General features: G+C 45.5%; 3 protein-coding genes across 6 annotated transcripts in view; 2 read left to right on the forward strand and 1 right to left on the reverse strand.

The window, feature by feature from the left end:
- Nucleotides 1-35,215: 35,215 nt before the first annotated feature.
- ESYT2 (extended synaptotagmin 2) lies at nt 35,216-591,805 on the reverse strand. 4 transcript variants are annotated; one of them, XM_086941504.1, is made up of 24 exons: nt 590,947-591,805; nt 393,813-393,854; nt 367,210-367,344; nt 326,804-326,880; nt 280,659-280,731; nt 254,333-254,422; nt 211,116-211,171; nt 191,077-191,197; nt 154,757-154,933; nt 150,013-150,095; nt 139,804-139,852; nt 130,036-130,125; nt 127,903-127,998; nt 118,288-118,389; nt 112,817-112,876; nt 86,881-86,955; nt 78,074-78,160; nt 65,114-65,263; nt 63,823-64,202; nt 63,418-63,516; nt 48,948-49,079; nt 38,540-38,645; nt 36,522-36,571; nt 35,494-36,432 (listed from the first exon to the last, which is right to left on the reverse strand). In XM_086941504.1, exons 1-24 carry the CDS (start codon nt 591,307-591,309, stop codon nt 36,387-36,389), a joined length of 2,739 nt encoding a protein of 912 aa, XP_086797630.1. In that variant the 5' UTR covers nt 591,310-591,805; the 3' UTR covers nt 35,494-36,386. The 4 variants fall into 4 exon arrangements, with proteins under 4 accessions (XP_086797628.1, XP_086797627.1, XP_086797629.1 ...); XM_086941502.1 differs by lacking the exon at nt 118,288-118,389 and having other exon boundaries at nt 35,216-36,432; XM_086941501.1 differs by lacking the exon at nt 112,817-112,876 and having other exon boundaries at nt 35,216-36,432.
- Nucleotides 300,331-310,550, forward strand: LOC147688663 (uncharacterized). The gene is made up of 5 exons (XM_086942291.1): nt 300,331-300,366; nt 303,369-303,686; nt 304,324-304,500; nt 305,322-306,450; nt 309,949-310,550. The coding sequence occupies exons 1-5, from the start codon at nt 300,331-300,333 to the stop codon at nt 310,548-310,550; spliced, it is 2,262 nt and encodes a 753-aa protein (XP_086798417.1).
- Nucleotides 591,806-830,117: 238,312 nt separating the features above from the next.
- Nucleotides 830,118-835,000, forward strand: part of DYNC2I1 (dynein 2 intermediate chain 1) — a 476,503-nt gene continuing 471,620 nt past the window's right edge. The window contains exon 1 of the mRNA XM_086941505.1: nt 830,118-830,254. Coding sequence (XP_086797631.1) covers nt 830,240-830,254 — 15 coding nt within the window. The 5' untranslated portion in view covers nt 830,118-830,239. The remainder of the gene's footprint in view (nt 830,255-835,000) is intronic.

The raw sequence follows: 835,000 nt of genomic DNA on the forward strand, positions 1-835,000 counted from the left end.
TACGCAGGGGTGCAGGGTGAGGAGTGTTGTAACGGGTTGTTGGTTTGGGGTGGAGGGGGGGTTTGTTATTGTATTTGTTCATCTCACATTGCACAATGTATATTGCTGTTATCCTGTTGCTCTTGGGTTCCGAGGGGGGGGGGGGGTTATGGCGCTTTGCTGGGATGGGGGGGTGATTTGAAATTGTTGTCTTGGAACGTCAATGGTCTGGGTGACAAGATAAAACGTTGTGTTGTACTCCAATTTCTCAGACGTCACTCCCCTGATATAGTCCTGTTACAGGAGACCCATCTGATAGGAAATGCGTATAGGGCCCTTGATAGACGAGGCTATAGGTTGGTAGCACATGCTGGATTCACATCGGGCTCCAGAGGGGTCTGCATAATGGTCAAATCCTCTCTGCCCCTTGAAATAGACGAAGTTGCCCTTGACGATAGGGGTCAATATGCTGCTGTCTCTGGGCGATGGGAGGGGAAGGTGCTCACAGTTGTTAGTGTATATTTTCCCCCGGGTCTTCAGGCTACCACTTACGCTGATCTCGCACGAACTCTCCTAGGGCTTTCAGATGGTATCCTTGTACTGGGTGGGGATTTCAACTCTGTGGTCTCGGGTGAGTGTGACCGATTACCCCCCAGGGTCCTGTCGGCGTCTCAGCTGTGGCTGCCTGAGGTGCTTGAGACTTTCGGATTGGTGGATGTCTGGCGGATGCTGCACCCTACGCAAATGCAATATACGTTCCACTCCGGAGCGCATGGCAGTCTCTCTAGGATCGATTATTTTCTGATGTTGTCCGCTCATACTCCCTTTGTGTGTGGGGTTCGCCATCTTCCCAGGGGCATTTCTGATCTTTCACCCTTGTTGCTTGAGGTTTCGATAGGTTTTTGTGGTGGGAGCAGGGTTCCCCCTATCCATCCTTGGCACTTAAGGAATCCTAAGCTGCGCTCCGAGCTTCTCAAGGCTATTGATTGTTACTTCAATGAGAATGTGGGGTACGTCTCTTCTCCTATTTCCTTGTGGGAGGCTTTCAAAACTGTAATAAGGGGATCTGCACTGTCATTGATTGCTGCCGATAAGAAGGCCAAACGGGAGAATTTAGTGCCCCTTGAGGCAGAAATCACTTCGCTTGAGAGCGAATTGGGTGGTAATGATACTCCTGCAGTCCTACACTCCTCGGCGCTAAAGCAGGCTGATTATAGGGCCCTGGTGACCGACGCTACTAAAATTATGAACAGGAATCAACTGGGCAGACTCTATGATGTGGGCGATAAGGCGAGTAAGCTTCTGGCATGGTTGGATAAATCTGAGAAATTGAGTCGTGTGGTGCCAGTGATTAAACGGCTGACTGGGGAGTGTGTGTCTGACCCAGGTGAGGTTGTGGAGTGCTTTGTGGACCATTTTCGGACGGTCTATCGATCGGTGAGTGATAGAGATGAGTCTGATTCCCGCCTGCTCTTGAGTGATATCGCGCTGCCCTGTATTTCGGACGAGGATAGGTCCACTTTGGATGCGCCTATAACGGTGGATGAGGTTGCTATTGCTACACGATCCCTTCGTTCGGGTAAAGCTATGGGGCCGAATGGTCTGCCCATCGAGCTTTACAAGCTGCGGCCGGATAAGATGGCGGCGTATATGCGAAATATGTTCGTGGATGCCTTTGAGGCTGGTCTCCTCCCCCTCGATCAGCGTTTGGCCACTATTGTTATCATCTACAAGGATGGTAAACTTCCTGACTAATGCACCTCCTATCGCCCCATTTCTCTGCTTAATGCTGAGCCCAAGTTCCTGGCTAAATTACCTGCGAATCGTTTGCTAACGGTAATCTGCGACCTGATCCATCCGGATCAATCCGGTTTTATTCCCCATCGGAATACGGCACTCAATCTTCGTCGACTTCATGGGGTTCTTGCGAGTGCTGAGACGCTGACCGAACCCGCCATCTTAGCTTCTCTCGACGCCTCTATGGCTTTTGACACCATCGAGTGGTCTTACCTTTGGGCGGCTCTTTCAAAGTTTGACTTTGGCCCTAATTGTATTGCCTGGGTAAAGCTCCTTTATGAACAACCACTGGCCCAGGTGGTGGTCAATGGCAGAGTGTCTGGTTCGTTCCCGCTCGGGCGTGGCACCCGACAAGGTTGTCCGCTCTCCCCCCTCCTTTTTGCCTTAGCACTGGAACCGTTGGCGGAGTGGCTCCGATGGGAGCCCTTGATCAGAGGCATCCGGTGGGCCCCTGATCTTGAAGATCGTGTCTCGTTATACGCAGACGACATTCTCCTTTATTTCACTTCACCCCAGAAGTCACTTAACGTGCTTTTTGATGTCCTCACCTCCTTCGGGAAGAACTCGGGTCTCGTCATTAACTGGACTAAACCATGTGTCTATGTTATAGCAGGGGAGCTTCCTCCACTACCCCGTAGATTCCCGATCCAGGTGGTTGAGACTGGTTTCAAGTACCTGGGAATTCATGTCTCCTTGGACCCCTCTGTCCGCTATGACCGCAACTTATATGCTCCTCTCCGGCGACTTAAATTGGACGTCCAGCGGTGGCGCAGCTTTCCCCCTATCTCCACTGGGGCGTGCGGCTCTTTTCAAGATGATGTCCCTCCCTAGATTCTTGTACGCTCTGCAAAATTTTTTCGATCCTGTACCCTCTGGATATTTCCGTGAGATCGAGGGCCTCTAGAGGCAACTGATCTGGGACGGGCGGGCATGTATCTCCTTGCCTAAACTCACTTTGCCATGGTACGATGGTGGCATAGCCCTCCCGGACATCAGGCGCTATTACTGGGCCTCCCAGTTGAGCGCGGTTAACCATGTAACGTACTCCCCAGGCCCTGTCCCTGCTTTTGCGATGGACAAGTTCCTCTTGCCGGGCAGGAACTTCAACAGGGCATTGTACTCGAAGGAGCCATTCCGATTTCTGACTGGACCTACGAAGTGTGCTGTGCGTGCGTGGAGGGATGCGAATGTTGCTACGGGCTGGGGCGATAGGATGACACGACTGACTCCATTGTATGACTCTGATAGGTTGGGTAGCCTGTGGCGAACGAAAGGGTTTGATAAGTGGGATACGATTGGTATCAGCAAGGTGGAGGATCTTTGGTCCAAGGGCGCGGTTAAGTCCTTCGACGCCCTTAAGGCGGAGTATCATCTCGGCGATAATGAGTATTTCCGATTCCTTCAGGTGCGCCACGCTTTGATCTTGGTTTTCCCTCCGGGGACGGAGATCCCCCAGTCGTCACCACTTGAGGACCGGATTCTGGATGGCCACATGCCTGACAGCACGATTTCTTTAATTTACAAAAAGCTTATTAACACCAGGGCTGACCTCCTCGTACGGCTTAGGGCCTTGTGGACCGCAGACGGCCTGGAATTAGACGACGAGGATTAGCAGATGGCTATCGCCTCCCCTAAGGAGGTGGCCATTCCAGCTCGCCTTCGTTTTGTGCAACTGAAGATCCTCCACCGAGTTTACATGACTGGTACGCGACTGGTGCGAATGAGTTACTCGATCGATGGGCTGTGTAAGCGTGGTTGTGGCATGAGTGGTACCTTTCTACACATCATCTGGGAATGACCTGTGGTGTCCGCTTTTTGGTCAAGAGTGCATGCTACTATGGGACGGGTCACCGGGGTCTCTCTTTTGCCTGAGGCTCGTCGTTGCCTGCTCAACGTCTGGGAGCCTACGGACTGTACGGTTGCTCAGACTTTCTGGGTCACTCTTGGTAACATGTTTCCAAGAGAGATATTGCTCAACTCTGGGGTTCCCATAGGCCGCCTGGGATAACAACTTGGAAGGAGAACATGGACTGGTGCTTGTTCCGGGAGAAGACGGTCTATGTGGCTCGGGGCCGTCCTAAGAAGTGGGGCAGGATTTGGTCCCAGTGGAACGCGTATCGTGGAGATATCTGCACCCCTCCACTTGAGTATACTACTGATGTCCCATTGTCCCCGTAGTTGACGTTCCAGATGATTGTCTATAGTGCTATTCTGCGTAGTTCTCTTCATCATTCCCCCGTCCCTAGAAGTATGTCACAATATTCTTTAGAGACTGGTTCCCTCGCCCTCTCCCCTTGAGCCCTTGGAATCGCTCCTACCATGTGATTGTGTGATGTGTTTGTTATATGTTTTTCATCAAAATCATAAAACGAAACCTATTTTATCCTTTTGCTTTCCCTGTGTTTTGGTGCCGGTACACCATCAAGCTGCTATTCGTTGTTCTAAATGTACTGCCTCTATATCTGACATCCAGATGTTCATTGTCATAGCGGCCGGCCCGATTGGGTTGTAGGCGGACGCTGTGTACTGTGCATACCTAAAATAAAGGTTAAAAAAAAAAACTAAAAAAAAAAATGAAACAAAACAGTTTCATTTTTTTCTTTTTTTAAATGCATCCCATTTCCTTTAAGGAAAACGGTCTGCATTAAAAAAAACTGCTTTATTGAAAAGCAGTCCCAGACATTTGGTTTGCTGAGCCCAGCAGGCCATCATACCTGGCAGGGCCTGCCATTTCCAATGGGGTCGCAAATTGCGAGAGGCTCATTAATATTCATGAGCCTCTCAATTTGCGACCCCATTGGGAATCGCAAACAATGTGATACACACTGTTGTACATTCAAAATAGCGCCTCGCAAATTGCGAGTCGCAAAAAACTCACAATTTACGAGGCGCTATTTTGGGCGTCGTACATCTGGCCCTAAAACTGCAATCATCTTTTACACTGAATCAGCTGAATCAGTCCACAAATGGTGCCACAACCAACCTTTGGAACGCCTTTCTTTCTATAATAAGAACTCACCCAAACCTCATGTCCTTCAGAAAATTCTTGAAAACACATCTCACCTGCCTCATCCCACCTGCATCCATCTTACCTAATTCTGTAGAAGCACAACCTTTTTTTTTATTCCATATTTATCATATCTCACTGTTACCTACCTTTGTTAACATTGTTTCTGGTGCAAACTCTAACCACAGACTCTTCACCTTGTGACTATCCCAATGCACCAGTAAGAATCCGGAAACTCAAAAAGCAGTGCACCCATGTGCCAGTAAATGGCACCAGGTAGCTCTGCAACACCATCGTCCCGGAGCAGCACATAAGCGCACTGACATTCGTTTCTTTAATTTGCTTGTTCGTGCCATCAAACACGGAGCCCAGCATAAGATTCGAACAACCAGTGTGCTGATTCCTAAATTGTGACCTTTTTAGATGAAAAAGGAGACCATTCCATAGAACAGGGAGGTGTTAGGAAAGGAGGAATCTGTGATAAGATAGAGTATCCACTAGAAAGAGCATTCCTGAAGATAATTAACTTGCTCTTCTGATGGATACCCTTACCTGCAAATTCCTCACCTTGTGAATAGAAAACAAAGCACCACCTCCCAAGATGGTGGAACTGTGAAATGGCTCAGATCAAAAGGTTCTGCGGGGCTGAGCAGTTAAAATGTCTTCCTGGTGAACCTATCTGTCAAGGCAGTAGTGCTCTGTGACATGTGAACTGATGCCCACGTTAGCAGCCTGACAGATTACCAGGAAGGCACTCCATGCGCCAATGCACTGGCAGCCGCCTTAGCTCTGGTGGAATGAGTCCTCAGGCCTCCTGGAGCCTGTTTCTTAGCCTGGGCATGCATAGAAGATGTCAATACAGAAAACATTTTAGCAGGAGATAGTCCATTTCTGTACTTCGTTGCATCATAAAAACCCAACGAAGAGCTGATAATCCACCCGATGTTCCCTGGTACAATTGATGTAAATGCTCAGCAAGCTCTTGGGGTCCAAGCAGTGATGTATCTCACCCTCTTTCGGTGGGTAAGATGGTGCAAACATGTTCAGAAGATTAATGGCTTGTCTGACATGAAAAGTCATCAATACGTTCTGTAGGAACAAGGCTTCAGCCCATAAAACCAGTGTATTCAGAAAAAAATAGATATAAGGAAGCTGGACTGAGAGGGTCCGAGTCTAACTCATGGAGCTTGCTGATGTTATAACAACCAGGAAAAAAATTTTAATTTGAGGAGGCATAACGGATCATTGGCTTGAAAGGGGTACAATGAGGCACATGAGGACCAACTTCACATCCCACTGTGGCAACACAAAGGGCTTTGGCAGAAATACACGCTGCAAGCATTTTAGAAAATGCATCACAAGGACAGCTCGTTCAGCAAAGGTCATAACATTTAAAAGGTTCAACAAATATCCATTACTAGTGGCCACTGCAGGTAGGTCCATGCTGGGATGAAGAGAAAACAGCAGTGAATCTGACAGTTTGGCCTGCAAAAAACCTATTCCCGCATCCATCATACACTGATTCTGTGGATGGACACCTAGCTGCTAGGATCACATCAATGACTTCAGGAGAAAGATCAACAGCCTTCACTCAATCTCCATGCACAGAGGTACATGTGGCGCAGTCCCACATGCAAGACACTGCCCTGCTGCGAAAGATGGTCCTCCCAGGTGTCCTGTGCTCCACTACTTGCAGAATGTGTTTCCAAGGGAGAACCTTCTTGGGAGTTCCGACAATGCAAAAGTGTGGACACTGCACATTCTCAGCAATCACCATTGCTGGAAGATGCTCTGCACTCCCTTCGAGTGTACCTGCCATTCGTGATACAATAGGCATCAATAGATGAGCTCAGTAGACCTATTGTTTAAAGATCCTGCCAGGTGGTATGCCACAAGAAAATGTCCTAATGGCTCAGTCCCTTCAAGAGTTTCTGAGCCATCCTGACATAGACCCAAGACCACGCTCCTTCTTGCATGTTGCAGTACCACATTGTGGTGGTGTTGTAAGTGAGCACCTGAACCAGCTAGCTCTTGGTTGTCAACAGAAAGGCCATCAATGCCAAGTGAATCGCATGCAGCTGCAACAGATTTATGTGGAGGTGGGACTCTAGACCACTGATCTCCACCTCTCCCAGATGGATTCTCAACCCAGTAGTGATGCATCTGTTACCACTGTCAAGTTTGGGAGAGGTGGGGAGAGAGGTATGCTGCCAGGGGCGGTTGGTCCTCAAGTGCAAATAGTTGGTGTCCTGCCACCTGCGAGGAACTATAGTACACACTCCAGATGCTCGGAGTGAAAGAAGACACCTGAGCCTCACTGGCACGGTTTACATGAAAACACGTTCATTTGAACGTGATTGTATTATAAGCATTCGGCACTGCCAGTGTGTGTAGCAGCCTCTCTAGCTCATTGCAGGAGGAGGAGGGAGTGGGTGGGGCTGAAGCATTCATCTTCAGATTCTCATGTATGCTTATGGCAATTTGAAGATGCATGCCGGGATTGCGCATGTGTGAGGGCGTAATTCAGTTACGTCCCCTCACACAGCTACTTTCTATTGAATTTAACAGCCGTACTGCACAGGTCTTAATCAGCACAGTACACCTGCTAAAACAAGGGGTGTCCGAGATCGAGTGGAGGCCTTTCTGGGTCAAATAATAAAGAAAGCAAGGTAAGTGATTTATTTTTCCTATACTGATGGGGACATGCATATCTGCGTAAACTTTTTTGGTGCAGCAGGCAGTGTGTCTTTATATTATGTAGTGAGAATTGCAGTGATGTACAGGTACTATCTAGGCCTAACACAACAGACATCAGCATGGACTTTCCCCATCTCCCCCACGAGACCCTTTTGTGATTGGAGTCCAAGTCCAATGAAGACTGCAAGTTTATTTTATTGTTTTTTTAAGTATAGTGTTTCAAAGTGAAATGAGGGAGGAACAAAACGTAATGACGACGCAAGTTTAGGTGGGGGGGGGGACTAACAGGGCCTTGAAATCTTTTTTTCTCAGTGTGAATTTACTGTATTACATTGAGGTGTGCAGCCAGAATTGGCATATGGGGAGTGTTCAAGGAGATTTTAAGTGTCTGCATTATCTCCCACCAGTGCAAGGCAGATAGTTCACATGTTTAGGGTCATTAAGTGTGTGCTGTGCAAGTGAGTGTACTTGCTCCCGTTGACAAACTTCAACCCTCTATGTGTTCAAGACAGCAGGTGTGCTTTAGTATCAGCCATTTAGAACGTTCTCCCCAATACATTATTTGCACTTATATTCAAAGTGCAATTGTGTTTTTGTGGTATAGTTACATGCTTTTAATGTTTGATGTATTAAGTGCGAGTCGCGTGAAAGCATGCGACTTGTGACCACACAGTGTTCTAGAGTTATGCCTTCCAGTCCTGAATATTCCTTAGCAACGCCACTCTGGACGTTGGCTTCTTCACGACAGGACGGCTCCGGTTGTGGGAGCTTCCTTATACTTGGATTTCTTTCAATAAATCCTGACTTCAGCATCAACTAAGATCTCTGTATTTAATAACTTGGCGACGAGCGGGAACTTCGTTGCACCCACCACCAAGATTCAAGCCTCCTCTCACGGAAATCCTCCAGGATCTTAGCGGCCGATCATCTTTGAGCAGCCTGCTTTCCCAGACGACGACGCTACTGCTACGCTTGAAGGAACCTGACTTTGAACACTTCGCATTCACAAGGTGATATTTACCTTTATTGTTGTTTGACTGAAGTGTGCGGCGGTTTAACTGCGGCCAGCTCCTCGCGCTCCATAGTGCGTCCTTCAAATCCCAAGCACGTGCACTTGCCGCTCCCCCACCATCACATCATAGTGCCAGCTCCTTCACATGAGCTCCACTCTGCGAAACAAGGTCACCGACTCATGAAAGTTACATAAAACAGTAACCCTGGTTACAGTGTCAGTCGGCCATTTAAAAAAAAAAATCTTTCCCTGCTTACAGAGATAGGCACGCTTTATTACAGACGTTCCTCATCTTCACCCATTATCGTCACAACAGCGATAGGCACGCTTCATCACAGACGTTGCCTATCTTCCTCATTTATCTTTTCAACAGCGATAGGCACGCTTCTCCAACCCTCCTTACTCTACTTTTCAGCGCAGCATAACATCATTGCCTATTGTTGTTTTCTTTTCATTGTCATTATAACGATAGGCACGCTTTTCAACTCTACATTTTCAACGTTCACAATATTTTTGCATATTGTATCACAGCGATAGGCTCGCTATTTTACAATCTTGCCTATTGCATTTCAGCGTTTTCATTGCAGCAATTGGCACTCTTTCACCATTTTACAAAAATGTTATTAAAGTATAGTTTCTTTGTTTCACTGATTCATTTTCATTGTCATGGCTTCTTCACAACAATTTCAAACACCTGCTCCATTTTTACAAGTTCCAGGTAAACCTTCTCTCAAATGGCGCAACTGGTTAAAGGGCTTTGAGAACTACTTGGTTGCCATTGACGCCACAAAGTACTCTCCAGCTCGCAAAGTTGCCATTCTCTATGGATGTCTCGGTGTTGCAGCTCAACAAGTTTTTGAGATTCTTCCAGTATTTCCCTCTCCTCCTGATTCAGGAGATAATTGGGATACTTACCAAGAAGCTCTTGCACGTCTTAATAGCAATATGACGATGAACCTAGCATTGTTTTAGAACGTCACAATTTTTTCAAACGCAAACAAAACATAGATGAAAGCGTGGAAGACTACATAGCTCAACTCAGAATTCTAGCCTCTACTTGCGAATTCGGCCTGAGTACAGACACCTCTATTAGAGATCAATTCATTTTTGCTTGTTTTTCAAAGAAAATCCAAGAACGCTTGCTAAGTTGTAAAAATCCCACTTTAGCAGAAACAGTAGATATTGCTAAAGGCAGTGAACGAGCAACAATTTCTTCCAAAATTTGGCAAGAAAGCATTTCTCAACCTAGTATTCACATGATTGACCAAGGTTCTCATTCTACGTCTGCCACCTGTTCCGTGGATTTTGTTAACAATTCTGTCAGACACTCAGTTAGGAAACCCACCATTTGTTATAGGTGTGGCTCAAGAAATCATCTTGTCAATTCCTCAAATTGTCCTGCGTCTGGTAAAAAATGTTCCTCATGTAAGAAAATTGGTCACTTCCCATCTGTTTGCAGAGTCGAAAAAAATTTACTAGAGTTAATAATATAGAATTTAATGAGAATTTAGAGTCCTGTTCAACTACACTTGCTGTTTTATTGTCAATTGAATGTGATTCTGTTGAGTTGTCCAAAGTTAAGGGTCCATGGTGTGAATTAATTGTTGGTACAATTCCTCTAAAGGTCAAAGCTGATTCAGGCTCACCAATCACCATTTTATCAGATCTTACATTCTATGCTAATTGGGGCAGTAGTGTTGCACTTTGCAAGTCTGATGTTAACCTTAAAGCATTTGGCAAAAAAGATATAGATATGCTAGGCTACCTTCATGCAAATATTACATGTCTTGGCAGATACACTTTCACAAAAGTTTACGTTGCTCTTAAAGGCAGAGATATTTTAGGTTGGTGAGATCAGGCCAGGATGGGTTTAATCCTCAAACCTGGTTCTGACCAACCCATTACTTTAGGTGATATTCCATATGATTATTATATAAGTCACGAACATGGAAATTTAATGTTGCAGAGTTGTCAATACCTAATCATAAAGTTGATAACTTAGTCAATTTATTTCCCAATGTTTTTCAGAATAAAGTAGGCACAGAATTGGGTTTTAAGCATGAAAAGCGCCTTAAACCTAACGCACAACCCATCATTCACAAAGTTCGTCCTCTTCCTTTAAGTGCAAGGGATGAATTAAAAAAAGTTTTGAAAAATTTGTGTGATGAGGGGATTATTACACCCTGTGATTCATCCGAATGGGTTTCTCCCATAGTTTTAGTGCGCACAAAGTCCGGCGAGTTTAGGTTATGCGCGACTTATGCTTCTTGAACAATAATATCATCGTAGACTACCATCCGTTACCCAAAATTTATGATCTACTAGCTAATTTGGGTGGGGCCAAGTACTTCTTCCTCCTGGACCTGAAGTCCGCTTATCATCAAATTCCCTTATCCCAAAAGTCTCAAGAATTAAAAACCTTTGTTACCCCATTTGGAGCCTATAAATATTTGAGACTCCCATTCGGCTTAGCTTCGGCAGCCAGCATTTTTCAGAAGCTGATGGATAATTTACTGCAAAACATTCCTGGGGTACAAGCTTACCAGGACGATATTCTAATCTTTGCCAAGAATAGTTCTGAACATGACCAGGCCCTTGTTAAAGTGTTGGAAGTTTTAGAAAAATCTGGTATGATGGTCAGGCATGACAAATGCAAATTTGGGGTTCAAGAATTGGATTACTTGGGTCATTCCCTGTCACCCAATGGCATCAAACCTAAGTTTTCATTGATAAAAGCCATTAGAGAGATGCCACATCTCCCAAAGATAGAGATTCCCTTCACTCGTTTCTTGGTTTGGCAGAACATTATGCCAGATTTGTTCATGGCTATGCCCAACTTGTTGAACCTTTGAGAGTGCTCTTGAGAAAAGGGGTCAAGTTTTCCTGGTCAGATAACTTACAAAAGGTTTTTGAGCATGTAAAGAAGCTCATTGAGGATTCACCAGCTCTGCATCCTTTATCGGATGGTTCGAAGTGTTTTATCACCGTTGACGCCAGTCTTACCGGTTTAGGAGCCGTCTTGGGACAATGGGTGGAAGGCAAAGAGCATACGATTGCCTTCGCATCCAGAACACTTTTACCAGCTGAAACTAGATACAGTACAATAGAAAGAGAGGCCCTGACTTGAGTCTGGCCCATACAAAAATTCAAGTCATTCATTTGGGGTCGCAAGTTTGAAATTTATACAGACCACAAACCTCTCATGCATATGCTTTCTGACAGCACTTCAAACAGGGCTTCTGGAAGACTTTTCCGACTTCTGTCAAAACTTCATGAATTCCATTTTATCATCAAACATATTCCTGAGGGCAAGAATTTCAGGGCAGATTGTCTTTCTAAAATGTCTTTAAATGATAATTCTGTTGTTGATGATGACATTGAATGTGTTGTTGCTACAATTCATGCCATTGCAGAATGTCAACCAATTTCTGAGTCTGAATGGAATTCAGCCTATAATATTGATGTCACACTTTCCAAGATCAAAGAATTCATTGTTAACAAGTGGCCTGAGCGTAGAACCCTTTCTCCGGATTTAAAAGCTTTTGCAAACGTATCAGAAGAACTTTCTTTAGTCAACAATATGGTCATGCGCAATGATTTATTTATTCCACCTGAATCCCTACGTTATCTGATCATTCGCTCAGCTCATCAAGGACATCTGGGCATTATCAAAACATGTCAACGCATCAAGCAATTCTACTGGTGGCCCTCCATGGATGCACATGTTATGAGAATGATCGATAATTGTACACAATGCCTCCTATCTGACAAACATTGGAAAACCCTCTCTACTCCTCTGTGTCCTGTACCATTTCCTGCAAGTCCATGGGACAAAGTAGGTTTGGACTTTTCTGGTCCTTATGATATTCTACCGACTGAGAACAGATATCTGTTTTGGTTGACTACCATTCCAAATGGTTACATTATTCTTTTTGCAATGCAGCGTCAACTGATAATGCTGTTACATTTTTACAAACTGTGTTTGATATTGAAGGTTTTCCCAAAACCATTCTCACTGATATCATTTTTCTTCTAATTTTCACTCTATCCAAGAACATGTTAAAGCTAAACAACAAGCCATGAAATCACGCTTTGATGTAGGTAAACACTCCTTGGATCAGCCCTTACAAAAAGGGGATTGGGTACTCATCAAAATCCTAAAAAAGTCCCTAAAGGACAATCACAGTTCTCTTCTCCAACATTAGTTACACTTGTCAGTAAAGTTTCTGCCCCCCTTGATAACAAAGGGTGGTGGAACAAGAGGGCTCTTGTTAAGATATCTCCCCTTCAGGCTAATGTCATCAGTAAACATGCTTCTTCAGAGTCTGATCATTGTGACTGGTTTGATTTGGTTTATGAGCAACCTTCTGCTAATCGTATTTTAGTAACACCTGAAGGTCAATTTACTCAATCCGTTACCTCTGATCATTCACCATTACCTTCTGTTACAGTTGTTGGTGAATCTTCTGAGGTGACAGCTAAAAGAGCTTCACGTCAAAGACAGATTTCTTGCAAATTGAGAGACTTTGTTTTGGAATAGAAATGTACCTTGCCTCCAATGGTTTTTCTTATTGTTTCAATCCTTGTACTTAGTTTATTATTTTTGTTGCCCTTCAAAGAGGGGAAGATGTTGTATAGTTACATGCTTGTAATGTTTGATGTATTAAGTGCGAGTCGCGTGAAAGCACGCGACTCGTGACCACACAGTGTTCTAGAGTTATGCCTTCCAGTCATGAAGATTCCTTAGCTACGCCACTCTGGACGTTGGCTTCTTCACGACTGGACGGCTCCGGTTGTGGGTGCTTCGTGATACTTGAATTTCTTTCAATAAATCCTGACTTCAGCATCAACTAGTCAAGTCAAGTCAAGTCATAAAATTTGTATAGCGCACTACATACCCAGAGGGTTTCAAGGCGCTTAGGAAGGGGAGGAGGATTATTTGTCAAATATCCACGTTTTAAACTGCTTTCTGAACGCTAGGTGATTCTGGGTGAGGCAAAGGTAAGCGGGGAGTGAGTTCCATGTTTTGGCAGCCAGGTATGAGAAGGATCTGCCTCCCATGGTGGTCTTGTTGATGCGAGGTACAGTGGCAAAGGCTTGGCTGGAAGAGCGAAGTTGGCGGGAGGGGGTGTAGAAGGACAGTCGAGAGTTGAGGCAGTCTGGTCCGATGTCGTAGAGTGATTTGTGTGCGTGGGTAAGCAGTCGGAAAGTAATTCTCTTGTTGACGGGTAGCCAGTGGAGGTCTTTAAGGTGACCAGAGATGTGTTCGTTGCGTGGGATGTCTAATATGAGCCTGGCTGAGGCGTTTTGGATTCGTTGTAGTTTTTTCTGGAGTTTAGCGGAGGTACCTGCGTAGAGGGTGTTTCCGTAGTCCAGTCGGCTCGTGACTAGAGCGTGGGTGACTGTTTTCCTTGTTTCGGTGGGGATCCAGCGAAATGTTTTTCTGAGCATGCGAAGAATGTTAAAGCAGGAAGAGGATACGGCGCTGACTTGTCTGTTCATTGAGAGTGAAGAATCCAGGATGACGCCAAGGTTCCGTGCGTGGTCTGTCGGGATGGGTGCATTTCCGAGGGCTTCCGGCCACCAGGAGTCGTCCCATGCAGAGGGGGAATTACCTAAGATGAGGACTTCTGTTTTGTCTGAGTACAGTTTCAGACGGCTTTGTTTCATCCATTCGGCGACTTCTTTCATTCCTTCGTGTAGGTTAGTTTTGGCGGTGCTGGGGTCCTTGGTGAGAGATAGGATTAGTTGAGTGTCATCCGCGTAAGAGATGATGTTGAGGTTGTGTTGGCGGGCGATGGCCGCGAGGGGGCTCATGTATACGTTGAAGAGGGTGGGACTGAGTGAGGATCCTTGTGGTACGCCGCAGATGATTTCAGAGGCCTCAGACTTGAATGGTGGGAGGCGGACTCTCTGGGTTCTTCCGGTGAGGAACGAGGTGATCCATTCCAGAGCCTTTCCTTGGATTCCGATGTTTCTGAGGCGTTGTAAAAGGGTGCTGTGGCAGACTGTGTCGAAGGCTGCTGAGAGGTCCAGGAGGATGAGGGCGACTGTGTCTCCATTGTCCAGTAGAGTTCGAATGTCGTCTGTTGCTGCGATGAGGGCGGTCTCAGTGCTGTGTTTGGCTCGGAATCCAGATTGTGAGGGGTCGAGTGATTTGTTGGCTTCGAGGAAGGCGGCGAGCTGGTTGTTGACAGCTTTCTCGATGACTTTGGCCGGGAATGGAAGAAGCGAGATGGGGCGGTAGTTTTTGAGTTCGGTGGGGTCTGCTGTTGGTTTTTTCAGAAGGGCGGTGAGTTCAGCGTGTTTCCAGTCTTCTGGGAAGGTGGCGGAGTTGAAGGAGCAGTTGATGACGTCTCGGAGGTGCGGGGCTATGACGGAGTCTGCTTTGTTGAAGATGTGGTGAGGGCATGGGTCTGTGGGGGATCCAGAGTGGATGGAATTCATCAGGCGGATGGTGTCCTCAGTGGAGATTGGGTTCCAGGCGTTAAGGGTGTTAACGGGGGGAGGATGGTCAGCTGGTGGTAGGGTGGGTTGGCTTCCGGGTTGGTTGTCAAAGCTGTTGTGGATGTCAGCAATCTTGTTGTGGAAAAAAGAGGCTAGAGAATCGCAGAGGGTTTGAGAGGGGGTGATGTCGTTGGAGTTGGCCGAGGGGTTGGAAAATTCCTTGACGATGTTGAAGAGTTCCTTGCTGTTGTGGGCGTTGTTGTCAAGTCGATCCTTGAATGCTGTTTTCTTGGCTTTTCGGATCAGTTGGTGGTGAGTGCGGGTGGCGCTTTTGAAGGCGTCCTTGGTGCTGGTGGTTGGGTCTTTTTTCCAGGCCTTTTCAAGGGAGCGGCACAGTTTCTTGGACTTTTTGAGGTCATCGTTGAACCATGAAGCCTTCTTGTTGCCAAGTTTGTGTTGACGTTTTTTCAGTGGTGCTAAGGTGTCGGCGGTGTTGGATAGCCAAAGGGTGAGGTTGGAGGCGGCTTCGTTGGCGTTAGAGGAGAGGGCTGGGGAGGTTTGAAGGAGCGATGTGGAGATCTGCTCCATGGTGATTTTGTTCCAGTTTCTTTGTAGAGTTGGTTGGAGGTGGTTGATGGGTTTCGGCTTGTTGTAGGTGAAGTGAACGCAGCTGTGGTCAGTCCAGAGGAGATCTGTGGTGTGGCTGAAGGAGACGTGGTTGCTGGAGGTGAAGATTGGGTCGAGTGTGTGGCCTGCGATGTGGGTGGGGGTAGTGACCAGTTGTTTAAGTCCGAGGTTGGCTAGGTTGTCCAAGAGGGTGGCAGTGTTGCGGTCGTTGATCTTTTCAAGGTGGAAGTTGAGGTCTCCCAGAAGGATGTAGTCTTTGGAGGGGAGCGCGTGTGGGGTGATGAAGTCTGTGATGTCTTCACTGAATTTTGCGCGGGGTCCTGGTGGTCTGTAGAGGAGGGTGCCTCTGAGTGTGGTCTTGGGGTCGATGTGGATCTGGAAGTGAAGGTGTTCGGAGTTAGCGAGGTTGGCATCAGAGCTGGTTGAGATGCGGATTGATTTCTTATGGACGATAGCGATTCCACCTCCTGTATGGTCGGTGCGGTCCTTGCGTGTGATCTTATAGTCTTCAGGGATGGCAATGGCGATGTCAGGGGCGGAGGAAGCGTTCATCCATGTTTCTGTTAGGAAGGCGACGTCTGGAGAGATGGTGTCTAGTAGATTCCAGAGGTCGATGGCGTGTCTGTGGACCGATCGGGTGTTGAGAAGGATGCATTCTAGGTGGTTGGGGTCGGGAGTCTGTGGAGTGGTCGTAGCGGGGATGTTGTCGGTGCCGCTAACTGGAGTTGGAATAGTAAATTAAACTATTCACTATCCAGCACCCCTCACCACTATGCGTTGTAAAGGTATGCGTTGTAAAACTTGCGATGTAAAAGCATGCAATGTAAAAGCATGAGTTGTGATGTCATACATCCGGGCTTGAGACATACACTGGCTATGATGGCCTGGTTGTTATATGGTGGGTCAGGACCCTCAAAATGGCTGGGAGGCCTGTTAAATGGGCCATGGGGCCTTACGCGGGTGACATGCCAAGCCCTTAACATAACCTCCTAAAAAGGATAAACTGTAGTGAGATTTCTGAAAGTCTGCTGAATGACTAAAAGAGCCTGCCGTAGCTCAGCTCTCCTAAAAAAGTTCTAGGGCAAAGCCCACCTTTTCACCAAACTAGCCGGTACCGCTGAACGACCTGTCCAATAAGATGCCTGGATGTCCTCCAAAAAACCCTTTAGATCTCATCCAGGCATTACGTAAGAGCACCATGCTTGTCCCAATAGCGCTTTCTAGACAATCAGTGGCCCTAGCAGGCGATAAACTTGGCTCCATCCTGGCCATCCTGAATGGTTTCGGCCAAGGAAGCCTGTAGGTCTTCTGGAACTGCCAGTAAGATCTCACTGACCATGTCCCAAAGTGCATATGTCTAAGTCTAAGAAGGCAGCTTGCACTGACCAACCTCAAGGCTAGGCAGTCCAAGTACATACGTTTTCCAAATGCTTCATGCATTTGGGCTCTAGAACAGGAGGAGTCATCTGAAAGGTGTTTGGTTTGACCCCTGCACCACCAAACTCTCGGGATGTCCGCTGTGTTAAAAAGTCAGGGTCGCCAGGAACTGGTCTAGAGTGAAGGGTGACCTGTTGACTGACTGGTAGGGTAGAGCATCGTTTTGCCCATGTGACCAGTAGGTGTTACAAAGAGATTTTGTGAATGGCAGAAAACATTTCTTTGGTGCCTGGCCAAGCTTAAGTAGCTGTGGGAGAAGATTTGTTTTTACCTCCATAGTGGAGAGGTGGAGACCAATGACCTCAGCACCCCTCTTAATCACAGTCACAAAATAATTACTGTCTTCCATAGCTGGTCCAGAGGGGGAACACCAACCCATTATCAGGCAATGTATTCTAAACACCAGCATCTTGCAGGCAGGTCCATTTACCAATTGTCTTCATTATAAGGGGTAAACTCTTTCGCATCTTATTCATTGTCATCTCTATATGGCGAGCTCGGGTCAAAGTCTAAACCAAAATGTTGAAGCCTTTTCTGTGCGTGACTGCGCAGTAGCGAAATAGTGTCTCGGGGTTGAGTATTGGTGGTACCACGTCAGGTTCTAGGCACGGACTAACTAGAGATTTATTTGGCTCTGAGTTGGAGACTACAATGGGCTGCAGTTTCTCTTTTGGCTGCAACATCCGCAGGACTGGCACAGAGTTCAGCGCCAAATGTGAAGTCGGCAGCAATGCAGGAGCAGAACCTGATGTATTTTTAAGGGGCACAGATGGAACCAAGAGTGGACCTGCTGGTGTTAACCTGACTGGAGGGGTCTGTGCAGGCATAAGAGAATTAGCGTTGTGCAACGGATGCACTTCACGGCCTTTCAAAATATGACTGAACCGGGAATTCAGGGTGCATCAGGGCGTAAGACTGAATCGGCTCCTCAGTAGAATGGAAGAGAGACCTAGAGGCTCTTGTCTGAAGAGCAGCATGAAGGAGCTGAGTCCCAGTTGCACATCATCTTTTTTGGGGGGATTTATCTGATGACTTCAACCGTCTAGATGATCCACCCTGTGAATGACTTCGGGAGCGGGAGCAGGTCCAAACCCTTGACTTCAGCCAGAAGCAGGGCCTGTCTGATGTCTTGCAATGCTTCGACACATAAAGCATCACCTTGCCTTCACAAATGGCATTCTTGTTCATCTGGGTGCGGTCGTCTCAAGCTTCGGAGTTCTGCACCGAACCCAAACTCCAGAGGCACACCTCATGGTGATCTATCAGACATCTGCTACTGAAAGTCACTAGAAGGTTTAAACCCTTTAGCCTTAAGGAGTAACTTGTTCTCTTGTACACTACTAACATTTTTTCAAGTAGAAACCACTTTTACAAAGAGAAGAAAAAGAGAGGCACAGAGCTCCAAATCCGCATCTGATGTACGAAATGAAAGGAATTGACTTCAGCTGCAACTGTTGTCCTAATATGGGGCTCTACTCGCCACACCCGGAACGGAACAACGTCGGCACAGTCGCATGATGCCACCTACTAACACACAGGATCACTGTTTTTTGAGTTTTTAAATCCAGTCTGGCGTGTAGGATATTCACATGGTAAGGAATCTGCATTTAGAAGTATCCATCAGAAATGTCCAACTGCAATTCTTTACGCTTCACACCTTTTCAAACCTCCTTGTTTTAACTACAAGTCTCTACAATGCTGATTATTTCACATTTTTAACCAAAACCTCTATTGTTTCGTTTAAAGCATTCAAATGTCTCTTGGCAAGGAAACATAATAGAAAAAATGTCAAATAAACAGCTAGAGATATCCCTCGCTGCTAGGCATGTGGAGAATGATGCGAAAAACTAAAAGCAAAAAGAAGAAGATTCAGAACCCTGTTCACCTGAGTTACCAAGGACACATCATCAATATCCTAAATCCATATTTATGACTGACTGCACAGTGTAGGACATACCACCATCTCAGTTGGGCAGAAGGTAAAGTTTCCAGAAGTCTCTGCTGTCACCCACCACCATGATGCTCATGTATCTATCCGAAATGAGTTTTAGACAATGGCTACAATGCCCACCTGTGATCTTATCATAAAGGCTTCAAGTTTTCTGGCTATGAGAACTCGAGTTTCTTTCCTATCCAAAAGGACGCGAGTATCATCATCATAAACGACAATTCAACATATGTCACTGAGATGAGCACAGAGAGGTTGCACATAAAATTATGGAAGACAAAGGATAGCAAGGGCTGAAATGGAAAAGGTGGAAATGCAACAGACTGAAAACTGTTTGCAAGAATAGGGCATATACCAAAACTGCACCTCCCAACCACATTTCTTCTAGGCAGCCAATCAATATGGCAGTGTCAAAAGCATCAAACGTCACTGACTGAAGCTTTCAGTAACGCCATAGTTGCCAATCAGTTGTCAGCTGAAGTTTTGTAGCGTGACCACCAAGATGTACTCCATATACTGACGCCACCTAAACACCACCAGCCATAGATCAAAACAGCGCATAGACTCAACAAAGATATGACTATTAGTTATTATCAGTTTGTCCAAAACTTTTGAAGTCTTCGGGAAACAGGAAATAGGCCAGAAATCGTCCATATCTTCATATAATGTTTTTAAGGAATGACATAAACGCCAGGCTCTTGAGACTATCTGGTACTACACCAGATTTCGGAGCCAGATTGTATTATAAAGTTGATCTAAACACATAGAAACAACTGGGGTAAGTCGCAGAGGATGGAAGCAAGTAGCAACATTTCAAATCCAGGTGTGACTATCAGAAACAGATACTACATTAATTAAAATTGGTTCACATAACTGCAGGGATGAATAACATTAGTGGCCGTTACTAATGTAGGTGTTAATTCCAGTATTCTGGAATCTCCATTTTGCTCTAATGGACTTTGTGGATGTTAGACAAAAATTTATTTCTGGCTGCAGACATCATTTTCTCATACATATTATGGATAATTTTTGCATCCGCTGTTACGCTGACGCGTTACTATGGCATATGCGTGGGTCATTACAGTAGAGTCTTACACTCCTAGTGGTCAATTAAGAACTCATCACTGCCGAATATGGGATCGATTGCTCAAATGGAAAAGTTCCAAGAGAAATATGAAAGGGGACAGTTGCTAAGTCAGTGCACATCACTGGCAAACTTCCAAGTTTCATGCAAGACAGATTGCAGAAAAAAACAGATCTATTGGAATCCGAGATAGGTGGGGTGAATAATAAGCTGCATCATTTCAAAGCTTAATAATATCAGGGTTACAGGGACTATGCAGAGAGGAGCCCTGCTTTATCACCAATCTGTAGTTTACACTTAACAGTCTTCCTCTGCCATGCAAATGCTTGGAGGCAAATCTAAACTTGCACTTTATTTCTGATGTAATAAATTGGTGTCTCCCACTATGGATGTGAATATCATAAGATAAGATGAAACACAGATACCACAATATTTCAAAGGATTACTGTTGGGTGTGATGATAAGAAATTTGACAGTGCATCACTTCTTATAGCGATTATTAATAATGAACTGAGATAACATGAAAAGGCACAGCAGCATATATTTAACAGAAATGGGTACAAATTAGTTTTAGGTTTGTTACGTTAAAAATGCTCCTCCTATTCCCATATTAAGGGGGTCATTAGGATGGAGGATTTTCCGCATCCTCCGGGCCGGCGGAAGCCACCGCCGGCCCGGAGGATGCGGAAAATCCTCTGCGGACCCACCAGGACCCACCGCCACATTAGGATGGCTGGTGGGTCATGGTTTAGGTCCGCAGCTTTTCCGCCGCGGCTGGCTTACAACCGCGGCGGAAAAGCACTAAAATGGTGAAGGTGTCTCTTAGACACCTTCAGCCAGATTAGGATGTGCATGGAAACATGCTTTCCCGCGGCGGCTTTTCCGCCGTGGAAAAGCATGTGTAACTGCACTGCAGGGGCCCATTGCGGGCCCCCTAGGTGTAGTGGGGGGTGGGGGGTGCACATGGGGGGTACCTATGGTACCCCCCTGCATTTGCGTGCACAATGCAGCAGGCACCGCGCGGTGCCTGCCGCTTTGTGCACGCAAATGCTGTGCATGCATTTTTAACATTGCTGCGGGTGCAGCTTGAAGCTCCACCCGCAGCAATGTTAAAAATAGAGGATGTGACCGCCACCCTGGCGGTCACATCCTAATCTGCACAGAGGGAACGCCGCAGCCCATGCGGACGTTCCCTCATGCTCTGGGGTCGCGGACGGACTCAAGTCCGTCCGCGATCCTAATGACCCCCTAATTTTCCTCTTTATTGGAACAAGTTTCTGCATGTTTCCATTTTAGCCAATTCAGTACTCTCATGAAATTAACTACTTTAAAAAGTATCTGCAAGAATTTGCATGTAGAAATTCATTTGTTTAAGATCATGTCACACAAGGACTTCTTCAGGAGAGTTTTAGCACCTAAGTTTAACTCTAACACATACAAATGTGAAGCGTGTGGTTAAATACTGATGAAATAGTTACTTACCCTCGGTAGCACCTTAATTGTTAGAGACTATCTAACTGCAAATTCCTTACCTTAGAATTATCCCCAGGCGTCAGACTAGATCTGGAAAAAAATTGTGAACAGTACCCCTGAGCACCAGTAGGTAGCATTGTTCGGCTCCTCGTGGCGTTGTTTTCCGTGCCTGAAGTGTTGTGCTGTGTTTATATAGGTGCCACCCTAGTGTGCTGATGTCAGTTTCTTTTTGTGACTTTCCATGCCAGTGGCACGGAGCCACAAAGAGCATTGACCACTGGTGTGTAAAACTAGGGCTGAAAGGGAAACAGCCCAGTCCCAAGAAACCCGTTCACAGTCCGATAATGAGTTACTGAACGTAAGTAACTTGTTCATCTTATAGAGGCTTCTAACAGCAGATTCCTTACCTTAGAATAGATACTCAAGCAATACCTCTCCAGAGCTGGGCCTGCGAAACAATTTCATATCAAAATGTCCTGCAGGACTGAGCGGGCAAAGTGTCAGTCCCAACGGACCTGACTGGCCAGGCAGTAGCGCTTCGTGAATGTGTGCAGAGAAGCCTAAATTGATTCCTGGCAGATGTCCAGCACCAGGACTCTTTGTGCTAATGCAGTGGTCACAGCCTTTGCTCTGGTGGAATGAGCATGCAAACCCTCTGGGGGTTGCTTCTTGCCCAATGTGTAGCAGATTTTAATGCACGAGAAACAGGGGAACCCTACTCACTAAGGAACCAGGGTAATCGTTATATAGGAAAAACAGCGGTTCCTGTGGAATGATATATTATGAGGTTATGATACATAAGCACAATCGTAATATAGAGGGTTAGATAATGGCAGGGCGTGAAGGAAATAACACACCAATTACAGTGTAGTATATTTTATATATTTTTTAAACAATAAAGTTAGGAGTAAACATTATATATCAAAACAACATTTGTGCATAGCGTCTCAAGTGACAAAGAGAACCTAAACCTAAGTGACAATGTGAATATTATATACAAGGTTTCCACAGTTTGTACAAGTCGACCATTATCAAAATAATTATATGTGAACAGCAGCCATATGGAATATGCTACTTACCAGTATGCATCTGTTCTTGGCATAGAGGGCTGCAGAGTGGTACATTATGAATAGATCGACATCTGGTGTTGGGCTCGGATGATTGCACTTGTTTTTCTCTTGGAGAAGTCTTTTGTCGTCACAAGACTGGTGACTCCTCCTTTGGGTGCTAGTGCACATGGGCATCGGCTCCATCCTTAGATTGTTTTGCCATAGTAGGGTTAGATGGAGTAGTATGATAGAATACAAATAGAAATGTCCATGTAAGTGTATCTAAATAAGATAGTGTTGGAACAGACACAGGTTTCCGGGAAGGCTGGGAGGGCATGTACCACTCTGCAGCCCTCTATGCCAAGAACAGATGCATACTGGTAAGTAGCATATTACGTTCGAGGCATATGGGCTGCAGATGGTACATTATGAATAGACTATACAGCAGTTATCTGCCTAGCGGTGGTCACCAGTGTCTGTTGCAACAGTCTGAAATAAAGTCTTTAGTACAGCTTGTCCCACTCTAGCCTGTTGTGTTGCCTGCACATCTACACAGTAGTGTTTTGTGAAGGTATGCGGTGTAACCCAGGTAGCTGCTTTGCATATGTCATCTAGGGGAATGTTTACTAAAAATGTCATAGATGCTCCTAGTTTACGTGTAGAGTGAGCTCTAGGAGGAACAGTTAATGTCCTCTTTGCTTTTAAGTAGCATATTTGTATACATTTTACAATCCACCTGGCAATGCCTGTTTTAGAGATAGGATTGCCCTTATGTGTAGGAGAAAACGCTACAAATAGTTGTTTTGTCTTTCTGAAAGTTTGTGTTCTTTCTATGTAGTACAATATTGCCCTTCTGACATCTAATGTATGTAGGGCTCTTTCTGCTACCGTCTGTGGTTTTGGAAAGAAGACTGGTAGTTCCACTGGCTGATTGATGTGGAATGCTGAAATTACTTTAGGCAAGAATTTTGGGTTTGTTCTAAGAACCACTTTATTTTGGTGTAACTGTAGAAATGGTTCTTGTATTGTAAATGCTTGCAATTCACTTACTCTTCTGAGTGAAATAATAGCTATAAGAAAGGCCACCTTCCATGTGAAGAATTGTATTTCACACCTATGCATAGGTTCGAAAGGTGGTCCCATTAGTCTGGTAAGTACTATGTTGAGATTCCAGACTGGGGCAGGCGGTAGTCTTGGTGGAATTACTCTTTTGAGGCCTTCCATGAAAGCTTTTATTGGTGGTACTTTAAACAGGGAAAGATGTTGTCTGTTTTGTAGGTACGCCGCTATAGCTGCAAGATGTACTCTAATAGAGGTGTAGGCAAGGTTACATTGCTGTAAGTGTAGTAAATAGCAAATAATCTGTTTAGTGGATGCGTCCTGAGGGTTGATGTTGTTACTGTTACAGTATACAGCAAACCTTTTCCACTTTGCTGCATAGCATGCTCTGGTGGTAGGACGTCTTGCTTGCTTAATGATTTCCATACAGTTTGGAGGTAAATCTAAGTATCCAAATTCTATGACCTCAGGAGCCAGATCGCTAGGTTCAATTGTTTGGGATCTGGGTGCATTATTTCTCCATGGTTCCGTGTAAGGTGCATGGGTAATAATCTCAGCTTTTGATGTGGCACCTGTGAGAGTTGCAGTAGCGTGGTGAACCACGGCTGTCTTGCCCACGTGGGTGCTACTAGTATCATTGTCATTGAATGTTGTTGCAGTTTCCGAACCACTAATGGAATTAGTGGGAGAGGGGGAAAAGCGTAGGCAAATTTGTTGGACCAATTTATCCATAGCGCATTGCCCTGGGACAGGTGGTGTGGGTACCTGGATGCAAAGTTTTGGCATTTTGCGTTCTGATGAGTGGCAAAGAGATCTATCTCTGGTTGTCCCCATCTTTGGAAGAATGGCTGCAGTATTTGGTTGTGCAGTTCCCATTCGTGTATCTGTTCTGATTCTCTGCTTAGGATGTCTGCTATTTGATTTTGAACTCCTGGTAGGTGTTCGGCTAACAGATAGATCTTTTGAGGAATGGCCCATCTCCAAATGTCCTGTGCTAGTCTGGATAGTTGGAGAGAGTGTGTCCCCCCTATTTTTGAATATAATACATTGCAGTCATGTTGTCTGTTCTGATCAGGACTGCTTTGTTGAGGATTTGCATTTGGAAAGCTTTTAGTGCTAGAAACACTGCTAGTAGTTCCAGATAATTGATGTGCAGCCTTTTTTGATGTACACTCCATTTTCCCTGTACTGTATATTTCTCCATATGCGCTCCCCATCCGTTGAGCGATGCATCCGCTGTTAGTATCACTTGTGGAATCGGTTCTAGGAATGACCGTCCCTTGGAAATGTTTGTTGTGTTCCACCACTTCAGAGAGCGATGTGTGCGGTCGTCTACCAACACCAGATCTGTAATCTGACCTTGAGCCTGATACCACTGTGAGGCTAGACACTCTTGCAGTGGACGCATTTGTAGTCTGGCATATGGTATAAGCAGTATGCAGGAGGACATCATCCCTAACAGCTGCATGAACACTCGAGCTGTTAGTGAGTGTTGTGGTTGAAATTTTTGGATCAACGTGATCATTGTTTGGATCCTGATTGGATTGGGGTATACTTTGGCTCTTTCTGTGTCTATAGTAGCCCCTAGGTATTGTTGAACTTGTTTGGTTGTAGGTGGGATTTTGTGTAGTTCACCGTAAACCCTAGCTGGTGCAGCAATTGAATGGTCTTTTGTGTGTTTTGAAGACATTCTTCCTGTGACTTGGCTTTTATTAGCCAATCGTCCAGGTACGGGAAGACATGTATTTCTTGTCTTCTTAGGTGTGCTGCAACTACTGCTAGGCATTTTGTGAACACCCTTGGTGCTGTTGTGACCCCAAATGGAAGGACTTTGAACTGATAATGTTGTCCTTCTACTACAAACCTGAGGTATTTTCTGTGGGCTTTGTGAATTGGGATGTGAAAGTAAGTGTCTTTTAGATCCAGTGTAGAAAGAAAGTCCCCTTTCTTCAGTAAAGGAAGTACTTGTTGGAGCGTGACCATGTGGAAGTGTTCCGAGTTTATGTATGCATTGAGAGGTCTGAGGTCTAAGATTGGTCTTAGAGACCCGTCTTTTTTGGGGATTAGGAAGTATAGAGACTATACTCCTGTCCCTTGCTGATGTTTTGGAACCTTCTCTAGGGCATGCTTTTGTAGCAGTGATAGTACTTCTTGTTTTAACAATGTTAGATGATCTTGACTCATTTGACGCTGTCTGGGGGGGATGTTTGGTGGGGTAGCTGTGAGTTCCAGACAATAACCATGTTGGATAATTTGTCTCACCCACCTGTCTGATGTGATGTTTTCCCAGACAGGTAGGAACTGTGAGAAACGTCCCCCGACCGGTGTTATATGGTCTGGGGGGAGTTGTATTAAGTCACTGTTTTGGGGTTGGGGAGTTGCGGCTGTTATTATTTCCGAGACCTCTACCCTTGTTGTTGTTACCTCTGTAACTGCCTCTTGAATTACCTCTGGGTGATGTTGGTGTAAAAGAGGTAGATTGTTGGCTTGTGCCTGTATTTTTTGACCCCCCTTTATAGGTGGACCTACGAAAGGAACCCCTTTGAGTTGGCTGTTGTAATGCTCCCATTGATTTAGCCGTTTCTGTGCCTTTTTTCATCTTTTCTAAAGTCTCATCTGTACCTGAGCCGAAAAGTGTTTTTTGATCAAAAGGTTGGTTCAATAAAGATGTTTGTACTTCTTGTTTGAACCCAGAGACCCTAAGCCATGCATGTCCTCTTAACATGATACTGGTGTTGATGGATCTTGCTGCAGTGTCTGCTGCATCTAATGCGCACTTAATGGAAGTGTTGGTTATTATCTTCCCTTCCTGTATAAGCTGGTCTGCCCTTTTTTGATGTTCCTTAGGGAGATGTGTCATGAGTTTTTCTAACTCATCATAATGTGCTCTATCATAGCGTGCAAGTAGCGCTTGTGTATTAGCTATGTGCCAGCTGTTTGCTGCTTGGGATACTACCCTTTTGCCTGATGCATCTATTAGCTTGGACTCCTTATCAGAAGGAGGAGCTTCCCCTGTAGATAATGAATTTGCTCTTTTACGAGCGTTTGTAACTACAAGCGAGTCCAGAGGTACTTGTCCTTTGATAAATATTGGGTCCTTTGGGGCTGCCTTATATTTTTTATCAATTCTTGGGTTTAACACCCTAGCCCTCACAGGGTCTTTGAATATGTCTGCTGTGTGATTGAGAAGACCCTTTAGCATAGGTAGTGTGCCTAATGTTCTTTGCGCAGCAGGTAGCGTTTCTAAAAGGAAATCCTCTATTTGAGGTTCTGTATGTAAATCTACCTTATGGTATTTAGCTGCCCTATTAATCAACTGCACAAAACCTGTATTATCATCAGGTGGTGAAGGTTTTGAGGGGTATAATTGTGGGTCGTTGTTATCGTCTGACCTTGCATCATAATTTTCCCATGGGTCTTCCTCATCTGGGATAGTGTCGTCATCTCCATGAGGTTCTCCCTCCCCTGTATCACTGTCTACATCTGTTTGAGGTGTAGATGGTCTTGGTGTAGAAGGTGGAGGAATAGCAGGCCTAGTGTGAGGAATAGGAGAAGAGGGTGTGTCTCTAGGCTGAGGAGAAAGGGGAGGAGTTGTATTTGTCCCCATTGTTCTCTTTTTAGGAGGGAGGGCTTTGTCATCCAGTTCATTCTTCCTCTTTTTCGGTGATTTTGTCACCACTTTGCCAGTTTGTGGATCGATAAACAAAGTCTTTTGTTTTGGATCTGTCTGCTGCTCCTGTGTCGGTACCGAAGTCTTTGGTTCCAAAAGGTGCGTTTGCTTCTGACCGTCAATGTTCTGTGTTTTCGGCACCGAGAATTTGCTTGATTCCGATTTTTTCGGTGTCGAGTAAGTCTTCGACGTCGAAGCATGTTTCGGTTTCGACATGGAATGTTTCGATGCCGAGCTTTCCTTTGTATGGAGCTTCGGTGTCGATGTCGACCGTTTCTCGGATCCAACATGGTGGGAGGCCAAGAGTTTCTGTTTCGGTTTCGTTGCAGGGCCCGAAGGCGGGGCATCGGAAACTTTTTTCGGTGGTCTGACCGGGCTCGAAGGCGGGGTCGGTACCACACGGGGTCGGTTTTTTGGTAAGGGGACATCGTCACTCACGGTTTGTTGAACGTCGATTTCTTCGACATCAGACTCGTCCCCTTCCGACCCCGACTCGTCTTCATGTTCCTCTTCTTCTTCTTCGAGGTGTTGGTCCTCGAACAGCTCCGGGATTGCCTCCGACTGCATTCTTGAAACCTCGTGTCTTCGGGCTCGACGGTTTCTAATCGTCGACTTGGAGGAGAATGCTGCGCAGGCTTCGCAGTCCCTGGATTCGTGTTCAGGCGAAAGGCATAGATTGCACACCTCGTGTAGGTCCTTGTGTGGGGACTTAGCAACACACGTTGTTTATTTCTTAAATGGAGTCCTTTCCATGGACTCCGGGCTGGACTACGTCGAGAAAGGCCTCCCGGTCTCGTCGACGTAGAAGAAAGAGTTTATTGTTGGAGTCGAAATGCGTCGGAATGGAAATGAAATAGCGTTCGATAACAATACCGTCGAATTGGAAAGGGAATAAGCGGCGAAATATCACTTTTTCTCGAAGTCGATCCGGAGCGCTTCGATCCTCATCCGAACCCGATGGCGGAAAAAAACTATCTAAGGATGGAGCCGATGCCCATGCACACTAGCACCCAAAGGAGGAGTCACCAGTCTCGTGACGACAAAAGACTTCTCCAAGAGAAAAACAAGTGCAATCATCCGAGCCCAACACCAGATGGCGATCTATTCATAATGTACCATCTGCAGCCCATATGCCTCAAACACAATGATATGTGCTGGGAAAATGGTTCGCTTTTTCTGTTTAGTCGACGGCGTTTCGACCCTCAAAACAATGTGGGTTCTCTTCGGGACCATTGATGAAGGGACATCTAAATGGGAATGAAAAAAAAGGGAATAAGGCCCATATACCGGCAGAAATGCGAGAAAAGTAAAATAAATGCCGTTGGATACAAGGTACCTGAATTTATGATTGCATAGCCTTGTGAAAATGATGTGCCACACGTGAAAAATAGAGGAAAAGGGTTTACTCACATGAGGACCCATCCGGGTACTATGATTGTGAGAAAAGAAGCAAAGAAGAACGTTGTAATTACTGATAATAGGATAAGGCGCTGTGCATAATCAAATACAGGTTTCACTGAGGTTCTTACCTCAATGTGAGAACAGGCTGCCAATCCAATGGGGTATGTAGGTAGGCCAGAGGGGCTCAATTAATTTCACGCCACAGCCGTAGCTTTGTAGAATCCCCCCACCGCTGAAAGAGATCTTGCGCTACCTCCGGATGGAGAAGCCATTCATGATCGCTTGGCATCTTTGGCTGATTTTGTCCCATCTGGCATTCAGATAGCCTATCAGTTGTTGAACCACCAGGGATATGCCCTGCTGTTCCAGCCATGTCCAGAGGCGCAGTGCCTCTTGACAAAGGGTCCACGACTACACCTCACCCTGCTTTTTGCAGTACCACACAGCTTTGGTGTCCGTAAACTCCGGCACTAGCCTACCCCTGTTGTGGTTGGAAAGGCTTTCAATGCCAGCCGGATCGCTTGGAGCTCCAATAGATTGATGTGTAGTCTGGATTCCACCGGAAACCAGAGGTCTCTTATTTCCACCTATCCCAGCTAGCCGCCTCATAACAGAAGTGGCGCATCCATCACTACGGTCAGACCGGATTTAGGAAGGGAGAGGGGTCTACTAATTAACCATTTGCAGTTTGTTAACCACCACTGCAGATATTTTGCAGTACCCTCCGAGATCTGGACCATGTCGGAGAAATTTCCCTTATGCTGCGCTCACTGGAACTTCCTGTCTCGTGGTAGAGCCTGCATATGCCCGCGCGCATGTGTCACAAGCAGGATGCCATGAGGCCCAGCAGCCTCAAAGTCAGTCACCGAAACCCAGAATAGAGCCTGAAACATCGGTATCATGGCCTGGATATCCTAAATTGGTTGTTCTGGACGATCAGTCTGAAACTGCACCATGTACAGAACAGCTCAGATGAAAGGGAGCAATTGAGAGAAAATGAGGTGTGACTTCAGCATGTTGATAGTGAACCCCATCAAGTGCAGGAGGCCAGCCATAGTCTGGAGGCAGGAGACGACTGTCTGAGGCGAGCCCTCCTTCAACAACCAGATGTAGAGATAAGGGAAGACTGGCCTCCTTGATCTCTGCAGAAGAGCTGCAACCACCGCCATCACCTTATTGAACACAGAGAGGAGCTAGTAAGGTCAAAAGGGATCACAGAAAACTGAAAGTGCTCATGGTCTACCGTGAACCACAGTTAACTACTGTAGGTAGGCAGAACTGGAATGTAACAAGTATGTGTCTTGCAAGTCCAGCGCTACTATCCAGTCTCCTGGGTCTAGGGCTGAAAGGACTAGAGTGAGCGTCAGCATTTTTTATTTCTCTTTTTTCAAGAAAAAATTGAGAGGGGGTTGGTCAAGGATGGGACAAAGGTCTCCGTCCTTCTTGGGCACCAGAAAGTACTGGGAATAACAACAACCACAACCTACATCTGCTGTTGGTACCCTCTCTATGACACCCTTGGCCAAGAGTGCTGCCACTTCCTGGTGGAGTAAGGCAAGATGGTCCTCTGTCAGCTTGTTCCAAGTGGGTGGCATGGACAGAGGGGTAGTCACGTAGGGGGATTAGCCCCTTCGGACATCTGGAGAACCCAGCGGTCAGGTGTTGTTGACCTCCAATGGTGCAGGTGATGGCGTATCTTGCCTCCCACTGGTTCCCCATGATGGTAGGAGGGCAAACTAAAGAGGCTTGGAGGCTGCTTCTGCTGGGGGTAGTGGACTGGACTGCCCTCTGGCTACCCAACCCACAGGGTCTGAGGGTACAGCGTCCGTGGCCATGCTGAGCCTGGAGATCTTGCACGCTTTGGTGGCTGGGCAGGTAAGGACACAGCAGGAAACAATTCAGTGGCCGCAAAAGATAGACTGGTGTTGACGGGGGCCATGGAAAGGCCCCAGGCCCTGGCTGTAGCCCTCCTGTCTCCTTGAAGTGCTCCACCACTGAGTCCGCCTTGTCTCAGAAAAGGAGGGAGACATTAAAGGCAATATCCATAAGCGAAGCTTGGGCATCTTTAAACAGCCAGTTGTTCTCAACCAGGCATCGATCAGTTAGGCCGACAAAGAAGTAGCTCTGCCTAGTGAGTCGCTCGCGAACAGCCCACATCGAATTGGGAACTTACCTGCATCTCTTTCATTAGTCATGGCTTGGCAGCGTATGGCCTGAACTTCCTCCGGGACTAAAGGCATCGCTTGCGCAAGCAAATCCCAAAGGGAATAAGAGTAAAGGCCCAAAAGGCATGCAGCAATTACAGACCACAATGCCAGGCTGACAGAAGAATTTTTTTTTCTGCCTAAGGTATCCAGCCTCTTGGATTCCCTATACAGTGAGGTGGTAAGTAAGGCACCAGTATTTACTTGGGAAGTAGAGGCTTGCACCACCAAACTCTTCGGGGTGTGGTGTTGAGTGAGGAAAGAGGGGTCTCATGGGGCAGGATGAGGGCTGTGGGAAATTGTCCAGTTCACAGGAGCCCTTGTACAGGGCTTGGACGAGGCCTGAGCAGGACACCCGTAGGCGCTTCATTGAATGGGAGAAGTGATTCTGAACAAAATGGTGGTCTTTACTTGCTACAGTGGGCAGCTGAAGGGCAAGGTCCTCAGCTGACCATCTCACCACCAGTTCAAATGAGGCTCTGTTCTCCATAGCCACAGTAGGAGGAGAGACCAAGCCAGTATCTGAGTAGGTGTCTAGTCCATTGGTATCTACCAAGTCTTCACACAAATCCATATTGGGATGGTATTCTTCAGTGTACAGCAGCCCCTCCCAATAGTCACCAAGTCCTGGCCTGTAGGTATTGAGCTCAGGCTCTGGAGTAAGGATTTCAGTTGGTGCAGCAGTCGGTGTGGGGTGTCACCCCTCTGCCTCCTAAGTTTGGTGTTGGGTATAAGAATGGGGCCGGCAGCACCAAGAGTGTTGACAATGGAACCGGCACTGGAGAAGGTCGAGGTGGCTCGACCGGTCTGGATCCATCCGTGGATCCAAGGGGCTCAACTTGCACCAATGGGAGACCCGCCAGCAGGGAACCAGTAAAGGGCCCTCTTGAACTGCAGGGCCCAAAGGTGCTGCAGCAGGGACAGGCCGCCTAAATATGAGGTTCATTGTCTCTTAAAAATCTTGGGGTTGGGCAGCTCCTGCAGGCACGGAGACGGCCCAATCCCAGGCTCAAATGTAGAGCTAGACCTCGAGTGACGGTGCTCTCTCGTGTCGTCAGATCACTTTGACGGACGGGGTGAAGTCGAAGTCCTCTTCGGCTTCTTGCTCTTCTTCTGCTTGTAGGACTTACTAGAGTAGGACAACTTAGACTCAATACAATGGCTTTGTGACCGATCCCGAGACCTTACTCTCGACCAGGATCAAGACCGTTGCAGCATCGCACATCGAGTGGCAAGGAGCTTGAGGGGTCGCTCCCTCAAGGCCTTGGAGTGCATGGCACAACAATTGATGCAAGTCTTGGCATCATGGTCGCATTCAAGACACTCGCTGACATTCCTGCCGCACCAGGAGAGAAGTCTCAAAATGTTTTACACAAAAAGTCTGTAAAAAAATGACAGAGGAGGTAGCTCTCTCCGGATCTGCGCTGACTGGGGCAGAACTGATGCCAGAAGACTGCGATGGTGCCTATCTAGGCACCAAGCACATGACTTCTGGCATAGACAACGTCTCGCAGAGCCGAACAATGACATCTGCCAGCATGCAAGAGTACTGCTCACGAACAATTTCCTGATCCAGTCTGACGCCTGGGGATTATTCTAAGGTAATGAATCTGTGGCTAGAAGTCTCTATCTGATAGACAAAGATGAGCCTTAGTTGGCAAAGTATATACTATTGCTCACAATTGCAATTCTGAAGGGCACACCAATTCCAACTTCTTGGAAGGAGGGCGAGGTTGTCCCAATATATAAGAAGGGAGACAAATGCTCACCGGCAAACTAAAGGCCTATAAGCCTGATAGACACCATAGAAAAGGTGTTTTGCCAGCTGGTTTTGGGCTAAGTCTTTGAGTGGATCATTGAAAATAATGTACGCTCACCAATGCAGGCTGGTTTTAGAAAAAGAACTAGCTCCATAGACCAGGTCCTTCAATTTCTTATAATATGCTGGAAGACGGAGCAAATAGGTGGAGGCCACCTTTATGTGGCCTTCGTCGATTTGAAATCTGCCTTTGACCTAGTTCCCCGAAACAAGCTGCTGATGCTGTAGGACATAGGCATGCCAATGAATATTCTGGCCATCTTCATTTGGCTACACTAAAATAATTATGCCTGTGTACGATGGGGTGATCAGAGCCAGCTCACAGACTGTATACCACTTAAGAAGGAAGTCAGATAGGAGTGCGTTTTTGCACCAACTCTCTTTTAATTATACCTAAATGACGTTGTGAAGTTTTTGTCGTCTTGTAAGCATGATAATCCTAGTATCGAAGACCTCAGAACACCAATTTTACTTTTTGCGGACAACAGACTCCCAATGGTCTTCAGCATTTGTTAAACTGATTTGAAGAATGTTGTTCCCAACAAGGATTGGTAGTCAACACTTCCAAAATGAAGTTTATGACCGTCAACCACCATAAATCCTTCAAGGGGAAGATGTTCATGGGAGGCTCCAAGATAGAGAGAGTGGAGGCCTTTGATTATTTAGGTATTAGGTTAACGCACAAGCTCTTGTGAAAGCCACATATAGATGGAGCAGCACTGAAGCACAAGCAGCATATTATTGTATACTGATTGCTTCTTGGGCCATGAAACAAATATTTGGCGCAATCAAAGTTCTCGACATTTTTAAAGGTTTGGGAGAGGGCTGGTCGCATCACAAGTGTTTCTTAATAGAAGACCAAAAGTATTTCAGTGTTGATTAGTAATGGACCAACAAGCAGTAAAAGCTGGAACGCCGACAGTCAACTAGTTTAAAAATGCATCTAGGGGGATGGAGCAAGGTGAGAATGAAAGAAAGAATGCTCCTCATTTTATCTGTCACAGCTCCATGGGTAGGGCAATGGTAGCAACTTTTGGCAGACTTGTGCCACCATTTTGGGAGAGATAGTGGCCAGCAAAGTTCCTGATGTAAGATATAGGGTACCAGGGGATCGTTCTAATGACCAGCAACAAGACTCACCCCTCAGACACACTCTGAGGTCCAACATGGTGCTCAATCGGCACTGGGGTTGGTGGAGTCCTGGCACTGCTGTAAATGGACTGTTGGACCCTATGATGGACATGCCTGTGGGTGTAAAAAGGAGAAACATGATGACATGCCACTCACTGGCAATACTAGAGAAGACTGGGAGGCTGCAGGAAACTGGAATCAGAGCAAGTCAGTAAGCCAGTAGGTGCTTAAGATATTACACAACACAATGAAGAAGACTAGAGTTGACAGAGTGACTTTGTGGTTTACAGATAAACCTGCAGTAGGCTTTACCCCCAGAGTACAACTGATTTTTTATCTAGCATTTAGCATCAGCGAATATGTTGAATCCTCCAGATGAAATGATTCCAAGTCACTGGACAGAGTACACAGCTGAATAAAAACAAAAAGAATGAAAAAGTGACTGCGTGGGTGCACAGCATAAAAAAGTCTCTTCTGAAGGGAAAGCGTTTATCCTTATGTATACAATCCCAGCAAAGTCCATGCGCAACTACCTGATTGTAGGGACTTCAATTACTGAGGGTACTAGCGTAAGCAGCAAAGTGTTAGTGCCTTGTAGTACAGACAATCTCAGAGCTCAAAGAGGTTCTGCAGGAAAGGCCTACATTATGGAGCTTCCAATGACTATCAATACTAGACAAAGCTTAAGTAAAGTTAATGACCAGAGAAAAGTGATATGTATATAGGGGACATCAGAGTTGCAGTGGAGTGCCAAAGTTGGAAGTGGCATAACATGAGTCAATTAGAAAGATTTGTTTACTACCTTTTTTTTACTGATCTGTAAGTGTTGTGAAGTTTCCAAGTTAGGCGTATAGTAATTTCAGTGAATTGAAAGTGAACTTTTGTTTCATCCCCCCACCCCGGCCTTGTCACCTTAGGTTTCCAGGATACTTAGAGACCAGAAGAGGCACTACAGCAAACAAACAAAATATAAAACATACAAAATTATAATAAAGTGGCAAATTTGGTAATGATACTAAAAAGAATATAAGGGAGCCCCCAAGTGTTTAATGTTTTGCGTCCCACAAAGCCTATTTAAAATGATGTAATATTAAAAAATGCATTTTTTTACAAGAACTGTATGGTTAAGTAAAGATTTCAATGCCATTTGAACTGAGTAAGGTGTAATTATTTGTTTTGATTCATTAAAATTCAAATAGACTGATCGGCTGATGTCTTGCGGTTTTCAGTCCTTCAGCAGGGGAATTCTCAGACATTAAAAAGGGGACTGGTTACTGGTTTGCATTTCAATCTGACTGGACCTATATTATCATGCACACAACTGTTTGGATAAAACAGGGCTCTTGTATGAATAATGTGATCACTAAAACAACATTACTGTAGCAGCTGGACTGTTTATTGAACTTTACAGTACCTTTTGGTATAATCATTAGAGGCCATTCTACAGAGGCAAGAGGCACATCAAAGTATCCCCTGTCCTTCATCATGGGTCAGTAAACTGTTGCTCACAGAACTGCAAGGTGAATGGTTTAGCTTTCCAACAACCATTGTAGACAACAAGCATCCCTGGGACTCACATTTAAAGACAGAGGTGAGTTCTTTATCAACATGCTGGGGGTAAAACTAAAAACTAAAAAGAGGAATCAGTGACAACAGTGCATTTTCTTCATGGTAATCCAAAAGTACTTAGCAAAGCACAATTAAATGATGCCCAACTGATGCTGGAATAAAAAAACAATTTGAAAAAGTAAAAACATTGTGAGAGCAAAATAATACGATCACAGGATGATCCCCAAGCATGACAAATCAAGTCAGCCCTTTTCTGTAACACCTATACTCTTACATTTATACAAACCGTTGTATATGTTTTCAAAAACTGTTTCCGTCTACTTCTTTGAGTCATAAAATCTCTGTACACATTATAGCTTTTCAAGGACTTTCAAAAATATGTTTATCCTGTATAAATGGAAAACACTTTTACATAACGGTTCTTTTAAAGTAGTGATATCTTTGATATACAAAGGTCTGAAACTAGATGGTGTATTTTCCCATCAAATAGATACAATTAAATTAAAACATTTTGGGCACAAAACTAAAATTAAAAAGTCCATACATTAAAAAAATTAGCATGCAATTGGAAGCAAATTGTAAATACTTTCTTCATTTGACTTTAAACCGTAATGGAAATATTAAAAAAATAAAAATAGTACATATTTACAAGGTATACACAGGTGATATACAAATTAAGGCAGGGGATAAGCAAAACATATTTTTACTTTAAAAAAAGGTGAAATTGCCATAAAAGTCAATGTATTTTTGACACCCAATTGCACATAAGAACATAAAATCATATTGTTAATAAATGATATGTTCTTCCCAAAAACTGCATATATTGTAAAAAGGTGTATTTATAAAAACTATTGTTGGGTGTCCAATAACTAAATTATTGAAGCTATAAAAATAATATTGGTAATTTTGTGAAACAATGCATTATTAAATGTAAAAATGTTGGAGAACATGTGCTAAGATGATTTTTTGAATAATTCTAGGTCGCAGAATTCGGCCTTGTACCATCTTCTGTTAGATCATACCTAGATGAAACAAAGAAAATAGATTTATGCTTTGTAAAGGTTTACAGTATTAAAAATTAAACAATTTCACTGGCCCAATAAAAACTCACCACTGAGTCCAGCCTTTGCTAAGTTCTTCGGATGCCAGTTCTATCAATAACTGTAATACAGGGAGGATGTATTAAAACCCATACAAGAAATGAATCTCGGTAGCAGTTTAGAATTTGATGGTTAAGTCTCAAAGCACTACATTTTACATTCAACTGTATAATAAGCACTATCAGAGCGAATAGGTTTGACATTTCCATAGTAATTCTCGAAGATGCCAACATCAGACAGGGCCACATGCACACATAAGGCCAGAATAGGCAAACACTGCATTCTTTGCACACTCAAACACGCACATCTCCATACATACAAGCCACACATGTAAATGTTTCCATGTACAGAGACTACACATGTAGGGGCTGCCATGTGCATAGGTAATACACATATCCTTGTACACAGTGAATACCAGGAGGCTCACATATAGTTGTACACAAATCACTCACAGGCACACCTGTATATCTCCTATATGGCCCTTTATCATGAGTGTCATTTTCATCTAGTTTTGTTTGCTTGGCCAACATAATTTTGCCTGTTGGGATCTGTAAGCCTATACCTATAGACTTAAAACAAATGTTCTAGAATGCAGTTTGTTTTCCAAAAAAGAGGACTGGTGAAATTTACTCACTACATAAAATATCAATTTGACACTTAGAATGCTGATACTTTGAATTTTTGCTTTGCTGTTTTCAAATCAATCAAATATTTTGTCCTTTTGAATCAAAAAAGACAAAAGCTGGAAACCCAATGAGATTAAATGGCCCGGGTAAACAATATAAGGGATACAGGGGTGCCAGTTTGATGAATCAAAATGACAATGTATTTAAAGAATTATGACTAATTTAGATTGTCATATAACCTGGATATCTGGACAGTAGAAGTATGCCTGTCCCCCCTCCAGTGGTTTTTGATGCCAGACATTAGTGAGAATACAATTAAAAGATGCAATTATAGACTGGAAGACCACAAAAGTAAATACACAAAATGCTGTTGACATTAAACTTTTAACAACCAATATTTTTTTTGTAAGATGAATACGATAAACGGCTTGCTTGAAGAACAGGTCTGCAACACGTGGTAAATTATGGGCAACATTGATGAAATTGTTAAATATGCTTGTTGTGCAACTATGAAAATGGAAAATCGATATTGACATATTAAAAAAAACTGCACACCTTAAAGGAGATTCACCTATGAAAACCCCCTCTGTCAAAGACTTCTTTTGTCCAAAATTGTAACAAGATATCTATAAATTCATTTTATTGTACAATTATTGTCATGATTTTAAGGTAACCAAAATATAGTTTGCCTTAACAGTTTTCTGTACCATAGTTAGGAGCACGTCCTTCTTGAAAGGTATTTTTAGATGAGGACATCCAGTATTCTTCAATGGATTCCAAGGGAACAGAGTTGGCTCTTACTTTTGTTGGGATCCATTACAATTCTGGAATAAGGCATTTGTATTCCTACACCCTGATACAGTGGGTAACAGTAATTTAAAGATGTGTAAACTATACGTATTATTCTGTATTTGACACATCCCCTCTCCCCACCCCTCCCGGGTCTCCTCAGAAAAGCAGAATTAGAGAGGGAATCGGAGTAACTAAACACACGTCTCGAGGGAAACCTCAAGGACCATAAAGGGAAGAGTGGGGCTGTTTTCCCACATTCTTTCAAAATTCAGATTCAGCAGGAAGCACTGTTTTTAGCTACATTGTGACTTCCACCCTCTATTGCAATGTCACCTTTCACATTATTTAAAGTCCAGCTGTCTGGCAATGTGGTGTTCACAGTATGATTGACTCAATGTATCTTAAGTCAGGTGACCAAAATGTAATTTTAGCTCATAGACGCCTACATGCCTCCATTGTTAGAAAACAAAACGTTTTATTACCTATTTCAGAAAATATGTATATTTCTGTAGCATTTCTAAGTAAACATCCTTATTTTTCTGGTAAATCGGAACACTCCCTTTATTTGTACACTAATAACTTGATTGCAAATTGCAAGCCCTCGACCTTACCTTTCCAAGCAGCCCTTTGTCTCTGGATAAGAAGCCACCACTGTTTTTCACTGCTACATCTAATGTTCTCCTATGAACATCTGCAAGCGAAACACTGAAATCAAAGCTAAAACAAAGAGAGAAATGAAATCGCGTAAACACAAATGATTCAATCAGCAATCCATTTACCTTACTTCTAGATCTTCAATTTGTCACAACGCGAAAATAAAGAGTGAAATTTATAAGTATATATATATATTTATATATATATATACTCTTTTTTTTTTACATCGACCATAAATCATGACATACTAATATTTTGCTATGGTACTTCGGGAATGTATCTTCAAAAGGCCTTGTTTTGAAATCCAATTTTAAAAAACACTCTAGTTCACCTACTCAAAGTACAGAGCACTGGATTGGAAACTACTCTACATCCCTTTCATCCTCTCATTTCACAGAGAATTTAAGGTAAAGCTTTGCCCTTCACCACGTCCGTAGAGTGCTCTTCAGTGTAGAATTGCGATATTATTGTCCATGTGTGCAAAGTGGACTTCCTTTGCAATACGTATGCCATGACCAGGAAAACTAGCGCAATAGGTTGGTATATTGTGTTAATGTGCCACGAAGCCTGAGCTCGTTTGACCCCTTTGCTTTAAAATATTTTGCACAAAATACTGAGGTGTAAGCAGACAAAAATGAAGGCCTTTAAGTACCTGATTTTGCAAGTTAGACCGATAATAAATGTAGACATGTGCTTGAGAAGGAACTGTACCCATACTTTCTTATATGTGCAAAGGCAGCCAACTATCCCGTTACATAATAGGGGTAATTCTTCACATGTAAGAAAGCAGTTCTTCTGATGAGCATTAGACTTGGGCCTACACAATATTTACAAACATGTAGGAATCCAGAAACAGTTATCACTGGAAGAATATAGCGATGCCTGGCATTTATCCAATGTGATTTATCAATAACAAGTAATACGTAGCCTTTCACATACAAAGAAAACACTTCTGAGGATTAGCATAATAAATTCAGCATAAAAGGTGGCTTCAAATAATTTTGTTCCTCAAACAGTAATAAAGGTCGACCTGCTGAAAAATGGCCTTCCTTTGTAATATGCAAGCTGTCACTTTGCAAGGTTGCAAAGTGTGCTATAATTTAGAGATACCTTGGCGGCAGATTCTCCAAGAGGCCAGGGGCAGCACAAGTGAGGTCATGCTCATGCTGGCCACCTGATGACATCACATGGTTAACAAGTGCCCGACCATTAACCCTTCAACAGCCTAGATTTTACCAGGGGTGTGGAAGGAATGAAAACAACAGAAAGTAACAGGGTTCTTTCAGTCCTCTTACCTTTCAGCTCTTGCATATCTTCATGAACCTGAGGACTATAAATAGCAAGGACAGTGCCAGAGGTACCAATAGGGCAAGCCAAGCGTGGCACATAGTAACCCTTTAAAGCTGTACGTGACATCCATGTGCCTTAAATGTTTTCTCTTGCCAATGTATAACCTAGGTGAATATGTCCTTACAGTATTGTATTGTATTGTAATTGCATTTATATAGTGCTTACTACCCCATACGAGGCATCAAAGCGCTTTTTCAGCGAGTAGTAGGATTAGTGTTGAATTAGTACAGTGAAATATGAAAGTAATTTGAGTGGTTGATAGGTTAGTCAGTTATTTGGATTCAGAAGGATAGCGGAGGGATAGAAGAGGGAAAAAGGTTTGCATTTACATAGCGCTTGTTACCCCTGATGGAGTGTTGAAGCGCTATTTTTGGCAAGTAGCAGGCGCGGTGCGTCCATTGGGGCGTTGGGGTGTAGCCCCCCGCCCGCAGCTCCCTTGGCGTTTCTGAACTTAAGTAAACTGAATCAGTTTACTTAAGTTCAAAGACGCCGAGGGAGACTGAAGGGGGTGGGCGGTCCAGCGTCATGTTGACTGACATGATTGTCAGACCAGGGGCAACAGGCAGCAGCACAAGTGCACATGAGTGGGGAAGGTGAGCGAATTTATCGCCCGTGCCCAGTCATGCGCACTTGTGTTTGCACTGGTTTGCGCCTGGCGCTGCTAGCTGCTAGCAGCGCCAGGATTGGCTGAGAGGGGCTGCAAGTCCACTCCAGTGCCGTTCGTGAAGGCGCCAAGGGGAGCAGAGGTGGCGCTGACCGGCTGTGAGGTTAAGTTTTCAGTTTTATAATTATATTTAATTCCCGGACCCCCGCGAGTCCAGACTGCTACTACTCCTACTGATTGACTATTAGCTGCGCCGAGCAGGCTCAAGTGCGCAGTGCAGCGCTGCATATTTACTATATTGCATTGCATTAGCTGACTTTAGTTCAGTTGGGACGGGGAGACGTGAGTTCCGAGACCGAAAAAGGGAGGTGGACTCTTCTATCCGACCACACCTATTGTAGGGTGGTAGTGCAGTGACATGATGAGGCTCTACTCTTAGTCTGAAATATTTGCACAAGTAAAACATTTTTTAAGAAGTTGTGAAAACGCACGCCGTGGTACTAAAATGTCTACTGCTGTGTTTTATAAAGTGAACTTTCTTTTTGTTAGTCTTACAATTACTTTCATTTTTTCGTGTTTTATAGTCAGTGATGCTGGCCTCACACACATTCCATTTAGGAGCTACCATTTTTACTGGAATCCTCATATGCTCTTTGCAACCAAAAGCAAGGGTGTTTGCTGAGGCAATACGCAATACAATATTTAACTTTGGCTTTCTGAGTTCGAGAAGGGCACAGAACTCCTTTTCAGCGCCATTATTTCACGAGCATGTTTTTCCTGCTGCTCGGCTGCTTTTCCCGCTGTTTGCTATGCATGGCTATTTGATTGCGCGTTTGGATTCATCTACGACTACCTTGCTGAGCAGGCGGCTGTCTCTTTGCCTACTCCTTAGCGTAACTGTGTTAAAATATCCTATTCCAGCTGTAACACTTGTTTTACAAGAGCCTTGGTTTTGTCTGACACAATATGGATCAATATTTGCCCTTCGTTATCATGGGTGATATATTTGTTTGCCTTCAGAGAAACATTTGCTGTTCTTTAATCTCCAGCGTGCAGGTCAATATTGATAGGGTACAGCTCACACAACCTTAGTATTAGATGGGGCTGTCTGGTCTCAGATGAAAGCTGCCTAGCAGGCCGAAAGAAATGCATTTTTATTATCTGCCATTTACATATTTATTTATATCGCTCAAAGTCTTCTTTCCAACGAGGCATACTGCTCATATTTGTAAATATACTCTAAAAGTCTAAACTTTAAACACTATTCTCCCCCCCATTTACAAAATTATTTTTAAAAAGCTAAGCTTCTAATGTTAACCTTGTTTTAGAATGAATTAATTGAATGTAGCACCGCTGGTTTCAGAACTCGCTGTTGTAAAACATTATTAGAGACGCCATGTGACAGGTTCAATGTGACATTCATCATTTTCAGTGAACAGTGCCGAAGCGCTTCCGTTTGTTCTCGAGAGCGGCGTGGTATTCCTGGTGTTTTACACATGGATTAACAGGTGACGAGCTCTAAGAAGTCCAGGTTATTAGGCCGTGTACTGAGCTCATTGTGGTAGCTCACTTCACATCTTTGTGATGTGCACCCTGGCTGTCAGTGTGTGGGTCACATAATGCAGGTGAGGGATAGTGAGCGCACTTCGGAAACACACCCGCCATTAGTGCAGGTTAGTAGGCCGTGTCCTGAGCTCACAGTGGAAGCTCACACCATGCCCTTCATCAAAAAAGATTCCCTTTGGGCACCTTATACTAGAAACAACAATTCTCTCAACCACATAAGACAAATATTAATGAAAAACAAAAGCTAAACTATAGAAGCAATGCAACAGATATAACAATAAAAACCCTATTGTAAAATAATCCTGCACAGTTTATTCATATACATTGAAACATAATTAAAATTGGGAAACGGACATTATTTGAAGAAGGAAAATTACATACAAAAATCATAAACTTCCTATCAGTAAAAAGGAAATACAAAACAGAGGTTTTGTTCATTTGGAGGCTACCGGGTTTGCACGCGGGACGTATGCACATTAGGATTCGAGGGGGTACACGCTCGTATTTAGAAGTGTAGAAGGCTTGATACAGCTTCGAAGCTCCTGTGTGAGACCGCAATATTATAAACAGTGGAAGGTATAAACGTGTATTATCCAAGTCACGTTCCACGCCAATTCGAGGTCTTATTTTACCGCGTGCCTAATTGGAACCGCTAGAACGCTTGATGCGTCAGAATTTCGTGCAGCTGCAGATGTTTTCATTGCGCTTCGTATGAAGTTTGAAGTTTAGCTTCCTGTGCATTTTATACAAGCACTGTTATCTGGAGGATGAGAGCGTGAAACACGATTTGCCTTTAGCTCCATCTAATTTGAATGAATTTCGGTGCGAATACGATTGGAATAGTGAGCAAGAATTGTATGTTCCATATGTTTTAAATGAAAACCTTTATTCTCGCTGGACGAGAACAACCTGAATAGAAAAGGAGGTGTATACCCCAAGGTTGGAAGGGTCTTAATCTGATTAGAGAACTATTGGGGAGACATTACATGTAAACCTGATGAAGGTGGCAATATGTTAGTGACAACGAAACGCGTCGATGCAAAAGGAGAAATACACCCTACATGAACTGAGGATAATTGTGACTTTTTGGCTGAATTAATTTTCTGTTTTGTATCTCCTTTTTACTGATGTTTCCTTCTTCAAATAATGTCTTTTTCCCAATTTTAATTATGTTTCAATGTATATGAATAAACTGTGCAGGATTATTTTACAATAGTGTTTTTATTGTGATATCTGTTGCATTGCTTCTATAGTTTAGCTTTTGTTTTTCATTAATATTTGTCTTATGGGGAATCTTTTTTGACGAAAGTCAGTTGTGGTACCCTATCCCTTTGGTACTGAGGTCCCTCTCTATTTTATTAGAGAAGCTCACACCATGACAGTGTCTTTGTGGTGAGCCTCCTGGCTGATCGTGGGTACGCCTCTCTACCACTCTCTAGCTTCAAAAACATAAAAATAGAAATGTTTCTGACGCTAGGCCCTGCTGGCACACAGTGTGTATATTGCCCTCAGGTGCGTGGCTCTGGCAGGGCCTAGCTTCAGAAACATTTCTATCTACATGTTGTTATATGACATCCCTTTATTAATGTAATAACTGCACTTTCACAATTGCATTACTAACCTTCCTGCTTCTCAAATTTGCTTGAAAATGCACCATTTACCCACTCTTTTTCCAAAATGTTTTCCCCGAGCCCTCCTTAAGATGTTCGGGCTCGCTCGCTGCACTCGCTTGCCATGGTGTACTCCAACAGAACGTTTACGCCCCACCACTTGCAAATGTCAGCAGCACGCTACTCCGGAACCCACAAAGGATTAGTGGTGAATTAGTATAGTGAAATATGAAAGTAATTTAAGTGGTGGATACTAATCAGTTATTTGTATTGAGAGGGATAGAGGAGGGAAAAAGGTTTGCATTTATATAGCACTAGTTACCCCGTGTTTTTGTACGAAGAAATAGGTCCAGAAAAATATGGTGTAGGGCGTTTATAATCATTGGGCCAGATTACAATTTTGGCGGATGTAATACCCTGTCACAAACAAGACGGATATTCCATCCACCAAATTACAAGTTTCATAGGATATAATGGAATTGAAATTTGGCAGAAGGGATATCCGTCACGTTTGTGAAGGAGTAATACTGTCTGCCAAGATCGTAATCAGGCCCATTGTCTTTTGCAATAACTTGTTCTTGTTTTAACCCTTTAAGTGCTGCCCTCGGCCAACGGTCGTCACGAGCACTACCTTGCCAGTGCTGCGCACGACCGTTGGCAGACGGGTCAGCATTCGTTATTCGAATGTTCAGCACTCGGCGCTGAACGTTCGACGCTCGGAAGGTGTTAAGGCACGTCCACTGTTTTGGTTTATTCCCCTAGATCTGCATTCAGTTTCGTAGACTGCTATTGTGTCTGAGTGAGCGCTGTGTGCACAACAGCACTGATGTGTGTTTGCAGCCAGGCCAGTCATGCGACTTCAATTTCGCTGGCCAGAGCTTGTGAGGCCACAACAGAATGTTCAGTGCAGAGCGAATGGATTTTGAAATAGAGAGTGACCATTAAAACCAGAAATTAGAAATGCATGCATACAGGGCTGCCAAAACAGCACGTGAGGAGAGCCAGGGGCCCTCTTTATGTTTACCACAAGGAAGACCACAGTCTGGCAGTTTCCTTCCCTAAATTGGTCAAGCCCGTCTTCTTTGGCAGTGAAGCATCTGCTTTAGAAGCAAATTCTGCAGTGATAGGATTGTAGATGAGTTGACATGAGCACATGTCACCAATGTATTTGGAAGGTAAGCAAAAAGGTTCCATAAATAAGGTCTACATGTAATCATTTAAGATGCATGAGAAGTAACCAAAATGTTCCAATCACTGCGTTCATGTTGGTAACCTCGTGCCCAGCTAGGAAACATATTTAGAGCTACATATTTTCTTAGTCCCGAGACTAATATGGCTCTGTGTATTACTTGGCAACTAAAGAAAAATAAATATCATCAAGTTATGCAGAGAAAAATCAACTGCAGCCTGCATTTTTATAAGTGCTGCATTTTTAAAAGTGGAATATAAGAACTGATGTGCTAATGAAAATACATTTGTGTAGACAAACTTAATTGCAAACACAATTCTACTAATGTGTGCTGCTCAAACACATTTTTTAAAATGTATCAGAAGAAGCCTTTAAACTATGTAAGTTCTAAGTCACACACAACACTAACCAACACAATATAACAGCAGCACAACATCAAAAGAACACAAGATGGCGCCAATGTATTTCAAAATGAAGCAATAATCCTGCTAGTGGCTCTTAAACAAGGAGATCGTGAGATGTTTTGTTTCCGTGCTTTCACATACATCAATATTTTAAAGGAACAAGGGCCCCTTACTGTGAAATACCAAAAGCCATATTACATAGAGATACAATGAAATCTATGCAAAGTGTCCAAATGGAAATCCAATTGTATTTATTAAACATTATAGCGCAATGAGGTGAGAAACCCACCGGAAAAAAAGTTTAAAAAACTTCTAGGCTCAGACATTTTTCATGTGACTTAATGAGTACCAATCTTAACTCTTAATGACCCACATCATTCTCAATCAACTAGAATTTTAGTACCTTACTGTAAAATGACAAGGATTATCCTGGTGAACTGGACAGGGAAGGTTATCTGTCTTAGAACTGCTTCTAAATATACCCGGATCAAATGCTTTTCAGGCCTCCATGCAGATAGTGAAAGGCCTATACAAGATAATGCATATTACCACAAGGAGAACAAGGAAGACTGTCAGTTTCCTTCCCTGAGTTGGTCAAGCCCGTCTTCTTTGGAAGTGAAGCATCTGTCTGAGAAGCAAATTCTGCAGTGATAGGACTCTAGGTGAATTGTCACGATCCATTTGGTGGCACTGACATGCACATGTTTGCATAGCACTGGCAGTAAGTTAGGGCAGATGAAAGACATGTTGGATGAGGGGACTGGATCAGTCCAGAGGTTTTAGGAGTGCCTTCTGATAAACAGAGTGGGGGAGAGACAAGCTACAGTCTCACAAATATCCTCCTTTTAGGGGGAATTAAATGCAAGCATGGATATCGTTAAATAATTGGGCAAGTCTCGAAACCAGCTCTAACTGGAGGGCTTTATATACAGAAAAATCATCCTCAAGGGATTGCTTTAGCAGGCACAATCAGATACTAGCTGCTTTCCCTAATGTGATGACAGTAGTCAAAACAGTAAGATACTCTTCTAAGCTTACTCTTTTTGAGGATGGCTGTGGCTAAAAAAAAAAGCTCATCCTGTCCATAAAAGGAGTAAGAAATTCTCTGTACAGTTTTTGATAACGTTTCAAAAACACCTCACACAAATGTTGTAAGTTTCCTCGGCAAAGTGCCCCAAGTCTTCATCCAGAATTTTCTTAACACAATTTTATAATTTCTTCCCATTTATTATTTTGATCTTCGGTTTCCGAGCTAAGAGCCTTTCATCCTTTTATCCTCTTAAAACGTATTTTGTGGTAGACTGCATTCTGATTCACTAGTTCTTTTTCTAATCGCAAGAGCCTGCCACTCACCATAAATGAGATTAATTTGTACTCATTTTCTTTGGAGTGAAAGTTCTTGAATTTCGGCTGAGCCAGAATCAACTGCCTTCAAGTCTCTTGAAAGGTGCTATTTCTGAGCTTTCTTGTATGTGTCATCCCTGCCAAAAAGTCCCCATCAGAAAAACTTACACATATCCTACACTATTGCTGACACAGTAGACTCTTCAATCGTTTTGAAACATTCCCATAACCTATTTCTTTTAATAACTCTAGCCAAATAATGTCTGCGAACAGCGAAGCATCAATTTTCTACCCTGCCCATGGGAAACATCATTAACAACGAAGGCATTACCACGCGTAACGTTTACAAAGGGGCACTTACCACGTAAACGTCTTTTCAACGCGTATGCCTTCAACGATCGTCTTTACCACGCATAAAAAAAAACGTAGGATTAAAAAGGGGGGTTGCCCCCCCCCATAAAAAAAAGAACCCGCCGTGCCGAAGAAATCAGCATCGTTTGAGAGGAAGCGGAATAAACTTCTGCTTCCTCTTTGCGACGTGATAAAGGTGATGCAGGGAAAACGAATTCCGTGGTAACGCATGCGTGGAAAAGGCATGCGTTGCAACGGAATTCGTAGTAACGACATATAACCCCTGCCCATGTGCCATTATGCATTTCTACACTCGAGATTACATGAAGGGTCAAACAAAGAGGTATGCGATCTGAAGGAGCAGGTGGAAGTATATCCAACTCAACACATTTAAGGTCCCTTGCTACCAAAAAGGAATCTATTCTAGCCGAACCTAGATAGTCTCTGCTACAGTAAGTAAATCTAGATGCAGTATGTGCTGTTGATGCCAGGTATCAATCAGCCCATAGCTCTGCTGTAATAACTGATTTGTCGCTTTCATTTTTGCACCACTTTTACTTAGATGTTTATCTTGGGCTACTCTAGTCTTCATCTATGCAAGCATTTGATGTTTTCCTGATAATCATCATGCTTTTGTCTTGATGAAATCCAAGTCTGCAGTCTTCTTTATGTTAACAAAATCTATACTTACCAGTACCATCAGAAACAGCTCTCAGTCGTGGAGTCCACTTATCTTACAGTGATCATGATTTCAGATTCTGGATGTGGGTCTGAAGTTGAATTGAAGGATGAATTGCCAGACAGAGATACATTCTTTATTTCAATTATTTTCTATTGTTAATCTCTCAATACTTTGTTTCTTTCTTTGCTGCATAGGTAAATTATTCTATAAGTGTTCAGATAGAGAAGGCAGAACTTTTGACTGGCTCAGATAGCTCTTGAAGAACTCATTTGCTTTAATTACCTCCTCATGTTGCTGCTTGCCCTGCATGGCTTTTTGAAGGCCAGCATTAATTGTCAATCTACTTTTTCCTGGTTGTCCCAACAGGAGCAGTAGGAGGCTTGTGCATTGTGTCATGTCAATCTACTTTGTCTAAGAAGTAGTGTAAAGGCTTCACAGTCCACATGGACATCTACCTGAAGTTCAGGGCTCTGATTATTTCTTTCGCATTGTTTCGGCTTTTCCAAAGTCCCCTCTTGGTTGTCTTCTGTCACCAGGTGCATTTTTTCTTAGGGAATCGCCTCAAGTTCCCTACTGTTGTCACAACTCATTGTAGTTCCCATAGAGCTGCCCTTTTCAGGATCAGATTTCAATAAATGATGAGGTTTTGATTCTGCTCTCTCTTCTCAGATTCTATGGAGTGCTTTTGTTTCTATAGATACTAAAGCAGCACAACAGTTCTCATCTTGAGCCTGAAGCCATTGTCTGCTCACAAGTGACTTCTAAGCCATTTCTGCAGCCACAGGAGAGAAATTATAATTGCTACTAAATGATGCTTACAACCCCCGATTTGGTGTTGAAGAGCTTATAGCGAGTAGCACGCTGCTCCGGAATCCGAGTTAAGTAGTTAATCCAGTGGTATTGTTGGTTATTGGCATTTGACTTCAGTTTTACTAACTAGGGCAGCATGTGAAAACTATTGGTAAGCAGGATGAAAGACCACTCCAATACAGTAACAGGCAACTCATGGACAATACATAGGAAAATCCAAAAAATGAGCCATACTTCTCACATGAATTCTCAATATTAATGGTTTAATGTGAATCTTTTTCATAACTGTACTAAAAATGTTTCCATCTTCTGTGTTCTTAGAATGTGAAAAATGCCCAAGTCAATTAGCCGAGAGTGACTGAGGCCAGCTGCGGGCAGTCACTATTCCACAACATCATTATAACCCATGACTTTTTATATTTAAAATAGCATAGAATAATAACAAAGAGACTTACGTTTCATCATACACAGGGTTCAAATTCTTCTTTGACGTGTGTGTTTTTCTTCTCCCTGATCTTCTCTTGTCGGGTAGTAAATATAAACGGACGTAGGGATCAGAGCCCACCTCTGAAAATGCTATTAAATTTCTAAAATAAAAAATAAAGAAACATGTTGGCATGTTTATCAACAATGATATTAATGTAATTAGGTAACAACTACTATTATCTGTTCTGTGATACTGAACAATAGGCAATTGTTTGGACAGGTAGGAAAAAATAAATGATTATATTCACTTTGGAATCCACAATTAATTATCTGTTTTCTGGATTAGAAGCATGTTAAATTACACTTCCTTTTTCATATTCAGACACAATTTGGTTGTGTCTAACTTCTGTGACTGTAGCCAATTACTACTTAACAGGTTTGCATATATCAAGAAACGACTTTCTGAACACGTCAAAATTATAATATTTTACCATTCAACAATACCATACTACATTCAAGTATGTTTTACTTAACTGCATATGACTTTTGCAGTGTGAGTCTCTACTAATCAAGTCAAAGTAATTTACTTCACCTTACTGTGTACGGAGACTTTTTCAACAATTACATCATAAATATTACAATAACACCCACTTTTAACCTCATGGGCGCTATTGTAATTACGGCCGTATGCTGAGATTTTTAAAAACCCATGTTACATGACGAGCTGGGCTCGTCATCAGCGTGCGAGGAGGCTACACCATGACGAGCCCAGCTCGTCATGAGTGTGGAAGGGGTTAAAACATTTAGGGTCTGATTTAGAGTATGGAGTACAGTTTGCACTCCATCAGAGCAACGGAGTGATATACTCCATCACATTAACAGAGTACTCGTCCTTAGCATTTACAGATGTCTGCCGGCCCTGTGGACATCTCTAGTCATTGGTAGGAACTAATGTTTCCTACCAATGCCTCTTAGCATTCTTTTTGTTTTTTCTTCAAACAGTAGTGAAAGTTCCTTATTGAAAAATCTAATCTAATGACACCCACACCACAGCAGTTGTCGCCTAGAAAGATAAAGTAGTTTAACATTTTTCACTGGCCCTTACCACCAGGTTTTTTCCAGGTGGTGGCAGATACTGAAAATTAGTACTTAGTTACAGTCGCAACACTGGTGTAACAAACCATGAGGGGGCCTCCCTGCAAGGCACCTGGAGGGGCCCCCTACGGCCTCAATCAGGAGCCCTGCAGCCAGAGTGCTGTGCTGAGGGGGCCCTCTGGAACTTGGGGCCCCCCCGGACCGCAGGGGCTGCGGGGGCCTGTGTTACGCCCCTGAGTCGCAACATAGTACCCTCTCCGTCAAACTATATATCAGGCCCCTAATTCCCTAAGCACTCCGTAATCATGAACACACATGATTGCGCACATTTCTATTAACATATGATATCAAGAGAAAGGACCATTTGCCTACCAATGATAACAACAAAGGCAGGACCAAATAAAGAGCAAGATAGTAACTCATAATCGTTTGCTTAGTGCTAAGAGAGAGCATACGCTCCAACATGATATGCTAATTTGCGTGGCAAACTGTGACCTACACAAACATGCAGTTACATTATCTCAAGGCTCCATCATACCTATTAAGATTAGATTGATAATAGGCTCTTCACCCGTTATACTTTATCGGATAAGCCAGGAAGTTTATACCACAGTGACATTAGTATGTGATTGGAGAGGGCAGGTTACTCTATGTAAAGGAAATCTTTCCTGTCTTGGCTGTGGATGCATGTTCTTTGACTACCCCCAAGGTCTCCAGGTAATTTGAAAATCATGTTTAGCATATGGGACCGTTGGGGACACGTTTTTAATTAGAGGTTCCTCATGATTAAAAGTTTTTATGATGATCTGCAATCTAGTCTACTTAAGTATTTCTTTCGAGAAATAAAAGTTTAGTATGGAACTCAATGGTTCTGAAGGGGTAGAGTGGGTTGCATGAAAATCTACAGATGATGTGAAAGCTGGAGCACTAGCAATGCCTTCTAGATCCATCAAAATAGAGGAGTAACACCAGGAATGAGCTCCAGACAAAGATTTTCCAAAGACATATAGATGGACCCAAAGAATTGCTCCTAAAGTCAGTGTACCAAAGTATAATGTGTACAAAAAGAAAGCACTGAGATCACATGAAAATGTCAGCAAAAGGAATGTTAGGAAATAATTGGGATGGGCAGATTTTCATCAGCACTAACCAAAACCCATCAACATTTTCATCTTTTATTAGTATTCCCTAAACGTTCTTCAAACATTGGCACTTTACAGAGCTTTATAAGAAGGAGAGAAGTAGAGTGCGAGGACTGAGATTGAGAAAGGGAGTGAAAGAAAGTTAGTTCAGCTAAGAAATTGGACGAGAGACTACACGTAGAGTTTGTCATTTCCCATATTAACAACAATTGTATCCTTCTTTTTAAAAGTACGCTGGCTTTCCCAAATATAAATCAGTTATGCAAGCAATATTATTGTTTCTGAACCATTACAGAACATGCATGCCATTGTAGTCTACCCTTTTAATTTTAGAATTTTACTTTTATGTTGGTGTTTTGGAGTGAGGAATATGCAAACCCTGCTATGCCTTAATGGAGCCGTTGCTTTCAGTTAGTTATAGATTAATAGAGCAATGCAAAAAAAAATGACATTGTAATATTTATTATTATTTGCAGGAAAACACTTTTTGATACAAATTCAAAACTTTCAATGCTTCCTCCAAGGCTAGGTGTCCATAGTTGTGTTTGGTATAGACCCAAATGAACATTTTCCCATTGAAATGTAACTCGAGAGAACTCCTCAATGTATTTCAAGCTTTAAACCTACTTTAGTGGTGCACTGTAAAATAGCCAACCACAATTACAAGACATTTTGATCTTGTTTACCGGAAGCACATATTTGTGAAGAAGTACTCAGCAAGGTTTAAGCTACCCGTTTGGCATGGCTTGTCATGTTGGACACATTGGGGGAGCTCACTGCAACACTTAAAACCACCACATAAGAAATAACACACCAATCTCACCATTAGTTGTGTGTTTTTAATGAGTTTATACTCAGGCAAACAAAACAACACAAGTGAGTTTTCTAATCTCGACACAATATCCGGCTTGGTTGACAATAATAATATATATTTTTTTAAGTCACCTGAAGACTCAAATGAACAAGTTACTTACCTTCAGTAACGCTTTTTCTGGTGGACACAGTATCTGCCTGTGGATTCCGCACCTTGTGAATATCCCGTGCGCCAGCAGCATTTGGAAATTTTTTGTAGCTCTCCACGCCGATGAGGACGACGTCACAGAAGTCCGGCTTCGCTCGCGACTCCGCTGACGTCACTGGAGCCATAAGAGAGCCTCGTCGGCGTGATGATGTCAGTTCTGCCCTTTTTGTTCCTTACCTTCAAAGCACACGGACGGACCAACACCAATATGTACAGTATAAATAGTACACAGGGTTTGAAACAATACACACAGTGTAAAAACAATTCAGAAAAATACTTTCATTGAAAGTACAATTAAACAATATCAACATTGTAGGTATACAAGGGTGGACAACGTGGAGGTGGGTGGGCCAGTGAGGAATCCACAGACAGATACTGTATCCACCAGCAAAAGCATTACTGAAGGTAAGTAACTTGTTCTTCTGATGGATACATCTGCCAGTGAATTCCTCACCTTGTGAATAGGGTCCCACAGCAGTCTCCACTCCCGGAGGAGGGTGTCCATCCTTCTATACCAAAAAGTCCTGTATGACAGAACGCGCAAAGAGACCATCTGTCCTCAGCTCGGAATCTAAGCAGTAATGCTGCGCAAAAGTGTGGAGGGAGGCCCAAGTTGCCGCTCTACAAATGTCCTCTACAGAAACACCTCTAGACAAAGCAGATGTTGAAGACTATGCTCTAGTAGAGTAAGCTCTAATACCCTCTGGAGGTTCCTTAGAGGCCAAAGAGTAATAGATCTTGATGCATAAGATAATCCATCTTGAAAGGGTGCGCTTGTGCACCGCATTGCCTTTCCTGCAGCCAGCAAAACCCACGAAGAGCTGGTCATCCACACGATAGTCTTTAGTTCTATCAATGTAAAAACTCACTGCCCTCTTAGGAACCAGGCGGTGAAGCCGCTCCTGCTCCTTGGAAGGGTGAGAGGGAGGATAGAAGGAAGGAAGGGTAATGGACTGCACCAGATGGAAGGGAGTTATTACCTTAGGCAGAAAAGCAGCCCTGGTCCTGAGTACCGTTCTTTCAGCATGAATGGTCAAAAATGGGGGTTTTGAACTCAGAGCTTGAAGCTCACTTACTCTCCTTGCCGAGGTAATAGCAACCAGAAAAACTGTCTTAAAACATAACAGTCTTAAGGGACACTTGTGCAAGGGCTCAAAAGGAGAACCCATCAAGTAGGTTAAGACAAGATTTAAGTCCTATTGAGGCACAATAAATGGAGTGGGCGGAAATTTGTTGGTAAGGCCCTTAATGAATCGTAACACAATAGGCGATTTAAACAAGGACGGCTGATCCAGCAAGTAAAGGAAAGCCGACAAAGCCGATAAATAGCCCTTCACAGTAGCCACAGCAAAACCCTGCTGGGCTAAAGAAAGAGCAAACTGAAGGATGTTGGATAAACGAGCCCTTAAGGGGTCAATAGACTTCTCTCCACACCTTGAGACAAATTTGGACCACCGATACGAATGAATAGACTTGGTGGAGTGTCGCCTGGCCAAAAGAATCACATCCACCGGCGGGAGAGAGAAAGAATTCAGATTGCCCGTTCACCAATGATGGTATCTGTCTAAAGAATATGCCAATTCTTTTTTAGCATTTTCTTAAAATAATTAGCCCCCGCCGAATAGGGAGTTACCATCCGGAACTTGCCCTTATCTGTTTTTGTTTTTTCTTTTTCCAATAGCAACTGATTTCTCTGCATGCCTCTCACTTTCTGTAACGTGGCATTAAGTGCTGTAGGATTATAGCCCCTTACAATAAACCTGGAAATGCATTCAGATGCAGCCATTTCAAACTCTCCTTCCTTGGAACAGTTTCTTTTCTGCCTGAGTAGTTCCCAGTACAGAATACTCCGGACGAGTTTGGTAGGATGACTGCTGGTTGCATAGAGTATCGAATTGCCCGCAGTGGATTTGCGATACAGCGCAGTTTGTATGTTGCCCTCCTCAACATATACTCTCAGGTCCAGGTAGTCCATTGCCACTGGACTCACTGTACCCGAGAATCTTAGATTTAATTTGTTCTGGTTGAGGAGCTCGATATATCCATGTGCCGATTCCCCTGTTCCCTGACACACAATGAAGAGGTCATCTATATATGGATACCACTCTATGACCTGGCCTACGACGATACCACTTAGGTAGGTTTTGGGTAGCCGCTCCTCCCACCAGCCAACAAACAAGTTTGCGTAGCTGGGGGCGAAGCAGGTACCCACTGCCGTACCAGTAAGCTGTTTGTAGTGTTGATCCTCAAACAGAAAGATCTTGTTCCTCAAACAGAATTCAATAAATTCTATGAGCATTTTGTTGTGTTAAGTACCACTGTTGGCGTTTTTCTAGATAGAACCTCACTGCCTTTAACCCATCCTCATGGTTTATACATGTATAGAGGCTTGTGATATCAAGGACCATAATCTTTTCGAAGTCCAGTAGGCTCTGTGGATGGTGAGTAAGTGATTTCTCTTAAGAGCAGCAGAAGTAAGAATCAACCAGCATTTGCTCGTAGATACTTGCCATATATTGGTCATATCCAGCGTCGGCAGATCTTTACTCCAGATACTCTCCGGGATCCGGAAGTCTTCCTCCCCCGCTGAGATTAGGGCCCAATACCAGTAAGGAACTTCTTTCTTGAGTGGTTTCCTGTCCAATAATTTTACTTCTAGGGGACTATTTCCTTTTCTGGGATCTTTAAGTGACTTTGACCAACTCAGGAGTTGATAATATTTGAATTTCGAAAGTGTAGAGTTTGTACGGCTCGATAATATATCCCAGTCTAGAAGCTCATTCTTAAACAGGAGTTGCCCCCATTCCAGTATTCCTGCTGTTTTTAGAGGTACTGCTAGGCTGTCCTTAAGACAGTCCGGAGTTGTAGGAGAGTCCCAGATGGGAGCCTTGTCACTGTAGAGAGGAATATCCAGCGTAGATCTTACGCAGTACCATAACTTAGCGTCTGACTTCAAGATCTTTAATTTTCGGGGGGGCCGAACTTATATAAGAAATGACTGGTGTTATTCGTCATTTTCTGTAAAAAAACTGGGTAGTTATTGTAAGAGCCCAGCAACACCTTGCTGGTTTTGAATTGAAACACCCTACAATATTATAGGATGTCTGGGCTAGCAATGCCTCCCTGATCCTTATTTCTCCTTAGTTTGTGCCAGGCAATCCTTGGTTTTTCTGAGGACCAGATAAAGCTAGAGAGGTCTCCCTGAATTTTTTTGATGGATTCTCTATCTACCTCTAATGGAATAGAGCTGAAGATAAAAGTAAATTTCGGCAATATTGACATTTTTAAGATGTTTGATTTACCCAGGAATGTTAGTGGTAGCCCGCTCCATACTTTCAACAACCTTTTTACCTCAACCTCAACTCTATGCACATTAATTTGAGTTATTTTCTCGATGTCTTTTACCAGGTCGATACCCAAATATCTTATTTTTTCTTTACAATACGGGGATGAGAATTCCTCATTCCAACTCATTATTTCAGTTTTGGATTGGTTTATCTGGTAACCTGATAGTTTCCCAAAACTAATCAGAGTCTCCTCTGTTGCCTTAAGAGCTTCTTTTAGGTTAGAGGTAAAAATCATGAGGTCATCCGCGTAAAGAGCGACTTTTTTATACCACCCTTGGTAATGAAAAGGGGAAATTAAGGGTTGGATCCTGAGGCATTCCGCTACTGGCTCAATATAAAAATTAAAAAGCAAGGGGGAGAGGGGACATCCCTGGCGTGCTCCTCTGCCTATCTTGATGTTCTCTGTAAGCGTGCCATTTACTAGACTTTTCGCTTTGGGTGAGTTATAGATGTTTTCTACCATTTTTATTATGTTTTCCCCTAGATTAAATTTCTTTAGGACCTCACTTAGATAGATCCAATTTACTCTATCAAACGCTTTAGCAGCGTCTATCGCAATAATTGATAGAGGAAGCTTCTCAGTGGTGGCGATGTCTATTGCTCCAATAAGCTCATGTGTAAGATCTTGGAGGTGCCTTCCTGCCACGAAGTCCTCTTGGTTGGAGTTTATCAGAGCCCCCGCAATTTTCCCTAATCTTTTAGCCATTATTTGGGTGAAAATCTTATAATCGCAGTTTAAAATGGATATTGGGCGGTAAGACTTACATTTTTTTGGACTTTTACCTGGTTTTAAAAGAATAGAAATGGTTGTATCATTCCAGGTCTCAGGAATTTTACCATGATCCAACATTTTTTTATTAAACAGAGCTGTTAAGTGAGGGACCAGGGTGTCTTTTAGTTTCATATAAAAGTCGTTAGGAAGAGCATCAGGTCCTGCCGCTTTACCTTTTTTCAGACTTTTTATAATTCCCTCTACCTCCTGAATTGTTATTTCACTGTTTAGAATTTCTTTCTCATCAGGGGGCAGAGTGGGGATATTATATGAGTCAAGAAATGATTTTATTTCCTCGACTTTCGGATGATAGTCCTCTGTATATAGATTTGAGAAAAAGGTTGAAAATTACTGTTTAATCACTGCCTCATCAGAACCGTTGAGGGTGGGGTTGGCTGGATCTATACTACCAATTTTGTTTCTGGTTTGATCTGTTTTAATCTTCCACGCAAGCATTTTCCCACATCCCTCACCATATTCATAATGGGCTAGTTTGCTACAGTCCCATCTCTCTCTAATTTTGACCTCTAATATGGTCGCTAGGCTGTCTTTTAATTTTAATCTTTCCTTTTCTAATTCTTGCCCTCTCGAGGAAGAGTTGTCTGAAGATATTTGGAGGCCCAGGGTTTTTAGCTTATTTTCTGGATTTCTTTTTTAAGCTCCCTTGATTTATGTGTGGTTAGCCCACAGATTTTCCCCCTAATTACTGCTTTATAAGCTTCCCAGACCACTTGAAAGGGGGCAGATTCAATGTTATCCTCAAAATATAACTCTGTCTCTCTTATGAGCTGATCAATAATTTTTGAGTCCAAAAGGACTGAACAATCCAGCGTCCATCTTTTGTATTCCGAGTTTTTTATTTATGAAGGTAAAATTACCCTGTTTAATGCCCTTCTCTTTCCATATATCAATTAGACTTAAGTCTCTTTTATAGATTCCCAACCACTCTCTCATTCTTGGCAAACTTGCCTGTTTGCCTCTGGGGTTCCGATCCAAATTTGGATCTAAAATAATATTGAAGTCTCCGCCCAAAATCACAGGAGATGATACCGAGATTAACTGGGTGTAAAGAGACTGGAGTGGTGTAGGGTCATCTAAATTAGGTCCGTAATAGCCAGCTATCGTAAAGATATCACTACATACACTAACATTTGCAATCGTCCATCTCCCCTTTGGATCTGATTCAGATGAAATTATTCTAGACTTCAAGGAACGAGGCCATAGTGAAGAGCTGTCCAAAATGCGGATTACAGAGGGCCGACGACCTGCACATGTTTTGGCAGTGCCCCAGACTCGATGGTTTCTGGAAGGATGTGGGTAACACCTTAGATGGGGCAATGGGAAGACATCTAACTGTAAGTACAGATCTTACTCCCGTTGTTTGAATAGTACAATCAAGATATTTCGCCTGTGGATTTACGAAACCCAGCTGCCGAGAACCAGAGTGAGGGTCTATGGACATTTTGATTACGGTGTGACCTTACTTGCAAAGAACAAAATACGATGGGATAATATACACAGGGAGAAATTGAATCAAGGAAGTATTTGTTTGAATTGCCCTAAAGTCCTGAAGAGGCCTGATGCAATAGAAAGGCTGAAAGGCATCGACTGCTTGTTTACGGCATCAGCACAAGATAAATTGATATAAAGTACATCAAATTACAGGAAAGGAGCTGGAGACAAATGGAGGGAGAAAAAATTAGACCTTGTTAAGCTCCATCATACTATGTGTTGGTGCCCTAAGTACAGGGAATGCATTGACATAAAAATAGGTTAACATCCCTTTTTTATTTTTATTTATGGTGGGCATTTGAACCATAAGTAAGGTTCTTTACTTCATGTTTGAATGTTTTTTGTGTTTGTAATTTATATAAATGTTGTATATATGTGTATATATATTTGTTAAATGTTTATATATATATATATATGTGTTTTCCAAAATAAGAGGAAAAAGAGAAAGATAAATATAATACAAAAATCATTTTTTCTGAGTCATTAATTTGACGAACAGGCATGTATAGGAATTGTGTATTTAAAAGATAAGATTGATTTAAATCTAAAAAATAATACATTTTGTTAAGGAAAGATAATTAATGGTATCTGTCCTATAATTAATACATATAAAAAACTGCACCGTGGGCCTAGAGCTTGAGTGCATGTGCGCGGGCGCATGCTTTGCGTGCCTCTCTCCGCGCTTCAATTCCCTCTCCCACCACAGATCTTGTCACTCTGCTGGCCTCATTAAGTTCATCGCTATCACTTTCGCACACAACTCCCGGGCTTCTCTTGCGTTTCTTCCCCCACTGCTCTTGCTTTAACTGGCCTATTTTTAGTCCTCTTCTGCCATCCTTAGTCTCTTTACTGCCATCCAGAATTCACTCTCACCTTCCAAAAGGGTATTCCCAATCCTCCTCATCCTGACTCCCTTGTCCATATGCTCTGTCACCTGCTTAACATTTATCTAGAGAAGTGTTCATCACTACAACGAGCGATGGTAAACAGAATACACTGCCAGTCTCAGTGTGTTCGCCGAATCGTCCCGTTCTACTTCCTATTGGTACTATTTGTATCGGCCTCCCTTCTCTGCTGTCCAGTTGGTTGACCCTCGCTACATAATCCAGCCTCTTCAATGCATCGAAATGATAGCTTATATATTAGCTCTTTACCTCCCTTTTTCTTTAATTGCCCATCTATTGTAAAGCAGACCCTCTTTCCAATAGCATTGGTCCTTTGAGGGCATGCCGCCTTCTCCCAGTTCGCAATTGGTCTTCCTTGGATTGTCCCTCCCTGTGTCGTCTTCTTCTTTTATTCAAACTCCTTGCTTTCACTAGATTTTATACATTTGTTTCCCTATGCTTATTTTACTTTTATCTCCCCCTCTTTCAATATTTGGTATGCTCCAGTTTCTTCTCTTTTTTCTCAATCAGTAGGTCCACGGTTCCTGTTTTAATGTGCTTACAAATATGCTTGTGCAATGCGTTTTTTACATCAATATGGTGGGATTTGTCGGTCCCTGCACTGATGTATCCCCTTGATGCATGTTAGAATAAATTGTCCCTCTACGGCTACCGTCAGCCTTAGGCGTTGTTTATGGTCGCTACCCACCATTGCCTCGTCTATCTGGCACCGCGTCTCCAATAATATCTCTGCGTTTAACAGTCACCGCTGCCCGCTCCCTCCACCCGCCTGTCGGCGGTTCTGCTCTCAGTCACCTCATGGCGATCATCATCATCATGAATAAACAGCGCAGCTCTGGCAGCGGAAATCATTTATTTTTATACCCTCTAATGTGTCTTTTTCTTCTCTTTACTTTCCGAAGTCTGTCTTTATTTATCCTGTTTATTTATCCTGTCTCTCTTTTTGTCCCTATCTTGCTTGCATTTTTCCCCTTGATTCTTCATCCGCCATGGTCTTCATCCGCCACGGTATTATTACGAATACGTAATTGCGTTTTACTGTATTATACGTCCTTTTACACCGCCGCCCCCTCCCTCTGCGACCAGCTGCAAAGCTATAGCAATCGCGTGTTACACTCTTTCTTAACCGGGGCTCAGTCACATCTTAGCACACACATACCCCTCCTACAATCCATAGCCTGCCTTAAAAGAAACACCCAGCGGTGACCGGGGCAGAGTTAGATCTTGGCAGACACCTACCCCTCGTACAATCCATTGGGTGCTATCATAAACACACCCAGCGTTGACTGGGGCAGAGTCAGATCTTGGCAGACATATACCCCTAGTACAATCCATAATGTGCCTTTAAAAACACAGCCAGCGTTGACCGGGGCAGACTGACAATTAACCAAATCAAAAGCTTTTTCGGCATCTGAGATACAAATATGAGCTGGAATATGTTTGGTGTTAAGAAAATCTAGAGCTTCAACTAAATGTGTGTTAGTAGACAACCATCTTCCTGCTATAAAACCGTTTTGGTCCTGATTTATCAACAAACCCACTACCTGATTCAATGTATTTGCCAACAATCTTAATATTTTATAATCAGAATTTAGCAAACTGATTGGTCTGTAAGAGTTTACATTTCCCTAGTGTTTGTTCTTTTGGAGGAAGCTTACAACAATCACAGTATTAACAAGCATTGGCATAGCCAATAGGTCTCGCGTTTGGGACCTTATAAGTGTAACAGTTGATGCTGTTGCAGTAAGGATATTGTGCTGCATAACTAAATACTTATAAGGCCCCAAAAGCGAGACCTATTGGCTATGCCAATGCTTGTTCGGTTTGGCATCGAGGAAATCAAAAGGTTTTTCAAAGAAAGACTCCTCCATGGAGTCTGATCTTGGGGTCAAGGGGATCTTCAATGGCAGTTTCGATGTTGGTGACTGTTAGAATTTTAGCGCCGATTTCAGCCCCAGGTGGGCCTTGTGGAAGCCGTGTGGTCAGGAGGGGTGAGTGAGGAGATGAGGCAGATTGTGCTTTTCAAGTGGGCTCTAATAGGCATCGACCCAGTCTCTCGAATTCAGGGAGTGACAGTCAGAGGAGCGCAACACAAAGGATTATGCTGTTTTTGGCTCGCCTCTGTTGAGGGAGTTTTAGGGATTTAAACTAACCTTGTGGTGCAGGCAGTAAATCTGGTATTTGGGCCAGGGTATGGGATGGCACCTGTCACACGGCAAGCTCTTGCATTCTTCTTATGCTTCAGAGGCCTCTGAGAATATGGCCTCTAGAATCTTGCCTTCATGAACTGCTATAATGTCAGAGTGCTCATCCTGTTCTTCCTTGACACCAAGCAGGTGTTTGATGCCAAAGATATAAGGCTTCTCGGGGCAGGCTTGCTGCTGCCTCTTATGGTGAGCTTATCGCTGTTTACTTTGATAGAGGAGGGTTATTTTGCAGCAGAAGCCGCAGCAGGAGTGATATAAAGTTGTGTCATGGGTTGGCAACAGGAAGAAGTTACAGACACCAAGCTGGCCACTTATTGGGTATCTAGCGATACACATAGGGAAAAAGTGGAAGGACGTACATTCCACGCCCTCATCCTATGTGCATTTTCCAAGAAACGGCTGAAAAGACTTGTGGCTCATCAAGGGCCGAAGTCTGACAGCACAATGCTACAAAGGCTAATGGTTAGTGACAGTTGGGGCAGAAGTCCCAGGAATCACAGAGAGAAACTCTTGGTAGAAAGGTGTGGCGTTGTTCTCGTCGCAGGACTCCCGTCGGCCCTGGAGCTTCGTTCTCGAACATCCAAGCCCGATGATAGAAGAAAACAATCTTGAGGTGGAGCCTTATAGTGGTGCACTGTGGAATCATAACCGTTCTGCTGGTTAAAACTTTTGCACAAAATGACAATCTGCCACCCCTGGACGCAACACTAGAAGTCAGGAGTATGCGGAGCATATACATCTACCATCTCAAATGCTACAAAAATCACTCCCTCCAGCACTGTGGATTCAGTTATTACAAAACGGCTCAGCTATTGAGTACTTGATATATAGATAAAAAATTCCACACACAAAAACAAAGGTTAAAGTGACATTATAGTTAGGTGTGATAATGAATGAATGAATGAAGCGAAATTTATAGGGCGCAAACTTAGCCCAAGGGCATCAAGGCGCCAGGCAAAGCAAAATAAAAACCGACAAGTCTCCAAAGGTTACCGGGTCCAGGGCTTAGAAGTAGACCTCTCGGAACAGCCATAATAAGATCTGATTTCGTTTTTAAATTTGAGATGTTATCAGTGATAATCAGCCCCTCTCCCCAAGGTTTATTACGCCGTGGGGACCACATCCTCCAGGGCCAACATCAATTTAAAAAAAAAAAAAGGGTGGGGGTGTCGGCAGTACTTCTCCCCAAGCCTTAATTGGCGCCAGGGGACAACAAATGCTGGGGCCAAATTCCAATAAAAAGCAGAGGTGGAGCCTAGTGGTCCCCCTCCCCGCACCTTAAAATACTCCAGGGACTCCATCCTCCTGGAGCCAAATACAATTAAACAGGGGAGGACGTGCACCCCCACCACCCTCCCTCCCCAACAGTTCTAGGGCCCTTGGTATTCCATCCCCCAGGGGCCAAATTCAATAAATTAAGAGGGGAGGGGGTTGCACTGCCCCCCTCCCTGAGCCTTATTAGGCACCTGGGGTCCCAGCCCCTGGAGCCGCATGTTATTATGGAAGAGTTGTGGAAGAAGTGTGGCGCAGCGGCCAGGGACACTGACGCTGGATGCTGGGGATCACAGTTCGATGCCCGGCTCCGGCGGCAGGGGTCTGCCCCGCACCATGTGACTCTGGCAATAGCTTACTTAATCATCCCGACAGCCCCCAGCACTTTGACACCTTCAGGTAATTGTTCGCACTTAACAAATACTGGACATTCATACTGGACATTTATTATAAAGGAGAGAGGCACCTATTTTGGCTCTGTGGACCCCAGGACCAGCATTAATTGGAGGCTGAGGGGGAAGCCCGTAGAACCCTTTGGACCCTGGCACCTACCTGCATGGTGCGGGAGGCCAACATGCTCCCACCCAGAGGGAGTACCTGTTTTTTGCACGCTCTCTCCAAAAAGGAGCAATTTTTTGGATGTTTCTCTGTGCGCACAAGTGCGGGCAAGGAATTAGAAAATAATCTGTCCCAGCCAGCAGGAGCAGACATGTGTTTCTCTACCCGTCCTAGTGTGGGTAGAGAAAGTACTCTGTCCTGTGTGTGTGCTCCCCGGGCCTGGTTCTCCGGGGTCTAACAAGCCTCTTTTGGTTTCTGGCAATCAGCCCCAGAGGGATGGGGCCTCCTGGCGAGGGCCCTGGCACTTATTTTGTTTATAAATGAAGCACTGTAGTGGTGTACCAAAAACTTTCAGAACTACTGAATAAAGCAAAGTAAGGTGGCTCCACTTCCTGTCACAGAAGAATCAAAGAAGTGGAAAATGAATTTGCATAATTTTTTGAACAATTTATACCATGTTGCAGAATGCATTGTTTGGCAAATAAGGAATATGAGAGATCATTTTGCAACCGGATTTAGCTACAGTGAGCTTTCTTTGTAATAAAGAAGCCCAGATCTACTTTTGTTTAGAACAAGCAGAGGAAACACTATGCGGGATGGACTACTCCAAGAAACTGCCATACCTCAACCAAGACTCCCCAAATAAAACAAGAAAACTGGGTACTAACCTGCACGAGTGCACCACCACCATAAGTTTGTTTCTTTGAGAACTGTGACGAATTGTTAACTGGATCTGACCCAACGGTGACTGACCAAGTGTAGTTCCGCTGTGGAGTAAAACATGTGTCAGAAAGAATAGTTTAACTTCGCACACAATAGTAATAATTCATTTAAAAAGTCTCCGCTCTCCTTTTCAAAAAGCAAAACTGGCATACCAGGTCTTTGCATCAAATTTTATGTGCTGCCTCAGCCAGGCAGATATCCCATGGGTGCCTGAAACGTGCCAATGCCAACATGGGTATTATTATAGAGGATGCACAAAAGTGAAATAAAGAAACACTACTTGCTCACTGGTCACACAATATATCATGCAAGCGTTACATAAGCCAAGACTCAGAATTAGTGCACTGTACTTTTGAAGCTGCTGCAGCCTTTGCCGGAGCTCCTGGGTGGCAATGGGAAGTGATATGTCCGAAGCGATGCTTGGAGTTGGTTCTTTCACTGAGAGGTGCGTTGGGGAATACGTGAAGTTTCCACCAGCCAAGCTGGACGAGCTTTGACTGAGTTCAGGCGGCCGCCTGGGGCTAGCACTGGGGGGAGTGTTTTTTTCGCCCTTGTCCATCATGTTGATTTCTGATGCCGAAGCACCACCAGCCTTTGGGGCTTCCATGACTCCAGTGCCAGAAGGATGAGACTGGGGGGAAGGCTGTCTTCCTTTCTGGATGGAGGGCCTCTTGACTTGGGACGTCTGCGTCTGGCCTGGAGATCCCGCTTGCTTCTCGACTGAAAGAATCTGAAAGCAAGAGCAAAAAAATTTCCAATGAAGGGAATGCAACAGTACGTTCAAACCCAAACTGGGTAATCCAAAAAAGGTGCCATACTGTAGAGTAAGCAAAATAAAGTTTCAATTTGTAACCTGCCAAGTTCCCCGCTGCTATTTTGGTTAGTAGTATAGCAAAGAAAATTTCATGCAACTATTGATACAATCTTTATGTGATTGGTATTGAAAAGCTACGCATACATTTCAGATATAAAAAATGTATATTTATTATTGAAATTCATGAATGAACATTCCAGAAGCGGAGGTTCTTCAAGTTACCATTTGTGTTGAAGGATAAATGCTTAAAATATAATAGATTAGTTTAGCAGTTTTTACATACACCCCGTTTTAGGATGGTCTACAAGGCTGTTCACTTCCTCTTAACACATAGTGGGGTCCAATCACTGCTGCTGGAGATCTATCTGTCTGCACATCCTCACCACAGACCTCTGAAAGTCATTCACTGATAAAGCGAGTGACCAGTATGACAAGCGTGTTGTGCAGGTCTTATGGGACGTGCCTCACACTAGCCCTTTCGGCTGACTGCACCGTCTCCGTAGTACTGAGCTACCCGAGGTCACAGATACTGAACATGCATGAGAGCATTCGCCTCACTTCACACAAAACCGATCACACATGTATGTTGGTATTACCATTGTAATAATTCGCTAAAACTCCTGGATACAAGCAGCGCTATGCAAATACGACTTGATTGCTTGAAAACTTACGCATTCTTTGTAATCCGGAGAGTGATGAACAAGCGATTATCCAATTAATAACGTACATCTTCATGACTCATGAGAAATGAATGGTTATGGTTCAGTTACACAGCCAATCTCCACTGAGACAAGACCCGGCATTTAAAAGGGAACAGGAATACCTACCAGGAGGGCGAGTTTCATTTTTATGGAGCTGCTTGGCCCGGAGTTACTCAGTTGGAACCGCTGGTTCAGAGTCAGCTGTTCGCTGGCCAGTAGCTGGCTCAGAGGAATCGTGAGATTTCCCATTGAAACTTCATGGTACTCGTCTTTGACCTGCAGCAAACAGGAGGCAAAGGATGGGTACATCAGCTGGAATAATATAATACGAGAGGCAGCATTTGTTAGGAATAAAAAGTGCCCTGATGTCATAGGATATGGTCTGTTTTCCCATAAGTCCTTGCCTGCTCCCCCACTTGGACCCCCCTTCTTGGTTCTCAAATTTGCATTTTAACATGATTGCATATGCTGCACGGACAGGGTTGGTGCATGCCGGCGCTATGTTCGGCGAGGCAGCTTTAGATGTCATTGTACTCGCTTACTTGACTGTTTTTTTTTATTGTGTTGCATGAACCAAAGACTATAATGTTGGGTACAAGATGAAATTACTCCTTGCTGTCAGATTCTCCGTGTACACAATATGGCAGATTCCTTATTATAGGCAAGCTCCATTTACCAATCCTGCATACATGTCACAAGTGTGTTTGCTAAATCAAATAAAGTTATTAAAAAAAACAGTCCATGACAATATATTACATACAAGTAGTGAAGGTACACAAAATAGGAAGTGTTTGCTGGAAAAAGTCTGTATATATATCAGGTGTGTTTGTAGAGCATATGTTTGCTCTCAAGGAGGTTTCTTGGTGGTACTGACACAGATAAAGAACATTTACTGGTACCCAAATCGATAGTAATCTTATCAAATCTAAAAAGATGAAAGACAACAGATTAACCAATTTTAGATAATATAGGAGGGTCGGTGCATGAATGGCATGGCCCCATACAGTAGAGGGAGGTCTTTCCAAAGTCACAGCCAAGGATCCAGAATCGAATTGCACTTCTATTCGACCAAGGTTCAATAACACAAGCCTTGAGCTACTCTCTCCAATACTTATAAAATCCTACAATGCATGCTCAAGGTAAACACCAAGGTAAAGGCCATCTTTCAAGCATTAATGTTGGCTTTTACAAAACAGAACAGACAGTGGAGAATAATAGATATATGACTTGTGCAGCGCACCAATGCCTAAACCATTTCTTCTCACAACGATTACACATGAACCATTATATTTTAACTACTAGTTTACAGAAAGGACAGTAAATGCATGAAAACACCTTTAAACTGAAATTCTGGGGGCAACATGAGTTGGCAGACATGGGCCCAAGAGTAAAGAGGTGGAGGTAAATACAGTTTCCAGTTACATTGACAGAGAAATCCCACGAGCTCCATGGAAGCAAGTTTTGTTTATCTCTATGTATCTCCACAAACAGGGTCGGATTGGGAACAAAATTAGGCCTGGGAACCGAAAGAAAAGTGGCCCAAAAATGTGTGGATAATGACATTTCATGAAACGTTGCTTGGTATTGGGAGTAATTTTGTGAGAAAGCTCTGGTAAATTATGCTTCCAAACTCATGGGGTCAGTGGCATTTGCTAAGACTAGACGTACCACTGTACACACCATCACTCCACTGCAACTCACCCACTGGTCACCTTACCAAATCTTCAGGCCTGTACATTTCTCTACTTCAGGTGCGGAATTTGTTAGTCACCTATTAGTCCCTTTGTTTTTGCGACCCCCCCCTCTCAAAAGTTCCTTTTATGTCCTCCATTATATCAGGCAATGAGTCAGAGAACCATGCACTTCCTTCATGTTTGGAGGGTGCTGCTCATCCTCTATCATTCTGATCCTCTCTCCTCTACCTTTCCTTTCTTCATCTCTTGATTTCCTTTTCTTCTTCCAATGTTTTTGTCATTCTGCCCCACTCTGCTGTTTCACTTCTCCATTTGTCTTGCTCCACATTGTTCTCCACGATCAATCCATTTTGTTACTCTATGTCTATTCTTCCTTCCCTTTGTCAATTTGTCCCAGAATATACATTTTTCGGAGTATTGTTTTTAGTTTTTTAGGTCGAGCCTAGGCGGCGCGCATGCGCTGTTTGTAAGACCCTTTTTCTTAAAAAAACAAACCTTTATTCCCGCCTGCTATTAATCATTAGCTCACTGCTCATTGCTCTTTTTTGCTGGGCTCTGAGTTGTTCACTCAGCCGATGCGTAACTTCTGGTTAAGACTAAGGAGCACCAGCTGAGCACAGTCCGCTTGCTCTTACTTTCCTTGTCGGGGTTTTAGAGAACTTTTTTTTTTAAGTTGCTTCACCCCCGTAGCTACTTCCGCCCTCCTGCCACATTCGGACACAAACGCAGCGTTTAAACGTTGCAGACTGATTCCTCTTCAATGTTTACTCACATTGTGATCCCATGTGGCAGCTGGCTCCTCATATTGTCAGTTTACTGCCCTCTGGCAGAGGCACTGGGCTTTGTTTACTGATGGGGAGGAAAGAGCCTGTGTTGCCGTGCTTTTGTCCGCGCCCTCGTTTTGCTCCCCCCCCCTTCTTGGCCTGGCCCTCCCTGCCCGCACCCACATCACTTCCTCCCAGTCGCTACTTTACCCAGGCAACATCTTGTAACTGAATTTTTTTTTTATTATTGAACGCGTTCATGTGCAGGGTCTCTTGCATTTCCCCAGTGGACAAAGAAGACGTCCAGAGCGGAGGGCGGGTTCGGCAGTTGTTTATTTTTGTATTTAATAATGTTATTTGAAAGCCCCCCAGTAGATGCCCGCCACAACTGAATCAGGCCCCTAGCCGACAATCTACCTTACTCGTTGCTGTTTCTCCTTCGTTACTTGCTTTAGGCAAAGCTGGATATTTACACAGGGGACCGTTACTATATGGCCATAAAAATTAACATGAAACACGTGCAGCCTTTGATGAGCTTATCAGTGATGGTCTGGGTACTACGTGAAAATAATAAATCAACAGGTCCTGAACAGCAAAAAGGTTCCATTTTCTGGCACGTCCCTTGAGACTTTATTTGCGTACTAATGAGAATACCTTGCAAGCCAGAGTTTGTGTCACGTTCCGCCTTGGATTGCCATCAGCCTTATGCTGATTTATTCTGTAACTCCTGGGGAAAGTATGACATGTCCGAGTTTGGTTGACGGTGCAGCTCCTCATAAATCACACGTTGTGTGGTTAGTACGGACCGGACTGGGAATTAGGTATTACACATTAAGTTGTGAGATGTTTCCCCTCCCTCCCCAAGACCAGCTAGGGTGCTGCCCCATCCGAGCATATCTGAAGTGTACAGGAAATGGTAAAAGGGTGAATTTTAATTAGCGCTGGAAAAATATACCTGCTGTGTCCCTGTATGCTGGGAATACTCCTCAGCGCATAACACATACTTTTTAAACAAGCATACAGTAATGTTTTCAAGACGGGAAGACCGAAGCAGCCAGGGCTGCGGGATAGTAAAGAGAAGGCAGACAAACAAGGCTGGCTTAGTTAATGATGACTGATACGACTTTCTACCCCCCGCTCACGTCCAATACTTCTTTTCCATAAATTCCCGCAAATAATACATTGGTAATATTAAAAATTAAGATAACTATGGCGGCTAATGCGCTTGCTAAAGAGATATGTTTTTTGCCTACATAGTCACAGCTTTGACTCAAAATAGCTTAAAGGGTTAATGTGCCTGCGGGCAGTTTGCTGACTGCCAACTTAGGTAAGATTCTCACTAGAGTAAGGTCCCACCCCCTACAGTATGGTTTTGAGCCATACCTCCACAAGATATGGCTTGCCCTTCAGGATTGAAGTGTGCTGGCTTCCTCCGTGTCTATTTATTTATTTATGAGATTTATTGCGCGCGCAAATACCCGTAGGTGTCTCGGCGCTTGTGGATAGACTGACTGTAAGGTAGGAGTTATTGATTGAAAAGTCAAGTCTTTAGCTGCTTACGAAAAGTTAGCAAGATGTGCTGATCTTAATTTGGTATGGTAGGCTATACCAGAGTTTGGCGGTTGTAATTATGAAAGATCTGTCACCCCATGATACTTTCTTTGTTTTTGGGACCTCTAAGAGGTTTGCTGTGGAGGACTGTAAAGATCGTGACGGCCTGTAGGGACATAGAGATTGTTTCAGAAAAGCCGGTCCAGAGGAGTGAATCGCTTTAAAAGCAATGCATAAGGCTTTGAATTTTGTTTTGTGTCTTACCGGCAGCCAATGGAGCTGTCTGATAACTTTGGAAATTGGTTTGAATTTAGGTGTCCCTGTAATCAGTCTGTCTGCCGCATTCTGCACCAGCTGCAGCTTGTTTGTTACTCTTTCTTGGGCGTTAACAAGGAGTACGTTGTAGTAGTCGATGCGTGCCATCACCAGAGTGCTGACTAGAGTTTTAATCATGTTAATAGGGAGGTAGGGGAGAAGTTTCCTAATCATTCTTATAGTGAAGAACGAGGAGGGAACCACTGCGTTTGCATGATGCATAAATGACAGTTACTGTCAAAAATGACCCCCAGGTTTCTAACCTTGGCAACCAGGGTGGGAGGACGTCCAAGATCTGCTGGCCACCACGTGGGAGACCAGGTCGGAGAGAGATTGCCGAAGACCATCACCTCCGTTTTATCCAAGTTTAGTTTAAGGCAATTCTCGTTCATCCACTCACTTATTGCAAGCATTCCGAGTTGGAAATTGTGGTCCATTTTCTGTCCATTGTTATTAACAGCCAGCACCAGTTGGGTATCGTCTGCGTATGATGTTAAAGCCAGATGATGTGATTTAATGATCCTCGCCAAGTCAGACACATAGATGTTAAAAAGTGTTGGACTTAGCGAGGATCCCTGGGGAACACCACAAGGTAAGACAAATGGTGACGACTTAAATTTGCCAAAAGATAACGACTGTTTACGATTAGCAAGGAAGGAGGAGAGAAGGGATATAGATAGCACTTTGTGATATTCCTGTTGCCATGACACGGTCGATCAAAGTTACATGATCGACAGCGTCGAAAGCCGCAGAGAGGTCAAGCAGTATGAGAACTGCAGCCCCCCCCCCCCCACCATTTAAAATCATCCTGATTTAATCGGAAGCTTTAATTAGGGTGGTTTCTGTGCCATGTCCTTTCCTGAATCCGAATTGAGAGTCATCTAAACAGTTGTTATGATCAATATAGTCTGAGATCTGCACGTTCATGATTTTTTCCACAATTTTAGCTGGAAATGGGAGGCAGGCTATGGGCCTGTAGCGGGTGACATTAGTGGGATCAAGAGAGCTTTTTTTGATTAGAGGTTTGATAACAGTTTATTTCCAGATAGAAGGGAATACACCTGATTTGAACATAGCATTAAAGATCTCAGTAAGCGTGAGGCCAATAATCTCTGGTGATAGTTTGAGTATAGATGGAGGGCAAGCATCATCCGGGGAGCCAGAGTTGATGGTAGTAAGAAGGTGGGATACCAATTCTGGGGATACCTGGCTAAAATTCTGGAAAGTCGGATTAGCTTTGCTGTCAATAGCAGGGATCGCAGTTACAAGACTGTGTTTAGGAACTGTTGGTGAGGGTGGTAAAAGGAGGTCAGTGGGAGTTTGTGTCTTAAAGTGCGAGTAGATAGCACAGACTTTTCCTTGGAAACAAGTTGCCAAGGAATCACACATATCTTGAGTAGTATCTACAGAGACAGATTTGTCTTGTCCCGATAGATTTGTGACAACCTGATAGAGGCGTTTAACTGAATCGTGCGCCGAATCCATTTGACTGCTGTAAAATTTACTTTTTTCAAGGATGACCAAATGTTTATATTTGGTTAGTTTTTGTTTGTAGCATAATCTCTCAGCAGGATCGTAGTGTAGTCGCCATTTTCGTTCTTGCCGTCTGCAACTTTGTTTTTCAAGCCTGAGGGTCTGGTTGAACCAGGGGGCAGAACTTGAGACCCTGTTAGTAGATCTTTTCTTTGTGGGCACTATTACATTAACTGTATCCTGAATTCAGCTAGTGCAATTAATGGCTGCCATCTTGGGATTGGAGATAACAGATATCTGAGAGGCATGCAGTGTCAGATCTCGCCCCCTCGGAATGGCAAGGACTCAAAACCCCTCCCAGTGTGAGGAACAACACCGAACATTTACCAAGTTCCGCAAAGGTCGGAGTCGGAACTACAAGTCCCGGCATGCCGAGAATCGCGTCATGCAAGAGACGCGGGGTCAGACGTACACCCGGAAATAAAGATCGCATTTGAAACCAGCGGCAGCGCCGATAATTCAGCAAAGTCCGGAGGTGTTGTGGCGGTAAGCGGTGGTAGCGGTAAGCACTCGGACTGTTGTTTGCAGGTGCCCTCGAGACTCTCTGTGACCTTCTGGGGCTACAGTTTCAAAAACGCAAGTAGCGTGTGTGCTGGACGTCCAGTGACTTTTCTTGAGCTTCAGATTCGTGCACACAAGTAGCGTGTGTGTTGGATTCCAAGTGACTCTCTCGGCTGAGAGAGGTCATCTATGTTCAGAGAGGACTTCCTGTGTACATAATTACAGGCGCAGGTGTACAGCGTCGCCTAGAGACTTTATTCATGTTCAAATTCACTGGACTGGCGTCACGAGAATAGAGACGCTAAAGCTTCCAGTATCCAATCAACGTTAAGGAGAAATTAACCCTGTTTGCTGTATTTTTGTTTTCTCCACAACATTATTTATTTCTCTTCCACGCAGGAGAAACGAGAGAGGGGTATCACGTTCGAGGGGTCCTGTGCTGTTGTATGAGCATCACTGAAATGGTATGTGTGAAGCGTTATGAGTGAATAGCGTCAGGGTTTCATGTAAGGTCTTTTATTCTCTTATACAGCTAAACAGAATCCCTGGTATCACCTCAATTCTCTTCTCCTTGCGCTAGTCCATGTTATTTTCCTTTACAGGTATGAGGGAAAGAGAATAATACTTGCTTGGTGTTTGAGTAGGAGGAGTGTTAGAAAGCAGTGGGTATGAGGGGGATCTATTCTAATAGCTTGTTCATTTGTCATTCCAGATCTCCCTCCCCGCTGTTCCCTTCCTTTCCCTCCCCGGTGAAACTGCCTTAATGATCTGTGTTTTAACCCGGACATTGGGGTAGTTCTTCGGGGGAAGGTGTGGGTCTTTCAGCACAGTTCCGAAGAGATAGAGGCGGAGCCTGACATGCAGTTTAGAGTTAAATTCGGCCACATCAATACTCTTCCATGCTTTAATATTTGTGAGGGTGAGGGTTTTAGTGGGCAAAATGGCGCTAGTCATTGTTTTAATATCGCATAGGACTGCAGAATGGTCCGTCCATTTTTTGAAGTTCAAGTGGTCCGTCCATTTTAATGGGAGGGTATCTTCTAGGGTAAGTAAGTTATGCGTAGAGAAAAGGCTGTTTAATGTGTGGCCCGCGGAGCGAGTCAGGGATTGAACTAATTGCCTAAGGCCTACCGCTTCATTTTCAGACAGGAGGGCCATGGTGTCAGGATTATCATGAGCTTCCGGATGGAAATTAAAATCTCCCAAGATGGTAAAATTGTTTTCCCCTGCCACAGGTTCAAGGAGGTAGCCCAAGGTGGACAGAAAAGCAGTTCGAGGACCCAGGGGGCGATAAAGAAGAATGCCTTTGAATGAGTTTGAGTAAGGAGTTAAAAAAGTAAAGTTAACTGCTTCACAGGTAGTGGTAGGGACGGATTATGTCCGCAGTGTGAAGTTGTTACGATGAATAATGGCGAGGCCTCCTCCTTTTTTGGGGGTTCTATCGAACCTAATGTTTGTGAAGCCCTCAGGAGATGCTGTGGCAAAATCTGGACCACATGAGGGATCTCCCCAGGTTTCCGTTAGAAATAGGATATCTAGCTTCCAACTTTCAATGATGTTAGCAATTTCATATTTATGTTTTGGTAATGATCTTACATTGATGAGACCTGAACGAATGATTTTAGGTGCAACTTATTTTTCATATCCTGTGGGAGTCCGAGAGTGAGCATGTTCCATTAGTGTGAAGGAACAGGTGGGACAGATAGAGGGGGAATGCCTTAATCGGTCTACATCAATGATCTTACAGCTGTGAAGGGGCCTAATCATTGCTTTGAGTTGCTCCGGGTTATATGATAGTGTGGAGGGGCGAGAATCTTGTGCGAAACCGGCAGGGGGGGGTGGCCCTTGGCCCGGTCCAGGCGCGGCGGGCGCAGACAGGCTTGCCTTTGGTGTGCCGCTGCGCGTGACGGGTGACATGGTGTTTAAGTACTAAGGGAGCGGCAGACTAGCCTGCTAACCTTCGTACTTTCAGACCGGAAGTGAATGACTTGCCGGTATTGGCTTCCCTCCACACAAACTGCAAGCAGGGGTGGACCGGGGAAGTCAAGGAGCAGTGAGTACAAATTCAAATTACATTTTTAAAAGATACACAGTGCGCAGTTAAAAAACACAATCAATCAGGCATGCGTCAGGAGCGAGATGCCAGAGCTCCTTACAGGTTTATCTTCCGTGTTACCGTGTTACCATGCAATCGGGTCTATCCAGGGCAAGCAGCCGGAATGACGTGCTTAAGTGCTTAGGGAGCGGCAGACTAGCCTGCTAACCTTCGTACTTTCAGACCGGAAGTGAGTGACTTGCCGGTATTGGCTTCCCTCCACACAAACTGTAAGCAGTGGTGGACTGGGGAAGTCAAGGAGCAATGAGCACAAATTCAAATTACATTTTTAAAAGATACACAGTGCGCAGTTAAAAAACACAATCAATCAGGCATGCGTCAGGAGCGAGATGCCAGAGCTCCTTACATGTTGATCTTCCGTGTTACCATGCAATTGGGTCTAAGTGCAATTAGCAATAAAAAACTGACATTGAAACCAAGTTCCCATTAGGACCTATATTCATGCCCTTAACTCTACTGGTAAATAACACAGAGAAATTTCTGAACAATTACTGCATAAACGTTAAAGTTTTTACATGTCACTTGGTAGTTCTGTTAATTTTTCATGCTTTACTTAATATTGCATCAAAACCTCTGAGAGAATTTTGAAATTCTTTGTCTTCTTTCATTGCCACCATCCTTCTTCAAGTCTTTTGACCTCCTTTGTCAACATTATTCTTTTTTCCCATGATTCTTTTCATCCATCCCTGTATATCATCCATCCGTCCTCTTTCGATGCTTTCATTCATTTCATTTTTATCTATCATTCGTCCTTCCTTCTTGCCATCCATCCATTTATCAAACTCCCACCCTTCCTTCTTTCCATCTGTCTTTAAGCTCCATCCGTTCGTCCTTCTCTACATCATCATTCTTCTCCCCATTCATCCATATACTCTCCATCCTTCTCGCCATCATCTTTTTCTCCATAAGAAGTGCTATACACATGCAAAACCCTTCCCCTCTGCTATCCCTTTGCTATCTTTCTCAATCCAAATAACAGACTAACAGATCCACCGCTCAAATTAATTTCATATTTCCCTATACTACTTCACCACTAAACCTTTTTGGGTTCTTGGAGCATGGCGCTTTGACTCCACGTCAGCAGTAGCAAGCGCTATATAAATGCAATTACAATACAATACAATAGCAGCAGGCTCGCTTTAGTCCTTTAAACAATAAGCGCAACCCAATGGTCTTTGTCATCAGTTTAGGCTGCAGCGCTTCCCTGTAGTGTTCCTCTTCCCTGTGTTTTCAAGATTCACTAGACAAACGTATGTGCCTTAAGAACCCCAGAAGTATGTTACCTTATCACACTTAACGTTTTTCTTATGTTCGGTTCATGTTTAACTTAGTAATAGCACTGTAGCAACAATCATTTTTAATTTTGCTACCTTAAGGACCCGCTTTCAATTCCCTGTTGTGACAGCAGGTGATAAGTCCAGAATAAAAGTCGGCTAGCCTTTGCTCCTTTCCCTGTGGGCACAGATTGCAAGCCAGCTTGGGCAAAGAGCCGCTGCCAGCACCTACCGCAAAAGGTTGACTGCCCTGGCACCAGCCTTGCAGCCGTTCTCAGTGGCTCAGAACGACACTGGTGAGGCACTCGCGCACAAAGGATGTGTGCACCGGGTGTTCCCTCAAGGCCGCTATTTGACAATCCCACAAAAGAAGATAGTGTGAAAATGTGGGTTCCCGAATAACAGCATAAAAGGCTCCGGATTGCTGCTAAGTTTTTGTGTCCTCCTCACCTCATACCAGACGCTCCTAGTTTACCTTTTGGCTAATACTTTTTTAGCTGCTTTAGCTCTGTTCATTCTTTTGATCCATAGCAATTTCCATAGTGAGCGCACCTGCCATAATGTGGTCTATGTGACATCGTTTGTTTCTTAGATTCCGCTTTTCACCAGTCTAACATGTTTTTGACACATTCACCAGCCGGGCAAGGTCATACCAAAGGCAATAGTGTTATGCTACTATAATCCCACCACTGCAAATAAAAAAGGAAAAGTAGAACAATTTATATTTTCAACGCCAACAGTTCTAATTTTAACAAATGCGAGACCTATTGTATTGCAAATGCTTGTTTTAATTGTTTTGTGTTGGCAATTTTTTTTTTCTTTTTGCTCATTTTGGTTGGTTGCTTTGTTTTTGTACTTTCGTTCAGCGGTGAACAGGAGTCCCCTCCCATTTTTTTTAAATGACAATTTGGGAGTGGCCACCTGAGGTGCGTCTGTCTGCTGCTGGAGACAATAGTAGAGCCTTTTAGATGGCCACCACCTACAATCTGTTTCCCTGAACAGGCCCCTTTCACCCCACCGCCAGGTAATATTCCTGCTAGCTGTGATGCTCAAAAAGAGCACATCAACTCCCAGTGGCCTCACTATCAAAAAGTCCCACCAGCTGGCCCTGGCCTCGGGTCCCTCCGGCAATGGCCGATTGCCCGTCCTGCCAATCTGATGCTGTCCACAGACCTAAAGACCAAATTTCTCTGGCATCATCAGCCTCGACAAGGTAGTCACGAGGAGCTTTTCCAATTATGTATAGAGGTGACAGATGATAATGAAATAAACTGCTACCAATATAATTTAAGTAGCTGTTCTACTAGTTGTCTTATGTCCAGTAGCACCAGTAAGCCTTTTCAGTGTTGCCCCACTCACATAGGTGGGTACAGAACAAAAAACAACACAAGACATACACAGCAAAATATTAGTATGGTTAAGGATTTATTTATTCATTTGAGGTATTTGGGTAAGACAGGATGCAGCCAGAAGAGCAACAGAGCACTTCTTAAGTATCATATAAAAATATTAAGTACATTAACAAGAACGGCTACAAAAAGAGACAACGGTCCGAGATTTTTAGGCACATTCTAAAAAGGTGGGGTTTTGGGTCCTTTTGAGATGCCAACATATTTGGGTTGAGTTTCGATTTGGGTTTAGTCAGTAGATGCAGTTGTCTTGGTGCTGGGCATTAGAATGTCTTTTTCACTGTATTGTCTTTTTGGGTTAGGTGATCTCCAGTAGGAGGCTAGATTTACCTCTAGTTTCTTTCTTCATCTGAGGTGTGTAATTGTTTTTCAGGTAACCAAAGTGATGCAGACCATTTTAAAGTATATTCTGGCCTTCAGAGGGAGCCAATACAGCTCACTTAAAATTTGAGGCACGTGATCTCATTTTTCGGCACCTTTTGCAAGCAAAGGTGCTGCACAAAATATGTCTTTTTGAGGAGCCAAGGTTGATTCCAAACCGGGCAGAATTTAAGATGCTGCCTCTGTCATGGTATAAAAAAAACTAGGACTTGCTTCGGACCACTGTTCTGAGTTTACAAGGTATGAGCTTTTTGAGAAGAAACCGTTGGAGTGAGGAATTTTCTGAGAGTTTTGAGATTCATCATGAGATTCTGGTTGACAGTGCAACTCAGCAATTTACCAAGGGAGAACAATTTGGGCGAGATACCAATGGTGAATGTTGGAGAAGCCAATTCTATCATGTAGAAGGCCTGTCGTCTGAGTTACGTTTTCATAACAGACATATCAAAAAGGGTGATCTTAAGTTGGGAATCTATTAGTGTATGAGAAGCCCACACATGGAGCATCAAGCCATGTGATTCCACGCAGAGACTGAATAGAGAGGGGGAACAATAGAGTCGTGAGGGGCTGTATATTCATGAGAAAGGATGGGTGATCTGAAGAAGATAGTTCCACAAAATTTGATCAGTAGGAGAGGAAAGGTGGGAACTATTTTAGTCCTTGGACCACTATTCCCATCCTGATGGATAAGATGAGTGAGTACTGAATCTAAAGCATGGCAAAGGCAGCTAATGTTCACCTAAGGGTTTAAGGATGTTACAGATAACCAAAGTTTTGCTTTTGTAAACAAAATCACTTGTAAACTAAAATCTAAATATATTTCAACAGTGCTAAAGATCATATGAAAGAGTATTCAAGTGTTAAACAGTAAATAGGGAAAGAGAAGGTGAAGCAAGCTAAAACAATATGGTCTTCATGCACTTTCTAAAATACATCCTAAAATGTATTCTTTATAATACTCTCTGTAAGATTGTTTCAAAACGTTGTCTCATTGTAGAAAAAGCTCCCACCTGAACTTCAGGCCTTTCAGAAGACACTGTGGAGCAAAGACTTTCTCAACACAGGAGACATATGCAGCCTCTAATATTTATTGGTCACATAATTCACAGTCTGGTTTTGATGAGCAAAGACAGTGAGAGAGGCCTGTATAAAGCACATTTGGTTTAATATACTTAAAAAGCTATAGATGATTCTGAGAGAGAGAGGCGTTTCTATACCCCAGACGAGACTGAGGCAGTATGACGAAGTACTATCAACCACCTTTACCTGGTCAACCACAGCCAGCTTAAATCACTTATTGGAAAGCAACCCCATTATAGGCATCTGTCTACCAATACATCTTGCACAGTGAAATGCTAGCAGCATCACAGAAGACAATAGAGGTACCAAACTGGCAGCTTTGTGCCATTCAAGGGAATCTAGAGTCAAAAGTAATTAGTGTCTTAGCTATCCCGCTGTTTCAGCTACCTCCATTTTCTGCTGCTGGACAAAAATTTGCTATTGCATAAAAAGTTGTTCAAATACTATGGATGAATTTGTAACACTTACCAGTATTTCAAGCTCCTGTCGTTTAGGATTGTGGATGAAGAACGTGAATGTTTCTTCCCAAACAGGTTCAGTAGTTTTATATTGAATCTGCAAAATATGAAGACAATATATGTTAGCATCCAAAACCATATGCATGACTACTTTTCTATTCTGTGAGGCACCTGTAAATCGTGGTTCTTCAGTATTGATTTTTTTCACAGATTTAAATGCTTGAATCTCCCCAGTCCTCATGGTGGCAAGCCCCACAGTATTCAAAACAAGCAGCCCAAAGTAAATACATTAAAAGACAGGGAAAACAATTGACATAGTTAACCAATTCACATTGTTTTAATAGACCCAAACTCCAGCCAATCAGAGGCAAGACCCTGGACCACTCTTCCCCTGCAGAGTCACCATGCTTCAGATTTCGAGCACAAGTGTAACATGCATGTCCATGAGGTATCAAAGAGGTGAGCCTAAACGGGAATGTGGGCGGGTCGCATGTGAATCTACTAAAGTTATCAATATTCAAACAAAAACCACAATGTACCGGTATGTAATTTGTTTTTTCCCCAGGAATTGAATCTTTTATAAATTCACATGCTTGAATCGGAGCAGCTGGCAGTCAGCAAAGAACACATGGAGGAGGGTTAGGCAACAAAACACTCTCTAAAAAACAGAATGTCTTGTGAAGACACAATACGTAGAAATAGTGGAGATATAAGGAACAACTATATATTACCAGAAAATTATCACAGGAAAATAAAGAAAGAATAATGTGTACCTTATTGAAACAGGTGACACAATACTGCCTGTCTAACAGCAGCATTTGCCTTGCATGCTGAATCCAAAGAGTAGTGTTTGGTGACGGTATGAGCGTTCTACCCAGTTGCTGCTCTGCAGATGTCTGGAAGCGATAATCCAGCAAACCGGGCTGCAGACGTTGCCATCTTTGTTGCTGAATGAGCAGCATTGAAACTACCAGGAGCTTAGAGGGTAAAGCTAGTCATAGGTCGCCCTCCACTCAAAAAGCAAACCAACATAAACCAACATTAACTCCGCCTACGGAGTTAATGCCGGTCACCTTTCTCTATCGTGTAAAATTGAAGGGGAAGGATCCATGATCCACAACTGGTGTTGTTCCAAAAGACCATTACCCTACCGCCTGGTACGAGTGCTGATGGCCGTGTGAGGTTGCGAAGACTTGTTTGTCCCTATGCAGTGGCTTTAATACATATGACGCCCTGAAGAAACTGCCTGAAAATCGATGGCAGTGAAACATGTCGGCAAGTAAAGTGGTGTTGGTTGGATAGTTAGTAACCACACTCGCTTTTTTTAGGTTGCACACCCAACACAAGAAACAGAATAAAATTATATATCTGTGCTGTTGTGTGTACTTTATATGTTTTTTGACACTTTACTGGTTGTTTTGTGGTATATTCTCACTGCATACACTTACCGTTGTTTGTGTTTCTTGGACACAAATTTCTTTTTTCCGAGCTTGATGGTGCCAATGATGAGAACAGGGCAATCCTGGTGAGTACCTGCCAGGTTCCCGTTGGTGGTGCGCCCGTAAGGTGCCATCTCGCTCTCACACACTTTTTTGTATTGTTTTCTTGGGTATAGTTTGACACCTAGGTGTGTGTTATATGTTTCGCAATTGGAATTTTTATGGTTATCATAAGGGAATGGGCGGATATTAAAGGAGGCACACTTTTAGGATACACCTACTATCCCAACAATTAATGAAAAGGGAGGAGATTTGTAATATTGAAGCAATATACAGTGTTCCTAAAAAGAATTACAATAGTCGATAGGTGCCCATATAGTCTATGTCATTTATGTTGGTTTGCTGAATGAGCAGCAACCTTCACAGACAGCAGTCTTCCTACCTTTTCATGGCAAAAGGTGATCACCGATGATTCCCAACGGATTATTCTGTTTCTAGAGAGTGTGAAGCCTTTTTTGGTAAGTAAAAAAGAGATGAAAAGCTGATCTGATCAACTCAGTCGCGGCCGGCATTAATCACGGTTGGGTGCGCGGGGGGAGTGGTCTGGGGGTCGTGTGGGGAGGTGCTAAAATAATACATTTTAAAAACGTACCTATCTGCCGGCCGGCCAGATCAAGCGGTTTCTCAACTCCTGCTTCTGTTCTCCTGCCTCCGGCAGGAAAAGGAATCATGCAGCTTCGCTCCTCTCCCCTAAGCTAATCACAATGTTGCACTAGCAGCATTGTGACTGGTCAGGATGGCGCACAGCCAGGCGCCTATGGGGAGGCGATTTTCTCCATGTAGACTGCATAGCAGCTTGACTGGAGAAAGGGCAGAGTGCGTATGACTGGTTTGGGCAGCCCCAGAGGGCCAACCAAACTAGTCATGCTCACTCAGGAGTAGGCACACCACTCCTCCCCTGCCTCCTGCCGTGCGAGAAGCAAAAACATAAAATGGAAGTTTTACCATTTTATGTTTCTGCTTCTCGCACTACGAGAAAGCAGTGGGGCAACGCTCCTCCACCCTAGTGGAGGAGCCGCCCTTGGATCTACTGAAAGTCTTTGTTCGGTGAACACAACATTTATAGCAACATTTGATATCTAAAGAATGGCGAGCCCTCTTTGCAGCCGAAGAAGGGTTCCTAAAGTATGTTGGCAGAACAATAGGCTCATTCAGGTGAAAAGAAGTCTGAATCTTAGGAATTCATTTAGGGTTGGTTCTCAACAACACTTTATTGTCTTTAAACTGCAAAAAAGGCTCCGTGATGGTGAAAGCTTGGATTTCACAGATCCTCTTTTCTGAATTGAGAGCCTAGAGAAGAACTGTTTTCCATGAGACATATCAAATCTCTGCTTTGTATATTGGTTCAAAAGGCGATTTTATGAGCCAAGACTTAATTGTATTCAACTGCCAGGATATTGCAGGGGGCTTTAACGGTGGGAACGCCCTGAATGGACCTTTCATGAATTCCTTTATGAGTATTGTGGATCACAGTGAAATTTCCCCGGTTCTTCTCCTGAATCTGGAAATTGCAGCTAAATGCACTTTTATTGAAGAGAGTACTAAGCCTGACCTCACCAGGTTACAACTGCTCCGGGGAAGAGCAAAAAGGAAGCTGATTGTTCTTGAAACACAAGAAGCAAAATCTCTCACATTTTGCCACATACGATTTTTTTTAGAAAGAGTTGTGAGTGTTCCAGGATAGATCTGCATTCTGCTTCACTATTAAGAGATCCAAATTCATGTTCGTGAGGTGCCATGCTTAAAAATTGAGAGACTTTATCTGAGAGTACAATATTTGGCTTTTGTTCATGGAAATCAGGTTCTCCATCGGCAGCAAATGGATGGATGGGGACACAGACATCAGGAGAAGCTATGTGTACCAGTATTGCCTCAGTCATGCTGGGGCTTTGAGAATGAGATGGCATGGTTCTCTCTTTATTTTGTGTAACACCCTGCGAATGAGAGGAAAGAGTAGAAACGCATAGGCCAACTTTCCTGTCCATTGAATCTGAAGAGTATTTCCTCAAGATCCTTTCTGAGGGAATGTGCTTGCAAACACTTTGCATTTGTTGTTGAGACGGGTTGCAAAGAGATCGAGATTTGGGGTTTCCCACCTCTTGAAGATTTGAGATAACAGTCTTTCGTTTATTTCCTATTTGTGACATTGACTTGATGTACTACTGAGAGAATCCGCCCATTCGTTTTCTACGCATGGGACATGTTCGACTTGCAGTGAAATGCAGTGCTTTAGCAACCATTTTCATATTAGTTGGGCTTGAGATGAGAGGTTTTTCGATCTCATTCCCCTTGCTTGGCTAGGTAGAACATGGTATTGGTATTGTCCATTGTTGCCAGGACAAAAGAATCGGGAGTCCTGGGTAGAAACACTTGGAGTTCCAGGAATACAGCCTTCAGCTCCAGAAGATTTATGTGCATCTGTATCTCTTTGGACATACCATTTTCCATGGATTTCTAGCTCCTGGAGATGTGCTCCCAAACCTTCCAAGAAGGCGTCCACTGTCATTATGAAGCATGGTGGTGCTCATTAAAAGAATTAACCTGGAGAGATGTTGTTCTTTCCCCACCATGACAGTGTTTGCTTAATTGTAGTGGCGATGTGGATGATATCTTCCAACGAACCGTGTATTTGAACACATTTGGCATCCAGCTGTTCCTGCAATGGCCTTGTGTGTAGGCAGCAGTTCGGAATTAATGGGATGCACGAGGATAGCATCCCCAATATTGATTTGAACATTCTCACTGAATGGGACCTTCCTTTTGCCAGAGAAGCAGCCGCATCCTTTATCTTGTGGACTCCTTCCGTAGTCGGGTAGGCTTTGGCGACCGTGGAGTCCAGAATGGCCCCTAGAAATAACAATGATTGTGTTGGTATGACAGATGATTTTCCATATTGAGTTTTAGCCTCAGAGAGTTGAATGCTTCTAACAAGCCGAGGTAGATTCTTCTGCAGAGTGTAATGTGCGTTCCTTGACTAACCAGTCATTAAGGTATGGAAATACCTGGCGCTCGTTTCTTCTCAGGAAAGTAGCTACCAGTGCCATGCACTTTGTGAATACTCTGGAAGCCAACCGTAGGCCAACCTTGAACTGGTAGTGGAACCCTGCCACCTCGAACCTCAGGAACCGTCAATATTTTACGTGAATTGGAATGTGAATGAGGAAATATGTGTCCAAGAGATCGAGAGACGTCATTAAAATCCCCTTTGTTGAGCAACAACAGACTTTCTTGTAGAGAGAGCATTCTGAAAGGTTGCTTCTTTATGTATTTGCTCAGCTGTCTGAGGTCCATGACCGGTCTCCATTTCATGGGCTTTTTCTTAATGAGGAAGAAGTTTGAATAGAAACCTCTACCGTGCTGCGGGAAAGGAACTTCCTCTATAACCCCTTTGAGAGAAGCAGCGATATCTCCAGTTTCAGGAGGGGGAGGTGGGATGCCTCCTCTTAGGAGGCAGATGGTGTGGGGGGTTTTGAACAAATTACATGGTGTGACCCTGATGTTTAATATCTAAAACCCATTTGTCTGTTGTGAAGTACTTCCCCTGACTAACAAAAGGAGGGATTGTGGTTCGAAGGTTCATGGTGATACGAGATGACTAGTGCCTGAGAAGCATCACTCTTCTAGAGAGTCTTGGGCCTTTCCACAAGCCGGGGGTCCCCTTCGCGCTGGCCTCCTCAAGTATGCAGATGAGGAAGAACTGCCCCGTGTCCTGGGGTCGATATCCTTGCTGTGCATATGGCTGATAATTATATGATAGATTAGAGGGCCTCTGTACATACTGCCCTCGTCCTCTTCCTCCACAAAAAGGGCTGAACACGCCTCTGTTGCTGCATTTCTAGAGAGAGTGCAGTCTCGGTATCAGACTTGATGTCCTGAAGAGCATCATCTATATATTTGCTGAGTAGTTTCCCCATCAAAAGGCAAATCTGAAATCTTGGCTGGAACCTCAGGGTGGAGCAAAGTGCCATTCAACCAGCCCTGTCTGTGCAGAACAGCAGTACCTGCCATCTGCTTTAAAGTGATGGAAGAAACGTCCATGGCATTTCTAAGATCTGAGAGGACGCTTTGGCACTCTCTTGCAAGATTTATCTTGCTTCTCTTTTCTTATCCTTTGGGAGATAATCTAGGAGAGGAGCAAGGTCACACCACATTTGATGGTCGTAGCGACCCAGGATGCTAATGGATTTGAGGCCTTGATGGAGGTAGCTGCCAGAGTTGCAGGTTGACAATACCATCAAACCTCCTTGTCTGGAGGCACCAAACAGAAGGTAGATGGATTCCTGGAGTGCCTTTGTGCAGCCTGCTTCACCACAGAGTCTGGACATGCATGTCCTATCAAGCAGGTTGGTGAAGAGTGTGGTGCCTTGTACTTTTTGTCCATGCATGGAACCACACCAGTGGCCAAAGCTGGGTTCTTCATCAACTTCAGGCCTTCCTCCAAAATCTATTCGACAATAGATATTGATTTTACTGATTTCCATGCCGAGCCCCCAAAGTCATAGAGATAACATTCTCCTTGTGAGCCCGCATTGCTTAAGCCCACAGGGAGCAGCTATTTAATCTGCTGCCTCCAGGTGAGAGAAATATCTTGATCTGTTTCCCTGCCCGCATCAGTGCGGCAGGGAAACAGATCACAAGTCTGCTCCCAGCAGTTTGCAGCATTTTCAAAAGCTATCGCCAGCTGGGAGAAGACTTTTAGTTTGCTCTCGTTTGGCGAAGTTTTGAAAATGCTCCTGCCAGGAGGGAGCAAACACAAGTTTCCTTGCCCGCGCCGGTGCGGGAAGAGAAGCTGCAGTGTCACGGGTGTAGGCTCCACGGGACACACAAGTGACTCTGCCACCGGGGATGGGGTCCCGGAGGGATTTGAAGACTGTGTGGCCTCCCTCCCCCTTTTGGCCTGGATTGGGCTCCCTGGTGCCTATAATGGCTAAGGGAGGGGCACCTTGCAACAACCTCCCCTCATTTATTAGATTGGGTCCTGGGGGTTGTTGTCCCGTGCCAAAAATGGCCTGTGGAGGGGGGGCGTGCACCCTATCCTATAAAAAAAATACTTCAGGCACCTGGAGATGGGAGCCTAGTGCCTCCTCCCCTATGGGAAAGCAGCCTCTGGTGGGGTTCTCGAGGCCTATAATGGCTTGGGGAGGGGAGCCACACACCTCTTTCCTTAAATAAACCCCCGGGAGTAGGCTCCCCAAGACCAAACAACAAGAATGCGGCTCAGGTCGTGGCATAAATTGCAGATTTTCTTTTGTATTTTGACCCTAATGGAGCCTAGGGGGGAAGGATATCCCTACTCAGCTCCCTTATATCGCCTTTTTAAAAAAAATTCAGGACAGGGGACATGGGGCCAGATGTACGACCCTAAATTGCATGCGCACACAGGTTTGCGACCCGTTTGCGTATGGAAAATGGCCAAGGGCCATGTACAATTCCTAAATAGTGAGTCACAATTTATTTGTGACTCTCTATTTAGGAATAGAGAGTCGCTATTATGAAGGTGCGTTCGCAAAGCAATGTATGAATGTTTTGGGACCGCAACTGCGGTTGCAAAACACTTGCAAATTACCACCCTCTTCAGAGGGTGGTAATGCAGTCGCAAATTGGAAGGGGTCCCCTGGGGACCCCTTCCACTTTGTGAATGTCTCTAAAAATATTTTTTAAGGGCCGGTCCCAGGGACCAGTGAGTGATAGTGTTTTAAGCTCATCTTGGAGGCAGCCTTGTTTATCTCCGAAAAGTCTGTTGTCCATTTACGCTGTAAGCGTTTGCAAAATTGCTTAGCCATCCTCAAGGCTTCATTAAACCAAGGTGCAGGTTTTGTAAGTCTGCGGGAGGCACTAGATGTCCATGGAGCAATCCCATCCAGTGCTTCAGTAATATATTAATCAGCTACTATACTTACCTCATTAATATTCTTACCTAGGGAGGGTTGGTTCAGTTGTAGAGCCTGAGTAAAGTTTTCAGCATTACATTTGGACCATTTCCTGTGAGTGGCATTAGGTACTGTTCTAACTTGAGGGAGTGGTTTGGATAGGGGATATAAAAGGTCACAAGGTGCCGGTCGAACTAGAGACAGCCGTCGGGGGGGGGGGGGGGGGGGGGGTGTCAACAACCAGATCAGAGCAGTTGGAGAAAATAGGGTTTAATGTGTGCCCTAGTTGATGTGTTGGGTGCATGGATTTAAGTGTTAAATGTAGGCCAGCAAGTTCTTGCCGTAGAAACAGGACCTCGCCATAAGAGTGATTATCAAAGTGCATGTTTAGGTCCAGGATAGTTAGATTGCTATGCCGTAGTACCGGTTGGACCATTAATTCTACCAGTTGGGAAATAAATCCCGAAGCTACTCCCGAAGGTCGACATATCAAAAACCCATGGACTGTGTGGTATTTGGATGCCTTTAGTGTGAAGGAGGCTGCTTCGCTTTGGTCTAAGTCTACTGCAAGCATAGAGCATGTTGAGGACCGTTTGTGGATTATCGCAATGCCTGCTTGTCTATGCAGTCCTGTCAGAGGATCCCATATTCAGGTGGCAGTGCTTGAAGTATGTCTGGAGCTGAGGACTCGTGCAACCAGTTTACTGTAAGGAATAGTGCATCGGGATGCAATCATGAATTTCCACCTTGTGTTTATTCAGTGACCTGCAGTTCATGAGTAGAAGTTTAAGATTGTGCTGCCCTGCTTGATCTATCTTATGCGTTTTCGTATAGAATGATCAGTGCAAGCTTTGACGTGGCATTGACTCCGCAGAAAGCGAGTGCCTTCCTGCTTTTAAGGGTGGGGACTCTAGTGCTCTGAGCTGATCTCCTGAGTAAAAAAGTCCATGGAAAATGCATTAATATTTTGGAACCCCAGCCCCTTTTTTTGCCGCCCTCCCCTGCTTGACTGACCATCCCAAAACTTTCTATGCACTAACTAGTATAAAAAGTAGCACCTTTTTGGAAAGTTAGCAGGGCCAGAGTTATTAGAAACAAAAAAAAACTTTTCCTATGGAACAGCTGACCTAACTATAAGTACCCAGCGGCATGTATGCACACACACCCACATATACATATAAATAGTTTTGTATAGAAAGAATAAATACAATTTTCCTAGCTATAACAAATGCTTTAACATATATATATATATATATATATATATATATATATATATATATATATATATATATATATATATATATATATATATATATATATATATATATATATATGTATATATATATATATTCCTCCTAGTAGATCTGCACAATACTACTTGATGAGCAACAGCAATAATAATTAAGTTCAGCGTTTAGTTTATCAAGCAATGAAAAGTGAGAGCCTACCTTACTTTCTTCCTGTTTGTGTCCGATGGTAAACTGGACAACTGGATTAGGCACGCTGCTCATTTTCTTGCCAGTCTATTTAAGAAAGAAAAAGCCTGTTGTAATACACAATTGTTGCATGTTGCAAAAGCTCTATGTTCATCCTCTCGTGCACAAACTCACTTATTTTAAAGAAGATATTGTCACTGGATATCAAAAGTATTCCTCAGATTTGCCAGCATGTTCCCTTAGTTCTTATTCTTCTAGTGGATCAATAAAATGCTTGTCACATATTCCTAGAACATTTTATTCTTGACTTTCATTTACACCTTAAACCTATTAATTACTTCATTTGTTATGTCTTTTATCTGAGAGCAGAGGTGTTGAAAGGGTTTTCTTCTTGAAATGTTATTCAGATAAAGTAGAAAAATGCATCCTGTGAATGGTTTAGAATCTTTTTTTCAGACAGCAACGTTTAGTATTGCTTTTATGTACTGCTTAGAAAATGCTACCCTTTGAAGATTTTATAATTCGGCGCCTGAGGGATGGAAGAGCAAAGATGAAAAAATAATACAGCTAATCCCCCCTGCACCTTCTCACGCAGCTGCATAAAAGGTAAGGCATAACAAATAGTAAAATTCCCATGGGATTACGACTATGCTTGAGGCAAATGTTTGACTTTTATAGAGTTCTCAAGACTTCTAGGAGCACTCTTGGAAATCCTTAACAGTTGACGTTTCCCAGAAGTAAACACAGGCATATACATTACTATGCTGAATCTCCACAGTGTGACACCCTCAGCATAACAAAATCGGATAAGAATGTGTATTTCTCAACATGGAATACATCCTTCAACATGGTTAAATTGCGTATCGTACACCCCTATGCTATGTAGGAGTGTCCCCCTGCCTATCCACACTTTGGAAACATACTTACTTCTGTTGCTGACAAGAGCCATTTCGCAACGAACCCACAAGCTTACAAGTATGTTGATGTTCACCAACTTTTGTAGGTAGTATCTCCCTTAAACACCCACAAACGTGCGCCCAATCCTAACTGATAACTAAGAAATATCACCAAATTGGGAGAGCAAAATTTGAACACTTCTGATGAAGATTAATATTTTGCCCTGACACATGCATTTGAGTGTCTGAGCTGATATTAAGTTGGTATAAAAAGCTTTGCGTTTGGGCCCTTTTTGTGAAAGCTGCACACAAGAACCATAAAACTATCCGTAACACTGATCTCACAGATCTTCAGGTTCATGTTCTGCTCATGTCAGCAGATGCTTCACCGATTTGTTTCGGTCAAAGAGGCCTTAAGTTCTTCCAGGACGGCCTGCAAGATCTCGCTGGCCATGTCCAACAAGATATGTGTGTGTAACGACCCAGCCAACAAACAGCAATGACTGATTGTAATGCTAGACTGGCAAAAGAAAACGTGCTAGCCAAAAGCCACAATCGTCTTGGATTATCTGTTAAAAATGGCCGAAATGAGTTAGGATTTCCCTTACTGGTCCAGGCCCACACGTTAAGGCACTCTGGAGTAGGGTACATGGTGAACAAAATCTTGGCCACCAGGCAACTGGCCACCTGCCTATTCACAGGCAGGCAACAAAAGGGCTTAGTGGCCATCAAAGTATCAATGATGACATCCTTACAAGGAAGCACAGGCTTAGAAATGGCTGGTCCAGGCAGTAAAATGTCTATTAAAACAAATGTCTGGTCTCAAAGGAAGCAAACGATACACAGATGATGGACGGAATGCAGAGCAAATCAAACATTCACCCCCAGTCAATAGTACTGGGTTAAATCCACTGTTCATTTGCTCACCATGCCACTCCAGTTTGGACCCAGCCATATACAAATCAGTCTTGACCCTGTGCCTCATGGGAACAGTCCAGACCAAACTGCCAAGCCGGGTCCTCCCTATTATTATTATTATTATTATGTTTCTTATATAGCGCCTGAATCGTCCTCCGAAGGGGTATCTCCGCTCTTGCCTTGGGAACCCGTCCTGGCTTTTCCCTGTGAGATAGCCCCTACAGGGCATCCCCAAGGTGAAAGCCAGGCATCCCGCCGCGGGGGGGGCGTTGTGGAGATTAAGCAGGCTTAATGCCCAGAGTTTTAGAGTGTGAACCCATGATTAGGTCAGGCACCGAAGCGAGAATTATCGAGTCCATGGACATTTGAGCTCAAGACCCTAGACGGGAAACAAGCATCCAGGGACCGGTTTCGGGTCATCACTCCATATCAGTCAGGCTAGCTTGAATCCAGTGACACAGTGAGCCCGGGACCAACGTCTAGGCATACCCGGCACACTTAGGGCGAGAAAGCAAAAGTCACACCGATGATGGACAGAATGCAGAGCAAATCAAACATTCACCCGAGTCAATAGATCTGGGTTAAATCCATCGTTCTTTTGCTCACCATGACACCTTTTGCATTTGGTCTCAAAGGAAGGCAGCTGTAACCATAGAACCTCAGATGACCTCCAGACAACAACCACCACAAATTAGTCACTCTCCTCCGTTGCTGGCCAAAGTGACGAGTCAAGATCTGCATCAGGTAAGGTTTCACGCACACTGGTATTCTGTAAATCCATGTATAAAATGTATCCATTATATTGAAGGGGAAGCAAGTCATCATCATCATCCTGGGACGCTCCCTGCTCTGGCACAAGACCAGAGTCAGAATCAAAAACCTAATGGAGCCTCTGCTGGTACGTACGATGAGGCACAAGCACCATGTTTGGGTCAGATTGTATGACAACAAGTCACACATTTGTGATTTGGTAGAGAAACAACAGTTGGGCTTGGGCCACAATCGGTTCGGGGTCTGACACCAAATCCTCTTTCAACATGTGTTGCATCTATACCAGCTCCGACGTAGCAGAGACCAGGGTAGATCTTGGGGCCAGAGTAGAAATCTGTAATGGAGTCAGTATGGGTATGATACTAGGTCCCAAGGGGACAGGTGGCAATGGAAAAAAAACAGTGGACAGTAACATAACTGGGAGCCGCTGCAGAGCCATGGGGTCTGTAGGCCCACCAGAAGTGCATCAACAATTTTCAGCATGATCTCTATGAAGGCCTTGATCTACTGCCAGGTTGGCGATGACCCAGGAAATATGGGGCAAATTAGGGCCAGCTGAGGAATGGATTCCATGCCAGAGACCTTAAAGAAGTGACTGGCAGTGCAACACCCTCCCGTTTTCAATTTGGAATGAGTGACGGGATGGGGTTGAGTCCCACTTTGTTTTCTTATACTCGTTCAAGGACTTAAACTTACCAGAGGAACTTGAGCACGAGCTAAGCAGTCACTGGACCGGCTTCAGAACTGGAACCAAGATAACACCTTGGACCAGGAGCAGAATTACTTGTAGGCTGTAAATATGTCTTGTGACAAACAGCTTTGCTGCCAGGTCTTGGATCACCTTCGGGTGCAATGAGGCACACTCATAACATGACAATTAGTGGCCCGAGCCCAGACACATAAGTCACAACTCATGTTGGTCCATGATCAACTTCTATTTCCTGCAGTCGGGGCATAGCTTGAAGCCTGTTACACTGGGTGGAGGCATCATTCTCTAGCACACTGGTAAAATTGCTTGAAAAGTGGTCAGATAACCAACAAAGTTGGGAGGAGAACTTTGGATCTATGTCTGAAGGAGTAGAAAGAAAGGAACCAACATCAGTGATCAAGGGTAGTGTACAGAGTCGGCGCACAAGCGCACTGCTATAAAAAAGGTTTCAAAATCCACTCTGGCACAGGAATGTGCGGTTAGAAGTATCCATCAGAAATAATCTTATGTACAGTAACCCATGTCAGGACGGGTCATTTGTTGATAGCTCACTACTACAGAAGCCCACAGCATTCAGATCACATGTGCTAGGTTAACGTAGAAAGAAACTAACCTCAAGGAATCCATCATTCTATGGTTACCCAAATATGCAGAGGGTGACAGCATACAGGCAGCCCACTGGCTCAATGGAGACGTTTTTGGATCTGAGATCAATGGTCTTCGTACTGTCTTTCCGTCTTGCCAAGAAAGACGAATACACCTCAGGACTTATGCATGCCCATTCTATGCAGTTGGAGATAGCTGCCCCAACAATATTTATCCATGGTAATCAGCTTGGCAGCAGGCTGTCCCCTACTATAATTGTCAAGCATGGTTCGTCTGGGCCTACCCCAGCTGCAAGAAACTTTGACTCAAATTATTGAGATGTGCAAGCCCATTTGGCAGCATATTGTAGCTGTGCTGCTATGAAGTAGAGTTATGAAATGTGGTTCCACTAGTAATCCCTTTGAAAGTGGATGAGACAGTATGTCCACTGCGGGAGAAGGAAGATGGGGGACTAAACGCCGCTGTGTCCACAGCCCAGCAGAGCTCCTGGCTGGTCAAACCGATGCGGCGATGCAAGCGGCAAGAATAGAGGAACTGAATTGACGCTCTACTTACTCAGATTACCGGACTACCGAGTAACATCAAATTTTGGAACCTGGTCTCTGTCTCTGTCGAAGACAGCGCCGATGCTTGGGCTTGGCTGCAGGTTTGGGCGGCATTAGCAGACATCACGAAGAGTCTGCTGGCGGGTCTGCACGCTGACCTGCTGCCGCGGATTGGGGATCTACTGCTTGCGCCTCCCTAGGAAGACAGCCCTGAAGGGAGGCATGGCGCAGCTGAACAACGTGGCAAAAACTGCACGAGCGGCTCGGGTACTAGCCCCCCGCGGGAGAAGATAACTCGAAGAGTGGTTCCAAATCTGCTTCAGTGAGGGCCGGTAGATATGAGCTGCGGCTCAGGCAGTCAAACTCATCTCAGAGGGAGAGTTCCGTGCATAAACAGCGGATGCTATTGCAATAGCTGCTCTACTTAGTAGCCCTGTTTCTAGAGATAACTTGTAGGCTGATCTGGAGAATAAACTATTATTGGAGGACTCTGATGAGAATGGTGAAGAGTAGTTTGAAGGGGGAGATGAGCTGTAAGGCTGGATCAGTGGGGAGCACAGACTTGGGGGACTTGGAAGATTTGACTACTCAAGGGCACAACACTATAGACACTACTGAAATGCCTGCAACTAGGAACAATTGGGCTGAAGGGTATCGACAGCTGTTCAACGGCAAGACTAGGGGAGAGAGCCCTGGTGAGGTGTCTGTTCCAGAGTTTGTGGGGCTTAAGGGTACTCAAATGAGTCAAAATAACGCTACAGGGCAATCTGCCAAACCTAGAGTTAAGAATAAATGCTTAAATATATCTGGTGCTGTGGCGGAGGTGGAGGCAGAGGTGGCAATTTCAAGGAGGAATCAATAGGGTGCAAAAAAATCCCCAGACATCTTAGTGGGGGACTCAAAAAGGAATAATAGCCGAAAAACCCTTAAAATGACTAAACCCCGCAAGAAATCTATGGACTCGCAAGGGTTTAGCCGGTATAATAGCTCTGGTTCTCGCTGTGGAGGAGGCTTAGAGAAAAGTCCACTCAGGAAATGGGTTCAGGCAAAGGGAGATGTCAAGGCATTGATTTCTCATCTGTCTGGATCTGGTTTGGTAGGAAGTCACGGTACGGGGATACAACCTGCAATGGAAATAATGTGGCTACCGGGGAGCAAATGATATCCCCGACTATCCCATAACTAATCCAGCAGGATACTATATTCAGGACAGCCAGGCCAGCTTGCCTGGGTCTAGCGAAGAACTTGCCAACAAAATTTTGACAGCCTCACCGAAGGCCGAGTGTGAGACAGGAGGAGTACAGACTATAACTAAAGAGCCATCTCTGGCAGCAACATTGCAGGCCCTGCAGGAACAACGGTGGGAAGCTCAGGATCACCATGCACAGATCAGAGCGGACTATCTTAGTATAAAGCTTTCTTTGGATGAAGTGACGGGCACGGTGGCTAACATCATAAAGGATGTAACCGAGCTACAAAGTAGAGTAGCAGAGGAGTTGGTCACCTCTATGGGGCAAACTGTCCAGTCACATGATGCTCAGCTTCAAGCTTGCCAAGCTCAAATTGAGGATTTGGAAAACAGGCAAAGGTGGAATAACCTAAGACTATTCGGGGTGCCGGAGGGCAAAGAGGATGCTGACCCTCAAGCTTCTGTCGTTCAGCTACTCCAAAGGGCATTTCTGGACCTATCAAACTGGGACTGTCAAGTTCAAGGGGCACACAGGTTTCCCCACTCTACTCAGAGGTCCAATGCCCGCTACCCTCGCCCCATTCTGATTTTTTGAAGGAATTTTCTGCTGAGGCAAGCATTGTCCTTTAAGGCTCGCCCCCAATTCACCAGTAGCAGTTGATTCCTTATCAATATTTTTTAGATCTGATTTAAGTCGCCCCACCATGGAAAATTGATTGAAAATGAGACAACTTATTGACCCACTTAAAGCGACAGGGGCTCAGGTGTTTTTGCAGGAACCTGCCAGATTGAAAGTTATCAAAGATGGACAGCCACTATTTTTTGTCTCTGATGTGGCGGTCGAGGAAGCATTAATTAAATGGCAGATGGTCTGAACATTTGCGGTGAACATCTGATATGAATTGCTGGCATGGTTTATTATTTTTTTTTTTTTTTGGCACCTTGGTTTTTTGTCCCGGTTAAAGCATCTGGGGAAGAGCAGATTATAACTGTATAGTATTATATGGAGACTGGGCCTAGGCAGCTCTCTTGGGTGTAGGGGATTTAGCAAGCTCATTTTTCTTTTTTTCTGTGTCGTGTGGGACCAGTCGGTGTTGAGCTCTGTAGGGCTGGCAGAAGCTAGCTGCCACATCCAACGGCAGCTGTTGGGGGAGGGTGATTCCTTCTTTAGGAAACGGGGTGGAGATGAGTAGGTTGGTTTTGAAGGGGTGTTTGAATGGTATTTGAGGGAGGGAGAAGGGTGCAAAAAAAGGAAAAGTCAAAAAGAAGATTTGCAGTTTTATTTTTTTGGGTGGAGGGAAGGCAGCAGTTATCAGTTTTTGAGGATGGTAATTCAATTAAAAGAGTATGGCATTGATTAAGTGTTTTTCTTGGAATGTATCTGGACTGAATAGCGGTCCTAAAAGACAACTAGTGCAAGAGGAGCTTAGGACATATAAACCTCATTTGTTTTTTTTAACAGAAACTCATTTAGCATTTTCTCGAACAGCTGCGATTTCAGAATGTAATATGTACTTCACAAAATGTATCAATCAGAGGGGCTGCTATCTTAATGTCTAAAACTTTAGACTGTCAAGTTCATAAGGTATTAGCAGATCAAAGAGGAAGGTGGGCAATTGCTCAAATTGAGATCAATACTCTGAGATATGTTTTTTGTGTTGTATATGGTCCCAATGTTGATGATCCGACAATATTTGACAATATCTGCTTAGAATTAGTGGGGTGGCAAGGGGTGGTGGTTTTGATGGGTGATTTTAATTGCGTTATTAACTATGGCATGGATTCTAGAAGCCGGGCATTTGCCCTAAGAATGACAAAAGTTAGAGCTTCTATCTTAGAACTTGGGAGATTACACTAACTGCAGGATGTATGTCAGGTTTTTACCTTGCCGCGCCTGCCTAACCGTTAGAAAACTACATCTTCCATGAGCCTTTTCTGCAGGAAGTATAAGGCTAAAGGTGACCGGTGAAGGTGCGCGTAATACTGAGTCCTTCGTCAGTTGTGTTAGGACTGTTCCAGTTCAAAGTTAGCTTCCATCTCTTGTCTGCTGTTAGAAGAACACTGTGTGGGAACCTTCGTTCGTCTTTGAGGTACTGTTTCTGTTGAGCCGCTGGGAGCCGTGGCTCGCGTGAATCACTTGCTTGTTCGTTTGCCGGTACTGTTCGAAGTAACGCATCGGCTGATGCAGGCTGCTACTTTTGGAAGTATGGTATTGGGGTTTGTTCTGCGGAACGTTGGGTTCTGAATTACAGCGGAGCATCTTGGGGCTACTACACGTTACTGTGTGTTCACGAGAATGTTATGTCCGGAGCAGAGTGGTGGTCGCAACTACCCGCTGCCGGATTGGTGTATTGTATATTAGTCATTCAGGTAGAAGCGGAGCAGAGTGGTGGTCGCAACCACCTGTTGCCGTTTCATTGTTGTATAGCTGTTATCGATAGAAGGATCCTAAGTGGACACTAATGGACTTATTCTTCTTTAGTTGTGGATTTGGTTCTCCTTCTAATCAGGAAAAGTATTGGAATTCCACCTGTTTGGAGTGCCTATAGAGACTGATCTCTTTTACCTTCATCAGGTTATAAACTACTACTGGGGAAGTGAACAATTAAGGGTCTGGAGAAAGCAATGAATAGAATACAAAATGGGCAAAAAGAAGTCCATTTCCACATTGTATGGTGTGTAGAACATATGGGTTTCGATTTCTGAGTGTGTTGTATAGGTTTCTAGATAATGAGTTAACCAGTGTGTATTTCACTCACAGGAGACTGGACTAGATCTTTCTTATGTGGCTGGAGGAATGAGTACTGCTTTATAAGGTATTTTAGTTCTAGTGAGAATCATTGAGAGTAGTGTTGGATGTAGCTCAGTATTTATATCTATTCTGTGTTTTGTCTTTTCAGATCCCTTGTCCCTGCTGACCCTTTCCCTTCCTCGGTCTTTCTTCTTTATTTATCCCTCGCCTGATGGTTCGAACCCCCTGTGTTTATATTCAGGGTGTTGGTAACATCGGGAGGTGGACCCCTTTGTTCATCAGCCGGATCCTGCGAGGCGGGCCCTGACAATGTATGGCGTGTTCTATATCCAACTACACCAGGATATACTTGCTACTCGGCGCCACACCGGCAGTACTCTAGGATTGACATGGCTTGGGCCTCAGAGGATATTTTGGTAGGGGCAGACATGGAGGTCTGTCCCAGGGTCACTTCTGACCATAACCCCATAATCTTTTCTTTTCGTGCCAACCATACTCCTAAAGCTGCTCGTTCATTTACCTTTCCACGCTATTTGGTTACAGATTCTGAGTTTTTGACTTTTTATTTTGCAAAAAATCTCAGAATATTTGATAGACAATATAGGGTCTGCCCCGCTGTGGGTCGTATGGGATGCTATGAAAGCATTTACTAGGGGAGTTACTCAGCAGTTTGTTCATCAACAGAATAGGGAGCGGGATATACAAACTAAAGATGCTTATCAAAAGCTTATTAACTGTGAGTTTCAACATGCGGAGGCCGTTTGTCTACAAAAGTTAGACCAATATTCTCTATATGTTTCCCTTTTAGAGCATAGGGCAACTTTAAACAGGGTTTTAAAGGAAATAGTAGCGACCTGCTTTATTAAGCATAAGTCATTACAATATGAATATGGGGGTAGGATATGGAAAATTTTAGCTCATCAACTTATGGACAACCGTCTTAAAACTAAGATTAAGGCTATTAAGAAAGAGGGGGGAACTATTTATAGATGCCCCCAAGAGATAGCTAATCAGTTCTCTATTTTTTATCAACAATTGTATTCCCCCGATGTATCACAAGATTTAACTGATATGCAGAGCTACTTACAAGATAGCAATCTGCCGACTCTGACAGAGGAAGACTCCCTCACACTAGAACAGGAGATTACAGTTGAGGAGGCATCTGAAGACATTGTGTGGCTATCATCAGGGAAGGCGACTGGGGAGGATGCACTCCCAGCGGAGCTCTATAAGAGCTGTAAAAGGCTTTTGTCCCCAGTGCTATCGGATGTAATCTCTCAAGTTGGGACCAGTGGACGGGTTCCAGATTCATGGAATATGGCTAATATAATTTTTTTTTTTAAAGAAAGATAAAGTCCCAGTGGAACGGGCTTCGTACCGCCCAATTTCCTTAATAAATGCACACACAAGGTGTTTGCTAGAGTATTGGCCACTCGGTTAGCTCCAATGTTGGCCAGCCTGGTTTCTTCCCAGCAACATGGGTTTATTCACGGGAGAGATGGAGTAGTTTCTTACCTGTAACTCCAGTTCTGTAATAGGGGTATCTCTGTGATAGTCATAATCATGGGAATAGTCCCGCCCATGTGCGTGGACCCCGGAGCACTTCATTCGATATATTCTCTTAAGTTGTCCTCTTCTGCAGTCCTGCATAGACACTTAAGAGATAATAACAGACAATAATGCAGCCTAAAAACACTAGGCTACGCTGCAGTGCTTAATTTGTGCCGGTGCTTACCACCGGCACCTAATTATCAGGGCCAGGTCTACAGTCACGCATTTGTGCACGTCAGGTCAGTAATTTGATTTTATAATGAGTGGCATGCACTGGCACAGAGAGCGTGTGCTGCTGCTGTACGGTCCATAACAAGTGCTGCTGGCCTGTCACTGTGTTAGAAAGTTACTATACCACACTTCTGGTTGTGTTAATGTGTTGATGACTGGAGGAAGGAATCGGATTGATGGCATCATGGCAACTTACTGTCTTAAATGGTCAGGTGATGCAATTTATCCTCATTGACTGCAAGACTTCCGACCCAGCGGCCGCGGATCAGTGTTGCGGCCCAGTGGGGGGGTCACTGAGCTTGCTGCTTTCAGTTGGCCACGGCACACACCAGAATACCCGCACTGTCGGTCACAGCCGCTCCTCACCACCGCACGGAGTATCCACTGGTGGTGGTGGGTGGTTGAAGTCCACCGCCGCCATTCAAAGTAGCGGGTCCTGGTCCCTGGACGACATTGAGGAAGACTCAGTGGAACAGACGACGACGACTACTGCTGCAGAAGCACCAGGTGAGGGCGAGGCATGGCCTGGGCCCTGTGGTAGGCCGGTGGCCTAATCATCGATATTTACATAAAACTGCGCAGGTGAGGCAGAGCAGGGCCTGACTGGCAGGCCGCAGGCGCCGTGATTACTGTTATTTTTATTTTATTTATCATTTTGATTGTCATTGGTCTGATGAGTGGCCGAGGACCCGCGGCCCTTAGTTTACAATGTTGTAGTGCAGTGGGGTGGCTGTTATTGCGGGCCGGCCCGAGCTGCCTGGATGGATCAGTTCTTCTGGCCCTGGAATGGATTGCGTTGGTGGCCGCGTCAGTGGAGGACACGGTCGGTGGCGTAAACTGTCTACAGCTCTGCAGTCTGTACATAGAGTTAAAGTTAAGCGCCAGCAGTTGAGTCATGGCCTGGGTAGTCTGGCGGCGGCGGCCTAATCATCATCATGGGTTAAAAATAAAGCTGCTCAGGTGTGGCAGGGCCTGTCAGGAGCCGTGATTATGTTTTATTTAAATGTTTATATTGATTGATGCAGTAGTGTCTCTAAGCGTCTCTGATGCAGTGCCCCAGGGGTGTTGGTAGTTTGATTTTGTGCAGTTGCGGGCCGGCCCAGGCTGCCTGGATGGATTCAGTTTCAGTTCGGTTCAGAAAATCTGTGGGGTTCAGGTTGGGGATGTGCGCGGAAAGCAACATGTGCAGATTTTTTAATATTGCAATTGCGCGCGCATACGCTGCTTTGCCACACCCCAGTGAATTTCCAATAAAGGGAGGCACGAGACAGCCTCCAAAATTAAAAACCATTATTAATGTGCTTCCTACCACTGATGTCCGATCCAGAGAATATTGTCACAGCAGTTACATCTATTAAAACAAAATTGTTGTGGATTACCAAATTAATGGTAGAAATAGAATATATGAAGGGCATCTGTACAGAGAGGAGCAGCTAGGTGGGTATGCAGAAAAGCCTCAGTACTAAGTTTGTGTGCCCAGAATAAGTGACTATGGGATATTTACTTGGATATGAGGTTGTACACATTCCAAAATGTGGTAAGCTTCATGGGCATAGGGAAAGCGTTGTTGTGTCCTATTTTCTGAAGACCAGATGTGATGTCCATACTGTTGACCAGACCTGTAGCCTGCAGGTTACAGTGGTTATCATCCCAAATATTTAAGTGCCCATGTCAAGCTTATGGATAGTTAGCGTGTTCTGGGCAAGGTGCAAGAGGACAGTAGTGAGAAAGGTTGCAGCGGTTTCTTGAAATCCTTAAACATCATTGAAAGCTTCAATTTGCGACCAATTGCTTGTAGGTAGAGGCCAGGGCAACTATTTTCCAGCCTTGTTATCTCCTCTTACTTGACTGGAAATATCAGTGCAGATCTTGCCGTAGCAGGACTCATTGGATCTCCACTTCAACAATGACCAACGTCAGTGAAAGAAGATAAGACATTGGATCTAGTCAGCTTGGGAGGTAGTCATTTTTCATTTCCGTGTAAGCCAATTTGCTACCCATCACTGCCACTGCAATCCCACAAGATGGCCACGCCACGGCCTGTACATAGTGAAACAGCTTTGGGGTATTCATCTTCTCTCTATTACTGCAGCAGCACTTATATTTATAATGAAGATTGCCGCAGTACTCCAAGATGGCCGCAGCCTATGAGGGGAAAAACATAGGTAGTCCTTTCTCTATTAATATTAGACTGTAGGGCTGTTGTTTTAATGAATGCCTGCAAGGGTCCTTCAGGTTGAAACCAGATTGGTCTACCAGGCAATGGAGGGTGGATCAAGTAGCAGTGTGTTGAGTATCAAGGTCCAGATGAGAGGGTTGCTGTGCAGATAGTATTAATGGGGCCAGTTATGGCAGTGCAGACTGTGAAGGGATTAGGGAAGACGGAAAAGCTCAACAAGATGGAATTGTGGCTAGCGTTGAGTCTTTGCTTCATTCGTCCACTTCAGTTCTACAGAGCCTAGATGGCTCTAAGAGGCAGCATAGAGATCGTACAGGTACATAGGCAGCATTTTCCCGAACCCAGCAGGAGTATGCAGAAGTCCCATCCATTTGAGCCTGATGTCCAGGATTGGAGCCTCCGGTGCATGAGTGCCCGTAAGGTGGAGCATGGAAGCTCCAAAGCAAAGGCATCTACTGTCTGGGAAAGAGCCACTGGGTCATGGCTCAAAACTGATGGAGGATTGATGCCCAGGTCAGTAAGCCAGAGCTTCGATTCAGAGTAATGATAGTAATGTGGTGCACTAGCGGACTTTGGCAGTGCCTCTGTGGTAGACTGTGGTCCTGTTCGGAATTAAAGGACATAGTCCTCCTGCTGCAACAGCCTACATGGAAAGCATCAGGGAGGTGTTAGTAATTGTAAACTGCCTTTGCTCACGGGCTAGGCCACAGCTCAGTATGGGAGTACAGGTAGAGGCTGGACCTGGCTTCAAGATGGGTCTAAACTTGGAAGGACATCATGTGGAGGCTGAGCAGTTGAGGCTTTAGATCAGTCTATGTGTGGGATATATCTGAGCTGTGATGAAAGCTCTTGTGACTGATTTGTTGGGATGTGGCATCAGGAGTTGTGAGTCAGCTTTTGACCAGACACTAGACTCCCGAACTTGGGCTGCTTCATAGGGAGGTGGGACTGACAAAGTAAAGTCCAGCACTCAAAAAACTGCAATAGAGAGCAGGTGGGCATAGGAGTCAAAGTCTGGGAGCCCTGCCAACAGCATACCCGCACTGCCTCAGGCTCACCACCACCGTCCGTTTTGTGGCCAGGCCTTCAGTGGTGAAGTGAACCGTTCAGCACTGGGTTCACTAAAAGAGTGTAATAGTGAAAGTAAGTTCAGTTGTCTAAGTGAAAGCAGACAGCAGCAAGCGTGAACGGCCAGGATTGATTGCTTTTATTTATGGCGGAGGCTGGCAGGGCAGCATTAACTGTCTCTACTACGGAATCACAATGTTATTCAGTTTATCAGTTTAGAGTGTTTTCACAACATTTTGGTTTATTTTGACACATAAGCTATGTAAAAGTAGTACCTTAGAACTCAAAGACTATGTTAAAAATGGCATAACCTACCCCAGTATTGTCCTTTCCTCAAATCAGCACATACATCACTGAAATTGTCCCTTTTCAATGCATTAGTGATTTTAGCTCATTTATTCCAAAATTGTGCTTTAAATGCACTTTTGAGTTAATCTTTTTCAAAATGTTCACAGGGCAGGGGAACCTCCTATCAAAACCTTACTATGAGGAAGGCTCCCTTGCTGAAATTCGGATCCGGTATATATTACATCTGACTTTTAGCAGTGCCAGTTGAAGATGAGGGTGGAGCTAATATAGGAAGTGGGTGGAGCCAGTAGAGGAAGTGGGTGAGCCAAAGAAAAGTAGGTGTGGCCTTCGACAACCATTTGAGCACCTGCACTTCATATTTTACAAATTAAGCACTGCTACGCTGGCCATTACTTCAGCCTGAAGTGAAAAAGATAGACAGGTAAAAAGTTAAATGTAACTATTTTACTGAGTTTCACACATTGAAAAACTCCCCTTCACAAAGATCCTTTTTTCATGTTAGAGATAAAGGGTTGGACAGACAAGCCCCCAAAGGCTGCCATTATGTGTCTGTAAATGGATACCGTGCCTTTAAGAATCCTTCCAGAGACCCTTAGTATCCCATGATGCACAGCCAAAGGCTAGTTACTTTCAGTTCTTTTTGAAGGCACCTAAAGCAAGGCCTGCTTATTTCTGGATATTACCGTTTCATCCACCGGGACAGGAGGGCGGGTTGCCTATGACTATCACAGAGATACCCCTACCACAGAATTGGAGTTACAGGTAAGAAACTACTCCTTCTGTAGTAGGGGATCTCTGTGTATAGTCATAATCATGTGAATAGAATAGCAAGCCCATCCCCAAACAACAAACCCCAGAGGTAGAAGAAACAAACAGACCCACTATTGTGCAAATAAATTCCTCAGTGAAGCCTGCCCAACCTGAGCATCTGCCCTGGCATTAGTGTCCAGGCAGTAGTGTTTAGCAAAGGTATGGACTGACTTCCAAGTGCCAGCCTTACAGATTTCTGCAATGGGAAAGCCACTGTAGCAGCTTTAGCTCTGGTGGAGTGAGCCTTAGGCTTACTAACTAGAGTCCTGTTAACTTTCTGATAACACAACTGAATACGGGGCACAACTCACCTGGAGATGGATTGCTTGGAGGTAGCAAGACCAGTCTTGACAGAGCCATAGTTAACAAACAACTGATCCGATCTACGAATCTCCTTGGTCTTATCTAAGTAGAACTCAACACCCTTCTAACATCAAGAGAATGAAGGGATCTCTCAGCAGGAGAGGAAGGATGCTGAAAAAACGTGGGTACAAAAATTGTTTGATTCACATGAAACTCTGACACTACTTTCGGAAGGAATTTAGGGTAAGTTCTCATTACTATCTTAGAAGAATGAAACACAGTGTAAGGCTCTTGACAACTGAGAGCCTGGATTTCACTCACCCTGCGAGCCGATGTTATGGCTACAAGGAAAGCAGTCTTCCAGGACAGATGCTGGGGAGAAGCCTTATGAAAGGGCTCAAAAGGCTCCCTCATCAGTCTAGAAAGCACCACATTAAGCTCCCAAGGAGGTGAAGGGCGCCCAATGGGAGGAAGCTCTTTCTTCAAACCTTCCAGAAAATCTTTGATGACTGGGATCTGGAAAAAATAAGTTTGTGAAGGACATTTCCTATACGCAGTTAAAGCTGCTAGGTGAACTTTAATGGAATGAAAATTCAGGCCAGATTGAGCCAAATGCAGCAAATAAGGAATAATGATATCCTCCTTGCAGGAGGTAGGATCTGCATTCTTAGAGGCACACCAAATGCAAACTCTCTTCCATTTTTATGCATAGGAAGTCTGTGTGGATGGTCTTTTTGCTTCCTTTAATATCTCCATACAGTTCTGAGGGAGATTTAGGTGTCCATACTACACTAGCTCAGGAGCCATGCTGCCAAATTCAGCGACAAGAGGTTGGGGTGCACCATCTGTCCTCCGAACTTCGCGAGAAGGTCCGACCGACACGGCAGTCGAAGGTGCGGCAGGAGAGACCGGTGTAGTAGATCGGTGAACCACCACTGACAGGGCCACTCCAGAGCAATGAGGATCATCTTGGCCCGTGATTGGGAAAGTTTGATAAACACTGTTGGGATCAGGGGAATGGGTGGAAAAGCGTAGAGAAAGCTGTTCGACCAGTTGATCCACAGTGCATTCCCTAGCGTCTCTGGTTGGTAAAACCTGGAGGCAAAGTCTCAGCATTTGCGGTTTTCTGCAGTGGCAAACAGATCAACCTCTGGAGTACTCCATCTTCTGAAGATGTATTGCACCACTTTATCGTTTAAGATCCATTTCTGATTTTCTTGAACAAGTCTGCTGAGAGTGTCTGTCTGAGCATTCTGCACACCTGGCAGATGAGTTGCCGTTATAGTCAGATTCCCTGGCCAACAGCCGATTCCAGATTGTCTGTGCTTCCCGAGACAAAGGGCGAGATCGTGAGTCCCCCTGCTTGTTGAGATAGTAAATTGTTGTTGTGTTGTCCCTCTGGACAAGCAGGGAACTGGTGCAAAAGGACAGCTGGAGGGCTTTCAGCGCCAAATGAACCGCTCGGAGTTCCAGGAAGTTGATGTGGTACGTGGCCTCCTTCTGGGACATGTGCCCTGTATCTGAAGGTGGTCTGAATGCGCTCCCCAGACATGGAGAGAAGCATCTGTCACAATGGTCTGTGTCGGTATCTCCTTGTGGAACGGAATCCCTCGGAAGAGATTGTGAGGTGAACACTACCACTTGATGGACTGGAGGGCTTGCTGCGACAGCTGAATCCTGTCCTCCCAATTCCCTCGTCTCTGGTCCCACTGAACCTCCAAGTTTCTTTCTCTACGTATTCCTAATAGGTTTTTTAAAAAGCTAGATGGGGTTTTGAGTAGCTTCATTTGGGGTTATAAGAAGGCAAGGCGCGCTATTGGGGCGATAAAGCTCCCTTATAATCAGGGTGGCTTAGACCTCCCGAATTTTTAACTATTTTTGGGCCGCTTTTTTTGGTCGTCTATGCAGTCTTTTGAATCCCAAGCAAACAGAATTTTGGCACTGCCATTCTTGGGGGGAGAGCCAGATGTTCTTATATCGAATTAATGACCCTAACTATTTTAAACGTGTACAGTTCAAAACGATTAGAGGCTGTGCATATATTTGGTAGGGCTTAAAACCAGACTTTCTTTATCTCTCGTACACAGTAGACTTCCTCTTTGGGGTAACCCTATGCTACCCGGAATATGGACAACTATATGATTGCAATGGTTTTAAGACGTTTGAGAATCTCCAACTGATGTTTGAAATCCCTCAACGTCTGTTTTTAGGTTTTGCCTGGCCGTAGCACTGCGCAGCAATGCGCACGCAGGCGAAATCTTTTGATGTACAGTGTGGGGCTTTGTCCCGCCTCTCTCTTCCATTGGCTAGCTCCATAAATGGAGGCTAACCATTGGAAGAGATTGGTTGTCAATCACTCTTTCCCCGTCACGACGCGATTCGGGGGCGTTTCTGGGTCTTTTTATAAGTCCCGCCCTCTCCTCTTCCCATTGGCTGGAATTTTACCTCCAGCCAATGGGAAGGAGAGAGCACGAAAAACACGCCCCCGAATCCCTACAGGGCGCACTGTGCTTTTGCTTGTTTTATATTGCAATGTGTAATTATATGTTCATAGAAATATACACATGTCATTACAATGTAAATTAACATGAGTGGCATACTGTGTGGGTGAATCATTTGCGAATTTGCAGAAGAAAATGATGTACAAAATAAGCTGTCCCCTTACTATTGCCTTGACGTCAGATCTGCGTGTGCCACACTAGCAGAATGAGGTCATTTCATGTCATAGTTTAATTTTGTATCGTCCTATTTCGCCGAGCTCTATTTTGAAACCCTCTAGATAGCCGCGCAGACTGCACTTGTTCTTGGATTCTGTCACTTGTAGCACTGTTTTTATACTAGTATAACTAGGACTACAAGTCCCAGAATTCTGAGAAAAACCAAGACTGGACTCTAGTCATGGGCTGGGGCAATTTGGAAACTGTTCATGGGTTAAGAGGTGAGGTTGTGTCGTGGTCGCCGCAGCATTTTCATTCTGAAGTACCCCAGAAAAAGTAAGAGTGGACTTCAGCTGCCCACTCATCTCTTCGGTCCGGTCCCCTATGCAGATAGCGCAGCCTTCGCCTAGTATGGACCCTTCCCTCCATTGCGCCTGCGCCCGGCAGGTGGGCGTGGCAGGCGGGTGCAAGAAATCTCCAGCCTCAGAGTTTCGGCGACTTGAGGAGATGTGATGAAAGACGGGGGGGTGGGTGGGAATCTCTAGCTTGTGACCGGGCCCGTCACCTGTGCTCAGCCCGCCTCGCCTCTTGGAGACGCATAGGGGGCTTGCAGGCACAATTGCAGCCGGCGGCGTCCCAGCCTTGATCCGCTCGCAGCTCGTGCAGGCAGTGGATTTCGATTCCTCGGGTTCCAATGTAGCGCCTGCGGCGGGGCGTGCAGGAGGAGCGCAGCCGGGACCGCCAGGGGAGCCGGGCAGGACTGACCGCGCGGGGCATGGGGGACTCTGTGTTCTGTGATACGCGGCCAGCTTATAGAGTAAGTACCACCCTGGGTTGTGTGTCTTCGTTTTTCACTGACACTCGTTCAAGTTTGTCCTGTTTGAGGAAACAGGGCTGGGGGTGATGTTGCAGGACAGTCACAGTTTCCCATCAGGCGCCATGCAAAGGATTTTGGGAGGGGACACAGGATTCCACTAAGAGAATGCAGCGAGCACACATGTTAACGTTGCCATGTGTTCTTTGTTTCTTGCATGTTGTACCAGTCTGCTTTGTGATTTATATTGCATTGTTATGCGCTTTGGGGACTATGACTAGAACCAACCTCGCCCACCTACTGAACATCTCGCCCCTGGTATTGTGACGGGGGCTCCTGAGTAGTGTTAAATCAACAGGCACTGCACGCACCCTTCAGCACATCACACCCGGTGTTGTATAGCATGAACCATACACACCGGACAGAACCGAGGTAGGGCTCGCTCACGAGTCTCTCTCTCTCTCTCCTGCGGTTCCCCGCTGCTCCTTCCTGTCACAGCTGGGCTGGTGTGAAGCAGTTGCTCACCCCGAGCGGTTCCTGCTGTTGAACCATGCCCGCTGCAGAGGCCAAGATAACAGTAAATGCCTTCAGCTATAATCAAAGTATAGTTTCAAAGATATATGCTACATTAGTCATCTTTAAAGTGCAAAACCAAACACAAGAAGAAGGGTCAGAGTGTTTTTTAATTAAACAGTTATTTTTTTCTTTCTTTTTAGATTTCAACTGACACCTTCTGTAAGAATATAAATATAAAAAAGAGCAATTTTTTAACTTTTTCACGAAATATAAATTGCGGCGCAACAATTCCAATCAGTGAGAGAAGTGACTGAATGTGAAATATTGTGACAATGTGACATATACAAGTGAATAAGTGATTATGGGGAAAGGGGAGAGGTTTATAAAAGGCCAGTTCCTATCTTCATTAATACTTAATACTTTGATTATAGCTGAAGGCATGCATATGATTCAAAGCAATTGTTCAGATACCCGAAAGAACCATTGTTGAAACTATTACTGTATTGCCCAGGTTCTCAGGGATACTGGGTTACCCCGTAAGGATTAATCAAGATAACAGTAAAAGCACGGGCTGCCGGGCCTCCTCCATACCAAGGCCCCGGAGCCGGGCGACCTGGAGAGCGGCAGCTACTCAGACACACACGCGGTGCTGGGGCCGGTTGGTTCCATTCATTCCAGGCCAGGGCGCCTCTGCCGGGGTCCGCGGAGCGCTGGAGGGCCGAGGGCCTTGCTGCGAAGCCCAGTCCCAGCACACATTGTTTTTGGGGAGGCTTTTGTGGTTATCAGAGAGTCAGTGATGGGACTTTTGTAACACTGCAGTTGTATTCGTGGTTTCCTTCCCGAATGACTTTGGCCGTTTTGTTTATGTTTTGGAGTGAAAGTGCAAAAGCACTCGCATTACCGAAGCATGAAGTGTTTGTTGCTTGTGGTGAAGTTTTTGCACATTGGCATTTTACCATGTACTGAACAGTAGGCTCTATGGCTAAAGTGCACCATCGGTTGATACAAGTGAGAGAGTGTAGAGTGCCACAAAGCGGTGGGGGCGTGTTTTGTTAGGTGCGGGGAGAGTGTGTGTGTGTGTGTGTGTGGCTCTGGGTGTGTGTGTGTGTGGCTCTGGGTGTGTGTGTGTGTGTGTGTGTGTGTGGATGTGTGTGTGTGTGTGTGTGGATGTGTGTGTGTGTGTGTGTGTGTGTGTGTGTGGCTCTGGGTGTGTTTGTGTGTGTGTGGCTCTGGGTGTGTGTGGCTGGCTCTGGTTGTGTGTGTGGCTCTGGGTGTGTGTATGTGGTAGTAATTGCTGTCTGCTGAAATCGTCCGTAGGGTACAATAGGTCTCACATTTGCGAAAGATTAAGCTATTGGCAATGTAAATGACAATGCCATTTATTTATCTGTTTTCAAAACCAACACATAAATACAAATTTTGTCATTTACAATGCCAATAGTTCTAACTTTTCCAAAGGCGAAACCGTTACATTGTAAATGCTTGGTTAGGGATTACCTTGTGAGAAACTTGCCAGTTCTGAGTGTTTCTGGATCAGATATGTGGGAATGCATGTATGCTCAGACCCGGTACGCCATCATTAGCAAGGCGTATCAAATTCTATGCCAGAACAGAGTAGAGGGGTGTGAAAAATTGGCTTCCAAGTGGAGTGAGATTTTGGGGGAAAATATTGTTGTTGAGAATATGAAGAGAGCTCTGGATACTATTGCCCGTTCCGTACACTCAGTGAATTTACGGTTGCAACAATTTCGGACGCTTTGTCTACTAAATTATACCCCTGAAAGGATTGCTGGATGGTCTCAAGGTGGGGCGAGGGGGGGACCAAAGGATAGACAAGGCAGAACTTCCCTAAATGTGGGCTTTATGCGGCTGGTATCGTCCATATGTTTGTTTTGTCTGTCGGCCTTAAAATAGTTTTGGGATAAGATAACAGCAGCAATTAAATGTAGACTAGGCGGAGATTTCACCCTTTCGACAACTGAAAAAATGCTAGGGTATAAGGAAGTGGGTGTTCAGAATGGCTCTATCTTGACAATTATGATGGTTGCTGCCCGGTTGGCCATAGCCATAGCTTGGATCTCTCCTAACCCCCCTACCGAGATTGAATGATGGTTCATTTTTAAAGAAAAGGGGGAAAGGGAAAAAGCCCTGCTAAAGCAAGGGGCATTCAGGCTCTAAGAAAGTATAGAACCATATGGGGCTGTCTAGATGTGCCATAAAGCACTTGCTGAAAGATTATGGACGCCCATGGGAATATAAGGATTTGGGGTATCCAAGATACAAGGGAACTGCAAGTTGTAGAAAACGCATTTTTAAGATTTATTTTAGCCATTCCATCTAGTTTATCTGTGTTTAATTGTCATGCCGAGCTGGGGGTCCGACACATCAGTGATTTGATTGCGATGCAACCTTTGTTACTTTGGCACAGGCTTTGGACGGTAGTGGACCTGGAACTCAATAGAGAGATTATCCGTGATGTCATGGCTCTCGATAAATCCAATAACAATAGCATGGTTGTCATACATACGAAAGTTCTGCCAAGATCTAGGGAAGCCTGAGTTTTATACTTCACCAGAGAAGTTATCCAGGATCTCGAGGAAAGATTTAAAAAACTGTTGCTGGCATCATTTAGAATCCTTGCGACTATGTTCAGAACTGAACAAGGAAACGGTTGTGCAGCACCAACTACTGCTTACCTCGGCTAATACGGAACCCTACCTGATCTGGTGTACCAAGGGTTTTGACAGGTTCCTACTTACCAGGCTTAGATTTAACATCTTTTTTCGCGTTGTTTCATTCCCACAAACCAATGATTGGTCTAAAACGCTTATTAAATGTCCATGTGATGGGAGGGTAGAACAATCAACCCTCCATGTGATTCTTTTCTGTAAATTTTATCACAATGAGAGAGTTCAATGGATTAAACCGCTCTTGAAGAGTCACGGAACCTGGTACCAGTGCCGCCCAGCCCTACTGTATCTTCAATCACTTAATGATGAACTCTGTGTGGCCACCATGGTTGGCTTTTTAAAAAGTGTTTTTAGAAAAAGGAAAAGTTTAATATGTTTTTAAATATTTGTATATATGTAATTTGTTGTAAATGCAATGCTATTTCTGTGTACATCATGTATTGATTTTTTCTTTTTTGCTGTAGCTTTTATGATTTTTAAATTTACAAAAATCGAAATAAAGCTTTTCTACTACTACTACTACTACTATAAGGATTTCTAATATTGCAAGAGAAGCTTCCATTGCTGAGCTTTTTTTGTTTTTGCTTTATTTATCATGTCCTTTTTTGTTTGCTGACGGCATGTTTTTCCATTGCTTTCTTTTTGCTTTATGCATTATGTCCTTTTCTTACTGTTTACTCATTTTATGACTGTACTTCTTTCTGACAATAAAAATTAAATAAAAAAAGAAAGAGACAGTATGTCCAATGCAACCCAACGTCTATAAAATCATTCTGGATAATGTAACCCTAACCATCAATGACAATGGCAATACTTTCTACAATTGTTCTAAGATCTTAATGGCGCCTGTGGCTTTACATCCATTCCCCATTATCAGGTCAGTATCGAAGTGATAAATTTGAAGCATTTGAATGGCATGTGCTCCTACAGTAATGGGGATTGCTAAAAGTGTGTTTGGGTATGCTGGGCCGTACTGTGGCAGAAACAGGCAACATTAGGAAGACCCAATACTGCACTAAAAGTGTACAATCTTTCCCTTAAGTTTGTCCCTTTTTGTTGGTGGTTTCTTGATCTCGCCCACTTACATATGTCGATAACCTGCTACATACAACTTACTGTAGATCCCATATTTCCTAAAATAACATGCTCAAAGTTCCATGGCGAGCGTAGACAGCATGGGTGAAAGGGGACAGGCCTGTCTAGCACCCTTTTTGATATTCCACAACAAAGAATGACATGACCCACTCTCACTCTGGCTGTAGGGCCTGAAAATACTACAATCTCTTAGCTCTGCCAGTGATTCAGATGCTTTCTAGATATAGAGTGCTGCAACAGCAGTAGCTGGAGGTGGGATATTGATTCTTACAAAGGCTTGGCAACAAAAATTGTGAAGGTTGTGATTTGACCTACCGACAGGGAACAGGAATTTTAATACAAGAAAATAAGGATTTGATGACAAGACAATGTTACTGAAGGATTTGATTCAGGTAGCCTAAAAGAAAGGATGGGAATTCATGCTACAGGCACTTAGTGCTCAGAGGGCATCTCATGCATTTCATGGGGTTGGGTAGATATTCTTACCCAGGCCAAGATCATAGCTACACAACAGTTGTCAGAAGCTTTCTGTATTAAGTTCAGGATATCCTCCGCCCACTATATTATTCAATGTATCCACTGGGCCTCTAGCCAAGGCTCTGAAATTAGAAGCAGGAATAAAAGAAACTGAGGTGGGAGGAAAGGAGTTGAAAATGTTTTACCTGTTCACATGATTTTAGCAGTATCTGATCCAAGAACATTTTTTCCTAATGTTGTGAAATTGGCAGAAGACCTTAGGCTATCTTAGTCTATTTGATGTCTACAAAATTAGGGAAAATAATGTATGTGGCAGAATAGGAAGGAGGTGCTCTGACCCTATGATGAGATTCGTCGGTCTTACCCAGTGTAGGAGATACTACACTGAACATCTGTGCTGCCTTGAAGACACTTTAAAGAATTGCTCTGCATTGCACCTAGGTCCCAGATCATGTTAACTTAGCTGCCACTTTGACTTGGCGAATTCAAGCTCCACCCACCACCTCACCAACTCCAGAGCACCTTCCCAGAAGCAACATTTATCTAACCCTGCCAAGTTAACCTAACCTAGAAGTCTCCCAGAGCAAAATACCGTAGACTACATTATGAAATCACCTTTAACTCAAACAAGGTCATTGCCTCCTCAAATCACAAAAACACATACAGCACAAACCACACTGCTTTTGTACTGATGGCCTTCCACTTTGGCACTCTGTTGCATCCATCAAGGATCCTCATTAAACATTTCTAATTTGTTAGAATTATTTAGGAACAGTGGAGTGTTCTTTAAGAGACACAACAGAGAAGAAGAGGAGGGGCGATGGAGATGATACGCCAGTCACCCGATAGATTGCTTAACCAATGTTAGTCCCTTTGCTTAAGTCAATTCTTTTTTCCAACCTGTTGCACTCTGCAGGCATCAGATTAAATGTTTTGGTACTCCAGCAACTCATGGCTAAACATAGGGCCCAACGGTATGTCTCTTGCTTAAGGTAGTTATGTTTTCATGTCCTATTGCCCAATATGATAAAACTGTCACTCAGGACATCTCTCCCTTTGCAGATTTTTACATCTAGAGGTCCACATGATGGTTAAGAGGAAACAAGCAATGGCTGAGGGCCCGATGCTCTACCCCAGTCTTTATGCCTTATCATTTATTTTAGACAAGGGGACTGATAAACTGCTATGGTTGTCTGCGCCAGACCTAACAATGACATTATGATGATGTTGTCTGTAACAAATACACTACATCTTTGCGGTAGGGCAACACAGTAGATTAGTAAAGACCACAACTATCAAGTTTCCATTTTTCCATTGTTCTCCCATCTGATATTGGTAGAAATTTGAAAATGGCGGATGCATGCATAAAAGAACGTTTGAAGTTTGTTCAATAAAAAATAATGCAAATTTGATACACTTTGCCATATACCCTTAGAAATTTTCCAAACCTCTTTTATATTAACAAATAATTTTAGTCAAACACATGTATGTTTAGCTTACACATACAAATGTCTAAAACCACATCTGACAATAAAAGGTGGTTTTATAATTGTAAAATTATTTACTGAAACAAAGGCCTCACAAACAGTCAGGTGGAGCCTAAATACCATATGGAATCGGATCTGATTTTACTGGGTGAGAAAAACTGGCTGGTAAAATCACTTTAGGCTTCTTCATCCTCCGGCCTCGCCCGACCTCCTTTTCTGGCACGAGGGGTGCCAGGACAATTTTCCCCCTTCTGACCTCTACCTCCCAGAACTTCCCACCCTCAACCTCTGCCCTGCCCAGAAGCTCCTGCTCCCACTTAACACCAATTTAAAGCGGGTGGTAAAATGAGTGTGTAAAACGAAGCAGTTGTGGGAATCATACGCAATTTTCCACCTTGTAAAACCTAATCTACAGAGCTAGTCCCCAATCCACAGCGTTTAACTTCTAATTGCACAATACGGTGAGGCGTTACTGCACAGTATCAATAATTAGGGTTTGGAGATTGCCCCCAACAGTACCACGCAACTTCTAATGAAAGCCAAAGATTTTTCTAAAAGTAGATTTACTCCCAGAGACTTGGAGTGGGCTTTCTGAGGACGGAATGCCCTGAAAAACATACATTCACATGCTTTTTTCCCTGATTCATTCCCACCCTGAAAACACTCTGGCATTTACTAATGCTAAAGTAAGAATATCTTTCCAAGGAGAAAATGGTCAGGACCATCCCCTAAACTGTCAGGGATGCAGGAGTTGGTGTTACTGCAGAGGCAATATTTTCCCCAACGGCTAACCAGTGCATTTGCGAGTAACGACATTTGCTCTTGTTCGAAGATTTTAGTATGTGCAAATATAAACATGTTTATTTTCTTGTGCAAAATGGGATTCACAAAGGGATTTCAGAAGTGTTCCTGTGAAAACTGCTACTGTTGCAACTTCCAAGGTGTAAGCATGGAAACATTTGTCGATTCCAGAAAAAAAGTTAAAATACTTCCAAGTATAGATGTAAACCTACAGGAGCAGAAAAATGATTTTTGGCTGGCCTCCTGTATTGGTGCTATGCTCAAGGAAACAAAGATAAAGTTTTATTCTTACCATTTTTGTGGACAGAACTGCAGAAATATTTGATCCACACCATTGTGTTATCCTTTTTAGCTCATCTGTGAACGCTAAAAATGTTTAACAATTCTTTACAATACATTTTCTAAAAAATAATCAACTCTCTTAAAATGTGTTTTTCAAATGGAAAGTGATAGAGATAAATACCCTTTGGACTGGCATGACACCATTGATGTCAACAGATCTGGGTGTGACCATGAAGGACAAAACAAATGTTATATTTTAGCTGAACTTGGTGTTTGTTAATGGCTTATTTACCTTGGGTTTCTGAGTAGCGGTCTTCTTCGCGCCTTCGCGGCTAAATTCTAAAGGGTTACTCTTTTGGTTAGGAAAGAATGACACACAGAGGGTTAATACGTCATGCAATGGTGCAGTTCTGCAAGGTTATTAAGAACAAAATAAATAGCAACATAAAAAATGATTCGTGAGGAGTAAGAATCAAACCAAACAAAGCAAGGACATAAAAGCAGCAAGGCAAGGTTTTGAGGCTCATGCATTCAAATGTACAAAAGAATACCTCCACTTGTGAATGCTTCTTCTCAGTCCACCTTAATGTGCGAAAATAATTGAAACACTGCTGCACTGATCACAGGAATGTTAAATATAGTTGCAAAAACATAAAGGTATCATGTGGCAGGAAATGTATTGGTTGTAGTTCTGATGGATGTGGTTCGCGGTTTCTGTGATATTTGCCTGGCTCTGGATCTTCACCAAAAAAGTAGATTTTGGTACACTTGAAACTAATGCCATTCGTTCACTTGGACTTTATTTTCCTCCAATGGGAACTTAACCCAAGGAGTAGAAGCTGTTGGCATTTATAATTCCTTCCTTCAGTAACGTAGCCAAGTGTAGTTGCCAGTGGCGGTTGGTATTAAGGGGCGTAGGGGGCGTTACCCCCACCTACCAGCATCAGGGAAAACTAAAGGGAGAGTCTGAAGTACACCAATGGAGCAGTTTAAATAAGTGCTCACTGCTTGGTGCTCCCCGTGAAACTTGAAAGTTAAACTATGTAAAATAAATATAAATATTATTTTACTTACTTATACTTTGTCTCGAAGAATCTTCCTGCGCAATGTGCGCATTTGCAAAGCTGGGCGAGAACTATTCCTCGCCCTCGAGGCACAAGCGAGGAGGCGGTGACAATGCCTCCTCGCTGCATACACACTGAGTGCCAGCACTGGGCCTAGCTTCAAAAACATAACATAACAATAGAAATGTTTCTGAGGCTAGGCCCTGCTGGCACATAGCGTGTATATTGGTTAGAGGTAAGTGGCTCTGGCAGGGCCTAGCTTCAGAAATATTTCTATCTACATGTTGTTGTATGACATCCCTTTATTAATGTAATAACTGCACTTTCACAATTGCTTTACTAACCTTGAACCCCCCCTTAAGATGTTCAGGCTCGCTCGCTCGCCATGGTGCACTCCGACAAAAAGGTTACGCCCTATCACTTTCAAATGTCATTAGCCACTGGTAGTTGCCCAGAGTTGTTGTCCCTATCTTCAACTTATTGTAATCTTCTGCATTAAACCTTTTCACATGAAAAAGGGCCGTACTAGTCTTCATTCTATCTGTGTAATTGTTATGCCAGACGCATATAAAATAAGCTTCAAATAATCATGTGCCTCTCTCTGCAGTGTCTTGTAATGTTGTTATTGGCATGCAACATTGGCGTCACTAACCAAAGAGAAATTGTTTGAGTGGCACCACTTGATTAGCATGCGACAAGAGAAACTGTCTCTTGATATTGGTTGTCACGGAATGTGCTTGAAAAGTGTGGCATTGAAAAAGCAAAAGGCCCTGATGCCCAAAAAGGAAAGTTTTAAGATGGTCTTTAAATTTCTATCTGACGATTAGTAGGAAGGAGTTGCGATTGGCACAAGCCACAACATAATACCTTCCTAAGTTCTCAATGTAAACTAAAGTCGTTTGAGGAGAAATCTCAAAGGTCCAGTGTATTGTCATATGACATGTTTACACATCGCACACTGCCCAAATACAGTGCCTGCTGTCCAACTCTGCATTGGGAAACGGTATGGCCACTGTGCAATCACACACTTTTTCTTTTTTTCCTCCACAGGGTAAGCATTTTTCCCCGTGCATAAACCCCTTCCGCTGTGAAATTTGGGGGCGATCAGTTCCATGGGAAGGGATTGGGGGCTAGATGTAGGTAAATAGGTTTTACCGATACTTAAATACCGAATTTTACCGAGTCGGTATTTAAGAATCAGTAAAACCTATGTAGGTAAAAAATCGGTAAAAAATACCGATTCAGTAAGATTCGGTATTTACCGAATCGGTAATTACCGAATCGGTATTTGCCATTGATTCCTATGGGCCTTGAAGCCCATAGGAAGCAATAGCAAATACCGATTCGGTAATTACCGAATCGGTAAATTTACCGAATTGACAGGGGGAACAGGGTGTCACTTTGACACCCTGTTGCACCCCTGTTTCAGGCTTGTGTGCCATGTGACACACATACATGCCCTTAGGGCATGTCTGTGTGCCACATGGCACATGTGTACATGCACAGATGTGCATGTACACAGGAATTCGTTATTTACCATGTAATAGTATTACATGGTAAATACCGAATCCTGAATGGCCTGTAGCACTGTTAACAGTGCTACCTACATAGCAAATTACAGATTCAGTATTTTTACCGATAGGTAATTTAACCGAATCGGTAACATTTACAGAATCGGTAAATTTACCGATTCTGTCATTTTACCGATTCGGTAAAATTACCGATTTGGTAAAATTACCGAATCTGTAAGCTTTTCAAACCCCTACATACCAATGTCCAAATACCGGTCGGAAATGGCCAAAAATCGGAATTTTCGGCCGTTTCCAACCGGTATTTGGACACCTACATCTTGCCCTTAGTCTGAAGCAAATCTCCAAGCATTTTCAGCATAGCAAAGGGTCTCTAGAGAGTCTTTGAAAGTCCACAAATCTAAAAATTTGAGGAGGTTAAAAAACTCATAAGGCAAACCATCCAGTAATCCACCCACTCCTTACACCTTACTTGGGGTTTACTACTGTAGTGTTCAAATACAAAATAGTGGCTTTCCAACTGACATAATAGGGCCCAATATGTCCCAGTACTGTACTTGATGAATGGTGCTTTGCTTATCATGCATGTTCTGGTGTTTTTAATATATTTAGGTAGTGTTATGGGAAGTATGGGAATACATAAAAATCCCAATGTATATTTTGATGTATAAGAGACATTTCGCAAGCTACTCTTTTTAAGTATTGCCTCGAGGATAAATGTATAAACAGCCCATTTATGAAAAATTGAAGCCAATACTTTGACAACAAATGTACAGAGCTAGTGGTCCAATAGTTGTCCTTAAGGAGAATATTAGAAGAATTTAGGAAGGCTTTACATAGATGTATTTCAGCTGGACAGACAAATGTGTAAAATGAAAGGCACTGCATTTTATGACTTTCTGGGGAAAAAACATTTATGACTAATTCGAATACTTTAAAAAATATTTTTCGTTCCAAATCAAATAAAAATTGTATAATAACACAATGTATAATGTAAAATTTGTAGTAACTGTTCTAATACAATCTGGCATTAGAACAATAACTTAGAATGTATTCCATAGTATTTTTTACATGATTGTAAGGAATACATAGTAACATATATAACATTAATGTCCTAATTTAGATAGGCCATTATGTGGAAATGTGGACTACTCTTCTAGACGGTATTAAAGAAAAACTTCAGCTAAGCATTTCTTTAATGTTACTATCAACATCCTTCTGGAATGCTAAAATAATAACCTTTTGATGAGTAAAAATGTCTTTGGCATTTTATTGAACAGTCTTGCTTCAGAAAACGAATCCAAATAAAGTGATTGTTTTCACAACTGCAGATCTAATCCCAGTCCTTTATTTTTAAAGCACTGGCAAATGTGATGGTCTTCTTTACTTCCTTACCGTGTTTTAGCATACATTTAACATATATATTTTACAAGTGGCTCTCTTAAGGCCAGATGTAGGTAATCCCAGATTACCGATTCATAAATATCGAATCATACCGATTCGGTATTTCAGAACAGGCAAATGGGATGTAGGTAATTTTACCGAAAAAATTACCGAATCGGAAAGTTTCGGTAATTACCGAATCGGTATTTACCGATTCGGTAATTGCCATTCATTCCTATGGGCCTGGAGGCCCATAGGAATGAATGGCAATTACCGAATCGGTAAATACATATTCGGTAATTGGGGAGAAACATTGAAGGGTGGCAGGGTGTCACTTTGACACCCTGTTGCACCCCTCAATTGTGTATGGGTGCACATGTTGCAGACATACATGCCCTAACGGCATGTTTGTCTGCAACATGGCACTGAAGCAATTTGCATAAAATTGCTTTTTTTTTCTTTATTTACCACCAACTCGTAGTTGGTGGTAAATAACGAATCCCAAAAAGGGGAAAGCACTCATTTGAGTGCTCCCTACATTGCTAATTCGGTCATTTACAGATTCAGTATTTTAAGGAATTGGTAATTTACCGATTCCTGAACCCCTCCCCTCCTGATGACGGAACCGCTCCGTCATCAGCTGCGGTGGCGCTATGCTGATGACGGAGCGGATCCGTCATGGCCCGCCCAACGCTCCTGCGCGGTGCGAATTCCGCGCCTGCACTGAGCTTTCTATTGAGCGGGCGGGGCCATGATGGAACCGCTCCGTCATAAGCACAGCGCAACCGACGGAGCGGTTCCGTCACCAGCATGCGCCCGCCACAGTTCCGCCCCACCCCCTTAGCACTGCGGCGGAATAGCCGCCGCAGTGAAGGTGTTAAAATACCGAATCGGTAAATTACCGAATTAACAATTTGGACACCTACATCTCAGCAGCATAATTCCGGTCGGTAACGGACGAAATTCGGTAATTTCGGCCGTTACTGACTGGAATTACGCTTCCTATATCTGGCCCTTAATCAATTATCATGCACTTGCATTTTAGAAATAGACCCCATATTCATATTTTTGAAAATCGCAGCCAAGTTTTAATACTAAACATTATAAACCTTCCATGGTAACTGAACACATTTGCAGATACTTGATCAAATTTCCAAATTGTTCTTCCATATTTTGGTAAATTTTAAGAAATTAAAAGTGAGAGTTTTGATTACAAAGTCAATAAATTATATTGTACATTAAAGATGTTCTTTTTAAAATTATATTGTCCAATATTTTGGAAAATATTTATTTAAGACTACATCTCACATACTACAGTGCTCACTCATACTGTTTTGCCTATTTTGGCGACTTAAATATGTTCTGACACTAATAGTTGGAGATCTATTTGAAGACGTTATCTAACTACCATTATCATTTATAAAATAACCGGCAGAACATTTGAACACTTGGGGAAAGTAATATATTAAAGGACAAAGAGTCAGTGTTCATGAGTAATGTTCATGCTGAAGTTATAATTACAGCAATACAAGATTAAGAGATAAACTAAATATGTTCTTTTATATTGACATACAATTTGTGGTTCAGATGATTATTTGGCACGGTTTGAACTATTTTGAAGGAAATATTGTCAGTGGGGGGAACAAAAATTTGATGCAGGTTCAAAAGTAACCATGCAGGAAAGGGCTTGAAACATGCTCTGTTATGTCACACTACAGTGGTTTGCATCGGTTTATAGGGTTACACTCCAGCATTGTCCACAAAAGCAGAAACTCAAGGGAACTCACAAATAATGTTCTATAGAGTGAGGAGGTATTTTCACAAAAGACTAGTCCAGAGTCTTTCCTTTCTTTTAAGTATGCACTCCCCAAATTTCCCTCGTAGATATTCTTAGGAACGTGAAAGATGCAAGAAGAAAGAGAAAGTGATGGAGTGGCAGACACATGATTGCAATAGCAAGTATATGACATTGTACAATTAGAGACGAAAGCCAATGTTCTGCAAGACAACAGCTTTTACTTCAAATTAAAATTGTTAATATGTATTACGTATAGAAATGTGCTACATATACATTGCAATGCCTGTTAGTGCAGATGAAGATTTAAATGCATGAAAATGAATAATGGAACTGAACCTGGCAAAGCAAGAATATTACAATTGTGATGCAATGAAACCTTCAACGTGTTTCCTTAAAAAACAAAATAACATGGCAAAATCTGTAGAGCTGAGAGCTTCATTGATCATTACCACTCATTCCATGAACAGCATTGTGTTATATGGTGCTAGCTGTGTTCAACCCCCATCTTGAGTTTCTTCGATTGTCAAGTGGAAATCAGCTGTCAGTGCTTGTACCCATCAATTGTTACTTGAACATAGAATCAAACTGTGCTTCCATCGTTCCACCACTGATCATTTTTCGATTCCTTTGTAATGACGAATACATTGCCAATTAAATTATGCAGAGTCTTGCGAGCGCACCCTTGAGTGCGTTAAGGACCTTTGGACCCAAAGCTTTTTTTAATCAGTAGACCCGGGTGACACAAGCACATAGTCTAGCTGATCCCTTCTAATTTCTAATGCTAGGCTGATTCACTGAAACTTCTAACATGAACTGGATCTACATGATGAAGTGCATGCAATACAGGGAAACATTGGAGTTGGGGTACTTGTGAGGCATGCACCTGTTGTAAGAGTAGATGAACTCAAAGTCAACAGTATCTTTAAGAATGCCTCATGCAACCTATGAAAATTCAATGGAATCATGATGCACTGAATAAAAGCATAACATTGCTAGTAGATTTAGCAGAGTTAGATGTGGAAACAGGAATACTGTATATTTAATATACACACCTGATACACCTACTGGAAGTGTGCAAACGGGTTAATGCAACTACTCTTTCTAATCAAATAGGTAAAGAGTACATCTTAGACAACCACACTAAAAGCCTGTCAGTGGAATTGCATCATCTGCTGAAAAGCTCACAAACCAGACCTTTGCCATACATGTGCATAAACAAAGTTTTTAGGCTCTATGTCTGGATCGTTGTTATGTGATTTTCTGTATAGAATTACATATCAGCATAGCTCACAGATATGTTGAAGGTCATTGCATACTGGCATGCTCATTATCCCAGGATTATTTTCCCAGCATGCCACATTATTATATCTCCTTGGTCAGAAAGAAGACAAGGCAATAGAAGAGGATGTTTGCATTTTATCTCTTTAAAGCAGGTGAGGCTAAGACAAATCTATCTATAATCCTTTCCTTTGAATTTTATAAAGTACAGGTTCACAAACACTGAAAAGGAATAGGAGTGTGACAGCTTCACTTGGTAGTTAGTTGCAAGCAGGAACTCCAGCTAAAAAGGAATATTTTGCTTAGTAGTATAAGCCCATATCTTTTTGGATGTTCTGATGGTTATCAGATGTTTGAGGATCTAAAATCTTCTTCTGTGTTCCATCCTCTAAATCTTGTTGCATACGGTCTTGACTGATAGGAACTGGACACTTACCTTTTTATTTTAATTTTCCATTTTTAACTTACTTACACTTGGAGTTAGACCTACTGTGTGGGACAAGGCACTATGGAGCAGGACAGAAAGACAATTTGGCAATATATGTTTGTCCAGTTTCCTAACAAGATATAGTGTAAATTTCTACACTATAATGTAAAAGACAAAGAGACAGATATTTATTTCTGAGTGCTCAAGATTTAGTATAAGAATACAGGGGAGCTCATTGCGACCACAGATAGGGATCAGGGTGATTCACTGTTTAGATGAAATATAAGTGATCCTAACATGGCGGGTTGTTGAGCTACTGGATGCATAGTTCATGCTAAAGTGTTTGTAACCTGTCCGAAATTAAAGGTTTATGTGACTAGCAATGTTTCCATTATTGACGGTATGCAAGGGTTCGAGAGATAGGAAATACAAAATAGCAGAAATCCAATGGCCAATGATGGATGATGATTAATGTATGCACAGCGTAAATAGGCTTAAAGTATTGTGGTATGCGACAGTACAATAAAGGAAAATGATGTGGCCACTTGCTGGCAAACATATGAGCATAAATGCTCAACAGCACGTTGGTACCAGCTAAGCAGGGTAAGTGATCCTGCTACTATAGAGGTGCAGAAATGAAGAAAAGAATAGTGATCTTACAACTTTACAGAAACCTCATAAGGATATAATTAATTGAATTAATGTCAATGCCAACTGTACTTTAAAAAGCACCCTTACACGAAAAATTATTTTGCGCTGACAGTCACTAACCTTGCTAATAACACAAGATGCATAGGTCATTAACCTGTCAGAAATTAGAGGCTTCCAAAAGAAGACACTTTCATCTCAGCCCTAAGCAAGATCGAAAGAGAGTTCCACACGGAGAGGACGCATATAGAAAAGCTGTACCCCCAGCTTTTGTTTTAGTATACCATTGTAATGAGAAAGCGTACACAGGCAAAAGCACAGTATAGTGCACAGGAAGGTACGTACCAAGGAAAGAGTTTTGCAACGAAAGACTGGGTAAGACAATGAAGGACCTTAAAGGTGATCCAAAGAATGTTAAACTGAACTTTGCAACAGTAACCAGCACAGATGATAAAACAGTGGAGTTACACAAGATATTTAGGGACTCTGAATGATTCTTCATGACACCGCATTTTGGGCTGCCTGTAGTCAGTCTGTGCAGGGAATTCCCCCAAGTACAGAGAGTCATCATGGTCCAGCCTAGAGCCAATCAAGGCCAATACTACAGTTTTAAAGTTAAAAAACGAAACTAAATTAACCAAATGAATGAAAAGGTACTCGAATAGTGTCACAGCCCAAAGGGGACCTCACAGCTCAAGGAGATTAAAGGTGGAAATAAACAACAGCGTATTAGAGAAATGTCACCAGATACATTAGATATCCTTCCCCGCTAAAGGGTGGCGTAAGGTAGAAAGCCAGTGGTCAACGTGGGAAAAACAATTGACATTTTAAACATGTATCAGAGAACTTCCAAATATATATCCGTGGAGGACATAACCATAATGCAATAAAAATATATGCATTCTGTGTGGGACATAAGGACAAGTTACTTACCTTCGGGAATGCTTTTTCTGGTGGATATAGTGTCTGCCTGTGGATTTCCCACCTTTTGAATTATCCCCATGCGCAGCATTCCACGGAAACCTTTCTCCTGAGCTCTCCCACGTCGACAAGGACATCACAATGGAACAGCTCTGCACGCAACTCCGCGTGACTTCATAAGAAGACCTAGTCGGCGTGCTGATGGCAGTTCGACCCATTTTTTTTAAGGCGAACTGGTAAACCAACAACATTTTCACTAGTAAACACAGTTTACAAACACAGCCAAAACTGGAAATTATTCATTATAGACGTTTGATAGTGCCAAGCATCAAATGAGTTTAATAATAAATCACATAAGATTTAGGTTGATCAATTTTCGGTATAAGAAGGCAGGCAACAGGGAGGGGGATGTGTCAGTGAGGAATCCACAGGCAAATACTGTATCCACCAGAAAAAGCGTTACCGAAGGTACGTAACTTGTTCTTCTGAGGAATACATCTGCCTGTGGATTCCTCACCTTTTGAATTGAATCCCCAAGCAGTCCCGCTCCCAGAGGACGGTGTCTGCCTGCCTATAGCAAAAAATCCTGTAGCACAGAACGTGCAAAATGGCCATCCCTCCTCACCTCTGAATATAAGCAATAGTGCTTTGCAAAAGTGTGGAGGGAGGCCCAAGTTGCTGCCTTGCAGATGTCTACCACAGGGACACCTCTAACTAAAGCAGAAGAAGACTTGGCTCTGGTAGAATGAGCTTGAATACCTTCAGTAGGCTCCTTCTTCTCCAAGGTGCAGCAGATCGTGATACAGAGGATGATCCATCTGTACAGCGTTCTCTTGTGGACAGCCATGCCCTTCATTCATGTTGCCCACATATCCAATGAAAAGTTGGTCGTCCAACCTGAAGTCCTTGGTCCGATCCAGGTAGAAGCTGACCACCCTCTTAGGGTCTAGGTGATGAAGACTCTCCTCCTTCTTAGAAGGGTGAGGAGGAGGAGGTTAGAAAGTGGGTAAGGTGTCGGATTGCCCTAGGTGGAAAGGAGTGACCACCTTAGGCAGGAAAGCAGCTCTAGTCCTATGAACCATCTTACCTGCATGGAATTATGTAAATGGCGGCTAAGAGCTTGCAACTCACTCACCCCCCTAGCGGAAGTGATTACAACCAAAAATATTCTTTTAAACGCTAGGAACATTAAGTGACAACTATGTAATGGTTTAAAGTGTGAACCCATTAAGAAAGTGCGAACTAAATTTAAATCCTACTGAGGCATGATAAAAGGAGTGGGAGGAAACCTATTTGTGAGACCTTTAATGAATCTCATAATAATGAGAGATTTAAACAATGCAGGTTGATCTGATAAACAGAGAAAAGTCGACAAGGCAGACAGGTAGCCCTTTTACCGTAGCTACTGCATAACCTGGTTGTGCTTGGAAAAAAGAGAAATTCAGAATATCAGAAAAATTGGCCTGCAAAGGATCAATCAATCTCTCTCCACACCATTTAACAAACTTGGCCTACCTACCAGAATGGACAGATTTGGTGGTGTCTTCTGCCCAATAAAATAACATCCACCACATCCGGTGGGAGAGAGAAAGAGCTCAGGTTGCCCCATTCAATCTCCAGGCATGAAAGTTCAGGATCTGGAATGGGGGTGTAGAACCTGCCTCTGCGAGAGGAGATCGGCTGTGAGAGGGAGACGGAGTGAAGGTTGCAATGAGAGGTAAAGGTGAGGTCTGTGTACCACACCCTTCGCGGCCAATCCGGGGCGATCAATATGACTTGGGCCCGGTCTTGGCAAATCTTCCTCAGAACTTGAGGAATCAAGGGTATGGGAGGAAAAGCGTAAAGAAGCTGTGAGTCCATATCAAACTGAAACTGGTCCCCCAACGCTCCCCTTGTCGGATATTGGAGACTGAAGAATGACGGGCAGTGCGGGTTCTCTTGAGTGGCAAACAGGTCCAAATGAGCAAACCCCCACATCCCGAAAATGTGAAGGACCACCTCCGGATGGAGACGCCACTCGTGATCGGCTGAATACTACTGACTGAGACTGTCCACACAGACATTCAGTTCTCTGGCCAGATGATTCGCGATCACAAACATCTGGTGGTCTCGAGCCTAGGACAAGAGTCGCAGAGCCTCTCTGCGTAGAGGAAACAACCTTACCAGTCCCTATTTGTTGATCTACCACATCGCGGTAGTGCTGTCCATTAGGACCTGAACCGACTGACCGCAAAGGGAGGAAAGAAATGCCTTGAGAGCCATTATCACCCACAATTCCAGAAGATTGAGTGAAACAATCTTTCCTCTGGAGACCAAAGACCTTTGACCTCCAGATCCCCCAGATGAGCTCCCCACCCTAGAATGAAGGCATCAGTTATCACCTTGGCCACCGGAGAGTGAGGTTGAAATGGCTTCCCCTGAGACAGGTTACCTGGAACACTCCATCCTAACAGCTTCAATGCAGTTGTTCTGGAGATTCTGACCACCTCTTTGAGATCTCCGTTATGCTGAAATCACTGACTGCAGAGGTACCACTGGAGGGCTCTCATATGCCAGCATGCATGGTTGACCAACAGTATGCAGAAAGCGAACAGACCGAGCAGGGGCAAGAACCTCAGGACTGGAACAGCCGCTCCATTCTGTAAAGCGGGATCATAGTCTTGTCTGGCTTGAATCCTCCGTAGAGGTGGGAAGGCACAACTTACAGTAGTGTCCAGGACTGCCCCTATGAACAGGTTGCGCTGAGAGGGCACAAGGTGAGATTTGGGTACATTTATCAAAAAACCCAAGTTCAACAACAGTTGTGTTGTTACCTGCAAATGATGCAGCACCATCCAGGGGAAAACAGTAATCTCCGATCGCCTGAGATGTGCTGTCACCACTTCCATCACCTTTGTGAAGAACCAAGGTGCGGAAGTAAGGTCCATCTGGAAGGACCGCAAACTGGTAGTGTGGAGACCCCACAGTAAAACGAAGATACTTCTGATGCGACTTCAAGATGGGAGTGTGAAAATATGCATTCTATAAATCGATCAACACCATCCAGTTTTTCTGCAGAGCAAGAAGAACCTGAGCCAGGGTCAACATTTTGAATTTCTCCTGTTTGAGGTAAAAATTCAAAATTCTAAGGTCTAGGATCGGCCTCAAGCGACCGTCCTTTTTGGGAATCAGGAAGTACCGGGAGTAGCAACCTTGACCCCTTTCCTGCTGCGGAACCACCTCGATCGCACCTTTTTGCAGTAATGACAGAACCTACTGCTGGAGAAGCAGAAGGTGCTCTTCCATGCACAAACCCTGAAGGGGATGGAAATGAGGGGTAAACTTCCGGAAGGTTAGGGCGTACCCATTCTCTACGATGCTCAACACCCAGAGATCTATAGTCCGAGACCTCCAATATTGTAGAAAATAGGACACCCGTCCTCCCACAGGACAAACATGTTCTAGGATGGAAGATCTAGAGCTGCGTCCCTGTCGCACCAGTTGGAGGGGCAGAAGAATAGGGAGAAGAGGGGGAGGATGAGGAGGAGACTTGCTGCACCACGCAGATAACCTCTACCCTTTCCCCCTGTAAGATCTGAACAAGGGATTTGCCTGCTTTTGCTGCTGCTTGGCACAAAATGACAAGTTTGTCCCAAAACCATGAAACCTTTGATATTGTCCAAAGTCCCTGGGCTGAGCCTGAAGTCCTATAGACCTTGCCATGGCTCTTCTGTCTTTAACCCCTTAGCCGCAGGGGTAATTCCCCGCCTTGCTGAGGGGCGGCGCGTACACATTGTCCCGTGCTCGTGACGAGCTCAGCTCATCATGAGCCACGGTGGCCGTGTGCTCATGACGAGCTGAGCTCGTCACGACCACACCCGTTTCTTTGGAACGCTCAGCACAGTGGGGGAATTAGCCCCGCGTACGAGCGTTGGAGCCATTATGACGAGCTGAGCTCGTCATGAGCATGGGAGTGCTGCGGCGCTGAGTCTGCTATGGCCCAAAACAGGCAAGATCCATTGAATGGCAGATTTAACAAGGTGGCTCCCGATAGCCACAGACTATCCCATCGCCCTGGCAACCGAATCAGCAGTGTCCAGACCAGACTGTATGACCTGGTGGGCCGCAGCTTTGGCATCCGTTAGTACCTCTGAAAAATGCCCTTCAACTTCCTCAGGCAGTTTTCGGAGCACCTCCCCGGCAGAGTCCATAAGGGCATGGATGTGGTGACTCAAAAGGCATGTGGCATTTGTTGACTTGAGGCCATACTGCCTGATGAGAATACCTTTTTCGCAGATGTGTTTCGATTCCCTATCTGCTTGGAAGAATCCTGCAGACTGCTTCGAGGAGCACGAAGCCTGGACAACCAAACTTTCTGGAGAAGGATGAGTGGACAGGAAAGCAGGATCACCTCGCGCCACCTTGTACCTCCTTGCCACAGATCTGGACCCCGCTGGAGCAGACATCGGTTACTGTCAGACATCAAGTATGGGCTCAGTCACAGCTTCGATAAAAGGGAGTCTGGGCTGTAAGATAGAGGAAGGAGAATGGCGCACCTCTGTCAAGATGTTACATTTTAATTCCTATGTGCCATCCTGATCACGGTGTGATAAGAGTTCACCTCCTGCATTGGAAGACCTTTTGAAGATAACAGCTCCCATTCAGGAGAGGTATCCAGGCCACTAGCCTCCTGCAACCCTTCAAAAACCTGATCAGATCAACAATATCCCCTTCCTCAGCCTCTTCATGCTCTTCCTGGTATTCTTTCTCTTCTAATAATCTCTGTTGCTCTCTCCGAGGCCTCACCCTACGAACAGGCGTCTGTGGTGCCAGACGCTGCACCAGTGACTTTAGGATTGGCGTAGAAGGGAGGTCTACTGGAACAGTAGTCGATGCCGGTCGAGGTCAAGTCGGTGCCGGTTCAGAACCAGGCGGTGTTGGGGAAGATCCATCCAGTGGCACTCGCCCCTGGAGATTGTACTGGCATCAAAACTCTCGGCCTCGGAAGAAGCCAACTCCCTGAAGCCATCGGCATAAAAAGCATAAGGCCTGAGGGAAATGAAGTGGCAAACCTGAAAGGGAAAATGCCAGTGGACCCAGGGGGCCAACAGGCCAGTCGGGTTTGCCGCTCTGGCGAACAAGCCGAACATCGCATTTAAAAAATGCGACAGGTCCGTGCCGGCGTTGGCAAGGCAGGATACACCGGATCTAGCACTTCAAGCTCTGAAGCCGCTAGAGGAGGCACAACATTTGGTTCCTGCTGCGGGCCGGAGACCCTGGATCCAGAGGTGGAGTGGTCGGCTTCAGCAACTGTGGAGGTGTTGCTTTTTATGGAGCTGCTGGAGTCACTGCTCTCGGAGCCGGAGTCACCTCAGGAGAAGGAGAGATTTCATCTTTCCAAGGATACCTGGGAACTGGGGACACCGACTGTAGGTGTCGCATCCTTTGACGAACGACGCAGAAACCCATGGCATTGAGTTTTCTTTTGCTTCTTCGATGACTTCGAAGTACGCAGAGCCAGCGACTTAGAACGGCACCTAGAACTTCTCTGGACCCTTTTTTGTTTGGTTCTTGGCATTGGCCGTAAACAATTTGGCATCCCTCTCCTTCAGCACTTTGGGGTTCATGCGCCTGCATGATAAACACTCCTCGTCATCGTGTTTATGGTGTCACTCCATAAACACCATAAACAGTCTTCATGGGGGTCAGTGATAGACATCTGGCCCCCACATTCCTTGCATGCGGAAAAAAGGTAACTGACGTCAGCACGCAGACGATGTCTTCTTATGGCTCCGATGACGTCACACGGAGTCACGTGCGGAGCCGTTTCATTGGGAGATGCTCGTCGACGCGGGAGAGCTGATGGGAAAACTTTCCATGGATCCAGCACACAGGGATAATTCAAAAGGTGAGGAATGTACAGGCAGATGTGTCTATCAGAACCATAACGCAAATAACATATTTGCATTCTGTAGGGGACATGCATTCTTTGGATTTTAATTTATATAGTCTTCCATTCAGATATATAAACTGACTTGACAAAAACAGATAATAGATACATTTAGGAGTCATCTGAAAAATTGCAGAACAATGTGATGTATACACAATACAGAAAGCAGACTCGTAGTAATGTGTAAATGTTTTCTGAAAGCATCTTAGCATAAGAACGGCAGTCAAGTAGCAATCCTTAAAACTGAAGTTGACAAAGAGCACAAAAAACAGAAAAGGCTACACAATACAGAGAATTGAAAACACAACATGGGTTATTAACAAATTACAAGAATCCATAACTATTTTGAAATAATTATCAAAGATTTAGCCACCACCATTAAACTTTATATCTGGACTTACTGGCAAATTTCGTGCAGAATCTAAGTACAGTACTAGCACAGCTGAAGAAAGTCCATCATTGGCTTGGTCTTTGTCAGCTTTAATGATTGTGAGTGCCTAAATATAAGAAACAGAATTATTAATTTAAGTATTCACACAAATAAACATGTTATGTTCATTTTGATAATTTACTGATAAAGGAAGATGATACACACAGACATTAATTAGTCCTAGTTGAAATTTGAAACAGAAAACATTATCAAACAGCTATTTTCACCAGAATCCAGTCGAAGGAAAGAAAAATAAATTGAGCTGTTCTCTAGAGTTAGCCACTCTTGAAAAACATTTCAAGAGCCACACACCACATGGACACCCTAAATTAGACCAGTGGTGGGATAGTCTGGGAAGCCTCCTGTTTGATTTTCCAGCAACATTTTCTGAAAGAAATTGGATGGCATTGGGGCAAATCTGTTCCATCAACCCTTTCTATGTAGGTCAGTGGGAGAAAAGGCAATTTTGGACCTTACTTAGGAAGAGGCACACTGCATTGCTGTAACATTAATTTAAGTCTTTTGGATAAAGCTGTATCTTTGGATCAACATAAATATTTCACTTACACTGAATTTCTTACAATAACTCTTTTAATCAATGGATAAGCATTGGACCGCATTTCATATTGGTTGTAGTCTTAGTGAACCTAAGGATGACAAGTTGATGTCTCAAATAAAATGAGTAAAACAGTATTGCATGGAGTGGCAAATAATGATAAGGAAACTGATAGAAGACATTGCACACACCTGGATAAAATAAAGCTTGCCTATGGTGTACCTTCGTTCAAGGAATAAGGAAGCACATAGAACTTTAGGAAGGGTTATCTGATCTAAGACACAAAACCTGAATGGGGGCTTTTGACTATCTGGAGAAAACCATACTATGTGGAGAATGGTGTCCAAGTTCTTGGTGAGGAATAGAGCCTGTGGTTTCAGATATGGTACAGCCCAGGATCAAGCATCACAAGTACTTTTTTCCCTCATCTACTTCTTACAAATGTCCTGCCGTCTGAAGAATACATTTGTTTTGATTACTATTCACTCAATATCAGACACTGGAAGGATTTAAATGGCTGCAATCAATGCTTTCAGATGCCCAAGAAATATTGGTATCTACTTAGCTGCCCTGGAGACAAAATGATGCCTTTTACATCTCCATATGTTCCAGCAATTCAAAATAACCATACATACGGACAACAACACAGGCAATGTCAATCCTTGTACATGCAGACAAGTATAGTTTCACCATAATCCCTCAGGCATAACATATGAAGCCCATGGGAAGAGCCTTTTAAACCTATTTTGCTTGGGGAAGCGTAACTCAGCTTTCTTCACATGTTTAGTGTCCACCCACCACAAATGTGACAAGCCATGAATGAAAGGAAACTGAATGAAAGAAGAGTAAATACAGCCAAAGTAACAGAGCACACACATTTCTATCTACAAACATCAGACACAAAAAAATTTAAATCCATTCTTCCAACTATTTACACTGGTAACTTGTCTTGTTTTGTTTCGCACTCTCCAGGCTGAGTACATCGGTTTAGGCATTCGTTAAAACTGAACATCAAACTACGTATTAAAACAAAAAAAACTTTCGAATGTGCATACTTACTGTGTCATTAGAATGTGTACTACGTCGCTTTACACTGCAAATAAACGTGACATCCACATACTGGCTAGAATGCTGACTGATGTAAACTGGGCTTATTTGGCAACTGCCAATAATTTGATTAATCAAGCTCTTTCTACAAAGGAATCCATTAGGCATAGCAAGTGTGTATACAAAGAAGTATTGCTCCATTTATTGTTGCAGGCCTTTCCTTAATAGTAGTATAGTTCTGATACAGTTTGTTTTACATGTATGCTCTGCGTTCAGTTCTATATACTTTGGCCCCTGAAGGATATAAACGTGTGCTTGATTTAATGAGATTGCATACTATTAGTCCCTGTTTTGTACAGATTAACCTTCTAGGGCACCCCTATAGGTGAGTTGTCTCTTAAAGCAGTGTCTGCTAAATTCCGCCTAGAAGAGGGGCAAGTTCAGTTTATTAGTAGTTTGCATGCTGAATTTTATTTCAATACACATATTTCGAAAAGCTACCTCATCAAGATGTTCAGCACTCGACTTTGGAGTCAGCCATTCCAGTTTCAGGTGCAGCTTTCCAGAGGTAGCCTCATCCAATTTGAACCACTGTAGAGAAAATAGCATATTACATTTAAAAGGTGAAATCACAAGCTTTGTTCAACGCACTGTAACACAAGACAGTGAGTAAAGGTTCCAGATATTGAGTAATAATATAGCGCTACGAGGCCTCCGGGTTGTATGCGCTCAACAAAACACTATTAATAATAATAATAATAATAATAAATATCGAGTGATGAAATCAATGAGCTGCGTTACATGATAAAACATTACATATAAATATTCAAACTAAAAACCCCTTAATGTAATAGATTAATAGCTGATTTTTTTGCTGCAAGACTTTCCATTCCCCTACTTGCTTTTAATGTGTTCAGATCTTTACCGGTCTCCAATCCTTAGCCCCTTCAGCACCATCTTTTATGCCTATTCTATCTCGGTCACCAACCTCTCCATATTTACTCGCATCACGCACAAGTCGTTGCCTCCCCAAAACATGCTATCGAAGTGCCTCCTCTTTTGTTCCATCTCACCATGCAATACAGTTCGGTAGCAGAAATGTCATAACGTTTGTCCTATGGCTTTACACATTTTTTATTTACACTAAAAGTATCAAAAAACAAATATTTTCTATGCCATTGGTCAAATATTTTCCTTTTTCTTTCTCTCAACAGCCATGAGTTCAATTAAATTTTAGTGTCATAAAATAACAGCACAAAAGTCATTATACCGAGAAACGGAGGAAGCAACTAGGATGCACAGGTCATATTTGCTCAGTACCAAATGTTGCGTGAAATGGAGGTCAGGGATATTTGATCCAGTCATGCTGTTTTGGACGCCATCTTCTAGCTTTACCTGGGCACCAAGGGAACTTCAGGCCTGTGGAGTTGTTAAATTTCCAATTTGTGCCGAACTGTGCTAACTTGATTTACCTGTGCAAACACTCTTGGAGCATTTAGAACAGCAAGTGGTGGAGCTGGAAGCGATTTATGCAGGTTAGGGTTGTGTGTATGGTGGGGCGGGAACTTTGGTAGCGTTTGGCTTCTGTGGCCCTTGTAAAAATACCAAAATACCCAATATGCGTGTACATTGGTGACGTCAGTATGTGATAAAGCAAGGTGTTTGCATATTCCAGCAGAAGATTGATGCTACCTGTCAGTGTAAAGAGGGGTGCACGCACAAGCACACCGTGCACTACTCTATTCGTGTTAGTTAGCAAGGGAAGACTACCTCTCAGCATCTCCCAAAGATGAAGTGAAAGTGACTTTGCCAAGATATAGTGGGTAGCCCGTGTTCCAGACTAAACACTGAAGGTTGTGATGCACTAACCCTGGTGAGATATGAATGAGGAGGAAATAGATAAACAGGTTGAATGAGTTTGAGGGTTGTTGGAAGCAATTAGAAACTAAGTGTTCTCATATCATTACCTTCTCCCTGATCTGACAGTTTAAGGCCTTGGCATGCACAGACCCCCTGGGTATAACCTAATGAGGAGGGTGAGGGTCAGGTAATTCGAGCCTCTATCACAGGCAAGACTACGGGAGACAGTCAATCGCACAGATCTAAGCCAGACAAGGGAGTAAATCTGTTAGCAAGGTTGAGATCAAAGAGGCCACCCATAGGTCTTTGTGGTGTGAGTCTGCTAACGCCCCCATGCGACAAAGGGTGACTCAGTCTATAAAAAGAACCCGGAGGCAATAAGGATATTTTCCCAGGGGGGCGCCATTGTTTCCTGCTCCCCAAATGACCCAATAAAAATCTGACGACATGGGAGTTCTTCGAATTGGCAACTACAAAGTCACCCCTCCCATCCTTAGTGGAGCGACCAACCCAAGATGCAGGTCTAGCCATTATCATTTGGTTACAGATATCCCACCCGGTGCCCCCTCAACCTTCAATTGAGCGCTAAGCCAGTGCGTGGTTTTAGACATTAACTGCTCAGTGGATTCCGTTTGCCCCTCCACCAGAGGAGGAGCGGCCGGTGGGAGATGCAGAGTCGTAGAGCCCTCATTGCGACCCATAGAAGTATGTACTAGAAGGGGGTCTCGGTTAGAGTGCCCATAGGCGACGTTAGACTGGATTCCAGTCCCACAATTAGGATGATCTTGATTGGGATTGCTTAAGAACCTGCCCCCTGAGTGACTACCCTCCCTCCTTGGAGCAGTCGGAATAAGCTGAGCAAATTCACTTGACAAATTTCCAATCTCACCTTCATAACCACACAGTGGTACAGAGTCAACCTCCGGGCCACTACCCTCCCCACTATGCCTACAAATCGGGGCAGGGGGAGAATTAGATGGGGGAGGCAAGACAGGGGGGATATATGATTAACAGGGACACTCAAGGCATTAGTTACAATTTCAGGGGGCCGATACGTTTTCCCCAATAAGTCCTCGATGATAGAGAAATTGGATGCGACACGCGTTTCTAAGTTTGATAGTCTTTCCTCAATCACAGTCAGTCTATCAAGGATCAGGGATATTGATGATGATAAAAGTTCCCTGACTTTAAGCAACATTGCCTTGTGGGCATCGGAAAGGAGGGCACCCAATGGATCAACATTCAGGACAACAGAAGTAAAGGAAACAGACGGAGGGGCTGAGGGCGAGGGAGCAATTACCCCACCATTCCTATTAAGCTTTTGCATTTTGTTTTTTTCTGTCTTTGAGGGCGCACTCCCCTCTTTGTGGCAGGTTCCGGAGTTGGGGCCGTGGTCTGTGAAGATGGTTTGAGCACTGACCTAGTGGCAATGCGTGGAAGAGTACCACAGGGCACGACCTCGTGCCGCCTCCTCAGGTACAGGGCTGGTTGGATCCTCTGATAATGATAATACTTCCTGAGACGCCAGTAAAGACTGACTGTCGTCTTATAGAGGATCAGGGAAGGCAATCACAGTGGCGAGGGGGTGTTCCGGGGAGCGTGCGGATACCAAGCCACCCAGTGATGATCGTTTAGTTTGCAGGAGATCTAGGGAGAGACGGTGCTCAGTCAGGCCAATCTTGTGCGCTAAGACTGAGCTGGCTCTGATTAACAAGTGATCCAATGTCCCAGCAAGACTTCCCCCAGTCACTTCTGCTCTGCTTTTGCCCTCACGAGTGGTCATTATGGCAAAGGAAGGAAATTGGCAGTTCAAAGATCCCGCTACAATAGTAGCCAACCTGAAACAAAATATAATCGTACAATCGTACAGCAACTAACCTAAGCAGCCGCAGTGGATAGAGGGGGGGCCCGGCCTTCTCCGGTCTCCAACGGGCCCGCCCTTGGCCCGGGCTTCACCCGGGGCCACCTGCGCGCGTACCGCGAGGTGGGAACCCAGGAATCCTTGTGTGCCCCTCCTAGCACTTGTTTGCTGTGTCGGCGGCGTAAGTGACGAAAGTGGTGCCAGGAATTGTAGTCCCGGGGTTCCGCAGTGTTTCGGTGGAGGACCCCAAAAGAGCAGAAACTAGTGGCAGCACTGGACAGGGTGGCGGTGGAGACAAATGTCCTGCAACAGCGACCTCCCCAGGTGCTGTCAATAATAATAGAGAATAGGAAAGGGGTCCTCAAGGACTGGCAAACAAATTATATTATATTGATGATGGGGGAAACACAGGAAGGCAGAACTCAAGCTTCCATTGCTGACAGTTATATTGAAGCAAATCATTTTCTCATGTTGATTGATTCAGAGGCGAGGCACTCCATAATGTGGATGGAAATCTTAATTTTTTTGTAATCACTGACACAAATCTGACGATGTAGTGGCTTGTATGTCAATTTAGATGCTGGTAATGTAGAAGAATCTTTCACTATGACTGATGTATAAGACTATGAAGCCCAAGGCAATGTACAGTTCTGTATATTGTCTTTGATCACAAGAGTAAAGAAGTGGAATTGCAGAGTCAAACCCACACCAAGGTATTCTGCACCCTGATTGTTAGACACTATTTTACTATGTAACTGAGTCCTAACAAGAAAAAAGTTCAAAGTTCCTTCATAGGTTGTTTTTGTAGACCTTCACCCACTCCATTAAGGGTATGCTTCATCATTGTCTCTTACCCTAGTCCCTATAAAAGAAGGTGGGCTCGATCATTTTCCAGGGAGCATATTGGATATTGCCTTGCGGTGGTCTAAAGAATAAATATACCTTAGCGTTAACAAGCATGGTAAACAAGTATATAAACCTCGGCACTCTATTCAATGTTGTGTTGATTCATACAATTTTTCATACAAGTCAATTTGAAGTACCAGCAGGACGTAAGATTTTTTCTTACCATATCAATTTAACAGAGTTTTGAATCACAAGTGTACAGTCGGAACGATCACGCCGTGAGGGAGTACATGTTCACTACAGGGGCATATCATAGCCCTAGACTCTTCGTCCATTAATACTGTAACTTACTAGTGGATTCAATTGAAAAATATGGGACGTGGTTCTTGTTCTGATAAAAAACTTTAATGCATTTAGGGACCGACGATTCCCAACTACAAGACTTAGACATTCCTATACAACTTTTCGTTTTTTACCGGATCAGTTATTGAAGCCTTGATAAAGTTTCTAAGAAACTAAACACGTGTCGGCTGCCGGTCCAACGCTTGAAAGGAGGATTATTGTATCAAGCTCTCTATTCTTGGATTACAATGTTACTGCTTTTAAACTTGTGATTCAAAACTCTGTTTTATACTCATATTAAATTGATACGGTAAGAAAAAATCTTATGTCCTACTGGTAGTTCAAATTGGCTTGTATGAAAAATTGTATGAATCAAAAAATATTTTAATAGAGTGCCGAGGTATATATACTTGTTTAACGTTTTCACTGGGTCCAATTGGGCCTTAGTGTTTTGGCACCTTAGGTAGTGGGGTGTAGTTATTTTTACCTTGAGGGGCACCAATGGAGAGATGCTTATAATTAATGCACAAAGAGAGGGATGTGGTACCAATTAGACCACCACTGCCATTTGTAAATATTGTCAGCAAGCATGGTCTAAAGAATAAATATACCTTAGCCTCTTTATTGGTGAGTGTCTGTGCTATATTAAAATCAGGGTTGGGGTGTCTGCGAAATATGGTGTCCCTACCTGCTGTATTAGTATAGGGTGGAAGAGCACCATATCCCACAGACACCCCAACCCTGACTTCACCAATAAAGGGATACCTGGGTGCTGCTAATAGAGTTGGTGAGAGTCTAAAAAAATGTATAAGGGTCCTTGCTTTTTTTCTTCTTAGGACTCTATGGTGTCTCACAGGATACCTTTGAATGGATTTTATTAACTTAGGGAGATAGCATCCTATTTCTCATTTGAATGCTTTCTTCCCTCTCCAGACAGAGAGCCTTTGGTTTGTATCTAGTTCTATGTCTGAAACGGTGTTGCAGAGTCATCAGCCCAATTAGGCAGCAGGAAAAGAGGCAACTGATGTTCCAGTTGGCGTGGAAGATATTTTCAAAGATGTTTAGGAATGAACGTGATTATGTGTAGTTGCACCCTTCAATTAAAACCTAAAAGAGGGGATAAGGCTGGTAACGAGTAATTCCAAGATCCTTCCATAAATCTGTGAGAGGCTTTGATCAAGGAATTAGATATGCTGGGACTGGAGAAAACAACACATTTAGTTGAAGCAACAGAATGGTTTTCTGTTTTAGAGGCTAACACAATGGGGTCAGGCAGATCTGGGTTCGTATGAACCTACACAGGGTTAACAAATGTGTGCTGGTAGACATATTCACACTTTCACATATAAATGATTTATGTGGTGTTTAAGGCTGCAGTGTGTGTTGTGCAAATTTTGAGAGGTAGAAAAATATTATTAAGAACACTCCATACCATGGCATGCATGTGGGCAATTTATAACTTCAAAAACTTTTGTGGAGGCGAGAAATCACTGTGAGAACTGATCACAAGTCATACAAGGCCACTTTTAAACTGAATAGCTTAGACAATGGTTTGGCAAGGACTTGCTGTAACATCACACGTTTAAATATACATTGGTTTGATGAACAGGGAATGCTCAAGGATACTGATATTGGTGGGAACGGATATTTAACTGGCACTACAGCTGCCCTAGAACTCTAGGAGCGGTTTGAGGCACTATCGGGCCTGGGGGTCAATAAGAAGAAGACTTATCTATCCCCGCTGGTGGGACAGGCACCCAGGCCGGCAATGTTACTGGCTGACATTAACTGGGCTCTACATTCATTCAAATACCTAGGCATACATGTCTTCCATACTATGGAAGATCTAAAAGAAGGGAATTTGGGACGGGCGCTGAAGTCCCTCCGAACTTGTGTGTCTTTCTAGCACACTCTGCAGCTGCCCATTATGGAGCGGATCTCTTTGACTAAGATGGTCATGTTGCAATGGTTATTATACTTCTTTGTGAATTTGCCGACCTTGATGCCCTGATGGTGGTTCAGACAGGTGAACTCATTAGTGCGGGACCGGATATGGAGGGATGGCTGACAAAGAGTATGCCTCAGGACGTTACAGCGTCCCATGACAGAAGGCGGTCTGGGAGTGCCAGATTTAGAGCTGTATATGCTGCCCACCCAGCAGCAATTGCTAGCCCAGTAGCTGGAGGGCGTGAACGCAGAGGGAACCAGGTTGATGGAACCAAATGATAGACCTGAAGCGCTTCTAGCAAAGTTACTGAGACCGACAGTTGTCACCCGCTATCAGTCAACATTACAACTCACAGCCCTGCAAACCTGGAGGTGCTGCGTGTGCAGACTGGGGGGGGCCCTGTGGTACACCCGAGGCTGCCCTTAGGTGAGCTTCCTCATGGGGATCCTGTGACGACGCTTACGTCCGAGCAATTGACACCATGAATGGAGATAGGTCTGGACACTGTGGGCGACTGTTATCAGGATTGTTCCCCCCGTCGCTGACCTGATGGACAGCTGTGGTTTCCCCCGGGCCAGTTCCTACAATATGAGGCTTTTATCCGCACCTTTGGACAGTTGTGGGACGTGGGTAGGGAGGAGCCGGCGACCCATCCGGTGCTACACACGGTGATCACCTTAGGTACCACGAGGCACCAAGTGAAGTGGCATCATGGGGCATTGGTCTCCCCGTCTATTGCCCCACTGAGGGAGCTCCGGAAAAGGTGGGAGAGGGTGGCAGATAGAGAGCCTATTAATGCAGAATGGAGTACAGTTCTTTGGTTCCCTAAGCAGATATCACGGAACACTAGACTCAAATACACACAGTTTAACTACATACACATGATCTACATGACTCCTCACAGACTCATCTGACAGAGGACGAAGAGTAAAGACATTCGGAGAGGGGGGTTCCATGGGGCTTGCCAGAACGAATGCATAGAATCGTTAAGTGGCGACCTCTTGAGTCATAACCTACAATTACAACTCGCATCAGCAGCAGTTGGGGGGGAGGGAAGGGTAGGGGGGATTACAAGGGATCCGCTGTAGCGACAGGCGGAGTGCCTGCGGTAGGGAATTGTGGCTACAACTGAAGGAAGAGGATATCCAGGCCGAGACACTTTGTATACACATGGATTGGGTTATCGATAGTCCCCAGAGAATATCACCACGGGAGGGCACTAGAATAGACTACATAGTGCGGGCACTGATGCTACTGGCGTCACCCATTATGGGTGACTGACTGTAATTGGCGGTGAATTGGGGGAGGGAGTTTGGAGGGTATAAAATGCAGATACTAAATTACGTTGTTGACCAGACAGCTCTATGAGATGGCCACCATGACATCTTTTGTGGAATGTACTGCTACGCCGTCCAGCCTCCGGGATGTGGGCTGAATGGCTGTGTGCAATTTTATTGACGAGATTGTGCTTTGAGATGTCAAGAGTGAGAAGGTGGACCTACTTGGATGCTTTGTTTATAACTCTGCAATAAAAACATATTTACAAAAAAAAATGACTCCTCACAGACTAAATGTCATGTGTGGTGGAGAAGTGAGAAACTGCCTGAGGTGTAAGCATGCAGACGTGGGCTTTATACACATGACTTGGAGCTGCAGCATTATCCATACATATTGGGAGGGGATTCTAGCCAAGATCAAGGAAGTGCTAAAGAGGGAACTAGCCCCCACGATAGAGACCTGCTTACTAGGACTTTTTCCACGACCAACTAAACGGAAGGTGGGGAATAGATTAATTGATTTGGCCTTGGGACTAGCGAAGGATAGCCCTAGAGTGGAAGTCATCTTCTGGGCCACAGGTAACCAGCTGGAATCGAGACGTCATTATTTGGGCTGGAGAGGAGGGTAGAGCCCTCAGGTGGGAGGAATCGAGGGTCATTCGGAAGCGGCCTATAGCGGACCTTGGAAGGAGGCACTGGCGGTCTGGGAGAATCCAGAACAAGACTGGAATACAGAAGAGGAGACTGGGAGTGATAGTGGGTGACCCAAGTTTTATCACAATAGATGGCCAACTTTCGACAGGGACTGACATGAATAGATAAGCACTAAAAAGGTAAATACAGACCTCTGGTTGAGATGTGGCTATGTGCCCCAATACGGATTAGAAACAGAAGGAAGACCCCCCCCCCATACCCCCCTCCCCCTCGGGAGACATGCACTATATGGCGTTTAAAGCTTAAAGTAACTAATGAGCAATAGCGCATCCACAGACCCCCTTCTGCATGAAGTTTTGTTAATTGTTTATGATTTATAATAAGGAGCTGGGATCAATGAAGGAATTACCAAGCCCGGGTGTGCGGCGGGAGGCCACTCACTGCGATGGGACCGGGAAGTAGCGATAGGCATTGTCCAGGGAAAAGAAGGATAAAGTGAACCACTGACTGGTAGACATGATTCAGGGAGGGTGAAGGTAAACCCGGAACAACGATGGTCAATATTAAAATCTGTTACCCGGCTAGAATATATGTAGAAATACCTTAGTGATGATTAAGAAATGTAATTTAAATAGTTATATATGTGTAAAAATGTCTTAAAATACAAATGTCAATAGAAATATGTTTTTTTTAAAAAGGATACTGATATTGGTAAAGAATAGGTTGGAAGATAGGATAGAGAATGTGGACAAGGTAGTGAATGTGACTCTAGAGCAAGAGGAGTAGTTGAAAAAATGATACACAGGATACTGTGTTATTGCACAAAGAAGACTACTTGGCAAATGGCTGTCCGTAGAAAAGTGAGTTGGAGGGTGAGATGCAATGTTTTGGCTAATTAAAGATGAATTAAGGGTATTACACATTTTTCGTGCAGGAGCGACTGACTGCACAGTTAGGACAATGCACATCCATGTTGAACTAGTGGACTCCAGCACCGACTCCCTAATAACCATATCCCATCCACAGACAGGCCAACACTTGATCCAGCAGATCCGCTAGTGACACAAATGCCCTCCTATAACTGCTGTTGAATCCTCCCTTTCACCACCTTCAACACAGTCCTGTTCAGGTGAAAGTGGCTCTACTCCACTGTATTTGTAGCATTTGGGTTTACAGGCATGAAGGAAAAGTCCATATTGAAATAACACAGATTGACTCACATTCTTATTCTTTAGGAAACAGTACACTCTTCTCTGTAACATTCTTAAAGGTGGATTACACATAACTAGGTGAGATTACCGTACAAGACAGCCGGAAAATGTAGTCAAGTCCACTTTTTTTAATTACAGTTCTAATTTATTTTTAATCCTTTGCCTGTTGAATCATGATTGCACATGGTGATCATCTTGTTAGATCGCGAACAACTGTACAGTCAAAGTCAAAGTCAAGCAGTGGCATAATATCATTCATTGAAAATGTACCTCTTCTACCACGCGTGCCTTCTGAACTTCCTTCAGATCAATTATGAGGCTGAAAGCAGATCAAAACACTTCAGTTAGCAAAGACAAGAGAGTGAGCCTTCACAGAAACAGTCCAAAAAAGTACAGTGGTTTAATTAGCATTTATGCTCATGCCTGTGCAAATATAATAATGACCATCCTGTAAAGACCTGAGGACAATTTGTGTGCTTCGCTTTCAGGCAGTGTGCTTTGTGAACAGAGCATGTTGAAATTACCATCCCATTCCTCAACACATATGCATGTTTTGAGTCCATAGTACAAGACAGTGTACGTCTACCCATTCCTGTGATCATAAGACTGTGCACAGGAGAGATCATGTCTCTGGCTTTGAAGTGGTCGGTGAGAGTGCAAGAACCCAGATATGAGATGTTACATGAAGGGTGTATTGTGTATTGCCTCAGTCTGGTGAGTGATGTAGTGTTTGAACCACTTACTGGAGAAAAGCCTATATGAAGTCTAAGTGCTTTCTAGAGATAAGAGTTTTAGAATTAGGGAGAGTTATTTTGGGTAGCACCAGAGGAAAGGGTCGAGGAGACAGTTAGTCAAACAACCTTCTACACTCGGATCTAGCCCGTCTGCTCCAGAAGGGGAGAGGTCCTTTTGCAAAATCCAAAATCTGGGACGAACCATCATAAGGTTTTAAAATGTCAGCACTACGCTGATCCAGTGCAATTGGTTCTTCTGGCTCCCTTTGAAGCTGACTAGTCTCTGGAGCAAGGGTGACCCCTAGAATCTGGAAAGGAGGCACATGGAAACCAGATGCACTAGACACCCAAAGTAGTATGTAGGTGATGCACCTCAAGTCACCACTAGTGCAACCAACTGATGAGGGAGAGGGCTGTTACTGGTCTCCAGATCCTTAGCCCGAGGAAAGGTCCCACATCTATACGCTGCACACGGCAAAGGTTTAAAAATGTGCACCTCCTTGACTAGCAGTAACACCTTGCCTAACCAACTCAGTGTACCTCCTCGGTGTATGAGAAGACTAGTCCATCATACCAGCTCAGCATTCTGATTTCAGTTCACTGCCTATAGTTTTGCACCCCAAATGCAAGGTATTAACCCATGTGGAAGATGACATCTTGGTAACGTAGCATCTCATCTAAAGTATGGATGAGGTCTGTTATTAGGAAAAAAAAGTCCCCTAGGGTCTTATTCACCATACGGACTATTTATCTTCCAAGATGTTTGTTTAATATTGCTATAAGTATCCTTGCAAAGTATTTGTATTCCTAATTCTACGCACTCTTCACAAGGATTTACCATTTTTTATTACACTTTACATGCTCACGCAAGTTACCTGCAGTGAGAGGGTTTCCTTTGACAAGGAATATTTTTACAGAAGCGTTGACATAGAAATTTACAACAGGAGAGCTCCTCGAGCACTGATCTCATGACTTTCATGCCGTCAACTGAAATAGGGAGATGACCACCTCTCATTCTGCCACATAGTATCCCGCAAGACACCTCATACCGGATGAGAGACAGTCTCTTCTTGAGAAGATACACATTGATTCTCCATAGCCTACCCACAGTAATCATAACTATTCAGCATTCTTGATTTGTTCATCAAGGTTTTCAGTGATTTCATCAATAGGATATAATTTCATTAATGTGACTACATTTTTATCAATAATCTCTATATCCTCGTGAAATTAGGCATGATTTTACTTCTCAAATGAACCTATATTAAAATTGGACATCGCAATTAGTATCACTGTAAGTTTACCATCCCACTCTTTGTGAGCGATCAGTCGCTTGTGTGTTTAGATTTCAATTTTCCTTCTGATGAGGGGCTATTCAAACTTTTAATATAACACTCAATACCATTACGGACACTAAAACTTGTGTGAATGGAATTAGAATTATCTAATCGAGCTACTAGCACACGTCTATGATAAACATAACTTTTATTGAGCACTGATTGAAAAATATAGACTGTGATTAATTGAAACTTACAAACATTAAACATTCAATGCAAATCCAAACGTATGGCTAACCTGCACCAGCAGTCTGTTTTGGCCATATGTGTATGGGACAGAAAGGTAATGTTTGTTATTAACAGTAATACTGGTTTTCCTGTGCGACGCAAAGTAGGTGGGAGCCCTATGTTTGATCATTATTTCCTGATTAATTATGGTGTTACAAGTCGACGTAAATCTGGGCAAAACCCTTCCCATCGGTAATAGGACACCCACCTAAAATCAGGCCTGTTATTTTGCGAATAAATAACTCCCTATTGAGTGGAGGATTTCACTACCACACATACTTGTGATGAAAGCAATGGACGCTAAAACGCCAATGGTACTCGAGGAAAGGCAAGGCCTTAAAACGCAAAGATAAAGGCATCACAGACCCCTATCATTAGTTTATTAATGGCGCTCGTGTTGTACTTACGTTATGACAATTCCCCGTTCTGGCATTTTCCCAGAAGGTGGGGGCGGGGGCTGCTTTGACGCAACCATGAAAGCCACTATGTCCCCTTTGCAGCCAGGCTCTCCAGCAGTGTGCAGCTGGTTTGAACATTTTTTCCCTGGGCTGGTTTTAATTTCCAGTCAAGGCTCGTTACATTTGATCAGCGGTTCATATGTGCTAAGCGACAATTTCTCTATCGGTTTGTATATTTCAATATAGGATTGTATTTGCTAAACAATTTCAGATAGAGTACTTGTGACTTGCAACTGGACATCTCAGCCACTGGGCAACGTATTCACAAAGAATTACCAGCGTATGTGATCCTTTTTGATATCAACAGAGAACGAATGAATTGCTATGCCCTGGAAAACACAAAGGCCATTTTCAGCCCATCGAGGCACGCATGATACTTTTTAAAATGGAGCTTTCTTCCATTACGAGTCACCGCTCTTCCTCTAACAGTTTTGTGCTCGGTGTATTTCGTGAAGGCGAGCTAATGGCTCCTAATCCTATGAGACATCTTTCTTAGGGTAACCAAGTATTTCATAAAAACGCCCATCAGCGAAAATTCTCAGAGTAAAGAGCCCAGTAAACAATTAGGGCATAAACCAGTGGTGATGACTGGTTCATATCTGCGAATAAGGCAGATGGTGGTTTAACTTAAAATATAAAGAAGCCTGTAGGACTTGGTCCTTTCTGCAGGGTTATACGCAAACGTTGTGCCTTCACCCTCTTGTTTTCTGAACTAGTTTTGTTGGCTTTTAGGCTCTGCATACTTTACCACTGCTAACCAGGGCTAAAGTACTTGTGCTCTGTCCTTTAAACATGGTAAGATTGGCTTACACTCAAAGGCACATTTGATTTCCTTAAGTCCCTAGTAAAGTAGCACTACATGTACCCAGGGCCTGTAAATTAAATGCTATTAGTGGACCTGCAGCACTGATTGTCCCACCCTCTTAAGCAGCCCTGGACATGTCTCAGTCCTGCAATTGCACCTTTGTGTGCAATTTTAAACTGCCATTTCCACCTTGCAAACGTTCCAGGCCTAGACCTTCCTTTTTATTACATATAAGTCACCCCTAGGGTAGGCCCTAAATAGCCCAGAGGGCAGGGTATAGTACAGTGGCGTCTCCCATGCTAAGGCTGGAGGAGCGTCGCCCCACTACTTCACAGCAGTGAAGTAAAGGGAACATAAAATCATAACAACTTGCGTTATTATCATTTTATGTTTCATTCTGCTGCTGCAGATTTAGGGCGGGACAGGACTGCTCTGACTACAGAAGAGCAGCAGATGAGGGGGTTGCACACTCCTAAATGGAAATGACTGTTTGGTCGGCCCTCTTGAGCTGCCCAAAATAGTAATGGGCACTTTCCCTGTTCTTCATGCAGGCTGCATTACAGCCTGCATGGAGAACATGCCCACCTCTCCACTCCAGCCCCTGGCTACCGATCACAACATTGCATTGCAGCGTTGTGATTTGCTATTGGGAGCCTGGGAGGGTGCTTCCTGCTGCTTCCTGCATCATGCTGCAGACCGGAGACAGGAAGAAGAGGACAGAAGAGAGGCGGCATCCGGCTGTCACAGGTAAGTGTTTTTAAGAAAAAAACATTTACCCCCCCCCCCCCCAACCCCGGCCTCCGCCCCCACCTGACCACCCAGGTCCGGTAGCAGCCACTACTGGTGTAGTATTGAAAAAGTTGGACATGTACTTTAAACTTTAACATGTCCTGGTAGTGAAAAACTCTTCAATTCGTTTTTTACTACTGGAAGGCCTACCAATCCATAGGTTAACATCGGGTTCCATTATTACATATAATAAGTGATAACTTTCGTTTGGGAATGTCGAGTTTGGCACCTATGGAATTGTAATTTTAAAGCTCCTTTAATGGTAAAGTCGAATTTTAAGTCACAATTATGAAAATAGCACTTTTAGAAAGTTGGGAATGTCTTGTCCCAACCATTTGGTGCCTGCAGCCTGTATCCTGGGTCACATGACTAGGTGTAACTAACAGATGGACTTTGTGTATTTATTGCTCTCATACAGTGATACAAAGGGGAAATAGGTGTTGACAGGGTGGGTCATCTCGGACTTTATGAGGGAGAGGAGCAGTCACCTACCACACTTGCACATCATAAAGGCTCTGCCTGAGCACACTCACAAAGGGTTCAACACTATCTCTTGTGTCCCCAGACTAGCTGGGGTGACGGCAGGGAGGCAGGAAGTCTCAAGCACCTAGGGGTGGAGAAACTTCTATATACTTCTCCTACTTCAAAGTGGGCACCAGATATAAATATTGGACGCTCAGACCCAACTTTTCAATACAGCTCTGGACCTGTGGAAGAATCAAAAGGACTGCTCTGCTGCCCTGCAATGTCTCCTACTCTACTGCCTGAATGAGAAGGACTGGACCTGCATCTTGAACCCAGGACTACCAGAGTGGCTCCAAGGGCTAGTTGGCTGGCCTCCTGCTCACAAACTCTAGGACAGAAAAGGCTCCAACCGCCTTGAACCTAGCACCTCCACTTTGCCTGCTTTGTGTTTTGCCCCCAAAGCAGTTACACCCAGTCCTGGACCCTTGGAAGGGGGCCTCAAGGTGCTCTGACAGCCCAGGTGTGGTCTTAGCAGACCTAACGAAGCGTGATGCATTGCCTCGCAGCTTCTTGAAACTATTGCTGCGCAACACATCTCTTTGCAGGACCTCACATTGCAGCCCTGCAGCGTTAATAGAACCGCACTGTGCGACCATAGCTATGTGATGCATCCTCTGCATGGTTCCTTGAAGCGCTTTAAAACCCTGATTTAAGGAACTTTGTTAACCAAGCCAACTTGGTCTCTGTACCTATTATTATTATTAACGAATTTTGTACCGCGCACGGTTACCCAGAGGCATCCCAGCGCTTATAGAGAATCAGAGCAAGCTACCTGTGTGGAGCAGAACAGATCTGGAATTATTCTGGAAATAGATAAGTTTTGAGATGTTTCCGGAACCTGAGCAGGTTTGGTTCAGAGCGTAGTGAGAGTGGGAGGGAGTTCCAGGCGTGTGCAGTATGAATAGAAAAGCTCCTGCCACCTGAACGGGCTCTCCTAATTCTCTTTATCTGAAGGAGGTGTTTATTATCGGAGCGTAAGGCTCTAGTGGGCTTATAGGGCCGAATCATGTCCTTCAGAATAGCAGGTCCTTTCCCCTGAATGCTCTTGTGAGCAATACAGAGGGCCTTGAAGGTCACTCTCTCTTTGACCGGGAGCCAATGGAGTGCCTTTAGAGCGGGCCTGGCTAATTGCCTGGCCGGAACGTTCCGCAGCAGCCTGGCTGCCGCGTTCTGCACTTGTTGCAGGATTTTGAACGTTGCTTCCGGTGCTCCAAGAAAGAGTGCATTACTGTAGTCCAGGCGTGAGATGATTAGACCTTGGACTAACAGCTTCCGGGAGAGTTCAGGTAAGAGGGGGAGAACCTTACGGGCCGATCGGAGCAGTCCATAACACACGCCAGTGATCTTTTTGGCGTGTGTCCTAAAGGACAGATCAGGCTCCAGCCAGACCCCCAGGCTCTTAATCTCCTTCTTTGGGTCAGGCGGAGTGCCCATACAGTTGGGCCAGCTGCTCGGCGAGAGGGCAAAACTTGAGTGGCCCAAGATCATCAGCTCAGTTTTTGAGCCGTTCAATTTGAGCGATGACCTGGTCATCCAGTCAAACACCTCTCTTAGGCATGAATGGAGCGTTTCAGGCTGTTTCTCCAGCTGTGTCAGACCCACCACTAGCTGAGTGTCATCCGCATAGCTTATGGTCTTAAAGCCAAACGGAGACACCACACCCTCCAGGGGTGCCATATACACGTTAAATAACGTGGGGCTCAGGGATGAGCCCTGAGGCACCCCACAGTGAAGTGGAAGGGGAGGAGATTTTGCGTTGCCTTCCCAAACCTCGAAGGTACGCCCCTCCAGAAAAGAGGCCAGCCATTCCAGGGCCACTCCTGTGACACCTGACTCTGCTAGGCGTTGTGTCAACACTCCATGGTTGACAGTATCGAAGGCCGCACTTAGGTCCAGGAGGATCACTGCCACTGACCCCCCTGTATCCAAAGTGCTTCTGGCCTCCTCTACGACTGCTAGCAGAGCCGTGTCGGTTCCATGACCCGGTCGGAATCCCGTCTGGGAGTCCCTCAACCGACCATTCTCCTCGAGAAAGTTGGACAGTTGGCGGTTAACCAGTTTCTCGGCAACCTTACTAATCCCTGGTAGCAAGGAGATGGGCCTGAAATTGGCTAAGTTCTGTGGATCTAAGCCAGGCTTCTTCAGAAGCGCTTTAACGACTGCGCTCTTCCAGTCCGGCGGTGCCGTGCCATGAGCGAAGGAGAGATTGACCAAATCGGTCAAAGGCTCTCCTATCGATGGGGCAGCCTGCTTTAAATACCGCATTGGGACTGGGTCTCGAGGTGAGCCACTCTTCAAGCTCCCGAGGACCTTCAGTACTTCGCCTGAGGTTACGGGGCCAAAAGACGTCAATAGATTTTCCGACATGCTTAAGTCCTCAGACGGGGCCGGGGTTCCCATCACCGGGGGGAGAGAACTAATAATGGTGTCAATTTTATCTTTGAAGTAAGTGGCCAATTCCAGACATTTTTCCTGTGGTCTGTCGTGAACAAGAATGGGATCCGGTGGTTTAAGAAGCTCCTTCATCACTAGAAAGGCTTCCCTGGATGAGGACGCAGCATGACTCACTCTCTCCCCAAAAAAGGAGGCCTTTGCAGCGCGTATAGCAAGTTTATACGTCCTTAATTCCCTACGGTATTTTTCCCTGCTCTCTGTCTCCGGGTTCTTCCTCCATAGTCTTTCCGCCCGTTTACAGTTCTTTCTCAGGGTTCTAAGCTCTGGGGAATACCATGGGGCGGACCCCACTCTCTTATCCCTAATAAGCATCTTCTTGAGTGGAAGCACATGGTCCACTGCGTTGGTCAGCCAGTTCCTCATCATAGCGTCTGCAGTCACTGGATCCTGACCTTTCTCGGGCTGGGAGCCCTCCAACCGGGCCTTCCAGTCCTCTACCGGGAGCCTTGACCATGCCCTGTCTATTCTAAATTTCCTGGGTGGGAGGGTATCATCTTCCTTTACCTCCCAGTTTGCCATGATCAGTGAGTGATCAGACCAGGGAAGAACGAGAGGGGGCATAGCTGATAAACCCATCATGTTCGTAAAGAAGGGGTCCAAAAGGTGCCCTTTAACATGTGTGGGCCCGGTGTTTATCAGATTCATCTCCAGGGCGGTCAGCTCGCTCATCAAATTAGTTGCCATTGGGTCAGTTGCCTCATCAAAATGGCAGTTGAGATCTCCCAACAGAATAAAGTTGGACGAAGCCGAGGCCAGGAGAGTGGTAGTTTCCATAAGCGAAGATGTAAACTCCCCCACACTCCCAGGTGGACGATAAACTAGGAGGCCTGTCAGCGTGCAGGTAGGGGAGAATTTAAGGGAGAATTGGCAGCTCTCACAATCTTTCACCCCTGCCTCCCATGCTTTGCAGCCCAGTGATTCCCTATAGATAATGGCCAAGCCCCCCCCCCCTCCCTGCGCCTCTGTCAAGATGGTAGATCAAATATCCCGGCGCCAGCGCTGTAACCACGTCCCGACCCGAGGCGTCAGATAGCCAAGTCTCAGTGAGAAACAAGGCATCAACCTTGTGGTCCAGGAGTAGGGAGTTAATCTCCGTAGCGTGGCAGGGAAGGGATCTGCAATTCAGCAGGGAAAGACGACGCAGGGTAGTGGGGGTAGTTGCTCCTAGATGCAATTGGCAGACTCTGCATCCCCTAAAACGTTTTCCACCTTTAGCAATATAACAACATGTGGCATACTTCGGTGTTTTATAGGATAAAAGCTCATCCATCGTGTACCTGACCGATGTGGCTTGATGGGGGCTCGAGTCGGCCCTGGTCCCGTCTGGGCCCGGACGGGCACAGACGGGCTTGACTCTGGTGAAACTCCGGCGCAAGTCCGGCGCGTCCACTGCACGCGTCCGCTGCGCGGAGCCATAAGGGACTATTTTTATAAGGCGACTAGACCGCTCTTCGAATGTGACCCCACCTAAGATGGCCGCCAAAACGGGATCGAGCCCGGGACCTGGTCTAAACAAGCACCCAGGGATCGTGGACCGAGAGAAATGAATTCTCAGCCCAAACGAGGGTAGGAGCGTTCAATTGGAGAATTCTAAACTCAATTTTAAAATAATTCTGTTTTTTTTAAAGATTCCTAAAATAATTCTTAAAATGTGGTGCAGGTGCAAGGGGGATCGGACACAAGGGAAAATTCAAATGCAGGTAAAACAAGAGCTGAGCGCTCGACTAGCAGCCTCTCAATAATGCTCTATCTCCGGTCTGGTAGCTAAGCCCTCCTTTTATAGGGCGACTAGACCGCTCTTCGAATGTGACCCCACCTAAGATGGCCGCCAAAACGGGATCGAGCCCGGGACCTGGTCTAAACAAGCACCCAGGGATCGTGGACAGAGAGAAATGAATTCTCAGCCCAAACGAGGGTAGAAGCGTTCAATTGGAGAATTCTAAACTCAATTTTAAAATAATTCCGTTTTTTTTTAAAGATTCCTAAAATAATTCTTAAAATGTGGTGCAGGTGCAGGGGGGGATCGGACACAAGGGAAAATTCAAATGCAGGTAAAACAAGAGCTGAGCGCTCGACTAGCAGCCTCTCAATAATGCTCTATCTCCGGTCTGGTAGCTAAGCCCTCCTTTTATAGGGCGACTAGACCGCTCTTCGAATGTGACCCCACCTAAGATGGCCGCCAAAACGGGATCGAGCCCGGGACCTGGTCTAAACAAGCACCCAGGGATCGTGGACCGAGAGAAATGAATTCTCAGCCCAAACGAGGGTAGGAGCGTTCAATTGGAGAATTCTAAACTCAATTTTAAAATAATTCCGTTTTTTTTAAAGATTCCTAAAATAATTCTTAAAATGTGGTGCAGGTGCAGGGGGGGATCGGACACAAGGGAAAATTCAAACGCAGGTAAAACAAGAGCTGAGCGCTCGACTAGCAGCCTCTCAATAATGCTCTACCTAGCCCGTGCTAATTCGTGGTCAGCCTGAACTAGTGACTTTGAACAGGTCTGGCACGACTTGATAACCACAATTGCTCCTTTGTGTTTCTAAGAACTGTTTTCACTTAAATCTTTAAAATATATTTCTCCGGTTCTACTAATTGGACTTTTGTCGTTTTCGTGTCAATTTATTAAATTTGACTATTTTTCTAAATTGGGGTGGGCTTGTTATTCTGTTGGGTTTTCACTTTATTACAGTTTGAATTAATGCATAAATACTTTACACATTGCCTCTAAGTTAAGCCTGACTGCTTTTGTACCAAGCTACCAGAGTTTGCTTGTGTTTCACCCTGACAAGAATTGTGGTTGCTGCTTGAGTAGGGAAGTCTTCACCCCTCCTCTCAACCAATAACCCAATTTCCTACAGAGCCAATTATGTTCTACAATATATCAGACATCACAAGATCGAAAAACATGAGCAGTAAGTCGGTCATTTTAGGAACATATCTTTTTGCCTTGAGCAAAATTTCTATTTTTTAACCTAAACAAAAAGTTTAATTTATTAACAAATAACATCATTATAAGAATAAAGAGGCACGTGCATGCTTGTCAGGAGAGAATGTTCATTTTATCTCTAGGTTATCATCAGTGTAAAGAGTAACATTTACCAAAAAACAGAGCACTGACAAATTCCAGTCACCAGTGTAGTATATTTACCTTCCCAGAAAGTCATCTTTGTCCGTATCTTCGTCAAAAAGTTCAATCTCAAGCTCTTGCCCAGGACTTTCATACACTAATGCCTAAAGGTAAACAAGGAACAATAAATATATCTTGAGTATCAGGATCGACTGCAATATAAATTAATTTTGGTATCGTTTTTGTACAAGGCACACTGACAGTTTGTGTTACACGTATTTTTAAATTGCTTACATTTATTTAAAACCTTTAGGCGGTTTAACCTTGTGATTAGAAAGTGTGTGTTTTTCACATCTTCAGACATCTGCCGATACTCCATAGGCACACACTGATGTTGGCAGAATACAGGCTGTCTGTTACATTTCAGACGGTGAGAAGTCTCACATGTTACAGTAAGAACTGCCTTCGATGGCACTTCAATGCTTATGCTCCTACATGTCTTTTCAACTTCAAAGAGAGGTAATGATTCATTGACGGGTAACCATACTGTTTTAATGATGCCCACAGGATTCAACAAGTACACCAAGTTGCATACACAATGCACTTCGCTTAAAGATTGCTATCTTCCTAATAATGACTCTGCTTAAATATTCTGAGTGAGCACTTTTATTCATGCTATTATTGATAGCCAGACTTTCCCCCAGTTCCCTGGCGTTGGGATCACACTTTTTATGCGGATAAAATGACCTCCATGAGCTGTGATCACTCGTAAGATTCATCTCTAAATAGGAACCTTGTCTTGCATTCTGTTAGACATAGCTCATAAAGCTAAGTGATAGGGTCCCCGAGCAGATTAGGAAGAGGGGCCCGAGTCGACCATACATCACAGATATTCATTGGACATGGGCTGAATAGGGGCCCTTGACGAGGTCGGACCTCCTGTAGGGTTGGGCACCCCCCTATGCTGAAAGGGGCTTGACCCTGAGGTCAATATGTATTAATATTCTCCAATGCTCCCAGAATGCTCTCTGATTAGATGCAAATATATGCAGAAGCCTGAAACCAAGATTGATGATTCTAAGCTTTCAAAATAAAATGTTCATTAAAAAAATGCAAAGATATTTTGCTAAACTACTGTAAACTTTTAGGTACCATTTCTTTGCAGCATCATTTAGTAAAATGTGTTGATGTATGCTAGTATTTCACAAAAATATTCATAATGTAAAATCAGTGTACATAGTTTTAATGAGATTATGGGAAACAAAAAAAATAAACAAGCATTGGTAAAGGCAGTAGGGCTGAAATTGTTGATCAGCCTTTTGGTTTTGTCAAAGCGGGACTTGTTTTGGCATGCTTTTTGTAAAACCTTATTGGTGTGGGATCAGCCAGGTCCTCATCATTATAACAAACATTGGCAAACGAAGAAATTGGTTTGGTCTCAAAAAGTACACATTGCCATAGTTGTTCCTTGCACTGAACAAAACAACTGTGTGTTGAGATGCTCATTGTGAAAGACCAGCATGCTCTCACCCACAGTGAAGCTAGATGAGATATATATATATATATAAGAGAGAGAGAGAGAGAGAGAGAGAGAGAGAGAGAGAGAGAGAGAGAGAGAGAGAGAGAGAGAGAGAGAGAGAGAGAGAGAGAGAGAGAGAGAGAGAATTGTAATAAACACAAAAGATCATGGTTAATGCAAGACCTAATTAGGGCCCCAATTATAAAATAAATTATCAAACGTTCACCCATGTGCTTGCATTAAGTGCAGATATACAGCCTTTGTGAATTCACAAGACTTTACAGAAGTAGGCCAAGAAATGGTAGGCCTAGAAAATATTTGTGAACTGCAGTAGCAAAAATGCAGGTATAGATTTACTCATGCAAAAATCTGAGCGTTTCAAGTCCACAACCACTTATTTCCCAACCCTGGAAGACGTTTTATGTCTGCCATTGTCAGGATTAAATTTCCAATCTTTCTCAGTTTTGGAAAAGATTAGAAAAGAGTTGGTGAAAACCCTTAAACATGCAAGTTAGTAGGTTTGCACAGACTTAAAAGGGCATTTCAAACCTGGATCTGTTGCTTACCATTACCTTCATCCCCAGTCTGTAGATCTGAGGAAACGTGGCAACATAAGGGAATTGCTAGTAGGCAAACCCTTCTATGGAAGTAGCTCTGTCATAATCAGAGAGGCTATTTCAGAGCTCTTATATAGTGAGATTGCTGCCATAATTTGTCGCCGCATTAGATGGCACAAAAGGACAAGTGGAGTTTGTTACAACACAAGTACATTTACGAAGCAAGCTTCCCCATGGACAAGTAGATATTTTGTTAAATTCCACATCCCTGCGTGATGAAGGATTTAGATATCCAAATTGCATTGGGAGTAGGAACCTTGAAGAACAACTGAATGCCACTCAATACTCACAACACTACTAAATTGATAATGAATGTGATGTGAAATTAACAGATCGTTCACCTAATGAACTGAATCAGATTAAGCAGTATATACAGCAGTGCATCATCGAGTCCTCTGGGCACATCACTAGAAGCTTATTACAGACTTAATAATCACTATGAAACAGAAAGTGCATTTCCAATTGCACGCACCAAATTGCATAACCATTAAAACTCTGAGTTACTAGGAGTGCATCTGAAACTCTATTTTCATGGTTGACTATGTTAAAGAGACAGGGTCAAGACTGATTTGCATATAGCTGGGTCTGAACTGAGGTGGTGAAGTGAGCTAAAGAATGGTGATGGATTCAACCCAGATCTGTGACTGGGGGTGAGTGTCTGAAAAGTTTCAGCGCTCCATCCATCATCTCCTTGTGTTTGCTATGTTAAAGAGACACCATTTGTAAACGTGGACACCAGCACCATCTTTTTTCCATGTTGTGGAGGCAAGACAGCGCATCTTTTCCTACTACCTGCTTAGTGGCACTGTGCTGGAGCCAAGAACTTCACAGTGGTCAGGCAGCACAAAGTGCAAAGAGGAAGGATCCATACTAGAGAAAGAAAACCTGCAATTCGATTTAAAAGAGGGAAAAAAAGGAAAAATGCTTCATCTCCATTCTAACGTAGAAGCTTTTTTCAGCGCAACCACTTTCCCATTCAAACAAAAATAATGAATGAAGTCCTTTGTCCTCCTGTTTAGGTGCATTGTGGAGAAGCTCTTGCAGAATAGCAAATACAGGTCCCGTGTGACCCATGTCCTGTCTCGGTTTGGAAATTCCTCATTCTAGCTATAACCAATAACCACCAACAGGATCATCTTATCTCCTCCATTCATGGCTAACTTTGAAGATTGTTCCTGGTAGCTGGAAAAAGCCAGTGGTTAAATTCTAAAGAAGTGGTACAATTGCCTTCTTCCCCACACACAGGAAAAATCCTTGAAAAAATTGTGGCCTGACAGCGGTCCAGCTTCCAGGCAGATTCGAAGGCCTTGGACTCATGGGAGCTCTACTTCCACACAGGAGGGAGACAGAAACAACTACGATCAGGATTACAGTAGTGGTCTGAACAATTGTGAGTAAGTGTGATGTGCTAGTTAAGATTCTATTGGAGCTCTCCGTCGTATTCAACATGGTGATCCTTGTGATTCTAGCCCAACATTTGAAATAAGTAACGGTGTGGAGCACTGCCCTATATGGGTTTCTCTCTGTCCTGGAGGATAGCTCTCAAACAGTCATGCTGTCAGAGTATAGAGCTAATACCACTTTTATCTCTTTGGGTGTGCGGCAAGGCACTTCCCTTTTGACATTCTTTTTTATGCTTATGTTCCTCACATTTGGGTGTACATCACGGTCATCAACATATACTACCCAGTTTATCCTCTGGTTGGATAAAGAGCCCCCAGGCTCGTTCTCTTATCTCTGTAGCGGCCTACTGCCAATTTAGCAGCAGATTGGACATAACTAATTCAAACTAAAAGCCAACAACACCGAAATTATGATCCACTGTGGAAACAAAGAGTATTGTGATAGTTCCCACGGGCCTACCAACATGAGTTCAGCATCTAACACTCACAAGGGAAAGTAATTGTGCCATCTTATTAAATCACAAGGCCTCTAAATAAACGTGCAGATCAGTTCAGTGTGCAGCAGCAGTGACCATGTCTTTCGCGTTCTCAAGACCTACAAGCTAATGTAAAGTCTGCTTGCGTTTAGTTTAGCCTTGATTTTTGCAACTGTCCATATTTGGGCCTGCCAGCGCATGCTTTGACAAGACTTCCGCGTGTACAAAATGCAGCAGTGAGTCTGATTTGACCATGTATCCCAAACAAGTAGAGATTGGAATTGGTGAGCAAAACAAGAGATTTCAATTTAAAGGCATTTGTTTAAGGTATACATATTTAATAGTCCAAAACTGTGCAGTTTTGCTAATCTCTTCCACCAATATGTTCTCAAGTGCTCTCTTTTTTCTGATCATCAGTTACTGATGCACATCCCCAGGTTTAACAGAGCACATCGGTAGGTGCTCCAGCAAGCTCTTGAGCCCCAAACCGTGAAACTTGCTGCTCCTGCGGCTAGGGTCTTTCTCATCTCAAACACCTTTGATAAAAGACCCTCAAACTGTTCTTGCTTTAACTGGGGGGCCCAAGGCTTGAACACTGTCTACAGCTATAGTTTTTGGTTTAGCGTATGGCGCTAAGACAGCAGATTCCATGTCTGTTGCGCTTTGCAAGAAATAAAACAAATCAATCAATCAATCAATCAATCAATGAAATCTTCCATGGAAATCAGAAGCAGTCAGACAGGGTCTTGCATTATTTGAAACAATGGGCAGTTAACTGAATACTTAACGTCCATATGATGAAGACCTTACCTCATACACCGAGTTCCATTTAGGGTTGAGATTTTCTTTGATAACCTTGCTTGTGAAAATCTGGTTGCCAACACGAAGAATTCCGTAAGGATCAGACTTTCCTTTGACCATCCCCTTTAGGTATGTATCTTTGCTCATGAGATCCTGGGCTTCTATGAAGTGTATTCTTAGAATTCCCTAAAGAAAAGAAATTCAAAGAGTGTTAGTACACGCCTCTTTAAAGGACTGCACATCACCCGGAAACGGCTTTGGCTCTTTTCCAACCGATGTAGAATACAGTCAACAATTCACCTACGACAAGAAAAACTTCGTTCATGTAGTGTCATAGTGATCATTCTCATCTATCCCCAAAAACATTAGCTTTACTTCTCGCTACAAAGACACTAGTACATCAATTAAAAAAAAAAGTAAGCATCCTACATTTTCTTGCTCTATCAAACTCTTACTTTTCTAACTCAGACAAACAACTTTGTTGATGTGCTTGTCCACTACTGAGAAATTTTAGCAGCCAGAAATGAAATAAATGATCAGATTACTTACAGGTAATCATTCCTACTCAAATTCTCCCCTTTTGCTCCATTATTTGCTGTTTCATCTGAATACAGTGCATGATGCATTCACATTATTGCCAAATGTCTTCTAACAAATAAGTCAAAATACTTTTCAGCAAGTCCCCCATCATGGAGTAACATGACAAAAGGCCCCACCCCAATAGACCCTGAAGTGCTACAACCAAGAATTGAAACAGAAGCACCTATGGGGAGGAGAGTAGGTTATACATTATGTGACAGGGAGAGGAGAATTTGTGTCATGAGTATTACAGAAAAGAAATCGAAGTATTAACTCCTCCGCCTTTCTCATTGCTACTCCTTTGATTCTAATGATATCCCTAAATTGCATTTCTTTGACTCAGTCTCACAGTTCAGAAAATACAACCACTCCAGTAGTATGAGCAAAAATCTGTCTGCAAACAAAACTAGAATAAAAATTTGTACAAAGCCTGTGCTAAGGCCAAGAACCCAAAAGCCCCCCAATTACCATCTAGAACCAAGCAAGGGGGCCCATAAAGAAAAGGTGCCACTACCTACAAGGCACCATGGGTAGCTGCCCCCCCCCCTTTATTGGTTATATCCAGAAGATGAGAATGAAACTCCAAACCATTTAGGAAAACCAAAGAGTGAAAGCTGCTTCGGAAAAAGGAATGCTCTCCTTCAGAAGAAACAGCAGTCAGAGAAAGAGATGCACTTCATTTGGATTTATGCGATCCCAAGAAGGGCATCACGCTGGAAGAAACGACCTTAGGCGCCAATATTTTGAAACGTCCAAAGGCCAAATGAAAGATTCCAAATTAGAGGCCCAGTTTCAGTGCCAAGAACTGAAAGATATATCAGATACCTCAAAATCTCACACAGAGGGCCCAAGGAATCCCCTTACTGCTGTAAACATCCCCAGAAGCAAACCTGTTCTCGTCAATTTGGGAACTTAATAACTAGCCCAGTCAGGGATTCAAATGTTGGCCGAGGAGGGACAACACAACCTCCTTTTAAAATTCACTTAAGTGTTTGAAAAACGCTGCCACAAACCAGGAAAGCCCAACCACTAACTCCTAGCCTTGTCTAATAAGTCCAAATCTATCACCACATCTAAAGGAAACTACATGTGGAAACAGTTGGATACAGGCAAAGGCACACAGGAGCCCCTATCTTGAGTGAACGTGAACAATCTACCTAATATTACCTGCGCACATATCCAATCGAACTAGCTAAGTATCAAGAGACAAGAGGACATACCAAACAACCATGGCTGAGGGGACAGAAACTGCTTCAGTCTCTTCTGTCCTACAACAAGACACCAGGAAAAAATATATGGACAAGAGCATTTTGGTCTGCCCTGAAATCCATCACCAACGCTGATGTTTTCGTAGGGAGCTATGTAGATGGTGGCAAGACACAAAGACCCAGCGGTCTGGACACACCGTGCACTTAACTGAACTAGAGGATGGCAAAACACATAACCCTGACCCTTTCTGTTTAATGATAAATTACCGAATCTCTACTCCGACTATACAGCAACAGCCTACTTCTATGGCAGCAGCACAAAAATCTTTCCATCTTGCCGGACTGAATGAACAACACTGCTCACATGGGGTCAGAGACCCTCAGTATTGTTGTAGTGCCATGATGCAAACTGCTCTACATCTTTGGTCCCTGCTGAAAAGATCAATAACAGTAAAGAAATGGAGGAATTCCTCTGGAAAAGCAGGTAATGAGCAGCAACAGTGCCACCCTGGCAAAAGGAAAAGAACCGTCACTCAAGCCTTAGTCACCAGCCAGCTGGACTACGGCAATGCACTTTACGCAGGAATCACTGCACACCTCCTGAAAATACTGCAGACCATACAGAATTCTGCTGCCTGACTTATTCTCGACCTCCCCAGACAAACACACATCACCCCCCCCCTCACCCCCTCCCCCAAGTAGCTTCATCGGCTGCCCATTCAGAAGAGATGTCAATTCAAGATTCTAATCCACACTTACAAAGCCCTGTACAACCAAGGACCAGCATACATGAACCACCGCTTGAACTTCCACAAGCCCACCAGACACCTGCGCTGCATCACCCTCTTCCTCGCTCACACCCCTTGCATCCGCCGAAGCAATAGCCGAGGTCGCTCCTTCTCCTACCTTGCTGTAAAGTCATGGAACGATCTATTCCTTCACCTGCAAACCCCATCCCCACTGCAGGATTTCAGGAAAGGACTCGAGACCTGGCTGTTCAAATGAAACCCTTTTCGCTGCAAAGCTCACAGCGGCTCAGACCCTCACGGGTGATTAGCCGCGCTTTACAAATCTGGCTTGACTGATTTATTGATTGACTAATTATTTAGGGATTCCTGCTAGATCCAAAATAGTTTCTTCCAATTGTATTTTTAAATTACTTAACTTTAACAAACTACAGAAAACTGTGAAGGGTTTGCAAGATCGGAGCTCTAGAGTTCCAAACATGTAAGTGTTCATAACTATGAAACTTTGACGTCTAATCCCTGGTACAAATGAACAGTCAGTGCCTTTCCATCGCCCCAAATCAGGACGGGAATGAGGAAACCAAACGCAGTCCAGTCAAACATGCTTAAACCAGCCCTCTAGCTTCACCTCCTCGTGCTCTCCCTCTTTCCATCCATCCTTTCGCTCTCTATTTTTCTTTCTTCTCCCTCTCTAATCACTTTCTCTCTACCTTCCCTATCCCTCCCACTCTTTCCCGCTCTCTCTTGAAGGCTTCCTATGCCTGCTGCTGTTAATCTCGAGGAGTTGCGGAAAGTCAGGCATTAGGACTAACCGCGAGTTTTCAAAACCGGCCTCCTAGAACTCCAGCCCATGGGGACATGCCTAGTGGAATAAAAGGCCTATCCTTCCCTGACAGACATGTTTAGGAAAAGACATGCACAGCCTTCCAGTACCCAAGATGACTGTAGGTATTGTATGCCATGAGTAGGAGGACTCTACTGCGCAGGTTGTGTTAAAGGCTGATATGATTTCTAAAGATGTATCGTAGTTTGGTGTGCTACTGGAGTCTCAGCAGGAGGTTGGCCAATGGGTGACACCAGTGTTTCAACTAGTGGAACATTACTAGCAGGGCCTCTTTAGTCACTGTGGATGCATGAGATACACAACAACAGAGAGGAGCCTTGAGAGGTTGCGTAGGGCTGGGTTGACATAAGTGGGATAATTGTTTCAGGTACCGTAGGGTCCACCACCCACTGCTGATGCTCTTCTTTTCTCTTCTATGTCAGCATCAGGGTGAGAGGATGCAACCTAAGCCTCAGCTAGAAGATATTTATGAAGAGGGAAGCAGACAGGTCTCGAGCAATGTGCCTACTTTACCCAGTGCAGCCCATGAAGCCTTTCGCTGGTGCTGGTACTTGTGGCCCAGATGCAAGGGAAATCCCAAGGGTGCCAATTTGGAATACGGTGAAGTAGGGGCAGCCACCTGACAAGCTGAGCGCATTCTGATGTTCTTTCCTGGAACAGCTACGTGACCGCCTGCCTCTCTGTGTTCCTCCCTTCAGGATGTGGCCAGAAGGAGGTCTTCGGACCTTTCTTCAGGGTGGAAGACAGGGCAGAGGACTGGAGGAACCAGGCAGTGAGTGAAAGGATTCTCAACCACCCAGCTCCCTCCACCGAATTCTCAGAGGTCTTGTAAGAAATTAGTTAATAAACGTGTACAAATCATTTTGTAAATTAAGATTTTGGTACGAGTCATCTGTAATTCATTGACACATTTCACAGCTGATCAATGGAAATTATGCTCCTAGTATTTGGTATTTATTTAACCGTTTTATTGGGATCTTTTCTCCAAGAAATGCTGCACATAGCAACAAAATAACACAGAATAACTGAACATAGATATACTGCATTGAGTTAGATGCGCAGAAGCTTGAGGGAGCCACATATGAGAAAACTGCATTAATCAGTGGATTTACAGAATATAAATGTACAACTGAACACACCTCGCATCTAAGAAATACGAAAATGGTGGAAATAAATGTATGTTTATGAGTTTTCAGAAAGATACCTACACTACATCGAGAAGTAAGGCTCTGGTTGTGTAATCTTGTACACCCTGAGACCAGCCTATCTTGGACTGAAACTGATCCTGCATGAACATGAACATGAAACATGAACATGAACATGAAAGGTGTTGCATTGTGCCATTCTGCGAATCTAACTGCAGATGGCACTATCTACTTTGCCATTAGTAATAAGACTTTCTGCCTGCAGTGTTTGTGATTGATGTGCGAATGCTGGTCATATCCTTTACGGATTGCTGGCTTATGCTTTGTAGAAGAGCTGCCTGGAGATGTAAAATACGTATTTATTTATTGGTCCGTCTTTTTTAGGAGGCAGAAACTGAACATGAATATAGACGTTTTAGGTGTTTATTATATTTTATTTAAATTGTATTTTTTATAGCGCCTCATACTCTTCAAAAGAACGCAAAAGGCTTTTCAGTGGACCAGATTCATGCTCTTCCTTTTGTTCTGCTTCGTTACTCAAGTTTCAGATTATATAGAGTGGTCTTTGCTAGAATTGTGTTGGTGTTGTGCTTGATCACTAAAATGGAGCTCGTACCATGGTGTGTGTTTGTGAAGATGTGTTTAAGCATGGTACACTACCACTAGGGAGCCAGGAACGTTTTAAGGATTATGGGGGCCCTGGGCCAAATGTATTTTGGGTGCCCCTTAGGGGACAGCTTTGATTTTATGGTCCAGTTTCAGTTCTTTCATGCCCTCTTTGGTCACATTTTAAATGTATTTACATCTGATATTCAGGGATAGTGATGTGATATTCAGGGATAGTGGTGTGTGTGTTCAGTACCTCACTAATATTACTGTAAATAATCTCCGTGATACCCTCCCATTTCACATATGCGAGGTCCTGTATTGATCTAAAAGAAACTTTTTATATGGATGTTGCATGAAACAAACACATTTTGCCTGCAAATGTCACACATTATAATAATAATAATCCACAAACGCAAACAATCACGCGCAAGGGTCTCTAGGCGCTGGAGGCTGTAGCGTTCTAATCTAGGATCCTGATCGATACTGTGACCTTATGCCCCTATTCGGCTATAAATCCATGTATTCCCTATATTGGCATAACCGTTCAAGTGCAATATTCAGAAACTCATCTCTGGCCTCACACAAACAGAGCCACATTCCAGAATAGCTTTCTCTGCCACTTCCTTTGCAACCAATTAGTGCAATGACAGAGCCGAAGTTACTATCTGAGATTCCTAGATTAACACTCCGAGTTCTTCAACAAAATAAAAACTCAGCAAACCTGGAAATCCCCGCTTGCTGTGTTTTGATTAGTAATAGAACTCTAATGAGCACTGATAGACGATCACTTCCTAGTGACATCTTTATTGACGTCTTATGTCCAGCAAACTTACGTCAAACAAGGCACCTTTCAGGTATAAATATTACCAACGTTGCCTTTAGCAAACGCTAGCTGCCTCAATGCCATCGCTGCTATATTCGCTGCTGCTGAAGAAGCTGTCATGCTGATGATACCATAGCTGCTATCGCTACTGCTATCGCTGCTAACTAGCGAACGATGGTGTGGTGAACTTAGGAGCTGCACAGCCGTCCCCTGCAAGAGCCCAGCAGATGCAAGCTGCCCCTCCTCCTCCTCGACACGCTGAAGAAGAGACCCTGCCTTTCTCCTGCCGAGAAATCCAGCTCCAGCGTTTCTAGTCTACCCTTGCGGGTGACTGGGATATCGAGCCCTGAGGGAGATACCAGACCTCCATCATTCTATTCCAGAGGTATTGTGTTGACTAAACCCTTGAGAGAGAATCCTTGAAGCAAACCTTGGCAAAACCAACTTAACTTAAAGCTACTTACTTACTCCCCTCCCAAGTACTAGGCTTAGGTCAGGTACACTGGGGTAGGCGTAGTTAGAAGCACCAGTTGAGTATTTTAGCCTAATGTATATATGAATGTATATATGTTTTATTCCTTTTAAACCATTGTATGGCTAAGAAACCATATCAATGCTTTTACAGTATTATTTCGCAATACTTATCTTACTGTACGTACTTTTTATAATAACAAGTCTTGCAATTGTGGCAATTCATTTCTCTTGTATGAGAAGAAAGACTGTTCAATAAATGTTAACCCTTTATTGACAAACGCCCGTCTCTCTATTCTCTACATATTGTGAAAGTAATCTGCACCAACCTGACTGAGTAAAATGACTGTCTATTGTTTCACACGACCCTAGAGATTGACTCTTGATCTGAGGAGCAAAGTTGTCATGTTGCACGGTTGTTGGAAAACTGAATCCCTTCTTGGCTGTGCCAGGGAAGCTGATCACTTCCTATTCAGTCAAGAAAGTTTCCAGTGACCTCTGAGCTAGTTGGTAACAAACCCAATTAAGTTTAGCATAGTCAGTAGAGGCCTGGAAGATCCGCACTTCTACGTCGATACTACTGTTTATGCTATTCCAATGCGCAGGGCCTATTGGGAAAATAGGAACTACGCTACATGGCGCCCAAAGTTTGGTAAGGCGATAAACTAACGCAAGACGTTAGAGTAACTCAGTCGTGCATATTTCACACAGACCCCTTTCTCCCGTAAATACTCCAATAGACGTCTGGAGTGGGTGAAAGGTTAAAATCCGCCCGACCTTAGTAGGAAGAGATTCCTATGTAGAGCTCTGGTTTATTCAACGTTGAAGGATACAGTGTTCCAAAATATTGTGCACCTAATCTTTGTCTCCTTGGAGACCTACTATGCAAAGCCTGCATTTATAAAATGTCAGACAGTGAAGAAGAAAGGGAAGCAGCTAGACTAGCGACCCTACTGATAGAGGAAGACTCGAGTCTCCTACAGACTGACCCGGATGCTATCGACATCCCGGTCCACTTAAGAAAGTCTATAACGTTAAAACTTATAGAAAACGGACTGACACCTCAAGGTGGTACAGTAATTTTCGTGATAGAGGCACACGAATATCGGCAGACAGAGGTATTCTATTCATGGATAAATTTTCCAGTGGCAAACGCTAGAACAAAAGAGTTTAACTATTACAAAATAGAGAAACCTCCAGAAGAGTACGCTCCTTTCGAGGAGACTGAAATCCCACTAAAATTCCAAGAGCACCTGCTTTGGTTTAATGGCGCCCTAAAACATAATGATCATATTACCAGGCTCAGTCCACTAGGTAGACCAGGAGCAACGTGGCCGGTTCTAGCCAGCTACACACCACATCCGGACATTGCAAAAATGTCTAGAGAAGAGCTGTTAGTACAGCTAAAAACATTAATAAAAATACAAAGGCAATTAGTCCAATATGTAAAGCGGACTGCAACAGTCCAACCAGCTGTTAATGTACCACAGCTGACCCCTCATCAGGGGAACACTAATAAAATTACACCACAGAACATACAGTCATGTCTTGGTAAAACACCCGTAAAACGGGAACAAATTCCTTTCTGGTTAGCTCAGAAAATCACTCAAATAGAGGCAGTATTTCCGGATACTACCCCTATTGAGAAACACAGAATCTTGACAATCTGCCTTCCTATGGGAATCGCACCACACATAGAGGACTGCGGCACTTGGGGTACAGTCTTTGCTTCCATTTACACAAAAACACACGGTGTTCCGTCTATGGCGGTAATACCAGATGTGCTAAAACAGATTCAAAATGAATACGGTCCAGAGCCCGCTTTAACTCTTGGTATGAAATTACTGAAAGACTTCAAGCAGGTCTCGGCTATATTATTAGCCAATATAAAAGGAGAAGCAGCATCTGTGGCGATCCGCCAGAAGTTGAAGGAAACAGATCAGCCAGTTGAGCTTGCCAGAATCATAGAAAAATGCTATGAAGAATTAGGTAGAGACAGCTTGGGTGGGAAACCAGTAAAGCCCCAACTGCTCGAAAATCCTGAAAAATTATTTATTAAAAATAATTTAAACACTCCTAAAAAGAGCTGGGATGGAAATAAACAATCCACTCCCAAGGAAAAAGTTTTCCAGTCCAGAGGAAGGTCTCCTCGACGGAGGGAAAGAACTCCGACTCGAGAACACCAGTCTCCCCAGAGGGAGCCCTCTGAGAAAAGATATAACCTTAGAAATAGGGATAATTTGAAAAAACCTGATAGATATCAAAGTATTGATACACGTCCCTCTCGATCTTTTTCGCAGAAATCGGAAAGAAGAGGACGGTCAGACCCAGGAGAGCACACCAAGTCCAAAGACAAGGAACCTGCTCAGAGTAAAAAATCTCAATTTCCAAAAAAGAAGTTAGCCAGTATTAGAGTAATCAACCATGCCGAGAATACTGAGGACACAGTTGAAAAACGGGGAGTGGGCATTGACAATGTTGGACAGGGCAGCAGAAATCAGAATAGCCCGCAAGATCCTGATGAGTCATCTGGAGACAGTGGACACGAATGAATTCATTCAGGGTGAAACTGCCGACACCAGACTTAGCGAGCCCCATAAGATATACGAAATAACATTGCGTATAGAGGGTGATGAGACTAGGAAAATAAAGGGTCTATTTTGGGATAAACTCTCAAAAGGCTATGATATTCTGTTAGCTGAAAAAGATTGGCCTCCAGAGTTTGTCAGGGAGTGCCCTCGTGGCGAAGAAATGATTATGCCTGCCTTCTTGAATCACATTCCGATTCACAAAAAATATACTTATGCAAGGAAATGGGCAGTAGCCCAGGCACCGGCATTATATAAAAATTATGTAGGATGGGATGAGGACTCACCTCCTCACAAAATCCAGTTACAAAATGAACCAACTGCCCAACGGCAGTATCCCATTAAGCAAGAAGCTAAAAAACAAGTCAGGGAGATCTTAGATCAACTTGAATACCAGGGGGTGATTGAAACATGCACCTCTCAAATGAACAATCCTTTGTTTCCTGTCTCCAAACCAGACAATTCATATCGTCTAGTTTTAGACTACAGACACCTTAATGCATGTTGCAAAACATTTGCAGTACAAAACTCGCATAGTGCAGCCCTAATGAATAACATAGTTAGGAAAAAATATAAAACGACATTAGACATATCTAATGGTTTCTTTTGTCAAAACATTGCACCAGAAAGCAGATGCTTGACCGCTTTCTCAGCATTTGGGTCGCAGAAATTCTGTCGACTCCCACAGGGGTTCAAGAACAGCCCAGGATTATTCTCAGCTAGAGTAACAGAGTTACTACAAATATATGATGATGAGGCATTATCTTACGTAGATGATATCTATCTCACAGACGACGACTTGGATACTCACTTGAAAAGAGTGAACACCATTATACTTGGGTTCGCAGCAGAGGGTTACAAATTCAACTTTAAAAAGTCTCGAATTGCCCATCTGACAGTACTATTCTTAGGGTACGAATTATCAAGTGAAGGAAAAAGCCTAGCGGACAACTTCTTAGAGAAGTGCGCTGTACTCCAAGCTCCAAAAACGCTGAGGAATTTACAATCCATACTAGGTTTTCTGAATTTCGGAAGAACATACATTCTAAATTACGCAGAGAGGGTTAAACCTCTCTACGAACTAATTAAACCTGATTTTAAACAAATCAATTGGACTCAAAAACACACAGAAATTTTGAGATCACTGCAAACAGACATGTTAGCTAAAACAAAATTAGATACACGTGACAACACACGCGATCTTGTAATCCGAGTCATCCCAGGAAGATGCGGATTCACGTACCTGACCTCTAATGAGGGAGAAAAGGTACCAGTTTCAATTAAATCTCACTTGTACACACAAGTAGAAAAAACATTCAGTCACACAGAAAGAACTGTGAAAGCAGTGCAAATTGCATTAGCAAATGAACGAGAACTAGCACATGGTAAAAGGATTAATATCCTCACAGCGGAATCCGCCTTCGAGGCGCTATTCAGCCCAGTAAACCTGCCTACAGTGTCACTGGATCCGAAATGGATACAGTGTATAGATTCTCTAGGTGCGGAAGATGTGAAATAATATTTCGCCCAGCAATTCAAAGAACTGAATGATTTAGAATATGAAGAAGAATATCCTCTGCCAATCGAACTTCTGCCTCTCCCACAATACGTCTGCATAATCTATACAGATATATTTGTACAGCATTTCAACGTAGAGAGCAAATCCTACGATGCAGCCTGTGCGATTGTTAAAGGTCGTTGGCTGTGCGGTAAATTCAGACCGAAAATAACAAAAACTGAATCAGTAAGAAACTGTTCGGCTCAGAGAGCTGAAATCAGATCTTTAAAGATGGCGCTCGAAAATGCAGAACGTGAATTCCCCACACTTATCGTGTGCGATTCTCATTTATGCGTCAACTCTTACAATAATAAACTGCAGAGCTGGATTGAAAACGATTACAAAGATGACACAGGTGCCACAATAAAGCATAAATTGCTCTGGAAACAGGTAGCTCTTTTACAGAAAGAACTACAAAAGACTCACGTGATACACGCACAGAGTCTTCAACGTGATGGCGTTCACGTTGCAGGGAATTCATTGGCTAACACAGCCACAGCGGAAGCAACTAAACCGGCTTCCGTAGCCACAAAAAAGCGTACAGAAAAATACATAGACGGGGAAACCATGCTGGCAGTAAAAACGACCGTAAAAGGCGACTGTGCAGCACTACCCGTGAACTATCCACTCAATTATGCATACGTAATCGATGCAAACTCCGTTCCTTTTGCTCGAATCCCTGGAGTGGGGGAAAGGGTAATTCCAAACAGGGACCGGAGGGGCTTCCTCATACAGGAAGCACACATGGGATTGGGTCTGAGACACCAAACAATCAGGGACTCTCTGAGAGAGTTAGAATCAGAGTACTGGTGGCCGGAAATGAGTGAAGGCATTCATGAGTTTGCAAAAAACTGTGAAGACTGCAATAGAGATTGCAGTGGAGAACCGGCCAGTGTAGTGTCAGAAGCCCTAATAGAAAGCATTAGGCAATCTATCCGCGCTATCAAAAAAGAGAAACGCGTCCCATTGAACATCGTTAAGGCTAAACACACTTAAAAAATGTGGCTCCAGCGCTCGGCTGACGCCAGAACGGTTATAAAAGATCTGCGAGTCTTTATCGGCACATACGCAATTACCACGTTCCGTTCTGACCAGGTTCCTGCTTTCAGCTCTCGAGCTTATAGGGAGGCCATGGCCAGCATGGGAATTGGGTTGCGGTATTCTTGTCCGTCGCACCCCGAAGGGAATAGTGTGGTAGAAAGAAAAAACCGAGACATAAAGCGATCTATAACAGCGAAGGTATTAGGTTCAGGCGCTGGGTGGGTCAAACATTTAATAAGTGTCCAGACCAGTCTTAACAATTTGCCAAGAAAATCTCTAAAAGGTTTCAGCCCATACGAACTATTGTTCGGAATTAGAATGACAATTCAGGACTTAGATAGTCAGGTATCAGTGGTACAAGATAAGAAAACAGACTTTGACATCAAAGATCGTTTGGCTGTTTTACAGGAACTGAATGAAAAAAAAAATCCTTAAGCAACATAAAATTAAAGCAACAGCCAGATACCACTGACGAGGCCCCACAAGCAACAGCCCCAGCAAGGCCTGTCTGGATTCCAAAGATTGGGGATCTAGTCAGAGAAAAAATCGCGGTGAAGAAGGAATTTGGGCCTTCTTACAGAAAAGCAGTACCTGTCTTGGCAGTCACCGGAACAAGATCAGTAGTACTACCGCCCCTTGCTGGTAAAAAGGAGAACAGAGTTGTGTCTATCGACCTGGTAAAACCACAAGCATGTGGCCTATAATCAACAGTAGGCCCAGTGGACTCCCAAGAAACAACAGAATACCCAAACTTGCAACAATCCAAGAGGTTCAAACTGAAAGACTAATCACATTCGATCAGCCTGCAGTGCACAGAGAAGGACTATGCAATAATGCCATGGAACTCGTGCCTCTTGAGACACAGATTGAAACCGTTCGTCAAGAAACACCAGTCTACAATAATGTGGCATCAGAAAGTGCTACCGAAAGAAAGATTGAAAAATCAATCCCAACAACTGACAGAACTGCCTCTGGTTATTTCATCAACTTCGACAACTTCTCTGAAGATCAAAACGACCCCGAAGTGATGCCAGAAACAAAAATGACTTTTAAAGAAAAAGCAACGGAACTCTTTCATCAACTAAAGGAAATCTACCTTATTTCACCTTGGTTAGAGTTCTGGTTCGGTCTAGTTGTATTTTTCCTCCTGCTTTGGCTCATCATGGTACTTTGTTTGGGAAAATTCATTGAGGGAAAATATAGTACAATGGACACAGCAAGTCAGAACATCAACCTAGTCCTCAAACCACACAGATCATCCCACGTGAAGAAAAGAGAACTGTCAACAGTAAATGTCACAGCAATTCCAATACCTGGTGGGGTAGTATGGGAGAAAACTGACTATGAGATCTATGGTCCGGTCGAGATCCTGAAGTATCCTCATCAACTGAAGGTTTCCTTAAGTGACTTTGTAAAACCTAGTACATTCTCTGATGATTGGGACTTTAACAGTATTAATGACATGATGTCTGATTTAGTAATGTCAGCTAGATTTACAGAACATGATTATTTACAAGGTTCGTCTAGTTATGAACAGTTATTCTGTTATACACATTATGGCGATCATTATTTGCATAAATCTGCACAGCCTAGAAATGTTTTTAAGTATAATCAATGGGAACATTGTGCTACACCACCTAAAAGCAGTTCTAGAACATTCTTTGAGAAATTCAAGTACTTCTCAGGGTTTAACACCAGTGATGCAGGAACGTTTTATTACAAACTGTTAGATAAAACAGGAATGAAAACAATGCTGACAAACACTAAATTAATATATTCAGAAGCATTTTGTGAAAAAATGATGACATTTGGTTTTGATTATTGGAAAAATAACATTGAAACAAAAACCATTTGGGGTACAAAAGATTGGCAGGTACAAGGTCTAGAAGCACTATTCAGAACCTGCATGATACCAGAACAAATGATGTTTTTAAATGACACAATTCACCAAACATCCTGTCTTGGCCTAGCTAAAATCAAAGACCTTAACACACCGTCTATTCCGAAGCCAATACCTGATAATGCAACAACAGATATTGAGATAGACGTATCTAAAATTTTACATTTTAACAGAACACATCCTGATTGGAAAAAGTGGTTAATCTGGCCTACTGACACAAACAACTGTCAAGATAGATTCCTGAATAAAACACAGGGGTTAAAAATGACCAGACAATACCCTAGATACTCCCAGAGACAACATCCAGGGATAGTAACAACATACAGTGTAGGGAAACTCTGCCTCGAATGGCTAGGAACATCCACACTGGCTGAAATTAAGCAACACTTATCTTTACTTAAAGATGGTGCTGATTTGCGCGATTTCATTCTTGGACCACGCAAACAGCGTCAAAAGCGTTTCATAGCGGCCAGCATCTATGCTGCGTACAACGAGGCTTGGAAAGTCACACAAATTGAAACAGCAGAAAAAATACGAGAAATTGATCGTATTAATTTGGAAAAATCACTTTCTGTAGTGGACAACGGGTTAATGACTCTGTCCTCCAGAATATATTCGTTGGACAATATTGTATCTTCTGCCTTTGACATAATAGACAGAGACTTGCTAATGTTACAGCATGGCCAATCTCAATTACGTTCTATTGTACAATTAGGCTGGACGCTGCAAAATCTTCGTTCAGGCTATGTGCCTTGGCGTTTAATCAACACAACGTCATTGTTTTCCATTTTTAACCTTACTGATCAACAAATCAGCTTGGCACAGAAAGGAGCAGACTATACAATCCTGAGCATCGAAAAAATTGAGAGATTACCATTGACAATGTCAGAAAGTCCTGTCATTGAATGGATAATACACGGAATTATCACTATTCCGATAACAACTTTCCGATTTAAAAAGTGCCTTGAATACATACCTACTGGCCAGTATGAACGATTGGGTAAAGGATATGTTAAATCAGCATGGAAATTACCATACACACATTCATGCTATAGTGACAGCGACAAAAATGTATTTCTTAGTGGTGAAAACTGTAAACATTCACTAAGCGGTATACTTTTGTGTCAGGGTATTAATTTACACGGAGCCTGTGAAGGAAATTCTAACAACCTTTCATGCCACCAGCTTGTCACACCTGCAACGCAGATAGAGCCCTTCTTTATGCAACTCGCGAATGGGAGTTACATTCTAAGAACGGATCACAGATGTTGTGGCCTTGTTCCAGGGAAAAGTTATCTCGTAAGCGTAACATCCATGGTCAAATGCTGTATGCAAGCATTGTTCCCGAGCGGGCCTGGAGACATAGAGACTCCCATCTGGCCTCGTCTGAATCTCTATTCTATACGAATTGATACTTTAAGCAAAATGAAGTCTGTGCTTTTACAGACAACAGTGCCCATAACGTCATCAAAAGAGACGTATGATCTTCTAGTTGCAAGGACAGCCACGGAGGTTCATGACCTTTTATCAACAAATTGCCCCGTGCATTTCGTAGAAATGCTCAGCCAACTCCTTAACATGTCTAGTGCCACAGGCATCCCAGGTATATTTAAGACTATTTTTACGGGACTGCTAACACCGTTTCAAGCAATTCTGGGAATCGTTCCAAATTTTGTCCACTCTGTTTTTGGCGGCATACCCCTATTTTTGGGACTTGTAGCAGGGATTTTATTTTTGACCCTCCTGCTTCGTTATGGCAAGCCAAAGCTCAGACATGACTCCTATGGGAATGGGAGAGACAATCCTAGCAATGCGTTACCGGGACAGAATAACTAGAGTCCTTGGATTGGCCAGGCTGAGAGATCTAAACATGACCTGGTTCCTTTCATTCAGACCGATATGGCAATCCTGCATCTTACCTGTACTACGATGTATGCTATGCGGAGATGAGTGCGTGTTGGACATCTGTCTTTCAATTCCATCAGCAGTACCAATGGATATCGATACTTTGCTCAGTCCGATAACGGCTCACGCATTGTGTTGTCCCCAGCGGCTACCAATCCTGATGACGGCATTCGTTGAGACTCCTGTGCTACGACTAGGTGGTAACAGTGGAGCGAGTGACAAAAGCAGCATCACCCAGGTACGACCTTCTGTGAGCATTGCTGATCCCGACTATGATGACAGCAATCATTCTCACACCTGCCAAGTTACAGCACTATCGAATTTGGTCGAACTGTCACCTGATTTTGTAGACCAATTCTTTGAGAGCCTGTCTGATATGATGTTCTCACCCGAACAGAAATAATAACTTTGGAGAAGCATTCCGACACACAGCGTTCCCATGAACTCTGAATTCGGCCTTCAGTTTTGAACAACAAAAACTGCTAAAAGCGTTGGAACTCTAATTTCCCCGTTCAAGGTATAATTCTTTTGAATTGAACACTTTTTAATATTCACCCTTTTTGGCACGAAAAAAAATCTTTGCTTAAGGTAAAAACTATTCATAGAGAACAGAAGCTTCAACTTCTATTTCTAAATACATCTAGAGACATAATAACTTTACACCAGCCTCTAGCACATTTTATTGCAATGCATTTATATGTGATGAAATTATCTCGCCCTTCTTCTGTTTCAGAGATATTTCATGTGTAATTCTTTTTGCATAATCGTTCATTGATTTCATATGCTATAATTTTTGAATGATTTCTATGCTTCAAAAACGTACAGTACCTAAATTTTCACGTATTACAATACACGCCTATTTCAAATGCATATATGTATTTTGGGGTGGGCAATGTTACACATGTATCTTATTGCTCTAGTTTTAGTAATTTGATGGACATGAATTCGTGGAGTGGGTGTAGCGTTCTAATCTAGGATCCTGATCAATACTGTGACCTTATGCCCCTATTCGGCTATAAATCCATTTATTCCCTATATTGGCATAACCGTTCAAGTGCAATATTCAGAAACTCATCTCTGGCCTCACACGAACAGAGCCACATTCCAGAATAGCTTTCTCTGCCACTTCCTTTGCAACCAATTAGTGCAATGACAGAGCAGAAGTTACTATCTGAGATTCCTAGATTAACACTCCGAGTTCTTCAACAAGATAAAAACTCAGCAAACCTGGAAATCCCCGCTTGCTGTGTTTTGATTAGTAATAGAGCTCTAATGAGCACTGATAGACGATCACTTCCTAGTGACATCTTTATTGACGTCTTATGTCCAGCAAACTTACGTCAAACAAGGCACCTTTCAGGTATAAATATTACCAACGTTGCCTTAAGCAAACGCTAGCTGCCTCAATGCCATCGCTGCTATCTGCGCTGCTGCTGAAGAAGCTGTCATGCTGATGATACCATAGCTGCTATCGCTACTGCTATCGCTGCTAACTAGCGAACGATGGTGTGGTGAACTTAGGAGCTACACAGTCGTCCCCTGCAAGAGCCCAGCAGATGCAAGCTGCCCGCGGACGCTGCCCCTCCTCCTCCTCGACGCGCTGAAGAAGAGACGCTGCCTTTCTCCTGCCGAGAAATCCAGCTCCAGCGTTTCTAGTCTACCCTTGCGGGTGACTGGGATATCGAGCCCTGAGGGAGATACCAGACCTCCATCATTCTATTCCAGAGGTATGGTGTTGACTAAACCCTTGAGAGAGAATTCTTGAAGCAAACCTTGGCAAAACCAACTTAACTTAAAGCTACTTACTTACTCCCTTCCCAAGTATTAGGCTTAGGTCAGGTACACTGGGGTAGGCGTAGTTAGAAGCACCAGTTGAGTATTTTAGCCTAATGTATATATGAATGTATATATGTTTTATTCCTTTTAAACCATTGTATGGCTAAGAAACCATATCAATGCTTTTACAGTATTATTTCGCAATACTTATCTTACTGTACGTACTTTTTATAATAACAAGTCTTGCAAATGTGGCAATTCATTTCTCTTGTATGAGAAGAAAGACTGTTCAATAAATGTTAACCCTTTATTGACAAACGCCCGTCTCTCTATTCTACATATTGTGAAAGTAATCGGCACCAACCTGACTGAGTAAAATAACTGTCTATTGTTTCACATGACCCTAGAGATTGACTCTTGATCTGAGGAGCAAAGTTGTTATGTTGCACGGTTGTTGGAAAACTGAATCCCTTCTTGGCTGTGCCAGGGAAGCTGATCACTTCCTATTCAGTCAAGAAAGTTTCCAGTGACCTCTGAGCTAGTTGGTAACAAACCCAATTAAGTTTAGCATAGTCAGTAGAGGCCTGGAAGATCCGCACTTCTACGTCGATACTACTGTTTATGTTATTCCAATGCGCAGGGCCTATTGGGAAAATAGGAACTACGCTACAAGGCCTTCGGGAAGATTAAGCAAGCTATTGCCCAGAGTCACATGGTGCTGGGCTAATCTGCCGCTGGCGCCGGAGATCGAACCGTGAGACCCCGGGTTCCGGAGTCAATCACCCTGGCAGCTGCGCCACACCTCTTCATTAAAAATAAATAATATAAAAACTCTATTTACAACAATCTGATAACCCCTTGCATGCATCGGATGGACGGGGGCCATCTGATCTGCGCACGCGTGGAATTTCGCCGCACCGTGGTGAAATTCAAACCGCGCCCAAGTGGTTAAAGTATTCAAGGTCATCAGGGCATGACCCTCTGCAGAACAGAGATGGCTCTAGTAGGGGATCCCTTGAAAGGCTGGGGCCCTGGGCCATAGTCCACTTTGCCCGTGCCTTAAAACGTCACTGTATGGAGCAGGGGAGGAGATGTGACTTAGCGACCGGCCTTGGACCGGGGGAAGCAGGTTCAAGTCCTGGCCCCAGGCTCAATATTCTGCTATCCCTTAATCTCCCTGTGCGCCCACACAGAAAAATTGCTGCTAATGTAAATCAAACTAATGTCCTTGTGCCAAGTTCGAGCTATATAAAAAATAAAAAAGGACCATTAAAGCAAAAAGCTCTGTAATTTGGCTTATTCATTAGTACCTGCGCAACCACAATAATCAAGCTTAAGATTCAATTATCAAACAACGAATATGCGCTTAAACAGCACTTTGAATGACCTGTTAGACTGACTCCAGCCAATCAATGTACACCCTCTTACCATCTTTACCCTGAATGCTCACACCCTGGTCTTCCCACTCTATGTCACATGTGTAGGAAAGAAGCAGAAATCACAGGTGATGATTTCAGTAAGAAGAGGAAACTAACAACTAACCTCCAGATAAAGTACGAGTTTTCTAAAATGATATTTTCCGAATACGTGCAACACTCTAGAATCTAGATCCTCCAATGCATGACATACTCGCTCCGCTACAGAATAGAACACATCTTTCCCCTCAATAGACAAATAATATGAAGAAACGTAAACATTACAATACATGTGCTTACTTAACTTAAAATCTAATATATTCTTGATATTGGACAGGAATGAGTCTAACTAGACTATGGTGTCCCTTAATCCCTTTATGACCAGAAACTGCATTCTTTAAAAGCCTGTATCCTTGATCCCTCTTCAACAGTCTTCATTAATGGTTCCACTGGCGACAGGTTTAACCATATCAACCTCATCTCTATCCAACATAGTGTAGAATGGCCCATTTAGAAAAAAATATCTTAACTGACAAATCAAAATGTACTTGTTTGTCCTCAGCACCCTATAGATCCCTAATCACCTCAGTATCAGAACTCATCCCTTTCATTCCCATATTCTTACACACCAAAACCATGCTTAAATTCCAAATGTTTTCTTCATCCACTCTCAAAGACTTAATAAACAGTTCAGTAACTTTAAAAGGTTCAGACCATCTGGATTTCCGTGTAAAACAAGCCATTTTGACACAAATCCAATCACTTACCCTGAAGAACAAGTTACCTACCTTTGGTAACGATAGTTCTGTAAGAAACATAGGTTAGTTACAGATTCCTTACCTTAGAAGTACCCCCAGGCATCAGACTGGATCCGGAGTGTTTTTTCGTCAGCAGTAGCCCTGCGTCGTGGTCGCCGGGATTACATCGCGGTAGCTACTTAGACACCCCCTCGCGTGCTGACGTCAGTTCTGTACACGACTTTCCACGCCAGAGCGCAGAGCCATGCAAGACACTGACCATTGGTGCACAAAACTAGGGCCCTGAAAGGAAATCCTTAACCCTAGAAGTAGGTTCGCAGAACGGGGAGGATGGGTGGGGCGGAAACAACTCTATAACTAACCTATGTTTCATACAGATATATTGCTACCGAAGGTAAGTAACTTGTTCATCTGAAAGAAAGTTAGTTATAGGTTTCTTACCTTAGAATAGATACCCCAGCAATATCAACCCCGGAGGTGGTCTGCGAACCAAATACACCCCTGAAAGTCCTGGAGAACAGAACAGCCAAAGAAGGAGTCTCTCCGGACTTGGCTGTCCAGGCAGTAGTGTTTGGTGAACGTGTGCAGCGATGCCCACAGGATGTCATTTAGGGGGACTCGTCGTCCCAAAGCAGTAGTAGCCACCGTCGCCCGTGTGGAATGGGCGCGCAGCCTCACTGGAAGCTCCTTCTTTGCCAAAGAATAGTAGGCTTTGGTGTACAGAACGACCCACCTGGAGATGGCCCGTTTGTGCACGGCCCGTTTCCTAGCGCCCACGTAACCAACAAAGAGCTGGTCGTCTACCCAGAATTGTTTGGTGCGATCCAAGTAGACGGAAAGCGCACGTTTTGGATCCAGACGGTGGAGCCTCTCTTCCTCTTTTGAAGGATGCGGAGGCGGAAAGTGCGACAAATTTCTTCCATCTACGGGTGTATACCGCCTTGGTGGAGGGACGCCTGGCTGCCAAGATAACATTGCAGACTTCGGGAGGCAGGTCAAACGACGTCATCTGCCGCTGCTCAATCTCCACGCAAGGAGGTGGAGGCTGGACAGGTTCGGATGGAGGACCGTCCCCTGCTGCTGCGACAGAACATCCTCCCAAAGAGGCAGTCGGATCGGAGGATCAATGGCCATGTTTAGCAGCTCGGGATACCAGACTCTTTGTGCCCAATCCGGAGCCACAAGAATGACTTGGGCCCGGTCGCGCTTGATCTTCATCATCACTCTGGACAGAAGTGGTGTAGGCGGAAAGGCGTATTGAAGACCGCACCTCCTCTCGCGACAAAAAGAGTCGCCTAGCGAGTTCCGCCTTGGAAATTCCAACCTGCAGAACTGCTGACATTGCGCATTTCCCTCGGTGGCAAATAGATCTAACCAAGGCTCTCCCCACTGCTGAAAGAGACCTTGCACCACCTCCGAGTGAAGACGCCATTCGCGATCCATCATGCACCTCCAGCTGAGTTTGTCCGCCCTGGCGCTCAGGGAACCTGCCAGGTGTTGAACCCCCAGGGATATGCCCTGATGTTCCAGCCATGTCCAGATTCATGGCGCCTCCTCACATAGGGTCCATGACCCCACCCCGCCATGTTTGTTGCAGTACCACATGGCGGTGGTGTTGTCCGTGAACACCTGCACTACTCTTCCCCGGACAGAGGGAAGGAATGCTTTGAGTGCAAGATGAATCGCCGAAGCTCCAGAAGGTTGATATGACGCCTGGACTCCGCCGAAGACCAAAGGCCTATGATCTCCACTTCCCCCATGTGGCCACCCCATCCCACAAGTGATGCATCGGTCACCACTGTGAACTCTGCTTGAGGAAGGGAGAGGTATCTGCCGTCAACCCAATCCTGGTTTGTTAGCCACCACTGCAATTGGTGTGCAGTGCCCTCTGAGATCTGGACTCAATCGGTCAGGTTCCCCAGATGTTGGGCCCACTGGAACTGCAGGTCCCACTGCAGAGCCCGCATATGCCATCTGGCATGGTCCACCAGCAGTTTGCAGGAGGCCATCAGACCCAGTAATCGGAGGGTCATTCAGACCGAAACCCGGGATAAAGGTTTAAAGATCGAAATCATAGCCCAAATATCCCAGACTCGTTGTTCGGGAGGATAGACCCGAAACTGCATCGTGTCCAGAACCGCTCCGATGAAGAGGAGCTTCTGAGAGGGAATCAGGTGTGACTTCGGCACGTTGATGGAAAACCCCAGCAAATGCAGGAGGTCGGCCGTAGTCTGGAGGTGGGAGACGACAGCCTAGGGCGAGCCCGCCTTCAACAGCCAGTTGTTGAGATAGGGGAAGACTGGAAACCCTGATCTGCGCAGATGCGTTGCGACCACCACCATCACTTTTGTGAACACCCGAGGGGAGCTGGAAAGGCCAAAGGGGCACACGGTAAACTAAAAATGCTTGTGGCCTACCGTGCACCGCAGGTAGCACCAGTCTGCCGGAGAACGGGCATATGTAAGTAAGCGTTCTGCAAGTCCAACGCTACCATCCGGTCTCCAGGGTCAAGGGCAGACAGGACCAGATCGATCGTCAACATTTTGCACTTCTCCTTTCCGGAGGAAACGGTTGACTTTCCTGAGATCCAAGATAAGGATGCAGGCCTTTGTCCTTCTTGGGCGCCAGAAAGTAGTGGGAATAGCAACCACAACCTACTTCTGGGACAGGAATGCACTGATGGCTCACTTGGCCAAGAGTGCCAAAACTTCCTGTTGAAGAAGGGCCAGAGGATCCTCCGATATGTGATGGTCCTGAGGTAGCATGGATGGAGGGACAGTCTCGAAGGGGAGGGATTAGCCCCTTCTGACTATCTGCAAAACCCACCTGTCCGATGTGATGGTGCACTAGTGGGGGAGGTGATGGCGAATCCTGCCGACCACCGGCGTTTGGTGGCCCTAAAAGGTCGGACTAGCAGGGTTTGGAGGCTGCTGCAGAAGGGGCTGTGGTGGACTGGCCCGCCAGTTGGCTTCCAAAACCACAGTAGTAGTTCCCGTCTCCCCGGCTGCGCTGGGGCTGAACAGCTTGTGCCGACCTGTGGCTCTGGAGGGAACGTGGTGAGACACCCCTTCCATAGCCACGAAAAGGGCAAAAGGCAGACTGCGCAGGGCGGGTGATGGAGAGGCCCAAGGACCTGCCCGTGGCTCGAGAGTCCTTAAAGGGCTCTAGCGCGTAGTCGCTGAAAAGGTGGCGGCCAACAAAGGGCATGTCCATAAGAGTGGATTGGACATCCCCACGAAAAACCAGTCGACCTCAACCAGGCGTAGTGTCAAAGGGCTACCGATGTGGAAATCGTCCTGCCTAGTGAGTCGGCAGTACCCAGCCCACACCGGATGGTAAACTTCGCTGTGTCTATCCCCTTGGTGACTGCACGGAAGAGCACGGCCCGGGCCTCCTCCGGGCACTAGGACTGCACCTGCGCTACCTTATCCCACACAGAGTGGGTTTAACAGCCCAATAGACATGCGGTGTTTACCCGATCGCAGTCCCAAGCTCGAGGAAGGAAACAATTTCTTCCCAAGGTTGTCCAGTTTTTTAAATTCCCTATTGGGTTGTTCGCTAGGGAATGTGCCATTGGACATGGAGGCTTGGACCACCAAGCTCTCAGGGGTGAGGTGTTGGGAGAGGAAAGTGGGGTCGCCCGGGGTGTTGGGCAATCATCCTGTCCAAAGGAACCTCTGCGTTGAGCCTGGACCAGGTGCCCAAAAGGACGTCCGTGAGGGCTTCATTAAATGGCAGCAGAGGCACTGAAGAGCTCACTGCTGGTTGAAGCACCTCTGTCATGAGGGTAGTCCTGACAGCCACCATAGGTAGCTCGAGGTGGAGAGCCTCGGCCGCCCTACGCAACACCACTGCTTATGACGCTCCCTCCTCCGGCTGGGGACACAGCAGACGCCGGCTGCGGACGTGGTGCCGGTGGAGTAGGCGCTGGTGGAGGTATAACAGGGTCGACCGGCACCGATCTGGATACAGGCCTGGATCCAAGGGGACCCTGCGGTGCCAAGCCGGAGCCGCCGGCGTCGAAGGCCCAGGGCCCCCAACCGAGTCTGCGGGCCCCAAAGGCACGCCGGCGGAGTCAGGCTGCCCAAAGATGGTGAGCATCGATTCGTAAAACTGACGAAGCCGGGCAGGGGTCGCTCCGGGTCTCGGGAAGGGGGAAACCCGGATCCGACTCTTCAGGCTCCGCAGGCAGAGCAGCGGGAGAGGCACCACCTGCATTCCTTGTCTAGTTGGCCGACGGACAGGGAGAAGTCTAAAAGCGAAGATGCTTCTTCGACTTTTCCTTGTGCTTCAACTTACCTGACCACGAGTGTGAAGACATAGACGATGAATGTTGGTGGCTCCGCGACCGGTTCCTCGACCTCCTACGTGACTGGGACCTCGAGCGACGCAGAGCCGACTGCTGGGCCTCAAGTCGCTTTTAGGACCGCTCCCACAAAGACTTCGGCGCCATGGTCCGGCAGTCGGAGCACGACTTGAGGTCGTGTTCAGGCTCCAGGCAGTAGAGGCACATGCGGTGATGATCCATCACTGACATCAGTCGGTTACAGGAACTGCAAGCCTTGAAGCCGGGCAACCCTCGTACACCAGGAGTCGAAGGACTCAAAAAAACGATGTCGACAAAAGTTGAGAAAAAGTCAGTCAAAAAGTAACTGGAAGTACCGCTCTCTCCGGATCTGCGCTTGCTTGCACGGAAAAAGAAAGACTTGACGTCAGCGCGTTAGGGCGGCATCTAAGTAGCTACCGCGATGTCATCCCGGTGTCAGAGTCGGCCGATGCCACCCTCTGACGCGCTGGGGTACTGCTGACGAAAAAACTTTCCAGAACCAGTCTGACACCTGGGGGAAATTCTAAGGTAAGGTATCTATAACTAACAGTTTCTTTCAGATCTGGCTTTCAAAGACTTTCCATCTTCAAGTGAAAGAACAGTAACAAATCTGTTCTAAGAACAAATCAGATGCTCCACAACTACCCAAAATGATCAGCAGCCCATGCACAAGCCAAAAACTCCTTCTCAAACACTGAATAATTTAATTTTGATGATCCTAAATGTTTTCAAGGCGTTCTATAACGCTGCATCTATTTACACTGCACCAGGACAAAAAGCACTTGCATTAACAGCAACCAAATGCTCTTTGCCTATCTCAAATGATTTAAGAAATGAGCTCCAATGACCCCATTCGAAATTTCTATCAGCTCTATGTTGTTCCATACACCACATGAACTGTACATTCTTCTTCAATAAATTACGCAATAGTTCAAACTTAGATGCATAAACAAACTTGGAATACAACTAAGTTAAACCAAGAAATGACAATAGAACTTTCTTGGTTTGGAGAATTCGAGCATTCAAAATCTCTTGAACATGGTTTTTCACAGTCATTATTTTATGACCTGAATATTCTACCTTATTACATTTGCATTTAGACTCTTTTAATGTCAATCCTTTCTTTTTCAATTGACAGAGAACTTTATGAACATTTTCATTATGCTTAACCAGGCACTAGAAGGCCATCTTGGAAACCAACCATACAATTTACCCTTTCCAAGGCCACTTTTATCAGACATTAGAAGACTGAAGCGGTATATGGCAGCCCAAAACACATTCTACAGAACTGAAACATGCCCAGGTGTCACAAAAGTTGTCAAATTCTTGGATTCTTCTTTATTCAACCTGACGGCGGGCACTCATAAGATCTTGTGTGGAGAATGATGGCTCCCGATTAAGTTGACAGTAGTTCATGCTATTAACCCAACTTTCTCCATCAAACTTCTAAAATGCAAACATAGACTAAATTCTCCTGAACATTTTAACAACGGTTCGAACTGCGAAAGAGAAGAAGAGCACTCTATTGGTTCGATGATCTTCTTAGAACACAACTCTTCCAGGGTTAACTTACCTTTCCCTCTGTAGTTTAAAGAAAGATTGCGAACCCTGTGTCTAATTGGAATGGCACTGTTCTTCATTATGATTGTGTGTTTAAATCCTTCACATTTTTCTAGGTCATTTTTTAACGCAGTAAGAAATCTATTTTTCAGAAGAGACATATTTTGATCATTAGCACCGTCACACCGTACAGAATAAACCGGTGGCACAGCATTTGGATCCAAACAGATGCCTAATTCTTGCTGGTAGGGCCAACCCAATGTAGGTTCACCTCATTCAGCCATATAAATGTTTCTTTTAGATTTTCTGCCAAAGAATTCCATAATGGCCCAGAAATATTCCAGAAAAATCGATGTTGTGGTCTGTGTAACCCTTGGACCGTGTATTAGGAATTGATAAAAAAAAACTCTCCGAAAGTTTTTCCGAATAAGGATTTACCCATAGTACTAAATCAAGCTCACAAATCTACCATCACTTCCACATCTTAGCCATTTATCACCACAACTCACCTGGGAAATCCTTTAGAATTACTTTCTCTCACATACAAAATAAAACTGGGATTGAAATCACCCAACTCTTTTCCTTCTTCTGTGATACAATTGACTTTGTTACCCATATTAGCCTTAGATACCCTCCCGAAATCCCCTGCTCACTTACAGTGGTTGAAAATGTTATCTTTGGCAAGACCCACTCTAAAGCGCCTCACGTGATAAAAACTTCTACATCTGATTCACAAGACTTAAGTTCTCATTTCAAAACTCTTGTTGTCATTTTCTTTTCTCCCTTTGGTGGTTACATGACCTTTTATAGCATCAACTTCAGAAACGGTCATCAATTTGTTTACATGTATTCACATTCACTTTCTCGGATCTACTACCAGACTTTTTAACTGTTGAATTACTTTAGCATTATACACTGTTATATTTCATGTAATTAGTGACCATACACAGTGCCTCCTGAACTTTCATACTTTTGGTTCTCATCATAACTTGATCTCCTAATACTCGGTTGTAGGCTACGGTTTCAAATACAGATTATACTTCAAAAGAGTTTAGTGCAAACACAGTCTTTGATGGTTTCATCCTCCCTTTGTAAAAATATATACCTCACCATGACAATATTTACTTTCCTGCTATATGTCTGGCTTTATTGTCTCACTGCATATTCAAACATATAAATATTTCCAAGTTTTTTTTAAAGGTGGTAATTTTTGTATTCGATATGTCTCCAACACAACCTAGACAATGCTTGGGAAATCATAGTTTTCTTTAAGGTGGACAATCTTCGCCTTCCAAAACAGCCAGATAAGCTAGAAATATAGGGTATCACAATTCCTAGTCCATATGGGATTTTCTAGAAACCTGAAGAAAAGATGGAGATGCGCTATATAGGCCATGCCTAAAGAGGAAACCAAAAGGGAGAAAGAATACTGAAATTTGAAAAATAGTATATTTTTCAAACTGTTTTGGAGTTAAAGTACACCTAAAACCCATACAAAATTACTATAAAACAGAAGACGGAACTACCCCATGCATGTCTAACAGCATACGTTGGCAACTCAATGGGTATTAGACCACTAATAAAAAAGTGAAAACAAAAACAAACAAAATAAATACAGAGGCATTCACTGTGGCTTATGTGCTTGGTGATTTGGTAGGATGGTGCAACAGATGCCAAGCATCTGACCATCAGGAAAGGGCAGATGTTGCAAAAACATGATGGTTATCCGGGGCACTAAAAATACATTCGGTACCCGGGACCAGTTCTGTTGGAGAGAGGTGGTAAGAAGGTGATCTGTTAGGTATCAAAAACTCGTATAAATTAAATACTTTTGAGTTATTCACTAAAATAGGTGACTTAGTTAGGCTCTCAGGGAAAGCCTAGCAGACTGTCAAGGTAAGGGTAGACCAGAGTTTTTGGGACACCAAAATTCTGCTAGTGCAGTATACCAGACCTACTCAGATGGGAGGGCAGTGAATTAATAAGGTCCAATGTCACTGTAAGTGAATAGTTTGCTCAGAGCAGAGTTCTAGCAAATATCCATAGCACAAGAGAAACTATTGTATTTAGAAAATGTTTACATCTCAATAGAGGGCTGTGAAAGTTAAGATTCCAGGGTCAGCTGTACTAACTACTGGTCACAAAAATCTGGTGACAATTTGCAATCATTATTTTAGTGACCAGTAAAGATTTTCCTATCGAGAGTGGGTCGCCACCCAACCTACCTCATGACTATTAATGGGATAAGTCACAAATTGCGACTGTCCAATTGGTGATCATCACCGGGATTGTGGCCACCTAAGGTCTGCATGCCACCATGTCTGTGACAGCATTTCAATAGAGTAAACTTTTTTTTAATGCAGACTTTTTCCTTAAAGGAAGCAGGGCTGCATTTAAAAATAAATGTTTATTTTAAAGTTTGTTTGTAAGTTCGCTGTGGTTCACTGGACCCTCACCTACTCACAATCAATCATTTTTTATTACATTCACAAAGGGGAAGGGGTCCCACATGGACTCTTTCCCTTCTATGAATGCATTACCAGCCCGACTTCAGTAATTCTTCAATGTTTTGCCACCATATTTCAGCTGCAAAAACACTGATACGCTACAAACCAATTCGGTGTTTGGAAGGGATGCCTACTAAACGACCCTTCCAAATACTAAATCAATATGAGATCTCAATCCCATTTTAGGGTTAAGTAAACGTTTACCAATTTCTGAAATGGGATTAGTATATGTAAAAAAGCATTGTTGCAGTTGTAAACTCTGAATCGGAGTGTTGGCGAACGTGAACGTGTTTTGTGCATTGAGCCCACAATCAGTGATTTTAAGTGAGTTAAAGACAATGATTCCATGAGAACCACTCCCTGACTGCTCAACAACTGACAATATATGCAAGTATTCCCTAGGGAAACACAGACTGCCGTCAGCAGATATGTTAGGTACTGTTGAATTGTGGGTCCAATTGTCTTGTAGGTTTGCTGCCATGTCGAGGGTAGGAGACACCGGTTTCAAAAGTTATAAATGGCCACAATCAACTGTAGATCTATGGTAAGAACCCTGCCTGATGTTATCAATTATAGCGTTCGCAATTGAATGCAAGCGAGTTGCATATTATCTCAGAGCAGTCATCTATATTGGCTTTTTTCCTGCACCACACCAACTTTTAGGGTGCTACTTATCCTCTTTTCCACTTGTGGCCACTCGCTTCAGAATGATTTGCACCCCATCTCCCTAACACACACAAACATAACTTTACTCTCTGCAAACTGCTTCGACATATCTTCTTTAGGACTTTTTCGACATTTAACGGTTTTCTCTTAGCTTGTTTGAAACTTTTTAAGGTTGCAGTTCTATCTCTTTAAGCTGCCTCCCGTGTCTCTCTCTTTCTAAACTGACCCCTTGGTTTAAAGCTGCCACGGGCTCCCTCTTTCAGGGGTCCTTTGCACCGGTTTCATCACAGAAAGTAACTGTTTAGAGGTCATCAAATCAGGGATGGACTGACCTACATGGAAATGGGTTGGCTGACATTTCGGTGACCCTGAGTGCAGGAGGTCTGGCCTTCAGGCACACCAGCCTGTTGGTTAAACAAGCATTAGAAATGCAATAGGTCTCGCAGCATTAGAGTTAGTGCTTTTAGAATTGTTTATGGGTTTTTTTGTAAATCTTTAGCATGAGGTTGAGGGTGAGTGAGGGTGAGGGGTTGAGGGTGAGTGAGGGTGAGGCTGAGGGGTTGAGGGTGAGGGTGAGTGAGGGTGAGTGAGGTGTTGAGGGTGAGTGAGGGTGAGGGGTTGAGGGTGGGTGAGGGGTTGAGGGTGAGTGAGGGTGAGGGAGTGAGGGTGAGTGAGGGTGAGTGAGGGTGAGTGAGGGTGAGTGAGGGTGAGTGTGGGTGAGGGATTGAGGGTGAGGGGTTGAGGGTGAGGGCGGGTGAGGGGTTGAGGGTGAGTGAGGGTGAGGGGTTGAGGGTGAGTGAGGGTGAGGGAGGGTGAGGGGGTGAGGGGTTGAGGGTGAGTGAGGGTGAGTGAGGGTGAGTGAGGGTGGGTGAGGGTGGGTGAGGGTGGGTGAGTGAGGGTGAGTGAGGGTGAGGGTGAGTGAGGGTGAGTGAGGGTGAGTGAGAGTGAGGGTGAGTGAGAGTGAGGGTGAGTGAGAGTGAGGGTGAGTGAGAGTGAGGGTGAGTGAGGGTGAGTGAGAGTGAGAGTGAGTGAGGGTGAGTGAGAGTGAGTGAGGGTGAGTGAGTGAGGGTGAGTGAGGGAGGGTGAGGGTGGGTGCAACAGGTTCCCAAACCTTTGACTGCGATTTCTTCAGAAGTGCTGGTCCCTTTGTGTTCTGTTTTCTTACGTTTCAGTGTTTGCAGCACTCTGTTTCAGTCAAGTAATGGCCGTCAGCCAGGCAGGATTAGATGAGGCCCGGGGGTGACATTCCTGTGCGGTTTGGGGTTTAATCGCGTCATTGTTGTCTCCATCGCGGCCATCAGAAGCACAGATATTTCTGCTCGCCATTGGAGCCGGCTCCGACATGGAGATCAAAGCAAGGTGGGGGGAGGAAGCAGAGGGGGCGCCCGAATGCAGCATTGTAACACGGCGGGCAGGGGAGGGGGCGGAGAGGGGAGAGGTGCGACACGGCAGGAAGACGGAAGGAAGAGAGGGGAGGGGGTGGAGAAATGTAAGTGCAGGGGAGAGTGGGTGTGGACGAATTTATTTGGCATGTCTGCAGAGCACATTACCTCCTGCACCTCGTGTATATGGAGAGTGCAATCTGTTGTCACTAAATGTGCTATTTGATGGTAAAAATGAAGTGTGCTGGGGGAAACAAAAAAGAAGCCGGAGGGAAGAGAGGGGAGGGGGGAGGAGAGCGAAAGGATCGGAGACACGGCGGGTAAAATAAACAAAAAAAAATGCCGGAGGGAAGAGAGGGGAGGGGGGAGGAGAAATGCGACACGGCGGGAAGGGGAGGGGGCGGAACGGGGGCGGAGAGTCTGCAGAGCACATTACCTCCTGCACCTCGTGTATATGGAGAGTGCAATCTGTTGTCACTAAATGTGCTATTTGATGGTAAAAATGAAGTGTGCTGGGGCAGCTGTGTGCCAAAGGCTCCTAAAGAGCTTCAGATGGATATATTTGCTTTTGTGCGGTGCTTTTGCAGAACGGCAACTGTTAAACCAACAGGTTCCCAAACCTTTGACTGCGATTTCTTCAGAAGTGCTGGTCCCTTTGTGTTCTGTTTTCTTACGTTTCAGTGTTTGCAGCACTCTGTTTCAGTCAAGTAATGGCCGTCAGCCAGGCAGGATTAGATGAGGCCCGGGGGTGACATTCCTGTGCGGTTTGGGGTTTAATCGCGTCATTGTTGTCTCCATCGCGGCCATCAGAAGCACAGATATTTCTGCTCGCCATTGGAGCCGGCTCCGACATGGAGATCAAAGCAAGGTGGGGGGAGGAAGCAGAGGGGGCGCCCGAATGCAGCATTGTAACACGGCGGGCAGGGGAGGGGGCGGAGAGGGGAGAGGTGCGACACGGCAGGAAGAAGGAAGGAAGAGAGGGGAGGGGGTGGAGAAATGTAAGTGCAGGGGAGAGTGGGTGTGGACGAATTTATTTGGCATGTCTGCAGAGCACATTACCTCCTGCACCTCGTGTATATGGAGAGTGCAATCTGTTGTCACTAAATGTGCTATTTGATGGTAAAAATGAAGTGTGCTGGGGGAAACAAAAAAGAAGCCGGAGGGAAGAGAGGGGAGGGGGGAGGAGAGCGAAAGGATCGGAGACACGGCGGGTAAAATAAACAAAAAAAAAGCCGGAGGGAAGAGAGGGGAGGGGGGAGGAGAAATGCGACACGGCGGGAAGGGGAGGGGGCGGAACGGGGGCGGAGAGGGGAGAGAGAGAGTAGGCAAGGGTAAACAAACACGGACGTGCACGCGCCCGTGACTTTTAAGGTCAATGCGCATGCGCATAAGCTTAATGCGCATGCGCATTGACCTTAAAAGTCACGGGCACTGCAAGGAATCGCCACGATTCCTTGCAGTTAGATAAAGAGTGGATGAGCCCCTATAGTCTCGCTTGCTCGATGCGCATGCGCATCGACAGGCGAGACCTAAAAAAACGGTAAGAAAGAAAGTAAGTCATCGTCATGGGAAAGATCTGAGGGCCAAATTCACTGAGGTCCCTGGAAAAACTTGATAATGTACTCTCCTATTCCATGCCTGCAGTTGGATTAAATCTTCTACTTTTAAAACATTCTCAAAGAACTCCAAAATTACTACTTGAATCTGACTGCTACAAATTCTCAAAATATTCCAATACATAAACATTTTGACATATGGAATTTTGATCATTGCTTAATTTGTTAAAGAATATGTAACTGAAAAATGTTTTGTTCAGAAGCCGGCGGTTGATGCTATCAATCATTTGAATGGGTGGTGTCTAATACCAAGGCTGCATACACTTGATTACTTTTTGTGTTTCCTTATTCCATCACCAGACACTCCCTAAGTTTTTTCCTGAATGGGAGAAAGGTAGATTCCCTACGTAGGCTCTCCGGTAGTCCGTTCCACAGTTGAGGGTTCACTACAGAGAAGGCTCTGCCCCCTTTGGAGTTAGTATTGAAGCGCGGGCAGGCCAGTAGGCCTGCTTCGGACAAGAGAAGGGTACATCCTGGCATACAATTTTTGAAGCACTCGTTGATGTAAACTGGGGCCCAGCCGCGAATGGTTTTGTGGGCAATGCAAAAGTCTTTAAACCTGGCTCTCTTTTTGATAGGGAACCAGTGCAGCCTCTACAGTAGGTGTTGGCATGTGCAGGTCTTGGGAGCCTGAAGTGTAGCCTAGTTGTGTCTTTCATGGCAACTTGTAGTTTGGTTAACAACTTCTCTGGGAGGCCAATGTACAGGACGTTGCCAAAGTCTAGCCACGACACAATCATTGCCAAGCTTATTGGGAAACGAACAGCAAAATGTTGCTAGCCATACAATGTATATAAGTGGGTGTTCACCACCATTTGCGAGTACATCCTTTCATGAATGCCCTAATAATTTCCTACTGAAGGAAATTCTACTATAATGGCAGCAAAAAATCTGATTTGCAAGTAAAAAATCCTCCCATTTAGGATTATGTTACTGAGGCATTGGCTTGGCAAGTGACTTTTTTGTGCACCTCGCATAAAATTTGTTGCAGAAAACGTTTTTAACACTGGAGCTTAATATCTACCCATTAACCAGAACTATTACTATGGTACAGTCTCAAACACACTGTTCATTGGCTTGTGGTCTATATCCACAAGGCCAACCTTTGCCTAATTACTCTGGAGACAACCCCTCATTTAATACATAATCTATACTGCCAAAATCTTGGCGCTTCCTAGAACTGTCCTTAGCAGTTCTAATATTATCCAACTCAAAGGTACCAAATCTAATTAAACTCGCAAGCATGAAAAGCTGAGTTGGCCTCATATTAACACCTTCGATGCTGATGACGAGCTCAGCTCGTCATCAGCCACGGGGGTTGTGTGCGGATGACGAGCTGAGCTCGTCATCTAACGCGGCTTTTCGAAAAAAGCTGCGTAGCGCAAAAATATGCGCCGCAGCGATGAGGTTAATTACCCTATGAGTAATGAAACAAGTGAACCTCATGTTACACAAAAATCTCTGCAGCATATGTATTCAGGCACTGAGCTAGCTTTCCAACGTGGCAAAACTGCTTTGCTCCGACAGGCACAGTAGATGTCCAATATTTTGAGCTTTGTCGAAGTGCATCCAATGAATAATATATCACAATGCTTTTACTTTAATCAAAATAATTTATTGATGATGTTCCTGTTTCACAATAGAAATTGATTGTCCCATTACACTCAACATGAAGGGAAGCAAGTCGGCCATATTTTACCTCCTAACTGCAAGATCTTTGTTTTTGTTTTGCAGTTCAGAGTAGGTGTGAGTGAAATAATCGGAGTGCTTCTGTGGCTCTAAACCGCCCACTAAAACAGTCCGCTCCCTTTAGGGCAAAGTAGAACGAACAAAAGCAGACCTCATCAAAGCCGAGAAGCAGCAGCTGGTTTAATGCTGTTTGTTAAAGCTTGTCTGCTTTACTTCACTAATATGTGATGCTGACAACTGGTTCTGTAGCTGAGGTGTGAACATAGAGGATTTGCCTCTCTTTAGTCAGAGAAACAAGAAATAGACACATTGCTCAATATTACGATGATAGGAGAGTTATGGGATGGACTGTGGCAATGTATCGGAGACATCAGGCAAAGCAGCCTCCAACAGTAGATCACCGCGCGTTTGGTACTTCACTGGGTGCTCGGGAAGAGCAGGAAACATCAGACCAAGTAAATCTACAGTGATCCACCACAGTTCAGTACCTCCATGTCGCCATTCAAGGCTAGGATATGTGAGGCCTATGAACCTGCAGAAAGGGCAAGAGAAAGGTTGGGATTAAGCAATTTATGTGATGTGAGTACCTGTGGGGCTCGGGTTTGGAGTCATCTGGCACCTAGAGGAACCTATAATAAAACCTAATTCACCCAATCCATTTCTTATGACCAGTGAGAATGTGTTGTGCTTTACGAGTCTGTTCAGCAAGCAGACTGAAGATGCAGCCTGCAGCGATTCTATGCGGTACTCTGGAGAAAGCACTGCTCATGTGTGCTAGATTGAATCCAATCCTGATAAAGTATTTATCCAGTTAGTTATTTAAAAGAGGCAGAGTTCCAGAGCAATATCACATGCAGGGCTGAAAGCCCCTTCTGCTGAGCTGGTCCCATCACTTGGATATCTGCTGTAGCTTTATACTGCAGTTGTCTTGTGGAGCACCAATGTAGCGCTCTGTTTTAGTAGAATACTGAATGTACCTTTATTTAGTTTGTGGGCTTCTCACTCTCATGAGCTTCTCTGACTGGCGCTATCAGCCAATTGGATGGTGCAAATCCCCCTCAATTAGCTTCTAGGCATTTCCTCCACACCATTAAGAAAATTATTTTTTGGTCCTAATATGTGAACTGGTTGCTTGTGGGATGTGAGACAAGTCTACATGTGTGTGCTTTGCTGTGTTGATAAAGAGGATCTGGATCTTTACTCCTAACGGAATTATCTGTAGCCAGGGCTTGATTGGAATATACATTTTCATGGAGTTGTTGGTTGCTCCTTCGGAAGTGCCTGAGGTCTCTGTAAGCAGACCAGCAAACTCCACTGTGGGAATCAATGTTGAAAGCAAAGAAGGTGTCAGAAGTCTTTGAAGGAGAGCATGTCAATATATTTGCAGGTTTCATCCCCCTACTGGAAAAGTAACGTGCTGTGTGGTATCTGTGCGCAAATACCCAGTTTCCAAACTAACAGTGAAATTATACTACTGAGCAATAGGAAACGCATATCGAAGCAGTATGAAATTGCCTGAGATCCGGTGACAATTCAAGTCAACTGTATATTTTACTAGACGGGAATTGTCAGGTTGTGACTGATAGACTCTAAAGATCAAGACGATGCATTCTTGTTATTCCAGCTCCTCCTGACACGATCAGAGCCCATCTTGCCCTCACATACACAGATACACATAGGGGCACCTTAACACTCACACACAGGCAGCGTCCACCTCGCTCCTCAGGCCTTTATGCTAAATTCCTTGTTTGGCACCCCCTAACCACTGGCTCAACATACTCCATGTGTGGTCCTCAAAACCAGAACACTACTGCAGCTGCCACTCAAACAATACCCTCTCAACAAAAAAGTCATGCCAATATGTTCCCTTTCCAAACCATGATGAAAGTCGTTCAAGGTCAGAGTAGCAGCAACAATGCTCTATGTATATGACAATGACGCACCCTCACAGGAATCACAAACGGGAAGTAGCAGAATAGGCCTTTGTTTCACCTGTGATCTGTGAAGCACAGGGTGTGTGTATATAATTAGAATCATACAGCCAACCACTAGCTAAATTAACACGAGAAGCGGGTGGGATTCAGAACCATTTGCTAATGACTGTACAGCAAGTAAGAAGGAATATGTCTCTTATCTTCTTTCTATTAGTGAACTTCGAACCTTTTCCCGAACAGACCTAAACATGCTTATGGCCAATGTGTCTTAGCAGTCTACATAGCACATGTATTTTTAGTACATGGTGAATCACAACCATCTCTGCCTCTGAGTAAAAGCACATGATGTCAAGCGAGGCAAGTATATGCTCCATGCAGATCACACACACACATATTGCAAGGATCAGAATACTGTACACTTTAAATGTATGCACTGAAAGTGCTCTACTCCACAAGTAATGCCGACCATTATCCCTAAAAACAGTGCTCGTGGCCAAGATGTAAACCAAGAAGGGTACCTATGAGGGGGCACTGTGCAGAACTTTAAAATTATGGAAATTGAGCTGTAGGGAAACTGAGGAAGATGTCAGGTAGGGAAACTGCAGCTTCTCCCAAACTCTGTTTATTAGAAGATCTAACTTTTAAAAATAAATAAAAAAGATTAGAAGAGCCACATGCTGCAAATAACCACAAAATCCATCATTTGATCAATGGATAAAAGACGAGTAAAGGAATTGAAGAAGCAAGTGATGTAAGGAGAACAACCAAAACAAATTTACAACATTCAAACCAAACTGAAATGGGTAATTGCATTGACAAGACTAACATTCCTTCTGATCTCACACCACCAAAAAGAAAGATAAGATGGAAACAACAAAGCAAGCTTATAAAACCAACTGGCAATAACAGGCAATTTATCTGCGCAGACAAATGGTTCTCGAGATAAGGGATAATGATCTGCAGAGGGGTGAATGAGGTAATATTGAAGGATCAGTAATGACTGATTTTAGTTAATGATTAAACCCGCCGTGCCACATTGCAGTTTTTGAGAATTGAAGTTACAAGAATTGTATGATGTACAATATAAATAATAATAAAACGATTTAAAGAAAAAACAAACAATGTCATATTGGAGCTGATAAAAGTTTAAATACACCTGGGTCTTGGGGGGAGGAAACGGATAATGCTGGATAATGCGTTTACAAGAAAACACATTTACTCACATGAGACACTTTTCTACGAATTGCACAGAAAAATAGGATTTTGCAAAACAGATCCTTACCTTTGGCAATGGGAACTTTAGTTGCTTCAACTCCAAGTCACTGACCAAAGGAACTGTAATTCGGTTTGGAAGCACAAGGTAATTAGATATAATATCCTGTATGATGGTGTCTGACAGGCCACTGTTAGAGACAAAAGACATCATATTATTAGTCTATAAAATTTGAACTTTCTGTGATCAAAATGCATTGGGCCTATGGGCACAGAGAGGTATGTCAGAGTAAAAAAACAAAATGGACTCTTGCCCTGGTAATGAAGCAGGACAACAGCAGTGCCCCATCAATCAAAGGCAACCACTGTGGCTCAGGCTATTTGCTGTAACATTTTTCCTACAATACGCAAAAAGGTTGTTGGGTCAACAGCAATTAAATTTTACAGGGAGGTGGTGTGATAAGGGTGGTTAAGTTGCCGACAATGGAACAGGGCGACCTGGATTTAAATCCTAGTTTCTCCACTTGCGCTTGGCCACCAGATAGTTCATTGAGAGAAAGCTTCATGCCCACTTGAGGCCTGGCAAAAGGTGTAGAGGCGAAACTATATTATTATGTTTTCTCATTTATTGATTAAAAGATGCTTTCAGAAAGCTCATAGACTATACAGCCACTTATAGCTATACGTTATGATTCTTGTTGACAAAACACAGTAGCAGTTGTCTTTAACAAAGTACACATATTTTTCAGGTTTTAGAGAAAAATTATAATGTGGCGGGATGAATGAAAGACCCTTACAAGCCATTCTCTAATATCTCTTATCATATAATTCAAGCCAAATGGGCTAAAAATATACTATAGCTCCTCGTATGACCAAGATTTTTCGAGGTGAAAATATAGAATACAAACACCTCTCTTAATAATTGTTTTTTCTTAAATCTTCTAAACACATCCAGAGCAAACACTTTCTCGCCCTCGACACCCTCCCCGTCCCCGGATATCCACTGTCTACCCAGTCTGAGCCAATAACCTTGTCAAAGCAATCTGAGCAAGGTGAGAAGAGTGTATATGTGGACATGGCTGCATTTTGTTAGAGTTCAGCTTTTAAATACTAGTTTATATCCAGTATAAATTTAACACGCTCCATTTTGATATCTGTTTTTTATTTTCATTGATCTTTCTCTAGACAATGCGTGATAATTAAGGTTGGATAAAGGCAACAGCCACTGCAGAAAATGGTACATCCAATAATGTTTTAGCATTTCAATAAACAAAAGCAAGTCAAAACACATAAGTTCAATTAAAAAAATTAACAGCCTACGCCAGTGGGTTTACCTTGTGTTCAGTGTTCCAAAAACACTTAATTATTCAGAAAAAATGTAAAAGAAATACTTTATTTTTCTAAAATGTACAAGATTTATTACACTGTAGAACAAGCGAGGAAACTGAATGAGGGCAGTTCTGGTAATATTTGAAGTATTGTAAAGTGCTTTCAGAATTACTAAAGTCAAATGCATTAGGGCAGTTGAAGAATGGTGCCGTTAAAAAATGGCGCACTGGGCAGGAGTTAGGCCTTTTAGGTTTTTTTCCATCCCAGCCCCTTAGAGTTCAGGAAGTCATTTTAAATGCACTATACAGTTACACTGAGGAAAGGCTCAGGTTGTCAGTTTAACTGTGTGTTTTCCTCACCTGTAGATTTTATACTACAGATACTTAAGCTTAATTAACATAAAGCAACATGGGAGTTTTTAGTTGCCTTGTAAATGAGCATCAGAATAGAAACGTTACAACCTCGAATTAAGGTGTGTGACGAATGGCTCGGGCAGACACACAGTACTAGTGATGGGAGCCTTTCAGGAAAAAGAAACTGATTAAAGCTAGCATTGTGGCTTATGAAATATCGAGTTGGATATCCTATTTTTTCTTTTTTTAAGCTTAATAAACACAATATAAATTACACATTAACTTCATATCTAGTAGTAGTTGTAAAAGAAAACCTAACCAAACTGTTTTTTTTCGTACAGTGAAGTAGCACACTTTGGCGTTAGTTACTTTGGCAGTGGGAGTGCAAGACAAATTGGAAAAATTGGTATATTTACAGTCTATCAGCATGAGACAATAGATACCCTCTCCTATATTCGTCAGTTTCCACCTCATTACTGAAGATTGCGAGTTGAATGTGGTACTAATCAGTTCTGTCTTCTGGAGTTTCCTGACTCACAGATTGTTGGTATGTGCCCTAGATTTATGCTTTCTAAATTCCACCAGAAGCCTGCTGAGTAACTTTGTTGGCCTAGTTCATGTAATCTAATTTCTGGAGATTAAGACTGACTGCCTGATTTTGCATTACCAGCAGTCTGCTAATGGGTTTTTGGTGATAACTGTGTAGATCATGTTGTGATAATCAAAGGTTGCCTTTACCGGGACCCTGGCTAATTCCCATTCTGAGTGAGAAAGTTTCCAAAATAAGGGGGACAGAAATGTGCCTTTTTTAATTTTTTTTCATTTCTTTATTGCGGTTTTTAAGGTTCACTTCACATGTTGGTACAGCAATAAAATGTGACGTTTTTAATTACTCCGTGGATCTAAGGAACGTCAATGATGACCCTAGGTATTTTTTAAATATTCTCAGATATCGTCTGGGGTGATTCAAGGTGAACAGGCTTATTAAAACTGATGCGTTTAGGTGTTGTGACATCCAGCGTTATGATTTTAATTTTAGATTCATTTAGGCAGAGGACGTGTTCTTTTATCCCGTGATAGATTGTACAAAGGCATTTGGTGATAATTGCTTGACTACAAGAGGCATTCTCCAGTTGAAAGATATTCTAAGAATTGTCAGAATGCCTTTGAAAATATACCTTGTAAAACTGCAGTAATTTAGACAGTGGGACTATTTAGATGTTTCAAAATGACTGTGAAAGGGTTTAGACTGGCATTCACCACGATCGGATGAAACTAGCGGTCAACTCCTCACCTGTTGGATGTAGGGATAAAGGACTGGATCCAGCTCAACCATCTTTCAGATACTTCTGCCCAATCTTCCAGTTCTTTGATGATGTCTCAGGACTTGTTATTGCGACAGGAAGTACGATTTTGTTTGTGATGCTCGTGCATCTGCCTTGTGACTTCTATTTCCAAATGTGTACATGGTTATGGTATGTTTCTGTCTGGCTAGTAACTTGATTGGCCATCTCCTCAGAATGGGGGGGTCGGGGAGGGGGCAGGTGGGGATAGCATGATTTGGGAAATTTGAGACAATTTACTTTGACAGATAAATACTGACCCAGCTTATGAAGATGACTGAGAGGGTAGGAATTAAAAAAGTAATGCTCCGCATCAAGTGATTTGCCAGGAGATTACAAACTTTAGCTTTTTTAGACTGCTTCAAAATGCCCTCTATTTCCAAGGTTTTATTGTTATAAGTTCTTTTTTCAAATAGCAGAGGTGGTAGGATGGTCTCTAATTTGTTAATGATGAGTGTATGAATTTTTTAATTGAAGAATAGAACACAATACTTGTAAAGCTGCTGGTTTAGAATGGGCTGATTTATCACGATGCTTGGGTTGGTACATTCTTTGAAGGGACCCTTTGTCTGATTTGATGCTAACAGGCCTCTCATTTCAACCAGTGATGTTATTGCATACCATCACGGACAGCATGGTATCCAGCTATTTGAAGTCAGCCTTTCATAGCCTTTGAGAAACTGCACAATTTGTATAATATCCCAAATACCCAGTTTTTTCAATATTTGCAGTTGCCGTTGACCAATGAAGATCTTGGAATGGGATGCGAGATTCAACCCATTCAACCGTTAAGTAGAAATTATTTCTCAGAGCTGTACTATTATGTTCTGCATTAAAAATCTACAACTGATGACCAGTGTACTTTGGTACAAATAGGGTCTCAGGAGCTGCAGTTCGATGCTTCCTTAGATAATTTGTATGAGGTACTTCCACAGCTTCCACAGTTCCTGATCTCCAGGGATCTTTTGTTATAACAATATAATACTCTTAGTCGTCTATACAACAGGCCAGAAAAGCCAGCTAAAATAACAAAGGAATTAGTGAAACGTCATAGATGTAATAGTGACAGCGAAGATCGAGGCAATAGGTTGTCAATGCCACACTACAAATAACCTTTGGGACAAGACTTGTTTTTCAAAATAAATGAAATCTATAAAACACTTAGAAGAGGCGGGTGGGAGGGAGGAAAAAGCAACACTCAGAAGGGGAGGGGGAGAAGCAAAAGGGAGAAAGGTGGGTGGGAGGGGGAAGAAGCAACAGGGAGAAGTGAAGAAGCAACAGGGAGAAGGGGCGGGTGGGAAGGTGAAAAAGCAACAGGGAGAAGGGGCGGGTGGGAAGGTGAAAAAGCAACAGGGAGAAGGGGCGGGTGGGAAGGTGAAAAAGCAACAGGGAGAAGGGGTGGGTGGGAAGTACAGGAGGGGAAGAAGCAACAGGGAGAAGGGGTGGGTGGGTGGGAGGGGAAGAAGCAACAGGGAGAAGGGGTGGGTGGGTGGGAGGGGAAGAAGCAACAGGGAGAAGGGGTGGGTGGGTGGGAAAGAAGCAACAGGGAGAAGGGGTGGGTGGGTGGGGAAGAAGCAACAGGGAGAAGGGGTGGGTGGGTGGGGAAGAAGCAACAGGGAGAAGTGGTGGGTGGGTGGGGAAGAAACAACAGGGAGAAGGGGTGGGTGGGTGGGGAAGAAGCAACAGGGAGAAGGGGTGGGTGGGGAAGAAGCAACAGGGAGAAGGGGTGGGTGGGTGGGGAAGAAGCAACAGGGAGAAGGGGTGGGTGGGTGGGGAAGAAGCAACAGGGAGAAGGGTTAGGTGTGTGGGGAAGAAGCAACAGGGAGAAGGGGTGGGTGGTTGGGGAAGAAGCAACAGGGAGAAGGGGTGGGTGGGTGAGGAAGAAACAACAGGGAGAAGGGGTGGGTGGGTGAGGAAGAAACAACAGGGAGAAGGGGTGGGTGGGTGACGAAGAAACAACAGGGAGAAGGGGTGGGTGGGTGGGGAAGAAACAACAGGGAGAAGGGGTGGGTGGGTGTTGAAGAAACAACAGGGAGAAGGGGTGGGTGGGTGGGCAAGAAACAACAGGGAGAAGGGGTGGGTGGGTGGGGAAGAAACAACAGGGAGAAGGGGTGGGTGGGTGGGGAAGAAACAACAGGGAGAAGGGGTGGGTGGGTGGGGAAGAAGCAACAGGGCGAAGGGGTGGGTGGGTGGGGAAGAAGCAACAGGGAGAAGGGGTGGGTGGGTGGGTGGGGAAGAAGCAACAGGGAGAAGGGGTGGGTGGGTGGGTGGGGAAGAAGCAACAGGGAGAAGGGGTGGGTGGGTGGGTGGGGAAGAAACAACAAGGAGAAGGGGAGGGTGGGTGGTGAAGAAGCAACAAGGAGAAGGGGCGGGAGGGTGGGGAAGAAGCAACAAGGAGAAGGGGCGGGAGGGTGGGGAAGAAGCAACAAGGAGAAGGGGCGGGAGGGTGGGGAAGAAGCAACAAGGAGAAGGGGCGGGTGGGTGGGGAATAAGCATCATGGAGAAGGGGCGGGTGGGTGGGGAAGAAGCATCATGGAGAAGGGGCGGGTGGGTGGGGAAGAAGCATCATGGAGAAGGGGCGGGTGGGTGGGGAAGAAGCATCATGGAGAAGGGGCGGGTGGGTGGGGAAGAAGCATCATGGAAAAGGGGAGGGTGGGTGGGGAAGAAGCATCATGGAAAAGGGGAGGGTGGGTGGGGAAGAAGCATCATGGAGAAGGGGTGGGTGGGTGGGGAAGAAGAATCATAGAGAAGGGGCGGGTGGGTGGGGAAGAAGCAACAGGGAGAAGGGGCGGGTTCGGTGGGGAAGAAGCAACAGGGAGAAGGGGCGGTGAGAGGGGAAGAAGCAACAGGGAGAAGGGGCGGGTGGGAGGGGAAGAAGCAACAGGGAGAAGGGGCGGGTGGGAAGGGAAGAAGCAACAGGGAGAAGGGGTGGGCCACAGGAGGGGGAAGCAGCAATACAGAGAAGGGGAGGGAGGGGGAGCAGCAACACAGATAAGGGGTAGGCAGGAGGGGGAAGCCGCAACATAGTGAAGGGGTGGGCGGGAGGGGGAAGACGCAACACAGAGAAGGGGTGGGCGGGAGGGGGAAGCAGCAACACAGAGAAGGGGTGGACAGGAGGGGGAAGAAGCAACACAGACAAGAGGTGGGCGGGAGAGGGAAGAAGCAACATAGAGAAGGAGTGGGAGAGAGGAGGAAAAATAAATAGTACCTCAATCACAGAGTGGGCAGCGGATCAACAGCAATCAAGAGAAATCCATCTATGCTTGGTCCATACTCCACAGAAAGAAAAGGAAGTGGCGCCTGGCACATGCTTGCCAATTAGGGGGTAGCCAAGAATAGTGACAATGATGTCAACAAATGGTAAGCAATGGGCGGGTCAAAGTTATTTATTGTAAACACTACCCCTTGTAGTGCAGTGGCTGTCAGCAGGCGAGAACTAAAAAGAACTGTGAGGAGTGTGGAAAGCTATTCTCATACACCTTAAGAAAGTTTTATCAGCTTATTGTCTGATGTACACCAGACTGAAAGTATTCATTCTAAGCTGGACAGAATCCATTTGTGTCCCAATTTTCCTTCCAAAAGCTGTTAGCAATTAGGTTTGATTGATTTGTTAATGCTGTCTGTGAAAAATGCTGTTCCTTGTGTGCATTTAACTAAGATGAGGAGAATGTTGCTACTTTGTGTTTGGTTCTGCTGATATTTATTTTGCATACATTTCAGTCAAGAGTAATTACAGATGAAGGGTCTGATTCATAAAGATTGTTCCGCCACAGTTCTCCTGGCTTACCCTTAAATTTCAGGAGTGGCTCACAGTATATGAGCAAATAGAACCTAGTCCCAGCAAAATACTTGTGGCTGTGTTACACAACCTCACAAGCACAGGCCACTATAAATAATCATAGCTGACCACAGGATCTAGGGAAGGGATGAGGCTGCTTTTTGCAACTTGTTATACATTGGTATTTCAGGACAAAAGCTTATACTTTTTGGTACCTGTGAGTGTTAAAGTATGAATTAGTTTCAGTCAGTGAAACGTTCTGCAAGGATTTATCATATCAGCTGCCACTGGCGACACCACGACATCACATGACTCACAGGCATAGGGGTTATCCGACATGCCTGCACTCAGGGACTCACGCCAGCAGCACTGCAAGCACACACCGGCCAAATGACTGCCTTAGAGAGGCAGTGTTGAAAAGCCTTACATTCATGTTCAACAAAAAACATGTCTGCCAAAATCAGGCTTAAATCTACCCTCCTTTCAGAAACAATGTCACTTTTGGGATTTTTTCAAAAGTCAGGAGCTTTTAAATGAGAATCTGATGGTAGATCAACTTGCATGTCACGTGAAGGTTCATTCAGTTCACCTACCATGACATGCAGATGGAGTAGGAAATCGCCCATGTATGTTACATGTATGTCTCAAATTGTCACAAAAACCATAAGTTAGGAGTGGAATGAACTGAAAACTCTAACTGTGCCACAAGATAAATGGTTGGCATTCTTCATTTTCTATTATACAAAACATTTTGTTCGCCATTTTCATATTACTAGTTGAGTACCAAAACAGTGACATAAATATAGATCTTATTTTTTCCTTTGTGCGCATTGGCATTTATGGTGCTACATTCAAATTCAACATCAGAAACAAGTTTTTTTGGCAACAAACCAATAGACATGGCATCAAAGCCATAAGTTTATTTTCACATGGGAGTTTGAATTATTCACGCAAATTGTTTCATCTATGATTGCAAATTGACTTTTGCAATTAAAAAAAATAATTCCACTCCGAAAAAGGTTTCCTTACACAAGGCTTACCGTGGTTCTTAACCTTTTGACTTCTGGGGACCCTCACTTTAATCATTACTATAACCGCCACCGTCACATTATTGGAATCCAAGGACACCCCGCTCCCCCCCACTGAGTCATTGCTGGAAGCCGGGGACCCCAGCCTAAGTATTGTTTGAACCACAAACAGATGCACAAAAATACAAGAGAAAAGCACACATCAAACAAATACACGAATAATGACACATTTCATTTAATTTGAAAACACATACAAAAAAATAAATTTTTAATTTAATAGAAAGGTTGGAGCTTTTCTAAATTCAATTCAGGCCACGCATCGTCCATAATATATTCGGTTTGATGCACTTGCACTGCTCCCACAAATCAATCTGAGGATACCAATTTAATTTTTTGCCTCCAATTTCAAATTTCTTCACATTTACACTAAGTTTTAACAAATGTAATTGTACATTTAGCTTCTTTATTTATATACACTTTATTAATCTGTTAATATTATTTAATTTTCTAAGTCGTCGAAAACCCCCTGAGGAGGCTTCGGGGATCTCCAGGGGTCCCCTGGCCACAGGTTTGGAACCACTGGTGTAGGTACACCGCCTCCGGTGTGATGGGGGAGGGTGTTCCAAGATGGGAAGGTACTGGAGGTTTGCGAGCAATGAGAAACATACGGGGTTATAGGTTTTCACATGCTTCTTCAGAGTAATACCCGTCTTGGAAACGGTAGGAAACGTACTGCTGGAAATGACACGATTAAATCGCTTTCCAAAGAGGAACGACAAAGGGAACACTCTGACAATCAGTGTAGGGGAAGGAATTTCACCACAGGGAGAAACAAAACAAACAAGCATTTACAATGCAACGGTTTCGCCTTTGGAAAAGTTAGAGCTATTGGCATTGTAAATGACAAAATTTGTATTTATGTGTTGGTTTTGAAAACAGATAAATAAATGGCATTGTCATTTACATTGCCAATAGCTTAATCTCTCGCAAATGTGAGACCTATTGTACCCTACGGACGAGCTCAGCAGACAGCAATTACTACCACACACACACACACCCAGAGCCACACACACACACCCAGAGCCAGCCACACACACCCAGAGCCAGCCACACACACCCAGAGCCAGCCACACCCAGAGCCAAACACACACACCCAGAGCCCCACACACACACACCCACCCAGAGCCCCACACACACACACACACACACACACACACACACACACAGAGACACACACACACACACACAGAGCCACACACACACACACACCCAGAGCCACAAACACACACACCCAGAGCCACACACACATGCACACAGAGCCACACACACACACACACCCAGACACACACACACACACCCAGAGCCACACACACACACACACACCCAGAGCCACACACACACACACACCCAGAGCCACACACACACACACCCAGAGCCACACACACACACACACACACACACACCCAGAGCCACACCCACACACACACACACACACACACACACCCAGAGCCACACACACCCCCAGAGCCACACACATACCCAGAGTATAATATAATAAATAATATTTATACTTTGGGGTAGTTTAAGGACAGCGGAGATCAGAATTTTTCATGCATTAGTTTGATTAATTAGGTTAGTTAGTGTATTTCCATAGGAATTACTTGGCATATGATGTTACAAACCTTTTTAAAGTTGCATTTTGTGCTAATAATGGTTTGTTGTATAGCGTTTTATTGCACGGATACCAACACAGTCGGCAAAAATCTAAGGAAAAGTCTGTTTTTGAAGTAAAAAGGAGCAACAGTGAAGGGATCTGGCCAGAACGCATGGCATGTCCAGCACTAAGTGGGGGAGGGTCGGCCGCCAACAAGGTTTTAACTCCAAGCCGGGAAATCGGAAAGGGGAGGGGCGTCCAGCATCGCTAAGCTTTTGGGCAACCCTGTCCACACCATGGCAAATATGCCTGGGTCTTTCATGTATCGCCTGACTGATGGAGGTAACTCGCGCCGAAAGCAGAAAACTCCAAAGACAATATTTTTATATTCACCTCGACAAATAAACGTCATAAGAACTAAGGCCCCAGGCGCTGCCGCTCACGGCGATCGTGCTAAGTGCATCATCGATGCCACATTTTAAAAGGTTGAAACAAGCAATGGCGGGAGCGTGACTAGAGGGGAACTTAGAGGTCCAGTTCGCGCCGGCCCTTCACTGTACACCGAAGGTCAGGGGAGAGAGCATTCTGGAGCCAGTTAGATGTTGCACGCGAGGTATATTACAACTCTCTGCCCTCAAACTACATACACACCACAAAGTGCCTTACTTCCTGCATGCGCCAAGCTTAAAGCAGTACACAACCACCACGCTTAGCCCTGGTCCTGGAATCCATAACGGAGAAGATGCATTTCTGTAAAACTGTTTTATCCTAGTTTGTTAAAACAACGGCCTAAGCCACCAGAAATGTCACTAAGGAGGCTCTGCAGAGACTGAGGAGGTGTATGCAGAGACTGTGGAGGTGTATGCAGAGACTGAGGATGTGTCTGCAGAATCTGAGGGGGTGTCTGTGGAGACTGAGGAGGTGTCTGCAGAGACTGAGGAGGTGTCTGCAGAGAATGAGGAGGTGTCTGCAGAATCTGAGGGCGTGTCTGTGGAGACTGAGGAGGTGGCTGTAGAGATTGAAGAGGAGTATGCAGAGATTGAGGAGGTGTCTGCAGAATCTGAGGGGGTGTCTGCAGAGACTGAGCAGGTGTCGGCAGAGACCGAGGAGGTGTCTGCAGCGACTGGAGGCTGTGCAGAAACTGATAGGGGTGTTTGCAGAGACCGAGGAGGTGTCTGCAGAGACTGAGGAGGTATCTGCAAAGACTGATGAGGTGTCTGCAGCAGGGGCGGCCTTAGGCATGTGCAAGCTGTGCACCTGCACAGGGCCACCAAACCCCAGGGGCCACCACGCTAATATATATCCTTAATATAATAATCCTCTGAGGATGGATACATATTTGCGTGGCGGCCCCTGACAGGGATTTGGCGGCCTTCGGCTATGTTTCACTTCCAAACACCCTGACCCCCCACCCCCTCTTCACTGGCCTCCGCTCCTACCTTCCTCCGGGGGCCCCCTACCTACGCTCCCTGCCCAGGGCCACCATGAGCCTAGAGCCGCCCCCTGTCTGCAGAGACTGAGGAGGTGTCTGCAGAGACTGAGGAGGTGTCTGCAGAGACTGAGGAGGTGTCTGCAAAGACTGAGGTGTCTGCAAAGACTGAGGAGGTGTCTGCAGAGACTGAGGAGGTGTCTGCAGAGACTGAGGAGGTGTCTGCAGAGACTGAGGGGGTGTTTGCAAAGACCGAGGAGGTGTTTGCAGAGACAGAGGAGGTGTCTGCAGAGACTGAGGAGGCTCTGCAGAGACTGAGGAGGTGTCTGCAGAGTCTGAGGGGGTGTCTGTAGAGACTGAGGAGATGTCTGCAGAGACTGAGGAGGCTCTGCAGAGACTGAGGAGGCTCTGCAGAGACTGAGGAGGTGTCTGCAGAGTCTGAGGGGGTGTCTGCAGAGTCTGAGGGGGTGTCTGTAGACACTGAGGAGGTGTCTGCAGAGACTCTGGAGGTGTCTCAACACGTGGAAAGAGGCGACTTTTCCATTCAGCCCTGGGTTATTTCGGATCAGTCCTGGCACTGAAAGCTCGAGCACAATCTGCAGTGGAGCCCAGCAGTCAGTCCGACGTCACAGGCAGGCAGCTCTAAGGGTGCAAGCCAGACGTGAACCTGCTTGGCGCACTCCCTTTGCCATGGCTCACTAAGGCTGTACTCTGGTGCAACAGCTGCAGACTGGACAAACCCTGCTCTCGAAAGTGCCGAGACGGGAAAACGCTAAGTGCAGCACTTAAAAAAAGAAATCAAAGAAACAAATACATGTAGGGTTGTTGTGAGCTCTTTGGATAAAACAGGTGAGAGGAAGAGAGAAGGATCATGGAAAGATAGAAGTGTGTAGGAGCATAGAAAGGAGGAGATGGGAGGGAGATGGAAGGCCGTGAAAAGGAGCCCAAGGCAAGCGGAAGACTGAAGTATTCTATCAGATAGAGAACACGTTCTTCCACCGCCAGAAATGGGTATTTCAGTCAGAAATGCAAGTTTTCTTTTCGGAAAGGACCCCCTCCCAAGAAGACAGCCCGCGCAGTGCCGGCTGCTGCTACTGGTGCAGTTAAGACCTCGCCGTCCCAACCAAGGACAATAAAAGCTGTGTAAATACCACTATACAATAGTCTAATCTCGGAGCATCTGTGGAGCCTGTGCCTCCCGCCGTGGAAACAGTGCCAGGCACATTACCGGACTCCTAACGAGCGTCTTTCCCCTCTGTCATACCGGCACTCAGTGATGTGACACTTTATACTAGACACACACCTGCGTGCAGTACATGGAGATGGTGGGTGAGTAACCGGGCATTCCCATGGAGTGAATGTCTCTTCTAAAACAGCCCATGAAGAGGCCTCTTCCACAGCACGGGCCCCTCAGGTGTGAACGCAGTACAGAGCGCCAGGCGCTGCCCTGGCGCTGTCAGTGTGCCAAGCGCCCTGCGTGCCCTCCCTGCGGGGGCTGCACCTGTTAGGAGCGTCGCTGGACAAGGGCGCCAGGGTCCGCCTAGCGCCTGAGTTACCGGCTACCTACCTTGTGGAGCGGTGTGATCCTGGATTGATCACTTTATTTAACTGTGCCAGGCGCCCCTTATCGGCCAACAGTGTGACTTTTTAGAAAGAGTCAGACACACAGTATTAGGGGTTACATAAGAAAGTGGGCCGTGACATTCCTTTTTGTCTCCATAGTCCCAATAAGTCTGCTCTCTGTTACAGTCACATCTATGTTCTCTTCCTAGAATATTAAACACCTGCGAAGGCTTAGCTTATGCTGTCCTCAACCTACGCATTCCACTTTATAGGGCAGTTCTAAATCTTAGGGGTATCCTTGCCCCAAAGAGGCGGGCAGGGGCGCCCTGCCAGTTTTCGGTATGCTTCACATCACTGACTGGGCAAAGGTGAGATCCGTTGGCTCATCTGTGCGCTGCTGTGTCATGGGAACTCACCTCTGATCCCGGCTTCCCCCATGTGAGCGCACTGTGATCCTGCGCAAATCCTTTCTCTCCGTGCGCCGCGGTGAAAAGAGAAGGGGCTGATAAGAGACAGGATGAGCGTCTGTATGAATCCCGGGCTCCAGAGTGGGCATCTCTGAGTGTATGCACCTCGATTGCACCGAGAGATGCTGCCCTCCCTGACCCGACGGCAGAGTTGATGCACATCTCAGGAAGAAGCAAGAAGTGCGGATAAAGTGCTGCATGAGATGCGGGTACCGCAGAGCTCTCAGTCCCAGCTCTCCTTGGTACTGAGAGCGCCGCTACCTGCCAAGTACTGGCATAATCCGCCCTTCCTGCCCCACATGAGCATAGGCCCTCATGACAGACAGAAACAAGCAGTGTACGCAAAGTGCTGCACGCCGCCGGGGCAGCTGTAGGCACAGCGGGCTCTCCGTAACAGTTGGCACTTAGAAAGCACTTAAATACTGATGATACAGCACTTCCTACTCAATACTCAGGGTACATCAATCTCTCCTTCTAGGACACTCTTCCCTTCATACCCCCGCGTTAACACTGATCACAATGACAGGCAGAAACAAGACGTGTCCATAAAGTGCTTCAAACAGCTGAGGCAGCTCCGAGTACCCGTGGCACAATACCAGCACGTGATGATACCTAGAGAGAGTACTCTAACCGCTCTAGTAGTGAAAGAAGGCGCACTTGTACTCTACGTTAGCACTGATCACACTGACAGGCAGAAACAAGACGTGTTCCTAAAGTGATTCAATACAAGTCAGGTCCCGGGCAGGGAGCCAATCACAGCGCGGCCCGGAGAATGACGTCACAAGACTGACTGGGTGGTTCAGCTGCTAAGTGAGCACGAAGCACTACATCTAGCTGGTGGGTCTCCAGGCACACAGGACCAGTCTCTCTCTGGATCACCGGCAGGACGGGGGAGGAGGCACGGACAGTGGGCGGGCGGGAGGGAGGAGGCACGGACAGTGGGCGGGCGGGAGGGAGGAGGCACGGACAGTGGGCGGGCGGGAGGGAGAAGGCACGGACAACGGGACGGCGAGAGGGAGGGTGTGGGGGCGGAACTTAAAAAAAGACACAGAAACGCCCCTGAATCGCGATCCGACGGGGAAATAGTGATTGACAGCCAATCTCTTCCAATGGCTAGCCTCCATTTAGGGAGCTAGCCAATGGAAGACAGAGGCAGGACAAAGCCCCATACTGTCGGATCATAAGATTTTGCCTGGGCGGAGCACTGCTTCGCAGTGCTACGGCCAGGCGAAACCTAAAAAGTGCCCAAGTGTGTTGCACTAGCTCTATTTATTGCTCATGTAAAAAAATGTGTGTGCATATATTTTCACTTGTGGAAACTAAACTCTCAAACCATTTCCAAGATTACGCCAGACAAGCATGCAGAATTCCTGGCCTCGCCTAGAAAAGATTTTAGAATTCCAAAACAGTTTTACATCTGCAAATGTACGAGGGAGTAAACGTGCGGGTTCAGATTTATGACTTTTCGTACTTGACCTCTCTTGAGATTTCTGTTCCAATGCCTAGAGAATGAGTTTCTATGTTGCCAAGCTATCACAAGCAATGAGGCCCAGTCTTACTCAAATGTAGCACATGAATCAGTTGCAATGTGCATCAGAATCACAGAAATGTCACATTTAATACTAACGCTGAAATTAAGAACTCTTTTTGTTTTCCTTTTTAACATAGTACTGAAATTACCTCAGACCTCTTTAATTGAAGACATATGTAAAATGACATAAATCACCCCATCAATACATACTAGAAAAGCATGTGCTAAAATAGCTTGAATTATGAGTGCAAATCCATGTTTGGTATTAAATTTACACGTGTGAAAAAGATGTCTACCACAAAGTCATATGTTTCTGTCGGTTCACTTACTTTCTCTCTACCCATCCCATTTTAACAGTGAGGACTGGGGGAAGAAGTTCACCTGAAAATTGTTGAGGATGTACGGGAAAGGGCTTTTCTACAAGGATAATCATTTTCACTACAGTGATTTTTTTGAAGACTTACAGTGCAGTTGCACTAGTGTTGCGTTTGAGTAGTTTGAGTAGTTTATTTTATTATGCTTGATTAATTAAAACCATTGCATACAAAAGATAAAAATTTCTTGTGTTAAAATGGTTATATAATAAATGGTTTTACGTCGTATTAAAATAACACAAATTATTATAACATTCTGTACATTAGCCTTGCTCATTACTAATATTATTATGAGTATGGCTATTCTTGTTACATTCCAGTCAGTTCGAGTGAAGATTAGTCTGTTTGCGGCTCTTTCCCGTATTTTATTCTTTTTCCGGTTATATCGAGGAATTTTATTAGCCGGCAATTTAGCTGAACCAGATCGGGGTTGAAGCACAACATTAGCGCTTGTCTACATGTTCTGGCTCCGTACTGTCTGAGTGCTGGTTTTAACAGGGTAACCCTTATATCTTTTAACGTGTTGCAGATGCATATAACATGAATTGCGTCCTCAACACCGCTGCCGCATAAACGACACAGCTGGGCTCCTTCCTTTCTCTCCCAAGGCGGTAGGAATTGTTTAAAGGGGCCGAACTCCCCAGTTGGAGTCTTAGGAATTTTTCCTTGATGTTAATTTTTAATTCCATTTTCAGGTAAAACTGGGGTTTTAATTTGTTGTATGTATGTAGGACCATCCAGCCGTGTGATCGTTTTGCTAATGTTTTCTTGTCCTCAATTGCGGATAGTAAACAAGTTACATTTGTCACCGTTTTTTTTAATGTTAGATGGTTTGCCTAAACGTCCCACAGCTCTCTTAAACCTAGATGTTCAATAGATTCCTCAAGGTAAACGCTTGCTGGTGTTTTTCCTGGACAGGAAAGCTCCATCCAAAGTTGGTCGTTCAGGGTTCCCTTTTCATCGCCTTAAATTTTGTGCCAACATTTCACAAACGCTTCCATGCGTTCAAGGGACTGCTTTTGGAGCCCAAATTCCAATCGTATTTGGGCCGGGGAGACCATTTTCGGGAGTTGGAAAATTGCACTGCATGATTTAGATATTATATTATCGAGAGTTGTTGCATCTTTTCCCTTCAGCGCTTCGCTCCCATGAGTAATCGTTGGCTGGAGTTTTGCTTGCAAGATCCTTAGTAGAGGGTCGAATGTCAGGCCCGGTAAAAGCTTCTTTAAGGGCTTTATAGCTAGGTAGGTCGTTACCCCCTTTCTCCGCAGGGCTTCTAATTGTGGTTTTGATGAATTGTTTAGGTCCAACATTACCCCATGGTATTTATAGCTTACTCCTTGTTCCAAGCGATAACCGTCAAGGAACCAGCTCAGATGTTTCTTCTTGCGGTAATTAACTGCCATTATTTTTGTTTTGTTTTAGTTTTTTTTTAATGCATTTTCTTGTGAGTATGTCTGAGTGACATTCAGTAGGTGCTGGAGACCTATTGGGGTCCTGCTTATCAGAACTAGATCGTCCGCGTAAAGCAGGTTTGACAAAATGGAGTTCCCTAGTTTTGGTGCGGGAACTGCACAACTAATAAGCTTCACTGGTAAGTCCGCTAGAAAGAGGTTGAAAAGCATAGGGGCTAAGACGCACCCTTGTTTAAGTCCTTTAGAGGTGGGATTTTTTTTTTATATTTGTCGACCGTCTCTGAGCTTTATCCTGACCCATGTTTTGGTGTGTAAGTTTTTGCCAGAGTTTAATTTGATCTACGTGATCGAATGCTGCAACAAAGTCTATAAAGCAGAGGAAGAGCGGATATTTCCCCTGTTTAGCTGCGTCCATGAGGAGGGTCAGGGCCATTATGTTGGTTATAGATCCTTGCCCTTTCCGAAATCCAGTTTGTGTTAATGGTATTATTTGATTCTTTTCAGATGGTTATGTCGTTTAGGAGGAGTCCTGCAAAGTATTTAGCCTTGATGTCGATCAGAGCTATTAGGCGGTAGTTTTTCGGCTCAACCTTTGTTCCTTGTTTATAAATTGGACTAGTTGCATTTATGCATGTTTAAATACAAACAGTGCACCTGTACATGCACAAAAATGCTTTTAATTGTGAGCTCCAAAAAAGTCTGATACACTGATCAAACCTAGGAGGAGACGTACAAGTGAAAGAAAGTTCCTGACATTTCTATGATTTTGGATTAATCATATTCTAATTCGTGAGTACTCGGTGCCGTTCTTTTATTTGTATTGTTTAATTGTTTTTAGGTCGGGAACGACAGTACAGCTGTTTAAGCAGACCTAATGTTTACAAGATATTTTCTAAGGGCTTCGGGCCCGACCAATTCAGCTATTGGTTTTTTCGAACAAACCCCTTCAGTTATTGGCTTAAAACTTTGTCAATCACATTGTTGTTTGGACCAGAGCTTTCACCTAATGCTATTGGCTGCTCGGGCATATATTTTCGTCTCCAGAGCAATGCACATCTCCCTGCCACTACCACTGCCTACTTCTCATTGCTAATTGTTGCATGCACAGGCGCAAACGCACTCTTCTACAGGCTTATTTTAAATTTGCAAACAATGGCCAGAAGCTCATGCTGTGTAAATATGTATCTGACACCTTCTGGTAAAGCTCGCGTTATATAAAATCTCATTAAATAAATAAATAAAAACATGCGTTGCACATCAGATTCAGACCTGTTAACTAAACCAGTGCATGTTTAAAAAGAGGGCATGTACAGGGCATGTAATCTAAACACTCAACACTTTACTGACAGGCTGCACCAATGCATACATCAGAAACATCCGCTCCACGGTGTAACATCCAAACTCAGCAAAAGTACGTAGATAAATACATCAGGCGGCAAATGAAAACAAACGGCTTTGATTTGATTTGATTTTTCTATTTGTATAGCGCGCGATTGCCCGAGGGCGTCTTGGCGCTGAGAAATCCCAATAGCTCATTGAAGGTGTATGGTTAGAGATGTTTAGTGAAAAGCCATGTTTTAACTTCCTTTCTGAAGGATTTCAGGGATGGACTGGTTTTTATGTCTAGCGGTAGTTGATTCCATGTTCTTGCCGTCTGTACCAGAAAACTTCTACCGCCCCAATTGGTTCTTCTGAATCTGGGTACCTTTATGAGTTTCATTTGACTGGATCTAAGAAGTCTGTTTGGCTCATATAGTTGCAGGTATGTTTTTAGGAATTTTGATCCGGTTCCGTTTATTGCTTTGTATGCCAAGCATAGTGATTTAAATTGTATCCTGCTTGCGATCGGGAGCCAATGCAGACTTTTTAGTTTATGGCTTACTTTTTCATATTTTGGTATTTCCAGTATCAGTCTAGCTGCTGCGTTCTGCAGGCGTTGTAACTTAAGAAGGATTTTCTTTCTTGCTCCGGCATATAGGCCATTTCCGTAGTCCAGTCTGGACAAGGCCAATGCTGTCACCACTGTCTTTCGTGAGTCATATGGTATGTATGGTGAAATCTTTTTAATCATTTTTAAGATGGACCATAGTGATGAAGCTAGTTTGCTTGCTTGAGCGTCAAAAGAAAGGTTAGTGTCTAACATGATCCCTAGGTTTTTCACCTTTTCTGACGACTCTGGGCATCTTCCCATATCTATAGGCCACCATAGAGGGGACCATATGTTTGTGTCTCCTCCTTTTTCTTTCTTTTTTACATCGCCACCTTTGGTCACTAGATGGCAGCAGTGGAGACCAAGTAGAGGCCAGGTGAGAAACCCAACACCGCGCCTTTCTTTCAATCACTTAATTAACCAATAACGGGCCAAAAAGACTTGTGAACAAAGTAAAAAACGTCTTTCTGACAAGTTCAGCATTACATACACATGACGCAGATGCTCTTCTCGTTTACGCAGCTGTTCAAGATATTTATTCTTAGGGACAAAAAGAGAATAACGCGATGTGAGGGTGGTTTACTTAATAAAAAGTAAATATTGTCATCTCTCTGGCACAATGTATTTAAAGCGGTATGAACAAATACCACTAATAAATTGAGAGCAGTAAGCTCGGTGTAAAAACCGAAACAAGCCCTGAGGCTGGGCACTGTGAACGGAGGTGAACCAGGGTCGGTGTGGGCCAGTTTTGGGGCTGTTCGTGTCTCTTTTTGTGGTCTGGTGGGCCTGTTTTTACTGTCGAATTCCGCGATATTAAAACAAACATTGCTAGCCCAGAGCTCAAATCCATTCAGTCTTACTTACCTTGCAAAACACTAACATACAGTGTCTTTAACAAGTTCAAAACGGCCGCTATTTCCAAATATAGGCCACTTTTTATGCTTTCCTATTCACTACTGGGGGCAACTTTTATGTTGATGCCTGGCCCTATTTTCTGTCCCAGTTTGACCCTGAGATTGACACCAAATTCTATTGGGTCAAGCCAATGTTCCAGTCACAGGTTTTTATGTTACAAAGCATTCCCAATAGTGCCAGAAACCGTGCTTCAGTGGATTAACCCATTCTTTGCAGAGAAAGTGTGTGCTTGTGCGCGCTGTGGTATGCAATGCGCCTAGAGTCGAACTCACAGTACTTTGTTTTGGATTTTGGACAATAAATAATAACTGAGGAGGTCTTTTGTGATTTTGGGAGCTTCTGGGCTGTTTCTGGCCTTCTTCAACCTACACTTGGTACTGGGTATGACCATCTTGCCTTGGGGTTTTTGTCATATTTTGACATACAAGCATTAATCATCGAGAGATTTTGCTTGCCATGTTGGGTCGGACTTGGAGAATGAATCCCTTTATCCGAACCATTTTAAAATGGGGAACGATCATTAATCTTTGCATTTTATTTCCAGTCAGGCAAATGTAAACACACCCCATTTCGTAAGCATATGGGCCACTTTTTAAGCTTTCTAATTCACTGAGGGCTACTTTTATTTTGATGCCTGGGCCTATTTTATGTCCCAGTCCAACACTGAGACTGACGCCCATTGAAGGGTGTTTTTGAAGTAGAATCGTGTTCTGTATGGTTAATATAAACAGTACATATTTTAAAACAATGCCAGAAATTGACTAGAACAGGAAGCAGCTCGACCAAACCAACACCCTTCTCGTTGCTTCCTATGCCTTGCTATTAATTGATCTGTAATAGGAAGTATATTGTTTTCAACTAATTTCAAATGGAAGATTTTAGCGATACGTAAATCATTTGTCTGATTCCAACAACCACCTAACTAACTAATAAAATAGTTATACTGGTAAAAGGTCTGATTTTGTCAAATGCCCACATTTACATCACACTTCATGCTTACTTTAATCCAGGCACGTCTAGAAGATTAGTCAGCCCCGTCCAGTTGATTTCCAAAAGCTGTAAGAAAGAAATGAAAACGTTATTGTTGTCTTAGGTCTGCTTGTATTTATTTATAACGTTTTATATAGCGCTAGCTAGACCCGTGGGTATCGGAGCGCTTTACATACACAAAAGGAAAGAAAACTTGCATAACATCGCAGGACATACATAATTCATTTAAAGAATTTGTAACCAGACTAAATATGTGGAAACTGTGTGTGTTATTTTGAGGATCAAGGATCAGTTTTAAGGAACATATAAAGAAACAAGACAGGAAAAAATAGGGCTCCAGGCTCCACAGTCAGCTTAAAGAGGAATGGCCATGGAGTGACATTTATCTTTGTCACACTTCCTATATGCCACAACGTTCTGGAAGTACACTGTGACTTGAATAGTTAAATGTTCATCCAGACCAAGAAAAACTTTCAGAAGTTCTACAAGAGGGAGTATCAACTGCTGCTTTCCTGTGAATTGTATTATTGTACACTAAGAAAAACCTATTTATCTTCAGCAATGATCTCTCTGGTGGATACTGTATCTACCTGCAAATTGCTCACCTCTTGAATATCCCAGGTGGTGACATGGCTCTCCCGCACCGGGAGAAGATGCTGGAACGGTCTCCCGCACCGGTAGGAGACACGAGAATAGGGGTCGCAGCGAGGTTACTGGAGCCATATAGAGCCCACCTCGGTGCCCTGATGCCAGTTCTTGACGACTTTCACCCATGCCTTTTGAAGCAGAGATAATGAGACATCAGCAACGTGCAGCAAACTAATTTGAAAGCTTACTAACGTCCTATGACATACCTTAAGAACAGGGAGGAGTGTTGGGTGAGTGATGAATCGCAGGTAGATTGAGTATCCACCAGAAAGATTGTTACCATAGGTAAGTAACTTTTCTTCTGATGTATAGTCATGCCTGCAGATAACTCCCATTTTGCATTGAGTTCCAAAGCAATACCTTGAACCAGCTTAGGGTCTGAAAGAAATGTTAGATAAGCCAACAACATATCCCCAAACCTTAGAGCCCTCAACTGGCTACCGTTTGAGGCAAGAATTAATCTGAAAATAGCATGTATGACGCACAAGGCCTTACACCACAATTCCCCAAGCTATCTAACCCAGAAACTGGTACTCTCTGCTGGTAATAGAGCTTCCAGAAGCTCCAAGAATCTTTTACTGAAACCACAATTTGCCAAGAAAAAAACATATAACTGGTCCTTCTCTGGAATGGCTCCCAGGATCGGGAATGCTTTGCCCACAGAAACAAGAACAAACCAATCCACTGCCGCCTTCAAAAAAGAAGTGAACGCGATTCTCAGGGCCAAATTCACGTGAACTACTTACTTTTTAGGTCGAGGTACTATCCGGTTCGTCAGAACCGGAAGTAGCGAGATCTTATGTTTCTTAGAGGGGCTCTTCAGCCCGCCTCTAATTTTGGCTCTCTCCCATTGGCTGGCTTCCTAAATGGAGGCCAGCCATTGGAGGAGAGAGCCGTTACTCCAAATAGGCTCCGTCCTTTTCGGATTTGGAGGTGTGTTCGGTGTTCTTCTTTCCACTTTTTAGGCACGCCTACTTTTGAACACCGAACACGCCCCCAAATCCGAAAAATCTCAGAGTTTTATGCCGCCATTTTGTTTTCTTCCTCGCTGTCCTCACCTCGCTGTGCTCTTGTTCTTGTCTTGCCTTCTGCCCGCGCCGTGTTTATTTCCCTCCCCCCTCCCGCTGTCTGTGTCTTTTTCCCGCCCCCTCCCGCTGATGAGGTCGCAGCTCTCACAAGAGCCGGGCACCGGCCTTCTGCTTCATGTGCGCCTGCTCGCATGCCTTCCGGAGGTAAGGGGCGACGGATGTGGGGACCCCACCGCTCGCATGTTCCGTACTGGTGCGAAATGCGGCCGGGCTTCATTTGTATCTGGTGGAATATCTCCTCACACTGAGCAAGCCCCTCCCACACCCGGTATTTCCAGCAGATCACAAGTGCCTGCAGCAGCCGCTTCTCAGGTTCCTCATTGTCCTTGCTGACTCTCCCCCTCCCCCCCCCCCCCCCCCCCCCCAGGTTCCCGAAATGTGTCTGTCGGCTAAAAAGATAGGAATGTCCTATGGTGGCGCACACAGATGACAGGAGCATAAGGCAGAAAGCTCCGACTGCCTCATGTAATACCATGTTTTTTTTATGCCTTTTCTAAGCACTCCTTTTCGGGCATTCTTGCCTTACTAAATCTGCTTCCCTCAACGCGCCCTGGGACAGCAGATCACTTCTGCCATGGGCAGCAGGATTCTCCACACCCCCTCCCACCTCATATCACGCAGCCTCGGCCCGCGATGGCGGGCCGTATCTACTTCCCCTAGAAGCCCTGCCCTTTGCAAGCCACCTCGCATTACTTTGTGGATGTGTGGGTGATATGCAACCAGCATGGCCGCCACCACCCCTCCCGCCGACCTCCTTTTCGGGCATTCTTGCCTTACTAAATCTGCTTCCCTCAACGCGCCCTGGGACAGCAGATCACTTCTGCCTGCCTTCTGGAGAACAAGCAGGTCCTGCTTTATACCGTCTGCCACACTCATTTTCGCAATGTCGTATACAAATGAGGCTCTAGCAATAGCTGAAAAGCTGCCACTTTCCCTGTGCCAACCCTGTGCTTCAGTCCTTTCGTTTAGGACAGAGCAGTTTAGGAGAGAGCGCGAGCCGCGCGGCAGAGGAGCAGCAGAAGGCAGTCACCTCCTGCCCCAGTGTGCCGAGGGGAGGAGGTTCCGTTGCCTCGTAGTACCGCGAGTATACCCTGCCCTTCCTCCCTCGGTGCGCATCGACCTCCCCTGACGAAAGGAAGCCTGTGCCTGCAGTCCTTTCAGCCTCACCGGCCCCGTCGTTTAGGACAGAGCGCGAGCCGCCTCAGAGAGGAGCAGTGAAAGGCAGTCACCTCTCGTTGGCCCTGACGTGATCTACTTCTGTCCTAGCCGAGGAAGGCTGCCCCTAGCTGGCATCTGAGAGCTCGCCCACTCCGAGCATCAGAGGGTCTGCACCTGGCGGGCCCGAGAGGACTCTCCACCCAGAGCAGCTTGAGGTCAGCGACTGGCTAGCGCCTGGATGCTTCTCCGACGCTCTGCGAGGTAAGACATGCCCCCTCACATCCCCACCCCCTCGGACCACAGTTTTTTTGTGTTAATTAGGATCTTTCTAATGGCTCTATAGCGTGCAAGATTTGACATCCCTAGGGATCTTTCCATTGCTGTATGTAAATAAATCCTGGTATGTGTTCGCTGCCTAGAAAAAAGCATCCCGCCCCAGCGCCAATCCTGATCTGCTGCACCCTGCGTCTCCAGTAATGGGACTCTCCCTCAGTTCTGCCAATGCAATACAGTTCTGGCTAATACTCCCTCTGCCCCTTTTTCCTAGCTCCAACCCCGATCCGCTGCACCCCTAGTAATGAGACTCCAATATCCCTCAGCTGTGCCAATGCACCTCAGTCCTGGCTAATACTCCCTCTGCTCCAACCCTGATCCGCTGCACCCTGCACCCCCAGTAATGGTAAGACGGGATACACAAACTGAACTATGTTTAGTGCAGTAAGACAGGATACACAAACTGAACTATGTGTGTCACGCTTAGAGCAGCACACATACACATAAACACTGCACTGTTTGTATTGTGTTTAGTGCAGGCACACAAATACATCTGTAAATAGTGCACTATGTGTGGGCTGTTAGAGCTGTGTGGGCTGTGAGAGCTGTGTGAGCTGTGTGGGCTGTGTGGGCTGTGAGAGTTGTGTGGGCTGTGAGGGCTGTGAGAGCTGTGAGAGCTGTGTGGGATGTGAGAGCTGTGTGGGCTGTGAGAGCTGTGTGGGCTGTGAGAGCTGTGTGGGCTGTGTGGGCTGTGAGAGCTGTGTGGGCTGTGAGAGCTGTGTGGGCTGTGAGAGCTGTGCGGGCTGTGAGAGCTGTGCGGGCTGTGAGAGCTGTGAGGGCTGTGAGAGCTGTGAGAGCTGTGTGGGCTGTGAGAGCTGTGTGGGCTGTGAGGGCTGTGGAAGCTGTGTGGGCTATGGGAGCTGTGCACTCGTTTTTTCTTGCCTTCTGCCCCTGGTTGCACTCGTTTTTCTTGCCTTCTGCCCCCTGTTTGTGCCGTTTGTCGTGCCTTCTGTCCCCTGATTGTACCGTTTTTCATGCCCCTGCCCCATGATTGTATTATCTTTGCCAGTGTTTGTTTGCTGCTGGTATTGCCTTTGCCTGTGTTTCTATGCTGCCGTTATTGTCTTTGCCAGTGTTTGTTTGCTACCGTTATTGTCTTTGCCGTGGGTTGTGAGAGCTGTGTGGGTTGTGAGAGCTGTGTGGGTTGTGAGAGCTGTGTGGGCTGTGAGAGCAGTGTGGGCTGTGAGAGCTGTGTGGGTTGTGAGAGCTGTGTGGGCTGTGAGAGCTGTGTGGGCTGTGAGAGCTGTGAGAGCTGTGTGGGCTGTGAGAGCTGTGTGGGCTGTGAGAGCTGTGTGGGCTGTGAGAGCTGTGTGGGCTGTGAGGGCTGTGTGGGCTGTGAGGGCTGTGTGGGCTTTGAGAGCTGTGTGGGCTGTGAGAGCTGTGTGGGCTGTGAGAGCTGTGTGGGCCCACCAGACTTTTGTCCAGATCCTGTTTCCTCTGCTCCGCAAGCCATGGTGGAGTTGGTAAACAACCTCCTGCAGCTGCAGGCCGTGGGTGCGTGGAGGTACCTGACGACCAGCGACCAGATGCGGGCCGCCACCATGCTGCTCGACACCGTGGAGGAAGGGGCCTTCATGCTGGCGACAATAGTCCCGGAGAACACCCGACAACCTCCGTGAGTACCACTTACGTCCCCTTTTAGAGTCACACAGCACGACGGAGGGCACAAGCACACTCCTGCCTGGCAAAACTTAAACTGCACATTTACTGACGAACTAACAAGCACCAGCTTTGTAGTTTTTGTGAAAAATCTATATTGTGTAGGTAGCAATAGCGTTTATTGGTCCCACAAATGAAGCAAAACGTTTCTTTTGGGGGTCTAAAGAACGGTATCAAAACCTCTTCCAAGTAGAATTTGTCCCTAAAGCATTACAGCTGAATGAGTTAAGTGAAACCCTCAACACATTCTTTAACTCACTTATGCAGTAATCAGCTAACACATACACACTGCATTTATGTTGTCTGTGTATGTGTGCGTGGCTCTGTCTGTGCGTGGCTCTGTCAGTGCGTGGCTCTGTCAGTGCGTGGCTCTGTCAGTGCGTGGCTCTGTCTGTGCGCGTGCCTCTGTCTGCGCGCGTGGCTCTGTGCGCGTGGCTCTGTCTGTGCGCATGGCTCTGTGTGCGTGGCTCTGTCTGTGCGTGTGTGCGCGTGGCTCTGTCTGCGTGTGTGCGTGGCTCTGTCTGTGCGTGTGTGTGCATGTGGCTCTGTGTGGATAGCTTTTTTGGTAGGTGGCTCTATGTGTGGGTGGCTCTGTCTGTGTGAGGGTGGCTCTGTGTGGGTGGCTCTGTGTGGGTGTAAATGCAATAGGTCATGCATATGCAAGCGATTAAGCTATTGGCAATGTAAATGACAATACCATTTATTTATGAAAAAAATTCTCTGTTTATATCTCACTACCTCACAACATCCCTCTCCCTCACTACCTCACTCCCTCACTCTCTCTCAATTTCAATACCTCCCTCTCTCTCTCTATCTCACTACCTCACTCTCTCTCTGCTAATGCAATAGGTCTCACATATACAAACAACTCAGCTATTGCCAATAGAAATGACAATGCCATTTATTTAGGGATAAAAAAAATACAAAAATTATGAGCAATGCCAATAGCTCTACCTATAATATTGCCGAGATCATTGCATTGTAAATGCTTGTTACTATATGTTATTTACTAGTCTGTATTATTGAGCACCGTATTTAATTGCTAGTTTTGTACTATTGAGCACCTTATATCTGAATCACCTATGACTGTATTTTTCTATGCTTATTTTTTTCCATGTTTATACTTGTTTCCAACATATGACATGTAAAGCGCTCTGATACCCGCAAGAGTCTTGTTCGCGCTATATAAAACCTTCAAAATAAATAATGACATTCTGAGCATTTCCATACACAGGTAAAAGTTTATAAGCCTGAGGGCTGGGATCAGCAGAAGACTGTTGTCCTTTTTAAAAACCAGGGAGTACAGAGAATAGCCCCCCTGGCCAAGGTCCTGCTCTGGCACCAACTTTACTGCACCCTTTTTGCACCTCTTGCTGCAGCATCCTTATGCACATCTACTAAACAGTTTTACAATGTATTTCTCAGTCCCAATGGTACTTTAACAAAATACCTTCTCTTTGTTGTGCGGTATGCCGTTTGCCCTGAAAAATGCTTAACAACTGAAAAAAATGCTGTAGAGTTTTTTAAATTAAACTATTGCCTTCCTTTATTGAATTTATTTTTACAGCTAGCAGGAACATTTTTGTATTTTAACCGCCTCCACCTTGGAAATCTGCATGTCCTATACTTTCAAAGCGATGATACCGGCATATGCTTGTTTTAGTCCTTAACAATCTTTAATCCCAGAAACCCAATGTTTGGGGGGTTCGTTAAAGGTTGACTAGATTATGGTTGATACTGAACCAACTCTAGGCCATCTACCCACTTATTGTTTTTTACCACTGGGTACATCTATCGCTAACCACTGTACAACAGGTTTACAGCTGAAGTGGTCTTTGGCAGAAACCCCCTATCATGTCCTTCTGATATATTTAATACCTTTTCCACCCTATGACCTGATTGGACAGGTTTCCTCAGGTGTGCTTGCCACCTGCATCGAGGAAGTAACCAGCAAATTAAAATACCTCGAATCTGAACCATACCTCCAATCAGAGCAAGCACATGAAGCAAACACAACCTGCCTTAGAATTCCCTTCACCCTTTTAAACCTACTTCAAGACATCTATCCACCCAATCTTTCATACTTCCATCTACTATACCATCTACTATACCATCTATCCTTTAGTTCGTATATCCTTTACACCGTCATCATGTAGCCATCTTTCCAACCATCCTTTCACCTATTCATCCTTTCACTCTTCCTTTCTCCTTGGGGTTCATGGCGTCACTGCCCTACATCCTCAACACTATTTGGCCTTTAAGTTTTTAGGTATCAACTACAAGATATGTTAAATGAACATATAACATTTCTTTTGTAAATCTGGTTTAGTCGGGAGGGTTGAGGACTCGTATTGGTGGTACTCTAGCACGCCTGGGGGGGTGGAGGGGGCGGGTGGGGGCGGGTGGGGGCGGGGGGGGGGCAGTTCTGGGCGAGGGAAGGGGGGTAGGAGGGGGTGGGAGAGTTGGGGGGGGAGAGGGGGGCTGGTTGATCAGTAATGGTAAAGAGTGACTCTTGGTTCAATCGGACATGGGGCACAGAGGAGGGAGTGTGAGGACTGAAAAGCAGCACTGCCATTTCCCAAACACCTGGTAGTTATTGACCAACGCAGTATTCTCCAGCGCAGCTCTTTCTCCATGATATCGCCGCTCAACCTCCGGGGTGTGAGCTGAATGGCTGTGTGACACGGGTGTGGGGAAGTTGCATATTTATTGAGCGACAACGGAAATGGCACAGATGTACTGATTATATCACTTACCTTGCTGCAATAAAAAGATATTTACAAAAAAAAATAACATTTCTTTTGTGGGCTCTTCTATAGTAACTAATACAGGGAAAATATAGTTAGAAAATGGTGGTAATTACCGTAAAATAGGAGACCATTTGTAAACTAAGATCAATTTATTTTCGGTATTTATAAAGCGCGACACTCATCCTAAAGGATATCACGGCGCTATGAACTAAGAGAGACTACTGAGGCATTGCTGGGGGGATATGTTTTAGGGAAGGGTTATGTTTTAGGGAAAAGGTGGGTTTTCAGTTTTTGTCGAAACTGAAGATAGTTTGTGGTGTGTCTAAGGTCAGAAGGTAGGTCATTCCATCTTCTGGCTGCCAGGTAGGAGAAAGCGCGGCCACCTGTTCTGACTTTGTAAATATATTTAGGTTTGGCCAGAGCTGATTGATTTGATCGTACATTCCTGTTGGGAACGTAGAAATCGGCCCTCCCTTGGAGGATTGTGGGGCCAGTTTTGTGAAGAGCTCTGTGTGTGTGACTTAGTAGTTTAAAGGCAGCTCTCTGGCGCATCGGTAGCCAATGAAGTTTCTTTAGGCATTCTGATGCTGAGTCTCGCTTACCTTTATTACAGACCAGTTTGGCCGCCTGGTTTTGCAAGACCTGAAGGCGGGAGAAGAGTTGTTCGTTCATCCCTTCGAATAATGCGTTGCCATAGTCCAGGCGGCTAACCAGTAGGGCTTGGGTGACTGAGCGTCTGCAATCCAGGGGTATCCAGGGGAATAGCTTTGAGAGAAGTTTGAGTATGGCAAAACCCTTGCCCCAGAGTGAACGGACGTGGTCCTTCATGGACAGGGCGTCGTCCATGATGATCCCCAAGTTTCTTGCGTGTTGTTTTGGAGTGGGGGCCAGTCCTAGTGTGGGTGGCCACCATGTGGCGTCCCATATGAGTTTAGCTCCCCCGAACAAGAGAATTTCTGATTTGCCGGCGTTTAATTTTAGGCAGTGGTTGTGCATCCATTGGGCCATCTCGGAGAGACAGTCATGAAGCTTTCTCTTTGTTGTCTCAGGCCCTTCATCCATTGCCACCAACAGCTGTGTATCATCAGCATAAGAGCATATGCCAATGCCCCACTTCCTTCCAATGTCGGCCAGTGATGAAATATAGACATTGAAAAGAGTGGGGCTTAATGAGGCCCCCTGGGGGACCCCACAGCAGATGGTGTTGGGTTTTGAGAGGAACTGACCCATATGCACTGCCTGGGTACGATTGCTCAGGAAGGATCGAATCCAATTCAGTGCTGTTGATTGCACTCCTTTACTCAGGAGTGTGTTTAGCAGGCAGTCGTGGGAAACCGTATCAAACGCCGCTGACAGGTCAAGCAGTGTCAGTGCTACCGATCCCCCTTGATCAGTGGAGCATCTGATACTGTCCGACACTGCCAGCAACGTTGCCTCGGTGCTATTGTTAGCTCTAAAGCCGGTTTGAGATGGATCCAGGAGAGAGTTATCTTCCAGATACCGGGTCAGTTGTATATTGACTGACTTCTCCAAGGCTTTGGAGAGATAGGGAAGCTGGGAGATAGATCTGTAGTACTCTGGATTAGAAATGTTGGATCCTGCTTTCTTCAAGAGGGGGGTCACGGAGGCGTGTTTCCAGGCCTCGGGGAAGGTAGCAGTGGTTAATGACTTGTTGAAGAGTTGGGTGACAAGGGGGCAGAGCATGGGTGCGATTTTGGAAAACACGAAGTGGGGGCAGGGGTCCGAGGGGGATCCGGATTTGACAGTGCTCAGTAGCGCTAATACCTCCTCCTCAGAGAGTAGTTGAAAACTAGTTAGACAAGGTGTGTTGCGTCTCTCTGATGTCATTATTTGCTCGCCAGGGATGTCCGGCTTGCCAGGGGTGTTTAGGGGAGTGAAGGTGGAGTATATTCTATTAATTTTATCAGAAAAGAAAGTGCTGATGCGCTCGCAAGCCTCGGTTGAGGGGGTGAGGGTTTGTGAGGTGCTGGATGGTTTGCTAAGCTCCTTCACTATTCTGAACAGTTCTTTTGCTGAGTTGCTGTTTTCATGAATGCGTTGAGTAAATTACGCCTTTTTTGCATCTTTAATGGCCGAGATGTATTGTTTCCGTTTGGTAATATAGTTTGCTCTCGCTTCACTATCTTTCAACTGTCTCCGAAGATGTTCATTTTTTTGGCATTCCTTTTTAAGTTTCTTGAGGTGAGGGGTGTACCATTTCTCGTTTGTGTTTTTTTTCCTCGATTCCCGCATGGGGGCTAGTTTGTCTAGTGTTTGCCGGATTCCGGCCTCTAATAGGGCGGCGTCTTTACAGACGGGAGAATCATCCGCCGGTGTAGTGGCTGTCTCAAGAAAATAGTTTTGAAAGTTTGATTCATTAATTAGCCTCCAGGCTCTGCTGGCCATGGGCAGGGTAGTTCTGGGCTTCAAAGGTTTACCGGGGAGTTTAAATGAGAAGGATACCATGGAGTGGTCAGACCAGGATAGGTGTAGAATTTCTTTAATATCGGTCGACTCAATGTTGGTGAATAGTAGGTCTAAGGTATGGCCAGCTGAGTGTGTGGGGCCCACTATCCAGTGCTTCAGTTGTAAAATTCCCATGTTGTATTCCAATTGGGAAGATCCAGGGGCGTCCGCTTTTTCATAATGGATGTTAAAATCCCCGACTACCATATAGTTTTTGTTTTTCAGACAGAGTGGTAGCAGTTGGGTCAGTAATTTGGCGCTTAAGCTAGCTTGTTGCCCTGGGGGGTTATATATGACCGCTCCGGCTATGATGGTGAGGCCCTCAAAAAGTACTTTGAAAGGTAGGGTCTGATGTTCAGAATAGACAGTTGTGGGTTCGTCGAGGCACGTTAGGTGATCCCTAAAGATCACAGCGACTCCGCCACCTTTTTTTTGCCCGGTCTGTCTTGTGTAATAATTCTTTAATTAGGAGGAAGAGCATTTGCTAGGTCTGGAGCACTAGTTTCAGATAGCCAGGTTTCTGTAATGAAAACCAGGTCTGGGGCCTTTGATATCAGTAGATCCCAGATGTCCAGGGCATGTTTAGGTAGGGATCTGGCATTAAAATATAGACATTTCAGTGCCAGAAGGTTTTGGTTTTTCCCGATGATTGTGTAATGGTCTGTTGGAATTTGACCCTCGCTAGACCAACGGCAGGCGAGGCAGGAAATGGGTCCATAGGATGAGCCAGGGCTGGTTCGGGTGCACAGATGAGTTTTTGTATTCGTATTGACTTTGTTAATGGCTAGCAGCTCACTGCGCGAGTAACGGATAGGAATGGGCAGAGTTGGGGTAGAAGCAATAGGGTGTGTAGCCCCTAGTCCCGGTCGGGCGCAGACGGGCTTGCCTTAGGCGCGCAAACGTCGCGCCCGCTGCGCTCGCCCGCTGCGCGACCGGAATATGCACATGGTTTATACCACTGCGTGGGGGTGGAGTCGGCTTGGGGGCGTGGCCTAAAAAAAATCAATAAAAAGTGCTACCGTACCAACATACCGAGCTGCTGCCTCCTGAAGCGTTGATGGAACCTGCAGGCCGCAGCGAAGGCCTGGGCACTGGCATTCCATGCAGAGTCCAGGCCCGTTTGAAGTGACAGGATTCTAGCTAGCAGTCAAGTCATACAACAGGGCTTTACGTTTTGTTTCTCTGGGTTTTTCGATATTGTCAGGTATACCTAGACTCTTACAATGACCTGGTGGACCTGTAAGTGACGTCACATTCTATGAAGCACAACTTGCTGTTATTGTTAATTAGAATCGGAATAGCACTCAATCTGCCATTGGTATGACATCGCAAAGCCCTTGCGTGGTCAGGAATAGGACTGTACCAATGTTTCCTTTGCAAACCTTGGTCTGATTGTACTTTACGGAGATGTGCAGGCAGTATGGTAACCAGTGGCGTACCAAGGGGGTGGAGGGTGGTGGGGGTGGCAGAGGGGTGGTGACCACAGGCGCAAAAAAATCGTGGGGGCGCAAAAGGGGCGTGAAATTGTGGAAGGATATTTGCCTTGCCCCAGACGCTGGCAACCCACGCTACGCCGCTGACTGGAATTATAACACTTTTAATGATTTGAGACTTTTTGGTGGTTGAGACCGGAGGGCAACACCATCTAGTTTATGAATGTCTTCAGTTTGCACAGAAGGGTAGGGATGGTCTTATGTGCTTTGAATGCCTTAAAGAAATTCCATCTTATATTCATTCTATCTTGGGTGTACAATTAAAGGCCTGTCTTAATTTATTCTGTACTAAGCCGGTGGTTGTATGCCCTGTTGTACAGTGATGTTACGGCATAGCAGTGCAATTATAGATATGAAAAAGATGGTCTGCCAAATATGTACTGTTGAATGTTGAGCATGTAACAACTGAGTTGCTATTAGACGTACATTCTGTTGCTGGTATATTCCAGTGCCAAACAGCGGGAACCACCATTACTGAATACTAAAACACCAAACTACAAAACACACTCACTCACTCTCCTGTTATCGAAATAGTATTTCATAATAATGAACATGAAAAGAGTGCCCTTAAGTAGAGTGTTTGGCCCAATTTCTAACTAGAAGCAGCCTCCAATAAACAAGGCACACAGAAACCTGCCACTCGCCGCCAACTTCAATGTAGAAGCAATGGAAAATAACCTCTGATACAGAAGCAATTAAAGCTGTCTCCGAAATGAATGGAACCTCCCTTACAGAAGCAATGGCATGAAGAGGCACTCCCAACAGAGCAGCAATTACATTAATTAGAATCTTACATACAGAAACAATTAAATGATTGGAGCCATTCTAAGAGAAGGAATGAAATGAAAGGCGCCTTCTACCGACATACCTGGGGATCAACTGGTCCTCATATTCCTGCACAACTACCCTTTCATCCTCATCAACCACAAGCGCCCTACCCATGCCAGAAATCAAGCTTCCCCATCAGAAACTTAAAAAATCTGATCCCTGAGCTACCGGCATCAACCTATAGTGTTACCAAAAACAACTGGCCCGGGTCATTCCGCTCATAGAGGAGTACCAAAACACACTATAATATGGGAGATGAGGACACATCCTCCCCTAGACAAGCAATGAAATGAAAGTATCCTTGCATCAGAGAAGCAATAAAATGAATGGGGCTATCGTAGAGAAAAATTGAAAGCAGCTTCCCATACAAAAACAATGAAAGGAGCGTTTCACGGAGAAACAACCAATAAAATGAAAGGGGCCTCTGATAAGGAAACAATGAAGAGAGAGTTTGGTTGAGAAATGTATGTAAACGAACATAGATTAAGATGTAAACCCAAAAACGAACATCCGCAATACTTTGAGAAATACAGCAATGTATCTGAACAAATCAAGGGGAAAAAGAACAAAGTCTCTGAAAACCAAAATAGTGGAAAATACTCCAAACATCAAAGCACACGTGAATAATTCCAAAATGCTATGCGGACACTTATACACAAAAACGCTGCCCTTTCAAAAAACACACTAGGCGGAGTGATAAATAATGTTCTTTAAATCTCACAAACTGAAAGACTCCAAAACGGGAAAGACAAACAAAGCACGGGCATGCGTGCAGTACAAATATTGTACCAATCATCGCTCAACTCAGAGGTATACATCACACATAAAATGACATCAACCATAGTTACCAAGTACAACTCAAACATTGTTCCACCCATAGTAAAATTACAAAATGACATTTCTGCTTGAAAACACAAGACACTCCAGTGTCAGTGGTGTTGTAGTCCTTTTGAACTAATCTACTGCGTTCAACGTGGTTAAACCAATCTCTGCCCTTCAAATCACAGGATACTGCAGATTCGGCGCTAGCACAGAAGGACACCTTGCTCAAGGAATTTTCACAAATTGTTGGCCTTTCTTTTTTCTTTTCCAAGCATTATCTTCTCTAAGTCCAGATCTTTTCAAAATTTATGCTGCGCTGCTGGCCAAACTTGTCAGCTCTCGGGGAATTATCCTGTCCACACCTGCCAAAAGCTTCCGGTTCATCATTTAGATTATTGATTTGATATTGTCAGCAGAATTTACCAACAACGCATGAGTATGGGAGTGGGCAGGAGACCACCGACTCAAAAGTAACGAGAGAAAGACAGAGATCCTTATGGTTGGCAATGCAGTAGTCTCACTCTGGGGAACTGGAGGCCTTTGGAAATGGAGATAGACTCCTGCAGTACCAGACTTTGCCATTAAACAGAGATGATGGTAGATGATTGGGCTTGACAGCCACAGGAGGGTCAAGTCTTCATTATTCTAATTCCCAGCACCTGTACCAAGCCCAAGTAAGGCCTTGCAAAATCAAGCCGCTCGGCCTCGTTTTAAAGTTCTACACCCCCAGCTTTAGTCATGCCACTCATACACTAAAATAATACACTGGACTCCCTCTTAGAGAATTGATTAACTTCAAATATATCTTCACTACCAATCACGCAATCTATGATACTGCCGTGATTTATCAGAAATAGGATAAAACACCACTGGGCATCTTCACATTTGCGATATTCTAACGTTGTTCCACTTACTATTCATATATTTAAAGGACCTTTTATTTGTGGCTGCAGGTTCTTTGTGTTATCTATCAAACTCCCGTCCTTCCAAGATTCAATCGTCTTCGCACCTCATGTCTTGCTGTAATTTGAAAGCCTATTTAGTTTCGTAAGGTGTGCAGTTAAGATGTTATTTAGTGTTTAGTCTCTAGTGCCATAAAACCATTCCTGTGTATTTGAGACAATTATCAAAGCACAACAGGCTAAGTCAAATAGAGCGCAGTGGTGCCGTCACTGGGCCAGGGCACAAACTCCCCATAAGAGACATGAGAGGGATGTATATTTTGCACACAAGAACACGGGGCACTTTGCTACAGTAATGAATAACCCCTCCATGTCCTGACATCAATAAAGAGGTTCCTCAAAGAATTGATCCACAAGTAAAAAATGCATACAACATGTGTGCAACATACCCCATGTATGCAGGCCAGTCCTCATTCCCTACCCATAACCTGAACCCTTAAAAAGGCACTCTACTGCACATCAACATAAACACAACAACAGCCCATCTGGAAATGAACACGCTATTATTGCATGGACCAAAAACACAACATGTCTATTCCAATGGAACACAACATCAAGGGCCATCACAATACAAAAAGCACAACAGGACTACACATGAGATACCAATTTATGAGAAAACACCATCTGATGAGAGCACTCCATTTGTGCAGCTAAAGTGACTGGACTGGTTCCATTGCAACATCAGTACTGTTCTAGTAGGGGGGGAGGCTAGAAGGCCGGCGCCATAACCCACGTGGTGCCCCAACCAGTGGTGAAACTGGTTCCGGGCGCCCCAAAGCGCCCGGAGACCAGCAGAAGCGGGCAGCGCACCAGCCTGCCCGGCCGGAAGTTACCTTTGCCCGGAGCGCCCCTAAGAGGCGCCCAATGGCACCCCGCCTCATTCAAATCCCCCAATCGGGGGAGGCATCGAAGCCCCCCTAAGGAGAGCCAGGGGGATTTAAGTCGCCGACTCTCCCAGCTAGGCCACAACTTTTTCGTGGAGCTGGGAGAGCGGCACGACAAGAAGATCTGCAGAATCGACGGCGAAGCCTTGCTTGGACGGAACCTTTCGGAACACTAGGACCTCGAGAGGGAGAACCGACGCGCCGAAGCCCTCTCCCTGCAGCAGCGACCAGCCGCCCCGCGGTGCGCAGCGTACCACTACGGGGCCGAAGTTGCGACAAAGCTCACCAAAGAAGTTCTACAGCGGAGTCACGCAGCCGAAGCGGAGCCACGCGGCGGGCGGAGCGGAGAAACCATCGTCAGCTACGCTAGGAGCCATGGAGGAAGGCTAGCCTGGGGAAGTGGCCGAGTTGCTGAAAAGGATCCGGGAAGTCACGGCCATCCACGGGAGCGAGTGGCTCCAGCCTCACATCGTCACTGGGAAAGAAAACAGACCGATCGACCAAGCGGAGGAGGGAGCAGGCCCATCGGATCCCAAAAGGCGCAAAAAGACACCGATAAGGAAGTCCTCCAGGAAGAACCCCCCGAGGAAGGAGCGCCAAAAAAAACCCTCTCCGCGGCGCGACGACGGTGATCAGAGCGGAACATCGGCCAACACGAATGGTGAGCATATCAGCGAGATAGTTAAGGAATGCTTAAAATCACTGGCGCCAGCGCTGCTTAACAATACGGGACAGGGGGGGATCAGGCGGGCCCAGGGAGCAGCGCGCAGAGGAGGCGGCAGGCATATCTTGGCACATGTTGGGCACGCCATGCTAGGGAGCAGGAGCACGTGGTTCTGCCGGCACAGGGTGAGCAAATTTCTCCGGTCATGGGTTGGGGATACGGATCCGCGTCAGCGAGCCCAGCGCTGGGAGGCATAACCTCCGATCCATACGGTAGGCCATCCCCTGGCCCGGCATCTTTGACAGCAAAGGCCACAGGCCTAGCATGCCTTATCCCACTAGCCGTTAAAGAAAGAATATGGCGGAAGGAATTTATAGATATATTCTCTCTGCTCGAAATTCAACTCGAGGGGCTGGACCTCACCACCTGTGACAAGAAAGAGGAGGATAGGAGAGAGAGGCGCGGAAACAGAAAAGAGCGCAATTTTGAAAATTGGTTGGATGCTTTCAGGATAATGGCCTGCATTATTGTAGAGAAATTCCCCCACTGTGCAGCAGACCTTTGGCTTTATGAGGCTAATATTGACCTTGCGCATAGGCAGTTTCCAGGGGAAGCATGGCTTGAATACGATAAGGGTTTTAGGCTCAAAATGCAGAAGCATCCAGAGATAGAATGGAACGAGGAGGATGTCTCTAGTTTCATCCATAAAATGCTCACAGCGAAGGAGGTAAAATCCTGTGCGGGCAAATACGATCAGTCCTTTCGTAGTTCCCGCCAGAAGGGCAGGAGCGGAACTTACCAGAAGCAGAGCCCAGGGAGATCCCATTCCCCGAACAAAGCCAAGGCCATTTGTTGGAGATACGACGCAGGGGATTGCTCGTGGGGCTCATCATGTAAATTCCAGCACGCTTGCTCGAGCTCTGGGGGCAAGCACGCGGTGGTGGCGTGCAGGGGAAGCAAGCGCGAATCCAAAGGGGACAAGAAAGAGAAAAGCAAAAAGCACTAGCCTCGGGCCTAGTATGCGAGGTGACCTGGTAGACATTCAAGATTGCCAGCTGGCCAGGTCGCCTATCGACAGACAACAGCTGCGCCGGTTGGCGAATAAGTACCCGAACAGGGCGGACGCCAGGGTGCTGGTAGAAGGTTTTGACAAGGGTTTTGTCATTCCATTCAAAGGCACCTTACCACTCGAGGGGGCAAGGAACCTAAAATCGGCGGTGCAGCACCCACACGTGGTATGCACCAAGCTGGCGAAAGAGAAGGCCCTGGGTAGGATTGAGGGGCCACTACCGAAGGAACTACGCGGAGGCATAGTGGTCTCCCCACTAGGGGTGGTCCCCAAGAAAGAACAGGGTCAGTTTAGATTGATACACCACCTTTCATTCCCCGAAGGGGCATCAGTGAATGATGGCATTTCCCCGGAAGCATGCTCAGTTGGTTATGCGACAGTTGAGGACGCAATAGAGCTAGTAAAGGCGGCGGGGAAGGGAGCCCTCATGGCCAAGGCGGACATCGAATCCGCGTTCCGCTTACTGCCCGTCCACCCATCCAGTTTTCACTTGCTGGGTTTTCAGTGGGAGGGTGACCTGTTTGTCGATAAGGCGATGCCCATGGGCTGCGCCATATCGTGCGCATACTTCGAACAATTTGCAACCTTTTTGGAATGGGCCCTTCATGATTACCATCCGGAAGGCAGCAAACTACACTACCTCGACGATTTCCTATTCACGGGTCCAGCGGGATCCCCCACGTGCAGCAACACTCTGGCGGCATTTGAAAGGCTAGCCAGGACCTTAGGAGTCCCCCTGGCAGCGGATAAAACAACAGGTCCTACCACGAGACTAACTTTTCTGGGGATAGAACTGGATTCCGTGGCAGGGACAGCCAGGCTGCCCCCGGAAAAAGTGAAAGTATTCAGGGAGGATGTTGGCAGGTTGCGCAGGCGGAACAAGGCCACCCTCCGGGACATACAAGGGGTGATAGGCAAACTGAACTTCGCGGCCAGGGTCATACCCGCGGCCAGGGTCTTCTCCAGGCGCCTGACACAGATCACAGCTGGAGTCACCCACAGACATTACCGCATTCGGTTGAGTTTGGGGGTGAAGCAGGACCTCCAGATGTGGGACGAGTTCCTGCAGGAATTTAATGGGGTACTGATCTGGAGAGAGGGTTGGGTGACAGCCAGGCAGATAGCCCTATTCACAGATGCAGCAGGGAGCCTGGGGTTTGGAGCCATCCTTGGAAATCAATGGTGCGCGAGCCGTTGGCCAGACAAATGGCACGCTCAGGGAGTAACCAGGAACATCACGTTCCTGGAGCTTTTTCCCATAATCGTAGCGTTGACCATCTGGAAGCAAGAGTTGAGGAACATGAAGCTGACACTGTGGTCAGATAACAAGGGGGTGATGCAAGCCATTAACCGGGGAGCAGCGCGATGCCCGGATACATTAAGGCTAATGAGACAGTTCATTAAATTGCAGCTGGAAGGGAATCTGAAGCTGAAAGCACGCCACGTCCCAGGGGCAGAGAACATGGCAGCGGACGCATTGTCCCGGTCACAGATGGAGCGATTCAGAGACCTGGTAACTGGGGGCCGACCAAGATATGACCCCTTTCCCAACATACCTGTGGTACCTGGGGGGGTAGATCTATCCAAACTGGTGGGCCATTCCCTAACCCCTGAAGCCACCAGAAGGTACAAGAGATGCGCAAGTACTGTAATGACCGTGGGCGGCATAAGCACACTGGAGGACAAAGTAAGAACGCGGACAGCCGTTGAGAAGTTTGTGCAGTGGGCATTCGATGCCAAAAAATCGAGGTCATGGGCACAGGCGCACCTGTCAGCCATTGCCCATTTTGCCAGGCTCCATACGGGAGATGACCCCACGGCCTCTCCATATCTCAAGTCAGCCCTGAAGGGATGGAGGAGAGTAGAAGGGAAAAAGACAGATGTAAGACGCCCCATTGATTTTGGTAAGCTGGGCCCCCTCCTGAGAGCTTTAGATGGTTCGTCTCAGACAGTTACGAGCTCATACTATTTAGAGCCGCATTCACCACAGCTTTCTTTGGCGCTTTTTGCATAAGCGAGCTAGTGGCGCCCAACAGGAGGGACCCGGCACAGTGATGCCTCCAGGCCAGGGACATTAAACCTTTGGCAAGAGCGGTGGAGATTACCTTAAGGCAGTCTAAGACAGACCGGGCACGAAAGGGGGTAACAATTAGGTTGCATTGCATCCCCGAGACAGGGCTATGTGCAGTGTGTTGCCTGTTCAAATACATGACAACCCGCAAAGGGGGCGACGGCCCCCTGTGCAGGCATCGCGACGGGAGTAATCTGAGCAGGTTCCAATTCACGGCTGTGATGCGCCAAATGCCTCGGAAAAGCGGGCTTCCACCCAGCAGCCTTCGCCCCACACTCCTTCAGGATCGGGGCAGCAACCATGGCATCGCAGCATGGCATGCCAGAGGATCGGATACAGGCTGTGGGAAGATGGCGATCCAGGGCCTACAAGTCGTACATACGGACACACCTGATATATAAAAAAAAATTTAAAAAACGGGGGAAGAAAAGTTCCCCCCCAAAAAAAAGTGAGCACAAAAAGGGAGTCACCTTGGGATGCCGCACGGCAGGGTGCTGTGGCAATGCCCACTTTCCGCCGACACGCCAATACTCCGGTGCGCAGAAGGCCACCGGAGCCCTTAATAATTAATTTAAAAAAAAAAAAAAAAAGACGGAAAGAATAAGTATGATTAACAGCATCAAGAACGACAGATCCGGGTGCGCAGAGGGCCACCTTAACAGACTCCTTTTTCTTGGCAGGGGGACGCCCGCGGCTCGTTTGGGTGGTGGGGCATTCATTCGTGTCCAGGATGAAGTCATGGTGGCGACGGTCGGGGCACAAAGCGGCAGCCAGACCCAAGGCGACGTGCATCCGGTGGGTGGGACAACCAGGGATGAGATGGGAGCAGCTGCTGCCAACCCTGGACAGCCTACTGGCAGATTCGGCGTGGCATCCCGACGCGCTGATCATCCACCTCGGCGGCAACGACCTGACGAAGCTGGGGCGCAAAGCATTGGGGCAGGCCATCCAGAAGGATCTCACGACGACAACAACGTGGTTGGGTCCCACGTCGGTGATATGGTCGGAGATGATCAGCAGAAAACATTGGAGAGGCGCTGACTCACACAAAGCGTGGATAACGCAAGGAGGAAACTGAACATCGCAATGCACAAGTTCTGTGCCACGAACGGCATGGACTCAGTCCGTCACGGCCTCATTCACCCAGGACGTCCAGAGCTGTACGGCCAGGACGGGGTGCACCTCTCCGAAAGAGGAATGCAATTCTTCTGGGATAACCTTTGGGGTGCACTAGCAATGGCGGGCTGTAAGTAAGTAAAAAAAAAAAAAGGGGGGTGGGGGAGCCGCAGAAAGACGTAAGCCTCCCTGCGGCGTGGCGGAAATCCTACAATGGTTGGTAAGGATACACACCGGCGGGCAGTGTGTAGGAAGAGGGCCACACACTTTTTAATGCCGCACGGCAGGGTGGCGTGGCCGCAGCAAGGAGGGGAGTACCAAGAAGAGACGGCACTCGCGGCCCAGACCCAGCCGGACGGCAGGGCGCAAATGGTAGCGAGCTGGGGGCCTAACTCCCGTGAGAAAAAAGCTCCCCTCCACGACACGCAGACGGCGTGGGCAACCAACCAATGGGACAACAAGGATGCACAAGGAACTGGTTGCAAAGTGCCATTTACGAACTGAAGAAAACTGACACCTTTTGCTCACAAGACGGTGTCATGTGTCTATTAATATTCATGTATGATTGATGAGGACAGTTCGTAAATGAAGAAATTGCATAACCAGTATTTGTGTGTAATATTGAAAATTGAATATTGTAATTTTAATATTGCAATTTTAATATTAATAAACTGCAGCCAACAACGACCACTACTTTAACCGGCATTGTTGGCTGTCATGATTGCAGGAAGTACAAATGGGAAGTAAGGCGGGGGGGGGTGGAACGACGGGGTGAGTTATGATTGGGCAAACACGGAATGGGCACATTCGGGGGTTAATGATCCGTGTACGTCCAGCACAACAAATATCAGCTTTAGGGATCTAGACATCATTACAGTTGGGGAATTCGGGGCAGGGGTAGACATCCATTACAATGTGAGGGGCTTTTCCTTCCCAACCAAGACCTAGCCCCATGCAAATCCTTCCGTGGTGTGATTTTGGGCCAAATTATTTCACATTGTGTCAGTAGGGCTTACAACTTGGTAAGAGTTTCCCACAATGAATACAGTAGGAGGACTCCACCCCAGGATGTCACAACATTCCACTCAGGTGGATTATGAGGATGACTGGTCCTTGCATCCCCTGATCTAGAAGCTGGGGCACGTTTGGTTCCAGCATGTCTCACTTCATCCCACGGTCCATCCAAAACAGGTCTGTGATTGAGAACGTATAAAACAATTCCCTCACCTTTGCTCATTGTGGTGCCCTAGCTATGAAAGAGTGGACCATCACTCACATTATTGACCCTCCTGAAAAATGACTTCAAAATAATATTCATGCTGTTTTCACTACCCCTCCATTTTTTTTAAAACAAAGAGAGGTGGTACTGTTGTATTAAAAAATACACAGGATTTTACACAACTTTATAATTACGTACTAGCTCCTGGCAATTCCAGAACCACAAAACACGAAAGAATGGCCAAATTCTTCACAGTTTAAGGTGGCAACCTTATCTGCTTGAACTTACCTTACCCATTTCTCATGTGTTCTCAGTAATGAAACCTAAAAATCGTTGTTTGGAGCTGTGGTGTCCAATGAGGTCCACAAAGGTAATGTACTTATGTGGTAAAAGAAAGCTTGAGACTCGAAATAAAGTTCTTCGTGATATAGACACATACAGTACCCCCAGTTGTTGCCCAGTGTTTGAAATGACCATAGTTTGTGTGGTGTACCCTCAGATTGTTGCCTTGTCTGTGTTTGCTGGCTGTAGAACTGTGTGCACTTAACCCCTGCTAACCAGTGGTGAAGTGACTGCGCCTTCCCTTTCAACATGCTGCATTTGGCGTACTCCTGATATGTATATCTAACATACCTATAATTTTCTAGTATATTGCACAAAGCCCAATTCTTACACCCAGGACCAAGCAAACAGTCCTAAGAAATAAAGTGTCTTCAAACTGATATCGAAAACATCTACTGCTCGTTTTCCAATGGAAAAAAAGCGACGTCCAGGGTGGCTCTTAAAACATTTGCAGCTTTAAAAGTAAAGACGTGCTTGCCCGAGAGCAAAGGCAACTGCATTATCTATTTATAAGGAGGGCGTGTTTTTTTTACCAGGTTGGCAGTTAGCACGCAGCCGGCCTCGCGCGCGCCACAGGGCTTCCTCCCCTGCAGACCTCAGGCGCGAGGCTCTCGGTGTGTCTGGGGCCTACTTTCGATGACACCACAGATGATTGACTCCACGTGCGCGCCAGCAGGAAATGGATGCCCTCCGAGCTAAAACCGGAATCGGGGCAGGGCGTGCCTCTGCGAGCAGGACTCGTTTGCTATGAATTACCGAGCGGCCAATATGAACGACTGCACCTTCTCCTATCTTTAGGTTTTCAGATAAATAGGCAACCGGGATTTTCTTGTAATTATCCACTAACCCAACAAAAATTATAGAGCCGCTACGTACAATTACCATTAGTCAAAAGTAGTTCAAAGTAAGAAAACCCCGCTAAGAAATTATTCCCCGCAGCCCTGGACGAGCTTTGCAGAGGATTTGCTATGTATTCTTTAAAACCACCGACATGCCCTTTTTTCATGCAAATAAGGCAGACATCCTAAATTGACAATCAAATATATGGAACCCTGTGGCACCACTTATTCCAGTTAAAGCTAAATTAATGGATTTTATTTGCAGTGGGTCAACAGCAAATGATAATTTCCCAGAAAATTACTGGACAAAACATGTTTCTTAACAGACCAGATAAAACTAAAGCCGTTCCGATTTTTCATGTTTCCCTTTTGGCTGATATACATAAAAAAACATCTGCAATTAAAAGGCCACAGATTTTGCGTCTTTTTTAATCCTAACTTCCAGCAGCTAAGTAAAACCAAATATAGAGGCTTCGAAGTAATTCTCATGGAATATGAGAAACACGAGGGATTCGGAGATGCAAGACTTGAGTACTTCCATGTAGGGGCCCTAAGGATATACCAAAGCCACTGATGGAGAGTGGAAGTCCTGGGGAATGACAACCTATTGTGGTGTTGGCGCCCCCGCCAGGATAACCTTCCCTTACACAGAAGGCGGGTGCTCGAACCTCGCCACTGTCAATAGCATCAACCCCAAAGAGGCACTAGGGGACCCACAAAGAACAAATTGAAGGGAGGAAAAAAAAATCTTAATACTGAGGGAGTCATATCCAAATGGTATGTGTGAAACAAATCAAAAGAGGTTGCAGGCAAAAGCACAATACTTTTTTTTTTTGTCCTCATTTGCCAGACCCTCGTTCCAAAGAAAAAACGCCGACCACCTTGGTTGTCCTTTAGGCTCGGGGCAAGAACATACTCCTTACCCAAGCCCAGAACATATGTACCAGATTGGCGGAAGATGTTTTCAAGGAAGTTTTACTCCATCTAGGCGGATTTCAGCCTGCTGAACCAGGTTCGTTGATGTCCTTCTTGAGCGATGCCACAACCAAGGCCATGGAGTGTATAGGCATAATCATCGGACCCGGGGGAAAAGAAAAAAAAAAACCCGGGCTGGCCTGGTGACCATTCTATTTCCACTGAACCAACAGATTCCAAAAAGTGAGATTGCGTTTACTACAGGACCTGGCCATGTCCACCTTTGATGTTTCCCCTTTAAGGCTTTCCAAATTTCAGCCAGGAAAGTGCTGTAATAAGTGCCTCCTCCCCGCAGCCTCCGATATCCATATGTTCATGGAATGTCCACATATCACTGCTTTCTGGGATGAAGTAAAGGTCACCCTGGACTCAATCCTTAAAACATCAATATCCCTCACTCTGCCACTAATAATATTTGGGTTGGATGACAATCTTACGGGGCCAGCAGGAACTTTTTTATTTTACGCAATCCTCCTTGCAAGACGGCACATATGTAAATATTGGGTCGACTCTAAGGCACCATCGCATGCTGGTTGGCTAATGTCCCTGTATAAAAGCACAATACTTTGTGTAGACACACAACTACCAGTGTTGAAAGCCAAGACAATGGAGGTTAAACATATCTTAAACAAGCTGAGCACATTGGACTGTGTGCGTCCTCATCAGCACAACTGGAGGTAACTGTAGAAACACTGGAGAATATAGTACAGAACAAATATTGAAAAATATCTGGGAATTTTTAGTGCCCTTCCTTCTGCAGACAGTAGGAACACAAAGAGCAAGGTACAGACCTCACTTCAGAAGGAAGTGGTAAGAGTCTGACTCGACTTTTGGAATCAAAGTTCTCAGTGTATCCCAACTTCCTCTTAAGAGCCCCACATGGCACTGGTTCAGTAGCGGGCATACTGGTGGTACAGTTTTCTAGCACTACTTCAAAACATGTGATTACAAGAGTAGCAGCCAAATGCATGAGTAGCTAAGCATGACCTCAGATGAACTACATTCTTAAAGAGGCAAGATCTGCAACAAATTAAAAAGAGGTGATTTCTAGAGGCTAGAAGGAGTCTCTGTGCTGGCTGAGAGCAAAGATAAGATCACAGCGGCGGCAAGTTTATTGCTTCTCTCAAACAAAGCCGGCCAAAACTTTCTGAAATCACATAGGCCAGGCACAGTAAATGGGATGGCTTGTAGTGATGTAGTTTCTTTACTCAGGGGTGCTTCAACATCTTTCTTTCTATGGTATAGAAGATGTCCTGGAGGCAGTACTTGAGAGACCATCTCCTCCATCAGAAACAAGAGGTGTCCTCTGTGACATCTTGGAAAGAAAGAAAAAAGAAAAAAGCTCATTTATAAAAAGGCTCGCTTTCAGGCATATATTGAATGATGGTAATTTTTGATGGTTTCTAAGGTCTAGACAAAGCAAGCTTCAAAGCTGGGCACCCAGAGCTTCTCGTTTGAGCGAATCTGGATTGAATTGTCAGATTTGCTTAGGTAGCTCTTAGGTTGCAATTGGGCAAGTATGGAGGTGTTACGTTTTGTACGTTCCTTAGGCGTAGACACCCCTTGATTTGAACATCATGGAGAGAGTTTTGAGAATAATTCTATGGCTCACCAGAAGTCAGTCAAGTTCTTAGGAGCTGGCTTTGGCCTTACATCCTCTGCAATTTGAAGATATCCTTCTAATGTGCTCCACGGAATCATCAAGTCATGAAAGTATTAGGGGCCTGATCAGTTCAATCGGTTTCTCAAGTGTAGGAGGTGAAGGATACTTATGCGCATCATTAGATGATGATTAACCCCTTTACCGCGGCGATAATTTTACTACAGTGCGGGGGTTCTATTGTGTGGGCGGGGCCGCGTCGGCCAACGGACAAGCACTGCACTACCAAGGTGGTGCTCGCGACGGCCGTTGGCAGCGATGAAGGGGTTAATAATTTGAGGACTGATGTAATCTGATGCTGGAACGAGAGAGCACACCATATCCTAAGATATTTTACTGACTGGGCTAGGGATTGTATACCCCCTTGTGCACTCAGAAGACTGTTTACTGGATTACTGCCACATCATGATTTTCCTTTTCTGTTCCATGCAAGTGAAGAAAGCTCTCCTTCATCCAACGGAGGCTGTGTTGCAGGCACGCTGCAGGATCCACCTCCTGGTCAGAGTGTTCCCAGAGTTGCAGATGATGTTGGACAGGCACATGGTAGCTAGTGGGAGAAGATCAGAACAATTGGTCTCATGTAGATGGTAACAAGAAGCGGACTTTGAGAAGAGCTCTGGGAAACCCCACATCCTTTGAATAATTCTGAGCCAATGATAGTGATCCCATTTTGATTTGCTGTTTGAGGGCTGAGAAAAACAAATGGCACCATTGGAGCACAATCTTGCTTACCTTGGCCCAATCTTCCAGTCAGTCAAGGAGGATCATGTAGTCTACTGTGTTGTAGGCTAGAGAGAGGTCAAGTAAGATCAAAACATCCGTTTACTGGCATTGAGAGAGAGAAGACCAACTCCTCTCTGAAGATAGGAATTGTGTGTCACATCCTCTGTCAGATATACAATGAGATTGCTAGTTGTGTAACAAGTTATTGGATTGTATGTGTTCTTATAGCTAGCACATGACCTCGCTCTCTACTAATTGTTTCTTAGGAAAGGGATATTGGTTTGTAGTTACCAATTCCAGCCGGTTGACAATGTGTTTCTTTAGTAGTGGGGTTGAAATAGCTTTTTTTGGCTCATTGGAAACTCTTACCTATGATGAGGAGGCATTTGTGATCCTTGCGATCTTTAAACAAAGCTTGAGGTGGTCTCTTATAGTCAAAGCAGGACAAGGCTTGACCGGGATGTTTGAAGCTTTCTCAGTGTGACAAGGGTAACAGCGTGGCATGTGTGTGTTGTGGTCTATCATTATACTTATAGAACCTTATGTTTTATATTTCATGTGATGTCACTGGAACATTAGGAGTGCTACATTCTGGCCAGATGGAATAAACTATGCTTGGGGTCAGCTGTAGGTGGTATGTACTGGAGCCCGGAATACACTTCTACCCATCTCTGCTGTGCATGTTTTCCCTCACCAATGTGGTCCATTTAGAATGATATAGAGAAATCAGGATGTGATGGGTAATGAGAACATGGAATTGGGACAGTATTAGGTAGAACAGTGAACTGTTTAACATGTTTACAAGAAATAACTGGTATGTGTGCAAATCTAGCTAAAAGTAAACAACCAACGCTAGAGCTCTGCTCTGGTAAGCAAAGAGATGCTATTAACATCAACGTAGTGTCCGAGTGAAAGCCATGCAAACAGATCAGCTTGGTCCCAACATGCTGTTGTTTACCCAAACCTATTTGTGGTATTTGCTCTAAGATAAGCAGCACTGCTTTCAGAAAGAGAATCGCATAGTTGAGGTTACGCCTGCCACCATGCTATGAGGCATTGCTTGAGAAACATTCAAATCAAAAACTTAAAGTGCACTTGCCTGTGGTTTAGTGCCTCCAATGTTGACCAAGAGCCTAACAAGGCAATTATCTTTAAACCTGTCAAGTCTAAGAAAATATTCTATTTTACCACAGAAAAGCTATGTAGACGCAACAAATGTATTCTGTATTCTTTATGTATGTGCTACAAGACGTGCCTTACTGTACTGTGTTACTGCACCGCCAAGAGGTGCCCTGCTTGCCCTGATAACTACTAAGCTGCTAATCCTCTAGAAATGGGGGACAACTCGAGGCACTTGGCAAGTCAGCGCGCCGTGAGGGGAACGGCTTGGAGCTCTCACAAGCCCTCACAAGATCACCAGCAGCCAGGGGGCATTTCGGTCGGCACGGGAGCAGCGGGAACCACATCCCCCAGCTGCCCCGGCCGGCGCAGGACGAGTGACGCCACAACAGCGCCCGGAGGCGCTACAAAGGCAGAGGGGCGCCGAGAGCCGAAGGGGGACAACTCGAGGCACTTGGCAAGTCAGCGCGCCGTGAGGGGAACGGCTTGGAGCCCTCACAAGCCCTCACAAGATCACCAGCAGCCAGGGGGCATTTCGGTCGGCACGGGAGCAGCGGGAAGCACATCCCCCAGCTGCCCCGGCCGGCGCAGGACGAGTGACGCCACAACAACGCCCGGAGGCGCTACAAAGGCAGAGGGGCGCCGAGAGCCGAAGGGGGACAACTCGAGGCACTTGGCAAGTCAGCGCGCCGTGAGGGGAACGGCTTGGAGCCCTCACAAGCCCTCACAAGCCCTCACAAGATCACCAGCAGCCAGGGGGCATTTCGGTCGGCACGGGAGCAGCGGGAACCACATCCCCCAGCTGCCCCGGCCAGCGCAGGACGAGTGACGCCACAACAGCGCCCGGAGGCGCTACAAAGGCAGAGGGGCGCCGAGAGCCGAAGGGGGACAACTCGAGGCACTTGGCAAGTCAGCGCGCCGTGAGGGGAACGGCTTGGAGCCCTCACAAGCCCACCAGCAGCCAGGGGGCATTTCGGTCGGCACGGGAGCAGCGGGAACCACATCCCCCAGCTACCCCGGCCGGCGCAGGACGAGTGACGCCACAACAGCGCCCGGAGGCGCTACAAAGGCAGAGGGGCGCCGAGAGCCGAAGGGGGACAACTCGAGGCACTTGGCAAGTCAGCGCGCCGTGAGGGGAACGGCTTGGAGCCCTCACAAGCCCTCACAAGATCACCAGCAGCCAGGGGGCATTTCGGTCGGCACGGGAGCAGCGGGAACCACATCCCCCAGCTGCCCCGGCCGGCGCAGGACGAGTGACGCCACAACAGCGCCCGGAGGCGCTACAAAGGCAGAGGGGTGCAGAGAGCCGAAGGGAGACAACTCGAGGCACTTGGCAAGTCAGCGCGCCGTGAGGGGAACGGCTTGGAGCCCTCACAAGCCCTCACAAGATCACCAGCAGCTAGGGGGCATTTCGGTCAGCACGGGAGCAGCGGGAACCACATCCCCCAGCTGCCCCGGCCGGCGCAGGACGAGTGACGCCACAACAGCGCCCGGAGGCGCTACAAAGGCAGAGGGGCGCCTCCCGCCCACGGGACGCGCGCGGGCGGCGACCGGGCTGAGCCCGGGCAGAGGGCGGGCCGCCTGTGGCCGTCCGGGGCCAGAGGAGGCCGGGCTGGGCCAACTCGCCAACATCCACCAACAAAGATGGGTAAGAGAAAGAAACTTGCTAATGCGGAGGAGGAGGGAAAAAATGCTAAAATGCCCAGGCACTCAAACTCTATCATGTCGTACCTCTCCTCGGCTGTGGGGGCTTTAACGAAGGAGATAGCAAACGCCGAGCAAGAGCTAGGCATCGCATTGACATCCCCAAGAGTATCAGCAGTTGCCCTATCCACTGTGGAGGACGTAACCCCCCCCCTAGCACCTCAACTAGTGTCCCCTTGGAACCTATCATGACCATTGCTAACCCCCCACCTCATGGCCAACCAGTAAATGACCAAGCACCGGGACCTCCTGCCAGAGAACAATTGCAGCAGACTACTAAAACTAGCACTCGTAAGAGAGGGAAAAAATCCAATAGTATGCTAGTAACTGGAGACACACATGCCATTTTGGAGGAAAAATTGGAGGAACTCTTTGTGGCAAGGATCGAACCGTTGTTGGTGGGTATTGCCAAAGACATCGTGGATACCCTAAACACATGTCTAGAAGGTTTACTAAAAAAATGCTCTCTTATAGATAGAATTATCCACTCGCTCCCCCCTAATAATGCCCAAGCGAGTGATGGCAAATTGGAGGAGAAGTGCAGGGACAAGAGAGTAGAGGGGGTCATGGACATGATTAATCCCATAGGAGGAACTCTGCCAAGACAACCTAGGCTTCAGGACTCCTGCCCACCCCCACAGCAACCTACGATAAGTAACCACAGCACAGCACCTGATTCACTGGTCCCGCCTGAAAAGCCCAATCATTTAAGAGAAGGGCTTTGCCAAGTACTTACAAGCTGTATCTGCCACCGGATGCGGCCCCTTTGGTAGCAGTATTCATTGGGGTTGACCCTCTGGGTGAGGGGGAACGGGAATCATCAAGGGATCTACTGGCTAAAGCTAAGCGGTGGTCTGGTGAGAGATGTTGCGGAGGAAACATAGCAGACTTGATCATCCATGCAAGGAGGGTGGGATGGATTGGCAAACAAGCAAAAACAACTTATGGGGATTGCGTGGTCGTAAACTTTTGTAAGGCTGATGTGGCAAACAAGTTGTTTTGGGATGGCTCAGTAATATCATATGGGGATCGCCTAAGACCTGTGCCTTTGGGCTTTTTTTACCAACCGTTACCCAGCCACAAACCTTATATAAATTACCAAGCAAGATGGCAGGACAGAAGGTTAGCAGCGGCCCGAAGGAGCCCAAATGAATCCACTCAATTGCAACCATTAATATCTTTCCCTGCCCCTCCCACTACGATACACCTTGTCCCACAGGTAGTACCTATGGAGGATGGGAGAAGCGTGAGCTTAAGTAACCAGTTTTCCCCCCTATCTGGCCTGGATGATATGGACTGACTAACAAGGGACGAGTCTATCACGCCTCCAGAGACCTTAAGGACCAACATGCCAGTCACGAAGGAAGCAGGTTGTAAAATACTCAGCTGGAACATTGCTGGAATCACCTCAAAAATGAGTGACACTGATTGGGTCTCATTTGTTACAGACCACAATATTATTGCGTTGCAGGAAACGTGGGATATGTCCTCATGTTTTTGGTTGGATGGTTATTCTTGCTTTTCAGTCGCGACTAGTCCCAGTAACTCGGGCAGAGCGAGGGGAGGCCTTTTGACTCTCTTTTCCCTTGACCTTAGAGGATCTCTGAAACAGATCAAATATGAATCTCCAAACTGTCTAATCGTAGAAAGGCAAATTGGTCCGGCAAAGAGCATCCTGTTTATTAATTTTTACAATTCTGTTAATATGGAGTTTGGTGGCGATAACATCGTAAGATTGGATGCTTTTTTAAGCTTATTCTGCCAAAATTCTCTAACAAGTTATGAAATTGTATTAATGGGCGATTTTAACATCCACCCCTGCTACCTTGGTTGTACTACAATTGGAGGCCCTGAGACAGGGGACCAGGAGGCTCCGCACTTTGAACACACCAGGGCTGGCGAGGAACTTGAGGACCTTTTGGCCAACCTCAACCTCCTTGAATCTACAGCTCGAGAGGGGGAACCTATAATACCAACGTTCAAGGGGACATCCCCGGGGACTGTTATAGATTACATTTTTGTGACACCTGGTATTAAAAATCAGACTATTTCTTATTGCACCGTGCCATCCCCCTTTAGTGACCACAATCCTATCCTTCTGACTATCGGCTGGGGGGACCTCATGGGACCTATGCAAGGACAGACTAGACCCGGTCCTACCTTACGCCCTATAGATCAGGGTAGACGGTTGAATTGGGGGAATGTGGTACCAGATGACTTCTACTCTGACATTGGCCCACAGATAAATGACCAGATTAAGATCTGCCTAGACCAGTCCTCTCAAGGCCATGATATCATGGACGCCTTCCAGGCAATATGTAATACAGTGTCCTCAAACCTTATGGCCCAAAGGGGTAGGGGAGAGTCAAAGCCCTACAGGTGGTTTGATTCAGCATGCACCAAGGCCCTTAAAGCTCTAAAATCTGCCCTTAAAACAACTCCTAGGGATAGAGCCTTGGTTGCTAATCTAAGAAAAGAATACAGGAAGGCTACTAAACTCAGACGGGACAGTATTAAACAGGAGGCGTGGGAAAAACTTACTTCCACTGACATATTGCGGGACAGCAGGCAATTCTGGGCTGTGGTTAACCATACATATTTCTCGGTTTCACCCAACACAGACATTGATTGTGTGATACCAGATGAGAGATGGTTGGCTCATTTCAGTACCGTTTACGGCGATATGGGTGACTGCACCGATCCACAAAATACTCCGGGTCCGGTGGCTATACCCCTACACTTTAACAGCGTGGAGGTGGAAACGGCAATTCGTGCCACTACAAAGAATAAAGCACCAGGCCCAGATGGGGTACCAGCCGACTTTTATATTCACTCCCCTAAACTTTGGGCTGGAATCCTGTCGAAGGTGTTTACAGCCGTAAACAGTTCGCCCCCCCCCAAGTACATGGGTGACTTCCACAATAGTCCCCATATTTAAAAAGGGCCAAAGGGACGACCCAGGGTGTTATCGCCCTATATCCCTCTTGGACTCTGCGATAAAAATCTTGGGCAGAGTCCTCCTGGGAAGGCTTAGGGATAGTATGGAGGGATGTGGGGGTTTAGCTGACATTCAGTACGGCTTTAGGGAAAAAAGAGGCACGATAGAACAGTGCTCAAACCTGCATCTGTTGGCCGCTAAGTACACGGTGGTCAAGGAGGGGTCCTTGTACATAGCGTTCATGGACCTCTCCTCGGCCTTCGACTTGGTCAACAGATCCAAGCTATGGGAGATCCTACTGAAGATGGGCATTGAGGAAAACTTGGTGGCGTTTATAGCGTCCTTACATAGGGACCTATTCGCCGCTGTTAGGGTAACAAAAGAGGGAAGATGCACGACCCGCTTTCATTCGAAGCGGGGAGTCAGGCAAGGCTGCATATTAGACCCCTGTTATTTACAATTTATATAAATGATTTAGGAAAGCACTTAGAAGGGGCAGCTAGAGACGTTCCGCGTGTAGGAGAAGTTAAGATCCCTGCTCTCCTATACGCGGACGATGCTGTCCTTATAGCACGTACAGGGGTCTGCCTCCAAAAGCTTTTAGACGCATTTGGGTCCTTTATGGACCGGCTCGACCTGAGGGTTAATGCCTCCAAATCCTACACTATGGTCTTAGGCCCCCAGGGGAAAAGGGCCAAAACAAAAACATTTTATTGTAGAGATGAGGAAGTCTCGAGAGTGCATGTCTTTCCATATTTGGGAGTGCTTTTTGATAGCAAGGGTACCTGGGGTCCTCAGATACGAGCTAAAAGTTTAGCGGTAACAAGATCATCCATGGCCATCCTAGGTTTTGCAGAAGATTGGGCCATAGACCCATGAAAGCAATAATAAAGGTGTACAATAGTAAATCCCTACCCGTGGCCCTATATGGTGCACCGCTATGGGGCTATGCACGCTTGGATAAAATCCAACTATTGGAGAATAGGTTCTTACGTTCTCTTTTGTCCCTCCCCCAATCTTCAGCGACTTTTTCTATTCATATGGAACTTGGCCTGGATTATGTTCAGGATAAACTGAGACTGGCACCTTTGACATATTGGCTTAAGACTTGGTTAAACCCAGAACTAACGTTAAACCATATGATCATGAGGGATGTGATGAGTCTGAAGAATTGTTTTAAGTGCCCATGGTTGGTCTATGTAAAAAAATCTTTTAACGATCTGGGTCGACCAGATTTATTCACTGTTCCTTCTGGTATCACAAAGCAGGATGTGGACATAATTAAAAAACAGTTTATGACAAGGGAACATTTGCTCCGAGAAGAATCAGAACTGCAAAAGTCCACAGTACGACTGCACTATGTGTCTCTTTATTCACCTGCAATTGAGCCCTATTTATGTTTTGTCACAAACCCCTTTCATAGATTTTTGTTAACTAAATTTAGGTTTAATCTTATACATTTTTATCTGGGTAAATTTAATTTCTGGATGAAACCAGAGTTAGCACCTCCCTGCACATGTGATAACTTTTCAGTTCAGGACACGATGCACTTTGTTATGTTTTGTGAGTTCTTCTCTGTAGAAAGGAAAAAACACCTATTACCTGTCATAAGGGAAGCAGGTTTCCTTCAGGTGAGACCAGCCATGCTTTATCTAAAATCCCTGGGAAACATACGCACTACATTTGCCATGGCAAATTTCCTAGTGGCAGCGTCCAGAACAAGAAAACATATGAATTTGTTAAACCAGCACGCATAACCTTTTTAATTGCTTTTTATAACCATCATGTCAAATTAACTCGATTGTAAAGAAACTGTTTAATAGCTTTTTAATTGTAAATAACTTTGTTTTTATGATCTTTGTATGATTTTAATTGAATCGAATAAAGTTAATTTGACTCTAGAAATGGCAGCCACTTGTCTTTTTTACTTTAGTTTTCATTTGTCAATCATCACATTTCTACATGTCAAAAGGCTATAACTTTATGTAGAATGTGTTCACGTGCGGGACTAATGTGTCAATTGCTCTTATATAAGAGAACCTACTGAACTGTTCTTTTGTAAACTGCTTGTTTTCAGTAGTAACTGTCCTTATATAAAACACAAATACCTTTATGGTTCTTGTTCATGCTATATAATATTGCACAAATAAATACATACTGTAATGTTAAACGTGGCACACTTCGGATTAAAACTGGCTAGGCTTTATGCCATTGGAAAGGGAAAATGAGACTCAGCCAATGGAGGATCAATGGAAGACATCAAGTATCCATACATACAGTTCAGGGTAGTAAAGTCTAGAATATTTTTATCGGAAGCTTATGGCAAGTGTGGGATCCTGACAGAATCTGTAGTTAGGTTAATTTGTGTCTAGGGTCTCTGTTAGGTGGTGGTATCAGTCCTCCTGAATTTGTGTGATAGTTCCATTAATGTTTGAGCAAGATCAGGGCAGGCCTCTAATTGCATAAACAACTGTATGCTACAAGAGGAGCACTTGTTTACACCACGTTAGATGGTGGGAGAGGAATCTCTTTGTGCATCAAGGTACTTGCATGATGTGGCACATGAGTGCAGTTATCTGTTATTGTATCAGAATCTTGAAAGACAGAATAAGAAAGGAAGGGTGGGTACATGGATATTCAGTATGGGAAAGACAATTTGAATTTACAACCTGCAGAAGATTGCACTTTCATTCTAGCTATACACTGTCCATTGAGGGCTATGAGACACTTCATGAGTGACAATGGACATGACGACATTTTAGGTTGTTGAAGTTGAATGATCTTATCTTTCCTAAGGTACAAACAGGAATACGTCACTGGTGGGCTGAAGATGATTCTGCCCCCACTTGTCGCATTGTTTGCACATATATTTTACGCAGATTTGTAGAGCGCACTCCGAAGGCACTGAGAAGTTGTGATTCTAGCCACACCTAGGGCCTAGTGGGACACACTGGAAAATTCAGGTCACAGCTTCTTGGTGGAGGAGGATGCACTTGGGTGTAGCGGAAGGTCATTCCCTGTTTTCGGAGTGATGTAGGAAATGGTTCAACTGCCAAATTTGTTTTTCCGTAAAAGTGGGATTCGTGTAAGTAGGCGTCTGGATGCGAATGTTGAGGTATGCTGAGCCACTGTTATGTAGTGCCTTGAAAGTGTGGGTGAGAAGTTTAAATTGTGCTCATATGTGAATGGGGAGCCAGTGGAGCTCCTTCAGGCGTGGTGTGATGTGAGTGCGGCCTGGGAGGCAGAGAGTGGATCTTCTCTCTGAGTTCGGAATGGTCTGCAGTCTTCTGGTGAGTTTTTTGTGGATTCCGATATTGAGTGTTTTACAATAGTTCAGCTTGCTTCAGACCAGGGTCTGTGTACAGTTTTTCTGGAAATCTGGGAGTGGTAGAGAATCTGTCAGAATCTCCACTGGCACATGATGTGGAAAACGGATCAGTTAATAGACTTCTAAAGGTATATTTCCTGAACATCCAAAGTGCTCGACTAGAACATTTGCAGGAATCTGTACTGCTACGGTATGCTCCAGCCCTCTTCACTGGCTGCATATGGGACAGCGTTCCCTAGTAGGAGGTACGTCCTGTGAACAAAAAAATATCTTGCAAAGATTTCCTTTGCTATATCAAATTATAACTCTAAAAAAGGAAGAAGTAAGGACCCCTTACTAGCTCAATGAACAGGGACATCAAGTCCATTGTGCAGTGTCAGTAATTTCTACTGGAAGGTGTTAGTAGGGACTGTATTTGGATAGATGGTCAAGGAACAACCAGATGACAGGTGTTTATCTAACTGCATCAAACCAGATCTAAACTATCCAAGGCAAAGTCTTTAATTTCCCATTTTAGTTATGAAAAAAGAACCTTGCTTGGGAGGGTTTGATGGTGGTTGTGCAATCGATAGGCTTTACTTTGCATTCTCATAACATTCACAGCGAAGTCCGAAAATAGTGATTTTATTTTATTTTTTAAATTAAGATCTGCCATTATGTTCTGCTGGTGGTCCTTCAGGAAATTGTTGTTTCTTAGCTGAAATCAGGAAATGCAGTTTTGGCTGCCAATCCGTAAATTATGATTGACAGTAGCAAGAAAGTGCTAAGCTCATACGTTGAGCTCAATATTTCAAAGCCTTTGCAGGCTCATGTTCCAATGCAGTCTGAAATTTAAACTAGATTGTTAAGATTTCAAAGCAGCCCAGCTGGCATATGCCTGTTTCAGTGTAAAAATAACAGTGCTAGGTCATCTAGATCGTGCATTCACTGTTACATTTATTCTATATGATTTTGCCTTAGTTGTACAGTGCTATAGTATCCTGAAGCCACCCATATGCTTTACAATTTTTTTTTATCAAACACGAGTAGATCTAGATGAAAAACTTGACCTAGGTGCTTTTTCCAGGAGTGTTAACCGATAAAACGATTCCAATTATGCCACTTTCATCTCTTTTTCCTCTACTTTCTTTCTCCCTTTTCTGACTTTCTCTCTTTCTGTGGGATCACAGTCTAAGGATAACAAATAAGTTGTGGTCCCAAAAACCTAGTGCTGGCACTCACCACCTTCATCTACTGGCACCCGGTTTTGTCCAATGCTAGGTTGCCTGTTCACTCTAATGTCCTTTATAAGACGCCTCCAAGTGACCAGGTGAACAAGTGTAGTAGATTGAGAAAGCCTGCTAGTCAGCTGGTTCACCTCACCAGTCTTAATACAATTTTAATTTCCAGATTTTTTAATATACCATTGAAAGTTTAGTTTTTAAAAGTAATGAAATTCTTTCATCCAGACTTTTGTGTACCGCCTTTGTTTGTAACTGTTGTTTTGTATTGCAAGTTGTTTACTTATAAGCTGGATGCACTTATTTTTCTGCATCAGACATTAACCGAAAAGCAAACTAGGCAAAACAAACTAAGTCGAAAAACCCGTCATAACGGGAGAAACCGTAAAGCTGCAAGACTGAGATAAAGGGACAGGGAGTATCTGGTAGTGGATTAAAGAGGCATGAGGTGGATTCAAAAGTACCTAGCCATGATATTAGGCACAAAACATTTAATTTTGCCGCCCGCAGGATTCTGAGCAGTCTAGGGTGGCATGACTCGTGATTGGCTGGCTTAGTGCGGGAGGAAGGGGGGGGGCGCCATGGGCAAGAGGTAACTCAATTAAAAACAAAACTTTCTTTTAATAATTACACACCTACGAGTTTTTTGGATTATTGTTTATGCTTGCTTTGTATTTCAGTTGCTTATCAGAAAATTCTACTATTGTGACATTGGTTATGCTCCATGATGCGACCTAACTGTTTATTTTCCTAGCGTCACTTTATGTTACCGGAACTGATTAGACTCTGCCTACTTGACGCTATGATCAAAATCTGTAAGCTGTATTACTGTGGTTTGCGTCAATTTGCTTTAATAAAATGTTTTCAAAAAAAAAAAATAATTACACACTTACCGTGCCACCGTTTCTGCTGTTGCCTCTCTGCTCCTTGCTCCTACTCTCTCCTATTAGCGTGGGACAGGAAGCCAGGAACAATCACAAGGCTCCCCTGACCAATCTCAACGCTGCAATACAGCATCGTGATTGGTTTTGAGCGTCCTGGTTCGACGCTCAACCAGGGAATGGGGGCCCTCGGCTTGTTCTCCATGCAGGCTGTAATGCAGCCTGCCTGGAGAACGGGGAAAGTGCGCATGACTGGTTTGGGAGGCCCAAGAAGGCAAACCACTCCTTCCCTGCTCCGTGAGCAGAGCAGCCTCGCCCACCCACCCACAAAGGAAGGAAATATAAAATGATAATAACTAAAAGTTTCCTTTACGCTGCTCAAAGTAGTGGGGCGACGCTCCTCTGCCATAGAGGAGGAGCCGCCCCTGCTTCTGAGTAGAGCTGTGGGCACCAGCACTCATTTTACAAATCAAGCACTGGCTATACCGCACAGGAGAAAATTTTAATTATTCCGTGTCTATCATTCTTCAGCAGTACTGCAGCACAATAATTCCAATGAAATGAGAATGAGGGACGACGATCCTTAGTCAAGCATGCCAATCTACACAATCTTTAATTTTTGTTGGCATGTACAGCGCACGTTCAACTGTTGGGAATACCGGATTTTTAAAAAGTGCCCATGCTGTGAAAGCAGTTTTTGAGCACGTACAACAGGCTAACAAGGCGCTCTGGGAAACCAGATACTGCTATTGGGCTAGAGGAGAGGAATCACATGAATAGGGAACAACAAGGTGGGTTTATAGTCCGAGATATGTTCACAGAAAATCAAATAGGACATAATATTAGCTGTATAAACACAAATGTTAAATTCAGTCGTTAATGTTAATCATGTGAGAAACAACTACATTAAGGACTGACACGTTGATTCTCGGAAACGATATAACAATATAAGTGACAGACGCAACTTGCTCTGTACTTTGTATAACTATTATTTGTATATATTTTGAGAATACGATTTGACAGCCATAGATGGCCGCCATAACTTCGGTTTTATTTGTAGTGGTCAGTGATTGATATAATTTTGCGATGCATATAACTATAAACTAATGTATGAAATAGTTTGGCTATTACACGACATACGTGTTATTTGGAAAAATAACACACTACAATATGGTCGCCATCTAACAGTGCGCTTTTCTTCCGGTTCTGGGTACTTCCGGTCAGGCACACTTGTAAATGTGAGCGCAAAGATGGTGCTGATGTACAACGCCAAGAGACGATTGACCGACGGGGTACTCTACCTTACAGTATGTAATGTTGGTGTGTTTATTAAGAGTGATTAGGTGCGACGGTTTTGTGAGGTGGTCCTTACTAATATGTGGGGTTGGTTTTTATAACAAAGGCTGGTCATGCTGAAAAGCTGGGTATATGTATGATTTCCTCTGGACATATTTATTGATACGAGTACTAAGCTTTGGGAGATGCGTATATAATGCACAATACAGCGTTTTAGCAGGAACGATGAATTAACTATGCTTGTAGTGGGGTTTTGGATTTTGGCTGATACTTAATTAGACTATATTAGTGGCATATTACTTATCTGACCCCATAGGGTCTGAAAAGGAGAATATAATGCTACCCTTGAGACCTGACCATACACGGACTAAAAGATAGGTAAGCGCAACTATAGGATTGGACTTTGTCGTACTTAAAATTGGGGAAGATATGGTCATTATAAACTGATACTTTGATTTGCAGACTTTGGAGATATACTGATAATTGGACATTGGAGTTTTTATTCATTGATATGAGGTGAGCCAAATCTTGATAAAAAAATGATCTGATAAACAGGGGTCTATTGAGCATGACACAGGTCTCTGACTATGGTGTAGGTAGGGAGACTATCAATACCTATTTGTCTGAAGTGAAGTCTATGATATCTTTTCATTTCCCCCGCATGTCTATGACTCTCTTGCAATGATTTTCGCTTTGATTTAATCTTACACGGACTATGCATCTACAAACTAATAATTTTCCCCACCTTTGTTGCAACACTGGCTGATCTGGTGGAGGTTGTATCACAACATATTCATTTCCGTCATTCCCTTATTACACGATTTTGTATATTTCAGCTTGATGAAAATAACAATTGCTTTGAGCCCTGAAGAAGTCCAGTTGTAATCTAAACTGACGAAGCACGAGTTGGCATTGTTTAAGGTGTTGTCAAATTAATTGAGAAAACTGTGTACAGATGAAAATTATAACCGGATAAGAATAAGAAATTGTGTCTGAATAAAAAGACATTGGGCATTAACGACTGAATTTAACATTTGTGTTTATACTACTGAGTGCTTGGAGCTTATTAACGAATTTGTGTAAGAAGACTTTAATCTTCTTCTGTTTTGTCGGAGATTTGGTGGCTTTCCCTCCCCCTGAAGCACCAAGATTTTGTAATACATTTGGACAGCTATTAACCCAACTGGAGTGTGCACCATCACCCAGCCGCTGTGTCCATATTATTGTGATAATATTAGCTGTCATTGTATTTTTTAACATAATCTATCTATTGCAATAATGAAGTAATCTGAAGCAGGGTAAGTACAAGCGTCTTTATTCTGTCATCCACTCTCCGCAACTGACAGGCTGGCCAACATTCTACAGTGAACTCTAGAGGAACGTTCCAAGAGGGAGGAAGGGGTGGGGGAGAGAGGAAGGTTCCAAGGGGGAAGGGAGGAAGATTACAACCCTATCCTCTTAAAATCTTAGGCCTCATCTACCTACCAAATAAAGGGTACCTTGAAATGAGGGTCCTAAGTAGTGTTGATTGCGTCTTCGGAAATAGAGATTTCCGGAACGTGGCATCCGGGTAACCAAAAGACTTTCCTATCTCTTTTCCCTTTTGACATTGAAGAATGTTTGTTGAAGATTCACAGAATTTTGAATTGCGTGCAAAGGAAGAATCTTGATTGCAGATAAAATGGTCTTCTACTGTAAAATGCTTGGAGAAATATCCAAGTATTACAGTCATCATGTTGGAGAGAAGCCAATGCAACACTTACAACAAGAAGGAAGTGTGGTTTGACTTTTACGCTTTGAAGATAATTCTTATGGCTTGATTTTAAACTACTCTTTTACAACTTTCAAGCACAGACGTTTTTGATTGCTGCTGGCCACCCTGCCTACTCTTGTTATTTCTTCTACGTGCATCATATTCAGATGACTATTGAGACACTATATTTATTTGTGTCCCTGAACTCCTTTTTTTTTTGCTAGTGGAATACAATCAAACCACATATATAGAATTCTGAGCCCTGAAGAAGTCTTGACAGAGACGAAACACGTTGGCTAAAAGAATCATTTGTGATCATTGGATTTTAAACGTCTGAATACATTAAATCAATAAAGAACAATTATTTTGGCTACAAGAAAACTTTGGACCTGCTTCTTCTAGTATCCGTCATGGATGTTTTATGTTTCAATGAATTGCAATGAGATTTCTCAATTGATGGGTGGTGATTCCAATTGTTAATTCTGATTGTAGTTGAGTTTACCCAATAGGAAGTGGAGAGGGGTGCACTTCCAGGTTTTTTCAGCACCATCGCAATACTAATAAGCCACCATAAGAAATAGGTGCAGGACTCTTGCTTCAACCCTCTTTGTTGTTTGATTTTAAACTACCTAGAGCTATTAATTATTTTTGAATTAATTCCTATGTGAAGGAAGCTGCACCAGTGGAGGTAGTAGTGACTTTGATGTGTTCTTTTCTAGGAGGCAATAGGTAAGAATGGAGCGATGGTCAATAACATTTGCTATTCAGAGTAGGCCGTATCTAGTTTTTTTTGTGACAGAGACTATGTGCAGTGCAAAGAGAAGCTTGATGTTGAATAAACCTCTAAATTTGAGACATTTTTGATGGATGATTCAGGATGCCAAGTAAGGATGTCCCTACTTTGACACTGTTGAAGAAAACATCCGACTCCGAGTCACTTAATGCATGGCTGCTGATTTTCAGCCACCTGTGTTGAAACGCACTAGTTGGGATGCTTGCTGAAGATGTGGATTCTTTTGTAATAAAGATGTGGAGTTGAATGAATTAATATTAGTCTTCTAAAGCGCAAACTTTGCCCAAAGGCATCAAGGCGCTGCGGATAGAGCCAGAAGTCTAGGTACATAGAAGGCTCACAGCAATTAGGTGGTGAAGAGCCAGGTCTTCAAGGCCTTGTGGAAGAGGTGAGTGAGACTCTTATACGGAGATTGACAGAGGGAGAGTGTTCCAGAGCTTAGCGCCAGCAACGGAGAAAGCTCTACCCCCCCATCTGGCTTTCCTAAACCTAGGAACTACCAGCCAATTTTTACAGGCAGATCTCAACTGCTTGGTGGGAACATGTCGTTGAAAAAGCCTTTTAATGCCTTCTGAGCCTACGTTATAAAAGGCTTTGTGAACGAGGCAAAGGGTTTTGAATGAGATTCTCCGGCCTAGAGGAAGCCAGTGCAGCTTGCGAAAGGACGCGTCTTCTGTAAACACGTAATAATCAATTTAGTAGACTCTGAAGATTACACCTAATGGGGCTGCACTGTGGAGGAAAGGGTGTGCCTCTCTGACATTCTACTTATTTTCATCAGATACGACCCATCAAGAAAGGTCCTCATGCTACACTTTTCACATACAACTGATGTATATCATCGACCCAGAACAAATTCCAGAAACAGATGCAAGCATCTGCTTTCCTGAGAAGAGGCAATGGATTTCATCTCACTATCAAGTCTCCCGACTACTGGAATCTTCCAGTCCACTGAGGATTATGCAGGTCCACTTACAATGAGCGATACTGTGTGCAACTCAAGAACTCTGTTCGATCCTGTGCCTGGCCTCCTGCTGCAGAGGTCATCCTCTTGCAAATGAAACTCCAATGCTCCAAGTACAGCATGGCAGTCTAGGTCTGCCTACCCAAAGGTTCTGCAAAACCTACTGCTGTAGCCTTATCTCTTAGGTTTGGAATATATTCCTGGCTTTCATCAACTTAAGAAACAGGCGCACTACTACAAACCTGAAACCACTGCATGTTTTCAGATCTATTTCAATTCATATAATGTTCTCATGCAGATTATCAAAGCAGCTGAACATTCTTATTACAAATCATGTGAAACTGCCAATCAGGCATATCAACATTTGTTTTTTCGACTTGCAGAATATGTTACGTCTACAAAACCAAGACATAAAGGGGGGGGGGGATATTCTCTTTCGTACCCTACGAAAAAGCACTCACAGGAGCAGTCCTCAGAAAAACATCCTAGGTAAAAAGAAAATCCACGTAGAAGGTATCTGAATTCACAGAAACAGATTTTTGTGGGTGTTCTCCAACTCCTGCAGGGTCCCCCACCCAGGAAAATCCACTGTGCTGCCGTAACTCTAAATTGATGAAAGTGAAACATCTGCTACAATGGAGGCTTTTCCATCATCAGAAGTTCACTCTACAATCGTAAAATTTCACATATCCATTCAGTGACTCGGGGTGCGTAGTTTATGTTCTCAGGGTTATCTGCACACTTTAACAGTGCTTTGGCACCTAAAAAAGTACATTAACCTGAATTTTTCGAACCAGGCCGATTTCAGTGAAGACTGCTGGACTCACGGAAAGTGTATGCACACCTATTAACAAGGAAAACTTATTTTTTCTTGTTTTAAACCAATTTAGCAACACGAGTATTGGAAGTGCACAAATGAACATAATGTATCTGAATCAAAGAGATACAACGTGGGCCAGCAGGCTGAGAAACTGAAGAACAAAAATACATTAACGAGTATAGATTAATAACAATCAACTCAATTACTAGGATGCAAGTTTAGTTAACATTTCCTTATAAAGTCATCTCCACGAGCAAAGCTACACGCAGCCCAGTTACTGCCAACTGCGCTATGTTGGAAAAATATTAAAAGAACAAATTGCAATGCATGTTGCCAACAACCTTGTTCTCGCCTGCGTTGCCACAATAAAGGGGAAAAATGTCTGCGTTTTTGCTCCCATTCCAAAATGCCTGGAATCCCACTTGCTTTCGATGCGTTTTGGAAATCCCCACTTTAGATGTGGAATCCGGAGCTGTTTTGATCAGTGTCTTTTTTAATTAAACTTGGCATCTACTGAGGCTTCGTTTAATAACTTGAAAGAAATATAATATGAATGCAGCCGCAATGCCATGCTCAGGGGGATCCTGTAATGAAGTAAAATGCTCGGTGGGTTGTTTAAGCAGGTCTTTGTAGGGCACTTACCGGCTTCCTGAGGAAGAAGAGCGACAGGGATCCAATCAGGGGCATGTCACCGATCAGCGGCTCCAGAATGACTCGCATAGTTCCGTGGAGCTGCAAATCGTAGCGAATGACAATAGTGAGAGAAGAAACAAATAGGAGGACAAGAGACAAATATGAGGACAAGAAACAAATATGAGGACAAGAAACAAATATGAGGACAAGAAACAAATAGGAGGACAAGAAACAAATAGGAGGACAAGATAACAAATATGAGGACAAGAAACAAATAGGAGGATAAGACAACATATATGAGGACAAGAAACAAATATGAGGACAAGAAACAAATATGAGGACAAGACTATGTAAGAGAGGACAAGGCAACGAAAGAGAGGATAAGGCAATTAGAGAGGGCAGGCCAGTGAAAGAGAGGGCAGGCCAGTGAAAGAGAGGGCAGGCCAGTGAAAGACAGGGCAGGGTAATGAAAGAGAGGGCAGGCCAGTGAAAGAGAGGGCAGAACAGTGAGAGAGAGGGCAGGACAGTATGAGAGAGAGAGAGGGCAGGACAGCGAAAGAGAGGGCAGGGTAGTGAAAGAGAGGGCAGGGTAGGAGAGGGCAGGGTAGTGAAAGAGAGGGCAGGGTAGGAGAGGGCAGGGTAGTGAAAGAGAGGGCAGGGCAGTGAAAGAGAGGGCAGAGCAGTGAAAGAGAGGGCAGGGTAGTGAAAGAGAGGGCAGGGTAGTGAAAGAGAGGGCAGGGTAGGAGAGGGCAGGGTAGTGAAAGAGAGGGCAGAGTAGGAGAGGGCAGGGTAGTGAAAGAGAGGGCAGGGCAGTGAAAGAGAAGGCAGTGAAATAGAGAGCAGGGCAGTGAAAGAGAGGGCAGGGTAGTGAAAGAGAGGGCAGAACAGTGAGAGAGAGGGCAGGACAGTGTGAGAGAGAGCAGGATAGTAAGAGAGAGAGGGCAGGACAGTGAGAGAGAGAGGGCAGGACTGTGAGAGAGAGAGGGCAGGACAGTGAAAGAGAGGGAAAGAAAGTAAATGAGCGGACCAGTTAATGAGTAATAGGTTAAGACAGCAAACGAAGCACAAGACAAATGTGCAGAAAAAGACTATCAAAACAAGGATAAGACAAGCAATGAGAGCACATGGAGGGGAAAGAGGAAAGAAAGAACAAGACAATATATATATATGTATGGGCAAGACAACAAAGAAAACCAGCCGAACAATGAGAGCACAGGACAATGAATCAGAGGACACGCTGAGGATGAGCGGCTAAAGTAATGAATGCGAGAACAAGACAATCATTGAGAACACATGACACTAAAGGTGAGGAAATGAAACATAAAGGAGAGGACAAAACAATGAACGAGAAGACAACCTAATGAATAAGTAGACATACAAAAAAGGAAACTGCTATGGTCACACAATACTGCACTAGGTTTAATCTCCGAATATTCAGCAATCATACATTTATGCAGGTATGATCACATCATTATTTTGACAGGCATGTACATTCACAAAGAACCTTTAAAAAAAGTATCTAAACAATAGGTTTGCATCAAAAGATCTCAAATACTTAATCTTATCTTCCAGCGTTTCTGCCATTCACTATGACACCACTAAATGTAAAAATTATATATATATATATATATATACACACTGTACATATCATTTCCTTCCTCTATTAACTATCTTGTCTTATTTCGGTCTGGAATTTTCTCTATTTCAATCAATACCTCCACATCTCCTCTCCCTTTTATCCTCCGCAGAGATTAAGAGGAGGAGCAGGGCGATTGAGAATAAGCAATAGTATGCCATGGCACAGATTAATATTAAACATGAGGGTGTTTCCGTTGATTGATTCAGTGGGTTTTAAATGTTTTTTTTCAGTCACGCAATACTTTTCTGCTCTGTGGTAAACCTAATTGGTTAAAATTCGGTCGAAAATTTGCAGTAGTGTATTAACTCTGTATCTGGGGTAAATCTCTTTTACACCAAGTTTCTTACTAGGACCGGATTAGGAGTGGCTCTTTCAATTACGTGCCATGCATAAACCCTGTTTAAACACAGGACGGAATTACGAGTTTATTTTCTTTTAACGCATCTGATAATTATCAGATGCGTTAAATAACCCGACATTCATTACATTTCGACAGGTCAAACCTGCCAAAATTTAACAGGCGAAAACGTACATTATTTAACATAGCAGTCTGATTTTGGTATGTTTAAACACCAGAATCCTTATGTTATTCCCTATATAGCCATAATAGGAGTTATTTATCGCACCCGATAAATAATGCACCCAGTGGTATTATTCATCAGGGGCAATAAATATTGCCTCAACTCTTAATCAGGTCCTTAGACCCCCATTCTAACTTTTAGAGGAGTTCCCGATTCAGAATGAAATGGACACTGGAATTACAACTGCCACGGAAATGCCACACTCTACAGTTATTTCCCTGGACATTTTACAATCTGTAGTGAAACAGTGGGGCGGCAAAGGAAAATGGGGAATTACTACGGTAAGCCGTTTTCCCAAATGTCATGCAATTCTTGGGGGGCGGAGTTCTTCCTGTAATTTCTAAGTGGCAATTACCCAAAATTACAGATCCACATAATATTGTTAACTTCGGTTGTAAATTACCTAAGAGGAGCCCTTAATGCTGCTAATCTCTCATCATTCTCCATAAGACATTAAAGCACCTTTTCTAACCCTCTCTTCTTCAGACCCTGGTAATCTGGGCAACTATTGTCCAATTTTGTTACCATGAACGCTCTGGAAAGAACCTCCATTAGGGGGTTCATTCCAAATGGCCCATTTTTGAGAGCTAATACCGCATATGATATGGTAAATACCAATATTGCAGGCTAAGGTATTCTGTCCTGACACGGAATTCTGCACATTAAAATGGGGTATCCTGCATACACTCCACGTTTTTCCCCCCATGCCTATCTGCAAAACCCAGAACATTGTGGTAATCTGCCCAAATTGTACATAACAATCCTGCAGGGTCGTAACACGGGGAGCGTGGCTTTAAGCTCTGTTGATTGCTCTGACTGTTACTGCCACCAAAGAAGTGAGATTGGAAGCGTCTCTTTCTGCAGAAGCAGCGAAGATGGATAAAGTCAGTTTAGGTAAGTCTTTCATGGCAAAAAGGTGTTTAGGAGGCTATCCGTTGACTCTTCTGCCAACAGCTGCAGTTACAATGGTTACCACAGAGTCCATGGGCAAGGTGAAGCCCAAAGCTTGTCCGGTTGGTCAAGAAGTTGGAGTAGGTTTTTGCCAGGATAACGATGGACAGAAGAGGACTGAGGAAAGTGGAAGGGTTAAGTAGAGACCAGCCAGCAGACACGTTTAAGGGGGTACACTATAGACAATCTTTGGAAAGGGCTATGGGTTTAGTGGAGGCAATAAAGGGCTATGCAGTAATTAAAAATGGCTTGTTGTAGATGAGGATTCTCCTGTAGACGTCTACTAATGATAAGAAAAGTCTATTTGGCATTGGTGAAGGGTGGTGGGGTAACATTAATAGATTGGCAGTGTGTTGGACATGTAGAGGGAGAAGGATTCAAGGATGCGGTTGTAATTTACTGGCTGTGTCATTGCAAGGAGGTCTACCAAACTTGCCTGCTGCCCGAGGATACCGCAACAACTCGCTGGACCCGCTTCGCGGGGCCCGCATCGTGGACTAAGGACTCTACAACCACTTGTCACCAAGGGGAAAGGCGAGGGCACAACAGGGCTGCGAGCGTTGCAACCACAGGGACTCAGTTTCCCAGGAGCCCCTGTGTGAACCACCATCACCACCTGGTCCGCTCTCCCTGTCAGCCTGACCCGCCCCCGACTACGAAGGAAGGATTTAAGCCAGCCGTGCCGAGCAATCAGAGGGATGCTGTTGTAATTTGCTGGCTGTGTCATTGCGAGGAGGTCTACCAAACTTGCCTGCTGCCCGAGGATACCGCAACAACTCGCCGGACCCGCTTCGCGGGTCCCGCATCGTGGGCTAAGGACTTTACAACCACTTGTCACCAAGGGGAAAGGCGAGGGCCCAACAGGGCTGCGAGCGTTGCAACCACAGGGACTCAGTTTCCCAGGAGCCCCTGTGTGAACCACCATCACCACCTGGTCCGCTCTCCCTGTCAGCCTGACCCGCCCCCGACTACGAAGGAAGGATTTAAGCCAGCCGTGCCGAGCAATCAGAGGGATGCTGTTGTAATTTACTGGCTGTGTCATTGCGAGGAGGTCTACCAAACTTGCCTGCTGCCCGAGGATACCGCAACAACTCGCCGGACCCGCTTCGCGGGTCCCGCATCGTGGGCTAAGGACTCTACAACCACTTGTCACCAAGGGGAAAGGCGAGGGCACAACAGGGCTGCGAGCGTTACAACCTCAGGGACTCAGTTTCCCAGGAGCCCCTGTGTGAACCACCATCACCACCTGGTCCGCTCTCCCCGTCAGCCTGACCCGCCCACGACCACTCCCTCTTCCTCCCCATCCTATATAGCGAACAGAACTTACCGCTGCGCTGGAGCGCGCAGGAGCGACCTGGGAGAAGCCCGGGACAAGGGCAGGACCGTCTGTGACCATCAGGGGCTGAAGGAGGCTGGGCTGGGCCTGGTCCCTAACATTTATAAACTGCTTACTGCTCTTAAAGGTTTGTTGTTCACTGGGGTACCTCAAGTATTAAGGATGCCTATAGACATGTCTAGTTCTCTACCCTCTACTGTTGGGGTCTCTATCCTTGGTCCCCTTGATAAATATTTTGCGAGGGCAAATAAAGAAATTGACAAAGAACTCCTGCTAGCGGAGAAACGTGCAGAGCGCCGTCGCTCTATAGAATTACTCAAAAAGAAACCATTGACTACCCCCGAAAATTTAACTATCACCCAAGAATTGTGTAGTACTGGTAGGTCGGAATTAGATGCTGAATTATTCAGCACCGACCATATCCCTAGTATCTTCCAAGACCATAGTACAGCCCCTGTTCACTCTGATATCATCAGTGATGGTATTATAAATAGCCCTCCTATTGCCTCTAATAGTCTTATTGATCTAAACTCCTCAGCTGCCCCGAATCCTGTCTCGCAACTTCATTCAACTTTTTCTAATCATTCAATTGATATCGTTGAATCTACTGAGACAAATTCATTACATACTGTTAGTAAGACCAAAATTAATCCTAAGAATCCACGGAGGGTACTTCACTCTCCGCCAAGGAAAAAAAGGAGAAAAGGCGGGGTAAAAAGAAAAGGGGAACATTTTTTGAGTACTACACCTCCTTTAGTAGGCCCTAAAACCAAACCAACTGGCCCACTAGAGAGTGTTGTTTCATCAGGTACTCAACTATTACCACCTCTCCCAGGAGAATTATTAACAATGTCCAACAAAGAGTCAATGTATCTATTTGAACAGCTTTTAAAATCTTATATGCTCCCACTTATGGAGAGAGTTAGAATCTTGGGGGAAAAAATGGATTGCCTTTTGGCAGCTGCTCACCCAAGCACAAATCCCGACCCCGTGAAACCCAAGGACCAGCCCCGACCAAATTGCCAGTCAAGCTCAAATATATCGAACCCAAGTAGACCACATAAAACAAATGGAAACTTACAACCTAATAATAAAAGTGCTCCCCCAATCTCTATTAAGCCGACGGCTGTACATAAGTCAGTCAAAGAGAAGAAATTGTTGGTCCCGAATAAATCGCCCCCTCCTACGAATAAGCCAACTATGTTTCCGGGGGTAGCTAAAACCCAAAGAGCCACTCTAAATCGTAGGACTACAGTGGACTTACCTCCTGAGTCAGCTAACTTTGTGATCCTTTTAACAGGTGTCCCTCCTATTCCTAATGGAAATTTCGAACACAATAACAATCTGAAAAATAAAGTTATTTTTTGGTTGAGAACCAATAGACCCCCTCCCCGCTCATTTAAACGGAGACATAATCTCTGTAAGAAGATGCATCTGGGTGGGCCCCCGACCGAAAGATATTGAAGGAGACGTTGTGATTGTTAACTTTAAGGATCACAGAGTCGTCACACATATAAGCGACTGGTATCCAGGAAAAAATGAAGGAGGGTTTCAACTCGAAACCTGAGCTACTTTTATCCAGAGGCCCTACTTAGACCCCCTACTTATTCCAGAATTGGTAGAAACTCTAACCCTCTGAATTTGGCTCATTGTACACCACTTTTTTCTCGCCCTGTCAATAATTTAAATATTCCTTTTCCCCTTCCCTTACGCCAACATCCCCCCAGACACTTCCCCCTACCAAATAATTATACAAATCACACTAACTACAACGAGTACTGGAACATCCCGCTGTATAATCTTTATGAACCCGTTTCGGAGTAGGATTTAAATGAATGACTTGACCTGCCACCCTTTGATACGGAGGTCATCCAAGATTGTACAGGTATTTTTGCTACCCCAGACACAGTACCCTTTTTTAATGAAGTACAGAATGCTATGCCATTTCATATAGGGAATGGGAAGCTCGAGCTTTCTGTAGGGGATAGGGGCATGAGTTTGGAAATAGATGAGGCTGAGGGCCAGGATGCGGTGGCATCAGAGGTTGGAAAAAAGGAGCCTAGCATATATAGAGGGATTCTAGATAGAAGCCAGGAACCTGAGATGGCTGTTCGCAGAGCGGATGAAATTGAAGTCAAAGGAGGGGAAACCCTTTATCATCTAGCATTAAGCATGGGCGAATTTTGCGAATCTCGCGTTCGCGAATTTTGCGGATTTGCGAACTCGCAATCCGCAAAATCCGCGAATTCTCGCGAATTTGCGGATTTTTTTTTTGTGTTCGCGCGGGTTTCTGCCAGTTCGCGAGGGTTTTGTACAATTTCGCAAAACGCGAACTTACCTGTCGGGTCGCAAGTTTCGCGAACTTGTTGTTTCTACGTGTCCAGCCTGTTTGGGACACTCTTCTTCATCACTGCCACTCTCTGTCACCACTGCCACTCTCTGACTACTCATGCCACCCTCTGGCCCACCCATGCCACCCTCTGTTTCATCACAGCACCCTCTGGTTGTCCAGTCAGTGTACATTATTGTGGCAACGCAAGCACACCTTCCCTGCCTCAAGTGACCTGAATTAATTTGGGGCTGATTAATGTGTCACAGAATATTTTTTTAGCTGGCACCTGCTTCCTTAGTGCTTCCTGATTAGTGATCTTTTGCACTTGCTAAGTGCTTTCATTGTTGCAAAATTAGTTACAACACCTGCCCTGCCCCAACTGACAATAATGAATTAGGGGCTGATTAATGGATTTGAACCTCCAGCCTGGCTCCTGCTTGTCTCCCTTAGCTGTAATTCAGGACCTTTGTGGCATATGTGTAACTATTCTGAGGTTCAGAGCAGGGTCACATAATAGTTGCAACTGGCAACTGAACTCTGGAGGGGCCCCTCAGGAAGCACTACAGGAAATGGCTACTAATGATGAGCCTGAACTTTTGAACCTGGTAAGTAGTTTCAGTTTTGCTAAGATCGTATTTCTGCAATTTTGCGCTTATTCGCGGGGCGCGAAGTTGTACTGGGAAGCCGCAAACTCACGCGAACAGTGCGAGCAAGCCATGAAATCCGCTGCTCGCGGATTTTGCGGGAGATTTGCGAATCTCGCGGATTGCGAATTTACCGAAAATCCGCAAAATCCGCGAGCGAAACGGATTTTCCGCCCATGCTTATCTAGCATGAATGTTTCCGCAGGGTCGGGCTTGGCCAACCACCCAACTTCATTGAGACTTATTTCGTGGAACATAGCTGGCCTGCGTAGTAAGCTTCAAATTGAGGAGTGGGTGGAGTTGGTGAATAACCAGGACATTTTGATTTTCCAAGAGACCTGGGCAATTGATCCTATCTTCCTACCTGGGTTTCTAAATTTTTATAAACCAGCCCGTAGGACAGGAGTGGGTAGACCCTCAGGGGGTCTATGTGTCTGGTTAAGACAGACATTGGACTATCATACCATAGAGGTGTCCACTACTAATCTTGATATCCTTGTGCGCAAGCTCTCAAATTCAGGCTCCCAGACAATAGTTATTATAAACGTCTATGCTAGGGGTATTCCGGGTGGACGCAGCCCAATTGGTATATTCAATGATCTGGAGCTTATACTTAATCAAATTGGAAGGGAATCTTTTGATGGACTTCCAGGCAGAAGAGGACAAACTTTGGAAGATTCCGTCCCTAGAACTATTGCCAATCAAGAAAGTGACAGAAGCAGCCCTCCATTGGCTGGCGTTCTGCCTTGAATGGGGACTGAGAGCCGTGAATGGGCGAACCCCGTCAGACAAACAAGGGAAGCACACTTTTGATAATGGCCATAGGACGAGTAGGATCGACTACTTCCTTATTAAGGCAGAATACTGGTCATCTCTGGTCGATATGATGGTGGAGGATCGTCCCGAGAGTGATCACAACCCCCTAGCACTCAGCCTAACTCTTGATGGCAATTATCGGTTGGGAGCCCCCCACAAATGTGTTACAGCAGATGTGTTCCTGGAGAATGACAGAAGAAGGGAACAGTGGAGTAGAGTAGCTGAGGAACCCGCGACCCTAAGTTTAATTTCACGGAAAGTCGTGGAGGTTTCGGCCGCTATGGAGACAACGACCGATTTGGTTGATACTTGTGGGCTACACGATAATCTTTTCATTTTTTTGAAATCGCTTTTTTCAAATACAAATAAAAAACCTGGGGAAAAAAAACGAATATTATTGGGTGGAGGAAAGTGGTATAATCAAACTTGTCACAAAGCCCACATTGACTTACTCGCAGCACTTAAATCACGTGACAGTGCCGCCATACGGAAGTTCAGGCAGGAATAAAAAAAGTGCCAGAAAGAGGCCAAGTCGGCTTGGGACGACAAACACTGGCAGGATCTCTATGAGGTGAGTTTATCCTCTAATCAATCGAGGTTCTGGCACGTTCTTAAGTGGGGGAATTCTTATGAATCTCACCTTCCCTCCAATTATGTAGCTGAAGATGGATGGGTTGACATTTCGGGGCTCAATTTAGCAATTCTGGTTCTCTAGTAGCCCCTGTTGCAAGCATACGGGAGGGCCCCGTAAGAACCCTGAGCCATGATCCCCTCTTTGATCGTCTAGATGTGGAGCTGGCCCTAAGCCAGACCAAAGGTGGGAAAGCCCCCGGCATAGATTGCATTCCCTCAGATCTCTTTAAATCTGATCAGGCAGTTTGGGTCCCTTATATATTGAAGATAGCTAATGCTGTGGCAGATGGTGCCCCGATACCAGACTCTTGGCAGGGGGCGGAAATCCTTCCAATTTTCAAAAAGGGGGATCGCTCCCTGCCTACTAATTACCGTCCAATTAGTCTTATAGACGCCATCCAAAAGATCATCTCCTGGATGGTGCTTTTTAAGATCACAGCATAGATGGACGAACGGTCAATATTATCACCACTGCAGGCCGGCTTTTGGCCTTGTGTAAGTACAATAGATCAGATTCTAAGATTCTTATTAATCTATTGGAAGGTGGTGGTCTTAAGTGAAGGTGTGATTTATGCGGCTTTTGTGGACCTTAAGTCTGCCTTCGACTTGGTCCCAAGAACCAAACTGTGGGAGGCTCTGTCACAAATGGGTCTGCCAATGGACCTGTTGGATTTAATTATAAGACTCCATGAGAAGAATTATGCACAGGTTCGTTGGGGTATGCAGGGCCAAGTCACTAAAAAGTTTCCAGTGACTCGAGGTGTCCGCCTAGGATGTGTCCTTGCCCCCACCCTTTTTCTCCTTTTTTTATTAATAGAGTTGTTGATTATTTTTTGGACACTCCTACAGACGCTCCTAGCTTAGGTTGTATGAAGGTTCCGCTTCTTATTTTTGCGGACGATACGCTTTTACTTTCAAAAACCCAAAAGAGGCTACAATTGGCACTTAGCAAATTTGCAAAATTCTGTGATGCCAACGACTTACAGGTTAACACAAGCAAAACCAAGTTTATGGTTTTTACCAAAAATAGACCAAGATTGGGACATGTTAATCTTAATGGAGTAAATTTGGAACAGGTTAATGAGATGACCTACCTGGGGGTGGTTTTAGACCATAGATTAAGATGGTCTGCTCAGTTGGACGCATCGTCATTAAAATTTTAACAGTTGAGTGGGACACTGGTTAAGGAGCAGAGATCCTCTCTAACTAAGAGAGTGAGCTCAGCACTCAAAATATATAATATTAAGATTAGATTGGCGATTGTTTATGGAGCGGACCTATGGGGTTACGTTAACTTGTCCCAACTTGAGAAAATACAAAATAAATTTCTACGAAACTTGGTGGGTCTCCCTTAATCGACCCCTATGCTTCCTTTAATGTTGGACCTGGGTTGCTATCCAATAGAGGAACTAGCCAAATTGAGAATTATACTACTATGAAGGAGAACATGGGTAACTCCTGAATTGGCCACCTTTGCTGTGGGATTAGAAGACCTCAGACGAATAGTGGGTAGTGGCAATCTCCCTTGGTTTAAAGCGGTCAAATCCACCTTGTCAGACATGGCCCTTATTCAGCTATGGTCCGACCCCAGGACCAGCGAGTTCCCAGGAAAAAAGGATCTTAAGGATCAGTTTTGGGCCGCATACAGAAATAGGCTGATTATGGAACATAGCTCATTAACCCTTTCTGGTAGATTTCTGAGCCATAAGGTGGATACAGCTTTGGAGAGCTACTGGGATGCCATAACAAAGAGTATTGATAGAAAACTTTTCCATCAATCTACAGCAGGAGCGTTACCCTTGAGATCGTTTACACACAAATGGAGGGGGGTGTAGGGAACTTATGTCCATGGTGTCCTGACCAGAAGGAAACCTTGGGTCATTTCTTTTTTGTATGCCCTGCATATGCTGCCCCACGGAAAAAATGGCTAAAACCAATTTGTCGAACGCGCAAGACCAGAGGGGCCGACGAGGCCTTAAGGTTGTTAGGGATGGTAACTTCTCTCCCAGTGGCCATATCAGTAGCTAAATTTTTAGGCTGGTCTTGGCTAATTAGAGTTAGATATTTACAGTATTAGTTAGTTTGACAGCCCATTATTATTATTATTATTATTATTATTATTATTATTATTATTATTATTATTATTATTATTATTATTATTATTATTATTTTTACTATTGAATAGCCAGAGATGCACTGTGTATTATGTAATTCATGTACTATGTTGGTTTTAATGTTATATTGTGTTTTATTCTGTGATGTCTTTTATGGTTAATTTTACCAAAAATAAAGACTTATGAAACTGAAACTGATTCAAGGATGAGGGGATAGGAGAAGTAGGCGACTAGGACAGGGTGAAATGATAGAATGAAAAGTAGGGTGAGAGAGATGACAGAGTAAGAATGATAGGAAGTCATGTTGCCCTATGTGAAAGGGGAATGAAGAGAAGGGAACAAGATGGAGGAATGGCAAACGTAACTGGAAAAAGAATGGACAAAGTAAGAATTAAGAAAGGAGGTAGGGAAGAAAGGACTGCCAGAAAAAAACAAAGGAGGACAGACAGGTTATTGTTCCATTGGGAGAATTTTGGACCACACTATCTTGAGGAGAGCAACTTATTATCTCCACAGCTGCATAAGCAGAAACCACCACTGATCTACAAGGTCAACCTGAAGGGGATATGCAAGCCAAGTTAAACAGTCACCACATGATATGTCTCAGGGGTCAGCAACAAAGTGGCAGACATGTGACTCAAGAGTAGTAATAGGATAGCTTAATAAAGCTCTGTGGGATTAGCTCACAAGGAGCACAGGCACTGCCAAGGAGCATTGTGGCCAGGCAGGAAGACCCTCATTATTAAAGCTGCAGCATATTACACTGGCAGTCTTGCACCAGAAAGTGCTGGTATCATACAATGACCAGTATATACGAGGAATAGGATCAAAAAGGATATCCTGAAAAATAGTTAACCTCCGAAATCCGTGCTTGGGATTCCTACATATTTTCCTCCTTGCCGGGCCTTTCATCCCATGTGTATTTCGGCGCAGGTAAAAACACCTATATCAGAACTCGGTTACATTACCATGAATATTTATATATACTCGTTGAAAAAACACAAAGATTAAAGTGACGTTGTAGTTAGGTGAAAATGTCAGTGACAAGTTCTAGTTATCTTCAGTAACTATAACATGTGCACTAAAGTAACTATCACTCGAACCCTCGCCATGCACAGTAAATCAATGTCATTTCAGATCTTTGAATCTGTGTGCATTTTCAATGTTCATGTGAGACCATGTCAAAAATTTGTGACCTCGCCTTTTGCACAACTATTTTCTCTCTTGTGGGCTGAAACCTGAGTTCAATTTGATTCCTCTTCACATCACTTTTGTCCTTTCCTAAAGTTGATTAAGTCTGGCACTGATTCTGCCGTTTTTTTGATTGAATGATTACACTTTCCTGCCCTCCAGTGGGCAGCATTTGTGCAAGATTCACATTTTATCAAGTTACTGATTATCTCTATTTTTATCTTAAATGTTTTAGTTCAACTAGATAGGTCTTTTGATTTGTTGATGTTGCATCTCTCCATCAGAGTCTTGACTCTTGAGATTATTCATTTTCTTCTTTTTATTTTATTATAGGGCCTGCCTTAAGGTCTGCTGTAGATTTTCATTAATATGATTTGAATCTTTTCTGGTGTTCCTGCTGTTTTTTCCTTTTTTGTTTTTCTTACCCTCCAGTAGGTTTACTTCAGTATTTAAGCTTGTTCAATTTGATCTATATCCATATCCATATCCATATCCATTTTTAGGCCCATTTTTCTTTTTCGACTCTTCTAAGTTGTTACAGAGGGCCATAATATTTGGTTTTTACGTGATGCCACATGTGACTGAACCTCTGATTTTAACCTCGTTAATTTCACAATTCATTGTTGTTGCTAGCCTGGCAATTTATGTCCATGTTATTTCCCTCTCTTGCTTTGGTCCTGTAACTAATTTTTTTCTTTTTTGATTTTTTATGCATGTCTTGAGTTATGGTTTTTCTTGCTTGCTTTTTTAAGAGATTGTATTTGTTTGGAAGTGTTCATAGGTGTAAATAGAGCTCCTTGTCTTGATTTAAACAATTTGGTGTTCGTAATTATAATTTATATCTGGATTCTCTTTGGCGAAGCGGTTTATCCCTGCTGCCCCCTCTTTTTGCTCAATTGCATTAAAGTGTACCTCTTCTCTATTGCGGTTATGTTTCACCTCCATATGTTTAGCTACAGCATTGCTGCTATCTTTGTTGTTGGTTGCTCGCACATGTTCTAGAATTCTTTTTTTTTACTTTGCAGGTTGTACTCCCAAACTTCTTTAAGTTCCAGGGGAATTCCATAACATACACTACATATTTGCTCTTACAGGTAATTTGCTCCTTGATTTTCCAAGTTGTTCCATTTTCTAGGGCAACTTTATTTATTTGTTTACTGCTATTTTGCACGCCTTACACTGATTACATTTCCAGAAACCTGGAGATTTGATCCATGTCTTCATGTTGTTTGTCCTGAAGTGGATGTATACCAGATGTTACTTCTGCCGCAGTTGGATCAAATTTAAGTATTCCCCAATTTTTTTTAGGGTGTAACGCAATTCTCTGGTTTCTGCAGAGTATTTTGTTATTAGTCTGATTTCATTTTCTGGTTGATATTTGGTTTCTTTTGTCCTGTGCAAAGTGTGTGTTCTCTCCTTTGCTTTGTCTCTTTGGAGACCTGCTTGAATTATCCCCTGGGGTTATTTCAGATTCACAAAACGTTCACCTGTTTTCTGGCTGTGTTTCCCAAATTTACTGTCAAGTGAACATTTCCTTCTTATTCTGAGAAATTCCACGTACAGGATACTCCATTTTAGATTTTACTGATGAAAACCTTTCCACATGTAACACTGCATCTGTTGCAGTTTTTTTCTATGTAGTGTTGTTTGCAGCATGTTGTTATATACAAATATCTGTGTCAAGAAAGATAACCCTTGTTGTGCTGATTTCATATGTTAGTTTCAACTTTGCTTCGTTGTTATTAAGCTTCTCATTATATTCTGCGAATTCTTCATTGGTGCCATCCTATATTAGAAACAGATCATCTGAAAAGTGTGACCACATTATGATCTTTTCTGTGAATTATAATTCTCTGGTGCCCATGCTAGTTGCTGTTCCCACCAGTCCACTTATAGGTTGGCGTAATTTGGTGAGAATGAAAATCCCATTGGGGACCCCTTTGTTTGCTTAAATATTTATTTATTGAACGAGAATACATTATTGTACAGGCCCAAGGCCTGTAATGGCTTCCAGGAAAAATGTTCTCATGTTGCTGGCAGCCAATCAGATTGCTGTAGACTCCAGCAGGAGCGAATTGGCCCAAGGGAAAACAAGCTTGCTGGGCCAATCAAAAGGATCTATTTTTAAAAATTTGGTGCAAGGAACTCTCGCAAAAGTCCATCGAACCCACTGGCCAGCATTACAATAATTTTTTAACGTTAATTTCTCAAATACTACAGAACGGATTTACAACAAATCACATAAAACACAATCTGTGCACCAAGATATAGCTTCCTGCCAAATTTGGTGTAATTCCACTCAGCATTCTTTGTGGTAGTACTGTCTAAAGAAGTTTATGCAAAATGCATAGGGAAATATGCTTTTTTGATCCTCCATTTTTCTCATCCCCCATTTGACGGATCACCCTAAAACTTTCCTGGAAGGAATTTTCTTTTTTGGAGGGGAATGTTTCGTGAAGAGTTGTCAAAAGGCGCCAAAGGTCTGAGCAAACCAAAGACACATTGTCTACGGAAAAGCATTCCTAACTCTACATTGTAAACCCACAATGGTTAGAGGCCTAATTCAGGAATTTGATGCAGTCACCAAAGAATGAGGCCTGTGTATTATAACCTGAGAGTATTTGAAAAAGGTTTTAGACCTGACATCCTTGCCGAGGTATTGCCCCACACGTTTTGCCTTCACCCCCGGTTTTTGCTGCATTCATTTTTATTGTCATTATTACTCTGTGGACTACACCCCTGTTAACCAGTGTTGAAGTGATTGTGCTCTCTACCTAACACAAGGTAAAATAGGCCTACACCTGATTGGTACATTTAATTTATGTATAATTCCCTAGCATATGAGACTAGGTGTATGCAGCGCCTGTAAAATGAAATGCTACTAAGGCGCTGGAACACTCATTGTGGCACCCACTGAAGTAGCAGTGTAAAACATGTCTCAGGCCTGGCACTGGAGCCACTAGTGCAGTTTTAATTCACCATTGGACCTGACAAAAGAAATCTTTTGCTAGGAATACATTTTCCTTTTTAATACTTAGAAGTCTCCAATAAAGTAAGCCCTAACCACACCTAGGACAGAGTGCATGGTATTTGAAAAGTAGGATGTGCGTATTCCAAGTTTTACATCTGTTGAGAGTGTAAAACTCCCAACGTTGTTTTTACTGTTGTAAGGCTATCTCTCCCATAGATTAACACTGGGTTACCATATTATACTTAATAAATGATAATATCAGGTTTGGACCAGATAGAGAACTGCTGCATCCACTCTAATAAATCATAATTTGAAATCCTCTTTAATGATAAAGTTACTATTCTGAAAATGACATTGTTAGAAAGTTGCCATTCTGTCTGCCTAAACCAAATGTGTTGTCCTGTCAGTGTCCAGGGTCACATGACTGTAAATGGTTCTCCTGTGGTGTTTTTTGTATCCCTTCCAGATATGGGGGCAAATGGTACTTGGGTATGGGGCAGAGTGTTGCTCCCCTAAGCAGCATGTCCTGGGGGATGTACTTTCGGAGATTCAAAGGGTAGCTCAAGGCTTGGCCTTTCCTGACTTCTAATGGCTGTCTACCCTGCCACTGACAAATGCAGCTCACACCTACACCTTCCAACCCTTTGTCACCCTAGACATCTTGGAGCCAATCCCAAAAAATGGGGAAGGTTAGACAAAAGGGGCCCCGCCAGCCACAGGTTGGCACGGAGACTAAAAGTGGCAACTATAGGACCTCTCATTAAAACACTAATGGACCTGTGGAAGAATCAGAAGAAAGACTGCCCTGCTGCCTGCAGAAGGAAGATTGGACCTGCTTTCCTTGCCCCAGGCTCTCCCGAAGTAAATCCAAGTTAGCTAACCTGTTTTAACTACAGGTGCACAATAAGCTTCCAGAGGCCACCCTGCACTGCCCAGCTGACCAGCACCAGTGACCTGCCTTAACCCTGCTGCTGGGCTCTGCTGAAGTAAGTCCTGATTCCAAAGAAGTGCCCCCAGACCTTGGACCCTTGCCTGGCATTGACGGGTACTCCGCCCAAACTCCAGGTGAAAAATACAGAAGTTTGGGATACTTGCAAACACAATGTGGACTCTTACCTCTGAAAAACCATTGCCTGCGAGAACTGCTAATGCAAGGTTCCAAAGAGACCTCGACAACTATCAACGTGAATCTCCAAAAACGATCATCTCTTCAACTACAAAAGCAACCGTCTGCAACACCGACCTGCTCTTCGAACTGACAACGACCTCCTTTCGACCCCTCGCATGTACTTGAGTAGGTAACTCTTCAGTGGGATTAACCAGGTCCCTGTATCCGACCCATTCTCTATCGTAGTCGGTGTGAACTCATGGCTACACCCCAGTCTAGTGACACCAGATAACCCAGTGTGGTGCTTTGTACTTTTTGGGGCTATTTTCACCTACAACTTTACAAAGTCATATATTTGGTTTTACTGTCTGGATTTTTATAATTTTCATGTAATTTCATTTAATAAAATGTACTCTATTTTTCTACATAATTGGCCTGCCCAGAACTAAGTTGGCGCCACAAAGGCCTCTCTGAACTCTACTGCAAGGCTTATTACAGGTGCAAAGAAAAACAATCACCTCACTCCTGACCTGAAATCTCTTAACTGGCTTCCTTACGACGCAAGGATTCATTTGAAAATTGCCTGCATGACCCATAAAAACCTTCAATTCAACGCTCCAACATACGCTTCACAAAAACTAGAGCTAACTGGTGGTGGCAGAGTATCTAGAGGCACTACCTTCCTTTTGCTGAAACCACTGAAATTTTATAAGAAGAAAACTTATAACTCAGCCTTCCCGGGCATAGCCCCGAGAATCTGAAACGCCCTTCCCCTTTAAATCAGAATGAATTCCTCCACTGCTTCCTTCAAGAAAGAAGTTAGAAGGATACTGATGAACAGATTTATGCCGAAGAACGCATTAACTTTACTCCAGGACATGATTTATCAAGTAGGCTGCCCGCATGCTTATTTCTCTCAGGCTATGTTCGTATTCTGTTCTACTGGTTGTTGCCTGCCTAGAACATGTTGTTTTCTCTCTAGGGGATTCTGCCGTAACCTTTCCCTCATTGTTTTGGTTGTTATATTTATACATGTCGCCTTGATTATTGTAAAGCGCTCTGATACCTGCAAGAGTCATGTTCGCGCTATATTGCAAATGCTACTTACCAGTATGCATCTGTTCTTGGCATGTAGGGCTGCTGACATTCATATCTGTGCATAGTCCGCCACCTAGTGTTGGGTCCGGATGATTGCACATTGTTGTCCTGGAAGAGTCTTCGAAGTATCACGAGATAGGTGGCTCCTCCCCTGGACTACAGTGCGCATGGGCATCGCCTCCATCCCCAGATTGTTTTTAGCCATTGGCAGAGATGGAGTGAAGAAAGTGAGTGATGACCATGCTATGAGCATATGTGTGTATATGAATAAATACTGCAGCTGCTACAGGCGCCGGGGAGGAGGGTGGGCGATATGAATGTCAGCAGCCCTACATGCCAAGAACAGATGCATACTGGTAAGTAGCATTTGCAGTTCGAGGCATGTGGGCTGCTGAATTCATATCTGTGCATAGAATACATAGCAGTCCCTCCATTAACGGCGGCCGCCCGTGCCAGCTGCAGCAGTCTGAAAAAGCGTTTTTAGAACAGCCTGACCAACAGCTGCCTGCTGTTTGGAATGCACGTCTACACAGTAGTGCTTAGTGAAAGTATGTGTGGTAGACCATGTGGCTGCTCTACAGATGTCTTCTAAGGGAATGTTACCTAGGAAAGCCATAGAGGCCCCCAACTTCCTAGTGGAGTGGGCCCTCGGTGGGATAGTGAGAGTGCGCTTAGCTTTAGCGTAACAGATCTGAATGCACTTTACTATCCATCTAGCAATCCCCGCTTTGGAGATTGCGTTTCCCTTGTGTTGTGTGGCAAAAGCAACAAAAAGTTGTTTTGTTTTGCGGAAATCTTTTGTCCTGTCCACATAGTACATCAAGGCCCTTTTCACATCAAGAGTGTGGAGCATACGCTCCGCCAGCGTCTCTGGGTTTTGGAAAAACACCGGCAATTCAATTGTTTGGTTTATGTGGAACTGTGAGACCACTTTGGGTAAGAATTTAGGGTTAGTGCGGAGCACCACCCTGTTAGCATGTACCTGGAAGAAAGGTTCTTGGATGGTGAGCGCCTGCAGTTCGCTAACCCTCCGTAGCGATGTAATTGCTACTAAGAACGCAACCTTCCAAGTTAAAAACTGGAGCTCACAAGAGTGCAGTGGCTCAAAGGGAGGACCCATCAGCCTTGTAAGAACCACATTGAGATTCCATTCTGGAGCTGGTGGAGTCCTTGGTGGAATGACCCTTTTGAGTCCTTCCAGAAAAGCCTTGATAGCAGGGACCTTAAAGAGTGACAGGTGCTGCCTATTCTGGAGGTATGCTGCCATAGCAGACAGGTGAATGCGGATGGAAGAGTACGCTAGATTACATCGATACAGGTGAAAGAGGTAACATATGATGTTTTGAATGGAAGCATCTAGCGGGTCAATGCTGTGGTCCCCACAGTAGATGACAAACCTCTTCCATTTAGCCGCATAACAAGCTCTAGTAGTGGGCTTCCTTGCCTCCCGAATGATGTCCATGCAATCGGGAGGAAGATTGAGGTAGCCAAACTCTAGGACTTCAGGAGCCAGATCGCCAGGTTGAGCTGTTGCGGATCTGGGTGCTGAATGTCGCCATGGCTCTGCGTCAGAAGGCTGGGAGTGAGATGAAGCCTTTGATGCGGTACCACGGAGAGTTCCAGAAACGTGGTGTACCATGGTTGGCGAGCCCACGTTGGAGCAACCAGGATGAGCGTCATCGAGTGTTGCCTGAGCTTGCGTGCCACCAGCGGTATCAGAGGTGCTGGGGGAAAAGCGTACGCAAATCTGCCTGACCAGTTCATCCACATCGCATTGCCCTGTGAATGGGGGTGTGGGAACCTGGCGGCGAAGCTTTGGCATTTTGCGTTCTCCTTTGTGGCGAACAGGTCTATCTCTGGATGACCCCACTTTTGGAAGTACGGTTGGAGTACTGATGGATGTATCTCCCACTCGTGCATCTGATGGCTGTGCCTGCTGAGCAGATCTGCCATTTGATTGTCCTTGCCCGGGAGATGCTCTGCCATGAGGAAGATGTTCCTCTGAATGGCCCACTTCCACATGCTCTGAGCCAGATGAGACAGCTGTGGAGAGTGTGTACCTCCCTGCTTCTGGATGTAGTACATGGCCGTCATGTTGTCCGTCCGGATCAACACGACCTTGTTGCACAGATGTACTTTGAACGCCTTTAAGGCCATGAAGATTGCCATCAGTTCCAACACATTGATGTGCATCTTCCTTTGCTGAAGTGTCCATAGTCCCTGCACAGTGTAGTGGAGTACATGCGCTCCCCATCCCTGGAGAGAGGCGTCCGTCGTCAGGATGATCTGTGGGACAGGCTCCTGGAATGGTCGGCCCTTGCAAAGGTTTTGTGGATTCCACCAATGCAGAGAGTTGTACGCCCGACCGCTCACCAACACTAGGTCTGTCAGTTGCCCATGAGCCTGAGTCCACTGACGTGCTAGGCACTCCTGAAGCGGACGCATATGTAGTCTCGCGTGCGGGACAATGGAGATGCAGGAGGCCATCATGCCTATCAACTGCATGAACACCTTCGCTGGAAGCGAGTGTTGGGGTCTGAATCGTTGGATCAGCGCCTGGATACTGGCGATTCTCACTGAATTCGGCTGCGCAGTGGCTGCCAGGGTGTCGATTGTCGCGCCCAGATACTGTCGCACGTGGGCGGGCTGGAGATGGGACTTTGGGTAGTTCAGAGAGAATCCCAGATCGTGCAGGAGGTGAATGGTGCGTGACACGTGGTCTACGCACTGCTGTTCCGTCTTTGCTTGAATGAGCCAGTCGTCCAGGTATGGAAAGACGTGGACGTGCTGGCGACGGAGATGCGCCGCCACAGTCGCTAGGCATTTCGTAAATACTCTTGGTGCCGTGGTGACCCCGAACGGCAGGACTCTGAACTGGTAATGCTGGTCTAAGATCGTGAATCTGAGATACTTTCGGTGGGAAGGATGCAGGGGAATATGAAAATAGGCATCCTTCAGATCCAGCGTAGCCAGAAAGTCCCCCTGTTGAAGCAGGGGAAGCACCTGCTGCAATGTGAGCATATGGAAGTGCTCCGAGTTGATGTACCAGTTCAGGGGCCTGAGGTCCAGGATCGGTCTGAGTGATCCGTCCTTTTTGGGGATCAAAAAATACAGGGAGTAAACCCCTGTACCCCGCTCTTGCAATGGAACGAGCTCTATCGCCCCTTTTTGCAGCATGACTAGAACTTCTTGCTGCAACAAGGTCAAGTGCTCGCCGGACATAGCACGGCTTCTTGGCGGTATGTCCGGTGGAATGGACGTAAGTTCTAGACAGTACCCGTACTGGATAAGAGACCTCACCCACCTGTCCGTGGTGATGGACCTCCACGCCGGCAGGAACTGCTGGAGTCTCCCCCCGACAGGTGTCGTGTGATCGGGGGGCAGTGACAAGACGTCACTGCTTGTTGGTGGTGGTGGACCTGGAGCCATTGTTTCCACGTCCCCTGCCTTTGATATTATTGCCTCTGTAGCCACCCCTGCCCTTGTTGTTGTTATACGAGGGCTGGGTGTTACCCTTGTAGTATTGTGTGGACTGGGATGCCTGTCCCCTTGAGGTGCCTCTTGAATTGGAGCGGCGAAAGGAACCACCCCGAAACTGCTGACTTTGTAAAGCCCCCATAGATTTGGCAGTTTCGGTATCTTTTTTCATCTTTTCTAGGGAGGCATCCACCTCAGGGCCAAACAGATGGTCAGGATTCACTGTTAGACTCAATATCGTGGTTTGGATGTCGGGTTTGAACCCCGAGATTCGAAGCCAGGCATGGCGTCTAAGTAACACACTTGTATTGATAGCCCTGGAGGCAGTGTCTGCCACATCTAAGGCACATTTGATGGATGCATTTGTAATGAGTTTACCCTCCTGAATGAGCATCTCTCCCGCCTCCTTGTATTGGTCAGGCAAGTGTTGCAGAATGGCCTCTAATGTGTCATAATGGGCCCTATCATAACGTGCAAGCAGGGCTTGGGTGTTAGAGATCCTCCAGATGTTAGCTGCCTGTGCAGCAATGCGTTTGCCTGATGCCTCAAAGATCTTGGACTCTTTGTCTGGGGGAGGAGCGTCACCAGTAGTCTGCGAATTCGCCCTCTTCCGAGCGTTGGAAACCACCAGGGAGTCCAATGGCAAGTGTCCCTTAATATACGTGGGATCCGTGGGCGCCGCTTTATATTTCCTGTCGATGCGAGGGTTGACCACCCGCGCCCGGGTGGGCTCCTTGAAAACCTCCTGTGCATGTTTCAGCACCCCTTTAAGCATCGGTAGTGTCTTGACTTGCTTTTCGGCTACCGAGAAGGTGTCGAATAAGAAGTCCGCATCCACGGGGTCCGAGTGCAGTTCGACGTCATGGTTCGCTGCAGCTCTCTCTATTAAGGCATTGAAGGCCGCCGAGTCCTCTGTCGGGGACGTCTTGGCGGCGAAAAGTTGAGTGTCCTGACCCGACTGCGGGTCTTCTGCGTCGCCTCCTGCGGCCCAGGGCACATGCTCCTCTTCCGGATCCGAGTACGCAGGATAGGTGTACTCGGCATCTTCCTCGTCCGCATCAGGCGCGGGGGAATGCGTCGGCGAGTGTTCCAAGGCCTGTGGGGACACAGGTTCCATCAGAGCCGAAGAGTCCGCAGAGTACTTCTTGTTCTTGAGCGGAATCTTAAAAGGTTCCAAGGCCGGCTCCGACGTAATCTTTCGTTTGAGGAGCGACAATTTTCCGGTGTTGGCGTCGATGATCACCTCACGACGTTCCTCCACCGCAAGCGGTTGGAGCCGAAGCTTCGACACCACCAAGGCAGCTTTCGGCGTCAATACCTCCTTTGCGTGCCCGCCCTGTTTCGGCGCGAAGGCCTTCGGCGCCGACTTGGGTGGAAGGGTAAAACGAATGGGCGTCTGCTCTTTAGTAGGCTTAGGCGTGAGCGTAGGCGCTACGGTGTCCTGAGCAGGAACCTCAGTGGACTTCCGGATCCGCTGTAAGGAGTCCCCCACTTTTTTCGTAAAGGCTGCCGAGGGCTGAACCGGCTCGAGCGACCCCTCATCTTCGAGAGCCTGATCACCGGTAGACTTCTTCTTCGGCCCCGACGCCCCATGTCTAGGCGCGTCGTCGGCCTGACGTTTCCTCGGAACCGTCTTCGGGTCCATGACCCCCTTCGCCTTCGGCGCCGACCCAGAGGGCTTCGGGTCGGCCATTTTGGCGTGGCTCTTCAAGTCGGCCATTTTCGTTTTCTTGGAAGTTGACGCCTCCAGAACCTTCTTCACCAGCGCAACTTTCAGTTTCGGTTTCGCATCCGAGGGTGCGTGACCCGTTGGCTTCACTTTCGTTTTCTTCAACATAAGTGATGGCTTAGAAATGTCCGTGACCGGGCCCGTAGGCGGGGACGTAGGACTCATAGTTAGATCTTGGGTAAGGCCCGAAGGCGATCCCTCGACCTGGGCCGCATGAAGGGGAATAACCCCTGAGTCTGTATGGAGATGCTCCTCCTCCGAGCTATCTCCCATCGTGGCACAAGCCTGGTCGTCGTCCCCTACCTCGTCGGAGACTTCGGTATAGTCCTCCTCACCCGCGTCGTAGGTCTCCTCCTCGGACGCGGGCCCAGAGTCCGACCCTCGCACGTCGTCTTCTCCCTCGACAGATTCCTGGAAAATGTCATCTGGTGGGGGTGCCGAAGCAGACAACTGAGCCTGGAGCCGATTGGCCCGGCGGATCTTTAAAGTCTTCTTGCTTCGGAATTTTGAACACGCCATACAGGTGTCCTCGCGGTGATCCGGTGACAAGCAGGTATTGCACACAGGGTGCACGTCGAGGTGCGAATATTTAGAGTGACACAGCGGACACTTTTTGAACGGAGTCCGCTCCATAGCAAAGGGTGTAGTGTAGGCCCGTCCGCGTCGAAAGCACGTGGAAGGGCAGTAAGAGATCGGAGCTGAGAGTCAGAAAGAAAACCGTACGCAACTATACCGACGCCCAGCCTAAAGACCTTTTGGTCTCGAGTATAAAGTAGAACAACTATCGGTTCCGACAGAGGGAACCGAAACACATCCGAACCCAATGGCGGAAAAAAACAATCTGGGGATGGAGGCGATGCCCATGCGCACTGTAGTCCAGGGGAGGAGCCACCTATCTCGTGATACTTCGAAGACTCTTCCAGGACAACAATGTGCAATCATCCGGACCCAACACTAGGTGGCGGACTATGCACAGATATGAATTCAGCAGCCCACATGCCTCGAACAAAACTTTATAAATAAATAAAAGTTGTTTGGGATTTTTACTGTGTTGTCTTTAAACAACTGCTGTTTGAGTGCTTCACAAATACTTTACACATCATCTCTAATATAAGCAATGGTGGCTGATAGGGAATGGCGCTGGGGAGGTGGGGGGAGAAAATGTAAAAAAAAAGGAAAGAAAGAAAACTGTAGTGCAGTAGTATACATGAACTGTTTGGTTGGCCCAAGAGAAGTTCATGCACAATTATGGAGTGAAAACCACGTCTCCCCTTGGCCCTTGCTCTGGTCAGCCCCACTTCTCCCCGAGGAACAGAAAAATAAAATGATAATAACATTCAGGTATTATAATTTTATTTTTCCTCTGCACTGCTCTCAAAGCAGTGGGGCGACGCTCCTCAGCCTTAGCAGAGGACTCGCCACTGAAGATAAGAATCACTAATTTTGAGCCAAGCTACCAGAGGGTTAAGCGCAGGTTTATTTTGTGAATTTTGTGGGTCGCAGCGACAAGAATTGTGTTTATTATTTGAATGGGGCTTCCACAACTCTCACTTATAAACCCAATATCTTACAGAAAGCCTTTGTGTAAATTTGTGGTGCAAATACAGGATTCATTAGGGTACAACTCCATATATTAAGGATAGCTTCCCCAGCAACCCGATGGAGGGTCTATCAATCAGAATAAAGGTGGCAACATTTTCAACCAGCTAAAAATCAGGGTTTACTACAGTTGGTCCGTTGATTCAACCCCAAAACTGTGAAGAGCTACAGAAAATGATTTAATTGACATTACAACAGAGAGTATACTGGGTAATCCAGAGGTGGCAAGGGTGCTATTTGTGCAGATTTGATAATACACTACACTAATGGGTCTAGGGGGAGGGGTCTAAATGCAAGGCATGGTCAATGAACCATTTTTCACTCACCAAGTTAAGTAGGCACCACAGTAGTGGGTCTAAGGTGTGGTGCAATGGGTGAGTCCATTGGTAAAGATGTATGGGATCTACAAAGGCAGAGGAGGTGCAGCTGCTAATGAGCTTGGGATGTGAAGTCCTGTGGAATGATGGCTACTGTTTTGTGTCGTGCAGCGACACCTTCAAATACTGTAAATGACATGAGAAAAATGGAAGGACAATCAGCCTGATTCATCAAAGACCCGTTTTGCGAGTCTGTAATAGCGATTCATAAAGAATCGCTATTACAGACTCGCAAAACGGGATTCATGTAGGAATCGCAAAAAAAATGCGATTCCTACACATTCCTTATTTATTTTAGCAAATAAGGAATAACTCCCCATTCTGAATGGGGAGTTATTCCTTATTTGCGATTAGCAATTAGCTAATCGCAAATAAGATAGCGATTTAAAGGGTGCCAGGGGTGTCCCAAGGACACCCTGTAGCACCCCTTAAATGCAAATTTAAACAGGAGTTGCGCACAAACATGTCCAAAGGACATGTGTGTGTGCAACATGCAACTTAGAAAAATGCTTTTAAAAGCATTTTTCTAAGTTTTCGCTATTTACCACGAGGTTTGACCTTGCGGTAAATAGCGGACCGAAATTGCGAATTCGCAATTTTAAAATGGATGATGAATTGCATTTAAGGAATCTCAAATAGAGATTCCTTAAATGTAATTCCTCGCAAAATAGCGAAATCGCTATTACCGATTTTTGCATTTGGGATGATGAATCCCAAATGCACTAATTGTGCTCGCAAAGGGCCAGATTCTGAGAATCTGGCCCTTTGCGAGCGCAATTCAGCTTCATGAATCTGGCTGATAATTCTGTATTTGTGGGAAATGCTAGAGAAGGAAATCAAAAGGATTGCATGGTGAGGTTATCCTCTGGCCACCCACAGCTGATTACATGATGTCACCTGTATCACGTCAAAAGATGGGACATTTCTGGTTCACATATGTGATTCTCTGCAGATCAGTGGCCCACTCTGTAACTGCAAAGAGTACCATAGGTGTCACACTGGAGGTTCTTAGCGGTTATTAAAAGGTCTATGGGTTCCTCTCTGAGAAGCTGTGAGGGTCAAACCACTGGAGTAGTTGAGATAGGTGAAATCTAAAACCGGAATCTAAATAGATTCATGAAAGAGAAGAATTAGTAGAAAAAACCTGAGGGGGGAAATGGCATGAGGTCTGGTTTTAGATCCTACTTGCCCCTAAGAGTCTCAAAGATTGACGATGCTATAGAAAGACGCCAGTAGCTTTCCAACTTACACCTGGCCTTCCGAGCTGCAAATTCCTGTGATGTGAGTTGAAGGATTCAGGGATGGAGTGGAGTGCCAGTCTGATGATGGCAACCACGAGGAAGAGAGAAACTAAGCGGCGCAGGTGGTGGTGGGTGGTGGCGGGGACAGTAGCTGGAATAAAACAAGGGACTCCTATGGAGCTACCATGGTTGACCTATTTGGGCTGGGAGCCAGGAAAACAGTAAAAAATAGAAGCAAGGCAAAATACAGTGCAGCAGAACAGGCACTGGACCCCTGCTTGGGTAAACAGTAATTTGTGCTCAAACTACTACAAAGGCACTCGCTCTATGCACTACACACCCATATGAAATATCAATACGAGTGCTTAACCATGATCAACTAAAAAACAAACACACCGCGATATACAATTTTGTTGCTAGTTGCATAACAGTAGCCAATTTTGAAAAAAAAACATCATTAATTATCCATAAGGCACCGACTTGGCATATAGATTTTACCTGAATACTCTTCACACCAGCTCGACAAAAGTATCTCTTGATTTCCAAATCAATTTCACAGTTACCTACAAAGCTAAATAAGAAAGAGAAAAATCTGTGAGACAATAGCAGCCATAGGGAACTAACATTGTTCTTGCATATTTGTGGCAGTAATCCTAATGGTTATCTTACATGATTATTTATTTATATCACATTACTGCGACTACTTCATTTCAAATGAAGTTGAACTTCCTTAGAACTTTCTTAAACCTCGAACCCCCCAAAAAAACAAGAATTTTTAAATGTTATTTATTCCATGTTACATTTCAGCCTATGCACTGTAATCTTATGTTGAATGTCATCTTGAACAATGGCCTACTGGCACAGAAGGTTAAATATCCATGAAAGTATTTAGTTTTACATTCTATAAAACGTGTTTGAAAAATGAAGGTGATAGAATGGAAAGGGAGACGAATAACCAACATTGCTTGAGACTTTCAGATCAGAGAGGGAAAAGTGCGTGCGCGTTTCGTCTGTATGAGGGTAACAATTGCTGTTGAAATTCGACAGACACCTCACCATACCCGACTGCAATCACCTGCACCCTACTATTTAACAGAAAAACACACTTGTTATGGGGGTGTAAGACCCCAAACTCCCCTCTGGAGTAATGGCCCTTAACACAAAAGGGACGAAGTAGCAAGGTCGGATTTTGGAATCAAAATATAAAAATTCAGTGTAATATGAATGCTCACAATTGTCACTGTTCATGCGGAACAATGCGGACACGCACAGGAAACCTCTTACAAAACGGCCGGAATAATGACATAAGTGACAAATAATTAACACAGTCAGGTGCAATTGTTGTGAGCTCGAAATAAAGACTTAAATATGGTTTGCTGTGTATTTTCCCACAGAGTGAACTATGCCTCGAAATACATTAGTGAAAAGTGCATATTGATCATCCGTGTATCGCCTGCATAGTGATTCATTCTTTGCTCAACCTGGAGCGTTTAGACCCCTGGTATAAATAGAGGCACCAAAATCTCCGACATAAAAAACATTTTCACAGGATGTTGTTTCTGTAATTCGTATTTACAGCCCAGTGTAAAGCAACGTGGTCGAATTATTTTTGCGTCCACTTTATGTGTGTTACTGACACTTTTTGCTCTTAGGTTTCACGTTAGCCAAGACCGTTTTATTTTATTATAATTTTTTATATACTGTTTTTTGTTGCGTTTCAAACAGCACACTTAGAACAATATCTTCGCTGCGGAGCACCCCAGTATGCACTTAAGTGAAAAGACTGTGCTGTGGCACAGTCAATAAAGCATGAATAAATGAATGCAATCAAAACAATCCTCAAACTTAAACAAAGATATACAAAATCTTGCTGCTTGCACCAATGCCAGACAGATTGACCTTTTCTTAGATCTGTGTTAGCCAAGACCTTTTGATTTTACTAAAACTATGTGTACTTCATAGTTACTTCTAGGGGTGGGGGGAGGTAAAACTTAAACCTAATCCATACCTGGCAAGGTGACTTCGGAAAGAAGGCTCAGGAGGAGCCCTGCGGACCCACGCTACGCCACACAGCATCACCCTCCGCGACCGCTATCACCAGGCACGCCACCGCCGCTCCGGGACTCCAAATCCCGGCAGCCTTAGCGGCGGCGGCGCGTTCCCTGACGCGCGATCAAGGCGCCAGGAGGGGCGTTAAAATCAGTAAGCCCTCGGTGGAGCGGGGGGAGGTAAAACTTAAACCTAATCCATACCTGGCAAGGTGACTTCGGAAAGAAGGCTCAGGAGGAGCCCTGCGGACCCACGCTACGCCACACAGCATCACCCTCAGCGACCGCTATCACCAGGCACGCCACCGCCGCTCCGGGACTCCAAATCCCGGCAGCCTTAGCGGCGGCGGCGCGTTCCCTGACGCGCGATCAAGGTGCCAGGAGGGGCGTTAAAATCAGTAAGCCCCCAGCTCTGCGGGACGCGAGCGGGACGCCCGTGGCGAAGCCCGGGCAAAGGCGGGCCCTCTACGGCCCTCCAAGGCCATACAAGGCACGGCCCGGCCACCCCTCTAACGTGAGTAGCTCCTATACTGTCTATTGACTGACTCTTATTAACCTTGTCATTATCCCCTATCTTGGAGTGTGAAACATATGGCGATGTCAGATATAGAGGGACACACTCCTTTAACAGGAACTCCTATTATGGGCCCCCTAGATAAATTCTTCTTCACAACAACTGCCGATCTTGACCGAGATTTGGCTATGGCAGAGCGCCGTATTGCCCGCCGTCAATCAATTGAGTTACTGAAACACACTATTTTAGAACCCACTGCGACAGTGACTTCTGAGGTCCAATCCTTGAATTCTACTCACCTTAATACAGATGCAGATCTGTTTAATACGGACAATCTCCCTCTAATTTTTCAATCTAGTCCATCGGCTTCCCTTCATCCTGAGCAACTTTCCCCCTCAAATAACAATAGTATCATCGATCTCATCGACCTTGTTACTCCAAATTTAGCAAAGATTTCTGAGTTCGTAAATTTAAGCACTACGGCTGTTACCTTAAACATTTCGGAAGTATTATTACCTCCTGATGGTAAACAGTCTACATCTCCTGTGCTTACAAATTCTGTTCCTCATAAAAATCAAGCTAAAAGGAAACAGTCTATTATTAGATCGCCCCCAAAGAAGCGCAGGAAACGAGGCTCGGCTAAAACAGAAACTCCTACATACAAGCAACCACATTCAAAGGATTTACTTAGACAAGAACTCCTTCAAATAGCGGAAGGGGTACCCATTGCTACCAAAAAAACCTTGACTTCAAACGTACCACCATCCATTAAGGATTTTGTGGATGCAATGGAACATCTCCTAAAAGCTCTACTTATTCCAATAGTAGAAAGAGTAAAGAGAATTGGAATACAATTGGAAAATCTAATAGGAGGTTCTACTCACAATATTACAACTAAAAAGGATTTACCAAACACCGTGAACGCAAAAGATGGCGAAAGAAACTCTAACCCGGGAAAAACAACTGTAGAAAATAAAATCACGAAGGAAACAAAAACTCTAATCAAACAAACACCCGTAATTATATCTAAGCCAGTAACTAAGGCCCCAATTGTCCAACATAAACCGACGCAAAATACAATGTCACAATCTGCGCAAATAAACTCCCTTATAAACTCTGCAAAAATGGGAAACGCAAAAAACAACTCAAACATCCACAAGAGTGACTCTAACAATAGAAGACCAACTCGGATAAGAAATGCGGACTTACCCCCCGCAGCCTCACAAAATGTCACTGTGTTAACTGGGGTTCCTCCACTACCAACTACAGGAGTGTATGAAAATCACGCCAGTCTTAAAAACAAGGTGATATACTGGCTCAAAAATAATAGGCCTCTTCCACCCCATCTCAATGGAGATATTATTATGGTGAGAAGAACGAACTGGGTGGGTATACGCCCTAAAGATATAGAAGGTGACGTTATTATTATTACATTCAAAGATCCCAGAGTTACGTCACACATCAGGGATTGGTATTCAGATTTCCATAATGGCCCGATAACACCTAAGTCCCTTTCTTATTTCTACCCTGAAGCTTTAATGCGTCCGAAAACTCACCAGCCTAAGCCCTATTTTGGTAATTTTACCTTCCAAGAGCATAGAAGACCATCTTATTATAACCATCCATCTAGATATGGAATCAGGGAAAATATTTTGCCACCTCAAAGTCCCTATCATAACATAGGTCATCCATGGGATATTAAATATCCCTCGACGCACGGCTATGCTCCTGTGGGATATGGTCAATTGTTTCCACCTCAAATTCCTTCATGGAATTTCCCCTGCTATAACCAATATGAGCCACTCTATGGTCTGGATGACATAGAATGACTTACTCCTAAGAAAGTGGACTATCAACCTAGGGAGACTTTACCTGCCATTTTGTGCAATGATTCTTTGAGAAAGGCCTCTCTGACCAATAGCATCTCAGACACACGAATAGTTAATATGATAGAAAAAGGGGATACACTAAAAAAAACAACGAGACAGATAGCCCGTGAAAGTACTCCAAATATACGGTCTATCAGTGGGGGGAATAGTAAACCTCCTGCCACATTAGAGATGCTCTGCTGGAATCTGGCAGGTATTAATTCAAAAATTATACTACCTACTTGGTTGGAGGTGGTAAATTTATACCCTGTATTGTGTTTTCAAGAAACCTGGGCGTTGCCCCTACACATTTACTGGGCTACCAGACCTTCCATTCATCTGCAATAGCAAGTAACCAGGGTAGACATAGTGGGGGTCTCTGTACGTATATAAGTGTCGCAATAGGTCATAAGATAGTAAAAAAGATATTAAGGACATCTTATCAAATAATTGCCATGGACGTTGGCTCCTCCATGACACTGCTGATAATTAACTTCTATAACAATATGTCCCCAGAGCCATTGGAAAAAGTATTACAAGAGTTACACCGCACAGTGCTCACACTTAAAGAAATACGTGGCGGCGAGTGTGTGATAATCTTTATGGGTGATTTTAACTGTTACATATTCCAAATGCTATGAAGGGCATGTGTGACATCTCCATAGAAATGGATACTAGTATTAAGGATGATACTCCTAACCATCATTTTATACATTCAAACTCAGGGGATTTAATCAATAATTTTTTGGCCTCTTTTAATTTAGAATTTGCTAACAATTTAACCCTCCCACGTAGACCTTTTAAACCCAGCTTTCATGGTAGAGGCATAAATTCGACTATCGATTTTATTCTTTTTTCACAGATGTATGCCCCACTAATATCCTCCTGGAACACTTTGGACCACTTATATGGGGATCATTATCCCCTAGCCTTATCCGTCGTGTTGCCCTCCCTAGTCTCTATGCATAATAATCCTAAAGTCAACTATGAGCAACCAATCGTTTTGGGGGCTCACAATGGATATACCATCAAATGGGACAAAATCAATCCTGCCAGACTGTTGAAGGACTTATTGACGATGAGGTGGGAGGAGATACATATTTGCCTCTCCTTAAATGAACAGCCTCACTACGTCCGAGAAGCCTTCTTGAGAATACAGACCAGTCTCAGAAAATTGCTTACACGACAGTTCAAGACAGGGGCCATCACCCCCAAAGTTTGGTTTGACAAACACTGTTCCATAGCTTTAAAGACATTAAAGAATCTTTTGCATAAAACTCCAAAACCAACTACGGAGATTCGACAAGCCAAACTTATTTATCGTCTGGCTATTAAAAATAGAAAAAAAGTATTGAAGGAGGAAGCATGGCAAAAATTGGTATCAACATCTGAAAATCGAGATCTCTCGGCTTTCTGGAAATTTATAAATACTCCGCTCCCATGGGTAAAGATGCCGGAGAGAAATATGGACCTGGCAATTGATGGTGAGACGTGGGCCGCTTATTTTCAAAACCTATATAGTCAACCTACATCAACGACATTAGAACCAAAGACCTCATCATCCATAGACCTGCTTGATGTAACTTATTCCAATATTGTCTTCAGGTGGGAAGAGGTGGAGATGGCGATAAGGGAGAGCCCAGCTGGTAAGGCACCAGGCCCGGACGCCATCCCAACAGATGTTTTCAAAGCAGAAATATCCTTTTGGGCACCAATACTGACCTCTGCCTTGAACTCCACGACTACTTCAGGCCACTTCCCATCCTGGGATGAGGCTGTAGTGATACCCATCTTCAAAAAGGGTGATAGGCATTCTCCATCTTGCTATAGGCCTATCTCCCTGCTTGATTCCCTAATGAAGATCGCGGGCCGTATTATTCTGAAACGTCTTGAAGCATGGGTAGTCGAGAAAAACATACTTTCAGGAGAGGTACAGTTGAACAAACCCTGAACCTACATCTTATTATATCCAAATACGTTGATACAAAAAACGGTAACCTGTATGTTACTTATGTAGACTTAAGCTCTGCTTTTGACTGTGTAATCCATGAACAACTTTGGGATATACTGGAACTTTTAGGAGTAGATCCATCAATACTCATCTTTATAAAGAATTTGTATAGAAACGCAGGAGCTAGAGTTAGATATGGCCTAAAAGGAGAGTGCTCGCCAAGATTTTCCATAAATAGAGGGGTTAGGCAGGGGTGCATATTGGCCCCAATGCTCTTCTCCCTCTATATAAACGCAATAGGAGATCATCTAAAAAACTTTGAATGTGATTATCCAAAGGTGGCAGGGCACTCAATCCCTATCTTGCTCTATGCCGATGACGCGGCTATACTTTCACAAACTAGAGTGGGGCTACAAAGGGCAGTCACGGCATTCAGAGACTTTATGTACAATAAAGGCCTAAGAGTCAATATTGGGAAAACTTACTCAATGGTCTGCAACAAAAAGATAAATAAAAGATCATGCCCCATTTATATTGAGGAGCAAAGACTAGAGACAGTGGACAATTTCACGTATTTGGGCATTTCTGTAAATCGACATGCCTCCTGGAAGTCGGCAGTTAAAATGAGGAAACTTGCCCTTGTTAGAGCTGTTGGTGGGCTCAGAGACTTTGCCGGAAGAATAGGTGGGAGGCCTGTTAAACAGCTAATTGTTCTTTATAAAACAAAATGTATTTCAACAGCTATCTATGGGGCCGGCCTATGGGGCATTGAAAAAAATATTGCCTCTATTCAAATAGAGGAAAATAATTTCCTACGGTATTTATTGGCAACACCCAAATCTACTTCCGTATACATGATGCACATTGAGTTAGACTTACCATTTATTTCAGACTTAATTAAAGTGGAGCCTCCACTTTTGTGGCATAAAATTTGGACCACTATTGAAACAGATCTGAATCGCGAAGTGATATTGGACATTCTTAAACAGGAGGGGGCAAGACACACGAAATGGCTGGCCTACATTAAAAACTTTTTTGTGGAAATTGGTCACCCAGAGTACTTTTCTGATCCTTTGACCTTGGACCTTATTTCAAGAAAAAACTTGAGAAAAACTCTGGAGATTAAAAGATGGAATCATCAAAAATTAAATACAACACTCCAGGCGTACCAAAGGGTGACGCAGCACAAGGGGCTTCAAGCATACCGGTCTACTGACTTCTCTTGTTATGCTAGAATGCTGCTTGCCAGATTTAGACTGGGGTCATTTTTCCGTCTTATAACTTTTCCAGTAGGAAATGACTGGTCCCGAAATCTGAGTCCTTGTCCATGCGATGATACTTCTGTGCAATCAAATATCCATACCATCTTATTTTGTACTTATTATGCGATTCTCAGGAAAACATTATTGAAACCCCTACTAAAGAGATGGGGCCTGAGGTCTTGTAAGGACGCCTATGAGCGACTACAGATGTTAGAGGATAGAGAAGTTATTTGTATCATGGAACAGTATTTGAAGTTGTTGATTAAATTTAGGAAAACTCTGCAAGGCCCTATATAAACAAGCTGTTTTTTAGATTCTTTTATAATAACGCTTAATCATGATAAGACTGGTTCCCCTGATCTTTCTTTTTAATTGGTAATATTTTTTCCGATATACTTTTCCATTTTTATCTATTTTAACGAATTGATCAAATGAATTGTTTTATATTTTCTTCTGCTATGTATGCTTGTATGATATTCTTTGAAATATCGAATAAAGCTTATTTGATTTGATTTGATTTACTTCTAGGGGTTTCCATCAAAGTTTATTCATTAGTCTGTGGTTAGTGTAATTCACATTTTTCTTCCATCCACTCCAGCATCCATTAAGGGGCAATGTATCAGCCTACTTCAGCCATTAGCTGACTTTACTACAAGTTACAGTGCAGCCCTTTCACACTGGTTCAGTATCCAATGGGGTAACCCAGTATCCCTATGAACCTGGGCAGCAAGATAATGTTATAAACAATAGGTTCATTCGGGTGCAAAAATATTTCTTTTCAATTTCATAAACATATGAAGTATTCAACAATTTCTTTTACTCAAGAACAGTTCTAGAGAAAATGAGAATCCAAAACCATCTACGTATTCATGCAATATTTTATAAATCGTATTCATTCATAGATATTCGAAATGCATATCTTTCGACATAAAAAAGGCTGAACAAAAGTGAACAATTGGTGCTCTTCGTGAAATAAAGTGCTTTGTGCTCACGGCGCAAGTGAAATATACAGTATATACAGACAATATGTACAAGGGGATGTGCAAGAAGATCCAGAGTGGCCTGTGTTATTTCTACTGTAAACTGCAAATGTCAGTATTCAATACAGAGTCTTCAAAGAGTAGGTCCACAAAATCTATTCGTCGACGTTTCGACCCTCAGAAAGCACACTTGGGGTGTCTAGACGGTTCTTCATCAGGACTTTTTTATGTGGAAAGATATGCATTTCGAATATCTATGAATGAATATGATTTATAAAATATTGCATGAATACGTAGATGGTTTTGGATTCTCATTTTGATTGTAGCGAGAGTATGTGTAAAATGCAAACCACCGACAGGCGTAAGTGCATAAATGGTTGTAAGTACCATGGGGTGTTACCCCAAACCCTGTCCCTTGATGCTTGTTTCCGGTACAGGAAAAACCTGGCTTGGCAGTTCGGCCTGGACTGTTCCCATGAAGCTCAGGGTTAAGAATGATTTGCAAATGGCTGGGTCTGAACTGGGGTGGTGAAGTGAGCTAAAGAACGATGATGGATTCAACCCAGATCTGTGACTGGGGGTGAGTGTCTGAAAAGTTTCAGCGCTCCGTCTACCATCTCCTTTTGTTTGCCCTAAGTTGCCAGGGTATGCCCAGACATGGGTCCCTTGCTCACTTTGCCACTGGATTCAAGCTAGTCCGGCTGAAGAGGGTTGTTACCCAGAAAGTGGTCCCAGGCTGCTTGTTTCCGGTCCAGGGAAGACCTGGCTTGGCAGTTCGGGCTGGACTGTTCCCATGAAGCACAGGGTCAAGACTGATTTGCATTTGGCTGGGTCTAAACTGGGGTGGCGAAGTGAGCTAAAGAACAATGATGGATTCAACCCAGATCTGTGACTATGGGCGAGTTTTGAAAAGTTTCAGTGCTCCGTCTGTCACCTTCTTGTGTTTGTGCTGCGTAAGTACCAATTGCACAATAGTTTGCAGTTATGCTCGGGGTCTAAACTACATGTTAGTCTGAAACATATTTATTTTGGAATCAACCTATTAGAAATGCCAGGGTGGCCAAGCAGCATGGCCGACAGGACGTGAGCTCCGCCAGCTCCCGTCCCGAGGACCCAGTTATCCTTCAAATAGATCCTGCCTGGGCTGTTTTTCCCTGGATTTACGAATCTGAAGTTTCCCTCATACTAGGGGGACCCCCGCGCTGGAGGGGCGGCTAGTGGAATCCTCGCAAACTGCACCGGAGATCCTGCGGGCGCTCTGGGGGCTCCGGAGTGATCTACGTGAGACCGAGGTCTGGGCCTACACCTGAGCGTCGCAGCAGAGGCGGCCCCTTCATACGCGGCTTCCAGCTAGCCCAGAGTCGGGCCCAGCCTCGGCGGAGCTTGCTCTCGTCTGGGGCTGCGTCTGGCGAGCGTTGGTGTGCGGCTGGGTGTCATCGGGCGGCCTCGGCAGTTTAGAGGGCCTTGCTCCTGTGAAGAGGAATTGCGGCGCCCACCCCTCTCCCTGACGCTATATTGGAGCGGAGCCTCCCGCTGGGAGAGCGCCCCTGCGGTGAGCTTCCATCTACTCTCTGGGGCCCTGGGGGCTGACGAGCGGCCTGAGACAGACCGAGGTCCCGGACATCGGGGGACGCGCGCGATTGGGTCGGCGCCCCTCCCCCACTGAGCCGCCATCTTGCCCTGACGCTGTGGCGCTTGTCTCCCTGCGCCGCGGCAGCGCACCAGCTGGAGGCCCGCTGGTCCGCACCGCACTGTCATCGGGCGTTCCCTATGGAAGGGCGCCCCTGAAGTCTTAGGAGTCGTGCTGCTGCTTCTTGGAGGTGAGTGACAACGTTCCTGGCGCCCCACTCGGCGCGAGGGCCTTGCCACCTGTATCGGCCGGATTGCCTGAGCTCCCACCGCCTGACCCAGCGGGTGGGTTGTATGCCGCTGAACGCTCCTTCGCTGGGCGCTAGCTGGAGTGCTGGACTCCTGCGTCTGCAGTCATGGCTATACTAAGAGAAGTGGACTGCCCCTCCGCCCTTGCTTGACCCTACTGACCCTCTGATTTGGCTAGACGCCTCCCAGGCTGCAGTTGCCTGAAGCTACCTAGAGCAAAGTCATATCACCTGCCATTCCCATCTTCAGTTTACAAAAGGGGGTGGTGATGAACAGAGTGTCTGAATTGAGCAGACCACTCTTACCCAGTCCAAAGATCAGGGCTTGATCCATCACCGTTATTTATCTCACTGCCCCATCCCAGCTCAGAACCTGGCTATATGCAAATCAGTCTGTCCCTGGCCCAGTGCATCATGGGAACAGGGCAGACTAAACTACCAAGCCAATTCTTTACCAGAAAGGAGCCAAGCTACCGGGGACCGGTTTCTGGCATTTCAGCCTCTTCGGCCCGGCTTGCTTGAATCCTGATGGAGCAGTGAGAAAGGGACTCATGTCTGAGTATACCCTGCCACACCTATAGTGGCCAAAATCGATTTACAAAAGGGGGTGGTGATGAACAGAGTGTCTGAATTGAGCAGACCACTCTTACCCAGTCCAAAGATCAGGGCTTGATCCATCACCGTTATTTATCTCACTGCCCCATCCCAGCTCAGAACCTGGCTATATGCAAATCAGTCTGTCCCTGGCCCAGTGCATCATGGGAACAGGGCAGACTAAACTACCAAGCCAATTCTTTACCAGAAAGGAGCCAAGCTACCGGGGACCGGTTTCTGGCATTTCAGCCTCTTCGGCCCGGCTTGCTTGAATCCTGATGGAGCAGTGAGAAAGGGACTCATGTCTGAGTATACCCTGCCACACCTATAGTGGCCAAAATCGATTTACAAAAGGGGGTGGTGATGAACAGAGTGTCTGAATTGAGCAGACCACTCTTACCCAGTCCAAAGATCAGGGCTTGATCCATCACCGTTATTTATCTCACTGCCCCATCCCAGCTCAGAACCTGGCTATATGCAAATCAGTCTGTCCCTGGCCCAGTGCATCATGGGAACAGGGCAGACTAAACTACCAAGCCAATTCTTTACCAGAAAGGAGCCAAGCTACCGGGGACCGGTTTCTGGCATTTCAGCCTCTTCGGCCCGGCTTGCTTGAATCCTGATGGAGCAGTGAGAAAGGGACTCATGTCTGAGTATACCCTGCCACACCTATAGTGGCCAAAATCGATTTACAAAAGGGGGTGGTGATGAACAGAGTGTCTGAATTGAGCAGACCACTCTTACCCAGTCCAAAGATCAGGGCTTGATCCATCACCGTTATTTATCTCACTGCCCCATCCCAGCTCAGAACCTGGCTATATGCAAATCAGTCTGTCCCTGGCCCAGTGCATCATGGGAACAGGGCAGACTAAACTACCAAGCCAATTCTTTACCAGAAAGGAGCCAAGCTACCGGGGACCGGTTTCTGGCTTTCAGCCTCTTCGGCCCGGCTTGCTTGAATCCTGATATTTTTGTCCACCCTAAGCGTGGAAGGGTATTCTCAGATGTGAGACCCTTGCTCATTGCACCATCAGGATTCAAGCAAACCGGGCCGAAGACGGCTGTAATGCCAGAAACCGGTCCCCGGGAGCTTGTTTCCTTCCCAGTGTAAGAATTGGCTTTTGTAGTTTGGTTTGCCCTGTTCCCATCATGCACTGGGACAGGAACAGACTAATTTGCATACAGCCAGGTTCTGAAACTGGGATGGTGCAGTGAGCTAAAAAACGGTGTTGGATCTAGCCCTGATCTCTTGACTGGGTGAGAGCTTTCTGCTTAATTCAGAGACTCTGTCCCTCACCACCCCTTGTTGCAAATATTTTTGTCCACCCTAAGCGTGGAAGGGTATTCTCAGATGTGAGACCCTTGCTCATTGCACCATCAGGATTCAAGCAAACCGGGCCGAAGACGGCTGTAATGCCAGAAACCGGTCCCCGGGAGCTTGTTTCCTTCCCAGTGTAAGAATTGGCTTTTGTAGTTTGGTTTGCCCTGTTCCCATCATGCACTGGGACAGGAACAGACTAATTTGCATACAGCCAGGTTCTGAAACTGGGATGGTGCAGTGAGCTAAAAAACGGTGTTGGATCTAGCCCTGATCTCTTGACTGGGTGAGAGCTTTCTGCTTAATTCAGAGACTCTGTCCCTCACCACCCCTTGTTGTAAATATTTTTGTCCACCCTAAGCGTGGAAGGGTATTCTCAGATGTGAGACCCTTGCTCATTGCACCATCAGGATTCAAGCAAACCGGGCCGAAGACGGCTGTAATGCCAGAAACCGGTCCCCGGGAGCTTGTTTCCTTCCCAGTGTAAGAATTGGCTTTTGTAGTTTGGTTTGCCCTGTTCCCATCATGCACTGGGACAGGAACAGACTAATTTGCATACAGCCAGGTTCTGAAACTGGGATGGTGCAGTGAGCTAAAAAACGGTGTTGGATCTAGCCCTGATCTCTTGACTGGGTGAGAGCTTTCTGCTTAATTCAGAGACTCTGTCCCTCACCACCCCTTGTTGTAAATATTTTTGTCCACCCTAAGCGTGGAAGGGTATTCTCAGATGTGAGACCCTTGCTCATTGCACCATCAGGATTCAAGCAAACCGGGCCGAAGACGGCTGTAATGCCAGAAACCGGTCCCCGGGAGCTTGTTTCCTTCCCAGTGTAAGAATTGGCTTTTGTAGTTTGGTTTGCCCTGTTCCCATCATGCACTGGGACAGGAACAGACTAATTTGCATACAGCCAGGTTCTGAAACTGGGATGGTGCAGTGAGCTAAAAAACGGTGTTGGATCTAGCCCTGATCTCTTGACTGGGTGAGAGCTTTCTGCTTAATTCAGAGACTCTGTCCCTCACCACCCCTTGTTGTAAATATTTTTGTCCACCCTAAGCGTGGAAGGGTATTCTCAGATGTGAGACCCTTGCTCATTGCACCATCAGGATTCAAGCAAACCGGGCCGAAGACGGCTGTAATGCCAGAAACCGGTCCCCGGGAGCTTGTTTCCTTCCCAGTGTAAGAATTGGCTTTTGTAGTTTGGTTTGCCCTGTTCCCATCATGCACTGGGACAGGAACAGACTAATTTGCATACAGCCAGGTTCTGAAACTGGGATGGTGCAGTGAGCTAAAAAACGGTGTTGGATCTAGCCCTGATCTCTTGACTGGGTGAGAGCTTTCTGCTTAATTCAGAGACTCTGTCCCTCACCACCCCTTGTTGTAAATATTTTTGTCCACCCTAAGCGTGGAAGGGTATTCTCAGATGTGAGACCCTTGCTCATTGCACCATCAGGATTCAAGCAAACCGGGCCGAAGACGGCTGTAATGCCAGAAACCGGTCCCCGGGAGCTTGTTTCCTTCCCAGTGTAAGAATTGGCTTTTGTAGTTTGGTTTGCCCTGTTCCCATCATGCACTGGGACAGGAACAGACTAATTTGCATACAGCCAGGTTCTGAAACTGGGATGGTGCAGTGAGCTAAAAAACGGTGTTGGATCTAGCCCTGATCTCTTGACTGGGTGAGAGCTTTCTGCTTAATTCAGAGACTCTGTCCCTCACCACCCCTTGTTGTAAATATTTTTGTCCACCCTAAGCGTGGAAGGGTATTCTCAGATGTGAGACCCTTGCTCATTGCACCATCAGGATTCAAGCAAACCGGGCCGAAGACGGCTGTAATGCCAGAAACCGGTCCCCGGGAGCTTGTTTCCTTCCCAGTGTAAGAATTGGCTTTTGTAGTTTGGTTTGCCCTGTTCCCATCATGCACTGGGACAGGAACAGACTAATTTGCATACAGCCAGGTTCTGAAACTGGGATGGTGCAGTGAGCTAAAAAACGGTGTTGGATCTAGCCCTGATCTCTTGACTGGGTGAGAGCTTTCTGCTTAATTCAGAGACTCTGTCCCTCACCACCCCTTGTTGTAAATATTTTTGTCCACCCTAAGCGTGGAAGGGTATTCTCAGATGTGAGACCCTTGCTCATTGCACCATCAGGATTCAAGCAAACCGGGCCGAAGACGGCTGTAATGCCAGAAACCGGTCCCCGGGAGCTTGTTTCCTTCCCAGTGTAAGAATTGGCTTTTGTAGTTTGGTTTGCCCTGTTCCCATCATGCACTGGGACAGGAACAGACTAATTTGCATACAGCCAGGTTCTGAAACTGGGATGGTGCAGTGAGCTAAAAAACGGTGTTGGATCTAGCCCTGATCTCTTGACTGGGTGAGAGCTTTCTGCTTAATTCAGAGACTCTGTCCCTCACCACCCCTTGTTGTAAATATTTTTGTCCACCCTAAGCGTGGAAGGGTATTCTCAGATGTGAGACCCTTGCTCATTGCACCATCAGGATTCAAGCAAACCGGGCCGAAGACGGCTGTAATGCCAGAAACCGGTCCCCGGGAGCTTGTTTCCTTCCCAGTGTAAGAATTGGCTTTTGTAGTTTGGTTTGCCCTGTTCCCATCATGCACTGGGACAGGAACAGACTAATTTGCATACAGCCAGGTTCTGAAACTGGGATGGTGCAGTGAGCTAAAAAACGGTGTTGGATCTAGCCCTGATCTCTTGACTGGGTGAGAGCTTTCTGCTTAATTCAGAGACTCTGTCCCTCACCACCCCTTGTTGTAAATATTTTTGTCCACCCTAAGCGTGGAAGGGTATTCTCAGATGTGAGACCCTTGCTCATTGCACCATCAGGATTCAAGCAAACCGGGCCGAAGACGGCTGTAATGCCAGAAACCGGTCCCCGGGAGCTTGTTTCCTTCCCAGTGTAAGAATTGGCTTTTGTAGTTTGGTTTGCCCTGTTCCCATCATGCACTGGGACAGGAACAGACTAATTTGCATACAGCCAGGTTCTGAAACTGGGATGGTGCAGTGAGCTAAAAAACGGTGTTGGATCTAGCCCTGATCTCTTGACTGGGTGAGAGCTTTCTGCTTAATTCAGAGACTCTGTCCCTCACCACCCCTTGTTGTAAATATTTTTGTCCACCCTAAGCGTGGAAGGGTATTCTCAGATGTGAGACCCTTGCTCATTGCACCATCAGGATTCAAGCAAACCGGGCCGAAGACGGCTGTAATGCCAGAAACCGGTCCCCGGGAGCTTGTTTCCTTCCCAGTGTAAGAATTGGCTTTTGTAGTTTGGTTTGCCCTGTTCCCATCATGCACTGGGACAGGAACAGACTAATTTGCATACAGCCAGGTTCTGAAACTGGGATGGTGCAGTGAGCTAAAAAACGGTGTTGGATCTAGCCCTGATCTCTTGACTGGGTGAGAGCTTTCTGCTTAATTCAGAGACTCTGTCCCTCACCACCCCTTGTTGTAAATATTTTTGTCCACCCTAAGCGTGGAAGGGTATTCTCAGATGTGAGACCCTTGCTCATTGCACCATCAGGATTCAAGCAAACCGGGCCGAAGACGGCTGTAATGCCAGAAACCGGTCCCCGGGAGCTTGTTTCCTTCCCAGTGTAAGAATTGGCTTTTGTAGTTTGGTTTGCCCTGTTCCCATCATGCACTGGGACAGGAACAGACTAATTTGCATACAGCCAGGTTCTGAAACTGGGATGGTGCAGTGAGCTAAAAAACGGTGTTGGATCTAGCCCTGATCTCTTGACTGGGTGAGAGCTTTCTGCTTAATTCAGAGACTCTGTCCCTCACCACCCCTTGTTGTAAATATTTTTGTCCACCCTAAGCGTGGAAGGGTATTCTCAGATGTGAGACCCTTGCTCATTGCACCATCAGGATTCAAGCAAACCGGGCCGAAGACGGCTGTAATGCCAGAAACCGGTCCCCGGGAGCTTGTTTCCTTCCCAGTGTAAGAATTGGCTTTTGTAGTTTGGTTTGCCCTGTTCCCATCATGCACTGGGACAGGAACAGACTAATTTGCATACAGCCAGGTTCTGAAACTGGGATGGTGCAGTGAGCTAAAAAACGGTGTTGGATCTAGCCCTGATCTCTTGACTGGGTGAGAGCTTTCTGCTTAATTCAGAGACTCTGTCCCTCACCACCCCTTGTTGTAAATATTCCCATCTTCAGGGCGTCCTTGCACCGAATACCTGGCCAGTGGTGACTGGGGGGAACCCTCTGCGACGCATGAGCAGGTGCGTGACTTACTCTTCCTGATGGCGGCCCGCAAGGATAGAACCTTGAGGTCTTCCCAGCCTAAAACCATTGTACAGTATACTACTCCGCGCCTGCCCTAACAGAGGATTACGCGGCAGACGGGTCCGGAAGATGGTGGGGATGGTCCAGCAGAGCCGTCCCGAGCAGAGATCTTAAAGGCTATACAAGGATCCCATTCTGCCCTGGAGAGGCAGATAGAGACGGTATCAATAGATGTCAATCTGCTACGAACAGATCTCCGAAAGGTGGCGGACAAAGTCTCGGACGCTGAGGGTAATATCACTCAATTGCAGGGGGAGGTGGCCTCCTTGCAGAAGTCGGTCGCACACCTTACGGCCACTACGCGAGCGCTGGAGAGAAGGGCTGAGGACGCGGAAGGTAGGGTCCGTCGAAGCAACATCAGGGTCCTGGGAGTACCGGAACGGCTGGAGGCGGGAAATGCTGAGCGCTTCCTAGAGACCTGGATCCGCACCCAGCTGTGTCCGAATGGCCTGTCCAATGTTTTTGTCATCGAACGGGCGCATAGGGCCCTGGTCCCCCCTCCGCGCCCAGGTGAACCCCCTAGAGCTCTAATTGCAAAGGTCCTGAAATATAAAGATCGCAACTGTATCTTGAAGGCTGCAAGGGAAGTGGAGTCTCTCACAATAGAGAATAGCCGAGTGTCCATTTATCCTGATTATACCCAACAAGTACAGGAGCAGCGGAAATCCTACGTGGGAGTCAAGCAAAAACTCCGGGAAATGAAGATCCAATACATGCTCTTATACCCGGCCAAGCTCAAGGTGCTCTCACAGGGCCGTGCGCACTTCTTTGAATCCCCGGCGGAGGTGTGGGAGTGGCTGGAGATAAGGGGGGACGATCTGCCCCCCGGTGAACGCGGTGGTCCCCGTGAGTCGTGGGGGACCCGTCCCCAGCGATGAAGACGGGGTAGAGGGAGGCGCCGAACTGGATCGCAGGGTTCCGTGGAGCCTCGAGTTACAGTAGGAGCTGATGGTGCTCTCCGCATGGGATCGTCATCGATGGGGGCTGCCCCGGAGTCCCCCGGGGCATCCGCCCCTGGGGAGGTTTTGGTCCGGAATACCCTGCAAGACACTATGCCGGATACGGACTCTACGGCTCCGGTGATCCCGGAAACTGGCCTCTCCGAGCCACAGCTGGAGTAGGCTCCAGCTTGAGGCACTGTCTTGTTAATGGTTTGATGTCCTCCGCTTTGGGGGCCCTCTGTTAGATTATTGCTAGCCCACTGATATCCCTAACTTGTACTAGGAGTCCTTGGATGGCTGGATGGAACGGAGGACTTGCATGCCATTGAACAGAGGTATGAAGAGTGGGGTCCACATTTCCTGGACGGATGACCGACCAGACCTGAGACTGATACCAGCAGACATGCCTAATGACTGTCCTGGAAAGCTGGGTCCCTTGGGGAGCTGGGAGGGGAGGGTGAGTGGAACTGGTTTGGTTGTGTTAGTGTGTGTTGAGTGGGTTGAATGGGGTGGCTGTGTACGTCCTGGCACTGGCAGGGGAAGGGCGGGGTGGGGTGGCATTTTTGGTTGTTGCTGTCCTCTTGCTCGTGGGTGGGGGTGGGGGGAGTGTTTCTGAAGGGGTTCTGAGTTTGAGGGTTTTTGGAGGGTGGGGTGGGGTAAGTGCGGAAAATGTTATTGGCATTAAATGTATTGTGATTCGGGTTTCTATGTGGCTGGCTGGGTGGGCTGGTCCTTCCGGTCTAGCTGGTTTTTGGGCCCGGAGGTGGCAGGTCGCAATGTATACATGCTATGGCCCGGTTGGGCGCAATCATCGACCATGGGTTTTAAATTTTTAACTTGGAACGTGCGCAGTTTGGGTACTTGCACCAAGAGACACAGGGTTCTTTCCTTCCTTATGCAACATGGGGTCTCTGTCGCGTGCCTTCAGGAGACCCATTTAGATGAGGAGGGAGCTCAGCGGCTGTCCAAGAAATGGAGAGGCCAGATGTTCCACTCCTCCTTCTCCACGTATGCTAGGGGGGTCCTTATCTGGGTGGCACCTGGGATTCCCTGTGCTGTTCAATATGTTGAAGCAGACGTTGAAGGCAGGTACCTGCTGTTGCAGATCAGGCTGGATGACAGGGAATTCTTACTCTTGAACTCCTATGCACCAAATATTGATGACCCGAACTTTTTCTCCCGCCTTCAGGATCTCGTTGTTTCGGACCTGGATGCTCCTTTCCTCTGGTCTGGGGATTTCAATTGCGTATTAAACCCTGATATGGACCGACATCCCCCTCGCTCTGGCACGAAGCCGCGTATGACGGCGCGCCTTCAGGAAGTCATGCATAACTTAGGTGCTGTGGATGTGTGGCGTACCTGCCACCCCACTCAGAGGCTATATACTTGTTATACCCCGACGCACGGAACCCATAGTAGATTGGACAGCGTCCTTGCGGCCAATCTCGCTCCGTCTCTTACTTTGACGGGTACACACCAGGCCCGATATCTGTCGGATCATACCCCGGTGACATGCATGGCACAGTGGGCTGATCAGGCTACCCGTCCCCGTACCTGGCGGATGCCGATGGACATCCTCCAGGACCAGGTGGGGAGGGACCATGTGGCGACTGCCCTATCGGATTACGTAGATTTGAACTGGGGGAGTGGTGATTTATCCTACTCCACCAGATGGGAGGCCCTGAAGGCGGTGGTACGCAGAGCCTGTATGGGCCTCACAAATGGGGTCCGGAAACAGCTACTATCTGACTTACAGGATGCAGAGGACGTGCTCCGGCACTGTCAGACTCAACCAGATCCTGGCACTTCGGATCAGGAGGCGGAGAAGGCGGCTCAGGTGTCTGTGCAGGACATTTTCACCCGCCTCGATAAATACACTTTGGGTCAGTACAGACAGCGTCTTCACCGCGAGGGTGACAAATCTGGCCGATTACTGGCCTGGATCCTTCGACGGGAGTTCGCACCTGAGAGGATAGTTGCCCTACAGGCCCCAAATGGTAACATGGTGCACTCGGAGTCTGCTATTCTTGAGGTCCTCTGATCCCATCTGCAGACTGTATATGCAGCTGACCCCTCGATCACGGAGGCTTCCTATCGGCCCTATCTTCAGGACTTGGGTCTCCAGACCCTCTCGAGGGAAGCGGCAGAGGAACTAGATGCGGGGTTGACGCTCCGGGAGATCGGCGCTGCGTTAGCTGCCCTGCCACGGGCTAAGACCCCAGGCGGGGACGGTTTCCTGCCTGAATTTTACCACACGTTCGGGGATGTCCTGGCCCCCCTCTTGTTGCAGGTTTATAATGAAGCCCTGGAGTCTGGCGTTCATCCGCCTACTATGAACCAGGGAGAGGTCTGCATGATCTTGAAACCGGGTAGGGACGGTTGTGACCCCGCAGCGTTCCGGCCTATCACCCTGATTAATACGGACGCAAAGATCCTCACTAAACTATTGGCCACTCGCCTAGGACCGCATATGGCCCACTTGATCCAATCGGACCAATGTGGGTTTATGCAGCGATGAACTTGCGGCGCCTGAATCATATCCTCCACGAGGTACGTGGGAGAGAGGGTTCTCATGTACTGGTGTCAATCGACCTGGCTAAGGCTTATGACACGCTTGACTGGGGGTGTCTACTGGAGATGCTCCAGAGGACGGGGTTCGGGCCGGTGTTCTGTAATTGGATCCCAGTGCTCTATGGGGCACCCCGAGCGAGAGTTCGGCTTGGGTCGGCCCGCTCTGAGGAATGGTCCCTGGGGAGGGGCACTCGTCAGGGATGCCCTCTTTCCCCGCTCCTGTTTGCTCTGGTAATAGAACCCTTGGCGGTTTCTGTTCGCGCCGAGTTGGAACAGTGGGGCATCAGGGTGGGCGATACCGTAAACGTGATCTCCCTCTATGCCGACAATGCTTTATTCTATTTGACGTCCCCCAGCGACTCGCTTCCCGCATTGATGCAGATTTTGGACTGCTTTGGCGCAGCCTCTGGATTGCGCGTCAACCTTAGTAAATCTTTGATTTTCCCGCTGGCGGACTGTGCTGCCGACCCGGGCGTGGATCCCCGTGTCTGGGGCTGAGATGGGAACATGAGGCGTTCCGCTATCTCGGCATTCAGTTGGCCTCGACCGACGAGCACCTGCTGGCTCGCAACGCCGACCGAGTACTCCGGACTCTTCACCACTCAGTGTCCTTCTGGAACACGCTTCCTCCCTCCCTTATGGGACGATTGGCGGTCGCCAAGATGGTGATGCTCCCCAGGATGTTGTATATTTTGCAAAATACCCTGTACCCGCTTCCTTCTCGAATATTTCGCACGCTCGATTCGCTCCTCACATCTCTGCTCTGGGCAGGCGGGCATAGCAGAGTTGCTCTGCGCACGGTGGTCCGGAGTTGGGAGGAGGGAGGCCTGGAGGCCCCGAGGTTTGACCTCTATTATTACGCGGCACAGCTCCTCCCAGCTGCACGGTGGTTCGCTGATGAGGATAACTGGGAGTTGCAACTACTGATGGGCAGAGCAAACGAGAAGGCTCTGAGAGAGGCTTTGATGCAGGGAAGGGGAGCAGACGAGGCCTTGCCCTATGTAGTACGACACACAGCGGAAATTTGGCAGCGATTTGTCGAGAAGGTATTGAGACGGGCCCCCTTTCATAGGGAGCTGCCGGTGTGGATTTTAGCCCCGGTGCTCCGAATGGAGGAAAATGTTTCCTACCGGGAATGGCGGAACGGCGGATGTGAGACCTTGGCGGACCTCTACCCGGATGACTCCTTTGTGTCCTTTGAACGCGCCACGGAGTCCTTTGAATTGGGCAGGGGGTAGTACCTGCACTACAGAGGGCTCCAGGAAATAGCTAGAACAACGTGGCCTCAGTTCCCGGAGGCTCCTCCGCTGACTCACACCCTCGACATCCTCTTATCGTGTGGTAGAGGAAGGAGGCTGGTCTCCCTGTTGTACTGGGCCATGCGACGGGATTCGACCCCACCGATCGCGCCGCCTGGGCGGCCTGGGAGGCAGACTTGGGGATGGCTTTGGAGCCGGGACAACACAAGCGGATTGGGCTCCTGACCCGGAAAGTCTTGTGTAATGCACGGTTCAAGCTGATACACTTTAACTTTGTCCACAGTACCTATATGACCCCGGTGTCTCTGAATCGCATTTCTGCAGATAGGCGACACAACTGCCCTAGGTGTGGGGCGGAGAGGGCAGGATTCTTCCCTCTAGCCTGGGAGTGCCCGCAGGTCGGTACCTTTTGGAGGGAGGTGGTGGACCATATTGGTCGTGCTACAAAACTCAGGATCACTCTGGATCCGCTGCATTGTCTCTTGGCCCTGGTACCCAAGCCCAAAAAGAGGAACCTGTCCTACAAGTTTTTACAATTGTTACAGGTGCTGGCAAGGCGGCGTGTGGCTATAACTTGGATGGGGCAGAGGGCTCCTGAGATATCCCTCTGGCTGAGGGATGCTAGAGAGTGGTCCCTGGCTGAGGAGACGCATATGCAGCGCACTCGCCGTGATGGGAAACTTCAGGATGACCTGCTCCCCTGGAGGTCGATGTGTCTAAAGGGGTTGACGGATGATGATTCGGATGCCACCAGTGCCGAGTTGTTCACCCCTGGGGGGTCTGGTTCCGAGAGTGACGGGGAGGGGGACGGGTTGGAGGGCCCTGGTCCGGGGTAGTGCCCTGCTAGACGCACGCCAATGTTCCCTGTTGTATATAGCTGTGATTTACTTTTATTCTCAAGGTCTACTTCTAGATGTGATGTCTGCACTTTTTCGGGCCTCACATGTATAGCCTGACTTCTTCACGCACTTTATCACTGATGCCACGCACGGGGGGTTTGTTCCTTGTTCTATGTTAAAACTGTGTTTTATTGAAAAGTGTAGCTATCCAGAGGGATAGGAGTGGGATTGCATGAAGGACATGGGAGAGAGTGTATGTATATAAAAATCAGCGGATACGATGTATACATATTATTCATGTACGGCTATGATTACTTGAGACATGCTCTGAACCTACGCTGCCCAACCTCCGGGATGTGGGCCCATATGGCTGTGTTCTACCCTGAACATTGCATGTAGATAATCTTTGCCCTCGATCGGCCTGAGAGGCTATGAGGACCTGTGCCTTCTATGTTTTCACAATAAAAATATTTTTCAAAAGAAATGCCAGACATTCTCGCTAAGTATTCAGATAATAAACAATTAGAAATGCCTTTATTGATTGTTCACAACTATTCTTTTTTTAAATAATTTTTTACTCTCATTACTGCCTATTAGGTGCACAGATGTTTGTTTACAAACTCAGCTTCGGACTGCCCTTCTTTCTCAATGAAATGTGTTTTGACTGGGTGAGAATGTTAGAAGGAGTGGCTTGACAATATGGTTGCCTCTGCTAGTCGCCCGCATCTGAATTCTCCTAAAGAACCCCTTCTCAGGAAGTAGGAGAAATAAACAACATAGGTAACTGTGACAAAGTCGACCTGTCATCAGAGAAACCTATGGACCAAGACAACTGGTGGAGCGCTATACCTCCCTCTCCACGTCTTCTTTTTTCCCCCGACAGGATGCCTGGACCACAGATCCCAGAAATCCCTCTGGCCTGGAAGATACACTCGACAGCGGCGATTCAGACTGGGGAATCGGGAGGAACGTGACTCCGCCCCTTGACGTGTCTTCCAAGGGAGCCATAAAGAAGAAGGATATCTGGAGGAACCCGTGGCAGTACACCGGAGAGGAAGACGACTCAGGAGGAGAAAAGACTTTGCTGTACAGAGGGATCGGTGCCGAGAGGAATGAGGGCCGGAAGGCCGTGTCACCAGTGGGACACCGGCAGAGCCAGGAGGCCAACGACCCCACGAACCGCCCAGCCATGCGCCTAGAGGTGCGTGGCTCCTACAGGTATGCAACCGAATCGCGGGCTGGGTCGGGAGGCGGGATAGCATACCCCCGTAGCAGCATTTTGTTAAAGCCTTTTGTTTTTTTTACTTTTGGGCGTCACGTTTAGAGCACTACACACCCGGTCCTTCTTTTTTTCTTTTCAGTTTGACTTGTTGTGTGCACGAGTGCTCGGGTGTTCCCTCACTACCCTCCCTGTCACTAGGACAAATAATAGAAACAACGCCTGACCCCTGCTCTTCTTTCTTTTGTTTATGTACCCCGGCATATGGACAAAGAATACCCTGAGACCCACCACAAGACAAGGAGGGAGCGTGTACACCGAGAGTCCGGGAGAGAAGGGGGGCTTGGGGGAGGGAGCCGACCGCCGGGAGGTCTCCTCCCCCGGGCGGTTTGGGAGGGCTGCGAGGGGTTCTTTCTAGAAGTTGCCAGAATGTTCTAGTTTTGGGCTGGTCTAGTAGGACCAGCCAGCCCAAGTATAAATTTTCCATTTCCCGCCTACCCGCCACCATTTTAGGTTTGGTGACCTGGTGGCTAGGAGGGCTTATAGCTTTTTGTGAGAGAGTGTCTTGTGTGTATGTGAGACTCTTTTTCAGTTCTTAGTGGTTGTGATTATTGCTTAGAGCTTAGATACAATGGAAGATGCACGAGTCATTGAGGCAATGCGTCTGTTGGCGGATGCCGGCCATTTGGATTTGCTCGCAGGAGGTGGGCAGGCTAGGCCCCAACGCCAGGCTTCAGCTGGTGTGGTGGCCGCGGTGATAGCATGTTCGTCGCCGAAGAAGAGACGCTCGAGTCAGGTAAGCGAGAGGGGCCGTTTCCGGTCTAGGAAGCCGGCCTCTCAAAGGATGGTTCGAGGGGAGCCCGGTACGGCGGAGGCTCCAGAAACCCAAGGGGCTTTGAGTGTGGGGGGGGTGAGTCTTCCCTAGCTCCGGCTCCTCAGTTGGGAGTTGTTTCTGGGGCGGGGGGATTTCCGGTTATGGTGAGTCAGGTGCAGGTGTCAGGGAAGAGGGGTAGGGGTGGTCGGGGCGGAAGCAAAAAACGCTCGGCTTCGGACCCGCTGGTTGAGCGGCAGGGGCAGTCTTCGGATGGGGCCCCTGTGCGCGGTGGGCGTAGGGGATCGGTTCAATTTGTGTTACAAGATACGGAGCGGGAGCAGGTGGATCATGGTGCCCAGGACGCCATGTTGGTCGTTGATGAGACTCAGTTTGTGCCTGAGGCTGCTCAGCGGAGGCTGTTAACCCCTTCAAGACAGCTTTCTTACGATGTTCGATCGGGGGAGGGTCGTGATGTTAATGTGGTCAGGCCTCGGGCTGGTTTGTCTTCTGGTTTCCTTCCGATGGGTGGTCAGGAGGTTGTTGGTCGGGATGCTGATGCGGGTGTGGGTGATGTTGGGGGTAATGTAGGGAGCCCGTTACTGTTTTCTACGCCGGGCTCGTCGGCGGGTGAAGTGGTATCTGTGGGAGGTGGCTCTAGAGGCGAGGGCGAATGGGCCCAAATGGGCGAAGGAGGTTCGTTTTGTGGCGCGAATTCGGCTTTTGAAGATCCGCACTCGGGGAGTTTTGGTGGTGGTGTTTCTTTGGGACATGATGATGGTGGATCTTTTCACGCTGGTTTGCAGGTTCGTCAGCCAGCTTTTGGTTTGGGTTCTGCGGCATTTGGCGCTTCAGTTATGGGTTCGGGAAGGTTCCATGCTCCCGGGGCATTGAGTGCGGGGGGTTTAGGCTTCCAGGGCACGTTGTTGGGTCCGGATAAGGGCTTCGGCCAGGTGAGCGGCGGGCCAGCGCCAGGGCCCAGGAGTACAGCTCCTCGCTTGTCTGGGGCTTCTGGGGGGGGTCCTTACTTTATGTGTGGTTCCCCTGGGTGGGAGCATTTTGGCGCAGCGGGGCTTGCGCAGCGTAGTTTCCAGACGGAGGTTTCAGGCCAGGAGTCACTAGCGAGGGCCTATCGGCAATCTTCTTCTACGGCATTGGCATGTGATAATTTGGATCACAGTGGAGACGAGGAGGTGGTAGGTGGATCCCCGAGGCGGGAGGTGCCGTTAAGGTCGGATGTACGTGGTCGTTCTTTGGAGCGGGGTCGGAGAATGGATGTTGGTTCAAATTGGAGGGGGAATGTGTCCGGTTGGATTGTGGATGGTAGGAATCCTAGCACACCAGTCCAAACTTTTTCTTTGCAGGAAGAGGTTAGGCGCGGAGTTCCAGACTTGGCAGGGCGCGGTCCAGTCCCATTTCGCCAAGGGGAAGTGAGGAGAGTGCCTAGCGCGGCCCTCTGTGTTCCACCGAGGGATCCCGCCGCGGCCAGCACACGAGGGTCTGGCGTGACCCCGCTGGCCCCAACGAGTAGCAGGTATAGGTGGCAGGCCTTGCCGGCGGCTATGGAGCTGCAGAGTCAACGCGCAGGGAGGTACAGGCGTGTACAGTCTGCTCCCCCTCCTGGAGTTTCAAAATCATTTAAATGCACAGTTGTTGATACCGGGTTGGGTAAGACCCGTGGTGATTTGTTGCATACCAGTGTCGATTCAGTGGTGTTGGACTACGATGAAGAGAGTCCAGAAGAAGGTGAATTGCGGGATCCTGAAGGGGGGGTGCCCTCTCATGCTTCTCGTAGTGTTTTACAGGCTCCAGTGGTCCAGAGTCAAGTGCAAGGGAGAAGAGAGCACGGCCCATCGGGTAGGGCGCCTCGCCGACCGGATGCATTGACCTCGGTGCCACGGGCGGAGCCATCGAGAGTGGTCTCTCTGTTGCCAGGTGAGCAATCAGCCACACAGGCCAAACCTGTTATGGTGTCTGTGGGTACAGGTGGTGAAACCGATGTGGTTATTGGTGATGGCCGTCTGGTCAAAGGACGATACGTAAAAGACACTGCAGTTGGTACCGATGATGTGGTAGAATTAACGAAGAAAGTGGAAAGTGGTGTTATGGCTGGTGCTTCCAGCAATGTTAAAGAGCCAGTGGCCAGTAAGGAGTTAAAAATCAAAAAGTTGCCTTACATGGGGGTTACGAAACCTTTAGGTGCTCATTTGATGTTAAGTACCAAGGAACGTATTTGGAATGGTGAGTATGTAGAACTCCTTAAGCTACTGCACCGGGAAGTCCGGTCTAAGGAAGGGTCTAAGGAAGAGGAGTTTGAGCTGGCTAAACGCCCTAAAGTGCCTTTGAATATTGAAAACTGGACAGCTGCGTTTTTGATTTATTCTAGTGTATATTGCGAGAAGTTCCCTGAGCGCAGCGTGTCCCTTTTTAAATACATGGACGTCATTCGCAAGGCGCAGATCACTGGGGGTGGTTTTGCCTGGTCTCAATATGATGAGGAATTTAGGGCCAGGATGGCTTGGGATCCCGAGGCTAAGTGGGGGGAGCTAGATTTGGATTTATGGCAACATACAATGGGGTCAGCGTCAGGGGGGAAAACCATTTTTACGGCCAGTGGTTTCCCGTTAGTTTACCGGCCCTTTCAGGGATAGCCCACCCGGGGAGGGGTGGGGGCAACTACAACCACACAATCAGGGTCTGGTTTCTGTTGGGAATTTAACAGGGGCTCCTGTACCAGAGAGTATTGTAAATTTAAACATGAATGCTCTGGTTGTGGAAGGAAACACCCGTTGTCCAAATGCTGGGACAACCAGCCATCGGGGAGCCAACAGGGTAAGCAAACAGGTTCAGGTAATGCCAGTACGCCCTCACAGTTTTCAGGGGGAAGGGGAGCCAGAGGTGCTAAGGGTGCTGGGTCCAAGGGCTCGTACACCAGTTAATTTTGAGAGGCTGCGCATTGCTTTACACGGTTACGACGATGAGTCAGCAAAATTGAAACTTTTGGAGGGTTTTCAGTTTGGTTTCCGGCTAGGTTACCTAGGCTCTCGGGAAAGGAGGTGGTCTGCCAATTTAAAATCTGCTTCGGAACATGCCACAGTGGTACAAGACAAACTTAATAAAGAGGTACATGAAGGAAGGATGGCTGGCCCGTTCCATGATTGGCCGATCCTTAATTTGATTGTTTCACCGGTGGGAGTGGTCCCGAAGAAAGAGCCGGGACAGTTTAGACTTATTCAACACTTGTCGTGGCCTGAAGGGTCGTCGGTGAATGATTTCATTGACCCAGAGGCAGTGTCGGTATCTTACTCTTCGGTTGACGTGGCCATGTCACTTGTTGTGACCGCGGGCGCAGCCGCTGAGATGGCCAAGTGTGATATCAAGTCTGCTTTCCGGCTGTTGCCTGTCCACCCGGACGATTGGTGCCTTTTAGGTATACAATTCGCAGGTAAATGGTACGTGGACAAGGCTCTGCCGATGGGCTGCTCCATATCATGTGCTCTGTTTGAGTGTTTTAGTACTTTTCTGCAATGGTATTTTTCCCATCAGTCCGGTCATTCACTGGTAACACACTACCTTGATGACTTTTTCTTTGTCGGATCCCCGGGCTCCGCGGAGTGCCAGAAGGCTCTGGACACATTCCAAGGGCTCATGGAGGATCTGGGAGTTCCTTTGGCTCCCGAAAAAACAATGGGCCCTGCCACTGTTCTTTCATTTTTGGGTATTGAAATAGATTCTGTTCTTATGTCTGCTCGCCTGCCCGAGGACAAAAGGGTCAACATGGTGGAACTGCTGGAGGTAATGTTGGCAAAACGGAAAGTGCTGGTGAAAGAGATTCAAGTGCTTTTGGGCCATTTGAATTTTGCTTGCAGAGTGGTGAGAGCAGGCAGAACTTTTTGTAGAAGACTGCGCAGGGCGTTGGCAGGTCATCACTTGCCCCACCATCGAGTTCGTCTGTCTGCTGGTGTGAAGGAGGATTTGAGAATGTGGAAGTTTTTCTTGAATTCCTTCAATGGTGTCCCCTTGGTCAGAGATGTTGACTTTCAGTGGGATGTGCAAATGTTTTCGGATGCTGCCGGCAGTGATGGTTTTGGGCTCTTTTGGAATGGCAAATGGTGTGCGGAACGTTGGCCTGATGAATGGTTGAATGGTGGTCGCAGCATCACTTTTTTGGAATTGTTCCCTCTATTGGTCGCTTTGACCCTGTGGGGGGAGGAATTGGCACACAAGAAGGTGCTGTTTCGTGTGGATAACATGGCTGTTGTAGAGATAGTGAACCGACAGTCTGCCAGGGACGAACAAGTGTTAAAACTTATGAGAGTTTTCGTTCTGGGTTGTTTGAAACACGACATTCATTTTCATGCCTTACACATTCCTGGCGTGGACAATGACATTGCGGATGCTCTGTCTCGTTCACAGTGGGGGAGATTCCGTGGACTGGCGTGGGGCGCAGACAGATCCCCGACTCCGATGCCGATTCATCTGTGGCACGTCGGCGAGGTCGGGTCGTACAATTGGTGGTAGGTTCTTTGTCTGTGTCTACGCGTTCTGCATATTCCCTGGCTTGGAGGGAATTCCTGGAATCTGGTGCTGTCAGAAGGGAGGATCTGTCGCGTCGGTCGGACGATGTGGTCAAGTTTATATTGGACCTCATGGATAAGGGTCTAACCAAAGTAACCATTGCTGGGAAACTAGCGGGGATTGCTTTCATGGGGAAGTTGTTGTGGGGTTATACTCCGTCAGCGGGGGAAATTGGCAGGAGGATGCTTGAGGGCTGGGCCAGGGAGCAAGGGCATGTTGGTAGATCCAGGGCTCCCCTATCTTGGCAAGTCCTTGCCAGACTAATCACAGTTCTGCCTTTGGTTTGTTCGGATGATTTTGAGGCTTGTGTGTTCTCTATGCTCATGGCGTTCATGTTTTTTGGAGCTTTCAGGGTCTCAGAGTTGTTGGGGTCGAAATATAAGTGTGGATTGTATTGGAAGGACGTTTTTTGTTATGATGAGGGAGTACATGTCTGGTTGGCCAGCTCCAAAACTGATCAGACGGGTAAGGGAAAGGGTGTGTGGTTGCAGGCGCGTGCTCCAAAGCTTACTTGCCCTTTACTGCTGGCGCGGCGCTGGCGTTCATTATGTGGGGGCGGTGATGAGGTTCTTGTTTTCCAACATATCAATGTCACCCCTGTAACAACTTATCAGTTACGAATGGTTTTGCGCAAAGCTCTTCAGCACATTGGTCTCGATAGCAATCTCTATGGGACTCACTCTTTTCGAATAGGTGCAGCCACTGAGGCCTTTAACAGAGGTTGGACTGAGAGGGATATTATGCGATTGGGGCGTTGGTCTTCCAATTGTTTCCAGCGTTATGTGAGGAGCTCGGCAGAGGAGGCGCATGCGTCGTCCTCCTTCACATGATTTCTAATTTTCTTTTCTTTTTCAGGATCCGTTGCTGGGCCTCGCTCCTCGGTGGTAACGGTCCGGATAGTGGGGCATTCCTTCGTGAAGTGGGCCAGAGTCCAGGCAGCACGAAGTTACTTTGGAGAACTACTTGGTTTTAATGATCGAATGTTTAATGTTATTTGGAAGGGTAAAGGTGGGATGCTCTGGAGAGAGTTAATCCCTTGTTTGAACAACAACATGGTGGGCGGTTTATGCCCGGATATTTTAGTTATTCATTTGGGAGAAAATGACCTCTGTGCTACAAAAGGTGTGGTTTTGCTGCGAGCTATGAAACGAGATTTAGGCCTCATCAAGGATCTTTGGGCTGGGTGTCATGTTTTTTGGACGGAGTTGATACCGCGCAGGATATGGAGAGGAGCTGTGAACCCCAGGGCTGTTGACCGGGCCAGGAAGAAAGTGAATTCAGAGGTGTCTCGTTGCTGTAGGAGCCTTGGTTTCAGTAGGATCTCACACAGGGACATTAAGTTTGAGTCAGTTGAGTTTTTTAGGGATGATGGGGTTCACTTGTCCCGTGTGGGCATGGATCTTTACTTGTTGGAGCTTCGTGAGGTGTTAGCACGGGCATTGGCTATGCAGCGTTGATTTTCTCATTTCTTTTAGCTTCGCGTGTTGGGGGGGCAGAAAGGGAGGCGTGGAGTGTCTCCCCAGCCTACCTTTCTGGGTGGCGGTGTTTTTGTGTATCAGTACGGTTTTAGGCAGATTGTTGGTTGAGTATTCGATCGAGTATTTCTTTGACAGGTGCTGGGGTATGTTGGTCATGGTTTGACCGTTCAGTTTTGTGAGGGGGGTATCTGCAGGAGTGCAGGGTCAGGCAGGGTCTATGGCTATGGAGGACATGACCGTTGTTATTTCATTTGTGGTTTGACGAATAAAGTTTTAATGATGACGTATGTTTGATCAATGACGAAATGTTTTATTGATGACGTAATGTTTTATTGATGACGTAATGTTATAATGATGTTATAATGTTTATTGATGTATTGTTGGGAGGGCCCAAATGTTTTAGGGGTGGGGGTTGGGGGCCTGAGTTTGCAGTTATTTATTTATTTAGTGAGGTTTAGTTTTGTAAGGCGTTGCCAAGGTTTGTAATTGTAATGTGCACCTGTTTCCTAATAAAGCGGCCTTTTACACACACAAACAATTTTTGGTCTACTTTTCTCCCACCCCTCGCCCTCCCTCCCAAGGGGGGCTTGGGGGAGGGAGCCGACCGCCGGGAGGTCTCCTCCCCCGGGCGGTTTGGAAGGGCTGCGAGGGGTTCTTTCTAGAAGTTGCCAGAATGTTCTAGTTTTGGGCTGGTCTAGTAGGACCAGCCAGCCCAAGTATAAATTTTCCATTTCCCGCCTACCCGCCACCATTTTAGGTTTGGTGACCTGGTGGCTAGGAGGGCTTTTAGCTTTTTGTCCCACCCTCCCTCCCGTTTTCATTAGCTTTTTCTTCCCCTCGCTCCCCTGTTTTTTCCTCATTTTTTGGGTTTTTTGTCACTTTTTTCTTTCAAAAGGCTGTTTTGTGGGTTACCGGTGTGCAGGGGTTTTTTCTTGTAATTGTATTTGTCGCTAGGAACAGGTGCTGTGCGGTGTTTTTGTGTATCAGTACGGTTTTAGGCAGATTGTTGGTTGAGTATTCGATCGAGTATTTCTTTGACAGGTGCTGGGGTATGTTGGTCATGGTTTGACCGTTCAGTTTTGTGAGGGGGGTATCTGCAGGAGTGCAGGGTCAGGCAGGGTCTATGGCTATGGAGGACATGACCGTTGTTATTTCATTTGTGGTTTGACAAATAAAGTTTTAATGATGACGTATGTTTGATCAATGACGAAATGTTTTATTGATGACGTAATGTTTTATTGATGACGTAATGTTATAATGATGTTATAATGTTTATTGATGTATTGTTGGGAGGGCTCAAATGTTTTAGGGGTGGGGGTTGGGGGCCTGAGTTTGCAGTTATTTATTTATTTAGTGAGGTTTAGTTTTGTAAGGCGTTGCCAAGGTTTGTAATTGTAATGTGCACCTGTTTCCTAATAAAGCGGCCTTTTACACACACAAACAATTTTTGGTCTACTTTTCTCCCACCCCTCGCCCTCCCTCCTAAAGAAGCCCAGTGCATAAAGCGGAACTAGACCTTATTAGCCCTGAAAGACTGACAAGGAGAAAAAGACACCTATCTATATTAATAAAACCTGCGTTACCACACTCTAGTCTCCGTTCAGATCCTTTGCCCACACAACAGTAACATTATCTTGAGTTCTGCCGGAGCCACTGATGCCACTTTTGGGAGAAATTCAAGATTAGGGTTCAAAATAAACAGATTTCTTAATTTAGGAAAACCCCATTGCAAGTGTTCAGAGTTATCCATAAAACGTTTTTCCAGCTATGACTCTCGTGTGTAGCCATGTGGTGCTACACCCCAGCTGTGACTCTGCTTCCGGAAGTGACATCCCCATATTATGCACCAACCGATGCCCTGCATCCATTACTGATTTTTTTTCCGCTGCTTACTGAGGCGTGCACAGTGGAACTAAGATTTCCAGCACCAAATGCAGCACACAATACATGTGGATATCCAGGGCCCTTATTAATGAAGGCATGCTCAAGAAGGTATATCTCCACGAGTAAAATCAATGTAGAAGGTAAGCGATTTTTTAAATCTCATGGTTATATCTTCCCACAGAAATCGCGCCTTTACCCTTTCCTTGCTGCAGTCGGCCATTGGCCGACGGCAGCACTACCTCCCCAGTGCTGCCGTCGGCCAATGGCCGACGCGGCCCCACCCGCGCACGGAAACGCCCGCACCGCGGCTGAAATACCGCCGCGGTTAACGGGTTAAGAACAACCCCCAAAGCAGCACCTCACTGGCAGATGGGTTTGAACTTTACCGGTTATTCAAGGGAATAATGAAACTTAGCTCAGGCAAAAAAAACATTACTGCCTGCCTGAGATGCAAGGGGTAGTATATTGCAAAAGTATGGAAGGCGATCTCAAAAGAGCAGAAGTAATCGCCACTAACAGAACTATTTTTACAGCGAGAAGCCAAGCCTTAACTATGCAGTGGCTCAAATGAAGATGTTATCAAGAAAGTCAGAACAAGATTCAAATCCCACTGAGGCACAATGAACAGTTTGGGATGGTACAAGTAAAGCAAACATTTCAGACAACATGCCAATGGTAACTTAATCAGGGAAGGTTGATTAGCAATGTATATAAATGCATAGAGAGCTAGTAAAGGAGCCTCTAGACGTAGCCACTGCTAGAACCTGCTGTGCAAATGTCAAATCAAACCTCAAGACACTGGACAAGGGAGATTTAAAAGGATCAATACCTTCTGACTCGCAAGCACAAAACAATTCCAGTAACCTCTGTAGATGGATTTGGTGGCAGGCTTCTGGGCAGCCAGGATGGAGACTGCGGCCTCATCAGGAAGGCTAAGAGAGTCTAGCTGACGCTCAAAATCGAAACATGCAGCTACAGCGAGGCTGATAAAACCAGCCCAGTAGCACAGCAGCTTTTGTCTGGATGTCTCACTGACCAACATCTGCTTACACAACCAGGAACTCCTCTTGATAAGGTAAGCAAACCCTTTCATTGCAATCAGGTTAATTTTGTGCTGTTTATGTACTAGTCACTAACTAAATGTGCATGTTTACTTTCCAGAGTGCGACTACAGAGGTTTCCACAGTATGCCCTCCACGGGACCATCCCTCCCTCAACAAATAATAAACTACAATGAGCATTGTGTGTGAGGCACTTTTACTTGGGAATTACACATGTTTTCACTTTATACACCAGTGTGGTGTTGTGAAATCAACTGGCATTATGCAACAAGTTACAGCTCAAATGCAAGCTTACGGTGAGCAGTGATCATTCTAACTATATATGTTGTGTGTGTGTGTGAGACATCTGCAATTGCACCACTCACGCAGGTTAGTAAATGCTTAGTATTATGGTAAGTAGAGCGAAGGAAGGTACAGAATAGGGACAGAGGTATTGCAGAAAGCTATAGACCTCATATGAGGCGTGATCCATGCGGCCCAAACATGTTGACCAAAGGAAATGAGGATCCTCTGTAGGCCCCACTTTGCGTTACTACTACCAAAGGTAACCAGAATAAAATAATTCTCAGCTGACCTGTAAGTCATTCTAATCTTGTATGTTGTGGATCCCATTGTCTAGTTACACATAAATATACAACACAAGATCTCCAAAAAGGGTTTCTAGTTGACAAAGCCCAACTGTACTACCAGCAATGGAGTCCAGATGAGGCGCACCGCAATGATGAATCATGCCACCAATGTAGGTGGCTGAGGATTCACATCCTTTTAACAGAGATACTCAAGAAAGTATGAATTTGTCTCCTCTCCTTTGTCCAAATATTCCAATACCTCTTTGAGGATTAAGATCTTGTGACCTGGAGTGTCTTTTTGAACTTTGTAGCTTGAAGAAGCAAGGATGCACTTCAGATTGCCCCACTCTTTGTCCTCACATTTTTCACTGGAGAGGACAGCCTGACCATTCTGCTGCGAGAACAGGTCTGCTGTGAGCAGGAGGAGAAGAGGTGGTCAAAGAGGGGGGCTTCTAGATCTGCCCAGCAACCAACTGCCCCTACATGGGTGTCTACACGGAATCTTCATGAATATATATCCTTTTGTCTCCCGCTTTGTCCTAATTTAGGAACAGACTGGACTCAGGGGTAAACCCCACTCAGAAAAACTTTTTTTTTCTTTTTCTTCAGGGGTTTGAGGGGTGTTCTGCAGTTTTATGAAGCATGAATATGACCAGAGGGCATTAGAGTGCTTTACTAGAGAATGTTAGACATTTTTATACACATGGGGAAATAAAGTAATTTGCCCAGAATCACAGGATTTTGAGCTGCGGGTGGGATTCAAAACTGTTTCCCCAGTTCAAAAGTCTGCAGCTCTGGCCATAAAACTCATCCTCCACTAACAAGTCGGCCTTACACCAGTGCTTCCTAAACTTTTAAAAACCACAACCCACTTTTTAGAACAACAAACTTTCCCGACCCACCTAGTGTTAATGGACGTGAGGACAGTGATTTTTTAGGTCTCGTGGCGATTAACCGCGCGGTCTCGCCAGAGTCCTTTTGTCAGCGACACAGCTTTCCAGGAGACAGGAGCTGGCCACGCGCATCCCAAAATCGGCGATTGGAGCGGGAAAGCTCCACCACACACACAGCCACACCTCCCCCTGAACGCATGCGCACGCTTGCGCACACACAGAGACACACACACGAGCGCACATACACGCACACACACATACAGAGACCCCCCCGCCGCCGCACACACACACACACACAGAGACACACACACACCAGTGCACCTACACACACGCACGCACACACACATACAGAGACCCCCGCTCGCCCCGCCCCGCCGCACACAAACACACACACACACAAGCGCACCCCCCTCCCCCCTATAACTAAGCCCCACTTACCGCCATTCTGGAATTCTGCAGCCTCCGCGGGGCTCTCCCTCGGGCATGGGAGCCCCGCTCTCAGGCACTCCATGGGCGCGTGCGCAGGCTTCCGAAGACGGAAGTCCCGCCCCACGCGCTGTACGCCGAGAATAATATGAGAGTAAAATATTCAACTGGAGGGAAAGGGGCGAGGAGGGAGGGGGCAGCTGAAGCAGGTGGCAGGGCGAGGAGCATTGCTGGGCATTAAACAGGGCCTCGGGGACGTGCACTGCTCGTTTTTTTAATATGGCGGTTTCGTTTTTTTGTGTATAAGAAATTGGACACAAGAGGTCATCCACGTAGTCCTTCTTTCGGTTTGACGCCTGAAACGGTCATTGGAAAGGGCGGGAGGTTAGGCGGGGTTTAGGTGACGTCACATGCTAGGCCTCCAGCCGGAAGCGGCAGACAGCACACTTTGGTCTGCAGTGATGGCAAAAACGTACCTGGTGTGGAGTTTCGAGGAGCTAACCCAGACAGCCTGTCGGCCCCGCGCAGCACATTGAGGAGCGGAGGCTGTAGCAATGGAGGGAGTGTTGCGCCTCCAGAGGCTTATACTGGGCTGCCTGCTGATCCTGTTGTGGGTGAGTGCTGCTAATGATCCAGAGAGAGTGGCTTGGTTGTGTGGGGCAGTGATAGCTTGGTTCCCTGGGCTCAAGTGTCTGTCCGGTAAAATAGCTACTATGGACGCAATAGGACTGAGAATTTTACTACTGTCTTCATCTTTCCAAATATTTCTTTTTGTGTCCTGATGTATTAAGGCAGTCTTTTTGTATTGACCGTTGACTGATACATTTTCTGCACAAGCAATGACGACGACATCTACTACACGAGTGTCAGATTGCAAAATATTAATACATGCTTTCGTGATGATTGCTATTCAAATTTTAATTTTTACAATGCAGGCTATACAAACAAACCAAGATCTTAAATGACTGTATGTTTGTACTAGAGGCACTATTTGCCTGAGGTGCATCATCAGAGCTGTGTGAATAATAACTGCCGGCAGCCCCGTGCTGAGGTGCATCATCAGAGCTGTGTGAATAATAACTGCGTCCGCACCCAAGCTGAGGTGCATCATCAGAGCTGTGTGAATAATAACAGCTGTGAGCCCGTGGCTGAGGTGCATCATCAGAGCTGTGTGAATAATAAGTGTGTCAGCCCCGTGCTGAGGTGCATCATCAGAGCTGTGTGAATAATAACAGCTGTGAGCCCGTGCCTGAGGTGCATCATCATAGCTGTGTGAATAATAACTGCGTCAGCCCCGTGCGTGAGGTGCATCATCAGAGCTATGTGAATAATAACAGCTGTGAGCAACAGCATACTCTTGCACACACTCTCACTGCTCACCAATTCAAAGTTTGCTAAAAAATGTATGCAACGCATTTTCATAAACAATGCCAATAACTCAAACTTTAATGCTGCGAGACCTATTGCATTGTAAATGCTTGTTAATGTATCTAAAGTATCATGTGGCAGCGCACTGTCATTTACAGAAATCACATTTTCCATTGAAATGGGCACTACATTTGCACAGACATACAGTTTTACTGATAAACTTATATTGCACACAAATAAAAATGTGTGGAAATAACTTTTCAATTAACATTTATCATCTGTGCGTCACAAAGTAAAATGTCTTGATTTATTTTGATCCTATTAAAATCTTTGCTTCCATCACACTTCCGATTTACATAAAATGTGCTTAATTTTTGTTATCCTAACTGCGGAATGTCTACAGTTCATTTAGAGGTATTGTCATTTTGTTGTGTGTTACAAAAGACATTCTACAGTGTTTCTTTTCACACACACTGTATCCCAGCAAGATTGTGAAATAATTAGCTTTACTTTCTTTCTCTGACTACAATTGAGAGGAGTTTATAAACACCTATCCCCTTGTTAAAAAAACATAAAATCAGCAATTTGTCAAAAGACATAGCCTGACATTTGACCTCTGTCTTTGAAGCCCAGCAAATGTGACAAGATAAATACAGAATTTATTTTTCGCTTGGACTTTCATAACCCACCAAAAATTAGCTTGCAACGCGACCCACAGTTTGGGATACACTGGCTTACACCATTTGATATCTGTCCTTGAGAATTTAATATGTAGGGTCTGGGACTAGAGGACCTACACTGATCAGTTCAGGTCAGGGATTTTGAACCTAACACACCCTTTAAATGGCCATGGATCTCGTCTGTACCCCTGAACTAGATACAACAATGCCCTGAAAAAACGGTTTTGAGCTTGAGTGCATTTCAGAAAAGGTTCTGCAGTACTAGCACACAGAGAGAGGTCTGACTACATCCACGTTTCCCTACTATTGTGGCTGACTGTGGAAAATGAGGTTCTCCTGTGTTGTAGAAGAGAGGAGGTGCATCTCCCTGAGAACAAGAGCAGGGATCAGCTGACTGAAGCCTCCATGAATGACGGTTTCAATGACCGGGCCTAGGCTGGAACCACAGGACTTTGTAGAACCGGTGGGCAGATCTGCGCCCACAAAACCTTTGTGAGATTGGCACCGTCTTAGGGCTGAGGACCTTCAGGACGATACAAGGACTGTGCCTGGTGGTGAGCAGACAGTGCCTCGACACCATCCTGACTTTGTGTGAGCCTTCTTCACCTTACTTCTTGTCTAGGAGTTACACGCATTTTCTATTTCACCCCATCTGATTGGAATGGGTACAATTTGTGGAGACCGGTTGTCTTGACTTCGAAACCATTTCTACCATTCCGCTAAGGTATTTGATTTTGAATGTTTAATTGCTTGATTATGTCTCCAACCGTAATTCATAGTGTTCTCCACTCTGCAGTGAACACCAATGACCTAAACCCAGATCCGGAAGTAGTTGTCACTTAAACATTTGAACTGCCTACTCATGATGTCATTCCCACTAGCTTCACTGCAGGAAACCTTGTGCTGGAGACCAGCTGAAGCCATTACTGGTCTCCCTTAAATTAAGCCCAATAATTTTGGTCACTGACTATAGTGTCCTAGGTAGCCCGTTAACTTCACTCTTGAATTTTGACTCTGAGTCTATTGACTGTTGCCGAACAGAAAGCTTCCTCTATTGTGTTGAGAACTTTTTGGGGATTTTAAACCTTTCTGAGTTATATGACTGGGACTAAGCCGTCTGGGCTAAACACACTGACATGCTCTGCCTTGCCATAATAACAACAGGAGGCGTAGGACAAAGGACAGACATATCACAGTACACTTGATACTCTGAAAACATCTTGTCTAATGCCTACTGCCATTGAAATGCATTCATCATAGCAAAGTACTGAGAGTCAAATGGTTCTGGCTATTGCCAAGGACTAACAAAGTAAGGCCGACGAGCCTGGGATCCCGCACCTACGCGCCTGAGTGGTACTAAACCTGGCAGATATTTGGTAGGCATCGGCAACCCCAGAACACGGCCTTTCCCTGCTGACGAGTGGTGATACCCCGAAACACGTGTCCAGGGATGGCGAAGACAGCGAAGATAGCAGATGATCGAAAGATGATGCATCGCAAACACGTTACTACATTAACCAGAGTCCTTAGGGGCGACACCGCCGGTGTGTGAGTAGTGTGCGACCCCACCCCCATTTGTAACATTAAAGCTCCCTTGAGCAGTTTTCTGACGAGCCTGAGATCCCGTACCTACGTGCCTGAGTGGTACTAAACCTGGCAGATATTTGGCAGCCATCGGCAACCCCAGAACACGGCCTATCCCTGCTGACGAGGGGTGATACCCCGAAACACGTGTCCAGGGATGGCGAAGACAGCGAAGATAGCAGAAGATCGAAAGATGATGCATCGCGAACACGTTACTACATTAACCAGAGTCCTTAGGGGCGACACCGTCGGTGTGTGAGTAGTGTGCAACCCCACCCCCATTTGTAGCCCGTTAACTTCACTCTTGAATTTTGACTCTGAGTCTATTGACTGTTGCGGAACAGAAAGCTTCCTCTATTGTGTTGAGAACTTTTTGGGGATTTTTAACCTTTCTGAGCTATATGACAGGGACTATGCCGTCTGGGCTAAACACACTGACATGCTCTGCCTTGCCATAATAACAACATGAGGCATAGGACAAAGGACAGACACATCGCAGTACACTTGATACTCTGAAAACATCTGGTCTAATGCCTACTGCCATTGAAATGCATTCATCATAGCAAAGTACTTAGAGTCAAATGGTTCTGGCTATTGCCAAGGACTAACAAAGTAAGGCCGACGAGCCTGGGATCCCGCACCTACGCGCCTGAGTGGTACTAAACCTGGCAGATATTTGGCAGGCATCGGCAACCCCAGAACACGGCCTTTCCCTGCTGACGAGTGGTGATACCCCGAAACATGTGTCCAGGGATGGCGAAGACAGCGAAGATAGCAGAAGATCGAAAGATGATGCATCGCGAACACGTTACTACATTAACCAGAGTCCTTAGGGGCGACACCGCGGTGTGTGAGTAGTGTGCGACCCCACCCCCATTTGTAGCCCGTTAACTTCACTCTTGAATTTTGACTCTGAGTCTATTGACTGTTGCGGAACAGAAAGCTTCCTCTATTGTGTTGAGAACTTTTGGGGGATTTTTAACCTTTCTGAGCTATATGACAGGGACTATGCCGTCTGGGCTAAACACACTGACATGCTCTGCCTTGCCATAATAACAACAGGAGGCATAGGACAAAGGACAGACATATCGCAGTACACTTGATACTCTGAAAACATCTTGTCTAATGCCTACTGCCATTGAAATGCATTCATCATAGCAAAGTACTGAGACTCAAATGGTTCTGGCTATTGCCAAGGACTAACAAAGTAAGGCCCATATGACAATCTTGTACAGACACATCAATGTTATTTTGAATATAGCGCCTTTCTCTCTAAGTGTTACAATGCCTGTGGCCGTATTTCAGCCCTAGAAGCTGCTTTCTGAGTTTAGATTACTTTTAATTGCGCTTTAGAAACTCACTGCACATGACGAACTATTATTTTTAAAAGTAATAGCTATGACTAGACATTGAGTTTACTAACTGTGATTACTATCTCAGCTTATATACTCGAGTAACAAACCCACTATCCGCTCCTAGAGTATGTGTTATGTTATGTTATTAGTTTTGTAAAGCGCAAACAGCTGCCCCAGCAACGGGGCGTCCCGACGCTGGAACCATAACACAACCAACTGAAACGAAGGGAAGGGGGGGGACCTACAGGGAAGGAAAGAGATAGGTTTTGGTCGCTCTGCGGAAAGCTAGAATATTGTCGATGCATCGGATGTGGAGGGGAAGGGAGTTCCATAATTTGGCCCCCAATAGTTTGAAAGAGCGCCCTCCGATGCGACAGTACCTAGTGTGGGGTACCATTGCCAGGTGTTGCCCCATAGACCTGAGATTACGTTTGGGATTGTAGGGGGTCAGCAACGAACGGAGTAGCTCAGGGCCTTCGTTCTTCATAATTTTAAAGGAAAATATGAGGGCTTTGAACTGGATGCGGGCTTCCATGGGTAGCCAATGTAGTCTTTGAATGGTCGCTCTCGCTGAGCACCTTCTTGGGAGACCTACTATTGCCCTTGCCGCCGAATTTTGGATCCGTTGGAATCTCTTTACTTCAGTTTTATTTGCTCCTAACAACAAGACACTCGCGTAGTCCAATCTGGACAGGATGGTGGATTGTACGATAAGTTGTCGTGTTTTGGAGTCAAAATAGCCTAAGATGGGGTTGAGGCTTCTCAGTAAGCCAATGCAGGTTGCGGCAACTTTTTTAGTGTGCGACTGGAAGCTGAGAGCAGAGTCCAGCCACACTCCCAGGTTTTTAGCTAGAGTCTTAGGGGGGGGTGCTGGGCCCAGTGATTGGGGCCACCAGAGGTCATTCTAGTTGTCACTATTTTTCCCCATTATCAGAACCTCGGTTTTGCCCCCGTTGAGTTGGAGGCAATTAGCCGTAATCCACTTAGCAACGGCAGTCAGACCATCCCTGAAACTCGTGGCATCGGGAGAGGGGGCCTGGTTGAGGCTGATGACCAACTGGGTGTCGTCGGCGTACGACACCATAGTTAGGCCCCATTTCTTGGCAACCTCCGCCAAGGGTTGCATATATAGGTTAAACAAGGAAGGACTAAGGGCAGAGCCCTGTGGAACTCCTTGTCCTATGTCTTGAGGTTGGGAAATAAACGGAGGGGCAGATACCCTAAATGATCTATTGGTTAGAAATTATCTGAACCATTGAAGTGCCGAGTCTACGATGCCTATGTTTTCAAGGCGTTTCAGTAGGATGGCATGAGAGACCGTGTCAAAGGCCGCGCTGAGGTCGAGTAGTATCAGCGCGGCACTTTTGCCGGAGTCCATGATTTCCCGTAAGCTTTCTGTGGAGGATAGGAGCGCGGATTCCGTGCTATGGCCCGGTCTGAACCCGTGCTGGGAGGGGTCCAGGATGTTGTTAGTCGCCATGTGCTCACTGAGAATTTTGTTCGCGTGAGCTTCCGCTAGTTTCGCGACCCATGGGAGCAGTGAAACGGGTCGGTAGGTCTCAGGTTTAGAGGGGTCTAGGGAGGGTTTTTTTATGATTGGTGTTACCCAGGCCTGTTTCCAGCAGGTGGGGACCGTAGCAGTGGCAAAAGAAAGATTAAGGAGTGAGGTCAAGGATGGGAGGAAGAATTCCAAGGCTCCCAGAAAATGAATTGGCCTCATCGGATCTGTGGGTGCGCCAGATTTCACCTTCCTACAGAGTTTGGAGAGTTCTTCACCGGAGATGGCGGGTATGCATGTGAGTCTGGAATCTCCGAGGATGACCTTGGAGGGGTTGATGTCCTTTGGACTATCCTGAGTGAAGGCGTTGTAAATTTTCTTCACTTTTTCCGTGATGAAGGTAGCTAGGTCTTCACATTGCTGCATGGAGGAAATGTGAGAGGCCGGCTTGTCTCCGTTTTGTAGTTTTTGAACGATTTGGAATATAGTTTTCGTGGGGTTTGGGCTTGCTTTTATCTCAGCGGCGTAGAAGGCAGCGCGTGCTACCCGGATTGCCTTATGATACGTTCTGAGAATGATCAAATAAGCATTTTTGTCCTCCTGCTTGTACTCCTTCCTCCATTGTCGTTCCCTTTTTTTACAGGCTTTCCTCATTGTTTTGAGGTTCTCATTGTACCATGGATTGGAGGGGGTGTTACGCCCTTTAGTCCATTTCGCTGGTATAATGGCGTTCAGTCCCTTGGTAATCCAGTCCTGGAAGGACATATATGATTTTTCAATGTCATCAATATCCTCCAGATTAGGTTCCCCTAAGCTGGCTGCTAGGTCATATTGTTGGAGTTTGTGCCAAGGTCGTTTTAGGCAGGAGGTGGGAGACTTTTTTGTGATGGGAGAGTTATTTGGGATGGAGAAGGTTACTAGCGAGTGGTCCGTCCAGGCCATGGGTATAGGGTCGTCAGCTCTGGCCTCGGGAATATTCGTGAATACTGGGTCCAGCAGATGGCCCGCAACATGAGTAGGGGTTTGGACGAGCTGAATTAGCTGCAAAGCAGCTAGGTCTGCTGTAAAGTTGCTGATTTTAACATCAGACGAATTGTCTATGTGGAGATTGAGATCTCCTAAGATCGTGAAGTTGGCCGCGTCAGTGATCATAGCGTGCGTTACCTCAATGAGCTCTTCCGTGAATTTCGTCGAAGGCCCCGGCGGTCTGTAGATAAAAAGGCCTGAGAAAGTGCAATGTGGATTTGTGGAGATTTTGAAGCGAGCACATTCACAGTACGCGATATTTTCCTTTTGAAAGGAGCAGGTAAAGGAGGATCTGTGGATGGCAGCGATGCCCCCTCCTCTTGAGTCTCTATTGATACAGGTCATAGCGAACCCATCCGGTATGGCTAGATTGGGAATACTGGTTAGGTCGTCTTTAAGCCAGGTTTCGCTCAGAAACATTATATCTGGGTTCTCATCCATTAATAGCGTTCTTACCTCCGCGTGGTGTTTGACCAGGGATCTGACGTTCAGCTGCATGATGGTAAGTGACGTTTCCTTCCTTTGGAGCTCTTTCTGGCTGATAGGGCGTGGTACAGGTATGACCAAGTTACAGTTTTTACAGTGGAGGGCGGTTCGACCAATGCAGCCCTCTAAGTTGTAGCATCTAAGGCCAGGGTTAAGTGACCACAGTGTATTACTGTCGTATGCGTATGACTTTTGGGCAGGGGGTCTGGCGAGAGGCGAGGACTTGGCGAGGACGGGCGAAGACGGGCTTGCCTTAGGCGCGCCCGCTGCGCCCGTCCGCTGCGCGTCCGGTGAATGCACATCCTTAAAGGTTGGAGAGGGGAAGGGTGGGTGTGGCCTGCAGGTAGGCGTGGCCTCTGTTCCTCGCCGTGAATGGCGGCAGAACAGTTTGTTTTGGTGGACTCGGTGCAGCGAAGGGGTCGCTGTTTAGGCGTACTTCCAGCCCGTTATGGAGGTGCCTGGCGGGTGAGTGCGCAATTAAAAAGCAGAATTATTCAGGTGACACAACAAAATGCAAGTTTTAAAAATATCCGTCCTCTCCCGGCTTCCGCCTCAGGAAATTGCAGGGTTCTGGCTAGGTCGCGCTGTCGGCAGCGTTATATACAGTGGCGGGTGGCCGTGGCCTGCAGGTAGGCGTGGCCTCTGTTCCTCGCCGTGAATGGCGGCAGAACAGTTTGTTTTGGTGGACTCGGTGCAGCGATGGGGTCGCTGTTTAGGCGTACTTCCAGCCCGTTATGGAGGTGCCTGGCGGGTGAGTGTGCAATTAAAAAGCAGAATTATTCAGGTGACACAACAAAATACAAGTTTTAAAAATATCCGTCCTCTCCCGGCTTCCGCCTCAGGAGATTGCAGGGTTCTGGCTAGGTCGCGCTGTCGGCAGCGTTATATACAGTGGCGGGTGGGCGTGGCCTGCAGGTAGGCGTGGCCTCTGTTCCTCGCCGTGAATGGCGGCAGAACAGTTTGTTTTGGTGGACTCGGTGCAGCGAAGGGGTCGCTGTTTAGGCGTACTTCCAGCCCGTTATGGAAGTACGCCTATACCTTATCTGCTCAATCCAGCTACCTTCTGGAGTATCTGGTTTACTAAGGGAGTAACTTAGTTATCCACCTAGAGGAAAATGAGCCCAAGTCCTTTGTACACCAACTGTATAATGCAATACACACAAGGAAAACGGTACAATAGCCCCTGATACCAGTGAAAAAGCATTACACCTACTAACAACTGCTAAAAGCCTACAAGCTAACAGACAGTTGTACTATTTTCTATGCTCACTGCATTGCTTACACACATCCTGCATTCAAAGAGCCTTTCAAGTAGGCCTGGGCGGTAAATTCCGTTTCGGTCGCGGAATTTGGGTAATTTTGCGTTCCGCGGAGAACTCGGAATTGCCAAAAATTCCACGATCCGCGGCTTTGCAGAGTTTTTTGCTTGTTTGCGCTTTCAAAATGCATGTTCACAAGATATTTCTCCCCGAGCATGCAAGCAGCGTTCGTCTTTAGACTGGGTGTTAGTGTTTGATTGATTCAGATGCTCCGTCCATCACCACCCCCTTTTGTACCGCTTTTGGCCGCCATAAGTGTGGCAGGGTATGCTCAGACGTGAGTCCCTTGCTCACTTTGCCACTGGATTCAAGCAAGCCGGGCTGAAGACGGCTGGAATGCCAGAAACCGTTCCTCGGAAGTTTGTTTCCGGTCCAGGGAAGACATGGCTTGGCAGTTCGGGCTGGACTGTTCCCATGAGGCATAGGGTCAGACTGATTTGCATATAGCCATGTCTGAACTGGGGTGGCAGAGTGGGCTAAAGAACGGTGATGGATTAAACCCAGATCTTTTGACTGGGTGTGAGTGTTTGATTGATTCAGATGCTCCGTCCATCACCACCCCCTTTTGTACCGCTTTTGGCCGCCATAAGTGTGGCAGGGTATGCTCAGACGAGAGTCCCTTGCTCACTTTGCCACTGGATTCAAGTGTGGCAGGGTATGCTCAGACGTGAGTCCCTTGCTCACTTTGCCACTGGATTCAAGCAAGCCGGGCTGAAGACGGCTGGAATGCCAGAAACCGTTCCTCGGAAGCTTGTTTCCGGTCCAGGGAAGACATGGCATGGCAGTTCGGCTGGACTGTTCCCATGAGGCACAGGGTCAGACTGATTTGCATATAGCCATGTCTGAACTGGGGTGGCAGAGTGGGCTAAAGAACGGTGATGGATTAAACCCAGATCTTTTGACTGGGTGTGAGTGTTTGATTGATTCAGATGCTCCGTCCATCACCACCCCCTTTTGTACCGCTTTTGGCCGCCATAAGTGTGGCAGGGTATGCTCAGACGTGAGTCCCTTGCTCACTTTGCCACTGGATTCAAGCAAGCCGGGCTGAAGACGGCTGGAATGCCAGAAACCGGTCCTCGGAAGCTTGTTTCCGGTCCAGGGAAGACATGGCTTGGCAGTTCGGGCTGGACTGTTCCCATGAGGCACAGGGTCAGACTGATTTGCATATAGCCATGTCTGAACTGGGGTGGCAGAGTGGGCTAAAGAACAGTGATGGATTAAACCCAGATCTTTTGACTGGGTGTGAGTGTTTGATTGATTCAGATGCTCCATCCATCACCATCCTCTTTTGTACCGCGAACAGGAAATAAGCATCGCAAACGGGCGGAACAAGCAATTCGGTGTGTTCGCAGAACTTTTGCGTGCTCACAGAGATTTTTTACGGTTTTGCAGAGCTTTGCGTAGCGCGACTACGCTAATTCCGTCCACCCCTACTTTCAAGGAATTTAATTCTCCTAACCCTTTAAGATACCTCAAAAGGAAAAGCAGCTTAAGAATATTCCTACTGTGTCGATATTCTAGACCACTACCCACATCAGCCATCTTGGAACGCACAACTCATTCCAAATGTATCATCACACCCAAGACATAGCAGTTATATTAAAGCAGAAGTGGTGTTCAGGCACACAATTTGGCACTCTTCTACTGTGCCAAATACCAAGCTTACTCCCTAACAGACTTCAAATCCATTAAAGGTCTTTGGTGTGGGACTGCCATGCTACACACCCTGTTGAACATATTGGTTATGTTGGGTTAAAATCACAATGACTACCTCTGGCTCTGCGCATGGTTTTTTCTGTAATGTGATCTGCAACTGCCACTGGTGTGGCGTTATACTGCTGTGTACGAGATCAACTCTACAATATTCTCTTCTAGTCCTTTAATGTTCAAGGGACTTGAGGATACTAGGACCACAAGAGACTTTTAATGCTGGCAGCGGTTTCGAGACAAAAGAACTTTAAAATAGTGGAAGCCTGATAATAAAAGTATGCAACTGTTTAAGAATTCCACAACAGCAAACTGCAAAAGGTAGACATTTTTGATGAATATTATGCATTGCTTACTAAAGCGATTTCAAACGTACCTTATTTGCAGATCTAATATGATTTGCCTCTTGTCCACATTTTCAGTATACACCTTGACACCATTTATTCTCAGTGGCTGAAATAAAATAAAGAACTGTGAATATCCACTGGAAGGCTTAGTCAAAGATAACGCTTGCTGGGAAAAAGCAGAACTTTTTGCAGTCATACAGCGGTCACAGAAATGTAGGAGTACCGTTCTTATATTGCACATGTCCAACAACTATTAATAAAGTCAACAGGCCCAGCTTGCTTTTTCATTTAGAAGACACACCTACTGGAATGACCAATTGGCATCTTTTGAGATGTGTTGTTTTGATGAACGTGAGCCAATGCGTCTTTCAGCAAAAAATAAACGTCTGCTTTTTGTACATAAGGAACATATAAAATAAATAATTAACTCCATAAAAAGAGAGAGGACTTAAGGCACTATTGAAATGCAAAATAGGCTTGCATGCATTCCAATGGACGCAATTCCTAGGAGGCAAAAGGACACGTCCAAGCAGCCCATCGCCTAACAGGGAGCTTAGAATCTTCCCTGGAATGATTGAAGATATGATGCCGCGAGCAAATTACTAAAAGGAGGCTCACTGAAGGAAGCCAATGGCTTAAGGTGGGCAGAGTTTAAGCTATTGTCATTTACAATGGCAATAGCTAAAACTCTTGCAAATGCGAGACCTATTTCACTTCAAAGAAGCAGCCCCCAATGTCCGGGGCTCCTTGAAAGTGAAAGCGGCATGGTGAGAAAATTACGTCCTACCTGCAGTAGGAGAACCTCATTAAAGAAAATAGTGCCTACAGACTAAATTTATTTATTTATTTATTTATTTAGCAATTTGTATAGCGCCTGGTGACCCGAGGGCATCCCCGCGCTGTTAACATTGAGTCCTACTGAGGGGGAGAGAGGTGATGGGTTTATTTAGGGAACAAAAGGGTTTTAAGTTTTTTCCTGAATGTCAGGTGGTTGGGCTCCAGTCTAAGGGAGCGTGGGAGAGAGTTCCAACCAGCGGACGCCTTAACAGAGAAACGTCGGCCTCCAGTACGTGTTCTCTTGAATTTAGGGATGTTGGCCAGGTGCTCGTTCTCAGACCGTAGAGCCCTTGGTGCAATGTAGGGGGTGACCAAACCGCTGAGAATCGCAGGTCCCGATCCATTGATTAGTTTATGGGCCGTGCACATGGCCTTAAACTCCACCCTTTGGCGGACTGGCAGCCAGTGCAGAGCCTTAATGGCGGGTTTGGCGGATATTCTAGGAGGTACGCTCATGATTAGGCGAGCTGCAGCGTTCTGGGTTCTTTGCAGTCTTGCTAAGGTGGCTTCCGGCGCACCTAGGTAGACCAAATTGCTGTAGTCTAACCGTGACAATATGAGGCCCTGTACTAGTAGTTTCCTGGATCCGGGCGGTAGGAGGGGGAGAATGTTGCGAATAGTTCGCAGAAGCCCAAGACAGGTTCCGGCGGTTTTGGCCGCTTGGGTCTTCATTGAGAGGTCGGGTTCTAGCCAGACTCCGAGGGTCTTGATTTCGTGTTTCGGGGTGGGGATTTCCCCGAACACGTCTGGCCAAATTGCCGGGGGGATGGACGCCCATTGTTTGCCCATGAGCATCACCTCGGTTTTGGAACCGATGAGTTTCAGTGACGATTCACACATCCACCCGTGAATTTCGGTGAGACAGTTTGGTAATTTGTCTGGGTGGTCGTCTAGTTGGGAGAGGGAGACGACCAGTTGTGTGTCGTCAGCGTAACTCACGATTTTTATCCCGAATGGTGTTACCACATCTTCCAAGGGGGCCATGTACACATTAAAAAGTGTGGGGCTCAGGGAGGAGCCCTGAGGAACCCCGCTGGTAAGTGGAAGTGTGGACGAGTGGTATTCGCCGTCCCAAACCTGGAACGTGCGTCCGGTGAGAAAGGACTCTATCCATCTGAGTGCCATCCCGGTGAGCCCTGCTGTCGCCAATCGATGAAGGAGGACACGGTGATTGACCGTGTCGAAGGCGGCACTCAGATCCAGGAGGATCACTGCCACTGATACTCCTGAGTCTAGAATGCGCCTTGCTTCCTCGATGACGGCAAGCAGGGCGGTGTCTGTACCGTGTCCCGGACGGAACCCGGTTTGGGATTGCCGCAGGATGTCATTAGTCTCGAGAAATCGGGAGAGTTGACTATTCACCAGTTTCTCGGTGATCTTGCTAATCCCCGGGAGGAGTGATATGGGCCGGTAGTTAGCCATATCAGTTGGATCGAGCTGAGGTTTTTTAAGGAGTGCCTTCACCACTGCATTTTTCCAGCTGTCGGGGACTGATCCTTGAGCAAGTGAGCAGTTGATAAGCTCCGTGATTGTGGGGGTGATGGCGGGGGCCACGTTTTTGAGGAATCTCAGGGGTGCAGGGTCTAGCGGAGATCCACTTTTTATTTTATTCAGGGTAGTTTCCACCTCGTTAGACGTTACTGGCTTGAATGTCTCGAGTTGGGGACGTATTCCCATCTGATCGGGGGGCTGGGTAGTGTTTCTGCGGGTAGGGGAGCTGGGGGGAGGGAGGGATGTGAGGATACGGGCGATTTTGTTGTTGAAGTATGAGGCTAGGTCATTACTTCTGTCTACCTGGGGGGTGGTGGGCGCAGAAGAGACGGGAACTTTCAATAGCTCCTTCACAATGAGGTAGGATTCCCTAGAGGAATTAGAGGCTTCCTTTATCCGGGTGTCATAGTGGGAGGCTTTGGAGAGCTTGATTGCAGTTTTATAGGTTTTGACTGAGGAATGGTATGCCTCTTTGCTGGCATTGTGCCAGTCTTTTCTCCAAAGCCGTTCGGCTCTTTTACAGTTTTTGCGGAGCTGGCGGAGTTCTGGGGTGTACCACGGAGCAGAGCCGGTGTTGTTGGTTTTATCTTCGCGCATTCTGAGTGGGAGCACAGAATCAAGGGAGGTCGTAATCCAATTTCTGAAGTTACTATCAGCGTTGTCCGGGATATCGTCGTGAATCGGGGTGGTTGATATCAGGGTATTGGCCCATTCTTTGATAGGAAGTTTGGACCAAGTCCTGCCTTTAGTGAAGGAGGGTGGTTTCTGAGGTTTCTTGAGGGGTCCTGGAAGTTGGAATAGGACCAGGAAGTGGTCCGTCCAGGGAAGGGGGATGGAGTCTATTTCTTGCATCGCGGGGGTGCTGGTGAACACTGGGTCCAGCAGGTGGGCTTTGATGTGAGTGGCTCCTGAGTTGATGAGACGGAGGTCCGAGGCCGCTAGTTCAGTGATCAGGTCGACTACTCCAGAATCTGAAGTGTCTTCGAAGTGGATGTTCAGGTCTCCCACTAAAATGAAATTCGTGACGGAGTGAGCCTGTGTTGCTACCGTGTCTAGGAGGGCATTGGGAAAGGAGCCGGGGTGGCCGGGGGGCCGGTAAACTAGAACCCCTGAGAGGGAATTCGTAGGGTCAAGTTTGATTGAGAATTGAAGGCTTTCCGAGTCTGGGATTTGTGCATCGCTGGAGTTACAGATGAAAGAGTCTCGGTAGATAATAGCGATGCCTCCCCCTCTGCCTAGTGGTCGAGGGAGAGACTGGATGAGGAATCCCTGAGGTATGGCTGACACTATGTCCGAGTCAGAGTGTGGGGTGAGCCACGTTTCCGTTAGGAAAAGAATATCAATCTCGTAGTCTTCTATTAAGTGGTGGATTGGTGTCGCATGTTTAGGGAGAGAGCGACAGTTCAGTGAGGCAAGTTTGAGGGTTGCAGGCTTCGGTACTCGTGTCGAGATTTGAAGCTGGGCTGGCTGGCAGTCCGTGCAGCTGACAAAGGGTCCATCCATATCATGGATATATCTGCATGAGGGGGCGGTAGAAGGTCTGAGGCTTAAGAGGTCACGACGGGAATATGTGGTTTTGGCGGAGGCTCTGGGAGCCAGGGGGTCTGGCCCTAGGCCCGGTCGTGCGCGGACGGGCGCAGACGGGCTTGCCTTAGGCGCTCCCGCTGCGCTCGTCCGCTGCGCTGGGGGGGTCGACACATTTGTGCTAGAAGTTAGTGGGCGTGGCCTCGCAGGGGGCGTGGCTCCGCCTTTGGCGGGCTCTCGGTAATGGCGATTCCCCGAGGCTGTGGAGCTGGATTAGCGCGTGTCAGCAGCGCTTCCAGTAAGGTAGGCCAGAGCGTTTGTGTGCTTTTAAAAATGAGCAGTGATACAAATTATTAGTGACAATTTAAAAAATGAGCAAGTTACAAACACCTCCGGCTTCCGCCTCAGAGGCTTTCCAGTGAATGGGGACGATGCGCTAGGAGAGCGTTTATAGGGTCGGTCGGTGGGCGTGGCCTCGCAGGGGGCGTGGCTCCGCCTTTGGCGCGCTCTCGGTAATGGCGATTCCCCGAGGCTGTGGAGCTGGATTAGCGCGTGTCAGCAGCGCTTCCAGTAAGGTAGGCCAGAGCGTTTGTGTGCTTTTAAAAATGAGCAGTGATACAAATTATTAGTGACAGTTTAAAAAATGAGCAAGTTACAAACACCTCCGGCTTCCGCCTCAGAGGCTTTCCAGTGAATGGGGACGATGCGCTAGGAGAGCGTTTATAGGGTCGGTCGGTGGGCGTGGCCTCGCAGGGGGCGTGGCTCCGCCTTTGGCGCGCTCTCGGTAATGGCGATTCCCCGAGGCTGTGGAGCTGGATTAGCGCGTGTCAGCAGCGCTTCCAGTAAGGTAGGCCAGAGCGTTTGTGTGCTTTTAAAAATGAGCAGTGATACAAATTATTAGTGACAATTTAAAAAATGAGCAAGTTACAAACACCTCCGGCTTCCGCCTCAGAGGCTTTCAAGTGAATGGGGACGATGCGCTAGGAGAGCGTTTATAGGGTCGGTCGGTGGGCGTGGCCTCGCAGGGGGCGTGGCTCCGCCTTTGGCGCGCTCTCGGTAATGGCGATTCCCCGAGGCTGTGGAGCTGGATTAGCGCGTGTCAGCAGCGCTTCCAGTAAGGTAGGCCAGAGCGTTTGTGTGCTTTTAAAAATGAGCAGTGATACAAATTATTAGTGACAGTTTAAAAAATGAGCAAGTTACAAACACCTCCGGCTTCCGCCTCAGAGGCTTTCCAGTGAATGGGGACGATGCGCTAGGAGAGCGTTTATAGGGTCGGTCGGTGGGCGTGGCCTCGCAGGGGGCGTGGCTCCGCCTTTGGCGCGCTCTCGGTAATGGCGATTCCCCGAGGCTGTGGAGCTGGATTAGCGCGTGTCAGCAGCGCTTCCAGTAAGGTAGGCCAGAGCGTTTGTGTGCTTTTAAAAATGAGCAGTGATACAAATTATTAGTGACAATTTAAAAAATGAGCAAGTTACAAACACCTCCGGCTTCCGCCTCAGAGGCTTTCCAGTGAATGGGGACGATGCGCTAGGAGAGCGTTTATAGGGTCGGTCGGTGGGCGTGGCCTCGCAGGGGGCGTGGCTCCGCCTTTGGCGCGCTCTCGGTAATGGCGATTCCCCGGGGCTGTGGGGCTGGATTAGCGCGTGTCAGCAGCGCTTCCAGTAAGGTAGGCCAGAGCGTTTGTGTGCTTTTAAAAATGAGCAGTGATACAAATTATTAGTGACAGTTTAAAAAATGAGCAAGTTACAAACACCTCCGGCTTCCGCCTCAGAGGCTTTCCAGTGAATCAGACATCATGTGTCCCAACAGAAGTAAAAGGGCCAGTCGCCATGGTAGGTTACAAATGCAGACAAGGCGGTACCAAGGAGGGACTAACAAGCCTAATAAGACATAGAAGACAGCGTTTACAAAGGACAAGGACACAAGCCTATTAAAAATATGGGCGGAGAGTGGGCGGGGCTTTAAAGCCATACTACACTACTGCATGCCTCGCACCAGCGCATACGCTGCCCAGGCTCGACATAAAAATAGAGTTCTGATAATGAGACCCTAAACTTTACTGGTTTGTGATGCATGTTTGTTTTATATCAAACTATATTCTACGGTTTTGTGTCGGAAGATTGTTTTATTTACACTTTTATAGTAAGATGAATAGTCTATTTTTTTCCAAGTCGAATAGAACATTGAAATTACAGTTAGGAACAATATAATTCTACATTTAGCCTCAGAGAATTAGCAACATTCATACTTTTAGTTGCTTTGACGTTAAAAAACATATTTCAAGAAGATACTTGTGACTGTTTTATGGCAATCACAAAATAAAACGCATCCATTTGTGATGACAACTTTTTCGGTAGGCATGCAGACAAAACATCAACAACAGGGAATAATTTACTATTTATTTGTCAATCCTCCAATGTCAAAGATAGTCATTCATTTATGCTGCTTTTTTGCTTCTAAGACAATAGCACTAACAGCTTCTAGGCCTCTCAGGAAAGAGCTTCTTTATTATCAGCTGCTAAAGCTGAGGAGATGGTGTCCTCAGGTGTCCAACTCAGAATCTGATGAAAATTGTGCATATATTTATTACTGCGCTCTTCGATACCGCTATGTAACGGGTGAACAATTTGCACTCTGATTTTGTGGCCCCTTCGTAATCGAGCCTTATGAATTATCACCTCACACTGCATACTATCACCTCACACTGCATACTCATGCAATACTCTTAATCACACCCTAATGATAACTTAACCTGAAATTATTACTAATATTATCTTAACTTTACCATTACCCCTAACGTACCTCTAAAGGAAGTGCTGAACCTACTCCCTGTCCATAAATTAATGTTTACTCTAAACATAAATCTAAATCTCACCGTAACTCTGTTCATAACCCTAGTATTACCCTTACCCTAATGTTTTTTAAAATGGGTATAATTTCAATGTTAATATTTTTCAGTATTGAAGACAAAATCTGTTATAGTCTTTCTTTACAAATTGTTCTTTTTATTATCCATAGACATGTTATATCTCGGAAACTGGAGATGCAAATAGTACCATCACTCGAGAGAGTTTCAAGGTGCTCCTTCTTTCACTATTGAGACATTGTGCCCATGAAGAATTTGAAAAAAGGTGAAATCACAAGAGGCAGGATTGTTTTCGGCAGAAATATCACATATTCAGAGAATAGTTGCAAATCAATGTTAATGTCGCCTTTGTCTCTGGATGTGGGAAGGCAGCTCATCTGGGGGGCAAAGTAAGGAATACAATTCAGGAACTTTGTAAGGAGTCTGCACGGGCTATCAAGAAAATGTGGCAAATTTTTGCCCAATCTGTGCCAGCATCTGATCAGAGGTCAAGGGGTAGGTAGACCTACCACCAGCTTCAAAGGCAGTAGGGTCACTGCTGCTCCAAAAGCTGATGCCATTTTTAGGTCTCGCCTGTCGATGCGCATGCGCATCGAGCAAGGCGAGAGTATTGGCACTTATCCGCTCTTTATCCACACTGCAAGGAATCGTGGCGATTCCTTGCAGTGCACGAGAAATTTAAGCTCAATGCGCATGCGCATTGAGCTTAAATGCGCGTGCACATGCCCCCAGCCGCCTGCCTTGCCTACTCTCTCTCACAGCCTCCCCCAGCTCCGCCCCCTCACTACTTGATTGCACGGCCGCTAGGCCGTGCCTCCCCTACTCTCCTCCCCCCTCCTCCTCTCCTCCCCTGCCTGCCTGCCGCTAGCCTTGCCTACTCTCTCTCACAGCCTCCCCCAGCTCCGCCCCCTCACTACTTGATTGCACGGCCGCTAGGCCGTGCCTCCCCTACTCTCCTCCCCCCTCGTCCTCTCCTCCCCTGCCTGCCTGCCGCTAGGCCGTGCCTCCCCTACTCTCCTCCCCCCTCCTCCTCCTACTCTCCTCCCCTGCCTGCCTGCCGTGTCGCACCTCTCCCCTCTCCGCCCCCTCCCCTGCCCGCCGTGTTACGGTGAAAGGCTTGTTGTTTAACCCAAGTGTGCATATAATCCAGATATCTTCCAATAGAAATCGGTGCTCCTTTTATGGGAAGGATGTTTTTGCGTCTTGTTTTTGGAAAAGCATGTTATTTAAAAAAAAAAAGGTAAAAGAACATTGGTGGTAGTTAGATACATCTGAGCCAGCGGGGTCTCTTTTCTTTCTGATTTGAATGGTCGTTTCTCTCATTATCTGCGAACCTAAGACGAGCCGAACATGTATAAATAAACCGGTTCCACAATGGATGTTTTTTTAAAGCAAAGATTGCAACACAGCGCAAGAACCGTTGAGAAAGAAAAGCGCTAGGCAAATTCCCAGCAGGCTGCTCCTGTTCTCTCTCTCCGCCCTCCCCTTTCTGAGAAGCCGTGGAGTTTTTTTAATGCAGCTTGCTCGCTCGCTCGCTCCCTTCCCTCCGCTCCCCTCCCCCGCACGTAGGCTCTTGGAGAAAGGAGGGGAAAAAAAGCTCCCAGCCTGACTCGAAAATCAGCCTCGTTTCCTCAGAAACCGCAGCTGCTGCTAGAGCAGAAAACACGTCAGGCTGGCCCTCCAACGTACACAGATGTGCCTTTGTAACTCCACATAAATGCTGGGAAAAGGATTGCGCGTTGGAGCAAAAAAAAAAAAAAACTCCCATGCAGGAAGAGGCGAATGTTTCGTGCAGGCTATGTTTTTACCCTCGATGGCGCCTTCCTTCGCCCCTCCCCTGACCTTGTGTAACAGTTACTTTTGAGCTTTAAAGTTGTATTTATTGTTGGTGACTGAAAGGATTTAGACTTGAGGAAGAAAAGGCATTCCGATTTGCAGTGAATAACAGTCCGCTTTTAAGTTTTTTACTTTCGTTTCTTTAGGTTTTCAAAGACCGAGGTAAAATGTCAAGCTGTGTTTACATGGGAACCTTTTTATTTTGCTCTAGGCTAACTTCAAAGTGTGAGCGTTTATAGGAAAGAGGAATGCAGTATACTTGCTCCAAAGAGCCTGCTTGTGCCTTTTAAAAAAAAAAAAAACCTCACTCACCCTCAACCCCTCACCCTCACTCACCCTCACTCACCCTCACCCACCCTCAACCCCTCACCCTCAACCCCTCACTCTCACTCACCCTCACTCACTCACCCTCACTCACTCACCCTCACTCACCCTCACTCACCCTCACTCACCCTCACTCACCCTCAACCCCTCACCCTCACTCTCACTCACCCTCACTCACTCACCCTCACTCACTCACCCTCACTCACCCTCACTCACCCTCACTCACCCTCACTCACCCTCACTCACCCCCTCACCCTCAACCCCTCACTCACCCTCACTCATCCTCACTCACCCTCAACCCCCCACCCTCACCCTCACTCACCCTCAACCCCTCACCCTAACTCACCCTCACCCTCACTCACCCTCAACCCCTCACTCACCCTCAACCCCTCACTCACCCTCACTCACCCTCAACCCCTCAACATCAACCCCTCACCCTCACCCTCACTCACCCTCACTCACCCTCACCCTCACTCACCCTCACCCTCCCTCACCCTCACTCACCCTCACCCTCACTCACCCTCACCCTCACCCTCACTCACCCTCACCCTCACTCACCCTCACCCTCACTCACCCTCACTCTCACTCACCCTCACTCACCCTCACTCTCACTCACCCTCAACCCCTCAACATCAACCCCTCACCCTCACTCACCCTCACCCTCACTCACCCTCACCCTCACTCACCCTCACCCTCACTCACCCTCACTCACCCTCACCCTCACCCTCACTCACCCTCACCCTCACTCACCCTCACCCTCACTCACCCTCACCCTCACCCTCACTCACCCTCACTCACCCTCACTCACACTCACCCTCACTCACCCTCACTCACCCTCACCCTCACTCACCCTCAACCCCTCACCCTCACACAGTGCAATAGGTCTCGGAGCATTTGAGTTAGAGCTTTTAGAAATGTTTATGGCTTTTTTTTTTTAATTCTTTAGCATTGGCTACAGGAAACAAAAATGCTAAAGATTTACAAAAAAACCCATAAACAATTCTAAAAGCACTAACTCTAATGCTGCGAGACCTATTGCATTTCCAATGCTTGTTTAAAGTGGGTGGTGTTGCAAAGAGAGCAGTAGAAGCCCAACACAAACCCATGCAGTGATATGGTTCTCTTTTCTCTGTTGTGCCATCTCACAAGCTATAGCTACCTACAATCCCTCAAATGTTCGTAAACCGCCCAATTTCAATTGACACCTGTGATTCATTTGTGTCACTGGTGGGTACTAGCACTCTTATTTGGAGACCAGGACTTATATTTTATATCATCTGACTTTGACTCGCAACAAGAGAGAAAAACACACAAACGGTAGAAAGGAGAAGGATAGGAAGACCAAAGAACAGCTACAAAAGTTGATGTCAGAGATGTCAAAGCACCTGCAAGAGTGATCTGGAGAGAAAGGAAGTGAAAAGTGGAGGAAGGAGACACAAGTTGCAATCAAAACTAGACATTCTAATTCTTCAGCAACACCAGCTTTCAACAGCACTAGTGGTGGACTCCTGAGAACAAAGTTGGGCCTTGGCACTTACTTATTTCTGTTTTCACGAATAAAGCATTGGGCACAAATATGTCACAACGGTTGTCAAACCCTGTATAGATGGCAATGATATAGGGTGCCTGAGATTGCATTTAGCTCTCTCTCGATGAAGTGAGCTCCAGACACGAAATCAATCACAGTTACAGGAGCCTGTACTGCTGCTGCTTAGGTTTTACATTACTAATTGTAGGCACGTCTCTCCTTTCACTTCATCTTACATTCACTAATGTACCTGGAAACAATTTAGTTTGCAATGTCTGCTGTGCAAAGACAATTCTAACCCACACTGGTAAGGACCCTTCTCCAGGGAGGCGAGTCAGGAAGACTTTTCTAATCGATCGTTATCTACTTCAAACTGAGGGATAAAACTACATATGTACAGTGATCGTTCCAGGACATCCTAAAGTGGGGATGCTTTCCCTGGTCTTGAAGGCTTGGTTCCTAACTTTTGAGAGCATGAAAACTGACTTTCAGGGTAAATATTGAAATGGTAGGAATAAGCTCCTGTAGTAAAGGTTTAATTGGAAACTAAACATTGAAAAAATTCCTTCATGGCCCAAATGTTTTCTATCTGATGACATAGTTCATATACTTTTCAAAGTCCTTCAAAGCATAACAATACCACTTTTTATTTAATTGTATTTTCAATGATTTATACATTTTTTGTATATATTTCAAAAACTCTTTTTTACTTTTTTGTATATTATTCATTCTTTTTAGTCAATTCATATAAACATTAAAACACAAATCATCATATGTGTATTTTTCAAATTCTATATAAAAAACAAAAAAACACCCTCCATGCCACACACCTATTCACACTCCCATACTACTCATACATACACTTGTACACATCACTTCTCATCCACAACGATCTTTTTTTTCTGTAACTAAGGTAACACAGATTGTTATATGAGTTTCCACGCCAGGTCTTCCCATTAGGGAATTTTTTCTATGTTGTATTGATGCTTTCCTCTCTTTTCCCTGGCCTTAAGTATGTTAGAGGGGGTCCCTTGTCTATGTTATTAATTGGAAACTCATGCTTGTGGATAACCATGCTTCAAGAACTGACACGTACAGTGTGTGCCAGTTTAAGCACTTCAAAAAGAATCTGCATGTGCGCTGTACTCTTGTAGCTCACATAGCTAGAGCTGTATTTGCTTACCTGTGGTACTGTGTCAGAAGATGAGATGGTGATTAATTCAATCAGGTGGAGGCATCACTGAGGTATATTTCATAGAAGTATTACAATGCAAAACGGTATTTATCTTCAGGCGGTAGCCTAAGTACTTTAAGACATTCCACCTTTCTGGTCTTTTCTCTCTTTTTTATCTAAAGTTCTGCTTTTACACTTTTCTTCAGTGAAAGGAGCCAACAAACTATGCTCAGCCATGGTTGCTGTGAGTATGGATATGCATGTCAATTTCCAAATGACCATAACCGGCCTCCTTATGCAACAGCCTTGCTTTCAAGTCTCCCCTGCAGTTACCTTATGAAAAGTGGGAGCAAAGTATAATCATACCCTAGTCGTTTTACAGCTGCATGCAGTCAGGACAGTTATTGATTCCCAAAGCATTCCCACTGATAAATAAATGTAAGTGGCGTTTAATTTCTAACTTTTGATTAACTATCTCAAATTTGCAGTATGCCAAAAAGATCAATGCTGAAATCCGATTTACGTTACTAGAGCTGCTTTTACAAGTTTTAGGAGATTGTTACCAGCCTTTACTAGGCCACAATACATTCATCGAAGATGCAGATCTCTGGCGGTAGAGCAAGCACTTCATCTGACCTAATTACTCCGTCCTCTTGCACTGTCTTAACCCCTTCAATGCTAATGACGAGCTCAGCTCGTCATCAGCCACGGGGGGCGTGTGCGGATGACGAGCTGAGCTCGTCATCTAACGCGGCGTTTGAAAAAAAGCCGCGTAGGGGAATAATCACCACAGCAGCGATGCGGTTAAAAGGATCCACAGACAAGATGCAGCAGGTGAGCAACGGGCTAGAAAAAGAAACACCAATGTTGTGACAGAAGTCAGGCCAGGGTAGACATTCTGCCGTCTATTTGTTGCTGCAAGAGTAGGAGAAGAGCCATTTAGAATAATGACTTTCCTTTGTAGTCAATGAGGTTAAATTGGAAGAGACATGCGTGGAGCTGGGAGGCCAAAAGAAATCCACACAACTATACCAGGATGCCGCCATGGTTGTGGAGAAATGTGGCTCAATGGTTAGAGCGGCGGACCCTGTTGCAGAGGTCTGGCCCGGGACCAGGTTTCAATTCCCCGTCTCGGCGGGTCTTGGGCTCAAAATTCCACGGGCCTGATAATTCTCGCCTCGGTGCCTATTCCAATCACAGAGTCCCACTCTGCAACTCTGGGCAATAGCTTGCTTAATCTCCACAACGGCCCCCACAACGCTAAGGATGCCTGGCCTCCACCTTGCGGGTGCCCAGGAGTGGACGCCTCACAAGGAAAGCCAGGATGGGTTCCACAGCGGTATTCGCACAAGCGCCTTGAGACCCTTGCGGGTGAGTAGTGCGCTATAAAAGTATCAATTTACCATGTTGAAATGTTGGTCTGGAAAAGAAATACATCATACTGTTGCAAAAGCAGTTGTCGAAAGAGATTATCAGGCACATGCATCAAGCGATTTAGGAATCGCAAACGGTGCGAATCGCAAAATTCGGCCGTTTGCGATTCCCAAATCACTATTTGGGATGCATTATCCTAAAAGTGAAGAAATCGCTATTTTTGCGATTTTTTAAAGTGCGATTGCTTTTAAGGAATCGCAATTAGAGAGAAAAAATTACCATGAGGTTGGACCTCATGGTAATTTTGCGAAATGTTAGAAATATGCAATTTTGTGCATTTTATTAACTTTCATGTTGTGCACACACATGCCCTTAGGGCATGTGTGTACACAACATATGTGCATTGTTTGATTTCAGGGGTGCAACAGGGTGTCCTTTGGACACCCCTGCACCCTTGAAATCGCAATCTCAATTTGCGATTAGCTAATTGCGATTCGCAAATTGAGATTGTCTTCCCATTCATTCCTATGGGCCTCTAGGCGATTCGCACCGTTTGCGATTCCTAAATCGCTTGATGCATGTGCCTGATAATCTCTTTCGACAACTGCTTTTGCAACAGTATGATGTATTTCTTTTCCAGACCAACATTTCAACATGGTAAATTGATACTTTTATAGCGCACTCATTGAATGGGAAGGGATTCCTTAATTGCGATTCGCAAAATGCTAATCGCAATTAAGGAATTCTAAGAAATCGCAATTTATTTAGCGATTTCTTAATGCATAGGCATTTGCAATTCCTTAATTGCGATTCCTTAAAAATCGCAATTAAGGAATCGCAAATGCCGAGATTGATGCATTTACCTGTAAGTTTAATAGGATTGGTTTAGGGATCATTACTAATGATAAACTGGATTTACCCGTTAACACCTATGTTTGAGCAACTGAAAACGAGAGACCCTACTTCTACCTGAAGAAGAATAGATCCCTACTTTTAAGGAAGAAGACACATCCATTCTCGCTTGCCAGGGATGTTATGTTAAAACTATTTATAGAGCGCACTTTCACCAGGCGGTTTCATGGCGCTGGATACAAGGGTTGAGAGAGGTGTCTCCGGCTATGACCAAAACCTCTACCTCCCGCACACACCTCCTCACTTCTGATTTTCCTACTTGACACAGGGATACTGTATTCTTTTGAGAAAAGACTGCTCAATGTAAAGCCTGCCTGGAGTTTTTGCCTTCAAAAACTTGTTCTATGGCTGAGAAAGCCTGTGAGGGACCCACTGGTTAGTATGACTGGACAGTGAGGCCTGAGTCAGAAGAATTAGCCCCAAAGACCATGTATCCTGCATTGGGGATGTAGCTCAACTAATCTCTAATCGGGATCAATCGGAGCAAGCAAATGATTCAAACAGTGCCCATTGAATCTACATCAAGCATGACACCCGATATGTGGCTGAAGAGCCGCTCACATCATTCCCTGGATCAGAATCAATGTCCTCTGCCACTAATACTAAATTACTCGTCAGACTTTATCAGTATTCTACCAAGTCTATCAACCATCTCAGTGAATGTCTTAAAGGTATGCAATGTTGGATGGGAGAAACGTCCCTAAACTTTAAATCTGATAACATGAGGGGGTCTTGGTGGCCTGCAGGGCTATGGCCAATATCCACTGTTCATGAAAAAAGTGCCTTGTCATTCTTATGAGACAAAAAAACTTTGGGCGGTCTCTTATAAACCGCTCCCTTAATTCCCACATGAATGCAGTATTAGTAGCCTGCTTCCCATATGTCTTTTACAGAAAATCTTCCAGTTCATTGAAAATTAAAATCCCTCAATTTAACTGTAACAGAGATCTTGTCACATTTACGGGTATGCCTGTTACCACTGTCCAAGCTGAAAAGCCTCAGCAGACTCAGAATTCTACCATCAAACTCACAAGCAATTAAATGCAATCTTGTTACAAAAGGCTGCTCCCTACTCGTGCAGGTGTTGGATTCTCAATGGGTCTCAATTAAGGTCTTTTGTCTTAGTCAATGACTCCTTCAGTGGGAAAGGCCTCTATTCCTATGGTATTTTTTCATCACCTATTTGCCATCCAGACTCTTCTGTTCAGGCTCATATCTGCTTCTGTGAGTGCCTCGTTTTAAAGGGTAAATTGTAGAATTTGGTCATTGGCTAAAACTGAAATGCTTCTCTGTTGCAGCTGTAGTGATCCATGATCACCCGCAGTCTCCAAATGTTTGAAAACTCACCTTTCTTATTACTATTTTCTGCTTCATTCGCTTCTCTTGCCATCTAGACCTCCATAACATCACTAATATAGTAATAGCATATATTAAAAATACACCAAAAGACTTACTACACTTTAATAATCTTTAGAATGGAGTAACTATATCCAGAAAATACAATAAGGCCATACTATTGATATTTCGTCCAAGAAAAAGCAGCATTATCATCAGATCCATATTTTTACTCGAATAGGGACACATTAACAATACGTGAGCTAAGATCCAGTAAAGAACAGTCCCGCAATTTGCAGTTTTTATCTTTAACTACAGTAGTTCATTTGTGTCAGTTATTTCCCCTCATTGAGAGTCCCCACCCATTCTAATATTAGCACAGAAACGTCACACCCTGGAGTCTATATTAGCTCTGTGATAAAAGAAAGCGTACCTTAGAAAGGGTGAACAACATTTTGATGTCCAACGTTTAAGTTTAAAACAACGGGTCAAATCATACTCGTACTCCACTGTTGCGTGATACGTTTTAACTCCATTTACATTTATATTTTTGAGGTGGTCCACAATAAAAGTTCTGTTTTCGGGGATCTTCAGAATCTTGAGAGCAGATTGTAAAGCACACAAAATCTCATATTTACCGTCCCTATACTGGGTTAGAACTTGTGCAAGAATATGCAGTAGTTCTGGAGGCATCTGAATCAGGCTAAATCAGTAACGTGAAATCTGAACACATCTTTTAACAACTACACCAATCAGACCCAGATCCAGTCACAAACCCTTCAGTAAGGTTCCTTGCGTTAAGACTAGGCAAGAGTTCCATAGATGCCCTACTTTAGCAAGGGCCAACAAAGAAATACCTGCTGTACATTTATGGCATAGTGCGCCTATGCTGGTATCATTGCTGTAAACACCTAGTAGGAATACCAAGTCATGTTTTTGCTATTGCTTTACAACCCTAAACAGTCTAAAGTAGGGCCAACAAAGCAATACCTGCTGTACATTTATGGCATAGTGCGCCTATGCTGGTATCATTGCTGTAAACACCTAGTAGGAATACCAAGTCAAGTTTTTCTAATGCAGTAAACAGTCTCATGCCAATAGAATTGGTACAGTCCACCTGTACATGATTTGAAAGAACAATTATTTGTCCAAGCAATACCAAGGTATGGATATTCCTTCACAGATTAGAGTTTAACTACACTTAAACACCATTCCTGTGGGAAATGGTCCCACTTCTTCCAAACGTCATTGTTTTTGTTTTCGGTGGCTATACTCCAAGACTATTTGCAGATGCATACTCTGTCAGTACAGCTAGTTCTCTCCTGGAAGCTCAGAGGTATTTGTTGTAGCAAGCCTATTATGAAATCTGCATACATGACAATTGAAATAGGGGTTCCACACAGTGAGGCAGAAAATGTTGCAGCCCTAAAAAAATGTGCGGTGAGATTAGATATCTGTTCAAAGAAAAACAGGTGTTGTAGAGCACGTCCTTTTTTTAGGTCTCGGCCTACCAGACAGTCCAACTGTTTGGTTTGTAGACGACATTTTGGGAACTTTCAGAAAGTTGACCTAGGAATGCATTGTGCCCATTGATTACCATTGACTTTGTGGTTTATAATTCACATGATCTGGCTTTCTATTTGCTTTAGGTTCTCAAAATTCTGTTCGTCCCTCCTATTGACTAAACCGTGTTTACTGTATTTTTCCACAAACTCCCTTACTGTAAACAGATCTTGTTCTTATCTTATCATATATGCTGTGCATTCAAAGGTCAAATGTCAGTCGCTATCTTCCGAGGGCACTTGTTTGCTTTTCTTTCTCTGACTTCAAAGTGAGAGGATTTGTGGGAAAATCATGCTGGATACTAGGGGTAGGGAAGAGATTTTTTTCTAGAACACAACATTTAAATGAACTGTGTAAGTATTTCAGAATATATCAGAATTTGGAACACAGCTGAAGCACATTTTTTGTTATTTCTGAAGTGTGTTGGAAACGAATACTTTAATATGATCAAAACAAATTACAGAGGATGATGCAATTTCCACACATTTTCGTTTGTGCACTGTATAGTTTTGTTAGTAAAACTGAATGTCTGTACAAATGTAATGGTCATTTCAATTGAAAATGTTTTGCCTGTAAAAGCAGTGTGCTACCATACCATGCCTACTCGGCTCTACTGTACTATGCACCACTCCGAACCACTGCACTCTACTCTGCACCACTCCACTTTACACCACTCCACGCCACTTTGCACCACTCTACGCCACTTTGCACCACTCTACGCCACTTTGCACCACTGCACTCTATGCCACTTCATGTTACCCCTCTCTACTGTACCCTGCACCACTCTACTCTATGCCAATGCACTCACTGCCTCTGTGCTCTATACCACTGCACTCTACCCCACTCCAGTCTAGGCCACACCAATCTACTCTACACAACTCCACTTACTCCACTTCCACGTGCTCAAGCGGCAGGATACCCGTAGGGTCACAGTGCGCTCTATAAATTCCCTATACAATACAATGCATATGCCAGTGCACTCTATGCCAATGCACTGTACTCTGTAACACTCAACACTATGACCCTACACCCTCAAAGCAATTCCACTGTACACCACTCTGATTGATTCTGCACCACTGCACCCTACACCACTTTACTCTATGTCATTACACGCTATGCCACTCTCCACAACTGCACTCTACCCTGCACCACTCCACGCCACTTCACTCTACTCTGAAAGAATCAACTCTACGCCACTGCACTCAGTGCTACTCTGCTCTGTGCCATCCTACTTTTAAGCACTGCACTCTGTCACTGCACTTCACTCTGCATCACTACACTCTTTGTCACTCTACTCCACTGCACTCTATGGCACCAGACTATACTCTGCACCACTTTATACTGCTCTAATCTACACTACTGTACTCTATGACTCTTTACTCTACTCTGCACTCCACTGCACTATAATGCTATTCAACTCTTCTCAGCATCACTCAATTCTATGCCACCCGCTCTGCATCACACCTCTACACCACTCTATTCTACCTCACTGCACTCTGCACCACTCTATTTTGAACCACTTCAATCTGTGCCATTCCACTCAACTATGCACCACTATAATCTACGCCACTGCATCCTATGCTGGTGCATTGTATGCCACTGAATTCAATGCACTGCGCTCTACAACACAATACTCTGCAACACTCTGTCAACGCACTCTACACCAGTCCACTCTACTCTATGCCACTCCAGTATATGCCTATCTACCCTACACCACACTATGTCACTCCAGTACACAACACTCTACTCCAATCTTCGCCATTCCACTCTACGGCACTCCACACGACTCTCCTCTACACCACTAACTTTTAGCCATGCTGAACAGCAGCCACACTTGTGTACAACATGGCAAAAACAGTTTGGCTAAGCCAATATCTCTAGCATAGGCAAGACCTACTGGTTTTGCCAATGCTTGCTTAATCCATTGCTTACTGAGATCTTACTGGTGAGCTTGGTATCGTACATCACCCAGGTCCAATTAATGGAATTCAATGCAACGTTTACATTCAGAAGTTATCAAGGCTTCTGTTAAATTATTTCAAAATAGTAAACCAGAGTGGTAAAAATGTTACACATGTTTGAAGGTTCTAATGGAGCCACTCCATGCCGCTGCCTGTACCGAAGTTGCTGGGAGCCAAGACTTCAGTAGTTTATATGCGGGGCGATTAGTTCGCACTAGAATACATCTTCAACAATGTCTTAATAAGATGTCTCAAAACACAGCGGTATGTTGCTTACAATTTAAGTTTAAAAATATATATATATATAAATATATATACTTTAATTATGGTTTTCTGCGTACAGGCAATTACATCACTTCACAGCAGTTCTATGCCAATGATAGCAGATCTCAAATATGACACTGCCCAGTGTTGAAACCAGGAGGATCATACACAAATACACAAGGATTAGTGCATGCTGTTTTACAGGAAAAATGTACATGGGAGCCAGCTTTACTGATATCGTCAGTTACAAAGTTTGTGGGGTCTCATTAGAAGTGGAGGAGGAGAGGAGGTGGTATTCCAGGTAGACTGGGTGGGGGGCTGTTTTCCATCCTTGTTCACTCACCCACGCTACTGTTATGCTGACAGAAAGAGACCACATTTGATGCTTTCAACAACCGGAGAAGCTCGAGAGATGCATGAATCTCTGTCCTCACCGGTCAGTACCACCATTATACAGAATGGCATCAAGCCTCAGGAATGAGGAGATTTAAGTGGAGGCCTAAATCTCTATACCATGGTCTCTCCACGTCCCCTCCTCCTAGTAGTAGGTGTGTGTAGGCCCATGACAAGGCTCCAGAGCTTATGCGGTGATCTGCGTTTACAAAGGGAGGTCGCTTGACTTCTGAAATGCCTCCTCCCAGGCTACCAGTGTCTTCTACCCCAACCCCCTAGTCTAGGTCATGTCCAAGAAGGCTATAATATCCGAAGCCCACCTTATAACATCAGTGCCAGGTTGCTTGGGAGAGGACTTGTACATCCCTCCACCCCACAGCAATACTCTATTCAATGGCCAATTAGGAGAATGCACTGAGACAACCACAAATTTACTAAAGTATTGATGCCAACAGTGTCTAGCTCCTATTATCAAATCAGCCTCAATAAGAACAGTCTCTGGCGACTAAGATGGAGGTCCCTACGACAAAATCTGGGGCTCTAGTTTTAATAATGAGAGATGTCTCTCAGAGGCTGCCATGAGCAGGTCTTTACCTGGTTTGAGGAGCATCACTAGCATTGCCTTCTTAGTGATTTGTGGCAGTATGCCTGTGGTCTTCACCATATTATATAGCATCAGTTACTCGGGGCATACTTGTGGTGCAAAACAATTGTCAAATCCAAGAGTTTTGCCACCAGCCATATCACTTCTGACAGCCAATTTCTCTTGAAATGTAAGCATTAGTTCCAGAGCTTCTATCATTTCTTGAGCTAACTTTACGTACTGTCCGTTGAACAGCAAGGTATTCATCTATGAGTTCAGGTAATGGTGGCAGTGGTTTTGTTTAACATCATGATTAATAATCTGGTAATTGTCATTGATCTTGGTCTAGGAATATGTGACGTTGTCGTTTCCCTCTTTTAGTGCGGTTAAATCAGGCCTGGTGTGATCACAGCTCAAGATTTCTGAAAGTAGTCTCCCTGCCGTGTGCCCCCTGAGTGTAGTTTGGTGGTGTAAGCCTTACAGTTGTAGAATCGTTATCTTTCTAGAGACTTGTCAAATGTCTGGCTCTTGGCAATCGGGTCTGTCTCCCACTTCGGAAACTTGGTATTATCAGTTTTAAGGTATTTAAGATCTACTTCTAAAGTTGGCAGCTCCCTCAGTGGTACGTCGCATTTAGCTACCTTATTACATTTGCCTTGCATGAGATGTTAAACGCTTCCCACTCATAAATCAACATAGCTCTCATTTTTTCTGTGGCAGTTTATTGCATTTTAGAGGAATCCAGAAAAGGCCGCATCTTGCAGTGTAGCTGCCTGTAGCTACTGAATGGAACCCGAGTTATTGGGTTTTCCCACTGGATCATCGTAAGTAAAGGGCTATGATCTGAGAGGGCTTTACACAAATATTCCAGGCATCAGAATGTACCCACCCTGCCTGTATGGAGTTGAAATGTGTATATTTGTACATGTAGTTCTGTTACATCTAGATATCTTCGCCTCCATACAGCTCTCATATTCCAATGTGTTAGCCACTCTGGGATTGCTTGGGAGTTTAGCGCAAAGGCAATTGCTGGTCACATGGGGAGTGTGGGTGTATTTGTCTATATTCTTCTCTTTTGACACAATTAAAGTCTCCCCTTCAGAGCACACTGCCGTCGCCCAGTTCAGTGACGTGTACCCCCTAGATCGGCCTGATAGGAAATAGTGCATTTCACATGTACACGGTTCTTTCCTAAAGTTGCCTTCACTTTGTCACATCGAGTTTTGACACACATTTGGAGTTGTGACACTTGGGTTAGTTTGTTTCTTTGAAACACCAACCTTGCTGACACAGACAACTTCATGAGAACACTATCACAATGCCTTGGCATTGTGGACAAGGCCCTCACATGCGTTATACAAATGTGTTTTTTATTACGTTTATATGTTGACGCAGCTATTTGTGAAATACAATCAACGGCAGCTTGATCACAATCTCTGCCCAGGGCAAGGATGCCTCTTTCTATATATAACCTTTTGTTTCCCAAGTATAATCAGAGGAGACACTTCTGCTGACTTCGAGGTGCACCTACATGCTGAAGCACTTCGCCCAGCAGCTAACTGACATCTCCGTGAGGGGTGTCCGGTTCGTTACCAAAACAAGGTCCTACACTCTCACCCACCAGGTAAAGGGGTTAGATCAACCAGAAGGGGGTTTCTTCGCAGACCATACATTTACACCTTAGATACATAGGTTAGGGTTTGCATCGTAGGAGTATGCTAGACTGTCATAATATTGTATATGAATGCATATGTAAGTTGTCTCAGTAAAATGGTGGAACTCTGTTTTATTTCCTGTCTTGACACTTATTATAACTTTTGTGTGCTTCTGTCTATTGATCATTGCAGCACATATTTTCTATACAAGAATCACTTTGGTTCAATAAATATTGAAAAAGTCCCTTCGTGTATTTTTTGTATATTTCTCGGAGTGAAAAAGGGCATGAGTGTCTGAGCGAAATGTTTTTGGTCTGTCACCACGGTTCCTGAGAGAACAGGATTGTCATGGTCAGTAGATGCCAGAACTGTTCGCTCCCAGTCTAGGTTAGGGGGGCTAACTTTGGCAAAGTGAGCTAGCTGGTCCAAGGGACGACATACCTTGCGGGCGGTGCATGGAATCAGTCTGGCACTATCCTAAGTTTATGTTGTGATTAGTGGAAACTACATGACAGTGACATGTTGCATCACCTTCTATAAGAACATGACTGGTAAATGTTTGGGGGGTATAAATACAGACCAACAGCACTGAAAGGGCATGTAGTAACGACTTTAGTATTACACAACATCCATCCATGTCAATCATTATCGGTACTATCGCAAGTGGGACCCTCGGTTTTTCTCAAATCAATATTCCTTCTGTGTTTATATAAATATATTCCCACTGCTTTTATATAAATGACTACCATGTACAAGTAATTTATTGTTACAACAATCTGAAATAGTAGTCTTCAACAAATGCTATATTTTAACGCTACACTCTGGGAATAAATGGGGTTTTGCAGCTTTATAGAAACGTTCTCTTCAATATCAATTGATTTTATTCAAAGTCACACATCCGGTGATGCTTAATGAGTTATGGGGCTACAAACAACACTTATTCATCATCTAATCAGCTTGTAATACTGCAAAGAAGGTAGGATCGTCCCCGTGAGCAGACAACAGCACCAGGTGAACAAACTTCAGTTATTCACGTTGTTTGAAAGTGGCACATTTGTCTGAATAATTTGATGGTGTTGAACTCGACAGGTCCATGGTGTCAGCTAGATGTCATATTTCAGTCTATGTACACAGGCGAGCGGTTGTCGGAACACACGGATAATAGCAGAAAGAAACTAAGCACGGGGTCGATTTTGTTAGCAACAAATTCCATCTAGACCTTTTAAAAGGAGGTAAGACAGAGCGCGCTGACGATTCACCCTCCCTTATGATTGACGATACAGAAACAGGCCGCCACTTCCAAAGAAGTACCCTGCTCTGTTCCTTGAAAGGGACGAAAAGCCCGAGGAAATGAGAGACGCGACACAAGAGAGACCGGAGAAAACAGAGAGGGAGAGAATGTGCGGGAGAGAAGGTGCACGGAAGAGAAGGTGCACGGGAGAGAAGGTGCACGAGAGATAAGGTGCACGAGAGAGAAGGTGCACAAAAGACAACAAACGGAGAGAGAAGTGAGAAAGAAAAAAGAAAGAGGAGAAAGACAGAGAGAGTGAGACTAATAAAGAAAGATAAACGATTAGAACAGGGTTTTGAAAGCACAGAGTGTATTAAAGGGCGCTCTGCCTAAAGTGTGCGCCAAAAGTGTAAAGGCAAGGAATTGGATGTGGTGAAACTGGCGAGTGGAAAAACCCTTTAACCACTCAAAAGTATGCCAGGGGAAACTGACATGCAACAATGTAAATCAAAGAAATGCCTATGCACACACAAGGAGTAAAGTACACAGTAGTGAAGAAAATCATGTAGATACGATTATATAAGTCCAAGACAACACAAGTAATCAGAATTTGGAGACATTCGTTGTGCAGATTTCTGAGTATTTTCATGTTTCCACAACCAGCCGACACGTGTTTCGTCGTGTTGGAACAGTTTTCACGTGACTTGTCAGAACTGCGGCGTGTGTCTAAAAGACTGAAAGGTGGCTCCACCGGTAATAATTCCGCGCCGGCAGTGCACGTAACCAGATCAAGTGGAAGTCTAGGTTGGAGTGATGATCAAAGCCCTTGTGGTTAAAGTTACTTGGACGTGCGGTTGCTATTCTCCAAAAGTTTGATGCTGAAAAGAGCGACTCGGGTACTGGTCGCACAATGTGTGGGCGGTAAGGGTGAATTTACAATGAGATGGTTGTCATCTAGAATGGTCGCCGAGACGAGAGACTCGAGTAAAAGTTGTGCTCTTTAGGCATTATCTCTTGTAGAAAGCCCGGGAGTTGTATCCTGCAGTTCGGAGGTTACTGGAGAGGATCACTCGCAGTAAAGTGTAGTTGCGGAGAGTCCCGGGTCGCCGTGTGGAACACGGCGACCCGGGAGACATGATTGCGGCTTATACTCTCTCCGCAACTACACTTTACTGCGAGTGATCCCCTCCAGTAACCTGGAGTATACCCTTCCACGCTTATGGTGGACAAAAATGATTCAGAAAAGGGGGTGGTGATGAACAGAGTGTCTGAATTAAGCAGACCACTCTTACCCAGTCCAAAGATCAGGGCTTGATCCATCACCGTTTTTTTAGCTCACTGCACCATCCCAGCTCAGAACTTGGCTATATGCAAAGTAGTCTGACCCTTGCCCAGTGCATCATGGGAACAGGGCAGACCAAACTACCAAGCCAATTCTTATACCTGGAAGGAAACAAGCTACCGGGGACCGGTTTCTGGCATTTCAGCCGTCTTCGGCCCGGCTTGCTTGAATCGTGATGGTGCAATGAGCTAGGGACTCACATCTGAGTATACCCTTCCACGCTTATGGTGGACAAAAATGATTCAGAAAAGGGGGGTGGTGATGAACAGAGTGTCTGAATTAAGCAGACCACTCTTACCCAGTCCAAAGATCAGGGCTTGATCCATCACCGTTTTTTAGCTCACTGCACCATCCCAGCTCAGAACTTGGCTATATGCAAATTAGTCTGACCCTGGCCCAGTGCATCATGGGAACAGGGCAGACCAAACTACCAAGCCAATTCTTATACTGGGAAGGAAACAAGCTACCGGGGACCGGTTTCTGGCATTTCAGCCGTCTTCGGCCCGGCTTGCTTGAATCCTGATGGTGCAATGAGCTAGGGACTCACATCTGAGTATACCCTTCCACGCTTATGGTGGACAAAAATGATTCAGAAAAGGGGGTGGTGATGAACAGAGTGTCTGAATTAAGCAGACCACTCTTACCCAGTCCAAAGATCAGGGCTTGATCCATCACCGTTTTTTTAAGCTCACTGCACCATCCCAGCTCAGAACTTGGCTATATGCAAATTAGTCTGACCCTGGCCCAGTGCATCATGGGAACAGGGCAGACCAAACTACCAAGCCAATTTTTATACTGGGAAGGAAACAAGCTACCGGGGACCGGTTTCTGGCATTTCAGCCGTCTTCGGCCCGGCTTGCTTGAATCCTGATGGTGCAATGAGCTAGGGACTCACATCTGAGTATACCCTTTCACGCTTATGGTGGACAAAAATGATTCAGAAAAGGGGGTGGTGATGAACAGAGTGTCTGAATTAAGCAGACCACTCTTACCCAGTCCAAAGATCAGGGCTTGATCCATCACCGTTTTTTAGCCTACTGCACCATCCCAGCTCAGAACTTGGCTATATGCAAATTAGTCTGACCCTGGCCCAGTGCATCATGGGAACAGGGCAGACCAAACTACCAAGCCAATTCTTATACTGAAGACGGCTGAAATGCCAGAAACCGGTCCCCGGTAGCTTGTCTCCTTTCTGGTGAAGAACTGGCTTGGTAGTTTAGTCTGCCCTGTTCCCATGATGCACTGGGCCAGGGACAGACTGATTTGCATATAGCCAGGTTCTGAGCTGGGATGGTGCAGTGAGATAAATAACGGTGATGGATCAAGCCCTGATCTTTGGACTGGGTAAGAGTGGTCTGCTTAATTCAGACACTCTGTTCATCACCACCCCCTTTTCTGAATCGTTTTTGGCCACTATAGGTGTGGCAGGGTATACTCAGACATGAGTCCCTTTCTCACTGCACCATCAGGATTCAAGCAAGCCGGGCCGAAGACGGCTGAAATGCCAGAAACCGGTCCCCGGTAGCTTGTCTCCTTTCTGGTGAAGAATAGGCTTGGTAGTTTAGTCTGCCCTGTTCCCATGATGCACTGGGCCAGGGACAGACTGATTTGCATATAGCCAGGTTCTGAGCTGTGATGGTGCAGTGAGATAAATAACGGTGATGGATCAAGCCCTGATCTTTGGACTGGGTAAGAGTGGTCTGCTTAATTCAGACACTCTGTTCATCACCACCCCCTTTTCTGAATCTTTCAGTCTTTTAGACACACGCCGCAGCCCTGAGGAGTCGCGTGAAAACTGTTCCAACGCGACGAAACACGTGTCGGCTGGTTGTGGAACCATTAAAATACTCCGAAATCTGCACAACGAATGTCTCCATATTCCGATTACTTGTGTTGTCTTGGACTTATATAATCGTATCTACATGATTTTCTTCACTACTGTGTACTTTACTCCTTGTGTGTGCATAGGCATTTCTTTGATTTAATAAGGAAAGATAGCAAGAGTTTCTTGGTCTGAGGGCTAGATGTACAAAGCATTTCATGAGGTCGCAAAAGGCCCGATTCACAAAATCGGGCCGTTTGCGAACGCAAAAAAAGGGATTTCCAAATGCAGACACTCCAAATTGCAATGTGCTAATCTGTTACCAAATCGCAATTTGCGTTTGCGAATCGGTATTTGAAAGGGGCGTGTTTAAGGCGTCCGTTCCAAATACTGATTAGCATTGCTATGTACGAATGTTTTAAGACTGAGATGTGGTCGCAAAATATTCGTACTTTACTGTCAACTCAAATGTGGTGCTAAACCCCCCAAGGAACCTCTTCCCTTTTGAGAATGGTTGAAAACAATATTTAAGAGCAGGCAGTGAACCAAGGGACCACTGCCTACTCTTAAAAAATTAAACTAAAACGGTTTCTTTTTTTTTTTATAAACGTTTCCCAAAAAATGATTGCTTATTTAAAAGCACCATCTCTAACAAGGCAGCGAATCATAGTGGGTCACCAAATGCAACCTACTTCATTAATATTCATGAGGTAGGTCTATTTGCGACCCACTATGAATCGCTAATTTAACCCTTTCCCTGCTGCTGTCGGCCAATGGCCGACGACAGCACTACCTCCCCAGTGCTGCCGTCGGCCATTGGCCGACGGCATTCCACCAGCGCACAAAAACACCCGCACCGCGGCGGAATTACCGCCGCGGTTAATGGGTTAAACTAAATTTGTTTCATACATTAGGAATAGCAATTTCCTAATTGTGATTCGCAAAAAATCCCTAAGCCCTGAGAGGCATAGCATCACGGAGAGGGCCTGACTAATAAAGTGGTACAGAGTGCTGCACAGCCTTTCTCTCAAGAGAGACTGAGGGTCAAAGGATATAAAAAGACTGCGAGTGGGAAAGATACAGGGAGGGAGGAACAGATGAAGAGAGGAAGAGACAGGGAGAGAGGAAGGCAGAGAGCAAACAAATTAGAGGAAAGAGTACTAAGAAACAGAGAATAAGAGAGAGAGACTGATTAATGGAGATAGCTTGAGTTTGCGTCTTCGTTTACTGCATATTTTCATTTGTATCTCAGAGTGACATTCCAGACATAAACAACATGCTGCACACTGTTAAATATGGTGATGTTCTGTAGCAAAATACGGGCCTCCTACTCCAGAGAATATGCTTCTGATTAGGAGTGGAATTATGGCATTTGTCTCTGATATCACCGACTAATAATGCCAATAAGAGTGTAGGGTATAGCTCCATATCTTGCTGCTGCCCATCACAGGCGAGCACCCTGTGGTATGAGCAGGAGAGGCAGTACTGATGCCAATAGTGGAGAACCCTTGGAGTGTGGCATGCCTGCGACACATGTACATTCCATACAAATTCCTATTGCCATCTAGAACCGGCTCCCTCCCCTTGACAGTGCTGATCTCAGATTTGCTTAGCAATAAACATAACCACAGTTCCATGTCCTGACCATCCAGATTCACTTAGCAGTCTCTGTCTCTTTTTCTTGTGCTCTTCTGCGTCATTAATGCCTCCAAATCATGGGCTCGAGAGAGCCGGAAGCAAGACGATTCTCCACCCAGAACTGCCTCTCAGCAGCCTGAAGAAAATGTACTTGAACCTACAAGTTCCTTTAGCTAGAGTATTACAACTGAGGCAAGCATCATCATTTCATCAAAATTTCTGCAGTGTTGCTCAAATGCTCAATGCTTTTTGCTGAAGGCGAAAAAAATGAACACAGCAATAAATAAGTTAGAAGAAAAAAATTCTATTTGCATAAACATTTAACAGGGTCGTGCACGTGTCAAGGAATCAACATTTATATTTTTAGTATGGCCGCATTCATTCTAAATCTCACAGCATCAGCGCAACACCTGGGACCTAAGCGGCACTCCCTCTAGCACCAGGGCAGTAGTAAACCCTTCCAGGAATACCAACCTGCAGGTGGAATAATGCATGGAAAAAGTCTGTGCAGAGATCATATAGTATCTGTAGAAAATATAAATATGTTTTTGTAAGTATTTATTAAACCTACCCAACAGAACTCCAGAGATTAGGATGAAAAGGTCCACTAGTGAGAAGGTTGCAGTTACCAGAACATGTTTAGCAATATCACTGCCTAGTTCAGACTTAGCTACCTGCTGTTAAAGGCTGCCTATGTACGCAGCTTTTGTCTTACATATTTATACCAGATCTGGTCATGTAACTACAGATGGTGAAAAGTCATTTTGCAAGAAAAGATGCAAGGCCCTGGCTAGCATTATATGTTGCCGATGACACTCTTCTACTAGCGCTTACTTCTGTAGGAGTGCAATACTCTGTAAGCAAACGAGGAATACTGGACGTGTAAATGCACAAAAAGGAAGCTTATGGTATTGAGAGGCACTAAGAAGAGTAATAGTAGGGGGATAAATGAAGAAAAAACTTGAGGGGTCCACCAATATTGATTCCTAGGACTGTCTATTAATGACCAACTCATGGAAAACTCAACTGAACGCAAAGAAGCAGTTGATTAAAGCTACTAAATGTGGTCTTATTAGTTTCAATAAAAAATGTGGTGGTTTATCGCTGCATCTTTTTAATTGCATATAAGCCCATAATTCAACGTATTGCTTACGCTTCCCCAATGTGGTGGCTGCAGGCAGGTATGGTTGTGGGTATCCAGGAAGGTTTGCGGGGAAGAGAAGTTTTAAGTCCCATAAAATGAATCCCATCCATGCCATTAGGCTCGAGCTCGCACTGAGCCACGCTAATGTAATCCACAATGTTGCTACTATACGATACAAGATAAGTCTCTTTGGGTTGTTATTTAAGGTTAAGGCAAATTTGTAATACTTAATGTTGCATTTGGAGGACAGGATCTACAAGCATCTGGGGCCACTCAAGTAGGAAGTAAGTTCTTTATTTCATGTAAAGGTCTTGGGTTACAGCAACAGCAGGTAGGTCCTGTCAGGGTCAAGTTCATGGCTTGAGAGACTGGTCCTAAAGACATCCTATCTGATGTGGCAATCACTAGCTTGAAAATTTAAAAACATAAGAAGGGGCGGGAAGTTCTGCAGTTTTTTTTACTAGGATCTGTCTTGCATACAGACCAAATGTTTGTACACACAGAAAATGTATGTAACATGATCAGATTTAGGTACAGTTCAATTGAACGTTTTTAATGGCCTATCTTTAGAATTTAAACGCAAAAACATACTAACTCGACTAGGTGAATAGCTGATGCTAGGGCGGGATTCACCAGAGAGCTGCCATTCCACCACTCCCTCGCTCTAGCTATTTAAATAGCACAGCATATGCTCTTTTATTGTGAGTGTTTAAATGCTACCAGAGAACATTATCTCAAGCAAATGTGTGAAAACAGAAAAGAGACGGAGCATGTCAGGCACGGCGTCACTTCATAAGATGCCAGGACAAGATCATTTAAAAAAACATATTTCCAATAGCGTTGCTCTTACTAAAAAAGCAGCCATTAACTAAATGTTCATTTGGTGTATTTTAGATTTCCATTAACGTTTATATATTTTATTTTAAACCTAAGCAAAGTAAATATTTAAACGCATATCTGAGCACTAACAGGCTGTCAGGCATGGGCGCACGTCACGTGTGGTGGAGGTACAAGGGGCAACAAGCCTGCACAAACCACCCACCCTAAGCAATACATGCACACTGAGTATATGTTAACACGTCAAAGGAAAACCCAACAACGCGAGACACAGTCGGTAAACTTTGCGGGCACATTGTGATGCTGAGCCTGAGAGGGCCCGAAAAAGGAAGCCAGGAATAGGCCCCAAAAAGGAAGCCAGGAATAGGCCAGAAAATGCCGTATAGAGCTGGACACGCCTGTGGGCGGGTCAGTGAAGCACCAGTAATACAACAGGCACACCTCACTGTAAAACACTGTCAAGTCTGGGAAACGCACTCTGCATTGCCTACTGCCCCTTGGTGCATGGGGGAACTGGCCTTCCCTAAATGACGTTGTAACCTCCTAGAAAGGAGGCGGAGATGTATTTACCGTTTTAACAAAGCACTCCATATATGTGAATTATACTGCTATAAAAAACATCCGTAAAACACACCTAGGCTAAGTACTGCCAGGAGTTAATCAATTCAGCCAAGAACCCTGCCAAAGAGATGATTTCCATGTCCAACTCTCTTGATCACGTGGCAGCGGTTACCGCCATTACGACCTCGCACAAGAGCTTTGCTCTGAACTCGTCCGAGTTCTTTCAAAACATGATTACGCAACGTTTGCGTTGCTTTTCATCTGACAAGGACATACAACGATCTAGGCACTTTGCCACACTGCCTGTCTACCCCCTTCTCTCCCTCCGGGTGACCTCTGCTCCAGTCAATCTAGATGACGTCATTTCCAAACTCAATCGCATTTCCCCTGCTCGCCTTTGGGCCCCTGCCCAGTGCAAATTGTTAAGGGAGCTCAGTGCCTGACCTCTTTCTGTAATACATCTTTGGCCTCAGTCACGGTACCAGACTTAAAATGGCCCTCCCACTTCCTCCCTTAAAAAAGCCCAACATAGACTCTGCTGTACTAACCAATTACCGACCTACTTCTTCATTGCCACAACTGTGGAAGGCTGCGTTAACCAGAAGCAGGGCACACATAAGGAAGAACATTCCCTTCTACATGTTCATCAGTCAGATTTTTGTCCTATTCTGATTACTGCCAGCAATGGCATCACAATGACTCTAGACAAGGGAGGCTCCGCCACCCTCCTCTTATTAGACTAATCTGCGGCTTCTGATAGTTTGTGAAGGCATCCTTTTCACCAGGCTCACTGACACAGGCTTAAATAGCTCAGCCCACAGTTGGTTTTCAGTTTTTTTCACAAGGGAGCTGTTACACTGGAGAATGTTCAGTTCCCTAACAAAGGCATCAATTGTGGGGTCCTACAGAACTCTTCTTTTGAACCCAATTCTATAACCTCTATGTGGGCCCACTTGCTGCTGTTATTTCATCTTGTGGTTTTCAGTGTTATGCCAAAACGGATGATACTCAAATCATCCTAGGGTCTGAGATAGGTCTTGTTGTTCCTCAGAACCTGTTTAACTACTGACTGAGCTCTGCACTGACCTAAACGAATGCCAGCTCACTCAAGCTTCACAATGACATAACCAAGGGAGGAGCTTCACGTCGGACCAAGATGGCCGTGTGAAGATCCAGCTCCGCCGGACCTGTCCCCCTATCCTGATGCCCATCCTGGTCGTGGACCCTGCCGCTCGTTAGCGAAGGGTCAGCGGTGCGCTGTCCTGCAACTCCGACCCCGCTGCGGCATCAGGGGCTGGAGTTATGCCTCTCGCTGTGTGAGGCCTGGCTGGCGGCTGGAGCCGGGGACTTGGGTTGGCGGAGAGGCCGGCCGCCAAGACAATAACACCGGGGCCGTAGACGGGGAGTCGTCGGTCGGCCCCGGTACAGATTTGCTGTTGCCCGCGATATCGGCGGAGCTGTGGCGGCATAGCGAGCGGCGGGTACCCCCCGCCAAACCCCGCCTGGTATGGTGTATGCGGAATAGCGGCTTTGCTTGGGACAGCGGATGGCCCTCGCCTGGATCTAAGAGAGCAGTTAGCTCACGGAGGCGCGGAGGAGACGTATTGGTGGGGCTGAAGGCCCGGGAACAACGCTGCAAGATACCTGGTGCCCTCAGCTTGTGTGGCAACCAACCCAATCCCCCTCCTGGTTTCCTAGAAGTACCCCTTTTGGCTGCGGGGCGCTCGAGGGGGCAGAGTAACAGCATGCTGGTCTTCGGGGTGGGGGCAGCTGCCTGAGTGCTCCGTCCTGACTGATAACAGACTGTTGGCGGCTGGGTGCCCACGGGTGAGACCTGCCCATGTCTCTGGTCCCCGACCTGGCGGACACCTGCAATACTGGATCTTTGAATGGGTAAGGGTCCACGTGAAAGTCGGAGGTGGCGCAGCGGTTCCATCTGGATACTGGCTGGGAGGAGGCGCGCTCCCTCTATTTGGATTATTTCCTTTGGGCATTTGGATTGTAGAGTTGACCCCTCCTGATGGCGAGACATCACGGGAGACCCGCTATCCTTCGTTGGGCGTGGTGTTCGGCCTGTCGGGTCTGGTGCCTGATGCAGCTGTTCGACCTGGGCGTGGCTGCACCTGTCTACACCGGTGGGTCCCCTGTGGCCCGACATTGGAATTTCAGTGGCCCAGGTAATTTTCGGTGGCAGTGGTCTTGCGATGGGCACGTCCTGGGGATCGGGCCATTTGGTGGTGCTGTCCAGTTACTCGTTGGTGCCCGGCTGGGGGAAGCTGTGCGCTGTTGCCGTGCCTGGGTGAAGTGGAGTGGCCAGGGATCCATTGAGGAGGCATTCACTATGGCATCTAAGCCCGAGAGTGACAAGCAGCAGTCAAGAACCTCTAAGGGGTCACGACAAGTCCAGTCTAATAAACTGGATCGCTATACGGTGCCTCGGGGGTCACCGCCGGATTCGAGGCTGATTCAGTTGAGTGGAGGAGATTCGTCTGGCCAGCCAGCGAAACCAACACTGCTTGATGTGATGGCGGCGATCGACGGTGTCAAGTCTTCGCTAGGACAAAAGATGGAGATGCTGGACCACAAGCTGGACACTGTTACCATTGAGGTCAATCTCATACGGGCGGACCTTACTAAAACAAGTGAGAAAGTCAAGTCCCTAGATATTAAGACCGCCAGTTTAACAGACGACATGGCACAGCTCCAGCGGAAAGTGCAGGACCTTAAGGCCTCCTGCGTACTGACCAATCGGAAGTTGGACGATTATGAAGGAAGGGCTCGCCGCAATAATGTCCGTCTTATTGGCGTTCCTGAGAAGGCCAAAGGCCCGGCCCCAGACCTGTTTGTCGAGGATGTCATCCTCAATCATCTCAAGCCCAAGGGACTGGGTAACTTCTTTACGATTGAACGAGTCCATAGAGTGCCGGGGGTGGCCCAGGCCCGGGGCCCCTCCTCGCCCGATGATTACGAGGGTGTTAAACTTCAGGGACAGAGACGCTATCCTGCAGGCCTCTCGGTCGGGAGGCCCCCTTAAATTCAAAAACTCTACTATTTATTTTTCCCCAGACTTCACCCAAGTAGTCCAGAAACAGTGTCAAAGTTTTCTCGGAGTGAAGAAGAAGCTTAGAGATGGAGGCCTGAAGTATGCAATGATGTTTCCCGCCCGGTTGAGAGTTGAGGCCGAGGGTAGAGTTTGGTTCTTCGATAATCCAGAGGTGGTTTCAGACTGGTTGGAAAATCATCCCCCGGGTGGATCGGAGCGGCAAGATTGTGATGGAGGCGGCGGACTGGAGGAGCAGGAATGATGGCGAATACAGACTATTTGGGACTTTTGACATTTGTCAGGTAGTAGGCTTGACCCACATGTACTTTGTTCGTATTGATCCCAGAGTTGCATACTGTTAAGGACACCTAGTGAGGTATTTTCGATGGGGTGGGGGGGAGACGGTGTCCTGGTTTCCTCCTCTTTACTACCTTTAGTTAATTAGTAGCTTAGTTTGTAGTTGGAATGCTGGGCGAAGGGCACACTGCTAGTTGGGGTTGGGCATTGGCCATAGGCAGGGGTGCAGGGAGGGGGGTTGGGGTTTGGATTCGATGGGTTTTTTTGATTTTGAGATTTTCTTGGTTTATTTTGTGCGCTTTTAATGCATCTGGTGACATAGCTATAATAGGACTGCTTCCATACCAACATAATGTCTACTCTTAGAAGGGGATTGTGGATAAATGTGCTCAGTTGGAATGTGAATGGTCTCTGGATAAAATGAAGAGGGGAATGGTGAACCAGCTGATTAGGCATCATTCCCCAGATGTAGTGCTGCTGCAGGAGACGCATCTTGTTGGTAATCGTTGCATGGCCCTACACAAGGGTGGATACAAACTGAAGGCTCATTATGGATTCACCACCGGATCCAGGGGGACAGGTATCCTAATGAAAAACTCTTTCCCCTATCCATCCAGGCCACATGGATTGACCATAGAGGCAGGTATAACGGCATATCGGGGCTGTGGGAGGGGAGAACTGTCACCTTTATGTCTGTTTATGTTCCACCAGGCCTGCAAACGTATACTTTTCGAGACCTGGGGGCGATTTTCATTACTCTGCCCATGGGCTTATAGGTGATGGGTGGGGACTTTAACGCAGTGTTAGATGGTGAGGTAGATAGACACCCAGCCCGAACTTTGAGGCCTTCCCAGAGGTGGATTCCTGATTTTTTTAGCAACAACAGGGCTAACTGACGGTTGGAGATTGAGAAATCCAGGCAAGATACACTTTGCACACACATCGCCTGCTCACAACACCCTATCCAGAATAGACTATGTACTGGCGCCGGCAGCTCAGATAGCAACGGTCTGAGAGGTTCGGCACTTGGGTAGGGGAATCTCTGACCACTCGCCGATTTGGCTCCCGATAGAGATTGATCAGCATGACGTAGGAGGAATAGCCCCCATTGAAGCATGGCACCTAAGAGACCCCGCCACCAAGAAAGAAATTGCCACGTGCACAGAGAGGTACTGTCACGAGAATGCAGAATCCGTCAATTCGGCTCTGACCCTGTGGGAGGCATACAAGACGGTTATCCGAGGAGAGGCTTTATCTTTAATTGCAGGGAAAAAAAGGAAAAGTCGGGCAGAAGTAGACTGAGTGGAAGCGGAGGTAACCAGGATGGAGACTGAGGTATCCAAGGATGTGACCCCTGAGGGTGCGCACCGGTTGAGGCTCCTTCAGGATGAATACAGGAATCTAGCTAGAGACAGGACCAAATCACAGCACGCTGACACTCGGAGCAGGATATAAAAACACGGAGATAGAGCAGGTAAACTGATAGCGTGGCTCAAGAGTGGGCGTCGAGGCTAGTGTCGGAGTTGCAGAAAGGGGGCTCCGAAAAGATAACTGACCCGCAACTTATAGCTAATGAATTCTCTGAATACTATGGAGAAGTGTATACCTCCACGGGGGGATTCACTGAGGCAGAAAAGCGGCCATGATACACGATATTCGTATGCCCATACTATTGGAGGACGACCAGAAATACCTAGATTCCCCTCTCACAAATGATGAAGTGGCGCAAGCCATTAAGGGAGTGCATTCCGGGATGGCCACTGGCCCAAACGGTATCCCTGTAGAACTGTACAAACTGAGCGCAAACAGGCTGGCTCCGTTTCTTCGCGCTATGTTTGTTGAGAGTAAAGAGGGGGGTCAGCTCCCCTACGATCAGCGGGTAGCTAATATCGCCATTATTCATAAAGTAGGGAAGCCTAAGTCACACTGCTCATTCCACAGGCCCATTTCGCTGCTAAATGCAGAGCCTAAAATATGGGTGACAAGATTGGCCAAAGTCATTACCACCCTGGTTCACCCAGATCAGTCCGTCTTTATGCCGTGTCGGAACACGGCCCTCACCTGCGGAGGCTACACGGGATATTGGGAGATGCCCCACAGATTCAGGAGCCGGCGGTGCTGGTGTCTCTGGATGCCACCATGGCCTTTGACAGGGTCGACTGGCCCTACTTATTTGCAGATCTGGGGAAGATGGGCTTCAGCCCTGAATTCATCAACTGGGTCCGTCTCTTGTATGCAGACCCCCTCGCCAGGGTCGTGGTGAATAACCGGAAGTCCGCTGACTTTTCTCTGGGCAGAGGCACGAGACAGGGGTGTCCCCTGTCTCCACTTTTATTTGCCATGGCACTCAAGCCGTTGGTGGCGTGGGTCTGATGGGACCGGTCGATCAGAGGGCTGCGTTGGACACTGGAGTGGGAGGATAAACTTTCACTTTACGCTGACGACATCCTGCTATACCTCACCACTCCTAGGGAATCCCTGATCTGTTTTCTTGACGTGCTTGCTATATTTGGGAGATACTCCGGTTTCGCTATTAACTGGTCGAAATCAGTGCTCTTTGTCCTTAGGGGAAATCCCCCGGTGCTCCCGGGTTCCTGCCCGAGACAGATTGAGCCTGTGGGGTTACGATACCTCAGCGTTTATGCGACACTGGACCCGCGGTTGCGATATGTAAACAACTTAGACCCCCCGCTGAACCGACTTAGGAGGGACGTGGCGAGATGGAAAGCGTTACCGCTCTTTCTCTTGGGCAGGGCGGTGCTCTTCAAGATGATGGCCCTCCTCCGATTCCTGTACGTGCTTCAGAACACAATGGACCCGGTGCCGTCGTCCTACTTTAGGAAAATTGAGGCCCTTCCACGACAGCTTCTTTGGGAGGGCAAGTGGGGCATTGCCTTCTCTAAACTCTCCCTTCCCTGGTATGATGGTGGAATTGGCTTGCCAGATCTGCGGAAGTACTATTGGGCCTCCCAGCTAGTGGCAGTGAACCACGCTATCTATGGGTCTCCCGGAGACCCCGGGTATGCTATGGACCCCGGGCTGGTGCCGAGGTGTCACTTGACTAGGGCGTTATATGCCAGGGCCAGCCGGTTTCCCCTCGTTGGACCGTCGGCTCATGCAGTGTGTGTGTGGCACGCAGCTAATCAGCATCTTAAATGGGATGGAAAGCTCACACTCGCCACCCCATTGTGGAACTCGGAGAAGCTGGGCAGCCTGTGGAGAACAAAGGGATTTGATAAATGGGATCTCATTGGGATTAAGCAGATCAGAGATATCTGGGGAAAGGATGCAATTCTCACATTCGGTGCCCTCCAAGAAAAGTACCATCTACGGGAGGGTGAGCGTTATCGCTACCTCCAAGTCCAGCACGCCCTGCTTACTCATATTCCCATATGTACTACATTCCCAGAAGCCTCCCCTCTGGAAGATTGAGTGCTAGATGGTCATCTCCCGGAAAAGACCATTTCATTAATATATAAAAAAAACTTATCAACAACATGGAGGAGGGGGGGGTGTCGGAGGGGGTGCAGGTAGCTTGGAACCTTCTTGCATATTTTGTGGCACTGTGCAGCAATACAAGACTATTGGAGTTAAATTCATGGTAAGATGCGAGAGGTGCTGGGTGGGGGGGGGGTTGGAGATGACAATGGAGGTTCGAAGGTGCGTTTTAAATGTCTGGGAACCCACGGACCTGAGTGTCAATGAGAGACAGTGGGCGACCCTGGCGTGTATGATTGCCAAGCGTAACATTGCCCAGTTGTGGGGTGCTGGCCAACCACCCCGAGTCGAGAAGTGGATGGAGGACCTGGATTGGTGCATGTACAGGGAGAGGTCAGTCTACATTGCTAGAGGCTGTCCCGCGAAGTGGGGGAAGGTTTAGGGAGCCTGGAATAGGTATCGTGGTGATATTTGTGCTCCTCCAGTTGTTCGGGATGAAGCGGTAGCGCAGGAGTCCCCGTGAACCCCAAATGTTATTCTGTATGTATTATCCTGTGGTACGGAAAAGTATATAAGACAAATGTGAAGCGATAAATGTCACCTGATGTTTTCTTTTGTGGTTTTGCTAATAAAAAGATTTTTTTTTAAATTAATAATGATGAAACTAAGGCCCTGATTTTTGGTAATCCTTCCATCTGGATCTCAATCTGGTGGCCCCTTAATCTTGGTGCCTGTTCTGTACCTTCTTGTAATGCATGCAATATAGGTGTAATTTTTTACTACAGTCTCTTTTGTGGCACATACTAACAAGCTCACCTCAACTTGCTTCTTTATGCTAAAAGTAATTAGGAAAATCATCCCTTTGTTGCCGAACTGCTCCATGGAAAGCTCCGGTCTAAGCCCTTATCGCCAGGCTGGACTACTGCAGCTCCGTTTTGTTAGGACTGCTGTCTTACCTCATTGGCAAACTACAACTAATACAGAATGTGGATGCTAGCCTTCTATTGGGCCTCCACAGGAATAACGGCACCTCTACTCGTTTTTAGGTCGAGCCTAGGCACTGCATGCGCTGCTCTGCGCGGCATGCTGTATTTGAATATGGACTTGACGCTCCGCCAACTCTCCCCACATATTTTTCATTGGCTTGTGCCATTGTCCTTTGGAAATGCTGGCTTCAGATTCCTTAATAAGCTTGTTAGTCCCGCCTTGTCATCATATGTAACCTTCCATGAGGACTGGCCCCTTTCCTTCTCCTGTTACACGTTATGTCTTATTAAGTCTGTAAGCAATATTTTCTTTAAGGAGTTTCTCCAACTGCAGGCATGACATGCTTTCCTGCCACATTCAGCGCGCCTTGATCGTTTTCACTTTCCATGCATCCCGGGATAATGGCGGCTACTTCTTTAAAAATTAAATAGGTCTCGCATTTACAAGATTTGAAGCTATTGGCATTATCAATGACAATGCCTTTTATTTATGTGTTCAGTATCATAACAGATAAATAAAAGGCATTGTCATTTACAATGCCAATAGCTAAAACGCTTGCAAATGCGAGATCTATTGCATTGCAAATGCTAGTTCTTCTCTTGCTACCAATGAAGAAACGCTGTGTTTTCGAGTCCCTCTGATTCTCTTCTGGTCATTATACAGCATTCCCGCTACCAGCTACATAGGCTTTCTCTTTTACCCAAATGCTCCTGGAAGAGCGCTTCGATCCAGTACACAATGTTATGGTACTATTTCGAAATTCAAGAAATGTTACATTGGGGAGCATGCTTTCTCTTTGGCCATCACACCTGCTTGGAACAATTTCTCTGTGGCTGTCCTAGACAGAAGCAACCTCTTAAAAGTTCACAAATTGTTAAAACCCCATCTGTTCTCTTTGTAGATTTTGCATGATAAACAGTTGGTTCATTAGTGTAGAACATCCAGTTTGTAAATGATGCACTTTATCAATTTCAAATGAACTCAAATCAACCCAACTCTTCATGTCCAAGAGTTGGGTTTACCTGCTAGGGACCATCAAATTGAAGGCGCTTTAACAAAAGCTACACAAAACTGATCCCAGGAGAGAGGGGCACATCAAACTGCAGATTAACAAATCATGAATGAAGAGATCCAGGACATGCTTTCATTACAGCTAGGAGGTCTGAAACTAGATCAGTATTACACCAATTCTAATTCTGTTTTGAAACAGTATGTTACTTACTTTCTAAAATATCTTTCCAAGGAATATCTTTTCGCGGTGTTTGATGATCTGTACGGCTATGAGTGGATTTGGGTGAAGCATTAGCCATCTATGTTGAGGTGGGATGGGAACCTTTGTTGGAAGAGGCATATTACAATGTGGATCGGGGGACCTTGTCCACCAATGTTATAGGTTTGAGGGGCAGTGATGATGTAGTCAAGGATTGCAGGAATGGCCATCTTGATATTGCTTTCTGGCAGTGTTTTTTGGTGGTCTCTGGAAGTCTATTTTTATCTAGAAGCACCTCTTCCCTTAGCAATAAGATAACTCCCCAGTCCTTCTGTCCCTAGCACCAGATTACTGAGGACTCTTCGGTCCCTCCCTCTATTCGACCTGTATTTTTTGTGCGAGACTTTCAATAATTCCCAACTCACATTTTGCACAGTACTTCTACCTTCTAAGTTAGATGTGCCCTATGACAATTTCAGCGGCTACATACACACATGTATGGGGTAGTAAGAAAGAAAACCACCTTAAGAGTAGAATGAAGGAGTACAACGAAGGCAACGTCAAAGACTCAGTATTGTTTTTGTAGGACGGTTGTCCTAGTGGTATTAAGTTGAGGATTTCTCTCGACATGGTATGGAAACTTATTTTTTAATTGTGCCCCTGCACACAACAGCATTTAACATATTTATCAATTATGTAAAATTGTTCCACAAGCGTAGAGGACATTTTTTTTTAATTTGCACCACAACATTTTTATTCTAAGGTACAGTCTTGTAACCCAGTATTGGCACAAGGTTATTGACCTGTATGGGCTCCTTATTTTTGTTCCCTAAGATACGCTGTTATTTTCTAAAAGACAAGGGATCACTTTTATTGAAATTGATCCTTCGTATTTTAGCACTTTATATTTTTCTAATGACTTCCAATTCTTTGTCACCCTTTCTTAAGGGAGAATGACAACTTTCTCAATTAATTTGCACTTGAATATTTACTCAAAATCCATTGCCTCAATGAAGCAAAAGCTTGAATAAATGGACTTGGGAATAGAGATCGTTTGTGGCATTTACACAAACCATAATATTTTAACAGGTGAATGAAACATTTAATTGACAGGATCCCTTATAAAGATGTGCTATCATGTTTTGCATTGTGTACAACATCTGTTTGAGTAACATTAAAACCATAAATCCTCTCAATTTTACAATGATTTAGGAGAAGTGTAATTGGAAATTAAAAGGCAGGTAGATATTTTGCTTTAGGAAACTGACCTGGTGGCCCATGTCGATCTTCGTGAAATTGAATGTGCTAAGGTGGCTGGTTGCTCCTCTCACCGCTGGTTCAATTGTCTCCCGAAATAATTTCTCTATGAACTTGCAGATGAAAGGCCACATATGCTTCACTGTCTTTAGAATAAAATGGAAAAAGTTCAACTATTAAACATGCAATCACATTGTACAATAGGCATCAAAAGGCATTACTGATATATACTTTAATTACGTAGCAATTTTATAATGTAAATGTGAATGTGCCTAAAACTAGCATTGCCAACAATCAAAAACAAGAATTCAGCTTTATAAAGAAAAGGATACATAAATTGAAGCCAATTTATATTCTTACACATCCCCAACAAATTCACAGAATTCTCCATATGATGTACTTGACTAAAATAGTTAGAATAGGGAGAGTTTCTAATCTTTTCATGCTCGCCAGGATCTCACTAAACTAACTGGTAACGCAAACTTAATTTGCATATTTCAATGGGTATTCAAGACTACCTGTTTTTTCATCCAACCATTTTATAAGACTTAGCCTTGAAGAAAAATACATTCAAGACATATTCATACAGCAAGAGCATTATGAATATGTCCAAAACAAAGTAATAGTCAGTAGTCAACATTCAAGCAAAAAAGGTGGGGATGCTAAACCCAGCTACTCCTGTACAATGGCAGAAGGAATGGACTGATGGTCACGAGTCTATGTAAAACCAGAAACTAGACATGATCAAACAAGATCATTAATCAATGTATAATTCTTACTATCAGTGGTGTTTATTATAACAATCTTTATTGGCATTTTTCTGCATATCCCAATATTATGTCTCACATGAAATGTATAACAATAGCCATACTTTTACCCTTCCAGACTCAAATTTCAATATAACACAATTACTGTAATAGCTATACCAGTTTTCCACAAACATATCCCCCCCCCTTCCCACCCACCCCTTTCGTGTCTTACTGTCCTGTATCTGTGCTCTTTTTTTAACATTCTTTATCCATCATTAAAAGTGCAGTTCAATATATCTGTCTTCAGAATTCCTGTCCCATTATAGCTTTCCCGGAGCTTATTATGTATTATTACCCTATTTAACCTCCGTGCCCTGAGGGTCTCTTAAATCTGCGATCATCGCGAGCCACACCCATACAGCCTCCTCTAGTTTATCATCCTTCCTTCTGTGTTTTCATCAGAGTCAGTTCAGCCGTCGCCCACTCATTCAAATCCCTCAACCAGTTACTTATAAGCAGAGGGGCCGGGCTGAGCCATGAGATTGATATCATTCTTTTTGCAATAACCAGCCCCAAAAGCACAAATATTCTACTTAACTTTTTCTTTTTTGGGTTGGGTGTTAAATCCAATAGGACTGAACATATAGTCTTAGGAAAAGACCATCCAGTGGCCTTATGTATATTTTCAGTGGTGTTTATAATTATTTTCGGTGTATCCACACCTTTCTGTCATTGACCAAGAGATCTCTGCCCTCCCAGCCATCTCTGGTGTATCTCTCCTTGGCTCGACCAGCATGTTCATCAATTAATGTATTTTGTCCCTTAAGTATCAGCACATTTCTCCATTGACACAGAATGGGTAAAACTATTCGATACATCAGATCCATAGTCCTGCATACATTAACCTCGCTCTGTCCTTTCACCACCCCTAGTTCGCAGAAAAGCCCATTTCAGGAAATGAGGACCTGCATGCACACCCAAGCAGTGAGGGAAAGATATGCTCCCTGGATCCATTTAGTCGCATTTAGTTTAAATCGGTTTGATCCAAGGGGAAAAACATACAGCTGCAGTTGGTAATTGGTTGAAATGTTTACACAGTGGATTATCTCACAGGAGCTAACAACAATACATTTGGCCCAGTCATTGGCTGATGTCAATTAATGCCAATAATCTTAAAAGGTATGTGGTGTCAAAAAGCAGGCTCAAGTACACTAGGTGAATGGTTTATTTAGGTTGTACAACATATCAAAGTTATAACACAAACACTGAAGAATCTGGCAAATGAAGCAACAACTACTTTGCTGTTATCAAGGAGTGGTTTTGCTTATAGAGAAACAAACCAGCGAAAATAAATCTGATAAGCAGTGATGGGGTAAACTGGGATAATAAACGTATTGAGATTGTATACTTCTGGATTCCTTTCAGACTGCTGTTATTATTTGCAGTCTGCAGCTATCCAGTAACAAGTATTATAAATTACTCACTTGACAAACTATAAAAAACTTGTATCTCGTTTGTGTTTAGCAAAACTCAGCTAAAAATAGAGCGTCCTGTTGCACTTTAATGTAGGCTTAGCATCTGTGCCCTGCCTGCTTTGTGAGTAGACTGTGTTGCAGTTCTAGAATATAATCTTTCAAGCCATCCGAAGAGTGAATCATTGAACACACATTAATAGCATATCTCCCCGCTGAGAGTAAAGCAGATCACAATCATTCATTGGCATAAGTTAACAGTGGAAGTAGCCAATTATCTCTGAAAAATAGAGAAAATGAGACTGATGAGTGACCTACATGTCATAATTCCTGAGAGACCAAGGATTTAAATGGCTTGGAGGCTGATGCACAGAGTAATATACAGGTCACCATTCTCGAGAGCGCAGTGATGTAATGAGCACAGAGACTAAACCCTCCCATCACCTGTCAGAGGTAAGTCCTCCATGTGAAGGTCAAGGAATGAATTGGCTTCAACACTCTCCTCTCCGAAAGGGGATATCCTCCACTAAGAGGTCAAATCCAATCTTAACAGAATATGAGGTTTGCTCTCCGCCCCTTCCCCCCTCCCCCCCCCCCCCCCCCCACCTCCTTCCGCCCACTATACACTAGTCCGCCGTGGTACAGGAAGAGGCCCCATATTCACTGGGTGTGAATCTTGCACCCACACCTGAGATTACAACCCTCAACCACCAGAGAATAATTTTCAATCTTTGAGCGGTCACTAGTCTCCAAGGACACACAGTTAGTATGATCGAAACTAGGTTAGTACAGCCACTTCACATGTCTCTGTGCAACCTGCAGATCCCAAGATTCAACCTACGTGGAGCATCCATCTACCACCATTGATTTACCAAAAATTCCAAAAATCAAGAATATCATTCTGATGGTGGCATACTGTTTTACGTTCCAGCTCCCTCCCTTGGGGACAGCTTTACCATTTAAGCTGAGAAAGACTGAAAACAAGACAACCTTAATAAAAAAAAGTGCTGAAAACCTTCCTCTTTACCTTGAAAGGAGGACGAATGGTGGACAAAATCTCAACAAATTAGGCATGCGCTAAACTACCCGGACTTCTCAGCACCAATAATATATGCATTTTTATCGTCAATAACAGCAAGAGGCCCTCAAGCATCGAGGGGAATTTAACATAAAATAGCACAAAGTAGTAATATCTAGAGATATCATGTTTGAAAATGTGGTGACCCCCAAAAGGATTCACGGATATTAATAAAGAATTATTGGGAACTGTATATCAAGATGAGTGTCATGTTATCTTTCATTTATAAATAAAAAAAACTATGTTTATATTCTAAATAGCGCACTTTTTTTGAGAGAACAGAAGCCAATGTTCTTGCATGTGCTACTTAACAATAAATTAGCTATATGTCTCGATGCATACATATAAAGGCACAACTTGGTATTCTCTTGCACTGTGAATACTTGGTTCTGTTTTTTAGCTTCGTTACATTTCTGAGTGTATTAGATTATATCTCAATTTACCATCAAAACGTCCGACAGCATAATTTTTGGTTAGGGTATCAAAAGCTTCAGTTATTTTCCATGAGCTCTGTTTTTTAGGTCAGGTATAATTGAAAGCCTTATCTGGATGGACTTCTTACAAAATGGAAGAGAAGGGCTTTGGATCAGTGCTCCAAAACAGTGTTTGTTGGAAGGGGCATTGGCATTTTGGATCCAACTGCAGAGCCGCCATTTGTCGTTCGAAGTGTCGGTCATAATGTCAAAGTCAGACAGAGGGAGACAAAGTAGTCCACTGCCGCATTGCTCTGAATACTGGAGTTATTAGAAGCCTATAAAGCAGCATGGACATCACACATGGAGCTAACTGCAGCCTTATTTCATGTGCCTGCCAATAGGACAGCCTCTGTGCTGCTCTCCAGCACAGAGCGCACGCCAGGCTGTCTCTGTAGAACTCGGCACAGAGTCTCTAGCCACTGAACGGCAGCAGAATTGAGCGTTCTGCCTCAATCAAGCAAATTTATTTTAGGCCTTGTTTACCAAATACTCTTCAACAAGTATTGGCCATTAGGAATGGGTAGTTAGTACTGGGACAAAAAATGACATTGTTTGTATTTAATGTTTGGTAATGGGTACCAATCAAGATAATTGTTTTTCCATCAGAAAAAACAAAATAAAGCAAACAGTACAGAATAATGTTGCATAGTACAAAGCCTTTAACCCATGAGCTGCTCTTTATCTGGGTTGCATTTTCTGTATGCTACCATTCATTTGAAGCACACGCCCTCTTCCAACATGGTCTAGTCGCATCAACCCTCCATGAGGGATGCCACGCGTGCTATGTCTTTATTCTGTCGCTATAGCTGATGCTTAGTGCCGAAAACAGGACTGCACATCCTGTCAGTTCCAGAAGCGCTACAGCTGCGAGCTTCACTCAGGAGCTGGAGCTGCCCAGTCTCTGCATGTAGCATTCACCTTAGCGCAGTGGTCTTAACCTATGGTCAGAGGACCGCAGGGGGTACATGAAGCCTACTCCAGAGGCCCTTGGAAAACGTAATAAAATTAATAAATAAATAAAGGGCCAGATTCCCAAAAGGTCTACACACTCGAGGCAGAGGCCTCACACTCGTGGCGGCAGTGCACTCAGGGCAGGACCTCCGGAATACAGTTACTCATTGCCGGGGTCCCGCCACTAGTGTAGGGCCCCTGCCACTGGTGTGGGCTCCTCCCGCTGCAAGTGTGGGCCCCCCTGCCATGAGTGCAGAGGCCCTTTGTGAATCGACTCCATTGTGTAAACAAGTAGCAAAATGTACTAATGAAAATTTGAAAGCGTTCTGTAAATATGAAGGAATCTGATATTGGAAACTGAAAATTAAGGTAGTATCCTCAGACTGATTCGTGGGAGCAGTGCAAGTACATCAAACATAATCTAGTATGGGCAATTAGTGGCAGCAATTGAATTTAAAAAAGATCCAACCTTCCTATTAAAATTTTGAATATTTTATATTTGATCATAAATTAAATTAAATATCTAATCATTTGTGTATTCGTTTGATAAATTATTGTTTCTGTAGATTTTATGTATTTTTTGGATGGCTCAAATCATCAAAAATGCTTACCCAGGGTCCTCGGCTTCTGGGAATTATTAAGTGGGGGGTCCCCAGGTTCCTGATTCCCCCAAAAATTCGGTGGGCGTGCTTGGATTCCAATAATGATTAAGTGGTTGTCCACATAAGTCAAAATGATAAGAATCACTGCCTTAGTGTATGTTGCATCGACTCTTGTCCTTGACAGGGAGTGCAGTATCCACAGGCCATCCACATACGTTTTTAACCACGTCACAGAGAAGAGGAACAAAAAGCAGAGCTATACCTGAATAGCCTGAGTATGGAGGCATGCTGGTCTTCTGATGAGCGATGCCGACAAGAGGTCTGCCAAGAGCTTTTGATATAGAGATATGATATGCCCAGATTAGGAAAGACATGGCTTGGTAGTTCGGGCTGGACTGTTCCCATGAGGCACAGGGTCAAGGCTGATTTGCATATAGCCATTGTCTGACCTAGGGTGGTGTGGAGTGCAAAAAAACGATGGATTTAAGCCCAGATCTTTGTACTGGGGTGAATGTAAGACATTGTTCTGCATTCTGTCCATCAACTGTGTTTTTTGCCATTTTCACCCCGAGTGGGCTGGGTATGCTCAGACGTGAGTCCCAGGCTCTCCACATCACTGGAGTCAAGCTATCCAGGCTGAAGAAGGCTGATAGCCAGAAACCGGTCCTTGGATGCTTGATTCCGGTCTAGGAAAGACATGGCTTGGTAGTTCGGGCTGGACTGTTCCCATGAGGCACAGGGTCAAGGCTGATTTGCATATAGCCATTGTCTGACCTAGGGTGGTGTGGAGTGCAAAAACGATGTATTTAGGCCCAGATCTTTGTACTGGGGTGAATGTAAGACATTGTTCTGCATTCTGTCCATCAACTGTGTTTTTTGCAATACCCAGGGTCCCCGGCTTCCGGAAATTATTAAGTGGGGGAGTCCCCAGGTTCCTGATTCCCCAAAAAATTCAGTGGGTGTGCCTGGATTCCAATAATGATTAAGTGGTTGTCCACATAAGTCAAAAGGATAAGAACCACTGCCTTAGTGTATGTGGAATCGACTCTTGTCCTTGACAGGGAGTGCAGTATCCACTGAAAGGCCATCCACATAAGTTTTTAACCACGTCACAGAGAAGAGGAACAAAAAGCAGAGCTATACCTGAATAGCATGAGTATGGAGGCATGCTGGTCTTCTGATGAGCGATGCAGACAAGAGGTCTGCCAAGAGCTTTTGATATAGAGATATGATATGCCCAGATTAGAGAAGAGAGGCCATTGTGGTGTGGCCAGGAAGGAGAAAGGGAACCTCCCATTGCTGCACCTTTTCTGAGCTGTGTACTTCTGCCAAGGTAGAGACAGGCCACAGACCTGAAATGTTGAAAAGAGCATGGTACACCTTCACGAGTTTGAGAAATAAATCTTGTCCAGTGGTCAGCAACCAGGAGACATACACCACGGATTGTGAACATAATAATCAGGACTACCCCAATGCTGCTCCAATTTATGAAAAAGTTGAAGACACCTCTTTAAAGAACACTACATCACAATGCATTAACCAACTACAACACAGCTTCTGCTCCTATTACTCGTTGAGTTTATGCTTGCATTTGGCCATGGAAAGCTCTCTGCTGCATTTTCGCTATGTTCATGCTATGGAAATACTATACACATAATACAGAAATTGTTACGATAACAGATGCTATGTGCAAAACCTCACGCAGAAACATCTGAACCAAGAGACTAATTCCTCCTCTTTAGTCACCAAAACGACACAATGGTCCCAAGCAACCAATGAAATGCAGTTCATTTACGTCTTGAGGTTGTAGTGTTAGGACAACAAGTGCTACTGGTTGCAAGTTTGATACACTACAAACAGTCTGGTTTAGAGCATAAGCTGAAAGAATGCAGGAGATTCTACTGTAACACTAAGTGTTACAAATGGTGGGGAGTTATACCATTAATACAGAACATGTAAATAGTCTACAACCTTTACATTAAAAAAACAGTGTATATAATAAAATATTGCTCAAATAATAGGCTGTCTATATTCCTCTCCTAGTGATTTATTAGTCCACAAACACTTGATATTGGAATGACCATCATTACTGTCACTACCAATGCTGAAACGTTTAGATTTGATCTTCTCGGACAAGGAGCACAGTGCCCCTATTGGACCGTGATCTTTTAGCATGCTGAGCTTAGGGCGCAATTTGTCTTTCAGGGAATGTAAACTGTGCCATTTCTACAGAGAAACATAGATCAATTTGACTAAGAATTGACCCCAAATTATACAACCTTGAAAATAAAGAAGCAGGTCAATAAGCTGGTGTTTTGTTGTATGAAGGAAGTGACAATGTCTGTCAATACTTTCACATCATGGGACAAGGCCAAGGCAGCTTTGAAAACAGTTTTCAAACAAAATCGTTTTACCACGGTCAGTAGAGGCATGGGGTACTTCACTTGCCAAGCATCCTTCTAGCCCCTTTCAGAGGTTTTCCAAGAAAAAGGGGTCCCTAGGGCACCTACCAGTGAGGAGAAGTCATCTTTCCCTCCAGATCTATATCCTGCAGAGGCCTTGGATTTCTTAACATCCTTGAAGAGAAAATTTGACCTCTTCATTCTCAGGTGAGACTTCAATTTCTCTCCCAAAAGTGATGGAGGGCTGGATCCATCTGTTGTTTCAAACCTGGGCTCAGTTCACATGGGATGCATGGATTCTGTAGACTGTGAAAGGATTCTGTCTGGAATTTTTCGACACACCTCATCAAACCAGTTTTCAACATCCATTTAATTTTACTCTAGAGTAAAAAAAGTTGTAGACCATGAAATTCTCTCCTTACTTCAAAAGAAAGAAATTTACCTCACAGTACGCATCCCAACACCTTTGTCAGCAATATCTTCATTGTAGACTAAAAGGGAGGAGGCTACAGGTTGGTCATCAACCTCACAGACTTCAACACATATATACTTTAGTGATACTTTGAAATTTGGAATTGAGGGTATACACTTTCTAAGATCTGTTAATAAAGGAGATTTCATGGTTTACCTAGACCTGAACGACCCCTACCTCCCAGTTCCCATTCTTTCACTGGAGAACTTCCACTTATGAATTCTTGGTGCTTATCTTTTATGTTATTATCAGCCCCTTAGTTATTCACCAGCTAATAAAGCCTGTGCTTCAATATCTGAGAGAGGGAGGGGTTTGTTTGATAATTTATCTCAACGATATCTTGATCATGGCACAAGACCCAACTCTTCACTCCAATATCATCATCTGACCATCTCTTTTCTTTAAGATTTGGGACTCATGACATATCAGACCAAAACCCTTCTGACCCTGGCCAATCAAATCAAACAAACCAATTAAGTTATTAGGATTTCTCTTGATTCAATCATGTCAATGCTTTTTTCTTCTGGATCAGAATTTCCATAACAAAAGAAAAATAAATTCTCAGAGGTCTAGTGAAAGACTAAGTAGCCTTATGCTGGACTGCATGCCTTGTGGACTTACTAACGGCCTTCATTCAGGCGATCTTCTCAATACACTACACAGTCTTACAGCAGTTGAAGTTTGTGCACCTCCACAAGGGTCTTTCTTGTACTCAAGCAGTCCCGCTATCTCAGGAGGTGAAACAAGAGCTTCAATGGCAGCTAGCCCACATGGAAGCTTGGAATGGTTGAGCCACCTTGGGGATCGCTCCAGATGAAAAAGTTACTTACATTCGGTAACAATATATCTGTAAGAGACATATATTAGTTATGGATTCCTCACCTTAGAATTACCCCCAGGCGTCAGACTGGATCCAGAGAATTTTTCTTCAGCAGTACTCCTGTGCACCGGTATATGGTGTCGGTCAACTGCGTGCTCGCCATTGGCGTCGTGGTCGCCAGACTGATGTCGCAGTTTCTACTTAGACGCCCCCCCTACGCGCTGACATCAGTTCTTTACACAACATTCCACACCAGAAAAGCTGAGCCATGCAAAACACTCACCACTGGTGCAAAAAACTAGGGCCCTGAAGGGGAATCCCTAACCCTAGAAGTCAGTTTGCAGAACGGGGAGGAAGGGTGGGGCGGTGAGGAATCCATAACTAATATATGTTTTTTACAGATATTATATTGTTACCGAAGGTAAGTAACTTGTTCATCTGAAAGAGACTATTAGTTATGGATTCCTCACCTTGGAATAGATACCCCAGCAATACCAACCCCAGAGGTGGGTCTGCAAACTAAGTTCACACCGGAAAGTCTGCACCAGAAAGTCCTGGAGAACTGAACGGCCAAAGAAGCTGTCTGTCCGGACTTGGCTGTCCAGGCAGTAGTGTTTAGTAAACATGTGCAAAGAAGCCCACGTAGCTGCCTGGCAGATGTCATGAGGGTGAACTCCACGTCCCAAAGCTGTAGTGGCTGCCGTTGCCCTGGTGGAATGGGCACGCAACCCCACTGGAGTTTCCTTTATCTCTAAGGAATAGCAGATTTTGATGCACAGAACGACCCATCGGGAGATGGTTCGTTTTTGCACAGCCCGAACTTTCTTGGGGCCCAGACAGCCAACAAAGAGCTGGTCATCCACCCGGAATTGTTTTGTGCGATCCAGAGAATGAAAGCGCACGTTTGGATGCAGACACTGGGACCTCTCTTCCTCTTTAGAAGGAAGCGGTGGCGGGAAGAAGGTGAACAAAATGATGGCCTGTCCTATGTGGAAAGAGGACCAATTTGGGAAAGAAAGAAGGCCTAATGTGAAGGACAACTTTGTCTGGATGAACAGCCAGAAAAGTAGGTTTACAAGAAAGAGCTTGAAACTCACTCACCCTGCGAGCAGAGGCGATGGCAACCAAAAAGACAGTTTTAAGTGTCAGAAGTCTGAGAGGACAGTTATGTAGCAGCTCGAAAGGAACGCACATAAGTTACGTCAGAACTATGTTGAAGTCCCACTGGGGCATTACGGAAGGAATTGGAGGAAACAAGTGAGTAATGCCCTTAAGTAAGCGATTCACAATGGGGGATTTGAAAAGAAAAGGCTGGTCAGGAAGCCGAAGGAAATCCGAAATGGCCAAAAGATAGCCTTTAGAGTGCCCAGAGCCAAGCTCTGCTGAGCCAAAAAATGGAGGAAGAGGAGAACCTCTGAAAGGAGGGCCGATAGGGGATCCATGGCCTTTGCTGCTCACCATGCCACAAACTTGTTCCATCTATAGGCATATACTGTTTTGGTGAAAGGATGCTTGGCTGCCAAGATAATGTTACAGACTTCGGGAGGAAGGTCGAAAGCTGTCAACTGTCGCCGCTCAATCTTCACGCAAGGAGGTGGATTCTGGACAGGTATTGGTGGTGGACTGTCCCCTGCTGCTGCAACAGAAGATTCTCCTGAAGGGGCAGTCTGATCGAAGGATCGATGGCCATGTGTAAGAGCTCGGGATACCATACTCTTTGAGCCCAGTCCGGGGCCACAAGAATGAATTGGGCCTGGTCACGCTTGATCTTCTTCAGCACTCCGGGTAGAAGTGGTATAGGCTGAAAGGCGTAAAGAAGACCGCAACTCCACTCAAGACGAAAAGCATCGGCGAGCGAGTACTGTCTTGGAAATTCCAACGCGCAGAACTGCTGACATTGCGCGTTCTCTTCGGTGGAAACTCCCATCCCGCCCTGTTTGTTGCAGTACCCCAAGGCGGTGGCGTTCTCTGTTAAAACCTGCACTACTCTCCCTTTGACAGAAGGAAGGAGTGCCTTCAGTGCAAGACGGATCGCCTGAAGCTCCAGAAGGTTGATGTGGAGCCTGGACTCCGCTGGAGACCAAAGGCCTCTGATCTCCGCCTCTCCCATGTGGCCTCCCGGCCCCAGAAGTGATGCATCTGTCACTACTGTAAACTCTGGCTGGGGAAGGGAGAGGGATCTGCCGTTGACCCAATCCTGGTTCATTAGCCACCAAAGCAATTGATGTGCAGTGCCCTCCGAGACTCGGACACAATCGGAAAGTTTCCCTGATGCTGGGCCCACTGGAACTTCAAGGCCCACTGGAACTTCAAGTCCCACTGCAGAGCCCTCATATGCCACCTGGCATAGTCCACCAACAGGTTGCAGGAGGCCATGAGGCCCAGTAGCCTCAGGGTCATTCTGACCGAAACCCGGGATAGAGGCTGAAAAATCAAAATCATAGCCCGAATATCCCAGACTCGCTGCTCAGGAGGATAATCCCCAAACTGCGCTGTGTCCAGAACCGCTCCGATGAAAAGGAGCTTCTGAGAAGGAATCAGGTGTGACTTCAGCACGTTGATTGTGATCCCCAGTGAATGCAGGAGGTCTGCCGTAGTCTGGAAGTGGGAGACGACAGCCTGGGGTGAGCCCGCCTTCAACAGTCAGTCGTCGAGATAGGGGAAGACTGGAACACCTGATCTGCGCAGAGGAGCTGCGAACACCACCATCACCTTCGTGAACACCCGAGGGGTGCTGGTAAGGCCAAAGGGGAGCAGGGTAAACTGAAAATGCTGTGGCCTACCGTGAACCGTAGGTAACGCCAATGGGCCGGCTGGACAGGAATGTGAAAATAAGCGTCCTGCAAGTCCAACACTACCATCCAGTCCCCAGGGTCGAGGGCAGACAGGACCTGAGCCAGCGTCAACATCTTGAACTTCTCCTTCCGGAGGAAGCAGTTGACGTTCCTGAGATCCAAGATAGAACGCAGGCCCTTGTCCTTTTTGGGCACCAGAAAGTAGTGGGAATAACAACCACAACCTACTTCTGGGACAGGAACTCGCTAGATGGCTCCCTTGGCCAAGAAAGCCATACCTTACTGTTGGAGAAGGGCCAGGTGATCCTCCGGCATGCGATGGGATTGAGGTGGCATGGATGGAGGGGTAGTCTCGAAGGGGAGGGAGTAGCCTCTTTGGACTATCTGCAAAACCCACCTGTCCGATGTGATGTTGAGCCAGTGGGGGAGGTCATGGCGAATTCTGCTACCCACTGGCGATTGGTGGCCCTGAAAGGTCGGACTAGAAGGGCTTGGAGGCTGCTGCACAGGGGTCGCTGGTGGACTGGGCTGCCCGCTGGCCCCCAGACCCACAACAGTGGGTCCCACATCCCCAGCCGTGCAGAGGCTGGATAGCTTGCGCAGGCCTGTGGCTCTGGGCGGAACATAGCGGGACACACCTTCCGTAGCAACAAATGGGGCGTAAAGAAGACTGCGCTTGGCGAGAGGTAGAAGCGAGGGTCATAGACCTGACCGTAGCCCTGGAGTCCCTTAAAGCGCTCAAGCGTGTTGTCTGCTTTGTCACCAAACAAGCAAAATCCATCAAAGGGCATGTCCAAAGTGTAGCTTGGACATCACCCTAAAAGCCAGTGGACCTCAGCCAGGCGTAGCATCGTAGGGCTACTGACGTTGAAATTGTCCTGCCCAGCGAGTCGGCCGGGTCCAGCCCACATCTTATGGCGAACTTGGCTAAGTCTCTCCCTTCGGCAACTGCACAAGACAGCATGGCCCAGGGCTCCTCTGGGCACTGTGGCAGCAACTGTGCGACCGTGTCCCACACAGAATGGGAGGAACAACCAAAGAAACATGCGGTGTTCACCGACTGCAGTCCTAAGCTGAAGGAAGAAAACGTTTTCTTCCCAAGGTGGACCAGCTTCTTGGATTCCCTATCAGGTGGTGCGGGAGGAGTGTGCCTTAGGAAGTTGAGGCTTGGACCACCAAGCTCTCATGGGTGGGGTGTTGGGAGAGGAAAATGGGGTCGCCCGGGCCGGGCGGTGGTGTTGGGCAATCATTCTATCCACAGGAGCCCCTGTGTTGTGGTTGGACCAAGCGCCCAAAAGGATGTCCATGAGGTCCTTATTGAACGGCAGCAGGAGCTCCGAAGAGGCTGTTTCCGGTTGAAGCACCTCGGTCAGGAGGTTAGTCCTGACCGCCACCATCGGAAGCTCAAGGTTTAAGGCCTCAGCCGCCCTACGCAACACCACCGCGTATGATGCACCCTCCTCCGTAGCCATGGTAATTTCTGGGGATTAGGGGGGTGCCCAGATCACTGGCCTCACCCAACTCCTCTCTCCAGTCCGGTTCCTCTAACGGGTCTGCCAGAGGGTCCACAGACCCCTCCCAGTCCTCCTCACCCTCCTCTGGTAGCCACTCAGGGCGATAGGGAACACCAGTGGAGAACTGGTCATCGCTGGTCCCGACGTCGGTCGACGCCGGTCCGGCTCCGTGTCGAAATCGAGGGGGAGGCTGGGGTCGACATCGGCTGAAGACACAGCCAGCATCGGAGGGGTCGTCACTGGGTTCGGCGCCGGAGGAGGTGTCACGAGGTCGCCCGGCGCCGATCCTGACCCAGGCCTGGATCCCTGGGGGCCCTGCAGAGACGAAGTTGCCAGCATTGAAGGCCTAGAGCTCCCAGACAAGTTTGCGGGGCCCAAAGGCGCACAGGTAGAGTCAGGCTGCCCAAAGATCAAGTGGAGGGCTTCGTAAAAACTACGAAGTTGGGCAGGGGTCGCCCCGGCTCCCGGAAAGGGAGGGAAGCTCAGGGTCGACCCAACAGGCTCGGCGGGCGGAGCAGACGACTGCCATCTGCAACCTGCGTCGGCCGACGGACTGGGAGAACGCTTAGAGCGACGATGCTTCTTCGCCTTCTTTTTGTGCTTCGACCTACCCGAAGACGAACATTTCGACAATGAGTGGTAGTGATGGCTCCGTGACCAGTCCCGCGACCTCCCTCTCGGCCGGGACCTCGATAGGCACAGAGCGGCATGCCGGGCTTCAAGAAGCTTTTGGGACCGCACCGGCAAAGACTTTGGGTTCATAGCCCGGCAGTCGGAGCACGACTTCAGGTCATGGTCGTGCTCCAAATACCAAAGGCACACGAGGTGCGGGTCCGTAACAGACAGGAGTCGCAAGCCTTGAAGCCAGTTTGATGACAGGACATCCCTACGTGCACCAGAAGTCGAACAACTTGAAAAGATTTTGACAAAGTCGTAAAAAGATAGTTAAAACGTAACTTGAGGTACCGCTCTCTCCGGATCTGTGCTGGCTGGCGCGGAAAAAGAAAGAACGGACGTCAGCGCGCAGATGCGGCATCTAAGTAGATACCGCAACATAATTCCTGCGACCACGACACCAAGGACGAACGCGGAGTCGACCGATGCCACTTACCGACGCGCAGAGGTACTGCTGAAGAAAAATTCTCCAGATTTAGTCTGACACCTGGGGGTAATTCTAAGGTGAGGAATCCGCAACTAATAGTCTCTTTCAGATAGAGCGATTAAATCAGGGGCCTGCCATCTCAGCTGGGGCGCCAGATGAGGAGAAGATACCTGTAGGAGGCGGCTGGTCCCAAAAGGAAATGCAGCTACACATCAACTGCCTCGAACGTTTGGATTGATAATTTGCATTCCGTTCTCTGACCCCCAAAGAGCTCTCACTGTTGCATACTTATTCGGATGGACGATGTTTCATGGTTTCAATACATGAACCACATGGGTGGAACCAGATAGGCTGTGAAAGAGTATGGGCAAATCTGTCTGACCACCAACATATTAGTACTGGTGGTTCACCTTCCCGGAAAGGACAATCAGATTGATGACTGGAATTCTCGTTTCTTCCACAATTCCAACAAGTGGAAACAATATCATTCATTATTCTTGAGTCTGATAAACAGAGGGGTGGCCTGCAAGGTAGGTCTTTTTGCCTCCAGATTGACTTGGCAGATTCTCTTATTTTACAGCTGGAGGTCAGACCCTCTAGCTTTGAAAACCAATGACTTTCTCCACGAGAGGTCAGGACAGATTTATGCCTTTTGTTCCATTGCATTGAATCTCAGAGTAACTTGTCAGATCAGAGACAAGCAACAGAAGTAATCCTTATAAATCCCTTATGGAGGGCAGAACTTTGGTTCCCGATCCTGTTGGATCTGTTGTGCAAGTCTTAGTTTCATCTTCCTCCTATTCCAAATCTCCTTCTGGATCATCTGAGCAAGCAAATCCACTGTGGCTTCAGAATCAACTCCAGATGGTAGCATGGCAGTCTTGTTGGCAAGTGCCAGGATTTTTGTTGCCCAACTCTTTTTTTTCATGGACAAAGCCCTGTCAAACTCCACCAATAAAAAGTTATCGATCAGCATGGAATAGAGAGGCACCATGGTGCTCTGAACAGAATCCTGAACCCATAGCGAAAGATGTGACATTTGTAGTCAATTTTCTTGTGATACTGGCAGCTCAAGGCCTTTCTTACAAAACAGTCACCTTACACTGATTGGCTATTTCCGCAGAGTAAACACCAGTGGCGGATCATACAGTAGGTGAACATCCTTTGGTTTCAGAACTTCTCACGGGAACTTGTTTAGTTTCTTGCATAGGCACAAATATTCAGTCCTATGGAAGGTTACTATGATTCTGTGGTTTCTTAAAAGCTGGACTCAAAATGAGGCCTTATTTAGAAAGCAATAGCCATCCCCTTTATTCAGCTGCAGATCAAAAGCAGGATTGATCTCCCAGGGCATGTGATGGAGTCATTGCAGCAAGAAGAGGCGGATAAACAGTTGTCATGAATGTTTACATTTTTTATTGGACAATGATTGGTGGATGGACTCCCACCTTGAGAGTGGTAGTTTTCCTACAAAGACCTATAGGCTGTGTAGTTTGTTCAATTTATTGTGGTTTAATATTATTCATTTCTGCCTGCTGATAATAAAAAGTGGGATGGAGACTGCATAACCCTCACGCCCATGCCCTTAATAGAACTGAAAATTCTTGTTCACAAATGTTAGAAAAGTTTTGATTTTAATGTACTCCACTCCAATCAACAACTACATCAGAGAGCCCCCCTTTCCCTTTGAATAATATTGCTATTGTAAATCAAACCTCTTAACTTTGGGGTGAAATTCACAACATTTTTGTTATATGGTGTGTTTTTCGTGATTTTATTTAAGTGGCAGGTTACAAGCAGACCTGCTGGATCTTGTATGGTGGTCTGGAATGAGGGTAACACAAAGGTGCATACAGAAAGGGTGATAACAAATTGTAGTTAATATATGAACCCTTTGCTCATGTTACATATTAATTTTATGAATTATTGTGATTTTACTCTTAACAATTGCGATCACCTGTTGAAATTTGATGAACTATCTTTGAGAGAAAAAGATTTTTTCATGGAAATCATGGTTAGTGGTCCAGAGGCTAAAAATGAGGATAACATTTAAGTATCTTCCTCATCTACGTGAGAAAAAAAGCCTGACATGATGAATAAAACCTGTACTCCCAACAGCTGCAGCAGCAGTCAGTTGATTCCCCAGTGTTCTTCTTGCAGCTTCAGACTTCCAATGAACTAGAAAGCTAACATTCTACAATGATGACAAAATGTACGCAATTTGCTGAAATAGGAGCTGTTTATTTTCAAGAGTTTCCTATGCAGCAGGTTGACGTATATGAGAAATGAGGGGCTGCTACTGCAGATATGAAATCAGCTGTTTCAAAAAGATGCAAGGGGAAGTAAGTTTTTTTCCATTTATGGCGTGTATTTTTAGAGAGCTAAAAACAGTTAATCAGAGAGAGCCCTGCTTAATGCCAGCATCCCCTTTCCACATCTGCTTCCACGGGCTATCCATTATGTCTGTTGCTTAATACCGTCTTAATTTTAAAATACAATCACTGTGGTAGGGATACTAAGTTTTTTTAATCTTTCATTTTAGAGCATGCGAATAGATTCAAAGGTACATGAAACTATTTGCAGAGAGAGCTCAGATTTAAAATGAACCAATCTGCTCTTCTCTGGAAAGTGAGACACTCTAAATGAGTTGCTTTTTGGAATTTTTATTTTTTATTTCTCTAAATCCTTTTATCAGCAGTTGCGTCTAACTGGCAGAATGTGCAATGACTTTGAAATAATTATTGGGAGTTAAATATGAAGAAATTATAAAATATATTTACATATATATATATATATTGCCAAAAAAGATGTCTATTTACCTTAACAACTACATTAAAAGGTAATTATTAAAAACATTTTATAATAACTAACATTATAAATCAATCAGAACAATGAGGCAGCTATTTTACAATACAGTGAAAATTGGACTGGAAACATTTCAATATAAAACAAACATTTGGAAAGGTAGGCAACTTTATTTCAGAAATGGGAGGCTAACCGATTTAACTGTTTCACGTACATATTGAGCCTTTTGGTTGGGAAAGTGAATTATTCTAAAGCAGTTATCTACAGAAAACATATCCTGGCACAGGTACATTCTGTGAGCAAAGTAAGCATTCCAGTTCTATAATATTACTCGGGGATCTCCACTGGCTAGGCGTAGTAGTGATTAGGTGGGTTGAAACTTAAACATGCCAACATTTTAGAAGAGAAAAGTGGGAGATGTTAGAAAACGAATAAGAAGAATGTATTTCTCCCATTGGCTTCTTTTGAATCAGAGGCAATCGGGTTTATTGGCATGTATGTCAGATACTGCAATAAAGGTTGCCATACTATGCAGAAGCCAAATTAGTCAACAGACAGACTTTCTTCCGTTTTATTCAGCATTTATTTATTCATAGTTTTAAATAGCGACAATAAAGCACCTACTTTTACAACGCATGATTCAATAACATGTATTGGTCGGATTCACTAAGAATTGTAACTGGAATAAATGCTTTTAAACAAAATAAAACAAATACTGATCACACAATAGCTGTTTGTATGAAGCTATTTCTGTTTTTACCATCTCCATAAGGGTCATCAATGATTAGCCCTCCAAGATATTATAAGCGAGGTGAAGGTAATTGTGAGGAAGAACTAAAAACTAGACTTATGTCACATTACAGACACACCACCTTTTTCGCAGTTGTGCAAATCGCAAAATACCTGTGAAATTCTTTGAAGTCTGCTAAAGTGTTAGTTTCTGTGTCGAAAACATTCTTGGGCGTTTTCCTTTTTCTTCGCCAGTGTAATTTTCTGTTTTATGGTCTACACATCATCACACGTCTTATCAGCCCTCTACGCCCCAGTACATCTTAACGTACCCAAGCTCATCACCAATAGCCCTGGTCCAGGATGTGTCCATTTTGCCCAATTCCTGAGGACACACATTTTTATTTCTTCACAATAAGCACCTGCCCATCAGGGAGTTTCCTGCTCCTAGATGTGAGGCACTGCTCAACGCCAGGTCCCCACACAAATAGGTAACTAGAAGGGAACAGGATGCACTACAATGAGACTGGAGCTCATTCTGGCTCCCTTACCAGCCTGACATTTACTATTTTCTACCGCAAAATAGCAGCGGTAAAAATGATTTAATGCCACAAATGTTTTGTTTGTCGTGCCACAAACTTCATGTTAAATGCTGCAATGTCTTAGGGGGTCTGCATGAAAGTCGCACTACATGACAACATTGAGGTAATGGTGTATGTTATTCCCCAGGAGGACAGTTTTACAGTCAAAAACAACTTGTGTTACTTACTCTAACTCAGTGGCGGCTGGTCATTTTAGGAGCGGGGGGGCAGATGGGACATACACGCACACATACACACTCACAGCCATGCATTCATAAGTACGCACACACACAAACACATCTATTCACAATACTCATTACCAACCATTCATACATACACGCATGCGTGCACCCAACGTTCGGCGGTCCCAGAAGGCTTAAGTTCAGCCAATGAGGAAAGGCAGCAGTCCCAACGTCATCACAGAGTGGGATGGGGTCAGTGAGGCTGCTGACCTACCCCACTTTGTGATAAAGTGTCACCGATTGACACTCTACCCTGGGCGCCTCGGGGTTAAAACTGAAGCGCGCAGGTGTGAGGCAATCAGCAATACTACCCTTAAGCAAGGGAAAGGCCTCAGGGGCCTTTACTGAGCTGAGGAGGTCACGCCCAGAGGATATGTTACTTCCTCTGCCCAGTAAAACTCAGCTCAGCAGCCAGGAGCCTGCACTTTTAGCGAATGTCTGCCTGCCTGACCTGAAAATGAACAGTGTCTATCAGACTGACCTTGTGCAGCCTGACAGACACTGTTTGTGAGGGGCAAAGGTTGGGAGGGGGGGCCTCAGCTCCAATGGATCAGCCACGGCTGCTCTAACTTCTGTGACTGACATTCACTAATTTGAGTAGTGAACTAAATTTAACCGTACTATGTGATGTTTACGGCATCACATAGTACGTCACTCATGACATTTTAAATGACATCATTGATGATATTACTTACATCTCAATTTACATCAATGATGATATTATGCCGTCATTATGACATTGTTCTATTGGGGTTGTGGACTTGAAGTAATTCAACAAGCTACATTTGTGCCCAATTTCCTATCACCAATCAAGTCATAGTGGTCATCAGGTTTAACCACATGCTGGACCCATAGAATACCCGTTGATTCACCCACATTTGGTGGATATTACCGGGGAGTTGGAGATTTCTGAACTGCTAAAGAACGTGTATGGAGCGGGCTATGTACGCTTAAATCTTGGCTCTACCTGGTTTCATTTCCCTTGAGAGAGATGCAATTTCTGATGATTTAATTTCTTCAGCACCAAGAAGCGAATGTAAAAGTATACTTTCCAAACAAACAATAAAATAAACATAGCATAATTCAGGATTCAACTCTTGACCACCACCCTAAAGATCACCAGCCCAGAAATCTATCAGCTCTCTCTGGTTTCTACTCATCAGGAACACACAGGAATCCATCTGTATGTAAGACCCTTTGTGAATGTGCCAGGCAACGACAGCCAGTTAGAGGTGGTACCCGACACAAGAAAGATAACCTATAGCGGTCTTCTAAATTCAAATAACCTCCCAGATAAAACAAATCGCAGCTGCACCAACAGAAAAACAATCAACGAGTTAGAAAAAATGCGACAAGTAAAACACACATCACCTTTACACTAGATTACCACACCCAGGGTTGCTATTAATAGGCACAAAGACATATATTAGCAAGGCGTGCACTTTCAGAAAATATTCAGCTGCGTACACCATTATGAATCACTTATTGGCTTGAGTACGTTGTACACAAATGCCAACCAATTGCCCTTGAACTAATCAGAGTCTAACTTCACCAGAGTATGCTGGTACAAGTTAACTGTTAAGGTTTGACCCCACCGATGTGAAGTCTTTAATTGACCTTTGCACACGCTCACGTTCAAAAATCAAAACAGTGTACTTTGAACAATCGCTATCCACTGTGTTGAAGGAATATAATATTTGCAGTTTATAAACCCAGAATAGGATCATCGCTATACTACTCTTCTTGTAACCTATCTCATCCCTTTCTCCTCTACTTTCTCTCTTTCCTTCATCTGTCCTAATCTTCTATCAAGACAATGTAAAGGGACTCAGCCAAACATGTACAACAACTACCTGTAACCATGGCATCACCAACCAAGCTTGGCTGGTACCCCGTAATTGTAAAGCGAATGTACTTGCCTGTAAAAATTTAATAAAACATTTTGAAATAAAAAAATAAATAAAAATAAAAATAAAGAAATTCCCGTTCCCTAGTTAAACACCATGTGGAGGTATCGGACCTGCTAAAAGAGATTTCCCTTGATATTTTATTTGTTACGGAGACGAGGCTCTCGGAGGACTCCGTAGCCATACCGGCCCTGACCCTCACCGCAGGCTAGGCTATGAACATTATGAACAGAGCGGTCAGGAGGGCGGTGGGAGGGGCATAGCAATCATATTTAAATCTGCCTACACCTGCAGCCTTATCCCAAAGGATATCCCAGACTCTAAAAGTGCACTTTTTAAAATTGCACTGACAGACAATTTTACATTTTCTGGGCTACTTATCTACCGCCCACCGGGCCAATTGAAAACTTTCCGAGAAGCCTTAGCCAACGCCGCCTCTATATTGGTCTTACAGGCAGACAATTTTAACATTGTAGTTGACCTCAATATACACCTGGAGCTACAAGACAACCCTGACGTCGCTAATTTCCTTGGTGATATGGCACCCTGTCAGCTGTCGCAACTAGTCCCAGGGCCAACACATGTAGCCGGTCATCTTCTTGATCCCGTATTTTCAAATCTCCAGTTTTTGGAGGCTCAGCCCCCTCTTCCTATGCCCTGGACCGATCATTCCCTCATCTCTCTGAGGCTACTTTAAGCGGGCCCCAAGCCACAACTTCATTGCATGCCTTCAATGAAGCGCCCATGGCATAAATTAGATCTGGCCACCTTTATAGCCATCTTAAGTTCTCATGGCCCAGAATGGCCCACTGACATTGTGGCAGCTAATGCTGCCTTTTTGGGATGGGTCAATAAAGCGCTAGACACCTGCATTCTGGCCAAACTAACTCACTCCAAGCGCACACAAACCAATACCTGGTATGATGAGTCATTTATTTTGGTAAAGAAAAAATGTAAGACTCTAGAACAGACCTGGAGACAGTCGTACAACCTCACAGCTAAAGCAGACAATAGAAACGCAATTAAAGTGTGCCACAAACTGGTCCAGAAGACTAAGGCCGCACCTTATGCAAAAATGATTAACACTAATAGCAATCCTACTAAAACCAACTTCACACTCTTGAAAGACATGGTAAAATCCCTGTCTGCCGCCGACAATGACATATCTTCCAATTTACAGTGTGAGATACTGGCTAATTTTATAAGCCAGTCTAAGTAGGGAAAGACGTGAACCTGCTGTCTTCTCAGGTGGGCTGCAACTACTGCCAAGCATTTTGTGAAAACCCTGGGAACAGTTGTGACTCCGAAGGGTAGGACCTTGGAATTGATAATGTTGGCCTACTACCACAAACCTGAGGTATTTGCAGTGGGCAGGGTGTATTGGTATATGGAACTAAGCGTCCTATAGATCCAGAGTGGATAGAAAGTCCCCTTGCTGAAGGAGAGGAAGAACTTGCTGAAGTGTTACCATGTGAAAATGGTCTGACTGGATGTATAGATTGAGTTCTCTGAGGTCCAATATGGGTCTGAGAGAGCCCTCCTTTTTGGGAATCAGGAAGTATAGGGAGTACACGCCTGTTCCTTGATATTGTAAAGGGACTGGTTCTATTGCACCTTTTTGCAATAAAGAAAGAACTTCTTGCTTTAGAAGTGTAAGATGTTCTTGTGACATGAGGTGTGACCTTGGAGGAATATTGGGTGAAGTGCTTGTAAGTTCCAGGCAATAACCAGATTGGATCATTTGAAGAACCCATTTGTCGGATGTAATCATATTCCAAATGGGTAGAAATTTTGAGAGGCGTCCCCCGACAGGAGTGGAACGATCGGGGGTATGAAAAATAAGTCATTTTATGTTGTTGTTGGGGTAGGATGTGCGCGTGGAATTACTTCTGCCTCTTCTCCTGCTGTTATTTCCTCTATATATCCTCTTTGAAAATAACTGATAGTTGCCCTTTTAAGAGGAGGCATTGTCCGTAGAGATGTTTTTGGAGCCGCCCCTGTAGAATGAGCGACGAAAGGAACCTCTGTTGGAAGGTGCTTGTAAGGCCCACTTTGTGTATTTGTTCATCTTTTCCAAAGATGCATCAACAGCTGGGCCAAAGAGATGTTGCAGATCAAAAGGTTGATTAAGGATAGAGGCTTGTACCTCAAGTTTAAACCAAGAAATCCTTAACGAAGCATGTCTGCAAAGCAGTATGCTTGTGTTCATTGTCCGAGCCGCATTATCTGCTTGACCTAGGGCACATACGATAAAGGTATTGGTTAATAATTTACCCTCTTGAATAAGGTCTCTGGCTTTAGCTTTATGCTCGTCAGGAAGGAACTCAAAAAGCTTCTGGAGTTTATAATAATGAGCCCTATCATATCTTGCCAGTAATGCCTGGGCATTGGCAACGCGTCAATTATTAGCCGCTTATGATGCTATCCGTTTACCGGAAGCATCCAATAATTTGGACTCTTTATCCAGAGGCGGGGCGTCCCCTGTGGTTCGGAAGTTAGCCCTCTTATGAGTATTAGAAACGACCAAAGAGTCTAACGGTAACTGTCCTTTGATGTAGACTAGGTCATTTGGTGCAGCCCGGTATTTCTTCTCTACCCTGGGAGTGATGATCCTAGCTTTAACAGGGTCTTGAAAGATATTGTCAGTATGTTGAAGCAGGGCCTTTAACATTGGTAAGGCTTGTGTAGCCCTTTTTGAGATGAACAAAGGGAATCTAATATAAAATCCTCTTCTAAACTCTCCTTATGGAGCTCTACCCCATGGTATTCGGCAGCTCTATTAATGAGCTCAATGTACTCAATATTATCATCTGGAGGGGAAGGTCTAGATGGATACAAATCAGGCTCATTATCAGGTTGAGGGTCATTTTAATGATCACGTGGATCAGTATCCTGTGGGTCATCTTGTGGTGCATAGTCCTCTAAATCATCATCGCTTGTATCTTATGGGTCAGGTGATGGTGGTGTAGGGGAGTGTGTAGGTGTAAGAAGAGGGTATTCAGAAATGTAAGGAGAAGAAGAGTCAATAGCCACATTTTGCATTTTTAAAGGAATGTGGTAGTCCTCTGATAAGCCCATTTTCCTCTTTCCCGGAAGTTTGGCATGAATTTGTCCAGTTTCCGGGTGGATTGCGATCTCTTTCTGTTTTGGATCCAGTGAATTTTCGGTCCGAGACTCTTTAGTTGCTGTGCCTTCTTTAGACGTCGGTCTTGGCGTCGAGAGTTTCGGCTACGAATGTTTCGGCTCTGAAGTTTTCGGCTCCGAAGATTTAGCTTTCCACAACGGCGGAATGGAGACCAGAAGGTAATTCGGCTTCAACGCCGAAAGTTTCGAGCCCAAGCCGGAAGGCTGTTTGTGCTTCGGCGCCAAGCCCGAAGGCGGGGTGCTCAAAACATTTTCTCTGTGCCAACCTTGGCCCGAAGGCAGAGGAGGGACCGGGAGCCTTTTTCCTGTAAAGGAGATGATAGTGGAACAAAGGTTCTTTACTCATGGTATGTTGTGCCAGGGTCAGGTCTTCGGCATCAGAGTCAGCGTCTGATACGGAGAAGTGCTCCTCCTCCATCCCGGCTTCCTGTGCTTGTGAGTCTTCTTGATCGGACTCTTCTGCGAAAAGGTACGGAGCAGGAGGGCCCTGCTGGTATATTTTGTGACATCGAGCCCCATGATCACGGAGGGTTTTCTTTGACCGAAACGACTGGCACACGTCGCAGTCTTTCTTGTCATGTTCCGGGGATAGGCAAAAGTAGCACACTACATGCAAGTTGGTGCGCAGGAACTTAGCATGACACCTTTCACATAACTTGAATGGAGTCGGTTCCATCAGCTGGGACCGATCCCGGCTCAGGTATGTCCGACAGTCTTCCACGGAAGTTCCAATCTAAGGTTTTCTAGCAGAAACGATACGCGGCTAGTGGGAAACGCAGTCGATTAACAATACCGTTGAGGGTAGTGGATTGCGTGTCGAAGGGGGCCTGAAGAACAGTGCTGAACTGGAGCGCAACAATTCACATCCAAACCCGACGGCGGAAAAAAACAGTGCGCAAGGGCATTGCCTCGATTATCACCTAAGGGAGGAATCACCTACCTCGTGACTAGAAAGACTTCTTCGAAAAAAAACAAAGTGCAAACATCCGGGCCCAACACTAAATGGCGATCTATGCAAAAGTATATGGTCTACAGCTCATATGCCTCAAACATCCTGTTTCTTAAATCCTACAGTGGCCGCTAGTGAGACATATTTTTTATATATGCAAATATAGTATGTTGCTCCGCTGGGCTGTTTGTTAAAGGGAAGTCCTATAAGATGAACACTTGATCATCGCAAAATGGAAAACATGTTTTGGTAAGTAATTGGGATGCACCTAATAAATGCACACATTTTATTTGAAAAGAAATGTGTACATGTAGTCCTGTTTTCTACTGACTGAATCATTGCATCTATTTTACTCAAGGAGGTACTCGGGACGGTGTGTGTTCCTCTACTAACCTACAAACAAAAGTATTCCTACATGTTTAAATAGGATCTGCAAATATGCACAGTTTCGTTCCTAAGAAAACTATTTTAAACTACTATGAACTCTTTCACATCGGCGAGTTAAAAAGTCAATGTTCATCAATATGTAATAGGTTTACAATTTCTTATTTTTGAGTGACTATATATAATTACAAACATTTAGTGAACAGAGTAGGGCAATCAAGAAAATTATAAAAAAAGCCCTAACACTAAATTAAGGAAGAGATATCGTGTATAATTGGCCTTTCAAAACATGACATTGTGATCTATAAGATGAACAGGGAAATATGCCACTTTAAGAGCCACAAGTCAATAGATCTCAGAAAGAGAGGCAGGGTCATTAAAGACCAATAACACCGTAGAGGCACTTGAACATATTTCTGGAAAAAGCCCTGGCTTCCTTTTTCAAATGAATGCGTTTTTCCCTTTTACATTTTTTTTTTACATCCCAGGCGTTCAGATTGCACGGAAAAACACATCTGACTAAAATGAGTTATTCTGTAAACCACCCCCCATCCGTTTCTTGTTTCCTTAGTACAGAGAATTTAACAGATGAGCCTCCCTGAGGAGATAAATGAATGCTACAATGGTCGAAACATTGCCATTTCTCCAAGCGAACTGAAGGCCTGGATCTCGAAGGTAAACTTAGACCTGAAGTCTAACTTTAGACCTATGAAGTTTAAATTTAGACTAAGTTTCTCTTTGTGATTGTGAGTTCTATACTGACTGAATGATGCTACTACTTATATCTCGTACTGTGGGGATAGAAGAAAAAGCGCATTCTCCAGGATAACATGCATATGAGAATCGTGGACTGTGTGCCATTGAAACTTAGAATTAACTTACATGCATTAAAATTGAAGGAACCATTATTCTGTATACTTAGGAAGCAACTAATGTTCTCCTGGAATATGAGTGGGCTGTGGTTATATGCTGTTTAGAGTTTCAGGATCAACACTGACAATGTAATAAATTCCCATTTTGAAGTGATGTAGTCGATTTCACACATATAGTTATCTTGAAAATATGGCATGGTTGTGGCCTTCCTGACCAAATAACAGCCAACTCTGCATAGCAACAGCTTATCTCTGGGATTGTCGCCTATAGAAAATCAGCATTTTCCGGTTTGAGGAACCTCCCTGTAACATTTACCTTTGGATCACACTCCACCCTTTCGGCAACCACACAAAACTGGACAAAAGTACAAAACGATTTTGACATTTTTTAGCTTCAATAAACAAGACTAGCCCCATATCCTGGAACTTATTTTTTCTTGGCACTGTTTTCTTGCACATCTGTATACATTTACTCACAGCCCACATATTGTACAAAACAAACTTAAAATAACATTTACACTGCAAAAGACTTGTATATTTTACAGCAATATCTCGAGCAAGGTCTTACCTTGTTCAGCCATTCCGCCCTCTCCACGTCTGGAAAGTGAACCTGAAAAAAATGTCAGATCATCAATTAGAACCAGAACCATAGAGAAAACAGTTTCATTCTATTTATTTCTATTAATTTCATTATATCTCACATTATTTTCAGATGCTAAAAACAAAAAATATATACTCCCAGAAAATTGCTAAATTTATGCTCACAAAATGCAGACCACTTTAAACATAAAATATTTTAAATTCCCACAAAAAAATGATAATTACTTAATAAAATGTTAGCCTTCATGTGATTATGGGGCTGATTATGAGTGTGGTGGAACAGAATGTGTTGTATACTGCGCCTGGTAAATACCAATTTCCTATTGCGAGGGATTTACATGGAGCAACAAAAATGTCATATTTCAGGTTCTGGAGGGTGAAGTCAGCAAAAATGTGGATTTGAGATTTATCACAAAGAAATCTGCATGTTTTATTTTTTTTAATGCACACTGTCCCCCTTCACAATTTCTATAACAGGGTACTCCAACCTCTTCAGTAATAGGAGCTCCGTCTGTTCAATGAAAATCATCCACAGCTAGTAATATTATTTAATGACATCAGACAAGATTACATTGGTGGCCACCATATGCAAGATGACCAACAATGATCACCTCAGTACAACATTGCCAGCAGTAATGTAAAAAGTTGTTGTCAATTTGGAATGCCTCTACATGGGTAGTACATACAAGCCAATAGTCAAATATCAGCTTTAAAAATGTTTTGGAAATCATAAGATATGAAAATACACACACTTCCATCTCAAATACACACCTTTTAATTTTGGTATACTTCTATGATTTAAACAAGCAAACGCTTCCAATTTAGTAGGCTGTGCTTCACACAGGAGAGCTACTTACAGGTAAATGGAGAGCTACCCTTATTTGAGAAGCCGGGCCTAGAAGATTTCACTCGCCAAAATATGTCAGGGGGAAAAGTAAGTGTGTGCACAACTCTAAAATATGAAACCCAGTGCAAACAGGGGTTTGGCAGGAATGACACTTAGCTCCAGAATTTGGAACTTCTAAAAATGTAGAGGTTTTCAAAACTCTCTTAATTATTAACCTAGAAAGTCATTGAATCCTAATATGATGATCACCGGCTTTGGTTAGAGGGAACAAAGCTTTCACTTCAGTGGCGTAACGATAATTGAGGGGGACCCCTGCAGAGTACGTGGAGCGGCCCCCTCCGGACTCTATCAGGAGCTCTCCGGAGCTCTCTGGTTGAAGTGCTGTGCTGAGGGGCCCCCTGGAGCTTGGGACCCCCGCACTGCGGGGCCTGTGTTACTCGCCTGTTTTACTTAATGGGAGAAAAAGCAAAATTGCTTTTTTCCCCCTGAAGTACACTTGGCTATACGAAATTACCTGGGTAATTTTCTTTTTTTAGGTCCCAGATAGGGGATATTTACCTTTTAAAAACTCAGAAAATCCTTATAGGGTGTTGTTTAAATAATTCCTTAGAGGAACGTTTGTGGAAGAACAAAAGGTTGAGGTGCCTGCAAAATTCGTCAGTGAAACATCTACACCAAAGATTTACCAAACTGAAAAGAATCAAATGTACTTCATAACCTTCAAAAGAGTCATTATTATTTTTATCAAAAAGTTTAGCCGCTTTCTGTTAAATTTGAATTAAAATATTAGCATATTATAATAGAACAGGCCTCTTAACTATTTGAAGATGAATTGTACAAATATCTGGGGAAACCTACTGAATCGAGATTTGCTTATACATTTTCTATAGTACACTTTTTCTTTTTACACAAGTTCCTAACAAATGAAAGTCCTGAGGAAATTAATTATTTCAGATGCTTTAGTGATTAATGACCCATTTTAGTCCATAATATCACACATTAGCATCCTAAACTCTACGTCTTCAATTCTGTAACTTGACATTTTATATACATATATATATTACCTACCTTGTTGTGAATTCTGCTGCTTTCATAATTGTCATTTATGTTTATTTTTGTAAGACCAATGTCCAATGTTTTCACTCTGATTTAAAACTATTGAAATCCTTCTTTAAGCCACTGAAATGTGCTTGGCTGAGCTTTCTGCTTCCTTGACGAATATGGCAATGATATGTATCTTGAGTAGGAGGATAAAGTGTCCCAAATTGTACAAAGATTAAACACAAAACTAATGTTATCAGTCTTATATGCTGGTTTCAACCTCAGCCATCACATATCTAGCATATAGACAAAAAGTGGTAGAGTCGCTGTTCCATATGCTCTAATTCACTGTGAAATAAACTACGGCACAATCAAAAATATGTTACTATGCCCATCTATCCAATGTTCTGGGCTAGAGTACTAAATTCAAATGATCAATTCTTGAGTACCAATGTTGTGGTGGTGACAAGAAAGTAAAATTACATCCGAACGGCTTAGGAAGATTCCAAGTGTTATGGAGTCCATACACTTTGATCAACTAGTAAACATTTTTTAGTCTATCTGATTATTGTTTGTATTTAAGCTGCTGCGCCATGACTGTGGGTCAAGGATCAAGCAGGCCTCCTCTCGCCAACATCGATGCTTTCCCATAAGTGTTTTTTTTTTTTTAGTAACTTCATTAACTTTTCTCTCTTGTGTGACATTTGGAATTATGCATATTTACCAAAATAGTGGTGGAGTTCTTAATGACTATAATCGCTATGAAAATTCCAACTGTCAATCAAGTGTAGTTTTGACATTCTATTAAGTGAGATTCTGAACCGTCTCTCTGTCTCGAGAAAAATAGCTTTAAATATATCCCAACTTTTTGGAGATTTACTGCATCTTCAGTGAGTATATTTCCTATATGAATCTGCAATGAAGATAGTTTCCCTCCACATGTGTCTATATTTATTTTTTGAAACTGGGTTATCGAACTGGTGTAATGCTCCATGAGATCAATGTAGCTAAATTCATCCATGTTCCATTATGGGATTTCATAGTCTGGTCAATAAAGTCAAGCCAAATGAACATATTAAAACTGATGAAGATGTTCCAGAAGGAGGAAAATCGAAGGATAAATACAACAGAGCAATTAACTGCTGCCCTATAAAAAAATGCTAACCAAAAAGTGAAATAAAGTAGCACATGTATTTCTAAAAGACATCTAATTAAAGATACGCAACTAATACATCAAGCTGAACTGAGAGTAGGCTAATCCCACTAATTCATAGATGGAACACTACATTGACAAGCAAGAGAGAGACAGAGAAAAATACCCTGTGTTCCTCATTTTGTTTTACTGGTATTATTACTTTTGCATTATTACCAGGGCATTGTCTGTATGGGCTTTAGGCATGTGCAGGCAAGCCAGTGCCTTTCTTCTGACCGTGACAGAATGGTCCAGTGTTTAAAATACTACACCTTTACAGTATTTTAATTTACATAAAAAAGCACAGACAATGCTAGTGGTACAAAGTAGATCTTTTAGAGTATGTGGTCAAGTGATGTCAAAAGGTGAACACAAGCCTTGGACTGATGGGGCCTGTATCTCAATCCCAAGATGTATAAGGTTTAGAAAGTTACTGACTCCTATGACAGTGCTTTTGCATAGGCGTTTTAAGCAAACTGGGATACTCATCATGCTAAGACCAGCAAAGGGCATGTCCGTGCCAGTAGAGATAAAATACTTAAGACGGTGTAGGTGGGTTTCAGAGAGTCGATACTCAAGGCCTTAGGCAATCCTGGTATGCCAGGAGCTTTCGGAAATAAATACTTTCAACCTGGCTCAGGAATCAGCTTTTAAACAGGCAACCTTTTGCAGCCAGACCTTTGGTGGACTTAAGGTTCACCTATAAAAAAGCAGAATGGTAAAAGAAAAAGCTAAGATGTGACGGTTGTGCCCAGGTGTGGGTAACGCTCTCAGTTTTCCCAAGCTTCACACTAATGAAGAGGCCCAAATAGGCCAAAGCTGGACTACGATTGTTTGTGTTCCCATTCTAGTGGTTGGGGGAGGGTGTGTGGGCTCACACAACAATTCAGGATGGACTGGTCCTAGGGGGAACTGGGTCAGTACCGACTTGCATAAGGCAGGTCTCGTTCTAGAGTGGCATGGTTATCCAAGAAACGGTGTACTTAGGTACAGCCTGAGCAATCACCAGTGGCTGGGAAAAATTGAAGAACTCCCTCCATCAATATGTTGCTTTGCTGTATTCATACAGACTGGACAATCAGCGAAACGTGCAAGTAAAGACCTGCAATAGGCATAATTCACAATATGTCAATTTGCAATGTTAAGTGGAAGATCTTTAAACAACATTTTATTATCAATTTCAAATTCTTCTTGCAGAAACTAGTACTCTCCTCCAAAAAAGTCTTAGGACCCGTGATCTTCTGCGGGAGACCATCCTTCTTTGGATCTGATTTCCATGCCTATGGAAATGTGGCCACCTCAGCAGAGCTGGTCAGCATTTTCTTAACTAAAGACTTTTCTACCAATAACTGCACACATATTTGTGGTTGAGGAATGGGTTTTTAACACAGCCTGGTCTTGGTTTCATTGTGGACTTCCCAAAATGATATTGATGGGATATGTAGTAAATTTTAAAGGATGAAATTACAGAGTTTGGCACTAAAGACAGGTCAATGCCGAACACCAAATCCATACAGGACTTAGTCCAGAAAGGCTAATTTAACTTGTTGAGTTGTTCTAGGGAATGGGATTAGTTCAACGAGGCAGAGATTTGACCAGTACAGGGCATAGTGACTTGTCACTTTTCACATGGTGGCAAATCATACTACTTATCCCTAATTAATTAGTCTATTTTTCTTTGAAATATATTCTGATGCGAAAACGTCATAGATGGCCTGATTCCAGATATGCCCTCAAGAAATGTTGGGTTACTCCCATTCTAAAAAATTGTAATCTGAAATCAACCATTCATGCTAGCAGGTGTCCCGCCACTAACATTGAATGCTTGAAGAAAATCTTAAATTTCTCAGCTGCAATAATTTGTTTACAGTCAAAAGGACCTCTTTCGTGATTTCCTTGTAATACCCCATTAAGATGGTACATTTCATGAGAAACCAAGGACGTTAGACTGAGAAGTGGGTCCATTCATTCTTCAATAACGAAATTGCTGGTATCCAAAATAACACTATCGCAGCTTTCTCACTGGTTCTAAAGGGTAAACATTGCTTACAACGATGTTTACACATTGCATTCCAATGTTACATCGCATGCCATTACAATGCAAGCCGTTACAACAACCTGCTGTTGGGGGCATAAGGTGTTGGATTTTAAAGCCAACTCCTTCCCTACTGTTGCACAGGATGAAGTTGGAATAGTAAATCATACTATTCCAACATCCAGCGCCCCCTACAGCAAGTCGTTGTAATGGCTTGCGTTGTAATGTTCTGTGATATAACAACACAGTTGTTGTAATGACCACGTTGTAATGGCATGCGTTCTAAACGCATGCAGTTTAAAGTGGCATATTTGTTCTAAAGGGATCATCATTTCTATTCTTGCTTTTAACACATATAACATCCTATTAGCATTCAGTAATTATGTTCATTTCTATGCCAAAAAGACAACATTCCCTTGATTTTTACTACAGACCTTTATTCCGCCTAGATAAGTAATATCTTATGCAAAGCAAAAACAAGGGCAAAGGCAGGCTGGGCGAGTCTAAATAATACTAAAATAGGGCTTCTCCTACCAAACTCAATTAAATTTAAATAAACACAATACCCTTCTCCAAAAGACTTTTTTTAAAAATATGTACAGACTATTTATGAAACCTTCTTTCACTTTAATTCTTTTTACTTGTTCACCAACATTACATTTACCTAAATTATTTAACACGGTGTAGAACTTTGAAAATCAAACCTTGACTTTTCCTCTAGACCAAATGGGACAGGGAGAAATGTTACGCTGACTTCGAGAATGAAGTTGAAGGCCACATCAAAAGCCACTGGAAAAAAACTAAACTTTTTCATCGCGCAATTGTGGTGCGAGATTAGTGCTTTCTTAAAATAGTTCTTCTATTTTCATCCAAAGCCATTTTTGCTCGTTTTGCGTTGGTGGGAAGCTCTTTATTTTTGGGCGAAACACTAATGTCAAGTTCTGAGGTTGAAGGCCTGTATTTGCACGCAGTGCACTGTCAACTTAACTGGTAATGAGTGGCACACTGGCCGCCAGTCATTAGAGTAATAGTTTTAAAAGATATGCAATGGCATAGTCAAAAGCTCTGACGTTTATAAGACGAAGAGTTTAGGAACAATTGGAATATTTTATGTGCTTTCCCCCCAAGCTGTCCTAGAAAGAAAATACCTAGGTGAAGCAACATTTTGGGTCTGAACAATATGGAATTTGGTAGTAGGTCCCAATTCCTGAACAGAGTGCGTCAGCATACTCAAGTTGAAGCGTCAAAAAATATATTAGCAAGCCAATAATGCCTCTATAGAGCGCGAAAGACCCACTGAGAACTACCTGATAACAACGTCAAAAGAAACACCAAGTGCCAGATGTATCAAGCAAAATTGTGATCGCAAACTGTGAAATTTGCAGAATTTCAACGTTTGCGATAGACCTTTATAATGTAATTTTCTCTATATGGCTGCCATATTTCTGAGTCCTGAGCTCCACAAGCGCAAAGGAATGAGTAACTATTCAGCAAAATAATGCAAATATGCAAGAGATAAGAGTGATAACTCAGGAAATTATAGAGAGTGCACATGGAAGATGGGCAAGAGCACAATGACTAAGCCTGACTGTAGAATGAGTGAGAGACCACCACGGTAATAGTGTTCAGGCGACAAGAGCGAGCACACATTATGAGGAAAACAGCTTGCATATGTGGAATGGGAGAGTGACACCACCTACACTGGGATTGAGACCACACAGGAAATTGCTTAATTGAACAGAAAGCGTAACAGATTAGAAGAGAAGTTACAAAAGTGTGTGTCGGAAATGAGGGCCATTGCGAAGCTAATATCTTTGGTACACAAAAGCCCCGGGTGGTTTACAATCAGTACAACTATTATGTGCCTGTCTCCTCAATTAGTCGATGAACATAACAATTCCCGGCTCAATTAAAGTGAGGACACTTAATGAAGGAAAAAGCAATTTTCGGCTATTACCAGTTGACAGTATGTTGGCGATAAGGTTATTTGAACCCATCCCCCATCTCACCCAACACATACAGTGGAAGAAGCCAACTGTCTATCTATGCCATGTCCCTGATTCATGCTCTCAGTGGATTTTTAACACAGGCAAGAATAGTTAATGTTTCCAAGCAGTCTGACTGACAGAGCCACTCTGAGCCTTCAACACAGAATGTTGCATTTAGTCCCATCCAATGAATACTTTTGTATGTGAAATAATACTGGGTAGTTCCTATCAATATGATGAATGATACATTTAGATTGTGGACCACTCCATGAGATGTTTTATTCTGTGTATGCTGCATACTTGTTCATAGCACTTTACTAACATTCAGGAAGGTATTATAGTGGGACACGTACTGTGCTTAATGTGTGCTGGTGGTTCCAGACCGTGGAAACCAACAAGGACTTTGGTGACTGGGACAAATGTTACAGCATCAGACTTTGCTGCCATTCTCTGTCTTGCCCTGGGTCAAAGAATAAAAGAGGGAGGTTGAGATAGATAAGAAAAGAGTGAAAGAAGAACGCAGCAATGAAAAGGAACATGTGAGGGTGAGATAAAGAGACAGGAAGTGGAGGGTGTTTGAAGAACGGAATGAGTGGAAATCAAGACCAGCCAGCCTTGGCATTCATCAGCACTGACCGCGATCTCCTAAGAAAAGCATTGACCCCTGCACATGCACACAACTACCCCTCTATATATGTTTATATGCATATAAATAAATGCATATACATTTTATAAAATACTAAGCACTGCTCACTACAGGAGCTCTGTGCTCTTCAAAGATCCATCCTCTCTTGGAAGCAGACTGTTTTAGCAGGATTGCTTTTGACATATTAACTATGTATTTGAGAAAGATAGGAACCCTACAAGAAATTCTATTGGGCAACAGTTATACGTCAGTCCATGCCTGTGTGATCCTAACTAATTGCTGTGAATATAACCTATCAAATAATGTATCGGAAATATTTTACTGCACAAAAGTAGCCCTACAGCGACTCAGAAGGTACTCCTGATAATATACTATATGCTCACAGAAACAAACCATGATGTATTTTTCTAGGACAGTAAATCTTTTACCTAAGTGGCACTAGCATTAAAGTCATACAGATCAGCTTATCGAACAAAGGTCCACAAGGGAAGGAGCTATACCAGATGTCCAGGATAAGCGCTCACTATGTAAATGATTGCCACTTCGATTTTTTTGCATATTTGTCTCATCAGGATACAGTAAAAATAAAATTGTAAATTGATACTTGTATAGCGCACTACTCACCCGCAAGGGTCTCAAGGCGCTTGTACGAATACCGCTGTGAAACCCATCCTGGCTGTCCCTGTGAGGCGTCCACTCCTGGGCACCTTCAAGGTTGAGGCCAGGCATCCTTAGCGTTGTGGGGGCCGTTGTGGAGATTAAGCAAGCTATTGCCCAGAGTTGCAGAGTGGGACTCCATGATTAGAATAGGCACCGAGGCGAGAATTATCAGGTCTGTGGAATTTTGAGCCCAAGACCCGCCGAGGCGGTGAATTGAACCCTGGTCCCAGGCCAGACCTCTGCATCAGGGTCTGCCGCTCTAATCATTGAGCCACACTTCTCAGTAAAACTGAGACAGGGCCTTCAGACTTCCTGAACCAGGTTTGGACCAATCACATGAAGTCTGGAGAAGTGAAGTGAAAGTCTGTTGCAAGAAAGAAATAAGTCAGCACTGACCGCATTAAAGCTCACCAACTGCTGCTGTCCCTGTGCTACCGCGGGCCTGATCCAGCCGCCACAGTTTTCACAGGTTACCTTGCGTGGGAAGGCTTCCTTTGAGGCAAAAAAGAAGGATGACACATACCTTCCATGCAGTTGTGAAAACAAAGACAGAAGGAGATGACATATGGATAAAACCAACAGGGGGCTGAGCAACTGTTTTGAGAGTAGCTTAGACAACAAAAGCAGAAGGCGAAAGCCACCAGCAGGAGAGAAGCAAACACGAGACAAGTGGGCTAGAGAGCGTTGATGAATGGCAAGACGGAGGGAGTTGCAGGAGTGAAGACTAGAATGCTTACAAAATCGAAGGGGATGTTTCTAAGAGGTCTGGTTAAGAGAAGTACACATTACCTGATCTACTATTTGCAGCCCCGCTGTGTGAACCTACGTTCCTAGAGTTAATTTCATTTTTCAGTGCAGAACTCTGTGTGATCCAAACAAGTCTACCGGCTCCTCTAAAATTAAAGGATACATTAAAAAAATTGTAAAAGTATTTTGTTAGGGATTCTTTAATTCAGGAAAGAATGTGGAATCGAGTTCATTAAGGCTGTCATCTCCACCTACCGAAGTATTCTTTAGGAACAAATTTTACTTGTTTTGACCCCTCAAATAAACTATGTAAACTGCACTCCATATCAGAGGCCTTGTCTTGGAGTGCATGCATGTAGCTCTAAAGCGACCCTCTTTTTAGAGGGTCAGATTCTCATTTCCCCTAATTTGTCATAAAAAAGATTCGTTTCCAGCTGTTACTCCCCAAAATATTCCTCATGATCAACACAGTCCCCAAAAAAGATGCAGGTTAGACCAACCTCTGCGAGGACAGGCATTACAATGAGGACCAGTTGTGAGCAGTGTATGCCCATGTGCCATTCCCTTTCCCAAAAATAGTTGAAGTGCCTGTCAGTGGGGCAAATTAAAGTGACAATATCACAAATAATGGATTAGCCCAACATTCGAACTATTTATGCACATTCCTCAGGAATGAATATGCACATTTTAAAAATCCTGCACAACAACAGTCACCTGCTTAACACTTATTGCCACTGTATTTGAAAGGTATGGGAAACACTGAGGGTTGCGTAAGTGAAAATGGTTAAAAGAAAAGATCGAGTTTGTACCCAAGAGCAATTCGGAAGGGCCACTACTGATCTATAACAATTAATTCTGACAGTAAACATAAACAACACGGAGATACCGCTTTTCTTTATATATAAAAAAAAGTACTCTGGAATGGATAGTATTTGGATATTCCTCATTGAAATTACAGTCCTGGATGGTTACTATGCTATAGTTATCTAAATCCGGAGCACAAAAAAAGAAATAAAAGCTCACAAAGGATCAATTTGGTTATGTATATAAATTAATAGAGGCAACTGCCTTGATTTATTAAACATTAGAATTTAAATTACTTAAAGAAAATCGACTCATGAGCAACATTACATAGGATATATTGATATACAATTGGTGAAAAATGTTGCAAAGGGTGAAGAAAACTAAGTATAAAAGTATTTAAATTGTTTTATACTTTACAAAATGATGCAACATAAAATCTTTGAAAGTTCGATTTTTAAGGCGGACTTTGTTTTGTTTTAAGTCCAATATCTTTTGCTTGGAGAAAGCACATGGGCAGCCTCCCCGAGGCTTAATTTGTATTGGCATTAATTGTTTTTACTTTTAGGTTTAGATTTTCTCGCCACTGCAAAGCAGGGATAATTAATCTTTTCATGAGAAACTTCCAGCAAAGTTTATTTTTAATTTACCCCAGGTCATACATTATGCTAGTTGCGCTCGAAACTACAGACCAACTTTGGCCAGTAAAAGAATAACAGATGTCGGTCATTTGCTTGAATGCAGGCCAGTTTCAGAAGTCTGTCCATGAGTGCTTGAGAGATCACCAAAGAGTACTTTACAAAGTTATTTGATTAAGTTAAATGTTACTTAATCTGGCCAACTTTCAGAAACCTTACCAAGAGTGCACACGCGGCAGATCATGATGAACAAGAGACGATATCCGAAGTACAATTTCCTGTGTGATGAAATATCCGGGGAAAACATGTACAAGATTGCTTTGAACTATGTCATAAGTTTATTATAGCCTTATAGCCTGCTGTGGTGATGCTATACGGGTTATTAAATGCCCTAAACCAGAGTTATATGCCTGAGCTGCAGGTGAGGGCCTATATTGAGAAACAGGGGCTTTAACTACCTGTATTGGCCAAGGCAGAAGGGCAATAAGGTTATTACAACATAGCACACCCATTTAGGGTAGAATGTTCTATATTAAAAAGGGAGAAAAAGAAAGACAAGTATTGGAATGTTGGAGCAGAAAGCTTATACCCGCCATTAAAAGCCCAGAGTGTAGGGATGCAAAGACTTGCTCCTTACTTTTAGAATCCAGAATGAAGTGTAAATTGCCCTGATCCCACCAGCCGAGCACTGAAGGACTTTTTTTTGCAACATATAGTTTGCAGTGTGACATCCTATATTTAAATTTGAATGTTAAAAACCTGAAACAAGGTAATCCATTTTTTTCCCCCTGTAACATTCTGGACTCTAGCAAATGTTCCCCTATTTTGTTTACAGACGTCTCTTTCCAAACCTTCTAATCGACAATGGTGTAGGGTGAACCTGATTCGGCAAAAATGCTTATCCGGCAACTCCAACAATTGTCATCCTACACGCATCAATTGTCTTGCACAACTCATCATTTATATTTTTCAGCTTTTCTATTACATCCATAACCATATTAAGTCTGTCACTATCAGAATCCTGATCTGATTCATTCCTTTTGGCATCCCCAGACTACTCATACACGCACTTTACAAATTTCTTCCTTTTACATACTTTCGCAAAGTAAACCTTGATTCTGCAATTACTACACTTCTGGTTTAGTGCATGACAACTTTTGCTGTAAGCAAAGTATTCTCTGTTATCGCATCTATAACACCTGCTCTTGTATTTTTCTCTAGGTTTGTCCCTGCTTCGCTCAGGTGATAGAGTTCACTTTTCGACACCCTAATTACCTATTGCTGATGTATGAGTTAGCATCATATGGCTAACTGATGACGTTCGTATATGCACTTATACTGAATTATTCCACTTGCTCCTTACGTATATTCAAATGTATGTGTGACCATATTAGTTTCTTAGCTTAGCCTGTGTGCCACCATTTTGTGTAACCCTCTGTGCCTGCGGACCCTGCTCGCTCATATGCCCCTCCCGCAGGAATACAGAAATGTACTAAGACAGCAGTTTTCATTTCTTAGCTTGCTGTGGCCGAAACTAACAAGTCTCTTTATCAGTAATGTTCTCATGCCCAGACACGCCGAAGCCTAGCTCCATGGCCTTGAGTAGAGATAATAATGTATCCCTCGCAGGTGCAGATGCCTGCTCTATGAGAGCATTGTTCCATGGTCTGGGGCTCGGTAACTTTCCACAAGGGGCGTACCCCTCGTTACTGTATTGCATTATAATGTATTGCTGTGATGCAGAGAGTCAGTCCTCTCATTCGCACTCCTAGGAGTGAGGTCGGACAGGGCCCTCTCATATGAGTGTTGTTTGGCCTAATAAAGACTTTTGTTTATTCTTCTCCACTGTCCGGCTGACTTCCTATATAGCGACTATAGGTGAGTGCGGTAAGTCACTCGGGTGGATTTGAGCCACGCTTATCAGATGGCGCCCGAATAGGGACCCCGCGATAAGGATCTTTCTCACCCGTAAGTGGGTAGCAGAAGACCGGGGACCCGCTGGTCGGCACGGTGGGCCCGGGTACCCATCTGATGCCGAGCTTGGTTCTCGCAGCGCTGCCCCATCCTGCTGATCGGGAGAGGTCCCGGTTCGGATCTTACGCCGGGGTCCAGAAGGCGGAACTTGAAGCTGACCGTGTTGGTCCTGGCAGCCGAAGGTGGAGAACGGTAGAGGTCGGTGCCGCCTACGGAGGGTGAGTGGTCCACCTGTGATTGTTGCAGGAACGGGAGTGTTCCGGGAGACTAGAGTGCCTCCAATGGTTTGAGGAGCCGGTGTGCTCCTGGGGCTAGTGTGCTCCGGGGAACTCAGAGTGCGAGCAGGCGCTCTGACAGACTTGACGAGGTTGGGGGAATATCTAGATATATTGTTTGTAGTGATCCGACCGGGTGGTACTGTGGTGAAGACGTGGCTCATTGTGGGCAGACTCCGGTACTCACCCTGAACTCCTAGTGTGGTGGTTCAGTGGAGGTGGGATCTGGGTTTCCCGTGGTAAAGTGCGCAGTGATCCATAGTGCCGCACGGGTGGCGGATCTGTTCCCCGTCCTCAGAACAGTTAGCGTACTGTTCGGTCTGCGGTAGAGTCCAGGTTCCCCAGGACTTGGTCGACGGGCCTTGTCCCATTTGGTAACACGTGTTTGGAGATATTGTATATGTGTATGCGTGGTTTTCTGATGTATGTCTATATGTGCGAGTGAACGAGCTCGAGTTTGTGATTCAAGGTAACGTAGCCTGTGGAAAGGTCTTACTTTTACATCGAAGTAAAGATGCCGTGTTTTAGCAAGTTACGATGTTTTGGATGTTGTTGTCGACCCTCAGATACTAGGCTGGCTAAAAGCCAACCTGCCCCTCCTGAGGGCACTCCAAGCTTTGATATGTATGTCAAGCATGGATTGCCCCCGATCTTGTTTGGTACTTTATGGCATCGGTACACTGCTGATAATGTGGATTTGCAATGGCCTTTGACGGGTTCTTTTGAGGAAGAAAAATTGGATTATTTACAGGATAAATTGTTTGCTAGGCGTAGCCGACAGAGCATGTTTGATTCCCTGAGATTGTGGCAGAAAGAAGCTCGGAAGCGTAAGATGAGAGAAGAGAAAGAGGCTTATAAAAAGTCCACTCAGACTATGGCGCAGAAGGCGAGAGAACACACTAAGAATGAGAATGAGCAGCGTTTGGAGCGCGCAGACAGGCTCTGCAGGTTGAAAGAAAATAAGAGTTATGTAGTGCGCGAAGACGACCCAGATGAGATGGAAGACATTTTGAACACCCGACCCCCTCCCCCTTATGCCCCACAGCCCTTGTATCCCTCCTTGCCAGTTTCGGCCCCTAGTAGTGAAGTTCCGGGTCCTTCAACCAGTGTTCCCCAACAATCTTCGCCCTCGACACCCCTCGTTTCCCTACTCCAGACCACCTCACCTGCACCCTCCCAATTTTCTTTGGCACTCCCTAGTGTTTCAGCCAGTACCACCCCCAGTCAGGAGATGCTAACGCCGAGTCGAGGCGCAGGTAGCGGATTACTCTCGCAGGTACGAAAGTTGCTTACGCGTTCTACGGTTGGTTTAGATGAAAAGAGTATGGTGGCCAACCAGGCATGTCAGTGGGCCAGGAACAATATTTATTCGTTTGAGGATATTTGGTCCACTATGAAAGATTTTGAGCCTTTGATGCAGCAGCACGCTATGTGGCATATGTCCAATGTATTGATACCGCTATGGGAGCAGGGGTATGGAGGTGTGGCTCCGGCGGTTTTACGAGACATACAGGCTGGAGCATATAGAACGAACACAGGGGTGAAAGAAGTGATGAGTAGTCTGCGTGCACTATTGCAATATAGGAATGAATTACCCTCTGCCGGCACACCCCATTTCCCAGGTCTCCACCCAATGCGCGAGGTGCACCCTATTTTTCACCCCGAGGTCCCCGAGTTGCTAGACCCAGTAACGAAGGCTGTTACTAGGAACAGGATCGATGCACATTTCCAGGAGCAATGGGTGTATACGCCATGGAAGAGAAGTGAGGTATTGTCATTGAAGGCCCAGCTACCGGATTCTAGAAAGAACCCGACTGCGTATTACAAAGAGCTTACGGAAGCGGCGTCTTCTACTGTGATGACGTTGGCTGATGTTGAATTGTTTTTCGGGCTTTTGGTCCCGGTTGATGTGTGGCGGCAAGTGAAAGGTACGGATCATACGGAGGAGCTGGGAGGTACATGGCAGGAGTTGCAGGATTGGGACAAGGAGCGTAAGCCAGGAGAGAAGCCGAAGGCTGAAATATTAGCTTTGCCAGGGCGCATAATAAAGTATATGCACTCTCTCATTCCCCCGAAAAAGGTAGATTGGGACAAGTTGACGGCTTGTAAGCAGAAAAAGGATGAAGCGGTCTCGGATTTCTTTACGAGGTTTGAGGAGACGTTTATGGATTACAGTGGACAGGATGTGTCACAAGATGGCGGATTGCGGCTTTTTGTTAATAGGTTTGTTACGAACTTATTGCCTGAAATATCCACTAGATTGCAAGCGTCGGAGAGTACGTGGACAACGTCCTCTCCTTCGGGTATCCTCAGTATGGCACAGTATTATGAACACAGGGAAAATGAAAGTAAGGACAAACAGGAAAAGAAGGCTAAGGATTTGAAGACGAGAGTTTTGTTACAGCAAGTGGCTAGAGGAAGGGGAAGAGGTGCAGCGCCGAGTCGTGGGGGAGGTTTTGGGAGAGGTGAAAGTAGGGAGAGGCCGGGACCGAATCAGTGTGCGAAATGTAAGCAGGAAGGGCATTGGTGGCGGGATTGCCCACTGCTTCAGTCGGGCACCGGTCCCGGACGAGGAAGAGGACGTGGTGGTGGTGATTTTGGGAGACAGGCTGCACGGTCAGAAGGTGGCGGGAGACCGGGAGGAAATTACTTTGACAATGGTGCAGACAGACAGCAGTCGCAAAGGGGTGGAGGCCAGTATTATAACGATGATTACTCAGTGGACGATTTGACAGGGTTTTCCCACAACTAGGACAGCGTAGGACAGAGCATGGGACCAGTACTTATGGAAGTTGATCAGAGGGGACCTTATGTCGAAGCTGACTTATTGGGGTCTCAACAAAAATTTCTAGTGGATACGGGTGCAATGAAAAGTTCTGTGGCTCGTTCTCGGGTCCCAGGGGCGGCTCTGTCTGGCAAGAATAACATCTCTGTGGGTTTCGCAGGAACTCCGGTGATTAGCCCCATTTCTAAACCTCTCACGTTGACGATTGGCCCTTTTACTGTTGATTCACCGTTTCTATTGACATCCAATTGTGGGGAAAATTTGTTGGGCCTAGATTTATTAAAAAGGTTGCACGCCACCATCTATTGTTCTCCAGACGGCGTGTACCTTACTTTGGGCCCGAACGTTGCCCGCCCATTCCAGTGTTTTTCGAAAGACGATCCATTACCACCTGAATTCCAAGGCATACCCGACAGCTTGTGGGCTGTCAATGATACAGATGTAGGTAAAATGGATATTGCTCCGGTGACAATAAAAGTGAAGGTGGGAGCGAAATTGCCCCGAGTTCCGCAGTACAGGATTCCTAGGGAGGGGGAGAAGGCCCTGTTACAAATAATACAAGATTTAATACGGTCTGGTGTAGTGGAAGAGACTGATTCGAACATATGCAACAGCCCTATTTTACCTATCCTCAAAAGACGGTCACCTGAGGCTACTGATAATACCCCTGATGTTTATAGATTTGTGATTGATTTGCGACATGTAAATAGGGTGGTGGAGCCACAGTACCCGGTGGTCTCGGACATTACAACAATATTGACAATGATCCCCCCTTCGGCTAAATATTTCTCTGTCCTAGATTTGAAAAATGCTTTCTTCAGTATACCAGTACATGAAGAGAGCAGGTATCTCTTCGGATTCTCATTGGCTGGCCGAAGCTTCCGCTTTAAAAGAATTCCTCAGGGGTACACTGAGAGTCCGAGCATCTATAGTCAAGCGTTGAAGGCACAATTGGATGAGCTGGAACTTCCACCTGGCAACGTCATGTTGCAGTATGTGGATGATATCCTAATAGCACCGGATGACGAACAGGGTTGTCGGGATGCTACTGTGAAATTACTCCATCATTTGGCTACGAGAGGACATAAAGTGTCCCTTCCAAAATTTCAATACTGTCGAACGGAGGTCACCTACCTCGGTCACCTCCTTTCGAAAGTGGGGAGGAGATTGACGCCAGAGCGCATAAAGGCGATCACTAACATGCAGGTACCTAACACGCAGCGAGAGGTGCGCGCGTTCTTGGGCATAACATCGTATTGTCGTCAGTGGATACCTAACTATGCGTTACTAACAAAACCCCTATTGTATCTGACTACCAAAGAAGTGCGCGAGCCCCTACCCTGGGCCCCTGCATGTCAAGAAGCGTTTGAGTCACTAAAAACGTCTGTGTGTTCTGCGCCAGTTCTTGGGACACCTGATTACCAGAAGCCTTTTGTTCTTTAGGGCATGAGGCGGAAGGTTGCGCGTTGTCTGTCTTAACTCAGTGTTTTGGGGGGAAGCAGAGACTCGTACTGGGATCAAACCTCACAGTAATGGTACCGCATACTGTGGACATTTTGCTGAACAGGACACAGATGCAGCACTTAACTAGTGCTCGTCTTACGGGTTACGAGATGACTCTTTTTGCACCCCATGTCACGATCAAAAGGTGTGCTACACTGAATCCCGCCACCTTGTTACCTATCCCTACAGACACAGATACAAAAGACGATGACATACATGACTGTTTGTACAGGACTGAAGAAGAGACAAAGGGGAGGGTGGATCTGACAGACAGGCCCTTGGATGAACCAGATGGGGAGTTGTATGTGGATGGGTCCTGTTTTAAATTACCAGACGGTACATCGACAGCAGCATATGCAATAACAACATTACAGACGGTGGTGGAGACTTCTAGGATACCTTACAATTCTGCCCAGGCTGCGGAGATTATTGCCTTACTGAGAGCATGTGAATTGAGTGAGGGGTTGGATGTGAACATTTATACTGACAGCCAATACGCCTTTGGCGTGGCTCATAATTATGGGCGACTTTGGGCAGAACGGGGATTTATGACTTCTCACGGACAACGCATACAACATGGTCCACTGATATTACGACTGCTAACGGCACTGACACTACCCAAAAGATTGGCTGTGATAAAATGTAGCGCACACAAGACGATAGTGGATGATGTGGGAAGAGGCAATGCTTTTGCTGATGAGACAGCAAAGGAAACTGCTAGAGAAAAATTACCACGGATGTTTGTGGCAGGGCCAGCTAGATGGGTCCCAGATGTTCATATGTTCGCAGACACTGTACAGAGTGTCAAGAACATACAGGGAAAAGCGACAGACGAGGAATTGAGAGCATGGAAGGATGGGCAGGGACGACTGGATGCGGATGAATGTTGGACAGATGCGACAGACAAGAGACGATGGTTGCTACCGAATGCGTATGTTCTTCCAGTAGTGACGATGGCGCATGGGCCTGCCCATGTGAGCGCCAAGGGCATCTGTAAGCTGTTAGACCCGGTGTGGAGTAATAAAAACATCTCTAAAATGGCCACTAATTTGGTTCGTCAGTGCATGGTGTGTTTGAGACACAATCCTGGAAAAGGTACTCCTGTCCCAACTGGAAATTTTGCACCCCCTTCTTTCCCTTTCGAGGTGATCCAGATGGATTACATCGAAATGGAAAGGGTCAATAACTTGAAGTACGTCCTTGTAGTCGTATGTGCCTTTAGTAGGTGGGTGGAGGCGTACGCTACGAAAGATTGCACAGCCATTTCTACTGCAAAAATGTTGATAAAAGAGTATTTCTCCCGTTTCGGATTACCTAGGGTGATCTGGAGTGATAATGGTACGTCCTTTAATGCTGAATTAGTGAAACAAATATGTAAAGGTTTGCACATTTCCCAGAAATTCCACTCAGCCTTACATCCCCAGGCAGCAGGACTGGTGGAGCGGTTTAACGGCACGCTCAAGCTAAAGATGGCCAAAATATGTGAGAGTACAGGTCTCCGTTGGCCAGACGCACTTCCCTTAGCTTTGCTTTCAACGAGAGTCACTGTAAATGCAAAAATGGGCGTCTCCCCCCACGAAGTGGTATTCGGCCGTCCGGCCAATATTTGGGGAGTGCCCAGGCCTAAATGTTTTTCTGAAGTGCCATATCCTTTGTTGACAGATTATCTGTATGCTTTGACTAAAGATCTCCGTTCTATCCATCAGCAGGTAGCAGACACTCTGAAGCCGTTGCCGGAGGGGCCTGGACATTCCATCCACCCAGGGGACTGGGTTGTGGTGCGAAGATATCAGCGGAAGTCTTGCTTGGAGCCAAGGTGGTCAGAGCCGCGCCAGGTGCTCCTCACCACGCGCACAGCACTTCGGATCGACGGCAGGAAGGCGTGGACTCACGCCTCACATGTGAAGAGAGTCCCGCTCCCGTTGCCCTATGACAAATGGGTACAGGATGGCATCGCTGGCGAAGAGCATGAGTCTATACCGAGGTATGCTCCTTTCTCGGATGCTTCACTGATTGGAGAAGAGCGTAGCGGAATAGAGAATTCAGTGAGCTCTACCACTCCCCTTGCTACTAGTGAAGAGACATCAGAAAGTCCAGCGTCTGCCACAGATACACCTGTTTTGTTCGCTGATCCCGAAGTGCCAGGGAGCACTCGCTACAATTTGAGGCCCCGAAAAAGAAATAACAAGTAACAGTGCTGAAAATGATGGACTAGACACCGGAAGAAGGGCTTAGTGGATTTTCTGAATAAGAAGATTTAGTGGTAGGGATGGACTTATAAGAGCCCTGGTGTTTAGCCGAAGATTGTGTTCTTTGAGACTATAGAGTGGTGCGGGGCCCGAATTAAGTGCTTCCCTTGTTTCCAAATTGTTGAACAGCATCGTTGGAACAAGGTATGGACGGTAAAAGCCTGCCTGTGAGGCTTTGAAGGACACAGGGAGAAGATCCCTTTTTAAGGGTTGAAGAACCCCTCTGGCCGGTTGAGGATTGTCTGGGACTATTTTTCTAGTAGTAGTGTGATTTTTCTTGATTTTTTGATATTTTTGACAGATTATTCAGAATGTATCCCTTTGGGCGTCCCATTCCTGATGAGGAGCAGCCTTTTGCGGCTCCTCCGAGACCTGTGCCTGATTCCCCCTGGTTGGCCCTTCCCCGAAAAGGAAAGATAGTGGTCATCGTCATTGTTCTGATTGCTTTTATAGTGACTCTTGGAATATTATTTTTCCTGGATAAGGCTTACCCTGTTCATGTGTTTGCACCCACACCCACTGCTGTTCCTGAACACAATATGATTACTGTTGATTATGGTGAAAGAATGTTGCGGAAAAATTACAGAGATAATGTTTTTATTAAGACTTTGCATCATGCACACGCCACTACCAACATGACAGATTGCTGGGTTTGTGGGCTTTTGCCTTCTGCTGCCTATAAGAAAGATAGATTCCTTGCTCTCCCTTTGACACCGGTAAATAGTTGTGTGGGGTGGTATACTCTTATAGGTCTCGTTAAATATTTCCAACAGCCAGATTCTCTGACTCCCCGACTGCAGAATAGGGGGTGGACAATGACAATGCGAGTACGCCCTCTGCCTCCATCTTCTCTCGGGCGAATATATACTGATGGACGTTTTGACCAGACTTTTGTAGAGACGTGTGAGAAAAGGCTGGGTCGATTTCTGATACCAAATGATACTGACAGACTTAGGGATAGTTTCCTGAAATTGAATGCCACTCTGTCTTACAGACACCCTCCAAAGAGTAACGACAGTTCTAAGTCCCTGATACCCCTGGCTGTGGTGGGTCCTTCTCCATTTTTCTGTATGGAGGGAAGGGGTCCCATACAAGTTGGTAATAGCTCTTGTAATGTGACTGCTTCAATACGCCTGCCTCTTAGCCCCTCTTTGATTGCCCCACCCAGTATCTATTTCATCTGCGGCGATAATGGATACTTATGGTTGCCTGAGGGTTGGGGTGGGGTGTGCTACCTAGCCTACATGATTCCCCCTGTGTATGTGGCTCCCTCTGATCACCACAAAACACATCGTCGATTCCCCAGTCCTCAGGAGCAGCCGCTAGAGCAGCGCAAAAGGAGGGAACTTCAGGTAGATGACGTTGATCAGACGGACACCTCGTACCAGCAATGGACTGATTTTTCTAAGGGTTTGCTACCTTTCTGGGGTCCGATATTTAACAGTAGAGCTATTAGACGACTGTCTAGGGTAATGGAAAAGGTGGTTCTAACTGAGGCTGACATTACGACTAACATATCTGTTGAGATTCAGGCTATGAGATTATTCACGATCCAGAACAGGATGGTGCTTGACGTCATACTAGCTGATAGGGGCGGGGCCTGTCGCGTCATCGGGACGTCTTGCTGTGTTAATATACCTGACTCAGCCCCGACTGTTAACTTGGCTGTACAAAAATTGCATAGATTAGCGACTGAACTGCATCAGGATAACGGGACATGGTCCCTACAGGGGTGGCTTTGGGGTGCCTTCTCTTCCTGGGGTTGGAAAATATTGATGGGTCTGGTTGGTGTGGTGAGTGTAATTCTAACATGCTGCCTTTGCATATACTGCCTCCCTCCATGTTGTTCGATGTGTGCCGCGAAAAAGAAGTTACCCCGAAAAAGAAGTTACCTGGTCAATATACTACTTCTATGATTACTGAAATTCCTGCTGATGCAAGTTGGTTGATGTTCATTGCAGAAGATGTTCTAGATTAAAGAAATAAAGTCCTGCCCCTAGTATGGATGTCGGCACTACCTTTTGGCAAATAAATGAGGCCATAGTTAGCCAATGATGCTAAAAGGAGGGTCTGATAGAGTTCACTTTTCGACACCCTAATTACCTATTGCTGATGTATGAGTTAGCATCATATGGCTAACTGATGACGTTCGTATATGCACTTATACTGAATTATTCCACTTGCTCCTTACGTATATTCAAATGTATGTGTGACCATATTAGTTTCTTAGCTTAGCCTGTGTGCCACCATTTTGTGTAACCCTCTGTGCCTGCGGACCCTGCTCGCTCATATGCCCCTCCCGCAGGAATACAGAAATGTACTAAGACAGCAGTTTTCATTTCTTAGCTTGCTGTGGCCGAAACTAACAAGTCTCTTTATCAGTAATGTTCTCATGCCCAGAGACGCCGAAGCCTAGCTCCATGGCCTTGAGTAGAGATAATAATGTATCCCTCGCAGGTGCAGATGCCTGCTCTATGAGAGCATTGTTCCATGGTCTGGGGCTCGGTAACTTTCCACAAGGGGCGTACCCCTCGTTACTGTATTGCATTATAATGTATTGCTGTGATGCAGAGAGTCAGTCCTCTCGTTCGCACTCCTAGGAGTGAGGTCGGACAGGGCCCTCTCATATGAGTGTTGTTTGGCCTAATAAAGACTTTTGTTTATTCTTCTCCACTGTCCGGCTGACTTCCTATATAGCGACTATAGGTGAGTGCGGTAAGTCACTCGGGTGGATTTGAGCCACGCTTATCACAGGATAAGCTTGGGACTATCCCTTTTGAAAATCCTGTTACTGAAATGGTGTCTTTCGCTTCTTGTTTCAATGCCACCGCCATCTCTCCCTCATTATTTTTGCTTTCTGTACTATTGCTAATATGGTCTCAAGTGACGAGTCTCCATGTATCGAAATTCTCTCTTGTATTGCGGGATTGCAAGCATGCACTACGACCTGATCCCTAATGAGGCCTTCTTGCAGGATACCAAATTTGCAAACAGCAGCTCATTTTTGTAGTTCTGCAACATACTTGTCTACTGTTTCTATTTTGGTCTGCTTGCGTTTAAAGAATGTGTATCTAGTGAGGCCCACACACACACGCTTTAGGAGCAAAATGTTTATTTCATTTCTCGACAGCAGCTAAAAAGACATTAATATCACCCACAACAGGTATTTTTGATAATCTGGGGTACATGTTTAATCCCATGTGCCCAAAGAATGCAGTAAAAGTCTTTTGCTCTGCTGAAATTTCCTCACATTCATTTATGGCAGCAATGTAATTTATAAAACAATCCTTCTTTTTACCCCATCTCAAGGGAGGCTCAGAACCCGATGCCCAGATAGGTTGAGGCGGGCGGATGCTGAAATTCTGGGCACTCATTATTTTTTAATAAAATGGGCTAGTTCAGTGAAAGTTACAATGTCCATTGTTCACTATTAAATGCTGTGACCGATCTTCATAAACATTTACGTCTGCGCATGTTTACATAAATCCATGTGCTGCGGCTGTAAGAATCCTCTTCTTCACCTATACAATCACCCGACATCTGTCACTCCCAAGTAATTTGTGCGACATTGCAAAACTGATACAAATGCCAAAACAAAATGGCGACCACGTGGTGTCACACACAGTGACCTTGTAACAGCACGGTGATATGGTAGCTGGTACTTGAGCATTGTAGAAGCTTGAGACATCAGATCGTGGCCATGAAACATCGGAAGGGGCTCGTCAGCAGGTACGTGAGGTTGGCTCGCAACTAAGCAGCTTCAGCATAGGCTTGCGCAGCTGCAACGATAATGCTACAGTCACAGTAACGGTGGGCCAACAAGCGGCGCGTGCCTTAACTTGCCTCCACCTTAAAAATGTACAGTGTGACTTATGATGCTCTTCTAATTCCATAACAGGATCCAATTGTTTCCAACAAGATGCCACACAGACCCTTTTCTTCGGTGGCTCTAGCATTCCTGTGTTCTTATTTATTAGAAAGGTTCTTCAACACGAATTAGTCTACCACTGAACTTTGAATAGCTTGTCGTAAAAAATTGTAGAGATGCCTTCAACACAAAATACTTAGGTAACACTTTATTTCCAAAGTACAGAGCCTCATCAATACCATCCTTACAGCTCTGTAGCCGCCCAACTGTCCCCCTTAGAACTTCCCTTACATCATTAGAATTCGAACATTAAAGAACAATATAATACATACCACGAGAATACAACACTGAGTCACTTCAGGGCTTTCAAAAGAGCTCCCAAAATCTAGTGATCTAATTATTGAAATTCCCCAATAGCCATTGCTACCCTGTGCTTGATTTAAAGTGTGTTGTAACAGTTACAATGGTTCGAAGGAATAATTACAAAAAAAACAACAAACTGTTACAATTATACAAAACTACAAGGAAAATTAAGAAACAATATATTTATAAGCCACAGAAAAACATACAAGGTTAAAGAAATCATGAAAAGGTACCCATAATCAATTAAACTCACTTGCTATTACAAAAAACATGTTATTTTATTAAAGACCCCATTTTACAAAAAAAGGGAATAGTTGAACAATACATAAGAGGTGCTCACACAGTTACACAATAAATAACAGTGAAAACACAATATATAGTATAAACTAAAAAAACAATGGCAGTGGACAAAATGTTAAAGCAAGTCTGATAGGTCACAGGAACAATGATTGCAGTGAATGCTTCCTTATCAATATATGCCAAGGACAACCATCGAATACGTTTCGACCTATATACTTTATGAGGTCAGAATCAGGACAAAATCAAAATTTTCAACAACCAATTTGTACTATCTGAATCAAACAGATTCAGACATATTCAGAGCATGGGAACCACCAGAATAGTAGTGCAAGATCTGGAATCCAGCCACAAAAAATCAGGTACATAGGAATAAATAACTGTGTCCCCAGAGGACCCGGTGAAATCTTAAGGTCGGCACCCTCACAATTCACAATGAACAAAGCTTAGCGCGCCCAATCAAGCATGCAGACACGACAGTGCCCGTCGATTCAGTGTGTGAACATTCTTACTGGCTGTTGTGAGTGTGGACAGAAGGACGAATGTTAGAAGAGGTTGTGAGCTGAAAGCCGGAAGGAGCTAGGTTACTTTGTTAATTGGAAGGCCAGAGAAGAAACAGTGCAGATGAGCTTTGGGTGGGTTTTACCTGTAAATCGACAATAGCAGAAATCCACCTGCGCTCGACTTTCTTTCAAAGTCATGGGGGTCCTCATCCTGCTACTCAAGGAAGAAAACCACAGGCTACACCTTGTTGTTGAGGTAAATACCGTCATGCGTGTCCATGGAAGTCGATTAGAGGTAGATATGAAATAACAGCACCCAAGGTGAGCTCAAGGATTGCAGGTGCCTCCAGAGGGCATGAAGTGGTTATTTGAATGACTGAACTATCAACAAGACCAGGTAGAGCACTGGGTTAAATGAAAGACTGGATCAGACTTTAAATTAGAGGGCCACTGGGTCTGATACTTAAGAGATCAACTGGACACTAAAAGTGCCTAAATAAATGAAAACTGCATATTTAACCACAGCTCTCACAGAAAAGAACTTAAATCTTATTTGTACCTCTTGGAGTCCAGCTAAGGTAAGAAAGCGCCACATGGGGGCAGGTGCTGCAGGTATTATTCACAGTGTAGGTTGAAGAGCCTAATTCACAAACAATTGTCAAAGAATCATGACTAGTGGAAGCAGAATCAACTTTATTATTATATTGCCATCTAAAATCAGATCATGTTGTATTGTTGCCACGTAAACAACCAGACCAAAATACGTTGCATGTTCTGCCATCCATGCAGGACATTTATGGGCCATCGATTAATTCACAAATTATTCACTCATAAAATATGACCAAAATTAATAGACACGGTAAACTGATTACTGAAACAAAGGTCAAAATAGCAGTTTGTTTATATGTTTGCAGATGATATGTGGCTTAATCATCCATGTAGATGCGCATTCAAATGGCAGAAGTAAACTTACTGAACCCACACACACTGTTGTTTTTAAAACAATCACAGAAACGCAGTGCTATCAATCTCTTCCAAGACAGGAGCTAATATTAGGATTCAGTAAAAAGCATGTGAGGTGGTCTGTGACTTTGCATAAATAGAGTAAAACCACATACAAAACAAAGGGATTCACCAAATATCTCGGCTCTTACAAATACAGCATTTTTACCAAAACGAGCTTGTTGAACATGGACAAATAAGGGCACACTTTGCACAAATTAAGTGTTGCTAATTTAGGACTTGGGTATACACGATTCTTATACAAACATTCTCAAAGTTTCTTATTTCTACTTCAGTGAGGCATGAGAGTGTTGTACATAGCTTATCCCTTTCTGTCCTCTCCCTGCCTGCCCTGGCTCTAACCTTCTAGACTGTTTACATGATTCTCTCTGTGTCACCATTCGTGATTCACCATTCGTGATTCCATTCTGTGTCAGTTACTTCCTGGCCAGATGAGGAAACGGTCCTGTTACTTTTCTATCTGCTGTAATAAACCACTTACCTGCCACCTTTCCGGATGTGGAGTCTTCTTGCTATTTACCACAGAGAGCAAGAAGCTGAGCATTCGCTGAAGAGAAACAGATATTAGGAAATACTTCAAATTACTCCACAATAATTTGTAAAACTTAGTTAACTCCCCTGATGCTGTCCAAAATTTGGCTATGGGGTGAACGACCTTGTTACCACAAAGTGACCTTGTTTCATGAGAATGTATGTTAACTGGTCACTTACGAACCCTAGCCTTACTGCTTGCCACTGCCACTAAATGAAATCCATCTACAGTTTCTTCAATGTTGTAACATCCCTACCGGTGTCATTAATGATGGAGTAGATAGAACAGTGGCACATCTAGCTTCTCAGAAAACCAGATACACTTGACTACAGCATCAGCGTAGAGGTCTTCCTGGGTCTTAGGATGAGGTGCCCAAAGACAGCACTAGGATCATATGAACCACAAAAGAAATGGGCTACAGTGACGAGGGCATGGGCAAAAAGACAGAAGGCTATGACAACCTAACAAAGAATGAACGAGGGAGATTGAACAGTCTAAACAAGATATTGAATCAACCCTAGGTGCTTACTAAGAACATTTTTAAAAATGTGATTTAGTACAATTCTAAATAAATATATAGTTTAAATAGTATTATCAGGGGCAACTAATTTGAAGATTAAGAAGTAGAATATCCTATGTTTTGAGGCCTTCCATTGAAAATCTACAGACTCCTCTTCTCGGATAAAAAAGGCTATTAGAATGGCAATTTAATTCCCTTGCAAGCGCAGCTGCTCTTTAATCTTTCATACAAAATAGCAGAACTGACACATAATTTACCACACCTTGTTAGTCTCGGCTCACACAAACAGCAAGGAATTTACCGGTCTTGGGTTAAGTCTGGGTTGGCAAGGCACAGTAACTTATGTGGCAGTCCTAGTATCTTATTTCAAATATTTGTTTGAGTGGTTTAGTTGCCAACCTTGTATTTTCAGAACCTAAATTGTAATCCTAACAGTTATATTCAACCAAAAATTATGAGATTCAAGTTACACATACTATTTTTTTCAGCCACTCCTCATTGCCCGCTATGGCATTCAGAAACCTGACTTCCACTTGACCAACAAATTCAATATCTATGCACAGCATCTTGGGAGGTGCTTATGTTGCTTCGGTAACATGCCATATTACTCTTGGAAGGCAGAACAAAGCTGTATCAAACACTTAATATAAAATAAATAAATACAATAAGGATAAAAAGAGGCTGTTACCACAAGGCAATTTATGCATTGATCACATGCCCGAAAAAAAGTCTTGGCAGAAGCTATTAGATTAATATCCATTCTTCAAATTGGAAGAAATAGATTCCCAAACATGGTCATTAAACAAGAGCCAGAGAGCTGAGTTTAAAATACCTTGCACCCTTATCAAATATTCATTCAGCTAATCCCACTAACAAACATTGAAAGACAAGGTCACCAGAGCATCTTTGTAGAGCTGGACTGCAAGCGTGATTGGTCTTACCAGGTGATATTATAAGTTGAAAGATTAAGTTGCACTGGTCTAGCTTTTAATGGACCAATTGTCATGAGAAGCATGTTTAGCTTCATCAAAGTGGATATTTAATAAAAGTGAGAGAGTGTAGGTTAGCAATGCAAACTATTTTTCTAGAAATCAAATCACCAAAAAAGTCACTTTCATGCAAACTATAAATGACTATATGAAGTCCATATGAAGTCAAAGGAGAGGTGAACCACAAGCAAAATGTTTAGAGGTTCACAAGAGGACAGACAGGCTCATTACCCAACTCTAAACCTCAAAAGAAGGTAAAGTAGAACTAATAGACCACGAAAACAAATGCAACTTCAATCTGAATATACACTGACACTGCTAAAGTTAGACTCTTGGCTCCAAGAGGCGGATAGAAGAAAGGGGTTTCTATGTTTAAAGTTCAGTGTCCCTCTCAACTATTGAAAGGGAGCACTGCCCTAAACATCTTTACTATGGTATTTTGTATGTTGCTGCGCTTGATGGAAGGGGTGAGGAATGGTTCGTTAGTCCGGGTCTACCCATAGAGAAGGTGGTTAGACTAGAGTTTAGGTACAGTGGAATAGAACAGAGCTGGGAGAAGCACAAACAGATCAAAATTGAAATACTCGGGCACTAAAAAGGCACCAGTGATTACAGGTGCAAGAGCAGCTGAATTAGATGGCACAGTGTTGCACTACTATAGTGCTGCCAAACTGTTTAGGGAAGCATGAAATAAATGTTGCTAGAAATATAAACATGTCATAATAATATAAAAATACATGTCTGTTTTTACATACGGAAGTTGCAGGTATAAAGGCACCCATAAGGCACCCATTTCAAAGGCAGCAGCAAGTGGTATGGGACCACACATATCGTAGAAATGCCTCATGCAGATTTAAGCAATGTAACATAACATAAAAGAAACTGACAAAAATAGTATTCAAGAAGAAACATCCATAACAAGATTTAGAGGATAGTCCTTCTATAAGAGCGAGAATAAAATGCAGCACATTTCAGTGCTGCACATAGAAAAAAAATATCCGAATTGTTCCATGAAAGTGCAAACTTTTCAAAGTAGAGGAGTGCTGTGGTTCATTCCCACGCCCCATAATTCATGTTCCTAAAACCAGTGCATGCGCCCAGAAGTGAGGGTTTGCAGAGCAGCGTGCCTGAAGCTCGACAATATTTAAGACCATTCCAATCCCATGAAAATCTATCAGCAAGGACTTTAGTGTGCAAATGGTCTTGTGTTTCACCTGGTATTTATGGGCGAGGCGGTCTAAACACTGAGTTTTTCGTCCTAACAACTGGGCAGCACGATTGTGCTGAACTAATCCTCCATCGAGCAAGCAGGGACAAGCAGAAAGGCAGATTTTTTTGCTCGAAATAATCCCACATGGGAGTAGTTGGGAACCCACCAGCGAACCCAAAGTGCAAAAGAGATAAGAACTCTAGAAACTGATAGGCGGACCAGAATGTTAATTAAAGAGTTAGTCGAAATATCCAAGCTTGAGGACAAGACAGGGGTTTATCAGACACTTCACCGGAAGAGCACATACATTCAAGTGAAAGCAGCTAGGGGCATGTACATCTATCTATGTGTGCTTAGCTTGTCCTGCTGAGCCTACAGCCAGTGCGCTTACATTATCTCTGCCCCAGAGCACACTGGCTATGCTCTACTCTCAGGTTGTGTGCATGGCTTGCAGGTTGTGTAGGAAGAGACAATGTGCAAGGAACCTGTTCAGAGTATACACCGATCAGACTGCGTGAAAAAGCAGTGTGCAGTCATCATGCTGTGTATGAAGGCACAAACAGGGGTGGGATGTGTAAACAAGTCGGAGGTAGAGAGAAAGGTGTGTGCAGAGTCAGAGTGCAAGGTCAGGCGGGTTAGCACTGGTGCAATCAGTACAAGGACGGAATGGGCGTGCGCATACAAATAGGTGCACATATACAAACACAGGAACACAAAGTCATTCTTTACTCTTGAGGGGTGGACATCACAATTCTGCTGGGTTTACCATGTTTCATATAAAGTTTACAAAAAAAGTTTTTAAGAGGAAACACTATAAGTATCAAATGCAACAGAAATCAAGTAACCATCCATAAAGTGACAAACGTCAATAAGCTCGCTTTCACTATACCACATGCTGTGCACACTAATTAAAAGAAAAAAAACAAAGTATTGTATGTCAGAACATCGTAGGCAGAAATATCATCTGACAAATATCGTATCCTAAAGATTGTTTACCAAAATATTGTCCCATTTGGTGTATCTTTTCTTGTTTAACTCCAATTGGGTGACAGTTCTGTAAAATGTACTTGGGATGTGATATTTGGGCCAGGCAATAGCCTGATAATATCCTAAATACAATTTTAGGGTGCCACACCTTGCTAGAGAACTGCTCATGACAATATACATCACATACCACGACCCCATCTTCAGTGGCATCTGATATAACGAGCCACACACATTTTTAAATGACAGTCATTTACATCAATGTGTCATTATTTACTCTTTCACAGCTGACATCAGTGATGTGATCACCTACACAATCACAAATGCCAACATGGCGGACATCTCCAATGGACTCATCTGTGCCATGAGTAAAGCAATGCTGATGACAGCACTGGAGATAGTTTGTTGCAATGATGTAACTGATAAAAAAATGTAAGGTGGTTAGGTTAGGTTAGGTTAATGACATTTATTAAGCGCTTGGTTGCACAAAGAACAGTGCGTCCCCGCGCTGACAGCCCTACCTACATCTCTTCAGCTTAGTTCACAGAGGGTGATCCGGGCCTGCTATACTGAGGTGCAAGTAATGATGGCCGCCCTAATGACTACAAGGTATAGGACATTTAGCTAGGTTAGCTGAAATTGTAGATACCTGAACAAAATATTAGTTATAAATGTCAAAAGTGGTGCATCAATATATTAATGAGGTGAGTTAACGTAGCACAATTCACCTCATTTTAGAATTCGGTTCTATAAAAATATTACCTTTGTTACGTTTTCTTCCCCTTTATACAATGGATCAAGATCTTGTGGGTGTGTTGTTGGTGCCTTATGTAAATGTTGAGGGTGCTGAGTAGAAGCACAGCAGACACGCTTCTACCTGAACAGATTGGAGAGAGAAACATGCGTAGATCCTCATGAGGGCCCTTTTACAGTTTCCCAGTGACTCAGAGCCATGGACATCCTACAGAAAAAAAACGAACTGAAAGTGGAAGCCAGGCAAGGACTCTCAATACCCTATGAACACTTTTAGTGCAAGGAACTTGAAACACATCTTTACAAAGAAAACTAATCTGGCAAGCGCATTCACAATCAGATAAGTGAATCTGAATGAAAAATTAAAAGGAGTAAGACCAAAAACACACAATCAGTCATCAGTCAGCTGGAGAGCAAGCCCCAAATCGCCTGCATCATGTCCCAGACCGCAACTCGCTTAGGGGTAACAACATCAACAGCCAGTAAATTTCTACACACAAACCCAGCAGAACACGTAAGAAGGCGGACGGACACACACGTCATGGCTCTCCGATGTGAATAAGTTGAGGTTATGGGTCTGGTGCTCTATACGTACTGGTTCCCAAGAAGCACCTGGGAATGGTGAAGGGTGCCTACTAATGCCAACAAACTCCTGGACTCGTACCCATGTCACCAGCTTTGGTTGTGTCTGTGGCCCTTAAAGAGCCCATAACTGTCAATGATTGTACTGAAATATCCACAAAACTTAGGCTAAAAAATGTGAACCTGTAATCCACTAATTGTGTATTTTACGAGCAGTGGATGGAGTGTGTGGACGGTAATGGAAACAGGGGATATTTCTGTTCCTTTGCCTGCACTGCAAAAACCCTGCTCTAGATCAAGCTTCCCAGGGGCTAAATGGATGTGTGCCAAATGCAGATTCCAGCACATGCTCTGTGAATGAAAGATGAGCTGGATTCAGACGACCTTAGACAGGTCTCTTACTGAATAATGTGAAGAGGGTTAGATACGTGTCTATAGGAACTTTAGGCGCCCACAGTTTCCAATTTGCGCAGGTAAAAATTCTCTCTCTGTGGCACAGATCTTGTAAAAGTGTTTGAGAATCACTGTGCAGGTTTAGTTTAACTGAGCAAAGCTCTACGAAAAGGGAGCGTCATGTCATTAATGGAAGACCGGAATTTCCCTTCGTTTTTGTACTAATACTTCACATGAGCTGTCAAGTTTGATATTTAGAGATCAACATTTTTTTTATCTAAAAAAGAAGTACATGTTTGTATTTCTGTACCACACAATTTTGACATATAGTTTTGTTAAGTGGGCCTGCATTCTAGATACACTTTTCAGAGCAAGAGTGCAAGGGAACCACAAAAAGCCTATGATAAAACATACGCATGTGCGATCTAAAAATACTTAATGGCAGAATGTATGGGCTATCGTTTGAAATCGAAATAGACACTCTGCTGAACTCATTCTGTGCCTTTGGTTATCGCAAGTTAAACAAAGATGGGTTACTCTTATCTAGGTAGTCAATCAGCTAAGATATGAAAGTCAATGTCATTGCAAAACTCAAATTAACGTTGAGAGTTCTAAAACAAATAAAAAAAATAAAGGTAGTAATAAACCCCTCGTGTGCATACAGATACTCATGGATGCTTTTCATGTACACTGATTGATTGTTTGCTACATTTTACTGTTATGCTCGTCAGGTTAAAAAGGGTTATTAGATATATCTTAATCTTACTTGCAATTAATTTAATATTCTAAAATATAGAAGAGGGATTTTGAATGCTGATCCGACCAATAATTTGTCAATCAGCTGTTGCCCTGTAGGTGAATACACTGGAGTACATACAAGTAACAGAAGAGCATGACATGATAAAAGAAATGGAAGGAGGGGTGTCTGATAAGACAGGAACATTTTCTTCGTGGCTTAAATTGCTGAATTTTAGGTTGTTTTAAAATACTGCCATTCTGGTCACACTTCTGTTAAAAGAAATGTACATACATCAGTGTAATACGCATCACAAAAACTCTGAGAGTCCGTATTTTGCATACATTATTTCATAATATGTTCTGCCATTAAATTTAGAGGCAACAGAGACGTGGCTCAACTTTCAAGTTTGTACAAAGCGTCAGAAGGCCTACCTGCCTCTACTTTAGCCAAGCTTTATCAAAACATTGGCTTCTGTCCAAACTATTTCTCTTTATCTTTTGCCACCCAGGCACGTCTGCAATATTTGCTTGATGCAATAAGATCTTGAATTGTGTTACCTCCAACTCCAGGGTAACAATGTTGATTGTGTGAATTACAGTGATTAATGTAAATGAGTCTACTGAATTGGCTGAAATGATTGTTGTTATGTTCAAACTGCCTTGTAGTAGAGTTAGTTGATGTACTCCAGCTTCTGTACCAACAGGGCGTTGGGTTGCGTCAAAGGCATGCCACACTTCTTAAAAGCAGAAGCAGTAGCTTCCTTAAAGGAAAACGGGATGCGTTTAATAAGAAAAAAAAAATGAAACGTTTAAGTTTAATAAGTTACCACCAACTTTGAGTTGGCGGTAAAGTGCAAATGTTTTGGAACCGCCACTGGCGAAACGAAAAGTGAGGGGGCATCCCTGTACGGTACTTAGGGAGGCCCCTTCGGGCTCAATCAGGAGCTCTCCGAGCCAGAGTTCAGTGCCGAGGGGGCCCCTTGGAGCTAGGGTCCCCCCGCACCGCGTGGGCTGCGGGGGCCTGTGTTACGCCCCTGGGAACCGCATTTCGGTTGCAAAACATTTATACATACCAATGCAAATCGGTATTTGGAAGGGATGCCCTAAACATGCCCCTTCCAAATACCGATTTTAAAACCCAAATTGCGAATTGGTAACAGGTTACCAAATTGCAATTGGGGCTTTGTACATTTGAAAACGCCTTTTTGCCTTTGCAAAGGGCCTGATTCTGTGAATAGAGCTGTTAGCGACAACAACAAGCATTGGAAATGCAATAGGTCTCGCATTAGGAAAGTTTGAGCTATTGGTATTGTAAATGACACTTTTTTTATTTATGTGTTGGTTTTGAAAGTAGCAAAATTAATAGCTTTGTCAGTTACAATGTCAATAGTTTTAACTTTTGCAAATGTGACACCTATAGCATTTGTAATGCAATGTGTGTTGTATTTACGTGACTTAGATGTATTGATATTACAAATAACAATGGCTTTTAATTTTGTAAATAATTAATACTTAAATAAAAGTTATTGTAATTTATAATGGCAATAGCTTAAACGTTTGTAAATAACTTTTGTGAAGATTATGTTCAGTGTATTTTATTGTGACGAAAATCCAAGAACATTGCATTTGCACCTAAACACACACATAGCCACACACATATAGATGTTGTGGTGGTGGATCTGGGGGATATGGTGGTGGTGGATGTGGTGGTGGTGGTGATGGTGGATGTGGGGGTGGATGTGGTGGTGGATGTGGTGGTGGTGGAGGTGGTGGATGTGGTGGTGATGTGGTGGATGTGGTGGTGGTGGATGTGGTGATGTGGTGGTGGTTGTGGATGTGGTGAAAGTGGTGGTGGTTGTGGATGTGGTGGTGGTGGTTGTGGATGTGGTGAAAGTGGTGGTGGATGTGGTGGTGGAAGTGATGGTGGTGGGTATGGTGGATGTGGTGGTGGTGGATGCGGTGGTGGATGAGGTGGTGGATGCGGTGGAAGTGGTGGTGGTGGATGCGGTGGAAGTGGTGGATGCAGTGGAAGTGGTGGATGTGGATGCGGTGGTGGATGTGGTGGTGGATGCGGTGGATGTGGTGGATGTGGTGGTGGTGGATGCGGTGGTGGATGTGGTGGTGGTTGTGGTGGTGGTGGATGTGGTGGTGGTGGATGCGGTGGTGGTGGATGCGGTGGTGGTGGAAGTGGTGGTGGTGGATGTGGCGGTGGAAGTTATGGTGGATGTGGAGGTGATGGTGGATGTGGTGGTGGTGGTGGATGTGGTGGTGGTGGTGGATGTGGTGGTGATGGTGGTGGTGGATGTGGTGGTGATGGTGGATGTGGTGGTGGATGCGGTGGTGGTGGATGCGGTGGTGGTGGTGGATGCGGTGGTGGTAGTGGTGGTGGATGGGGTGGTGGTGGATGTAGTGGTGGTGGTGGTGAATGTGGTGGTGGTGGATGCGGTGGTGGTGGAAGTGGTGGTGGTGGAAGTGGTGGTGGTGGTGGATGCGGTGGTGGTGGATGTGGTGGTAGTGGATGTGATGGTGGTGGATGTGGCAGTGGATGTCATGGTGGATGTGGAGGTGATGGTGGATGTGGTGGTGGATGTGGTGGTGGTGGTGGATGTGGTGGTGATGGTGGATGTGGTGGCGATGGTGGATGTGGTGGCGATGGTGGATGTGGTGGATGTGGTGGATGCGGTGGATGTGGTGGTGGATGCGGTGGATGTGGTGGATGCGGTGGCTGTGGTGGATGCGGTGGTGGTGGTAGTGGTGGATGGGGTGGTGGTTGTAGTGGATGTGGTGGTGGATGCGGTGGTGGTGGATGTGGTGGATGTCATGGTGGATGTGGAGGTGATGGTGGATGTGGTGGTGGTGGATGTGATGGTGGATGTGGTGGTGGTGGATGTGATGGTGGATGTGGTGGTGATGGTGGTGGTGATGGTGGATGTGGTGGTGGATGCGGTGGTGGTGGATGCGGTGGATGTGGTGATGGTGGATGCGGTGGTGGATGCGGTGGTGGTGGTGGTGGATGTGGTGGTGGTTGTGGTGGATGGGGTGGTGGATGTAGTGGTGGTGGATGTAGTGGTGGTGGGTGTGGTGGTGGTGGTGGCTGCGGTGGTGGTGGATGCAGATGTGGTGGATGTGGTGGCGGTGGATGTCATGGTGGATGTGGAGGTGATGGTGGATGTGGTAGTGGTGGTGGTTGTGGAGGTGATGGTGGATGTGGTGGTGGTGGTGGATGTGATGGTGGATGTGGTGGTGATGGTGGATGTGGTGGTGGATGCGGTGGTGGTGGATGCGGTGGATGTGGTGGTTGATGCGGTGGTGGTGGTGGATGGGGTGGTAGATGGGGTGGTGGATGTGGTGGTGGATGGGGTGGTGGTTGTGGTGGATGTGGTGGTGGATGTAGTGGTGGTGGGGGTAGTGGTGGTGGGGGTGGTGGTGGATGCGGTGGTGGTGGTGGATGCGGTGGTGGTGGAAGTGGTGGTGGATGTGGTGATGGTGGTGGATGTAGCGGTGGTGGATGTTATGGTGGTGGATGTGGCGGTGGATGTCATGGTGGATGTGGAGGTGATGGTGGATGTGGTGGTGGATGTGGTGGTGGTGGTGGATGGGGTGGTGGTTGTGGTGGATGTGGTGGGTGTGGTGGTGGTGGATGCAGTGGTGGTGGTGGTGGATGCGGTGGTGTTGGATGTGGTGGTGGTGGATGTGGCGGTGGATGTCATGGGGGATGTGGAGGTGATGGTGGATGTGGTGGTGGATGTGGTGGTGATGGTGGATGTGGTGGTGGATGCGGTGGATGTGGTGATGGTGGATGCGGTGGTGGATGCGGTGGCGGTGGTGGATGCGGTGGTGGTGGTGGATGGGGTGGTGGTGGTGGATGGGGTGGTGGTTGTGGTGGATGTGGTGGTGGATGTAGTGGTGGTGGTGGTGGATGTGGTGGTGGTGGATGCGGTGGTGGTGGAAGTGGTGGTGGATGTGGTGGTGGTGGTGGATGTGGCGGTGGTGGATGTGATGGTGGTGGATGTGGCGGTGGATGTCATGGTGGATGTGGAGGTGATGGTGGTGGTGGTGGTGGTGGTGGTGGATGTGGTGGTGGTCGTGGTGGATGTGATGGTGGATGTGATGGTGGACGCGGTGGTGATGGTGGATGAGGTGGTGGATGCGGTGGATGTGGTGGTGGATGCGGTGGATGTGGTGGATGCGGTGGTGGTGGTAGTGGTGGGTGGGGTGGTGGTGGTAGTGGATGTGGTGGTGGATGTAGTGGTGGTGGGTGTGGTGGTGGTGGTGGTGGTGGATGCGGTGGTGGATTTGGTGGTGGTGGATGTCATGGTGGATGTGGAGGTGATGGTGGATGTGGTGGTGGATGTGATGGTGGATGTGGTGGTGATGGTGAATGTGGTGGTGGATGCGGTGGATGTGGTGATGGTGGATGCGGTGGTGGATGGGGTGGTTGTGTATATTGTCTAGAAGCCTTGTATCAGCAGAGCTGGGCATTATTGACATAACAGCAGTGGCACACAGGTGGGTAAAATGCACGTGACCTGGAGACCCTGGAGGCGTGAGTGGTAGGACATTGTTACAACTCTACAGTGTGCGTCTGTGTGGTGTGTCCTGGTGCGTGTCTGTCCGTTTTCACGTGCATTTATTCTGGGAAGGTCTGTGTGTCTCTGTCAGTCTTTGTTAGAAAATGGTTGAAGGGACATCTGTTGTAGAAGTGTTTGTGTGTTTGCGACTGTTTCCGTGTGAATGCGTGCCTGCGGGTGTTTATCATCATCTGTGGGAGTCTCTTTGCAAAACGACATGTATGTTCGTGTGTATGTGTGCTCGCACGTGCCTGCGTTAATGTGAATGTGCGTGCTATTGTGTGTAGTGTGTGTGTCTATATGCGTGCGAGTGTGTTTCTCTGTATGTGTCTGTGGCGCGCGTTTGCACCATTGTGTGCGTGTCCGTAGGCGTGTGTGCGCAGGTAACGGCTTGCTGTGCATACGGTACACACTAGAACAAGTGTTCCCCTGGAGTGTAAAATAAATATGTGTACACTCTTCACAAATATCCGTCCCGTTTGTCCAAATGAAGCCCGCTATTCGGGTGCATTTTGGGAAAAGGCCGTTTCCTGGACACAGTCTGCAGACGTCGCCCAACAATAGCCCCTTTGCTTTAAAAGAAGACTATGACAGACAGCTTTCTTTAATATGGAAACGTACTTTACACACATAACTAAATACAATGTGCAAAATTGTATATACGTTCAGGACTGCTGGTGGAATTACAATTTGGAACACTTCATAAATGGGTGTCACAGAATAACACGTGTTTAAGTCATATATTATAAGGAAAGGTCACAGTGGGCAATAAACCTTCTAAAGAGAGCCTGTACTGATTATCTCTGAGGCTTCAAGCACAATGTTTGCACCAGCAAGCCATACCCTTCAAAATATTAAAACCCCTTTATATCCCTATAGCAAAAATCTGAACAGTTATTCACTATCAAGAAGGTGTGCCTACTGGCTTTGTTAAGGATATCACAAATCAAGGGACAGGATTCCAGCCTGTGGTACGTGTGGTGCGACAATACCCAGAATCCTATTGCCTTTATCAAAATGACATGGACATTTCACTAAAATAAGCCGCTCCTATTGGCTTTAACATAAACAAACAAGGCCTATAGCCTTAGGCATGGTCATTTTATTATTTTACGTCATATGGCACAGCAACTACTAATTTCCCCCCAGCACAAAGTAACACACACTTTACGGCCTTCACAAATGCTAAGATCCAGTGAGTGTTTTATGCATTTGTGTCAAGCTGCGGCTGAAGGAATTTATTTGCTGAGAGTTCTGCCTGTACCCGATTCACTGGGAAGGTGTTGAGCACTTCAAACTTTGCAAGATAAGGAAGAGGATGATGGGGAAGGGAGAAAGAAGACATCAAAACACTTGCTATAGTAGGTTAGTGTTGGCAAAACCAGGTGAAGGGTAGCATGAGCTTGCTGATTAGCCCACTTACTGCCTCGTCGGTGATGTATGGAACAAAGACAAAGCATGCAGGAGAAAGTTTGAGGAAAAGGTAGAGGTCACTAAGCAGGTAGTATTTATAAAGGTGTGTGAAATGTGTGTAATTTTCTTTTCTTTTAGTTCGCATACATTTATGAAAAATGGAACAAAATTATATGTAATGATGTGATATGCAAAACTGGCATTTAGTGCTATAGTTTAGTATGACATGCATTATTGTGTCGATTTTTAGGTAGGAAGAGGTCTTTTACACAAACGATAGTGCAAAACTCACAGTCTGCAGACGTCTCCCAACAATAGCCCCTTTGCTTTAAAAGAAGACTATGACAGACGCGGGGCTCCCGGACACTTGAGGGCATTGCTGTGTGGAGGGGGGAGGAGAAAGGCGACACGGCGGGCAGGGGAGGGGGCGGAGCGGGGAGAGGGTGTGAAAGCAGCAGGGGCCTTTGAAGTGAAGCTAAGCTTCACTTCAAAGGTGTGGGAGGAGTGCGGCTGAGGGAACAGATGGCGATTTGGTGATGTGCACGCGCATTTTTGTTCAATGCGCTTGCGCATTGACCTAAAAGCCACGGGCACAGCACCAAATCGCCCAGTTAGGTAAAGTCTGTTTAAGACGCTATATATCGAGCTCCCGCTCAATGCCCATGCGCATTGAGATAGGTCGCTCGACCTAAAAAGGCTCTGTACATATTGCCCTTGGTCTGCAATCAGTTCTACTAAGATTCAATAAATGCCTGGGTTTCTCACGCTATGGATTATGGCTGTTTACTTTAATGCTACCCAGAATTCCTGTTTACTTTTTAGAGTATCATTCACAGAATATTGTCCTTCCTCCCACTGACATCTGTCACATCTTCATCCTACACACATTTTCCCAAGACCGCCATCACTCATCACACCACCTTTATAAGCAGGTTATTTTAAAAGTCGGACCCCCATCGTTTTCGTCTCCAACATCGGTAAAATACGCACGCTACCCGGCCTGTCACAATCACACGTGGCTTCACCAATAAAGTGCAGACTTATTTAAAGGCCACTGCCTTTTTCCATATGGCAGCAGACACCGTTAAGCCTACCGAAATCAAATTATGTGATCTTATCATACGAACAATAGATCTTTTGGAAAGGGGCGACCACTCGGTCCCCCCGAACGTATGGCGGAGTGCCTCGATCCCCCCGGGAAGCCATTTTTGGGCGGGAGGCGCGTCTCGGCTGGTATGCCCGAAGCGGCGTAGCCGGGGCGCGCCTTTTCCCGCCCTAGAGGGGGCTGGCCTAGACACCGACGTAGCCAGCCCCGCCCTAGGGGCAGGCAGGGGCGGGTTCTCGCCCGCCCTGAAGACGGATAAAAAGAGACGCAAGACCAGAAGACGTCCTCTTGTTCTTGTGCTCCGAAGCTGCACCTCCTCGCTACCCGTGAGCTCGGGACAGAACGAAGAGCCAATTTTGAGCGTTTTGATCTTTTTCTTTGTCTTCTAGATACTTCGTCGGAGAAATGCCAAAGAAAGTCGCAAAGAGAATGACGACCGACCAGATGGTGCGGGCCCTTTGCAAAGAGGTGTCCGACATAAAGAAACGGTTGGCGATACGGGACGGGGAGGAGGGTTCGGGCCCTGCGCCGGCTGGAGGGAGACCTAAGAGGCCGAGAAGGGTTCCAGCCGGTGGAGACGTCCCGGTCCCCTCTGTACCGCTCGAGGCGCCGACCCCAGTACCAAGGGAGGGGAATCCAATCCCCGTTGTCGTCACCCCGACATCCAAAGAAGACATGCCCCCCGAGCTGGCAGCACAGCTAGCAGCTTGGTTGGGGGATAGTAGTGATGGCGCCACGGCTGCCGAGGCACAGGCGCTGATAAAAGGGCTTCGTGAGAAGAGAGATGCAGCTAAAGTGACTGCGCCGTTGGCGGGAATAGACAAGCCGCAAGCGGCCGAAGCTGCGTCCGGTGCAGGTAAGCGGCCATTGCCGATTGCAAGGGACGAGTCAGCACCCTCTCGTAGAGAGAGATTGGGACAACATGTGCCTTTAGCTATAAAAGAAAAGATCTGGGCTGGGGAGTACGTGAATATTTTCTCCTTGCTTGTTGATCATTATGAGGTGGAGCATGTTAAAAGTCAGAAGGACCTAATGCATCCGAGTGTTTGGCGCGCAAAAATGGCCGCCTTTAAGGTAAATGAGAATATTGGCAACTGGGGCAATGCGTGGGGTATTTTTACATCATTTTTGGGGGAACGTAGGCCCGAGTTGCTTTCTGAATTTCCCATTTATCAATCACGAATTATGGGTTACTCGACAGCGTATCAAGGTAACCATTGGTTTTGTTATGACAATCTGTTCAGGAAAGAAAAGGAACATAACAAGGGTTTGACTTGGGATTGTTACGATTCTGTAACATGGGATAAAATGAAAGAATCAGGAATGTTAAAGATGCCATTGGTTGGGAGCAATGTTGTAGATTACTCCCGCCAAAATGTGGGGACGCCCTTTCGACCAAGTACGAGCACCGACGATCAGTCGAGGCCCGCAGGCAATACAGGGAGGAAGGGTTTCTGCTTTAATTTCAACAAAGGGAAATGTACCAGACCTCCGGGATCGTGTAAATTCAAACATGAGTGTAGTACGTGTGGGTCGTCCCATCCTGAGTCATCGTGCAGAGCCAGAACGGGTGAGAATGGGGGTAAGGGAGGCGCCAAACAGGTCTAAACTAGTCCGAGGGGCGCCTTTACCAACCCCGATTGATACCTTGGCAATGATTCCCTGGCTCAGTGAATACCCGGATCGTACTTCTGCTGGGGTGCTGCGGAACGGTTTTTCACATGGTTTCCGCATCCCGGTAGGGGACTTTCAGGGTGTAGGGATTTGCAAAAATCAACTTTCTGTTTTACAACATACATCTGTGGTGCAAGAAAAAATTCAGAAAGAGGTTAGCCGGGGACGGGTCGCTGGCCCGTTTAGTGTACTCCCGGTACCGGATTTTGTTTGTTCTCCGTTAGGGGTGGTCCCCAAGAAGGACCCAGGTGAGTTTCGTTTGATCCATAATTTGTCTGCTCCACACGGCCTTTCGGTGAACGACGCAATTGATCCAGAAGTTTGTGCGGTGCGATACGCATCGTTTGATGAGGCAGTAGCCATCTTGAATCGCCTGGGGCCCGGGACGTTGATGGCGAAATCAGATATCGAGTCAGCGTTCCGGTTGCTCCCGGTACACCCAGACGATCAGCGTCTTTTGGGATTCAGGTTCCAGGGGTCAATTTACATGGATAGGTGTATGCCAATGGGATGCTCTATATCATGTGCTTATTTTGAGCAATTCAGTACTTTCCTGCAATGGGTGTTCACGAAGAAAACGGGTTTCCGAAATGTAATGCACTACCTTGACGACTTTTTGTTCCTTGGTCCCGCCGGAAATCCCGAATGTGCTCAGGCCTTAGCTGAATTCTGTGTGTTGATGGGTCATTTTGGCGTGCCATTGGCACCGGGTAAAACTATGGGTCCCACGACTTGCCTCGAGTTTTTGGGGATCGAGTTGGACTCAAGGGAGGGGTGTTTCCGTTTACCAGCTAGCAAAGTGTTAAAATTCAGGGCAGCCCTCCAAGTATGTTTGAATGCATCTAAGGTTACACTGCATCAGTTGCAACAATTAGTGGGAAAGTTGAACTTTGCCTTGAGGGTGATCCCAATGGCTCGCCCTTTTTCCCGCTCAATTGCCCAAGCGATGGTTGGCCTAAAGGAGGGTCATCATCGCACGAGGTTATCGGCTGAGGTCCGCCAGGACATGCGGATTTGGTTAGCATTTTTGGCGGACTTCAATGGCCGAGTCGTCTGGAACAAGCCAGCCGTGTCCTCAGAAGAGCTTGGGCTATGGACAGATTCAGCAGGAAGCATAGGCTTTGGCGCCGTCTTCGGCACAAAGTGGTCTGCTCAAAGGTGGCCCCTATGGTGGCACGAGAAGGGGCTAACGAGTAATATTGCTTTCCTTGAACTATTTCCCATTCTGGTGGCCCTGAGAACCTGGCCGGAAGGGTTCAGAGATCATTCTGTCGTGTTCTGGTCCGACAATATGACCATGGTAGAATGCATCAATAGTCAGGCAGCCCATTGTAAATTGATCTTGAGGCTGCTCAAAGAAATTGTCCTACTGTGTATGCAACTGAACGTGGTATTCAGAGCAAAACATGTCCCAGGGGTGATGAATCAGGCTGCTGATGCACTGTCTCGTTTTCACATGCAGGCTTTCTCGGGTTTCCTTCCTTCAGCGGACCCGGAGCCGGCACCCTTCCCCGAAGCTCTCTGGTCTCTCGGTGCCCCGAACTTCGTCACCTCGTGGGAGAGAGTCTAGCACCCAGGACAAGGAAGGCATATGAAGGGGCGTTCCAGGCCTATTTAGCCTTTTTGGGGCCAGAGAGAGGGGGACTTTGGGGTCAGGAAGAGTGGGTTGTACTTTTTCTGATGTCCTTACGTAGGGCTGGGAAATCGGTGGCTACGGCCCAAAGGCATCGTGCCGCCATTTCTTTTGTTGCCAGGGCCCATGGCATCCTGGACCCAACAGCGTCTTTTACAGTACAGAAAGCGCTGCGTGGGTGGCAACGCCTAGAGGGTCGCAGAGTAGACGTAAGACGACCGATAGGTTTAGACAGGTTGTCCCAGTTACTGGCCACACTCCCTAACACATGCTCGTCCCCTTTCGAGACCTGTTTGTTCCGGACTGCATTTACGCTGGCATTTCACGGGGCTATGAGAGTTAGTGAGCTAGTTGCAAGGAACAAACAGGATGTGACGGGGGGCTTGTGCAGGGAACATGTTCAGATCAGGGGTGATGCGATGATTGTCTCCTTTCTCAGGTCCAAGACTGACCAAGATGGGAGAGGGGACTGCACGATCATTCGCAGGAACCCCGAGTCATCCATGTGTCCGGTACAGTGCTTAGAAGATTACCTAGCACGAAGGGTGGCATCATGGGGGGGGACATTGTTGAGGCATGCAGACGCCACCCCGCTGACGAGGTTTCAGTTTCAGCGGGTGCTTGCAATGGCCATTGCCGCAGCGGGCTTGGACCCGGGCGAATTTGGGACCCATTCCTTTCGAATAGGGGCTGCCACTGAGGCTACAGCCAGGGGTCTTAATGTAGAACAAGTGAAACGTGTGGGGCGCTGGTCCTCCAATTGTTATAAGAGGTACGTGCGATTGCACATGTTGTGAAGCTGTAATCATGTACTCACGCTTCTTGTCCTTTGTTTGTTTTCAGTTGCGCAAGCCTACGCGGCAGGGCGGACTGTGCAGTCGACCCAACACCAGGCCAGCGGTCGCACGTCACCGTCTGTGAGGAAGGAGGTGTGGGTCGTGGGCCACTCATACGTGAGACGGGCCGCAGACGTATTCAAAGCAGGTGACATGATTCGGGTACCTGGGGAATACGGGTTCAGAGTGTCCTTCTACGGAAGGGGCGGTCTCTGTATTGACCAGTTTCAGGAATTTTTTGAGGGTTTGTTAGAGCGGATGAGGTCACCGCCGTCCATAGTCATAGTGCATTTGGGGGGCAATGATATGGTCACCACCGGTAGACGACTTCTCCTGGAGGCTATGCTTTCCACGGTAAGTTGGTTAGCGAGGAGAGTTCCGGGGTGCATAATTGCGTGGTCTCATGTGATCCCACGAAAAGTGTGGCGGGGGGCTATCTCGATCCCTGCTTTGAATCATTCTGTTAGAAAATTGAATAACAAAGTGAGTAGGTTGTTCCGTTCCAAGACATTGCATTCGATCTCGCATAGTTGTATTAATGATGACAGTATGTATCTGGGGGATGGTGTGCATTTGTCGAGGGTGGGGAATGAGTTACTCATAGGTGACTTCCTAGCTTGGTTAAAATCGTTAAAACATGACCTTTAGGTAGGAGTTTTGTGGGGGGTCCGGATAGCCGGTCAACTATCCGGACCTGTGGCGGTAAGGTCATGATCGGTGAGCACTAATTGGTAGATCCCTATGAGTGGGCGTCACCCAACACGGATGGGAGCGCTCGGGAGAGGTGGCCATTGGCCCCTCAATGGGGAGGCGGTCCCGTCTAAGGGCGGGTCGCCGGAAGTAAAGGAAAGGCGGTCAAGGCCCCTTCCTTTGTAGGAGGGGTTACAGCCCCCTCCTGGGGGAATTTCCCGGGGCCAGTGTCATCTGCGACGGCAGATGCGGTAAGTTGTGTGGGGTGGGGGGAGGTCCACGATACCTTCTAGATACCACACACAAGTCTTCGAACGACCTTTAAATGGCGTCGAGTCTTAAGTGCCCCCGTCAAGTCAAGGGAAATTGTTAGTAGTTGCACTTGAGGTAAGCCTCTGTGCTGTCGCCCCTCCCAAGTGGGAGGGGTAAGTCTGGTTAGGGATCTTGACACCGGTTATGACCTTGCCGTTGGCCCTTAAACGTTAGGATGTACAATTTCAGTGTTTCTAGAGAATGTTTTTGTAGGATGCTAGTTCGGCTAGGAGAACCTCTGTATTAGAGAATATGTTAAGGTTAGCCAAACATCGCAATGTGATAATGAAATTGTACATAACATGAAACGTTTAATGTTTTAATTTTTTGTTTTAATAAATACGGCCGGGAGGGTCACTCCCTCCCACATCCAAAAACTTTAAGAACTGTTTCCGGTTTCCCTCCTTTTGGGGATTGTGTTGAGAGGGGGTGGCGGGTATCTCAGCCATATGGAAAGGGGCGACCACTCGGTCCCCCCGAACGTATGGCGGAGTGCCTCGATCCCCCCGGGAAGCCATTTTTGGGCGGGAGGCGCGTCTCGGCTGGTATGCCCGAAGCGGCGTAGCCGGGGCGCGCCTTTTCCCGCCCTAGAGGGGGCTGGCCTAGACACCGACGTAGCCAGCCCCGCCCTAGGGGCAGGCAGGGGCGGGTTCTCGCCCGCCCTGAAGACGGATAAAAAGAGACGCAAGACCAGAAGACGTCCTCTTGTTCTTGTGCTCCGAAGCTGCACCTCCTCGCTACCCGTGAGCTCGGGACAGAACGAAGAGCCAATTTTGACCCACCCACCAGCCCCTGAGGACAGCAAGTCGTTGTGCAATAAAGTGAATTTTTATAAGTATGTTTTACGTTTCGTTTACAGGCTGTGAAAGTATCAGTTTGTTGTTGATCATAATAAAGTATGGTGAATGTCGTGTAAGTTGTTACGATTAAAATGATTTGATGTAGTGTTGCATTTTAAGCATGTTCTTTTGGTCGTAGCGACCAATGTTTTCTTAGGTTTGAGTAGGAATTGTCGTATTTATTTTTTGGTAGGCGGTAAGGTCATGATCGGTGAGCACTAATTGGTAGATCCCTATGAGTGGGCGTCACCCAACACGGATGGGAGCGCTCGGGAGAGGTGGCCATTGGCCCCTCAATGGGGAGGCGGTCCCGTCTAAGGGCGGGTCGCCGGAAGTAAAGGAAAGGCGGTCAAGGCCCCTTCCTTTGTAGGAGGGGTTACAGCCCCCTCCTGGGGGAATTTCCCGGGGCCAGTGTCATCTGCGACAGCAGATGCGGTAAGTTGTGTGGGGTGGGGGGAGGTCCACGATACCTTCTAGATACCACACACAAGTCTTCGAACGACCTTTAAATGGCGTCGAGTCTTAAGTGCCCCCGTCAAGTCAAGGGAAATTGTTAGTAGTTGCACTTGAGGTAAGCCTCTGTGCTGTCGCCCCTCCCAAGTGGGAGGGGTAAGTCTGGTTAGGGATCTTGACACCGGTTATGACCTTGCCGTTGGCCCTTAAACGTTAGGATGTACAATTTCAGTGTTTCTAGAGAATGTTTTTGTAGGATGCTAGTTCGGCTAGGAGAACCTCTGTATTAGAGAATATGTTAAGGTTAGCCAAACATCGCAATGTGATAATGAAATTGTACATAACATGAAACGTTTAATGTTTTAATTTTTTGTTTTAATAAATACGGCCGGGAGGGTCACTCCCTCCCACATCCAAAAACTTTAAGAACTGTTTCCGGTTTCCCTCCTTTTGGGGATTGTGTTGAGAGGGGGTGGCGGGTATCTCAGCCATACTACTTTGCGCGGATTTGCACAAATAGAACATAAACAAGTCTTGCCAACCGCCGCCTTAAGAATATCCACGTGACGTGACCGAGACATATATCCACGTGACCGCGACATACTTAGCGGCAGCTCCGCAGGCTGCCTGAAAAGCGAGCATGATTACAGTAAATGTCAGGCATGTGACGGGTTGCTTCGTAACATCTCTGCATTACAATGGCTCCGGGATGAGGAGAATAAATTGCACCAGCGGTCTCCTTTCCCTGGAGGCTCCGCAGTGCCATGTGCCGGGCTGCGCTGGGAAATCAACAGCAAATGACACACATAATGTGCCATTATTTTGCTGGGCCGCTCCCGCACGGAGCCGTTTGACAGGCCTCGGCGCTGCTGCGTCTGTGGCGCGCGGCCTGTGTCAGCGCTTCTGCGCCATCGATCATTGAGCCTTCCAGTCAGCTGCGCCAGCTGCACGCGCGCCCACCGCGAGGCCACGACAGGGAGCCTGCAAAGATCCAGGGAAGGGCATAGATTCACGATCGGCTATGAGCACAACTAGGGTTTTAAGTAAGATGAAAAAAAAGTGTGGGGGGGGGGGTCCCCGAAAGTGGTGGGGCCTATATAATTATGGGAGTGGCTTAAACAAATAAACTAACCCTACCCACACATTTGATCAACTGCAAGTGGCACAATGACCAGTCAGTGAGCTTTGCAGAGAGGCCAATGAAAGGATGACCACCTATTCTGAACACCCTTTTGCCCACTGACAGACACAGAGAGAAACTCACACTTCCTTCTGTCACAACTCAATTGTGCCCGTTATAAACATCTGGATGCGACCCAATTAAAATTATGCACTAGGCAAGAGTAATATGCGGACTGAAGAAAAACTGTAACACAACATCCTGGAAAAAGGGAATGCAAGATTAAGTAAAGCATGTGACATATAAGCAGGAGCTACTTTGTTACATTAACGTTTTTTAATACTCATTGTTCAGAAATCAGTGTTTTGTCTGTAAAGTAAAGGGCATGAATACAGGGCCCGAAAAGGACCCGTTTCAATGTCCGTTATTAATTAATACCGGGTCAGAGACCAGGGTCGACCTTGTCCACTTAAAGGTCTGAGCACAACTTCTCTGAAAAATGAGATTGCGGGACTACGGCCCTGCATTTCATTCACAACATCGAGAGATAAAGCAGCAATCCTAAATCATAAGTTCTGGGCCTTTCTTGCACACCCTCGCTTCACAATGACACGATGCAACCTGGGGTATCAACCAAGATGCAGCATTTTTGTGACAGCCCCCACCGAAATGCAGCGCCAATTCTGAGTTTACTTGTTGCACTTGCATTGCAGTATAAATAAAACCAGAACAGATTCCGCATTTGTACAAAGGTTTTGACTGGCTTTTTTAAATATATTCAATAAAGCTCTTTGAAACCCTGTTTAGTAGAGTTTAAGGTATCCCAAACAAGACACATAATTAGAGATATACATTTCATAGTGCTATGTGTGCAAAACCCCTTCATGCATTTCGATGGTAGGGGCAACGCTATCCTAATACCAAAACAACACAAGGCACCTAAAATCACCAGTGCTGCGCGGAAAGGCGCGAAAAAGATACAATGCTAATACCCCCAAAATATCTTGAGTCAGCCAAGGTGGACTGGAAGTAGAGAGGTGCACCTGTAAACCTCTTGACTGGGGACGAACTAAGGCGCATATAATGATTTGGCCGTTAGAAAGTCAACCATTTTTTGGGGGCGAGGAGGTGAATATAAGTTTGAAAATCAGGTGACTTTACTAAAGTCTAAGGAAGCATTTTGTTACTCAGCGGGAAAATAGAAGTATCAAGCGGTTCAGGCACATAGGAGTGGGCAGGTACGTAGAAGAGCTCTGCCTAGCCCATGGCTAAGACCTGGAAACGTCACTTCCTGAAGCTGCTTACAAAACAGACCAGACCTAAAATAAACTCACCCATTGCATTTTCTCAGTCAGGCAAACTAGGAGTGGAGGGCACTTTTCAACGCATCCTCAGTAATGCTTAGGTCCAAATCTAACCCATTTCAGAACAGAACGAAATATTGCTGCTATATGGAGGCAATGCTATCGGTTACAGGAGGACCTTGAACGTCATGCACGATTCAACTTTGACACAGAAATACAGTGGGTGCTCAGTGCCGCAAAGCCAGCTAAAACAGAACTGCGAATCCTCGACCAGCGGTCAGTGACCTTGACCGTTCGTGAGTTGTTTACCACCTCGGTTGCCATTAGGACATGTGCAGAGACAATTGCCTGGTCAGCTGCAGCCTCATTTGGAAATGTATTCTTCAGCCAGGGATCATTCCTGGATACTCTCCACACATTTAGAAATGATCAGTGCACGTGACTTTTTAAGTCATATGTATGCCATTTGCAGTCGAGATTTTGGAGATATGTGAGCCTAATGAAATGTGTACTGTATCCATCGACTTTTTAAGCCTTGACAGACACCTCTAGCTTTTGCGTCACTCACGTAAATAAAACATACACGCATGAGTGTTTGTGCGAAGGCCACACTTTGAGTTAGCCAGCTTCTCTATTTTTTTTTGTTCAGCTATCTTTACATTGTGCTTCCATCCACCAAAGCATATAGTATGGGGTACTGAGTCAGCCCACTGTGCCTCATGTAAATAGAAAACAAGCATTTGCAATGCAATAGGTCTCGCATTATTAAAGTTTGAGCTATTGGTATTGCTAAATAATGCAACACCAATAGCTCAAACTTTAATAATGCGAGACCTATTGCATTGCAAATGCTTGTTTCTGATGGAGGCAGGTAAAGGAACAGCCACGGGAGGAGTCAGGGGTAGCAACGACAATGGAGAGAGTGTCAGGTACTAGGTGAACGGCGACAGGAGTGAGAGCGTCGGGATATGGGACAAGTAACAATAGGAGGGAGGAGGGCGAGGGGACAGGTCAAGCGCTGACAGGGGAGATGTGTGGTGTATGAAAGCAAGGATAGATAGGGAAACGAGGGGTTGATCCAAGGCTGACCTTCAGGATATCTACAGGAGATATGCTCAAATACAATGAATCTAAATGGGAATCATTTGCAAAGTCAGGGGATACATTCAGGGTCACTGGAATTATGAGATTCTGCAGCCACAGCTTTTTGCCACATTTGCCAAACAATCCATCATCTGCTACATAATCTGCAGATTTTAACAAAAATATTTGCTCCTAGCTCAAAAGTATAAAAAATAAGGCGACATGTTTGTGCACAGTGGAAAGCTCTCCATTTGTTAAACTGGTACAAATGAGGTGAAATCTCTACCCAGACAGTATTAAAATATGTAAATATAACACAAAATAATAAAGTAATATATAAAAACCAGTGTCACATTATGCCCCACAATTTGCCATTTTTGCTACATACTTAAGTCAAACCTGCCGCAGTGTTTGGTGCTCTGCTGTTGCATAATTCCAGTGGACCTGGTTATATTGAAAATCGGGCATGGATTTGGCTCTCGTATACCAACATTGAGCTCCCTTCTCTAAACCCTAACTATGATGGTATCTCCATCAACTCACTGTGTGACTAGGACCCTAATCCTGATTGCAGAGCAAATGTTGAGTTGGCACCAAGGCTTGTTTATACTCGACTTAGTATTGCTACACTGGCACACATTGCACATGCCACAGAGTTTCTACCCAACAGATGTTCGTACGGTCAAACAAGTAGCAGATGTGCACTGTTTGCGGAACTCTGAATGGAAGAGAACATGTACTGTTAGCTTCTTCGGCCTAATTTCAGTTTTAAGTGCGTTAAGAGGAATTGGGTGCAAGCTGAGATGTTGCAGAGATGTGCAAACTAGAGTATTTATCCTTGCTAAATGTCAGGAAAATGTAGTAAAACTATGCTGTACTTTTGTAACCAAATGCGTGCGGGTTGCTAGGATCTTAAATCCCTTCATTTACGTAAGTGCACACCTCGCATTAAAACAGTCACGCAAGATGTGTCTTGTAAACCAATCTCCGGCTAGTATCGTGCGCAATTTCCTTATTTGAGGTGTAAATTTGATCAATGAAAGGAAATGCAGGAACTTTGAAAAGGTTGCCTGTGGGATTAAAACTTCCCTATGGCCTAGTTACTGTTTCCTAGACAACTGATATTTGTCAGGTTTTACTGGGCAAATTGCGCCCAGTATGCCACACAATTTGCTGGCCTATGGTAGTCAGGCCGGATAGTCAGGCCCCTCGGGGTGCGATTACCTGGCCCCTTGGGGTGCGATTGCCTGGCCACTTGGAGGCGATTGTCTGGGCCCTATGGCACCTCGGGATGTGAATGTCTGGTCCCTCAGGTGCAATTGCCTGGCCCCTCGGGGTGCGATTGCCAGGCCCTTGATTGCCTGGCCCCTCGGGTGCCATTGCGTGGCCCCTATGTCACCTCAGGGTGTGAATGTGATTGCCTGGCCCCCACAGGGTGCGACTGTGTGGCGCTCGTTCCAATCGCTGCTAGGCTCGCGCAGCAACATTACCTGCGCTGATGCTGGCAAAGACGTTGATTGATTTCACAAATTAATTAAAAGGCCTTCATTTCTTCACAGCCATGTCAGGTACGTCACACTTCTTTTCACTCTGGTCTGTTCCGTCGAGTTGTCAGTGGCTGTCACAACTTGTTTGCAATGAAGGATGGTGGATTGGAACTAAGGGACTGCACCGGAGGCAAGCCCAGGTGCACCGCCGCCCTGCAAGCGGCACCTCGTTTCACGTTGTCTCCTCCTGGCTTTCTGTTCAGCTCACGTCCTCGCGGGCCGCAGGTGACCAGCCTTTTCAGGGCCGCTTTCAAAAGCGGGGCAGGTTTGCATTATTTTCAGACCGGCCCTGGGCTTCCACGCATCAATAAGGTTGTAGCGGACGTTGGCTGTGTAGTAAAGCACGATAAATACGTCAGGCTGCTCGAGAAATATGGATGTTGACGAATGATTACAAAGCGAAGTTTTTTCCGGTGTCCAGCAGCCTTTCTATTAAAGGCCACAAGAGGGAGCAAGTCGGATGAAATAGTGACTTTGGAAGTGTAAATGTTTGCAGAACTACAAAGGCTGGTTAAGTGTCAGACAGCTGATGGCAGCACAGGTGAAAAGCACTCAGAGCTAATGCGCGTCTCCAGCTGAAATGTGGTGACGGCGGCGAGCACGCGAGTGTTGGGCGCGCACGCGCCACAGCGAGCCATGTGTTTTGCATTATCATGCACACGTCTGCACACAATAATGCAAACCACATATTACCCTGTGCGGGTAACAGACACCAATAGGCCATGGGCGGAGCAACGCGCCCGCCTTTGGCCTATTGAGTGCTGTGTTTCTGAAATTCAAGCACACAAAAGCCAATCCCGTCACAAAAAAGAAAAAGCACACGCACAAGCATGTGCAATTTCTAGGGACAGTTTTAAACCCCCTACAAAAGGGCTTTCGCCCCTGCGCAAGCAGTGCTGTGCACTGCATCACTAGGGGCGAGCCCTAAAAAGGTGAATAAAAATTACATGTCATACGAAGGGGAACTTAGGTCAACTCCATCAACTATTATTCATATTTTGCTTCCTTCCACCACAGAATATAGCATGGGGCAACAAGACAGCACACTTCAGCTACAGGCTCTTTTTCACAATGTGTGAGGGTACACTTTCTACACCACATGTGCACATTTGCCTAAGATGAAGAGGGCCACAGTGCCAGAGCCGTTCCATTCTTTATCCATTTGTAGGTTTCGCCTACCAGACAGCGCAAGCTGGATGGAGAAGACCTATTTTAGGCATACTGCCCTTCCTCTGCTTACCACTGGCTGGCTTTGTCACTCTCGTTTGCCGGCTTCTTATTTGATCTCTCTTCTCTTGAAACAGGGGGTAACCCAAGTAACCCTCCGGCATCTGGGTAAATTCACAAAATTCAGTAAAGAAAATAATGCCTCGGGATAAATAACAAAAATATACAATAGGTTGAAGAGATACTTAAATTATCCCTTCCTATGCTGATTAATCGCTAAAAAAATCTATACCTTGTTTCCATCAAAAACCAAAGGCAATTCTGAACAGTTACAAGTGCTCATATTTTGAAAAAAACTTTTTTAATGTTTATTTTGCAATTTTTCAAAGTAAGTGTGGATAATTATTCCTCTTTTTTCTACAAATATATACAAACATATACATTACATCAACATATACGTATATATATATATATATATATATATATATATATGTATATATATATATATATATATACACTATTTACATTTAAACAAACAAACATACGTTTTGTTTCCTTCTTTCTCGTAGCCCTATTTAATCAAAAAGGATGTGTCTAAAAATATTTCGCAACAAGCATTCCTTTAAACAGAAGATCACCCTACAAGAGGGGCAAAAGAGGTTTATTACTCCAACCTCTATTTTTTGTAGTACTCCTAAATTATTTTCATACTGGTTACATTTTTCGTGGTTGTGTTCAAATTAACTGTCGACGCGTTTCAGCCCCATTTTTTCTCAGACCTCATCAGGACTAGGGCAGTTGAGCGCATACATTTCCGAAGATCCACCTAGAGGATCAAATATACCTTATTTATCCACATAAACAATAGACAGCTCATTATTTACATACAAATACAGATTCATAGGAACCAAAATTCCAACTGAGTTACAGTGGATTCAATTACATTCTAAATCCTGAAGTGGCAGACAATTAAAAAAAAAAAAAAAAAAACATCCGGTGTACTCTTTAATGACCTTATTCTCCATAGTGTAGTGCGGGGCAAGAAAAGTGCAATGTGTCTAGAAAAGCCTCAAAACACCCCCCTCTCGTTGTAGAGAATCCAATCTAAACGACATCCACCAGACAAACTAATCAAACTGTAATATATACCAGTGTTGAGCTGTTTCTCATCTATTCAACCGTCATGTATTTTCTTATTTGTATACATTGAGGAGCTAAAAAATGAATAACAATAGTCAGCTTAGTTCTCCAACCTCCGCAAATGTGGTAAACATAGCAGTATATACTGCGGTAGCATACTCGCGTCTTGTATTTACAAATGGCTGACTTACCCAGTGTGGGCGAATATACAGACTACCGCAGCCTTTCTTCAGTAATACGTTTCTGTTGTGTATATCAAAGTCCTCCCTGCAACGAGACCATAGCGTGACTGCTCTAAACGTGTCTCGAGATGAACAGTAAATATCTCCCCAAATCTAATGTATACGGTAGCGATTCCTACCTTACTGCCGCGCTTGTCCATCCGCGTTAAAAGCTTTTTTAGGGTTGAAATTATTGCACTGGTTTTGTAATATGAGTGGGCCTTTGGAAGGAAATGGCCACCCCAATCAAATACCCTGCCTCTATAAATGTGCTCTTTCATTATGCTGTAGAACGCTGAATTGCACACTGGTGAAAGCACGATTCACTAATCACTTTTCTCCAAAACCTATACTAACACAACACAAAAAACGTTACTTTGGTATTCTCATAGTGTAACTAAGCAGAGTTGAAACAGACCAACAGTATGTGCTGATAATTCCCCACAAACCCACAATGTACAAGCAAAATGCAGTACTGAATGTAAAAATTAGAAAACACATACCAAGTGGCAGAGTTTCCTACTTTTTATGAGTTACTATTCGCAGGAGGAAATGGCTTGAAGCTCTAAGCAGAGGGGATGTAATACTACCTGGGTAGGGAGATGGAATTTTGGGCTTGTGAAATGTGTATGAACTCAGAATGTTGGGAAGTTCTTGACACTAGTGTCGCCATCGGTCGATTCACACTCATGGCCACTTCTTATACTGGACACCAGTGGCAACTACTGACAGTGTCCACCAGCGCCAGCATCTCACTTCCCAACCATCCTGATCCTCTAACCTTCACACCAGCAGCCGCTGCCTGCCTGCTTGTCACACTACCCAGTAATTCCAATGACAACCAGTGCAAGTGCCTCGATTGACAGACCAGAGTGCCTCACACTGTTTACTAATCGTTTCCGCACACTGCTCACCAAGACTGGCTTCTCACACCGCCAACTTATTTTTCAGCACTCCAGTAGCAGCTCTTCACACTACCAACTAGTGCCGCCTCCATTCATTGCATTGAAGTGCTCTCTCCTGTCACTGAACATTAACTCCATTTCGGAGTACCTTTACCACTGTCCCAGCCTCATCCAGTCTGGGTGAGGTAAGGTTAAGAGAGTAATGTGCCCCTTCTCACAGCTTGAAACTGACAGCGGTTCTAAAGGACACAAGTCTTCCTTCCTTAGGTCCACATGCAGATGATCAGAGAAATGTAGGTTCTCAACAAATGAAGTTAAGTAAAACAAAAATAGATGATCCAGCAAACAAACTCCTTCAGTCACTGAAAACAGTGAAGCAAGCATCTCCAATCCGAGACTAATAATGTAGACCGGTAATCGACCTAAAAATCAAAGCCAAACCACACAGAGATGAAGCCAGAAGTTCTCCTCAAAGAAGCTAGTTCTCAAATCAGCGACTCGCTCTGATACATCTGAGACAACACATTCACAAAGTGCCTAAACAAGCACAGAAGTGACTCCGAAGCACACTCACATATCAAAAATACGATTCAACAGGCACAAGCCAAACAGTCACTTAAGGAGTATGGAGGATAACACAAAGGCAGCCAATCTACACCCTTCACTAAACCATCCACGGAGGAAATTCCTTTCCATTACATTCTTCCAGCTTGTTTGACAGATCCTGTCCTACAGGGCACTACACTTTAAAAAAACAAACTTACATTGTATGTCACAAAAACACATTCGGTTTTACTTTAACAATATCCATTTTCAGTATGGTTAAAAAAAATCCATACATCTACAGGTTGAATAGTGGAAAGGTATCAAAAAAAGTTGTCACAGTAAGAGGACTTTACCAAAAGATCTGAAATATATTTCACATATCAAGCAGCCTCAAATTTAGCACTTCTTGCCACCAATTAGTGACTGTTTACAGCAACCCCATAACACAATGGTGCAAATGTGCACATTGCAGTATCAACTTACACCTAAAGGCCTGGTGGTGAACTGATTAAAACATCAGCAAAAGGCTGGCCTAATATTTGATTTTTAATGGTTCAGTTCGCCTTTGTCAGCCTCCATGTGTTGCAGCAAGGCCAACACCAGATTTAGAAGGTGGCAGCGGGGCTGGCATGAAGGTCACAAGATGGCATCGGAAGCCGCCATCTTAGATGAGCCCACACATGAGTGTGTTGAAGTGTGCCTTGGATGAGGTAGGTTAAAAGGATTATTTTGCCTGGGGAGTAGAGCAAAGAGCCTCGGCCGGTCAGGATATTTTGGCAATCTCTATCAGTTTGTTCCCAAATTCAACAGGAAGTCCTGCTGCCAAGTCATACATCTAGGCAGGATCAAAGAGGCAAATCAAAGGCAAATATTGGATTATTTAGTGTGCCTGAGGCTGTGCGGCACTCCACTGTACATCAAGAAATAAATTCACTTACACTGCTCAGGCACACAGCACAATCAACACAACACTAACCTTCCCGAGCCATGCTAAACAAAAACACACAAAGGATCATAGCGCCACATACATTGGCAGCTCCTCTGATAAGGCGGAGGAGCGTCGCCCCACTGCTAGGAAGCAGCAAAAGAAAGGAAAAAAATAACATGATAATAGCGTAACGTTATTAGCATTTTATTTTGTACTCCTGCTGCGGCAACTTTGTGTGATGGGTTGGGGCTGCAGAGTAGGGGAGGAGTGGTAGAACACTCCTAAGTGCACAAATACTGTTTGGTTGGCCGTCTCGGGTCACCTAAACATTCATGGGCACTTTCCCTATTCTCTATGCCAGCTGCATTACAGCCTGCATGGAGAACATGCCCACCCCTCCAGCCCCTGGCTGAGTGCTGTGTCACAGCACTCAGACCAATCACAACGCTGCATTGCAATCATTATTTGCCAGAATCTGGCTTTCTTGACGAACTCCAATAAGTCCTCTTGCATTCCCCTCCAAGAACAGTCTTCCTGGGCTTCACCATGGACATGAACCTTTGCACATTCAAACAGCCACACAAAAAAACTTAGCCTCTTCAGATGGGAATTGTGGTTTGCCTTATAAATCCCTGCCTCCTCCCCCCTCTGTGGTCCCTAGTACTCCTTAATGGACTTCTGGCAGCCTTTATTTAAGTTTAAGTAATGTGTCCAGCCTCACTGCAATACTGGGTCATTCAGTGTAGGAAAACTCACCAACTCCATCACAGCCTTTCCTTCTCAAACCTTGTCACCCTAGACAACCAGTCTTCTGCGTGCCCCAATTTTGGCTCCTAAATTTAGGAGACTTGAATGGCAAAGTCAACTTCGGTTTTTCCCCAGATCTGATAAATTCCAATCAGGGCAGATTTTGTTGGGGCACCACCCCTGGGAGTTCAGCTACCATAGGTCTTTGGTTTCCGTTCGAAAGGAATGTTTACATCAATGCCCTACAACCGCTCACAGGAACCTCTGCCATAAAGAGCCTCACTAACAACCAATCGCACTGTTGTATTGTGTTCCGCATAGACAATGTTTCAGCAATAAGATACGTCAACAAGCAGGGGGACACAACGTCCAAGACCTTAGCGGACCTCTCACAAGATTTATGGAGACACTGTGCCCGCAACAACCTCTCAGTGATCGTGGAGCATCTTCTTGGTCTTTCCAATTGTGCTGCGGACTAGTTCTCCGAAAATCCCAGAGTTCAGCGATTGGATGTTGGAACCCCGCCATATTTATCTCCCTGTCCAATATCGGATATCTGGGACCTCTTAAAAATACATCTTTGTGCATATTTTACTGCCTCATTATTTTGGAATAAAGGTGCTAGCCATGGGAACCCTCTCCATTTTGTCCATTTAACTGTCATTTAGCATACCTTTGGGGGACTGTGATGCTGTGCAAAGTCAGATGTGTTTAACATTAGGACTGTCAGAGGCTTAATGTACAATTTGAAGAGTGTGGAGTGGATTAAAGATTTCTAAAGCACTACATAAGGTATTGAAAAAACATTTTGACAGGCTGGAGTAGTGATTCAGGAATGACATGTTTGCCTATGGCTGCCTTCATCATGAGGACAGGCTGGTCGATTGTGAAAGGCTGATAGGTCAAATCCAACATGGAGACAAGTGACACCATTGCCCACGGGAAGAATAGACCTAGAGAATGAAATGACGAAGACCATCCCAATAAAGAAGGAAATATCAAGATGGTACTGGGCTCTAATCACTGCAGGAGAAGAGAATTTCTCGATCCCAGAGTCAGTCTGGAGGAAAGACATAACAGAGCTGGACCTTCAAAATTTATGGCAGAGGTCACCAGAAAAATGCTGGTCAACCATCAAACCAGCCCGCCTGAAGAGAAACCATCTATTCACAATACACAGGGCATAGTGGACCCCTAAAAGACTATCAAAATTCAAAGGAGCCAGAGTAAAGTCCTGCCCCAAATGCGGACAAGAAAAAGCGAATGACCTGCACATGTTCCAAGCTTGCACCCTTCTTGACTCCTTTTGGCAGGAAGTTGGTAAGACGTTATGCCGGGTTCTGGGAAAACATCTAGAAGTAAGTAGAACTCTAATTATTTTCGGGAATGACACCAAGGTTGATTTAAGTAAAGAGAAGTTAACAAGAAAACAGGAAAATTTGTTGTTTGTATTAATACTACTTGCAAGAAGGGAGATATGCCTAAACTGGGTTAAACTAGTACCACCGACACATAGTGACTGGCTAAATTCTATAATAAAAACACACAAAATGGATAGGAAAGGAAAGCCCACTAAAAAATCTAATTTCTGGGAAATCTGGGAAAATTACCATGCACTCACTACATAAGGTAATGAAGGAACTTGATTAAATTAAACAAATCCAACGATTAAAGCCGTGACAATAATTCAGACGGGAATCATTCCCGCAGAGTGGCCAGGAAGGCTAGCTCTCCCCCCTGTTATACAGAAATTTTGATTAAAGGATGCAGGAGCGCCAAGTTTGACTTATTCCAACAAAGGGAAACTCTCCGTTGCCGGAACAGTAATGCTGAGAGAGTGCAGGCACAATCTTGGAAGTCACGGCCTCCCGTTAAACTCCTTACACATTCACGCGCAAAATGAGGATAAAAAAGAAAAAAAGAATGAAAGAATGGCAGAGAGTAGCAGTATTTGGATATAAATAGTCGTAGGGAGCTTCTAGAAAGCAGGTGTTTTTTTGTAGGTCAACTTCTACTATCATGGCTCCAATACAATGATAATCCATGCCACTTTAGAGCCAGAAGCCCCACACAATAAAAATAATAGATTAACCTATTAAGATGGTGGTACCCCATGAGCAATATATAGCTTAATGGAAGGAATATTTTATAGACTGTGCTGTTTAGAAGAACAAGTTACTTACCTTTTGTAACACCTTTTCTCATAGATACTTGGTGATGCACAAATGACAGTCACTGAAATCAGATTTTGAGCCAATGGGTCTGGTCTCTGCAAGAGCTGTTGGCTTTGCCAATTTGATTTAGCCATATTGTACACCAGCATGTCTACTGTTCAGCACGGTTAAAAGTTTGTGGCATAGAGGTGATTGGCATGGCGGGGAGTCGTGTAGACTGGAGAAAAGTGTTGTAGAGAGGAGCTTCGTAGAATGAAGTGTCCTGGATTAGAGTGGAGTGACATAGCGTATAGGGGCATAGAATGAGGGAGTAGAGAGGAAAGGCGTAGAGTGAAAGGGCGTGGAGTGGAGTGGAGGGGTGTAGAGAGGAGGGGCAAGAAGTGGAGTGTCATGACACTGTGTAAAGTGTAGTAAAGCGTCACAGAGTCGATTGGTGTACAGTGATGTCATGTACAGTGGTATAGAGTGTCGTGGAGTCTCAGAGTGCTGTGGTATAGAGTAGAGCAGAGTGTTGTGGAGTACAGGGTTGTGGAATGGAGGGTCGTGAAGTAGAGTGACCTAAAGTGAAGTGGAGTAGCGTAGAGCAGAGTAGAATGTTGTAGAGTTGAATTGAGTGGAGTATAGTGGAATGGGGTGGAGCGTCATGGACTACAGTGGAGTGTCATAGAGTAGAGCAGCATGGCCAAGAATGCAGTGGTACAGAATGGCATAGTAAGGCGTGGAGTGGAGTAGAGTGGAGTGGCAGAGTGGAGCGGAGTTTAGTGAGTGGCATGGAGTAGGTGACATGGAGGGGAGTGGCATGGAATAGATTAGAGTGCCATGTCGTGTAGTATTGTGTCGTAGAGTGGAGTACAGTGAAGTGGAGTGCCACAGAGTGGAGGGCCGCGGCGTGGCATAGTATAGAATGGAGTAAAGTGTCGCACAGTGTCATAAAACGGAGTGGCATAGAATATCGTAAAGTGGAGTGTCGTAGTTTTCAGTGTCGTGGAGTGTCAAAGTGGATTAACGCAGAGTAAAGTGTCACAGAGTGGAGTGGGATTGAGTGGAGTGGCGTAGTGTGGAGTAGAATGGAATGGAGTAGAATGTCAGAGTGGAGTATTGTGGAGTGGAGTGACTGGAGGGGCCTAGAGTGCCATGGAGTGTCCGCCTAGAGTGGGATAGAGTGATGTAGAGAGATGTAGCATATAGTGTAGTAAAATGGCATACAGCGGATTGATGAAGAGTAGAGTGCCAAATGACAGAGCGGAGTAAAGTGTCCGAGAGAGGAGTGGAGGTTCTTAGAGTGAAATAGCGCAACATAGAGTGGAGAGGCATAACGTAGAGTGGAGTAAAGTGCTAAAGTGGAGGAGCGTAGCATGAAGTGGCATAGTGTGGAGTGGCACAGAAGTGGCATAGCGTGGAGTGGCACAGAGTTGAATAAAGTGTTGTACAGTGGAGTGGAAAAGAGTGAGTGGAATGGAACGGAGTGGTGTATAATGGAGTGTAGTGGAGTGGAGTAGAGTAGAGTGTCAGAGTGGAGTATCATGGAGTGGAGTTGAGTGGAGTGTTGTAGATTGGAGTGGTGTAAAGTGGAGTAGAGTGGCCTAGTGTCATGGAGTAGAGTGGCCTAGTGTTAGGGAGTGGAGTGGCATATAGTGGAGTAAAGTAGAATAGCGTTGAGTGTCATGGAGTGGAGTGGTATGGAGTAGAGTAAAGTACAATGGCATGGAGTAGAGTGTCAGAGTGGAGTGAAGTAGAGTAGAAATAGAGTAGAATGGCATGGAATAGAGTGTAGTAGAGTGTCAGAGTGGAGTGAAGTAGAGTAGAATGGCATGGAGTAGAGTGTAGTAGAGTGTCAGAGTGGAAAGTTGCAGAGTGACATAGAATGGTGTGAAGTGAAGTAGAGTGGACTGAAATGGAGTAGCGCAGTGAGGACTACAGTGTTGTAGAGTGGAGTATGCATGGTGTGGGAGCGTACTGTCATAATAGACAACACATTATGTCAGAGTGGAGTATTGTGGAGTGGAGTGACTGGAGGGGCCTAGAGTGCCATGGAGTGTCCGCCTAGAGTGGGATAGAGTGATGTAGAGAGATGTAGCATATAGTGTAGTAAAATGGCATACAGCGGATTGATGAAGAGTAGAGTGCCAAATGACAGAGCGGAGTAAAGTGTCCTAGAGAGGAGTTGAGGTTCTTAGAGTGAAATAGCGCAACATAGAGTGGAGAGGCATAACGTAGAGTGGAGTAAAGTGCTAAAGTGGAGGAGCGTAGCATGAAGTGGCATAGTGTGGAGTGGCACAGAAGTGGCATAGCGTGGAGTGGCACAGAGTTGAATAAAGTGTTGTACAGTGGAGTGGAAAAGAGTGAGTGGAATGGAACGGAGTGGTGTATAATGGAGTGTAGTGGAGTGGAGTAGAGTAGAGTGTCAGAGTGGAGTATCATGGAGTGGAGTTGAGTGGAGTGTTGTAGATTGGAGTGGTGTAAAGTGGAGTAGAGTGGCCTAGTGTCATGGAGTAGAGTGGCCTAGTGTTAGGGAGTGGAGTGGCATATAGTGGAGTAAAGTAGAATAGCGTTGAGTGTCATGGAGTGGAGTGGTATGGAGTAGAGTAAAGTACAATGGCATGGAGTAGAGTGTCAGAGTGGAGTGAAGTAGAGTAGAAATAGAGTAGAATGGCATGGAATAGAGTGTAGTAGAGTGTCAGAGTGGAGTGAAGTAGAGTAGAATGGCATGGAGTAGAGTGTAGTAGAGTGTCAGAGTGGAAAGTTGCAGAGTGACATAGAATGGTGTGAAGTGAAGTAGAGTGGACTGAAATGGAGTAGCGCAGTGAGGACTACAGTGTTGTAGAGTGGAGTATGCATGGTGTGGGAGCGTACTGTCATAATAGACAACACATTTTCAAATGAAATGACCATTGAATTTGCACAGACCTACAGTTTTTACTGATAAAACTATACAATGCTAAAACAATATTATGTGGAAAAGGCATCACCAGGTGTTATGATTTTTTTTACTGTATTAAAATATTTGTTTCCACCTTACTTCAGTGTGCTTCACTTGTGCTTTCCTAATTCTGAAATATTTGCACAGTTCATTTACAGACATATATATTTTGTTGTGTACTAGAAATAACATCCATTCCTCTGACATGGGTACCCAGCAGGATTGTCATATAAATCCTCTCAGTTTGAAGTCAGAGAAAGAAAAGTAAACACCATGCTTCCTTGGAAGACAAAGCCTGACATTTGATCTTTAACTTTAAACGCACAGCAAATATGAAAAGATGATGAAATTTAAAGCAAGCACTCATCAATCAATCAATCAATCAAACACTTGTAAAGCGCACTACATACCCGTGAGGGTCTCAATGCGCTGGAGGGGGGGGGGGAGGAGGCTGCTACTGATCGAAAAGCCAGGTCTTGAGAAGTCTTCTGAAGGCCAGCAGGTCCTGGGTCTGTCGTAGGCCGGTAGGGAGAGTGTTCCAGGTTTTGGCGGCGAGGTATGAGAAGGATCTGCCGCCGGCGGTGGTTTTCCGGATGTGTGGAACTGTGGCGAGGGCGAGGTTGGCGAAGCGGAGGCTGCGGGTGGGGGTGTAGAAGCTGAGTCAGCCGTTGAGGTATGCTGGTCCGGCGCTGTGTAGGGCTTTGTGTGCGTGGATGAGGAGGTTGAAGGGAATCCTCTTGTTGACGGGGAGCCAATGCAGGCCTCTAAGGAGGGGTGTGATTTGGCTGCGTCGGGGGGGGCGTCGAGGATCAGTCATGCCGAGATGTTCTGGATGCGTTGTAGCCGTCTCAGGAGCTTGGTTGTTGTTCCTGCGTAGAGGGCGTTCCCGTAGTCCAGTCTGCTGGTGACGAGGGCCTGGGTGACAGTTTTTCTCGTGTCAGAGGGGATCCATTTGAAGATCCTGCGGAGCATTTGGAGGGTGTTGAAGCAGGAAACGGAGACGGCGTTGACCTGCTTGGTCATGGAGAGGGAGGAGTCAAGGATGACCCCCAGGTTGCGTGCGTGGTCGGTGGGTTCTGGGGCTGTTCCTAGCGATGTTGGCCACCAGGAGTCGTCCCAGGCTGAGGGGTTGGGACCGAGGATGAGGACCTCCGTCTTGTCTGAATTCCGTTTCAGCCTACTGTCCTTCATCCATTCGGCAACAGCCTTCATTCCTCTGTGGAGGTTGGCTTTGGCGGTGTGGTGGTCTTCGGTGTGGGAGATGATCAGCTGGGTGTCGTCGGCGTAGGAGATGATGTTGAGGCTATGCTGTCGGGCGACGTGGGCGAGTGGTGCCATGTAGATATTGAACAGCGTCAGGCTGAGGGATGATCCCTGTGGAACGCCGCAGATGATCTCGGTGGTCTTGGAGCGGAAGGGTGGGAGGCGGACGCTCTGGGTTCTGCCGGAGAGGAAGGATGTGGTCCAAGCCAGGGCCTTCTCTTGGATTCCGGCGTCATGGAGGTGTGCTGTTAGGGTGCGGTGGCAGACCGTGTCGAAGGCTGCAGATAGGTCCAGAAGGATGAGGGCGGCTGTTTCTCCTTTGTCCATAAGGATCCTGATGTCGTTGGTGGCGGCGATGAGGGTGGTCTTGGTGCTGTGGTTGCTGCGGAAGCCGGACTGGGATGGGTCCAGGATGTTGTTGTCTTCGAGGTAGCGGGTCAGCTGTCTGTTGGCGATCTTCTCCGCGACTTTCGCCGGAAACGGGACCAGGGAGATGGGCCGGAAGTTCTTGAAGTCCTTGGGGTCCGCCTTGGGTTTCTTCAGTAGGGCGTTGATCTCAGTGTGCTTCCAGCTCTCCGGGAAGGTTGCTGTCTCGAAGGAAATGTTGATTGTTTTCCGGAGATGGGGTGCGATGGCTGTGCTGGCTTTGTTGAACACGTGGTGAGGGCATGGGTTAGATGGGAATCCGGAGTGGATTGAGTTCCTGGTCTTGATGGTGTCTTCGTTGCTGACTCATGGAGGAATACAAGAAGTGATCGTGAACAGGCTTTCCTCCATGGGAGGGAGGAAGGCAAGCTGGGCAGCCTAAAACAAAGCCAGCAAAGAGAAAGCAAGCAGACTGTTACAAACCATAAAAGAAATGAAAAGCAATGGACAGAATGGAATACTTTGTTGGTGACCTTTGTGATGTTGTGCGACACCAGTTAGTATTTCTGCAGGGCACATCGGTGTACTAATCTGTGTATTGCTGGCTAGCAGGAAGCAGAAATTCCTCTCGGTCTTAAAATGTCAAGGCACCAAGTGATTAAAGCTAATTTGAAAACCTCTTAAAACCAACATTATTAATTAGCAGGGATCTCCTATCATGAGCAAGCGACTCCCATGCAGTGTAAATCAAAAGCATTGCCCTTTTTCTTTATGGCAATTACTTTTTTTTTTAAAGTCAAAATACTTCCAGACTTTAAAATCACTCGCTGATAATCCCTAAACTAATATGCCTCAAAAGATTAAAGTATAGCCTGTTATAATCTTTAATTACAGGGAACCGATGCTTGGTAATGCCATGAATATGTAAATGGGGCTTTACTTGCAATAGGGAGGTTTAACGTCACTTACATTTAATCTCCCTGCATTTAGTAGTTCACACATTGGAAATAGACGTACCTGTTTCAATAGACACAGGATTTCGGGCCAGACCAAAATTTCAATAAAGGACGTTTAATCATTTTTATTTCTAATAAATAATTTAAAAAACTGAAGCAACGTTTTAAGACTTTTCTATTACACTGGAAATTTAAAAAAAAAGTAAACTCACTGAAAGCCAAAATTCGAATTGTCATGTGCAAATAGGAGTATTAATGGTTCGGGCTGAAAGAATAAAAACCGTTTCCCAGTTCGAGAAACCTGATGCAAGCCTGCATATATTTTTTGTCATCCCACAGAATCCTACCACTTTTTACAACTCTTAGGAGGCTGTTCAGAGTGTGCAGATTCTGCTAAAATATGAGCTTACCACATTTGCATCCGCTTCATCACTAGCACATTTTTTTGGGTGTTAAAATATTTTATTGTATTTTGATGAAAGAAATACAGTGTAAAAGCAACAACGATACATAAAAAATCAGAAATTGATGTATACAAGTAAAGAATTAAAAGTTTTAGAAGGGTTACATGACAAGCAATATCTGGATTGAAATAGCTGCGCAGTTTTTGCTCAAGTTTACCACTAAAGGCCGCAAATCCGCAAAAGAAATCAAACACTGCAAGCCAAACAGGTGAAAATACTGTTTGGGCCAGACTACACCCTATTTGTGTATGCATGTGTTAACTGGGCTCAAAAACCTCGAGAATACCTGGCACAGATTTAATTGGTGAAAATGGAAATTTGGCACCCAGTGTTGTGCACGAGTCTACATTGGTCAGTGTAAAAAAACGCTGTTATTAAAAATGCATCTTCATCATCTGCATTAGGCAGGTCTTATCTCTTTCCAAATACATAACCTGGAATTAGATACGTATACCTTTTGTTTAATCCTTTTTAGGTCTGCTGTTAGCCCACACCTTTTGCTTTTACTAAAATTCTATGTATAATATACTTAGAATGGCTTTCAGCCAGCACTCCTCATCCACTGATCTGTTGTTGTGTCAGTCACTTTTTTGTTCTGCCCACTACAGTATCCAAAAAGAACAGATGATGGATGGATGGAAAGCTGAACAATTTATTCACCCCCGTCACAGATCTAGGTTTAATACAGTGTATTTTTGGTGACCACGCGACCAGTTTGGACTCAGCTATATGCAAATCAGTCTTGACACGGCCCCCATGGGAACAGTCCAGCCTGAACTGCCAGGTCAGGTCCTCCCTGGACCGGAAACAAGCATCCTGGGGCTGGTTTTGGGGTATGACTGCTCTTCATCCAGGCTAGCTTTAATCCAGTGGCACAGTGAGCATGGGACCCACATCTGGGCATACCCTTCCCAGGGCAACAAAAGCAAAAGACCAGATGATGGACGGAATGCTGAGCAAATCAAAAATTCATACCCCAGTCACAGATCTGGGTTTAATCCATTGTTTCTTTTTGCTCACCACGCCACCCCACTTTAGACCTAGCCATATGCAAATCAGTCTTGCCCCTGCTCCCCATGGGAACAGTCCAGCCCGAACTGCCAGGCCAGGTCCTCCAGGACCGGAAACAAGCATCAAGCATGAAGTAATGGGTGTGGAAACAGGTCAGCCCACTTCAGCAATTTGCTAACTTCACTGAGAGAAACCATTCTGCTCTTCTACATGGAACACACCCAACTTCAGTGCCAGAGACTACTATGGCAACATGTGCTTTTTTTGAAAAAAATATGTCTGCTTTTAGACAACTTAAAAAAAAATATTAGTGAGAGCCCAGCAACTCCACCAACAATACAATTTTACAAAGATCATGACAAAACAAAATAAGCATTGGCAAAGCAAAAAAGGCTGTCAGCCAATGCCAGACCTATTGGCAGCTTTGCCAGTGTTTCTGTACTGTATGGCATTATTCTCTTTTTCTAGTTATATTATTCTCTCATTGAGGTAGGACATGTATTCAGGAAGGCAGCAAGGCCTCTATCACCTTGCACGTATCAAGTTGTGGTATGATGTTGGAGATTGCCATATTCTCGGCAAAATGGCTGATCGATTGAATGAGTTTCTCATGCCCAGTCTTCTGTACTGAGTAGATGTGAAATAAAGTGCACTTCATCTGGTTTCGTTGTTGCATAGCGCCTCCACAATATGAAGTTATTGAATGGTTATTACTTAATTCCCCCAATTGCCCCAGCCTTTTTATTAATTTATTGTTTTCTGCTTAACCCTTCAAACCATTTGTCCAGTCCAATACATTTGATAACAATTTAAGGCTGGATCAACATTTAAGCGCACCACGACACTCAGCTGAGATAGGATACATTTGCTGTTGTCCACTCCTCCGTACCATACACAATACTGATGTTTGCATTGATTTCCAGAATTAATTTATAGTCAAGTAGTATTTTTGTGATCTATTCTACTTTTTCACAGAAGAAGCCAGTCCATAGTTGCATCACCGTGGATGAATGCTGGATTAGAATGCATGTCTGTGCGGTTGACAATCTGCCCACCTAAAATAAGACCGAGAGTTCTCCTGTACGGATGACAAACTGAAGAGAGGTGACAGTGGTGTTTCTTTCTCAGTGTCCACAATTCTGTTAATTGTACTCTCTATTGTGAAATGCTAAACACTTTCTCAAAATCAGAGTAAAATGTTGGAATGGATTAACCTTGGCTTCGGGATTCAATGTCTCATGTATTATTTTACACTCTCTGGAACCAGTTTGGGAGATCTAAAGGCTTGTTGAGTACAAAAAACCTGAAAGGCTAATTGGACATGACCAAGAATAAGATTTGTCAGCTTTTGATACTCTATGAAGAAGGATCAAGTTGTGTAAGAAGTGTCAAGGAATGTTATTCATACTCAAGATAAGCAAGGAATAGGGAGTTACATCAGCTGTGGCAGCACCCAGAACCTAGATTCCCTGTGTCAACATAGGCAAACGTCCTACAAGAGTCATTCACTTTATGTCAAAGGCTCTGGTGTGACGCAACCTACAGCCCTCCTCTCTGACTCCACCACAAATCAAGGAGGTGTAAATATACAACCATAGGTAGGACTGCTGCTACACCGTCTGACTGCAGGTAGATTTAACCAACCGTACAACTACAACATATTCTTAGCAAATATATCCTCCTCTTTACACTATGACAGCCAGAAAGGAAAACTCCTCTGTACCACTGCCGGATGATGTACATTGAAAACTGAAGCGTTGGAGAAAGACAGTCCTGAATAAAACGCCCTACAATTTAGCAAGCTAATCTCAGCTCCTGTAATTCTGTCCTACTGGATTAATTTTTACAATGTTTTATGGACTTTTATGTGAATATTTTAAACTTGAGATACTGTCTCTTGCACTTGTTTAAAGACTATGGTCATAATAAACATATCTTTGACTTGACTTGACTGTCCTTCAACAGTCCATTTCTGAATTCACGTGGTGAAAACCAATTTGTGGACTTTTATAGTTGGATTTTTAATATGCTGGTGTGCTTCCAAGTTTACAGCTCAATGTAGCTAAAACAGAGCTGTTATTCCAACGGAAAGTGCACTGAAGTATAAAAAGATAAATGTTTATTCAGTACAGATTTATGTATTTAGAAGGAAGCTGCTTAGCCAGTTAAACATGATCTACCTATGAACAGTTATCTCTGGTCTCCACTTTGTTATAGTGAGGGAACGCGCCACTTTTTCTCAAAGCTAAACAAGCCAAGATAGTACAGCCTATGTGCATGTTCTATTCAAGAAATAGTTGTACATGAGATCTGTTGATTTGGTAGTGAGGGTATCCTAAAAATTTAGCATGAATACGGCCACCCTGGATCTAGGTAAACACCTCTATTTGACACCAAAACACATACAGTAATACAACACTGCATGTGACAACTCCTCTCAAAAACAGAACAACAAGAGCCTAGAACCCAGTATGATTTCTGCACTAGTGTAGACCTTTGAAGAAGACTACTCATAAATTATACTGATATTATGGAGAAAAAAACATGTCCACTTCATCCATCAAATTATTTCTCTTGACAAGCACTATGAGAAATATATGCTATGTTGTGCTTTATCTGGCATACAAATTGACAAGTCCAGGCACCATGCTTGATTGAATACTGTCACAATGTCTGCTCATGATGGGTTTAAACTTTCGACTAGTGTCATGATAACGGTGAGTACAGAAGAGGTGAAGAATTGACCAGGGCGCAGTTCAACATCATACCTTGTAATACTAAACAAATCAGATTGTCATCCATCGCACAGTGGGGATTGTGGAAGCTTCCAAATCAACTGCCTCAACTACATCAATAGCAAACAACTATCAAAATTTTTAAACATGGCAGACCTTCCTCAGAACTTCACTCATGAAGGATCTATGATGTCCCCTTTCTGCACTGACTTGTCGTCTAGGAAAGGAAAACCTCTACAAGCAAGTGCTGATGTATATGAAGTGCCAATTCTTAACTAATCATGCACAAGCATCATCCTTGTTTGAGACCATGACTGGATTGAATTTTCAGTGTAATTCTTGATCCGTCCCCAACTTTTATTCATACCCAAATATTCCATGAAGTAGATAAATGGCATATCAGGTATGCCCCACTTGGATAATGTATGCCATAAAAGACCTCTGTTCACTCCATCAAAAGCAGTACTATACATTTCTGCATAGCTTTGTGATCATGAATGTTTATTGACAAAATATTTGCCGAATGTCTCACAGCCTTTTCTAAAACCAATCTGACACTTTAAAATAGCTACCAATCAAGGCAAGAAGCCAGTTTAGAGTGATCTGCATTACCTACCGAGCTACCCACATGGGATTCCAAACTATGTTGCCCACAAAATGTGCATCTCAGTCAAACAATGATCCCTGAGACGCTTGGACACTTGTACACTTGTATTGGAAACACCATAAACAGCCTTTATGAAAGAAACAAGCATTGGGAATGCCAACTGGTCTGGCTTTGTGAAAGTGTATGTAACTCATGTTAACACAAGGTGTCTATTCATCCACCCACTGACTTGTTATTGCATTCATCCACTTGCAAACGCACATTAAACTAAAAACACGAACTCCACAACGTATTTAGGGTAAATTATAAGAATAAAAGTAGAAATAGAAAACATGCTGTTACCTAAACATGGCAGGCATATGCCTGCAAAAACATATCAAATTAAACATAGTAGAAAGTGGCTGTCTTGTGTTGGTATTGTTCATGGGGTTTTGTTGTTTTGAAGTTCCTTGCCTAAAAGGTGATCTGTGAGATTTCATGTAACTAAATACATCTATAAATCTGAAAGCTTCACGTGGTACAATAACAATCTATCCTTAAAGGCTTATTTGCCAAACTCTACATATGGGTTTGATAATAAACAAATGAGGCCTATTGCCTACTATGGTAATCTGTGAGATTCAATATAACAAAATACCTGCGTACAGGCTTTGCCCACAGTTAAAAGCCTATTGCATTTAACAAACGCTTTTCATGATAAGTAAGTCAGGCCTGCTACCTTTGTCATGGGTTTTTTAAAATAAATAAATCAGATATATAACTTTTATAGTAAACGAATCGGCCGGTACCTTTTATCCCTGATTTTCACTATAACCAACTCAGGATTACTGAAATGAGAGCAAGCATTTCAACACAGCAACCATCTGGCATACACTCACAAAATTAGAAATCTAAACAACTTTACAGTTGGCATAGCAAAACACTAGGGCGCCTAAAACGACCTAACAAGGATTATCACAGTGCACGTCTTCTATCCCCATGGTTTGTCAGAGGGAGTAACCAACAGTAAAACCCTTGCCTGCTATTGTAAACTGTGACATTCCATGTAACAAAACATCTCCCTGCAGATATTAATAGAGTAACAACAATCTACCCTTAAATGCCGACTGACTTCAACATATCCTTTTCACAATAAATAAGTCAGGCCCACTGACTAGGAGAAATTGTGGAATAGCATAACAGTGGCATTTGTTTGTCATTAAAGGGCAAGATCAAGCCATCATAGTGTCACGAGTGTGACCGTTCAAACACAATAGCTTTGCTGATGTCTTTATGCTGGTTAAAGCAGCTGGATAAACAAATGATCGAAGCCGGTTGAAGGATAAGCGCCTTGTGGAGGCACACAGCTGTCGACAGATCAATGTTGTGCTCAGAGGGACCAACATCTGGTGAGAGACACAGTCTTCTCTGTAGTACTTCTGAAAACTATTTTTTTTATCACATAAGTCCTTCGACAGCTGAGCTATCAAGCCAGACCTAAATAGTATAAAACAATCATTTTCAGAAAATGCCCTTAAGATCTGGAACACCCTACTTTCTTCAAGCAAAACTCTCAACTATGAATTATTCGAGCAGAAACTAAAGATTGTACCAAGGCAATTGTAATGTAAGGACCCACTGGCTGCTAGAATGTGGAGGGACCCACAATAGGTCTCAATCTAGCGGATACCATTGGTCAATGGCCATTGGTCATTGGCTTGTCACAATAACCAACAAAGCCCTGCAGTAGAGAGCATAAGGTTTCACACACAGTAACCAGAAAAGAACAAACACCATAATTATGTGGGAGACGTTGTGCAACAGCATCACAGTGGTATTCGTTTGACATTAAAGGGCAAGTTCTGGAACTCCCTGCTTTCTTCGAGCAAAATTAGCACCAGCTAGTTGTGTCACTTCCTCCTGTCATGTTGTGCCCCACGGTGACAACCTGCGCTTCTGCATGGCCCAATCTGGATTACAGAAATGTCTTTCCTTGTCTGTTCATCCCTCCCTTGGAGCATAGCTTATTTAACATCTTCTTGACTGGATAACCTGTATCTTTCCACAACTCCCCATCAGGGAACTTCTGTTTTATTTTTCTTACAATACTGCGTGGAAATGAATGTGTTTCTTTCTCCTCTCGCTCCTATAGTCTGCTCTCTCCTCACAATTCCTCACTCTCTGTGTAGCTTCCCATCCTCTCCAAACCGGTCTGTTGTTTTCCCCGCCTCTCCCAGCCCCACTAAGCTTTTCCTTAAACCCCACCAAACCCCTTTGCAGCTCCCCCCACCACCCTGTTCCGCGTTGCTCGATCCGCTTGACAGCATTTACTTACCTCCTCTACTACCCAGCACCATCACAGTTGCTGCCTAGCACCTCCCAATCATGATCGTTAAAACAAATAGTAATAATAATTCATATTTGTTTGTAGGGCCCGCCATGTTGGAATCATAAATCGAAAAGAAAGAAAATGGCTGAAACAGTAATGATGCATAGGTGCGCATGTGTGGTGATGTATGCATAAGTATATGTCATCACTCTAAGGCCTCTGTGGTACATGCACATGCGACTCTGCAGTTTTTTGGTTTTCTAACCAATGCTATTCAGCATCGGTAACCATCATTTCTTTTTGTTTCCTTTCTGCCAGGGCTGAACAGCATTTGTAAACATCATTGACAAAGCCAAATGGCAATTGGGGAAACAGCAGTGGCGGCGCTTACAACGGTGTTGGGCTGGGAGTTTGAACTTACTCCTAAATTGCTCTTGTTGGGGATACTGGAGGGAGCTGGAGGCACGAAGGCGGACAGAGCCCTACATGGCACGGCCACCATGGTAGCCAAAAGGGACATAGCGGCAACACCTCCGACACTCAATCAATGGTGAAGAGGGGTGGACTGATGCGCCCAACAGGAAAAGCCGGTATCTGAAGCTAGAGATTGCCATGCCGGATATCAAAAGATTTGGAGTAACTGGTGGGGGAAGTAGATATGGACTGGATGTTATAAAATTACTGAAATCGTGCCTGTTGACTGATCCCAAGACACTGTGGAGACATTGTGGTGAAACTGAGATTGGTTTACTCTATTCTACAATTGCATTAGATGGAAATGTGCTGATGGTTATTTGTGCACTTGTTTAGATCATGCAACTGTAAACCTAATAAAAATTGGTTATAAAAAAAAAAGCCAAAGACAAGACCTAATGACTTTGCCAATGTTTGATGCTAGATGATGTTCAGCAACCACATGATATTCCCACCTCATCAGGGTTAGGTAGAAAGGCATCTACTGCTGCATTCGGAGAAGCGGTGTGTTTTATCCTCCAGCTGAATAAAGTAGGACTGCTCTAGAATTTCAGTCGCGTCACACTGTGAAGTGGAACAAATAGTGAGGTGTGAAGGATGCAGAGACCGGGTACTTGTAGCCACCTCACTCCCAAAGAGCTACGAGGCCATACAAAAAGGCACAACGTTCTCTTCACAAATGAAAATAACAAAAATGCATAATACAGCTTAACGCAGATCTGAAGTAAAGGAAACTCAGATGGGTGGTTATAGGCAACATGCTTAGAACGACAGACCATTTTTCCTGTAATAGAACCTGCAAAGAGGTAATAATTGGAAATGAAATGAAGCAGCTTGGAATAAATCTCAACTGAGAGTGTTCTACCTTACACAGATGTGGCGTCCTAGAAGTACTCAAGCACATATCTCACCGGGTGGAAATCTGCTCAGTCCACAATTTAGTAGAAGGCTTGAAGTAGTTACGTTGAATGGCTGAATCTGCTTCTGCTTCACTGAAATCAAATCCATGTATTTAGCTACTCCTTGCCTGATAGAAAATGTTTAACAGGTCAATTAAGCTTGACAATTAGATTGCGTCTGGACCAGACCATCCCTGAAATAGACAGACTCATTTGTCAGTTGTATAATATGATAAATTGTTTTATGTGTATGTCATGGACACTGAGTAAAACTATTCAAGCCTCGAATAATCAAACCAATCTCACGCTGAAAGTCTCAAAAACAGGAATACTTCATGCCTTTTCGCCAGTCTCCATTCAGTCAAATTCTTGGTGGCATGTGGTGTAGGCTGAGTTCATACTAGGGCAGATTACGATGTCGTCAGAAAAGGCTATGAACAGGATTCAGATTCTGTGAATCCGATTCGAGACCTATGTTCACGACTGAATCGGTCACCTTTCCAGACGCCCGAGTACGATTCAAGGAAGCCATCCAGGCTGTCCAAATTGGTTCCAAACGGGATTCAAGTAGCACGAGTGGTTCAGAGCCAAATTGTACAGCCCAATGGAGACGGTTTCCGAACAAGCAAGTACGATGACCGATTCAGACAGCCATTCCGAATCGGTTTGGCTGCGATGAAATGACTGTGGGAATCGGACTACAGGGGCCTGTAGCAGGCCCCCTGTCACTTGTAGGCCTCTGGATGGGGTCCGTGGGGGTACCCAAGGGACCCACCTTCCCAACCATGCACAGTGTGGCAGGCACCATGGGGTGCCCGCCACACAATGCAAGGCTTTCCCCACCCACCAACTGACTTCAATGGGAGCCTGGGTTCTCATTCGGGACACAGGCTCCCATTGAAGTCAATGGGAGTCCGACAGAACCGAGTCCGTAAGCATCAGAACACATCGTATTGGGTCGGTAGGACTCCCTGAATACGAGTTGTTCGGAAAGCATTCCTTTTTATTTTTTTTTATTTTTATTTAATTGGTTCACGGCATAAATACATCGTCATAAATAAAAATGAATCAAGTACATATGGAGAATGGCTTACTTCATCCAAAACAAAACCATAAGATCGTTTATATGCAGAACATCCATAATGATAAATATAATCACATTTAAATTAAATGGCATACTCAGTCTTCATAATAATCTGAAAAAGCCCCCCAAATTTTCAGTCTGATTTTTTTCCTTTTCCTAGACCCAGAAACAGAAAAAAGGACCCCACTCCAATTTATATAACTTATACATTCGTGCTCGCCATTGCTGAAATAGCGGTGGATTTTTCTGGAGCTGTTCTGTAGCAATACATATTCGTGCAACAGTCATTGTAAAAAAAAAAAAATGACGGAAACAATATAGTCTATCAGCAGGATTATCATTAGAAATCTTCCCCAGCACCAGCATCGAAGGAGTGATCGTCAGGCGAAAATTAAGTACTAAAGACATGAATTTTTCAATATCTTCTATAAACCCCGCCAATCTGGGACAAGAAAAAAAAAAATGTAAACTATCTGCATGATCGGCTTTACACCGAAAGCATTTTCCATCAAAACCCTCTCCCCATTTTGACATTCTTTCTGGTGTATAATATAAATCAAATAAAGTTTTGAAAAATGGTGCTTTTAGATTAGCCGACATTAAAGCTTCTTTGGAGAGCAAGATGAGATCTTCCACATCTACCTCAGTATCCCCTAGGGTATTGACCCATTTTACCCTTATTTTCTCAAGGTCATCTAGTTTTTCCTCCACAAGCATTCTATACAAAATACCAATTTTCACTTGCCGACCAATCCCCTCGATAACTTGGTGCTTTTGTAAACTTAATTTTTGTCTGATGAGAAAATCCCAGATTTGTAAAAATTTTTTAAAATAGCTTCTGGGTAAATCAAACTGATCACTTAATTCAACAAATGATTTACACTTGCCATCCACCAGGTACATATCCCCCAACCGTATCACCCCCTTTTTTTGCCATTTTAAGGCCATTCCGTCCGAAAATATAGTAGGCAATAACCTTGATTAGGTAAAGGGAGTGTAGTACGACAACTTCCCAATTCCAATTGTTCGAGTCAGCCATCTCCAAGTCTTATAAGCTCCTATTAATACCTTGAATCGGGTTCGCTTGTAATAACTACCATCAATTTCAATAAAAAAACTTTGTCTTACATGTGACCCCAACAAAATCTCAAATATTGATGGGTGATTGTATGTAAGTTCCGTTGATTCCCCTGTAATCAATACTCTCATTCTTAATAAAAAACAAACTGTATAATAAAGAAAAAAATCTGGTACCCCTAACCCTCCCCTTTCAAATGGTAGCATCACAAATTTCATGGTCCGTCTTGGTTTCCCAGGGTTCCAAATACATTTTCCACATAAAGATTGTAAAGCTTGTAACTTGGGTTTTGGAAATTCCAAGGGTATTGACCTAAACAAATATAACACTTTGGGTAAAACATTCATTTTTATAACGTTAGTCCGTCCAATAATAGTCAAATATAATCGTTCCCATCTTTCAAGAGAAATCTTCATTTTATCATATACAGTATTCCAATTCGAATCAATCAATTCTGTCATATTGGTTTTGATCAATATCCCAAGGCAAGTAACCTCCCCCACCACTCTCTCATCCTCCCAAGTTAAGGCTTCCGAACATAAAATCTGGGTCCTCGATTCATTAAGTTTATAGCCAGTTATGATTCCAAATTCTTTCGCAAGCCTCTCAATCTCTAAAATAGCAGTGTCTGGCCTATCTGTGACCACCGCGATATCATCGCGCGTAAGCGAACACAGAAAAACAAAAGTCAGATACTATGAAGGGAGGGATAAACGGATTTTGATTTAATTGTTCTACAAACGGATTAATATACAAAGCAAATAATAACGGAGAGCATGGACAGCCTTGGCGAGTCCCTCTAGTGATATTTAAAGAGTCAGAGAGCGCTCCTAAAGCCGAAATTTTAGCAGTTGGTTTAAAATATAAAGATTTGATTCCCTTAATATATTTCTGGCCAAAGCCCATTTTAGCCATTAATCTCCACAAATAATCCCAGCACACACGGTCAAACGCTTTTTCTGCGTCTAACAGAAAAAGCGCTAACTTCTGTTTATTTACTGCCGCAATATCGAACAGCGTAATTACTTTGTTTATGTGGTCCACTGTTCCTCTTTTTGGGATAAAACCATGTTGATGTCGAGAAACTAAGGATGATACAACTTTGGATAATCGGTTGGCCAGAATCTTTGAATAGATCTTATTATCCACATTCAATAAAGATATTGGACGGTAGGATCCGACATTATCCACAGGTTTACCTTTTTTACAGAAGACCGCAATAGTTGCGTCAGACCACGTACTAGGTGGATTTCCCTGCTGTGCTTCCAGTATTACATGAAGCATTTCATCCTTTAAAATGTTGAAGAAGATTTTATATACTTCAGCAGGTATTCTATCTGGGCCAGCGGCCTTACCAACTGCCCGACTCTTCACTGCTATTTCTAACTCTACCATTGTTATTGGTAGATCCAATTCATCTGCCATTAGGGGATCTAAAACTTTCAACCCCGTCTCCAATCTAGCGCTCCACTGCGTATTTGTATCTGAGCTTTCATCCTTCGAATAAAGTTCAGCGTAGAAACTTTGGAGTATTTTAAGAATGTGTTCCGGCTCTGAGTGCGATATGCCCTGAGCGTCTTTTATTGAATTAATATTCCGAGCTGTCTGCTTCATTCGTAGTCTTACCGCCAGTCTTTTACCTATTTTTTCCCCAAATTCATAGCTTTGCATTTTGGATGTTAAAAATCTCCTTGCGATTTCTGTGTCCCAAAAGCCAAGAATGTTAGCTCTAGCCTTTGCCACCTCATTTTCAACCTCCCAAAGCTCTTTTCTACCCTGGATAACTTCCCTAATTAACAGAATCTCTGCATTAGCCAACAATTCATATAGTTTATCAAGTTCTTTTTTAAATTTTTTACGTTGCCAGGATGAGAAACTAATGCACTCTCCCCGGAACCCCGCTTTAAAAGTATCCCACACTATACCAGTATTAGCCGTACCATGATTATTAATAAAAAAAGATTGGATCCATCTTTTCATATGTGTATTAAATTCTTCATTCAACCCCAATTTCCGATCATAAGAGAAAGGAGGTGGTGCTAACCTCTTCGTTTGCCTCTGTATTTCAATCATTATGGGAGAATGATCGGAGGTAATTCTGGGGTAAACTCTGATTTTAGCCCCTTCCAACAAATTTTCTGGGGCAAAAAAATAATCTAATTAACTCATTTTTTGTGGGGATGTGAATAAAAAGTAAACCCATTATCCCCCACACGAAGCTTTCCCCATACATCAATTAAGCCTTGATCTTGTAGTAAATTAGCAAGAGCTTTATACACTCTCGGTTTTCGGCCTTTATAATTTCCATACCCATCCTGTAATGCATTATTCAACAAATGTATATTCATATCCCCACAAATCACTATCGGCTGTGGAAAATTAACTAACTCCAAATTAATTTCAATCAACGGGGCAGGGTCATCTAAGTTTGCACCATAAACAGTAGCCAAAGTTAACTGCCTGCCCCCACTCTTGCACTCTACAATAGCCCAACGCCCATTTTTATCCACAGCCTTCCAACCAACAATTGTAGTATTATCTTTAATTAATATAGCTACCCACCTTATCATACTGGTCTGTCTGGAGGCAACAACTAATGTAAAGCCCAAATCTTTTAGCACCCCCCTTTTTGGCCACGGGATGTGAGTTTCCTGTACACATACGATATCAGGTTGTATATATTTCAATTCTGCAGCTATTTTCTGTCTTTTCATCGGATTATTCAGCCCAGATACATTCATTGAACAAATTCTTAACCCTTTTCCCGCCATTTTAGTTCTAAATGTCCAACCATAACTATCCCATTCTGTCTACCACCCTTTCTCCCAAGAACACCAAAAGAAAAAACTAAAATAAATAATGCAGAACCCTTCTTTTCATTTAACCTTTTAACCACATTTTTTGCATGTATTTTGCCGTGAACTCTATTTTCCCCCCTTTTTTGCACCCCCCTGTGAGCCCTTTCCCCACCCAACCTCCCTCTTCAGACTTACCCACCCTTTCCCACCCTGCCCTCCTCCCTTATTAGAGGCTTTAGGACTTATGGTCCTGTGATGCGAGTTTGCCCCAAAAAACCCCTACCGTCCCCCCACAGAGTTTTACCCTTATTCTTACCATACATAATCCCCCTATTCTGATGAAAACTCCTGAGCAAACTTATAAATCATAATTAAGCATACAACAATTCTTATTCAATATCTCTCTGCAATTACAATGTCACCAAAAATTATTTGGCAGCGATATCAGTCATAAAGAATCTAGGGCCCGATGTAGGTAGCCCTTTACCGATCGGAAGCGGCCGAAAATACCGATTTTCGGCCGTTTCCGATCGGTAAAGGGCTATCGAGATGATGGGGCACATTTTCGGTAATTTTACCGAATCGTTATCATTACCGAATCGGTAAATTTACCGAATCGGTAATATTTACCGATTCGGTAATGATACCGATTCGGTAAAATTACCGAAAATGCAATGTAGGTAGCCAATGTTCCATCAGCACATGGCTTACAGATCGGTATTTTACCATGGAATACAAATCCATGGTAAAATACCGATTCCTGTGTACATGCACATCTGTGCATGTACACATGTGCCATGTGACAGACAGACGTGCCCTTAGGGCATGTCTGTGTGCCACATTGCACACATGCCCTTTTTGGGGGTGCTAGAGGGTGTCAAAGTGACACCCCCTGCACCCTTGTGAATTCTTTAATTACCGATTCGGTAAATACCGAATCGGTAATGCCTAATCATTCCTATGGGCTTCAAAGCCCATAGGAATGAATGGGCATTACCGATTCGGTATTTACCGAATCGGTAATTAAAGAATTGTTAAGGATTCGGTAACAAATCCAGATGTTGGGACCTACATCCCATTTACCGATTTTGAAATACCGAATCAGTAAAATTCGGTATTTCAAAATCGGTAAATGGGATTTACCTACATCGGGCCCCTAGTGCGACCCTTATGGATGACTTTAAGCTTAGCTGGAAACATTAAATATGCCTGCGCACCTTTTTCTTGAAATTTAGATATGAGCTGTCTTAACTGCCATCGTGTCTCAACAGATTGTTTGCAGAGATCAGGTATTACAAAAAATTCACAACCAAGAGCCTTGCATTTTTTATCAGGACGCGCTTTCATAAATAATTCCTCGCGGGCCTGGAAGCTATTGAAAGCCACTATTATAGCTCTAGGTTTCTGATCCGTGAGTTAGCTCTGAAAGGGAATCTGTGGGCCCTTTCCACCTCCCGATCCCAGTCCCATTTGTCAACCTCTGGCAATGCTTCTTTCAAAAGTGACACTATAAAGCCTCGAGTGTCGGACCCTTCTTTCCCCTCCACAATCTGCAAAAATCTCAAGTTGTTTCTTCGGGATCTATTCTCAATGTCTACAAGCTTCCAGTTGACATCTTCCTTAGTAACCATATGAGTTTCTATAGTCTTTCGTTGTTGAGCCACCTCATCTTCTAACGAAGAAATGCGTGATTCTGCCTCCGTAGCCCTGGTCAAAAATTCTGAGTGTGATTTTACCAGCCTCCTCACGGAATTCTGCAGCTTTGTGCAGGAATTCTGTACCCTCAAACTGTCCTCACGCGTCTCCTCTCTATGCTGCATCATGGTTTGATAGATCAGCCCCAGGGAAATATCCTCCATTTCTAAATCCAAATCAGTGGCCACGACCTCAGCATTTAAAGTCTCTTCAGGTTTCTCTTTGTCTCTTGTGTCTAACGGCAGCCTGCGAACAGTACCAAGCTCTGTCCCATCTTTCTCCATTACTTCATTCAAACTACTGTGCCCACTTCCTTCCTCTAAACATCCATCCTCCATGCTCATACGTGTAGCATAAAGTTCTGCAAAATCCTCGGAAGAGGACATGGAATGTTCTGACAGGGAAAAAAAGTCCGCCAAATCAGTCTCTCCCCCAATAGGTATTGCTGAATCATCATTGTTTAATAAATCCAACCTAGTCTCTATTGGGGTAGCCACTTCGTCTCCCCTCTGCATGGTGGAAGTAGTCGAAGCACTGTCATCAGGCTGAGTGCAGCTATTAGATATAGATAAAGATAAAGGTAAAGCCAATGTTATATCATCTGAGATGGTGGTGCTGTTTGAACTCTCAGCTGTGCTCCTCTCTTTTCTGTTCACAGCTTGTCCTAAGCCGGGGGCGGAGGCAGGGGTTAAAGCTGAAATTACTTGAGCAGACACCGTCTTCTGTACACCCTCTGCTCCTGACCCCTCGACCACGTTTTGAATCTTTAACTTCCCTGCTTCCTTAGATTTGTTTGCTGAAAACATCTCCGGTATTTTCTTATGCATACCGACAGCCTCCTCCTCCCTGTCTGATACCGCTACAAATTCTGCATTGTTACTCACAGTGGGAGGCGGTATAGATGTTGTGGCTGAAACCGATGTTGTTGTTGATGTAGTTAGTGGCAAAGCCGTCTCAGCTCCATTTGAATTCTCCGTGGCAGCCCCCTGGCCCCGGGCTCTCCTACCCTTTGGCCCCATCTCCGCAACCGACGCCGACCGTTGACTGCCCGGCTTGCCTCCACTCTCTAAACCGCCTTGCTTCACTCGCAGGCGGCGCGCGTTCCAGGTGTGCTGAATCCAAAGCCGGGTCAGGTGCTGCCAGAAAGACGCCCAGCGGCCCGCCTGCGTCGTCCGAGTCCGGGTCAGTAGCTCCGCCACCACCTGTATCGCAGTCATAGAAAGGCGATACTCAAAAGTAAAATGTATTCGCTTCCGACTGCTAGGGAACTTGGCTGCTCCGTATGACCGTTCGCTTTTGCTTCGCTCAGGTCCGTTTCACCATTAATCCAACGACTCTGGGAGGTCCGGCAGGAGCGGCACACTCACTCGTCCAACGCGGACGCCATCTTGCCTCACAGATTTGAATAACAGCAAAACCTCGGAAAGCATTCCTAACCCGATTCGGTGGGAATGCTTTACTGACAACATCGTAATTAGGCCCTATATGCCCAGCAACAAAAAATGTAGGCGTGATCTCTAATCTGAGCATCCTCCTTCACCATGTACACGCTGCTCTCAGGAATACATGCTTTCAAATTAGAAAAAATAAGGAATTGACTGATCAAATCCTACTCAAGCAAAGAAATCCATCCAAAAAGCCATTAATCTGTAGACTGAATCACTGTATCTCACAAATGCCAAGTCTTCCATATAGTACTCAAGTTAAATAAATCACGTTCAAACATAAAAATCACATCCCTTCTTCAATTTCACCTTGAAGGTGCATAGTGCAAGTGATGCCACTCCTTTAACAACTTTAGTGACTTCTCTTGGAACACAGTATTGTATTTAACGTACTTTGCATCTTTTATGACGCGTCCTGATAAACTAGCCCTGTCTACATTCTAAACAATATGAACCAATATGTGACGCCCACATACGGTTATAGAGTTCTCGTGACAACTTCCAAATTAAAACAAAAAACTCAAAATGTGGAGGCTGCACTTTCAGTGCCATAACATTTACCCTTTGCAAATACACACCTGGACTGGAGACTAAGCTAAGACCTTAGGAACTCTAAGAGGTCTTTGGAGACTTTATTTTCAGTTTTATTATTTATAAACTAGTAATGGTGTACCTGCTCTTAAGATGTCCCTTAAAGACATAGGAGGATGTTCTCCCTTCCTGCTTTTCTTTCTTGGGCCCCTCTACCACGCATAACATTCTTCGTCTCATCATTTTTTTGTTCTCCTTGAACTTACTCCATCCCCAGAGTTTCACAAATATATTAAACACCATAGAAATGAATAGAAATTAAAAAATGTTCAAGGAGGGAGTTCAAGAATCTTGAGCATCACTGTCTCCTAGTTTTGCAGCTCCGAACTGGACTGATGGGTTGGGTCGCATATTTCTGGATGCTTATCAGGTATAAAGAAACCTTTAGTTTTCTTGGGTTTGATGTAAAAAATTACAAATAATAAAAATATAAAAAGTACAGTATAAAAACCAAGCAAAAAAATTCGTCTGAACATATACAAGGATTTAAATAAGACAGGCGATTTTGATGTATACACTGTGAAAGACTTAATGCTACAGGAAGTCGCTGACAGCAGAAAAGGGGTTGGAGGACAAGGAATTTGAGCTATGGTGAAAGGCAAGAATTACAAGAACTATTAAAGGGAATTTGGTAGACGGCCTGTAAGAGATAGAGCTTATAGGAGGGCTGAAAGAGTGCACTAAATGCAGCAAAAGCAGCAGCCATGCTTAAATAGTAAGTCAAATAGAGAAAATAATGTCAGAAACAATTTGAGGGTTGTATGGCAGGGTGTGTTACCTTGCCCTTTTGTATGCCATTGCCTGCAATCTACTGCTAAAAGTAATAACGTGAAAAAAGAATAAGAGGGGAAAGCACGAGATGGACAATTTTTTGTTTTACAACTCATCTTTCATTGTTAAAGTGAAATAAAGAAAACCATACTTTCAGTCCCAAGATTTACGAGGGTAACATTTACAGAAAATATAGGGCATTAGAAAAATATTATTTAAGTGCAGGGCAATGCCATTCTAATAGCGATCCTCAGGCCCTGCCTTATTACTAGAGATGATGCGCCAGCAGGACTCGTCAGACTGCAGTGCTGCTGGGTGTGCAGGCAGGGACTGACAACCTCGAGTTCGAGCAGAAAGAGGTTGCTATGGATATAGTGGTATCTCCCCTTACCCATTCTGAGCTGCTGCGGACCATTTTATCTTTTGAGCTAATGACGTAAACTTGTTCTGAGATTTTGGGCTGCACAGTTGTCAAAAATGCCAGTTAGCTACTTCTGAGCACAGTGATCCATATACTTTTATGTAATTTTCTTTTTTTTCCAATCTACCAGGGCATCATTTGGCCATTTACTTTAGGAGCTCTATAGTATTTTTTGTGAAACAGGGGTGTAGGAAGGGGGGTGCGGTGGGTGCGGGCCGCCCCAGGTTTTATCAATGAGGGGGGTGACAAAATGGCAAAAATATGTGTTTTAAGCCGGGGATGACAAGAAATTTTCAACAACGGGTACCACCTGATCTTGCTAAGCCACTGTGCTGAAATACTATGATAGTCAAACTTGCTATATACTTGATTGCTTTATTTCGTGTTGTATAACTTAGCATTTTCTCTAAGGTGCAAGTGTTTAAGATGTTGAGAATGGGAGCAGCAATTGTTTGCTTTCCCTGAGCTTTTATTCCTGCTGTATGCAGGTGCCTCTCACCGTGGAGGTTAACTCTGGGGTAGCAAGATATCCCATTTCCCTTTCAGTAAATGCCTTTTTAGGTTTCGCCTGGGACAGGGGTGAAATATATTCTTAACACACAAAAAAAAGCTTACAATTGTTCATTGGTTGGCTTCTATGTCACTCTTGTTTCCTTGCTTCTGATTGGTCAGTGCCTTCTGCTCCTTCCTGCTTCTACTTCCTCCTGAGACTGCAATGTTGTCTCTGCTGTGGAGCATAGAACCAGTCTGCTGCCAATGTCCTTCCACCGGTTGCAGGCTCCTGCAGGTACTTTTAAATAACTTTCCGATGCGCACTGTAGAAGAGTGCATGTGTCTGCAGTCAGTCTCCCTGGCCCTCCCCTCCCATGTACTGCTTGCCCCCGCCCTTCTCCCACTGTCCGTTATGTTGCTGCTCCCTCCCCCGCACCGCCTTTGATTTGTTTGTACCCCACCCTCCTCTCACTGTCCATTGTTGCTGCTCCCCTCTCCTCCCATGTACTTCTCTTTTGTTATTTGGCTTTCTCCCTCACCCTCCTCCCACTATCCACTGCTGGTGCTTCTCCCCGTACCTCCCTTATGTTGCTTCCCCTCCCGCAGTCCATTGTTGCTACTCCCTCCTCCCCCGCAACACCCTTGTGTGGCTTGTCCCATTGTTCTTTTTCTGACATATTGCACAGCAAAGCAAAGCAACATGGCTTAACTCCTTGCATGCTGATGACGAGCTCAGCTAGTCATGCAGCACGGTGGCCGCGTGCTGATGACGAGCTGAGCACGTCATGACCTCCGCAGAATGCCCACTCGGGGATAATTACCCCGCTGTGCTGGGCGTTCCATTGAGCGGACGTGGCCATGACGAGCTCAGCTCGTCATCAGCACACGGCCACCGTGCTGCATGACGAGCAGAGCTCTTCATCAGCACCACGGCGCCGCGCACGGGTCCCCTCCCCCCCGCGCCGCGGGGTAATTAGCCCCGCGGCGATGGGGTTAAAGGAAAAAAAAGCACCGCCCCCATAAAAAATGTTTAAAGACAAAAACGACAATCATCAAGGGGCAAAAACTGGCATTGAGAGACTGTCAGTATTTGCCCTGCATGAAATGTCTGCAAATCTGTTTTTTACACATAAGGTACAGAATTGTGACACATAAGCACATTGTAAAAAGAGAAATGTCACACATAAGCAATGCAAAAACTTGCCAAGGTGCTTCTAGGCTACATCGACTATGACCTGAAGCAGGTTTGTCAAATATATAATTTTTAAAGTGATGGCTTCACCAAAAGCCATACAAATGCAAATGATAGTATAGCAAATGCTATGATTTTCCATAGAACGTAACTTCAAGAAGCCTCCATCTTGTCGGGAAATGTAGACACCATAATGTAAAGTCTTAACAGAAAGAACTAATGTTGGAAGAGATTACAATGACACTCATACCAAATCTCTTACCATGATAAATGTATCAGATATTACATTGTAGTATGATGTCGTAATATAATATGTATAACTCCAATTGCCCTCAAAGTTGTGTCAGCTTTACTGAAAATCAACAAAAATGTATTTAAAGAGGGGCGTGGCTAGCAGCCGGCGATGGCGGCAGCACCTTAGAGAGGCTCCCACTGTAAGGCGGCATCCCGCCTAAATCCGGAGGAAATATCCGACAACTTTATAATCCAGACGGGGCGGACTGGGTCTGGCGACCGTGAGGCGACCACAGGGAACATTTGAAGGCAGTGGCGGCTCGGCATAAGGAGGAACGGCACGGTGAGAGGAGGGGCCTCCTATCCTCTTCTGCGCAGCGGCGTGGACTGCAGAAGGAATCCGGGCGGAAGTGAGACCTCGGCGGGCTTCTCTCGCCGGAAGTAACGGACCATCGGCAAGCACATCGGAGAGACTCGGAACGCCTCCACAACCGTCGGACTGGCTCGCAGGTAGCTGGGCTGCCGGGCGCAAACGCTAGAAAAGAAGGGGAGGCTCCGCGGTGGCCCCCGCAACCCGAGGGCGGAACCGCCATTTTGTGAGGCAGGATCGTTCTGGGTGGAGCGGCCCGTGCAGGCAAACGATAATTCCCTGAGCCTGTAAACCCGAGAGGAAGCAACTAGGAGGTCAACGCCGGGTAGCGAGTGGGGCCGTCCAAGCTCCCCGCGGACCCCCGGCTCACTCCATCAGCGAGGCAAGGTGAGCTCCGGGCTGGCTGGGTGCGGGTGGCTCCCTCTACCCCCCCCCACACTACAGAGGTCGGGGCGGCACGGGACCACACAAAGGGTTGAGAAGTGGTCCTGAATTGATGCGCTCTGGGCACGCCAAGCATCCACCCACTGGTAGACGAAAAGGTACCGGCGAAGCACGATCACGTGGGCATAGACATTAGAGGCGTCTCCTCCTCTGACCAGAAGACTCACTACCCCAGGACACTGCGGAGGGGCATCGGGAAAGGGGCATCACGCTGGACACTTGGTGGGTGGGGTGCGGGAAGCACCCCTGATGACAGTCACTTGGCAATTGACCCTGCCCGGGCTCGCGCAACTCACAGCGATCTAGCCAGTGAGCACGTCCAAGTGGGGAAAAGGAAGTATCACTCAATAAGGAGGGGTGCACGCAGTCAACCGCAGACACCTCACAGGAGAAACGAGTGGTGCTCCACCCCAGCATAGGCACCACGCCCTTTTGGAGACGAAAGTGGTTACAGGTCACACAATATGGCGAACAGAGGCCCCAGGTACAGCTCTACGCAGGCCAAACTCGATAAATTTGCCTACGATAAACAGACTCCCCCCCCTGGAACAACGCAAGCCCACGGGGAGAGTGGCGGACGCCGAAGGGACAAAGAAGGCCACACTGGAGGATGTTCTGGCAGCATTGGCTCAGGTACAAGAGACAATGGGGGCAACGGCGACTGAAGTTACTCTAATACGCGCAGACCTGCAGAAAATGAACGAAAGAGTAAAACAGGTCGAAGTGGTGACCAAATCCTTGGTCGAGGACGTGTCTGAGTTACAAATTACAACGGGAAAGTTACAAGCGGACAACAAAACGCTTAGAGAAAAACTGGACGATCAGGAAGGGCACTCTCGGAGAAACAACGTCAGAATTTTGGGTGTGCCGGAATCTGAAACCACAGGTGCTATGGACCTCTACGTAGAAGATATGATCAAAAACCAGCTCCAGCCCAAGGGACTCTCGCATTTCTTCTCTGTGGAGAGGGCTCATAGAGTGCCAGGGGGGAAGCCGAAACCAGGAGGCCCGCCGAGGCCAATACTAGCGAGACTCTTTAACTTTAGAGACCGGGACGCTATTCTACAGGCGGCTAGAGTGGCACCGGCCATCCAGATCCAAAACTCTAGGGTCTCCTTTTTCCCAGACTATACGGCCAAAGTATTGCGGAGAAGGAGAACTTTTCTTGAGGTAAAAAAGACGCTAAGAGAAAAGGAATTGCCTTATTCAATGCTCTTTCCGGCTCGTCTCCGGGTGGTAGCTGACAAAAAGGTCTGGTTCTTCGACTACCCCGATGCGGCAAGAGACTGGCTTGAGGGTTGGCGCACCATGGACCAGCCGCGAAGACCTCAAAGAACAAACCACGGACGCCGGGATGATAGCCGAACAGGGTCTCAGGCATCAGGCAGGGGAGGAGCGGGAGGCTCCCCGACACATGAACTCACGGAGGCAGACGGAGAAGAATGACCCGGTTTGCATGGAATAACAGTAACCGCTGTCTTTTGCTTATGGAACTAATATTTCGCAGTCGCGACTGGACGCTGGCATGGTTCGCCCCGGATGGGAGCAGGGATGCCGCCTGCTAGGGGAGACACTCTCCCCCAACACGCAAGTACTCTGGTTGTGGGATGGGTTAAGCACTCTGCTCAGTTGGGGAGGCGGGCAGTTGGAAGTCCGTTAAGCAGGGGGGCAGGGAGGAGGGTGTGGGGGGGGAGGGTTGTTATGGAATTGTTCGGAATTCACATGTATGGTCGAGGAGTAATGGGGCACATCTGGGATGCTCAGCAACAGTTCGATATCTAAGAATAAGGTCTAACTATTATATTGTGAATCTACGCCGTCCGGCGAACAGGTGGAAACAAAGCACTCATGACATTAATCACGTCAGGCACACACATGTTCACATAAATACATATGGCAGACGACCCGACACTTAGAGCGGAAGGAGTCGAACCGGATTCACAGGGCCCGCCCCTGCGAATACTGACGTGGAACGTAAGAGGGCTGGGAGACAAGATAAAACGTGGGCTGGTATTGACCGCTCTGAAGAGGCAGAAACCCACCTTAGCACTCCTGCAAGAGACGCACTTAACGGGGGGGCATCCAAAGCTATGGACAGGAGAGGGTACAAAATGGTAGTCCATTCTGAATTTACATCAGGGTCACGAGGGACTGGCATCTTACTTCAGAAATCCTCGCAATTCATTCCACTGACCACCAAGATTGACGAACAAGGGTGTTTTGCAGCCCTACAGGGACAGTGGGAGGGTAAACTCCTCAATTTGGTTTCAGTGTACATTCCCCCAGCGCTCCACTCAGTGCAGCTCCCGAAGCTAGCAGACTTTTTACTGACTCTTCCCGAGGGGGATGTTATTATCGGGGGCGACTTTAATGCAATTGTAGACACACGGCTAGATAGGTTCCCGACGATGACACCCACTGGAGGGCCCTCCTGCTTTCAGCGCTTCCTGACAGCTATAGGTCTAATCGATATATGGAGACATACTCACCCCCAAGCACAGCAATACACCTTCCACTCCACTGTGCATGGCAGCATGTCTAGAATTGACCACTTCCTGGCCCTGGGCAACGGAATCCAACACATAGACACTATTGAAATTCACCCACGGGGAATATCAGACCACTCCCTGATCACCCTGACGATCTCCACCCAGGAAAAGTCTCGCAAACGGATATACCCCATCCACGCCACATACCTTAAGATCCCTCAAGTTCGAAAAGCTCTTCAAAAGGTGACAACACAATACTTTGCTGAAAACGTAGACTCCGTACGCTCCTCAGAGGTTATATGAGAAGCATATAAGGCAGTATTAAGGGGACAAGCCATAAACTCGATAACCAGCTACAAAAGGGAGAAGGCACAAGAACTAACTAGACTGGAATTAACACTGCGGGAGCTATCAGCAGCACATGAAGCAAGCCCCACACCAGACAGGTCCCACGCACTTCACCTTCAACAGCAACTCTACGCAGATCATGTTCGGAATCAAGTGAAGGGACATATTACTGACACACAAAACAGGATTTATGAAGTAGGAGATAAGGCGGGTAAAATGTTGGCATGGCTGGACAAGAGGGGAGGCAGTTCTAGAGGTATACAACAAGTGAGGAACAAACTAGGGGAGATACGTACCAACCCGGAACAAATAGTTGATGCCCTCGCGGCCCACTACGAAGAAGTATACGCCCCGGAACGGGTAGTCACAGTGGAAATGGCTAGGGCAGCGCTAGAGCCGATTGGGTTACAGACACTTCACTCAGAGACTGCGGCGGAATTAGATGCGGATATAACCACGGAAGAGATCCATTTGGCCATAGGCCCTCTGAATCCAGGCAAGGCGCTTGGCCCAAACGGCATACCTATAGAATGGTATCAATCAGCGCAAGAGAGGCTAAGCAAGCATCTACTGGCGATGTATAACGAGTGTCTAGAGAAGGGAATACTCCCACCAGATCAGAGACTGGCCACCATAGTGGCGATCCCGAAGCCCGGGAAACCGCCAGAGGAGTGTTCCTCATACCGACCCATCTCGTTACTTAACGCAGAAGCTAAAATCCTCGCCAAACTTCTGGCGACCCGAATTATGCCTCATCTACCCAGCCTCATTCACCCGGACCAATCCGGATTCATGCCTCATAGAAATACGGCGCTCAATTTGCGCAGATTACACGGGGTGCTGGCTAGAGCGGGCTCAATCTCTACACAAGCAGTGATACTAGCTCTAGACGCGAAAATGGCCTTTGACCTTGTAGAGTGGAACTACTTATTCGAAGTTTTGACCAGCTTGGGCTTTGGCCCCAAGTTTATTGCATGGATTAGGTTATTGTACGCTGATCCGGTGGCGCAGGTAGTAGCAAATGGCCATATCTTGCGAACGTTCTCTCTAGGGAGGGGCACTCGCCAGGGATGTCCCATCTCGCCGTTGCGGTTTGCGATTGCACTGGAGCCACTAGCCACTTTACTACGAACAACACCGCTGCTGAAAGGCATATGCTGGGCGGAGGGATGGGAAGACTGACTTTCCCTATATGCGGACGATATGCTGGTCTACCTAACGGACCCGGAAAACGGGGTACCGGCGCTCCTGACTCTTTGCGATAGTCACGGTAAGATATCGGGCTACAAGCTCAACTGGAATAAATCGGAGATGTATGTCCTAAAGGGTCCGGTCCCAGCGCTGAGTACGGAATGCCCACTAAGGGCAGCTGGCTCTTCTTTTAAATACTTGGGCATCCACGCTACTAGGGACCCAACGGAATTTATGAATACAAATTTGGGGCCTCCCATGGAACGACTCAAACAGGATGTTAAGTTCTGGGCGGGACTGCCTCTGACACTATTGGGAAAGGCAGCACTTTATAAAATGATGTCCTTGCCCCGTTTTTTGTACATACTCGAGAACACTCCATATTGGTGGCTCCGAGTTTCTTCAGGAAAGTAGCGGCACTGGTGTCAAATCTTTTGTGGGGGAACCTCCCGGCACGTATCGCGCAGACCAAACTACATAGGGGTTGGTACGATGGCGGAATCGCGTTGCCTAATTTAAAATTGTATTACTGGGCGGCACACCTGAAACCCATGAATCAATGGATACATACCCCACAAAATGATCCGGCATTTCAAGCAGACAGGGCACAACTAGGCACAAATAGCATACTGGCTCCGCTGTACGACCAAAGTAAAATGCGAAAATTGGAAGGCCCCACCAGACTCACCGCGGCGCTGTGGCATACGGCGACAGCGGCGCTAGGATGGAAGGGAAGAATAACCAAGCTCACACCATTGTGGTATTCTCGTGCTCTGGGAAACCTTAGAAACAGCAGGGGCTTCTCACAGTGGGATGCAATAGGGATATCTACCGTGGGAGATCTATGGGAAAGGGGCGCAGTGGTGCCTTTTGACAGGTTAAAGGAACAATACGACCTGGGTGGGAGGGAGCCGTACAGATATATTCAGATACGGCATGCGTTGCTCGCGGCCATACCCCCTGAAATGGAAGTGCCAGAGTCATCCCCGCTAGAAGACCGCCTTCACACAGACTTCATGACTGAACGTGCGATATCACTCATATACCGTAAACTACTTAACAACTTACCGGACCCAATGACCCCTCTGAAGGAAAAATGGGAGGGTGATGTCCACAATATGGACGAACATGAATGGAATGAGGCAATGGCGTCACCTAAGGAAGTGGGCATCTCTGCGAGATTAAGGCTGGTGCATCTAAAAGTCCTACATAGGGTATATTACACGAGAACCACACTACACCGCATTCACAGAGCACAACACCCTTACTGCCTTCGGGGATGCGGGGAGGAGGGCACGTTCTTTCACACATTATGGGACTGCCCCCGTATCCAGGAATACTGGAGGCAAATAATGCGAACAATGTCACAGACACTAGAGATCTCCCTACTCCCCGAGCCACGAAAGTGCCTACTAAATGTTTGGGACGCCAATGACCTGTCCAGACATGGTCAACTATGGGTCACGTTGGGTATGATAATAGCTAAGCGAGACATTGCACAACGCTGGGAGGCGGCGGAAGTACCAACAAAGACACAATGGTGCCTAAACATGGACAGGGTGATGGTGACGGAAAGGGCGGTGTACTCCAACCGGGCCTGTCCGGGAAAATGGAAAAAAATTTGGACCCCATGGAACGTGTACAGAGGGGAGATCTGTGAACCATTGCCGGAAGAGGATCAAGCAATGTCAGATTGGGAATGGGGGGGAGGACTGCTAAACTTCACGGACCACGTAGGTTCGGATGGTCACGGGTCATAGGGTAAACCTCAGATTAAATGACGGGCCAGAGGGACCGGAGGGGGGGGGAGTCTAGGTGGGTGGCACCCAAAGAAATCTGAGTACTCTCACTGCCATGTATTAGAGTAGTCTGGGAGGGATTCAGATTGAGTCGATACTGGGGGGACGCATCTGCACTCATTTACTGCGACCAATCACCTGAACTGAACGACCGAAATGTGATTCCTTAGATTTCTGTTGTTTACTTGTAGTTTTTGTGTTTTAAAAAACAGAAAATCCAAAAAACCTATACTGATCAGCACAATATTGACTATGTCGTACCTATCAACTCTATGCAGTAACAAGGACTGTAAGATAATATTCAAACTCCAGTTTCAAATTACTGCATTGTGCATACAAGACTGTGATAGCGGCCAGCCCCCGGGTTGTAGGCCAACAGCTGTGTAAACTTAAAGGTACAATAAAGGTTTAAAAAAAATGTATTAAAAAAAACCAGTAAGAACTAATGTGACTTATGAAATGCATGAGTCAGCATTTGACTGCTAAAGAATTTTCGTGGTTACTTGACCCTTGATAGCAGCGCTGACACATTGAAGAAATAAATTACAAAATGCTGATTGCTTCACAATAAAGCTTGAATGGCAATGGGGCAATAATATTTCATGAAAGATATATTGCCGATCGCGTTTTTTGTTAACAGAATAAGTGAAAACCCTCCCCCTACGATTTATTACAGTGGTTCATCCCCTGCCAGCGACTATAAAGGCCTGGATACATCCATGTACATCAAAAGGGGGGTCGACCTTGTAACCTGCAACATGACCAACTACACGTAAAATAGCAGCAGCGATAACCTCGCAACCCAGTAAGCCCTAGAACATGTAATCGGCCCATGGGCTTCTTATTACCCGCCTCATTTCTCTGTGAAAGCCTTTAACAAGTACCTGACATCAGTTTAACGATGGTGTACATGCTTTTAGAAACGTGTTTATTTTACTTGTAAAATAAAGTCATCGTTTCCACTGAGGCAAAAAAATGATGTGCCGCAAAATCTAAGGCACCATAGAAACCATCTAAAAAAAGCCAAGGTCGACTGAGTAGACTTCTACATTTACATCACCGAGGGAGAGAGAGGCAGGGCTGAGATTTATGGCGTCTGCTTCCTCCAAACTGCTTTGTCAGGGTACACATTTCAACTGCAGCCAGCACGTAGAGGGGAGAGCAGTCAGCGTTATGGGCTGCTGGAAGGGTCGTAAAAGGCAGCTGTCCCCAGGAGCAGCAGAGAGGCAAGAAGAAAACTCAGTTCCAGAGAACTGCCTGTCAGATGTGCTGACTGAAACACTTTACCCATTTCTCCAAATGCATTTTTTAATGAATGTCTAAACCTAAAATTAAAAGTAATACCACATAAACATGAGGCACTTTGATGCATTCACTACTGCTATAAATTCGCAGATAACGGTAAACGGAGACTGGTGCAGCTAAGGGAAAGTGTGAGTAGAGGAAAGGGGAAAACCGCGCTCGCGCCAAACGACTTCACCGCCTGTCTGCTTGATGACGTCAGTAATCCGTCTGAAACATATTCTTCCCACCTAACCTCTAACGCTCATCAAGGTCCGCATAGCTCAGTGATAAACCCTATTAACAGAGCCAACAAAGAGACAAATAAGTGTGTAGTGTGTGCCGCAATGACGGGCCTTGTTACGAGTGGGCTCTCCTTTTCAGATCCCTGCGCATATACTGTTTTGGTAATTACCACATTGTTAATGTTAAATGAAAGATCCGTAGTCCAGAGGTGTAGTTCAGGATCACAGGTTTATTCTTCAGATCAAATCCATATTATAGACCCCACAAGGAGCAGCACTTCACTGCTCAGCCCTTGACACCAACTGATTCTTACTTACAATCAAACCCTCTCAACATTCCGATGACATCATGTAGGCCAAGCAGTAGAGCAGGGGGAAGCATAAGGAGGATGCATAAACACTTGCTAGATTACAACACATGCCCGTCATCAAAATTGCAAAAGAAACATGTGAGTTATAATGCACACATACAATACAATCAACATTATGTAGATGTGCAAAGATGTATATACATGCATAAAGAGAACATTTCAAAAGCAACATTTGAGTTTAAATGAATACATACAATATGACCAACAATGAGTAAATGTGCAGAGATGTATAAAAGCACAAAGAGAAAGTCAAGGAGCTTCAGAAATAAAATCAAGCTTAAATAACATCAATATTCAACCTTCAAAAATCCTCAATCTTCAAACATTCCGAACCCATTTATGAAAAGTTCCACAACACTTGGACACACACAAAGGTTCTAAGGTATATCCAGAAAATGTCAGGGACTAGATTTTTCTTCACCCGACAATGAGAGAACACATACTCTCAATACAACCACAAAAGTAAGACATTGCTCACGGGGTCACTGATCTATGTCAACCCACAACCAGGTGAGAGAACAATACTCTCAAAACAACCACAGAAAAGATAAAAGCAGATATTGCCTAGGGGTGACTGACCTATGTCAACCCACAACCAGATGATAGAACAACACCCTCAAAACAACCACCGGGTAAAGGCATAGATAGCCTACGGGGTGACTGACCTATGTCAACCCACAACCAGGTGAGAGAACAACACTCTCAAAACAACCTCAAAGGTAAAAGCACAAATTACCTACAGGATGACAGACCTTTGTCACCCACAACCAAGAACAGCTGCAGGACTAGGGATAAACCCTCTACTGCATACACTTGCAGGACTAGGGACACTACATACTCCCCCAACTGCATACACTTGCACACCAACAACTGCGTTGCCTACACTTGCAGGACGCATTGCTTAGAGGGTGACAAACTTATGTCAACCCATAACCAAAAACAGCGGCAGGACTAGGGACACAACATACTCCCCCTTCTGCATACACTAACCAAAACTTAAAATGAAACCTCTACAGCACATATGTGCAGGATTACGGATACTCCACAACATATTCCACTACACAAAATACTCCCCCTTTGTGCATACAATAGCAGGAACATTCACTCATCCACGGTGTTATCATATCAAGCAAGTTCAACACAACAGAGTACAGTTTCATTGGCATGGAAACAATAAAAGTAATACAGTTAATAACAATGTGCAAAAGCATGGTATAATGCATTACGACAAAAATGTAAATATCACACCTGAGAAGTTAGAAAAACTAGTCAAATGGCCTGCGAGCGACTTCAATAAAAAAAATTAAACAAAATAATTTTCCATGTGTCTCTGCTTGCCTACTGGTAACCGTGGATCAAATCACTGCCACTCTGATAGACTCCTAAACCAGTGGGTTAAATCACTGCCACTCCGATAGAGTCCCGAACCAGTTCCCCTAATATCGCTGCTGCCGAAAAAAATGCCACTCGCAATTCTTGAAGAAAGTGTGCTATCCCGGACAAGAACGTAGCAGTAGAGCACTTGAGAATCATGTAGGAAAGTCATACGATCTCCAAACTTCAATCTGATGATGAAAGATGGCGAATCTGATCAAAGATGGTGGTACGTAAGCGACGCCGTGTCGGGTGGCTCTCGGCACGTCGCTGCATGCAGGCTTCGGATCAGGAATCCACAGCGCACAGACCAGAATGTCGGAGAGGATCCAAGGAGACATCACAACTCTCTATGATGCAGGTAAGACTGCACGTGCTAAACATGACACGCTCCTCATTTTCAATCAGCCACAACACGGTTAAACTGTCATCAAAAACACACGTAGTTGGAGAAAAATTGCTTGTGTATAAGATGAACAACAAGACAAAATAAATGGAAGCGTCACACCAAATTCAGCACACTCCCTGTACAGTCAACAATTTGTAGTAAGTATGGGGGTAAAGCTCCGCAGTGCACACAATGCCCTTCTCCTAGGGAGTGAGAAAAGTCCAAGACATGGCAAAGAGTTTCCTCAGCTTTACTCCACATGCCAGTCACAGGGCTATAAACTGTAGGCACACTTGTTGTTTTTCCTTTAGATTCGTACAGAGAGTCAAACTCCGGACTCAATCTGTGTTTCCCAACCAACAGCTTGCAGATTCGGTACAGTGAGGCAGGCCAGGCCAGAAATGAAAACCACACCACGATCAACTCAGAAACAGTAAAACAACTTGGCAGAAAAGTCAGTCTTCCACACTTTACACCGTGTGCAGTAGATTACAGCAGACCAATGTAGTTAAATAAAGTGTAGTAGAAGTTTGCCAAGGAAAAAGACAGGGAAGCAGAAACTGGCACTTACAGGAAAGGGCGACCAATGATGTAGTCACTGGTGGGGCCTTTGAGGTGCCAGGTTTCTTCACATCCATATTTACTTGAGGTTCCTTTAGTACAAAGTCCATTCTCCATAGGAAATTGCACGCAGGTTCTTAAAAATCGTCGCCAGTGTTAAAATTAAATGAAAGATCCGTAGTCCAGAGGTGCAGTTCAGGATCACAGGTTTATTCTTCAGATCAGATCCATATTATAGACCCATATTATAGACCCCACCAGGAGCAGCACTTCACTGCTCAGCCCTTGACACCAACTGATTGTTACTTACAATCAAGCCCTCTCAACATTCCGATGGCATCATGTAGGCCAAGCAGTAGAGCAGGGGCAAGCATAGGGAGGATGCATAAACACTTCCTAGATTACTAATCTAGCAAGTGTTTATACATTAAGATTACAACACACATCCAACGCAATTTTTACCAGGTAAATTGCGGCAAGTGACCGCTGTCGAATTTCACAGAAGAAAATAAAAGATGAATACCAGTAAATGTGGATTTTCAGGCACAAAGCTCCAAAAGACGCAGGTTATTCCCCATTTTATAAGGCACTACTTGTAACAGGTGAGAAGTACCACACCTTTTAAATTTCGATGTCAGTGATTTTGGATTTTAAAAAGGTGGGAAAATTATTGCCTTCCTGGCAGGGTCACCACTCTAGATTTTATTAAAATGTATGAGTTTGCCACGATTGCTGCTTTAACCCCTTGCATGCTGCCGCGATCCTGAGCCTGGCGGGAAAATCTCGAGTGGGCGGGTTTATGACGGCCCACATCCGTCATAAGCACACGAGCCCCGTAGTGCATGACGGATGGGGGCCGTCATCAGCATGCAAGGGGTTAAAGTAAATCTATACGAGTGTCTCACGACAAAGGCTAGGCTCTAAAGGACAAAGAGCCAGATTCACGATTTTTCTTTTCTCTCAGTAGTTGTTTCTTTCACCTCTCCCAGGTGGGAATTATTCCAGAATTTCCAGGCCTAGCTCAAAATGCATGTTCAGTGAGTAGTTGTGTCTTATGTATTGTATTGTAAATGCATTTATATAGCGCTTACTACCCCTGACGAGGCGTCAAAGCACTTTTCGTTTGAATTTATATAACGGTTGCTACTACCCTTTATTGGTGTTGAAGCACTTTTTCGGTGAGTAGCACGCTACTCCGGAACCCATAAAGGATTAGTGGTGAATTAGTATAGTGAAATATGCAAGTAACTTGAGTGGTGGACATGTTAGTCAGTTATTTGGATTGAGAATATGGCTTACACAATTCCACACCTGAGACATGCTTACCTACCATGCAAGATTTACAAAACGTATTCGTGCATAAGCAAGTCTTACTAGAAATTCATCAGTTAATCACATCTATGTCCGGAGTTAATCACAAGTACCAGCAGAAAGAGCTTTGTGAATCAGGCCTACCCCTTGCTATGATCCTGAAGGATTTAAGACTATGTAAAGGTCATGCATGGTTGACTTGAAAACACATACAGATTCCATAACCTGAAGGGCATGACTAGTAGAATGCCAGCAGAGACGGCTGCACTGCAGTTTAAGGCCTGGCCAGCTAGCTCTAATACAGATAGAAGCCATTTTGATTTTGTTGTATATTTTCACCAAGGGCTTGTTGTGACTCCATCCTGGTGGCCCTTGTGTGCAGCCCAATGAATGGCAGTTTGTCCATACCTATCAAAATACACTCATTTCTATGGGTTCATCCTCCCTGGATCCAACTTCAATCTCCAAACTAGCAAAATGCCTCCTATGGACACAACGCAGAAATAAAGCAAACAAGCATATAACAAGCACCACAGTAAAAATCAGATTGGCCGCCTTAACACCTTCCTCCCAAAACATTGTTGCATCTGCACCGATTTCAACAGGCACCCTTAAAAATAAATCCCATCTTCCCTGGAGCCTGAAAAGGTTAAGAAGGATGCTCACTGGAATTCTGTGGGCTTGGGCTTCCATGAAAGGGAGTACAAACTGAACAATAACACTTCCCCCAAGGGGCTCTCTCAAAAGATACGCCTCTTTAAACAGAAAGTGAAACAATAAAAATGAAATGCTCTAAGTCAATGACTTGTCAAAGAGGTTAGGCATCAAACTTGTTCAAAGTGGACATCAGCCATATAATCAGTATGAAATATTCAGTTTGCTTGCTTCTGACTGATCACAATGTATTGCTGGTTATGGAGCTGCCGCACTGGAGATACATTTTCTCAGTAAAACACTTTGTAGTGAAGTGCAAATGTCAGTATTTGAATTGGTGAGCCAGTCTCTTAAGTAAAGGCCTTGACTTTACAGAGAGGGTGCCAAGCTCCTTTTCAGCCTCACGTGCTAGGCTTACGCGAACAATCTCTTCGAGCCACATCTGCAAGAGGAGGGAACCTGATTTCCCATCAACACTTGGTGCACAGCACTTCACATACTGCAGGGTGCGTTAGCAGCCCTGACCGCCAGTCTCTCAGATGTTCTCTCTAGGGAACATATCAGGAGGCAGCTCCCAGGGCTGAGGATGTTAGCAGACTAGCTTCCATCCTGGTCTAAGGGAGTAGGATCAGCATGTGTCCAGACCCCTAAGTCCATGTGTTTCTCCCAAGACTAAGTGTAGGATGCTGGCTCTGAGCTGGCTCTGAATATCCAATACCAAAGTAAAGCATAGTGTGCACAGAGTCCAGTGGATCCCCAAAGACCAGGCAGAGGTTAAAGTAGATAACACCTTTCTCTTGTTTGTGGTATTGTGGTTGAGCAGTTAGGCTCATCAGAGGGTAGTGTTAACAGGGGCGGCTCCTCGATTGGAGCGGAGGGGCGTTGCCCCACTTAAAATCCCCCCAAACTCCTGAAAAATAAAATGGTAAATTACCATTTTATTTTTCTTCCCCCATACCGAAGAGCTTCAGGGTGGGGGTGGGGCCGCTGTTGAATGACAGCATCATGTCACTCAGCAGAGAGGAGGATTGGCTTGTATGGCACTGTTTAAAGTGCAATTGTCTTTTTAGCCGGCCTCTAGGGCGGCTGGGTGCAGAGTGCAGGGTGCCAATGTTAGCCAATGGGGCTGTGGGCACCTCGGTTGAGGGCTGCTCACGGGCAAACACCTTGGTCTCGGGTGTCAAGCTGATGGCCTTCAGGTAAGGGCAAAGGGGGACCCAAGTTGGCACCAAGTCCACACCGCTAGCGGCGCAGAGGCAGCTGGGTGCAGGGTGCTTAGGAGGTGTTGGGAGCCCAATCCTTTTCTATGGAGGATATCAGTTGCGGAAAAGGACTGCAGGCTGGAGCCAGAAGACTGGACGAAGAGAACCAACAACTAGAGGATGAAACTGAAGAGTTGCTGGAGTTGCTGGAGTGCTCAGTCGGGCACCTCAGGACTCAGGAGCTGTGGTGCAGGGGTGTCCTTTCGTGTTGGGTTCTTCTCACCAGTTCCGATCGCGGTTGAGGGGGTCCCTTCAGGATGAGGCTGCAGGCATCAAATAGAAGGTTAGTAGAGGTCGTCCAATGCTGGAAAACAGGTCAAGATCGCAGTGGTGTAACATCGCTGGGGTGTTGGGCCACTCGAACTCAGGCCATAGGCGTCGGATTCAGAGTGGTGAGGACTCGCGGATCCGGCTGGATCTCGAGTTCTGGCTTGGGTTTGTGTTGAACGAATCCAGTGTACACAGGACATCAGATTTCTTTAAGAAGGCACGGCAGGTCCTTGGGGTGCCTGGAGGCTGCTGGCATCAGGACAGGAGACAGGGAAAGTAGGGCTTGGACCAAAGCTGTTGTCGTCGTCCTCCTCTTCTGCAGCACAGCTCTTCGGCCCTTCTTCTGCTTGTAACATGGAATCCAAAGAGGCAAGGTTCAGGGGTGTCTCTAAATAGTAGATTTAGGGGCATTACAGGGGTGTGCAGGTTGGGACCTATGGGTCCCTTCCCTGAGGTGTCTAGACCCCTTAGTATGCCACCCTCCAGGGGAGGGGGGCATATGCCTTTTTCTGATTGGAGGGGTCCCCCCATCTACAAGATAGCAGGGACTGAGATATGGGCTTCACCTTGCCTCCCCAACCTGAGGGGTGGGGTTGGCAAAGGTGGACACACCTCCTTTCCTAGCTAGGTTTTCCTGCCGGTTTTCACACCTAGAGTGGGGGTCAGAACCGGTAGGAGACGTTGCTGATAGCAGCAAAAGGCTGGGGGTAGCTAACAAAGGTGGCAGGCCTTTGAAGCTCCCTCTTCGGGGACCCTACCCATTCTGGTGGAGGAGGCATGACACCTCTTAACAGGATATGCTTTGTTTCCAGACCCAGAGAGCGGAGGGCTCTCTACCCAGGGGTCCAGAAACCTGTCTGGTGGTGACAGATAGCTGGGAGCCTGTCAGGAACCACACCAGAGTTGATTGTTTTTCAGGGGGCATCTCTAAGATGTGCATTTTTCATTCAATCCAACACTGGCATCAGTGTGGGTTTAATGTGCTGGGAGGTTTGATACCAAATTTCCTAAACTTCAGTAAACCCATCATGGAGGTGTGGAGTTTGTGTTGACAAACTCCCAGCCCATATACCCAAAATGGCTGCACTGCACTTATAATGTCTGTGAATGGCACAGGCACTGTAGGGGCATATTGCTCATGTAGCTATGTCCTCAGCTGTGGCATGGTGCACCCTGCCTTTAGGGCTGTAAGGCATGCTAGAGGGGTGACTTACCAATGTCACAGGCAGTGTTGATGGGCATGGCACACCGGAATGTGTGCCAGGTCAACTCTTGAGTTTGGTCTGCACTCAAAACACACAGCCTGCACTGGCAGTGTGTGGGTGTTAAGGCGAGGGGCCTTTGGCGGTGGCATAATACATGCTGCAGTACAAGGCTCTTGGTACAAGGGGTACCTTTTACAAGGGACTTACAGGTGGCCCAGAGGTGTGCCGATTGTGGGTAAAAAAGGTAAGGTTTTGGGAAATAACACAGGTGCTGGGGCCTGGTTAGCAAGATCCCAGCACACACTCAGTCAAGTTGGCATCAGGTATCTGGCAAAAAGTTATGGGGTAACCATTTAAAAAGGGGCACTTTCCTTCACCAAGTGTGAGGTGTGCTGAGGTCAAAGGTTCTGGGGCCGCTTCTACCTGCCTTCTCTGACCTCCTGCTGGTGCCACTCAGTCAAAGGACATACCAGGGCGCGACAGAGCGGTACCACGGAGCCCTGGCCACAAGCCAAAGCTAAGCATGCAGCTGCATCACAAGGGCACAACATGCAATAGAGGAGAAGTATTACACCTTTTGAATTCCAAATGCTGTGTATTGGATTTTAAAAACGTGTGATAATTATTGTATACCCAGCGTATACCACTTATAATGATAACCTAAGAATCGATTCCACTGAAATTTCGGCATTTTTCAAAAATTGCAGGTGGTCTATTAGGCTGTTACACAAACAGTGATATTTTGGCCCAACAACAACAGACACAATATAACTCTATGATTTGGTTCACCTCTCTTCACCCACTTTCGCCATCAATTTTGTGATTTGGGGGGGGGGGATTTTTAAATATAAAACAGACATGCAGCCATTAGTTTCTATTGAAGTCATATATAACCCATCAGCAAGTCTACAGACACCCCTCCCTCACAAGACCTCTATGACAAAACTCAGCACCTTCTTCCACCAGAAAATCAAGAACATTTACGACAATTTCGACGAAGACAGCCAACACACAGAACCCTCACCAACCACCCCGACACCTTGAAGCCAACGATTGACAGCTGGACAGCCCTCACCACCGAAGACACACTGAAGTCGATTAAGTCAATCCACTCCGGGGCCCCCATGGACCCCTGACGCCACCACAGCTTCAACAGAGCCGACACCATCGCCCCCATGCTTCGCCACACCATCAACCGCTCCCTCGCGAACACCTCCTTCCCCTACGATTGGAGGCACGCTGAGATCAACCCCCTCCTGAAAAAACCCTCGGCGGACCCCACCGACCTCAAGAACTAAAGACCCATCTCCCTGCTCCCGTTCCCAGCGAAAGTCATTGAGAAAGCCATCAACAACCAACTCGCCACCTTCATCGAAGAGCACAACATCCTTGATTCCTCCCAATCCAGCTTCAGAAGGAACCACTGCACGGAAACCGCCCTCTTCGCCTAAACAGACGACATCCGCTCCCTACTGGACAGAGGAGAGACATTAGCCCTCATCCTCCTCGACCTTTCAGCGGCCTTCGACACAGTCTCTCACCGCATCCTAACACGCAGACTTCACGATACAGGGATCCGGGACAAGGCCCTCGACTGGATCTGCTCATTCCTCTCCAGCCGAACGCAGCGGGTCAGACTCCCCCCTTCCTCTCGGACCCCACACCAACCACCTGCAGAGTCCCCCAAGAATCCTCCCTCAGCCCCACATTATTCAACATCTACATGTCTCTTCTCACCCCCATCGTCAGAACCCATGGATTCAACATTGTTTCATACACAGACGACACCCAACTCATCCTCTCTCTATCCAACTAACCCAACACCGCCAGACACAACTTTCAAGAAGGCATGGAAGCAGTCGCTAAATGGATGAAGAGCAGCTGTCTACAACTCAAACAGAAGTACTCATCATGGGCCCACACCCAGACGCCTGTAACGACACCTGGTGGACCCCACCCTCGGAAGCCCGCCCACCCTCACGAACCACCCACGCAACCTCGGAATCATCCTGGACTCCGAACTCAAAATGGACCGCCAGATCAACTCCATAGCATCCTCCTGCTTTCCACACCCTCCGCCTCCTACGCAAGACCTTCAAATGGATCCCCCTCGAACACACAAAGACCGTCACACACGCCCTCGTCATCAGCAGACTCGACTACGGCAACGCACTTTACTCCGGAATCAACAAAAACCTCTCTGCAAACTTCAAAACGTCTAGAACACCGCCGCCAGACTAATTCTCAACCTGCCACGACACTGCCACATTACCCAGCACCTGCGCAATTTACACTGGCTACCCATCCAGCCAAGAATCACCTTCAAGATTCTCACCCACGCCCTCCACAACACCTGAATAGCATACCGGAATAGCCGACTCACATTCCACGCAGCCCAAAGGACCTTACGATCAGCCCAGCTCTTCCACGTCGTGGTCCCTCGCACCAGGAAGTCCAGATCGGGAGGCAGCTCATTCTCCTTCCTCGCGACCAGAGCCTGGAACGCCCTCCCGCTCCATCTCAGACAGACGACATCACGCCCCAACTTCACGAGGGACCTCAAGACATGGCTCTTCGATAGACCTTCTCCTTGATGGAAAGGACCCTGCGCCTACCCCTACACCCCCCAGTGCCTTGAGGCTCTTACGGGTGAGTAGTCGCAATCAACAAAACCATGATTGATTAATGTATGACGGATTTTTTCTGGGAAGTCACTGGTCAAGCGGTATAGTCTTTTCTTATTACCATCCCTTGCTATCTTAACAACATAACGGCTACTATATATGGTTATCTACTATAGTGCCTTGAAGAGGCGGTTTCTGCCAGCTCTTCTCCTTCTGAGACCACAAACATTCCTGAAGCTGTCTGGAAAGGAATCTTAGTCAAACATTTTAGATGGTTCACTGACAATGAGTCGTTCTCTGAGGCTTGTTTTCTTATCTTACCCGCTCCTCCTTCCTTGCTTCGTGCCAGTGTGTTACCAGCCCTTTCCCTCACAGGGACAGGCTTGTATCATATTCCGGATTCTTTCTGTGTATCCGGACGCAGACCTTACAAACTGAAAAGCATTTCGGCGGAAGCATCACCACTTAATATAATTTCTAATAATCGTAGCCCGAGTCACTGTGCAAAAAGACACAAATCCAATACATCTATTAAAGCAGACTTCCTCGAGTCACTCAATTACATATTTGACCTTCTACCCTAGATAGCTTCACGTATAGCATTGTTTACATTCAGGGAAACCCGCCATTTCCACAGATCTCCCACAGAGTCCACAAGAACTAGGAAGGAAGCAGACTGAAAATGTTTATTCCTTTTAAATAACTACCAATGACAATACAAGTTGAATTTTCTGTACCTTTCATTTTGGTTCAAGTGGGCCTCGAAATAGTTTTCAGAAATGTGTATATGGTGAACCATACCTGAAGAACACCACTTCTACAACACTTTCTTTCCTCTGTTTTTGATTCGCAAATGCACCCTACTCGTTGTTAAGGTGCACCTGGCCCACGCAGGATGGCTCAGCGAGTTAAACTCTCACCAAGGGCATAGGAAGTAATCTGCAGGTTAGAAGTTTAAATCCACACAGGTCGCCTATCACGGAGCTCACAATTGCGCCTGCTATCATAGTAAACAATCCCAAAGTACAACAGAACACAAAAACAGTCTCTGGCCTGTGACAGACTCCCCAGACCTTTTGTGTGAAGGCACCTGAACCCGAAAGTGCTGCAAAGCCTACTAATGGCAGTACAAGACTATACAAATTAATAACATAACAAAAAAACTAAAAGAGTTTAGCGGGATTCGGTCTACGGTGGTATGAAGGGTCAAAAAAGATGGACTAGAATATGACAGACACCATCAGTGACTGAGCTTAGTTCAAACATTCCATACGTTTACTTGCTTTTGTTGTAAAATATTAACTTGATCAGCAATTTACGGCCTGCAGCAGGAAAGATGCATTTGAGTGAACTCTTCAAAGGCGCAATAGAACTATTTTTGTACTTGTGCTAGGATGGTATTTTCTCTGGCTACTGTAGTGTGCGCTCTAGTTTATGCACGTCACGCAGACGTGACGTGCGGCGGCCATGTTGGCGGCGATGCGCGCGCAGAGGCATTGCGCGCTGAGAACTGAGCGAAACGGCAGCGCCGGCCGGCGCTCCTCGAATTTACCTCATATAGTGATAAATAAAGTTTGACTTGGAATACAAACCTGCAGTCAGTGATTCATTAGAGAAACAACATTACAGTGGCGACGAGGTCGGGAGGTGCCCAGCTAGACGACACCAGGAAAAAACGGACCCTCCACGTGGGCAGCAACAGGGAAGGCAGTCATCCGGCCCACCCAGACCTATGCAAATATCTACCCTGCACAGCCCAGCCAACTCGACGGCTCACAGGGACACGGCAGGACACACCTAAGGTACGGCGAGTTCGAGGAGCGTGGCAGAGCCACAGCTACCCACAGAGGCGGCAAAGAGGTCAGAGAGGTGGCACAGACACCCCACAGCAGCCAGGCCAAGCGCGCAAATTTCCCGAGAAATAACGTCAGGGAGGAACAGCGCTGGCTACCAAAGAGGAGGAGGTGGGGACTAGCACTAAGAGTCCCCAGGGGGAAACGAGTACAGAAGTAAAGGACAACACCCCAGGCAGTTCCACCGGCAAAGACGTCAACGCAACAGCGGCCAGGGAGGTAAAAATGAGTACACCAGCAGGATATGCAATTGCACCAGTGCAATTCCTACCGAAGCCTGGAGACCCACTGATGAAGTGGGAGGACTGGAAAGAATATATAGATAATTTCATAGGGGTCCTGGAGGATGAGAACGAAGAAAAATTCACTCCACAAAGGAAGAAACGCATACTGTTACTGAACTTGGGACCGGAAGGACTCAGAATCTACAAGAGCCTGGTGCCCAAGCAGAGAGATAGTACCGATGATGACGTGTATGCCCAAACAGTTGAAGACCTGGATGAACGTTATCGCCCCACAATCTGTGTGTCAGTGGACAGATTTAACTTCCAGCAGAGGAAACAACGGGCCGGAGAATCCATAGAAGAATACGTAGCGGCCTTGAGGAAGCTGGCGGCCACGTGCAAATACGCACTGTGGGAAGACGAATTCATCAAGGATCAGATAGTAATGCACACTACGAGCACGAACGTATAGGACAAGTTATGGGCAAGCGGTGACACCACACTCAAAGACGTTTTGGTCATCGTCAAAAGGGCGGAACTCGCACGAAGGTGCGCCAATGCGACCAAGAAAGACGTAGCGACCCCAACCATGGTGAACAGGGTACAAGAAGAAGATCACCGCAGAGACCAAAGAGGCAAGAACCCAGTACCCAAAGGAGCCAACAGATGGCAGGGAAATTCAGGGCCGCAAGGGAAGCAAACAAGCAATGACAGCAAGAAAACGTGCTATAGGTGCGGAAGTTGGTCCCACGAAGCACATGATAGAAGATGTCCGGCGTTCTGGGACAAGTGCCTACATTGCGGTATCATAGGCCATTATGAGAAAGTGTGCCGGAAGAAGCTATCCAAAGGGGTAGTGAAATATGTTGACCAAGGTGTAGAAGATCTGGAGGAGGTTGCAGAGGAAGATGTAGTCACCGTCCTATGCATATACGACCAGGTATTGTGCGTGGAAGGGGAAAGATCGACCAAACCCGTACTGGAAATGTCAATGGGCGGAATCACCATCAGTGTCGTGGCGGACACAGGATCTCCATACACCATTGTCCAACGAGCCGTGTGGGAAGAAGCGTTCAGACCGAAGTTGGGCCCAGAGCTGGAGAAACTAGACATTCGACCGGTCACATACAATGGCGATCGCATTCCGATGGTGGGGTTCCGACGCCTGTTGTTTGAATTTAGGGGCCGATCAGCATGGTGCAAACTGTACATTGCAGAGAGGGGACCTTCCATCTTGGGATGGCTAGACCAGGGCGACCTAGGAATAAAATTGGATCCAGGAGGGAAGGAGCAAATATTACTCACAGAACCAGAGGTATGGCCCGATTTGAACAAATGGAAGGTGAACTACCCAAAGGTGTTTGGAGGCACAGTGGGAAGGATGGAGAAATTCCAACACAAGATCGTGCTCAAGGAAGGAGCCACCCCTGTGGCCCACAAGGTGAGGAACGTACCCATAGCGGTAAGAGAGGCAGTCCAGACGGAACTCCAAGAATTGGAAAAGAAAGGTATAATCGAACCGATCACCTGCGCCGAATGGCTGGCGCCCTTAGTGGTGGTCATGAAGCCCAATGGGAAGGTCAGGCTCTGTGTGGATTTGAGAGAACTGAACAAGAACATTGTCGTGGAGAAATTTCCCCTCCCCAGGATTGAGGAGATGTTGGCAAAGACCAGAGGAATCAGGTGGTACTCCACTATCGACTTGACCTCAGCCTACCACCAGATAGCACTACACCCGGACAGCAAAAGCCTCACATCCTTCATCACCTCGTTCGGGTGCTACCAGTTCTGCCGCATGCCGTTTGGGCTGGCCTCGGCGGCTGCAGTCTTTCAGAAAATGATGCATCAACTGTTCAGAGACATCAAAGGCGTCCAGTATTTCCAGGATGACATTCTGGTGATGGGACGCGACAAACTGGACCATGATCAGAAACTCGGAAGAGTGCTACAGACGTTGGAGAACAAAGGCCTTACAGCAGAGTGGACCAAGTGCCGATTGGGCCTGGAATCGGTGACCTACCTAGGCCATGAAATCGGAGCGCAGGGCATCACACCCAAGGCGGAAAATGTAAGAGCAATCGCAGAAGCACCGCCCCCCAAGAACAAAGAAGAGGTCAGGTCGTTCTTGGGGATGGCGGAGTACTACAGCAAGTTTGTGGTACACTTTGCTTCGAAGACCCACCACATGAGGTTGCTAACCAGGGAGAGCACAGCGTTCCAGTGGACACCGGAAGCTCAAACTGAGTTCGAAACTATCAAGAAGGACGTCACAGAGGCTGTCCTGCTCAAAGGATATGACCCACAGGGCGCCACAGTGCTCACGACCGACGCCAGTGACAAGGGCCTGGGTGCTGTGCTCATGCAAGACCGAGGAAGAGGAGAAATGGGGACTATCAGCTTTGCATCCAGGGCATTGACGGATACCGAAGGCAAATACAGCGTGATTGAGAAGGAGATGCTGGCGGTGGTATGGGCCATGACGAGATTCCGGCAATTCCTATGAGGTACCCGATTCCTACTCAAGACAGATCACAAGCCGTTGGTAAAAGTGCTAACATCGAGTGGACATGCCAGTGCCACTCCCAGGATATCCAAAATGACACTAAAATTACTCGAGTTCAGGTATGATGTGGAGTACATCCCCGGGAATCGGAACCGAGTAGCTGACTACCTGAGTAGAGCAGCCGCCATGGAGCCAGGGGAGGAAGACCCTGCAGGCAGAGGGGAGTTGGTAGCTCTCGTAGAAGACCAGGAGAAACTAATCAGCCAGCAGGAATGGACAGAGGCATACGAGGAGGACACTAATATGAAGGAAGTGAAGATGCACATTATACAAGGATGGCCAGACAAAAGGAACGTGAGTGAGAGCATGAAACCATATTACGAAGTGAGGAAAGAACTGTCGCTAGGAGACAAGGGGGTGTTCATTTACAGAGGAGACAAAGTGATCCCCCCAAGGAACCTCATCACCAAGCTCTTGGACCTGCTACATGAGGGCCACTTAGGCATAGGAAAACTCAAAGCAAGAGCCAAACAAAACTACTGGTGGCCAGGCATGGACATAAGGGCGGAAAGGCAAGTCAGGGAGTGTCCACAGTGCCAAGGAGCGGACAAGACCCTAAAACCCCTGAGGCCAGCGTTAGGAAAGTTCGAACCCCCCTCAAATCCGTGGGAAGAACTATCCATAGACATTTTGGGACCCGTCCTAGATGACCAGGGCACGCAGAAGTATGTGTGTGTTCTAATGGATCGATACTCCAAGTGGCCGGAGTTGAGGGTGGACGAGTCCATGGACACAGAGAACATCTTAAAGTTTTTGTCAGAGACCTTCACAAGGGAAGGAATCCCCAAGTCCATTCTGAGCGATAATGGCCCCCAGTTCACGTCGGAAAGGTGGAGCAAATTTATGCAAAGGAATGGCATCACCATCAAACACACGGCGATTTACCATCCAGCCGGAAATGGCTTAGTGGAGCGGTTTAATAGGGTAGTGATGGGAGCCATACAAGCCGCCATCTCCAGCAACAAAGACTGGGAGAAAGCACTAGAGAATATGGTGTGGGCCTACAGAATAACCCCCACTGGCACGGGGTACAGCCCGTTCCAGATATTGAGAGGGCGAGAACCCTTCACGCATGATAACAGGATTTGGAAGGAGAAGGTCATCACCAGTGAGTGGTCCCCTGCAGTGGTACGGGCCAACTTAGAAAGAGCACAAACAATCTACACCAACCATTACAACAAACGAAGGAATGTGAAAGGAACAGGTCTGGAGAAGGGAGAGTGGGTAAGAGTAAAACTAGCCACTCTACAGAAGAAAGGAGACAGTAAATATAGCAAACCCTTGCAAGTTAAAGAAGTGTATGATCGGGCGGCCCTGCTGAGCGACGGAAACGTGTGGTCTCAGGACCGCATGGCCCGGTGCAACAAGGTATTGAGCTGGGAGCAACCTGGAACGGAGTGGGAAGAAATGGACGATTTAAATACGGAAAGGGGACAAGGAGTAAGTGAGCAGTGTGGTGGAGCAAGTGCCGGGATGGCGCGAGACGGCGAAGGAGTGAGCGAGAGGCAAGGAGCCGAGATGGACTGGCCGAGGAGAAGCATGAACGATGGCGAGGTGGCGAGTGAAGAAATTGAAGGATCTGAAATGCAGAACCAAGGGGCTCCGGGGAACCCCATCAGGGTTACAAGGAGCGGTAGGCAGGTGGTAAGGCCCTCCAGATTTCGAGACTTCGAATTGGACAATGAATTGTAAGTGACTTCTCAATGTTCAGTAAAAGGGGGAGATATGTAGTGTGCGCTCTAGTTTATGCACGTCATGCAGACGTGACGTGCGGCGGCCATGTTGGCGGCGATGCGCGCGCAGAGGCATTGCGCGCTGAGAACTGAGCGAGACAGCAGCGCCTGCCGGCGCTCCTCGAATTTACCTCATATAGTGATAAAGAAAGTTTGACTTGGAATACAAACCTGCAGTCAGTGATTCATTAGAGAAGCAACATTACAGCTACAAACTGCGTCAGACGCTCTGTGTCGCCAGTCACAGCTGAGGTCACCGTTTTAGTAAAACACAATATTTAGCGAACTGACCTTCCAACAGCTTTGTCGAATGACCCAATACCTGCCCTCATAAAGGCCGCTGCCACTGAAGTTTATTTTTCCAGCAGCTGGAGACCTTTCAGTCACACCATCTTTAAGTGCCCCCTGCCCCTTTAAAATAAGTGCCATAGTAAACAAGCCTGGTCACTATTTTGACGCTGCGCGCTTCCAAACGAAAGTTAAACAGTGAAATACTGCCCTACCACTCTACTTTTGAGTACATTTAAAAGGGAGGGTCTTGGGAAACTGTTCATCACCTCCGACAGAAAACTAAAACAAGTAGAGAAGAAAAAGATTACCGACAGTGAACGTAATTGTGAATTTAAAAACAAAAATGAGAATTTGCATTAAATTCTAAGCAAAATCGGTTTTTCATTGCACCTCTTTTTGGGAGGTCCCCGAGTTGTGCTTTCTTATAACATCTAATTTTATTTAAACTACTATAAATAATATTGCTCGCAACAAAACAAAACACACAGTAGGAAACTAATTTCACAATGACTCAACAGTGTTTCTAAAAATGGTCAGTGAAGACAAATAGCCTCTTGAATCTAAAAACCGCTTGTATTCGAGACAAAACCAAACATACATACCCGAAGCTAAGTCCACCGGACTTTAAGTGCACGAAAAAGGCAAAGTGCTTCTGTTTGCACGGGTTTCACTAAACTTACTTGACATCACCTCAGTGCTTATTTTGTAAAAAAATTTAAATATGTATCTGTGCCCTCCTCAGGAGGCCACCGCAGTTTGACCCACACATTACAATCGCGCAATAAACAGACCACGCAGTGTTTAAGGGTAAAAGGCCATTTATTAGAGCAGGCTGCGTAATCTTACATAACAATAAACAACAACAAATAAATAACTTCAAACCCCAACACTTCACTTCTCACACGCTTCACCCGTTCCACCTCATCACAACCGCTCCACGCCCATACCGTACCACATCACCAATCACCTGTCGTCCTGCCCGAAACTTGTGTCCTTCCAGTCATGCCTCTGTCTGCCATTTGAACTTCCCCCCCAAGGGATGGGTGTGCCCGCTCTTGACCACCCCTCTCCCTTCAAAGTACCGCCTAGCGCAGCTCTGGCCTAAACTGGCACGCCACAAAACAAAAACCAACCCAAACCACACCCCAGACTGCAGGGCGGGTGGGTGGCCTTTTCTTCACCCTCCCGATGGTGCCAGGCAACAGGAAGAGGAAGTTCCCTTCCTCCCCTGTGCCTTAATACCCCCCCACCTAACTCCTCCCCTTCCCCTGCCTGTCCTATCCCCTGCACGAAAGACCCCGGGGGAAGACTAGTCTGCGACTGTGCTTCCCCCGGGGCCTGGCATCGCGCAATAAACAGACCACACAGTGTTTAAGCGTAAAAGGCCATTTATTAGACCAGGCTGCCTAATCTTACATAACAATAAACAACAACAAATAAATAACTTCAAACCCCAACTCAACACTTCACTTCTCACACGCTTCACCCGTTCCACCTCATCACAACCACTCCACGCCCCAAACCCTACCTCATCCATATCACCAATCACCTGTCATCCTGCCCGAACCTTGTGTGCTTCCAGTCATGCCTCTGTCTGCCATTCGAACTTCCCCCCAAGGGATGGGTGTGCCCGCTCTTGACCACCCCTCTCCCTTCAAAGTACCGCCAACCAGGGAACCCCCTGTAGGGCGGTTCCCTGTCCCACCCCCCCGGGTCTGCTGTCCCCCACACACACTGCACCCATCCACACTCACTCCCTGCAACACCAGATCGCCTCATTCCACAACTTGCTCACCACATCTCTCATCTCCATCATATAATACGCATTTCCCAAACGAGGCAGGTGCACTCCGTCGTCCCTGAAAACTAAAGGTTCCTCCAGTCGAATTCCTCCGTGCGAGATCACTTTAATGTCTTTGTCACCGCAAAAAGTCTCATTGCCCTGTTGAGTTTCCTCCGTGCTTTCTCAATTTCCCCGTGCTTCATTGCCCCCCTCCACACTCTCCTAGGCACAAACTCCGTCTAGGCAATGCAAGTCCCTGCAAGCCTTGACTTCAATACCTCCAGGTCCCTCTGCATCAGCTGCACAAGCGCCAAACCTGCCAGCTGCACCAGATCGTTCTCTCCCAGATGAATAATCAACAGGCCCGGGCATTCTTTTTGCGGGACCATCTTAGCGAGCCAGGGCAGTAGTGCCCCCCATCGCATGCCTCCTTTTCCCCACCATTGTACCTCATGTAAATGTCCTTTCAGTCCCAGGTTACGGCCGTACACCTGCTGTTCCGCGTATTTAGATGCCCAGTGCACAAAGGAATGCCCCACAATCCAGGTCACAGTCTTTGACCCTGGTCCACCCACGCAACCTACGAAAAAAAAAAGATGTTAGCACAAAAACACCAACCCACGTCCCAACCAACCAACCTCCTACGACGCCTCACTTCCTCACATACCGCTCGCAACAGCGCGACTTCCATCTTCAAATCCGCCTAATCCTGTCCCAGGACCACCTCAGGCGGGCCGCAGCTGTCGCAGCCCCGATACGAAAGGAGTGGGTCCCAAAACCAGAAGCATCCAAACCTAGCCTTCGCAAAGCCATGCGCAACACCGCCAACAACTGGCCAGCAGTCACTCGTGCACCCGATGCATGGCAGAAAATTTCTGCCTTGCGTCACACGCGCAGTCCCCAAGAAGGTCCTCCACTCGGCCACCGGGCACACTGCCCCACCACCCGCTTCATTCAGCCACACCCACTTCCCCCTACCCATCTGATCAGTCTTCGAGCACCCCAACCAAATCCCCAGGCGCCCCCGATCCACACGAATCTCCTCAAACACCCTACCAGCCGTCGTCCTCACTCCCCCAAATCTCCAGCGCCACCAGCAAAGGAAAGAATTCCAGGAAAGCAATGCTCCTCCCCAGTTTTAGCCAGTGAACAGGCCAACTCTCAGCACACCACCGCCCATCCCAGAAGATGCCAAACCCTGCTGACCCAGCTGCATCAGAGAAAATGTGACATTGCCAAACAGCCCTTTCTTCATCAAAATCCAGGGACACTCCGTTGAAATCAGTCAAAAATGTTATCCAGGTCCTCATATCAGCCCACACCCCCATGGAAATCCTGACTCTGTGGTGTGGAAGCACCGCCCCCGACATGGCCAAGCCGAGCCGCCGGCAGAACGTCCGCCCTGCCCTTACCACTCTACACGCAAAGTTCAGGAAACCCAACAATTTCTGCACCGCTCTCAAAGGTATCCGTTTCTCCTCGACCGCCCACCGTAAACATGACAGAATTTCAGCGACCTTGGCTCCCGGAAGGCGCGCCAGCCACTGCACAGAGTCCAACTCGATCCCCAGAAACATCAAGCAAAAGCTGGGACCAGCCGTTTTTTCTGGCACCAAAGGAACACCGAAATGGAAAGCCATCTCCTGGAACCGCGACAGGGCCCTGCCGCAATCACCAGAATCCGCCCTCCCCAGGAAGAGGAAATCATCCAAATAGTGAGTGACCTCGCGGCACCCACTAATTCTCACCATTGCCCACTGCAGAAAAGTACTGAAGAGTTCAAATAAGGCACAAGAGATGGCGCACCCCATGGGCAAAACCTTGAGAACTTCATTCCCAGGAGCGAGAAATCCGCCGGATGTATAGGCAGCAGACGGAAAGCCGACTTGATGTCGCATTTCGCCAATTCAGCCCCCGTCCCGCACACCCTCACCAAACGTATCGCGTCATCCACGGAAGCATAGAGCACCCTCGAATCCTCCTCTGCAATAAAGTCGTTCACTGACTGGCCCTCCGTGGTGAATCATCCGAAACTCCCCCTCTTCCTTCTTCGGCACAACCCCCAGTGGAGAAATGATCAGATCTGCCAAAGGCCAATTAGTAAACGGGCCAGCTACCCTTCCTTCCTCAACCTCCTTCAACAACTTGTGGGATACCACTCCTGGCAACTCCTTTGCTGACCTAAAATTGCCCGCCCACCGCCGCACCCTGGGATCTTGATAACCTACCCTAAAGCCTTCAGTGAAACCCCAGAAAAGCCGCCCCGCCGCCTCCTGATCCGGGTAACACGAGAGCCACGGGGCCATCGCCTCCACCCTAACTGGTGTAGGCGCCCTTCTGTCCAGGGTGGCCCGCCCTTTGGCGTTCCGCCATTGCTCTGAGGGGGTGACAAGTGTAAGGCATTGAGTGAGGGCGTGTTTCCCGCCGCACTTGGAGCACTCATGTTTAAACTTACAGGGGTATCTTGAGCAGTACTCCCTGTTGTAGCTCCAACAGGCCCCCGTCGCATATCCCCCTGGTTTGTTGGGCTGCCCTGAGATGAGGGTAATAGGCACCGCACTTCCCCCCGCCCCGCTGATGGGCGGGACACGGCGGAACGGACCAATACATTACCGGCAAACCGCTGGCCGTGTGTGTGGATGCAGTAGAGTGCGTGGACGCCATCCACTGCACCCAGAGTTCCTGGTCCACCTCCCCCCAATTCTTCTCCGGATCCGCACTAACTCTTGCCCTGAATTCCTCATCATAACTCAACCAGGCAAAACCCCCAAACTGCATCTGAGCCTTGCGAATGATGTCCATGTACTTAAACAATGCGATAGCCCGATCCAAATACCTCTCACAATAAATACTGTCATAAATCAAAAATGCTGAAGTCCAGTTCTCCATTGTCACTGGCACCCTGGGCCGCCTCCTCAGCTCCCACTCCTCTTCCTTCGAGCCCTCCTTGGCCTGAACCTCCCTATGCAGCAACTTAAACACATCCACAAATTCGTGCTTCCAAATCCGTGTCTTAACCCTTTCAGAAAGATGCGACCCCAAGGGCATCGCCAAACCCATATAGGGGAGTTTCTTTGGCAGCTGCACCCCTTTCTCCTCCTTACCGTCCCCTTTGTCCGTCTGCACCTCAGCCACCGACTTACCGTCCACCTTCTTACCCTCCAAAGGTGGACTGCCCGCTGGCGTCTCCGGCCCCCATATAGACCCATCCCCCACTCCCACTGACCTACAAGTCCTCTTCCTTCCTCCTTTCGAATCGTCATCCCAAGCCACCCACCAGGACCCCTCACCGGTGATCGTGGGGAGCCGCTCCTGGGGCCGTCCTCTGGGGGTCGAAGTCTTCACCTCCACCACCTTGCCCGCCGTCGACGTTGGGGCCTGTAAAACACCAAAGTCGCCATTGTCCACCACGCCCCGCGGGCCGGCTGAGTCATCCCGCACCTCCCCCTCCTCAAGCTCCTCACTCTCGTCGTCATAGTCCAATTCCAGCACCAGCTCCACTTCCACAGGCACACTCGACACATCCCTAACCGCTCTCTTCACACCTTTCTGCACACCAACCCTCTCAAGTGACACATTCGACACCCTCGCCGCCGGTGCCCGAGCCCTTGGTGGAGGGACAGCCGCCGCGGACTGCCCTGCTGCTTCAGGCCTGCTTCTCAGGGCCATCTTGCGCCCCGCTAGGCACTCCCGGGCTCTGCCGACAGCCGCCGGCTTGGTTCCCCGCCCACCCTTCAGGTTGCTCCAGCCTGAGAGGGCCCCAGCACCATCGGGCCTCAAACCCGTCCTGGCCGTCCCTACCCCTGCCATCCTGCTCTTAGGGTCCTCAACGGTCGCCTTCCTACCTTTCCCGCGCCTCTGCACCTCCTCCAGCTCCGCCGCCCTTTCCTCCTCAGAGGTCGGGGTAAGCGGCCCCTCTATGTCGTCCCCCATCACTGCACCCACCCGGGCCATGGTCTGCTCGGCCCACCTTGCCTCCTGATTCTCCTCCATGATCCTCTGCTCCCGGGCCCTATCCTTCCATGATATGGCCCCCCAAATCGGGAGGGGCGGGGGCGGGCAGTAGCCCCAAAAACCCCACACATGGCGGCAAAAAACCACCTTGCCCAAGACCCAGGGGCCACCCTCCCCCCCCGCCCCCCAGGTCCAAAGCCCCCGACAAGACTGGCTCGCCCAGACCCCCGCCTGCACCACCACCTCCCACCCCACCGGGGCAGGAGTGTTCGCCCCAGAACTAGTGGATAGGTCAATGGGGCTGTCAGCCCCCTGATCCACCCCTGCCTCCTCAGTGCCTGCCTCGCCTGGGAGCTTAGCAGCCGGGACCACAGATGTCCCCCCACCCTCAGACAACAGCACCTCCTGGCCTGCACCCTCCCCCTCACCCCCAACAGACAAGTCACAGGGCCCAGCCATCCCCTCCACTCCCCCAGGTTGGGGAGCATCCACTGGCCGCGTGGGGGGGAGGTCACCACCCCCAATTGCAGTCCCGGAGGCCCCAGGAAGGAAATGCAGAGGGGGAAAGGCACGCGGGGGCAGGCTCTTGCGCTTCCCGCCCCGCGCCGAGTCTCGAACTGTTCCGCCACCCCTCCGCCCTGCCTCCTGCTCGAGACCCGGCAGGGAGTCATCCTGGCAGGCCAGGACCGCCGCGGCGACCCCGGCCGAGGCCGCACGCTTGGCCCTCGTGGCCCCCACCCATGCCTGCCCCAACACACCTGGCTGAAGAAGGTCCTCCCAGCCCACGCGGGCCAGCAACAACAGGGCCGCCCGAACCTCCTCGAACGAGACGCCCGACATGCCACCAAATTGCACGCTTCGAGCGTATGCGAAAAGTCGACTGCCGACAGACAGCCCACGACGTCCCAACCACTAGCGCAGGCCCCTATCCTAACTACGTGCTCCCGAAACAACTACTCTACACTCCCTTTTCTTCGCCCTCCCGATGGTGCCAGGCAACAGGAAGAGAAAGTTCCCTTCCTCCCCTGTGCCTTAATACCCCCCCACCTAACTCCTCCCCTTCCCCTGCCTGTCCTATCCCCTGCGCGAAAGACCCCAGGGGAAGACTAGTCTGCGACTCTGCTTCCCCCGGGGCCCGGCATTGCATACTAGCACAACTGCTAACAATCACCCTGCTACAAGTGTGACAATTCAGACTGTTTGAGGCAGCCAATGTTTAAGAATGGCTTGTGTGGCAGGTTTTAGTTATTTTTTAAAGTATATTGAAGTAGCAAACAACTCTTTTTTTGGTTCCCTTTAAATTGCACAAACAGCGCCGCTATATGGCAGCGGTTATAAGTGCGGGTGCTGGCAATTAAGGGGCTCATTACGATGGTGGGTGGACTCGGTGTTTGGGACTGCTTGCTAGTCATGAGGCGGTCCCACCACTGCAATTACGATGCGCCCGCCAGTATGGTGGGCACATCCAGGGTATTTAACGTAGCGGACGGTGCTGCTGGCCGCAGCACGTTACGCAATGTCAAAATGTAATGCTGTGCATTTCCCTGCATTATGTGGCAGGCACCACGCAGTGCAGGGAAATGCAGGGGGTGCCATGGGTACCCTCCCAGTGCAGCAACATTTCCCCCAAGACAAGGGGGGCCCACAAAGGGCCCCCAAACCCAATCCCCGCCAGCCTTGTAATCTGGCGGACAGTGCCTGCTAGGCACCGCCACCATTTCCCTGGTCCTGTCCGCTCCGCCAGTCAATCCTAACGATTGCCTGTGGCGGAAGCGTGGCGGGTGGTCTCTGCGTCTGCCACGGTTGCAGAACAATTCCCCCCACCATCGTAAATTAGGGGGGGCGGATTGGCAATCAGATGTTGGAGGGCCCGCCACCGCACGGCTGGCAGGCCTTCCGCCGTCCTAATGACTCCCTAACAGGGGGTGTCGAGCAAAGGAAACCACAGGCTCAAATTAAACTGTATCCGAACCAACAAACGGTTAGGTTCGATATTTGCAAGCGAAAGAAGGGACTACACAGCCACAAAGCACAGATACTGCAAATGATCTAATTTTCGATATTTCCAGAATTGAAAAAAGTAATATCATTCCGCCTCGTGTCCTATGACCAGTTATTCTGAGCCGAAGTAAAACTAGTCTCCTCTTATTTCTTGTGGCGTTCCTTATGGCGCGTGACATCAGAGTACACCGCTCGGAAACACCGACATTACAAGACAGTACAGTGGAAAAATGTTGCACGAAGAGGCTCGAGGCAGAGAAATGTTACAGAGTCATCCTGTTACATACTAATAAAGGGTACATCATTTAAGAGAGATTCGACACCCAAGCTGAACTCCAACCCACGTGTTCTTCCTTCTGAGTCCTGTACCTCAACTTTTTGTTTGCTTTATGCATAAACCTAAGTTTAGTTGGGTAACGTCACCGGACAGCCTCATCCCAACACCTTACATTAATATTAAAATTAAATGTAATTAAAATTAATATTAAAATGTTAATATTGAATATTTTTACGAGAGACAGTTTGTGAATGGATGGATGAATCAGACATATATAGCTTGAAAATACATTTAGATGAATTTTTCCCATAAATGAATCGTGGCAAGTATTCGTATAGGGAATACAACCATCGACTGTGGTGTGGTCAAATCATAATTTTGAAATCGATATTTAGTGGCAGTTTTAATATTTTGTGGCTTAACAAGGCCGGTTTGATACCAGTCTACTAACGGAGGCGCTTTTCGCGTGCCCAATTCGTGTTCTCTTCTTTCCAACTCATGCGCGCCTGAAGTTGTATTTCAGAAGCACAGATGTGCTTTTGTGCATACCTGGAGCTATTAATCCGTCTACAGTTTGCAGGCCCACGCCCACATGGCAACCTTAAGCAAACGAATGAACAAGAATTTGGCAGCTTATACTCAACTAGCCACGAAGGTTACATAATACCTTTATACAACTTAAGCCAATGAAGAGTTCAGCTTGCGGAAAGTAAGGACAACCAGCCACCTAAATATACACACCACATTAAAATTAGAAAACAAACGTAAAGTGCAAAAATGGCAAAAAGAAGACAGAAACGCACAAAAACAACTTTATTTTTTGTGTAAAAAATGATCCCTTTTTTAAAGTTTGAAAATGTGTTTATGGCAGTCCTGCAGTCTGCAATGTTCAAGATAACCATGCAGAGGGAAACTGGTACAACCATAGGAGGAGACTCGCTTCTCCCACTTGTCTATTCATGGACTTCCTCAACGTGAAGCATTCTATCTTTTGCAGAAAAACAGAATATGTATTTTCATCACTAATAAGTACGGATGTTCACAGATCCAAATTCCGATTGCTAAGCTCATTAGCACTGAAACTGATTAAGCATCTGAGTAAACCATACCTTTATATGTGTTGGCAAGCAGTAGCCGCCACTAGGTGTAAAACGTGCATTCGATTTCCCAGAATGCAAACAAAGCATGCATTCAAACATCTACTGAGTTACCACCACATCCTGTGAAGGGAAGTACCAGCCCACCACCTCCACGGTAAAACAGGCACCCAGGTCCTCTCTAAGCTTCTGACTAAAAGCACTTAAGAGTGCAGTGAAATGCAACACAGAGAGGCCAGATATCTGTAGGTGTGTTCTTCTGTGCTGTACTTTTCTTGAGATAGAAGTGAATGCTAAGTAAGCCATCACACAACCCATGGAACAATTTAAGGTTCGACTAGGCTGTAACAAATCGCAAGCTAGTAATGAAGAAAGATGCGATTTATAGCAGTCGTTCTTAACAGTGGCGGCTGCAGACATCGGCGAGTGGAGGGTGTGCAAATAGGTGGTGGATGGGATTTAAAATGAAACAATGAAGTAAATAAAATTAAAATGTACTTACTGTGGTTGCTGTTGAGTCATCCTCGCCCCGTTTTCGTCCCTTGTAACTCCAGGGCCCCAGCTAACTCTCTCAACCAATCCTGGAGGTGCTCTGACCGCGTCAGAGCAGCAACAGGATTGGTCGGAGCGGCCTCTATAAGCGCTCACAAGAGCACTGGAGGCTTTTGCTTTCTCTAACCTAGCTGTCTGAAGACAGCTGGGTTAGAGAGGTTTAAAGTGCGTATGTGTGTCTGGCCATCGCAAGACGGCCAGCCAAAGAGCTATGCGTACTTTAAACAAGTGCAAAGGGCAGCCCACCCTCCTCCCTGCAGCCCCACCCACGTCCTGACACTTCGTTTGGGACGGGGTGATGAAATATCAAATGGAAATGAATTAACTTCATTACCGTTTTAGATTTCCACCTCTGGGGGCATTTCAGTGGTGCAACGCTCCTTCGCAATACCGGAGGAGCCAACCCTGGTTCTTAGCCTGGGGAGCGCAACACATACTCAGGAGTCCACGTCTATTTGGAAAATTATTATGAACAGATTAAAAAAGCAAACTCTGGCATTCAACATTTTAAAACACTTTGTATCTGTGAAGGAGGGTCAGCATTAAGTTGGGCTCCATAGCTTGATTCATGGGAGCAGCACGCGCACAGCAAACAGAATCTAGCATGAACGACTGGAGTGCTAAACTGAAACACTGGTCTGTGTGGAGAAAAAGAGAGCATGCACTAGGAGCAAAAACAGAAACGAATATGCTTCAGGCTAGCATATCGCTTTGTCTTTTAGAAAACAAAATAAATCTTGAAAAGCTGCACCTTCCCATTAAAATCTTAGTTTTTGCATATTTTTTGTGTGTGAGGTAAATGCAATATTTCATAACTTGTGTATATGCTTAATGCACACATTTACTGCATTTGTGTGATGTTTGAGGTTAAAATTGTGGAAATTGCTTAGGCCGGGGTCCTGGATTCCAGTTGAGATTCATAAGTAGACCATAGAAGCCAAGAAGTTAGGAGTCACTGGTTTAGAAAGCATGAGCATTTAGTTTGTTGCTTAGTATTTCATTTATAGCTAAAAGGAGAAATGCAGCTTGAAGAATACATTCCAAGCCTCAAAGTCAAGCACAGTCTTGATTCAATATTAGTATAAAATATTTACACAATAACTTTCAGATCAACACCCAAGTTGGCAAACTGGACATCTCTTGACTCCTAATGGATTTGGAATCTAAGCAGGACTGGTGCATTCATGTAAGGTCTCCACCAGCAGGGGCAGCAAAGAGTACTGTATGATTGGTTGGAGCTATAAATACACTCTTTGCTTGTGGGGTCGGGCTAAGGACAACAAACACAATTTTTGCCTTTGGCACGAATCATCCTCGCACCGTTTCTGAACCAAAGAAGATGTTTACGATAGGAACACTCCTCCGGCTCTGCCTACCTTCTGGAGTAGGAGGCCTCTGAGGGCGGGCCTCTCATTTATAATAATAATAATAATAATAATAATTCCTATTTGTAAAGCGCAAACATATCACCCCCTCAAGGGTTTCAAGGTGCTGGGAGCCGTCGGGGAAATTAAGTGAGCTATTGTCCAGAGTCACATGATGGTGAGCTGAGCTGCCGCCAGGGATCGAACTGTGTGCCCCACGCTCCAGAGTCAGTCGCTCTAGCCGCTGTGCCACACCCCTCCCATTTATTGTTTTCTTGCCGATTTTATGCCGACAATTGCGGTGAGATGTGGTCTGAAGCCTCCTATTTACCTTCGCTCCCAAAGAGCTGGGTTCCAATTCTGGCTGTTGTATTTCACCAGAAAACATTAATGTCCGAGCAAATCATGTTATCCTTCTGCATCTCCGGTCCTAAAAATATGTAATTATGTGTGATGTACAAATATAATGCTGCTGTCAAAAAATGTCCCAATTACATCTTTACACTCCTTCTCTATCACATCTTGATTTGTTTTATCCACTTTCAACTGGACCCCTCACACCACTGCTCTATGTACAGAACCTACTGCTTGAGAGGACCCAGTGGAGAAGTGTGGCTCAATGGTTAGAGTGGCAGACCCTGATGCAAAGGTCTAGCCCGGGACCAGGGTTCAATTCCCTGCCTCGGCGGGTCTTGGGCTCAAAATTCCACAGACCTGATAATTCTTGCCTCGGTGCCTATTCCAATCATGGAGTCCCACTCTGCAACTCTGGGCAATAGCTTGCTTAATCTCCACAACGCCCCCCACAACGCTAAGGATGCCTGGCTTCCACCTTGGGGGTGCCCAGGAGTGGACGCCTCACAGGGAAAGCCAGGATGGGTTCCACAGCGGTATTTGTACAAGCGCCTTGAGACCCTTGCGGGTGAGTAGTGCGCTATAGTATCAATTTACAATTTACCCTGCCACACGAAAGAAATGCTCCATGACTCTGCTGCTTCATGAAGCTTCGCTTACGCTAAATAAAATAAATTAAATTACATTAAATTAAGGAACAATCACAAGCTCCAGTCATTTTCATAGATCAAATAGGGATAAACTGTGGCCCCGATTTCCAGCGGAGAACACGTGCCTGTGCTTTCTAGCCTTACTGATTGTAAAGAAGTTTACCACACAATTTGTGAACTGGTTTTAGATTTGATTACGTGGCCACAAATCACAAAATAGAGACATGAAACCCAATAAAAGCGAGATACCACAAGCCACTTAGTTTCCTGCTTGAAGACCTATGGAGAAAATGCAACCTGAGGAATGCACTTCAGTTATCAAAGCCAAACATATTCTAGTACCTCATAAAAGTGCATTGGGTAAATATTTGTACAGAAAATAGCTGGCCAAGAATGTTCACGTCATGCTCACACTCACCTATTGCACATATCTGGACTCCTACAGGGTTTCCGAGGTTTAGAAGAAAAACATTGTGTGATATAAATGCTAAATCAGCAATGCCTCCTTCACAAAAGAAAATGATAATAAAAAAGCAGTTCTTTAGCATATCCATACATGCACAACGAGGAGGAGGAGAATGACAAGGACTATCGGCCCTAAAGGCAAAATATATTTTTGCCATTAATGTGCTCTGCCCTCACAAAAGGCTGGGTTAAAATCCTCCAGCTGTAAAGCAGTGCTCTTAGCTAACCACAATTGGCAGGCCAGAGGGCAGCTGCATTCCCTCGAGAAGCTACTAGACCTATACGGGTTGAATACTTTACAGACTACAACATTTTCCTTTCTAAAGGCGCCAAAGAATAACGCCCATTCCATTCACAATTCAAAGAAACAATATATGAATTGTTTGGTATGGTTCCATTGCAAGAAAATCTATAAATGGTAGTATTTACAGTGAGCATGTCATCATCATCACCACTTTATTTGGTTTGTACAAAGAAAACCATAAAAGTCAAAGAAACACAGTAAAAACAAGCATTGGAAATGCAATAGGTCTCGCAGTAGGAAAGTTAGAGCTATAGGTGTTATTTATTTTTTTGTTTTTTATTTATGTGTTGTTTTTTCTAAATAGCTAAATTAATAGCTTTCTTCTTTACAAAGCCAATAGTTATAATTTTTGTAAATGTGACACCTCTAGCATTTGTAAAGCAACATGTTTTGTATTAACGTGACTTATATGTGACTTATATGTATTGATATAAAAAAAATCAATGGCTTTAAAAAAAAATTAATAATTAATACGTAAATAAAATGGATTTTATTTTATATTGCTAATAGCTTAAAGTTTATTAAATATATTTAGTGAAGATGCTGTACAGCTCTAGCATACCCGAGGATAGGCCATCTCCACCCTAGACAACAGCATCAGATCTTATGGTCCTGAAGACATCACCAGTAACAGGACATCAAGCTCATGGTTGTATACGACGTTTTGAAACAAGAACTTAAAATTTAATCTTACAAAATGCATGCAGGTTTGAGCAGAATATGATTCTCAAAATGTGCATCTATCCTCATGGACCAGACATACAAACACTTTTCCAGGGCCGATGACACGTTCTCCTGTCAATTGCAATAATTTAACCTTATTGAAGAGTCTACAGCCAATAAATACCACGGTGCTAGACAAATACTGCCCTATATCTCCTTCCCACACCTCACCAAGACATCAAAATGTAAAGTTATCCGGGTAACATCAGAACTATGTTCAATACCCTAACCTCCTCCGGGCGGCCAGTAAGGATTGAGATTCATTGAGGAAATATAAATTCCACAAGTTAACGAGAGATTATACATTCATCTCCATCTCCCTGGACAAGCCATCATGTCGTATTGGTATGGCCCATTAGCCACTTGAGTCATTCTGCTGTCGAGACAAAAAGTGAACTAAACATAGCGATTTCGTTTTTCGGTACCAAGAGGGGAAGTTGTAGTTTAACAAAAACTGCTGTTCTGTATTGTCTGAGTGCGACATACCTTCAGAATGACGCAATCTTAATTAAGCAAGCAGCCGTGATGGCGAGGCCAAGGGAGTGGCCTCCAGCTGGCAGTCCTGGCTTTCCAATCACATCTACGTTGATAAGAGGCATTGTGTGGGTATGAAAATACAGTATTCTGTTTGTCATGGTCCGATTGTAGACCGGCTCTGTTGGAAGGGGGTGGCTTTTTTCCCTCCTCTGAAAAGGTGTTTGCACCCGTTCTGTACTCCAGTGTAAGCTACAGGAAGGTCACAGTATGGGGTTCAATCTGAAGAGTACAGACCCTTCCTGTTGAGGGAGGTGTGAATTAGAGGGTTTGTCAGTGGATACAGTTATTTATCCGTTGAGCAATACTACCATGTCATCTTTAGATGCTCCCACTTTTGGCTGATGCAGAACTCAATGAGATGAACCTGCTAGCCTCCAGATGCTAATGGACACTACTTTGGGACACTGTTATTTGGACTCCTGACTCCTTTTTCCAGTAAACAGTTAAGCTACTGGCATAGGGTATCACTAATGCAGTCTTGCTGAAGACCTTGCAACATATATGTTGATGATTCCAGTCTGAAGACTGATGCTTGCTGTCATCAAGTTGTCATAGGTGAAGTTTCCAGCTAGACCACATGCTGTGAAAGGCATCAGTTGAAAATGCTGCTCTTCATCACAAGGAAGCAATAACATGATATTGGGGCAATCGGTCCTAGTTATCACCTGCCTAAACTGAAAAGGGTAATTTAGCTTGGAAGCATGTTTTTTAAATATGGAAGCAGCATTGACATTGGAAGATAATACAGATGCTGGGTATTTTGTTACTCTGATGGTGTACCCTCTCAATTATCCTCTCCTCATAAGAAACGCAATAGGATGTCCATGCTATGGTCAGTCTGGACTCGTTCCTATAAAAGTTATCACATACTTTTATATTAACTAGATTCCAGTTCAGCCAGTCTTTATATAGCTAAATATTATTACTGTTGTCTTTGCTGGCTTTTTCCCTAGTCTAAGACTTTTCAATGGACACAATTGGCAAAGTGGGCTCAGAAAACTTGCTTATTCGCTGGTTGTGAGCCGTCTACTTCCCCCAAAAATAAACTGACCAAGCAGGACGCTTACATAATAAACCTTCCGGCGGTTAGAGTGCGCAGGGCAGCCTGCAGCGGGGAGTGAAGCCAGCAGGCGTGTGAGGCGGCCGGGGAGCATAGCCCGGCTTGCATGGATCCCAGGCGGAGCCTCGTAAGCCCGGCCTGAGACGGGGCCACCATGTTTGTGCAGGAGGAGAAGATCTTCGCCGGGAAGGTGCTGCGGGTCACCGTATGCACCATGGATGGCGCAGAGTGGCTGGAGGAGGTGACCGAGAAAAGCAGCATCGAGCGGCTAAAGGAGCGCTGCCTCAAGCACTGTGTCCAAGGGAGTTTAGAAGACCCAAAGAGTGTCACCCATCATAAGCTGATACATGCAGCGTCTAAGCGAGTGCTGTCCGATACGAAGACAGTGGTGGAGGAAAACATTCAGGATAAAGATGTCTTGTTGTTGATAAAAAAGCGGGCTCCCCCACCCCCTCCTAAAATGACTGAAGTCTCAGCAGAAGAAAAAATGAAAATAAACTGACCAAGCAGGACGCTTACATAATAAACCTTCCGGCGGTTAGAGTGCGCAGGGCCGCCTGCAGCGGGGAGTGAAGCCAGCAGGCGTGTGAGGCGGCCGGGGAGCATAGCCCGGCTTGCATGGATCCCAGGCGGAGCCTCGTAAGCCCGGCCTGAGACGGGGCCACCATGTTTGTGCAGGAGGAGAAGATCTTCGCCGGGAAGGTGCTGCGGGTCACCGTATGCGCCATGGATGGCGCAGAGTGGCTGGAGGAGGTGACCGAGAAAAGCAGCATCGAGCGGCTAAAGGAGCGCTGCCTCAAGCACTGTGTCCAAGGGAGTTTAGAAGGCCCAAAGAGTGTCACCCATCATAAGCTGATACATGCAGCGTCTGAGCGAGTGCTGTCCGATACGAAGACGGTGGTGGAGGAAAACATTCAGGATAAAGATGTCTTGTTGTTGATAAAAAAGCGGGCTCCCCCACCCCCTCCTAAAATGACTGAAGTCTCAGCAGAAGAAAAAATGGCGGCACCCCGCAGATTGCTCTCCAGATTGCTCTCCTGAAGCTGGCTGCCTGATGGAGTGGAGAGCGGGCGGGCAGAGAGAGTGAGGGGGCGGAGCGGGGGTGTGGGAGGAGTGCGGGAACAGACGGGAGGGGAGGAGAGTAGGAGGAGGAGTAGGGGAGGCACGGCCTAGCGGCCGTGCAATCAAGAAGTGAGGGGGCGGGAGAGTAGGCAAGGCAGGCGGCTGGGGCCATGTGCACGCGCTTTTAAGCTCAATGCCCATGCGCATTGAGCTTAAAAGTCACGGGCACTGCAAGGAATCGCCACGATTCCTTGCAAGTTGGGTAAAGAGTGGATAAGTCCCAATACTCTCGCTTGCTCGATGCGCATGCGCATCGACAGGCGAGACCTAAAAATCTCCATCTAATACATGAGACAACAGTGCGAGATGACCGTCATTGGCCCATAAGTACAAGGATGGTAATCAAACGCTATGTCAAGAGTTGAAGTGTCCAAAATATGTATGGACATTGTCAGACACCAATAAAATACAATGCTGGTAATAAGGACTATATCAAGTGCAGTGAAACCATCCATCGCGGTCCCCCCTAAGATACAAAATTATAAACGTGGATCATGTTAAAACCAACCTCATGTTATCACAGTGACAAATAATTGTCCATGAGGGCTAATTGCAGCTGGACCTGAGCCTTATGGCAATCCTTAAAAAGCTAAGAACATACAAGACGGAGTGGCTTGAAAGCGGTTGTAAAAAGATAAAAGTAGGCCTAACACTTGCTTTTTTAAGAATGGGAACGATAAAAGACTTTCAAGGTACCTAGTAAAATCTACAAAACATTATAAAGTGCATCATATTCTGCAGAGCATGTCTCAAATACTACCTGCTGTTGCTGGTTAACTCTAGAAATTAGCACAGAAATTGAGCCCCTTAGTTATAGAAGGTGCACTTTACTTGAGGTGGGTCCCCAGCAAGGAAGGCCTTAGAAATGTGCCTTAAAGAAACACAAGCTAGGCACTTGCTTCCTATGGTGTGCCTCTGGTGCTCAGAGGTGATGCCCAAGATGCACATATGAATATGGTAATCAGTTAAATTACAAAATTGATAGAATAAAACAATTCTGAAATTACTATGTAAGAATATGGGTGTGCAAACTGAGTCCGAAGAGGAGTTCTTGTTTGGGTCAAAGTGTATTTATCGTACTGAATGTTAAGTTGCCAACTTGTTATAGTCCTGGAAGCAAAGTACTCCTGTCTTGTGAATTTGTAGAAGATGCACTTGAGATTTATTCAAGGACTGAAGTATATACTAGTCACCTACATTTCAAATATACTGTGTGGCTCCACGGGGAGCCAATGGAGATACCAAGTACCAACATGAACAGGTACCTTGCAAAGTTGTCTGCAGGCCTTTCAACCCCCATTAAGAGGTAGATAGGATCTTTGCAGTTGGACACCACCGCCTTTTCTGGTTTAGGCGACCCTGTCTGTACTATTTATAGGAGTGTGACTTGGAATTCAGCTATCCATCTTCTGTTTACAAGATGTCCTGAGCTCACATTTTCTACACTCCACACGAGGAACACTGAATGCTAGGAGAGCTCCAACTGAACTATTGAAGTCACAGAGGTATGCAAATAAAACATGTCAAATAAAATGAGAGGCCCCATGGGTGGTACCCAGTAAACAGTACCATGATCTGTCTTTGCAACCAACACTTTTTCTGCAATTGATTGCAAGGTCTACGTCAGATGCAAGGAGACCAGTCGCTGTCCTGGATGCTAACCATTTATAACAGATAAAACAACCTATTTACTGAGAGACTGTGCACAAACCCTCATGAAGCACTGAACACAACTATATGACAAGAGCTTCAACTATGTCCATGCGCTGGCTGCTGTATTTGTTTGCTTGGATATAAACCATATTAAGCATTTGAGCATTATTAATAATGCACTAAAAATCACTAGAGCTTTTTACTATTTTTAACATACAGGAATATAACTGCCTCCACATTCTTTCTCTGCCATCTATTACTGGAAATGCATCCTACTCCATTCATTTGTTGTGCCCTGAATAAAAAGGACTCCAATTCAGAGTTTGTTCATGGACCTGAGCACTAAATAAAGTGTTTGAGAATTAGGCTGTTTATCTTCTGTTAATCTATACTACTATTATAAAGAGAGAACACAAACCTTTTGGCAAGGTAAACTCTGGAACCACAGCGCCAATCCACACACCCGATACATTGTAGAAATTGTTAGGGTGTGCAGATGGACATAGGCTATAAAAAATAAAAATAAAACGTACATTTAAAAATATAACTTTTAAAAAAAAGTAGTGCCCTGAAAGTAGCGCCGGTCACGACGCTGCTCTGGCCGTGACGTAGCGCTGGCCGCGACGTGCGTGATGACGAGGAGGAGAGACATGGAGCTGCGGTGAAGTGAGCATGGAGCTGCAGTGAAGATCGCGGGAAGGAGCGGCAGCTCAGGTAAAGTAAATGCTCATTGAAATCAGGGCGGGAGGGAGTCGGACCGGGAGGGGGGCGGGAGCGGGTGTGCACAGAGGGACAGGCGGGAGGAGTGGGGGCGGGAGGGAGTGGGGCGGGAGGGAGTCGGGCGGGAGCGGGTGTACTGCCCCCAGCTCCTTTCTGCCCCAGGCAACGCTGGGGCGGGCTGCTAGTTATAGTTATAAATGGGGTTTCTGGTTGGTTGGGATATGCACCTAAGTCTGGCAAAACCCACCACTCTAGTCAGGACCACTGAGTTACACACCAAAGATAACCTGTGCTCACTCGCTGGTAGCTTGGCGCAGAGCAGTCAGGCTTAGCATCAGAGGCAATGTGTAAAGCGTTTGCACAACACACTCACAGAAATGCAATGAATACACCACAAAAGAGGTGCCACACAGGATTATATTAAAATATGTATAGTATATTGCACATGAAACAACGCCAAAGTGACATGATTCATAAATACTGCTCATACTATGCAAATACGGACATAGTACTCGTTATCAAGGACAATACAAGAGTCAAAACATTATACACCTGTAAATGCTTTTCAAGTTATGCAGGTTATTTTTAGAGACACTCAGTTATTTTGCTGTCAGAACTATGAACCAGTAAATACTGTGTGAATAGTCAACATTGCCTACATATATCACTTTACATGTAAGTGACCCCCAAGGACCTCCCCAGGTTGGCACTTTAAAAGTAGAACATCAGGGGTATCCACAAAACATGGTGCATAGGAGCACCGGCGTCCTATTATGTCTTCTTTGGTACTTTTTGAGAGACTGGGATTAACCCAGAGGACTTCCCCCCACTGGAGCAGGGAAAGAAAAACGCTCCTGGGTCCTTCAAGGGAAAACGTATCGTTACCACAGTAGGTTAAAATCCAGTCGCCTACTTGTGTAGAGCCGCTGCCATCAATTACTGTGCCTTACTCGGGTGCTGAGTGGTTCCTTCGCCACCCAGGAGTACGATGCGTCTCCCTTGGGGCACAGAGCCTTCCTTCAAGTACGGCCGCAAGACGTGGTGTTCTGCTCCCTGGTGCCGGGTAGAGGCCGAGCTGATGCGAGGTCTCCACATTACCTCAGCCAATGCGTGTGTCAGAAAGGCGGCTTGTTGGTTCGCGCCCACACTGCCTGGGCGGCACAAGTCAGGACGATAAGGAAAGGTTGTGCCCTGGAAAGTCGTGGTCAATCCGGCCTCCACCACTGAAGTCACGCGAATTGCCAGAGGGACACGGTCAGTCCCACGGCAGCGCCTGACTCCTCCTTTCACAAAGCACTTTCCACAGTACAAGAGGCACTAAACACGAGCTTCTAGCAATCAGAGCAACACACGCTCCCACCAGCACCAGAACAGGCCTCAGCAAAAACGATATGTTGCAAAAATGTTTAATCCTTTAGTTAGCTAGAATTCCAGACAAACAGGGGCGGGGAAGAAAGCCAACAAGCCCCTGGAAAATGCCAGATGGCACAAAAGCCAAGAGGCAGGCAGCAGGCCAGCACAAAAGGTAGATTGCTAGGTGGCAGTCCCTCCAGCAGCCCAATAGGCCAGCACAACAAGCAAGTAGACCAAACGAGGGTTCCTCCTGGCAGCACAACAGTCCGCTGACAACATGCAGGTTGTAGAGCCAGCAGCGTATAGTTGCAAGTCCCATGCGGCATCTAAAAACATGGGGTCAACGACCCTTTACTTATACTCAAAAATGTCTTTGATGAAGGGCTGATTTCAAAGGAACCCTTAGACGTGCGCAACAATCCCTTTCAAACCAGTCAAAGATCCAGTTAATTACTAGTGGGTAAACCAGCCCTTTGTGTGAGGGCAGAACACAACCTATACAAATATAAAGTCTGAGCAACCTCTCCCTCTCCCAAGCCCAGGAAGACCATCAGTATGCAGATGAATGCCACCCGGCACACCCAGCACTTCCTGTGTTCTGTTGTCTGGAAAGTATGCACCAAGTGTGCTTGTCACCTGGACCTAGACGTGTATTGGAATCAGGTCACAATGCACAAAGATTCATAAGCACAGACAAATGCCCACTTTCTAAAAGTGGCATTTCTAAAATAGTAATGTAAAATAGAACTACACCAGTAAGTAGGATTTATCAGTACCATTGTAAACATTCCAGACATGGCAATGCCACTTCTTTCTGATCAGGAATTACCACTTAGAAGTATATAAGGGGATTCCCAATGCTAGCCTATGAGATGAGTAGGCCTCACTGCAGTGAGAAACAAAATAGGCTGTTTGCTGCTACCAGGACATGCCACACATAAAGGCACACTTCCTACTTTTCACTTACACACCCTCCTGCCCACTGGGTTACCTAGGGCGTACCTTAAGGGTGACCTATGTGTAGTAAAAGGGGAGTTTAAGGCTAGGCAGGTAGTTTTAAATGTCACGTCAATGTGGCAGGGAACTGCGCAAACAGGCCCTGCGGTGGCAGGCCTGAGACAGGTTTAAAAGGCAACTTCTGTGGGTGGCACAAGCAGTGCTGCAGGACCACTAGTAGCATTTGATTTACAGGCCATGGGTATATGGGATACTACTTTATAAGGGACTAACAAGTAAATCAAATATGCCAATCCTATCTTGTTTAAAGGAGAGAGCACATGCACTTTAGCACAGATTAGTAGAGGTAAAGTGCCCACAGTCCTAAAGCCAACAAAAAGGTGGTCAGAAAAATATGTGGAGGAAGGCATAAAGTTTGGGGATAACCTTGCAAAAGGTGCCAGGTCCAACAATTATGTAATTCTAAATAGGCTCTAGACATAATTTACTTTTAAATATACTTTTTTAATGTATATATTTTTAATAACATGTTTTATTCACCTTTGTGCTCTTAGTCGCTCTAGTGTTCCTCAGCTGAAATATGGGGATGAATTATGCACAAATGTGGTACCCAAGCAATTACTAACCAAGCCTGTATTGGGTAATATATTGCTAGAGTTTTATGACATAATCCAAAGTTATCTTCATATAATGCGCATAGGTTCTGTATTTTCAAGATCGTTTCTTCAATAACTTTTTCTTTATAATGTTGGGGGAGAGGATGCGGCCGAAGTGGCTAGGGCGCTGGATCTCAAATCTGGGGAACCGGGTTCAAGTCTCGGCAATGACGCTGAACATTTTGTGATTCTGGGCAAATCACTCAATTCTGGGCAAATCACTTAAACTGCCTGTGAATAACAGAAATGAATGTGTCCTTGTGTAACGTAACTGGTGCTCATGTAAAGTGCTCTGATACCTTCGGGTCAAGTTTGCACTATATAAAACTCTGGAGGAAAATGTTTTTTTTAAAGTTCCCTTTCAGCTCAATGTTTATAAGCATCTGAAAAGATCATGAGCTGTGTTATCACATAGAAACACTCACAGCTCTTCAAAACCACACCTACAACAGAACATTCATATGCGTAGGAGAAACCCACCTTTAGGTATCTGTTGGAGCTACATGACAGATAACACATATTTAGTTATCCAACTCAATGACACTCATTTCAACCACATGAGGAGGAAGAAAGGCTGACCAAGCTGGTCTCAATTCAAAACGGACAACTAGATTAAATCCCTGCAGTGGATTCATCTGTTCACCAAGCCACCAGGTCTAGCAAGCATGATGGCGGTGGGCACACTGGAAATGTGCAAAGCGGCTGCTGAAGCCCCATTTGTGTGCCAACCACTTGATGGTGCGCTTGCCTCTCGGTCAATGCTCAAAATAAAGTGTTCATCTTGGGTTTCATTCAGCCAGCTCATCACTTCAGGATACGGCACTCAGCGCATTATGTATGCCACTAACTTGACAAACGACTTGCAAATATTGGCCAATGAGCTATCCTGTTACCAGCCTGCTCACAATTGCTCATTGTGTTTCATGGGCACAGGGACAACTGTAACATTGTGCTTTTATGTTTGCAGATCAAGCTTCAAGATTCCCGGTTTACATTCCTAGAATTCCCTAAATAGTTCGAATCCTAGAAGTTTGGCTGTCTAGAATGTTTGCAAAATAAAGACTAAAAGCTTGCCTTAGTTAATGTGAGATTCCTTGACGTTTTGTCTATCACAGGGTTTGGTTTCTTCCTTGTAAACTAATGACTATATCCAACTTAATGATAACAAGGCTGAGCGCAGCAAAATGAAGTGAAAAGGGCCATGGTGTCAAATTACAGCATTCAGATCTGAAGTGGGTAACAGGAAAGGAGGGGGATTACTCACTGGAATGCTAAAATGGGGGCTCGTTTTGCTGCAAGAGGAATAGTCCTGTGAACTGTGGTACACCCAAAAGTCATAATGTATTAATTGGCCCCAAAGCTCCAAACCAAATACGCACAGAGTAGGATTCAGTTAATCCATGTTAGGCAGGATATATATATATATATATATATATATATATATATATATATATATATATATATATATATATATATATATATATATATATATATATATATATATATATATATATATATATATATATATATATATATATATATATATATATATATATATATAGGCATATCCCTGACAGGCATGGGCAGCATAGGGGGTCGCAGCTACGACCCTTGGCTTGCCCCTCACGACCTCTGGTACTGCCTTTGCGACCCCTGGCCACAGAGGAGGCAAAATTAGTGTCAGGAACACAGGGGCGGCTCGTGCTTATGGGTCAGGTGAAGCTCTGCTTTCTTTTTTTTTTTCTAGTCAGTTTTTTATAACACTAAAAGTTTATATAATCATATTGTTCACTATTAGCGTAATAACAAATGTCGTCCAATTAGCTGGAATATGACCCTCTCTGGCGGCTGAGATAAGTATAAAATGCTTTGCAATGTATGATATGAGCGTGCTTGCGGGTGAGTGCATGCTCATGTAAGAGTGTGAGTATGAGTGAATGTATGTGTGAGTGAAAGTGAAGGTGAAATAGCCTTTTATTTCACTTTCACTACTCCTGGTATTTGGGCGAACTATACTGACAAGTCACTGAGTGACTATTAGAAAACCTCCAGAGTGTTAAGTCTGCCCTTCCTTCCGTCAGCATAAACTCTACAGCTTCCCTGGGTGAGCATAAACTAAAAATAAACAACTTTATAAATAAATAGCAGGTATTACAATATAAAAAAAATTAAACCAATTTAAACCGGATTTGTCACTAAAGAGAAAGGACTATTTTTATGTGGATGTGAACAATATGGGCAGGCTTTGTGTTGTCACTCAACGTGTAAGGAGCCAATGGGCAAAGTTAGTTGACCCACTGCCCCATCCTGTAAGGAAGCAAAATGGGAAATAAAATTAAACAAATAAAACAGACCAATGGTTGATGCCCACTGAACCAAAAAGGCCCATATATGAACATTATGTATGAATGTTTTTTAAGGCAACAAAAGCGGTCTCAAAGGCCAGACTTGAAAACTGTTAGAATTGTAAAATAAACTTTTTAAATAAATAGTAGACAATCTCAGCAAGTAATAGGTTAACTCGTGATGAGCTTTAATGATCCATGTATGTATTTATTCAGGCAAAACTGTCCATCCTGTTCCAAAAAACTCCAAACTAATGTTCCAAACCTCACTGATTACCCCCTAAATCCCCTCGAAACCCCCTGATACCCTTCTCATACCTGCCCTCCCCTCCCAGTTTTTCTGTCCTACCCCTGTCCTTTCTAGCTGGGTACATATTGTCACCAGCTGAGAAATCTCATACTCACACCCCACATGCCCCTAACATTATTGACTAAGATATCCCCTTGGGTATTACAGATTTGTAAAAGCAGGTGGCCTAGCTTTCGATGTTGCAAATAGTCCACAATACTCTAATTACTTCGGCAATCTAAGATTTTTTTTTTTTGTTCAAATCATTTTTATTCAATAAAAAAAGAAAGTAAGTGTACAGGGTTTGATACAGTACAGTCATGTGAGTACATTACAGTAATCAATAATCAATGAGTGAAAAGAAAGAACTGAGAAAGGAAGGAAAAAGAAACTAAGAGATGAAAATAAGGGAGATCAAAGCCACAGCGTCATCATCGAGTAGCATTTGACAGTCATGCATTTGACATTGATGTTTGAGATATGGGTCCACAAGTAACGTGTCAAATGTTCGGTCACGGGCCACATTGCCGAGCTACAACAAAACATTAATATATAACAACATGTTTATGATGACATTGTGGGCTTAGATAGATAATCAAGTCCATAAATCAAAGAAGTCACTTGCCGACTATATGATTATGTGGCTATAAAGCTTAAGAGCCTTGTTGTGCGACCATAATGAATTCTACATGAAATGCGTGTGCCAGGGCTGCCTATCACAATATGACGTGCATACCGAATTGAAGGGACCTCATGGTGGTTTGAAGAATAAAGAGGTCGCGTCCAGTGAAGACCAGAGTTTCTTGCATGTAGTGCGCCATGGGGATGAGTTTAGGGCCGGGTTATCCACTCCTCTAATACAAATCAACCACTCCCTCCAAGCATTGAAAGAAACCTCAGAGGCCGCCTTCCAATGACAGAGGACGACCTTACAGGCCAGAGTGAGGAACAAGTCCAGGAGATGTCGGTCGTGGTCTTTAACTACCAGTGAGTCGATGGCCCCTAGAATAATGTAAATAAATTCCCTCTCAGGTTTGATGTGAAATATGTGTTCAATATAGTCGAATACATCAGACCAATATTTCTTCAACATGGTACAGTGAAACAGCATATGCGGAAGATCTCCATCAGCCAGGGAGCAGTTCCAACAAGTGGGGGAGTCTCTCAGTTTCAGTTTAAATAATTTCTGGGGAGTCCAGAACACCCTATTGAGTACCATGAACTTAGTCTGTGAGAGGATCGGTGATATTTTGTGTGTGAGGGCTGAGGCGTGTATCTTATCCCAGTCAATCATTATACCGGTGTCATTGGGCTCTGATTCCCATTTGATTTCGTTACGCCTTAGTGTTTTACTCAAGTTCGGTGTGAGCAACTTGTAGACTTTAGATACAAAATGACCTGAAGATTGCAGGAGAGGGAGCATTTTCCCTAACCACGGCGCCGCGTGAATGAATGTGCGGGTAGATATAGCTGACTTTATTTTAAGAAAAACATAGAAGTCAATTGGCTCAAGGTAGTGTTTAGACTGAATTGAAGAGAAGGGCAGCGGTACCTGGTTGTCATAGAAATCTGAGATAACATTGAGGCCTTTGTCTGACCAATGCTTCCAAAAGGGGGACGAGCCATAAACCTTAATGAGTGGATTATACCATAGCGATGAGGACGTCGACTTTCCTATCTGCAGGCCAGATGTGTGTGTACGGTCAAGTCTGAGAAGAGCCCGTTTAGTATTAAGCATGATGTATTTGGAATGTATGAGGTGGGACAAGTCCATAGTTAAAATTGCTGACAAAGGGGCCTTACCAATGATAGCTCTCTCAATGTTTACCCATAGCGGCGTGTATCCGGGAGTTTCATGGAACCAAGAGATTCCTTGCTTACATAAAAAGGCAGTTTGGTAATTCCGGAAGTTTGGCAGTCCTAGTCCTCCTTTTTGTTTGGGTAGCTGCAGCTTTTTCATAGAGATTCTCGGTTTTTTGTCTTTCCATAGGAAATTACTAACTAGAGTGGTTATTTTTTTCAGAAAGTCTTCCGTGAAGGTCATAGGGAGCATGCTTGCCATATAGTTGATCAAGGGGGTGATCATCATCTTTAGCGTTTCCGCCCTACCCCACCACGAGAGGAATTTCGGGGACCATCCATCTAGGAGTTTGCTTACTTTTTTGAAGAGTATATCCTCATTGATTTTCAGCGTCGTAATCAGGTCCCTCTCGAATTCCAGGCCAAGATATTTGAAGCTCTTAGGCTGCCAAGTGAGCCCAGAATCACCCAGGAGGGTACTATCACCTAGATTATTTAGCAATTTTACCTCAGTTTTGTCCTTATTCAGGGAGTACCCGGATACACCGGAGAACTCTTCGATCGTGGAAAGTAGTGCGGGTACAGCTTTGTCAGCCTGTTCACTGAGTACCAAAACATCATCGGCGTACGCCGTGAGTTTGATGACACATTCATTAAATGGGATTCCTTGTATGTCATGATTTTCTCGGATACGGTACAGAAAGGGTTCGATTGCTAAAAGGAACAGGGATGGGGACAGAGGGCAGCCTTGTCTTGTTCCTTGCTCTAGTTTGAAGGGTGACGAGAAGGCTCCACCGGCCCTCACTCTAGCGGTGGGACAGGTATATAATGACATTATCATTTTAGTAAAAAGTGGGCCCAAATCGAATTTTTGTAATACCGCTTCCAGGTATGACCAGTCTACCTTGTCAAACGCTTTCTCTGCGTCTAGTGTTATCGCCACAGCTGGCGAGGGGAGGAGCTTAGCCTTTTCTATGACATGGCATAGGATTCTGGTATTGTCGCTAGACAATCTATTTTTCAAAAAGCCCGCTTGTGAGGGGTGGATTAGGGAGGGTAGGACTCTTTGAATGCGTTTTGCAAGGATCGATGCATACAGCTTACAATCTAGGTTTATCAGTGAGATGGGTCTGTAGTTCTTTGCCAGTTTGGAATCTTTCCCTTCTTTAGGTATCACGGCTATCACCGCCTCAGCCATCGTTCCCTTCACCTCGCCCGTATCACTAATCTCAGTCAGCGCGTTCAGAAGTGGTTTTGTAAGCGTGCGCGAGAAGGATTTATAGAATTTTGCCGTGAACCCATCAGGGCCAGGAGCCTTCCCACTCTTAAGTGACTTGATCGCATTTGTGACCTCAGCTTCAGATATCGGTACGTTTATGGACTCTTGTTCCGAGGGAGTAAGTTTTGGAAGTGCACACTTGGCAAGAAAATCCACCACCTTTTCCTTATTTACCTTTTTGTTCTTAGCATACAGCTTCTCGTAGAAGTCTTTAAATAAATTTGCAATTTTATTGGGATCTGAGGTGGGGTTGCCTTGGTCATCCACTAGTGAGTCTATCGCGTTCTTTTGAATTTTAAATTTAAGATAGGCTGACAAACCTTTCCCCGCCTTATTAGAGTCACAAATTTTAAAGCGTTTCCTTTTGTCTAACCAGACACCCGCTCTTTCACTCACTAATTTGTTATAGGTGTATTTTCGATTGGATAAATCAGATAGCAATTTCGGGTTTCTGTTGTGCAGGTATTCTCGTTGCAGCACAGATATATCTTTTTCCAGGGCTAGGAGAGCGGCATTGTGATCCTTGTTCATTGCTGATGATATTTTTATGATCAGTCCCCTTATTGCAGCCTTCAACGCTTCCCATCTAGTTAAATCAGAGGTGTCACCTTTTTTATTAATTATTAAGTAATCTTTTAGGGCGGCTTCTATAGTTTCTCCATGTTTCTCGTTACTCAGAATGGCATCATTAAGGCGCCACATTGATTGGCGAGTTGTTGGTTTGACATTAGACAAAGTGAGTGAAACGCAGGAGTGGTCAGAGCCGAGCCGCGGGCGATATCTGTTTCATCTATTCTGGGAACTGCATTCCTGGTGATGAAAATATAATCAATTCTTGAAAACGAGTCATGGGGTGGGGAGTAGAAGGAGTAGTCCCTACCATCGGGATATTGGATACGCCATGTGTCTATCAATTGGAATTTTTTGCAAAGCCTAGTGAATTCCTTATGCGCTTTGCCAGGTCGGAAGGTGCATCTAGAGTCCCTATCCAAGGCTGGGTCAAAGGGTAGGTTGAAATCCCCTGCTAGTATATGGACCGATGAATCTGGGATCGTGTCTAGCTGTTTTGTGAGCCCTGACCAAAAGGAAGGTTCATGTGTGTTAGGGGCATATATAGTTGTAACGTATAACTCAGTGTCGTCTTTAACTAGTTTCACAGAAGCCCATCTCCCCTTGTTATCTATAGCGGAGGAAATCACTTCTACGTTCGACTTCTTAGCTAGCAGAATCACTACTCCCTTTTTTCTTGGATACAGCGCTAGAGCCTATGACTTCAGTAAAGAATTTGTTACGGAGGGTATGAAATTGTTTTTCCTCTAGTCTTGTTTCCTGCAGTAGGGCAATATCACCATGCTGTCTACGGAGATAATCTAGTACCTTTTGCCGCTTAATCGGCTGGTTCAGGCCTTTTACATTCAGTGAAAGTACTTTAAGGTTTTTTATGGTCGTCGTCCCTATAGGAGTATCTATAATGTGAGTCATTGTCGTTTCCATGTGTGATGATCAAGCTTACTGCTATGAGCTGCATTGTTGATAAAGGTTGCATGTAGGCCTATGCACAGCACTACGCAGAAGATACACATGTCGGGAATAACAGCCAAAATGGTTGCAAGAGGGACATGAGATTGCACAATAAGGTGTGAATTTGAATAATCAGCAAAGTTAAAACAAAACAATACAAATACAAATAATACAATCAATGTAAGAACAACCCCTCCCCCCACTCCTCCCTTCCTCCCACCACCCACCACCCCATCCCCCATCCCTCCCCTCCCACCCCAATTGTAGGAAAAGAACATGGCGACTCGGGAACGACCGCGAGGCCGCCTCCAAGCAGCTCATTCAAACTTAATAAACATAAGAGCTGCGAAACATATTGCAGATTAGAGGTCCAACTAACACTAGACGAAGTGAGCAGAAAGACGTAGCAAGAGTCTCATGTCAGTCGAACCAACTTGCAGAGTAACGATCTAAGAGACCTTAGAGTAAGTGTGGCGGTAGACATATCAAGAGACTCATATCTGTCCGGCCAATACGGACTATATTTGGCTGGGTATTGTGTATAGCATGGTCGCTCAATAACAGTCCGCTAAACATGAACAGTGCACAGACAGCACATAGTCTGTGAAAATCTACAAACACCTGCAAGTAAACTGGCGTAAAACTACTAGCACAGAACCTCACCATTGTGCACTATAACTAATTCTGACCAGGGTCTGTTGAAGTTTGGAGTTTGAGGTTTGAAGTCTAAAGCCTGAAACGAGCCACAGCCAAACAGTTGTGCGCACCATGCTTCAAATGACCAAGTGGTGAGCTGCGTAATGAGGACAAGGCCATTAGTGGCGGGAAACATAGGCCTGCTCCAACAGGGTGTAAATGCGTTCATCAGCTCACTAAGCTTAGCATTCATACCGATTGCAAGAGCTATAGACAAACAATAAATTTAGGTCTGACATTACCTGTGTAAGTAGAATCACTATTACTCATCGTGACAAATAGCAGTGGGAAAACATGTTACATTAATAACTAAGCGCAAGAGCACTAGTATAGTAGTCTTAGCATTGGGAAATGTAAGAAGGTCCAGGCAGGCTAAACTGCCAGGGGCAAACCTGTAGCATAAGTGATCAGATAGGGTCGTACAACTTGGGGAACCAATCCAGTGCAGAGTATCCAGCAAGTGGAATCCATTAGGCAACACAAAACCATAGGAAAGTAGCAGTAGTCAACGTTCTTGAGCCAGGGTGTGAAAGTTCAAACTGGCAGGTTGTGCGGCAGTAGAGAGCATTGGGTGATTATGACAGAAAGGTAAGAGCTCATCCTAGGCCAGACGTAGAGGCGTTCATTTGAGATGCAGGGGAAAGCTCCATGTTGCCATCCCCCTGATTAAGTAGCAGTTGTCGCAATTTTTGTGGGTCAGCGAACACCTGAGTCACGCCATGTAGGGTTACTTTGAATCTCGTTGGGCCAATAAAACCATACATGTAACCCATAGATTTCAATTGCGGTCTCAGTGCAAGGAAGGCTTTCCTTATTTCCATGGTTTCTTTGCTGAAGTCCTGCAAGATGAAGATCTTGTGGCCCTTCCATAGAATATAGTTATTTTTACGCATGAATGAGAGAATCTGCTCTGTGTGTTGATACCTCAGTGGTTTGCACACAATCGCTCTCGGCCCCTTCTGATCTTTGGTGATTCGTCCCGGAACCCTATGGGCTCTGTCAAACTCCAGTGGTTGTGCGAAAGTCCGATTCGTGGCCTGCGTAAACCACTTCTCCAGGAAGGTTATACACGATTCTGGGGGTTCCTCCGCTTTTTCCGGCATGCCAAAAATTCTTAGGTTCCCCCTCCTGTTTCTGTCTTCCAACTCTGCAACTTTCCTCACCAGGTGATCTGAGCATACCGTGAGTTTCTTGATGGCCCCGCAGGCTTTGTTCTCGAAATCTTCAAGCTTGCCTATTCTGCTCTCTGATTCCAGCAGCCTCGAGTTGATATCTTTAGGGAATTCTTTACAATGTAAATATAACTTCTTAAAGTTCTCTCCTTGGGGAAAGGATGTGGCTAACTGCTAGAGCTGCCGACTTTGGATTTGGGGAACCGGGTTCGAGTCTTGGCATTGGCTCAACATCCTGTGATTCTGGTCAAACGACAATATCCCTGTGCTTATCAAATATGAATGAGGCCTTGTGAAATGTAACTGGTGCTCATGTAAAGAGCTCCAGTACCTTCGGGTCAAGTTTGCGCTATAGAAAAACTGCAAACTAATTTTAAACAAGCATCTGCAATGCAATAGGTCTTCCATTTGCGAGAGTTTAAGCTATTGGTGTGTAAATGACAATGCCTTATCTGTGTTGCTAATTAACACATAAATAAATGGCTTTGTAATTTACAATGCCATTAGCTCAAAGTCATGTAAATGTAAGGCCTATTCAAAGAAGCGGCCGCCATTGTCCCGGCTGCTTGGAAAGTGAAAGCATGGCGCCCTGAAAGTCGCAGGCAAGCATGTCGTGCCTGCAGTGGGAGAAACTCATTAAAGAAAATATTGCTTACGGACTAAAAAAGACGTACTGTGTAACTACCAAAGTAAAAGGGCCAGTCCTCATGGGAGGTTACAAATGAAGACAAGGCTGTACTAAGGCGGGACTAAGAAGCCTATTAAGGAATCAGAAGTCAGCATTTACAAAGGTCAATGACACAAGCCAATAACAGATATGGCCGTGGAGTGGGCAGGGCTTCTATTCCATATTCCAATACAGCATGCCTCGCAGAGCAGCGCATGCGCTGTCCATGCGCGACCTAAAAAGGAATATTTCTTTGAACTATTGGAAACAAATGTGCAACAGTGAACGAGCTAAATGAAGAAATTAAATGATGTTCCAAAGACCATATTTATGACCGCAATACTATAAGAAGTCACCTTGAAGCAGCTTGGCAGTCACGATTTAATTGCTTTGAACTGAGTATTAGGTTTTAATTAAACAATGCCCTAATTGTCCAACACTTTTACAAATATCTGCTAACAGAAAGGAAGTTGTTTGCATGATCAGTGGTTCAGGTGGAAATTACATTACTTGCAGACCACACAAATGTATTATACAGTTCAGTCCAAGGATAAACAGTCGCAGACCCAGAGATTAGAGTCGGAATACATTTGTCACAGACTTAAAGGACAGTTTCAGTAATGCAATACTTAATGACAAAAAGCTCAACATAATGTCATATATACAGAAAAGGAGTATGCAAGTCTCTTCAGCTATCCTTAATTGAAAATACTTCGACTCGATTTAGAGCTGGGTTGTAATGGAAAATTCTCAGACTTCCAGGGGAACTGCTATATCTGGGAGGAGGAAAGGCTGTCAGAGATTCCTACCCCAAAATATCCCTAAGGATCTGACATTCAATTGGTCGATTCTCTTCTGCATTTGCCACTACACTGACACACTGGAACAATTGCACTCCTACTGATCTCTAAATAAGGCCTATGTACCACCTTCATTCCCTGCCCTTCATTAACAAGTGTTAACCTAAATTCTGCGAATCTAGTCACCTCTACCTGGTCTCCTAGGAATCACTAGCAAAAAAAATCAATTAATCACCAGACTTTCATTAGCTAGCACCTGGAGGCATCAGGACCACAAAGCTCTCCTGGATGCTTGTGCGTGGTTTTTTTTAAGCAAGTGGTTTTATTTCAGGCTTTCCCTGAGGAAATTCTTGGCGTGCGCTTGACAAACGCTGTCAAAAGAAGGATGTGAAATCAATGCATTATTCGAAACTCGACAATCCTTGCAAGATAATATTGGGGTAAACTGGGACCCAGTCTGGACAAAGGAGGAAATATAACTGCGGTTTGTCTTTCAGAATGGAAACGGACGCAGACGAAAAATGGGATCTGGTAATTTGGTACATCCATTCTACTATTGTAAAGAGAGAACACAAACCTTTGAGCCAGGTAAACTACAAAAGTAATGCACCAATCACTACACCCAATACACCATTTGAAAGGGGAGATGTGGCAGAAGGACATAGGCTATAGATATGTACTCTATATACACTAAAAAAGCAAAAACGCCCAAAGTGGTAAAGTAGTCCCTTGGGGGCGTGGTCGTGGGCGTCTCAAACAACAAATGTGGGCGTTTACAGGACCGTGCTAAGTGCAAATAACAAACATAGGCCAAGCGACTTCACAACACACTTACATATGCACACAGAGCGGAAATGCGCTTTCACTGAATTTAGAACGCACAATATGCAGACAGAGCGCAAATGCGCTTTCAATGAATTTCTAACAAACATTTGCAAATCCCAACACATACAGCGGAAATGCGCTTTCAATGAATTTAAATTCACACATACAGCGCAGTAACACCAATATACAAAAACAGCAGAGGTGCGACCTATAAGAAATATACACACATTTGTTGCAGTTACCCAGACAACATTGACGCCTTTGTATTAAAAACCGGGCGGGCCTTCCATCGACGAGGAGTGTCAAATGACGCCACACAGGGGGCAGGATTAATCGCATACTACACCAATCACAACGCACTAAAGAAACACACACGACTTCGGCTTACCCACAAAAAAAGTCTTTAACCATTGGCCATTGATCAACGACGTCACAGGGGGGTAAACACGAACAAAAAACGCCGACATTTCTTAACGGAGAAACGCAATCGACTGCGCATTCACAAGACTTTCCTCACATCTTGCGGACAAGATAAAACGCTTACAATAAGACATACAAATAACGAAAATAACACAACTGCCCATAACCACTCGAGCACTGCCAGGACTTCACCACACAATTGACAAAACGAAAGGGAAACTTCCTTGAAGGGATACAAAAACGAACACACGGAAAGAGCCTTCGAAAGAAAAAAAAAACCATTAAACAGGTGACACAACACTTTCCTCACATCTTGCGGACAACATAAAACGCGGAAAACAATACACACAAATTAAAATAATAACACAAGTGGGCCAAATCAGTTGAACAGGGCCAGGACTTGCACAGGCAACTCTTCTGCGGGGCGGGCGGGGGCTCTGAAGTAGCCTTTTGCTCCCGGACAACGTCGGGACGGGCTGCTAGTTTCTCCATAAAGACAAGAATGAATTTGAAAAAAATGTAAAAAACAAGGTGAAAAGCACATTGCAGTTTTGGGTTCGTGCAAGAACCGTGCGTAGGCCAGAGGTACTCAGTTGGATCTGTTTTCCAGTTACATCCGTTTTCCATGTTTTCCTGTTGGTTTTTTTTTTCCACGTGTGTCCCTTCAATTAAAATCGGAATGGATGAACCACTAAAGATCTCTTCTCACTCCCTGCCACCACCACAAATCGCTAAGGAACATCCAAAGAGCAGTCAAATCACTCTCGCCCAACGAGTTCTATCTTTGTGTGTCGCGAAGTCCGGTTTGTCGGACACAGTGATCGGAGGGATTTTTAGTTGGCACTAAACAAAGGCGGGCCCTATAGCAAACTGATATTTGTCCGCCCTACGAGGCGCCACCAGTGAGGAGGTGCTAGATCGCCCTAGAAGCTGCAAAATATGTCCACATTGCCTCTTTTCACTGAGCTTTCAAAAATCTGGCAAGGTCCCCGGTGACAGCACTGGAAACAAAAAGAAATCAGGATTGTTGCTTTGCATGTATGCATGTATGACTCTGTAGTGCCACATCACCACCAGAGGGCTTTGGAGCCATTTAATAAAAGAAGGCAGCTCAGGGCTTGCTTTACAACTGTAAACCTTTGTTGAACAGATTACTGTGGCTTTGGCTTGCTTAACGTCAAGCGAATGAGACATCCAGCTATAAGACCCATCCTGCTGGAAGCAATCTGTTTCTAGAAACAGGCTGTTCTTCTTAACTCTTGTTTTTCTCGGGTTGGGCTGGATGCTACTAGCTTAGGATGATGTCATGTAGTTAGTCATATACAAGGTGTGCGTGTTAGAGGGTTCACTCAACAGAGAGATCTGATTGGTGGTGTAGTGTCCTGCTGGACACGTTCTAGTGTTCCGCTTTGTATTACACCCACACTGTACAGCATGTGGGCCTGGGGCCCACCACACCACGGGTGGAAGGAGCGGAGAACATCCCGGCTCCCAGTCACCTTCTTTTACAGGGTTTCTGCTCAAGTACCGTGGCAACTTTAAGAGCAATCTCACTGTGTGAGGAGGGGGCAGGGCCATGGAGGGGGCGGGGCCTCGTGCTTGTAAGTACCTATGAGACACTTTTGAACCCCACTGTGCCGCCAAGCCCCCTCCTACCCACTAAAAAAAGCTTGTTGAAGCTGGTGCCGATGTCCTGAGGTTTTTCACACACCTTAATGGACATCAGCAGTTAAAAGTCTCAGAAAAAGAGCTGGAAAATCACTATTTACAGTAGTTTTCAGCTCGTTTCCTGGTCACCGTGTGATATCGGCTCCTCACCGGTAGACCGTGTGATGAGAGCCGATATAGTGTGTCCCACGGTGGCACTGTGTGAGTTTGCAGGTATGCTACCTGTTTGCAGAAGAGCAATGAACCCTGAAGAAGACTGCTGTTTCCTGGTAGTTGGGTGAATGTGTGCGGTTGCGCTAAGTTACTGTGTCATGTAACACAACTGGTGGCATATAAAGCGCTCTGATATCCGATAACAGGTCAAGTTCACGCTATATGAAACTCTGTTTAAAAAAATCCTTGGCGTTGGGTACCTGCCCTCACCATTTCCCTGATCTGCCATACCCACGCAGAGCTCACCTGCCATACGGTAAAGCATGTGCCACCTCACTGGTAGTATCCTTAAAGAAGTGGCATTTCTGCAGGACCAGAATGGAAGGATCAATGCCCCATTTTCAGAATAGATGCCCATTTAATATGAATTAACATATCATGAACTTTATGGTATTAAATATATAGTGGTAACAAGGTGTTGAAGTGCTTACATTACAGATGCATATAATCAGTGGGTATCCAGAAGATGTGTTCCGGTTCCAGCCCTCCTGGACCTACTTTGGACCCCGCTGCCCTAAAACGCACCGTCTACAAACCTAGTCATCCACACTAGCACAGACAATGCAAAGGCAATGACAATCATTATGCGTAAACTAAAAACGAACGTCACAGTTCAAGCAATCAAGTCAAATAAAAACATCTGTGCAAACTGAAGACTTTTTAGGTCGAGCTGGACTAGCATCCGTAGGATGCTCCAGTCCAGTTCGACAACTATAGTCATCGACTTCGGGGGGATTAGGACAAGAGGGTGCCACGCGCTTTAGCCTGTGGATTTGACCTCGTGCACGCGCACGTCGGCTCCGTCCACATTCACCGTGCACATCCCCACACATACACACATGCATGCGCATACACACAGACAGACACTTGCTCGCTCACACACACTCTCCCCCCCCCCGCAGTCATCACACACGCATACACACACGCATACACACAGACTCCAAGACACATACACACATGCACGCTCACACACATACAGAGCCCCCCGCCGCCCCACGCACACACACATGCCCCCCGCCCTCGCAGCTCAGCAAAGGCCCCCACTCACCGGTACTCGTCTCCAGGCGAGGGCTCGTTGCAGGCGGCGGCGGTCTCATCCTTCTGTGCGTGCGAGGCTCTCACCTCACAGGAGCCCGCCCGGGCTTCCGGTGTGTCTTCACGTCCCACCCCCAGGCCTGCCTGACTTCTGCCCGGGACATAATAACAACTACGTTTGAAGGCGAGCACTTTAATGATTCATCCACTGCTCCGTAGGCGTAGATGTGTTTTATTTATTTTCAAGATGATGACTCGCAGGTACCTATATTGTCCCTCTTTTGTGCCCACTGTCCAGGTTCCTAGGATAGCCAGTCTCTTTCCCAGGATGGCTGTCTCACCGCCATTTGCCTCCATTCAGACCGCGTCCCTGCTCGGCTCCCATCCCTTTGAAGCAGCCATGTTAGGGGTGGCGGGGGCAATGTACTATCTGTGTGAAAGAGCTTACTCCAGCAGGCGGACGCCCCCCAAGGTTTGCCTCTCTCAAGCCTACACTGGTTTCAGAAGAGATATCTCTGTCCGCACACCCCTAGCAGTCCCCAGTACTCAATCTGTGGTACTGGGACGGTACCTCACAGCTTGGGTTAGCACTGTCTGTACCTTTGATTGGTAATGTTCTTTGAATCGGATAGGGTTTGTGAGGAGAGCATTGGTAAGTGAGAGTGATTTTTGAATCCAATCGCCTGAGGCAGAACGTGAAATCAGATTTAAAAGGACAGCAAACTCACCATGCAACGTTTTTGACAGGAGTCGAGTGTATTTTTTTGCGTTTTATTTTCCTTATATACTTTGATGGAAGCCAAGGCTCCCTCCATTTTGCTAATGCCATATTATCCTCCCTCGCTGCTCTTCCGACATTACCCTAAGTAAAAATCACGGTTGGGTTTGAGGAAGCAAAACGCAGTGACATAATGTTTGCACAACATGCAAACCCGCATTAGGTTATTAACTATAAAATAAACTATACTTAAGGCCCTGAAAGATTCCTAGAGCTTTAACAACACTCCTTTTCTCTATAGTGGCGTTTTTACTGCTAGCCTTCCCTTTGGAAAGATCTCAATTTATTATTCACTGAAACTACGACCCTCCCCCCAGCCCCGTACTTGCAGGATTCTTAACGGTACCACCCCATCATCAGTGCTATTTAACCCTGTGCATGACATCTCTGTGAGCTTTCACCTCACTGTCACCTCTCACTGTGTTGTAGTTCACTATTTGTGTGGATTACACCCATCTGTTATTAATTGCCTCTTTGCAGGCCTGCCTCACAAGAATACACCAGTGGATTTCTTCTGCTTTTCAGAAACTAGAATTCCCTCACTTAAACCGGGGCTCATTGGTGCTTCTTCTAGTGCCCCAAGCCACTCTAAATCTCAGCCTCCGTGTCCAGAGCGGCATAGTAAAGGTGCATTAAATATGCTTTTTGGAAAAAACAAGAAAGATTAATGTTTTCATACCACAGAATAGGTTTTGTTTGCCATGTCATGCATGCATTAGTACTTTCAGACATTAGTGGGGACAGTACTAATATCTAGTTATTTCACCTCTTATTTTGCTTAAAGGCCATCGCACTTCATTATCATTAGGGTAAAGGAAATCTGACAGCATTACCCTTTGGCTGGCCACATGCTTATCCCATGGCTACCAACAATGATCATATAATGTACTACCTATGCTGCACCACATTCAAACGGCTCATATGCATATAAGAACATCTTAAAATAGCCCCTGGGTCCGCATTTACCCAATTTACCTCGCCCTCCCTCTATCTATCTATCTATCTATCGCCCTCCCTCTATCTATCTATCGCCCTCCCTCTATCTATCTATCGCCCTCCCTCTATCTATCTATCGCCCTCCCTCTATCTATCTATCGCCCTCACTCTATCTATCTATCTATCGCCCTCCCTCTATCTATCTATCGCCCTCCCTCTATCTATCGCCCTCCCTCTATCTATCGCCCTCCCTCTACTTTTATTTAAGTATTAATTATTTTAAAAAATTAAAAGCCATTGTTATTTGTAATATCAATACATCTAAGTCACGTAAATACAACACATATTGCATTACAAATGCTATAGGTGTCACATTTGCAAAAGTTAAAAGTATTGGCATTGTAAATGACAAAGTTATTAATTTCGCGACTTTCAAAACCAACACATAAATAAAAAATTTGTCATTTACAATACCAATAGCTCAAACTTTCCTAATGCGAGACCTATTGCATTGCAAATGCTTGTTTCAGGTGCATTAGGCTCACGACTCAGATAGCCTTATGGACCAGCCAAGCAGTCCTACTCACGTTGCTACTAGCCAGGGATGCAAAAAAAGAGCATTCAAGGATACAGTAATTTGTTTCTTCGATTCGGCCTCGGATTAGGTCTAAATGAAGGATTCACGCTGCATAAAGTTTCCAATTTTCCCTGTTCGTGATCATTTTCACTTTAATGGCACTGAGCCTCGATGCAAAATGTGTGCAGACTTTCCCCTCTGTATGCAGACTTTTTCTCTGAAAATTTTCAGTTTGAAGCGCGTCTTATGCGCAATGTAAAATGTATGCAAAATAGTTTTTTGTCAATATAAATTGTGGCAAAACTCACCACTATCACGCAACTGTGTGAATGTGTAAAAGTCTGCAACTTTGGGAACTCTGCCACGTAAAAGTTAGTCGACGTTTCCTAAATACTTACAGGTGCCAGCCATATCCAACGGGGGCCTAGCTCTACCCAACTAGGCACTTTAAAGCAATTGAAAGCAACGCAACTCCGTTTCTAGACGGACACAGGTGACGATGAAGCTGTGGTGCTTTACTGAAAACCATTGCTTAATTAGGGCCGTGGTTACAGTCGGTGGCCCTTATCTTTAGAGACCGTACTGGATGGCAAATAACCTGTAAGCCTGAGAAAAAGGGTCCAGGAATCAGGGGCGGATTGGCAATGCGGGCATCGGACGAAGGGCCGGTGTCTATGTGCCCTCTATGTGCCGGTTTTTAGGTCTCGCCTGTCGATGCGCATGCGCATCGAGCAAGGCGAGAGTATTGCGAGTTATCCACTCTTTATCCACACTGCAAGGAATCGTGGCGATTCCTTGCAGTGCCCGTGACTTTTAAGGTCAATGCGCATGCGCATTAAGCTTATGCGCATGCGCATTGACCTTAAAAGTCACGGGCGCGTGCATGTCCGTCTTTGTTTACCCGCTCCGCCCCCTCCCGCCGTGTCGCCTTGTTTTTTAAGCAAGCAGAATCATGCTGGCAAGTCCGATCTCATACTAGCAATGTTTACAATTTCCAGATTGCAACGTGGTATTCAAAGGCCTCACAAGTAGAGCATAAATGCCAACATATCCAATTCTGGTGGGAGATCCAATTTTTTAACCCAAAAATGAATGCATTTTAGCGGTCTCCCGCCTAAGCATGCATCTGCTTTAATAGCACTCAATTAGAAAAGTACTTTTCCAGGTATGTTTTTCAAAATCTTCTACTTTCCTGTTCTAAAATGCTGACATGCATGAAGTAGGAACCACCAGGGTCTGGGATACATGTCAAGGATACCTCATGGAATTTACTTTTACGTATTATCATCAGGCTGCGTTTACCCAATTGGTTTAATTCAAATGAACTATGACTACAACTCGCAGAATTCACAATTTAAATACAAAACCCCACTACAGGAAAAGTTATGCCCCAGTAACAAGAGTCATCGTAAGCAGCCTTGAAACGCTGCAGTGCTCAGCAGCGGTGTACCCTTCCTCGGAGACCTACGTTATTTAATGGTTTGGCTGAGCCGCCCTTCCCTAATACACAACGTTACAAGTGGGCTATTGCGCTTTGCATTGGACGATGTGGAAATCCGGGATCCTACCTCTCCCACTCTGATGCTGTGGTGAAGTCCGTGATCTCGAATACATCCGATTCGGGCTGTGAGGAAACCAAAACATACACCGCTTACTATTGAAAACAATGAGGAAGCCAGCCATGTACGAAAATACAGACGAAGTAAAGCCACAAACACAGCAACTGGGTAGAATAACTCACATCACTGTCAGCCGCCATCTTGGAAAGTCAGCTGTGTACACTGCGAGTGCGCAGTGCATGGTGGGAACCGGGAAGCGGCTTCTGTGAGGGCTGTGCTGCAAAGCGTCATAGGAGGATGATGTACTCAAGGTGCTTAATTAACGTGTGTCAATTGTCCCATGTAAGACAAAGTGGGTTATCTACGAAACTCTTTATTTGTTGCATTCTGGTCTTTGTAGTTTTGCATTATCCTATTTTTAAAAAGTATGTCAATGAAGCATCGAAATTGATAAATAACAATGGTCTATACTCAGTGCGTTTGTATTTCACCGTTACCGTTACCGGTGTAATGGCATCAGCACTTCAGCTCTAGGAGCCGGTCGACCATCATCATTTTTTACCCAGCTGGTCGCGTTGCCTATTTCTGATTTCCCATTGACATTCCGTGCTTATTGACAACATGTGACTGTTGTGTCTTCTTTTGAACCTTAACCTGTATGTCTACATTTGTGATTTCTACTCGCCCCTAAAGTATTAACATGCTAAAAGACGAGAACACGAATCAAGATTAGATGTGGAAGGGGGTGTTCTTTTCAGAGCGCCGTGCCTAATCTTTTTTAGGTCTCGCCTGTCGATGCGCATGCGCATCGAGCAAGCGAGACTATGGTGGCTTATCCACTCTTTATCCAACTTGCAAGGAATCGTGGCGATTCCTTGCAGTGCCCGTGACTTTTAAGCTCAATGCGCATGCGCATTGAGCTTAAAAGCGCGTGCACATAAGTTCCCTCATCCGCACGTCGCATTTCTCATCCCCAGCTCCCCTCCCCAGCTCCGCCCCCTCACTTCTTGATTGCACGGCCGCTAGGCCGTGCCTTACCTACTCTCCTCCCCCCTCCTCCTCCTACTCTGCCTGCCGTGTCGCACCTCTCCCCTCTCCCCGCACTCCTCTGCTTTGTGCCTGTCGTTCCGGTGTGCTTGTGTGCCATTAATCTGCTGCATATGCGTCAAGTTCGCGATATACAAACCTTGATAAATAAAATAAATAAATACATGAATTAAGTGAACAAAGTTGCACCGCCATTTTCGAAATGTGAAGCGCAAACAGTTGCGATACATGCTCGCAGGAAGTACTTCCTTTTAGGGGGACTTCAAGTTCTGTAATAATTGAATTTTACTTTTTCTCCACAACACTCCGTTTATCATCATCGAGTGAGTGCCCTGTGGTAATTTATTTCAGCCATAAGCACCGAGAAGCTTTTGCCAGCTACCTTAGACTCAGCACAGTTTCCCTCAGACTGGCACCAGTGCGCCCCTCTGGAAAGCCGCTCGAATGGTTCCGTCGCGCGCAGCCTTATCACCGCTTCACAAGCCTCCGACTTTCAGTCTTTCAAGAAAAAATGGATGTGTGGCCCTACAATGAAGCTACGGCGGCAGGAAATGTTCTCCGAATTTCAATTTCCCGTCATATTATTACCGTATTAGTTTTCCTATTAGAAGCCGGCGGTGAGCATGGTTCCTATTACCGACGGTATAAATAGGAGGGGGGGCACGGCTTGTTTGGGGTCTGCTTCTGCTGCAGCCGGCCCAACACGGCAGCCCACGATCTCATGCAGCCCTCCCTTTGAAAACTCTGATTATTTTCTCTGGGGTTGGACGTTATCAGCTGTTTCCTTTTATTGTGAAAACCAGCAGAGAATTTTCGGTGATATAAAGCAGCCTGTACACCAAGCCATCTTTAAATGGAGCGTTTTGCAATCGGAGTATAGGTATGAGCCTACAGGATTAGTAAAAATCTGAACTCCTAAGGAAAGGTCTAGCAACTATTTGCAAGAGTGGACCGTCTTCTGTATGTCACCCGGACAATTTGAGACGTCCTCCCAGTTTGGGATCCAGCGTTTATTTTCTTTTTCATTCTTAATACCTCCCATTTCAGTTTGTGTCCTTTTTTGGACGAAGACCTCATCAAATAAACTTTCTTCTCATTATCTCACCTAAAATGAGATGCATTATGTCACTGCAGAATGCTTACTCACACGTGCGCATTAAGGATTGTAATGAAAACTCTTTACACCTTATGATGAGCGAGCTTCTGTAAAAGAGGAAATGTTAATATTCCTAGATTCAGACTGGTAAAACAGGCTGGAATTAGTGTGCATGTTACAGGCTTTCAGGCGCATTAGACTCGGGCGCTTTTCGTTTCCCGGGACCATTTGGGGTCACATTTTTGGCTCGCAGGAATCCGGGCTCTTTTCATCGCCGTGTGTAGGAGGGATGTTACTTCTCGAAGTCCAACACGGATGCGTAGGAGGGCCCTGCTTCGATCACAAAGGAATGAACCATATCTATGTTGTGAACACCCCTCCTCGCTCATTTCATAACTCTGTGCCGCCGTAAAAATCAGCCACGGCCACGCACTGTGCGTGAACGCATCAAATATCTAGCTGTGGAGCGGGGCTGCCTCCACTTCTGAAAAATACCACAATTGCAGTCCGAGAAGCTTTGACGTGGACTGCAAACCATAAAACACATTTTTAATATAGTAGGTCGTGTTTATATGTGTACGAATATCGAATAATTGTGTCTCCCGGCCTCAGCTAACAGTTAAATTATGTTTAACAAAGTGTTCCCATTGGATTCACCCTCACTCACCCTCACTCACACTCACCCTCACTCACCCTCACCCTCACCCTCACCCTCACTCACCCTCACCCACCCTCAACACCTCATCCTCACTCACCCTCACCCTCACTCACCCTCAACCCCTCACCCTCACTCACCCTCACCCTCACTCACCCTCAACCCCTCACCCTCAATCCCTCACCCTCACTCACCCTCACCCTCACTCACCCTCAACCCCTCACCCACCCTCACCCTCACCCACCCTCACCCTCACTCACCCTCAACCCCTCACCCTCACTCACCCTCAACCCCTCACCCTCACTCACCCTCACTCACCCTCACTCACCCTCACTCACCCTCACTCACCCTCACTCACCCTCAACCCCTCACGCTCACTCACCCTCAACCCCTCACTCACCCTCACCCTCACTCACCCTCACCCTCACTCACCCTCAACACCTCATCCTCACTCACCCTCACCCTCACTCACCCTCAATCCCTCACCCACCCTCACCCTCACTCACCCTCAACCCCTCACCCACCCTCACCCTCACCCACCCTCACCCTCACTCACCCTCACTCACCCTCACTCACCCTCACTCACCCTCACTCACCCTCACTCACCCTCACTCACCCTTACTCACCCTCACTCACCCTTACTCACCCTCAACCCCTCACCCTCACTCACCCTCAACCCCTCACTCACCCTCACCCTCACTCACCCTCACCCTCACTCACCCTCACTCAGCGCAACCACAGCATATACACTAAATATATTTAATAAACTTTAAGCTTTTGGCAATATAAAATAAAATCCATTTTCTTTACGTATTAATTATGAATTTTTTTTTAAAGCCATTGATTTTTTTTATATCAATACATATAAGTCACATATAAGTCCCGTTAATACAAAACATGGTGCTTTACAAATGCTAGAGGTGTCACATTTACAAAAATTATAACTATTGCCTTTGTAAAGAAGAAAGCTATTAATTTAGCTATTTAGAAAAAACAACACATAAATAAAAAACAAAAAAATAAATAACACCTATAGCTCAAACTTTACTACTGCGAGACCTATTGCATTTCCAATGCTTGTTTCTCCCCTTTCCCAGTCCACAGAGAGTGGACTAAGAAAGGGGAGAAAAAAAACGGCTCACAGAGGGCACAGAGATAGACAGAGAAATGAAAGCAGCCTCGCTGTGTGGCCGTACAGCGATTATCAGCTGTGGCCTCTCCTTCACCCCCTGCCCTGCCAAGCAATCACACTGAGGCTGGGCTGGGAAGGGTTGGTTGTTTGCAAGAATCAGCCTCCCTGGGGGCCAGGTGTTGCTCAGGCCTTTGAGCTATTTTCACCTGGGCCCCCTGGAGGCCCAGAAACAGTGTTAGTCTTAACACCTCACCCACAGCCCTTCACATTCAGCGCATAGTCGGCGAGGAAGAATGGGTCTCGCTGTGGGGACCAGGTGATGTTTGGAACTTGCACCATCTTCACCTCAGCCTCCCTCTGGCTACCGTGGATGACCCATCAGCTGTGTTTTGTGCTCCCCTGCCAGGACATTGCCCTGAGGCCTGTAGGGCTGGGGAGGGTTGATTAATTTACTAATTGCAGGGGCCTTACCTCTGCTGTTCATGTGCTCCTGGGCTGAAGGTCTGGGGAAGGCTAAATAGGTTAGTAATAGCAGGGGCTTTGCTGCTTTTCAGGTGCTCCTTCCTGGAGGGCTCGAATAATTAAGGGGCCTTGCTGTTTTTTTAGTTGCTCAGCATGTAGGCCATTGTCACCTTGGCCCTGTGTCCTGCACAAGAACAGTATCCTCCCACTTTCATTCCTTGTCAGTGCAAATGGTGTTTCGTTAAAGGGCACGCCCCTTGAATGTGTGCCACGCCCCTTAAATGTGGGCCACGCCTCATGAATGTGGGCCACTTTTTTTGTCAATGCCCGGGCCAAATTGTGATCCCAATCCGACCCTGGCAGGAGTGTAGGATGGTGGATGAATGAGGCATAAGGCATGAGGTGAACTCAAGAATACACAGTCTTGGAAGTTCAGAACCCAACCTTCAGCAGCGCCGGTGACGGGCTTCTGAGCAAAATCTGGGCACCAGAACTTATTTATTTATATTTTAATTTATTTTTACAAACTAAGCACTGCTGACAACGTACGCGGAGTTGTCTCCTTGTGGTCCATACAATGTCTAAGTGCAGCCCAGAGGGGATGTGTACTTTACTCCTCCTTTGAAATGAGAGTAACCCGTCATGTGTGGGACAGGCTTAGCGCCAACCCGGGCCTCAAAAAGTTCCCTTGTGGCTCACGCCACATGTGAAAACACAGACTCCACTCCGGATCTTGGATAGGTCGGCAAACAAAATCTGTAGAAACGCGAGATAATGATGGGTCCCTCTTCTCCCATGGCGCTTTTACATCCTTTGAAGAAGTAAAAAATAATGTTTGGCTTACAGGAAAATTACAAGCTCCACAACATCGAAGTTCGACATTGGTTACATTTAACCGCATTGGTTATTGTGTAATGGGGAGCAGCACCTGGCAATGTGATGTTTGAGGGTATGTGAGAGATAACACACACTTATTTGGAATGTAAGGGCTAAAAATACATAGGCTGCTCCTGAGCACCAGCCCGGCCATAAGGGCAGCAGGACGCTCAGTGTGTGTACACCTAAAAAGGGGCTAATCGGAGAAGGCCGAATAATACAAAAGGCAACATGCAGCAGGCAGAGATGGTGTTAAACGAGTATAAGAATGTCAAAAGAGCAAGAACTGGAATTGGTGATATGAGCAATAGCCATGCACTTTTTAAAATCTAGGATGATTGCTGCTACTGAACAAATAAATCCCATGAACAGGTAGAAGAAGAGGAGCAATAACGGCAGGTAATTAGACCAGACACTACATAATTTTTTTTAAAGACCCGGAGTCCACCTACTACCACTAGGTGCTTGGAAGCCAGATTTTTCAGCAGGGGTTCGCATCCCAAGTCTCTGTCAAGCTCCCAAAGGCGGGCAGGCACCTGTCGGGCGAACCCTACTCGGATTGTAACTAAGACTCTATTCAGGCTAGCACCCTGCACGTGTGAGGGTGAGTGAGAAAGCGCTTGGTTGAAATAGTGACAAATGAATCAACGTTGAACTAAACCCTTCATTGCATTCACTGAAGCTTGTTTGAGGCACAGTCGTGGCGTAACACAAAATGACGGCACTCCCCCCCCCTGCAAAGTGCAATGAGACGACTCTGAAGACTGTGGTATGTCAAAGACAGCAAAAGATTTATCAGAAAGATTAGGCCCGCAACCTCAACATCATGCTCGACAGTGAACTCTCCGTGAAACGACGGGTCAATGCCGTCTCCTCGGCCGGATTCTGCATGCTCTGTAGAATCTTCAAGTGGCTACCAACCAGCACAAGTGAAACTGAGACGCTGCCCTCATCACCAGCCGTCTAGACTATGGCAACACACTCTATGCAGGTACCACCGGTGAACTCAGGAGAAGACTAGAGACCATCCAGAATGCAGCAGCCAGGCTGATCCTTAACCAGCCCAAAAGAACCCACATCTCCCAGCACCTGAGAGACCTCCACTGGCTTCCCGTTCAGAAGAGATGCCACTTCAAGCTCCTGATCCACGCCTGAAAGGCCCTCCACGACCAAGGACAGCATACATGAACCACTGCCTAAACTTTCACCAACCATCTAGAAACCTCCGCTCGACTTACCTCGCCCTCGCACAGACACTGCGCATCCGCCGCATCGGAGGGCGATCCTTTTCCCACCATCCAAATCCTGGAACACCCTTCCCCTCCACCTTCGAACAGCACCCTTATTGGCCGACTCCAAGAAGGGACTCAAGACCTGGCCCACCGCCCAGCACTTGAATAGCCTTACAGGTGATAAGCAGGGCTTTATAAGTAGTTTGATTGATTGATCGAAAGATACATGCAAACTTTAGGATGAATAGGGTGCTCAATCAAGGGTCGGGAAACCCTTGTGTGCAGAAATTACAAGGGCCTGTGTTACAACCAAGGCACAGTGAGATCTACCGTGATGTGCCATGAGGGACCTTGCTCTCAATGGGGCATCCCTAGCTCCAAAACCACAAATGAAATTGAACTCAAATAAATTAGAGGCATCCAGTTCATGGAATACTATACAAGTAAACTCCCACTAATACGTTATTACGGTGTCACTCCATCTCAATACCGACGTGAGAAAGCAAAATAAGCAGACATGTGCTTCCTGCCTCTAATACGGCAGGTCTTATTTTCAATGCAAAAGATGTGGTTAAGTCAGTTACCTTTGAGTTGCAAACTCAGTTTGTGTCAGTCCAAAGAAAAGTGTATGTAGTACACAGAGCTCCGGCTCAAGACAATAATACAGGAAAGCTTTTAAAATGGTCTACAAATCTAGGTAAACGCTTTAATTGACAAATGAGTATGCTGCTACCTGGAACCATAACAATAACAAAGGCAAGAAAGCTGATTCTCTAACATTGCTTTATTTTCTACTCGACCAATGGATACATTTTGATTAAATAATTCTGCTAAATTCACAGCCAACACTTTTCTGTCATAACAATGATTGTTCACCACACATATAGTTTTCTACACTGATGACATTCCACTCTGCAGTTCCACATTCAAGGGACCGTAAACAAATAAACACACTGGGGAGATTCACAAAGGAAAATTCAATCATAAACCTAAATGTATGACCAAATTTACCTTACATATGGCGGCTAGGAATTCCTAAAGAGATTTCTGGAACGCGTAAGCCCATTTACGGGTGTGATGATCAACACTACAAATGCAGAGTTGGCCTCATCTGAAAATCTCAATTAACAGGTGGGAATGTGGGTGTTCCAAGGGGTTCCAATGTGTGGGAACGCCCACAAACAACTATGTCTGAGGGCATTCAAACTTCACATTCCCCTTTCTAGTATAATGCTGCCTAAGACCCTTTCAAGGATCAAAAGGAGAATGACTCTCGCCCTAATTTGATGGGGTGTTGAGGAAAGGGTTCTCCACAGCAGCTATTTGGTTCCTTACCAAATTTAAACCTTCAGTTATCAATAGAGACTGTATAAAATATAAATACTGCCCCTTTGCTAGATTCCAGTGCAGTGTGATGCCACTATCAGTAACGTCATTAAAGGGCAAACGGTATCCGGGTCACTGCTGCTACGATCCTCATGAGATGGTGCAACTAAAAATGCTATTTTAAGAAGTTGGAACTTTTTACTGTGTACAAGTTCCTCCAAAAAGTAAAGGGTATTTAATGGAAGTAAGCACCAACGATGTCATAGTCGTTTGTACATATCATACTTTTTCTTAGCCAAAATGCTGCAATTGCTAATGCTTTTTGCGAATACATTTGGGGCTAAAATATCAGGGTTGTGGTAGAGTAACTTACTATTGTGATCTACATACAAACCTATAAAAAGCAATGGCAAAGCAGAACATTTCAAAAGAGTCCAAGTTGGTCCCCATATTTAAAAAAAAAATCTTTATTCGTTATTTCAGTTGACTTGAACAAACAAAACCAACAACAGAAACATAAAACCAACAACAAAGTCTTTGCATAATCAAAATGTTTTGTTGCTGGGACTATACACAGAAAGAACAAAAGAGAACATGCCGGAAAAGGACAATGCACAATAGGTTCTAGTATGGAAGTGCATTCTTGTAAGGATAAGAAAAGGTGACGTTAGAAATAATAAAGTGTGAAGTGTGTGGTCCATCAAATAGAGGGTCAAATGAAGAGGTACCTGGACGAGAGGTGTACGGTGTTTCTAGAGGTTTCAATCGTCAGGAGCAGGGTTCTAGGGGACTGATAACCATGGTTTTAATGGCAATGCAGCTATCTTTCTCTTGGCCACTCAACAAAAGGTTCAGTTATAGGGTTAACTCAGTGAGATTAGTGGGACGGGGTGCAAGCGGTGACAGTAGCTTGGGACTGGAGGTGCGTTGACCATCAGAAGAAATCAAGAACCAGGTTTCAAATCAGATGCTTTTTTTGCACAGCTCTACAATGTGGCCCAATGCTTTTTAGGCACCTACCAAACAGTACAAGCTATCTAGTTGCAAAAAACCTACTGTACACATATAGTGGGGTTAGAGCCAGTCCACTGCCTACCGTTGCTTGGCTTTATTGTCACTATCATTAGCTTGCCTTTTATGTATTGCCTACTGTGGGCTTGTCTTTCTCTTTTGTGCTTGTCCCTCCCCAGAAGCATAGCTTTTTTACTTGTGTCCTTCCACTGCTTGCTTTTTGGGGACCTTTTAGTTTTTGGTTAAGTACTCCCTAAGAGTGCGTGTATTTTCAAGATGTCTCCCTCGTGTACTTCTCTTACTACCTCTGCCTCGCTTCATGTTGCTCTTCCGCCCTTGTGATTCTCCCCACCCCCTGCATATTGCGGTGGCCCTCATGTGCTTCTCTCCCGCGTGTTTCTTTCTTGCTCATGCACTTCTTCCTCAAGGGTGCTTTCCCCTCCTTCACCTGCTCCCCACTGTTCCCCCTCCTCACTCCTTATTGCTCTCCCATCTCACCCTTCTGCTTTCTGTTGCTGCCTCTGTCCCCCACCAGTGGTCTTTCTGTTAATAAATGTATTATTATTTTTTTGTCAAAGGACAAGACTGCAAGTTGTCGCTGGCTGTCTGCACTAAAAGCTCTTTTGCTCAACTTATTTTTCTTTCAATTTACCTATCCATGTCAGATCGGTAAATAAGTTTTTAAAAAAGCGCCTGTTTAATTTTGTAAAGAACAAAGGGATAGCTCTAGCAGGATAGCTATATTACATTTCAAAGGGAGGCACACTAATTATTTGCAGCCTCACTGGGACTGAAATTACCCTTTAAGAAGGATCCTCTGTGCTCAATCGCAAAATACAAACATTATGAAAGGCATTGGTGCGCTACATTCTGCACAGACAATTACACCAAACCCACGTTCACATAACCATGTTTACTTATTCAATGATGCTTGTATATTTACAAAAAACTTTCAATGTTAATCGCTGTACATGTCAAATAAAAACATTTAAATGCAGGTCAGCACTAGGACTGTGATGAAGGACAATACACCATCATTAAAAGGCAACAAAGAATTGCCATCCCTAGGTAAAAACACCAAATAATAATAGATCTGCTCAAATAGTGCACAAATCAATTGCATGCAACTATAACTCAAACGCTGGTCTACAACAAAATTTGAATTTTCAGTTGTTTCTTCTTGCTTGGCGTAGATCCTAGGGTGTGTGGGTTGATGCGTTTCGGCCTTATGATTAGTGGCCTCTTCAGGACAGAGCGGAACTAATGTCACCCAAACACTTTGGTTTGTAAAACAAAGCGGGCGGAAGGGCTTTGTTGACGAGACATGGTCAGAAATATGCTGTCAGCGCTCTTCAGGGGAAGCTGTGAAATCCTCATTTGCAATCAATGTCGTCCAGTCTTTAAAGTTCACAGCCTGCCTGACAAAATGTTAGGGAAGGTATCGCAGGGAGCAGTCCAACTAATGAAACTGCCTAAATGGAACTGGCTTACTGATGCTGGCCATTCTGCACTAAACGCTCTTTTGCTCTACTTCTGTTTCTTTGTTTAAATTTACCGATCTATGTCAGATTGGTAAATACATTTTAAAAAATGGTGCATATTTCATTTTGTAGGTAAGCACGCATAATAGAACACTCATGCGCTGACAAAATGATGCATCTGTGTCCCTTTTTATTGGTTTGCTCCATGCTACACAGCATCTTGCTGAGGGAGTATACAGTATGGTCCCAAAGGCAAGACCTATTGGTTTTCCCAATGCTTAGTCTGATGTACTAATCTGGCACGGCACAAACATTTCCTTTGCAAGGATTTGCAGAACCCCAGCCTCATTAATAGTTATGAAGCAGGAGTCCTTGCAGAGGCCTGTGAATGCAGGGCTGGGGTTCTGCAAAGGACAGCAGACCATCATCCCCAAATTGGATTGCAAAAATGTAATTTCAGTGACAGGGAATGACGTGGAAAAACAGGTGTCACAATGTGAAGGGACCACTATAAGAAGATGCCTCAATTCAAGAGGACTCCAGGTGACCTTCCCATACTGAAAACTGCTTCCTAAGGCCAGTTCCCACTTTAAGATAGACGAATACAGATGCCTGAAAAGAGATGCTATCTATAGTTTGCAACTGCAGAAGCGTTTGCAAACCACTCACACGTATGCTTGCAACTTGGAAGGAACGCAGGGCGGCACTCTCTTCGTGTCGCTTTTTCCTTCGGAATCACAAAGACTCGCAATGTAGATATTGAGACTCGCAAGGTAAATTCTATCTTTAATTACTCTCTAGTGCACAGTGTTTTTTTTCCAGCTAGCAGTATATGTGAAATCTAGTAATATTTTTCACAAAAGTAAAAATATATATATATATGGGTAATTGCGTGAATAGCACAAAATATTTTTGGGTATCTCTCATGCAATTTTCATGTGAGGGGCATACCTTTCATAAAATACATTCACACTAGCTAGCAGCAGGAGACTGGTTAGAGCACAAAATGACTCTCTGTGAAACATTTTCTTCTTATACCAGTCACAAGCTCACAAAAAAGGCATGAAATTGCAAAATGCAAAACTTAGTAAGGGCATGCCTAGAGTTAAAAAGTCTCAAGATACTGGTAGAATAAAGTCCGAGTGGAAAATATCTCTTGGCAAACAACGTCCTGCTCGTACCAGTCTCTCTAGCACGTAAGAAATTTCACATTGTATAATGCAAAAAAAATTCAATTTTGCATAACACGAAAATCACTAATTTCTCAAATTTGGAGAGCATAATTAACATTTCACCCGGGCTTATTATGCACTAAGAAAGTCTACCATTGGTTTTGAGTGTGCAAAAACGTTTAGTACATCTGGCCAAGATGCATTATGTCGCTGACCAATCACCATATGTTCTACAAATCATAAATAACATTATGCAGCACAGAAGTACATGATTTAGTTTTAAAAAACTGTGATCAGTATTGATCTCTTTCACACTGTGCATCAAATTAGTAACACCTGTCTGCAGGAAACTTACAGTGTATCTGTTTAAGTTGCATTGTTGCTAAACATTAGACTGCCCTTCCCTCCTTCTAACTTATCGGTTTAACCTTGCAGTGTTATTGGCTTTGATATTCTGAAGGGTTTATGACTTATGGAAGTGCGCACGGAGAACAACACTTTATCTGCTTCGAAAAACGCAGTCAATTTACAATTAAAAAATTCGACAGTGTAGTAAACATGTAATTAAGGTTCAAAGCTTCCGCATAAGGGCACATATGCCTGCGCGAATACACAGGGGCGCCATTAAAGATAGAGATACGCTTCTGCGTAAATGGAGTCCCGGAGAGAAGGCAACATTTTATTATCTCATTTTCTTTCAACTGAAGCGCATCTTCTTAATTAGAAAAGGAAATAAACTCGGCTTACAAGGGCGGCTGTATTGTATGTTACAGATAGAAAACAAAATGAGGCTCAACCGCAAGGCAAAGACAAAACACTTTCAACCACACACGCACACAGGGTAGCCAAGCTATCCGAGTGGATAAGAGCTTCACCGCCCCGTATGGGTACCAAGCGCTACAAACGCGCCATAATACAATACAAGGACGAGGTCACCGCTGACGTGCGGGTTACGCATTCTTGACTTGACGCTTTGGCGACGCGTGACTCAAAATTACCAAAACATATCAAAGGGGGCATTCAGAATTCATTGTTTTCAGTAGGTGTATTCTGAGAGCAAGGGGTAATAAATATGAGCCATATGTATAATCGAAAATGATCACTCTTCTCTGTGACTAAATGTTATATTTATATCTTATATGGTTCATCACTTTATCATTACTCACATCGTCATGTCTGTGGCATCAGTGAGCAGTTGGTCCAGCTGTGTCTGGCATGAAGATGTTCAGGTCTTCCTTTGAAGAATAAACCTACTTGGAAATATCACCAGATCTACTTGTTTTATTTATCACAACACTAAACCTCAGGTAATAACCGTGCTATTTACACAAAGGTCCCTCTAAGCGCAGAGAGGTGCGACCAATAAGAAACAATGTTTGGTTTACACTTCCTTCAGTTGGAAGTTACAGCAAGTATTACACTATATTTTAACTCCCTGGACACGGCCATTTTGGGTGACCTGGTCGAGCACATACTGGCCAGAAACTCCTGAGGCGGAAAGCCGGGAGCTGAATTTTTAAACGCACTGTCTTGCTGTACTTTTTGCACTCCTTTTAAAATTGAAATTTTAATCTGCTGTCTGGTAACCCCCCACTCACCGCAACTCAGCCGATTGAGGCGCTGGGTGGTGAGCAGATAGTGTGATCCGGAGGCTGCCGGTGGAGCGAGCAGCCATCTTGAGGGTATTGAAGGGTTGCGGGCTAGTTTTTGGCAACATCTGATGCCATAAATGATGGCGCCAACGCGCACACGCAACTGACGCGCACAGCGGATGCGCCAAAGGCAAGCCCGTTGCGCCCGTCCACGCCCAACCTAGTCCAGAGGCCAGAGATTCTGCCCAAATTGAGGTGAATACCTCACATTTGACCCACATATCATATTCTACTAATACCCTGCTTACAATCAGAGCCCACGAACAAGCTAAACGCCGATCATACATATGCTGTCCTCGAAAGTTCCCTAGTATGCTCGAAGGTCCAGTAGCTTGTAGACACTGTCTAATCCAAAGAGATTTGATGGCAGTTATCTCATTGAACTCTAGAAAGAGTGCAGATCGAGAAGCAGTCAGTTTAAACAGCATATTATGTAATGTAAGATCATTAGCAAAACGCCCTTTTGAAATATGGGATCTGATCACCTCCCACTCCCCCAAAATATGTTTCTTTACAGAAACTTGGCTGAATCCCACTAACCACCCACTGATAAATTTGGCTATTCCAGAGAACTATAAATTCTTACATTTAGATAGGGAAGGAAAAACGGGAGGCGGCATAGCAATAGCTTTCAAAAATCTTCTCACTGTGAACTGGATTTCCACCTTAAGTAATGACAGTATAGAATTGGGAATTTTTCAAGTTCACTTTATCACCTACAGATAGTTGGAATGGAGCATTAGTATATCGTCCTCCAGGATCCAGACCCAATTTCACGGACGAACTGATAGAACAAATAGCCATTCACATGCTCGCCTCAAATACATTTCTTTTGTTGGGGGACTTTAATTTTCATGGTGAAAATCAGACAAACCCTGACATAAATAAACTTCTTTCCAGCCTAGATTTAATTGGACTTACTCAAAGAGTCAAAGGCGCAACACATCTGGCTGGTCACTCGTTAGATCCAATCTTCTCTAATATAGACAATCTGATTTGTAACCTTCCGGACCCCCTTACATGGACTGATCACTGAATGATTACGTTCTCCATCCAACATCGGTGCCCAAAGAACTCAGATTTAAATGCAGGACGAACACAAGAGGCGCACAGACCATGGCGAAACCTTTCTCTAGAAACCTTCAACAAGGCTTTTTACCTGGAATCACCAAAAAAAGACATGGAAGTATCCAAGATGCTGGAAGATTTTAATTCTACCTTTGTGGCAGCTTTGAATTCTGTGATCCCCCCACAAAACTATGGCTCTCTCCAATGGCAGGCTTCAGCCCCTTGGTATACTGCGAAGCTAAAGTCTGAAAAATCCAAATGTAAGAGATTAGAGAGACTCTGGCGAGTTAGTAAGGACCCCCAAAACAGACTACGATACAAACAGTCACTGTCTAGCTATCACCTGAAATAAAATCAGCCAGACGTTTGTTCATTATTAACCAAATTGAACATGCTAGTAATTCCCCCAAAACCCTTTTTAATATAGTAAGGGACTTTGTATCCCCACAAGTTTGCAGACTATTCCCCATGGAATCACAAGAGTTCTGCAATTCCTTAGCAATCTATTTTCAAGATAAAATATCTAATATTTACGCGAACTTTTCATCCACCGCCGTTCGGAACCTTGAATCCTCCACCAGATCAGAGTGCTTAGAAAAGATGGTATGTAGTACCCTTGATTGCTTTGAATTAACCACGCTGGAAGACGTTTCCAATGCACTGTCCAACGCCAAATCTGGCCTGCCTCAAGTTCCTTGCCCTCCTAAGACAATGGCTCTCCTAGCTACTAGCTGTGCCCCGGCCATTCAAAATATTTATAATCAGTCAATACAATCAGTTATCATACCAACAATATAGAAGGAAGTGTTCGTAAGCCCAATATTGAAAAAACCTACAACTGATCATCGAGAACTCAGCAACTATCGCCCTATTTCCCTGTTACCCTTACTGGACAAGCTGTTGGAAGCATAATAAATAGGCAGCTAAGTCTATATCTGGAATCTAATAAAATCTTGGACCCCTCACAATCTGGATTTCGCCCGGGCTTCAGTACGGAGACCGCCGAACTGGCCGTGACTGACTACCTTAGGCAGACAATGGATGCGGGCGGATCAGTAGTATTGATCCTCTTCGATCTCTCCGCTGCGTTTGATACCATCTCGCACTCAAAGCTCGCGGAGAGACTATCTTCTTGTGGCATCCAAGGGACAGTCTTGAAATGGCTGCAGCATTTTATGTCAGACAGAACACAAACCATCATGTTAGGGCCACACCGGTCAGAAAAAATGCGTCTGGACAGGGGTGTACCCGAGGGCTCCTGCCCAAGCCCGACACTATTCAACATATATATGGCACCTCTGGCAAAAGTAGTGGAACAGCTGAGTTTTTAACTAATTTCTTATGCTGATGATACTCAGCTTATGTTCACTATCGGCCCTAATCTAGAAGCTGAGAAAACTCGGTTCTCCGTTGGTATGCTTGCAATTTCCAACTGGATGACAAAGAACTGTCTTCAGTTGAACCCTGGAAAAACCGAGGTCATGCTAATAGGGAAAGCCTCAGCTATCTGGTCGGACGAATGGTGGCCTTCACAATTGGGTGCAGCCCCCGTTCTTAAACAATGTGTCAAAAACCTAGGCCTAAAACTGGACTAGACATTAACAATGAAAGATCACATTGCTGCCACTACCAGCTCCTGCTATTATAGCCTATGTTTACTCTGTAAAATTCTTCCTTACATTCCTAATAATCACCGTAGAACTTTAGTTCAAGCTATGGTGATTAGCCGATTAGACTATGGTCGAAGTGGGAGAGACCCTGCTTAACAAACTGCAGGTGATTCAGAACACGGCGGCCAGAATGATTCTAAATCGTCCAGCTGGTTCCCCCTCTGGCCCCTTGCTGAGAGAATTACATTGGTTGCCTGTAAGGAAGAGATCAGTCTTTTAAAATTTGCTGTCTCACCTATAATGCTCTGAAAGGTAGAGGTCCTCACTATCTGCAAAAGAAACTCGTAAAACATGTACCATGCAGAAATCTCTGATCTAGCACACTAGGCCTTCTACAGGTATCCCATATATGTCTGAGTCGCACAGGGGGTAGAACATTTTTGTATCTTGCTCCAAGATACTGGAACAAATTTCCCAAGGCCTTGCGTGAAATCTCCATATACAGCACCTTCAGGAAACCATTATAAGCCTTTCTGTTCTAATTCATGCTGCTGACCCGATTCCCAGTTCTCAGGTACTATTTCTAGGCAAGCGCCGAGATGCCCCAGGGTGAGTCGTGTGCTATAGAGATGCGCTTAACATAACATAACACTGTACAAAATTTCTAGGGCACCAAGAGAATATGATGAGAAAACAATAATTAGCTAAAGCGGAGTTGAGTAGATTAATGTGTGCAGTAAACTTTCAGAGTACACTTTATGGAAGCAAAACAAAGAGGTCCTTTTCCCTCAAAATCAGTTAAATCACAGTAACAAACCGGTTCTCAGACTCCTCTGAGATCATTCCCAATTGTTCTATACCTCAGCAGAATACTAACAAACTATTTTAGTACACATTCTGCTTCTAGAAAGCATACAAATCAGCATAATAAACAAGAAAAGACACAACACATAACTTAATAATGATCGTTTCTCTTGAATGCTCTCTACAAATAGTGCATAAAAAATATCAATAATGCACTCTCATAACTGATCACCTTTTTGATAGCGATTTATTGTAAGTTATGAAGATGCTTTCTGATAGCAAATCGAACTGCTATCAAATTGTAGATTTCCCTGAAAGTTTTAACGTCTAAAATTTCCTCTGTATACTAGAGGCTGGGACCCTTTCTTACTTTTTTTATGTTGATGAAAAAAAACACCCTGTCAGAGTGCCTCTGAATCAGCCAACACCTACCGTCCCTACACTGGCTCCCCGTCGAGAAGATAATCACCTTCAAGCTTCTCAACCCGCACACACAAGGCCCTCCACAACACTGGACCCACCAACCTTAACCACTGCCTCGTGTTCCAAGCTCCCCAGCGCTCTCTACGCTCAGCCCAGCTCTTCTTGCAACGGTACCTCGAATCAAGAAAAACAGATCAGGAGGGCGCTCCTTCTCCCTCCTCGCGGCCAAAGCATGGAACTCCTTTCCTCTCTACCTCCGATAGACTGCATCGCTCCCCGAGTTCCTAAAGGACCTCAAGACCTGGCTCTTCGATGGAACCCAGTGATCCTCCAGACACTGCAGTACTCCTCCTCCCCCTCGCCCCTCCCCCCAGCGCTTTGAGACCCGTTTCCGGGTGAGTAGCTTGCGCTTTAGAAACCCTGTTTGATTGATTGATAATACAATACATAACATATGATTTACAAATGCTGTCCTTGTTTCAATGATAGTGGGAGGACAAAAGGGGAGCTTACAATTTTATTGTACTCGATTTACAAAAGCTCATTCATGAATCAACATGCTTTAAAGGAAGACAAATAGTTTGTATATTTCCAAGTATGCAGTTCAACAGAAATGACATACAAGCTCTGATTGGATTATTAAGGATAATGTGGCCATTTAAAAAAAAAAAACACTATGATATCAAGTAATATGCTATATATGCTATTTCTAGAGCAGGGGCATTTTCAACGCTTAGATAGGTTGAAGTAGTTGAGCATTCTCATTGAGAGAGGCAAAGAGTTCAATAATTTAGGCACAAGTCCTGAGAATTATTATAAAATGGGATTGCACTGCAGTTTTTACATCACAGAATTGTAGAAAACGTTTTGCAGTTGCAAAGTAATATGAGTTGGATAAATTATCCTGTCATCTGGATTTTTATTGTGGACTTCAAAGTTGAGTTTCATATCTAATAAGATTCCTAAGTATGCAGCCAGTTCAACTATTTTAGGCTGAAATCTTGGAATCTGGATCATATTCATCCCATTTGTATTCAAGTAGAAGTCAGGGTTTGGTAAGAGGAAAATACATTCTGTTTTTAGTTAATTTAGTTTAGTGTGTCTACTTTTCTTCTACTCTTGTATGTTGATTAAATGGGACAAGATTGAGTGCCATGGTTTGGGTTCGCTTTAAGGTATAACTGGGTATCACCTGCATAGAGATGGTACTGAATCCCTAGTTCTTCTAGGAGAGACCACTGGAGTTTATTAAGGAGGACTGGTTTTAGTAGCCAGGTTTTATAGGATCAGGTCTGACTTACAGCTGGGGCAGTTTGGAGAATTCACTATGTGAATCTACTGTCACTTCTCTAAAATGGATCCATGTTTCTTAGCGATAGTGATGCCAGAGATATCTAAAGAAGAGTAGAATTTCCATCTGACCAGACAGACTCCATTGAGGAAGAACTTGGCAAAGTCATCTTATCTTCGTGTCCTAATTTCAGGTGTAATCAATGGAGTGCAGGGGTGTAGAATTTAATAAAACATCCACTTGCCCATGGGACACATTGCTTCATAAATCTACTTGTTCTGTAAAAATATCTACTTGTCCCTTTGGTGCCATGTAGTCCAGCGACAAATTGTGGCAGCAATGTCATTATATAAGAGCTCTGATAATATTCTCTCCCGGACAATGCCAGGGTCATACTATGTAGGGTTTGAATACTAGCAATTTCCTTATTTTGCCACCTTTCCACAGATGTACTGGGTCTGGAGGTAGCGGTAAGCAATAGTTTCAGGATTGGAATGCCCTTTTGAGTCTGAGCAAACATACTAACTTGCATGTTTTAGGGGTTTTCACAAGCTCTTCTTTAATCTTTTACCCATGCAGAGAAAGGTTAGAAATTTACTCCTGACAAGAGCAGAATTAAAACTTCTGCCAGGGTTGGGGGATAGTGGTTGGGGAGAAAGTGAACTTGCAGACACTCCACAGATTTTTGAATGAGCAAATTTACACATGCATATTTGCTCGTGCTAAAATGCAGTTCACAAATATAGTCTAGGAGTACAATATCCTGGCCTACTTCTGTACATTACTATGAATTCATGAAAGCTATAAATCTGCCTTAACTCAAAGACATATTCCACTGATTAATTTTTGTAACTTTCTTTAAGAATTGGACACCCTAATTAAGTCTGGCATTAACCAAGACCTTTTGTTTTTATTAAAATTCTCTCTCCATCTATCAGCTGGCTTCGCTGCGAGTGACAGCATTCTGTTTTTTCACAAAGAGCATATAGGCACACAAAGTAGTTTTGCTCAGTGCCAGGAACTATTGTGGCAATGTGTGTTTTTGAGGCCAAAAATATTTGTACTTAATGCCAATGTGTGTTGTAATGGTTAAGGCCCGTCAACTCCCAAAACAATACAGCTTTCCAAAAACCATGTTACAACAAGACACAAATTGACAAAAACAAAAGACTGACCACCAATGTTGGACCGATTGGCTTTGCCAATGCTTCCTTATTTTCATGTTTCCCATAATCATGATAAAACTGGCTACAATAATTAAATGTTCCATTATAAATATTTTTGGGAAATACAGGCATGCATCAACACATTTTACTAAAAGATGCTTCGACGAAATGGTACCTTAAATACACTGTAGTTTAGCAAAATGTTTTCTTCCTAGTTGCATTTTTTGTGAGCATTATAATTTGAAAGCACAGATTCATCAATCTTGCCTTCGACCTTCTGTAAATATTTGCATCTAATCAGAGTGCATTCTGGGAGCATTATATGTAGCCTCATATTGGCAAACTTTGCAAACACATGTACACATTTTTATACAGGAACCACTGACAGTAGTGCAGTCTGGGCTTACATTTCCTTAGAGCGCTCACCCTTATAATAAAAGCTTTGTATTAATGAACCATCCATACAAGTTTGAACAGCGTTAATATATGGATACACATATTACCTTAACTGCAGACCGTGCCCTTTCCTGGTCCATAATGGGATACTATAAACTGGCAGACAAAGGGTTGAGTTGGGCCTATTTTTCCAAGGACAAAATAGACTTGAAAACATGTTGTCCATGACCCCAAACAACACGTCCAGGTCGTGGGGCTATAGGAATTCCACTCCCCTGTGAGTGCATACATTTTTCATTATTTGTAACAGCTTCCTAGGACTGTTTGTCCCCTAATTCAGTTTGTTATTAAAGTAGCTAACATTGGCCATTGGAATATTTTTCTTGTAAGCTGTTCCTTTAGGTATTAAGCTTTGTCAGGGGGTGGTTTCCTTCATTTCCTTCACTGTCTTGAAGGGTTTTATCTTCCGTTGTTAAGATTAGCAGAACACTTGACTGCAGTGTTTTTTCATGCTAGTTTTCAATTTAAGGGGATATTTTGTCAGGTAAGAATAATGCAAGGTCACTCTATCAAGAGAAAAGTGAGGAGGTGTGCTCAGAAGACACATCTGCCACTTTTGTTTTGGCAGAAGTGATATCTTGGTACATTTGAATTGTCTCCAGTACATTATCCAGCCCTGTGTGACTGTGACAAAGGGCAACCTTTACATTGGCTGTGAGATATACTTGACATGTGCAGTGAACAGGATGAATATTACCACAGGGCGATTGGCGAGTACACTGCCATGGAGTCGGCGATAATAGGTTTTGAGGTCAACAAAAATGCCTCTTTGCTGTACGTGGTATTTCCAACAAACTGTAAAAGCTCATGATTCTTTATGAAAGAGTTTATATTTTGGTTTGACAGTCATTCAAGTTTAAAGCATCTGAGAAACAAAAAGCTGCTTTTAATCAAATATTGGCTGCTCATGTATTTCAGGCATTTGTCAATGAATCTTGCTTTATGACCTGATGGTTGATGAAACATAAGGTCTTAAATCCTTTTGAGAGTAGACTTAAGTATGAGGGGTTATTATTTTTTTTTAATGGGGGTGGGGGTAGAACTACTATTAAGAAGTGCACCGTATAATTTTCCACTATCGTCCTTTTTGAGTGCCTCTTGGGACATTCTGACATGAATTGGCTTTGGAATTGTAGTTTGTCTTGGCTATTTAAGACAAACTTTGTACATCTGTGTTTAAAGCCTGGTATAGATTTGCCTTACATATTTCCAAGGTCTACAGACTGGTGTCTTTTGTATTTTCAGGAACTTTTACTCTCAGGCCACGGATGGTCAAGAGTATTATGAAACTCAACAATTCCAAAACATAAATAAAGCCCCTCTATCCTGAATAATCAACTGACCTTCTCACGACCCAAACGGTTGAAGTCATCCATAAAGCAAAAATGACAGTCTAATTCCAGATCAGAAAGTGGTCTGTTCATCCCAACTTTACCTCGATCTATTCTGGTCTTTCTTCCGGGCATCTTCCCTTCAAAAGATTTAGAAATATCATCAGTTTGCAACTTAGCTGGGCCAGATCATTCTAAATCTGTTTGCGAGAAAACCAAATCCCTCATCTGAAGTGATTCAAAACATCACAGTCAGGCTGGTGTCAGTCAAGAATTCCTGGGGCCCAAAACTCCTTTCATAAAGTCACTCCACTTACTCAGTTAACAGATTGCTCCTGTTAAGTTATCTGTCTGACCTATGAATACAAGCATGTGAGAGTCCCCAAGTATCCCAAGAACAACATAAAACACTATCAGGGTCATTTAGAGATGGCTGGTAGGGCTAAAAGTAGCATGAAAAGTATGAGTGTCTGTTTTGGCACTGGTGTCTATTAAGACACGAGTGCAAGTTGCACTTGCTCGGGTTTAACCCTGGCAATTATCACCATCTCCTTGGTGATGGTCACTAACTTCTTGCGCATAACTTAAGAAAATGGCGTTGAACACACACAAATCAGCGACAAGTAAGATTTTCACGTTATGTCTCACTTTTTTGACCACCAATGTGATAATCAGGAGTCATCATTCATAATGCCCAAACAAAAAGTTATTTACAAAAGGGTTTTTTGCACCTACAATTAACATATTCATTTAGGTGAACCTATATATCTCTATGCATCCACTGCACTCATCCAGCCAAAGCCTAGTCTTGTTTCCCAAACCATGCTGCATCCTAATACTATGGTGGGATTATCATAGTCCAAGGGGTTTGTAACAGCAGCACAAAAGCCAATCCCTTCTCTTTCCTAAAAGCCAATCAAACGCCACCTTCTCAAAACTTCTGTTCAAGTTCATTAGTCTAAATAACCCTGAAGGGACATTACAGCTACAACAAGCTATTTAGTCACCTGAATATGTATGATATTTGTCCTGTTTTTTTAACAATCCACCAATTTTAACACAAAATATATATCCTCTGCATCACACACTGGACCGGTCGTAAACCTCTCCCTCTCCAAGAAGGCGAAGAAACACTAACTTAAAATGAAGACACAACGGCAAAGCCAATAGGTCTGGTTCATATTTTGAATCCCGACTAAAATATTTAAAGAAAAGACCCGCTGTCTGGAAAGAACAAACCAAAAATTATTGTTTTCTGTATACAATGCATCTATGAAATAAAGAACGTATAGTGTGATGTTTCATGGTAGTTTTGGGTGTAAACCAGATGCCTAAGCTTTGACTGTAATCACTTCATAGGATATGGAATGATACACAAAACACTATTAGGAGGTGACAGGGATATACTCCTCTGTTAGAGAACAATACCACTGTATGTATATTGTAAAGAATTTGCAACAATAGGTAATACAGACACCCATAGTGTCAAGCAGACCAAAAACTTGAACTTTAATCTCAACAGTAAAACGAGCACTTGCAATGTAATAGGTCTCACATTTACTTGAGTTATTGGCACTGTAAAGGTCAATAGCTTAAATTCTTGCAAATGCAAGACCGATTTAATTGCAAATATTGTTTGTTTCCAAGCGCCCTATGCCACGCTTGCACTTAATAGAGGCCACGCCCCTTTCATTAGAAGAGCTGCTCTAAAGAAAGGGACGTGGCCTCTAGTAAGTGCAAGCGCGGCATGGGGCGCTTGGAAACAGACCACAAAAAAAATATTAGTAAAGCAATAGGTGTTGTATTTGAGAGAGTTTAAGCTATTGGCATTTACAATGCCAATAGCTCAAACTCTCCTAAATGCGAGACCTATGGCATTGCAAACAAGATTGTCATTGTCCCAGCTGCTTGGAAAGTGAAAGCGCGCATGGCGCACTAAATATAAGGAAAGCACGTCGTGCCTGCAGTAGGGAAAAACCCATTAAAAGTAATAGCAGTTACAGAGTAAATAACACAGACAGTGTAACAACCGAAGTAAAAGGGCCAGTACCTGTGGGAGGATACAAATGGAGACAAGGCGGTACTAAGGAGTGACTAACAAACAGATTACCGAATCAGAAGCCAACATTTACAAAGGGCAAAGAAACAAGCCAATGAACAATATGGGCGGAGCTTCAAGTGCCTACTCTAAGTCACATCTTAACAGTAAAGGTACTGTGCTTTGCACGCAGAATAATATCAGAAAACTAAAGGCGGAAAATCTTTCATGGCATTAGACACTAAAGCGTGGAACCAACTGCCAATGCATCTTGGATTTATACATTCGGAAGAGGCCTTTAAAAAGTCTCTGAAGACGTGGCATTTGGAAGCCTTTGATGTGCCATGTCACACCCTCATCTAAATTGTTTCCATTCAGACCTGGCCAGGGTTCCCACTACTGCTTAGCATAGCGCCAGCAGCTCATTTCGGAGTGACAGTGCGCTTTATAAATCCATCATTCAATCCTTCATTCATTCATATCCTGTCTGACCGGTTTTGGGATTCAAATTTCATGATTCTGGGCACTCAAACAAGTTGAACAGCTTACCGCTTGGACAGGAAAATAAACATTTGCCAACAAACAGCCGCCTTTTCTTTCAATGTTGGCATTCAAGCTGGTGTTTTTGATCTTCAGTCAGAAAGCACTGATGCCCACAGTGCAGCAGCACGCCGCCTCCATGGAAGCAAATTCTCCTGGGCTGAGCTCATTCTCAGATGATGTCACCTAAACCGTATTATTTTAAGACATTCCGTTCCCACTTCTGATGAGTGGTTGGAAAAAGGATCATTCTACAGTGATGCTCCGCTTGAAATTTACAGAAAATGTGAGGCACTGAAATGTCCTGCAGCTAGGCTGCTGACCAACTAGAACAGGGGTGTCCAATTATGTCAATACCATTTTTTTAGGATAACTATTGATTATGTGAATCGTATCCATTAACTCTATGTACATTTATTTTAGATGTGTAGGCTGAAAATACAGCAAGGACCACTGCCTCTTATAGAAGCCTGGGCAGAGTTCGCGGAGTTCTCCAACTCCGCGAAGTGCAAAAACCACTCCGCCGTGCAACACGGAGCTCCGCAAGCTGCAGAGTGCGTTGGAAAAATGCTGTTCGCTGTGATTTTCAGTGGCAAGTGCTTGTCTGCGCTGTCCAATCACCGCGAGCGGCAACAAGCACAGTGCAAGGGGGCGCTGCTTCCTTTCTGCACCTCGAGTAGATTTTTACTCCGGTGGCAGCATTCTCAAGGCGAGCGGACAGTTTCTCAGTGCGAGTTATTGTGAGCATACGTGATCACTCTCAATGAGAAATCTGACCGCCTGCTTTCAGAAATCTCACCGGGAGATTAATTTTCCACGCTCGCCAACTTGATGCTGACGATCACGAATGAAGAAAAATCTCACCGGGAGGTGGATTTTCCTCGCTTGCACTCGCCAACTTGACATTGACAAACGAGAGTGAGAGAAAAACTCTGCTAGGAACTCCATGAGCTCCGCGTAACGCGGAGTGCGGAAATCTCTACAAACCCCACGAGCGGCGTGGAGTTCACCGCCCAGACTTACTCTTATAACCATGAGCAAACACCCCTGAAGTAAAGCACTTCTCCACTTCAGAATACTTTTCAAAAGTAATGCACACATAACCACCAATCACACTATGGCTGGCCTCACATAAACCCCCCCTTGCACATTCCTACACAAGATTTATCAGTTCAATGGGATATCCATGCATTCAAAAGACAACCCTCTGTAAAACCTTCCTGCCGCCCCTTTCACTAGAAAATGGAATTTGAATAATTATGGAACAGCAAAGAAGTAATTCCTCTCTAAATAAACGATCAATCTAGATACACTGTCTACCTCCTCTGCACAGGGTGTCATCAACCCCCCGCTTTAGCACCTACAGCGAGAGTGGGGTTTTTGATGGGCCTCATCTGTCTGCAACACAGCAGACAAAGGCTCATAATTAACGCGAAATGATGGGAAGATAGATAAATGGATGGATAGATTGGTGAGTGAAAATGTGGATGGACAGATGCATGGATGAATGAGTGAAAGGCTAGATGCAAGGATGGATGAGTGAAAGGGGGGAAGGATGAATGAATAGATGGATCGATGAATGGACAAATATGTGAAAGGGTGGATAGAAAAATGATGAGAGAAAGGATGGATGGAAGGAGGGAAGAGTGGATGAATGGATGACAGAATGTGAAGTTGAAATGGTGATCATCAGCGGTGGATGTAAGAATTAAAAGATGAATGGATAGATGCTTGATTGGAAGAGACAAACAAGCTCTTCGGGGGAGGGTCGCGATGACTTGGTGCACTTGCTTGTTGCCATAAGTGTTTTGCTTCAAAGTGGGGCGGGGATGTTTACATTTTCAGGCTACTCGCTTGCCTCTGCATGTTGTTCTAAAAAGGTTACCTATGTTACCCACTGTTCTATCTTCCAATTATAAGCTCAAAAGCTACTCTGATGCAGTTTGAGCGGTCTACAAAAACAGTCTATCGGCCGATAGAACTAGTCTGCATCATCTTCAAAACTCGTGCAGGATATACCACAAAATGCCGCCAGTCGAAATAAACCTTTTAGAGAAACCTGGGATCCAGCAAGACTAATCAATTGATTCAGATCAAACTCTACTGTCACACCCATGGTGGAAAGTTAATCGCATAATGAGAGCGCAGCTCTGGAACACTCGGAGTCCTCATGTGAAAAATTAACCTAAGTTGGCAACCTTAAAAGAGAGACTGAAAACCAGCCTCTTCAAAGAAGTCTTCCTACCCATCCAGGATGAAAGCAGAGCAACCCTCTACAAGGAGGGACACCTTCACGTGCACTTCCCTCTGAGCCGAAGCATGGGCTTCGATGTCTCACTGAATGAAGAAAGGACGAATTGTCTAAAAAAATGCATCCTTATTTATTTTATGTCAGTGCTACGAAGTGGAAGTTCGTCCCAATCCAGTGCTTTACAAAAACTTCTAAAATAATGAAGGAAATAAACATACAAACTACATAAACTGGCAACTAGAACAGGACCACAAGCACCAAAACCTACAGGACCAAAGAAGCTCCAAAGCAAGCACTGCACCCCTCCCACGAGGAAAATCTTGTTTGTTCACATTTGCTTCTATATAGAGAGCATTATTGACTTCGGAAACACGGATTGCAGACGAGGACTGACATGGAAGGACTGTCCGGATGTACATAGTGAGCCATAACCACAGAGTCAATAACTGTACCAGATCTCGACTCCTACTACACCTGAGAAAGACTTTTAGCTTCGACTTACAGTGCCAAGGCAAAAATAGAGATCAAAGTGCCTTCTTTTGATAATGATGATTTTAATTTTTGGTACTAGGAATACCTAGCATGCGATGAAGCCTGAGCAGGTTGGTGAAACAACACCAAAAGATGGTGGCTCCTCTTATTGTGTTAAAAGTTAACTTGTAGATTTAACGGACCTGATGATCAATTATGTGATATGCATCGTATATCAATAAAACCCAATAAAGGGCAGCAAGAAATCTCAGCATGTTGTCTGGCGGCTGCCAAGACTAGGGCATAGCCTTCTCCTGTAGCCTATGGAATGAGCACCAACGATTTGGGCCAATGAAAACACCTACTATTCAGGAGCAGATAGAAAGTTCAATTTGTCGTTGATACTATACAAAACTATAATATTGGGTCCAATTCATGCAAGTATGGGTACAAATAACTCTTTAAAATTCAGCAGCAAGTCAGAAGTTGGTCGCGTTACACAGAGAAAAATCTTTCCAGAATGAGTTAATAATTTTGAGAACAGTATTATGAGTGTAACCAATTCATAGGCCAAAAATAGCCAGGTCTAGAAAAAAGCATGTATCATTGGGTGGTAAAATTCCATATTTTACTACTTTGCACATTATAAGACAGTTTAGACACACTGAAATATAGGTGAAATGTTCAATGTCCTGCTCTCTGTCCATGATCAATACTTTTTTTATTCATCTTTCCTCCTTATCCACATCATCATTCTGTTTTACTATACCCTGTCCAGATCACATCAATTGCTTATTGTTCTGCTTTAGAAAAATAGTTAAATTAAAATATAACAAATTAATCCTCCTTTCTCACAAATCCAATTCTCCTTTGTTCTTTTTAATCTGTACTTCATTAGTGCCCCCCACCAGACTCTACCATGTTAGTTCTGTTTTGAATACTTAGAAACACAACTAACATCCAACACAGATCTAAACACAATACATTCAGTTACACAAACTCTAATCATTGCCTCCAGGAAGCTTTTGCTATCCTAATCCACTAAAAACAACAAAACAGGTCAAAAGAAAACAAGCACCTTGGATGAATGCAGAACTAAAAAGTTAAAACAACAAACTGCAAAGCGACAAAGCACCTGGCTCAAAACAAATAACAATCAAGACAAACTTCACCTACACAAACTTAACAGAATATACAAGTCAACAATCAGAAAAAGCTAAAAAAAAGTACTATTCAGACTGAATTCAAAATGTAAAATGTGTAAATAAAGAATTTTATAAAATTCTCTCTGAATTTCATCAACCTAAATGCACCGCAGGAACCTATCCCGTTTATCAAGAATATACTGAGAAACTGGCAAATCAGCACACAGCCAAAGCAGACATGCTGGACTCCTATTTAAAATGGTAAAAAAAGAGAGAGGAACCCCTTGATAAAGCGATGGGAAATAGGGTATTTCTACCAACAGAAGGAAACGATTCCCTTGGCCAGATTATCACATACACATTAGTTATAAATATCCAACATTGAATATGTTCCCAAAGTTTTGTTACAGTTATATTTATTAAAAAAGTAAAAGATATTTTGTTCACAATCAATCCGACAAAATACAAAATTACATGAGAATTAACACATAATACACATTAAAATCATTTCTTTCTCCTTAAAAAACACATACATAAGAAACAGATCATCAAAAGAAAAAAACAATAGATAACAAGTTTTTCAATTATGAGCAGCATAAAAGAGACAGACAATTGTAAGACCCAACCCATGTCAAATACAGTTGTACATTCAATTTCTTATAATTTCACCCAGATGTCACAAGTCATTGGAGATAACTTCCAAACAGTACTTACTTTTCGACTTTCAAACCGGATTCCATCTAAGAAGTGGCACAGAATCTGCCCTCATCACCATCTGGATTACACAACAGACTAGAACGGGGTAGCTGCACCACTTCTCTTGGACCTTTCAGAAGCCTTCGACACAGTTTATCATGATACTCTAACCCAAAAACTCTGAGAAGCCGGCATAAAGGGGACTGCTCTCGACTGGATCACATCCTACCTTCAAAAGTAATAAATGTCATTCATAACCTCCCCCCCTTTCTCATCCAAACCGTACTTCACAAAAGCAGGGGTTCCTAAAGGCTCTATCATCTCCCCATGCTTTTCATCATCTACATTAAGTCATTACCTACAATAATCATTTAATTTCAGCTCACATACTAAAACTACACAGATTATTCACAAATACTTATCAAACTGGAAAGCCTCAAAGACATTGTAAACTCAGAAATCTTCAGTTGCCTCCGAGCCATAGATAAATGGATGACATGGAGTCATCTCAAACTGAATACATCCAAGACTGAAATGCTCACCTCTGGTAACTGGAAATGGCATGACCCACTTTGCGCATGGTCTGAACATTGGAGACCACCTCCTAAAATATCTGAGGAAGTAAGAAACCACAGAACTATCATAGACTTCTAGCTATCAAAAAATGCACAAGTGGATAAGTTGGTAAGATCAAGTTTCATTACTATGAAAATTCTGCAACTCATCTTCACCCACCTAGGATTTTCCACACAAGGTCCAAGCTACTTTCTCTTGTGTACTGTCTAAACTTGAATACGCCAATGGCCTCTACCATGGATCATCTTTATCAACTAAGGGTTTATAATGAATTCACAACTTGGCTGCCAGACTACCACCAAATGTAAAGCCACATGCCCACAACTCCCCTGCCTTGAGGCCCCTACATTTGTTAACCTTTGTCAGAAGATCCACCTTCAAGCTGTTTTGTATCACCCACAAAGCAATACATGCAGCAGAACTAATTTTCATCAGTAATAAAATCATCAAATACATACAACACAGAAACCTCTGCTCCTGATTGGCACCTCACCTCAAACCCCAGCATAGAAGAAAAATACAAGGGTGGTACATCTTTCTCTGTTTAAGCAGCCAAACTATATAATTCACTACCCAAAACATCAGATCCACAGATAACTATCTTATCTTCGGAAGACTACTCAAGAGTTGGCTCTTCTTTCCTACCTGACCACGATACTCAAAACACAAATGTACAGCATATTCCTGTGCATGTAAACATGAATACTTTGATTATATGTATGTATGTATGTAGATATGAATAAACAAAGAAGGGATTGAAGAGATATATCAGTCATGGACTCAATCTCCTCTGTAAGTTATGAAAAAACAAAAAGAGTCCACTCAGAATTTACAAAATAAAGTGTTAACTTTCCAAAAAGTGACTAAACCCAAGTGAACCATTTGGTTACTAGCATGGGAAAGCAATACAATTTTTTGAAATAACCCTCACCCACCAAAAGGTCCCTTGGGGGCATGCTTCATCTTCAGGTTCTTCCTGCCCCGCTGCGTATGGGGTGTGCTACGACCGACAAATACGTGGGAGCACTTTGGAGTGAAGTAAAGTATATGCATTGGTTTGAGAGTGGAAGGGTCAGGAATGAGTGAGTTAAAAAAATAGCTAGCTTTATGGAAAAACTAAACTTTAATGCTCCCTATAGCTGGTACAAATATATATACAACTTATGGTTTAAAAAGCTAAGATATTATTGTAGGGCATCTTAGCAAATGTATATATTACTTATTGTTAAACTATATATATTATTTTATGCTTAACATGTTAGTAGGTCACTACATAGTTTACATACAAGTTATTTATTATATGCTTCTGGGTCTTTGTTTTATTTTATTAATCACAATGTGTAAATATGATCATAAAAATTGTGTCGATAAGTGCTTCACTGTTGAAATATAGTGGAAAATATAAAATTAAATTAAAAAAACGAAAAGTTTAAAAAATATACATATTAATGAAAATACATAAATGAGTGAACTTTATGTACAGCAACACTTGGAAGTCAGTTTCTAACTATTTACCCATACATGGACATATAGGACTTGATATAATACAACTGTAACTCTCTTTATTTTCCATATACATGTATAACATTCTATGTAGGCATGTATCTATATATTTATTACTTTACTCCTACTGTAGAACAAAAAAACCTTCAACTCTCTCCATTCACCACTCTGTCTCATCCTATATCTTGCTCAATAGATCCTCTACCTCCACTCTCTGACTTATCCCCCTAACCACATTGGACTACTTTGATCTCCTGAATAAACCTTTCTAGACTTTTCCTTCCTCCATCCCTCCTTTGACTAATCCCAAACCTCATTTTACTACTATGATTGATCTCCCAAATAGCACTTGCAAGGAGCTTCCCTCCCCTATCCCTCCTTTATCCTATTCAATCCAACAATCAGACTCCCATGTCCACTCCCTGAATTAACAAATTATATTTTCCTATACTAGTCCACTACTAATCAAATTTAGGTGCAGGAGCAGCATGCTACTCGCCGAAATGCACGTCAACGCTTCGTCAGGGGTAGTAAGTGCTATATATACAATTACCAAGACAATACAGGGAGTGAAATGAGGGGTGGTGTGTAGTAATGAACTCCTGCTTGTTCTCATTTCGAACCTAGAAAAAAATCCAATTGTGATACCCAAGTGTGCTGCTTTTTGTGCACAACAATTTCCTGTTTCTACTTAGTCATCCCACAATAGAGCTAGGTCCACTTTCTCCGCAATCGTGGAGTTCGGTCGCACAACATAGAGTGCAACAAAAAGGCAGCTCCACCCACACTCCTCACCACCGCATTTCACTGCTGCAGTTGCTGATCCAGGACTGCTGGGAGGCCATGGCCTTACGTGGAGAGCCAGTACAGACTTGCCTCAAGAGCCAGACCCCTCTCCCTTTACTCACCTGCATCCAGAGCCCGATGTTTGGCTGCAACTGGTGGCCTGAGATTCAGTGGTACTTTCAGCATCAGTAGCGAGCTCTCACCAAAACAGGTGTGGGGGTGCAGTGAGTGAGACATGAAGGGCACTGGAGAGTGTGAATCAGCCTAGCGGGGAGTCTGTAGGGGGAGGTGCCCTGCCTCTTGTCCTGACCTCAACCACTTTGGGCCAGGGTCTTCTCCACTACATGATAGGAGCAGGCAGGTGCTAGCAACCAGGCCCAAGGGCCGGGGTTAGGAGCTAGTTCTCCCTCCAAACGGTAGAGCCTGGAGGGGGGGGGGAGGGGGGAGGGGAGCTGCCTGGTTAGTACCGTTGTGAAACTTGCTCTTCAAAGTGTGCTCCCCGGCACCAGGTCATGCTAGTCCAGCAATTAAGAGCAGCACCTTAGCACTCACCAGCGCCGTTCCAATGACCAAGTCAGGGATAGATCCAGGGACTGTACCAGTAACCACTGGCTCCACAAACAACGGTAACAACTTCCGCATAGCAGGTGACTTGGATGACCCTGAGAGCTCTTTGGGCAGAGCCTCTCCCTTGCACGGCTGGTGCGTGCAATTATAACTGACTGTAACCGTCTGCCAACCGCCACTGCCTGGCATCCAATTTTTGAACCACCCTCACCACTTAACACAGTGTTACGTGCAGCCAGCTGGGTGATCCATCCATGCAGGGTGGGAAGCCTTGGGAAACCTTCCTGCGTGAAGCGTGCTCGTGCCTCTCGTCTCAGTCCAGTTGGTGTAGGGCAGGGCATTTTTCCTCACAAAACACAGTCAAAACCATATAAATCAGTGTTCCAAGCCAAGCAACGTTTCCAGCAAAGATCCAGCATTATAACCAAAAGAAAAGCCTTGCCTCTGAAAAAAGCCAACACTCTCCTAGATGACTCCTTCACACTGTCACCGTCATCCGAGCCCCAGGAGTCTGAGCTTTGTGGGTCCTCCCTTAAACCGTTGAGAAACCCAGGGGCGAAGGCGATTAAACAAGGGGGTACACCCATGACCTCACTTAGGGCCACAACACCTGACCCGAATGTGTCTCTGGGACTAATCACAGAACATTTTACAAGATCCCTTTCCAAGGAACTCAACTACTGTATCGGGCTGATCAGCTAATACTTTCACAAGGTCCCTCTCCAAAGAACCCAGCCACCGTCCCTACTGGGTGTATGGGCGTCCGACAAGCTTTCAACGACCCTACACATTGAAGGCCAAGCGGCACCACCTGCTGTTGGGCCAAAAACTTGCACGTCACACTTCTCCCCAGGGCTACACTGGGAGGACCAATGTAGCGAGGAGATACCTCTACTTTGTCCTCCACTAGGCCATAAGGAGATACCGATTCAGGGATTTGCCAGAGGCATCAGCAACGGAGAGAGATAACCACCTCTCCAGGCCGTTGAGCACAGATGCTTGGGAAATGGAAGATTTGCATAGCAATTAGTGCTCAGGGCAGTAACGGTGACTGCGCAAGTGCGACTGCCTCTCCACCTCAGACAACACTAACAGAATATGAGTTGGGAAAAACGCATCAGAGGTTAATTCCACTCAATCGCCCAAAAAGAAGTCCAGGAGCGAAAGCATATCTGATCGGGAACTGGGCAACTTATCAGACCTCTTCCTGGCTACAATGAAAAATCCAAATTGAAGCATCGGTAGCACAATCACCAGTATTTGGAATGGAGCTCCAATGTAGGCCCATCAGCCCCATACAGACAGTGGCACAAGCACCTCTCTTATTGGGCCTCCCAGCCCCTCTTTGGCCTCTCTGGTCTCCATTAGTATCAAACAAGACACAATTGGCAATGTGCTTTCATTGCAATTTCAAACGATGCAATTTCAGATCGATTTAGTCCAATCCATCGCCTTGAGCTTAGTGGACCTGGGGCTTAGATTAACAACTGTTTCTGAGTAATAAACGGAAGAGACAAGTGCCAAAAAATTCCATTCTTACACAGATTTAATCAACAGGCTACCCCTGACTACAGGCCCTCTCAGTTTCACCAGGAGCAGTCAAACCACTCTCTGACCCTAAGCCTCTTTCCCCACAAATCAGACCGGGGGCCCAGAGTATGGCCTAAACAATACTGCAGCAGGTTCAATAGACCAGTGGGCCAACCTCATACTCGTCGACAGTACTGACCACGACAATCAGCTACAAATAGCACCAAGACCAACTGTCCAATGGCTGCAGGAAGAATGGCTCCATAAGCAAGTCTTCAACCGACCATATGAGCCGCCTTCCAGGTGAACTCAGTCCCCTACCTTTCCAACCTTTAAGTGCTCTGGAGCCCCTATCTCGCAGGTCGGTGGAAGCTATTCATGCAAGCACCACGGAACAATTCAAACTGGCATTCATCCCACACTACACTCCCAAGGGCTCTCAGGATATACTGAATAGAGGTAACCTTTTACGCCTATTCCAACACATTCAAACATTGAAGAAGCTGACCTCCGCTGACCTAACATCTGTAAAGTGTGCTTGAATCTCAGAAAAAGGAACTTCGGGTGCCACTATAACCGCATGGTTGAGTGAGGGCCTCAGAGACATCTTTTTGGTCGAAGCAGGGATCATTGAGGAATGGGGCATTGAGCAATTAAAACTACACCAGCCAAATTACCCACTGCAGCAGGAACACCCAAGGCCACACAGGAGCATGTTGAGGGGTGCATAGGGTGCAACCCGCGACTGGCTCCCAAGTGCATCAAAAGCTGCAAATACCTTAGAAGTATCATGCATTCAAAATAAAAGCACTGTAAGATGTATGACAAGAGGCAACGATTATGATGTGTGGAACCAGCTGGGCAATCTCCATGGTGGCAGGCTAGAAAATTATTTCTAGCAACGATCTTCCAGGCTGCTTCCAATCCCAAGAAACCCATGACGGACACAAATTTTACAATTATATCTTGGAACGGAGCAGGTCTTAGATCAACTTTAACAGGCAAGTCTGCGCTGGCCTACTTGGACAGAATCGTTATACTCTGCCTGCAGGAGACATAGGTGCTTACATTCGAGGCTCAAGACCCCCACTGCCAGTTTCCCCCCACCTTTAAATGAATCTCGACCATGAACTAAATCTTTCTGTCAGAATCCCTTGCGAGTCTTATTAACTTTGAGATTCCTAATAGCCCTGAAAGGGATCTTAATCCCTTAACTAACTCTTAAATTATACTCGCCCATGGCGGCCAAATGTCGGGCAGTGGGCTCTTCCATGCGTGTTGAAGCAACAAATCTAGTCAGGATGATCAAATGGAGGCCGACCAGAAACTCAACTGTGGTCAAGTGGCTAGGAAAATTGACCATGGTGCCCAACACCACCACCTCCACCCCCGCTGGAGACACATTTCATAAGTGGGACAGACTGACAAATGAGTTAAGGGATTCCCTGGTAGCAACCAGAGGCTTCCAACAACATCAAAGTGCCAACGGGAAGTAGCAGTTCCAAAAGCAGCACAATATAGCTATTGTCACAGGACTAAGATCTTTAACAAGGTCCCTGCGCACCCACAAGCTCAATCCCACTACTAAAACGGCAACAGATATTAACCTGCATAAAAAACAACAATAACAAAATCTTTGTGGGAGGCAAAGAAAGCCTTAGCGCAAAACGAATGACTAAAATGCTTCAAGAAACAAGCTTAGCCCGTTTTTGGAACTGAAATAACCAAAATCCTCAAACATCACCAGTGAAAATGGAGTCGCAGAAGGATCCTGGGAGAGACATGTAAAAGCGGCATACACCGGCCAGTCAGCTGCACCAGAATATGCGGATAAATGGGGGATTGTAGATCAGTCCAGGAGAAACATGCGGGATCTGTCCTCATCGGCACAGGTCTGCCAACTCATACGGGCACTAAAAACGACAGCGTGCCAGGTCCCAACGGCCTCCCGGGCTAAATATTTAAATATGCCTCGAAGGACTGGGCTAACTCTTCTCTTTAACCAAGCTTTCCTCACCGCTCAAGTTCCTGACACATGGAGGGGGTTCTAGCTTGTGCCCAATACCCAAGAAAGGGGACCCGACAAATCCATCTGTCATTTGATAGCCCTTGTAGATCTAGAGGCCAAAGCTTATGCCCGATCACTACTTAAACAGCTAGAAACCTGAGTCATGGACAGTGATGCTTTGCCTTTCTTTCAGGCAGAGCTTCGAGTGCTGCGTCAACAACAGATAACACTATTGCACCAGCAGTTCTGAGTCATCAAGCAGTTCAAAGAATTCAACCACCACGCTTCTGCTGTTTCATCGACTAAAGTGCTGCTTTTGACAAGGTAGACTGCCCCACGCTGTAGAGAAAACTAAACATGTGGCGCATTGACATTCCCTTAAAACTATTAGGGGCTATTATCTCTTTGTCCTCCGACATGTGGGTCCAAGTGAGAACAGGGCCACACGCCATTCCCTCCAAAATCAACATCTGAGGCGGCCTGAAGCAGGAGTGCGTCCTTGCACCCCTCCTCATTAACCTATACACAGCAGATCTGGGCAAAATCCTTGGAGAGTAGCGGTCTAGTATCCCGACGACTAGGCCAGTCAAACCTACACATTTTGCAATACGCTGACGGCATTGTTGTAATGGACCACGCCAAAGTCAGCATGCAGCGTGCCCTGAGCAGCCTCCATGCATACAAAGAAGAAAAGTATCTTGCGATTAATCAAGATGAGACCAAAGTTCCGATTTTCGGCCGCTATAAGAACAAGACAATACTTGCATGGGGTGCATGATCATCAAAGTAGCAATGAAGTACAATTACCTGGGGGTTTGGTTTACAACGATCTTCAAACCTACGGACCACATAGCCTCCCTGAAAAAGAAAGCTGCAGTCATCACATACACCCTTACTTGCCTTAGCAAGGAATTACAAAGTGCCTCTGCTGCTCCTATTCTCAGGGTCATGAAGGCGCCCCTCTTCCGTGCACTGCACTATAGGCATCAGGCTTTTCCCGGGGCCTGGCTACCAGTTTAGAGCAAGCCCAATGTACAAGCTATAAGAAAATATTTCAATTATCCAGATACCTCCGCAGGACAAGACTCCGCCTCGAATTTGGCTTGTCAAGACAAACTTTAACCTGTGAGGTTGACACTTTGAAACCCTACATTTGGGTCCTGAAAGCGCTGTCCAACTCACTCAAAGCCAGCCTGAAAGATACATTAAAGAGCCCAAGGAACCCACGACACCGGCAATTACGAAAAGCAATTATCTCTTTTCAAACTGAAGCATCAGCGTTAACATCTGAGGCCGTTCACTCTAAGCCAGGAAAGGGCAATCAACAGGCACCTGCAAATAACTTTGCACCAGCTGGACACTTTCTCTTTAAAGTCCTTGGGCATATTGCTGCCCTTGAACAACTCCTATTGGGTAGGGAAGCTACAACTCCTATTGGGTAGGGAAGCTACAACTCCTATTGGGTAGGGAAGCTAAAACTCCTATTGGGTAAGGAAGCTACAACTCCGATTGGGTAGGGAAGCTACGACTCCTATTGGGTAGGGAAGCTACAACTCCTATTGGGTAGCGAAGCTACAAGCAGATCTTTCAGAGGCCATCAACAGACGGGTGTGCAGAGACATTTTGTACATGCGCTTCCTAGGTTTACCGGTAGCCGACTTTAATCCGGTGTGCGCCCATCCCGGGGAAGAGGGGGCGTGCAGACTATGCAACTTCAAGCGGGAATCATGTTTGCGCCTCCTGTGCTGTCGTCCTACCATTCCTTACCTATGATCTGTGGATTATCTTTGACTTTTGACAGTATGTTCATATGTATAAATGTATAGCTAATGTATAAGTTACCTTTTCCCTGCCTTGGTGATGAATCGAGAGCTTTTCAAAGGTGGGGTGATTGTTTATTATATTTTTTTATTGGGTTTTATATGGTGCTTATGGTTACAATATTCGTACAATCTACATTTTTTTTGCTTTTATTTTATGTCTTTTATTCTTGAAGGTAAGGTATGAAAAATGAGTTCTATCCCATTTTTTTAAATTCTATTTTATTGAAATTAAGGCCGCAGTGGCCAACATGGTCACACAAAAGAGCATCAAAGGCATACAGACGATCACACAAGGGGTACAGTGGTACAACAAATATCATGGCATTAAGACTGTGACAAATCAAAGCCATCAGATATCGGCCTCAAGCACCGAGCTTTGGGACCAATCTACATTTTTAATTGTTTGTAATGTGCTACTTTTTGTGGCTATATATGCCACATAAAAATATATATATATAACAACAAAGTCCCACTCTTGATGCCCTCAGGAGGACTCTGCTGGAGGCCTCATCACTATGCTTCTCCCAAACCGACGTAAGAACTCTATCGAGGTGCAGAAAATACGTTAAGGAATTCAGAGTTCAATTTAGACTCCGAACCGTTCTCCCCCCCCAGTCGGCACCGTTACCCAAAAGCTAATAATAGACCACTGCACGCAGAAACCTTACAATGCTAAATCAGTGCGGCAAGGGTTTCTCAGTGTATGTACTGTATGAAGCATCTTAGTCCTTATTAATGGGGGAGTGGGCAAACTGGGATAAGACTGGTAATTGTTATATTTGTCTTGTTCTTAGTCGCAGCTCTCAGGAGATAGCCCTGAGTGAAGCAATCCTATGTACCATGGAACACCCCCGTCCCTTGCCCTGACCCTATCCAAACACTTAAGTACAAGGGACCCTTTTTGGCATGGGTGCGGGGCGGTGAAGGGTTTACCTTGATTTAAATAGCCAAGCACTGCTATAACCCAAGGGCACTCAAATCTAACCTGGTACCCTTCTTTGTAATTTACGTTAACATCTTCCACCAGGAACTTTAACCACTCAGCACTCCAAGGAATTTTAACTTATGAGGGTTTAGCTAAACAAATTTTACTCCCTCTTTTGTCACAGAGTGGAATTAGAGTTTTAGAAATATTTTTTATGGGATAGTAAATTATGGATTTCTTAGCATTTTATAAATTTGGGTGGATGTCGTTACTCAATACCGTTTGTATGTAAATTGTTATGGTTTTTACTGCCCAAACGATAAAATTGACAAGGACATTGATACCAAGTGTTGCCAACAGATTCTGTAGTAAAGATTTGTAGATGTTTTCATACACAACTGGAGTAAGAAGTCTCTTCTCTTCCTGTTTCTTGTCACAAAAGTCAAAGTGGCCTTAATGAAGGCAAAAGGTTTAAAGTACATTTTCCCATTTCAAATGTTTTATTATGTTGAAAGCATCACTGCCACGTTGAGCTTTAGAGCTTCTTTGGCATGACTTTGTTATAATCATAATAGGACTTTTTTATGAGTACTTCCTGCTTTTAAAATGATGGCTGTTTCCCAAAATCAATGTGAGGCATTTTGATAAAACACCAGAGTGACACATTTGCATTTTTGCAGCTGTACATGTACCCAGTAGTGTACACAAACATACCGCAGCATGAAGAAAATTCAATTTAAGGTACCACAAACCTCAGCGGAATAGATGCGGTGCAGTTAAGATATAGGAAGATGAGGAACTGTGGTCTCCAGTAAGGAACAATATGTAGCAATTGTTTTTGAGGTGCTTTGGAGCTCCCCCCTTACTTCTATTACATTTTTTCTGGTTACCTAACAATGAAGGAAATAGTTAAAACGCAAGTACATTATTATTATTTTTTTAATATGTAAATAATTTTTAATGTTTTCACTTAAAAGGCACCCTCTCTGTTTTCCATTTTATTGGTTAAAGAGAAAGTTAAGACATGCATAAGAGACACTGTGTTGTTTTAATTCATATCTCTCTCAGTTCCTGCATCAGCAAATTGAGCAGAGGGACCACATTTCATATTGGATCAAGGAGTGGGCAACTTAAGTGTCCTGCACTTTCTGAGACACTAAAGATGTTTAGTTATTGTTAAGATATTTTATGGGGTGTTAGCTGCATAGCCTGCAATGGCCTATGATACTTCATCTTGAAGTCTGGCCTCTCAGACTCCACAGTGCCCCCCTCCCCACCTTAATGCATTCTATATGCTGCATTCATTCCATCCCACTCAAGCCCTGAAGAAACAGAGTAACATCACTTATATTCTGATGGAAATCCACTGGTCCTCCTTGCCGGCCCACGCCATCTTCAAAACCCACTGCATCAATTACAAAGCCATCATGACTTGCACACCAGCCTATCTGGTTGACAAGCTCGCCGTCTGCAGTGGCTCTCACGACACTGCAGCAAAGCCACCATCAGACTGAAGTCAAAGAATTGCCAAAAAGCAAACAACAAGGCAATGTGGTTTCTTAATCTATACATCCAGGATATGGAACAACATCCCTGTATCCATCAGAACTGTCCCAACCCTGTTTTAATTCATAAAAGAGCTAAAGATACCTTGGCATCACAGCAGGCCTATGTCATAAACTACAGCCTGTCCAGAATGCTGCTGCTCGGCTGGTGGAGAGAATCCCTGCCAGACATCACATCTCCCCTCACCTCCGTAAACTTCACTGGCTACCCATTGCCAAGAGATGTATTTTTAAGGCCATGACCCTGGCTTTTCGTGCCTCCAAGGGCAAAGGCTCGGCCCATCTGAAAAGTACTCTGAGACCGTATGTCAACACCAGGACATTACGCTCAAACTCCCTACTTCTGCTGGAAACCCCTAGATTTAAACGCACTCGCACCGGAGGGAAAACATTCGAGGTCTGCGCCACTCGGTGTTGGAATAACCTCCCGGTTGCCTTACGAGCCTGCCAAACTGAATTAGCATTTCGAAATTCCTTGAAGACCCATCTTTTCCCCATATAATGCCCCCTTGGTTCCTAGCCTCTCAGTTCCATGATTTATCAGCGCCGGGACGCCCCGTTGGGGCAGCTGCTGCGCTTTACAAAACACACAAATAAATAAATAAATAAATAAATAAAGAGTCCTCTCTCTTCAAGGAAGCCTACATCTCAATCCAGTAACAGTACACATCTGCTTATAAAAAGGAGCTACCTCTTCAGTTACTCAATGGGCAGAGCTTTACCTTTCAGCCTGTACAGCGCTACGTGGCCTTTTGGATAGATCTGCACACTACATACCCTACATAAATACATATATATATATACAGAAAGACTTAATAGGTCATCTTCAGTCAAAGTGGCTCTTGATAACAGCAAGATTAATGGCACTAAAGAGCTAATTTCAGCTCCTGCTACACAAATGCATAGTTCGACCACTGCTTTACCATCTATCTTTATGGTCAATTACGTTCTATTTAAAACTTGCCATGAATTACACCTTTACCCTTCTTGTGGGAGCAAAAACCCCTCGAAGTATCTTCAAGGCGATATATTAGGGCATATATAAGACAAATTAATAAGATTCCTATAAATATGGTTACCAATGCTGAATTCTTGCATTTGTGTACAACACTCTGCATCGGAGAGGCACCTACAGTCACGTTAAAAACGCTACTAAGGAACATCTGTATTGATAAGATTTTTGGTACGTAATCTGCACTTTATTAGTCGCATGAAACGCGTAGCGCATTCGTAAAATTCAACATGGAAGATAAAGCATTTCTGAAGATACATTTTTGTCCACATTTCTAGAAGGAAAAGCCCCAAACCCTGCTGCAACATCTCTGTTGGGTTGCAACAATTAACATTTTACGTTTTAATTGTGAAAAAATATAAGTATTTCTTTTGAGAGCTCATATCGAATATTTTATTAAAAAAGAGGGAAAGGGGCCAAGTACGATGCAAAGACTAAGCACCAAGGCAATATTACAGGTTGGTACACTAACATAAAATGAAGTGAGTTTTCAGTTTCAATGTAAGAAAGATTTGAGACTAGACTTACCAAAGGCCTAAAATTAATTTATCAAATTCTACTTACAAGATTTCTTTGAAACAAAAATACTTATTACATTTTAAATAATAAAATACACAGACATTTCAAAGTTCAGAAGTAATGAAAATATGTATAATATGGATCTGTAGTTGATACAGGTGAGCGCACAACATCAACTGCTGCTTATGCACTCGAAAAGGTATCACAAAAAAATATTCTGCATACATTTTTGCTCTGAGGTGACTTGAACATAAGACAAATGAGTAACAGATGTGGGAGATCTGTTTTCTTTTGAAGAAAATAGCCTGTCAGAACAGGGGTTGTTACTCCAACTACCTAAAACTAATTGAACAGGTGTTCCCCTCGCCCACGAGTAAGATAAAATCTACAAACTTCATGAATAACTAAAAGCTGTAGATATGATTGACACTGTAGTCAGTGATACCCCTAAGGCTCTTGTACTTCATCTGACAAGACTTTCTACTGTACATGAGGCAAGTTAACTTCAGGTGCTGTTGTATCTGTTTTTGCGCGCACCTATTCAGGAGTAATGACTTACCAGTCATACATCAACCAGTACATCATAGTAGAACTATACTGTTGGCTGTACGCATGCACACACAAACATGTGATTACATCATCCTCCCTGCATTTTCCGCGTGACCCATTCACCCAGGTAGATGCCTATTTGTATTCTTCTAGTGTTTCTGGATAGCACTAATGCAGCCATGGCGGTGCTTCAGGGAGCTCTTGGAGATGGGAGGGGGTGCAACTGCAAGGGAAAGTAGGGGCAAAGAGTCATGAGTTTGTGCTACGTTAAATCCATATGCTTTGAGGACGAGGTGGTTCTTCTGGTGTTTTGAAAACTTCTGAGGCCCCCCTCAAATCGAAGAAGTGCGGGTAAGGAATTCCACTGGGGTGCACCTTGTGAACAAAGGGATCGCCATCAAGCCATGCGTATGCTGAGTAGGTGATTCTCGAAGACCCATGTTAAGGGTCTTGCAAGAGGATATGAGAGCAACAATTTGAAAAGGCACCGTAGGGTGTTGCTAGCCAAAGCCTTGTACACAAGACAGGGTGGTTTTTATTTAATTCAAACCTCTGCTTAACAGCCTGCCAGAGAAGCAACATTGGCGGAGACCAATGATCAGGTGGGCTATGCAGTTTTGTGCTTCTTCAAGGTTGTTCATTGTTTTGAATGAAAACCTCTGAGATTCTGGTGCAATAACCAATGTAGAAGGCAACACCGAAGATAAAACCAATAAGGTGGTAAGCTGATAACAGAGAGGTGACAAAGAATCTGAAATATGTTGCCTTGTGCCAAGCAATCTGTGGAAAGAATAACAACTCTAGAGTCAAAAGATAACCCACAGACATCAGAGCGAGGTTGAAGGTGATGAGATCACCGTAGTGTCGGTGGGCCTGGTGGGGCGATCTTTGTTTTTGGTCCATAGAAACACATCCAGATGGACCTACTCATTCTTGCATTTGTAAGAAACATTGACTAACAGCATCACTTCTGTATATTTTGAGATGGGTCTGGGTATCGATGGTTGGTTAACCTCCCATGTTGAGACTGGCCTCTCTGAAAGACATATTAACGTCTCATAAGTGAGGATTTCGGGATGACCTTTATACTGATGAGAGTCTTTAAGGAATTATTTCCTGTAATGCAAGTTCACCTTATGGAGGTATTAATAATTCATTGAGATCTGGAGCTGAACCAAAACAGTTTAAATACAGGGTGGTTAGCCCCATCATAAAGCAGCCTAGTCTTACTCTATGCCTATTGTTCTAGTCCACCCGATGTTTAAGTTGGTGGAAAAGTTATTCGTGACTTACTTACAAATTTCGTTGAGAAAAAATCCATGCTAAATAATTATAAACCAGGTATTAGGCCCACGCAGGGAAACGAGATTCTGCTAATCACAGTCTTGGATCAATTAAGATTGTGACAGGATGAAGGTATTTGCAAAGGGATTAATTTATTAGATCTCTCCACAGCCTTCGATACAGTTAACCATGACCTGTTAATCAGTAGATTACGTTCTTCTGATCCTCCTCCTTTCTGAAAGACAGATCACAGTCAGTGATCCTGTCCACTTTTTTGATTGCAGAAAATCGTTGCTCTACTGTGGGGGTCGTCAGGCTTCTGTGCTGTCACTGATTCCATTAATATCCATGTGCAATCTCCGTGTACCCTTATAAGACCTTATGGCATGGAGTGCTAGTCAAACGCTGACAACACTCCACATCTGTTAAAATTTGATCAGCGGCTCACTACTTTGATTGGTGAGCTGAATGTTTCCTAGGAAATCAAAACTGCATGCCAAGGAATGTTCTAAAACTAAATGGAGGGAAGACAGAGTTGCTGATTGCAAACCATTGAACTGCTTGCTACTCCAATTAGGAGACACCCCCCCCCACCACCACTGGCCCCTCCCAAACCGGACACAAAAGTAAAGAAATTGGGGTGATTTTTTATCAATGCCTGACCTTTCTGACCCAAATCCCAAAGGTATTCCTAAATCTTTACAAATATTACCTCCTTTCCTCATGGAAGAAAGATTTGGCCACGTCGATCCAGCATATTGGTTACTGCAATTCCACCTATATGGCCCGTCCTGCACTGCCTTAGCAAAACTTCAGAGATTAAAAAACACGGCGGTCGTGACAAAATTGAAAAAGTATATCACATCTCAGCAGTAAAGAGGCTAGGATGGCCAACAGTAAAGGGGTTGATCTAGAGGTAGCTTCCCAAGCCCATAGAACAAAACGTAAAGCAGGTACCACATTTCTCACAGGCCTGATATCCCCCTAGTTTCAAGGCAGCAACCTCCAATTAAGCAACTCACTGCTGTTGAAAGTCCCTCATTTTAAGAGGCAGCCAGCGGGAGGAAGATCAATCTGGATGCTGGGCCCAAAGCCTGGAATAAACTTCCTCTCAATATTTGATACAGTCATAATATCCGATCCTATAAAATTGTGGTGAGAACCATTCTTCAAACTTAGCATTGGTTTTTTGACCTAGCCTTTAACTGCTTTTTATGTATTTGCTCTATTTTAAATTATATTCTCCACTATGTCAACTTTCTCCTATCTTACATCCTCTTTTGACTAATCCAATGTGGCTTCTAGTGCCAAGATGCTACGGTGAACGGCAGCTTAATAAATGTAATCATAATTTAGGCGACAGCCAATGTGGTGATAACTGTGGATGGTTGGGAGGGATGCCTTAAAGCCACTGAGTAAGGCTGGACGCAACGAAGACACCTGAAGGACAACACAGCTCACTTTTCAGGCTAGAAAGGACCCAGTTTCCTGCTGTTTCTGGCACTACTGGAACGCTGATCCCTAAATCGCACAAGTGGTCTCCAAGGGAAAGATGAAGATATAGTGGTCTATTGTGTGGAAAGGCTAAGAAAATAACGGAAGATTAACATGCATTCCTCGCCCTCTTGTAGTTATCAGCTCTTTCCTTTCGAGTGGATATTTAAAGTCATCTTGATGAGCCTGAAAAGGACTTGAAATCAAGAGGCCTGTGTCGGATTTCAGGTCTGCCGTACAAGTGACTACTGTGACTGTGTCAAAAATCTTTGTGATGGCAGGTACTTCGGACATTGGCCTTTTCAAAACATTTGGTATCAGACAACTTTAATTTAGTTGCAGGTTATGCTGACATGTTTTTGATTCTACGGAATTAGACCAGAGACTCACATCACCGAGCTTCTCTGGACCACTTCACCAAATGAGGTGTGATTGGCATCCTCATTGTCTCCAAGAGACAAGCGAGGCAGGAATTACCCTTACTTTGCCTCATTTATATCGATGGATGGATCAATGTACAGTCTCGTATACGCAGTCTATATGATATTGCTGACTACAACATCAAGACACTAGGCCAGCTTATTACATTTCTATCTATCACTGAACTGCAGTTCAACATTAAATATTTCCCATACACCCATCCTCCAAATACACGTGTATGAATAGAGGCTGGCTGGCTATCTGATGAAGGATTTGATGAGCGAAAAATTGATGTTAGTTGAGTAGATACGTTTGATAATTGGATGAAAGTATGTATGAGCGAATAAATAATGTTAATTGACTAGATACGTTTGATGGTGGAATGGAACAGCATTTAATACCTACAGATCTCCTAGCGGCACTGCTGAATTGGCTCGTGATTTGTTTTTAACTTTAGATCTTGCCCACTAACCACTGACCTCTTCACAACAAATATAGGAAACTAGAGCAATCATGTTTTAAGGATGCTGAGTTTATCCAAGTATAAAAGTAAACCATCAACTTAGTGGTAGGGCAACATAAGTAACTAGCCGGCATATCCATGCTGGGGGGCGTTTACACTTTATTCATGGAAGAGCTGGAGCATTCAAGGCAGGGGTCATGCTTGGTGAGAAGAGAGGACCCCCATAGGAAGATGAAGATGTGGTTTTTCGAGTAGTCCCTGTAGGCCCTGGATTTGCCTAGAATCACACCTGTTCAGCGCCAGGACACTCTCCCGGGTGACAGTGCGAGCCACAAAACTGCATACAATAACATAACTGCTGGAAGGGGAGGGCTCAACTCATGAGTCACGGATGCAACACTCGTGGGCTTGCTTCCGTTTCTGCTTTTCCCTCCTTTTCTGAGCAGCCACTGAACAGCTGGTTTCCATTTGCATGAACAAAGCATGATGTCAGCGGCCCGGGACGGCTTAAAGTTGCCAACCACAGGGGGAGACATTAGTCAGCAATGGCCCATTTGGTGAACGCAAGCGTTTTTAGTTTAGGTTTATTACAGGACTTCTCCTGAAGAAAAGCCCGGTGTGGTCGGTAACGAACTTTTTTTAAACAAAGATCATGCTGTGTAAAACACGTGCGCGCACGGTCGCGCAGAACAATAATGAACACATTATGCCATGCCGCTCGGGTGTTGGCAGCTGTGGTGACTGGCTGGCCCTAAACGTCGGCTGGAAGCGGAATTCAAGAAGCCTGGCTTAACTGTGAATCAAATACTACACAAACAGTGGTTAAACCGGGCTCCAAGACCGCTCCTCATCAGACTGGCCTTAACCAGAGAAGTGAGCAAGGCATTAGGGGGTTTAAGTTCAGAAAAAAAGTTAAAAAATGGAAGCCATGATTTGCAAGACTTGCATTCACTGCAGTGTATTTAAAACATAACTTCTAGCTATGGGGCCTTCTTAAAATTGTTCTTTCCCATGAAATCGCCCTTGGCACACACAAATTCAATTCGCAGGGCTGTTTAACGTGTTGTTTTTAGATTTGAAAAACAATGAGCAAAAACACAAGGTCTGGCATTTCTTCACCCATCTGATGGCTCCCTTCTGTTTTATTTTAGGAGTAATTTACTACCGACGTAAATGCTGAGCAGGGGTCATTAATGATTGGCATCTTAGTCCCAAACTTAATTAGCAATTATTGGTTTGCCCTGAAAGGGGAGGGGCTCGCGAGCCTTGTGTTTTTGTTTTCCCCGAGACACTGCACTGGCCAGCCTTTCACGAAGGAGGCAGAGTGTACAAACAGGACGGTGTGACTCAGCTCGACGTGGTACGTGAAGGCGTGGAAGGAATGTGGGCCGTGCAGGGAGTGGAAGTCCTGTGAAGGAATGCCGGGGAGTAGCCAGGGCCACACATGAGAGCACAGGGGAAGCCTGTGGGGGTGGGCGGAGGACGGGTCTTAGGACGTGTGAACTGGGCACTGGATGAGACGGTGGAGGGGCGAGGGCAGCGCATGGGAGGAGTTGGTAAAGGGATGGCACTGGGTAAGAGTGCAGGCGTGTGACTGCGACGTGCGGATGAGGGCGCATTAGAACAGGGCAGCAAGGAAACTTCAGGGCAAGAGGGCGGTAATCATTCGAGGTGGGGGACTCGAGGTGATGGAGGGCAGAAACCGCAGGGCGAGGACGATGGAGGGCAGAAACCGCAGGGCGAGGACGATGGAGGGCAGAAACCGCAGGGCGAGGACGATGGAGGGCAGAAACCGCAGGGCGAGGACGTCACTATAGGAAAGTCAGCAAAGTTTATTTATATATATAGGGAGACTGGGAAAATTGGTAGATCATGATGAGGGCAAGACGCACATAATGGCCCAGGTTGGAATAACAATATAACAGGGAATAACGTGGAATTTATTGCGAACGAATGTTTTTTAAATACAGGTATGTGCAGGTGGCATTGATCCCTGGGCACTTTGGGGCATTGCGCCCAGGGGTGCAGTAATGAATGAGATGGGCAGTAAACCCAATGGAAGCAACAGATCGATGGAGAACGGGTAATTAACTAACAGGCTTTGTGGTATCGGTTTAATTAATGCCCATTTCGCCTGCTTCTCAGTATCACCTCAGTTCAATAATCGAGTCAGCTGACATCACCGGGCGTGCAACAGCGGAACCAGAAATACCAGAGTCAGTACAAGTCTGCAAGAGAGCAACAGGTCGGGCGGGCTGGGCGGCGGAGGGAAGGTAGCGACTTACCCAGGGGGGCAGCTCCGCCGTGGAGATGCTGAGCTTCACCGACTTCTCCTCGTCCTCCAGGAAGGCCAGGGCCCGCGAGAGCCGGGAGCCCTTGGCCAGCTTGTTCTTCCGGCACCAGAAGAAGGCGGCCAGGGCCACCAGCAGCCAGCTGAAGCTCAGCCCCAGGTAGCCCAGCACGTACACGGGCAGGATGAGCGCGAAGGTCTTGCCGAACTGGGTGGCCAGACCCACGATGTCCACGCTGAGCAGGGACTTCTCGGGGTCGCCCTGCGGCTCAGGGGGGGTCCCCGGACCCGGGACGTCTTTGGAGGCTGTGTCCGGGGGGAGGCTCCCTTCTGTGTCTTTGCCGTTTAGTGTTGCCATAATGCCAAGTTTTGTTTTCTTAGTTTAAAAAAATAAGAAAATACTTCAAGATATAAAGTCCACAGCACACAATTCCGCAGAAACTTTACCCAAAAAAAAAATAAACAAGGCGCTGAGGTACTCCCGATCGTTTCCCCAGCTCAGATCCAACTATGAGGGCAGCGGAGACATCCTCCCTGGGATCCGGCTTCAGGCCGGGGGAGAGCGGCGTGGGTCAGACCTGCATGTCCGATTGCAGTGTCCAGCCCTGGGGCAGGGCTCCGCGGTCTCCTTCCACTGCCCTATCGGCGCATGCCGTGAATCCGTGCCCGCTGCTGCGCCGGAGGAGGAGGGGGCTCTGCGGCTGGTCAACCCTCTCAGGCTCTGCCATCCACCGGCTGCCGCAGAGGCGTCTGCCCAGCCCCGCTGCAGTCTCCGCGCTCCCTCCCCGTGGCAGCCCGGAGCTCCGCCGATCGCCTCTGGGTTCAGGGTTCAGCCTGCACGACAGGAAACTGTCAGACGGGAATATAGGTCACTGACGAGGAGATTCACGGGAGCAGCGCCCTCTGCTGGAATTACCGTCCTCTGGCAGTACTGGAGCAATGACTGGGCGGCTGCAGGGGAGACTTGACTGACTGCTACCAGAAGCATCCAAGGCCGCCCGGGAGAGGGTAGTAGTTTTGGGATGAAATACAGTACGCTATTGAATTGAAATCACTCATAATTAGCTTAATGAGATTAGTGCATATTTTTTTGAAGTTGTTCATGGCGCGAGTGCATTATAGTGCTATACAAGAAATCTAGACTTTACACGTGTTTTTTCATAAACACAGAGAAATTAACTATTTTGGAAAGAATAATATGATGTTTAGCAGAGACTGGGTATTGAGCTATGGATGCCAGGCTTAACCACTTGTTGCGAAAAACACAGTTGATGGACAGAATGCAGAACAATGTCTTACATTCACCCCAGTACAAAAATCTGGGCCTAAATCCATCGTTTTTTTGGACTCCACACCACCCTAGGTCAGACAATGGCTATATGCAAATCAGCCTTGACCCTGTGCCTCATGGGAACAGTCCAGCCCGAACTACCAAGCCATGTCTTTCCTAGACTGGAATCAAGCATCCAAGGACCGGTTTCTGGCTATCAGCCTTCTTCAGCCTGGATAGCTTGACTCCAGTGATGTGGAGAGCCTCGGACTCACCTCTGAGCATATTCAGCCCACTCGGGGTGAAAATTGCAAAAAACACAGTTGATGGACAGAATGCAGAACAATGTCTTACAACCTGGACCGGAAACAAGCTTCCGAGGACCGGTTTCTCGCATTCCAGCCGTCTTCAGCGGCTTGCTTGAATCCAGTGGTGGGAAGAGCATGGGACTCACGTCTGAGCATACCCATCCCACCCGGGGTGACAAATGCAAAAACCACAGTTGATGGACAGAATGCAGAACAATGTCATGCATTCACCCCAGTACAGAGATCTGGGCCTAAATCCATCGTTTTTTTGCACTCCACACCACCCCAGTTCAGACATGGCCATATGCAAATCAGTCTGACCCTGTGCCTCATGGGAACATTCCAGCCCGAACTGCCAAGCCATGCCTTCCCTGGACCGGAAACAAGCTTCGAGGACCGGTTTCTGGCATTCCAGCCGTCTTCATATAGCCATTGTCTGACCTAGGGTGGTGTGGAGTGCAAAAAAACGATGGATTTAGGCCCAGATCTCTGTACTGGGGTGAATGTATGACATTGTTCTGCATTCTGTCCATCAACTGTGGTTTTTGCATTTGTCACCCTGAGTTGGATGGGTATGCTCAGACGTGAGTCCCATGCTCTCCACACCACTGGATTCAAGCAAGCTGGGCTGAAGACGGCTGGAATGCCAGAAACCGGTCCTCGGAAGCTTGTTTCTGGTCCAGGGAAGGCATGGCTTGGCAGTTCGGGCTGGACTGTTCCCATGAGGCACAGGGTCAGACTGATTTGCATATGGCCAGGTCTGAACTGGGGTGGTGGGGAGTGCAAAAAAACTACGGATTTAGGCCCACATCTCTCTACTGGGGTGAATGTATGACATTGTTCTGCATTCTGTCCATCAACTGTGGTTTTTGCATTTGTCACCCCAAGTGGGATGGGTATGCTCAGACGTGAGTCCCATGCTCTCCACACCACTGGATTCAAGCAAGCCGGGCTGAAGACGACTGGAATGCCAGAAGCCGGTCCTCGAAAGCTTGTTTACGGTCCAGGGAAGGCATGGTTTGGCAGTTCGGGCTGGACTGTTACCATGAGGCACAGGGTCAGACTGATTTGCATATGGCCATGTCTGAACTGGGGTGGTGTGGAGTGCAAAAAAACGATGGATTTAGGCCTAGATCTCGCTACTGGGGTGAATGTATGACATTGTTCTGCATTCTGTCCATCAACTGTGGTTTTTGCATTTGTCACCCCGAGTGGGATGGGTATGCTCAGACGTGAGTCCCATGCTCTCACACCACTGGATTCAACCAAGCCGGGCTGAAGACGGCTGGAATGCCAGAAACCGGTCCTCGGAAGCTTGTTTCCGGTCCAGGGAAGGCATGGCTTGGCAGTTCGGGCTGGACTGTTCCCGTGAGGCACAGGGTCAGACTGATTTCCTTATGGCCATGTCTGAACTGGGGTGGGGTGGAGTGCAAAAAAACTATGGATTTATGCCCAGATCTCTGTACTGGGGTGAATGTATGACATTGTTCTGCATTCTGTCCATCAACTGTGGTTTTTGCACTTGTCACCCCGAGTGGGATGGGTATGCTCAGACGTGAGTCCCATGCTCTCCACACCACTGGATTCAAGCAAGCTGGGCTGAAGACGGCTGGAATGCCAGAAACCGGTCCTCGGAAGCTTGTTTCCGGTCCAGGGAAGGCATGGCTTGGCAGTTAGGGCTGGACTGTTCCCATGAGGCACAGCGTCCGACTGATTTGCATATGGCCATGTCTGAACTGGGGTGGTGTGGAGTGCAAAAAACGATGGATTTAGGCCCAGATCTCTGTACTGGGGTGAATGTATGACATTGTTCTGCATTCTGTCCATCAACTGTGGTTTTTAGGTCTCGGCTAGTAACGCGCTGAAAGCGCGTTCTCGCCAGAGAACTATTGTCGGCGTCTCAGCAGTCTGAGAACACCGAAGTGAGACAAGACCTGGCCGTGCGCAGCGTTTCCCCATAGGATAACGTTGTGTGCGCGGCCAGGTCTTGTCTCCACAGCATTCCAGGGCTGACCAGATCGCGTTGCGCGCCTCTCTGGAATGCAGGGGGAGTCTGCAGAGAGGCGCGCAGTGCTGATAAACAGGCAGGCACTGAGAAAACGCTTTAATGCCATCAGGTCCGGTTTGCGCAATGTAAATGCAAGCACTTTTAAATTTAAAAACTTCATATCCCGCCTCGGTGTAAATAAACCTAACTCAACAGGAGGCGCACGTTTACAAAGTGTGTATATACGGCGGGACCGCAGTGACCTGGTTTCGGTGCTGTGTGCGAAGCTCTGCTGCTAACCAACCTTGCATCCCGAGTGTAAACCGGGCTGGCCCCGGCCCGGATCTTGGTCTGCTGGTCCTGGGTCGCTTCTGGAAGATCTCCTTTCACTGCTCGCCTTCAGCCCGAGGTGCAGGAGGACGGCGAGCCGCGCCCGCCAAACACCACTCCGCAGGCTCCAGACAGGACACCTTCCTTGGAGGGAGACCAGCTGGAATATGTATATATTAAACTCATTCCATCGACCTGGATATTTTTGTCATATTTAAACTTTGTCGGTAAAGGAGATGTGTGGTGGTAAGAGGATTCTGCCTGTGAAGTATTCAACATCGTTAAGGCACCAACAGGAGTTTTGATGATGCTGGTTGGGGTTTTAAATCATAAACTAGAAAGTCTTACTATGTGGTGCGGGCTAAAGCCTGCCAATGATCCATCTATTCATTCACCCTGGCAGGGTGAATGAGAGAAATCTCGGGCCGCGCTAAGATGGAATGCCCAGCGCGCCACCTACAAATACTGCAACATGCAGGGTTTGCTTCCTGCAGCCCTCGCCTTAGCAGGCCGGGTAGAGATTGTAAGTGGCAGCCCCTCAGCCTCGGTGAAGGGTGACGGTCGGGTCCGTGTGCGTTGAGCAATGAGTTCCCAGGAAGCGTATGTGCTCTGAGTTCTCACTTTGGCTGGCCAGTAGAGACACAGACACGTAAATACACCAGGGCACATATAAGCATGAACACACATGCACACATCGAAACACAATCACATAAAAGCACAGACACACAAATACACCAGGGCACATATAAGCATGAACACACATGCACACATCGAAACACAAGCACATAAAAGCACAGACACGCAAATACACCAGGGCACATATAAGCACGCACACATCGAAGCACAAGCAAATACATGCACACAAATACACCAGTGCACATATAAGCACGCACATCGAAACACACGCACATAAAAGCACAGACACGCAAATACACCAGGGCACATATATGACCGCACACACATGCAAGCACCTACACAATAACACATTTCTATATTGCTATGCAAGTACACAAGCAAACACAAAAATAAGCCCACAGATGCATACACACATATATAGGCACTCACGCAGCCCACACAATTGCACATGGTTCCATTCGGCTACATAAAAACGCACACTCAATGCCACACAGAAACATGTAAAAGTTTGTTTAGATACACACGAGGCATACACGCTCTCAAGCCAACACACACATCCAAACGTGCACACATTGATCCGTGCACAATGTGTCACACACACACATGCACGGGCAAACACGGCCACCTGTTCATACATTCATCACTGCTCTTGTGCTGCATGGAATATTACAGTTGGTGTTGCAATATTTAGCAATGCCAATAGCTCAAACTTAATTAACCCGAGACCTATTGCATTGCAAATGCTTGTTGCATTTGTCACCCCGAGTGGGATGGGTATGCTCAGACGTGAGTCCCATGCTCTCCACACCACTGGATTCAAGCAAGCCGGGCTGAAGACGGATGGAATGCCAGAAACCGGACCTCGGAAGCTTGTTTCCGGTCCAGGGAAGGCATACCTTGGCAGTTCGGGCTGGACTGTTCCCATGAGGCACAGGGTCAGACTGATTTGCATACTGCCATGTCTGAACTGGGGTGGTGTGGAGTGCAAAAAAACAATGGATTTAGGCCCAGATCTCTGTGCTGGGGTGAATGTATGACATTGTTTTGCATTCTGTCCATCAACTGTGGTTTTTGCATTTGTCACCCCGAGTGGGATGGGTATGCTCAGACGTGAGTCCCATGCTCTCCACACTACTGGATTCAAGCAAGCCGGGCTGAAAACGGCTGGAATACCAGAAACCAGTCCTCGGAAGCTTGTTTCCGGTCCAGGGAAAGCATGGCTTGGCCGTTCGGGCTGGACTGTTCCCATGAGGCAGAGGGCCAGACTGATTTGCATATGGCCATGTCTGAACTGGGGTGGTGTGGAGTGCAAAAAAACGATGGATTGAGGCCCAGACCTCTGTACTGGGGTGAATGTATGACATTGTTCTTCATTCTGTCCATCAACTGTGGTTTTTGCATTTGTCACCTCGAGTGGGATGGGTATGCTCAGACGTGAGTCCCATGCTCTCCACACATCTGGATTCAAGCAAGCCGGGCTGAAGACAGCTGGAATGCCAGAAACCGGTCCTCGGAAGCCTGTTTCCGGTCCAGGGAAGGCATGGCTGGTCAGTTCGGGCTGGCCTGTTCCCATGAGGCACAGGGTCAGACTGATTTGCATATGGCCATGTCTGAACTGGTGTGGTGTGGAGTGCAAAAAAGCGATGGATTTAGGCCCAGACCTCTGTACTGGGGTGAATGTATGACATTGTTCTGCATTCTGTCCATCAACTGTGGTTTTTGCATTTGTCACCGGAGTGGGATGGGTATGCTCAGACGTGAGTCCCATGCTCTCCACACCACTGGATTCAAGCAAGCCGGGCCGAAGACGGCTGGAATGCCAGAAACCGGTCCTCGGAAGCTTGTTTCCGGTCTAGGGATGGCATGGCTTGGCAGTTCGGGCTGGACTGTTCCCATGAGGCACAGGGTCAGACTGATTTGCATATGGCCATGTCTGAACTGGGGTGGTGTGGAGTGCAAAAAAACGATGGATTTATGCCCAGATATCTGTACTGGGGTGAATGTATGACATTGTTCTGCATTCTGTCCATCAACTGTGGTTTTTGCATTTGTCCCACCGAGTGGGATGGGTATGCTCAGACGTGAGTCCCATGCTCTTCACACCACTGGATTCAAGCAAGCCAGGCAGAAGACGGCTGGAATGCCAGAAACCGGTCCTCGGAAGCTTGTTTCCGGTCCAGGGAAGGCATGGCTTGGCAGTTCGGGCTGGACTGTTCCCATGAGGCACAGGGTCAGACTGATTTGCATATGGCCATGTCTGAACTGGGGTGGTGTGGAGTGCAAAAAAGCGATGGATTTATGCCCAGATCTCTGTACTGGTGTGAATGTATGACATTGTTCTGCATTCTGTCCATCAACTGTGGTTTTTGCATTTGTCACACCAAGTGGGATGGGTATGCTCAGACGTGAGTCCCATGCTCTCCACACCACTGGATTCAAGCAAGCCGGCTGAAGACGGCTGGAATGCCAGAAACCGGTCCTCAGAAGCTTGTTTCCTGTCTAGGGAAGGCATGGCTTGGCAGTTCGGGCTGGACTGTTCCCATGAGGCACAGGGTCAGACTGATTTGCATATGGGCATGTCTGAACTGGGGTGGTGTGGAGTGCAAAAAAACGATGGATTTAGGCCCAGATCTCTGTACTGGGGTGAATGTATGACATTGTTCTGCATTCTGTCCACCAACTGTGGTTTTTGCATTTGTCACCCCGAGTGGGATGGGTATGCTCAGACTTGAGTCCCATGCTCTCCACACCACTGGATTCAAGCAAGCCGGGCAGAAAACGGCTGGAATGCCAGAAACCGGTCCTCGGAAGCTTGTTTCCAGTCCAGGGAAGGCATGGCTTGGCAGTTCGGGCTGGACTGTTCCCATGAGGCACAGGGTCAGACTGATTTGCATATGGCCATGTCTGAACTGGGGTGGTGTGGAGTGCAAAAAAACGATGGATTTAGGCCCAGATCTCGGTACTGGGGTGAATGTATGACATTGTTTTGCATTCTGTCCATCAACTGTGGTTTTTGCATTTGTCACCCCGAGTGGGATGGGTATGCTCAGACGTGAGTCCCATGCTCTCCACACTACTGGATTCAAGCAAGCCGGGCTGAAAACGGCTGGAATACCAGAAACCGGTCCTCGGAAGCTTGTTTCCGGTCCAGGGAAAGCATGGCTTGGCCGTTCGGGCTGGACTGTTCCCATGAGGCAGAGGGCCAGACTGATTTGCATATGGCCATGTCTGAACTGGGGTGGTGTGGAGTGCAAAAAAACGATGGATTTAGGCCAAGACCTCTGTACTGGGGTGAATGTATGACATTGTTCTTCATTCTGTCCATCAACTGTGGTTTTTCCATTTGTCACCCCGAGTGGGATGGGTATGCTCAGACGTGAGTCCCATGCTCTCCACACATCTGGATTCAAGCAAGCCGGGCTGAAGACAGCTGGAATGCCAGAAACCGGTCCTCGGAAGCCTGTTTCCGGTCCAGGGAAGGCATGCCTGGTCAGTTCGGGCTGGCCTGTTCCCATGAGGCACAGGGTCCGACTGATTTGCATATGGCCATGTCTGAACTGGGGTGGTGTGGAGTGCAAAAAAACGATGGATTTAGGCCCAGACCTCTGTACTGGGGTGAATGTATGACATTGTTCTGCATTCTGTCCATCAACTGTGGTTTTTGCATTTGTCACCCCGAGTGGGATGGGTATGCTCAGACGTGAGTCCCATGCTCTCCACACCACTGGATTCAAGCAAGCCGGGCCGAAGACGGCTGGAATGCCAGAAACCGGTCCTCGGAAGCTTGTTTCCGGTCTAGGGATGGCATGGCTTGGCAGTTCGGGCTGGACTGTTCCCATGAGGCACAGGGTCAGACTGATTTGCATATGGCCATGTCTGAACTGGGGTGGTGTGGAGTGCAAAAAAAACTATGGATTTATGCCCAGATCTCTGTACTGGGGTGAATGTATGACATTGTTCTGCATTCTGTCCATCAACTGTGGTTTTTGCATTTGTCCCACCGAGTGGGATGGGTATGCTCAGACGTGAGTCCCATGCTCTCCACACCACTGGTTTCAAGCAAGCCGGGCAGAAGACGGCTGGAATGCCAGAAACCGGTCCTCGGAAGCTTGTTTCCGGTCCAGGGAAGGCATGGCTTGGCAGTTCGGGCTGGACTGTTCCCATGAGGCACAGGGTCAGACTGATTTGCATATGGCCATGTCTGAACTGGGGTGCTGTGGAGTGCAAAAAAACGATGGATTTATGCCCAGATCTCTGTACTGGTGTGAATGTATGACATTGTTCTGCATTCTGTCCATCAACTGTGGTTTTTGCATTTGTCACACAGAGTGGGATGGGTATGCTCAGACGTGAGTCCCATGCTCTCCACACCACTGGATTCAAGCAAGCCGGCTGAAGACGGCTGGAATGCCAGAAACCTGTCCTCAGAAGCTTGTTTCCGGTCCAGGGAAGGCATGGCTTGGCAGTTCGGGCTGGACTGTTCCCATGAGGCACAGGGTCAGACTGATTTGCATATGGGCATGTCTGAACTGGGGTGGTGTGGAGTGCAAAAAAACGATGGATTTTGGCCCAGATCTCTGTACTGGGATGAATGTATGACATTGTTCTGCATTCTGTCCACCAACTGTGGTTTTTGCATTTGTCACCCCGAGTGGGATGGGTATGCTCAGACTTGAGTCCCATGCTCTCCACACCACTGGATTCAAGCAAGCCGGGCAGAAAACGGCTGGAATGCCAGAAACCGGTCCTCGGAAGCTTGTTTCCGGTCCAGGGAAAGCATGGCTTGGCCGTTCGGGCTGGACTGTTCCCATGAGGCAGAGGGCCAGACTGATTTGCATATGGCCATGTCTGAACTGGGGTGGTGTGGAGTGCAAAAAAACGATGGATTTAGGCCCAGACCTCTGTACTGGGGTGAATGTATGACATTGTTCTTCATTCTGTCCATCAACTGTGGTTTTTGCATTTGTCACCCCGAGTGGGATGGGTATGCTCAGACGTGAGTCCCATGCTCTCCACACATCTGAATTCAAGCAAGCCGGGCTGAAGACAGCTGGAATGCCAGAAACCGGTCCTCGGAAGCCTGTTTCCGGTCCAGGGAAGGCATGGCTGGTCAGTTCGGGCTGGCCTGTTCCCATGAGGCACAGGGTCCGACTGATTTGCATATGGCCATGTCTGAACTGGGGTTGTGTGGAGTGCAAAAAAACGATGGATTTAGGCCCAGACCTCTGTACTGGGGTGAATGTATGACATTGTTCTGCATTCTGTCCATCAACTGTGGTTTTTGCATTTGTCACCCCGAGTGGGATGGGTATGCTCAGACGTGAGTCCCATGCTCTCCACACCACTGGATTCAAGCAAGCCGGGCCGAAGACGGCTGGAATGCCAGAAACCGGTCCTCGGAAGCTTGTTTCCGGTCTAGGGATGGCATGGCTTGGCAGTTCGGGCTGGACTGTTTCCATGAGGCACAGGGTCAGACTGATTTGCATATGGCCATGTCTGAACTGGGGTGGTGTGGAGTGCAAAAAAACGATGGATTTATGCCCAGATCTCTGTACTGGGGTGAATGTATGACATTGTTCTGCATTCTGTCCATCAACTGTGGTTTTTGCATTTGTCACCCCGAGTGGGATGGGTATGCTCAGACGTGAGTCCCATGCTCTCCACACCACTGGATTCAAGCAAGCCGGGCCAAAGACGGCTGGAATGCCAGAAACCGGTCCTCGGAAGCTTGTTTCCGGTCTAGGGATGGCACGGCTTGGCAGTTCGGGCTGGACTGTTCCCATGAGGCCAGGGTCAGACTGATTTGCATATGGCCATGTCTGAACTGGGGTGGTGTGGAGTGCAAAAAAACGATGGATTTATGCCCAGATATCTGTACTGGGGTGAATGTATGACATTGTTCTGCATTCTGTCCATCAACTGTGGTTTTTGCATTTGTCCCACCGAGTGGGATGGGTATGCTCAGACGTGAGTCCCATGCTCTCCACACCACTGGATTCAAGCAAGCCGGGCAGAAGACGGCTGGAATGCCAGAAACCGGTCCTCGGAAGCTTGTTTCCGGTCCAGGGAAGGCATGGCTTGGCAGTTCGGGCTGGACTGTTCCCTTGAGACACAGGGTCAGACTGATTTGCATATGGCCATGTCTGAACTGGGGTGGTGTGGAGTGCAAAAAAGCGATGGATTTATGCCCAGATCTCTGTACTGGTGTGAATGTATGACATTGTTCTGCATTATGTCCATCAACTGTGGTTTTTGCATTTGTCACACCGAGTGGGATGGGTATGCTCAGACGTGAGTCCCATGCTCTCCACACCACTGGATTCAAGCAAGCCGGCTGAAGACGGCTGGAATGCCAGAAACCGGTCCTCAGAAGCTTGTTTCCTGTCTAGGGAAGGCATGGCTTGGCAGTTCGGGCTGGACTGTTCCCATGAGGCACAGGGTCAGACTGATTTGCATATGGGCATGTCTGAACTGGGGTGGTGTGGAGTGCAAAAAAACCAATGGATTTAGGCCCAGATCTCTGTACTGGGGTGAATGTATGACATTGTTCTGCATTCTGTCCACCAACTGTGGTTTTTGCATTTGTCACCCCGAGTGGGATGGGTATGCTCAGACTTGAGTCCCATGCTCTCCACACCACTGGATTCAAGCAAGCCGGGCAGAAAACGGCTGGAATGCCAGAAACCGGTCCTCGGAAGCTTGTTTCCAGTCCAGGGAAGGCATGGCTTGGCAGTTCGGGCTGGACTGTTCCCATGAGGCACAGGGTCAGACTGATTTGCATATGGCCATGTCTGAACTGGGGTGGTGTGGAGTGCAAAAAAACGATGGATTTAGGCCCAGATCTCTGTACTGGGGTGAATGTATGACATTGTTTTGCATTCTGTCCATCAACTGTGGTTTTTGCATTTGTCACCCCGAGTGGGATGGGTATGCTCAGACGTGAGTCCCATGCTCTCCACACTACTGGATTCTAGCAAGCTGGGCTGAAAACGGCTGGAATACCAGAAACCGGTCCTCGGAAGCTTGTTTCCGGTCCAGGGAAAGCATGGCTTGGCCGTTCGGGCTGGACTGTTCCCATGAGGCAGAGGGCCAGACTGATTTGCATATGGCCATGTCTGAACTGGGGTGGTGTGGAGTGCAAAAAAACGATGGATTTAGGCCCAGACCTCTGTACTGGGGTGAATGTATGACATTGTTCTTCATTCTGTCCATCAACTGTGGTTTTTGCATTTGTCACCCCGAGTGGGATGGGTATGCTCAGACGTGAGTCCCATGCTCTCCACACATCTGGATTCAAGCAAGCCGGGCTGAAGACAGCTGGAATGCCAGAAACCGGTCCTCGGAAGCCTGTTTCCGGTCCAGGGAAGGCATGGCTGGTCAGTTCGGGCTGGCCTGTTCCCATGAGGCACAGGGTCCGACTGATTTGCATATGGCCATGTCTGAACTGGGGTGGTGTGGAGTGCAAAAAAACGATGGATTTAGGCCCAGACCTCTGTACTGGGGTGAATGTATGACATTGTTCTGCATTCTGTCCATCAACTGTGGTTTTTGCATTTGTCACCCCGAGTGGGATGGGTATGCTCAGACGTGAGTCCCATGCTCTCCACACCACTGGATTCAAGCAAGCCGGGCCGAAGACGGCTGGAATGCCAGAAACCGGTCCTCGGAAGCTTGTTTCCGGTCTAGGGATGGCATGGCTTGGCAGTTCGGGCTGGACTGTTCCCATGAGGCACAGGGTCAGACTGATTTGCATATGGCCATGTCTGAACTGGGGTGGTGTGGAGTGCAAAAAAACGATGGATTTATGCCCAGATCTCTGTACTGGGGTGAATGTATGACATTGTTCTGCATTCTGTCCATCAACTGTGGTTTTTGCATTTGTCACCCCGAGTGGGATGGGTATGCTCAGACGTGAGTCCCATGCTCTCCACACCACTGGATTCAAGCAAGCCGGGCCGAAGACGGCTGGAATGCCAGAAACCGGTCCTCGGAAGCTTGTTTCCGGTCTAGGGATGGCATGGCTTGGCAGTTCGGGCTGGACTGTTCCCATGAGGCACAGGGTCAGACTGATTTGCATATGGCCATGTCTGAACTGGGGTGGTGTGGAGTGCAAAAAAATGATGGATTTATGCCCAGATCTCTGTACTGGGGTGAATGTATGACATTGTTCTGCGCTCTGTCCATCAACTGTGGTTTTTGCATTTGTCCCACCGAGTGGGATGGGTATGCTCAGACGTGAGTCCCATGCTCTCCACACCACTGGTTTCAAGCAAGCCGGGCAGAAGACGGCTGGAATGCCAGAAACCGGTCCTCGGAAGCTTGTTTCCGGTCCAGGGAAGGCATGGCTTGGCAGTTCGGGCTGGACTGTTCCCATGAGGCACAGGGTCAGACTGATTTGCATATGGCCATGTCTGAACTGGGGTGGTGTGGAGTGCAAAAAAACGATGGATTTATGCCCAGATCTCTGTACTGGTGTGAATGTATGACATTGTTCTGCATTCTGTCCATCAACTGTGGTTTTTGCATTTGCCACACAGAGTGGGATGGGTATGCTCAGACGTGAGTCCCATGCTCTCCACACCACTGGATTCAAGCAAGCCGGCTGAAGACGGCTGAAATGCCAGAAACCTGTCCTCAGAAGCTTGTTTCCGGTCCAGGGAAGGCATGGCTTGGCAGTTCGGGCTGGACTGTTCCCATGAGGCACAGGGTCAGACTGATTTGCATATGGGCATGTCTGAACTGTGGTGGTGTGGAGTGCAAAAAAACAATGGATTTTGGCCCAGATCTCTGTACTGGGATGAATGTATGACATTGTTCTGCATTCTGTCCACCAACTGTGGTTTTTGCATTTGTCACCCCGAGTGGGATGGGTATGCTCAGACTTGAGTCCCATGCTCTCCACACCACTGGATTCAAGCAAGCCGGGCAGAAAACGGCTGGAATGCCAGAAACCGGTCCTCGGAAGCTTGTTTCCAGTCCAGGGAAGGCATGGCTTGGCAGTTCGGGCTGGACTGTTCCCATGAGGCACAGGGTCAGACTGATTTGCATATGGCCATGTCTGAACTGGGGTGGTGTGGAGTGCAAAAAAACGATGGATTTAGGCCCAGATCTCTGTACTGGGGTGAATGTATGACATTGTTTTGCATTCTGTCCATCAACTGTGGTTTTTGCATTTGTCACCCCGAGTGGGATGGGTATGCTCAGACGTGAGTCCCATGCTCTCCACACTACTGGATTCAAGCAAGCCGGGCTGAAAACGGCTGGAATACCAGAAACCGGTCCTCGGAAGCTTGTTTCCGGTCCAGGGAAAGCATGGCTTGGCCGTTCGGGCTGGACTGTTCCCATGAGGCAGAGGGCCAGACTGATTTGCATATGGCCATGTCTGAACTGGGGTGGTGTGGAGTGCAAAAAAACGATGGATTTAGGCCCAGACCTCTGTACTGGGGTGAATGTATGACATTGTTCTTCATTCTGTCCATCAACTGTGGTTTTTGCATTTGTCACCCCGAGTGGGATGGGTATGCTCAGACGTGAGTCCCATGCTCTCCACACATCTGGATTCAAGCAAGCCGGGCTGAAGACAGCTGGAATGCCAGAAACCGGTCCTCGGAAGCCTGTTTCCGGTCCAGGGAAGGCATGGCTGGTCAGTTCGGGCTGGCCTGTTCCCATGAGGCACAGGGTCCGACTGATTTGCATATGGCCATGTCTGAACTGGGGTGGTGTGGAGTGCAAAAAAACGATGGATTTAGGCCCAGACCTCTGTACTGGGGTGAATGTATGACATTGTTCTGCATTCTGTCCATCAACTGTGGTTTTTGCATTTGTCACCCCGAGTGGGATGGGTATGTTCAGACGTGAGTCCCATGCTCTCCACACCACTGGATTCAAGCAAGCCGGGCCGAAGACGGCTGGAATGCCAGAAACCGGTCCTCGGAAGCTTGTTTCCGGTCTAGGGATGGCATGGCTTGGCAGTTCGGGCTGGACTGTTCCCATGAGGCACAGGGTCAGACTGATTTGCATATGGCCATGTCTGAACTGGGGTGGTGTGGAGTGCAAAAAAACGATGGATTTATGATCAGATCTCTGTACTGGGGTGAATGTATGACATTGTTCTGCATTCTGTCCATCAACTGTGGTTTTTGCATTTGTCCCACCGAGTGGGATGGGTATGCTCAGACGTGAGTCCCATGCTCTCCACACCACTGGTTTCAAGCAAGCCGGGCAGAAGACGGCTGGAATGCCAGAAACTGGTCCTCGGAAGCTTGTTTCCGGTCCAGGGAAGGCATGGCTTGGCAGTTCGGGCTGGACTGTTCCCATGAGGCACAGGGTCAGACTGATTTGCATATGGCCATGTCTGAACTGGGGTGGTGTGGAGTGCAAAAAAACGATGGATTTATGCCCAGATCTCTGTACTGGTGTGAATGTATGACATTTTTCTGCATTCTGGCCATCAACTGTGGTTTTTGCATTTGTCACACCGAGTGGGATGGCTATGCTCAGACGTGAGTCCCATGCTCTCCACACCACTGGATTCTAGCAAGCCGGCTGAAGACGGCTGGAATGCCAGAAACCTGTCCTCAGAAGCTTGTTTCCGGTCCAGGGAAGGCATGGCTTGGCAGTTCGGGCTGGACTGTTCCCATGAGGCACAGGGTCAGACTGATTTGCATATGGACATGTCTGAACTGGGGTGGTGTGGAGTGCAAAAAAACGATGGATTTTGGCCCAGATCTCTGTACTGGGATGAATGTATGACATTGTTCTGCATTCCATCCATCAACTGTGGTTTTTGCATTTGTCACCCCGAGTGGGATGGGTATGCTCAGACGTGAGTCCCATGCTCTCCACACCACTGGATTCAAGCAAGCCGGGCTGAAGACTGCTGGAATGCCAGAAACCGGTCCTCGGAAGCTTGTTTCCGGTCCAGGGAAGGCATGGCTTGGCAGTTCGGGCTGGACTGTTCCCATGAGGCACAGCGTCCGACTGATTTGCATATGGCCATGTCTGAACTGGGGTGGTGTGGAGTGCAAAAAAACGATGGATTTAGGCCCAGATCTCTGTACTGGGGTGAATGTATGACATTGTTCTGCATTCTGTCCATCAACTGTAGTTTTTGCATTTGTCACCCCGAGTGGGATGGGTATGCTCAGACGTGAGTCCCATGCTCTCCACACCACTGGATTCAAGCAAGCCGGGCTGAAGACGGCAGGAATGCCAGAAACCGGTCCTCGGAAGCTTGTATCCGGTCCAGGGAAGGCATGGCTTGGCAGTTCGGGCTGGACTGTTCCCATGAGGCACAGGGTCAGACTGATTTGCATATGGCCATATCTGAACTGGGGTGGTGTGGAGTGCAAAAAACGATAGATTTAGGCCCAGATCTCTGTACTGGGGTGAATGTATGACATTGTTCTGCATTCTGTCCATCAACTGTGGTTTTTGCATTTGTCACCCCGAGTGGGATGGGTATGCTCAGACGTGAGTCCCATGCTCTCCACACCACTGGATTCAAGCAAGCCGGTCTGAAGACGGCTGGAATGCCCGAAACCGGTCCTCGGAAGCTTGTTTCCGGTCCAGGGAAGGCATGGCTTGGCAGTTCGGGCTGGACTGTTCCCATGAGGCACAGCGTCCGACTGATTTGCACATGGCCATGTCTGAACTGGGGTGGTGTGGAGTGCAAAAAAACGATGGATTTAGGCCCAGATCTCTGTACTGGGGTGAATGTATGACATTGTTCTGCATTCTGTCCATCAACTGTAGTTTTTGCATTTGTCACCCCGAGTGGGAAGGGTATGCTCAGACGTGAGTCCCATGCTCTCCACACCACTGGATTCAAGCAAGCTGGGCTGAAGACGTCTGGAATGCCAGAAACCGGTCCTCGGAAGCTTGTTTCCGGTCCAGGGAAGGCATGGCTTGGCAGTTCGGGCTGGACTGTTCCCATGAGGCACAGGGCCGACTGATTTGCATATGGCCATGTCTGAACTGGGGTGGTGTGGAGTGCAAAAAAACGATGGATTTAGGCCCAGATCTCTGTACTGGGGTGAATGTATGACATTGTTCTGCATTCTGTCAATCAACTGTGGTTTTTGCATTTGTCACCCCGAGTGGGATGGGTATGCTCACACGTGAGTCCCATGCTCTCCACACCACTGGATTCAAGCAAAACGGGCTGAAGACGTCTGGAATGCCAGAAACCCGTCCTCGGAAGCTTGTTTCCGGTCCAGGGAAGGCATGGCTTGGCAGTTCAGGCTGGACTGTTCCCATGAGGCACAGGGTCAGACTGATTTGCATATGGCCATGTCTGAACTGGGGTGGTGTGGAGTGCAAAAAAACGATGGATTTAGGCCCAGATCTCTGTACTGGGGTGAATGTATGACATTGTTCTGCATTCTGTCCATCAACTGTGGTTTTTGCACAGGCTTAACCGCTAGGCCACATCCAATGCAAGGGCCCAACATTTTTCTTGGCAGCCCGCGGTGATACCACCGAATACTCTGCATGGAAATGACTAAGGCTGCCTCACATTTGTCCTTATAACACTTTCTCCACTCACCCTACACTTCATGTCTCTCTTCTCACTGTTGCAGGTTCTTTTTCGCCTCTGTCTTCTTATGTCACTTTTTTCTGTCTTCATCATTCCACTCTTCTTTCTCTCTTTTCTATCTTCTCTCTTGCCATGGGCCTGCCTGTCCTGTGCGTTAACCACTGCATCAGGTTTCTTGGGAGAAAAGTGCCAACATGCACTGTTTTCAAATATATACTCACAGAAAAAAACGTAGTTATAAAAATAAGTCTGAAACTTGCCTGGAACTTTCCCTTTAGGAGCTTCTGCCCAGCTGCTTCCTGAGCGCGGTTCGGCGCGTGGCCATTGCCGGCTGTTCCTGCTCCCCCCTGCACATCCCACCATCAAGCAGCGGCTGTCGGGGGGGGGGGGGGACTACAGCCCTCAGAACACCCTTGGGGATTGCCACGCCCACTTCCGCACCCGTAGGCGCTGATAACACCGGCGCTCCCTCAGTGGAGCGGGTGACGCTTCTTCTAACACTTGCCTGGAACTTTCCCTTTAAGAGCTTCTGCCCAGCTGCTTCCTTCGCGCGGTTCGGCGCGTGGCCATTGCCGACTGTTCCTGCTGCCCCCTGCCGCAGCACATACCACCATCAAGCAGCCGCTGTCGGGGGGGGGCTACATCCCCCAGAACACCCTTGGGGATTGCCACGCCCGCCCACTTCCGCGCCCAGAGGCGCTGATAACACCGGCGCTCCCTCGGTGGAGCGGGTGACGCTTCTTCTGACACTTGCCTGGAACTTTCCCTTTAGGAGCTTCTGCCCAGCTGCTTCCTTCGCGCGGTTCGGCGCGTGGCCATTGCCGGCTGTTCCTGCTCCCCCCTGCCGCCGCACATCCCACCATCAAGTGGCCGCTGTCGGGGGGGACTACAGCCCCCAGAACACCCTTTGGGATTGCCACGCCCACTTCCGCGCCCAGAGGCGCTGATAACACCGGTGCTCCCTCGGTGGAGGCGGTGACGCTTCTTCTGACACTTGCCTGGAACTTTCCCTTTAGGAGCTTTTGCCCAGCTGCTTCCTTTGCGCGGTTCGGCGTGTGGCCATTGCCGGCTGTTCCTGCTCCCCCCTGCCACCGCACATCCCACCATCAAGCGGCCGCTGTCGGGAGTGGGGGGGACTACAGCCCTCAGAACACCCTTGGGGATTGCCACGCCCACCCACACCCACTTCCGCACCCGGAGGCGCTGATAACACCAGCACTCCCTCTGCGTCGCTGGACGTGCAATGGCAGGCCGAGGCTGGGCTGGGCCACCCACTTTACAGTGGCTCTGGGACATTCACAGAAAGGTCACAGTGTTTTTCTACTTTCTATAGAACTTTAAACTACCGGACCTATAACATTCTGTATTACGTGATCACACAATGTTATAACTTATTCATTGTAGTTCTGCTTTTTTGGGTTACTTAGTTTTTTATTCCTAAACTTTATTTGAGTCCAGCCTTGCAATATAAGCCACATAAATATGAGCTCACGCCACAGTAACGGCAGGAAATCCCTGGTGGGAGGGTCTGTTAGAGGAACACTGGATCACTTTATTACCAGGGCTGCTTCGGTTCTAGAAGGAGAGTAGAAATCACGGAACAAGTCAAGTCAAGCCAAGTCAGATAATTTATATAGCGCACTACATACCCAGAGGGTCTCAAGGCGCTTAGAAAGGGGAGGAGGATTACTTGTCAAATATCCACGTTTTAAGTTGCTTTCTGAATGCTAGGTGGTTCTGGGTAAGGCGAAGGTAAGCGGGGAGTGAGTTCCATGTTTTAGCAGCCAGGTATGAGAAGGATCTGCCTCCCATGGTGGTCTTGTTGATGCGGGGTACAGTGGCGAGGGCTTGGCTGGAAGAGCGTAGTTGGCAGGAGGGGGTGTAGAAGGACAGTCGTGAGTTGAGGCATTCGGGTCCGATGTCGTAGAGTGATTTGTGTGCGTGGGTTAGCAGTCGGAAAGTGATTCTCTTATTGACGGGTAGCCAGTGGAGGTCTTTCAGGTGACCGGAGATGTGTTCGTTGCGCGGGATGTCTAATATGATCCTGGCTGAGGCGTTTTGGATTCGTTGGAGTTTCTTCTGGAGTTTGGCGGTAGTACCTGCGTAGAGGGTGTTTCCGTAGTCCAGACGGCTCGTGACCAGAGCATGGGTGACTGTTTTCCTTGTTTCGGTGGGGATCCAGCGGAATGTTTTTCTGAGCATGCGAAGAATGTTGAAGCAGGATGAGGATACGGCGCTGACTTGTCTGTTCATTGAGAGTGAAGAATCCAGGATGACGCCTAGGTTCCGTGCGTGGTCTGTCGGGATGGGTGCTTTTCCAAGGGCTTCCGGCCACCAAGAGTCGTCCCATGCAGAGGGGGATGTACCTAAGATGAGGACTTCTGTTTTGTCTGAGTTCAGTTTCAGACGGCTTTGTTTCATCCATTCGGCAACTTCTTTCATTCCTTCGTGTAGGTTGGTTTTGGCGGTGCTGGGGTCATTGGTGAGAGAAAGGATTAGTTGAGTGTCATCCGCGTAAGAGATGATGTTGAGGTTGTGTTGGCGGGCGATGGCCGCGAGGGGGCTCATGTATACGTGGAAGAGGGTGGGGCTGAGTGAGGATCCTTGTGGTACGCCACAGATGACTTCAGTGGCCTCGGACTTGAATGGTGGGAGGCGGACTCTCTGGGTTCTTCCGGTGAGGAACGAGGTGATCCATTCAAGTGCTTTTCCTTGTATTCCGGTGTTATTGAGGCGTTGTAAAAGGGTGCTGTGGCAGACTGTGTCAAATGCTGCAGAGAGGTCGAGGAGGATGAGGGCGACTGTGTCTCCATTGTCCAGTAGAGTTCGAATGTCGTCTGTTGCTGCGATGAGGGCGGTCTCAGTGCTGTGTTTTGCTCGGAAGCCGGATTGTGAGGAGTCGAGGGATTTGTTGGCTTCAAGGAAAGCGGCGAGCTGGTTGTTGACAGCTTTCTCGATGACTTTGGCCGGGAATGGAAGGAGCGAGATGGGGCGGTAATTTTTGAGTTCGGTGGGGTCCGCTGTGGGTTTTTTCAGAAGGGCGGTGAGTTCAGCGTGTTTCCAGTCTTCCGGGAAGGTGGCGGAGTTGAAGGAGCAGTTGATGACGTCTCGGAGGTGCGGTGCTATGACGGAGTCTGCTTTGTTGAAGATGTGGTGAGGGCAAGGGTCTGTTGGGGATCCTGAGTGGATGGAGTTCATCAGGCGGATGGTGTCCTCAGTGGAGATTGGGTTCCAGTCGTTAAGGGTGTTCACGGGGGGAGAATGTTCAGCAAATGGTTGGGTGGGTTGGTCTCCGGGTTGGTTGTCGAAGCTGTTGTGGATGTCTGCAATCTTGTTGTGGAAGAATGAGGCTAGGGAGTCACAGAGGGCTTGAGAGGGGGTGATGTCGTTGGAGTTGGCTGAGGGATTGGAAAATTCCTTGACGATGTTGAAGAGTTCCTTGCTGTTGTGGGCGTTGTTGTCAAGTCGATCCTTGAATGCTGTTTTATCTATCCTCGGAACATCTGTACAAAAAACGTTCATCCCAGGGTTCTATCCAGCTAGCAACCTCTCCACCAGTCCACAGTATGGAAAAATATCTAATTGGTGATATTGGTATTCCACCACAGTTACAAGACTAAACAGTTTCAACTGAATCAAATAAGAACGATTCAAACGTAGAATCACCAGTAGAAATTATATCTGAGGAACAATCACCATTGATATTCCCTAGGCATACCTCGTGTAAGAACACACACAATAAAACATCAGGTCCAGGGCCCAAAACAAAAAAAAGAAAGCGTGGAGGGATCAGCCACAATGGTAGAAGTGCAAAAACTCCAAAACTATTACAGAGTCCTCCAAAGAGCCCAGGAATAACTGTAAGGAAGAGCATGTTAGATTACCAATCCCCACTCTCCCATTCTATTAAAGAACTAATGGGGAGCATGGAGCAATTGGTTAAATCTTTAATATTGCCACTAGTAGAGCGGGTTAAAAGAATGGCAGAACAACTGGGATCCATAGAAAAAGCAATTACAACCAATTCGGACCTAACTAGGGAATTGTCAAACTATAGGCAAAAACATCCGACTTGCACCACATTACCAGGGCTGTTACCAGTTGATAAACCATACAGTAAGGATCCACTCCCAGTACCAGATGAGAACACCTCTGCTCCTTTGACAACAGATAAGGGCCCTACTACTCCCAGGGGAGAAAGAGGGGAAAGGCAAGCCAATAAACTAGATAACTTTCACATAACTGCACCTAGGATGCCTCCCCCCGTTAAATACCCAAAGGTAAATCAGCAAAAAATTGATCTGCCACCAGAGGCGGCACCCTATGTCGTGGTATTGACTGGGGTTCCGGAACTGGTAGCTGAAAAAACTGAAAGCCATCAAGAGCTCAAAAACAAAGTGGTATACTGGTTGAGTAACAATAGGCCATTACCTCCTAATATCAATGGTGAAATTCTCCACGTAAGAAGACTTGGGTGGGTGGGTCATAGACCGAAGGATATACGGGGGGATGTCATTATCATCAATTTTAGAGACCGTAGAGTAATTAGACACATTGATGATTTGTACACCGACAGAGGCAGGGAAGAAATTTCTACACGCAATTTAAGTTATTTTTACCCTCAATCATTGTTGGCAAACCCTCTAAGATCTCGCGCCCTATATGGGTGCAATTTAGAACGCTCTGGTTTTAACGTCCCCACTTTTAATCGCTTCTCCACGCTTTCCGGGCTGGAAGGAGTAGATTGACTCCCCAACCAGGTCTTCGGGGATTGCTACGAACTTATACAACCAATAGTCTCACCAATCCCCATTACTGGTCTTGAAGGCAAACAGCTCAAATCATTGGATCTTAGCTTACTTCCAGTGGAACTAAATCGCATTGAAAAGGGGATAGTCTACTCTGTAGTAGGCAGTAAAAGTGCCAGGTCATCAGAAAGCGTTCCAGCCACTCCTTTGCACAGAAAGGACGTGGCACTCGGAACGTTTGACTACCTATTAGTAGAACAGGCTATAGTGTCAGCGGATAATATTCCAGTTAAAGAAGGTTCCCCTATTGCGTTTCTTTTCTGGAACATAGCTGGTCTCCGTCCTAAGGTAGAAAATGACACTGGGTCGAATTTCTTCCAGAATTACAATATAATATGTCTCCAGGAGACATGGACTACCACTAAAATCCATCTGGTAGGTTATAAAACCTATTTTTCCCCCGCATTACATGTAGCATCTAGCAGATCAAAAGGTGGTTTAAGTGTATTCATCTCAAATTCAATAGGGGGAGTGAAAATAACCCCTGTAGAATTGGAAGTGAACTTCCAGATACTGAGTCTTCGTTTTAGTAAAGAGGATACTGTTCTCCTAGTACATTTTTATAACCACTTACAAGATGGAGAACTGTTGACAGTATTGCGACAGTTGCGTTTCCAACTAGCTGCCTTGGTAAGGGGGTCTGTTGAAGGAGCTACAATTATCTGGGGTGGTGATTTTAATCAACACCCATGCCAACATAGTAACTGGAACTTGTGTTGGATAACAGACGAAAATGAGGATCCTATAGTTCATTTTTCCCACTCAAGTAGTGGAAATTGTCTAAATGAAACTCTTTCTGATTTGGATCTCATAATTGTAAACAAAAAGAATACCTCCACCCAGCTGCTGGATCCAACTATTGGTAGGGGCAGGCAGACCACCATAGATTTTATTCTGATATCTAATACTGTGGGTAACTGTGTCACTAATTTTGCAACACTTATTAATGTATTAAGCGATCATTGTGCTCTTAGTTAAATTTTTCGACCACTTCGTGAGCACAGCACGCAGAGTATAGTTAGTGCACTGAGGCAAAACACCATACACTTGGATAGATTAAATGGATTCTCCATAAAATGGGAGAAAGTCGATCCTCCAGAAATCACCAGGAGAGTCATAAATACAGCCTATTTTCCAATCCTCAAATGTTTAGGTTATTTCTACCCTCAATCATTGTTGGCAAACCCTTTAAGATCTCGCGCCCTATATGGGTGCAATTTAGAACGCTCTGGTTTTAACGTCCCTGTTAGACGGGGACCTGGAGGGTCGGCCGAGGACAAGGGGAGAGGCCTCCGGTGAGGGCCGTCTCCAGCGATCGTACAGACAAGTAACTTCCCCCCCACAGATGGACACCACACGAAGATAAGGTTAACGCTCTTTATATGCAGTTCTTGAAGTAAGGTAGTACGGTACAATGAGATCAGGACACAGGGATCCTCTCAATTCTAGTCTCTGGAAGGGAAAGGGGGTAGCGGGACAGTCTTGTTACCAATCTGGTATTGAGATGAGACGATGGGTAGCTCACAATCCTCGAGCTCGGCGTTCGGGAAGGTCGGGCCGCGGCAGCGCCAGCAGGTCCCGAGGAGGTCGTAGGTAGCAACGGGCAGCTGCAGCGCCAGCAGGTCCCGACGAAGAGGGTGGTTGCAAGAGGCCGCGGCAGCGCCAGCAGGTCCCCACGAGGATGAAGGTTGCAACGGGCCGCGGCAGCGCCAGCAGGTCCCACGAGGATGAAGGTTGCAGAAGGCCGCAGCAGAGCCAGCAGGCAGGACGACAGTTCACAAGGCAGGGCTGCGGCAGCGCCAGCAGTCCATCAAGGATGAGTTCTTCACGGTGTCTCTCGACTCCAGGATACAACTGCCTTCCTGCTCTGGAGCTGCCTCAGTTATAGGTCTGGCGCCCTTTGATGTCCGGACCCTCACTTGGAGGTCGGGAGGTCCGGGATGAGGGAGTCCAGACACCCAGCAGGGGGGTGGAGCCAGTGCCCGGGGAGGCTGGGGGCGATCGGCACCTGGCGGGGGAGAGCCATCGACACTTCTTTCTCCCATTGACCTGCCAAGTGGTCCGTTCACCTCCTGGGTGGATGGTGGTGCCGGGATGTCGGGGCCTGGCCAGGCCCAGGGTTGGGGTCGAGCTGAGGCCACGCGGCCTCGTGGTGCAGTGTCCAAGATGGCGGCTGGGCCGGGCAATGGTGCTGACGGTGGCCCCGGCCAGTGACACAGAGATATCCGGGAGCAGGCGTCCCGTAGGGGACGGGTTGCGGGTTGCTTCTGTGGGTAGCACCTGGAGAGCCGGTGTCTGGACCCTGTCATGCGGGGAGGGAGCGAGCCCTTCATGGGGCCTGTCCAACATGCGTCCCCCCCAGCTGAAGGCGGGGAGAGTCACCCATCCTCTTGGGGACTCTCCTCGTCGAGGCGGAAAAAGCGGGACAGGCCATCCGCGTTGGCGTGGTCTTGGCCTGGGCGATGCTCCACAGTGAAGTCCATCCCCTGCAGGGAGATGGACCATCTCAATAGTTTGGGATTCTCCCCCCGCATCTGCATTAACCATTGCAGGGGGCGATGATCTGTTTGCACCCGAAAGTGGGTACCGAAGAGGTAGGGCCGGAGCTTCTTAAGGGCCCATACTACTGCAAAGGCCTCCCGCTCGATGGTGCTCCAGCGCTGTTCTCGGGCCAGCAGGCGTCTGCTGATGAAGGCCAATGGTTGGTCGACTCCCTCGGGGTTCAGTTGGGAGAGGACGGCCCCAATGCCATGGTCTGAGGCATCAGTCTGGACGATGAACTCGCGGCTGTAGTTCCGGGCCTGGAGCACAGGGGCGGTGCACATGGCGGCCTTCAGCTTCTCGAAGGCCGCTTGACAGTCGGGAGTCCAGTTGACTGTTTTTGGGTGGTTCTTGGATGTGAGTTCCGTGAGGGGCCCCACAATGCTGCCATAGTCCTTCACAAACCGCCGGTAGTATCCGGTGAGCCCCAAGAAGGCTCGGACCTCGGTTTGGGTTACGGGGGGCTGCCAGGACTGGATGGCAGCGATCTTGAGCTGGAGGGGGGCCACCAGACCGCTTCCCACTTGGTGTCCGAGGTAGGTCACGGACCCCTGGCCAATTTGGCACTTGCTGGCCTTGATTGTGAGGCCGGCCTGTTGGAGGGCCTGCAGGACCTCTCGGAGGTGGCGGAGGTGGTCTGACCAGTGGCGGCTGTATACCGCGATATCGTCCAGGTAGGCGGCGCTGAACTCTTCGAGGCCCGCCAATACCTGGTTCACAAGTCGTTGAAAAGTGGCTGGAGCGTTTTTCATGCCGAATGGCATCACTTTGAAATGGTAGTGTCCATCCGGGGTGGAGAAAGCGGATCGTTCTTGGGCCCTGGGGGTGAGGCCGATCTGCCAGTAGCCTGCTGTCAGGTCGAAGATGCTTAGGTAGCGGGCAGCCCCCATGCGGTCGACCAGTTCATCTGCTCGGGGGATGGGGTGAGCGTCGGTTCGGGTGACAGCGTTCAGACCCCGATAGTCGACGCAGAATCGGAGCTCGGGTGTGGTGCCCGGGACAGCAGCTTTGGGGACCAGTACGACTGGGCTGGCCCAGGGGCTGTCCGAGGGTTCGATGACTCCGAGTGCGAGCATCTTGGAGACTTCTTCTTGGATGCAGGCGTGCACCCGATCTGGTACTCGGTACGCCCGGTGTCGGATAGGGGGACTGTCCCCAGTGTCCACGTCGTGCAGGCACCAGGGGGTGACCCCGGGGGTGAGGGAAAATAGGTTTGCAAATTGCAGCAGGAGGGCCCGACAGTCTTGGCGCTGCTCCGGGGTCAGGGCATCGGAGAGTCGGACCCCGTCCACCGAACCATCTTTTTCACGGGTCCTCAGTAGGTCAGGGAGGGGCTCGGAGTCCTCTTCCGCTCCACTGTCTGTAGCCATCAGCAGGCTGAGCTCCGAGCTCACGAAGTGTGGTTTGAGTCTGTTGGCGTGGAGGACCCGGAGGGGGTTCCGGGGGGATTCCATGTCGATGAGATAGGTGACGGGGCTCTTGCGCTCGACCACCTTGAAGGGCCCCGTCCATTTGTCCTGCAAGGCACAAGGTTCGATGGGGGACATCACCCATACCTGCTGACCAGGCTCGAACTCGATGGAGGAGGCATGTTGATCGTACCATTTCTTCATGTCCTCCTGACTGGCCTCAAGATTGGCTTTGGCGATCTCTCTGAATCGCCTGGTCTGATTGCGGAGGGTCAGGAGGTACTTGTAGACGTCTGGAGGGGTCTTCAGGGGGGCCATTTCCCATTCTTCTTTAACTAGGCTGAGGGGCCCTCGAACGGGGTGTCCGTACAGGAGTTCGAAGGGGCTGAAGCCGAGGGACTTCTGGGGGACTTCTCGGTAGGCGAAGAGGAGGCACGGGAGTAGCACGTCCCACTGGCGGCGTAGGGGTTCTTCCAGCCCCATGATCATCCCCTTGAGAGTGCGGTTGAACCGCTCGACCAGTCCGTTTCCTTGCGGGTGATAGGGGGTTGTGAATCGGTAGGTGACTCCGCACTGCTGCCAGAGGGATTTCATATACTTTGAAATAAAGTTCGTGCCCCTGTCGCTGCCGACCTCCCGGGGGAAGCCCACTCGAGAGAAGATCCCCATTAAGGCTCGGCCTACCACTGGTGCTGTTACAGTTCGAAGGGGAACGGCCTCGGGATAGCGGGTGGCGTGGTCCACCAGGACCAGGATGAATCGATGCCCTTGTGCTGTTCGGGGGTCCAGGGGCCCCACAATATCTATTCCCACCCTTTCGAACGGGGTGGTAACAACGGGGAATGGTTGCAGGGGTGCCTTGAGTTTGCGGCCGTTCTTCCCGCTGGCCTGGCAGGTGGGGCAGGACCGGCAGTGGTTGGAGACGTCATTTCTCATTTTTGGCCAGTAAAAGTGGGTTACCAGGCGGTTGTATGTTTTGTCTTGCCCCAAGTGTCCAGCCAGGGGGACATCATGTGCCAAGTTCAAAAGGAAGTCTCTGAAGCGGAGGGGCACCACCAGCACTCGACTGGCCCCCAACTCCGCGATTCTTTGCTCGCTGTACAGTAGGTCATTGTCCCAATAGATCCAGTGGGCCCCTGCGGTGTCTCCCGCGCTCTGGGCGAGTGCTTGCTGTCGCAGTCCCTCGAGGGAGGGACAGGTCTTTTGCTCTTGCCGGAATTGCTCCTGGGTGGGTCCCCCTTCTTGACGCCACTGAGCCAGGTCTGGAAGGTCTTGGGGCTGAGCGGGCCCTTCTTGGGTTTGTTCCGGGGGGGTCGGTATGGATGGTGTCTTCCTCTGGAGCGATCGGGGGAGGAGGTGCTGGCCATTCGGGTTCTTCAGGTCTGGGGATGGTGCGGGCGGCCATGGACCGGGTTGTTACGCACGCCCAGTCCGGGAGGCCCAACATCCCCAGGTGCTCTCTTCTTTCAACGGCCGCCCACGGGGAACTCTCGAGATCGTTTCCCAGGAGGCAGTCCACGGGGGCATCATCGCGGACAGTCACTTTTAGCATACCGGACACTCCTCCCCATTCGAAGGGGACGCAGGCCATCCGACACAGGCTCTCAGAATTGTCGGCCGATCGGACGGGGCAAAGAACGTTTGGCAGGATTTGTTCTGGGGTCACCAGGTGACAGCGGACGGCCGTCACACTGGCCCCCGTGTCACGCAGGGCTTCGGCCTTGCGCCCATTTATGTTCACCCACTGGCTGTATTTTCTGGTGTTGGCGGGTAGGGGAGCCCGCGGGATCATGTCTCTTCCCCCTAGGCAAGCCAGGACCATGGCGGCAGGTTCCCACTCGGGCTGCTCCTGCTCGTACTCTTCATGCTCTTCGGAGATTTGCTCTTCTCCTAGGGCGGCGGCAGCTACCTGGCGGGGCCCGGGAGTCTGGTTCTTTGGGCAGTTCGGGTCACTGGCATAGTGGCCGACTCGCTGGCATCGGTGACAAGTAACATTGGCTCGGAACCCCGGGCGCATCGGGGGGTTGCCCCGGCCGGCCGGGGGCGGGGTGTTGTGAGCGTGAGCGGCCGGGACGGCGTCTCTGCCCCGGCCCTGGCCTCCTCCTCCTCCTCGGGGACGATGATGACCTTGGTTGGTTCTGTTCTGCTCGTTTGGCCCACTCCGGGCCACTCGGGTGCTTTCCCATCGGTCAGCCTCAGCGGCGAGCTGCCGTGGTTCAGTCAATTTACTGTCGAGGAGGTGCTGCCTTAGCTCGACGAAGCAGTTGTTGGAGAGGTGTTCCCACACAATGAGGTTGAAGAGCTGCTCGTAGGTTGTTACGTGGCTACCCTTGATTCATCCCTCGAAGGCTCAGCTGAAATAGTTCACATATTCTGCCCAAGTTGTACCCGGGATCCGGGTGCAGTCGCGGAACCTCTGGCGGTACATCTCGGGCGTAAGCCCATATCGAGTGAGGAGGGCGGCCTTCATGTGGTCATAGGACGTCATTTGATGGTCCGGGAGCTGTAGCAGGGCATCGCGGCCTTCATTGACGAACCTCCCCGATAGACCGGCTCCCCAGTCACTTCGATCGATCCGGTGGGAGGTCATGGCGATCTCGTAGGCCTTGAACCACTGCTGTATGTCGTCGTTCCGATAATATTCACGGACCACATCTTTGGGGATGTGGACCTTTTGTTCGGTAGCGCCTGGGGTGCGCGGTTGCTCGGGCACCCCTAGGTCTTTGTTCTGTTTCCGCATTTCTATCTCTGCTAGCTTGCGCTCGTGTTCGTATGCCAGTCTTTTTTCTTCGAGTTCTCTCTGTCTTTGCTTTTCTTCCCGCTCTTCTCGGAGCCGTAAGTGTTCTAAGTTTATCTTTTGTTCCGCCAGTTTCAGCTCTCCGTCCAACTTGAGCCGTGCCAACTCTAATTCGTGTAGTCTGCTTTTTTCTCGTTCTTGGATCTCTTCCCGGGAGAGACCCGTTCTCCTTTCTTCCGTCAGAGTGGTGTTTGTCTCTGGTGCTTCGATGTTTTGGTCCCGGGGTCCGGCGGCATTTGTTTCTGCCCAGGATTCTAGGGCGTGTTTGAAGTCATCTTTCATGCTCAGACCGGTGGTAGCAATGCCTAGTTCTATACAAAATTGTTTTAGCTCTCGGTGGCTGTACTCTTCTAGTTTTTCCATCTGGAATTTCTCTGTAGATCCGCTCTCTTTGGTCGTCATTGTGGTTTAGTCGTAGGGTGAGTTACTCTCTGTACGATTACGCGTTGGTTCGGATCGCGCCGCTGGCCACCAATGTTAGACGGGGACCTGGAGGGTCGGCCGAGGACAAGGGGAGAGGCCTCCGGTGAGGGCCGTCTCCAGCGATCGTACAGACAAGTAACTTCCCCCCCACAGATGGACACCACACGAAGATAAGGTTAACGCTCTTTATATGCAGTTCTTGAAGTAAGGTAGTACGGTACAATGAGATCAGGACACGAGGATCCTCTCCATTCTAGTCTCTGGAAGGGAAAGAGGGTAGCAGGACAGTCTTGTTACCAATCTGGTATTGAGATGAGACGATGGGTAGCTCACAATCCTCGAGCTCGGCGTTCGGGAAGGTCGGGCCGCGGCAGCGCCAGCAGGTCCCGAGTAGGTCGTAGGTAGCAACGGGCCGCGGCAGCGCCAGCAGGTCCCGACGAAGAGGGTGGTTGCAAGAGGCAGCGGCAGCGCCAGCAGGTCCCCACGAGGATGAAGGTTGCAACGGGCCGCGGCAGCGCCAGCAGGTCCCACGAGGATGAAGGTTGCAGAAGGCCGCGCCAGCAGGCAGGACGACAGTTCACAAGGCAGGGCTGCGGCAGCGCCAGCAGTCCGTCAAGGATGAGTTCTTCACGGTGTCTCTCGACTCCAGGATACAACTGCCTTCCTGCTCTGGAGCTGCCTCAGTTATAGGTCTGGCGCCCTTTGATGTCCGGACCCTCGCACTTGGAGGTCGGGAGGTCCGGGATGAGGGAGTCCAGACACCCAGCAGGGGGGTGGAGCCAGTGCCCGGGGAGGCTGGGGGCGATCGGCACCTGGCGGGGGAGAGCCATCGACACTTCTTTCTCCCATTGACCTGCCAAGTGGTCCGTTCACCTCCTGGGTGGATGGTGGTGCCGGGATGTCGGGGTCTGGCCAGGCCCAGGGTTGGGGTCGAGCTGAGGCCACGCGGCCTCGTGGTGCAGTGTCCAAGATGGCGGCTGGGCCGGGCAATGGTGCTGACGGTGGCCCGGGCCAGTGATACAGAGATATCCTGGAGCAGGCGTCCCGTAGGGGACGGGTTGCGGGTTGCTTCTGTGGGTAGCACCTGGAGAGCCGGTGTCTGGACCCTGTCATGCGGGGAGGGAGCGAGCCCTTCATGTGGCCTGTCCAACAGTCCCCACTTTTAATCGCTTCTCCACGCTTTTCGGGCTGGAAGGAATAGATTGACTCCCCAACCAGGTCTTCGGGGATTGCTACAAACTTATACAACCAATAATCTCACCAATCCCCATTACTGGTCTTGAAGGCAAACAGCTCAAATCATTGGATCTTAGCTTACTTCCAGTGGAACTAAATCGCATTGAAAAGGGGATAGTCTACTCTGTAGTAGGCAGTAAAAGTGCCAGGTCATCAGAAAGCGTTCCAGCCACTCCTCTGCACAGAAAGGACGTGGCACTCGGAACGTTTGACGACCTATTAGTAGAACAGGCTATAGTGTCAGCGGATAATATTCCAGTTAAAGAAGGTTCCCCTATTGCGTTTCTTTTCTGGAACATAGCCGGTCTCCGTCCTAAGGTAGAAAATGACACTGGGTCGAATTTCTTCCAGAATTACAATATAATATGTCTCCAGGAGACATGGACTACCACTGAAATCCATCTGGTAGGTTATAAAACCTATTTTTCCCCCGCATTACATGTAGCATCTGGCAGATCAAAAGGCGGTTTAAGTGTATTCATCTCAAATTCAATAGGGGGAGTGAAAATAACCCCTGTAGAATTGGAAGTGAACTTCCAGATACTGAGTCTTCGTTTTAGTAAAGAGGATACTGTTCTCCTAGTACATTTTTATAACCACTTACAAGATGGAGAACTGTTGACAGTATTGCGACAGTTGCGTTTCCAACTAGCTGCCTTGGTAAGGGAGTCTGTTGAAGGAGCTCCAATTATCTGGGGTGGTGATTTTAATCAACACCCATGCCAACATAGTAACTGGAACTTGTGTTGGATAACAGACGAAAATGAGGATCCTATAGTTCATTTTTCCCACTCAAGTAGTGGAAATTGTCTTAATGAAACTCTTTCTGATTTGGATCTCATAATTGTAAACAAAAAGAATACCTCCACCCAGCTGCTGGATCCAACATTTATTGGTAGGGGCAGGCAGACCACCATAGATTTTATTCTGATATCTAATACTGTGGGTAACTGTGTCACTAATTTTGCAACACTAATTAATGTATTAAGCGATCACTGTGCTCTTAGTTTAATTTTTCGACCACTTCGTGAGCACAGCACGCAGAGTATAGTTAGTGCACTGAGGCAAAACACCATACACTTGGATAGATTAAATGGATTCTCCATAAAATGGGAGAAAGTCGATCCTCCAGAAATCACCAGGAGTCATAAATACAGCCTATTTTCCAATCCTCAAATGTTTAGATCTGTCCATATTGGACGAGGAAGTATTAAGTAATTTTAGGGTGGTCCTATAAGCAATAAATGAGGCACTGTTCGTAAATATAAAAAATAACCAATCTAATAAATCAGGGTGGTTAGACCACAGATGTACAGCAGCGCATTCCAAATTAAAAATAGCTCTGAAAAAATCAAATAGGGTGTCCCAAGAAATTGCAACCCTGAGGAGGGAAAATAATACAGCAAAAAAGGATAGAAATTCTGAATTAAAACAGGCTCTATGGGACCAACTACATAAAAGTTGTATCCATAAAAATAGTTCAGCCTTTTGGGCTGTGATTAAATCCCCCTTTCTATCCGTTCACAAAGACTCACCCGCCATTGATGTGGCTATTGACGAAATGACCTGGGTGGAGCACTTTTCAAAGATCTTTGAGAAAGGTCCAGGTAATTAGCATAGGCAAGAAGATGTAACTTCTGCTCAACCCGTGTTTCCTTATCCAATAACAATAGAAATTACTATTGACAAGGTTCAACAGGCTCTAAAAGCAAGCAAAAACGATTGCTTTTCCTGGCTGCTGTTTTCCTGGATGTGACACTCTGACGCTGTTGAACCCGGTCTGCGTCTCCTGAACCATCTTGCCGCTCTCAGCACTTTAAACCGCCGCTCCTTGCCGGACCCGCTTCGCGGGTCCCGCTACGCGGTGCCGTGCTGTTTGTGGGTGTTGGAGCAGAACCGAGGGTTTCTTAAGGACAGGGCTGCGAGCGCACTGGTAGCAGGACTACATTTCCCAAGAGTCCCTGCTATTCACCTGACTGCAAACACCTGGTGACGCTCTCCCTGTTGGACACGCCCCCTTCCTCTCATTAAAAGCTCTTGGACACGGATCTATCGTGGATTGCTTTTCCTGGCTGCTGTTTTCCTGGATGTGACACTCTGACGCTGTTGAACCCGGTTTGCGTCTCCTGAACCATCTTGCCGCTCTCAGCACTTTAAACCGCAGCTCCTTGCCGGACCCGCTTCGCGGGTCCCGCTACGCGGTGCCGTGCTGTTTGTGGGTGTTGGAGCAGAACCGAGGGTTTCTTAAGGACAGGGCTGCGAGCGCACTGGTAGCAGGACTACATTTCCCAAGAGTCCCTGCTATTCACCTGACTGCAAACACCTGGTGACGCTCTCCCTGTTGGACACGCCCCCTTCCTCTCATTAAAAGCTCTTGGACACGGATCTATTGTGGATTGCTTTTCCTGGCTGCTGTTTTCCTGGATGTGACACTCTGACGCTGTTGAACCCGGTCTGTGTCTCCTGAACCATCTTGCCGCTCTCAGCACTTTAAACCGCAGCTCCTTGCCGGACCCGCTTCGCGGGTCCCGCTACGCGGTGCCGTGCTGTTTGTGGGTGTTGGAGCAGAACCGAGGGTTTCTTAAGGACAGGGCTGCGAGCGCACTGGTAGCAGGACTACATTTCCCAAGAGTCCCTGCTATTCACCTGACTGCAAACACCTGGTGACGCTCTCCCTGTTGGACACGCCCCCTTCCTCTCATTAAAAGCTCTTGGACACGGATCTATTGTGGATTGCTTTTCCTGGCTGCTGTTTTCCTGGATGTGACACTCTGACGCTGTTGAACCCGGTCTGTGTCTCCTGAACCATCTTGCCGCTCTCAGCACTTTAAACCGCAGCTCCTTGCCGGACCCGCTTCGCGGGTCCCGCTACGCGGTGCCGTGCTATTTGTGGGTGTTGGAGCAGAACCGAGGGTTTCTTAAGGACAGGGCTGCGAGCGCACTGGTAGCAGGACTACATTTCCCAAGAGTCCCTGCTATTCACCGGACTGCAAACACCTGGTGACGCTCTCCCTGTTGGACACGCCCCCTTCCTCTTAGGCATATAATAACGACTGTACCCCCGCAGCGCGGGAGCGCGCCGGGAGAAGCCCGGGACAAGGGCGGGACCGACTGCGACCGACAGAGACCGATTGAGGCCGGGCTGGGCCACCCCCCTTTAGTTTGCTTGTTGCTTAGACCTATAGAGTGTTTTTGTATTGCTAAGTAGCGGTATATATTGTGTTATCTTTTATTATTAAATATTTCCTCTAATTTTAGGCTACATCGTATATTGTTTCCCTAATTAACATGACTACTAAGAAATTGAGGTCAGGAAGAGTTTTAGTTGGTAGAGCTTGTTCCAAAACTAAATCTAATCCCCTGCGAAATAAAGCTGGCTCAGCTCTCCAACTAAAAAGTAAATGTCAACTATACTCTTTATGGGATAAGGGTAAGGATAAAGTAGACAGAGAGGGGCCCCTCACTGAAACTATTAACATCAATTGTCAAGAAAATGAGCGAGTCCCCCCTGCTACTAAAAATGAAGGTACCCATTCAGGTATTAGTGTTCTATCCCCTTTAGATATTATATCCAATAAAAACCAAGAGAGAGACTCGGACAATCTTTTTGAAACCCAAGGAAAAGCTATAAATGTTGCAGATCGGGGTAGCATTTCCGTTATCCCTGTCGCGGCTCTAGTACATAATCCTCCTTCTTCTCCTACAGTAGATCAAAGATTTCATTCTGGTACTTCTCTATCCCTGCATATTCCCCCTGAAGATATTCTCCCAGAGGATTTCACGCTTCCTGATATAAACCTAGAGTCTCAGAAAGGACTAATTAAAGCGCAGAACTTTATTATCACACATGATCTTGTAACTACTCCTAGACTACATCTTTATAGTAGTACCCCTTCAAAAAACTCTGAGTTTTCATCCCTGAAATGAACCTATTCTCTAATTCTACTAACATTCAAAACAAAGATCCCCTAAATTCCTACATATGTGAAGATAATGTAATATCTAATTCCTTAGCTTCTCTAGAACGTCTCTTTTCATCTATTCTACAATTACTGGAAAGATTAGTTAATGGATCTGATAATGTATCTGATACAGTAACTCTGATTTTAAAGGCACTGCTGAATAATAAAACAGGATCAGAAGATGTTACTCATCAAAAAATTATCACTCCACCCAACCTAGATGTAGAAGAAACTGGGGAAGTAAAAATAAAAACATCTCCTGAGGTCCCTTTTCCGTTAGATCCCCTAATTAAAACTAATACTTATACTGCAGTTACTTCTGAATCTACCGCATATAGGAATGAGAATCCAATTAATGGTAACTGCGTAGCTTTCATTAACCAGGAAATTGAGACCCTATCACCAAAGGAGAATAAATTGACTAATACTCCACCCTCTATCTTCCCCATTTTCATTCCACAATTTAATAAAGAAACTTCAACCCTCCCTGTTGTTTCGGATAAAATCTCTCCATTAAAGGAGAAAAAACCGGAAATAACACTATCTAAAAAACAACGATGTAAAAAAAGAAAACCAAATCGTAGATTTTATAAAAAAAGGCAAAGGAAAATAATTTTTAATTGTGAACAAGAACCTTCGACGGATATTTCTAATCCTGTAGATTTTGACCCTAACCTGTCCCATGAGCCAGTGGGAACTATAAAGATGACCTCTACAGACACACAACAAGATCCTATACCTCATATAATTCAACAGCATCTAGATGAGCAGATAAAATTGGTGAAGGACCAAAAATCTACATTAATCATAGATCCTAAACCAAAATCAACCCTTAACCCCCTGGTTAGTTCTTTTTCAGACGTAGTTGCAACTGAATATGCAGCTAAGACAGTGCCTAAGACTAGGAAAAATGTGGATACCCTCTTCCTTGATTTTATACCTATTTTTGACCCAGACCTCATCTTAAATAGATCTGCTTTAGTTAATTGCTTTCATGAAATAGAGAGCTTAAAATTGATTCAATCTGCAGATCTAGATATAATAACATTAATAAATTTAGAAAATGGGATGAAATCACGGGTAAAATTTCACTCAAAACTGGTAACAAATCACGTCCTACAATGGGCGGAAGAACTTCAAATAAGAGGAATCGACGTCGATCCTTTTATTCCGGTCAAAATAGAAAGTTATAAATTCCAAAAAATGTTACCTTATCAGGGTAAAAAATCTGGTCCTCTAGATAGTTCCTCTACAGTGACCGAAGAGTTAAAAATACGGATATCAAAAAATGAGCGACAGGTGATAGTAAACAATCCGCTACCCATTAAACAATCTAGGGTAAAGGATGCCGATCTGGAGTGGAGCTGGTTGCCCGCTGTTTTATCAGATAAATCTGGTTTTGTACCTAAAATGAATTCAGAATTTTAGCGATAACTTAAAAATAATATCGTGGAACACCGCTGGTCTAAACCATAGCACAGAAAAGATGTCATACTTGCACTCTCTAAATGCTGACATTATTTGTTTGCAAGAAACGTGGTTGGTAGGGAATTTCCCGGCTGTAAAAGATTATTATGTATTAGAGAGTAATGCTACTCCCTCTACGAGGGGTCGAGCAAAGGGAGGGTTAGCCTGTCTTTTGACAAACAAAGTTAAATGGAATTATACCCACTATATTGATTCAAATAAATTATTTCAGGCAATAACCTTAATAAATTTTGCTAAAGATGTTCCTCAGAAATCACTGGTAATAATTAATGCTTACTTATCTCCAGATATAAACAATAATCCGGGTATTAAGATGATTTGTTCTTTTATTTCAAATCTTCAGGAATCTATTTCCCCTCCTCATATTTTATTATTAGGTGATCTAAATGGTAAAATATCTAATAGTGCCATGGAATTATTTAGGAATAAGGTAAAAGAGGAGACATTCATGATACCTAAAGCCATATTTCCGGAGAATATTAAAACAAATAAAAGGGGGAAATTAATATTGGAGAGTCTAGCAGAAGCAGACTGTATCATAATCAATGGAAGGCTTCCTTCGGATAGTCCCGCTCATTTTACTCATAAGTTAGAGAAGGGTGGTTCAATCCTAGACTACATGATAGTTGATAGTTCCTTTTTTGGCTTTTTAGAGGATTTTTCTGTACTTGTCACTGATCTTAGTGATCATAATGTTCTTCTCGCAAAATTAAATGTAATCTCACCACAAAGAGATTTATGGAATATTGGAGGTGACTTATTGAACCTTAATAATAAAAAAAGGAAATGTTATTGGAATTCAGGGTCTATTAGAAGTTTGTCCAATATATTAGAACACACAGCAAAGAACATAATCCATTGGGAAGGTAGAGAACTACTCTGTTTTGCATCCCTTTTACATACTTTAAAATCTAAAGTTCAAAAGCCTCCACTTGGAAAGATAATTCCTAAAATCCCTTTTGATTTACGTCGTTTAAATACAGAAATAAATAAACTAGTTAGGGCCCAGTATCTTTCCTTTATACCTGAACGTAGTAGAAGAATATCCCTCTTGAAAAGAAGGAGAAAAAGGATAAAGTCGAGATTAAAACAGGAGAAAGAAGATGCCCTCTGGATCAAACTTCGCGAGGCATCTAAATGTGGACAGGCCAAGACCTTTTGGTCATTAATTGGAGAAGGCTGTGGGGTAAGATCTAGACCCTCTCCGATATCTATTAACGAGCAGACATGGGTTGATTTTATACAGCAACTATATAGCAGTAATGGTGAGAAGTTTGGCCCTGGTAAGCTGCAGGAGGATTCATTTCCATACGATCCTCCGTCTGAACTGGAAATAGTTGCTGCAATAAAAGCTTTACGCACTTCTGGAGCATTAGGCCCAGATGAAATTTCGATTTCAGTGTTAAAATCATACAGTATGCTGTGGGGGAAAATTTTATACCCTGTCTTCAAAACTTGCTTTATTAATGGCATTGTCCCGCATTCCTGGAAGGGGAGTTTATTAATCCCTCTCTATAAAAAGGGGGCTAGAAACTTACCCCAAAACTATAGACAAATAGCCCTCTTAGATGCCATAGGCAAAGTTTTTGCTAAATGTTTATTGAACTCTTTAAATGACTGGGTATCAGCGTCTGCAATACTTCCGCTAGAACAAACTGGCTTTAGGAAACAGCATGGTACCCTGGACAATCTTACTGCCCTTCAAATCCTGGTGGAAAAATATGTTACAGTTCGTAGAGGGGGTGTATATGGGGCCTTTATTGACTTCTCTACGGCTTTTGATAAGGTAGATAGATCCTTGCTGTGGAGTAAGTTAACTAAACTAGAGATGCCCCCTAGTCTATTGAAGTTAGTCATTGCACTACACACAGACACTTGGTGTAGAGTTTTAATGGGTGGTGAGAGAGGACTGTCCCGGGTTATACCCACTAATATTGGACTAAAACAGGGCTGCCTATTGGCTCCCCTGTTGTTCTCCCTATATATTGCAGACCTCTGTTAGGTCCTGGTCCCCAGTCCTCCTTTGCTGACCATGCCCAAAACCATCACATGACACACCGGTAGTATAAAAAGGAGTCCTACCCTTATGTCAATGCTTGTTATTGCTACCTGTGGGTTCCTGCATCCTGGCTCCTGTGTTTCCTGTTGACTGCTGCTGTCTTTTCACGGTCTCGTGTAAAGACTTGGAGATTTCCCAGTTTATTTCACTTTATTCCCTTATCCTTGCTCCATTCCTTGTCCTAGTACCTTGTTTGTAGTATTCCCCTTACCTGCCCGCCCCTTTCCTTAGCGAGGTCTCCTTATAGTTAGAAGTCAGTTAGTGTACTTTAGGTTTAGTTTCCCGCCCCCCTCCCTTTTTCTAGGCTTGGACCGTTTGGTGCGACTACGACAACATTCAGGGGCCCCTGTTTGTTAGTTGCCCGTTTCGCTGCTCTCCCGATTCGGAGACGCGGCGAATTACACGGTTGCGTGAGCGCGGAGACGCGATAATTTGTTGCTAGAGCGCTACCCGTCTGCCTCATTATAAGCGGGAGTGACGTTTTCGTCCATTCCGCGAGACAAACCCGGCTGGGTTTGTTTACTCTCGAGTAAGACCGAGCGGATGAGAAAACGCGCCCTCGCCGATTCCTAGCTCCATTTCAAAGTACCCGTTAGACAGGGGTTTTTTACATGCCTGTACAAGTGGTGTGTTTTTTACCCTGCATATCCCTCAATTGACCAAACCATACACCCTTACTAAAACGTACAGTCTATTAAGTAAGACTCCTAAGAGAAGTTATCTTAGGTTAATAGTGACTGACAAACTCCTTGAAGCTAAGCCTGCGCAATCTTCCGGTAAGTGTATGTGACATGATATGCTTGGATAATGGTCTTATGTAGCAGAAGAAGGACTGGGGACTGAATAATTACCGTAGGGTGTACTTTGTGTTCCCCTTTTTGCAGGTGCAGAAGAAGGAGGCGGGTGTTCCTTTTTAAGGCACGTTACAAGGGTGGAAGGTTTGGTTGCCTTTTGATTTCCACCCTCTTTTCTGGGTCAGCAGCTTACTCATGTGTATCATTCAGTGAGTGGCTGGTGAGTCGGGGAAGGGGACTGGACTATTCCTCGTTCCTGCAGTGTGTGGGTTGGGCAGGAGTCCAACAGAATAACAAGCCCACGTTATAATACACTGCCCGAACTTGGATGGACGTAGAAGGAGGAGGGGACATGGCTGGCGCGGAAGCACCCTCCATGAATGATATAATGGGGGCCCTTGCTGCGTTACAGGCGCAAGTACAGGAATTGAGACAGGAGAACGTAGGGTTGAGACAAGAGCTGGTTGCGGTAAGGGCTCAGGCACAGGCACAACCCAGAGCTCAAAATCCCGTTATACATCCGGCTACTTTCCAGTATGGGGGGGCAGGACAGAGTAATCCTGGAGGAAGTACACCTGTGGCAATTACCGTAAATTCCCCTGTTCCTGTTCCTCTGGCTCCACCTGAACGGTTCTATAGAGACAGTGGGAAATACGGGATGTTTATGAACCAGTGTCAGTTACACTTTATGTGTAGGCCTGGTGCGTTTCCCGATGATGCTGCGAAGGTGGCCTTTACTCTTTCATATCTGGCTGGTACTGCTGCCCAGTGGGCTATCCCATTAGTGGAAGGGAACGACCAGGTATTGAGGGATTACAATGCTTTCAAAGAGTTGATGAGAGGGTTGTTTGCCAAACATGCTTTCATGCAAGCTAGTGACTCAGAATTACTGAAACTGCGACAGGGGCGACAGGATCTTCTGACATATATAGCGTCTTTTAATAGATTGATTGCAGAGACACATTGGCCAGCCGATAAGCGGACTTCCTTATTCTATCAGGGTCTTAATGATGATCTGAAGGACGTGGTGTCACAAGTAGTGGATCCCCCGGAAGAGTGCGCCGCTTTTATAGACTTAGTGGTTAAATTGAACCATAGGCTGTCAGAGCGACGCGGTGATCGTGGTCATTTCCAGGTGTCCCGAGGGAACTTCATAAAGACCGAAGTGAAACAGCAACCCGGTGAAGCCAAACCTGAACCAATGGAAATAGGAGGGGTCAGGGGGCCCCTTACACCTGAAGAAAGAAAGAGACGCAGAGATCAGAACTTATGTCTCTATTGCGGACAGGGAGGTCATTTTGCAAGAGAGTGTCCCGTTAAACCATCTAGGGCAGGTTATGACAAGAAGGTGGCATATGTACAGGTGGAAAGACCACTCCTATCTGTGCCTAGCAGAGGTCAATATGAGGTGTTGGGGGCAGTGGACTTGGCGCCCAGACATTTTGTGATTTCGGCACAGCTTCTATTGGCAGATTACCAAAGGGTGCCTGTTTCTGTGTTATTGGATTCGGGGGCCACTGGCAATTTTATTGACATCTCCCTAGCAGAGAAGCTCGGCGTGCCTTGTCAGTATAAGAAACAGCCAGAGCCGGTCCGAGCGATAGACGGAACTGAGTTGTCATCAGGGTGTATCACTAGACAAACCATGCCGCTCCGCTTGTTATGTGATAATGGTCACTCAGAGTGCGTGGTATTCGATCTGATAGACGCGCCTTCCTTTGGATTGGTGCTAGGGGTGCCTTGGCTCCAAGAACACAATCCTAGGATTGATTGGGTACTTCGGCTTGTCACTCTTGATTCGCATTATTGCCTGAAGCATTGCTATAGCGAGGCCAGTGGGGAGGTCCCTCCATTGTATTGTGCAGCCATGGAAGAGAACGGAGTTCCAAGACAATATGCGGAATACGCCGATGTGTTTGATAAGGGTTGTGCACAGAGTCTGCCACCACATCGGTCGTTTGACTGTAGGATAGACCTAGTGGAAGGGGTTCCTTTGCCTTGTAGTAGAGTTTATGCTCTGTCTGAACCCGAGGAAAAACATCTCAAAGAATATCTGGATGAGATGTTGGAACTAGGTTTTATCCGTCCCTCTTCTTCACCTGTCTCTTCGGCGATCTTTTTTATTCCTAAGAAGGAAGGCACTCTGAGGGTGTGTGTGGACTACCGGACATTGAATAAGGCCACTATTAAGAACAGGTACCCTCTTCCACTCATCCCCGTGTTGCTGGATCAGCTCCGCAAGGCCACAGTGTTCACTAAATTGGACTTGCGTGGAGCGTACCATCTGATCAGGGTGCGGCCCGGTGATGAGTGGAAGACGGCTTTTAAAACTAAACATGGGTTGTTTGAATACTGTGTGATGCCGTTCGGCTTGTGTAACGCGCCGGCGGCGTTCCGGTATTTCATAATTGAGGTCTTGAGCGAACATCTGGATAAGACAGTGATAGTTTACTTGGATGACATCCTTATCTTCTCAGAGACCGGAGTAGACCATCACACTCACGTGCGACAAGTGTTGCAGAAGCTGCGGGAACATCGGCTATATGCCAAACTGGAAAAATGTCAGTTTGATGCAGAGGAGGTAGAGTTTTTGGGATTCCTCATATCCGCTGAAGGGATACGAATGGACCCTAAAAAGATACAGGCTATTTTATCTTGGCCAGTGCCCACTACGGTGAAGCACATACAGGTACTTTTGGGGTTCGCCAATTTCTACCGGCGTTTTATCGCTCACTTTTCGGATATTGTGGCACCAATGACCCGCCTGTTAAGAAAGGGGGTTTTCTTTGAGTGGTCCCCGGAGGCACAGGGCGCTTTTCGGTTACTGTTGGAGACCTTTACGACCGCTCCAGTACTGGCTCATCCTGATCCGGCGTTTCCCTTTTTTGTAGAAACGGATGCTTCCGCGAGTGCAGTCGGTGGAGTTTTGTCCCAGAAGGAGGGGGGCACAGGAGATATGCACCCTATCGCTTATTTCTCAAAAACATTGTTGCCGGCCGAACGTAATTATACAGTAGCGGAGCGCGAACTTTTGGCGGTGAAATTGTCTTTTGAGGAATGGCGTCACTACCTGTGGGGGGCCCGTCATACCATCACAATCTATACAGATCACAAGAATCTAGAGTTTTTCAGATCAGCCCGGGCCTTGACACCAAGACAAATGCGATGGGTTTTGTTTTTTAATGAATATGATTTCATTATCACCTACAGACCTGCCGCTCAGCAGATTAAATCAGACGCCTTGTCCCAGATTCATGTCGACCCAGAGGAAGTGAAAGCAGGGAAGGAAAATAGACCTATGCTTGATGGTAGAAAGATTGTGGGAGTAGCTTCGGTGGAAGAATTTGCTTCCAGGATAAAAGAACTGTTGCGCAATATGGATTTGGCCCCGTGGTTGCAATTGTCTCAGGTGGTGGTTAGAGAGGGGTTGTTATATCAGGGGGATAGGTTGTTCATTCCACCCGAGTTGAGACAAAGGGTGGTGGAATGGTGTCATTCGTCCTCTTTAGTTGTGCACCCAGGAATTGGGAAGACAAAGGAGTTGTGCCTGAGGTGGTTTTGGTGGGATTCGGTGGCACAGGATATCCAGAAGTTTGTGACAGCCTGCCCGTTTGTGCCATCAATAAGCCCTCACATAGTAAGCCCTCGGGCCTTCTGCAGCCGTTGGCAGTACCCCCTTCCCCGTGGCATACTATTAGCATGGATTTTGTTACGGACCTTCCCTTGGTTTCCGGCTTCACTGCTATCTTTGTGGTCGTAGACTTGTTTACCAAAATGGCTCACTTTATACCACTCCGAAACATTCCCACAGCGAAGGAGATGGCATGGGAGTTCATGGTTTCGATAGTGCGGTTGCATGGGTTGCCCACAGCAGTCATCTCAGACAGGGGGGCGCAATTTGTGTCTCATTTCTGGAAGGAGCTCTGTCTGGTGCTTAAGATGGATATACGTTTGTCATCTGCGTACCATCCCCAGTCAGATGGGCAGACAGAACGCACCAACCAGAAAATGGAACAGTTTTTGATGTGCGTGACTACGTCCCTCTCGTGTGATTGGGTGAGGGCATTGCCTATAGCGGAATTCGCTTATAATAACAGTATACACTCGGCCTTGGGCATGACACCATTCTATTGCTCTATGGGATACCATCCTAGAGCCCTAGCCATCCAACCCACTGGGCATATGCCAGCCATTGATGAAGTATGTAAACGTTTGGGGGACATCTGGGAGGTGGCTAGGGGCAGCTTACAGGAAGCTAAGGAGGCAATGAAGGTACAGGCAGATCGCCATAGAGTTCCGGCCCCTGGTTATAAGGTGGGCGATCAAGTATGGTTGGCTTCACGTAATCTGAAACTACCGGGATCACGTAAATTACAACCCCGGTATGTAGGCCCCTTCCCCGTGAGTCAGGTAGTCAACCCTGTGGCGATGAAGCTGTTACTGCCCTCGGACTATAAGATCCATCCTGTGTTTCACACCTCATTGCTGAAGCCCTTTGTTCCCTCAGACCAGGTCCTGCCCCCTCCTGCCCCCTTACTAGTGGATGGCGAAGAGGAGTTTGAGGTACAGGCCATTCTTGATTCAAGGCGGAGAAGGGGTAGGTTGTATTACCTGGTAGATTGGAAGGGGTATGCCCCAGAGGATAGGACGTGGGAGCCAGCTGGAGGTGTACATGCGCCTCGGCTAGTGAGATTATTCCATAGACTGCATCCCAGGAAGCCGAGACCCGTGGGGAGGATTATCGGGGGGGGGGGGGTACTGTTAGGTCCTGGTCCCCAGTCCTCCTTTGCTGACCATGCCCAAAACCATCACATGACACACCGGTAGTATAAAAAGGAGTCCTACCCTTATGTCAATGCTTGTTATTGCTACCTGTGGGTTCCTGCATCCTGGCTCCTGTGTTTCCTGTTGACTGCTGCTGTCTTTTCATGGGCTCGTGTAAAGACTTGGAGATTTCCCAGTTTATTTCACTTTATTCCCTTATCCTTGCTCCATTCCTTGTCCTAGTACCTTGTTTGTAGTATTCCCCTTACCTGCCCGCCCCTTTCCTTAGCGAGGTCTCCTTATAGTTAGAAGTCAGTTAGTGTCCTTTAGGTTTAGTTTCCCGCCCCCCTCCCTTTTTCTAGGCTTGGACCGTTTGGTGCGACTACGACAACATTCAGGGGCCCCTATTTGTTAGTTGCCCGTTTCGCTGCTCTCCCGATTCGGAGACGCGGTGAATTACACGGTTGCGTGAGCACGGAGACGCGATAATTTGTTGCTAGAGCGCTACCCGTCCGCCTCATTATACGCGGAAGTGACGTTTTCGTCCATTCCGCGAGACAAACCCGGCTGGGTTTGTTTACTCTCGAGTAAGACCGAGCGGATGAGAAAACGCGCCCTCGCCGATTCCTAGCCCCATTTCAAAGTACCCGTTAGACAGGGGTTTTTTACATGCCTGTACAAGTGGTGTGTTTTTTACCCTGCATATCCCTCAATTGACCAAACCATACACCCTTACTAAAACGTACAGTCTATTAAGTAAGACGCCTAAGAGAAGTTATCTTAGGTTAATAGTGACTGACAAACTCCTTGAAGCTAAGCCTGCTCAATCTTCCGGTAAGTGTATGTGACATGATATGCTTGGATAATGGTCTTATGTAGCAGAAGAAGGACTAGGGACTGTATAATTACTGTAGGGTGTACTTTGTGTTCCCCTTTTTGCAGGTGCAGAAGAAGGAGGCGGGTGTTCCTTTTTAAGGCACGTTACAAGGGTGGAAGGTTTGGTTGCCTTTTGATTTCCACCCTCTTTTCTAGGTCAGCAGCTTACTCATGTGTATCATTCAGTGAGTGGCTGGTGAGTCGGGGAAGGGGACTGGACTATTCCTCGTTCCTGCAGTGTGTGGGTTGGGCAGGAGTCAAACAACCTCCCTAAGGCTATATTATCATCTAGTAACGGAATTGCACCTACTTTGGGGAAAACTCCAATAGCGTGCTTAATGTACGCGGATGACATTTTAATGCTGGACCTCACCCCAAAAGGTTTGAATGACCGTTTACAACTCTGTCCTCCTATGCTGAGGCTCACTTCTTGAAAATAAATATTTCAAAGAGTAAAATTATGTGCTTCCATGGAAGGAGAAAACCCAAATGTGAAATTTATTATTGGTCCATAGGGGGTGAAAGGTTAGAAGTAGTGAAATCATATCCCTTTCTTGGAAAGATTGTCATGAGCAATTTAAGCGAAAAAACCCACATTGAGAACAATAGCAGAAAAGCCCTTGTTCAAGGGAAGAGCCTTATTTCCTTTTACAAATCAACAGGTAGAAGGCATTTTTCCACACTGCTCGAGGTCTACTGAGCAAAAATCCCCGCATCCCTAATCTATGGCCTAGAAATAGTGGATATGGTATGTTGGAAATTTTTGGATTCTACCGAAGGAAAAATATTACGTAACTTAGCTTCTGTAAATACTACAAATTCTACGTCTTTGTTAAGACGAGAATTTGGTCTGCGCAGCTCTTGGGCCCAGGCAGCTGCTAGTGTGGTACGTTGGGTTTTCAATATTGCTGGAGGAACGCCTGGCACCTTGAGATATTTAATAAGAAGTGAGCTGTTGGGTTCCTTTAATGCTTACTCCTCTATTGTAAGGAATTTCCGACAGGCTGTTACCTTACTACAGCTAGATGAACAAAACCTATTTTTACAAACTGCTGCCCAACTAAGGTTATCCTTAAAATCTGCCTCTTGGGAGTTGAGCTTTAGAGTTGATAGTGGGTCAAGTAAATCTGCAAGCAGAATGTTCCCCATTGGTAAATTCTGTGAAATAAAAAAACCCCAACCATACATATGTTGGAACCTCTCCCATGGAGTTAGGCGTTTTATCCTTTTGTTAAGGTATAACTTACTTCCTCTGAACTGTCTTCTGTCCAAATGGCATGGTGGTTCAGATATTTGTAATTTCTGTAATTGTAATTCCCAGGATTTGTACCATGTTGTCTTTGTTTGTCCGGCTCTTATGGCATTTAGACGCAAATGGTTGAGACCTATGTGCCTCCAATTGGGTATTTTCACTGCTTATGATTTTATTGAAGCAATGCTTAATCCTCCAAACGAAATGTTTTGTTTTAAATTGTTTAACTTTTTAAAATGTTTTTTAACATTATATTGATAACTGAATATCTTGTAAAATTTCTTTCTTGTATTCTCATGAAATTTGTTGTTTATTCTTTATTGAATTTTTATGTGGACCTCAATTGAGTTCCGTTATCATAAATAAACAAATTTGAAATTTGAAATTTGCAAGCAAAAACGGCAAAGCCCCGGGTCCTGATGGGGTTCCAATAGATCTATTTAATTCAAATTTAGACTTTTGGGCCCCAATTCTGACTAGGGTACTTAAGGCAGCTTGTGGGGTGGGGCTATTGGATTCATGGTCCAAATCAATCATGGTCCCCATTTTTAAAAAAAGGGAACCGCCGGGAAGTATCCTGCTATCGTCCGATCTCTCTGCTGGACTCCCTGGGCAAAGTGGCCGGCAGAATTATTCTTGAACGCCTCCAGCGGTGGGCGGACAATGGCAGGATGCTTTCGGACATTCAATTTGGGTTCCGGGAGGGCCTAGGGACAGTTGAACAGGCCTTAAGCCTGACACTGTTACTAGGCAAGTAAGTATGTGCAAAGGCGGGCAGTATCTACATGGTATATGTGGATCTGTCAGCAGCCTTTGACTGCGTTTGCCATGCTAAACTTTGGTCTGTGTTACTGGACATGGGAGTGGATCTATCTTTGGTAAATTTCCTGCCTGAATTATACTCCAATGCCTCAGCTAGGGTGAGGTTTGGGGTAAAGGGAGAGCTATCCGCGTCATTCGGAGTAGAGAGAGGAGTCAGACAAGGTTGTGTCCTGGCTCCCTTTCTCTTCACGCTTTACACCAACGGCTTGGAGAGAGCTATGCTGACCGGGAGCCAGGACTTTCCATTAATAAAACACCATCCGATTCCAGCTCTACTTTACGCGGACGACGGGGTGATACTGGCTCGTACCCCTTTAGAACTGCAGAGGGTCGCTTAATAGATATTCCCAATTCATGGGTAACTGGATTTACGTATTAATATCAAAAAAACCTTTGTTATGACAGCAGGACCAGGGAAAAAAAGGACATATATCTAAATAAGGAGAAATTGGCAATCACAGCACAGTACCCATACATGGGAATTATTATTGACCATAAATTAAATTGGAAATCAGCAATTGAATCCAGAAAATTCCATCTCATGAGAGCTACTACGGCCTTCGTAAATTTCTCAAATAAATTGGGAAAGAGACCGCCGGTAGAGCTTTTAAAGATTCATAAAGCTAAATGCCAATCAGTAGCGCTATATGGGGCTGGAGTGTGGGGTATGTAATTACCAGTAGCTTACAAGCGGCAGAAAACGCTTTCTTGAGATTCCTTCTAACAGCACCAGAGAGTCTATCTACTTTTTCGTGTCACATGGAATTGGGGATTTCTCATTTATCGGACTTAGCCAAAATACAACCACCTCTTCTTTGGCACCGTATTTGGTCGACAAATAAAAACCATTCACACAGCGAATAATTTCATATTGTATGGACCTGTCACAGTCACATAGGATTGGCTGGTTATCATACATAAAATGCTTCTTAAACGACCTAGGACTGGAAAAATATTACCTGGTACCAACTTCTATTCGTTCATTGGAGGACACTACAGGTGTTGTCCGTCGCACATCTAGAAGAAACACGGATAAGCAAAGAAGCTTCTAAACCATCTGTCCAACACTCCCTGGCTGTTCAAACAACTTTATCTATCCAGCCTTATTTAACCCATGATTTCACCACCTTTGCCAGATTTCTCCTAACTAGGTTCAAGTTAAACATTTTACATCGTCTGGTTGCCTTTCCTACAAGAAATAACTGGGTCTCAGAATTACCCTTATGTCCGTGCGATGAGACTTCAAGTCAGGCAACCATTCACACTTTCTTTTTCTGTAAATTTTACAGGGAGCACAGAAAGGCTTGGCTGATTCCGTTATTAAAACATACGGGTATCAGAAGGTGCCGCCCGGCCTTGTTATTCTTACAGTACCTGGGTGAGGAGTGGACATCGAAGTACATTGTTAAGTTTCTGAAATGTATCTTCCGACACCGACTACATTTATAACGATGTATAATTATGCGCATTAATAACCTAATTATGCATGCATAAAGCTAGATTATGTTCCCTTATAAAGTTCTATGTACATATCATGAATTTGTTTTAATGTTATATAAATTACAGAGCATCTAATAGTAAATTTGCCAGTTTTTAGAATATTACACACTTTAAAAAAATGTTTTATGAGGCAGTATCTCGTTTTAATGCAGAATGTGAAATGTAATTTTGTGTAACATGCTTTTATGTTTTTTTTACCTGATAAAAACCGAATAAAGAAATACTACTACACTGTGTCTAAAATTAACTTGCTTGAATGGCTGTCTCTCATCAAATTACACAGCTTCCACTTTTCTTGTCCTCACCTGGGAAACCATGACTGCCTCGCCACCCTTCAGAATCGTTGAGCCCTCCGGCTCAGATGGTCAGCTACTCCACTGCCTCCAGGCAGACTCAAGCCTTTGTCCTTTCGCCTTCTGACATGCTTCTCCCCTGTGGGACTGTGCCTTTTCCCCGAGATGTTGGATGCCTTCCCTGCCTTCCCTCTTCTGCGGCGAAGGCGCCTTGCGGTTCTTGAGTGGTGGTGCCCGGGTCACTCGGGCTGTCGCCGGATCTCTGGGGCCGGGGTACTCCACGGCGCCGACACATGGAGCGCTGCCACAGTGGTCTGATCGTGGCTTGATGGAGGGCGCTGATTTGACAGAGTGTAAAATAAAGATCCACACACACTTGTAGTAGTGTAGTTTCGCAGGTTTAATTCTTTGGTAATAACACCCACAAGCTGAGCTGTTCAGTCGTGAAGATTCAACGTCCAGAATGACGTCCCTGAGAATCTTCACAACTGAAGAGCGGCATAAAGAATATCGAACTTAGAATGAAGAGTTGCGTGGTGACTCACGACTCCTGCACAACTTATCATGACAGTAGAACATTTGCAATTGGTGATACAGCAGTTATATAACATCTTTCCTTCTTTGAAATACAACAAACAATAAAAAGCGAGAAAAACTAAAGTTGAAAAAAAAACAAGCAAAAGAAAATGTAAAGTACTGTCATATAGCTACTTCTTTTCTATATATTGTGTTAAGTTAGCATGAGCTTATTAAATGTTTAAACGCCATTTTTCCTTTTGCTTCATTTTGCACACGACACATAATTGTTATTTTAGCTTTCAACCTAGAAGAGCGTTGTGATTTACTTGAGAATAATATGTTATTACTCTGATATCAGCTTTGCTTGGTACACTGTCTGCACAGTGAGTGCTGAAACCTCCAAGGATAACTCGAAACAGTGTTGTTGTGAGGTCTGATCTTCGCACCTTCCTAGACATAACACAAATGCAGCTGCTGCCAAAATCTGGCTTTAAGCGGGTTTTATATTGCTTTGCTGAGAACACACGTATCACACTTGATGGTGCTTCGCATGCAGAGAGCTGGTGGAAGATGATGTGACCCTCTGCCACTGAAATTTTGAGGTATGGGCCTGCCCTGCTAAAACCCAAAAGAGACCTTTATAGATATAATATACTATGCTAGTTAGGGAGGGTGAGAAATAGGTGTTGTTAATTCCTATTCATTTCAGCATCTTAGTATGCTGTCACCGTTCGATTTCTATGGACTAGTAACTATGCTGATAACTTTGTTTATTATAATATGTTTGCTTGTATTATATAAGATACTGCGTTTGAGAACCCTGCATTAGTAACTATATATTTAAAATATGCACGTGTCCTCATTTACTCCACGTTCTGGTTTGAAATGATCATATAGCGAAAGAGTGTTCATGTGTTCCACAATACCTGAGGTATTCTAAGTTCATGTTCTGGTTTGTCTAAACATTGAGAGTTTGTTATGACCAATGAGACACTGTAGCTAGCTCGGTAAGGGGATTTTGGGTACTTAGGTGAGTTTTGGGTTATCCTAATTCACTGAGGTTTCAAATCTCTATGTACAGTTCTGTAGGAGAACAGAATTCCCGCTACAGTACATTGCTACTCTAAAACAAAATCTCTCAATCTGCAAGAAATCTGCTTCAGGCGTGCTGTTCTCTTTGTTGACACTACAGAAGATTCACCCACATCTTTACCCAAAGGAAAAGAAATATGTTCAGGGGCAATAGACTGTATTAACCGAACTTCTGGTGTCTGTGAAACATGACTAGATAAGGGTTGACCAAAAGGTGATGTAAGTTGAACTTCAGAAGAACAAAAGCTCGACTTGAAGACGGCTGTTCATACCCCAAATCAAACCAATCACAATGATCTGAATCTGAAGTAGAATGCTCTATGATTACATTGGCCTGATTAGAAGAAATTTTGACTAAAACTCTTTTGTTCCACCACCCTTTATTATCAAGAAGAGCAGACCCTCTACTAACATGAGTAACTAGAGTTGGAGAAGAGAAATGTGAGTGACCCTTTGGAAGTCTCTTCGGATTTTTAATAAGTACCCAATCTCCTTTCCGTAAAGGCTGATCAAAAGAGTGTTTACCTGCATCAAAACGTGATTTCATAGAAAGTTGCTTAGCGTTAACACGTTCTTGAAAAGAATTTAACTTGCTAAACGAATTGTTAAAACCATGCAACCAACTGGGATTGAGCAATGAATGAACACTCCTTTTCCTAAGTAAAGTAAATGGTGCAACCCCAGTGGTGGAGTGTGGTGTGGTATTATATGCCCATACCTTGTCATGCACAAAAGATAAAGGATCCAGCCTACCAGAAATTGCAGTTTGTGTACCCTCCTTGATTATACGATTACTCCTCTCAACCAATCCATTTGAAGAGGGAGAATACAATACAACGTTGTAATGAGAAATGTCATGTGTTTTAAGAAAAGAACACATCTTTTGAGAGACAAAATGTGTTCCGTTGTCAGTAACTATAGTTTTGGAAAAACCCTCGACATCACATACAGATTGCAAAAATTTGACAGCATTGTCAGTAGATGCAGAGTTGCAAAAGGAATAGTACAACCACTTAGTATAGTAATCAACCAAAACGATTAAATATTTGTTCTCAAGTGGTGAAAACATCATAAGGACCAGAAAAATGCAAACCTACTTTGTCCCATGGACCCACTGGAAGAGGTATAGGGCATAAAGGGGTGGAAAGAGTTTTCCAATGTTTATCAGAAAGGAGACATTGTGTACAATTGTCAATCATTCTTCTAATTTGTGAATCCATCGAAAGCCACCAATAAAATTGCTTAATGCGTTGACAGGTTTTGACAACACCAAGATGACCTTGATGAGCTGAACGAATAATTATATTGCGTAAAGATTCAGGTGGAACAAATAAATCATTACGCATAATCATATTGTTAACAAGAGAAAGTTCTTCTGAAACATTTGCAAAAGCTTTTAAATCAGAAGGCAGAGTTCTACGCTCAGGCCATTTGTTGACAATAAAATCCTTAACTTTTGAAAGTGTGACATCATCACTGTAAGCCGAGTTCCACTGGGACTCAGAAATAGGCTGACATTCAGCAACAGCATCACATGACGTCCCTGAGAATCTTCCCAACTGAAGAGCGCATAAAGAATGTCGAACTTAGAATGAAGAGTCACGTGGTGACACGCGACTCCTGCACAACTTATCATGACAGTAGAACATTTGCAATTGGTGATACAGCAGTTATATAACACAGAGTCACAACCAACCCTATTTCCCGACAATTCAATATAACTTTTGACACAAAGATCAGTGTTGCTTTTTAACCTTGCGGTGTTCGTGTGCTAATACCAGCCTGACCCTAAGATGGCGGCTAAATTGTACAGATCGATTCCTTTGCGAAGCTACGCTTGCGACTAATAATCAAATCTGTTTCCACCAGCAGGTCGAGCCTCCCAGAACTGGCACTGGCCTTCAGATGGGGACATTAATGTAGATATCAGCAATTCCCTCAGCAATATAGCCTACAGTGGTCGCTGCAATGCTGACCTCATCTCAGCCCTTCCCATGACACGAAGCCGGGGTGCAATATGCTCACATGATCTACGCTACAAACTGAGAGAGAGGGAGATGGTGGAGAGACATTGTGGTCTTTTAAGGTGCACGGTTGTCTCCAGTCAAAGTTCCCTGCCCAACAGATCGGCTGCTCCATCGCTGACCAACAGAGGCAATTACAGTACTTTTTAATAGTAGCTACGCGAAACTGAAACTCTACTGCTCACCCAAAAGTTCTCTGCATGTCTGTTTTGGACTGTTATGATGGTATTAACATAACTACTGTGAGTTAGGTAATTAATATATAGTTAATTAAATGGCCAAAAGTCTGGTTTAACGCATGATGGCAATTTTTTAATTCCCTTCCCTCCCTCGATCGATCTTGTTTTTCTATGTACATTAAATGCACTAGCAACGGGTTTAACTGTAATGTGTCTGTAACTGATGTAACGCTGTAACACGTCTTTAACCTCGTAAAGAGCTCTGATACCTCCGGGTCTAGCCAAGACTTCCTCGTCTCCTCACTGTGTCTCCTACACCCTCCTCTCCCTCTTCCCTCCTTCATTCTTTGCTTGCCTCCCCTATTACTTTCCTCTCTCCCCTGAATCTCTCTCCCCTGCCTGCTTTGTTTATTCTTGTTCCTATGCTCCCCTCAATCTCCCTCTCCCTTTTACATTACCCCCTTACACTTCTACACGCCATGAACCAACAGATGTAACCTGTAATTGATGTACTTCTGTATCTATGTGTAACTTGTAACCGATGTAACCCTATCAGCCTGACTCCCTAAAATGGCCTCCTATATTATGCCCTTGTCCAAAGCACTCCTACTCCCCTTGTTGGGGATGGAGCCAGCATTTTTGGCTGGAGACTCAGAGACCCTTCTGAGAGAGTCCACAGTGACAAGGGAGTTTCACATAGTGGAGGACTGGGATTGATCCCCTTCACCACTGGAAACCGTCTCCTACCCTGCCGGAAGTCGGACACTGTGTTCACGCTGGGTTTTCACCCCCTCCCCCTCCTCTTCCCTCCTTCATTCTTCTAAGTGTACTCATGATCAAAGCACTCCTCTCCCCTTGCTGGGGAGGGATCCAGCATCTATGCCCTGGAGTCTCAGCATCCCCACTGAGGGAGTCCACTGCAACAAGCAAAACAATCTAAATGAAAGACTGGGAATGATCCCTTTACCATGGAAAGCCGTCTTCCACCCAGCCGGACATCAGACACTGTTACTTCCTCCTCTCCTCGCTGTGTCTCCTACCCCCTCCTCCACCTCTTCCCTCCTTCATTCTTTGCTTGCCTCTCCTGTTCCTTTCCTCTCTCCCTTGAATCACTCTCCCCTGCCTGCTTTGTTTATCCTTGTGCCTATACTCAGCTAAATATCCCTCCCCATCGCCCTTTTACATTACCCCCTTACCCTTCTACACGCCATGAATCAACGGATGTAATTTGTAATTTTGCATCCTTCTGTAACAAGGTATAACTTGCAACCTATGTAACTGTCCTCATGTTAAGCGCTCTGATACCTCCGGGTCTAGCAGGTGCTATATAAAATTCAAGTAAATAAATAAAATAAATAAATGTATAAAATGGGCACATTGGTTCCACTTTTTGAGAACCACTTGGTGGCTATTGATGAGGGTGGTTATTCTACAGAGCGTAAATTATCACTTTTGTATGGCAGCTTAGGTCTCGCACTCAACACATTTTTGATAATCTGCCTCCTGCAGGAAGATCCTGCAGCCAATCTGGGTATAATCCTGGGAATGGTAAATTGGAAGCTGTTAAAAGATTACAAAAACAATTCACTGAGGAACCGAGCATCATATTAGAAAGCTATATATTTGTCAAACGCAAACAACTTCCAGATGAAGGAATTGAGGAATATGTTTCATCTTTCAGAATTCTAGCTGCCACATGCGATTTTGGGTCAAACGTTGACACACTCATTTTTGATCAATTCATTTTCAACTGTGCTTCAAGGAAGATTCAAGAACGTCTCCTCAGTTGCTGAAATCCTACACTGTATGAAGTCCTAGACCTAGCTAAAAGCAATGAAAGGTCACTAATATCTTCAAAAGCACTAAATCCTTAACCATCAGTCAGTTCAATTTCATGTACAACGTCTAATATTGAAAATGACACTTTGTGCACAGAAAACAACAAGGGTAGATTTATACAACAAGTATAGAAGGGTAGATTTAATAAGCAGAGAGCTCCTACTAAGAAATCTCAATCATATTGCTACCTGTGTGGTTCCAGGAATCATATTAGCAGTCATCCTGCTTGGCCCGACCTAGGGAAACGCTGCACCTCATGCAAACAACAAGGTCATTTTCAAGTGGTTTGCAGAAGCAGGAAGAACTCTCTACGAATTAACAACATAGATACATAACTTGGCAAATGCACTGAATCAATCAATAATGTTGTTTAAACTATTGACTGTTATTTGGTGTACACTACTTTGAAGGGCCCCGGATGTATGACATTAAACGCATGCTTTTACCACGCATGCTGTTACAACGCAGTTTTTACAACGCATGCTGTTACAACGCATAGCGCTTTGGAGTGCTGGATAGTGAATAGTTCAATTTACTATTCCAACTCCAGTCCCCGTGGATAGTAGCGAAGGTGTTGGATAGTAAATTAAAACTATTCCCTATCCTAGAGCACCCCCCAGTGCAATGCGTTGTCATGGTTTTCGTTGTAAAACCTGCGTTGTAAAAGCACTGCATTGTAAAAGTTTCGTTGTAAAGGATGTTTCCCAAGGGCCCCAAGTATGAAATATTAATTGATGAATTTCCTTTGCAGATCATGGCAGATTCTGGTTCCCCCATCACCAGCTTACGTGACACAACATTCTTTGAGTTGTAGGGCAACAATAAGACACTGCATGCACCTGATGTTAATCCTTTGGCATTTGGTGAAAAACCTATTGACATGCTAGGCTTTTTCAATGCAAATGTACAATGTTTAAGTAGAGAAACACCTACTATGGTTTACGATGCCATCAAGGGTAAGAATATTGTTGGTTGGCAGGATTTAGCCAAGATGGATTTATACTTGGTACCTGGTTTAGACAATCCAATCAGAGTGGGTGATCTTCCACACATAACTGTAAGTAACATTGAGGAACCATTGAATGTAATTTTAGATAAGCACAAAGCCCTTTTCTGAGATAGAGTTGGTACTGGTACTGTCAAGGGTTTGTCCATCAAATCAAATTTAAGTCCAATGCCAAACCTTTTGTGTACAAGGTTCGCCAAGTTCCATTATCTGTGAGGGAAGAATCAAAGCAACTTCTTAATGACCGATGTACTCAAGGTATCATAGAACATCTGGAACCCTTTCAATAGGTTGCACCAATTGTGGTTGCATGCAAAAAAATCAGACGAGATCCACCTATGTGTCGACTTGAGGTCTCTTAATAACAACATTTTAATTGATTGTCACCTACTGACAAGAATACATGAAATGTTGGCTAATTTAGGAGGTGCTAACTGGTTTTCAGTCATAGACTTAAGGTCTGCGTACCCCCAAATTGCTTTGGATTTTAAGTGCCTTATATTACCTTTTGGAATGGTGTCAGCTGCCAGCGTCTTCCATAAACTCAAGGATGTCTTATTTGCTGCTATGCAAGGTGTACAAGCCTATCAAGATGACATTTTGGTTTTTGGGAATTCCTTGGAGGAACACAATACCATCTTCGACAAGGTACTGGCAATACTCATGTACAAAGGTATGACTGACAGAAGAGAGAAATGTACATTTGCTACCCAGGATTTAGAGTATTTAGGGTACACCATCTCTAGGTCTAATATTAAGCCCAAATTATCTTTGATTAGAGCCATCAAGGATGCAAGTCCACCCACAGACCATGATGCACTTTGCTAATTTCTTAAACTCACAGAATATTATGCGGGATTTGTATCAGGTTATGCCTACACAGTTGAACCACTCAGAGTCTTGCTTAGGAAAGGCCAAAAGTTTGATTGAACTGATGAAGTTCAAAAGACATTTATCAAAGTAAAAGATTTAATTGTGCAAGCTCCTGCTTTATTGGCTTTTAAAGGAGGTTGTGATTCTACAATCACAGTAGATGCCAGCATCCGAGGTCTAGGTGCAATTTTGAGCCAAAAGGTAAATGATAAAGAACAAACCGTTGCATTTGCATCTAGATCACTTAGAAACTTTGAGAAGCAATACAGCATGATTCAATGTGAGGCTCTAGCATGCATTTGGACTATTCAGAATTTTAAAATGTATGTGTGGGACAGGTGGTTTGAACTTCGCACAGATCACAAACCTTTAGTCTCTATTTTTACAGGAGGTGTCCACAGTAACATATCCGCTACATTGATTAAACTTGTTTCCAAACTACATGAATATACATTTACTATGAGTCCTGTGTCAGGCGGAAGGAACTTTAGAGCTGATTGTCTTTCCCGCATGCCCTTCTCTGATTTCGATAATGAAAATGATGACATTGAATGAGTAGCAACTATAGATGACATTCTTGCTGTGCAAGATGAGGATGTTGTTTTCTCTGCTGAAGAATGGAAGACAGCGTATCAGAAAGATTAAATATTGAAAAAAGTTGGTACATACATCACTGTAGGTTGGCCTCTTGTGCACAATGAATTGAAAACTTTTGCACAGGTTTACAGTGAACTTTCTGTGGTTGATGGTTTGATCATGAGAGGTGACATGCATGTTCCTCCTTCAAAAATGCTCCCTTTTATTTCTGCCAAAACACATAAAGAGTGTTGGACTTGGTCCTTTTTGCAGGGTCATCCCTGAACTTTTTGCCTTCCTCCTGTATTTTGTCTGACCTGTTTTTGTTGGTTTTATGACTCTGGGCACTTTACCATTGCTGATCAGTGCTAAAGTGAATATGCTCTCCCTATTATAAATGAATGTATGAATTAGTGATTCCATGATTGGCTGGTTTGGTTTACCTGTCAGACCCTAGTACAGTGCACCAGGAGTGCCCAGGGCTGGTAATCCAAATGCTGCTCGTGGGCTTGCAGCACTAGTTGTGCCACCCACAGAAGCAGCCTGTAAAAGTGTGTCTAAGGCCTGCCATTGCAGAGCCTGTGTGCAGGTTGGTATTGCCGTGCTGCCTGGGCAAGTGCACCCACTTGCCAGTCCCTAAACCTTCCCTTTTCTTCAAATCAGACACCCCTATGGTAGGCCCAAGGGCAGGATGCATTGTACGTATAAGGTAGGACATGCCCTGATGTTTGTGGCATGTCCTAATAGTGAATTACAGCCATTTTCGTTTTTCACTATTGCAAGGTTACCTGTTCTCCATAGGTCAGAATGGGTAGTTAGATTATTACATTTTATAATCCTAACTGACTTGGAGAACTAGGTAGAAATTCGAGTTTAGTATGCCTGGACTCAGAATGATAAAATACGTCTTTTAGTGAAGTTGGTTTTAATATTCTGTGTTTGAAAATATCACTTTTAGAAAGTAGGTATTTTCTTGTCTAACTATCCAAGCCTGCCTCTGCGAGGTTGTGTATTCCTTGTCTGGAGTTTGAGTGTCAGGGCTGGGGGATTCCAGGAGACAGGGTGAGTCCGCCCAGTGGTGAATAGAGAGATCTGCATCTAGATGGGAGGGAAGAGTTGTACCTGGGACCTGAATAGGACTGTGCCTGCCCCCAACAGTGCTGGCTCCACCCCTGTGGGGCGTCTGATGTCTCTGCCTTGCACAGTGAAAGGAGAAAAGGAGTCAAGTCAACGGAGTGCTCGAGGGCTGTGCCTTTCCTCCACAATGTTGGATCCACCGCCAGTGGGGCGTCTGATGTTTCTGTCCTGCACTGTGAAAGGAAAGAAGGAGTCATGTAAACAGAGTGCTTCAGAACTGGTTTGGACTAGGCAAAGGCACCTTTACCCTCAGAGGACAAAGGATTTTGTGGTATAAATATTGGGACCCTGATCCCAAGAAATTAGATCACTTTTGGACAAACAAGAAGAAACCTTTGCCTAGGAGTGGAACCAAAAGAAACTGAAGAGAGACTATCCCTAAGCTATAGTGCTGCTTGGGGGAATGGCCTGCAGTGGTTGCTGACTGCCAAAGAAAGGAGAAAGGACTTTCTGTGCACTTTATTCATCTCCAAGGCTTGAGAGAAGAGCTTGCCTCCTGCTGAAGTCTCAGGGACTGTGCTGTAAAAACACGGGTTAACCCAATAAGTCGCTGGGACCTGGGAGGATAATTGATACAAACAAAGTGGTCCCAGATACTAAAACTACTAAACCATAAATCAAAAAAATTCAAAGAAAATATAACAGCATTGTTTTTATTCACAACGTGTATCATAGAAAATTATTCATAAAATACATCCATAGTTGATCACATTTAGTGCCCCTAAAAAATTGGAAAGGGAAGGGTAGTGGTTGGATGGTGAAGGTACTGAATGGATAAAGCAATGGTCACTATGACCTCAATAAACCAGAAATAATAATTGATTAACAAACTGAAAATCACAATTCATACATTGATTGGAGCAAAATCATGCCTCGGAAAATCTGTTGTCAAATGAGGGAATCTGGATTGGCCGATTCATGTGGACTAATTGAACCCCCGTGGCAATTCGCATTCATCCTCTGAAGATTACTTAGCTACTAGTGGGCACACCAAGATACAGTCTTTCCCTGTGACAGCCCGTGATCCTGCTTCTTTTAAGAAGCCGGATACCACTCGCTGAGTGCCACTATTTTAAATCAACGGCCAATCCAGATTCCCTCATTTGACAACAGCTTCTTGACTGTGTCAGAACACGACTGATTATATGAGTGGAGAAACCAATTGCGTAGGAACCCTGTTGGCCCCACAGTTCTGTTAAGAGTTTTTTCAGGATCCTGATTATTGTGACGGATTACCTTTTCATCGCCTGATTACGCTTTTTATATCAATATTCACTGCACCTTTTCGCGCCCTTGTCCTGATGAAGACCCTCTAGCAAGGTCACATCCCACACCTGCACGTATCTGGGTCGAAACGTCGACACTCTTCCTCATTTTCAGCCTCTTCTCCTGAACCATCATTTGTGATTTTCCGCGGAATGATTTTGCTCCAATCAATGTATGAATTGTGATTTTCAGTTTGTTAATCAATTATTATTTCTGGTTTATTGAGGTCATAGTGACCATTGCTTTATCCATTCAGTACCTTCACCATCCAACCACTACCCTTCCCTTTCCAATTTTTATGGGGCATTAAATGTGATCAACTATGGATGTATTTTATGAATAATTTTCTATGATACACGTTGTGAATAAAAACAATGCTGTTATATTTTCTTTGAATTTGTTTGATTTATGGTTTAGTAGTTTTAGTATCTGGGACCACTTTGTTTGTATCGAAGTCTCAGGGACAACAGACTTCAACCCCCAGCTCCCCAGAGTTCCTTGGGAAGTGCTTGCTGCTGTTTTGGGCCTTCTAAGGGACTGTGTGTCGCAAGGAGCTGGAAGCATGACTCAAGAGGAAGAAGTGTATCGCCGTCGCTACTGCTGCCGTCGCATCTTAGATGTTGCCGCTGTAGCTGTCGTATTGCACCGCATCTAGAGAAGCGCCTCGCATGCACGGAGAAGCGTGCCGCCTTCGGAGCTGCTGTCTTCGCATCACGGAACAAGGGTGTCGCCGCTGCAGTTGCCGCATTGCGTGGAAACATCTTGCAACGTCGGAGAAGAGTGTCGCTCCCAAAGCTGTTGTCGTCACATCATGGAACAAGGGTGTCGCCGCTGCAGCTGCCGCATCGAGTCGAGACTTCTCGCATCATCGGAGAAGCGTGCCGCATCTGGAAGAACTTCACGTATTTATTTCTTTGCATTGAAACTTTGCCGCATTTCCATCACTGCAACGCTTTCGTTGTGGAAGCATAACGCATCGTAAGGTACATTAACTCAAAGTGTTGCATTTTAAGAACTAAAGAGAACTAAGCTAACCATACCATTTTAAGTACAGTATTGTGGATTTTTTTCTATAGAAGGCTCTCCTGGGTCTTTAGTCACTGACAATGGAATGCACTTTCTATCTGACCTAGATGCACCAATTTGTGGCTAAATCAAACATCAAACACTAGTGAGTAGCACTATATTTACCATCCTCCAATGGTCTTGTTTAGAGAGGAAACAAGGTGATTAAAGAAAGTATACAACAGCCATTTCAGCCGGTTTGGATGTCAAATCATTCCAAATCATTCCTTAAAGATACAAATTTGGAAATATAACTCTTCTCCACATTGCACCACAGGGGTACTCCATTTCTTATGTTAAGAGGAAGAAAACATCATTCTGCATTGTTTCCTAATTGGTTAAAGGATCAACTCTGTGTCAGAGCCAGGTGTTAAGGTGACTGTCAAGTAAAAAGCCTCACCAAGAGTTCAAATGAAAAAACTTAAAATGACTATAAGCAAACACAATCGTTGAAATAATGTTGTGTCTCAAAACTGGCGATTTTGTATTTATCAAAAAATCAGTTATGGTGAGAAAGGGAGATTCTGTCTTTTCTTATCTTACTAAAGTACTCAAGGTTGGTAAAGGATCAGTGTTGCTGTAAAACAAAGGTTGGTGGAATATCCAGAATGCTATTAGATTATCTCACCAACAGGCTCAAGTAATTAACTAAAAGAAAGTTACAAGGTCTTCCACATATTGGACACAGTGGGTTCAACATAATTTAGAAAATGTAAGTAAGTAAGTAAGTAATTTTTTATTTGGATAGTTAATGAAAACCATTGCAATACAACCATTAAAATTTCGTCTGCACGCAAAAACGTAAATCACTACAAACATAAAAATTTCACCTGCATACATAAAATGGTATATATTCTGTTTAAATTTTTCTTTTTAAAAACATAAAATGGCAATTATTTAGACGATCATTATTAGAATGAGATATAACTTGTATTATAATGTTATATGAGAGACAATTAAGAGCCAGGTTTTGACATTTTCTTTTCCACCACCTTCATAAACTTCACAAAACTACAGTTCAACTGCGGGTGGTTGGGTGAAAAGCAGGCAAGAACTGCTTGTTTTCATGAGTGTATTCCTCGCTGGTTAAATTGGAATTTTAGCAAACGTTTTTGTTCCTCCAGCAATTTGTCGCATGAACACAACAGATGCAACATATCCTCCGGCGCCATGCCACATAAGCGACAGAGGGATCCCGCCTTATCATTAAGCCAGTGTGGAAAATGGCAGATACAGGGTAACAGGCCCAATCTATACGTTAAGAATTTCAATTTAGTAATTTTTGAGTAGCCCAAGTCAAGATAGTTGTTGTGCTTGTGCGGAATAGGAGTTTAGGGTCATCCATCCATGTGACCTTTTCGCAAGAGATGCCTTGTCTTCGGTCCATGAGAGATGTTTAATTGTTTTCTTTACCAATTTTTTAACCGTTATATGGTTTGTAGAGGTATTCCAAAGCTGTTGTAAGCCGAGATTTGCCAGACTGTCTTTCAGATACTTAGAGGATGGAGAGGCTGGGTTTCGCTCTAGTTCCGACCATAAATAATCGTTTAAGGTTCCCTTTTTGGCTATTCGGACTTTGTCCCAAACAGTTATGTACACCCCCTGTCTTGCCAGAAGCTGTTTCTAGCCACCAAACTCAAGCCTAATTTGAGCTGGGGAGGTGTGTTTTGGCAGGCAAAAAATAATCCTATATGCAGCTGTAACTGTATTGTCCAAAATCATTGCATCTCTGCCTCTCTGTACTTCACTCCCATAAGTAATTGTTGGCACGAGCTTGGCTCGTATTACTTGTGACAGGGGCAGGAGAAATGGGCTGGTAAGTTTATGATTTAGTGATTTTAAAGAAATTGCTACAGCAATGCCTTTACCTCTAATGCTAGCTTTATGAATAGTAAACTGGCAGCCATTGTCAATTTTGACTCCAAGGTATTTATACACTGACGTATCCTCAATACGGATATGGTTCGAAAACCAGGTGTAGGAATTTTTCCTTTTCTTGTTGATTGACATTGTCTGACTTTTTAGCCAGATTTATTGTCAGTTGGTTTGCATCCGAATATCTCTGTGTAGCATCCACAAGGTGTTGCAGCCCTACTTTTGTATGGCTGATTAGAACTATGTCATCCGCATAGAGTAAACTTGGCAATGTTAGTCCTGCGTGAGAGTTGCAACTATTGAGGATCGGAATAAGGTCACCTAAAAACAAGTTGAAAAGTGTGGGAGCCAAAACACAACCCTGTTTAAGACCTTTATTGGTTGGAATACGTCTTGACAGGTGGGAACCGTCACCCAGCTTTACCTGGATCCATGTCTCAGAAAATGTAAGCATTGAAAGGAATGCTCATGCAAACACAGACGTCGTTGTGACTCCTCGAACAGTTTCTGACATACCGAGTACCAGGTCTCATGAAATCTGGAGGCCAAATAGTTTCAAAGATTTTGTAATGTGTTAGCATTATTGTTGCTTATGTTTTGTTGCTGCATTGCTTCTTATTTTGTTTGAGGGGGAAGGTGATGTAGTATGCCACGTGCCTGTGGTGTGTCTCGTGGCACAGCAAACAGTCCCCATGAGACAGGGCACTCTAAGAGCAAGACTATACCAGTCACTCACAGAGCCAGGGAACTTCAGGCATCATAGTGAAATACAAAAACCAACATGCCTATTTTTTCCCTTTCTCCACACAGAACAGACGTTGATATTTGCAACAGAGATACAGAGTTGGGAGAACTGAACCCATCACTATGGATTAAGAAAACCAAGGGTACGTGATCATAAAGCTCCATAAGCATATTCAGTTGGTTCTAAGTTAAGCGCATACACATACTGAAAACATATTATTACAATTTTCAGGTGACGTCCTACAACCCAAGCACACAGCCCTGATGAAGACCGCACACAGAATATTTACCTTGTCCTAACCTTAAGACGGTCGAAACGCGTTGGCATCTAATAGTGGATTGGAGATATTGATGCTCCCTTGACCTTATTCACATGAGGAACACTGGACAATTGAACAATATTCCAGCAGAGCACCATTGTATATAGTAATACCCTCCTACACTACCTAGGACCAGAGACACAGCTTCTAACTGAGGGACTAAAAATCTAATCTCCCCAGTTAGCGAACCCCTGACTATATTAAGTAGGACCTATTGAATACCATTATTGCTTCTTGGAATGATCAGAACCAACCAAATCAACATGCGCATAATGAAATAATTAGTAGCATGTACAGTGTATATATGTTTTGTGTATAGTTAAATGTACTGTGAATTTAAATGTATTTTGTTATAGTTGAATGTACTGTGAATTTATATGTATTTTGTCTTTTAATAGCAATATATGATATGTATAAAGGAGAGCTATGAAATGAATGTAGATACCAATATACAATAAGAGACATAAAGAAAAAGTCAAAACGCAAGACAGCACATAGTCAATAAAAGGGACTTATGTGTTAAAAATAACAAGTGTAATCTATGGTGTCAGAGGTATCCTTTGTGTTATAATAGTGTTACCGATTCCAGCCTCTGAAGTCCTTAATTGAATCAACCCCCCATATATACCAAAACTTCGTGTAGACACCTGTCTACGAGGGAAGTACCTGAATTAATTTCAGACAAAACAGGAGATATCATTTTCTGCTACAGTGGGAGATTAACCCTCCCACTTCAAACCCCTATATATTGGTATCATCCCTGTGAAAAAGCTCGAAATCAGTCTACACATAAGCGCCTCGTTATGATCACGTACCCTAACTCTCATACCCACTGGTGATCCTCTCAACCAAACCTATCCTTAAATGGGTGAGCCAAAAACACTCAGCATCAGAGAAGAGGACATCGAAGCCCTACTCAGAAGACCATCGACATTGAACCCAGGAAACACAGCAATTAACTCTAGCCAAACAACTGAGCTAGAAAAAATAACTCGCCTCAAGAAAAAAAAAATCCGTACTTCACTGCACGGGGAAGTACTACTTGAACATCTAAGGGCAGGCACCACGCCTATTGGTCTCCAAGTTAAAAACGTGCCTGTAATTTTCACCGAAGATCCAGAATATCTACAAGGATTCAGCCATATTGGCACAAAGTGTTCCAGAGACTGGATGTTTCATTCCATCAAAACAGCTGAAAGGCTCGGTCTGAAAGAACAAGAATTGATTAAAGAATTGGAAGAAGCCTTCCGAAACAATCAAGCCGTAGAAAACGCCCAAGCCCTACTTGCAAAATTGGAGAAAGAAAATCAAATCTTCCAAAAAACCACCGAGGACATAAAAAGACAAAAGCTTCAAAAAGATATCCTAAATTACTCAGAAAAGAAAACGTACCCATATCTAGAAAAAGACTTTTACAAACAACCACAAAACACAGGGGCATTAAGGACATACGGGGGAAGAAGCCGTAGACAGTTCGTTACTTTTTCAGACGCTTCATCATTATCTGATAACCTAAGTGACACCGAACTACCCCCCAACAACAGAAACGACCAACAACGCCAATTCTACCAACAGGCACCTTTTTTAGACAGAGGTACAGGCCGTGCCAGGGGCCGTCCAAGGGGGAACAGATGGTTCAACCGACGACCCAATCAATTCCAAGGGGAAATCACGACAAGACGGAACACTTACAGATGGTAGACAACAGTGATGGAGCGATATTTAATCTATCTAACCACACTCTATCAACCCATGAGATCAATGCCCTAAACAAGGGCTTATCCTTTGTGCCCGCGGTCAAACCAGACCTATGCCAGTCTAAATTGGAGCTAATTCAATTGTTCCGCAAGATGCGCCTAAAAATATTCTTTCAAAACCAAGAGATGACGACCTCTCGCAATTACTCAGGGTTAAAAAATGTATCTACATTCTTCCCTCAAACCAACATGATGCCAATAGAACTTCTAACGTTCGAAAAAAACGTAATGCGAGATATGGATAATCTCGACAACAAAAAGAAGTACTATACCAAATGGAACTTACAAACGGAAGAAAAACAAGCTCTGGACAAACTGAAGGAAAACAGCAACCTTATAATAAAGCCGGCCGACAAAGGCGGCGGAATCGTGATTCTACCACGCGACATGTATGAAACTGAGGTATTAAGACAACTAGCGGACGAAAGATATTATCGGAAAACAAAAGAAGATTGGAACAAGAACATAAAAGAAAAACTGACCAAGCTTAAAGATCTGGGAGAAGAGGAAGGATGGCTATCCAAAAAAGAGGGAGACTATCTTATAAACCAAACACCAAGAACACCGATACTATATGTTCTCCCCAAGGTTCACAAAGACCCAAGAAATCCGCCAGGACGCCCCATTATTTCGGGAGTCAACTCAATACTAGAGCGGCCAGCAAAATACGTAGACACGTTTCTAAAACCTCTGGTGAGCTCTACGTCAAGTTACATCAAAGACACCACGCAAGCAATAAACTTCCTTGAAAAACATCCATTTGATGAGGAGTGTGAAATACTGGTAACTATGGATATTGTCAGCCTTTATTCGAACATTCCCCAAGAAGAAGGCCTAGAAGCATTAGAATTCTTCCTAGAAACAAGAGAAAGACCACACAATGTCCCATCCAATTTCCTGCTTAAACTAGCAGAAATATGCCTCAAGTACAACTTCTTCACCTTCAATAATGTACAGTATTTACAAACAATGGGAACCGCGATGGGTTGTCCCTTCGCGCCGGAGATGGCGATTATGTACATGGCGCTATATGAAGAACAGTGGATCTACAACAACAACCCCTACGACGCCCATATCAAAATATGGCGTCGTTACATAGATGACGTTTTCATGCTATGGAGAGGAAGTGAGGAACAATTACATGAATTTGCAACCTGGCTGAACGATAGGAATCCGAATATCAAATTTACAATATCTCACAACAAAAGAGAAATTAACTTCTTGGACCTAATGATAAAACAAGAAAACGGTGAAATCTACACATCGCTATATACGAAGGAAACCGATAGAAATACTTTCCTCCACTTTAATAGCTTTCATCAACGCAATTTGAGAGAAAACCTGCCATTAAGCCAGTTCTTCAGACTCAGGAGAAACTGCTCCAAAAAAGAAGATTATTTCTTCAATGCCAAAGAGCTCTCAATAAAGCTGGAAGAAAGAAAGTACCCAAAGAAGCTACTAAAGCGAGCTATGAAAAGGGCCTGGTTTTCCCCACGGGAGTCTCTCCTCACCCCAAAAGCAAGAAACAAAGAAACACCCATGGTGTGTGTCACGACGTTCTCCGGGGCCACTAATGACATCCAGAAAATTGTTCGCAAGAACTGGAACACAGTAAAAGGCTTGGAACCCTTTGAAAGTGCACCAATATTTGCCCTAAAGAGAAACAATAACATCAGAAACATGCTGGTGAGAGCAGACACCTATATGCCAAGACAAGAGACGTCCCTCAGGTCCATGTTGAGCCTACCACCTATCCAAGGCCATCGTAAATGTGGCAACTGCGTATCGTGTGACAGCACCTTAGAAGGAACAAAGTTTGAATATGGAAACAAATATATTCTCCATGAAGAATTTACCAACTGCAATACGCACAACGTCATATATGGCATTATATGCCCATGCGCTATGGCATACATTGGAAAAACAAGCCAACCTGTTAAAGCCCGAATCTCACAACACCGCTCAAGAATTCGACGCAAGACCCCCAATGCACCAATGGTAACACACTGCTCGGAGAAGGGCCACAGACCAGAAGATTTAAAATGGACAGTGTTGAGACACATTACAGGAAAAAACAGGGAAAACACCCTTTCGAGATTGGAAGCTAAAACTATACTATACCTGGGAACAATGAACAATGGACTAAATGAAATGTCGGAGCTTGCTAACTATAACTAATAAAATCAACTTCCCTACACACGTCACCCCCCCTACAAAATGGAAAACATCAGCTGTAATCCACGAGCGAGGCAATCCCGTTTCCAATAAAAAGAAAATTCATAAAAAGGATTCACAACTTCGGATCCCCACCGCATTGATATCTACCCGAGAGAAGTTAAACCACATCCAGTCACCTAGCAACCACGGTTAAACAACCAAGCACGCACCACGTGATCCCAACCAATCCCCATGCAGCTAACTGGAGCCAATCCAACTCCATCTGCCTCCGGAAAAGCAAACCACAGCGGAGCGGCGCACACAGATGCATATCGAGCTGGAAGCAAGAAAGAGACTAACCGCGGAACGAGAAGAAAACCTAGAAGGTATGAACTCAGATCGGTCACAAAACCGAGTTCCGCCCCCTCAAAATAGAGCGCAATGCGAGCACAGCCTTTTTTTGAACACAAGACCGCGCCCTTACAAAACAGAGCACTACGCGAGCACAGGCTGCGTCGAGCACCAGCGCCACAGTTAACACACGAGCGCCAACACCAAGGGATTCTCGGACAAATTGTACAAGCCTTCCACAAATCGTAAAAGGGGTGATGTAACAGAGATGAAGAATAAGATAGGATAAGAGCCCGAACACTACAGATTTTCACGCAGATAGCACTAGCGCCACCAGATAGCACCGAAGCTTCAGCGCTACTGTGGTTTCTAATGAACTTCAAAGGAGTTGACCAGCCCCTAAATCACCACAGAAAGTATGGTCACAGCAAACAGTCCCCATGAGACAGGGCACTCTAAGAGCAAGACTATACCAGTCACTCACAGAGCCAGGGAACTTCAGGCATCATAGTGAAATACAAAAACCAAAATGCCTATTTTTTCCCTTTCTCCACACAGAACAGACGTTGATATTTGCAACAGAGATACAGAGTTGGGAGAACTGAACCCATCACTATGGATTAAGAAAACCAAGGGTACGTGATCATAAAGCTCCATAAGCATATTCAGTTGGTTCTAAGTTAAGCGCATACACATACTGAAAACATATTATTACAATTTTCAGGTGACGTCCTACAACCCAAGCACACAGCCCTGATGAAGACCGCACACAGAATATTTACCTTGTCCTAACCTTAAGACGGTCGAAACGCGTTGGCATCTAATAGTGGATTGGAGATATTGATGCTCTCTTGACCTTATTCACATGAGGAACACTGGACAATTGAACAATATTCCAGCAGAGCACCATTGTATATAGTAATACCCTCCTACACTACCTAGGACCAGAGACACAGCTTCTAACTGAGGGACTAAATATCTAATCTCCCCAGTTAGCGAACCCCTGACTATATTAAGTAGGACCTATTGAATACCATTATTGCTTCTTGGAATGATCAGAACCAACCAAATGAACATGCACATAATGAAATAATTAGTAGCATGTACAGTGTATATATGTTTTGTGTATAGTTAAATGTACTGTGAATTTAAATGTATTTTGTTATAGTTGAATGTACTGTGAATTTATATGTATTTTGTCTTTTAATAGCAATATATGATATGTATAAAGGAGAGCTATGAAATGAATGTAGATACCAATATACAATAAGAGACATAAAGAAAAAGTCAAAACGCAAGACAGCACATAGTCAATAAAAGGGACTTATGTGTTAAAAATAACAAGTGTAATCTATGGTGTCAGAGGTATCCTTTGTGTTATAATTGTGGTGTATCTCGTGGCATGCTTGATCTCTTCCTTGTGAGTTCCGCCTCGAGATACACCACCATAATATGCTTATGTTTATTGTTGATATGATTAGAATATGTTTGTACTGTGCTCGTGGCGGCGGTAGCCGGTTAGCGAGTCAGCAGTTGTGCGGTCAGTTGACTCCACACTCCCAGCTGACTGGTTGCTGTTCGTCATAGGCAAAGAGGTATTCACAATAAAATATTTCTTCTTACAACAAGTTTCTTGTCCTCCTTACCACACCAAGCTATGGCAGAAGCAGGCAGCCCGGCCATGATGTCCGGCACACCCTGTGGACGATGGCTGCATGAGGGGTGAACCCCTGCTGTGTGTTTTTTTATGGGGGAAACGCTCATTCTTATTGCACAACGCCACCTTCCCTGCATGTTGACAGCAGGCCGAGCAAGGCCTACTGCCTGGCAGAGAGACTGCTGCCCTGGTGGTGTTGGATTAAGCCCTGATCTCTTGACTGGGTGAGAGTATTCTGCTTAATTCAGAAACTCTGTCCATCACCACCCCCTGTTGTTTAATTATTTTGTCCACCATAAGCGTGGAAGGGTATACTCAGACGTGAGTCCCTAGCTCATTGCACCATCAGGATTCAAGCAAGCCGGGCCGAAGACGGCTGAAATGCCAGAAACCGGTCCCCGGTAGCTTGTTTCCTTCCCAGTGAAAGAATTGGCTTGGTAGTTTGGTTTGCCCTGTTCCCATGATACACTGGGCCAGGGACAGACTAATTTGCATATAGCCAGGTTCTGAGCTGGGATGGTGCAGTGAGCTAAAAAACGGTGTTGGATTAAGCCCTGATCGCTTGACTGGGTGAGAGTATTCTGCTTAATTCAGAAACTCTGTCCATCACCACCCCCTGTTGTTTAATTATTGTGGTGAGAGTGCGGCACTCCATACATAGCTACAGCATAGTCTACCGCACCTAGAAGCAAGTGACGCACCACTGGCCCTAATGCCTCGACCGTGAGCAAGGCCAGCTACACTTGTTTAGTGCAAAGAAGAGGGGCTTGGTGAGAGATGTCTTGTAAAATGTGTTTTAATATATATATATATATATTAATTACTTTTCAGGCAGCATGATATCATCAGTAAATTTACGTGATGTAGATTATATATCGATTTATGTAAACATAATTTATAAATTATATCAACATAATTGTGTATTTTATAATGTATTTAAATGTATATTATGTATAATACACACATTCACAAAAATATATATTATATATAATATATATATTACACATACATATATTATCTATGCACACCTTGATATATAAATAGATTATATTTAGTTGTATATATATATTTTTTTTAATTGCTGTAATTTATTTCTTTGACCACTGCTTTTTAACTAAGATTAGGGACCCATGTGCCGTCTGGCACATAAAAGACATTTCTTTTATTTATGTACGTGGTACAGTGTTTGCAGCGAACAGTCTACAGGTTTTTTTTAATGTTGGTGTGTGCAACTCACATAAATGAATGGACTTTTTTATCAGAGAGGGCAAGCATCCATTATTTTTGTTACAAATCAGTGGGCACATAACATGTTAGGGTTTCTCTATACGCTTTGAGGAGTTCATATGATGCAGAGTAATTTGGCATGTTGGCAGCCCAATAGGAAGGGTGTAGGACTGGAGGATTGGGAGTGGATGATAAGTGAATCACACAGCCCGGATTCTATTCTAGGGTGAGCTAAGTGCTTCCATGGGCTGCTTTTGAGCGGTTTTTATAATACTAGTCTGATATTAGAGGTGTGTGGGTTCCACTGTGAAATTATGTATCTATGCAATCTCCATTTCCATGAGGTGCATAATGTGAAGGGAGACTGACTTTGCCCAACAATAGCAAAACATTATGAATCGAGGGGAGTAGCAATATTATTTGTAGGTAGCAAACAATGTGTAGGACAGAGAAATAATTGTAGGGTTAAGATTGAAGGGAGGAACAGGATAGGTTAGTCAGACATTATTTACAATGTTAAGCCTGTAAAAAATGCCCTTTTGCTGAAAGTACTACTAAATTAATCATTGTTATTATCATCATTCCTAATTTAAACCGAAGAGAACCAAGCAGCGGACCAAGAAGGGAAGGCCACAAGGCTCATAAGCCATTCCTGCTGTTAAGCCATCATGTTTAATAATTATTTTGTACTTTAACTATTCCCACCCAATATGTATTATGGCCTTCAGTGCTGCTTTCCATTTCCCCAACTTTCCTTGATCTTTTGTTCATCATACCTGCATAGTTTTTTATGTTTTTTGCATGCCATGTTTCCACTGCTGACTTCCTCCTGGCTGTGTCTTACTTTACCCACCTCCTTTTTGTTACGGCAGCAAAAACCTTTTCCCTTCCCCTCTTGTACATATCACCTCTCAGTCTCTGAGCAATGCAGTACCCGAAAACAGTTGACTTTTCCCATAGCTTTCAAAGTGACAAAGTTAGGCCTAGACAAAGTAGGAAAAAATTATATTTTCATGGTTAAAGTAAAGGGACAGAAAGGAGTGCTTGGTTAGTTGCCTGTGAAAATTACCTTAAAGAATACCCCCTAATAACTATTTGGTCTAATCTTTATCTTTTCCCGTTTCAGAACAGTCCAGCACTTCGACCTTCCCCTTAGCTCATGGTCCAGACGCAGCCTCCACATCCATACCCATTTCTGCTGGTGCTGCTGGGAATATGTACAATCCCATATTGCTGTTACTCTGTGTTCCTCATAACCTGGGTCAAGTACAGTACATCAAACAGTGGTTCTGTCAGAACAATTTACAAATATACGTTTTTGCTACTATAGGGGAGTGCACCTGATAGATCTTCCCTTTAGTTCAAACAAAGTACCAACGAATGACATATGCACATAGGCAAACTGTTAAATAAATAATCTAGGCTCTCTCAACACAATCCATTGGACATCAACATAAAGTAAAGTGACAGGACAGGTGCGCCATGAAAGTGAATTTAAAGTGCTCATGCAAATAGTGTTTGCGTTATTTACAAATACTACTATACAAATAATTTGAAAATTATTCAGTACACTGTTCTTATCATGATTTCAGACCTGATTGTGGCTGCATATTCATAAATACAAACATCAATTATAGCCAGTCTCAATGATACAGCAAAGATATAGTTGTCAACGTTGCGACCCCAAACATCCAAGGTGTGTCTGATGACATCTACTAGGGTCTTCATCAGGAGAACAAAGGAAAGTGAATCACGTGGAGGCACCCTAAAAATTATAAACCAGAATTACTTCTATGTGCATTTGAAAACTGCTAAGGACAATTCAATGCTCACATCCAATTATCACCTCGGCATACAAGTGAGAGTCTTCAAAAACTGGGGTTCGGAGAGGTCCCCAACAGCCAAATTGACCTTATACAAAATAGCAGTTCAGCCCACAGTAGCCATGGGCAATTGCAATTGGAGAGTAATTATGCTAAAATTAAGCAAGGTGGAAAATATGATACTAAAGAGAAACAATAAAGGAAAAGAGAACATGCAGCAAAATACAAAAAATGTAAACCGTATTGCAATAAGTAAAACAAGAAAATAGAATTTTAGAATGCGTAAACCTGACAAGACACACATATCCTTCCTTAGCAGAGCAAATATGAAACCAGAAATTTCAAAAGGATGGAAACTGTCCAAAACGCAAAAGCAAAGGAGAAAGAGACATACATAAATAAGAAAGTATTCCACGAAAATAAATAAGAGAAGAGTGCACCAAACTACCACCACAACCACACCGGCTGGCCAGACTGGCAAGGAAAATGGGGAACACGGACCACAGGTAAAGAAGTAGAAGAAAAGGATACCACGTGACCAGAAAACAGGGATAAGACACAACCAGGAAAACCAAGTACTACTGTAACAAAACACAGACAGAACTCCGAAAGTAAAAACAATAAGAAAACAATTGAACCAGAACGTAAGCAGCGGGTGCCTTACACCCAACCAGAAAGCAAGTAAAGAGTGGCATACACCATACTAGAAAGTAAGCAACAGGTGGCTAGCACCCAAACAGAAAGCAAGCAACGGGTGAATGACATTCAACCAGAAAGCAAGCAACGGGAGACATACACCCAACTAGAAAGCAAGCAACGGGTGAAAACACTCAACCGGAAAGTAAGCAATGGGTGAATACACTGCTTAACCAAGCTAGTGAATCCCCAAACAGCAAACAGAATAAAAAATTATATGGGTGGACTGCACCCCACCAAAAATCACAAACAAAGTCAAACCTCAAGTTAGACAATGCAAGAGAAAATAAACGCAAAGGAAATGCAGACGAAACCAACATGCCAAGAAAGAAATGCATTTACAGCACAGTAGCAGGTACATGACAATATGGTAAAAATAGATTATACGATTAAATTAAGGCAGGAATATCAGAAATGTAATGGCAGTACTATATAAAACAAATGAGAACCAACCCAATTGTATAAAAAGAGAAACATTAAATAACATAAGTAAAATGGCAAAAGAATGATAGAAAGAAAATGCAGGTATGAGAAGAAACATAAAAATACATAAAAGTAAAGCGCGTAGTAATGGGAGCCAAATATGAAACAGCAAATCATGTAGCTTAAGTGCCAGGATAACCACAAGTCACCCTTAAAGTGAAGTAACGAAGAAAACTGCATAGTGTCTCTAAAGTAAATGGGGTAAGGCTGGAAACAGTAAAAAAAATGTCCCACAAAATACCTCAGACAGATGGCTACACGGACGTCAAACTAAAAACCATAGGTTTTGAAGCAGGTGTGCATGTTACTGCGCTTACAGTATTCACAATTAAAACAACATGCCGGGGGGGCGTGGCCAAGATGGCGACCTGATCGGACGCAGGTCTGCGTGGCTCCCTGCCCTAAATCCCCCAAAGCCCGTATAAACATAGCTTATTGCCCCCAAATCGCTTGCTATTGCGGGGTCTGGCTGTCAAGGACACCCCCGACGCAGCTGTGAAACCACCAGTAACCTCTGCCTGGGGGTACCGGCCGACGGAAGGGTGAGGTGCGGCAGGCGCGAAAATAGAGGCCCCGGTCTGGGCCTAGACGGACTGACTGTGAAGGCGCCGAGCACCCGACGGCTGTGTCGGAAGACACCTCGCTCCCTCTTCTGCCCCCCCGGACGAGGTGGGGGGTCCGGAGCTTGGACCTGGGGTGCTGGGCCCCCGACGGCATCCTGCGAGGAGCGCTGAGAGCGCAAATCCGAGGGCCCGGTCCGGGCTTCCGACCCGAACTGCTGAGGAGACACCGAAGCTACAAGACTACGCCCGGCCCCGGTAGCACCTGGCTGGGAGCGGAGTCTCCTGGGGGGCCCCCGAGCGTCACTGGCGGTGAGTGGGGGCGGCCCGGAGGCTCATACGCGCCATAGACTGATTTGGGGTGTGCCCGGGTCCCCCGGAGAGGCTGATAGAGGCCACGAAGCGAGGGCACTAGTGAGACACTTTTCCCACATCCGCCCCTGGCACGGCGGTGATGACAGTGGTGTCACCTGCGGCCCTGGTCGCTGCCGGATTCCCCGCCTGTAGGTGCCCTGGCCGCTGGACGGGTGAGAGACAGCCGACGCCAAATCGAGGGCCCGGTCTAGGCCTAGGCGGACCGGCTGCGGAGGCGCCAAGCGGCTGAGGACCGAACCGGGGGCCGCCGCGCTCCCTCCCTCGACCCCCGGCCACCGTAAGGAAGCAGGACACAGGCCTAGAGGGCCGGGCTCCCGGCGACCGAGAGCGCCAGGGGCGCGGAAATCGAGGGCCCGCTCGGGGCCTATGCAACAGCCAGTGGAGGGAGCCCCGGAGCAGCGGGGCTCTGCCTGACCCCAGCGACGCCCGGAGGAGAGCGGTGTCTTCTGAGGGGGCCACAAGCATCTTTGGCGGTGAGTGCGGGGCATACTGGGAGCTGGCGACTCGAGGGCCCGGCTGGGACCAGACAGACCGACGTGGATTGGGCTGTGGCGGACGCGGGTCCCCCGGAGACACCCGAGGCAGCCGCGGCACTGGGGCGTTGGATGGAAGCAGTCGAGCATCCTTAGCGACAATAAGCAGCTCCCGAACCGGCACTGGAGTTCGGGGGACACAGCGCACCCCAGGGGAGGTAGTGCCCGCCTGGCAGCACCGAGGCAGCAGTCACAGGCCTAGCACCGGCGACCCCCCGAGATCGGGGCCACTCCTGAGGCCCGAGAAGACGGTGGGTGGAGGGGCAGTTGGACTTCTTGATCTGCTAGAGCCAGAGGGCCGACATTTGGGATCACAGTAAATCACCCCGAATCCGAGAACGCCGGACCGCTGTTGGTCGGCCTTGGACCCCCCCCCCGTACCGAGATTGGTGACTGTGGATAGGAGCAGTGGGGGTGTTGAGGGCCAATGAGGACGGCGAAGACGTAGCGCGGAGTCGTCAGGGGCGCCCCAAAGACCGGGATTGACGACAGTGGGCGGCTGTGAATCGTGGACCAGCAGCAACTGCACAACCAGGGGCCACATCGGGAGCTCCCCTACACGGGCGAATACCATCCCAGCGAAGACGGCGCAGTTGGCCGGACCCAGTTTGGCCCAACGCGCGACCGGGTGACCAGCCTGAGCACCGACCCACAGAAGTGCCCACGGAGATAGGACACAGCAGACAGCACCACGATGGCAAACGCTAACCGCAGGGGAGGCCGCTCCATCACCGACCTACTGGTGAAGCAACCGCAGAAGGGAGACAAAACCCAAACGGCGTCACCGTCGTCCACACCCGCCACTAATAAGAGCGGGACCCAGGAAGAAGCCCCAGTCACGAGATCCTTCCTTGAGTCCCTCTTCAGCTCGCTGAGGAAAGACTTCCAGACCCTCAAACAGGAGTTGGTGAGCGAGCAAAAGGAGCTGCGCAGGGACCTGGACGGACTAGGGGAAAGAGTGGCCATGATAGAGGACTCAAACCAGGTCCGTTGCGAGGAACTGGTGCATCTCCAGCAAGAGGTCCTGCGACTCCGCGATCAGCAAATGGACCTCCAGGCACATAATGAGGATTTAGAAAACAGCTCCCGGCGGAACAACATTAGGGTCCGGGGAGTTCCATCGAAAGCGGAAGGGAACAGTGTCACCCTGTACCTCCAAGATTTATTCCGGGAAATCCTCAAGGAGCCCGCAGACTTCCCCATCCGCATTGATCGAGCACACCGAGTGGGCCTACCACGCCGAGCTCCTGCCCCTCCTCCAGACATACTGGCTTTCCTCCCGGACTTTCTACTTAAAGAGAGGATTCTTAGAGAGGCACGCCAGTCTCAGCCTCTCCGCTTCAGAGACGCATCTGTGGAACTCTTTCAAGACCTCTCTGTGATCACACTCCAAAAAAGAAGGGAATTCAAGACTGTCACTACCTTCCTGAGGGAAAAAGAGGTGCCCTACTCTTGGGGTCACCCATTTCGACTCATCTTTCGGTGGGATGGCACTTTTCACCAGATGCGTTCCCTCCAGGACACCTGCGCTCTACTGGGGATCGAGCCGCCGGATCAGGAAAACAGCGACGACACTAATACGGAGTCGTCACAGGAACATCAGTCACAACCCCGGCGGGACGGCTGGCAGAAAGTCCGCAGACGGCGACAACACAAGCCACGTGCACGCCCGGCTCAGATAACGATCGCCAGAGAGCACGCTGCTGCCGTGCAGGAAGTGGCGAGAGACACCTCTGGGCCTCCCTAGGTCACTTACAGCAGGGACATTCATTAACAGCAGCGTCACGGAGGGAGGCGGGGCGGGGGGCCACGAAGGTCGCTGTTACCACGTCCCCTGTCTATACTTTGACTCCAACTGGTTTGGGTCTCTTTTGACTTTGGTCACTCTACAGGTCTATTCTCCACTTGGTTGACCTGGGACTATAATGTTCATTTTGGTTTCCTTGGTTGGGTTCGGGGGAGTGGAGACGGGGGTGGGTCTTGGCAGAGGGAGGATCGGCGCAGTTGGGGGTGCCGGGGAGGGCTCATTTTTGGGGTTGGGGATGGGGGTGGGGTCGAGGGAGGGACCTCCTTGTCCACTAGTGCTGAGAAGAATCGTTTTTTCCCTTTACCTTTCTTCCTTATTGCATTGGCTGACTCCACGCATGGCGCACATGCCCTCACAACATGCCCGGGATGACACAGCCCTTGACAGTTCTCTCGCTAAATGTGAGGGGGCTTAATAATCCGAGCAAACGCAGAGCTGTCCTCTCTTTTTTAAGGAACTCGCAGGCGGACATCTGCCTCCTACAGGAGACGCACCTGCTGTCCAAAGATCACCATAGGCTTAAATCTCGCTTCTTCCCAGAGCAGTTTTTCTCCTCCGCATCCAAGAAAGTAGCAGGGGTGGCGATCCTGGTGGCGCAATCCTTTAGGGGTAGAGTGTTGCAAAGAGAAGCGGAGATCAAGGGAAGGCTGTAAGATTCACCGCTTTCTAGTGGCGGGACAGACGTTGTTGATAGGCTCAGTGTACGCGCCTAATGAGGGTCAGGAGCGATACCTACATTCAACGCTAGAAACGGCCACAGCCAACACCCATCCACACTTACTATTAGGAGGGGATCTGAACCTGGTATTTCATAACACTGCGGATCGCTCCAATCAGCTCTTCGGCCAGGTGGGGGCACTTTCCGCGGCGGGACAGGCTCATCTTGAGGACCTGGGCTTAGTTGACTTATGGAGACTCTCCCATCCCCGAGCTACGGCCTACACACACTACTCGGCAGCCCATAAATCATATGCGAGGCTTGACTACTTCTTGTGCTCTGCCCAACTAGCAACATGCGCGCAGGATGTCGAGATCCTTCCGGCCTCGTTGTCGGACCACTCCCCAGTGGTGGCGTCCTTTCTGGTGCCGGACGCTCCCAGGCCGCAACGGCACTGGCGTCTGCGTGTCGGCCTACTGCAAAACCCGGCCACGATAGAGAAGATAACGACTGCTATCAGCCACTTTCTGGTTAACAATGCCAATGATGACACCTCCAAAGCTACTCAATGGGCGGCGCTTAAAGCTGTACTTCGGGGCGAATTTATCTCGGTGGCCGTGGCCGACAACAAGGAATGCGCTTGGAAGAGGGCTGAACTCACGCAGAGGGTGGCAGAGTTGGAGCAAATGCACCAACGCACGGGGGCAGCCAGGGCCTGGCGCCAACTATGCGCGGAGAGGAAGATGCTAGCGGCACTAGACCAGGATGTGGCGGAATTTGCTGCCTTGCGCCTGAAGCATGCCTACTACACAGGGGGGGGACCGATGTGGGAAGCTGTTGGCGAGCAAGCTGAGGGAGCAGTGACAGAGGCAACACGTTCGGACGATTCAACCTCATGTCGGTGATCCTATTACAGAAGACGCGGCTATAGCAGCAGAATTTGGTAGTTTCTATGCCAAGATACTCTAGACCTGCAAACAGGCAGCGATTATCTAGATGGGGCGACACTCCCATCCTTGAATGAGGCCCAGGCAAAGTTTCTCGATAGGCCCATTGGTCTGGAGGAGGTCATTTCGGCGATTTCTCGCCTGAAGCTAGGTAAAGCCCCGGGACCGGACGGCTACCCGACGGCTATCTATAAGAAATTCTGTCACCAGGTGGCCCCTCTGCTGCGAGACCTATTTAACACCTTTGATCAACCCGGGGCGATCCCTCCGGAACTGTTGGAGGCCGCCATCTCGGTGATACCCAAGCCTGGTAAAGACCCGTCCAGATGCGGTTCTTACCGACCAATATCCCTACTGAATATTGACCTCAAACTCTATACAGGCATCATAGCCGGCCGACTGGGCCCGTATATGCAACAAGTAGTGGACCCAGACCAGGCCGGGTTCATTCCCCAGAGACAGACCAGCGATAATACTAAACGCGTCCTTCATCTGATCGAAGCCGGCTCCCGGACGAAACCGGGCTGCATGCTCCTCACGGTCGACGCTGAGAAAGCGTTCGACCGAGTGCATTGGCCATATCTTGACCTAGCGTTACAGCGTTTCGGATTCGGGACTACTCTCAGAAACCGTATCTTCAATTGCTACAGGCGACCTAGCGCTATGGTCCAAGTGAATGGCCACACATCGCCACGCTTCCCGATTGGCAAGGGGACCAGGCAGGGCTGCCCACTTTCCCCCCTCTTGTTTGCACTCTACATGGAGCCATTGGCACAACGGGTTCGGCAAAACCAGCGTATTAGAGGCATCCCCTTTGGTGGCGATACCCATAAAATCAGCCTGTACGCTGACGATATCCTGTTGTCACTCATGGACCCAATGCAATCCCTGAGGGCGCTCTTTATTGAGCTGCATAAGTTTGCCCTCGCCTCGGGTTTTAAAATTAATCTGGATAAATCGGAGGCGTTGAATGTGTCTCTACCCCGGGAGGTGCTAGCGGAAGCTAAAGCCGAATTTGATATACAATAGTCTACGTCTACCGTTCCTTACCTGGGAGTCTTAGTAGCGCCCACGATACAGGCCACAGCGGAGGCCAACTACGCCAGACTTGGCGCGTGCCTAACCGAGACTCTCCGGAAGTGGAAACATCTCACGCTGTCCTGGCTGGGCCGCATCGCTGCTATTAAAATGACGCTGCTCCCACAGGCCCTCTACATCTTCCAGACATTGCCACTACGTCCTCCGGCAGGTTGGCTCCAGCGGACGCAAGCCGACCTGTCACGTTTTGTTTGGAACGGTTGTCGCCCCAGATTCAAGCACTTAATTGCCACACTCCCTCTGGCGCATGGCGGAGTGGGATTACCTGACCTGACCCTGTACTTTCAAGCAGCACAGTTGCGCACGCTTGTAGAGTGGTACCAGCTGGAATCCAGCAAGCATTCGCTTTTTCAGGACCAAGCGGTGGCGGGCCGGACTCTCCAGGGGGTGCCCTTCCTGTACCGGTGCAATAGGCCGCCCAACCTGTATGCATCGTATGTCACCGGCACGGTCATGGCGGTGTGGGATAAAGTAGCGGTCCGGAGAGATCTCACTTCCTTTCCCTCCCCGCTAACACCGATCTTTGACAACCCTGAGTTCACCCCGGGCCTAGATGCGCAGGCATTCGCGGCATGGAGGACTACGCCCTGCTGAGAGATCGGCCACATGTTTGATCTTCAGGGCGTCCTCCCGTTCCAGACGGTAAAGGAGGCCTATGGTATAACGGAAGCGGATCGCATGCCCTACTTGCAAGTCCGCGGCTGGGTCTTACAGCTGGCAATCAAACCTGGAGCGCATCGCTTTCTTACTCCCTATGAAAAGTGGTTACTCACGCGCACGTCGGAAAAGAAACTACTCTCAGACATATATCAGCACCTGCTCCTCACTAACAAATACACTCACAGCGCGGGCCAGGCTTGGTGGGAAAAGGTCTTGGGAAGGCAGCTCACGCGCAAGGAGTGGGAGGGGATCTACCACAGAGCGAGGCATTCGGCCTACCACACAGGCCTCACTGAGACACTCACAAAAGTAGCCTCTTACTGGTATCACACCCCCGAACGCATACACCGCTGGGACCCCCACGTAAGTGACCGCTGTTGGAGGGGTTGTGGACAGCTAGGCACGCTAGAACACCTGCTGTGGAGTTGCGAACATCTGCAGAAGTACTGGACCCCTATCCTAGACCTGATAGACCTCCATTTCGACACCCAACTCCCCCGATTTCCGGCCTATGTGCTGCTGGGACTACCCAACGCGCTGATGTACCCGCTGAAGTCCATGAGAGGGAGACTAATAGCGCTTGCGTTAGGGGCTGCGGTGCAAAACATCGTGGCTCGCTGGAGAGATCTTCAGCCACCGGTACAGGTGGGTTGGCTACATAGGCTATGGACCATCCTGGGCATGGAGAAGCTTTCCCTGACCACGGCAGGCAGAGGGGATGAATTTGCTGACCTCTGGCGGCCTTTCCTGACGCTTCTTACAGGGGAATACAGGGAATTGAGCTGTCCCAGATACCTGCGATTACTACGTCTCGCAGACACACCTCTCACTGAGCCTAAGACAAAACCCCACAAACAGACATCCCGGAGGTAGGGCTCCATGCGTAAGGCCCTGGCCACAACTACTGGGTCCCTTCGTGTTTCCTTTCTTCTACCTCAGCGGACAAGGGGGAGGGAGGGGGGAAGGGGTGGGGGTGGGGCATGGGGGGGGGTTCCCTTTTTCTTTTCACATAATGACTGCATTGTTGTTGCACCCGACTGATTCTCAGTCTTTCAGCCGGCCCAGTTGGGTTGTAGGCGACTTGCCGTGTTTAATCTGCATCATGACGGAACAGCATTGGTATTGGCGCAGCAATTGTCTTGTCTTTGTTCGGCCCTTGCTCCCAAAAAGCACTGGTCGGTGTATTGGCTTCAATAAAAAAGATTTAATACTAAAACAACATGCCGCTGATGTTGGTCTGGTGAAGGAGATATGTAGAATATGTTTAAAAGTACCTTTCCTTTCATATTTCGTCTTTGAAGACTGAACATGTGGAGGAACATATACATGCTCACCACTCTGACCGTGAGCTCTAAAGAAGATTGCACAACGGGGCATACTGAGAAGATCTGATGTTTGAGGCTAGTCATCAATTCCAATATGGTGGCACACAAACATTACATACGTAGAGTGGCTCCAGGTGTGAATGTGCGCCAAACGTTGCTGCACAGCTGTGCAGACATGTAGGAAGCCGAACCATCACAGATGAAGGATCATGGGTAGAAGGAAAGCTGCGCTGAAGGAAGTCCGTGTGACACCCAAACTGAAGGTAGGCAGGCGCGAGTGTCAGTTGACTCATGCCACAGTTTAAAAAACTGCAGCAGGTGAACTGCCATGATGGGCTCACAGGTGGATCAGCAATGGTAAAACAAACTTTAAAATGTTCCGACATAACCACCCTTGCAGCCGGTGGAAAAGTCACTGTGAAAGCGTCCCTTGTAATTTCCATCACAAGTAAAGCTTGGCATAAACAAAGTGATGAGAGCCAAACGCAATCCACCACAGAAAAGTCCACACTCGCAAAACATAAAGTGATGCCATTTTGCAGTAAAGTTCACTCATGTTCACAAACAGTGCAGATCCTCTGTACAGCATGACAAAACAGTCAAACATACAAAAAACGTTAATGAAGCACGCGTAGTCCGAGAAATAAAATTTGTAAAAACTCACGATGTGTCAAATAGGTGTAAGTCAACACAGGTTCAGAGTAAAGACGTCCACAGCAACGCAAGTTCTTCAAAAAGAGGTGCAGGCAAAGCGCAAGACCTGCTCAATTTTCTTTTTTTTTAGAGAAGAACCATGAATGCACGTCTATTAGACAGATGAAATGAAAATATCCATAGGGAGGTATCTGAAATTAGTAGAGTCCTTGCGGTTACCCACTTGACATGTAGTGGATGTATTCAGTAGAATTAAATTTGAATTTAAGCAGGAACATACTCCTTCTAAATGACAGCAGGAACATACACCCTGTCAATGGGCTGTCCGATAAATCTGGACACTGGTGGGGTGGATGGGCGTAAAATCCTTAAGTAGGTTGTTTTTTAAGTAAAATCTTGAATAAAAGTTTCTTATGAAGCTTGAAGTAAGTCCTCATGCGTAGTTTTGATCCAACTCGTCGCCAATTTATGTTGTGTCGTAATAAGGAGTTCCAGTAGACGTGATTAGGTTACAGATGAATGCGTGTATTGTTCTTAGATGTTAAGTAGGTTTTCCAGTAAAGATGTAAATAAGGCCCCACCAGGAGCAGCCTCTCTGCTGCTCAGCTCAGGATCCAACTGACACTCCACCTCATAGCAATCCTCACATTCCAATGACATCACCATCCACACCAACATTCTACCCAACACACTCACACTGGCTAAGCAGCAGGGGCAGAGAAACAGGGAAGATGCATGGTATAAAAACCTTAGATATAACACATCTGTAGTGGTCTTGTTTCACACCCATGGCGGCCCTCAATAAAAACATATAAATGTCACAGATAAATCGGTATTGGCAGGAAACATCTTGCACAAATAAGGACCTTGTGACCAGATGGCCAATGGAATTTGTGTACAACAAGACCATAGTGCATACCCTCTCAGGGATGATAACATATCAAAATTAAATCTCTGATAGACAGGGTGAAAAACTCGCCACTAAAAATGCGTGATAGCACAGGATGAGATTAGACCAAGCCCACCTTGAAGTTTGCGGGACATAGAACAAATAGCATACAAGTTTATTTACATATCATTCATAGAAAAACACTAGTGAACATACATGATTAATAAATATAATATAATACAATATATATATATATATATATATATATATATATATATATATATATATATATATATATATATATATATATATATATATATATATATATATATATATATATATATATATATATATATAATACAATACACTATATATGATGTATACACATCTGTATCTCTTGTGCCACAGAAGTAGTAGTTAATATGAATAATAATACATAAATACAATTTTTGCTAATGGATGAAAATCAGAAGGGCAATCGATTTGTGTTCATAATCATTTTAGGAGGACATGCATTATTTGCAAAGGGATGTAGATTGTAGAGACATTTAAATAATACATAAATACAAATCTGAAAGAACAGTAGTAGCCTAACATTAGTGAGGTGTTGTTTGTGTAACCTTTATAACAAATGGTTACAGGTATTGAACTATGTGAGTTTGTTCTAGATCCGGAATTACTTCAGATTCCTGAGGAGGAGGGCAGGGGAAGAGGCCACTGAGTGAAGGCTTTCCTTTCTTAATCACAAACTCTGAGTTTGTTAAGGTATTCATTTGTTTCTTTCAAACTCAGTAAGAAATCCTTTTACAAATTATCCAGCCTCCTTTTTGTATTGTTTCATCCTCCTGTCAATTTTTGCTTGGTGCCCACTCACCTACCACTTCCCCCATTCTTTCTGTCCCAGCCAGCCAAAAATTACAATCCCATCTTGACATGTGCCATATTTTACCCACAGTTTCTACCTAAGGAACTACGTTTCATAGCATTCAATATTGTTCCAACTTCTATCTTCCATCAACCATGCAACTAAGCCTAGTAGTACCCGAGTAGTCTGATACCCAACAAGTACAGAGCCAAATATTTACCTAGGCCAAGCCCCAAAATGTTTATAACTTACCATACCCTACTCTCCATTGCCTCATTGCAGAGGAAAAAAGTTTGTGTACAACTTTATTTGGTGTGATGTGGGATTCTGTGTGAAACATGCTACTCAGCCCAGACTTCTATATTAATGTTGCACATACATAGTCAAGTAAATTGTGCAGCATACATTTAATGTACCATATCAATGGTCATATGCATTTAAGCTTGGCAGCTAATTTATTCAAAAGTAACACATAGTGTGTGTTACAAGAGTCACCTTCTGAAATCAGTTCAACTTTTCATCATATTTTTGATAAAATACAAATCAATCAAAAATGTATTGGAAAAACTTTGACCCTGTGATCAAAAATCCCACAAAAAAATTCCAAAGGCCAGGGTGACCATCATCGTTGTGCTATTGTACAACTGTATATAAACAAGCGTTTGAATTGAGTACTACGATTCATGTTCTTTTCTCCTTTCTTTGGATCATCTACCAACTCCTGCTGGAGGATCTGCCATGGAGGCCCACTCCCAGCTGAAGGCAACCACTTGCACCTCCAGAAAAAATGAACTTAATTGAGTGCTGCTGGCTGATAGGAGACATAAACTCCCATTGCCTCGGGTCACCAGATGGGGGACCACCAGCAACGTCATCACCGCTGCATGAAGCCAAGGTTTCCAGCAACCCTCGTGCAACACCACCAACCCCACCAACACCATCTATTTCTGCCCTCCCCCATAAAAAGAGCTAATGAACTGAAGAAGAGCCAGCAGGACCTTTCACAGAGAATGGAGGCTGTGAAGGCCCCCTTTTTGTTGTAGGGGGGTAGAGGGTGGAAGTTTTTTTTAGGAAGTGAGGGTGGGAAGAGTTGGGACAGGGTTGTGTAGCTGGACGTTTAAGGATTTTAGAGTATTGTTTGTAAGGGTGTGGAATAGGTATTTGGTGAGAGTAGAGTGTGGTAAAGACAACTGGGGAATGGGAAGAGAGAGTGGTAGTTCATTTTTCTTTTTTTTAATAACATATCTGATATCTATCTCTTCATTATGACATAGGGTAATGTCACTCTTAATTAAACAGGAAGCCCTACCAACATAATGAGGAGAGGCTGTCCTCCGCACCTGTCCCATCGCAAAGTGATTGTCACATATACCACAAGGACAAAACACAAACTGATTTTGACCACACAAGCCTTCAGCCCTTTATGGCTTGATCAGGCTGTGCTGCACCCATCCTCCTATCAGTAATAGTTGTAAACTACCTACTTACGACCCCTGCCCTAACCTCAGTAAGTAGTGACAGCTAATGGGGCTTTGATTTATGTTCAAATGAAGGATTAAACAAGCCACCAAAGAAGCTGCTTCTTTTTTGACACTGGTAAACATTTCCATGTTTTTCAAACTATCCTTTTGCAAATGCAACAACGGGATTGCTTGGCTCATGGTAGTGTCCTCTTTGTTGACTTCCTGTGTCATACTCTTGAAAGGAAGTAACTTTTGTATCAGGAACTCCACCTGCCACAATTTGTCCACCTCTATTGTCCCAACTTTGGCAGTTCTATGAATTATTGAATCGTTGGTAGACTAGTACTGCTCTGAAAGACGTTGCAGCATGTAAGAGGTAGAGTTCCAAGGTGTTGGCACCTCCTGTATGAGGGCTTTTAGAGGTCATTTATTAGCACACTGAACGATCCTGAACTGCCCCCGGGCTTTTAACGAATAACTGAAATTAGTGTGTATTCTTCAGCAGATGAAAAAAAAAAAAAGAGGAAAAAGAAGAGGCAATAGAGGCACTCGAGGAAATAGAGGAAGACCCAGCTATTTCAATCAACATCAAGGATGGCCACTACCCCCCCAGATGGGTGGAGGTAACCATCAATACCCTTACCAACAACCCTTCCCATTCATGGGCTGGAACCCAGCCTTTATGCCACCCCCAAACTTTCAGAATCAATACCAGCCCCCTTTTTTTGAGAGGGGCCGGAGAGGAAGAGGGAAGAGGAGATGAACCAATCCGGTTTCATGGGAAGAAGACGATCCTGTGAGCAACCATACACGCAGCAAGACTCCACAACCAGGAACAAGCCGGCAATGAGCCTCATAACCAACCTATCAAACAAGACCTTGACTCCGATAGAAACAAAGGTACTCGAGAAAGGCCTTGGCTTCGTCCCAACTGCATGCCTGGATAAATTCAAGCTCCATTGTGAGCTTGCAAGCTTCTTTTGCAAACTCAAGTTGAAATCCTTCTTTGAAGGTAAAGAAGACCCCAATGAAGCGGTCCGTAAAGGGAATACAGGCCTTCGGCCGAACTCCACCTTTACCCTCCCTCCACATACGGTCCCGGCAGCTATCACCGCCTTCGAGCAGGCTGTATTCCATGACTTGGAAACATGCCAGGAACCCACAAGATTTGGCAATTTCAGCACCGCTGAGTACCAAGCTCTCCTAAATCTCAAAAATGATCAGGATATCACTATAAAACCAGCGTACAAAGGCGGTGGTATAGTGATACAGAAAGCAACGGACTATAATAAAGCATGTAGGGCTCTCTTAGATGTGAGAAAAAACTACATCCCTCTTACCAGAGACCCAACAATGGACCTAAAGACAAAGATCTCTAATCTAGTAAAAAGAGCCGAGGAAAATGGACAACTGTCTAATAATGAGGCGGATTTTCTAAGTACTAGCAGCAATGTTATCCCTTACTTCTACACGCTGCCTAAGACACACAAAAATAGACTGCCACCACCAGTAAGACCAATTGTCTCGGGGATAGGGTCTCTTTTAGAACCGCTGTCACGCTTCTGCGACCAATACCTTAAACCAATTGTGCAGAACACTCCGACATATTTAAAAGATACGAAAAGCTTAATACAGCTTTTACAAGAGATCACTTTTGCGGAAAATACAATAACACTTGTGACTTTAGATATCGAAAGTCTGTACACTAGCTTCCCCCAGGATGACACCATCAAAGTCCTGGGGGCTGCTTTGGATTCCATTGTCTGGAATTACCAGACACCTAAGGCATTCATCATTGAGTGTGCGACCATAGCACTGAAGGAGAATTTTTTCTCATACAAAGGACAGCTTTTTTTACAGAGCACGGGTACATTCATGGGGAGTACCTTCGCTCCAAGTGTGGCGGGACTGTACGTTGCGGACTTTGAAGCCAAATATATTCTACCAATCAATAGACCCTTCAATCCTTCCATACAATTATGGAAGAGATACATCGATGATGTGTTTATGTTATGGAGGGGCAGTGATCAACAGTTGGAGAACTTCTTCATCTGGATTAACACCCTGGATAACAATTTGAAGTTCACACACACTACCAGTAAGACAGAAATCGTCTTCCTAGATGTTACTATTTCTATCATGGGCTCCAATCTCTCAACCAAGACCCACTACAAGCCCACTGTCAAAAATAATTTGTTAGACTTCACGAGCTTCCACCCACGCCCATTAAAAGAGAACTTGCCCTACGGGCAGTACCTGAGAATCAGGCGTAATTGCAGTGACCTTAAGGATTTTAACCACATCAGTGCTAAGGGAATTCCCCTCCTGTGCTGAAGAATCAGATTTACCATTGTTCATGACAAGGTCAGCTCGTCATAAGCACACGACCAGTGTACTGCATGACGAGCTGACCTTGTCATGAGCATGGAAGGGGTTAAGTAACAGTCAGCTAACCTAACAAAGAAATTACAATCCTGAGGGTACCCTGCATCCACTCTCAGTAAGGGCTACAAGAGAGCACGAAACCAGCCATGAGAGGCCCTCCTGGAGGACAAGATCGGCCAGCCAGAGGAAGTTCCCCTAACATGTCTTACCACATATAGTAGCCTCTCTAACATCATGAAGAAATCTATAAACAAAACTGGAAAATAATAACAAGTATTGGGAAGACCTGGGACAAACCACTGTTTTCATTTAAAAAGGGACGTAGTGTCAAAGACGCACTTGTCCACACACGTCCAAAAGCAAATGCATCACCTGAAGTACGCTCAATCACGGACTCATGGGGTTTACCTAAAGTAACAGGGCACTTTCCCTGCTCAGATTGCAGAGTATGTCATCTGACAACTCCTTCCAAATCACTGACACTAGAGCAAGGAAGTGTGTGGACACAAAGGGCACACACTAACTGTAACTCCCTCAATGTCATATATCTCATCACCTGCCCTTGCAACCTTCGCTATGTAGGTATGACCACCCGCAAGTTCAAGCAGAGAATCTGGGAACACAGGAGTAATATCAGGTGTCACAAAACCACTACTAAAATGAGCCATCATTTCCTGGACAGTAATCACACCACCAACGACCTGCGGTGGACTGTGATAGAACAGATTACTACTGGCAATAATATCACAAATAGACTTTTTGAGAAAGAACAAAGGTGGGTCTATCGATTGGAGACCCACCTTACCGGACTCAATGATGAGATTCCGTGGAACTCTGTGCTAAAATAAATTCTATCCTAGTGGAAGATAATGAATCTCCTCCTCCATTAATTTTGCCTTTTTCTGCTTTAAGTGCTTTTTTCCCAATTGAGAGCAAAAGTATCTTCCTAAATAATGAATAAGCAACGGTCACTGTACACTCTGAGTCTTTATTATATCCCAGTCAGCGCGAACCTTTAGGTAAAATCTTCCCTATTTTGAGGCATATCGATACTGACGCACTCCGTGTATTTATGCCGATACACAAATAAGATTTCATTTGACACGGATCTTAGATGGTCTTAGAGAGTAATTTCCCAGCCTCTGTTTTGAGTTCTGCAGGTCACTCTTATCAACTGACTGTAAACCAGACTCATCTCCGTGCTGACTGTTCACCTGTACTCGAACCAATAAAGCTCAATTGAATATTAAGACGATACCAAGGAAGCGCTCTAGTCGTTAAGGACTTCCGACCTCGTGACGAGTCACGTCACTATCAGGCGGACTACACGATTGGCCAGTTGGTTAGACACTGTCTCCCAGCTACCCGCGGCCACGCCCATCCAGGAAGTGAGCCGCGATACTTCTAAGATATTTATACTCCCTCGCCCTCCCCGCTCCTCATCGTCGGGGTCCGGTCGAGGGAGCAGCAGGTTCCGAGAGGGTGCCTGGCGTCGAGGGCGTGAGTATTTCACCAACGCTAATCGGAATGCTCACTTTCATCATCACGCCGAAGATAAGTAACGTTCTTACTGTTTCCCTAACTATGACTATGTCATTCTCTCCATCTCCAAGGGTGTGCCAAATACGCTACCACCCCCTTCCCGTGACCCATGGTGCCGATCATATGTAACTTACAAGTGAGACAAACCTTTATGTATTTTAATTATTTCTGCATTCAATGCAGGATCACCGACCACATGGTCCATTGATCCTGAGCTGGAACACGCGTTCCTCCTTTTAATCACGGCTATCTAATTCACGTGTAGCCCGCCACACCCCTTTAAGCCAGTGTTAGCCTTCCCATGGGCCGAGGTTGGTGATAACTATAGCGTCTAACTGCCACCCACAGCCATGTCACAATTGGAGCACTGCAAGCATACTCCTAAACTTACCGGTTATTAACTGTGTGTCCTGTCTTGTATGTTTGTCTACGTCCTTTTTTCGCAGGTGCAGTAACCTTAAAGTTGGTAAGCCTCCTAAACCAGGAGTTACCGGGAAGGAGCGAGCTCTTTCCTTTTGCACTTTTTACTTTCTCACCTTTAACTTTCACGTCCCATGGTAGGGTGAGCCGTAGGGTGCTCATACCGCCAGGGTTTAGTCCATTTTGTTGTCCTGACGAATGCCTGGTAAAATTACACAGTTTCAAAGGCAGAAACATGTTGACTGATGTAAATATCTATTGGAATTAACCTAACAATTAATTTGGGTTTATCTTCCAACATTAGATTTTATTAATGTCCTAGTGATCATAGAATAAATAATTTTTGATACATCTAAGACATTTTTTACCTCACACTATCACTAATTAATTTCACATCACGCCTGAACTCACAAAAAAAAACGCTCCGCAGTAGATCTGGCGTCGCAGCACACTGAAGAGGCACTCGGCCTCTTCAGTGGGGCCCGATGATGAAGCATGTCATCGACCAGGTCGGTGAGTGAGGGCTTTCCTAACTGACCAAAGTGAGGCCAGTGACATTTACTTTCTTGTTGCTCCAAGTGTGGTTCTATATGTACCATTGAACACTCTTTTTTTGTTTACAAAAATTCTTCAGCAGATGGCCAGTATGTTTCTCACTACATCTTCTGTTTTCTATGAAGTTGATGCAATGCATTGAACACAGGACTCTGAATATCCACTGTGAGTCATGTATTTGACTATAATACTGCAATTGTTAGTGGCAACAAATTAAATTGTGGGACCTCTGGGTTGAAGCCATTCATAGAGTTTGGCATTAAACTTGCCCAAGATGTTGGCAGCTGTTTGTGATTTCTCCAAGGCAAATATCGCAACTGTTGCATGCGGCCGAATGCCCCCCAAAAACATAATCGGTGGTGAGAACAGCTGCTAGCTTTTGCTTAACTCCCTAGAAAGAGATCCAGCGTGCAGTGATCCATCTGTAGTCCTTTGCTTGACAACTGGTCTGCATTTCTGTCATGAGGTGGCTTGACTGAACAGTGCCTTTCTTCATAGTGTTGCCAACCAATTGCAGCACTTCATGATGCCGAACTGGCACAGCAACTGTGGCAAAATAGGTCCAGTTGGGAACCTTCTATTTTGGGTAGAGGGCCTCTGTAAACTCCAGAAAGCCTACTCCTCCCACAAAAGAAAAAGGGAGGAGGTCAAGCATTGACATATTAGCCAGTTTCCCATTGTAAAAACTGGCCTTTTCATGGTTTTAGTGGTACAGTGACTCCTTGGTAAACGCAGCCTTAATAGTAGGCTGTTTTTGTTGTGGTCCTACTGCACAAATGACCTAGGGTGCTTTGGGGTGCAATTTGCTGTATGCGGCTGCTCGTAATGCCATGCAGAATTTGCTCTGCGTGAGGTTTAAACACCATAGGGGAGACATACAGGGCTGCTTTGAGTAATGGTAAGGCCTCGAAAAATCATAAAAATGTTACTAGACATGCCGGTCCAGTAACTTGAATAATCTACTCGAGGTAACTGTAATACACTTGACCATTAAAGTGGTCTCAAATTGCGTGATCCTTGGCAAATATTTGATTTTACAGAGTCTCCTTTTTTCATTCTCACATATGAGTGCACCTTCAAATATGGGAGTTCAGCATTTCTGCTGTACAAAACAAAACTCTTTTGTTTGATTAAATAGACTAAATGTTTGCTCCAAGCGTAATAAGAATCCCCACATATAGTGTAGACATGATCCCTGACTTGCCTCTCAGTTTACAAATAGTATTGTCATCAGGGATGGGGCAGGAGTGTCCCTCAGTTCGTGTTTAAACACTCCCTTTTAATAAATATATTACTAAGGCACGATGTGGTAGCGCAGTGTCATTTACAGACAGTACAGTTCCAAGAAATTGCCAAAAACCTTACCACAGCCTTGCAACTTTATTGATAAAACCACATAGTGTATTAACAATAATCTGATAATTGAGTTTAAATATTTATGATTTACACATCACCAAGTACAGTATTCTGATTTGTTTTTCATCATATTAAAATATCTTTTTCATCACACAGAAGTACAAAAATGGGCTTTCACAACTACTGAAATACATTTTGAAATGTTTGTATAGTTGACTTATTAGCTATTTAAATGTGTTTTGAGAAACACTGATACCCTACAGCCTTTCATGTGACACTCCATACAGCAGGTAAGACAATTCAGTTTTCAAAATCCTGGAACTCTGCAGTCAGAGAAGGAAAAGTAATTGTGCAGTTTGCCTTCTGTAAGGCCTGTTGCAACTGTCATAGTATTGGTGGCTGCTTGTTCCTGGGGTCTTTAAAATATGGGAGCCAGTTGTGTTGGTGGAATAACATGCCTCTGAGCAGGTTAAATAGAGGTGAGCCATACCTCCTCTGTGCCACTCTCCACACTCGCGATAACTGGCTTGTCATCATCATCATCATCATCACCTTCCTCACTTGCAAGGCTTTCAGGAATCTTCCTTTTTCTTTGTCTCTCGAACCCTGCGTGGGTTCCCTCCATGTAATCAGAAGGGGGACTTTGAGAAGATGGGGGAGTACTCTTTCTTTTCCTTGCTGAAAATTGTGATGCCAAAGGGGGAAGAGAAGTCTTCTCAACAATATCTTGCCCAGCAGGACTTTCAACCTCCTGTTCTCTCCTACTACCAGATGATCTGTTGTTGACTGCGGCTCCCGCAAACAAAACAGGTGATGGACAGAATGTGGATCAATGTCACACATTCACCCCAGTCCAAAGATCTGGGCCCAAATCCATCATTTTTTTGCACTCCACACCACCCTGGGTTAGACTATGGCGATATGCAAATCAGCTCTGACCCTGTGCCCATGGGAACAGTCCAGTCCGAACTACAAAAGCCATGTCCTTCCCAGAACGGAATCAAGCATCCGAGGACCGAACCGGTTTCGAGGTAACACCTCTCATCAGCCCGGCTAGCTTGACTCCAGTGGTGTGGAGTGTCTGTTACCCACGTCTGAGCATCCCCAGCGCACTTATGGCGGCAATTGCAAACAAAACAGGTGATGGACAGAATGTGGATCAATGTCACACATTCACCCCAGTCCAAAGATCTGGGCCCAAATCCATCGTTTTATTGCACTCCACAACACCCTGGGTTAGACAATGGCGATATGCAAATCAGCTCTGACCCTGTGCCCCATGGGAACAGTCCAGTCCGAACTACAAAAGCCATGTCCTTCCCAGAACGGACATTACACAAAACAGTGGTCCTGGTTCAGATATGACTCATATGCTGTGTCAAGTGTCTATTACATCAAAATCACACTCACCGCAAAGTCATTTACCATACGTCAAATCACATTAGTATATATAAATTTAAACCAAGTAAATGTTTTATATGCATTTATTTATGCATAATCCATATTGACGCAATCTTATTTTTGCGAGCTTATAGCTTGTATCAAATATAGTAAATAACACATAAAAGTTAGAATGCAATTGTATAATCATTACATTTCAATGTGCTCTCAGAAGAAAGGGAAGGGAAAGTGTGCAGGTTGTGAGGGACCGGGTAAAGGTGGTGTGACTGATTAGGAACATCACGTTAAAATCAAGATGCCTTTACAATCAGTGTATACAAGGTTCCAAAGATGCATCTAACATAGGTTTAAACTAATCAATTTCTTTATATCCTATGATGTGCTTGAGTGGCGTAGTCTACGTTTCAACCCCCGAAATACGCTGAAAGGGTAATTGCTGCCTCATGTTGGGGTCTTCATCAGGACTGTGTGATATGAGAGCCTACGAAAATATTAAGGAAATTAATTACCTGTCATAGAACGGTGACTGTGCTAAGTATTGTAGGTATTAGATAAAGGAAATTATTTACATACATCGAAAAAACGGTAGATATCTGTGCCGTCTCGGGAAGGGCCGGGTGATGCTCCTAGAAAATCTGTTGAAAGATTAACGGAGACTGGGATTCAGTCACTAACTAGACCAAGCTGCTAGATACAGAAAGCTCATGGCTGAAAGGGGAACTTACTTGGAAACTGCTCCTTACAGGTGTAGTTAAGTTAGTCCAGGCTTACATCCTATTGTTCATAGTTCTTGAACGCGCTGTGTGGGAAAAATATTCAATAATGAATAACCACACGGATGGCTGACTGTGGTGTATTCACAGAAAAGACAATTCATTACCGAAATGATGCGCTCTGTGGCGCTAGATCTTGCATTATCAAATTGAGCAAAGTAAGCACATACAATCTATGAATGCTGTGCGCTTTGACGCGCTGAGCAATAGTGCAAAATAGATTCAAGGGACTTGGGCTGGAATCATTGTTTAGCGCAGACACAAACCATTTCGAAAGTGCATCGTATTTTAGTTAAAATTATTAAAGGCAACAAGGTCGCGTTGGAGATATGAGCTAATGTTTAAGGCATTCCGCGAGTGGGAGGCCGATCGCTGGGTTGTCAGGAAGGGAGACTTACTTTTAGCATGCTGTCTTATGTCCGACCTCTGGGGTTCTGGGCTGGAACTAAACGACTCGCGGTGCAGCCGCTGACTACTTGTCAGGTTGGAGGCTCGTCTGCAAAGGGCCAATCACTTTAGAGATAGGGTTTAAAGCGCCGTGCTCGTCTAACGCGTCCTGCGTGGGGGAGGGAATGTCTACAAACGTCGTCATGTTGAGCGACTGTGGGAATATCTGTAAAGTGCCTCTATCTTGGAAGTTGGTGATATAGACGCGGTGAATGCCAACATTTTTCTGGTAGAGGTTAGACAAATTACGAATGGATGCAATCAGAATACAATCATTTAACCAACAAATAATGCATTTTTTGGGAGACAAAAGCAATTGTTATGTAAATCATCAACGGTTACAGATGCGATTATTATTGGATGGAGCACAAAAAACAATGTCGATATCTCTCCTATCGTTAGGTGATTTAAATTATTATTGGTGACAGTTGTTACTATGTGTTATCTTGGTGTTATCAGAGACTAATCTGATTTGAATCGTGATTGTTTAGTCATGATGCTGGCAGTCATTTGGAGAATCGATCAGTTTGAAATACAGGCATCTAGAAATTCTAGCCATTGAGTCAAAGTTGGAGTATGTTCAGTTAAGCCCGTGGTTGCTGTTTGATCAGGATATCTAACCGCCAGTTGGAAAGGCGGTCATTCCGGGTTTAATCCGGCCATTTGGGCAAAGTTGGCATCCATCTCATTTAGCCCGTGGCTGATGGTTTTCAATAGGTGCATCCATTTGCATTCTCTGATGTTCATTATGGAGTTTAGATTCCCCCCACGTGGTCCCAGTGAGATCTTTTCGAGGACCAGCCATCTTATGGATTCAGGAGTGTGGTTATGTTCCTTAAAATGTTCCACAAGGGGCGCTCCAGCTGTAGAGCATCGGATTCTGCTGGAGTGCTGGAAAATCCGATTTTTACTTTCTGTTTGGTTTGTCCAACATACATCAAATTGCAGGGGCATAGAATAGCGTAGATGACTCCACTTGTATTGCAATTTGTGAAAGATTTAAGGTCTATAGTCAAATCATTGTACATCAATTGTCTAGTTTCCCAGCAGGTTGGGCATGCCTTGCATGTTGTACATTTGAAATGGCCCACTACCTCCAGGAGATTCCACATTCGTTGTATGCTCGGTGCTGCTGGGGTATCCAACATTGAGCGTACTACATGGTCCTTTACGCTCTTTGCTTTTTTGAAAGCATGCATTGGAGGGTCCGGACTGTCTAGGGTGTCTGCAATGAGGTTCCAGTGTTTATTGACTATTTTGCGTATTGCATTGCTCTTAGTGCAAAATGTAGTCACACAGATCATCCGTGATTTAGATAGGGTCCGTGCCTTTGGTATCAGAAGGGATGGTCGGTCTTGGTACCATGCTCGTTTGCGTGATCTTTTTACCAGGCGTTGTGGATATCCCCTATCCACAAGGCGGTTAATTAGATCGTCAGATTCCTTGAAGAAGTCCTCTTTATGGGAGCAATTCCTGCGTAAACGGAGGAATTGGCCGAAGGGTAAGTTGTCTCTCAAGGCCCTTGTATGGTGGCTGGTATATCTCAAAAGCGAATTCCGTTCAGAGGGTTTCCTAAAGAGGGTGGTATAGAGATGGTCCTTATTCACTTTGATGGTGATATCGAGAAAGTCAATGGATTCTTTGCTCATGGTCATGGTGAACTTTATATCTTCGGATTGGGTATTCAACCATTCTAAGAATGCACGTAGAGAGCCTTCATCACCTGTCCATGTCATCAGGACATCATCGATGTATCGATGCCAAGTGGAGATCATGTCACGATATGGATTGGTTGATGCCAATATACATTCATGTTCGTATTCAGACATATACAGAATCGCCAAGTCCGGTGCGAATGCAGCACCCATAGCAACTCCTTTACTTTGGATAAAGAATTTATTCTGGAACACAAAGTAGTTTTTAGTCATTGCAATTTCCAGTAGGTCCACTATGAATTCTGTCGGGACTGTTGCCGGTTGTTCACGTCTCTCAAGGACTCTCTTGATACAGTTTAATGCTGGTATCTGGGGTATGCTGGTATATAGTGAGATAATGTCCATGGTGACCAGAATTTGATTGTTCTTATTGAAGGGTGTTTGGTCTATGAAATTGATGACTTGCATAGTGTCTCTGAGGTAAGTGGGAGTGGCTTCAGCAAGTGGCTTTAGGAAAACGTCTACATATTTACATAGTGGTTCTAAAAGCGATCCACATCCTGAAATGATCGGACGTCCAGGTGGTTTGAGTGGATTCTTGTGGACTTTGGGTAGTACGTAAATTGTAGGTGTCCTTGGTTGTTCCACGTTGAGATATTGTAGTTCCTTGTTGGTAATGAAACCCAACTCTAGAGCTTTTTGAGTGAGTGTACGGATTTCCTTTCTGATTCCTGGTGTCGGATCACCCATTACCGGTCTGTAGCTGATCCCATCCATTAGTTGAGATTGAATTTCTGATTTATAGTCCTCTGTATTAAGCAAAACAATGGATCCCCCCTTGTCCGCTGGTTTGATTACTATTGATTTGTTGTTTTTGAGAGAGTCCAAAGCTATCTTTTCACCTGCTGTAATGTTGTATTTCACATATGACCTGTCACCTAGTACTTCGAGAACATCCCTCAAGACCACACTCTCATAGGTCAGTATTTTATGTGACACAGAAGCCATACTGGGCATGAAGGTTGAGGGTGGTCGTAGATTCGTAAAAGCAGTGGAGGCCGCTGTAGGTCTATTGGCAAAGAAGTTTTTTAATCTGAGCTTTCTGAAGAATCCGGTTAGCTCTGATTGTATGTTGAATCGATTGGGATGCGATGTAGGTACAAATGATAATCCCTTGCAGAGTATGTTTGATTCATCCTGTGTCAGTGTGTAATTGGAAAGATTGATGATGGGACTGATGTTTGAATTGTTCCTAGGAACTACCACCTGTAGGTCTTCCTCCTGGTGGTTCTCTCCCCATGATCCTCTGGTTGGAATCGCACCTGTTTGTTGGTTTGGCCTTGTTGCCTTCCACCATCCCAATTTTGCTGGTTCTGACCTCTGTTCGAGCGTCCACTCCATGCCCCTCCTCTGCCTCTTCCTCTCGGTGGTCTCCATTGAGTGTCTCCTAAAAAAGGCGATTGGGGTCCACTCATGTGTTGCTGGGGAGGTTGGTACCATTGGTCTTGCTGGTTGTAGTTGCCACCTGGTTGATTCCCCTCGTTCTCACTATCTCCACTGTATGATGAGTCAGAGAAGTTGGTAAATCTTCTGCCTCTGTATCCCCCACGTCCTCTGTTTGGAAAACGACCTTGGTTATATTGTCTGTAGTAGTCCGGTTGTAGGTAGGGATATGTCTTTTTCCGGTCGTAGTACTGAATGTCCTTGGCAAGTTTTTCCAGTTTCTTTGTTTGAGTCTCCACATCAAAGTCTTTCAAGGTTTTATGCAGTTTTTCAAGAGTGTTCTTAGCGTCTGCAAATGCTGCGTGGCTCTCGATCTCTGCTTTGAGATCTTGAATTTCCTTAGTTAATTGTTCCACCTGGTCCTTAGCTGTCTCTACTCCCAGCACCATCCAGTGCCGGGAGCAGTTGTTGGCCACAAAGCTAAAGCCCTCTTTGAATTTGGGATTATCAACGAATATGGCCGGTTCGTTTCTTACTTGTAATCCAGTTGGAATAATGTTGGATCTGAGGTACCCTGTGAGCAAATGTCCATGTAGTTTGGTGCGGACCAATTTTTTCTCAAGACGTTCGAGTTTGTTTATCTTTTCATTTAGTGAATAATCAACACTAGCGCTATTGGTCGTAAGGAAGGCAGTCCCTGTATCCTCCCCAATCAAGTTTTTTATGTAATCTTCAGTATATGACAGGGTCTCAAGTTCCATGCTGATGCAGCCCTGGCTATACACAATTAGAATCAATCAAAAAAGAATCAATTATATTCAAAAGAAAGAAACCCTCGCAAGACGGCTCTTGCTCAGAGAGTAGGAGTGGTAAAGGGGTAGACCCTTAGAACTCCAGGACCGGGGTCCAAATGTCAATACACAAAACAGTGGTCCTGGTTCAGATATGACTCATATGCTGTGTCAAGTGTCTATTACATCAAAATCACACTCACCGCAAAGTCATTTACCATACGTCAAATCACATTAGTATATATAAATTTAAACCAAGTAAATGTTTTATATGCATTTATTTATGCATAATCCATATTGACGCAATCTTATTTTTGCGAGCTTATAGCTTGTATCAAATATAGTAAATAACACATTAAAGTTAGAATGCAATTGTATAATCATTACATTTCAATGTGCTCTCAGAAGAAAGGGAAGGGAAAGTGTGCAGGTTGTGAGGGACCGGGTAAAGGTGGTGTGACTGATTAGGAACATCACGTTAAAATCAAGATGCCTTTACAATCAGTGTATACAAGGTTCAAAAGATGCATCTAACATAGGTTTAAACTAATCAATTTCTTTATATCCTATGATGTGCTTGAGTGGCGTAGTCTACGTTTCGACCCCCGAAATACGCTGAAAGGGTAATTGCTGCCTCATGTTGGGGTCTTCATCAGGACTGTGTGATATGAGAGCCTACGAAAATATTAAGGAAATTAATTACCTGTCATAGAGCGGTGACTGTGATAAGTATTGTAGGTATTAGATAAAGGAAATTATTTACATACATCGAAAAAACGGTAGATATCTGTGCCGTCTCGGGAAGGGCCGGGTGATGCTCCTAGAAAATCTGTTGAAAGATTAACGGAGACTGGGATTCAGTCACTAGCTAGACCAAGCTGCTAGACACAGAAAGCTCATGGCTGAAAGGGGAACTTACTTGGAAACTGCTCCTTACAGGTGTAGTTAAGTTAGTCCAGGCTTACATCCTATTGTTCATAGTGTGGGAAAAATATTCAATAATGAATAACCACACGGATGGCTGACTGTGGTGTATTCACAGAAAAGACAATTCATTACCGAAATGATGCGCTCTGTGGCGCTAGATCTTGCATTATCAAATTTTGCAAAGTAAGCACATACAATCTATGAATGCTGTGCGCTTTGACGCGCTGAGCAATAGTGCAAAATAGATTCAAGGGACTTGGGCTGGAATCATTGTTTAGCGCAGACACAAACCATTTCGAAAGTGCATCGTCTTTTAGTTAAAATTATTAAAGGCAACAAGGTCGCGTTGGAGATATGAGCTAATGTTTAAGGCATTCCGCGAGTGGGAGGCCGATCGCTGGGTTGTCAGGAAGGGAGACTTACTTTTAGCATGCTGTCTTATGTCCGACCTCTGGGGTTCTGGGCTGGAACTAAACGACTCGCGGTGCAGCCGCTGACTACTTGTCAGGTTGGAGGCTCGTCTGCAAAGGGCCAATCACTTTAGAGATAGGGTTTAAAGCGCCGTGCTCATCTAACGCGTCCTGCGTGGGGGAGGGAATGTCTACAAACGTCGTCATGTTGAGCGACTGTGGGAATATCTGTAAAGTGCCTCTATCTTGGAAGTTGGTGATATAGACGCGGTGAATGCCAACATTTTTCTGGTAGAGGTTAGACAAATCACGAATGGATGCAATCAGAATACAATCATTTAACCAACAAATAATGCATTTTTTGGGAGACAAAAGCAATTGTTATGTAAATCATCAACGGTTACAGATGCGATTATTATTGGATGGAGCACAAAAAACAATGTCGATATCTCTCCTATCGTTAGGTGATTTAAATTATTATTGGTGACAGTTGTTACTATGTGTTATCTTGGTGTTATCAGAGACTAATCTGATTTGAATCGTGATTGTTTAGTCATGATGCTGGCTCCAGTTGACTCCAGTGGTGTGGAGTGCCTGGGACCCACGTCTGAGCATCCCCAGCGCACTTATGGCGGCAATTGCAAACAAAACAGGTGATGGACAGAATGTGGATCAATGTCACACATTCACCCCAGTCCAAAGATCTGGGCCCAAATCCATCGTTTTTTTGCACTCCACACCACCCTGGGTTAGACAATGGCGATATGCAAATCAGCTCTGACCCTGTGCCCCATGGGAACAGTCCAGTCCGAACTACAAAAGCCATGTCCTTCCCAGAACGGAATCAAGCATCCGAGGACCGGACCGGTTTCGAGGTAACACCTCTCATCAGCCCGGCTAGCTTGACTCCAGTGGTGTGGAATGCCTGGGACCCACGTCTGAGCATCCCCAGCGCACTTATGGCGGCAATTGCAAACAAAACAGGTGATGGACAGAATGTAGATCAATGTCACACATTCACCCCAGTCCAAAGATCTGGGCCCAAATCCATCGTTCTTTTGCACTCCACACCACCCTGGGTTAGACAATGGCGATATGCAAATCAGCTCTGACCCTGTGCCCCATGGGAACAGTCCAGTCCGAACTACAAAAGCCATGTCCTTCCCAGAACGGAATCAAGCATCCGAGGACCGGACCGGTTTCGAGGTAACACCTCTCATCAGCCCGGCTAGCTTGACTCCAGTGGTGCGGCTCCCGTAATTGACTTTCTTGTGATGATTCTGTTTGTCAATAAGACAATACAAGTGCAAATGTACTGCTGTCCATGACTGCAGTTATTGCAGCATTGAGAGGCCTGGGGTTACATTTTGATGGTACTGTTGATGCAGAAGTTAAGCTCCCAGCCTCGTTTTGCAAAGATGGAGTGTGCAGCTAGTAGATCATGTTTCCTAAAAAAGGATGAGGGTTTGATGCCAGTGGTGGCAAAATGCAGCTTCCTCTCCTCACCACTGGCCACTTTCTTGGCAAGAACCTTCTTCTTTCATGCAATCTTCTTAGCACTAGCAGTTGGCACTTCGCATGAGGAGGGGCACCTTTCAGAGGAGGAATTGGGTGTCGCTGTCAGCTAGTTTACACTTTTCTCTTTGTATCAGTACCATGTGTGATGTCTTGTAGAGCACCAGCAAGCAACAAAAAAAGTCAGTGAAACGTGGGCAATAAGAATCTAACCAATGTGACATAAGTGAAGTCATCATCATCATCTCAAATGCTTAACAATATTGTACCCCAACTATCAGTGACACTCAGAAGCCTGCTACTGGTTTAATTAAATGTCAACATGCCAAATACCAAGGCTTGTAGTCTTAAACCACCTCATGCCTTTTTAATCCAGACTCTCCGTGCTCCTTTATCCGACCCTCATACGTTTTTACCTTCTGTCTTTCTGTCTTTCTCTTCCTCTGTCTTTCCAATTTGTGTGTTTTCTCCTTCTTGCTATCTGATGCCGAAAAATAAATGCTGGTCCCCAAAAATAAGTGTTGGTGGCCCCCCACTGGCTCAAATTAAGCACAGTCAACCGTGCAGGAACTGTGGTTCCTACAACATTATACAGGAAAAGGTTAGTTTGTGTTCCTCCAGAGCCATGGTAACCCTGGTCAGGGGTTGCAGGGGAAAATAGAATACATGATTTAATTAATTGCTGGTGTTCCCTCTTGGGCCATATATGGGGGGCAGTCAAACATAAACAAAAGTACATTAATAATTCTGGTGCCTCCCCAGGGCCAAAGAAGACTTTATGGGCAGTAGTGGGAGGCAGGCAAACCTGTAATAAATACATTATATAACTGCTGGTGCCCCTCCAGGGCCCATGTGGGCTCTGCAGGGTGAGGCAAGCAAAAACAAAACAAATCAATAGAAAACAACAACAATCTGTTTCAATCAGCCACAAATACAAATAAAATATATTAGGAATAAAGAAAACATTTAATAGACCTCTTTCTACCAATATTCCCGGAAAATGGATTTCAAAAGTGGAAGAAAAGGATTGAAACCTACTATGCCTGTGCAAAATGGTGGTCTATAGCTCATGGAGGCATGAAAAACAAAGAAAAATGGGCAGCAAACACAAACACACCTCCTTGGTTTCACAAGATAGGGATCACCGCATTGCCAACAAAAATAGAGACATAGAAAACAAAATGGTGGCCTTTGACAAACTCAATGCAGACTGGCTACACAAAATCTCCGCCACAGCATGGCCAACTAAGAAGGAGGCATAGAGAACAAAGACAAAATGGTGGCCTGTGACAAACACAATACACTCTGGCTACACATAATGGCCACCGCCACATGGCCAGCAAAGAAGGAGACATGGAGAACAAAGAAGACAGTTGGTTTGTCCTGCCTGGACCACGTCTGCCTCAGAAAAAAACATCTTGCAGCATTGCAGGAAAAGGATTATGAAGATATTATTTACCCAATATGTCTGGGCCCACACATGCAACTGCCCGTTATCCCCTACCGTTAAGTCAGCAATGCCAAAAAAGAAAATTAAGGTTAAACATTTCCAAACCACAATATATCAACCATGTCACAAATACACAAACTCACCAAAAAGTTAGTCACAAAAAGTAACCCAGTAGCAAAGAACAAAGGATAATTTCTGCCACGAGCAGGCACATACAGCCAAAAATAAATATGTTTTGTATTTAATCCAAGGCCATCCAATACAACCCCCTAAAAGGTTTTGAAATATACAGCGCAACAGCAGTGGTAATGAGCAAAATGCATCAAAAATACATATTCAGTCTAAATTATGGAAGACTAGGCCTCAAACAGTAAAACAACATCACAGTAAAAGGATAAACAAATCAGTGCAACATTCACAGAAACCACACAAAAAATGGAGACAAAGTATATTTAATCCTGGCCTTCACAATTCAAAAAGTGCAAACATTTTCCCTTAAAACATGTTTTTTTTTGGTTTTTTTTTTGGAAAACCTTTATTTGACATTTTCAACCAGATACAGACACGGGCCTACAACCCCCAGGGCTGGCCGCTAAGCAATTGCAACACAATACTGCGATCAAAACTTCAGACCCAGCCTCCCGGGGAGCATATTCGCTACATCCACAATGCGTACTGGTTGTAAGACATATCAAATTGGGAACAGGATACAAACGGTTTCATTTTATAATATAAAATAGAAGGATCAGGTGCCATACAATATCTCAAGTTATGAAGAGGGGGCGAGCGAAATAGCAGTGTGTCCACAGTTAATTCGTTTTCATTTAGGTCAGTGGCGTTAAAGCATACGACATCAGGATAAACAAGCATACTATTACGGTTCGCGCCAACATTAATGCCCGCCCCGTGGCCCCGGAACATCGCGATAGTTGAGGCACAGATGTGAAAGCTGAGATAGACCGAACAATTAACCCACTACACTGACCCGGAAAAAGAGAAAAGAAAAGGCCAAAGAAAGATAAGAAGAGAAAAAAGGCCATAGAAACAAAGAAAAACAAGACTCCCATCCCCCAGCCCCCCACCCTGCACCCCTGCAGATGACTACGGCCTACCCCCCTAGCAGCGTGCCTGTCGCCCAAGAACCGAAACCCGAAATATAGAAGGAACAGGGAAAAAAGAAATAGAAATTAAACCCCACCCGAAGAGGGGAAATGGAGGAGGGCTTTATCCTACGTACTCCCGGTCTCTCGCCCCCGTCGTAACCAACCCCGCCATGGACTCCGTTAATTCAATAAAACAATCCCGTTAACCATAATACCACAATGAACAACCCAGACAACAATCTCAGCCTTGGCCCCGTCGATCAAATTCGCGGAGTCCGTCAGAGGAAGAAAGCCCCGTCCTCAAAATGTCAAAAGGTATACAGAAGTTGGCAGAACAGGGGTCCACAGATGAAAGAAGAACGGCAGGTCCCAAATTAGTCGGCTGGTACCAACAATGCCCCTCCCCGTCTCCGAAGCCAGGCTTTATCCCATCCGCCATCTTGATAGACCGACTGGGGAGGGGGGTCGACACAGTCCAAAACAGTTCATAGTACCAATTAAAAGGATCCGAAGTGGAGACAGCATGTAAATGTTCCGACAGTTGCAAAACCGGGGATTCCAACGGTTTAATTGAGTCACCAAGCACAGTACTTTCGGGTAGCTCCACTACGATAGGGGCAAATACAGCTTCCAGCGCCGGGTCTAAGTACACCACCGGGGCGTCAATCAAAAGGCGAGCTGGCCGCCGGGTCTCGGGCGTCAAGTCAGGATCCTGTCTCAATCCTTTGATTCCATCCGCTGCCAACAACAGGCTGCAGGTCTGGGCTTCAACAGTCTCCTGAAGTGCCACAAGGGCCTCCAGCACCGTCCGCAATGACGGGCCACTTTGAGCCTGCTCCGCCAGACTCCATTTTTCCTCAGGCATGGTGTTCCCCACGGAGAGGCGCCTTCTCCGGGGTAAGATTAGGCGGAGCAGGAATGAGCCATGAGGGACCGACTATTAGCGTGCAGTAGCGCGCAATGAGATTCCAACCCAAGGGGCACCGGCGATATGAATGCCGGACCCCTGGCCTGGGATCCCCGCAACACAGCACCGTGCGTCACTCGTCACCTCACCTCCTATAGAACACCAGGCAGCAGATGGTAGCAGGGCAATCCCAAAATTCCGAATGTTCCAGAGTCCGGACCCAACCGCATTCAACAGTCCGTTGTTGTTCAACTCGGACCCGGCTAGGCCAGCACTCGAGACCCCGGCTTCTCGGCTGGGTTAGGCCTAAAATCGGTCCTCGACGTTACTCCGCTCCACGATGTCGGAGAAACTCCGGGATCACGTCATCGGAGTGCAAATCGGTTCACACACACGGATCCGGGGCAGGAGATCAGGATAGGTGACAGGATAGTATAGCGTAGGACGGAGGTCAGCGGAGCCGTGAGACTATGCGGCCTTCTTGGTTGGTGTCGTAGCTCCTCCCCCCCTTAAAACATGTTTTAATCCCACACGTGCTCCTTCTCGGATCCAAAACCCATCCCGCCACAAACAGAGATAAAAAATAAAAACAAAAAGGAACAAAAAATACTGGTGCATGCCCTCCCACAAACAACAAAAAAAGTCAAAGTGATAAATTTAACTTACTTTATTATGCCAAAAAATTAAGATTGTAAGGGTGTGGATGCAACAGATATTGCAGTCAGAGTAATGTGTTCCCTCCAAAATACACATTCAAAGTGAATAAGGGCTGAACAAAGCAAAGGGAGGAGTCTACAGTACAGGAAGTGGAAGGTTCTATTGTATGTAGAGTATCCTCCCAGTCTCTATGGCACTTCTTTCCGTTCATTTCACGCTTAACAAAAATACCCAAATGGTCCATTTTGAGTTGTTTTTCTGGCGGAACTTGCGGAACAGCAAATTACTGAATTACTCCAAAATTATCAAAATTACGTGCAGGCCTACAATTCTCCAGCCATTGGTAAAAGTGTAAATAATGCAAGAAAGTGGGATACTTTTATAATGTGTGTAAAAATTATTTGTATGAAAGTCCTGTGAGAATTAAGTCATGTTAATGGTGATTTATCTTCTGGGGTAAGCCAGAAATCAATAATAAACGCACATGAAAAGCTATAAGACCACTGTGCATGGTCGAGTTTGGAAGCCTTTGCAATAACATAAGGGCAGAATGAGCTTCTCCAATAACAATACTGTCTCATATAACTTTTCATGAGAAGTGGAATGACAAAGCCTTTGTTGTCTCTGTTTTATATATAGAGGTTGGGGGTATTTCAAACACAATCTGGAGCTTTCTAGAAGAATTATCAGCACTAATATATATGGTTGCCTACGCAGTAGAGACATCAGGTGATAGCAAGACTAGGCAGAGTTAGGAATTTTGCTTAAACCCGGGACCACATGTTGTGTAACTGTTGGCAATTTAGCTGGTATGAATGTTGCATGCTGTGTCAATAGACTACATGGTATTTTGGATAAGACTGAAGTGTTTTTGCATCAAAGGTTGGATATGTTCCTGGTGCTCAGCATTGCATCAAGTTGAAAGATGATGCAATCCCTGTAGCACACACGTTGATACAGATACCTGCGAATGTGAGTAATGATTTAAATTTACTTTTTGATCAATTGTGTCCTGAATGTTTAACTGCGACAACAAATTTGGCGGAACAGTTTCTCCTGTAGTAATTACAAAAACAAATCAGATGAAATCCATTAATGTGTGGATCTTCACACTTTAACTAAGAGCATTGTGGCTGAGTGTTGTCCATTACCACAAATTCATGAAATGTTGCCAGCTCTTAGAAGTGCAAGATCTTTTCCATCATTGATTTAAGGTCTGTGCAACATTAAGTGTGTTTGTTCAGAAGTCACACAGACTTACTGCATTTATTACACCGTTTGGCCTTTATAAATACTTGCTTCTTTTAAAAGATTCGTGGGCACTCATTTTGGGACTAAAAGTCACGTACAGTCTTTTCCAAGATTACATTTTGATATACACTGCCATGCCAGTGGAGCACAGTGAAAGAGGGAATTGCTGTGAAAACGGGAAAATGTAAGTTCATGACTCAAAAGGTTGAGCACCTTGGACAAATGATCTGTCTGAAGGTACAAGTGCAAACTCAGATTTAATAATTGCTATCAGGAATGTGCCTCCTCCCAAAGGCAAGGGCACATTCAGATCATTTTTTGGTATGAATGAATTCTACTCCAGGTTTGTGTGTGGATATTCTACAACTGTAAAACCTTTAGGAACCTCTCCTAAGAACAAGGTATGTTTGGGGAGTTGAACAAAATAGTGCTGATTCATGTGTGAAGAATTTAATAGCAACCAGCCAGTTAATGCTTCATTAGTGGTGTCAAATGTGCCATTCATTTGGGTTGTGTATTGTGCCTGTGGGTTGATAACAATGAGTATACTGTTGCAATTAGTTGTACTTCATTCTAAGGCTAAAAATGACTTAAAACTTACTTATGGACCACATCATTTAATTTATACACTGATTACAACCTTTGGTTTACTTAAAGAATGCTAATGAAGGTTGGCGCGAATAATTTCTAAGTTACAGGAATACCATTTTTTAATTAAGTATATGGCCGGTGGCAATGACAATCAGGCAACTTACTTTTCAAGGTGGCCTAGTTGTGAGGATCAGGACCAAGGCGATAATGATGGGTTTCAAGAGTGCTTTGTCACTGGAATTGATGCAGTTCATGATTGTAATGGTACTATCTCAAATGAAGAATGGACTTTAGCTTGGTGATCTGGTGTTGAATGAGATGAGGAAGGACACTGTGCAGGGATGGCCTCCTGGGAGGAATCTTAGTTGACCATTTAGATGTTTTGCTTCAGTGCCTTCCAAGCTGACCATAGAGGGTGAAATGGTTTTGATTCAAGGTTTATTTGTACCTCCTGGATCTTTGCATGAAAGATTGATCTCTAGAGTTGATTCAGGACATTCTATTCCGGCATCACTGGCATTCAGTGATTATTGTGTTAGGTGTACTGGTGGCATTTATATATTGAATTTAAATGTTGAAAAGTATGTAAACTTGTGCAAAGTCTGTTTATCTTCCGACAAACGATGGATGTGTTGTGCGAAGCAATTGTATCAAGATGAGCTACCAGACACCCCATGGAAAAAGATTGCGAAAATCAATCAATCACATTGCAAATGTCTTTTCTGGTCCATCTAGGGTGCTGCTCACACACAACATACATCATAATGAATTGCGATTACTATTCCAAATGGGTGTTTTACTGGTTTGCAGAATCAACCACAATAGAGTTTTTGAGTGATATTTTAATGCTGAGGTTATACCATACTCTTTGATTTCTGATGATAATACACACTTCACATGTCAGAAAATGCTGTTATAACTTTTAGGGAGTCAGACAATTGAAAACTGTATTTTACAGTACTTCCAATGACTTGACGGAAAGGTGAAACAGGGTTTTGAAACAAGGGACTTAAAGAGCTTTTGCCACATTTATGGATGTCCAGAAATATTTGCATGAAAAAATATGAGCATATGTGAACACCCCTTGCACTGCCACAGGTGTTTCATCATTTGTGTTACTGCAAGGTTGTAATGGAATAACTAGGTTAAATCCTAAATTTAATAATAACTGTTACGCCGCGGGCCGACTCGTGACCCACGGCGTTACCTGTTTCCTCTTCGCTGGCCACGGTGCAACCCGCAGCGCCCCTCCCTCCTCTTCGCGGGCGCCGCGTTGCAGCATCGCTGCCCCCTGAGGTCGTTTTAACGGCGTTGGGGATAGCACCCGATACGCCTGTTGGTTTTCGGGCACGCCGCATACTTGCACAGTGTCCCATCCCCTCCCCAAGGCACCATGGGACATTACACTCACCTGGTGTAGACGTCTGGTGATCTCCCCTCCTTGGGGTGCATATTGTTGTTCTCCTCGTCACCTTGCTCCCAGAAGGCAACAGGGGAGGGTTGCTTACCTTGCTAACATGGTGATATTTCTGTAATGCACTTCACTCTTTTCCCTATCCAAGATGGCGACACCTCTCCTTCCTGTTTTGTCATTTCCTGTTCCTGTATGTCACTTCCTGTTTTTCTGTATATAAGGGATCAGAACCTTTCCTTCCCTGCATTGCAACACTCCTTGTTCCTGCTGGTGTGTCCTCACGTCTGTTGGTTCTGTGGTTCCTCTTTTTAGTGATTCCGTCCTTCCGTTAGCGCTTCTTTTCCCCTTGCACCTTCTGCTCCAGCTTGTCTTCCAGTCTTCTCCTGGTTCCTTGTGGGCCCCTGGTCTTTCAGTGTTTTCTGGCTCCTTGTCATCTCCTTCATTCCTAGAGTCTCATCATCAACATCAGAGGTGTTTCCCTCCTGGGTTTTCCTCTTGGGACTCCCTCTGGAGGGCACTGTTTGCTTAGGCTTTCAGTGTTGGCAGCACAATGGCTACCAGAAGGGGTCACCCCTATCTCGGCCAAAACAGGACTTACAATAACCAAAGCCAGGAACCGTCCCAACGCCTCAAGACTGGTAAGAAAGACCCTAAAACCGACATAACATATTTGTAGCATTAACCCCAGAGGTGATGCAAGGGGACTAGGAGAAAAGTTGAACAGAAGCAATTGGAATCCAAAATGTACATTGGCATGGTAAGAAAAGCCAAGCAAGTGTTGGGTAATGAGGAGATATTGTGTTAATCAAAAAACCATGGAGACTTGTTAAAGGATATTTTGAATACATTAGCCCTGTTGCTGTTTCAAAAGAGATTATGTGGTAGGGTAGAGGTTGATGGAACGATCTCAGTATTATACCTGTTTAGGCTCAGCAAACTAAGCCTGTTGAGGGCAGAGATGTCCACGATGAAGATGGTCTTGACTGAAATGGCGTGTGTATGGATCATATAGGGAAGGGCAGCTAGGGGCTTTTCAGTTTGCGTTGGCATTGAGGGTATCAGTGATGCAGTGCTATAGATCTTAAATATTTAGATGCTCCTTATTGCATGTGAAGATCTTTTAAGATTGCACCATTGGGAACCGCTGGCACTCTAATAAATGGTGAAGTGCAGGTGGATGATAGTGTGGCTGGCCTTTCTGGGAGTGTTTTTGAGATGACCCCATGGTATGGCTGTGAATTTTTGTCACAACTGGAAGCATAATTTTTTTGAAAGATTGACCCTGTATTAATATTACTTTGTGTTAATAATGTTATATATTTTTTAATGCACTGAGCAAGAAGGGTTGTGTATGTAACTGGGCATGCTTGCACTGAAGCTCTACCTGCATTCTAAACTGACTCCTGTCAGTTTCAGGACATCTGAGCTGTAGTGTAGTTTTGACTTCATGACTTACTTAGCTTTGGTGGAATAAAGCTTCTTGTAGACATACCTGTTCTTTCTTCAAGAGTCTTTTATCTCTCTACAGCCAGTCATTGTGGAAAGGTTGACATTGCATCTACTAAGTCCAATAGAGATACTGATGTTTCCGATTTAACAACCCCAATCCAGATGCAGGTACAGCAAGGTAGACAGCAGGGGGCAAGATTCATTGGTCAGGTGGGTGTAGATCCTTGCTGGAAAGAGGATTGAGGAGACGTTTTCACTTTCCAAGATCAAATACCCAGGTGCTTTCAGTTTTTGGCACTCTTCTCTTTCATTTTATTGGATCTGGAGCAAGGAACCTCACAATTAGAGTTAGAGGGCAGGTGGGCACATATCTATAATATTCCAGAAAATACAGGAGTGAGTTATCAGTGTACATAGAGCATATATCCTGGAAGTGGGCTGTGTCTCAGTGCGGTTGATTTCTTCATGCCCGCCACCTATTCGTTCAAGGCACAGACAGTTGAAGAGCCAACCAAATAGGCTTAAAACAAAAAGGAATGGCCAGGACCACCGAAGGATCAGGAAGGGGAGGCTTCCTACTACCGATGTCACTGGCCGTTGCCATGGGCAGCAAGAGGGACTGCATCTTGAAGATATCAGTAGGTGGTAAACTAGGAGTACTTTGGATTTCTGGGGCAGAACTCTTCAGGGTGCAGATTCAATGTTTTTCAGTGCTGTTGTCCGTTTGCAGTGTGTAACTATAAAAATCCACAGAGGCGTAAAGATGAATTAAATATATGAATTTAATTCTTGAACAGGAGTTGAAGCACAGCACATCAGTTCAGGATACAGATACCATAATACCGTTGGTCTGGAATCTGGAACCCAGGATGCAAGATGCAGGCACGCATCATACATTCCAGGCAGCAGATCCAGACAGGGAAAAGCAAAGGGAAACAGAGCAAGGTAATACAAATGTAAAACAGGATGCAACACATCTTACCCCTAAAGAAAAAAAAATAAGTAGGGGAAACTTTGGGAATGCATTAATCTAAATATCTGCTGGAACATTCTTTTGTCTATTGCAAGCCTTAACTCTAGAAGCAACAGAGGAACCAACATGAACAGCATTGGGAGAAGACATAGTGGAACAAGCATCGGATCTCCTTAGGCAATTATCAAGAACAGAAGAAGGAGAACTATGTACATTTTCAAGGTTGTGACACTTAGCCACTCTACGGACATTCCAGACTCTACCATCTTGCGTGACAACACTATTTTTGAAAACTTTGACAACTTTGATAGGAGGGAAAAACTTAGAAAAACCCTTAACCAGAAAACCAGGTTTTTTAATTCGCACCCATTCCCCCACCACAAAGTCATTATCTCTGGTCTTCATTTTGGAATCAAACAAGGTTTTCATTTGTAGTTGTTTGTCTTCAACCCGTTTGGCTACGCCAGCAAGGTCCAAAGCAGAATTATTTACATCAAGTTTCTTAATCCACCAGGGACAGATATCAGAAGGAGGCTCCCTTCCCTTAAGGAGTCTGAAGGGACTAACCCCAGTCACAGAATGAGGAGTGATGCGATACGTCCATAACCTTTTCCTCACAACATCCAACCAACAATCATCAGACATCTGCACACCATTCAAACAATCCTTAAGAACACGATTAAAGCGTTCAACTTGACCGTTTTCCCTGGGTTCATACAAAGAGGTGGTGTAATGCTTGACACCACAAGTACTAAGGAATTTCTCAAAATCAGCCGAAACAAGCTGAACACCATTGTCAGTGACACAAGTTTCAGGAAACCCCTCTCTTGCAAAAACCTCTTTAAGGAAAAGAATAACAGAGTGAGAAGATACAGTGCTGACAAACTTTACTTCAGGCCACTTGGAGTGGTAGTCCACCAGGACCAAAGCATAACGAGCATTGTAAGGTAACTGCTTAAAGGGGCCAGATATATCAAATCCCACCTTCTGCCAGGGAAAGTTGGGCCAAGATACAGGCTTAAGGGGAGCTGAGGTCAAATGAAGCATTTTGTCACTGTTAACACAGTGCGAACAATCCCTTACTAGCCTATCCACTATTCTATCAACTCCCGGCCACCAAAAACTCTCTCTAATCAGACGTTTCATTGATGACATGCCAATGTGACTCTGATGAGCGAGAAGCAAAATCTTCCCTTGTAAGGATTGGGGCGGGATTAATTTACCAGCTTTGAAAAGTAGACCAGAAAATTCTTCGACTTCAGATGAAACTTGGCAAAAAGGAGCTATATCCGGTGAGACACCCCTACAGGGTGGCCAACCATTCCTTACAAAATCAAGCAGCTGTTGACAAACCACGTCCTTGCCAAGTTCAACAAACCATTCTTCTTCAGACAAAGAAATAAACTCCTTAGAAACACAATCCCCAACAGAAGCAACAACGTCAATGTCATTATCCACCTTGGGAGAATCTTCACAAGGAAACCTCGAAAGAAAATCTGCAGTAACATTACACTTACCGGGAACATACACAATCTCGAAATCATACTCCTGAAGGCGCGAAGACAAACGAGCTATGCGCGCTGTGGAATTCCATCCGCCACCAGGAGACAAAATCCCAACCAAGGGTTTATGATCTGTTCGTAGTACAAATCGATTACCCCACACATAATTCCTGAATTGTTCGACAGCCCAAATGCAGGCAAGAAGTTCCTTTTCAATAACAGAGTACCTTCTCTCCGTAGGAGACAAAGTCATTGAGGAAAAGGCAACGCACCACTCATCCTTACCAGATGATTGACTTAACACACTACCAATGCCATAAAGACTAGCATCGACTGTAATAATGCATTTCTTGTTAACACAAAAGGACTTTAAAGTAGGAGCATTAACAATTTCCTCTTTGATTTGCTTAAAAGCTTGTTCCTGCTTCTCAGACCAAATAAATTTGGCTGAATTCCTTGTTAGTTCCCTAAGGGGCTCCATTTTGCTTGCAAAATTTTGGATAAACTTGCTATAGTATTCGCAAAGCCCTGCAAACGAAAGCAATTTTTCCTTATTGTCTGGGGAAGGAGCCTTAACAATAGCATCAACAAGATTTTTTTTCGGTACAACTCCATCACCTGAAAGAGAATGACCTAAATAATCTACTGTCTTGCAAAAAAACTTGCACTTACTAGCTTTGATAGTCAGACCAAACTTCTCCAACCTTGAACAAACTTCCTTAAGATGACTGTCATGCTCAGAGAAATTCTTTGAAAAAACAAGGATATCATCCTGAAAGCATTTGACGTAGACACTCAGATCCTTAAATATATGATACATTGCCCTCTGGAAAACTGAAGCGGCCGACGCCAGGCCGAAAGGCATCCTTTTAAATTGAAACAATCCATGGGGAGTGATGAAAGCGGTGAAGTGCTTTGAGTCTTCCGTGAGCTCTATCTGGTGATATGCAGACCTAAGATCTAATGTGGAAAACACACAGGCTCCATCTAACATGCACAACATTTCATTTATGTTCGGTAATGGGTGACAGTCTATGACCAAACATTTGTTTAACGCTCTCAGGTCTACACATAACCTAATAGTTTTGTCGGGTTTAATCGCCAAAACAATAGGCGAAACCCATTCAGAGGATTCTACCTCCTCGATGACACCATCTTTGACCATGGTGTCAAGCATGACTCTGAGCTCCTCTCTGACACTAATGGGAACGCCCCTTAACTTTTGTTTAAGAGGAACAGTATTGGGTTTGACTTTAATTTTGTGTGTAAAACCATTCAACATCCCGAGTTTTTCAGAAAAGACATTAGGAAAGGAGTCAGCTATCTCCTTAGACATAGATGCTATGTCATAGTCCCCATCAGATATAGCTAGTACACATACAGGATCTTTCAACCTAGGATTCAAAGAGATTCCCAACTTAGCTTGATCCCTCCAACCTAAGACATTTACACCTTTAGATGCTACATACATCTTAATGATTGCAGAATTATTTTTAACAATGATAGGGACTTCTTTAAAACCTATAAAACTGATTTTGGATGTATCAAAATTATAGGCAACAATGTCTGGTTTACACAAGGAATTTACATCAACCAGATTTCCAAATGACTCCACACAATAATCACAAGTAATTATGGTCCATGGAGAACAGGAGTCCACCATGAGTTCGAGAGTTTTACCTAAAATACTCACTAGACTCTTAGGAGATGGCAAACTATCAGCTAGTGTTATGCCAAACGTGGTTTGAACAGAGACTACAATACCTGATTCTTTAACAGAAGAATCATTACTCTCTATTTCCGCAACATAAGATACATTACTGTTAGGACGTCTGGGAGTATTAAAAGAAGGCTTCTTGTAATCGTTAAAAGATTTAACGGAAGTTTTACTATATTTGGAAAAATGTCCTGTACGACTACATTTATTACATTGTCTATTTAAAGCAGGACACTGTGGAAAAGAAGCTATATGATCTGGACTTCCACACCTAAAGCAATAAAACTGTTTACCTTTACCATCATATCTATTGGAACTTTGAGTTTTCATTTCTCGCACATTGACTGTGCTAACTTCACCAGTGGATGTGGAAGGAGTAGTATGAACAGAAACCTTGTCTAAGGATTTAATCCACTTGTCGGATTATTCTAAAGCTTTAGCTGTACTTATTGCAGTTTCTAAACTTGGATCCCCTAAAATCCACAATTGCTCTTGTACCTTCTTGCTCTTTACATGCACAACAATTTGATCTCTGATCATTTCGTCAGTTATTAAACCGAAATTGCAATGCAGCGAAAGTGTACGTAAAGCAGTTAAAAATTCATCAAAACATTCATTTTCATCTTGTACTCTGGTATAGAACTTAAACCTATTTAACGCTACACTGGTTACTGGTTTAAATCTTCCTTCTATTCTCTGCACAGCCTCATCATAAACACTTGTATCACCCCCAGATCTCACAGGAGGTAAAGTTCTAAAGACAAGTTGCCCTTCTGACCCAAGGCAATGTAGAAAAATGTTTTTTTTTCTTTCCGCCGACATCCTCTCACCATCCATAGCCTTGAGGTAGGTAAAAAATTCTTCTTTCCATCTAGTCCAAGGGATGGGCGGATCTCCTTTAGTTTGTAAAAATTTTGAAGGTGGGTCAAATTGCATTTTGGCTAGAATAGAGTAGAGGTGCAGGTATACCCTTTTTTAAAAAAAATGCAGTTCTTCAAGAGCAAGAGCAATAGTCTATAACAAAATGAATGAAGCTAAAAAAAAAAAAATGTGCTTTTTAGACCACGAGGTGGTAGTAAGGTAATAGTCAAGTATTGGAAATAGTAGTAAGGTAATAGTCAAGTATTGGAAATAGAAAGAGAAATCTCTTTTTTTTTGTGAAAACAAAACGTAAGTTTGATCGAAATAATCGAAAATTGAAGAAAACGGAAAAATATTGTCTATTTTACCTTCCGGCGTGTAAATTAATGTAGTGCGATCCAGTAGAAATTGTCATAAACTCCTCGGCGTCTCCGGTAAAACTGTGTATCTTGTTACTATGGATACACAAAATGGCGCTGAGACGTACAACGTGATGACGGCTGAGACGTACAACGTGATGACGACACAGTGCGTGTTGGGGAGGCGTACGTCAGGAGATGCCTCGAGTTTACAGACAGCCTCGCGCACAATTCGTACCAACATTGAAAAAGGCACAAAAATCAATAAAAATGGATTTCAACATCACCGATCCGTGGGAGTAGGTGCACTGGAACCGCCAGAATGCGCGCAACAGACGAAGGTAGAAGCGATGATTTTCACGTGATGCTTGTCGTTTTCTTTTTTCCGTTGGTAACATGAAAAGCTGTGAAAATCTCTAGTAGAAAACTGGTAGGTCGTAAATTTCCGCAATTACGACGTAGTAGAATCAGTCAGTGTTTCCTTTGGATGGAAAGTGAATAAATGGGTAGTTTCAAGTTTTCTTCTTTTCTTCGCCGGGTTCAAAAATAAAATCTTCGAATTTCTGCTCCTGTGCTTCAAGGATAGTGGCAGAAATTGCAAGATTTACCTCGTCGCCAATATAAAAATCCACAGAGGCGTAAAGATGAATTAAATATATGAATTTAATTCTTGAACAGGAGTTGAAGCACAGCACATCAGTTCAGGATACAGATACCATAATACCGTTGGTCTGGAATCTGGAACCCAGGATGCAAGATGCAGGCACGCATCATACATTCCAGGCAGCAGATCCAGACAGGGAAAAGCAAAGGGAAACAGAGCAAGGTAATACAAATGTAAAACAGGATGCAACAGTAACTTTTGGATCCAAGCAGGCTGTCGGTGGCATTTCACTGCAGCATTCTTGATGAGTAGGATCTGATAAGGGTTTTGCCACTGAGGCTAGAGCGCTAACTTTCACTGGTGGGGCTTCTTATGCATCTGGTATCTGGACTGCACTTTGTGACAGGCTGCAGTTCGGCTGGTGGGCTCAGCAGCATGGAACTGAAAAAGGAAGCTGTTGAGACAGCAACTCAGTTGTCTGTAGTATTGTAGAATTGCATCTGCATTTAAGTGAAAATGGAGCTGAGCTGTAGACAATGGAGGGTAGTGGAAATTGCAATAGGTCGACCTATCATCATTTCATATAAACTCAATTTAGAGCTTTGTTTAGGAGAGGATTAAATTGATTAGAGTGCCAAAGTAACCCGTCGGGTCACTTGAACCCTGTTTCACTGCAAATCTTACACCTTTTGCGATGTTCTGCAGAGCTCCATTAAACTTTACTAATTTCCTTGAGGACTCGTGTGGTATATGCAAGTGACAGTTCTGTATAATCCCTAAAGCTTTGTTGCGTTCTTGAACTATAGAACCCACAAAAAGTACGTCCCTGTGGCACTCCCAATTTGAAGGGATTCCAAACGTCCAGACAAGGTTTTGGAGCAGTGTATTAGCTATGATAGTGCCAGCACAGATACACAGTATCCTTTTTTAAAATGTATTTTAAAAATTGTTTTCCATGATAACAAGATAACCCCTCCCACGCTCACACACAAAGGTGTTCCAGTCAAATACACGACACAGTAATAATACGCGTTACAAACAGAATACCGCAGATAGATTACAGAATGCTCCTCATATGTATAATGAAGAATACTGGTGGAGTTGTAGTTTCAGGTGAGTTTATTCTTCAATAAGTACAGCACATCTTCGTGAGGCGTACAACGTAGTCGCCATAGCGTGTCAATGCCTCACTCACGCTCAATTTGAAGTAATCAGGGTTCCCAAGGCCTACATGCTCTGAAGATAACCCACTTACACTCAAGAACTGTTGGCACGGAAACTGTAAAAGTCAAAGAACAAGTTTATTAAGACCCCATGGGGTGGTGGTACACTCATACAGCACCCTTCGGTAATGCAAGAGGTATCACACCGAACATCGATGTGACCCCGATTTATATACAGTTTTGGGGTAATAAAAGATAGGCGGCACAAGTTAGAACACATTCATGTACATATATGGTCATGTTTTGGAACACAGCCAGTTCATTGGAGGGGGCACAACTCCGCTGGTCAGTTTGGCGCACATTCCTGAAGGGTAACTGGTCAGTGGGGACTGCGCATGTGCAAGCTGACCAGTACTAAAAATAGCCTGTTGCTGGGCAGACTGAAGTGGTCAGTGGTACGGACAAAGGACTAAAAGGCACGCCGGCCACGAGGCCGCTTATGGTCTAAGATGGCCGCCGCAACATTCAAAATGGCGTTTTCATATATGGCCAAGTTAAGGAGGAAAACGTGTAGTTTCAGCTAATCGCTAACGCGGCCATGCCAATTACGACAGACGACCCTTTTAGCGTTTAGCTGAATCTACCTCATAGTGAACATAATCAGGATGTTCGTCCTCGATGTCTATTAACATTATTTGTGTTACTTCTTTATGAAGCATCATTTTGTCATGGGCAAGTGCTCGTCTTGATGGTTTGCAAGCTGATAGACACATGGAACATAAGGCAGGGCCACATTGGATACATAGGCAAACAAAAAACAGTGCCCCCACAATTATACATAGAATCGTTAACAGTTTCCAGCCCCAAGTAGTAAGCATTGACCAGAACCATCCTGAAAGTGTCCAAGTTCCATTGTCCGGATGTATCTCAGCTGCGATTTTATGAAGCTTTGATATAGCATCATAAACAGATGGAGAATTATCCGGTATGTACACACAGCAGCTACTTCCGATAATTCTGCATGCCCCCCCACGGTCAGCCAAAACTACATCCGACACCATCCTATTTTGGAGCGTAACTATTCTAGAAATCTGTAGTTCCTCAGTGATGTTTCCTAGGGCAATGGCAGTGTCATTCGCTACAGCCTCGACAACACGTGTCAATCGTCTTATTTTCCGGCTGTTCAAAGCGGCCCCCACGAAGGAAAATAGTCCCAAATTGAAGTCCACATACTGTTGTAAGGCAGTATCAGTCTGGTCTATGTCATCCAGAACAACAGTCCGCTTGACTCTATTCAGGACAAAGTCGTGGTACAGGATATAGTCATTGTGATACATTGGTGGGGCAATGAATACAGGAGGTAGTACAAACGATACATAGCACGTGCCCAACCATCCCAATGGAAGCTGATGATAACCCTTCGTTCCACAGATAAAATACGTGTTTCGAGATGTTATGTTATGGTATGTTAACAAAGGTTTGTATAGCGCGCTGCCACCGGTTGGTTTCCTGGCGCTGTGAGAACAGAGTGTGGTCAGAGGAGGAGGTTAAGGATTAGTGAGATGCTACAAATGAGATGCCATTCGGGCTATCAAAAGTAAGTGTGGTGTTGCATTCACTTTTCCCTACCGCAATCGAACCTTTATTTCTAATACACAAATCGGCTTTAGTAGCAATGACATTGATAACATGTGAGCTAGACACATTGATATTTCTTTGATTGCTGTACACACGCGGGGCAGATACGTTGTCGGGCCTGTACTCTTCCCATTCGAATCGAGTACCCTCGGCCCGCGGAAACCCATCCTTGTCATGGGAGCATACTTTATTCAAATGGAAAAGCACCCCCCCTTTTGTTGGCCATCTCAAAGTAAAGAGGAGGGTGTACCAGGCATTGCAGGATCCATTATGCGAAAACGGGAGTGGAATGAGTGGGGTGCCCCCTCTCTTCTGGTGCCCCGGCAACATCCCACACACCCAACAGTTAGAAGTATTGGTCATGTTATGCGTGTGATGAAGAATCTGAATAAAACTGTTATTCAGATAAGTTTGCCGATGTCGTTCTTCATGGTAGGGTAAGGTAAAGTGAAAATGTTCAGATGGAGCCGGGGAAGTCGGCAGCAAATGTTCAGGTGCAGGTACCACAAGTTCAACTACCCAGGCTATTACAGCTATCACCACAATAGTCAGAACAAAAAGAATGGCACCCAAGATTCGCTTATCACGTGATGCTGGTGATGCCATTGTTCGGAAAAGGTTTTGCAGAGTTTCAAATAGTTCAAATTATTCACAAAGTCTTCAAATACACATGCGTGTATACCTAAAAAAAAAAGAAAAATACGGTGCTGAACTCCGAGGTAGCCGTTGTTTTCTTCTCCGGGCCAAGACGGGTGTCGCTACACTAGCAGAACTGATCCCCCCCCTTGGAATTCCCGGTTTCCGTTTCACAAACCTGGAGCGGTAACCAACCAGTCATATACAAAAAAAAAACAAAAAAATCTTCTTATCGGGGACGCAGGTTGTAGTGCTCTCGTCCGGCAACAGCGTGGTCCGGGAAGGCTCCCTCAACTTCGGCCGACGTCACAGCTGGGCTCTTTTCTTTCTCCAGAATCTCTTTGTAATCAGTCAGCACAGCAGGAGTAACCAGATCCGGAGAGACACGGCGGCAGTGTGTCGAGTGCACCCACCGCTTTCTGTTGGTCACTCGTACAGCGGTGCGGGTCGCAAGGAGGACCTGTTCGGGGCCCTTCCACCTTGGCTCCAAACTGCTCGCTCTCTCAAACGATCGGATCATCACATGATCGCCAGGGCGAAGATCATGGCCCTCTCCAGTAGAGTTGTCAGGGAGCGCTTCTCGAACCTGTTGATGAATAGAAAGCAAATCATTTGTTAATCGTGCCAAATAGTCGTTCATCATAACACAAGGCACATCATGTATTAACCGCGGCTTGGGCACCCCCCAGATATTCATAGGGCGACCAAACACCACCTCATATGGTGTGAGGCCAGTTCGTGAATGGGGTACTGATCTAAGAGAGAGCAGTGCTAACGGCAAAGCATCAGGCCACTTCAACGACGTGGATGCCACAATCTTGGCTAATTTAAGCTTTAACGTAGCATTGTACCGTTCAACCAGACCTGCCGACTGAGGGTGGAACACAGCGTGGAACTTCTGCTGAATCCCTAACCCCTTCAGTACATACTCCACAATCTTCCCAACAAAATGAGGCCCATTATCGCTCCACAAAAATTTGCAAACTCCAAAGCGAGGAAAGAATTCCTTAAGCAACACCTTAGCCGTTGTCAGGCTGTGTTGTCTTTCGTGGGGAAGGCCTCAACCCATTTGCTAAAGGCACATACCACCACTAGGACGTACTTCAGGTTGTTGCAGCGCTCGAGTTGTATGTAATCCATTTGGAGTACCTCAAATGGTGCAGATGGTGGAACGAACCCTCCTTTCGGAGTATGGGTCCCCTTTCCAGGATTGTGTTGCAAACATACCAGACAGGTCTGCACTACTCTCTTGGCTGTATTAGCAATCTCGGGATGTTCCCAAACTCGTGTTAACAGTCGAGTGATTGCAAGGGCTCCGACATGTGCCAATCCATGTGTCATCTGGACCATCGTTTGCAAGTAAGCCGCAGGCAATTTCCATTTCTCCATATCTTTGCTTCTCCAACAACCCTCATAATCTAGTACCCCATCTGTTGCCCATGCCGCAAGTTCTGATTCAGTAGCCGATTTTTGAATATCCAATATTTCTGCTCTAGCATCACTCCATCGCTCAGCCTGCGATTGGGTCACGTACATGGGGGAGCTAGTCCGGGACATAGCCGTTTGTCTCGCTATGCTGTCTGCGAAGGCATTTCCTTGGCCCACTTTATCCGTGATCTTTTTGTGGGCACTGCATTTTACTATCGCTACTTTCTTTGGACCAAGCAACGCGTTTAGGAGATCACGCACTAGCTCTCCGTGCATAATGTGTTCTCCGTGAGATGTCAGAAACCCACGCTCTCTCCAGAGTAGCCCGAAGTCATGTGCTACTCCGAAGGCGTACCGGCTGTCTGTGTATATGTTCACACATAGGCCAGCACTCAATTCGCAGGCTCTTGATAAGGCTATCAGCTCTGCTGCCTGAGCCGATTTCTGTGGTATCCTAGCTGTTTCTACCACTGTCTTAAGTGTCGTGATCGCATAAGCTGCGGAAGTCGTACCATCTGGCAGCCTTAAACACGATCCATCAACCCACAGTTCCCCATCCACATCTGGAAGTGGCATATCCTGTAAGTCAACACGACCCTTTGTCTGTTCCTCGGTCAGGAAAACACAATCGTGATGTTTTTCTTCCTGACCCTCCTCAACCGGATAGGGCAATAAAGTGGCGGGGTTCAGGGTAGAACATCTTTTCAGTGTAATATGTGGCGCCAAAAGTGTCAACTCATATCCCGTTAGTCGCGCACTCGTAAGGTATTGGGTCTTTGTTTGATTTAGCAGAGCATCTACTGCGTGAGGAACTAACACCAGCAGTTTATGTGATAACACTATTCCCTCACTCTGCCGTATGGCTACTGCTGTTGCTGCTACCGCTCGGAAACACCCAGGTAACCCTCGTGCTACAGGATCAAGAATGGCAGAGAAGTATGCACATGGTCTCTGCTTGTCCCCGTGTACTTGTACTAACACTGACAACGCGCACCCATCATTCTCGTGCACGTACAATGTGAAAAGTTTCGTGTAGTCTGGTGTGCCTAACACAGGTGCAGAACAAAGGGCCTGTCTCAACTGTTCAAAGGCCTTCTGACATTCATCTGTCCATTCAAGGGGCATTGGTGTGTCTTTGGACAGTAATGCTAGCAAAGGTTTTATGATGCGTGAAAAACCCATGATCCACTGTCTACAAAAAGACGTCAACCCTATAAAGGCAGGTACATCTCTCTGCGTGCGGGGGACTGGTGTGTCTAAAATTGCTTGAATTCGATCAGACGTTAATGCACGCCCCTCCTTAGACAACAGATGACCGAGGTAGGTCACCTGTGGTCTACAGTATTGGAGCTTTTTCTTCGAAACCTTATGATTGTTTTGCGCCAAAAAGGAAAGCAACGCAATTGTACTTTCTTCACATTGTGCATAAGAGTCTGCGGCAAGCAGAAGGTCATCCACATACTGGATGAGGACCACGCCAGTCTGCAACTCAAAGGAATCTAACTGTCTTTCAAAGCCTGACTGTAGATGCTAGGGCTTTCAGTATAACCTTGGGGAACACGACAAAATCTATACGATTTATTATTTAACGTGAAGCCAAACAAATATCTGCTATCAGAATGGACAGGGATGGAAAAGAACGCGTTTTTCAAATCAATAACACTAAATGTTGTGGCCGTCGGTGGCACCAATGTAAGCAAGGTCGTAATATCGGACACCACCGGGTATTGGGGAATGACAATTTTGTTAATCTCTCTCAAGTCAATAATAAAGCGATAGACTTTGTCGTCAGTATCTCTCTTAAGGATCGGAAGAATAGGACTGTTGCAAACATTATAGGGGACCTCCTCCACTACTCCTGCAGAAATCAAATCCTGAACAATATGTGTCAATGCAATTTCACCTTCTCTCGAAATCTTATACTGTGGCACTCGTGGTAGAGGGGCCCCCTCCTTAACAGTAATGTGTATTGGTGGAATACGCATCTCTCCCACATCCGTATCTGAGGTCGCCCATAACGTGTGCGGTAGAGAGGCCAAAGCTGGAATGTCTAAGATAGTGTAAAACCTATCTGGGTCAGGATAATTTTCATTCAGGATAACCCGCACTCCCTCAGGAGCGCACCGTATCGTTGCTCTAAAATATTTAAGCAAGTCAAAGCCCAGGATATTATCTGGTGTATGGGGCGATAACAGAAATTGACCAAAACTGAAAAATTTGTCAAGACATAGTGCAAGGGGCTTTGACAATGGGCTAGGGGAGGGTGTGCCATCGAACCCTACACATGTAATCATTTCGCCAGACAGGGGAGCCCTCGGAACCAAGTTTTTCGACAAAGCGCTACGAGTAGCTCCTGTGTCGACTAGAAATTGATCAGTAGAACCCAGAATACCCGCTGTTACATATGGACCCTGCTGATCTACCAGCACTTCAATTGATTCCTTACCCCATCCTACGCAATCCTATGCATGCACATAATCCTGGTGCTCCACATTCTCACCCTCAGAAATCTGATATTGATTCCGTCTATCAAACGTGTTTCGTTCATCCTGGCCACGGCCCCTGTCCTCAACCCTTCCACGATCACTTCCGCCACCTCTCACTCCCGTATAACCTCCTCTCGACCTACCACCTCCTCGACCACGCTGGCTACGCTGCTCACGAAGTACCGGACAATCTTCAGCCCAATGCCCAAACTCCTTACAGTAGGCACATTGATCCTCCGCTATATCCGTACGACCATACGACGTATTCCCTCCACCTCGTCTACCTCTATCATTCCCTCTACCCTGTGGTCCCCGAACCTGCGCCAACATCACCTTTGTTTTCAATTCTTTCGCCTTTTTATCAACACTTTCTTTAGCCTCCAATTCCTGTCGCTCAAAATACTGAGCCATAGTTAACAAAGATGCAGGGGTCGCCGTGGCCCAGGAACTTTCACTCGATTTCAATCGTTTTGCAATCTCCGGTAGGAGATTAGCCACATACTTATCTATGAACAAATGCCGGCCCGTATCGTCTGTTAAAGATTGACCACTGTAATCATGGAATGCCTCCTCGAAGCGTGTAAAGAAATCTGAAACTGTTTCATAGGGCTTTTGTTTGCATGAAGTTAACATAGTCCAATCAATCTTCTTAGGAGGAACAAGCGTTTTTAATTTAATCAAGATAGCCGCCGGAAGGTCTAAAATCAACTGACAAGGCTTACATGCTGGTTCCCTATCTAAATCGGCAGCATTTATTTCTTTCCACGTCCCCCCCAGTATTGTTTCATCATTATTTTTACGAATTTGCCTCCACATATCGGGTGGAAGAATTAGCCCAAAAAACAAATCTATGTCAACAAGAGTCATCACGCAAGACGAAATAGCCCCTTCCACCCCTTTATAGAATGCCGCCGGATTTTTTCGAAGATCAGGTAGAGAATTTTTCAATGCCATAACATCTGCTCTATTCCAAGGCGTATATACCCAGTTATATACAAAATATCCTTTCGCATCCTTTGACAATTTATTATCATCTGTACCTTCCCCTTTAGGTGGAACATACAAGGGCGCGGCTTCACGCATAGGCATAACATGCAATGCAGAACTCTTATCTGAACCCCGGAGAGAACACTCCTTAATCTGCTCGCTATTCTCCGATTCGGACTCCTTTTGCTTCCTTTTCCGCTCCTCCCGCAATCTGGTTGTCTCATCTCACAGCTGGATCAGTTGCTTGAATAGGCCGTCAACATCTGCAAGATCAAATAAACCTTTATCCAAATTCTCACGATGCACTGACAAAGCTTTAGGTTCTAACGTATCTGAAAGGTCACGATACGCGGCAACAACTTCATCCGCCAAACTAGACAAAAAATACATTAATTCAAGGTCCGACCATTTACTCCTTTCCGCAATCACCTCATCCTGAGAAACACATTTCCTATTCACTTTACGAGCCCAACTACGTAAATGTGCGGACCTCTCCGTAGTAAACCTGAGAGCGGATACACCCTTCTTTCCGACTTATCCTGCCCATCATCTCCCGAATCTTCAGCTGGAGCCGTTGGCGAAACGTACGGAGGCGGTGACCGATCTAGCAATGAAAAATCATCAATTTCATTATTAAGGACAGGATAAAGCGGTCGGCGAATAGGAAATTGACCAGTCGTTTGCAATTTACGTTCCCGTTCCTCCCTCTCTCTTTTCTCCTGAGCCTCTTTTTCCTCAAGCTGTAAAGCCTTATCCCGAGCAGCCTTGCGCTGCTCTTTGTCCGCCAAGGCAACTTCACGCTTCATTCGCTCGCGCACCGCTTTCTCCCACATTCGCACACAATCAAACATGTTTTGTCTAGACCTGCGTTGAAACAAACATTGCTCCACAAACTGTACTTTACGTAAATCGAACGACCCATGTAGAGGCCATTGCAATTCAGGATCGGTTTTCGTGTACTTATGCCATAATTTGCTGTACATAATAGGGGGAAGGCCAAATTTAATATACATCTCCCTGTTCGGTGTTCCTTCTGGGGGAGCCGGCTGTGCTTCCGCTAACCTAATTGTGGTACCATTTCCAAGACAGCACATTCCTCGGAGTGTGCTGAAAACAGGCATGTTCAAAGAGTATCACGAAAGCGTGACACCGTAAAAATGGCACTTACAGTACTTCACACAAAATGTGCCGCTCAGAGGAAAAAAACAAAGTTAGAGAAACATCTCTACATGCCTGCCTATGTGAAGTGCACTACACATATAAGTTCAAAGATCACAAATTCACAAACGTTAGCTAACTCAAATCAAAGTCATAGGTCGTAGGACTTCGGCAAGCATCCGAGGACTACCTTACCGATCACAAATCATAGAACTTCAGTAAGCGTCCGAAGACTACCTTACCGAACACAAATCTTACCCAAATTCTCAAATGTCCAGATTCCAACTGCCAAGGTCTTGTGATCAAATCAGCCAAACGGCACTTTCCCAGCAACGCAGACACTCGAAAACTCAGTCGGAGACCGGCGCCACCTGGAAGGTCAGATCGGAAGGAAAGGAAGAAACACCGTGGGAGCCAAGACTCGGGTCACTCAGTGGCAGCGCGCGTCCATGGCGAGTTTCCAAGCCTTCGTCACGACCTCTCCTTCGGGCATCCGAGTCGCCGATGAGTCCCTTCGTGGTCGCCAATTTGAAGTAATCAGGGTTCCCAAGGCCTACATGCTCCGAAGATAACCCACTTACACTCAAGAACTGTTGGCACGGAAACTGTAAAAGTCAAAGAACAAGTTTATTAAGACCCCATGGGGTGGTGGTACACTCATACAGCACCCTTCGGTAATGCAAGAGGTATCACACCGAACATCGATGTGACCCCGATTTATATACAGTTTTGGGGTAATAAAAGATAGGCGGCACAAGTTAGAACACATTCATGTACATATATGGTCATGTTTTGGAACACAGCCAGCTCATTGGAGGGGGCACAACTCCGCTGGTCAGTTTGGCGCACATTCCTGAAGGGTAACTGGTCAGTGGGGACTGCGCATGTGCAAGCTGACCAGTACTAAAAATAGCCTGTTGCTGGGCAGACTGAAGTGGTCAGTGGTACGGACAAAGGACTAAAAGGCACGCCGGCCACGAGGCCGCTTATGGTCTAAGATGGCCGCCGCAACATTCAAAATGGCGTTTTCATATATGGCCAAGTTAAGGAGGAAAACGTGTAGTTTCAGCTAATCGCTAACGCGGCCATGCCGGCGTTCTAAACCACCAGCTGATACGTCATAAACAACTGTGGCACGCACCCGGGTACGGGTGCCCAGGAGGAGGGGAAGGGGAGGGAGTGCTTGACCTGCATTGCAACACATCTCCTTCCTAAAGGACAAGAGAGGGTGGGGGGCATCCACATGAAAAGAAGTAGAACAAGGAAACACAAGTGTGCAACAAGAAACAATTACAATACATATTTTTTTTCTTTAGATAAACAGAGGGGTGGTTGAGCCAAAGGGCTGTTTGCTAATAACACTCGAAATCCTTAAACCAACATGGGTTGGCTATTGTATGTCCAGTCCTTGTTGTGCCGATAGCACTATCAGTTTTGTTTGTCTCAGACGGGATGCAGGTTTCAGGCGGACTCCCTGTGGCAAAACCCTGAGCCTCCCTCAAACCTGAAACACTGTTGGCTACCCTCTCTTCTGGGGTTGCTTCCACAGGCTTCCCATCTAGACCCTGGGTCTGGTCACTAACATCGTGGGGGTCTACTTCTGATTCATCATCATACCCCATTCTCACATTCATTCTACAGTGAATGTCAACCTCCTCATTTTCTGGGTCCACGTAAACACCTCTTTGGTCAGCCTGCACACTCTTACCCGTGCTTCTAGAGAGTGCTGAAAAGTGCCAGACCTTACCGTCGCTCAGCAAGGCTGAATTGCACAAGATTTTCTTTACCTCTAAGGGTTTGGTGTAGTGACTCTGTCCTTTTTTTAATTAACCCTGTGCGTCTTACTCTAACTATGTCGCCTACCTCCAGGGACTCAGGTTTGCAACTGTGTTTAGAGTCGTGATGTTCCTTGCTACTCTCTTGTGAACTTAACAAGTTCTCTTTCACCTTCTCCGGTGACCAATCAGCTCTCTTGGCTGTTTCAAGCCAACCCACATTGTCCTTACACATGAGTTTTCTACCTCTCATTAAAACAAAGGGACTTGAACCTGTGCAATCATTCGGAGTCACTCTGTATGCCCACACCATTTTGAACAATTCGTTTTTCCAGGCCAATCCATTATTGTTTGATAGCTACACTATGCCCTTGATAACACGGTTGAACCTTTCCACTGCACCATTACCCGCAGGGTGGTACACCGAAGTAGTTTTGTGCATTATGCTATTCCTCTCCAAATATCTTTGGAAATTGTCAGATACGAATTGGCGTCCATTGTCACTTATTATGGTTTTTGGTAATCCTTCCCTTATGAAAATTTCATCTAGGAATTTGGTGACACTGTGTGAGTCAGGTTTGTGGAGTATGCCCACCTTAGACCATTTTGAGAAATGATCTACCACTACCATAATGTATACTTGATCATCCTGCTCCCTTATGGGTCCAACCAAATCAATACCAAATCTCTCCCAGGGCATTTCAGGGCTGTGTATGGGGTGAAACATGGGTCTAAAAGGGACCTATGACTTGTCTGAGTTCTCACATTTGATGCAGTCTCTCACTTGTCTTTCAATGGCAATGTCACATCCAGGCCACCCGTACCACAGTTTGACCCTACTCTTGGTTTTGCTTATTCCTAAATGCCCTTTATGGCAAATCTCTAATATCCTTTGTTTCAAGGTTTCTGGGGTGTTACTACTTTGCCTTGTCTCAAAACTAGGCCCCCTTCCAATAACAATTCGTCTCTGAGTTCCCAGAAGGGTCTTCATTTCTTGCAGATTTTTCTCTTTTCTGGCCAACCACCCTGAATTATTTTACCTAATTCTTGCAAAGTATCATCTTCACCTTGTGCTCTCGACTACTCATCCTTGGAAATCCCAGGGAATTCCTCAATGATATTGGCCACACAAAACTCCTCACTCAAGTCCTCAACATATTCATCCATGGTGAGGGGCATGCTGCTCAAAACGTCCGCTACCACATTCTTGGTACCTGGTAAATACTGCACATCGTAATCAAAATCCAGCAATCTCACCGACATGCTGGCTAATCTGGGTGATGCTTTGTTCAATCCTTGGGTGGTTAAAACTTTTGTAAAGGGCTTGTGGTCACTTCTCAACAACACTTTCTTGCCCCAAACAAATTGGCGAAAGTGTTCCAGACCCCATACGCATGCCAGAGCTTCACGCTCAATAACAGAGTTTTCACCTCTGTAGGAGTCAACGAGCGTGAAGCAAATGCAATGGTGTCTTCTTTTCCTTCCCTGTTTTTCTGTGTGAGTGCTGCCCCAATGCCCCTCCCGCTGGCGTCAGTGGTGACTATGCTTGGTAAGTTGGGATCGAACCCCTGTAAGGCAGGAGCGTTGCAAACATCCTCTTTGAGTGAGACAAAGCTTCTCTGACATTCAGGGGTCTATTCAAATTTGTTCTTACTTTTTAACAATTGCCTGAGATCATATGTTTTAGTCGAAAAACATCTAACAAATTTGGAATAAAATTCCACCAACCCCAAGAAGGCCGGTACCTCTTCTTTGTTTCTAGGCACAGGAGCCTCTCTTATGGCACACAACAATTCTATTTTTGGTCTGATACCGTCTTGTGTGATCTCGTGGCCTAAGTATGTAACCTGTTTCTGTGCAAATTTACACTTGTTATAATCTGCTGTCAAACCTTTTTCCTGAAATTCGTGCAACACGTTACATACTTTAAGGTCATGTTCCTCCTTGCTCCTACCCATCACCAAAATGTCATCTTGAAAGATCGATTCAGAAAGGGGGTGGTGATGAACAGAGTGTCCGAATTAAGCAGACCACTCTTACCCCGTCAAGAGATCAGGGCTTGATCCATCACCGTTATTTAGCTCACTGCATCACCCCAGTTCAGAACCTGGCTATATGCAAATTAGTCTGACCCAGTGCCTCATGGGAACAGGGCAGACCAAACTACCAAGCCAATTCTTCACCGGAAAGGAGACAAGCTTCCGGGGACCGGTTTCTGGCATTTCAGCCGTCGTCGGCCCGGCTTGCTTGAATCCTGGTGGTGCAGTGAGCAAGGGACTCATGTCTGAGTATACCCTGCCACACCTGTAGTGGCCAAAAACGATTCAGAAAGGGGGTGGTGATGAACAGAGTGTCTGAATTAAGCAGACCACTCTTACCCAGTCAAGAGATCAGGGCTTGATCCATCACCGTTATTTAGCTCACTGCATCACCCCAGTTCAGAACCTGGCTATATGCAAATTAGTCTGACCCAGTGCCTCATGGGAACAGGGCAGACCAAACTACCAAGCCAATTCTTCACCGGAAAGGAGACAAGCTTCCGGGGACCGGTTTCTGGCATTTCAGCCGTCGTCGGCCCGGCTTGCTTGAATCCTGGTGGTGCAGTGAGCAAGGGACTCATGTCTGAGTATACCCTGCCACACCTGTAGTGGCCAAAAACGATTCAGAAAGGGGGTGGTGATGAACAGAGTGTCTGAATTAAGCAGACCACTCTTACCCAGTCAAGAGATCAGGGCTTGATCCATCACCGTTATTTAGCTCACTGCATCACCCCAGTTCAGAACCTGGCTATATGCAAATTGGATATTCAGATGGTGCAGTGAGCTAAAAAACGGTGATGGATCAAGCCCTGATCTTTGGACTGGGTAAGAGTGGTCTGCTTAATTCAGACACTCTGTTCATCACCACCCCCTTTTCTGAATCGTTTTTGTCCACCATAAGCGTGGAAGGGTATACTCAGATGTGAGTCCCTTGCTCATTGCACCACAAGGATTCAAGCAAGCCGGGCCGAAGACGGCTGAAATGCCAGAAACTGGTCTCCGGAAGCTTGTTTCCTTCCCAGCATAAGAATTGGCTTGGTAGTTTGGTCTGCCCTGTTCCCATGATGCACTGGGCCAGGGACAGACTAATTTGCATATAGCCAGGTTCTGAGCTGGGATGGTGCAGTGAGCTAAAAAACGGTGATGGATCAAGCCCTGATCTTTGGACTGGGTAAGAGTAAGCTTAATTCAGACACTCTGTTCATCACCACCCCCTTTTAGCACTCCCTGTTCTAGCTCTCCAGTGTTTTTAATCCCGCCGGCCATTACATTTGCTATTGTTTTCACATCAGTATCCAAACCCTCCTCTCAGCTCATCTTATTCCCTTACTGTGAAGTTCACCTTTAAACTTTCTTTATCCCTTGATCCATTCAATTATGTTCCCTATGTCTCCTCACTTTCTCCCCTTTATCTCTTATGTCTTTCGTAGTTTTGCTTCACTCTATTTCCCTCCCTCCTGTCTTTTTTTGATTCGTTGAATAACTCTCACCCGAATCATCCGGTCCAAGCGGTGACGCCGCCGGATTCGGTTCAAGCCCTCCACAAACCGAATGAAGCCGTCCAGCAGCTGCCATTCCTCCTCGTCTGAGCGTGGCTTGTTTTGTGGTAAGTTATACATAGCGCGAACTGGACCGAAGGTAATTGAGCGCTTTACATGAGCACCTATTCCGTTACACAAGGGCACTTGACCACATGAATTAACAGTGCATCACACAGACATACCATCCATTGACCATTTCTGTGATTGCGCAGCCCTTACCCAGCTTAGCGAAAAGGACCGCTCTTGCTCAACCCTGCTCAGAAGACAGTCCATCTCAACCAAGGGAACGCCACGCTTCTTGCCCACAATAGGTAACCTTTCTTGAGGTTAGTGAAAGCAACAACTCTCTAATTATTGTACAGTTCTTAATCAGTGAACAACATTCCTCAATTACCCCCTTCTCTATCCAGTAAATGAAGCAACCACAAACTCACAATTCCTGATGTCCGAGATGAAGACCGCCAGGCCCCGCATCCCGTCCCCCTTGGACACGGCCGGTATGGTGCTGGTGGGGAACGACGGAGACGGCAGCGGGGCTAGGGCTGTGAAACGGGGCCGGGAAGCAGCGGAGGAAGATGAGGGTGGCAGGGGGGCGGGGTTACAGCAGAACGCGCAGAGCTTCTGAGAGCAGTTTTGCCCTCCCCTACCAGTCCCTGGCAGCCAGGCTGTGCCCTCTGCGCACCCCCGCAACTGTGACAGGAACTACACAAACCTGATTGCACATATGGACGAGGCTACGCTCCACCGCTATAACCATGTTAGAGTCAGGCAAATGCTTTCTAGTTTGTCATTTTCTCCGTTAGTATAAGGGCGTGACCAATTAAACTGACAACCCGGCAATTTTACCGCTTGACCTTGAGATGGCAGCCATCGACGATAGCTTGCACAGGCACTAGAAGAATGTTTATATAGCAGAATCATAAGCAAAAAGCTTGCCGAGAACTGAAATAGATTCCTCAAAAATTACAATTTCAGACCAATACATCATCAAACAAAATGTTGGGATCTTTTTCAGCTATGTTTTTGGAAAAAAAAATATAAAGAACAAAATGTTTCTAAATTGCTAGTGCTGGAGGGCACTGTATTAGTAGTAACACGCTGGTTAACAGAAGCTTTACTCAAGAGTGTTACAAGTAGTAAATCTGAAGATGGCCGTCGCACTCAAGGTGGCTAACGACGATTACTGTGCTTACTCTCATAACATAGCTGTAGGTTTGCGGGGATCCATACTAGTTGACAGCCCTGCTGGATCTAGACCAGCCCTTCACATCCTCAGCGTGCTCTGCCACTGGCTAAGAGCTTGTATTCCGAGCGTGACGTCAGAGAAAGGTCTCGGGCTGGCGCACACAGGGGCGCTTCCCATCTCTTTCCGCGTTCCCGCTCATTTCGTACCCGCCCGGTGTAGTGCGCGTGATATTCACTACCGTCTTTAATGATTGGGGCTGACATAACCTTTTGGAAGACCCTGTTTTCAAAAGATGTTTGTGTAGTAAGTGGAGGTCAAGCCAAGTGATGTGAATCTGCTTAATCATTAATTTAAGATTTTTAAAGTGAGTCTAAAGATTGAATACCGTGTTTCAGGATTTTAGTGGGGCTTTTGCATTTTTGGTGCAATATGTTTTTTAAGCTGTGTTGTGGGTAATTTCCATGCTCAGACTGGGATCGCAATTGGGCCCTGGCAGTCCCAAAATAGTGGCCCGTATTAGCTTATCGTGGCCTTTCATGAAACATCATTTCGTTAGTTTCATTTGACTCCCTTTTAGATAAATAGTTGCTAACGTAAATGTTTTTAAAGCATATAGAACCAGTAAGATTGATGAAAACTAAATGCACTGCATTTTGGCCAGGCGGGTGAGGTGAAATAAAGTGGCCCAAGGGCCACAATACCCGATCTAGCTATGGTTGGCACATGGCCAGTTTTTTTACAAGTATTTTAATATCCTAGCCGGTATGAAAATGAAGAAAATCACTCCAAGTCAGTATTTGTTGTCTGATAAGTATATATTTTAACCGTCAAAGTGTTCTAATGCTACTTTATTCATCCATGACTAATAGTTAAACAAGACATAAAAGACGTTAGGACGTTTTTATATAAAGAGTGCCTTTCAATTAGAATCAGCCATTGCTGAATCTTAAAACATAAATACATTACCTTTTTTTTTTTTACTACTTTTTCAGTAGTTTTATATAGGATGACTTTGGAGCAAGGGCATTGGAGTGATTTACATAACCAGTCATGGCCACAGCACCCCTCAACACCACAGCACCCACCCCTCAACACCACAGCACCCCTCAACACCACAGCAGCACTCAACGCCACAGCACCACTCAACGCCACAGCATCACTCTGTGCAACCAATCAACAACTGGTTCTAATATGATCTCTTAACGTTTTCAAACTTTATTACAAATCTCACAAAAAAATGTTAATATTTCACTTCTGTTCTTGGATTTTCATCACAATAAAATACACTGAACATAATCTTCCAAAAAGTTTTTTGCAAAAGTTTAAGCTATTGCCATTATAAATTATAATAACTTTTATTTAAGTATTAATTATTTAAAAAATACAACCCATTGTTATTTTTAATATTAATACATCTAAGTCATGTAAATACAATACATATCGCATTAAAAATGCTATAGGTGTCACGTTTGCAAAAGTTACCACTATTGGCATTGTAAATGACAAAGTTATTAATTTCGCTATTTTCAAAACAAAAACATAAATAAAAAATTTGTCATTTACAATACTAATACCTCTAACTTTGCTAATGCAAGACCTATTGCATTGCAAATGCTTGTGTTTTTTTGTTTTTAAATCAATGGCTAAAGTAATGTTTTGGAGTTTCTGTTGTGGCTTTAAACCCTAAATCACATAACAGAATGTCCGACAGTGATATGTCAAATTTAAAACCATTGACGTGTTTGTACTTATTCTAAATTTGGCCCTTCTTCCCTAATATTCCCAGTGAAGCACAGCTTTTCTGAGTGCTTTAGCAATAAACATTCAAACACTTTCGCTGGTTCACCCTGGAGATGCCTACAGCAGTCTGCGCATGCTCGAGTGACTTCAGCATACAGGCGATCTACTTAAGTGTTCTCTAAAGAAGCTCCACGTCACTCCTGAAATGCTTCAGACATCTCTTCGTTTGTTCGGATGTGAAACGTACCCTGAGTCAAAGAGGACTTTTGTCCCATTATAATGCCCCAGACTAGCGTGAAATGACTTGCAGTAAATCTAAAGTAAACTGGTCATTCAGGTATTCTTCTCTCTGTCAGAGTAGCTCAGTGGCTGCATGCATTAACAAAACTCAATTACTAGTCATGTGGCCAGGGCTTTAAGTGGGATGAAAAAACTGGGGGTCTCTCAAAGGGCGTGGCCAATGTAATTAGGGGTGTGGCTAAAAAACGCATGAGCTAAAATCTGTGCTCAGCATAGTGTGCCGCCTGACTTGTATTTTGCTGTTTCTGTCATTGCATCCAGATATATGATACAACAAGTGCATCATAACGACAAGTCAGAACTATTGGCGTTGTCAGCTGCCTGTGTTTGTAATTTACTGAAAGGTTGCTTGGAGAGTGTGTCTGGCTGCTCTTTTGAGGTCTGCTCTCCACCCACAGCATCAGAAGAAGCAAGCTGCAGATTGGGGTCTGGCAAAAAGAAGGTCAAACTGGGGACAAGTGATCGGCTTTACAGCGCACATGTACAACATAGTGGGCAAAAGCCATTGGTTGTTCAGGTAGTTCCAAAATGTTCCAAAATATCCGGGTCTGGCACAGCACCAAGAAGCTTTATTTCTCTGCAGCAGTAAATCTTATTTATGGGTGTCTATTTTCAACGTAGATTTGGAATTGACATTTTCACTCCCAGCGCTACCACACTATTGCAAGTGTACTACATAAAAATAAACCAAAATGTTAGACTCGTTTTTTGTGCCTTTCTGCCCTCTGCATCACCATATCATCACCCAGCGCTACCCCAGCATCACTCAGCACCACCACATTATCACTCAGCACCACCACATTATCACTCAGCACCACCACATTATCACTCAGCACCACCACAGCACTCAGCACCACCACAGCACCACCCAGCACCACCACAGCACCACCACAGCACCACTCAGCACCACAACATCACTCAGCAGCACCACTCAGCACCACCACAATATCACTCAGCACCACCACAATATCACTCAGCACCACCACATTATCACTCAGCACCACCACATTTTCACTCAGCACCACCACATTAACACTCAGCACCACCACATTATCACTCAGCACCACCACATTATCACTCAGCACCACCACAGCACCACTCAGCACCACCACATTATCACTCAGCACCACTCAGCACCACCACAGCACCACCACAGCACCACTCAGCACCACTCAGCACCACATCACTCAGCAGCACCACTCAGCACCACCACAATATCACTCAGCACCACTACAATATCACTCAGCACCACCACAATATCACTCAGCACCACCACAATATCACTCAGCACCACCACATTATCACTCAGCACCACCACATTAACACTCAGCACCACCACATTATCACTCAGCACCATCACAGCATCACTCAGCACCACTCAGTACCACCACAGCACCACTCAGCACCACCACAGCACCACCACAGCACCACTCAGCACCACAACATCACTCAGCAGCACCACTCAGCACCACCACAATATCACTCAGCACCACTCAGCACCACCACAGCACCACTCAGCACCACCACAGCATCACTCAGCACCACCACATTATCACTCAGCACCACCACAGCACCACTCAGCACCACTCAGCACCACCCAGCACCACCACAGCACCACCACAGCACCACTCAGCACCACATCACTCAGCAGCACCACCACAATATCACTCAGCACCACTAAAATATCACTCAGCACCACCACAATATCACTCAGCACCACCACAATATCACTCAGCACCACCACATTATCACTCAGCACCACCACATTAACACTCAGCACCACCACATTATCACTCAGCACCATCACAGCATCACTCAGCACCACTTAGCACCACCACAGCACCACTCAGCACCACCACAGCATCACTCAGCACCACCACAGCATCACTCAGCACCACCACAGCACCACTCAGCGCCACTACAGCACCACTCAGCGCAACCACAGCATCACTCAGCGCAACCACAGCATCACTCAGCGCAACCACAGCATCATTCAGCGCAACCACAGCATCACTCAGCGCAACCACAGCATCACTCAGCGCAACCACAGCATCACTCAGCGCCACCACAGCATCACTGGTTCAAATATGTTCTCTCAATGTTTCAAGCTTTATTCCAAATGTCACAAAAAGATGTTAATATTTCACTTCTGTTCTTGGATTTTCATCACAATAAAATACACTGAACATAATCTTCACAAAAGTTATTTACAAAAGTTTAAGCTATTGACATTATAAATTACAATCACTTTTATTTAAGTAATAATTATTTAAAAAAATTAAAAACCATTGTTATTTGTAATATCAATACATCTAAGTCATGTAAATACAAAACATGTTGCATTACAAATGCTATAGGTGTCACATTTGCGAAAGTAATAACTATTGGCATTGTAAATGACAAAGCTATTAATTTAGCTATTTTCAAAAACAAAACATAAATATAAAAAATTGTCATTTACAAGACCAATAGCTCAAACTTTCCTAATGCGAGACCTATTGCATTGCAAATGCTTGTTTTGTTTAAACAGTTCCCTCGTGTAAAATCAGAAAGTTGGGCTTAAGCTGCGTAGCTTTTAAGCTTTGGCAATTGCAGGTGGTACCTCACTAAAATCTCCTTCAGCTGGTCCGGAAATAGACTGTCCGTTCTCTGCTGCTTAGTAGACACTTGGAGACTAATAAAATACCCCTCTATGCTTAGGTTCGTCGATGTGCTGACCTCGTCGCCATTATAATGAAGAATATTGGCGGAGTAGTAGTTTCAGGTGAATTTATTCTTCAATAAGTACAGCACATCTTCGTGAGGCGGACAACGTAGTCACCACTGCGTATCCACGCCTCACTCACGCTCAACTGACAGCTCTCAGCTGGCGTTCTAGAACGCCAGCTGATACGTCATAAACAACAGTGGCACGCACCCGGGTATGGGTGCCCAGGAGGAGGGGAAGGGGAGGGAGTGCTTGACCTGCATTGCAACAATATGTAGCCCAACATAAGCACAGAACACATCCCTCTCTATCCCTACAGGCCAACTGAGCCTTCACTCAAATAGGTCCCTCCTCCTCGATCAAGGAGGTCTGTTATTCAAAGGATCCAATATTTCAGTCAACATTTCAGCCCCCTCGATGGCCAACAGCATGGCCGGTTAAAACGTACACCTCCTCAACTCCGGAGAGCTGATCTGAATCCGCCATAAGAAACTGCCTGAAAAGTCCCGATTTGGGGGTACATAGTCAGCGGAAGGTCCAGACACTACTGGGGGACTGACACCGGAGCGCACCGACGGCCGAAACGGGAGTACGGCTGCCTAGAGCCCAACACCACCGTTGCAGTCAGGCCCAAAATGGCGGCGAGGCACACGTAACCGGAGGAAAGGTCCGGGCCGGGACAACCAGCCAAGCGGCCTCCAACACTGGAGCCTGACCGCAACATCCGGACGCGGCAACACGACGGGGCACCGGCGAAAGGAGAGGGGGAAGGAAGTCGAACGCCGAAGCCCAGAGCTGCGCCCCGGGGGCACCGCACGGCCCGGAATAGCTAGACCCTTTCGGTCGGGCCCAGAAGCCCTACAGCAACGCTAAGTGATGGAGCGAGTGAGCGACACGGCCCTGGCGCTTAAGTACGCTAGCGACAGAGACCCGGAGGAGCCGAGGCGGGGGACGAAAGACAGGAGGCCGGGCCCGGTAGAGCGCCCCGGGGGCACCACGCGGCTGGAACCAACCGGGTCCAGAGACCGGAAGTCAGAACACTGCAGGTGAGAAGACGGGCATCCCCGGGCGTGGCAATCACCCTGCGGCCGCACTGGGCTCAGCTGTGGGAAGGCACCTCTGCAAACAAGGGCAGCCCGAATGGCGGAGCACGGCGGCGCGTGCCCGGGCCACCGCAGACCTGAGTAACACTTGGAGCCGGCAGACAGGCCTAGAGCCTAAGGGGCGGTGAAGCACAAAGAAGAAGGCGAACGCCTCGGGCCTTGGCACATGCCCTGCGAGAACAGCGGAGAGAGGCCTCGCAGCGGGATCACGAGATGCAGTAAGGTCTCTCCGGGGGAGGGCTGCAGATGCGGGGTGAGCGGAGCGGCCACACACACTTGGGGGACCCCCTGGACAGTAGCAGGCGAAAACTACACCAGGCAGCTTGCCGGGGGGTATCTGTTTGTGGATCTCGAAGAGACGACCGGGGAGACGCAAAAGGGGTCCCGCAATCTCCTCATACCCCCCCCCCCCCCTCCCCGCCCACTGAAGCAGAGGCAAGGCCTGGACCCGTGGAGCGGCCCAAGGACCCGAAGAAGCTAGAGAAAAGAGGTGAAGACACCTTCGGTTGGGTGGTGCCCACAAAGAGAGAGACCAGCCGCAGAGCAGCAAACCGCAAGCAAGAAAGGAGACCTATGCCACAGGCGCCGCGGAGGGTTAGAAGAAGCAGTGTCGGGCCTGCAAATGGGAGTGGGCCCCTGTAGAAACACGGAGTAATCAGGAAGAGAAGACAGAGGGATTCAAGGGCAGACACCATAACAGGGATCTGCGGAAGGCGACCCCCCACTCGCAGGCGACAAAAGGGTGGCTGAGGGGGTGAAGGTCCAGAAGGATACGAGATGGGGAGGAAAGACCCGGTAGCCAAAACCTCAAGGCAGGAGACCATGAATAACTACGCCACGGCCCGTCCACAGAAAGAGGCTACATCTACGGCCTCTGGCGCACGCTCGGACACTGAACTGCTGATGGGGGCAATACAAGCGTCCAGGATGGATATCCAAGAATCAAGGGCTGCCCTGGAGGTCAAGATCGGCGAGGTAGGCTCAGAGGTGCTGCTACTACGTCAAGACTTCCGTAAATTGACAGAGAGGGTGACGACGGCGGAGACACGGATCAGTGAGGCAGAAGATTCTCTCACCACCCTCCAGAAAGACATGGCGGAACTTCAAGCATCGCACCGACAATTGTTATGGAAGGTGGACGACGCGGAAAACAGTGCGAGACACAACAACCTACGCTTTGTGGGCTTTAGAGAAGGCATCAAAGGGGCGGACATGGTGTCCTATCTACATTCTTGGATGAAGAGAACATTTCCGACAGCACAGTTCTCGAATTGCTTTATTATTGAACAGGCGGATAGGGCGCTGTTGGTGAAGCTGCCGGAAGGTGCAAGGCTGAGACCGGTCATTGCGCGATTCCTTAACTTTGCGGACCGAGATCTAATACTCCGAGAGGCCAGGAAGAGGGGGAAATCCGCCTAGAAAATACGAACATCATGATTTTCCCAGACTACAGCCAGGAGGTACAAAAACAAAGACGCTCCTATGATGCAATAAAAGTGAAGCTGAGGGACATGCACATAACATACATGTTACTCTTCCCGGCGAAACTGAAAGTGATATTTGAGGGTAGGACACACTTCTTCAACCGCCCGGAAGAGGCCTGGCAGTGGCTGGAGGAACGTCCTATGTGCCGGGGGGCGGAGGCCGAAGGAAATAGGATAAGGGAAGAGATGGCGGCCGCCAGATTCCGGCGAAGTCCTCCAAAAACCCAAAGACCAAAAAAGTTGCGGATCAGAAGAAACGTGCAGACAACACCATATCCAGGTCACAACGCTTCAGGACGAAGGAGACGAAACTCGGCGTCATCAGCGGGAACTGCAGCGACGGGGTCTCGATTCAGTTGCCTGGAACGGCAGGCTAGCTCTGAAGGAGAAGTCAACACAGGGGGTCGATCATCGGAAGGAGAGACATTCTTTGCATCCCCTGGTAACGGCAATACGTGAAATGGAGCAGGATATACCTGGACTGGCAGAGGATCCGAGCAATGGGACACAGGACTCACATTCCTGAATAGGGACAGGACTGGCACCTGAGATTACAGCTCGTCGCTGAGGGGGCACGCAAGTTACAACCTCCCTTTTATTTATCGTTTGCTTTTTATTTTCGTGTTCTATTCTTGGGCATTGCAAGTTGATCAAGCGGAGAAGGGCCACGCACCCGCTGCGTTGATTGCACTTGTAGGTTAAGGAGGGGTGATCCGAGGGAGGGCGACAGACCCTCTCCGCCGGCAGTCTTGGTTCTGTGGAAGTTGAGGCTGAAGGAGGAGTGGTGGGGAGGGGGGTGAAGGGGGGAGTTGTGGGTGTTTTCAGTTTGAAGGAGTTGTGGGGATGATTGGGGAGGGGGGGGGGGGGAAGGGGAAGGTACAGGTCATATCAGGAAGGTCACATTTCCCGCACTGCAGGACACTCCACTAGGGAGCGGCCAGGACACCACATACAGCAGGACATGGAGGGATGCCGGGTAGACACATAGATGAGGGACTGGATCTGGAGGGTCTCTCGATAATGACATGGAACGTGAATGGGCTAGGCAGTAGAATTAAATGGGCCTGGTAAACGCGTACATCAAGTGGCAGGGCCCAGATATCGTGCTACTGCAGGAAACGCACCTTATGGGGAGCAAATGCGGTTTCCTAGCGAGAGGGCAATACACAGTCTTAGCACATGCGGGGTTCACCAAGGGCTCGAGGGGAGTGGCAATACTGGTGAGGAAAACACAACCATTCCAGGTAGGCCAGATATGGGTGGACCCACAGGGAACGTATGTGGGGGTGAGAGGCACATGGAGGAGGAAGGAATACACAATAGTGTCGGCGTATGCTCTTCCCAAATTGCAGGCAGCAACATGGAAAGGGATCTCAGAGATTCTACTCCATACATCTGATACTATACAAATGCTGGGAGGGGACTTTAATGATATAATGACCCAGACCCTAGATAGGACCGGAGTCAGGGGCGGAGATCAGAACCAAACCGCTCTATATGGGGTGATCCAAGCGATAGGACTGACGGATGTGTGGAGGTGGCTACACCCGGTGGAGCAGGCCTATTCCTTCTACTCTGGTGCACATAAGGTTTTTTTGAGACTGGACTATATCTTCCTGACCAGACACGCGATAGCGAGAGAAGACTCGGCCGAGTACAAAGCTAGGGGGATTTCAGACCACTCCCGCTCGTGGTGAAGGTGGGGAAACGGACCCAGGGACAGAGGGCATGGCAACTATCAGTATGGGAGCTACAGAACCAGAACATACTGAAGGGCATCCGCGCAGATATTAAAGTCTGTATGGCAGAAAATGAGGGCTCAGTGTCATCCAAGGTAATCCTGTGGGAGGCCTTTAAAACAGTCATGAGAGATAGAGCCCAAAACAGACTAGCAGAGGTGAAATGCGAGGTTAGACGAGACCTGGAGACACTGGAAACCCAGATAGTAAGACTCGAGGGGGAATATCAAGACGGGAAAGCCGCAAGGACTCTCCGTCAACTGACAGACGCACAAACTCAGTATAGGGACCTGGCAACGGGAGAGGCCAAAACACAGGCACTGGCGACGCTCCACCGTCTGTATGATGTGGGCGACAAATCAGGCAAAATGCTGGCATGGCTGAGCAGGAGGGAGAGAGACGCTCGATGGATAGAGCGTGTACGTGACACCCAGGGGAACCTGACTGGATCGGAAGCCCAGATAGCAGAGGCGTTTGCCGTGCACTACAGGGCCTTTTACGAGGCGAGAGATCTGGGCACTCAGGAAGATGCTCTGAAATACATGGAATGCATCAAACTCCCGGTACTGGCAGAAACAGATGTCACGGACCTGGAGGCCCCCATTAAACTAGAGGAGGTTCACCGAGCCCTGGCGAGGCTGCGCGCAGGAAAGGCCCCGGGCCCCAATGGGTTCCCGGCTGAGTTTTTTTTTAAACTGCAGACTTTCTGTCCCGCCACACACTGGGACTATTTGAAGAGGTGAGGCAAGAGGGGACGCTTCCCCCAGACCTCTGTATGGCCACAATCATCTCGATCTTCAAGGCAGGTAAACCGCCGGAAGAATGTAATTCATACCGCCCTATCTCTCTACTGAACATAGAGGACAAATTATTGGCGACTTTATTGGCGCTCAGACTGAGGAGGGTGATCCCAGACCTGGTTCATTTGGACCAAACGGGATTTCTCCCGGGTCGGGCTACAAGATTTAACCTTAGGCGATCACATAATTGGCTGCAGGTGGTACATAAGCGACGGGACCCACATTGGTTCCTCTCGCTGGACGCAGAAAAAGCGTTTGACGCGGTCCATTGGCCATTTCTAGAGGGAGTCCTGGTGAGACTAGGTTTTGGTCCTAACTTTCAGCAATGGATAGGTCTACTGTACACGGACCCAAGAGCAAGAGTCAAGGTGAATGGGACTCTGTCGGGGGACTTTCCACTACGACGGGGAACCAGGCAGGGTTGCCCGCTGTCCCCTCTGCTCTTCACCCTAACTATTGTGATACTAGCAGCAAAGATCCGACAGCACCCGGATATTAGAGGTTTCCAGTTGGGGTCCACTGATGCAGGGGAAGAAAAAATATCTTTATACGCAGATGACGTCCTTCTCTACATTATGAGCCCGGAAACAACGATACAGGTGCTCTTCTCGGAGCTGGAACGTTATGGAGCACATGCAGGCTATAAGATAAATTGGCACAAGTCGGTGCTCTACGACCCGAGGGGACTGGATCAGTGGTCGAACCTCCCAGACAGGCTACAAACGACTACGGAGGGCTTCACCTACCTGGGAGTATTTATGACCCTAGACAGATCGGCCTCGTATGAAACGAATGTCAGACGGATTCTGCGCACCTCTGTAGAAGACGTGAATAGATGGTGGCTCCTACCCCTCACTCTCCTGGTTCGCGCTATGTTCAAAATGATGACTCTGCCCAAGTTCCTCTACGCGTTCCAGAATGAATACTACCCCTTTCCGCGCAGGGTATTCCGAGAAATCAACGCGGAAGTCAGCTCCTTTCTATGGCTCGGTAAACAACCTAGAGTAGCTTTGTCGACCCTACAAAGACACCAATACAGCAGAGGGATCTCACTTCCCAACGCTGAAGTCTACAACTGGGCGGAACACCTGGTAACCATTAATGATTGGCCCCATGTTCCAGCGTCACACCCCACGTATGCGTTAGAGAGATATGCAATGGGCACCCGCCCCTACCATTATTATCTGTATGGGGGCAAAGGGACAGCGAGATTATTACCGGCCACCAGGCTCACACTGACGCTATGTCACAGAGCGAATAGGACTATCGGATGGGACAAAAAACATACGAGACAGACTCCTTTGTGGCACTGTACGTGGTTACCGGAATCGAATAAACTAAAGGGATTTAAAGGATGGGATAGTATAGGGATTTCGACGCTAGGGGATATAATAGCGAAAGGGACGTTGAAGTTGTTCCCGGCCCTTAGAGTGGAATTTGGCATGCGTCCCACGCAATACCTTAAATATGCCCAACTGAGACACGCGTGGCGAGCGGAGGATATCCAGGTAGACGCACTTCCTGAGTATGCACCTCTGGAGGGCCATTTATTGAAGGAACACATACCAGAGAGAGCGGTGTCACTTACATACAGCATCCTTATGAATAACATGCCAGAAGACCTGGGAGCACTTAGAAGAAAATGGGAAAGTGAAGTGGGTGACATGGATGAGACAGACTGGGACACTGTCCTCATGCATCCCAGGGAAGTAGCGATTAAATCCCGGTTACGTCTGATCCAATTCAACATCCTCCATAGAACCTATTTTGATAGGGTACGCTTGTATAAAATGGGGAGGATAGGAGACACAAATTGCCTACGATGCGGTAGAGAGGGTGGAGATTTCTTCCACACACTTTGGATGTGCCCTAAGATCCAGGCATATTGGGGGGAGATTCTTAGTGAACTAGGGGAGGTGCTGGAAGCCCCGTTACCGGCAGACCCCAAACTAGTCCTACTGGTATGACTAATGATATTGACCTTACCCGCCCATTGTTGATCTTCTTGACCCTGGCACTAGTAGTAGTAAAGAGAGATGTGGCAAAATACTGGAGGGCAGCCACGACACAGTGGAGAGAGGAATGGAGGAGGGGCCTCGACCTGTACATGGCGGCTGAAAGGGTGACCTACAAGGCGCGGGGCTGCCCGAAAAAGTTTGGCAGAGTCTGGAATAAGTGGAGCACATATCATGGTCTGGATGGGGGCTTGTGAACGAGGGGAGGGAGGAGGAAGCACACACAGCTGCCGGGGGGACATGGGAACTTGGGAGGCACGGGACTGAATGGCCTGCAGGCTGTGCAGGTGAAATGGTGCGTGATAGGCTTTGAAACATTGATTTTCTTGGTGTGGGTAAGGGGGTGAAGGGGGGGTAGGCGGGGTAGGGGGGCCGATGATGACATGACTGTTTTATTGTACTATGATAAAATGCAAATAAAAATGATTAAAAAAAAACATTTCAGCCCACTCCACCAGGTTTTCTGCAACTTTCTCATCAACCTAATTTGCTGTTCATCTGCCTGTGCCTACTCCTGTAAATCCCTTTGCCTCTTCCCAAATTGAAGGTGTCTTGGACCTGCCTAATAAATCTCTGTACAACGGTTTTACCCACACTGCAACCGGCGATAACATGCACAACCTCATTCTATGCCCTTTCTTTTTTTTTTTATTATTTCTCTCTATACAACATGGCACATGACACAAGGAACATTGAAGTAAACACCTTTTCATTTAAAATTAGGAAGCACAATGGGAGACCGCTTGTGGTGCATCAAATCAGTGTTCAGTCTTCCAGCAGACATTCCAGATGAGGAGTGCAATGTCAGTCTAAGAATGTCCTCCATCTGTGGGGTCTTATACACAATGCACATTTGTCACACCTTTACATAAAGTCTGGTGGTGCGATCAGTGATGTAATATTAGCCCCCCCCCCAGTGGGGTGGGAATAAGCACCTGGGGGCCCCCCTTCGGCAGTGTGCAGGGGCGGCGGGCCCCTAGCCTGAGAGCTCTTGACTGGGTTCATGAACTCTGCAGGAGGGGGTCAAGTTTTGTCACACCACTGGTGGGTGGGGGGGGGGGGGGGGGGTTCGAGCCCCTTTCAGGAGGAACGCTCAAAAGGAGCACAACCTCATGTTATACCCTTTCTTTTCAGGAAATTCACTAGTAAACATATTTTGGCCGATACTCCCATTGCCGCCCCAGACATGTGTGATAAATCGCTTTGTACTTTTCCCCACAAAGTCACTACCCTTGGGTAGATCGTGGCTATGTGAAGAAGGACGCCCTATCTTCCCCACATCTGCCACATAAAGATCTCCTGTGAGGATAAATTCTGGCCAGTCTCCGGGGAGTGAGATACTCTTGGAGCAAGAAATTCAACTGGATTAACTAAAATTAGGCGTTGGGGGAGACTCCTTTCATCAGTTCACAGGCTCTTCTCTAGTTCCCAACCGTCAGGGAATCAGGGCAATTCTCTGGCTATCTCCGCTGTGGCCTGTCCATGTTTCCCTCTCTATCCAACACCAATGTAGCGTATAACTGTGTAATCAATCTTCAGCATCCCTCTAATTCTAATAATTGTTTCATAAACACATGCTCTGCTGGGGCCTCAGGCTAGGTAGGCCAGATAGATACCTCTTGCCCTGTTTGGTATCCTTGCATAATGCAGTAACTGTCCCTGCCCCACCCCAAAGCATTCCTGTATTTGAGCCACGGTCTGCCATTCAAGTATAAATCCCCTAGGTTGTTACAGACAGACCCCTTTTTGCAGTCCTGAAAGCACACGTATCTATATATATTCTGGAATCGTCTTGATATTTACAAGGAGATGTTAATGCAAATGGGGACCTCTTCAACACATGTACCACTAGTCTATGCCATACCTTGCTCATCTGCTACAATAAGCAAGGCATCTCCTGTTTCGCTCCTCGTCTCCTTAAAAAGAATTCGAACAGTGCGTATTCCCCACAGTTTCCAACCAAGAGGGACTTTTCCTAATTTGGACCCTCCACAAACCAATGTGTGGCATACTGCAGTTGGGCAGCTGGATAATATAAAAAGATGTTTGGCAACCCCAGAGCTCCCTTCATCCAAGGCAGGTTCAATAACTTCAACTTCATTCTAGTTCTTATCCCTACCCAAACCAGGTCGCCAAGTAAAATATCCAATCTATGAAAATGTTGCAGTGGGTATACGGCACATGGTGTTTGGCAGGACATAGAGGCACCTTGGCAGAAACACCACCTTTGCCGAACAAATGTATCCCATATTGATCAGCGGAATGATCTTCCAACAACCCACCAAACTGTGTAGGCCTGCCATTGGGCCATTGAAACCCACATCCTAGATATCTAAACACCTCTTAGTCTTACTTCAGGCCCAGGTCATGGACTTGGGCCCCCAGGATACGTACCAAGGTAAAAAGGCTCAACTTAGATGCGTTTGTATGTAGCCAGATACTTTTTCAATTCTATAAGTGTGCAGGGCACCTATTGAGAAGGGTCTATCAAAAACAGTAATGCATCCTCTGTGTACAGAGACACAGTATACACCTGAGCATGTACTTCGACTTCCCAGGTCCTCAAATGGTCTTGAAGTTGAGATGCAAGTGGCTCGGCTACAATTGCAAAGAGCATAGGGGAGAGCCGGCATCCCTGTTGAGTACCTCTGTCCAAGTCCCATGCATCCGAGATCACACCTCCGGTCCACACCCTAGCAGCTGGGTCTGTGCAGAATGATTGAACTCAGCCAATTAAGGGGCCTATTAGGTTGGCGGATGGACCTGCGTCCATCTGCCACCCCAGAGGAGGAGGGACCGTCCGCAGGGGCAGCGGCGGTCCCTCCTTGCGAATTAGGATGTGACCGCCACCCTGGCGGTCACATCCTGTATTTTTAACATTGCGGCGGGTGCTGCTTGAAGCAACACACGCCGCAATGTTAAAAATGCATGTTTACCTTTGCATGCACGAAGCGGCAGGCACCGCGTGGTGCCTGCCGCTCACGGCGGAAATGCCGCCGAGGAAAGGCATAGGAGTGCCGCCATCCTAATATGGCTGGCGGTGTCTGATAGACACCGCCAGCCATGTTAGAGCTTTTCCGCCGCGGTCGGAAGGCGACCGTGGCGGAAAAGCGGCGGACGGAAAAAAGATGCCCCAGCTATCCTGATCTGGCAGGGGGTCTATTCTCAGTCCGCAGCGGATAATCCGCATCCTCCGGGCCGGCGGTGGCTTCCGCCGGTCCGGAGGATACGGATTATCCGCTATCATAATCGGCCCCTAAGTTGGGCCCACATGCAAAGTTTTCAACTCTACCCAGAGATACTTCCAGTTTGGACAATTAGGTCCTGAGGAAAGCCTGAGACCCGGTCTAGGCTAAAACATGTAGACCACAATCATACAGATGATGTCAGGGATTAATAACACCCCCAAGCACATCTCTTAGTTTTTTTTATCCATACCCTGATTCACGGATACACAATAAAATCAGGCTGGGATATCAGAGTTTTTTTTAAAACACATCTCACAGATCCCATTAATAATTCAGTTTAGAAGTGCTCCCACCATGAAAAGGTTGAGCCCACTCAGCCACATTAGTTGGCTGAGTGCCGGCCCGATGATTTAGTCTGGTCCAGGTGAACTCAGATGGGTGAGGGTCCCTTAAAAAACCTTACGGGATGGGGGGGCGTGGCCGAGCTGGCGACCAACATGGCCGCCTACCTCAAAAGCTCCAGTGCGGCCACGCCGATAATGCCATCTGCCAGCTACAACTGCTGCTAAAATAGGCCACCGACACTGCCAAATAATGGCTGATGAGTCGGAGAGGGTTCCAGTATTTTTCACGATGTCCGGGGGTTCTGGCAAAATGAAAGATCTGCCCGCGGTGATCTCGAGCCTGGTGTGGCCCTCGGAGGCCCGAGTTGACAGGGGACTCGGGTGAGCCTGAGGGCGAGGCTCGGGTCGCGCGGCTCTGCCAGGTGCCTCCTGTACTCTGCTGGGAGACCGAAGTGTATGGAGGCAGGCTTGAATACATCTACCTACGTCGCTGACCTGACTAGGCTTGGAGCTTGGGCGAAACAAGGCAACTCTGGAGGCGCCCTGCTTTCTGATTCATGAGACCGGTAGGGGCCCGCTTGGGCTGGCTGATACGCGTCGCCCTTGTGTGCGTGCAGCCTCTACCCTGCATTGGTACGTGATGCGATGGCTCAAAGCTACTCTTTTTACCTGTCCTGGCTGGGGACCGTATATATGCTAAGGTATTGCACTGAGAATGCTATGAGATGCATCACATGCTGATTGTGAGCTGCGCCATACCCTGATGTTAGGGCGATTGGACTGTGTCCTCCTGAGATACAGCACTCCATGCCTGACTGGATACCGATCGTCCTATCGGGCTGTGACACTACTTCCACTGGAAGAGTCTACTATTCGATCAGCTGATTGACAGCTTTCAGCACCGACCCGATGCATAATCACCCTGACTTTGCTGGACTCACTTAGCGGATAGAGTTGAGTCTGATGTTTGACTAGTGGACTGGGGCCGACTGTACCTTTGCCTCAGCCCTGCTACACCACTGGTTATACAAGGGACAAAACTGTGCCTTGGTCTCCATTATTTGTCACGATGGGCCGTACCGACCCGAAACAAAAACAACTGAGCTTCGATGGGGGCAAGACCCCTTGGCGGGAGAAGGTGGACGGAGCCTCGGGCCAGGACCAGACCTCACTAGACGGAGCAGCAGCCATTTTGGCGGAACTTAGGGTGGGATTCCAATCTATAGATGCAAGACTCGACACACTGACTACCTGCGTGGATGATATCAATGGGCGCTTGGAGGGGCACGACACTCACCTGGATGGCACTGAGCAGCACGTCTCTGACTTAGAGGACGGGCGCCCCACTCTTTAGAAACAATTGGAAAGATTAAACAACTGGCGATTAAGGCAGAAGATTTGGAAGTGCGCTTGTGCAGAAACAACCTGCGAGTCGCCAGTATTGTAGAATCCACCAACATAGGCCCCATGACTTGAAACCTTTACTAACCGATCTCTTTGGCCGGGACGCCTTCTCGACCACTTTTGCTGTTGAATAAACTCACCAGTCACTGGGTTCCCCCGCCACCTCCGGGAGCTACCCCCCAGGATTATTATTGCCTAGCTGCTCAATTACAACGATCAGGACGCTGCTCTACGCTTATCCGGAGAACGTGGTGTACTTACCTATCAAGAATCCAACATCTCTTTGTTCCCCAACTTCACGCCTATGGTTTAGGACGCCTGCCGAAAATATGCAGACTTGAAGCGCTCGCTACAAAAAGCCAGCATAAGCTACGCGATGCTGTACCCTGCCAGACTCAGGGTGCAGATTGGGAATAAATCACAGATCTTCGACACCCGGACTCCGCGACCCAGTTCTTGGAAAGCCAGCAACAGTTAACACAACAGCAGGAGAAGGAAAACTGATGTCATTGCTGATGTTTAACAAAGATTTGAATTGCGATGTCCTGCAGCTCTTCGGATACACGGACCGTATGTACAACAGCTCTATTTAGATCCGGTTTCTGACCGAAGGCATATACTTCTAACCTCTACTGGCAGATTGGACACAGACCGAATAATGACTGTCTTCATAAGTGGCGGCTCCAAAAGAGTGTTGCTGCGTTCCTCAGGAAACTTCCTCATGCCTTAATTCTTTCCCTTCGTCCTTCTCCCTCTCTTCCTCCCTTTTCTTGTTTCTCACTTATTTTTTGGGATTCACCGGGTGCCACATATTTGAGTATCTGATGGGGTTGGGGGGGAGTTCTTGTGGGATGTTTATTTTTGGTTATGTTTTCGTAGTCCTTTTTGTTTTCTTTGGAGTGCATTACTTAGTGCAGTATGCCATATTTCAGTTGATTATTACTTTTATTCATAGTCTACTATTGCTCCTAATGCGACCATGAAAGGTTCCACCACTGCTGATCTACAAATTAAGTGTCTGTCCTGGAATGTTAGAGGACTTTCCTGCCCCCAGAAAAGTAGGCAAGTATTGGCATATCTGACAAGAACCTCCATTGAGATAGCACTGCTCCAGGAGACACATTATGCACTCCTCCCGTCACATGGTTTTGTAGTGTCCTGGGGACAATATCGTTTTTTTCCTCCTATAGTACGTACTCGCGTGGAGTGTGTATACTTGTGCATCACTCCCTTCCCATTTGCATGGTGTCGATTGTATCAGATCCAGATGGGAGATTTTTGCTGGGCCAGGGATTCATTGGGTGGCAGCCATTATTGCTGATAAATGTCTATGCCCCCAATGTCGACACACCCAATATTTTCACAATAATTTCATCACATATTGATCGTTTTGGCTCAGAAACAATCCTGATATGGGGAGATTTTAACCTCACACTTGATCCTATCACTGACACTACTGGCCCAGGCCGAGTCATTAAACCTTTAGCTACTAAGGACCTCCTTACACTCCTGAAGTCATCACGGCTGGCGGGCCCTTGGTGTCTCAACCACCCGGCAGTTCGTAATTATTCTTTTTATTCAGCCCCGCAAAGCACATGGTCGCGTATAGACCACTGGTACTTAACACTGCAGCTATTGACAGAAGTGCGCAAGGTGGAGTACTTCACCCGTACCATATCAGACCATTCTCCGGTACTCTTTGAAATCGCCTTTTATCCATCCCCAGGCAGCGCACTTTATGAAGATTCCCCACACATGCACTATTAGATTCTGTGTTCCATAGTGAAATCGGAAATGCTATTACCAGATTCTTTGAACCTAAGGAGGGCTCCGTTGAGTCCCAACTCACGCTCTGGGACGCCTTTAAGTCATTTATCCATGGGGTGTGTATCTCCAAGCACGCTGGAGACTTGCGTTCTATTCGGACTGAATTATCGAATATTGAACAGAAACTGAGAGATGTTGATGCCCGCATGCATTTCATCAAATGGGGAAAGGATCACTTGTCCTGCGAAAAACTCAGGTCTGCAGGTTGGTAACTGGGTGTCTCCCAATAAAATTACCCTCATACACGTGTGTTTCTCTCTTGCTTGTTTTCGTTAGCGGTATATGAGGTGTCCCCGCTTGTATCACACGTGTGTGCGTAATCACTGGGTCAAGTCATTTGTGTGCACCCTCCACCAGGAGGTTGTACCTTAAGTTTTAAGGCAGTAGTGATCGTGGAAATAGGGTGATCAGGATAGTGATGAGTGATATTAAAAATATAGTCCAAATATCCAGTACTTGGAAGTTTATTAAATTTGGAATTGGACTATTGTTAAAAGATGGGTGATCGTGCTGCTGTGGAATCTGTTATGAATTCTAGCGCACTTAAAGGTCTGCTAAAATGGTCGACATGTTTCAGCTATAGGTGACAATTTGTCAGACAGCTTTCTTCAGGACCAGGGGGTGAAAGTGATGGAAAAAAGTGAAAGAATAGGTAAATTTGTAACCTGATCCTTCGAGTGATGAGAGGTCTTATTGTACCTGTAAATAAAAAACACACACAAAAACAAACCAGAAAGGGAGATAGGGGGTAGGGGGAAAAAGAACTTGGTGAAGTACAAATATGTACACGTTCAAAATCACTTGATTTTGAATGAAGAAACTGTAAAATGGCAATACTTAGCGCAGAATCACTCTCATTTCAGGCGTCAACTCATCCATTCTCATGCCTTACCAGCGTGAGGTGATTGTGCTATACTGTTCTTTTGTGCTCTTAACTGTAACCGGTAATGGGTGTTATCACATTTCTTTCGTATGGTGAAAATCACATGCTTGTTTAGGGCACATGGTGCTCTTAATGTGGTGTGATGGGGGATTGGCGTGCTAATTGTGGCATTCTCGTTATTCCCATTGTCTGTACATGGCTGCCAATCGTCACGTTAATAGATGGGTTATCATTATCAGGAAACTCTCTTTTACTGCCCTCTAAGTACTCGCGGGTATAGTAGTCTAGAGTCCGTGGCTGTTATCGGATTGGGCGTGATTCACTATCTAATTCAAGAGATTACGCCTACCTCCTTGTTAGTAGCTAGTTGCTTCATCAGGGGAGGGAGGTTCTATGAGGAGGGCGGTAGCGCTAAAAGGAGTAAAACAATTGTTAGTGCGGACAGGTTTTACTTGCGCTTGATGTCTCTTGGTTGAGCGGCGTCTCCGTCTTCTACCTTTCGCCTTAGTGTCCTCGTCTGCAGCATGTGCTGTCTCTGCCTCCGTCCACCCGGAAATGGTGTTCGTTGGAGAGGCGGATGTTTATAAGTAGTTTAGTATGGAAATAGAAGAAATCCTTTCCATGACGAGGGTTACGAGAAATGTTTGAATTATTTTTAAAGATATTTTTAATGATATTTTTAAAGAGCGCTTTTTTGGGGCTTGCTGATTTCTTAAATTCTACAGTGTTTTTCTGACATACTCGCTAAACAGAGGAGTTGGTTAAATCTTCAATGATCTTTTTTAGGTATGTCTTGTAAATTCAGCAAAATGCCCGCATGCAACCTACCCCATCCATGGCGCTTCTGCGCAAATGTTCGGCTTTGATGTCGGAGTTTACAGATGCTGAAGTTCGTGAGGTCAAATTTTTAGGTAAATATGCGAGAGTGCGGACGTAGGGAGAGAGACCCAGCAGAACACTAGCACAGCTCCTTAGGCCCCAATACCAATCTACATTTATCACACAATTGGACGTAGGCACTGACCGACCAGTGACTACAGGAGCGGATATCACACAAACTTTCCTTGATTATTATACCATATTATACCAGACGAGATGCCCGCCTAGTGGACAGGCCTTAGATGCATATCTCCAATAAATAGCCATGGTATGGTTAGAAGATGGCCAGCGAGAATTCTTGGCTTTCCTCATAGACGAAGACGAAATTAAGCATGCCATTAAAGATCTAGCCAGCAGCCGCGCTCCGGGGTCCGACGGGCTCACCGGGGATTTCTACAAAGCATATCAAAATGAACTAGCTCCCCACCTACTGTGCCAAGTTAACAATGCACTCTTACCTTTTTTGTATACCGTTGGTTTCGCAGAGACACTATGGACCAACTTCCCTTAAACCTACTTATTAACCAGTGGGTTATAGAATCACCCCAAGCTAAACAGTTGAAATTACAGTGGAGGGCCAGATACTGGACACTGGTGGGCTCTTGTTGTTAACCTGCGAGGCAACAATATGACACTAACTTATAGCAATAGTCAGATACTGAAATAAGCATAATCTCACTTCTTCTTGCTTTTTAATAACAAGTCTATGTGAGATTTCCTACCTGCGAACTCAAGTACACGTGAAGAGCGCCCTAGTACTTCTTGTGATGATTGAGCTGTCTGCTATGATGGTTCTTAAGAGGAAGATTATGCACCAATACCACGAGTCGAGGCTTCTCTCGCTTCTTGTCTTTAATTACTTTGAAAGGAAAGATTTTACAAATCACTTCTGAGCACTCTTAATCTTTTTATAATACCACGATACAGACTTTGTTTTTAAGGAAGATACCTTTCTAACGGTACTTACATTTTGTTATTGCCTCAAATATGTTCCATCATTATCGTCACTAAGAGGAAAGAAAACAAAATGCCAAAGCACAAAACAAATAACAGATTTCTCTTTGCTTCTTCTTCTTTACAGAATTTAAACATAAATGTTCTGTTATTGTCCTCAAATGTAGATCACACAGAGTCAATAGGTGTAATAGGCTTTTCCTTAATTAAAAAAAACTGTCCAAAAATGGTCTCTTAAGCAATCCCTCGCGTTAGTACATTTGACTGTCTTGTGATTGGCGCCTTAAATTAAATGAGATGATTTAGCTTTCTTTTTCTTTTGTCTTTTCAGGAGGTGAAGCTGAGCGGATCAAGAAGAAATCTCCACCGAAGTCGTGAAGATGTATCCAGAGATCATGATGACCGTCATCAAAAGACTTGCTGCGCCGGATTTCAGGTGAGGATCACGTAGCGAGAACATTCCACGAAAGCGGGAGGAAGGCCAAGCAAATTCTGGAACTTGGGTGTGGCTTTATGTAGAAGTTCCACACCCAAAATGGCCGCCACGCAGGAAGCACTTCCAACGCGACGTGGGGTGTGGCACTGCCTTCCTTGCATTGGCAATGCTTCACCTGACGGTAAAAAGCTCTGTCTCCTCCTGGCTCAGTGATCGCTGTATTCAGAGTTCCCAGACAGCGCTTAATCACAGGAAAAAGAGTGTCTTTAAACAGTGCTTTAAACAGTGCTTGGCACACATTGAGTCAAGTGACTCTAACACGCAGTGAATCACCTTAAATACACATTATAATTAAATTGTGCTTAAAACACCGGTACTGCATGGTTTTGCCAAATACTATAGACATTACATAATAATTACACAATTAACAATAATAACATAAATTCCATAATGGTGGTGCAGGTTTGCACGGGAAAGGGGTGGTTTTTTTAACGTATGGATCACTCTGTTTGTTTCAGAGGCAACGGAATCACGACATACTGGAAGTATACGATGATTCATTACAAACTAGTGCCCTCTCACCGACTATGCGCAAAGCAATCCTTACTTTGGTGCTTAAACCTGGCAAGTCCCCCCAGAAATGCCAATCCTACAGACCACTCTAGTTGTTAAACCACGATTACAAAATCCTTGCTAAAGTACTGGCCACTAGATTAGCGCTACTGGTTGACACCACACTGTGCCCTTACCAGGCTGGTTTCATAACGGGCCGATCCACGACACTTAACCTACGTACAATTTTCTCTGTAATCAATCAGATGGAGGCCACCTTGCCGGCGGTCGCAGTAATGCTCAACACAAAAAAGGCCTTCGACTCTTTAGAATGTCCTTTTTTAATTGCAGTCATGCAGAAATTGGGGATTCCTGTAGGTTTTTAAAACTTAGTTGGGCTATTGTATTCTTCCCCCGTTGCTCGTCTCAAAATAAATGGCGTGATCACACAGCAGTTTGGTTTGACTCGGGGCACCAGACATGGATGCCCCTTCTCGCCATTATTAGTCATTATTGCTGATAGAGCGCACAGGTCACCCGACTATAATTTACCATACTCACCTGGGCCCATAATCAATAACTCATAACTTAAGCAGGTAACCTTCGCTCTACTACCAGTCTATTTTATTTACTAGGTCCTATACCATTGACTTACCAATCCTTGTCGCTGGTACCTGTAACCTATTGGATCAGGGAGTTAGCATAATAGGAAAAATAACATTTGCACTCATATAATAACCACAGACTCGAGAAAGGTTTAAACTCTTTAGCAAATTTCCTAAATGGTCATGATCCAAAGATTAAACACCAAAAGACTCTCAATAATGAAAATCAGAATTAATGTATAACTATGCAAAAGATATAGTATTTAGCAATAAGGGAAGGTAAGAGAAGGAAACATGCTAGGTAATCTAAACGATTTGAGCATTTTATCAAAGGGAGGGTAAGAAAAGGAACATATATATATATATATATATATATATATATATATATATATATATATATATATATATATATATATATATATATATATATATATATATATATATATATATATATGTATATATATATATATATATATATGTAATCAAAGCTTCACATTAGGGAGGATAAAGAGAAGGAACATAATATGCAATCACAAATAATTTTGAGCATTTAACTATAGGGAGGGTAAAGAAAAAGGGAACATATGTAAATCTAAGCTTTTAACAGTAGGAAAGGTAAAGAGAAGGAAAAACAAATACAATGACAAACCCACACACAGATTTATATTTACCTAGAATGGTGTGAAGACGAACCCTGGCCATGGGTCAGTTAAGGACAGAAAACCCCCAAAAGTTGCAGTTGCCAGTAGGCCAGCAGTTGCAGATCAGAATCAGGACAGGGAAAACCAGATTTGGATCAGGACAGGACCACCAAAGGTTAAGACCGGCACCCGCAGTTCAGTTGCAACGCCTGCGCTACTCCCTCTCTGCAGCTAACAGTCAGACCCCCGATTGGGTTATCGATTTCACCGACAAAGTGCTTCACCAGCACCTCAGCTTCCCGGACCCCGATTGGGTCAGCGAATCTTCTGACAGAGTGATTCTCAGCACCTCTGCTCTTGATCACCTATTGAGTCTGTTGGGTCAGTGACAGGTCAGCTATTCGGACAAGTCAGACAAATTAACTAGCTAAGCCTACCCTTGTTATACTATTTTTCAGGTCAGTGTACCACCCCCCAATGTTGCAAGTGTAAGGGTTCCCAATTTTGATTGGACAAGGAATGAGGAGAGGTCATCACACCATACCAAAATGAAACTTGTACCAAGGGATATTATATTATTGTTCCCGCCCATCAAATTTTATTTTCTCACGTATGTTTTATTCCACCCGACAATGAATGTCCCAATATTTGTTACATTTTAGTCCATATTTTAGTTTAGCTTCCTTCACAGGGGTCAGAAGTTGACTTTCCCAGGAACATCTTCTAGCAAGTCATGACTTGGCCGGGTTTCAATGCCAATGCTTTAGAGTTTGTGTTTCTTCTGCGCAGTCGCAGTTTCTTTCAATATGGAGTTCAGGGATAGGCGTCAGGACCAAAACGATTTACATGTAAGAATAGAAAGGAAACAGTTTGAGAACACAGAATAAATGAATTTACTGAATACCACTTACTACTCTATTCCCATTACTTTATTTTAACTATTGCATTAGGAATTAGGCAGAACAAACAGCTTAGCGAAAAAGCAGCAGTGCAAGCTTCATGCATGCAGTTATACAAAGAAGCCATTATAATTCTAGTGCGCAGAAGCGAAAGTTTCCCTCCAAGCGAAAGATACGTCATGTCACGTGAGTATGACAGACGCATGCGCAGTAAGAAATCCCGCGTAGCAGCAGCCATTTTAGTGCAAGCAGATTATCGTTAGTAGAAACACATATGCAAGCTTCTTCTGGATACCCAAATGTTTATGTGATATGCGATATTAATAAAACAAACATGTTGATGAATACATTAACGTTATGTCGAGAGGGCTGATAACAAGCAAGTCGCGTTACATGCGAATCCTTGCTCCATCATTGCTATGGACCCACTTGCCCGTCATATTCAGGAGCTCCATTTATACCGAGGATTACAGCTCCATAAGGGCCCCCTCACAGCATCTTTCTATGCAGATGATGTCACGTTATTCGTTTGCCACCCGAGGAAAATTTGACACTCCTTTTATGAGAAGTGGTCCGCATTCCGCGTACATTTAGGTCTGGTCATTAACTGGAACAAATCTGAAATATTTGCCCTGACCTCTGGCACCCACCCTTGCGACTTTGAATTCCAACTGAGTAGGTGCACGGAGCCCATCAAATATCGGGAGATATATCTGCATTGTAATGTCACTGAAGTAATACAGTTAAATCACGGACCGGCGATTGACCGGCTCGACTCACTAATCCATAAGTGGACGAAACTTCTCTCAATAGCGGGTAGAATAGCTGCAATTAAGATGGTAGTACTCCTGCGCTTCCTGTACCTTTTTAGGTTTCGCCTGGCGATCCGCTGCAGCGTTCGCGCAGGCGAAAACTTTTGTTTACAGTATGGGGCTTTGTCCCGCCTCTCTCTTCCATTGGCTAGCTCCATAAATGGAGGCTAGCCATTGGAAGAGATTGGTTGTCAATCACTCTTTCCCAGTCAAGACGCGATTCGGGGGCGTTTCTGGGTCTTTTTTTAAGTCCCGCCCTCTCCTCTTCCCATTGGCCGGAATTTTACCTTCCAGCCAATGGGAAGGGGAGAGCACGCAAACACGCCCCCGAATCCCAAAATTACCTTGTTTTTTTCAGTCACATGTCTGATCGTTGAAACCCCCAAAATTACGTTAACCTCTGAGCTAGCAAGAGTACCGTTTTCTCGAGAGCTCGTCACAGACATTCTTTGTGGTGTGTTTTGTCAAATGTTACAGTGAGTTATTCTGCCAATTTGTTAAGAAATACATTTATTAAAAAATAAAACTTTTTTTAAGGTGAAACTGAAGCTTCATATTTCACGAAGGGCCGGCGTGCATTTCATTGTTACCATTGGTTTTGGTGGAATCTGCAAATAACTAGTGGCATTTTATTGGTACCTTTGTTATATTTGGGCAGTGCTGTATACTTTTTCATCCTTTGCATTGCAAGGAGATAGAGTGTGGCAAAGACGCGTTTGGTTAAATGCATTTACTGCTGAGAGTTCTAGAGGGGTGTCGTCTATGTAGAGGCAGCACTGGGAGAATTAGGAAGTGGAAACAGTTTTAATGTGGATATAGCATGGCCGCCCCACTCTAGCTGAGTATGGGTGCAGTTTGAGATCCGGTGGCACGGGCAGTCGTCCCTCTCGAAGGTTTAAGATCTCGCGGGGGCTGGTAGAATGAGGGTTAAACAGACCAGGAGTGTGACGGCCTTGTACGGGGTGTCGGAGTGCTGTGGTAAACAGTGTGAGGCTCTGAGGCATGCAAAGTCTGCCTGCCTACCCCCATTCTCCTTCCTACTCTACTACCATCCAGACTGCTTCAGAGACGGGTTCCCTTGCCCAATTACCCGCCCCTCCATCCCGACAGAGCATCGGGGTTGGCCTGGCGGTGCCGATAGACCTTTAGCTCCAGCATTATGCCTTCTCTGTAGCGGGCGAGAGCCCTATTCAGAGCGCCATCTTGGCAGTCCGGTCGTCTGCACCTTTGCAACAGGGACACAGTCTCTTCTTTGGAGGAATTATTGCTGCACTTTGCCATGGACTGTTGTGTGTCTCGGCGAAAGGCAGTCCATAGCCAGACCATACCACTTCTGCTTGGGAGAGGGGAGCATTTCCTGCTGAAGCACAAAGATGTTTATAATTTCTTGTGTGTTTTTAATAGTCGCCGCTTTGTGCGCATGCTCTATTTGCTGTATATCGCGTCAGTCTCCTGCCCACTCCTTGGAGGTCTTCCCTTCCGTCACCAATGAAACCCACCCCTCCCCCAAAAATGCCCTTTCTGTTGCTGCTTGGGAGAGACCGGCATGCTGGCTCCTCCCATTTGTGCTCAGCAGCAGCTGACGCCTGTAGTGAACGCGGGAGCGCCGAAGCTTTACTGCTTTACAGCACTGAATGCATCGGCTCTGGTCAAACTAGGCTTTAACACTGCCCGCGACCCGCCACCAAACACCCATGGCTGCCTCGCTAGCCTTCCCGTGTGAGGGCTCGTTTATTTGGCGTCTACTTTTTGTTTTTTGCTAACCTTAGGCTGGCTCTCTAATATAAAACAGAAGTTGAGGTGCGTGAAGTCGGGCGGGGGAGGGGGGAGAGTTCTAGGCGTATAATGGTATTAGAGGAACGTTCGAGTGCGACTTGTACCGGAAAAGTAGCCACAAGCTCCTCGAGCTAAATGGACAATTAGTTCTGTTAGGTTGCGATTGGAGGCCTGGCCCTTTTGTTATCAGAAGACATTTATATATGCTCGAATGGTTTAACTATATACAGATTGGAGTGGCAATTATTTACCTTAAGTTTGTGTGGGGCCGATCTCGGCGAACCGTCAAATTTGACCCTTGGGTGGAATGATGGAGTTGTTTTTATATTTTTATTTACTAACATTGATGAGGCTGCCACATGCATGCTTTTCTCGACGGGGAGAGGATGTGACTTTAGAGCCAGAGCGGCGACTTTGGATCTGGGGATCCAAGTTCCAGTCTCAGCTAAACATCCTGTAATTTTCGGCAAACCGGTTAATCTCCCCGTGCCCCAAGTACGAAAAAAATGAATATGACCTTGTGTAAATGTAACTGGTGCTCGGGTAGAGCACTTCAATAACTTCAGGCCGAGTTCGCAATATGTACAACTACAAATAAAAATAAATAAAATGTTAAGCAGGGTAGACTTTTCTGCATCTAATTTTGAACTGCTTGATTGGCATAATCGTAGGTAAAGTGATTTTGATGTAAGCAGTAAAACTGTAATAAAGAAAATGTTAAACTTTCTCTTGCTGTCAGGGCTCACTTAAGAAAAAGAAGAAAGAAATTAAGTTTTAGAGGAAGGCGTCACAAGGCGTACCTTTACCTGATAAAACATGCAAGAAAAGAAAAAAGCAACATGTTAAGTTAATTCTCCCGCTCTTTGTATTGCTTTCAAAATGCAGTGGAGGGAATGGATCCAAAAGTTATGGACAACAGTGAGGGAAAAGATAGGAGAACGAGGAACATGATTATTGTGCATTTAGTGCCCTCCATCCGCTCTCACAAAAAACCCACACGTTTCAGTGTTTAGGGACCTTTGTATTCATTAGACACTTATAAAGTAGCTAGCAGTCCTTGGGTGTCTTAACTTGTCAGTAGGCAAAAGGAAGCGAACTTGTCAGTAGGCAAAAGGAAGCGTAAGACTAAGTGGAATCTGGACAGGGTATGACAGACTTTGAAGCAGTATTAGTGCAGGGGACTTACTCCTACCCTCTTTCCCTAATGGGGTACTCATTGGGCCTCTAATGTCCATAGCTTAATAAAAGCGAGCTCGGCCTCTTGTTTCTACCTGCACATTGGCTTCAGGAAAGAACATTATTGGTGGAAGTAGTCCTGTGCAGGCTGCTGAAGGCTTTGCTCTAGCAATTTTCGAGTGTAGTTTGACCAGGATTAAGCTTTAACTCTTGTAACAACATCCTAAGGGGCCTAGCTGGAGAGCGCCAGTGAAATTGAGATTCTGTGCTTTTGACCCTCTTGTTTTTCCATTGAAAAGCTTGTATTATATTTTGAATATATAATCTCATGAAAACGAAAAAATGTAAACAACCAGGTTTTTCTCTTTTTCTAAATGCAGAGTGGAATCTGTTTAAATTCCCCAGCCGTGTTTCAAAAGTAGCTCATGAGATAAAGGGCGCGTACCTTAGACCAGACTAACTTATTGCGAGTAGGCATTATAATTAATTCTGGTGGGAGAGAAGGGAGATGACTTTTGTGCATGAGCTCCTCACCCCCCTCCCCCCTCGTTGCTAGTGTGCGTGCGCTCCTCACCCCCCTCGCCCCTGGTTGCTTGAGTGCGTGAGCTTCTCACCCCCTCGTTGCTTGTGTGCGTGAGCTCCTCACCCTCCCCCCTGATGCTTGTGTGCGTGAGCTCCTCACCCCTCCCCCCCTCGTTACTTGTGTGCGTGAGCTCCTCACCCCTCTCCCCCCTCGTTGCTTGTGTGCGTGAGCTCCTCACCCTCCCCCCCTCGTTGCTTGTGTGCGTGAGCTCCTCACCCCCTCCCCCCCTCGTTGCTTGTGTGCGTGAGCTCCTCACCCCCTCCCCCCCTAGTTACTTGTGTGCATGAGCTCCTCCTCCCCCCTCCCCCCTCGTTGCTTGTTTACTTGTGGCACCTCTGTGGTCAGTGTAGGGAATGATGATCTGTTATGTGAAATGTGTCAGATTTAAAGAATGTTGGGCTTAATGGACAAGGGCAGAAGTCTGTACGCAGTCAGTTTAGAGTCAATTCGTACTTATTCCAGGTGCATTGGTGTGGTGGTCTTATGGTGGAAGAATTGCTGTTGGGAGCCTTGAAAGCTAGTCTATTTCATAGATGATCTTTGTTAGATGTTTTGTTAAGTTGTATGTTAGTGGATGTTGTGTTTTGGCCGGTAGTACCGTTATGAGCTTCTGGCTACCTAACTATTTTGAGTATCCTAACTTTGTGGGATGTGCGTGATGGCGTCATGGATCAAATGTTGCATGCTGTCTTGTCCGATTCCCCTGGATTTTTGCAGAATTAACGTCAGTGGAAAGGTTCACACTTAATTAATATTCAAAAATAGTTTGTGATGTTTCTGAGCTTTCTTGTGGAACATTCACACCTTTTGTTTACAAATATGTCAGTTAGGGCTCTTCCTTTCTCTGCGAGGGGTTTTCAGATATTTATTGTCTCACCTAAGCACAAGAAAATTTGTCATGAGCAATGACAAAAGCTCTACCTTTTACAAAAGCGAAACCGTTGCATTGTAAATGCTTGTTTTCTTCTTTTCTTGAACAACATTGTTTTTCCAGGGTGGGGAAGTGCACCATTCCTAAAGGGACTGCAATACCTGGCTGATGAGTGGAGTAGAAACGTTTAATATGATCGTTTTCAACTGTTTTAATTATTTTAGCTTATAAAATGTGTACTGCAGCTCTGTGTTCGGGGATGTGGTCTTTTTTAAACCAAACTGCTTACATTTTGAAAGGATATAAGCAATGGACATTGAAATGGGTCCCTTCCTGCCTGGTCCAGTAGCCATGTCCTGAATTTTTCCGGCAAAATTACTTACTGATTTCTGAATAATGAGTTTAAAACTGTTAAGGTAACCATGTTGTTCCTGAACACATTTCACATGCTTTGCTTATTCTTGCATTCCTTATGAGTGTTTGCTTTTTCCAGCGTATTATTCATTTTTTTCAGGCAGCATTTTACTGTTGTCTAGTGCATAATTTGAATTTAGTCGCAGCACAATTGAGTTTTAGCTTAAGGCAGTGCAAGTTTCTCTCAGTGGGGCAGTATGGTGTTCAGTGTGGGAGAGGATGCGGCACTCTGGCCAGAGCTGCTGAATTTGGAACTTGAGCACCATTTTCAGCCTTCATGACCAGTCCACCAGACCACACTCCTGACCGAACTCATTCCGATGCTACACCTTAGAAAGCCCAATAGACCTTAGAGGCCCTGGTGTCTTAGCACCCGCAGGTGGACCCTAACAGTGGCAAGTGTGAGTTAACCTTGAAGGCCTGTCCACCACAATCCATACTGCAGTTCATCCCCAGACTTGCAAGCAGGCATTCAAAGAAGCACACCCTAGATCGACAGTGACTGTCACTGAGGTCACAAGATCCTTGAGGCCAGTCCACCGCACCCATTGGTACCTCCATCGGCCTTTTTCAGCAGTAGTGGTGCAACTCACCAGGGATCAGCAATGAAGGATTTGCATGCACACCAAACATAGGGGGTGATTATAATGGAGGTGGGACTACCACGTCAACCCGTCAGTGGCAGACCCACCGCCATCGTTGACTGTATTACCCCCAGCCATATTACAATGGCGGGTGGTTCCCTGGCAGTCGGAAAGTCCACCACCACACACCCAACTGGCTCCTTGAGCCCGCCAGTGCTGCGGAGGGGCTCGTGGTTCCTACAATGCTGGTGGTGCCTACCAGGCACCACAGTAGGGATTACGATACCCTTTACCCGCCAGACTATCCATGGCGGTTCACCCCCCAAGGAAAAGTTGGCGGAAAGGGACATTGGGGGCCCGTAGCAGGCCCCTTTCCACCCAGCCCCCAGACATGGGACCCGAGGGCATCTAAGATGCCCCCCTACATTTCCCATGAGGCACAGGATCAGAGCTGATTTGCATATAGCCAGTGTCTAACCCAGGGTGGTGTGGAGTGCAAAAAAACGATGGATTTAGGCCCAGATCCTTGTACTGGGGTGAATGTATGACATTGTTCTACATTCTGTCCACCAACTGTGTTTTTTGCAATTTTCACCCGAGTGTGCTGGGTATACTCAGACGTGAGTCCCAGGCTCTCCACACCACTGGAGTCAAGCTATCCAGGCTGAAGAAGGCTGATAGCCAGAAACCGGTCCTTGGATGCTTGATTCCGGTCTGGGAAAGACATGGCTTGGTAGTTCGGACAGGACTGTTCCCATGAGGCACAGGGTCATAGCTGATTTGCATATAGCCAGTGTCTAACCCAGGGTGGTGTGGAGTGCAAAAAACGATGGATTTAGGCCCAGATCCTTGTACTGGGGTGAATGTATGACATTGTTCTACATTCTGTCAATCAACTGTGTTTTTTGCAATTTTCACCCCGAGTGTGCTGGGTATACTCAGACGTGAGTCCTAGGCTCTCCACACCACTGGAGTCAAGCTATCGAAGCTGAAGAAGGCTGATAGCCAGAAAGCGGTCCTTGGATGCTTGATTCCAGTCTGGGAAAGACATGGCTTGGTAGTTCGGACTGGACTGTTCCCATGAGGCACAGGGTCAGAGCTGATTTGCATATAGCCAGTGTCTAACCCAGGGTGGTGTGGAGTGCAAAAAACGATGGATTTAGGCCCAGATCCTTGTACTGGGCTGAATGTATGACATTGTTCTACATTCTGTCCATCAACTGTGTTTTTTGCAATTTTCACCCCGAGTGTGCTGGGTATACTCAGACGTGAGTCCCAGGCTCTCCACACCACTGGAGTCAAGCTATCCAGGCTGAAGAAGGCTGATAGCCAGAAACCGGTCCTTGGATGCTTGATTCCGGTCTGGGAAAGACATGGCTTGGTAGTTCGTACTGGACTGTTCCCATGACGCACAGGGTCAGAGCTGATTTGCATATAGCCAGTATCTAACCCAGGGTGGTGTGGAGTGCAAAAAACGATGGATTTAGGCCCAGATCCTTGTACTGGGGTGAATGTATGACATTGTTCTACATTCTGTCCATCAACTGTGTTTTTTGCAATTTTCACCCCTACATATCACTGCACCATGTGGCAGGCACCACTTTGTGCCTGCCACGTAGTGCAGTGATATATGTAACGTCCTTTTTAGGTCTCGACCTAAAGCATTGCTTGTTTGTCGAGATTTCTAGTAAGCGGTCCGAAAAGTCTGCCAAAACAGCGGATTAGCCACAATTCATGTGACCTATGCGAGTGCACAAACAAGGCACGTCACAAACCACCATTTGTCTGTGTCTTGCATCAGACTTCAAAGGAATGCGCTCCCGCCCGCCCCCGCCACAGGAATGCCGAGAGCTTGTTTTTTTAATCCTCCTTGTGATAAGACCAGCCACTGCCTCTCACCGGGAAAGTTTGCTCGAGCTGTCTCCTTCACTAATCCCCACCTCTCTGTCTTGTCTGTCTCACCTACCTCCAGCGAGTTGTCTCCTTCACTAATCAATTACAGTGTCAAATGCCTATACTGTGCCTCGCATCAGACTTCAAAGGCTGCCGCTCCCCCCATCAGACTTGAAAGGAATGCGCTCCCTCCCCGCCACAGCAATGCCGAGAGCTTGTTTTCTAGTGAGATCAGGGAGTAACTATATATAGCATTGCACTATTTCTCCTGCTTCGTGCAGCGTGGCGCTGCAGATTTTCACGCAGCACTGCGTTGCATGCTTTAGAAAATCTGGTCCTCATTCTCTTTCCACGGGCAGAAACATCATTCTGCCCCTTCCGCCATTCATTCCTTTGCCGAAAATATACTACTTAAGTGTTTTTGTCTTTCCACCGTACTCGAGGTTTCTACCACACGGGCTCTCCTTGCATAAATAATTACCTGATGCTCGCTTTCATCGCTTCACATATGTGTGGAATTACCCTCTACCTCTTCCCTGCTCTTTTTAGCATTTAAGAACTGTGTAAAGTGCTGTTTTAAAGGAATTAATGGCACCCGTTAGTGCCTTGTTTAACAAAAATCATTTGAATGCGCCCCAACACAAGGTTCTTTCTGTAGCCCTCACTGTTGCTTTATTTTTCAGTTTCATTCAGTAAAAAAAAAAAAGTACAGATACGCGAAGTCAGGCTTTTTTATCATGTACTGTCTTACTAAATGAAACTTCAGATGTTGAGCACGTTTACATGTCTACTTTGTAAATGGCCACAAACAAACATTCAGCAAAAACACGTCAACTCCAACTCCACCCTCCAACTCCACCCTCCAACTCCACCCTCCAACTCCACTCCACCCTTCAACTCCATCCACCCTTCAACTCCACCCTTCAACTCCACCCTTCAACTCTACCCTCCAACTCTACCCTCCAACTCCACCCTCCATCACTCAGGGGCGCCACCACATCACTCAGGGACACCACCACATCACTCAGGGACACCACCACATTACTCAGGGACACCACCACGTCACTCGGGGACACCACCACATCACTCGGGTACACCACCACATCACTCAGGGAAACCACCACATCACTCTGGGACACCACCACATCACTCAAGAACACCACCACATCACTCAGGGGCACCACCAAATCACTCAGGGGCACTACCACATCACTCAGGGGCATCACCACATCACTCAGGGGCACCAGCATATCACTTAGTGGCACCACCACATCACTCAGGGGCACCACCACATCACTCAGGGGCACCACCACATCACTCAGCCGAACCACAGCATCACTCAGCACCACAACAGCACTGTCCTTGCTTGCTACCAACAAGCATTGCCATAGCCAATAGGACTCGCATTAGGAAAGTGTAAGCTATTGTCTTTGTGAATACCAATGCTATTAATTTATATATTTTCAAAGCCAACACATTAAAAAAAAGTGTCATTTACAATACCAATAGCTCACACTTTCCTAATGCGAGACCTATTGCATTGCAAATGCTTGTTTTAAACATTCCCTTACCGTTAACGATGCGCTTCTTTGATACACTTCTCTCACTCTTAACCCGACTGATATTGTTATGGGAAGGCAAACAGCCGACAGTGAACTGGATCACATTAACCATGCCTTTTGAACAAGGAGGCTTCAGAGTCCCCGATTTCTATCTTTATTTAATTGTCCAAACCCACTTTACATACTACTGGTATCATCCAGTCACCCGATTACAACACCTCAAATCTGATAGATCACAGATATACCCGCAGGTTTTATCGACACTGCTACCACAGGGTCTCCCCCGCAATCCCACAGAAATTCAAACAGAACCAACTACATGCTTGGCACGGACTAAACTTCAAAAGTACTTGAACTACGCATCTCTTCACTCCCCGCACATACCGCTACCCGACAACCCGGCAATACCACCTGCCACGGAAACAATAACGATGAAAACACTACTAAAAAACAGGCTCTTGAAATTAGGCGATTTGTTCCAAAGACTCTAAGCCTTGCTCTACTGCGGAATTAGCCACACGAAGCACCAATACATACATGGAGACTTTTCTGCTCCATAGAACCCGTAATTCCTTAATAAAAATATTGCCCGATCAATCTTCCGAAGCGATCGAATTCCCACCACTCACACTTGTCATAACATCTCCAGACAGTACTCACCTAGGCCTAGATGTATCAAGCCTTTTGCGATTCCTTAAGGCCGAAATTCTGCGAATTTCGGCCTTAAGGAATCGCAAACGGACATTTAGCATCTTTTGGGATGTATCACACATTAGCAAAATAAGGAATCGCAAAAAATTGCGATTCCTTATTTTGCTTATGCATTTAAGGAATCGCAATTTTGCGATTCCTTAAATGGCATGTATGAAACTTTTTTAAATTGCGAACTCGGGTTAAGGAATCGCAAAATAACACCAATTTGAGGTTCGTGTTAATTTGCGAAATCCTTTTAAAAAACAAAATATGACTATTTTGAAGGTGGCATGTGACACACATACATGCCCATAGGGCATGTATGTGTGCCATATGCACACACATGTAAGTTTCAGGGGTGCAGCAGGGTGTCCATGAGACACCCCTGCACCCTTGAAATAATTCGCAAATTGCGATTAGCAAATTGCGAATTCGCAATTTGAGAATTACTGCACAATCATTCCTATGGGCCTCCTGGCCCATAGAAATGAATGGGAAAATTATTCCTTAATTGCGATTAGCAATTTGCTAATCGCAATTAAGGAATTTTAAGGAATCGCTAAAAAATAGCGAAATTCTACATACATACCATTTTGCACTTCTCAAATAGCGATTCCTTAACAATCGCTATTTGAGAAGTGCAAAATGGTTTCTTGATACATCTGCCCCCTAGTTTCTCGTATGTACCATCTGCCATTATCCCTCCGCCCAATGGTTGGCGCTAAGGCGCGCGCATCTTAGGAACACAACTTGGAATTGAATATAACTTATGACATATGGCGATACTGCTGCTTGCAGATGCGTTAAGTGTTAAGCAATTACAAACACAAACTGCTACATTTGAAATATTTGCACAAAATCTATGTCACTCCCAAACTGATGGCTAGAACGAACCCCGCAATGCCTGGCGCCTGTGCGAGATGTGGTACCTTTGAAACGGATCTTTTCCACCTCGCCTGGACCTGTATGCCAGTAAACACTTATTGGGTGGAGGTGTTTTAGATGACACTCTTATGGTAGACCATTCCATGACAAATGAACCTCAGACAGCCCTATTAGGATATTTTAAGCCCCCAAAAAGGAGCATCAGATGATTTAATGCTATTGCTCTACTAGTAGCTAAAAGAGAGGTTTAGTTACACTGGTGCAGAACACAAACACCATTAGTACAAGTGTGGCTCCAAGATCTCACTTATTGTGACACTATGAGTGACATCTACGCTACATTGTTACCAGCCGCCTCATGTCCTCATGATATTTGGCAGCCCCTCAAAAACTATTTTCAATTATACCCCACAGACGCTTAATGGTGCCGTTATTCTCCATCGCAAAATTATGACGGCATATTGGTTGTATAAAGCACTGGACCCGGACCTGACAGGCCTCTCCTGTTAGTTATTATTCATAGACTGTTTTGGTGGAACTGTTAAATTGGATGAGCGCGCAAACAGTTACGTGATGCATGCTTGCTCCACTGTTCTTGTTTTATAGTGAATATTTTTATTATGCTTTCTTGAACGGTAGCTTAAATGCATATATTTGGATGCTCTACGGGATAATCTGAGAGCCCCATCTGTGTATGGGATAATAGCGACTATGTTATTTAACCCCAATCTGGTTGTAACTTTTTTTTTCACTTGAAAAACAATAAAAATTAAAAATAAAAACCTTACGGGATTCCAAGTGGTTACGTTTTACTGGGGCAATCCACATTCCTCAGATTTTAGCCCATTCTCTTTTGATTCTTCTCTGTTCATGTTTGGAAGTTGAGTTCAGATGCTCTTCATACCTACCTGCCCTTTTTTTATTCATTATAAAAAATGTATTCAATGACAGTCTGCCACCCGTGAGCAGCACTGTGTCACTGTTAGTAAGAAAATTGAACAAAAGGTAGGTGGCCCTTTTGTTGCTTCTTGTTGTGCCCAATACTTTCTGATCTTCATCTTCTTACAGGGATATCTCTGCTTTTTAAAATTGCAATCAAGTTTTAATCTGATGTGTCACACATAAGGCATGGATAAGCACATTTAAATCATAGTGTCACAAATAAGCAGCCTGAACATGTGGTAGCTATGCACAATTAACCTCATAGAGCGGGCCACTTTATAAAGTTTGCAGACAAGCAGCATTGCACCATCACTGAAGTGACATGTGGCTGCATGATAAGGACTTCAAGCAAGTTTTAGAGTGTCCTAGTCACTATGCAACAGACTCTGCCAGGCTGTCAGCACATGCACAGAAGGCACTGGTAGATAAAGTCTTTGAAGGCCCTGATTCACCTTAACAGGAGAAAAGCATGCACAAGACCTTGGAGAACCTTGGAAGCAGAAGACAGAAAGCAAAGTCCAGTCCTTTCACTCTCAGGACAGACGCTGCAAGCAGCATGCCAGCACAACAAAGCAACAGGCAGAGTGACAGTCCCTCCTACAGCATCCAGCTCTTCTTCCTGGCAGAATGTCCTTAGTCCAGAAGTGTTCTAATTCTGGGCTCAGAGGTCCAATACTTATACTCCTTTCTGCCTCTGAAGTCTCAAACCTCAAAGGAAAGTCTTTGTATTGCACAAGACTCTGCGTTTCCCTGACCTGGCTCAAGACAGCACAGCCCTATTCAGGTGTCAGTAACAACTCCCCACACCACTCCCACCACCATCAATCCCTTTAAGTGACTGAGCTCGAAGTCCTCATCGTCATTGCCAGACTTAAACCATCCTCTCACTCCAGAGACCCTCTCCCTGCCAACCTTGTCAAAGATCTAAAACACATCATTGCCCATTTCTGGACTTCTATCATCAACTCCTCCTTTGCCATGGGATGTGTCCCTGTTTCCCTTCAACTTGGACAAATCACTCCCATCCTCAAAAATCCTGCTGCCGACCCTAATGACCTAAATAATCTTCGGCCTATCTCTAACCTTCCTCTTCTCTCTAAAGCCCTTGATAAATGTGCCATGTGCCAATTACACACACAAATTGACACATTCAATTTGTTGGACTCTTTGCAATTAGGTTTCAGAAAGGGCTGTAATATGGAAATGGCCATGCTCAATATAATTGATGACATCCATCACTCCGTCGACAAAGTCCTCCCTTCTCATTCTTCTTGATCTCTCTTCTGCTTTCGATACCATGAACCACTCTACTTTACTTACACTCTTAAAAATCGTTTTGGCCTCAATGGTTCAGTTCTCAAATGTTTCTCCTCCCTTTTCCAGCAGAGAACCCAGCAAATTAAAATTCATGACTGCCTTTCCAAACCAATGCCTGTCTCGTTGGGTGTCCCCCAGGGCTCTATTCTCTCTCCCTCTCTTTTCAACCTCTTTATGGAACCCCTCACCCTTATTCTTAAGCATGCAGGAATCAAGTATCACCTCTACGCCGATGACACACAACTTTATCATAAGATTCAATCTCGCTCTGACATGCTACACCTCAATGACGCCGTGACTAAGATTCAATCCTGGTTCCACTACAACCACCTCAAACTCAACCCCAAAACAAGTGAAATCATTCTTTTCTCCCCGAAAAACAGCTTGCTCCCTATCCAATCCTGGATCTTGGACCTTACAGCTCTCAACTGCTCTCTCACCTTATCCAATTCAGTTAAATCCCTCAGAATTAACATTGACCAGAACCTTTCTCTTATCTCCCACATAAAAAATTGGCCAAAAGTGCTCTCTTCACCCTCCATCACCTCAAGAAACTAAGACCCTTCATTCCTGCTGAATAGTTTAGATCAGCTGTCCAATCTCTGTTCCTGTTTAAAATCGACTATGGCAACGATATTCTATCTGGAACACCTAAAGTCCACTTAGCCCCAATCAAATCTGTTCTTAACCTAGCTGCTAGGCTATGCTTGCCGCTATCACTGATTTGCTGCCCCCGTAGGCAATATGGCCCGGGCAGTCGTGTCTCAAGGGTCTTATAATTTACTCACCTGGAATGTACGAGGGCTAGATTCCATCCAAATACATCACCGCATACATGCATTACTTCTCCGTTAAATGTGAAGGTGTAGTGTAGTTCCTATATTCCCAATAGGCTCTGCGCATTGGAATAATATATTCAGCAGTGTAGACGTAGGACTGAGGTCGACTAGGTCTCTACTGACTATATTAGACTTAAGGTTTGCCAGCTAGCTCAGAGGTCACTAGAAACTTTCTCGAATAAACGAGGAGGAGTTTAAGGGATTAGCTTCTGACAACCATATAACATGACAACTTTGCTCCCTCAGAATAAGAGTGTATCTCTAGAGTCGTGTGAAAACAATAGACAGCTATTTCACTCAGTCAATCGTGCGTACTTAGTTTCACCAGAGTGCAGAGAAAAGAGAGACGGGCGTTTTCAATAAAAGGTGTAATTTATTGAGCAGTCTTCTTTCTCATGCAAGAGAAATGAATTGCCATAATTGCAATACTTAATGTAAAGTAAAGTGCGTACAGTAAAAGGAGTATTATGAAATAATACTGTAAAAGCAAAAGCATTGATATGGTTTCTTAACCATAAGATACTTTAAAATGGATAAAATATATACATATATATATACATTGACTAACGTACTCAACTGGTGCTTCTAAATACGCCTACCTGACCTAAGCCTAATACGTGGGAAGGAGTAAGTAAGTAGCAGTTTAAGTTAAGTTGGTTTTGCCAAGAATCTGACTTAGGAATTCTCTTTACGGGTTTAGTCAGCTCCGTACCTGGGCAATAGAATGCAGGAGGTCTGGTATCTCTCTTTCAGGACTCGATATCCCAGCAGCCCGCGAAGGCGGCTGAGAACACCGGAGCTGGATTTCTCGGCAGGAGAAAAGACAGCATCTCTCTCAGTGCGTCAAAAGGGAGGGGCAGCGTCCGTGGGCTCTCGCATCAGCTGGGCTCTCGGGCAAGTAGATAGCTGCTCGGCTCCAAAACCACCACCGTGTGTTTGCTTAAGGCAACGTTGGTATATTTATACCTGAAAGGTGCCGGGTTTGACGTAAGGTTGGACATAAGACGTCAATAAAGATGTCACAAAGAACTGGCCGTTCTTACAGTGCTCACAGGAGTTCTATGACAAATCAAAACAAAAGCCATGGGGATTTCCCAGGTTGCTGGAGGTTTGGTTTGTTCAGAGAACTCGTTGTACTCTCTAGGGTCCGGGGAAGTAGCCTTGCTTAATGTGGACGGCATGGGCTACGGCTAATATGGATATGATTCCTATGCCTTTATGAGGATATTATTTATTATAACCACACAAGGGCATAAAATATGAATATCGAATTAGGATCCTAGATAGAAATACAATACCCACTCCACGATCTAATGTCCATCATTACTAAAACTAAGCAATAGTAAATATTTAAAGGTGCATGTGTATTCCAACCCACCCCAAAATAAATTTTTTGCATTCGAAATCGTGTATGCGAAATACACGAAAATGATTATTGGTACTGTACGCTTTTCAAGCAGTGTAATCATTCAGTTAAACATGCTTATATATATTAGCTGAACGATTTGCGAAAATTACACATGAAATGGCTCTTAATATAGAAAAGAAGGTCGAGACCATTCCATCACATATGAATACAGTTGCTGTAAATGTGCTAGAGGCTAAGGTAATATATTGTCCCTAGAGTTCCTAAAAATAGAAGCTCTGTTCTTTAAGAATAGTTCTACTTAAAGCAGAGTACATGTGCCAGAAAAAGGTAAATATTTTTGAAGTTGAAAAAAATATTTTGCTTTCAGGGAGAAAATAGTTCCAAATGTTTTCAGTAGCTTTTGTTTATCAAAGCTGAAGGCCGAAGAGTGCTAGTTGCTTAAAAAGTTATTCTTTCTGTTCAGGGGAGAACATCATTCCAGACAGACTCGCAAAAAATTGGTCTACGACATCAGGTGAAAGTTCGACCAAGTTTGAAAATGCTGCAACAGTGCAGTCGTGAGAATGATTGCTATCATTGATGTCAGGATCAGCAATGCTCACAGAAGGTCGTACCTGGGTGATGCTGCTCTCATCCCGTACTTCACTGCCACCTAATCGTAGTGGTGAAGTCTCAACGAATGCCGTCATCAGAATGGGTAGCCGCTGGGGACAACACGATGCATGAGCCTTTACAGGACTTAGCAAAGTATCTGTATCCAATGGTACTGCTGATGGTAATGTAAGACAGACGTCCAACACGCATTCTTCTCCACATAGCATACATCGAAGCACAGGTAGGATGCAATTTTGCCAGATTGGTCTGAATGAAAGAAACCAGGTCATATTCAGATCTCTTAGCCAGGCTAATCCAAGGACTTTAGTTATGCGGTCCCGATAGCGTATAGCTAGGATCGTTTCTTCCATCGTTGCTTGAGTCTTGTCTGCGACTTGGCTTGCCATATTGAAGCAGAAGGATCAAAAATAAAATTCCTGCTACGAGTCCCAAAAGTAGTGGTAGGCCGCCAAAGACAGAATGGACAAAATTGGGAAAAATGCCCAGAACTGTTTTGAAGGGTGTTAACAGTCCCGAAAAAATTGTCTTAAATATATGTGGGATACCACTGGTTTTAGACATATTTAGGATTTGGCTTAGCATTTCTACGAAATGCACGGGGCAATTTGTTGATAAAAGGGTATGTATCTCTGCCGTTGTCCTTGCAACCAGAAGATCATACGTTTCTTTTGATGACGTTAAAGGCACCGTTGTCTGTAAAAGAACAGACTTCATTCTGCTTAAAGTATCAATTCGAATAGAAGAGATATTCAAAGAAGGCCAAATCGTCGCCTCCGTATCTGGAGTGCTGTTTGGATACAATACTTGCATACAGCAAGTGACCATGGAACTAACGCTTACGAGATAAGCTTTCCCTGGCACCATGCCACAACAGCTGTGGTCCACTATTAGAATATAGCTCCTATTAGAAAGCCGTCTAAAGAATGGCTCTATTTGTGTTGCAGGTGTGCCGTGCTGGTGACATGAAAGGTTATTTGAAGTCCCCTCACAGGCCCCATGCAAATTAATACCTTGGCACAGAAGTATACCGCTTAGTGATTGTTTACAATTGTTACCACTAAAAAATACATTCTGTTTCTTTTCACTATAACATGTGTGTGTGTAAGGCAATTTCCATGATGACTTAATGTACCCTTTACCCAACCTTTCATACTGGCCCGCTGGTATATACTCTTGGCAGTATTTAAATTGGAAAGTTGTTATCGGAATTGTAATTATTCCGTGTATTATCCATTCAATGACAGGTCTTTTTGACATTGTCAATGGTAATCTCTCAAGTTTGTCAATGCTCAGAATCGTATAGTCTGCTCCTTTTTGTGCCAAACTGATTTGTTTATCAGTAAGGTTAAAGATAGAGAATAATGACGTTCTGTTTATCAAACGCCATGGCACGTAGCCTGAACGCAGATTTTGCAACGTCCAGCTGAGCTGTACAATAGAAAGTAATTGGGACTGACCGTGTTGTAACATTAGTAAGTCCTGATCTATTATATCGATAGCAGATGATACAATACTGTCCAGTGAATATATTCTGGAGGACAGAGTCATTAACCCATTGTCCACAACAGAAAGTGATTTTTCCAAATGAATACGATCAATTTCTCGTATTTTTTCTGCTGTCTCAATTTGAGTTACTTTCCAAGCTTCGTTGTATGCAGCGTATATACCGGCCGCTATGAAACGTTTTTGACGCTGTTTGCGTAGTCCCATTATGAAATCACGTAAGTCAGTACCGTCTTTAAGTAAAGTCAAGTGTTGCTTAATTTCAGCCAGTGTGGATTTCTGTAGCCACTCAAGGCATAGTTTCCCTGCACTGTATGTTGTAACTATCCCTGGATGTTGTCTCTGTGAGTATCTAGGGTCTGGTCTGGTCATTTTGAACCCCTGCATTTTGTTCAGGAATCTATCTTGACAGTTATTTGTGTCTGTTGGCCAGATCAACCACTTTTTCCAATCAGGATGTGTTCTGTTTTGGTGTAAAATATGGGATATGTCTATCTCAACATCTGTAGTGGTATTACTATCAGGTATTGGCTTTGGGATAGACGGTTTGTTTAAGTCTTTAATCTTAGCTAGGCCAAGACAAGTAGTCTGTTGAATGGTGTCATTCAAGAATATTATTTGTTCTGGGATCATGCAGGCTCTAAATAATGCTTCTAAACCTTGGACCTGCCAATTTTTTGTACCCCAGATGGTTTTCGTTTCAATGTTGTGTTTCCAGAATTCAAAACCAAATGTAATCATTTTTTCATAAAATGTTTTAGAATAAATCAATTTAGTATTTGTCAGCATTGTTTTTATTCCTGTCTTATTTAACAGTTTAAAATAAAACGTTTCTGCATCACTTGTGTTAAACCCTGAGAAGTATGGGAATTTCTCATAAAATGTTTTCGAACTGCTTTTAGGTGGAGTTGCACAATGTTCCCATTGATTATACTTAAAAACATTTCTAGGTTGAGCAGATTTATGTAAATAGTGATGTGCAAAGTGATTGTAACAGTACATTTGTTCATAATTCGACGAACCCTTTATGTAATCATGTTCTGTAAATTTTGCTGACATTACTAAATCTGACATCATATTATTTATGCTTTCAAAGTCCCAATCATCAGAGAATGTACTTACGAAGTCACTTAATGAAACCTTGAACTGATGTGGATATTTCAAGAGTTCAACCGGGCCATAGATTTCATAATCCGTTTTGTCCCATGCTATCCCTCCAGGAATTTGATTGGCTGTGACATTCACTGATGATAGTTCTCTTTTGTCGATGTGAGAAGCCTTGTGAGGTTTTAAGACCAAGTTGATGTTCTGGCTTGCTGTGTCCATTGTATTGTAATACATTTTCCTAAAATTAGAAATAAGATTAGACAAAGAAGGAGTATTAGTATGCCTAATACAATCCAAAATTCAATCAATGGTGCATTCAGATATGATTCTTTTAGTTGGTCAAAGAGTTCAATTGCTTTGTTTTTGAAAGTTTTTGTTGTTGGTGTTTCTTCAGGTTCGCCTGGATCTTCAGAAAAGTTATCGAAATTGATGAAGTAGCCAGATGCAGTTCTGTCAATTGTTGGAATTGCTTCCGAATTTTCCTTTGCTTTTTCATTTTTTCTTTCATTAGCATAGTCCGAGGCTACATCGTTGTAGACAGGTGTTTCTTGACGAACTGTTGCAATTCGGGTTTCAAGAGGCACAAGTTCCATGGCATTGTTGCATAGTCCTTTTTTATTCACTGCAGGTTTATCAAATGTGATTAGTCTCTCAGTTTGAACCTCTTGGATTGTAGCAAATTTTGGTATTCTGCTATTTCTTGGGAGTCCACTGGGCCTACTACTTATTATTGGCCACATGATTGTGGTTTTACCAGGTCGATGGATACAACTTGGTTCTCCTTTTTACCAGCAAGGTGCGGTAGTACAACTGATCTTGTTCCGCTGACAGCTAAGACAGGTACTGCTTTTCTGTAAGAAGGCCCAAATTCCTTCTTCACCGCGATCTTCTCTCTGACCAGATCCCCAATCTTCGGAATCCAGACAGGCCTTGCTGGGACAGGTGGTTTATCTTCAGTGGCTGTTGGCTGCTGTTTTAACTTTATGTTGCTCAGGGCTTTTCTTGTTTCATTTAAGTCCTGTAAAACAGCCAAACGATCTTAGATATCAAAGCATTTTTTTTTTTACCACTGAAGTCTGACTATCTAAGTCCTGAATATGCATTCTAGTACCGAACAATAGTTTGTACGGACTGAAACCTTTTAGAGAATTTCTTGGCAGATTATTAAGACTATGTTGGACACTTGTTAAATGTTGGACCCACCCATCACCCGAACCTAATACCCTTGCCGTTATAGATTGCTTTATGTCCCGGTTTTTTCTTTCCACAATCCCATTTCCCTCAGGATGGAAGGAACAAGAGTACCGCAATGCAATGCCCATGCTGGTCACGGCCTCCTTATAAGCTCGAGAGCTAAAAGCAGGACCCTGGTCAGAATGTAGCAGGCCAATTGCGTATGTGCCGATAAAGACTCGCAAATCTTTTATAACAGTTCTGGCGTCAGCCGAGCGCTGGGGCCTGTATTTTTAAGTGAATCTAGTCCTAAAAAGAAATTAATGGGACGCTTATGCTAACTACAAGAAGGGCCATGGCAATACTCCGGTCGGTTCGCTACTGCGATCTCTGTTGCAGTTTGGACAGCTCTTTGCAAATTTTTAATGTTGCAGGCTCATCCCCGGCCACCAGTATTCTGATTGTAATTCTTTCAGAGATTCCTTGATCTCTTGGTGCCTTAGACCCAATCCCATGTGTGCGTCCGCTATTAAGAAGATTCTCCTGTTCGTGTTTGGAATTACTCTATCCCCCACTCCAGGGATTCGAGCAAAAGGAACGGAGTTTGCATCAATTATGTATGTATAATTGAGTGGATAGTTCACAGGTAGTGCTGCACAATCGTCTTTTGAAGACGTTTTTACTGCCAGCATGGTTTCCCCGTCTATGTATTTTTCTGAACGCTTTTTTGTGGCTACGGAAGCCGGTTGAGCTGCTTCCGCTGTGGCTTTATTAGCCAATGAATTCCCTGCAAAGTGAACGCCATCACGTTGATGACTCAGTGTATGTATCACATGAGTCTTTCGTAGTTCTTTCTGCAAAAGAACTACCTGTTCCCAAAGCTTCTTATGCTTTATTGTGGCACCTGTGTCTTCTTTGTAATCGTTTTGAACCCAGTTCTGCAAGTCATTATTGTAAGATTTGACGCAGAAATGTGAATCGCACACTATTAGTGTCGTGAATTCACGATTGGCATTTTCAAGCGCCATCTTTAAAGATCTGATTTCAGCTCGCTGAGCCGAACAGTTTCTCAGTGATTCCGTTTTTGTTATTTTTGGTCTGAATTTACCACAGCGCTAGCGACCTTTAACAATCGCGCACGCTGCATTGTAGGATTTATTATCCACATCATAATGTTGTGCAAATCTGTCCATATAGATTACACAAGAGTACTGTTGGAGAGGCAGAATTTCGATTGGCAGAGGATATTCTTCTTCATATTTTAGATCTTTCATTTTTTTCATGTTCGGGTCAAAATAGTATTTCACGTCTTCTGCAGCAAGAGAATTTTCCCACGGTATCCATTTTGGAACTAATGCCACCGTTTTTAGATTAACTGGGCTTAATAACGCCTCAATGGCTGATTCTGCTGTATAAACAGTTATTCTTTTGCCTTGGGCTTGGGCTCTTTCTTTTGCTACAGCAGTTTGAACTGCATTTACAATATTTTTTGTAAGACTGAATGTTTTTTCAGCTTGTGTGTACAAATGTGATTTGTAAGCTATTGATACCGTTTCTCCCTCATTAGAGGTCAGGTACGTGAATCCGCATCTTCCTGGGATGACTCGGATTACAAGGTTGCGTGTGTTGTCGCGAGTTTTTTAATTTTGTTTTAGCTAACATGTCTGTTTGCAATGATCTCAAAATTTCTGTGTGTTTCTGAGTCCAATTGATTGGTTTAAAATCAGGTTTTATTAATTCATAGAGAGGTTTAACCCTCTCTGCATAATTTAGAATGTAAGTTCTTCCGAAATTCAGGAAACCTAGTATTGATTGTAAGTTCTTCAGCGTTTTTGGTGCTTGGAGTACAGCGCACTTCTCTAAGAAGGTGTCTGCTAGGCTTTTGCCTTCACTTGATAATTCATATCCTAAAAACAGGACAGTTAGGTGGGCAATTCGTGACTTTTTAAAGTTGAATTTGTAACCCTCTGCTGCGAACCCAAGTATTATGGTGTTCACTCTTTTCAAGTGAGTATCCAGGTCATCATCTGTGAGATAGATGTCATTGACATAAGATAATGCCTCACCATAATATATTTGTAGTAACTCTGTTACCCTTGCTGAGAATAATCCTGGGCTATTCTTGAATCCCTGTGGGAGTCGACAGAAATTTTTCTGTGACCCCATTATTGAGAAGAGTGAAGAAGACAGGAGTATAACCCATAAACCAAAATGGGACTGGGTATGTAGAATATAGCAAGAAACAATGTCCCACTAGGTATCAATAACAGAGACAATTCAGATTTTTGCATACAGTACGTATTGCAAGAAAGGAACACCAGGGAGTCTCAATACATTTTGTGAGAAGGTTGTTAATCACCAGTTACATTAAACACGGGAAGCACAGTTAAAGGCAGCACTGTACATGAAAAGCAATCATGAAGCAACCCAAATAACACTTGGTGAAAATGTGATGACGCAGTGATAGTGACGACGCAAGTGAAAGTGAAAGACAGCGTGGTCGGCGCAAAGTGATAAAAACAATCAATTAAAGGCTTTCACATTGAATATATACAAATAGACAAGTTCAATTTGGCATGGTGATAAGCCTATTGGTAGTGCGCCGTGAAATCGCGCTGTTGTTGTCGACGGCGTTTCGATCCTCTATTATTCGGGATCCTCTTCAGGACAGGGTTGGCGTTGAATTAGGGTGCTGGGGTCAGTCCTCCACAAGGTAGCTACTCTGCGCGGGACGTTACAGCCAAGATTTAATCGGCAGCCCCCGCCAGACTTATCCAGGCACCCGACTTAAACGGAGAATCATTAATCCCCCAGCGTGATCTTTTGACTCGCAACCTGTGACATTCAGCTTCCAGCTTCCAGCGATTCAGGCGCCCTACAGTTACCTGAAACAATACTTATTAAATGTTTATGAGGCTCCGGACCCACTACCTTGTGGAGGACTGACCCCTGGATCCAGTTAGTGCTCCTAATTTCCAGCACCCTAATTCAACGCCAACCCTGTCCTGAAGAGGATCCCGAATAATAGAGGATCGAAACGCCGTCGACAACAACAGCGCGATTTCACGGCGCACAACCAATAGGCTTATCACCATGCCAAATTGAACTTGTCTATTTGTATATATTCAATGTGAAAGCCTTTAATTGATTGTTTTTATCACTTTGCGCCGACCACGCTGTCTTTCACTTTCACTTGCGTCGTCACTATCACTGCGTCATCACATTTTCACCAAGTGTTATTTGGGTTGCTTCATGATTGCTTTTCATGTACAGTGCTGCCTTTAACTGTGCTTCCCATGTTTAATGTAACTGGTGATTAACAACCTTCTCACAAAATGTATTGAGACTCCCTGGTGTTCCTTTCTTGCAATACGTACTGTATGCAAAAATCTGAATTGTCTCTGTTATTGATACCCATTATTGAGAAAGCGGTTAAATACCTGCTTTCAGGTGCAATGTTTTGACAAAAGAATCCATTAGAGATGTCTAATGTTGTTTTGTATTTTTTGCGCACAATGATATTCATTAGTGCTGCACTGTGTGAGTTTTGTACTGCAAATGTCTTGCAACATGAGTTAAGGTGTCTGTAGTCCAAGACTAGACGATATGAATCGTCTGGCTTGGAGACAGGAAACAAAGGATTGTTCATTTGAGAGGTGCATGTTTCGATCACCCCTTGGTATTCAAGTTGATCTAAGATCTCCCTGACTTGTTCTTTAGCTTCTTGCTTAATTGGGTACTGCCTTTGTGCAGTGGGTTGACATTTTAACTGGATTTTGTGAGGAGGGGAGTCCTCACCCATCCTACATGATTTTTATATAATGCAGGAGCTTGGGCTACTGGCCATTTTCTTGCATATGTGTATTTTCTATGAATTGGAATATGATTTGAGAAGGCAGGCATAATCATTTTTTCGCCATGAGGGCACTCCCTGACAAACTCTGGTGGCCAGTCTTTCTCAGCTAATAGGATGTCATAGCCTTTTGAAAGGTTATCCCAAAACAGACCCCTTACTTTCCTAGTCTTATCTCCCTCTATACGCAATGTTATTTCGTATATTTTATGAGGTTTGCTAACTCTGGTATCTGCAGTTTCCACCTGAATGTATTAATTTGTGTCCACTGTCTCCAGATGATTCATCAGGATCTTGCGAGCTATTGTCACTTCTGCTGCGCTGTCTAGCATTGTCTGGGCCCACTCTCCGTTTTTCAGCTGTGTCCTCAGTATCCTTGGCATGTTTGATTATTTTAATACTGGCTACCTTCTTTCTTGGAAATTGTAATTTTTTATTTTGAGCAGGTTCCTTGTCTTTGGACTTGACGTGCTCTTCCCTGTGTTCTGACCGTCCTCTTCTTTCCGATTTCTGCGCGGAAGTCTGAAAAGATTGAGAGGGACGTGTATCAATATCTTGATATCTATCAGGCTTTTTCAAATTATCCCTATTTCTAAGGTTGTATCTTTTCTCAGAGGGCTCCCTCTGGGGAGACTTATGTCCTTGGTCCGGAGATCTTTCTCTCCGCCGAGGAGACCTTCCACTGGACTGGAATCTTTTTTCTTTGGGAGTGGATTGTTTATTTCTATCCCAGCTCTTTTTTGGAGTGTTTAGATTATTTTTAATAAATATCTTTTCAGGATTTTCAGTTAATTGGGGTTTTACCGGTTTCCCACCCAAACTATCTCTACCTAGTTCTTCATAGGATTTTTCTATGATTCTGGCAAGTTCAATTGGTTGGTCTGCTATATCTGTTTCTTTCAATTTCTGGCGGATCGCCACAGATGCTGCTTCTCCTTTTATGTTGGCTAATAATATAGCCGAGACCTGCTTGAAGTCTTTCAGTAATTTCATACCCAGAGTTAAAGCAGGTTCTGGACCGTATTCATTTTGAATCTGTCTTAGTACATCTGGTATTACCGCCATAGACGGAACACCATGTGTTTTTGTGTAAATGGAAGCAAAGACTGTGCCCCAAGTGTCACAATCCTCCACATGCGGTGCGATCCCCATTGGAAGGCAGATAGTCAGAATTCTGTGTTTCTCACTAGGGGTAGTATCCGGAAATACTGCCTCTATTTGAGTTATCTTTTGTGCTAGCCAGAATGGAATTTGTTCCCGTTTTGCGGGTGTTTTACCAAGACATGATTGTATGTTCTGTGGTGTAATTTTGTTTGTGTTTCCTTGATGAGGGGTCAGCTGTGGAATGTTAATAGCTGGTTGGACTGTTGAAGTCCGCATTACATATTGGACTAATTGTCTATGTATTTTAATTAGTACTTTAAGCTGGGCTAAAAGTTCCCAGTCTGACATTTTTTCGATGTCTGGATGTGGTGTGTAGCTGGCGAGAACCGGCCACGTTGCTCCTGGTCTACCTAGTGGACCGAGCCTGGTGATGTGATTATTATGTTTTAGGGCGCCTTTAAACCAGACCAGGTGCTCTTGGTATTTTAATGGGATTTCAACCTCCTCGAAAGGAGTGTATTCATCTGGAGGTTCCTCTATTTTGTAATAGTGGAATTCGTGTGTTACAGCCTTTGCTGCTGGAAAGTTACAGCGTTTGCTGCTGGAAAGTTTATCCATGAATAGAATACCTCTGTCTGCCGATATTCATGGGCCTCTACCACGAATATGACTGTACCACCTCGTGATGTCAGTCCGTTTTCTATAAGTTTAAGAGTTATAGTTTTTCTTATGTTGACCGGAATGAGTATAGCATTCGGGTCATTCTGTAGGAGACTCGTGTCCTCCTTTAGGAGTCGAGCTGCTATTCTAGCTGCCTCCCTCTCGTCTTCACTTTCCCCCATTTTACTGGCAGAAAAGTTTTTGTTGCAGATCAAGTTTCAAGGAAACAAAGATTAGGTACACAATATTTTGGAACACTGTATCCTTCAACGTTGACTAAACCAAAAACTATTCATAGGAATCTCTTCCTACTAAGTTCCGTCGGATTTTAACCTCTTACCCACTCCAGACGTCTTTTGGAGTATTTACGGGAAAAAGGGTCTGTGTGAAAAAGCACGACTGAGTTACTCTAACGTCTTGTGTTAGATTTATCGCCTTACCAAATGTTGGGCGCCATGTAGTGTAGTTCCTATATTCCCAATAGGCTCTGCGCATTGGAATAATATATTCAGCAGTGTAGACGTAGGACTGAGGTCGACTAGGTCTCTACTGACTATATTAGACTTAAGGTTTGCCAGCTAGCTCAGAGGTCACTAGAAACTTTCTCGAATAAACGAGGAGGAGTTTAACCTCCCTGGATAGACAAGAAGGGATTAGCTTCTGACAACCATATAACATGACAACTTTGCTCCCTCAGAAAAAGAGTGTATCTCTAGAGCCGTGTGAAAACAATAGACAGCTATTTCACTCAGTCAATCGTGCGTACTTAGTTTCACCAGAGTGCAGAGAAAAGAGAGACGGGCGTTTTCAATAAAAGGTGTAATTTATTGAGCAGTCTTCTTTCTCATGCAAGAGAAATGAATTGCCATAATTGCAATACTTAATGTAAAGTAAAGTGTGTACAGTAAAAGGAGTATTATGAAATAATACTGTAAAAGCATTGATATGGTTTCTTAGCCATAAGATACTTTAAAATGGATAAAATATATACATACATATATACATTGACTAACGTACTCAACTGGTGCTTCTAAATACGCCTACCCCGGTGTACCTGACTGTTAGACCTGACATCATTGGCTTGAGTCTCTCCTCCATTTTTTTCTGTTTGCCTCCTCTGTTTACGATGTTTTTGCTGGTATATCGCTTTGGGCACTGTGCCACTGCTGATCAGTGCCACAGTGCAAGTGCTCCCTATGTAAAAATTGCTGTACTGATTGAATTCCATGTTTGGCTTATTTGGTTTACTGTCAGTCCCTAGTCTAGTGCACCAGGAGTGCCAGGGCTTGTAAATACAAATGCTGCTTGTGGGCTTGCAGCACATGTTGTGCCACCCACAAGAGCGGCCTAGTAAAAGTATGTCTGAAGGTCTGCCATTGCTAGACCTACGTGCAGTCTAGTGCTGTTACGTTACGTTAAAAATTATTTGTAACGCGCACTATCACCATCGGTTTCTTGGCGCTCATTGACAAGTAACGTGAACCAGAGTGGGAAGGTTATTCATATGAGGATTGAAAGAGCAGAGTTTTCAACAGTCTGCGGAAACAGTCATACTTTGGGCAGAGACGGAGGGAAGGTGGCAGCGAGTTCCAGGTGGAAGGGGCCAGGACAGAAAAGCTCAGGCCACCGTGCTTTTTTCTTTTAAATTTGGGGACATCGAGGAGATTTAGTGATGCTGAGCGAAGAGCTCTAGAAGGGATGTGACGGGATAAGGCCGAAGAGATGAACGCGGGGGCTGTATCCGAAAGGGCCTTGAAGGTAGTACATGCCAGTTTGAAGGTGCAGCGTTTGGAAACAGGGAGCCAATGCAGACTGCGGAGGAGGGGAGTGACGTGCTGATGTTTGGGCTGGCGGAAAATCAGGCGAGCGGCCTGATTCTGCACCAGCTGAAGTCGGTGAAGGTGACATGCAGGAATTCCTGCATACAAAATGTTGGCATAGTCGAGCCTGGAGGTGACGAGCGTGATGACAACTTGGGTCAGGGCTTCTTTGGTAAGAAACCTGCTGATCTTGCGGATTCGCCTGAGGTGGAAGAAGCAGGCAGAGGTGACCGCGTTGATTTGCGGTCTCATTGATAGATCTTCCGAAATGATCACCCCCAGGCTTTTGACTGAGCTCACGGGAGTGGGTGCTGTCCCCAAAGATGTTGGCCAGAAGGTGGAATTCCATGGGTGTTTGGGGCCTTCTACCAGGACGAGCTCAGTTTTGGTAGGGTTCAGCTTTAAGTGGCTGTGGTACATCCACTCCGCAATGGTCAGCATGGTTGACTGGAAGTTCATACGGGAGGAAGGAAGGGAGTCTATGGGAAAAATTAACTGGAGGTCGTCCGCGTAGTTGAAAATTGTGACCGGGGAGTTGCGGAGGGAGGCTAAAAGAGGTTGGAGGTACAAATTAAAAAGGAGAGGGGATAGTGCAGATCCCTGAGGGACACCGCAGGGAAGGGAAGTGTAAGGTGCGGAAAAGGTGGAGAGGTGAACGGACTGAGAACGCTGGTGAAGGAAAGATCTGAGCCAGTCAAGGGCCACTCCCTGAATGCCGGCGTTATGGACATGGTCGATCAAGATGGTGTGATCGACCGTGTCGAATGCCGCCGAAAGATCTAGTAGGACAAGGGCTTGAGAGATGTTTTTGTCAGCGCCTTTCCTGAGGGTGTCCATGACTGCTACTATGACCGCCTCGGTGGAGTGGAGGGGTCTGAATCCCGCTTGTTGAGGGTCTAAGAAGGAGGATTTCTCTATGAAAGAGCTCAGGCAGCGGGTAACGTAGGTCTCCAGAATCTTTCCTAGGTAGGGGAGAAGGGAGATGGGTCTGTAATTACTGAGAATTGTTGGATCTGCATTGGGCTTCTTTAAGATAGGTAAGACTGCAGCTTGCTTGAAAGAGGATGGGACCTCCCCGGTAGCGAGGGAGTTGTTAAGTAAAGCTAGAGGGGGGCCTGGGCATGCAAGAAAGGCTTCTTTCAGAATCTGCGGGGGACAGCGGTCATTGGGGGATCCCGATCTGACTTTATGAAGGAGAGAGGCAAACTCTTGTTGAGATATAGGTGGAAACTCTGTCAAGGTACTGGTATTAGTAGGGGGAAGAGAAGGAGGAGTAGGAGATGCCGGGGTCGGAATATTATTTTTTATTGTCGTAATTTTCTCTATGAAGTAAGAGTTAAGTGAGTCACAGAGGGTTTGGGTCGGCTGAGGTTGGGGGGTGACTCTATCTGGCAGGGAGAGCTCATTTACGATTGAAAAAATATCTTTCGTTTTGTTGTTTGAGTCCAAGATTTTTTGTGAGAAATATGCCGTCTTGGCTGCCAGGATTGATTGTTTGTAAGATTTCAGGGTTTCAGTGTAAACGAGTTTAAGCTGTGGGTCGTAGTGACGACGCCAGCGGCGTTCAGTTTGCCGCAGGGTAAGTTTTTCCGCTTTGAGTTGGTCCGTAAACCAACGTTGTGCGTCGTGGGGGCGCTTAGCTTTAATTTTTTTGAGAGGGGCAGCTTTGTCACTAGCCTGACGCAGCCATTCATCAAGTTTGTCAACCTGATTCTCTAATGAGGTCAAGGACGTGGGTGCAGTAGCAACTAGTGAGTCATGAAACTCAGGCAGATTGGCCCTTTTCCAGTTGCGAGCCGTGATATTTTTAGTACGGGGGGGCGGACACAGAGTGTGCAGATGTAGGTGAAAGGAGATAAAATAGTGGTCAGACCAGGAGCAAGGGAAAACTGAAGGAGGTGAGATATCGAGGTTAGATGTCCAGACTTGGTCAAGAATATGACCTTTCAGATGGGTGGGGGTGTGAATATGTTGGGAGAGATTCATGCCTTTTAGAAGGTCAGTGAATTCCACCGACGATTGGCTTTCGTGGACATCGGATGGCCAATAATTGAAGTCTCCGATCACCATGAGATTAGCGTGGTTGATTGCTAGATGAACAATAGCATTGCTGAAGAGTTGGGGAAAGATAGGCATAGAATCGGGGGGTCTATATACGAGGACACAAACAAAAGCCGATTTAGGGGAGGTTAAATTTAGTGCCAGGTATTCAGTTTTAGGGATAGGGGTCACCGTGATCTCGGAAAAGATATGTTCAGAGCGGATGATAGCCGCCACTCCGCCACCAGTCTTCCCAGCGGGCCGGTTGGCGTGCATGATGTAATATCCCGTAGGGAGTGCAGCGAGAATGTCAGGGGCTGAATCTTCAGTGATCCAGGTTTCTGCTAGGAGAAGAATGTCGATGGAGCTCTGATGCAGAAGTTGGAAAATCTCAAGCTGATGGCGAATGAGGGAACGGGTATTAAGGTAGTAAATCAATAGAGAGGCGGAGTTCTGTGGTACGGAGGGGGAAGGGTTGTGAAGAGAAACAAGTGCCGAGAAGTCAGATGGAATAAAAATGCCACATGTCTGAGCCGCTCTAACAGTGCAGGTGGGAATGGGTCCGGAGGACTTAAGACTCAGGATGTCGGCGGAGGAGTAAGAGTAGAATTGGGCATTACGACAGGGCCCTGGGCCTGGTCGGCCGCGGACAGGCGCAGACGGGCTTGACTTGTGCGCGACTTCGGCGCGAAGTTGGCGCTCCCGCTGCGCTCGTCCGCTGCGCTTCCTCCATACCGCCATTAAGTAGTGGTGGTGAGGGAGCGCTAGACCGCTAACCTGCGGATTTTCGGTGCAGGGCGGAAGTGTAGTAGCTACCAGGAAGTACCGCTCCTCGAGCTGGCCCTCAGCAACAAACGGCACAGAGCCGGGGCGAAACAGGGCCACGAGGCAAATAAAGTGCAGGTAAGAGTAGCAGGAATATTTTCAAAGACGAAGTGTCAGTTTCAAATTAAAAAAGGATTGTGCTATTAAAATCAGCGACAGAAACAAAACACAGTGAACAAATTCCTATTTTCTAAATGCTATTCAGGCATGCTATTCAAGTCAGCAGCGAGAGGTTTAAATATATGGCAGTATCCACAACCACACAACACAACCGCAGCCTGGATCGCCGCGTATGTCAATGGGCTGGGAGCTGAAAGCGGGAGTTAAGTAGTTGAAAGGCTCGGCAGCGCTAGACCGCTAACCTGCGGATTTTCGGTGCAGGGTGCTGTCACGCTGACTGCGCAAGTACACCTACTTGCCAGTCCCTAAACCTTCCCTTAACTTCATGTTAGACACCCCTATGGTAGGCCCACGGGCAGGGTGCATTGTAAGTATAAGGTAGGACAAGCCTGACCAAGTTGGCTTGTCCTAATAGTGAATTACAGCCATATTCGTTTTTCACTATTGTGAGGTTACCTGCTCTCCATTAGTTAGAATGGGCTGCCGGGGTTATTAATACTATAATCCTAGCTAGCTCGGGGAGCATGGTGCAATGTCGAGTTTGGTATCCCTGAACTCGGGGTTTAATCACGCATCCGTTTGTGTGGATGGTTTTTGGACTCTGGGTTTGAAAATAGCACTTTTAGAAAGTGGCTATTTTCTTGTCTAACTATTTCTGGTTTCTGCTGGTTTTGTGTGTGTGTGACAGGAGCTAGGTGGCTCCAGAGGTCTGAGTGAGTCAGTGTGGGATGAGTGGGACATTTGCATTGAGAGTAGGGGGAGAGTAGTTCCTGATAGCCTGCCCTGCCTGATACAATGCTGGCTCCACCTCCTGCCAGGCGACTGATGGCTCTGTGCCTGCCATGGATGATCCTGGCCCCACCTCCTACCAGGAGGCCGATAGCTCTGCTCCTGCCAGTGACAATGCTGGCTCCACCTCCTGCTGGGCGTCTGAAGACCCAGCCCTGCTAGGTGAATAGGCCAGGTGCCTCTGCCTGGCTACACCCACAACAGACCCAGGATGTGGGGAAATTCCCCTGCATGGACAAAGGGATCAAAGCCAAAAAGGGGTATAAGAGAAGGACCCCTGAACCAAGAATTTAGATCACAAGGAAACCTGAACTAAGGACAAGAAGCCTGCTGATCCAAGGACTTGCCTACCCCTTCTGCCAGTGTGCTGTTTGTTGGGGGGAATCCTGCAGTGCTTCTTTATTTTTGCCAAGGAACCAGGAGAGAGGAACTGAGTGTGTACTCTCAAGCTTTGCTAAAGAAAATCTCCAAGGGCTGGAAGAGTGCCAGCCTCCTGTTGAAGTCACAGGGCTAAAGGACTTCATCTGCTAAAAAGTGCTTGTTGCTGGAACTTGAGAATCCAGCACCTCTGAAAGAAACCAGCAATCTCGACGCAGACGGACGTCGCCGAATCCAGCTCGACATCGTGAGTAACGGCTCCAGTGTCCCGCTCCTCGACGCCGGCCGCCGGGCCCGATCGACGCCAGCAGCAATGCCAGTGAGTAGTGAGTTCGGCTCCAGCTCCAAGTGACCTCGTGTCTGCACCGCTGCTAATCGCATCGACTTCGAGCCCTCTCGACGCCGTGAGCGCTGCTCACTCTTGTGACGCCATCATCGACATCGACGACGACGACGCCGTATCCTGCTTCACCTCGTGAGCGCTGCTCCTGCCTGACATCTGTCGACGCCGCTGTAAGTCGCCCAGACTCCGAGGCCGGATCGACGCCGGAGACGCGACGCCGGACATCTCGACGCCGCTGATCATCGTGTGCTTCGCTTTTCCAAGGTACTGTGTTGTGGGGGTCTGTGCGACTCCGGGCTCGATGTAGCGCTCCTCGCGGTCGACGCCGAACCCTTTGGATTAACTTTGCCTCAACGTCGTGTAACTCTCGTGTGGGTTACATTGTTGCCAAGAACTGTGTTTTAAAGAAGAAGAGTTGCTTTTGATACTAAAGACTTTGTGCTAAGAAGAACCTACACTTGAACTATTATTTTTCCTTCCAAGAGTATTTATTAAGATTGTGGTATATTTTTGTCGTTATTTGGTCTTGTGCTAAGCCTTATATAAAAATCCTTATTTTTATAATACTACTGCGTCGTGTCCATTTGTAGTGTATTCACTTTATTACTGTATGTGGTCATAAATGCTTAACGCACTGCCTCTGAGATAAGCCTGTCTGCTTTGCCAAGCTACCAAGGGGGTGAGCAGGGGTTATCTAAGTGTGTGATCCCCTTGCCCTGACTAGAGGAGGTGAGTCCCTATTTGTCAGAAGTGTATACCTGTGCCAACTAGAGACAGCCAAGTCTAGCATTGGTGGGTCAGCGGTGAGGATTTGAACTTTGCATTTATGACCCATGTGCAGTGATTAGTGTGCGCTACATAGTGAAAGCAGATAGCGCAGCCACAATCTAATTTGGAAGGATTTTATTTTTGTTCTCCGCTTTTCTGAAGCTTGATTTTGTGAACACTGCCAGTTTTGACCATGAGTGATGCCGGAGTCACTGCCCCTGTTGTTGTTTTTGTGGAGGAATTTGATAGGAAGAAGATAAAGAAATACAGGAAGAAGCAGCTGCAACACTTTTGCGAGCAGTTCAAAGTTCCTACCACAGGCCTCTAAATTAAAGAGGATTATCTGAAAGCATTGCAAGCCTGGTTAGAGTCCAGAGATCCCTCTGATGCGGTGGTGGTACCGCCAGGGGAAGGGGATGAGGAGGTGCCAGTGAATGGGCCTGTGTCCTCTCCCGGTAGCAGTGTTTCCTCCAAAGGTCTTTCCCCTGAAGAAAGAGAAGAAAGGGCGAAGGAGCGTGCATACAACATGGAAATGGCCAAACTAAAGATAAATGGGCAGTTGGAATTAGAAAATGCAAGAGGTAGGAGAGAAGCTGATTTGGAGATCAAAAGGTTGGAGTTTGAAAGAGAAAAGTTAGCTTTGGAGCGTGACACAAGGTTGAGGGAGCTAGAGCTCAAAGCTAAAGAGTTAGACTTGAAGCCCTCTGGTGGCAGCATCCCATCTGTGCCTGCGGAAAGTAAGTTTTACTTTCCCAAAGATGTGATCAAAGATTATCATAAGAATGAAGATATTGGTCAATGGTTTAAAGCATATGAGTTAGCATTGTTGGCCCACCGGGTCCCTGAGAAGGATTGGGGAGCGGGGTTGTGGGGTCGCTTTGTGAATGAGGGAAGAGATACCCTGTTAGACATGCCTGTTGAGGATAGGATGTCTTATGCTCATATGAAAGATGCTTTAATGTTGAGGTATGGCCTAACCCCAGAAAAGTACAGACAAGCCTTTAGAGAATGTAAGAAATTGCCTGGTACGACATGGGTTGAGTATGTGTCATTTTTTGCAGAGCCATGGATGGTTGGGTAAAGGGCAGCAAAGTGGAAAGTTATGAAGCTCTTTATGATTTGTTTGCTTGGGAGCATTTGTCTAATAACTGTTTTCCAGAGCTGCGCCAGCACCTTATTGATAGCAATGTATCTAACCCTAGAAAACTTGCTGAGGAGGCGGACCACTGGGTCAGTACCAGGGTCCACAAGGGTCCAGTGGGAAACTCAGCCAAAGGTGGGCAGGGTCCCCAGCAGAAGAGTGGGGGGGACGAGGGTAAACAGAAGGAGTCCCAGACAGGGCCCCAAAGTAATCCCCAAGGGAACCAAGGGAAAGGTTCCCAGCCTCCCCCTGTGAAGAAGCCAGGGGCCCGACAGGTAAACCTGTTCATAGGGGCCCAATGACCTGCTATGTTTGTAAGCAGGTGGGGCATCGCTATTATGATCCCCAGTGTCCTATGAAGGACTCTGGTGCACCACCACGTGCACCCCCGTCAGTTGGCGAGTGTAGCCCTGGGAGGGGAGGAGATGGTTGCCCCTGGTGGGAGGGGTCCCGCAGAAATGTCCCTGGTCACGCTAGGAGACATGGAAATGGTCCCTCCACCCCCTCTGCCTAGTAACATTAATAAATATAGGCAGTGGGTGACCATAAATGGCCATAGAGTGGAAGCTCTCAGAGACACCGGAGCAAGTGTGACAGCTGTCAAGTGTCACTTGGTGTCCAGAGAGCAGGTGGTTCCTCACGCATTCTACGCCGTGATAGCTGCTGACAACTCCCAGAAAGAGTGTGAGGTAGCTCAAGTTTCCTTTGAATGGGGGGAGTTTCAGGTACTCTTCAGGTTGCTGTGAGGCCCGCCATGCCTGTTGATTGTCTCCTGGGCAATGATTTGGAAGACTCCCCTTGGGCTAAGGTGGAGAGGGAGACACATTTGAAAATGTTGGGTGTACCAGAGTGGGTGTGTGCAACCACTCGATCCATGACAACAAGTAAGGGTGTTGATGGGGTCCCGGAGCCTGAAAGTATGGCTCAGGACCCAGCTGTAAAGAGAAGAGGCAGGAGGCGCGGGAAACCAGCCCCCATAGTTCCCGTGTTCCAGGAGGAGGTAGACCCTGAGGGGGATGCCCTGGAGCCCACAGGGGAACAAGTTGCTGAACTGGGAGACCTGCCCGAGCTGACCCATTGGCAGCAGGATGGTGGTCCCTCCAGGGAAGAATTTTGTGCAGAACAGAAAGTGTGCCCTTCTCTTGTGGGTATGAGGCAGCAGGCCTCAGCCCAAACCTCAGGTGATCAGTCAGGGTCACATTTTGTTTACTGGGAGAACGACCTCCTGTATAGCGAGCCTAAGGCTGCTGAGCCTGGGTCAGCCCGTGTGCTGGTGGTACCCCAGCGCTTTAGAGCCTTCCTACTGGGTTTGGCTCATGACATTCCGTTAGCTGGACATCTGGGGCAGGACAAGACCTATGACAGGCTTGTCACCCATTTTTATTGGCCTCAGATGAGAAGGGATGTAGACATCCATTGTAAAACCTGTCACACTTGCCAGGCAAGTGGGAAAAGCGGAAGGAAGCAGAAGGCTCCCCTCCAACCTTTTCCAGTGGTCAGTACCCCCTTTGACCGGGTGGGGATTGACATTGTTGGACCCCTGGACCCCAAGACAGCCCTGGGCAACAGGTTCATCCTGGTCTTGGTGGACCATGCCACACGGTACCCGGAAGCCATCCCTCTCAGAACAGTGACGTCCCCCGTGGTGGGACGGGCACTGATGGGTGTTTTCTCCCGCATGGGGTTCCCAAGAGAGGTGGTGTCAGACCGGGGCACCAACTTCATTTCCAATTACATGAAGTCTCTGTGGAAGGAGTGTGGGGTAACCTACAAGTTCACCACTCCTTACCACCCTCAAGGTAATGGGCTGGTTGAGAGATTCAACCGGACCCTGAAAGGCATGATCATGGGTCTTGAAGAACCAATGAGGCGTAAATGGGATGTCCTCTTACCATGCCTGCTGTTTGCTTATCGAGAGGTGCCGCAGAAGTCTCTAGGGTTCAGCCCCTTTGAGCTTTTGTATGGTCACCCGGTAGGAGGACCTTTGAGTCTGGTCAAAGAAGGCTGGGAGAAATCTCCCAGGAAACCTCCCCAGGATGTATACAGTTACATGCTGGCCTTTAGGAACCAGACTCGGCGCTTCAGAGATCTTGCTCAGGCAAATCTGGAGGCCAGCCAGGAAGAGATGAAGCGGTGGTACGACCGGAAAGCCACTCTGGTCGAACTTCAGCCTGGTCAAGAAGTTTGGGTCATGTCCCCTGTGGAACCTTGTGTGCTCAAGGACAGGTGGACTGGACCGTTTACGGTTGTGGAGAAGAAGAGCGATGTCACCTACTTGGTGGACTTGAAATCTCCCAGGAAACCCTTGAGGGTCCTGCATGTCAACCGTTTGAAGCCCCACTTAGAAAGGTCCGAAGTGGGCATGCTCCTAGCTACAGATGCTGGAATGGAGGAGGAGAGTGAACCTCTTCCTGACCTCCTGTATGCAAAAGAGCAAGATGGGTCAGTGGATGGTGTGGTCCTCTCTGACACACTGACCCTTGAGCAGCAGCAAGATTGTCGCCACCTTTTGGGGCAATTTTCTGATCTGTTCTCCTTGATTCCTGGTGTCACTCACTGGTGTGTCCATGACGTGGACACCGGGGACAGCACTCCTGTCAAGCACAAGGCTTACAGGGTGACTGACAAGGTCAGAGCATACATTAAGAAGGAGGTCTCCAAAATGTTTGCCTTAGGGGTGGGTGAGTCCTCTAGCAGTCCTCGGGCCAGCCCAGTGGTCTTGGTCCCGAAGGCTGCAGCGCCTGGTGCTTCACCAGAACTTCGGTTCTGTGTGGATTACCGAGGACTCAATTCAGTCACCAAGACTGACGCGCACCCCATCCCCAGAGCTGATGAGCTCATAGATCGGTTGGGGGCTGCACGGTACCTTAGCACGTTTTATCTAACGTCTGGGTACTGGCAGATCGCCTTAACTGATGGGGCAAAAGAGAGGTCAGCATTCTCCACACCAGATGGGCTCTACCAGTTCTGGGTGATGCCCTTTGGGATGAAGAATGCCCCTGCCACCTTCCAGAGGTTGGTCAACCAGGTCTTGGCTGGACTGGAGGATTTCAGTGCCGCCTACCTGGACGACATCGCAGTGTTCAGCGCCAGCTGGGAGGAACACTTGCGCCACCTCCAGGAATTGTTGTTGGCCCTGCGCAGAGCAGGCCTCACAATCAAAGCCAGTAAGTGCCAGATTGGGCAGGGTTCTGTGGTGTACTTGGGGCACCAAGTAGGGAGCGGCAAGGTGGCCCCCCCTGCAACCCAAGATTGATACCATCCTGGCTTGGGCGCCGCCCAAAACCCAAACTCAGGTGAGAGCCTTCTTAGGTCTCACGGGTTACTACAGGAGGTTTGTCAAGGATTATGGTAACATTGTGCACCCCTTGACTTCGCTGACTTCCAGGAAGCAGCCACGAAATGTGATCTGGACTGACGCCTGTCAAACGGCCTTTGACACCCTGAAAACTGTAATGTGCACAGCACCTATACTCCAGGCACCCGACTTTTCTAAAGAATTTGTTCTCCAGACGGACGCTTCAGAGCATGGCGTGGGGGCTGTTCTAGCTCAGGTGAATGAAGAGGGCCGAGACTTGCCTGTAGCCTTCATCAGCCGGAGGTTACTTCCCAGGGAAAAGAGGTGGAGTGCGATAGAGCGAGAAGCATTTGCTGTGGTCTGAGCGCTGAAGAAGCTAAGACCCTACCTGTTTGGGACTCACTTCCGGGTTCAGACAGACCACAGGCCCCTCAGATGGTTGATGCAAATGAGGGGTGAGAATCCAAAACTGTTGAGGTGGTCCATTTCCCTACAGGGGATGGACTTCACGGTGGAACACCGCCCTGGTACAGATCACGCCAATGCTGATGGTCTGTCCAGATTTTTCCGCCTTAGTGATGAGGACTCCCTAGGTCAGGGGTAGTTCTCCCCACATTTCAGCTGGAGGGGACACGTGTTAGACCTGACATCATTGGCTTGAGTCTCTCCTCCATTTTTTTCTGTTTGCCTCCTCTGTTTACGATGTTTTTGCTGGTATATCGCTTTGGGCACTGTGCCACTGCTGATCAGCGCCACAGTGCAAGTGCTCCCTATGTAAAATTGCTGTACTGATTGAATTCCATGTTTGGCTTATTTGGTTTACTGTCAGTCCCTAGTCTAGTGCACCAGGAGTGCCAGGGCTTGTAAATACAAATTCTGCTCATGGGCTTGCAGCACATGTTGTGCCACCCACAAGAGCGGCCTAGTAAAAGTATGTCTGAAGGTCTGCCATTGCTAGACCTACGTGCAGTCTAGTGCTGTCACGCTGACTGCGCAAGTACACCTACTTGCCAGTCCCTAAACCTTCCCTTAACTTCATGTTAGACACCCCTATGGTAGGCCCACGGGCAGGGTGCATTGTAAGTATAAGGTAGGACAAGCCTGACCAAGTTGGCATGTCCTAATAGTGAATTACAGCCATATTCGTTTTTCACTATTGTGAGGTTACCTGCTCTCCATTAGTTAGAATGGGCTGCCGGGGTTATTAATACTATAATCCTAGCTAGCTCGGGGAGCATGGTGCAATGTCGAGTTTGGTATCCCTGAACTCGGGGTTTAATCACGCATCCTTTTGTGTGGATGGTTTTTGGACTCTGGGTTTGAAAATAGCACTTTTAGAAAGTGGCTATTTTCTTGTCTAACTATTTCTGGTTTCTGCTGGTTTGGTGTGTGTGTGACAGGAGCTGGGTGGCTCCAGAGGTCTGAGTGAGTCAGTGTGGGATGAGTGGGACATTTGCATTGAGAGTAGGGGGAGAGTAGTTCCTGATAGCCTGCCCTGCCTAATACAACGCTGGCTCCACCTCCTGCCAGGCGACTGATGGCTCTGTGCCTGCCATGGATGATCCTGGCCCCACCTCCTACCAGGAGGCCGATAGCTCTGCTCCTGCCAGTGACAATGCTGGCTCCACCTCCTGCTGGGCGTCTGAGGACCCAGCCCTGCTCAGTGAATAGGCCTGGTGCCTCTGCCTGGCTACACCCACAACAGACCCAGGATGTGGGGAAATTCCCCTGCATGGACAAAGGGATCAAAGCCAAAAAGGGGTATAAGAGAAGGACCCCTGAACCAAGAATTTAGATCACTTCTGACAAGGAAACCTGAACCAAGGTCAAGAAGCCTGCTGATCCAAGGACTTGCCTACCCCTTCTGCCAGTGTGCTGTTTGCTGGGGGGAATCCTGCAGTGCTTCTTTATTTTTGCCAAGGAACCAGGAGAGAGGAACTGAGTGTGTACTCTCAAGCTTTGCTAAAGAAAATCTCCAAGGGCTGGAAGAGAGCCAGCCTCCTGTTGAAGTCACAGGGCTAAAGGACTTCATCTGCTAAAAAGTGCTTGTTGCTGGAACTTGAGAATCCAGCACCTCTGAAAGAAACCAGCAATCTCGACGCCGACGGACGTCGCCGAATCCACCTCGACATCGTGAGTAACGGCTCCAGTGTCCCGCTCCTCTACGCCGGCCGCTGGGCCCGATCGACACCAGCAGCAACGCCAGTGAGTAGTGAGTTCGGATCCAGCTCCAAGTGACCTCGTGTCTGCACCGCTGCTGATCGCATCGACTTCGAGCCCTCTCGACGCCGTGAGCGCTGCTCACTCTTGCAACGCCATCATCGACATTGATGACGACGCCGTATCCTGCTTCACCTCGTGAGCGCTGCTCCTGCCTGCCTGACATCTGTCGACGCCGCTGTAGGTCGCCCAGACTCCGAGGCCTGATCGACGCCGGAGATGCGACGCCGGACATCTCGACGCCGCTGATCATCGTGTGCTTCGCTTTTCCAAGGTACTGTGTTGTGGGGGTCTGTGCAACTCTGGGCTCGACGTAGCGCTCCTCGCGGTCGACGCCGAACCCTTTGGATTAACTTTGCCTCGACGTCGTGTGACTCTCGTGTGGGTTACATTGTTGCCAAGAACTGTGTTTTAAAGAAGAAGAGTTGCTTTTGATACTAAAGACTTTGTGCTAAGAAGAACCTACACTTGAACTATTATTTTTCCTTCCAAGAGTATTTATTAAGATTGTGGTATATTTTTGTCGTTATTTGGTCTTGTGCTAAGCCTTATATAAAAATCCTTATTTTTATAATACTACTGTGTCGTGTCCATTTGTAGTGTATTCACTTTATTACTGTATGTGGTCATAAATGCTTAACGCACTGCCTCTGAGATAAGCCTGTCTGCTTTGCCAAGCTACCAAGGGGGTGAGCAGGGGTTATCTAAGTGTGTGATCCCCTTGCCCTGACTAGAGGAGGTGAGTCCCTATTTGTCAGAAGTGTATACCTCTGCCAACTAGAGACAGCCAAGTCTAACACTGACCTAAACCTAATACGTGGGAAGGAGTAAGTAAGTAGCAGTTTAAGTTAAGTTGGTTTTGCCAAGAATCTGACTTAGGAATTCTCTTTAAGGGTTTAGTCAGCTCCGTACCTGGGTAATAGAATGCAGGAGGTCTGGTATCTCTCTTTCAGGACTCGATATCCCAGCAGCCCGCGAAGGCGGCTGAGAACACCGGAACTGGATTTCTCGGCAGGAGAAAAGACAGCGTCTCTCTCAGTGCGTCAAAAAGGAGGGGCAGCGTCCGTGGGCTCTCGTATCAGCTGGGCTCTCGGGCAAGTAGATAGCTGCTCGGCTCCAAAACCACCACCGTGTGTTTGCTTAAGGCAACGTTGGTATATTTATACCTGAAAGGTGCCGAGTTTTACGTAAGGTTGGACATAAGACGTCAAAAAAGATGTCACTAAGAACTGGCCGTTATTACAGTGCTCACAGGAGTTCTATGACAAATCAAAACAAAAACCATGGGGATTTCCCAGGTTGCTGGAGGTTTGGTTTGTTTAGAGAACTCGTTGTACTCTCTAGGGTCCAGGGAAGTAGCCTTGCTTAATGTGGACGGCATGGGCTAAGGCTAATATGGATATGATTCCTATGCCTTTATGAGGATAGTATTTATTATAACCACACAAGGGCATAAAATATGAATATCGAATTAGGGGCTAGATGTAGGTAGAATAGATTTACCGATTTTAAATTACCGAATTTTACCGATTCGGTAATTGAAAATCGGTAAATCTATGGTGTCGACATGTAGGTATTCCAGATGTGCTGGAATACCGAATCGGATGATTTCGGTATTTACCGATTCGGTAAATACCGAATCGGTAATGCCCATTCATTCCTATGGGCTTTGAAGCCCATAGGAATGAATGGGCATTACCGATTCGGTATTTACCGAATCTGTAAATACCGATTTACACAAGGGTGCAGGGGGTGTCACTTTGACACCCTCTGGCACCCCCAAAACAGGCTCGGGTGCCATGTGGCAGGCATACATGCCCTAAGGGCAGGTCTGCCTGTCACATGGCATAGGTGTGCATGCACACATGTGCATGCACACCGGAATCGGTATTTTACCATCAAATTGGATTCGTTAAGGCTCCTGGGACTCTGAAGAGTCCCACCTACATATGGGTGGCTCATTCACCTCTTTACCGATCGGTAACGGCCGAAAATACCGATTTTCGGCCGTTACCGACCGACCTACATCGGGCCCTAGGATCCTAGATAGAAATACAATAAAGGAATCACATTTAACGGACGCTGAATCTCAGAAAATGCGGAGGAAGTGGAGAGGGAGTCTATATTCAACCAATTATTCTGCATTTGCCAGAGGGGGCGCTGTCTGGATACGGCACAGGGTTCCCTTTGTTGAAACTGATAGGAGAGTGGATGAGCAGGGACGATATGTGCTGATACGGGGCAGGCTTGATGGAACCCTGATGGTGCTGGGGAGTATTTATGCCCCGAATTTTGACCAGGATAAATTCTTACAGAAGTTAGGTGTGGCTTTGGCTGACAAGGATGGGATTCCTTGGGTTTTAATGGGGAATTGGAATGCGATACTGGACATAGGTTTGGATAGATCACACCCCCATTACAGGGCTCCTACAGTATTAAATTGACTGACCTGTTTGCTTCCTGGGCTGATGGTTGGTCCCTAGCAGATCCCTGGCGACCACCACACCGTTACATAGGGAATACTCCTTCTATTCTCCCATGCATATTGTCTATACCACGATTGACCGCTTTCTGTGCTCTAAGTCCATCCTTGCGTCTATGGGAGGATCTGAATACTTAGCTAAAACATTCTCCGATCATAGACCTCTGCTCTTAACACTGCTCTGGGGTAGGGTGCATTCCTCCCGAATCGCAGTACGTCCCTGGAAGCTGAATCCGCAGCTGTTGGAGGACGCTCCGTTCCGTTCCTTCTTATCTAATAAGATCTCGGAATACCTGGGGGAGAATTGGAATACTGCCTCATCTCACCTGATTGAATGGGACGCTCTAAAGGTGGTGCTACGGTGAGCTGCGATAGGGCAACTAGTGGGGGCCAGACAGGAGGTACACCAGAAACTACGGGACGTGGAGAATAGACTGCGCTTGCTAGAGCGGGAGGTGATCAGTGACCCTGGAAAGCGCGCTGAATTGCAAGAAGCTTACATTGACCATGCTGATACACTAGACACTCTCAGGGTTATCGACTACAGGGTGTACACACATCGGAAACATGCTGAGGCGGATAAACCTAGCACATTCTCGCCCGGCTGGTGCAGGATCGACCTGATCCCCACACATAACTAGCATACGTAACCCAGATGGGACACTAGAGACTACACAACTTGGCATAAATGTTGCATTTGGTACCCACCTCCAGACGCTGTATGCACCCCTGAGCCATTAGATCATGACAGTCTTAATGACTTCCTGCGGGAGCCGCAGTTCCTGACGCTGTCTGAAGCTATTAGCAAGGACATTGATGGTCCCATCACCCAAGCCGAGATCCGCACAGCGATTAAATGCCTTAATCGAAATACGTCGCCCGGTATGGATGGCCTCCCTGTGGAGTTTTACTTCACATACTCGGAGCTCCTAGTGCCGGTATCGGAAGCTGTCTTCCAGATGGCATTTGACACTGGACACTTGCCTGAATCCACTATGCAAGCGCCTGTCGCATCAATACCAAAACCTGGAAGAGACGTACTGGATATGATTGATTATAGACCTCTGTCATTACTGTCGACAGAATACAAGATATTAAGTAAAGCCCTTGCAAATCGGATACAATCGCATCTTCCCTCTCTTATACAGCAGGACCAGTGCGGATTCCTCCCGAATCGCAGTACGTCCCTGAAAACTCGTTGCCTACATTCGTTTATGTCGGCGGTCACTAACGAATTCCCATTTGCGGGATGTGTGGCGCTAGACCTCAGACAGGCCTTTGACTCCCTGTCCTGGGAGTACATGTTTGCAACCTTAGATTGTTTTGGGCTCCCATATACGTTCCTGCGGTGGATATGCTTATTATACACGTGCCCTTCTGCCAGAGCCCGCACCGGTCGATACATTTCGGACAGTTATAATGTCTATAGAGGCACGAGACAAGGATGCCCCTTGTCCCCGTTGTTTTTTGTATTGGCCCTTGAGCCTCTTGCGATATCACTGCATAGACTTGCCGACCGTATAGGCATACCGGTCCACCTTATCTCTATATACGCAGATGATATTTTATTGTATTTCAGAGACCTCACAGCCGCTCATGACCCTATACCAGATATTTTTGTCACCTTTGAGCAACTTTCGGGTCTGGCGAATAATCCGGTAAAATCGGTAGGGTTTTTCTTCCAAGAGACGCCACAATTTACTCACATACAATTTGGCATTCATAGTATGCCGGTAGCCTCAGACAACTTTAAGTATTTAGGAATACAAGTGTATAGATCACCTGCAGATCAGATTGATGGGAATATTCAGAGGGCAATAACCAGACTTCGGGCCAGCGTGGGATTCTGGACCTCCTTACCCCTGTCGGTGATGGGACGCATTGCCATTTCAAAGATGGTTGTGCTGCCGCGTCTACTTTATTATTTTGTCAACATACCGGTGCTGCTCCCTCAGTCTCTATTTACGGTACTGGATACCATTCTGATTACCCTCATCTGGGGGACGGGCGGGAGAAGAATAAACCTTAAGAAATTACAATTAGGCACGAGCGCAGGTGGCTTGGGGGCGCCGGACTTCCGGGGGTATTATTATGCTAGCCAACTCCAGTGGCTGTTCTACTGGATGGCAGGCAGAAACCTACATGAGATTGGCTTTACGCCTGAACGTATTAGCTGTGGAGAACTTCACGCTTTGCTACTGCCTAAGGCCAAGCTCCCCCTGGTCTGTCCGCCTCTGTTAAAATGTGCCTTAAATTGTTCAAGAAAGGCCCTCTCTTATACTTCAAATGCCCCACCCTATGCGGCAAATATTCCTTTGCTAGGGATCCCCACACCACAAGGCAGACTCACTAGCCACAGACTCCGAGATTGGACGGATAGCGGGGTAGAAGAGGTGAGTTCCTTTTTCGGGGACGATGTACTTTGAGATCATGAACCGTTTGTGCAGATCACGGGTGTCACACCACGTCTATATCTGTTACATGCCACAGTAGCTCACTACATTCGGACCACCTGGGCGGCACAACGAGCTGTACCTGCGCAACATGAGCTAGTACACTTATTGTATTACATGGGACGGGGGGGCCACCTGGTCCGCTGGCTGTACACAGGGATCAGGACGCATGCAGCGTTATCGCTCACGACCCTTAAGACATGCTGGGCTGACGATACTGCTAGGGACATAACAGTCAGGGAGTGGAAGTTGATATTGGAACACCCTAAGAGAGTATCACGCAATGTCCGGTTTAAATTCATTCAAACGATGGTGCTCCACAGGGCATATCTCACCCCCAGGAGATTACATCCTATGTTCCCGGATTCTTCTCACCACTGCCCTCGCTGTGGGGAGGACGAAGCTGGCTTCCTACATATGTTATATCCTGCCCCCGGCTGCGTGAATATTGGAATGAGATATGCCGTACCCTCAACACTTTGACGCAGATACCTGCCCCCACGGAGGTGTTACCCTGCTTATTGGGTTTACAACGCCGATCTCGGTCACAAAAAGTTGGTCTCAAATTCTTAGATTTGGCATATGTCTTGGCTATCAGGGTCATTACTATGAAGTGGAAGTCCCCTAGATCACCTACAGTGCTGACGTGGCAGACGGACATGTTATTGTGGGGCAAAGCGGAGGGAGCAGCCCTCCGTTGGGAGGAAGAAAGAGGGTTACGCAAGCACCCTATAGCATTGGAGTGGGAAGCTCTGATGATTGCTCTAGAAGCGCTGGATTTCTCCCCAACTGTATTGAATAGGTCCCAATAAGATGTTCAAGTCCCCTGACACTTTGTGATGTATGGCCCTTTCGTACGACCAAAACTGAGATATCTTAGCCTCAAAGGCCCTGTCAATTTGGCGGTGCTCAAAGACGGTGTGGGTGGTCTGGGTTCGGTAGGGACTGAACAGCAATTGGGTGGGAGGGCGGGAGTGGGAAGTGGGAAGTACAGGTTAAGTTACGTTCATCAGGTTTGTTCTATAAATAAGCGATACACGTCCATATGATAACACTTGGAGTTTCCATGGCATGATTCTGTACGGTGCGGGTGTGGGATGCTTGTAACGGGTTATTCATTTTGACATTGATTACATGGTGTTATTCATCGATGCCCTTTGTGAACTATCCTTGCACTGGTTTGAGATGGGATTGGAGAAAACAGTGAAAAAGACTGTCTGTATCATTATTTGTACTGTATTTGATCATGTATATCTGCGGTCACCAATAGCAAAAAAAAAAGTGTGGAATAATTTTTTTTTTTAAATAGAAAACCTAGCTGCTAGGCTCATCATCGACCTCAAATGGTTCGATTACATCTCCCCTACCCATAAAGCCCTCAATTGGCTTCCCATTGAAGACAGATCTACCTATAAGACTGCCTGCATTACGCACAAAACCCTGCATCAACACACCCCACTGTACCTTGCAGATAAACTCATCAAAACGGGCTGCTCTCAAACACTGAGGAGCTCTAACACACTTGTTCTTGTCCCTTCTCTGTTAAACAAGAAATTCACTCAATCACGCTCCTTCTCCGGAAATGCGCCTACCATCTGGAATACACTCCCTAAAGAACTTCGGTGCAACCCCTCCTACTTCAGCTTCAAAAAAGACCTCAAACTACACCTTCTCTGCAAATTCTGGGGCCCTTAAGCCCTTCTCTGGGTTCTTATCCCAACCTGGTTTCCTACTGTTTATGATCCCCCTTCTGATCGCCTAATGCCCTTCTCTATCCACTTCCTTCTTTTCCTCTCCCTCTTTCTCACTTATCCCTTTCTTAGGGCCTTCCTGTTACACTTGATTTTTCCTTACCCTCCTCACAGTCTCTCACCATTCTTACATCCTGCCCCTCTTTTTTCTACCCCCTCTTTCTCCATGACAACCTCTCTTCTCTTGACTTGTTGTTGAATTTTGCACTTTGTTTTAACCAGATCGTATAAATTGTGCTGTTATCTATTGTTTTATTGGACTTGTTTGCTACCTCATTGCATTTTTTTGCTATTTTTATACCTACTCATGTGACCCTTGTAAAGCGCTCTGATACCCTTGGGTCCAGCCAGGCCTATATAAAACCTTTAAAATAAAAAATAAAAAAAAACTAAACTCTAGCTCAGGAAGGCCCATCAGCCTGGTGATGGCCAATAAGGATACGCAAGGCACACCTCAGCTTCCTTTGTGTGACTGTCTAGAGTGAATGCACAAGAGCCCAACTGTCAGCCAACCCAGATGTGGATTCTACAGACAGGCAGAAGCACAGAATGGTTAAGCAAGAAAATGCATACTTTCTAAAAGTGACATTTTCTTTTTTTTTATACTTTTCCTTATTGAGATTTTTGCGTTCTACATAGATATTGCAAAATAGCCAGCAAGAGACACGGTCTCAAGTATTCTTAAATTGTTGCATCAAAAAAAAAATTCTGTTCAAACAACAAAACATGGTACAGAGGGCTTCTTTAATATCAATGTTGATCGTTCCAGCCAAATATCTTGTTTGAACAGTTGATCAATTATCATCCGAGAGCTTGATATGTATCACATGTATAGCCCCCAATGGCAGTTGAGACTTCATAAAATGGGTATTCTAAGACACACTGTCAAGGCCTGGAAATTTTCAGGTCTGCAATGTGCTCTACCAACTGTCCCTAAAGTTTCTATTATCCTATGCAATATATAGGAAATCTTATTTGAGTTTAATACCTCGCAGTTACACAATTTAAATAAACAATTGGAATAAAAAAAAATTGTGTTCATATATTCTGAACAAGTTTATCAATGCGTTATTCATAGCATTCATAACATATTGAAAACATTTTACTAATCATTTTTTGCACACTGTTGTAATAAATACAAAACTCAAATTTACAACATAAAAACCCCAATGCATTTCGGGTTCCACTGAACCCTTCTTCAGGGGCATATGTGTGCTTGTAATTTCAAATAAGTTCTTCTTGACTTTAGGTTCTGTGACTGGACACTACAATACAAACATGAGGTAATTGGATTTAATATTCAGAAATTGCATTCACTTCCTTGTTACCAAAAATGCAGTTAACCATAGATAGGATTAGCACACATGTAAAAAAGACCATAAATGAAAAGTGCAAACAGTAAAGGAAGTCCCCTAGTGCTGGAGCTATTGATAAAGCCCTCCCGCACGCTATCCTCGATGTTTCAAAAGTGAGGTGCGATAAAACCGCCATAGGTACCCGTTGTTATAATCTGCACCGTGAACTTGCTCACTGCCTCCGAAAGTGACCACTGAAATTTTTTTTTAGGATATATGCGTTATGTCGTGCGATAAAACTTAACTCTCCCGCGTGTCTGGTTCAATAAATGCTATGCTCTTACCCAATGAAAATACGAATCCAAAGTGATTTCGGAACAAGACTGGGTGTTTACCAACTGAAAAATAAAAATAACCTTGTGTCGTGATTACTATCTATAACACATAGACCTGGCCGTATTTCTTATCTGAAAAAAGGGACGTCCTCTTACCCTCGACGAGCAAATGCAGATACACTGCCGTAGCTTAATAATCCCACTCGATTTACTTCCGAAGGAGCATCAGCAGACGCTGTAAAATACGCGAAATGGAGAATCCTCCTTAACACCGGGGCTCCGAGTTCCAAACAGTGTTTCTGCGTGAAGCAAGCCTGATCCTGAACATACCTAGATTTCCCGCGAATGAATTCCCAATGGTTTCGACTTCACCCCTGCCGTATTTCCGGTGTCAACATCCGGTCTCGTTTATAGGCACGTTTTAAAGCGCATATTCAAAAAACTTTATGAAAATGGGATCTGTGCACAATGCTCACAAGAATAAAAGAGATCCTTAAAAAACGTGTCATGAAACCAGTCGCGTTTAAACCGGGCCATCTATTCGAAATAGTGTTGTAATTAACGTGTCAGAAACCTAATATTAAGTGCACGCTACCGCTTAGTATAGTCTCCCTATATCAACGAAGTCCTAGGTAGACATCCTTAAAAAAAAAACTAAAAAAAGGTCCCCTTGTGTGTTCATGTGTAAAGATGAAGAAAGGACAAAGAAAAAAAAGAAGTGTGTGCTAATCCTTTACAAATGTATGAACAAACTGGAGCTGATACAATTGTGACTATTGTACCCATATACACTGTACACTAATTACAGAAAACAAAGTAACTCATATTGATCATTTAAGCCTCCTGGGTTCATGGTACCTAAGAACTTTATCCAAAATGTTTCTCTATGAGAAAGGAATGTGTGGTGATCTTTACCAGTGTGGGATTCTACTTTTTCCAAAACTGTAAACCTGATTTCGGGAATGGTATGTGATTCCTGTATCCAATGCGTGGCTGAGCTAGATGACAAATGGCGATTGCGTTTTGAACTTTTGTGTTCTATGATTCTTGTCTTGACCTTCCTCGATGTTCTACCCACATATACCAATCCGCAAGGACAACGTATAGCATAAATTACTCCTGTGGTATTACAATCTGCATTATGTTTAAGTTTGATGTGTTGACCCGTTCTTGGTGTGCAAATGTATTGCCCACGATTACATTACTGCATTGGCCACAGTTGTGGCATCTCCTCATACCTTTATAACTGCTCTGACTTGTGGAAAGTTTGTTTTTAAATAACGCCCTAAGATTTTTCGGGCGGGTATGTACGAAAATCAGGGTACCCGTGAATAAATCTGCAAAATCTGGTTCATTTGCTATGATGTCCCAACGTTGTCGAATTATCTTTTTTATCATGACCGCCTGTTTTGATTGTTTCTTGGAAGATTTTTCTGATTTCTTTAATAAGCTGGCTCGATCGAGTTGTGCTACCTTATTTGCTGCACTCTCCAAAACTTCCTCCGGATATCCACGTTGTTTGTAACACTCAATCTGTGTCTTGATCAAATCTTCACAATTACTTTGTTCCGATGAAATTCTTTTTATTCGTATGAACTGTGAAGTTGGTAAGTGATCTTTTAACCTTTTAGGATGAGCGCTGGTGTAATGCAAAGCGTTGTTAACGTCTGTAGGTTTGCGGATCACTGTTGTAGAGATGCCTTGAGAGGATTTGTAAAGCTCAATGTCCAGAAACTGGATGCGATCCGCCTGAATGTTATGTGTGAATTTAATTCTGGGATTCTTTGAGTTGATTTCCAGTATACGTTCTTCCAATTCTCCTTTACTCCCTTTCCAAATTATGAGGATGTCATCAATGAATCTTAGAAACAGGAGTATGTGATCAGTCTATCTTGGGTTCCTTAGAATGTGTTCTTCTTCAAAATGGGCCATGAAAGTATTTGCAAATGCCGGGGCTCCTGGGAATCCCATAGATGTACTCGTTCTTTGTAAGAAGTATTCAGTTTTCCAGGAGAAGTAGCTATGGTAGAGGGAGAAATGTAACAATTCCTGTAGTAACACACTTAAATCCTGATCTATATTCGAGTTTAACAATCTCCACTCCATTGCTTCCATTCCCTCCATGTGGGCGATAGATGTATATAATGCTACTACATCAATAGTACATAATAATGTTTCACTGTCCACCAAGTGGCTCACTGCTGCAAGTTTAAGGAGACAATCTGTGGTGTCCGTAATGTATGTTATCCATGATTGTACTAGTGGTTGCATTTGATGGTCAATGAAGCGTCCAATGGGTTCATGAATCGATCCACATCCTGCCACAATTTGACGAAACGGAGGGTCTGTGGGGTGTTTGTGAATCTTCGGTAACATGTAAATGTGTGGTGTTTGCGGCATTATGGGTAGTAAATATTTCCTGGTGTTCACTTTAATGAGACCTTTTTTTTCAGCTCTTACTATGCTCTCTTCCAAGAATTTGCTGAGGGGTGCTGACGGAATCGTACATCGAACACGGCCCCTTCCAGCCTTCGGCTGAGGCAGCGTGTCAGTCGTACTATGAGCCAGACTACCCTGTCCGAATATTTTGACGGATTAGTGCCATGGTGGAGATGAGGAACAAAAAAAAGAATTTGCTGAATTCATTAGTGGGATCATGATCAAGTCTGATGTAGGTGTCTGTGTCTTGGACGTGCTCATTTACTTTCAGGTCATAGAAAGTGGTATCCATCATTACGAGGGCGCCTCCCTTGTCTGCCGGTTGAAAGGTAATCTTAGTGTCTTGTCTTAGATCGTTTAGAATTCTCATTTCTTTTTTGGACAGATTTGTGTTTTTTGGTTTATTGTAAACAATTTTTTCTAAATCCTTTTTGACTAAAATTTCCAAGTTATCCAGTGTTTTGTGAGTGATGGGGGACATAAATTTACTTTTTGGTTTGAAGATTTCAGGTGGTTTGGTATCCCCATTAGTATTGATCGTAGAAAAGAACCACTTTAGGCGTAACTTCCTCAAAAATTTAAATAAGGCTATCTCTGTTTCCAATCCATTCAAAACATAATTAGGGTCAAACGATGTGCCTTTGTTTAGTACGTTTTCCTCTTCGGATGTGAGGATTCTCTTGGATATGTTCACCACTAATTTACTCGTTTGACTATCCATTGTGGTCGACCACTTTCGTTTTTTTTTTGTGTTGTTTTGTCCCCTCCTGATCCGTTTCTTTTTTGTTCCGTGGATTTGTCCGGTGGAAGATTTGAAGAGTGACCTTCTGCTAAAAAAGAAGGGCTATCACCCCTTGACGTGCTTTGATCATGTGTAGTATCACCTGCTTGTAAGCCATTGGTTGGCGCTGGGGCTCTTTGTAATGTTAAATCCTCGTCTTGTACTACACTCTCTTCAGACGAAGTATTTCTCGTGTTTTTAGAGAAGAATCTTTTTTGTGCATATGCCTCTGCCCAAGTATACACAACTTATAATCTATGGTGTCTCTTCGGAATTTCCTAATTTTCAGATCGTGCACTTCTTTAACGTGGTTATCAAGCCTTGCGTTTATGTCCTCCAGAACTTTACTCCAATCCGCTTCTGGCATATTAGTGGAGATATCTTCTTTGAGTTTGTAAATATCCTCCTTCAAATCATTTAAAATCATGGAAAGTTCTTCTATAATGAGCAGTATTCGGGCTAGGGAGCACTTGTTTAAGATTGCATACCACTTATGCATGAAAGTTTAGTTGAATTCTGATAATCTGCTTACCAATGGGGATCGTGCCACATGTGGAGGACTGTGACACTTGGGGAACAGTCTTTGCTTCAATCTACACAAAAACACATGTTGTTCCGTCTATGGCGGTTATACCAGACGTACTAAGACAGATTCAAAATTAATACGGTCCCGAGCCTGCTTTAAATCTAGGTATGAAACTACTGAAAGATTTCAAACAAGTCTCGGCTATACTACTAGCCATCATAAAAGGAGAAGCAGCATCAGTGGCGATCCGCCAAAAATTAAAAGAAACAGAAAAAGCAGAACAACCTTTTGAACTTGCCAGAATAATTGAAAAATCCTATGAAGAATTAGGTAGAGATAGTTTGGGTGGGAAACCAATAAAACCACAACTAACAGAAAATCCTGAAAAGACTTTCATTAAAAATAATTTAATAACTCCTAAAAAGAGGTGGGAGGGTAATAAACAGACCATTCCGAGAGAAAAACAGTTTCAGTCCAGAGGAAGGTCTCCCCAACGGAGAGATAGATCTCCAGAATGGAGGGGGAGGGGTAGGTCTCCACAACGGGAGCCCTCTGAGTAAAGATATAACCTCAGAAATAGGGATAATTTGAAAAAACCTGACAGATATCAAGATATTGATACACGTCCCTCTCGATCTCTTCAGACTTCCTTGCAGAAATCGGAAAGAAGAGGACAGTCAGAACATAAAGAAGAGCGTGTCAAGTCCAAAGACAAGGAACCCGCTCACCAAAGTAAAAAAAATCTCAATTTCCCAAAAAGAAGGTAGCAAGCATAAAGATAAAACATGCTGAGGATCCTGAGGACACAACTCAAGAACGGGGAGTGGGCCCAAACAGTGCTAGACAGCGCAGCAGAAGTGACCATAGCTCGTAAGATCCTGATGAATCTTCTGGAGACAGTGGACACGAATGAATACATTCAGGTGGAAACTGCAGACACCAGAGTCAGCGTACCCCATACATTATATGAAATAATGTTGCGTATAGAAGGGGACATAACTAGGAAAATAAGAACTCTCTTTTGGGAGAAACTATCTAAAGGCTATGATATTCTTTTAGCTGAGAAAGACTGGCCACCAGAATTTGTTAGGGAGTGCCCACATGGCGAAGAAATGCTTATGCCTGCCTTCTCTAATCATATTCCAATTCATAAAAAATACACATATGCAAGAAAATGGGCAGTGGTCCAAGCCCCTGCATTATATAAAAATCATGTAGGATGGGATGAGGAATACCCTCAACATAAAATCCAGTTAAAAAAAATCAACCTACTGCACAAAGGCAGTATACTGTTAAGCAAGAAGCTAATAAGCAAGTCAGGGAGATCTTAGATCAACTTGAGTACCAGGGGGTGATTGAAACATGCACCTCACAAATTTCCTGTCTCCAAACCAGACAATTCATATAGTCTAGTATTGGACTACAGACACTTAAACTCTTCTTGCAAAACATTTGCAGTACAAAATTCACACAGTGCAGCACTGATGAATAACATCGTGCGCAAAAAATATAAAACAACATTAGATATTTCAAATGGTTTCTTCTGTCAAAACATTGCACCAGAAAGCAGGTATTTGACCGCTTTCTCAAGTATGGGGGACCAGAGGCAATTTTGCCGTCTCACCCAGGGATTCAAGAATAGCCCAGGATTATTTTCAGCCAGAGTAACAGAGTTACTACAAATGTATGATGATGAGGCATTATCTTATGTCGATGACATCTATCTAACAGACGATGATTTGGACAGGCACTTGAAAAGAGTGAACACCATTATACTTGGGTTTGCATCTGAAGGATACAAATTCAACTTTAAAAAATCACGGATTGCCCACCTCACTGTCCTATTTCTAGGATATGAGTTATCAAGTGAAGGGAAAAGCCTAGCAACCAATTTCTTAGAGAAATGTGCGCTGCTCCAAGCACCAAAAACGCTGAAAAACTTACAATCAATTCTAGGTTGCCTGAATTTTGGAAGAACTTACGATCTGAATTACGCAGAGAGGGTTAAACCTCTCTACGAATTAATAAAACCTGATTTCAAACAAACTAATTGGACTCAGAAACACACTAAATTTTACGTTCAATACAAACAGACATGTTAGCTAAAACAAAGCTGCAAACACACGTAAACGTACCCAACCGTGTAATCCGAGTCATCCCAGGAAGATGCGGATTCACGTACCTGACCTATAATGAAGGTGAAACAGTACCAATAGCTTACAAATCACACTTGTGCACACAAGCTGAAATAAAATTCACTTCAACTGAGAAAATTCTCACAGCGGGTCAAACTGCTATAGCAAAAGAAAGAGCCCTCGCACAGGGAAAACGCATATCGGTCGTCACCCCTGTACCTGCCTTAGAGGCAGTGACAAGAGCAAGCATTCCAAATGCTAAAGCTTTACATCCAAGATGGATACAATGGGTTAATTCTCTTGCTGCAACAGACGTTGAACACACTTTTGATCCCAATATGAAAAAACTAGAATATCTAGAATATGAACACGAATTTCCTCTGCCGACCGAAATTCTGCCTCTTGAACAGTACGTCTGTGTAATTTACATAGATGGATCTGCGGAACATTGGATTGTGAAAAAAACAAGTATACAATGCGGCATGTGCGATTGTAAAAGGTTGCTGGCGCATAGGTAAATTCAGACCAATGGTCACTAAAACTCAATACCTCAGAAACTGTACAGCTCAGAGAGCTGAACTACAGGCTTTAAAGATGGTGCTTGAAAATGTCGATCGCGATTTCCCCACACTAATAGTGTGCGATTCTTATTACTGCGCCCAGTCTTACAATGAATACTTGCAGAACTGGGTTCAAACCGGTTTCAAAGATGCGAAAGGTGGCACAATCAAGCACAAAAAGCTTTGGGAACAAGTAGTTCATTTACAGAAAGAACTACAAAAGACTCACGTGATCCATACACTGAGTCATCAACATGATGGCGTTCACGTTGCAGGGAATTCATTGGCTGATGAAGCCGCAAAGGCAAGCCGTCCACACAGCTTCCATAGCTACAATTAAGTGTTCTAAAAAAAGAATAGACGGTGAAACGCTACTAGCAGTAAAAGCCTAAATGGAAGGCAATTATGCGGCGTTACCTCTAAATTATCCACTCGGAAATACATACATAATTGATGCAAACTCCGTTCCTTTTGCTCAAATCCCTGGAGTGGGGGACAGAGTAATTCCAACCAGGAAACGGAGGGCTTACTTAGTTCAAGAAGCACACATGGGAGAAGGACTGAGGCACCAAGGGATTTTAACTTCCCTAATAGAATTACAACTAAAGTACTGGTGGCCGGGAATGAGCGTGCAAATGTATAACTTTGCAATGGATTGTGAGAATTGCAACAGAGATCGCAGTCATGAACCGGACCAGGCAACTGACAATAGCACAGTCAGTCCAGCCCAGACACCTCTGTTAGATAGCATTAGACTGTCTACACGCAGACGTCCCTACGGACGGATGCGGCCTCACAACTACTAGGACAAGATTCATTTGGATGTGGCCCCAGCGCTCGGCTGACGCCAGAACTGTTATAAAAGATTTGCGAGTCTTTATCGGCACATACGCAATCAGCACTCTACATTCCGACCAGGGTCCTGCGTTTAGCTCTCGAGCTTACAAGGAGGCCATGGCCAGCTTGGGCGTTGCATTGCGGTACTCTAGTCCCTTCCATCCTGAGGGTAATGCAGTAGTGGAAAGAAAAAACCGTGACATAAAGCAATCTATAACAGCGAGGGTATTAGGTTTGGGTGATGGGTGGGCCAAACATCTAGGGGCCGATTAGGATGGCGGACGGAAATGGGTACTGTCCGCCATGGTGGGGGAAATTTTACTCCCGGCTGCGCCGCGGAGATACCGCGTTTGGGATTAGGATATTCATGTGACGAAACTCCGACCGCGGCGGACGGTTCACAACCAACACCGTCCGCGGTGGACGGAACACAACCAAGTCCGTCCGCGGCGGACGGAGTTCAATGAACAACCACTGCCGCGGACGGAAATGACAGCGGAAAATAAAACATGTACCGCCATACCTGAGAATACTCCGTGGCCGCAATTAGGATAAATCCGCCCGTACCACGGAACGCACAGCCATCCACGTCCGCGGCGGAAACAATGCTACGAGAACCACAGCATCACCGCGGAAGGCCAACATGCACAACATCCCTAGCGCCGAACAAATGTCAGAAACTGCACCGCAAGTCCTAAGCAAACATACGAACATTGACAAGCCCCCCCCCCAACACCAATCACAAGCCACCATGATACGTCCCAATCATCCAATAATGCACACACGTCAACACGCCCACCTACCACCTGACTCGCAACAACCATTGAGACACGACTACAAAATGACACCCACACACAACCACAATCCTTTGCACCACAGCATTGCTGCCAGCAAGAGGGCAAATCGAGAAACTGCTAACTCACATAAAATCACATAGAAGACACCCACCCACCACCCTACCACACCCACCACACAAACACCCACCACACAAATCCGACACATCACACACCACACACCTGCACCTCCCAACTCACTCAACTCACACACTGAGCACCACACACCATGGCACCCAAAAAAACCCCGAAATTCACAGAGACAGAGTTGAGGGTAATGGTAGATGAAATAATCCGTGTTGAGCCCCACATCTTCGGGGCCCAAGTCCAGCAGACGACCGTGGCGCAAAAGAACCACATGTGGGACAGAATCGTCACTCGGGTGAATGCGTCGGGGACTGTGCCGAGGACGAAGCATGACATTCAGAGGCGGTGGCATGACCTGAAGACCAGGATCAAGGGCATCCGAGCGAAAAACGTCGCTAGAGCCAATCATACTGGCGGTGGCACACCCCCGGAGCCATTACCCTACACCGATTGGGAGGAGAAGGTGCTGGGGATACTACACCGAGAGAGCCTAGACGGACTTGACGAAGGAGAAGAGACTGATGAGTACAAACCAAGCACCACGATCAGCACGACATGGTCAGGCTCACACAACTGAGAAGAAACATCCCCTACGCCCCAAACCATGCACGTTCGACACCAACTCACTAACATGTCCATGGCTCCCAACAGGCCCCCATGTTCACGGGGAGGGTGGTGGTGGTGGTGGTGGAGGGTGGGGTGTGTGAGAGGCCCAAACTACAACTCCCAACTGGCCCCCATGTTCACGGGGAGGGTGGTGGTGGTGGTGGTGGAGGGTGGGGTGTGTGAGAGGCCCAAACTACAACTCCCAACTGGCCCCCATGTTCACGGGGAGGGTGGTGATGGTGGAGGGTGGGGTGTGTGAGAGGCCCAAACTACAACTCCCAACAGGCCCCCATGTTCACGGGGAGGGTGGTGGTGGTGGAGGGTGGGGTGTGTGAGAGGCCCAAACTACAACTCCCAACAGGCCCCCATGTTCACGGGGAGGGTGGTGGTGGTGGAGGGTGGGGTGTGTGAGAGGCCCAAACTACAACTCCCAACAGGCCCCCATGTTCACGGGGAGGGTGGTGGTGGTGGTGGAGGGTGGGGTGTGTGAGAGGCCCAAACTACAACTCCCAACAGGCCCCCATGTTCACGGGGAGGGTGGTGGTGGTGGTGGAGGGTGGGGTGTGTGAGAGGCCCAAACTACAACTCCCAACTGGCCCCCATGTTCACGGGGAGGGTGGTGGTGGTGGTGGTGGAGGGTGGGGTGTGTGCGACAGGAAACAGAAATGGCTACAAATCTATATAACCATGTAATGTCCAAATTACTGACCAGCTCGATCTTGTACCTCAGGTGATCGTCAACTGACTGCGGAAACCAGTACCCGGCCGCCAGCCTCGCCTCCCACGTCTACAGGACTCTCTGGTGACGAGGACACAGTCAGCTCCGGGGCGGAGGATGGAGCGGGACCAAGCACGCAGCCAGGGCCATCTGGCTCACAGGGACTCCCGGGACCGACCAACGTCGTATGTGTGACTCCAGCGGCACCTGTCTCTGTGATCTGCACAGTCCCCACCACCACCAGTACCACCAGTACCACCAGTACCACCACTACCACCAGCACCACGACTCCTGCCGCTGCCACCCAGCATAACCCACCGCGCAACGCTGGTCCAACGGCCCCACACACAAGCAGGGTGAGTGGGCCACAAACACAGGCAACGGGACAACATCCAATCAGGCGAGCCACACACCGCCGTGCAGAGGAGGAACAGCTACCCCAGCCAGTGGCACAGTCCCTACAAGCTCTTGCCAGGTGCCAGGCGTCATACGACCGGTCCCAGGCAAACGCTGATCGTGCACACCAGGACTCAGTGGACAACACCAACACCCAGCGCCAAATCGCTGGCATCCTTGGCCAGATGTTGCTGATCATGGAGCAGCAGGCAACGATGTGGAGTGAATGGGTTGGCCGGAACAACCCCCCCCCTCCACCAAGTGTGGTAGCGCCACCGTCACCTCCGCCTCCCCCGTCACCTCCGCCTCCCCCGCCACCTCCGCCTCCGCCGCCACCTCCGCCTCCGCCTCCACCGCCGCCACCACCACCTGAGCCCCTGGCGACGGATGTGGCCCATCAACAACCTGCCCTCCCAGCTGACTCTGTTCCAGGTCAGAGACGGAGGGGCCGGCCGAGGCAGAAAGAGGCTGAGAGCAGTGTTGGGGCGCCAGGCACACGCTCCAAGAGGGGACGACCATGACAATGTCACTGCCTGTGCCAGCCATTCACCCAGCTAAGTAGCCTGTCCCACAGACAATCATTCCCACTGGTCTGCTGGACTACCCTGACACCCCCCAATGTGGTGTCAGCACGGACATTTCATCTGCCAATACCTTCAACTCCAACTCCCTCCACCCCACTGACTTGTAAATATTCACCAGCACAGAAGCACAACCTGTAAATAAATAGCATTAACTCACACAATGATGTTTTGCCTCCATGTTCATTCACATGATTGCCATCAGATACAGACGTAAACAGGTACAGGGATCATAGTCGTACATGATCATGGCGCTGCGGGAGTGACCTAGAGAAAACCAGAGACAGCAAACACACGTCAGTAAAGAGATTCACACACATCACAACACAATGCACAGCTACATTACACAAACGACAACCATCACACAAGCATGGGATGAGAGCACACACATCATGGACACTTCCATGTCCAAAGACATGAAGACACACATGTGCAACCATCACAAACAACACCCAGCTGATTAACCCCATATCCACACAACACCAGCAAACATACATGAGGCATTGTCAACGCCACTAGAGGTAGATACTCACATTCAAGGGAAGTAGCGATCTATGAGCTGGCGCCTCTGGTCCACACCTTCCTCCTCACCACTATCCTCATCAGTCGACATGGGTGGGATGGGAGGCCGAGGCACTCCTTCGTCTTCAGGGTCCAACAGCAGTTCAATGTCATTGCGTACTGCCAGGTTGTGGAGCATGCAGCAGGCAATCACGATCTTGCATACTTTTCCTGGTGAGTAAGGCAGGGCCCCTCCGGTCTTATCGAGGCACCGAAACCTAGACTTTAGCAGTCCAAAGGTACGTTCGATGACTCTCCGTGTCCTTCCATGTGCCTCATTGTACCGCATGTCACCCGCCGTCCTCGGAGTACGTAGGGGACTGAGGAGCCAGGGCCGGTTTGGGTAAGCCGAGTCGCCTATGTAGGGGGATGACAGAGACAAACATCAGAACAAGATATGGTGGGTACCCCATGCAACACAGAGATCACAAGAGTACCCACTGCACACTCACCAACAAGCCACGCTTGACCGGGTCGCAGATTTGCCATGAGTCGTGGGACATTGCTGCTCCGCATGATGTGGGCGTCATGTGCGGATCCAGGAAATCTGGCACACACATGGGAGATGATGTTGTTCGCCAGGCACACCACCTGCACGTTCAGCGAATGAAAGTGTTTGCGATTCCTGAACACTTGTTCGCGTGCCCGTGGTGGAATGAGAGCGATGTGTGTGCCATCAATTGAGCCCACAACGTGAGGTATGTGGCCCAGTGCATAGAAACCAGCTTTGACAGCTGGCAACTCTTCCGGCCGTGGAAAATGTATGTACTCATCCTTGTACAGCATCATAGCTGTTAACACATCCCGAAGAACCGTGCTGAACATGGCCTGTGACATCCCCCCGGCAACTCCAACTGTGAACTGAAAAGTGCCAGTAGCGAAGAAATGTAGTACCGCCATGACCTTTGCAGTGGGTGTAATCGACCCAGGATACGTGGCTGCAGATGAGGAGACAATTGTGCCACAAGCTCCAGCAACCGACGTCGATCCAGCCGGAATTTCCGAATCACCTCCTCGTCTACCATATCCTCCAGCACAGTGTATGGCCGATGCACATTTGGAGCCCTCCTGTGTGGGAGAGAGATGTAACTTTGGTCAACTTACAAACGACGCATACGTGTAGAACTCCATCACATGTGTACCTTACTGACAAAACTTCAGTCTTCACCCTAATGTTTCGTAGACACATCACAGACACTCATGCTACTGCATGCACACAAACGATAAGTGTACACACGCCATGTCATCAAGCACAAATGCCACCACCAATAATGATGTGCATACGGAAATGACATGCATGGTGACACAACGTACAAAACACATACACGGAATGCATGTGTACCACCACCACTGTAGTCACCTCGACACAACAAGAAACTGACAACAGATGCATTAATTGGCCACACAGCCGTGATGTACTGTGTAGTTGTGAAGATGTAACAACGTCTGTAGGGTCACACCCGACGTCAACAAGTACAAATGCACATCTGCTGCCCATTATGTGCCGACCGATTGCCATTGTATGGACACACATGCTATATTGTATGACATATGACCTTTCCCAATCACGCTCACATCCCTCATGACACAACTGCACACAACACATCACGGTGCAGCGTCTGACAAGATCACATAATTGGCGCCGCCATGGCGGTGCTCAACTTCCGCTACTTCCCAAAGGCCATATGCGGCCAGCGGCCCTCTCCCCATTGGCTGCATGTGCATGGACCGTCACGGGCAGACATCGGCGACCGCACGTGCAAGCCTCAGGCACGGATGCTTCAGTTGCAACAATGTACTATCACTGGCGCCTCCATGGCGGTGCACGTACTCAGCGGGGGAGGTGCAGGCCTATACACCCTGTAGATGTAGTCAATGGACATGCCATTTCATGACCCCCCTTACAGTCACCTTGCATCATCCACCGTACACCGGCCGGAGCGGCCGGGCCTAGGACGACCGCCGTGCCCGGCCATGAACAACCGCCGTGCCCGGCCATGAACCACCGCCGTGCCCGGCCATGAATAACCGCCGTGCCCGGCCATGAATAACCGCCGTGGCCGGCCATGAACAACCGCTGTGCCCGGCCATGAACAACCGCCGTGCCCGGCCATGAACAACCGCCGTGCCCGGCCATGAACAACCGCCGTGCCCGGCCATGAACAACCGCCGTGGCCGGCCATGAATAACCGCCGTGCCCGGCCATGAACAACCGCCGTGCTCGGCCATGAACAACCGCCGTGCCCGGCCATGAACAACCGCCGTGCCCGGCCATGAACAACCGCCGTGCCCGGCCATGAATAACCGCCGTGCCCGGCCATGGCGGTTGTGTTCATGGCCGGGCACGGCGGTCGTCCTAGGCCCTGCCGCTCTGGCCGGTGTACGGTGGATGATGCAAGGTGACTGTAAGGGGGGTCATGAAATGGCATGTCCATTGACTACATCTACAGGGTGTATAGGCCTGCACCTCCCCCGCTGAGTACGTGCACCGCCATGGAGGCGCCAGTGATAGTACATTGTTGCAACTGAAGCATCCGTGCCTGAGGCTTGCACGTGCGGTCGCCGATGTCTGCCCGTGACGGTCCATGCACATGCAGCCAATGGGGAGAGGGACGCTGGCCGCATATGGCCAATCGCAAGTAGCGGAAGCTGTGCACCGCAACTATAGGGCCAGTCATTGGCCCATTTCACGATCACGCTTCCAGGGCTGACCAATTGCTGGCGACGTATGCCACTGACACGTGCTGAGGGCCCTATATATGTGTGTTGGCCAAAACGACGCTTCCTACCCTGGGGACCAGTGCTGCCTGTGACCATCACCTCGACCTGCTGCTGCTGCTGAGCTGACCACCGACTGCTGCCTGTGACCATCACCTCGACCTGCTGCTGCTGCTGAGCTGACCACCGACTGCTGCCTGTGACCATCACCTCGACCTGCTGCTGCTGCTGAGCTGACCACCGACTGCTGCCTGTGACCATCACCTCGACCTGCTGCTGCTGCTGAGCTGACCACCGACTGCTGCTCTAGTGCCATACTCCGTGATCTTGCCATGTCGAGAGGCAAAGAGATCCGGTCTCGACCCTTCACCGCCGCGGAGCTTGATGTCCTCGTGGACGGTGTACTCCGCAACTATGGACGCCTCTACGGCGCACCAGGACGGGTGGTAAGTGCAGTGTGGGACATGTTGGTGTGCATGAGGGGGCAAAATGATCTTGCCAATTTCTATCTTAGCTGTGTAGTGTGGGCTACACATATGTTCCCGATTGTGCATGGCTGCTGACAGTTACGTCTTGCCCCTATGTGTGTAACAGGCCACCTGTCCACTGACTTTAACCCTTTTGTCTTTCATCATGGTAGGTCAAGCTGCACCTTCGCAAGGACCTGTGGAGGAGCATAGCACGGGAAGTACGGGCATTGGGGGTGTGCAACAGACGACATACACACTGCCACAAACGCTGGGACGACATTTCCAGGCTGAGCAAGAATGTAGCTGAAGTAACACTGGGCCTGATTCCAAGGACGCCCCGTCTGGCCCGACGCTCCATGACCCCTCTCATGCACCGTATCATTGCAGTGACGCATCCTGAACTGGCCGAACGTCTGAGTGCCGATCAACAGCAAACTAGCGGTGAGCATACTGTCTGTGTAGGAAACTTGTGAGTGCTATGCATGTATTGGTGCTCAGACACACTATTGAGTTCCGTGTTGCGTACGTATGCCTGTGCTGCCATTTTGGTCCCATTGGGTGGTACTCATTTGACAGCCAGGTCCGCCATGTTGACACGCCACTTGCTTAGTACTTGAGTGTTAATGCACATCCCCTAGTGGTCCATGGCCCCATGGCAGGAAATGTGAGGATGACTGGTAGGGGTGGGCCATGTGCAGGATGTGGGCTCCTAAACCTTTGTCTGCTATGTAATTTGGCTATCCTGTTCCTTCTGTACGTCAGTCTGCCCATGACTCACACATCTTTTCTGTGCATTTCAGCTTTGACAGAGGACACTCTGCCACAGACGGTGGAGAGTAGCCGAGGAAATGAGTCCGGCTCAGACTTCGCACACACGCAGACTGACACGGAGGAGGCCAGCGCCGGAGAGGGGGACAGGACCGTCCCTGAGGACTCGCATGTGGAGACACCATCGTCCTCCTCGTCGGACACTCTTGGTGAGCCTGCACTGTTGTCACAGACTGGGAGTGGGCACTCATCACCTTCTGTCGGAAGACAGCACACAGGGCCCACACTTCCACCAACTGCACCATGTACTGTTCGTGGCCGGAGGAGTAGGAGGAGCAGAGTGGCGTTCGGTGCAGGCACCGCTGCCCCTGCCACGGTGAGCCAAAATGCACTGTGTGCTGAGGCAGTTGATCTGCTGCGACAGCTGTGTGTGGGGCAGACGAATGCTTTCCAGGACCATGATAGGAAGTTGGGGCAGGTGGTGGCATTCATGGAAGGGATGCATGGCGATCTTTCAGGTCTACACAGGACAGTGCAGTCATTGGCAAGCAGTGTGTCGTCTGCAATAGTTCAGTCGAATGAACAGGGTGCTACTTCTGTTTCCCCATCTACACCGCTGGATGTCTCAGGGGGTAGTGATTATTGTGAGCAAGACTCAAATAAAGGTTATTGCACTAGAAGCAGCGTCAGACAGCACGTCAGGGCACGCAGGGCACAGACCACATCCCCTAGATCACCTACATCTGTTCACGTAGACGACGTCAGATGCACTGGAGTACACACACAGGATCCACAAGTGTTGTTGGAGGACATGCCTTCAGGAGCTACACAGGCATTCAACACAAAAGGTACTCCCAAGGCATGGGATACTCACATGTCCATGGACTGTTCCTTGGACAAGGCCAGTCAGAAGACTAAGGCACCTACTAAGAGCAGGGAGACTCCCAAGAGCAGGCCCACAGCAGAGGTAAGGGACACTCCCAAGGACAGTGAGAAGACTAAGGCACCTACTAAGAGCAGGGAGACTCCCAAGAGCAGGCCCACAGCAGAGGTAAGGGACACTCCCAAGGACAGTGAGAAGAGTAAGGCACCTACTAAGAGCAGGGAGACTCCCAAGAGCAGGCCCACTGCAGAGGTAAGGGACACTCCCAAGGACAGTGAGAAGACTAAGGCACCTACTAAGAGCAGGGAGACTCCCAAGAGCAGGCCCACTGCAGAGGTAAGGGACACTCCCAAGGACAGTGAGAAGACTAAGGCACCTACTAAGAGCAGGGAGACTCCCAAGAGCAGGCCCACTGCAGAGGTAAGGGACACTCCCAAGGACAGTGAGAAGACTAAGGCACCTACTAAGAGCAGGGAGACTCCCAAGAGCAGGCCCACTGCAGAGGTAAGGGACACTCCCAAGGACAGTGAGAAGACTAAGGCACCTACTAAGAGCAGGGAGACTCCCAAGAGCAGGCCCACAGCGGTCGATAGGAACACTCCCAAGGACATTGAGAAGACTAAGGCACCTACTAAGAGCAGGGAGACTCCCAAGAGCAGGCCCACAGCGGTCGATAGGAACACTCCCAAGGACAGTGAGAAGACTAAGGCACCTACTAAGAGCAGGGAGACTCCCAAGAGCAGGCCCACAGCAGAGGTAAGGGACACTCCCAAGGACAGTGAGAAGACTAAGGCACCTACTAAGAGCAGGGAGACTCCCAAGAGCAGGCCCACAGCAGAGGTAAGGGACACTCCCAAGGGCATGGACACACACAGAGAGCAGGTGTCTACTGGAGACAGGTGCACCACAGACGACAAGTCTGCTGGCAGGAACAGGGCGGCGAGCAGGGCACAGGCTACATCCAGAGACAACACTCCACCTAAGGATAAGGCACATCCTACGGACAAGGCATCTAGCATGGACAATGGCGCAATCAAGGACAGGCATACTTCACCCCTGGCTGCACTGAGGCTGATGTTTACTACTGAACGCCAAACTAATGTCTCCGCGGCGGAGTCCCCCCATACCTCCACTCCCATCCAGGCCAGTCAGAAGCAGAGGTGGGTGTCCCCTGTTGTTGCATCCCCCATTACACATCATTCCGAGTCCAGGCGGCAGGCACAGAGCAAACGACAAGCAGGCTCCAGCACGTCCCCAGAAACCAGATCCCTGGCAGCAGTTGCTCCACCTATGCTGGGTGGTGATTCTTTGGAGTCCCCGCCACTTGGCAGTCCAGTCCTGTCCAGGGTGCACTCACACCTCCATAAGAAACGCAGACACACACCATTGACACCTGCCAACCCCGATTTGGCTCTAGATGACCTATCACCAGCTCCCAGGCCCACCCTGCCTCCTGGCCCATACAGCCCTGTGGCTCATCATTTCAGTTGTCCCAGTGGCGCTGGTGCAGTTGACTCTCATGTATCAGATGGTGGCACAGTGTCAGTTGTGCCCTCTCCTGTTGCACGTCCTGGCAGTGTATCTGGGTCTATGGCTCACGTGTCAGTTAGGAGATCTGTGGCTGTGTTGCACACTCCTGTTTCTGGTGCTGGCAGTCAGTCTGGGTCAGTGGCTCACGTGTCAGTGACTACATCTGTGGCTGTGTCTCACACTCCTGTTGCTGGTGCTGCCAGTGTGTCTGGGTCCGTGGCCCATGTGTGTGTGACTCGGGCTGTGACTGTGTCTCACACTCCTGTTGCTGGTGCTGCCAGTGTGTCCGAGGCAGGTAGTTCACGCAGTCCCCCTGATTCTGTGATGTGAGGTGCTGTACACTTCACTGAAATGTTACTTCACATGGTGTGTCCATTGGGAACTGCGTGGCACTCTTGTGGTTCCTGTGACGGGTTGGTAGGGACACGTAGTTGTGCAGCCTCTGATGTACCTGCTGTGTACTGCACTATGCCCTGTTGATGCTCTGATACTGCATACTGCCCTCTCGTTACCTGCCTCTGATGTACCTGCTGTGTACTGCACTATGCCCTGTTGATGCTCTGATACTGCATACTGCCCTCTCGTTACCTGCTATGATGTACCTGCTGTGTACTGCACTATGCCCTGTTGATGCTCTGATACTGCATACTGCCCTCTCGTTACCTGCTATGATGTACCTGCTGTGTACTGCACTATGCCCTGTTGATGCTCTGATACTGCATACTGCCCTCTCGTTACCTGCTATGATGTACCTGCTGTGTACTGCACTATGCCCTGTTGATGCTCTGATACTGCATACTGCCCTCTCGTTACCTGCTATGATGTACCTGCTGTGTACTGCACTATGCCCTGTTGATGCTCTGATACTGCATACTGCCCTCTCGTTACCTGCTATGATGTACCTGCTGTGTACTGCACTATGCCCTGTTGATGCTCTGATACTGCATACTGCCCTCTCGTTACCTGCCTCTGATGTACCTGCTGTGTACTGCACTATGCCCTGTTGATGCTCTGATACTGCATACTGCCCCTCTCACCTGCTGCCTCTGATGGACCTGCTCTGTTCTTTGCAATGCCCTGTTAATGCTCTGATACTGCATACTGCCCTCTCGTTACCTGCCTCTGATGTACCTGCTGTGTACTGCACTATGCCCTGTTGATGCTCTGATACTGCATACTGCCCTCTCGTTACCTGCCTCTGATGTACCTGCTCTGTACTGTACAATGCCCTGTTGATGCTCTGATACTGCATACTGCCCCTCTCACGTGCTGCCTCTGATGGACCTGCTCTGTACTGCACAATGCCCTGTTGATGCTCTGATACTGCATACTGCCCCTCTCACGTGCTGCCTCTGATGGACCTGCTCTGTGCAATGGACTGTTGATTCTCTGTGCCCCTCTCATGTGCTGCCTCTGATGGACCTGTTCTGTGCAATGGACTGTTCATGCACTTGGCCCCTCTCACGTGCTGCCTCTGATGGACCTGCTCTGTGCAATGGACTGTTGATTCTCTGTGCCCCTCTCATGTGCTGCCTCTGATGGACCTGTTCTGTGCAATGGACTGTTCATGCACTTGGCCCCTCTCACGTGCTGCCTCTGATGGACCTTCTCTGTGCAATGGACTGTTGATTCTCTGTGCCCCTCTCATGTGCTGCCTCTGATGGACCTGTTCTGTGCAATGGACTGTTCATGCACTTGGCCCCTCTCACGTGCTGCCTCTGATGGACCTGCTCTGTGCAATGGACTGTTGATTCTCTGTGCCCCTCTCATGTGCTGCCTCTGATGGACCTGTTCTGTGCAATGGACTGTTCATGCACTTGGCCCCTCTCACGTGCTGCCTCTGATGGACCTGCTCTGTGCAATGGACTGTTGATTCTCTGTGCCCCTCTCATGTGCTGCCTCTGATGGACCTGTTCTGTGCAATGGACTGTTGATTCTCTGTGCCCCTCTCATGTGCTGCCTCTGATGGACCTGTTCTGTGCAATGGACTGTTCATGCACTTGGCCCCTCTCACGTGCTGCCTCTGATGGACCTGCTCTGTTCTTTGCAATGGACTGTTGATGCTCTGATACTGCATACTGCCCTCTCGTTACCTGCCTCTATTGTACCTGCTCTGTTATGCACAATGCCCTGTTGATGCTCTGATACTGCATACTGCCCTCTCGTTACCTGCCTCTATTGTACCTGCTCTGTTAAGCACAATGCCCTGTTGATGCTCTGATACTGCATACTGCCCTCTCGTTACCTGCTATGATGTGCCTGCTCTGGTGCCCACTTTGCCCATGCTCACGCATACACTGTGATTAAACCCCTATTTTGTGAAATAAAGGTGGTCTATCAAATCTCGTGGTTTTTCGTTGTCATTCCTGCTTGCGTACTACAAATGTGTATTCGTATTTGCTTCTCATCAGTGGTTACGGTGACATGACACTCCCCCTCCCTACGTCACGTCCCTTGCTGGCATTCACCTCCAGACAGCCAATGGTTTGTGCCTTACCTGCGTCGTCGTCCATAGTAGGCCATGACTAGGACGTGGTGGATCGCGAAGAGCATCGGGAAAGCGTGTAGCGCAGGGTCCATGGTGGTGGTCAGCTTGCGGTGGGTATCTCGGCTATGTCACCTGTGTTCGCTGTGGGGATTCCGACGTGTTCAGACAGGTTGTTTTTCCGCTGCGGTTTTATGTGTGTTTTCCGCCATCTTGATTGGGGGGACGGTCTTAGTCGTCAGTACGTACGGCGGTGCGTCCGGATGTGTTACGTCCGCCGCGTGGTCGTGTGTAGTTGGCCGGCGGAGCGTGCTTTTCCGTCGCGGACGGAAATTTGACAAGTTTTCCTATCCTGATATGGCGGACGGAGTATCCGCGGCAGGCGGACACGGAAAAGGCTTTTTCCACCTACTCACGGGCCGCGGTGGCTCTTCCGTCCGCCATCCTAATCGACCCCTATATATGTGTCCCAAGTAGTCTTAATAATCTGCCAAGAAATTCTCTGGGTGGAATCACTCCATATGAACTTTTGTTTGGTACTAGAATGATAATTGAAGACCTCGATAGTCAGACTTCAGTGGTGGAAGAAAAAACCTTTGATATCAAAGATCGTTTGGCTGTTTTACAGGACTTAAATGACACAAGAAGAAGTCTGAGTAACACAAAGCTGAAGCCAACGGCCAGTGAAGACAAACCACCTGTCCCAGCAAGACCTGTCTGGATTCCAAAGATTGGTGATCTGGTCAGAAACAAGATTGCGGTAAAGAAGGAATTTGGGCCTTCTTACAGAAAAGCAGTACCTGTCTTAGCAATCAACGGAACAAGATCAGTAGTACTACCGCCCCTTGCTGGTAAAAAGGAGAACAGAGTTGTATCAATCAACCTGGTAAAACCACAACCATGTGGCCAATAATAAGTAGTAGGCCCATTGGACTCCCAAGGTAGCAGAAGCCCAAACCATGCTACAATTTAAGAGGTTCAAACTGAAAGACTAATCACATTTGATAAACCTACAGTAAATAAAGAAGGACTATGCAACAAAGCCATGGAACTTGTGCCTCTTGAAACCCAAATTGCAACAGGTTGTCAAGAAACACCTGTCTACAATGATGTAGCCTCGGACTATACTAATATGAAAAAGGAAGAAACAACTGCAAAGATTAATAACAATCCTGATGCGATTCCAATAATTGACAGAATTGCCTCTGGCTATTTCATCAATTTCGATGACTTTTCTGAAGATCCTAGTGAACATGAAGAAAAGCCAGCAAACAAAACATTCAAAGAAAAAATAACGAACTCTTTCATCAACTTGAAGAAATATATCTGATTTTACCATGGATTGAATTGTGGATTGTGTTAGGTGTACTTTTCCTCCTGCTCTGGCTCATTTTAGTTTTAAGCTTGGGAAGAATGATTGATGGAAAATACAGTACAATGGACACAGCAAGACAGAACATCAACTTGGTCCTGAAACCTCACAAGTCATGTCATGTTGAAAACAGAGACCTGTCATCAGTAAACATCACAGCCATTCCTATACCTGGTGGGGTAGCATGGGACGCTACTGATTACAACATCTATGGCCCGGTTGAACTCTTGAAATATCCTCATCAGTTCAAGGTTTCTTTAAGTGACTTTGTCTCACCGAGCAGTTTCTCTGATGATTGGGACTTTGAGACTATTAATAATATGATGTCTGATTTAGAAATGTCAGCAAAGTTTACAAATCATGATTATTTAGAAGGTTCATCTGATTATGAAGAAATGTATTGCTTTAATCATTTTGGGCACCACTATTTGCATAAATCTGTAAAACCTAGAAATGTTTTTACTTATAATCAATGGGGACATTGTCCAACACCGCCAAAAGTCAGCTCGAAAACATTTTATGAGAAATTTCCATACTTCTCAGGGTTTAATATCACAGATCCAGAAACGTTTTATTTACAAAATGTGAATAAGACAGGAATGAAAAATATGTTGACCAATACAAAACAGATATATTCTGCAAAATGTTATGAACAATTGTCCACACTTGGTTTTGAATTCTGGAAAGATAACATTGAAAATAAAATAATCTGGGGTTCAAAAGATTGGCAAGTACAGGGATTAGAATCATTATTCAGAGCCTGCATGATCCCAGAACAAATAATGTTCCTGAATGACACCATTCAACAAACAACCTGTCTTGGCCTAGCTAAGATAAAAGATTTAAACAACCCGTCTATACCAAAACCTATGCCTGATAGAAATAGCACTACAGATGAGGGGTTAGACGAGCCCCATATTTTACACCAAAACAGAACTAATCCTGATTGGAAAAAATGGTTGATCTGGCCCACGGACACTAATAACTGTCAAGATATATTCCTGGACAAAACGCAGGGGTTCAAACAGAACAGGCCAGACCCAAGATATTCCCAGAGACAACATCCAGGGATAATAACAACATACAGTATAGGAAAACTATGCCTCGAATGGTTACAGAAATCCACACTACCTGAAATTAAGCAACACTTGACTTTACTTAAAGAAGGCGCTGACTTACGAGATTTCTTATTGGGAACTTGCAAACAGCGTCAAAACGTTTCATATACGCCGTTATATATGCTGCTCACAACGAAGCTTGGAAAATAGCGCAAATTGAAACTGCTGAAAAAATACGAGAAATTGATCGTATTCATTTGGAAAAATCACTGTCTGTAGTGGACAATGGGTTAACAACTCTGTCCTCCAGAATTTATTCTTTGGACAGCATTGTATCATCTGCTATTGATATAATAGAACAGGATATGCTAATGTTACAACATGGCCAGTCCCAATTACGTTCTATTGTACAGTTAGGCTGGACATTACAAAATCTGCGTTCAGGCTACGTGCCTTGGCGTCTAATCAACACACTGTCATTATTTTCTATCTTTAACCTTACAGATAAACAAATCTCTTTGGCACAAAAAGGAGCAGACTATACGGTGCTGAGCATTGAAAAACTAGAAAGATTACCATTAACAGTTTCCGAGAGGCCTGTCCTTGAATGGATAATACATGGTACCATAACAATACCAATAACGACATTCCAGTTTCAATACTGCCTACAGCATATACCAGCGGGCCTGTATGAAAGGTTGGGTAAAGGATTCATTAAGTCGACCTGGAATTTACCTAACACACATAGATGTTGGAGTGGGGGTACCAAAGAGGTATTTCTTAGTGGAAAAAATTGTGAAAAATCACTAAGTGGTACACTTCTATGTCAAGAAATTAATTTACATGAAGCCTGTGAGGGTTCATCTAATGATCTTTCTTGCCACTTGCACGGCACTCCAGCAACACAAATAGAACCTGTTTTCAGGCAGCTTTCCAACGATAGCTATGTTATGTTAAGTGACCACAACTGTTGTGGCATGTTGCCAGGAACGCCCTATCTCGTCAGTGTTACATCCAGGGTCACTTGTATTCAAGTATTGTATCCAAACAGCAAACCAGACAAGGAGGCAACGATTTGGCCTTCATTGAATATCTCTTCTATTCCAATTGATACATTAAGCAGAATGAAAGCCATTCTTTCACAAAAAACTGTGCCTTTGACCTCGTCTAGAGAAACGTATGATCTGCAAGTTGCAAGGACCTCAGCAGAGATACATACATTATTATCAACAAACTGTCCCGTACATTTTGTTGAAATGTTAGGTCAAATTTTAAACATGTCAGATACCAGTGGCATCGCACATGTATTTAAGACAATTTTTTCGGGACTGTTAGCACCCTTTGAAGCAGTCTTGAGCATTTTTCCTAATTTCGTGCACTCTGTGTTCGGCGGCCTGCCTCTCATTTTGGGACTCGTAGCAGGAATTCTATTTTTTTCCTTCTGCGCCGATATGGCAAGTCCAGTCACCAGCGATACCAATGTTACCATGGAACAAGCGATCCAGGCACTGCGGTACTGAAATAGGATAACACAGGTTCTCGGCTTGGATCGTCTAGGAGATCTGAATACCACATGGTTTCTATCATTCAGACCAATCTGGCAAGATTGCATCTTACCTGTTCTACGATGCCTGCTCTGTGGAGAAGAATGCGTGTTAGATATCTGTCTCTCACTTCCATCAGCAGTACCTATGGATGTCGATACTTTGCTTGGTTCGGTAACGGCTCATGCAACGTGTTGTCCCCAGCGGCTACCAATTCTGATGACGGCATTTGATAAGACCTCACCATTACGACTAGGTGGCGGTGAGGTACGAGATGAAAGCGGCACACAGGTACAACCATCTGTGAACATTGCTGATCCAGATAACGCTGGCGGTAATGCATCTCACATATGCACTATTTCCACTTTTTCGGAAATGGCCCAACTTTCACCTACTGTGATAGACAAATTCTTTGCCAGCCTATCTGAGTTCATGTTTTCTCCTAACAACGAGAAGAACTCTTGAGAAACAAGCACACAGCGTTCCCTGAACTTTTATTTCGGCCTTCAGTTTTGATAAACAGAACTTCTAAAATTTGGAACTATTTTTTACTACAACAACATTATTTTTTCTCAATACCAAAATATTTACTTTTGTTTTGGCACAGAGTAATCTGCTTAATGTAGAACTATTCTTAGAGAACAAGATTTCTATTTTTTGATACCTAGAGACAATATTTAAACTTAGCCTCTAGCACATGTACAGTATTATATAAATCTGTGATGAAATGGTCTCGACCTTCTCTTCAGTATTAAGAGCCATTTCACTAGTAAAAGAGAGAGGGACCCCAGGACCAAAGGGGTAGGGTTCCACAATTGACACAAGTCAAAATATAATTCCCTTTGGGTGAATTACCATAGAAACACAAATTCTTACAGACACATAAAGACTGACCAATATCAAACCATAACAAGGAAGCAATAAGAATAAATTAAAAAACAGTGAAAACACTATAATAAAAGTGGATCTGTACAGTTTATTTGCATACACTATATTTTGTTAAAAAAGAAGGAAACATATACAAAAAGCAACACTATAAAAGAAATAAATCAGACATTCCTATAAAAAAGGAGGTACAGGAAAAGGACAAAATTCCAACAAAAGCTTAGAATTTTCCTTAGTTCGTTTTTTCTGTATTGCTCCTTGTGCATCGACGCGTTTCGGTGGTATATTTAATATTTCACCACCTTCATCAGGACAATTACAAAAAATGTTTCCCAATGATTCTCAGTTATTTTGTATCAATAAAATATGATCAGGGGTACTCTGCCTCCTTCTCAATTTCAACGGATATTCGTCCAGCGAATTATCTTTTCCAAATTAAAATAGTGTTGTCCTCATAGTGTGTCTTGAGAATAATTAGGAGACCACGATACTTATGGTCTGCGTTGTTTCAAGATTTCTTATCTGACAACATGTGTCAATATATATAACTGTGGAATAATAAAGCCACACGCGGTACTGCTATAATCGTTTGTACACGCTCTGTCAGGGTATATAATTAAAACTCCCTTATTGTTAGGCAGTCACAGGATCAGCGAATCGTTGGTCACACGTGAAATTACCAGCGTGCAGACCCAGTTCGGCGCTTTGCAGTCCGACTTATCCTCGGTATCCCACGACACAACCACATCACCCAACACCTCCGCGACCTCCACTGGCTACCTGTCGAAAGAAGAATAACTTTCAAGCTGCTCACACACGCCTACAAAGCCCTCCACAACACCAGACCCCAATACTTCAATGACCGAATCTCCTTCCACGCCCCTAAGAGAAACCTCCATTCAGCTGACCTCGCCCTAGCCACCATCTCTCATTTCTACAGGACCAGTCCTGGTGGAAGATCCTTCTCCTACCTCGCAGCCAAGACCTGGAACAAACTCCCCCTTCACCTCCTACGGAGCCCAACACTGCACCAATTCAGAAAGGACCTCAAGACCTGGCTCTTCAAATGACCCCAACTAAGCTGCTCACCCCCCTCCCCCCACCAGCGCCTTGAGACCCTCACAGGTGAGTAGTGCACGCTACAAAACACTGATTGATTGAACCCCTTCATGTCTTCCCCTGTCTAGTGCATAATCATTAACACACATGGAGTATTGAACAACCAGAGTGGAGTCCAACACAGTCATCATGCCTACAGGCAAGAAGCTCCAATGATCACCAGTCAACCTACGTGCTCCCCCTCGCCTGCATCCTGATCTTGGTAGCGAGCACATGTTTTGACCAGGAACCATCTAGCTTTGAGGTTGCACGAGCAACTAGGCAGTGGCTCCTCAGCGGTCTTGCAGTGGCCGAGACATGGCACATGTGCAGCCCTAGCGCAGACCACAGGCAGACCTGGGGCAAACCATCCAAAGGGCCTCCACAACCGCGAGAAATGGACTTGCCACTGCCCCACCAATGGATACCAGGAGGTGGCATGGCTTTGCAGCGAGGACCTAAACAAGTTGAGCACAACAAGACTGTCTTCAGCAAGCCAAGCAACATCACCAAAGTATGCTTTGTAACTGATGATTTGCATTAAAAAAAATGTTTTGCAGATTTATATAGCGCGAACTCGACCCGAAGGTATTGGAGCGCTTTACATGAGCACCAGTTATGTTACACAGGGACACATTCATGTTTTTGGTAGGCACAGGGAGATTAAGTGATTTGCCCAGAATCACAGGATGCAGAGTTGGCCCAGAGGCTCGAACCTTGGTTTCCCAGCTCCAAAGTCAGCAGTCTAGCCGTAAGACCACATCCTCGCCCTTAATTGAAGTCTGACAATGCTACTGACACACTCTGTTATGAATTGTTGGCATCAACCACCAACCATCCTGTGCATCAGCAAAGTGGAACAACTCCACACAATACATGACTCCAGCCAGCTTCATCGTCCATGTGTCCACTGCTGTCCTGCTGATTGACTCTAGAGACTGATGGACTATGTGGTATCCAGTTTTTGATTTGTTTCTACAGGCTGGACTTGCAGTCTTTTTTGGGAGGAATGAGTTGTTCTGCAGGACACGCCATGCAGCAGGCCCATCCTAGGGTAGTCCTACAAGCAGTGCTTTAAATGGGCCGGTACTCACCTGTACTGTGTACCAGACCTTCTTAGAGTTATCACTCTGAGTACCAGCACTTCTCTTCTGCCGAGGAGAGTACCGGTACTCATGAAAAGGTAGCAGTGAGTGCTGGTGAGAGCCGGAGTGGAAGGTGTCTCTGGCAGCCAAGGTACCACTTCTTTCCCCCCCCCCCCATCTGAGCCCCAGCTGAGCTATTCAGCAGGGCTCATTTGAATAAGTGCCAGGTGCTTAACTTCACGCTGTGTTTGACAGAGCAGGGTCCGTTCAGGCCCTGTGCTGTCAATCACAGTCACACTATCCTGTGCAAGTGTCAGATGACAGAGGTTTCCGAGGGAGTGGTGAAAAAGAGCATGATACAACCAGTCACAACTTTCATGGAGAACCTGATGAGGCAATAAACGTTTTATTATCATTAGAAAATGTAGTTTGGAGCGCGTTAGCAGCAGTGGAGAGAGTTACAATTTGTGACGAACCACATTGGATGGTGATCCCTACTGCAGGCCCAAAAACACTTTCCAAATCTTGCCCTCTATTCTTAGAAGTTTCATGTAAGCAGTCGGAAAGCATACCTCTGCACTGTATATTAACGAAAACACAGCCTTCACTTGATGGTACTCTAGCCTCATATGCATTTCAACAACAGATATAATTAGCATATTTTTCCACCAACATTTTCCTTAAAAAATCACAGTTTTACAAAAAATGTGTGTATGCACATGCCCCTGTTTGTATGTGTGTGTGTGTGAGCATGCGTGTTTCACATGAGGCTATCAGATAAATGTAATTGAGAATGAACTATCCCAAGGTAATTATGATAGTCTCTTGTAAGCACCTACAACAGAGCTTGTTTTTTGCTGTAGTTAATTCCCAATGGTTTTAAATTGATTGTAGAAGAACAACTGTGAGCCCTTTCCATAGACCACTTGTATTGCAGTGTACTAACAGAGTAAAGCAAGTGAAGCTCAAAGGTTAGGTGCAGCTTTAACCATTTTGGAAAAAATTATATAATTTAATGTGAATTCTTTTTGTGAAAATGCTGATACGCATTTATTCACCTGCTGATACGTTGGTATGGCAAAACGTTCTTGTCGTAGGACAAACTGAGGTATGTAGCTGAAACGTTTTCAGTTCTTAACTGCTTCCCTTCTGCAGCAAGCCCTCAAGGACATGTTAACATATTAAAGCATTTCTCTTTCATTTTGTTCATGTGTTTTGGTGTGTGCTGCAACGAATATAGAAGTCATTAAGTATCATCATGTCTTGTCTTTAGCCCTGCTCCTAGCCCCGCCCCCTCACTACACCTCTAGCTCATTTTAATGAGTACCTGCACTTATTTTTACCCATTTAAAGCACTGCCTACAAGTCATCCAACATAGTCGTCACCGGTCATGTGACCTTGTTAATAAAAGGGCCTGAGTGAAAGAGCTTGTGGCCAGTTTTTAACCCACCACACTAGTGTCTGTGTCCTTACTTTACACGTCTTCTCCTTCATCAACTTCTACATCCGGTCTTCCACAGCACGCAATAAAGCGGCATAAGCACTTAAAGAGCTCCGCAACTGTTTTCACACTCTTTCTAGGCCATTACACTACACAAAACTGTGTCATATTTTAGTGTCCCTCATTATAAGGATTAAAGTGTCACTCAAAGATTCACCAAATAAGAATTACAATGTCACAGATAAGGACACTGAAAACATGGGCTTGCCACACACTAATAACATGAAAACTTGGCAGCTTTGTATCTGTCTGATGTGTCCTGTATACTAAATAAATGGACTAAAATACAAAAAGGGATGGATGTGGAGCGACCCTGGAAGCTGAATGCCTTCCCCCGGGACAATATTTTCGATTTCTACTGCGACACATAACATATAAACATGAAATTAATCGACATGTGAATAATGCAATATCATCGCCATATGGAATTTAAGTAAACCAAAAAAAAATCATTAATAATCACATACTTTTTTTTTTTAATTCCTGCTTGTCGTAACCGACGAATGACCGGATGCAAGATGGTATCTTGAAGTAATTTATTAGGTATGAAATAAGGTACATACATGAACCCCAACAGGAGCAGCCTCCTTGCTGCTCAGCCCTGCACTCAACTGACATTCACTCACGCATACAACACTCTATGACATCACCCAGTATCCTAACATTCCACACAGACAATACCACAGGCTGATCAGCAAGCTGGAGCATATACCACACATCTTCCCCCTTTATAAAAACACAAAAATTGAAAATGCAAGGAATAAGCAAATAACAACATTACAAGGAAGAAGCAAAAAGTCTGAAGTACACGCAAGGCACGAAGGGATACGACGCGAGCGTACAAGCCGAATGTCATTGGCTGATGGCTTGAAACGTCACTCCCCCAGCGTGTGCGCAGACATTTTGGATCAGTTAAGCAAAATCCTGTCAGGAGAGATAAGAGGAAAGTGAAAAGCGCGATCTTCTGAAACAAGGTTTCTTGATGTAATTGGAGGAAAATGTGATAATAAACACGAACAATTCAATAAAATAAATGTGTTATGGACAAACAAGTTAAGAAAGAAAGTAAGAACTATAAGGAAGTTGAAGTGAATTTTGTAAGGAACACCTGCACATAAAGCAATATTCGTAGTAAGTTACCAGAGTAATAAGGAGGCAAGCTCATCCTCTAAAAGTACACAAGTCAGTAGTAAAATGGCACAAAGTAACAACATATACGTGCCACCACTATTTCTTGAAGAATCAGGAAAACCCACAATGAAGTGGAAAAGTTGGTTAAGAGCGTTTGAGAATTACATAATATCAATAGGTGGCAAAAGTTATGACGCAGAAAGAAAGAAATCGCTTCTATTTGGGTTGCTGGGTAAAGCAGGTCAGGAAATATTCAACAGTTTGCCTGAATTTGAATATCCACCAGGAGTATTTATACCAATGAATGAATATCAGGAGGCAATAAAAAGACTGGAAAAGCAATTTAATGAGGAAAGCAACATAATGGTGGGAAGGCATAAGTTTGCATTGAGAAAGCAGGAAGAAGGAGAGACGGTTGAGGAATACATAGCCTGCTTAAGAGTTTTAGCCAGGGACTGCGAATTTGAGGATTTAACGGATACCTACATAAGAGACCAAGTAGTGTTTTGTTGCTACTCCAAAAAGGTGCAAGAAAGATTACTGGCATGTAGGAAGCCCACATTGCAGGAAGTGGTGGACATAGTAAAAGGAATAGAGAGGTCTTTAATATCTACGAAAGAGTTGGCTTGTTCAAATAGTAATACAAATGTATTTTATTTACAGGAAAAAAAAAGGTGAAGGCAAAGGTAATGAAAGGAACTGGTACGATAAGGAGGTAGGAGGAAGAAATGTATGCTGTTTTAGATGTGGTTCCCAAGAGCACTTAGCTGATTTTAAATCAGGCCTGCAATTGGGAAGAAATGCAAAAAATATGGTCACTATACTACCTTATGTAAAACCAGGAAAATGTCAGAAAATGTAAAAGTCAATGCAGTAGGAGATTTTGATGAGGAGATGTGTGCGAATATTGTGTTGTATGTGGAAATTGTTGATGGCAAAATAAAAGGACCGGTAGGAGAAATCAATATAGGAAATGTAGAGTTACAGTTTACCGCAGATTCAGGGTCTCCCATAACGATAATTTCTGACCTTTTGTTTGATGAAAAATGGGAAAATGTACAATTAAATGCAACTGATGTAAACCCCTAGGCATTTGGGGAACAGGACATTGACATGGTGGTCTATTTTTATGACACACTGACCTTCAAAGGGAGAACAATTGACACCAGAATATATGTGGCAAAGAAAGGCAGGATATTGGTGGGTTGGAAGGCCCTAGCTAGATTAAGAACGATTCTACAACCCGGAGCAAGAAATCCTATACTGCTGAAGGAGGAGTTTATAAACAGTGTATGCGTTGATGAAAATGAAGTGGAGGTGGAAGATGTATTAGGAAAACAAAAAGAAGTTTTCAGAAATGAAATAGGGTGCGTGAAGGGTTTCACACATGAAATTAAGCTAAAAAACGGTGCAGTGCCAACAAAACACAAAGTGAGATCTGTGCCACTAACCATCAAAAAAGAACTGAAAAATGTGCCTGCGAAATTGATAAATGAAGGTGTGATAGAAGAAACAGATGCATCAGAGTGGGTGTCTGCGATCGTTGTCTCCAAGAAAAAAAAAAACAGGAGAGATAAGACTGTGTGTGGACCTTAGGTTACTGAACCGCAATGTTTTAGTGAACTGTCACCCACTCCCCAAAATACAGGACATATTGCAATCTATCGCAGGGTCAAAGTATTTCACACTACTCGACTTAAAAGCTGCCTATCACCAAGTCTGCCTAACAGAAGAGTCAAAGAAGATGACCACATTCATCACTCCATTTGGTGCATACAGGTCCATCAGACTCCCGTTTGGCCTGGCCTCGTCATCCGGAGTATTCCAAAAAATAATGGACATTCTGTTTGGGGATATGAAAGGTGTCGAGGCATTCCAAGACGATATTCTAATACATTCCAAAAGCAAGCATGAGCACCTGGAGTTAATTGATAAAGTGTTAACTATACTGGAGAGAAGGGGAATGACAGTATCAAAGGACAAATGCAAGCTTTTCAAAAGCAAAATAGAATACTTGGGCCATGTGCTGACCTCAGAAGACATAAAGCCGAAGGATGATTTAGTGAAGGCTATTAGAGATGCACCACCGCCTAAAGACAAGGAAACATTTAAGTAATTTCTAGGAATAAGCGAATACTATGCAAGGTTTATTCAGGCATATGCAGTGAAGGTTGAGCCTCTGAGAAAACTGTTAAGGAAAAACGTGGACTGACGAGCAAAACAAATCTTTCAGTACAATAAAAAAAGATATTTCAGAGGCGCAAGCACTCAAGCCATATGACCCCAATTTGGAAAATGTAGTCACGGTGGATGCAAGTGCAACCGGAATAGGAGCAGTGTTCTGCCAAAGACAGGGAAAGAAGGAGAACACCATAGCATTCATATCTAGAAGGCTAAGTGACACAGAAAAAAACTACAGCACCATAGAGCGCGAAACACTTGCATGTGTCTGGGCCGTGCAAAAACTTAAGAGTTACCTGTGGGGCAAAAGTTTTGAAATTATAACAGATCACAAACCTTTGGGATATATGATGAATGGCGAAGGTCGGGGCAATGGGAGAGCGAGCTCAAGATTGATCAGACTGTTATCAAAATTACAGGAATACAATTTTAGTATACATCACATAAAAGGTGGATTGAACTGCAGGGCAGATTGCCTATCAAGATGACCTGTTAAGGATGTACCATGTTACAACGCATACTGTTACAACTACCTACTATTACAACGCGACCATTACAACGCATACCATTACAACGCATAGCGCTTTGAGGTGCTGGATAGTGGTAAGTATAATTTACTATTCTAACTCCAGTCCCCGTGGACACTAGGGAAGGTGTTGGATAGTAAATGATACTTATTCCCTATCCTAGAGCGCCCCCCAGCGCAATGCGTTGTAATGGTATGCGTTGTAAAAGATGCGTTGTAATAGTAGGTAGTTGTAAAAGATGCGTTGTAACAGGTGTATACCCCTGTTAATGGCCCCACTGAAAACACATTGGATGAAACTGAATGCGTCGTAGCTTGGGTGGATGCCACGGAAATGTGCAGCGGATCTACAAAAGAGGAGGAGTGGATGAATGGTCAAAAAGATGACAAGGTCATGGAAAAAGTAATGAACTATATCAGATCAAAGTGGCCTCCAGTGAGAAATCTGTACAAGGAACTCAGAAGCTTCCAACAAATCGGAGATGAGCTAACCATCGAGAGTGGATTTTTAAAGAGGTGTGACCTATTCATACCCCCTGCGAAAATAAGATCTAAGTTAATAACACTAGCTCACAAGGGGCACCCCGGCAGTAGTGCGACGAAAAACATCCTAAGAATGCACTACTGGTGGCCGGGAATAGGAAATGATGTACGTGATCACATAGACAAATGTGAACAGTGTCTAAAGGCAGACAAACATTGGAAGGTATGCAAAGGGGAGTTACAAATGGTGGAAATACCGAACGGACCCTGGTCAAAGGTAGCAATCGACATTGCTGGACCATTCCAGATTCTGCCAGAAAATTGCAGGTATATAGTAGTGCTATCGGATTATTACTCGAAATGGGTACACCACAAATTTGCAAGAAATGTGTCAACTATAAATGTAATAGGATTTCTCAGGAAAAAGTTTGCAGTAAAAGGCCAGCCAAAAATAATCGTCTCTGACAACGGGACACAGCTTGTGTCAACACAGTTGACAGAATTCTTAAAGAAAAGTGGGATCAGACAAGAAAAGATGCTCCTCTACAGCCCAAAAAGCAATGGCCAAGTTGAGCGTGTGAACAAATTCATAAAGGAGGGCATCCAGCTGGCTGTTGCCTCTAAGTTGAACGTGAAAGACTTTATAAGAGACAAGATAAATACTTATAACAATACACCAAACGAAACCACAAAATTCACTCCGTTCTATTTGATGAGAGGAAGAACCTGCAACAACGAACTTACACCCAAGTTCCAAGAATGGTTCAAAGAAGAGGTGCTCACGGAACCTATCACAGAGAATGTGCACAGAGTGAAAGAAAACATAGTGAATAAACAAGCGAAAACCAAATGCTATGCTGATGAGAACATCAAGGCCAAGGAGAAATTAATAGAGAGAGGAGATTGGATCCTAGTGAGAAAACCCTTCAGGGTTAACAAAGGAGAATCAGTTTACGGTGATCCGCAACAGGTACACAGCTCATCCAAAGGTGCAGTATACCTAGAAGGAAAAGGATGGAGAAGCAAATATGGTGTAGTCAAATTAAAGAAGGGACAAGAAAGGATCATAATGAGAGGAAGAGAAGTCAATGAAAGCAGTCTTGATGATAGTATTCTGGAATGGGAGGAAGCCAAGGTGACAACAAGGCGGGCAGGGCCGGCGCTAGGCATGGGCAGCGTGGGCAGTCGCCCAGGGCCTCGCAGCCAGGGGGCCTCGCGCTTTCAAATACTTTAGAGTTTGGAGGCCCAGGGGGCCCCGGAGGCCCAAGGGATTTAATCAATATCTGCCTGCCGGTCTCTCTTGGCCTAATCGCTGCATCTGCATGAGGATAGCAGCGATTAGACAGGTCATTCAAGAGCCCTCACCTGTGAAGTGCACCCTGCCCCTGGTTAAATAAGAAGCAGGATCACCTGCAGGGCGCAAAAGAAAAGATAGAATGACGGCGCCTCACACTGAAAACCGCTCAGCTCATCCAGGACGAGGGAAAGGGAGCACAGAGTGAATGAAAGGGGTGCGAAATACGGAATGAAGTGAGAGGGGGCGGGGGGGGGGGAGGGGAGCAGATAGGTGTGAGATAGCAGCCAGACAAGAGGTGCAGGAAGAGGAGCACAATCAGAATGTAAAATTGGCTTAACTGGGGCTTTCAGTGTGCTAGGTCCCTCGAGTCTAATCTTTACCTGGTGGTAAATTAAAATCGACATTGAAACAGGCCCCTATCGGACCCTATATTCATGTCCTTTACTTTACTTACAAAAACAATGATCCTGTATCAGCACAATAATTGTATAACATAGTGGCCGGGTTGGAAATTAGGGCAATCAGGCAGTGTGTAATGGTCTAATCTGCCAGGTTAGTATTTGACCTGTTTTTTGGGCTGTTTGTTTGCCTGCTTTATGGTCAGATAAACATATTTTTAATGTTGATTTTCATGTTGATTTCCCATGAACACATGGTGTTCATGGGAAATGTAGTAATTTTATTGTTTACTTGAGAAAATAATATATTTTCATTGGCTGCTGTGTTGATGCAGTAAAGTTTGAGAAGCATAATCTGAAGCCTCCGGTCCTGTAATAGAATTGCAGGGTATAACCCAACAAAGACCTAATGATGAAGGGAGTAGTTCAGGGAATCATGGTAATGCTGTTGCTAATACTATAGGCCATGTGGTATACGGGACGCAAACAAGGTCCGGAAGAGAAATATGTTTACCCAAACGTTTTGAAAGTTTTGTACTAGAAGGATTTTCATGTTGCATGGGGGAAAGGGAGATGTTGTAGTTGTACACTCGTTCCTACAGTGAGACAGGGTATGTTTTCCATGTCTACTGTCGAGCGAGACCATTTACATATGGAATGTTGTCGGGGCTTATAAGTGACGTCACTTGTACTACGGTGTCACTTTCCTCCAACCCGTTACCCTGATCAGTACGTTATAGCTGGCTTCCAGTGGGCCTTTATAAGTGTCTGAATAAAGTGTTTTAAACTCTTCCTGCGTCGGCCTGTCCTTCAACAATATTACAAATATTATAATAGAGAAATGTGCAATAAACAATGAAATTAATATGCAGACTAACAAGAGAACATAGACACTAGAATAAAGAAGAGGACAAGGAATACAAAATAACCCACACAGACATCCACAGGCTGAGCAGCAAGCTGGAGCAGATACCACATTCTCATTTTCAAGTTTGCGAGCATTATTGCCTGCGTAATATTCTTTAGGATAAAAATTACATATCTATAATTTCCACAAAAAATATATTTCTATTTATATTTAATTAACATGTGGTAGTTCGTTCCGTTTTAATGTTGCTGACACAAATCTCGATAGAAAGTCGACTCAATCAACCTAAAATCGTGGTTTTCCAAGTTTACACCAGTACCATTCAGAGCCACTGTAGATCCACATTCCTGTGATCGAGCGTCTCGATAGCTCTGGAATCGGCTATCTGTCCTTGTTGCTAGGACTGTTTTGACGCTTTGAGCTCCACGAACTCTAGTAACGCGCAAGCGCAATTTCTCGGATTCTGGTGTCATGGCGGCTTGTGACAGCAACAGAGAGGTGGATTACGCCTGGTAACAGCAAGCAGCGATCCCTAATCCCATACCACTGCGAAGGAGTACCCCGAAGTCATGCAGTCTGATAAGGTAACGGACAAAACACTGGGTCTTGTGTTTGGTGACATTAAAAGTACGAGTTAAGTTGCGCATAATAACATATATTGACTCAATATATGGTATCCTAAAGGAAGGAGATTGCCCTAAAGAATGATAGTTCTGTTTGTTCGTTGAGTGGTGTTGAATTCGATTGTATTTTAAGAGTAAAGAACAGTTCAATTTTTTTTTTGCAAAATACAAGGTTTCAGGGTTAATGTACCTGCCAATTGTGGTATCTCCTTGTAGGAGGTTTACCGATGAATTACTGTGATGGCTTGTTGCGTTTGAATGTTTAATATAATTATATGAGGCTGACACCCTACAAATAATAGCTAGTTGAGCGGTGTTGTTTGCATTGGGGTCCCACATGTTTTCAAGTACTTGTTGCAATCTTCTTTTTTTTTTTTTTTTTTTTTTTTTTACAAAAGTCTGCCATAGCGGCATAGTGAACCCATACTTTACAACGATGCAGGCAAAACCACAACCACAAACCCTAAAGTGCTACATACTAATAGCTAAAAAGCCACGATGGGCTGAACCCGTTACTCGGGACTTGCGGGACAACTGATGATACCGTTCTTATTTTGCTTGTCATATGTGGTTTTATTGCCTATTCTAAATGTCAACATTTCAACAGATTACCCCTTAAAAGAGTCTTTTAAGGCTGCAGCATAATTGGGAATAGGGCAGAGTATGAGACCTGCCTGCTTTTGGGTGCTTGCACTATCACATCGAGGGTTGTTGCAGAGGTGGGAAGCCAAAAGACTAACAAGAACACCTATGCCAGAGCCGAGTCAAGGGACTGGCTTGGCTCTGAGAATCCTTGCGCGAGTCGAGCCTTAAATATAATATTTCACAGGTAAATCATGCAAAACACATCATGTGAAAATATGATAATGCTTCTTCATAATTCAAAACATTGTATTTCTTTAACATGCGGTGCGTTTCATTTTAGTACATCAGATTTTATCACTGCATTGAGAGCTATTTTGTTAAAGAAATTGTTTTTAAACATGAACGTAGAAACATTCCCGTCCCCTTCCCTCATGACAGTTCCTTTAGTGAACTGAGGAAAGTCAGTTGTCATGTCTGCCCTATATGTTGCCTATATTCTTGTTCTAGATGGAGCATCATTATAATCTACTAAACATCAGGGTTTTGTTTTGCGCACATCTTGAATTCACGTATTTAAAGGTGCACTTATATGAGCTCATGAACGAAAAGATGGCTCAGTGAAATAAAATATTTGGCTAGAATCACACAGTTTTGTCAAGTGGGGTAGCCGGGATTTATCTCAGGATTTCTGCTTTCACATTATACAATTCAGACACTAGATGGGTATTTCATTCTCTATCCTTTTTACAACAAAAGGTAATGCTAAGCCTTTAATCCTTGGCATAGGAGGCTAGAGTGGGTGGCAAGAAGAAGCCACACGAAAGCTTGTTCATTTTGATCTTAGAGGACTTCGAGTAGGTTTCGCCTATGTGATTTATAATTAGCTGTTTTTGGTTGTAGTTTTACAATATAAATTGCAGAAAGTCTGTGAAAGTCTTATGACTTGGTTATGTACAAAAAGGCAATATATTGCGCTATTAGTGGTATAGAGCGGGTAAATAACATTTAGAAAAGTAAAATAAAAGAGGAAAACATTAGAATTAATTGATGTAATAGCAATATTATGAGTTTTGTGGAGTTCCGACAACTTTTGGACCCGCTGCCACTGCACCTGTTGCATCATTCATATTGTGCCGCTATTGCCTGCAAGATAACTCCATCTGTGACTGCCTGTTTAGTAGTAAAATATAGCAATATTTGGTGTTTAGAGGAGTTATGACAATGTTTGGCCTCAGTACCACTGCACTTGCTGCACCATTCATATCCTGACCCTATTGCCTGTAAGGTAACTGCGTCTGTGACTGCCTGTTTAGTAGTAAAATATTGCAATATTTGGTGTTTAGAGGGCTCCTAGAGCTTTTGGCCCTAGTGCCACTGCAACTGCAGCACCATTGAAATCATTGGCCCAAGTGCCTGCTAGATAACTGCTCTTGTGACTGCCTGTTTAGTAGTAACAATTGGCAATATTCTACGTTTAGTGATGTCCCCAGAGCTTTTGGCCTCGATGCCACAGCACCTGCTGTACCATTCAAATCAAGCCCTGTTTAACTGCAATATAACTGCAATTGTGTCTCCCTATTTAATAGTAAACTATAGCAATATTTGGTGTTTTGTGGAGTTATGACAACTTTTGGCCCCAGTGCCACTGCACCATTCAAATCATGACCCTAGTGCCTGAAAGATAACTGCACTTGTGACTGTCTGTTTAGTTGTAAAATATAGCAATAATAGGTGCTTGGTGAGGTGAGTAGAGCTTTTGGCCCCGTGCCACTGCACGATGTAAATCAAACCCCTTTTAACTGCAATGTAACTGCAATTGCGTCTGCTGCATAGTAGTACAATATAGCAATATTATGTGTTTAGAGGAGTTCTGACAACTTTTGGGTCTGTTGCCACTGCACATTTCAAATCATGATCCTGCACTTGTGACTTCCTGTTGAGTTTTACCTTTTAGCAATAATCTGAGTTTAGTGGTGTCCCTAGAACTTTTGGCCCTGGTGCCACTGCACCTGCTGCACTAATCAAATCAAGTACCTTTTACTGCAAGGAACTGCATTTGTGACTGCTTGTTTTGTTGTAAAATATAGCAATATTATGAGTTTAGAGGAGCTCTGAAAACTTTTGGGCCTGGTGCTACTGCACCTGCTGCACCATTCAAATCATGACCCTGTTGTCTGCAAGGTAACTGCACTTGTGGCTGCCTGTTTCTAGTAGTAAACTGTAGAATAGCTTTTGTATATTAACTTTATTTTTTACATGCAATGTGTATTACAAAAATTAGAATTGGAGCATAATCACCGAATAGATTAAGATGAAAAAATGGGGATTAAACAGTGTGAACTGCTTCAGTAGTATCGTAAGTGCATGCAGCCAAGGAAAGTTAAAAACAATAAAAAGTACCACACACAGGTGAATGAGCACAGTAATTCGGCAATGAGAACTGATAAGAGCCCCCTTTTAAGATATACTAAATACAAGAGATTTCACAAGCACAGCATAAGAGCTGTGCAGGCAAAACCAAAACAAGCATTTGCAATGCAATAGGTCTAGCATTAGGAAAGTTTGAGGTATTGGTATTGTAAATGACAAATATTTTATTTGTGTGTTGGTTTTGAAAATTGCGAAATTAATAGCTTTGTCATTTACAATGCCAATAGTTTTAACTTTCGCAAACGTGACACCTATAGCATTTCTAATGCAATATGTGTTGTATTTACATGACTTAGATGTATTAATATTACAAATAACAATGGCTTTTATTTTTTTTAATTATTAATACTTACATAAAAGTTATTGTAATTTATAATGGCAATAGCTTAAACTTTTGTAAATAACTTTTGGGAAGATTATGTTCAGTGTATTTTATTGAGATGAAAATCCAAGAACAGAAGTGAAATATTAACACCTTTTTGTGACATTTGTAATAAATCTTGAAACATTGAGTGAACATATTATAACCAGTTGTTGTTGAATGGTTGCACAGAGTGATTTTGTGGCCTTCAGTGTGCTGAGTACTGCTGTGGCATTCAGTGGTGCTGAGTGATGCTGTGGCATTCAGTGGTGCTGAGTGATGCTGTGGCATTCAGTGGTGCTGAGTGATGCTGTGGCATTCAGAGGTGCTGTGGCGTTGAGTGGTGCTGAGTGATGTTGTGCTGTTGAGTGATGCTGTGGTGTTGAGTGATGCTGTGACGTTGAGTGATGCTGTGGCGTTGAGTGGTGCTGTGGCGTTGTGGGGTGCTGTGGCATTCAGTGGTGCTGAGTGATTCTGTGGCGCTGGGGAATTCTGTGGCGCTGGGGAATTCTGTGGCGCTGAGTGATTCTGTGGCGCTGAGTGGTGCTGTGGCGTTGAGTGGTGCTGTGGCATTGAGTGATGCTGTAGCATTGAGTGATGCTGTGGCGTTGAGTGATGCTGTGGCGTTGAGTGATGCTGTGGCGTTGAGTGGGGCTGAGTGATGCTGTGGCGTTGAGTGATGCTGTGGCGTTGAGTGATGCTGTGGCGTTGAGTGATGCTGTGGTGTTGAGTGGTGCTGTGGCATTGAGTGGTGCTGTGGCATTGAGTGGTGCTGTGGCATTGAGTGGTGCTGTGGCGTTGAGTGGTTCTGTGGCGTTGAGTGGTGCGCTGTGGCATTGAGTGGTGCTGAGTGATGCTGTGGCATTGAGTGATGCTGTGGCGTTGAGTGATGCTGTGGCGTTGAGTGATGCTGTGGCATTGAGTGATGCTGTGGCGTTGAGTGATGCTGTGGCGTTGAGTGATGCTGTGGCGTTGAGTGATGCTGTGGCCTTGAGGGATGCTGTGGCCTTGAGGGATGCTGTGGCCTTGAGGGATGCTGTGGCGTTGAGGGATGCTGTGCGCTGAGTGGTGCTGTGTCGTTGAGTGGTGTTGTGTCGTTGACTGGTGCTGTGCCATTCAGTGGTGCTGTGCCATTCAGTGGTGCTGTGGCATTCAGTGGTGCTGTGGCATTCAGTGGTGCTGTGGCATTCAGTGGTGCTGAGTGATTCTGTTGCGCTGAGTGATGCTGTGGCATTGAGTGATGCTGTGGCATTGAGTGATGCTGTAGCATTGAGTGATGCTGTAGCATTGAGTGATGCTGTAGCATTGAGTGATGCTGTGGCGTTGCGGGA

Source organism: Lissotriton vulgaris, chromosome 10, assembly GCF_964263255.1.
Source record: "Lissotriton vulgaris chromosome 10, aLisVul1.2, whole genome shotgun sequence".
In the NCBI taxonomy this organism is placed as follows: domain Eukaryota; kingdom Metazoa; phylum Chordata; class Amphibia; order Caudata; family Salamandridae; genus Lissotriton; species Lissotriton vulgaris.

What these genes read in the sequence shown, in the direction of transcription:
- LOC147688663 (XM_086942291.1), top strand. Translation starts at nt 300,331, where the DNA reads ATGAACTTGCGGCGCCTGAATCATATCCTCCACGAG. An exon ending in TGAATCATATCCTCCACGAG is followed by an intron (nt 300,367 to 303,368) that starts GTACGTGGGAGA and finishes TTCCCCCGACAG; the next exon opens with GATGCCTGGACCACAGATCC. An exon ending in AGAAGAGACGCTCGAGTCAG is followed by an intron (nt 304,501 to 305,321) that starts GTAAGCGAGAGG and finishes GCTGGTTTGCAG; the next exon opens with GTTCGTCAGCCAGCTTTTGG.
- ESYT2 (XM_086941504.1), bottom strand. Translation starts at nt 591,309, where the DNA reads ATGGCAACACTAAACGGCAAAGACACAGAAGGGAGCCTCCCCCCGGAC. An exon ending in GACAGGAGCTTGAAATACTG is followed by an intron (nt 65,264 to 78,073) that starts GTAAGTGTTACA and finishes TGTTTGCTGCAG; the next exon opens with GTCAAAGACGAGTACCATGA. An exon ending in AGCAAAGGCTGGACTCAGTG is followed by an intron (nt 36,433 to 36,521) that starts GTGAGTTTTTAT and finishes TGTTTCATCTAG; the next exon opens with GTATGATCTAACAGAAGATG.